This window comes from Homo sapiens, chromosome 11, assembly GCF_000001405.40.
Source record: "Homo sapiens chromosome 11, GRCh38.p14 Primary Assembly".
NCBI lineage: Eukaryota > Metazoa > Chordata > Mammalia > Primates > Hominidae > Homo > Homo sapiens.
The window spans coordinates 124,853,306-125,872,363 of NC_000011.10; the positions used below are offsets into that span (position 1 = coordinate 124,853,306).

The 1,019,058-nt window shown below is 44.0% G+C and overlaps 17 protein-coding genes, 8 long non-coding RNA genes and 4 pseudogenes across 186 annotated transcripts, besides 64 other annotated features; 18 read left to right on the plus strand and 11 right to left on the minus strand.

The window, feature by feature from the left end:
• Nucleotides 9,602-10,103: an enhancer, noted in NCBI's record as "H3K4me1 hESC enhancer chr11:124732803-124733304 (GRCh37/hg19 assembly coordinates)". NCBI's record gives its function as "activates a minimal SCP1, AML or CMV promoter by ChIP-STARR-seq in naive H9 embryonic stem cells {active_cell/tissue: H9 hESC(naive)}" and the evidence as "EXISTENCE:reporter gene assay evidence [ECO:0000049][PMID:30033119]".
• On the plus strand, nt 12,127-28,166 carry ROBO3 (roundabout guidance receptor 3). 15 transcript variants are annotated; one of them, NM_022370.4, is made up of 28 exons: nt 12,127-12,432; nt 15,497-15,823; nt 16,145-16,302; nt 16,643-16,763; nt 16,860-16,998; nt 17,296-17,423; nt 17,709-17,833; nt 19,076-19,247; nt 19,579-19,784; nt 20,005-20,086; nt 20,392-20,557; nt 20,765-20,931; nt 21,483-21,604; nt 21,806-22,031; nt 22,259-22,380; nt 22,649-22,820; nt 22,970-23,155; nt 23,856-23,879; nt 23,962-24,004; nt 24,214-24,353; nt 24,632-24,826; nt 24,993-25,131; nt 25,279-25,491; nt 25,885-26,036; nt 26,160-26,270; nt 26,482-26,643; nt 27,113-27,303; nt 27,934-28,166. In NM_022370.4, the coding sequence occupies exons 1-28, from the start codon at nt 12,273-12,275 to the stop codon at nt 27,943-27,945; spliced, it is 4,161 nt and encodes a 1,386-aa protein (NP_071765.2). In that variant the 5' UTR covers nt 12,127-12,272; the 3' UTR covers nt 27,946-28,166. The 15 variants fall into 15 exon arrangements, 8 of the variants coding, with proteins under 8 accessions (NP_071765.2, NP_001357285.1, NP_001357286.1 ...); NM_001370356.1 differs by lacking the exons at nt 12,127-12,432; nt 15,497-15,823; nt 16,145-16,302; ... (11 more) ...; nt 22,259-22,380; nt 22,649-22,820 and having other exon boundaries at nt 22,877-23,155; NR_163412.1 differs by lacking the exons at nt 12,127-12,432; nt 15,497-15,823; nt 16,145-16,302; ... (12 more) ...; nt 22,649-22,820; nt 22,970-23,155 and adding an exon at nt 23,509-23,627 and having other exon boundaries at nt 24,214-24,447.
• Nucleotides 12,443-13,119: an enhancer, noted in NCBI's record as "H3K4me1 hESC enhancer chr11:124735644-124736320 (GRCh37/hg19 assembly coordinates)". NCBI's record gives its function as "activates a minimal SCP1, AML or CMV promoter by ChIP-STARR-seq in naive H9 embryonic stem cells {active_cell/tissue: H9 hESC(naive)}" and the evidence as "EXISTENCE:reporter gene assay evidence [ECO:0000049][PMID:30033119]".
• Nucleotides 15,169-15,699: an enhancer, noted in NCBI's record as "H3K27ac-H3K4me1 hESC enhancer chr11:124738370-124738900 (GRCh37/hg19 assembly coordinates)". NCBI's record gives its function as "activates a minimal SCP1, AML or CMV promoter by ChIP-STARR-seq in naive H9 embryonic stem cells {active_cell/tissue: H9 hESC(naive)}" and the evidence as "EXISTENCE:reporter gene assay evidence [ECO:0000049][PMID:30033119]".
• Nucleotides 22,668-22,962: a silencer, noted in NCBI's record as "tiled region #2144; HepG2 Repressive DNase matched - State 4:PromP". NCBI's record gives its function as "represses a minimal TATA promoter and a strong SV40 promoter by Sharpr-MPRA in HepG2 cells {active_cell/tissue: HepG2}" and the evidence as "EXISTENCE:reporter gene assay evidence [ECO:0000049][PMID:27701403]".
• Nucleotides 22,783-22,942: a silencer, noted in NCBI's record as "silent region_4034". NCBI's record gives its function as "represses an Ori minimal core promoter by ATAC-STARR-seq in GM12878 lymphoblastoid cells {active_cell/tissue: GM12878}" and the evidence as "EXISTENCE:reporter gene assay evidence [ECO:0000049][PMID:35858748]".
• Nucleotides 22,953-23,072: a silencer, noted in NCBI's record as "silent region_4035". NCBI's record gives its function as "represses an Ori minimal core promoter by ATAC-STARR-seq in GM12878 lymphoblastoid cells {active_cell/tissue: GM12878}" and the evidence as "EXISTENCE:reporter gene assay evidence [ECO:0000049][PMID:35858748]".
• Nucleotides 29,468-29,762: a silencer, noted in NCBI's record as "tiled region #10426; K562 Repressive non-DNase unmatched - State 21:Repr". NCBI's record gives its function as "represses a minimal TATA promoter and a strong SV40 promoter by Sharpr-MPRA in K562 cells {active_cell/tissue: K562}" and the evidence as "EXISTENCE:reporter gene assay evidence [ECO:0000049][PMID:27701403]".
• On the minus strand, nt 30,386-44,560 carry ROBO4 (roundabout guidance receptor 4). 4 transcript variants are annotated; one of them, NM_001301088.2, is made up of 18 exons: nt 44,421-44,560; nt 43,627-43,750; nt 43,208-43,365; nt 42,893-43,013; nt 42,480-42,607; nt 42,152-42,380; nt 41,776-41,888; nt 40,896-41,064; nt 40,555-40,740; nt 40,383-40,425; nt 38,361-38,497; nt 37,994-38,257; nt 34,428-34,535; nt 34,053-34,194; nt 33,672-33,908; nt 33,159-33,517; nt 31,736-31,942; nt 30,386-31,608 (listed from the first exon to the last, which is right to left on the minus strand). In NM_001301088.2, the coding sequence occupies exons 3-18, from the start codon at nt 43,328-43,330 to the stop codon at nt 31,586-31,588; spliced, it is 2,589 nt and encodes an 862-aa protein (NP_001288017.1). In that variant the 5' UTR covers nt 43,331-43,365; nt 43,627-43,750; nt 44,421-44,560; the 3' UTR covers nt 30,386-31,585. The 4 variants fall into 4 exon arrangements, with proteins under 4 accessions (NP_001288017.1, NP_001428112.1, NP_061928.4 ...); NM_001441183.1 differs by having other exon boundaries at nt 33,672-33,794; nt 43,627-43,956; NM_019055.6 differs by having other exon boundaries at nt 43,627-43,956.
• Nucleotides 32,853-33,367: an enhancer, noted in NCBI's record as "H3K4me1 hESC enhancer chr11:124756054-124756568 (GRCh37/hg19 assembly coordinates)". NCBI's record gives its function as "activates a minimal SCP1, AML or CMV promoter by ChIP-STARR-seq in naive H9 embryonic stem cells {active_cell/tissue: H9 hESC(naive)}" and the evidence as "EXISTENCE:reporter gene assay evidence [ECO:0000049][PMID:30033119]".
• Nucleotides 33,368-33,881: an enhancer, noted in NCBI's record as "H3K4me1 hESC enhancer chr11:124756569-124757082 (GRCh37/hg19 assembly coordinates)". NCBI's record gives its function as "activates a minimal SCP1, AML or CMV promoter by ChIP-STARR-seq in naive H9 embryonic stem cells {active_cell/tissue: H9 hESC(naive)}" and the evidence as "EXISTENCE:reporter gene assay evidence [ECO:0000049][PMID:30033119]".
• Nucleotides 38,494-90,285, plus strand: LOC107984406 (uncharacterized). Its single transcript, XR_001748429.3, has 2 exons — nt 38,494-38,827; nt 90,095-90,285. It is a non-coding gene; the product is annotated as an uncharacterized LOC107984406 (long non-coding RNA).
• Nucleotides 44,453-45,075: an enhancer, noted in NCBI's record as "H3K4me1 hESC enhancer chr11:124767654-124768276 (GRCh37/hg19 assembly coordinates)". NCBI's record gives its function as "activates a minimal SCP1, AML or CMV promoter by ChIP-STARR-seq in primed H9 embryonic stem cells {active_cell/tissue: H9 hESC(primed)}" and the evidence as "EXISTENCE:reporter gene assay evidence [ECO:0000049][PMID:30033119]".
• On the minus strand, nt 65,900-82,742 carry HEPACAM (hepatic and glial cell adhesion molecule). Of its 3 annotated transcripts, none has more exons than NM_001441320.1 (7): nt 82,617-82,742; nt 71,423-71,764; nt 70,424-70,705; nt 70,035-70,128; nt 69,440-69,513; nt 69,083-69,150; nt 65,900-68,135 (listed from the first exon to the last, which is right to left on the minus strand). In NM_001441320.1, exons 1-7 carry the CDS (start codon nt 82,699-82,701, stop codon nt 67,833-67,835), a joined length of 1,248 nt encoding a protein of 415 aa, NP_001428249.1. In that variant the 5' UTR covers nt 82,702-82,742; the 3' UTR covers nt 65,900-67,832. The 3 variants fall into 3 exon arrangements, with proteins under 3 accessions (NP_001428249.1, NP_689935.2, NP_001397972.1); NM_152722.5 differs by having other exon boundaries at nt 69,083-69,153; NM_001411043.1 differs by having other exon boundaries at nt 69,083-69,153; nt 69,284-69,513.
• HEPN1 (hepatocellular carcinoma, down-regulated 1) lies at nt 65,945-67,372 on the plus strand. The gene has a single exon (NM_001037558.4). The coding sequence runs from the start codon at nt 66,446-66,448 to the stop codon at nt 66,710-66,712; it is 267 nt and encodes an 88-aa protein (NP_001032647.2). The 5' UTR covers nt 65,945-66,445; the 3' UTR covers nt 66,713-67,372.
• CCDC15-DT (CCDC15 divergent transcript) lies at nt 95,887-100,686 on the minus strand. Of its 3 annotated transcripts, none has more exons than XR_948134.3 (3): nt 100,177-100,686; nt 98,034-98,245; nt 95,887-97,254 (listed from the first exon to the last, which is right to left on the minus strand). It is a non-coding gene; the product is annotated as a CCDC15 divergent transcript (long non-coding RNA). The 3 variants fall into 3 exon arrangements; XR_948133.3 differs by having other exon boundaries at nt 97,597-98,245; XR_948132.3 differs by having other exon boundaries at nt 97,415-98,245.
• Nucleotides 100,557-101,100: an enhancer, noted in NCBI's record as "H3K27ac hESC enhancer chr11:124823758-124824301 (GRCh37/hg19 assembly coordinates)". NCBI's record gives its function as "activates a minimal SCP1, AML or CMV promoter by ChIP-STARR-seq in primed H9 embryonic stem cells {active_cell/tissue: H9 hESC(primed)}" and the evidence as "EXISTENCE:reporter gene assay evidence [ECO:0000049][PMID:30033119]".
• CCDC15 (coiled-coil domain containing 15) lies at nt 100,897-188,184 on the plus strand. Of its 12 annotated transcripts, NM_025004.3 has the most exons (16): nt 100,897-101,065; nt 101,419-101,604; nt 105,810-105,959; nt 106,510-106,698; nt 121,791-121,904; nt 124,173-124,295; nt 133,437-133,583; nt 133,822-134,829; nt 138,156-138,278; nt 139,275-139,382; nt 139,864-139,938; nt 150,562-150,654; nt 151,804-151,907; nt 185,126-185,299; nt 185,616-185,764; nt 187,285-188,184. In NM_025004.3, exons 2-16 carry the CDS (start codon nt 101,428-101,430, stop codon nt 187,404-187,406), a joined length of 2,856 nt encoding a protein of 951 aa, NP_079280.2. In that variant the 5' UTR covers nt 100,897-101,065; nt 101,419-101,427; the 3' UTR covers nt 187,407-188,184. The 12 variants fall into 12 exon arrangements, with proteins under 12 accessions (NP_079280.2, XP_016873836.1, XP_016873835.1 ...); XM_017018347.2 differs by lacking the exons at nt 185,126-185,299; nt 185,616-185,764; nt 187,285-188,184 and adding an exon at nt 137,790-137,909 and having other exon boundaries at nt 133,822-134,305; nt 134,396-134,829; nt 151,804-162,734; XM_017018346.2 differs by lacking the exons at nt 185,126-185,299; nt 185,616-185,764; nt 187,285-188,184 and adding an exon at nt 137,790-137,909 and having other exon boundaries at nt 151,804-162,734.
• Nucleotides 123,714-123,914: a silencer, noted in NCBI's record as "peak1499 fragment used in MPRA reporter construct". NCBI's record gives its function as "represses an SCP1 promoter by STARR-seq MPRAs in K562 erythroleukemia cells {active_cell/tissue: K562}" and the evidence as "EXISTENCE:reporter gene assay evidence [ECO:0000049][PMID:32103011]".
• Nucleotides 130,051-130,803: an enhancer, noted in NCBI's record as "H3K4me1 hESC enhancer chr11:124853252-124854004 (GRCh37/hg19 assembly coordinates)". NCBI's record gives its function as "activates a minimal SCP1, AML or CMV promoter by ChIP-STARR-seq in naive H9 embryonic stem cells {active_cell/tissue: H9 hESC(naive)}" and the evidence as "EXISTENCE:reporter gene assay evidence [ECO:0000049][PMID:30033119]".
• Nucleotides 209,809-209,998: a silencer, noted in NCBI's record as "silent region_4036". NCBI's record gives its function as "represses an Ori minimal core promoter by ATAC-STARR-seq in GM12878 lymphoblastoid cells {active_cell/tissue: GM12878}" and the evidence as "EXISTENCE:reporter gene assay evidence [ECO:0000049][PMID:35858748]".
• Nucleotides 210,000-237,211, plus strand: SLC37A2 (solute carrier family 37 member 2). 5 transcript variants are annotated; one of them, XR_007062459.1, is made up of 19 exons: nt 210,000-210,121; nt 223,452-223,533; nt 223,925-224,018; nt 224,145-224,223; nt 225,807-225,942; nt 226,379-226,455; nt 227,309-227,475; nt 228,116-228,153; nt 228,449-228,601; nt 228,939-229,029; nt 230,510-230,572; nt 230,929-231,014; nt 231,520-231,568; nt 231,761-231,834; nt 232,090-232,168; nt 232,272-232,369; nt 232,649-232,713; nt 232,899-233,924; nt 234,814-237,211. XR_007062459.1 is itself a non-coding variant. In NM_198277.3 (19 exons), exons 1-18 carry the CDS (start codon nt 210,063-210,065, stop codon nt 232,924-232,926), a joined length of 1,518 nt encoding a protein of 505 aa, NP_938018.1. In that variant the 5' UTR covers nt 210,000-210,062; the 3' UTR covers nt 232,927-232,955; nt 234,814-237,211. The 5 variants fall into 5 exon arrangements, 3 of the variants coding, with proteins under 3 accessions (NP_938018.1, NP_001138762.1, XP_047282500.1); XR_007062460.1 differs by having other exon boundaries at nt 232,899-233,574; NM_198277.3 differs by having other exon boundaries at nt 232,899-232,955.
• Nucleotides 210,209-210,288: a silencer, noted in NCBI's record as "silent region_4037". NCBI's record gives its function as "represses an Ori minimal core promoter by ATAC-STARR-seq in GM12878 lymphoblastoid cells {active_cell/tissue: GM12878}" and the evidence as "EXISTENCE:reporter gene assay evidence [ECO:0000049][PMID:35858748]".
• Nucleotides 219,186-219,485: an enhancer, noted in NCBI's record as "active region_5692". NCBI's record gives its function as "activates an Ori minimal core promoter by ATAC-STARR-seq in GM12878 lymphoblastoid cells {active_cell/tissue: GM12878}" and the evidence as "EXISTENCE:reporter gene assay evidence [ECO:0000049][PMID:35858748]".
• Nucleotides 219,546-219,715: an enhancer, noted in NCBI's record as "active region_5693". NCBI's record gives its function as "activates an Ori minimal core promoter by ATAC-STARR-seq in GM12878 lymphoblastoid cells {active_cell/tissue: GM12878}" and the evidence as "EXISTENCE:reporter gene assay evidence [ECO:0000049][PMID:35858748]".
• Nucleotides 228,245-228,794: an enhancer, noted in NCBI's record as "H3K4me1 hESC enhancer chr11:124951446-124951995 (GRCh37/hg19 assembly coordinates)". NCBI's record gives its function as "activates a minimal SCP1, AML or CMV promoter by ChIP-STARR-seq in naive H9 embryonic stem cells {active_cell/tissue: H9 hESC(naive)}" and the evidence as "EXISTENCE:reporter gene assay evidence [ECO:0000049][PMID:30033119]".
• Nucleotides 229,222-230,421: an enhancer, noted in NCBI's record as "CDK7 strongly-dependent group 2 enhancer chr11:124952423-124953622 (GRCh37/hg19 assembly coordinates)". NCBI's record gives its function as "activates an origin of replication core promoter dependent on BRD2, BRD4, P300/CBP, MED14 and CDK7 cofactors, with strong dependence on CDK7, by STARR-seq in HCT116 cells {active_cell/tissue: HCT116}" and the evidence as "EXISTENCE:reporter gene assay evidence [ECO:0000049][PMID:35650434]".
• A 3,872-nt stretch (nt 237,212-241,083) lies between the features above and the next one.
• Nucleotides 241,084-258,321, minus strand: TMEM218 (transmembrane protein 218). Of its 66 annotated transcripts, none has more exons than NM_001258240.2 (7): nt 258,282-258,321; nt 257,339-257,441; nt 257,186-257,244; nt 249,429-249,504; nt 248,827-249,012; nt 247,896-247,998; nt 241,084-244,435 (listed from the first exon to the last, which is right to left on the minus strand). In NM_001258240.2, exons 5-7 carry the CDS (start codon nt 248,934-248,936, stop codon nt 244,301-244,303), a joined length of 348 nt encoding a protein of 115 aa, NP_001245169.1. In that variant the 5' UTR covers nt 248,937-249,012; nt 249,429-249,504; nt 257,186-257,244; nt 257,339-257,441; nt 258,282-258,321; the 3' UTR covers nt 241,084-244,300. The 66 variants fall into 66 exon arrangements, 45 of the variants coding, with proteins under 45 accessions (NP_001245169.1, XP_047282497.1, NP_001374177.1 ...); XM_047426541.1 differs by having other exon boundaries at nt 249,332-249,504; NM_001387248.1 differs by having other exon boundaries at nt 258,280-258,321.
• Nucleotides 258,016-258,105: an enhancer, noted in NCBI's record as "active region_5694". NCBI's record gives its function as "activates an Ori minimal core promoter by ATAC-STARR-seq in GM12878 lymphoblastoid cells {active_cell/tissue: GM12878}" and the evidence as "EXISTENCE:reporter gene assay evidence [ECO:0000049][PMID:35858748]".
• Nucleotides 258,461-259,373: an enhancer, noted in NCBI's record as "H3K27ac-H3K4me1 hESC enhancer chr11:124981662-124982574 (GRCh37/hg19 assembly coordinates)". NCBI's record gives its function as "activates a minimal SCP1, AML or CMV promoter by ChIP-STARR-seq in naive and primed H9 embryonic stem cells {active_cell/tissue: H9 hESC(naive and primed)}" and the evidence as "EXISTENCE:reporter gene assay evidence [ECO:0000049][PMID:30033119]".
• Nucleotides 258,576-258,645: a silencer, noted in NCBI's record as "silent region_4038". NCBI's record gives its function as "represses an Ori minimal core promoter by ATAC-STARR-seq in GM12878 lymphoblastoid cells {active_cell/tissue: GM12878}" and the evidence as "EXISTENCE:reporter gene assay evidence [ECO:0000049][PMID:35858748]".
• Nucleotides 258,736-258,915: an enhancer, noted in NCBI's record as "active region_5695". NCBI's record gives its function as "activates an Ori minimal core promoter by ATAC-STARR-seq in GM12878 lymphoblastoid cells {active_cell/tissue: GM12878}" and the evidence as "EXISTENCE:reporter gene assay evidence [ECO:0000049][PMID:35858748]".
• On the plus strand, nt 260,223-261,624 carry KRT18P59 (keratin 18 pseudogene 59; annotated as a pseudogene).
• Nucleotides 288,486-289,042: an enhancer, noted in NCBI's record as "H3K4me1 hESC enhancer chr11:125011687-125012243 (GRCh37/hg19 assembly coordinates)". NCBI's record gives its function as "activates a minimal SCP1, AML or CMV promoter by ChIP-STARR-seq in naive H9 embryonic stem cells {active_cell/tissue: H9 hESC(naive)}" and the evidence as "EXISTENCE:reporter gene assay evidence [ECO:0000049][PMID:30033119]".
• PKNOX2-DT (PKNOX2 divergent transcript) lies at nt 305,156-311,304 on the minus strand. Its single transcript, NR_125759.1, has 3 exons — nt 311,036-311,304; nt 307,241-307,343; nt 305,156-305,369 (listed from the first exon to the last, which is right to left on the minus strand). It is a non-coding gene; the product is annotated as a PKNOX2 divergent transcript (long non-coding RNA).
• Nucleotides 311,159-311,308: a silencer, noted in NCBI's record as "silent region_4039". NCBI's record gives its function as "represses an Ori minimal core promoter by ATAC-STARR-seq in GM12878 lymphoblastoid cells {active_cell/tissue: GM12878}" and the evidence as "EXISTENCE:reporter gene assay evidence [ECO:0000049][PMID:35858748]".
• PKNOX2 (PBX/knotted 1 homeobox 2) lies at nt 311,446-580,084 on the plus strand. Of its 28 annotated transcripts, none has more exons than NR_168082.1 (14): nt 311,446-311,471; nt 381,740-381,810; nt 478,514-478,620; nt 479,311-479,383; nt 497,979-498,087; nt 514,541-514,680; nt 532,246-532,417; nt 542,670-542,791; nt 544,569-544,757; nt 556,891-557,020; nt 558,441-558,560; nt 575,707-575,783; nt 576,658-576,836; nt 577,861-580,084. NR_168082.1 is itself a non-coding variant. In NM_001382328.1 (14 exons), the coding sequence occupies exons 5-14, from the start codon at nt 498,001-498,003 to the stop codon at nt 578,085-578,087; spliced, it is 1,419 nt and encodes a 472-aa protein (NP_001369257.1). In that variant the 5' UTR covers nt 311,446-311,471; nt 381,740-381,810; nt 386,311-386,423; nt 478,514-478,620; nt 497,979-498,000; the 3' UTR covers nt 578,088-580,084. The 28 variants fall into 28 exon arrangements, 19 of the variants coding, with proteins under 19 accessions (NP_001369257.1, NP_001369253.1, NP_001369262.1 ...); NM_001382328.1 differs by lacking the exons at nt 479,311-479,383; nt 542,670-542,791 and adding exons at nt 386,311-386,423; nt 557,474-557,571; NM_001382324.1 differs by lacking the exon at nt 542,670-542,791 and adding an exon at nt 557,474-557,571.
• Nucleotides 325,778-326,525: an enhancer, noted in NCBI's record as "H3K4me1 hESC enhancer chr11:125048979-125049726 (GRCh37/hg19 assembly coordinates)". NCBI's record gives its function as "activates a minimal SCP1, AML or CMV promoter by ChIP-STARR-seq in primed H9 embryonic stem cells {active_cell/tissue: H9 hESC(primed)}" and the evidence as "EXISTENCE:reporter gene assay evidence [ECO:0000049][PMID:30033119]".
• Nucleotides 326,526-327,272: an enhancer, noted in NCBI's record as "H3K4me1 hESC enhancer chr11:125049727-125050473 (GRCh37/hg19 assembly coordinates)". NCBI's record gives its function as "activates a minimal SCP1, AML or CMV promoter by ChIP-STARR-seq in naive H9 embryonic stem cells {active_cell/tissue: H9 hESC(naive)}" and the evidence as "EXISTENCE:reporter gene assay evidence [ECO:0000049][PMID:30033119]".
• Nucleotides 361,442-361,973: an enhancer, noted in NCBI's record as "H3K4me1 hESC enhancer chr11:125084643-125085174 (GRCh37/hg19 assembly coordinates)". NCBI's record gives its function as "activates a minimal SCP1, AML or CMV promoter by ChIP-STARR-seq in primed H9 embryonic stem cells {active_cell/tissue: H9 hESC(primed)}" and the evidence as "EXISTENCE:reporter gene assay evidence [ECO:0000049][PMID:30033119]".
• Nucleotides 370,968-371,580: an enhancer, noted in NCBI's record as "NANOG-H3K4me1 hESC enhancer chr11:125094169-125094781 (GRCh37/hg19 assembly coordinates)". NCBI's record gives its function as "activates a minimal SCP1, AML or CMV promoter by ChIP-STARR-seq in primed H9 embryonic stem cells {active_cell/tissue: H9 hESC(primed)}" and the evidence as "EXISTENCE:reporter gene assay evidence [ECO:0000049][PMID:30033119]".
• Nucleotides 375,331-376,325: an enhancer, noted in NCBI's record as "H3K27ac-H3K4me1 hESC enhancer chr11:125098532-125099526 (GRCh37/hg19 assembly coordinates)". NCBI's record gives its function as "activates a minimal SCP1, AML or CMV promoter by ChIP-STARR-seq in primed H9 embryonic stem cells {active_cell/tissue: H9 hESC(primed)}" and the evidence as "EXISTENCE:reporter gene assay evidence [ECO:0000049][PMID:30033119]".
• PKNOX2-AS1 (PKNOX2 antisense RNA 1) lies at nt 405,321-413,493 on the minus strand. The gene is made up of 2 exons (NR_187382.1): nt 413,335-413,493; nt 405,321-405,806 (listed from the first exon to the last, which is right to left on the minus strand). It is a non-coding gene; the product is annotated as a PKNOX2 antisense RNA 1 (long non-coding RNA).
• Nucleotides 424,247-424,352, plus strand: RNU6-321P (RNA, U6 small nuclear 321, pseudogene; annotated as a pseudogene).
• Nucleotides 458,793-459,377: an enhancer, noted in NCBI's record as "H3K4me1 hESC enhancer chr11:125181994-125182578 (GRCh37/hg19 assembly coordinates)". NCBI's record gives its function as "activates a minimal SCP1, AML or CMV promoter by ChIP-STARR-seq in naive H9 embryonic stem cells {active_cell/tissue: H9 hESC(naive)}" and the evidence as "EXISTENCE:reporter gene assay evidence [ECO:0000049][PMID:30033119]".
• Nucleotides 488,044-488,793: an enhancer, noted in NCBI's record as "H3K4me1 hESC enhancer chr11:125211245-125211994 (GRCh37/hg19 assembly coordinates)". NCBI's record gives its function as "activates a minimal SCP1, AML or CMV promoter by ChIP-STARR-seq in naive H9 embryonic stem cells {active_cell/tissue: H9 hESC(naive)}" and the evidence as "EXISTENCE:reporter gene assay evidence [ECO:0000049][PMID:30033119]".
• Nucleotides 496,120-496,662: an enhancer, noted in NCBI's record as "H3K4me1 hESC enhancer chr11:125219321-125219863 (GRCh37/hg19 assembly coordinates)". NCBI's record gives its function as "activates a minimal SCP1, AML or CMV promoter by ChIP-STARR-seq in naive H9 embryonic stem cells {active_cell/tissue: H9 hESC(naive)}" and the evidence as "EXISTENCE:reporter gene assay evidence [ECO:0000049][PMID:30033119]".
• Nucleotides 497,318-497,981: an enhancer, noted in NCBI's record as "H3K27ac-H3K4me1 hESC enhancer chr11:125220519-125221182 (GRCh37/hg19 assembly coordinates)". NCBI's record gives its function as "activates a minimal SCP1, AML or CMV promoter by ChIP-STARR-seq in naive H9 embryonic stem cells {active_cell/tissue: H9 hESC(naive)}" and the evidence as "EXISTENCE:reporter gene assay evidence [ECO:0000049][PMID:30033119]".
• Nucleotides 497,982-498,643: an enhancer, noted in NCBI's record as "H3K27ac-H3K4me1 hESC enhancer chr11:125221183-125221844 (GRCh37/hg19 assembly coordinates)". NCBI's record gives its function as "activates a minimal SCP1, AML or CMV promoter by ChIP-STARR-seq in naive H9 embryonic stem cells {active_cell/tissue: H9 hESC(naive)}" and the evidence as "EXISTENCE:reporter gene assay evidence [ECO:0000049][PMID:30033119]".
• Nucleotides 515,963-516,844: an enhancer, noted in NCBI's record as "H3K4me1 hESC enhancer chr11:125239164-125240045 (GRCh37/hg19 assembly coordinates)". NCBI's record gives its function as "activates a minimal SCP1, AML or CMV promoter by ChIP-STARR-seq in primed H9 embryonic stem cells {active_cell/tissue: H9 hESC(primed)}" and the evidence as "EXISTENCE:reporter gene assay evidence [ECO:0000049][PMID:30033119]".
• Nucleotides 518,607-519,486: an enhancer, noted in NCBI's record as "H3K4me1 hESC enhancer chr11:125241808-125242687 (GRCh37/hg19 assembly coordinates)". NCBI's record gives its function as "activates a minimal SCP1, AML or CMV promoter by ChIP-STARR-seq in naive H9 embryonic stem cells {active_cell/tissue: H9 hESC(naive)}" and the evidence as "EXISTENCE:reporter gene assay evidence [ECO:0000049][PMID:30033119]".
• Nucleotides 555,449-556,648: an enhancer, noted in NCBI's record as "CDK7 strongly-dependent group 2 enhancer chr11:125278650-125279849 (GRCh37/hg19 assembly coordinates)". NCBI's record gives its function as "activates an origin of replication core promoter dependent on BRD2, BRD4, P300/CBP, MED14 and CDK7 cofactors, with strong dependence on CDK7, by STARR-seq in HCT116 cells {active_cell/tissue: HCT116}" and the evidence as "EXISTENCE:reporter gene assay evidence [ECO:0000049][PMID:35650434]".
• Nucleotides 573,198-573,699: an enhancer, noted in NCBI's record as "H3K4me1 hESC enhancer chr11:125296399-125296900 (GRCh37/hg19 assembly coordinates)". NCBI's record gives its function as "activates a minimal SCP1, AML or CMV promoter by ChIP-STARR-seq in naive H9 embryonic stem cells {active_cell/tissue: H9 hESC(naive)}" and the evidence as "EXISTENCE:reporter gene assay evidence [ECO:0000049][PMID:30033119]".
• Nucleotides 575,404-576,307: an enhancer, noted in NCBI's record as "H3K4me1 hESC enhancer chr11:125298605-125299508 (GRCh37/hg19 assembly coordinates)". NCBI's record gives its function as "activates a minimal SCP1, AML or CMV promoter by ChIP-STARR-seq in naive H9 embryonic stem cells {active_cell/tissue: H9 hESC(naive)}" and the evidence as "EXISTENCE:reporter gene assay evidence [ECO:0000049][PMID:30033119]".
• Nucleotides 575,899-576,188: an enhancer, noted in NCBI's record as "active region_5696". NCBI's record gives its function as "activates an Ori minimal core promoter by ATAC-STARR-seq in GM12878 lymphoblastoid cells {active_cell/tissue: GM12878}" and the evidence as "EXISTENCE:reporter gene assay evidence [ECO:0000049][PMID:35858748]".
• Nucleotides 580,168-580,462: a silencer, noted in NCBI's record as "tiled region #8813; K562 Repressive DNase unmatched - State 8:EnhW". NCBI's record gives its function as "represses a minimal TATA promoter and a strong SV40 promoter by Sharpr-MPRA in K562 cells {active_cell/tissue: K562}" and the evidence as "EXISTENCE:reporter gene assay evidence [ECO:0000049][PMID:27701403]".
• Nucleotides 589,576-642,960, minus strand: FEZ1 (fasciculation and elongation protein zeta 1). Of its 4 annotated transcripts, none has more exons than NM_005103.5 (10): nt 642,816-642,960; nt 636,162-636,517; nt 628,229-628,328; nt 610,179-610,265; nt 607,193-607,361; nt 602,530-602,801; nt 600,825-600,905; nt 599,029-599,104; nt 595,197-595,262; nt 589,576-592,806 (listed from the first exon to the last, which is right to left on the minus strand). In NM_005103.5, the coding sequence occupies exons 2-10, from the start codon at nt 636,470-636,472 to the stop codon at nt 592,790-592,792; spliced, it is 1,179 nt and encodes a 392-aa protein (NP_005094.1). In that variant the 5' UTR covers nt 636,473-636,517; nt 642,816-642,960; the 3' UTR covers nt 589,576-592,789. The 4 variants fall into 4 exon arrangements, with proteins under 4 accessions (NP_005094.1, XP_005271792.1, XP_005271791.1 ...); XM_005271735.3 differs by having other exon boundaries at nt 642,531-642,960; XM_005271734.3 differs by lacking the exon at nt 642,816-642,960 and adding an exon at nt 642,083-642,245.
• Nucleotides 591,763-592,626: an enhancer, noted in NCBI's record as "H3K27ac-H3K4me1 hESC enhancer chr11:125314964-125315827 (GRCh37/hg19 assembly coordinates)". NCBI's record gives its function as "activates a minimal SCP1, AML or CMV promoter by ChIP-STARR-seq in primed H9 embryonic stem cells {active_cell/tissue: H9 hESC(primed)}" and the evidence as "EXISTENCE:reporter gene assay evidence [ECO:0000049][PMID:30033119]".
• Nucleotides 596,328-596,622: a silencer, noted in NCBI's record as "tiled region #13231; K562 Repressive DNase matched - State 9:DNaseU". NCBI's record gives its function as "represses a minimal TATA promoter and a strong SV40 promoter by Sharpr-MPRA in K562 cells {active_cell/tissue: K562}" and the evidence as "EXISTENCE:reporter gene assay evidence [ECO:0000049][PMID:27701403]".
• Nucleotides 598,107-598,226: an enhancer, noted in NCBI's record as "active region_5697". NCBI's record gives its function as "activates an Ori minimal core promoter by ATAC-STARR-seq in GM12878 lymphoblastoid cells {active_cell/tissue: GM12878}" and the evidence as "EXISTENCE:reporter gene assay evidence [ECO:0000049][PMID:35858748]".
• Nucleotides 641,012-641,515: an enhancer, noted in NCBI's record as "NANOG-H3K4me1 hESC enhancer chr11:125364213-125364716 (GRCh37/hg19 assembly coordinates)". NCBI's record gives its function as "activates a minimal SCP1, AML or CMV promoter by ChIP-STARR-seq in primed H9 embryonic stem cells {active_cell/tissue: H9 hESC(primed)}" and the evidence as "EXISTENCE:reporter gene assay evidence [ECO:0000049][PMID:30033119]".
• On the plus strand, nt 641,909-646,221 carry LOC403312 (putative uncharacterized protein MGC39545). 2 transcript variants are annotated; one of them, NR_164146.1, is made up of 2 exons: nt 641,909-642,310; nt 643,203-646,221. It is a non-coding gene; the product is annotated as a putative uncharacterized protein MGC39545 (long non-coding RNA). The 2 variants fall into 2 exon arrangements; NR_164147.1 differs by lacking the exon at nt 641,909-642,310 and adding an exon at nt 642,556-642,688.
• Nucleotides 642,018-642,521: an enhancer, noted in NCBI's record as "H3K4me1 hESC enhancer chr11:125365219-125365722 (GRCh37/hg19 assembly coordinates)". NCBI's record gives its function as "activates a minimal SCP1, AML or CMV promoter by ChIP-STARR-seq in primed H9 embryonic stem cells {active_cell/tissue: H9 hESC(primed)}" and the evidence as "EXISTENCE:reporter gene assay evidence [ECO:0000049][PMID:30033119]".
• Nucleotides 642,522-643,023: an enhancer, noted in NCBI's record as "H3K4me1 hESC enhancer chr11:125365723-125366224 (GRCh37/hg19 assembly coordinates)". NCBI's record gives its function as "activates a minimal SCP1, AML or CMV promoter by ChIP-STARR-seq in naive H9 embryonic stem cells {active_cell/tissue: H9 hESC(naive)}" and the evidence as "EXISTENCE:reporter gene assay evidence [ECO:0000049][PMID:30033119]".
• Nucleotides 642,522-643,147: a biological region, named in NCBI's record as "H3K4me1 hESC enhancer GRCh37_chr11:125365723-125366224".
• Nucleotides 642,898-643,147: a silencer, noted in NCBI's record as "silent region_4040". NCBI's record gives its function as "represses an Ori minimal core promoter by ATAC-STARR-seq in GM12878 lymphoblastoid cells {active_cell/tissue: GM12878}" and the evidence as "EXISTENCE:reporter gene assay evidence [ECO:0000049][PMID:35858748]".
• Nucleotides 679,366-679,839: a transcriptional cis regulatory region, noted in NCBI's record as "candidate enhancer chr11.5907 targeted for multiplex CRISPR interference". NCBI's record gives its function as "positively regulates FEZ1 gene expression with high confidence in K562 cells {active_cell/tissue: K562}" and the evidence as "EXISTENCE:mutant phenotype evidence [ECO:0000015][PMID:30612741]".
• Nucleotides 680,928-681,222: a silencer, noted in NCBI's record as "tiled region #4861; HepG2 Repressive non-DNase unmatched - State 24:Quies". NCBI's record gives its function as "represses a minimal TATA promoter and a strong SV40 promoter by Sharpr-MPRA in HepG2 cells {active_cell/tissue: HepG2}" and the evidence as "EXISTENCE:reporter gene assay evidence [ECO:0000049][PMID:27701403]".
• Nucleotides 699,572-700,105: a transcriptional cis regulatory region, noted in NCBI's record as "candidate enhancer chr11.5909 targeted for multiplex CRISPR interference". NCBI's record gives its function as "positively regulates FEZ1 gene expression with high confidence in K562 cells {active_cell/tissue: K562}" and the evidence as "EXISTENCE:mutant phenotype evidence [ECO:0000015][PMID:30612741]".
• Nucleotides 700,737-701,003: a transcriptional cis regulatory region, noted in NCBI's record as "candidate enhancer chr11.5910 targeted for multiplex CRISPR interference". NCBI's record gives its function as "positively regulates FEZ1 gene expression with high confidence in K562 cells {active_cell/tissue: K562}" and the evidence as "EXISTENCE:mutant phenotype evidence [ECO:0000015][PMID:30612741]".
• STT3A-AS1 (STT3A antisense RNA 1) lies at nt 714,803-739,263 on the minus strand. Its single transcript, NR_132372.1, has 4 exons — nt 739,113-739,263; nt 720,151-720,269; nt 716,985-717,137; nt 714,803-714,813 (listed from the first exon to the last, which is right to left on the minus strand). It is a non-coding gene; the product is annotated as an STT3A antisense RNA 1 (long non-coding RNA).
• Nucleotides 715,836-716,337: an enhancer, noted in NCBI's record as "H3K27ac hESC enhancer chr11:125439037-125439538 (GRCh37/hg19 assembly coordinates)". NCBI's record gives its function as "activates a minimal SCP1, AML or CMV promoter by ChIP-STARR-seq in primed H9 embryonic stem cells {active_cell/tissue: H9 hESC(primed)}" and the evidence as "EXISTENCE:reporter gene assay evidence [ECO:0000049][PMID:30033119]".
• Nucleotides 715,836-716,399: a biological region, named in NCBI's record as "H3K27ac hESC enhancer GRCh37_chr11:125439037-125439538".
• Nucleotides 715,840-716,399: a silencer, noted in NCBI's record as "silent region_4041". NCBI's record gives its function as "represses an Ori minimal core promoter by ATAC-STARR-seq in GM12878 lymphoblastoid cells {active_cell/tissue: GM12878}" and the evidence as "EXISTENCE:reporter gene assay evidence [ECO:0000049][PMID:35858748]".
• EI24 (EI24 autophagy associated transmembrane protein) lies at nt 716,172-731,379 on the plus strand. 7 transcript variants are annotated; one of them, NR_110770.2, is made up of 12 exons: nt 716,172-716,268; nt 719,153-719,264; nt 722,004-722,103; nt 722,950-723,010; nt 724,199-724,265; nt 724,431-724,601; nt 724,828-724,952; nt 725,644-725,763; nt 726,788-726,899; nt 727,906-728,017; nt 729,041-729,115; nt 730,216-731,379. NR_110770.2 is itself a non-coding variant. In NM_001438416.1 (12 exons), exons 3-12 carry the CDS (start codon nt 719,223-719,225, stop codon nt 730,376-730,378), a joined length of 1,023 nt encoding a protein of 340 aa, NP_001425345.1. In that variant the 5' UTR covers nt 716,172-716,268; nt 716,799-716,885; nt 719,153-719,222; the 3' UTR covers nt 730,379-731,379. The 7 variants fall into 7 exon arrangements, 5 of the variants coding, with proteins under 5 accessions (NP_001425345.1, NP_001317348.1, NP_004870.3 ...); NM_001438416.1 differs by lacking the exon at nt 724,431-724,601 and adding an exon at nt 716,799-716,885 and having other exon boundaries at nt 721,958-722,103; NM_001330419.2 differs by lacking the exons at nt 724,431-724,601; nt 727,906-728,017 and adding an exon at nt 716,799-716,885 and having other exon boundaries at nt 721,958-722,103.
• Nucleotides 716,840-716,889: an enhancer, noted in NCBI's record as "active region_5698". NCBI's record gives its function as "activates an Ori minimal core promoter by ATAC-STARR-seq in GM12878 lymphoblastoid cells {active_cell/tissue: GM12878}" and the evidence as "EXISTENCE:reporter gene assay evidence [ECO:0000049][PMID:35858748]".
• Nucleotides 721,414-721,513, plus strand: RNU6-1156P (RNA, U6 small nuclear 1156, pseudogene; annotated as a pseudogene).
• Nucleotides 738,464-769,786, plus strand: STT3A (STT3 oligosaccharyltransferase complex catalytic subunit A). Of its 8 annotated transcripts, XM_047426896.1 has the most exons (20): nt 739,547-739,613; nt 740,333-740,420; nt 741,496-741,711; nt 742,576-742,698; nt 743,754-743,814; nt 748,998-749,119; nt 749,498-749,643; nt 750,852-750,942; nt 752,324-752,430; nt 752,996-753,160; nt 754,804-754,984; nt 756,129-756,284; nt 758,123-758,214; nt 759,287-759,442; nt 759,684-759,872; nt 760,782-760,898; nt 761,019-761,121; nt 765,068-765,256; nt 766,706-766,821; nt 767,467-769,786. In XM_047426896.1, exons 4-20 carry the CDS (start codon nt 742,611-742,613, stop codon nt 767,503-767,505), a joined length of 2,118 nt encoding a protein of 705 aa, XP_047282852.1. In that variant the 5' UTR covers nt 739,547-739,613; nt 740,333-740,420; nt 741,496-741,711; nt 742,576-742,610; the 3' UTR covers nt 767,506-769,786. The 8 variants fall into 8 exon arrangements, with proteins under 8 accessions (XP_047282853.1, XP_047282852.1, XP_047282851.1 ...); XM_047426897.1 differs by lacking the exons at nt 739,547-739,613; nt 740,333-740,420 and adding an exon at nt 738,464-738,582; XM_047426895.1 differs by lacking the exon at nt 741,496-741,711 and having other exon boundaries at nt 739,547-739,653.
• Nucleotides 738,532-738,701: an enhancer, noted in NCBI's record as "active region_5699". NCBI's record gives its function as "activates an Ori minimal core promoter by ATAC-STARR-seq in GM12878 lymphoblastoid cells {active_cell/tissue: GM12878}" and the evidence as "EXISTENCE:reporter gene assay evidence [ECO:0000049][PMID:35858748]".
• Nucleotides 738,819-739,413: an enhancer, noted in NCBI's record as "H3K27ac hESC enhancer chr11:125462019-125462613 (GRCh37/hg19 assembly coordinates)". NCBI's record gives its function as "activates a minimal SCP1, AML or CMV promoter by ChIP-STARR-seq in primed H9 embryonic stem cells {active_cell/tissue: H9 hESC(primed)}" and the evidence as "EXISTENCE:reporter gene assay evidence [ECO:0000049][PMID:30033119]".
• On the plus strand, nt 771,831-827,819 carry CHEK1 (checkpoint kinase 1). Of its 14 annotated transcripts, none has more exons than XR_007062447.1 (14): nt 771,831-772,707; nt 773,444-773,528; nt 775,927-775,991; nt 776,086-776,155; nt 779,858-780,046; nt 782,124-782,228; nt 784,144-784,239; nt 790,487-790,595; nt 790,786-790,963; nt 791,207-791,338; nt 800,441-800,542; nt 801,920-802,042; nt 822,623-822,745; nt 824,459-827,819. XR_007062447.1 is itself a non-coding variant. In NM_001114121.2 (14 exons), exons 2-13 carry the CDS (start codon nt 773,464-773,466, stop codon nt 802,013-802,015), a joined length of 1,431 nt encoding a protein of 476 aa, NP_001107593.1. In that variant the 5' UTR covers nt 771,831-772,707; nt 773,444-773,463; the 3' UTR covers nt 802,016-802,042; nt 822,623-822,950. The 14 variants fall into 14 exon arrangements, 11 of the variants coding, with proteins under 11 accessions (NP_001107593.1, XP_011540862.1, NP_001231775.1 ...); NM_001114121.2 differs by lacking the exon at nt 824,459-827,819 and adding an exon at nt 774,302-774,525 and having other exon boundaries at nt 822,623-822,950; XM_047426311.1 differs by lacking the exons at nt 771,831-772,707; nt 824,459-827,819 and adding exons at nt 772,919-773,337; nt 774,302-774,525 and having other exon boundaries at nt 822,623-822,950.
• LOC118567325 (uncharacterized) lies at nt 771,832-772,589 on the minus strand. The gene has a single exon (NR_170378.1). It is a non-coding gene; the product is annotated as an uncharacterized LOC118567325 (long non-coding RNA).
• Nucleotides 772,024-772,533: an enhancer, noted in NCBI's record as "active region_5700". NCBI's record gives its function as "activates an Ori minimal core promoter by ATAC-STARR-seq in GM12878 lymphoblastoid cells {active_cell/tissue: GM12878}" and the evidence as "EXISTENCE:reporter gene assay evidence [ECO:0000049][PMID:35858748]".
• Nucleotides 773,350-773,893: an enhancer, noted in NCBI's record as "NANOG-H3K27ac-H3K4me1 hESC enhancer chr11:125496550-125497093 (GRCh37/hg19 assembly coordinates)". NCBI's record gives its function as "activates a minimal SCP1, AML or CMV promoter by ChIP-STARR-seq in naive H9 embryonic stem cells {active_cell/tissue: H9 hESC(naive)}" and the evidence as "EXISTENCE:reporter gene assay evidence [ECO:0000049][PMID:30033119]".
• Nucleotides 773,454-773,503: an enhancer, noted in NCBI's record as "active region_5701". NCBI's record gives its function as "activates an Ori minimal core promoter by ATAC-STARR-seq in GM12878 lymphoblastoid cells {active_cell/tissue: GM12878}" and the evidence as "EXISTENCE:reporter gene assay evidence [ECO:0000049][PMID:35858748]".
• Nucleotides 796,441-796,582, plus strand: RNU2-35P (RNA, U2 small nuclear 35, pseudogene; annotated as a pseudogene).
• On the minus strand, nt 818,217-827,542 carry ACRV1 (acrosomal vesicle protein 1). 4 transcript variants are annotated; one of them, NM_020108.5, is made up of 5 exons: nt 827,424-827,542; nt 824,924-824,992; nt 824,492-824,713; nt 823,054-823,173; nt 818,217-819,412 (listed from the first exon to the last, which is right to left on the minus strand). In NM_020108.5, the coding sequence occupies exons 1-5, from the start codon at nt 827,473-827,475 to the stop codon at nt 819,288-819,290; spliced, it is 588 nt and encodes a 195-aa protein (NP_064493.1). In that variant the 5' UTR covers nt 827,476-827,542; the 3' UTR covers nt 818,217-819,287. The 4 variants fall into 4 exon arrangements, with proteins under 4 accessions (NP_064493.1, NP_064492.1, NP_064454.1 ...); NM_020107.5 differs by having other exon boundaries at nt 824,492-824,758; NM_020069.5 differs by having other exon boundaries at nt 824,549-824,992.
• LOC105369551 (uncharacterized) lies at nt 830,014-846,313 on the plus strand. The gene is made up of 2 exons (XR_007062934.1): nt 830,014-830,824; nt 839,946-846,313. It is a non-coding gene; the product is annotated as an uncharacterized LOC105369551 (long non-coding RNA).
• A 46,660-nt stretch (nt 846,314-892,973) lies between these two features.
• PATE1 (prostate and testis expressed 1) lies at nt 892,974-896,562 on the plus strand. Its single transcript, NM_138294.3, has 5 exons — nt 892,974-893,051; nt 893,356-893,391; nt 894,071-894,106; nt 894,395-894,517; nt 895,295-896,562. The coding sequence occupies exons 1-5, from the start codon at nt 893,000-893,002 to the stop codon at nt 895,426-895,428; spliced, it is 381 nt and encodes a 126-aa protein (NP_612151.1). The 5' UTR covers nt 892,974-892,999; the 3' UTR covers nt 895,429-896,562.
• Nucleotides 896,563-922,807: 26,245 nt separating this feature from the next.
• On the minus strand, nt 922,808-925,523 carry PATE2 (prostate and testis expressed 2). The gene is made up of 4 exons (NM_212555.3): nt 925,417-925,523; nt 925,247-925,270; nt 924,569-924,697; nt 922,808-924,213 (listed from the first exon to the last, which is right to left on the minus strand). The coding sequence occupies exons 1-4, from the start codon at nt 925,466-925,468 to the stop codon at nt 924,077-924,079; spliced, it is 342 nt and encodes a 113-aa protein (NP_997720.1). The 5' UTR covers nt 925,469-925,523; the 3' UTR covers nt 922,808-924,076.
• Nucleotides 925,524-934,821: 9,298 nt separating this feature from the next.
• PATE3 (prostate and testis expressed 3) lies at nt 934,822-938,295 on the plus strand. Its single transcript, NM_001129883.4, has 3 exons — nt 934,822-934,895; nt 936,081-936,203; nt 937,173-938,295. Exons 1-3 carry the CDS (start codon nt 934,847-934,849, stop codon nt 937,295-937,297), a joined length of 297 nt encoding a protein of 98 aa, NP_001123355.3. The 5' UTR covers nt 934,822-934,846; the 3' UTR covers nt 937,298-938,295.
• Nucleotides 949,477-949,978: an enhancer, noted in NCBI's record as "H3K27ac hESC enhancer chr11:125672677-125673178 (GRCh37/hg19 assembly coordinates)". NCBI's record gives its function as "activates a minimal SCP1, AML or CMV promoter by ChIP-STARR-seq in naive H9 embryonic stem cells {active_cell/tissue: H9 hESC(naive)}" and the evidence as "EXISTENCE:reporter gene assay evidence [ECO:0000049][PMID:30033119]".
• Nucleotides 980,011-986,767, plus strand: PATE4 (prostate and testis expressed 4). The gene is made up of 3 exons (NM_001144874.1): nt 980,011-980,112; nt 984,563-984,679; nt 985,001-986,767. Exons 1-3 carry the CDS (start codon nt 980,055-980,057, stop codon nt 985,120-985,122), a joined length of 297 nt encoding a protein of 98 aa, NP_001138346.1. The 5' UTR covers nt 980,011-980,054; the 3' UTR covers nt 985,123-986,767.
• The last annotated feature ends 32,291 nt before the right edge of the window (nt 986,768-1,019,058 follow it).

Genomic DNA, 1,019,058 nt, shown 5'->3' on the forward strand with positions numbered 1-1,019,058 from the left:
TAGCAACTCCTTGCAGCATCAGTGTAGAGGGTGGATTGCAGGGAGTTAGGAGGCTTTCATGAGAACCTGAACTAAGACAGTCACAATGGAGATGGGCAGGAGGTAAAGGGTTGATGAAATCCTTCTCAGAAATTCTGGAGTGGCATGTTCAGTTTGGGGTTCAGGGCTTAAGAGGGGTATAGAGAAGCTAGAAAGAGTAAAAAAAAAAGATCCTGTTTACAATTGTAACACCAAAATATTATTTATTATTATTGGAATAAACACCAAGAAGTGATCTAGATCTAAATTATGAAAATTTAAAAAATATTAAAGTCTATAAGAACAAGGTAGCTGTTTTATCTTTCATAACTGTGCTATTGGACTTAGTGGGATTGGCATCCTCCTTGCTCCTCATTGTTAAATCTGAACCATTCCCCCTTCACCCTCCCTAAAAACTTCCCATCTTTGAGTCTAATGTCATAAGACACTACTATCTGCTGTCTCAGTGCCACTGACTACCTCCTCCTGGGGTCATTGCACCTCGTTCCCTGCAGAGTTTACCTAACAGCTCACTTTCACTCTCACCAACTCTTCCCCTGCTCTAATTCTTGATTATCTCAAAGCATACTATGACAATTCACCTAATATCCTTGCTTCTTAGTTTTGTGACCTCCTCTCCTCCCACAATCTTGTTGTCTACTCTACCTTAGCCATTCATTCCTGCAGTAATACCCTAGTAAACTGTAGTAACCAGTAACTGAACTTCTGTATGATGTCAGTTTCAGGCATTCTCATTTCTAGTCACTATCTCATATGTTTTCCAGTTCACTTCTTTTGGTATTCCAATTCCAACAAATCTTAGGCCACACCAAGACAATCCATCTATCTCAATTTCTTTCCATTGATTTAATTTTCTTTTCACTGCAGCTCCTGCAATTTATTGACTCATGGCTCTACTTATCTCCTTACTCAGTTTAGATTCCCATGGTCAATCATCAGAATCAGTTTCTTGCTTACATCTTCAATTTCCTTGCCTGTCTCTCATGTCTTTGAGCTTGTCTGGCTAACCGACAACTTTGGGCGAATCCAACTTTCTACCTATTCTTCACCTGCATCCAAGCAACTGAATGTACCTGCAGAAAAATGCAAAACCATGCACATTGGTCTCACTTTTAATTTATGATCACTCACCTGAAGCAGACCTCTAATGCTGCTTAAGAATATCTATTTTAGAGACAGGATCTTGCTCCATCACCCAGAGCGGAGTGTAGTGGTGCAGTGACAGCTCACTGCATCCTCGAACTCCTGGACTCAAATGATCCTTTTGGCTTCAGCCACCCGAGTAGCTAGGACTACAGGCACATGCCACCATGCCTAATGTTTTAATTTTTTGTAGAGGTGGGGTTTCAGTGTGCTGCCCAGGCTGGTCTCAAACTCCTGGCCTCAAGTGATCCTCCCACCTTGGCCTCCCAAAGTGCTGGGGTTATAGGTGTGAGCCACCATGCCCAGCCAATTTTACTATATTTCTATAGCTGTAAACTGTCCTGCTTTCCTTCCTGACTCTGTCAGATATTTTCCTCTCTGCTCAAACTTTCATCACCTCTTCACCTATTCTTACTCCTAGCTGGTAATTTTGTTTCCTATTTCATGGAGAATAGAGATGCAATCAGGAGAGAACTCCCATTGGCTCCTAGCCCCACATCTTACCACCTCCTTGTGTCTGTGTCCACACCCTATCCTTTGTCCCATTACTATGGATGAAATATCTGTGTCCTGGCTCAGTGACTCCATTCAGTTATGCTCTAGACCCCATCATCTCTCCTACCCAGGGATATTGTTCCAGCAACTCTCCCCTCTCTTCTCTGTATCATAGGTTTTCCCTCTCAATGACCTAATTTTAGTCAGCACATAAACATGAGGTTGTTTCTCTCATTTTGTTAAAATTCCTGACTGCATTTCTTTTTCAACTATCTCTTTATAAATCTCCTTCCCATTTCACCAAAACTCTAACTTCTGTACTTCCATTTACTGTTAAGTCCACTCCAGTCAGAATTTGCTTTCACCAATCTACCAAACATGCTTTTAACAAGGTCAACAGGGACATCCATGTTACTAAATTCAATAGTCAATCAGTCTTCATCTTAGCTGTCTCAGTCTGCGTGGGCTGCTATCACAAAAATGCCAAAGACTGGTTGGCCAAAACAACAAATATATATTTTACATGGTTATGGAGCCTGGGAAGTCAGATTCAAGGTGCCAGCAGATTCAGTGGTGAAGACGTGCTTCCTGGTCCATAGACGCTGTATTCTCCATGTGCCCTCATGTGGTAGAAGAGGTGAGAGAGCTCTCTGGGGCCTCTTTTATAAGGGCACTAATCCCATATATGAGGGCTCCACCCCCATGACCTAATCAACCCCCAAAGGCCACATCTCCAAATACCATCACTTTGGGGGTTAGGAGTTCAACATCTGAATTTTTAGGAGACACTGACATCCAGTCTGTAACACTAGTTGGTCTTACTCCACTTTACCATTGGTCACTCCCTCCTCCTTCACTTGCTTTCTCCTTCTTCACTGAGTTTCCAGGATACCACACTCTCCCAGATTTTATTTTATTTCTCTGGTCCCTTCTTAGTCGTCTTTATTCTTCCTCCTCAACTCCCTAAATTCAAAATGTTTTGGTACCCAAAGGCCCAGTCCTTGGACCTGTCGATTTTTAAAATTTCCTTTGATGATCTTATCTAGTTCTGTGGTTTCATATGTCATTTATATGATGAGGATGCTCCAATTTATATACCTGTAGCCAAGACTACTCCCTGGAACTTCAGACATCTCTAACTTAACATGTCCCCAACCGAGTTCCTAATATTACCCATTGAATCTACAACGCCTTTAGCTTTCTCCATCTCACTAAAATTTTGTCAATTCTATTTTCAAAATATATCCAGAATCCAGGTACTTCTCATTTCTACAGGTGCCACCCTGATCTGAAACACCACCATCACTTACGTGTGTATTGCAAAAGCTTGCCAAAGCTTCCCAGCTGCTTCCCCTGCTTCCTCCCTTCAGGTTTCTCTTCAGTCTGTTCTTAGCACAGCAGCCAGAGAAACTCTATTAAAATAAGTGAAGTTATGTCACTGTTCCACTCAAATCTCCCTCCACGGAATCCCATCTCACCCAAAATAAGCTAGAGTTATTATTATGTCATACAAGGTCCTACGTAATTACCCCAGTCTTGATGTCTCTCTTATTCACCCTACTCCACCTGTTTTTTTTTTCCTTCAACTCACTTGTTATGCTCCTGTCTCAGGGCCTTTGCGTTGGCTATTTCATCTATCTGGGACAACTCTTTCTTAAGGTAGCCACGTGGCTAATTCTCTCACTTCCTTAAAGGCTTTATTCAAATGTCATTTTTTCAATGAGGCCTCTTCTGGGAACCCCATTTCAATGTTAGTTTCTCGTGCCACTACCATATACTTCTCATCACAATTTAACTTATTATATATTTAAGTTGTTTATCTTTATTATTGCCTGCTAAATTATAGCACCATTAGAATGTAAGCTCTATGAGGGAATTTTTGTTTATTTTGATAACTGATGTATTCCCAGCGCCTTAAAAGAGTGCTTGGTACAGAGTAGATGTTCAACAAATAACTTTTTTTTTTTTTTTTTTTTTTTTTTTTTTTTTTATTGAGACGGAGTGTCTCTCTGTTGCCCAGTCTAGAGTGCAGTGGCGCGATGTCGGCTCACTGCAAACTCCGCCTCCCGGGTTCACGCCATTCTCCAGCCTCAGCCTCCGGAGTAGCGGGGACTACAGGTGCCCGCCACCATGCCTGGCTTATTTTTTGTATTTTTAGTAGAGATGGGGTTTCACCGTGATGGCCCAGGATGGTGTCGATCTCCTAACCTCGTGATCCACCCGCCTCAGCCTCCCAAAGTGCTGGGGTTACAGGCGTGAGCCACTGCGCCCAGCAACTTGTTCTTTTATTTATTTATTTATTTTTGAGACTGAGTCTCTCTCTGTTGCCCAGGCTTCAGTTCAGTGGGGGCGATCTTGGCTCACTGCAACCTTTGCCTCCTGGGTTCAAGCGATTCTCCTGCCTCAGCCTCCCGAGTAGCTGGGATTACAAGCATGCGCCACCATGCCCAGCTAATTTTTTGTATTTTTAGTAGAGACGGGATTTCACCATGCTGGCCTGGCTGGTCTCGAACTCCTGACCTCGTGATCTGCCCGCCTCGACCTCCCAAAGTGTTAGGATTACAGGTGTGAGCCACAATGCCCAGCCTATAATTTGTTCTTGAAAGAAAGAATCAATATTGTAAACATGTCAAATTTCTTAATCTGTGAATTCAATGTAACTCAATAAAAATATCAAAAATAGGCCAGCATGGTGGCTCATGCCTGTAATTCCAGCATTTTGGGAGACCAAGGTGGGAGAATCACCTGAGGTTGGAAGTTTGAGACCAGCCCAGCCAACATGGTGAAACTCTGTGTCTACTAAAAATACAAAAATTAGCCGGCTGTCATGGCAGGCACCTATAATCCCAGCTACTCGGGAGGCTGAGGCAGGAGAATTGCTTGAGCCCGGGAGGTGGAATTTGCAGTGAGCCAAGATTGGGCCACTGCACTCCAGCCTGGTGACAGAGCAAGACTCTGTCTCAAAAAAAAAAAAAAAAAAAAAAAAAATATATATATATATATATATATATATATATACATATTTTTTATATATATATATATTTCCTATAGCTTTGCTTATTATTATTATTATTAAAATTTTACCTTGCAGCTCCAGCTCAAAGGACCTAAAGCTTAATAGAAAAATAATTAAGGACATCTGAAAAAAAAATAAGACTAGCCAAAGAACATCTAAACATTAAGAGTAATGAAGGGAAACTATCAGATAGTAAACTATGTTACAGAGCTATAATAATTGAACAGTTAAGTACAGTCACGGGGAATAACATGCAGATGAACTAACAGAACAGATTCCTATTCACATTTAGGAATATGAATAGGAATTCAGCATATAGGAGAAGTGGTTCTGCAGATCAGTGAAGGAATCAGGGACAACTGCTTATCTAAGAAACAACTATATTTTTACCTTACTCTTCATACCAGAATAAATTCTAAATGCATCCAAGATCTGTATGCAAAATATCAAAGCTTAGAAATTATTAGAAGAAAGTAAAGATTCTATTTTTGTAATCTTAGCATAAGGAAAGTCTAAGCATGAAACAAACTGAAAAGCTATATTGAAATACATTAATACATTTGACTTTGTTTTCTAAAATCTGGTAAAATATTTTTCAGTCAAAAATTATATGACAAACTGAGGGGAATTTTCAACATATACACATGAGACAAATAATAAATTTTCCCCAGTGACACAAGAGAGCAAATCGTGGAAAAAATGTGTAAGTGGCCATTAAACAGATGAAAATGTTCTCAAGTTCACTCAGAATTAACTATATATGTTACAGTAATTAAATACATATTTCATTTATTTAATTGTAAAAAATAAAAACATAATATTTGGTCATGGTGAGCAGACAGAGACTCTCATACACTGCTGTGGGACTGTCAATTGTGGCACCATTTGAAGGGCAATTTGATGATATATATGAAAATTTAAATGCGGCCGGGCTCGGTGGCTCATGCCTGTAATCCCAGCACTTTGGGAGGCCAAGGGAGGCGGATCACTTGAGGTCAGGAGTTTGAGACCAGCCTGGCCAACATGGTGAAATACCATCTCTACTAAAAATACAAAAATTAGCCGGGCATCAGGGCATACTCCTGTAATCCCAGCTGCTCAAAAGGCTGAAGCAGAAGAATCGCCTGAATCTGGGAGGCAGAGGTTGCAGTCAGTCGAGATTGAGCCACTGCAGCCTGGGCAACAGAGTGAGACTCCACCTCAAAAAAAAATGTATATATATATATATAAATGCACATACTTCTTGCTATGTAACTTTAAGCAGTTACTTAAGTAAAGTTACTTTACTTGCTGTGCTTTCTTAGGCATAATTTTCTTATCTGAAAACTGGAAATAATAGTACCCACCTCGCAGCGTTCCTATGAGCATTACATGAGATTATGCCTGCAAAGTGCTCAGATTTTTCTCATTCCTGGTAGCTTGCACATCCAGAACTATGTCTGGCCCACAGTGGGTACCTGGTGAACATCTGCTGAATGAAGAAATTAATAAAACCACTCAATAAACATTAGCTGTTGTTAGTTATTATTTGCCTCTATAATTTCACTTTTTACAATTTATTCTACAGCTAGAGATGTGTGTAAAGATATAGGTGTAGTATGTTTATTAGTAGCATTGTTTGTAAAACAAAAAGCCAGAAACAACCTAAGCTTCCATAAATAGGGGACTGATTACAAATGTACAATAAACCTATGCAATGGAATATTAGCCAGCCAGTAAAGTAAAAAAGATGGAGATACATGAACTGATAGAAAGAGATGCCCTAAAAATATCGATGGGTTAAAAAAGGCAAGTTGCAGAACAGTACAAATAATCTGAGACAAAGGTCTCACTGTGTTGCCCAGGCTGGTCCTGAACTCCTGGGCTTAAGTGATTCTCCTGCCTCAGCCTCTCAAGTAGCTGGAACTACAAGCCTGTGCCACTATGCCTGGCTAATTTGTACTTTAAAAGAATAGAGAGGATGGGCACAGTGGCTCGTGCCTATAATTTCAGCACTTTGGGAGGCCAAGGCAGGTGGATTGTCTGAGCTGAGGAGCTCAAGACCAGCCTGGGCAACATGGCAAAACCCCGTGTCTACCAAAAAAATTTTAAAAAAATTAGCCGGGTGTGGTGGTGCACGCCTATGGTGCCAGCTATTCGGGAGGCTGAGGTGGGAGGATCGCTTGCACCTGGGAAGTGGAGGTTGCAGTTAGTGGAGATTGTGCCACTGCACTCCAGCCTGGGTGACGGAGTGAGACCTTGTCTCAAAAAATATATTAATAAATAAAATAAAAGGAATAGAGATACATATGCTTATATATGCTTTTTAAAAAGAATCAGAAAGGACACACAAGAAACCACGGGTAGCTACCCAGGCAACTGGATCTGTAGGATAAAGAAGGACTTGATGGAGTGAGGACTTAGACTTTTCATCTTACACTTTCTTATACTGCTTGAATATGTTTGCCTGAACATGCATTATGATTATCATTACAAGAATATTTTAAAAACTCAAATAATAGGGCCCTGGGGGAGTATCAGGAATATGGAGAGAGCAGAAGAGGAAGGAAATACAGGAAAATAAGGTATACTAAGTTAAATGTGTTGTCCCCCCTAAAAAAGTCCTACTCACCCAAAACTTCAGAATGTGACTTCATTTGAAAATGAGGGTTTTTGCAGATGTAATTAGTTAGGGTGAAGTCATGCTGGATTAAATTGGACTCTAATCCAATGACTGGTGGCCTTATAAGAAGAGGTAAGAGACACCGAGACACACACCCAGGGAAGGCCATAAGAAGACAGAGGCAGAGATGGAGTGATGAATCCTCAAGACCAGGAAGGCCAAGCACTGCTGGTAATCAGCAGATGCTGGAGGAGGCAAGAACAGATCCCTCCCTGGAGCCTTCAGGGAGAGCATGGCCCAGCTGACACCTTGATTTCAGGCTTCTAACCTGTGAGAGGATACATTTCTGTTGTTTTAGGCCACCTAGTTTTTGGTACTTTCTTACAGCAGCTGTAATGCAAAAGGAGAGAGAGAGAAGGCTAGTGGGCTCTGCAGGGGTAGTTGTGAGGACTAACTATTTAATCAGGTATAGTCACCAAGTGTATATTTATGGAAGCTTGCTCTGTATCTAGTTTTATAAAAAGAACCAAGAAAGCTCTTTTTCTCCCTGGACTTTGTTTTATCTGTATTGGGATGTGAACATTTCTGCCCAGTTGTCTCCAGATTTCCAGTCTTGGTAGAGTGTGTTGCAAAGTGTCTCCCCACAGTCTCCTCCACTGGAACCCTGTGGGGAAAGGGGGACTTTCATGCAGGGGGCCTTGGCTTATTATCTCAGCAGCTATAGGGGTTGAGCCAACACACTCTGGCTCCTGCCGGGGGCAGGCTCCTGCTGTCTGCTTTCCAGCTGGGTGCCTGCTCTTTGCTCTCTGATTCCCCCTCCTGTTTGGTTCTCTGGCCCCTGCTGGCTGGGTCGCTGCCCCCTGGCATCATCACTCTGAAGCCAGCAGCCCTGCTGGGCCATTCACAGGCATACCCTAGTGGGGGTAAGGGGCAGATGTTATTTCTTTGTCCCCCTCCCAGCAAACACACACACACACACACACACACACACACACACACAATCTCACACTCAATATGTATTAATGTCCTGGGAAGGGGTCCAGGCAGAGAGTGATGGCAGGCTACAGGCTCTGGGGGGATGCAAATGGACCGGACAGTGTGTGTGTACATTGGGGGGAGGCAGTGGTAGTAATGGGGGGTTGTCTTCAGACTGCACTCCTGGGCAATTACATGCCAGCAGCTTCATCCACTACCAGCCGGCATGCAGGCTTTAGACCACCAAGAAGCCTCCCCATATGGCCCCAGCTTGGCCACTGAAAATTCCCAGCCACATTCTCTGGCCGATATGCTGGCACTAGGCCAAGAAAGTTAGCCTGGGGTAGCTGTTCTCTCCCCTAGCACGTGAACACACACACACACACTCACACACCAGTGGGGGGTGGGATGGAGAGTTCCTTTAGAGGCTCATGATTCCCAAAACACCACTCTTGTGTAGGGTTCCTGCCTTACTCATAATCACTTGCCCTTCCCATTTCCCATGTTCCTCTGCAAATCCACCCACCCAAAATACCACCATAGGAAAGAAATATTCCTCTTCTATATTACCTCATCAACTCCTGGCCCAGGGCTCTTTTCTAGGGCTCTACCTGTGAACCCACACATGCACACACACGCAAACACACACACACACACACACTTCTTCCCATCAGATGCTGTAACCTTATCAGAACAAACTTAGCTCCTAACTCTACAAATTCAACTCGCCCCAACCTCCCTGCTTCCTGCTACTCTCTCTTCTTTCTGCCAAATCTCCTTCAAAACCTCTGTTTCTTTTTCTTACCCTTTCTAAAGTCTGGACTGTACATATTGTTGGTAAAACTCTGGGAAAGAAGTAGTTTCCTGAGGTGGTAGAAGAGAGGGTCTCTAAACCCAACTCTGACTCTTTCTCCAGCCCAAGGTGGAAATTTATAAGTCAACAGAATGAATGCACCCCGGCTGAGGCTCCTCCAATTGCAGGGCATCTACTCAGTGTTTTAGGTGCTGTACAGGCACTTACAGTTGACAAATTAGGAAATGGACATAGTTGCAAAGAGTTGCATACCCACTCCAGAAAAAGGACAAAGAGTTGTCTTGGTAATTTTCAGAGAGCAGAGCAGGCAGTGAGGAGACTAGTAGGAGGCAAACCCCTTTCAGAACTGCCTATGGGGGTAGCCAGGAGAGAAGCTGGATGTGGACAGGGGCAGGGCCAGTTTCTAGGCTGCCTGTCTGACCCTCAGTAAAGAAGAGAAGGTGGGGAGAGGGCTGCAGAAGAGCTGGGAGGTGTGACTTCTGCTGGGCCTTCTCTGCCCACTCTCTGCTCCACTCTGCCTAGCCCAGGGCCGTAAGGACACTAGAGAATGGGAAGGAAAAGGGAGGGAACTTAGGTTATGGTTGGGAGGTATTTATTCTCTGATATCCCCAGTTGGGAGAACTCAGCCCTCTTGGCTTAGATCTGAGTTTGGTTTAAAAGGAGAGTATCATCAAGATAAAGAGAAGTACAAAGAAGGAAAGAGCAGAGAGAAACAAGAAAAAGTGGAGAGTGAAAATTAGAGAGAGCCCAGACGAGGTGAAGTGTAGGAGAGACAGCAGATTCCTGGAAAGTAGAGTGGCCCGGCTATTTGTCCAGCCTCCAAACCCACGTGACAGGGACTGTGAAGCAGCCTTGCTCACGGGTTGAGCCGCGCCTCCGCTCAGGGAACCCTGAGCAAATACGCCCTGATCCCCACATAAAGGGCCAATTAACTGCGCCGTCTCCGGGAACAAATCCGCTAACAGGGTGACAAGCCCCTAGACGCTGGCAGGCCCTGTGTTTGCGGAGAGGCCAGCCGGGAGCAAATCAGGGCATTAGGACCGGGCAGGAGCCGCATGGTGGGAGGGTTTCTGGCCCCCTCCGCCCCAGAGTAGGGCCTGGTACCAGGACGTGGGGTTTCTATCCCGATTCAGCCTCTGCTGTGATGGAACCCAGGTGACCGCGGTCAGCAGGGGGCGGAGCAAAGGGCCCCGGAGCCTCGAATCTCACAGGTCAGAGTAGATCAAGCACTCCAATTCCTCCTTAACAGATGGGAAAACTGAGATCCAAAGCGGTGACGTCTTGTACTTGGCAAACGTAGAATTAGAACCCACTTCTGTGTTGGTCATTCCTGAAGGATAGATTTCGGGTGGGAAATACATCCCTTACTTTCTCTCTTATCTGAATACCACCCTGGAGCGAGGAAGGGAGGGGCGTCAAATCTCTTATTATCTTCTTGCTTTTGAAAGGATGTGTCTCTAGCCCGTCTCCCACCTACCCCAGTCCTCAGCCTCAGGGTCTGCTCGGATTTATGTCTTCCCTGGGGGCTCCAGGGCCCTAGTCAGGCACCTGCAGATGAGGTGCTGAAAAGGACAGCTCCCAGGGCGCTGCGTGGCGGTGGGGTGGGGGGTCCATCCGGCCCCACCCCCACTCCCACCTACCCCCTCCCCCACACCTAGTGCTTCCAGCCTTTCTACGTCCCGCCCAGAACTGCTAGGGTTGGAAGGCACCTAAACACCCATAGTTGGAGGCTCACAGCCAGGCGCCTGGACTGAGGAAGGAGGCTTGGAACAAGCCCCCCACCCCTTGACAATGTCTCGGGTTCCCTTGAACAAGCTCTGCCTGAAATATTTCAATTCTTGATTCTGCTTACTCCAGAGTCTGCGACTGTATAGCACCCACCCCTCTGATCTCGACCCCTTTGGGGTCAGAAGCAGTCGCCCCATGAAAGTTGTCTCATCCCAGAACCTGACGGCTGAGCCAGAACTCTGGCACTGACTCTTCAATCAGCAGGGCCTTACCTCAGGTTAGGAATGCCCCGGCCTCTCTCTTTCCCTGATACCCCAAAGCCATCTCCTGTCTAGGAAAGTGAGTTTGTCGAGGTGGGTCTTCAGGTAGAAAGAACTCCAGAAAAGTCAGAAGCAGACCGCGACTGGAAGTGGGAGGTGGGAGTAGGGGCCCATGGTTTTCTTTTCGCCCCCCCCAGGAAGGACGACTGCTATCCGATTTGAACAGATTTGCACTAATTTTGCAGCAATCCCACATGCCTTTACAAAAATAATATTATCTTTGTTTTTGTCCTAGAATCCTTGGTTCCATTTCAGTCTCCTCAAAAACGTAAAACAATTTAATAAAAAATGTCAAAGCAGGGTAATGTAAAAGGATTCAAATAAATGACAGTTGCCTGGGTTTCCCTGGCTTTCAGTCTCCTACAGGAACTCCTAGATTAGGGCGTTTGGAGCAGGACTCCCGGGTCAGGGCGCGCCGCTCCATCCTCTGGCCTCCTGGCTGCAGACCAAAGGACCAGAGGGCAGAGAGGTGGACCTGTCTTGGAATTCTCTGCCTACTCCCAACTCTTGCTGCAAACCACCCCAGTCTCCTGCCCTTCCGTCGCCAAACCCCTAGACTTGGGAGGGAATGGAAACCAGAACTTTGGCAGCAAGGAGCATTGCTTGCGCTTTGCCTCAGTTTCCAAAAGGTTCGGGAAAAGAGAGGACAGATTCCTGTTCTAAAGTTGGGCAGAAGGGCAGAGTCCGACAGAGCCTCGTCCCTCATCTTGGGTGCTTTGAGACAGGGAAAATCTCTCGCCGCGTCCAGAACGGAACGCTGGGCTTGGGGTGCGGGGCGGGGACTCCAACTCGCGCGCTACGCTACTCGTGTCTCCTGCTCGGATAGTGACTGTAGAGGTAAGGGTGGGAGGGTGGAGGGAGGCGGATTAATCCCTTAATTACGCCGTGATCGGCGTGGCACCTGCTTTCCGCCTGCCCAGCTCCCAGGGGACTCCGGCACTAGGGGGTGGAGAGAAGGACGAGGGAAGGAGGAGGGCACGAAGAGGCACCGACCGTACCCAGGCGCACCGGCAGGAGAGCGGCACCGTGGCTGCCGCAGCGCGCAGAGGCTGTGGAGGGGCTTACGGCTCCCAGCCCACGGGTCTCAGACCCAGGGGCTGGGCCCCCAGCCCCCAGTCCCGATCCCAGCTGGGTCGAGCCATGCTGCGCTACCTGCTGAAAACGCTGCTGCAGATGAACTTGTTCGCGGACTCTCTGGCCGGGGACATCTCCAACTCCAGCGAGCTGCTCTTGGGCTTCAACTCCTCGCTGGCGGCGCTCAACCACACCCTGCTGCCTCCCGGCGATCCCTCTCTCAACGGTGAGACCCTGCCTCTTGGGGATATGGGATCCTGGGATGGGGATGAGGTGAGAGGGCGGCGTGGAAGGGAAGGAGAAGCGCTCCTGTCCCGAGGTCCGGGATTGAGTGGCGCCTCCCAGCGCCTCCCTGGGTCGTGGGGTCTAAGGGATAATTTGGAGCTTCGAGCACATGAGTGGGGGTACCCGCGGGAGGTCGAGGGCTTGGGAGAAGATGGCTACTGAGTCTTTTTACACCTCCTTCCCTTCCCCTACAACGCCCACCCCAGGTGAGAAGAACCGTTGCTGGTAACGGGCAGGGAAGTCCGAGCTAAGAAAGGCCCGGGCCCAGCGCAGGGAGGGCAGAGGAGGGGGCACAGTCTCCCGCCGGCCTCGGCCAAGCCAGGTCACTCGGTGACCCACCCAGGCAGCTGGTCTTCGGAACCCCGAAGTTTCCCAAGAACTCACTTAGGACCAGAGGAAGCCAAAATGCTGGATGTGTTTGCTACGGAGGGGATAGGGGCGGCGATCATTTTAAGGAAACTTAGAAGTTTGTCTTTCAGCGGCGGGACTCTCAGCCGGCCCACCCCGGCAGAGCTGTGGCGGGCGGGCGGAGCTGGCGGCGAGGTCGTTACCGCTAATTACGGTGATTAATAAATGACTGGGACAGCGCGCTCTCCCCTAGCGCCGCGGGGAAGCTGCGGGAGCCGGCCGCCGCCAGCCTGCGGAGAGGCCGGAGCGCGCCCCCTGCCTGCCGCATCGGGAACCCCCGCTTTACCGGGCGCTTTCGCGTGTGGTTCCCTCCAGGTGCACGCGGTCCCCATCCCTCTGCCTCGACCCACTCGAGTCTAGTGACGAGCACTGTGCTGGGGACTCGAAGGTGGAGAGAAAGGAGACCCTGGCAATATGTGTGTGTTCATGTGTGGGGCACATCAGGTGCTGAGGGAGGAGCCCCAGAGCCTCATTAGCATGGCCATTAGCTATTCATTAGGCTGCAGTCGAAGCATCTCCTGAGACCGGGAAGGGTAGAGGGGGAAATTCCAGGGAAAGGGCGCCTGCAGCTGTGTCTACAGGAATTAGGGGGAAAAGGCCGACCAGAAGGGTGTGGTCCGTATAGAAGGATTGGGGAGAAAGACGATGGGGGAGGAGCCCGATTCTCCAACCTCTTGACCCTCCTAGATTTCCAGGAGGTTAAGCACAGATCCCTTCTCGCTGGCACCCCGCAGAGTCCCGCTTCTGCTCACCTAGCGCGTTTACAGAGTGTTTTCACCATACTTTGTCTCATCTAAGCTCGAAACTTAGTGAGGTATGCAAGGAAGGTGTTGACAGACACATTTTGCCGCCGAGAAAACGCTTTATAGAGTGAATGGTGCCCTAATCGTCACAAAAGCAGCATGAAGCAAAACCTAGCGATAACAGATCAGTCCATTTCCATTACACCTGAGGGCTATACCAAGGGGAAAAAAGAATATTGGGGCCTGGTAGAATTTGATTCAGGTAGAGACTGTAGGAGCCAAGATAAGGTGCATATGCTGGGAACACAAGCCCTTAAATAATGGCAGAGTAGTGACGTTTATCCCCCAAGGGCTTTACATACATTATGGTCTTAGAGCAACCCTATCACTGCTCTCACATCACAAAGAAAGAAACTGAGACTGAGAGAAGTTAAATAATTTGCCCAAGTTCTTACAGCTAGGAAGCGTCAAAGTCTGAGATTCCAGCCCTGGTTGGTTCAACAGCAACACTTGCTCTCAATCACTCCAGTGTTGCTCACCACGGGGTGTTCCAAAATTGGGAATGGGAGGAGATGGAGGAGAAGAGAAGGGTGAAAAGCAGAGATTTCCATTTGGAAGGGAGGAGATGGAGAAAATTACTCTCCCAAGTGGGACAGAAATCGATCTTCTTGACTCCAGGCAATTAAAATAAACTCAGAACAGCGCCAGCACGGGTCAGCCTGTCCAGCTTTGTCTACAACAGAACTTCTAAGAGGGGGGGCAGGAAATGAAACCCAATCTCACAGGCGGGCTGGAAGCGGGAGGTTCCTGCAGATTTTGGAACAGGGTAGGAAGGGGGGAACAGGGGGAGGGGGCAGGGGGCAGAACAGATGCTTGAAGTGGTCCCTGGTTATTTTACAGCAGGTTATTAAAGGCTGCAGTGGCACCTACTGGCCGCCACGGGTTACAAATCCACTTTTGTTGGCTGGACTAGGGGCTGAGAGTGCCGGAGTATAACAGGCTCCGGGATCCTAACCGTGCTGCAGAAGGTGAAACAGGCCAAAGTCTGCAGGCCAAGTGACAGGTAGGACAGAATATGTGGATGAACTGATCGGAGTGAACAGGGGAAGTAGAGGAACATCAATCAGTAGAATAATCTATTGGAAACTATGCACCTGTCAGGAAAAGGAGCCTTACTAACATTTCTACTGCTATTTGCGTTCAATTCCTGTGACTTCACAGGACCCTTGAAATGAAGCGTGATTATCCGGGGTGTCAGTAAGAAGGGCCCTGTGCCGATTCATAGAATCCAGGTTGACAAGCCCTTCTAGGCCCGGCCCTGTCACTCCCGTCTTGCCTTTCATAAGGGATCCCAAGCCAGTCCACATTCCCAATTTCACTGAGCCAGGACCTTGCAGAAGTCAAGAACAAACTGTTGGCTCCAGTGCACGGTTTATGGTCTTTCACTGAGCAAGGACGATCCGTGAACCAGTGCAGGTGGAGATGGAAACCACTGGGCAGGAGGCGAGGGAGCGGTCTACTCGCCAAGCGTGGTTCAGCCACTCCCGCTTAAACTTGGCAGGAGAGGAGACGGAGGTCTCTAGGTGGTCCAGAAAGCCGGCCTAGAAGTTTGTGTCCCGATCCCTCTACTAACCGGCCTGTCTGTAGGCATCTTCCTTTGAGACGAGGAACGCGGAACGTCTGCCAATAAGGACATATTGGATCCTGCAGAGGGAGAGGGTAGGCAGGTGGGGACTGAGCTCCGCAGAGAAGCATAGGAGATGGAACGACCAGAGGATTCTCTTTCCCTCTGGAGCCTCAATCTCTCCCCACAATTTCCCTGTCTGAACGCTCTGCGCCACCCCCTGTCCCCAGGGTCAAGGGTAGGACCGGAGGACGCTATGCCCCGCATCGTGGAGCAGCCGCCAGATCTGCTGGTCTCCCGAGGCGAGCCCGCCACGTTGCCCTGCCGCGCTGAAGGCCGACCCCGACCCAACATTGAGTGGTACAAGAACGGGGCGCGTGTGGCCACTGTGCGGGAGGATCCGCGTGCGCACCGCCTGCTGCTGCCCAGCGGCGCCCTCTTCTTCCCGCGCATCGTGCACGGGCGCCGCGCGCGGCCGGACGAAGGTGTCTACACTTGCGTGGCTCGCAACTACCTGGGGGCAGCAGCGAGCAGAAACGCCTCGCTGGAAGTGGCAGGTGAGAGTCAGTTGACCGTCAGCTGGTTGCTTCCAGAGCCTGGGGTAGGCGGGAGGGCACTGGGCAATCAGACCCAGAACCAGCCCCAAAGGACTTCAGCCCACTCAGCATCCTTCTTTGGGACCGCGACCTTTGATCTCTAATGGCCACACCACGGCCAGAGAAGGAAGTGGATCTGACTCCAGGCTGATATTTTCTCACCTGGGAACGAATTCCAGTCTGCAGCGATCAACCCCTTCCCAAGACAACACTTTCCCTGTGTCCTCAGCCAGTTATGTCACTCTACACCCTGCTTATTTCGCCCCCCACCGCCCCGCCCAGTCCTCCGTGATGATTTCCGGCAGTCTCCTGGAAACGTGGTGGTGGCAGTGGGGGAGCCAGCAGTACTGGAATGCGTGCCCCCCCGCGGCCACCCGGAGCCTTCCGTGTCCTGGAGGAAGGACGGTGCAAGACTCAAGGAAGAGGAAGGAAGGATCACGGTGAGGGCGGGATTATGATTGGAGACCCCAACAAGGGAGGGGACATAGGGTAGGGAGGTGACAAGGCTGGAGATTGAGATCAGGGCATTAGCTAACCAGAGACTAAGAGTCAGCTATACAGTGAGGGATAAGGAAGACGGAATTGGTATAAAAAAGGGGCGGGGGCATGATGCCCCAGGAACTTCCCATTTGATATGTGGGTCAACTTCCTTGGTCTCCTTTATCAGCTTGCTGTGAGGATCAAATAAACTTTATACATATGTATATACACATATATTCACCATATATATATACGCTGTGATAGCTGAAATGGACCAAAGTTACCATTATTGCTCTGCAGATCCGTGGAGGGAAGCTGATGATGTCACATACACTCAAGAGCGATGCAGGCATGTATGTGTGCGTAGCCTCCAACATGGCGGGAGAACGGGAGAGTGCGGCAGCTGAAGTCATGGTACTGGGTAGGCACAGGGAATTTTGACATTATGGGAACAGGTAGCCTGCAGAGTAAGTAGCCGTGCAGACACCCTGACTGTTCACTCACTACCACTCCATAGAGCGTCCCTCATTCCTGCGCAGACCAGTGAATCAGGTGGTCCTGGCTGATGCCCCTGTGACTTTCCTATGTGAGGTGAAGGGGGATCCCCCACCTCGTCTACGCTGGCGCAAGGAGGATGGGGAACTGCCCACAGGCAGGTGAGAGACCCCCTTCTGCCTGTAGGAAGACCCAACCTGATCAAGAGACTATTCTGCCCTAGAAAACCGGAAGACAGGCACATTCTCACTTGAGAACACAGAGAAGTCTGTTCCCTAGAGCCTGTGGCCCCAGTCCTATCCAGTCCCCACCTCCATTGATGGGTCCATGGGTAACCAGCTTCTGTCCCTGCTGGGTCCTGCCTGTCTTTAAGTACCTTGACCCTGGTGTCTGTCCTGGGGGAGAGAGAAAGGGTCTGTAGCTGTGGCCAACCCAGCCTGGGGTGGGGAGTGGAGCAGGTATGAGATCCGGAGTGACCACAGCCTTTGGATTGGGCATGTGAGTGCCGAAGATGAGGGAACGTACACCTGTGTGGCGGAGAACAGTGTGGGCCGCGCTGAAGCATCTGGCTCCCTCAGTGTTCACGGTGAGGGCTGTACTTGGGACTGCCTGCAGCAGGAATGGTAGGAGGGGAGAAGGAGGATGGTTGGCAAGAGACTGAGGGAGAAAGGGCAGAGAAGGGCATGTGGATGGAACACCTGAGACTTCTGCAAGGAGTGGGAGGAGGAGAACACTAAACAGGCCGGGAGGAAGAGATGGATATCTGCTCCTGTACACTTGAGCTAAGCTGGAGCTTCTCTCTCCTGTTCCTGCAGTCTCCTTTCTTAGTGCCTCTGACTACCTGTTCCTTTTTCTCACCTGCCCTTCCCAGTCCCACCCCAGTTGGTGACCCAGCCCCAGGACCAGATGGCAGCTCCTGGAGAGAGCGTGGCTTTCCAGTGCGAGACCAAAGGAAACCCCCCACCTGCCATCTTCTGGCAGAAGGAGGGGAGTCAGGTGGGTGGCCATCTCCAAGGAGCTTCCCATCAGCCTTCCTCTGCGGCTCAGCCTCCCTCCCTCTACATTCTGCAAACTTCTCTCTGGGGCTTCTGTTTTATCTTTGGGAGCCCCCAGAAACCCTTGCAGGTTATTTGAGAGGATTAAGTAAGATAATGAATATAAAAGGCCTGGAACACATTGGGACACTTTTTAATAAATGATAATAATACATTTAGATGGTGGAGAACAGTCCTGGATGGTAGGTTCTTAGAGAATCTTTCTGTTTTGGGCAAGGCTATCCTGAGGATGTAACAAATTCAGTTTATCTCTCCTCCTTTAGACCCCTTGGGCTTTGGCTTTGGACATAACACACTGCTCTGGAAACAGTATTGAACCAAAGCTGCTCAGGGTAGAAAAGTACTCGCTCTTCTATTTATAAGAGCAACAAGGGACTTTCACAAAGGAGAGCTCACAGTCATCCCTTTTGAACCTTGCAAACAAATCTCAAAATCCAGAAGCAGAATGAACATTAACTGAAGTTACCACATAAATAACTCTCTCTAAAGGAAGGGTAGGAATTTTGCTACTGGAAACAGGGTCAGCAAGATAAAGTAAGTATGATGAGCTCCACTCTGTTGGAAAACAAGGCAACCTGCTACCTCATTCCAAATCGACAGCCACAATTTTCTAACATCTTTTCTAGCACCTGGGACTGCTGAATTCTAATTAGATTCTCACATGAATAAAAAGGGTGACGGTTAGTAGGGGTGAAGCAGGTGTTACCCAGGGTCTCAGCATGGTGCCCTTTGTCCTGAGACCCAAACCTGCTTCCCTGTCTAATCTAATGGATTATCTTCCATGGATCTATGGAATGAAAACTGTTCAAGCAGGAAGAAGAGGAATGTGTTTACCACAACGTGTTAGAAGACTTTCATATGATTACTTCATGTGATCTTTATAACTATCCTCTAGAAGTCAAATTTGGGAAATTGGGGCTCAGGCAGGTTAAACAGCTTGTTCAGGGTTTCCCCACTAGTAAGTCACGGAGCTGGGAAGTAGACTCTGAAATTGTCTAATAAAATTCCCTGATGTTTTTGTGAATACATTTAACTACTTTGCCCAAGTTCACATCACTGCTGGAGACAGACGATGAACTAGAATCATAGGAATTCTCTGAATTTTGAGATTGACAGGAATGGGGACCTCTCCCTGCCCAGCTGCCTGCTCATTCCCTACCCTGGTTCCTTGCTCTGTCCCCAGGTCCTGCTTTTCCCCAGTCAGTCACTTCAGCCGACGGGGCGCTTCTCAGTGTCTCCAAGAGGCCAACTTAACATCACCGCGGTGCAGCGTGGGGATGCTGGGTACTACGTGTGCCAGGCTGTCAGTGTGGCTGGCAGCATCCTGGCCAAGGCCCTGCTGGAGATAAAAGGAGGTACGTGCCCATGGAGATAGGACTGGATCCATGGCTTGGGAGGAAATAATGGCCTAAAGTGATGTGTTTCTCTTGGAGTCTATATACTATGTCTGCAAGAGGAGAGATGTGTTCCTGAGGCATGACCTTGAAGTTTGGAAACCAGCAGCAGAAGCCACTAATAATGGCTGGTCCTGGGCAGAGACTTCAGATGATTATCAAAGCCCCCTCTGATCACCGGAAGTTTCAGGGGCTGGGGTAGGGAGGGTGAAGGAGCAGAGAATGAGGACAAGGGGCTGCCCGCGGGGCCCTAAGCTCCTCCCCTGAGGTGCACACGTTCTTCCTCTCTCAGCCTCTTTGGATGGGCTGCCTCCTGTCATCCTCCAGGGACCAGCCAATCAGACGCTGGTGCTTGGCTCCTCCGTGTGGCTGCCCTGCAGAGTGACTGGGAACCCTCAACCCAGTGTCCGATGGAAGAAGGATGGGCAGTGGCTGCAGGGGGATGACCTCCAGTTCAAGACAATGGCCAACGGTACCCTGTACATCGCCAATGTGCAGGTGAGTGTCACCCCTGGGGCCCTAGTAGCTGAGAATGGCTATCTGCTCCACGTTCCTTACACAAGTAAGTACTCACTGGGCCTGTAGCCCCATCTTTACCCCTCTGTTCTCTCAGAGCACCTAGTATCCAACATCTTCCCATCCTTCTGCTACCCGCCTCCACCCCCTCACTGGATCTTGCTCCACTCTCAGTTTGCCAGTGCTCTGCCCTCTCTTCCAGGAGATGGACATGGGCTTCTACAGCTGCGTGGCCAAGAGTTCCACAGGGGAAGCCACATGGAGCGGCTGGCTTAAGATGCGGGGTGAGTTTTTTCTTTCTTCCCTTATTTTGATAATACCTTCCTCCAAACCTGCTTCAACAGGTAGTCGATACCTCCTCAAACTCCGGGATTAACTTTATGTCACAAATGCCATGGTTACGGTGGTGAGGATGAGAAGGACAGTAGTGGTACCCATGGGAGGCAGATGTGAGTAGGGGTTCATATACTATAGCCCACTCTGACCATCACCGCAGCTCAGAGCTCCATAGCTCCCCTGGTAAGGAGACAGGTTACACTAGGATTATCCTTTCCCTATCTTTCTACTTAAAGATTATCTCCCACTGCAGAAGACTGGGGAGTATCACCAGACCCCCCTACAGAACCCAGTTCCCCTCCGGGGGCTCCCTCTCAGCCAGTGGTCACTGAGATCACCAAGAACAGCATTACCCTGACCTGGAAGCCCAACCCACAAACTGGGGCTGCAGTCACGTCTTATGTGATAGAGGCCTTCAGGTATGGAGAAAGTTTTGAATGCAAACCTGGAGAGTTAAAAGGAGGGGATCCTATGCCCTTAGGGTCTTTGCTATTGTGAGGTGGGATTCTCCAGTACCCTCTTGCAAGGGGAAGACATAATGGTCGTTCATAGAGAGTGGATGAGATGGAGTAGGCAGGTTGGGAGTTCCTGGCTTAGACAACCCTGTCATCTCCTTCTTGTTGTAGCCCAGCAGCTGGCAACACATGGCGTACTGTGGCAGATGGCGTGCAGCTGGAGACACACACAGTCAGCGGTCTGCAGCCCAATACCATCTACCTGTTTCTGGTTCGAGCAGTGGGAGCCTGGGGCCTCAGTGAGCCCAGCCCCGTCTCTGAGCCTGTCCGTACACAGGGTAAGGTCAGAGTCCCTGGGCTCATGAGCATGAAATGTAACATCATAAAGCAACCCTCTCCCCCAAAACCATGACACCACGGCAGTTCATACAGTTCTTTCCTGCTATGCCAGGTCTATACTGGTGGCCCGGCCTGGAATAGGAGATCATGTTTGCCTCTCACAGAAGAGACAAGGGAGGAGGAAGGCAGGGAGAGGGGAGGAGGGAAGAAGGAAAGGGAGAGAGGTAGTCATTCATTTTGGCAGCTTCTGACTTCTGAGCCTTTTACCCATAGATAATAATATAGATTATTAAGACTAGAAGGGACCATGGAGGGGCCATCTTCATCTTAGAGATGAGGAACTGAGGCCTTTAAAGGATGCATGTGTAATTATGCTAGCTGGACACCGAGGCCCATGTCTGGAAGCTATTTTCCTGACCAGTCCCCTCCTGACCATGGGGTGTGCTCTGGAGTACTAAGTGGAGCAGGGCAGAGGTAGGACACGAGCACACTCTCAGCCCTATCTCCCTGTCCCTGGTGGCCTCTGCTGAATGGGTTCCTTGGTCAACAGATAGCAGCCCCTCTAGGCCAGTGGAGGACCCATGGAGAGGCCAGCAGGGACTGGCGGAAGTGGCTGTGCGCCTGCAGGAGCCCATAGTCCTGGGACCCCGGACCCTGCAGGTGTCCTGGACTGTGAGTGTGGTATGGGGAGGAGATTCAGGGTGGGGATGATTATGAGGCACATGAGGGCCTCCAAGAGTGAGTATGGGAGAGTGGGAGGTGAGTGGCTGGGGAAGGCGGCATGAGTGGGAGGAGGGGCTGGGCCTGGATGGCCTGGAGGGCCTGTATGGCCCCAGCCTCCCCTTCTGGTGTGCCTTGTCCTGTCTCCCACAGGTGGATGGCCCAGTCCAGCTGGTGCAAGGTTTCCGGGTGTCTTGGAGGGTAGCAGGCCCTGAGGGAGGAAGCTGGACAATGTTGGACCTACAGTCCCCAAGCCAGCAAAGTACTGTGCTAAGAGGACTCCCTCCAGGGACCCAAATCCAGATCAAGGTGCAAGCCCAAGGCCAGGAGGGGCTGGGGGCTGAAAGCCTCTCTGTGACCAGGAGCATTCCTGAGGAGGGTAAGGAGGGCCACCGAACAGATGGATGGACAAGAGGGAAGAAGGGGTGGGGGTGGAGGTGGAGGGGGGATGAAAATTTGCAGGAGGAGAGCAGGGTGAGTGGGTGGGAAGGAGGAATGGCTCTCAGTTCCCTAAGATGTTAGAACAGGGAGGGGGAATGTTGGGGCAGGAGGGGCAGCTTGCAATGACTATTTGTGTCCTTCTCACCATGCTCCACCCTGGCCCAGCCCCCAGTGGCCCCCCACAGGGAGTGGCGGTGGCCTTGGGGGGTGATGGCAACAGCAGTATCACTGTGTCCTGGGAACCTCCACTCCCCTCCCAGCAAAATGGGGTCATCACGGAATACCAGGTAGAGGGATTGAGGAGGGACTGGATGGGAGGGCCAGGCCGGGAGGGAGAGGGAGGACCTAGTGGCTAGAATTAGGGTGGAGGAAATCTATTACAGGTTTGGCTTTAGGGTTGGGGATGAGTTTAGGGGAGAAGAGAGAGGTTTCCAAGTGTTGTTTCCAGGTTGAATTACATCTGTATAAGGCTTCTCTACCATTTGGAGCCTTAAGTTTCCCGGTGAGGCTAAGAATCCCATTTCTGACTCTAAATCCGGGACTCGGCCTCCCTAGATCTGGTGCCTGGGCAATGAGAGCCGCTTTCACCTCAATCGATCTGCAGCAGGCTGGGCACGCTCCGCAATGCTCCGAGGACTGGTGCCCGGTCTCCTCTATCGAACCCTGGTCGCGGCGGCCACCAGCGCAGGCGTGGGCGTGCCCAGTGCCCCAGTGCTGGTGCAGCTGCGTGAGTCCACCCGAGGGCAGTGCTGAGGATCTTGACGGGGGCGGGGCAAGCCCCCCACTGGGGTAGCTGTGCCTGCCGGGTCGGGAATGACCCTTTCCCAGTTCCAGGGTTTCGGGCCCCTCCTCCCCTCACTTCTCTGACCCCCACAGCGTCCCCGCCGGACCTGGAGCCCGGGCTGGAGGTGGGCGCGGGGCTGGCGGTGCGGCTGGCGAGGGTGCTGCGGGAGCCCGCCTTCCTCGCGGGCAGCGGCGCAGCCTGCGGGGCGCTGCTTCTCGGGCTCTGCGCCGCCCTCTACTGGCGCCGGAAACAGCGCAAAGAGCTCAGCCACTACACGGGTGAGCTCCCGGCCTCGGAGCGGACGGATCCGGGAGGGAGCCAGGCGGCCCATGGGGAGGGGCAGGGGCTTAGCCGCTGGCGAGTGAGGACCGGGTCGGGAGAAAGGGGTCGCACCTGGAGTTCAGCCTCTTGGGTAGGGGCGGGATACGTGGGGCGACTCGAGGAGCTGCCAGGACTAGGGAGGGCTGCGGGCCAAGACGGGGCGGGATCTGGATGACGTTTGCCTCTAAGACGCCACGAGGAGGCCAGGCTTTGCAACCATCTCCATAAAGAAGGGGCAAGTTCGAGGACGGAAAGCCCACTCAAAGGGCGGGGGGCGGGGCCTGGCAAGAGGGGGTGTGGCCAGGATCCCAGGCAGTAAATTGTGCGGCGGGGTCTGGATGGAAAGGCGGGGCCCGCTGAAAGAAGGCGATCCGAGTTCTGCTACTTCCTAGTAAGGGACGTCTCTGGAGAGATTCTGAGGTGTTTGAGGTCAGTGGTTTTCAATCTTGGTTGGCTACACATAGGAATCACTTGAGGGGCTTGAGAAAAATACCGACACCTGAGTCCCACCCCCGAGAAATTCTGATGAAATGGGTCCAGGGTGCAGCCTGAGTGGTGGAACTGGGACCGGGGCCTAGGCGTGGACAAGTATAGGGGTATTTCTGACCCTTCTCCTCATTTCACCTCTTCTTTCTCCCACGGGTTCCTTTCTGGAAGCCTCTTTTGCCTACACACCGGCAGGTAAGCCATCTCTGCCCCAGTGGGGTTCAGACCCCCCGGGACGGGCCCTTCTCTCACTCATTCGCCCCCTCATTTTCCCCAGTGTCCTTCCCGCACTCAGAGGGCCTCTCTGGAGCCAGTTCCAGGTAATTCTCTTAGCCCATTTCCTCAGGATGACCTCCACCGACAGGCCACTCTTCTTCCGCCCCGCTGACGCCCCAGGTGGAGGGAGCATGGCCACCTCCCACCCCAACACCACCGCCACTGTCCTGAAACTCCCGAATATCGCCACCTCCCTTTCCTTTGCTGGCCTCTTCAGGCTCTCCGTCCCCAACGCTCACCTGCTCTCCCTCAGGCCACCCATGGGCCTTGGCCCCGCCCCCTACTCATGGCTGGCAGATTCGTGGCCCCACCCATCTCGAAGCCCCTCGGCCCAGGAACCCAGGGGAAGCTGCTGCCCTAGCAATCCTGACCCGGACGACAGATATTACAACGGTGAGGAGTTCTCATTCCCTCACCTGGCTTCAGCGCACTTCTCCCGACCTACTGGGGCAAACCGAAGGGCGCCCGGGAGCCCGGTCTCTCTGAGGTTGGTCAGTCCCTGGGGAGGATGTGAGCTGGGGAAGCCTCTCAGACCTACCTCCACCCTGGTTTAGGATGTAAGGCTTGTGTGGGGGAAGAAGTTGATCCCGTGGGATTTCCCTTTGTCTTCCATTCTGTTGTCCTCTATGTTTCTGTCTCTGCTTCCGGGCCTCCCTCTTTCTTCTCTGCAGAAGCGGGAATCTCCCTGTATCTAGCTCAGACGGCCAGGGGCACGGCCGCCCCTGGCGAGGGTCCTGTCTATAGCACCATTGACCCAGCGGGGGAGGAGCTGCAGACCTTCCATGGGGGCTTCCCCCAACATCCCTCAGGAGATCTGGGTCCCTGGAGCCAGTACGCTCCTCCAGAGTGGAGCCAGGGGGACAGTGGTATGACTCCAACTCCTGAAACCCCGTTTAGCCCTGACCAGGGTATCCCCAAAGAGGATCCTCCTCCCTGACCCTCTGGCACCTAGCCCGGCACTTCCTTCTGACCTGTCTCATCTCTGGCTCTTTCCTGCCTGTTCTCCGGGTGTCCCCATCCTATTCTCCTCAGGAGCCAAGGGAGGCAAAGTGAAGCTTCTGGGGAAACCTGTGCAGATGCCCTCTCTGAACTGGCCAGAAGCCCTGCCCCCACCTCCTCCTTCTTGTGAACTGAGCTGCCTAGAAGGGCCGGAGGAGGAGCTGGAGGGCAGGTAGAGATGCTCCCTGCTTCCAGGCCCACACACCTGCGGCCAGACCATGGGCTGCTGGGGAGGAAGGGGAGGGGGCAGCAGGAAGGCCAACGGGAAGGTATGGAAGCAGCTGAGCCCTTTCCTTCTCTCCTGCCTCTTTGATCCCAGCTCAGAGCCAGAGGAGTGGTGCCCGCCAATGCCTGAGAGAAGTCACCTGACGGAGCCCAGCTCCAGTGGAGGGTGCCTGGTCACCCCATCCCGAAGGGAAACCCCCTCTCCCACACCTTCCTATGGACAGCAGTCCACAGCCACTCTTACACCCTCACCTCCTGACCCTCCCCAGCCCCCAACTGACATGCCCCATCTCCATCAGATGCCCAGGTAGGGAGGTATATAGTACCTCACTCATTGCAAGCCCTCTATACGTATCTACTCAGTAGATGACTGGGTGGGTGGATGGATGGATGGGTGGATGGATCTGGGGTACAGAGGTCTCAGGGCTGTGTCAGGGTGGAAGTGTAATTTGGGCAGGAATATGGAGGCTGACAAGATCTCTCATGCCCATTAGACTGGCTCTTGCTGGAGTGGTCAGCACTCTACCTGAGACATTTCAGATATGGCTCTCCTTATGCTTCTCTAGCTTGGGAGGACTTACGGGCGGACGGGTTGTGTCTCGTTTATCTGTTAGGTTGATTGTCTAGCACAGTGCCAGGCACATAGTAGGCATTCAGTTTTTGTGGAGGGAACAGAGGCTGCGGCCTCCTGTCATTGCAGGAGGGTGCCCCTTGGGCCGAGTTCCCCTCTCAGTGTATCCCAGCCCATGCTGGGCATCCGTGAAGCGAGGCCTGCTGGCTTGGGTGCTGGCCCTGCAGCCTCACCCCACCTCAGCCCCAGTCCTGCCCCTAGCACAGCCAGCAGTGCCCCAGGTAAGTCTCTACAACCTCCTTTTGCCCCCCGGCTCCCTCCAGTGCTTGCTTCCCCTTCACCCTTAGGCCTTTTTCCTGATTTTTGCCCTTACCCATTCCTCTTCCCGTCTCCTAACACTGCAGGCAGAACCTGGCAGGGGAATGGGGAGATGACTCCCCCACTTCAAGGACCCCGTGCTCGATTCCGGAAGAAACCCAAGGCTCTTCCCTACAGGAGGGAGAACAGTCCTGGGGGTGAGGGGGGATGCACCTGGGAGATGGTGACAGTAGTGGCGGGGGGATAGGCAGGAAACCAAGGGTGCACTCTGGGGGCTGGAGGAGGGAACAGGTGAACCCCAATCTTGGGCTGTTCATTGGCAGCCTCCTGGTGCCAGGGAATGCAGGTGAGAGAAAGATTAGTGACAGGAGTGGCAGGAGGCTCCGCTGAAAACAGCTCCCTCCCCAGACTTGCCCCCACCACCCTTGCCACCGCCAGAGGAAGAGGCGAGCTGGGCCCTAGAGCTGAGGGCAGCAGGCAGCATGTCCTCCCTGGAGCGGGAGCGCAGTGGGGAGAGGAAAGCGGTCCAGGCCGTGCCCCTGGCAGCCCAGCGGGTGCTCCACCCAGATGGTAAGCAGGGCCAGGGCAGGCAGGAGGGCTGCTGCCACAGGAGACTGTGGGCTTTGGGACTGGGGGCTGATAGTAGACCAGCTCAGCCCTCCCTTTAGTTAGGTTCATGCATTTGATCCACATCAAACTCCCCTGTCTCTCTAACTCTCTGAGCACAATCCCCTGAAGTCCCAAGTTGTGTTCATTCCCAGGATGGAAGCCCAGATAAGAGGACTGGGCTCTAGGTGCTCTGTCCCCGCTCCCCACAAGGCTCCCTCTGATTGGGAGCTCCCCCGCAGCGTTCTGAGCACCCATGATGTCAAGGCCATGTGCCGGTCACTCTGCTGCTCCTCAGCCCCAGGCTGGCTGAGCCCTGTGCCTGCCCTTCATCTTCTTCCAGAGCTGAGCCTGTGGTCAGGGTGGCAGGGTGGGTGACAGGGAAGTTCTGCTTCCTGCCTGCACCTGGCTACCCTTCCCTCTTGTGCTGCAGAAGAGGCCTGGCTCCCATACAGCAGACCAAGCTTCCTGTCCCGGGGCCAGGGCACCAGCACATGTTCCACGGCCGGCAGCAACTCTTCCAGGGGCTCCAGCAGCTCTAGGGGCTCCCGGGGCCCTGGCCGGAGCCGGAGTCGGAGTCAGAGCCGGAGCCAGAGCCAAAGGCCAGGACAGAAACGCCGAGAGGTAGGGGCCATAGATTGCAGAAAAATGAGGGCAGAGGACTAGGGAAGGGTGGACCAAGGCGTAATGGAAAACAGGAAGGTGGGCAAGGGCTTGTGGAGGAGTGTCAAAAGGAGGGGATCGAGAGGGTGAGGGGGAGGGAGGAATCCTGTAGAAGTGACAAGGGGACTGAGCGTGGTGGCTCATGCCTGTAATCCCAGCACTTTGGGAGACCGAGATGGGCGGATCCCTTGAGCTCAGGAGTTTGAGACTAGCCTGGGCAATATGGTAAAATCCCATCTCTACAAAAAATACAAAATTAGCTGGGCGTGGTGGTATGCTCCTGTAGTCCCAGCTACTCAGGGGGCTTGAGGTGGGAGGATAGCTTGAGCCTGGGAGGTCAAGGCTGCAGTGAGCCATGATCACACCACTGCTCTCCAGTCTGGGCGACAGAGTGAGACTCTGTCTCAAACAAACAAACAGACAAACAAAACAAAAGAAATGACAAGGGGTGAGGACAAGATGACACATAATAGAGGAGCCTGGGCTCACCGTAGGAGAACTGGGTTAGGAGAGAGAAAGCCTGAGCCCTTCCTGGACTTGTTTGCCCTGGGCCAGGGTTTTACAAAACAGCATCTCTCTCTCTCTCCCTAGGAACCAAGATGACCCTTGTTGGGGCATTGAGAATATCATGAGTGCCACGGGGAAGGGGAGTAGGGATGTCTTTTCCCCCCCAGCAGTGATGAGTGGGGCTAGCTGAAGCCCATTGGTTTCCACGATTTCAATTGGCTGAGAAGGCAGAGAGCTAGCTCCTCCCTTTCTTTCTTTTTCCACCTGAGACTTGTTTATAAAAAACAAAACAATAAAAAGAGTCTGATCAGAGCCCAGGGCCCTGTCTGTCTGGTTCTGTGCAGCAGGTTGGGAAGAAGGGGACTGCAGGGTCCTGTATATCAACGCACACTGGTAGCTTCTGCTTCCCCTTCCACTCCGTCAAAAGCACTAAGTTAGGCCAGGCACAATGGCTCACACTCATAATCCCAGTGCTTTAGGAGGCTGAGGCAGGAGGATCATTTGAGCCCAGGAGTTTGAGACCAGCCTGGCCAACCTAGAAAGAACTTGTGTCTACACACACACACACACACACACACACACACACACACACACACACACACAAATAAATAAATAAATAAATAAATAAATTAGCCAGGTATGGTTGTGTGCACCTGTCATCCTATCTACTTGAGAAGCTGAGGCAGTAGTATTGCCTGAACCCAGGTGTTGGAGGTTATAGTGAGCTATGATTGTGCCACTGGACTTCATCCTGGGTGACAGAGTGAGACCCTATCTCAAAAACAAACAAACAAACAAAAAACTGAAAAAACACTAGGTGGGGACTGTACCGTCCTGCTTCTTAAAGGAGTAAGAAGCTCACTGTTCCCGAGTTACAACCATAGAGACTTTCCAAATGCCCAGTAATAAGACACATGTTCCACCTTTGGAAGGTCAAGCCAGGCCCTTCTTTAGTGCCCTCCTCTGGGGTCTGTCTACTTTCCCACAAGAAAATACACCCCTCACAAAAAATTATTTTGAAAAACTCAAAGAAAGGAGGAGCTTATGGGAGAAACCCCAGGCAAGAAGGAAGAGCATGCTTTTTCAAACCATCTGACTCCGTCACAGAGGGTATGTACAAATGGGCAGCTCTTGGTGGGCCCAGATGTGATTGGGTTGATGGGCACAGAACTGTTAAGACTTTTTTGTGGTGAATGCCGTGGTCCTCGTCACCTCCTGCCCTGCATCCCGTGTGCTCACTGGTGACCTGAGGTTTTGTTCCTTCTCGCTTGCTCCACCCTTGACTCAGTGACTTCCCTGGACTCTCTGGGATTGGCAGCTGCCCTCCAGTCCCAGGCCCTGACCTCGTCTGCCCCTTTGACCTGTGAGTGTACAAATCTCTCTTTCCCTTTCAGTCTGGCAAACAGGGTTGGGATGTTTTCAAAAGGAATTTTACCAGGAAGCTAAAAAGAAACCAAAACAACCTCCTCCCCGCAACTGCCACAAAATCCAGATAAGGAAAAGCAAATACAGAGGAACAGATGTGTATGTGGAATACTGATTCTTCCTCCTGAGATCACAAAAATCTGGCCCAGACTGTCCTGATTAATGTGGTTCAGGAAGCCCCCAGTCCCCATGGTCCTGCCTCATTCAGCCTCTCAACTCCCAGTGGCCTCCAAGTAGAGCTGCTGGGTTTGAGGGATGAGCACCCCCTTTTAGGCTCTGCTTCCTGTGGCCCTGTCATGCTCTGTAGCATCCCCTCCACCAACTTGTGGATTCTGCCCCCGACCTTTCCCGCCAAGGGAGGAAGACGCAGGCCTGCCTACCCTCCAGTGCCTCCTGTGGCTCAGGCCCTGGAAGTCCTGCTTCGAGGTTCATCTCTCTGTTCTGTTTTTTTCTTTGAAGGGTGTTCCTAAGCCAACCGTGACAGGTGGTTCTACCTTTTCTGGAGTTCAGCTGCTTTGTCTATTTTAAGAAACCATCTGGGACTGCTGAAAGCAGTTTTCTCCTCAGGATGGGTGAAATCAAGGGGTTAATTTGATCAAGTCTGCCTGCCCTGCTTGCTTTTTGTTTTTTCCCTTTTTCCATGGAGCACAAAGCTTCTTTGGTAGCTGAAGGCCTCGCTGCTGAATGTGGAAACAACCTTCACTGGCTACTTTATAGGTAACATTCATAGGTCACTATGAGAATGGGCGCTACAGTCATTTTTCAGGAACTTGGGACAGCTCTTGTCCAGCTCAAACCAATCGAGACCACCGACTTTTCTACTGGGCCTCTGCAAGTGCTCGAGGGGTGGCCTTTTGACATCGGAGGGCCAAAAACTCCACCCTCAGATCATAACACAACCATTTTCTTTTCTTTTTTTTTTTTCTTTTTTTTTTTTTGAGACCGAGTCTCTCTCTCTCACCCAGGCTGGAGTGCAGTGGGCGATCTCGGCTCACTGCAAGCTCCGCCTCCCGGGTTCACACCATTCTCCTGCCTCAGCTTCCTGAGTAGCTGGGACTACAGGCTCCCGCCACCACGCCTGGCTAATTTTTTGTATTTTTTTTTTTTTTTTAGTAGAGACGGGGTTTCACCATGTTAGCCAGGATGGTCTCGATCTCCTGACCTCATGATCTGCCTACCTCCGCCTCCCAAAGTGCTGGGATTACAGGCGTGAGCCACCGTGCCCAGCCAGCAAAACAATTTTCTACACAAATGTCCTTATGAAATGCCATGAACCCCAAGTACACTTGGGCAGAATGAACCTATTACTTCATTTTCCCCACAGCCAATCACCCTTCCCCATGCCTTAGACCATCCCACTTCCCTCAGCCATAAATATCCCTAAGGCTTATCTTGAGGAGGTGGATTTAATATAAGTTGCCAGGACCAGCAGACCCTGAAACTCCCCACCCCTGCCCTTCCTATATTCTGCTTAAAATTTGGTGGATGAACCTCATTCTCCCTTTAATTGCAGAACAGAAATGTGTGACACTCCCTGAGTGTCAATGAATGCCTGATCCCTGCCTAACTCAGGAAATTCTTGCCATCTCTCCAGGTGCTCCCCTAAAAATGGTGCTCCGGGGAATGATCTCACAGAACTCAAGTCTTTACCATTTTATGGTATCAAATTTCTTAAGCTCATAGTGACAACAGTACGAGGATGGTGCTTTTGACCTACGGTCTCATACCTCCCTTCCTTCAGCATCCTCGCTAGACCCAGCCTTGAACCCTTTGTTTGGCATGAGGTAGGGCCTCAGTGCCTCAGTGGCATTCATAATTATTTTCTTTCCATGGTGAGGTTGGGAGAGAGTTGAGCTCTTCTCTAGAGGAGGGGCCCAGGTAAGGCTGAGAGGGGGCTCCGAGAAGCTCCTTCCTCCACAGCCCTCTCCCAGCAGCCACTGCTGTCCTCCACAAAGGCACCTCTGGCTCCTCCACTTCCTGTGATCCAAATGGTGGGGGAAGAGCAGCAGGCAGGGCTGCTCCTCAGGCCAAAACAACCTGGTGGTGGGAGTGGATGGCACAGAGGAGAAAGCAGTGGCTAGGAGTCAGGTGGAGATGATGTTTTGCTCCCTGAGGGCTCCAGGTCAGCTTTGCTCTAATTTTGTTTTCATTTGTTTTCACAATCGTGGAGGGAGAACTCTCTGGAGGCTTGGGAAGGTGGACCCCAGCTGCAGAGAAACACAGGCCAAGACCCACACACCACAGCCCAGGTCTTGTGGGTGGACAGGAGAAGTGGTTCTGATTCCCGTCTGGGAAGTCTCAGGGACACGGTTCAGGAGTAATCTACAGGAGAAGCTGAAGGACAGTGGAGTTATCTCCCTTGCTCCTTATCTCCCTTCCCCAGTGCCAGGCTTCCTCCTGGCTTCTTCCCAGAGGCCCTCTGGTCAAGATGAACACATTAGCCAGGAAGACAGACACTCACCACCAGCCTTGGGCATACGACAGTGGAGCTGACTTCTCTGGGAAGAGATCTGAGAGTCAGGGGGCCAGGGAGGCATCCCCCTTCCCAGCCGCTGGGTGTGGCTGACCTCCATGTCTTCCAACCAGTCTGGCCTCCACTCCCACAGGGGCAGGGAGAGGTTGGGGGTCAGGAAGATCTCATCCCGTGGGGAGGGAGGTGATGAGGCATCTGTCAGGGAGGGTAGAGGTGTCTGTGGGAGGTTGACCTTCAGCCCCTAGGGGCCAGTTTAGTACAGAAAGCTTAGGACCAGCTCAGGGCATGTACCCAGCCCTAAACATAACCTAACCCCAACTCAGCCCATCAGTCCCAGAGGCCACATCCCCAGGGGCCCGATCCATTTGTTTCTTTAGGGAGAAGTGATTGAACTGTTTCCTTCCAGCCCAGCTCTGGCCTTCTATCTGCACTGTCCCTTCACATCCCCATTCCCTGGGCATTCTTCTTCTGCCATCATGGGCACTTCTGTCCTGGATAATCCTTGCCCTCCCATTTACCACAAGCCTGTTTTTTTTTTTTTTGTCGGGGCAAAGGATAGAGTTAAGGTTAGTAAAATGGGGATGGGGGATCTGATGGTGCATGTGGGGAAGGGACACCCAAGGAGCCAAGACCCTGTACTACCTTCTGCTGACATGGAGATAAAGGTCCCACTCTGCTGGGAATGTCAGAGGTGAGCCCAGTGGCTCGTCAGCCCCAGCCACGGACAGGGCAGGAGGATGGGATTGGAAGAGGATGGAGCAACCTTTCCTGGAGACTCAAGTCGGGGTAAGAGGGGAGTCCTAGAGGCAGGGAAATGGACCTACAGTTGGCTGCCTTTAGAACTGGACAATTTGGGCCAGGCTCAGTGGCTCATGCCTATACTCCCAACACTTTGGGAGGCTGAGGTGGGTAGATCACTTGAGGTCAGGAGTTCAAAACCAGCCTGGCCAACATGGTGAAACCCCGTCTCTACTAAAAATACAAAAAAATTAGCTGGGCATGGTGGTAGGTGCCTGTAATCCCAGCTACTCGGGAGGCTGAGGCAGGAGAATCTCTTGAACCTGGGAGGCAGAGGTTGCAGTGAGCTGAGATCATGCCACTGCCTGGGCAAACAAACAAAACAAAAACAAACAAACAAACAAAAAGAATTGGACAATTTGTCCTTGTTCTGTGGGTGAACTTGGGCAAGCCAATAAAATTATCTGACTTACAGTTTCCTCATTAGGATAAGAGAGATAAAGAATATTCCACATAGACTTTCAATATTAAATGTATGCAAAGCACTTATCATAGTGCCTGAGATACAATAATCATTCAATAAAACTAGTTGTTTTAACAATGATGACATGATAACAGTTGTTAGAAAGGCAAGGGGCATGAGTGAGGAGTAAGATGGGGAGACCTCACATACCTATGAAGACGCAGTCTGCCTCCCTGGGCTCTAGACCGAAACCAAAGCTATCCACAGCCACTGCCAGGGCCCGGGCAAAGTGAGCATCAGCGAGGAAGGAGCCATCGGAGGAGCTGACAAGGCTGGCTCTGGCGCTGGCGGCATTGTCCTCAGAGGCTGAGCCCCAACCATTGGCTAAGGAGCCCTCGCTGGGGGTGGGGGTGAGGCAGGGCCGAGGTGGGCACAGCAAGACTCCCCCCTTGGGCCCCACCCCTCCTCCAGTCCTGCCCATGTCCGTGAACTCTGAGGCTGTTGGGACGCTGATGTACCCATAGGTGGTGGGGGGTGAAGGAGCCCTTGGCATGGGAGAGACGCTGTTCCTAGGGAGAGGCAAAAGGGGAGACAGCAATGGTTTGGGTGGAATGAGGGTTGTAGTAACAGAAAAGCCCCAGTTGAGGGAGGGCGGAATGGGTGGAGAGGCGCTTGCCCCCACAGCTTTTCTGTAGTTCTTTGGTTATCTCTCAAGCTACTCACCTGGGAGTCTCCTCACCCTCACTGAGTTCCAAGCACAGGGCTACCTCCTCAGGGGTCAGCACGCTGTCTTGATCCTCCCCCAGGGATGACAGTGAGGAGCTGGACAGGCGACTGGAAGCTGGGCTGGGGCCAGAGAGGGAAGAGGCCTGGGGGCTAGGGGGACTGCAGGGGCTAAGGATGGGGATGGGGGCTGCTGGCAGCAGGATGGAGGAGGGAGCCTGTGGTGCCACCGGAGGCCTGATTTGCGGGAGAGAGTGATGGCACCGTAGTTACTACAGCTCTTCAAGTCCTTTCCCCCCTTCCCCAGCCTGTCCAATCCCGGCACACACTCCCCACACCCCCACTCTCCCAGCCCTGCTTCCCGACCCCATGCCCTCTTACTGGGTCTGTTGACTCTGAGTTGGGGGAGTTTCATGAGGAAAGAGGGGTGCTGGAGGGAGATGACGAGTAACCAGCTCATTTGAGGAGCTGAGGAGTTTCGGTCCCAGGGCCCGCCAGGCAACCAGAGCTTGGGGCACAGCTCCTGGGGAAGAGAAGCCTGGGTGTGAGAACAGTGGCATCCCCATCTGCTCTGGAGCTCAGCCTGCCGGCCTGCCCACCAGCCCCCTTAGCTACCTGTCCACTACTCCATCCAACCCTCATCAGCCTCCTCAGGGAAAGGAGGATGAGCCCGTGGGAGGGCCCTGGGCTGGTAAGCCCCTGCATCCCTACACCCTATCTCACCCCTTCACTTCCCTTTCAGGGACCCCCTCTCACCTGGGCTTTGGGAAAGGTTCTTGGAACCTCTATTTCCTAACTCACAGGCCCGGAGCTCCAAGGAGTGGCTGCCCCGGAGCAGTGGGGAACTGTTGGCATGCTGCAGCTCTGCAAAGAAAGGGTTGGTGGTTGTGGGGCCCAGGATGGACTTTTCAGACCCCAGCTGCTGGCTCTATCTTCAGCCTTATTCAATTCAGCCTGCACGACCCTGAACCCAGAGAAAAGAGGGGGAACCCCCTGAATCCCCTCCACACCCCCATCTTCATCCAGCAGCTGTGATAGGGTAGAAGGAGCACTAGGCTTGGGGTCAAAAGACCTGCCCAGCTCAGCTGTGTGACTTCAGGGCAGTCCATGTACCTTTCTGAGTCTCAGTTTCATGTGTAAACAACCACTTCGAATGATGGTCTTGACAATTAAGTAAAAACAGATTGCACAAGTTCTTGGCCTTGATAGATGCTTTAAAAAACAACTTTCTTTTCCTTGACTGTATTCATTCCAATCTTCCTGATCTCTATACCCTCACATTGCTACTCTCATGAATTTTGGCTCAGTAAGAAAAATACTCCTTCTTTTCTTGGACAGAATCTATTAATTTCCATTTCTCACATTGCAAATATCTCACATGGCTCTGGATAGCCCTGCTCTGGGAAACTCGACTGTCTCTCACTTGAAAGATGGGGTAGACTGTCAGGTTGAGCTGAGTGGGTAGGACAAAAACAGGGATCGACACACAATGTTGGCTGTGACAGGAGACAGTCAGCTAATAGGAAGAGGAACTTCAGAGTGGGAAAAGGTATTGGTCTATCCCAGGGACGCAATGCCCTGCCCATACTTTTTGTTGAATGAAAGAGTGAATGCATGGGTGATATCAGAAATGTGGATATAAACACACAGTGAGAAGAGTCACCTAGAAGATGGAAGCTGTCATCTGGCCCACATGGGCAGTGGAGAGACAGGGCTCTGAGTGAACTTTCACAACAGAGAAGCTGGAAACTAAAGAGACAGCCCTAACTATGTGCAATGACCTGTGAGCATGCTTCTTGGTCAGACCAGAATGCAAAAGGGATCTAAGTTTAAGCCAGAGAGGAATAGGGTAATACAGGAGAGAGATTTTTCCAGGAGCAGGAACCTGAAGAACATCAGACAAAGGAGAAAAGAAACAGCCTTTAGATTAGTGTCCCATGACCAGAAGCCCAGCTAGGAAAGAGTTTCCCCTCTTGGTGGACCAGGGACCAGGCAGGACCTTCAGGGTAGAGCTATCTAGTCAGTCACATATCAGAGATCTGGGGGCCACTACGGGCAGCTTCAGAGAAGGGAAGTGAGCCAGGCTTTGGCATTGACCAAGACCCCATTTATGTACTAGTGGCCAGACCTTCTGATCCTTTAGGATGAAAACTCATCAATGACTAGACTCCCTCCGTCAAAGTTTCCTTTGGTACTTTGGCTGTTTGGTTTTTATTGATTTTCTATAGCTTTCATATGACCCAGGTAATCTGGGGAGCCAACTTCAGGGTTGGTGCACCAACTCTGCTATCATCAGCTATGTCTTGTCTGGTGCCTGGCTTCTTGACTAAGCTCAGAAATATGAGCACAAGTTGGTTGGCTGGTTTGAGTGGAAAGGGAAAGAAAACAGCCAGGCCTGGAAAAGGCCACTTTTATCCTAGCCTGTTTCACTTCCTCTAAGGGACTCTGGTAACAAAAGCCCTCCTCCTATGTTGCTTGGAGTTACTTGGACTTTAGTTTCAATTCTAATTGAATAAACTGGACAAGAAAAATGTTATCAAGGTGAAAGGTTGAAACTCATTGGTCAAATTGCAATAAATATTTGTTTGAATAAAATAATGAATGAATGAGGATATTCAGTGCATATATCTGGCAAACTGAGCAGAACTAAGAACCTGCTATGATGGATGAGAGACAGGAGACTGTAATTGTGAGGATATCAGCACTGGAGAAGAAACCCCAACTAAGGCCAAATAATAAGAAAAAGGAACAAGCAGGTCAAGGGGAGTGGGTGGTACTGGGAGAGCCTGCCAGTTTTAGAAGAGGAAGAAACAGCAGTAGAATCAACTCCATGGGTCTGGAGAAGACCATAGCATGATCTTGTTGCTGCTGAGGTCCTGGGAGGTAGAGGTAGAATATCTAGTGTCTACCAGCCAAGGAGTCGCTGCAGTTGACCTATCCTGGGGGCAGTGGTGAGATGGGGCTGGAGCGAGGAGAAACAGGGAGTGAAGTAAGGACCTAAACCACAGGCTAGGAAGCCTCATCTCAGAATTGGAACCCTTCTTAAGAACTGGCTGTAGAAAACCACTCACCTCTTTCCAGTAGCATTACTGTTCTAAGAGGGGCTATCCATTCCATTAAAGTTGGTGTAGTTCTCCCTGGGAAGGCTGTTTTTTAAATGAGACTATTCCACCTTTTTTTTAGCTGGTGTTTCGTTACCACCAAGGATTTATAATGCAATAGCTCTGAGGCAAAGCTGGTAAGAATGCCAGCTTCGCTGATATTTACAGTCATAAAATTCTGGATATTGAACAAGCTGTTAATTATCTTAATCCATCTTTGTCTTATTAAAAGTTGGATTAAATCCACTTAAAAAAAAGACTTGGCTGTAGAACATTTGTTAGGTCTTACTAATTAGTACAGAAGACTCAAGAAGACAGCAGGTAGATTGCAGGCCAATGTTCTGCAGGCCAGAAATAGGAAAAAATACTCAAAGAGAGAATAGGATTTCCTGAGGGAGCTCCAGAGAGACTCAGAATCACTTCAGAGGCAGACTATCCTGCCTTCAGATTTGAGTCCTGCAGCTAATTACTTGCAGAATTTTGAACCAGTAACTCAATCATTCTGACCCTCTTCCTGTCTGTAAAATTAGAGAAATAGTAGCTAGCCAATCTATTGTGAGGATTAAATGAAATAACAAACATAAGTAAAGCACCTAGTATATAGCAATTGATAAAAAATGGAGGCTATAATTATTTTTCTCTGAAAAGTCTAAGAATGCAGCTGGGAGTCAGGAGATAAACCTGTCCAGAAAGGAAATACCCATTCCTCTCTGAGAAGTGAGTTGGGAGTCGGTGCCCAAGCACACCTGTACATAGTACACCAGGAGATGAGCTCGTGGGAGCCTGAGGCTTTGTGCCAGCACTGGTCACATTCCCCCAGGCTCTAGCATTACTTGTTTGCTAGTCAACACTTTCGTTAGACAGGCCCTGAGCCCTTAGAAGTCAGGGGCTGTGTCTGACGTCTCTTGTGTTCCCCATGTTTGGCATGCAGTGGTGCTTATTAAACGTTTGCTGAGTTGAATTGAGTGCAGAATTAGGGCTCACTGCTGGTGTAGCCAAACTGAAACAAGAGCACAGTGCAAAAAGCTGAGGCTATTGCACCCCTAGCTGAGTGCTCTGGTGGTAGGAGAAAGAGGTCTTGTGTCCACCTGGAGAGGAGAATGGAAGGAGGGTGTGGAGGTTGCACGCCCCTCCAGGCTTTGAGGCCTTGTTCCCATCACATTCCCATTCCTGGGCCCGCCTACCACCAGCTCAGTCTATGTCTATTCTCCCCCTCCTTACCCTGCTTCTTTTTGGCCTTCCAAGCCTCTGCAGGGGCCAGAGACAAGCGGGGAGAAGAGAGTCCCCTGCGGCTGCAGAGGCTGTCTGAGCTGGAACAGGGGCTGGAGAGCTGGGCCAGCTGGGGTGGGAGGCGCCTGACAGCTGGGACCTGGGGACTTGGCCTGGCTGGGGTACTGGAGGGCAGCTCAGCGATGAGGGAGCCATAAAAAGTGCTGGTGTCTGGAAGCAGGGGCACGCCGGGGCTTCGGGAGTCCCAGGAGAGCACTGTGACATAAATGACAGGAGGAATTATGGTGAGCATGTCCTGCTTTCCATCCCTGAGATCACTGCCCCCAGCTAGGCCCTTGCCCCCACTGAGCATGCTCACAGGAGCGACGACAGTCTAGTGGGTCCCGGGCATCCGCCCCCAGCCGACTGCTGAGGCTGCTGCTGCTGCTCAGGTCCCGAGAGCCAGAGGTGGAACGCCAAGTGTCTGCCAACCACTGGGAGTCACTGTGATCCATCCTGGGGCAGTGGAGGGAGGGGGTGAGGCCAGGAGAAACAGGGAGAAGTGAGAACCTTTTTGGCCAAGACTTCCTGTTCAGAGGCAGCAGAAGAGGGCAAGGAGATGGTGGCTTTATCCTTACTACTGCTTTTCAGCTTTTCACAGACTCCTTAAGATCTCTGACCTGGTCCCCTAAACCCAGCACCCCTTTCTTATTCCTGGATGAGGGGAAATCCGAGTCACCCAGAGCTGGGAGGTAGTAATGACAGACAGCTATGTATGCTGAGGTAAAAAGAAGACCTGAAGACAAATCTGGTTTGACAATCTCTATCTGTCACAGCTTAGCTTGGGTAAGTACATCTGTTGCACTTGGGTAAGTACATCCTCTCTAAGCCCCAGTTTTCTCATCTGTAAAATGATGGCAATAGGGCCTTCCACACTCAAGACTGATGGTCTGGGTTTATATGAGGAAATGTGAGATCACTCAGCTGGCAGAGCAGGAGCTTGCTCCATGGATATTGGCCTCTGGCTGCCTGAGTGATCCTTCAAGAACAGGGATCTGAGCAAGGAGCTTCTCTGCGTAAGACCTTCAATGGCCCCTCATTTACCATGATAGAGCCCAGGTACCTAGCATGGCTAAGAGGACCTTCCTTGGTCTGGCTTCCAGCTCCCTAACTATAGCCTTTGCTCTGACCCATCTCACACCCTATACCCGAGCCAGAACAAATGGTTTGTCTTTCCCTGTGGACATAGCAGGCTATTACTTGCTGCTTCATTGCTCTTCTCTCCATCCCCTTCTTACTGTCAGGGTAATGTGGAATCTTCTTTCTCCTATGTTTTTCCACATTGACCCCCTCCATGTGTCTTGTACCTGCTTCTGCGTGGCCAATACAGGATTGCACTCATATCCCCTCATGCCTGTCTCTGCCTACACTGAGAGATTCTGGCAGGTGGAGGCTATTCCAAAGGAAAGAATGAACCAAAGATCAGAAGGAATCTCCCTCAAGGACAGAGCAGGAGATCCTAGGGAAGCCACAGAAAGCTTAAGGCAGAGCAGACAAAGCCAGGAGGTAGCTGGAAGAAAGAAGCCAGTGAGCTCAGAAAACTCAAAACACAACACCAGCCAGCTTGGACCCCTGCTCTGGGCTGAGGACCTGACAGTGAAATGGCAGCTCTAGGCCTGGATTTGCTGGCACATAGTAGGTGCTCAGTAACTTCTGTGGATAGATGCAGACCTGGAGTGGGAAGCCTCCCAGAGGAGATCTAGCGAAATAAAGAGCCAAGAAGGCAGACAGAGAGATGAGGCGGTTACTTAGTACAAAACTCAGACAACGGGAGCAAGAAGGATGTGTTCTCTATCAGCATGATGTCCCAGAACTGCAGACTTGTTCTGGCAGCCGAATATACCGGAAGCAGAAGGGCCCATGGGCAGATCCTGTTTTTGAGAACAGTGAGGAAGAATCTATGATGTAGGCACTGAACACCCTCTGCTGGAGCTGCGGGTGGACTATGATGTAGGCACAATGGCTCAGTGAGAGAATTACTGAGTGCAAAGGCACTACTTGGTAGACCATGGGTGCACGCATAAGATGAGACATTTGAGGTGGTCGTCTCATGCTGATTATTCTCCACCTAGCGGGTGAGGCAGCAGGAGAGGTGGGGTGACAAGAGTCCTGGATTGGGGGTTTAGAAGGTTTTATGAGTTTCAGTTTACTAGTCTGTCAAGTGGTGTGATAGGAATATTAATGACAGAGAAATGAACTATCAGTTGGAGTTACAGGAGAGATTCATGTACGACAGTCCCAAACTCCCTGGCAGGTAGACTAGTACTCCATTCTTCTCTGTTGCAGCTCCACTGTCCCTTGCCACCCTCCCTTACTTCAGACCTCCCCTTTCACCTCTCACCTGTGTTTTAGGATGGCATCCTCACTGGTATATCTGTACAGACCTGGGAGAAGGCAGGAGGAAAGCTAAATCCAGAGGCTGGATCACCTGGTCAGAGATCCAAAGCCCCTGCACCATTCTGGCTGGATGCTGAGGAGGCCTGTATACATGTGGGTCCCCCTCAGACTCTCACCTGGGCCCAGGTGCACCCTAGCTCGGCGCCGGCGGTGGATACACACGGCGGTGCCCAGAAGCAGCAGCCAGAGTGCAACACCGCAGGTGGCAATGACCTCAGGCCGCTTCAAGGTAGCCCTCAGCTGCTCCAGGGTCCAGGGACCATGCTCACTGGGTTCTTGGGTGGCTCGCTCCATGGCCTGCTCTGTATGGGATGCAGAGCTCAGAGGGAGAGGGAGTCGAGGCATTGAGGGCCTGGCAGGCAAGGGGGAAGAGCTGGAAGTGTGAGGCGGGAGCAGGGAGAGAGGAAGGCGGGATGCAGGCTGAAGGGTAGGGTGGGTCTGTGGGCACTGCCCTCACCTAAAAGGAGGCAGACAGGTCTACTGGGCTCCCCAGCTCCAGCACCAGTGACTGCAGCCACTTGCACGCAGTAGGAGCCTGGCATATGGGTGGCGATTTCCAGCTGGGTCTGCTCACCAACTACAGTCCAGTTGGCTGGTGGCAGTGATGTGTTGCCCAGGCTCCAGACCTGAGGCACAAGCAGAGGTGAACAGCTTCCCCAGGCACCATCCCAGAAGCCAAGCCCTTTATCTGCAGATCAGACTCCAGGGGTGTGGTTATTCTGCCCTGCCATCCACTTGGGGAATGCACCCAATTTCCTATTCCCCTCCTATTCTCCCTACCAAGTGAGAGATACCTCTCTCTAGATCAACAGTAGAAGGGCACAAGCAAGCTGCTAAAACACATGTAACATAGCAATTCTCAAACAACAGCGTGCTTCCAAGTCACCAGGGGGGCCTGCTATAGTACAGTTTGCCAGGCCCATCTCTGAGTTTCTGATTTATGAGGCCTGGGAAAGGATCTGAGGGTTTGTATTCCTAACAAGGTCCTGGGTGAGGCTGATGTTGCTGCTCTAGAAGTCAAACTTTGAGCCCCACTCCCTGACTCACAGCCTGGTTTGATCTACTCTGTTTCTTATTCCTGTGGCCTTTGCCCCACTTTCCATGTCTGTAAATTGGGGATAATACCCCAGGGTGGACTGTGAGGTAAAACGGGATCATGGAGGTCAAGTGCTTGGCAGGGTCTGGAAGCCAGTGGGTCCTTGCTCAGCAAAAGCAGGTTTCCTTTGCTTCTCTGCCCAGGTACCTTTCTCAGTGCCCAGAGCAAGGGTATGCAGAACTCCAGAGAAAAGAGATGTCCTGGCAGCAGTAGGAAGGGCTATGACAGCTAGTGGGGGTACCTGGTAGCCACGGATGATGCCATTGTGGTTTTCAGCAGGTGGTGGGACCCAGCTCACAAAGACAGTGCCATTGCCAGGCTTTAGAGTCACTTCCTGAGGTGGGGCACTGGGCACTGGAGGGGTGGAAGAGAGACTATGAGGGGCTCTGAGGGAGAGGACTCTAGGGAAAGGAGCTGGGCTGGGGGACACAGCGTCAGAACCCTACTGAAGAGACAAGAAGCCTCTTGAAGCTCTGCTGGCCTGGCCAGGGCAGAAGGGAGTCCCAGGGTAGGACCCATAATCTCCCCTCAAGACTGAAGCAGAACAGTCCAGGGGCCCCCAAATAAGAAGGAGCCAGAGGGGATATTGTTGGCTTCTGAAGGGATCAGGCCCTGACCTTTTTCCGGCAGCCTCAGGAGCAGCACGTTGCTGTCAGGGCCTCGAGCCCGGCCAGAGGATGGTCTCACTTTGAACTCGTAGTCTTGGCCCCAGTGGAGGCCTCCAAGCTCTGCGCTCTGCCAGCCGGCCAGCAGCTCCTCTGCCCACGGAGCTCCCTGGCCTCCCGGGGCAGTCTGGGTCCTGAACAAGGCCGTGTAAGATTGGGCAGGCGCAGCAGGGCCACTGACCTGGGAAGGAGTTTCGAGGAAGGGCGGGGGGTCAGAGAGCTCAGGAACGCCCTTTCTTGAGCTCTGGATCGGCTTTTACCCTTAGCACCTGGTCCTCACCTTCCAGCTGAGCCACACCGCCGGTCTAGGCTTGGGGCCCTCTGCAGGATCCGGGTTCAGCAGTGTCACATTTTCCAGCTGAATTCGCACAGCCAGAAGCTCCACAGGCTCCGTGTAGTCCTGGGGCTCTGTGGGGAGGATAGGGCTGGGCTGGGGCTTATAGGCCAGAGTGACAGAACTGAGGCGTGGAACATCCCTCAGCCAGGGAGGAACCCCAGGGAACCCAAACTCCCAGAGTCTCCAGGTCTTGAGCATTCCGATTTCTACTCTAGCAGGGGGGAACCTCCCGCTACGTGAGACCCCCAGCACTTTGACCCTGACCCCACATACCTTAACCCCAGCCCAAACCAGAATACACCACCCCAACTGGAGCCTGCAGCCTGGCTCTGATTGTAGCCCACCCCTGCCCTTACCCTGGATGGAAACCCGGGCTGCGCGGCTCTCCCTATGTCCTGCGCTGTTGGTGGCCACACACATGTAGGTCCCTTCGTCACTCTTCTCTGCTCTTGCCATCAGCAGGGACCCCCCGGACACCTGTCAGGGCCAGGTTCACTGTGAAGTCTCCTATGTGGGGAGGGGCTCTGAGCTGGGGGGAAGTTTGAGGCCCCCTGCTCTCCCCTCCTCAAATTCTACCGGAGGATGCGGGGCTGGACGGCAGGTCAGTCCATCAGGGTGTACCCAGGTCTGCCCAGGCCAGGATGAAGTGTGGGGGAGGGGGCCACACTTACTGTGTGCCTTCCGGGCTGGAGGGCCAGGGGTTTCCCATCTTTCCACCATGAGACTGTGGGCTCTGGGTGGCCCCAGGGCGGCCCACATTCCAGAGTAAACTGCTCACCCACCACAGCCACCATGTCCCGAGGCTGGATCTGGAAATCCTCCCGGAGGACTGTGGGGAGGATGGAAGGTGACACGGAGCAGGGCCCAGGCCTCTTCTCTCTCCCTTATCACTCTTGCCCCCTTCTGCTTTGCCCACCTTCCTGGCCTCCCATTTAGGGCCAGCCCCGCCCCAGCTTGCCCTCCCAAGCCTTCCAGCCCAGGCCTCTGCTCACAGGTATCCCACTGACCTCTCAGATGTTCCCTTGAACATTCAGCTCAGATGTCTCCACCCAGGTTTGCCCCACCCTGAAGCTCCCCTCCCAGGCCTCACCAGCCACAGACAGCCGAGCGCCTCTGCTGACTGCCGTGCCAAGCCGGTTGCTGGCCTCACATGTGTAGACACCCAGGTCTGTGGACAGGGCCTGGCCATCGTGGGCATGTCCCCGGGCAGGGGGCTGTAGCAGCAGAAGGGTCCCATCAGGCAGGAGGTGGTGTGGGTCTGGGGGCACCATGCTCAGGGGCTGCCCATTCAGCAACCAGCGGATGGTGGGAGGTGGCTGGCCTGAGGCTTGGCAGCTCATCCTGGCAGGGCCAGGGCCCTGGAACAGCTGGTCCTGGGGGTGGACTAGGATCTGGGGCGGGGAGTCCTGAGCCATGCCTCCTGGGAGGGAAAGGGAGCAGAGCCCAGTCTGATCACCAGCAACACCCCAAATTCCTGGCCCACCCCTCATCTGTCTTCTCTTGTGTGCGAGTTTGCCAGAAAACCTGTAATCTGAACTACTAAAGGTTGCCTCCCAAAGAACAAGCCAGCTAGGAGGAGAGAGGGCCAGCATGCACAGCATCCAGGCCAGGGCTTGCATAGCATGTTCGCTCTCTCTCTCTCTCTCTCTCTCTTACTTTCTCTCTTTCTTTCTTTCTCTCTCAGTCTCTCTTTCCTTCTTTCTCTCTCTGGTGTGTGCGCACATGCACAAACACACATACACTTACACACACTCATCATCATCATCCTCATCCTCATCTCTGGTCCCCCCACTGCAAAAGGGAAGCAGGCAGTCAGCAGGCCCCTTCTGCCCTGAGCAGGCCTTGGATGGAGGAGCATGGGCCAGGAGAGGGAGAGCAACTCACCCATGATGAGCAGGAGCAGCAGAGGCAGGGAACCCCTGCCCCCCAGGAGGCTGTCTCCTCCAGAGCCCATGGCTACTCTCAGCCCTATGTCCTTGTCCCGAGCACTTTGTCCTGCTGCTCTGAGCTCACAGTGAAGAGGGAAGGAGGGGCGGGGTGGGCCGGTGGTGGTTGTTTGTGACCGAGACTCTGCCCCAGGAGGGAAGCGGCTTTGAGGAAACCGATGCTTCCTGCCTGGCCCTCAGTGCCTTGGAGAACTGGGAGGAGACCAGAGGCGAGAAACTCTCTGACCTCGACCATTTAGCTATAACCCCCGACCCTAACTTCAGCGCTAAGCTTTATCTCATGATCTACTCGGGGATTTCTTACAGGGTATCCTTACACTAACCAAAACTCCGATCAGAGCCTTAATCCTCTATTTAAATCTTATCCCTGGATCCCAATCCTTATCCCTTTGACACCTGCTAGAGAAGAGTGAAAACCCCAGGAGTCTCAGGACACAGCAAGAAGCTGAAGACAGAGGGCAGTGGGGCTGCAGGCTGGGGAGGCTGAGTGAAGTGGAGCAGGGGTGGATTGTAACACCCTCATCCATTTCCCCAGTGCCAGATGGACCAGGAGGTGGCGTAGGGTGGGAGACAGGAAGGACTCAGCATCTGGGACAAGCTGGGAGATTACCACAGGGTGTGTCCATATTCAGCTCAGAGATGGATGAAATAAGCTTCTGTGGAGAACTTGGGCAAGTCAGTTTCCTTCTCTGTAAAATGGAAATAATAATAGTAGTTCCTACCTTGAGGGATAAAGTAATGATGAAACACATAAAGCATAAAACCACTGGCATCCAGTGCCTGACTCATTATGAGTGATCCGTAAAGCTGAGCCAACATTGTGTATTTCTTTTTAGGCCCATCCCATCACTGAAACTATTGGAGGATCCTCGGCAGGAGTATTTTTCAGGCCCTGGAAAGGTGGTTGGAGTAAAAGACCTTTTAAGAGTCTTTCCAGTCCCAAGAGCCTGTGTCCATATATGTAGCAGACAGGCCTTGCAGGTTTTGAGCCTACAATGTCAGCTCTTGCCCGCTGCCTCCTTTCCCCCACAACCTAGACAGAGGCCACACTCCCCTGTCAGATCCCAGCTCATGTTTACTGGCCTCTTCCTTCCAAATCTGGAATCTCAGCCATTTCCTGGAGCTGTTCCCGGAAGGCCAAGGCCAGGCTCTGGGGCTCAGCGGAAGAGTATCCAGCCTTTGTTCCCAATTGTTCCTGGCCAGCTTCTCTGCAGGGCCCCTAACCCAGCTGACGCCCTCCCTTCCTCCCCCTTCCCATCCTGGCTTCGGTGCCAGCCACAGACTAACAGCCTGCCAAGTAGAAGTCTCCTTCACTCCTCCTCTTTCCTCTCAAACTCAGACCAATACTGACAAAGACAGAACTGGAGCAAGGAAACACCATGGTCTCTACAAACTGGGGAGTTTGCAGAGGCTAAAGAATAGGCAGAGTGAAAGTCATGGAGTGGCAGAGCTGGAAGGATAGGAATTGGGGCCAGAGAACAGAATGTCACTACCCTTGGCACCTCTAATTCTGAAATCCCAAATTCTGTTCTCTGGCCCCAATTCCTACCCCAAATTCTGTGGGTGTATCCTTACACTAACCATAACTCCAATCAGAGCCTTAATCCTCTATTTAAATCTTATCCCTGGATCCCAATCCTTATCCCTTTACCACCTGCTAGAGAGGAATGAAAACCCCGGGAGTCTCAGGACACAGCAAGAAGCTGAGGACAGAGGGCAGTGGGGCTGCAGGCTGGAGAGGCTGAGTGAAGTGGAGCAGGGGTGGATTGTAACGCCCTGGTCCATTTCCCCAGGGGCAGATGGACCACTAGGTGGAGTAGGGTGGGAGACAAGAAGGACTCAGAGCGTCTGGGATAAGCTGGGAGATTCCCACAGGATGTGTCCATATTCAGCTCAGAGATGGATGAAATCAGCTTCTGTGGAGACCTTGGGCAAATCTGTAAAATGGAAATAGTAATAGTAGTTCTCTGTAAAATGGAAATAGTAATAGTAGTTCCTACCTTGAGGGATAAAGTAATGATGAAATACATAAAGCATAAAACCACTGGCATCCAGTGCCTGATGCATTATGAGTGATCCGTAAAGCTGAGCTAACGTGTATTTATTGTGGGGCAGGCAGAATGGAGTCGAGTTTATGGGGTCAAGGATCTGTGGGGCCAGAGTGATGAAGGGGAGATTCATGTGACACTGAAGTCAGCTGAGGATGAGACAGGAAAGGATGTGGTGGGATTGGAGGATTTACTGCACAGGAGGCCAATTTGGGATTTCCCAGGTACAAAGCCTCCAAGACTGTCTGACTCCCTGACTATCAGCTTATCAAGAATGTCACTGTCAGCAGTCTGCTTTTAGTCTCCTCTGCTTCTACATTGGTTTTGGGGACACTAATTAAGTGCTCGCTAATGTTTTAATGCCAACTGGATTTTACTCCAGTCTCCACAATCCAGAAAGACGCTAGGTTTCCCTCAGGGGAAAATAAGGCAAATCTCAAAGGAATTCCAATCCATCACTAGCCCCGTCCTCAGCAGGGTGAGAAAGGAGAGGTGAAACGGTCTGTGTGCACCGCAGGGACAGAGCCCCAGAGGCTCCTGCAGCCCGAGGAATGTCCCCTGCCCCACAGTCACATGCCCCGTGCCTGGAGATCACCTTCAGCAGAGCCTCACCCTACTCCCAGGTTTTGGAGAGCTAGGTGCTAACACCTGAAGGTGATTGGAGGGGCAGATTCCTCAGTTGTTCCTGCAGGACACTAGAACTTTTTCTCCAGGGCACTCAGAGTGACATGCGGTGGTGGCCGAGGGGACTTCCCAACAGTAGGGTATGTCTGGATGGCTCCCAGAGACTGCAGGGCTCATTTCCAGCAACCTGGTGCATCCGCATCCTCATTGTCTCATTTCCACAAACTAAGGAAGAGCCGACTGCATGAGTCATGGGGATGATGTGGCTTGGTGGGAGCCGCCCCAATTGCTATTTCAGAGAAGCTCTGTTCTGGGGCTCTGGTGATGTGCTGTCCTGGTGACCAGTTTAAGCAGTGCCTTCCTTCATCCCTAGTTCTGGTGTTTTGTGTTTTCTAACTCCCCCTTCGTTGCTTGTAAGAGGGAGAAGAGAGGGGAAGCACCAGGTGCCCTTCTGAGCAAGCCTCCAGAGGAAATTTCTCTTCAATGTCTGGCTCCTGGCTTCTTTGGCTTTCTGCTCTGTGATCTCTGAAGATGCAATCTGAGACTCCTGCTGGCCAAGCTGGTGGAGAAAAAGGGATAAACTCAGGTGGGATTTGGAGTCAGTTACACTGGGGTTGAGATCCTGCTTCCACTTCTTATTGGCAGAGAAATCTTGAGTAAGTCACATAACCTCTCTGAGTCCCACTGCCCTCATTTGTAAAATGTCTGCATGAGGTTTACAGACAATGGACATGAAAGTTCTCTGAAAACACTAGATATGTGTTAGTTGTCCTTTGAGTGTTCTGGGATCAGCATGCCTGACCAACACAGCCATAGCCAGTCCCAGCTACCCCTTGATACTCTTTTTGGATTTGAGACTCACACTTTTTGCCTTCTTGTTTTTTCCCCTTTTTTGCTTGAGTCTGCTTGGTCTCAATCTATAAATTCTCAAGTTTGTTCCAAGATGCCAACAGCTGGAGGGAAATTGAGTCAAGAGAGAAGACAGTAAAAACCTCCTCTTAGCTGGCTGGAAAACTCACCCTAAGGCCACTTCACTGGACAGCATCTATTCCCTAGTTTCTGGTCCCATCAACATCATGGGTGATTTTAGGTGCTTGGAATCTAAAATCACATCGAATACTCTCAACCCTACATTTTCTTAACTTTCTCGACACCAATGACTATGGATCACACCTAGCTTAAACATTGCCCAGTTGGAGATTTCAAGGGCTGCTGACATCAATATTTAACCATTTGCTCACATGTCCAGGAAGAAGGGGAGATCTGTTACTGTGCTTTGTGTTCACCCTGTCAATGCCCTCCAGTCAAAGACCATCAGGAACATACCTATTGTTGAACAAGTTGATTTACTTCTTGCAGCTTGAGAGAGTGCATGCCATGGAGAACTATGGAATGTCTAAGTAAGAGAGATGTTAGAAAGAACCTATTCTAGGATTTGGGCTTTGATTGGGTGATTTCGTGGAGGGTCCAGGGAAGTGAGGCTTCACTCAAAATTGGGTGCTGTTGGGAAGAAAGGACATGCAATGATTCTTTGCAGAGGAGTGTCTTTGTAGTATATCAAGTGGGTCTTTTTCTTGAATATGTAGTATATCAAGTGGTTCTTTTTCTATTATAAACAGTGCTGCTCTGAATCTCTATTTTATATATCCCCTAGTATAACCAGTTAAGAGTTTCTCTAGAAAATAAACCTAGGAGTAGAATACCTAGGTCTTGAGATGTACAAATATTCCACTTTTGATGAAATTAGCAGATGTTTCCCGAGTCAATTGTACCAATGTCCTTGAGCCACGTCCTCAGAGCAGTTGGTGGACTTCTTAATTTTTGCGACTTTACTAGAAGAAGTGATATTTTATAGTTGTCTAATTTGCATTGCCTCGTTAAAAAATAATGAAGCTGAGCATCTTTTCAAGGGTTTACTCACAGTTTAGGTTTTATCTTCTGGGAAATATCTACTTCTACCTTTTGCCCACTTTTCTATTGCTTATTTGTCTTTTTCTCAATAACTCTTAGGAGTTTTTATGTATTCTGGGTAATAATTCTCTGTGGATTAAAGATGTTGTAAAAACAAGTTTGATCTCATATTTTATTTCTTTATGATATAACAGAAGTTGTTAATTTTACTGTAAAGTTATTAATATTTATTTTTATGTTTAGTGTATTCTTTCTACTTTTAAAGAAAACTTCATCTACACTAAAGTAAATATATTATTCCATATTTTCTTCTAAAAGTTTAAACATTTTACACTACAATTTTTGAACTATCGCTAATTGATTATTTTATATGGCTTGATGTAGGGATATATTTTTTTCAGATGGTAGCCTATTATCCCAGCCCTATTCATTGCTTAATCCCAGTGACCTGCTATGATTCATTCATACATCAAATGTTCATGTATACATAGCTTGTTTCATTAACCTATTGTCTATTCCTGCATGAATACCACACTTTATCTATTACTAGAGCTATATAATAAGTTTTGCTATCTGGTAGGGTGTTTCTCCTCCCTCCTTTCTTTTTTCAGGAGTATCTTGGCTATTCTTGGGTCTTCTGCTTGTTAAGTTCTTTGAAAATATTGTGGAATTTTTATTGGAATTGTTTGAATCTATAGAAAGAACTAACATTTAAGTCTTCATATTCAGGAACATGTGTACCTCTTTTTAACTTTAGATCTTCTACAATGTATTTTAATAAAGTTTTATAATTCACACTATATAGATTTTACACATATTTTGCTAAATGTATTATTAGCATACTTGTTAAACATTGTGTTGCAGATTATCTGTAAAGATAGCTGCAATAATCCCTACCATCCTGATGCATATCCATTTACAATGCTTTTTTCCTGTCTCATGAAGAATAAAATCTATTTTCCAGCCCCCTGAAGCTGGGCTGGCCTTGTGAATTGCTTTGGCCCACAGAATAGAGTAGAAGTGATACCACAGAACTTCCAAGAGTAAGCCTTAAGAAGCTTTGTGGCTTCTGCTTTTCCCTATTGAAACACTTCCTAAGATGACCATGTGAAGAAGCTTGGGTTAGCCACATAGAGCAGAGATGAACTCTTTTAGCCAACAGCCAGCATCAATCACCAGACGTGTGAATGAGGCTATCCAAGGTGTCCAGCTCCAGTTCAAATCCCTAGATAATATAGTGACCACAGGCAGCACCAGCAAATGAATTGCCCACCTGAGTAGGCAAATTGCTGACACAAAGAACTGCAAACAAATGAAACGCTATTAAGTCACACAATATTGGGGTGGTTTGTTACAGGGCAATAAAGAACTGAGATATCCTGATATTAGAAATAATGGTTTGTAGATTCTTTTGAATTTTCTATGTAGAAAGTCATAAAATCTGAATATGTGACAGTTTTGGTTTTTTATTTCCAAACTTTATATTGTTATTTCTTTTTCTCACTTTACCAGTACAATGTTGAATAGGAGTGATTGCATCTTTATTTACTTCTTCATTTTAAAAGGAATGTTTCTTGTGTTTCACCATTAAGAATGATGTTTGTTGTTAGCTTTTATGGATACTATTTATCAGGTTTTACAAGTTTCCTTTACTTCTAGTTTGTTAAGAGATCTTAATCATAATTAAGTATTAAAGTTTACAAGTGCTTTTTTTGGGCATCTATTGAGATAGTTTGTCTCCTTTAATCTGCTAATGTGGCAAATGATATTTATGAATTTGCTAATGTTAAATTATTCTTGCATTCCTGGGAAAAATAGAGTTTGGTCATGATAGATACCCCTTTTAAACATTCTTGGATTCACTTGCTTATATTTTGTTTAGAATGGCTTGCATCTATGTTCATGAAATTGACCTATAATTTTTTTCCTCTTACTTTCCTTGTTTCATTTTGATATCACGGTTGCGCCAATCTCAAAGGATGAGTTCAAAAGTATTCACACTTTTTAAATTTCCTGCAATATTTTATATATAATGGAAAATATCTGTTGCTTGAATGTTTGGTAGAACTCTCCTGAAAAAACATTTAAGCTGATTTTTTAAATAGGATGATTTTAATTTTTTTCTGGCACAATTTCTTTAATAATAACAAGACTATTCAATATTTTAATTCTTTTTTAGTCAGTTTTAGTATGATACATTTTTCTGGACAATTTTCCACTTTGCCTAAGTTTTCAAACTGATTTTGTTCTCTCATGATATAGTTTGGATGTTCATCTGCTCCAAGTCTCATGTTGATTTCTAGTTTTATTACATTGTGGTCAAAGAAGATACTTGATGTTATTTCAATGCTTTTGGATTTTTAAGACTTGTTTTGTGGCTTAACACATGGCATATCCTTGAGAATGATCTTCATGCTGAGGAGAAGGGTGTGTATTCTGTAGCCATTGGATAAAATGTTCTGTAAATATTCTGTTAGGTCCATTTGGTCTATAGCACAGATTAAGTCCAATGTTTCCTTTTTAATTTTCTGTCTGGGAGATCTATCCAATTCTGAAAGTGAGGTGTTAAAGTCTATAACTTTTATTTTCTATCTCTGTCTTTAGCTCTAATAATATTTGCTTTATATATTTGGGTGCTCAAGTGTTGGGTGCAAATATAGTTAGAGTTGCTATGCCCTCTTGCTATTTGAAATGTTATCATTATATAGTGACTGTATTGGTCAGGGTTCTCTAGAGAGACAGAACTAATAGGATATATATATATGTATGTATATTTATAGATGTATAGATTTACATATACATATATGTATATGTATAGATTTACATATACATATATGTATATGTATAGATTTACATATACATATATGTATATGTATAGATTTACATATACATATATGTATATGTATATATATATAGATGTAGATATATGTATGTATGTGTGTGTGTGTGTGTGTGTGTGTATATATGGGAGTTTGTTAAGGAGTATTAATTCACACAATCACAAGGTCCCAAAATAGGCCATCTGCAAGCTGAGGAGCAAGGAAGCCAGTCTGAGTCCCAAAGCTGAAGAACTTGGAGTCTGATGTTCTAGGGCAGGAAGCATCCAACATGGGAGAAAGATGTAGGCTGGGAGGCTAAGCCAGTCTAGTTAATCCACATTCTTCTGCCTGGTTTTTATTCTGGCCACGCTGGCAGTTGATTAGATTGTGCTCACCCAGATTAAGGATGGGTCTTCCTTTCCCAGTCCACTGACCCAAATATTAAACTCCTTTGGCAACACCCTCACATAAACACCCAGGAAAAATACTTTGCATCCTTCAAGCCAATCAAATTGACACTCACTATTAACCATCACAAGTCCACCCCTTGTCAACTTGAATCCATACGCAATCTCCTGAGATCATATATAATCTTCAAATAAAGACAATAATAAGGTCATAATTATGCCTAACATAATACAACTGTCAGTTGTGCAACCAGAAATGCACCAATCCCCGACCCAAATGCTACTACATAAAGTTAACAATACTTAAATGCTGATATGAAGCCAATAAATTTTATGTCACATGATTTTAAAAAAAGGAAATAAAATGATGATGTTTTCTTAGTACAAGTGTATACATGCACAAACATGTTTTTAACAAAAGAAGTACATGACAATTATAGTCCTTGTTTCTGCAGCTGGTCATGTGGTCCTAGCTGGTATTGGTGACTGCCTTCTACTACTATTTTGTATTCCCTTTGCCTTCAGCAAGCACCTCAGCAGGTTGTGGTTTTTTTCCTGATGGAGTGACCCAAACCTTCATTCCTGAAGGGTCTGGGCCATTTGTAGTCCTGCTTGGATCGGGCTGTTGTAGTTTTCCATTGACCTTAATCACAGGGCATGGTAATACTAAGAGACACCCTAATGGATCTTCTGTATTCCATGCATACTCTTTCTTACCTCCGTTGTGGAGTAGTAGACTGATTTCATCTTGAAAGTCGGGGTCAGTCTCCCCAACCAAAACTGTAACTCCCTTCTCACCCTGTTGGCTTAAAGGTAGGAGGAACCCAAAGTGTCCAGGTGGCAATCTTAACTTCCAGTTTAATGAAATCATTGTTGTGTCTCCTGGTGGCAGCGTTCCTCCTTCTGGAACTAAGACCTCTAGGCCAGCAGAACGTAATGTCACGGGAACAGAAAGCAAAATTTTGCTAGTGGGTCATTAGGGGTAATGGTGAGTGGTGCCACTTGTGCCCCCACCCCTGATTCCTGGACCCATTAATCCTGGCTATGGGAGAAACAGTACCATATATTGGACACTGATTTAGAGCATGCACAGTTTTCTGGAGAACTTTGCCCCAGCCCTGCAAAGTATTGTCACCTAGTTGGCGTTGTAATTGTGACTTCAAAAGGCCATTCCACTGTTCCATCAATGCAGCTGCTTCAGGATGATGGGGAACATGGTAAGATTAGTGAATTCTATGAGCATGAGCCCACTGCTGCACTTCTTTAGATGTAAAGTGAGTGCCTTTGTGAGAGGCAATGCTATGTGGAATACCATGATGGTGGATAAGGCATTCCATGAGTCCACGGATGGTAGTCTTGGCAGAGGCATTGCATGTAGGATAGGTGAACCCATATCCAGAATAAATGTCTATTCCAGTGAGGACAAACTGCTGCCCTTTCCATGATGGAAAATGTCCAACATAATCAACCTTCCACCAGGTAGCTGCCTGATCACCCCAAGGAATGGTGCCATATTGAGGGCTCAGTGTTTGTCTCTGCTGCTGGCAAATTGGGCACTCAGCAGTGGCTGTGGCCAGGTCAGCCTTGGTGAGTGGAAGTCCATATTACTGAGCCCATGCGTAACCTCCATCCCTGCCACCATGGCTACTTTGTTTATGGGCCCATTGGGTGATGATGGGTGGCTGGGGAAAGAGGCTGAGTGGTGTCCACAGAATGGGTCATCCTATCCACTTGATTATTAAAATCCTTCTCTGCTGAGTTCACCTGTTGGTGAGCACTCACATGGGATACAAATATCTTCACAGTTTTTTACCCCTCAGAGAGGTCCATCCACATACCTCTTCCCAAAAATTCTTTGCCACCAATTTCCCAATCATGCTTCTTCCAAGTCCCTAACCATACAGCCAAACCATTGTCTACAGCTCATGAATCAGGATATATTTGCACATCTGGCCATTTCTCCTTCCATGCAAAGTGCAAAACCAGGTACACTGCTGGACATTCTGCCCACTAGGAAGATTTCCCTTCACTGCTATCCTTCAGGGATGTCCTGGAAAGGGGCTATAGTGCTGCAGCTGTCCACTTTCGGGTGGTGCCTGCATGTTATGCAGAACCATCTGTGAACCAGGCCTAGTCTTCTCTTCCTGTGTCAACTGATGATGGGAACTCCCCATGAGGCCATTGGAGCAAGCTGGGGAAGAGAAGGCAGGGTAGTAGGAGTGGAGACCATGGGCATTTGAGCCACTTCATGTAACTTACTTGTGCCTTCAGGACCTGCTTGAGCTTGAACACGTATGTACCACTTCCATTTGATTTTGGAATACTGCTGTGCATGACCCACTTTATGGGTAGATGGTTTAGAAAGCACCCAGTTCATGATAGGCAGTTCAGGTGCCATGGTAACTTAATGACATATAGTCAAATGTTCAGTTTCCACCAAAGCCCAGTAACAGGCCAAGAGCTGTCTCTCAAAAGGAGAGTCATCTGCAGAAGATGGCAGGGCCTTGCTTCAAAATCCTAGAGGCCCCTGCTGTGATTCACCTATAGGGGCCTGCCAAAGGTTCCAAACAACATCTTTATTTGCCACTGACACCTCAAGCACCACTGGATCTGCTGGGTCATATGGCCCAAGTGGCAGAGCAGCTTGCACAGCAGAACCTTTTCTTGTTCTGGACCCCACCCAAAAGTGGCAGCCTTTTGGGTCACTTGATAAATGGGCCGGGGTAACACACCCAAATGAGGAACGTGTTGCCTCCATAATCCAAATAGGCCCACTAGGCGTTGTGCCTCTTTCTTGGTTGTAGGAGGGGCCAAATTCAGCAATTTATCCTTCATCTTAGAGGGAATATCTCGACAGGCACCACACCATGGGGCCTCTAGAAATTTACTGAGGTAGAAGGCCCCTGTATTTTAGTCAGATTTATTTCCCATCCTCTGGCCTGCAAATCCTTCACCAATAAGTCCAGTGTGTTTGCTACTTTTCACTCACTGGATCTAGTCAGCGTAATGTCATGAATGTAATGGACCAGTGTGTTATCTTGTGGAAGGGAAAATCAATCAAGCTCTCTTTGAACAAGATTATGACACAAAGCCAGAGAGTTGATATACCCCTGAGGTAGGACAGTAAAGGTATATTGCTGGCCTTGTCAGCTTAAGACAAATTGCTTCTGGTGGGCCTTATGGACAGGAATGGAGAAAAAGGCATTTGTCAAATCAATGGCTGCATACCAGGTACTAGGAAATGTGTCAATTTGCTCAAGCAATGAAACCACATCTGCTACAGCAGCTGCAATTGGAGTTACCACTTGGTCAAGCTTACAGTAATCCACTGTCATTCTCCAAGATCCATCTGTCTTCTGTACAGGCCAAATAGGACAGTTGAATGAGAATGTGATGGGAGTCACCACCCTGCATATTTCAAGTCCTTGATGGTGGCACTAATCTCCACAATTCATCCAGAGATGCAATATTGTTTTTGATTTACTATTTTTCTAGGTAGAGGCAGCTCTAATGGCTTCCAATTGGCCTTTCCCACCATAATAACCCTCACCCTAATAGTCAGGAAGCCAATGTGGGGGTTCTTCCAGTATGTCTACGCCAATTATTCATTCTGGCACTGGGGAAATGACCACAGGATGAGTTCAAGAACCCACTGGACCCACTGTAAGTCAAACCTGAGCTATAACTGCATTAATTACCTGACCTCCATAAACCCCTACTTAATTTATTTATTTTTTTATTTTTATACTATTTCTCTATATTTTTTTTATTATACTTTAAGTTTCAGGGTACGTGCACAATGTGCAGGTTTGTTACATATGTATACATGTGCCATGTTGGTGTGCTGCACCCATTAACTCGTCATTTAATATTAGGTATATCTCCTAATGCTACCCCTTCCCCCTCTCCCCGCCCCACAATAGGCTCTGGTGTGTGATGGTCCCCTTCCTGTGTCCATGTGTTCTCATTGTTCAGTTCCCACCTATAAATGAGAACATGCGGTGTTTGGTTTTTTGTCCTTGTGATAGTTTGCTGAGAATGATGGTTTCCAGCTTCATCCATGTCCCTACAAAGGACATGAACTCATCATTTTTTATGGCTGCATAGTATTCCATGGTGTATATGTGCCACATTTTCTTAATCCAGTCTATCATTGTTGGACATTTGGGTTGGTTCCAAGTTTTTGCTATTGTGAATAGTGCTGCAATAAACATATGTGTGCATGTGTCTTTATAGCAGCATGTTTTATAATCCTTTGGGTATATACCCAGTAATGGGATGGCTGGGTCAAATGGTATTTCTAGTTCTAGATCCCTGAGGAATTACCATACTGACTTCCACAATGGTTGAACTAGTTTACCTTCCCACCAACAGTGTAAAAGTGTTCCTATTTCTCCACATCCTCTCCAGCACCTGTTGTTTCCTGACTTTTTAATGATTGCCATTCTAACTGGTGTGAGATGGTATCTCATTGTGGTTTTGATTTACATTTCTCTGATGGCCAGTGATGATGAGCATTTTTTCATGTGTCTTTTGGCTGCATAAGTGTCTTCTTTTGAGAAGTGTCTGTTCATATCCTTCACCCACTTTTTGATGGGGTTGTTTGTTTTTTTCTTGTAAATTTGTTGGAGTTCATTGTAGATTCTGGATATTAGCCCTTTGTCAGATGAGTAGATTGCAAAAATTTTCTCCCATTCTGTAGGTGGCCTGTTCACTCTGATGGTAGTTTCTTTTGCTGTTCAGAAGCTCTTTAGTTTAATTAGATCCCGTTTGTCAATTTTGGCTTCTGTTGCCATTGCTTTTGGTGTTTTAGACATGAAGTCCTTGCCCATGCCTATGTCCTGAATGGTATTGCCTAGGTTTTCTTCTAGGGTTTTTATGGTTTTAGGTCTAACATTTAAGTCTTTAATCCATCTTGAATTAATTTTTGTATAAGGTGTAAGGAAGGGATCCAGTTTCAGCTTTCTACATACGGCTAGCTAGTTTTCCCAGCACCATTTATTAAATAGGGAATCCTTTCCCCATTTCTTGTTTTTGTCAGGTTTGTCAAAGATCAAATAGTTGTAGATATGCGGCATTATTTCTGAGGCCTCTGTTCTGTTCCATTTGTCAATATCTCTGTTTTGCTACCAGTACCATGCTGTTTTGGTTACTGTAGCCTTGTAGTATAGTTTGAAGTCAGGTAGCGTGATGCCTCCAGCTTTGTTCTTTGGCTTAGGATTGACTTGGCAATGCAGGCTCTTTTTTGGTTCCATTTGAACTTTAAAATAGCTTTTTCCAATTCTGTGAAGAAAGTCATTGGTAGCTTGATGGGGATGGCATTGAATCTATAAATGACCTTGGGCAGTATGGCCATTTTCACAATATTGATTCTTCCTACCCATGAGCGTGGAATGTTCTTCCATTTGTTTGTAACCTCTTTTATTTCATTGAGCAGTGTAAACCCCTACTTTAACTGGAGGACAACAATGATGTTTTGGGACCCCTGGATTCAGTGTCAGCTCAGAGCCAGTTTCCAGTAGTCCCCAAAATGTCTGATCATCTTTCTTTCCCCAGTGCAGTTTCCCTGGTAAAAGGCCAGAGTTCTCCTTGGGGAAGGATGGGAGAAAGATTTATAGCATAAATTGTTGGTAGTATAGTGGGGTCCTTCTTCAAGGGGAGCAGACTTCCCCTTCATTCAAGAGGTTCTGGGTCTACAAAATGGCTCCAGTCTGGATATTGATTGAGGGGCCATGATTCTCTGTTTTTATATTTAAAATTAGTCTTTGTCCACTTGAACTGGAATTTTTCTGCTTATATAAATTAAGTAGGAATGCAGTAGGATTCCTATTAATTTCACTTCTAGAAACACCGTGATTAATTAGCCAGTGCCAGAGCTCTGCATAAGTCAAACGATTCAGATTGTTGCTTTGCCTCTGTTGTCCATTATGGTAGCCATGCCCACCTTACCTTTGATGGTTGAGTGCTGCCACTTGGCCCTGCCATCTCGGGATCCAGTTATTTCCATTGTATTTAAATTTTGTGGTTGAGTGACTGGGGTTCCCATTGTTAGATCTGGCATACATCAAGATCTAGAAGAGCAATCCTTACAGAGCTCTTCAAAGATATAGGTGTTGCCCTCACAAATGTATTTCAGAAAGCATTGGTCAAGGATATATATTCTGGACCCTCCCAGCTGGAATGAGAAGGTCTAAAGTGACTAATCCACTCCACCATTCCAATCTCCCTACACCTTTGGATCCCGTTCTAAACCAAGAGAGGAAATCAGGTATTTCCAGCTCGCTCACAGTGGGCCATCTTTTAAGCTATATTTTAGCTAACCAAGCAGACAAACTATTAGAATCTTTTTTAACTCCCTGAGCTACAACATTAAATGTAGAATCCCTATTTAGTAGGCCCAAATCAACAAATTCACGTGATCAAACTCTATGTTCCTTCTACCATCATCCCACACCTTAATATCCATTCCCATGACTCTTCTCAAGATTTCTGCTTATATAAATTAGAGAACTCAAGCAGTTCTTTTTGAGTGTAGCACATCTCCTCATGGTCACATTCTGAGCCTCACTTCTAGGAGCCCGCTAGGACTTTAGTCTTGTTATAGTTCTAGAAGCAAACAGAGGTGTTGGGGATAGCTCCTGAGGAGAATCAACTTATATTGCCTGGCAACTGCCTCAGGGGAGGCCATCACTGTTGCCTCAGGCAGCACAGGGTTTAACCCCTCAGACAAAGGTGGAAAGGTTGATGGGAGTGTGGGTCAGGGAGGGGATGTTGCCACTACTGGGAATGAGAAAGCTATTTCTTCTGGCAAAAAAAATTCATCAGAGTTTACAAGCTCAGTGTCCCCAGTGTCATCAGGGTCCTCCCACATATCCCCATTCCCAGTTGCAAGGTCCCATTCTTTTCCAATCAATGCCCTCATTTTAACAGTAGACACCTGGCAAGGCTGTGGATGCACCTTTCATTGCAGGCCAGCCACTCGCATGATAAAAGCTTGTGTCTGGTTTTCCACAGCTTCATCTTTTCTCTTCAGGAGATAAGACTCATACTCAGGGCAATCTTAGAAGATTTGAGGCTCAGTATCTGCTTCTGAAGCCAGGAGTTAGAATCTCTGAGTTCACAATTTTCTTTCATCACTTTGTCCAGTGAACTTAGGAGCAACCAACCAACTTCATTATGTTCCTTGGTTCTCCACATATGGTCAAAGTTATTATGTACAGAGTCACTAAACTCCTTGCCTCTCATGAGCAGTGAATCAGGAGTGTCAAATGCACTTATTTTGCATAACTCTGTAAACAGCTCATGCCAGGGACTATTAGTGTTCTCCATACTATTAGAAGTAGAGTCCTTAGCATTTTGGGGTCTAATCATATTTAGCAGCCAACTCCAGAAACCCCAAAACCAACAAAAGAACTCCATCCTTAATATTTGTTGGTACCAAAATGTGTATTACTCAGGGTTCTCTAGAAAGACAGAACTAATATATATATTATATGTATATAATATATATATCATATATATAATATATAATATATATAATATATATAATATACATCATATATATAATATATATTATATATATTATATATTTCATATATATAATATATATAATCTATAAAATATATAATATATAATATATAAAATATATAATATATAATATATAAAATATATTATATATATTATATATAAAATATAAAATATATAATATATAAAATATATATTATATATAATATCTAAAATATATATTATATATAATATCTAAAATATATATTATATATAATTTATAATATAAAATATATAAAATATAGATTATATATAATATATATAATATAAAATATATATAATATATAATATAATATATATTTTATATTATATATAATATGTAAAATATATATTATATTATATATTATATAAAATATATATTTTATAATATATATTTTATATATAATATATAATATATAAAATACATATTATGTATTATATATCAAATATATATTATATATTTGATATATAATATATATTAGATATATAATATATAATACATATATGGGAATTTATTAAGGAGTATTAATTCACACAATCACAAGGTCCCAAAATAGGCCATTTGCAAGCTGAGGAGCAAGGAAGCCAGTTTGAGTCCCAAAGCTGAAGAACTTGGAGTCTGATGTTGGAGGGCAGGAAGCATACAGCATGGGAGAAAGATGTAGGCTGGGAGGCTAAGCCAGTCTAGTCTATTCACGTTCTTCTGCCTGGTTTTTGTTCTGGCCACGCTGGCAGTTGATAAGATTGTGCCCACTCAGAGTAAGGGTGGGTCTGCCTTTTCCAGTCCACTGGCTCAAATGTTAATCTCTTTTGGCCACACCCTCACAGAAACAGTCAGGAATAATACTTTACATCCTTCAATTCAATCAAGTTGACAGTATTAACCATCACAGTGACCTTCTTTGTCTTTTTTTATAGTTTTTGTCTTGAAATCTATTTTGTCTGATATTAGTATAGCTACTCCTGCTCTTTTTTGGTTTCTATTTGCATGGAATATTTTTTCCATCTCTTTATTTTCAGCCTATATGTGTCTTTGTAGATGAAGTATGTTTCTTGCAGGCAACGAATTGTTGGATCTTATTTTGTAACCTATTCAGCCACTCAACATCTTTTGTTTGGAGAGTTTAGTTTATTTACATTCAATGTTATCATTGTTAAGTAAGGACTTACTTCTGCCATTTTGTTACTTTTTTTTCTGGTTGTTTCATGGTCTTCTTTCTTCTTTTCTTCTTTCCTGTCTTCCTTTTAGTGAAGGTGATTTTCTCTGATGACATGTTTTAATTTATTGCTTTTTATATTTCGTGTTATCTGTTGTAAGTTTCCAAATATGAAGTTACGATGAGGCTTGCAAATAATATCTTATAACCTGTTGTTTTAAACTGATGACAACTTAACAGTGATTGCATAAACAAACTAACAAGTAAAGAGAAAACTGATAAAAACTCTACACTTTAACATCATGCCCCTACTTTTAACTTTTTGTTGTTTCTACTTATATCTTATTGTACTATGTCTTGAAAAGTTGTAATTATTATTTTTGATCAGTTCATCTTTTAGTCTTCCCACTCAAGATATGAGTAGCTTACACACCACAATTACAGTGTTTTGATATTCTGTCTTTTTGTGTACTTACTATTACTAGTGAGTTTTGTGCCTTCGGATAATTTCTTATTTTTTATTAAGGTGCTTTTCTTTCAGATTAAAGAACTCCCTTTAGCTTTCTCATAGGATAGGTCTGGTGTTGATGAAATCTCTCAGCTTTTGTTTGTCTGGGAAAGTCTTGAATTCTCCTTCATGTTTGAATAATATTTTCACCAGACATACTATTCTGCAATAAAAGTTCTTTTTCCTTTGGCACTTTCAATATATTATGTCACTCTTTCCTGGCCTGCAAGGCTTCCACTGAGAAGTCTGCTGCTAGGCATATTGAAGCTCCACTATATGTTATTTGTTTCTTTTCTCTTCCTACTTTTAGAATCCTTTCTTTATTATTGACCTTTGGGAGTTTGATTATTGAATGTCTTGAGTTAATGTTATTTGGGTCAAATCTGCTCAGTAACCTTCTTGCACTTGAATATTGATATCTTTCTCTTGGTTTGGGAAGTTTTCTGTTATTATCCCTTTGAATAAACTTTCTACCCTCATCTCTCGATTTTCTCTTGAAGGCCCAAAACTCTTAGATTTGCCCTTTTGAAGTTATTTTCTTGATATCGTAGGCATACTTTCATTCTCTTCTATTCTTCTTCCTTTTGTCTCCTATAACTGTGTATTTTCAAATAGCCTGTCTTCAAACTCACTAATTCTTTCTTCTGCTTGATTAATTCCACTATTAACAGATTCTGATGTGTTCTTCAGTATTTCACTTGCAGTTTTTAACTCCAGAATTTCTACTGGATTCTTTTAAATTATTTCAATCTCTTTGTTAAATTTATCTGATAGGATTCTGAATTCCTCTCTGTGTTCTCTTGAATTTCTTTGAGTTTCCTCAAAACAGCCATTTTGAATTATCTGTCTGAAAGGTCACACATCTGTGTCTCTCTGGGATTAGTCACCGGTGACTTATTTAGTTCATTTGGTGAGGTCATATTTCCTGAATGGTCTTGATGCTTGTGGATGTTCATTGGAGTCTGGGTTTGTTTGCACCCTTCCTTCCTGGGAAGGCTTTCTAGGTATTCAAAGGAACTTGGGTGTTGTGATTTAGTTTTTGGTGACTGCAGCTGTATCTGCATTAGGGGGCACCCCAAGTCCAGTAACACTGTGGCTCCTGCAGACTTGAAGAGATACCACCCTATGGTCTTAGATAAGATCTAGAAGAATCCTCTGGATTATCAGACATAGACTCTTATTCTCTTCCTTTTCTTTCTCCAAAACAAGCAGTCTCTCTCTCCTCTCCTCTCCTCTCCTCTCCTCTTCTCTCTCCCTTTCTCTCTCTCTCTCCTTCTCTCTCTGTTTGTGCTGAGCTGCCTGGAGCTGGAAGAAGGGTGACACAAGTATCCCTGTGGCCACCATCACTGAGACTGTGCTGCGTCAGACCTGAAGCCAGCACAGCACCAGGTGTCACCAAAGGCCTGTGGTAACCACTGTCTGGCTACCAGCTATGTTCGCTCAAGGCCCTAAGGCTCTAGAGTCAGCAGGTGGCAATGCCAGCCAGGCTTGTATCCATTACTTCAGGGTGCCAAGTTTCCACCAGTCCTGGGCAGGTCCAGAGATGTCACCTGGGAGCCAGGGCCTGGGGTAAGAAACTTTAGGAATCTACCTGGTGCTCTATTTTACTCCAGCTGAGCTGGCACCCAAGCCCAAGGCAATGTCTTTCCCACTCTTCCCTCTCCTTTCCTCAAGCAGAGGTGTCTCTTCCCTTGGTCACCACTGCCCCAGGCCCATGGTCAATACTGCCTGGCTACTGCTGATGTTCATTCATGGATCAAGGGCTCTTGAGTCAGCTTATGAATGCTGCTAAGCATAGGACTCTCCTTTCTAGGCAGTGGGCTCCACTATGGCCACTAGGGCAGGTCCAGAAATGCCATACAAGAGCTAAACCCTGGAATTGGGGACCCCAAGAGCCCACTTGGTTCTCTACCGCACTGAGGCCACACCGGTACCTAAGCTGCAAGACAAAGTCCCCTTTATCCTTCCTTCAACTTTTCTCAAGCAGAAGGAGCCCCTTCCCATAGCCACCACAGCTGGAAAGGTGCTTGGTGACATCTGAAGCCAACATGTCTCTTAGTCTCACCCAAGGCCAATGGCAAGTACTGCTTGGGTTCTATTGCAAATTATTGAGGGCCCTTGGGCTCTAGAGAGAGCAGGTGATGAATGCTGCCAGGACTGGGTCATTCCCTTCAAACCAATGGGTTCCCTTCTGGCCCAGGGTGTCTAGAAATGTTGTCTGGGAGCTAGGGCCTGAAATGGGGGACTCAGGACTCTGTCTTATGCCCTATCCTACTGTGGCTGAGCTTGTCTTATGCCCTGTCCTACTGTGGCTGAGCTGATATCCAAGTTGCAATACACAGTCCTGTTTACTCTTCCTGCTCCTCTCCTCCAACCACAGAAAGGAGTCTTTTTCAAAGCTGCAAGCTGTGATGCCTGGTGTTGGCAGAGGGATGATGCAAGCACTCCCTTGGCTGCACCAGCTGGTGTCTCACTAGATCATATGCTCAAGTCCACTGGCTTCAAGCCCAGCACAGCATCAGGAATCCCCCCTAGAATTGCAGTCCTTGTGTCCTAGACAGACTTTTAAAAGTTTATTTAGGACCCCAGAGCACTTTAACCCATGGTCGTGAGTCTTTTTGGAATTCAGGTTCCAACCACTGGGATGTGTAATTCCTCTCTGGCGAGGGCTGGTCTAAATGCTCCTTCTGTGGGTGCTGGCTGAGTTCTGCCTGGTGTTGTTTCTCCCTGTGACAGGGCAGCACTGCGTTCCAATGCAAAGCCCCACAATGACTGCACTCTCCCTCCCGCAAGTGCAGAGATTCTCTCTCTGTTCCATGCGGCAGCTGCCGGGTGATGAGGGAGGGGTGGTGTCAGCAATTCAAGACTGTCTTTCTTACCTTCTTCAGTGCCTCTTTCAGTGATATGAAGTTAAAACCAGGTATTGTGATCACTCATTGGATGTTTGGTTGTTATGAGGGTGCTTTTTTTGTGTGGACAGTTGTTCAATCTGGTGTTTTTGCAGGAAGACAATCAGTGAAGGCTTCTATTCAGCCATCTTGCTTCACCTCCCTTGGTAATCTCATATTTAATGAGTGCTAAGTACTTTGAGCTCACTGTGCTTTTAAATTTTGTTTTACTTCTGACTGCTTAAAAATTTCCCCCATCTCTGGCAGGGAAGTGGCTCATGCCTGTAATCCCAGCACTTTGGGAGGCCAAGGTGGGCGGATCATGAGGTCAGGAGTTTGAGATCAGCCTGGCCAACATAGTGAAACCCTGTCTCTACCAAAAATACAAAAATTAGCTGGACATGGTGGCACGTGCTTGTAGTCCCAGCTACTCGGGAGGCTGAGGCAGGAGAATCACTTGAACCCAGGAGGCAGAGGTTGTAGTGAGCCTAGACTGCGCCATTGCACTCCAGCCTGGGTGACAAGAATGAGACTCTGTCTGAAAAAAAAAAAAAAATTCCCCCATCTCTTGAAGCCAGCAATGCAAAACAAATATCATTTAAGCAAGACCTAGTTGTTTTGAAACAGGAAGACCTCTCAAACATCTAGTCTCAAGTATTTAGCAGAGAAGTTCCACATATCACTTTTTACCTGTTGCAATCTGGCTTTAACCCCTACTACATGTCTGAAACTACTTATGCCAAGTCACTCAATGTTTTCATTGTTGCCAAATTTAACATGCACTTTTAACTTCATTTCATATGTGAGCCCCCTGCCCTTGTAGTCCCGAATGCTCCCTTTTTCTTGAAACTCTCTTGTTCTTTTGATTGTGTGATATAGTTATCTCCTATATATTCTCCTATCTTGCTGGCTGTGCCTTTTAAGCCTTCTTGGTGAAGTCCTTTTAAATTTTCTACACATACTGATGCCTCAGAAATCTATCTGCAGCTTTCTTCACCTTCTACTTTGTATACTTTCCTGAAATAATTTCATCAACTGCTAGGCTCAGTACCCTGAATTCCCCCCCATCGTGTCTTGCACTTCCAAGCTTTTATACATGCTTCTCCCTCTGCTTGGAGTGTGTCCTCTCATACTTTTAAAAACCAGATTAACTAACAAGTCTTTCTAAGAAAGACTCAACTCAGGTCTGTTCTCCTCCAAGATGCCTTTGCTGACATCTAATCTACATGCTCCCAGAGCACCTTGTATCTACTTCTGCCATTGCATTTTACACACTATATTGTAATCTGTTTACTGATCTGTCTTCCTGACATAGTTATGCTGTATCAGCAGTGTCTAGCACAGGGCCTAGTCCATGGTAGGTAAACAAATGTTTGTCGAATAAATAAAAGAACACCTGAATAAGTAAATGAATGAACGGGTAAGTGATTTTGGAACGGACAATTTGGGGTTTGGAAAGAGGGTAAAGGAGGTGAAAGGAGAAGAAGAGAAATGACTGGTATATTTAAGCAGCTTGTTTTGTTACCCTTGTTTATGTGGAATAAAGTTGTCATTTCATTTCATCAAAAGTTTATTGAGCATCCAGTATGTGCTAGGCACTCTGCTGGATGCTAGTAATACAAAGATGAAGATGAAAACAACACAAAAACAAACCCCACTTCCTTACTTACCCCTCCCCACCCCCAATTTAAGGCAGATTTGGCTTAAGCCTGGCAAGCTGGCCCCTCAGGGATTCAGCACCAGGGTATGGCATGTTCTCATCTCACCCTAACCTTCACCTGTGCATCTCAAGGCTGACCAGCAGGTACTCCTTATCCAAGTCCTGCTGCCTCTTCCACCTTCTTGAGAAACTTTTCCCCTACATGCATTATCTCATTATGGATGAGGCACCTGGGAAGTTTAGGGGAGCTGCGAAGGCACACCTGCTCAAATGAGCCTGGGGAAGTGCCGAGGGACAGGGAGCTGAGACAGGCATGCTGTGGGGTTCAGGGCAGAGGGGGCAAACTAGAAATGTCAGTGCCTTTGGGGCTGAGACAAAACTTGACCTGGTGTGGAGGTGATGGGTAACTGGGGCCTTGGAATTGCTCCATGGGTTGATGGCGAATCAGAGCTGGAGTTTAGGAGACTAGGGATGCAAGGACCCTTGGAGGCATTAAGGAGGAGGGAATGGAATACACAGAGGGCCTCCTTCTCTTTCAGCTTTTTAATTGCCCTCTCTCCTCACACAGTAGATTACTGCCACTCCTATGAACTGTTCAATAGGCGGTGGCATGGGCATGTCCTGGCTACACAGCGGCCCAGCCTCTTTATTTTGATGTTAGTGTGATTAGGGAGTCTGCCCTTTTTCTGTGCCCTGGGACCTGAGCATGTGGGAGCAGGGCAGATGGGTGGCAGGAGGCCAGGGGTTGGATCATGTTCCCCCCAAATGCTGGGAAGCAATAAGCCTCCTCCTCCCCCCACCATTTCTCTGGAGATTAGGACTTATTCTCACAGCTGGAGGAAGCTCAACAACTTTCCTGAGGACAATGATTGTTTGAAAGGCTTGTTTTGTAAGGAAGCCAGGAGGAATATATGAGTTTGATGAGCTAAAACAGTTCCTCATTTGGTCTAGTTTTCGGGCCAGGGGAGTAAGTGAAATTCACTTCTCTATAAGAATAAGCCCATCCATCTCTTTTATTCATGAACAGAGACAGAAAGAGTGCTTGGCATGGCATGCCTCCGAGGGAGGCTGTGGGAGGAGGCCAAGCTGGCAGGCTCGGGTTCTTTGCCCTTGCTAGCGCCCAGGTCAGAGGGAAAAGGAATGTACTCGTACCCTTCCCTCACCACCTTGTAGGTCCCCAGGTACCAGGTGCCCAGGGAAGAAGGCCTTCACAATGATCCCCCCAGCTCAGAACAGCCCCTGCACACCCAGTAACCGGCATCTGGCTTCTCCTTAGCTTAGTGCAGCTGTGGATTCTGGGAAAGTGGCCTCTCTAATCTGAACTTGCAAAAAAAAAAAAAAAAAAAAAAAAAAAAAAAGTGCCCCAGCACTCAGGCATTTGTTCAGAGGGAAGGGTGGTGGGTGGGAAACAACACAGCTCCCTAGGAAGAGCACAGGATAGTCACGGGGGTTAGGTTACTGATGTTAGTTTCCATAAAACCCTTTTGGGTATTGGGCCAGAAATGTAATAATCTATGTGGTCCTAAGAGGGCACAACCTATACCAAGTGAGGACACAGCCAGTAAACCGGAAGCAAATGCGACCCGGTTTCACCATATCAACACTGCCGCCTCCGCGCACCCGCCTCCGTCTGCGCATGCTCATACACGTTCACACCCGAGACACCAGCGCCCCCCCGGGACCTCCCCTCGTCCCCAGCGCGCCGCGCCCGGGCTTCCCAGCCCCAGCTTTCCCCCGGGCCACTGGCCGCAGACCGCGGGCGCCTCTCAGGGGATCCCGAGGCGGCTCAGGCGCTGATCTCCACCGGGCCGGCCTCGTCTTGCTCGCGGATTATGTGCACGCCCGCAGTCCGCAGTGTGCGCGAGGCGCTGCGCGAGCGGCCGGGCGAGCTCGGGGCCCTGGGCGGCGACGAGTGTGTCCGGCCGGTGGCTGGGGAGCGCGCTGGGGAGCGCGGGTAGCGGCGGGCAGAGCGGATGGGCAGCCCCGGCGAGCGGCCGGGCACGGCGGGAGACACGGAGTAGCCGGGCGGGCCGGGCTCCGTCGCGCTTCGAGGCTCCGGGGCCGGGTTCTCCTCGGTCTCCGGGGAGTCCTGCAAGGACACGCGCCGCAGGGGTCAGGGGACAGTCAGCCCAGCCTGGGAGCGCGCCTGGTGTTAGAGCTTGCTGGAATTCCGAGGGGAGGGACCTAGTTTCCCTCTGCACGCCCACCTCCTGGAAGGCTGCAGACAGGTCTGGTTTTCCTGGCGATATTCCACACTGAGCATGGGGCCTCCTAGCACATAATAGGTGTTAAGTAAATGTTGAAATGCGATGATTTGAGTGCTTTTCCCCTTTACTCTCCTCTTTCCACCCGTCGTGGACAGCCTGGGACAGTTAGTTGTGGAATACTGGGGAAATCACCAGAACTGGTGTCCAAAGACCTAGGTTTGAAACCTAGATCTGCCACTCATTGACTTGTTTAATCCTGAGCAAGTCATTTAATCTCACAGCCTTGTTTTTTCTAATCTCTAAAATGTGCATGACACAAATATTTCACAGGGTTATTCTGAGTACTATAAAGCAGGGGTCCCCACCCCCAGGCCGAGGACTGGTACTGGTCCATAGCCTGTTAGGAAGGGAGCGGCAGAGCAGGAGGTGAGCGGTAGGCCAGAGAGCAAAGCTTCATATGTATTTACAGACATGCCCCATGGCTTGCATTATCGCCTGAGCTCCGCCTCCTGTCAGATTCGTGGCTGCATTCGATTCTCGATTCTCGTAGGAGCACACACCCTATTGTGAATTGAGCATGCGAGGGATCTAGGTTGCACGCTCTTTAAGAGAATCCAATGCCTGATGATCTGAAGTGGAACAGTTTCATCCTGAAACCACCCGCATCACCATCCATGGAAAAATTTTCTTCCTTGAAACCAGTCCCTGGTGCCAAAACCGTTGGGGACTGCTGCTATAAAGGGATAGGAATATAGTATGGCTCCCTAGCATCAGGCATGTGGGAGGGGATCACTGCATGTTTCTGGGCACCCAGTCCAGAGCCGCTCACCTTGTCCTTCAGGATATAGAGTGCCATGGGGTTCTTCCGTTCCTGCTCACCACTTCGAGGGAGGGTGTCTGCTGCACAGGGGAGAGAAGCGGGTGGCTGGCCCAGGTACAGACTCTCCCCACCAGCCGGCACCTACTCTCTGTGCTTCCCGAATGGCCCGCCACAACCTCCACCAACATATCTGAATATCCTGGCTCCTACCTTGGCCAAACCTTTCCCTCCTCTGCAGTCTTCGTGCAGTTGGTGGGGGAAGGGTCCCTGCAGAGCTGTTTTCCTTGTCGCCCAGTTCTGCCTTTTCCCAGCAGCCCACTGATCTGATTGTTGATGGGATGGGTGATTGGGTGGCTGGGAGCTCACCTTCTGGTTTCAGGCGGTCATCATTCTGATCCATGTATTCCAGGGAGTTTTGCTTTTCTAGCTTCTTCTGTTTCCTGTGAATCAATTCAGCCCCACTATGAGCCGAATTATTGAATGTGAGTAGAAGATCCAGTGGGGACACAGGGAGGGATCTGATGGCCATAAAAGAGGCCTTGTGACAGGAAGATGGGCTGGGTACAGTTCATGAGCTTTGGAAGGAATCACATCTAGGTTTGCACCTTGAGTCTGTCACTAGCGTTGTGACTGTGGGCAAGTCATTTAACCAATCCGAGTCTCAGTGTCATTATCTGTAAACTACAGATAATCATACTTAAAAGGTAGCAGGCTAACCACAGCCACAGTGCCTGGTCCCAAAAAAGGTGGTTGGCCAGTGAAAAAACCTATTGTTACTGGTGCTGGGGTTGTGGGGGCTTTGGAGCACAAGATGCTGGTGCATACACAATGGAAGAATGGATCTCTCGGAAAGAGATGCAAAACCCTGGGAGGAAAGGCATTTAAAGAGACTTAAGAAAATAATGGGGCTTAGGTTTGGGATGGATTGAAGGACTCAGGTGCTCAGGAGAGTTACCCAGACCTTTTGGAGGGTTTCCAGCAGGCACAGACTGTCACCAAGGTCACAAGGAGGAAGATGCCTCCTGTAGACAAGATGATGTAAAGGGAGCTTCTTCCTAGGGAGAGAGAGAAGCAGAGAGGCAGGAGGGACTTCAAAGGGGCAAGATGTGGTGAGCAGAACTTCCTGCCATGGATGGAAGAGAGGGGGAGCCCCAGGCTGCATGCCTGGCTGATGCTGGTGGTGGAGCTTGTACAGAACCCACTGGCTACCTGTTGGTGTCCTCCATGGATAGTTGGCCCATCTCTGTTCCCCTCCCCCCAGTGACATTTCTTTGGGATGTCCTCAGTCCCTCATGGTCACCTGCCTCTTGGGGCTTTGAGTACTAAAGGAAAGCCTGCGGGGAAACTCACTGTATACGGTGATCTTGACAGGCAGGCTGCGGCCCTGGCTGATGGGGTTCTCCACCATGCAGCTGTACAGGTCGTCATCCTCCATGAGCACGCGGGTGATGGTGAGCACCTTTTGGTCGGGGGACAGGAGCATTCTCGAGTCATTGAGGAGGGGCTTGCCATCCTTCAGCCAGGTGTAGCTGGGCTTGGTGCCATTCTCATGTGAGCAGTTCAAGGTGAAGGCCTCGCTGAGCTCCAGCACAGTGGTTGAAGCCACCAACACCTGTGGCCTCGAAATGGGCACTGAGCCGCAGGAATGGGGGAGCCTGTAAGTCATTGGCTAAGAAGTGTCTCCCTTCCCCTTTTTAGCTCCCTGCCTTCCAACACACCTTTAACACTACCTTCCAACTCAATCTGTGGGCTGAGAAGACTTCAGACATCCTAAGTCCAGTTCTTTCCCATCGCTTATTCATTCGTTTCACTGACTATTTATGGAGCACCAATTAGGCATGGCGGGTACAATGCTGAACAATGCAGACATGGTGTTGCCCTCATTCCCTCTTTCCAAATGCCTTGCCATGAACCCTGGGCTTTAATGTCTTAAACTGACCCAGCCAGGAAGATATTTCAGTTGGGCTAAGCCTAGGTCCAACTGTTTAGGTTCAAATCTTGGCTCTATCACTTCTAGCTGTGTGACCTTGGGCAAGTTATTCAACCTTTCAGTGGCTCACTTTCCTCATCTGCAAAATTAGGATAATGATATGAACTATCACCAGACTATTATAAGCATTAAATGAGTCAACATATGCAAAGCACTTAGAATAGTTTCTGGCACATGGCAATCACTCTACATGTTAGCTGTGCTGTGCCTGTCTGCCAACTTCTAATGTCCACTTGCCTCATTCTCAGCTCCCAAGTGCCTTTTGGGTTGGTTTTCCCTCAGTCTAGCTGGTGCGCTGGGCAGACCTTTCCCTAGTCCCACCTGCCAGTCTTGCCTCTTTCCCTGCCAGAGCGCTTTACCATCTACAGTAAGGTTGATGGTCTTCTCCCCAGTGAAGGTGTCGTCGGTGATGGAGATCTCGACCTCATAGGTGCCCTCATCGGCCAGCTGCAGGTCGCTGAGAAGCAGGGAGCCATTTTCAAAGAGTCGGATACGGTCTCGATAGTCAGGCCGCAGGGTGCCGATGACCTCTGTGCCAATGGACTGCACCACGGTCACTGGCTTGTCCCGCTTCAGCTGCCACTTCACTACAGGCCTGTCGCTGCTGGTACTGCTGTACTGCACAGAAAGCAGAGCCGACTTCCCCACGGTGCCATGGATCAGGCGCACGGGGCTGGTGATGTTCACCCCCTCCAGGGGGTCTGTGAACAGAGGCCCATGAGGAAGAGGGAAGCATCAGGCCCTGGGCTCCTTAGCCCACTCCCAACTTTAAGCCCTCTGATCTCCCAAAGCTTCGCCTCTCTGGCTCTTCACTCCCTGCCAATCCTGGCTTCTTAAGCCTGGGTGCTATCTCCTCCCCCACAGTAGCTCTGTGCACTTCTGCCCCTTTGTTCTCTCTCACAGCCATCTCATGGCCTTCAATGCTTTTTCCACCTAGCCCTCTGCCTCTCTGGCACTTTGTCTATTGCCTTTCTCTTGTGGCTCACCCACACCCTATGCGCTCCATTCATAAAAATATTTATTGAACATCTCCTATCTGCCAGACACTTTTCTATGTCTTTAGGATATAGCAATGAGCAAAGCCAACAAAAATCCCTACCCCTATGAAGCTTATAGGTCATTAGACCTCTGGGTGAATTTGTCAGATCTTCTTGATTGGGGATTGGGAGGGTGAGGAGATGGAGAAAGCATGGAACACAGATTCACAAAGAAAGGAGCGGGTCGTGAGACAGTGCCAGTAAAGGGAAAGTTTAGGGGCCTGAAGACCACTTTCTAGTTATACCGAGAGCCTCTTCCCGTTTTTTTTGCAGATGCATGTAGCATCTTACTAGGCTCACTCAGTGCAGAATAGTCCTGCAACTAGTAAGGTGGTTTTGGGAATTCACCCAAACTCCAGCCCAATCTGTACCCCTAGAAGAAGGATTTGCGATGGGTAGAACAAAGAGCTTAGAATCAGAAAAAGCTTTTTCATGCTGGGCTCTACCTCTTACTGGCTATGTGGATTTGGGTACTCATTCTTCTCATTTGTAAAATAAGGATAATAATAACAAGGCTGGGCGCGGTGGCTCACGCCTGTAATCGCAGCACTTTGGGAGGCCAAGATGGGCAGATCACCTGAGGTCAGGAGTTCGAGACCAGCCTGGCCAACATGGCAAAACCCCGTCTCTACTAAAAATAAAAAAAATTAGCCAGGCATTGTGGCATGTGTCTGTAATCCCAGCTACTCGGGAGGCTGAGACATGAGAATCGCTTGAACCCAGGAGGCAGAGGTTGCAGTGAGCTGAGATAGTGCTGCTGCATTTGAACCTGGGTGACAGAGGAAGACTCCATCTCAAAAAAATAAAAAATAAAAAAATAACAACAGCAACTGCCTTATCAAGTTCACAGGATTGGAAAGTACAATATGCATATTAGTCATTGTCATACAGCAGACAGAACACAAAATTGAGCAGAGTTTTGGGCCTTATTATTGATACATGACTTAGGAGGGTCCCATCTCCTTGGAGCTCAGATTCCCTACAGATAAAAGGAGTAGTAGGCTAGATGGTCTCATTGGTTTGTTCCAGCCTTGTAATTCTGGGATTTTACCACTTGTCCAATGGATGCCCTATCCAGAGGGCATTTCAGAGACCTCTTAGGAGCTTTGGGATCTGAAAAGATGCTGTTATTTGGTGTCACCTGGCCTTGTAGAGCAATCCAACCACCCGAAGGAGGGTCTTCTGGAGAGGACGCCGGTTGGGAGCAGGGCTGAGTTTAGCTGAATAGACACATACATGCAGATTCTCAGTCCCTCTGCACCCCTTGCCGCTTCCTTTGATGGATTCCCTCTGAAGCTCCCTCATTCTTTCTGAGCCTTATTTCTCACTCTGCTGCTGCTGCCATTCAGTTGAGGAAACTGAGCTGTACCTTTTCATTCCTTATTTCTCTCCTCATGCTTGGAGGGCCCAGACCAAACCAAGAGGCAATTAAACGAAAAGGTTGGTGGTGAAGAACAAAGCAAAAAAAAAATTTTTTTTTTGAGACGGAGTCTTGTTCTGTTACCCAGGCTGGAGTGCAGTGGCACAATCTCAGCTCACTGCAAGCTCCGCCTCCCAGGTTCACGCCATTCTCCTGCCTCAGCCTCCTCAGTAGCTGAGATTACAGGCGCCCGCCACCACGCCCGGCCAATTTTTTTGTATTTTTTAGTAGAGACGGGGTTTCAGCGTGTTAGCCAGGATGGTGTCAATCTCCTGACCTTGTGATCTGCCCGCCTCAGCCTCCCAAAGTGCTGGGATTACAGGCATGAGCCACTGCGTGGTTACTAAACATATTAGATCCATTTTTGGAAAAAGTGCTTTGCTAAGTAGTGAGCTCCTCATCTTTGGAAATGACCAAGGAAAGGCCAACTGGCTACTTTTACACCTTGCTGGGCCTCAGCTTCCTCCTCTGTATAATGAAGTAGCAGGACCAGAAGATCTCTAGGGGGGCTTCTTAACTCTGACTTTTTTTTTTTTTGACAAGGTCTCACTCTGTTACCCAGACTGAAGTGCAGTGGGGCGATCTTGGCTAACTGCAACCTCTGCCTCCCAGGATCCAGCGATCCTCCCACCTCAGCCTTCCAAGTAGCTGGGACCACAGGCATGTGCCACTATGCCCAGCTAGGTTTTTTTTTTTTGTTTTTTTTTTTTTGTATTTTTTTGTAGAAACGGGATTTCACCTTGTTGCCCAGGTGGCTGGTCTTGAACTCCTGAGCTCAAGCAATCCACCCGTGTTGGCCTCCCAAAGTGCTGGGATTACAGGCGTGGGCCATTCATACCTGGCCTTAGCTCTGACATTCTATGATTCATTACTTGCCAGGAATGTTAGAACCATAAAACCTTAAAAGTAGAAGAAACAGGCCGGGCATGGTGGCACACACCTGTAATCCTAGCTACTCTGGAGACTGAAGCAGGAAAATCGCTTGAACCTGGGAAGTGGAGGTTGCAGTGAGCTGAGATTGCACCACTGCACTCCAGGCTGGGTGACAGAGCAAGACTCTCTCTCAAAAAATAAATAAATAAGTAAATTAATTAATTAAAGCAGAAGAGACAGCTCTACTGATTAAAGCTGAATGTGTGAATATCATATGCTTGCTGTTGAACAAAAATCTTAATTTGGGGCAAGTAAAATGAACAACATAAACTATTTTCAGACTTTTAAAAATTAATGATACTTTCTTCCCACAAAATCTTAAATAAAAATGGAAAAAGGCAATATGGTTCCATCTCACCTGCTTTGGTAGAAGAGGTGGTGGGGATGAGTCCTATCCCCCCTCAATAACCCAAGGAGCAACTGGGAATCCCTACTGGCTCTGCGCATCAGACTAAAGTCCATTTGGCCACATGATCCTTAAGGTTTCTTCCAATTCTTAATTTCTGTGATTATCAACTGCTAGGTCCAAGGCATGGCTTGATTTAGAAAACCAAACTTTCGAATTTCCCTGAGTAGGCAAATAGGCTTTGGTATGGATAACAAGAGGTGGCCCTGAAAAAGTCATGAGCTTTATTAAAGGCCACTGGGGTGATGATCAAATAGCTGGGGAACATCTACCCCCTTTCTCGGGACCCAGTGTGCAGTAGTATGCTATGCACGCAAGGGTTACATGTGCAGAGCCATGCTGGAGTTTAGTAAATTGGTATGTGAAAGGAAAATAAATCTTGGGGCCCCAAAATCACTAAGCTAAAGGGAAAATCAAGCTGGGCACTGCTTATGACAAACCTGCCTCCCATTCTATGCAAAGTCACCCCTCTGCTCACTGAGATAAATGCATACCTGATTGCCTCCTTTGGAAAGACTAATCAAAAAAAGAAACTCAAAATAATGCAACCATTTGTCTCTTATCTGCCTATGACCTGGAAGCCCTCTCCCGACTTAAGAGTTGTCCCATCTTTCCGGACCGAACCAACATTCATCTTACATATGTTGATTGATGTCTAATGTCTTCCTAAAATGTATGAAACCAAACTATGCTCTGACCACCTTGGGCACATGTCATCAGGACCCCCTGAGGCTGTGTCACAGGTGTGCATCCTCAACTTTGGCAAAATAAACTTTGTAAATTAACTGACACCTGTCTGAGATATTTGGGGTTCACAGGTGTAATGTCCCCAAGCACCAAACTTTGAGGATTCTCATTTCCTTCTTCTGGGAGTCTGGACAGTGACAACCTCAAAAACAAGTGGAAGGGATTTCCCCTCTCCCTTCTATCTTCTGTGGCCTCCTGGAGCTTCCCTGGCTTCCATGCTCTCCTATCCCATCCAAAGTCCTAGTAGCCTTTTTGCTATGTATTTCTCCCTGAAGCCTTTCTGCCAATTTAAAGTTGATTTGTTCTGGATAAAAATATTGGAGAAGTTATGGCCTACAGATTGCCTGAGGCCTTACCCTCCTCTAGATAAGTCCCCTCATCATGCCTATGAACATGGGCATGTCCGTGGGCCAAAAGGATGTATCACACGTGTTCATAAGTGAATGAAGGAGTCTTTCTTGAAAGCTGACAGAGAGAGCAGTTTGCTGAGCAAACAGTTTCCCAAAAACTCTAGCCAAAATCGTACTCTGTATTAAGTTCAGGGTTCCACAACTTTCAAGGGACACAGAGAACTGGGACAGGAGCCAAAGCACGACACAGAAATGAGGAAATAGCTCACAACTAAGGTCCAGAGTGGAAATAAAAGGACTAGGACCACTCAACCTTGAGAAGTGATTAACTTAATTATTGTCTCCAAGGCATCATAATATAGAAAGTTTCTCTTCCCACCAGAGGCTGAAGAAAAGGAAATGAGATCTCAGCAAGTTGTACCCTATCAACCTCAACAATGCGGTACTGGGATAGATCGGTGGCCACTCCTCAAGTAGGATTTTGAGCTGCTGCGATGCCGGGAATGTCAAACTTTAGGGTATAAGAATGCACCTGCAGATAGCCTTGGCTTTTCTTAATAGGGTCATCCCTTAGAGAAATCACCATCCACTCATTTTTATGTGCTCCCTTTGCTGGGCCAAAGTTTCCTTTCGCCAGTATTTGTCTTAAATTTACCTTTTAAAAGTGTCAATGGGGGTAGTGCCAAATATGTGTTCTAGGATTTGGTCTATACACACCTTATCCATATTCCCTAACACCAAAGGCTGCTGCCATGTCCCTTTTCATCTGAAAAGTTTTTGGTTTAGTTTGGGTCTGTCACCATAAAAAAGTCTCTTCATTCTTTTGGCCGTCATAGATACCCTTCCTTGGGCTTTCTTCAACTGTGTTATTTCCTTTTATGGTGTGGTAGCCAGAACTGCATCTAATAATCCAAGGGCAGAACACCTCAGTTTCCTAAAAGGAAAACATATTGTTTCTGCTTTTGGTTTTTAATATTATTCCTAATTAATGAGGGTTTGAGAAAACCACCCCGCTCCTCTGCTGTTACTCTATAGGTGCATCACTTATTGTGTGGATGTTGGGGCTGCCGTGTTGTATTCTTACATTTTTATCCTGTTGAGGCCTACAAGTCATTTGAAGCGCCAGTTATTCAGGGATGTGAGAGAAAATCAGGAAACAGAAGCTGTGAAGAAGGCTTTTGGGATCCAGGAAGAAAGGAGCTGGTAGCTTTTTATCTACAATCTAAGGAGTGTAGATGTTCAGGAATGCGTACCTAGTTAATAGGTATTAAGATGGCACACAGAGAGTTACTATGTTTGTGGACTGGAAAAATCACTCTTGTTAAGCTGTCAATTCTCCTAAACTGATTTATAATTTAATACAATGCCAATCAAAATCCCAGGAGGTTTACTTTGTGATCTTGACATGAAGATAGACAAATAGATCAACAGAAAGTCTGAAAACAGACTTAAATATGATTGCTCAAATGATGACAAAGGTGATACTGCAGTGCAGGGAGAAAAGTGCTTTTCACAAAATAGTGCTGGGCCATGTAGGATAAAAACGAATTGACCCTTACCTCACACCTTACACAAATATTAATTTTGGATGGATTGCAGATCTAAATATGAAAGGTAAAACAACAACATTTGAAAAAGAAAACAGACTATGTCCTTGACTTGAGGGCAGACACAGATCTCTTATAAAGGACACGAAAGTGGTAACCATCAAAGAAGGAAATGATACTTTAGACTCAGTAAAATTAAGAGCTTCTATTCATCAAAAGATACCATTGTGAAAGCGAAAGGCAAACCATAAAGTGGGAGGAGATATTTGCAATACATATATCCTATAAAAGGCTCATATGCAAAATATATTATTTAAACTCCCACAAGTTCACAATTTTAAAGAAATTCAAACAACACAATAGGAAAATGGGCAATTAATTTTAATGGAAATACAATTTTAAACTTCTTTTTTTTCAGTGACAAGGTGTCACCCTATTGCCCAGGCTGGACTGCAGTGGTGTGATCATACCTCACTGCAGCCTCAAACTCCTGGGCTCAAGAGATTCTCTTGTCTCAACCTCCCAAGTAGCTGGGACTACAGGAACACACCACCACACTCAGCTAATTAAAAAAAAATTATAGAGAAGAGATCTTACTACATTGCCCAGGCTGGTCTTGAACTCCTGGCCTCAAGCAATCTTTATGCCTTGGCATCTTAAAGTGCTGGAATTACAGATGTGAGCCATCACACCAACCTTAAACCAGAATCTGATACCAGTTCATACCCAATAGGATGGCCAAAAGGAAAAAAAGAAAATACAATTATTGGGAAGATATGGATCATCTGAAACTCTCATACATGTTGATAGGAGTGTAAACTGATACATTCATTTTTGAAAACCGTTTGGCCATGTCTATGAACACTAAACACACAAATACCCTATAATTAAGCAATTCTACTCCTAGATGTATCCCCAAAAGAAATGCCCATATCTGTTCTCCAAAAGACATGTACTATAATAGGATGTATAACAGTAACAACTCTGTTCATAAAGCCCCGATGGGGCTAAGTTGGTTGGATTGGTTTGGAAACAACCAAAGTGTCTATCAAAGTTGAATAGAGCAATAAATTGTGGCATATTCATACAATGGAATACTATACAGCAGTGAGACCAAATAAACTACGACAACTTAGATGAATCCTACAAACTTGGTGTTCAGACATAGAAGACTGAATACATATGATACCACTTATAGAAAGACATGCAAAATTAATTTTTATTAGAAGTTAGGATACCACTATAATCCCAGTGGGAAGGCAGCAGTAACTGAGATAGTATGAGGGTGATTCTGAGGTGCCAAAATATGCTGTTTCTTGATCTGAGGGTTGATTACATGGGTTTGTTAACTTTTTAAAGGCTCACCAAACTGTATCTTTAGGCTAAATGTACCTTCTTGTATGTAATTTTTAATAAACAATTTAAAAAATGACAGCACCTACAATGTGGGGGTGAACTTGGGGCTAAAGAGCATGGAACCCAGGTAAGAGACTTGTTTCTATTGGGTCCCTAGAGGATGGAATAGTTCTTGTATTCCAGAGAATACAACCTTGAAAATAAACTTACCTACATTTACGGCATGCTGTGCCTATGTCTGTCAGTTAATGTCCTGGTCTCCAGAAAATTTTTATTTGAATGTTTCATAAATTGGAATTTAAAAATTGGGAAATAAAAATGATGAATTTAGAGAAGCTTCATTTGTCCATGTCAGGGGCAGAGTATTAAAGACTGTGTAGCTCCATGACGCCTCAGGGCTAGCTTGGTGGTGTCTGCCATAGTATAAGATTAAGGTAAATCTTGGGGAGGCAGGGCCACATGGTCCAGTCTCCCCTTGAGTGCCAATCCTAAAAACTACATTTCCCAGCCAGCTTCCCTTGTTGTTAAGTATGGCCATGTGACTGAGTCGTAGCAAAGAGAACTAGTGCAAGTGATACGTATCACTTACAGACCTTGTTTGGCAAAGTCTTCCTTTTATGTTTCTCCATTAAAAAAATAAAATAAAATTCTCTACCTGGAAGAAAAGAAGATACACCTCATGGTGATCTTTGGAAGCACATGTCAAAGTTGATAGGGCTCCATTGGCTTGGTCCCTGAAAAACTTCATAGAGTAGAGTCCTTCCTCTTCCCAGGCCTAGTCTGAAACTACAATGGGCTATCACATAGTTACTGCCAGGAACTTAAATTTTGGAATTTATTGGTCCCAGAAGCAAACATTTTCCTAAATAATATATTAGGGATGGCAGGGATTCCTTCTAGAATCTCAGCTCTTATTACTCTTTAGTCCACAGCAGTACAATGGCCTCTCCCAGCACTTACCTCTTATCTATCATAGGTCATTAACTAATATCCTATTAGCATAACTTACATTATAATTTTTTTTTTTGAGAAAGGTTCTTGGTGTTACCCAGGCTGAAGTGCAGTGACGTGATCATGGCTCACTGCAGCCTTGACCTCCCTGGTTCAAGCAATCCTCCCACCTCAGCCTCCTGAGTAGCTGGAATTACAAGCGTGCACCACTAGGTCTGGCTAATTTTTTCATTTTTGTAGAGATGGGGTTTCGCCATGTTCCTCAGGCTGGTCTCGAACTCCTGGGCTCAAGCAATCCAACTGCCTAGGCCTCCCAAAGTTCTGAGATTACAAGCATGAGCCACCGCTCCCGGCCACATTTAGAATGTTTTGGTGTATTTACTAAGTTACATTTTTCCACATAGAATATCCTTGATCACCTTTTGTTTTGTCCCAGTCTTACTGACCGACGTGATCTTTCTATAATTTTTTTCCTTACCATTTGATGACCGGAAAGAGTTTAGGGCCATCTCTGCTTTGTATATTTGTGTCGTTCCTATTCTCAACTCACTGTCTCCATACCTTCAGCTCTCATTATTTCTTCAGCTCATTGTCATTTCACCAAAGCCAACAGTAACCTCTTAATTGCCTTATCCAATGGGCTCTTTTGGGTCTTTGTCACATTGGATCTCTTTGACAACTTCAATGGTATTGATCTACTCCTGAAAACTCTCAACTCCCTTGATTTTCTGGACAGCACCACAGGCTTCTAGTCCTTCTGTCTCTCTGGCTGTTCTCTCTTTGTCTCCTTAATGGGCATTTCTTCCTCTGCTTCCTCTACAAATCTTGAGGTTACATGATGTTTCATTTTCATCCCACGTTTTTCCCTTCCTAAGTAATATTATCTATTCTTATTGTTTTAACTCTCACCTATGGGCTAACGGCTGCCAAATACCTCTCTCCAACCCTGACCTCTCTGCCACCCAACTCCAGGCTATGTGACATCTTCACACGGAAGCCTCATAAGTATTTCAATCTAAACATGTATGATACTCATTTTTTTTGTTTAAGGTTTCACACAGCAATCCTCCTTCCCTTCCTAAATCCTCCTACTTCCTACAGGTCACTAGCTCCTGACTTTACCTCTAAAATATTTTCTCAACATGCCTCATTCCTTCTATCTTTATTATAATTTCAGTCCATGTTATTTCTCCTATTTCTCTCTTGATCTATTGCAATAGCTTTTTGACCTGTGTTCCCCTCAAATTCATACGTTGGAGTCCTAACCCCCAAGTACCTCAGAATGTGAACTTATTTGGCAATGGGGTCACTGCAGATCTAATAAGAAGGGATCATACTGGAGTAGGATGGACCTAATCTAGTATGTGTCCTTATAAAAAGGGGAAATGTGGACATAGACATGCAAACACGGGGAATGCCATACCAAGACTGGAGTGATGCTGCCACAAGTCAAGGAATTACCAGAAGCTAGGAGAGAACCCTAAGGCAGAGCCCTCCCTAGAAGCTTCAGAGAGAGCATGGCCCTGCTGACACCTCGATCTCCCACTTCTGGCTTCCACGACTTTGAGATAATGCATTTCTGTTGTTTAAGCCACTCAGTTTGTGGTATTTTGTTATAGGAGCCCTAGAAAATGAATACAAACTTCCTTTCTTATTTTATTTGCCTCCAGTTTCCCCTCGAATGACCCCCTGCAGACTGAGTAAGCTATCTGAAAGGTACATGTAACCCTGACAGTCCCCAAATTAAAAACCGCTCATTCCCTCACCTCTCAATCCCCAGATTACGAGTCTGGTTTACAAAGCTCTTGCCTCACTCAATTCATGCTTTTCTCTCCAGCAGTGATGAACTGCTGGGCTCTGACTAAACACTTGATGTTATTTCAAGCTGTTGACCTTTGCTCATTTCCCAACCCTAACACCCACTTATACTCCTACCTTTTTTCCCCATCTTTTAAAATTCAGTGCACACATTCCTTCTACCAGAAAACCTCCCCCTGATATTCCCACACCCTGTGTCCTACCCTACCAACACCCCCTCCACCAGCACCAGCTTCCTGGATGGGGTAGGTGACCTTTCTCTGATTGCTATGCATTCTCTGCATAATTGACTTATGATAGTTCCTGCAGTTTAGTAAAATGATCTCCACATCTGTTTGCCTCACTAAGTTGTGAATTCCTAGGTGCTCTGTAATTGTGTGTGTGTGTGTGTGTGTATATGTGTATGTACTCATAAATAGGTATATTTAAATAAGATCACTTCTCAAAGGATTGGTAGGGGGCGGTAGAGGAGGTAAGCAGCTATGGAGTGGAGTGAATTATGGATAGGTGGGTATGACTATCCCACATTAGGAGGCTCATTATCTCCAAAGCTTCTTTCATCTGCCTTACTCTTTTACACACAGAGAAGCCAGAGTCGGGGGCTGGGGAGGTATAAAAAGAAAATTTCCCCTACCCCTACCCATCAAGCCCCACCACAATCCCTTGGAAAGAATGCCAGACTGGCCCACGCCAACAAGTCATCCCATACGAAATGGCCCAGTGCCCGCCATCTAATGTACTGAATGCCGTGGGAGCTCCAAAGTCATGCAGCCTTTTGGGGGAAGGGGGTAGGGGCCGCGCGGGAGGCACACAAAATAAAGAAATACGTTCAACGCTAATGCCTGAATTCCCTGACATGTTTCCCACGGCAGCTGAACTCTCCCCCACTCCTGCCCCAAAGGCATTCAGGCCCTCCACTCTCCCCTCCGTCTGCTGTAAAAGCCCCGGGTCCTTTCTTCAGACCCTTTCTTACCCTCTGGCCTCCTACCTGTCTGGATCAGAAGAAGGTAGACAAAAGGAGCAAGGCGCAGGGCCCTGGAGGCTCTGGACAGGGCTCCCCTTTCTCTCTTCATTTTGGGTGGCGTTCTCCAGCTCTAGTGCAGACAATTAGCATGATTTCTCCACTCTGGGCACGTCCCCTTTGTACCACTCGGAGTTTCTCTGCCCGAACACAACCCTGCCAACTTCCCTCTGAATACACAGAGCTCTGTGTATTGCTGGACTTGTTCTTTCCTCTCCCTCAGACCTGGCATTTTCTAGTTTCCAAGCCCTACATCCCCAGTTTGGAAGCAGGTATCTGCTTAGGAGATAATCTCCAACTCAGGTTCCAACATGGGGGGCACCGGCAGCCCAGCAGTTGGTTGCTTGTCTGTGCTGAGCCTCACTACCCAGGGAGATGAGGATCTGGGCTCAGAGCACTGAGCTGGGACACACACTTAACTGGACTTTGTGTCCCAACCTACCCTGTCTCCACCTAACACTCCTTCTCCCTGAGGAGGAGGGTACATGCCAGGACAGACCTCCAATAAGCTCTGAAAAGGGAGGGAGAAGAGATTTTAAAAAGCTGGGAAGTGAAAGACTCCAGACAACTGCTGAAGAAATGGAAAACCCCTGTTCCATCCCAAAGGAAGAAGACTGGAAAACAGCTTGAATTCTATTATTGTTACACTTGTCTTTCCGTGGCTTGGAATTTTCTCTTCTATCATAGAATCACATAGATGCTGGACACCTCTTTCCAGAAGCCACTCTGTTCATTCCCCTGCTTTCAGGCAATTTTCTAGAACATGTCTGAGCAAAATGAAGGTCATCTCCTAACAGCCAGCATCCTAGGGTTCTGTTACCAGCTTAACAGCCTAGCTGTGCCCTCCTGTTTTGAGGCTGTGAAGAGGAGAAACACTCTAGCTCTACTCTGACCCCCATTCATGTGTTCACACCTTTTCATGAGGGCGGCCAAGGGAATGGATGCCTAGTAACTGTGATCTTGGGATGGGCTCGCAACCTCTTTGAGCCTTCAATTTCTCATCTGTAAAATGGGGAAAAGAAGAGCTTCCTTGAGGGGAATTGTTGGGAGCGTTGATGGAGATTTGGTACAGAAGAGTACCTAGCAAATCCTTTGTTACAGAGATGATGTTTTAAACTTTTTAAAAATTGCCTTGTTTCTTTTTTCATTCATGCTGGGATCTTTATATTTTTGGGAGACCAAACTTCACAACTTCCTTCTTGGTCATCCCTAACCCCTGGTCTTGGTTTTGTAAGTGCAGCAATTATCTCTCTAAATATTCTTTTTACATACTGGAGAAAGCCTGAGTAGGTCAACTTTCTAGAACTGAAGCATTATTACATAGCCCTTCTGAGCCTCGGCAGAGGGAGAAGAGTTGGGAAGCACTGAACTTCACAGACCTCTCTGAAAACATTCTGAAATATATAAAGGGGATTCTTTTTTCCTTTTGCATTTCTGTGTTTATGACTTTTCCCTAGACAACTCAAGGCACCTTTCTTCCACTGGAAGAGGTAATGTTATTATAGCAGGTACACAAAAAGAGTCAATATTCAGCTTCTGACATTTAAAATAGCATTTCAAAGTCCATAGCAAGATGAAAGGCTTAGCCAGTCTTTGTAAGGGACAAAAGAGCATTCTAATTTCTTTTATCTACCCCTTGACATATCATAGATCAGCCTGTGGACTGGATCACAGAGTCCTTCTGGAGTGTAGATAAATGGCCTCTTTGCCTGTGATGGCTGGGCCTTGAGGCTTATGGATGGGAGTAAAAGGAGGATGCAGTGTTTGGGAAATAGAAAGCCCGAAGTCTGCCCTTGTTATCCTGAAGCACTGTGGAAAGAAAAATGTGCTAGAGGGAGACTAAAAGGATCTAAGTTCTCAATATCCCCACTTCCCCGCCCCAGAGGTGGCTCTTTATACCTGCACAGAATTTGCAAGGGCTTCTAGGTGTCCAGAAGCCCTTTAGGAGACTCAGAAGTGCCGAGAGGGTAAAGAACTGGCAGGAAACAGAAGATTGAGCAAAGGCACTGCCATGTACGGGGATTCTGAGGCCAGAGGCAACAGCTGGGACCACCTACTGCTGTGGTGGGAGCCTCAGGTAGCTCATCAGGCCAGGAAAAAATGTAGACCCTGAGTAGAGACTGGTGGGAAACCTGAGAATACCACACAGGTCCACAGACACTGTCTCCCCCTGTTGCCACAAGGTTACTTCAGCCACACCATGTATATTTACCCCAACTCTTATTAGAGAGGAGCTGGGATTGGGAGAGGACATTGGAAAGACTGCTTGAGCAATTGCCTGAGCTGTCCAAGCAGAGACTGAGCTACCTAAAGACAGTGTGAAAATGGTTGGATCAGACTGGGCTTACTGAGATGGAGTGATATTTTCCTCTGCTACCCTGGGGGCGGTGAGAGGTTCATGTGGAAGATCACAGCAACTACAAAGACATAAAGGCCTTCCCTTTCCTTTGTACGTTGGAATGTATGAGGAGTAATTTTGCAATCTTGCTTCCAGCGACTGAGTAGGCCTTTAGAAACTTATAATCATCTACTTATGTGCCTTTCTCTCCTAAGAAACAGAGAGCTCTTTGATTTAAGAGCTGTCTTATTTGTCTCTCTGTCTATAGTACCGAATACGGGGCAGGCACATAGTAGGTGCTCAATAGGCAGTTGGCAAATATTGAATGGATAAGCCCTTGCCTTAGTTCCTTTAGAGGGCTTCTCAAGCAGCTGGACAACTGGGGGTTGGGGGAGCAAGCAAGGGAGTGAGGCCACAGTTTGTGGACACATATGAGGCATCCCTTGGGAATTCCCAGAAATAACCGGGGCTCACTTTGAGTGGGGACACTGATCCAATAGGCAATTGATTTACAGAAAGATAAAGTAACAGCCTCACACATGACACAAAGTGTTTATCTCAGCTGTCTTGGCTCGCCTTATGTTATCCTTCCTTGTGTTCTTTGAGTTTTTTCCTCTGGGTGTGTCTGTCTCATGATTGTTGATGATGCTGGCTTTTTTTTTTTTAAGGGATATTCCGACTATTAATGTTACATTTCTTTAATGTCAAAAATATATTTATATTTGTTAGTCCGCATGTCCAATTTTTGGATCAGAAAGTGTGGTTATTGCGGCCATTTCCTCATGAGCCTGCAAGCCTCTCTGGAGCAGGGAACGTAATTCTTCATTCCTCTGGATCTCCCCATGGGGCCCAATTCTGAGCTCTGCATAATGAGGCTGCTCCAACAATGGTGTCGACATGAACTGCTTGACTGATGGCAGTCATCCCTTGCTCAGCCAAGGCCCACCACCCTGCCTTCTCTGAGCACTCTGACAGATTCATTTCCGAGGGCACTGTCCTCTTCGGAGCAGCATAGCCCAGTTCTCTTGGCCCCTTCACTGCACACAGTTACTTCAGAATACTCCTTATTTGGAAACCCCTCTGGGGCTCTGGAATCTGGACTCCTATCCCCTGCAACAGTGGCAGCCCTGGCTGCTGGTACTCACAACTCTGCACTGAGCACCCAGACAGAGCTCCTGCAGCTCAGGATGGAGCGCCTCAACACACATGCATCCACCAGCAGAAACTCAGAAGTATCTGTCTCTAGAATGGGAGGAAGGAGGAAGGTAGTGATTTTAACCGAATCACCATTCGATGCAAACCTCTGTGAGAGCTGGCCAAAACAACAAATAAACAAACAAAAAAGGAGGCTAAGAAGTTGTAAAACTGAACTCTGTCTTCCAAGAACTGAAGGTCTTGTAACAGTCACAGAGCAGTGGACTCACTGTGCAGCAAGAGACACTTATGATAACCTTTGTCTCACTTCTCCATTTTTTCAGATGAGGAAACCAAGGAGTAGTGGGGTTAAGTAATTTGCCCAAAGGTAAATGGCTATCTACTGATGGACCCTGGACTCCCGATGTTACTTAAAAGCAAATGGACAAGCAAAAATCATTTAAAAAATTAAATTACTTAATAGTAAAGGCAAGAAAAAATAACACACATGAATGACATGTGAATAAGTACCATTTTAAATAATTCTACTATTAGAAGTAAGAGTGTCCCCACCCACCTGGCCTGTTCCTCTGTCTCCAGGGAATAATGATAATACTATAAGAGAGGTTTAGAAATCGCCCTTACTAATAATATCCCATCAGTGGTGATTTTTATGTTTAGCATGCCTCCTCCTCCCCTCCATTCACTACCTGTTATTAATTGAGCCATATCCATCTCCTCCACTAAATTGTGAATCATTGTTGGTAGCAGAATGAGAAAAAGCCTTCCAACCAATGGCACCAAAATTCCTGTGAGTGAGGGAATTTTCTTTAGCAAGAAAGATATCTTGATATGCTACATGAAGTAGAAGGTAAGACCTTGAGCATTAAGAGTCAAGGAACAAAAAGATAAATTGCTCCTCGTTAGAAATAAACAGGAATTTGGGGGCAAGGAAAGTGCAAAGTGGAGAGAGATGAAGACAGGAAGAGGGGATGGTGGGGAATTGAAGAAAATTTAAGAGCAGCTTGCATTGTTACACTGTATACCTCCCCTCCTTTGTCTTCTTCAAAACTTCAACTTGAAGAAAACTTCTTCAAAATTTTACTACACTCAAATGCAGTATGTGTGTGTGCTTCTAGCCAATAAAATATGGCAAAGGTGATGGGATAGGCACTCTCTTGATTAGGTTACAATATGGAAGACACAGACCAGAGAGAGATTGTCTAGTGTACCACCATGGCATGAGAGGCCCCTGTGGCAAGGAACTGCTGGCCTCCTCCAGGAGTTGAGAGCAACTGTCAGTCAACAGCTAGCAAAGAAAAAAAAAAAAAAAAAGAAAAAGGAACCTCAGTGCTACAACCACAAGGAACTGAATTCTTCCAACAACCATATGAGTTTGGAAGAGGACCCCCCCAGGCTCCAGAAAGGAACTTGGACAGCTGATACCTTAATTGAAGTCTGGTGCGAGACCCTGAGCAGCAGATCTATCTAAGCTGTGCGTGAACTCCTGACCCAAAGAAACTGTAAGAAAATAAATGTATGCTGCCAGGCATGGTGGCTCATGCCTGTAATCCCAGCACTTTGGGAGGCTGAGGCAGGCAGATGGCTGGAGTTGGAGACCAGCCTGGGTAACATGGCAAAACTCCGTCTCCACAAAAAAATACAAAAAATTAGCTGGGCATGATGGTATGTACCTGTAGTCCCAGTGACTCTGGAGGCTGAGGTGAGAGGATCCTTTGAGCCCAGGAGGTTGAGGCTCCAGTGAGCTGAGATTGTACCATTGCACTCCAGCCTGGGTGACACAGCCAGCATCTGTCTCAAATAATAATAAAACATGTATGCTGTTTTAAGCTGCTAAATGTGCAGTATGTGTTATGTAGCATAGAAAATGAATACAATTAGCATGTGTGCATTTATACTGACACAGAGGACTGAGTTCCAGGTTTGGTACAACACGGTATGGAAAAAGGACGGCATATGTAGAACTGTGAAATGAGCTCTAAACTGACTAATTCAGCTGAAGCAGGAGTATGGAGTCAGGGATGATCCTGAAAACCTAGGCCTTCAAAAATTTGAAGAAATATTGGTATCTTAGTTTGGGTTTCCTCAGAGGCAGATCCTAAGTTAACAAGTCAAATAGTTTATCCAAAAGGTAATTACAGCCAAACCAGGCAGTATATTGGGGGAATGAAACTGGAAGGAAAGGAAGCCAGTAAAGGCTGCATATGAAGCAAATCACTATTGTGGGCAGCTAGAGCTTATTCCTCTTGGGAGCCCTAGGTGGTAGTAAAGAATATGCCTCCTAGGGGATAGGGAGCTGGGGTATTTATCCACCAACTGCCATCAGATATGAGCTAAGGGGCTGCTTCTGAGGGGTAAGGAGATATTAATTTCTGAGGCTTCTTACCTCCCTCTTCTAACTGCTCTCTCTCTCTATATATATATGTGTGCGTGTGAGAGAGAGAGAAAGAGAGAAAGTGCTACTCTGCATTTGACTGTGTCAACCACTATATATATAGATATTTGCTTATTTATTTCTTCCAACCCCATCTTACAAACAAGAAAACAAACTTCTGAGAGGTCAGCAGCTTGTTGAAGTCATATAGCTGTTAAGTGACAAAATTTGGATTGGATCCCAGACAGATCACCAAAAAAGCTTAGGGTTTGACCAACCCCTAATGCACCAGTAGGAATTCCTCCTCCTGGTATAAGCTTTTACCCTCCAGGACCTACTCCCTGACTAAGCTCTGGATATGAAGCAGCCCTCTCTCCCCACTCCTTGGGCCTTCTAGTATTGGTGAAGGTATTTTCTTTCTTTCTTTCTTTCTTTCTTTCTTTCTTTTTTTTTTTTTTTTTTTGAGATGGAGTCTCACTCTGTCACCCAGGTTGGAGGGTTTCACCATCTTGGCCAGGCTGGTCTTGAACTCCTGACCTCGTGATCCACCCACCTCGGCCTCCCAAACTGCTGGGATTACAGGTATGAGCCACTGTGCCTGGCCTAGTGATGAAGTTATTTTCATTTTTATTTTTTGTTGTATAAATCTATATGCAAATGGTACTGGTGTTGTCTCTACCATAAGTTTGATTTCTCCTAATGGACAGAGGACGCAGGAGGCAAACACCAGCCAGAGAATTTGTAGAGCTGCAGCACATTGCCTGGGAAACAACGAGATTGTATGAGGCTTTGTGTTGAGAGGAGGCAGGGCCCAGCTCCTACAGCAAGCTCTGAATAAGAGACAGATTAGCTAGCTCCCTTCGGAACAAAACAAGCTTTCTGTATGCCTGGACAGTGAGGAATGGCCCTCCCCAAGAACATTTTCTTTTCTATTCGTTCTCTTTCTAAAGTTCTCCTAGGTGGCCCTACTCTGGGGGCCTCAGAAAAACATCAAATAGAAAGTAGAAATGGAGTCAAAAGGCTCCTTCATCCTGAAATTGGTTTTGCTGGCTGCAGATTTCTGTAAACATGAAGAGTTACTCAGATGAAAAGGGTTCTGCAGAGATATGGTGTCTCCACAAGATGTGGAGTTTGTTGGGAGAAATACATGATCCTGGGAGTGGCATGGGGTCCTGGGTAAATTTTGGAAGGGCAGCAAGGAGGGGCTCCCATTTCTCTGCTGAAAACAGGAGAACATCAAAGTCTTTTATACTGAGAGTAAATATTTGATTTTTGAATAGAATTCCGGCCTCCTCAGAAAGTGAGAGGGACTCAGGCTTGTGTCCATGGTTGCTAAACGTGCTCTATTCAGCCACTCTCCAGAGGAACAAAGAGGAGAAATTAATTGGTATTAAAGGGCTGGAAAGATCCAGCTTTTGCTGACCTATTTAAGATGCAGCAAGGACATTCTGGAGAATATCTCTGGAGTTCTGTTCTTGTAAAGCTTCAGTGCTTAAATACAAACAGGTTGAAAAATCATGGGGAAGCCACAAATTACACCCCAACTCATGAAAGCCTTCACTGTTTCCCTTCTCCTAGATCCTCAGATGGTGTCCACCCACCAACCGTGTCAGGGGAAGGATTCGCTGCCCTCTGCCGTCGTTCACCCTCCTACCAAAGAGGGAGGCTCAGAAATGGGAATCAGCTGGCCAGCATCTGATAATTGCCTACTGTGTGAAGAACACTCTATGTTCCAAACATTAATAAAAGTGGTGGGATGTGGAAGAGGAGGAAGGCGGCACATTCAAAAGTAATAGACGACACCATCCCTGGATCCCTGTCTAGGAGCTGAAATATATTATAGCTGGGAAGGCTGCACCTACATCTATAAGCAAGTATAATTGATAAAACATTTGCATTGCCCTTTACAAATTATCTTTTAGAATATTATTTTATTTAGCCTTCTAACAACGCTGTGCAGTGGGATTTTTTTTTCCATTTTTCAAGGAGGATCATGAAGCTTAGAGAGGTTAAATAACCTGCTCCAAGTCACACATTTTACAAGTTGGCACAGCCTAGACTCAACTGTGCTTCCTGTCTAATGTTCATAATGCTGTACCCCTGAAAGAGGTTTCCTTCACATTTGCAAGTTGGCACAGCTTAGACTCAGCTGTGCTTCCTGTCTAGTGTTCATAATGCTGTACCCCTGAAAGAGGTTGCCTTCAGCCAGGCCCAGAAGTAAAAACTAAGTAGGAAAAGGAGAGTTCTGAGACAAGATGTGAGAAAAGGGATCAGGCAGGTGACAGGACCATAAAAAAAAAAAAAAGCTTAGTAAGCAAGGGAAACTGGGCCCCCACAGGTTAGGCCAGGGACACTAAGAAGATAGATTTGTGATACACAGGATTCAATATGGGGAGGGACCACATTTCTTAAAAGGAGGCCCTAGCTAAGTTGTCAGCAGAGGTGTCTTGAAGACAGCCCCCAATTTTCCCCTTGTTGCAGTACTTACAGGATTTGGCTTTGTCTAGTTTAAAGATCCATGCCAAAGTCAGGCCTCCAAGATTCTGCATCTGGTTTGTGGCCCGACAAACTAAGGAATGTGATTTGTCAAGATCATTTGATTGTAAGTGACTGAAGTTCAACTGGAACTATCTGAAGCAAAAAGGGAAGAATTTCTTGCATTATGTAACAAAATTTTTCAGGGAGCAGGAATAATTGGAAATAAGACAGTATTTTATATCTGTGCTGTCAAATATAGTAGCCATTAATTAGCCCCGTGTGGCTAGTGGGACTGAGGAAATACATTATAAATTTCATTTAATTGTAATTAAACTTAACACATGTATCTAGTGGTTAACATATTGGACAGTGCAGCTTGTCATGCGGGCAGGAGAAGAAGACTCTTGATGGAACTAGTTAAAAAATAATCTTGGCAAAAGGCCATGGCTTAGGTCACATGCACAGCTCTGGATCAATCACTGTAGCAAGGAGACTAGAACACTATCCCAGGCTGGGCCATGTACTTAACCCCACAGTCACAGGTGGGGCCATTACTAGAAAAAGCGGGAGAAGGGATGCTGGGAAGACAAATCAAAATCTTCTAAGGTTTTATGACTCTATCTTGCTTCCTAAAAAAAAGTTAGCAAGCATTTACTGAAAGTCTATTATGCATGATATATTTTACATATGTAACATTACTTCTCACAAAACACAAACAAACCCTCAAGGGTCAATTGTTATTACATATGTTACATATCTAGAAATAAAGACTTGGATAATGTGACTTGACCACAGATAGTAAATTGCAGAACTGGAACATAAACCCAAGTTTAGCTCTAAAACCCCTTTCTCCACTGTAATATGCTATCCCCAAAGATTTGGGATATAGAGAATGTGACTATTAATAGTAGATAATTTAAATAATCATAGCTGAACACACACAAATGAATAACTTGGCTTTCTCCAAATAGTTATCTAGAAAGCCTTACTGCTTTTTTTAAAATAAAATCTATTTCCATTTATTTTTATTGTGGTAAAATATATAAAATATACAGTTTATCATTTTAACTTTTTAAGGTGTCCATTTCAGTGGGATTTACTACATTCACGTTGCTGTGCAGCCATGACACTCTCTTCTCCAGAACTTTTTCCTCTTATTTTCTTTTTTAAGGCCTCATGTCTTACACCTTTTAAGGGTTACATTTTTTAAATTCCTTTTTAAAAGTTGCTTTTAGAGCCTGCAACATATTTTTTAAGTATCTTTAATGATTACAATTTTTATACTTCAAGAGATTTTTTTTTAAAATCAAGCATAGAGTGAATAATATAAGTAACAAGGATAGATAAAATAATTTTGGCTAAAACTAGCTTTAAAGTAAAAGTCTCGCCTGACCAACATGGCGAAACCCTGACTCTACTAAATACAAAAAATTAGCTGGGTGTGGTGGTACATGCCTGTAATCCCAGCTACTCGGGAGGCTGAGGTGGAAGAATCTCTTGAACCTGGGAGGCAGAGGTTGCAGTGAGCCGAGATCGCATCACTGCACTCCAGCCTGTGCGACAGAGTGAGAATTTGTCTCAAAAAAAAAGGAAAAGTCTCCTACCTTAGTCAAGCTTCTTTGGCTTCAAAGAATAGATATCCCAGTGAAGTACCATCAACCATCAGAGGAGAGGCATATTGCAGGAATACATAAGACCTGGATCTGGAATTGAAGGGCTCAGTTTTGAGGCCGCTCCAGGAACCAATTTTTGTAGGTAGCTCTGACTCATTCTGCTCGTCTCTTTTAGTCTCTAATATTTACCAATGGACTTATCTCAGAGCTTGTCTATGGTCTACGTTACAAATAATATAAAACCTAATGTAAATTGGCATTAATAATAAAGAACTTTATTGGCTTATGTATTTGGAAAGACTAGAGATGGGGTAGCATTGAGATAATTCAGAGGCTCAACAGTGTCAACAGGGAACAGAAAGAAGGACTTATTTATTTATTTATTTATTTCTAAGATAGAGTCTCGCTCTGTCGTGGAGGGAGTAGACAGCCAAAAAGCCCTTCCTTGGAAGATCTGGATAGTGCATCTCTCAACTTCCTAGATGAATACTTGGTAATGTAGAGAGATGCTGAAATCCCTGTTAATTTTCTTTTAATCACACACCAAGAGTAAGGAGAAAAAGACTTCTGCATCCATGGTAAAACTAGAGAATCTTTTGCAATAAGTAGTACAGCAGATGCTATTGAGAAAACTGGGCTTAACTGCAGCAATCTGCTATTGGTGCCATTTACAGTGAAATGCTACTGCAGAAACCTGGTCTGCACAGGCAAGCAGAAGGACTCTCTAGTTATCCTAGTTAGAAAGGTTATTTTGAGAGGTGGATAAGGAGGAGGAAGAAAAAGGACAGTGCTATGGTCCATTTTCAGGAAATAGCCCAGAATATCAGTTAGCCTTGGAACACCCTGCTGAAACTTGGGAGACAGGCTGAAAGTGGCCATGACTCAGCTGCCTGAGGCTTCATTCCCCAAAATCCAGTTCCCCTGAGAGTAGAGATAGGCAGGTTTCTCACTTCTATAGATGTTCTCCTTAGGCTATGCCCTGAGAACTGACATGTGACCAAGTTTTCTAATTTGTTACAGGTGTGGGTCAGCCAGCAACAAATAGGAAAGTAGTGACCAAAAATGCAAATTGCTCCCTCATGCTCATGAAACAATCAGTTCTGTGTGGGGTGGACTGCTGCCAAGGACCCAGTGACTCGGGGCTTTGTGCAGACATGTCCAGGGATCCCCCAGACACAGAAAAGGGATTATATCCAACTCCGATGAGGAGTGCTCTGGAGCAGGGCCTCAACACTTTGGTGCCAGCAATATCCATTCTTTTAAGTTCCTGAAGAAGGTAGACATTTCTAAGCAAACAGTTTCCTTGCTGAGAAACCAACTCTGGTTATATAGAATATAAGCATTCCTGAAGAGGTCAGAAAATGGGAACAGGGCCTTAGATGTGAATTCTCTGGACATATCAAGAATGTAGATTATTGGCTGGGTGTGGTGGCTCACAGTTGTAATCCCAGCACTTTGGGAGGCTGAGGCAGGCAGATGACCTGAGGTCAGGAGTTCAAGACCAGCCTGGCCAACATGGTGAAACCCCATCTCTACTGAAAATACAAAAATTAGCTGGGCATGGTGGCAGATGCCTGTAATCCCAGCTACTGGAGAGGCTGAGGCAGGAGAATCGCTTGAACTCGGGAGGTGGAGGTTGCAGTGAGCCAAGATTGCACCACTGCACTCCAGCCTGGGTGACAGAGCAAGACTCTGTCTCAAAAAAAAAAAAAGAATGTAGATTATTATGAAACCACTGGCCCAGGTGCTAGTGGGAGGCACAGACCTTGAGGTGGTGGGTTGAAGAAAGCAAGGAGATACCTAACAACACTTCTTCCCAAGTGTTGGTGTGTGAGTATGTGTCTGTGTATGGAGGTGTGCAATTCAACCTCTCTGTTGCCTTCTCAAGTATTAGGTTGGTGCAAAAGTAATTGGGGTTTTGGTACCAGCCACTGCAAAAACATACCAAATTGTAAAGACCATGAACACTGTGAAGAAACTGCATCAACTAATGGGCAAAATAACCAGCTAGCGTCATAATTTGACAGGATCAAATTCACACATACAATACTAACCTTAAATATAAATGGGCTAAATGCCCCCACTGAAAGATACAGACTGGCAAATTGGATAAAGAGTCAAGACCCATCAGTGTGCTGTACTCAGGAGACCCATCTCATGTACAAAGACACACATAGGCTCAAAATAAAGGAATAGGGGAATATTTACCAAGCAAATGGAAAGCAAAAAAAAAGCAGGAGTTGCAATCCTAGTCTCTGATAAAACAGACTTTAAACCAACAAAGATCAAAAGAGACAAAGAAGAGTATTACATAATGGTAAAGGGATCAATACACCAAAAAGAGCTAAATATCCTAAATATATATGCACCCAATACAGGAGCACCCAGATTCATAAAGCAAGTTCTTAGAGACCTACAAAGAGACTTAGACTCCCACACAATAATAGTGGGAGACTGTAACACTCCATTGTCAATATCAGACAGATCAACGAGACAGAAAATTAACAAGGATATTCAGGACTTGAACTCAGCTCTGGATCAAGCACACCTAACAAACATCTACAGAACTCTCCACCCCAAATCAACAGAATATACATTCTTCTCAGCACCACATCGCACTTATTCTAAAATTGACCACATAATTGGAAGCAAAACACTCCTCAGCAAATGCAAAAGAACGGAAATCATAACAGTCTTTCAGACCATGGTACAATCAAATTAGAACTCAGGATTAAGAAATTCACTCAAAACCGCACTACATGGAAACTGAACAACCTGCTCCTGAATGACTACTGGGTAAATAATGAAATTAAGACATTAATAAATAAGTTATTTGAAACCAATGAGAACAAAGACACAATGTACCAGAATCTCTGGGACACAGCTAAAGCCGTGTTTAGAGGGAAATTTATAGCACTTAAATGCCCACAGGAGAAAGTGGGAAAGATGTAAAATTGACACCCTAACATCACAATGAAAAGAGCTACAGAAGCAAGAGCAAATAGCAGAAAACAAGAAATAACTAAGATAAGAGCAGAACTGAAGGAGATAGAGACAGGAAAAACTCTTCAAAAAATCAAGGAATCCAGGAGCTGGTTTTTTGCAAAGATTAACAAAAAAGATAGACTGATGACAGGTTGATGGGTGCAGCAAACCACTATGGCACATGTATACCTATGTAACAAACCTGCATGTTCTGCATGCGTATCCCAGAACTTAAAGTATAATAAAAAAAAAAGTAATTGTGGTTTTGGACCATGAATTTTAAGTGATTATAACTAGGCTCAGATATATTTTTATTAATCAAAATAGGAACCATTACAATCAACACCTTTTTGCCAATGAGAAATAAGTTCGTTTATTCCTGTAGTGTAAGAAGCTGTGCTTCCAGATTCGCCAAACTCTTAAAAAGTATTTTCTGCATCCTGCTGGTTGTAGAAGTGTTTTCTCTGCAAAAAGTTGTTGAGATGCTTGAAGAAGTGGTAGTTGGTTGGCCACAGGTCAGATGAATATGGTGGATGAGGCAAAACTTCATAGATCAATTTGTTCAACTTTTGAAGGGTTGGTTGTGCGACATGCAGTCGGGCATTGTAGTTGCTGTGGAGAAGAATTGGGTCCTTTCTGTTGACCACTGTCAGCTGCAGGTGTTGCACTTTTCAGTGCCTCATTGATTTGCTAAGCATACTTCTCAGATGTAATGGTTTCACTGGGATTCGGAAAGCCGTAGTGGATCAGACTGGCAGCAGACCACCAAACGGTGACCATGACCTGTTTTTGGTGCTTTGGGAAGTGCTGTGGAGCTTCTTCTGGGCCCAACCATTGAGCTGGTCATTGCCAGCTGTTGTATAAAATCTACTTTTCATAGCACATCTCAATCCAATCGAGAAATGGTTCATTGTTGTGTAGAACAAGAGAAGACAACACTTCAAAACGATATATTTTTTTTATTTTCAGTTGGCTCATGAGGCATCCACTTATCGAGCTTTTTTACCTTTCCAATTTGCTTCAAATGCTGAGTGACGATAGAATGGTCAACATTGAGTTCTTAGGCAACTTCTCATGTAGCTATAAGAGGATCAGCTTCAATGATTGCTCTCAATTGGTCATTGTCAACTTCCCATGGCCGGTCACTATGCTCATCATCTTCAAGGCTCTCAGCTCCTTTGCAAAACTTTCTTTCTTTCTTTCTTTCTTTTTAAATTGAGACGGAGTCTTGTTCTGTCACTGGAGTGCAGTGGCACAATCTCAGCTCACTGCAACCTCTGCCTCCTGGGTTCAAGCGCTTCTCCCACCTCAGCCTCCCGAGTAGCTGGGATTACAGGTGCATGCCACCATGCCCAGCTAATTTTTTTATTTTTAGTAGAGATGGGGTTTCACCATGTTGGCCTGGCTGGCCTCGAACTCCTGACTTCAAGTGATCCGGATGCCTTGGCCTCCCAAAGTGCTGGGATTATAGGTGTGAGCTGCTGCGCCTGGCCATCCTTTGCAAAACTTCTTGAACCACCACTGCACTGTACGTTCATTAGCAGTTCCTGGGCCAAATGCACTCTTGATGTTGCAAGTTGTCTCTGCTGCTTTGCAGCCCATTTTGAACTCGAATAAGAAAACTGCTTGCATTTGTTTTTTGTCTAACATAATTTCCATAGTCTAAAATAAACATAAACAGCAAGAAGTCATTAGCAAAAAAATAAAAGTGAGAAATGCCCATTAAACTGATGTATAACATAACCACATTTATTCAAGCATGTATTCCAACATCAAATGGCAAATTCCAACAATGAAAAACCACAATAACTTTTGCACTCACCTAATAGTAGCTGTTTTCTGTTCCTTGCCCCTCTGGGTGGAGGTGGGATGGGTTTCCTTCTTGCTATTCAGTTACTCAGTGCTTTTGCTAAACCACATCCTCCCTTTTTCTTAACCTCACCTCCAACTTTGAACCTCATGTCACCAGAATATACCATGCTTGGGTTTCCAAGCTATACTTACCCACCAACCTCCAAGCCTTTTCAAGATTGTTGCTTCTGGCTTTCTCCAACATCATTCTTGTTATATTTTTTGGTGATTTCAGTATCCTCATGGATCATCCAATCAATGCTCTGGTGTTTGGTTTCTATGACCTCTTCTCCAGTGATCTTGTTCTTTAACCCACCTTAGCTTTCCCTCCTTTGGTCATACCATAGACTTTGACAGCACCAATAACCACAACCTCTGCATACACTCAGCTCCAAGCAGCCTACTCTCAGACCACCTCTTATCTTAGCACATTCTTTTGAGTATCCTGTTCTAACAAACTTTAGACCACCACAGGAACCTACAACTTCTTGACTCTACCAACTTTTCATAGTCCCTTACCTCCTACTTCTCTCATTGTATAACAAATGACCCTCAAATTTAGCATCTTAATACAACAAACATTATCTCACACAGTTTCTCGTTGGGCGGTCTGGCTCAGGGTCTCTTATGAGGTTGCAGTCAATTGTTGGCTGAGTACAGTCTCTGAAGACTTGATTAGGGCTGGAGGGTCTACTTCCAAGTTCTTTCACAGGGCAGCTGGCAGAATGTTTCAGTTTCTTGCCATGTGATCCTCTTTATAGAACTGCTAATGATGTACATGGCTTCCCTCAGAACAAGAGATCTGAGAGGGAGGGAGGGAGGGAAGGAGGGAGGGAGAGAGAGTGAGCGAGCCCATGTGAGCATATCTCTTATAACCTAACCTCTGTAGTAATATACCATCCCTTCTGCCATATTCTGTTGGTCATACAGTCCAACCTAGGTACAATGTGGGAGGGGACTACACAAAGGTGTGAACACCAAGAGGTGGGGATCATTAGGGGCCATCTTGGAGGTTGGCTACAATACTATTTTACAGAGAAAACAGAGTAATCAGAAGAGAATTTCCATAAGCTCCTGCCACCACATTACCTAATTATCAGTTTACTGTGTATTCTAACTTTTCTGCTATTATTATAATTAACCATACCTCCTGCTATCTAAGGCCAATCCCTCCACTTGTTCACTAAATTCCATTTCCTCTATGAGGTTTGCACAAAGACAAAATCACCTAACATTTATCAAAATGTATCCCCATCTTTAAGTGACACATGACTGTAGATCCCTAAATTCTCCCATATCTCTCCCGCATCATTAGTTTTCTCCTGTCTATTGGTTAATTTCCATCAATAACAAATATATGCTATGATCTTAAAGAACTCTCCAATGATCCTACCTCTACGTTCAGCCACCTCTTTCGCTGTGTCCCTTCACAACAAAATTCATGGAAAGAATTGTCTAAAATTGCTGTCTCCAATTCCTTCTCCTACTCTTTCTTGCCTAGCCCATCAGGCTTTTGCTCTCCAACTACTCTAAAGACACTGCTCTTTTAAAAGTTATCAATCACTTCCACATGGTCAAATCCAATAGTCAATTTTCAGTCCTTACCTTATTTGATCTGTCAGTAGGATTTAACACAGATTGTCTGCCCTCAATGGAACATTTCTTTTTCACCTGGCTTTCAAGGTATCACACCCTCATAGTTTTCTTCCTTGGTTTACTGATTAATCCTTCTCAATCTCTTAGCATTCTCCTCCTCTTTTTCTCAGCCTCTGTAATACTGACATACCCTGGGGCTGTTTTAGGATTTATTCTTTTATCTGTCTATATTCAACCCCTTGATGACTCCATCCAGTCTCATGGCTTTAAATCTACAGGCTAACGACTCTTAGATTTATATTTGTAGCCCAGAACCCTTCTCTGAGCTCCAGACACTTTTTCTCATACTATCTTCTCGGATGTTGATTAGATAAAACTTTATCTGCCCCAAACTGAACTCCTGATCTTCCCCTTTCCAAATCTACTCCTTCCACCATCTTCACTATCTCAGTAAATAGTAATTTCATCCTGACAGCTGCTCAGGATGAAACCCCTAGTTTTCCTTGACATCTCTCCCTCACACAATCCATATCCAAACCTTCAACAGATCCTGAAAGTTTTGCCTCCCAAATAGATACAGAATCCAACCACTTATCATCATCTCCACCACTACCTCCTTGATCCAAGACATCACAATCCCTTAACTGAATTATTGCAATAGCCACCTAATTGGTCTTCTTTACAGTCTATTCTCACTACAGCATTCGGAATTATTATTTTTTTAATTTTGTCACATTATGGTGTTCCTTTGCTCCAAACCTTGCTCCAGTGGCTCCCCATCTCAACACCTATGGTGGCTTACGATGTTTGATCGGATTGCCTGCTTGACCTACTGTCTCAGCATTCTTCCACTCTCCCTCTGCTCCAGTCACACTATCCTCCTGACTTTTTCTCAACCAGGCAATGCTTCCACCTTGGGGCGTTTATACTTGCTGTTATATCTGGAACATGTTTATAAAGCCTCCGTTGAAGAGCACAGTGGCTTCTTCCATTAACTCATTTAAGTCTTTGCTGAAAAGTATCTCAGTGCAGCTTCTCTGGACGTTCTAATATTTCATCCCTCCAATCCCCACCCTGCCCACCACACTCCCTATCCGCTTTCTTTGCTTTTACTCCACATCACACACATTTACTTACTCATTGTTTATTCGCTTATTTCCCCTCACTCTATTGTGAATTCCCTGAGCAGGGATATTTGTTTCGTTCATAGCTATGTATCTCCGGTGCTTGGAACAGTACTGGTTTATAAAAAGTTAGTAGTAATGTATGTTAATCGAATGAATAAATTATCCTACAGAGATAATTGAGTGTCTCTGGATTACAGCAGAGCTTGCAGCAGAGAGGGAGACCACTCAACAGGCCGTGATGTCCAAATATAATAAGATGTATGAAACAGTACTGTAAAATTAGCTGCACAAAGGATCCGAAAAATTTGTTAGCTTAGTTTGTTTCTCCAGGAAGCCGTGCCAGGCTCGCCTCCCTCTTTCATTCTTTTCCCGTGATTCCCTCTACTGGGACTCCTGACCCTCCTAGTCGCCAGATCACAGGCCCAACGCATCCCTTTCCGGAGGGATTTAGGAAGTCTCGGCGTTGGTCCAGGAACGACAGTCCCACCGCGCCTCACATGGCGCATTACCCAGCGACTCCGCTTACCCACACGTCCCCGCCCCCTCAGCCGGACAGGAAGAGGAAATGACGATACCTCGGGCGCTCGAAACTCCACCTCTCACGCCTTCCCAGCTCCGGGAGGGGACGCGGGCTCCGGAAAGGGCGGGCATAAGGCTACGGATGGGCGGGACGGAGCAGCCCACCGCAAAGTGGCGGTCTACTTGAGGCGGTTACCTTAGTACTCCGAGTAGACTGAGTCTGTGGCGAGCTGCGGGCCGATTCCTGGCCAGTGCCATCTCAGCCGGAGCAGGCCTCGGGGCCTCAGAAGCAGGCTTTTATCTGGCCCGAGGCTCCCAGCCGTTCAGCGCGTCTTCCCATAACCTATACCGATTATTGGGACTCTCGGCTGCAGACACAGGTCCCCGCCCCTCCCTCTTTCTCCGGGTTGCAGCTGTCATTCCTCCCTTCCCGCCTCGCTGCGCCCACAGCTGAGGACAGTCTTCGTTCTCTCATTCCCATCCTTTCTCTTCCCTCTCATCGCCATTTCTTCTAGAAGGCAACTTAAAAACCTTTCTTTGCCTCTTTATTTCTTCCCATTTCTCTTCCCTTCTTTTCTTCCTTTTTCTCTAGAATCCGTGTGTTTCCACTTCATGCCAGGCTTCTGCCTCCAGGGCTTCTCTCCTTTTCACGGGCCTGTGGCTCATGTGTTAGGAGGTTGAACTTTTAATGCAGTCATTTGAAGATTTTAAGCTTTTTCTTTCTCCTAATCAGGAGTCACAGATGCTGGGAAGTATGGCCCGAAAGAAACCTCGAAATACCTCAAGGTTGCCCCTGGCTTTAAACCCCCTGAAGAGCAAGGACGTGTTGGCAGTGCTGGCTGAGAGGAACGAGGCTATAGTACCAGTTGGGGCATGGGTGGAACCTGCCTCACCAGGTAGTTCGGAAATCCCAGCATATGTGAGTGTCAGTTTGATCCAAATATGGTGGGGTTCCCCACCACCCTTTTTATTAGCCTTCTCTAATCCTGGGTGCTTAAAGATGAACAGTCCGAGGATGCTGTTTCTATTCTGCCATAAATAGTTTATGCTCTTGCATTAGGATTATAGAACAAGTATTTGCCAAAACTTGACTGCAGCTTTAGTTGGCATAATCAAATATTTATTACTCACCTACTATAATATATAGAGCATAATCTACATGGAACAGGTTATATAGATATATATCTGTATATCAGTTTACTTCAGACTCTTGATTGCTTGTTATGCCCAAGACATAAGCACTATCTACATCTTCCAGACACTGCAACTTAGTATGGATGATAGTTGGCATACTTCAAGTAACATTAATTGGTTGCTTAAGGTTTATGATAAATTTTGTAATGAGGATTCAGGCAAAATGGAGTAATAGAATAAAGGAGAAAGAGATGAACTCTGATAATCTGAGAAAGTCTAACTAGAAATTCCATGGTTTCTGATAGTCTTTCACCAAACTGTGCCCCTTAGCTATTTGTTCAAATTTAACTTGGCACTTACCACATTGTGTTATAGTAGATTGTTTATATATCTTTTCCTGATGCAGTGTGAGCTCCTTGAGCGTAGAGAACAAATGTCATTTATCATCACATTCCCACTTTTATCTTAAATACTGCCTAATCAATATAGACACTCATGAAGTATTTATGAAAGGCACAAAATGTCTTCTGTATGTGTAGACAAGGTGCTGAACATGGATGAAAAAAGGATGAGATATGTTCCCTCAGTGTACTTGATCTCAGAAGAGAAATGAGATGTGTTTAAATGTTAAAGTAATGCAATATACTATATTCATTTTATTTATGTTTGCACATATGTATGTATATTCATTGATTTATTCCTACCCTGCCTATTTCCAAAAAGGATTTTAAGAGTCTAGGTGGTATCTCTATCTAAGTTCTAAGAATATAATGCTCAATCAAGAAGCTATGACGTTGGGTTGATGTGACCCAGGAAAGTGTAATGAAGAATTTGATCGGAGAAGGGAAGGGAATGATTCTCCTATTAAGGAGAATGAGGAGAGTAAGAAGTAAGCAAGGTTCAGGATTCTAAGGGTAGATTAGATCGATTGGAGTGGAAAGCTTAGTAGGAGAATGGTTGCTGACAGGATTATGGAAAATAGGGATGGTAGAGTACCTTAGGAAATTTTGGAGAAGGGATTGACTTTGTTTAATATTTACAGGTGAATGTCATGATCAACCAGTGTTTTCTTTAGATGAATTGCTTCAAAGGTTTTGAAGGATAGGGAGTGATTGGATCCTGGGGATAAATTAGAATATAATTATAATAATTTAAGCATGGAGTATAGCATCGAAACTTTGTTAGTGGTAAGAAATAGAGAAGAACAGCCTTGAAAAAGGATGATTGAAGTGCTTGAGCCCACGAATTGTAGGCTGCAGTGAACTATGATCATACTACTGCACTCTAGCCTGGGCAATAGAGTGAGACCCCATCTCTGGAAAAAAAAAAGGAGTGGAATGAGAAGGGATGAATGCAGGAAACACCCCACAAGACTTGGTAAGATTTGGTATAAAGATATTTTGGTATTTAAGTTGTTGACACCTCTTTGTAATTGCTCAAATTACATCTGTATAATATCAGTAGTGTCAACATGCCTAAAATTTGACACCATCAAACTTTTTCTATGTTAAGAAGTATTGACTATCGTATTCACACACATTAACTCAAAATATTAAAGTCTTGGAACATGGATAAACATATCTCCTTTTCCTGATTTAAAAATTTCTGATCAGTTCCAGCCAAAGGGAGTTTGATCAAGCATCTAATAGAACTCCTTATAGCTTTAGCATATCTAGTCTGGGTATCCACCCTTATTAACGGATATAGCTCTGTCAGCTCAAAATAAATGCTGAATAGTTACTTCTAAAGCTTGGCCCTTAGATCATGTCTGTTCTAAAGGGGAACTTCTACTCATTTTTCTCCCCAAAATTTCAGGGGGCCATCAGGATTCCTAAAAATGTCATAGCTTTAGACTACCTCCCCCCAATAATTATTAATAAATTAGCATCAAAAGACACTGCTGTTCTATCATCATATATGGGATTGCATTATTTTATAATTTGTTCTGGTTACCTTTTGCTGTGTAACCAACCACCCCAGAACTTAGTGGTATAAAGCAAATAATACTATGTAACAGGAATTTGAGCAGGGTACAGTGGTAATGGCTTGTTTCTGCCCCATAGTGTCTGGGACCTCAGCTGGGGCTCAAATAACTGGACATGTCTGAGACACCTTGACTATTTTCCGGCTATTGGCTGGAGCTAGACAATAGTCAAGTTCTCCCAGTAATGTGGCACCTGCTGGGCTGTAATGTCCAAGATGGCTTTCTTATTCACATATCTGACGCTTGGCCTAGGATGACTAGAATGTCTGGGTGCTGGTTAGATATGTTTCTCTTTTCACATGGCTTCTCTGTTTGACTAACTTGGGCTTCCTCACAGCATGGTAATCTCAGGGTAGTCTGAATTTTTATATGGTGCTGACTTCCTTCAGAATGAGCACTCTAAGAACAGAGGTGGAAGTTTCTTTATGACCTGGCTTGTAATCTTGTGGAGTAAAAGAGGAGCAGAGAAAATGGAGGTAAAAGAAAGAGGCCGAATGGCTTAAACTTGTCTGGGGCTTGAGTTAAGCTGGGTCAGTTGTTCAGGCTTCATTACGTATATATCTCTCCGTTGGAATTATTTTACCTAATTGTTCTTTGACACTTGTACACTCCACTAGAGTAGTTTATGGGATAGACATCTTGGAAATTTTAACTTAAATTGAAATTTGAATGCATTTGATTTTGAGAATTTAATGACAGCCTGTAAAATGATCTGAGGTACCCTTCAGAATTAGAAGTTGGAATCACTGAGTTAGAAGGAATAGGTACGAGATATGATGATGATTTTATTTAATTTGAAAATTCCTAGTGAAAGAGAGACATAGTCAAGAGAAAAGCAGTGTAGAGAGGAACATAATTGTTGGAGTCAGAAACTTCTAATTCTGCTACTAGTTAGCTATATTAAAATTACTTAATCTTTCTGAACTCCAGCTTCCTCATCTGTAACATAAGGGATAAGAATACCTACTGCCAAAGGTGGTTTTGAGGATAGAGTGCTACAAAGTAGTTAAAATACTTGTCACCTGATAGATCCATAATAATGATAAGTGCTGTTATGATGATGACTATGATTATTATTCAAAGCACTTAGAGGAGATAAATGCAGATCAAGAACTCAAATGGGATAAAGTGTTCCAGATTGTTCAGAACAAGCTTGTCCAACATGCGGCCATGGGCCACATGTGGCCCAGGATGGCTTTGAATGCGACCCAATGTAAATTAATAAATTTTCTTAATTAACACTATGAGTTTTTTTGTGATTTTTTTTTTTCTCATCAGCTACTAGTGTTAATGTATTTTATGTGACAGTTCTTCCAACATGGCCCAGGGAAGCCAAAATATTGGACACCCCTGGTTTAGAATATGTTTTGGAATTGAGCAATTATATAAATATATATTGACTACCCTTATAGTGAAGGCTCTGTACTAGATGCCGTAGGGGAAATAAAGGAGAATTGAATACATATCCTGTCCTCAAAGAGTTCATAATCTAGTAGGGGAGTCAAGAAGTACTATACTCAGTTAACATTGGTGAAATGAGAGGTGTTATAGCATAAGAGGGCTTAGAGAGAGAGTGTTGTGGAAGGTACTGGGGAGTGGGTATTAAATGGTTGTGAAAACTGAATAGGCCTTTACTAGGTGGAGATGAAAGGAAGGGCATGCCAGGTTAAAAATGGAGCATAATGCCAAATATGAAGACATTTTAACAATAGGACATATTTGGTGAGTGGTAAGTAACCTGGTGTGTCTTGACTATTTACTCCATTTTAGAAAATGTGTAACGTGTTAGGTTTTATTTGGTTCATTAAGATTTAATGAAGACATCGTTAGTTCTAATTCAATAAAAAATTTAAGATTTGATACTCATACATTCCATTTTTTTTTGTACAGAATGGAATTATTTTTTTCAGGATTGTATCCTTATCCTGACTGTTTTGTGTTTAAAACAGCCCTAATGGACAAAACTGCTAACATTTAAGTTCATTTTCTGTCTTTCATCTTTAAAGACATCAGCATATTTAATTGAAGAAGAACTAAAGGAACAGCTAAGAAAAAAACAAGAAGCTTTGAAACATTTTCAGAAACAAGTTAAATACCGAGTAAATCAACAAATTAGGTTGAGAAAAAAGCAACAGCTTCAGAAGTCTTATGAAAGAGTAAGTTCAAAAGTGAGCCTGAGTAAAGATTGAATGGAAAATATGTGTGTTATGAGATAAGCTATTAGGCAGTAACAGAATTGCTTTCCTTTGATTACATGCCTAATATAATCTAATTAACTAGTGAAGACAGTAAATTTTTTTTGTAGAGAAACCATGTTTTATTCCTGTGTTCTGACTCAATTTTTTGCTTTTACCAAGTAGTTAAAAGCAATGTCAGAATTTTGGGTTCAGACTTGAGTTTGAATTTTGGCTTTGCTACTTCTAGCTATTGACTTTTGGCTAATTACTTAACTTCACTGATTGTAGTTTCTTCATCCATAAAATAAGGATATGATACTTCTCTCATAGGATTGTGTGAGAGTTAGATGAGATAACCTAAATTATTAGCACATGGGAGGTGCCTGGTAAATGTTAGTTTCTCTGCCAGCTAAAGCCTCTCCCCTGCCCCCCACCCCAATTTAAAATCTTCTGAACTGCTTTAGAGGCATTATTTGATTGCTCTGGATTGGGGTAGAATGTTACTATCCCCCTTTCTTCTTTCGTGTAGGCACAAAAAGAAGGCTCCATAGCCATGCAGTCTTCAGCAACACACTTAACTTCCAAAAGGACAAGTGTTTTTCCAAACAATTTGAATGTTGCTATTGGAAGTTCTAGGTTACCTCCTTCCCTGATGCCTGGGGATGGAATAGAGGATGAAGAGAATCAGAACGAATTATTCCAACAACAAGCCCAGGCTGTAAGTACCTGTTCTTTTTATTTTATGTCTATGATATTTTCCCTATCCCCTAAACTATAAATATGACATCTAGGGTATGAGGTAGGGATTAAGAGTTATCACACTCAGCTTCACTTTTGATAATCATCCCCCTTTTTTTTTTTTTTTAGCTTTGTAAAGTGGGGAATAGTGGGATAATGCTTTTTAAAAATTTTAAATTTAAATTCATTTGTGTTTGGTAAGATACTCTAAAATTATCTAAAGAAAAGTGCCGCGGAGCCTGCAGTGAGCCGAGATTGCGCCACTGCACTCCAGCCTGGGCGACAGCGAGACTCCGTCTCAAAAAAAAAAAAAAAAAAAAAAAAAAAAAAGAAAAGTGCCAAAGTGCTAGAATTCAAAACCTATTAGAAAGCACTTTAGGTCAAGAACATGGATTTTCCAAGTTATATTGAAATTATATTCTAGGCAAGCTACTATTAGTTTGTAATTTACAGAGAGAAATAATTCTTACCTTCGTTGCAAAGAAGTTCAGTATACATAGGTGGCATTTCATTTATTATTTATCTTTGTCTCATTTTTCTTATTTTTGTTTTTTAATCTGATTATCACAATAAATGAATCTATAGTTGTAGGTTAAAGAATAATACATAGTAAATTCGTAACATATCCAGAGTTTTTGGAAAAATGTAATTTTTATTTAATGACTCATTTTATATACCTAATATTTAAAAATTAACCACTGTGAGTAGATTTCATCCATTCACATTGCTTGACTCTGTCCATTTAGCCCCCACCTTAGTATACCTGAGCTTTTGTCCAGTTGATACAGTCTTCAACTCTGCTTCAGTAATTGTTCTTCATCTTATTTAAAATGTATTACTAGAAATAATGAGAGGAAGAGAGAAAATATGGAAAATTATGAGTATGTGAAAATAAAAGCTGTATTACTGCTTAACATACTTGGTCAAAATTTAATTGTGCTATTAGTATAAATAGGAAAAGTTTAGAAGCACACATTATCATGTTGAACTACTATTAAAATTTTTTTCTTTGTCCACAACTATTTGACTCTTTCTTGTCATTGTTCAGTTTGTAATAATCATTTTTATTTGTTTAGCAAATATTTATTGAGCCAGGCACTGCATAAAGTACAAGGAATAGAACATTGACTTAAGACAGACACAGTCCTTGCTTTCGTGGTGCTTGTAGCTGTTAGTCCCACTGTAGTGAGGATTTTACTTCATCTGTTTAATACAAAAATAGAACTCATCAGTCAGCAGTATTTGCCTATGCTGTTTGTTATGGATTGTAGCGATACTAAGGAAATGTAAAATAGGACCTTCCATGGGTTTATATTTTCAGGTAGAAATACAAAACTAATAGACCACTCATTGTATCAGATAATAATATAGAGAGATTTTCTGTGTTTTGCAATAAAGTTGTGCTATGGGAGTTCAGAAATTTTTAAGGAAACAGTAGGGGAAGAATTCATGGGAGAGATAGACTTGAACTACACATTTTGTATTGGTAAATTCAAGAGAATTTGTTTTTCTTAGAGACGGAGTCTCACTCTGTTGCCCATGCTGTAGTGCAGTGGTGCAGTCCTGGCTCACTGCAACCTCCTCCTCCTGAGTTCAAGAGAATCTCCTGATTCTCCTGCCTCAGCCTCCTGAGTAGCTGGGGTAGGTGCCTGCCACCATGACTGGCTAATTTTTGTATTTTTAGTAGAGATGGGGTTTCACCATGTTGGCCAGGCTGGTATCAAATTCCTGAGCTCAAGGGATCCGCCTGCCTTGGCCTCCCAAAGTGCTGGGATTACAGGTGTGAGCCACCACACCTGGCCGAGATAATTTTTTCTTAAAAACCACCCAAACAAAAAAAAAGCCTAGAATCTCCAATGAGCCAGGTGTATTTGGGAATAAGTAATGGAACCTTTCTAATTGGTAGTTTATAATGGAGAATAACCAAAAATGGGGTTGGATAAGGAGGAGGAAATCAGGTTATGAAAAACCTTAAATGTCACAAGATTTTTTAAAGTTTTTATAATACCCCCACACTTTTTTTTTTAAAAGGACATGAACTACTGAAGAATGCTCAGTGACTTAACTATTTTGAGCCTGTAAACTTTGTCCATATGACTCCATGACAATAGATGCTTTCTGATCTTACCACTTCTGTTGCAGTTTTTATCCACTAGATGTCACCGTGAAACTAGACAATGAGACAGTTCAGGCACGAACTCCCTTAGTTTATCTAGAACTGGTTGGGTAAATGGTACACATAATTCACTTTCTGAATGTTAGTACACGTCTCAGTTTTCTCGTGTTGGTGTTATAGAAACATGTGATCTTGGAGTTGGAAGAGTTTCAAACATTCATCTGACATGTTGAAACATTTATACATGAAAGTATTTGATGTCTGGAATATACTTAAATAATAAAAGAATGAGGTAAAGTAGGGAGTTACGGATGAAGCAAGATTGGCTAGGAGTTGATAGTGCTAAAGTGAGGTATCCATATCTGTCCATGGTGGTTCATTATAGTGTTCTGATTACTTCTGTATATGTTTGAAGTTTTCCATAGGTTTGAATTTATTTATATTTTTAATTAAATGTTAAAAAAGAATATTATCTGGTCCTATCTTTCTCTGTCCAAGGAATTCAGTTCTTTTTTTTTTTTTATTATACTTTAAATTCTAGGGTGCATGTGCACAACGTGCAGGTTTGTTACATATGTATACATGTGCCATGTTGGTGTGCTGCATCCATTAACTTGTCATTTACATGAGGTATTTCTCCTAATGCTATCCCTCCCCGCTTCCCACCATGCCACGACAGGCCCTGGTGTGTGATGTTCCCAACCCTGTGTCCAAGTGTTCTCATTGTTCAATTCCGACCTATGAGTGAGAACATGCGGTGTTTGGTTTTCTGTCCTTGAGATAGTTTGCTTAGAATTATGGTTTCCAGCTTCATCCATGTCCCTACAAAGGACATGAACTCATCCTTTTTTATGGCTGCATAGTATTTCATGGTGTATATGTGCCACATTTTCTTAATCCAGTCTATCACTGATGGACATTTGGGTTGGTTCCAAGCCTTTGCTATTGTGAATAGTGCTGCAATAAACACATGTGTCTTTATAGTAGCATGATTTATAATCCTTTGGGTATATACCAAGTAATGAGATGGCTGGGTCAAATGGTATTTCTAGTTCTAGATCCTTGAGGAATCGCCACACTGTCTTCCACAATGGTTGAACTAATTTACAGTCCCACCAACAGTGTAAAAGTGTTCCTATTTCTCCACATCCTCTCCAGCACCTGTTGTTTCCTGACTTTTTAATGATTGCCATTCTAACTGGTGTGAGATGGTATCTCATTGTGGTTTTGATTTACATTTCTCTGATGGCCAGTGATGATGAGCATTTTTTCATGTGTCTGTTGGCTGCATAAGTGTCTTCTTTTGAGAAGTGTCTGTTCATATCCTTTGCCCACTTTTTGATGGGATTGTTTGATTTTTTCTTGTAAATTTGTGTAAGTTCTTTGTAGATTCTGGATATTACCCCTTTGTCAAATGTGTAGATTGCAAAAATTTTTTCCCATTCTGTAGGTTGCCTGTTCACTCTGATGGTAGTTTCTTTTGCTGTGCAGAAGCTCTTTAGTTTAATTAGATCCCATTTGTCAATTTTGGCTTCTGTTGCCATTGCTTTTGGTGTTTTAGTCATGAAGTCCTTGCCCATGCCTGTGTCCTGAATGGTATTGCCTAGGTTTTCATCTAGAGTTTTTATGGTTTTAGGTCTAACATTTAAGTCTTTAATCCATCTTGAATTAACTTTTGTATAAGGTGTAAGGAAGGGATCCAGTTTCAGCTTTCTACATATGGCTAGCCAGTTTTCCCAGCACCATTTATTAATAGGGAATCCTTTCCCCATTTCTTGCTTTTGTCAGATTTGTCAAAGATCAGATGGTTGTAGATGTGTGGTGTTATTTCTGAGGCCTCTGTTCTGTTCCATTTGTCTATATATCTGTTTTGGTACCAGTACCATGCTGTTTTGGTTACTGTAACCTTGTAATATAGTTTGAAGTCAGGTAGCGTGATGCCTCCAACTTTGTTCTTTTTGTTTAGGATTGTCGTGGCAATGCGGGCTCTTTTTTGGTTCCATATGAACTTTAAAGTAGTTTTTTCCAGTTCTGTGAAGAAAGTCAGTGGTAGCTTGATGGGGATAGCACTGAATCTATAAATTACCTTGGGCAGTATGGCCATTTTCACGATATTGATTCTTCCTGTCCATGAGCATGGAATGTTCTTCCATTTGTTTGTGTCCTCTTTTATTTAGTTGAGCAGTGGTTTGTAGTTCTCCTTGAAGAGGTCCTTCACATCCCTTCATGTAAGTTGGATTCCTAGGTATTTTATTCTCTTTGAAGCAGTTGTGAATGGGAGTTCACTCATGATTTGGCTGTTTGTCTGTTATTGGTGTGTCGGAATACTTGTGATTTTTGCACATTGATTTTGTATCCTGAGACTTTGCTGAAGTTGCTTATGAGCTTAGGAGATTTTGGGCTGAGTCGATGGGGTTTTCTAAATATACAATCATGTCATCTGCAAACAGGGACAATTTGACTTCCTCTTTTCTTAATTGAATACCCTTTATGTCTTTCTCTTGCCTGATTCCCCTGGTCAGAACTTCTAACACTGTGTTGAGTAGGAGTGGTGAGAGAGGGCATCGCTGTCTTGTGCCAGTTTTCAAAGGGAATGCTTCCAGTTTTTGCCCATTCAGTATGATATTGGCTGTAGGTTTGTCATAAATAGCTCTTATTATTTTGAGATATGCCCCATCAATACCTAGTTTATTGAGAGTTTTTAGCATGAAGGGCTGTTGAATTTTGTCAAAGGCCTTTTCTGCATCTATTGAGATAATCATGTGGTTTTTGTCTTTGGTTCTGTTTATGTGATGGCGTACGTTTATTGATTTGCATTTGTTGAACCAGCCTTGCATCCCAGGGATGAAGCCAACTTGATCTTGGTGGATAAGCTTTTTGATGTGCTGCTGGATTCAGTTTGCCAGTATTTTATTGAAGATTTTTGCATCGATGTTCATCAGGGATATTGGTCTAAAATTCTCTTTTTTTGTTGTGTCTCTGCCAGGCTTTGGTATCAGGATGATGCTGGCCTCATAAAATGAGTTAGGGAGGATTCCCTCTTTTTCTATTGATTGGAATAGTTTCAGAAGGAATGGTACCAGCTCCTCTTTGTACCTTTGGTAGAATTTGGCTGTGAATCCATCTGGTCTTGGACTTTTTTTGGTTGGTAGGCTATTAATTATTGCCTCAATTTCAGAGCCTGTTATTGGTCTGTGCAAGGATTCAACTTCTTCCTGGTTTAGTCTTGGGAGGGTGTATGTGTGGAGGAATTTATCCATTTCTTCTAGATTTTCTAGTTTATTTACGTAGAGGTGTTTGTAGTATTCTCTGATGGTAGTTTGCATTTCTGTGGGATTGGTGGTGATATCCCCTTTATCATTTTTTATTGTGTCTATTTGATTCTTCTCTCTTTTCTTCTTTATTAATCTTGCTAGCGGTCTATCAATTTTGTTGATCTTTTCAAAAAACCAGCTCCTGGATTCATTGATTCTTTGAAGGGTTTTTGTGTCTCTATCTCCTTCAGTTCTACTCTGATCTTAGTTATTTCTTGCCTTCTGCTAGCTTTTGAATTTGTTTTCTCTTGCTTCTCTAGTTCTTTTAATTGTGATGTTAGGGTGACGATTTTAGATCTTTCCTGCTTTTTCTTGTGGGCATTTAGTGCTATAAATTTCCCTCTACACACTGCTTTAAATGTGTCCGAGAGATTCTGGTATGTTGTGTCTCTGTTCTCATTGGTTTCAAAGAATATCTTTATTTCTGCCTTCATTTTGTTATTTACCCAGTAGTCATTCAGGAGCAGGTTGTCCAGTTTCCATGTAGTTGTGTGGTTTTGAGTGAGTTTCTTAATCCTGAGTTCTAATTTGATTGCACTGTCATCTGAGAGACAGTCTGTTGTGATTTCTGTTCTTTTACATTTGCTGAGGAGTGCTTTACTTCCAACTATATGGTCAATTTTGGAATAAGTGCGATGTGGTGCTGAGAAGAATGTATATTCTGTTGATTTGGGGTGGAGAGTTCTGTAGGTGTCTATTAGGTCCACTTGTTGCAGAGCTGAGTTCAAGTCCTGTATATCCTTGTTAACCTTCTCTCTCGTTGATCTGTCTAATATTGACAGTGGGGTGTTAAAGTCTCCCATTATTATTGTGTGGGAGTCTAAGTCTCTTTGTAGGTCTCTAAGGAATTGCTTTATGAATCTGGGTGCTCCTGTATTGGGTGTATATACATTTAGGATAGTTAGCTCTTCTTGTTGAATTGATCCTTTTACCGTTATGTAATGGCCTTGTCTCTTGATCTTTATTGGTTTAAAGTCTGTTTTATCAGAGACTAGGATTGCAACCCCTGCTTTTTTTTTTTGTTTGTTTTCCATTTGCTTGGTAGATCTTCCTCCATCCCTTTATTTTGAGGCTATATGTGCCTCTGCACGTGTGATGGGTCTCCTGAATATAGCACACTGATGGTCTTGACTCTTTATTCAATTTGCCAGTCTGTGTCTTTTAATTGGGGCATTTAGCCCATTTACATTTAAGGTTAATATTGTTATGTGTGAATTTGGTCCTGTCATTATAATGTTAGCTGGTTATTTTTCCCATTAGTTGATGCAGTTTCTTCCTAGCATCGATGGTCTTTACAATTTGGCATGTTTTTGCAGTGGCTGGTACTGGTTGTTCCTTTCCATGTTTAGTGCTTCCTTCAGGAGCTCTTGTAAGGCAGGCCTGGTGGGGAGAAAATCTCTCAGCATTTGCTTCTCTGTAAAGGATTTTATTTCTTCACTTTTGAAGCTTAGTTTGGCTGGATATGAAATTCCGGGTTGAAAATTCTTTTCTATAAGAATGTTGAATATTGGCCCCCACTCTCTTCTGGCTTGTAGAGTTTCTGCCGAGAGATCCGCTGTTAGTCTGATGGGCTTCCCTTTGTGGGTAACCCGACCTTCTCTGGCTGACCTTAACATTTTTTCCTTCATTTCAACCTTGGTGAATCTGACAATTATGTGTTTTGGGGTTGCTCTTCTCGAGGAGTATCTTTGTGGTGTTTTCTGTATTTCCTGAATTTAAAGGTTGACCTGCCTTGCTAGGTTGGGGAAGTTCTCCTGGATAATATCTTGACGACTGTTTTCCAACTTGGTTCCATTCTCGCTGTCACTTTCAGGTACACCAATCAAACATAGATTTGGTCTTTTCACATAGTCCCATATTTCTTGGAGGCTTTGTTCATTTCTTTTTATTCTTTTTTCTCTAAACTTCTCACTTCATTTCATTAATTTGATCTTCAGTCACTGATACCCTTTCTTCCACTTGATCAAATTGGCTACTGAAGCTTGTGCATTCGTCACGTAGTTCTCGTGCATGGTTTTCAGCTCCATCAGGTCATTTAAGATCTTCTCTACACTGTTTATTCTAGTTAGCCATTCGTCTAATCTTTTTTCAAGGGTTTTAGCTTCCTTGCGATGGGTTCAAACATCCTCCTTTAGCTCGGAGAAGTTTGTCATTATTGACCTTCTGAAGCCTACTTCTGCCAACTAGTCAAAGTCATTCTCCATCCAGCTTTGTTCCGTTGCTGGCGAGGAGCTGTGATCCTTTGGAGGAGAAGAAGTGCTCTGGTTTTTAGAATTTTCAGCTTTTCTGCTCTGGTTTCTCCCCATCTTTGTGGTTTTATTTACCTTTGGTCTTTGATGATGGTGACCTACAGATGGAGTTTTGGTGTGGATGTCCTTTTTGTTGATGTTGATGCTATTCCTTTCTGTTTGTTAGTTTTCCTTCTAACAGTCAGGTCCCTCAGCTGCAGGTCTGTTGGAGTTTGCTGGAGGTCCACTCCAGATCCTGTTTGCCTGGGTATCACCAGTGGAGGCTGCAGAACAGCAAATATTGCAGAACAGCAAATATTGCTGCCTGATCCTTCCTCTGGAAGCTTCGTCTCAGAGGGCACCTGGCTGTGTGAGGTGTCAGTCGGTCCCTACTGGGAGGTGTCTCCCAGTTAGGCTACAGGAGGGTCAGGAACCCACTTGAGGAGGCAGTATGTCCGTTCTCAGAGCTCAAACTTCATGCTGGGAGAACCACTGCTCTCTTCAGAGCTGTCAGACAGGGACGTTTAAGTCTGCAGAAGTTTCTGCTGCCTTTTGTTCAGCTATGCCCTGACCCTGGAGGTGGAGTCTACAGAGGCAGACAGGCCTCGTTGAGCTGCAGTGGGCTCCACCCAGTTCGAGCTTCCTAGACACTTTGTTTACCTACTGAAGCCTCAGGAATGGCGGACGCCCCTCCTCCAGCCAGGCTGCTGCCTCGCAGTTTAATCTCGGACTGCTGCGCTAGCAGTGAGCAAGGCTCTGTGGGTGTGGGACCTGCCAAGCCAGGTGCGGGGTATAATCTCTTGGTGTGCCATTTGCTAAGACTGTTGGAAAAGCGCAGTATTAGGGCGGGAGTGTCCCGATTTTCCAGGTACCATCTGTCATGGCTTCCCTTGGCTAGGAAAGGGAAATCCCCCGACTGCTTGCACTTCCTGGGTGAGGCGATGCCCCACCCTGCTTCGGTTCACCCTCCGTAGGCTGCACCCACTGTCCAGCCAGTCCCAAGGAGATGACAGGTAGCTCAGTTGGAAATGCAGAAATCTACCTGTCTTCTGCGTCGATCACGCTGGGAGCTGCAGACCGGAGCTGTTCCTATTCAGCCATCTTGGAATGGACCCCCCAATTCTTTTTATATTATCTCCATATGTGGCCATCTAATTCCTGCCACAACACCTCCACTATTGGACAACTCATTACTTTTTCAGACTGATCATTTTATTTTTAGAAGACTTGAAATTATTGCAACTATTTTTTCAACATGTTGAGTCAAAAATCTTCCTCCCTATAACTTTTATCCATTGGTCTTAATTTTGCCCTCTCAGGTAATAAAAAATAAGATAGCATCTGAGAGCACTTCAAGTATTTGATTATAGTTATCATTTTTCTTTTTTGGGTTTCTATATTCCTAATGCCTTATTGATTTCTTCTGAATACTATTTTGTTTTTCAATATTCTTCTGAAATAGGACCTCAAAAACAACACAATACTGTATTTTAAATATGATTTGGCCACTAGTGCTCTTAATCCGCACCCCTTACCTCACCCTCTGCTTGATAATACTTGGTATTACCTACTTGTTCAAAGGTCAGTTAAGATTAGTTGCCTAAAGGTAGGAGCTAGAATTGTAGACTGGAAGAAATTTCAAGTGTCTTATAATATATAGAACCAGTATTTTGTTTTCATTAGGACTGATATTTATCTTTAGGGATTCAGTTTCTGTGATGTCCCTTGAAAGCGGCATTTTGGTGAGGAATTGAAGAACAACTGATCATTGTTTTAGTCTTACCATATAATAACTTTTTATTGATCTGTCCCTATTCAGTTTGCTACTGTTTTCTAGCATGGTTTATTCCAGCTTTTTGTTTCTCACTGAATCTTTTACTATCTTATTTCTATTTTTATTCTCTCTTTACAGTGCTAGTTTTCCAGCTTTTTAAAACCATGGAAATAATTACTTTTTGTAGTAAAGCTTTAAGTAATGTGAAATAGCCTGCTAAATTCTTGTAATCTACCATTGAAAAAACTAGTATTTCAGTCAGACACTTTTGCCTGCAAGAACTCAGGCTAACCCAAACAAGGGGAAAGTTTATTTGAAGAATACACATGGGTTAATAAGGGAAGAATCAGAATCTCACACAAATCCAAACTCCTTTGAGGAATGCAACTGGAGAGTTTTTCTGGATGTGAGTTTTTCTGGATGTGAGCTCCAGTGACCCCAAGAGCATGAGATATTTGATCTTCACACTAATATTTAATCAGTAGCTTGATTGATTCAGTTCTTCTCATAGGGTGACCAACCTTCCCTATTGGTCTAAGATCGAGGGGTTTCCAGGACATGGGACTTTTCAGTGCTAAAACTGAGACAGTTCTAGGTAAACTAGTATAGTTGGTCACCTTGTTTCTACATGTATGCTTCCCTCTTATTTTCTCATTTCTCTACCATTAACTGGTATTGTCATCTCCTCATCACAGCTTCATAACTTTGGTATACTTGAGGACCCGTTAGCCTCTTTTTTCCAGTTTAGGACCTTTTATGTTCAAGTCCTCTCTCTAACTTTTCTCTGGATATTTCCTAGTTTATTATCTGAGGTAAGGAATATTTATTGGCCCAGCTTGCCTTTTTGCATTAGGTCTACATTACTGGCCATCTTATAGATTGATAGCAATTGTGACAAAAGAAAGATAATGCAACTCGCTGCATTGCACTGGGATTCATGGGCTATAAAAAGTGGCTCATGTGAGTTCAACTTTTAATGTATGGTATTTTCTGGCCACTGAAAAGTCTAACACATTTAAAAATCAGTATGATATCATTTGCAAATAAACTACATTATACTTGAATAGAATTCAACTTTGATTAGATTTTTATGGCCTTAACAATACACTTTACATTGGTATTAGTCCTCCATGATAATAAAGTAGGTAAAATTCTATAAATATTAGATCTCATCTATACTCTTTTCCCATGACCTACATAGTATTACTAATTGTTTTGTTTATACAGTTACATGTAAATTCTATCTTATTCTTGATTGGCTAAAAAATTACACAAACAAGTTAAAAAGAACTGAAGAAAATATGAACAGTGTCCTAGTTAGATATCTATATTTCTCAAATTTTATCCTTCATATTTGCTTGATGCTTTAAATTTTACTATCTAATCATAGTTTGCTTTAGATTTTAAGATTTAAATCTCAAAATTTATATATTACAATTTTCGTTTTGTTACAAAGAAGTGCTTTTGCTAATTGTTAAAGTTATGTTTCTGTGTGCAAAATAGACATTTTTTTTGGTGTGCAGAAGACATTGCATCAAGGCCTATTTTTATTTGACATATTACTACACAACCCTTGCTCCAGTCAGCTAAGGCTAGGGAGGAAGTTGCCTAAGGCCGCCCCTTTAATAGGGCTTGTAGGCCTGGCAGTATTCCTTAGAAGGCACTGTGATTGGTTGTCTGGTATACCTGGGATATAGTCTCTAGGGGTCAGTGCAAGCAAAGTTTTGTTGGCAATGGTTTGTTAGTTAGGAAAACTAACAAACAGAAAGGAATAGCATCGACATCAACAAAAAGGACATCCACACCAAAACCCCATCTGTAGGTCACCATCATCAAAGACCAAAGGTAGATAAAACCACAAAGATGTGGAGAAACCAGAGCAGAAAAGCTGAAAATTCTAAAAACCAGGGCATCTCTTCTCCAAAGGGTCACAGCTCCTCGCCAGCAACAGAACAAAGCTGGATGGAGAATGACTTTGATGAGTTGACAGAAGTAGGCTTCAGAAGGTCGGTAATAACAAACTGCTCCAAGCTAAAATTTAGGCCCATGTTCTGTAGGATATTCCTGAGGTCTGATATATGTACATATGTATTTATATATGCAATATGAGAACCAAAAATGCATTTATATGTTTATGTTGTTCATGAGAGGAAGCTTTTTGAGGGATATTGTCTGGGATTTTTTTTCTCATTTTTTACACTGAGTTTTATTGAAAGTATATATGTACATAGTTTGAACAAGTAAAGTAAATAGTTGCATGCATTGTTATTAAAAAAGATAAGTACTTTGCACATTTCCTCATCTTCCTCAGAAGCAACTATTTGCATTCTTTTAGTTTTGTCTTTTGGTGTTAATATTCATATTTCTGAGCAACATGCTAGTAATACTCCTTCTTAATTAAAAAAAATTTAGGCATTTTTTATTGATTTACCACTAGGAAGGATGAGGATTTATTCCTCTTTCTCTCCCCTGCCACCACTACACATGCACTCTTTCCACTCCCGTCCTCTCTTTATAGTTATATTGTAATTTTGCTTAGATCTATATTAAACATTTATGTTGTTATGACTATATAAACATTAGTCACAGCTGATCTATGAGTAAACTATGATTATGTTTCCGTCTATGTATGGCTTTTTGTTTTATCTGGAGTTATATTGATTTTTCATTTGCTAGGTTTTCTATTTATCTAATTATTTATCTAATTATGAGTAATTCATCTTCATCAGGGAATCTAAGCCTTAGAGATTTAATCGTAGTCTGTTAATAACAGTTAACTACAAAAGAATCAATAGTGTGCCTAAGGTTCTAGATAGAAAAGACTTTTGGTCAAATTTTATGTTTTGAGTATTTACACACATACAACACATGCACATATGCATATGTACATTTAAACATATATGTAAGTATACATACAAATGTATATATATACCACAGACATTCACACAATTACATATATATGTAATGACCAACATCATCTTGCAGAGAAATGTGCTTATCTACTTGTTTATTTGAATTATTGCATAATTTAATTTATAATATCCCCCTGGGTTCTATGTTTTTGTTAAATTGCTTGTTAACATTAACTTTAGTCTTTGTATTAGTTTCTGGTGGCTGCTGTAACACATTACCTCAAAGTTAATAACTTAAAAAATTACAGAAATTTATTATCTCTCAGTTCTGGAGGCCAGAAGTCCAGAATCCACTTCACTAAACCAAAACGAAGGTGTCCTCAGGGCTGTGCTCCATCCTCAGGTTCTAGGGGAAAGTTTGTTTCTTGACATTTCCAGCTTTTGGTGTCTGCTGGCATTCCTTTTCTTGTGGCTGCATCACATCAATTTCTGCATGCCATTTTCACATCACCTCCTTTTCTGTATGTTGAATCTTCCTCTACCTCTCTCGTAAGGACACTTTTGATGGCATTTAGGACCCGTATGGATAATCCAGGATTATCTTCTCAATGTCCTTAAGATCTCAAGATCCTTAACTTAATCACATTTGCAAAGGCCCTTTTTTCTTATAAAGTAATATTTACAGGTTCTAGGGATTAACACCTGGTATCTTTGGGTGGCCATTATTCACCCAATGACAGTCCTCAAAGCATGTCATTGAAAAAGCCTTTCCAAGATTGAGGCTTGGTGAAGGGTTATGGTAACTACAGAGAAACAGAAGAAAAATAATGTATATTCTAGCTTTTGGAGCAGTTGAAATATCCTGCTTAAGGGCCTATAATCAATGTGACTCTAATAGAGGTTTGGACTTGATGGGAAATGAAAATTCTGAATCCCTATTTCAAATTTGTTACAATGGGGATTTTTGAATCCTTGGTCACATGGTGCAGGGTAATAACACCTACCTTAAGTGTCAATGAATAAAAGGAGGCATAGTCATGGGGCTATTTTTTTTTTTTTATAATTTCAACTACACATATCTCTTTTTGCATTGTGAACAGCTCTATCTTGATTCCCTTTGGCCACTCCGCAGCTGACCAAATCTAGAAGTCTTCCGCTTGGCAAAACAAAGAGTAGTATGTTTCAATCTGATTTCTCTGGACAGAGTTATAGACCTCTGAAAACAAGCTTAAATAGAGGTGATGTGCTGTAAAAAAATCTGGGCTGGTAGAGTAGAGTGTTTTCATCCTTAGGTAATTATTAATAAAGCCATAAAATTTATTTTATTTTTTTTTAAGACAGAGTCTTGCTCTGTCGTCCAGGTTAGGGTGCGGTGGCGCAATCTTGGCTCACTGCAGCCTTGAACTCCAGGCTCAAGCAATCCTTCCACCTCTCCTACCTCAGCCTCTTGAGTAACAGACTACAGGCGTGTGCCACTACAGCAAATTTTTTTTGTATTTTCTGTAGAGAAGTCATAACCATCATTTCTCTTCAAGGGATAATTGATATTATTAAACTTCCAATGAGTGGATTAGTAGCGATCTTGGCTTTGCCATAATTTTACTGACTAGTACAGGATATACTTTTCCTCCACGTGATACAGTGCTTATCTTTATTTTTCAATTTTAATTTTAATTTATTTATTTTTTTAAGATGGAGTCTCTGTTGCCCAGGCTGGAGTGCAGTGGCGCTATCTCGTCTCACTGCAGCCTCTGCCTCCTGGGTTCAAGCAGTTCTCCCGCCTCAGCCTCCTGAGTAGCTGGGATTACAGGTGTGCACCACCATGCCCGGCTAATTTTTTTATTTTTAGTAGAGATGGGGTTTCACCACATTGGTCAGGCTAGTCTCGGTCTCGAACTCCTGACCTCAGGTGATCCGCCTGCCTTGGCCTCCCAAAGTGCTGGGATTACAGGTGTGAGCCACCACGGCTGGCCTACAGTGCTTATCTTAAAAATGATATATGTTTTATTTGTTTCCCTAATGAGATATTCTTTGCAAATTTGTGAGATATAAAATAGGCTGTGCTTCTCTGAAAAAGAAATCAAAATAGCCGCATACTGAAATTTCTGGAGATAAGGAATGAACACGAAATCAACATTTAATATTAGTAGTCATTTATTAGGTGTTACTTAAAGTAGTTGAAACAAATTGGTTCTTTTGAAATGTTTGAATTTGTGTTCTAAGTTAATTTAGGAAGGCTTCTTGGAGGAAGAGGAAGGGAGATTCAAGAAAAGACTTTAAGTAGCTATGGTCTTCAAATGTTGAGGGTGGTGAAAGGAGTCATGTAAATTGGGGATAAAAGGGCTTTAAGGAAACTAGGAATAGAGTCCTAGCAAGCAGTGATGAAAGCAATTAAGCATATATGGAGCACTTGAAGAAATAACTCCTTATTGACAAAGGTGGATAGAAGGTAAGGAATGTGTCTGGTCAGTGATCTCCAAGTGTATTAATTCAGACTTTAGGTTTTCATATTTTTGTGTACATGCTTTATATAAAGTATACATTATTTCTTAAAAAACAGTTTGAGTAACCGCCCTTAAACCAAGTTACAAAGTACAATCTCTAGAATAATGACAATAATGTTGTACCACACTATCAGCACATCAAAGTCTCCTTTGCAAGTAATCCTGTTGTCTTAGATCTGGCATTTTTTAATAATAGGGACCTGTTTTCCTGTTGGAACACTTAGTGCATTTGGAATTAAAACTTATCCTGCTTTTGTTTGCTTTCTTCCCCCTTTCCCTGGCAGCTTAGTGAAACTATGAAACAGGCACGTCACCGGCTAGCATCCTTTAAAACCGTGATTAAAAAAAAGGGATCAGTGTTTCCAGATGATGGAAGGAAAAGCTTTCTTACCAGAGAGGTAAATTAATTTCTAATACATGATTTAAAAAAATACAGGTAAAAAATACAGATAAAGATTTACTTATATCTCAGCATAATTTAGAACTGTAAAATAATTGGAAATAGCCTTAAATACCCAATAGTAGGGGATGCTTGAGTAAATTGTGACATATCCATATGCAGCCATTCTAAAAAATATTTTCAAAGAATATCTGAAGATAAGGGAAAGTGTCTGTGATATAAAGTTAAGAAAAAAGTTGGATATGAAATTAAGTATGATATGATCTTAATTAAAATATATGTATATGTATTCAACAAATACTTATGGAATGTCTGTGATTGCCAGCATTGTTCTAGAAACAGGACTTATAGTGGTGAAAAGACAGACAAAGATCCCTCAAGGAGCTTCTGTGCTAGTTGGGAAGCATATAATAAACAAGCAAATAAATATAGAATATAATTTCAAGTGATAAGTGCTATGAAGAGAAATACAGCAAAATAAAAAGATGGAAAGAGTTCCATGTGCATAGACAAAAGCCTAGGTACAAATGGCACAAGAGGCTAATACTGATTATTTCTGGGTAGTAGTATTACAGGTGATTTTCTTCTGTTTTTTATTTTTAAAAATTGTCATAAAGTATGTCACTTTCTAATCAGGAAAAAATTGAAACTATTAATTTTTAAAAAGAAAAATTCTTTTGATTCAAAACTTAAGTGAGTGTGGAGCTAGGCTTAGGAGGATATGTAAGTCTATACTTATAAAATGACATTGTTTTGGTGCCTACCTCAGAATTCACAAATTTGGATCCTAAATTTATGTGTTTTCCTGTGTGTACTTAATTTTGGCATTAATGTTTTATAGGCAGCATCTAGTAAAATAGACCATTAATTTATTTTTTAATAAATTATGTTTTTTTGCCAATAAATATGTTATTTTTTTGCCATCATCAACTGCCTCATTTAGTTCTTTCCCAGTTTTACTTCCTAATTAGTATACTCTTATATTTTCCTGGAATATGCATATAATATATATAATATATAAATATATAGATATATAATTTTGTATTTTTTTCCATATCTTGACCCAACCATTAAAAATGTTTGTCTCATATATGTTGGCAATTGGTTGAATACTAAACTGTAATGTTTTTCTCTTTAATTACAACTAAGAAATTTATAGTTAAATTTAAAAAACAAGTGGGCGTGGATATGTGTCCATGTATGGCAACACATCCCACGTGCGTTTATATGGTTGTCTTTTTCTAGCATTGCCTTGTGGCTCCTCAGAGTTTCTTTTGTACCTAAATTATTTTCAGATGTTGGTTTCTTGACAGTTTTCATACCTATCGTGGTTTGGTAGTACTATAGTTTGGGCCATTAGACTGACTCCAGGGTACTGTTAGATGAGGTGATTAGACACTTTCTACTAAATCAGAAAAAAAAACACAGTTATCAGATCTTAGAGATGGATATTTATATTGCTTGGAACATGCTCAGACCTTTCAACTGGTGTTTTTCCAGAAAGTGTACTATTCACAGTTCTGATTGAAATAATTATCCAATAGACGGGAGGATTAAGTCTGAGATAACATCTTTGTATAAACCAGTTTTTTACGTCAGAGGTGCCATTTAAGTGTAATTCATTATTGTTATGGTGATAATGATGAATTCAGGCTACCTACTTGCTTCCAAAGAAAGCATATATGTTTTTCAGGTAAAAATATGAAAAACAAATCTACTCAATACAATTGGGAATGATCTAAGAAATTGGTGAAATTTTTCTTATTACTTGTATCAAGCTTTCCCTCAAATCTCAACAATTTTCTACCTTCTTAGTTGTGTGAAGTGGGAATTTGCAAATCAGAAAGAACAATCTATGATTGAGTTGAACCCTGGTTTTATTTCATTATTAGTCTTTAGTGACATTAGAATCTGTCTGGTTGTTATTGATCCGGATTTGGAGATACAAGTGGAACACATACTTGCTTGTACTCTGGCAGGTTGCCAAGACTAAAATCATGAGTCTTCTGAAATTGTTACTGGCTAGAATAGGTGCAAGTTGTCATTTATAAAGTTAATATATTCTCCTGTTTTATTCCATATGGTTTTATATGTGAGCGCTTTGTTTGTACATATGAAGTAGAACTCATGTTTTTTCCCTTTACTGTGTATTAGACTACCAAAACCTACTAAGATAATTTTAGATCTTTCACAGAAACTCAACTTAGTCTCATGAATATGTTGCTTCCTCTAGACCTATTTATATTTGTAGTAATTTTTTTTCCAGGAAGTGCTTTCCAGGAAACCAGCATCCACTGGGATAAATACAGGAATAAGAGGAGAGTTGCCCATTAAGGTCCATCAAGGTCTTTTAGCTGCTGTACCTTACCAGAATTATATGGAAAATCAGGTAGGGAAATATAAAAAGTAGAGGGGAAAGACATTGGCTTATTAGAAGTATCCACAGCTAACTAAGGATGGGATAAAGGGTTAAGATATCCAGTATTTTTTTTAACGGACTTTATTGAGATATAATTCATATACCATACAATTCACCCATTTAAAGTGTACAATTCATTGGTTTTTAGTACTCACAGTTTGCACAGGGTTGTGCAACTGTTACCACAATCTAATTTAGAGCATTTTATTTTTAATTTTTTAATTAATTTTTTAAAATAACTTTTATTTTAGGTTCAAGGATACATGTGTAGATTTGTCATATGGGTAAATTGCATGTTACAGGGGTTTGGTGTACAGATTACTTCGTCACGTGACTTTACCTAATAGGTAGTTTTCCCATCCTCACCCTCCTTTCACCCTCCACCCTCAAGTAGGCCCTGGTGTCTGTTGTTTCCTTCTTTGTGTTCATATGTACTGAATGTTTAGCTCCCGCTTGTAAGTTAGAACATGTGGTATTTGGTGTTCTGTTCATGAATTAGTTTGCAGTTTGCTTAGGATAATGGCCTCTAGTTTCATACATGTTGATGCAAAGGACATGATCTCATTCATTTTTATGGCTGCATAGTATTCCATGGTGTATGTGTACCACATTTTCTTTATCCAGTCTGCTGTTGATGGGCATTTAGGTTGATTCTGTGTCTTTGCTATTGTTAATAGTGCTGTGATGAAAATATGTGTGCATGTATCTTTAAGGCAGAGCAATTTATATTCCTCTGGGTATATACCAGATAATGGGATTGCTGGGTTGAATGGTAATTCTGTTTTAAGTTCTTTGAAAAATCACCAAACTGCTTTCCACAATGGCCGAACTAATTTACATTCCCCTTAGTGGTGTATAAGCATTCCTTTTTGTCCACAGCCGTGTCAGCATCTGTAATCTTTTGGCTTTTTCTGACTGGTGTGAGATGGTATCTTGTGGTTTTGATTTGCATTTCTCTAATGAGTGGTCCTTGGCCATGTGTATGTCTTCTTTTGAAGTGTCTGTTAATATCCTTTGCCCTCTTTTATGGAGTTTTTTGCTTGTAAATTTGTTTAATTCCTTGTATTCTGGATATCAGACCTTTCTTTGATGCATATTTTTTCCCATTCTGTAGGTTGTGTGTTTACTCTGTTGATGGTTGCTTTTGCTGTGCAGAAGCTCTTCAGTTTGATTAGATCCCATTTGTCATTTTTTTTTTTGTTGCAGTTGCTTTTGGCATCTTCATCATGAAATCTTTGCCTGTTTCTATGTCCAGATTGATATTTCCTATGTTATCTTCTAGTGTTTTTTATGCTTTTAGGTTTTACATTTAAGTCTTTAATTCATCTTGAGTTGATTTTTATATATGGCATAAGGAATGAGTCCAGTTTCAATCTTCTGCATATAGCTAGCCAAATATATCCCAGTACCACTGAATTGGGAGTCCTTTCCCCATTGCTTGTTTTTGTCAGTTTTGCTGATGATCAGATTGTTGTAGGTGTGCAGCATTATTTCTGGGCTCTCTATCTGTTCCATTGGTCCATGTATCTGTTTTTGTACTGATACCATGTTTTGGTTACTGTAGCCTTGTAGTGTAGTTTGAAGTAGGGTAATGTGATTCCTCCAGCTTTGCTCTTTTTCTTAGAATTGCCTTGGCTATTCAGGCTCTTTTTTGTTTTCATATGAATTTTCAAATAGTTTCTATGAAGAATGTCATTGGTAGTTTGATAGGAATAGCATTGAATCTGTACACTGCCTTGGGCAGTATGGCCATTTTAACTATATTGATTCTTTTTATCCATGAGCATGAAATGTTTTTCCATTTGTTTGTGTCATCTCTGATTTCTTTGAGCATTGTTTTTTAATTCTTATTGTAGAGGCCTTTCACCTCCTTAGTTAGCTGTATTCCTAGGTATTTTATTCTTTTGTGGCTATTGTGAATAGGATTGCATACTTGATTTGGCTCTTAGCTTGGGTATTGTTGGTGTATAGGAATGCTACTGATTTTGTATCCTGAAACTTTGCTGAAGTTGTTTATCAGATCATGGAGCTTTGGGCAGAGACTATGGGGATTTCTAGGTATAGAATCATATCTTCTGCAAATAGGGATAGTTTGACTTCCTCTCTTCCTACTTGGATGTCATTTTTTTTCTTTCTCTTGCCTGATTGCTCTGGCTAGCACTTCTAGTACCATGTTGAATAGGAATGATGAGAGAGGACATCTTTGTCTTGTTCTGGTTTTCAAGGGGAATGCTTCCAGTTTTGCCTATTCAGTATGATGTTGGCTCTGGGTTTTTTGTTATAGATGGCTATTTTTATTTTGAAGTATATTCCTTCAAACAAATGCCTCGTTTGTTGAGGGTTTTTAACATGAAAGGATGTTGAATTTTATTGAAAGCCTTTTCTGCATCTCTTGAGATCATCATGTGGTTTTTGTTTTTAGTTCTGTTTATGTGGTGAATCACAATTAATGATTTGTGTATGTTGAACCAACCTTGCATCCCAGGGATAGCTTTATTATGGTGGATTAGCTTTTTGATGCACTGCTGGATTTGGTTTGCTAGTATTTTGTTGAGGATTTTTGCATCTATGTTTATCAAGAATATTGGCCTGAAGTTTTGTTTTTTTGTTGTGTCTCTGCCAGGTTTTGGTATCAGGATGATGCTGGCCTTGTAGAATAAGTTAGGGAGGACTTCCTCCTCCTCAATCTTTTGGAATAGTTTCAGTAGAAATGATACCAGTTCTTCTTTATAACATCTGGTAGAATTCAGCTATGAATTTGTCTGGTCCTAGGCTTTTTCTGGTTGATAGGCTTTTTATTACTAATTCATTTTAAGAACGTGTTATTGGTCTATTCAGGGATTCAGTGTTTTCCTGGTTCAATCTTGGGAGGTTGTATGTTTCCAGATATTTATCCATTTCTTCCAGATTTTCTAGCTTGTGTGCATAGAGGTGTTCATCATAGTCTCCAAGGGTTTTTTTGTGTTTCTGTGAGGCCAGTGGTAATGTCCCCTTTGTCATTTCTGATTGTGTTTATTTGGATATTCTCTCTTTTTAATTAATCTAGCTAGTGCTCTGTCTTATTAATTCTTTCAAAAGACCAGTTCCTGGATTAATTGATTTCTTGTGTGTTTTCTGTTTCTCAGTTTTTATCAGTTCAGCCCTGATTTTGGTTAGTTCATGTCTTCTGCTAGCTTTGGGGCTGGTTTGTTCTTGTTTCTCTAGTTCTTCTAGTTTGATGTTAGGTTGTTAATTTGAGACCTTTCTAACTTTTTGATGTGGGTGTTTAAAACTATAAACTTCCCTCTTAACACTGCTTTGGCTGTGTCCCACAGATTCTGGTATGTTGTATCTTTTTTCTCATTAGTTTCAAATAATTTCTTGATTTCTGCCTTAATTTCATTATTTACCTGGAAGCCATTCAGGAGCAGGTTGTTTAATTTCCATGTAAATGTATGGTTTTGAGTGATTTTCTTAGCACTGATTTCTATTTTTATTGCATTGTGATCCGAAAGCATGGTTGGTTTGATTTTTGTTTTTTTGTGTTTTTTTGAATTTGCTGAGGATTGTTTTATGGCTGATTGTGTGGTTGATTTTAGAGTGTGTGCCATGTGCAGATGAGAAGAATGTATATTCTGTTAACTTTGGGGTGGAGAGTTTTGTAGATATCTATAAGGTCCATTTAGTCAAGTGTTGAGCTCAGATCCTGAATATCTTTGTCAGTTTTCTGCCTTATGATCTCTTTTTCTTTTGGAGATGGAGTCTTGCTTTGTCACCCAGGCTGGAGTGTAGTGGCATGATCTTGGCTCACTGAAACCTCTGCCTCCTGGGTTCAAGTGATTCTCCTGCCTCAGCCTCCTGAGTAGCTGGGACTGCAGGCACCCACTACCACACCTGGCTAATTTTTGTATTTTTAGCAGAGACAGGGTTTTACCATATTGGCCAGTCTGGCCTTCAACTCAGTGATCTCTTTAATATTGTCAGGGGGCCGTTGAAATCTCCCACTATTATTGTGTGGTTATCTCAGTCTTGTGGGGTCTCACTCTGTCGTCCAGGCAGGAGTGCAGTGGCATGATCTCAGCTCACTGCAGCCTCTGCCTCCTGGATTCAAGTGATGCTCCCAACTCAGCCACCTGAGTAGCTGGGACTACAGATGCACAACATCATGTGTGGCTAATTTTTGTATTCTTTGGTAGAGATGGGGTTTCTTCATGTTGGCCAGGCTGGTTTTGAACTCCTGATCTCAAGTGATCCGCCCACCTCAGCTTCCCACGGTGCTGGGATTACAGGCATGAGCCATCGCAGCTGGCCTGAGTCTCTTCATAGGTTTCTAAGAACTTGCTTTATGAATCTGGTTGCACTTGTATTGGGTGCATATATATCTAGGATAGTTAGGTCTTCTTGTTCAATTGAGCTTTTTACTATTATGTAATACCCTTCTTTGTCTTTTTTTAAATTGTTATTTGTTCAGAGTCTGTTTTGTCTGAAACTAGAATAGCAACCCCTGCTTTTTTATGGTTTCCATTTGCTTGGTAGATTTTTCTCCATCCCTTTACTTTGAGCCTATTGGTGTCATTTCATATGAGATGAGTCTCTTGTAGACAGCATACCATTGGGTTTTGCTTCTTTACCCAACTTGCCACTCTGTGCCTTTTAATGGGGCATTTAGTACATTTACATTCAAGGTTAGTATTTGGTGTGTGCAGATTTGATCCTGTCATCATGTTGTTAGCTGGTTATACAGACTTGTTTATGTGGTTGCTTTATAGTATCACTGGTCTATGTACTTAAGTGTGTTTTTGTAGTGGCCAGTAATAGTCTTTCCTTTCCATATTTAGCACTCTCTGCAGCACCTCTTGTAAGGCAGGTCTGATGGTAATGAATTCCCTTAGCATTTGCTTGTCTGAAAAATATCTTATTTCTTCTTCACTTATGAAGCTTAGTGTGGCTGGATGTGAAATTCTTGGTTGTAAATTCTCTTCTTTAAGAATGCTTAATATAGGCCCCCAATCTCTTCCAGCTTTTAGGGTTTCTGCCACCAGGTTTGCTGTTAACCTGATGGGATTCCCTTTGTAGATGACCTATCTCTTCTCCCTGGCTGCCTTTAACATTTTTTCTTTTATTTTGACCTTGGAGAATCTAAGAACTGTGTGGTTGGGGGATGGTCTTCTTCTTTTGTAGTATTTTGCAGGGGTTCTCTGCATTTCCTGAATTTGAATGTTGGCCTCTCTAGCCAGGTTGGACAAATTTTCATGGATGATATGAAAATATGAAATACATTTTGCAAGTTGCTTGGTTTCTTTCCCTCTCAGGGATGCCAATGAGTCATAGATTTGGTCTTTTTATATACTTCCATATTTTTTGGAGGTTTTGTTTATTCTTCTTTATTCTTTTTTCTTTATTTTTGTCTGACTGAGTTATTTTGGAGAGCCAGTCTTTGAGCTCTGAGGTTCTTTCCTCAGCTTGGTTAATTCTGTTATTAATACTACTGCATTATGAAATTCTTGTAGTGTGTTTTTCAGCTCTATCAGATCAGTTTGCTTCTTATAATGGCCATTTTGTCTATCAGCTTCTGTATCGTTTTATTGTAATACTTAGATTCCTTGGACTGGGTTTTAACTTTCTCCTGAATGTCGATATTTTTGTTCCTATCCATGTTCTGATTTCTATTCCTGTTATCTCAACCATTTCAGACTAGTTAAGAATTATTGTTGGGGAACTAGTGCAGTCATTTGAGGTAAGAAGACATTCTGGCTTTTTGAGTTGTCAGAGTTCTTGCACTGGTTCTTATGTTTGTGGGCTGTGTTGTTCCTTCAGTCTTTGAAGTTGCTATCCTTTGGATTTTTTTTTTTAATCCTCTTTGATGTCCTTGGGGGTTTGATTCTGGTATAAGGGGGAGTCAGTTGACTGGCTTCATTTCTGGAAGATTTTAGGGGCCAGAACTCAGCTCATGACTCTTGGACTGTGTGCTCCAAATCTGGGGGGCTGGTATTGGCCCTGGCTTTGTTCTCTGGCCTCTTAAGGTTAGGAACCTGCCACACTGGAGGAGCTAAGGTGTTCCCAGGCTGCTGGTCACAACACACTGATGGATGGTGCCAGCCAAAACGCTTTTTTGGGTGGTGGCAATGGGATTCATGCTTGTTTTTATGTGCCAGCAGCAGTGGCAGCGTGGCAGGGTACACGCCGTGGTGGGGTGCCGGCAGGTGCAGGGGTGCTGGCCTCCTTGTGGGCATTTGCAGTGGTGGTGGTTGCAGTGCTGCACCAGAGGATGGAGCGGCGGGAGTGGGGCCTACTGGCATCAGTGTGCATGTTCACTCTGGTGGCAGTGTCAGCATGTCATGGGGCACTCACAGGCATGGGGCTGGTTCCCTCCAGGTAGGCGTTCATGTGCAGCAGTGGCCGTGCAGGGCAGGGGGTAGGGCTGCTCGTCTCCTTGAGTGCCTTTGCATTGGCAGTAGTGACACACCATTGCAGGCAGGGTGCGCTCACATTGGCAGCAGTGGCATGGTGGGATGCATGCACACTGGTGGGGAAGCAGAGGTGAGGTCTGCCTGCACACACACATGTGAGTAAAATGATGTAGGTGTTGCTATGGATGAGTGCATGCTGGAAAAGTGGCATGAGGGAGGACGCAGTGGGGGAAGGGCATAGGCAGGCTCATGCTGGTTGGTGTGGTCTGCTGTGATGGTCAGGCATGGTCTGCCAGCACAGGAGCTATTATGTGGGCCTCTGGGAGGCACCCCGGTGGGCATCTGAGGTTGCACTGCAAGCAGGGCTGGGGCCCTGGGAGAGGCTGGTAGACAGGGGTGCACTCATGTAAAACTGGCCCTGTCTCACGGGCAAGATCGCCCTGCACTGTTCACGTCCGACAGTTCCCCTGTGGCTAATGTCTCCTAGGGGAGCAAGGTGGGCCTTGGGGGATGGACAGCCTGACCATGCCCCACTACAGATACTCCTTTACCAAACCCTCTAGGCTTTGCACCGGCTGGAATTCTGCCCACCACCTCTCTAAGCAGCTCTCCCTGCCAGCGCAAGTGTCAGTGGGGTTATGGGGTCTCCTGCTGCCAGGATTCCAGAGGTCTGTGGAGTGAGCAGGTCTCTTCTCACTTGTTCAATTCATCCCTTCCCCAGGAGCCACTGGGGGCCAGGAACAAGTCCTGGTGCACGGTAGCCCTCTTCAAGGTTCCCACCTTCCTCCTCCTTTGGCCCAGCATCTGTGTCTTCCCTCTGTCCACTCTTAATGCCTTCCCTCCAGAGATCTGCTAAGAGTGTACCTAATGTTCCAGTCTCTCGGTAGTAGATGTTCCTCCTGGCTGCTTCTAGCCAGCTATCTTGTTTTTGGGATTTGCTCTAGAGCATTTTCTTCACTCCTAAGAGAAACCCTCTATCTCATTCTCTCCTTGCCCTTAACCTCAATCCTAGGCAGCTACTAATCTACCTTTTGTCTGTATAGGTTTACCTATACTGGACATTTCATATGAAAGGAATTATATGATATATCGTCTTTTGTGACTGTTTTTTCTCTTTGCATAATGTTTTAAAGTTCATCCACATTGTAGTGGATGTATCAGTACTTCATTCTTTTTATTGCTGAATAATTTATTGTATAGATGTACCACATTTGGTTTATCCATTTATCAGTTAGTAGACTTTGGCGTTCTTTTCACTTCTTGGTGTTTATGAATTATGAACGATTGTGTATGAGCAGTTGTGTACACATTTTTGTGTGGACATTCATTTCTTTTAGGACATTCATTTCTAGGAGTGAACCTGCTGGATCATATAGTAATTCTATGTTTAACATTTCAAAGAACTGCTAAACAGTTTTCCACCAGCAATATGTGAGGGTTCCAATTTCTCTGTATCCTCCAACACTTATTATTGTCCTTCTCTTCTGTTATAGCTATCCTAGTAGATGTGAATTGGTATCTCACTGTCCTTTTGATTTGTAGTATATTTTCCTGATGACTAATGATCTTCAGTATCTTTTCATGTGCTTGTTGCCCAGTTGTGTAACTCTTGTGGATAAAATGTCATGCATGTGCTTTACCCATTTTTTAATTGGGTTGTCTTTTTATTATCAAATTGTTAAGTGTTTATATATATATAAATTTATACATAAAATGTATATATATAATATGTATATATTCTGGATACAAGTTCCTTATCAGATAGTTGATTTGCAAGTATTTTCTCCCATTCTGTAGACTGTTATCTTACTTGATTAATAGTATTGTTTATGGCATAAGATTTTTAAATTAGTCACTTCTTTTTTTCTTATGTTGCTTGTGCTTTTGATGAATTATCTAATAATAATTGTTTATCTTGAGATCATGAAGATTTATTCCTATGTGTTCTTTTAAGATTTTATAGTTTTTAGCTCTTAATTTTAGGTCTGTGATCCATTTCGAGTTAATTTTTATGTATGCTGTAAATAAGTGGTTCATCTTCATTCTTTTGAATATAGGTGTCTAGTTGTCTCAGCATCACCTGTTGAAAACACTATTCTTTCCTCATTGAATTTTCTTGGTACTCTTGTCAAAAATCAATTGACTATAAATGTGAGGGTTTATTTCTGAACTTTGAGTTCTGTTCCATTGTTCTGTATGTGTCAGTATTACAATGTCTTGATTCCTATAACTTTGTGGTAACTTTTGAAATTGGGAGGAATGAGATCTTCATCTTTGTTCTTCTTTTTCAAGAAAGTGTTTTGCTACTATGGGTTCCTTGCATTTCCATCTGAATTTTATGATTAACTTGTTAATTTCTGCCAAAGAAAAGCCAAGTGGCATTTTGATAGGGAGTGTTGTAAATTTGAGAAATATTACCATCTTACCAATCTTTTCTCTTGATCCATGAACATGTTATGTCTTTCCATTTATTTTGATCATCTGTCATTTCTTTCAATTATCTTTTTAGTTTTCATTATACAGTCCTGCACTGTAAACATTGTATAACATTTGACTATGCTGACCTACTAAAATTATAATAGCAGTGACCTGAAGCCTAGAATTTTATTGCAATCACATTGTTTCTTCCTATAATAGCTACATGGTGCTGTGTGTGTGTGTGTGTGTGTGTTTGTGTGTGTGCGCGCGCGCGCGTGCGCGTTTTCATTGTTTTTTTCTTTAGGAACTTGACTATGAGGAACCTGACTATGAGGAATCTTCATCTCTTGTAACTGATGAGAAAGGGAAAGAAGATTTGTTTGGGAGAGGCCAGCAGGACCAGCAGGCTATCCATTCTGAAGATAAGAACAAACCTTTCAGCAGAGTTCAGGTAAAGCAATAAGAGAAATTAAATTAATTGTGATTTGGACTAGGTATTGCCAGTAATGTTGTACTGATTTAGGATTGTAGATTTAGCTTTTGTTAAGTTGGACAAAGATTATAATTTCACATTTTGTTCTAGTAATTTGCTTCACTGCCATATCATTTTGATATTTCGATTATTTTGGAAAATCTAGAGTATTGCTACTAACTCACATTCTGTATTTGGTGTTTATGTTCACTTTTAGAAAGTAAAATTCAAAAATCCATTATTTGTTCTGATGGAAGAGGAAGAACAAAAGCAGTTACATTTTGAGGGCCTTCAGGATATTCTGCCAGAAGCCCAGGATTATTTTCTAGAAGCCCAAGGTGATTTGCTGGAAACCCAGGGTGATTTGACAGGAATCCAGAGTGTTAAGCCAGATACCCAGGCTGTTGAAATGAAGGTTCAGGTTACTGAGCCAGAAGGCCAGGCCATTGAGCCAGAAGGCCAGCCTATTAAGACAGAAACTCAGGGTATTATGCTGAAAGCCCAGAGTATTGAGCTAGAAGAAGGGAGTATTGTGTTGAAAACCCAGGATTTTCTACCCACAAATCAGGCTCTTCTAACGAAAAACCAGGATGTTTTACTCAAAGACCACTGTGTTCTCCCTAAAGACCAGAGTATTCTACTCAAATATCAGGACCAGGACTTCCTACCCAGAGACCAGCATGTTCTCCACAAAGACCAAGATATTCTGCCAAAATATCAGGACCAGAATTTTCTACCTAAGGACCAGAATTTTTTATCTAGAGACCAGCATGTTCTCCCCAAAGACCAAGATATTCTGCCAAAATATCAGGACCAGAATTTTCTACCTAAGGACCAGAATTTTTTGTCTAGAGACCAGCATGTTCTCCCCAAAGACCAGAATATTCTACCTAAATATCAAGGCCAGGATTTTCTACCTAAAGACCAGGACTTTTTATCTAGAGACCAGCATGTTCTCCCCAAAGACTGGAATATTCTACCCAAATGTCAGGACCAGGATTTTCTACCCAGAGACCAAGGTGTTCTTCCCAAAGACCAAAATATTCTACCCATATGTCAGGACCAGGATTTTCTACCCAGAGACCAAGGTTATCTTCCTAAAGACCAAAATATTCTACCCATATGTCAGGACCGGGATTTTCTACCCAGAGACCTGCATGTTCTCTCCAACGACCAGAATATTCTACCCAAATGTCAGGACCAAGATTTTCTACCAAAATATCAGGTAAAATAGAGCAGAAAGGAGATACAAAAAGAAGAAATAAGCTACTTAGGGTTTGAGGAGGGATTTGTAAGGACTGCAAGTATACCTTGGAGATACTGTGGGTTCAGTTCCAGGCCATTGCAATAAAGCAAATATTGGAATAAAGTAAGTCACACAAATTTCTTGGCTTCCCAGTACATATAAAAGTTATGTTTATATTGTACTGTAGTTTATTAGTGTGCAATAGCATAATGCCTAAAAAAAGTACATACCTTAATTTAAAAATACTTTATTGCTAAAAAATGCTTACGATTATCTGAGTCTTCGGCAAGCCATAATCTTTTTGCTGGTGGAGGGTCTTGGCTCAATGTTGTTATCTGCTGACTAATCAGGGTGGTGATTACTGATGTTTGGGGTGGCTGTGGAAGTTACTTAAGATGATGAAGTTTGCCACATCATTTGACTCTTCCTTTCACGAAACATTTCTCTGTAGCATGTGATAATGTTTGATAGCATTTGATCTACAGTAGAACTTCTTTCAGAATTGGAATCAATTCCCTCAAACCCTGCCACTGCTTTATCAGCTAAGTCCGTGTAATATTCTAAACCCTTTGTTGTCATTTTAACAATGTTCACAGTAGATTCCATCTCAAGAAAACACTTTCTTTGCTCATCATAAGAAGTAACTCCTTATCCATTTAAGTTTGAACATGAGATTGCAGCAATTCACTCACATCTTCAGGCTCCACTTCTAATTCTAGTTCTCTTGCTGTTTCTACCACATTACAATTACTTCCTTCACTGAAGTCTTGAATGCCTCAAAGTCCATGAGGGTTCGAATCAACTTCTTCCAAACTCCTGTTAAGGTTGATATTTTGACCTCCTCCCATGATTCATGAATGTTCTTAATGGCATCAAGATGGTGGACCCTTTCCAGAGGGTATCAACTTACTTTGCCCATATCTATCAGAGGAATTGCTGTCCGTGACAGAAATGTATTTTATAAATAACAAGACTTGAAAGTCAAAATTATTTCTTGATCCACAAACTACAGAATGGATGTTGTGTTAGCAGCCATGAAAAAACAACATTAATCTCCTTGTATATCTTCATCAGAGCTCTTGGGTGACTAGGTGCATTGTCAATGAGCAGTTTAAAAGGCATCTTTATTTTTTTTGGAACAGTTGGTCTCAACAGTAAGTGTAAAATATTCTGTAAAACATGCTGTAAACAGATGTGCTGTCATCTTGGCTTTGTTATTCCCTTCACAAAGCACAAGAAAAGTAGATTTAGTGCCATTCTTACGGGTCCTAGGACTTTTGGAATGGTAAATGTGCATTGGCTTCAACTTAAAGTCACCAGCTGCATTAGCCACTAACAAGAGAGTCAGCCTGTCCTTTGAAACTTTGAAGCCAGACATTGACTTTTTCTCTCTAGCTGTGAAACTCCTAGTCATCTTCTTCCAATATAAGGCTGTTTTGTCCAAACTGAAAATCTGTTGTCCAGTGTAGCCACCTTCATCAGTGATCTTAGCTAGATCTTCTAGATAACTTGCTGTAGCCTCTCATCAGCACTTACCGCTTCACCTTGCCCTTTGATGTTATAGAGACACCTTATTTCCTTAAACCTCATGAACCAACCTCTGCTAACTTCCAACTTTTCTTCTGTAGTTTTTTCACTTCTCTCAGCCTTCATAATATTGAAGAGAGTTAGGGCCTTGCTCTGGATCAGGCTTTGGCTTAAGGAGCTGTTGTGGCTGGTTTGATCTGTCCATACTGCTAAAACATTTTGCATATCAGCAATAAGGCTATTTTGCTTTCTTATCATGTATTCACTGGAGTAGATTTTAATTTCCTTCAAGAACTTTTCCTTTGCATTCACACAGGGCTGTTTGGTACAAGAGGCCTAGCCTTCGGACTGTCTTGGCTTTCAACAGGCCTGTTTCACTAAGCTTAATAATTTCTAGCTGTTGCTTTAAAGTGGGAGACATGTGGTTCTTTCTTTCACTTGAACACTTAGAGACCATTGTAGGGTTATTAATTGGCCTAATTTCAATATTGTTGTGTCTCAGTGAATAGGGAGGCCTAAGGAGAGGTAGGGGGGTGGCCAGGTGGTAGAACAGTGAGAACACACACAACATTTATCAGTTAGGTTTGCTGTCTTAGATGAGCGTGGTTATGGTGCCCCAAAACAATTAGGATAGTAACATCAGAGATCACTGATCATAGATCTCTATACCAGATATAATAGTAATGGAAAAGTCTGAACTATTGTGAAAATTTCCAAAATGTGACACAGAGACATTACACGAGCACATGCTGTTGGAAAAGTGACACCAGTGTATTGGCTTGACGTATGATTGCCACAAACCTTCAGTTTGTAAAAAACACAACATCTGCAAAGCATAATAAAAATAGGTATGCTGTATATTGTACCTGATTTGGAGATCCATACTTGGAAAAAATAGTTTCTTGATTGATTTCTCAAAACTCCAGTGCTCTTACTAAATGTTAAAGTATTACCAGCAGCATATTACTCCAAATAAACAATTTGCTGTTTCTTTTCTTTTTATTCAATTTTTTAAATCAACACTCTACCCAGATTTTGTGAACAATTTAATTTTTTATTTTTAATCTTCTTCATTGGGAGAAATATTTCTGGCAGCCATTATCTGCTTAGACAGCTGAAAGATGGAAAAAGGAGTGGTCCATAAGTACTCAGCAGTATCTTTCACACAGGTTCCAAGGCCATCCCTCCACCAGAGATGAGTTAGACTAAAAGGAAGAAGAAAGACCAACAGGAATTAGATTACTTAGGGTTGTGGTTGGACTTTTGTGGAATGGAGTGTAGTTTTTGGTTTTTCCATAAGGTGCTCAATTATATTCTGATCTTGGTTAACTCCAGAATTCTCACTAAAACCTAAAGTCTTAACCTGTCATTCTTAACGGAGCAATTGATATGTTGTGTTTGTTCTTTCATAGAAAGCAAGTCTGAAGCAGCCAACATCCATTTTGATAGGTAGGAGAGGGAGAGAGGCACTTCCTCTGGATGTCCATCAGGATCTTCTATGCAGGCATCATCAGGCCTCCATCAGAGGCAAGGTAGAAAAGAAAAATGACAGAGACCAACAGGAACTGAATTGTTTAGAGTGTAGTTTGAAGCTTTCAAAGGTTGTTCTCAGCTAAACTTCAGAACTGACAAAAAGTATGAGTGTCTCTTTTATTCCATAATGTTTTATATTATCCTGAAAAAAACTACCCTTTGGCCTTCAATGAAGCCTAGAATATTATTGCCATCATATTAGTCTTGCTAGACAATTTATAGTTTTTTATTATTTTATCTTTTAGAAAGTACACTTTAAGGAGCCATACTCTGATATGACAGATGAGAAAGGGAGAGAAGACTTTTCTCTGGCAGACTATCAGTGTTTGCCTCCCAAATCCCAGGACCAGGATGACATCAAAAATCAGGTAGAGTAGAAGAAAAAGATATAAACAGGAAGGAAGTACCCAGGTTTTATAAATCCCAACAACTGGTAATTTAGAATGAGGGATTTTGGAGCTAACCTAAGAATATAGTGGCTTTTTTCTGATGGAGTCTTTCTCTGTCGCCCAGGCTGGAGTGCAGTGGCACAATCTCGACTCATTGCAACCTCTGCCTCCTGGGTTCAAACGATTCTCCTGCCTCAGCCTCCCGAGTAGCTGGGATTACAGGCGCATGCCAGCACGCCTGGCTAATTTTTGTTTTTTTAGTAGAGATGGGGTTTCAACATGTTGGCCAGGCGGGTCTCGAACTCCTGACCTCAGGTGATCTGCCCGCCTCTTCCTCCCAAAGTGCTGGGTTTACAGGCGTAAGCCACTGTCCCCGGCCAGAATACAGTATTTTTTATTCCTTCCCACATTAGTGGGAAGATGATCCTAAGTCCTATTAGAACAGAGGAACTGCTTCAGGAGCATAGAGTGTTAAACACTAAACAATTCAGTTCCTCCTGGTCTCTCTCCTTTTTGTTTTTTTCTCTTCTACTTTGTACTTCAGTGGTACAAAAGACCCTGGTCTAGGGAACTATATGAGTCAAAATCAGTTCAGTGATTTCTGAGGCTGATGTATCACGTTCATATCTTATTCCAGAATCAGTTGACTATTTTAATTTAACAAGATTATTCTTCAACTCTTACCAAAGCCAACAGTATTGCTGCAAGCATAATGCCCCTACATGTACAATGTAGGAACTAGAAGATACTTAGGATTTGATGAGTTTGTCAGACTATTCTGTCAATGATGGGATTAAGAATTAAGGTCTACATAGTTGAGCTAAAAGTGTAACATCTCCCTCATATCAAAACGTATCAGAATATTTTTACCTGGTTTCATTTCTCTGGAGTTTTCACTGAAGCTTATGATATTATGATTAGCATTACACAATTTTTTTTCTGTTGTTGTTTTTCCTTTAAAATATGTTTCTCAAGCAACCTGCATCTTTTATGAGAGAAGAAAGAGTGAGAGAAGAATTGCCTCTGGACTATCATCAATATGTTGTACCTAAAATCCAGGACCAAGACTCCCCTAGAGAACAGGTAGAACCGAATACAGTAGGAGGACTGTATACCTTCTAAAAGGGGAACAAGCCTAAATCATATTAACATTGAGGCTGAAGCCTGTCAAGCTAGCTTGTTTGTGGAATACATAGAATTAAGGCCTCCAGAATTAAGCTAAGAGTATAATGTTTTTGGTTATTTCAAAATGTGCCAGAATAATCTGGAATTTGCTTTAAAATACTCCAGGAAAAACATTGGAGAAGAGATAGATAATAAAGCAAAATGTTGCTAATTGTTGAATCTGGGTAATTGTTGAATCTTGAGATTCATTATACTTTTTTTTTTTCTACTTTGATGCAAGTTTGGAAATTTTTATGTTGAACACACACACAGCTTTAACTGTGTTCTATTATCCTCACCTAGTGTCATTACTCTGGGATTGTCACTGAAGTCTATAATACTGTCACTAGCCCGTCATTTCTGCTTAGACAATCAGTTTTGTATTTTGTTGTTCCTTTAGAACAAGCATATCAAACTACCCTCATCTTTTGAGAAATGGGAGATTGCAAGAGGAAATACTCCTGGAGTGCCCTTGGTATGTTTCACACAATATTCAAGATCTAGTCTCTTCTAGAGAAGTAGAGCAGAATATAGTGAGTAAGTAACAGAGTGTAAATTGCTTTTTTTTTGGCTGAAGATTGACAGGGCAATGTAACTGCTTCAGGAATTTAGTGTTAAGGTTAGTAATAACGGGCAAAGAATATAACGTTCTTTTGTTCTGTGATGTATCACACCATTCTGACCTATTGAAACTACCTCAGTCTTCTTGACTGAAGCTTTTACCATTGCCACAGGAATGATGATCCCGCTTGGATAACTTATGTTCAGTGTTTATGTTGTCTTTTAGCACAGGAACTATGAGTAGGCCTCACGTGATATGAGAGATGAGAGATGGAGGAAGGAGTTACTTCCATAGCGCCATGGATATATTTTACATGAAATCCAAGATCCAGGCTCTGCCAGAGAGCAGGTAGAGCAGGGTGTATTAAAGAGTAAGCAACAGAAAGCAAATTAGAGTTTGAGCTGGGCTTGTCATAGTTTCGTTACCAAAAAAGATCATGATGATCACGTTATCTGTTTTTAAGATTAGCAATAGTGTTATTAATATTATTATGAATAACAGCTTACATTCATTGAACACTTACCACAGCCAAAATGGTTTTAGAATTTTATATGAAGTATCTTATTTGATTTTCATAATAACCATAGAAGATAGATACTATTATTATCCTTGGATTATAGATGAAATTGAAGATTGCTTCGCAGGTAGAGTTAAGATCCAGAATGGTGACAAGAAGTATAATGTCTGCTTTTATGCCATAATATATCAGACTATTCTGACTCATTTAGATTACTTCAGGGCTATCACTGAAGCTTACAGTATTATCACTACTGTGATACCCCTGCTCACACAATTTGGTAAGTGTTTTTGTATCTTTTAGAACTTATACATTAGGCAGCAGCTATCTGTTTGGTCAGCTGAAAGACGGCCACAGGATTTGCTTCTGGGTGGCCATTAGCACCTTTCACCCATGCACCAGAGAGATACTTCCAGCAGACGACAGGTAGAGCACATCACAGGGTATGAGCAGTGGAATTTGGACAAGATTATAGGTACCTACTAAACTGGGAGTGGTCAGGCTGATCAAGAAGCACATTCCTGTTTTATTTCATACAGCGCAAAATGTATCCTGATATTATTATCCTAATCCTAAGATTATTTTAGGTCTCCCATTGAAACCTAGGGTATTTTGGGGAGCATTTATTGTCCATTTGAAAAACTATATTTTAGATGTATTTTTATAAAAGGTATATTTCTGATGGCCATTGTCTTTTACAGTGTGAGAGGGGAAGAAATGAGCAGTTTCTGAGGGCAGGGGTTATGAGGATCTTCCACCCCATGGCCAGTACTAGATCTCCATCAGTAAGCTGGTAGAGCATAAGGCAGGCTCACCAAGAAATAAACTAATCAGGTTTGGGCTGGAGCTTGTTAGGTTTCTGTTGCCTAAGGTTTGGGGGCATTGAGTTAAGATCTGTAGTTTTTCAAGAAAATGTTACAACATCCTGGCCTACTAAGATTTTTCCGTGGCTTAACTGAAGTTTAGTTTATTATCACTGGAATTTTACCCCTCTGTGCATAATTTTTATTTTCTGATTTTATGTTTTTAAAAATGAAGGCTTACGGCAACCAGCAGTGTTAGGCTGTGTGAGAGACTGAAGAGAAATTTTCTCTTGGCCTCTTTAAGAGGGCAAAATTCAAAGGAGGCAAAGAAGCAGAAAATAGAGTTTGGGCTGCGGTTTTCAGGACTGAACTGCAACTCTTGGTGATTTTTAGTTTGGGTCTGTAAGGTTGGCCTAAGGGTATGCTGCTGTGTTTTAGTCTACATTGTCATTTATACATCCTGAGCCCTGCCAGGCTCTTTCCTACCTCAGGTCTTTTGCATATGTTGTTTCCTCTTGTCTGGGTAGTCTTCCCTTTTTTCTTCATAAAGTCGGTCCCTTCTTATCCTTCGGGTTTCAGCTTAAATGTCACCTCCTTGGAAAAGGCTATCCTTACCACCTTATCAAAAATAGATCTCCTTTTTTCTGTTTTTCTCTATCCTTGCATTCTGTTTGTTGCCTTTTCAGTACAAAACAATTTGTAGTTAATTATTAATTTGCTTGTTTTCTTATTGTCTGGAGATTTCCCACTAGCCCATAAGCTTCTTGAGAGAGGTACCATACCTGTTTTGTTTACCATTGTATGAACAGCACTTGGCACAGTGGCTAGTACCTAGTAGTCACTTGGTAGATAGGTTTTGAATGTGTTAGTTGATCAGTCAAACATCTATTGAGCACGTTTTAGGTGTTAGCCATTGTTTAAGTCCTAAATATCAAAGATACAGTTGTGAGCAAGACACGACACTCAAATTTCAGACAATCTAAAGAAGAGAGACTGATACATAAACATAATTATGCAGCAGCATAATTAGTGATAGAGGACGCATGGGGCATTCACAAAGCACACAAGAGGGGTACTTACTCTGGACTATTCAATTCAGGTTACAGCTTTGGTGATCTGAATCTCTTCTTGTCCTTCTGCTGTTACTATCCCTGGAAATTTTCAACCCTGGAATAGCCTTTTCTCCTTTTTTTTTTTTGAGACAGAGTCTTACTCTGTCACCTAGGCTGGAGTGCAGTTGCGCAATCTCAGCTCACTGCAACTCCGCCTCCCGGGTTCAAGTGATTCTTGTGCCTCAGCCTCCTGAGTAGCTGGGACTACAGGCATGTGCTACCAAGCCTGGCTAATTTTTGTATTTTTAGTAGAGATGGGGTTTCGTCATGTTTGCCATGCTGGTCTCAAACTCCTGACCTCAGGTGACCCTCCCACCTGAGCCTCCCAAAGGTGCTGGGATTACAGGTGTGAGCCACTGTACCTGGCCATCTTTTCACCTTTTACGCTGCCAAATAATCCAGCCTTTTTGAACAAAACACTTTAATAGTATAGATTTATATCACATTCATACTTAGGGTTCCCAGGGCTGCCCAGTGCCCTACCCTGACTATTCTAAATCTTAAACTCTCCTTAAACTTCCTGCTGCACCCCCATATTCTCAACTTTCATACGGAAAATAAAAGCTATCACACAATAACTGCCTTAACCATTTACTTTCTTTTTGTTGCTATTATTACTTATTCCTACTATCTCAGAGGAAAAGTTTTCTCTTCAAGCCCCACCAGCTAATTCTCTCCTCTTCAGAGTTAATCACTGTCAAGAGTTGTATGCATCCTTTGAGTCCTCTTTATAAGCATTTATACACATGTAAATATAGACACATTAAAAATTGTGATAAAATATACATACCGTAAAATTTCCCATTTTAATCCTTTTTAGGTATACAGTTCAGTGGTGTTAAGTACACTCACATTGTTGTGCAACCATCACCACCATCCATCTCCAGAGTTTTTTCCATCTTGTAAAACTGAGACCATATACCCGTTAAACAGTAATTTCTCAGTCTCTTCTCCCCATGTCCCTGGCAACCACCATTCTACTTTCTGTATTCATGAATTTGATTACTCTCGGTACCTCATATGAGTGAAATCATACAGTATTTGCCCTTTTGTGCCTGCCTTATTTCACTTAGCATAATGCTATGGCATATTATAGGAGTTACTTCCTTTTTAAGGCTGAATAGCATTCCACTGAATGTATATACTACATTTTGATTACCCATTTATCCATTGACTGTTCCACAATCAGTTTTCTCTGTTGTAGACCTTCCTGTACAGTATGAATCCTGTTGTGTAAGGTTCCTTTTGCTCAGCATAATGTTTCTGAGATTCATTCATATTGCTGCATCAATAATGTATTCTTTGCGTTGCTGTATAGCATTCCGTTATTTGAATATATCACAGTTTGTTTATTCAATCTCCTATTGATGGACATCTGGGTTGTTTCCTGTTTGTAGCTAGTTGATACTGGGAATGGGGTGCTGCTACAACAAATATCGAAAAAATGTGGAAATGGCTAAAAAAATGGGTAATGGATAGAGGTGAAGAATTTTGAGGCCCATGACAGAGAAAGCCTGTATCATTTTTTAAATTATTGTTATATTTTGAAACAGACTGTCACTCAGTTGCCCAGGCTGGATTGCAGTGGTACAATCATAGCTCACTGAAGCCTCAAATGAGTGGCTCAAGTGATCCTCCTGCCTCAGCCTCCTAAGTAGCTAGGACTAGAGGTTGTGCTACCCATGCTTGGCTAATGTTTATATTTTTGTAGAGACAGGGTCTTGCTGTGATGCCTACTCTGGTCTTGAGCTCCCGGCCTCAAGTGATCCTCCTGCCTCAGCCTCCCAAAGTGTTAGGATTGCAGGTGTGAGCCACTGCTCCTGGCCATCATTTTAGAGAATATCTTCGTTGTTATAAGCAAAATATTGGTGGAAATGTCTACATTAAAGATACTGCCAACTGGGCATGGTGGCTCATGCCTATAATCCCAGCACTTTGGGAGGCTGAGGTGAACGGATCACTTGAGACCAGGAGTTTGAGACCAGACTTGCCAACAAGGTGAAACCCTGTTTCTACTAAAAATATAAAAATTAGACAGGCATGGTGGCATGCACCTGTAATCGCAGCTACAGGGGTGGCTGAGGCACAAGAATCACTTGAACTCAGGAGGCAGAGGTTGCAGTGAGCCGAGATCGCACCACTACACTCCAGCCTGGGTGACAAGAGCAAAACTCTGTCTCATAAATAAATAAATAAACAAACAAACTGCCAGTGAAGCTCAAGGAAATGAGGAACATGGAAACTGGGGGAAAGGTAATCCTTGTTATTTAGTGGTAGGAAGCTTAGCCAAATTGTGTCCTACAGTTGTATGGAAGGCATAACTTCTAAGCAATGAACTTGGAAATTTAGCTGAGATTTGCAAGCAAAGTGCTAAAGGTGCAGTGTGGTTTCTTCTTGTTGCCCCCCAGAGAGGCTGCCAGGGTCTGTCTGGAATCCCTCTCTCCATGTTGTGGACTAGAAATTATTCAGGCAGTAAGCTGGGACAGTTGTAGTGCTGACCACATTTGTTTACTGTCTATGAGAAATAATTATCCTGTGCTTCCTTATAGTCAGTGTTTAAAAACCATTGTTGTATAGATTTTTGTTTGTTTTTTGTTTTCTCAGTCTTCAGGCAGGAAGGTAAATTCCGTTCTATTATTGCATTGTGGCTTCAAGCAGAAGTCTCTTTATTTAAATATTACTTAATTTCATTCTAACTGACCTATTACCTTTTTGTCTCTATCTCTTCATATTATCTTATAATAGTTGCTGTGAGGATTACAATATACATACCAAACCTTTCACAGTCTACTTTGAGTTAATAGTTTACCACATTAAGTAAATGTAGAAGCTTTATAATCAGATAGGTCCTTTTCCCCTTTCTCCTTTATGTTATAATTGTCATAGGTGTTCCATCTATCTACACTGAAAACTCCATTTTTTTTTGCCTCCAATAATCATACATGTTTTTATGAAAAACTTGAGAGAGTCTCTACTTTTTTTTTTTTTTTTTGGAGACAGAGTCTCACTCTGTCGCCTAGGCAGGAGTGCAGTGGTGTGATCTCAGCTCACTGCAACCTCTGCTTCCCCAGGTTCAAGCGATTCTCCTGCCTCAGCCTCCTGAGTACCTGGGATTACAGGTGCATACCACTATGCCTGGATAATGTTTGTATTTTTAGTAGAGAAGGGGTTTCGCCATGTTAGTTAGGCTGGTCTCAAACTCCTGACCTCATGATCTGCCCGCCTCAGCCTCTCAAAGTGCTGGGATTACAGGCGTGAACCACTGCGCCCGGCCGAGAGTCTCTACTTATTGACTCTTTTTGTTGCTTGCACATTAGAAACATTTTTCCACTGTCTTCTGGTTTCCAGTCTTCGATAGCAAATTTGTAATTATTTGAGTCATTGTTCTTCTATATGTAATGTGTCTGTTTTTTCTGGCTACTTTCAAAACTCTTGTTATTTTTTGGTTTCCAGCAGTTTAATTATGATGTGTCTGGGCATAATGTTTTTTAGTTTATCCCATCTCAGGTATGATGAACATTTTCAATCTGTAAATCTATATCTTTGACCAAATTTGGGAAGTTTTTTGCCATTATGTCTCCAAATTTTTTTATGTACTAATTATTTTCTCCTTTCCTTCTGCAACTCCAGTTACACAAATTTTAGACCTTTTGATATTGTCCCACAGATGCATCATTTACATGCTGTTCATTTTTTTTTTCAGTCTTATTTTTTCTCTTTGTTCTTCACAGTGGATCATTTATATTGATCCAATAGATTCAAGTTCACTGACTTTTTTTTCATTCTTCTATTGAGTCTATCCAGTGAAATTTTGATTTCACATATTGTGTTTTTCTGTCTCTAAAATTTGGATCTGCATTTTTTTAATAGTTTTTATTTTTGTGGTGAGAACTTTTGTATTTTCATTCACTTCAATTGGGTTTGCCTTTACCTCATAGATAAAGTATTAATCACTGCTTTAAAAGTTTTGTCTGTTAATTCAACATCCGGGTCACCCTGGAGTTGGGATCTGTTTATTATCTTTACCCCTCAGAATTGGTCACATCTTCCTGCTTTCTTCTATGTCAACTAATTTTAAGTTGTATCCTAGACTTTTTTTTTTTTTTTTTTTTTTTTTGAGATGGAGTCTTGCTCTGTCACCCAGGCTGGAGTGCAGTGGTGTGATCTTGGCTCACTGCAACCTCTGCTTCCTGAGTTCAAGTGATTCTCGTGTCTCAGCCTCCCTAGTAGCTGGGATTACAGGCGCCCACCACCACGCCTGGCTAATTTTTTTTATTTTTAGTGGAAACGGGGTTTCACCATGTTGGCCAGGCCGGTCTTGAACTCCTGACCTCAAGTAATCCACCCGCCTTGGCCTCCCAAAGTGCTGGGATTACAGGCATGAGCCACCATGCCAGGCTAATATTTCTAATATTGTATTTTGAGACTCTGGTTTCTGTTAAAATCCTCTAAAGAATATTGTATCTTTTATTTGTTTGTTTGTTGTAGCAGGCAGTCAGCCTGGTTAAATTCCAACTGTAAGTGATCTCTCCTATGCACCATGGCTTCAATGTTACTTTAGTTTTCAAAGCTTTCATTATACTCCTATAGGTCTGTCCCATACATGCACAATTCAAGGGGGATTCTGAGATATATGCCAGTTCACACACAGAATTAAGGGGTCCACTTTCTAGCTCACTTCTCTCTAGGTTACCCCCTATGCTCTCCATAGGGGGTAGATCCCAGGAGCTACATTTCTCAGAAGTCTTAGTTACAATCAATGAGAGCAAGAGAGAGAGCCCATAGTGTGCTTCGTCATTAGTACTGGGAGTCCAGTTTTCTTTATTGAAAACAGAAAGTAATTTCATTTTTATTGTAGAGAAGATAAACACAAATGAAAAAGATAACCACAAATTTTAGAGATATTTCACATTAACATTTTGCTGTATAGATTTTCAGACTTTTAGAGTCACAAAACAAATAAATAACTTCTAAAATAATAATAGCTTTATTGATATATACAGTTTATTCTTGTCATTCATAGTGGTTGTGTTATATAAAGTTGTTACAAACACTGAATCAGGAAATACTGAATTTTTGCTCCTAGGGGAGATACCAGGGGTAGATTCCTGCAAGCCTCTGGTCATACCATTTTTGTCAACTAATCAATACATAACCTTATTTTATATATATTTCTCTTTAAAACACCTTATTTAATATATATGATTGATCCGTTAACATGAACTCACAGCCAACAGCACTGTAACTCATGCTGGAATGAAGCTTATCTAACATGCATATTTTTTCCATAAGGTACACCACTGCCTTTTTGTGCTTAGTAATAATAGATAGTACTTCAGCTATGCATGGGGACCATTTTAACAGTGAAATCACCAACATAGAACACAAAAATGCAAAAACTTGGCACCAAATAGACTGCAAAAAGAACACTTGTTTACAGTATGAGAGCTGAAACAAAAAGGCAGAGTATCACCTTGGTCAGCCTCAGTTGGCAACATGCATATTGGATGACTCAAATTTTTCACAGCTCTGTGCATGTCTGCAAAGGCCTGCAAAAGCACCATAAGTATTGGGATTACACATAAATTTTAGTGAATAGGCAAATTTGCAAATGTGGAATATGCAAATAATGAATGACTATAATTCACATATACAATTGACCTATTAAAGTATACAGTATTTTTAGTATTCACAGGGTTGTGCAAAAATCACAGGTTGTGTTTGTGGCATTAACCACAATCAATCTGAGAACATTTTCATCACCCCCCAAAAGTCCTGTACCACGCCACTTTTCCCTTTAGCCCCACCTCCAGTCCTATGCAACCACTAAGCTATTTTCTGTCTTTACAGATTTGCCTATTCTGGGTAGTCTATGTAAAGGAGACCATGAAAGATGTGGCCTTTCGTGACTGGCTTCTTTCACTTAGCATGTGTTTTCAAAATCCATTGATGTAGCATATAGCAGTACTTTGTTCCTATTCATTGCTGAAAAATATTCCATTTTGTGCATATAGCACATTTTATTTATCAATTCATCTATTGATGGAAGTTTGGCTTATTTCTTCTTGGCTGTTAAGAATAGTACTGCTGTGAACATTTGTGTACAAGTTTTTTTTTTGTGGGCATATTTTTCACTTCTCTTGGTCATATTATACCTCATAGTGGAATTGGTGGAACGTATGATAACTGTGCTTAACCTTTTGAGGACCTGCCAAACTGATTTTTCCAAAGTAGCTGCACCATTTTTCATTCCCACCAGCGGTATATGAGGACTCAAATTTCTCCATATCCTCACCAACACTTGTTATTATCTGTATTTTTAATTATTGCCATCCAAGTGGGTGTGAAGTAGCATCTCACTGTACTTTTGATTTGTATTTTCCTGATAGCTAATGATGTTGAACACCTTTTCATGTGCTTACTGACCATTTGTATATCTTGTTTGGAGAACTGTTAGATGCTTTGCCCATTTTGTAATTGGGTTATTTGCGTTATGATTATTGAGTATGAGAATTCATAATATGTTCCACATACAAGTCCCTTATCAGATACATATGATTTGCAAATGTTTTTCTGTTCTGTGGGTTGCCTTTCACTTTCTTGATGGTTTCCTCTGCAGCACAAAAGTTTTTAATTTTGATAAAATCCGATTTGTCTACTTCTTCTTTCATGGTTTGTGCTTTTATTGTCATATCTAAGAACCCATTACCTAAGCCAAAATCACAAAGATTGACTCCTATGCGTTCCTCTAAGTCTTATAGTATTAGCTCTTATATTTAGGCCTATGATGCATTTTGAGTAAATTTTTGTGTGTAGTGTTAGGGAGCGGTCCAACTTCATTCTTTTGCATGTGGATAACCTGTGTCCCAGAATCATTTGTTAAAAAGCCGTTTATTTTTCAATTGAATTGTCTTGGCACTCTTATTGAAAATCAACTCATTATAAATGTAAGAGTTTATTTCTGAACTCTCACTTTTATTCCATTGATCTATAGCATATCTATCCTTGTATTAGTACAATTTGTCTTGATTATTATATCTTTGTAGTAAGTTTTGATGTTAGGAAGAGTGAGTCCCCTAACTTTGTTCTTTTTCAAGACTGTCTTAGCTATTCTGGGTCCCTTGCATATTCACAAGAATTTTAGGATCATCTTATCAATTTCTGCCAAGAATCAACTGACATTTTGATGGAGGATTATTAAATTTGTTGATCGATTTGGGGAATGCTGCCATCTTAACGATATTGGGTCTTCCAGTCCATAAACATGGGATGTCTTTCCATTATATATATCATCTTTCATTTTTTTAAAACAATGTTTTGTATGTTTCAGAGTATAAAATTCACACTTCCTCTGTTAAATTTCTAAGTGTTTTCTTCTTTTTGAAGATACTGTAAATGTAAATTTTTTCTTAATTTACTTTCTAGATTGTTCTTTACAAATATAGAAATACAATTGATTTTTGTATATTGATCATGTATCCTGCAACCTTGTTGAAAGATAAATAACTCTTAAACTTAAGAGATGAAATAATTTTAAACTTTTTATTTCTAAAAGTTGGAGATCATTATTTGACCCATGTAATGTCCAAGTAGATATACCAAGTTATGTTATAAGGCTTTCCCAGTAAACATGGGTGGAAATTAGCCTGTTTCTTCCATGCCATTCCAGTTGATTGATATAATATTTTCTCTGGACTCATGCCTACTAAGAGGGTTGTATAAATTCAAAGTGATCATATATAGAATTGAAATATTAAGGAATCTGGCTATTTATCCTAGATTCTATTCCAAGCGCACTCATGACAGTGATTTCAAGTGACCACTTTAAAAGAATTTTCATTCTGAACATTTTAATTTTTTGTTTATTCATGTTTTTGACCTGAACCCTTTTCTTCGATTTATTATTTTATGTTTGGTTACTTCCTTCTGAAACGGCTTCCTTTCATTCTTTTTTGATTTTATTCTTTATATTCATGTTTTTTCCCCTTCTTTATCCAATTGAGCCCAAGTTTGCAAAAGAAAAGAACAGATAAAAATATCAAAATTGTTCATGGGGTAGTTTTTGGTAATTTTGTCACTTTGTGTGACTGGACCTTCTTAACAGGCTTATGATAGGTATCAATCAGGATTGAGCACTGAATTCCAAGCTCCACTGGCATTTCAGTCTGACGTGGATAAAGAAGAAGATAAGAAAGAGGTATGTAATGATACTGCTTTTGGATCCCAATATTTCTACTATGATAGTATTAATATATGAGAAATTGGAAACAATTTGTTGTGTCCTAACACATAAAAGAGCTAATACCACAAATTTCATAAATCAAATAAAAGTTGCTTGACTCATTATAATGTGTTGAATTTATTTTCCAAGCTCCTATGAGTTAGGGTACATTGATGTGAAATCAATTATTTGATACTAATAAATTTCTCCAGCTAATGTATATTTGCCACTATAACTTATTTAAAGGAAGATAATTACTTTATGGCTTTCTTTTTTTTTTCTCTTTTCAATCTAAAGTTAGTTTAAACCGATAGTTCTTAACCCTGGCCATGCACCAGAATCAGATGGGGAGCTTTTTTCAAAATACAAATATGCCTAGATCTAAACCAGATATACCAAATCAGTATCTGAAAACGGAGGTTTAGGGCATTTTTGTTTTTTAAAAATACCACTGGTGATTCTGATGCATCCTCAGTATTAAGAGCTACTATTTAGAACTTCAGTAATTTTTACCAAAAAGCCCTGCACTACTTTGGTATATACATAGACATGCTTTTTGCTCATCGAATAGCTTGTGTATTTAAAAGAGTATATATAAATCCAGAGGAATGAACAGATCACACACAGTCTAGTAGCACTTGCTTTTATTCTACTTGTTTCATTTATGAGTCTGAGGCTTTAGTATACCTCAGCCCTTCTACCCTCCTCCGTGCCATGTTAGGCTAGGCTTAGAGTATGCTTTTGTGATACTGTTTTAATTTTGAAAAGTTAAAGTAACTATTGGTTCTGTTATGAAATATCTTCTACATTCTTTCTGTGGCTCTGCTTTTATGGTACTTACTACTTGGGAACACAGAGTAAATATTTCAGAGTAACAGAGTAAATACTTTCTCTGGTTTGCCTATTAACATATAATAGCCATGTGCTTGAAAATATAAAATTCTTGTGTATGTGACATCCTGAGTGACCATAGACAGAAGGAAATTAAAGACTTAATCATGTAACTTCTATATCATCTGTTTCTGTTTGCTTGCATTTGTTTTTGTCTATGGTATAAGAATATTTTTCTTCCTTGGAAATTCCTCTGAAAGCAGAATCTTAGTAATTTTAACTTCTTACCTTTAGCGTCAAAAGCAGTACCTGAGACATAGACGACTTTTCATGGATATTGAGAGAGAACAAGTTAAAGAACAACAAAGGCAAAAAGAACAAAAGAAGAAAATTGAAAAGTAAGTTATTCGATCTGCTCTGTGAGCCTTAAATTGCCAATTAAGATGTTTTTGGAAGATGAACTTTAGAAAAAGGTAATGGTTTTGCCCTCTGATCCATATTGAAAACAGCTATTTTTGATCTGGGTGAAGTATTGGAAGATGGTGAACAGCTATGGTTTGGTTTTTTGGTTCGATTTTCTATTAGACTTGATTTTTTTAGGGCAATTTTAGGCTCACAGCAAAATTGAGCAGAAAGTACAGAGAGTATACCCTCTGCCCCACAAATGCGTAGCCTCTCCTACTGTCACTATCCTGCACCATAGTGGTACAATGTATTAGAATTGATGAACCTACATTGACACATTATTATTACCCAAAGTCCATAGTTTACATTAGGGTTCACCTTTGGTGTTAGGCATTCTATGGGTTTTGACAAATACATAATGTCATGTGTCTACCATTATGGTATTATACAAAGTGCTTTCACTTCCCTAAAATCCTCTGTGCTCTGCCTATTCCTCCCTCTTTACACCCTATCCTGTGGTAACCACTGAACTCTCTACTGTCTCCATGGTTTTGCCTTTTCCAGAACGTCATATAGTTGGAATCATACAGTATGTATGCAACCTTTTTAGATTGGCTTTTTATACTTAGAAATATGCATGTACGTTTCCTCTAATGCTTTTTTATGGCTTGATAGCTCATTTATTTTTAGCACTGAATAATATCCCATTATCTGAATGTATCACAGTTTAGTTATTCATTCACCTACTGAAGAACATATTATTTGCTGCCAATATTTAGCAATTATGAATAAAGCTACTTTAAAATCTATGTACAAGTTTTTGTGGGGGCATACATTTTTAGCTTATTTGAGTAAATAACAAGGCATATGATTGCTGGATCATGTGGTAAAAATATATTTAGCTTTATAAGACACTACCAAATGGTCTTCCAAAGTGGCTATACCATTTTGCATTCCCACCAGCAAGGAGTGAGGGTTCCTGTTGCTTGACATCCTTGCCAACATTTGGTGGTGTCAGTATTTTGGATTTTGGCCATTCTAGTAGGTGTGTAGTAGTATCTCATTGTTTTAATTTTCACTTCCCTAATGACATATAATATGGAGCACCTTTTCACATGCTTATTTGTCATCTGTGTATCTTCTTTGGTGATGTGTCTGTTCATTTTGCTTCTTCTTGTTGAATTTTAAGAGTTCTTTGTATATTTTGAATAACAGTTCTTTATCAGTCTTTTGTAAACATTTTTTCCCCAGTCTGTAGCATGTCTTCTCATCTGTTGACAGTATCTTTTGCAGAGCAAAATGAAGTCTGCCTAATCAGTTCTTTCTTTCATGGATTGTGCCTTTGGTGTTATATATAAAAAAAAGTCACTGCCATACCCAAAGTCACTTAGATTTTCTCCTGTGTTACCTTCTAGGAGTTTTGTAGTTTTGCATTTTACATTTTTCTCTATGATCCACTTTGTTAATTTTTGTGAGAGGTGTAAGATCTGTGTTTAGAGTCATTTTTTTTTTGCATGTGGATGTCCAGTTGTTCCAGCACCATTTGTTGAAAAGACCATCTTTTATTAATCATATTGCCTTTGCTCTTTTGTTAAAAATCAGTTGACTGCATTTATGTGGTTCTGTTTTTTGGACTTGGTTCTCTGTTCTGTTCCATTGATCTATTTGTCTATTCTTTTGCCATACCACACTGTTTTGATTATTGTAGCTTTACTTACATATTTTTATTGATACATAATAATTGTACATATTTATGGGATACATGTAATATTTTGATAACATGCAATGTATATGATCAAATGTATGATGTGTAATGATCAAATCAGAGTAATTTGGATACCTGTCATCTCAAACATTATGATTTCTTTGGATTGGGAACATTTCAAATCTTCTAGCTGTTTTGAAATATACAATAAATTATTGTTAACTAGAGTCACCCTACTGTGCTACCAATAAGTAGAATTTATTCTATCTGTCTAACTGTATGTTTATACCCATTAACCCATTCTTCATCCTCTCCTCCCTTCCCACCCTCTGGTTAACTATCATTCTACTTTCTACCTCTATGGGATCAGCTTTTTTAGCTCCCACATGTGAGTGAGAACATGCGATGTTTGTCTTTCTGTGCCTGGCTTATTTGATTTAACATAATGACTTCCAGTTCCATCTGTGTTGCAGCAAATGACAGGATTTCATTCTTTTTATGGCCGAATAGTATTCCACTGTGTGTATATACCACATTTTCTTTGTGTCCCTCTGTTGAAGACACTTAGGTTGATTCAATATCTTGACAATTGTGAATGGTGCCACAGTAAACATGGGGATACAGGTATACCTTTGATACACTGATTTCTTTTCCTTTGAATAAATACCCAATAGTGGAGTTGCTGGATCATCTGGAAGTTCTGTTTTTAGGTTTTTTTTTTAGAAATCTCCATACCGTTTTCCATAATTTCTGTATTAATTTACATTCCCACCAACAGTGTATAAGAGTTCCCTTTTCTCTACATCCTCACCAGCTTTTGTTACTTTTTGTTGTTTTGATAATTGCCATTTTAACTGTGGTGAGATGATATCTCATTGTGGGTAAGTTCAGTTGATCCCCAGGCACCCGGATGACAAGCATGAGTGCCTGAAGTGGCGGCAGTGGGTGAGGCAGGCCTGTCCTCAGGTCGTTTGGTTCTATACCTGGGTGCTGGCAACAGTGGGTGTGGCATGTAGCTTTATAATAAGTCTTGAAGTCGGGTAATTTCAGTCTTTCAACTTTGTTTTTCTTTTTTAATGTTGTGTTGGCTTTACCTCTCTACATAAACTTTAAATAAGTTTGTCAATATCCACGAAATAACTTGTTGAGATTTTTACTGAGATTGCAGTTAATGTATATATCAAGTTGGGGAGAACTGACATCTTGACAATATTGAGTCTTTCTATCCATGACCATAGATGATCTCTCCATTTTATTTAGTTGTCCTTTGATTTCTTTCTTCAGTGTTTTGTTGTTTTTGCTCATATAGATCTTATATATTTTTTGTTAGACTTATACCTAAATCTTTCATTTTGGAAATACATATAAATGGTATTGTGCATTTAATTTTAAACTCCACCCGTTCATTGCTGGTATATCGGAAAGTGATTGACTTTTGTATATTAAACTTGTATCCTTCAACCCTGCTGTAATCACTTAGTTCCAGTAGCTTGTTCAGTGACATTTTTGTTATTATATGATCATGTCACCAGTGAACAAAGTTAGTTTTATTTCTTCTTTCCCAGTCTGTATGCCTTTTATTTCCTTTCGTTGCCTTATTTCATTAGCAAGGACTTTCAGTATGATGTTAATGAGAGGGTACATCTTTGGCTTGTTTCTTATCCTAGCAGGTAAACTTACAGTTTCTTACCATCAAGTATGATGTTAGCTGTACATTTTTTGTAGATGCGCTTTTTCAGGTTGAAGAAGTTCTTCTCCATCAGTTGCATTTCTTTTTCTTTTTTTTTGATACAGAGTCTCGCTCCGTTGCTAGGCTGGAGTGCAGTGGCGTGATCTCGGCTCACTGCAACCTCCGCCTCCCTGGTTCAAGAGATTCTCCTGCCTCAGCCTCTTGAGTAGCTGGGACTACAGGCTATGGGTTTTTACTGTGCCCCTTAGAGCTCAACCCCAGTTGTCTTGACAAACTTCATTGTGCCTACTAACTTCTAAACAATGCATAAAAAGTTATAATGAGCTGGGCGCGGTGGCTCACGCCTGTAATCCTAGCACTTTGGGAGGCTGAGGCGGGCAGATCACCTGAGGTCAGGAGTTCGAGACCAGCCTGACCAACGTGGAGTAACCCCGTCTCTACTAAAAATACAAAACTAGCTGGGCATGGTGGCTCATGCTTGTAATCCTTGTAATCCCAGCTACTCGGGAGGCTGAGGCAGGGGAATCACTTGAACACGGGGGGCGGAGGTTGCAGTGAGCCGAGATCGTGCCATTGCACTCCAGCCTGGGCAATAAGAGCGAAACTCCGTCTCAAAAAAAAAAAAAAAGTTATAATGAAATCTAATATGAGGATTTACTTCATCAGATGTTATTGACATACTATGCATAATGCACTAAACAAAGTGCTAATATGTGTAATAGTTTGAAATTTGTGAAGTGCTATAAAATATAAAGCAATAACACTTTTATTTTGAAACACTCTGTATAATACTATAACAAAATTGTTATAGGTTACTGTAAAGTGCTAGAAATGTGTTCAAATAGCATAATGAATAGTCTTTGGGGTCTTTTTGGTTTTGTTTTTTATAATTTCAACTTCTATTTTAGATTCAGGGGGTACAGGTGCAAGTTTGTTACAAGGGTATATTGCGTGATGCTGAAGGTTGTGGTATAAATGATCCTGTCACTCAGATAGTAAGTATAGTACCCAATAGGTAATTTTCAGCCTTTTCTCCTCCCCTATCCCTCCCTCTAGTAGTCTTCAGTGTTTATTGTTTTCATTTTTGTGTCTACGTGTACCTAAAGTTTAGCTCCCACTTATAAGTGAGAGCATGCAGTATTTGGTTTTCTGTTTCTGTGTTAATTCGCTTAGGATAATGGCTTCCAGCTACATCCATGTTGCTGTAAAGGACATGATTTCATTCTTTTATATGGTTGCATAGTCTTCTATGGTGTATACATACCACATTTTCTTTATCCAGTTCGCCACTGATGGGCACCTAGGTTGATTCTGTGTCTTTGCTGTTTTGAATAGTGGTGCGATGAACATATGAATGCGTGTGCCTTTTTGGTAGAAGGATTCGTTGTACCAAATTATGGGATTGCTAGGTCAAATGGTAGTTCTAAGTTCTTTGAAAAATCTCCAAACCGCTTTCCACAGTGGCTGAACTAACAAACCGCTTTCCACAGTGGCTGAACTAATTTACATTTCCACCAACAATGAATAAGCATTCCCTTTTCTCTGCAGCCTTGCAATTATTTGTTATTTTTTGACTTTTTACTAATATCTGTTTTGACTCGTGTTAGATAGTATCTCATTGTGGTTTTGATTTGCATTTCTCTGATGATTAGTGATGTGGAACATATTTTCATGTTTATTGGCCACTTGTATGTCTTCTTTTGAGAAGTATTTATTCATGTCTTTTGCCCACTTTTTAATGGGGTTGTTTTTTGCTTTGCCTGGTGTTTTTTTTTTTTTTTAAGATGGAGTCTCACTCTGTCCAGTGGCACATTCTCAGCTCACTGCAATGTCTGCCTCCCAGATTCAAGTGATTCTCGTGCCTATCTCCTGAGTAGCTGGGACTACAGGCATGTACCACCATGCCCAGCTAATTTTTGTATTTTTAGTAGAGACAGGGTTTCACCATGTGGGCCAGGCTGGTCTCGAACTCCTGACCTCAGGTGATCCACTTGCCTTGGCCTCCTAATTTGGGGGAATTACAGGAGTGAGCTACCACGCCTGGCCAAATTGTTTAAATTCCTTATAGATACTGGATATCAGACCTTTGTCAGGTGCATAGTTTGTAAATATCTTCTACCATTCTGTAGGTTGTCTGTTTATGCACTTGATAGTTTCTCTTGCTGTGAGGAAGCTCTTTAGTTTGAGTCCCATTTATCAATTTTTGCTTTTGTTGCAATTGCTTTTGAGGATTTAGTCATAAATTTTTTGCCAAAGCTGATGTCCAGAGTGGTACTTCCTGGGTTTTCTTCTAGGATTTTCATAGTTTGAGGTCTTACATTTAAATCTTTAATCCATCTTGAGTTAATGTTTGTGTATAGTAAAGGTAGGGGTCCAGTTTCATTCTTCTGCATTTGCCTAACCAGTTATCCCAGCACCATTTATTGAATAAGGAGTCCTTTCCCTAATGGGTAGTCATTGGACCTAAAAGTTTCCTAGTTCCTTTTCAATGCTATTTCATCTTAATGAAAAAAAAATAAACCTTTTAATTAGTAATCCATTTCTTCTCTTGTATTACTAACAAGTTTTCCTTCATCTTAATGGGCAACTGTTTCTGTAATAGAAGTATTATTATTATTATTATTATTATTATTATTTTTTAAGATGGAGTTTCACTCTTGTCGCCCAGGCTGGAGTGCAATGGCACGATCTCGACTCACTGCAACCTCCACCTCCCGAGTTCAAGCGATTCTCCTGCCTCAGCTTCCCAAGTAGCTGGGACCACAGGCGTATGCCACCAAGCCCGGCTAATTTTTGTATTTTTAGTAGAGACAGGGTTTCACCATCTTGGCCAGGCTGATCTCGAACTCCTGACCTCGTGATCCACCCGCCTCAGCCTCCCAATGTGCTGGGATTACAGGGTTGAGCCACCATGCCCGGCCGAAGTATTCTTTATTTAGAAGAATTCATTTAAAAAAACAATGACTGCTGGTGTAGTAGCCATGTCAAAGGCAATATTTATTGGATTATTTTAAGTGCTTTCACATGTATTTTCATTTATTTGTAGTTTATTCGTGGGATAACTGATTTAAGCCTGCCTCTAATATTTGCAGGATTGGGCTCACATACAAATACAAGTTTATGTACCTTACATCTAAGTATTTTAATGTCATAAGCTGAGCTAAAAAACTGTAAAATGACATATATTCTATTGTCCTACCTTGACAAATATGATTTCATAGTGACTAGAAGGTCGGACTCAAATTTGCAATTCTTGAACTCCTCTGAGTTACATGCAGGAACATGAGTGGAGAGTCAGCCTCCAGTCCACCCCCTTTCTATTCTTATTCATACCTCTATTTTGTACTGGAAGAATTTCAGATACATGCTATGGTTCAACTCAGCCCAGATATCTAAGTTCTAGGTACATGCCCTGTAAGTGGTCACCCCTTAATGTTCCATTGAGCCTAGATGCGCATGAGAGGTGCAGCCTGCTCTGAGGAAGACAAAGGTGGGGAACAGAACTGTGTATACCCTAAAAACAGCCTTGGAAAGTTTGAGTAAAGAATTCCAGGGGCCTGGGTACCTGGAGCAGAGTATAGATGGGCAGTCATAGGCTTCAGGTGCCTTCGCCTAGTTGCTTAGTCTCTGAGGACTATGGGAAGAGATATGGTCAGAGACAGGCCAAAGTGGGACTATTAAAAATGTGGGTCTCATGATAAGGGCTCCCCTCTTATCCAGGTCTAAGAGTGATTCTGCATTTATTCAGAAAACATTTATTTTTTATCTTCCATATCATAGGCACTGTCCTAGGCTCAGATGATACAAAGATAAATAAAATTCATTCCTTTTCTTGAAGAACTCATAATCTAAGTTGGGGAGGGAGGATGAGAAACAAACATATTCAAATAAGTAATATAATTAGTGCAGTTGCCAAGATAGGTACAGAGTCCATGTGAGCACAGAAGAAGGGATTAACGATTTTATCTGGAGAGTTAGAGAAAATATTACACTTTAGTTGGGTTTGGGTGGATAAATATATGTTTTGCAGGGAAGGGGATAAGGATGGTGAGTTAGGAAAACATATATAAACAGAATCAAGGTGGGAGGAAATAATAGTAGTATTCATGCAGAATTTTTATAATTCACAAGGGCTTTCATATATTATCTAGTTTAGTACTTTTCAACAACAAAGCAAACATTTATTGAAAACTTACTACATGCCAGGGACTGTTCTATATGCTGAGAATATAAAACTAGAATATATGACAGGATAGTACATATTTACAAATGGACTTAAGTGTGAATGTATCCCTTATGAACTTTGTAAACTTAAGCAAGTAACTTCACCTCTGAGCCTCAGTATCCTTAATTATATAATGGAGATTATAATATTGATCTTCTAGTTTGTTGATAGCATTAAGTGGAGAAATGTATGTAAAGTACTTAACATTGTATCTGACATTTAATAAGATCTCAATAAAAAGTACCTGTTACTACCATGATAGGATGAGCACCAAGAGAGGACAGACAACAGGAGAAAAAGAGACAAAAAATAATTATAATGCTTAAAGTGAGGCAGGGATAGTCTAGGGAGGTCAAGAAATGCTTTATAGATGAGTTAATACTCAAGCTACATCTTAAAGGATGAATTGAAGTTTGCCAGATGGTCAAGGAGCTTAGTATGAAGCATAAGGTGTGTCTGAGAAATAAAATAAAAATTTGGGGTGGCTAAACCCCAAGTGAAGTGAAGTGGCAGAGAATCTATAACGAAGTTGTTGAAAGATTTTAAGGCAAAAGTCCTATAATCTTACTATAATCTTATAAAGACCAGTCTGGCAGCTGCATATAGAATAATCTAAAAAAGAAAACTAAGGCAGAGTCCAGTTAAGAAGTTATTATAGTAGTTGTGGAGGACGATGAGGGCACTGGGAACAGAGAGTGACATATTTAATAATATTTAAGAAGTAGAATCCATAGATTTTGATGACCAAATTCTTAGTCTTGATGGGTTTGGTCAAGGGTATTTTCTAACTTTCTTCTTAGATAATTGAATGAATGGTTAGTACCATTAACGTATATAGGGAATGTTCAAAGAACAGATTTTTCAGGAAGCTAGTGAGTTCAGTTTGTGACCATCAGCTTCAGGAGCATGTGAAATATTAAGGGAGGTCTGATTTATATGCATGTGAAAATAACTAAAGTTCTGGGAACAATAGGAACTAAGTATTTCTTAAGGGGTTTTCAAAATATGTTTCAGCATGACATTGGATAAGGTACAGGGCTACTGCTGGGTGACAGAAACAAGCAGAGCTTTTGGTGGTCTGAAGGAGCTGCAGTAACAAAATTGGAGACTCAAGGGTCTCAAACATTTGATCAGTGTTCTCCTCAAGACATTTGCCAAAGTCTAAGAAAACATGAAGGCTAAATGGAAAATGAGTGGAAAAGAGACTAAGAATCTATTAGTCTGTGATGATGAGGAGATGTAGAGTTCAGGACCCACTGGGTTGGGGGAGGGGAGAAAGGGCCCAATATACATATCAGGCTTTCAGTTGAGTTAGGGAGAGCATACACTAAGAACATCGTCTAACTAGCAGTAGAATAAACCTTACCTAAATTACAAAGCAGCCTTGATTCTGCTGATGTCTGGACCAGATTAAGATGATGAACTGTGTACTTTCTGCCTAGCTGAGAAAAGTGTGAACTTTCTCTGGTTATGGATAACATAATTTAGAGCCTCTAAAAAATTAAAACAATATTCAGTATTCAATCAAAAGTTTCTAAGTACATACTTAGAAGTAGATGTCCAAAAGCCAAGAGAAAGAAAAGACAACAGAAGCAGACTCAGATGACACAAGATACTAGTATTAGTAGACTTTAAAATAATTGATTAATGTGCTCAGGTAACTAGAGGAAGAGATGGAGAAAATGGATGAAAATATTGAGAATTTCACCAAAGAAATGGAATCTATAAAATAGAATCCAATAGAAAAATATAATCTTAAAATAAGAACTCACTCTATGCACAATGAGGTACCACTTCAGACTCACTAGAGTAGCTTAAGGAGGGAAAGACAACAAACTTAACAGTACCAGATAGTGGCAAGGATGTAGAACAGCTGTAACTCATGTATTAGTATCATATGTAGAAAACAGCACAACCACTTTGGAAAACTGTTTAATATCTTATACAGTTAAACATAGACCTACTATATGACCCAACCAATTTATGCCTAGAAATTTAAGAAAAGTGGAAACATTTATAAAAACACTGAATCGTGACAGAATATATTCCTTTCAAGTGCCCGTGGAACATTTTCCACAGTTCATCTTACTTTTGGTTATTTTTCAGAATATGTTCTGTAACTTTAGTGATATTACACTAGAAATCAATAAGCAGTATATTTCTAAAGGATCATGGATCACAGAAAAAATTATAATGGCAATTAGGAAATACTTTTGAGAGAATAATAATGAAGATAAATCATATTAAAACTTTTTAGGTGTCACTGAAGCAGTCCTTAAAGGGAATGTCAGAGCCTTGATTACAATTAATATAAAATTAAAAAGGCTACAAATCAATGTTTTAACCTTCCATCTTAAGCTTGGGAAAAACTACAAATTACATCAGAAAAAAAGCCATAGGAATAAGTGCAAAATCGGTGAAATATAAAACAAATGTATAACAGAGGAAATCAAAGACAAAAGTTGGTTCTTTTAAAAATTTTGTTTTGCCAAGGATATATCACTTTTACTAATCAGTAAAAAGAAAAAACACAATTCACCAATATTAGGAATGGAAAGGGAACCATTACTACAGAGCCTACAGACATTAAATCACAGTAAGAGAACATTATAAACAACTTTACATTTTAAAAATTTGACAATTTTAATAAAATAAACTCCTATGGGGATAAAACAACTAAAATGGACACAAGAAGAAATTGAATACTTGAGTAATCCCGTATCACTGAAAGAAATAAAACCAGTTATTAAAAATCCTGAAAGAAAAATCCAGGTTCAGATTCCAGCTCATATATCTTCACTGGGGAATTCTTTTTAAATGTATAAGGGAAAAAATAACATAAAGTTTTACATAAATTCTTCCAGAGAATGGAAAGTGGAATATTTCTCAAATAAAGCATAACTTTAATACCAGCCTGATGGGGACATTACAAGAAAGCAGCATTACAGACTAATTTTTCTTGTGAGCATAAATGAAAAAAGCCTCAAGTGAAATATTGGCACAATGATCTTTGAGGGGCACTGCTGCAGGCCCCTATACTTGCAGCTTCTGCTTAAGCCCCTGCCTCTAGCCCCCGGGCAGCTTCTTAACCACCCCTGAACTTCTCCCAAGCTATGGACCAAATGGAAACAAAGCTTTTTGCAGCAACAGCAATCATACAATGAATAACATACTGAAATAAAATATTCCAAGATGTTAAAGAATTGTCTTTGGATGATAAATCATTTTTTCCTATCTTTCCTGTATTTCTTAATTTCTCAAATATTTTATTACTAGTTTGTTTGACATTGTAAGACTAAGCAGTATCTGCATGGTTGAGGGCCCCTTGCTGCTGAATATCCTGTTTATTGTGCGTAAGAAGGTACAAGGACTCCTGAAATATTTATGTGGCATCCCACTAGTGAAAATAGATTTCCTGTGAGGTGTTTAATATTCCCTTTGTGTATGTTTTTTTCCTCACATGCTTTTTTCTCCCTTGAAATATAATACTGTTGTTCTAAAAGCAACCTGACAAAAACTGTTGCAATAAAAAAGTATGTGGACTGGGGTTGGGATGCTTGGAAAAAAAAAATCTTTATCAAGTTGTCTAGTGTGACTTTTAAGCAGAATTCTCTTTAAATATTTCAAAGACCTTTTCTGTTTTTAATGTTCTTTAGAGCTCTAGTATAACAATTTCAGCATCTAAGCATGTTGACACTCAGCTCAGGAAGTTCACTGTCTCACCTAGGCCAGATTTGTCTTATGATAGCCTAATCTTTTAGCTGTAATTGTGATCTGATCTGCATGAAAAGGTCTTTTCAGTTCTGTATTGCTCATATGTAAGCATTTTACAGGCTAGCAGGTAAAAGTCAAAATGAGAATTTCATTCAGTTCATTTGACTGAAGGCAACATACCCCTGCTGTGGGTGTTTTATGTCTAACCTAAATCTTCTCATGACATGCCTACCACATGGCATAGTCAGTGGGAAACTTCTTTAGCAATACTACTGACCTTCTTTGAAAGCTTTTCTGCTAAAGGCTTTTTGTTTTATTGCCATTTCCTACTGGATAATCTTTTCCTTCTTGTGTTTATACTCTTGACCTCAGAAAAAATATGAAGGACTGATTGCTTTACAGATGGTATCAGAAGACTTAATCTTGTATTGATAGTTGGCAAATAATTAAAAATTAATTTTGCCTTTTACTTACTGAAGAAACTAAATCATTTATGCCTTCTTTGCATGGAAGTCACATGATTTAACTTGAAGACAAAACCACCTTAGCAGCATTCTAAAATAATCATACATCTGTTTTATAAACAGTAATTGATAACTACTTTACCTCACTCAGTTGTTATAAGAATAAAATGATATGGTTTCATTCATTGATTTAGCAGCTATTTATTGAGCATCTGTTAATTGGTAGAGATGATGCTAGACATAGGGTATGCAAGAAATGAAAAAACATGATCCCTGTCTTCAAGGATCTAGCTAGATAAGTTTGACTAACCAGTGGGGAAGCAGATAAATACGGTCATGCACCACATAAAGATGTTTTGGTTAGTGATGGACAGCACATACACTGTTGGTCCCATAAGATTATAGTGGAGCTGAAAAATTCCTATCACCTAGTGATGTAGCATTGTAATGCATTCCTCATGTGTTTGTGGTGATGCTTGTGTAAACCTACTGTGCTTCCAGTTGTGTAAAAGTATAGCACATACAGTTATGTACAATGCATAATGGCTGATGACGATAATGAACACCTATGTTACTGGTTTATATATTTACTATACTATTCTAAAAGAAAAGTTAACTGTAAAACAGCCTCAGCCAGGTCCTTCAGGAGGTATTCCAGAAGAAGGCATTATCATAGGAGAATACAACTCCATGAGTGTTATTGCCTCTGAAAACTGTCCAGTGGGATAGGATGTGGTGGCAGAAGACAATAATATTGATGATCCTGACCCTGTGTAGGCCTAGGCTAACATGTATTTATGTCTTAGTTTTTAACAAAATAGTTTAAAAAGTTTAAAAAAATTTAATGGAAAAAGCATATAGGACAAGGATACAAAGAAAGAAAATATTTTTTTACAGCTGTACAACATGCTTGTGTTTTAAGCTAAGAGTTATTATAAAAGAGTCAAGTAAAAAAATTCAGTTTATAAAGTTAAAAAGTTACAGTAAGCTGAGGTTAATTTATTATTGAAGAAAGAAAATTAATTTTTGTAACTTTAATCTAAGTGTACAGTGTTTATAAAGTCTACAGTAGTATATCATAATGACCTAGACCTTCACATTTACTTACTACTCGCTCAGTGACTCACCCAAAGCATCTTCCAGTCCTGCATGCTCCATTCATGGTAAGTGCCTTATTTAAGTATAATGTTTTTATCTTTTATACTGTATTTTTGCTGTACTTTTTCTATGTTTAGATACACAAACACTTACCATTGTGTTACAGTTGCCTACAGGATCCAGTCCAGTAATGTACTGTACAGGCTTGTAGCCAAGGAACAATGAGGCTATACCATATAGCCTGGTTGTGTATAGGCTATACCATCTAGGTTTGTGGAAGGACACTCTATGATGTTTTCATGACAAAGATGAATTTTTTTAAAGAATATATCTCCATAATTGGGTAAAGCATGACTGGAAATAGATCATTATAATACCGTATATTTAGTATTACAAGATAATACAGCACGTGGTTAAGAACATGGGGAGATATGTTTCCAAGTCCCAGCTCTGCTACCTACCGGCTGTGTGACTTTGAGAGTTACTTCTGTAATCCTCAGTTTCCTCTATATACAATAAGGATAATAATGATATATACCTCATAAAGTTCCTGCAAGGATTAAATGAGGTAACGTGTAAATGTGCTTAGTACAGAATCACAAATATAGTATGTACTCAGTAAAGATTAGCTGCTGCTTATCATGAGAAGGAAAAAAGTACAAGAATATGTGGTAGCACAGAGACTGTTTTAAAGCCAAAGTTGGGGATATGGGGTGGCAGAAGGAAAGGGAGAACTTCCTGAACTGAGTTTTGAAGGATTTGTGGGGATAGTATAAGACAAAGTGGGAATTGGAGAGGGGAAAGGCTGGACAGGAATTCCAGGCAAAAGGAATAGCACTGCAAAAGCAGTGCTTCATGAAAGAATGTGACACCTCTGAATTTGATGTGATTGGAGCTAAAGGAATAGCAATAGGTGAGCCTTAAGAAATAAGGAAAGACATGATTGTAAAGACCTTAGTATGTCATGAGAAAAAAATTTGACTTCATGTTGAAAACAGGGAGCTCAGTGGCATCATGGGGATAAGATGAAATGACTGTTAGGAGGTTGTTGAAATAATATATAGAGAGAAGAGAGGTGAAATTAATTTTTTAAAAGATCGTTATATATTAAGTCCTAACTGTGTGTCAAGCACTTCGCATAGATTATCTCCTCTTAATGGATAAAGTAGTCCTGCAAGGTAGCAGTAGTTAGCATTCACTGAGTGCTTAGAATGTGCTAGGCGTAGTGTTGAGTGCTTTAGAGACACTAAGTTATTTACTTGTTTCAATAACCTTTTAAGGTAGATTTGATTACTCATTTCATTTTACAGATGAGAAAATGAGCCCTAGAAAGGTTAGGTAATTTGCCTAGGATTAAGGGTACATTTAGCAAGTGGCAGAACTGGGATTCAACCCCAGATTTATTTGTCTTTATCACCTAACGTCTTTGAAGTTTATAACATGGCCTGCCACATAAGACAAGGCCAGGGAGGCAAAGAGGAGGAGGTAGTTTTAAGAGTGGTTAAGAGACTTGATAGGATTTTGTTAGAGAAGAATTCAAGGATAACTCCCAGATTTATGGCTTAGGTCACTGGGTACATGTTGTACTATAAAACAGATTTGCCAGGAAGGTGGTAGAGGTGACGAGAATAAGTTTAGTTTGGAGCATACTGGGCTTGAAGTCTAAAAGGAAATCCAAGTAGAGAGTACCAGTAGGAAATGATAAGTTATTCTTATTAGTGATTGCTCTCTTTTTTGATACATTATATTTGTACATATTAGTGGGGTACGTGTGAAATTTTGTTACATAGGATACGTAATCAAATCGGTATTTGTCATTTCTATGTGGGGGGGGGCACAGTTCAAGTCCTCTCTTCTAGCTATTTTGAAAGATACAATACATTGTTGCTAACTATAGTCACCCTACTCTGCTATGAAACATTAGAATTTATTCCATTTGAAGTCACAAGGAAGAATACTGGCAGAATCATGGAATTGGGAGACAAGAGAAAGGTTGAACAGAAAAAACAGGAACAGCAGGAAAAAAGTTAGACTTCTAAATTAGATCTTAATTCTGTTATATCAAAGAGGCAGATTTCTTCCACCTCCTTGAGAAGTTATTTTTCCAGCAGGGCACCTCTTTCACTCCTGAAGTAAATAAGCTTGTTTCTTAATCTTAGAAGCAGAAATCATTTTATCTGAAAGTCTTGGTGTTGGCAGATTTCTGTGATTGCTTTGGAAACAGTCCTTGCTTTTGGTTCTAGGTCTCTTAACTTTGTGAAGGATTAGTGCTTTGGCATTATATGAAAGATGACTAACAAGAGTTTTTAAGTTGTTGAAATTGTAAGAAAATATATTTTAAATCCAGTTTCCCTGTGATGTCACCTTATTTTCAGAATTCTCTTTGAAATGCAAATATTGACATTTTTTAGTTGTGCAAACACCCAATGCAGCACGTTTATAAACCTGTTTGCAGTCTTTTATATTCTTAACCTCTCTTTTACTGAAAGCCTGATGCTAGTTTCAGAATACCTTTTGGCATAGCCAGAGAATCACTGTAATTGTATTCACACCATTGCTCTAGGAGAAACGGATAAATTGACATATTGATTTCTGACCTAGTCTAGTTTCTATTGTGTATCAACTAAAACATGTATTTACAATAGAGGCTTTGAAGACATTGGAGAAGAGCAGAAACTTGTTTATAGAATAATTGTTTTTTAATCAATTTTTAAATTTAGCACTATCATTTTTTATTTTATGATCCCTTCTTAAACTACTATATGGCAGCTGTTCTTAACCTGTGAATCTGACCAAAGCTGTGGATTTTTTTTTTCCTAGGAGAATACCTGTGAGACATCAAGTGGAGATGTCAAATTGGCAGGTAGATAAATAGGCTCGAATATCAGGGATTGATCTATGTTGGTGCTATAGCTTTGTGAGTTATAGATGGTAGTGTATAGTAACTGAAGCAGAGGGCATACATAAAATCGCCTGGGGGGAAGGTATTGAGTAAGAAAAGGAGAAGGCCTAAAATGGAGCTTTGAGGAACACCTAGTGTAGAGCAGATGGGCCTGCAAAGAAGACAGAGAAGGATGGTCTAAAGAAGTATACGAGGAAATTCAGGGAAAGTATTGTGTCACAGAAGCTGAGGAACAGAAAAGTTTCAGGAAGGAGGGAGTGGTTAGCAATATTAAATGTGTCTGAGAGGGCAAGTAAAATTAGGACTGAAAAATGTTCCATCAGTGTTTCTCAACCTTTTCTTCATTATTGTTCCCCTATTGAACCTATTTAGACATTTTTTCTAACTGCCCCCCAATATAATTTTAATACACAGATATAACCGTTTATGTACTGTGATTTTTCGGAGAGCCACAAATTACTATAATATCTAAGGGTTTTTTGCCTCCTTGGGGACAGTATTGCACCTAATAAAAAAGCATGTACTGGATGGATTAAATGACCTGTAGGTCACTAGTTGTTTTGGTGGAGTGATGGATCTTAAGGCCATATTGGAGCAGATGAAGAAGTGAGGAAATAGAGACAGAAAATTTACTCACTCTTGAGATGTTTGTGAAGAGAGGAGTATCTGTGAGGAGAGGAATAGCTACCAAAAGAGGGACGGGGCTGACTCCGTCTTTTCTAGTAACCATTCTGTTACCAAGACCTATGACACTTGAAAAACAATGCTGACGTGTTCCCTTAGCCCTTAGCTGACTGGTCTAGAGAATAATTCGTATAGAGAATTACACCAGTAACTAAGCTTTTCTGTCATCATTGACTTCGCTCTGTTTAAATTCCATCATTGAAAACTTCAATTTGATTCATTATTCACAGGAAAATCTTTTATCATTTACTTTTTTTACAAGGTTGGGAGTTACCGAACTTAACAAATATGAATGTCTTCAAGACACTTACTTTACTGGCTCTCATTGGAATAAGATCTCAATATACGCAGATCCCTAGCCAAGAGCTCCTGTGATCTTAGGCTCGTCTTTTAACTTTTGTATTTTAATAGTTTTCTTTCATTCTCTAACTTATTTCACACATGATCTTTTAAGAGAGCAAGATGACATATATTTTAAAGTCAAGTGTGATGTGTGTATATGCCTGTTTTGGCCTTTTTCTATATTACCTTCCTCACATTCCTAGTGTACTCCTTTATATGCCTTTAAATCTTTATCTTCACTAGTATAAAAGCATCTCCCTCTGCCCAAGCTGCAATAATGTTTTTCACTTCTCCCCTATTACAACTTTATGTTGTTTTGAGTTTGAATCATACCATAAAAACGATGTTTATGTCCTGTACTCAATTTAGATTTACAGTTGTAGCTCAAGAAAGACTGGTAAATATGGGAGAATAGTTGTAAGAAAATCTTTGTTTAAAGTGGCTTTGTCACTTTGCTAGAGATGGCCAGTGAGTAGCTGTCAGAATCTGGACAGACTTGGTTTCACAAATACCATCTCTTGTGTGTTTTTCCAATGCCTGATCTTTCAGCCTTTGTAGGATGTCTTCCTGATTTTTAACTTATACCTGTGTTAATCTAACAAAATGGAAGGCTATAATTCCCCTGGAGTCAATAGCCTGCCACAAATGGATAGAAGCCCAGAATTTTCACCAGCACATGCTTTATTGAAGAAGTATGAGTATGAACTGGCCTCATACTACTGTTCAGAAAACAATAGCTCATTTGTTTCAAAGTAATTTTTAGCAATTGGCCTCATCAGGCCAATTCTATTCTAGAACTCAGTTATGAGTTCTAGTCTTGAGTCAGTCATATTTCTTAACAAAAGTTCTTTACATACTTTTTTGATGATTTTCTCACTGAACTGCTTCTTTCCTTTCTACATGTTAGTAGGGATTTTTAAATAGGTATACTTGATATACAATAAACTGTACATATTTAAAGGATTTGATAAGTTTTGATGAATTTCTGCTTTTCAGTTTGTTCTTTTATGGAGTGTGCTTTTGATGACTTATTTAACAAGTCTTTGCCTAACCCAAGGTCACAAAGATTTTCTTCTAGAAAGATTATAATTTTAAGTTTTACATTTACTCTGTGATCCAGTTTGAGTTAATTGTCACGTATGGTGTGAGGCTTATTTTTTTGTACGAGGATACCCATTTGTTGAAGAGGCTATATTTTCTTCATTGCATTGCCTTTCTGTGTTTGTCACAAATCAGTTGTCCAACAAACAACGAAAGAGAAGATTGATAAGTTGGACTTCATCAAAATTAAAAACTATCAGGAAAGTGAAAAGACAGCTACAGAATGGGAGAAAATATTTATAAATCATATATCTGATAAGGGACTTATGTCCAGAATATATAAATGACTCTTACAACTCAATAGTAAAAAGACACTTGATCCAATTTAAAAGTGGACAAGGATTTAAATTAACATTTCTCTCAGGAAAATATACAAGTGGCTAATAAGCACATGAAAAGATGCTCAAATCATAGTTACTGGGAAATGCAAATCAAAACCATGAAATACCAGCTCATACTCACTAGATTGGCTATAATTTAAAAAACGACAGATAAAAGCAAGTTTTGGTGAGTATGTGGAGAAATTAGAATCCCCAAATGTTCCTGGTGAGGAATGTAAAATGGTACAGCCACTTTGGAAACTCGCACCCCAAATGTCCAATAGCTGATGAATGGAAACATAACGTGTGGCATATCTGTACAAAGGAATGCGGGCAATAAAAATGAAAGAAGTATGGCTATAATGTGGATAGACTTTGAAACTCTTCTGCCAAATGAAAAGCCAATCCAAAGATACCACATATTGCATGATCTCATTTATATAAAATGTCTAAACTAGGATACAGAGATAGAAAAGTTAGTGGTTGCTAGGGCTAGAGGTGAGAGGGTGGGAGTGACTGCTAATAAGTATAAGGTTTCTTTATGGCATAATAAAAATGTTCTCAAATCACATTATGGTGGTGGGGAAATTTATGATATGAAAATTGTATCTCAACATTAAAAATGAGTCATTCATATATATGTGTGTTTATATATACATACGTACATTCATCTCTATATATGCATGTATTCCCAGCTTTCTCTTCTTCCGTGGATATATTTGTCTATCTTTATGTTAATACTATGAGGTTCTGATTAGTCCAGTTCTATAGTAAAGCTTGAAATCAGATAGTCTTAACCCTCCAATTTTTGTTTTCAGAGTTGTCTTGACTATTCTAGGCCCTTTGCATTTTTGTGTGAATTTAAAAATTAGTGTTTCAGTTTCTACAAATAGCATTTTTAGATTTTGATTGGGATTATGTTCAATCTAGAAATAATTTGGGAAAATTTAGAATTGAAATCTTAGCAATATTGAATCTGCTGACCCATTAACATTTATATAGACCTTCTTTAATTTTTCTCAGCAGTATGTTATAGTTTTCAGTGCATGGGTCTCATGTCTTTTGTCAAATCTATCCCCAAGTATTTTATATTTTCAGTGCTATTATAAATGGTGCTGTTTTTTAAATTCCTGTTTCTGATTCTTGCTAATGTATGGAAATGCACAGTTGATTTTTGGATATGGATCCTGTTCCCTGCAACCTTGCTACGGACTCACTGATTCCAGTGGGTTTTTTACTTGGTGATCATGTTGTCTTCAAATAAACACAGTTGTACTTCTTTCTTTAAATCTGGATGTCTTTTGTTTCTTTTGCTTGCCAGCTTGCACTGGCTAAGAATCTCCAGTACAATGTTGAATAGAAGTGATGAGAATGGATAATTCCTGATCTTAGAAAGCATTTAGTTCTTTGCCATTAAGTATGATGTTAGCTTTAAGTTTTTCATACATGCCCTTTATCAGACTGAGAAAGTGTTCTCTTCCTAGTTTCTTGAGAATTTTTTTTATCAAGAATGGATGGTGGATTCTGTCAAATTCATATATATATGAATATATATATGAATATATATATGAATACATATGAATATATATGAATATATATATGAATATATGAATATATATGAATATATATATGAATATATATGAATATATGTGAGTATATATATGAATATATATGAATATATGTGAGTATATATATGAGTATATATATGAATATATGTGAGTATATATATTCTTTCATATATATATATGAAAGAAATGAATGTTAAACCAACTCTGGGTTCCTGGGTACACCCATTTGGTAATAATGTATTATCCTTTTAATACATTGTGTAATGAGATTTGCTAAACTTTTGTGTAGAATTTTTATGTCTATGTTCTGAGAGATACTGGCTAACAATTTTCTTTATCTAAAAAGATATTTGTCTAATATATTTGTTAAGTTTTCATTTAAGGGTAATGCTGGCCTTATAGGATGAGTTGGGATGTGTTCTCTCCTCTTCAGTTTTATTGAATGAATTTATGTTAAATTGGCATTGTTTAGTGCTTAAATGTTTGGTAGAATTTGGCAGTGAATCCATCTGGTTCTAGATTTTCATTGTGGAAAGATTCTTAAAAACTATATTTTCAGTGTCACTAATATAGGGCCATTTAGGTTATCAATTTTTTTCTTGAGTTACCTTTAATAATTTATGTCTTTCAAAGAATTTGTCATTTCATCTAAGTTGTCAAATTAATTGACATATTTATTAATGTCATATTTATTGATGTTAAGAACTTTATTAATGGCATAAAGTTCTTAATATTCTATTATATTTTTGATATATGTAGAGTCTCTGATGGTATCACCTCTTAATTTTGGTATTGATAATTTATATCCTTTATTCATTATCAGCCTGACTTAAGATTAGTTAGTTTTATTCATCTCAAAGAACTAGCTTATAATTTCATTAATTTTTCTATTTTTGTGTTTCTTATTTTACTGATTTTTGTTTTAATATTTGGTATAGTTTGAGTATTCCTTTTCTCTCCTCTCCTCAAGCAAAAGATAGGCTTCTCTTTTGGAGCTGTGAGCTATGCTCCCTGTGGTTGGGGGAGGGGTGGCACCTGCACTCCCTTAGCTGCCCCAGCTGGTATCTCACTAGCTGGCTTTGAGCTCTGAACAGCAATAGGACTTGCCCAAGAATTATAGTTTTTGTGGCCTAGACAGCCTTTCAAGTTTATTTATGACCCCAGAGCACTTTCGCCTGTGGTGGTGAGGTTTGCTGAAACTGAAGTTCCAACCACCTGGATGGACGATTCCCCTCTGGCTAGGGCTGGTCTAAATGCACCTTCTTTGGCCACTGGCTGAGTTCTGCCTGGTGTTAGCAGCACTGTGTTCCATTACAGAGTCCCACAAATGCTATACTACCCCTCCCCTAAGTGCCTTGATTCTCCCTCCATGCCATGTGGCTTCTGTTGGGGAATGAGAAAGGGGTAGTGTAGGCAATTCAAGACTGTCTTTCCTACCCTCTTCAGTGCCTCTTTTGGCAATATGAAGTTAAAACCAGGTTCTGTGATTGCTCACCTGATTTTTGGTCCTTTTGAAGGTGCTTTTTGTAGATAGTTTTAAAATTTGATGTTCCTTTGGGGAGGATGATTGGTGGAGGCTTCTATTTGGCTATCTTGCCCTGCTTCGTCCAAATCTGAAATTCTGTTAACTGTTAAGCAACTCTTCTCACCTCCAGCCCCTGGTACCATTTTATGTTGTTTGTTTGTATTTATTTATTTATTCTTTAAATTTTATTTTATTTCAATAGCTGTTGGGGAACAGATGGTTTTTGGTTACATGGATAAATTCTTTAGTGATGATTTCCGAGATTTTGGTGCACCCGTCACCCAAGCAGTGTACACTGTACCCAATAGGTAGTCTTTTATTTCTCACCCCTTCCCACTCTTCCCCCAAAGCCCCAGAAGTCCATTCTATTATTCTTACACCTTTGCATCCTCATAGCTTAGCTCCCACTTATAAGTGAAAACATACAATATTTGGTTTTCCATTCCTGAGTTACTTCACTTAGAATAATAGCCTCCAACTCCATCCAAGTTGCTGCAAAGGCCATTATTTTATTTCATTTTATGGCTGAGTAGTATTCCATGGTGTATATATACACCACGTTTTCTTTATCCACTCATTGGTTGATGGACATTTATGTTGGTTCCATATTTTTGCAGTTGTGAATTGTGCTTCTGTAAATACGCATGTACCTGTGTCTTTTTCATATAATGACTTCTTTTCCTTTGAGTAGGTACCCAGTAGTGGGATTGCTGGATGGAATTGCATTTCTACTTTTAGTTCTTTAAGGAATCTTCATGCTGTTTTCCATAGTGGTTGCACTAGTTTACATTCCCACTAGCAGTGTAAGTGTTCCCTTTTCTCCACAACCATGCCAACATCTATTATTTTTTTTATTTTTAAATTATGGCCATTCTTGCAGGAGTAAGGTGATACCTCATTGTGGTTTTAATATGCATTTCCCTGATAAGTAATGATGTTGAGCATTTTTTCATATGTTTGTTGGCTGTTTGAATATCTTCTTTTGAGAATTTCAAATTCATGCCCTTTGCCCGCTTTTTGATGGGATTATTTGTTTTTTTTTTCATACTGATTTATTTGTAGATTCTGGATATTAGTCCTTTGTTGGATGCACAGTTTGCAATTATTTTCTCCCACTCTGTGGGTTGTCTGTTTGCTCTGCTGATTATTTCTTTTGCCGTGTAGAATCTTTTTAGTTTAATTAGGTACCATTTATTTTTTTTTTGTTTTTGTTGCATTTGCTTTTGGGTTCTTAGCCATGAATTCTTTGCCTAAGCCAATGTCTAGAACAGTTTTTTTGATGTTATCTTTTAAAATTTTTATAGTTTCACGTCTTAGGTTTAAGTCTTTGATCCATCTTGAGTTGATTTTTGTATAATGTGAGAGATGAGGATCCAGTTTTATTCTTCTATGTATGGCTTGCCAGTTATTCCAACGCAATTTACTGAACAGGGTGTCCTTACCCTACCTTATGATTTTGTATGCTTTGTTGAACTTCAGTTGGCTATATGTATTTGACTTTATTTCTAGGTTCTCTATTGTGTTCCATTGGTCTATGTGCCTGTACTATGTATGTACTACGGGCACTAAGTATGTACCCATACTGTGCTGCTTTGGTAACTATAGCTTTGTAGTATAGTTTGAAGTTGGATAATGTGATGCCTCCAGGTTTGTTCTCTTTTCTTAGTATTGCTTTGGCTATGTGGGCTCTTTTTTTGTTTTCATATGAATGTTAGCATTGTTTTTTCTATTTCTGTGAAGAATGATGGTGGTATTTTGATGGGAATTGCGTTGAATCTGTAGGTTGCTTTTGGCAGTATCGTCATTTTAACAATGTTGATTCTACCTATCCATGAGGATGGGATGTGTTTCCATTTGTTTGTGTCATCTATGATTTCTTTCAGCAGTGTTTTATAGTTTTTCTTGTAGAGATCTTTCACCCCCTTGGTTAAGTATATTCCTAAGGTTGGTGGTGGTGGTTTTGTTTTGTTTTGTTTTTTGTTTTTGCCACTGTTGTGAAAGGGACTGAGTTCTTGATTTGATGATTTGATTCTCAGCTTGGTCATTGTTGGTGTATAGCAGTACTCTTCATTTGTGTACATTGATTTTGTGTCCTGAAACTTTACTGAGTTCATTTATCAGTTCTAGGAGCTTTTTGGATGAGTCTTTAGGGTTTTCTAGGTATATGATCATATCATCAGCAAACAGTGACAGTTTGACTTCATCTTTTCAAGTTTAGATGTTATTTCTTTCTCTTGCCCGATCACTCTGGCTAGGACCCATTTCATTTTCTAATTCTATGAATTTGACTACTGTGTTAGTCAGGGTTCTCTAGAGGGACAGAACTAATGGAATAGATAAATATATATAAGGGGGAGTTTATTAACTATTCACTCACATGATCACAAGGTTCCACAATAGGCCATCTGCAGGCTGAGGAGCAAGGAGAACCACTCTGAGTCCCAAAACGAAAGAACCTGAAGTCTGATGTTTGAGGGCAGGAAGCATTCAGCACACGAGAAAGATATAGTCTGGGAGGCTAGGCCGGTCTTTCTTTTTACATTTTTCTGTCAGCTTATATTCTAGCCTTGCTGACAACTGATTAGATTGTGCCAACCCAGAGTAAGAGTGGGTCTGCCCTTCCCAACCCACTGACTCAAATGTTAATCTCCTTTGGCAACACCCTCACAGTTACACCCAGGATCAATACTTTGTATCTTCTATCCAATCAAGTTGACACTCCGTATTAACCATCACAAGTCTACCACTTGTCAACTTGAGCCCATACACATCTCCTGAGATCATACGTAATCTTCAAATAAAGACATAAATAAGGTCATAATTATGCCTAGCATAATACAACTATTCTTCATACAACCGGAAACGCACAAATCCCCAACCAAAATACTATTACTTAAAGTTAACAATACTTAAATGCTGATGTGAAGTCAATAAATCTTATGTTACATGATAAAGGAGAGAAGAAATAAAATGAAGATATTTTCTTAGTACAGGAGTATACATGCACAAACATGTTTTTAACAAAAGAAGGAGGAAATACTCATGACAGTTACAGTCCTTGTTTCTGCACTGGTCATGTGATTGTAGCTGGTATGATGACCACATTCTTCTACTACCCATTTTGTATTCTCTTTGCCTTCAGCAAGCACCTCGGAGAGTCTTGGTTTTTTTCCTGGTGGAGTGACCCAAACCTTCACTCCTGAAGGGGCTGGGTCATTTGTAGTCCTGCCTGGATTGGGCTGTTGTAGTTTCCCATTGACCTTAATCACAGGGCATGGTAATACTAAGAGATGCCGTAATGGACCTCCTGTGTTCCATGCATACTCCTCCTTACCTCTGTTGTGGAGTAGTAGACTGATTTCATGTTGAAAGTCTGGGTTGGTCATCCCAGCCAACACTGTATCTCCCTTTTTTAGCCTATTGACTTAAAGGTAGGAGGAGCCCAAATTGTCCAGGTAGCAATCTTAACTTCCAGTTTATTGTGCCTCCTGGTGGCAGCATTCCTCTGGAACTAAGACCTCTAGGCCAGCAGAATGTAATATCGTGGGAACAGGAAGCAAAGATTTTGCTAGTGGATCACTATGGGTGATGGTGAGTGGTGCTACTTCCACCCCTTGATTCCTGGACTTGTGAATCCTGGCTATGGGAGAAACAGTACCACATATTGGACGCTGATTCAGAGCGTACACAGCCTTCTGGAGAACTTTGCCCCAGCCCTGCAAAGTATTGTCACCTAATTGGCGTTGTAATTGTGACTTCAAAAGGATATTCCACCATTCTATCAATCCAGCTGCTTCAGGATGATGGGGGAACTGATAAAACCAGTGAGTTCCATGAGCAGGAGCCCACTGCTGCACTTCTTCAGCTGTAAAGTCAGAGGTAATGCTGTGTAGAATACCATGACGGTGGATAAGGCATTCTGTGAGTACAGAAGCATTGGCAGAAGCATTGTGTGCAGGATAGGCAAACCCATATCCAGAGTAAGTGTGTATTCCAGTGAGGACAAACCTCTGCCCTTTACATGATGGAAGAAGTCCAGTATAATCAGCCTGCCACCAGGTAGATAGCTGGCTGATCACCCTGAGGAATGGTGCCATATTGAGGGCTCAGTGCTTGTCTCTTCTGCTGGCAAATTGGGCACTCAGCAGTGGCTGTAGCCAGGTCAGCCTTGGTGAGTGGCAGTCCATGTTGCTGAGCCCATGCGTAACCTCCATCCCTGCCACCATGGCTACTTTGTTCATGGGCCCATTGGGTGATGATAGGTGGCTGGGGAAAGAGGGTGAGTGGTGTCCACAGAATGGGTCATCCTATCCACTTGATTATTAAAATCCTTCTCTGCTGAGTTCACCTGTTGGTGAGCACTCACATGGGATACAAATATCTTCACAGGTTTTTACCCCTCAGAGAGGTCCGTCCACATAACTCTTCCCCAGATTTCTTTGTCACCAGTTTTTCAATCATGCTTCTTTCAAGTCCCTGACCATCCAGTCAAACCATTGGCTACAGCCCACAAGTCAGTATATAATCGCTCATCTGGCCATTTCTCCTTCCATGCAAAGTGCACAACCAGGTGCATTGCTCGAAGTTCTGCCCACTGGGAAGATTTCCCTTCAGGTCTGTCCATCAGGGATGTCCTGGAAAGGGACTGAAATGCTGCAGCTGTCCACTTTCGGGTGATGCCTGCATATCGTGCAGAACCATCTGTGAACCAGGCCGTAGTCTTCTCTTCCTCTGCCAGTTGATCACAGGGAACTCCCCATGAGGCCATTGGTGCAGGCTGGGGGAGAGAAGGCAGGGTAGCAGGAGTGGAGACCATGGGCATTTGAGCCACTTCCTCACATAACTTACTTGTGCCTTCAGGACCTGCCCAAGCCTGATCACATATATACCCTTCCATTTGATGATGGAATGCTGCTGTGTACCCACTTTATGGCTAGATGGGTCAGAAAGCACCCACTTCATGATAGGCAGTTCAGGTTGCATGATAACTTGATGACCCTTCAGTTTTCACCAAAGTCCAGTAACAGGCTAAGAGCTGTCTCTCAAAAGGAGAGTAGTTATCTGCAGAAGATGGCAGGGCCTTGCTCCAAAATCCTAGAGGCCTTTGTTGTGATTCACCTATGAGGGCCTGCCAAAGGCTCCAAACAGCATCCTTATCTGCCACTGACACCTCAAGCACTATTGGGTCTGCTGAGTCATATGACCCAAGTGGCAGAGCAGCTCGCACAGCAGCCTGGACCTGTTGTAGAGCCTTCTCCTGTTCTGGACCCCACTCAAAACTGGCAGCCTTTCAGGTCACTCGATAAATAGTCTGGGGTAACACACCTAAATGAGGAATGTGTCGACAACAAAATCCAAATAGGCCCACTAGGCATTGTGTCTCTTTCGTGGTTGTAGGAGAGGCCAAATCCTTTACCTTAGAAGGAATATCTCGACAGGTCCCACACCACTGGACCCCTAGACATTTTACTGAGGTAGAAGTTCCCTGAATTTTAGTCAGATTTTTTTTCCCATCCTCTGGCGTGCAAATGTCTCACCAATAAATTCAGTGTGTTTGCTACTTCTCGCTCACTGGATCTAATCAGCATAATGTCATCAATGTAGTGGACCAGTGTGATATCTTGCGGAAGTGGAAAGTGATCAAGGTCTCTCTGAATAAGATTATGACACAAAGCCGGAGAGTTGATATACCCCTGAGGTAGGACAGTAAAGGTATATTGCTGGCCTTGCCAGCTGAAGGCAAATTGATTCTGTTGGACCTTATGCACAGGAGTGGAGAAAAAGGCATTTGCCTAGTCAGTGGCCACATACCAGGTACCAGAAGATGTGTTAATTTGCTCAAGCAATGAAACCACACCTGGTACAGCAGCTGCAGTTGAAGTCACCACTTGGTTAAGCTTATGATAATCCACTGTCATTCTCTAAGATCCATCTGTCTTCTGCACAGGCCAAATGGGAGAGTTGAATGAGGATGTGGTGGGAATCACCAACCCTGCATCTTTCGAGTCCTTATGGTGGCACTAATTGCCGCAATTCCTCCAGGGATGCAATATTGTTTTTGATTTACTATTTTTCTAGGTAGAGGCAGCTCTAATGGCTTCTATTTGGCCTTTCCCACCGTAATAGCCCTCACCCTACCAATCAGCCAATGTGGGGGTTCTGCCTGCTGCTGAGTATGTCTATGCCAATTATGCATTCTGGCACTGGGGAAATGACCACAGGATGAGTCTGGGGACCCACTGGACCCACTGTAAGTCAGACCTGAGCTAAAACTCCATTAATTACCTCACCTTCATAAGCCCCTTCTTTAACTGGAGGACCACAATGATGTTTTGGGCCCCTGGATTCAGTGTCAGCTCAGAGTCAGTGTCCAGTAGTCCCCGAAACGTCTGATTGTTTCCCTTTTCCCAGTGCACAGTTACCCTGGTAAAGTCCGGAGGTCTCCTTGGGGAAGGATGGGAGAAAGATTTATAGCATAAATTGTTGGTAGTATAGTGGGGTCCTTCCTCAAGGGGAGCAGACTTCCCCTTCATTCAAGAGGTTCTGAGTCTATAAACTGGCTCCAGTCTGGATATTGATTGAGGGGCCATGATTCTCTGTTTTTATATTTAAAATTAGTCTTTTGTCCACTTGACCTGGAATTTTTCTGCTTATATAAATTAAGTAGGAATGCAGTAGGATTCCTATCAATTTCACTTCTAGAAACACCGTGATTAATTAGCCAGTGCCAGAGCTCTGCATAAGTCAAACGATTCTGATTGTTGCTTTGCCTCTGCTGTCCATTATGGTAGCCGTGCCCATCTTGCCTTTGATGGTTGAGTGCTGCCACTTGGCCCTGCCATCTCGGGATCCAATTATTTCCATTGCATTTAAATTTTGTGGTTGAGTGACTGGGGTTCCCATTGTTAGATCTGGCATACATCAAGATCTTGAAGAGCAATCCTTACAGAGCTCTTCAAAGATGTAGGTGTTGCCCTCACAAATCTATTTTGGAAAGCATTGGTTAAGGATATATCTTCTGGACCCTCCCAGCTGGAATGAGAAGGTCTAAAGTGACTAATCCACTCCACCATTCCAATCTCTCTATACCTTTGGATCCCGTTCTAAACCAAGGGAGGAAATCAGGCATTTCCAGCTCGCTCACAGTGGGCCATCTTTTAAAAAGCTATATTTTAGCTAACCAAGCAGACAAACTATTAGAATCTTTTTTAACTCCCTGAGCTACAACATTAAATGTAGAATCCCTATTTAGTAGGCCCAAATCGACAAATTCACCTGATCAAACTCTATGTTCCTTCTATCATCATCCCACACCTTAATATCCATTCCCATGACTCTTCTCAAGATTTCTGCTTATATAAATTAGAGAACTCAAGCAGTTCTTTTTGAGTGTAGCACATCTCCTCATGGCCACACTCTGAACCTCACTTCTAGGAGCCTGCTAGGACTTTAGTCTTGTTATAGGTCTAGAAGCAAACAGAGGTGTTGGGGATAGCTCCTGAGGAGAATCAACTTATGTTGCCTGGCAACTGCCTCAGGGGAGGCCATCACTGTTGCCTCAGGCAGCACAGGGTTTATCCCCTCAGACAAAGGTGGAAAGGTTGATAGGAATGTGGGTCGGGGAGGGGATGTTGCCACTACTGGGGATGAGAAAGCTGTTTCTTCCGGCAAAAAAAATTCATCAGAGTTTACAAGCTCAGTGTCCCCAGTGTCATCAGGGTCCTCCCACATATCCCCATTCCCAGTTGCAAGGTCCCATTCTTTTCCAATCAATGCCCTCATTTTAACAGTAGACACCTGGCAAGGCTGTGCATGCACCTTTCATTGCAGGCCAGCCACTCGCGTGATAAAAGCTTGTGTCTGGTTTTCCACAGCTTCATCTCTTTCTCTTCAGGAGATAAGACTCTTACTCAGGGCAATCTTAGAAGATTTGAGGCTCAGTGTCTGCTTCTGAAGCCAGGAGTTAGCATCCCTGAGTTCATCATTTTCTTTCATCACTTTGTCCAGTGAACTTAGGAGCAACCAACCAACTTCATTATGTTCCTTGGTTCTCCACATATGGTCAAAGTTATTATGTACAGGGTCACTAAACTCCTTGCCTTTCATGAGCAGTGAATCAGGAGTGTCAAATGCATTTATTTTGCATAACTCTCTAAACAGTTCGTGCCAGGGACCATAGTGTTCTCCATACTATTAGAAGTAGAGTCCTTAACATTTTGGAGTCTAATCATATTTAGCAGCCAACTCCAGAAACCCCAAAACCAACAAAAGAACTCCATCCTTAATATTTGTTGGTACCAAAATCTGTATTACTCAGGATTCTCTAGAAAGACAGAACTATATATATGCATAGTTATATATATATAAACTCTCATATATATATGGGAGTTTATTAAGGAGTATTAATTCACACAATCACAAGGTCCCAAAATAGGCCATTTGCAAGCTGAGGAGCAAGGAAGCCAGTCTGAGTCCCAAAGCTGAAGAACTTGGAGTCTGATGTTGGAGGGCAGGAAGCATCCAGCATGGGAGAAAGATGTAGGCTGGGAGGCTAAGCCAGTCTAGTCTATTCACGTTCTTCTGCCTGGTTTTTATTCTGGCCACGCTGGCAGTTGATAAGATTGTGCCCACTCAGATTAAGGGTGGGTCTGCCTTTTCCAGTCCACTGGCTCAAATGTTAATCTCTTTTGGCCACACCCTCACAGAAACAGTCAGGAATAATACTTTACATCCTTCAATTCAATCAAGTTGACAGTATTAACCATCACAATGACCTTCTTTGTCTTTTTTTATAGTTTTTGTCTTGAAATCTATTTTGTCTGATATTAGTATAGCTACTCCTGCTCTTTTTTGGTTTCTATTTGCATGGAATATTTTTTCCATCTCTTTATTTTCAGCCTATATGTGTCTTTGTAGATGAAGTATGTTTCTTGCAGGCAAGGAATTGTTGGATCTTATTTTGTAACCTATTCAGCCACTCAACATCTTTTGTTTGGAGAGTTTAGTTTATTTACATTCAATGTTATCATTGTTAAGTAAGGACTTACTTCTGCCATTTTGTTACTTTTTTTTCTGGTTGTTTCATGGTCTTCTTTCTTCTTCTTTCCTGTCTTTTAGTGAAGGTGATTTTCTCTGATGACATGTTTTAATTTATTGCTTTTTATATTTTGTGTTATCTGTTGTATGTTTCCAAATATGAAGTTACGATGAGGCTTGCAAATAATATCTTATAACCTGTTGTTTTAAACTGATGACAACTTAACAGTGATTACATAAACAAACTAACAAGTAAAGAGAAAACTAATAAAAACTCTACACTTTAACATCATGCCCCTACTTTTAACTTTTTATTGTTTCTACTTATATTTTATTGTACTATGTCTTGAAAAGTTGTAATTATTATTTTTGATCAGTTCATCTTTTAGTCTTCCCACTCAAGATATGAGTAGCTTACACACCACAATTACAGTGTTTTGATATTCTGTCTTTTTGTGTACTTACTATTACTAGTGAGTTTTGTGCCTTCGGATAATTTCTTATTTTTTATTAAGGTGCTTTTCTTTCAGATTAAAGAACTCCCTTTAGCTTTCTCATAGGATAGGTCTGGTGTTGATGAAATCTCTCAGCTTTTGTTTGTCTGGGAAAGTCTTGAATTCTCCTTCATGTTTGAATAATATTTTCACCAGACATACTATTCTGCAATAAAAGTTCTTTTTCCTTTGGCACTTTCAATATATTATGTCACTCTTTCCTGGCCTGCAAGGCTTCCACTGAGAAGTCTGCTGCTAGGCATATTGAAGCTCCACTATATGTTATTTGTTTCTTTTCCTACTTTTAGAATCCTTTCTTTATTATTGACCTTTGGGAGTTTGATTATTGAATGTCTTGAGTTAATGTTATTTGGGTCAAATCTGCTCAGTAACCTTCTTGCACTTGAATATTGATATCTTTCTCTAGGTTTGGGAAGTTTTCTGTTATTATCCCTTTGAATAAACTTTCTACCCTCATCTTTCGATTTCCTCCTCAAGGCCCAAAACTCTTAGATTTGCCCTTTTGAAGTTACTTTCTAGGTATCATAGGCATACTTTCATTCTCTTCTATTCTTCTTCCTTTTGTCTCCTATAACTGTGTATTTTCAAATAGCCTGTCTTCAAGCTCACTAATTCTTTCTTCTGCTTGATTAATTCCACTATTAACAGACTGTGATGCATTCTTTAGTATTTCAGTTGCAGTTTTTAACTCCAGAATTTCTACTTGATTCTTTTAAATTATTTCAATCTCTTTATTAAATTTATCTGATAGGATTCTGAATTCCTCTCTGTGTTCTCTTGAATTTCTTTGAGTTTCCTCAAAACAGCCATTTTGAATTATCTGTCTGAAAGGTCACACATCTGTGTCTCTCTGGGATTAGTCACTGGTGACTTATTTAGTTCTTTTGGTGAGGTCATATTTCCTGAGTAGTCTTGATGCTTGTGGATGTTCACTGGAGTCTGGGCTTTTTTTCTGCCTCTTTGTGTGCTTAGTAATCTTTGGTTAGATGCCCAACGTTATGAGTTTTACCATGTTAGTTGCTGGATGTCTTTACATTATTGAACCTGGTTTTGGTATACAGTCAAGTTCATTTGATGACTTGCTTTTATAACTTGTTAGGTGGGTCTGGTGCAGTACTCAGTCTGGGACTAGTGTTTATTCCCTACTGCTCAGATAAGATCATTCTGAATACTCTACCTAATGTTCTGTGAAATACAAGTTTTTCAAGTTTGATTGGTGGAAATAAGGACAAATTATTCCTGGAGCTAGGTGGACTCTAGTCACTGTTCTCTTTTATTTTGGATTGTTCTCTTCCTAGCCTCAGGTTATTTCATTGCATACATGCACCAATCAGTGCTCTGCTGTGTACCAGGAGACTCTCTGTTCATTTCTGGGGTGCTGTCTCTGGGCAGCTTTCTTCTCTCTGGTACTTTGTCCTGTGAACTCTAACTGCCTTTGTCTCTCTGCACTCTTAACTCCATCTCTTCAATTCTTAGAGCCCATCAGGCTTCACTTCAATTTCCCTGCCCTGTGCCACTGCCTGGAACCTTCCAAGGCAGTAATCTCTAGCAGTTATAGGGTTTACTTCACTTGTTTCCCATCTGTCAAGGAGCAGTGTTGTTTGTTACCTGGTGTCCAATGTCTTGAAAACCATCATTTCTTGTATTTGTTTGATTTGTGTACTTTTTAAAACTTTTTAAATTTTTTTGGTGGTTTAAGGTTGGAGGGCAAATGCGGTCCCTGTTACTCTGTTTTGGTCAGAAGCAGAATCCCTGTTTACTTGTAGTTTCAATCTGAAAAGACTGTTTTGCTACATTCTTACAGAAAAACTGTTTTTTTTTTTTTTGAGATATGGGGTCTGGCTCTGTTGCCCAGGCTGGAGTGCAGTGGTGCAATTTCAGCTCACTGCAACCTCTGCCTCCTGAGTTCAAGTGATCCTCTGGCCTCAGCCTCCTGAGTAGCTGGGATTACAGGCCCGTGCCACCACTGCCTGGCTAATTTTTGTATTTTTAGTAGAGATGGGTTTTCACCATGTTGGCCAGGCTGATCTGAAACTCCTGGCCTCATATGATCCATCTGCTTCGGCCTCTCAGAGTGCTGGGATTACAGGCATGAGCCACCGCACCTAGCCAGGAAGAACTCTTTTAATAGTAGCCATTGCTCATTTCTCTTTGGGAGGAGATAAAGCAGCCAGCAGAAATTTTTGAGGATATTCTTGGGATATTAAACTGATTTCCTGACTCCTTAGTTTCTGGGAATTTCTGGGAGTTATTTGGATAAAGAAGCTAATTTTAAATAATAATTTTATGAAATTCCTAACCATGTTATGATTTTATTTTCAGAATTAAGAAAAAGAGAGAGCAAGAATGTTATGCTGCAGAGCAGAGGATCCTAAGAATGAACTTTCATGAAGATCCATATTCAGGAGAGAAGTTGAGTGAGATATTAGCCCAGTTACAACTTCAAGAAATAAAAGGAACCAGAGAAAAACAACAGAGAGAAAAAGAATACCTGAGGTAATTTGAAAAGGTCTTCATGATATTTTGGCTCTAGAAGAGACTTGGTAGAACTCATTGTTCTCATTTTCCTTAGAAGAGAATTGACTGTGTCTTTTCATACTTTTCCTCATTTAGGAGTTCATAACTTCACCAAATTTTTTGATTGCCTAATACTTCTTGGGTGTAGCCCTGCGTTTTTCCCAGTACAAAGAGGAAATGTCAAGGCCCAGAGATACGGAATAGATTTAACAGTTAAATCTGGCTGTAAAATCAGGATTCATACTCACTTTCTTTTTAATAGTTCACTTTGCCTGATTATACTTTATTTGTACAGATATGTAGAAGCTTTACGAGCCCAAATCCAGGAGAAAATGCAGCTGTATAATATTACTTTACCTCCACTATGCTGTTGTGGTCCTGATTTTTGGGATGCTCATCCTGATACCTGTGCCAACAACTGTATTTTCTATAAAAACCACAGAGGTAAGTTTCTTGAAGGAATAGTCAGGGCCTAATGGCAACAAGAAAAATAAATAAGAGTAGTGGTAATAGTAATTTACCATTTATTGAGTGCTTACTATGTATCAGAGACTGTTATAAACCCTTTACAAAATAACTATATGAGGCAGTGAAAAAATTATAATGAGTTATATTTCTCTTTGAGATCTGTTATCTTCTTGTCTCCATTTATGCTGGGGAAATATTTTCAGCTCATTCTACTGTAGGAGGTCTTGAGTTTCAGGTCCTTTAACTGAAGACTATTAGAATTTGCCTTTTATGTAAGTTAGGACTCTATCCAGTTGAATTCCCTATTACTCAAATACTTTAATGGTATGTAACATGGACGTATTACCATATATATCCACATTAGATTGCTAGTTCTGCCAGGAGGCACTGAGAAAAATAAGAAACAGTATAAACTCTATCAGGAGTCCCAGCTAGAGAAAACTTAGTCCTTCATATTGTCATTAATATTTCTGTTTCCTATCCATCCTTAAATATATTGATTTATATAGTATAAAGATTATGTAGCCCTCATGTATACACTAGGAATACTGCCAGTATATATATTCCTAGTGCTTCATCTGTATAATACAAGTTTCTTATCAGCTTTATTTTAAAAAACACAAATCTAATTATGCCATTTCCCTATTCTAAAACCTCTAGGGCTACCCACTGCAGTATAAGATGCATGGCATGTTTGGTATATTTTCTCTCTGGCTCTGGGCCCTACTCTAGCCTTATCAAAGTTGCTATTCCCAGTATGTGCCATATTGTTTACTCCTTTTGCACCTCACACTCAGTTCTCTGTGTTCTTTCCTTTACTCTTGTTATTTCTTCATAACTCGTCTTAAGTGTTAACCACTTCTGGGAATCTTTGCCATCCTGTCCTAGGTAGTTGTGCATTCATTCCCAACTTCATTCTATGATGACATTTGTTGTTGTTGTTTGTTTTTTTGTTTTTGTTTTTTTTTTTCCGAGACAGCCTCACTCTGTCGCCCAGGCCAGAGTGCAGTGGCACGATCTCGGCTCACTGCAACCTCTGCCTCCTGGGTTCAAGCGCCTCAGCCTACCGAATATCTGGGATTACAGGTTTGTGCCACCACATCCAGCTAATTTTTGTATTTTTAGTAGATACGGGGGTTTGCCATGTTGGCCAGGCTGATCTCGAACTCCTGACCTCAAGTGATCCGCCTGCCTCAGCCTCCCAAAGTGCTGGAATTACAGGTGTGAGCCACTGTGCCTGGCCTATGATGACATTTTGTATATACCTTTGGTTTGGAAGTATTACATGGCAACTTAATTATTTTTGTGTCCATACTCTTTATTATTTTTTCTGTCCTCACAGAGTGCTTGTCATATAGTAAGTACTGAATAAATATTTATTCAATAGATAGTTACTTGTAAGACTCTTGGTAGAGAAGCAGTACTAATAAGATAGAGGCTGGTAGAGTTGTTTAGAATTTGACTTTATTCATTGCTGTGCAAACCTTTTTTTGCAGCATATACTCGGGCACTACATTCATTCATCAATTCCTGTGATGTCCCTGGGGGTAATTCAACTCTTCGAGTCGCAATTCATAATTTTGCTTCTGCACACAGGCGGACTTTGAAAAATCTATAATAAGAATCTGAAATTAACTGGTAGTATTTTGGCTTTTACTTAAAATCATCCCTGAGAGAGTATTTAAGAAAAGCTGTTCAAGTTATAAAATATATAATCTGGGAAGAAATACTGTCTCATATAATAATTAGATTGTAATCATTGTTTTAATCTCTGTCTGGGAACCAAGATTGAAAGCTGACTTACTTCTCTCTTCTGTCTTGTGAACCATACGGAGCCTATTATTTTAAAATATGATCAGACAAGTAAGGCTTCTCTTACTTTGCTCTGCTCTGATCAGAAGAGCTCATGTGAAGTCTTTGAGATTCTCTTATTTATCATCTTTCTAAAACTGTGTTTTTGAGCTTGACAGTACTGAAAATGTCTGGATGAAGCAGAAAAGAAAGTGATGAAATGTGTTTCTGAGCATCAGAGACCATCTATATTGCCATTACCTTTTCTAGTTGTATATAAGAATTCAAGATTAGAAGAATTTAGATTTGTTGCACATTTTTTTCCTCAGCATTTTTTCCTCTTGTTTTTTAAAATGTATTGCCTCTTTCCCCATTCAGTGACACTGGACATAGGAATTTTTAATTGTGTAATTTTCTGTTGCAAAAAGGGTAAATAAATCCTTTGTCTTTTGAATATCTTCTATGTGAAATAATTGTGAGTGACATTTGAAAAAGTGAATCTGAAGTCAAAGTGAGTAAATTCCTTATTTCCCTATTTTTTAAAAACCTGGTATATGACATGGCTACAGGGCAAATGAAATAAAAATTGCCATAGTTGGTATGAATTTGTTATTTCCTTGCAGTTTTTCCTGATACAAAATATGAAAAGGTTTAATATTATGAATTGGAGATACATACTAACAGTTTCTTTTTTCTACTTTCTCTAACGTACAGTGCTGAAGAAGCACTTAGGTTTGTGCTCAAAAAAAAAAAAAAAAAAAAAAAGCCTAAACATCTAGCCAAGGCTTTGAAAATAATTAGAATTACATGAACAAGATTGAATAGTTATGCAACCAGATTACCTAGTTCAGCCAAAATCCTTGAAGTAATTATAACTTGATTCAGCCTTTAAGTGTTGTATTTTTTAACAGCTCTATTGAGATATCATTCACATATTATATATAATTGACACATTTAAGGTGTATAATTCAGTGGTTTTTAGTATATTCACTGGTTGTGCAACCATCACCACTATAAAATGTTCACTCTAAAAAGAAGCCCCCATGATCCAGCAATCTCATTTCAAGGTATATCTCCAAAAGAATTGAAAGTAGGATCTCAAACAGATACTTGCACACCCATGTTTATAGTGGCATTATTAATAATAGCCAAGGTGGAAGCAACTCAAATGTTCATCAGTGGATAAATAGTAAATAATATGTGGTATATACAATAAAATATTCAGTCTTAAAAAGGAAGGAAATCCTGTCACACACTGCAACATTATGCTAAGTGAAAAAAGCAGTCACAAAAGGACAAATACTGTCATATGCAGTACTTTAGGTAGTCAAATTAATAGAGACAGAAAGTAAAATAGTGGTTGCTAGCAGCTGGAATTAGGAGGATGTGGAGAGCTTTGTTTAATGAGTATAGAGTTGCAGTTTTGCAGGATGAAATGGCTCTGGAGATCTGTTTCACAACAATGTAAGTATACTTAACACTACTGAACTGCACACTTAAAAATGGTTACAATGGTACATTTTAGGTTATGTGTTTTTACCACAATTAAAAATTTTAAAAATAGAAAATAAAGGAATCCCCCATACCCATTAGTAGCCACTCCCCATTTTCTCTCCCAAAATGCACCTCCAACCATAGGCAATCACTAATTACTTTCTGTCCTATAGATTGGCCTGTTGTGGACTTTTCATGTAAATGGAATATATCATATGTGATTAGATTTTTTCATTTAACATGTTTTCAAACATCTATCTTGTAGCATGTATCAGTACTTCATTGCTTTTTATTGCTGAATAGTACTTTATTCTATGGATATACCACATTTTATTTATCCATATATCAGTTGACAGACATTTGAATTGTTTCTACCTCTTGGCTATTATGAACACTGCTATGACCATTTATTTGCAAGTTTTTCTGTAGACGTATGTTTTCATTTCTTTTGGATATATACCTGGGAGTGGAATTACTGGGTCTTCTGTCAGCTCTGTTTAACCTTTTGAGAAACTGCAAACTGTTTTCAAAAGTGGCTGCACCATTTTACATTTCCACCAACAGTGTATAAGGGTTCAAATTTCTTCACATGTTCGCCAACACTTGTCATTATCTGTGTCTTTGCTTATAGCCATCCCAGTGGGTGTGAAATGATATTTCATCGTATTTTTAATTTCCATTTCCTCATGGCTGTAATGTTGAGCATCTTTTCATATACTTTATCTCTTTCGGAGAACTGGCTTTTCAGATCCTTTGTTTACTTTGTAGTTGGGTTATTTGTCTTTTTATTATTGAGTTATAAGTGTTATCATTGTATTCTACGTATAGGTTTCTTTTTTTTTTTTTTTTTTTTTTTTGAGACGGAGTCTCGCTCTGTCGCCCAGGCTGGAGTGCAGTGGCGGGATCTCGGCTCACTGCAAGCTCCGCCTCCCGGGTTCACGCCATTCTCCTGCCTCAGCCTCCCAAGTAGCTGGGACTACAGGCGCCCGCCACTACGCCCGGCTAATTTTTTGTATTTTTAGTAGAGACGGGGTTTCACCATTTTAGCCGGGATGGTCTCGATCTCCTGACCTCGTGATCCGCCCGCCTCGGCCTCCCAAAGTGCTGGGATTACAGGCGTGAGCCACCGCGCCCGGCCAGGTTTCTTACCATATATATGATTTGCAAATATTTTGTGCCATTCTGGGGATTGTCTTTTTACTTTCTCTATGATTTTCTTTGCAGCACAAAAGTTTTAAATTTTGACAAAGTCCATTTTATTTACTTTTTCTTTTGTGGTTTGTGCTTCTGTTGTCTTGTCTAAGAAACCATTACCTAATTCAGGGCCACAAATATTTACTCCTAAGTGGTCCTCTAAAAGTCGTATAGTTTTAGCTCTTATATTTAGGTCTGTGATCCATTTTGAGTAAGTTTTTCATACGGTGTTAGGTAGTGTTCCAACGTCATTCTTTTGTATATGGATAACAAGGATCCCAACACTGTTTGTTGAAAAAGACTATTATTTGCCCCATAAGATTGACAATACACATGAACTTCTATTTCTGAACTCTCAATTGTGTTCCATTGATTTATATGTTTTACCTTATGCCAGTGCAATCTGTCTTGATTACTGTAGCTTTGTAGTAAATTTTGAAGTTTGGAAGTGTGAGGCTTCCAACTTTGTGCTTTTTCAAGATTGTTTTGCTCTTCTGAGTCGGTTGCATTTTTGTATGAATTTTAAGATCACCTTCCTGCAAAAAGCTGGCTGAGATTCTGATAAGGATTGCCTTCAATCTATTGATGAATTTGGGGACTATTGCCATCTAACTTATGAACATAGGATGTCTGCCCATTCATTTAGATTTTCTTTCATTTCCTTCAACAATGTTTTATAGTTTTCGAAGCATAACATTTGCATTTATTTTGTTAGGTTTATTTCTAAGTATTTTATTCTTTGATGCTCTTATAAATTGAATTGTTTTCTTGCAGATTGTTTATCACAGGTATAAAGAAATACAGTTGACTTTTTTGCATTTATTAATAGTTTTTTAGAGAAAACCTTAGGATTTTGTATATATAAGATCTTGTCATCTATAAATAGCCTTTTATTTCTTTTCCTTGCCTAATTGCCCTGGCTGGAATATCCAGTACAATGTTTCATAGAAATGGCAAAGTGGACATCCTTATCCTGTTTCTGATTTTAAGTGGGAAGCATTTAGTCCTTCACCACTATATAGGATGTTAACTGTGGGTGTCCTTTTTCAAGTTGAGGAAGTTTCTCTCTATTACTAGTTTGTTGAGTGTTTTTGTTATGGAAAGGTGTTGGATTTTGTCAAATGCTGTGTCTGCATTTATTATTATCATGTATTCTTTGTCCTTTTTTTCTGTTAATATGCTGTGTTACATTGTTTTCAGGTGTTAAATTACTTTGCATTACCAGGATAAGTTGTATTGGTTTTTATTTGTTTCTTTCTTTCTTTGGTCTTATAAAACAATTTTATTTTGCTCGTTTGATTCTACTATTTTTTTTTTGGTTTGGTAATCTGAAACAGGTGAATTGACTGTTTGACATCAAATTAGTAGTAGAATTATGATGGGATTAGATCTTGCATTGGATTAGGAGACTTTCAAGTCTTCTTTTAGCCTATGAATATAAATTTCATCTGAGAATGTGTGTGCTTTTACATTATAATTTGGTTATATGTAGACAATGTCTAATGATTTATGTTTGTGGAGTTAGAGAATGCTGAGTAGCAGCTACCAACGAGGAAGACTGAGTCTCATGACCCTTTGTGATAGTAGTATGGTGAATCCTGTTTGGATTGGATCAGTGTACTTTGGAAAAGAGCCTGGAATCTTAAGTGTTTTTTTTTGTTTGTTTGTTTGGTTTTTTAGTTTACAAGTTTGTGAAATCAGAGTTGTATAGACATATTCCACTGTTGCGGGAAGTCAGGGACCCCAAACGGAGGGACCGGCTGAAGCCATGGCAGAAGAACACGGATTGTGAAGATTTCATGGACATTTATTAGTTCCCCAAATTAATACTTTTATAATTTCTTATGCCTGTCTTTACTGCAATCTCTAAACATAAATTGTAAAGATTTCATGGACACTTATCACTTCCCCAGTCAATACCCTTGTGATTTCCTATGCCTGTGTTTACTTTAATCTCTTAATCCTATCAGCTGAGGAGGATGTTTGTCGCCTCAGGACCCTATAATAATTGCATTAACTGCACAAATTGTACAGCATGTGTGTTTGAGCAATATGAAATGTGGGCACCTTGAAAAAAGAACAGGATAACAGCAATTGTTCAGGGAATAAGAGAGATAACCTTAAACTCTGACCGCTGGTGAGCTGGGCGGAACAGAGCCATATTTCTCTTCTTTCAAAAGCAAATGGGAGAAATATTGCTGAATTCCTTTTCTCAGCAAGGAACATCCCTGAGAAAGAGAATGTGCACCTGGGGGTGGGTCTCTGAACTGGCCCCCCTGGGTGTGGCCATCTCTTATGGTCGAAACTGCAGGGGTGAAATAGACCCCAGTCTCCCATAGTGCTCCCAGGCTTATTAGGAAGAGGAAATTCCTGCCTAATAAATTTTGGTCAGACTGGTTGATCTCAAAACCCTGTCTCCTGATAAGATGTTATCAATGACAGTGGTGCCTGAAACTTCATTAGCAATTTTAATTTTGCCCCAGTCCTGTGGTCCTGTGATCTCCCCCTGCCTCCACTTGCCTTGTGATATTCTATTACCTTGTAAAGTACTTGATGTCTGTGACCCACACCTATTTGCACACTCCCTCCCCTTTTGAAAATCCCTAATAAAAACTTGCTGGTTTTTGTGGCTTATGGGGCATCACGGAACCTACCAACATGTGATGTCTCCCCCAGATGCCCAGCTTTAAAATTTCTGTCTTTTGTACTCTGTCCCTTTATTTCTCAAGCTGGCCGATGCTTAAGGAAAATAGAAAAGAACCTACGTGAATATTGGGGCAGGTTCCCCGATATTCTACCGATTTTCTAGATTAGTAGGGGCCTGTAAGAAAGAAGAGGTGAAGATAGGAACTGAGCCGAAATGAGTAGATTTTGATTTGGGTGGTAGGAGTGTGAGGGACAGGATTAAATTTGCATCCTCAATTTCAAACAGGGTAAATGGCAGGCATTTCAATTGAAAAATGATTAAGTAAGAATGAACATTTCCTCGATGACTGTTTACATCTTACTCAAACTTTCCTCAAACTTCCTATAGGTTTTTCCTTACTTTCACTACCAGTTGGTGGCAGTACTTCCTGTGCCACTGAAAAAATAAGCAATCAAAAGGAAACTTCACAAGTTTCCACCATCATACCTACCCATCTACTTGCATCTGTTAATTCCTGTTAATGTGGATGAACTGTTTGTTCTCCTATCTTAGGCCTACCCTGACATGTGGCTAGATCCAATTCCTTCCCACCTACTCAAGGACATTTCTTCAGCATTTCTTCCCCTTCTTTTCTGCATCATCAGTTTTTCTCCTGTATACAAGAGTATTGCTATCAGTTTATAAACATGTTGTAATTTTGCCCATCTTAAAAACCAACCAACTAGAAAAAAAAGAAGAGAGGAGGAAAAAAACACCTCTATCCCACATCTTCCTTCAGCTGCCACTGAACTTCTCTGCTTCCCTTTATAACAAAAATCCTTGAGTTGTACATATTTGCTGCTCCTATTCCTCTCCTCACATTCTCTCAGATGCATTTTAGTGAGACTGTTTGCCTTTACCTCTCTAATAAAAGTACTCTTATTAAAGTCACCCAAAACTTCCACATTGCTAAATCTAATGGTCATTCTCAGACTCCATCTTACTGTCTTACTTACTTGCTTACTGTCTTACCGACTTATCTGTCAACAGAATTAAACAATTGATCAATCTTTTTTTTTTTCTGAAGTACCTTATTACCTGGTTCCCCCAACACTAGAGCTTTTTATTTTTCTTCCAACTACAACTGGCTATTGCTTCTTAGGTTTTGTTATTGTTGTTGTTGTTGTTTTTTGCTGTTTCTCCCCCATCTTCAATCCCTTAATATTGGAGTATCCTGGGGCTCAGTCCTTGGACTTCTTTTCTGCCTTGCTTTTCGCTTGCTCTTTTGGTGATCTCTTCTTATCTCATGGTTTTAAATATCATCTAAATACTGATAGCTCTCAAATTTATATATCTGGTCCACAGCTGTCTCTAACCTTCAGACTCATCTAACCCTGACTGCCTACTTGACATTTAGTTTTTCACAGATTTGCTCCTCCCACAGTCTTCCTCATATCAGTTAATAGCAGTTGCATCTTTCTAGTTATTGAGGCCAAAAATCTCATGGAAATCATTGACTCCCACCTCCGCTGCTCATCTTTCATCACTCACTCCATCAGCAAATCATTTCAGTTCTACCTTCATAATAGATCTGCAGTTCTCATGACTCCCTTTGCCATATGCCTGACCCACCCACCGTTCTCTCTCTCATGGATTATTGTAAGAGTTTCGCAAGTAATCTTCCTGTTTGCACCTTATGTATTTTCTCAGTACAGCTACCATACTTAATATTAATGTATCCCAAAACCAACCTTCTGATCTCTATCATTGCACACTCACCAATAAAACTAACCAACACAAAAATGTTTTCCTTACTATAGTCTTCCCCTTCTCAGTAAACAACAACTCCATCCGCTGTTTCTTCTGTCCAAAAAAAAGTGTGAAGTCAACCTTCATTCTTTTCTTAAACAACCCATATTCAATCCTTATTGGATCCACCTTGAAAGTATACTCAAAACGCAATTATTTTTCAATGCCTTCCCCACTACAACCCTGGTCCAAGTCATCATATCTCATCTGAGTTCTTGCAATAGCTCCCAAGTTGGTTTTCTTGCTTCCATACTTCCTCCTATAAACTGCTCTTAGCACAGCAGCCAAAGCAGTGAAAATAATTAAGCTCATGCCACTTCTCTGTCGAAGCCTCCTTTGGCTATGCGTTTTGCTCAGGGAAAGCTGGATCCCTTACAATGTTGTACAGGCCCTACACAATCTGATCCCTGTTACTTCTGAGGCTTTATCTCCAAGTGCCCTTCTCCTCGCTCACTCTACTCAGCCACACTGACTTTATTCTTCCTTGAACATTCTAGGGACACTTTTACTTCAGGGCTTTTTCATTCGTTGTTTGCCTGGAGACACGTCTTCCTTAGAAAATGTTTGGCCACTTCCTTACCTCCTTCAAATCTTTGCTCAAATATGGCTTATCAGAGGGCCTTCCTTGACCATCCTATTTTTAAATGCAGTCTTCCCCCTGGCCCCCAAACACAGGTACTCTATATCCCCTTTCCTTTCTTTTTCCTCATGACACTTATAGCTGTATGACATACTATATATTTTGCTAATGTTTATTTTCCCTATGTCCCCACTAATTTGTATATTTTGTGAGGACAGAGATTCTTGTCTCTTTGTTTAATGCTGCAGCCTCAGTTCTTAAGGCTATGCCTGGTGTGTAATAGGCTCTCAATAAGTATTTGTTAAATGAGTCAATACATTTGTCTTTAAAACATTCCAAATATTTCTACATGATTAGTACTTTTACCTAATGTGCTATTTACTAAAAAGGTTATTAGGAATCATTTTCGTTTGTTTTCCAGGTTTTCATTGCCATTGTGATTTGGAACAAATAATTTGATTTCTCTGGGCAGCACTTTCCTCTTTTGTAAAATAAGAGGGTTATACTAAGTGGCCTCCATCTACCCTATAGTTCTAACATTCTAGGAATTTATTATTTGTTTTGTACTTTTGACCTCACTGTTTCTCATTTTTCAGTTCATTCGCTGTTCATGCCGAGGTGTGGAGTAATGGTAGGTTTTACTTGTGGACAGTGAGATAAGGGTGGAACAAGTTTATTCTCCTCTACTGTAACTCCAGGATTGATTGTGTTGTCTGAGTAGATGCAATTTCTATAGGTCAAAGTAGAATAGAAGGGCAGAACAGAGGGCTACAGGAGCATATGGACATGAGCCCAGCAAGAGAGGCACAACCCCATGAAAGCTTAGCTTTAGCTCTTACCTAGAAGGGAACTTTATTAATTTCCAGAACCCATGGCAAGAGGTGGAAATGTGTATGTGATAGAGGCAATTCAAGGATTATGGTAGTAGCAGGGGATATACATGCTGTACTTTTCCTATAATAACCATCAGAAAGCATGTATGACGTGTTTTCCTAGGCATGCAACGTGAAACAGCTTGCTCCAGTTGCTTTGACTTAGTAAACTTCTGTGTCCTCTCCCTTCCATTGTTCCTGGATATTACTTAATTGTCCAGGCCTCACCCTTACCTATTTAACACTTTTATGATGGGCAGTCAACAACTTTATTGATGACCTACTGGGTACAGAGGCTAGAAACTCTTGCTTTTATATCTTCTAGACATTTAAGATTTGATAAAGGAGGCAGCAGGTATTATTTTTCTGTGTTTATTTACTTAGATTCTGTTTTTAGAATTAAAATATGTCCTTCAGTTTCTCTCTGAGTGTGGTGAGCATAATTTACTTGTGCCCCATCTTAAACATTTTTTCATGCTTCTTAGAAAAAAAGTTTGGGAGATTGGAACTGTTATAGAGGAAGACAAAAGCAAATAGCCACCTGGCTTGCTGGACCCATTCTGTTGGGTGAAAGACTTTAAATATGTTGGTTCAGATTTTTATAGCTCTCTTAAGGTGGAAATGAAGGGTCCATCTCTGGTCTTGTTCTCTGTATCACTGACCACTATTTGAGGTGGGCTGTATGGAAGCTGTCTAACATAGGTCACATGCTGCCAAGGAGAAGCCAAAGTGATTCCTTTTGATTAAGACAACATGGTGTTGTACCACATGAGTTATCTTATGCAGGCTCCAAGATGAGCTTACTTCTTTTAGAAGTTACCACTCAATTCTTGTCATAGATTCTACCCATGCTCAGATGCCTACAGCAATAATTAATGGATGAACTTATTAAACATGGTCATCTGATGTAATGCAATATGAAGCATGCAGTGCCTTCTGTAAAGTATTTTTGCCAAATAAAAGGTCGAAACTAAATGTAATCAAACCTGTCAGTCTTTCTCACTTGGTTATTGGGAGAAAAGCCCTAATGTTCTAAGGAATTCATTGTATATAATAAATTAACTTCTCTCCTGTTGATCTAGAATGGTACTAGTTATTTATGAACCATCTTTGAGGGAATTAAGAACATAATCACTCAAACTAATTTCTGGTTTAGATGATGATAATATGTAAAGAGAAAAGCCGTGAGGATTCCACTTATAGGAAATACAAGGAAACAAGTTAGATTATGCCACGAAGAAGCAGAAATCCAGAATATGGGTCATTTTGTAGGAAAATTGAGCCAATTTCTTTAGCAAGTTAAGAGCTTGAATTTTAAAAATGAGGAGATGGCTCTAGACAAACTTATAGAGTTAGCAACCACTAAATATAATGTATGGACCTTGTTTGGATCCTGATGTGAAGAAACAGTCTGAAAAAATAACTTTGAAGCAATGAGAGGAATTTGAATAGAATCTAAGTGATTCATTTTGTTAGGTAAGTCGACAGCATTGTGGTTATATACAAGAAATATACAGAGATGGCTACTGAAGTATATAGGGATGAAATTATGTTTGAGATTTACTTTAAAATAATTCAGTATAGATGAAGTGAGTGTGGCCAAAGCTTGATAATAGTGAATCTAGGTGACAGGTTTGTGGAGTTTCATCATGCTATTCTCTATTTTTGTGTATGTTTGAATTTTTTTAAGTTATTTACTTCAAAAAACTTAAACCTGAAATAATTTTGTTGACAGTATAACTGTCTTCCTTTTCACTCTCCCAAATATTAGGAGATTTGGATGAGAAAGTAGTTCTGGGACTTCTGACATAGTTATTATTAGGTGGTGACTAGAACCTAGAGGCTGCAGTGTTTTGTGGCCTTTCTATAAGAAAGACTGATTAAATAGAATTTAGGTTTATTCCAGAGACCAGAAGCTCCCTAGCATAGCTCACACCCTAAGTAATTAGATAGGCACCTAGCTACCTGGTTTTATAAACTATAACTAGTGAATTCCCAGGCATATAAAAGTTGAGAAATCAGGGATGAAAGACCATGGAGAACATTAATGACAGAAAGAACGAAATGGTAATTTTGTAAATAAAAGCAGTTTTGAAACCTTAGGGTGAATTGGGGGTAAGAGAGAATATGTGGTTCAATTCAGAGATAGTAAAAGTCCTTTATATTTCTCTCTTCCCTCTGAACAGAGTCTGTAGAGATTGAAAAATTGCTCTTTGTTGTCAACTTTTTCTTGCTGTCTTCAAAGGCCCTGTTTCTGTGGGATAGTTTGTAGTGGTTAGGATTGTGTGTTCACAGTTTAAATTCTGGTTTTATCACATATCAACCATGTGACCTTAAGCCAGTTATTAATATTTAGGTCTGAGCCTCAGTTTTATCATCTGCAAATTGAGAATAGTAATAGTACTTACTTCACAGAATTGTGGTGAGAATTCCATGAGATAGTAGTTAGCATAGTGCTTGGCACATGATAAGTACAGGAAGTGTTGGAAACTAATAATCAGAATTAGTATCTTTATTATCATAATTACTACCACTATTATATGTCCTCTGTCCTACATATCTGAATATTACTACTCACTTCTTATAGTTCTTGCTTAACAATTCAAGAGGGGAGGCCTTCTTTCCTTACATTGGCTGCATGTAGAATCCTTGGTGTTTCAGATATTTTAGCCAGAATAAGCTAGTTAGGCATAGGAACACAGAGACATCCAATTTGGCCTTTTGAGTTATTGCCTAAGAGAGGTTTTCTATGTCCCTAGGTTATGATGACATTAACATTTGATTTACATTTGGCTATTTGATCTTATTCAGTGCTCCATCCTACACTGAGCCTACTTATGACTAAAACCAGATTTTTGTTTTGTAGGTGGAGGAGCAAAGGAAGAGTTTGCCAGATGGATGGGTGTGCCATTTAGATTGCAAATTAGCATGCCTTCTTTATTGCTAAACCTGAGGATTAGGTGATGCCTGTGTTTAAATCCTTCCTGGTTCAAAGCTGTAGGTACCCACATCCAACAAGTTACACCCATCTTATCACATTGCCAGAATTGAGTTATGGTTCAGCTGGAGGAAGAGGACATGTCTGTCCTTTTTTGCCAGGTGGGCACAGTGTTTTCTCTAATGAGTTCAAAGCATTTGGCATACACATGATCAATACCACTTTTTCTTTCACACATTAGGACATTACATCCTACACATAAAACGTGACTGTGATACAGCTCTGTCTTTTAGGGCTTAGAGTGTTTTCTCACATGGCTGTAACTCCTTGTTCTTACCTTATAAGTAACTTGGGTCAGGGATGGTAGATAAGGGGGGATCTGAAACAGAGCTAAGACTAAGAGGAGGATGACAAAGATACAAGGCAAGGACCAGGACTGAGCTAAGATTAACAATGGAAAACAGAGCTTGAAGTGGAGCAAGATTGGAACTTGAGCCAACACAATAGGAATCAGTAGTTAACTAGACATGGGTCTCTGAAAACTGTGGAGAGGTGATTTTAACTAGTCTAATAGACTTACATACAGTGGCTCACATTGGAAAAATCCATTCATCAAGGAATGTAATCTGACACAGGTAAACCATAATAGCTGGAGACTGAGTTAATGCTCTGTGAATATGTATTTTTATATGTATTACATTTTCTGAACCCCTGACCTACCTCTTCCTTTTCACTATTAGCAAAATAGAAATGTAGAGATGAATAGCTGTTAATACAGCTTAGTTTGACTCCAGAAGTAGGATATAATTGGATCCATATCACTACTACCTGGCCCACTGAGGCAGCAGGAATAGGGAATTTATTCAGGTTGTGGTATAGCATGTGGTATATAGTTCTGCTGTATGACACACAGGAAGTGGGTTGTGATGCTCATTTCAAGACACATTGCTTTGGATCCATGAGCCACTTATCCCAGTTACCATCACACCTCATGCTTCTGTGTTTCCCAGGAGCCTTTCTTCAGTTGAATAGTTGGGACTGTAAGCCTTGCCAGGTAGGATGGTAGACAGATTCACTGGGATTGGTTCCAAGTTGGGTATTGCCCCTGCATGAATCACACGGGACTGAGTCTGGCCTCTCCTTGGGGACTCTAAAAGCTGGCTAGGTCCATTACCATGAGAGTCCCTTAGGATTAACAGGCCTTTTGTTTGCCTGAAATATTCTTCAAATTCTGAGTCTTAAAATTCTAATAACTCTTAAGGCAAAGTACTAGTAGCATCTGTCTGTGAACACTTAACCTGATTTCTCTCACTCGGAAGCAATTATTCCTGCCCAATTATATAGTATACTAGTTGTAACTATTTAGCATATAGGTTTTCTGAATTATATGATAATGTTTATATATCTTAAAAGATAATTTTCATAAAAAGGTAAGATCATGACTCATACAGATATAAAAATGAACGTGCATTAAACATTTAATTCATGAGGGAAATAAGTAGATGTTTCAACTGGTTCCAAGAAAAAAGGAAAAAAATGCACAAATTTATATAGATAAAAGAATGTTGGATTGGATGTGCAAATGGAGGCAAAACTGATGTTTTTCATATTTATCTACAGTTTGCAGAATTGTTAAACCAAGGAGAACTTTAGGCTAAAATCAGGTCACTTTGGAGGGGTGTCCTCTAGACAATACATTATTTTCCACTGAAACATAAATTTTTTTCTACATCCTCTCCCATTTCGATCAAAATAGTCTGAAAGAAAGACTATGCTTGATCACAAAATAAGGCCGGTCTCATTGGATTGGATCTAACTATAAGTACGGTAAGCATTTTAATTTACCACAAAAGTCTCCTTCAGTTTACATTGCTGGAAGTTTTCATAAGGAATTTCAGATTTAACTTTTAAAATACTTGTTAACTGGACTGTGTATTTGTTCATAGTGCATCTGTTTTCAACGTGATTGGATTGTTAAATTTTGAGGTGTGTGTGTGTGTGTGTGTGTGTGTGTGTGTGTGTGTGCGTGCCTTAAATTTCATTCTGTGCAGTAGACGAGGACTTGATAAGACAATAACATGAAAGAAACTGAAGTGTTTTCTGGCTTTTCTAGAGATATCTGGGCATGTCCATTTCTCTCTAGCTGAAACTCTGTTATCATAAACTAGGAAGTACTTGTTTCAATTCATTACTAAGAAGGGGGAGAAAAGGTTTAGTAACAGTGATCAGAAAATACTGGACAAGCTGAACATGGTGGCTCTCACCTGTCATCCCAAGGCTGAGGGGGGAGGATGACTTGAGGCCAGGGGTAGAGACCAGCCTGGGCAACATAGCGAGGCCCCTATCTCTAAAAAGGCAAAAATAAAAAAAAAAATTAATTGGGCATGATGGTACATTCCTGTAGTTCCAGCTACCCAGGAGGCTGAGATGAGAGGATCACTTGAGCCCAGGACTTCGAGGCTGCAGTGAGCTATGATAGCACCACTGCCCTCCAGCCTAGGTGGCAGAGAAAGATCCTGTCTCTAAAACAAATTATTTTAATTAAAAAAAAGGAAAGAAAATAGAAATTACTAAGGCATGCTTTGGCATACAGTGAACATTTGGATGTTAATTTTGAAGAAAGAAACATTTGGGCTTGAGAATGAGTTTCTAAGAAGGTAGAGTGGATCAGCACTCTTTTCCCAGAAATTTCCATCTTGATCTTGATTCCTGACTCTTGTAGCCTGTTCTTCGTATATTTTACAATAAGGAATGCCAACAGTGTACTAGGAGCCAGGGCTCTCAGGCTAGTGTTACAGAGTTGTAGGGAAATTCTAGGATGAAGTTTTTGCTGGGACAAAGCAGATGAAAGAGTTGAGTTTTTCCAGATCTGGAGCTTACCTGTTGGGGATGCTGTAGACATCTAGAGGCAGCAGGGATATCTTCAGTCTTTATTGTGTAGTGCTGGTTTGTTTATTCAGACCTTCTTTAATCTTACTAATAAAACTCTTCACTTGAAGACCTTTCAGTCCTTGCCTGTGAAAGGCATGATTGTTCTTCTTGAAGTCACATGCTTTTGATTTCTAAACCCATTTCCATTTTCATTTGTTCAACCTGTTCTCCCTGTTTCATTCCTCTTGCTTCACGATGTTACAATAAGAATGCATTCCTAGTTGTAGACCTAAGGAGCAGTGTAAGGCAGGGAGGCATTCCCACAACTTCCTTGAGCCTATCTTAGGCTTAATTAAGCCTATCATAGGCTTAATTGGTCACAGGGACAGAGGTTAGTCCCAAATGATAAGAAGGAATCTGTTTCTACAAATGGAGTGGCCCTTGGGGAGAGCTTCTGTCTCATCTTTCCACCAGCATCACTGTGTGAACCAGGCATGTCTGTTCTCTGCAAGTTAAATTTGTTTGTCTGAGTAGTAGGGAGGAGTATTATCTCCTAGCCGTCTAGAGGTGCCGATGAAGCTGTTCGATAAAAGCAGAGTTACACGTTTAAAAAAATAGCTCAACATCGCTGATCACTAAAAAAATGCAAATCAAAACCACAATGAGATACCATCTCATGCCAGTCAGAATGGCTATTATTAAAATGTCAAAAAACAACAGATGCTGGCAAGATTGCAGAGAAAAAAAGAACGCTTTTGCACTGCTGATGGGAGTATAAATTAGTTCAACCATTGTGGAAGACAGTATGGCAATTCCTCAAAGACCTACAGACAGAAATACCATTTGACCCAGCAATCCCATTACTAGGTATATACCCAAAGGAATATAAATCATTCTATTATAAAGATACATGCACAGGTATGTTCATTGTAGCACTATTCACAATAGCAAAGGCATGAAATCAACCCAAATGCCCATCAATGATAGACTGGATAAAGAAAATTTGGTACATACGCACTATGGAATACTATGCAGCCATAAAAAGGAACAAGATCATGTCCTTTGCAGGAACATGGATGGAGCTGGAGGCCATTATCCTCAGCAAACTAATGCAGGAACAGAAACCCAAACACTGCATGTTCTCACTTACAAGTGGGAGCTGAATGATGAGAACACAGGGACACATGGCAAGAACAACACACACTGGGGCCTGTCAGAGGCGGGGTGGGGGCTGGGGGTGGCACTGGCTGGGTGTGGAGGGAGAACACCAGGGGGAATAGCTGGGCTTAATCCTTAGGTGAGGGGATGATCTGTACAGCAAACCACCATGGCACACATTTACCTATGTAACAACCTTGCACATCCTTCACATGTACCCCTGAGCTTAAAAGTTGAAGAAAAAAAACGAGTATCGTAACTTGGAATCCAAGGCACAGTACTGAAATCTGTATTGCTAGTGAGGTACTTGAGTTAATATGGGCAGCTGACCATGCTGCTCCATAGCATATTCTCCAAAGGAAAGATTTCTACTTAAAAAGTAAATTTCTCCCATCCTGTTTCTGGAATTAGAAAACTGAGAACTACTAAAAGGAAATTAAAGTTGACAGAGCTTTTATATATATAAGACTTTTATAAACTAAGGATAGATTCACGGGGAGTTACAAAAACAGTTCAGAGGCGTCCTGGTACCTCTTACCTAGTTTTCCCCAGTGATTACATTTGACATAACCGTAGTACAGTATGTGTGTGTCTGCTATTTTATCACATGCATTGATTTGCGTAAACACCAATGCAAACAAAATACAGAACTATTCTGTCACCACAAAGACCTCCCTTGTGTTACCCCTATAAAGTTACACCCCTCTCAACCACCACCTTCCTTAACTCCAGTCCATCTCTAATCCCTTTTCCATTTTTATGATTTTGTCATGTTGAGATTGTTATATAAATGAAATCATACAGTATGTGACCTTTTGAGATTGATTTTTTTTCACTTGGCATAATGCCATTATGTCAATAGTTCATTTCTTTTTATTGTTGAGTAGTATTTCATGGTATGAATGTACCACAATTTGTTTAACTTTATTGAGGGGCATATTGGTTGTTTCCAGTTTTTTGTTATTATAGATAAAGCTGCTATGGACAATTCATGTACAGGTTTTTGTATGGATGGAAATTTTCAGTTATCTGGGATAAAAGCCCAGGAGCACAATAAGTGTATGGTAAGTGTATTTTAGTTTCTTAGGAAAGTGACAGCATGTATTTGGGTAATGTTTTTTATCTACTCTGCCAGGGGTGGCGGGGGGTGAAAGTCCAGGTTTCCTATTTGACCTCTGTTAACATCCCTGGTTCGGGGAGGCAGGGCAGGGCACCTCATTACTGCTTGAAAGGGTGGGAGTTCTGGCTCTCCACTAGGCCTCCATTGATATCGCCCTGTATGGGCTCCTTACTGCTCCCCATGTGACCTCCATGACACCTTGGTGGTTGGGGTGGGGCGCTCTTTACCATTGGAAGGTGGTGAAAGTCCTGCTTTCCCACTTGGAGTTCTCTGACACCAGCCAGGCGGTGGGCGGGGGGGCACCCCTCATTACAGCCAGGTGCAAGTGGAAGTCTAGGTTCCCCACTGGCCTTTGCTGATAAGGTGGGGTGGGGCTGCAGTGTTTTCTATGAGGTTTAGTTGGAGCAGGGTGGTTATTGCCACGCTACCCCTTCCTTGGTCCTGTGGCTAGACAGAGCCAGCATTTCTGAGAGCTTTGGTGTTCTGTCTGTGTCATTGGTGCTTCTGGATTTGCTGGCTTCTTCAGCACCCAGTCCGGGATATATGAAGCCAAGAGCAAACCCAGATAACTCACCACTGTCTTTCCTTAGATCTCAAGGTCCCTCGCTGATCTGTCTTCTCTCCACTTTTCAGAGTTTTCTTATGCTTGCTTTATATATAATGTCAATGGTTTTTAACGGTACCTAGCAAGAAGAATAGAGAGAAGTGTATCTCTTCTATCTTCATCCAGAACTGGAAGTCTGACAAAGCCCTGTTAAATGGCCATTTCTCCTCTGAAAACATAAATCTGATCCTGTCTTCACCCTTAAAGCTGTCTTATAGCACCCAACTGTCTAAAGAATACAGTTCCAACCTGTTATTGTTGACATTGAAGGTTCTTCACTATCTCACCACATGTAATAAGTCATATCTTCTGCAGCTCCCCACCTTGCACATGTACTCACCAGCTACAAAGAATGTCTTATGCACCATTTCTTCAATGTACCATGCTTTTTCATGGTTCCTTATTTTGCACATGCAATTTTCCGGTTCCACCTTTCTCCTCTTCACTTGGTATGCACTAAGCTGTTCTTCAAATCTAGTTCTTATGTTGTCTACAGTAAGCCTTCTGAGACTCTCCTGGAGTTATTTGATCAGTGCCACCATATCAGCATGAACATTTTCTTGTTTATATAACCTATTTCTTGTTTGAGTTGATCTCTTCTGCCAAGCTTTTGAAGTGGGATTATCTCTATACATCTCTGTCCCCTTTGACTGTAAATTCTTTGGGATTAGGGACTGTGTCTGTCTGTTTTTTTTTTTTTTTTTTTTTTTTGAGACGGAGTCTTGCTCTGTCGCCCAGGCTGGAGTGCAGTGGCGCGATCTTGGCTCACTGCAAGCTCCACCCTCTGGGTTCACGCCATTCTCCTGCCTCAGCCTCCCGAGTAGCTGGGACTACAGTCACCCGCCACCACACCTTGCTAATTTTTTTTTTATACTTTTTTTTTTAGTAGAGATGGGGTTTCACCGTGTTAGCCAGGATGGTCTCGATCGACCTGGTGATCTGCCCACCTTAGCCTCCCAAAGTGCTGGGATTACAGGTGTGAGCCACCGTGCCTGGCCTGTCTTTTTCATTAATGTATCCTCAGCACATAGCACTGTGCTTGGCACATAGTTGTCACTTAACAAATGTTTGTTTGTTTGTTTATTTATTTATTGAGACGGAGTCTTGCTGTGTCTCCCAGGCTGGAGTGCAGTGGCACGATCTCGGCTCACTGAAACCTCTGCCTCCTGGGTTCAAGCGATTCTGCTGCCTCAGCCTCCTGAGTAGCTGGGATTACAGGCGTGTGCCAGCATGTCTGGCTAATTTTTGTATTTTTAGAAGAGGAGGGTTTCATCTTGTTGGCCATGCTGGTTTTGAACTCCTGACCTCAGGTGATCCTCCCGCCTTGGCCTCCCAAAGTGCTGGGATTACAGGCAACAAATATTTATTAAGCAAGTAAATGAATGGTTACTTTCAGATACTAGAACAACTAAACATTGTCCCCAGCTGTGTGACCAGGCTGAGACTACCTCACTTTTGTCATTACCATATATTCCTTTTAATTTTTCCTCTAAACAAGGTGACTTTGGGAAATTTTCATAATTTAACCATTTCTTCATCCTTCTCCTCTCTTCCTAAGGACTACTGGCTGTCAGGCTGTCTTTGTATATACCTGTTGTCACTACTGGTATCCTAAGGAGGTTGACCATTTGAAAGCAGGGCTGCCCTGTTGGTTGACTGATAGGTCTCCAAAGCCCACTCTTCAGGCCATTATGAACCATCAATCTAGTCTTCAGTACATTGAAACCCTACTTTTGGCCAGTTATATAAGGGCTGGGATGTTCTTTGCTAAGCATTCCAGAAGTTTGACTTCTATTGAGAAATAAGATATTTTTGAATACCTTTGGTCACCTTGCTTATCTATCTTTTGACTGTTAGCTGGGAAGAATTTAGTAGTAATTCTTAGTGAGATTTCAGCATCCAACATATTTAAGACAATAACTTCTTTCATTTTTATGACACTCTACTCAAGCCATACATACATCCTTGTGAACCCCAAATTATTCAGCACGTATTACCACAAAGCTTACAATAACTCAGTGGGTTAAGTTGTATATATATACACACATACACAGATACACACACAAGCACATTATATTAAGGATTTTGCAGTCAAAAATATATTTTGTTATACCCATTGATCCTTTTTAAGAATTTTGATCCTTTAACCCCTATATTTTGTTCTCATTTATGACAGTCATTGGTTTCTGTCAGCTGCAGTCAATATCTGACCCTAATACCATATATATTAGCTCCTGCACACATAATTGCTCCATTTGCAAAACCTATTTAATATGGCCAGGCACTGTTGTACTTTTTGTATGCACATATGTTTTGATTCTTACAGCACTCTGTAAGGTGGGTGCTGTTACACACATTTTACAGAGGAGGGAACTGAGGCTTAGTGAAGTAGTAAGTATCTTGACCAGGCTTGGTTCTGACTCCAAGCCAATGTTCTTTTTACTGCACCACTCCGCCTCTCCATCAAAAGGCCTACTATGAAATTGAATATTTAAAAGATTGAATAATTACAATTTATCCTAATATCCCAGTTCTTACCCCCTTGATCAAGACTGGTCTTGATTGTATTACCAAAAAATATGCTTTTCTCTGTTTAGTAAGACAGGAGTGGAAGGAGGCAAATGTGTTCAAAAAATGATGCTTGTGGATGTGTTAAAATTTTGGAGTTCTGTTACCTAGTGGCTTATTCTCATGTCATTTGTCCTCAAAGACTTTCTTAAGCATTCAGATCCTTCTGTCCCTTTGAAGAAAACAGGGAAGACACTTGTTATCGTGTCTTAAAGGGCATAAAACACCAACTGGCTACCCCAACAGTCCTGTGGGTGGTCATGGAACTTACTAGCAGTAGGGACTGGTATTTGATGGGTAAAATGGCTTCTTTCTCACAAGTGTCTCATACTGAACCATAGGAAGCATTTTTGACAGAGTATAAGGCTATCCATATAAGAACTGAGGATCTTTTCCTTTAGCATTTGATTGAGTAGCTCCTTCCCTCCCTCTTTATTTCCTTCAGATCCTCTCCACATTCTGCAGGGTTTGAGGAGGTAGTGTGTGGGAGGGGGGCCAGATAATAACAAGAAGGTGAGTCGAGAGTGGTGAGGTTGTGTAGGTGAGTGAAGGGACTCCCTGAGGCACAATATCCCTCTTTGTCACTCCCCCAAGCAGCAGGAAGCACAGAGATCATCCAGCTCACCAACAGGAGCGAGCAAGAAAGAGTTCCAACATTGGTGGGAGTGTTCCCACTGCCACCCTGGCCCCTGAACAGGGATACGTGGCTGGAATTCACAGGAAGTAACTGTGACAAGGCAAAGTCTGTTTCAGTACCGGCCCTGCTCCCAGCTACTTGGTGCACTGTGAACAATAGCCGTACTACCATGAGGGCATATTCCTAATGCCTTTCTTAGAGTCCCAGCCTCAGATAGGCATGGTCCCCTGTGAGGCAGGAACACAGCTTCCTGACAAATGAGCAGGAGTGACCCTTATTCTTGGCTTCTGTCTGAAATGGAAAGACAGATGTTCCACACTGCTGAAGTCTGGACAGCACCTCTGAAGCCCTGGAGATGGTCTCTTCCATTCCTCTGGTGATGTCCACCTACTCCTCAAATGTAGCATCAAGGAACTTCAGCTGCTTCCTTGGCTCAACTGGATTCCAATTTTATCCTTCCCTTTAGTCCCTCAGAAATAAGCAGCGTAGGAATAATTCCCTTCCTGGGGATATCAGCTCATTCCTCTAGTTTATTTGCTGCCCCTTAAAGGAGTACCTTAACCTGGGGTACCTGTGATTATTGACCCTAGAATGGGTCCATCATAGATTCTGGGACAGCAGGTGTCTCCTGGGATTGTCCCAGGCAAACCAGGACATAAAGTCACCTTACCTAGGTGGGTAATAGCCACCTAACTGACTTGTAAGAGTGAAATGAATATACCCCCAAGTACAGTGAGTGGTCTAATCAGGGGTTTGATTTAGTGAATTGCCGCTAATGACACTGGTCCTTTGGTGTTTCAAGCCTCTGCACCCTATTTGGGCCTCCCTTCTACTTATGCCTTTCTTCTTTTCTCTATTCCTTTACCTTTTGTCGTTGGCGTGTTACCGTCTTCATTTCTGCCACTAGACCTATGCCCCCTGACTGCCTGGGATTAACAGAGGCTTTTACAACTCTGCTTACCCTCTTTTTCTTGATTCTAGGGCTGGTACGAGCCAAGCCCATTATTCTAGGTCCTAATCTGTTTGGTGGAGTTGTTACTCCACTTCTCTGACCTTGCGCGTAGGGCCTGGGCACTCCTAGGAATTAGGGGCAGGGTGGGGTTAGGGCTGAAACCCATTTGCTCCGACACTCCTGTTTTATGTTCTATTAACTTTATTCCTCAGGGGAATACTTCCCTTTGCAGCCTTCTGTATTTCACCCTTGGGTTCATGTACAAGGATCTCACAATTATCAGTGGAAACATACCCTGAAATCTTCAGGCTAGAGGCAGTCACTTTCAGGACCACAGAAGTCCCTGCCTGGTGGCTGCTTGCCTCCAGAAAGGAGAGCAGGAGTGACTGCCACATTGTCATGGCGGGAGCGCGTGGGGGCCGGTGTCTGTGAAGCCGGGGAAGAGTGGGGTCCTGTGGAATATGAGCAGGGCAGGAAGCCCCAGCCTGAGCCTGTGGTGTGTTTGGGGCCGAATATTGTCCCCCCCCCGCCCCCGCCCACGAAAAAAACTCCTGCGCTCCCAGAAGGTGAGAGTACCGAGATTAGTCATGCAGGGCCGCTGAGTGTGACTTCCAGCCCTCCAGCGTCTCGTGTCCCGCCCGTGTCGGAGCCCATGGCTTTTTAGGACAGGAAGCGCTGCGGGGTAGTGCGGGCAGGCAGGCACGTCACACCGGACAGCGTCGAGATTGCTGCTTTCGGTTCCCCAGCGGGTGGTGAGGCAGAAAGTGCAGGGCGGAATGAGGAGCCCCAGCACCTCAGAGCTGTCGGGCAGTGGCGGGGAAGCAAAGCACAGGAGCGCTGTGGTGCCAGCGGCCGGGCTAGGGACGACTGGCGGGTTTGCGCTGGACCCGACCCCGAGGGCGGGCGCAAGGGGGCGGGCGCTGCCGTACTCAGGCCGCGGGGCCAGGGCGGGCCGGCCGGCGGGGCATTTAAACCCCGCTGACAGCCAGTCCAGCCCGGGACACGCGCCCAGCTCTGTAGCCTCCTCCGTCGACTCAGCCTTAGGTACCGGTCAGGCAAAATGCGGTCCTCCCTGGCTCCGGGAGTCTGGTTCTTCCGGGCCTTCTCCAGGGACAGCTGGTGAGCGGGGCAGGGGAGGGAGGCGTGCCGGGACCTCCTGGGCTCGGGGCTTGCAGGGGCCGCGGGGGGCCTCGGAGATCACCCCAGATCGGCCCCGGCGTCGCCGCGTGGCCAGGGGTGCTGGGGGGACTTGGTCCCGAGCTCCTCCAGCGGCGCCCGCCTCGGAGGTTGATAACCCTCCCTGCCCAACTCCGCCCGCGCTCCCCCAGACCCCGCGACGCTGGCTCGGTGACACTGGGGAAGAACAGGCTGCCAGGGAGGGTCTCCATCGTTTCCCGTTTCCATCCTCCCCTCCTAACACACATCCGGGGCGCCTTCAGAGCGCCTTTCTGTCGTTGGGCAGCTGGGGAACCTGGGCTCGAAGGCTGGGGAACCGAGGCCAGGGGATGGTAGAGGAAAGGGGTTGCCACTGGGGTTTGTGAGTGTCCCTCTTGGTCTCCTTTAGCCCTCGAACACCAAGGCCAGAACTCAGTGGTCCTGGGAGCTCGTCTCGAGGCCTTTCAGCACCTGGAAAGGGCACAGCTCTCAGAGCAGAGCAGGGCAGCCCCTCGGCAGTGGGAGAAGGGCTTCACAGAGGTTCTCTTCCTGACCGCAGGGACCACATGTTGGGCTGCAAGGTGGGGTGGAGGGGTTTCAGCCACTCTTCCTTAGAGGCGGTCAACCATTGGAGCAGTCCGTTTGGTCTGCACAGTTTTTAAAATATTGTGTTAGTTGCCATTATTTACAAATCATAAAATTTAACAAAAATAGCTAGATTCCAGACTTCTCTTGAACAATAGACGACGTGGACCGGGCATGGTGGTTCATGCTTGTAATCCCACCACTTTGGGAGGCCAAGATGGGAGAATTACATGAGGCCAGGAGTTCGAGACCAGCCTGGCCAACATCGTGAGACCACCCCTCCATTCCCCCCTCACACCCCTCCCTGTCTCTAGAAGTAAAAAAAGGAAAGAAAAGAAAAATGGATGATGTAGCAATACTGGGCCTAAATTTCCAAATTAAATGAATAGGATTGAGGAGTCCCCTTTAGATAGGGCAGGTGCTATTAAAGTGGCCAATTTGTCCTGGTTTTGAAACAGTCTTTTGTCGGCAACCCTCTCAATCCTGGGCAAAATGAGACAATTGGCTACCCTACACACTTTTTAATTGTTGAGAGCTCTCATCAATTCTAACCTTCTTCACTCGTTTAGATTATTTACCTAGTCTTTTTTGAGTTGGAGACTGTTAAAAGATATTTTTCAGAAAAAGATTAAAATCCTGACTCTCACAAAGACATAAGAATGAACCCATGTTAAAGATTTTCTTTTACTCATAATAAAGGAGGCAGAAGATGTTATAATCGGTTCAAAAGAGAATCTAGAGAGGGGGATTGGGGAATTATTGTTTAATGGGTATGGAGTTTCAGTTTGGGAACATGAAAAAGTTCTGGAAATGGATGATGGTGATGGTTGAGAGACAATGTGAACATACTTAATGCCACCTAAATGTAGACTAAAAATGGTTAGAATGGCAAAATTTATGTTATGTATATTTTACCACAATTTTAAAAAGAGAATCTAAAGAACATATTCATTTATAGGTTAGGAATATTGAGACCAAATTGGTCTTCTACAGGTTGTGAGGGAAGACTACTGAAATTATCTTCATAGGTATATTTTGCATGGCTTCTCAGTTACCTACCACTTCAAAGAATTTTAAAATAGCTCAAGGTCAATTAAAAGCTGGAATCTGATAACCTGGCGGACTATGTGCTAGACAAGGCATAGTTTTCCACGGAAATACATTGTTTTTCTACAGTCTCTCCTGTTTTGATTTTTAAGAAAATTCTTAGAAGGATTATTCTTGATCACAAAATAAAGCTGATCTCATTGGATTTGACTTGATTGTGGCTGCAAGTGTGTTAGTTTACCATATACCCCTTGTTAAGTTAATAAACTTAGCTGGAAGTTTTCATAAGGAATCCTAGATTAGATTTTTTAAAGCCTTTAATTATTTATTGTCCTGACATTAGTAAGCCGAGTCAAGAAACTGTCTTCACCAGGTTTTACCTACTGTACTGATGTATTTGGGCAAATTCCTCTTCTCAGGGTCCCCATAATATCCTAAAGTTTCTGGGCTAGCCAGAGAGTGACCTTCCTTTTGGCTTGTAAACCTGGAAACCCAGTAAGCCCATTTTCTTGGGAGGTTTTTCTTAGTATTGGCTGCATAGAGTGAACCTCAGTTTTTAGAGGAGGCTGGTTGTATCTGATTAAATAGGCATCCTGATCAAATACAACATCCCGGCAAGGTCTTGGTTGCATAACCAATTTTTCTAATTATGTACTGGTAAAAAAAAAATTCTTACTGAACCTGTGCAAATAACCATACTTCCATGAAAAGCAAGAAGATTCCATAAGAGTTTCTGAATTCTGAGGAGTCAGGTAGGGAGAAAAAGATATTTATAAGTGTTTCATTTCAGTTTATGAAAGCAGAATCTACTAAGTTCTTATGGGTTAATATAGCCTAAGAAGAAAGAGAAAGGTCTTCCTTATATGTCCAGAAAATAGAACACTATATCAACATCAACAGTATTCTGAACATAGAAGACAGTCATCCATCCCCAGTTCATGCGGTCCTGTGTGATTAATTCTGTCCCGCTGAATCTTGGGTTAGCAATCTCAAAAACCTATCTGCTTCTTGACTAAAGAGTTCTGGAACTCCTGACTCAGTCCACTAGTACGTTCTTAATGTTGTCTAAGTAGTTCCATCAGAAACTTATATCCAAGAGCAATTACTCAGTACAGTGCTTTTCTGAGACAGTATTTGGTTGTTAAAGATAAAAACTCTGGCCTGCCAGGCCCAGTGGCATGCTTACAGTCCCAGCTACTCAAGAGGCTGAGGTGGGAGGATCCCTTAAGCCCAATAGTGTGGGACTGTAGTGCACCATGATCATGCCTGTGAAAAGCCAGTGCACTCCAGTCTGGGCAACACAGTAAGATCCCATCTCTCAAAAAACAAAAATCTCCCACTCTATTCTATAACTGATTACAGAGCCTTTAAGAAGCATCAAAGTAAAATAAAAACTATCTGTAGGTGACAGAGACTTAAAAATTGTTGATTAACTTCTTACTGATAATTTTCAAGAATGAATGATCTGATGAGAATTCATGACAAGAATAATGCAACTGACAAGGAAATTTGGTTGCTTCTGTGGTGTGCAAAACAAAAAGATGTTAATCCAAACAGAAAAAATCTAGACAACGTCTAAAAATATAAGGTTAATTTCAAAAAACACAATGAACATATTAATTTATAAAAATGAACATGATTTTTACAGAGAAAAAATTTTAAGATATAATATATAAAAATTCTGGGATATAATTTACATAAAATGCCAAGAATATCAACTAAAGATATTCAGTAAGCTTAACATAAGTTCTAAATATCTGTATTTTAATAAAACTGCAAAGGAAAGGCTGATGTACATCTCCAGTTGAAAACCAGTGGCCTGGAAGATGCTACATTTAAATTAAAGAAGGAAAGTTGCAGCCTAGTAACTATTTTATTTTATTTTATTTTATTTTATTTTTTCGAGACAAAGTCTTGCTCTATCACCCAGATTGTAGTGCAGTGGCACGATCATAGCTCACTGCAGCCTCAAACTCCTGGGCTCAAGGGATCCTCTTGCCTGAGCCTCCTAAGTAGCTGATACTACAGGCATGCACCACCACACCCAGCTAAGTTTTTTATTTTTGTAGAGACAGGGTCTTGCTATGTTGCCCAGGCTGGTCTCAAACTCCTGGCCTAAAGCCATCCTCCTACCTCATCCTCCCACCTCATCCTCCCAAAGCACCAGGATTGCAGACATGAGCCACCATGCCCAGCCTCCAGTAACATTTTAAATAATAATTGAAATCGTGACTAGTAACACGTATACTGTTGTTATCGGGGAAGGCACCATCAGGGTGCTGATAAATAGAAACATGTCATGTACAGAGAGGGCATTGAGAAGTCTGCACAACTCTTTTATAGCATATAATTTCTCAAATATTTAGATAAATAATAATATTTTACCAATATAAATTTAACCTAGAGAAGGCTGAGCATCTCTTCTGACTTGACAATTATTTCCAAGCAATTGATCAATATTAACATATTAAATAAATCTAATGATTTCTAGCACCTCTCTTTTTAAAAGATGAAAGAACAAATCTTTGTGGTTTTCCAGGAGCCCTTCCTCTTTTTAAATTAAATATTCACAAACTTATCAAGATTTTGCCAACTTTGGCAAAATTTTAACACATTTAATTGCTTATTTTTAGACTTATTGTTTGATGTACTATAATCCAAGACAAATCAAATTTCCTTTCTACAAACCTAAAATGTATCCATTCAGATTTGACCTTCCCTGTTCCCTTTCTTATTCTGGAACAACCAGTCATTTTTCTTATGTGTAATATTTTTCCTTTTAATAAACAAAAACAGGTTTCAATACCATGTATACAAAGTCATACCTCTCTGCCACGATTGTTCCTAGTAGAGTCTCATTCATGTATATTAGTTATATCTTTTAACCAAAGTAACTAACATTTCAGAGAGAATGGGGAGTGGGGAGGGTGGATCATTATAAACCATCTAGAACACATTGGCATTCTAGAAGGGCTCAGTAATACGCATAACATGACTTTCTCCAGCCTCCAACACTCTTCACTTTCACACTTCTCAAGGTGTGAATTCAGCTACGGTATTCCCCAACATCTCTGGGATTTATGACAGACCTTGGTTGAAATCCTTTCACCACTGTGAGCCTTGACTTTGCTGAGCCCCAGTTTCCTCATCAATAAAAGTCAGATGGGTTCTTGAGGATAAATGCGATAATATAAGGAAACATTCTTGACGTCTTGTGGCTGCTGGAGGGTACTCAACAGGTATCCTTTTACTTCCTTCCAGATAAGTTTAGATTTGGATTCCTATCAAACACTAAATGTCACGTAGTTCTTCTGTAAGTACATTATTATGCTGAGCTCTGAGGCCTGCAAAGACAATCAAGACAGGGTTCTACCTTCTTGGAACTAAGAATCAAGCTGGAGAGGGGCTGTGTACACACAGTCAGCAATTTTAGAAGGCCCTGCTCTACTTATTGAGTGCCAAAGGATGGCATTTCCTATGTGCCATGTCATTCAGAGGACCAGCGAGGGGAATGCAGAAGTCGGTTGGGGAGATTTTGAAGAAAACTGACTTGCTGAGCACTTAACACATAAAAGGTTAGAGATTATATGTATACATTGCCTGGTATACAGGAAGCATGGAATACATGGCGGCTTTTACTATCATTATTAATGATGGTGATGTTATTATTACAGATACATATTAACCCAATTCACCTTTCTTGTGCTAAACAAAATACAGGCCAGGGTGCAGACAAATAAAAATAAAGACTTATAGTCTGAAAATGAGAAATCAAATCTCTGTCACATTTAACTGCTTTCACATGTCCCCAAGGAGGGCATTTAAGAAGTGAAGAAGACAGAATAGGAAGCTGAAAGTGGACTGGCCCTGGGCCTTGGACTCCTCCTCTGTAAAATGAGGATAATAATAATACCTGTATCACACGAGTGTTTTGAGGTTTAAATGAGGTACTACGTGTAAGGTACTTAGGTCAGTGCCAGGCTGATATGAAACACTGAGTAAACACTAATGATTGACTATATTCTATTTGTTTTTCCTACTACTTTGTGCCAGGCATTGTTTATTTGTAATTTTTGTGGAACTGCAAGGTGAATGTTAGCTTCCCTGTGGAACATATGAGTGTAATGAGGCACAGAGCAGTTATGTAAGCCTGTCCAGCACCACACAGCTGATAAATGACTGAGCTGGAGTTGGAATCAAGATTAGTCTGACTCGTAAGCCCATGGTCTTTCCGCTGCCTTCCTAATGATAGTGTTGGGTGGGGAAAAGATTACATGGCCATTTGGCCTTGGACAAATTACTTAACATCTCCCAGGCTCAATTTCCTTATCTATGAAATGGAAAAAATGATGTACCTATATCACGGGGTTTTGGTGAAATTAAATGAGAAGCTGCTTAAAGCACTTAGCCCAGTGTCTAGCGTAGTTGGTATTGGCTAGGTGCTTATAAATTTCTGTGGAGGGAGAGAATCATCTCCATTAGGAGAAGAAGGAAGTCTTTGACTTGGATCTGGAGGTGTTCTGAGCAGAGGTCACAGAGCCAGCAAAGGCATGCAAGTGGAGACATGGCCTGTCCCCTGTCTCTGAAGTAGTAACATGTAGCTCCAGCTGGTAGGAACAAAAGGTGCCCCTGGACAGGAGGCTGGGAGTCATGTGGCGCCAGGTGTGTGGAGACAGCTGCAGACATCCAGGCAAGAGTCAGAGATGGCGGAGTTTCTGTCCAGGAAGATGTTGCTCTCCTCCTCCTGTTAGGCCTTCCTCGTCAGGATGACAATGAATGGCTTGTCCATGGCGTTTCAGAGCCACAGAGCACCTGGAGGTTCCCCAGCCTGGAGCCTGGCTGGTTCCTGCCTTTTGTACCAGTGTCTGTGTGGGTGCGTCTGGGGGCAGCTGGCAGCATGGGAGATGACTGTGGCTGGTGCTTATGGGGCTGGGCCCATTTCCTGGGGCCCTCTGAGGGGGATGGCCCAGAACGTGCAGAAGAAGAGCCTGTGGGAGGAAATACCAGGGTGACCACAGCTGGATGAGCAGGAATGGGCAGGAGGGTGAATTGGGCAGGCAGGAAGAGCAGGAGCTGTGAGCTCCTGTGGTGCCATTTTTCCCACACCTCGATCTTCCCCTGTGAGCTGCAAAAGGCCACAGCTGAGCTAGAATGGATGGTTCTGCCCTGTGGAGTTAGCTAAGGGCTTTCACTGCCGGATCCTGGTGCCCACTCTGAGGAGGACGCAGGGGAAAGACATTCAAATTCATACTGAGAGAAAATCTGCTGTGTGCCAGACACTTCCACATCCAGGATATCTCATTTAATCTTTATAACACTCTCGTGCAGCAGGGGAATATGATCTTATTTAAAGGAAGATCGAACTGAGGCTTAGAGACGTACAACAACTTGCCCAAGGTCACATTAAGTGGCAGAACCAGAAATTAGGACTCAGCCAATTTTGCTCGAAGTCTGATGTCTGTTTCCCTGTCCTATGGGCTAGCTCTCTCAAATCTTACTTTCCTGTTGACTGCAAAGAGGTGCATGGTAAGGGCAGCAGAAAGGGCTGTTTAAAATGAGCTTTGATGGGAAGAGGCTGCTTGGAAAAGGAAATGAGGGCTCCTGGGGAGAACCTGGAGTCTCAGCCCATGATCCCTACTCCGGCCCCCCAGAAGGGGCATGTGAGCCTGTGGAGGTCCCATCCCCCACCCCTCGTGACAGCAGCTTCTCCCCCAGCTGCTTTTTGGGCTTCCTCTTCCACCCTGCTGTTTCCTCTCTCCCTCCCTACAGTGGACTGGCGTGCACCTCATTGACCTCGGGTGGGGCTGTCTGACTCAGGCCCTGTGGGCTGGTCTAGAAGGTAGCAGCAAGGTTTCGAAATAGTCTGTATGGTTGGCCAAGGCCTTGTTTTTTCCATTCAAGCTTCTGTATCAACTGAGAGCTGGGGTCAGGGTTGACAGTCCCAAAGTAACAGCAGAATTGAGGACAGACACCAGAGGTAGAGTCCCTGAAGCCCAGGACCTCCTATCTGAGTCACTAACAGACACTAAGTTGGTGTGTGTGTGGGGTGGGGGGGCGGTGTCACTGCTCTCCTGTTGGCTTCTGGCTCAGGTCTTGTCCCCTGGACGCTTCTTGCTCAGGAGAAGGAAGGCCATCCTCCTCCCCCTCTAAGCAGGACTGCAGCTCTGCCATCATCAACACGCTTCCATCAGTGCTATTTACACAACCTTTCTTCAGAAGAGACACCAACTTAAAACCTGTTGGCTGCCTCTTCTGAGCCCCACCAACACTCCCACCCTCCCTGTTATTCCGGCTGCTGATCAGAGTCCCTGCTGCAGCATGAAGGCTGTCTTCATTCTGCCTGACCATTCAGGGTCCCCCACTCAGCTTTCTTCCCAAAGCAAAACAATCTATCCTGTATTTTCCTCTTTCCTAAGACAGACTGTCATCTGAGCCACCAGTCTCTTCTCAAATGTCCTGAGTTCCTCGTGGCTCCTGGCCAATGGCTTCTTTCTCTAGGAAGGCTCTCAGGGCAAGCCCCGAGTCATCTCGATCTCTCTGAGCATGTGCCCACGTCCCAGCTGGAGGAAGGACAGCAAACAGAGGATTCCCTGAGGGGCTGGCTGCTGCCCTGGGAGAGCTTTGCGCCTCCCAAAGAGGGTCTTGTCCTGTCTTGTGTGCTAAAGACCTGGCTCAGGGCTCTGCACCTGTGGTATCTGTTCCTGGCTGGCCTTTTCCTAGCAGGGTATCTCCCAGTGCTGGTGGAGGGCTTGTGGGGGAGGGGGGGTGGGCACTGTCACCATTGACCCTAGCTTGGTTCTTACTGTGCCCAGCCCTCTATCCTTTTCAGATCTGCTTAGTCTCAGAACAGTCACGTCCGAGAAGAGACTACTGAATCCATTTTCTCTGGACAAGTGCCAAAGTCACCTGCAGCCACAGCCAGCCTAGCCTGGGACTGGGGAGTGACTAGGGAGCCACTGGGGAACCGGGGCTGTTTCTGACATCTCTCGGGGGCAGCGTCCCTCTGCTGGGCTGTTTCTTGTTTTTTGCTGTTGCAGTGGTGGTGGCAGTCGGTCTTTTGGGGGTTTTGTTTGTTTGTTTCTAATCTGTCACTGCTTTGGGACATGCCATTTCTTGATTTTTACCCCAGAAGCATTCCTAGTGCAAAGTCTCAACAAGGTCAATAAAGTTATTATCAGGCTCCTTCGAAAGAGTAGGTTGGACTGTCAGCTAATAGTTAAGAGATAGCTAGTCAACCTCCCTATCTAACTTGGTTATTCAGTAACCAGTATCCGGTGGGGGGGAGGTGGGATTCTGAGAAGTGCCATCTCTTGCTAACAAGGTCTTTGAGGGTCATGGGACAGCCGCCCCATCTGGAGCAGCCGGGGGCCTTCCCCTCCATCCTTTGGTCCTTGGCCTACTTGCCCAGCCTGGCCCAGCCCCTGGGCTGCCATCCCCCCGTCACAGCCACCCTGGGGCCAGCTAGGCAAGGCCTGGCTGTGCATATTCTGTGCCCTGCTTCTCTTCTGGGACCTCTTGATTCACGAGGGAAGGACTGGTGAGAGGAGAAGTGAAACCTGCGGGTTCTAAACATGGAAGGAGTGCGTCAGCTGCCTTTCTGAAGCTAGCATGAGCTTGGCAGTCTTGGCCTCCGTCTAGCCTAGCCCTTAACCTGACCGAAGTTCCCAGTCTCCTGTGAACCACGGCACCTTGATCTTTCTCTTAGAACACCTGACAATGGGGAATGGATAGAGCACCAGACTCAGAGGAGGCCCAGCTCTGACTATGCCATGCCCAGCGAGTGGTGTGACTTTGAGCTCATCCCTCCATCCCTCTGGAGGCCAGGAAGGAAGTCCCAGAAAAGGCCAGTGCCAGGCCTAGTGTCACACAACACAGCTGAGGACCCCCCACCCGCCACCCTCAAGACTCATGACTCTCCTGCTATCTTGGGTGTCAGGGTTTCTACTGGCAGCATCATGGGGGACTCCAGGTGGTGGATTTCAGGGAGTTGGGGTCAGAGCTGGCGGGGACATCAGGCTACCACCTGGAGGAGGGCAGGGCTGGAATCTTGGAACCTACCAGGTCAGGATGCACGTGGGGACCCCTACTGACTTTCCTGTCTGCCCACGGGAGCAGGTGGGAGGGCCCCGGGGCTGGAGTCTCCCCTGTGTCCCACCGTAGGCTCCCCAAGAAGCCATAGGGCCCACCATGGAAGGCCAGAGCTCCAGGAGCTTCAGGGCATCCTTATGTTCATCTAGACCCAGCTATGCACAGCGGGAGGCGGGGTGGAGGGGGACAGGCTGGCAGCCACATCTCTACCTTCCAGGTAAATCCAGGGCCCGGAGCCTCCACTTCCCAGAAGAGTTTGGTTCAGCCCCTGACCCTACTCGGCTCCCCTAACAGAGCAGTGTGGGCCGCCTCCACCCCTCCAGTCCTTCTTCCTGGTCTGAACATTGGAAGCACACTGGCTGTCATCTAAGCGCCCTCTGGGCATCAGGAACAATTTCAGACTGGTTAGGTGCATCTCACTAACCCATCAATAGGTCTGAGAAAGGTGATAGACTCTGCTTTTCCAATGAGCAAAAAGATGTAAGGAATGAAACCAGCTTTTGCCCGATTCCCAAGTCCTTGCTGTTTTCTCTTATAGACATCAACTCCCTGACATCCACCACCTGGGTTCCCCCGTGATGCTGCTATGTCCCTGGGAGTGGCTGGCAGGATGAAAAAGGCCCAGGGAACTGGCCTTGAGCCTCAGTGAGGAAGCCTGTCTGCGCTTCCCACCAAAACCTACAGGGCACAGCCCTGGGTCTTCACCTGGCTTAGGCTGGCTGGGGTTCAGAGCTGCCGACCTGGGAACTCCCGCTCTCTTCAGTGGCTTCCCATCACCTTCAGAGATAGCCTAAATGCCACAGTTTGGCACCTGAGGCCCTGCGCCACGCCACCTGAGGCCCCTGCCCTTCCCAGCCAGCTCTGCTTCTCTGCTTGGCTCAGTTTCACCCTACAGATACCCCCACTGAGGCGGAGTTCCCCAAACAGGTAGTGTCATTTCACACCTCCGTGCCTTCGTGCACGCTGCTTCCTCTCCCTGGCAGTCCTCCCTGCCCCAGCTGTGGTTGACTTGGCCTCGTCCTGCTTGTTTTTGAAGCCTCAGCTCCAGGAATCCTTTCCCGACACTGCTCCCTCCTGCTGGCTCGGAGTCTCTCCTCTGTGTCATCTCTGTAAGAGAGAGACATCACACCAGGTCTAACTGTCTCCCTGCTGACCTGTGCGCCCAGGCAGGTGGAGATTCCGCTCACGGATTCTCTTGCTAGTGCTGGATTGTAGCATGGTGCCTGGTACAGGATGGGCACAGGGATGCATGGGAGAGCAGCCTCGCTTCAGCCGAAGGGAATCAAGATGTTAGAAATGGGCACAGCTCCTCCTACTGAGGTTGTCGGGGACAGAACTCCAGGCAAAAGGGCCATGGAGCAGATAAGGAAGAACACCTGGGGCCACAAGCAGGGGAGTCGGGGAGGGCGGGCTGGAGTTGACACAGTGCAGTTGGGGGAGTGGGGTGGGAGGGGAAAGGGTGCTGGCAGCAGGCTGTGCCTCTGGGTCCCCATTGGCTCTGACCAGCCCTGGGAGGGCTCAGCATGAGTGTGGAGGTGCAGTCTGGCTTCCTAGTCAACACCAGGCTACGGAGCCAGCAAGGGCTTCACTGCCGAGCCTGCAATGAAAGAACAGTCATAGCTGGGGCCCCAGTGGGGCCTTGGGTCCCTGAGGATCTTTCAGACACTGAAAGGATCTGATTTGTCACCATGGTCAGTGGCCAAACATCATGGCAGAGGCCCTGGCACATCCAAGTGGTCATGAAGGCTGGTCCTGCTGCCTGGGGGGCCTTACCGGCAGTATAACCAGGGACCTGGGGACTGGGGGAGAGTCATGCTGTGTTCTCTTATCTTGTGGGACAGCTGGGACTGATACTAGCGCAATGTGTAACTGATGAGGAAACCAGAGGCAAAAAAAAGGCTTAGGGATTCACGGGAGGTTACACAGGCAATTAGTGAGAGGTGCCACGCAAAGCTTCCCGCCTCTCCCTGAACCAGGTGCGTCCCAGGCGGGGCTTGGTGGCTGCTATCTGTAGGACTGCAGGGTTCTTCCATCCATTGCTCTTTGCAGAAGGCCAGCTGGGCACCCTCTTCAAAGTCTCTCAGAGGATTTCCCTCAGATTCTAGAAGTCCCCGAACTAAGAGTCATGAGCCATATGGCAACAGGTGGAACCCGGAAAACATTGTTGCCACAAGCTTGCCTATGTCAGTCACTGTGACAGGCACTTGGAGTAGCCCCAGCTTCCCTAGACAACTTGAGTCCCTAGAGGACCTCTGTGACCCACATGTGTGCCTTTGGGAACCGGTGGCCAGAGAGGCCGGGGCGTGGAGCTGCCTGCATTCCAGACTACACTGTTGCACCTTCATGCTGGATGGGATGGAAAGGCACTGAAAGCGTTTTAGCAGAGCTGTGGAGGGGCAGGAGCAACTTCAGTCTCTCAAGAAGACAGACAGGAAGCTCGATCCAGGGGCAAAGTGAGAAGGAGCCTCGTAGCCCAAGCCCAATTCAGCCTTCGCTGAAATGCCCCTTTGTTTCCCAAGTGGTAGTGGGTGTTGCTTCATGCCACATTTGGGGGAATTGGGTCTGGGGTGTGGAGGAGGATTCCTAGGCCGAGGGAGCATCCAGTGTCCTGCCCTTGGGCTCTTGGAGCCAGGACAGAAAGGGCTTCAGGAGCCCTCCCACCCTTTTTCCTGACCCTTCTCCATGAAGTCTTCAGTGAGCCCTGGGTCTCGCCTAACTCCTGGCCCCTTCTCCTGGACTGGGGCTCCACTCTGAGGCCTATTTTCCATGCATGTCCTGGCTCCTGGCTGCGGCGAGGAAGCAGATAGTGACTCAGCAGGGCTCTGGGGCCCTTCCCCAGGCCTCAGGCTTGGGGAGCGGCCGGGGCACAGTGGAAAAGCTGAGTGCCACCCGCCTGCACTGTTCTTTCCATCCCGGGCCAGGGCATGGGATGAGACGTGAGGGGTGAGAAAGAGCACGTGTGTGAGCCACAGATGGAAAGAATGGGCTCTGTCCAGTGGGATGGACGGACTGGGACTAAGAAGAGGGCTGGGGTCTGTCACCACCTGTCCCACTGCCACTTCCTTTCCAACTACCGCCTGCCTGAAGGAGGTGCTGTGTCTGCCCTGTTCGAAGCTTCAGAGGAGTGTCAACCTCACTTTAAAAACAGACCCTTCTCCCGACTGTCTCCCTCCTACCCCCATCATTTTAGACATGTGAAAACCACTCAAACTCCCTGCCCCCACCTCTGCCACACACATGCACACACACACAGGCGCCCTGACCTCAGGGAGGTCGACAAAAAGCAGAGGTGCTGCCAGCTGGTCAGAGCAGGCGGAGGTGCTTCTTGTGGGCTGGGGCCGAGCCGGCTGCAACAGAGGCCTCAGGAGTTGGGACCAGGGAGACAGGTCCCTCTGAGCACCCTGGCCTCTGGGCATTTTTTCCCAGCCTCCCCTTGGCCTCTGCACCAAGAAGGAAAGAGTTGGTGGTCCTCAGGCCCTGGGACTGCCAGAGGGGACACGGGTCAGGGATGCCGGCCCAGAACTTCCAGCTGGGGCTGACTTCCCACTAACGCAGATGCTGTCCCTTCCTGCAGGTTCCGAGGCCTCATCCTGCTGCTGACCTTCCTAATTTACGCCTGCTATCACATGTCCAGGAAGCCTATCAGTATCGTCAAGGTGAGGCTGGCTGGCAGCAAGGAAGAGTGCAGAAGCACACTGTCGTAACCGTCCTTACCCCTTCCCATGGCCACCGAGGTTGCACCTTCACCTGGCAGGCTCCCACTCTCAGTGGCTGTCTTCCCCAGGAGCTCCTTTTGAGTTTATTCCCCAAGACAGCTGTGTCGGTGGCTGTGGATGGAATAAGCGTGCAGGGCCCCTGGGCTATGTGGATGCTGCTCATGGGTCTGATGTGGCTGCTTTCCCCTGCAGCCAGTTCCTGCAGGAGGAGGTGCCAGTAGCGGGGACATAGAATCTGGTAGGAGGCAGTGTCTCCAGTATGGTTGGGGCAGGTGGTTGCTTGCTCCCCTCTGGGTCAACCCCTGACCTGTATGTCCCATTGCCTATCCAGAGCCGTCTGCACCAGAACTGCTCGGAGCAGATCAAACCCATCAATGATACTCACAGTCTCAATGACACCATGTGGTGCAGCTGGGCCCCATTTGGTAAGAACAGGGCAAGTTGCTCTTCCCATTCCCCATTCCCTCTTCCTCGAGAAGGGGCTGTCCAGGGAGGGCTTCCTGCAGGGGCATCCACGCAGTCAGCTTTCTGTTTCTCCCATCTGCTTTCAGACAAGGACAACTATAAGGAGTTACTAGGGGGCGTGGACAACGCCTTCCTCATCGCCTATGCCATCGGCATGTTCATCAGGTAAGGACAGAGGCTGAGCCTATGACCAAGAGGAGGATGGTTTAGAGCTGCTACCTCCCCTTAAGGAACCTGGGGGCAGCTGGGAATGAGCCCAGGGATGCTGCATGTACAATCCACCCACAGCCATCCTCCTTGCCTTACCGCGGTCGCAGAGACTGCTCCTTCGCCTGGTAGACTCCCACTGGTAGCAGCTCTTTTGCCTGGAAATGTTCTCCTGGATGCTGCTTTTGAGTCTATTCACTCAGATACCACAGTTGGTGGGTATGGACTAGGACCCTTTAAGAATGGCCCTGCGTGCACATATATCTGGGAGAATCCCCATCCTCTGCTGTGTCCAAACCAGCACGGGAAGCATGCTGTTCCTTGCCAGGAATCCACGATCAATAAGGCTGCATACTGCCTCCAAAGAGCTCACAGGCCAGTGGGGGCAATGGATGCATTGGCAGCTGGTGCTAAAACTGTGGCGGCTCCATGACAGAGGTGGCCATCATGTGTTCTAGGAGCTCCGAGGTCATTACTCAGTCCAAGCTGAGCTAGAGCAGAGGGGTCGGGGATGCTTCTTGGATGAGATGGTGCCTGACCTGATGCAAGGGACTTGGGTGCGGCGGTGCAGATGGAGACCTGGGCAGAAGGAATAGCACGAGCAAGTAGGGCAAATGTGAAGAAACAGCATGATCTACGGGAGGAACCGCGGGCAGGTGTATGGAGGGAATGACAGTGTAAGGAAGGTAGCAGCAGGGCTGAGGGCTGAGGTCATTTGCACATGAGGTCCATGGGCAGAGACGCATGGAAGGGTTTTCGCCAGGGCGTCCCATCCAGATGAGCATTTCTGAGAGCTCACTCTGAGAGTGATGCTGAGGTGGATGAGACTGGTCATACAGAGTGACCAATTTGACAGTAGCCCAAGCTGTTGAGCTTATGTTACTACAGTGGTGATAGAGGTGGAAAGAGGCTATGTACTGGAGCACTAGCTAAGAGGTAGCCCGGTGAGTCTTGGAGACTGAATGTGAGGGGTGGGGAGGAAAGGTGGGAGGCTGAGGGAGCTCTGAGCCTGGCTTGAGTGCCCAAGGGGTGGCATTCACTCAGATGAGGATAGCAGGATGATGAAGGCGTCAGGGTGGTTGGTGGGAAGAGGAAGAGGAATTCAGCTTAAGAGCACTGGGTTTATTTAAATGCCCCGGGGGCATCCAAATAAAGATGTCCAGGAGGCACCTGTCTGTGACTGTGAAGCTCTGGGAGACAGATCAGGCCTGAAGATATGCATGTGATGCCTGTGGAGCTATTTAGCCTATGGGTGGTTGTGGCAATGGTGAAAGTGTTGCAAAAGACCGCACCGAGAGGAAAACGCACGACACGAGGGGCCGGCCAAGCGGAGGAAGATGGGAAAGCTAAATTCATGGAGCATGGCCAGGTGTCACAGAAGCAGTGGGGGACAGAGGTTGGCCCCGTCACATGGCAACACAGAAGTCATTGGTGGGACCTTGGCCAGAGCCACTTCCTAGCGTGGTGGGGGCAGAAACATGGTAGGGAGTTGAGGTGGACACAGAGGAGCTTAACCGCAGATCCAACTTTCTCTTCCCCAGTGGGGTTTTTGGGGAGCGGCTTCCGCTCCGTTACTACCTCTCAGCTGGAATGCTGCTCAGTGGCCTTTTCACCTCGCTCTTTGGCCTGGGATATTTCTGGAACATCCACGAGCTCTGGTACTTTGTGGTCATCCAGGTATGAATCACCGTCTTGCACTTGGGCCTGTGTTGCCGTCTCGGGAAGGACCTGGGAGACCGCAGCTCACAGCGGGTGGGAGCCTGTGTTCCTGGCTCCCTGTCCAGTGCTCTCTATTACACTGCACTGAGTTCTACCTCCTGGCCCCACTGCCCCCGCATTTGTTCACTCAGAGAGTTGGCCTTGAGCACAACGCTGTGGTCACTTCCAATGCACGAGAGGCTTGGTCTCTGCTTGAACAATCTTGAGCGAGAGAAGCCAGCTCATGCCATTGAGGAGGTGTGGCATGTGTGTAAGGGAAGGGTAAGGTTTGTAGTGTGGGGTATGGAGGGCCCCTTGGCCACGAAATTGAACCTCCTCAGCCCAGGGTGGTCAGAGCAGGGAGCCAGTCGCACAGCCCAGGCCTGTTCCCACCCTCCCTTCTCTCTCCCTGCAGGTCTGTAATGGACTCGTCCAGACCACAGGCTGGCCCTCTGTGGTGACCTGTGTTGGCAACTGGTTCGGGAAGGGGAAGTGAGTGTAACAAGGGAGGAGGAGTGGGAAGGATTGGGAGGGCTGGGGGTCCTGAGCTGGTCACCGTGGCCTCTGATGTAATTTCAGAGGGAAGGGTCAGAAAGCGGCCTCCACGTTGCTGTTCACGTGCTTAGAAGTGGCTAAAAGCAGTGCTGATTTTCTCACTGATGAGGCTTTAACCCATAGAGCAGGCAACCTTAGTTATGTTTTTTTCTAATAATAGATTAATTTCTATTTTCAACGAAGACAAAAAGAAGCCTATAAAACTTCCGCCCTGCCCCCCAACCCCGACCCCGAATTGGCTTGTGTGCAAAACAAAGTTGCTTTGGAGAAGGAGTTCTCACCCTTGGCACTACTGACTTTCTGGGCTATTGGACCCTTGTTTGGGGACTGTCCTACCACTGCAGGCTGTTTAGTAGTAGCCTTCCTGGCATCTGCTCACTGGATGCCATAGCACACCCTGAGCTGTGACCATGAAAAATCTCTAGCTGTTACCAGATATCCCTTGGGGGTAGGATCACCCCTGGTTGAGGACAGTGCTTTAGAGTGAGATCGTGGGACAGAAGAGAAGAACGAGGGCCGGGGCCCCCATGCCCTCAGTGTGGCTAGAGCTCCCATCGGCACTCACTCAGGGAGCTGGGCAGGCGGAGCGAGACCACAGGCCCTGCAGCCACCTGCTTGACACCATCCAAGGTCTCCCACTCCTTGCTGACTTGGGGCTTTGGGGCTGTCTTTGGTGCCTCGGGGAAGCTGTAGTCAGCCCAGCTTTAGAGCTTGGCTGGGGCAGTTGCTATGAACAATGTGCTTTGCTTTTTACTTTTTATACCTCTTCCCTTCTCTCCCTCCCTTCCAGGCGGGGGTTCATCATGGGCATCTGGAATTCCCACACATCTGTGGGCAACATCCTGGGCTCCCTGATCGCCGGCATCTGGGTGAACGGGCAGTGGGGCCTGTCGTTCATCGTGCCTGGCATCATTACTGCCGTCATGGGCGTCATCACCTTCCTCTTCCTCATCGAACGTGAGTGGGCCCCTCACTCCCCACAAGTGAGCCTAGAAGTTCTCGGTTTCTGGGAGAAGGCAGCTGGATCTACTGGAAAGATTGCTGGTCACAGAGTGGGAGGACCAGCCGTGTGACTTTGGACAATCTTTCAGAGCCTTTATTTTCTCATTTGTAAAATAATAATAGTAATAATAATGTCTATTTCGTAGGATTTCTGCAGGCTTAACTGAGACACCATAGTTAAAATGCCAGGCCCACAGGAGGTGCTTGGCAAGCATTGGTTGAATCTGAGAGGTGTGATCAGGGAGGGTGGAGTTGAAGGGACATTGTTACAGTGACCAGGCTCTCCACTTGCTGCAGGTGGTCTTGTGCACTAGCCAGGCCAGGTATGAGAGCCACTCTGTAGCTAAGAGTACTAAAGTCCAAGAGGCAGTAGTGACACTGCTGGTTGTTAGGAAAGCCAGGCCTAGAAAGCTGTCTCCTGAGCCCCAGGCCCCGCTCCCTCCTGCTGGGACACACACTGGCCACCTTAGGAGCTGGAGGCGGGGCTGGTTCCCGGGATGGCTTAGATCCAGTGCAAGGTGAGGGCCTGGCAATCACCTCGGGATTGGGGGGGCGGGGGTTGGGAAACTTCTTAGAAAGCGATTTTTTTTTCTAGACCCAGAAGATGTGGACTGCGCCCCTCCTCAGCACCACGTGAGTGTGAGCCCTCCCAGCCCTATCCCTGCCCTCCAACTCCATCCAGAGGGCTGGACCCGGAGAGGCCTGGGGAGCTAGAGCAGGGAGTTCTGGCCCTCACTGACCTCACCGACCCAGTGCTAGGCCCATGGGTTGGCCCTACAGCCTGATGAGTCTGGCAGGTCAGTCCAGCCCGAGACGAACGTGTGCCTCCCCATCCTGGGAGCCAGTGTCTCTTGCCTGGGCTGCACCTTCAGCTGGTGGGAGGCAGCACATGGACGCACCCACAGCAGGGCTCATCTCCTCTGCTCAGGGTGAGCCAGCTGAGAACCAGGACAACCCTGAGGACCCTGGGAACAGTCCCTGCTCTATCAGGGAGAGCGGCCTTGAGACTGTGGCCAAATGCTCCAAGGGGCCATGCGAAGAGCCTGCTGCCATCAGCTTCTTTGGGGCGCTCCGGATCCCAGTAAGAAGTTTGTGGAATGGAGGAAAGAGAGGGGCTTTCCAGATTTTTTCTGTTGGTGATGAGGAGATGGGGTGCTTGGGTGATCTATTTTTCTAGAACTTCTTTATAGGGGAGGTGTAAGTTGGGCAGCCTGCTTGGGGAGGGCAGTGTGGGAGATTTGTCTTGAAACAACCTTGCACAGTGGTCATGTTGCTTTTATTGGGACTGGATGTGTTGGAGGCTGCCTTGTGTGGCAGGTGATGGAAAGTACTGGGGTGGTGCTGAGCACCCCTTGGGGCCACCACTGAACCCAGGACCTCTGGACCCCTTCCCATGTGCCCCCTGTTGCACTCCCCAGGGCGTGGTCGAGTTCTCTCTGTGTCTGCTGTTTGCCAAGCTGGTCAGTTACACCTTCCTCTACTGGCTGCCCCTCTACATCGCCAATGTGGGTAAGTCCAAGAGAAGGGGAATGAAGGGGTCTCTGAGGAGGCCAAGGCTGCCTCTGGTGGGAGAGGAAGCCCGTCGTGGTGATGCCTGTGATTCCAGTATATAGGCAGAATTCCTGCTGAACCTCTCCTAGAGTGAAAGGAGCTTGATTTAGTTGTTTACTTAAATGAAAGCTAAACCCAGCAAACTACCCCCTAGACCCTGACTCCAGCCACCTTTTCTCCCCTTGGAACTGAGCTGGGGGTTAGGAACTCAGAGCTCTGTTCTGCAATTCTTGCTATCTTCTTCTCTAGCCCTTAGTGTAGGAGAAACCCCCTCCAGGCTGCTTGGCTCATAGGTGGTAGCATTGGAGGTGCTAGGGAAGGCCTGCCTGCTAGATCTCTCCCCCAGCCCAAGGAAGAGGGCCTGGTGAGTGACCCCACTCCTTGTAGCCTGGTGGTGACCCTGGTGGTCTTCTCCCCGTGGGACCTAATGTGATCGATGCCCCTGTGCCTGGATCTGCTGGGCTGCACTGGTGTTCTGTCCTGTCTCATGGACCTACTCCCGTCTGCTCCTGCCCAGGGATGTATAGATGAGAAGAGCTCATTTGAAAAAGGATGTTTCATGTCCACCTGGCCTGGGTCTCTGCTTTTCCATAGGTCAGGCTGCTCTACCAAACAGCAGCCCACCCCGCCCTGCCCAGCCCCCAGGAGCCTCCAAGCTCCACCAGGGCTGAGGGCCTGTCACCCAGTACTGCTGCCCTCCCTCCCAGCCCTGGGGAGGAACAACAGTGCCTTGCCACACATTGTGCTCGCTCTGAACAGGATACTGTAGGAATTAGTCATGGCCAAGTTCAAGCCATAGCTTGCCCCGCAGCTCTGTCGGGGCCTCTCTCGTGACAGTGTGGAGCACTAGGGCAGCTTTGTGGACACCGTGACTCTTTGTTTTGTGGCCTTGGTGCTGACTTCAGAGTATGAGGCACCCTCGAGGGTGGGGCTACAATCTCAGCTTCTGGACATTCCTTTTTTAAAACATGGAGCCAAGGCCTGTGACCTGAGGCCCCTGTGTCCCTGCAAGTCTCCTTCCTGGCTCTGTGTATGAGCACAGCCTAAGGTAAACGGGAAGAGTTCCTAGTGCTGCTAGGGCCGGAGTGAAGCAGAGAAAGGGCTGGGCTGAGCTTCAGGTTGCGCTCCAGGGGAAAGGTGGCCACGGGACAGCAGGCTCGGGGGCCAGATCCCAGAGCTTGCCAGGGAGGGCTTGTTCTGAGAGGTGAAGGTCATCCTGCAGGGGAAGAGGGCAACACAGGACGGGACCAAGAGGGCGTCTATCCAAACTGCTGCATTCTCACCCTGTGGCCCTGGCCAGCCTGCTCCACAGGTCCCCAGCTCTTCCTCGGAAAAGGGGGCAGTGGTCTGGATCACGCTCTGCAGGGCTTCTAGCTGTGACACTCCAGGATGTTTGCCCCAAACCCCAGGTCTGACCACATACCTGTATTTTCCACAGCTCACTTTAGTGCCAAGGAGGCTGGGGACCTGTCTACACTCTTCGATGTTGGTGGCATCATAGGTGAGGCCTTGCCCTGCTCTGCCAGCAGGCTCCCTTCCCCTCTTTTCTTGTGGGGTGCAGGAAGAAGGGACAGGTCCGATGGGCTATGACCTGGGTAGGTGGCACCAGAGGAAAAATGGCTCCTGGGTTTATTCTCAGCTCTGATCCTGCCTGGCTGGGTGGGCCTAAGAAAGATGCCCTTTTGTTTGGTCTCCAGTAGTGATGGGCACTACAGGAAGGGGAGGGCTGTGGAAAAAGCAGCTCTGCTGGTTCTTGCTGACAGGCCCAGGCCAGCACTGGGGCACAGCTGGGGTGCCAGGCGAGGGGATGGCAGGGTCCTGTCTGGGAGTCAGTGCGTGAGTGGCTGTGTGTTCCAGGCGGCATCGTGGCAGGGCTCGTCTCTGACTACACCAATGGCAGGGCCACCACTTGCTGTGTCATGCTCATCTTGGCTGCCCCCATGGTGCGTATAACCCCGAGGGTGAAGTGCGAATGCATGTGAGCAGGAGCCTGTGTGGGCCTCTGGCCTATGTGCACGTCCACGCGTTACACACATTGATGTCGCTGTGTACGCGTGCACATGCATCATTGTGCACACACGGGGGAGGAGAAGCGAGGGTCAGCAGAGGCACCTTGGAAAAAGAGCCAGACTGCAGACTTTAGAGGGGGATTCATGACTCTTTGGCCTTGGTAGAGGAGACCGCCTCCTAAACTTCTTGATCAAGGAAAGAAGAGATTGAGGTTGAATCTGAGAGAAGACTGTTTGGAGAAAGGGAGATGATAGAGTACCACGTTTTAGACCGTCCATCCCTGGGACATTTAAAGACCAGAGAAATCTGCATAGGCAGGGGAAAAGGAATAGGATGCCCTCTGGGGTTTCAGGGCAGGAGATGGTTGTTGCAGACCTCAGGGCTCCAGGCCAGCAAAGGGATTCCGGGTGACTCTGCCTCTCCCCTCTCCTCTCTCAGATGTTCCTGTACAACTACATTGGCCAGGACGGGATTGCCAGCTCCATAGGTGAGGAGGAGGTTGCAAGTCCTGCCAGGCCAGGGGAAAGGCACTGCCTTGGGGGCCCCATGAGGCTGGCCCACGGGGGGCACTGACAGGTGGAGGGGCTGGGAGGGCTGAAGGCTGGAGAGTGCTCCTGCCTTGGGGTTGGGGCTGCGGGTGGTGCTGCTTCTCTGACTGGCTGTCTCTATGCTGTCCCAGTGATGCTGATCATCTGTGGGGGCCTGGTCAATGGCCCATACGCGCTCATCACCACTGCTGTCTCTGCTGATCTGGTGAGTGGGGCCACCTCCCGAGGGCCAGGGACCGTTCTGGGGGCTTGGTCAGGGCCACCATCTCCAGGTCCATTTCTCCCTGTCTCCCATCCCGCAGAGGAGAAACCGTCAAAGTCCTTCAGAACGCACCATGGGCCCCTCTCCTCTCAAGCCCAAACCCCAGTTACCACCTTCCCTGAGTCAGCCCCTCTCCTGTCCTGGTTCTGCTCATGCTGCTGCTCAGCTGGGCTTCCCCACTCCACTGTCTCTCTCCAGGGGACTCACAAGAGCCTGAAGGGCAACGCCAAAGCCCTGTCCACGGTCACGGCCATCATTGACGGCACCGGCTCCATAGGTCTGTGACTCTAGCTCTGTTGTGGGCCGGCCCCTAGGCATAGTGCCCTCCGGTGGGCAGGGGAGGTGCAGGACCCCTGCTCACGAGGCTGTGCTCCATTCAGGTGCGGCTCTGGGGCCTCTGCTGGCTGGGCTCATCTCCCCCACGGGCTGGAACAATGTCTTCTACATGCTCATCTCTGCCGACGTCCTAGCCTGCTTGGTAAGAGTCTTGGGGTACACAGATAGGTATTGAGGGATGCTCTGTCCTGCCAGACTGGAACCCTGGAGGTCCAAAGCGTTGGCCATTTGGGGTTCTGGGGCAATGAGAGCAGCTGCCCTTTGCTCAGAAGCACTCTCCCTCCCCCGAGTGACCCCTTGCCAAGTGGCAGCGTGTCTCTCCCCCTTCTCCACTGCCAGTCCACGGGTCACCCTGGTGCTGGGCACTCAGTGCTCAGTGCTAACAGTGCCCTCCCTTCCCTCTGTGCCTTGTGCTCCACAGCTCCTTTGCCGGTTAGTATACAAAGAGATCTTGGCCTGGAAGGTGTCCCTGAGCAGAGGCAGCGGGTGAGTCCGGGGAGCTGAAGCTGCCCCTCTACCAACCTCATTTCTCGTGGGAATCAGCCCAGCGCTCAGTTTCTCCAAACGCAGGCTGAGGCTCGACCAGCCCAGACCTGAGGAGCACTGAGCCAGTCCCTGGGTGGCCCTCACCCTGCTAACCTGTCCTCTGTTGTCCCCGTGTATCTCTATAGCTCTAGTATGGTCCTAACCCACCAGTGATAGTATTTTCCTCAAGTCCCATGACTTTTGTGAGTATTTACTTCGAGTCTGTGACTCGAGTGCCATTTGAGTGGGGGCTGCATGCAAATCCTCTGTCCTGCAGTATGACTTTTTCCAACTTTCTCTTTCTTCTTGTGGGCCAGTTGTAAAGACTTTCAACCTCAGCAGAGCATGGTGCTTGGGAAGTGTTTTCCAAGGGGTCTGAGATGCCACAGAGGTTGGTGGCCTCTTCCCTGAGGGACAGTGTGAGAACTTTGGACATGCCCTCGGGGACAGAGGAGGCAGAAATAGGGAAACCAGTTTCCCTCTGAGCTGCGACTGAGCTGCAAGTGCCTCCTGAAGTTCAGAAACCAAGGTCATCTGGCCCCTCTGCCTGGGGTATGCAGAACAAAAGCAACTACCAATCAAAGTCTCTGAAACAAATGTGAATCAAGCATGGGTGGCTGGCCTGGTGTGCTCTCTGCCTACTGTCTGGTGGTGGTGGATGTGGTGGTGGCATCAGCAGGTCAGTGGCTGAGGCTACACAGTGCTGGTGGTCTGATGGTCGGGCGACCCTCTCCCGCTGGCCGTCCTGAGCAGGAGCCTCGTGCTAACAAGGAGGCCGCTAATGAGCTGGCCGGAGCTGTGGACCTGGGCTGGATGGCAAATGTGAGGAGGAACCCCCGGGACATGGTAACCAGCACGCATCTGGGGACACACTTCCACTTAAGGAAGACACCACCCAGGGGAGAGAAAGTGAGAGCAGGAAGACACACAACACAGGAAGCACGCAGAGCACCTGTCCTGCCCTGCCCTGCCCTGCCCTGGAAGAGGGGAGCAGGGGGCTGGACTGCATGACCCAAAGTTCCTGTGCCTGTGCTCCTTGGAGCCAGGCCTGAGGGTGGGAAGGGAAGAAGAGCAGCAGAAAGCGAGGAGGATTTAGTGAGCAACTGCTCTGTCCTGGAATTGTGTCTGGCTTTAGACGTGTGAGCTTGCCTCGCAGCAGCCTCTCATTGAAGGTGAGAGACAGAGGCTCAGAGCTCGGGCACAGCCTAACACTGAAACTGGGCCTGGGGTTTGTTTGCTTTTCTCTGGACTGCCACCGCTGTCCCAGGCTGGTCCTGCTCCATGGGAGGCCTGTGTGTGAGGTGTGCAGTGATTTATCAGAGCAGACAGAGCACTGTGCTTGGAATCCAAAAACCCCTGGACAGTCCTGCTTTCTCCACTCACTCCATGAGACCTTGGGCATAGCACTCCATCAGACCCAGATTCTCTGAACCACCACATCTTTATGTATGAATGGGGATGCTTATCCCTGAATACCTGGCAGAATTGACCCAAGGCTGAGATAAATGGGATATGTGATATTGCTTTGTAAAGCTGTCAAATGTGGCATGAACATTGTAAGGTTTTATTTAATTTCTTTTTTTTTTTTTTTTGAGGCGGAGTTTTGCTCTTATTGCCCAGGCTGGAGTGCAGTGGTGTGATCTCAGCTCACTGCAATCTCCGCCTCCCAGGTTCAAGTGATTCTCCTGCCTCAGCCTCCCGAGTAGCTGGGACCACAGGCATGCGCCACCACGCCCGGCTAATTTTGTATTTTTAGTAGAGACAGGGTTTCTCCATGTTGGTCAGGCTGGTCTTGAACTCCCAACCTCAGGTGACTCACCCGCCTCGGCCTCCCAAAGTGCTGGGATTACAGGTGTGAGCCACCGCGCCCGGCCAGGTTTTAAATATTAATCTAGCTTGCTATTTCCTGCCTGAGAGGTGAAAGGGAGGCCTCATTACAGAGAACTGAGATGAAAGCAATGATGAAGGGACCCTGGGACCCTGCCTTTCCTCTCCCTACTCAGCAGGAGCTTATGAAGTCATCTCACTTTCTCTTCTGTCCCCCCTCTCCTCTTCATGCAGGTATAAAGAAATATGAGGCCCCAATTGGAACAGCAGCATGGAGGGTCCCAGTTGGGTCCCCAACGTGCTCCCCATGGGCAAGACAATGGAAACTTCCACAAGCAGGGAAGGCAAACCCTCTTTATTGAACATTAGCCAGCCCAGCCCAGACCCCAGGGCTGCCTAAGGACACAGAGATTCTCCATGGGAAGGGGACTGCCAAGCATGAGGAAATAGAAGATTCAGGGGCCTGAGCTCTGGAAGCTGCAAGCAAAAGGGATGGGACTAGGGCTGAGTTGTGTCTCCATTTTGATAAGGAAAGGATATGCTCAGACTCTTGCTTGTTCAGATTCCAAGACAGAAGGCTTCACAAGGCCAACGCCTGGAAAATGGGCATCTCTCCTTCCCATGTTAAGCTTTAACCTCTGTAATCTGCCTGTATCTATAGGTGGGCATCTCACTCCACCAAAGGAGCCCAGCCTCTCTTTGTCCCTCTATCCATGCAACAGTCTTCTCTGTGCATTTCCCCAAGCTGGGCCCTCTTCTACTCTCCATTTAGGCCTGTTGATAACTCCATTACCCGCCCATCACTGCTGTTCCTCCAGGGCCAGCACTCGGGCGAGGCAGGGGAGCTGCCTTCGGTACATAATTTGAAGGGGCACTCCCTCTTGGGCACATGCCGGCCCTGAGTGCCTCCCTTGCCTCACTCTGATCCTGGCCCCATAATGTCCTCAGTGGAAGGTGATGGGGGCCGGTGCTGTGGGGAGAGTAGAAAGAGGGGTTGGCATGACTAAAAATACCAGTATGTGTATTAAGTATTTTGAGAATGAAATGCCAAGGAGTGCCTACTATATGCCAGCTCTAGGAATGGAGTAGACAGTGGACACAAGAAGGACTTACGCCCTGAGCACAGGTGCCAATGGTGACAAGACTGGCAAGACGTGAGGGCATGAATGGTTCATTCAGGCAGCTGCTGCAGATGTGGTCACCTGGTGCCATCTGCTGCTCCCTTTTCCACTTTTCTATGTCCTCCTTCCACCCCAAGTCCCGGATCACTCGCTGTTTTCTGGCTAGCTCTTGGCATCTCCATCTGAGCCTAAAGTTGCCCACTGGCACCAATAGATTCTGTTTGACCTGCTGTGCCCATGCTCATCTTTGTCGGGGCTTGGCTTGGCAGCGAGCGAGGCTGGCATGGGGTGCTGAAGTGGGGTCTCAGTGAGGGGTGACAGCGTGCTGGCAGTCCTCACAGCCCTCGCTCGCTCTCGGCGCCTCCTCTGCCTGGGCTCCCACTTTGGCGGCACTTGAGGAGCCCTTCAGCCCACCGCTGCACTGTGGGGAGCCCCTTTCTGGGCTGGCCAAGGCCAGAGCAGGCTCCCTCAGCTTGCAGGGAGGTGTGGAGCGAGAGGCGCGAGCGGGAACCGGGGCTGCATGCAGCGCTTGCGGGCCAGCTGGAGTTCCGGGTGGGCATGGGCTTGGCGGGCCTGCACTCGGAGCAGCCGGCCGGCCCTTCCGGCCCCGGGCAGTGAGGGACTTGGCACCCGGGCCAGCGGCTGCAGAGGGTGTACTGGGTCCCCCAGCAGTGCCGGCCCACCTGCGCTGTGCTTGATTTCTCGCTGGGCCTTAGCTGCCTTCCCGCGGGGCAGGGCTCGGGACCTGCAGCCCGCGGTGCCTGAGCCTCCCACCCGCTCCATGGGCTCCTGTGGGGCCCGAGCCTCCCCGACGAGTACCACCCCCTGCTCCAGGGCGCCCAGTCCCATCGACCACCCAAGGGCTGAGGAGTGCGAGCGCACGGCGCGGGACTGGCAGGCAGCTCCACCTGCAGCCCCGGTGCGGGATCCACTAGGTGAAGCCAGCTGGGCTCCTGAGTCTGATGGGGACGTGGAGAGTCCTTATGTCCTGCTCAGGGATTGTAAACACACCAATCAGCACCCTGTGTTTAGCTCAAGGTTTGTGAGTGCACCAGTCGACACTCTGTATCTAGCTGCTCTGGTGGGGCCTCGGAGAACCTTTATATCTAGCTCAGGGATTGTAAATACACCCATCGGCACTGTGTATCTAGCTCAAGGTTTATAAACACACCAATCAACACCCTGTGTCTAGCTCAGGGTTTGTGAGTGCACCAATCAACACTCTGTATCTAGCTGCTCTGGTGGGGCCTTGGAGAACCTGTGTGTCGAAACTCTGTATCTAACTAATCTGATGGGGACGTGGAGAACCTTTGTATCTAGCTCAGGGATTGTAAACGCACCAATCAACGACCTGTCAAAACAGGCCACTCGGCTCTACCAATAAGCAGGATGTGGGTGGGGCCAGATAAGAGAATAAAAGCAGGCTGCCCGAGCCAGCATTGGCAACTCGCTCGGGTCCCCTTCCACGCTGTGGGAGCTTTGTTCTTTGCAATAAATCTTGCTACTGCTCACTCTTTGAGTCCACGCTGCTTTTATGAGCTGTAACACTCACCGCGAAGATCTGCAGCTTCACTCCTGAGCCCAGCGAGACCACGAGCCCACCGGGAAGAACGAACAACTCCAGACGCGCTGCCTTAAGAGCCGTAACACTCACTGTGAAGGTCTGCAGCTTCACTCTTGAGCCAGCGAGACCACGAACCCACTAGAAGGAAGAAACTCCGAACACATCTGAACATCAGAAGGAACAAACTCCAGACGTGCCACCTTAAGAGCTGTAACACTCACTGCGAGGGTCCGCGGCCTCATTCTTGAAGTCAGTGAGACCAAGAACCCACCAATTCCGGACACACCAGGACCACCAAGTGGGTAGGTTAAAGCTCATGACAGTGGGCACTCCTGAAGGGGATGCTCATGATATTGATGATGTGTGGGCAAATGGGGAGCTTAGAGCGCCACGCAAGATAAAAGCCTTGCATTTCCTGGGACGTTGTGGGCTGGTGCATTAGCCAGATACACACCCTTCCACACTGAAGCAGGCTGCACAGCGCCAATGGCAACAAACAAGGAAGGCTCCTCCTGCCTGCAGTCACTTCAGCTCTGAGCGCAGGAGTCAGCCAGGGACCTCCAAGTCCTCAGCCCACAGGGGCAAGAGCTATACTCTGGCCTTATGTTCAGCATTCAGGAAAGCTGCTCTCTGCTGCTCTTTGACATTGAGAATGAAATGAAATTAGTTATTCATTTAACTTCACATTTGGTCTCAATTAAGCTCAAAATGTTCTTCCTTAGAGATGCTCCAATAGCACTTGTAATTAAGGAGTTTAAGGAGAAGCTGTGTTGCTTATATGAGCCACTAGATGGTGACCCAATCCCATCATACAGCCCAGGGTGGGCTGTGGTTCCATCCTGCTTCCTGGAAGAGAGACAGGAGCCGAGGCCTCTTGACTTTTCAGACTTTCAGCTTGCTTTCTGCTTCAGAGGGCAGGGGAAGAGGAATGGTTCTCTCAAGGTCTTCTCTTCCCCAACTGCACTGCTTACTAACTTTAAGCCTGTTTCATCATCAGGAAAATGGTGACATTATCTACCTCATAGGATTGGTATGAAGGGAGACACATACTCAACACACTCCTGCCCTTGAAGAACTTGTCTAGTTAGGGGATAAATAGGAAAACACACGGAGACAGTGACTCCAGGTGAGAGCTATGCTGTTCATTAGTCCAGCCATGCAGGAACACGGCTGGCAGAAGGGCAATTCCGGGGGCAACGGGAAGAGTCCTTCTTCCTTATGAAGGCAGAATTCTGAGGACTTGGATGACTCATTTGATAAGGTAGTGAGGGGTAATGGAAGAGGGAGGAAGTTAACATGAATACTTATCCAACTCCTAGGATGTTAGGCCTTAGAGACTGAAACTGAACAAATGGCATTGGCTCCTACCAGCAGGTAAGTGTGGCACTAGACACATGCAAAAGGCATTGTGCGAGCTCAGGGTCTGGCCTCAGAAATGAGGACTTAGGCTGTGGGTAGGGAGTTGGAAAAAATACTGAAGGTTGGGGGAACCCCAGCACTGAGATCTGCCTGTCTGCACCCATCTCCCAGGTCCCAGGTTACTGGCCCTGTTTGGGCAGCTCTGGGCGCAGCCTGTTCACCACAGGCCTGGTACCTGCCTTCTCCCTGGGCCTCAGCACTCACTCACACGGGGCTAATGTAGGAGCATTACGTTAATTAGTTATTCATTTAATTTAACTTCACATTTGGTCTCAATTAAGCTTAAAATGTTCTTCCTTATAGATGCTACAATAGCACTTGTAATTAAAAAGCAGTAACTCTTTGTGTTTCTCCCTTAGAAATCCACTGGGAGGCTGGGCGAGTGTGTGTGGGGTGGCTGGGGGAGGAGGAGGAGGAGGCAAGAGGCAAAGAAAAGAAAGGGAAAGAAGCTCTTGGTCGGTCCTAGCACCATGAGGCCACCACTAAGACTGAGGCTGGCAGGAGGAACTCAACACATCCTGGGTGTCTGAGTGGGGGTGGGAGAGTTGCTGTTGGGAATCCTGAGAAGTGACAAAGGAGCAGACCTCCTACTGAAAGGTGTGGGGGTAGGGAGGATGGCAGATGGGGGTGGAAGGAGGCAATGCTTAGGGGAGAAGGGGCCCTATATTCTGTGATAGGTACAATGTGCCCCCATAAGATGTCCACATCCTAATTTTCAGAACCAGTGAGTGTTACCTTACATGGCAAATGAGATTTTGTATATGTGATTAAGGATCTTGAGATGGAAGGACTGATGGGGTGGACCCAGTGGAATCAAAGGGCTCCGGATGAATCACAGAGGGAGGCAGGAGTGTTGGGGATTGGCAGATGCTGCTCTGCTGACCTTGAAGACTGAGGAAGGGTCCACCAGCCAGGGGGACGGGGGCGGCCTCTAGAAGGTAGAAAAGGCAAGGAAATGGGTTCTCTCGAGGCTCCAAAGCCTTTCCTTTACCCCCTGAAACCCATTTCTGGTTTCTGACCTCCGGAGCGATAAATGTGAATTGATCAAAACCAGTAAGTCTATGGCAATCTGTTACAACAGTAATAGGAAATTGATAATATTCCCAGTGTAAAACTGGGGTATGACCAATTTAACGGCAGGAAAATAACCACAGGCAAACAAAAGAAATCTCCAAAGCTTAAAACAAGTGAAGGGGCTGGCCTCATAGCATTTAGGCACAGCATAAGGGCTACTGTGTGACCACCTCACCCAAGAGTTCTCCAAGGGCAGGACTTGGACCAAATGCACAGACTATATCATCTCTGGCATGATGTGATGTAAACCATTAAAAACACACTTTCTCATTCTGTCTGTGGCACTGAGCCTGATTTCGATCCCAGCTCTCATTTCTTTGGTGGCAGGAAACTGAGAAAAGAGGGTGGGGGGGGTAGGGACTCAGAATTTTTTTTTTTTTTTTTTTTTTTTTTGCATAAACAGTCACCACCAATAATCTGCTAGGGACAGAGATCAAGTAGAAAACAAAACAAAAATTCCTGGTGTGTGGCTTTGATTCTGCCATTGGCACCTCTGAAAACTGGCCCAAGTCTCAACATTCCAGCTGGATGGTGCTTACAAGAGAGGCGGCAGTGTTCTCAAAACTTGAAAATATAGTCTACTAGCAGCTCAGCTGTTTAGTATCTCTGAGCAAGGGGACAACCAAAGTCTAACAGCAGAGACCTGCCAGAAACCCTGGGCTAATGGGTGAAGCTATCTCTGAGGCCTGCGTGCCTGTTCACGCTTTTCCCCAGACTCCTGCTCAATTCCTAAGATTCTGGTTTTTCCACCAGACTCAGCTACTTTTCCTTGGTATTTCTGTCAAGTGGATTTGCATTGCCTGCCCTTGTCCCTCCTTTTCCTTCGAGTTTATCCTATGGAGCAACGCTCTATAACAGACAGTAGTCAGGCTCTTAGACTCTAGAGCCAAACTGCCTGACTTTGGATCCTGACTCCTGTTTACGCCTACCAGCCCGTGCCTGTTCCCCATCTGTGAAGTGGGGATATTAAGAGTACCTACTTCATAGGGCCGATATGAAGAAGACATAATACTTACAACACACTTAGAAAAATGCCTAGCACATGTTTGCTAAATGTAACAAAAATTGTTATTTTGACATGTGGAACCCTAGACTTATTTCCAAGTATTGGGATGGAACTAGAGATTAAAGGTTGAACTTTATGAACTATAAAATCTCTTCCAATCCTGAGTTCTTATGCTTCTATGAGGATAATCAACACTTTTCTAGATTCGTTTCCATACAGTTCTGATTCTCACATCTGGAAATTCATTTCTATGTAACAGCCAGATACTTAAAGGTTTAAGCAAAGGAATTATGATTGAATGTTTGTTATTCATACTAAAATGATCATTAGAATCCTTTAATGAAACTTTTACCTTTTTGGATATGTGTTAAGAAAATGTCAGGTACAAACAGCTAAGAAACAGTATTAACCAATGTAAAAATAAGGAGTTACTTGAAAGTCAAAAGTGATCTTTCAACTATTTGAGAAATGAGATGTCAGGAATCCTGATGTCAAGTTGGAGCCCCACTTCTAATTAACTGTGAAACTTTTTAAATCCCTTGTCCTCTCTGCCTGTTTCTCATCTGTAAAATAATCACAGCAGGTTTCTTTACACATTGAGCAAAAAATAAACCAGAAACACTTCAACTGCAACAACCATGAAATAGAGTTGATACTAAAGTTTCTGTTAAATAACAGAACAAAAAATGGATTGCTTTATGTTAGAATAAAAACATTTAAAAATAAATTGGATGCCCTCCTTCCAGGAAGCAGTGAGGAAGACAGTCTAGACACCTTACAGCCTAGTTCTTCCATGGGCTTACTCCACCAGGACTAGTGCTTTACACCCTACGGGCACACAATATATGCTGAATGAATGGCAGGATTCGAGAATGAATGGCTATGTACTCCCTAGTCCCTGGACATTGGTATGGTAATTCTGATGCAGTTTTACATTAAATTTACATTGTACACAAAGAATGGTAGCTTTACTTCCATTTTTATCAGTGAAAAATTTAAGGAACTTAACAAATTACCCATTGTGATCTCCATTGTGGGGATAGGGTGGTATCCTCCTAATTCAGCTTTTGTCAGGATACAATTTTAAGACGCCACGAAATAACCTATTTTCTTATATAGAAACCCAGATTTACTCTCCCTCTCCACCTTCTAAACAGTGGGGATCACCAGTCTGCCACAGGATCCCCTCTGGGTAGGGAACAGTAGAGGGAACATGTTCTAAGGCCACTGATCACAGAATGGTTCTGAACACTAAGATGACTTCTGTCTGTATTTAAGGAATGACCTCTGAGCCCTGTCTCCAAGAAGGCCATGAGCATACAGGGTACCATAACAGACATTGACTATAGGGTTATCCCATGCCAAACTCTCAGTGAAATCCATTTTGAGCCCTCTCAGCCTTCTACGTCTTATCCCAACCCTGCGGGGCTTTTTTTGCATAACTGCATTGAGTATGCAGGTAGAAAGAAATCTATCATTCATTTCACCACAGCTGGTAATTATAGACTCCAGGTCTGTAGACTGTAGGTCAAGTCAAGCTGAAATAAACTTTGCACAGGGTATTTTTTTTTTTTTCCTAAAGCCAATCTTTAACATATATGCCTTTCATTTACATCAGGCAAAAAAACAAAAATTAGAAAACAGTAGTATTAAGGATAGAATTTAGTTTCCAACCTTAATACACTTTCCTCCATCTAAATAGTCACCCAAAACCTCATAGTTATTATCCATTGATCTAATAGTTGAATAACTTTTGGGGGGAATAAAAAAGATGGATTCATGGTCAGGAACCTATAAGAGTTTTCCCAGAGTTACTTTTTTAGCAAGGCTCTCAGAAGAAGGTAACAATTGGCAGCTTGTGCTTGTTAGGAGCCAAGCTTCCACTTGGGCTGCAGGGAGACTCACAATAGCATGAGGCCCCCAGCTTGTCTCAATTCCCTCAAGACTTATGCATTCTTTTTTCTCTCCCTCAATCTGCTTAGAGGATGTTTCTTCTTTTCTTACCTGTGTGCCCTAGGCCAGATTAGGAAACTATTTCCTTTGAAGTTTTCTGTACAAAGCCTTATCTGCAAAGTTTTTCCAAACTAAGTAAGATAAAGGAAATGGTTCAATGTAGGGATAACTATACCTGGCCCTCACCAGCCCATGACTCTCAGTGGTTACCTGTTCTCTCTTCTTGGAATTTAGAGCTTAGTTGCCTGTGGGGTGGCAGGACTGGGTAACTTCTCTACCCTGAAAACAGAATTGAGGAGAGAAAGTGAAGGAACAGTGTGGCCTTAACCTACCTGAAGCTCTCAATCAGAGTTCCACAAACCCTAGTGTGTTTTCTCTCTGAGACAAGCCCTGGGGCCTACCACACCTGGGTTTGCACACTGGCTGTTAGGTGAAGGTTGGGCAAGTCAGCTGATCTCTTTAAGCTTCCATTTTTTCTACTTTAAAGTGGGGATGATAAAAATGAGACCGTTGTAAAAATTAAATAAATTAAACCTCAAAGGAATTAGTGTGCTATTGGCATAGAGCACATACTCCATCAGTGATCTCTTTCCAACTTGTTTTCTTGGTTCTTAATTTTAAGCCAGAAGATTCTTTTTCAAATGGCTCTAGGGAGTCAGGATCAGACTTCCAAAGTGGAACCTGACCAGGGCCCCTCCATTTAATGCAAATTTCATTTGGTCTGGGAGATCAGACAGGTATAGAGTTATATCTGATGTTGAGAATATACCTTCCTCACTAGCTTTGGAGAAAGGGCTACAAAGATGAAAAGTGAAGACACCCCAAAATGGACTCATGGTAATTAAATAAGGCACACACAGCCCACCACATCATGGAAGAAAAAAACCTACAGATACATGGCAAGACAAAAAACAAAAAACAATATTTCCATACCTTTCCTCTAATCCCAAGGAAACCTAAAGAACTTGATTAAAAAGCCGTGGCCAAGAGTTCGAAGTGAAAGTCAGCCCTTTAGCTATTATTTATTGCTTTATTAGAGCAGAGGGAAGTGACACTCATTGCCTTCACAGAGCTCTGCAGAAATATATGCACAGAGTGGTCAATGACCAACATCTGAGTAAGTCTTCCAAATTATCACATTAAAATAACCTTTCAAATTTGAGTGCCTCTCCTTTGCAAACAACTGCAACCTCATAATGAATAATTTTATATATTATCAAAAAGAACCAGAAGCCCAGGTGCTTTTTTCCCCAAAATCCACTTACTAAGGACTTGAGTGAAAATCCACTCTAAGCAGATCACTGTTACTATTTCCCTTTCAAAACAGTTGGAAATCCTAAGGTACGGGTACTAAGAAGATAGCAATATCCTTCTTAAGCTGGTAAGAATCTAGCCCCACAGGGACAATTTGGCAATCCTGTTTCTGGAAGCCAGGACTCCAGAGATTTGTCTTAGTGATGGACAGATACTCCTCTAACCTTAAGGCATGAGGGCTGTCAAAACAAGGCTCTGAATAGTGCCTTCCTGCTCATCAATGTCATCACAATGAAGGAGAGAACAGGTTTTCGTTTTCCTGAAGAGTGGTCAGTAGGAGTGCAGTGGTTTGGCATAGATCGGCTCCAGAACATAATGGATTAAAACCAAGAAGAGGCCTCCAAGGAAGATGGCACTAAGGAAAGCCAGCAGGACATAGCGGCCAATGAAAAAGTCATCCACAATCTGGAGAAAGAAAACATCAAAATGAAATTACTACCAGTTAGACACCCTGGCTGGGTTAACCTGAACTCCATGATGAGTGGGCCAAGAGTTAGTTCATGTGTATAACTTCCAGTAACATCCTGCCCTGAGTCTCCTCTGTACATGAGAAAAAAGAATCTTTTCCTCAACTCCCTGAGCAGGAGACACAAGAAGGGATTAATGAGGGACAGGGAACAAATGGCTCAATTTAGGATGTTGGTAAACACTTTGAAGTCCCTGGATGAATTCTTTTATATTCTGAAATCTGTTACCTGAAAGAGTTAATGAGAAGCTTTTGCATGGTCCTAGAAAGGCTCATTTTTGTTGTTGCTAAAATACATTTTATTACGGAGAATTTTAAACATACATAAAAATGCAATAGTATAATAAACTCCCATGTATCTAAGACCCAACCCCCAAAATCATCAATCCATTGCCATTTCAGGAGGGTTCATTTTCAAAATGAAAGGTGACTCTTTAAAGCTATCAGCGGAAGAGTCCCATGCCACGGGGCAGGGAAAATGACCATTTACCTGAGATACTAAAACACTAAAAGGATAGGTAACTTGCCCCAAAGCAGACAGTGGGCTGCCTGGCCTTACACTTGAGGCCCCAAAGATGTTGGTCTTTGCTGACAAAACCCTATAATTGGTGTTGGCTCTACCCACTTGTCCACTGACCCCTTCCAGAGCTCCACTCTCCCCAGATCCAAATGGTGGTGCTTAAATTTGGGCAGGAAAAAGCAATTTAATCTATAGACCTAATGGAGCAACACCACCAACCAAGTGGCTGACTGACTTCACAGAAACTTTGAAATCCCAGTACCTAGGAGAATCCAAAACAGCTGAAAGGCAATTGTGGCAGACAGAATAATGGCCCAAAGATATCCACATCCTAATCCCCAGAAATTGTGAATATGTTAGATTATATGTTAAAGGAGAATTAAGATTGCCAATCAGCTGCCCTTAAAACAAGGGGTATTAATCTGGATTATCCAATCCAGGTGGACCCAATCTAATCACAGGATCCTTCTAAGTTGAATAGGGAGGTGGGAGAGAGGGTCAGAGCAAGAGAGGTGAGGATGGAAGCATCAGTGAGGTGTGATGTCACTGGCTCTGAAGATGGAGGAAGGGGGCTGTCAGCCAAGGAATACGAGCAGCCTCTAGAAGCTGGAAAGGATAAGGAAATGGATTCTCCCCTAGAACTTCTGGAAAGGAATGCTGCCCTGCCAACCCCTTGGTTTTAGCCCAGTGAGACTGATGTTGGACTCTAACCTACAGAACTGTAAGATAATACATCTGTGTTGGGAGCCATTAGTTCACATAATTTGTTACAGCAGCAACAGAAAACTAACACAGCGGCCATACACAAAGTATCTCTCAGACCCGAGCCCTAGTAGGATCACTGAGGTCCAAAGACACCTCAGCTGCTCCAGAGATTACCCCAACAGTCAACTTACAACAAAGGTCAGTTTGATAAAACAGCTTTAACATAACTTTGACCTTGGCTCCGGTACTGAACAAGTCTCTTGCGGGCCACATGTTTGCTCGTTCGACACGTTTCACTTTTTAATTAGCCAATTAGCAGGCCTTGGGTGCAGAAGGCCCAGGCCATGTATTATTGATACAGCATTGAGCCAGGCTGCTGCAGAGGCCCGCTCTCAAAACCTGAAAATGAGAACTCCAATTCTGCCGGCCATGCTGACAAAAGTATTTTGCTCAAACCCCATTCTTGTCTCCTGGGTCTGAAACTCATATGACAGACAATCGAGGGATTGATTTCAAAAATGTGTTTGCTCTGTGCCCTTCTCCCGATGTTTACATCTGCAGCATCCAGAAATGTGGCAGCCCACATCACTCTCCCCCTTAAAAGACAAGGAAAGCAGCTGGGTGCGGTGGCTCACGTCTGTAATCCCAGCACTTTGGGAGGCTGAGGCGAGTGGATCACCTGAGGTCAGCAGTTTGAGACCAGCCTGGCCAACATGGTGAAACCCTATCTCTACCAAAAATACAAAAATTAGCTGGGTGTGGTGGCACATGCCTATAATCTCAGCTACTCGGGAGGCTGAGGCAGGAGAATTGCTTGAGTCCGGGAGACGGAGGTTGCAGTGTGCCGAGATCATGCCACTGCACTCCAGCCTGGCCGACAGAGCGAGACTGTCTCAAAAAAAAAAAAAAAAAAAAAGATAAGTGAGGTGTGAATTTGCCCCTGGCTCACACATGTGGTACCCACACCTCCAGAGTGTTTTCCAAATACTGACAACAAACTTGTGTCCATGGAAATAATTCCTTAAGTGTGTGTGGTAAAGTACTATTTCCCTTGGAGTTTAATTTCCTTCCTCTTGCCATAGTTAATCCTACAGTGTCAATTTTAGTTCAAAAGTTACACATATAATCTTGTGTACTGTTGTTGTCTAGTGTCAAAATGCTAACCCATGAGCTCTCTGGGACTGCCCTGAATATTCTGTTAAGTTCTCAACACTGAAGATTTTGAAGACGGACCTCAGCTTGAATCCCTGTTCTGCCTCTTGCTATGTGACCTTGGGCAAGTTACCTTAACCTCTGACAGACTCAGTGTTCTTACCTATAAAATGGGGATAATAATGGTACCTATGTCATACTACTTAGGGCTGTCCTGAGGTTTAAATGAGACAGTGCAAACAAAGTGTTTGGCACAGGACCTGGCACACGGAAATCCCTTAAAGAATGTTAGCTATTTTCATGACTATCACTTAAAACATCAAAATGAAGGTTGAGAGGAAAGCTGTGAGAAGGAGTAATGGGACAGAAAAGGTCAATGTCATTGTCAAGATCCCATGGGTCTGAGACCAGCCATGCATGGTAAAGCCATGGTAAAGAACTCCAGAGAAGGATTCTGAGAGAGATGATAAAAATCCATTTAAAGACATGGGTGCTGGCAGGTATGGTCCCAGGTATGAGGACCAAAGAACTCCCAGAAGACTGTTGGGAAAATTCTAGCACATGCAGTTGGAGAAGCATGTCCTCAGCACCCTCAGGGCACCACATCAATTTCAGCCCAGGATCTGCAGTTAGGAGCCCAGGCTGCCAGGAATGGGAACACTTCATCTCGGGTGCAGGCCTGTGACTATCCCTATTTCATTTTCTTTTTTTTCTGTCCCCATGGTACGAGGTGGCTTTCCAACAGGCTGTTTTCAACTTGATGCAAACTGAAGATGAGACCAAATCAGGCAAATAACTGCCTGGTGGGGTTGTAGATGGAATTCAGAGTAAGATTCTTTTCCTGAGTGAAGGGGCAGGGGAACTTAAAACTCCCTCTGAACTTTCCCCGTCATTGGTTGAACTTTACAATTCTGACATCTCAGGCAACCCGATGTCAGGGAACATCAAGGGCAGGACGGATGTGCAGACCAAGAGAAATAAGAATCACAGCTCAGGAGGCAAAACGAAAGCAACAGCTTTACCTTAACTTCCACTTCTGGGGCTGGGAATTCACCAGCTCGCGGGAAAAGCAACAGAACTGATGTGATGATCACAGCACCGAAGAATAAAAAAATGACAGAGAACCTGGGGTTAAAAAGACAAATTATTAAAAGCACTGTCTATAATTTCTTCTTTGATCAGTTAGGTCTGGACAGTCTCTTCCTTGGAGCCAATATTCTATGTTTCAGTCCCTTAACAATGTCCAGAGGCCTGCTGTCAACAACCTCTTCATCCCAAAGTCCTTCTTCCTAGACAGGTACCAGCTGGGTGCATTCCCATTTATTCTTGGTAATTCCCAATTCCTAAGAATGGAAATGTGTAGTTTTTATTTTTACTTCTGCCCAAAGTCATAATCAAGAAAAACCAAAGCATCCCCTCTCCACCTCCACTTCTGTTGTTTTTAGAACAGAATACTTTAGAAAATTCTACAACTCTCTGCTTCATACTAACACTGTCTTGCCAGAGTGCAACTCTAGTGTTTTCAGAGTCGGTTTATGGCCTAACCCTGTTCTGAAGGCAATGCCTGATATAGAAAGCAGGCCCAACTCATCAAATGTTGCTTTCGTTTTCCTGGGTCCAGGGCTAGAGCCTCGGGTACTGGACCAAGCCTCTGCCATAAATCTGAACAATTCATAAACACATACACATACAGCCTCAAGAAACTCAATAAGCAGTGAAAGCAGAGTTTCTTGCCACAGTTAGAACTCAAGAACACTACTTCCTTCTCCTCCCATCTCTGCTCCAGAGCATAAATAACACAGTTAGTGTTTATAAAAAGAGGTTAAAATGCAACTCATTCAAACTGCCAGTAATTACAAAACTGATCTCTTAAATTCTAAATGTTTAGTGAGCATCAGCGATTTTGCCTCTAATTGCTTTACCTAGGACTCCCAGTTGGACAGAATGCCTTACCTCGCCGCCCCGGAGGCTCTGGACAGCAGCACACACAGCAGCAGCACTGCCACCCAGAGCAGGGCTAAGATGAACACGCCCGCACCGACTCCGAGCACAGTGCCAGCCATCCCGCGGGGAGGCAGCGGCGGCCCCCCGCCCTGCGCGCCGCACGATCGAGTGTCCTCTGTGCTCCAGTGCAACACACTCCCGTGAAAGCATTCAGACAAATACAGAAAGCCTAAACTCATTACAGGTTATTTTTTGATGATCAGTGTGTTAGGAGGATTACTCAGTACAGGTCATTAATTTTCAGAAATGTCCAGTCCCAGAGTCCCTTAATGGAAACTGGAAATTTAGAACCCAAAGCCTTTCTCTTTGGTGGGGACTGAGAGGGTGTTTTCCGCTCTGCGCTCAGAAGTTTTTTCTGAGTGTTTCCTTTCAAATTTGGTACCTGAGTTCTACTTTGACCTCTTCCCCCAGCCCACGGGAGAAAGCTGAACCCTCTCTGAATATAAAACCCTACCTAAGAACTGGTAGAAGACACCAGGGCATGGGAACTCCAGGGCCAAAGCAGAAGTTGAAGCTCTCAGGTTAAATCCATGGTGTGAGCTGTGACTCACCAGGCAATGGATCACAAGACAGAAAGTTCCCACTCTGTTGTCGAGTTCTTATTCAAGAGGATGAAAACTCCCAGTCCTTAAAGAAGAGGAACAGCCATCACTATTTTTGAACATTCACTGTGTGCTAAGTGCCGTACAAACATATCTCATTGAATCCCGGAGCGAAGCTTCTGAGAAAGGTATTACTATAGCCATGTTACAGGATGGGTAAGTGAGATATAAGCGCGATGGGGTATCTATTAGTTTCCTAATTAGCAGCTCAAAATAGAAATTTATTTTCTCACAGGCCAGCAATCCAAAATAAAGGTGTCAGCAGGGCTGTGCTCCCTCCAAAGGCTCTAGGGCAGGGGTCCCCAACCCCTGGGCCATGGACTGGTACTGGTCCATGGCCTTTTAGGAACTGGGCCGCACAGGAGGAGGTGAGCAGCAGGCAAGCCAGCCTTACCACCTGAGCTTCGCCTCCTGTCCTATCAGTGGCAGCGGCATTAGGTTCTCACAGGAGCACGAACCCTAGTGTGGACTGCACGTGCGAAGCATCTAGGTTGCAGGCTCCTTATGAGAATCTAATGCCTGAAGATCTGAGGTGGAACAGTTTCATCCGGAAACCACCCCCCTGCATCCCCCTGTGGAAAAACTGTCTTCCATGAAACCAGTCCCTGGTACCAAAAAGATTGGGGATCAGTGCTCTAGGGGAGAATCTTTCCCTGCCTCTTCCATCTTCTGGTAGCTCCAGGCACCATTCACTGGCTTTTAACTCACAACTCCAGTCTCTGCCTCCATCTTCCCATGGCATTCTCCTGTGTCTGTCTTCACATTTTCTGTCTCTTATAACGGTACTTGTCATTGGATTTAGGGTCTGTACAAATAATCTAGTATTATCTTGAGATGCTTAACTTAATTAAATCTGCAAAGACCCTTTTGTCAAACAAGGTCATGGTCACAGATTCCAGGGGTGAGGATGCGGACATATATTTTTGGGGACCACCATTCAACTCACAGCAGAGGAACAGCACACCACACTACCTCTCCTGGTTTTCCTTTTCAGCATTGGAGACAAGTCTTAAGCAAACACATTCCTCTAGGTTGCTGGTTTTCTTTACCCTTATGGTTTAAATACCACGAAAATATTAGCTATGAGAAGTTATAAAGTTATTGGAAAGGAGGGTCTAAGCATGAACTGGTAAAAAAAATACGTTTATTGAATCAACATTTATGATGTTCCCACCATGTAAAGCACTGCGCTACAAGCTGGGGATGCCAAAGGTGAATAAGATATCTTCTGACAGAAGCTCAAGGTCTATTGGAGAACATTGTCCTGAAAACAAGTGTCCATATTACATTCTGATTAATGGTAAAAGCGAAGTGCAGTGGGAACTGCAATAGTGAGAGGGGCTTTACAAAGGAAATACTCTGCACAGGCACATTTAGGAAAGAATCAGAGTGAAAAGATGACAGAGTGAGGGGAGATGGGACCTGGGGCCCACCTGCATGCCTAACTTCTCTGGGGAGCAGTCTGCCCTCATTAGGGCCACATGGGCGCCATCTCGGTCACTCTAACACGCCCGGGGTTTCCCCATCTCTGGGTCTTTGTACTTGCTGTTTCCACTGCCTGGAACTAGCCCTCAACCCCAAGCACTCCTGCTACTATTTGTAGGACTGGCTTTCCTCAGCCTTCTGATTTCTGCTTAAATGTCACTCTTCAGTGAGGTCTTCCCCGAGTGTCTTCTCTAAAGTAACCCCTCAAACACTGACTCTCCATCACTCTATTTCCTTCAGAGCATTTTTCACAAAACTAGTTAATATTTTCATTTATTTGTTTACAAGTTTATTTTCTGTCTGTCCAACTAGAATAGTAAACTCCACGAAGGCAGAGACCTGATATCTTTCTCACTGTGGTAACCCCAGTTCTTAGCACAGAGATTATGCACAACAAGTATCTGTGGGAGGAATAAATGACACAGTGCTAACAAGTCCACAAACATCAGGTGAGGGAGTGAAAGGATCATATGGAGTTTTAGAAAGATGACTGTAACCTCTGGTCAATATGCTGGATGGAAGTTAACAAGGGAAGTGCCTCATACAACAGCAAACACATAAATGTTCAATAAAATAGAACAAGAAGAATTTAGTACACAGCAGAGCTCGAAAGCAATAAAGAAAAATCATTAAGTGCTATAAAAAAATGTAACTCAAGGCCTGAGCTGAGCCTAAAAGTCTACGAGGGTCCTGGTGCCTGATACAGACCTTCAGGGTGATTCTCTTCAGGGCAGATAAGGTCTCAAGCCCACGATGGCAAAGAACTAGCAATGAGAACAATGCAGAAAGCTGGGCCCTCACAGGATTGACCAGTTTTTGAAATAGGGTCTAAATAATTTGCTACTGACTTAGTTGGAAGGAAGCTGGCTGAGTGCTTCAGGCCACAGGTCAAAAAACAACAGCCCAAGAGAAATCTGAATCCCCACCTCACATCATATCCATGTGTGAGATTCAATACTACCGATGTGATATGGGAATCCCAAATAGAAAGATTAACATGAAAACTAGACTAAAAGTGAGAACCCATTGGATCCCAGCAGAGACAAAACTAAACCCACAGGCTGGCATGCAAGACTCCCTCAAGAGTAAGTGTAAAACAAAGATGTTTTCAGACATACAAAGGGTGAAATGTAGTACACCTCTCAAGGATCCTCAGTGAAAGGGCTACTCAGAGACATACTTCAGCAAGAAGGAAAATGAACCAAGAAAGGAGGTATGAGATACAGGAAGCATGGTGAGAAAATTATTAAGAAATATTGACAGTAAAGATTTCTGTAATAATGACAATTTTTGAGGGGTTAAAAATCAGAAAGGACTAAATATTACTCAACAGTTATATGGTAGATGGAAAAGGATAGTTCAAAGTTAAAGCATTCTACAGTGATTTTGTTTTGGAGGAGGTATATGTTTTTTAAGCTAAGTACACAAGTTAAAAAAACATACAGGTAAACAGCAAGCAACAGAAATAGAAAAAATAGCTTCTATACTAGTAAAGTGAAAAAAAAATAAAGAAAACAGAAAGTGGGGCAAGGGTCAGTGGGTGTGAGGTGGGTGGCAGAACAAAGAATACGCAAGGAAAATGGAAAATACAAAATAAGATTGTAAAAATAAACCCAAATACAACAGTAATCATAGTACATGGAAACATTATATTTGACTACTAAAAGAAATTCTCTTAGATTTTTCTTTTTAAAAATAGCTGTGTACAAAAGCTCTACAGAAAGTATAATGAGAGGCTGAAAATAAAGAGATTGAGAAAGACATGCAAAGCAAATATTAACAAGACAAAAACCAGGGAAGGAGGGAATAGGGAGATGGTGAATGAGTATAGAGTTTCAGTTTTGCAAGATGAAAGCATCTTGGAGCTCTGTTTCACAACACTGTGAATATACTTAACACTGCTGATCTGCACTCTTAAAAATGGTTAAGACAGGAAATTCTGTTTTTTTGTTTTTGTTTTTGTTTTTTTATAAGCCACAGTTGAAAAAAAACCAAGTGAAACAAAATAAAATATAAGCTATGAAGCAATATTAGTACCACGCAAAACAGATGTAAAGCTCTGAAAAATATTAAGAACAGTGACAAAAGGAACCATTCAGTAAAAAGATACAACCTGAAACAAATGTGAACCTAACAACAAAACCTCCAAATATATAAAGCCAAAACTGACAGAAGTACTACAATAAATGTATAAAACCACTAATTTAGCAGGAGATTTTAATATATGTCTCAGAAACTGATAGATCAAGCAGATAAAAAAAGAATAAACACTTGAGAAAGAGGATACCTGAATGAGAATAAATATGTAAAAAGGTGCTCAACTTCATTAGTCATCCGGAAATTGCAAATTAAAACCAAATTCAGTGCCTTCATATACCCACCAGAATGGCTAACATGAAAACAACAGACAACAGCAAGTGTTGACAAAGATGTGGAGTAACTGGAACCCTCATATACGGCTGGCAAGGGCCATAATTTGTTAACCACTGCTTTGGAGACTATTGGCAGTATCTAATAAAGCTAAATATAAATGCATCCTACATCCAGCTCTTCTATTCTTAGGTGTATTCCCAACAGAAACGCACACCTAAATTCAAAAAAAAGACATTGCAGCCCTACCTGAAATAGCTAAAACCTTAAACAATCCAAATATCTGCCAATAGAGTGGATATAGTACTCTACAATCTATTCATTCATACAGTATATAAAGCATTATGTAGTATAAAGCAATGAGAATAGTATAAAGCAATGAGAAAGAACACACTACAACTATACTCAACAATGTGGATGAATTTCACAAATATTAAATGAAAAAAGCTAGAGGCTAAAGAGTTCATAGTATATGAGTCCATTTATATAATGTTCAAAACAGGTCAAACTAATTTTAGGGGCTGGAGGTCAGGCGTATGGTTGGCTTGTGAAACATAGTGACTGTAGGAGGTTCAGGGAGATGCTGATAAAATTCTGTTTCTTGATCTGGGTTTTGTTCACCTGGGTTTGTTCATACGGTGATGTTGTATCTAACCATGCACTTAGGATTTATATACTTTTCTGTATGTGTATTACCCTTCACTAAAATGTTTACAGAAAGAATATTAAGAGATGTATCAGCCATGTGTAGTATATGGACCCTTATTTGGTCCTGATTCGAACGAAGCATTGCAAAAACCTTTTATGAAATGATTGGGGAAATCTGAAGAATATTCAGATATTTGATAATATTATGAAATTACTGTTTGTATTTTCAGTGAAAAAACACTATTAAAAAGATGATATTATTATATTGTTAAAAGATTATTTATGATAAAGATATATGCATACACACGTAGCACATTACAGATAACAGAAAAGGGTTTCTAGGAGCTTTCTATTACCTCAGTGAGAGGAGGTGAAGGGGCTGACATGAAACAAGACTGGTCATGAGCTAGTTGTTGAAGCTGGGTGATGAGTGTGTAGATGTTTGCTAGCCTATTTTCTATATTTCTGAATATATTTTAAACTTTCATAATAAAAAGATGTGGATATGTGTGTATATATATATATATATCTGCATAAATATGAATATAAAAGATGAGTAAGATTTGTATAGCTAAAATTATAAAACTTTATCAAAGACAAAAAAAAAAAAAAGAGAGAGAGAGGACCTGAATAAAGAAATAAAGCAGACCTGAACAGAGAAATAACCTGTGTTCCCGGATGGGATGGTTCAATTAAAAAAATCTCAATTTTCCTTAACCTATAAATTCAATGCAATCCTAACCAAAGTCTAAAAACAATTTTTTGTGGAACTTGAAAACGGATCCTAAATTCATATGGAAGAGCAAAAACCCAAGAATAGCCAAAACAATTTTGAGAACTAGGATGGCAACTTGCCTTTCTTGTTACCAACTGCCGCAAGACACATTGAAAAACCAAAGTAATTAAAACAGTGTGATAGTGGCACAAAGACACATGGCCCAGTGGTATAAAATCAAGAACCCAGAAACAGATCCATGCATTTGTGAGAACTTCCTACAGCACAGAGTTGGCTTTATGATTCAATGGGTAAAGAACTTCATAGATAGTGTTGGGACAAATGATTCTCCAATAGGAAAAGAATAAAACTAGATCTCTATATGATATACAGAAGTTGATTTTAAATGGAAAGTAATTCGTAATGAAATAGCATATGTTTAAATATACAAATGTTCAGGCTGACTACACTAGAATACATAATGAAGTACAGTAGTCAGATGCTTGCACCTAAACTTAGAATCACCATGAATGCAAAAGCTTCAAATGCAGACTATGCAGGTGTGTTGTTCTGGCAACTCAAATACCACGAGCTGTGCTGCCTTCAGTTATGTGATTTGCTAGAGTGATGAACAACTCTTGTTAAAGTTCCAAACCACAAATAAGTATAATTTTCCTCTGATTTACATTAGAGTTGCATTCCTGGAAATTTTACTATATTAAACTGTGCCAAAAAATACATTATGTTTATACAAAAACCGGAGTTAGGCTCTACACTCAGATAATTATAAATGAGTATCCTGTGGGATACTCAAAATTTGCACAGGATGCAGGACAATTCTTCGTTGTGAGGACTGTCCCATACATTACAGAACATCCAGTATCCGCAGTCCTGATCTGTAAACCCCAGTAGTGCCTCCAATCAAAGAATAACAAAATACATCTTCACAAATTCCAAAACACCCTAAAACGGGCAGCAACATCTTCTTGGGGAACCACTGTTCTAGACACAGTCTTGCATAAAGAGACATGTACAAGGTGTTTATTGCAGCTTTGTTTACAATAGCAAAACATCAGGAAAAAACCTAAATGTCCATCAATCAGGGAACAGATACAATATTATATATTCATAATGAATACTTAAAATGAATGAAATTGATCTATATGTATTGATGTGAATATATCTCAAAAACAATGTTGAGTGACAAAAACAAGTTGCAAAATGGAACCCACAGTATGATACTACTTGTATTTTTAAAATTAAATACAATCTAAACAGTAATATATATTGTTTCTGACGAACGTATATACAGCAAAAGTATAAAAACATGGGCATAAACAATACATGACAATTTCAAAAGACTATTTGCCTCTGCAGAGGGAGGAAGGAAAGGGAATGGGGTTAGGAGTGGAAATAAAAGGGATCTGAACTAAATCTGTGATGTTTTATTTCTTTAAAATAAAAAACTTGAGCTGGTGTGCCAAAATGTTAATATTTATTAATCTGATTGGTGGAACATAGATATTATACTACCCAATGTACTATTTTCTGTTTTTAAATTTTTCGTGATAATTTTTAATTTTTAAAAAGGTAATGGGCAGCAGGATGCATATGAATTGGGTGACCAGTTAGGAAACTATTGCAATTCTCCAGATAAGAGATGATGAGGGTCTGACCTCCAGTCTTAGCTGTGTCAAGGGAGAAGGTGTTAGAAATGACACAAGTTTCTAGCTTAGTTGACTGAGCTGATGGTACTGCTCTTAAGAAAACAACTATTTAAATTTAATTTGTGCTATTCTGGATATTACACAAATAACCCAGAAGACTTGGACCAACTCTAACAGTTAGAATAGAGGGCAAATGGTAGTTGAAGCTGGCTGGCGCCATTAGAAATGTTGCCCTTCAATCCCCCTTAGTAGCTTAAGAGTTCGTGAGACATTGGATTTATATATGGTATGGCTTTAAAGTAATAAGATAAATATTCCCAAGCTCTTTTAAGAATGGAGCTCATAATTTTATAAGCAAACTATACATTTTCTTACTAAGCATAGAAAAGAAGGGCTGGGTATAGTATAGAGTGCTGCTATAGAGGAAGAGAGAACATCTAGTCATTTTTATCTTATTTAAATGTGAGAATAATATCTGTGATAATTTCCCATATTAGAATAGCTAAATTATTGTTATTGAGTACAATACAATAAAATATAAAAACGGGTTCATGCCATCATTAAACCTTCTTTGAGAAGTGATGGCTTGGCCAACCCGATTTCAAGGGTAAGTCCATTTACTTAATATCTGTGGCATTTAAAGCAGGTAGACTGGAGTGAAAAAAAATAATTTAAATTTGAACAGTTCAGCAGCTGACAACAAAAGCAACTACAGGGCTAATGTTTTCCTTCTGTGCTCAATGCTGTGAGGTTTTTCTCTGAGAGAGTTTGTTCAAAACCTTTTAGATGTGTGTGTTCATTTAATGGTTGTTTCTACATACCCTTTCATCCAGCTGTCAGAGAAAATAGGAATAAATGGACTGATCCCTGCACAGGTAACCTAATGGATTAAAAATACGGTACTCATCACCAGGTTGATCATCATGAGCGAGAATACTAACTGCCATTATAAGATGACTTATAAGATGACTTACTATCTAAGACAAATGTGGATTCCTCAGAGGGTAATGTGGCCTAAGTGCTGCTGCTGGAGGGAGATATCTCACCCATCCCCCGATTTTCACACTGACTCAAGCCCTTGAAAGCAACAGAAAACAGTGGGTTACAAGGAGTGAAGTGCTCCTCTGGAAGAGTCCTTTTCACTTTGCTTTATAGCTGTTTTCCAAACCTTCAAAAATAACGGGGGGGGGGGGTTACTTTCACACTTTTATGTTTCTACTTTAAACACTTCACTATCTTTTGAATTTTAAAATATTAGAATAACGCCTCTACCTTTGTAATTAGATAAAATGCAAGCCTGGGGAAAAAATCAGTTGCCAAGCTCCCAAAATGCCACCGATGTAGCATCTGCTCTTAACACGTTGATAGAAAAAGGAGGATCAGTAAACCTAGGTCTCTTCCTTGCATCCCTCTCCTGGACGGTGTTGTGGGTTGGAAGCGCTGCAGAGCCTCGGTCTATCCGCTCTCTGGATCTCACAGCACTGCAGCCTGGGAACACCCCACTTGAACTCTAAGCTTCTCCCCAACCCTGTTGCAGATTCAAACTGGCGACAGGAAAACAATGCCCCCCATGTCTCGTCTTCAGAATGTGCACCTGGCCACCTCCCAGGAGCTAGAGAGGGATTAAGGTCTCGGTCATAAGAGATCTGAATCAGGCACTGACACTTCCTTTTCTTAAGAGCATGAAACAAAACAGTCCTTCCTTCTCTGCCTCCAATTAAGTATTTATTAGCCGGGCCTTGGGTCCAGATCAGCGGTAAGGGTGGTCTGCGAGGTCCGTGCACCGCCGTCCGCCCACGCCTTCTTCCAACCACCTCAGCCCGACCCTCCACTTTTCTCCCTTCCCCGCAGCCGCCCCGCTTTCCTCACCTCTGCCCCCTTCACCTGGATCCACTCTCCCCCAGGCTCTACTCACACCTCAGATTCCGGCGCGTTCCAGCCCACGGGGCTCTGGTTTACTTAGGGCGAATCACAAGTGGGCTTTCATTTAGGTGATTTAAGATTCACTAATCAGCGTTGCTCTTTCAACGGCCAACTTCTTCCTCATTAGCTTACGCCTAGCGCGGCTCCCGGCAACGCCGAGCGCGGTGGGTTGGCTCGTCACCCTTCGTTACGCCCTCCGATTGGTCGGTGCCTGTCAGCCTTTGGACCGACCTCAGTTCGGTTGGGTAGCAGCGGTCCGAGCTGCACTCCCCGCCCCCCCGCCACTCCACTGTCAATCACACCATCTCTCCGTAACTCATTGGGCCATTGGTCAGTCTAGCCTGAGGGCGGGTTGTTGGGCGGAAGAGAGAGACTTCTTCCGGCCTCACTCGCTGTCACCATAGAGATTGCCCATCCAGGCAGCGAAGCAGCAGGGCCAGGCAGCTCAGATCTCGAACTCCAGAGAACTGCACAGTCATCTAGACATCAATGCCTTTTCCGGGGCCTGATGAACATCTCAATCCCCAACCCACTAGCTCGAGTGGGGCGCAAGATGTGGTGGACAAGTCAGCTCAGGCCCGGTCATTAAGTGTCCCCAACAACCCTCCTGGAGGGAACTGAGGACGAAGCACCAGTTGTAATAACGGCACGCTTCATTTATCTTTATCTCGACTTGTTTTATTTGGTATTTAATTCTTCCATTAGCCTTGCGAAACAGACAAAGGCAAAGATCATTCTACCCACGGGACAGACTGGGGAAGAGGCCCAGGGTCCATCAAGTAAACCCTCTGCCGCCAGGCTGCTGGAACTGGAGCTGGCCCACGCTATTGGCAGACTGCTGTTACCTAACTGCCAACTAAAGCTTGCCATGACTTTGCTTTGAGGCTATGGCCTGTTAGACCAAAAGATGCATCAATCAGGACAACCAAAGGAAGTAGGACAGAGGCTGCGTGCTCCACCACTGAATCAAGAAGGGGAAACAAACAATAATCAATACCAAATTGGAGAGCTGCACCGTTTGAACCTTTGACCTTAAACAAAATTTTAAGAAATATCATGAAGCAACCTATTCAATCTTAGAGCACTGAATCTCTGATTTAAGGAATTCTCCTGAATCACAGCTTTATGAACCAAAAAGAAGAAGATGCTTGAATTTCATCAACTGCACGTCTCAAATTTATTCAACTTTCGAGGCTTCATTTACAATCACATAAAGTAACCAATGATTTGTTGTGCGTTTAGCAACTTAACATTACTTGGCCCAGTGAGAAGCTCTGTGGCTAAGAAATCCTTTATTTTGATGAATTCATTTCACTGGAACTGAGTGTTGACTGCAGCTATGTTCTGTTAGGAACTGCGAAGATATACAAGAAATGAGATGTGACTCCCATCTTAATAGCCCGTGGTTTTGTAATGTTAGGTCAACAACACATGAAACAAGTAGGAAACACTTTAAAGCAAGATATAACAATGGGCCAACCCTATTGTACAATTAATTTCTCCAAAATATAATAATACTTCATATTTGCAGAACATTTCGTAGTTTCCAGAGCACTTCTTCCCTTGTATTATTTGGGGGATATTTTGTTATGGCTGGAATTAATGTGTGTGTCTTTATCATAGAGCTAGAACTAATGCTGGGTCCTAGCATATGAGTAGGAACAGGAAAGGTGGAACAGAATCCAGGAGGAGAAAGTAGTTTGAGCAAAGAGGCCAAGGCAAGAATGAGCACTGAGTATCTGGAGAATAATATGGAGACAAATGATGGAAAGTAATGTGTAGACAAGCTGGTCAGAACTGGCTCTGAGACCTTAATATTTTGGAGGAAAGTGGTCAAAAGTTCAAAGTTTGAGATTGGAAAAGTTAACTTCCTTACACTTCTAATGATCATACTGGCTTCAGTTAAGCTATAAATTAAAAATGGGCATGGCTCAACAGAACTTGAGTCCTGTCCTCTCGCTTTTCTCCTTAGGCAGCATGAGCTTCACCATTTGCTTTACCACCTCCACCAACTACCAGTCCCTGCATTCCATCCAGCCACACAGCCACAGCGTCCAGTTCATCAGCAGCACAGCCAAAGTCTATGCAGTCCTCAGGGGCTTGGGCTCCCGGACCTCAGTGTCCTTCTCCACCAGCTTCTGGAGTGGCTGGGGGTCTGGAGGCCTGGCTGCAGGGATGCCAGGGGTCTGGAAGGAATGGGGTACATCCAGAATGAGAAGGATACCATGCAAGGCCTGAATGATTGCCTGGATTTCCTACCTGGACAGAGTGAGGACTCTGGTGACCAAGAGTCAGAGGCTGGTGAGCAAAATCTGAGAGCACTTGGAGAAGAAGAGACCCCAGGTCAGAGCCTGGGGGCATTACTTCATGACCATCAAGGACTTGAGGGCTCATATCTTTGCAAATTCTGTGGACAATGCTTGTGTTGTTCTACAGATTGACAATGCCCGTCTTGCTGCTGATGACTTTAGAGTCAAGTATAAGACGGAGCTGGTCATGTGCCTGTCTGTGGAGAGCAACGTCCGTGGGCTCCACAAGGTCACTGATGACACCAATGTCACTCGGCTACAGCTGGAGACAGAGATGGAGGCTCTCAAGGAGGAGCTGCTCTTCATGAAGAAGAACCAAGAGAAGGAAGTAAAAGGTCTACAAGCCCTGATTGCCAGCTCTGAGTTGACCATGGAGGTAAATGCCCCCAAATCTCAGGACCTCAGCAACATCATGGCAGACCTCCCGGCCCAGTATGATGAGCTGGCCCAGAAGAACTGAGAAGAGCTGGACAAGTACTGGTCCCAGAAGACTGAGGAACACACCACAGTGGTCACCACGCAGTCCACCAAAATAGGAGCTGCTGAGACAACATTCATGGAGCTGAGATGTATAGTTCAGTCCTAAGAGATCAACCTAGACTCAATGAGAAATCTGAAGGCCAGCCTGGAGAACAGCCTGAGGTGGGTGGAGGCCCGCTATGCCATGCAAATGGAGCAGCTCAGTGGGGCCGTGCTGCACCTAGATTCAGAGCTGGCACAGGCCCAGGCAGAAGGGCAGCACCAGGCCCAGAAGTATGAGGCCCTGCTGAACATCAAGGTCAAGCGGGAGGCTGAGATTGCCGCTACTACTACTACTGCCGCCTGCTGGAAGATGGGGAGGACTTCAATTGTGGCGATGCCCTGGACAACAGCAACTCTATGCAAACCATCCAAAAGACTGTCCAGGATAGCGGATGACAAAGTGGTGTCTGAGATCAACAACACCAAAGTTCTGAGGCGCTGAGCCAGCAGAAGCAGGGTACACTTTGGGGAGCAGGAAGCCAATAAAAAGTTCAGAAGTCATTGGATGTCAAAAATAAATTGGTAAGTAAAAGAACGGACATGAATGAGGAAGTACTCCAAAGTTTTTTACGTCTTCCTGAATGGATATAACATTATTAGGTTTTCTCTCTCTTAAGAGGGGATCCACCTCCCAAGTACTCCCCAAATGCACCCCTTAACTAGGAGCAGGGTGTTATTAATAGTTTTCTGATTAAATGATATCATATCCTCTCAATGAGATTGAGAGAAGTGCCGTCATCATAGTGCTTCATCTTTGCTGTCTCAGAATCAAAACTGTGTCCCTCACTCTAAAAAAGACTGATTATTTGATCATCTAATTTTTCTCTTTTAAAAAATTGCCTTCCCTGGCCGGGCATGGTGGCTCACGCCTGTAATCCCAGCACTTTGGGAGGCCGAGGCGGGATCACCTGAGGTCAGGAGTTTGAGACCAGCCTGGCCAACATGGTGAAACCCCGTCTCTACTAAAAATACAAAAATTAGCCAGATGTGGTGGTGCACACCTGTATTCCCAGCTACTGGGGAGGCCGAGGCAGGAGAATCTCTTGAACCCAGGAAGCGGAGGTTGCAGTGAGCCACGATGGCGCCACTGCACTCTAGCCTGGGCAACAGAGTGAAACTCCATCTGAAAAAAAAAAAAAAAAAAGTCTTCCCCATGCCATGTTATACAGCACCTCTACGCATTGCTCCACATCTCTACTGTGTATGTATTCCTCATACTATACTTGTATAATGCACATAGGTGCCATATATGAATGCATGCCATTTTGTTAACTTATTTTCTTCTGTCATAGACAAACAAAATTCAAAGCAATAATGACAAAAACCAGTGTTTCATTTCCTCCTCAAATGTGTAAAATCACTCGTTATGCTGCCTAGTAGAGGGGAAGAGTACGAAGAGGCCACTAGGTTAGCAAGGGCATGGAGTGATTTCAAGAGAAGATATAAAGTTTTCTTGCTCATTTTATAGTTATCAAAACTTTTTCTGCCAGTGAGCCCTGAATTTTTTGTACACAATCTCTTGTGTGATTACATTAGCATTTCTACAGGTCTGAAAATATAGCAAAAACTGAAGTAATTGTTGGTCATTGGCTGAGGCTCAAAAACTACTAATTTTGCTAATTCTCAATTTTGCTAATTCAGAAACCAAGTAAACAAAAATATCTTCAACGACTGTTGTCAGTAGTTGAAGCCAAATTACTGACCTTCCAAGGCCACCCAGAATTATCACCATGATTTTCTGGATCATAATATTCATCTGATGTTATAGACCAATGGTTGCCAAACTATATGGCCTGTGGGCTTAATCTTAGCTTGTACATTCTGCAAGCTAAGAATGATATTTACCTTTTTAAATGCCTGAAAAAAAACAAAAGAAGAAAAACACTTTGTGACATATGAAAATGATATCAAATTTAAATTTTGATTTCCATAAGTAAAATTTGACTGGAACCCAGGCATGCTCATTTGTTTATGTGTTGTTTATGTCTCCTTTTGCTTTATAACAGCAGAATTGAGTAGTTACCACAAAGACTATATGGCCCATAGCCTAAAATATTTACTATTAGGCCCTTTAAGTAAAGGTTTTAATTCTTACTACCTTAGAGATTCCTAATGAATCATGTCTGATAAACTGTTGGAATTGAAACAAACTTTGGAAATCATTTAGTGTTAATTTAAAGATCTCACACTGATAGAGCTATGTTACCTCTTGCCTAAAACCACGTAGTCAGTAGACGGAGGTGGTATTAATACTAGAACCCCAGTTACCCTGGTCCCAGTTTTTTTTCCTCCAGACTGCGTTTTTCCTCATGTAGAGTTTATCTTATGATGGGATAGGTGTTACATAGGCTGGAAGCAAGGAGAATTCATCAAAATTTTTCCAAGTTTTGATCTCATGTCTCATTCCACAACTGCAGTGCGGCATGCATCAATTTATGAATCCTTGGGCTTTCATTATTTATTTCAGCCCATTTGAACTGCCTTCTGTTTTCCATTTTTCTTACTTCTCAGAAAGTATATGGCCATCATAAAGAAACTTTCTCACTTTTATGCTCTTTCTCTCTTTCAAAAATTTTTTCTCTTTCTCCTTCTATAAAGGATTTTGGAGGTGACTGAATTTCTATTCCAGCCTAAAGTTCTTAAAGGAAGTGAGGATGGTTACAAAAACAGAGAGCACCTAGTTTTGACGCTGGAATCCACAATGGGCCATATATGTGGAGAGGAGAGGGAGTGTCCTAAATTGTGTGTGTAGTGTACATGAGCATATATGGGCTTTTCCAGGGAGAGTATTCATAGCTTACATAAGATCTGTAAAAGAGTCCATGACCCAAATAAGATTTGAAACTATAGATGTAAAGGAGATATATTTTGAGGAGAAAACCGCCCAGATGTGTGGTGGTGGAGATCGATCCAGGTTCCCAGGACTGTTGGACCTCACCCAATATGAGGGGAGAGCTCTCCACCCACTTACATCAGCCCTTCCAAGCCTTACCTTTTCTGCCACATATAGAGATGATAAAAATTCATCAGATTCACAGAATGATTGAACTCAGATGGTGATGAAATCTCAGTATAATTCTTTCCAAAGAAGGTTCTGATTAATAGAAACTGTAGAGGAACTAATTTTATGAAAATAGCAAATGGGATTGTTTCATTGAAGCAAGCGGGAGAGCAGGAGCTGATGCCAAGCAGGAAGATGCAAACAACCCCATTGTGTGGAGCTGACAGCTCCAATCTTGCCGCTTATTTATTAAATGTCTTTCCGCTGTAAATTATTAAGCCTGGATTTTGGGAGATGTGGGAGCTGACAGAATAAGACAATAGAACGGAAAGCAAACCTGGAAAGCTTCCTTCAGTTTTAATGCAGTATTGTACTTTCTGAAAAGCCTTTGCCCCCCTCTGGTGTTGGAGAAGGGGGAGGATTCTCTCTTTGGTGGGACTCAGAGATGGATAAGACAAGTAACAGACTTTTAATTTCTGAATTACTTGCCAGTTCTTGAATGGTTTTCAGAGAAATCAGAATGGTTTTCAGAGAAAATTCAACCTTTTGGCTCAACATCTGAGTGCCAGATATTTTGTCTATTCTCTGAAAGGGCTGTTTCAGACGAGGAGCTTGGTTTGCCTTAACATTATGAAGTGCCGAATTACATGTTTTAGGGTGCTCAGCGGCCAGAGGATTGGGTTCATTTGGCTTATTGTGTAGCTGAGAAGGTGTCTCACTGTGGGAAAGAGTTCTAAGGTCTATTTCTTTTTTTCTTTTATTTATTTATTTATTTATTTATTTATTTATTTATTTATTTTGAGATGGAGTCTTGCTCTGTGACCCAGGCTGGAGTGCAGTGGCATGATCTCAGCTCACTGCAACCTGTGCCTCCTGGGTTTAAGACATTCTCCTGCCTCAGCCTCCCAAGTAGCTGGGATTACAGGCACGCACCACCATGCCTGGCTAATTTTTGTATTTTTAGTAGAGACGGGGTTTTACCATGTTGGCCAGGCTGTTCTCGAACTCCTGACCTCAGGTGTTCCACCCACCTCGGCCTCCCAAAGTGCTGGGATTACAGGCGCAAGCCAATGCACCCGGCCCTAAGGTCTGTTTCTTAAGCTAAAGAGTAGGAAAAGACTGATGGACAGAGAGGGAGCTGAACTTTAAGCTTGGCATCATTTGAAAAGCTGGAGTTCTGGTAAATGGGAGAGTAGCTACTTTATGTGAATTTTAGGTTCAATTTTTAGTCCTCTGTTTTCCTGACAGCATAATGGAGGTCAGTGGGCCATATTTCTTGGCCAGGCACCAGGCAAGTAACAGTATGTGCATTAGTATGGATGCATAAGAGGAAGGCCCTTCATTCATTGTGTGTCCATTCATTTGACAAATATTTATTAAGTGTTACTGTGTGCTTTGAATTGTTCTGGAAAATGGGGATAAAGAATGAACAAAACCAAGTCCTGCTCTCATGGAACTCACATTCTAGTGGGAGAAGCCAGATAATCAACAAATAAATGTGTCAGCTATCTGCTGGTTTTCAGTGCTATGAAGAAGTAAAGTGAGGAAAAAGAACAAAGAGTGATGAAGGGGCATGTAGGGTGAGAGGGCACCATTTTACATAAGGTGGTCAAGGCAGACCTCTCTGATAAGGTGACATCTTAGCAGTGACCTGAAGGAAGTGAGTGAGCTCGTAGCTATTGGGGGAAGACCTAAGGGTTGAGCAGGCATAAGAGGCCCTGAGACAGGCAGGCACTGGGTGTACTCCAAGAACTGCAAAGTTGGGGGAGGATCTCCATAGAGGGCCCTGTGGGCCACTGAGGGAGCTTGAACTTTCTTCTGAGTAAGATGGGAAGTTGAAGGAGTTTTGAGCAATGGTGTGACAAGATCAGACTTACCAAAAACCAAAAAGAAAATGTAAAGCCCAATAACAGTTAATGCAGTCTATGGTCAGGGGGGCCTAATTCCCACAATACCAAGCCCTTGGATGATTCCTCCCCACCATGTGGAATGGGAAGGCTCATTTCAGTTCTCTGGAGGGCAGGCAGGATTTCTCTGTTATCTGTAAAATGACATCCTTTCCTGGAGAGTGCCAAGGGTGATGATAATCTGGGGTTAATGTCCCTTTGTTATATACAATAGGAGGAGGATATAAAGCCATCAAACATCAAAAGAGAGAATCTGTCCCCATTGGCCCTGCCCAGCCGCTGGGTTTACCATCTGAGCATCTTTTCTAGGGAGCAGATATCAACTGGCTGGCCAGAGGAAGATTCTGTGGGTTCTGATCCCTTTGGCTCTTGCAAAGGAGAGGACCTATGCCTCAGAGGCAAAATACCAGGCAACAGTTAGGGGGATCTATATTGCAAACTCGGCTGGAGCCTGTAGAGAAACATTTGGTGGTGGGGGTTAGGAAACTCATGATACTTTATGGGAAAGTGTAAGAGTATTAGAAGAACCACAGGGTTCCTGTATCAGCAGATGTCTTGAGGCATCGTTACAGCCCGTGACAAGGCTGAGCCCGCACTTCCTTATGAAATTTGAAGTTCACTGTGCAGCTGGAAAGTATTCCCATTCAGGTGGGTTCACACCAATGACCACTGTCTATCTGTTCTATCCCACAGAAAGGTATTTCAGAACAAGGTCAAGCTGAAGCTGTGAGTAGTGTGACCACTGTTCTTGAGTTGTGAGTAAGAGGACATGGCCAGACTCAGAACTGAGAGATTTTAAAATATGGGGACAAATCTTATTTGAGCTCTCAGCTGCTCAAATTGAAAAGCTTTTTTACAGATCAGTGCTGTATTCTAGGACTGAAAGGCCAAATAATTGGGATGGAGATCTAAGAGCTAAATCCGGATTAGGAATAGAATATTTGCAGAAGCTCACAAATACCTAGGTGTGGCCCAGCTTGGGAGTGTAGTCTCACAAATATTCCACTTTTTCTTTCTTTTCTTTTTTTTTTTGGTGAGTGGCACTGTCCATAAGGAAGAGAAGAAGCCTTGAAGATTTCAGTTCTGGGACTTTCTGCCCCAGAACCCTGTTTTGCTAACCTCTGTGGCATCATGCCAAACAATTCTCAATGGAAAATATTGACATTATGAGTTTGCTACAAAAACTCAGAGACCCTGAAGGCAGTAGATGTGATTTAAATTAATAAATGATGATACATGGACTCACTGCTTTGATTACATAGCCAGTGAGGCCCCCAGGTTGAGACAGTCAAGGGGCATTAGCCAGCATGTAAGCAGGGGACAGGGAGAAGAAAGGAGGGGAGTGACAAAGGGCAGGAGACTTGAGCAATGAAGAGAATGAAGCCAAACCCCCTAAAGAAAAAAGGAAGCCCAGTGTGCAGTACTTTAGGTGGTACATGGTTGAGAGGGATCGCCATGCCTTCAACTGGTCAAAATTTCCCACACCCTCTATTTCTGAAGGTCATTGCCCACTGGGTAGACTCCAGATTCTGCCTGATCCCTTGGTCATGTTTTGACCTAAGGAATAAAGGCCTGATGCAATTCACTTCAAAAGCTGAGCATTCTCCCATCCATCAGGCAGAATCTAGAAATGGGGGATAGGGAGATAAGACACAGCCCCTTTCTTCACATTGTTCACATTCCACTGTGTGACGCAAACAAGAAAAACCAAGAGGTAGCAAATTGAGGGTGCTTCCTAGGTACAAGGAGGAAACTAGAGGGCTTGGGGATGGCTTCCAAGGTGACATTTCCAAGGTGACACAGCCTCTCTGGATGAATGCATATTAGCCAAAGTGAGCAAGTGGGAAAAGGTTCCAGGCACAAGAAATAGCATGTGCCAACACTGAGTGGTGTGAGAGAGCATGGCAGAACAGGTGCTGGGCAAGCAGCGTGGAATGTGTTTGGTATGGGGTGTACTGGGGCTGAAAGCAGGGGAGGCAGTAGAGGCAGATGATCAGGCAGGAGGTCGTTGGGATCTGGATCACAACAGCTTAAATGACATGATAAGGAATTTAGACACTATCCTGCAGATTCTGTTGAGCCACTGAAAGATTTTACAAAGGAGGGTATTTATGCTTCATAAAACAAAACAAAACAACAAAAAACCTCTTTTTCCTTGAATCGCTTATCTAGTCTTTGACCTCTGCTTGAGCATGTTCAAGGCTGGGGAGCTCCCAACCCCCCAAAGCTGCCCACTTCACTGTTGGATGACCAGAAATTTTAGAAAGTTCTTTCTTACACTGAGCCAAACTCTGTCTCCTCACAATTCCTACTCTTCCTGTCTAGTTTTACCATTTGTAGCAACACATAAAAGGCCATTTAAAAATACATGAAGACGCCTCTCAAACCTTCCCTTAGTTTTCAGTTTTTCAAGTGTCCAGGTTTCCACAGAGCTCCCTCATTCTTTGTCTATTTCATGGTTTCTAGACTCCTTTACCATTCTAGTCACAGTTTTCTGGATGAACTGTGCTTTATTAATGTATCTTCTAGAATCTTGTGGTAGAATTGCTCATAATACTTTAAATCGGCCCTGAAAGGCAGGAAGTGCAGTGATGCTACTACGATGCTTCTTCTGAGCTGGACGCCTATGACCATTAGTGATTCCAATGTCCTTAGATTGTTACTGGTCACATCTCACTGCTTTTAAAGCTTTTGATTAACCAAAGCATCTAACTCTTCTGCACATTAGTTGCTGCCATGTCAAATCTCCACCATACTTGGTATGTGCAATTTATTTTTTAAATTTACATGTAGGCCTTTACACTTATTTAAATTTTACCTTGTCAGTTGGAGCCCAACATTTGAGGCAGTTAGACTCATCTTTAAAGTCTTATTTTTCTTTCCTATGATATCAGTATGTCTCATTTCACATCTGATAAAAATTCTTTGTATGTTTTAATCCAAGTCACTAATAAAAATGCTGCCTTGGATAGAACTTGGTAGCATTGGAGACCTCCTCCCAGTATGTGTTCAGGCAGCTTCAGTTTTCCTAATGACGCACTGTACAACATTATTCACAATGTTGAAGATTTATTAAACATTCTGTTGAAATCCTGAGAGATTTATTAAATATTCTGTTTAAATGAAGTTACATCATATTTGGTATTTCCTCTCATTCACATCAATAAACATATATTGGTTGGTCTCCTATCTTCTAGGTTCTTTGTTAGGTGTTGTGGAAACAAAAATGACCAAGATATTAGTTTTGTCTTAAAGAGATGACATCTAGCAGAGGCGACAGACATATAAACACCAGATCCAAATTAATACAGGTATAGTTAATGTATGTGTTACCTCTAATTTGCATTAAAGGGATAGATATAGATGATAGATAGAAATATACAATATAATAGATAATGTATCATCTCATATGTATTATATTATACAGTAGCAGTATAAACAAAGTATATTGAAAACCTAGAGAAAAAGGAGATTAATTCTTCATTGTGCAGAAAGAGAAAGGAGGGCTTCACACAAAAAAGTGACATTTGACTGAGCCTTGAAAATACAGAGTTTTTTTTAGGCCGGGCATGGTGGCTCATGACTGTAATCCCAGCACTTTGGGAGGCAGGTGGATCATTTGAGGTCAAGAGTTCAAGACCAGCCTGGCAAACATAGTGAAACCCTGTCTCTACTAAAAACACAAAACAATGAGCCAGGTATGGTGGCATGTGCCTATAATCCCAGCTACTCAGAGGCTGAAGTATGATAATCGCTTGAACCCAGGAGGCAGAGGTTGCAGTGAGCTGAGATCACACCACTGCACTCCAGCCTGGGTGACAGGATGAGACCCTGTCTCAAAAAAAAAAAAAAAAAGAAAGGGAAAGAAAAGAAAATACATAGGGTTTTTGTGAGATAAGTAGAGAATGGAGATAGGAAGAAATTCCAGAGTGGAGAAATAGGAGAAGCAAAGCATAGAAAAGTGAATGTCTTTGGCATGATTCAGAAATAGCAAATATTCTAGTGTGAGTTAAGGACCAGGTTCAGGGAAATGAGTGTCAAGAGCTGAAAAGTGTGTGAAGGGTCTTGAATGCTATGATAAGGAATTTTGGCTTTATTCTGTAGGTGAAGGGTTTAGCTAAGTCAGAAGTATTTAAGCAGGAGAGTAAATAACACAATCAGATTGATCAACTTCATAACTCTATTGCACAAGGAAATAAGTTCAATTTAGCAAAACTTATTCTTAATGAATCCACTTTGGTTCTAGCATGAATTGACCACTAAACATCTGATTAACGAGTACGTCAAACTTTTTGTGTGTGTTTTGCCCTGCTATTATGTTTTTCCTGACTTTCACTTTGACCTGTTGGCCTCTTGGCTTTATTTTTCCCTTAGGCATCTGGGTTCTGCATTCCCTTGATTTATTTGTCCACCCACAGCTTGCTCTGACCTTTATTATTTAACGTGTCCTCTGACTTTGGCTCACTTACTGGATTCTGAGCCACGGCAATTCCTTGACCTCAGTCCTGGATTTGCTTCTGCTTTGGAATTCCCACCTGATTTCAGTTGCCCAATTGTGCTGTGACCTCTGCATTCTGTCCTGCCTTGGATCTAACCTGGTCTCATCCTTTGTGTTGCTGTCTCTGCCTCAGTTCTTCTAGTCTAGCTCCCCAGCCCGCAAGTTATACACACTGTTTGCTCACCTGGGCTCCAGTACTGGCAATAAAATGTAACCTGTCCTTTCTAGAAGCTGTGGTGTGGTTGAAGAGATAGTGCTAACATGCAAGAAATTATAAATTCTAACTGATTGCCAAATTGGACGTGCTAACTGAAAGTGTTATACGAACTTAGAGAAAAGACTGAACTGGGAAATTCAAGACCCTTAGGAGTAATGTTCCTTTCTAGGCAACTTCCTTTCTGAAAGATTTTGCTATCTGGAGCACGGGCTTTTCTTTGGAAGGAGAAAGGGAAATGTAAGGCAGGACTTCCTCTGGACTTTCCTATCATTGGTTCCAAAGCTGCCTATCTTTGAGGAGCTACCTTGTCGGTGCCACCTAGTGGCTGCTGCCACCAGAAATCCTACCCGCCTCAAGGAGAGAGCAATTTAACGCCATTTCCAACTTAAGCACCATATCTACAGGGCGTGAAATTAGTTCCAGCAAGCAGCAAATTTGCTGCTAATAAAAATATTTAGCGATTCACTTGTCTTTAAATCAGCAGCAGAATATTCTTTTACTTGCATCAGTGCTTGTTTCTCCCAATTCTAATATTTGATAATCAAGCTAGACGTGTTTAGCTAAAGCTATGAAACAGCAAGTTCTTCAGTTCTGCAAAAATTTTTTAGTTTCCTGAGCAAGAATTTTTATTTCCTTTTTTCTCTTTGTCAGAAATAGGCCTGGGTGTTCCTTGGATCATAGAGATGGAGCACTTCCACTGATTTCAGAGTCTTAGAAATAAGCTTTCATTCTCTTCTGTCTGCCAACATTAGCTCCTGAGTCACTGCATGTGGATAATCTGGGATGTTACAGGAAGACATGATCTCTAGCTCATGTTTAGACACTTCCTTTTTTTTTTTTTTTTTTTTTGAGACAGGGTCTTGCACTGTCACCCAGGCTAGAGTGCAGTGGCGTGATCTCGGCTCACTGCAACCTCCGCCTCCCAGGTTCAAGCGATTCTCCTGCCTCAGCCTCCCAGGTAGCTGGGACTACAGGCATGTGCCACCACGCCAGGCTATAGACACTTCTTTACTCTGTCTCAGTGCCAAACTCATTTTAGTTCCTTTTCTGTGTCTTTTAGCCTCTACACCAGAGCAAGAGTTCTCTGAATCCCACAGAGATATTGTAGAATGCTAAAACTACTTTTTCATTAAAGTCGACGAGTATTTATTGGGCACTTTCCATGTGCATCCATTGTTCTAGGTCCTGTTTGGGGTCAGAAGTGTTCCAAGAAGCCCAGCATGACAGCCAGATGAGAAACTGACATGGCAGATGACACCTCTTCTCCAGGTTGCTGGAACAGTGGGTCAGATAGACTTCTATGTATTTTTCTTCTCCTTAAGGAGCTCATAGAAGGAACAAAGTGCATCGGACATTCTACCCTTCATCAGTTTATTAGTCTAAGGGTCTCTGTTTGAGCAGATCACTAGTTCCAAAGACCAAATAATCTTTCTTTCTTTTTTTTTTTTTGAGATTGATTCTCCCTCTGTCGCCCAGGCTGGAGTGCAATGGCACAATCTTGGCTCACTGCAACATTCCCCTCCCAGATTCAGGTGTTTCTCATGCCTCAGCCTCTGGAGTAGCTGGGATGACAGATGTGCACCACCACACCCAGCTAATTTTTCTATTTTTAGTAGCGAGGGGATTTTGCCATGTTGGCCAGGCTGTTATTGAACTCCTGGCCTCAAGCAATCCACTTGCCTCTGTCTCCCAAAGTGCTGGGATTACAGGCATGAGCCACCATGCCTGGCCCCCAATAATCTTAAAAAAGAGTATAGTGGCCCCATGGTAACTCTGTCTTCTGCCCCAGAACAGCCCTGGCTGGATTATCCTCCTGGTAGAAATCAATTTTGATCATCCTGGCAGGAAATCAGGATACAGGGCAGCTTCAGACAGGAGTACCACATCCTTCTCAGAAATCAACCAACATGAGATGCTGAGTGAAAGCTGGTCTCTTGGTTAAGAGACGGATGTAGGCAGGGCTGGTAACAAGTAGTTAGAATCAAAGACTCAAACTAAACCTGCTAGCTAACACCAGCTTCACTGATGGAGATACCAGAGCAGGTAGGTTGCAGAGAGGTAATGACATTTGACAATGGTCAAGAGACCAACATGGAGGTTCTCATTGGAGCCTCCAAAATGGAGGCTCTCTTGTTGGAGCTACAATGGTTTGGGGATCAGAGCATCTGGGCTCTATTCTTGGCCTTTTCTCTCAAGTTCATGACTCTAATACAGCCCCTTCTCCCCTTTGGCATTAGTTTTCTCATCTATAAGAAGGGGTAATGAATTTTACTCCCCATCCCAGGTCCCCTTACTGCAGTATGAGAAGGGTGAGATAGGGACTATTTTAAAGGGCTGTGAGAGAGTCTCCAGAGAGGGCTGTGATGAACATCTGTATTCCTCATGGAATGGACAGCCCAGGAGGATGGTACATTTAAGTAAGACAAAGCAAGACTCTTCTAATGGTAAGAGATGTAAGACCAGTAAATTGGATCACGTGCCCTGGATGATATGTAATTCCCTCATAGTGCTCTAGCCTCAAAATCCCAAATATTGGTGAGGATCTCCCAAAGCTGCTAATGTCAAAAACTTTGATTTTACTGTAGTTAAAGTGATGGAAATCATTAGCTTTAAATTACTGGGGAAATATAAAAGATGATTTGAGGGGTAAGCTCTATCAATTATGTACTTAAGCAAGAACCAGACTCAAGATCAGGAAAAAAAAAATAAATAAAACCAAATACGTTCATAATTAGAATAAAAATGTTCTCCAGTCCTGGTCCTGTCTTTCTCACATGTCCATATGTAATCAAGAAAGGCTTTCCAAGAGTGAATATCCAAGGAAACAGGTAACTTGGTGGATGCAGATTGAACCTAAGGCATCTAGGATGGAGCAGAGCAGAAGTCCACTGGGGAGCAGGGAACATAAGCAGCAGATAAAGGAGCTATGAGAAGAATTGGAGAGAAAGGAGGGAGCTGGCAGATGAAAGCCCTGGGGACTTCTGTGAGTCCCTTGACCCTAGAGGCAGAGCTGCCAGAGGCTGAAGAGAGGAACGAGGAGACCAGAGCAAGGGTGCAAGCTCTTTCTGCAGGGCAGCCTGGTCCGTTGGCAGTCTCCCAGTTGCTTCTCATCTTAACGTCCTTTAGGTCAGTGGTTTGCTTCTCCATTTCCCATTCCAGCAGCTTTACCTTAGCCAGCTACCACACAGGCAAGAGATCACAAGCCTACAGCCCTCTTGCTGTCGGGTGCCAGAGTTGGGTCAAAAGTCATGCAGATTCTGTGGATGAATTAAGGTGTCTAATTCATGTATGTTTCTCAGTCATTTCTCTTGACAGCATGAATCATGGGCCAGTCATCAGGATTCCCAGAGTTCTCCTTGACGGATGCACATGAAAGGTAGTGCCTTAGCAGCACCTCCGCAAAGTCCTGATAAACTCAATCCTAGGAGGTTGGTAATTCCAAACCTAGGCTGAGCAGAGCACATGATCAGGGATCAGTAGTCAAAAAGGCCTTTATGGATAGAATGAATAGTGCTCAGGGGCATTCACTTATTCTGCCATCTCAGAAAGGGACACGGGTAATGCGTTGGTTCATAAAACAGGCTGGGCATTTGCAGAATTTCTAAGTGGTTAGATTGATGATCTTCATTAAAACTAGTTGTCTCAGAGGTCATAGATCAAGTACTGTAGTTTTTCTTTAAGGCAAGTTTGATCACCTCCCTGCTCCTTAGCATCAAGGATATGGATTATTGAAATCAAGACTGGATATTGTGTATGAAGGGGAGGAGATATGTGCAGTACGAGACTGTCAAAAAAAAAAAAAAACAAAAAAAGCCTCTGCTGGGACACAACACTCAAGAATGGGAAGGTCATTTGAAGAGTGTCAAAATGAGAAATAGAAGCAACTTTTAGAGGTCCCTTAAAGGCAGCAAGGCATCCTAATAATAATACAGGTACTCTTGTCCAACTGCTTCGGTTGGAATCCTGGCTCTACCCCTTACTGGCTGTGTGATTTTACTTTACCTCTCTGTGTTTCTGTTTCTTCATCTGGAAAACTAGAAAAAAGTTACCTACCTCAAAGGTTAGTTTAAGAAAGTAAATGTTAGATATTAACACCTTTAGTGATTGACCCATAGCAAATGTTTGCAAAGCTCCTCAAAATGAACCATTCTATTTATATAGGCTCTCTCTGCTTAGTGTAACTAGAAAACTTAAAAAAAAAAACCCAATTAGATTGACTACACATTTACGCTATTTAAGCTTGAGGGACAGGCTATACAGCTGCTGGAAAATTGTACCTATTTCTTGTTGACTTTTAGTGAAATTCCCTTAATAATTGTTCATCTAAAGCATGGTTTCTCAACCTTGGCACTATTAACATGTTGGGCAGAATACTTCTTTGCTGTGGGGGTTTTTCTGTGTACAGGTGATCTCTCCCTTAGTTGCAGAGGATATGGTCCAAGACCCCCAATGGATTCCTGAAGCCACAGACAGTACCAACCCCTATATATACTATGTTTTTTCAATCTGTTAACTAAGACGGCTACTAAGTGAGTAATGGGGCAGCAGCAGATACAGCTAGATACACTGAAAAAAAGGATGATTCACATCCCTGGCAGGATGGAGTGAGTTGGTGCAAGATTTCATCGTGCTACTCAGAACAGCTGGCAATTTAAAACTTTTGAATTGTTTATTTTTGGAATTTTTCTCTTAATATTTCTGGACCACAGTTGACCGTGGGTAATGGAAACTGTGGAAAGTAAAACTGGGGAAGGGAAGGCTCTACTGTATTTTGAATTGTAGGGTGTTTAGTAGACTCCCCGGCCTCTGCTTACGAGATACCATGTCCCTTCCTGACAACCAGACATGTCTCCAGACATTGCCAAACATCTCTTGGGGGCAGGCGGCAAAATCACCCCTGGTTGAGATGCACTATTTTCTTTCTTCTTCAAGTTTGCAATCTCACCTTCAGAAACCCACTTTCGGTTGATAATTATGTCTCCTGTTTTCCTTAAAAAGACGTCATCTGATCTAGGTTTTAAAAATATCCCTTTCTTACCATTCAAAATTCTTCCAGATAGTCACCCAACCCTTCCTCTTCTCCTTTAGTCTAGAATTGCCCTCTTTTTCAAGACGAATCACCGCACGTACATCTTTCCTTAAAGTCCATCCCAGCCATGCTGGCCGCCCGCTGTCAGTTACAGCGCTTCTCTGCTTCTTAGTCATCTGGCTTAGACACCATTTCCACTTTTTTTTCCCAAACACCTTTAAGACCTTTAGTTATCTTCATTAAGCTACTAGCCTTTTTTTCCCTCCGTTTAATCATCATGTTTATCTGAAAACTAGACATCAACAACAGCTAGTCTTTGTGGAGCACTTACAATGTGCAGGCGTCGTCAGGGAGGTGCAGGCGCCTCAGCCCCCGTGGTATCTTGACTTCTGCGTTAACTGGCTTTCCACCCTTGCCCAGCACGGTTACTTTCTCAATGATCACCGAACCGCGCAATCCGACGGCCGTTTCTTGGTCTTCGCTTCTTCACCGTCTCTAAAGCTCTTAACACTGTTGAGCACCCTTTGGTTGAAACTGTTTCTTCCCTAGGATTTTAATTTCTCTGGGATTCAATTTAGTTAGCTGAAAGTTGGAGGATTTAATTTAAGTAAGTGATTTCTAAGACCTCCTTTGGTGCCTGAATCCTATACATTTAAAAGCCTCTTGGTTTCTGTTTGCCAGACAGCTGCGCTCAGAATACCCTACTTCAGAACCCCAGAGGCCCAGGAGAGGGGCGGGCAGAGGGGCGCCCCCGCCACCGGGCACTGCTGAGGTGACCTTTATCTAGATCTTCCGTGCAAGCCTCTAACATTCTCAAGCTTTGCTTTTTTCCCCAACCACTGTCATTATTCAAACACAGGCTGAAAACGATAGAGTGATTTCTTTTGTTTATGTGTGTTTTATGCTTCCCTTTCCCTTGCTGTCCACGTAATCAGCCCCCAAATCCAGCTTCCTGAGCATGTCTGAACTCCATCTCCTGATTTTCATCTCCGGCAGCCATTATCCTAACCCAGGGCTCCTTATCACCCTTTTAAAATTAATTTTTACTTACAGCATTTAACTCCATATTTTCTAAAAGAAAATTCTGCTTCTAATTGTTGATTTCCACCCCCCAACTTTGACATTATTGTTACCTTCTTCCTCTGGAAGATGATAATTTAACTCTCTAACACATATGACACACACACACATATATATATACACACATAACACATATATATACACGCATAACACACACAACACACACATATATATGCACATATAAGAAACACATATATGCATATAACATGTAACACATTTATACACATACAACACATACACATATATGCATATAACACGTATATAGGCACATATACCTACACAACACATACACATATATACACATATAACACATACATACATACACATGCAATACATACACATATAATACATACTCATATAATACATAAATACACATAACATACTTATATTAACACATAATACATACATATATGCATATAACACATACATATACACACATAATAAATACATATATACTTATAAAACATACATGTATACACATGTAATACATATATACACATATAATACATGCATATATACAAATATACATAAATATATACACATAATACATACATATATACACTTATAATACATATATACACATATAACACATACATATATACACATAAAATACATACATATATAAACATATAACACACACAGACATATATATATATATATATATATATATATATATGCTTCTCCCTCAATCCTCCTAATTTAGTTACTCTATAATTTTTGGTCAAATTGGTATTCAGTATTCATAGTATTGTGACTATGGAAATACTGCCTATAACTAAGTCATGTGGTATACCGTGATTACATTTCCTTTCTTGTATGTTTTCTTTTTTTTTTTTTAGTTGGTTCTTTGTTCATTTGCTTAGTTTTTTTATTTTTATTATACTTTAAGTTCTAGGGTACATGTGCACAATGCACAGGTTTCTTACATATGTATACATGTGCCATGTTGGTGTGCTGCACCCATTAACTCGTCATTTACATTAGGTATATCTCCTAATGCTATCCCTCCCCGCTCTCCCCACCCCACGACAGGCCCCGGTGTGTGATGTTCCCCTTCCTGTGTCCAAGTGTTCTCATTGTTCAATTCCCACCTATGAGTGAGAACATGCGGTGTTTGGTTTTTTGTCCTTGCAATGGTTTGCTGAGAATGATGGTTTCCAGCTTCATCCATGTCCCTACAAAGGACATGAATGCATCCTTTTTTATGGCTGCATAGTATTTCATGGTGTATATGTGCCACATTTTCTTAATCCAGTCTATCACTGATGGACATTTGGGTTGGTTCCAAGTCTTTGCTATTGTGAATAGTGCCACAGTAAACATACATGTACATGTGTCTTTATAGCAGCATGATTTATAATCCTTTGGGTATATACCCAGTAATGGGATGGCTGGGTCAAATGGTATTTCTAGTTCTAGTTCCTTGAGGAAATTGCCACACTGTCTTCCACAATGGTTGAACTAGTTTACAGTCCCACCAACAGTGTAAAAATGTTCCTATTTCTCCACATCCTCTCCAGCACCTGTTGTTTCCTGACTTTTTAATGATCGCCATTCTAGCTGGTGTGAGATGGTATCTCATTGTGGTTTTGATTTGCATTTCTCTGATGGCCAGTGATGATGAGCATTTTTTCATGTGTCTGTTGGCTGCATAAATGTCTTCTTTTGAGAAGTGTCTGTTCATATCCTTCACCCACTTTTTGATGGGGTTGTTTTTTTCTTGTAAATCTGTTTGGACAATTCCAGTGAAGAGCTTACTTCCTCACCGGCTCACCCATTCTATTATTGCACGGGTCTGTTTGTTAGAAGGTCCTTTCCTATATGGCACTGAAATACCACTCTTGAAACTTCCAACTATTGACCCAAATTTTGACCTGTGATCTTCAAATTAAAATTTGAATCTCTCTTCCTTATGATAGCACGTTTTACAATTGAATTAATGCTACTGTGTGCTCCCTGGATATTCTCTTCTTCTAGCAAAAAATCCCAAATTCCTTCAGTCATTTTTTATCTGGCATTGCAAATTGGATAATGTCCAAAATAACCACACTCCTACATTTAGGACCTTCTGTGATATGACTCCAACCTCCTATTATGACATCATCTCTCATCTTCTACTTTTGCCATGCACTCCAGACAAAAACTTGCCTTTTCTTGTCTTTGTTTACATCCTGTTCTCCTCCTGGGATACCCCTCTCATCTCTTCCTGCTAAAATCATTTCCATCAAAAGACAAGGGCTGATGATACATACCAAACTGTTACAGTAGTTACTTTGAGGGATGGAATGGGATGGGTGAAGGGGAATACTGATATCTTACTTTATATATTTTTTAAAAGGCAGTACAATTGTTGATGCTCTTATTTTTTATGCTGGTCAATGTATTTCCCAAATATAATAAAATTAACTTAAAAATCAACAACAAATACTAGCTCTCAGTTGCAATTCATTTCAAAAGCTGTAGGGCCCTGGAAGCCTTCTTTGATTCTTCCCTCTGGAGTGAATTTCCTTACTCTGACACCCAAAGCATCTGGGGAGTGACCTTCTTATTGCTGTCATCACGCTACACTTTCATCGTAGGTATTGTGTGCAAGCCTTCCCTTTCTAGCAGGCTGCAAGCTCCTGGAGACCAGAGATCGTCTTACGTATTGCGGAAGCCCCTGCCTTATGTGCTGCATAGCAGGAGCTCCATACATTTTTGTTGAAAGAGTGAGTCAGTGAGTTCGCATTATAATTTTTTTATGCTCCTTCAAACATGCTCCTCTATATTTCTTTAAATTAAGGAGAGAGAGAATTGTGGGCACTCCAGCCTGTGATGAGCCATTCCCATAGATCACTCGGCCTCTCCGGAGGGACTAGACTTCTCTCCGCAGCCTCGTCTTCTTCAGTGCCTGGGTGTGTGAGTTCACCGAGACTCTCAGAAACCCTGAAGAGGGTGAAGGACTCTGGAAGTAGGGTTGGGGCAGTGGAGCGGAGATGGGCTGAGTCAGGGCCCAAGAAAGTGAACATGTCTCCATCACAGAAGAATATGGAACCCATGACACCTGAGAGTGAGCAGAGGGGAGAGGCGGGATGCAGGGGGTGTGGAAGGCAGGGCCTGATGTCCAGCTCTGTGAGGCAGAACAAGCTGCACCCCAGATGTGAGGAGCTGGTCCCCACAAGTGTCGGAAAGTGCCAGTCCTGCTCCTATGGCGCTGCAGCCAATAGCAAGACCAGGATCTCTGTCTGCTGAATCTTGGGCTGTTCCCTGCCTGAGGTGGAAACACGTTCTCTGTCTCTGTCTCTCTTTCTTGCACACACACATCCCAACACACACACCACTCTACCCCACCACACATACCCCACACCCTTTTGCTTCCTCCTTCCCTGGCTGGGCAGGATGGAACCATCTCTCACAGCTCCTTGCAGCAAGAATAGACTAGGGCCAAAGGAGAACCACCCCCTCGATCCCCTGATTCTTGAAGATGTCCCCAGTTACAAGGACAAAAAGCATGAGTCCTTGATCATCACTTGTTTCCAAGTTTGTTACTTCATCACCACTGGCGTGTGGGCAGAAGATTAACTAACGTTGAGCTACAAATTGAACAAGGGAGGGACACCTTGCATATGGTCACAGGCAGATGTTATGTTTCCCATCTTTTTATTTTACATTTTAGACTCTGGGGGCACGTAATGAAGTTGATCATACTCCTCATTTGATGGTGTGTTGTCATCATTGTTGATAATTTTCTGAATTCTTGTTTTCCCGAGTTCTTATTTTCCCCATCCCATTTCTGTTCTCCTTTCCCCACTAAAGGCTCTCACTCTTGATGATTTAATGTGTCTTTTAGATGGGGCTCTCTGGAATCAAGTTCTGAGATGGGAGTGACATGCAGATTTATTTGTGAGTGCCCTCAGGAGATACACTTGTACGGAAATAAGGAAGGTCAGATTGCACTGGAGGGGAAGGGGATCCCCCTGTGGTTGCAGCTGAGCTGGGCCCTTCATTGCTTTTGCACACTGAAGCAAAGGGGATCAGTGTTTTATATCTTGGAATCAGCCAGTGACCACTGGCCTTTCCCTAGGAGAAGCATAACCTTAGGCGAAGCAGTTCCTTATGGCCGAGCAATTCCCCTTAGGGACACTGCCGTGCACCTCAGTACAAATATTCTCAGCAGCCAAGGACTCAGGTGGATGGGCCTGAAGCAGGGCTGCGGGTCAGCACCACCTCATCCACTGTAATGTCCTTCTGATCCACCTTCTTTAAGTTTATTCTTGAGATACGTATACTGCTGCTTTGTGTCTTTAAAAAAATTCCGTAATTGGTATCATGCTATAAATTTATTCTCACTTCCCCTTCCTCCCAACTCTGATTTGGAGCCCTAGCCACGTTGCTGTACATGGATCTATCACATTCCTTCATACCACTGCACAGTGTTTCATCATTTCTGTTAACTGCAATTCACCCTTCCATTCCCCTGGTGAAGAGCACCCACGTTGCCACCAATACTTTGCTACCACTATTGGCAAGGGATGAACTTTTTTGTGCTTATGTGCCAGTTTCTCTAGGGCATATAAACCCACCAAGAGACAATGCTGGGTCATAGGCTATCTGCATTTCTCCTTCCACTACGTTCTACTACACGGTGCTCCTAAATAACTGCTCCGGCGTCCACCTTCATCAGCTGTTCCTGGTGAACATCTTTGCTAGCACTCGGCATTATCAGGCGTTCTAATGTTTACTAATTTGTTAGATGTAAAGTGGGATCTTATTTTTGTTTTGTGTTTTTCATATTACTCATGAAATTAAGCATCACTTCAAATACTTATTAGGCTTTAAGACTTCCCTTTCTGTGAACTACCTACTCATTTACTTTGCCCGTTTTTCTATTGTTTCCTGTCCGTTTTTTTTTTTTTTTTTTCCTAATTTGTTGGGATTCCCTGAACAATTGCTAGTTGCAAATGTCTTCTTCCAGGCATTACCCATCTGTTAACTCTGTCGATGGTGTACTTCACTGAACAGAAATCCTTAATTTGGGTGTAAAATTCATCCATTTTTCTCTTTATGGTTTTGCTTTTGGATCTTGTTTAAAATATCTTTTCCTGCTTCAAGGTCACAATATACTATCATATATTTTCTTCTGTTAGTTTATGGCTTTGCCTTTCATATTTAGGTATTGAATCCATATAAGGTTTATTTTCATATCCAGTAATAAGATAGATATTTGAACTTATTTCATCACTTATAAAATACTTCATCTTTTCACCCTTTGATTTATGATGCCAGATTCACCATATGCCAGGTTTTCATGCACACCTAAGTCTATCTGGACTTGCACATTGTACCAGCCCGTTTATCTGTTCTGTGCCTACCACACTCTTTCAATAACTCTGTTCTTGTGATATTTCTTAGTGTCTGGTATAGTCTGATCCTTTCTTTTGCTCTTCTTTTTTTTTTTTCTTAAAAAAAAACTTAGCATTAGTTGACTTGTATTCTTCATCACCAATTTTTAAATGATTGTCAAATTCATCCCCCTCTACCCAGTCTACTGGGATTCTTATTGGAATGAATTAAATTTACATGCTATTTTGGGGGAATTGGCATTGTATAAAGCCATCCCTTTCATAATTATGAAAGATTCTTTCATTTATTCAGGTTTTCTTTTATGTCTGCTAATAGGGTTTAAAATCTTTCTCCATAAAAAGTTATATATATTATTTCTTAGACTACTTCTCATATGCTTTACAATTTTGTTGCTATTGTAAATGATATGCTATTTTAGATTGAATCTTTAATTTGTCTTTACTTGTAAAAAAGGATTGTATTTCATTCTCTATTGGTAAGATAGTTTGATATTTCATGCACTAGGCTGTAGAATACCAAAATAACCCAATAGTTGAGCAGCCTCTTACCTTTTGATGTCAAAAAACCAACTACTCTGAAATTGCTGCTGCAGTCTGGGAATAACAAGTGTCTGAACTGCCTCCTAAGATGTCACTAATTTATGTTTCCATGCTATTTTTTCAAAACATGCTTACTTGGCACCAATGCACACCCCAGTCCTCTCCACTTCTGCTTCTGCTCCTTCAGAGAACTCAGCCCCTGAAACATCTGATTGAATTGTGCCTGCCTGAGTTTTACTTAAGTGGGTCCAACCTTGGATGCAAAACTGGTGATTAGAAAGTTGGGCCAGGCCAGAGCAGGAAAAACTGACAAGTGTCTTCCCCATTAAGTGATATCATTTCTGTTTCATTTCTCAAACTAACTCAGAAGGGGGTCCTGGGAGGCAAGAGAACAGAGGAAGCAGAGAGGGGGACTGGACAGAACAGAAAGGCCTATGACTAACACCTTCATGGAGCACGGATGGACAGACTGCCCAGCAGGGTCTCTGAGCTAAGCCAGGTACCAATGGGCTAAATACAGGTTCCTTCCTCTATCCTCTTCCTCCTTCTCCTCCCTGACGTCTTCTTAGGTTAACCATGATGGAGCTGACAGCTCTTTCATCTCAGTGAGTTCAAGCATGCAAATCCAAGAACAATCTGCCTCAAAGTAGACTGCTTACCCTTTATTATGATGTGATGGAAAAACACTTTTCTTAATGGTTTCTAAATGGTTAAACTTTTTGAAATAGTTATTCCACACCATTATCTTGTTTGATCTGGAGATAATGGGTGTGGAATAACTAGTTCAAAACTAATTTTTTTTTTTTTTTAAGACAGGGTCTTGCTCTGTCGCCCAGGCTGGAGTGCAATGGCGTGACCTCGGCTCACTGTAACCTCCACCTTCGGGGTTCAAGTGATTCTCCTGCCTCAGCCTCTTGAATAGCTGGGACTATAGGCACTGGCCACCATGCTTGGCTAATTTTTGTATTTTTAGTAGAGATGGGGTTTTGTCGTGTTGGCCAAGCTTGTCCCAAACACCTGGCCTCAAATGATCCACCTGCCTCAGCCTCCCAAAGTGCTGGGATGACAAATGTGAGCCACTATGACAGGGCTATAATCCCTGTTTTCAAATTGACACTGAATAAGTCACAGCCTTGCCCATGTTACCTAGTGAATTATGTGAGGATTAGTCCCCTGGGCATTCGGACCTTCTGGCTGAGTTCTTCCAGCCTCCGATTGTTTCTCATATTTGATTAACGTTCACATCGTTTTTAAAAAAGGAAGAATATTTCCCCAGACATCTAATATTGACCTACATTATTTATATCATAGTGTAACCCAAAAAGTACAAACCAAAAATAGGTATAACTTCCCAATGTTTGTAGCTCCATTATAACTAAGAATTAATTGAATACTAACAAAATTCTAAAGCAAAAAATTTTTAAGGTAACCATATTAGTCCAATTTGAACCATTACGTTGTTTTCCTGAAATGAAAGCATTGCTGTGGATGGGCCTGTGGCCATGGCTGCTCTGTGGCAGGCTGTGCCTCCGTGGGCTCGCCATTCCTCCCTAGTCCAACTCCTGCAGAACCTTCGTTTCTCTAAAACACCGTGACACCGGTGGGCCTGCCCTTGCCACAGATACATCATTGAAGGGGTGAAGCTGCCTCTGTCTTTTGCCCTTTCAAAGTTCATTCCTTCCTAAGGAAAAGGCAATTAGCAATTCTTATTAAACCTGGCTTTCCTTCATGAACCATGGTGGAATTAACCCTTTGCATCATGGGACAGAATTAATCATTTCTAGATTTGGGATCTTTTTTTAAAAAGTGATCAGATATTCCTCTTTGGGCAGGGGGTGTAAAGGGGGAAGATAAATACTGAAGAATTCAATTTTGCTGTGTGAAGGCCTCGTCTCTGACAAGTAGTTAATCTATTTGTTGATACTGTGAGAGGAGAGGCTCCAGCAGGGAGAAAATTAAAAAACGCTCAGCGCCAGTTGCTACTCTGATGAATCTCATCCAATTATTTAACAGGACACTGCTTGCTGGGTGTACCTTTTTTTTATTGTTTTAATTTTATTTTGTTCTCTATTATGTGTCATATCATTATAAAAGTTTTCTGGATTAAGAAACCCTTTCAGTCTGCCCTTTTTCATTCGGCCACCATTGATTTTTTTTGCTTCTGTGTTCATAACTGAGTTTGAAATTAATGTAGGATTATTATTGATTTATGTATGTATTTATTTTCTTTCCTCTTGGAATGTAGCATCTTAGAGGCTGGATTCTGAATAGAATTTGAAAGAGCATCCGCTGCAGGAGGAGAGTTTTAGGTTAGGGAAGTATTGTTCAGAGTTGTCTGAATGGGGAAGGACTGGAGAACAGTGTTAGTTACACTCCTCAGAAGGACTGAGGCAAGCTGCTCTCCCCAGGGAGAACATTCTTATTGGTTTAGTTTAGGCCTCGCTAGCCTCCAAGACTCGCGTGGATGTAGAAAAAAGGCAGTTTTTCCTCTGGGGGAGTCGCTCTGATCTTGCCGGATTCTGGTTCACTCCTAAAGGCACTGGCAGAGATGAAGTTTTGGCCAAGCTCCCCCATGGCCCAGCGTGCCTGCAAACGACACTGCTCTCCTAACCCCAGCTACAGTTGGGACACACTGATCGGACCTGGGCATGGGTAAAGCTCCATGGTATGTTGTAAGTCACCAACCTCTGAGGTCTATAAGGGTTCCCTGGCCTCACCCAATTTGTGACATAAGCCTTGTGGTTATCACCCCAATCCCTTGGACCCAGGGATAGGGATGCCAGACAAAATACATGCTAGCCAGTCAAACTTGAATTTCAGATAAATGATGAATGATTTTCAAAATGTTAGCGTAGTGTATCCCGAAGATCGCAAGAGACAGATGTATGGCTCTGTTCCTCTCCACCCTGCTCTTCACACACACTCAGAGTCAGAGGCTTGCCCCCTGCTCCATTTTCCCTTGAAGCCTCTAACCTTCAGCAACCTTGATTCCTTCTTCCTTCAGTCTCCTTGCCTCCAGCCGGGAAGCCAGACTCCCCCCTGCTCAGCACTGCTGCTGATGCTTACAGGTTAGGGGAAGGGTCCACGTGGAGGCCCTGGCCTCAGGCCCCCCGCTGCACCCCGCTGCTGATACTTACAGGTTAGGGGAAGGGTCCACGTGGAGGCCCTGGCCTCAGGCCCCCCGCCCCACTCCAGTTCTTGGCCCCAGCGCTGTTCTGTGTTTGAGGAGCCTGTGGGCCTTGGTCTCAGATCTTTCCACACTCCACCCCACCTTTACCCAGACAGCTGTCCCTTGGCCCGCCTGCTCACCTGCCATGTGGTCTGGAACAGGGAGGGTGTTCCTGGAGAAAAGCCTTTGTGGGCTCTCTGAAAAGCCCAGGGTCAGGCAGAGACCCAGCATGGGTCCCAGTGCAGCCCCGCTGTGGTTCTGGAGAGGCTGTGTGGCCATTCTTTTGGCCGGTGGCCACTGCTTCTGGATTTCTTCATTCTCCTTCAGAGGGTCCCGTGAAGACCAAGGCATCGGCTGGTTTACCCTCACTGCTGCGTCCCTCCTTTCGCCCTCCTTCCCCACCACAGCTACCATCTCCCTTCCTCTGTCCGGGACAGGATGTAGGGTTTCCATTCCCTTGAACACACAGGTCACTGGGGCGGAGGGGAAGTCACCAAATTTAATTTAACAAAATCTTCACAACCCAACAGTTTCAGTGTAGTGTGTTCCTAAGGCGACAGAGGAACAGATAGAAGGGAGAAACGAGCGTGGGGAGAACCATTGTTATTTGGGAAAGAATTCAACCAGTTTTCACTCCCTTCCCCCTCCCCCCCTGCTTTGGGCAGAATTCAGCTAGTTATTTTCCAATCCGGTTGTGTGTATAGACACACCACAGCTTCTTTGATCCCTGCCTTTCCTCCTAATAGACAAACTGCTGCCAAAGCTTCCAGCTTCTTTCTCCATGGTGACCAAGCCCCTCATTTCCATTTAATCTCAGCCTCCACCTCCCCTGTACCCCACCCCCTCCTTCATGTGGAGCTGGTTATTTCCTTTCTCTTCTCTCATTTCTCTCCCCTTCCCCCAGCAGTTCACAATCCTCTTCAAAGTTTCAGGAGTAAATATCAATGTGTGATGGTTCCTTCCTTTCTCCCCGACCTGCCTCTTTCTACTCTCTACCCCTTTTCTCTGGTGGCTCCCAAATCTTTGCTCTTCTTGGCTCTTCAAACACATTCCTCTTAGTTCCCCCTCAAACTCCCTTTCCTGCTCCAGTCTCTGGCCTAAGAGATGTGAAGATGCAGAGGAGGGAGGCAGGAGGGACGGGCCTCCCACTTCCCTACTTCCTTTCAGCAGACCCCTGAAGAAAAGAGGCGGAAGGAACTAGGAATGGGATGAGTTGGGTTCTTGCCAAGGGGCCCTCCCTCCCCTCCCTCCTCTGTCTCCGAGCTCTGCCTGCACTCGGGTTCACGCGGGAGAAGATGAATCTGCAGCACCAGCCCCTGCCAGTCTCCCACAGCCAGGGTGGCCAAGCCCTCAGGGCTCTGCAGGACAATCCTCGGCGTCTGCTGCTGCTGCTGCTGCTGCTGGAACCTTCTCAGGGTGTCCTCTGCTGGCAGGCAGGCTTCGCACACAGGTGAACAGAACTCACCACCAGTGAGAAAGCTGGCCGTCTCACACCTTGGCTAGTTTGTGAAACCCAACTCATTCCACCAATGTTGCCTCATGGACTGGCTTTGGAAATTCCATTAATAGCTCCTCTCTGGCCTTGAAGCCTTGCTACCCTAATCCATCAATGACCATTTCACAACCGGGGAATGACATCTGTCCATGTACTCACTTTTTATGGTCCGGTCCTTTACAGCCTACACACATTCTTCCTGAAGATCTCTTACTGGGTCCTCATGATAATGAAATTCCAGCTGTGCAGAGGGAAACTGAAGCTTGCAGAAATTAAATATATTCACCAAATATCTGAACAAAGAAGTAATCGGTGGAGCCAGGGCAAGAACCCAACTCATCCCATTCCTAGTTCCTTCTGCCTCCTTTCTTCAGGGATCTGCTGGAAGGAAGTAGGGAAGTGGGAGGCCGCACACTCTGGCACAAGGCAAAGGGGTTAACAGGAGTGTGTTGACTTTTGTCCTTCTGCCAAGTCCCCTCACATCCAATTTACATTGTTATACAATGCTGATCTGTACCATTCTTGTTAATGTTTCTTTATAGATGTTTTAGTTATGTCTGTCCCATATGTGCGTCTGACTTTTTTCGTAGAATCTGAGCTAGCTCCTTGCTGCACTACTACCCCGGGAATCAGAACAGGTTTCCGCATGCAGCTCTTTGGTGAGAGTGACTTAGGGCCCCTCGAGGGACATGAGAAAACGATTTCGATACCGTGAACACTGGGGCAGGTAGAAACCCAACTTATCCCAGCTTTTCCATCTTCCTGCCAGGCCCCGGCCGGGCTTCCCAGCCTCCTCGTTAGCCTCTGTGAAAAATTAAAGCCCCAATAATCAAATCAACCCTTGTAAATGCTCTAAAAGCCGCTCCAGAGCACCAAGGAGCCAGCAAACCCCAGACCCAAATCCATGTCAAATTTCATAGATATAATTTAAGCAGGGATCAAAACCCACACTAACCTAGTAACTAAGGCTGCTCAAAATGCACTTTATAGTCCATCTGCCTCTCTGCTTCAGGGAGTCTGTATTAAATTTATTGCAAAGTAAAACAAATAAACCCAGGCAAAGGCAAGATGGAAATCTGCATACTGTCAGAGAATTAGCAGCCCTCTCGGGTTAGGAAGGCTGCCTCTCAATTTGCATCTCTAAGGAGTTGTGACTGGGCTGGGGGGCTGGGATGGTCGGGGCAGGACGGAGACTCGGAGCAGGCCTGCCCCCTGCTGGCTGACTGTAGAACTACAACCCTCTGGCCGCGGTGGTGGGCTCTGCAGGGCTCGCCCCGCCAGCTTTTGAAAGACAATCTGCAGCTGAAATAAATGTTGAAAAGGTGTGGAATTGGAAGAGCACGTAGTAGAAAGAGGGGAGGGAAGGGCTCTGTGGGGAAGAGATCCTCATTTCTGAACATAAAGCTTGAGGAAGGCGGGAACTTGAAGTGGGTGGATATAGAGTTTCAGAGCTGTCTTTTCTGTTGTAGGAACAGGAGACTGCGGTGCATTTCTTGACTCCTCTTCCCCTTCTTTTCCTTCTCCCTTTCCCTTGCTCTCCATAATCACAAAACGCAGAAGACTGGAGTGCAGGCGGCAGGGGTCCTTGCATGGCACTGTTGGCTTTGCTGTGTGACCCTTGGAGAGAGCTGTGCCTGAGACCAGGGTGAGGCCTTGCTTGCAGGGTGGTGCTGGCGGGTTGGCGCCTGTGTGGCTGGAGACGGGGTGCTTCCTGAAATTCCGCTTCACCCCAGGCCTGGCACTGCTCAGTCGGCTCACCTGTGGATAGAGAGGGCCTCTGAGGCTCCTTTCAGAGTGAATATCTGAATTTGATGACTCTGGTTGAAGAGCTCAGGCATCAGTCACAGACTTTCCAGGGAAGCTCCCAGGATCCCCGATACTCTCCTAGGATATTCCCATCATAACCTTCAGCACTGGCTCCAGTGGTACCCTCTCTAGATTGAGGCTCCCCCTGACTTCTTTAGTCAGAGATGGGCTGTCTTCCTTGTACTCCTTTTATAGGTAGGTAGATGGTAGGTAGATAGGTAGACAGATAGATGTAGATATATTGATATACTTATAATCACGTTGTAATAATTTATTTATCAACCCCATCCCCTAGAATGCAAAGTCCTTGAGCTCCATGGACAAGGGGAAGGAGTAAGGCCTGGTGAGTGTCATGGCCAGTCTCAGTGTCTACCCGCTCCCCAATTCCTGCTTTTCCCAGCCAGCACCTGAAACACAGTATGTGTCAAATGAACGAAAGAATGAATGAATAAAGAATAAAGTGGCAGGCCGGGCGCGGTGGCTCACGCCTGTAATCCCAGCACGTTGGGAGGCCGAGGCGGGTGGATCACGAGGTCAGGAGCTCGAGAACATCCTGGCTAACATGGTGAAACCTCGTCTCTACTAAAAACATAAAAATTAGCTGGGCGTGGTGGCACGCACCTGTAGTCCCAGCTACTCAGGAGGCTGAGGCAGGAGAATTGCTTGAACCTGGGAGGCTGAGGTTGCAGTAAGCCGAGATTGCACCACTGCACTCCAGCCTGGGTGACAGAGCGAGACTCCATCTCAAAATAAATAAATAAATAAATAAAATAAAGTGGCAGAAGATGATGAAGGTTTGGCTGCACAGTTGACCTAGAAACCTGGCTTTGCCCTTGGCTTCCTATTGTATCCCTTATTCTTTGATTACCCTCATGATAGTCCTAGCTTGTCTACCTCCTGAGTGGTCCTCAAACTCATCTGCTTCTCCTCCTTTCCCTCAAGAGGCAGCCCCGCTAAGTGTGAACAGCAGAGAACATGGGATCAGGAAGACCTCAGTTCTAGTCCTGGCACCCATGCTTCACCTAGCCAGGAGAACCTAGCCAAGCCTCAGTTTCCATCTTTTTTTTTTTTTTTTTGGACAGCACAGCGTAGTGGTTAAGAGCATAGACACCCAAGCTAGACTGCCCGGGTTTTTTTTTTTTTTTTTTTTTTTGAGACAGGGCCTCCCTCTGTCACCTAGGCTGGAGTGCTGTGGTGAAATCTTGGCTCACTGTAACCTCCACCTTCTAGGTTCAAGCGATTCTCCTGCCTCAGCCTCCCAAGTAGCTGAGACTACAGGCACCCACCACCACGCCTGGCTAATTTTTTGTATTTTGGTAGAGATGAGGTTTCACCACGTTGCCCAGGATGGTCTCGAACTTCTGAGATCAGGCAGTCTCGGCCTCCCAAAGTGCTGGGATCACAGGCGTGCACCACTGCCCCCAGCCAACTGCCTGGGTTTTAATCCTGCCTCCTCCATTTGTTAGCCAAGCGGCCCTGGACAAGTGACTATTTAATCTCTCTGTGCTTCAGTTTCCTCATCCATAAACTAGAATTAATAGAATCTACTTCATAGTGTTGTCGTGAGGATTAAAAGAGCTAATACACATAAAGCCCCTAAAACAACACCTGGGACATGGTTAGTATTAACTAACGCAATAAACACTAGCAATTATTAATGAAAAGCAAAGGAATTTTATAGAACTGAAGGCAAGCACCAGAAGAGGCAGTCCCAGAAGAGGCTTTGAAAGGTAAGGAGGGAGCTTATGGATGAACAAGCGAAGCATTTCCACAAGGAACACACGCAGTGATGCTGAGGAATGATGCAGCCAATCAGGTGGCAGGGAAAAGCTCACGACTTCTTGGAACCTGCAGAGCCCAAGTTGGCATTTTTTCCAGCAGAATCAGAAGCATCAATGGGGTGAGTCCGAAGTGTCGAAAAGTGGAGCAGCTTGTTCTCTGGGATCTTCAGCGTGTTTGCTTATGAAATGTCAGCCACGCTGGCTCCCCCGACCTCCTCAGCCTCATTCCACCCCCTCTTCATCTCACCCTCCAGGCTCCATCCATAAAGAAACGTGTTCAGGTCCTCTGACAGAACTTGCTCCTCTTCCCTCAGGGTCTTCACACATGTGGGCGTCCTGCCCTGAGTACTCTCTCCTGTTTGCACCTGTTAATCCTCCCTTCAGGTCTATATTTGGATGGCAGGTTCTCTGGAAAACCTTCCATCCCCCTGTAGCCTGGGTGGGGCGGCCCTAATCTGCGCTCCCATAACACTGTGCCCTTCCCTGCTTACCCTTGTATCTGTCAGCTCCAGCTATGTAGCAAAATGCCACAGACTGCGGGGCTTAAACAACAGACATTTATTTTCTTACAGTTCTGGAGGCTGGATGTTCAAGATCAACGTGTTAGCAAGGTTGGTTTCCGGGGAAGCCTCTCTGTTTGGCTTGTAGGTGGCTGCCTTCTCCCTATGCCCTCCCATGACCTCTTTGTGCACAGGTTGGCAGAATGAGGAGGAGGGAATCTCTGTTTTTTTCTCTTTTTATAAGGACACCAGTCCTATTGGATTAGACCCCCACCCTTGTAACTTTAACCTTAATTACTTCCTTAAAGACCCTATCTCTGCAGGACACGGTGGCTCACACCTGTAATCCTAGCACTTTGGGAGGCTGAGGCAGGCAGATCACTTGAGGTCAGGAGTTTGAGACCAGGCTGGCCAACCTGGTGAAACCCCGTCTCTACTAAAAACACAAAATTAGCCGGGTGTGGTGGCGGGTGCCTGTAATCCCAACTACTCGGGAGGCTGAGACAGGAGAGTCACTTGAACCAGGGAGGTGGAGGTTGCAGTGGGCCGAGATCACGCCATTGCACTCCAGCCTGGGCAACAAGAGTGAAACTCCATCTTAAAAAAAAAAAAAAAAAAAAAGAAGACTTATCTCTAAATACAGTCACATTAGTGGTTAAGGTTTCAACATATGAATTTGGTGGGGGGTGCAATTCAATCCATAACACCCCATTAGAAGATAAATTCCACGAGGGTAGGGCCTTGTCTATGGCTATGTGTTCCCCAGCACTGAGGCCTCACCCTGTCTCCTCATGATTCTCTAATTTCTACAGAACCTGCTCATAGCAAGGGTGCAATAAATATCTGTTGGGTGAATGAATGAATGAGTCAATTACTTGTGATGACAGCAGGAGTTTGGGAAACATAAGAACTCATAATCTAGTTTTAGGTTGTCTTTTTACAGAAGAGGAAACTGAGGCATGAGGATCCTTGCTAGTTCGTGGCAGAATGAGAGTTGGCAGTCAGATTCTCTGTCTCCCCCGCTACTCTGAGTCCATGCTTTTTTCATCTGGACCAAGAGTTGTCAGATAGCTGTATAAAACTGCCGGTTAAAAAAAAATCCTTGTCCAGACTTTCCTTAGACAAAAAAGTCTTTGGGCTGGGGGTAGTGGCTCATGCCTGTAATCCCAGCACTTTGGGAGGCCGAGGTGGGAGGATCACTGAGGTCAGGAGTTCGAGACCAGCCTGGCCAACATGGTGAAACCCCGTCTCTACTAAAAACACAAAAATTTGCTGGGCGTGGTGGCGGGCACCTGTAATTCCAGCTACTGGGGAGGCTGAGGCAGAAGAATCACTTGAACCCGGGAGGCAGAGGTTGCAGTGAGCCAAGATCGCGCCATTGCACTCCAGCCTGGGTGACAGAGTGAGACTCCATCTCAAAAAAAAAAAAAAAAAAAAAAAAAAAAAAAAGAAAAGAAAAAGAAAAAGAAAAAAGAAAGAAAAGTCTTTGGTTTTTCATTGACAAGCAAATGAAACTGTCTCTCTGAGGGTCTCCTCTCATCCTAGCAACTTAGTCTGCTAGGACTAAGCAATCTGTTAAGGCACTTGAAATGTGTGTCCTCCTTCCCCTCTCATTAGAGGCCTGGAATTTGGTCTGGGTGAGGTCAGGGATTTCCTTGCCACAGGCTTTGATTCTGAGCTGACTACCCAGGTGTGTGGCTCTTTAGAGTCCTGCCTCTCTGCTAATGGGTTTTGTTAACTGTTTGTCATTTGCTTATGCAAATCTACCTCTTTCTGCATTAAAATGAACCCAATTATAAAGTGAAATTTCACAACTAAACCACTTAGTGAAGGACATTAAGCGACCAGAAGGAATTGATTTGTAAAAACTTCAGCGATAATTACCAAATGTTTCTGAAATGTGACTAAGTTCTAGGTTTTTCTTTAAACAAACACACATACTTGCACATTTTCATATATGTACTGCACAGACACTTGCACGTATTTTCACACACCTGGTTTCCATCTTCTCACTATGGGACTTGTTCTTGCTCCTTCTCTGGGTCTAAATTTTCCCCAAATAGAGGAAATTCCACCAGCCATCAGATCATGTCTGCAAAGTTCTTGGAAACCTTCCAAAAGAAATGGCCACTGGGCCGAGGAAGCTGGGGCGGGGGGCAGGAAAATAGAAGAAGGCATAGTGGTTTTAATAAAGTCTCTTGACCACTTTGGTGATTGATTGATATATTTTGGCATTTGCTTCCCTGCTCTGCTGTAATCGATAGCAGTTGTAGGCCGAGGAGCAGGAAAGGGTGGGAACGTGGGATGGGGGCAGCATTGATTGATCTTTACGGGAAACAGCCTTGCCTGGTGATTGCAGTGCTATGGCACAAGAAACAGGACCTTGTGGTCCCAGGGAAAGGTGACTTTCCTTATACCCCCTCCCTCCCCTGCCAGGCAGGATGGCATGGCGTGCAGAAACTTGGAGATGGATAAGGATACACTGGCATCCACCTAAAAAAATGAGCCATGCTGGTGTTTGGGAGAGCCAAAGTCACACTCACCTCTCCCCTTGCACCCTCAGTTCGAGCGCAGAAATCATAGTCTCCTGGGCTGCTGCAGGACAGGGTGGGAAGAGTCTTTAAGGGTGAAGAGGTGATGAAATGCTTACGGGTTCCAGGTTACATCTATATCCAGGAATGACTCCAACTCCCTTGGCAGCATGCTGCTGCTCAGACCGTATAATGTAGAGGTGACTTCAGCACAGACTCTGGAGCCAGCTTGCCTGCATTCAAAGCCGGCCCTCCACTTACTGTGCGACCTTAGATGGGTTAACTCACCTTCCTTGTACCTTGATTCTCCCATCAGTAAAATGGAGATGACAACAGTACCTATTTCCTAGGGTTGCTGTGATAGTGATGAGAGTTAATGCATGCAAAGGACTTGGAAGGGCTCTGGCATAAAGGAAATGCTATGTATTAATATATGTTGCTATTATTATCTGATGGTGGTGAACACCCAGGCTGGCATCCATGATTTATGGGTGGAAACTTAAAGGCACAAGTTTCTCTAATCAAACAGGGTCATCACAGCTTTTGTCTTCTGGTGCTGAGAACACAAGGCTCAGGACTTGGCATCTGCTAAATAATTCTCTTAGTGCATCAGCCTATTAGCTACAGGATTTCTCAACCCTTTTAGATTAATACTTTTTCCTCAAAGCTTTTAAAAATAGCAGAAAAATAGGAATAATTTGGATTGGGAATGATAGTTTCAGTGTCCAAGAGGTACAATTAAGACAGATATTCATTCATTTAACAAACACCAAACTCCTACTAAGTGCAAGACAGTTTCAACTGATGTGATGGTTTCCATCCATGAACCTGAACTTAGTGCAGATACACTCAGATGTGTAATCACAACCCTCTGCAATGTCATAAGTAGTTTTCATGTAACTGGAGATCCCTCTGTCAGAGCAACATGCTCAAAATAGAAAATGGTTTAAGGAGCATTTGCCACATAACATTTTTGTTGAAAACATATTCATTTTTGAAGTATAGTTGTATTTTCTTCTATTGACATGGGTGAATGTTTGGTTTTTAGAAATTCATTTTAGCACATGAAGTGACTTTGGGGCTTATTTTCTTTCTAATCATAGAGCTGGATGCCGTGACTAACGGCAGCTGGCAGATTGGCAAGTGAGTACCAAGGGACCCAGGTTGAGGGGTTCCATGACAGGCTCCTAAGAAGTGAGAACTGGAAGGAGCCCCAGGGATTATTGAGGTCATCCCTTTCATTTGAAGGCTGAGCCCTTGGTGGTGGGTATGGCTTTTCACAGCTGAATTGGAACCCGGGCCTCTTGATTCCGAGCATGGTGCTATTTCCCGTGCTGTGAGCCTGTTGTTGATGCCCTCCCAGCTCTGCAGCAGGCCCTTTGCCTTCTTCAAATCGCCTGCTGATCTTAGGTTCCTGTATCAGGCTAAGTTATTATCTGATAATCAGTTCAAGTCCATGAAGATGCTCTGAGTACTTGACTTGGTGCCAAGCATTGTGTTAGGGCCAGGATATCAAAATAAGATATGAAACCTACCAAGGAGACTGTGACAGACGGTATTAGTGTGCCCAATTGTTTGCTGCCTTGCCCTGTGAAAGGCTTATACTGATGTCAGACCTGGTCATGTGGCTTGCTTTGGCCAGTGAAATTTGAGCAGAAGCTTTCTCCTCAAAGCCTGAGCAGGAGGTTTCAGGGACATTTTGCGGTTCCACTGCGTTTTCTCTTTTTTATCTTCTAGAAGAGTGGCATGTCCAGAATAGGGCCAGGCCTCTCTAGCTGGGTCCCACAATGAAGAGAAGACGTGGAATGCCAGTGCCACAGCCGATGTGTAACATAATGAGAGATAAACCTTTGCATGGTGAGCTGCTGTGATTTTATGGTTGTTTATCCCGCAGCATAACCAGCATAAGCTGATGGCCACAGAGAGAATCACAAATCAGTTGGAGAGATGGTTTATTTACAACCGAAACACAGGGTGATGGATGCTTTGCTAGATGCATCCACAGAAGATTCAAAAATAGGTGAAAAGAGGGAATAACTCTCTCTTTGGGAAGGAGGGTTCAGGAAAGGCTTTCTAGGAGAGGAGATAGATTGGAGGTGTTTAAAGGTTGAGGAGATGTCCACCACATTAGGTGATTAGAGCTTTATTTATTGAAGCACTCTAATCAGAGAGACCAGCATGCACAGACATGAAATATCACAGCATATTTGAGAATTGCCTGTACCCTCCACAGCTGTAGGCCAGGGTCAGCATTCTTTATCTTTGTAGCCTACTGGTCTCCAACCACTGTGTCAGGTCCCCAAGGGGTATCTGCAGAAACGCGGATAAAGACGCATCGTTTATTTCGATCAGAGCTTTGACCACAAATCCTCATCTGATCCCACAGCCTGAAAAGCTGAGCTGGGATGTGTGCATGTCATGTGGACTCTCTTATAAAAGTTTAATTTTTATTTATCAAAGAATATATATAGATAGTTTGGAAATCAACAGTGGCCTCGCCTCACCTCTCCACGCTCCCAAGTCCTGCCCCAAGGCAGTTACCATCAACTCCTACATCTCATTTCTTTTTTGTGTATATCGCTGTGTTTCTAAATAATATGCTTATATTGTTACTACTTAATTGACCAATTTTAGGAATTATGTATTGATTTACTGCCATGTAGAGAGCTTAATTCTCTCATGGTGTTGTCTCCCAACTCCATCCTTGTTCTTCCCCTCCTCCTATCTCTTCAACATAAACTTACTCTTTAGTTCAATCACTATTTGATGTTTCTATGCTAATGACTATGCAAATATAATTTGCTACCAAGTCAAGTAGTACAATGTGACCTTGTGTCCTTTTTCATACAATCCATTGTTTTTCCTGGAATTTACTTTCTATGCATTCAGGCTCATCTGTTTTACTTTTTCCCCATATAGTAATCCCTCCAAGAATCTTGTGTTTTTCTGTTTCAACCTGGATTAGCTGCTTTATAGGAATGCTGTTTAACTGTCATCCAGAGGCTTCAATTTACCATAATTTTGAATTTTTCCTTTATTGTCTTCCTGTGGTAAATACCCTATTTCCTGAATTCCATGTATTCTATGTTGCCCTATAGTCTAACTTTATTAAACCCCATCCTCCAATAACTTCCTAAGATAGGGTGCCTAGGAGGTCATTTTCTTGAGTCATTAAATATCTGAAAATATCTCTAGACTACTGTGATATGTGACTGATAATTTATTTGGGTATCGAATTTTAGATTAAAGAACAGTTTCTTTCAGAATGTAAAAGGCATTTCTGTGATATCTTTTAACATCTGAGGTTGCTCTTTTTAAAAGTTTAATTTTTTTTTTTTTTTGAGACGGAGTCTCGCTCTGTTGCCCAGGCTGGAGTGCAGTGGCGCGATCTCGGCTCACTGCAAGCTTTGCCTCCGGGTTCACACCATTCTTTTGCCTCAGCCTCCCGAATAGCTGGGACTACAGGCGCCCGCCACCACGCCCGGCTAATTTTTTGTATTTTTTAGTAGAGACGGAGTTTCACCATGTTAGCCAGGATGGTCTCGATCTCCTGACCTCATAATCCGCCTGCCTCGGCCTCCCAAAGTGCTGGGATTACAGGCGTAAGCCACAGCGCCCGGCCAAAAGTTTGATGTTTTTATGCTCGTTTCTTTTACCTGTGTTTTAGGACTTTTAAAATGTTTTATGTTCTAAAATGTCATGATAATGAAGGTGGTGGGCATTGGTATATGTCTTTTCTATTCTTTGTGCTGGGCTCATTAGGAGACTAATGTCTTTTTTTCTCTCCTATTATCCATCTCTACCATTTTGCTTCACTCTTTGAAAGATTTCTTCAACTTTATCTTCTAAACTTTATATTCAATTTTTGAAAAACTTTTAGTTATATTTTTAATTTCAAAGAGGCTTTTAAAATTAAAAATTTATCTTTTCATTGTAATCTCTTATTGTTTTATGAGTACATTTTTTCCTCTTTTTGAGAGTGTTTTTGAAGCATTACTGCTCTTTTGAAATTTTCTTTTATTCCTTGCAAGAGCTCTATTGCTCCATTCCTCCTCCTTTTTTTTTTTTTTCTGTTTTAGTTTCCCTTTTCCATGTTTGCAAATTTCTTTAAATATCTGGTGATCCTCTGTTTGTTCATATTTGAGAAAGAGGCACTAAAAGTTGATTTGGGGAGCTTGGGATGTAACTGGGCAGTTTGTTGACCAGTGGGCTTCCTACAGGTTATTGGGTCACAAGCCAACCTTTTTATTGAGGTGCCTTCGATACCAGTAACTGCAGTTCCCTCTGGGGCTCTTCAACCCTTGCAATCTACTGGCTAAGGTTGGTGGTATTGGGGAGTTGCTAGCAAGGCCGGGAAAAGGACAGAAGGGCACACAGTTGAGCATGCAGACCGCTCCCTAATTCTTTTCACTTTCCACCATACTTGGTGTTCCCAAATCCAGTATTGTTCTTATTCAGTTTTTTCAAAGAAAAAAGTTCATTTTCTGGAGACAGAGGAGACTGGCTGAGTGTCTGTGTGGGGTGCGTGGAGCCCTTTTTTAAAAACCGGCTTCCCACCATCGTCTGCTGTCCAGCCAGGAGCCTGACCCCAGGCCACTGAGCTTGGTGCCTCAGAGGGCTCCACTACTCAGGGTTCTGCAGAGTCGCTCAGCCCCATCACAGGCTCTGGGCTTGTGACTTCTCTCTGTGGAGCCAGTTACCATTCTTCCTTCTTTGTTTTTTTCAGAAAAACAATGGTGGAACTCTCTCGTCCACTGTTTTTATGTTTATTCTTTCCTCTCCCATTCCTGTTGCCCTTGGTTATTACCTTTGCTGTTTCCAGAGGCTGAGCTGGTAATTCACAGGCTTCTCTGGGATGATAGCCACAATGCCGGAGAAGAAGGTGGGGGGTGACCAGCGCCATTCTGCGTGTCACAGCACTCTGGGCACTCCTCAGTCCCCCTGGCAGGCTCCTCTTCTTTGAGTTGTCCCTTCGGTATTGGTGTTCCTCAGGCTCCTGCCCCATATGGACCCTTGCACCTTTTGTATGAGCTGAAGCCTGGGGCAGGCCCAAGGTCTGCTCCCTGGCCCCTTTCTCTGAGCACATGTCCTGTTGTTGGCTCCTGAATTAGACAGGAGGAGGCAGAGAAGACAGAGAAGGCAAAGCTGGATGGCACCAACTGCTCAAGGACTCGGGGCCTCACCTCCTTCGGGCCCCACCTGGTGCTTGTCTGGCTTTTGGTTTCCATGACCCCAAACAGGAGGCGCTTCCAGTTTGCCCCAGTTACACCAGCCTCCTGAGAGGGCAGAGAGGTAGAGAATGCCCCTTTTCCTGGTCCAGTTCTGTTCACTGATTCCAAAATTAATCAGACACTGCTCTTGGTGTTGAAATCATACTTGTGAGCAAAGCAGACTGGATCTTACCTTCATGGAAGTTATAATCTAGTTTCAGAAAAGATAACAATAACAATAAAACAAAAACACTCTACTCCATTGTACAGTGGCCCCATTGGGGTCACTCTGCCATCTGTGTGTCCAGGTGTTTTTTATTTTTATTTATTTATTTATTTTTGAGACAGGGTGTTGTCTTATCTCCCAGGCTGGAGTACAGTAGTGTGATCATAGTTCACTGCAGCCTCAGCCTCACAAGCTCAAGTGTTCCTCCTGTCTCAGCCTCTCAAGTAGCTGGGACTACAGGTGCACACCAACATGTTTCGTTAATTAAAAAAAAATTTTTTTTGGTAGAGATGGGGCCTTGCTAAGTTGCCCAGGCTGCTCTTGAACTCCTGGCCTCAAGCAATCCTAAAGTCCTGGGATTATAGGCATAAACCACTGCTCCTGGCCCCATGTGGTTCTTATCCGATTCTTGAGCTCCTATTTCCTAAGACAGGAATGGGAGGATTAGGGGAAGTCATGGAGGAAGCAGGGAGCTTTTGAGTAGGTGATCAGAACACACAACACTGTTTCATGCCTCCATGCCATTTCCACCTAGACGGACATTCCAGACGAGATCGGGTGCGTTCAGAGTGGGATGGCTGTAGACTGGACGTTTTGTTCCTTGTCATTTTGGCAAATTCCATTTATTCCTCGAAACTTCCATAATCCCTTCCTGTGCAGTCTTCCCTAACCCCCTTCCCTCTCAGCATTAACCCCACGCTCTTCTGTACTCCTTCCTTACTTTGTATAATCAACTGCTCCCTGAGGTAGGCCCTGCTTCAGGTGCTGAAGGTACCCCTTGAGCAGTATGTGGAGAACAAGCCAGAACTTTGGGGCCACACCCGTTCAGGTTGAGTCCCAGCTCCACTACATGCTAGCTTTGGCCACAAGCAAATGAATTAATCTCTCTGAGCCTCAATCTTCTCATCTGTGGAATAAGAATAGTGGAACCTATGAACTGCTTTGGCGGTGAAGTGACTGCAAAGCGCCCAGTGACAGCACATAATTGGCACTCGAATGTTGGTTCCCTTTCTTTTCTCCCTTTAAGGAGTTCCCAGTCTGATGAGGGGAGAAAAGTAAACAAGCCAATAAATACAAGCATTTGTCATAGATGCTAAAGGTGATAAAGAAACGTGAAATAAGCAATCCTGAATTACAAGCATGGATTTATGAGTCTGCTGCACTAGACCATGAGAGCCTCAAGAGCAGGGCCACATGATTCTGTTCTTTTCAGCCCTGTGCCCCTAGCACCTGGCGCAGCCTCTGGCACATAGTAGCTGCTCACTAAATGTCTGAGAAAATGAAATGGGAATGGCTCCTGTTTTACCTGATCACAGTCTGATGGCCAGAGCCTGCCCAGCTGTTCCTACTTCAGAGAAGGGAAAAGTATAATTTATCAGCCAGCTGAGATGAGAATCTTCACTCCTCACTAGAGGCAAATTTTTCCAAACATTCTCACAGTCTGGGACATGAGCACTGCCCCACACCTCTTGTATTGTGGGAATGAGGTACCAGAGATGAGGGGTGACTCGATTCATCCACTGTCCTCTTGTGAGACCAGCCTTTCTCGGTCTCTCTGAGCACCCAGACATGCAGACCTCCACCAGCTTATCTATCCTATTCAAATGAGTCTGTCTCCCAAGAACCAAACATTTTTTCTCCCTGGCCCTGGCTTGAAATGAAACAACTTAGCCCATAGACAGTTTTATGGTCCCTTGCCCTCCATTCCTCTTGTCGAGCTGCGCTGGTGAAAGCCCAGCCCAGGCTATGATTTATACAGCTCTCCCAGGCCCCTGTTGGATTCGGAGTCTGGAACAATAAGACAGGGCTATCCATCACCCCTCTGCTCATGTCTCTCTGGACTCATTGGGAAGCAAGGAGGGGTTGGTGGCAGAGAAGACAGCCTCAGGGGTCCTGCCCAGAGAGCATTTGTCACATTGATGGAATGCACGGGGCGGGGGTGTGGTGGGGACAGTGGAGGCTTTTTATTTCACCCTAAGCCTGCCCTGTGACAGCCAGGATGGAGTGAGCCTGGGACAGGGGTGAGAATACACCTGGGGGTGGGGGTTGGTGCAGGAAGAGAATTAGAGCTCAAAGGCTGATCCTGACTAAGGATGCTGCCCTCACGCCTGCTCCAGCTCAGAATGCAGCAACTGCATGGGTCAAGACCAGCTTCCCCACCCTCCCTGTGCAGCACAGTCCCCAGTGTCAGCAGGCATGCCACACAGATAGGTGTTCACTCACTGACTACATCCCCTTTCCCCCTTAATCTCTCACCTGGCCTCGGGATCAAAGCCATTCAGAGAAGTCCTTACACACTGTGTGACTGTGTGCTTGTGTGTCCCTGTGACTGTGTACCTGTGTGACTCTGTGACTGTGTGGTTGTATGATAATGTGTCAGTGTTTCCATGTGACTTTGTGACTGTGTGTCTGTGTGACTTTGTTACTATGTGACTGTATGTTAGTGTTTCTGTGTGACCTTATGACTGTGTGTGTGATGACGTGTCAGTGTTTTCGTGTAACCTTGTGACTGTGTGACTGTGTCTGTGTTCTGTGTGAATGTGTGTCAGTGTGACTGTGTGTCTGTGTGACCGTGTGACCATGTATCAGCGTCTCCACGTGACCTCGTGATTGTGTAGTGCTTCTGTATGGCTGTGTGTTTGTGTGACTATGTGTCTGTTTCTATGTGACCATGTGTCAGTGTGACTGTGTGTCTATGTGATTGTGTGACCATGTGATCATGTATCAGTGTTTCCATATGAACTTGTGACTGTTTCTGTGTGACTGTGTCAGTGTGACTGTGTCTGTGTTTCTGTGTGACTGTGTTAGTATGATTGTGTGACTGCATGCCAATGTGGCTGTGTATCTATGTGACCATGTATCAACGTCTCCATGTCACCTTGTCACTGTGTAATGTTTCTGTGTGACAGGGTGTTTGTGAGACTATGTATCTGTGTTTCTATGTGACCATGTGTCCGTGTGACTGTAGGTCTATGTGATTTTGTGACTGTGTGATCATGTCAGTGTTTCCATGTGAACTTGTGGCTATGTTTCTGTGTGATTGTGTGTGTGACTGTGTCTGTGTGTCAGTGTGAACAGTCAGTGTGACTGTATTTCTATGTGATTGTATGACTGTGTGACCATGTGTCAGTGTCTCCAAGTGACCTCGTGACTGTGACTGTTTCTGTGTGACTGTTTGTGTGACTATGTGTCTGTTTCTGCATGACCATGTGTCATTGTGACTGTGTGTCTGTGTGATTGTGTGACTGTGTGACCATGTGTCAGTGTTTCCATGTGAACTTGTGACTGTTTCTGTGTGAACACGTGTCAGTGTGACTGTGTGTCTCTGTCCTACCTGTCCGTATGTGATGAGTGCATGCCATGCGTGTGTTTGCAGCTGCACACAGGTCCACAGGAGTCCAAGCAATAAGTAAGACCTTTCTGAGAGTCAGGGGGTTTACATTCTTGAGTGGGTGACCCAAGGGAAGCCATGACTTTGGCTTCTGTGAATAATTCAATGCTCTAAGCCTGGGGCTGAAGAGATGCCACGCAGCCAGGAGGAAAGGAACTGGGACCCTGTACATGGTCTTCTGTGCTTTCTGACCTTGCTCACACAAGGCAGAGAGGAGGTTGATATGTGGAGATTGTAAACAACTTGAAATTGCCATTCTTTCTAGGAGTCCCCACCCTTTGGGTTGGGGAGCCCCTCCCAGGAAAAAAAATTGTGGTGGGGATGGGGCCCAGAGCTGTGAGAACAGCGAGTCCCTGTACCCCCACCTGTGCAGAGGGAAGGCTGCGATGCATTGTCTGCCACTCTGGCAGGGTGCACATACCCTGGAGACAGCATTTTGGTTGTCGGGAAATTAGAGGCTTTGTTCAAAGCCAAGAAAAAAAAAATTGATGCCCAAATCCAGGAGCTGAAGAAAAGAGAATTCCAGGGCTGTGGTGCGGTTGTGTCTTTGTTGTGTCTTTTTCTTTTAGTGCTGCTGAAGCAATAACATGTAATGACCTGAGCGTCACTGCCTTTCTGCTGCCAGCTGCCTCCAGCGCCTGGGAAGTTGGCTGACCTGAGGAGAAGCCAAGGGTGGCTAATGAGTCATTAAGAGTCTTTATCAAATTAGGATTATAATCCATCTCAACATGCAGAGGAAAATGTTTCAAATTATCTACTTTCTTAATTGCAACTCAAAGATTTGGCAGGAAATTATCATGAGAGATAATGTCTGGAAATTGATGGATTGTGCTGATGTGTGTCTAAGCTTCCCTAACTCTAATAGCTGGAGAATTTATCCACACACACACACACACACACACACACACGTACATATGCTTACACTGACACTTTGTATACACAAACACCCCTGCTATCCGTACTGGTTCAAGTTACTACCCAGGCAGACACACACACACTCATGCACACACAGATTATGTCTGCATAGAAGGTCAAGAAATTTGCATTTATTAGTAATTTGAATAGGCTGAGATTGTTACCAGATGCTGAGAGACTGAGAGATTGGGAAGGAGAAGGTAGGATATAAAAGAAACACTAAATCCTTGCCTTCATGAAGTTCAAAAGCTGCTTGAACTAATGTATACGTACTCGAAATTTAAGAACACATACAAAGGATCATACAAATGTATACTACTATGATGGGAATGTGAACACATAAGCTCTGGGGATACAAGACATAGGTGTCCTGAATGAAGTAGTTTCTGGAGTGGATGAGTTTTGATTTGGGTGTGGACATTACTACTGGGTATTGTGAAAGTAGCCAATGGGAATAAAGGCAGAAAGAGACTTACTGAGTCTGTCAAAAGGACCACGCAGCCAAGCAGTGACACAACATATATGCAAAATCTCCGGAGACGGGTGAGGCTGGAAGACAAACCCTGATTTGTGTTGAGAATCCAAGTGGACTCTTACTTGACTGTTAAATCGGGAGAGATTTGAACACCCTTTCCATGTCCCTCCTACTAGGCCTCAGTTTCTCTGCTGTAAAATATGGGTGTGATCTGAAGGCAGAATTAGGCTTTTCCACATCTCTCATGGCCCCTGAAAACCTTAAAGATTTCTGGGAGTTCAGGGATTCTGATTTATTCGTCTTCATAGCCGAGTGCCTTCTATGTGCCTGGACAGCCTAGATGCTGAATGGGAACCAATGAGCTGGTAAGTTTCTTAGAGGCTATCAGTGTATGCATGCTGAATGAGTGAATCAGTGAATAAATGAATGGATGAGGGGGGCAAGGGAGTGAACGTTTATGCTTTATGAAGGAGCAATTCAGAATGGTGGTTTGGAGTGTGGGTTCTGATGGCAGCCTGTCTGAGTTCACACCTGGCGACAAGTTCCTTCACTTACCTAAGCCACATAGGGGTGCTGTGGAGATCTGATGAACAATGCATGTTCGGCACTCAGCATGGAGTCTGGCACCCAGCCAATAAGCAATACATATTAGCTATTATTATTGCTGTTGTTCCGTTTTGTTCTTCCTTGCTAAGTAAACCGTGGTCCCTATGCGAGGTAAGCTGGGGGTTTCTTGCTCCCTCATTTGGTCACTCTTCTTCACTGTCCCTTTCTAATGCAATAAGACGGGACCATCTTCTGCAGGGCATGTGGCCTTCACCCCTTCCCAGGGTTGTTGGTTGTTTCTCTGAGCCCTGCAGTCTGGCTGCCATGGGGCCCAGCTGCCAGAATACAGTTGGGAGCCCAGCCATGCAAAATCCTTAGCTCAGGAGGGCTTAGAGTTTGGATGCAGCATCAAAGGCAGCAAATGCTGATAGGGTTCCTCCCTGGGTACAGGGAGAAGAGGGTCCACTGGGTGAGCAGAAGGATGCAGATGGTTCTGTGTGAGGTGGTGGTGATGCGAGTGATGAGAATGGAGATGGTGCTGAAGGAGAGGATGATGGCAGCGGGAGTGACAGTTCTGATGGCGAGGAGGCTACTGAAAAGGAGATAGGAGACAAGGGGCTCAGGGATGGATCCTTCAGTCCAAATGGGAGAGGTGGTTTTTGTTTGGGGAGAATAATGCTTTCAAAACCCCATGTAACCCTGGGCAGGGGTTGTGGGCAGGGAGTTCTTAGCCACCTCTGCAGTCTGAGGGAGGCCCTGAATAGCCTAATGATCTCCTTTCATGCTGGTCCTCTGTGGGGTCGGCAGAAGCAGAAGAGATGGAAGAGCTGGAGAGCTGGAGTGATACATAATAAATAATAAAGGTTTCAGCATCCAAACATAGCTTCTACCAGAACAAAAATGAAGCCTGGAAGGGAGGCTTCAATAAATGGAATGCAAGTCGCATAGTAATTTTAAATTTGCTAGTGGCCACACTGAAAAAGTAAAAAGAAACAGGTGAAGATATTTTTAATGACCTATTATATTTTTATTTAACTCCATGTATCCACAATATTACTATTTTAATATGTAATACATATAAAATAATTATTAATGAAATGTTTCACATTCTTTTTTATAGATGAAATCTTCTAAATTTATTACACACACAGCCCATCACAGTTAGGACTAGCCACCTTTCAAGCGCTCAGGGCCTGCATGTGGCTAGTGGCTGCTGTAGTGGACAGCACAGGTTTAAATCCTTCTTTCTCAAATTTTTTTGGCCAAACTTTTGGGATGGCATTTCCCAGAAATGGCTCTTTTTGGAAATCGTCATAACATTCTCTCTTCTCTTCCTAAATATAGTCTAAATATTCTCTCTTCCAATCTCTCTCTTTCTCAGTTCTTTCAAGCTGGCTGTGATCCTTCCCACCCCTTGCTAGAACCTAGAAAGAACTTTGAAATTACTCAGAAATCTTCTTTTTCCTTTCCTGCCACCCACAGATCCTCTTATCTGGAGCTAAGGCCAGGACAGCTCCCACCTGAGAGCTGGTATCTGTGTGTCTTCTGTGTGTGTGTGTGTGTGTGTGTGTGTGTGTGTGTGTGTGTGTGGACTTGGGGTGGGGTGGGGAGATGCTTGGGATAAGTAAGGGATGGGGAGGAGACAGTGCTTGAAGAAACTTCCCTAAAGTGCATCAGTACCATAAAGAAGATGGGTTTTTAAAAAGCTTTGGGGATTATATTGCTCCTATATTAGAGGAGCTGGTTAAAGGCATGACCCAATTAATTGCCTATCGTGTGCCCAGAGGACAGGCTTCATCCCCCTGCTTCAGAGGGTGGGAGTGGGATGAGGGAGCTGAGAGGCTTTCCCAGGGTCAAAAAAAAAAAAAATCAGACATGGGCAAGGGGCCTGGACATCCCAGCTTTCAGCTCAGAGCAAAATCCTGGACCCGCACTCCCTTTTGGAGGATTTCTAGCATCTGAGTTTTTATACCTCTCAGGTCTCCCCTTGTCTGCCCACCCCTTTCTCCAAAGGATGTGCCCTTCCTGCGTTATTTCATCAGGAACGGAGTCTTCCTCACTTGGCCCTGGCTCCCCCCACCACAGCCCCACCTGGATCCAGGGTCAGGAAGGAGGCCTTAGGTAGAGAGAAGCGTCCCCCTGCCCTCATTTCCTTGCTCCCATTATCCGTGTTGCAGCCCTCAGGGCCTGTGGCAGCTTTCTCTGTAAACAATATCTCCCTTCCTCAGGCCAATTAAATAAGCACTATAATAAAGGCAAAGGCAAATGCAAAGCACTGGGCAGCCCTGTGTAAAGGGCTATTAAACCTAATGCTGCCATTCATTTATTGAAGAGCCTCCCATGTGCCAGGGACTGTGCTAAGCTCGTTAGATTTGTGATTTTATTTAATCCCCATGGTGTCATGAGTTGGATTCTATTATCATCCTCATTTCACAAACACAGAAACTGAGACTTGGCACTCACCAGTAATGTCCCAGATAGCTGGCCATTTCATTACAGGGTGGAGAGCTGAGCCAGGGCCTGGCGATCCCAGAGCTGGTGTTCTCTTTTGGGGGATCCAAGGATCCTTTGAAGAGAGGTGATGTTTCCATGAAAGCTTATAAGCAGATAGGATTCAGAAGGTAGGAAAAGGGGGAATGAAAACCCGGGGCTGAAGGAAGAGTGTGAGCAAGTACAGGAAGGGCCCAGAATCCAGAATGTACTCTGGGGCCCATGAGCTGGAGCAGGAGTGCTGGGTAGAATGGAAGTGCCCAAACCTCACAACTGCAGTGACTTTTAAAATACGGGCTCCAAGGCCTTTCTCCAGACTGATTTCTCTAGGGGTGGAACCTGGAACCCTGAATTATAAAGAAGTTCCCCGGGGGTTGGGGTGGGGGTTCTGATGCAGCAGGAAGCACTGGAAATCACTAGAAGGTGGAGTTGGGGAGGCGTTGGCAGGAATGGAGCAGATTAGCCTGAAAGGGGATCAGGGCCAGATGAGGACTAACATGAAGACCTTGCTAAGTAAGGAGTGTGGCATTCAAGGTCCTTCTTTTTATTATAAGGCCCAGTAACTTTTTAGGCTAAATCTTATAAGCAATGGAAAGCTACTGATGATTTTCAGGAGAAACCAAGGTGTGATCCAACCTTTGTTATAGGAAGAACATCCTTGTGCAAGTGTATAGGAGGGATTGGAGATACTGGAGGCATTGAGACCAGTTAAAAAATTATCAAAATATTCCAGGTGACTAGTGATAAGTCTGTCAACTAGGACTGGAACAATGATGTTTCATTCAGTTCAATCCAACAAGCATTTCTTTAATATGTTTTCTGGATTGGGCACTGGACCAGGTTTTAGGGATCCTAAGATGAAATAAGATATTGTCCCCATCCTCAGGGAACTCGCAATCTATCAATATTCATTAAAAATAATTAAGTTGAGAGTGAAGGGAACTGTAGTTGGGTGGTATTATGGACTAAATTGTGTCCGCCACCCCAATTAATATGTTGACACCCTAACCCCCAATGTGACCGTATATGAAGACAGGGCCTTTAGGGGGGTTAAGCGAGGTCATAAGGTTAGGCCGCAATCCAACAGGACTGTCCTTATAAGACGAGGGAGAGACCACCAGAGCTGTCTCTCTGCCTGTGTACACAGAGGAGAGGCCACGCGAGGGCACAGTGAGAAGGTGCCATCTACAAGCCAGGAGGAGAAGCCTCTCCAGAAACCAACTCTGCTGGCACGTTGATCTTGAACTTCCAGCCTCCACAACTGTAAGAAAATCAATGTCTCATGTTGAATCCATCCAGTGTGTGGCATTTTGTTGTGGCAGCTTGAGCAAACTAATACAGACAGGTCTTAAATTTTTATTCATATTGTGACATTGGCAGAATTCAGTTGGGCCATTGATCACCCACATTGGAAGATTGGAGGAGGCAGCCTGGGCTGGTGTGGGCTGCTTATACCACAGACAAAGTGCAGGTAGAGTGAGAAGAGGGCCCAGAACCAAACAGAAACTCCAAAATTTAGGAGTGATAACTAGGATTTGTAGAAACTTCTATTTGGTTATAATGTCAGTGTGTTGATGGCTTATGCAATACAACATGTACATTCCTCTCCATTCTCTTCTTCATCCTCAGAGGGATGATGGGGAAGAAATTGTAGAGTATCTGTAGTGAATTCTTAATTTCTACTCTATCCTTTCTCTACTCATTGACAGAGCCAAAACTGAGATGTGGAACTCATGGAATTTGACATATTGACAACTCATTTCTTCATTAAGTATTTACTAGCTTGTGTCTTCTGTTGATTCCTGTATTATTGCTACTTAATGTTTTACATATTGGCGCTTTGTCTTCTTCAACAAATGAATGCTTCTTGAGGACAGGAGCCATAACCTGAGCCTCTTTGCTTCTGCTCTTTATTCTTAGTGCTAGCACACAGCAGAGCTTCTGGTGGGTGCAGGGAAAATATTTGCCTTCAGTGATTATAAAAACGATGGTTATATTTTGGATAATCATTTTTTAAGCTCTTGCAAATGACAAAAATAGTCAAAGCAAGATATATTTACTTAAAACTACGATGTGCAGTTTAAAGCACCAAAAAGGTATTAGTGAAAATCATAGTATTTGAAGACTCCAAAAATTAATAGCTCATGGCAATGGATCTCCCATATCAGGAAAGTGTTGGGCATTGATCTAGATTTCAGAAAACGAGGGGTGTGACAGGTGTAAATCAGTGATCCAAGGCTGTTGCCTGCGGTCCTATTTATGGCTCACTGACACCTCTCTGATGGGGTGAATTCAGCCTGATTTTCCCCTCTGACTCTGCAGGCTGCAGCAACTCACTGGGAGCCATGGGAAAGAGAGAAACTCCTCCCTCCAGGGGTCCTGGGCAGAGACAAATGGATCTCCCCTCCCCCTCCCTTATCTGAAGAGGGCTTCCCTCTGAGAGTTTATGGCAGCCTGACCTCCAGCCTCTGGGTTGGAGAATCTGGCCGCTTCTGTACCACATAAAAAGGGCAAGTGCATTCATTATTATTATATTATTATACAATGTATAATATATAATAGCGATTATGCTGTCAGCAGCCAGAGACTCTGACTGCAGATCAGAGGCTAGGGTGACATAAATCCACCTAGTGAAGTTTTTGAAGGTTCTATGTGAAGGTGAGAGGATTCTAATCTGTCTATAATGGGGGCTACCACTGAAGAGTTTCTCCCACAAGCAACGTTGGTGGGTGGATTTGAGGGTATTGGGAGGATCTGGACAAACAGTAGTGTGTGTATCTGGGATGTGATATAAGAAGGGTCTCAATTGCCTCCCCTGAGCCAGGCAATGCTAACAGCTCTCATCCTTGCCCATGACGGAGGCGGGTGAGTGGCGACCCAGAGGCCTGAGAAGAGCTCAGGGGCAGCCTTCAACTTCTTGGGTCAGATTCTTTACTGAAAACCCAGAGGCTGGGTTTCACTTTCTGCTTTCCCGCTTTTGTCGGTGTCTTTGTCTGGGCTTCTTCCAGGCCCCCTGCCTGGCCTGGGGTCAGAGGATCAATGGCTGCCTGACTGGCTGAAAGGGCTCCTCTATGGGGAGCAAGAAGCAAACTTCCAGAGGCAGAAGGGGTTCTCTTGTCCCTTTATGCGGAGGGCCATGTGCTAAGTTGAGGAAGCAAGCAAGTGTGCTCCTGTGTGTGGCTCTTAGTAGGACTGTGATCTCTGCTGAGTGAATGGAGGCGCTTGTGGGTCTACACATGCCTGCTTTTGTCTTCCACTGTAGAGGGCATGTAAGGAGCCCATTTCCTCCCTGATGTAGATGAAGCCACCCCAGCAGGCCCAGGCTGAAACAGCCCAGCTGGTCTTTCCCTTTATATGACTGCACCCCAGCCCCCAGAACTCTGGGAACTCACTGAGTTTCTTGAGGACTTTTTATTAGAATGAAAATAGCAGTGGCTTAGAACAGGCTTGCCTGACATTTGCAAAGAAGTGCTTTACTGACAAAGCCTATCCACTCTTTCCTCTCTCCCTCTGCCCCACCTTGAACCAGACACCCCGGGAAGCCCACAGCAGAAAAAGCTCTTGAGACCAGGAATAACTAACCAGAGTGTCATCTGAACACCTTTTCTGGGGCCAGGGTAATGAGAATTATTCAAATGCAATCATAAAAATGAGGCCAGCCAGGCAGGAAAAGGGGGAGGGGGAGTGCTGGTGGAAGGAAGGATTTCTTGCCCGTTTTAAGTTTCATCATTTCTGGGGAGTTCTCTTGGGGTCCACAGAAAATCTCACCTCATCTCGGTCCCCTCAGCACCGGTGATATCTTGGAACTCGGCCCCGGTTGTTCGCTAAGGAGGACTTGGCTTGGGGGCGGGAGGGTGCTCCAGAGTTCCTGGGGGTCCACCGCACTCCCCATCCGAGGCTCCTCGCGAGCGGAGCCGCTTCTCCAGGCCGCCCGCCTCCCTGCCGCAGGAGCAGGCCCGCGCCCGCCGCCCGAGAGCCTCCGGTAGAGGGAGACACTCCAGCGGCTCCTCCGACTTGGCAGCGGCCGGGCCGGGAGTGGGTGGGGGTGATGGGGGGTGGGGAGAAAAGGGGGAGTGGGGAGAGGGGAGGTGTGTGAAGGGGGGGTCCGGGGGGCGGGTCCCTGTGCCGCTGACGTCCCGAGCAGTGCTGGGAAGTATAGGCTGTGTTGTCACGCCGGTGTCAGTCTGATGAAGATTGGCATCAGGTAAGCTGTCATTCATTTCCATGTCAGAGACGCTTTTGCAGGCGGCGGCGGCGGCGCGGCGGCGGCTGCTGCTGCGGGCGGCTGCCTCAGAGCGCGTGTGTTTTATTCCAGTCCCCAAGCCAGAGTATTATTCATTGCGACAGGGCAAGGAGGAGAGAGGGAGAGAGGGAGGCAGCAGGGAGGAGAGAGAGGGAGGCAGCAGGGAGGAGGGAGGCAGGGAGCAGCGAGGGACGGCGGGAGCGTGCAGAGAGAAGCTGGGGAAGCGCCGGGAGAGCGCGGAGCGGAGCAGCGCGAGGGGCGGCGAGGCCGGGCACGGAGGCTGCGAGAGCCCCGCGGGCCGCCCGCTCCCCTGCCCGGCCAGCGCTCAGCCCCGCCGCCGCCGCCGCCGCCGCCTCGCCGCGCTTGGGCCCGTGGCCGGCCGCGCATTGTCCTCGGGTGCAAGGAGCCGGGCTGCGGACTCGAATCGCCGCGGGCCCAACCCCGTAGCGGGCGGGCGGGGAGCTGTGCGCCAGGAGCGCCAGGGGACCCGAGAATAGGAACAGGCACGCCGGCCCGAGCCCGGGTGCAGAAGGCTCCCGGCCGGGCGCTCCGCGGGGAGAGGCTGGGAACCGCGGGCAGGCTCCAGGTTCTCTTTCTCCCGGCTTCGGGCGTCCTTGGGGCCGGCGCTTACTCCGCGCCACCAGCCTGGAGATGCTTTCCAGCGGCTGGAGGCGGGAGCGGTCCCAGGCTGGGGCCAGGTGACCGGAGGAGTCGAGGAGCCGCGGCCGCGGCCTGGGGAGGCAGGGCGAATGAGGGTTTGCAGACGGATCAGTGGAGACAGGGGAACACCGGCGGGGCCCGGGAAGCCAGGATCCGAGGGGCTACACGCACGGACCCTCACCCAGGGAGGAGCGAGAATGTGTAGGGTCACCGGCTTTCCATGATTGCTGGGGATCTTTGGTGAGGCGGGCGTAGGGGCCCGCGCGAGGCTTGGGAATCGGGAGCCCTTCTGGCTCGAGAACTAGGGGATGAGTTCGTAAAAGAGGGAACTGAAAGCGATCGAGAGCGGAGAGCTGAGGGGGATGGCGCAGGATCCCGAATCTGCCGCTCAAAGTTTGCATTTCTTTCGGGTTAGGAGACGGGCTTTCCTGGCTCCCGATCCCCAGGAAGAAACGAGCGAAATGGGCCGTCCTTTCCCGGGGCTCTTCACGGGGGAGCCGGGGGTTTCCGCGCGGTGGGGAGACTCGGGTTGGGAATTGAGGGGTAGGGGCTTGTGGATCGGCCTGAATTAGGGCTGGGTTTTAGGACCAGTCTAGAGTTCGGTTTATAGGATCCAGACTGTTTACGGAATCGGGATCGAGGGGCCGATAAGTAGTTTACACGCCGGCCAGAGCAGAGGGCTGGAGGTCGGAGTTGGGGGCTGGAGGAACGGGTGGCGTTTTTAGGATTCAGTAACAGGATCACAGCTTTTTCTTGTGGTGGAAGCTATTGGAATTTGGGGAGGGTAGCACGAGGGGTCCTGCAGCTCCGCGTGTGAAAAAGCGTTTAGGTAGGCGATGAAAGTAGTTGATCTGAGCCATGGCAGGCGAGCCCCGAATTTTTGCTGCTTCCCCCTGAAAGTGTTTCTTTAGGAGGAGAGGACTTGGGCCACACAGGACCCGGTCCTAAGAGAGCGATTCCGGGAAGCGGACAGATCGAAGAGACCTTCTGGGCGAAGCGGCAGGGCAGCCTCGCGGGGCTGGGAGTGGATCTGAGGTCCCGACCCAGGCGGCTCGGAGTGCTCCAGGAGCCACCTGGGTCTGCGGGCGCAGCGCGGCGGGGCGGGAGCGGTGGCCCGCAGGGGCCGCGGCCTGCGATGAAGGCCGGGGGGCAGCGCTAGCAGCGAGGTGCCACAGTGGGCCGAGGAGTCTGGGCTGTGGCCCAGGGTAGGACCGGCTCAAACTCCAGTGCCCTGATTGGAGCCGCTTCCTGTGCTTACCCGCGCCGGACTGAGAAGCCCACAAACCCGGCCTTTGGTGCGCCCGGGGGAGGAGGAAGCTTGGAGTGCCCTACTGTCATCTCTCCTGTCCGGAGACTTCAGGATATTAGCTTTTCGGGTTTCAAATGCTCTATAACCGGTGGCAGCCAAAAGCTTCGCATTTTAGGCAGTTTAGACGATCCTCCCCGCCCCAAATCTGAGAATGATGGTGTTCAAACATAACACGGTGTATTACCCAAAGCCCCTGCCCTTGCCCTCCTGCTCTCTCTGCCGTTCTGGCCTTCGGAGGCCCCAGGACCTTGGTGGAAGCGGGGAGGGAGGGTCCCGTTTCTGGTCTCATAATCTCCCACTCGGGCTGCATCCCCATAGCTTGGGCCTAGCTGTGGGGTGTGGGGTGGGAAGGGGTCCCGACCAGGGAGGTAGGTTATTCTCTGGGCATCTAGAGAAAGAGTGTGTGTGGGGGGTGGGAGCGGGGGGGAGGAGGGCATTGAGGGGAGGAAGATTTGAGATTTCCTCCTCTTAATATTAAACCCACCATCCCAGCCCCCTGCACCCCTGGCAGGGAGAGCCAGACAGCCCTTACAGGACACGGAAGACGCACGACCCACGACCCACGAGTGGCCTCGGCGGCCCGGGGCGCGGCGACTGCCGCCGCGGAGCTCCAAGGCTGTTGTTTTGTAGGCTTGGAATTCGTGAGAGCTCTCTCCCGCTGAGAGCCCGAGGGGGGAGGGAGCCGTGACCCCACGGAGACTCCCTGGTCACCGCCTCCCCTTTGTGAGCGGGAAAGGCTTGAAAGCCAAGAGAAAGAGAGGCTGCTCAGAATAAGGGGCAGGGGGTTACCGGAGGGAGATGGGCCCGACCACCGCTCACAGTAAAATGCCTCGTGCGAATTGCACTGAAGTATACCCAACTTGAGACTGGCTGTTTTATGATCCTCTCTGGGAGTTTACTGCTCTCTGCTTTTAAGTCTATAGATTGCTTTAAGTTAATGAAAGTGCTGCTTTCAAAAGGGGCTTTTATTGTGTGGCAGTGGCAAATCCAGTACCTCCCCTTTACTCTTCCAAAATGGGCCTGTTTAAAAAGAGGGAGCTTGCTGGATCCCACATGGCAGAGCTTGGGGGAGGGTGCCATGTGACAATGAGAATTAATAAAAGTTAATGTCCAAGTGATTCTGAAAGACGAGTTTGCTTCTTTTCCAGTCCGGTTTCATCTGTTCATTCTCGTGTTGCCTTTGGGCTTTCACTGAGTCTGCCTTTAAATGTTGCTTGGTGCCTCCCCAGCAGCCTCTCCCAGCATTGCTTTAGGTAGGCCTGACCCCTGTTCAGTTAAACCCAAACTGGATTTCAGGATTTCAGCCCAGCTGCCAATTCAAACTGCAACTAAAATATTTACTTGGGACTGGGGGAGGGGCTTTGCCTCGCGTTTAGTAAGATAAATGTGTTTAAATGCCTGGGAACCTTGAGAAGGAACAAGGCAGGCTGTTTTTCAGTGCTTTTTGCTTTTTCAATCTGTTTGGCACAAAAGGTGAGATGACAAGGTTTTTGACTAGGTCCTAACACAGAAACTGCAGTGGGCTCAGGCTGTGGCTTTGACCGCATGTCATAACCATTTAAACTGTGGTTAGTTGTTCAAAGCTCAAAGCTTCTCCAAGCTGGGTTTCATTAACTCTACACCAGTTGCCTGGAAGTTCAGTAGCAATAAATTGTATAAACACATTTGAAGTAAGTTAGTGATGAAATAAGTAGAATTACTGTCTTGTGAGTGGAGAATCCTGAATTCATGGAGTTCTAGCTTAACTGGAAACATACCTCCTCTCCCTTGGCCTTGAAGTTTATGGGTGCACCAGAGTGTGTGTTAAATTTCTTTCTGCCATGTCCATCTTCAACCTGGGCTGTAACTCATTAGAGACCAAGGCATGCCTAGAAAGCAAAACGGCTGGATTTTAAAGGGGTCTCTATTAGCTTGGTTTAGGAATCAAACCAAACCAATTGACCTGACTTCTTTACCTTCCGTGAATCCAACGTGCAACGTAAACAGCAGCAGAGCAGGGGAAAATTAGATGTTTAAATGTTAGAGGCTTAATAATACTGCGTTGTTAGCAATTGAATTTGTTTTTATTAAAGAAACAACCAATAAAATTTATAGGCTTCCAACATGTTGCAAGATTTCCTTGCTATTTATTTAGCTTCCCCCTCCCTACTTTCTGAAATTCTATCTCTAATCTCAGGCTTTTGTTCCCGATTTATTTAATCTGGAGCACATTTTCTAAATTAGTTCGAGGAGGGTGAGAAAGGCTGTTATGAGTTTTCCTTTTTCCTACGCTGTGTGGCACAAGGACTGCGATGCTGTAAGATATATATAAACGTGTGATGCAATTGCTGGAGGTGACGGCATGTGAAGCCAAGTGTCTGGATCAAACAAAACGCAGATCCGAGCATGGAGAGGGTGAAAACGATGCTGCAGAGGAAAAACTGAGGAAGTTCTAATGGAAAATGAAATCATCATGAACCACCGTTAGCCTGAGTCTAGCCAACACACCATGCTTTGTATAAAACACTTCACGTGAGATCCGTGACTTATTGAAGACTGAATTATACTGAGAAGCAGAATTTAGAGGGAGGAGCTCCACGGGCTGGGTTCTATCCAGGCAGCATGGCCAGGATTGTTGCGATGGGGATCTGCTAATTTAATTAAATCTAATACCTGGTGGGAAAGGGAGGAAGGAGGGAGGGAAGTGGTGGGCAGATAATCAAGGTTGGCAGGTCAGCATGCTGAGCTAGTGTTTAGGCTGAAATTTAGTGGCCTGGTCTCTTTTGACTCTGTTATTGCCAGGGCTGCATGACTCCAGTGGGTCATCTAGCTTCTGGGCCTTGGTTTCTTCATCTGTAAAGTGGAATGTATCACACACAGTTCTCACTAGGGTGAGATGATGGGCTTGGATCAAGCACAGGCTGCGCTCTGAGTAAAAAAAATGGGAGATAGAGGCTTCTCAGCAGCAAAGTCACATTCTTCGGTGTGTTTTCTTTCCTCGCCTGGCTCCAGGGCCTTCCCCACAACTCTCAGGAGTTCTTAGGCTATAGTAAAGGGGCTGAATTCCTGCCTTGCATTACATCCTAGAATTTGAAAGGCCTGCTGTGACTCCAAAAACCATCTACACTTTACCAAGAGGGGCAATTTTGGCTGAGTTGGGGGATCCAGCCCGCTTCTTCCAAATGGTGTTACCTGGAATAGCTGTCCTGTATCAGACGAATGCAGAATCTGACTTATCAGAAATGCAGCCCCTTCTCTTTATTCCACTGGGAAGGCAAGGCCTGAGCCCTGACTGGTGTGTGTGTGACATCTGGTCGGCTGAGGGGGTTGGGTGCTGGTCTGCAGCTAGCCACGGCCTGAACCTCTCTTAGCAGTCTCTGCTGGCAGATCAAAGCAGATTCTGGGCCAGAAAGCCCAAGAAGTTACACCCGGCACTTACACAAAACTGTGTGTGCGCTCGTAGACTCCTTCTGTTCCGGTGTCTGATTTGTAAAAGCTAGCTCTGATCCTGGAGACGCGGCTCTGGTGGAATGCTTGTCTTTAATACTCCCTAGTCTTTGGGGATTCCTTGGGGTAATTTTTCCTCCTCATTTCCTTCTCAGCCAATCACAGGCAACATCTTAGTCTCCATTTTGATTGGGGGTGGGAGACAGGGCTGGGGGTTGAGAGAGCAACAGTTGGAGGGCACAGTCTTTCTACCTGAACTCCAGGTTTTCCTCCCGTCCAGAACCCCCAGGAGAGAGGGAGAAGCAAGCCCGGGACAGCTCAGTTCATCTCACGCGGTCAAGCAGAGCTTGAGAAGAGCTTGCTGCAAATGCGTTGTCTTCAAGGGGATCTGCTGTTTGGCTTGGATGCCTCACTGCAGGCCCGGCCTGCCTGGGTTTCTAATTACAAGAAGGACGTTTCTGCTAAGACCTATCTCACTAAAAACACATCCCTGTGTGTAATAAGAAACCCTAAACCAGGCAGGATATTTTAAAACTGAAGCAATGAAGATTAGATTAAGTCTCCACCAAACAGCTTCGTTCTTGTATTATTTTTGGCTGGAATGTGGAGAAAAGCAGCTGGCCCTGGGGCCCAGAGCAGACTCTGGAGAGTTCGGATAGGGCCGGGGTGGGTGGGGTAACTGTTAGTTTTCTGCTTAGTAGGAACGTGGCCAATTTGAGTACGGCTCAGTCAAGGCAGTGGGGGTGCCCAGTGGGGGAGGGGGGAGGCTGGGGTGGAGGAGGAGCCAGATCCAGATGGGCCAGAAAGCGGCCACAGAAGCAGCAGGTCACAGGGCACTGAGGCTTGTAAATCCTCCACCTCATTAGGACGTAGTCTTTTGTGTTCAATTTACATCTCTACTCACATCGCCATCCCAAATCTAGTAGAGAGGGAACAAATAGTTGTTGAGGATTCTTGGAAATAGAACCCAGTAATCGGGCATCATGGGCAGGTGTCCTGCCTTGCTGGGGAGGGGCAGCATGGCATTCACCCATTCCCTTTGTTCTTCCATTCAGCAAATATTTATAGAGCATCTTCTGTGTCCCCGGCACAGTCCTAGGCATTGAGGAGACAGCAGCAAAAACAAAGCCAAGACATTGCCATGAAGCCTGTCCTCAAGGAGCTTGCTTGTGGTGGGGGCGGTGTTGAGTATGGGCTTTATTTAGCATCAGGCAAAACTTCATTTAGAGCCTAGCCCTGCTCTTTACCTGTCATATGGATCTAGACAAGTTGCTTAACATCTTCGATCCAGTTACCCCATTTGTAAATTGGGAAGTAAAAGCACATAGCTCACAGGACTGTTGAGGGGCATCTGTTAAGTCCCTAGCACGGTGTCTGGCACAGAGGAGAGGCTCAGTCATGGTTGACTCTCCTCTGTCATGTTATGTTGGAGCTGATGATCCAGTTGGAGGATTACCCCTTTCCCTTTCCTTTTGCTTCCCCAGAACCTGGCTTGGGCCCTTTTCCAGGTCACTGGCGTCTTCAACCAGCGTTGCACAAATAGCCAGTCAATGCTGTGGCCTGGTGCTGCCTGCTGTGCACAGCCCTGGCAGAGGCTGCAGTAGAAAACAGGTACACAGACCCTGAGGACACTTTGGGGATGAGGGGTGTCTGGGGTTAACAGTAGAGAGGGCACATACAATACACAGACCTGAGAGATGATGGACAGAGAGGTGACGTGGAAAAAGCCACCAACCAGGTGTTAACCACAGGAGACAACAGTGGGGCAGGATGTGGAGTGACCAGGACAGAGTGGAGTCACAGGGCAGACTTCTGGGAGGAAGGGAGCCTCTGCAGAGTGTTAGAGGAGGACTGGCTGAGCGGCTGGCCAGTGGGGGCATGAAACATGAGCCTCCTAGGTCATGGTGCTCTGCGCTGTCCTGGGGACTGCAAGGGAGCAGCCTGGACTAGAAGGAGGAGCTTAGCCCCCTCTACCTATCCCAGGTGGCCAGAAGTGGGCTGTCCCTGCCCCAGGAGCACCAGGTAAGGCCTTGTTGTTTGGGTCCAGTTTCCCTTACACACTGAGGGATTTCCGAGCAGACCTTTCCACGTTGGCTTCTCAATGGGTAGAACTTAGACCAATGAGTTGGTGCATGAGGCAAACAAATCACTTCACTCCTGGTTGCAACATGGCTTTCTTACCTAAGATCCCCTTTTTCCCTAAGCAGAGAGAGCAGAGACTATAGGCCCACATCCAGCCCTCTTCCATCTCAGGAACCATGAAGCTGATTGATATCAGGGTGATCGGGATGGTGGAGAGAAAGGGGGGACTGGTAGTCTGAGCATGGTGGATTCCACTGTGGACTCAGCCACTGACTGACTGTGTGACCTTCAACAAGGGACTTACCTTCTCTGGATGTCAGTGTCCTCACTTATCCAATGAGGAGCTTGAACTTGCTCTCAGAGGTCCCCTTCTACTCAAAGTTCCATGATTCCATATTTCCTCCCAATTGGATTGCTTCGTGGCTTTGTGGCTAGGCAATCATTAAAACCACCGCCACCGCCACAAATCCGAGCAAAGAATCATGATGACATTCAACAGACTGCAGGGGCTTGGCCCCTGTGGTATAGAGTCTTAAGGACAGTGGGGGCCTAGGGGTTGGTTCTGACCCTTCTGATGGCCTGCCTGGGACAAATGGATGTTCCTAGCGATAGGGGATGGCTCCATGAGGCAGCAATTTCAGTCTGAAAACTCACTGGCTTCTTCATAAAAAGCAGCATTTACTTTTCTTGTTGAGACAGCGTGGGGCTAGGGGAAGGAACACAGGCTTTGGAGTCAGATTCTGGGTTCTGACCCTGGTTCTACTACAGCTAAGCAGTGTGCACATCACTTAACCCCTCTGAGCCTCCGTTTTCTTGGCTTTATAGGTGAGGATAATAATACTACCAAGCATATTTAAGACTGCTGTGAAAACTCTGGAAGAAAACATCTGTAAGTGGTTGGCACATGGCAAGCTCATGTTGAATAAATATTAGTCTTCTGTCCTAATAAAGCTCATTCTCACATGCCCTTGTGTGATCCTCTTAGCCTTGTGAAGCAGGTAAAATGGGCATTGTATCATTTTATAGGTAAGAGAAACTGGGGCTCAGAGAGTGGCTAAAGTGGCAGGTCCAGGAAGTGGGTGCAGGTGTGTCTGTGTGTAGCAATGGAGCACATTATTTAGGGTAGCCCAGGCTTATCTTCTATGATGATGGTTCTTCCTTTAGCCTTCTGGAGACAACACAAGCCATTCCTGAGCTCTACCTAGTCCTCTCCCAAGATCTTTCATAAAAGAACCAGCTAAACTCATCTCCTCCATTACTCGAATCTTTGGCAAATGCTGGGAAGAGCTACTGTTGTGAAAACCAAAGTCTAGAAGATCTGTTTTTTACTTCCACAAAGTCTTCAGTCTCAGGTGGGGCTGGGAGGGCCCGCACTAAGAGGCAGAGGTAGATTTAGGAGCAGGGGATATCTCATGGCTATGAGTGGGGGCAGCGAGGCTGCAGTGTGGCCTTGGTCTGCCAGCCCAGGTGTAAGCTGGACCCCTGGGTGGAAAGAATTCCCTCGGGGGCTCGTGCCCGTGGTCATCAGCTCACAATCCAGACAGATGTCAAGCCGACAAACACCAAGGGGAGTTTAGCCCGTTAGTGGTAGCATCTGTCTAATTCCTATTAGGTAAGGGGAGGGCACAGGCTCTCTGGGTTCCAGCGTAGCACAATGGGTCTGTGCTGGAGTAGTGGCAAGTGAGCCCTACCCCAGAGCTTCCCCTCACGGTCCTCAGTCCACAGTGCATTGTTAAGGAATGGATGCTCCTCTGTACCAAGTCCTGTGCTAGGTCTAAATGTGATGTGACCCCTCCTTCTGAGGAGCTGTCCTGCCTTCCTCCCAGGAGACCTTCCTCTGTGGAGATTGTCAGTTCTATCTCCAGGTCCAGGGCAGGGAGACAGACGCCCAGAGAGTCAAGTGTATGCCCCGGGCCCAGGGGCGACAGGTGCTTGTTCTCATTCTCATTTCCTCCCTAAGAATCCACCTGTCAACAGGTGTGGCCTGAACCCACTATTTAATTAGTGCCCATTAGCATGCTGTGGGGAACACTCAGTGGCCTCATCCTCTAGGAGCTACATATTTTTGATGAGGAGACCAAACAAAACGCATGTGAAATTGAGAACAAGCTATATGACCTTGACTCATCTCTTAACTTCTCTGGATTTCAGAATCCTCATTTTATACAATGAGCAGGTTATCCTTGGCTCTCTTCAAGCCCCTTTCAAGTCTATTCTCCTACGACTGTCTGGGCTGTACATGCGAGGTCCATCAGGCACCATGAGTTTGTAGAAGGTGATAGGACACCAGAGAACACCTAGCCCAGCAGTGGGAAGGCTGTCTACCTGTAGGCAGGTGAGTGGGTGGGAAGATATATTGCAGAGGTAGCTGGCCTCATTTATTTGTCTGCAGGGGCCGGGAGAGTGCTTGTTGAGAGGGACCCTGCAGAGTCCCCCAGCTTCCAGGAGGGTCAGGGGGACAGAAATCAGGCAGGAGAGCCTGGCAGAGTGGGAACTCAAGACCGCTGCTCCCCTGTGGCCCAAATAGCGGTGGTGGAAGGAGCTCCTCTCCCGGCCCCTCTCCCACTCTGCCCCCCACCCACCGGCTCTGGGAGGAGACAACTGGTTTCATAGTAGGGCAGCGGTCCCCTGGGGCCCTCTTGACTTGTGAGACAGATTCTGGAGGAAAGCCAAGGAGCTCGAAAGGATTCCTCCAGCCTTCCCTGAAGCCTGTTTCCAAGGAACCTGACTTAGTCTCCGGCACTGGCATAGCACCCCTTGAGAAGTCACCTCCATTCATGAGAGCCTCTTAATGGCAGCAAGATGGGGGACTGCTAACTCCTGCTGACTTCTAGATTGTAGGGGGAGCCTCTTTCCAAGCTGGACGTCTGGTCTCCTGGAATACTTTTCAAAGTCATTTCCACTGGGTTTGAGGAGAAGGAAGGAAGGAAGGAAGGAAGGAAGGAAGGAAGGAAGGAAAGAAGGAAGGAAGGAGGGAGAGCTTCAATCCCAGGCAGTCCTCCACGGAGCACCATTGGCTGCTGGCAGGGGTAATGGGAACTTCCCAGCATTTCTGCTGCACAGAGTCCTGGTTCTGGTGGCCCTGACCTGGCCGTGGTGGAACTGGGCTCTGGGGAGACAGGCTGCCACAGCTAGCTTGCAGGTAAAGGCAGAAGAAGGATGTTCCCTGAGCTCTGTGATTTCTAGGTAGCTGTGCAGGACCTCCAGCGTGAAGGCCACAGACGAGTGGAGGCTCCTTTGCTATGTGGTAGGCTCTGTGCTGAGCCCTGTGCTGGGGGCTGTCACCACTATTTTGTTGAGTCATAGCTGTAGACCCAAGAAGAAAAGTGAGGCTCAGAGAAGGTAAGAGAATTTGCCCAAGGTCACCCAGCTATGAGTGAGGCAGGCCAGTGTAGAACAAGCAACAGGTATGGGTGTGGGCCTTGGTAGAGCCCTGTGCTCACTGTGGGACCGTCAGAGCTGGCCTCACTTTCCCCATCAGTCAACTGGTGGCAATAACACCTACTGTCGGGGCTGTGGGGAAGATGGGAAGATTAAGTGAGGTGATGTATGTGGATGTGTTATACATGTTGTATAAACATAAATGACAGCGCCTACACCGTGACTTGCATGTAATACGTGGGGGAGAAAATTGGTTGGCACAGACTATATATTTCTTATTAGTTTAAAATAGAGTATACACACAAATTCACACGCCTTCTCATACTCACTCACAGCGTGATGACAGCCATGTTTGGGTGATTCAAAGCTGGCAGGGTGGCTTTCCATGACTTCCTTGTGGCTGGGGCAGGCGTGAGTTCCCCTGGGATTCCTGAGCGCCCGGTGGTTTTGCCAATTCAAGCTTAGAGTCAACCAACCGGAATTGGGGCCTCCAAAGTGCTCGTGGTTGTTCTCAAGTAGGTTTTCCCACCTAATCCAGTGTGGGAGGCTGTCAGGGGCCTGGGGTGAGGAGGGGGTTGGCCTCTGCCAGGTCCTGTTGGCTTGAAGCAGGCCTTGACTCCCTCCTTGCCAGTCACATTCACTAGATAGATTTTTACTGAGTGTCTTCTCTGTGTCAGACCCTGCGGAGGCGCTAGGGATATGACCGTGAACTAGACAGATGGGTTCCTGCCGGGAGGGCTCACAGATCATGGGAGAGGAAGACGTTCAAGTTCCGTGGGTAATTAGTTAAACCACAAGAGCCACCCAGAAGTCCAGGAAGCCGTGAGGGCCTCAACAGGGAGCATGACCTACTGTGGGGGTCTGGGAGGATCTTGGAGGACATCCTGGAGGAAGTGAGCTTTAAGCTAAGGCATGAAGGGAGACTTGCCGTGAACTAGGTAAGAGTAGGCGCATGAACTCTAGTCACCTTGGGCTGGCCTGGCCTGACCTCATGCTGAGTTTTGTCCCTCCTGTGGGGCCCTTTCTGGGGAGAGAGTTGACCAACCCCTTCTTCCCCAGCATCTTCTTTTCCATCCCAGGCAAGGACTGAACAAGGTGAGAGGAAGACAGCTGGGCACCAGGAGAATGCTGCCAGGGATTGTGCTCTCATCCGAGCTTCCCAGTCAGCTGCATCACAGAGCAGGATGCAATTCCCACATCCCCTGTCCCCCTCCTCTGCCATCCTATGCTCCTTGAGGACAGGTTTTCAGGGGAGCTTTAGAAAATGCAGGCATCCCTTCCGCATTCTTCCTACAGCCCCAGTTAGGGTCCTGGTGATAACCTTGCGATGTTCATGTTCACGTCTTACCTGAGTCTGATTTCTGGAAAGCCCTCGTGGGCAGCAGCTGTGACGGGGGTAGAAATGACTCAGCCCATTTTGCTCAGCACCAGCCACAGGGGGACTATATTTATTACAAAAAGTCTTTGGCAGATCTGGCCTCTTCCCCTACATGGGAGGGAGTCAACTTGACAATGTCTTTTGAGGACTTGGTGCAGTGACCAGGGCTGTATCTTCCCTTTGGAAACACTGAGGAAAATTTGTGAATATTTTGCAGTCTTGTAATTTGGAGGGGGGCAGCGAGGAGAGGCAGCGGGGGAGGTTAGAGAGAGACTGATGGGCTTAAGTGACAAGGGCTATAAATCCACGATTACACGGATGTGAAAAGGAAAGCCAGTGGCCTCCTGCCTAGGGTTTGGGCATCCTCAGAGTTAGCAAAATGTACCTGCTTTGGGGTCAGGCAGGCAGGGGTTAAAGCCCAGCTTCTGCTGCTTGCTGGCTATGTGATCCTGGGCAACTTCTTAACCTGTCTGAGCCTTAGTTTCTTCCCTTTTGTGAAATGAGAGTAGCAATGTCCCTGTGCAGGGGATTCAGTGAGGTAACAGCAAAGATCCTGCTCCAGTCCTGGCCTCAGAGGGTTCTCATATTCATGAGTTCCTTTCCCGTCACTTCCGTCTCTCTCCCCACAGTGCTGCATGGGACCCAGATACCCCTTCAGAGGCAGGAGGCATGAAGGAGTGCAAGCAGGGAAGGCTGTGGGCTGTGGGCCTCTCTGGGGAGCACAGCTAGAATGGCTGACTAAGGATCCTGAGCTGGCTGGGACAGCAATGTCAGAGCCTGGGGAGGCTTCGCAGAAGCAGGGGAAGCAGTGCTCTGGGTGTCTTGGAAGAACCAGACAGCATAGGTGGCATCAAGGAGGGCTGTGAAGCAGAGAATCTTTGTAATAGGGAGTAGGAAGGAAGGGAGGGAGAGAGGGAGGAAATGAACATTTATGAATTGTCTACTGTGTTTTGACATTGAGCGAGGTATTTTAATGCTCATTTTTTGATTTTATAAATTTAGAAGCATAGAATCTTCAAGTCAGAACATCTCAGAACTAGAAAGGACACGTGAAACCATCCCTCCATCCATCCATCCCAACCACTGTATTTTATATATGGGGAAACTGAAGCTCAGAGAAGGACAGTAACTTACCTAAGGCCACACAGGAAATCAGTGGCAGAGGGTTAGAAACTGCCCAGGGCACGTGGTGGCTTATGCCTCTAATCCCAGCACTTTGGGAAGCCGAGGTAGGCAGATCATCTCAGGTTGGGAGATCGAGACCAGCCTGACCAACAAGGAGAAATCCCGTCTCTACTAAAAATACAAAATTAGCCAGGCATTGTGGCACATGCCTGTAATCCCAGCTACTTGGGAGGCTGAGGCAGGAGAATCGCTTGAACCCGGGAGGCGGAGGTTGCGGTGAGCCGAGATTGTGCCATTACACTCCAGCCTGGGCAGCAGAGCGAAACTCTGTCTCAAAAAAAAAAAAGAAGAAAGAAAGAAAGGGAGAGAGAGAGAAGGAAGGAAGGAACGAAGGAAGGAAGGAAGGAAGGAAGGAAGGAAGGAAGGAAGGAAGGAAAGAAAGAAAGAAAGAAAGAAAGAAAGAAAGAAAGAAGGAAGGAAGGAAGGAAGGAAGGAAAGAAAGAGAGAGAGAGAGAGAGAGAGAAAGAAAGAAAGAAAGAAAGAGAAAGGAAGGAAGAGAGAAAGGAAGAAAGAGAGAGGAAGAAACTGCCCAGGGCAGGGCAGTTGGGTCAGAGCAGAAAGAGCATAGACCTTAGAATCAAAGACTGGGCTTAACTACAGAAACACTTGTGATATGACCCAGGAAAACGTACCTCCTGAGCCTCAGTTCTCTTATCTGTAAGTTGGTACAGTAATTCTCAACTCAGGTGGCAGCCGGGACAATGAAAGGAGATAGCCCGTGTAAAGTGCACGGTGTGGTGTCGGGCTCGGATGGCGCAGGTCCTTCCCCTTCAAGCCTTGCCCTCTCCCGTGTGTTTCATGGCTCTGGCCACACCCGTAGAACCAACCAGTGAACCCTGTGTTTGTCCCACCGTGTGTCCCCTGGGCTCAATGAACAGAAGGCCTGAGGATTTATTCATTCTTTCATTCACTTATTCCTCAAGTATTTATTAGGTATCCTGAGCATGTGCCCAGCATTATCTTGGTGCCAGGGATATATAGGTGAGCAAACTCAGGTGGCTTCTATCCTGTTAGGGTTCACAGTTAGATGGCGAACAGAGACGTTACTTTTAAAAATCACACGAATAAATGTGAGAATATGAATGACATACGAGCTTTGAGGAGAAGAGCCTAACACTGTGGGAGCATTCTTCAACAGGAAGATTTTATCCAGAGAGAGCAGGGCAGGGCCTCCCTGGGGAGTGATGTTTGAGGTGAGCCTGAAGGGAGACACGGCAAAACTGAGAAAAGACGGGAGAAAAATCGCGTCCCAGGCAGGGGGAGCATAGAGTTGAAGGCCCCCCGGCAGGGAGGAAGGGCTGTGCCTGCAAGAGCTGACAGGCAGCTGGGGTGCTGGGGCAGAGTGGCGGGTCAGGCGCGAGTCACTGAGCTGTGCCTCAGAGGAGCTTGCGAGAGAACCCCTGGAGTCTGACTCTGAAGCAGGGCTGCACCTGTGGGGAGAGGTGGGTAAACTGAGTCTGAGATTCTGAAATGGAGACCAGGCCAACATTTGGCTATAGTCCTGGACAGAGAGACAGATGTTTCTAAGCCTCAGTTTTTCTGCCCCAAAATGAGCATAATGACAATAAAAATTATAAATAGATTGCAGATCCATGATGGTGGGGGTGGAGGTAAAAATGAACAAATGCATTAGGTATTTTGCCCTCAGCATATATGTGAATGGCATCAAATTCATTGACGTTAAAGCTTAGATGATCTGGATTTGTAATTGAATAAAGGCCAAAGTCCTCCCCATGGCTGAATCTCCTCCTCCCCAATTCATGTCCTGTCACTGTCCTGCTCACTACACGCACACGGGCCTTCTAGACACCCCTGTTGTAACTGAAACAGCCATGCACGCTCCTGCCTGAGGGCCCCCGCGTGTACTGGTCCTTCTGCCCGGAACATCGTTCCCTGGATATCTGCGTGGCTTGCTAGCTTGCTTGCTTTTTCAGATTTCCCCTCCAATATCATCATCTCAATGAGGCTTTCCTCATTTCCCATCTAAAATGAAATCCCTTTTGTCCCCTCCCTGGCTCTCCCTTTCCGTCTTTATTTTTCTTTAGAGCGATTGTTGGATTTCTGTCTCTTTTCTTCCCCCTCTGCTCTAATCCGGAATAGTACTTGGCTGTAGTAAAAGCCCAGGCAATGTTTGTGGAATGAATGAATGAGTGAATGAATGGGGAGAGCTGTTTGTTGGTGAAATGATGTGTCAGGTTCATTCAAAGATGCTTTTTCCCTTACTCTGAAATTGACTCATGGAATGTCAGAATTGGAAGGAACTAAGTCATTGGTCTTTGAGCAACTCTCTCATTTAACAACTGAGTAAACAGAGGCCCAGGGAGGTACTTCAGGGGCTTGTGAAAGGTCACAGAGCTCGGAGCCAGAATGAGAACCAAAGCCTCTGGGATTTACTCCAGGACTCTTCACGAAGCTTTGGCTTTTTTTGCATGACACAGCTCCTGGGGAAAAAGGGGGTTTGCTCTGTGGTCTCCAGCTTCCTGGTGTTCTGCTCCTGGGGCCACATGGCCTGAGGGGCTGTAATTTCACTCCAAGATCTCTGCTGCTGCTCCTTGGGCCACCTTGCGGGATGTTGGTAAAGGCAGCTATTGGCAACTGACAGGCAGACATACTTCTCTCCCACGAGGTAAAATGAATGTTTTCTGTCAAGGTCAATCCACAGGAAATGATTATTTAGCTCTGACTTGGTAGAGTCTGCCTAAGGTGGAGAATGCAAGAAGTATCAGATTCTAGTCCTGCACTTCAGGAACTTCTAGTTTAGCTAGGGAGACAATGCTTACTGACATCGATATTAACATTAAAATAATGCTAGCAAACATTAACTGGTGCTTACCACATACCAGGCACTGTTCTGAAAACTTTATGCCTATTAACTTATTCAGTTCTCACTATGACTCTATGGGGATGTTGCCATACCTCTTTCACATTTAAGTAACCTGAGGCACAGAGAGGTTTAGCAACTTGTTCAAAGCCACACGGCTAGTAAGAGGAGAAGCCAGGATTTAAACCCAGGTGTTCTCTCACCAGCACTCATCCTCTTATACATTAAGTGAAATAATAGCACAAGACAAGAATGTGAGATGCATTACGAGACAGTAGAGTGAGGTCAAGGGAGGAGGTTACACTGCAGGCTGGAGTAGTCTGGGATGGCTTCCTGGAGGAAGTGCTGCCTGAAGGAAGCAGAATGTTTGGATAGCAGGAGAGAGGCTTTGCCCTCTTGGTTTTCCATCCTTAGGTAGAAGGGAACAGTGGTTAGGAGTGTCCAATGAGGGACTTGTGGTAGGGAGGAGTCTCCTCCCTTAATACACGCATTTGAGAGCAACAGACCTGAACAACGTCGTTTACCAGCTGCCCAGTGAGGGCTGGGAGGAGGACTTGGCACTGGCCTGGCCTCTGTCTCCCATAGAAATAGTTCCCCATGTGCTTGTGTCATGGGGGCTTTGCCTAGTTTGGGAGAGGAATCTCTTGGTGAGCCCCTCAGGATCTAGCCTTCTTAAATGTTTGGGAGATTCGGAGAAGATCCTCTAAATGGTCTCCAAGATGCCAAGATGGCTGCTCTATCTGTAAAATGGGCCAGTAACCCCATGCTATGGGGGTGCAATCAGCATTTCATGGCTCAGTGTTTTTAAGGAATCTGGCCCATTTGGCTTCAGTTACAGATGACTTCCTTTCTCTGTCCACCTCCCGAAATTCCCAGTTCAACCCAGACTGGCTACCCTCAGTCTTAGCTTAGAGCTGGGACACAGAGGTTTTGTTGATTGTGTGACCTGGCTCTTTGGGGCTGCACTTAGGGGACAGGCCTAAAGCTGCTCTCCTCAGCGGAGTTACTGATAATGTCCCTCAATTATGTTTGCATTCTAAAAATACATTTGCTTTCTTTTGGAGCCATAAAGCACAAAGAAGTCTCAGTTGGAGGTTGTCTAACCACCCCAGTTTGCCCAGGATTGTAACGACTTTCACACTGAAAGTCTGTTTCTGTGGTCCCCCCAGTCCCAGCTAACCTGGGCAGGCAGTTGGTTGCCCTGTGAGTCAGGAGAGAGGGAGAGAATGTCATGGAACTGAAGGCTCATGCACCCACTAAAGGCTGTCCCATTGCTCCTTCTACGTGGCTGAATCCCCCAGAGATAGGCAGATAGATGTCTATGGAAGATCTAGCTGAAAGGTAAAGGGCTTTGGCTTTTGACAGACCAGGGTTCAAATCTCCCATTGGCTGTGTACTATCACCTTAACTTTGGCCAAATGTCTTAACTTGAGCCTCAGTGTCCTCATTTGTAAATGTGGGGACTGTAATAACTATGTCATGGTGCTGTTTTGGGACTTCAATGGTCCAAGGCAAATAAAGTACCTGGCATATTACAGATGTTACATACAACAGGCTCAGCCATCTGAGCCATTACATTTATTCCCAGTGTTGGGTTTGGATGGGAAGAAATAGCCTCTTTCTCTTAGGAAAGCTGGGTTGTGAAACTGGCCTCCCCAGCTCCTCCAAATTCATGGCTCCTGGCCCATTTCATAGCACTGTCCTGGCCTGCCAGCAGCTACAGAGAAGGGCCTGGGGAAGGACCCTTGGATTTTTTGTGGAGACAGAGGTATAGATTGGAGAACTGCTCCTGTCCCTGCCTTCAAGGCTGGGCTGAGGGCCAGAATCCTGGGGCTTTAAGTGTGTCTTTTTCCCCTTTCCCTGGCTTATTTGACTTTCTGGAAAATAGGAAGGCTCATTACTGTTTGGAATCAATGAAACTTGCAAGAGGGACCGTGGAGAGCCTCTGGTTTAATTTGGCCTTCTCTGAAATGAGGACCTTGACGCCCAGGGAGGTGGTAACTCATTCGAAGCTCCACTGCTGATCAGCACCCAGGCTTTCCCAGCTCCTAGCCCAGGGGACATCCTGGTTCAATAGGCTGGGGAAGTCCTTTAAGCTCCAAGGGACAAGGCACATGGTGGCTGTAGCATGCGATGAATCCTTTTTTTTTTTTTTTTTTTTTTTTTTTTTGAGACGGAGTCTCACTCTGTCGCCCAGGTCGGACTGCGGACTGCAGTGGTGCAATCTCGGCTCACTGCAAGCTCCGCTTCCCGGGTTCACGCCATTCTCCTGCCTCAGCCTCCCGAGTAGCTGGGACTACAGGCGCCCGCCACCGCGCCCGGCTAATTTTTTGTATTTTTAGTAGAGACGGGGTTTCACCTTGTTAGCCAGGATGGTCTCGATCTCCTGACCTCATGATCCACCCGCCTCGGCCTCCCAAAGGATGAATCCTTTTTCTGACAGTAGCTTGCCTGCTTTGTGGATCGTTGGTGACACATATTAAATCCCTGGCCAGCTACCCTCTGCCACTGTAGCACACTCTCTGAGCCACCTCTCTCTAATGGAGGGTAAACTATGCTCATAAGACACTGACTCTTTTTTTATTAACTTTTTTTTTTTGCATTGACTCTTTTAAATGGTCACACTAAACTAAGAAGATAAACACCATTTCTAAAGACATTCTAAAATTCACAAAAAGAGATGATTTTTTTCAGAGAGAATATTTTTCTGGATTAGCCACTACAGTTGACCTTACTGAGCTGAGGGCATCAGCAGATTTCATGTGCTCAATGAATGGAGTGTTCATTCAGTGCCAGTGTGGTCAGGGAACGGTTACACCCAGAGTGGAGAACATGAATGGGCTATTACTCTGAGCAAATGTGATATGTTTCCTGTGGGGGTTTCTTCTGTTGCCTGTGGACCCTCCATTTGCCTCAAATACATTTTCAATTTATTTAGCACCCACTGTGTTCTAGCCACCATGGAGGGAGATAAAAGATGACAAGATTTGGTCTCTACATGAAGGAGCAGACAGTTTGAGTGGGGAGAGAAGCATGGAAACCATGGAAAGTTTAATGATATTGAAGGAGTTACATCACAATACCTGAGGGCGGGTCATCACAAGAGATGTTACAGGACAGAGAAGACTCATTGCCAAATGAGCGACACTAACAAGAGTGATGCTCTCAGAGGAAGGACAGACTGAGTGGACTGCAAGGATAGGGGAGACTTCTGGAAGAGGTGGATGGTGTGGCAGACCCTTGACACTCATTCCCCTTCAGCAGGCTTGGAATGTGGGGATGACTATCCCCATTTTCACATATGGCAAAGGCCCAAGCCACACAGCTGGTAAGTTGAGATTTGGAATCTGGACCCATCTGCATCCAAACTTTTTCCATTAGAAACCCTGTCTCCCATGAGCCAGGCTTTGAAGGTTGGGTGGGATTGAATAGATAGAGAGAGGGGAGCCATAAACAAGAGTGTGTGTAAGGAAGATAATGAGCAAAGACCCTACTGTGTGGTGGGGCATTGAGCCCACCAGTGTGGAAAGAAGAAAGCAGCATGCTCTAGGGGAGCATAGCCTGCAGTGCTGGGCTCCTTGCTGGGTAGAGGCTGGAGCCTCTGGAACCTGCCTGTGCTGACTGCCATTCCCTGCCCTCTCCTCAGAACCTCTTCTCACACCCAGGAGCCTCTGATTGCTTTCCTGGCCTTGTGTCGGAGGCTGGCTAGGCTGGCATCTGTCTCCCAAGAAGACCTAGTAAATCCTTAGTGGTAATAGGAATGACAGCAACACCATCCCGCATCTGTAGAATACTTTTCCACCTACACGGTCTTTATGCTTGAAACCAGAAACAAACCACGAAGAAAGACATCATGATGGGTAGGCAACGTCCAGGGCTCAAGGGACTTCTGCTCAACCCTCAGAGGACAGGCCAAGGACAAGTGCCCCAGGCAGGTTACTCACTGTTTACCATTTTGTGTATGGTACCTGGCACATAATAGATGCTCAATAAACAAGCATTGAGTCCCACCCTGTTTGCAGGTACCTGATTCCAGCACCTCTGCAGAAAGCAAGCAGCATCCCTGACCATTGCCTCCTGGCATTTCTTCCTTGTCCTCAGCCCTGCAGCTCTGTGCCCAGTGGCTCCATGCCTCAGCCCAAGTCGAGGCTGTTGCAAAACCTGTGTACATTTACAGTTACTGAGTTTGAGCTTGAAAGAAGTCTGGTTTCATTTGTTTGGTTGGGCTCTCTGAGTTCAATTCATTTTACATAAGAAATTACACAATTACACTCTATATTTTCTATTGTCCTTTTCTTGGTGGTAAAACATGCATAACATAAAATTTGCCATTTTAACCATTTTCAAGTGTGCAATTCAGTGGCATTACATTCACACAGTTGTGCAAACTTCACCATATATATTTCCAAAACATTTTTTCACTTCAGACAGAAACTCTGTACCTATTAAGCAATAACTCTGCATTCTGCCCTGGTAACCTCTCATCCACTTTCTATCTCTATGAATTTGACTATATTATATATGCTTCATATAAGCAGAATCATAATTTATTTGTCCTTTTGTGTATGGTTGTTTCACTTAGCATAATGTTTTTAAGATTCATCTGTGCCATTAACATGTATCAGAATTTCATTCCTCTTTATAGATGAATAATATTTCATTGAATGTAGATACCACATTTTGTTCATCCATTCACCTGTTTATAGACATGTGGGTTGTTTCCACTTTCTGGCTATTGTGAGTAATGCTGCAAGTATTGCATATCAATACTTACATTGATATGCAAGTATCATTTGAGTCCCTGTTTTCAGTTCTTTTGGACATATACCTAGTAGAGGAATTGCTGGGTCATATTCTAGGTAATTCTATGTTTAACTTTTTGAGGAACCACCAAACTGTTTTCCACAACAGCTGCACTATTTTACATTCCCACCAGCAATGCACAAGAATCTCAATTTTTTTCACATGCTGACCAACATTTGTTATTCTCTGTTTTTTTTTTAATTGTAGCCATTATAGTATCTCATTGTGAAGATAGAATGTGAAGTGGTATCTCGTTATGGTTTGATTTTCATTTTCCTGATGTCAAGTGATGTTGAATGTCTTTTCATTATTGGACATTTGTATATCTTTTTTGGAGAAACAGCTAGTCGAATTCTATGCCCATTTTTAAATTGGGTTGTTTATGTTTTTGTTGTTGAATTGTAGGACTTCGTTATATATTCTGGATATTAAACCCTTATCAGGGAAAATATGCAAGTATTTTCTCCCATTCTGGAGGTTTCTTTTTTACTTCATGGTAATGTCCTTTGGGACAGGCACAGTGGCTCATGTCTGTAATCCCAGAACTTTGAGAGGCTGAGGTAGGCAGATCACTTGAGCCCAGGAGTTTGAGACCAGTCTGGGCAACATGGTGAGACTCTGTCTCTACCAAAAAATAAAAAATTAGCTGGGCACAGTGGCATGTGCCTGTAGTCCCAGCTACTCAGGAGGTTGAGATGGGAGGATAGATTGAGCCCAGGAGTTTATGGCTACAATGAGCTGTGATTGCACCACTGAACTCCAGCCTGAGTGGCAGAAAGAGACCTGGTCTCAAAAAAACAAACAAACAAAAATAAATAGATAATTGTCCTTTGATGCACAAAAGTTTTCAATTTTGATGAAGTCTAATTTATATATTTTTCTTTTGTTGCTTATGCTTTTGATGACATAACTAAGAATCACTGTCAAATCCAAGGTCATGAAGATTTATCACTTTTATTTTCTTCTAAGAGTATCATAGCTTTAACTCTTATATTTAGGTTGTTGATCCATTTTGAGTTATTTTTGCATGGGGTGTGAGGTAGGGCTCCAACTTTATTCTTTTGCGTATGGAAATCAGTTTTCTCAGCACCATTTATTGAAGAGATTGTTCTTTCCCCATTGAACGGACTTGCCACCCTTGCCGAAGATCAACGTGGCCATAGCTGTTTGGCTTTATTTCTGGACTCTTTACTCAATTCCACCAGTCTAAATGTCCATCCCCATACCAGTATCATGTTGTTTTGATTACTGTAGATTTACAGTAAAATTTAAAGTTGGGAAGTGTGAGATTTCCAACTTTGTTCCTCTTTTTCAAGATTATTTTGGCTATTCAGGGCCCCTTGCAATTCCATTTGAAGTTGAGATTAACTTTTCCGTTTTTTTTCAAGAGACTGTGGAATTCTGATAGGGATTTCTTTGAATCTGCAGATTGTTTGTTAGATGTATTGACATCTAAGCAATATTAAGTCTTTCTATCCATGAACATGGTATATCTTTTCATTTCTTTAAATCTAATTTCAGCAATGTTTTGTAGTTTTCAGTATACAAGTCTTTCATCTCCTTGGTTAAATTTATTTCTAGATTTTAAAAAATATACTATTTTAAACAGAATTGTATTTTTAATTTTCTCTTCAGCTTGTTCATTGCTGGTATATAGAAACACAAACTGTATACTTTGCTGAATGCTTATTAGTTCTAGTAACTTTCTTGTGGATTCTTTTGGATTTTCTATATACAGGGTCATGTCATCTATGAGTAGAAACAGTTTTACTTTTTCCTTTTCAATTTGGATGCCTTTTATTTCTTTTTTTTTTTCCTAATTACTCTGGCTAGAACTTCCAGCCAATATTGAATAGCAGGTGAAAGAGGCATCCTGTCTTATTCCTGATCTTAGGAGGAAAGCTTTCTGTCTCACCACTGAGTGTGATGTTAGCTGTCTACCACCCTTTTGATAATGGGTCACTCCTAGCGGCCTGGGCCAGGTGGGAATGGGGGCACCCATCTGATTTATTACCCAACAAATGGGTTTCTCCTGATGGAGAATCATATTTGGAGTCTTGCTCAGAGCAAATACCCACTAATCAGAAAATACCAATTTCATGGGAGCACTAATCACACTGTTAAAATGTCAGCTGAACTGAAACCCAAACATTTGTTAAGCTCCTACTATGTTGCAGGCACTTTTATTACCTCATTTGATTCTAAAACAGCCCTTGGAGACAAGCTTTTTATTATTAACACCCCCATTTTAGAGGGGAGGAAATGAATGCTAAGAGAGTGAGGTGATTCATACAGCTGGTAAGTGTTCATAGGAAGTTAGGTGTATGTGGTAAGTTTTCTGATTTGTGAGTGGACTTGTTTTCTATCCAGTCATTCTCAAGGGGAGAAAGGACTACACTCCTTTGTGGAGTGAATCAGAACCTCCCTGGGGGTGGGTTGGAGGACTGGGGAAGGCTTTCTCAAAGGTACTGCATCTCTCAGCCTGTTCTGATAGATCATGTCTTCTGGAGTCTTTCACCCCATTAGAAATTCATTGCTGCAAGGATTCACTGTGACTGACAAGAGCTTGCTGCAACCTTCACGAGTGTGCCATGGTAAAAAGGTTGTGAGCCACTGCAAACTATAGCATCTTCTTTCTTTTGTGATGTTGGTGTTAACAGATGAGTCTGAGAGACAAGTAGAGTTGATTCTATCAGAAGGTTCCAAGAGGTAACTCTTTCTGAGGATTGGGAGCAAATTGTTTGCAGCTCAAGGAGAGCTTCTGGCCCAGCAACTTTTGTCCTATTGCAAACCCCCGTGCTGTTAACTCGGTGGTAATCAACACTCTCAGGGAGATTAGCTTTATCAAGTGACTGCAGCCACAGGTACTTGGATAATTCATAGCCAATGGTTAGTTTCTGCTCAAATTTCTGGGTCGCTGGAGGTGTGTAAGATCCTATTCTGGACAGTGATATGAGACCCAGCTAGTGGCCTGTACATTCCTCCTCATGCGCCGCCTTTTTTTTTTCTTTTAAAGTGTGAGCATGAGCCGGGAACATAGTCCCCGTGAAAGGACGTGGCACCCTGCAGAAAAGTCCTGAGGTTTTCTGAGTCCCGTGCTGGTGCTAATTCCCAGTGTGGACAGGACACCGCAGGAGTTGCTGCTGATGGTCTGATGGAAGACACCTAAGCACAAAAGTCCCAATCAACTTAGGGCAAGAGAAGGCTGCGTTTTTGCTCTCTTCGTATTTTGGGGTTGACTTTCCTCTTTCTTTTGTTCTCATCTGCTGCGCCATGGTCAGGAAGAGGGGTATAGGTGAATTAAGTTCCCTGCTTCTTCCATCCAGCTTGGAGCAGGGTTCACTGAGTTTCCTCTGCCAGTCTGGCCATTTGGTGCCACATTTATGTTTTCAGCCCACATTGGAGTTATCGGTTCATGATGAGACTTTCTGGGCTGCAGATGGCCCAGGGGATAGGAACAAGCCCACCAAGAGATACTTCTATTGAAATTCTAATTATATATATATATGTATATATATATATGTGTGTATATATATATGTGTGTATATATATATGTGTGTGTGTGTGTGTGTGTGTGTGTGTGTGTGTATATATATATATATATATATATATATATATATATATATATATACAAAAGCAAGGAGAGAGGGGTAGCCCTGCCCCATCACCTTAACAATCAGTCGTCTTTAGATTAAACTCAGAAGGTCTTTGTTGTCTCAATTCAATTTAACAAATATCTGTGTAATAATTTAGATAAGATGCAGGTCTTCTCTTTAATGAAATAAACATCTGCTTGGCCATGCAACTGGAGCAAACTCCTTTCAGAAGCAAACTACTTTCATCCTTCTTTCTCTGCACTCTATGCCACTTTCTTCCACCATCCTCCCACCTGTCCCTGTCAACTCCAAAATTTTTTCGGTCTTCTAGGCTTGAGATCTTGCAGTCCCTCTTTCCCCTCCCTCTCCTTCCTTCCCTGGTCTATATAATAACTATACATCCCTGCTTTCCCTGGATGGTTCTGGTTTAAATCTGTTGTCCTAGTATAACTGTTAATAGCTCTCTTTTCATTCTCTCTTTTTTTTTTGAGACAGAGTCTTGCTCCGTCGCCAGGCTGGAGTGCAGTGGTGCGACCTTGGCTTGCTGCAACCTCCGCCTCCTGGGTTCAAGCGATTCTCCTGCATCAGCCTCCCAAGCAGCTGGGACTACAGGTGCATGCCACCATGCCCAGCTAATTTTTTTATTTTTAGTAGAGATGGGGTTTCACCGTGTTGGCCAGGATGGTCTCGATCTCTTGACCTTGTGATTGGCCCGCCTTGGTTTCCCAAACTGCTGGGATTACAAGCATGAGCCACTGCGCCTGGCCTTCTCTTTTCATTCTCAAAAGTGTCTCAATTTGGGCAATAAATTAAATGGTGAACCAAACTATCACCTATCAGAGGCTGAGGCTGTCCTCCTATCCGTGCCCAGCATGTCACCGCCTTCCCAGTGCCACTAGCCTAGCTGAGATGCTGTCACCTCTTGCTGGCTCACTGAAAGTGCCTTTTCTCTGATGTCCATACTTGTGCCACTTACTTCCTATTCGTTCTGCGATCATGGCCTGATTAATTCTCTCAAAATACGGTACTCCGCTGCTCACCCTCTTGGTTCCTTATTTATGGGATACAAATCAAACATCTTAGTCTGGCACTTAAAACCCTTTAGAGCCCAGCTTCTGCTTTGGTCTCCCTCTTTTGGTTTCTCAGCATGAAGTCTCATTTCCACTCTAATTGGTTGATACTCTGTCCCCCGACCCTGCCCTGTGATGGCCACCTGTGAACATTTGCTCTCGAGGGTCCACTTTCCTGGGCTCTCACTCTGGCCGTCACCACAGATGCAAATCCGTGCCTGCATCCTTCAAGCCCAGCAGGGATTCCCATCTTTTAAATACAGCGCTCTGTGACCAGCCCACCCCTCAGCACTCTCTCCTCCTCTGAACTCTTTGGCCTAGAGCAATTATTGTCTGCACAATTCATTTGGCATCTAATCATGTACTGCCTCATGACTTTTCATATATTGTTTCTTGAACTAGGGCTGGAATTATTTGCTGCAATTTCACTTTTTGTTTTCATATGCCTGTCTCCACAGTGAAACTGCAGGTTCCTGAGGACAGGAGCCGCATCTTTTTCATCTTTTCATTCCTTATGGCACCAAGTGCCTAGTAGGTATAACATAAATACTTTCCAGAAATTCTTAAGAGGTGTTCATTTAGGAGTCTTGGGACTGGAAAGATCCTTATAATAACATAGCTTATACTCTTATTTTGTAGATAAACAACAATAAAAAAATGAAGAGACAAGAAGTCAAGAGACTTGCCCAAAGAGACCCAGCTAATGCAGATGGCAGAGGCAGGATTCAAGAACAGATCTTTTCATTCTAAGTCCAGGACACTCTCCAGTCACCACAGGCTACTGCCTGTGTGTTGATTTTATTTTGTGAGTGGGTTGCATTCATTTTCAAGGGTGTGTAGGAATTTAGAAAGCAGAATAAACCAAAGAGAGCAAGCCAGGAGTGGAGCACAGCCTCAGCAACGTCCAAGAGGTGCAAACTTGTGTGGCATAACTCTGGTGCCACAGCAATTAGGCCACCATAATTTCACTCTAAGAAAGTGGTGGGGGTGGCGGGTCAGGGAAGACCACAGTCCCATGATTTGGGGATTGAGCAGTAGACGTCACAGTGCAGTCACCTGCCAGTGCCTCCGGCGAGCATCTCATCACTAGATTCCACTGTTGGGAAGTTGTGGTGGGGCGTGTGGTTGGGGTGGGGTGCATGTTTTGGGTGCGGTGTGGAGTGGAGGTGGCCAGCTCAGGAGGGCTGGATGAGGACATTGGAAATGCCTTCTCAGAGGTGGCCGGGACGTACTTGCTTTGGGTTGTGATGAAACCTGACTGCACTGGCGTTGAAAAGCGTCACTGGTAATGCTGTTATATATCCTTTTCAACTTTAATAAGGTGTTGCAAAAACTACAAAAATACATATAACTAAAACCACATTTCACCGGAAGCTTGATCTCGAATCCCTTTCTACTGCTCCAGTGTGGTGCTTCGCGCTGTCAATAGAGCTGTTAAAACACAATGGAAAGTGGGTAATTGTGCATTACATGGCTTTTGTTTTCTGTGATGAAATATCGACATCTGAGCAGAGAGAGGGATTATTGTGGCACAGGGCACTGTGAAGAGATGTGAGGGGCAGGCTGGGGAATTGCGGCAGGGGGAGGGCTGAGGGCAGAGGTAGAGGGAGCAGGAATCTGGCTTCTATTCCAATTCCAGCAGGTCTCTCTGAGTCTCGCTTTTTCTCACCATAAACGTGGGGAAATTCATACATCTCACTGATGTGAGGAGGCTCTGAGCTGGTCACTAGGGTTGGCAGAAGGCTCCAGGGTCCCGGCAGAGCCGTGCAAAGCCAGGGCAGAGCTATGCACTCATTCACAGGCGCTGCGGCTAAAGAATGTGTCTGAAGGCAGCTTGGGAAGATAAGGGCAAATTAAGTCAGGAAACAGGCACTGCAATTGTTTCCTGGGGAAAGCTGGGCCAGCGTCCATCCTGTGTCCTGCTGGCGGGAATTCATAAATGATGTCCTTTAACCTGACGCTGGGGGAGCCTGGCAGGAGCTAGGTCTGGGGAAGGTGGAGACCTACAAAAGTGCCTTCTGCTTAGAGCACACTTGTTCCTCCCACAAGTGATAACAACAATGAAATAGTAACAGCCACCCTTTATTGAGTGTGGGGTGGCAGGTGCTTACATACATTTTCTTAATTCTTTCAGCAGCCCTGGAAGGGAGGTGTTTGCCCATTTTCTGGATGGGGAACCCAGGCCAGGTGGGAGGACTGTCTGCCTTGTTCCCCAAGTCTCAGCCTCCCTGTTTCAGAGGCCACAGGGAGGAAAGGACATCTGGGTGGCACACAGGAAATCACGGCCAGCCAGGTCGAGGGGGCTTGGTTTTGCTTTTTTGAGGGAAAGAAATCAAAAGAAGCTGGCAGGGAAACCAGCTGTGAGCTCTCAGTGAGCGAGGGGCTGTTTGCATGCAGGGAAGACTGCCCTGAGGTGACCTGAAGGCAGTCCTGGGGTCATCTGGGCAGTCCCTCGCCTCCACACAGGTGAACCACTTGCCGGGTGGGACCCTCAGGGTCACTTCTGTCAGCTGTGCAGCATTGTGGGCTCTGCCATTGAGTTTGAGGGACGACCTGTCTCGCTAGATAGATTACATTTGGTTTGCTCAGAAGGCATTTATAGCTTTATAAAGCTCTTAAATTGGCTCTTTTCCCCCTCAAAACATTTCTCCAAGCTTACAAGACCAGTTTTAGAATAGCAATTACCAGTTCCAATATCCCCCAGCAAACTCATGCTGTGCTGTTGTATATAAACTGCTTGGGACATTTGTAATGCTGCCACACAGTGTATCTGCGCGGCAGAAAGCCCCCTCTCTACCGAGGAATGCTGCAGAGGCCCTTTCTCGGCTCTAATTTATGGGCCACATAAAATTCTGTGAAGTTGCCCTGCATCTTTCTGAGGCAAAGTTGAGGTTTTTTACTGTTTCAAGCTGCTAATTTTTCCATTTAAAGCGAGCCTTCTGTCCGTGCCAGTGTGCATGTGTGCATACAAGTTGGCCGCTTTAATTTATGTGCCTCTTTCTCTCTGTGTAAGGCTATAACTTACAAATGTCTGCATGAAATACAGAGCCACTCTTCCTATTACAAGAGGCATGGATGCTTTGTCCCATGCGTGGGATAACCTGGACCCCACCCTGCCTCAAACCCAGGGACAAAGTAACCTCAGTGCAGAGAGGGGCATTGACCTAGGAACAGGAGTTGATGGGACTCATCATGTGAACCAAGACCCAGTGTCCTCACCAGTAAGACGTGGGGCTGGATGAGAGGCAGCACGGTTGGGGGCAGGCATAGGAGGTTCAGAGCAGGGGACAAGGATTTAAGGATGGAATGGAGCACATTCAAGAACTGCTGCCTTGGGCAAGCCATGTAAGCTTTCCAAGCCTCAGTTTCCCCATTTTCAGGATGGGGGTAGGGTTACAAATTTCTCCCCACAGTGTTGTGAGTACCAAGTGTGCTACTGACTGCAAAGGCCCTTCCTCAGCTAAGACAATATCGAAGGGCTGGTTGGGAGCTATTCCAAGCTCTGAGCTGCCGGCAGGGCCCCGTAGGAGGGGTAAAGACCAAGAGCAACGTGATGTCTTTGGGCTTTCCAAAGTCAAACCTAGATGCCTTTGTGCGAGCCCTTCCTCCCTGGTCTCTGCTGAGCCCTGTGTGGAGAGCGGTTGCGTAGCACAGGGCAGGAGAGCTCTGCACATGCTTCTCCTTTTCCAGTAGGGCCCTCTGGGCTGGAGAGAGCAGTCATCCCTTGCTAAGAGCAGTTGGCATCCCCTTCCCCACCCCAGGCCGGCTCCCATTGCGGCCTTTCTTGAGAGCAATAATCCTCTCCTGGTCTTTGCTGATGCTTCTCATCAGAAGATAACACAGCGAGTCTTTTCAGGGTCTCCTGAGAACCTAGAAGATATTGAGCAGGTGCTGGGGGATTCACAGGCAAGGAGGTTTGTAGCTCCCAGTCCCCCACCCCCACCCTGCTTCACAGGAGGGTCCTCACCCTGTGTCCTCACAGCAGGACCCTTATAGCTGGGGAACTTGGCCCTCCTGCCCCCGAGTTGGGATCACACTGGCTGACAGAGAGGGGCACTCAGCCTCTCCTGGGGTTTTGGTGAGCCCCTCACTGCAGAGGACCCCAAAGGCCCACTCTTGCTTCAATGTCCCTTAGGCCTCATCCCTCCTTTTAAACTGCTTGCTGCTGCAGTGCTCCCACTTGGATATTTTGCCACGAATGTAAAATGTCATGAGTTAAAACAGACTCATTCAACGCATTTTTAGTGATGGGAAAGATGCTGCCGTCCATTGAGCACCTACTATATGCCAGGCTGCAGGCAAGGTGCTGTGTATGCTCCAGCTAATTTAATTCTCACCACAAACCCTCCAGATAATAATAACTAACCTGTATGCAGCACTTCCAACATGCCAGTCATGACTTTGAGCTCTTTATGTAGGTCCTACCTTCCTGACGCTCTTAGGAGGCGGGCTCTATTGTTATCCTCTTTTGTATTATGGACGGGAAAATGGAGGCATGGAACGCTTAAGGAACCCATCCAACATCACACAACCAGGAGTTTGGGAAGATGGGACTAGCACCCAGGGAGTCTGTTTCCATGTCTGAACTCTTAACCACTCCACAAGAAACATGGCTTCTTCAAGGAGGGCATTCATTATGACCGTGTTTTAATTGTACCCCACCTAAACTTACCTTTAGATATAAACACTGATTCTCAGCCTAGAAAGAAGCTGAGCCAGAATTTGAACCCAGGCTGGTCTGCTTCAAAGCATCTGGTCTTTCTGTTGTGCCTTTATCCTCTTGCTTACTCGTTCAAGACACGTGCTTTTCCTACCCTCAGTTCATAATCTTTTAAGTAAGTAGGTGATATTATAAAACGAAAAGTTTTTAGGAACATGAGGATGGCTTGGAGCTGGGAGGCCTGGGAAGCAGGAGGAGGGGTGAAGACTTTCAGCAGTCGGCAGTGAGTGGGGAGGCGGGGAGGTCTTGGGGACGGTCGAGGGTCCTGGTTTGTGTGGAGGCCAAAAGAGGAGAGGTTTGAGAGCTGTTCTGAAGAACCGAAAGAACTGGTGATGGAGTAGGTATTGGAAATCTGGTTCAGGGGGAAATCTACACCCTGAAGACTCGGTGAGCTGACACACTACTCATGAAAATGAGAGTGAAGTTCTTGTGGGGCAAGGGTCTCCTTTTTACAACACTGAGTTTGAGATGCCAGGGAAATGGCCAGTGGGGCAGTCCCATCGGCAGATGGCAATGCCTGATAATTTCTCCAACTCCAACACTGGTTTTGAATGTCAGGGTTCTTAAAGTGTTTGTGCGATGGCCTCCTTGAGGATCTGATGAAATGATGAATTCTCTCCCAAGGAATATGTACATGCACACACACACACACACACACACACACACACACACACACAATTCATTGACAATATCCCAGACACAGAAACTCCAGGTTAAGGACACTGGGTTTACAGCCTCAGGCCGGTCCCCTCCCCCACCACTTAGGTGGCCTCTGGGTCTGCTTGGGAAGCTGGGGAACCAGCATTCTGCATGGCTTGGCTCTGTCTTTAGGCATTGGGCATGGGGATCTGTGTCAAGATCCTTAGAGGGGCGACTTTTGCACACAAAGCATGGAGCTGGCAACAGTACAGGTGGGATTTCCTCTTGGATCCTGAGCCTGCAGGATTGTCAGCATGGTCATTTTCCCAGAGCTTGTGTATTCCCGTGGCACCCGAGAAGGGGCTGTGAGGTCTGTGCATCTTTTCTCTCAGTCACTGACTCTTGTGCGTGCTGACTGTGTCGGGGCTGGGCTGCACATTTTGCTGGTTTCTCTAGGGCTCCCTGAGGCGTATAGCTTAGGATAGGGCCTGAAACAAGGCCTGAGCCCGGGACACCGTCTTCTGTTGAGCCCACTTTCTGTCCCCATACACCAGATCCCAAGTGGTTGGAAGCCTTTCCATCATGGGAGCTCCCAACATCCTCACCAAGAAGCTTCATGCTGTGTGTTGCTAACCAGACTTTTATGGGACAAGGGTGGAAGGGCCACTGTCACAGAGAGTGCTGGTATTCAGAGGCAGTGCAGGGGAGGAGGAAGATCTGAGAGCCATGAAGCCAAACCTGGGTCAAACCCTGCTCCAATTTCACCTGTGGCCTTGGGCAAGCTGCCTCACCTCTCTGGCCCTGAATTTCCTCATCATTAGAACAAAGGCATTGGACTCGATCATGTCCAATATCTCATCCTTGTTAATTTTCCATGATTCTAAGTATTGGTAGAGAACCACAGCTGTCCTGTAGTGGCTACAGGGAATGAAATATCCCTGATGATTAGTGAAGATAAAAGGGTCCTCTCCTCATGAGCAGGGACCCTGGTGCTTTATACTTTGAGAAGAGGCCTTTGTAGTAGTGCCTGGTATGCGGGTATGAAGAAGGTACTTCCCTGGGATCACTGGATTTTACCCTATTGGGTAAAGCCGTAAGCGATGTGGCTACTTAAATTTAAATGCATTAAATGAACTCACATCAGAAAGTCAGCTCCTCAGTCTCACTAGCCACATTTCACAGGGTCACCATCGCTGCAGAGAGTGCTGCTGCTGTTGGAGTCGGCCCCAGCCGGGACCCCTGCTTCTCTGAGGGGACAGAGATCTTGCTTAGTTGAGGCAGGTTGGTGTTTGGAGTAGTTGAGTGATGACTCTCATGGATACCTTGGTCCTGTGTAATTCATTGCATCTGAGATGGGAGGGAGCTGACATTTCTTAATGAATTCAGCCACTGTGACCCTCAGAGTCATTTAATTACTGCCCAGGCTTAGGGGGTGGCTGAGCAGTGAACCCAGAGACTGCTGCTTGTGCCCCGGGACTGCCCACCCAGGTCCTCTCAGCCTCCCCACGAGGTCTTTGAAGCCAAGGATCAGGCCACCCCTACCCTGAGTGGGGATCTCTCTTTCTGAACTCCCACTTGCCTGGGGACCCACAGAAACCTATTATTCAGCCCAAGAGCTGCCTAAGAGAGGCTCTGCCCCGGTCTTCAGTAGGAGTCCTCAGCTGCCTGTCAAGGCTCTCCTGGGGCCTTAGCTGGGAGGGTCCCATTCTGGGGACCCCGTAACAACACAGGTCTGCCTCAAACCCCTTCCCTGCCCCAAAGCAGAGGAAAAACAACAACAACAACAACAAAAAAACACAGCTGAGGCTCTGGCAGGGCCACCGTAGGGGTTAGCTGGAAAGTCCCCAAGGGGAAGACACACATCCCCCAGGGTCCTGGCTACGGCTGCCGGTGCAGAGCTGGTGGGACTCCTGGAATGGCGTCCTGGTGATCTCAGGGTGGGTCATCTCGGTATCTGCTCCACTCTGCCCTTCACACAGACGTGCTGCCGTCACCTCTTTGGGCCACAACTGCAGCCAGGGGTTGCAGATTAGAGACCCTAGGGAAGCTAATGGTCACTCCCTGCAAACCACACTAGCAGCATAATCCTTGTCCTTGCAGGACCAATGCAGGGAAGCAGCTGGGCTTTCAGGCAGCCCTCAGAGGCAAGGCCTTTGGTGGATAGAAGCTTGAAAAGGGCTGATGGTCCCTCGTCTGTGTTTCCCAGCAACACAGTCTGGGGTGGGCCTGGTAGCCCATCCTCTTGGGACTTGTTGGGGCTCTCACATCTACTGACCAGAAAAGAGAGCAGCAGAGGGATGAGTTGTGTCAGGAGCCCAGCATGGAATCCTCACATGGAGAAGTCAAATGTTCCACCATCATTTCTATAGCTGATTTTTCTCCCCCGAAGAAGACAAGGAATTTTGTGTCTAGATGGGTTGCTCCCATCCGCTTTTTGGATAGAAAGGCCAGAAGGCGAAGGTGGGGGTAGAGGGCGATACGACACCACACCCCATCAATCAGTTTCAGCCGCGGATCCCCTCTTTACCTGAGGGTAAGAAGGACGGTGCATGGGGACAATTTCTCCTTTTGAAACTTGCTTTCAGGTTCTCCTTCGATATCTTCATTCCCCTCCATGGTAGTGAGGTAATTTGAGTGTCTCACTATATTTTCCTTCAGTACAAGTGAATTTGGAAGACAGGCTTTTCACAGGGTAGTAAAATAATCAGTGCAGGCTCATTCTTACGTACACTTCCTCGAGTTTCCGACCTGTGATAACAGGGGCCTGCTCTAAGACAATCGGTGGTCCCAACACTATAGATCTGATCTATGGGCCCCTCAGACACGGATGCCCTCCCTTATTGCCACCTGCTTCTCCTCTGATTTTTTGTTCTTTTGCAGATTCTACTCCCTCACCTCTCCCTCACCTCTCTCCTGATCCGCCTCCTCCTCCTCTTCCTTCTTCTTCTTCTTCTTCTTTTTTTTTTTTTTCTGAGACAGAGTATCACTCTTGTTTCCTAGGCTGGAGTGTGGTGGCACGATCTTGGCTCACTGCAACCTCCACCTCCCAGGTTGAAGCTATTCTCCTGTCTCAGCCTCCTGTGTAGCTGGGGTTACAGATACCCACTACTATGCCTGGCTAATTTTTGCATTTTCAGTAGAGACAGGGTTTTGTCATGTTGGCCAGGCTGATCTCAAACTCCTAGCCTCAAGTTATCTGCCCTCCTCGGCCTCCCAAAGTGCTGGGATTCCTGGCTTGAGCCCCCACGCCCAGCCTTCTTCCCTTTTTTTCTCCTCTTTGGTAGTTGATCTCACCTGTTGCCCCAGCCCAGCCCCAGGTGGCATGTTATTTCCCTTGTGCTCTGCTGACCAGCCCCAGTCCCTCTGAGAGCTCCCCAAGCTCCTAGACTGCTCTGAGGAGGTCAAAGAGCTTCAGTGAGGGGGAGAACGGCTGCTCCCACCATTGCCCAGGTACCCCCTTCTTGTGGCAAAACATTCCTCGGTTCTCACCTTCACTGAGGTCCAGGTGCTCCTGCCAGCCCCGCACATGCATTCAGTGCTAATTAAATATATTATCCATCTGAGAAAAACCAACTCAGGAAGTTAAATCAGTTATTGCAAAAGAAAACAGTGTGGCATATTTCACTCTCCCAGGTCAGCAATGTGGGCTCCTGGGTTGCTTAAGATTTCCTGGGTTGGCCAGGTGCTGTGGCTCACACCTGTAATCCCAGTACTTTGGGAGGCCAAGGCCGGTGGATCACTTGAGGTCAGGGGTTCAAGACCAGCCTGGCCAACATGGTAAAACTCCATCTCTACTAAAAATACAAGGAAATTAGCCAGATGTGGTGGCAGGTGCCTGTAATACCAGCTACTCAGGAGGCTGAGGCAGGAGAAATCACTTGAACCCAGGCGGTGGAGGTTGCGGTGAGCCGAGATTGCACCACTTCACTCCAGCCTGAGTGACAAAGCAGAACTCTGTCTCAAAAATACAAAACAAACAAACAAAACAAAACAAAACTTACTGGGTCTCTCGTTGCTATGTGTATGGACTGGACGAGACAGGAGCAACATCCACTCATTGAATGAACCCTGGTCTTGCAGCCAGATCACCTCAGTCCATCACCCATGGCTCAGAAGCTTGGGCAGGTGTCTCCTGTCCTCTGTGATTCCACTTTCCCATCTATAGACAGTGACACCAGTGGCCTCTTAGGGCTGTCTGTGCTAAGAGCACCTTGTCTTGCCTTCAGTGTACAATGTCAGAGCCTGGCTGCTGGCCTTTCCCCCAGATGGTAACCGGAGCAGGGACCAGAGGGCCCCACTGCCAAAGCATTTTGTTCTCCATGGTCACAGCCATTAGTCCCATGAAGAAATAAGGCAAAGGGATGAGCAGAGAGTCCCTCCCAAGGGTTAGAGGCAGGGGAGGGAGTAGAAAGGACCAGGCCAGCTTGATTTCCTCCCCCTACACCTTAACTTGTGCCTCCCCAACCTGCCCAATCTCACCGAATAGCAGCAGAATTCACCAAGTTTCTGCCGTCAAAAACCTGGGCACTGGCTTTGACTTTGACCCTTCCCTCGTTTCCTCGTAGCCCAGTGATAGGTTCTGTGAATTCCACCTGTCATGTAAGGTGTGACTCTTGGCCCAACCATGGCTCTCCATGCACCATGCCGCCCCCTGAGCCCAAGTCTCTGCCACCGCTTGCCTGGCTCATTGCAGTGCCTCCCGCCGGTTCCCAACCTCCCCCTGGCCCTCCGTCTGTTCTCTACACTGAAGCCACAGCCGTCACCCATGCCCATGTTTCTCCTGCACCAAGGCCACCACAGTCTGCAGTCACGTATGTATTTATGTGATGTGGAGTTTATTGTCTGACTTGCCCATGAGACGTGCTCCAGGAGGTCAAGGGCAGGGCCTGGGTTGACCGTCACTGCATCCCCAGTGCCCTTGATGAGGAACGGTTAAGCAACTGAGTGAATGACCCAGGCAGGGCCCTTGTTTCCTTGCTGTCTCTTGCTTCTTTTCCAAAGGGACTCCCCCTCTAGACCGTGTGATCCTCATGGGCAGGGGGTCTCTGCCTTTTGTACACTGCACATCGAGGGACTTGGTAAAGCTTTGGTGAATGAATCGTGAGTCTCTGAAGTAGAGAACTTGATGGGGATCCCTTAATGCAGACCACTGTCCTCAGATTCAGCCTGGGGCCACCTTCTCTGTGCCATCATTGCTCATTTTAGCTCCTTCTCACTGGTCTCCCAGGACCTTGGTTTCCATGAACCCTTTCTGACCTGAGAGCTTAGGCTGGGGCTGAACCCAGATTGCTGCTTGGTTATGGCCATTCTACCCCCAAGAGGAAGCGGGGTCTTCCTTTCCACTTTCCAGTGGGGTTTGGAAGCTAGAGGAGACATGCGGGAGCTCTGAGTGAAGCCCCCTCACTGCTGATGCCTAGAGCCTTTGGCCTGATGAGCTCTTCAGAACCTCTGTGACCTCTGGAACTGCATCCTTCCCAGATATTGCTTTCTTCCTTGGTAGAAAAAAAAAAAGCAGCCTCCCTCCAAAGTTCTGGGGACTTCCAGATGATATGGAAAATGTCCACAAGGAATGGCCACAGAAGAGCAGGTAAAGCCCTGGAGAGAGAGTCAAGGCTGGCTGGAGAAGGTGCCTGGTGCTGTGTGATTTGCTGCCTGTGTCCCTCTCCGAGCTGGAGTTTCCACCTGTGAAAGGAAGATTGCGCCACCTGTGCGGCTGCCAAGCTAAGGAGTATCTGACAGATTCACTGGAAGCAGGAAGTGTGCCAGCTGGAAAATGGTGATTTTTCATCCGACACCATCAGGAAAGCCCCAGACTTCACCCCCTCCCTCTCTCCTGTTATTAATGGCCATGTGGATCAAATTCCTCAGCCTTACTTCCTTCAAGGTTTTCTTCCAGAGCCTTATCTCAGGCACTCCTGGCTCCTTTTAGTTTCTTTCCTGCTGGGTAGGCATTTCCCCCAAGAGCCCAGTGAGTTTAGCATCAGCCTAGGTTGGGGAAGAATGTGGGCTCGGCTGGGAGGCTGGGGGTCACGAGCTGCCTTGTGGCTGCTCCTTGGGGTCTGGTGGAGCCCCAGCCTCTGGCTGTGACATACAGCCCCCTTCATGAAGCCAGACAGAATTAAGCCTTTTGTTTCCTGTTTGCTAGGCCGGCTTAAAGAAAACACAGAGGGTCCGTGCGGCTGGGACTCCCAACAAGACGGCCTTTGTATTCATTTAATTAATCAGTTAGCTGAGGGGAAGGAGAGGGGGAAAGTTCATGTTATAAATACATGTTTTTCTTTGGCTTCCCCTCCTGCAAAAGACACAGCCTGAATGGCATCCCCAAGACAGCCCCCCATCTCGCTGCAGACATGCTGAGGGCCAGGGGCCAGCCAGGCTGCAGCTGGGACCCTCCTTGCCCCTTTGCTTGCCCTGCCCCCTGCACCCCTCACCAAGGGGCCTTATCCCTGATGGCTGTGTGTCCTGGGGGAATGTTAATGCTGATGGGGTGGGCAAGGAGTGGTGACCACTGGCTTCTAGAGCCCATCCTTCCTCTTTACCTCTCCCCTCAGACCCCATACCCTCCAGGGATGAGGTGGCTGCACTGCCATGTGGGTGAAGTGTCTGTCCCCAAAGAGGTCTGGGCAGTTGGCAGGTGCACCGTGGAGAAGAAGTCCAGGCACACAGAAGGGCTGAAACTGGCACCAAGGTGTCCAGGCCGACAGAGTGCTGAGCACTGGCAGGGGACACCGAGGGATGTCTGGCATCCTCCATCCCACCTTCCATTGGAGCCTTCTGGAGTGCAGGGGGAGGAGCCGTGGAATGTGCTCTTAGGGCTCTGGGGAGGCTGTGGGTTGGGGGGGAGGGGTGAGTGCTCTGGGACAGATAATTTCATCACCCCTTCAGGCTCCACAGAGCATTTTTAAAGCTTTGTTTGATTATATTATTTAAACAATTATTTTTTTCTTTTTAGAGATGGGCAAATTAACTCACTATTCTCCCACCTTTCCTCTCTACCCCCAGCTGCCAGGTATTTTTAGAGTTTAAAAAACCTTTCATTATGAGGTAAAATATTTGCAGTCCCTGAATATATGGCCCTCAGAATAGAATTTCACCGTGGTAAGTTTTTCCTTATGTGCTCTTCATTTTAATTCTTATTGGAATCTCTGGTATCTGGGGACCATGGTGCTAGGCCTTCTGACTATGCTGCTCAGAAAATCCCCAGATCTAACCAAGAGGTACAGAGTTCAGGCTAGGACCTCACCTCTGGCCTCTAAATATTTATTTATATGAGACAGGCTGGAGTGCAGTCAGCTGATCATGGCTCACTGCAGCCTCAACCAGCTGGGTCCAAGCAATCCTCCCGCCTCAGACTCGCGAGTAGCTCAGACCACAAGTGCGCTAATTTAAAATTTTTTGGTAGAGACAAGACAAGGTCTCGCTATGTTGGCCAGGCTGGTCTTGAACTCCCGGGCTCAAGCGATCCTCCTGCCTGGCCTCCCAAGTATGGGGATTATAGGCATGAGCCACCATGCCTGACTTTGAATATTTATTTAACTTGCCTTGTCTGGACATCAGGACAATTACAAGTGGCTCCGCTTCCTTCCTGTAGGTCTCCCTTCCTTGGCCCTTCAGGGAAGGCGGCAGAGCCAGGCAATGGGCAGAGCTGTACAGTGTTCTTTGGGGACAGGACTGCAAGGCCTCAGTTTTTTCTCCCTCCTTGGAGGACATTCTTCCCCTCTCAACTACAGAAAGAGGTCCACAGTTTCAAACCACAAACCCAAATGTGCTCTCTCTAGGGGCTTTTGGGAGCAGAGTCAAGCCAGGCTGAGCCCTGGATAGGGTGGTATTCCACTAGCCAACCAGCAAAATGCCTGGAGTCCTGGGTGCTTTGGGTCAGCAAACGATTCACTTTAACTCACTGCATGGCACCTGGAGAGTGTGTCCATGTGTGCCCATGTCCCCCGAAGCAATGGGTAAAACTCAGAGCTCCAGAATCTCTGTGTCATCTCTGGGGGAGTCTTGTGTTAGCTCATTCTTCCCAAGCTTCGTTTCCCCAAACCATGCTTCACTTTCACCATCTGAGTAGAGAGAAGTACAAGCCTCTGTGTCCCTCTGCTCAGAGGGTGGGGCACCTTTGTTTGGGCCTCCTGGAATTGCCTTCCCCAGAGACGTGTGGAGAGGGGGGAGGCAGGGAGAGAGGTTCGACCTAGAAAGCAAATTTCCTTCTCAGAGCTGTTTGAATGCCAGAGACACCAGAGCGGGAAAGAATCCCAGTGACCAGGTGAACAGGGTGAGAAGCAAAGGCCTGCTCCTTTCCTGGAAGAGGAAGTGTAGTTCATGGCTTGGTGGCAAGTTGGGTAGCAGGGCCTTGGTTTTGGAGTTAAGTCTCCGGGGAGAAGGGGTGATTAAAGCTGTGTTTCTCAGATGTTAAGGTACAATACAAAGGAGCCAGCTGGGCACCGTGTTAAGATGCAGATTCTGATTCAGCAGGTCTGTGTGGGGCTGAGATTCTGTGTTGAACAGGCTCCTGGTGACATCAATGCTGCTGGTCCCTGGCCACACTGTGAGTGGCACATGGCTAGTGGATTTAGCAGTGCTGTGCTCGCTCAGTAAAAAGTCATCGATGGCCTGTGGCTCAAGCTCCCAATTTAATCCCATTGTCACAGGTTGAACGACACATCCCAGTTTGCCTGGGACTCTCCTGGTTTTATCCATGTGAGTTCTGGGGAAGTCGATGGCTCTAATTCCAGACCTCTCTTCCAAGCCTACCTGCCTTAAAGGAGCTCGCCTCCCATTTCAATTGTGAATTGGCCACATTCCCGGTCAGAGACAGCTCTTTGCAACATTCTAAGGTTTGCCTTCTATTGTCCTTCTCCTCCCTCTGCTGACTCCTTTTCTCCCGCTGTGATCCTCTCTCCCACTCCTCCAGGCCCGGCTGAATCTACCCCTTCCTTACCCTGCTCTGAGCTCCTGGGGTATACCTGTTCTTGGTGCTTAGCAGAGACTGTCTGGTGTGATTGGCTCTCAGAGAACACTGTACACATCTTACAAAACAAGACCGTACACTCCCAGAGGATGAGCACCATGTCTGATCTTTCCTTGTATCCCCATGGTGCATTGCGCACAGTGGTTGTTGACCCTTGGAAGGTAGGGACTCTTGCTGTTGCTGCTGTAGTCCCAGAACCCAGCATCGTGCTGAGCACAGGGCTTGTGTCCATTACGTGTTCATTACATGTTACTCCTAGAAAGGAGTGAGTCAGAAGATGCTCCATACATATTTTAATCATGGATCCTTTTTGAGGTCTGAGTTCTTGGCATTTATTTTGTATCCATTCTGTGTCTATTTTGCTTATGTGTGTGGTACATAGTGGGGCTGGACATTCTTTTTAATGAAAGTGTATTGTTGGGTGTGGAGTCCCTTCCGGGGAGGTGGGTGGGGAGCGGGGGAGAGCTGGTGAAAGGCCAAGTCTGAACCCAGGCCCAGGTGGGCTCTTTCCCCACAACCATGTTCTTCATGCAGCACATTCCTCAGTGTCTAGCAGGCCAGGCAGGCAGCTTCTTGATCACGGAGGGCAAAGATACTTTTGGCATTTCTGCATACTTTGTGGCCTCTGTTTCTGAATTCATAATTGTAACTCTGTATTTTATTACATCCAAGTAAAAATTCATTTCAAAGCCATCAGGTGACTCTCTTGCTAGGGGTGGAGCTAGGATAAGCAGAGACTGGGTTATAACCCTTTCAGCCCAAATATTCTATCTCTCTAAGTAGCCCCTGTTTTTAAATATGTCTTCCCGCTTCTCTCTCATGCCACGCCTTGCCCTAAACATATACTGCAGCCCAATCTCGACTTCCCCAGACTGTGTTAAATTAAATCACTGCACATTTATTGGGCACTTAAAATCTACAAGATACTTAAAAAGATGAAAATACACATGTAACCTAACCCCTAACTTCCATCTTCAAGGACTTTACCCTCTAAATGGAAAGGCAATTTATGAAAAGAAAAGTAACAATAAAAGTTAAATAATAATGAAGATTACAATGCAGGAGACATCACCTGATGGAACAGGATTAATTAATCACTGAATGAGTGGCACAGATTCTATGTGCTAAGGGAATTCCAGGAAGAAAGAGATGGCTGTGCACCGGGGTGATCTGGGATCTGAAATGACCGGGGCCTTGGTTGGGCTGGGATGGAGCTCAGCTCAGTGCATATTTATGGGGCACTCACTGTGTTCCAGGCACTGTGTCATACTCTGCAGGCGCACAGACAAAGGAGACAGAGTCCCCACCCTCGAGGAGCCTACTGTCTAGTGGGCGGTGGGGGGGAGAACCGAGAAGGAAACTTCAAGGGCAAGGGCTGTGGGCACACTGGAGAGGGATTGTAGGCTCGGACTGATGCTGTTCAGGAGGTTGGCAGGAACCAGCCCTGGTGCCGTCTAACCTGACTTGAGCAGAGAGTAGTTAGGTCAAAATGTAGAGGAGGGGGTGTTAGGTAGAAAGATTACTCTGCACAAATGCGTGGAGGCATGAACCAGCGTGGTGTGTGTGCAAAAAGTAAGCAGGTCAGGATTCTGGTCCAAGGAGTGGCAAGAGATGAGTGGGAAAGCAGGCAGGGCCAGGTCACAGACAGCCTCAAATGCCTTGCTAAGGAGCGTAGAGTTCTTATCTAACCAGTGGGGTCCCCTGAAGAGGCAGCATGAAATAGCGGCTGAGAAGCAGCCAGGTGCCCTGCTTTGCTACTTGCGAGCTGGTGATCTTGAGCGAAAAACGTCATCTCTTGGTGCCTCAATTTCCTAATCTGTTAAGAGGGCGAAATCATAGTACTTACCTCATTGAGATGTTGTGAGGACTGAGTGAGCTAATCAGCATAACAAGCTAACAGACGTCTTGGAGCAAAGACAGCGCTCAGTAAACTGCAGCCAGCATTAGCATGAAGGGATTTCAGGTGAGTGACTTAGACAGGTTGTGTTTTAGAAGGATCACGTTGGCAGTATAAGAAGGCTGGATGAACGTGGGCAAGACCAGGAAACCAGTTAGAGACCTCCTGTAGTACAGCAGGCAAGTGAGCCTGAGGGCCTGGGCTGAGGGGTGGTGCTGTGAGAGAGGGAGGGGCTGGGTTCCAGAACTAGGTAGAAGGAAAAATCTTCAGGTGGCGGGGGGTGAGGGGGTGGGGGACTGATCTGTATGTGGGAGAGTAAGAGAAAGGAGGGACTCCAGGGAGACTTCCAAGTTTTGACCTCATTCTAGGGGGGTGGTGGTTCAACAACTGCCACAGGAAACATAAGAGGAAAAATAGGTCTTCTGGAAGATAGATTCTTCTTCTCTCTCTCTCTTTCCCTTCCTTCCACCCTCCCTCCTCCCTTCCTTTCCTCCCTTCTTTGTTTTTCCTTTTTTCTTTTTCTGTCTTCTTTTCATCTTGAGTTCCAACATCTATGGAACATATAGCTGGAGACGTCTAGCAGGAAATTGAATACACACATTCAAGAATATGGCTGGAGACAGAAATGTGAGTGCCGTTAGCCCATGACGGGTGTATAAGCTCTCCCAGGGAGCATGTGCAGAGCGGGAGGAGCAGTGGACAAAAGCAGAATCCAGAGGAAAACTGTGTTTAAAACATGATGCGAGAGAAACCACAAGAGACACAGAGAGGGTAGGAGAGTTAGGAGGAGAATCAGGAAAGGGTGGCATTACTGAACCAAAGTAGTAGAAAGCTTGGTGATGAGGATGAGAGTCAGCTGAAACAAGGACCAAAATATCCAGTAAGGGAAAGAATAAGAGAGTATTCCTTCGCTTGTCGGCATGAAAGCTACTGGCACCTGGGGAGAGAGGTTTTAGTGGCAAGTCAGGGTGGAAGAGATTGGAGACGGGTATGGGTGGTTGGGAGGTGAGGAAGAGATGGGAATAAGCATGTCGGGGGCATGGCTGGCTGTGCCAAATGACTCTTGAATGGAGGAGGAGGCCTCTGGTTGTCAGCCATCAGTAAGCAAAGCTTACCTGTGGTCCTTGGATTGAAAACTGCCAGGGAGACTTAATTTAGTCATCCATTTTTTTAATTCAACAAATATTGATTGCATCACTACTGTGGATTTTAAAATGCACTGAATGGAATTCTGTAATGAATGTGTCTAATAGAGGAGATAGGACAAATGTAAGTAGCTGTAATGCAAAGATGAAAGGTATCTTAGGCAACATGCTATGAGTTTGGATGAGGAAACATTACTTCTCCCTGGGGTGACCAGGGGATGATTCATGGATGAGAATCACTTTTGAGCTGGGCTTGAAGGAGGAGTAGAGTTCTAATAGGCATCAGTGGAAAACAGGCATTCCAGCAGATAGAAGGGATATGCAAAGGTCCTGAGGCAGGTAAATTTGGAGCATAGTCATGGGACCTGAAATACACTCATTTACTGGGAGTGTGGCCACAGAACCGAGGTAGATTGTAAGTTGAACCTGGAAAGTTAGATTGGGACCATGTCTTGGGAGGTTTTCTATGCCAGCTGAGGGAATTTGCACTTTTCTATAGCCCACAAGGAGCCATTGCAAGTTTTTGATATAAGGAGTAACAAGAGAAGACTTTGCACTAGAAAAAATCTTGCAGACACTAATGTGTAAGGCAGATCAGAGCAGACAGGAGTGAGTTAGGAGACTAATGTGATGGTCTGGGAGTGAGAAGTAATGAAGGATTTAGCAAGCATGTTGGTAATGGGACAGGAGAAAGTGAATATGAGAGACGTATGTGGAAATTGGGCCAGTTAGGGCTTAAAATGTGCCTGTGTGGGAATGTGTGGGGTCTGGGTTGTTTTCAGGTTAAGGTGAGAGGTAGAAGAGAGTTTGAATGGTCATGAGGGATAAATCAATAAGAATTCCAAGATTCATACAGCTTGGGTGGTTGGAAGAAAAGGGTACCATTAACAGAAATAGTAAAGACTCAAAGATGAGCAGGTTCAGGGAGCGAGAGGGGACGTGTGCTGCATTCTGTGGATGTGTTGAGTGAAGGAGGGCTGTGACTGAGAAATGGCCACTTCTTGGGTGGATGGGAGTACTTGGCCACCTCAATGGCAGCTGCACTGGAGTTGTGGGGCCAGTATCCGGGTTTCAGGGTCTCAGGAGAGAATGGGAAGTGAGGAAGTGGCAGCTGTGAGCGCAAATCGCTCTTTCACAAGTTTGGTGGTGAAAGGGAAGAGAGAGATGGGAGGAATATAATTCCAGAGGGCTAAGAAAATAATTTAAAAATTACATAATTCTTTAAATCCATCTTATGAATTACAAAGCACTTCAAATCTCTTGCCTTACCTAGTCCTCACAACACTTAAGGGAGTCAGGGTGGGGAGACTTTAAATCCACTTTACAGGTGAAGAAGCAAAGTCTCTGAAACAGGCAGGGCCAAGAAGTGTCACAGGTGAGATCCTGTATGCTGGGCCAGTGTTCTTTCCACTTCAGTATAATGCCTATGGGTCTGGGTAGATTTTGCATGTTGTAGATCAAGGCTGGTAGCCCAAGTAGGAGGTTGAAGGTACACACACATACACATGTGCGCGCACACACACTCACAATTGATGGGCATCACTATGGGATGGAGGGTCAGAGACCAGGTGGGGTCAGCTTGGGAAGGAGAAGGAGGGTTCTGCTTTTGGGGTAGTAGGAAAGAAGAGGAAGGTTAAAGACATAGCATGCTCAGGAAGAAGGAAAGAAAATTAGGAAAACTCAGAAGGCACAGAACCAATGGCTACAGAAAACACAAATGAAAAAGTTGGAGAACATTCATAAAGCAACATGCTAACACACAGTAATAGATGGGGCAGGCTGGAGGGGGAGGAGGATGACGACAAGGGAGGGCTGCAAGATATAGATCAGAGCCATCTTTGTTGTGGAAAAACAAATAAAGAGGCAAAAGGGCGCCTCTCCCAAGGCCCTGAAAATAGAAACGTCAAAAGCAGGAGGGAGTCATGTCCTGTGCCACCCTTATACCCACCCTGGTGTCATTCTTCACTCCCACCCTCACCTCCACCTGGTCTCTGCTGCAGTTCTGGGCTGGTATTGCTCTTGTTTTATCACTGGTTCCAGAAGAAAGACCAGATCAGCACATGCTCGAGGTCAGAGGTGGCCCAGGATGCATGCTGACCATCACTGGAGGTGAAGCAAGGTAGTGGGGGTGTGGGGGACTGAGCCCTGGACAGGTCATCTCTCTGGCAGCAGGAGAATGAAGCTATGCCGTAAAGGTTCTGCCAACCTCTGGCTGGAGAATAGAAGGACAGCTTCTTGTGCAGAAAGAGGATCCCACAGAGGTGACCTTTCCCTCTGAATCCTTTGATCTGGGAGTCCTGAAGAGTCCATCCCATGGGCCAGTGGTTCTTAGGAACTTATTGGCAGTCCTGAATTTTGCTCTTTGTGTCGGAGGGAGTCTGGCTAAAACCAAAGCCTCACTGACTGGAATTCCAGGAATCTGCCCTTCTCTCTTTGGGGATGTCATCTCGCCCTTTAGGGAAGGAGCCCATGCTTTTCTTCTGAGTCCAAAGCCTGCATTCAGGGCACAGGAAGGCAATGATGCCTTGAAGCTTCCTGCTCTTCCCTCTGCTGTGGGCACAAATGTGGATGCAGGTGCAGTGTTGGATGAGTGTGCATGGGGTGCAGCACAGCGAGGCCCTCCCTTCACTGCCTGTGGGAAGATGTGAAGAAGGTGCTCCCTCTGAGAAAACTCCGTGGTCTTTGGTTCAGAGTTTTCAGGGTCTCTGGCTATGGCTGCATTCACTTAGGGAGGTCAACTGTTTCTGTTCACCTGGGACTGAGGGGTTTCCTGGAACACAGGAATTTAGTGCTAAAACCCGGAAAGTTTCAGACACACCAAGACGAGTTGTCACCCTCACTGTCCCGCCTCCTACTTCTGGGAAAGTGCAGAGTTCAGGATCTTCAAATTCCACTGGGCAGAGTGTGAATTTTCTTCTGGAGTGATGTGTCCTTTACAGGGGTAAAAGGATAAACTGCACTGGGGCGTCCTGTTGTGTAGAAGTGGCTTCCGGATCTGGGTTGAAACCTCCTTTCTATATGTGCAAGTTTGAGTGAGTTACTTTATATTTCTGGGCCTCAGTGTCCTTATCCATAACATGTGAATAATAATGTTAATCTTGAACGAAGGTTGTGTATGGAATGAATGAGACGATGCTTGTCGGTCAGGTGCCTAGCACAGTGCACAGCACTTAGAGAAGACAGTGAACGTCAGTTCCCCGATTCCTCCCTCTCCTTCCTTGCACTGGAGTAATTCCCATTCTGCAGATGGAGAGGGTGAGGCTGGTAAGCAGGGATAGTTTCCTCTGGGTCAAAATGACAGTCAGAAGCAGAGACCCCTCACAGACTTCTCACTCCCAACTGCAGCTTCCTACTTCGGAGTAGGCAAGGGTTTCTCAATCTGGAACATTACCTGGAAGAGAGAGAAGGATGTATTTTTATGTATTCCTTTATTTGTTCAGTCATTCATTCTACAAATATTTACTGAGTACCTACTATGTATCAGGCACTGTTCTGGGTGCTGAGAATACAACTGTTGACAACACATGTAAATATTCTGCCCTCATAAATTTTAGATCCTGGTTGGAGACATATAATAAACATCTATATAATACAATGTAAACTAGTAATAATTGCTTTGAAGGGAAAACAAAGCAGGTCTCTGGCAGAGAGCGACTGGGGCCTGGGCATTATTCTATTGGGGTGGTCAGGGAAGGCCTTTCTGAGCTGAGCCCTGGAAGAATGTGGCCTTGGTCTTCTGGGCCTGCCCTCCTGGCCCCTGCAGCTTCCAGCTCAGGCCCAGCTGCCCAGGGTGGAGCCGGCTGCTCGGGAGAGAGCTGGTGCCTGCTTTGGGCTGCAGGGGGAGGTGGGAATGCAGCTGTTTTTATCAGTTGTCCTTCCTTGGTGCTGACTCCTCTGCTGATCTGAGCTTTGGGAATGGGGGAGGAAGCCAAGCTGGAGAATCAGTATTGAGGGTCAGATTGCAGATGACAATGATGTAAACAGGCTGCCCTGCCCTACTTGGAGACACACTACATGTGGGGACAAGTCACGATGTATTTGGTTTCCTATATGGCTCTATTTCTTTGGCATTGCCTTTTCCTTTAAGAAAAAAAATACACCTCTGTTTGGATTGTATGCTAAATGATTTATGAACATTATTCTTCTCTGTTCTACCTGTAAGAGCTCCAGCCCTCGCAATCCTTTTCATGTTGATTAAGTACATTTGAAAGCAAGAGGAGACTGTCTGAAATTGCTCACAATATAGACTCACGGCTTCTCTGGACCCAGGAGGGATTCCTCATCTTCCCTTTGAAAGAGTTCCTTTGCAGCTGGTTAAGCAGGAGATCAGTCTAGAAACATGTAACCAGTCTTATGTGTGCTGAACGAGGTAGAGGGGAGCATTCTTTCTGGAGCTGGTAATGGTGGATTTGAGATCCTGGAAATCTCCGGGCAGGAGTGTCCTCCAGGACTAATCCTTCTGGTCCTCTTCCCACCCAGGTGTGGTTATACCTGACATTGTATCTGATGTGGCCCCGACAGGTCAACACTGGACAGAAGAATAGGAGGGGATTCTTTTTTTTTTTTTTTTTTTTTTTGAGACAGAGTCTTGCTCTGTTGCCCAGGGTGGAGTGCAGCGGCGTGATCACGGCTCACTGCAACCTCCGCCTCCCGGGTTCAAGCGATTCTAGGAGGGGATTCTTAAAGAGCCTGTCAGAGCTCGGTGTTGCCAGGGGACTACACTGAACAGAGAGGGAAGAGAGGAGAGGGAAAAGGAACTTCACAGCTGGGCTTTTTATATCCCTGGGCTGATAGGTGGTTCCTGTGGAGAGGAGGCAGGATCCATGATCCATAGAGCCAGCCCCCAAGCTGGAGGTCCTCTTGACCGGTTCTACAGTTAGGACCAATGGCCTTCCCTAGTTGCTCCCACATCCTTTGTTTATTTGTTTGGTGGAGATCCTGTAGGTAGATGGCAATTAAGGGTCTAGGCTCAGAACTCACTTTGACTTGGCCCAGGTCAACCTGGGAAGTAAGACTTCAACGGGTTCCATGTCTACCCCATATGTAGGCTCTTGCACCACCATCTGACCCAGAGCTCTCTTCCCTAGATCTTTGGGTCAGAGATGAAATAGGACAATTTTCCCTGAACTCCTAGCCTCACCACTGAAATTATGTGAAGTTGTCCTCTCTCTCGGCCTCCTTGGGCCACAGGCACTCCTCTGAGATGCCTTCAGCCCCCTGTCTTCTAAATCCAGGCTCTAGAATTTTATTCTCCCCCATCTTCAAAATGCTATCATCCTTTGTGGCGTCCCTTTGTGTCTAAGCCCCAAGTTTCTTCACATCTGCCACCTCTTCCTGCCCTTTGTAGAGAGTGTGGAGCTCACATCTGCATCAGACATTAGACAAGCCTTGGCTCTCATCTTACCTTTGTTGTTTACCTATGGGATGGCTTTGGATCCCTGACTCTCAGTTCCCTCATCTGTTAAATGGGAATAAGACCATTTGAGGAACAAATAAGATGCTGGTTTTGAAAAATGCTTTGTAAACTGTCAGTGCTCATTGTCTCCTCAGGACAAAAGATTTTGTTGTTGTTGTTATTTGAGACAGGATCTCTCACTCTGTCACCCAGGCTGGAGTACAGTGCACAATCAGGGCTCACTGAAGTCTCTGCCCCCTAGGCTCACGTGCTTCTCCCACCTCAGCCTCCTGAGTAGCTGGGACTACAGGCACATGCCACCACACCCAGCTAATTTTTGTAATTTTTGTAAAGACAAGGCCTCCCTATGTTGCCCAGGCTGGTCTTGAACTCTTGGGCTCAAGTGATCTGCCCGCCATGGCCTCCCAAAGTGCTGGGATTACAGGCGTGAGCCACTGTGCCTGGCCCAAAAGTTAAAAAAACACTTAAAATGTGAACATTTCAAATTCTACGGCAATTCTGGCCACATGTGATCCGGGAGGGGAGTGAGATGGTGCGCACAGAGGAAAAAAGCCCCAAACCACGTATGTGGAAAGTAAAGACAAGGACTGCCTGTGCCACCCCAACCTCAGTCCTCGCAGAAGGAGGGCCAGGGAGGGGTTTCCAGCACCTACTGCTTGCCAGCTGCCCGGCTTGGCCTTTTGGCTCGGCTATCTCACTTCCTCACAAAAACCTGGAGATGATATTATCTCCATGTGGGCAAATGATAGGAATGAGACCCAAAGAGGTTATGTCACTTGCCCAAGATCACAAAGTTAGCAAATTGTATCATGGGGAATCAAACTCAGTTCTGCCTGGCCCTAATGTCTACGCTGTGCCATCCCATGTCAGGACCCACCTCTTGGAGGGTGGCTTGGAAGAGAGCTAGGCTGTCATCTGAGTGGGCTCCATGAGCGGCCACCTCCCAGCCCCACCTACCCTTGAACCTGAAATTCTACCATTCCCAGTTTGTTCCTCAGAGCTGGCATTTCCTCTTCTGATTCGCTCTTGCTCTCCCTCTTACTCCCTTTCTGTCCCCCTCTTTTGAATGCCCTACTCGGGAGGGGGTTGCTCTGGAGCATGGATTTGTGTTGTCAGCCTCTTTTCTTCTGGCTAAGAGTGACAGCCAGAGTAAGAGGTCTAAATCATGTACCTGGGAGGATAGCTGATCCTGAAAAGGGAAAAAAGGAAAGGCTCCTCCACCTAAGACAAATCTTATACCCTTCTGAGTTTTGCCTGGGCTGGCCCTGCCTGGGTGCAAGTTGAGCCATACCCTGGGCCAGCCTCTGAGGTCTGCGTCCTGCTGTCAGCACCCCCTAGTTAGCATCTGCACCATCAATCAGGCAATGCAGCCCCTGCCTGAGGGGTGGAGGGGATGGGGTGCAGCCTCTCCAACTCCTTGCCAACCCTTAGACACAGAGCCCTTCCCTCTCCACCCTCCTCTTTTTCTCTCTCTTCTCTCTCCTCCCCACCTTGATGTGGACAGCTCAGCCCCTCCAAGGCTTCTGTCCACTCCGAGAACCCCTCTCTATCCATAGTGGCTCAAAGGGCTTTTTGAGTGGGGAAGCAGGCAGCCTGTGGGCCTGGGAGGAGAGATAAAGGCGTGAGATCCCCCAGGGGCCTGCGGGGTCAGGGGCTGTGTATCTGGTGACTTCTGAATGCAAGCTCCAACAAAGAGAAATCTGTGGTGGGAGAGCGTCCGCGAAGGAAATAAAATCTCCATGAAAACAAACTTTTGTTGGAAGCTTTCTCCTCTTGTTTTGGCAGCGTTGCTAGGTCCTGGGAGGGGAAGGCCGTGTCTTCCGGAGCAGTTGGGAGGCTCTCGGATTGTCCAAATATCAGCTTGCTGCAAGAAGGCTGTTCTTCCCCCACCAGGAAGACGGGGCTTAGGAGTTAGTGCAGTAATCATTGGTTTTCTAATCAAGGCTAGAATGGCTGAAAGAAAGGCTGGGGGCCATGGAGAGGGCTCAGGACTGTGAGTTAGGAGAATCAGCACTGTGTGTGTCACAGTTCCGTGACTCAGGCCAACCTGAGATCCCTTCGTGCCTTACTTTTCTCACCTGTAAAACGAGCATAACTTGCCCAAGGTCATTCAGCTAGAAAAGCAGGAGCAGGCCCAGGATATAAACTGCTATTTCCATGCTGGGCGCGGTGGCTCATGCCTGCAATCTCAGCACTTTGGGAGGCTGAAGCAGGCGGATCACCTGAGGTCAGGAGTTCAAGACCAGCCTGACCAACACGGCGAAACCCCATCTCTACTAAAAATACAAAAATTCGCCAGGCATAGTGGTGTGCACCAGTAATCCCAGCTACTAGGGAAGCTGAGGCAGGAGAATCACTTGAACCTGGGAGGCAGAGGTTGCAGTGAGCCAAGATCGTGCCATTGTACTCCAACCTGGGCAACAGAGCGAGACTCTGTCTCAAAATAAACTAACTAACTAACTAACTAACTATTTCCCATTACCCTCATAAGTGAAAAGCAGAGGCTGGAAGTGAAAGGGTCTTTGAAGACATCACAAGGCCCCAGGAGGACTGGATGATTATATTTTCTTCAGGGCTAGGTGGTCACTTACAGCGCTCAGTCATTTATTCTCTGCATCTGGTTTTGCCAACATCAGAGAAGCCAGGGAATGGTTAAAGAAGGGCCTTGCAGTCCATGCTTGCTGCTGACTTGAATTGCTCAACTTCATTGCTTCTCTAGATTGATTTCAGAACACTAGATCCTCAAAAGCTTTAAAGAATGCAGAAGATGAGGCTTACCCCAGCTGCGGAGATGTTTTTACATTAAACAACGATATCTATTTTTCACCTTGGGTCAGGTCCCGTGAGATTGTCTCTTTTTGTCCTGCTCAAGGAGAAAATCCTTAGCTACAGCTGTTGTCTACCAGGGCTCAGAGGACTGCAGAGCCATGAGTAGCCAGAGGACTAAGGCAGGGAGGGGTCTGAGCTGTGGTTTCGAGTCTGTCTGCTCCTGACAGGCCACGGTGTGACCCTGGGCCCCTCTCTGGGCCCCGTTTTCCTTCCCATAGACAGTGTCAGATGGGGTAAGTTGCTCTTGCCTCCACCCAGCAGGAAGAGGACAGATAAACTCAGGGCAGTCCTGGTAGGGGGGTGAGTCCCGGCAGGTGCTGAGGGGGCCTGAGAAACCCGCCTGGGGAGGCACCGAGGCTGAGAACCCAGCCTGCCCCTTCTCCCCTCGTTCCCTTCCCACCCCTTTCCCTCTTCTTCAAAAGGGTTGCTCCTATGAGAAGGGGTGTGTGTTTTCCCCTGTGCTCTGGTCGTCTGTGAAAACTGAGAGACACCCGGGCAGAGGTGCCTTTCTCAGAGTTCTCTCTGCCCCAGCGCTCTGGATTTGGGAAGGCCTGCCCAGGGAAGCCCACTGCATTTCCGAAGGTGCTTCCTCCCTCCCTCCTCCCTCCTCCCCTCCACTGTCCCTTCAGCAGTCTGGCCAGGTCAGTCAGGGGCTAGTAACAGAGCTGGTACCACTGAGGTCACGTGGCTGGCCTGAGCAGCCTGCAACAGGGGACCTTGTTAAAGGCGTATTAAAAGGTGAAGACTCCCACTGTTGACCACATGTGGAGTTCACATGGGGCATGTTCAGGCTCGGTGTGGCCAGGATGTGCATGTGCGTGAAATTAGGCAGGAGGCCAGGCTGTGAAAGTTTCCCCATCCCCTCAAAACACACACACACACACACACACACACACAGTCTCTCTCACACACACACAAAGTCACACCCAGTCATACACACAGAGTCACACTCACACACATGCATGAACACCCACCCATGGAGTCACACACACAGGCATGTGCACACACGACCCTCCAGACAACAGCACGCTGGTGATATGAGAGAAGCCTTTTCTAGGAGCTTCTCTCTCCACTCTTCCATCCCCTCCTTTCCCACTCCTGGATCTCTCTCCTTCCACACTCCTCTCTGGACACCTTATTAGGCTTAATCAGCAGGGATCACAAGTCCTAGATTTGCCAGACCAGCTCTCACTCCATGTAGTTTGCAGGCAACATGAGACAAGGAAAAGAACTCAGGCAGGAGCCCAGTGGGGCTGGGTTCAGATCTTCACGCTTCCACGTAGCCAGGATCATGGCCATGGACATTCACACTAGGCAGTTGTTAACTCCTCTAAGCCTCACTGCAAGGCCAGCTACAAATACTTCCTTGCAGAGTTGTTGTGGGGAATGTGCATGGAAACAGGTAGAAGCCACCTAGCGCAGGCGGGCACACAGGAAGTGTCAGTGCACATCGGCTGTCTCCTCTGCGTGATTGCCCCATGAATATATTTTTGCTATGTGGTCCCCATACTGCTGTTTGAGCTGGAAAAGAGACCCACCCTAGGGAAGTGTTTGGGGTCTACTTTGCATGGACTTTTCCTCATTTACCTAGGGGGTGGTTTTGAGCCTAGGAGGGGGAATATTACAGCTATCATTTACTGAGCAATTTCTATGTGAGATAATTACGCTTGTTTCATCTTCACAATGGCCTCCTGATCCCTCCATCACAAATAAGGAAACCGAATTGCAGTGAGGTTAAGTAATTTGTCTGAATTCATGAGCTAGTAAGTGGCTAGGAACCCAGCTCCTAACCTCAACTTTCTGTTGCACTGGATGATTTGCTGTAGCGCTGGGGACCCTGGCATGAGCCCATGCAGAGACAGACGGCCCTGTTTGATCTGGTGATTCAATGGGTCTTCTCCTTCTCCTCTTAGAGCAGGCAGATTTGGATAGGGCCTTTCTTCTAGCTGCTCTTTAAAGTGATGTGGACTTGGGTGGGAGGGCTTTGGTTCTGAGGAGCTGGATGCAGGAGGCCTGAGGGGGCATCTGTGGGAACAAACAGGATGAAAGGGGGGCGCTCCGTTCAGGTTTGCAAATGCCATGAATACCACCTCACGCTGGCCCCCGAGCTAAGTACTGGGGATGCAGAAGTGAATAAGACCTTGTCCCTGCCGTCAAGGAACTCATGGGGAAGTGAGTGGGGTGGGGGCTCGGCCATGTAAAAACATGCATGGACACTGGGGTTTGTGCAGCCATAGAGAAGACTCTGGGTGCTGCGTGGCAGTGATGGGGGGGGGACAGGAACTTGTTCCAAAATTTGCTGGTAGGAGGTGGTGCCAGAATAGACCGTCCTGGGAATTAGACAGCAGAAAGAAGAAAAGGGAGCTCAGGGCAGGAGGGATAGGCTGAGCAAAAGCACGGAGGTGTGAGCAAGGCTGGGAGGTGTAGGCAGGGACAGGGTGAGAGCTAAGGCACTTGGATGGTATCTTGCAGGAGATGGGGAGCTAGTGCATGTATTTAGATGGGGAGTGGAGCTGTCAGGTTTATATTTTAGAGCACTGGCCTGAGCAGCAGTGCGCATGGATTAGAGGGGACCAGACCTTTGTAAGAAGAGCAGTCAAGATGTGTATCAGTTAGAAAGCCTTAGACTGTAAGTAGCAGCAAATCCAACCCAAAAAGGCTTAAAGAGTGAGGCATTTAGTTTCTTATGTGTTACAAAGTTCAGTACCAGGACTGCTCTAGGGTTGGAGAAATTCAGGGGCTCCATGACATCCACAAGCACCCAGGTTCTTTCTCTGTCATCCTCTGGATCTTAGCTCTGTTTTCCAACTGGCTTTCCTCTGGGTCACAAGATGGTAGTGGCAGTTCCAGGCATCACACCCATGTCCAGGCTGGCAATCAAAAAGGGTAAATCATGTCAACTGCAAAAGTATAGGGAGCAGTGGGGGCTGCAGCCAGTGGGAGGGTGTTGGCTCTCAACCTGTTGGCATTCAAACTACACATTTTTAAACTACCATCAAGAATTATAAGTAGCCCAGGCATGGTGGCTCTCACCTGTAATCCCAGCACTTAGGGAGGCCAAGGCAAGCAGATCATCTGAGGTTAGGAGTTCCAGACCAGCCTGGCTAACATGGTGAAACCCTGTCTTTACTAATAATACAAAAAAAAATTAGCTGGAGGTGGTGGCGCACACCTGTAATCCCAGCTACTTTGTAGGCTGAGGCAGGAGAATCTCTTGAACCTGGGAGGCAGAGGTTGCAGTGAGCCAAGATCACGCCATTGCATTCTAGCCTGGGCAACAAGAGTGAAACTCTATCTCAAAAAAAAAAAAAAATTATAAACAAAGCTAAGAGAAAATGACAACCTGTGGAAAAATTTTTACAACTCATATCACAGGGCTACTCTCCCTAATATATGAAGAGCTCCTAAAAATTAACAACAACAAAAACACAACCCAGTAGAAAAAATAATGGGCAAAGAATATGAACAGACTATTCACAGAAAAGAAAATATAAATAGCTTTTAATGTATGAGAGCATGATCAACCTTGCACATAGTAAGAGAAATGCAAATTAAAACTATCCTGGGATACCATTATTCATTTATCTTTTAAATGGGCAAAAAGCCAAAAAATTTGATATCGCATTCTATTGGCAAGGCCCTGGGGAAACAGACTGTCTCATGGTGTAAATCTGCACAACCCCTTTGAAGGGCCATTTCGAATATCATCAAAATGATAAATCATATGCCTTTGACCCAGCAATTTCATGTTGGGGAAATGATCCTAAAGACATTCTTGTACCTATAGGAAATGACATATGTCTAAGTACCTTCTTTGTAACATTATTTGTAATAGCAAAAGATTGGAAAGAACCCAAATATCCATCAATTGAAGACCAATTCATTAAATTATGGAATTTCCTGACAATGGAATACTATTCATTTAAAAAGAGAAATGAGAAAGTTTTCTTTGTACTGATAAAGATCTCCAAAATATGTGTAAAAAGGAAAAAAATAACCCACCAAGTTTAAAAAAAAGTGTGTATAAAAAGGGGAAAACAAGAATCTATATTTGTATTTGCTTGGACAGGTGGGAGACAGGAATGGGAGGGAAACATTGCAGTGTTTACCTTCTTACACTTTTTGATTTTTGAGCCATGTTCCATATTACCTTTTTAAAAGCAAAACAAAACACAAACACTGTGCAAATCCCACAAAATATCTGCGGCTGCGTTCTGCCGAGAGCGGCTGATTTCCAACCCCTGAGCTCCGAATTATAGAGTGGCAGTGGAGACAGAAGGGATAGATTTGAGAAGTCTTTTTTAGGCATGGAATCCCCACAGCTTGGGTGTGGGATTGAGGGAGAAGGCAGAGGCAGCATCGGAGATGGCTCCAGACATGGGTACCTGGTGGAAGATGCCACCATTGTGAGATGGGAAGGCCGGAGAGAAGCATGTTGGGGGAAAAGGAAACAATGGCAGGTCACTGGGGCAATCAGCCCTGGGGAATCATTTCACCTCTTGAACCCAGTCTCTGCAATTCTCCCGTCATACCTTGCCTAGGATCCGGCCTTGTTCTATTTCTCCATCCATCCATCCATACACCAAAGCAGTATTTCTGACTACAAAAGCAGAGGGGATGTTCCTCCGAAGTTTCAAAGGCCAGCATCTGTAGCACTAGGGACAGGGTGGAGGCCCAACCAGTAGACACAACAGCAAAATCCTACATTCGCCACTGGGTCAGTACGTCCCAGGGAGAGGGCAGGACTTTGTGTTCTGCTCCCATTTCTGTTCTAATTCTAATCCCAGCACTTTGAGAGGCCGAGGCGGGCGAATCACAGCCTGGCCCACATAGTGAAACCCCGACTCTACTAGAAATACAAAAAATCAGCTGGATGAAGTGGCGGGCACCTGTAATCCCAGCTACTTGGGAGGCAGAGGCAGGAGAATTGCTTGAACCTGGGAGGTGGAGGTTGCAGTGAGCCGAGATCGCGCCACTGCACTCCAGCCTGGGTGACAGAGTGAGACTCTGTCTAAAAAAAAACAAAACAAAAATTGTCACCATCTAATTGGCTCTGCAACTGCTGCTGGAGTGGACTCTGGGGCTGTGAGCCTGGCACTGGGGCATCCCAGGAGATAGTGGACTAGGGTCCACCCAGGGGCACCTTGGTACTGGTGGCAGTGGGAGAGGTGGATGGGAAAGGGAAGCCAGGTGAGGGGAACTCTAGGCAAAATAAGCATGAAGTGTGTGGCATCCATGTGATAAGTGCAGTGTGTTTGGGGCACATTTACCCCCTTTGGTGAGAACAGCAGTCTGCTAAGCAGCCCACCCTGCTCCAGGCCCGTCTGCAGAGTTGGGGGCCAGAATGAAAAATGGACCCGAGAGCTAACCGCAGCCACGCCGTTTAGTGTTGGAGGCGTATAAGTCAGTATGTGAGATACGGCCACACTCTTGGTTTTAGTTGTAGCTGGAAAGGATTAGAAGACAATTAATAAATCATATAGTGCCCTGAGTTTAAGTAGCTTGTTATTATGGGCTGCATATATTTATTATGCTTCACTGAGCAACACTGGCACATTTCCTTCGACTGTCACACAATTTGTATGCAATTTGTTTCAGTAGGTTTTTTTTTTAAATGCACATATAAATTATTAACCTGCATTCTTCAGGGCAGATTGCTGGAATCCCTCCTCCTCCCCGACCACCCCGTGTGAGTCTCATAAAAACTTCCTGTCCCCAAAATGACAGTAGTGCCATGACCTACAGCCCACTGCCCGCCCGGGCTGTAGAAGAATCACTTGCTGTCGCCTGGTTGCGTACCTGAGGCAGAGACCTAACACAGTTGGGAAGAAATCAAATGCGTATTTTGGGGTGATTGGCGGTGCCTGGAGAGGAACTGTTGATGAGAATCATGCCTTTCAAAGCTGCAGTGAAAATAAATCAGAGGGACAAGGAGAATTGGCCCTTGAACAAAGCTGGGAACTTGACCTGGAAGCCAGAAGCACGTCAGACACTGATGGCCCCAAACTCTTCCTTGTCTGAATGAGGAAGCTGAGCCCACAGAGGGGTGACAACTGCCTTGGGGCCACAGTGATGGGTCTTTCCTCATCCTGAGCCACCCCCCTTGCTCTCTTCCAGTTGGGATTTTTTTCTGGGGCTGACACGGATGCCTTTCCTTCAACCTTTCTCTGAGGTGCACTGGGGGGATCTTCTCCACACTTTCTTCAGGGTTGAGGCTATGTTGTCTTTTTGTTTTTCTTGGTGGAGCAGTTTGATGTTTTTCATGTGATATTTTTAGTTGAACCCTGAATGATTATAGCCCCTTCTCACAAAAATTCTCACCTGAGTACCTAGGGACTGGGTTAAAGAACAGTCTGACTGGCTGGCCTCTGCTCTTTCCAGATGCCTTTTCTAACATCTATACAATGTGCATCTGTCAAGCACCTAATGTGTAATAGGTGCTCCTGGTGTGTGTGTGTGTGTGTCTGTGTGTATGTGTGTGTATGTGTGTGTGTATGTGTGTGCGTATGTGTGTGCTGTGTATGTGTGTGTGTATGTGTGTGCGTATGTGTGTGTATGTGTGTGTGTGCTGTGTATGTGTGTGTGTATGTGTGTGTGTCTGTGTCTGTGTGCCTGTGTATGTGTGTATGTGTGTGTGTATGTGTGTATGTGTGTGTGTGTGTGCGTGTGTATGTGTGTGTGTGTTGCATCGAAAGGTGTCTCTGCTTTCATCTTGCTTTCTGCATTGTTGGGGTGACCCAGCAACTGGAGGAGTCCATGAATGTTGAATGAATGAATGAGCCTAGTTAGGAGTGAATGCAAGCAGCTTCTGAACACACCAGACAACCTACAGGAAGAGCCCGGCAGCCTGGAACCACCAAGAAGGATTCTCGTCTGGGATTTTCTAGATGGCTAATGGTTTACTTCTTCAAGTACCCTGAGGATGTTGTAAATATTACAAGTGGACATCCTCCCTGTCTTCTTAAGTAAATTATCTGGAACATGATTGAGCCTCATTTAATGACACATTGGTTTGCCCTTTAACTCTCTCCTAGGCCAACCCTCCATACCTCAGTTTACCTTCTGGGGAAGCCCACACTCTTCCTCTTTTAGTCCTTTTTTTTTTTTGAGACAGAGTCTCACTCTGTCATCTAGGCTGGAATGCAATGGCGCAATCTTGGCCCACTGCAACCTCCGCCTCCCTGGTTTAAGTGATTCTCCTGCCTCAGCGTCCTGAGCAGCTGGGATTACAGGCACCCGCCACCATGCCCAGCTAACTTTTTCTATTTTTAGTAAAGATGAGTTTTGCCATTTTGGCCAGGCTGGTGTCAAACTCCTGGACTCAAGTGATTCACCTGCCTCGGCCTCCCAAAGTCTTGGGATTACAGGCATGAGCCACCACGCCCAGCCCTCTTTTAATACTTCTAATCAGCTGAGGCTCAAGGTACCAGGTAACTTAGTCTGTTAGAAATATGTGTAAAACCAGAGTAACGAAGCCGTCAGTAAGGGCCTGAGAGTTTTCCTTTTGAACAAGGTTCATAAACTTTAATGCAAAGATTTCGTGGCATGTACTTTGACTTCCAGAAGATTAAAAAACAAAAAAAAACAACTGTCCTCTTTCCTCCAGTATTTTTATACTACGTTGGATCTATGAAGCTATTGAATAGCTAAATCACATGCTGGTGAGGAAGGCATTTTTGGCTTAGAAACGATGACATTGCAGCTGGGAGGCTGTGAGTGAAGGCCACAAGGGTTGGTAAAGGCATGATATCTCCTAGTTGGCTTTCAAGAAGGTCACACTGAAAGTTCTCTGATTCAATTATTTTAAGCCACAGGAAGGCAATTTAGCGACAAGAAGGGCCTCTTGTTACTGGCGATCTTGCACATGAGTCTTGAGAAGGCAGCGGCTGCTGCGGCCTTGCTCACACAGCTTTTCCCCTTTGCCCCTGGACGCTGCTAGCTCTTCAGTCCGCCAGAAACACAGCTGCCTTTGTGTCTTCTTCTGATGGATGTCTCAGGCGGACCTTCCTGCAGCCCAACAGAGGGTTCTTCCAGCAAGTCCTGCCTCAGCAGGGCCTTCCCTGGCCTCTCCGTGCCTGGGGAGTCGCCCGGGCCAGCCCATCCAGCCGGTGCCACCCACAAGCTCTGTGGCTGGCAGGTGCCAGGTGGAGACTGTCAGCTGCTCAGGAGAGAGATTGTTCAGGGTAGTTACTGCTAGCAAGGGATCCCATTTTATCTACCTGCCATCAGAGTAATCTGTCCTCTGCTGGAGCCCCTCGGAGGAGCCATGCGCAGGTGAGGCAGGCAGATGGCCGTGCAGTCAGGGTGACTTGGGTTGGAGATTGAAGCTGCCGGCCTTGCCTGGGAGGCCGAGGCCTGTGCTGTGAACTCAGGAAATCTCCCGCCCCTTGCCTGTTTATGGTGAAATCAGGCCTCCCTCAGAAAGGCAGTTTTCCTACTCCGTTTGTTCTCAGATTGGTGTTATACCCAGGAGCCAAATTAGTGGCTAAGAACAATTGGAAACAAATGCTCTTTCAGCATCCTGCTGTGATCCCAGATCCAGGTGGGGACACCAGCCGCGGCTGCCTTCTCCACTGAGCCACCCCTCCGCAGAGAATCAGCATCCCAGAACCATTCAGCACAGCCAAACTCCCTCATAATCAGCCAGCACCGTACACATCTGTCTAACCTCAGTGAAACAAGCTGGAGCCCTGTTAAGTTATTTATGAAACAATATTCAGGACCGCCCCCCGGAGGCAAGTTAGGGAATAATGAATGGGAAGTGCCGTGGTGCCCTTTGGAGAGGACTGTGGCAGGCTTGCTGGAGTGGGGTCCATCTCCCTCCCCCAGGGTCTGGGTGCTGGGTGCTCCCTCCAGTGGCCTTCGGATGGCTGCCTGGATGGCATCTTTTCTGAGATGCCAATGACTGTTAGCTTGGCTTGGATTTGATAGTGAAATTCTTTCTACTCCCTCCAGCACTGGTCTGAGAAAGTGTGGCCTACCCTCAACATGCCCCTGTCTGGATGTGCCTGCCCCAAAGGGGAGTGAATAGAAGGTTCTGAAACGCCTGCTGGGGAGAACCCGTCCTGCAGGACCTATAGAGCTGCTGGATCATACTTAACTCCCTAGTCAACTGGTTGTCTGTCCCCTCATTAGACTGTGGGCTCCTTGAGGGCAGGGAACTGGAATTGCTGTTCGTCATTGACCCCCAGCCTAGTGAAGGATCTGATGCTCAGAAAACATTTTGTAAATGAATGAAGGGAATTACTGGCATGACTTCCAATCCTGGACTTCTCTAAGTAAGTCTCCACCACTCTCTGAACTGTTTCTTCAAATGTGAAATGAGGAGGTCAAGAGAGATGATCTCTAAGAGTCTGCCCAGGCCCATCCATCTCACTTCTAGCACTGACTTCTGCACTGAGCTGCCCCAGACTCCAGCTCCCCCACCCACTGCCTCTGGGCTGGCTTACTCCTGGAGGGCACAGCCCACGGTAGCAATGTCCCCTCTGGCCTGGCGACCCTGGCTTAGTCATTATGCAGGGTTTCCAGTCTGGGGCTGGCTCTCTGGTGCCAAATACTGTCCTCTGCCTGTGCTGTTTTCCCCTGATGCATCTTCAGTCTGTCACTTTTCTCAGTCACACAGTTGAAAATTTCCTCCAAAGTAAAGTTGGATGCAAAATGAGGTCTTGTTAGCACAAAGAGATGCATGTGTTCTGCCCTGGGGTGCACCTCCTGGGTAGGCTGTATTTCTTTTTTTCTCTGAGCTAGACCCTTCTCCACAAGGGGAATTAAAGGCCTCTTTATTTCCAACCAAATGAGAAAAGCCCAGGGATCAACCTGTAGCCCATCCACATCCCTTCATCACACTGCCTTTGTTCAGGAAAGCAGAGGTGTGGCAACTTGCCTCCTCCTTTCTGCCTGCTGCAGAATTTCTCTTGCTTCCTGTGAACCAACAACAGCAATATTTACTTGCACAAGACACGTAATATTAACTTTTCAAAGTATGTAATTATTTCATTTCATTTTTACAATATGTCTGCTTTGCAGGCAAGGCAGGAATAGACATCTGGATTTATTTGACCCCTCCAAAGATTTATTGGTGTCTGGTCCAAGATTTCTTGGAATTTTAGGACTTTATGGCTGAATGTGAACCCAGTGAGTATCTTCTCCACTGATTTTTAACCTCTCAGGGGATGTGGATAGCCTTGAAATCTTGGTAAAATCTGTAAACCTCTCCCCGGAAAAACTTACACACAAATACTATTCTGGGTAAAATTTCCAGGGATTTGTGGACTGCTACCACCTTAAGGTTCTTCTTGCTCTGGTACAGCCGCTGGGTTGAATAGATGAGGAAGTTGAGGCCCAGAGAGTTAGGGCAATGTGCACAGAGTCATAACACTATGAGGACAAGGGCCGTCTCCTAGGTCCTGTCTACACCCTTTCCAACACGCCAAACCATTACTGACTGCTGCATCACATTAGGTGCCCAAATCCTCTCATCTCTTTCTCTTCCTCCTATTCCCCTCTTCTTTTAGATTTCCTGCTTATCGTTTTATTGCTGTGGATATACACCTAGATGGTACAACTAGGAGCGTAGATACTCTCCTACACTCCTAATTGGCCCCCTCTCCTACCCTCACCAGGTTTTTTTTTTTCCTTTTTTTTTTTAATCCTAAATCGTTGCTCATTTTTCCAGTGTCAGCCTTCTGGAGTTGCCTTCCCTGTTGCAGGCTGGCCCAGCTGTCCCATCCTCAGGAACACAGTCCCTCCTCCCTGGCAGCCTCTCCTCTGACTTCTCCCCGCTGGGGCTGGGAGGCTCTGGGTTCCTTGCTCTCTCTGTCAGGCCTTGGCTCCCTTATCCTCTCCTTGGACTGATGAGCTGCTCCTTCCCCTACTCCTAAAGATCTCAGGCTCTTTATTTTTTTATTATTCTTGATAGAAATTGGGAGATATTAGTGGTGGCATATATACGTATTTTTAAATTGTGGTAAAACATATATCACATAAAATTTGCCATCTTAAGCATTTTTAAGCACCCCTGATAGCTCTCAATGACACCCTGCGCTGGCTGTCCTGGAGTCACCTGGGGGAGGGAGGGAATGGGTTGCTAGATGGTGCATGTCAGTAATTTGCCTTGGTGTTTGATGACATTAAGTATATTCGCATTGTTGTGCAACCATCACTGCCATCCATCCACAGAACGCCTTTCCTCTTGCAAAACTGAAACTCCGTAGTCAGTAAGCAACAACTCCCCAGTCCCTCATCCTCCACCTCAGCCTCTGGAAACCACTAGTCTACTTTCTATCTCTGTGAGTTTGACACTCTCAGTACCTTGTACAGGTGGAACCATACAGTATTTGTCTTTTTGTGACTGGCTTATGTCACCTAGAATAGTATCCTCGAGGTTCATCCATGTTGTAGCATGTGTGAGAATTTCCTTCCTTCTTAAGGCTGAATCATATTCCATTGGATGTAGACGTATGCATGCCACATTGTGTCTGTCCACTCATCTGTTGATGGATACTGGGTTGCTCCCACTTTTGGCTGCTGTGAATAAAGCTGCTATGAACACAAGTGTACAAGTATCTGCTTCAGTCGCCACTTTTGCTTCCTTTGGGTTTATAGTATGTAAAAAGTGGAGGCATGTTTTTAAGGTGTCTTAATTATTTTCTGCTGTCCCTTAAGTCAATATTCATTTTCTTCATTAACGCCGTTTGAGCAACTACTGACCTCACTGGGTCTGTGGCACCTGCTGCAAAAGGCAGTTTCTCAGAGAGCCCCGGAGGAGCCACAGAGAACAGAAGAGACTTTCTACCAGCCTTGAAAGGCTCAGGAGGCCCCCTGCTGCCTCCACTGCTGGTCCTGGCTGGAGCAAGCCTGGGTTAGATGAGGGTTAGAACCCAGCTCAGCCGTGTATCAGTGGCATGGCATGACCTTGGGTAGTGTACTGCTCCTCTCCCCTCCTTTGCTTAAAAATCAGTTAAACAAAAAAGATACAATAGCCTTAACATTCTAGAGCAACTCAGTCCTGCACAACCTTCCACGATGACAGAAACGTGCTCCATCTGAGCCGTCCAGTATGACAGCCACTAGCTACATGTGCTGTTGAGCACTTGAAATGTGGTGAGTGAGAATGAGGACTGAATTTTACATTTCATTTCATTTTAATTAATTAGAATTCGAATTTTAAAAGTCACACGTGGCCCTTGGCTACCTTATTGCACCATGCAGCTATAGAGGATGAAAACGGGTGGCAGTCATGTAGTCCATAGAAGGAGCTCAGCAAGCCCAGTGTCTGGCACATAGTAAGCACTCAATAAATGTTTGCTATTATTAGGTCTTAGGTGTCTTGCTTTCTGGCCCACCACACCTGATGGCTCTCAATGACACCCCACACTGGCTGTCCCGGAGTCACCTGGGGGAGGGAGGGAAGGTGTTGCTGTATGGTCCATGTCAGTAATGAGCCTTGCACTGAATGTTTCTGGTCTGCTACTTTCCCTGGAGGGTCATGTGAGCCGGAGTGGTATGTGGCCTGCTTTGCAAGTGATTAACATGGTGTAAGCAATCTGCATAGAGAGAAAAAACCCTCGGTTGGTATTCCATTATTCTATTAGAGTTTCGGAGCCAGGATTAAGTGGACATGATTTCTTCCTATGGGCCATTAATTTTGTTTTATTGCTGGTCTGATGGCCATTACCCTTTTTTGCCAATGCATTCCCCCATTAGGTTTGTACAATTAACAAAATATGTGCTGTTAGGGCTTTGATAGGAGGAATGGGATGGAAATAAAAGGAGGGGGTGCAACCGCTACAGATTTGGGGGTGGGGAAAGTGTCCACAATGAAGGGAAGCCTTCAGCACCTGCCTTCTGGCCACTGGCATTCCTGGGAAACTGCAGTAAGACCTTTCCCCAGCTCTTTCCCGACTAGGAGTGGAGGAGTTGCCCAGGTGAGAGGGAGAGACACTTGGTGGGTCCATGTGGGAGCGGTGTTGGCATTTCCTGGCCCTCCTCCTCCAGCATGCAGCTGAGTACGGCACAGCTGAGAACATAATGCGACACCCCCACCACCCCCACACTATCACCTTGAACCCGATACTGCTCAGCAGGCAGCATGAGTCAGCCTCTAGGTGTCTGGCCCCGTGACGGGGGAGACTTCTGGGGCAACACCTGCCTTCTCTCTATGGGGCAAACAGGAGGACATGTGCCCAGTTAAAAGGAGGCGGCTGATACTCTACCTCATCCAATGATCGACATGTGGAAATGCAGAATTGGCATGTTTAGGTCATACAATTTCTGGAGAAAAGTTAGGAATCCAGATTTCTAAATGTGAAATTTTGCAAGGTTTAGATGTTGGCAGATATAAAAACACTGGACAGGCAAGAGTCAACCTTGGGGCTGGTAGTTGGCAACCTCTGCCAGTCAATAAGGAGTCGTGGAAGGGTACTAAAGGAGACATGGACAGATGAAAATTGTGTTTTAGGAAGATTCCCAGGGCAGGGTTGGTAGGGTGGATGCGCAAAAACAGTGTGAGGCTGGAGACAAGGAGAGTTGGGTTAATGACAATGGGATGGGTAGAAGAGCAGTGATGCTTCTGAGGGAGAATTAGTAAGTCTTGGGTCTTGGTGTTTTAGCACTACAGAGGATGTCCATGGGGCCAGGGGGGGCTTGCTTGTGAGCAGGCCCACCCTCATGCTCGAGGGTTTACCTCTGCTGAGACCAAGCCACTCTGTGAGCCCACACCACCCAGTGTATGTGAGTCTTCCCATCCCAGGCTTGGAGGGTAAATTGCTTGCTTCTGCCTGGTGTAGAAAGGTCATAAGTATGTCCACTTCTTCCTCCCATATGGGATAAATATTAAGGTTAACCCACCACTGCCAGCATTCCTAAGATAACTTCATATTCATACCTATACTGACAGGTCCAGGCCCAAGAGTCGAGGCTTGGCCTGGGCAGGGCCTGAGGGGTGTCACAGAGGAAGCCTTTCCAGGTCCTTTGCAACTGGGTGCCCAGCACTGCCTGTGGCACAGGGGGCTGAGGACTAGTGTGGAATTAGCATCCAGGCCCAGTGGGCTTTGAGGAAGGCCGTGCAGTACCCTCAGTGCTGGATGCATAAGAGTCTCAGAGGCAACAAGTTAGCACTAGGTAATTATATCTATTTAATTACATAACTATTGTGTCATTTAGAGCCTGCTGGTCAGGGGCCACAGTGCCTGACTGACAACCTCATGGAACAAGTGTAAGCAACTGCAAAACATTGTCAGGTGATGAGGGTGCACGGGTGGAACAGAGCAGGGACTCAGTGAGATATGGTGGGAGCTGCAGATACGCTGTTGGAGGGACGAGTGGTCCATCAGGTGTTTGCTCCTGGAATGGCCCATCTCAATCAGATTTTTCCACCAAAGTTTTGTTTCTCTTCTGGAAGGTTGGCTTATAGGCCTACAGAGGGCTTTGCAGAGGACAGGAGCATCCAGAGAGACTCTTAGTGTTCAAGAAGGAGTTGTCACAATTTGGTCCTCATCCCCAAAGTCTGGCTTGGGCAAGAATAGGAAAACTTGTCATGGGCAGTAGGATGAATGTAGAAGTCCTCAGTCTTCTGGATTTGCCTCTCTTTTTCCTATTCAGTTGCAGCCATTTTTTAATTAAGTTATTAATATGTCCTAGGCATTGCACAAATGAGATGGTACATGCACCATCTTATTTAAAGGTGCTACTGTTAGCACACTTTTAAAGATGAGAAAATTGAGGTTCATAGAAGCTAAGGTTAGGTAAATGATGGGCCCTGGCTTAAACCTGAAACTGTTTGACTCCAGCATCTTTACTCTTAACCTCAATGATACACCATGCTAGCAAGAGACTTAGTGCCCTCTCTGGAGGATTGGTTTGGGCAATCTCAGAGATTGTCAGATGGAGTTTTATTTTAAAGATCTGGTAGTTTAACTCTACTACTTTGCAGATGAGGAAACTGAGGCATACAGCGATTAAAGTTCCTTGTCCAAGATCAAACAGTAAGTTAATAACAGAGTCAGGGCATGAATCCATGTCTGGCTGACCCCCCGGTCTGGTGCTCTCTGTGTCAGACCTATGGCTTTGCTAAACCCCCAGCTAATCTTCCTCTTTACCTGGATATGTTTCATAGATGCCTGCACAGCTATCCTTGAGGATGCAGAGACAAGTTCTATCACGCTACCTCCTATGGGAAGCTTTCTTCTATCCCTCTCCCCGCCTCTTTTCCAAATAAGCATGACCATTCAACTCCCTCCTCATTTACCATTTCATAAATTCCCTCATATCTACAAATGTGAATCGCCAATCTCATTTATGATTCCATTTTATTTTCACGATGAATAAGACAAGCCTGAGTTCAAATTCTGGTTGCATTATTGCATGGCTGAAAGCCTTTGCCATGATTATTTGCCTGTGAGGATCACAGACAGCTGGCTTTGGAAGGCCCTAAAAACATCAGGCACATGGATGGTTCCCCAACAGGCATCCATGGGGTAGTGCCAGTCCAGGAAGACTTTTTCAGTGGTGCATATTGATGAGTGAAACATAAGTACAGTGTGTAGAGATTGCATGTGCTTACACACACAGGTGTGTGTGGGGGGTGTGTGTGTGTGTGTGGAGAGAGAGAGAAAATGATGCTCCGTTTCTCAAAGGATGGCTCTTTATTGTGAGATTTTTGCACTCTTTATTTTGGGGGAGATGAATTATTTCATGAAATGATGGTGAGAGAAGACACTATTAATGTTTTATCAAAATACAAGTTTGTCAACACTATCAGCCTTCGAATGCTGTTCAACACTTTACTGATGGCTGAAACCCAAATCAGGGAAACATGCTTTGAGCAGCTTCTCACCCAGTGCACGATTCTCCTCTCAGTGTTGGGAGTTCACTACCTTCCAAGGAAGACTCGCTCATTTCTGGATGGTTCTCATTGCCAGAGAATTCTTTCTTATGTTGAACTGCAGATTGGCTTCCGCTAACATCTAAAGTTAGTCCTAATCCTATCCTCTAGAGCAACACAGTCCCCGTCTCACATAGTTTCTTCAAATATTTGGAGGACTACCATGTGGGAGAAGGATTGTATTGCTTTAGTCACTAGAGCAAGGACCAGTGGATAATTTTAGAAAGGGACAAGGAAGATACATCTCTAGTTTTTTCTACCATATCTTCTGCCTCATAGCCTCCTAATAATACTGAAAACAGCCACAACAGCAGAGATAGCTAACATTCAGCGAGTGCTTATTTTGTGTAAGGCAGCGTTCTACGAACCTTTCAGTATATTAAGTCATTCATCCTCACCACCACCCTCAGAGGAGGAGTTAGCATTAGCCCTATTTTATACATGAAAAACAGGCACAGGGGCATTAAGTAACTTGCCCATGGTCAAGCCAGAATCGAAACCTATCCAGTGTGATTCCAGAGCCTACCCTTTGAACTACTAGACTTCTAACCCACAATTTAACCACTAGACATCTTCTCTCTCCTCTCTTTTCTATTCATCATTGTCGAAGTTCCTAAAATATGATGCTAAAACTACATATAGAACTAATACAAACTGGTAAGTTCAGAATGGAGGAGATCATTCAACCCTCAGTTGGGTACCATATGGCTATTACTGCAGCCTATGATCACATTTAGTGAGTTTGGCAACAATATCATATCCTGGGCTCATTTTGAGCTTGGATTTAAATCAAATAATCCAAGTCTTTTTTTTTTTTCAAACTGGGTCATCCCATTATGGTTTTTTGTTTTTGTTTTTGTTTTGTTTTGTTTTGCAATACTTTTTTTAATGTAAGAGTGGGATTTGGTATATATATTCCTGTCAAATCTTTTCTACAAGAGTCTGTGAAAAAAAAGTGGGTTTGCACGTGGACGTAGGATATACTAATTTGATGGTTTAAAGTAATGAGATTGTGGGCATTTTTTTCTTCATTTTCAAAATTATTTCATTGGTAGTTGTCATGATGTTATTGTGCAAGAAATAAAAACTGGGAAAGGAAAAGTGAACTTTTAACTTTTAGCCTGTTCTTTCAGCTTGCTAAAAGTTTTATAACAATCTTGAATCTAGCCCTCCAGCACAGTAACTGCTTTTCTCAGCTTTGCATCATGTGCACCTGAAAAGTTGGCCATATCTTCTTTCAAGTCACAGGTGTCTCAGACAGACAGTCCCACAGGGCAGGGATAGAGCATACAGCTCCATGTAATTTAATCTAGAGACTTCATATGCCAAGTTCATATCATGCTCAGTAGTAATACGTAAGTAGTTTAGAATAATACAAGTTGGAACCCATTGCCAGCCAAGGGTTGGTTCTGAGGTGCTGGTGGTGGACTCTGCTTGGAATGATGAGAGTCCACCATTCAACTTTTCAGCAGATATTTACTGAGAACCCAGCACAGGCTGGGCACTCTGCTAGGTTCTGGGGATATAAAGATGCAGAAGACATGGTCCTTTTCCTCAGTGGTTTGTAGTCCAGTGGTCTGGTTCCGCCTCTGAGGCACCTCCATGAGCTATGAGCCTTGATCATGCAGGTGTAAGGAGACAGCCCCTGAGGAAATGACTTTGCCTCGAGGAAGTCATCATGAACCAGAGAGAAAATTTGGTTTCCTCAGCACATCTCACTACACCCCATGCCTGAATCTTCTAACTGAAATTCCACCTTCTTCCAAAAAGGCTTGCTTGTCTTAATTAAAGGGAAAGTGCTAAAGATGGCAGGGACATGTGAGGGTTTACATTATGTCAAGTCCTTGTTGAACATCCTTCAGTGTCTCTGTGATCCCACAGGCTAGCCTGCCCTCTATTGCCTGACACCAAAACCCCTGGATGCTCTGGCCCCACCTTGCTGAGCTGGCGCTACTCTCTCCTCTAGTGTCTGTCAGGCAGACCAGTCTCTGCGTCATCCCAGGACCCTCCATGCCTTTCTGCCCCTTGGCCCTTGCTTGGATAGCCCCCGTCTTTGGAATGCCTTCTCCTCCCTCCCACCAGCCAATTCTTGTCTGTCCAGTCCGCCAAGATCCCATTCAAATTCCACCTCCTCATGAAAACTCCCTTGAGTGCCGCGACTCTTGCAGACTTCATGTCTCTGTGGAGAGAAAATAGGCATCGCTTCTGTACACTTTAGCACAACTTCGTATACAGTCTGGCCTTATTGGGGGTTCTTGTATATGGGTGATCTCTCTTCCCCAGCAATGTGGAGGCAGTGCTTTTATAACAGGACAGCATGTGTAGATTACAGAGCAGACAACTGATAAATATGTGTTGACTGTTTTTATTTTTACAAAATTGTATTATCTCAGAAAGAGAATTAAAAGCAGGCAGATTTTTTTATCTTTCCAGTCCTGCACCATCATTCTTCTCTATGCACATTTTTCTTCCTGCCCAATTGGACTCTTCGCCTTCACTTGCAAGTTCTTGTCTGCAGCAAGACTTTCATATTCCTGAGGTAGACAACAGGGTCAGCGTTGTCGTTTGCTTGCCTTTTGCAGCCTTCCCTGTCTAGATTGCAAAGTTTCATAGGGACCCTTCTGCTCTGTTCCCCTGCATGGGGTCTTCCAATAGGTAGGAGGCACCAGTAAATGATTATTACCTTGGTCAGCTCAGGGCACTTGACAACCATGAGGCTTTTTTTCTCCTCTGGTAGTCCTATAGGGAAGGGGAATACAAGCCCTATGAAATGGAGGCATCAAGCAGGTAGAGGAGGGCATGAACCTCTCGCTCTGCCCTGATTAGGTCTCTAAACAATAATGGTTTTGCTAGGAGTCTCTTGCTAGGAAGCTTTCTCACTCAGCACTGCGGGCACATGGCTGCCAGCCCTGGCCTTTTTCCTGAGCCAAACCCACCTCTGGGTTTACCCCCTTCCCCATCCTGGCTTTCACTTCTGCAGCATCTTACACAGTCTATAAAGATGTTTTCTTTCATTGGCAGGTGAAGTCTGGAGCAGGACTTCTGAGGCTTTCTATCCTCCATGCTGCTCACTAGAAAAGGGGCTGTGAACTGTAAGTAACTTTGATTGGCGTTTTCCATGCTGACTCAATAAGGTTAGGGGTTAAAGACCAGCCCTGAACCTGATCTTTAACAGCCATGCATTGTGCAAGAGAAACACTCAACAAAGAGCTAGTCAGAATGTAATATACAGTGGAGCTCTAATTAGATTATGTCTGAATGTGACAAAGAGGCCCTGTAATATGACATCGTATTTAATTAGACTATATTGATTGTGCATTAAGGTGGACTTGATGTGTTACATGTGTCATGAGTGCCGGAGAAGGAAGCTCTTGAGTCTGCAAGGCCGACCCAGACCCCAGCCACTATCGCCTGTGGGCTAAGCCTGGAAGGCAATGAGAGGAGGAAGTGGCAACATCAGTCCTCAAACTCGGCCAAGTTTATAGCCTGCACTTGCTTTTACATCTGGTTATTTCTGGGGAGGCATGAGGGAGGAAAAAGGAAATGCTGCTGACCGCTTCCCTTCCATCAGCCCAGTAATAGCTTGACCTCTTAGGCTTATTTGCTCATATTGGTTCTCCCCACTTGGCAAAAGTCTACCCACCTGTGGGACCCGGCCTAAGTCCAGCCTCCTCTGCAGAGCCTTCCTAGGTAACGCCAGCTGGAAGCGATCTCTTCCCCTTCTGAAATTCCGCAGCATTCACACACGCTGCCCCTGCCTGTGTCCCCTGCCTCTGTCCCCACCTCTGGCTGTCACATAACCATAACCCTCTCCAGCAAGGCTGTGAGCTCCTGGGGGGTAAAGTCTGGGATTCCTACTTCTCAGTCTGCCCACTGCACACTCAGCCTAGTCGCTCTTTAGTAAGTGTTACCTGGATGACTGAGTTGCCCTGGGCAGGCATAGTTTCCCCACGCTGCTTATGGGGCTACCTGAGGCTGAGCTGTTGCTGCCGCGACTTTGATAGTACGTTGGCTTCCAACCAGTCCATGGAATTATAAATGATTAACCGTTATCAGCGCACATCTTCACCTCTGTGTAAAAATAGATTGACTGTAATGAGTATTTGAATAAATCATAAGAATGGCCGCCCTGCGATCGGCTAACATCCTGCCGATGGCTGCCCGGTGAGTGAGCAGGGCGCCGGCCCTCCCGCCTAATGGCCTGCGATTCAGCGCCGGTCGCCTCTGTGATTGACGGGCCTGGGCTCCCAGGGCACCTCCTCTGCAGCCCTGCTCAGGAGCAGTCGGATCTCCAGGCTGGGGTGTTGGGGGAAGGGTACCTCCCTCCATCCTGTTCCAGGAAAGCCTGCCTAGGAGGTGGGGCGGGGGGTGGGTGGAGGGGCAGACTAGAAGATAATGACCTTTGTGAGAATCGATGTCTCCTCCTCGCATCGGAGGTTAGAGGGACCTCATAAGTCAAGTATGAGGAGCAAGCTGAGCATGAACCTTAATGAGAGCTGAGAGCGTGGGGGGAAATAGGCCTGCGCATCCCCCCGATCCCTGAGGGCAGCCGGGCACCTGGCTCTGGCCACCACACCCAGGAAAGCTCCCTGGCAGGGACACAGCCTTGGGCCTACAGATGGGAAGCAGGAAACACAGGTTTCTTCAGGTCCCAGGCCTCTGAAATGGAAAGATTCAAATGACCTTTCAGGGAGTGTTTACCAGGGTGGCCTCAGGCATGGGGAGCCTGCCTTTTGGAGGGAAAGGAAGAAGAGGAGACGGGGAGGCAGGCTCAGGGTGATAGGGCCCAGTTGAGGAGGGAAGGGTCTAAAAGTCTGAAGTTTCAGAGACAAGGCCAGTGAGGGCTGGATTTGAGAGGGAAACAGCAAATATTCCAAGTTAATTCCAATGGTGTCCCATTTCTAGGCTATGTAAAAAATCACCCATAACAGAATGGCTTAACATCATTTATTCTTCAGGTCAGGAATTCAGAAAGGGCGTGGTGGGGCAGCTTGTCTCTGTGCCACCAGGTGCCACCATGGAATCTCAGTGGGGGCAGCTCAAAAGCTGGTTGCTGGAATCATCCAAAGGCTTGCTCCCTCATCATTCTGGGCTTTGATGCTAGCTGTTGGCTGAGAGGTTGGCTGGACTGTCTTGGCCAGACCCATGTGACAGCTCCATGTAGCCTGAGCTTCCTCACAATATGGCAGCTTGATTCCAAGGGTGAGCATCTAAGAGACAGTAAAAGCCAAGTGGAAGCTGTGTTGCCTTTTATTACCTGCCCTTCAAAGGCAAGCAGCATCATAGCCACTGCATTCTCTCAACTGGGGCAGTTGCAAAGGTCCACCTAGGTTTAAGAGAAGGGAACATAAATACCCCCCTTCTCCATCTCTCCAAGGAGTATCAACATCACATTGAAAGAACAGGATGAAGAATAGGAATGTATCTTGTTGCAGTCGTCTTTAGAGAATACAGTCTACCACAATTGGTACTCATCAAGTTAGTGGTCTGGCACAGCACAGCCTCATCTATTTCCCAGAAAGAATAAAAGGAACCCTTCTTTGGGGGTGATTTGTTCTCCCTAGAAAGACAGGCTAAAGAACCCCCTGCCTTAGATAAATTAAACTGTCCCTTAATTCACAGAATGTTTGAGTCGAAAGGGCCCTCGGAGGCCAGGCAAGGATTCCTTCCTGGGCAGGCCATGCTGGTGTTAATAGGTCCTGCAGCTAGCAGAAACTTCGACCTCAGGGTCGATCTCAACAAGAGTGAGTTGAGTCTGTAACCCACAGCTTCAAGTGTCAGGTCTGGAGGAGTCCTAGACTGTGAGCCAGGACTCCACAAGCCTTGAGCCCTTCACTTACATCCAGGGCTCCCTGGACCTCCATCCCCATGGACTTCTAAGCTGGGGTAGGTTTCACACAAAGATTAGGATTTAAGAAGCTACAAGGGTCTGTGCTGTAGCTGGGGAATTCTGGGCAGCCCTTCCTCCCTGACCTCACGTCCCCTGCTCTCCTTCCTTCCCCTCTGCCACATACTATGTCCTGAGGAGGCTGTGCCCTCCAAGAACTATAGTCTCTTTCCTTTGCCATTTTTCTGACCCGGATGCAGCTAAATCCTGGAAGAGGATCTGAATGTCCTAGGTGCCTTGTTGTGACTTAAGGGGATAGAAAAAAAGCCCAAGCAACCAAAGAGTAGAAACAACCAGCCCGTATCCCCAAAGGGCTGAGAGCTGAGAATGGCTAACACCAAAGGGGAGGGGGCAGGGGCGAGAGGGGTGAGTGGACTTGGTCTTGATAAAAAGTGCTAGAGTTTGGAGGAAGAGTCTTGGATTCTTCCACTTATTGGGCACTTACTACATGCTAGGCATCATGCTAAGCACTTAGGGTGCATTTTCTCACTGAACCCTCACACTATGTTATGGGATGATGTTATTATCTCTATTACAGAAGAGGAGAGGAGGCTTAGAGAGCAAGAGGAATACCCTAGGAAGTAACAGAATTGAAATTCAACTAAGGACTCTCTATTCTTGAGACTTACACTATTTTCTTGTATGACACTCAGTTGACTCCTCTGTAAATGGAAATGTCTGATGGCATCATCCCCAATGCTACTGTCATTTCTAAGATTCTAAATGTGCAGATAAGATTTTGGGAACTTGCTTAGTTATATCTAAATGGGCCTACTTCATGGAGTTGAGTCTAGGTGAAAGTATGGAATGATTTCCTATTCTGTCCCCTTTTGTGAAACTTAGGTCAGGAAACTAACATTTAATTTGGGCACATGAAGGAAACAGATGGACACAAACATAAAGGTCATTTAGATTTTCAAGGCTCCAGCTTGGGAGAAGAATGTTGGATTTGAAGTACAAAGATCAGATTTGAAGCCCAGCCTTGGCACCCCTGTGATCCTGGGCACATCTCTTTGGCCTTTGGCTTCCTCATCTCTGGAATAGAAATGGGGTTGTATATACTTCCCAGGACTGCTATGAGGACTCACTGCGATCCAGCATGTGCAGGTACCTAGAGCCATTCTTGGCACACAATAGGTACTCACTAAGGCTCCAGCCATTCACTCGCCCAGTAAATAAATAAAAAGTGGAGTTGGAAAGAAAGGCTATTCCTTTCCATTGCTTCTGACAGAGACGGTCAAGAATCTTGCCTTTAACTGTACTCTCCATAAAAGTTCACTCATAAACTATTGATATTTTAATAATACACATTAGTGTCTTGCCCTTTGACAAATGAATATTGAATGAGCAATAAAGAGGCAAAACACTAGCCAGGTATACTGCTGCAGAGGAGCTAGGATCCTGGCTGGCTGTCCAAGGGAATGCCCGCTTTCCAGAGACCTTGTAACTCACCCTTCACCCCAGTGACCCCTAAGGAAACAGCTCTCAAAAACAGCTCAGAATCCAGCCAGCCCAGCCTGGCCTGAGTAGGGTTTGTCCTCATTTTTTATTTCAGTTGGCTGGAGGGGACTTGCAAGGAGAGAGAAAAGGTCATTAAAGAACCACTAAAAGGGTGGATGTTTTACCCCATGTGAAACACTTTGGATCTTCCCATTACCTTTGTGAAAGGTGGAGGTTTCTTCTTCACATGCTCTTTCCTCCGTAGATTGCATCTACAGACAGTCAGAGTGCCCGCAAGAAATCAGGCAATGAGCGTAAAAACAACAGACTCGATCCACCCCGCTCGACCAGATCTTGATGGGAACCTATGCTCGAAGGGTGTGTGCTAAGGTTTATAAGGCAGAATTTCCTGCCTCTTCCGGCTTTGCAGCCAGCTCCGTGGCCCCAGCCTCCAGGTTCTCATGGCCTCCATCTAGGCTGGTAGTCCTTGAGTGTGCAGAGAGCAGTGACAGGGGCATTTAGTTGGTCCAGCTTAATTGGTGTGATTTAATGGCATTTCTGGAGGATTCGGATTCAGGCTTTCCGAGCTGCAAATCTGCTTTCTAAATGTAGAATTTTTGTGGAGTGGTAAAAAATAATGGCTGTTCTGTGATTCCTGCCTCCTGAGCTAGGAGATTGCAATTTACATTATGCAAATAGACGTTATGCAATCAAGGCACTTTAGCAGGAATCTGGCGGCAGAGAGGCCGATTGATGAGATGCCGAGGTCTGCAGCCCCAACTGGAGGCGCCCCGGAAGAGTGAGATGGAGTGGGGAGGGGGTGGACCGGGCAGGGGAGGAGGCAAAGAGTCTGTTTCCCTGGCCCAAGGAGGCCGAGTGGAGCCGGCCCAGAGATGAACGCATCTGGGAGCTGCCAAGGCGACTCTCTCAATTAATGGCTTTGTTTAATCATACCCCCTGTCCAGAAGAGTATTGTCTTACGGATAATTTCGTTTGCCTAACGAGATTTTGCTAATTAAATCTCCTTTCAGTTGGTGTGACTATGCCTGCAGGAGAGGTGGCTATTTGGAGTCTTCTCCATAAACCTTTCTGGAGAGGAGCTGGGAAGGAGGGATGGGAGGGAGGAGAGAGAAGAGGTGGAAAGGGAGAGAGACCCTTTCCCGCTGCAAGCAGGGCAAGAGGCTTTGAGCAGAGTTTGGAAGCTGCAAGGTGGCTGCCACCACCCAAATCGCCTTTCTTCATCCACTGAAATGCAGTTCTAAATCCTTGTCCAGCCTGAAAGGATTTCCCTCTTTTTTCTTTCTCTGTGGTGCCTGTCACTTCCACCATTACCCATTCTCAGATCCTTCTCAAATCCTCAGAGGGAGAACCGGGAGGCTTATAAGAAGGTTCTGAAGGGTTTCCAAGTGCTGCTCCCAGTATCCTTGGCTGTGGGGGGACTAGTGATGGTGTAGGGTCCCCTCCTCTTGCCTTTGCAGTTAGCCAGCCAAGCTGGCTCTTCAGAGAGGAAAAATTGCTCCAAAGCTAGCCATTTCTCCAGGGATAGTTGCATGGATCAAAGAGGAAAATACCTCATTAGACCCATTTATCATCAGAGCTAGCCAAGGAGAGCCTCCCGTATCTGGAGGAGCCTAGCGCTGTGCTTGCGATAGCTGGAGCCTAATTAATGCTGCTGTGATATGCGGCCATGCCATCCCCATGCTGGACCACCTCCAGTGGTTCTTTGCTATCCACAGGTTGAAGTTCAGCTTTCTTGGCCTGGCTGACCATGGGCTTCACGGTTCAACCCTGGTCTACTTTCCTAACTTCATCTCTCACCCTGCAGCTGCTCCCCATCCCTGTAAATACAGACACTCAGATACACAGGCACACTCCTATAGCTGAAACCCCAACTATGCCGGATTGCTCAATCTCCCCCAACAAATACTCTGTGTACTTTTATGCCTCGGTGCCTTTGCACATGCTGCTTATCTGGACTATCCTCAGCCTGGGCGGCCCTTGCTCATTTATCTCCTCTGTGACTTCCTCCTTACAGGCCTTCCCAGCCTCCCCCATCCCTATGCTGCTGCGTTCCTTTGCCTGTAGACCATCACAAGACTCAAACACAATTATTAGTCTATCTATCCATGTAAACCATTGAACCCCATTCTTCTTTCAATCCCAATACCTTGAATCGTTCCTGGTCATAACAGGCACCCTACAAGACTGATTAAGAGAAAGGAGGGGACTGGCGCGGTGGCTCACGCCTGTAATCCCAGCACTTTGGGAGGGCAAGGTGGGCAGATCACGAGGTCAGGAGTTCGAGACCAGACTGACCAACATGGTGAAACCCTGTCTCTACTAAAAATACGAAAATTAGCCAGGCGTAGTGGCGCATGCCTGTAATCCTAGTTACTCAGGAGGCTGAGGCAGGAGAATTGCTTGAACCCAGGAGGTGGAGGTTGCAGTGAGCTGAGATCATGCCACTGCACTCCAGCCTGGGTGACAGAGCAAGACTTCATCAAAAAACAACAACAAAACAAATGAACAAAAAAAGAGAGAGAGAGAGAAAGGATGAAGGATGAATGTATGATTCAAGGTGAAGAGGGTGGAGTGATGGAGAGGTACTCTCCAGTTAAGCCCCCAAGCTCCAGGATGGATGGTGAAGGTGGAGGGGGATGGCGGCGGGGAGCAGGAGACTGATTTCTGCTGACACCATGCACCATGCAGAGGGAGCTGCCTATCCATTCATCACCTTCATTTCACAAGATGAGTAGGGGCACTTCATCTGTGGTTCCCCGTCTATGTGGGGGCCCTGTGCTTGGTGTGTCGCTGTCTCATTTCGCACATGCTCACATGTGAGGTGGGTACTATTTTTGCAGAGGGAACTGAGGCTGGCCTGTTGTCATCGGAGGGCAAGGCAGTGTTGGTCTGTAACGGGGCCCACTGGGGAACCCCAGGAGCATCTCCCTGTAGGGAGGTAAAAGCTCCTATACTTCCCAGTCTCCCCTCTTCATACCCCCACCTGCCCATCCACCCATCCATCCTTACTGGAAGCTAAGCCGCTCTGGGAGTTTGCCCTACTCTCTCTCCCCACGATGCCAGGGTTCATACATGTTCTAGGATGCCTGCATGTACCTGCCTGTGTGTGTCTGCATGTGCTGGGGGCCTGAGTGGTGCACAGGCCCTGAAGGGTGGCCTCTGGTTACTGGTTCTGGACTGCTGCCCAGCTGGTGGGGGGACATCAGGGGTGGAGGAGTCTGCATTCCATGCTGGGGATAGAGCAGCCCAGGGGAAATGGCTCAGGTCTTCCTGTGCAATGCGGGGCAGGGATGGGGGGAGGGCGGGTTGTGTGTGAGTGTGCGAGCGAGGCAGTCTTTCAGGAGAGTGGCGGGTGTGTCCTTCTTGGCTCCTGAGTTTTAGTGCCCTGCTTGTTGTTCTTTGTCGGGGCACGTCTGTCCATGGCCTATCTCTTCATCTAGGCTTGCAATCATCCTCACGTCCCCATCATGCTCTGCTGAGCCTGCAGTGTTTCTAGGTACACAGTAGGTGCTCAACAAATGCTCAGCGAATGCAATGGATAAGTGAAGGATTGAACAAGTGTGCATTTTGGTGTCAGACAGACTTGGGTTCTGTTATTTACTTAGCTGGGAACTTGGGATTTAATTTTCTCATCTAGAAAGCAAGAATAATAATATTTCCTATTTTTTCTTGAAGGGTTGTTGGTGGAGGATTAAAAGAGATATGTGAAAGTGTTTTATAAACTATAAAGCACTGCACAAATATAAGAGGTTATTACTATAATGGTTATCACACTTGAAGTGATCACTGTGTTTGAAAATTAGGGATTCTGTTTTCAGGAATGTAAAATCATCTAGGCCTGATTTGAACTCTGGGACTTGTAGAGCAATGGTTATAGGAACTGGTTCTAGATTCAGCCAACAGTGGGAGCTTTCAGGGCCTGGAGGCTCAGCCCAGAGGCCCTTCCCTCTCCCCTTCTGGGTGGACTGTCCCTGGGGTGGGAGGATGAGTCTGAGAAAGTGGGCCATCTTCAGTTAAGCCACCTGTCCCCAAAGTGGGCCCATGGAAATCGTCTTCCCAAGTCTCTGCCATTGTCTGGACTCCATGTCTCGTTATCTTTGCATATGCTGTTCCCTCTGCCAAAGATGCTTTTCGCTCTTTTCTCCACTGATCTTTTCACCTCTTGTGCCATAGTTGCTGCACTCTTTCCAGGCACCCAGGTTACCAAGTTTACTGCCATGAGGGAGTCTATCACAGTATACCTGGGACTTTCTTTTTTTTTTTTTTTTTGAGATAGGGTCTCGCTCTGTCGCCCAGGCTGGAGTGCAGTGGCGTGATCTCAGCTCACTGCAAGCTCCGCCTCTTTGGTTCATGCCGTTCTCCTGCCTCAGCCTCCCGAGTAGCTGGGACTACAGGTGCCCGCCACCATGCCTGGCTAATTTTTTGTATTTTTAGTAGAGACGGGGTTTCACTGTGTTAGACAGGATGGTCTCGATCTCCTGACCTCGTAATCTGCCTGCCTTGGCCTCCCAAAGTGCTGGGATTGCAGGCGTGAGCCACCATGCCCAGCCTGTACCTGGGACCCTTAAAGCCTGCCTCTCTTACCAGTGTGCACTGCCAGGGGAGGTACTGGGCTTCACTCATTGCTGGAGCCCCAGAGCCAAGTGGATGAATGGATGGAAGGATGAAAGATGAAGGGAAGGGTTGGAGCTTGGTAACTGCACAAGATTGGAGCTTCTGAAGCACCCTGAGCTACAGGGCAAAGCAAGGAAGAAGAAGCTGCAGAGAGATCAGTACTGCCTTGCAAATCACCCCCACATTTCTGAGATATTTCCCAGCCAACCTCATGCTCCAAATGTCAGCAAGGCTGATCTTCCTTGGGGTCACAGGGTCTGGGGACCCCAGTCCCCTGTAGGTGGGTGTCTGGCCCTCAGCCAGCTGGGCAGTGAGGCCTACATGCTGGAGCTGCGTCCTGAGGATGGAGAGGCATCTGCCTGTTGCCGACCTCTAGAGGTGAGCAGTTCTCCACCTGGGGATGCAGACGCTGCCTCCCCTTATCCCCAACCCTTCCAGATCTGTCTCTTGGTGGGGTTGGCCCCAGCTGGCAAAGAATCTGCTATAAACCCTCCCAGGGACCTGGCTCCCTCGCCTTCCCCCTGAGTTGGAGGCATCTTGTGTCTTGCCTGCTCTAGGCCTTTCCCACATTGCCCTCCCACTCCCAGCCCCAGGCAGCCTCAGCAAAGTGCCAGGGGGCTGGGAGGCTTTTCATTACCAAATGCACTGAACCTATTTGTGAGTGTTTTGCAAAGTGTTTAATCCAAGGTGTTCCCTCAATTAAATTAGTGCAAACATCTGTGTCCCACATCCACCTCCATTTGCATTCTGTGCCATTTATTACAGCGGGAAATTGGAAGGCACCTTAGGAATACTTAGGACTGAATTAGGCTAGGTTGGGGTGAGCATCTGGGGGAGGGCAGGGTGCTTGTGAGACTGGTCTAGAAAGTGGATCCTTTTCCAGGCTGGGACTTGTGAGGACCCATTTCCTGGTGCAGGAGACCACGTGGTGGGTGGTGTCTGGGCTTGAGACTACCTGGTCTCATGGGGGAGACTGGGTGAATTTAATTAATGCCGCCACTCCCCACCTGGGACCATGTACCTGCAGAGGCAGGAGAAGTTCACTGTTGCTGTTTTATAACTTTAAACCCAATTTTTAAAAAAGTGTATCAAGTGACCCATCTGGGACTCTCCCTGGGGGAGACCTTCCATGCTGGAAGGTGTGTGTTTTATCCTGAAACTACTCAGCCTTGGTGGCTGGCTGAGCATGGCTGGCAGCTTCTCTTCCCTTATGCCATGTGATCCCCATGACTGTCAAGTGTTATACTTTAGGAGTCCTACTAATATACCAGTCTAGGAGGCATCAGAGAATAGTTTCTGCTGTGTGACAGGCCTGTGCCAAGTGCTTCACATGCACTATCTGTGGTCACCCTCCACCAGCCCTCTGAGTCAGGACAAACCAGGGACTGGAGCTCAGAAAGGCCAAGCAACACATTCATGTTTCCACTGCTAAAAAGCAGAGCCACCGGGATTCAGACCTGGGTCTGCATGACGCCAAAGACTATGTGCTTTCCACTGCACTTGGAGCTCTCTCTCAAATGAAGCAATTGGACTTGGCTTTGAATCAGGAATGGTGCGGCCTCCCCCAAATCCTCTGACCAGCATGCCCTGGCCGGGTTGTACAGAGGCCCTGGTCCTAGCCTGCCCCCATTAGGATGGCTTATCCTGGGACTTCTGGGGACCTATGATGGGTAAGCTCAGGCTGCTGCTGACTCACCAGGAGAAGGGGAACCCTGGCTTCTGAGGGATGGGGCAGGGAGCAAAAGGAAAAGAAGTTTGAGGAGTGAAGGAGAGGCTCATAGGTTGCTGAAGGGACCTTAGTGGTTACTGAGTTTCTCAGTACTGAGTGAGGAAACTGAAATTCAGGCTGGTCTGGAACCTTAGGACTCCCAACTACTGGGAGGGAAGTGATGCCAAGGCCTGGGAAAGTCCAGGGGTTTTGTTTTGTTTTGTTTTTAAGGGTGAGTGCTATCTTTCTAGATGCAAAATGTAAAATAAGATTGGAGCGAGAAACCAGGGTGGAAAGGGGATAGGAGGCTACTGTGGACCCCAGACCTCAGGAAGAAGAACCTCACCAATTCCTGGGGTTCTACCTAGAGATGTCCAGGGAACAGGAAGAATAGCCAGGAGGTGTCTTCATCTGTTTTGTGCTACTGTAACAGAATACCTGAGATGGGATAATTTATAGTAAACAGGAATTTATTTCTCACAGTTCTGGAGCCTGGGAAGTCCAGGATTAAGGTGCTGGCATCTGGCAGGGGCCTTCTTGCTGTGTCATAACATGGCAGGAGGCATCACATGGCAGAAGCACAAAAGAGAGGGCCAGAGAGAGACAGCAAGAGGGACTGGGACACATTCCTGCAATAACAAACCCACTCCCGTGATAAAGGTGGCACACTCATGACCTAAACACCTCTTGAAGGCCCTGCCTTCCAATATAGTCATAATGGCAATTAAATTTCAACATGAGTTTTGGAAGAGACAAATGTTCAAACCATAGCAGGAATATTCCTGGGACACGCTACTGGTGCTCATCTCTGCCTTCCCCTTCCCCGGTTTGCCCTGTGGTCTGGGCAGGACCACAGCATCTGGAGGAAGATGGTACAATGGAGGGACATTAAATTTGAGCTCAAATGTCTGCTGTCCCACTTCCTCCCTATGACCATGTCTTAGCCTTAGTTTCTCCATCTATTAAAGAATAATAATGATCTCACCCCACAGGATTGTTGGGAATATTAAGGGAAATGTTAGGCATGCTTGACCCTAGATGGGGACTCAAGACATCACTGTGCATTTTGCTTTTTCTTCCACAGCTCCTGTCTACTTTTCCCTCTTAGGCCCTGTGCTTTGATCCTGGGCATTAGGGAGGCTGTGGAGATGAGGATGGGCAACCCCTGCTTCAGCTCACCCTCCTCACTTTCCCATTCTCTCTCCTCCCTCTCTCATCAAAAGACTTTAATAAATGCATCTCAGCATGTGACACTGCCAGGGGCTTTACAAGAATAAGTTGCTTATCCCAGCCCTTACTTCCTAGAAATGACAATCTACAATAAAAATGCATTTATTAAGCACTGGCTGTGTGTAGTACCCAGTGCTAGGCACAGCAGGGTTAGCCTGAAAACGACCCCCAGGGCCTCTTGTCTCCTCCCAGGCCCCAACAGTTTCTGCTTTCTTTGGAATTGGCAGATCCCAGAACCATCTGCCTTTCCCGGCAGGATTTTGGGCTTCTGTACCCCTTTGTTCCTCTGTGCTTATCCACATGAGGTCCTCTTTGCCTCGAATGCCCTCTACACCCCATGTTTACCTGGTTGGAACCCAGTTTCCTGATGAGGAGTGCCTCTGTGACAACATCTGTGCTGGGCTCATCTTCCTTGAGCTCACAGTGCCCACTGAACATCCTCCTGGGACTCTTCCTCACCCTGGGTTTCTATACTGTCTCTACCAGAGGTGCCTAGCTCTAGTGAAGGGCACTAGAGGCCAAAGTATGATGTCCTAGAGCCAGCACAGGCCCTGGGGTCATCTCTTCTGCCTTGTCTGCAGGGCAGATTATGCCCAGTCCCTCCACAGCAGCAGAGAATGCTGGGTTATTGGAATGCCTTCCCCTCTCGTTAGCCTTTTGCACTCAATAAATGCTTGTTTTGTTGGACAACTTCAGCAGCCTCCTTCACTGGCATGCTTGAAGAGAGGTTGTCAGAGCAGCAGCCTCCCTCTCTAGTTTCCAGGGTGTTCAGTCTGAGAGCCCTTCCATGTCTCTGTTACTTGCAATTCTAGTAAGGATTTGCTGTCTCCCCACCCAGCCTCAGGATATGGGATCTCCAGAGGTGCGCAGGATAGGCAGAGAAGAATGACCCTTAATGTATTGCCCCTGTATCTTTGCCAAGGACATTTCCTTTTCCCAAAGTCTTTTTTTGCTCTCCACATGGCCGAATTCTTCCCATCCCGCTAGCTCCTATCCACCTCTTCCACAAAGTCTTCTTAAGAAGATCCTTCAGGGGAAAGCAATTTCTTCCTCCCAGAGCCCCTGGCCTGAACCTCCTGCCACTGACCATCCCAGGTATGTCTGTGTCTGTCCTTTTCCCCTGGGCCATGTCAGTCCTCGGTCCATGGCTGATGCTTCTGTAGCCCTCGCTCTGCCTGGCCTGGCTCTTGGCAAGTGCTGAATTTGCAATAGATGTTTCCCAAATGAACAAATGAACAGGACTATTTCTTGTTTGTCTCAGAGGGAGGTGTCTGGGTTTTTCTCTCATCCACTGCTTGGAGTTTTCTGCTCCAGGGTTCTAATGAACCTGAAGGCAATTTGTCACTAGTTACTGGAAACTAGATGTTATGGCCAGCAAAAGAAAAGCAGGTGTTAAATTCTGCTTGGTATACTGAGCAGACTGGAATTACTTTTGCACAGCAGCTCTGTCGGGTCCCAGGACACTGATACTCTACAGGCAAAGCCTCCAAAACAGAGTAAACAAGATGGGCCATTGGAATAAGAGAAGAAAATCTTGCGACTTTACTTATTTGTATTTTTAAAAAATCTTATTTTACTTAGATTTCTATTTTTGAAATGTGTTTTATAAGACACATCATATACTGGTAGAGTAGTGTGGCTTATATGCAATGTATATATTGTAACATATAATATAGATGTATTATATATAAGATATATAAGACATATATACAACACATACACATATATGATATGTGTTATATATAATACATGTTATGTATGTTATATATACACATTATATATAACACATTTATATTATATGTTATAATATATACATTTTATACAAGCCACACTACTGTACCAGTATATGGTGTGTCCTATATGATGGGTCTCACTATGTTGCCCAGGGTGGACTTGAATTGCCCTCAAGTGATCCTCCATCCATATAACATATATAATATATATATATAACGTATATATATAACATATATAATATATATAACGTATATATATAACATATATAATATACATTATATAACGTATATACATGTATATATACATACATATATACATATAATATATGTATATATAACATACATAATATATTATATATAACTTATATAATATAGTATATATAACCTATATATTATATATAATATATATAACACATATATACACACACACATGTTTATATGTGTGCATCTTGAGGGTGATTATAAATTTTTACTGGTAGAGTTTTGTAAACATCTGGGGATCCTATTCCCCTGGGAATCTCCGGGTCTTAGGACATGGCAGGCACTTGCAAATATGTGTGGCTGGACTCATACTGATTTAAATGGATACTATGGGATACTAATGGATACTATTGGAGAATCTTTTAAAGTTTTAAAATTTGACTTTGATTTGGTCCTCAATGATTTACTTCTAAATAGTATAGCTAGAGAACCATGGTGCAGCAAATAAACAAGAATAGTCAGCCCTCTGTATCCATAGGTTCCACATCCACGAATTCAATCAACAGCAGATGAAAAATATTTGGAGAAAAGAAAAAGGGATGGCTGCATCTTCACTGAGCATGTGCAGACTTTTTTCTTGTCATTATTTCCTAAACAATATAGTATTACAACTATTTACACAGCATTTGCATTGTATCAGGTATTATGGGTAATCTGGAGATGATTTAAAGTATATGGGAGAATATGTGTAGGTTATATGCAAATACAACACCATTTCGTATCACGGATTCGAGTGTCCATGGATTTTGGTATCCAAGTGGGATTCTGGAACAAATCCCATGCAGATACCAAAAAACAACTGTATGTGCCTTCTGTGTACCAGGTTCTAAGATAGGAACTGGGGCGACAAAATTAAAATAAAAAATTTTGGGCTGCACGCGGTAGCTCACGCCTGTAATCCCAGCACTTTGGGAGGCCAAGGTGGGTGGATCACCTCAGGTTGGGAGTTCAAGACCAGCTTGATCAACATGGTGAAACCCCCATCTCTACTAAAAATATTAGCCAGGTGTGGTGGCGCATGCCTGCAAACCCAGCTACTCGGGAGGCTGAGGCAAGAGAATCGCTTGTACCCGGGAGGCAGAGGTTGCGGTGAGCAGAGATCACGTGGTTGCATTCCAGCCTGGGCAACAGGAGCAAAACTCTGTCTCAAAAAAAAAAAAAAAAAAAAAAAAAACAATTTAGACATGGGAGTCTCACTATGTTGCCCAGGCTAGACTCGAACTCCTAGCCTCAAATGACCCTCCCACCTCAACCTCCTGAGTAGCTGGGACTACAGGTGCATGCCACCATGCCCAGCTTGGGGTGATAAATTTGAGGTCCTTCACCTCAAGTTACGTATATTTCTTTTTTTCAAAAACAAACAAAAATAACTAAACAAGAAATTTTTGTAATGTAAATTTTCAAACAGATTTCAAGAAAGAGAACAAGCAGTAGATCATGAACTCCATGTACTCATTACCCAGCTTCAGCAACTATCAGCCCTCCCTCTTCACTGGGGTTGTTTGGAAACAAGTCCCAGGCCTTGTATCATCTCCTCTGCAAGAGCTCCGGTGCGCACAGCCTTTTAGAGACAGGCAGACTTCTCAACAAATGCTGCTGTGTTGCGGGAGCTGTGCCAGACCCCACTGGAAAGACCTGGGCCTAGCGCTAGTCTGGAGGGATCACCACTCCCTGGGGAAAACAGAGAGAGGTCAGGAATGATTTTTATATCGAGGGTGTCTAGGCTGAGTCACTAGGCTTAACTTCTAGGCTCCTGTGTTGAAATTTCAGAACGACAGAGGTGACCTGCCAGATAAGGACTGAATATGAGAGGAAGACACACCTATCGGAGGAGACCGCAGGCTTTCACACAACATAGATGGAGCACTTACAGCTCTCACAGTCTGCCTCCCTTATCCCACAATGGGAAAACTTAGGCTCAGAAAGCTGAGGCCTCCTCCCCACAGCTGCACAACTGGAGATCGGCAGGGCAGAATGGGGCTGGGCCCAGGTTCCTCCTTCTGCCTCCCCTCAGCATATGGGGGACCCCTGGCCGTGCCAGGCTGGGCTTGCCTTTTTCACACACCCAGGTTTCTGTGGCTGGGAACAGCATAACGCTGATTGCCCAACAGGCTCTGGGCTGCGGGCGCCCCTCCACCCCCTGGCAGCTTCTGGAGGGGGCCAGCGGCCTGTAGCCCCCGAGTCATCACGGGAGGCGTGTGACTTCTTCTTTCTTCCTGTACAAGTTGAGCACTTGCCACCCTGCTGTCTGTTTTTCCTTGCTAAGGTTCAGTTCTAATTATGTTGATTTTCTTCATCCCATCCCTCCTGGAAGCTTATTAGGTTGAATATTTTTATTTATTATCATTTCGCCCAACTCCTGCCAGCATTTCCAATTACTCTCCCCGCTTCCTTGTAATTGTCTTTCTGTAATGGCTCTGAAACAATTGCGCTAAATGAGGTGTCTCCTGGAAGATGAGAGTCTCACTTCATTAAAGGCTAATGTATTCTCAGCTCCAGCTCTGTGGGGCTAGCTTGGAAGGAAGACATTTAAACAGCTTCTTTTATTTTATAGGGAGCAACTTTTCAGCGACAAAGATGTCTGTGGGGTATATGTGTATGTGTGTGCGTTGCCTGGATTTTAATTTAAAGAAAGTTTATGAAATAGTGTAAGTCCCTTTATTGATGAGACTCTGTTCTCTGGGAGCTGAGATCTACACAGATGGGGTGCAGGGGAGCAAGAGGGGAAGGGGCAGTTGATTCTGAGGTCCGCCTGCCTTTCTGCTGGTTCCCAACCCAACCTCTCTTCCTCCATTCCTGCTGGCTCAACCCCCAGATGGATTCATGCCTCCATCCTGTGTTTCTACCTCCTCATTATATATTATATAAATATATATATATATTATATTTCTACCTCCTCAGCTCAGATTCCACTGTGGTGATGGCCTCAGTGATGTTATTTTATATCAATCAAGTTTTTTTTTTTAGTTCATATATCCTGTCTCTTCATTGTTCATTCATTTGTTCTATTGTCATTCATTCAACACCTGTCCATTGCCCACTCTGTTCAGGCCTTATTCAGGTTAGAGATATGCCTTTTGGAGCTTATAGAACGGTAGCAAAGAGAGACAGCTGACAAGTAAGCAGGCACCTCTAGCACAATATGTTAAGTGCCTCCATCAGGCAAGGCCACAGCGCTCGTCAAGCGGTGAAGAGGGCACTTTGTGAAACCTTGTGGGATCAGGGCTGATACCTGAAGTGGCCAGGGAGTGAGTGGAAGTACTCCAGGCAGAGGGAGCTTGGTGAATCACATCCTGGTAGCCAGAGAGGGCTTGGCTGATGAGGTGAAATGCAAAATTTCCCACATTTCAGGAGCATCGTGTGGGACAAAGGCTGTGGGGAAAGCTGGGGCTGGAGACTCTGGAGAGTCTCGAAGGACGTGGAAGAGTTTTAAGCAGGAGATTGATTTGGCCAGATCTGTGTTTTGGAAAGGTGGCCACTGCTTCAATATGTGGAATAGATTGGAGGAAGGCAAAAAAAGAAACAAGGCAAGGAGACCTTGCAGGAAGCTGTTGCCAGAGATTATGATGACCTGCCTGAAGCCAGAGGCAGTGGAGAGAGAGACCTGTGTACCTTTATGAGGTGTTTCAGATGGAGAAATGGCAGGCTCAGAAGGGGGAGTGGTGGGAGGTAGAGGAGGCACCAAGGATGGGCTCTAGGTTTCTGGTTTGGGCAACTGGTGAATGTTGAGTGGTGGGGTCCTGAAAACGAGGACAAGGTGTGGTACCCAATGAGAGGTCCATGTAGCTCCCCCGGGCTGCGAGATGACCAGGCACAAATCCCAGCAGAAGCTGGCCACCCTGGTCACTGTCACCAGAGGACCTCTACCAACCCGGCCTTTGGGTTGGAGGTGGCATCAGGGTTACAGGTGGCATCAGCTCACTCCTTCAGGGGGTCATAGACAGCTGCATCTGTCGAGTTCTTAAAAGCACCTGGATGCTGTGAGCTGTCAGCTGAGCAGGTCACTGATTGGCTCCAACTTCTGTCCCAGGCAACACAACTCATACCAAGGCCTTCGGCTATTCACCAGCAGCTCCCAGGGTCAAAGGCTACCTCTTCTAAGGGAGTTGTCATTGCACAGTCAAGAACGAGTAGGAAGGCCCTTCCTGATATGTTTGGGTTGGAAGTGAAGAATTTAAGTACAACTAAAAATATCTTTATGCTTCTGAGGCATTTGCTTAGGGTCCCTGGAAGCTTGCCCACAACACTCGTGGTGATAGCAATAAAAATCTTAATAAAACTTTTTCACATTTATCAGGGCCTACTCTTGTCCCAGATACTCTTTGAGGCACTTGCATGATAGCCTCTCAGTCCTATCATGTAGATATTATCATTTTTTCTGTCATAAAGAGGAGGAAACAGAGGCACAGGGAGAAGTACGCAGGCTACTGGGCCTCCCCTGTGGCAGTTTCCTTCTCAGAATGAAAGAAGGAAGGAGAGAGTCCTGCTGGCCAGAGCCTGTTTGGGTGTGAGTGAGGAGGAGAGGAGGGTGGCTCAGCCCTGCCCTCCGCTTGCTGTTCTGCTGCTCCTCATGTGCACGTGTCCTTCAGGGTCCCGTGCAAATGCCACCGATGGTCCCAGGCAGAGCTAGGACTTCCTTCCTCCCTGGTTCCCAGACTTCATACATTTCTCAGTGATAGCACCGCTGATTTGTCGTGATTCCTTGGCATGGCTGTCACCTCATTTCTACCTTGGGTTTTCCCAAGGAAGGATCCTGGCTCACTCATCTCTATCACTGGCACCCAGCACAGAGCCTGGCACCTAGTAGGCTTTCTATGAATAAATAAATGCTATTAGGGAAGCCAGGATGCTCAGGAGGGACCCTGGAGGTCGGAGTCAAAGAGGACCCCCTGGTTCCCTTCATCGCAGGAGCAGCCAGGCGTCTAGATATGCCCCAGATTGGACTCAGCTCTTCCCAGGGACCCACTTGGTAATAAGGGGGCGGTTGTCAGGAACACACATCTCTCTGCACTCTGGGGAAATGTGGGGGTTGGGATAAGTGCTCCTGCTGGGTGGGAGCATCGAAGGAAGCCGCGTCTGGCTGGATGTTTATCCTGATGAGGTTCTTATGTAACACCAGGCTTCCTCCAGCTCCTAGGGACTGAAGAGCGCGCACACCAGGGAAACAAACAAATGGAGATGCGAACCACTTGTGCCATTAGACAACTGAAGGGAAGAGGTGTACACATCTGACGTCCTCAGCAAAAATTTAGCACCAGGGCAATTTCCGAACCGCTTTTTACAAAGAAAAAAATGTCTCTTTATATATTCCAAGTGTAAAAACTCACCAGTGGCTTCCATCTCCCTGAATCTCAGATGGTGCACTGATGGCCATTTGCCAGGGCTGCAAAGGGGCGATGGGGTTCCTGGAGGTTCTACCCAGCCCACCTCCCTGCCATGGGGCTGGTGCCACCTCCTCAGCAGCTCCCTCCTCACCCAGTGGGATCTGCCTGAGGGCAGCAAGGGGAGAAAGAAAAGGGAATGCAGTCCCAGGTCTGAGCCAGGAGTCCTCGTCTTGAGGCCTGATCACTAAATGGCTGTGTGACCTTGGGCAAGTGGCTTACCATTCTGAGCCTCAGTTTCACATCTATACAATGAAGAGAACAGTCAGTTCTGACCCGCCTAACTCACTGGCTTGTTTTGAATACCTGTACCCTGCACAGGTTGTGTAGGGGATCACAACCGCATTGTGACACTACCTGTCATCCGAGCTGGGTCAAAGCTGAGCCCCAGGTGCAGGTGAGTAACATGGCATCCCCTGCTTGCTCTAGCCAACCTTCTTTTCCTCCTGTTCCAGAGCTGAGCCCTGTTCCCACCTCACCTTCTGTAACATTGATGACGGTGTCCAGGTGAATTCTAAGTCTGAGGTCCCAAGGGGCTCTTGGAAACAGCAGATGGGGATGGCAAGTGGCCTGCACAGTGCTGGACAGTGGATGGTTTAGGGTAAGAAGTCTTAGAATCCTGGAATGGAGCTAAGTGGAAAATCACTTTACGCACTTCTTAAACATGTATTAAAGACTTACCACACACCCGGCATTGTGCTAGATATTGAGGATGCAACGCGAATGATACACAGTCCCTGTCCTTTCAGGGTTTGCTGTCTAGCAAGTATTCCAGATTAATGCCCATTTACCACCATTTTATAGATGAAAAAATAAGGCTGCCCAGGAGGGAAAGTGACTATCCTGGCCACATGGCTGGTTAGTGCGCTTAGCAGGATCAAAAATCGGCATTGTGAAGATGAAACGAGCGAATGCATACCCAGGACTCAGAGCTGTGCCTGGAACCACCCAGTGAGGGTTCTCTATATGTCTCCATGACATCTCCAGACCCCAGGAGCATTTCCGTGATGCCTCAAGACCCCTCATTTCCCTGAGCTCTAGCCTCGCTCATATCATGAGGTTGGGCATTTGAAATGAGCCCAGCCCACCCCCGGGATGAGACTGACAAAGGCAGGACAGGGATGACAGTGGGTCCTGAGGCCCTTGACCCTGGCTCTTATGGGAGCAACCTGGGCATTTTGTTCCTTTATTCAACCAATGCTTATGGAGAGCTTGCCCCATGCCAGGCACTGGGGCTCATTGCTGAATGGCACCAACAAGGCCCCAGCCCTCAAGGAATTTCTGTGTTAGTGGGGAAGGGGATTGGACAATCAACTATAAATAAACACATAAACCAGATATTTTCAGAATGAGACAAGAGCTGTCCAAGTCACATGCGGGGTGACGTACTAGAGAGTAACAGGGTGGTTGTTGGGAGGTGGGGGGCAAGGTGGGGGACGGGCTTTGTTCACTTCTGGAAGTCGCCCTGCCAAATGAGCAGGGTTCTGGAGAGACTCTGCCCAGCACCAACACACCAGAGTCTCCCAAGTTCAGCATTCCAAATAAAGGTAATCAATACTGAGATGGTCTCTACCCTTCCCAGCCCCTTGCCCACAGCTAGAAGTCATGCATCTAGTATAGGCTACCTCAGTTTTCACCAGTATCCCCTTGGAGGGCTCCATGACCTCCCTTCATCAAAATCTGGAATCAGGAGTAAAAGAAATACAGAAAGACCAGGACTGTTCCTCTGATGCTCCTCGGCCCTGAGTTCTCCAATCTCAGGAAATGAGGGAACTTAGCCTGCTGGGAAGACGGTGGGGATGGACTCCAGGCTGAAACGTCAGGGTGAAACTTCCAGAACTGAGAAGCCACAGAAAATATTTTATTCCAGGGCAGTGGCAATTGCTGGGGAGCTACAGCAGCCTCCCCATTCCATGAACAGGGGAAGACCCAAGACACAGTTTCCAAGGCACTTCAGGGCCCAACTAAACAAAGCCAGGAGCCTGCCTAGGACATCAGACAAGCAGAGATAAAAAGGGCTTCAGGGACTGGGTTTCTGTATGTGGGTGCCCACTGAGTCTGTCTCTTCAGAAGTCTTCAGAATCAAGTATCCTCCTTCCTCTGGGACTGTTCCCCACCACCCTAAACCCTGGGCAGGCACCTCAGGTGAAAACCAGGAAGAAGGGAGGTTTTCCTGACCAGGTAGTACCCACTCTGTGCATTTGGGGCCGGGGAAGGGCACCCAGACTCCATCCAGTGAGTTCCTGGTGCCACCAAGCCAGTGCTGGGGTTGCCAGGCCCCAGGTACACACTTATCTCTGGGGATTGGTGGTCAGCGGTGCCTCCCCCTGCCAGTCCTCATCCTTGAGCCCCTGAACCTCAGAGCTCCATTTTTGTTCACCAACCCCCTGACTTGGCAGCCCCCTGAGAGATACTTTTTTTCCAGATAGCCACTTCCTGGTTTCTCAGCAGATCAATCCCGCTGCTCTTCTCTGGCTCAGCTGCTGTAGTGGCTGCAGATTTCTTAGTAATGATCTTCCTCCAGGAGCAGGGGAGAGAGAGGCTTCTGCTTCCGTTGCAGCCGCCTCTGTCTCGGCTGCCAACATCAAAGCTTTCCTTGTGGCTTTGGTAGAATATTGAGAATTGCGAGATAATTAAGTTGCATTTCTGTGCATTGTTTACTGTTGCTCTCAACCAATCACTATTCCATAGGGGCTAATCTGTGTAGGGTTTTTTTTTTTTCCTTCTTCTTTGCAGTGCTTGTTTGTACCACATTCTTCATTATGCTTCAGTTACAATTTTAATTTTACTATTATTAAATCTTCCCCAAAGCTGTATTATTCTGTGCCTCTGAGCTGGAATTCCTGATTTGGGGACTGTTTGCATCTGGGCCTGTTCACAAATGATTGTTCTTGTTTACAAAAGAACATACATTAAAACTCAGCACTAGAGGAATCCCTGCTCCTTTTCCTCTTCGCTGTCCCCGGCTGGCTCACCTGCTTGTCGGAGGTAGGGGAGAGGGGAGAGGGGAAGCAGGAACCATCTGGTACTTTCTGAGATTGTGCTGTTGATAGAACATCTTCATGGCCTCCAATGGTCAAACCCGCCTCCAGTGGCCAAAGAAGCCAAGTGCAGGGGCTGGCCAGTGAGCTGGAGGCTGTTTTCAAGACCTGCAGGATCCCAGTAGGATACCTCCATGTTTATTCCAGCAATGGTTAGGAGTACGGGCTTCGGAATCGAACAAATCTGGATTTGAAATCCAACTTCTTCATTTACTAAGAATCTGACATTGGGCAGTTAGTAACTTCTCTCAGCCTCAGTTTCCCTGCTGTAAAAATGAAGAAGCAGCAGCTGACGATCCTGCCCACAGGTAAGGATGAAAAGGGATGACGTTTTAGAACAGTGTCCACCACACGGCAAGGACTTAGTGAAGGGTAGGTAAATTTAGGTTGCCCTTTTCATCGTCATTGTCACTCTACCATTCTGTCTCCTGTCTGTTTTGTTTCCATTTTTCTGCCCCTCTGAAGCTTGTCTGCTCACTTAGACTTTGCATGAGAGCTCGGAGGCTCAGGCCTGCCTCTGGTCTCATCATTAAGCCAGTGGCGTGGAGTAGGAAGCACTTTCCCTATAGCCTTAGTGACTGTTAACGGCAGGAATTTGTTAACCTGCCTTCCCAAGAAGGAAAAGTGGCAGGCCTCAGGGCACCTGAGCTTGCAGAAAGAATTCAGCCCTGCCCCAGTTGAAGATGGCCTTCCCTGGGGTTTTAGGACCCCAGAGCCAGCTGCCAGCCCCCTACTGCCTTATTGTCAGGTCCCAACCCTGGCAGAACCAGTGCAGCTGGTCACCAAAGCTTTCTTCCGCCACACCCACCCCAGCACCCCTGCAACCTCAGCTTCCTCATAGACTTTCCTTAGCTTCTTTCTTCCTGTCACCCTGTCCCCTCAAGCACCATGCACACACTAAAACCATAACTTTTTCCCCCTCTTTCCCATTATCTCTAACCCATATACTCCGGGAAGTTTAATTTGTTCTCGGTAGTAATCACCATTAACTAGAAATTGTCTTTCTCTGTGTAAACACGTCATTAGTGAAGCTGGTTTTCTGCAGGGTCCAGATTTCATTTTTATTAAAATGAAACACTTTCAGGCACCTCACTGTGTCCAAGGAAAGAGAGTATAATTTTAACCCATTGGGTTGGCCACAGATAATTGGGCTGGCATTTGATTGGACGATTAGGGAAATATCTTCTTTGCATGCAGTATAATTTGCATTTTTTTCCCACTTATATGAAGCTAAGTCATGCTTTCGTACACAGGCAGTTTTAATGAGCATTATAAATCCTAATGAATATATTTTCATGTTCATTTTATTGGCTTGTTTTTATTACTAGAGGTCTGAAAAACAGGGCCAGAGAGGGAGCTGCAGAGGAAATGGCAGGGGAGAGAAGCACTGTGGCAGCCTTCTGCCCCCTCCCCTGCTGCCGCCCTGGCTGCCAGAGGGTGGATGACTGGCAGGGTGGGGTCACCCAAGTCCTCTTTAACCCAAACCAGAAGTTGCTTTGGGTCCCCTGGGGATGCAGAGAACATGTCTCTTGCCTCGGGGCCAGAGGAGCTCCTGCTGCAGCCTCAGCCTCAGCTCCAACAGTGACAGAAGCCGTGAAAACAGCAAACCCTAGTTCATCATGGTCTGCCATGGAAGAGGGAGTGAAGTATTTCTGCATAGTGTCGGACACATACTAGGATCTCAATGCAGATTAATCAAATGGAATCTGATTGAATTCTTCTTCACAAGGAGCCAGCCACCACATCCAGAGTATTCATTCTCGGTCATGACACTGAAAGGCAATTAACAAGTGTACAGAGAGTGAATTTTTCCTGGATGATTCTGGAGGTTCTTCAAAATCCTAGGGTCTTTGCACATCATTGTGAGTATCAATTCTCGGTCCCAGAGTTTTGCTTATCTCTAAAATGAGAGGATACATTCATTCATGCATTCATTCATTCACTCATTTAAGACGCATGTTAGACACCCACTATGTTCTAGACACTGAGGCAGGACATACATAAGGTAATCCCTAAGATTCCTGCCAGCTCTGACAACTTTTTTTATTCTGTAATAAGTGACCAATAAAGTGAGATTTTTGTTCCAGTTTGTGGCTTTGGTTTTAAGATCACTCCCCGAGTGATTTTAGAGTTGGGTCTCTTTTCATTAGGCACCCTAAGTACCTCTGTTGTACCCTGGCCCCCCTGCATATCAGCAGTCCCAGGCTTCCACACCACTGAGGCCTTTTATCCCTGCTCCCCACATGAGGCTGACCTGTGGACTTCCGCGTGGCCCTTTACCTTTGCCTCTGGCTGAAGGGCATCCTTGGCATGTCTTCCTTTGGGATCCTGGGGATGGCCCACCTGCCTTGGCTTTGAAGGCCTGGCCCACACTGGGCCATGGGATCTGCTATGGGCAGGCTGGCTGGGAGTCTGCTATGGCTTCACACATTGTCTACTTACTGACCTACTGCACCTCACCACACAGCCTGCTTTCGGTTGACTGTCCTAACCCCATCCTAACTCTGCCATCCCACCCCCATTCTTTTTTTTTTAATTCTTTTTTTTTTTTTAAAGAGACAGGGCCTTGCTCTGTTGCCCAATCTGGAGTGCAGTGGCACAATCACAGCTCATTGTACCCTCCAGCTCCTGGGCTCAAGCGATCCTCCTGCCTCACTCTCCCCAACAAGGACTACAAACACATCACCATGCCCAGCTATTTTTTGCTTGTTTGTTTTTTGTAGAGATGGGGTCTTGCTATGTTGCTCAGGCTGGTTTTGAATTCCTGGCCTCAAGTGATCCTCCCGCCTCAGCCCCCCAAAGTGCTGGGATTATAGGTGTGAGCCATCATGCTTGGCCCAATTTTTGTTTTATGGTTTGTTTGTCTGCTTGTTTTGTGAGATGAAGTCTCGCTCTGTCACCCAGGCTGGAGTGTAGTGGCATAATCTCAGCTCACTGCAATCTCCACCTCCCAGGTTCAAGCGATTCTCCTGCCTCAGCCTCCTGAGTAGCTGGGACTACAGGCACGTGCCACCACATCCAGCTAATTTTTGTATTTTTAGTAGAGACGGGGTTTCACCATGTTGTCCAGGATGGTCTCAATCTCCTGACCTCGTGATCTGCCTACCTCGGCCTCCCAAAGTGCTGGGATTACAGACGTGAGCCACCATGCCCAGCCTGTTTTATGGTTTTTTTTAATCAGAAAGGTGATTGATGCTCACATAGGTTGGGAGTTTTGAGGATGTTTCAGAAGTTAATTCAAGTAAAGACGAGTTCTGTTGCCTTTGCCACCATCTCTTCAACATGGCAGCTCAGTGCTTGGGGGTGACGTCTCCCTAGTAGCTGCAGGCTTTCGTGAGTTGCATTTGGGAGGTCAGCCCTGTTTTCCATTAAGACTACATCTTCTGCCACCCCCACCTCTCCATGCACACACACGGCTGAGGACGTCTCGCTGTGGCCTTGAGGACAACTTTATGTTTTCCTGCTATACAAGAGATGTTTACTGAACAAACACCACATGCTAGATTCTGTGAGAAACAGGAGAAACTAGCAAAGAGGCCTTGTGGAGAAGTGGGAAGGAAGCTGGCCCACAGTGGAAGGCCTCAGTGAATTTCTGACTTTGCTACTTTCTGCTGTGTGGCCTCAGGTAAGCATCTCACCTTCCTGGGCCCCTTTTTCCCCATCTATAAAATGATAATAATAATTACCTATGGCACAGTAAGTGATAGGGATTTAAATGAGATACTGATTGTGGTAATGACCTGGAAACTGTAAATGCTTGTCATTTTTCAGGTGGAATGTGACCAAGTTCCAAAGCGATTTGGATCGTGGGTCCTGGGTTATAGCCTATTTCTTGTCTTGGAAGGGCTGGTGAGGGGGAAAAGGGATGTTTGCTGTCAGGATGGGATGTTGCTGCTTCCTGGAGTCACATATTTATGTTATCTGTCTTTTCCAAAGAGGAGAAACAGAGAAAGGGCTCTGGCTGGAGTTCACCATTGGGATGGTTTCATAGATCTGGTTTCAACCTCACCACCACAGAAGACCATGATTGCCAAGCGAGTGCCTGCACTTTGCCTTAAGAAATGAGCTCAAGTTGAGGCAATGTGCAATTCAGGGTGCCCTGCAGCTAAGCACTGATTTGTCTCTGTTGCATGTGGTAGATCAGCCTTGTCTTCCTTTAAGACTGCAAACTTCTGGACAGGGGTCCTTGTGGAGACTTCTTCCACATGCTCCCTCCCCACCACCACACTCCCAGTGGTAGGCTCAGGGTTGCTCATCTGTTCAAGAACTGCCTTTCAGTGACCTCATTGGCCAGAAGCAGGAGCACCAGTGATACTCTCAGCAGGGCATCTCACCCCCAAGTCAAGGCTAAGTGTCTGCAACTGACCAGCTGGTCTTGCTCAAAAGGGAGAACATGGCCAGAGGGAGCAGAGCATCAGCTCCAATGCCGCTCTTTCCGATCTGCAAACACAATAGAATTAACTGGCCCGAGACACCAAATTTTTGTGAAAAAGGTGGTGTAAGTGCAAAAGCAATCTGCTGGCCCATTGCAGAGCCAGGTCTTAAATTACAGAGTGTAATGGTGTTGGCACATTCCGAACTGTTCCCTGAGTCCCTTGGCATTCCTGGAGCCAAGGCTTCACAGACAGAGCAACTTCCCAACAGCCCAGGAGGGTGCGGGGATGCAGAGCAGCCCTCCAGTCCCCTGCAACCAACTATTTTAGGGCACCTGGAGGGGAAGAGCACTAAGAAGGGTGTTAATTCATTATGAGCCGTGATGGGGCACTGGAGGGGAGAAGTGGGCCCACCTGCTCACAAGACGCCTTTGGTGTCAGATCCAGCTCTAGATGAGGAAGGGCTGAAGAGTAGGGGCCAGACAGTGAGACAGTGGAGGCGGCGGTGGGGGGGTGGTTCTTTATGCAGCTGCGTCTCCCCTTGGGCCGGAAGGAGTGATGACTCTGGAGAGGTGGGGACGAAGGTCAGAACAGACCATGAGGAATGAAAGGACGCTTGTGTTCTGGCAGCCACGCGTGAGGATGGAGGACTGGTCAGGCACTCGGGGAGGGAGCGCTATCTCACCTCTCTGGCTGAGGGGGTGTTTGCTTAGCGTCCCGTCGCAGATTAGCCCACTTGAGTCTAGAAGTGCCACATCACGGTGGGAGGCGGGCTGGTGTGTTTGCGCTAGGTCACTCAGGGAGCTTGAGGCATTGTGGGATGGCAGGAGATGCCTCCCAGAAACCGATTTTAATGCCCGCTCCACCTTTGCCCTGCTCCCCAAGCAGCCCTCCCACCCTTCCTCCCTCCCTGTCCTTTCTCTACCCCACAGGCTTTGTCTGTGCAATCCTCTCTCTACCCCACAGGCTTTGTCTGTGCTGGGAGGGGCTCGGAACTAGCTGGGGGAGGGAGGTGATCTTGTCCTTTCTTTCCACTCGTTCTGGGCACCTCATCACCTCTCTCTTTTCTTTCTCTAACTTTCTCTGCTTCTCCTTACTTCTCTGTTTCCCTCTCCCATGCGTTCCCTCCTGCTCCTCTACTCACGTACCCTCCTTTTCCTCTCTGTGTCCCTCTTTCTATTTCTATGATCCGTTTCCTAGTGCTCCTTTTGTTCAGTCATCGGCGCCCCTCGCCCTCCCCGAGGTTGTGCCGGGAGTAATGCTGGTTAAATGCTGCTGTCTGCACGGGGCAGTCTCTGTAGTGTGTGCTGAATTGCTGCAGGGAGGGCCAAGAGCACAGCACAGAGGGCCAGAGCCAGTGGTGTGGTGCTTCTAGACTCAGTCGGGTGCCAGCCCTAGCTCTAGTATGCCCTGGTTGTGTGACTGGGGACCAATTCCTATTTTTCCTTGGGCCTCAGTTTCCCCAGAAATGCAATGGGGAGGACATTGCCCTACCCTTCAAGGACATGCCTCGGTTCATAAAGGAGACCTCCTCTCTCTAGAGCCAAGCTCCCCCACCCCACCCCCATCCTGCCAGGGCAGGCTCAGCCGCTCCCTTCCCGTCCCTAGCAGTGGGGGAAGCCGCATGAGGAGGAGCGGCGTGGGAGCAAATGGAGGGGATCTGCTGGCGGGCCTAGTTTAGGCAAACAGCAGGGACTGCTGGCGACGGCTCCAGCCCCCACTCCCGCGGTAACAGCTGCAGTCCAGCTGCTGGCATCCCTGCTGGGGGAGCGTGCTAAACCTCTCCGGGGTCAGCACTGTGGTATGTCGGTTTCCATAGCAACCAGCCAACGGGCCACTTTCTCAGAACAATTCCCCTACTCAGCCGGGTTCTGGACTTAGCTCAGCCCAAGGGCATGTGGCTGAGGAGCAGCGCGGGAGGGGGAGAGCTGCCGAGGGCCAGACTGGGCCCCACAGAACGTGGCTATCTCAGTCCGGTCTTCGCACGGAGGGCGTGGAGCCGAGGATGAGCCATGCAGACTCTTCCGGCGCTGGCTCTCCCTGGCCTCTCTCTGTGCCACGCCGCCCCCACCACCCGTCCACAGACTGGCCAGCTTGGCCCAGTTGGAAGAAGTGTCAGGTCTTTGTCTGAATCTGGAGAACAGCTGCCTTGGCTGGGTTCAGAGCTGGGAGGACAAAGTCCTGGAATGGCGTATAAGGGGGTGCGGGGAGGGGGCTTTTCCTGGCTTCCTTCTCCGCACCCTTCCATCCAGCTCTTGCAGGACCATGGGAATCCCAGTGACCTCAGGGGATGGGGGGCTAATCAGTCCTCCCCCACATTTAGAGGGTGGGAGAGGATCACCTTTCTCAAGCCCCTACAAGAGTTAACTCCCTGAATCTGAGCAAGTTGGTGCCATCCCTGACACTGTTAGGAAAAGGGAATCCTTAGAGGTGAAGATCCATTATGGGAGCTACAAGGGACCTCCATCCATTTTCTGGATAAGGAACCGGGACCCAGTGGAAAATGGATTGTCTGGGGGCCAGGATGGGTAGAGGCAGAGGGCGGCTGCTTCCCAACCCCTCTCCTCTCCTGGGCTGAGCTCACCGTATGTCCCCAGGAAACTGGATGATGCTAGAGCTCCTTCCCCAGATCCCTTGGAATGCAGCTCAGGCTATGGTGGGCCTGGGGTCCTGGGGAGTTTGTCACTGGAAGGGATTTCATTTTCAGAAAGGAGCCACTTGCAAATTGGGAAACTGAGGTCAGGGATAGTGTCTCTTTAGGCCTAATAACTGCAGGACTGGACGTTAGGGCTGGGACTTGGCTTCCTGAGAGGTCACCTGGTGGTCCCTGCTAAGACCTGGGAGGCGTAGAGCATTCTCGGGTGGGGTGGCGGGGCCGGGGGGCTGCCCAGCTGTCTTGATCTTCTACTCTGTGAAATTATTCCTCACTTTCAAGGGGCCTAGTTCTCCCTTCCCCACCCCCCATTCCTTTTACCCCCATCCCCTGAAAAGGAGGAGACAGATGTCCTTTCTTCCACACATCACAGCTGCAGCCAGACACAATTTCTCTAAGCCCTGGGAACAGGTGTGGAGTAGTTCTAAGCCCCCTAGGGATGTGGGGGACTCGAGAAGGCGGCCGATTTTAGAAGCTGCACGGGTTCCCATCCTCCCCTGGCCCCATCTGTGAAATGGGAGGACTGCTCTAGGTAAGCACTTCCCAGAGTGGGCTCTGGGGGCGTAAAGAAAGTTCCAAAGCTAAGCCAGCTTGGGAAAGCCTGTGTGAACACCTTGTCTTAAAACAGTTACAGGGCTTATGGCCGGGCATGGTGGCTCAAGCCTGTAATCCCAGCACTCTGGGAGGCGAAGGCGGGCAGATCACGAGGTCAGAAGATTGAGACCATCCTGGCTAACACGGTGAAACCCCATCTCTACTAAAAATACAAAAATTAGCCAGGCGTGATGGTGGGCGCCTGTAGTCCCAGCTACTCGGAAGGCTGAGGCAGGAGATTGCCGTGAACCCAGGAAGTGGAGCTTGCAGTGGGCCGAGATCGCACCATTGTACTCCACCCTGAGCAACAGAGCGAGACTCTGTCTCAAAAAAAAAAAAAGTTACAGGGCTCATTACAAGTTTAAAGACTTTAACTTAGGGCTTCCTAAACATGTATGACCAAGGCAAGCTGATTTCCGATTCAATGAACAAACCTCCCTGGCAAACACCGGCCTCTGCAAGAGGTTCCAAGGCCCTTCTCTCTCCGAGGTTCCTCTTCAGCACCCAGGATGCTCACGCCAATTCCTGCCACACACCTGACCCACTCCTCCTTCAGTGGACGCATCCCTGACACTGTTCTCTGCCCCATGGCCTCTGCTGCCGCCTCACCCTGCTGGCTGCTCAGTTGTGCTTGGGTTTTCTCCATCCCAGACCTTCAGAGAGCCTGAACAGAGGCAGGGGCAGTGCGGGGCTGTCACCCGGGTTTCTGAGGGGTCTAAGCCCCTCAGCTCAGCCCCCACCCCAATGGTCCCCAGAGGGTTGCGGGTCATCTGTGGCTTTTCTGCTTCACAGGGTTGGGTAAGGGCTCTAGAGCAAGGAGAGAAGAAAATTCTGGCCACCAAGGATCTCATCAGGAGGATCCTGAAGGGGGGAGCTTAAAGAGGAATAGGCGTTCCTCTCCTCACCGTCTAAACTCTCAGAGTAGTCACACCTCACATTCCGCAACCCTCAAACTTCCCAAAGGCCCTGAGTGTGCATGACACCCGCCCATCAGGAGACAGCTGTGGTGTGGTGGAAAGCGTGTCAGCCATGGAGGAAACCTGGGCCCCCAGCTCCATAACTGGCCAGGTCTCTGCCCCGAGGCAGGTCACTTCACCCCTATGCACACTTACCAAATTTCTCAAAGAAAGGAATAGTTCCTTTCTCACTGGGTTCTCATCAGAGTTGAATGATATGATAAATGTGACAATGGCTGGCTTGGAAGAGTAGCTCAGAAAGCACGAGCAGAGAGGAATTCACCACCTCCTCCCCCGTCAGTGGTAAGATTTCTCTGATTTTAGGAGAGAGAAAACTGAGGCTCAGACAAGTTAAGTCACTTGCCCAAGGTCACACGGCCAGTCACCCCCAGTCCTTTGCCTTCCTGCTTTGCTTCATTTCCAAGAAGATGCCTCTGAGATGGGAGATGTTACACTGACTTTTGGGGGCATTTAGCCAGTGTGATGTCCTTGATTCTTGAACCTTTCATCCTCCCCACTAGTAAAATGCCTGCGAGACAGAGGCTGGAAGACAGCCCTGCTTTTCTGAAGGGGTGGGATTATGGATGTGTGGAGGCAGGAAGGGGGTATTAATTTTTGTGAAAATAACTTTTTAAAAATAAAAGTAGGCTTCTGCAGTAAGACAATCTCATTTCAGTTTGCAAAGAGCTCCTCCCAGTAAGAAGGGAGAACGTTTTCTCCTTACCTCCTCGTTCCTGGCCACGCAGACCCTCGATAGGCCCTGCCACCATGTCCCTCTCACTCTGCGTGTGCAGCCACAGGATGCTGAGCTGCTGTCCTTGAGCCCTTTCCTTACAGCAGCAAAACCAATCCACATGCAAGGTCTGGAGGTCAGGACGGGACTCACGGCTTCTTCCCTACTTCCCACCCAGGTTCTAAAGTCATTTTACTTAGCACAAGGAAATGAGGAAAGAACAGGGGGAAATGAGGAGAAAGAACAAGCATGCCTATCATGCGCTCCACGTTGTGCTAGGGCCTTAGGAATGTGCCTTCGGCAAGCACTATATCTCCCTTTTGATTTTTCTGTGGAAAAATCTCCCTTTTGATTTCTCTGAGACAGAGGCTGTTTAGAGGCCATGAGAGGGAGGGGTTTTGTCCTTGCTATCATTGTCTGTTTCCGTCACCAGCCAAAGCACGGACCCTGATCGGTATCTCCATTTGGCTAACTCACCTTCTCTTCTGCTATGTCCTTTCCTCCCTCCATCATTTGAAAATTTCACAACCTGTGAGGTTGGGAAGCATAGGTAGACGTTTGGTCAAGCTGGAACGACAGTTCTACCAAACTCCTCCCCTTGTGCTCATGTGTGTGTTCCCGTACCCACGTGGATCTAAGTCCTGTCCCGGGATAGTGCTCGTATCTGGAGTGAATGGAAGGGTCAGGAAGGATGTGCTTGTCCTGAAGGCTTGTAGAGGGAGGAGCTATCATGGCAGCCTCTCCTCCTGAGCTCATTCAGGTGTTCCCTCTGCCTGGCTGGGCCATCTCTTTCCTTGCCCTTTCAGTAAGAGGCTGTGGAATTATGTGAGGGAGAGGAAGAAGCTACTGCTTAGAGGGATTCTGCTCTCCAGGCCTTAAGCTGGGGTGCTTTCTAGCTCCGCTCTTCTCGTTTAAAGGGATGGCCTGACTCCAGCAGGTATCTGGAAGTAAAAACAACAAACAACCCCAAACATCTCCCAGCGCCAGACTGATAGCTCAGATTTCTACCACAGGTGAGATTTCCTGCTCATCTTTCTGATGGAGGAAGCCTGTGTGTGTGTGTATGCACGTGTGTGTGTGCATGTGTTGTGCATGTGTGCGCGTGTGTGTGTGCATGTGTGTGTGTGTGTTTTCTCTGCTGATTTATAGGCACTTTTTGGGTTGATAGATCTGTGAGGAAGAGTAGGAATGGAGTCAGGGAATTGTCTTCGATCAGAGGCCTGATGAGAACAAGGCGCTCATCAACACTGTTTAGGAAGGTGTTTTGTGCAGGAATTTGTGGCAAGTGATGGGAGGATGGTAGGGTGTGAGAAGAAGGGGGAAAATGCCACAGTATCTGACAACTTAAAACTCAGGGAGTCACAGAAATGTTGGGGCTTTGAGAAAACTTTGCCAACAACTCTCCTCTGAGGGTCTCTGGCCTGAGGTCACTGAGAATCTCAGGGAAAACAGGAGCAAGGACACAGCGGGCCCTCATGGGAGCAGATGCAGTCCTTTGGCCCACCTGCCCCTCCCTGCTCTCATCTCGGAAAACGTCGGCCCCCAACGCAGACAGGTCACTTGGAAACCAGGGAGTGGGGTTAAAAGCATCTCTCAACCCAATGTTCCCTTCCCCTTTCACATGCAGTATTTTGGGAACCGCGTGCTGTAGAAGCTGCATTGTAACAGTGGAAACATTTTAATTAAATGGGGAGACCTTAGGTCTGTCACATGACCTGGGTGTTCTCCTGTATAAAATGAAGGCTGATAACAGCTCCTTGACCGCTTCACAGGACTCTGGGGTCAAACGTGGCATGGGAAAGTGCTTTGTAAGGGAATTCAGATGTATAAGCTGTTCTTAGTAGGAGAGCAGTTTGCTCACCTGCTTAATGCTGGGGTTGGGGCAGGGCTGAAGCTGGGAGCTGGTGTTGGTGACTTCGGGAAGTTAGCTCTCCCTTGCTTCCAAGTCAATCAATGCTGGCTTTCAGTGATATTATTGAAAGCATATAAAGCTGGTCTGGTTGGCCTTAGAATAAAAGCTTCTGAAGGGCAGGGGGGCCTGGGGCTGTGTGGGACAGAAGTCTCTTGTTTCAAGAAGACATCAGTTCAGTGGTGGTATTCTGCCTGTGCCTGTGAGATCTGGGCTCGGACAAGCACTTTAAACCCACAAGTTGGCTGCATCATCTCTGAGAATTCCGTGACCCTTTCTGGGGTGGGGGCTGAGGAGGCCAGGAAATGGCTTTGGTCCCATTAGTCATTCTGGCGCCAGCAGCCCGACAGCAATGGCTTCTCATAGGGGAGTTGGGGGAGATGCCCATGGCGGGAGGGTGCCATGGGGGTGGGGTGGAGGGCAGGGGGGCTGCTGTTCTCATGCCCCTTTTTACCTAGATGCTGCCAAAGGTGGTCCCTGGAACAGTGACCACAAAGTGTCTCATGGGAGGAAGAAGGATGAAAGAGATGGGAATTCTTGTAAATTTTTAATCTGAAAAATAAAGAAAGTGTGAATTAGAATTAATGCAGGTATTAAATATTTAAACTTTCTGTACTCACTTTCATTTTTAACATATTCCTTCCTCAAAAACCTCGATAACGCTTGTCAGATTTGTTCTCAAGATGTCCCCCTCTCTCCACCTCCCCCTAGGCCCAGCCCCAAAGTGAGACCGCAGGTATTCATCATCCTGATGGAAATGCTCATTTTATTTCTCCTACAGGAACCATCTGATCTCTCTCTTTATATTTATGCTTTCTCTCTGTGGCAGTGTAAATAATTAATGCTGTTACAAACACATCCTATGCAAAATATATATTAGAAAAAATAACTCTTTAATTTGGCATGTCATTTAATTCCATTTTGTAATCATAGCACAGGGGCTACAATTAATGCCAGGGCTGAGGAATCCAGCCTGACTGCTGACACTGGCAGAGGCACGACCAAGTCTCCTAGACTGAGGCCCTCTTGGACTCTCAGCTGTTTCTTCTTTGTGTGCTTTTGGTTGATGGATGGAGATGGTACCCACTGTCCAGGGCGAGGCTGAGAGTGAGTCTGGAAATGAAACAGGAAACTCACTTCTATCTTCAATAGAATGGGGCAAGGGTGGTCCAGGTCTCTTCAAGTGCACTTGGTAGCATTCATCCAAAAGGATGCTGGGACATTTAGATGTAGGACATTTGGTACATCCTCACGGGGTCGGGGGCGGTTGTCCTTGGACTTTTGGGGAGTTCTCACAAGGATTGGCTTGGGGCACAGTAGCAAAGAGTTTCCTGGAAGTTGGGTTTTATGCATGCATTAATTTAACAAATATTTATTGAGTGCCTCATATGTGCCAGGTGTTGTTGTGGGCACTGGAGATACAACAGTGACTAAGACAAGGAATGAAGATGAAAATATCCAGTTTCTGAATATTCCACCATCGCCTCTGCTCATTCCTTTTTCCATTCAATGGTCTTTCTGGCTATCTTAAGGAATCCATCTATCAGAGCCATTGCCCCCTCAGGTTTTAAGAACTCTTGGCTAGTATTTGAATAACTCAGTGTTCCTGGATTTACCAATTCCTGTGAGTTTAGCACAACCTCGCAGATAAGATTGCAACTACCAGCAGCCCTCTCTCCCCTGGGAGGAATCCTACAAACCGAATGACTGGCATCGGCATTCCTTTCTCCTGGACTCCAGGTGTGGTCTTCCCTCTGCAGGTGGGTGAATGGCTCTTTTGGGAGACTGCAGGTCCTGCCATGACATGGTGTCTTGCACTGCTGATCCTGCCTCTATGTGTCATCTCAAGGGCCCAGACCTGGGGCTGAAGCCTTGGAGGTTTGAATTTCAGCTTTCATGTGGCATTTGTCAGCCTTTCCCCCTATTGAATATCTTCTGTAATTGTCCCACGCCTGGCGCCATTCAGTGTGTGTTCCCAAGCTAAAAAGCCCTCATTCACTTGTGGCTCAGGCTCTCATTAATTCTTTCATGGGGTGGAGAATAATGAGGGGACAGCTAATACACTCGAAAAAAAATTGATTTTGTAGTTAGCAATTTGCCACTCTTTGTTTGGAAAGCCAATGTGGACTCCTCAGCCTGTAATTCCACTGAGGAGAAAATTTAAACAATTGGCACCCAGGCCCCAGCCCACCTTCCCAGAGAGGCTCTGATGCACTCTGCATTTCATGTTTCCCAGGATAGGATGGCGGGAGGAAACTTGGAAATCATCACGAGCACCCTGCTCTTCTCCCCTGACTCAGGCTCCTGGACCAGGGCCTGTATCAGGCATGGGCTGATTCAGGAGGTGGAGATCTGTCTGACTTGAAAGGCCTATGGGAGGAGTTTCCAGGCATCTCAGAGGCTCTTGATTGGCTAGGACCAAAGATGCTGAACCTTAGCTGCCTTGGGGGGTGACACAAGAAGTTCTGCAGGACTAACCCCTGTGACTCAACTTCTGTGTCTTTCATGGGGGCTGATGATCCTGTCTGTGGATTTGGAGGGAAGATGTTTGAATGATTTCACAGTTCCCTGCCCCACCATCCCGTCCTCTCTGCTGGGATAGCCATGGGACTGAATTCTACCCAGACTCTAGTATATACTCTGGCCTTCCTTCTTAGGAAGGATTTAAGGAGCTCTGAGTTAGTTTTCAAACTTTGCTACAAGTCCAGCTTGGCCATTTTGCTCTGCTTTTAGAAAATGGGCTTTCATCTTAGTAATACCAGATTTCCATTTGTACACCGTGTCAATCTGACAAGACACTCATAATCTCTTTCCGGACATCTCCATTGCTGAATTCTCCCTGAATACAGTGTTCCATGCTCTCCTTTCTTGAATAGACTTCCTCCCATAATTTGCACCGGGGTTTCTTCCCTACCTCCATCCCAAGGCAGAGTGCATATTTGGGTCAGCTCTCAGCCCCACTCCTGTTTTCATTTGTTCATTCAGTATTTGCCATGCTGGCACTGTATCAGAGCACTCTGCTCACTTGGTTTTCAGAGGAGTCTCAGTTCCTGTGTTCCAGAAGACACTGATTTCAGTTCTGTCTAGACCTTCAATGTGTGTCCTGTCATGAAAATAGCAGAGTTGAGGGAAGGAGAGCAGCAAATTGATGACTTTGTCAAGAAAAAAAAAAAATCCCCCAGGGTCCATAAGGAGCACCTCCTCCTTGGGCCTTGCTCCAGCTCATAGCCCAGATGTTTTTCCTGGCTCTGCTCAGCCCATGGTACCCAGAAATGATGTGACTCCATTTGGAGCCATTGATGAGCCAGACATACTGATGGGGAAGCCGCCTTTGCCCACCCCCGTGACAGATGCATCATCGAGTCCCTTGGCTCTGTTAATAAAACCTGCCCTTGCTTTCCTAATGCCCTGTGCCTGCAGTGGCAGGGCCATAGACCTCTCAACGCTATAGCGACAAATCACAGAACACTATAAGCCCAGAGCCACTCGGTGCCTTTTATTAAACCTGACAAATATCCAATAACCCTGGCCTCATGCCTACTCTCCTACATCATTTGATACAAATTGCATGGAGGCTTGGAGGGAAGTGTTTCAAATGGGAACTAGAGTTGGTGATGACAGTCCTCCTGGCTGTGAAGGGTCGTGGGGGTGTGAGGAAAGCTCTCCAGGTGTTTTTCCATAAGTCTGTCTCAGCATGACTGATCCTGGATCCTTAGGTAATTGATTCGCTGGTGGAATGTCTGGCTCTCGATGAATCATGATAAATGGCATCTGTGAAGCTCTTTACCAATTGCTAAGCACAGGCACACATATTATCTCATTTAATGCTCACATCAACCCTGAGATGAATGCTCTTGTCCCAGTTTCACAATTGAGAGGACAGAGATGCAGAAGGTTTGACTTGTTAAGGTCACATGATTAATATGGGACAACTGGGGCCCAAGCTCAGATCTTGATTTTGTATCCCGTGTTCCTTTGACTTTCCATTTCCTTCCGTGCCCTCTCTCCCCTTCTCCCTCTGTAACATGGAGGATTTGGGCCTTGTTCTACCCAGGACCTGGAGTAAGGATTAAAGGGATGTTCTTTACGCTTTGATCGTGTCGCGTAAAGAGGGCACAGGGACAGCTCTCCCACTTCCTCCAAGAGGAACAGCCGCCTTCTTTGTGGGGTTTCCCCTTCTTTATTTTTCCCACGGACTCCCAGTGCCTCACAGGTCCCGGTGTGAACAGGAGAGGAGCAGCAATGAATCAGTGCTTTTTTGAAGCTGTTTTCCAGAAGCGAGAGAATTGACTTCTCCGCCTGCCTCACCACGCCTTGTTTCAGGCAGTGACAGAAGCAGCATTGAGCACTGACTGTCGGGTCTGGCCGAAGCGCAGGGAGAATGGCCTGCAAGGGGAGGCAGCCAAAGCCCCTACTGTCACTGCCCATCACTCAAGAGCTTAAGCAGCCAGCTTCCTGCACCAGTCTTGGGTTGAAGAAAACTTGCAGTCTGCCTGCCTAAAAGCCCGCCCAGTCCAGGGTGAGAGGCCGCTTGTCAGGCCCGGAGAGACTGGCTGTGCTGGTCAGGAAGGCAGCCTGTGAATGAGCACACTCCCCAGGCAGGCTCAGAGTTCAGGGATGGGTGTTTACCTTTGCAGCCCACTGTGCTTCTCGCCACTTGAAATTCTACTAAGAACCCAGAGGAGCAGCTGAAAATATCCCAGGTTATATGAAAATGAATGAAGGCTCAGCAAACAGAGCCCAGCTTCTGAGCAAACAGCTGAAAAGGCAGGCGGCAAAACAAGAAAAGGGGAGAATGCAAAAGGAGGATGGGCAGATGGGAGAAGGAGGGAAGGTGGACCGAGGGGCAGGAGGAGGCGGGTCAGAGCGAGGGCTCTGGCTTGTCTTCTGTCCTGGAGATGCCTCTGCTACCCACCTCCCTATGGGGTGAGGAAAGCAGTGCCAAGAAAAAGGTTCTCAACTTTGGGCTGGATGGAGAGACTTTTTGGGGAAAATGCCTTGTGGTTTTGTGAGTTCTATGGTATTTTTCTACAGTGAAGGGAAGTTGGAAGTGAGGGTAGGTCTGGGCACTTTGCCTTCCTAGGAGTTAGGAGGCCTGGGTTCCAGACCCAGCAGTCATGGTGTGACCTTGGGCAACACCCCATGTTTGTGAGTACAGTTTCCTTATTGGCAAAATGAGAAAGTTTGACTAGACCACGTCAGGGGGATCCTTTTAGCTCTAACATTCTATAGTTTTTGTTTTGTTTTGTTTTGTGTTTTGCTTTTACCGTAACTGACAAAGACTTGGATACATATTTGACTACTGTTGAGCTGTGCTAACCACCTTTGGAAGCTTATCTTCCGAGACACATGGACACGGATGGTCATGTGAGCAGGAACCAGCAGAATCAGGATCTTCTTGGATATTGTGAGTGAGGCCAGGCTGGGGCCAAAGACGTAGCTTCCTGCCAACAGTGGTGAAGGTAGTATCACACTGGCTCTGGAACCACAGGTTAGAGTTGGAGGACCTCATATTTATTACTTAGTGTGTATTCTGTGCCTAAAGCTGTGCTAAGTACTTTGCATTTATTCTCTCATTTACTTTTATACCAATGCTTTGAGCTAAGGCTTATTATTATCCTACTCTTATGCCTCAGAGCAATAGAGTAACTTGCCCATGGTCACATAACCTAGATGTCACCCAGACCTGAATGATGCAGGGGGTCCACACTCCTAACCACTGCACCACACATACTTTCAGAACCTTATGGTCTCGGGAAAGACATGATGAGCCTGAAGGGTAAGGGATATCGAGCTCCACATCCCAGCTCGCTGAGGGGTTGTGTTCCCTCCGCAGAGCACAGAACGGAGTCCCTATATATGAATCCTTTGCCTCTGCGGTGCCAGCCCCTGTGCAGAGGTGCCCTGCCAGCTCATATCAGACAGCAACTCATGAAACCGTGGCCTTTTGTTTGTTTTGTTTTTCACCTTTTATAGACTAGAGAACAAACTGTGCAGCAGCCATAGTGCCAAGAAGGCAGGCAAGGATGCGTGAACAAGGAACACACGGGGATGGAACATGTCGGCTGCAGCTAGGAGGACTTGACCTGAGGCTGGGGGCTGGAGCAGGCCCAGGCCAGGACGCTGGGCCATGGCCTTTGTCTACTCTCTTAGATGCTAAGCCTCCTCGTAAAATATTCTAGGACCTTGGAAGGCTGAATGACCACCTGTGAGGAATGTTGGAATAAATGGGAACTCTTGCTGTAGGTGGAAAGTCAGATCAGGGGCGGTAGGATAACACCCAACTCCAAGTTGCTGCACATCCATGTGCATCTATTATGTGCTGATTATGAGCCTGGTGTGGCAGCAGGCCCAGTCCCGGGGTGCAGAGATAAGTAAGACAGCACATCTAGCCATAAATCGCTTCCTTCAGGAAGGCAGTCAACAAATGCTAGATGCCTACTGTGTGCAAGGCTTTATTGTAGGTTCAGAGAATAGTGCTGAACAAGACAAGGGTCCCTGCCATCAAGGATTTCATATTCTAAGTAGGGAGGAGTAGAATGAATAAACAAGGAAGCAACCATGGAAATAAGAAAATGTTAGGTCCTGACGAATGCTGGGAAGAAGGTAAAGCAGGCTCTGGTGGGAGAGTGTCTGGGCTGGGTGTTGGGGAGGGCTCTCTAAGGATGGGATATTTGTACTGAACCTGATGGTTGAGAAAGTGACAGCCATGGGTAGATGGGAGGGAGAGCATCTCAAGCAGAAGGAAAAGCAAAAGCCAAGTCTCTGGGGTGGACCTGAGCCAGTGTGCATGGGGAATGAGTAGACAAGACGGAGGATGAAGAGAAAGGAGGTCAGGGAGGCAGAGAGTGTCTTAGGAGGCCACACAAAGGCATTTGGGTCTTACCTGTCTTGGATAAGCCATGAGGACTATAACGGGGAGAGTGAGGAGAGCTGAGTGTGCTTTAGAAAGACCACTCTGGCTGCTGAGGGAGTAAAGGGGGCTGGTGGAGGCTTTGTTGGCTTAGTCTTGGCCATGGCAGTGGAGATGGAGCAGAGTTGTGGGAGTCAGGTTGTTGAGGACTTCTTGATGGATTGAATGTAGTTGAGGAAAGGAAGGAACCAAGACTGATTTCTAGATTTTTGGCACCTGAATGGAGAGTTTTACTTAGATGGAGGAGACTTGGCAGAAGGTGGTGTAGGATCTGAGGGGAGAAATTAAGAGATCTGTTTTGAATACGCCAAGCTCAGGATGCCTTTGAGACACTGAAGTAGAGGTGTTGAGTAGACAGTTGAATACAGATGTCTGGGTGTCTGAAAAGAGGTTCAGTTGGAGATGGGGATGTGAGAGACCTGCATGTGTAAGAAGGTCCTTAAAGCAATGGGGAAAGATCACATAGGGAGAGAGAAAGGATGCAGAAAGGGAGAGTGAAGGGGATGCTCCAGTATTTTTAGGAAATGCCAACAGAGGAGGCTGAGAAGGAGTGCTTGCGAAATACGGGAAAAACCAGAGGAGCGAAGTATCAGGGCCTGGAGGAGAAAGTTTTTTGAGATCAGCAATTGACCTGCTGTGCCAAATGCTGCTGGGAAGTCAAAATGAGGACAAAGAATTGACCATTTACTTTGGCAAGATATGGTCCTTAGTAATCTTGGTAATTAGTCATCAGTGGAGCGGTGGGTAATAAAGCCTGATTGGGGCAGGTTGAGGAGAGAATGGAAGATGGGAAAGGAGAGACAGTGAATACAGATGACTCCTTTGAATAGATTTACTGTGAAGAGGAACTCCTAAAGAGGTGGAAAATGGAGGAGGGACTTGGGTCAAGGGAGAGTTTATTTAAAGGAGGATGATATGGAGGTATGTTTATATGCCAGGGGAAGTGATCCAGTTAAAGAGGGAGAAAAGTCCTTGAAATGGCACGGGAGAATGGGTTCAGAGCCCAGTGAAGGTATTGACCTTGGATGGGAGCCAGGACTCTTTTTCTATGGTAATTGCAGGATGGCATGGCCTGAGTATTTTAGTTCTGAGACAGACACAATAAAGGGCTTGTTGATGGGAAGATGGGGTAGTTCTCATCTTATAGAAATCTGTTTTCTGTATGAAATATACTGCAAGGTCATCAACTGAGAGTGGGGTGGGGAGGGAGTGTTGGAGACCTGGGGAGAGAAGGAAGTATGAGGTTTCCCCAGAGACTGGGAAATTGAATTTTCTAGGGAAATGTGGTAGTTTTTTCTGACAGTGTTGAGTGAGATTTGTGGTCATGTTTGAAGTGAGTCTAGTCAGCAAATTTGTATCATTTTTCTCCAGTAAGGTTCAGCTGCTCTGATACAGACCCTGAATAAGTGGGTAGGATACCAGGGCAGGAGTTCTGCTAGACTAAGACAATGCAAGGAGAGCTGCAAGAAGCCCAGGTGGTCAGCATGGCAGTAGCTGAAGTATTGGATAGTGGAATCAGAGCTGGGCAAAGAGGGAAGTGAACACATGCAGGGAGTGATGGAAACGGATCATGAAAAAAATGTTTTTAATGAAGTAGGATTGGAGAATTGCTAGAGTAAGTAGGGGTGTCAGAGTAAGCTAGGGTGGCAATGGTCAGAAAGTGGGAAGTTGGCAATGTACATTTTGTGGGTGATTCAGTTAGTGGTGTGCCAAAATCTAGGAAACGGCCATGTGAGTGGAGCAAAAGCTCATGGGATGCCAATCACAGTGGGAAGAAAAAACAATAATAATAAAGGCTCATTGAAGCTAGGAAGGACAGCCAGCTAGAGGCCAGAGTATCAGACAGGTCATCTTCATGGATTTTGGAGTCTCCAATGATGCTGGCAGAAATAATAATGGAGAAAGGGTCAGCAACCCAAATGCTAAAATCATCCATGAATGAGGGGGAATGTCCAGGAGGTTGGTAGACTGACAGCATTTCATACGTAGGAGGGGGCATGAGGTCTGATGACAGGTGCTTCAAGTAAGTGAGCTTGGGTTTTTGAAAGAAGAAAGAGAGATGGTTTAGAAGCTGCAGTGGGGTGCTCGCTTCAGCAGCAAACAGACCAAAACGGGTGTGACACAGAGAAGATTAGCTTGGCCCTGCACAAGGATGACACACAAATTCATGAAGCATTCCATATTTTGTACAAAAATAAAATTAGATAGAAGGAATAAGTTCTAGTGTTCAATAGTACAGTAGGGAAATTATAGTTAACAATAAATTATTGTATATTTCAAAATAGCTAGAAGAGAAGAATTATAGCGTTCCCAACAGAAAGGAAAGATAAATGTTTGAGGTGATGGATATCCCAATTTTACACTGATTTGATCATTTCACATTGTGTATAGATATCAAAATCTTACATGTACCCCCCAAATATACAGCTATTATGTATCAGTGCAATTTTTTTTTAAAGAGACTAGCTGGGTGTAGTTGCTCATGCCTATAATCACAACACTTTGGGAGGCTGAGGCGGGAGGATCTCTTGAGCTCAGAAATTTGAGACCAGCCTGGGCAACATGGCAAAACCCCATTTCTACAAAAATACAAAAAAAATTAGCCAGGTGTGGTGGCCCATGCCTATAGTCTCAGCTACTCAGGAGGCTGAGGTGGGAGGATCACTTGAGTCTAGGAGGTGGAGGCTGCAGTGAGCTGTGATTGCACCACTGCATGCCCACTTGGGCAACAGAGTGAGACCCTGTCTAAAAAAAAAAAAAAAAAAAACTGTAGTGGGAAGCAGGGAATACACACCCATCTCCCACTTCTGAAGTATATGAGACATAAGAGACAAAGCTGTCCCCAACAGAAAGGGCTTCTGAGGAAACAGGTCCTCGTAGGGAAGTCTGGGTTTCCCCTAAAGCAAGAAAGTGAAGGAGCCAGTCAGAGAGACCAGGATCCCCAGAGGGCATGGCCAAAGGCAGTGGGAGCAGCCTGGCGCTGAGTGTCTACCCAGCAGTGCATCAGCTAGGACCCTCAGACTCCCGATGATGGCTCAGGCGAATGGGAAGTCTGATGAGTGTGGTCCTGGAGGGCACAGCAGCCTGGGACTGAGGGCCTCGGGATGGCCGGGTCTTGGCTTGCGACGGAGATGTGGTGCCTTCAGTTGAAGACCGAGGGAGGGGCCGACTTGCTGGATTAGTACAATTGATGAGTGAATATCGGGGTGGTGGACACAGCCCATCCTGGAGGTGTTTGGTTGTTGGCATCCAGTAATGGCAGGTGAGAATCATATCACAGGGAATGTCAAAGTAAAAAAGGCATTTAGATATCCCTCGCCAGCTCTTATTTTTCAGATGAAGAAACTGAGGCCCAGAGAGGTCACATAACTTGTCCAAGGTCATCAGGTCAATGAGTGGGATTAGAATTTATTCAGAACAGAGGCAGGCATAGAGTTTGTGGATGCTGCCAGCCTAAGGCTGGGTGGAGGTGCAGGAGGCTGGCGGATGTCCGTTTTCCCAGCCTGGCTGAGCCGGGAGACCACTATGGTCTGGCTGTACCTATTCTCTCCTCGTGGTCACCATGTTTGCCCCCAACAGGGGCATGTGTCTGGCTTGGCGGGACTATTGGAAACCAGAGAGCTTAGATTCCGTCCCTGTCATCCCTGTGGCACCTTGGTCAAGTGCCCTGGCTCGTCTGGTTTTCACATCTCCTCTGTGCTTGTGGGCATGCCTGTGTGGCAACATGTAGGTGCCATGGCCTGTGAACCGCAGTGAGCAAGGTTGTGCCTGGACCTCTCAGAACTGGGCCGTGGTATCTCCTGGAGGGGGCTTCTGTCTGACCGAATGATTGAATCATTTACCAAGTATCTACCCTGCACTCAGCCCTGCTTCCATGAAGCTCAAAACCTAGCGGGGAACATCAGACTGGATCTGGAGACTCACAAGCTGATAAAGGAGACCCGAGAAGTATTTTAATTCACTGGCCTCGCATGTCAGATGAGGAAAATGAGGCTATGGCAGCACCAGAGTGAGAGCTTTACCCCGGCTGTGAACTCCCAGTCTGAAGCTGTGGCTGGTATGCCTCACCTTGCCATTCAACTTGCAGTGTCTGTCCCGTGGCCCCAGCATCTGAGGGGCATCTGGTGGGCCCTGCCAGGCTTCTTCCTATAGAGCACCTCAGAAGTGGAACGCAGGGGAGTCCTGGCCCCGACTCCTAGGCCAACAGCCAGGTACCCAGTCTATGGTGGTATCTGGGGGCCCCTTTTGCCACCCAGAGTAGGATGCCAGTGAACGTGGCCCCAATGAGCTGGCTCCTGCCTTTCAGCCCTTCTCTCCTTTCAGCCTGTGCAAGTGTTAAATACAGCATCAAATTAAGCAAAATTAAATACATTTCCATGCAGCATTTTTCTCTTGACTAAATCAAACAATGCGGTTGCCATAGCAACAGCCTCTTCTGAAAAGGTCACCTGCAAGAAACTGTGTTTTAGGTACAACTCAAGGAGATTATGGGGGATTAACTCATTTTATACATATATATTAAATATATATATTTTTTCCTTTAAAGGAACTGTTATGAAGAAATAATATCCAACTGAGCTGGAAGATACCCACAGAAAAAATTTTAAGTCCCTGATAAAGGATTTTTTTTCCTTTTTTTTTTTTTTTTTAACCAGCATGCAGTGGGGTGATATCTGAAATGGCGACTCTGTTTTTACTTGGCTTTAATTAAACCTCAGTCGGGGCTGAGAAATGTGGTGAAGCGAGATAATTGCACTATTCCCAGTACAGTTTTTAAACTCCGGCTTTGATATGCACCTCGTGACAGCGTGAACCTGCACCCAGACTCCTGGGGCTTCTTGAAGCTCAGCTTATAACCACCCCTCTCAACCTGTGTGCATCTGGGGAACAGTGTTGGGGACCTTGAATGGGAAGTGTAGGCTGGGGGAGATGGGAGCCCTGGTCATCTGCCCAGGGGCAAGGAGAGGCTGCACCTTCCCTAAAAAGTTCATGTCTGGCACTCAGGGGTTCTCCACTGAACTTGAGAATCCAAACTGTCAGGGAAGGATGCACACAGCCAGTCTACTCAGAAAGAGAATGGGGAGGTCTTCTCTAGCTTTTCCTGTGAGAGGAACTGGAATATCTCCAGGAAACCCTTACTGGGTTTGAGTGAAAGCAGGCAGCCTGGCGTGGGTTCCTTTGTGAGTGTCACAAGCAGGGTGAGGGGCAATGCATGTTACCGTTCAGTGCTCTCCATCAAGAACCGGTGTGGAGTTCCCCCAAGAAAGAGGCTGTAGTTTCCTACATTCACAGGGCCCTACACAGTTTGTCCAGCTTACCCAGCAATGGCACAGGCATGGCAGGGCTCTGGTTGTCACGATGCCAGGGTGATGGACATCTGTGGCTGTGGTGTATAAGGAGTATGTCTGCCCGCTTCCCACTCACCCCCTAGTTCTGCCTGCTTTCCAGGAGGCCAAGAGTCTGAGGGTGTCCAGGTGGAGGTTTCAGATATATGGGGAAACCAGAAACTGGTGACCTGAGTGACCGTCCTGGCTTCCTGGGCACCAGATGAACAGCTTCTCTGGAACCAAAGGTGGATCACACTCCAAAGACAATCCAGAATTTGCTGGGCAGGGCTGACAGCTCTCGTGTCAGGGTTTCATGAGGCTCAGCTTTGTCTGGAGCTCAGGCCGCTTGCTAGGGCCATGCCTCCCCTCTGGGCCTGCAAGAGCTCGTGGCCAGCACCAGCTCAGAGCCACCTCAGGAGGAAAGAGATTGGACTCCTGGAACGTATATGCGTGGTATGGCCGTGTGTAGAGAAGGCCCAGCTAACAAAAATACTCTTAGAAATGTTCCCTCAATGCCTTCCTGGTGGCTGACCTGCCATCATGTGGAATGTCTTTCCCTTTCTGTCCTCAGATCCCCAGACTCCAGGCTCTTCTCTTAATTTATCCCAGTGCTAGACAAGGTGGGCTTGTGTGGTGCAGCAAAGAGGGAGGAACTTGCATGATAGGCAGGCCTGGATTTGAATTCTGGCTGCCACTTACCCGTTGATTGCCTCTCTTTCCTTATTTATCAAATGGGGATAATAATAGCTACTGTCTTAAATAAGAGGTCCTCACAGGGTTCTTCTGAAGATTGAATGAAATGACCTGAGAGAATGTAGCCGGATAACACAGGTGCTCAATGGATGTTTGCTGAATACTGTATTTCAGGAACATGACTTTTGTACAAAACAAACCATGTGTTTCCTTTCCTGTAAAATCCTGCTTGCCAGCCGGGGGACAACCACAGAGCTTAAAGAAGGAACAGCAATTTCTAGCTCTAATCCCCTAATACAATCACTGGAGGTTTTCTTGAACTCTTAAGAAAAGCAAATCTACCGTTATCCAGGGAAGAATTTTATTTTTAGATCAACTCAGCCCTCTGAACTCACATGAAACCTTAAAAGAAGATCCCCAAGTGCCTGGAAAGACCTAGGAAAAAAGACCATCGTTCCAAGTGGAGAGGGCTGACATTCGAGTTACTCAAATCCGGCTTATTTCCCTTTTAGGACAAGGTGCAGCTGCTGCTGCCACGCCAGTGCTGTTGTGGTGTCTGTCACTGAGCAGGGCTTTAGCCATGCCGCTTTTCTTCTCTGGGGTGCCACTGCTCAGCTTGTCAGATAAGATCTCCCAAGTACCTTCAGAAGACACTTGGCAAAGAAAAGCTGTCTGTCAGCTCCAAGCCAGGGAATGTTAGTGCATAAGCTTTGGAGTCAAACAAAATTGGGTTTGAAACTGACCTCTGCCCATTTTTAGCCGCATGGCCTTGGGCTGGTTACTTCCTACTAAGAATCTTAGTTCCTGGCTGTAAAATGTGAATATTCTGTTTATCTCAGTGTCATTGACAGGTTTAAATGAGATAATACTCATAAAGTGTTCACCACCAGGACTGGCACGTCCCAGTCTCTCAATCTGTGGTGTCATGATTATATCGAGACCAGTGGGTGGCAGGCATCTGAGTCACCTGGAGGGCTTGTAAAATCACAGATTGCTGGGCCCTCCCTCTGGGGTTTCTGATTCAATAGGTCTGAAACAGAGCCTTGGAATTTGCATTTCGAACACGTTCCCAGGTGATGCTGCTGGTACAGGGACCACACGTTGAAAAGCACTGGTCTCTGTCATCCAATGAGGGAAATATTTGACCAAGGTCCATGACATTTGAGCTTTATAGGTATCCGGCTTTGTTTACCAAAGCTTCCAAGTGGGTGTAGAGGACCAAATTTAGACTAGTGCTGTCCAGTAAAACGTTTTGCAATGATGGAATTGTTCTATGTCTGTGCTGGCCAATTTGGTAGTCACTATTCACATGTAGCAATTGAACACTTAAAATGTGTACAGCTGAAGGAATGAATTTTACATTTAAATTTCACATAGCCAGCCGGGCATGCTGGCCCATGCCTGTAATCCCAGCACTTTGGGGTGCTGAGGCGGGTGGATCACTTGAGGTCAGGAGTTCGAGACCAGCCAGGGCAACATGGCAAAACCCCATCTCTACTAAAAATACAAAAATTAGCCAGGTGTGGTGGCATGTGCCAATAATCCCAGCTACTCGGGAGGCTGAGGCAGGAGAATCGCTTGAGCTTGAGAGGCTGAGGTTGCCATGAACTGAAATCACACCACTGTACTCCAGCCTGGGCAACACAAGGAGACTCCATCTCAAAAAATATATAAATAATAAAATAAAATAAAATAAAATAAAATAAATTCCATATAGCCACATGCAGCTAATGCCTACCATCAGATAGCACAGACAAGATTCTCACAGATAGGGCTTAGTGAAGGCATAACTATTAAACAGGGAAATGAATGGGTAAGTGGCTGACACCTCAAGAATGGAGGTTGGGGTCAAGACAAACATTGCAGCCACCTGCCCCTTCAGTGTGTTCCCTCTACCTGAGACCTTCTCTGGAGAATTTAGGAGCCAAGTTGAAGCTTCCTCCTCCTCTCCTGTACTTCAATATCTAGGTATACTGCTCTCTGGAAGAGGCAGAAATAATTGAAATATATGATGCGTAGGGTTTGAACATCCAAGTGGAATAAACAGTGATAGACCTCTTAGGGACAGTGGCAGGGTAGAGATGTGCCAGGGCCACAGCCTGTGTGTTTTCAGGATACAATAAAGTAAAGATGTTTGGAAGGAAGTAGAAATCAGAGAGCAGCGTGATTTGTTCTGGGTTGGAAGATGGAAGAACAGAAGTGTCACTTAAAAAGAAAACTTTTGACCCAAGACAAGACTAGGGACAATTTGAAAGAGGGGAACTCATTCCTCCTGGTGGTGGGGAGTGGGGAAGAAGGGAATCATGTTTGTGTCCAGGATAGAAAGGTGCTTGCTAATTCGAGGCATTTCTGAAGGTGGGAAATCAGTCAAGTATTATAATACTATTCAACAGTCACCCTGACAGTGTTTGCTCTAAAATGCCTCATCTCACACCGGGCCTACTTCGCTTGGGAAAGTGATATAACATGGCAATTAAGATCATTGGTTCTGAGAGTCACTAAGATGTGGCTCAAAATTAGCTGTGCCACTCACAAGCTATAGGACCTCAGGCAAATGATGTAACCTCTCTAGCCTTGGTCTCTCCATCGGTAGATGGAAATAGTAACTGAACACACCTAAAGGGTTGTTTTGAGAATTAATGAGATAGTGGATCTCAAGTGCTTCATGTAATGCCTGGCACATGGCAAGAGCTTTGTAGCAGCCATCCTCTCTTATTACGGTGCATACACCACTGACTTCCCTCCTAGTCTCTGCGGCAAGTACTCCCATGGGCTGTCCCACTAGGGCAGTAGGAGGGCTCTGCCTCTGGGAGCCCTTCCCTGAGAGTATGAGAGTGTCTTATCCTGGACCCTTTGCCAAGGCAGAGGTGACCTCTCAGCCCGCTGCTCCTCAAGGGTGCGCCTTTACTCCACAACAACAACCAGGATAGATTGTGGTGCGTGTTAGCGCCAAGACACAAGAAATAGCATCGCCAGAGAACCAACTTAAGCCTGGCCTGATTTAGTACAGAGAAAATGACAGCTGCTGTGCTCGGCTGGCTTCCACCCAGCAGAAGGCTATTTTTTGCAAATAAAATGGTAAGTTGCTAATCAGAAAGATAAATTAAGAAGCATTAAGATAATGATGGTCTAATCACCGTCCACACAGAGAATTGCTAGAGTGAGTATCCAGGCTACCGAGTGCTTGAGCGCATTTGGTGATTATTTGTATTATGAAGGGAATGATGAATTCCAGGCCTGGAATCAATTTAGCTTAGGAAACCCACAAGACCAGCCTCCTCAGAGAAAGGACACTAGGGACTTCTGGAGGTCATTGGGCCCCCCTGCTGTCCTCCACCCCCAGCTCTGAGCAGCCTTTCCCAAACCATTCTTGATTTCTGGCTGTTTCCCTACTGAGGTTCCCTGGCTTCTATGGGGGCACCTCTTGGTCCACCTTGTTGGATACCTAATAAGCTTCTGCTTGCTTGGGGACTGATTGAGTGGGAGGCTTTGTTCTACCTTGAGAGCAGCAGAAAGAGCCCCATCTGGGAGCAAGTTGCCACATAGCAGAGAAGGGGATCCGGGCTTCCCTGGCCCTTTCTGTGGGCCACTGGGCAGAAATGCTGTCCCATAGCATTGTGGCGCCTAAAGCAATCAAGCCATGGAGACTTGCTCTTCTTATCCTTTAGCTGAGAACTCAAGGCTAGGGGGGTGATTTGTCCAATATCACAGAGACAGAGCCTGAACCAGGACTCAGGCTGGTGCTCCTACACACAGTCTGCTGCTTTGAAAAGGGCTCTGGTGCTAAACTGAGAAGGAACGTTGGGAAAACACACCCCAGATTCCCAGTTCTCTGCTGAAGCTTCATTGAGAATAAGGATATTGAAGGGTATTAGACATGAAATAGAATAAACAGAGAAGGCACAGTTCATAGAGTCTTGACAGTTAGGTTAAAGAGTTTAGATCTGATCTAATATCGGGCTATACATCATTTAACTTCTCTTAAGCTTCAGGGTAGCCTCAGCTGTATCTTCATCTGTAAAATGGGGATCATAAATGGCCTAACCTCTAGATTTGCTATGAGGCTTAACTGAAAGCTGCATTTAAAATGCTGAGCTTCCTATCATTCCTATTACTGTGAGTAAATTCAGTAACAACAGTAGTAGAGGTGACTGCAGCTAGATTCTATGCAGTGGTGTGCTGGAGCCAGCTGGTGCCAGCTTGCAAGAGCTGATTGTTAAATTTTCAGAAATTTTGCAAGCCAATGGTTAAACACAGCCATTATTAACATTAAATTACACAAATTTGCATTAAATAAATTCTATTAAAAACACAGGTAATAAATACTCCAAGCTCACGGCTTCCTAAGCACTTCACTACCATCCATGCCCTTGAGGCTCTTTCCATCACCTCTGTAGGGTGGAAATCCTGGGTGATGGTGTGCTGCTTTGCATCTCTTCCCCCTTCACATTCAGCAACTTCACATTGGTAGCTTGAAACTGGCCATGGTGGGAATATTATTCCAGAAAGCCAGCTGTTAAATATTTACCAGCATGCTACTGGTCCTGGTGTGTAGGGCGTAAGTGAGAGACGGGGCAGTGTGAGGCTGCATGAAGGACCGTAAGAAAGGCCCCAGCTCAGGGTGGAACACAGAGTGCACACTCCGTTCATGACGGAGGTACTTGTGGATGCACGGGAAGAAAGGAATGGGAAAAAAACAGATGTGGGGCCAGGGCATGGAGGCTCACAGGTAGCCTAAAAACAGCACAGTCGTAACTAAAGGAAATAAGAGGGCTTCACAAATTTGAATTCCTGAAAACTTGCATGTCAACAAAGGTTTAATAACTCAAATCATACCCTAAAGGTATTAGGAAGTTCTCACTGAAAAATCCCATAGTAAATAATATTGTAGAGAAAAGAATCCTTTTGGAACATAAACACTTCTTCTCCAACAAAGTGAATTTGGGGTAAAAATGGATTTTTGCCCAATTTCTTCAAAGTAAGTTTTGCTAGCCTACGTAAGCCTATTGTGCCTGATGTGGGCACAGTGCAACCTCTGTCCACCCCCTTGGCCCTATGCCACCCCTTCGCCACCCACTGAGGTTGCAGGGAGAAGGGGTGCTGAGCCCTCCTCCCCACTGCCAGGCCTGGTGTCGCCTGCCGGGCCCTCCTGGCCCCCAGCTGTGTAGCCTGCTGGGCTGGGCGGAGCAATGGCCAAAGCTGTGATTTGCAGCCTGTTCTTCCTCCCTTGCCCCAAAGTTCATTGTGAATCTGGGCTTGGGTTCTGTCTGGGAGGGACATCTGCAGCCGTGGACCTTGGTCTCTTCTTGTTTCAGGGCCTGGCATTGCCGTTTGGCCAGAGTCTCCCAGGCCTGACTTGGTCAGAATGTGCAGGGAAGAACAGCGTATGTTGTGAGTGCGCAGGCAGCGTATGGCCTTAGGTTCTTCTTGGCCTTCTCAAGAGGGAAAGCGTTGCTGATCCTTTCACCCAGGAAAACATGTGCTGCACGTGGGATCCTGCAGCTCACTTGATCCTCCAGCTTCTGAGGTCTCTGATGCCTGTGAATTTGCCGCCTGAGGAGGCCCTCTTTGTCTCTGACCTTTCTCTTTCTCAGGCATTTGCTGTTGACAGTCTGATGACATTAATCCTCATTGGGTACATATTTTATTATCCCCATTTTGTAGATGAGGCAACTGAGGCACAAAGAGGTTCCTCAGCTTGCTTAGGGTTGTGTAGCTGGTAAGTGGTAGAACTGAGGCTCAGCTCTAGAGCTGTCTGACCCCAGAGCCCGGGCTGAACCACAACACCGTGCTGTTTAGAAGGTAGCCATTGGAAAGAAAAGTAGCAACCCTTTGGGGAGGATTCAGGTGAACCCCAGCTCCACTAGCCTGACTTAGCAAGTCTGGGAAACTCACAGCAAAGACCAAGCCCCTTCACAGAGCCACAGTGGCTGCAACCTGGGGAAAGGGCGTGCTAGCAGCCAAATGCTCTAAGGCCCTTATGGAAACAGAGCCTGACTCCTCTGTCCCATGTGGCGGGGAGGAAGGGGTGTCTAGGGCCTCACCATTTCCTCTTCCGTCTTTAGCTGGGGCAGTCACTCCCTCCCAGCTCCTTCCAAAGCTTAGGCTACAGGCAGACCCTGGAGCAACACGTGGTGTTGGGCTAGTTCCCGGCTGAGTGGGTTGGGGAGGAAAGGGGCTGGAAATTCCTGAAGACTCAGTCTTCTGGGGAACAAATGAATCTTCTTCCTCCCAGGTCTCCTCGGCAGCTGCTGAGCTGCAGAATTTATGGAAGCCCTTCACGCTTTGTGACAGACTGCTAATGAAAGAGAGGCCAGGCTTCTGCGTCTGCCTTCTTTGGTTTCTAATTTGTCCAGGGATTCTATCCCCAAGTGGGGGCAAGCGACTTGGAAGCCAGGGGGGCCACACAGAGCCCTGCAGCCTGTCAGCAGGGCTTGGCTTGAAAGGCCCCTGCTGAGGGCCACCCAGGGGGCAGAGGGTTGCTCCCAGCTCCAAGTACCTGCCAGGGATGTGAAACATGCTCTGGGATTAATGGGAACCAGATGGGCAGGACAGCCCCTCCACCTGGCCTCCACCGGAGAAATGCTCAGATTTCTGGCATTGTGCTGAAGCTTTTCTTAGGAGTTCTCTGAGACTGTTTTTTCGCTCCAGGCCACATGCCCAGGAACAGAAGCCGGGAGTCCTGGACCTTTCTGTCCAAATGAGAAGATGAGGAAATTAGGAGGGGCCTTAGATCTTGCACCGTGTGAGGGTTCTCAACCCAGGCTGCACATGAGAATCAGTGGGGAGCTTTTGAAAACTACCTGGGCCTGAGCCTTACCCGAGATCACTACATAAAAATCACTTGGGAAGGGGTCCAGGCATTTTCTTTTAAAAGCCTCCCAGATGTTCTGATGTGCTGCCCAGGTTGAGAACCACTGAACTCTTCTCCATCACAAACACTTCCTGATTGAGGCCGTGGTGAGCCCGAGGTCACACAGTCAGAACTGAAGACCCTGTCTCCAGCTCCCAGCGACAGCTTGTTCTCCCACACGTTCTTTCAAGTCCTCATGGCCCATCGGCCCTGCAAAGTGCCAAGTAAAGATCGTAGTCACCCTTTTATGTCTGCCTTTCCAATTTTCCTGGCCAATTTGAGGCCTTCCCCTCCTTGGAACTGGCAGAGGCACGTCTCCCGTAGGAAGCACTGCTGACCACCGCAGCGACTCTGGCTTCTCACGTTGTGCACCATCCCCAGCCTTGCTACTCCAAGTGTGGCCTGAGGACCAGTGGGACCCGCATCATCGGAAAGATTGTGAGAAATGCCTTAGCATGCCCCCACTCAACCCAGACCCCCTGAATCTGAATCTGCATTTTAGTGAGATCCGCAGGTGCTTTGTACGTATTTCTTAGATGGAGAAGCGCTGATATTTGTTGTGAAACACACACACGCTCTATCAGATTCATTTGTGTAGATTCTGTCTCCATGGTAAAATTACCTTCTTCTTGAGAAAGGGGACCATGTCTTATGTATCTTGCACATAACATGTAACAACATAGCACAGTGCAAAGCACATAGCAGGTGCCTTTTACCATTTCATTGGCCTGAGACAGTCTCTCCTAGGTGCTGCGGTGTAGAGATCTCCAGAGGATGGGCAGTGGCAGGAAATCCTCAGCCTTCAAGCGGAACCCATAGCAGACCGGGGCCCTGCTGACCAGGGGAAATCTCTTAGCTCCCAGGTGGGAGACTCCACAGTGGAATGAGACCCAAAATGGGGAGAAGGAGATGAGCCTCCCCTCATGACTGACTGCATGCCACATGCTATAGTAGGATACTGCTCTCTTCCCACCTCCACCAGTGATCCAGGCAGACAATGCAACATTGTCCTTCAGTTTTCTCCAAAATGGGAATGACAGTGTCTACTCCACAAATCTTCTGAGGTCACTTTGAATTTTGGGCATCTAGAAGGTATTCAGTAAACGCTTTGAATGAGGATCAAGTGAGAACATGGTTGCACTTTGCTACCTCTAGCCTTATTTATATATCAGGTCATTTTCTTATTCTTCCCTTTCCAGTTTTTTGGGTGAGCAAACAGAGACTTCACTCTCTCCCTGAGCTTTCAGGCTCTGGGCCAGATTTGACCAAACAATTGCCCCTGGAGTTGCAGCTGGAGTCTCCATGGAGGAAGAGATCACTCCTAAAAACAAACAAAAAACCAAATGTTACCCGGGCCAGAGCAGGGGTATCGTCCAGCCAGGACCTGATGGAAAAGGAGATAAAGGTGGGACAGAAGACTAGAGCCTTAAATCACTGTTCTAAAAAAAAAATTGCTGCTCACCACTGGCGTGTCACTCGGTGCTCATTAGCTGTGTAAGCACCTTCACCGGAGGCCCTTGCAGCCTGGAGGCTTCATCCGTTGCCCAATAACTGTTAATCAGCCCGCAGCAGCAGCACCAGCCCTTGAGGGCTGGGTCTTTCCTGGCAACCACAATCTGTTTCTATTTCATCTAAAAAAAATAAAATGGATAGGATGTTGTATTCACTCCCACCCCCAGCATGAAAGAGTGGAGGATCAGAGCTCCTTCCCAGCCCCAGCCCCACCTCCTGATGAAAAATTAACTAGCTGCGCTGAGTGAATGAATCCCTAAAGGGGAATGAGGTCTCTGATGTGAGCTGGACTGGGTTCTGGGAGCTCCAAAATCCTCCTGGTCATTAATTCTCCAGCCCCTGGATCCTTGGAGCAGCCGCAGACAGGTGTTGCAGCATGCTAATTGGCTACCCCTCCCAAAGCCAGCTCTGCCCAGCTACTGGTGGAGCGGAGCCGGCCTTGGTCAGGTTTTTGATGTGATGCAAGTTCTGTGTGCTTTTGGGGAAATGGAGTGGCTTGAAGCACACTTTTTGTTTATTTCTGTCTCCCTCTACTCTTCTGTGGGCTTCCTGGAGACAGAGACTGAGGGTTTTTTACATCTGAATCAGAGTACCTTCTAGATAAGACACAGTAGTGACTATGATAAAGGAATGAATAAATGGGTGAGTGAGTGAGGGCTTGACCGTGATCCAAGAGTCTACTCCACAAGCTCGATGCAGGCCTTGGGACACCCTTCACTTGTTTATTCAGTCAGTCAATAAACATTCATTACGCAGCATGGTAATGAGGAGCATGCTGTTCATTCATTCTTTAGTCTCAGTCATACATTCATTCAACAAACACTAGGTCCTGAGCCTTGTCCTAGTGTCAGGAATAGAGATAAAATGCTCATTCTCTGCCCTCAGGATGCTCACAGTGTGGTGGAGAAATGGGTCAGTAACTTGAACGTAACAAGATGCCTGTGGTAACAGCCTTGAGAGTGGATGCCTGAGGTTCTGTGGGAGCCAGAGGAGGGTGCCGAGCTCCACTGAGGAGACAGAGCAGAGTGTCATATGGGGGATGCAGATATGACACCTGAGCTGACCCTAGAAGGATGAGTAGGGGTTAACCAGGAGAAGCTGATGGGAGAAGGGTGTTTCCGGCAGAAGGAGCTGAGACAGACGCAAGACTACACCCCGATACCATGTCATTCCAATGGCAGAGGCAGAGCACAAAGGGGGTCTCTTCCCACTTCTTGCCCTGAGCTGCCCCATTTTTCCCAGACCCAGCTCTGGCAGGCTGGTCCTGCAGAAAGAATAGGGGACAGGGTCACCAGACTTCAATCAATTGTCATCGCTCTCTGGGCCTCACTTTCCTCGCATGTAAAGTTGGAGGCAGATGAGTAGACCCTAAGAATCAGTGCTCCCCATGCTGCAGGTATACAACGGTCCTTCTCCCAGCAGCTGGTTGAGTACCATGGGGAGTGGTATGGAAAGCCAGTCCCACTAGACTTTATTCTAATACTCCTCAGCTTGGACTCATCCCCTTCTTTCCAGTCCAGGCTGGGCAGGCAGGCTCGAGTGTGCTATGTGAGCTCCCAGGACCAAGGTGCACAGAACTCTGTCTCCTAGAGCACAGACTGAGTCATCTTCTTAAACCTTAGGCTAGCCACTGTGCAAAACAGCTTAGTGGTTCCTCCAAATTGAAACATAGAATTACCATTTGAGCCAGCAATTTCACTCCTACATATAATCCCCAAAGAATCAAAACTAGGGACACAAACAGATATTTGTACACCCATATTCATAGCATCATTACTCATGGTAGCCAAAAGGCAAAAGCACCTCAAGTACTCATCAACTGATGAATGGGTAAAGGAAATGAGGTCTATCCATACAGCAGAATATTACTCAACCATCAAAAGGAATAGAGTTTTGAAATATGCTATAGCATGGATGAACCTTAAAAACATATGTTAAGTGAAGGAGAACAGACAAAAAAGGACAAATATTGTATGATTCCACTTATATGAAATATCTAGAATAGACAAATTCATAGAGAAGAGAGTAGATTAAGGTTACTAAGGGCTTGGAGGAGGTAGAGATGGGGAATTATTGATTTAAAGGGTGCAGAGTTTCTGTTTGGGGTGATGGAAAAGTTTTGAGAAGAGATAGTGGTGATGACTGCATGATAGTCTGAATATAACTATGGCACTGAATTGTACATTTAATGGTTAAAATGGCATATTTTACGTCATGGACATGTTACCACAATTTTTAAAAATCCTAGGTTAGCTTGTGCAGAAGACCTACCCATCATACTTCATCTAATAAACCCTCTCCAGTCCGCCTCCCCAGCAGGCCTTTCTCCCCGGCTTAGGTCGTCTCTCAGCATTGAGTTCTGCCAGACTGGTGTGTTTCATTTTTGTTTTTATTTCCTGCATCTGCATCTGCTACCACCAGAATCTATTATTGCTCTCTGGGGCTTGTGCCCCTGACAGCGATTATTTGTACATGTAAATCAGAAAGTCGGGGACAAAGCTTTAATGACAGTCTTTCTGGAGTGGCAGTGGCAGCAGCAGGAGACAAGCCAGTGCCAGCCCTCAGTGGGTTCCCTCTGGTGTGATGCTGGGTGGGGTGGGAGTGAGGGGGCTGACCCTATCTGGTCCAGGTTCGGGGAATTCTTTCTGGAATTAATGTTGATTCTGGGTTCTGGGGGCACTGCCTCTGTTTCCTTCAAAGTCAAGATCCATTTGTGTATCCTTGGCTCTTGCTACAAGGCTGGGTTCCTAGTGGGTGCTGCATTGAAGACTGATGGAACGGAGCAGGTCTAGCCATGTGTGGGAAGGCAGCTTTCACTCACGAGGCTGGCTGCAGCCACCCCTTCCTTTCTCTCTTCCCTTTGCTGTTTATCGGGAACGTTGTAGTCCTAGAGAGAAGGCTGAGGTTTCCCTCAGACCGTGTCCACATTGCCGTATACCTGAGAAGTGCTTGCCCTAAAAGAGAGGAAGTACCACCTTTCAAGACTGGAGATATTCATCCCCTCTTGATGTGCATGTACGGTATGGAAGTGGGGATCTCGGAGAACCAGAAGCCACAAAGTGGGAGACGATGCGTGTTATTTGGCTTGGTGTTTTGCGGGGAGCGTCGCAGGCAGCCTGGACCACCTAACCTTGTTCACAGGCCAACCCCAAAGGGAAAAAGCAAGATGCCGGACAGCGTGGTAGAGTGTGCTGCCATTTATGTCAAAACCACACATGCTTGTATATGCATAGAATCTCCCTGGGAGGCAGACATACAAATTATAACAGTCATTGCCTCTGGGGGTGGGGTGGACGAATGGGGGATTCAGGGTCAGAAGTAGAAATATTTACACACACACACACAAATACACACACACACAACTATATACATATATAATCCATACTGCTTAAATCCTGTACCATATGCTTTTAATTACTTAATCACAGAACAAATTGTAATTTTTTTAGGTAAACCCATGTATGTGGGCAGGTGGATGACTAATGGGGCAAGCGGGTGAAATGTAGCTCTCCCTACCTCTGATTTCTTTTAGTGTTTTTCAGAAGGAGTTTGGAGAAGCAGAGATTGGCTCTCCTGTCCCTGGGGAGCTCACCACAGTGTTAGATGTTACTTGAATTTCTTTCTTGGGAAGAGATCTTCCTTTTTCAAGTCTGTTTCCTTGTTCTTTGTCTGGCTTGACAGACACCCCAGGTCTTGCATCTGGCAGCCTTGCCATCTAACCCTCTGGGCATCTAAGTTGTTATTACTTGAGACTTTCCAGAAGACATCCCTGTTTGTCTTTTGCAAATCTTGTCTCTTTAAACTCAGGGAAGAATCAGGCCGCGTTGATGATCAGCCTCATGTGAAGTTCCTTTTATTTGGAGTAGTTGACACTAACACACACACTCACACACACTCACACACACCCACACTCACATACTGACACAGACACGCTCACACACACACGCTCACACACACTCACACACACTCACTCACACTCACACATACACTTTATCCCTGGAGAAATGGAACATCTCCCATCTCCCTCTTACCGCTTACTCAAATGTCTTCAAAATGGCTGTAGATATTACCTTTAATCTTATTTCTCCCAACATTGATTGAAGGAGGAAAAAAAAATCCAGAATGCTTTGGAACAATTTTGAGCAATGAAAAACTGTGTTAGGAAGGAAGTCTCAACTGAACTCTGTTGTAGACTGCCACTAATGTTATAATAATATTTTACTCAAATAACAAAACTTCCTAACATCACTATTCTATTTAACTTGTCATTTCAGACTATTATTTCCATGTTAACTACAGGAAATTAACACATTAAGCAGAAACACAAATGATTCCTGCTTGAAGTTGTTTTTGATATTCCTGTTAAGGAAGCCATTGTTATTGTGTTTTCATTTCCACAAGTATTTAGGGGGTATCTCCTTTGGGACACCCAGAAGCCTGAGGTAAGCCCCCCCATCTTATGGAGCTTGGCGAAAAGGCACGAACCAGAGCTAGAGAAGACATTCTATAGCTAGGTGGCCAGAAGAGAGGTACAGAGAGGAACCCAATTCAGCATGAAAAGAAAGGAGAAGTCAGTACTGAGTAGAGAAGGTGGGAGAAGTCGGGCTTGGAGGAGAAAGGAGACCTTGGAATTGGGTTGTAGAGGATTTAGGGAGGCAGAGGTTAGGGGACAGGGTTGGGTGGAGAGGCGGCATGGCAGGGCATTTGCCGGTGAGTAGAAAACATGAGTCAGCCCTCCACAGTGGAAGGGTTCGTGTGCACAGGGACACTGTGGTGAGATGGAAAAGGTGTGGGCTTGGAAGTAAAAAAGGCCTGGGCATCAGCCCCCAGTCTGCTCCTCACTAGCTCCATGACTTCCAGTAGTCAGGCTTATGAAGAGTCCACTTCTTCATCTGCAATACGAACAGGTTAATATCTACTGTGCAAGGCTGTTGTGCAGATTACATGAGATGAAAAACAGCACAAACTACATGCCAACAATTGCTAGATCCCTTCACCACCTGCCTCGCATGGAGTATTGGGGCTCTCTGAGAGTGAAGGGTGAGGCATGACTGTGCAGAGGAGTAAACACCAGGCGGAGGAACTGGAACTCTGCCTTGTTAGACATGAGAACCCACTTGGAGTTTTTGAACAGGAAAGTGAACTAGTCAGGGTCACGCTTTAGCCGGGTCAGTTTGGTGGTGGCCTTCTGGAGGGCTGGCCAGACAGTGAAGCTAGAGGCGGGTCCACAGTGTGGTGCTGCAGACATTCAGCCGTGGGACATAAAGGAACATTTAATATATACACACACATCTATGAGAGGAGGAACAAACCAAAGATGAATCTAAGGCTTGGAAACAGAGTGCTAGGACAACCGTGATGCCCCTGACAACAATGAACAAGGTAGCATGAAAAGTTGAAGGAGGGGGAAGGTATTGGCACAGCTTGAACATGAGATGACAGCTGGACGTCCAAAGAAAATGTCCAGATGAGATCAAAGTCCTTGGGAGAGTGGTCAGCTCTAGGGATATATAGATTTGAGAATCAAACATTCATGTGGATCAAATCCATGTATGTACACACGTGTGTGTGTGCATGTGTCCATACACATGTATGCCTGTGCATGTGTGTGTGTGCCTGTGCGTATGCACCACTCTCAGAGCCAGAGAGCAGAGTGAGGGCTCAGGAGCGGCCTTTGCTGGATTCCTGTGGTTGAAGGATGAGGGCACAGTGAACTGGAGGACACAGTGGGAGAGGAGGGAAGCAGCAAGGAAGCTTGGGGGTGTCACCAGAATAGGGTAGACCCTAGTGTCAGGTGTGTTCTTCAGTGAAAGGACAAGGAGGCCTGAGACAGGGTCACTGGATTTGGCAAGGAGGTGGCCTTCGAAGAGGGCAGTTTCAGAACTGGGGCTCGCATGGACTGCCCCCATCCTGACCACCCATAGCCTTTCTCGTCTGTATCGTTTCGGCATCTGCTGGTCTATTCCTTCATAGACGGCTATCTTCTGCCTTCCCTCCTTCTGTACCGCCGGTAGCTCGCCCCCGTTCAATATGTTAAAAGCTCTTCAAGAATGTTCTTCTGTTCTCTCTGCCCCACAGCACGTGGAAGGCAGCCTTTCCATCTCAGTAAAGGGCAAATCCATACTTCCAGTTGTTCCAGTTAAATAAGGTGGGGTCCCCCTGACTCCTCTCTTTCTCTCACACTCTCCACCCCTGGTGTCTTCAGAAACCTCGCCAGACTCAGCTTATTTCCTCTTCACTGTTTCCACGCTGGCCCCAGTCCCACTGTCTCCTGCCTGGATTATTGCAAGAGCCTCCCGACTTCTTCCCTTCTTCTCAGCCTTTTTTTTTCCAGTCTGTGCTCAACCCAGCAGCCAGTTTCCATTTAAAATGAAAATCAGATCATGCCACTTCTGTGCTCAAAAGCCGCCAGTGTCTTTCCCTGTCATTGAGAATGAACACTCAAAGTCTACTCCATAGTCTGCCGGCTCTACCCAATACAGATCCCTGCCAGTTCAGCCACGTCTCCTGCTCACTCTGTTCCAGCTGCACTGGCCTCCTTGCTGTGCACTCAACACATGATCCCGCCTGGGACACTCTTCCTCCATGTGCCCACATTGGTCGCCTCAGGTCTCTATTCAACTGTCATCTCATCATCAAGGTCACCTGACGACTACCTTACATGAAAGAGTGAGCCCCTCTCCCTCCCTGACTCCTGGTGCTCTTGATCCTTTTAATTCTGGCTTATTTTTCTCCATGCGTCTCATCTCCATCCAGCATGCTATGCAGGTACTTATTTATTTATTTATTTTTATTTTTGGAGACAGAGTCTCGCTCTGTTGCCAGGCTGGAGTGCAATGGCGCAATCTTGCCTCACTGCAACCTCTGTCTCCTGGGTTCAAGCGATTCTCCTGCTTCAGCCTCCCAAGTAGCTGGGACTACAGGTGTGCGCCACCAAGCCCAGATAATTTTTGTATTTTTAGTAGAGACGGGGTTTCACCATGTTAGCCAGGATGGTCTTGATCTCTTGATCATGTGATCCACCCACCTCGGCCTCCCAAAGTGCTGGAATTACAGGGGCGAGCCATGGCGCTCAGCGGTTTATTATCTATCTCACCCAACGAGAAGTTGTCCTATGAAGACAGGGAATTTGTTTTGTTCACTGCTTTAAACCCAGTACCTACAACAATGCCTGGCACATAGCAGGTGATGAATAAATATGAGTTAATTGAAAGAGAAAAGAAACTAACATTTACAGGACGCTTACATGCTAAGTTGTGCCGTAGCATCTGCACTTATGTCATTTACTTTTCACAACGATCCATAGAGTATTATTCTTCCCATTATACAGATGAGAAAACTAATAAATAGAGACATAGATCAATATTTACATATTTAAACTGAGAGTTCAGAATGGAGGCAGATAGCAGGGAGTGAGTAGATCATTTGACCTCAATTTGTTCTCATTCACTGATCCATAAAATATTTATTCACCACCTGAGTATGCCAGGCCTTCTGCTAATTTCTGGGGATCTACAATTGAATAGAAAATAATTCTTGATCTCCAGTCTAGTGGTGGCAACAGCAGTTTAAACAAAAGCTTAGAGCCATGTGCGGTATACTAGAAGTAGGAACTCATTAGTCTGACAGCATGAGTAGGAAAGTGCTTCATTCTGGAGAAGTCAGAGAAGGCTTCCTGGAGGAGGTGACATTTGCGATGACTCTTTGCAAATGAGTGTTGTGCACTTAAGGAAATTGGCTGTTCCTGGAAGGATGAAGACTAAGCTCTCGTACCTGGTGTATGGGTCCTCCACCTTCCTCACCAGCCTCATCTATGGCCAGCCCTTCGTCATAAACACAGACTTCTCATTACATCCTGCATGCATTATGCTATTTCCTGCCCTTGAAAATGCTGTTTCCTCTGTCTGGAACACAGTCTCTCTCCCCGCACACTATTTTTATTCCTTGAGGCTCAGCTCAGCGTCATCTCCTCGCCAGGATGAGCCTGGTGCCCATCTTTGAGCCCCATATCACCCTTCCCATAGATTAGCTCATTGTCACATTTCCATAACTCCCTGCAAACCATAACCCTTCTGAGGACAGTCTTAATCACCTTTGTTCTTGCTGGTGGGTGACATCCTGGGACCTGTCATATAATGAACAATGAATATACAACTGATGGCCCAAACTGAGCCTGTGCCAGAGAGGAAAAGAGGACTTTCAGAGCTTGGGAGGACCCAGGCACAGTGAGGGCACTGGGCAAGCAGTCGGTTGAGTAGGCCAGGCTGAATAAGCTGGAGTGAGAGCTCTGGGTCCCTCAGAAGGTGGCGTTAAGGAAACAGGCAGAGGCTGTTGGTTACCCCTGGGGCTGTGGAGGTTCAGACAGGGGTAGATGAAGGGCCTTGCATAGGATGCTCTTAAAGCTGGGCACTGGGAGACCTGGAAAATTCAGGCATCCCACTGAGTGACAACTTTGTGGACCACCTTGTGTATGCGTCACCAGGGATAGAGGCCCACACAGGATACCCTGGAAGCGGCGCGTTTGTCACAGGTTTGCAGGAGGCTTACCTGCTCCCTCCCTGAACACCTGGGCTGGCTCACCCCTCGGCCTGGCCACCAGAGTGGAGGGCTTTCTAAAACTGGACTGAGCTCCAAAGCAACAGCCCTGACTCTGGGGTGGGTGAAGTAGAAACTCAGCCTCCCTCTGTGTTCCCTCAGCTCCCCAGGAGCATTTATTTAGCCTGAGCTGTGCATAGACAGGCCTCCAGGCCCCCAGTTCTGAGCCGCTGAAAGGCCAGCCCTTAGCACAGTACCAGGGACCAGACAAATACTTGGGATGAATGAATGAATGAATTGATGGATGGATGGATGAATGAATGAATGAAGCCTACAGTGCAAGGCTGTCAGAAGAAGCCAAACAGTGGCCTCAGACTTTGGCTCGTGACCTTGACGTATTCCCGGGGTCTCCGCAACTCCTGTGGCACACTTGTAGGGCAGGCCTTCTTCGCCTCTTTCTTGTTCTTACCTGACCATTGGTTATCATGTCAGGAGGCCAAGAGACACCTGTCACCTTTCTCCAGATCAAGCCCTGTGTTAGGCTATTCTTGCATTGCCATCGAGAAGTACCTAAGGCTGGGTAATTTATAAAGAAAGAGGTGTATTTGGCTCACAGTTCTGCAGGCTGTACAAGCATGGTGCCAGCATCTTCTCGGGTTTGGGGAGGCCTCTGGGAGCTTTTACTCTTGGTGGAAGGCAAAGGGGGAGCAGGCATGTCACCTGGCAAGAGCAGGAGCAAGAGAGATCAGGGAGGTGCCACACACTTTTACACAAGCAGCTCTTGAGTGAACTACCAGAGCAAGAAACTCACTCATTCCCATGGGGAGAGCACCAAGCCGTTCATGAGGAACCCACCTCCACGATCTGAACACCTCCCGCCCAGCCCCACCTCCGACACTGGGGTCACATTTCAGCATGAGATTTGGAGGGGACAAACATCCAAACTAGGTCACACTCTAAACCCAGCTGTAGTCTGAGTGCGTAACTCTGGTTGCCTGCTTCCCCTCCCTGGGCACAAGACGAGGAGCCAGCTACATGAGCCTCTCAGCTGTCTCGGTGGAGAAATGGAGAGCTGACTGAGGCCAGGGAAGGGCGGGGTGACAGAGGAAGCTGTGCTCTGCTGGGCATCAGGAGAGGTGGGTTTGGGCACTGGCAGTGCCACTACTCCTGACCTTAGACAATCCATTAGCATCTCTGAGCCTCAACATACTTGTTGGTTAAATGGGGTTAATTATATCTGCCATGTTGGTCTCAAAGATTGTTGGGAAAAATTAAAGGATGTGGAAGTGTTTCACAAACTGTGCTGGTAGATGCCTGAAGTCGTTTTCCTGGGGTCCTCCTTCTTACCCGATTTGGAGAGGGTGAGCGTTGGGGATATGGCTGGATCCCCTCGCATCCCCCCACCGGGCTGCTCTGCTTTCCTGAGCCTCGGTTCTGAGCCAGAAGCGACCGTGGGGCTTCCCAAAAGCTGTGGAACAAACCAAAAGCAGCCTGGTCTCTTCCCCATCTCACCGTCTGTTTCTGAGACACCCTGTCTGCTGCCCCTCACGACAGGGCTGTGCTTGATAGAAGGTGAGCCTTAGGCCTGTGGGAGGATGACTCTCCTTCTCCACAAATGGTTGGCACATGGTTAGCCCTGGTTGGTTGTCCAGGGGTGGAGTCACCGGCCTGTCAACCAGCATCCTGCACCTGTCTGGCCTTCGGGGCCGTGTGAGCGGTTGGAGAGGGGACCAAGGAGCTGAAATGAGGGCTCCCATCCTGATTTTGGAGTGGCTTCTTTGGAGAGTCTGCTTTTGAAAGAGCAAAGGTGGCCGAGCCTAAGGCTGCAGACTTCTCTTTTTCTACCCTCTTTATCTCTGTTTTGACCCCTCCCTACCAGGCAATGACCACTACTACTACTAATAATAGCAATAGCAGCTGGCAGTTTTTGAATACTGTGCCTGGCACTGTGCTAAACACATTACATGTATTACTCTATTTAATCCTCTCTAGGGATATTAGTATCCCCATTTTACAGATGAGGCCATTGAGGCAGAGAGAGGTTAAGCAGCTTCCCACAGTTCTCCAGCTGGCAAGCAACAGAACCAAGATTTAAGCCCTGGCATTTTGGTTCCCAAGCCCAGGCTCTTAATCACCATTACATGAAAAGGAGGAAAGGTGTGTGCGTGCACAGAGAGAGAGAAAAAGAGAGACAGAGAGACAGAGAGAGACAGAAAGAGAGAGACAGAGACAGAAACAGAGAGAGACAGAGAAACAAAGAGACAGAGAGACAGAGAGAGAGTCGGGTGCAGGAGAGGGGAGGGAGGGAAAGTTGAAAATACCTGCTTCTGAAACTACGTACTGTTTATCCCAATAAACTCTCCCCAGATCCCAACAGGCAGGGCCCTGCATTTTTTCCTCTATAGGGAAACCTGAAAGCTAAGCTTCCAGACTCAGGAAAAGCTACTTGGAGCCAGAACACACTACTTGGCATGTTGCAGGCATTTAATATTTTTTAGATGACTCAGAGGATGGATGGACAAATGAATACACTTCTGGCCTAGGTGTCAGGAGAGGAGGTCTTAAGCTCTAGCGAGATTGCAGTGTGTGGCCCTGGGCAAGTCTTGTGCTCTATCCTCGTCCCCTCCTCCAGGAAATGAAAGTGCTGATAATAGATGCTTATCTCAGCCCCAGGCCAAAATGTGCTGTACAAGTTGAGAATGTGAGCTTGAAGGTGTCACTGGCTCTGCTAACTTCCAGGGCTCTGGGCTGGCTCTGGTTCAGGGAGCGCTGTTTGGAGCTCAGATCAGATGCTGCCAATCCACTGCTGGGACTGCCTAGGAAAGGACTCCAGGCAGTAGGGACAGAAGGACAGACAGAAACTATCTGGGCCCACCCTGGACACCTCAGGTGTTCGAGATCCTCCAGCCCATATGCCCCGGGGGCAACTAAAGCCAGGCTGTCCTTTGCCTTGGATAGGACTCTACCCAAAGACTCTTGGGTAGAGACAGGGCCTCCCAAGCAGGGTAGACTTCTTCTGCTTGCAAGAAAGAGTGTAGTATCTGATTTCACTTCCCACAGCTGGCAGCATCAAATCGATATTTTTCCGTGGTGCAGACAGAGTAAAGAGAGAATAAAGTGTTGAATTGTTTGGCATTATCAAGGATTTCAGCTCCCCAGGACTCCTGCATAAAGAGATGGAAATTTTAGCTGCCAGAGCCAAGAAACACACGCAAGTATATGAATTTGTTACATATTATCTTTCCTTCTTCCAAACAGCCCTGGAAATGTCAAAAGATCATCTATTGTTTCATTAAAAATAAAAAATAAAAAAGAACAGTTTGGGTTTGGTGGACTCAGCTTGGGCACAAGGCAGGTGGTGCCAGGCCAGTGGAGAGGAGACAGAAGTGATTTTCTAGGACAACCTTCCAGAGGCAAAGCCATCTTTCTAATTCTCCCTTTCTGGGTGTTGATTTTGCAGATGTAATTTAAGCCAGGGAAAGCGTGCTCTTATACATTTGCCCAGACTCAGTCATTTTGGCCAACATTTACTAGGCACCTACTGTGTGCAAAGTTCGGGGCATGGTCCCTCTGGAGATCCCAGTGTGTGTTAGCGAGAGCATCGCTGCAAGGAGTTCAGGGCCAGTGCTTGTCTGACTGGGGCTAAGAGTGGCCATGGCATCTCAGACGCAGTTCGCCAGCTGCCTGGAGAATCCTGAGTCCATGGAGGGGCTATGCTGCCTGGAGGAGGTCCAGAGAGGCCTCACAGAGAAGGGGACATCTGGGTGGGGCCTGGAAGGATGAGTGGACTCCCACAGAGGATGGGAGCTGCAGCATCGCAGGCAAAGAGAACAGAGCAGGTGATGTAAATTGAAAGGCCACATTCAGCCTGGACCTAGAAGTTGGGCCTGGAGAGGTGGAGAGGACAGGAGCTTCCTCTCCAGCCATGCACTGACCAGCCATGATCTGACCAGCCCCTGACAATCAAGTGAGTGACTGAGGCCACGTCTAGTCCACGATCTGCTATGCACACTCTCCTCTGATGCTGATGGGTGCAATTTCCCACCTTCGGGCTGCACACTACCCCTCACAGCCTTTAGCCGGCTGGCCCAGCTCACCTGCTGCTGGACTCACAGGCTTCTAGAGAGGAAGCCAGCCTCTGGCTGTCAGGAAGCTCTCGGCCACCCCCATGTACTGGTGGGGCCATGCAGCCAAGGGGATTGAGTCAGGCCCTCCAGAGTATTGGGGGTGTTTAAAACAAGGCTGTCCCCAATCCCACCCTGTTGCCAGGAGTCATCAGCCCCACGTGCATCCCATACCTAACGGGAAAGCAGAGAGCAGGCCCTGCCGCCAGCCCTGAGCACCCAGTTTTGCCTCTTCTGGCTGGACACCCCTCAAAGGGAGGTGCCGTGTTCCCTCCTCCATGCCCTCTCCACGTCTTTTCCCACTACAGCCTCGGAGGGCAGAGAAAAGTCAGGCAATACCTGAGCTGGGAGAATCCTTGGAGGCGGCAGAACCAGCCAGTGCAGTGGTGTGCAGCTCCACCCTAGCTCGCTGCTCCACACAGTGGACCATCTCATGGCTAGTCTGTTCTTCCTTTTGCTTCCTGAGAGCTTAGGGCCCCAGCAGCCCCAGCCCTCTAGAAGGCCAGAAGCCACAGTGCCTCTATTCCTCCATGTCCCCAGGAGCTCTTCTTGCTGTTCCCATGCTGGGTGCTGAGAGCCAGGTGGGAAAATTCCCATCACACAGACCACTGTGTCTCCGTACCCTCCAAAACCTGACCTGCAGCTGGGACCCCAGGCCACAGAAATAAACATAACCTAAATCTCATACTTTTGAATTTTGCTTTTCAATTTTCATAGCCTTTTCACATTTATTTTTCTTATGGCCTCCAACCACCCTGAAGGGATGCAGGCAAGTGTTACGTCACCCTCACTTTTGCAGATGAGCAAACGGGGGTACAGGCTGAGGAATGTGCCTGGGGCCACACAGCTAATTGCTGGCAGAGCCAGCACTGGGCCCAGTCTCCAAGCTTCTGGTCACAGCCCCAGCCCCCCTGCCACATTCCCAGGCAGGCCCCAGGCTCGGGAAAGGATGTGGGGTGCAGGGTGGGTCTGGATACGTGGATGGTGAGCTCTCTGGCGCTGCCTGGGCCTCTTTCCCTGTGGATCAGGGAGTTCAGACTCATGGCCTTGGAGATTCCTGTCAACTCCAAGGTTCCCCGGCTCCATGACTCCATCACACTTGCCCTCCTCCTTATCAGGAAACCCACCCTTCAACATTTCTCTTTCCACTTTTGGGAAATGCTGGCAGAAATGGAGGACAAAGCTGTATCAGCATTGTAGAACTGGAGAAGGAACTGGGCTTACACAGAGGGACAGGCACTAGAAAGTGACATAAAAAAAGAGGGCACTCCCCCTTACCAATGAAGGATGTGTCGTCTAAGGGGAGAGACAGGCTGCCAGGCAGTCCTATGTAGGCTAAGAAAATAGAGGGAGGCTTATGTTTGCATGTCCATTGCAAAACCATCTCCTTCCATCAGCAAACATTCTCTTCTCGGCTTCCCCCAGCTAGATGCATGGCCGGCCTGAGCTAGGAGGCAGTTACTGGGGCTTCCTCTAGGCCAACCTCAAAAGGCTTCTTTAGGAATGCAGGGATGTTGTTGGGATCTGGATGTCACAAGGGACGTGGTTGGCAGGGACCCTCTGATACCCGCAGGGAGCTTGGCCTGATGGATCCGGGAAACACCTCAGGGCCTCCATAGGAAAGGCTGTTGGTGGGGAGGGGGCTGCTTGGAAATGGATCCACTTGGGTAGACACCTAGAAGAGGTGATGTCCTAAACTGCAGCCCCAGCCCCAGGGGCCCATCTCGCCCAGCTCTGGCCCTGAAAAGACGTTCCATTCCCCTTCCCTGGAAACCCCCTCACTTACAGGAAGCTGGGTGTTATCTTAAGGTCTATAAACGGCCTGCCTGCTTTTCCAGCTGGAGCTGTTCATTCAGAACAATTAGCATGCAGTTTGGAGCTGGATGGAACATATGGCAGAGGGGGTCCCCAGGAGCCAGCGTGTGGCAGCCTGAGAAGGAGGGGAGCAGCCTGAGAGGCACGGGAAGGGGCACGTGGGAAGGGGAGGGCTCCCAGCCCGCTGCCTGGTCCAGGTACACCTGCTTTTAATCCTGGAGGGAACAGAACCAAGGGCTGGTGTGAATTCCTTATGCATCTCAGGTCACAGATGCATTAAACGTCCCCTAAATCAGCATTTTATATCAAGAGACTTGAAAAGCCCATAAGCCCTGAGCAATGTCCTTCTCTGGAGAGCTTCAGGGCAAATATCCAGGGGTCTGCACAGGATGCAGGTGGAGGTACTGAGGAACAAATGTCTCCCTAGACACTCTTGGGCATTCATTTATTCACTAAATATTGAGGGCCTACTATGTGCCAATTACTGTCCTGGGTATTAGAGATACATCTGTGAAGAAAACAAACCAAGATCCCTGCCCATGTGTAGCGTCAGACAATAAATGTAATACATAAGTAAACTGTTGAGGGTGTTAGCAGGAGTTAGCCTCGTGAAGTCAGCCTATGAGGTAGTATTGTGATTTCCTCCTTACACGCAAGGAAATGAAAACCAAAAGAGTATCTAAAAAGCATGTTCAAGTTCTCCGAGCTAGTAAGTGGTGGGATCTGGATTCGAACCCATCTGGCCCAGCGCCACACACTCACCTCGTCTTGAAGATGGACAAGACACCCACCTGAGCAAGCTCCAGTTTACCACTCCAGATGATCTGGGTGGGCAGTAGAATCAGAGGCTCCAGAGCAGAAAGAGCTCTTAAGAGATTGCCACTCCGGCTTCAGCCTTTTACAGTGGAGTCACAACCTCCGGAGTTGTGTCTAGTGATGTGTGTAAGGTCACACAGCCAGGCAAACTATTATAGAACTGACACCTGGAGGCCTGACTTGCAGGCAAGGGTCCTTTCTACCCAACCACACTGACCTGCTTAGGGCTCTCAGCAAGACCACAAGTGGCTCTCTCAAAAGATCCAGCCTGCTGCGAACTCCCTGAACCCCTTCATGCTTCAGAGAGCACGCATACACCCTCCAGCACCCCCTACCTGCCCCAGGTCAGAGGCACTTGCAGTCTAGACAGTGGCTGGTTCTTGGGCACCCCCACCCCAGGCAGTGATCCGGCATAGCTGGAGGGGAGCCACTCAGCGCACGGCACCCACTCCAGCTCACATTTTAATGTGCTCAAAGAAATGGCTGTAAACAGGTGTCAGGTGTCTTGCATGGTCAGGAGCTAACCAGTGCCCTGTCTGGAAGAAAAATTGCAGTAACAGCATCGGGAACGACTGCAAAGGTGGAAGGGAGGGGAGAGAAGAGGCAAACCGACTGAAGTGTGGTGGTTATGACACTTAAATTGGATCCCAGGGCAGGTAAAGAGCAGAGCTATAAATCCAGCCTCCTGAAAGAATATTCCGGAGGCAGGAGACACAAGCTCACTTAAAATATGTCTGAGATGAGAACCAAAGATCGTTATTTTTGAGCAAGGATATAAAATGCTAAACACTGCCTTTATTAGTCCTTTTTAAAAGCCAGGTGTAAAATACTGCCATTCCCCAGATTGTGTTTTTCCTTTTTTTTTCTTTAATGGCAGAAATTAAAATCTCCTTAAGCCATTAGCCATCCCTCCCCAAGGTGAGCCCCAAAAGTGGCTCTACCAGGGGCCTCTCCCCTCACCCAGGAGGCATGGTGGCCATTCACCAAGTCTCTCACACCCCTTCCCACCCCTCCCTCCCCGCCACTGGCACTGAATACCTGCCCGGCGGCAGGTGGCTGAAAAGGCTGGGAAGTTTTATGGGTCTGCCTCAGTAGGCCCTGTCTCCCACCAGTTGCCAATTTGGTCGGTTGCTCCCCATTCGCAAATACCTAACGCTAAAGATATTCCACCCACTGGAGCGCTACCAGGGCAGCCCCCCACCCCCCAGGGAGCTCACTGATGCAGGTTTAGGTGCCATTGAAGTCCACTTCTACTCCCAGGCCCGCTTCTCCTGGGCTGGCTTTTCTTTCTGCCTTCCCACTCTGTCCTTTCTTTCTTTTTTTCTTTTCTTTCCATCAAAGGCTGGTACTACCAGAGAAAAAGTTCATAAAAATGTTATGTCCACCATAAAACCCTTAATGTGGCATTCTGCATGATCCATGCATTAACATTAACATTTCCCAGACAGTTATTGTGAGATAATGGTCCCAGCTATAATTCAGCTGTAACGTTCCTTCGAGCAAATGTTATGGAGGAATAAATGACTTGCCGAGTGTGCTGAGGCAGTGGGGGTGGAGGAGAGGTGAACAGCTTGAAAATGCAGACTCTGGACCCTAGAGACCCCGGCACAGCCGTGGAGGGGTCTGGGACTCATTCTAGGTCGGACCATGGGCTCTCTGGGGACTGAGAGACCAGGCCCCACTACCCCCTCCCCCATTTTCGTTTCACACAAATTGCATCTTTCTTCCCAGGGTTGCATTTGGAGAATTTGCTGAGAGAATGGATTTAAGGCCACAGGGTTCCCAGTAGGGTTGAGAGGGTGAAGAGGAGCTTTGGCATCTTAACCAGCCTCTTCCTCCCCGTTTCTCCTTCTCTGTGGGCCCAGCACACTTTATACTCACCTCTGCTACAGCACTTCTCAGCTTGTCTTTTTGCTATTTGTTTTTCGTTTCTGTGTCCCTTGACATACCTGTGCCCTCCTTAAGAGCAGTTTGTACATCGTAGTCTTCTTGGTGACCTAGCACAAAGCAGATACTCATTTGTTGGAAATAAGGATGGATGAATGGACAGATGGACGGATGGACAGTTGTCTGAGTGACAACAGAAGAAAAAGTTACAGAAATGCAAGCAGACCAGAAGATGGACAGGACTTGACATTAACAATAAAGGGAGCCTGGGTGCGGTGGCTCACACCCATAATCCCAGCACCTTGGGAGGCAGAGGCAGGTGGATCACCAGCCTGGCCAACATGGTGAAACCCTGTGTCTACTGAAAATACAAAATTAGCCAGGTGTGGTGGTGCACACCTGTAATCCCCAGCTACTCAGGAGGCTGAGGCAGGAGAATCGCTTGAACCTGGGAGGTAGAGGTTGCAGTGAGCCGAGATTGCACCATTGCACCCCAGCCTGTGCAAAAAGAGTGAAACTCTGTCTCAAAAAAACAAACTATAACAACAACAACAAAAAACAATAAAGGGGGACATACCCCAAAACATTTATGAAGTGAAATCATAAGTGTTCGATATGTCCCTTAGGGATCTGCCACTGTATTCACTTTACTCTTTAGGAAAAAGAGGCCTAGAGACGTTGGTGAACAGGCCAGGACTAGAATTCTGGGCCACCAGTTTAATGCTCTACCAGCTGCCATCTTGCTGCTAATATGCAAAGCTAATCATATGTATGCAAAGAAACCCTTTCTACCCTCAAGGAGTTTGCTCCCTAGTGGAGGAAACACATCAGCACAAATGCAACTCACCATAGGCAAGGTAGATTACAATGAGTGCTGCCATGGGAAATGTCTTCAATTTGGAAACACAAAATGTACTGCCAAGGCTAGGGGCCTTGATGGATGAGCAAGACCCAAAAAGGCAAACATCGAGGGGAGAGGAGGGAAAACATTTGAGACAGAGAAGGCAGTGTGGGCAAAGGCACAGAGATGATTGGAGACGAGAATTTCCCACAGATATTTAATTTGTGCAGTATCAGCTGGTGTTGAGCGTATGGTCCCGGGAGACCCCTGGCCACTGGGATGGCCTTCCTTAGAATGTGCCCTATTACTGCTTCTTGCTGCCCCTTCCTGCCAAGTTTCAGCTTATGGATCATGCCCTTGGCCACGATGGGTAGCTCCTTGGCTTATGTGTGGGCTGGGCCTGGCCAGCCTCAGCATTGCCCAGCCAGCTGCCTCGGAGCTCAGGAGGAACCACCCCCAAGAATGGCAGCACCCCCAACCCTAGGGCTTTCCTTTCCCACCTCTGCTCAGTCCTGCTCATGCTCTGGGGAAGACTCAGCGGGAGCTGCATTCCTCCAGACATGTCAGGAGAAGCACAAGAGAAGATGCTGGCTCTTTTCCAAATGCCACATGTCATGGCCACCATGATCTCTCCCAAGAGCAGCTCCCCGGAATGCAGGGCCAGATTTATTACACCAGCAAAGGAGATGGCGACCTCCACAATGTGTTCACAGGACTCGGGGGAGGCTTTGCCCCAATCAGAAATATCTTCCCCACTCAGGAGTTTCATAATAACCAAGAGCTGGAAGGGGCCGTGGAGGTCACCTGGTTTAACTGCCGTGCTGTGATGGCATCTCTGATTAGAGAGGCTTTTCTTGTCTCCTAACAACTCCTGGTGACGGCAGCTCTCCCATTCTGGGTTGGTTCTCACTAGTAGGACTCCCTCACATAAAGGGGAAATTGGTCTCTCTGTCCCTTCCACCCTCTGTCCTAGTTCAGCACTCTCGCCTGCACAGTGTAAGACCAACCATCTTCTGCATGGTAGTTCTTTAAATATTGAAGGTAACAGTCATGTTCCTCCAAGATCTTCTGTTCTGGAAGTATGTACCTTTCTTAAGCATCCTAGCCTTCCTCCACAGATGCACTCCATATTACCAATGTTCCTCTTATGGAGTAAACACGCTCCTCCTGTGTGGTCTGAACCATTGACTCCTTCATCTGGACACCAGTCTGCAGTCATCTTGTAGTCATTCAGCCTGAGATCACAATTACCTCTTCCTTTCTTTCTTTCTTTCTTTCTTTCTTTCCTTCCTTCCTTCCTCTCTCTCTTTCTTCCTTCCTTCCTCTCTCTTCCTTCCTTTCTCTCTCTCTTTCTTCCTTCCTTCCTCTCTTTCTTCCTTCCATCCTTGCACATCACAACACTGGTACCAACTGAATTTTCATTCCAACATCCCTTTATTTTTTTCCCACATGACATGCTTTCAAATTCCATCTCCCTCACCCATACAGTTTGCATTTTACTCTAACAGTACCAATTTTTTTTTTTTTTTTTTTAGAGAAGTCTCACTCTTGTCCCCCAGGCTTAAGTGCAATGGTTCGATCTCAGCTCACTGCAAACTCCACCTCCCAGGTTCAAACGATTCTCCCACCTCTGCCTCCTAAGTAGCTGGGATTAAGGCACCGGCCACCACGCCCGGGTAATTTTTGCATTTTTTAGTAGAGACAGGGTTTCACCATGTTGGCCAGGCTGGTATCGAACTCCTGACCTCAGGTGATCTGCCCGCCTTGGCCTTCCAAAGTGCTGAAATTACAGGCGTGAGCGACTGTGCCCGGCCTCTAACAGTACCAATTTATATTTCTCTCTACTCAACATCATCTTCTTGCTTTCAGCCTGTAATTTCTGCCTCATGAGCTCTTTCTCAATCTTAATTCTCTCTGTAAACACATTAACTATTTATTTCAGTGTGTGGAATGATCAGCACACCTTCCATAGTGTCATGCAAATCTTTGGCAAAAATTCTCAACAGTATAAAGCTGGTTACTTCAGCATGAAACAGCTCCTTCCAGACTGAATTCTACTGACCAACATTGATTGGAGACAATCACTCACCTAGCTAAAAACTCTTCCGGTTCCGCCATTCAAGCTACTCTTCTTCATCCTACCCAGAAGGATATCATGGAAGACTTTGTCATACTGCTTACTGAAATCAAGATATTTTTCAGAATTTTCCTTATGCCAGCCTAGGAATTCTATGTGTGTGTTTTTTTAAAGGGCAATAAAGTTAGTTTGACATGACTGTTTTTCAGTGAAGCCATTCTGGTTCTTGGTCATCTCTTCTTTCTTTCATAAATAATACTATTAGGCCGGGCGCGGTGGCTCACACCTGTAATCCCAGCACTTTGGGAGGCTGAGGCGGGTGGATCACAAGGTCAGGAGTTCGAGACCAGCCTGAGCAACATGGTGAAACCACATCTCTACTAAAAATACAAAAATTAACCAGGCATGGTGGCGCATGCCTGTAATCCCAGCTACTCAGGAGTCTGAGGCAGGAGAATTGCTTGAACCCAGGAGGCGGAGGTTGCAGTGAGCCGAGATCCTACCACTGCACTCCAGCCTGTGAGATAGAGTGAGACTCTGTCTCAAAAAAAAAAATAATAAAAATAATAATATATAAATAAATAATCCTATTTAGAATTTTCATTAACAAGTAATGCCAAACTTACTGTTACATAGCTTCCAGAACCCTGATGCTTGCCACTTTTTGAAAAGAGGGAAAACTTTTGCCTCATTTCCATCTCTAAAAGCTATTTGTTTTCATCAGTTCACAAACAGCTAACAGTGGTTTTGCAATCCTGTTCTTTCCATACTCCAAGATATAATTTGCCATTGTCCACAGACTTGAGTTTATTTAAAGCTATGAGATGCTAGTTTACCATCTCCTCACCTATCTCAAACTTGAACCCTTTTAAAATCATCTTTCTGGTTTGATGATTGTTGTCCTTGAAAAAAACAAAGCCAAGTGGGAGTTCAATCGTTTGCTTTCCTTCTGTCGTCTGGTAACCTCATATGTCTGCCCCGGGATATAGCTGCCTCAATCCCTAATTTTTTTTTCTTTCCATTTTGTTTCAAGTATTGCTTTTTAAGAGAACAGGGAGAGAATGTGTGTGGTATGGGGGAGTCTGGTGGGGGAAGGTGTTTTTAGACTCCAGTTCACTCTGGTCTTTGGCCTTCCTAGCACACTTCTAACAGGCCCAGCCTACTCTTTTGTGTTGCTTTTTACTCTTCCATGCCTTGTTCCATCTTTTGTACATGTACTTTTAAATCATCACAGAACTCAGATTTGAAAATTTGGGCTAAGATGTGATGTCCATTATATTTCACATTCCCCATTAGAAAGACATGGGTTAGACCTTGCCCTCTTTTGCCAACACTCCTTAGAAATAGCATTAGCAAGGAAATCCAACCCCACCAATATTTTTTTGATCACCTCTTACGCCCAAGGCACAGTACTAGATACTGCGAGCGATACAAAAGGGAACAAGAATTGTCCCCGCCTTAGACACCATGGAGGAGGCAGACACACAAGTTGCTATAGCCCTAGGTAGAAGGGACAAGGGTTAGAATTCTGGTGTATGCAAAGTGCTGTGAAAGCCCCCCAGAAGGAGAGCCCATGTCTGCCTGGGAAGATGCAAGAAAGAGACATGAAGGGAGGTGACATTTTAAGCAGTTGTGCATCAGAGATGCAGAGAAGGCTATAAATTCCTTATGAAGGGCACAAAGGTAAAGATGCAAGATGGTGTTTGGGGAACAGCAGACAGCTTTGTGTGGTGATTGTACAGTGGACTAGGGGTAGAACGTAGCCTCGAACACTCATGTCAAGTTTTCTGTTCTACCCAGCGTCCTATCAAAGCCTTGAGCACAATGCCCTCAAATAAACTCATCAGCACCTCCTCCAAGCCTATTCTTCCTCTGTGATCCTTAAAAAAACATTTTTTAAAAAATTTTTGACATCACTGTCCTCCCAGTGAATTGAATACTGAGCTTAGAATCAAAACATCTGAATTTGCTCTTGAACCCGGGAGGTGGAGGTTACAGTGAGCGAGATCACACCACTGTACTCCAGCTTGGGTGACAGAATGAGACTGTCTCAAAGAAGAAGAAAAAAAAGTCTGAATTTGGACCTCAGATCCAGCACTTTAGATTGGGCAAGTCCTTTAGGTTCTCTGAGCCTCTGTTTCTTCATGTGTAAAATGGGAAAAACAGTGCGTAACTTTCCTCCTACAAGGGGGAGTTGTGATGATTAAATGAGAGCTAGATGAGGGCACTGCTTTGTAAGGGGTGGAGTGCTGTGTGCGGGTAAGAAGGATGTTCAGTATGATCGGGTCCCCGGATCTGTGCACCACACAGTAAAAAATTCTTTTGGATGAAACTGAAGTTTCCTGAAGCTCACTATCAAAAAAATGCCTGGTGGAGGGGAGGACCAGGAAGGCAAGAGGCAAAAGGAGAGTGTGGAGGCCACAGATCCAAGCCCATTTCAGTTGGGGCTGAAGCTGGCTGATTTTGAGACTCACTTCAAAGCCGTCTGAGTTCACGCTGAGCACCAGGTTCTGTGGGAAGTCACCCTGCTGTGCCCCAGGAGAGCAGACAGGCTGTGAGGTGAATCAGGAATATTCCATAAGGTGGTGTGTGGTGTGTTGAGGCAGGAGGGCCGGGGCAGCGGGTGCTGTGGCTCTGTGGATGACTGCAAGGGCAGACCCACCGCACCCTGCCTGCCACCCCCCGAGTGTCACGCACGGCAGGCACTCTGAGCACAGAGACAAAACCACCCACCTCGAGGAGCTCCATGGAATGGAGGAGACGCACGTGCCCATAATGCCAATTCAGCGGGCTCAGCAGCACCATACAGGTGTGCTCAGGTGATGGGAGCACAGAGGCAGAAATTACTGTCCGCCAGAGGGGCCAGGATGATCAGACAAGGTTTCCGAGGGAAGATACCCTGAGTTGAGCCTTAGGAATATGCAGTGGCACAAGTAGATAAGGTAGGAAAGGGCATTTTGAACAGAGAAAACAGCATTTAAAGATGAACAGAGGCATAAGGAAGGCCTTCGCTCGCATGCCGTGTGAAAGGCAGGGGGGAGGCTGCAGAGGAGGCCAAGCCCACTGGAGGCCCGTGTCATGCTATCGCCTTCCACCGAGGGCAACAGGGAGCTTAGACAGCAGGGATGGGAAGCAGAGAGTGTTTACGGGGCACTTAAGAAGAACTATCTGTGTGTCTTTGAAAGTAGAAGGTGAAAGAAGGGAGAAAGGGGAAAGAGAAGTCGAGGGCACCCCCAGGTTTGTTTCTTGAATGTCTGCAATGGCAGTGCCCCTCATCCAAACTGAGGAACATGGAAGAAAGGAGCAGACAGAGGGTGGGCAGGAGGGAGCTGCTGGAGTCCCTAATGGGGCCTGGTGAGTTTGGGGAGGTTGCTGTGGGTTATCCAGGTGACATCCTACCTCATTCAGTTCTGCATCTGAACTCTCCTGTCCCAAGTAGAATTTTCTCTTTCAACTGAATTGGGAGCACCTTGAGGGCAGAAACCAGGTCTGACTCATCTTTATTCCCCTCAAGGAGTTCCTGGAATCCTCACAGAGCTCCTGCTGGCTGTGAGCACTGCATGGACTTGCAAATGCCACTCCACTTCTTTACCTTGGTTTCATTTTGCACTTGAAGATAAAGCTCAAAGGACAGCATCCTGGAAAAGCACATGTACCCAGGAGGCAGACAACCCTGGCTTGAGTCCTGTCCATGCCCTTTCCTAGCTGTGATATTCAGCACATCGCAGGGCCTCCTCAAATATATACTGTCTAACGTGGCAGCTGGTAGCCACAAGCCACGTGTATCTATTCAAATAAAAATAAAAATGAAATGAAATTAAACATTCAGTGACTGAGTCACACCAGGTTTGAGCCAAGTGCTCAGTAGCCACATGGTGTCCATGGTATTGGAAAATACAGACAGAGAGCATTTCCATCACCACAGAGAGTTCTATTGGAAAGTGCCGGGCTAAGATGCAATTGGATGTTAGTACTTACCGCACAGGATGGAGTGCAGCCCTGTGAGTTCTGTGTGTAAAGCACTGGGCACAATGCCAGGCACACAAGTGACCCCCAGTAAGCACTGGCCATTATTATACTGAATGAATTAGAGGAAATAGCTGAGGTCCTGGGCTGCCGTAGGAGCATCCAAGACTTCCTTGAGGATGCAGGGCTGCGGAGCCCTGTGGGTATGCAGAGGAGACCAGCCCTGACTCTGGGGACAGTTGATGAAGGGGCTTCACCTTCCAGTTGGAGAATTTGGGGTTGGTGTCATGGTCAGCTCGTCGTGAATCACCAAAGAGAGGCACCTGGGGGATTTCAGTGATCTCAGAGCACCTGCAGTGCGGTGCCCTCACTGCGACATCACTTGCTCGCAACGTCACCATGGCCAGTTTGGATCTGCTCTGGGTCCTGGGCGGCAGCAGATGGGTTGGGAGCCAGGGTGGGTCAGGGAGGGGAGACCTTGCTCAGAAGTCCATCTGCATCTTAATGGTGGGGAAGACTCAGAGCTCGCGTCCAGATGGCCCGGCAGTTTCTCCTCCTGGGAGCATGCTGCTTCCCCGCATGCTTTTGCTCCTCTGGTGTGCTCTGCATGTCAGGGGCCAAATGGGCAGGATCCATCACTGACCTGCAGTCAGTGGGGAGGGGACAAGGCTTCGTACTTCAGCTCCCCGAGAGCCGGGCTAGATGCCCACAGCTGGGAGCAGAGGAGGCAGTGCAGCCCCCAGCTCTGGCTGTGCTGCAGAGAGTAGGGGCCATCCCAGAAACTCTCACCTTGCCTACTGCTTCCCCAGCCCTGCCCTGCCCTGCCCTGCCCCCGAGAGGACAAAAAACCTGGCAGAGATGTTCCGATGAGGATGCTCCTTGGACCCAGCCCCGGGGCAGCCCTGGCTGGACACTGGATTACCCCTGAGCAGCAGCCTCCTTAAGGGAAAAGGAGACTATTCCTTTCCTGACTTTGGGTCAGGAAAGAGAGTTGGGGAAAGGAATTTCCATGCAGCAGAAGCCCCAGGCAGGCTGGGTTCTGGCCAGAGGCTCTCACTGCTCCCCTTTGTGGCCAGCAAGTCACACCCCTCTGGTCTTCCCAACCAGGAGCCGGACAGAGTCCTCTCTAAGGCCCTCTCCGGCCCTTGGTTCTACCACAGGGTGGGCTGCAGTTACCCTCTGGCTGAAGCCTGCTCAGAGGGAGGCAGGAGGTTCACATGGGCCCACCCCTGCTCTCCACAGCATCCCCCTCTCCCCACCTCCTTCCTTTTCTCCTCCCTAGTAGGATAGATGGAGGCAGTGTGGAGAAATCCGAATAACTAATCAGAGTCCTCATTAACCCCCTGCCAGGATGCTCAAACATTCACTTTACTGTTTGTGAAGCAGGAAAAAAAAAAAAAAAAAAAAAAAAACACCTCTCTCTGCATTAAAATTGATGCGTTATTAATCCTTGTGCTCCCAAACTGGTGGGCGGCTCTGCCTCCTGCCCGAGGCCCAGCCCATGGGGTCTGCTACCTTGGACCACTTGGACTTTCTATTATTTATTGGCCCAGTGCAGAGAGGCCTTCTCACAGGGAGTGGGCTTGGTGCCAGCACAGAGGCAGCTGTTTTGTTTTCTCCCTGGCCTGGCCGGTGGGAGGCCTTTGCTCAACCCCACCCCAGGGTGCAGCTGGCAGACTGCCTTGCAGGGCTGGGAGGGCTGAGTGCATGGCAGCTAATGGTGTGTCTCTCACCAGATCTGAGGGCGTAGTGACCCGCTCCATGCTTCAGATGAGCCAGCCTGGGAGTGGGCAGCTTCTCAGTCCAGTGGTGGCTGGGCTAGAAAAGCCTTAGTGTTTGGCTCAAGTGCTGACTCTTTCTGCACACCCGAGACCACAGTGCCCCCATGGCCTCCCCAGTGCCACCCCCTACCCGAGGCTTAAAGCTGTCCTCTGGCTCTACACTACAAGCAGGTACCCTCACATTTACACCCCCTGTGTAAGAGCAGGAGTCCACAAATATTTATCTTGTGCCTGACCTTGTAGCAGGAGCTGTGAGGATTCAAGGACATGTAAGGCACAGTCTCTGTCCTCAAGGAGGCTGCGCTGGAGTGGAGGCAAAGATGTCCATACGTAAGAGGACACCATGACAACAGCAAGGGAAGGATGGAGGACGGACCCAGGGAGTGCAAAAGGCTCCTTTGCGTTCTCATGGAGCCCACGATGGTGTGCGAAGGACGCATGGAGGGAATGAGACCCACTGTGAACCCCTCATTCCCAGCCAGTTGCTACTGACTCACCCCTCTTTAGTGGTCGTCCATCCACCTGCCCCAATATGGACTTATCCGCATCTGTTGCCTGTCTTGACCTGAGAACCTCCATCCAGTGCCGGGGCCTGTGTGAACTCTCTTATGTGGCCTTCTATGCACTGGGCCCCTAAAGACAGCTTTGCATGGAGAAGAAGCTGAAAGTGCAGGATAAGAAGAAAGAGGAATTTAATCCCTAGCTTCATCTTGAATTTCACTTACTGCATCGAGAAATGATCAGAGGTAGCCTTCCCAATCTTTGACTCGGTTCCTGAGGATGATCATTCCATTACAGGCATAAACTGGGAGACATCGCAGGTTGGATTCCAGACCACCACAATAAAGACAATATGGCAATAAAGCAAGTCACATGAATCTTTTGGTTTCCCAGGGCATATAAAAGTTATGTTTACACTATACTGTAGTCTATTAAGTGTGGAATAGCATTATGCCTTAAAAAACAACATACATACCTAATTTAAAAATACTTTATTGCTTAAAAAATGCTTATGATAATCTGAGCCTTCAGCAAGTCATAATTTTTTGCTGCTGGAGGGTTTTGCCTCAGTGTTGATGGCTGCTGGCTGATTAGGAGTTTAGTTGCTGAAGGATGGGGTGGCTGTGGCAATTTCTTAAAATAAGACAACAATGAAGTTTGCTGTATTGACAGACTCACCGTCTCACAAAAGATTTCTCTGTAGCATGTGATGTTGTTTGATAGCATTTTACCCACAGTAGAACTTTTTTCAAACTTGGAGTCAATTCTCTCTAACTTTGCTGCTGCTTAATCAACCTAGTGTATGTGATATTCTAAATCCCTTGTTGTCAACAATGTGCACAGTATCTTCACCAGGAGGAGATTCCATCTCAGAAAACTGCATTCTTTGTTCATCCATAAGAAGCAATTTCTTATTCATTCAAGTTTGACCATGAGATTGCAGCAGTTCAGTCACATCTTCAGGCTCCACTTCTCATTCTAGTTCTCTTGCTATTTCCACCACACCTGCAGCTATTCCTCCCACTGAAATCTTGAACCCCTCAAAGTCATCTATGAGGCTTGAAATCAACTTCTTCTAAATCCCTGTTAATGTTGATATTTTGACCTCCTCCCATGAATCATGAATGCTCTTAATGGCACTAGAATGGTGAATCCTTTCCAGAAAGTTTTTAATTTTCTTTTCTCAGATCCACCAGAGGAATTGCTATCTATGGCAGCAAGAGCCTTAACAAAATGTACTCTTAAATAATAAGACATGAAAGTCAAAAGTATTCCTTGATCTGTGGGCTGCAGAATGGATGTTGTGTTAGCAGGCACTAAAACTACATTAATCTCCTTGTACATCTCCATCAGAGCTCTTGGGTAATCACGTGCATTGCCAATGACTGGTAACATTTTGAAAGGAATCTTTGTTTCTGAGCAGTAGGTCTCAACGTTGGGCTTAAAATATTCAGTAAACCATGTGGTAAACAGATGAGCTGTCACCCAGGCTTTGTTGTTCCATTTATAGAGTGCAGGCAAAGCAGATTTAGCATCATTCTTAAGGGTCCTAGGACTTTTGGAATGGTAAATGAGCCCTGGCTTCAACCTAAAGTCACCAGCTGCATTGGCCAGTAATAAAAAAGTCAACCTGTTTTTTTGTGGATTTGAAGCCAGACATTGACTTCTCCTTTCTAGCTATGAAAGTCCTGGATGGCATATTCTTTCAACATAAGGCTATTTTGTCTACACTGAAAAAATTTGTTGTTTACTGTAGCCTTCATCAGTGATCTTAGCTAGGTCTTCTGGATAACTTGATGCAGCTTCTATAATACATCAGCACTTGCTGCTTCACCTTGCACTTTTATGTTATAGAGATAGTTTCTTTCTTTAAACCTCATAAACCAACCTCTGCTATCTTCCAACTTTTATTTTTTAATTTTTTTGGAGACAGAGTCTTGCTCTGTCACCCAGGCTGGAATACAATGGTGCAATCTCGACTCACTGCAACTTCTGCCCCCTGGGTTCAAGTGATTATCCTGCCTCAGCCTCCTCAGTAGCTGGGATTACAGGCACCCGCCATCATGCCTGGCTAATTTTTTTTTTTTTTTTTTTGTATTTTTAGTAGAGACGAGGTTTTACCATGTTGCCCAGGTTGGTCTCAAACTCCTGACCTCAGGTGATCCACCCACCTTGGCCTCCAAAAGTGCTGGGATTACAGGTGTGAGCCACTGTGCCCTGCCCCAACTTTTCTTCTGCAGCTTTCTCACCTCTCTCCGCCTTCATAGAATTGAAGAGAGTTATGGCCTTGCTCTGGATTAGGCTTTGGCTTTAGAGAATGTTGTGTTTGGTTTGATCTTCTATCCAGACCATTCAAACGTTTACCACGTCAGCAATAAGACTGTCTCACTCACTTCTCTATCACGTGTTCACTGGAGTAGCACTTTAAACTTCTCTCAAGAACTTTTCCTTTGAATTCACAACTTGGCTGTTTGACACAAAGGCCTAACTTTTGCCCTATCTCAATGATATGGTTCGGCTCTTTGTCCCTACCCAAATCTCATTTCAAATTGTAATCCCTGCCTGTTGAGGGAGGGACCTGGTGGAGGTGATTAGATCATGAGTGAGTTTCCCCCATGCTGTTCTTGTGAAAGTGAGTGAGTTTTCATGAGATCTGATGGTTTATAAGTGTCTGGCGGTTCCTCTCACCCTTTTATCCTGCTGTTATGTAAGACGTGCCTTGCTTCCCCTTCACCTTCCACCATGATTTTAAGTTTCCTGAGGCCTCCCCAGTCATGCTGAATTGTGAGTTGGTTAAACTTCTTTTGTTCATAAATTACCCAGTCTCAGGTATTTCTTTATAGCAATGTGAAAACAGACTAATACACTCAGTTTTTGACATGCCTCCCTCACTAAGCTTAATCATTTCTAACTTTTGATTTAAAGTGAGAAACATGGGACTCCTTTCACTAGAACACTTAGAGGTCACTGTAGGGTTATTAATTGACCTAATTTTAATATTGTTGTGCCTCACACACATGACATTTATTGATTAAGTTCACCATCTTATAGGGGTACATTTTATGGCACCCCAAAATAATTACAATAATAACATCAAAGATCACTCATCACAGATCACCATAACATATATAATAATGAAAAAGTCTGAAATATTGTGAGAATTACCAAAACGTGACACACAGACATGAAGTGAGTACCTGCTGTTGGAAAAATTGTACTGATAAACTTGCTCAATGCGGTGTTGCCATGAACCTTCAATTTGTAAAAAATGCAATATCTGCAAAGCACACCAAAGTGAAGCGCAATAAAATGAGATGTGTCTGTAATATTTTTAAGTGCTACCAGGTGCTGGGGTTTCAAGAGGAGCAAAACAAGCCTGGACTCTTGTCCACATGGAGTTTTATAGCCTAATGGAGAAAACAGGCATTACTCAAATAATCACATATAATATATAATTACAACATTAATTAAATTCTCAAACTGAATTAAGAAATGCATATAACAAAGGAGGCTTACCTGAGAGGTCACTGTAGCTCCCCTGAGGAAGTGACTCTTGAGTTGAGATGTGAAAGCAAAGCAGGAGAAAGAGCACCTTCCAGGAACATGGGTAGCTTGTGCAAAGGCCCTGTGGTGGGAAGAAGCATGGCTTGTTTGAGGGCACAAAGGCCTGGGTGGATGGAGGCCAAACAGCAAGCTAGATGAGGCTGGAAAGGTGGGAAGGGCCAGACTGACCTTCTAGACCATGGTAAAGATTTTGACGTTGATCTCAAGAATGGGAAAGCCATATTGTGCTTGAAACAAGGGAGGTATGACCATGTAATAGAGTATTTGCACCTTCAAAAAGATCTTTCTAGCTGTTTAAAGGAAAACAGATGGAGAGTGTCAAGAATGTTAAATGGGTCCTCATATCCCTTGCTGTTTCCTGTTTCTCATTTTAGTGAGCAGAAGTCTATAGAATGTTCCGGTGCTTTATGAAAGGAGAGGCATATTTAAATTCTGGTTACCCAGTATTCAGTCTAAAGTGGGAATCTAGGAACCATAGAAATAAGCTATAGCCCTTGAATTAGCACCCCTCCTTTTCTAACACAGCAGAGATTCAGGAGGTTACGACCACTTTGATCATTATAGACCCAGGACTGAGATGTACATGGTACCCTGTAGAACAAGAGATACACCCTAGGATCGGTGAGACCAGATGTCAGGAGGGAAGGTAGGAGCTGAGAGGATGAATGGGCTGGGCTTGGAGGAACAGGAGGGTGGGCAGCAGAGGAGCCAGAGATGCAGAAAGGTGAGGTGACTCCTGGTGTTCCAGGTACTGAAATGCCCTGTCAAGCTAGGCATACAGGCTCCATGAGACACACACAAGCCTGCAACCTCCATTGGCTGCAAGCACCTCCTCCCCATTTAGCTAATGGCTCCTCTATCCTCTGTTATTCCAGCTTGCTACTCTTAAAGAAACTGCTTGTGTCTAGCTTCGGACCAGAGCCCTTCTTTCTTTCACCTCAACAAATATGAATTGATCACATTTGCTGTGTAAAGATGCTCTGAGGGTCAAAAAAATCCCCACACTGCCCTTGCCCTTAAGCGTGCTGCCTCCTGGAGGGAGGTGGATATGTAAACAGTTAACCCTTAGGAGGCAGGATGACAGAAGCACTCCATGCTGGCAACCACACAACCTGCTTTGCCTGGCATGGTCTCCGTTGCAACCTGTAGTTGCTGTGTAATTAGTCATTGTGCTCTCTTTCACTCTCAAAATTACTCCAGTTTGGATGATATATTGTGGGGTCATCCTAACAGTGTGCCATGGCTGTAAAGAGCTATGAGCAATTCTTTGTAGCAATTCAGGAGGCATCACAGAATAAATAACATTTGAGCTGAGTCCTTGAGGAAGAGCTGTATTTCAACTATTAGAGTACGGAAAGAGGGCATCCCAGTCTTGGAACAAGCAAAGGCCTGGAGGTGTCTAAAAGTGGAATCTGTATAGGAGAGGGTGAGTACAGTTTAACTATAACCCAGAGCAGAGATCAGCAAACTTTTTCTGTAAAATTTCGAACAGTAAATAGTTCAGGTCTTGTGTTGCAACTGCAATCATCCCTCGGTATCTGTGGGGGACTGATTTCAAGACCAACCACAGATACGAAAATTCACAGATGCTCAAGTCCCTTATATAAAATGGTGTAGTATTTGCATATAACCTACGCACATACTCCTGTATACTTTAAATCTCTAGATTACTTATAATACCTAATACAATGTAAATGCTATGTAAATAGTTGTCCTACTGTATTGTTTAGGGAATAATGACAAGAAAAATGTCGGCACATGTTCAGTACAGATTAAATTTTTTTCCCAAATATTTTCTATCTGCAGTTGGTTGAATCAGCAGATGTGGAACCCACAGATACAGAGGGCTGACCATGTTCAACGCTGTCATCACAGTGGGAAACAGCCATAGACAATAGTAAACAAATGGGCGTGGCTGTGTTCTAATAAAACTTTAATTACAAAAACAGGCAGCCTCAGGATTTGGCTTGTGAGTTTATGTCTTAGTCCTTTTGGGCTGCTGTCACAAGATACCTTAGACTGGGTAATGTAGAAAACACTGGAATTTATTTCTCACAGTTCTGGAGATTTGAACTCTAAGATCAAGGCATCAGCAGATTCAGTGTTTAGTGAGGGCTCCTTTCTCATAGATGGGAACTTCTATGTGTCCTCACACAGGGGGTGGGCAAAAGGAGCTCACTCGAGTCTTTTTTATAAGGCCACCAATCCCATTGATGAGGGCAGAGCCCTCATAAATTAATCACTTCCCAAAAGGCTCCATCTTTTAATAGCACCACAGTGGGGATCAGGTTTCCATGCAAGTTTTGGAGAGGCACATTCAGACCATAGGGTGTGGTTTGCCAGCCCCTGACCTGGCGTCCTTGAAGGAGAGTCATAGGCTAGAAGTTAGGTAGGAGCCATGTCATGAAAGGTCTCGAATACCTGCACTAAAGATGTGTCTTATTCAAAAAAAAACGTATATATATGTTTTTGAGCATAGGAATGGGTGATCTGAGGTCCTAGGGTTTATTGTCAGAGTTTAGAGGGTACTGGAGAAAAATGGGGAACAGCAGTGCAGAGAAAGACCGAGCTTTGGGAAGCATATCCAAGTGCCGGTAGCCATCCCTCCAGACTCTGCCCTTTCGTTCTACAGCCCCCTCCACTGCCTGTCCTCTTCATCATTATGACAGTGCTGAGGGACCTTGTCCTCTCTTATGCAGACACAGTCACAAGCTGCTGTCCTCTGCGTTTTCCATGAAGTGAAGCCCACTAATGACCACCTTCCCCGCCCCACCCAGGATGGCGCTGCTCTCGTGGGGGTTTAATCCTGATGAGCCCAGTGGCTCCTGGGCAGCATCACGCCCAGAACTCCCCATGGATGATGACACCCTCACTGCTGAATCACTGTGGCAGATACTTGGCTGCAGAGCTGGAAGGGGGAGCAGTTAGTCATCTGCCATCACCCCTGTGTCCCCCAGATCCCCCAGAGTGTGCAGGTCACCTTTCCATTGAATATCCCAATAGATCAACTTGAGATTTCAATATTGATTATTTTTGTGACCTTAGCCGAGACAGTTAAGTCTCAGTTTTGCTTATTCTGTCTGTAAAATGGGTATATTGATACCAGAACTACCAACCTCACAAAGTTACAGTGAAGCATAAACAAAAAGTTAACGGATGGGATTGGACATGCTTTGGGTTGTATACATCATCTTGCAGATAACCCCAGTACATAAAGTCTTATTAACACTGGACCAAGGCAGAGCAAGGAGTCCCCTGATGCAGACCATGGTGGAAGGGACCATCTGGTCCTAACCTCACTTTGCAGATGGAGAAACTGAGGCCCAGAGCAGTGACGTGCTGATGCAGGAGAGTTATGGATGGAGGCCAGGTATCTTGGCTCCCAGTGCGTTTCCAGCATCCGTGAGTTTCTCGGTGCCAATTTTGTAAGTACAGGGATCCTGGGCTCTGCTTTGAGCCCAGGTCAAAATCACCATGGCTGGAAGGGAAGTCCTAACTTTCAGATGTCCTTTCAAATACCAACTCTTCACAAACAGCCTAGGGAGAAAGGCATTTTAAATAAAATGCTTTTTACCATGCCTTCCACTTCTGAAATTCATTTCTCAGCAGTGTCTGAATGAGAATTTTACAGACATTTCATTTCCCTTCCTTGTTGCCTTCCTTTGCTGTCCTCCAGGAGCTGGTTATGACTGAAACCTCTGCAAGGCACAAGGTGTAAATCTTCCCTGAGTGGGAGCTATGCCCCAGGGTGCAGGTCATCGGATTGGCACCATCTCCATAAGCGGTGTGGTCATCACAGGAGGAAATAGAGCCCTGAGAAGGGCAGGGAGGCACAGAGAGATTAATTTCTTCAATGTCATGCTTCCTCTGCGTTCCTTAATAACGAAAATTTACATGTGTGGGGAAAATCGCAATTTCTCCTGGAAGGCATGGAAGGAAAAGTCAGAGAGAGGCTTCCGACTGTTTTGCAAGTGGGTGTGAGCCTAGGGCTCTGTATCCATCTGACCTGGAATCTTCTGGCTGCTTACTGTGTGTGGCATGACCCTGAACTGGAATCTGTGCCTTTGTGTGTCTGTGACACTGTTTCTGGGGTTGTGTGTGTGTGTGTGTGTGTTGTCACTGATGTCTTTGTGACTGTGTAGATCAATGTGTGTTTCTTTAAAAAAATATATATCTCATTTCCTGCATAAATTACTCCATGTAAAAGGCCATCCGGAGCTCAGTTCCTAGCATCCTTTTTCAATAAAGCAATATTATCAGAGCCTGGTCCCAAAACTAGTCCCAAGAGAGGCTTTTCCTAGATTCTTTGTCAAATGAAATGTCACCGACTCACCAAATGATGAGAAGAAGAATTCTTCTTGTTTATTTCCCAAGAGAGGCAGAACAGAAGCAGCTCACCCTCTTTATAGCTTTTCCTGGACTAGATAGGCAGGTGGACTCCACCCTTTCCCTTCACCCCTTAACCAGTTTTCTTTGGGCCAGTCGCTTAACTTTCTAACCTCAGTTTTCCCTTTTTAAAAATAGGACTAATAATAACTACTTTCCAAAGTTGCTGCAAGGCTTAAATAATAAATTGGATAATATGGTTCTTCGTAAAGGAGATCAGCATGTGGTGTGTTATACACTCCACATGTCCTCTGCTGAATATATACATGTATTTACTCCTTTATCCAGCAAATATGCTGAACACCTTATATGTACAAAATACATCTTAGGCTCTGGGGAGCTCTATAGGCTTGAGATTCCATTTAGGATTATATAATCAAGTGGGGTGGCAGAGTAGTACCCAGACGATCACAATGTGGCTGGCTAAGTGTGAAGAGAACTGTGCATAGGATGCTGTAAGTGGCTGGAACGGTCCTCGTGCAGCCTGTGGAGGATGCAGCAGCCCCCAGAGAGATGGATCAGGAGGGAATTGCTGAGCTGAGATGTGGCTGTGGAGATGGAAAGGAAGAAAATGTAGCTCACTCTATCTGGTGGCAGAGGCAAAAACAAACAGATTGTACCAAGATGCACTTACCTTCACCTGCTTCTGGAGAGAGCCATTGGAGCTGGGGAGCCTGCTTGGAACCCAGAGTCATCAAGCAGGCTGGCTTGGGGAGAGAGCAAGGACTCAGAGGCTGAGGGTCTGACCACTGGGGAAAGGGATGGGAGGGGAGGAGTGAGAGAAGGAGGCTAGGCTGAGTTTTGTAAGGAAAGTAGAGACAGGCAGGGCCTTGCAGAGATGTTCAATGTCAAAGTCTTCTGATGGGGCTGAAGGTTCCCCAAATAAGAAAATCCTGCTGGGCAAGTGAAAGGCTTTTTCTAAAGTCCCTTTCAAGTGGGCTGGTCTTAGCTGAATTAAAGCGGACATTTGCTTTTCATGATGCATTCCCAATTACCAATCTCTCCCCCAGGCCCCTTTCTCCAGAAAGAAAATTTGTGACTGGCCAAACTCTGCCCAGGTCTCTTGACTGCTTCTGGCATTCCTGCTTATCCGTTCTTTCCCTCATTTAATAGATGCACGTTGATCCTGATGCTAGGCCAGGGCTGGAAGTGCAGGTGAGGAATACAGAGTCCCTGCTCTCTGGAAGCTCAGAGCTTAGTGGGAGGGACACACCTAGGAACAGATAATTCAGTGACACAGCCTGGAGTTCATGGCTAAGGACTTTGGACTTTGTCTTGGAGATATGGTCCCAGGTATTAGGGGAGCAGAAAGGAAGGAATGACAGACACCCTGTATGGGGCTCAGTGGTCATGAGAGAAAATCTAACAGAGCCGAGTCTCAGAGGATGAGAAAGATTCTGCTAGATGAGATCTAAACAAGTTATTATTGCTATCATTGTCACTAATGACAATAGTCATCATTTATGAAAGACTCAGTCTACGTCATTGCCAAGCCCTTTGCTATCTGCTAAGCATATCACACATCTAATGTAATACTATCAAATCCCAGGAAGCATCCTGTGAGTTGGGTATTATTGTAACCATTTTACAGAAGTAGGAAAACCGTGACTTATACAGCTAGGAAAACAGAAACCTAGGATTGGAATTCAAGGTTGTCTGACTTCACCTTTCCACCCATCGTATTCTCTCTCCCACATTCACTTAGTGTTACTGCAGGAAGCATGCAAAATAATACATAGTTTAGTCAACAGCTCTCAATTCAAGAACACATTGAAATATAAAGAACTCTAATATCTTTGGCAATGAATAATAATAACTAAGTAAGCAAACCATCAACTGAACTGGTTCAGCATTGATCTGATTTAATATTTTCTAGTAGCAGCTCCTCTTCATGTGACAGGAACAGTACTTTCCATGATCTCCATGGGTACAGTACTCACCTAGGTATGTATGGAAGGAATAAGAGAAATATGAAAGTCTCACAATCAAAAGCTTATGATGACATCGAGGGGAGATTAAGATTCACGCACAAAGCAGGGGCTCACAAAATTGAGTAAGATCAAGGGTCAGTAATAGGGTGAGGAGGGCAAGAGGCTGAGTTCATTCGGCTGCAGAAAGGCAGGACTTGAGCTGGTCTTTGCAGGTTGGATGGGACCTGGACAACAGAGGAAAGGGAAGCGTGGCAGGTGGGCCAGGGAACTCACACAGGGGGTGTGCTTGGCTGTGAGGCAGTGGCAGCCTGGACTGGCTGGAGAAAAGGTTCAGATTTGAAAGTAGTGGGGGATTAGGTAAGATTGGTAGGGTCAGGCTGATTATGAAGGGGAAGAATGGAAGCTAAGAAATATCAATTTTGTCTTTTAGGCCCTGGCAAGCCATTGTAGACTTTTGAGCAGAGGAGAAACACCATAAACAAGTCGATGAATTATTTTAGCTTCCAAAGAGCCCCTCTCTTTCTAGAGGATTGGCATCTGGTGTCTTTGAGATCAGCCTCATTGCCTTGGTGAAACTTGAGCCTTTCCCTGGGATGACAGTTGAATTTAACAGCCGATCAAGCATCATCAGGGAATGAGATCAGAGAATGTCACACTGTCAGGTCCAGCCCCTTGTTTATAGATGGCAATGGTGAAAACCAATAATGATGAGGAGGAAACAGAATTTAAACCGGTGGCATGCTTCATCCAACATCACAGAGCAAATGTGTGATGAAGCTGGTCCTGGCTGCCACACCTCCATAGCTCACCCCCGCCAGCAGGGAGGTGAAGCCTGAGGATTCACAAACATCAGCTATTAGGGACTGCTGGCGTGTCCGTGTAGGCAAACCACACTTTCATCACCGCACTCACGGAAGAAGAGGCCCTTGGTGGGCTCCAGAGTGAGAACAGATGCTTTTTTAGGCTCTTGGGCCAACTGGGACAAAAAAGCTTGGTGTTTTATGCTCCTGAGATAGATACCAGAGTGGGGGTAACCTTCCCAGAGTGGACAGGGGACAAGTCTTTAGTTTGGGTCTCTGGCCACAGATTCCAGAGGCTCGGTCTTCACTTATCCAACTCATCTGCAAAAAGCCTAAGCACAAGTTGGCAAAACAGGCAAAGGTGATCTGTGGGGAAGCCAGCCCATGTCCATAGACGGGTCCAGTAGAATGAACTTGGATAGGCAGAGAGAGGCCTGTGGGAGCTACAGTGCTGGAGGTGGGGAGGTCGTGAGGACAGAGGAACTTTATCTTCAGTGTGAAGCTCTTGCTTCCTTTCTTGTTCCCTGAACCATCCGGGTCATTGGGTCACACAGCCCCGTGTCTTCCCATCCTTCCATTTCTCTCTGACTTTCTGTCTGCATCTGTGGCTTGGCCCTGCCTGCTGTGCTGCTTATTAGCTTTCAGAGAGGAAGAGCTCTGCATGGTGACAAAAAGGAGATTGTTGGGTCCCTCTGCCTGCAATCTAGAAAGGGGCACACAGCTTGAGTGTGGAGGGCAAGAGGAGGGTTGGAGACTGGGAGGATGGCCGCGGCCATCAGGGGTCTCCTCCTCCCTGCAGTCCTGGCTCTCTGTCATGTGAGTGGTCCCCCTTGTGCTTGGTGGAATTGCTGGCAGTGACAGGAAGGAGATTACAGACTGTATTTATGCCTTGTAGCTTTCTGTAGGCTGTTGGGAAACAAATGGAACTCGGCAGTTGTCAGTTCTGGGAAGGAGAATTCCAAGTGTATTGTAGCCCTGAAGCGGTGCCCTGTGTGAGGGCATGCTGGTGTCACCTCTGATCGTCCTTCCTCTCTCAAATGTGTGTTTTATTCCCTGAGTGGAGAACAGGGTCAGCTTCTTTCCCTAATATTGGAGTGATTCCTCTCTGAGTTGTAGCTCCTCTGTGTCGTCTTGGGGTGGGGGCAGCAGAGGCTCAGCTAGAGCAGAAAGACAAGGAACACATGGCTATGGCAGGATGTCGAAGGGAGCCCTGGAACCCCAGCACCAGGAGGGACACAATGAAAGAGACAGAGGCTGGAGGCCACACCAGGCAGGCAGGGCTTCCTCCCCTCCCCAGCCCTGACCCTGGCCCTGAGCCCTGCTCTGGCCATTGTGGGATCTGGAGGCTGACAGTCAGAAGCAGCATCACACACACATTGTAGGTGGCAATTATTTCTTTACCTTCTATTTTGCCCACTAGACTGTAAACACCTAGAAGACAGGGAGAGAGCGGGGGAGAGAGAGAGAAAGAGAGAGAGTGAGTGAGAGAGAGAGAGAGAGTGAGTGAGAGAGAAAGAGAGACAGAGACAGAGACAGATAGTATGTGTGTTGTGTCTTTGATGCCCAGGCCCCAGCACAAGGTAGATTCTTAATATATGGGGACTAAATTGAAGCAATTTGTACCTTCCCAGGTACAGGGCAGGAAGGAGTAGTAAAAAGCTACCAAAGAACAGATCTGTCATTTACCAAGTCAGCCTCAGACACCCGGAAAAGGCTGATGTTAGCAAAGCTCCCAGGATTGGCCCACCCCACCACTCAGGGCACAGCCGCCTCTGCCTCTCCTTCCGGGAGTGCAACATTAATTTAGCACTTACTACTGCAGGCACTCTCTTTGGATTGGTAAGAAATAGAAGGGCAAAGAGAAGCAGAGAGCTTGGGAGAACAAAATGTCTGGAGTCAGAAGACACGCCACTTGCTGGCTGTTTTCTTAGGCAAGCCCTGTGCTTGACTTTCCTAAGCCTCATTTTCCACATCTACAAAATAAGAGCAACTACCTGGCAAGGGAAAGGCATCTCTCATACGCTGCTGATAGGATGTAAATGGGTATGACCTTCCTGCAAGTAATTTGTAAAAATTCCTTAAGACGAACACACCTTTGGACTTGGCAATTCCACATCCAGAAACTTATCCTAAGAAAATGATCAAGTCTGGAGCAAGAGTCCACTGCAAGAATAGTCATTATGTGTTTATAATAGCAAAAACTGGAAATAATCTAAACAACAAATGTGAAGAATTTGTCTGAGTAATTATAGTATACCCATAAATGGAATGCCATAATCATTAAAATTATAATATATTTTCCTCCTACATGAAAAGGTGTTTATGATATGTTGTTAAATACAAAAGGCTATTTAGTGAACAGTATGAAAATATGATACTGCTTTTAAAAAAGAAGCATTTTACTCCAAATATTAACTGTAGCTTATATTTGTATTGTAGGATTGCTACTAACTTAACATTTTTCCTCTTATTTGTCTATTTTTTACAAGAAGCATTTGCTATTTTTTAAAGGTAACAAAATCATCATATTAAAATACCTACTTTTAAAGGTTGTTTTAAGAGTTAAAGAAGATATTACACATGAAAGTACTTTGTGAACTGAAAAAATTATACAGATTTAAGATAGGACTTCTGCCCATGAGAAGCTTATAGTTTGGAAGGAGATGAAAGATATCTAAGATAACCATAGCATGAGACAGGATGTGACTAGAGCTTTCAGAGAATGACAAGCAGCATGTTATTTGGAAGCACAGAGGAGGAAAAATTACTTCTGGCTGTGGAGGTAGCAGCCAGAATGTTTGCATGAACACTGAGGAATGGTTCAGGTAGAAATATCTGATCAGACAGAAATATAGAATCGGGCATTGAGGGGAGTGGGAAGTTGTGGACGGGTTTGGAGAATGGCAAGTGTTGTGAGTGGTTGGAGAGTAGAGAGCCATGGTGCAGGGTGGAAGATGAGTCTAGAAAGGCAGTCGGGGCCAGCTGCTTTTTCGACAATGAGCAGATGTGTGTTGAAGGCCTTCTCTGAGCAGGAAGTCGTTGTACTTCTGGAGGACGTGGTGCCACAGCTGTAAGCCCATCACAGGTGTGAGGCACTCACGGCTGTGTCGGCAGTGCCTGGCATGGATGAGACCTTGAAGAGCATGAATGAAGTCACCTGTCCCGGTAGCTCTGCCTGGAAGCAGCAGTGCAGGGGTGCGCTGTGGGGCCGATGGTGGGAAGGAGGAGCATGGAGGGGAGAAGGGCCCTTTGTAGCTTGTGCAGCTGGGGATAGAAAGGAGGGAAGATATCTTCAGCCCTGATTGGAAGAGGATGAGAAGTGGGATAGTGATGGGGGAGTGAAAAGGAGATGAGGCTTGGAGGAGGGAGGAATCACGCATATCTCCCAGGTTTGCTGCTGGGGTGGCCGCAGAACCGGGAGTCGGTCACAGAGTTCACAGACGAGGTCACATGGAGGAGAAGCCTGGTGCCAGGAACAAGCTAGGAGTAACTGGACCACGATGACGCCTGTGAGCTGGTCCTGATCTCTTGGGCTCTTCCCAGGGGCTGCCCAGGGCAGGCAATGGCTGGTATCTCTTATGTCCTCTTGGAAGGAGCCTGGGGTGCAAAGAAGGGAGGGGTTTTTGTTTTAATCCAGAGAGCTTTTGTTAATGGAAATTCACAAACCACCCTGCTTATCCTTGCTTCCTTCAGCTCATCCCACCTCCCAGCACCCTTGGCTTCCTCTCTTCTGCCACCAGGAATTCAAACCTCCCTCAGGATCCCAGATGCTGTCTCTCTGCCACCCTCACCTCCCAGCAGTGCACACACACAAACACACATACACATACACACACACACCAGAAGGGAGGTGAGAAAGTCTCATTGTTTAGGCAAATGTCTAAATTTCCACCACCCCTTGCAGCTCCCGGCCTGGCCCACTGTTTAGCTCCTCCTGTTGTCATGTCACTGGTTAATTACATTCTTTACTGAGGTGCAAATGTGTTTTTACAGGGAGAGTAAGATGGTGTTAACTAGGAAGGAACTGTTGATGTTAAAGATGCATTTACCTCTGGCGTAGGGCAGGCCCTCCTGGCCAGCGGTTCTCCCGATGCTGCTCTGAAAGTGCCGCCCAGGCCTCAGAGCAGCCCCCTCCCCCGACCCTGCCATCCTGGCTCCAAGCACAGCCTCACTGAAGTCCAATTAGCAACTCATCCACAAGGAGAAATTGATGGGACTGTTTGAGGAGTGTCCGGCCAGACCTTATGGCCGTGCTGACCACCCAGCCTCCATTTGCCAATGCCGTGGTCCATTTCAAATATTGAGAAACAAAATTAATTCACTTTAATCTAAAAATAAAAATAAGTCATGCAGCCAAAGCCAGCTTGAGGCCACAGGTTAGCCTTTACTGCTAAGTGCTGCTTTAGGCCCATTCCCCTCCGACTCTTCCTCCCTGCTGCCCTGGACACCTCCCCACCCACCCTAACCCCTCAGTGTCTCTCCAGACCCCAGTCGAAGCCCACTGTCATTTGGATCTGCAACTTATCCACACTCCTGGCAAATCTACCACTGTCCCCCCTTCCTCTGAGTTTCCCCACAGCCTTAATACAAGATGTCAGCTGTGGTCTTCCCAGCACCGCAGAAATCACTCACAGGCACCTGTCCACACTTGGGGGAGAGGGCCGCAGGCACTCCTGGTTCAGGAAGCCAGATGGACAACAATAGGGCGTGTTCAACAGTGACCAGGGCCTGGCTACAGTGGCTCCATGGGCCTCAGTGACCACATTGAGAGAGAGTTGAATGGCAAATACAGGAGAAATGGCTGCAAGGGAAATTACAGAATAGAGGACATCCTGGAGAGGCCTGGAGAGGGGAGAACACAGCCCGGAAGCCCCTCCTCTCTGACCACCCCTGCACTTCTTGCCTTCCCTGCTGAGAGCTGCTCTACCCTTTTTTGCAGGTGCTTTGGCTCTAGCAGACAGGAAGAAATTCTGGCCCAGCTGGAAGTAGAAAGAGGGGAGTGAGTCTCCTGAGGACCATCTCAGAGGCCCCGGGATCACCCGAACAGTAAGAAATGCTCTTCTGTCGTTTAACATACAGTTACACCCCCCAAGCAGGATATCTTTTCTTCTGAAGGCCTCTAGAACGAGCTCAGAACATGAGCTGACACTTAACATGAACGACCTTGAAAGCCAATCATTGTGTGATTATTCTCATGTCTTCATGTCACCTCCTTAGCTCCTTGAGGAGGAGGGCTGGGCCTTATTCCTGTCTCTTTTCATCTATTCTGTGAACAATAAATGGTTCTGTGAACAATAAATGGTGGTTGATACAGATGGGTGGGGCCTTGCTTAGTATCAAGATGATGATCACATTTGTACCGCCCTCTGGAGCAAACATTATCACCCATGAATGACCTGGTGGTGGCGGGGTGGGGTGGGGGGTTCCTTAAAAATGCAGTTCCAGGACCCCAAAGCCAAAGCTTCTGATGCTTTGAGTCAGGATTAGGACTCAGGAACCTGCACCCCAAATCTTTTTGATGCATGGAAACTGCATTCCAGGTGTTTCTGATGAACTCTGAGAAATGGTTCTTTTGAATGTATAAAGCATTTTGAATAGAGAATCTCATTTAATCCTCTTATCTGATAGGGTTTTTTAAATCCCCTTAAGTAACTTCATGATCCCACAGACGTAAGTATCAATATAGGCAGGCATGTAGAAATCCGGTTATCCGAAACAACCCTTTTTTCTTTCCAGTATGCCATGATAAGGGCTGGATCTGTTATGGTGAGATTGGGCCCCAACTCCAAAGGACCTTGCCCAGGATTTTGTAAGTTTCCCTGATGTCTTAGGGCCACCATGATTTTACAGTTCATCAGTCTCCATTTTGGCAGCAGAAATCATCGCCAAATTCCTCACAAAGCTGGTTTCCCTGCAGAGAGGGAACGAGGGAGAGTTAATCACAAAGATGAATGTCCCTTTGCCCAGCTCTCCAAGCAGCTAGTTAGTCTATTTAGAGGTCCACATGTCTGAGGACAGACTGGCAACAATGCTCGTCCTTCTTCCTGTCTGGGGAGCTCTGTGTTCTAGGTACAATGAGGGGTGGGTGGCATGGGAGAGCTGTGGCTCCTCGCGGTGGAAGCTGAGGGCAAGGTATCTATGCAGGTCAAGTCTTCGCTGAGTGTGGGTTGGGCGATGCCCGTTTCGGGGGCAAGTTGAGCCTTTTCAACATTTGGAGTCTGTGTAGCAGAGTGATGTCACAAGGAGTTCACTGTAGACAGCAGCTGTGGGCAGGGATTGAAGAAGATGGGAAGAAGGTACAAAAAGGGACAAGGGTTCTACACCTGGTGAATCCGTGTGAAGTGTGCTGATGCCCAAGTTCAGTGGCTTTCTCTGGGACTGAGAATAGAACTGAGGCTCTTCCTGCTGAACTCTCCTGTAGAGTCCTATTTCTCTGCAGGCTGAGGCTGTGGATGCTGGAGTCCAAACAAGCCAGTCTGAGCCTGGGAGAATGGAGGTGTTCCTGCCATCACCTGCATGGTAGAATATGGGTAACAGGGTTGATGGACTGCTAATCCTGCTGTGAATTATGTCTTCCTGTAGAATGGAAGGCTTCCACAGATGGGGTAGAGGCAACCTCAAATATCACCCCTGACCTTTGCCCTCTCAGTCCCAAGACACACACACACATACACACACACACACACACACACACACACACACTAACCACTGAACCGTCTTGCCAAGTGAGTGGCAGTATGGTCTGTTCTAGGTACTAAATACAGTTGACACTATTGCTTGGATGGGTGCAACTGGCAAGGACAATTTTTGCAGCTAATGCTGGAAGTGTGGCAATCAGAGAAGCTGCCAGCTGTCTCACTTAAATTCTTAGCTCTCTCGCTCTCTTTTTTTAAAATCGTTTTGCTTACATAATCCACCCCCTTTTTATTTTCTAATTCTCTCCTTGCAAAGCTGGCACCAGAGGGGAAGGGCTGGGGTGGAGGGGGTAGCAATTACACATCGGTTTGGGGAGCATTTACATTTTGCAATTACAATTTAAAAATAAGTCTCGTTAATGATCTCCACGTGTAAACGACAAACCCTAACTGACATATATACTCTCCTGGGCCTGCCTGCCTCCCCCAGAGTCAGGGCTCAGTGGAGGCAGAGGTGCCTAGGAAGACATAGGAGGAGGCTGGGGGCCAGTGTCTGAGGGGTGGCAAGAGCAGGTCATATGCCTTTGAGGTTGGTACAGGACAGATTCGGGACTGAAACCTTGGAAATCAAGAGTTCTGGACTCCAGCTCCTTCTCTTCCCTGCACTCATGCTAGGTCCTAGCCCATCTTCTTCTGAGCCTGGTACTGTAGGAACTCTGCTAGGGAGAAAGGGAGCCCCAAATGCTGATATCCTCTGAGGTGGGGATTTTCAAAGTCCTGTTGGGCAAACATAAACCTTAGTTCTCAAGAGCCAGCCAGTGTGCCTGGATAGTCATGGATTGGGTAAAGGAGCTGATTCCATACTCAGGGTTCAGGAAGGGAACAGCATTTGTTTTATCCCCATTTAGGAGAGACATATCTCCTCTTCTCAGTTGGTGAACACGTAGTTATTGGAGTCCTCTGGTTCCTTGAGGAAACTTAGGCTTTGGAACCAGACCAACCTAGACTCCAATTCTAGCTCTGCCATTTGCTGCCTGTGAGATTTGGGGCAAGTTACGTAACTTAAGTTTTCGTTTTTTTTTTTTTTTCTTTTCATTTTTTTGAGACAGGGTCTCACTCTGTCACCCAGGCTAGAGTGCAGTGGCACAGTCTCAGCTCACTGCAACCTCTGCCTTCCAGGCCCAAGTGATCCTCCTGCCTCAGTCTCCTGAGTAGCTGGGGCAACAGGTGCACACCTCCATGCTGGACTGATTTTTGTATTTTTTTTTTTAAAGAGATAGTGTTTTCCCATGTTCTCCAGCCTGGTCTCTAACTCCTGAGTCCAAGTAATCTGCCTGCCTCGGCCTCCCAAAGTGCTGTGATTACAGGCATGAGCCACTGCGCCCAGACACTTAAGTTTTCTTACCATCATTGTCTTTCTGTAATTGTGGTAATCATATTTACCTCATGGGGCTTCTGTGCAGATTAAATGAGAGAATGCACAAGAATGCACCTCACACAATGTCTGGTGCATCAGAAATGCTCAGAAAATGCCAGTTCCTGTGCAAGCCCCTCCCCTTGAGCCCCAAAGCGGCACCTTCTACTTTATTAAAACTGCTTCTTTCCCACTACCATGGACACTAGGGAAGGGCGATGTGGTCTGATTTGTGCAGGCCTCCCCTCAAAGTCAAGCCGTCTGCATTCTGAGCAGCTCCTGAACGGGCCCCCTCTGAACTCCCTGTAGGATTCTCTCTCTGCAGGCCATGGTTTCAGGCTCCCAGGTCAGCCTTCAGCTTGTCTGCTGTTTCCTGACTCTGGCTGTTCACAAAGCCCAGTTCTGTCTTTTCTGGACATCATAATCCAACCGCATGACCTTTTATTGGCCACTGCCCCTCTCTGGGCCCCACATGTGTTCCTTCTCTGTGAATGAGGGAGGAGGACTAGAGGCTCTCCGAGGAGTCTTTCAGGCCTGACATCCTGTAGTCCTTGGATTCTCACTCCCCTCTCTGCTTCCCTCCACGAGATATTTGTGTAGAAAGCTGTTCATCTCTTGTGCAGTTTCATCCAGGCCAGTCTTTGGACTGAGCACTTATAGTCAAGAACTTAGAGTTGTTACTTGAAATATGCACAAAATAGTTCTTATCTACTGCAAAAAGAGGTATTAATTTTAAAAAATTAGCCAGGCATGGTGATGCACACCTGTAGTTCCAGCTACTCAGGAGGCTGAGGAGGGAGGATTGCTTGAGGCCAGTAGGTTGAGGCTGCAGTGAGCTATGATTGCTCCACTGTACTCCAGCCTGGGTGACAGAGGGAGACTCCTGTCTCTAAAAAACAAACAAGCAAGCAAATAAGAGGCATGCATCTTGCAAAGGGAAGAGGTCCCAAGCAGGCCAGATGGCCCAGGGCAGAGGACATGGAAGTGGGTGCGTGGTCAGAAAGCTCCTTGAAGGTAGGGACTACATGTTACCGGTTTTGCTGTTTATTATAACACAGTTAAATGTTATGTTTTAAATATTGTTCTAAAAACTTGCTTTTTAAACATAGGTTATATGATTGATAGCTTTCTGGGTCAAAACAAATAGATCTACTCCATTACTTTTAACTGCTGCATAGTTTTCTATTATATAGATGCATAATTATTTATTTATTGTAGTTATTTTTTAAATTAGAAGTATGTGTGAGAGGAAAAAGCAAACAGTGTAAAAGATACAAAATAAAAACTCTCCCTTCCTACCCTCACCTCTCCCCACAAGGCTCATGATCCAAAGTCAACCACAACAGCTTCTGGCCTTAGTTATTTGATGGCCAACATTTATTATATTAGATAATATGCTTCAGCCCTTTTTTCTCAGTTTATCTATTTATCTATTAACTGTCTGCTATGAAAGTTGAGGAAATTAGCACACATCCTTCCCCTCCAATTTGTATTACTTTGATAAGTTTTTATCAAATTACATTTGATATTATCTATTTTTAGTTCATAGCATTATATGTACTATATAACATATATACACCATATATAATATATCCTATATATTAATATAAGTATAAATCTTCTAAATCTTAATAATGTAACATAATAGTAATAGACTAAATAACACATACCATATAGCATTATAGATACTATAAAGATTATGTATTATATAGTGTAGCACTACATATTATATATAATATGTAATGTATACTCTGTAGTATATTCTCTATATAATATAGTATATAGCATTATATATCATACATAATACTGTATACTACATGATATATAATATATAATACTATACACTATATTATATAGTATACTATATAATATATGCAGTATTTTAAAATCACATATAATAGTATAATATACATTATATAATATGTAATATTATATGTTAGTATATATAATCATATGAGGTATATTATGTGCTATGTACTATAATACATATGTATGCTGTGTACTATAATATATAATTATATATGATATATAGGATCTATAGTATGCCATATACTTTTATACTGTATATAATATACTGTATATAGTACTACATATTATATTTTGCATAATAATAAGTTATCTATGATTTTTACATTGTTAAGATTTAGAAGATTTATACTGTTACATTGCTGTAGTTTACCTCTGCATTCTATAGGTGATTATAAGATGGAAATCTGTTTAAAAGCATTAAAACCACTGTGGGCATGGCAATATATTCAACCACAGAACTAAGCAGTGTGAATGGCCTGTGGAAGGGTCGTTACAACGTGGCTGCTGTGGAAGAACCTTCTGAGCCCTGTGGTGTCATGACTGGTGCCCTGAGCAGCCACTCTTTCTTGTTCAGTGTTCTCCGCCTCTTCGGATTTCTTCGTTTGCTGGGCTACAACCTCTAGTTATTTTTTATATCAACGAGTGGGAAATAAACTCCAAGTTCTCACATGTCCAACACTGGCTTTGTCTTCATACTTGACTGATAATCGGACTGCGCTCAGAATCCCAGGTTCAAAACCTTTTTCTCCTAGAACTTGCTGACATGGCTGCACCATCTCCTTGTTTCCGATCTTGCAATGAGGATCCATGGGAACATGTGGTTCTCTCTTCTTTTCCCATTAAAGTTCTGATTTCACCACCATGTGTTGGGGCTTGAAGTTTGCTTTCTGTTCTCCTTTCTTAGCGCTGGGATCTTTTAAGTCTGAAGTCACCTGTCTGCTTCAGCACAGGGAAATCTCCATTTTGCTACGACTTCATTTCTTTTCCTTTGTCGTCTGTTTTCTCCTTCTGGGACATCCATTGCCCTGCACAGTGCCTGACACAGAATAGGTGCTCAGTAAATGAGGCCTGGATTTGCTACTTGGGACCTGGGTTCTAATTAGGGCCCTATCTCCAACTTGCTGCATGGACTTGGGCAAGTTTCCTTATTTGTCTCGGGAAGAAGTCAGACCTCATGATGACTCAGGACCCTTCCACCTCTGTTGGTTGTCTGACAGTCTGCCCTAGTGCCTGGAGTTCCCACTGCTTCCAGAATTGGAGAAGAAGCGTTCATTTCCTGAGGAGTGAAGAAAAGGCTGAGGCTGGGTTTCAGGTCAGCCGCAGCAGCTGGCTTCTCACTGTGGACAGCTCCTTTGGACCCTCCATCTCCCCAGCATCCGCTCTCTGTCCCCCTTGGGGAGCTCTCTGCCTGACCTTCCCCATCATTCTGAAATGGGCTTCCTCACCTCCCTGTCTCCCTCTGCCCATCTTCCCTACTCCCCACACTTCCCCAGCTCACACACACACAGCTTCTGCTAGTGAAATCATCCCTGACCGTGGCAAGTGCCTCATTAAGTGAGCTCTTTTTCTCACGTTTATGAACTGCAGGACAAAGAGACAGCAGACTGCTCTTCCCAGTGCCACAAAGCACAGGCTCTCACTGGAGACAGCCAGGCCCTAAACAGAGAAGAAAGCTCCGAGGGGGGCTGAAGACAGCAAGGATCGTCCCCAGCCCCAGGCAAACTTGTGCCCTTGGGGAGTCATCTTAGAAGAGTAGCCCCGTTTCCTTCTCCTTCCCATCCCAGAGCCTGGCTCTGGGAGCAGACATCTCACATGCAGCACCCTGCCTGCTCCGATCAACCTACTCTGGACAGAACCTCCTGATCTGGAAGTAGAGACACTTTGTTCCTTTTCCCTGGACAGGCTTGACCCTGGAAGACCCAGACTAACAAATGCTCAGATCCCAGGGGATTAGTAACCGTTCTAAGCATCCTAATTGGTCCCTGAGGACCAGAGTCCACTGTGCAAAATTGCCTTCTTCTCCTCCTCTTCTTCCACTCCCTGGTCCTTGCCCTAGCATGAGAGATGATGTCCATCTCACTGGAGAAAGAAGAGGGCAAAGTGAAGGCATGATCTTGAACATCGAGACTACAAGGATTCTGTGCTAAAGGCAGGACTCTTTCTTTCCACCCAGACCATAATGATAGGAAATGGGTTGCGTTGCGCAAGTCAGAATTAAGCTTCACTGCGAGTTATAATTTTCAGACCCATTCCTAGTATTCAAAGACTCTGCTGCTAATATGAAACACTCCTCCTCTGTGTCTGAGAGCAGCTGAAAGGGCCAGCACATGACTAAAGTTTTCCCTCTTAGGAGCCAGAAAACCATAGCCCCTTTCCAAGGCTGGAGGTTGAAGGGGACGGGACCTGGCAGAGAACAACCCGAGCCAGTGGGAGGTAGAACACAGCTCCGTCCTCGCACTTCTGTTTAATAGCTGCCTGCCTCAGAGGATGTGGGTAATAACCCTGCTGCTGGCTCACTGGCTGCCCATTCAGACTGCTGCCTGGAATCTCTCTGGGCTGAGAGCGGAAGAGAAGACTCTGAAGTGAACAGGAAGGGGCTTCTTTGGCAATCTTGGACTCAGGGAGATATGACAAGAGAGGGGATGCTCCCTAACGATGGGGTGCCCTGACTTGAAAACACTAATACTGCTCCACTGGACACGCTTTCCCAAGATACAGCCAGCTGCCTCTTAGCCTGTGCGTCATGGACAGATTTCATTCCAGAACAGGGACTTCTTTACAGCTGTGGGTGGTCCCTGGAAAGCCAAGGGTGTGTGGGGAAAGGCCAAGTGGAGACCGTCACAGAGAGCAGGCTGACTGCATGCCCCCTTCTACCCCACTTCACTCCTCCTGGGCCCCAGCAGGGCCCCTCAGTCCAGTATGACAAGACAGAGACACTGACAGAATCCCAGTAATGTGATTCAGAGCCCTGGCCCCAGAGCCGCCAAGAGCAGGGTGAGGCACAGACAGCCTGGCTTTCGTATGTGCCCCATGCGTTCCCGGAGCTCTGCTCCCAGACAGCTACGACACATTATCAGATTCCAATTATACATCGCCTTTGAGATGCAGTCTTCAGCCATACATTTCCATCATTTTGTGTTCTTTAATTTTGTTCCTTCTCCTCCTAATTGAACACACAGTCCAATGAGTCCACGATGAAGACTCAAGATTTGCCGCTTTCAGCTCGCTTAACGTTTTCCATCTTCGTCTCAGTCGTATTATGTTTATGAGACCCCTACTTCTTATCGCTGGGATCAGCACTTTCATTTTCCCATCTCCTGCTCATTTTTATAAAATAATAAGAGCAAAATGCAATGAAATATTTAACAAAATGTGTACACACACTGCTGTAGCAGGATGACAGGGCTGATGGAAGGAACTTCCCTACCGTGGGAAGGCACAGAGTGTGTGTCCATTAACTGATGTACAAAAGCCCAGGCTCGGCAACACAGAAGACATTTAGTGGTGTCAGTATAACATGATGCTTGGAAAATCAGGGCATAGGAAAGTCAAAGGACAGCCAGTATTCGAGGGCCCAACTCTAAACTGGCAGCTTGGTTTTATAATCAGCCTCACCTTTTCTGCACTTCTCCAGTTTCTAGGAGTCTCAGTCCTTCCCTGCTATTTCCTGCCCTCACCCTGAGACTTCCAGTTAAACCTGCAGACTCTGGGATCAGACTGTGTGTAACATCTGGAAACTTCCTCAAAGCCCCGGTTTGCTCACCCACGAATGGGAACAACCGTAATGCCGACACCATCTGGTTGTTAAGGAAAAGAGACCAGGTGACCCGTATCTACTGTTAGTGTCATGCCTGGGGCACAGGGACGGCTCAGTAAGTGGCAGTTGTTATTAATTCTATATTATCATCTCACCCACATCCAAATTGGCTCCAGAAACTAACCAACTTATTCTCACTGTTGTGTAAATGGCTGCTGGGACTCAAAGGGTTATGCTTCTTGGATTGGCTTGTTTTACATTTTAAGAGCAAGCCAGGCCAGGCGCGGTGGCTCACGCCCGTAATCCCAGCACTTTGGGAGGCCGAAGTGGGTGGATCACAAGGCCAGGAGTTTGAGACCAGCCTGGTCAACATGGTGAAACTCCATCTCTACTAAAAATACAAAAATTAGCCAGGCGTGGTGGCAGGCACCTGTAGTCCCAGATACTCCGGAGACTGAGGTGGGAGAATCGCTTGAACCCGGAAGGCAGAGGTTGCAGTGAGCCAAGATCACACCACTGCACTCCAGCCTGGGTGACAGAGTAAGACTCCATCTCAAAAAAAAAAAAAAAAAAAAAAAGTAAGCCGGCCAGGCACAGTGACTAATGTCTATAATCCCAGAACTTTGGAAGGCCGAGGCAGGCAGATCACATCAAGAGACCGAGACCAGCCTGGCCAGCATGGTGAAACCCCTCTTTACTAAAAATACAAAAATTAGCTGGGTGTGGTGGTGCACGCCTGTAGTCCCAGCTACTCGGGAGGCTGGGGCAGGAGAATCGCTTGAACCCGGGAGGCAGAGGTTGCAGTAAGCCGAGATCGTGCCACTGCACTGCACTCCAGCTTGGTGACAGAGCAAGATTCCGTCTCAAAAAAAAAAAAAGGAAAGAAAAAAAGGAGTTAAGCCAAAGAAATTAAACTATAACCATGTATATATATTGAGGCTCCATAAGGAGGTAGACTTTGTGCAGTCATATTGTATAGGCTGCCCCTTCTCCCCCAGTGAACATGCAAGGCAGAGCCATGATCTTGTCTGCTGGGGGGAACAGGGGCCAGTGGGCAAGATGGGACATGCGGGTGAGGAGCAGATTTTCCATAACACAGAAACATGCATGATGATTATTCCCGCCTTGATTTCCCACGTGTAGTCCTGGAGTGGAAGGGGAAGAAAGGCTTCATGGAACAGTAGGCTTTGGAGCCAAGTGTTGATGAAGGGAACGGCATGGCTGTGAAATACAGAACACCTTGGTAGCGGACAAGAAACACAGCAAAAGGCACGAGAGCATCTTAGGTTGGGCGACGGAGGGAGTATCTGCTGGGGTGCGAGTCTGTGTGGCCGCGCCACGTCCTCTCGCATCATGGCTGTCATCTTCCCTTCCCCAGGGCTGGCTTTCCTGAAGCTCAGGAACACAGAGCCAGTGTACCCGCCCTCCTTCCAAGGGGGTGGTGAGGACCAAGGGTGGGGCAGCCTGGCTGGGCAGCCTTTCCTCCTCTAGCCGATCCCATTGCCATGGGCTCTATTTAGAGCTCTTGTTTCTTGTGAGCTCTGCCTGGGCCACCAGGAAGGTGCAGGAAGGGCACACGTTGGCTGGGTATGAGCGTCTCAGGAACTAGTGGCTTTTCAATGATAAATTGAATGCACAGAGCCACTTGCTTCCACAACTCTGACTCTTGACTTTTTTTTTTTTTTCCTAAAGGCAAGTTTTAAAATTTGGAACAAGGTATCATCTAGCCAGAGGACACAGTACAGTCCTCAGAGAGAAAAGGGGCCTGGCTGACCCTTTTAGCTCCGCTGGCTCCAGGAGAATCTGAGGTTGCACCAGAGGTGGAATGCGTAGGCTTCAGGGTCCCTCGCCTCCATGCCCTCCTTCCCCCACCAGCCCCTGCTCCGGCCACCCTACTCACACCTTACATGGTCCCCATGCCTGCTTTCCTCCTCCCCCCAGCTCCCAGTGAGCGTCAGGGCCCTCCTGACTGCCTCAGAGAAGAGAGACTTATGAAAGGGTGGGAGCCCGAGAGGGCTGCCGGAGGTGGCTCTGCGCTTTTCCACCTGGGATCCCAGCGCTGGAGCTGTTTGTCTGTCTCTGTTGAGTTGTGGGTCTCAGGGGCCCGGCCTGTGTTGTTTTCTCAGCTCAGTGCCTGAGCGGCTGCTGTCAGCTCTTGACAAATAATAATAAACCTGGGAATCAGGTTTGTCGAGGGGGACTTCAGTCCCAGGTTCATTTTCAGATCTGTTTCTCTGTGAGTGTGTGCAGACGAGAGAGCACATGATAGTGTCTCTGGGGGAGGGGCGGGCCGGGGCTCCCAGGTGCCCTGACACTCCACCCTAGCCACCACCGTGGAGGAGCTGGAGGGCTCTCCACTGTCCCGATCCCTGGAGCTGCTTGCATGTTGAAAAAAAAAAGGAAAATAATTGAATAAAAGGCCTCAAGCTCTCTTCTTTCCCTGGGCCTCCCCACCTCTCCCACTCTTGTTGTTTGGCTAGAGATGGAGGGGCTGGAGAGGAAAACAAAAGGGCAGAATCCGCTCTCTAGGTTAGAAGGTTCCAAGGGGGCCACAGGCTGGGGGAGGGAGTTGGCTCAGAGCACCCCAGGGCAGCAGCTGTGGCCTCCCTCCTGCCTCCATTCCTGGGGGTGAACAATAGGGGGAGGGGCTCCTGGAATGGGAGAGGTACCCTAAGTTGAACATCACTGGCAAAAGCGGGACCCAGGTGTGGTGAGTGTGAGTTTTGGGGACACAATAGTCATGGCCTCTGGGGCAGAGCAGCACCCACTTTCCAGCAGACAGGACCCACCGCAGGTCACTGCAGCCATCCCCCTGCCTCCAGGTAGGAAAAAGCGCACACCACTTCCGTGAGCAGAATGCAAGGGCTGTGCTCCCCCTTCCAGCCAGCATGCTTTTTTTTTTCTGTTTTTTGTTTTATTTTGTTTAAAGGAACCAAAGGGGGAAAAATTGCCAAGTTGTAAAGTGCTTAAAGAGGAGATGAGAATCTTCATCAAAATGCTAAAAGCTGGAGGGGAGAGTAATGTGAGAACTCTTGCCTGCTATTTATGGGATTGATTCTCAGATCAAGAAGAAGCAAGCAGTTGGATGAAAGGAATTATTGTTAAGCTCCTCGGTAGGAAGATCTAATGGACAATTGCCGCTATCAGGGGGAATTAAATTGCTGTTTCAGTTTGTAAAATATATCAGCAGCTTTTTGAAGCCAGAAAAGGTGTGACAGCGAGGCAGGGAGGGCGGTGGGGCTCCAGCACTCTTGTTCCCGGTGTGGAGAGGCGGGAGCAAGACCACGAAGAGGGCGCGGGAGCAGGGCGGGTGTTGCTCGTCTGACTCTCCTGCTCCGTGTTGTGAAGCCCAGTTAAAAAAAATAGCTGAACTGGGGACTCAAGGAGGAGAGACTGCAGGCCTGGAACTCTGGCTTCTGTGTGAGTCAGAGCGGCATGGCTGTCAGCAAAGGGCAGGACGGTGGGGCTCCTCTCTGGGAAACCTGGTCGGGCTGGAGTTCAAGGAAGGCAAGTCCTGTCCATGGAGGAGGGAGCGGCTGAGGAGGGTGATGGACCCAGTGCTGGGGCCTGTCCCCAGACACTGCTTTATCATGCTGCTTGTGTGCCCACTAATCCTCCCCATAGTGAACCATGGACACAGAGGGACCCGGCACCCTCTCCTCCAGGGTGGGTCTCTAATGTAAGCTTCTGCTCATCTCTAGGCTGGGGTCAGTGAGTGCATAAGTGATCTGTTGGCCCGACCACAGTGAGGACATATTGTTACTCCAAATAAAGAACAAACAGTAAAATGGTCTTGGGAGTGGAGACGGGAGAGGAGGTTTAGGCCCTCGGAAGTAGGGCCACAGGCCATTAGGGGGAGGCCACGCTCCTTGGGATGGAAATTGGGGGTTGGATGGGAAGGGTCTCTGGGTTTTCTGGTCTCACAGAAGGCTCTTACCATTTCCAAAGCATTCACTCCATGTGGCATTTAAGGGCTGAAGGAGGATTGAGGGAGAGAGATCTGCACATCTCTTAGGGAGTCAGAAGCAGGCAGTCCTAGCCAAAGCTCATGCTGGCTTCTGCTCTGTCCCCACTCTGTTCCCTGGACACCAGCATCGTGATATTAGGGCATGACCTGGCACCACCTCCCAAGTTGGCTTCCCAGAAGGGCAGCAAATGACAATTAGTATGGAGAGCTATGGGTGGCCAAAGCGTCTGCTTGTCTTGGTTGTCATCTTTGCCTCCCCACTGAGTATTCCAAGGAGGACCCGGAGGGGCAGTAGGGAAGCAGGTGTTCTGGCTGTGACATTCTGCAAGGACTTGGGCTCTGTGCTGGGTGCGGTGTGCCCTGGGACCTGGGTCATTGTGGAGTCGCGGCTTATTTTTGACCTCTTAGCTGGCCTTCAGGACACAGAGTGAACAAGGATGTGAGACCTGAGTGCAAATCCCACTCAGTTCCTCTGCACCTGTCCCTCCTTCAGTAACATAGATATGTACAAACTCCCTCCCTGGCTCCCAGGCCCCACTCCAAGCCTGACCTCAGCAGACTGGAGGATCTCCATTTCCCCCCATCAGCCTAGGATCAGAAAGACAGGCAGAGAGCAGCACCCACTCAGCCCCACATTCCTGCTGCCTGAATCCTCAGGGTCCCCAGCTTCCTTTCAGCACCCACAGTCCCTGGGGTGAAGAGGCAGGCGAGGGTGTTTGCTGTGCTGTAAGGTGGGGCGGGCTCTGGGGAGCTTGCCCCTCTTCCCAAATTCCTTAGTCCTCCCCTCCAGGAGCATCCACTTCTCCCTCTTTTTGAAACATTTCAACACAACAACTGATTTGGAGGTGACAAACCCCTGCTCACATGGTCAAGCCTCCCAGCCCATGGTGCATCCTCTCTCTCCATTCTGTCCTCCTCTGCCACCACAAATTGACCTCACCCTTGTCACTGCTCAGTTCTCGGTGCCAACCCCATCCACCAAGCCTCAGGGACCACCAAGCTCTGGCAGACACCCCGCCTCCAGCTTGTCACTTCTAGCCCTTACTGGGTTTTGCAGAGAGACCTGGTGCATGTGTGTGTTTCTATGTGTGTGTGCTCGCGTGCACCCACACGCCTTTGCTTCTTTAGATAAATCCACAGAGTCACATGAAATCAGTGACAGGTTGACACCGTTATTTCAAGATTCATCGCTATGAGTTGCCAGCAGAGCAGACCTAGCCAACTCCGTTCTACCAGCAACACTTTTTTTTTCCAGGCATAATTTATAGCACTGGGGTGAATTTGTTTCCAAAAGATGAATATCACACTATCAGCAACAGCTGCCTCTCATTTTTATTTGTTTTTAAATTTGACTCAAAGTCCAATTCTCCATACACATCCCAAGCTGCAAATCCTAAGGCGACTGATTACATGATTTAGTAAACAGGTTATATTATATAATGCAATTAAAGCGGGCCCTGCGACGCCACCTACAGGCCACTTCTGGGAAGGGAGCTGGGCCAGAGAAGATCATTTTGGACGCGGCGTTGGGGCTGAGGGAAAAAGAGACGGATTGCGCCAGGGTTGAGGAGGCTGCCCCAGAGGGAGATGTTGAAGCCAGCCAGGTTACTAATGCAGCTTTTCGGTCCCTCCTGCTGAGTTCACTGTGTTATTTCAGCCTCCTGCAAATCTGTCTAGACGTCAGAACCCAGGCCTGGGCAGCTGCTCAGAGGGGACGGCTTGGGGGTGGGGGTGGAGGGGTAACCTGGGGGCGTCTGGGCTGAAGGGATTGACAGCTCCTGGCTCGCTGACCTCAGGGGCCTCCTTCCCACTCTCCAACTAGATGGGAGGAAGAGAAGTCCGGTGCTGGCTGGCCTTTAGAAAGAAGCTACAATCCAACCCTTTCCGTTCCATTCAACAAGCATGTGTGCAGTGCAAATCCTGGGCAAAGGCTTCCCGAATGTTCTGGGGAAATCCCTTCATTCTGCAGTCCGAGAGGGAAAGTGACTTGTACAGATTACAGAATAAGTGGTAGATTCTACTGGATGTGGAATCCAGAATTTTTTTTACCCCAAGGCCAGGCTTAGATCATGGGAACTGAGAACTGAGGGGTGGCCCTGTGAATTCCCTCATCCAATCCCAAAGTTTACAGATGGGGAAATTGAGACCCAGACAGAGGATGTGACTTCCACAGCCCCTACCTGTCTCAAGGGAAGGAAAATCATGAACATGCTGCTTGTATGTGTCGGAGGACAGACAAGAAGCATTCCTAGCGGCCCTCATGACTGCCTCTTAGCTGCTATGGAAGGAAGGAAGGAAGGGAGGAAGGAGGGAGGGAAGAAGGGACAGGAAGGGAGGAAGGAAAGGAGGATGGAAGGGGGGAAGGAAGGGAGGAAGGAGGGGAGGAGGTCAGGGGCCAGAAGACAGGCAGACCCAGGGCCACCGTCCCCTCTATCCCTCTCTCTGAACTCCAGCACTCTTCAGATGAACGGGGCTCTGGGCCTGAAGGCTTCTAGCTTCTCCAAAGAGTTCTTCTAAGAGGGTAACATCACTGCAAAGCAATTCCTGGAGAGAAGGGACTCACTTCCCCGGGGCTGAGAAAGACACTTGACCAGAGGGAGTGGGCGGAATGGCGTGAAGGAAGAAAACAGGACTGTCAGAGTCCAGGAGGGTGGGAGTGTCCCCTCACCCTTGTCCTTGTGCCAGCCATGGGCCCCGTCTCCAGTTTGGGGCAGGTGGGTGGGACAGTGAGGGGCCAAGCGAGCTGGCCCTACTTTCCCTATCCCCCATCAATTTGTCTCAGCTAGGGTCAGGGGCCAGGAACAAATGCTGTCAGGCCAGCTGGCCAGAGAGTTCCCAATTAGACTTTGTGTCTCATCCTTAAGGCCCTGAGCCCCCAACCCCGGCACACTGGCCCAATTACTGCCTGGCAGCATTAACCCCTTTGTGCCCCAGGCCATTAATGGAATGTTAATTGGTCTAATGGGTTTCATGTCAACAAGTCCTAATGAGCTCCTTCCTAATGAGCTTGGTATTTTTTTTCTGAGCCTGTTTGTCAGCACACTGGATTTGGGGCTCCAGACTGCCGACCTGGTGGTGCAGGGCTGTGGGGAGCATGGGTTGAGGAGGCTGAGGGAGGTGGGTGCCCAGGACTGCCCATCCCATTTCCTAAAGGGGTGTGCTTTTATGACTTTGCATCCACTGATCCTGCCTCGGTGGCTCCTGGGCTCTCTAAAATGACATTTTAGTTTCTTCTGATGATATCAGAGACACAAATGATTTCTTCTTGGATGTCATTGTGGGGTCAAGTGTTGCAATAGAATTTTTCCCTCCTAGATGTCATATCATAAAGGTTTTCAGCACTGAACAAAACAAAACAAAACAAATCAAAAAGCAACCTTTCCCTGTGAGCCTGTTCGCGATGGGAAATCTCTCCATGGGAGATGCTCCTCATCTGTCCTCCACTTGCAGTCTTGACTGTGCCCCCTTGAATGCCCAGGTGTCTGGTGACAGAGCACTGGGGCCTCTGGACAGGGCCAAGCAGCCTCTCAGAATCCGTGACAAAAGCTCTGAAGCCCGGGGCTAGGTTTGCAGGGGCTCAGGCCTGCTGCTCCCCTCCCTCTCCCAAAGAAAATGCAAAAAGGGCAGGCTTCCCCCAAAGGGCCAGGACCCCCGCTGTGGCTCAAAGAGTTCCCCCACACCCCACTGCAAAGTCCCAGCCAAGTCACAGATAAGGCGAGTCAGATCCCCAAATTCCTCTCCAGGATGGTTGCACGTGGCCCCTCAGGAACCGGGGAAGTGCACGTGTGGGTGGAGAGGTGTGAGGAAAAGAGCCAGCTTCCGGACACGGGTGCAGGGTCTCCAGCAGCTGAGCTCCCGGAGTGTCAAGTTGCCGGAGGCTTCTGTGCCTGAGCAAGCAGAGAAGGAAACTTAAGCCTCTAATGAAAAGGCCTCCTGTTCTCTTGCAGGAGAAGCCCCCAGAGGGTAATGGGGCAGTGGCCTAGTGGCCTGTGGTGACCCCAAGGAGGGGGAGGGGCCAGGGCCATCTGGGTCCTCAGAATATTGTTCCTGTGTCTTCTTTCGACGCGGGTCTGGCCCTGCTCCGCAGCCTGGTGGGCTCAGGACTGAACAGTCTCCTCTCAGCCTCATGGGCGGTTGTCTCTGGGCACAGGCTACTCTTAACCTCCCCTCCTTAACCCCACACAGGGCAGCCCTCCTGCTGCTACAAATATTTCTGGGGACAGCGCCTCTAAAATGACCCTGCCTTCCATTCACTGGACAGTGAACAAAAGAATGTGAATGAAAGGCGCCTCTCTGTAGCCTATGCCCTCCTCGTTGAGCTTCCTTTGTTTTGCCTTCATTATGACCTTCTAATCCATGGAATGAGGTTACCAAAAGACCCAAGCCCGAGGTTAAAGAGAACTAGTTGCCCCTAAGAGGGGGAGAAAGCCCTCCTTCCTGAGGCGGCTCCCACCCTGACTCTGCCCCCAGGCTCCCTCTTCTGGAGGCTGCAGGCACTACAGTGCTATGGCCCTTCACTTTTTTCCTGGCGGACGAGCATCTGTGATCGATGCTCCCGGGAAGAGATTCCACCATCCTGGCCCTTGGGCCCTATCCAAAGTTGCCTTCTCTGCCAGAGTTCCAGGGAAGGCTATGTTTAATAGGCCCCTGAAACATTCCTATTTCCTTTATTTTGTCAGGGTCCAAAAAAGAGAAATTCCACCCACTTTAATATCTCAAAAGTCTTAATTCTGGAAGTTCCTTCTGATGTCTCAAAAAGTCTATATCTTACCCCACCCCCACCTTTTTCCCTCTGCAATCCTCACTCTGCTCTTGGCTCTCTGGGATGCTGACCACCACCCAGACAAAGATCCAGCTGTGAACAGAGGCCTTGGTTCCCCTGCCTGAAGAGAGAGGCTCCCCCAAAGCCCCCTCCTGCGTCCCTTTGCAAAAGGAAATTGGATCTTAGGGACCAGCGGTGTGTGAGATGGGCGAGGCCCTGCATGCTGTTGTGAAGATATCCTGGTAGTCCGTCTTCTGAAGGAGGCCAGGCGGGGGCGAGTGACAGGCGGTGAGGCCGACGGAACCGGCCTGAAGTCGGCATTTTTAGCACCGGGGGAGCCATCCCTCCCTGTGCATTCTCCACCCACCTCCACCTCATTTTCTTCCTTCCTTTAGGACCATGACCTCCCTCTCCTAGCCATGCCTCATTCATCTGTCCCACCACACTCCCCACACTGTTCTCTGCACAGAGTTGGTGGTTGGTAGACATCTATTGAGTGAAACAGGCCTTTCCAGTGCTTTTTGCAGAAGGTCAAAGCGTACTTGGTATCTTGGAGACTCAGGTCAGGTCAGAGTAGATCTTACTTCCACTTCCTGAAAAAGAACCAAAAGAATCACACACACACACACACACACACACACACACACACACACAGCCCTGGAGGCCAGCCCCTTTAGATGACAGCAGCTCCAAAGCACTCTCAAATTCCCACAGAATTCAGGTCTGTGAACATTTTGGAAGACCCTGGGAAGGGCCAGGCTGGAAGAGGATGAAGCCCTAGGTGCCTCAGGGAGAGGGGACGGAGGGTGTGAGTGCTGTGCTCACAAAGGTTTCTACACCAACAGTGCCCTCCACCCAGGAGAAGAACACGTCCTGCACTCCACAGAGGCTCTTAGCAACCTCCTACCCTACAGTGGACAGCCCTGTATCAGGCAACTAGCCTGTGGCTTCTAGATCTAAATATTTCAGAGCATCTACTGCAGCACAACAGCTCTCTGGACATTCTGTTTCCTTGGGTGGCACAGCCGGGCTGTCTCCACTTATGGCACCACATCCTACTTCAAGAGGAAATCTTGAGGCTTCATGGGGGCAGCTCGCCTGCTTATTGGTGATGGGGAAATGATGGGGGCAACAGTGGAGCAGGCCCAGAGCTGGGAATCTGGAGGTGCTGCTTCCATCCCAGCTTCACTAACAAGTCCCCCAACCCCCGCCCTCCCATACACAAGTCACCCTTGGCCTCTGTCTTCTACCAGCCAAAGAGGCAGGTAGACCATTTGGCTCTGATAGCTCTTCTGGTATCCCCACATTCCGGTGACCGTACTGAACCAAGACTGAGGAAAGTCCTCCTTAATAGGATATGCAGGCACATCTGTGGACACGCCCATAGTCACAAGCCCGAGTCTGGGAAAGTACAGGAGTAGACCGGCATTCCCTGCCTCTTTCCCTTCCCCAAGGCCTCCAGGCAGCCACCCTGGGGCTACAGTCTGAGGACGGGTCCAGGCCGTCCTCCGTCTCACAGTCTGAGGACGGGTGAGCCCTGGGGAGGGGCGAGCTTGGTGCTTGGGGACCCTGGAATCCCGTAGCTGGCCTGAGGCCCTCCTGCCCCTGTGCGCGCTGTGGCTGCTCCAGAAAGCCTGGGAAACAGCGGGGCCAGGAGCACCCTTATCAGGCTGGAACTCAGGGTCCTCCTGGGGAAGGAGGGGTATCCAAATGGCCTCCAGTCCCCCGGTGCTGCTACCAGGCAGGCCCCCTCCCTCTTCGTGCCCCCTCCCCACACGTACAACAGGCCGGAGCTGATGCTGAACAAAGCGCCGCTGCAGGGGTACCGGTTGTTTTACATATGATTTGAATATTGTTTCTTTCAAGTCAAAATAGCACAGCAAGCCCCTCCCCACCCAGGCCTCTTCCTTAGCTCTCATTTGTTGCCCTGAAGGGCGTGCAACCCTTGCCGCATCCAGCCGGCCCAGGTGGCCCAGCGGGGGACACAGGGAGCTGCTGGGTGCCCAGGGCGGGCCTGCTCAGCGGTGTTAACGGTGCGGCCCCCTTTCTCCTGCCCACAGGTCCTCCATGTGAATCAATCCCATGATGCAACATGCCTCCCCAGCCCCCGCTCTGACGATGATGGCCACGCAGAATGTCCCGCCCCCACCCTACCAGGACAGCCCACAGGTGAGTGCGCAGGGGCCGCTGCCTCCCACCACGGGGGAGGGAGTGTGGTGGCCTTAGAGCCCCAGCTGCAGGCTGGGACATTCCAGGGGCCGACGGGCAGAGCCAGGCCTCCCGCAATCACGTCCTGGTGGCACTCCGGGCTCTTTCCCGTCAGCCTGGGGAGCGAGAGCCCTGCAAACACAGACCCCGAGGGCAGTCACCAGGTTCAGACCCCAGGAGCTAGGACTGGAAGCTAGATTAGTGGCCACAGTCCTGGCCTCCACCCCATCCATCAGACAGCAGACAAGCGCAGCCAAGCCCCTTTGCTGTGACTGGGGCAAAATCCACAGTGGGGGAGACCCAGGTACCGGATGTGAGCGGAACCGCCCTCTGAGTGTTTGAGAAACTTCACACTCAGAGGTTTCTGAGTGCCAGGCCCCCCATTCTCGGGTCACTTGGGCCCTTTTGTCCTCCTCTGCCTGCCTGTCGGGAGAATCTCTGTTCTCTTCAGAACTCTTCTGGGCTTCTACTTTTAAAAAGCCAAGATTCTTTCTGCACACCCCGCAACCCTTTCCTTCTGGTCCCCAGCTTCCATCCCTCAGATCAGACACAGCCGCCCCCCAAGATCTTCTGCGCTCCCCACCCCGATTGCCTCTCCTGCAACATGCCCCTCCTCAGCAGTGCCTTCTGGCTGTCTTCATGCTGCCTGCCCTTCTCCTCCTGGAAGCCTGCCCAGCTTGTGGGGGCTGCCCTCCTACATCCTTTAGACCAGCCGCTTTTCCTTTTTGCTTCCCCCAGGTGCTCCTCTTGTCCACCCTTGGTTCTTTGGAAACTTCGAGTTTTGTGTCTGTGCTTTCACAGAAGCCTTCATTCTCTGACCCTTCCCTTCACACTCTCCTGTCAATATGAATTCAATAATTATTTATTGGGCACCTGTGATGTGAAATGCACCCAGCTAGAATGTCCATCCACAAATTCGCCCATGTGCAGCAGGTGCCCGCTGGGTGCTGTGGGCAGGCTACCATCTGCACTCCTCCAGCAGCCACTCTCTGCCCTCCTCTGCCATCCCTCACTCATTGGCATTTTCAAACACAGTGGTTCTCATGGGCCACACGGAAGATTTGTGCAGCATGAAAGGGGTCTTAAGATGCAGATGCCAGGCTTGTGCTCACTATGGCCCTGATGCCTCCAGCCTAGTGGGAGCATGTAGTAGCTGCTTTATACATCATTGTCATCCTCTGGGAGATTACCAGATGCTGTGGGGCTTCTTTCTAGCGTACCCAGCATATGGAACACCTTTGCTCTGCCCTTGAAGGTCCAAAAGCCCTGGTCCTTCACCAATCTCTGAGCACATGTCTACGGCCCCGCTCCCACATATCAAATCATATTACTTCCCCAGCTCTCCCAGCCTAACCCCATCCTCAGCGAGCCCTCTGCTCATGCCAGTAGCTTCCATTAATAAGCCACAGGGTTGAACTTGGCCTTTACATGGCTCTTGTATTTGAAAGCTTCCAGGCATCCAACACTATGTCAAGTCCCTTCCCTCTGTAGTTTCAGCTCCCGAGACAAAGTTCAGAAGGAGCCCTCAACTGATGGGAACCTTTTGCCTCCCAAGAAAGAAGTGAGAGAAGAAGCTAGGGGCCAGAATAGGGGCAAGATCATCCTTCTTTGATAGCAGCAGACCCATTCCCATTCCACTCAGCCAGCACACATCGATGCCCACATATCGATTAAGTGGTGGGAACGTGGGCTCCACTTGTTTTGTGACTGGATTCTCTCTCCAGAAGAATGGGGAACAGAGATGGAGACCCTTCCTGTATTTAGCAGGTGGTAGCTGCCAAGGCCCACACCTCCATACCCAAGACTCAAGGACAGACCAGGGCAGGGCTGAGAGGTCAGAGAACACTGTGTTGGCATGACTGATGGTGGCCCCTTCCCTCTCACCCACCCCTCCCTGTTTTGACTGCCTGGGGAGCTGGGAGAAGTTTTGGTTTGGCGGGGATTAGCCGGAGAGCTGCAGCAAGGGCCTGTGTTGAATGCTGATCCAGAAGCCTAATTTAGTGATCAGCATACAGCTGGATTAATAAATCCCAGCTATCAAGGGATGGATGGAGGTGGGCTGCAGCCCTAAGGTGCTCAGCCCCCCAGAAGTCACCACTGAGCTGCTCTAGCCTTTGTGAGGAAGAAGGGAGTCTCCACTTCCATATCTAAGGTCTCAGACAGAAGCCAGACACAGGCACTGCCCGAAGGCTCTCCTCTCTGAGGATCCGCCAGAATGTCACCATTTAAAATCTTCATATTTAGAGCAAAGGAATAATTTGCCCTGGGGAAGCTGCCATCTATTTGTAACCCTGGCAATCCATGAGTGAAATGTCTGATGAGAAGCATCAGTGTCCATGGTGAACTGACCAGGTCAAGATGTCAGGGTCTTTACGGCCTTGATGAAGGCACTAGGCTATGCCCAAATTGCCATTGGCCTTCCCCAAGCTGAGCTGGTTCCCAAGGAAACCGAGCAGGATGTGGGGCTAAGGGAAAGGAGCTAGGGCAGGGGTGGAGTGGGAGGGATGGGGGAGCTGGGGGATGCCCCCAGAACAAAGGCTTCTGACTCTAGGGGGAAAGGCTGTTCTCTCCAAAGAATGCTAGTATTTGAGGGCCTTCTGCCCACTCTTTCGGGCTTCTAGGAGGGGCTCCCTTGTAGGAACAGCTCTTCCGTGCATGCCTGGCTGCTGGCACTTTCTGCAAACTTGCATTGGACCCCTGACTTCTTCCCTTTATCTTTTCGAGATATGGACCCCAGCTTCCTAGGGGGAGACTGCTGCATTTCCCTTCAGAATGCTCATATCCCCAAGAACCAGCCGCTCTCTGAGACTCCACATGTTCAGGGAAGCAGGACCTGATGGGAACATGGGCCAGGCACACCAGGGAATCCTGTCCAAAACAGAGCTCTCAGGAAACAAAGCCCACTCCCTCCTCATTCCTTTAGGTCTAATCTCATTACTTGTGGACCACGTATGACTTGTTTCCTCACAACCTGGGCAGCTGAGCACACCTCTCCATCACCTCTTCAGAAACCCAGTTTCTTCCACAGGCAACAAATGGGCAGTCTCTGATATGAAGTCCCCCAAATGAAAAAGGAAGCGAGACGCAGAGCCCTTCCTCTGAGACCCATGCGATCGTTTTAATAATGTTCCCGTTGTGCTAAGGGCTAGCAATACCGAGCATAATCTATTCAAATGCACAGGAGAATCTCACTTTGGAAAATTAGGAATCTGCATTAAAAAATTCCCAAGCCCCGGACCTTCTTTATAATAAATTAGAATTTTTTTTCAAGGCGAGTTCTTAACTTGGCAATTTCATTTTTGAAGTTTGGGGAATAAAGTTATTAAAAATGAGGGAGGCTTTTTTTTCTTCCCATTTTAGTAGAGAAGCATTCACTGTTATGGCCTCGTGCTATTTGGGCACAAGCCAAGTGATACGATGGCTAAGCGGCTTCTAGCCCCTTAGTTCTGTTGCAGTCCATCCCGGAGAAACTTTGTGATTGTTTGTAAGGCCGCCACACTCTCTGTTGATTGTGCACTGAAGGATGACTGTATGTTTAGAAAGTGCAAAAGCGGGCTGGGCATGGTGGCTCATGCCTGTAATACCAGCACTTTGGGAGGCTGAGGTGAGCAGATTGCCTGAGGTCAGGAGTTCAAGACCAGCTTGGCCAACACGGTGAAACTCTGTCTCTACTAAAAGTACAAAAAGTAGCCAGACATGGTGGCACATGCCTGTAGTCCCAGCTACTTGGGAGGCTGAGGCAAGGGAATGGCTTGAACCCGGGAGGCGGAGTTTGCAGTGAGCCAAGATTGCGCCACTGCACTCCAGCCTGAGTGACAGAGTGAGACTCTATCTCAAAAAAAAAAGAAAAAAAAAAAAAAAAGAAAGAAAGAAAGTGCAAAAGCAACAACCTAGTGGAACCCTCCCTGTGACCTACTTCCTCTTTCTGGTGGCTTCCTGCTAAATTCTGCCAGAGTAGCAGCGCCCTCTACTGTCTTAACTACAGGACCCCAATTTCAGCATGCTGTAACTGGGTCCTTGATGCAGACCCCTCACTTTATGCCCTGAAGAGGTAGGGGTAAGTCACTGGGGTAGTGGAATTCTACAATGATTGCCTAATGACCACACTGTCTCTAGAGAGACCTGGATGTGAACTAGGTGTGTGAGCCTCAGTTCAGTGCGTTGTGTTGATTCCAACATCACCCCACTTCTGTTCTGTATCTCTGCCATAGTGGGCCTGGCTGTCAGCTGGACTTTCACAGCCCCCTCCTCCCACTGCCCCAAGAATCCCCACTGACCCTTCCATTTGCTACTATTTCTGTCCTCTCCTGCCTTGCTTAGAATCCCAGCAAGTGTCACTCCAGCCTCCCTCCCAGAATTTTCTTGGGAACACACAACCACCCCGTCACTCCTTCTAGGCAAATACCTCTCATTCATGTACTCTCAGAAATGTCACTCGAGACCTTCCTGTAACACCCATATGCAACATCACCCGCCAAGCGAAGTTCTCACTTCTATAGCTCCATCAGCCACTCCGGGGAGCCATCCGGGTTCACTAGCAAAGGCAACCACTTCACTCCCCTCACCTTCCCACACAAAACACACTCTCACTATCAGCACCCCCCCCCCCACAACTTTTCCTCAAACACAGACACATACCTACTGTTCCACAAATATCTTTGCCCTTGGCTTATTAGCAAGACAAATATTGTATCTGGTCTATTTGAGTATGTATTCAATGTTTAGTATGCTTCAGTCTGCGTGTCCCTGGCATGTCAGCTGCATGAGCATTGGACTAGAAAGCAGAAATCCTGGTAGATCCTAGTCTGACCTACTAGGCACAGCCCCTGTCAATGTGGAACTAAACTCAATGGATAGTTTAGGAACAAACTGATGGGTAGGTAGCTAGGGGCTTACGTAGCATGACTTGATGATGAGTGGCATTGAAAGGGTTTGGGAAGTTCACCAAGGATGCAGCCTCATTTTTGAACAGAGAGAGAAAAGACAGGCAGTTAGAACTCGTAGTTGAGGTCCGGTTTGTGAGGCTCACTTCGGAAGGAAGTCAAGTGTTTGCTTGGGGCCCCTTTGCAAAAGCTGTGTCCCTCCCATTCCCCTCACCCCGATCCTCCAGCATCCCTCAGAGTGGGGAGAATGGTGTCTGGGACTCCAGGACATGGCACTCAGAGATCTGGGGTCAAGACAACATTGTCTCACTTACCCTGCAAGAGGAAGGCTAAGGCTGGGCCAGCCACACTGAGGAAGCCAGACCTGTCTCTCTGGGCACCTTCTTTCCCTCCCTGTCCTAGCACCATCCCCACTCCAGGTGGGGCCAGGGGAGGCAGATATCCTGGGGAAGCTGGATGGGCTTTGATCAGTCATTAGGATCCCCATGCTGGTTTAATTAACTGGAGGCAAAAGGGGGTGGCTGGGGCCCCTGGCTGTGAATGGCCTCCATCCAGGCCACACAGCTGTGACAGGCAGAAGTGGGTTCAGATGTTTTCACACTCGCTTTACATTCCTCTCATCTCTTTAAGGGCTGGAGCCCCCTGCCTTGCAGGGCCCTCTGCTCAGCTGCCTGTGAAACACATTTGCTTTGCAGCAATAGAGTTAATTCAGCAGCTTTGAAAGTTCCCCTAAGCCTTTTCTGTGATGGTGATTGATGGCTCCCTCTGCCCCTGGGGGCAACACCCCAGGGACCATATGAGGGCCCACCTTCCCTTGCTTCGACTCACCAAAACAGACTCTTCTCTTTCTTTTTTCTTTTCTGCTGGGCCTTTCTTCTCTTTGTGCACAGTGACCTCTCTCTCTGCCTGCTTGGGCCACCCATGTCTTTAAGCTGAACATATCCCTGAACTCCAACTTACTCAAGACCTGGACTCTTCATTGTGTAAAAGGCAAAAACAACCTCCAGGTCCAACCGTGGGGCCTTTATGCCCATGTAGGAGATGGTGGGCTGTCAGCATGGCTTTAAACTTGGGAAGAAACACTCTACTGGCCTGGTCTAGGTATTTTATTTGATGAACTTACTATATTCTGATATTTACCAAAAACAGAGATTTTATTGTCTACTCCCTTGTCCCCAAGCAGAACGAATGAATGCCCTAAACAGCTACAAAAATAATTAATGGCCCTGGGATACAAAGCCTAAAATAAATCAGGGGACAGGTGATCCAAGTCAGCAGCGGGTCTGGGGAGGACCTTACATGCTCTGCCTGCCTTTCGCACGCCGTTGGTCTTAGTTGGTCTTCAGAAAGCTTTGGTGTCTGTGCGGCCTGGCAGGAGGCAGGTGGGTGAGTTAGGGCCCCAGGATGCTTGCTGTTCTTGAAGTCTGTGGTCTGAAGAGGAGGATGGAATGACTCAATCTCGTAGAAATTCAGCAATCAGGACTTGTAATAAGAATTTGTATAATTATCAGCTCCACTGCTGATGAATTATACAAATTTAGGCAAGTAATTTCAGAGCTATTTCTTTCATCCACTTATCCATTCGATAAACATTGAGTGTGTCCTGTGGGCCATGCGGACATTGTGCTGTGTACTGGGGTGCAAAATCAACAGAGTTCCTGTCCTCTTGGAGCTTAGAGTCCATGTGGGGCCTTAGTTTCTGCATTCATAAAATGAGAATAACTCTGCCCTCCCTGTCTCACGAGGCTGTTGAGAGTGTGGGAACAAAAAGTACAGTGGTGTTCCTCAGCCCCTTTTCACCCTCACCCCAACTTCATTCTTCACTCGATCACCTGCACATCTCCAGCAGCCCAGATGGGATTTAACCTTAATTACTTTTTATTAGGAACATAATAGGCATGTCAAATAGGTTTTACCAGCTATGAACACCCCCTTACACACACGCACACACATAGATGTGCACACACAGGGATTCTGGTGTGCCCTCTGAAGGACCTATTGGAAATCACTGGTTTTGGACTATTACAAAAGGGAAGGATCTTCCAGAGGGAAGCGATGGGATGGGCAGGAGGCCATCAGTTCCCGGGAAAATGCACAAAGCTGGGAAGTGGAGTCCACAGCTTTCCTCTTCTTGGCCTCCTGTCAGTGACAGCCCAGGAAATGCAGTTAGGGGCAGTGAATGTTCCATGAGTCACATTGTGTAAACCACCACTTACAAACCCTTTTAAAATTAATTAACTAACTGAAACCCCCATTGTACACCACTGAGCAACTCTTCTATGGTCTGTTCTGTCCACTTGGCCTGGGATCAGAATAGAGGTGACCGAGGCCTGCTGTTCCAAGAGCCTCTTTGAGCTACACTGGGCTGTCCGGCTCTGATGCCGGCCCTTCCTCTCCCTGGGCTAACTGGGTTGGGGAATATTTTGAGGGGCCTTCTTTGGCCTCTCCCAGGATTTGGGATCCCTGAGGCCTTTAACACATCACTCAGTCATTGCCTCCTTCTGGTCATCCTTCAGTCATTTAACATGTGGGAGTACACTGCGGGCAGGCATGGGAGCTGGGAGACCAGCCCGCTCATGAGACAGGCAAAGGGCCTGGTGTTGCCGGTGTTGGGGTCCGTTCAGATGAGGCAGGAGTCCAGTCTTCTGCGGCCTGGGGAGGGAGGAGAAGCAGGAAAGGCTTCTTGGAAGAGTTGAAGCTGCAGCTGGGTGGGAGGCAGGTTGCAGGGGAGATGAGGACAGTCCCTGCTGAGGCAGCTGTGGGAGCAAAGGCAGGAAGGTAGACACCATCGGAAAGGCAGGAAGGTGGACACCATCGGAAAGGCAGGAAGGTGGACACCATCAGGTGCGCTCAGGCAACCAAGGGTAGGTGTGAGGCGATAGGGTAAGGGGAGGAGGGCTGTGCAGGTGACAAGGCTGCGGATCCGTGAGCAGCTTTCAGTAGCTTTGAAAGTTCCCCTAAGCTTTTTCTGTGACTGTTAGCGAAGGGTCCCTCTGCCCCAGGGGCAACACCCCAGGGACCATATGGGGACCCACCTTCCCTTGCTTTGACTCATCAAAACAGACTCTTCTCTTTCTTTTTTGTTTTCTGCTGGGCCTTTCTTCTCTTTGTGCACCTTGACCGCTCTCTCTGCCTGCTTGAGCCACCCATGTCTTTAAACTGGACATATCCCCATACTCCAACTCGCCTGAGCAGGCCCAGGTCTGGAGCGCCCTGGACTCTGTGCCCCCCAACAATGTTCATGTCCCCTGTTGCCTCCTACCTATTAAGGCCAGACTTGATGTTTACCAAGTGACCTCAAGCCCTGACCTCTTCCCGGGTCCTTGGCTTCTCTCCTGGTTGCCAGGAAACTGATCCCATACCTGGCTTGCCCCAAACTGGAGGGAGTACCAGCCCTGCCGGGCCCGCCTGAAGCCTCAGTGGCCCCTTGAGGGCTAGGCCTGGGCAGCCCCAGGGGGCCAGAACACAAGGTTTTGGCAGCCTAAGGGGGCCCTCCTGGGGCTGGCTGGCACCTACTCTGCCATGTCAGGTGGAGGGCTCAGAAGAGGGGATGTCCTCTTAGGAGTGTCTGTGCTTTTTTTATATTTTTAGTAGAGATGGAGGTTCTCCATGTTGGTCAGGCTGGTCTCGAACTCCCGACCTCAGGTGATCTGCCCGCCTCGGCCTCCCAAAGTGCTGGGATTACAGGCGTGAGCCACCATGCCCGGTGTAATCCCAGCTATACGGGAGGCTGAAGCAGGAGAATCGCCTGAATCCAGGAGGCAGAGGTTGCGGTGAGCCGAGATGGTGCCATTGCACTCCAGCCTGGGCAACAAGAGCGAAACTCCATCTCAAAAAAAAAAAAAAGAAAAAGGAAAAAAAGGAGTGTCTGTGCTGAGAAGGTGAAGGCTTGGGTGTTCAGCGTTTTCAGAAAGAGGCCCTGTGGGAGGTGTGTGGGGGTTTAATAGTCATAACAAGCAAGACTGTATGCAGAGGAGTGGGGGCACTGGGGCCGGATCTGAACAGGGGGTGGGATTTGGATTTGATTCAGAGGAGAAATCTAGCAAAAGGAAGCATTAGAATTGCTTAGAAACCAAGGTTTGCGGGGCATCTGCTGCTTGCAATGCACCCTCACATATGGTCTCGCAGTAGCCCTGGGAAGAGATATTAATAGCTCCATTTTTACCTCATGGGGAAACTGAGGCTCAGAGGAACTGAGTCCTTGCCTTGGGCATGCCACTCAATTCCAAGCTGGTAACGCATAATGTAACCTTCTGTGACACCAGGGGCCGCCTGTTCCTGCACTTGAACTCACACTTGCCTACCTCCCAGGGAATTTATGCAGAATGGGTTCCTTCAGCAGGGGTGGCACCCACACTGGTAGGACCCCCAGGGCAGCCCACATGAGAGAAACAACAGCAGCCAGCTCTCAGGGTGTGGGCTGTAGGCTGTGTGGATTTTATTAACAATAACCGCCATATGCTGAATAGCTACTGAGGGCCAGCTACTTTGCATATAATTGTCTCATTTAATTCTGAACACCCTGTACCTTGAGTATAATTATTCCCATTTTATAGATGAGAACCCTGGTTGAAAAAGGTTGAGTAACTTGCCCAAATCACACAGGCAGGAGAGAGCCAAATACAAAGCAGAGATTCATCCCAGCACAGCGTGCTCTGTCCCATTGTTTCCAGCTCTGGGCTGGACACCCAAATCCCCCCAGTCAGTTATGTGGTCAGGAACTGTAGACTTCTCTTTTGTGACCTGAGGATTCAGGGTCAAGGAGGTAAATCTGCAGCTAAAATGGTAGCATTCAATCAGACCTGCCCACTCCATACCAGTCATTCCTGATTCAACAGATAGTTCAGATACTCTCTCTACCAGACACTGAGGCTACGACAGTAAACAGAAAAGCCCTGGTCCTGCCCTCAAGGATCCTACAGTCTAGTGAGGAGGGAGGCGAGTGAGCAGACAGGTCACAGCAGCATGCTGAGGGCCACGCAGGCCTGGGGCAGAGGAGCCTGGCCTGGTTCTGGATGCTCTGCCACCATCCACTGGAGGAGACAGACATCCCCATCATGGCGGTGGGAGGTAGGAAGCACCTCGCCTATTTTTCAGATGAGAAACCTGAAACCCCAGAAGGTAAAGTTCCATCTTTAAGGCTGTAAGTGGTAAGAGTGGGATTCAAAACTAGTTCTATCTGAAACCCACGCTTCTGCTCTCCCCAATGCCAACCATCTTCTTTTTTTTATTTATTTTTTTGACTTTATTTATTTATCTTATTATACTTTAAGTTCTAGGGTACATGTGCACAATGTGCAGGTTTGTTACATATGTATACATGTGCCATGTTGGTGTGCTGCACCCATTAACTCATCATTTACATTACGTATATCTCCTAATGCTATCCCACCCCATCTTTTATGGGTGCTGGAAAGACCTTGGTATCAGCCCCACTTCTAAACCATCTGCTCCCACCTCCCATGAGCAAGGGAGGAAGTCTGAAGGGAAGTTGGCAGGAGGCAGCAGCTGAATGCAACTTGGGCCTCCGGGCTCCAGAAGGCTTGAAGCCCCTGCAGGCAGGTTTCCTGTGGGCTCTCGGCCTCCAGGCTCCTCATAGCCTGGGAGGGAATTTGACCCAGCAGTGAGCCACCTTCGATTAATAAACCAGCTGTGCCTTCCCACATGGGTTCCACATGGGAGAACTGTTTCTGGCACGATCATTGTTGGGAGAATGATTTGAACTCGTAGGGGAGAGGTTTGTTGAGGGAGAGGGACAAACTGGGACCAGCAGTGAGGACGGGGTGGACTAGATGGAGACTTAGAACACATGCAGAGGGGGGTGAAGTTTCATTCTAATTGGAGCCCCCCTACACCTCCTGCCTCTTTTTTCACAGAGAGGGGAAAATCTTCCCATTCTCCTCTTCAAAGAAAAGTAATTAAATGCTCCAATTCACATAGTGCGATTAGTCAGAAGGCCCTCTGTGGGCTTCTGTTTTCTCATCTGTGAAATGGAGATGATGATAACCTACTGCACAGGATTATTGTGAAACATGAAGGCCCACATGGTTTTTTTCTTTTTCTTTTTTTGTTTTTTAGAGACAGGGTCTTGCTCTATCTCCCAGGCTGGAGCACAGTGGTACGACCATAGTTCACAGCAGCCTCGACTTTCTGGACTCAAGCAATCCTCCTGCCTCAGCCTCTCGAGTAGCTGAGACTACAGGCACCACCGCATCCAGCCAATTTATTTTACTTTTTGCAGAGATGGGTTCTTGTTTTGTTGTCCAGGCTGGTCTTGAACTCCTGGCTTCAAGCAATCCTCCCACTTCAGCCTCCCAGAGCACTGAGATTACCGGCATGAGCCACTGCACCCAGCCCAGAAATATTTTATTAGCTTATTAGAACAAAACATGTCACTCTTCCCCTACAATTGGAAAAAGATGGTGCTTAACAGAAAAGAAGCATCTGTGGGGGCTTTGGGTATCAGTGAGGGCAAGTTACATGCTTCCCAGCACCCCTTAAAACACACCAGGGAGCATCTCCTACTCATTTTCATGAGTAGAAGGCCAGACTGCCAGCGTGGCTGGATCTCTCAGCCCCACCCAGATTTTACACACCTGCATATACATCTGACAAGCCCTGACTCTTCCCACTCCTTTTTAGAATGGGAAAAGAAGGAACCTTCAAACCAAGAATCTGGGCAGGGTTTCCTTAGCTGCGAGCTTAAGGCAGAACTGGTTCTGGCTAGATGGCAGACAGAAGTCCAGTGGCTATAGCATCTACGAGAGGGACGTGCATGGAGGTGATGGCCCCAGGGTCTTTGCCCCAAGAAAGAACCCTAGGCCAAGAGAGGACATGGGAAGCGCAGAACCCGCTTCAGCCTCTCAAAGCACTGGGATTACAGGCGTGAGCCACTCACCCACCCCAGAAATATTTTATTAGCACGGGTGCAGGTGCTGGCACAATGTCACATCTCATAGGGGCCTCCCCAGGGAATGCTGCCTCCTGCCCCATCAGTAGCCATTGTCTGGTTCTCTTGATTAATCTGCACAACCTGCAGATTGAGTATTATCTCCTGCATTTTACAGATTAGGAATCCAAAGAGATCAGGAAACTTGTCCCAAAACACGTAGCTAATAATTGGCAGAGGAGCATCAAACCCAGGGCCGGATCCTCTGCTCTTTCCATTCTCTGAGGCTTTTCTGATCTCCCAGGCAGTTCTGAGGACATCATTCAACCTTGCCTCTCCTCTGTGCCTTAGCTTCCCCTGGTTGAAAAGGGACAGTCCTCCATGCCTACCCTAATGGCCTACCTGTCCCTGTCCCTAGCGGGCTGCCAAGGCAGGGTCTCCAGAGTGCTCTGAGGGCTCCTTGGGGAAAAGCTCCAAATCTGGAGTGGCCAGTTCTGAGACCAGCTGTGAATGCACCAAGTGGCCTCTTGGAGTGGGTAAGATGAGTTTCTTCCCATGCCAGACCAAAAAGAATGGAAGAAAGCTACTTGGGGAAAAACTGAAATTAGAGGTGTGCTAGTAAATATTTAACAACTTGCTCTCTGGGAGTGGGGGTGGGGAGGGCAGGGGCAAGCCCTGATTTGCAGCATTTGCCAATTTCCATGGTGTAAATGCTCCCACCATGGCCAATTTCAAGCTCTCAATGTGATGTCAGCCAATTTGCAAAATTTCTGAACATTTAACAATTGGCTTTCACAGGCCAGAACAAGGCAGTTTCAGCCCACTGCTTAATAGCCACGCCCTGCCCCTGGTCCACACCTGAGCCTACTCTTTAGGCTGTGCTGCCCAGTAACTTCCCCCAAAAAAACTTACTTCAAGCTATCCCCATCCTCCTGGCCCCCAAGCCCTGTGGACAGCTGCAGGTCCTCTCCTTTTGAGCTCCAGTTCCTGGGAAGTGGATGTCTCTGGCTAGAAAAAGAAACCTATTTGGGGATAAACACTCATTCGTCAAACCTGCAGGAAATGCAGAGTTTGCTGACTTGGCCCCCATGAGCTATATAAATTTGAGTCATCGTCCTCCTCAGACCAGCTCTGCTGTCTTCTTTACATACTTCTGCCAGTCACAGCCTCTCAGCTGGGGCCTCTTGGAACACTGGCAAGTGACCATTTTTGATTTACATTTTATTCTGAGCTTCCCTCCAGGGCCTTCCCCCCACACCTTTCCCCAAAGTCCTGCCTAGGAGGGGGACTTCATCCTCCTTCATCCCTCTTCATCCCAAGAGCTCAGCTAACAGAAGCCGCTTGTGGATTCCTTCAAGGACACGAGGAAACTCACTCCTAGTGGGCAGAGCAGAGCACACTGCTCCCCCTATATGTCACCCTCAGACGAGCTGTGCAGATGTAGCTATGCCTTGCTTTATGGCAGAAGTACATTCCGGAAATCTCGTGTTTAATAATAACAACCTCTCCTCCATCTGTGAAGCGCTCTAGAGTTTCCAAAGCACTTTTACATACTACACATCGTCAAATTCGAGCCTCACACCAGCGCTGTGTGGTGGGTGGTGATTATTAAAACACCCTCATGGTGTCTGAGCCTGTCAGAGTTGGAGGGGCTTCAGATATCATGTAATCCAGCCACCCAGCTGAAGCTCCCATCTTCTCCACGGTGGCCCAGCTGGTCAGTCCGACTCTGCTTGGCGTCTGCAATGGCAGGAAATTCACCTGGAAAGGGAGGCAGCCCATTCCAGCCTTAAAGAGTTGGGGTATTGGAAAGGTATTATTTAGGTTGTCTCCTTGTTATAGATCAAATGCATTGCTTGTAGTTTGGCCCTTCGAGTCATACAGAACTGATATAATCAAATCTCCTCCTTCAGATATTCAAAGGGTACTCTCATGTTTCCCCTTCTCACCCACCCCCCAAATCTTGCCTATATATCCCACGTTCCTTCAAATATTCCTCATACAATGAAGTACCGAACCCCTTTACCATCCTGGCCGACCCTGCTTTGAATGTACTTTCATGTATTTGTTTAATCAGAGTGGTGCAAGACCAGAAGTTTCTGCATGCTGTGAGCAATGCCTCTGTTAATGCATCCTCAGCTAGCATTAGTTTAGGTTGGATTTTTTTTTTTGACAGACACTTTTGATATATTGAGCCAGCTGTCAACTAAAACACGGCTACTAAGCCATGTCTCTCCTTCCCTGCACTTCAATATTGATTTTTCTTGGCCCAAATGTTAGAAGTGTTAAATTTTAACTTATTAGATGAGGAATAATCTTATCAGATTTAGCCCCTTGCCAAAATCTGTAAAGATCTTTTGGATCCCTGTTTCACGGCATTCATAAATTTGTTGAGCATTTTTTTAGACGTTCTCTAAATCACTGATTAAAGTGCTGAATAAGAGGATAAGGAGGAAGCATGAGACACTCTTTTGGAAACCTGCCCCAAACTGACATTTATCCTTTAATTGTCATCCCTTGGGTGTAGTTTTCTAATCCATGCAATTGTCCACCAGGCTGCATCTCTCCACATTTTCTGCCAGGCTCTCATGGAAAATACCTTGCTGAGGTCACTTACACCATGTTTTCCTGATCTGCAAGCTTAATGGTCATGTCAGATCCACGAACTGAGCTTTCTGATAGCAATCTCTCATCTTTGTGACCCCAGTGCCCAGCACGGTGCCTGGTACATGGCAGGGACTCAAGAAGTATCTGAAGAAATAATCAGTTGCATTAGTGAATGAAGGAATGAATCTGGCCCAGATAAGTGTGAAGATTACTGGGTTTTAGTTTTTTTCAGAATTCAGTTTATTTGTCTATTTTGAAAATTGGAACAGCATTTGCTTCTACTTTCTTTCTTACAGCACCTCCTTAATACTCATGTATTCCAAAAGGTCACCAATTTGCTTACTGATGAGAAAATAGGAGCTTAGGAAAGTTAAAGAATTTGCCCAAGGTCAAAGGCTAATAGGGGAAAACAGTAGGACTCAAGCAATTGTCTTCTGGCTTCCAGGCACCATGATGCTATGTCTAGCCTCTTACCCACTGAGATTGGAAAGGCTCCCCCAGATCAGCCAACAGTGGCAAGGGTATTTCTGCCTAATAAACGATACAATCTAGGAAAGCAGGTACATTTCTTTTATAGTCTCAACCTCATTCACCACCCATCATTCATCTATTCATTGATTCAACAAATATTTATTGAACACCTACTAGTGCCAGGCTATTCTGGGCCCTAGGAATACAACTGTTACAATCACTCCATGAGCTTACGTTTTAGCTGGGAGTGAAGAGAAAATCAATAAGCACATAAATATAGAATATGATCATGGTAAGGGCTATGAAGAAAAATAAAGCAAAAGGCAGAGGGGCTGTATGGTACTCCAAAGAGGTAGCATCTGAGCGGAGATCTAAATGAAGAGAAGATCTAAATGAAGACATGCAAATGTCTTGGGGATATATGTACCAGCAATGCTTGTATTCACAGACATATAACACTTTTTCTTCCAGAAAGCAGGGACCTAGATTCATATGATGAACTTTGCAACTATAAAATATCTGATTCTTTCAAGGCATATTAATTCATTTATTCACTCACTCATTTTCTCCGCAAGTATTTTTATTAAGCATCAAACCTTTTTACTAAGTATGTGCTAGTTGGAAGCTGGTGATGAAGGAGTGACCAAGGCCTCAGAGGAGAAGACAGATAAGTACATGAAGCCCAACACCACATGTGGGGAGAGCTACCATCGTGCTATGGACAGGGTGATGTAAGAGAACAGTTGAGGCTTATCATCATTCACACTTTTAGAGATTTCTTTGACTGAAGGAAATAAAAAAGCATGAAACTCCATAGTGATGGTTTAAAAAAAATGTAAACCATTGAACCATTTCTTTAAACAAAACCTTAGATAGAAAATCTAATAGATAATATTAAAAGGAGTTGCTCTGGTTGGTACAAAATTGTCGGCCTCGGGACACCTTCAAAAACGTGTCACAGATTATGAAATCCCCTGCCCTAAATATTTGTTATGGCCAAGAACAAGAATCTGTTCATTGCCCACTAAAGCCTGCTTATCTTGAAGTGGCCAGGTAAACCAAATTTGGAGAGCCATTCAGTCATCCTTCAAAACCACTGGGACCATAGCCTGTGGCTTCCATTAAAGGGAATAAATAAACCTGTGTCCAAACGACAGCTGATTCAGCTCCTGTTTTCCTGCTTTTCAAAGTCATCAAATCAACGCTATGATGGGCCAAACGACTCATAAGCACAATTTAAAGGATTCATCCTATTGTTTTTTTCTACTTCTGGGCAAGGGTTACCATATTTGCACTAAGAGTCATCTCTTTTCAGAGTGTGCTGGGCATCTCCTGGTTTTGGATGGCCTGAAATTGTTTTCTAGAACATGCTCATTTGAAGAAAGCCTGCTTTTCTTCCCACTGTAGCACACGTACGAATGGATGCTCATTGTGTGCTCACAGTTCTCTTGGCCTCTTGCTCTCCTCCGGGCACAGCACAGGCCAAGGCGGACCTCACACTACAGCCTGGAGACCAGCACCCTGGCCATGCTAACCCACCACCTCCCCTTTCTTCTCTCTGCAGATGACGGCAACCGCCCAGCCACCCTCCAAGGCCCAGGCTGTCCACATCTCTGCCCCCTCAGCTGCTGCCAGCACACCTGTGCCCAGTGCCCCCATCGACCCCCAGGCCCAGCTGGAGGCTGACAAGCGAGCTGTATACAGGTAGGAGACACTTCAGCTGTGTCTACAGCCCTCAACCAGCTTCAGGCCCAGCTCAGCTGTGAGGGATGAGAATGCAGGCCAAAGGGTGGGCTCGGCAGAGATGACGGCCAATAGCTATTCTCCCTTGGCCTCCTTCCCTCTCTACTCAATCCAGAAACCCCTCAGCTGTCCACAGTGACTCTAGCTTTCTGGAAATGTCTAGGGAAGGATATGGAGGCCTAGACAGCACTTCCTATCTCAACCAGGGAGATGACCCCTAATGGGTATCAGAAACCCTCCGCTCAGCCAAACAGGCAGCTGCCTCAGGACCCTTTCCTCGCCCTGTGTCCTGTTGTTGCTTTCCCTCCATCAAGCCCACCAGAGCACTGGACCTCTGACCGCACCCTCTAGAACTTGGCAGTCCACAAACTTCAGGAGGCATGAAAGTCACAGGGAGAGCTTGTTAAAACACATGGTTTTGGGCTTCATCCTCAAAGAGGACAAATCAGTAGATCAAGCTATAGGAAGAGGGATAGGCATTTTTTAAAGCATTCCAGGTGAATCTGATGCAGCTGGTTATTGGACCACACTTGGATTCATGGTAGTCTCTGTTTTTAAACAATAGGTATTGTGTGTGACTGTAGGTTCTGGCACTTTTCCCCAAGAAGGGGAGTTTGCTGAGGGCAGGCAGCTTGTTTCTTCTTGTTCTGCATCTGCCCCACGCATCCAGGGCTGAGTCTTGAATGTTGCAGAGGGTGGGATGGGGCTCAGGGAAATGCCTGTCTCCTTGATGAACTCCCATTCTTGTACATAGTTGGGGAGGAAGATGCTGTCACCTGAGAACAGGCCTGAATGAGGCTCCTACAGGGACTTTAGTTATCATTAACCACTAAGAAGAGGTGCCCAAGTCTGCACTCAGTATTGAGGCTTGACCCTTGCTCATATTCCCTTGTGGGAGCTTATATGTTCACATGCATCAGCAAGTGTGGCTCGCCTCTGGCTGGGCACACACTGCAGCAGGTGCGAATGCCAGTAACATGTGGAATGATTCACCCAAGACTAATGAATAGGAAGATTGATTTCTTTCTGAATCCTTCCCCACCACCCCAATGACGGTGCCTTTATGGTAATGGTGGTAATTAGGGCTGTTATTCTCATTCTCATCGGCATTATTTTTAGTTCCTCAGATAAGCCGAATGCCTCTAATACCAACAGTTGAGGGTCCAGAGCAGTGGCCTCTGATCACGGATCCTGGCACCAGGGGCCTCCCAGGCCCAGGAGAGGGACAAAACACAGCACCTGTGCCCTGCCCTGTGAAACACACAGGCTAGGCCCAGCTGCCTGCTGGTGGAGAGCTCTGGCTTGGGCCCCAAAGAACTCCAGGACCTGGTCACAGTGCCTCTCAGGGAGACTCTAAGAAAGGTCAAGCTAGCCACCCCAGTGTGGGATGGACCTCCTTCCCTCTGCCCTTCCCTCTTTACAGTCTCTTATTGAATCCTTACTATTCCTATGTGGGGGGCTGTGCTAGACTCCAGCAGAAGGAGGGTCAATGTGTAGTCTCTTCCCTCCATCTCTCCAGGCACCGATAGACGTACAAACAAGAAACCAGAGCTACGTGGTCAGAGCAACAGGGAAGGCTTCACAGAGGAGGCAATATTTGAGTTTGGTCCTAAAGGTTGAGTAACAGACCCCACTAGGTGGAGAAATGGGGTAGGAGAGGACCTTCCAGGACCAGCCAGTGGCCAGAGAAGCTGGGAATGGGGAGATGAGACTGCACAGACACCTGTAATTAACCTGGGCAAGGTGCAGTGGGCTTGTGCTTTTGTGGGGAGCATAAGGAGGGAAGGGAGTAGCGTGGCCTCTGAAAACTGCCCGACAGCCTGATGACATATGCTTGTCATACTCTATTTGGAGCATTGCTACTCAAAGTATGGCCTGTGGACTGGCAGCATCGTATCACCTGGGAGCAGATTAGAAATGCAGGCTCTTAAGGCTCACTCAGGCCTAAGGACTCAATCTGCATTTTCACAAGATCCCAGGGGATTCCTATGCATACTGAAGACTCACCTCGCAGCTGCTCAGACCCCTGGGTCAGGGGCCTGTAGTGAGCATAGATCATGGTCTAGAAAGCCCTCCAGATGAGTGGTGTAACGAATAGTTTTTGGAAACCTAGGTTTGAGTCCCACCTCCACTGTGTCCTAGCCTCTCTGAGCTTTCATGTCCCGATGGAACCTAAGCAGCAGACTTGATAAGAATCAATGAGACGGCCCGTGGAGGCACCTGGCCCTGCGTCCAGCACCAAACAGAGGGTTTACTCTGTCCCACCAATGGGAACCATGGGTTCCAAAGCCCTTCTCACAATCCCAGGCTCGTACCCTACCCAGGCCAACCTGCAGGAGAGGTGGGTCACTGCCCCCATGGGAGCCACCACATGGATGTCACTTGAAGAATGGCCTAGACCTTTCTGCAATTAACACTTCTTCCTACTCCCCTTCCCTCCTGGGCTTTATCTTCTCCCACCGGGCTAACCACCCGCAACCCTTGGTGTTTGCCCAAAGTATGTCTGCAGCTGTCTGACCTGGAAGAGGGAATCCCAGGCAAACGCGGCTGCCCCAGCACCTCAGGACACCGAGCTGACAGCAGCACCATGCTGGCTTCCCATCTCTCTAGTCCTGCTGCTGCCTCCTGGCCCGGCAGCCCCAGGGTTGTCTCCTACAACCACATCTCACCCATTAGTACCAGCCGCCCTCTCTGCAGCCATTGCCCCGGGATGACCAGGGAGGGAGCTCAGCCTCCTGTAGGGTCGGGTAATTTTAATTAGATTTGCCTGCCTGGGGCAGCCTGGCTGCTCCAAAGCACATCAGGGAGTCGGCATTTTATGTCAATAAGTGTAACCAGACCCTTTCCATTCAGATGAGTGCCCCACACTGGCTTTTGGGAGCCCCCATCATGGCCCCTGCTAGAACCACAGATGAAGGAAGGGTGGGTGTGGCCCCTCCCTGCCTAGGACACTGCTCGGTGGCAGAGGGGCAGTGTGACAAAGGGGAGGGAGCCTGCCAGTGCCCGGGAGGTTTTATTTGTGTATGAGGATGTGTTAATGAAATGTACTGGTTCCCTTCTGATGTGGAAACTGTGGGGTGGGGGACGGAGGGCAGCGTCTGTCTTTAATTGGATCATACCAGAGCGTCATCTGGACTAATCAGCAAAGCAACCAGGGGCTCCGGCTCAGATTAATGATTGCAGTCTAATCCGAGCAGATCCCATGATTGGATGCACATCGCGGGTAATTGTGTTTGTGGCCCAGGAGCAGCACTGAGAGGGGGTCCAAAGAGGGGAGGCCGGTGGAGTGAGGGACCACAGGTTTGGACCCAGCTCAGTTCTCTCCTCCCCCAGCCCCCACCTCAACCCTGGGGTTTTCTCCCAAAGAAGTTCAAGCTTAGCTTGAACCACAAGCCCCACCCGCCCATGCTGGTGAGGAGTCCGATGTTAGGGGCTGCCTAAATCAGGGGATTAGGTTGCCAGCGGCGCAGAGGCAGGGCCAAGAGGGTGAGGTTAATCCAGCTTTCCCTCCCCCTCCTCCCCTCCAGTCTCCTTCGTTCCCCTTTGAAGTGAGTGGGTTCCCATGGAAACCATGGTGTCCTGAGGAGCGGAAGAGGGGCAGGAGCTAGGCCTGGCCAGGTGCGGGTGGGGGAGGAGGTTGGCTTTGCGAAGACTGCTCTGCTAAGGTGTTGGCTCACTTCCCTAAGGCTGAAAGATTCTCTCCGAGAACCAGGGACGCGGAGGTGCTAAAGTTGTTGCCCATTACTGATAAGGAAAAGCTGGGCTGGAGGCATGAGCAGTGAGAAGACAGTGAGGGCAGTGGTGCTTTGCCTTTCCATTAAGAACCCAGAGAGTGGAGCTGCAGGTCAGGGATAGAGGGTGAGGTGGCTTCCGGACTCTGCCTGTCTCCTTTGTGGCATTACTCACAATTGAATTAACTGTGTTAGCATTTGTGTCAACCTTATTTCTGTTTCCCCTGCTATACTGTTAACTCCAGAGGACAGGGTCTGCGTCTGTCTTGCTCATTGCTTTATCCCCAGCACCTTACATGATACCTTAGAGTCAGCAGCTTAGACGAAGTAGCTACTGCATCAAAGCTTGTTGGACGGCTTCATTAAATGGTTAGGGAGCACCCCATAAATATACCATAGTTCTAGGTTGATGTGCCGGCAAACGTCTCTCGAGGCGGGGAAGGGGAGCAGCTCCGATTCGTAGCATTTGCTGATCCCCGTGATGTAAATACTCATACCATGGCCCATCCCAAACCGCCCACCTGAGGGCACCGAGCAGTAGGGAAGACGTGAGGCTCTCGCTGCCTCAAAGCCCAAACCCCACCTAGGGAGCCAGGTTCCAGGCGCACAGTCTCTAGATTTACATGCGTAAGCCCATCTTACAGGCCAGTTCTTTAGAATGGTGTTACTGATACTTTTAGCTGCAATCCTACATTCTTGGTCCTCACTGTCCTATCTGGTCCACTCCTGGGTTCTAAATTTGAAATGTTCTCTCTTAATCAATGAACTCTTGGAACAGCACCTGGTGTGGATAGGTGTTTTATAAGTGTCTTCAGTGATGATTTTCCACCTAAATGCCAAGGCAGTCTGTCTCTTTCCATCTGCTTCAGCAGAGCCCCATCTTCACTCCAAACTTCTCCATCTTTTCCAAGTGGCTTTCAAGCCTTTCCTGGTCTATCAGCGAATGATCTCCTTCCTCGCAGCTCCAGAAACCCTGCTTCAAACCATTCTTCTGCCTCCTCTTTAGTTTCTTAGCTCTGAGAATCTTGCACTTTCCACACCATGTGTCTAGTTCATTCTGTCAGTCTCATCTCCCACACATCACAAGCTCAGAACTTCTACCCACATGGGACCACCAGAGAGCTCATGCTCAAGTCCAGCTCTAGTTCAATAAAAGCAATGTGAGCCCTGTTTATAATGCACTTGTTTCTGTCTCATGCAGACTGGATGGCAGAATCCACAGTTGTGTGGGGAGGAACAGAGCAGGACAGTAGGCAGTGTTCAGATCACTCCCTTGAGACTATCCTAAAGGTCACGGAAGTTCCCGGCATGATCCTGACAGCCCTATAGCCAGAGGTGCAAATGCAGCCATGGCCCTGTGTTGGGCAGTGGGAAATAGAATCATGCTCTAGAAATAGACTTGGTGAGAACTGGCTTTGTCACCATCGGCTAGCTCATCTCTCTGGGACTCTGTTTTCTCAACTATCAAAAAGAAAAATGATAATAGCTAGAATACAATAAGATAATAAATGGCATACAGATCAGTGTTCAGTAGACTGGGGTATTTTAAACAGAGGAGCCAGCATATGCTGCTTTGGCCCATTCAGGATGTGAAGTCTGGTACATTCGGGGGGACAGGATCGGGGTCACGAGCACAGCCTGGTTCACACTCTAGCTCCATCACTGGACACTAAAACTTTCTGTGACTCAGTTTCCTCATCTGTAAAATGGGGCTAAAAATAGTACCATCTCCTCATCTAGATTGTCATGAGGTTTAAGTGAGATAACACAGGTAATGTGCTTGGTAAAGAACCTGGCAGGTGGTCCACATTCTGTGGGTGTCAGCCGCTGTTGGATGTATTGGTGTCAGGCAGGAGCTTGTGAGCCAGGAGGTAAATGCTGAGAGGCGGCGCAGCAAGAGGCAGGGCTGCCAAAGGTTTCCAGTCAAGTGGTCTTCACTCTACAATTCAATTAATTATGAACTGAGCTCCAGCATGCGTAAGGCATTGTGGTAAATTCGGAAAGGGGTCCTGTGCAGGGACAGAGGGAAAGATAGGCGTAGAAAGTAGCTGTGACATAAACTTGGCACACAGCATGGGCTCAAAAAAGTGTTTGTGGATTTGACCGCAGAGCTTCAGGCCTGCAGTGTAGCGTGGGAGAGTTGCACTGCTTTTCCCAAGGGAGGTGAGCCCCGAGAGAATGACAGCCACGCTACCAATCCTGGGGCTGGGCTGGTGGATGGGGTGGGAGGAATCTCTCCAGGTTTGAGGCTAGACAGATAGGCTGGGTCCTGTGTGACTGTCCTCTGTAGCAGCCGCCTGGTCAGGACCCTGGGAACTGGAACTTCCTAATGAAGTGTCTTTGAGAGAACTCTTCCACCCTGTGACCAAAGAGTGTTCTGGCTCCAGTGAAGTTGACCCTGGGGCTTAACCCTCTGCCTTCCCTGGCATTAGGCTTGGTCATTCCTGGAATGTGCTGGGTGAGGTGGCCTGAGAATGGTGTGGGAGACATGCAGCCATTCCAAGCAGAGAAGTTAGGACCGGATGCTTCGTGCCAGGGCCTCTGGACTACTAGGTGCTGTGGGCAGATGTTCCAGGCTGTGTCCTTGGCTGGGCTTTGTGGGATGGGGGTTCTTCTGGTGGATAGTCCCTGCTTTTTGAAGCAGCTGGGTTCACTGGCACCTGAGGTAACATCTCAGCTGCTGACTATAGTCAGGGGGGTGATCCTGCTGGAGCTATAATCTGAAAAGTGAAACCATGCTCAGATTTCCTCTGTACCAGGCAAAGCCTATTCCCTGCCCTTTCTATGGCATCATAAGGCCTCCCGCACCAAGCCCAGCCTTGCAACTGATGCTGACAGGCCCAGAGGCTGCAGCTGTCTTGCTCAGGGAGCAGGTGTGCTCAGGAGTGGTTGGTCGTGCTGCTTCCACGGCTCACCTCCCTGACCTAGGTAGAGCTCCATCATCCAGGGTCCCCGCCAAGACCAAAGATCCAGGAGTCCTGAAATCTGATGACTTTTATCCTCACAAGGTTATGTTAGGATTCAATGAGATAACCAATGCTAACAGCTGGCAGTGCTTGGCACACAGAAGGCTCTTGGTGAATGGTATCTACATTCATGAAGAAGGACTGCACCGGGTCTGTCCCCCTTACAAGAAGGAAGACAACCAGCAATTGGGCCTCCTGCTAGTGCAAATGACATGGGGTGGGGTGGGGTGGGGTGGGAGGAGAACAGAAAGCTGGGGCCATGAAGGTTCATATGGCCAGTGGCTTCTCACCGGGCCTGAGCTAAGCCAGCTTCCCTGTCTTTTAACCATAGTGCCACTTTCTGCTTTTCCCAGGCACTGATCCATTTCATGGTTGAGTGGGAAGAACCTGAACTGAAAATTTAGTCTGCATTCTGACTCTATCATCGGGCAAATCTTTAACTTCTTTAGATAAGCTTTCCTACCCCACAGGGTAGGCATCAAACGAGGAGAGGAGAGATCTGTAAAAATGTTAAGGCCTCTCCAAACACACACAAGTATTATTACAAGAGGAGGTTCTTTTGGAAACTCACCGGATAAAGCAGAGATTCTCTCATACAGCAACAGTCTCGTGGCTCCCAGGGTAATCCTGGCAGCTCAGTGCTTGGACCCCAGGATGTGTATGACTCAAGAACAGTAGAGAAAAGGGGGAAGGCAGATGAAGTGAGTTCAGTAACTGCTCACAAGTAGTACATGGGAGAGAGGGGAGAGCACACGATTTGGAGTTTGAATACCTGGATTTTAAATCTCAACTCAGTTACTGCATAGCCTGATGCGGTCATTTAACCACACAGCACATCTGTTTGCTAATGAGTGAAATGAGAATGAGAAGCCCGTTGGGGTATCAAAATGCAATAAGCACATATAAGAGCACTTTACAAAGTGCCACTGAGTGTGTGTGGGTGTGTGTTTAGTCCTTGACTGTGACCAAGACAACGTGGTTAGGGCTCACCTCCTCACAGCATCTCTTCCCCTTGAAGTTCTTTCTCTAGGGGGACTGGCTGAATTTCTGGTGACTTGGCTGGAATCACTGATCGCCTTTCACTAGCTGCCTAATTTCAGGAAGGACACTTGTCTTTTCTCTTTTGTTTATAACTTTTATTTTCAGTTCGGGGTGCAGGAGCAGGTTTGTTATATAGGTAAACTCGTGTCATGGGGTCTGTCGCACTTCTCTTTTCACTGCCAGAGTCACCTCGCCTTGTTCTGAAGGGGCTGGACGCGACATCCCCACCAGGTCTCATGTATCAGGCTCTTTGTATTTTTGCCCTCGCAGAGCAGTTTTAACTTTCACTGTGTTGAGATTTCACATAGATGCGTTTAATGTGCCGGGAGGAGTGTGTGCGTGCATGTGTCTGAAGGGAGGAGGGCTGAGTAGACTGCGACCTGCCCTGGGCCCCACACTTGCCGGGAATGGACCTGTCCACCCACCTGGGGGAGGAGAGCTGGGCTGGAGCCCAGGAGCTCTGACAGATGCAGCTCCAATTTAGCAACTCGAAGAAGTCCTCTCCAAGGCAACCCAGGCGAACACACCGCCCACTGGGCAGGACTAAAAATACACCCGCATGGTTTCAACGTCACACCTGAAGTAAAAATACATCCAACCAGGGGCCGCTGGCTCGCTCCCACCCCCCTCTGTTCTCTCCATCTGGTGCTTTCAAGGGGAGGAGAAGCAGAGGGCTGGACAAGCACCTTCCTCCCTACTCCCTCCCCTCCCTCTAAGACCTCACCACCCTCTCTGCAGGCAGCCCCCAGCAGAGCCCCAAAGAAGGCAGGTCCTTTCGTAGCAACTGTGACTAGAAGCTGCCAGATGGCAAAATCTGTTCCAAGTCCCCCTAGTATGGATGGATTCTGAGCCTGAAAGAACTTGAGGATTGTGTCTCAAAACCTTCATTCCAATAGTCATTGCTTACTCCACTCATTCATTCACTGATTCCCATTCACTGATTCGTCAAAAATGTATTGATCCTCTGCTGTGTGCCATATACTGTGCCTAACCCTTGGGAGTTCAGAGAGAGAGAAAATGTGGTCACCGACTGGAGGAGCCCACCATGCCATGAGGAAGACAGTCCTGTGCACAAACGACTGTGCTTAGTAGAGTTTAAGAAGTGTCATAAAATAAATAAAAATAAATTTCTATTGGCAGTCCTTTTTCGGTTAAAAGAAAACGAGGTTCGAAGTTCTGATAAATTGTAAGATGCCTCTCCCTCCTCTTTCTGGGCCTCTATTTGAATTGGCATGTGGGTTTGTTTTCCCAGCCAAATGAGTCAGTGGAGATGGGAATATAAATTTATTGGAGTAGATGGTGTCAGTGTTGCCCTGAATTTAAAAAGTGCCCACGCACCGTTCCAGGGAAATGGAGCAGGCATTAATTGATAGTTTACTAAGTGCCAGACACTCTCCATGTTTCTTCATTTAATTCTTACAGGAACCTGCATGGGAGGTGTTGTCCTTAATGAAAGAGGACACTGAGGCTCCAAAAATTCAGTAACTTACCCAAAGTGTAGCTTATTTCAGACCACCCAGCTTCCCACCCTAAATTGTGAGTGAGGTCAAGGAAGAAACCCCTAGCATTTGCTGTGAGGGCTCGGAGGAGGCGATGGTTTCTCTTGCTGGAGAGACCCATGAGGGGAGCCTGCACAGAAGGCATGTTGGCCTGGATGCTGAGGTCGTTGGAGGGGACATGAAGAGACACAGGAGCAGGGAATTCAGGTGGAAGGAGCAGCAGGAAGAAAGTCATGGGCACACGAGAGCAAAGGGCAAAGATGGGCACAGGAAGGCACAGAAGTTTGCTTTCCACGGGCTGCTGAAGGACAGTAGTGACCATTCCAGGGACCAGGGTCCGCCTGCCCTCTCCTTCCAGCCACCACCTTTCTCTGCTGAGTCCTTTTACAGGGTTGTCCAATCTTTTGGCTTCCTTGAGCCACATTGGAAGAAGAATTGGCTTGAGCCACACATAAAATACACTAATACTAACAATAGCTGATGAGCAAAAACAAACAAACAAAACAACAAAACAACAACAAAAACGCAAAAGAAAAAATCTCATAATGTTTTAAGAAAGTTTACGAATTTGCGTTGGGTCACATTTAAAGCCGTTCTAGGCTCCATGCCACCCATGGGCCGCGGGCTGGACAAGCTTGATCTAGGAGAGATACTGAAAAGGGTCTGAGGCCACATGATGAAGAGCCTGGAGCGCCCATCTGCGAGCGCTGGCTTCATTTCACCATCATCCAGGAGAAAATTTACTGCCCTCCTCTGAAAGGGCACTTGTTGTGGACCATCTGCGGTAAACAGATGCCCCAGGAAGGGGTTAGGGGTCTGTTTGGGAAAGTAGTTTCTAGGCTATTCTCTGGTTCTGAGATCCCAGTGGTGTCTGGCCTGGGCACTAAGAAATAAAGGCTCAGAACGCCAGTCCTCAGGCAGAGTTTCTGGAAAGGCGAACTTTTAGCTACTTGACAACCACTCACTGTGTGCCGGTAGGGCATAGGTTGGTAGCCAGAGCGCCACCGATCCCTGCGTGCCCCACCTCACCCCACCCCACCGGCCAACAGCCTTGTGTCCTCTGAGCAGTGGGACCCTGACCAGGCCTCTGGTCCTGCTGGCCCATGCCTGAAGATGTCCACCAAAAAATCTTGTTCTCCCATGCCTTCCACCTCTGGATCATCCATCCTTGGCCCAACAGGAAGAGACAGAGGCTCTGTCTCCCCTGTCCCCATTGGAAGAAGCAGCAGGGGTTCAGGGATGGGGTGGGCACTGACCCTGGGCTTCCCTCTTCCCACCCCCAAGAGGGTGAGAATGGCTGTAAGGAAGGTGCGGAAGGAGCCGGGGGGCTCCAAGGTCAGTCACAGGAAAGGAGGTGGATGGCCCAGGCAGGCAGCCACACACTTGGCTGGACCCATAATTGAGGTCTGCAGTCCTGGCCAAGGTCACAAGGGAAGGGATGGCTGAGAGGCTTAGAAGGGACAGAGTGGCATGACTGTGAATCACAAAGTTTATCACCCAGAAAGAGAACTCAGCATTCACATCTCCCCTTGCCGGTGACCACCCTCGCCCCCGCTCATGGCTGGTGCTGTTTCTGTCTGCATATCCACTCTCTGGCTCCCTTGTGTTTTGCATCTTCGCCTCTCTGAAGCTCTGTATTTTTGCATTCTTTCTAACTTCTTTTCTGTCTCTGCTTCTGTTTCTACTCCTCCCCTAAGAAGGAAGAAATGTTTGTTTTTTTTTTTTAAACCCAGGTGGTCCAAAAAGAAAGAAAGAGAAATGAAAAAGGATCCAACTACCTTTTTTTTCTTTCTCTTTTTTTTTTTTTTTTATTTTTTGAGACAGAGTCTCAATCTGTCGCCCAGGCTGGAGTTCAGTGGCGAGATGTCGGCTCACTGCGACCTCCACCTCCTGGGTTCAAGCAATTCTCCTGCCTCAGCCTCCCGAGTAGCTGGGATTAAAGGCACGTGCCACCATGTCTGGCTAATTTTTTGTATTTTTAGTAGAGACAGGGTTTCACCATGTTGACCAGGCTGGTCTCAAAATCCTGACCTAAGGTAATCCACCCGCCTCAGCCTCCCAAAGCGCTGGGGATTACAGGCGTGAGCCACCATGCCCAGCCAAGGACCCAGCCATCTTTTTTTGAGTCTTTTAATAAAAAGAAATTAGCCACAGCCACATAGGGGAAGTTTAAGTTATATATGAGCATAAGAGTTACCAAGGAAGTTGCGGGGTCCATTCCTGAAGGCCTTTAAAAATGTTAGGGCAATCTGTCAGCCCGATTTATGTTAAGAATATCTGTCTTGAGGTGGGGAGGAATATGTGGGCTTTGCTGAATCTTGCCTGCCCCATGATGCTCTCCAAGGCTTTGGTGTTGATTGAGGGGTCTCAGCCTCTCTGTTACTAAGAGAGAGGGTGGTGCTAACCTCTGCACAGGGCTGCAGCCAACATACTGCCCTGTCTCTAATCGCCTCTCCCGGGGACAGCTGCACACACCTTGGCCCCAAACTGGGCATTCCAGACCAGCAAATTTGGGTGATGTAAAAAACACGAAGGCAGAAATGTCAGAAGTAATTAAACCCAACGATGGCTTAAACCCCTGTAGAAATCAACACATCTGGTTTAATCACCTTCTTAAGCTAGCACAAGACTGCAATTCTGTGGAGAGGGGTTCTTTATTTCTTTGGATCGTTAACAAGAACTGCATATCTTAAGTTTGATTTTAGTTCAGATGCTCCTGGGGAGAGGTGATGAGGGTAGGGGGTGGAGGGTGGGATGGGGGACTCAGAAAGGAGAAAAGAAATAATAAAATGTTATTCGCGATCATCTCTTCTTCCCCTCTCCCTGAGCTGAGCTGCGTCTCCCTCCTGCCTGCCTGTGTCCGCGCTCCTGGGGAAGGCGCCCGCCCTCCCGGCACCCAGGCGGAGGCGCAGAGCTGAATGTGCTAAATTAGGCCATTAGAGAAATTCATTTCTCTTTATTAGTCTGTGTCAAATCCTTTTTATTAGTGGCTGGAAACGACCTCTCTTCTGCAGTAAAATGTCATGCCAGTTCACTCCTTTTATTTGTTCTGCACTGACGAGGCTCAAACGCTCACTGAATTAGTGCAGAGAGATTTATTTCCTCCAAATTTTGAACGGCTTAAGAGAGATTGGGGTGGAGGGGGCGGTCGGGAGGGAGGCGACATGGGGAGAGAAGAGCGAAGAAGGGGTTTGGGAGGGAGGAGGTGAGCTCTTATGGAGGTCACATGTCCTCAGCTCTTTGGATATAAAGTCTAATGACCATTCCTCACATCCCACTCATCATCATCGACACTCGGCACTGGACACCAAGTGTCCACATCTCTGCTTCTAGCCCATGGAGGATGTGGACCCACAGTGGAAGATATCTGGACAGCAGGAAGAAGCACTCCTGAAAAACCATTTTGTAGTGGGACAAACTGAGGCTCAGGGAAGGCCAAAGTCTCTCCTCTAACTGGGAATCCTTCTCCCCACCCATCCCTGGCTCACACAGGGCCATTTGTATTACAGGTGGCTTTGATGGCAGCTCTCATGGGCTCTGCCCTCAGGGTAGACCCCCAAGCCTGCAGCCGAGACTGCTGGGAAGAACTTTTCCAAAGTGGCTGCCAGCCTCCTCTCATGCTTTAGGGGGTGATGTTGGAGGGTAGCTTAGACAATATAAGTCAGCCTTTAGGCAGGTACAGGCTGGGCACCTGGGGAAGGGGAGGTGACTCTCCCATAACTGTGTTGGGAACAGCTTGCGAGAAGCCCAGGACCACGCTGCAGCCACAAAACCCACGGAGTCGCTGAGAAATGGAGCGTGTCTCTCAGTGGGCAGTGCAGTGTCTCAGGTATCCCCATGCATGAGGTAGAAGGTAGTGTCTGGGTTTATCAAGTGGGCCAGGTGGATGGAGCATGGGAGCCACAGGCGCCCCGCTGACCATGACCATGGATCACAGGAAAAGCTGTGGGTGATCTCAGATGCTGTCTGAGCTCTGAGAGAGCAACAGGGCTCTGGGATGGGATGGGAGGAGCCAGACGCTGGAGCATGGGGAGGCTGGGGTAGGAGAAGAGAGGATCTGGGGGCTGACAGTACCCTGCCCTCCAACCCTGACTGCTCAGTCCTCAGGTTGCAGAGCAGCTGGAGAGAGGGTGCCAGGCCAGTACCTGTAAAGTCTGCCCTATGCTCCATAGACTCTTAGTTAACTTGGAGGGAAGGATGGGCAGCATGTTCCTTTCTTCTGAGACAGCAGGAGCCACAGAAGACACCCCCAGATATGCCCCCACATACATACACATAGCCATTCTGGGGAGATCTGACACCTGGAAGTGAAGGAGGTTTAGAAGACAGACCCTGGCTGTGGTTCTGCAGAGGAGGTGCATGTTCCCTGCTGTATGTGACAATGCCTCCCACCCCATCCCTGCAAGCCCAGCTCTGTCACGAGGCACCTCATGATCTGACTCCTGCTGCCTTTTCAACTTCCTCTCCCTCCACTCCCCACCTGCCTACCTGGCTTCAGCCACACTCAGCTACATCTTGTTCCAGAAACATGCAAGCTCATTCCTGTCTCAAATGCTTTGCTTTTTCTCCTGCTGGAACGCCAGTCCCTTAGCTCCTTGCGTGACTACGTCTCATCATCCGAGGCTTAACTTAAATGTCACCTCCGCAGAGAGGCTCTCCCTGACCACTCTAAGAAAAGCTGCTCCTCCCTGCAGAAGCAAGGACAGAAGCAGAGGAGATCACCCTCCTCTCCCTACCCAAAGCCTAGTGCTAGTAGCTGGGGGACACAGTCGTGGCAGATGTCCCGTCCTTACCCCACATGCCACTCACACTGTGTACACAGAACACACCATCCCTGTACACATACACACATATTGCATACAAACAGCACAGAGAACATGCACACTGTGCTCACAGCACACAAAATCAGCACCCCAGTTACATACACTACCCATCTGTGCTTATATACAGCATTAGCACAACACTGCGTGTGCACACAATGAAAACACACAGGACCCCACACAACACTTGTTCTCATTGACAGCCTGCATATAACCTTGGTGCACACACATGCATATGCACGCGCACACACACACAAGCACACACACACTTTGTCCCCTCCCTCCAACTAACCAGTGAGAAAGGAATGTGCGGTGACCGCAGCTGCCACGGGGTTGCAGCGGGGGCCGCACCCCCACCACCTGGCACGATGCTGCGGATTATTAGTTCCTGGTAATTTAGTGCCCTTGTACAGAGTCGATTTGTGCCTTTCATTCCTAATTGATCTAGTGGCTGTTTAAATGGCAGCAGGCATCTGTTGAGAGTAGGGAGGTTCATAAGGCGCAATAATTCATAACACCGTCTGGAATTTGCCTTTCATGTCCCTCAGCTAAACCACTGCAGGGCTCTGCTTAAATTACAGCCACTGAGGCTTTCTTTGGTATTCCACTCAGGGCCAGGAGAATCTTGCATTAAACTGGGATCAGGTTAGATTAGACTATAATATGCTGCAGTATTAGTGGCTGCAAATGAAGACTTATACTGGAGTTTAACCCCTTCACCTGGTTTTCTCTTTGTCTTCAGCCGAATGGCTAAGCTAACGCATTGTTTTCCCTACCAGCTTCCCGGTAGATCTTTCTCAATGGATCTCCTGGCAGTTTGGGGCAGCAAATAGGCCACCCTTAAATATTGACCCTTTTTTTCTGCAGACTGCACACCGAGTCTGCAGCCCTGGGGCCCAGCAGTTTAGGCATCGGCTTCCAAAACCAGGGTCGGGGAGAGAGTGTGCAGGGACAGGCTCTGCCAAGCCCAGCAGCTCCTCTGGAGCAGGAATTTCTCTTTTCCTCCCCCACCACCCCTGAGTCTGAGTAGAAAGACTCATAAAATGCGAGTGTGAGTGTGGATGGGGGTACGCACTTTGTCTTTTTGTCCAAAATTGTTAGAATTCCAAGATGGACAGGCTCCTAGGGGTTCCCCCACCCACTTACAAATACCATGTAAGCTAGATATTCAGTCCTTCTCTGTGTGCTCCGTCACGGTGTGCTGGAGGGGAGACCATTGCCTGTTTGCCTTACTTGTTGTGTTCTCGGTAGGACGTGGTGGCTCACACCTGTAATCCCAGCACTTTGGGAGGCCAAGGCAGGCAGATCACTTGAGGTCACAGTTTAGACCAGCCTGGCTAAAGTGGTGAAATCCCCTCTCTGCTAAAAAAAAAAAAAAAAAAAAAATTAGTCAGGCATGATGGCGGGAACCTATAATCCCAGCTACTTGGGAGGCTGAGGCAAGAGGATCACTTGAACCCTGGAGGCAGAGGTTGCAGTGAGCCAAGATCATGCCACTGCACTCCAGCCTGGATGACACAGCAAGACTGTCAAAAAAACAAACAAACAAAGACTTACTGTTTCAGTATGGTAGTCACTAGCCACATGTAACCTCTTAAATTTAAAGTAACTAAAATGAAGTAAAATTAAAAGTTCAGAGTCCTAGTTACAGCAGCCATATTTCAAGTATCCATTGGCCTCATGGGGTTAGTGGCTGCCATATGGGGCAGTGGAGATTGCAGAACATTCCCACCATTGCAGAAAGTTCTGTTGCACAGCACTGGCTAGACCATCCCCTTGAGCAGAAGCATGGGGGCCAGGTCCAAGTCCAACACACATTCCTCCTCCTTGCCCAGCAAATGGGACTACATCAAAAAACAAAAAAAACAAAACAAAACAAAACAAAAACCTACATTGCATAGTTCCAGGAGCCTGGGGAGACAGACCAGAGAGGGCTGTGAGATGCATTTTTGGAACTGCAGTGGAAGGGAATGGGACTCTCTGGAGTCCAGTGTCAACAACCCATGCACTCGCATGCACACATACTGTAGAAATAAAGGTGCTGTGGACTTATACATGCAAATACACCTACACACATAAAACATATATATTTCCCAAATACTTTTTGAGATCCGCATACATCTGACTAGACTTTGGACATATAGTGATAAATAAGGTGAGCTAGATTCCTTCCCTCATGTAGCTCACAGTCTAGTGAGGAAGGCAGACAATAAAACAAACAACTCAGGGACTATGAGTGTAGGTTTGGCGGTGGGGGAATGGGGGTCAGGAGTCAGAAAAGCTTTCAAGAGTTGCTGATCTCCAAGATAAAATCCATAGAGCCAGGCCGGGTGGTGGCTCACGCCTGTAATCTCAGCACTTTGGGAGGCTGAGACGGGCGGATCACGAGGTCAGGAGATCGAGACCATCCTGGCTAACATGGTGAAACCCCATCTCTACTAAAAATACAAAAATAAGCCAGGCGTGGTGGCGGAGGCCTGTAGTCCCAGATACTCAGGAGGCTGAGACAGGAGAATGGCGTGAACCCAGGGAGGGAGAGCTTGCAGTGAGCCGAGTTCAAGCCACTGCACTCCAGCCTGGGTGACAGAGCGAGACTCCGTCTCAAAAAAAACAAAAAGATCCATAGAGCCATTTAGGTAAACACTTTGGCTCACATCTAGATGTCATAGAACCCCCCGCCCCGACCACCACACATACCCTCTTCACTCATTGATTCCTTCATTCACCGAATATTTATTAAGTGTCTGCTATGAGCATGCATGCCAAGGTCTTAGGGATATCAGGATCACTAAGTCAGGTAGAGTCTCAGAGGGAAACAGTGAGCAAATGATTTGCATCACATAGTGATGTAAATAATCGTTGCATCATTGTGTGATGACCTAACACACTGGGGTATCTGACCTAAACTGAGTCTACCAAGACTCAGGACAGGTGGACACATCTGCCCACCACGTGTGGATGAGTCTTCAGGCTCACGTATGTCTCCTGCATGCACTTGCAAGCACACAAGTGTTTGTGCACATCTGCCACCCTTAGCTGGCTCCAGAAAGCCAAGAATGGATCTATGACCTACCACGAATGTTCACATCCAGGACTTCTCTGGACACTCCCCACATTTCCTTCCTAGGTTGACTCTGAGCCAGAAATGGACACCTACTTCTTGGAAGGTTTATAATCCATCATCCCTCCCCAAATATTCATGCAGTTTATCTGACCAAAGAGAAAAGGTAGGCGACCAGTGGGTAGGGACAGAAGCCTCTTAAGCCCAGAAGCTGGAAGAGTGGACCCTCCTTGCCAAGGCACAAAGTGCTGCCATCTAGATTGACCATAGGGACTGGGGATGTTATCAAGGAGTGGGACCTTGGGAGAAGTGAGGGGAACGTGGGCAGGGGAGCCTGGTGGCTTCTGAGCACAGGTAGCAGCACGGTCTCTGTGTGTGCGCATGTGTGAGCTCTTGATGTCCCTGCAGGCACCCTCTTTTCCCGCTCCTGACGCTGCTGTTTGAGAAATGTGAACAGGCCACCCAGGGCTCTGAGTGCATCACCTCCGCCAGCTTTGATGTGGACATCGAGAACTTTGTCCACCAGCAGGAACAGGAGCACAAACCCTTCTTCAGCGATGACCCAGAACTGGACAATCTGGTAAAGACCCTCCACCCTCTACCCTGGCTAGAGTCTTCCTACCCTCTGACCCCCTTCAAAATGCCCTAGAAATGATCCTTTCATTAATTTACCAACAAAAGGTTTTGAGTGCCCACCATGAGTCATGCACTAGATGCACCAGTCTTGCAGCCAACAACCATTTCTAAGTGCCTTAAACCAAGAGTTCCATGCACAGGCTTTGCTGCCAAAGTTCTGCCCATCTATGCCCAGGGTGGCACTAGCATCTTAGCACCCACCCTTTTACAGTGCAGACAGGAGGAAAGAAGGGTCATAACAGCCAGAACATCTGGGGTAGCTGTTCTGAGTCCTGGAGTCCTGGCATGTTAGCAAATCTGTCTTGGGCTGTCCAGAGAGGAGCTAATAGTTGATGTGCCACTGTATGGAGGATGAAGGTATTAATGTGTTGGAGCACATTAATCGAGAGAAAGACCTGACATCGATGTGCTGAGGAGACCAGTGGAGGACCTGTTCATTCTGGGGACAGGGTAGATCAGCTTCCCAAACCTAATTTGTCAACTAGAGCATAACTACAGTTTTATAAAAATACATATTTCTAGGCCACACCGCCTGGGAATTGTGATTCAGTGAGTTTGGTGGGAGCCTGTGAATCTGCATTTTAAAAAGTTTCCTGGGCAGTTGCAATTGTCATTAGGTTTGGTAACCACTGAGTTGGATGACATCTGAATTCTCATCTAGTTCTGGAAATTCTGTGGAGAGAGCAGTAGAGAGGTTTCTCTGTTTGTCCATTACTCTAACTAGTCATCTTGGAATTATTAACCACAATTCTTTATTTTTGTGGGTGGATTACCGAGGTTATGCACAGTGAATTTAGAAACTCTGTAAAAATTCTCCCCCACAAATTGATTAATGATAGTGCTATCCTCTTGCATTTAGAGTTTAACTGGTACCTACTTCCAAAAGGGAAACAGAATTAGAAAAGAAAATGTGGTTCCAGAAAGGAAGAAAAAGAACACACACACACACACACACACACACACACACACACACACTGCATCTGCAGAACCGGTGTAACTGGCTTTGGTATTCTGTGCTGTGAATTATCCACACCACCGCTTCTCTCAAGAGCTGAATATGTGACTGTATGGAGTCCAGAAGAGCTGCCAGGAGAGCCCACCCTAGCCAGAAGCTTTGTGAAGTGTCATGATGGGTGGAGTGTTTGAAGAGCAGAGGAGGCCCTGCCAGAGGATAAGGGCTCGCTTGCTGTCGGGAGGGTCAGTGAAGGCATCCGAGAGCCCCAAAGCCACCTTTTTTCATCCTGGGGCATCCGTTTCCCTGGCTGGGATTGGCAGCCCCCTTCCCAGGAGGCAGGCCATTGTCTCTCAGGTCCCATGGGAAAGCTGCCCTGTGCAGGTGCTCCAGTTGCAGGCTGGTTTTGCTCTGCCCTGTGCTCCGGCTGATCAGAACCATAGACTGCAGTCGGGGAGCAGATCCTTACAACCTAGACCCATGGCAGCCAGGGGGCCAGGAGATGCCGCAGCCATTTCTGTAGGAGCTGGGATGGACCTGGGGGGTGGGGCCCACTCCCTTCATTTGACACAAAAAGAAACTGAGGCCTAAGTTGGTAAGGAAATATCAAAAAGTAAACTGGGTAGCTAATGTGAAATAACTTATACCTTCTTAAGAGGGAGGAGTTCTGGGGGAACAAATTTCTCATGCCCTGCCCACCACCACCTGCCAGGTGAGCTCTGGAGACCCACCAAGAACGGCCTCCCATCCTAGCTCAGCCTGGAAAACGCCCAGGTGGCCACTTCCATGCTCTCTCCTGGCCAACATGAGGTAGGTTCCCCAGGGTTCTGTTCACTCAAAGAATCATATTTAGAATCAATCTAACAGAACTTGGTTGAGTGTCTGCCCCATGCCAGGCCTGACCCAGGGATGTGGTTGCTGTGGAAGCTGCCCTGGTGGCCCCATACTGCCAGCGTTCCCTGGTCTTCCATCTCAGGCACTGGGCTGGGAGTGTCCAGCCAGTGGAGCAATCCTTGGACATTCCATCTACTTGGGTGCACCTGATTTATCTAGTTGAGTTAGCCATGGTCAATGACTGGTTGATTGACTGGCTGATTATGTAAATGGAGATATTTGAAAGAGTGCTATCTGAGCCTCACCACTACTGTCTGTGTGATTTGGATGACTTAACTCCTTTGAAGCTCGGTTTCCTCATCTGTAGATCTAACACACCTATCTCGTGTGATGGTAATACAAAATTAATGAGATGGCACTGGGAAATGGCCTTTAAAAATGCCTGTCATCTGGAAGGTTAATCTCAAGTGCAGGGCCCCTCCGTCAAGGTGCTCCAGTTCCTCAACTTCATATCCTGGCCACCAAAGAGACCGTGCGGCCGGGACCATGAAACTTGATGTGGGGAGTCAAGCAGTGCCCCTTGCCACCCCCACCCCTGGTCCTGTGTCAGGAAGTGGGAGGTAAAGAGGCCAACCACCGGAGCCATCATTAGAACAAGAATCATGTAGCCAGCACAGCCAAGATGCACATAATTAGAAATTAGAAAAAGGTCAGATCGCGTCATTATCAGCTCAATCAGCTGCCAAGTGCCACAGCCAGTTAATTTGGCATCTGTATTTTTTACAACCCCGCACACGTAGCCCAACGGACTGTAACTCTTTATCCGGACAGATATACTGCGCAGCCGAGCAGGGACATAAAATGAGAGACCCCAAGCAAATGAGCTGAGATAATTGAGAGATTTATTTCTTATATATATGTGTGTCAGGGCAGCTTTCCTTTGCCCTTGAATATTGACTTTCATAGGGATTGTCAGGAGGGCACTTGGGTCCCCAAAAACTTTGTCCCTTGGAAGTTCCTCTCTCCCCCAGGGTCCTCAAGCCCCAGCTGGGCCCTGCTTTCTCCCAGGCCCTGTAAGCCTGTGGTCTCCAGCCCCAACAAGCCCCGCATTTGAACTCAAATCCTCCCCATCCCCAGCTGGCCGCCCCCCTGTCCCCCAAGCAAGTTGCCCTGTACCACACTCCCCTGTGTCCCACAATCACCCAGGGCTGATCCGAAGATCAGAGAGGTTCCCAGATTGTAGATTTCAGTGGGAACCTCCCTCCCTCCATTAGCCACCTGCTCCCACAGCACCCCTACCAGAGAAGAAACAGATTCATCAACCATTAGAGGTAAAAGCCCTAGGGAGGGCCGGGAACCGTGGCTCATGCCTGTAATCCCAGCACTTTGGGAGTCCAAGGCGGGCAGATCACATGAGGCTAGGAGTTCGAGACCAGCCTGGCCAACATGGCGAAACCTCGTCTCTACTAAAGATACAAAAATTAGCCAGGTGTGGTGGTACATGTCTGTAATCACAACTCCTCAGGAGGCTGAGGCATGAGAATTGCTTAAGCCCAGTAGGCAGAGGTTGCAGTGAGCCGAGATCATGCCACTGCACTCCAGCCTGGGCAGCAAAGTAAGACTCCATTTCAAAAACAAACAAACAAACAAACAAAAAACCCTAGGGAGAAGCACGCCCTATCTCCTTTTATAGCCTGGGATATAAGTTCACAGAAGGAAGTGACTTGCCAGGACCAGAACCCAGGTCAGCTGACTCCTGATCCTCCGCTCTGCCCACAACATCACACCACCACTCCTCCTTCACTTGCAAATAAAAGTGCCCCCGATATCTCTTTCCGTACACCCACACTCTACCTCCCCATTTCCAGGGGACGCGGGTGGCTTTCCACCCTCATGGTGGTCAAGCTGCAATGCCCCTGGCTGGCTCCCCTGGGAAAGGCCGGCTTCATCCTTCACTCCCTCCACTCCAATTCCCATAGCCGCAGGGGCTCACCAGGACGATTCCTAAGCTGGGCCCACAGATCCCCTCCTTGGGCCCACCAGCCTCTGACTGGCAGTTGGTAAAGTTTGTAAAATTTGCAAGTTCCCCAAAACCCTTTGAAAGGTAAAAGCTTTTTGTTTTATAAAATCTGATTTACGGGCCCCCGGTGCAGGGCCAAGGTTTTATATATTATGCAAGATTTCAAACCGTGGCTGTAAAACGTACGGTTTCAGTTTCATGCATGGAATTTTTTTATGTGTAAATTTTTTAACATTTATGGGGTACATTTTAATGAGACTCTGGTGTGGCTCGAGGGACAGATTACGGCTGCCTGACCGCAAAGCCAGCTCTAAAATAGGGACCCCCAGGCCCCTGGGCCCACTCTGAAGAGGCAGGGCCAGAGGCGGAGGCTGTGGATAAGGAGGCACCTGAAGGAATCAGGCCAGAGCTCTGGGCCCAGAGGCCTCAGGCCAGCGGCATTCAGAGACTTAGCCACTTTGGCCTTCAGTCCGGGCTCTCTTTGCCTAGACAGGAGCAGAAAATCCCACAGACACCAGGAAAGGGAAAGGAAATGGGAATCCTCAACGCTAGTAATAATGAACATTTATAGAGCACTTACCAGGTGCCGGGTACCGTTCCAACTGTTTTACATATATTATCTTATTTAATCCTCTTTCTAAACCCACAAGGCACATGTTACTATTATCCCCATTTTAAGAGGAGGCAATTGAGGCAAGAGATGCAGTCACCATCATGCAGCTGGTCCATGGCCCAGGCAGGAATCAAATACAGTGCAAGACTCGCGCTCCAGTGACCACACCCAAAGCAGCTCTGGAGCTAATATCTTCTTCCATCTTTCTCTGGGCCAGGTCTTGTTTCTCATTTTCTTCTAGCTACATCTTATTTAACCCACAGTGCAACTCTGAGGAGTCACTATTATTATCTTATTTTCCAGGTGAGGAAATTACAGCTTAGAGATTATGTAAATTCTTCAGTGTCTCACCGTAGGTGGAAGACCCAAGACACCCAAGACCTAAAGCCCCGAGTGTCTTCTTTGCTGTTTAATTCTCACAAGACCCCTATGAAGTAGTTGTTATTATCCCCATTTGACAGAGGAAGAAATCAAGGACTAAGAACCCTATAGCCAATAAATTACATAGCTGGGATTTGAACCAAGTGGCTCTAACTCCTGAAGCCCACCCTCCTTCCTCGGTACCACTTCTTTCCCAAATTCTGAGGCCATCAGAAGGAGAGTGCCAGGTTATTGACTCCAAAATGATTTGACTTGTCTTGCGTGATGGTTTCCACAAAATATTTGTTTTGTCCCCGAATCATCAGGCAGTTCTCCAATCACTGGTATTCACCTTTTTTTCATGTCCCATTTTTTGTTCTAGTGACCCCACACTTCCAAATGGTCAGGCCAAGCTGGCCTGGTCTGGAAAAATTCCTGATTAGATTTGAGCATTGGCAGGCACAGTGACCCACAGGAAATATCATAGCACGTTAAGGAATGTGTGTTTATAAATTCCTTCTTCTGTCCGTGAGGGAGAATAGTTCCAGCTTCCCAATTTGCAAAAAGGAAGGAGAGGGTGAAAGGAATGTGCCTGCAAAACAAAGATGCCTCCCTAATTCCTGCATGGAGCTGAATGGGTTCCGTAATCTCTGAGCCTCAATTTCCTTATCTCTAGGAGAGATAATATTGCCTGTGTCCCTGTGGTGACGAGACTCAAATGAGATAATGGAGAGAAAGCACTTTGTAAATTGTAAAGTGCTGTGTATACAAACGTTTTGAAAGGCAAGAAATTATTATTATCAAGTGGAAAGGCCACGATCCTACAAGAGAGGCACACTGAGAGAGGCATTTGATGGTGGAGGGAGGACCATAATACCACAGTGGTATGAGGAATTGACATTTCCTGAATGGCTACTATATGCCCAACACATTTGCATACATGATCTTATTCAGTTTTCACAACAACTCTGAAGTGTAGGTATTATTGTCATCCTAAATTTTGCAGATAAAGTTCAAACTACTTGTTCAAAATATCAAGGCAGAAAATAATCAGTGTGGGACATCAGACGACATGGCTTTATAGAAAATAAGAAACCCCATTTTTGTGTACTTTCCTGGGACTGTGAGACTTGTGTACAGTGGTAGGAGACTAAAATGTGAGGTTGCATTTGTTTTGCTTTTTTGATGCAGACTTCTTAGAAAAAGAGGGCTGAATCATTATTTTGAAAGAGAAGGGAGGGAAAGAAGCTGAAAGATGGAGCAACACCTGGGGAGAGGAATTAAGGATGCATTCACCACATTTGGCGGTGATGTTGAATTAAGTGGCATTGTTATTGCCCTAGAAGATTTGGAATAAATTTTCACATGACCCCGATCATTTAGAAAAATAGTTTAATAAATCAGAATTTTCTAACTTGGAGACAAAAATCCAAAATTGTAAACACAGGATAGAGGATGATTTACTAAACACAAATATGGGAGCAAAAAAGACCCTTGGAGTTACTATTTTTTCACTGGCTGGACGTAGAATAGCAGTAGAAAAGCCAATGGGATATCAGACATTATTAGAAGAGATTATTTTTACAACTTGCATGCATTTGGTTTACTGTGGTTTATAAAGCATGTTTACATCATTATCTCCTTTAGCCCCTTTCAAATCTTGTGAGTTAGAGATGAACATTATCCCCATTTTACACGTAAAGAGACTGAGGCTCAGAGAAATCATGGAATTTGCCCAACGGCACCCAATTAACAGAGAGCGGGCTCGGACTCAAATCCAGGCTGCCTGACAATGAACCCACAGTGTTCCTGCCCTGCCAGGCAGCCCTCTAACATTGATAGTGTTGCCTACCTTTCTAATATTGAACAGGTCCTACATATTCATTGCCTCAGAATACCATTATGATTTACTCTACCTCCTTAAATCTTTCAACCAATTCCATTAGCCCATAAAAAAGTAATCCTTCAGCTGCACTTTATTAGACCAAAGGATAAGTCCACTTTTGGTCACTGTGCACCAGACCTGGTTTAAACATGCTGTGCGTGTATTTTATTTGAGCAAAGCTCTTCTGAGTATATTTTACTTTTGTTTTACTTACCTGTATTTTCTGATTTTATAAAGTAAGTATAAATTGGTTATATATTTAAAATAAATGAATAGGTAAGTGCACTTTTCTCTGTGTATGTGTGAATATATGTATGTGTGTGAGAAAGAAGGAAAAAAGGAAAGAAAGGAGGGAGGAAAGAAGGAACGGGGAAGGGAAAGAGAAGAAAGGTTTAAGGAATGACGATCGTTTTTGTCTAGAAAAGAGAAAGTTTGGCCGGGCGCGGTGGCTCACGCCTGTAATCCCAGCACTTTGGGAGGCCAAGGTGGGCGGATCATGAGGTCAGGAGATCGAGACTATCCTGGGAAACACAGTGAAACCCTGTCTCTACTAAAAATACATAAAAAAAAAAATTAGCCCGGCGTGGTGGCGGGCGTGGTCCCAGCTGCTTGGGAGGCTGAGGCAGGAGAATGGCGTGAACCAGGAGGTGGAGCTTGCAGTGAGTCGAGATCGCGCCACTGCACTCCAGCCTGGGCGACAGAGCAAGACTCGTCTCAAAAAAAAAAAAAAAAAGAGAGAAGAGAAAGTTAATTGAACAACTTGTTCAAGTCAGATGCCTGGTCCAATATGTGGCATATAGTAAGACTCAATACTTGTTGAATGAATAAAATTAAATTAAAAAGAAGTTGTGTTGATAGAGGTCCTAGAAGTTCCTCGATGTTCTTGGTGCCTACAGAAGGCACTTTACATTAAGGCGGGAGAGATTTTGATTGAATATAAGGAAAAGCTTCTAATCAGCAGACTGAGAGAATATGGAGAAGGTCCGAGGCAACAAGGTCATCGCCCAGTGACCGGGAGAGGCTGGAGGAGAAGATGCAGCCTGTGTCCTGATGAGTTTGGACTGTGCAGCCACCTAGAGGCTGGTCCAGGTCACCGTGTGGGGTTCATTCTAACACCATCAGGCGTGAATTGAGGGCAGAAGTCCTGGTAATGTTCAGAGAGTCAGAAAACGTAAGGGACCTGACAGTCCAGCCCTCTCCGTGTGCACATGGAGAAGCAGGCACCTGTGTTGGTGAGGTGTTTGGACCCCGGGGGGCTGTGCCAGGAGTGAGAGATGGGAGATCAGAGCAGCTGAGAAAAGGCACATTACCAGGAAGGGTTCTGGAAATCCTAAACTTTGATGTCTCAAAAGCTACTTGGCTTCCTAGAACCCCGTACTTGCTGTCACTGAGCCACTTTCTCCCAAACCACGCACCCTTTATACTACCACTTCCTCTACCTACATAATCCTGAGAGTCCATATTGAAAGACAAGGCACACGGGTGGGGGGTGGGGCAACCTGGCTTCATATCGCTCACCAGTTGTGTGACTCTAAGCAAGGAAACGTAATATTTTTGGATTTTATTTTCTTCAAATGCAAAATATGAGCAATAATGGTACCTACTTAATGAGATGGTTGTGTGGAATAAATAAGGCCTGGAATGGGCTTAACACAGTGCCTGAGACACAGTCTGAATAAGAAACGTTTGGGTATTATTAACAATCCAGCAACGCATATGTGTTAAGTACCTTATCCTGTGCTCATTACACTGAGAGACATAGACCAAGATGTTCGTGGCCAAAGTCAAGTAGAACATTAGGCAAGAACAAATCTTTATTAAGTACTTAACTCCACTTTGGGGTCCAAATGATCCATTCTAAAGTCACAATTTTCCTCTTTGCTTAGGATGGCTCAGTCTCCCTCAGTCTCAGCCCCACAGAGGTGGTACTTCTTAGGAGGAGACCTTGTGACTGAGCCCTGCATGACGACACACAATCGCTGCTTTCTGTCTTTGAGTGACACTTGGTCTAATTTAGTACTCCAAAAACCCTTAATTAGTTGAGCACAATCCCTGCTCATCAGACAAGCCACAAGCCCAGCCCAGGGAATGTGGGCTCCCCACTTGAAATGCCAATGAGGCTCAGAGAAGGGTGTAATGCTGGCTTCAAGCCACACTTCTCTACACACACCTCACAGTCACAATTCTCTGGGAGAGATTTCCTTCCTTGTTTCCATCCCTTTTTATATTGTCCAAACTCTCCTCTAGGCATCCAGGAGCTAGCCAAAAGCTAGGAGGGTGGGACTAAAAAGAGATCCCATATATTGCTTGCGTCAACATAAATGGATCTGGAAAAGCAATAAGCATCACCCGCTCCTAGCGGTTACATTTAATTTTGATATAAATGTAGATTCACATGCAGTTATAAGAACTCATACAGAGAGCTCCTGATTCACATCTTGTATAACCATAGCACAATTTCACAGCCAGGAACAATCCACCAACTGTATTCAGATTTCACCAGTTTTACGTGCCCTCGTGTGTGTGTGTGTGTGTGTGTGTACATGTAATTAGTTCTGTGCAATTTTATCATATACTTAGATCCACATAAACATTGTTATAGCAAAGTACAGAACAGTTCCTCCCTCCCTCCTCCACTCTACCGCTGTCAACCACTAATCTGTCTTTCTGTCTTCCATCTCTATAATTTTGTCATTTCAAAAACGTTTTGTAAATGGCATCATATAGTATATAATCCTTTGAGACTGGCTTTTGTCTCTCAGGAAAATTCCCTTGCAATCTATCCACATTGTTGGGCATATCAATAGCTCATTCTTTTTTATTGCTGAGTTATATTCCATGATATGGATGAATTACAGTTTCTTTATCCATTCACCCATTGAAGTACATTTGGGTTGTTTCCGATTTTTGACTATTAGAAGTAAAGCTGCTTTGAACAATTTGTATACAGGTTTTTGTAAGAACATATGTTTTTATTTCTCTGGGATAAATGCCCAAGAGTACAATTGCTGGGTCATATGGTACGCACATATTTAGTTTTGTAAGAAATTGTCATACTGTTTTCCAGAGTGGCTGTACCATTTTACACTCTTAACAGCAATGTCTGAGTGTTCTAGTCTCCAGTTCCTCACCAGCATTTGGTGTTGTCATATTTATTTCTTTTATTTTAACCATACCAATAGGTGTGTAGTGATATCTCATTGTGGTTTTAATTTGCATTTCCCTAGTGACTAATGACATTGAATATCTTCTCTTGTGCTTATTTGCCATCTGTATATCCTCTTCAGTGAAATGTCTAATCATGTCTTATGACCATGTTCTAATTGGGTTGCTTGTTATTTTACTGTTTTGTTTTGAGAGTTCTTTATATATCCTAGATACAAGTCCTTTGTCAGGTACTTGGTTTGCAAATATTCTCCTCCAGTATGTAGTCTTTTCCTCTTCTTCACAGGGTCTTTTGAAGAGTAAACATTTTTAATTTTGACAGCGTCCAGTTCCTCACTGGATCATCTTTTTTTTTTTTTTTTTTTAGATGGAGTTGCGCTCTGTCGCCCAAGCTGGAGTGCAGTGGCTCCATCTCGGCTCACTGTAACGTCCACCTCCTGGGTTCAAGCGATTCTCCTGCCTCAGCCTCCCAAGTAGCTGGGACTTCAGGCATGCACAACCACCACTGGCTAATTTTTGTAATTTTAGTAGATATGGGGTTTCACCATGTTGGCCAGGCTGGTCTCAAACTCCTGACCTCAAGTGATCCTCCTGCCTCGATGTCCCAAAGTGCTGGGATTACAGGCGTGAGCCACTGTGCCCAGCCTGGATCATGCTTTTGGTGTCAACTCTAAGATCTCTTTGCCTCACCCTAGATCCTGAAGATTTTTTCCTGTTTTTTTTTAAGAGGTTTATAGTTTTCTGTCTTACATTTATGTCTTTGATCCATTTTGAGTTAATCTCATCTAAGGTATGAGGTTTAAATCAAGATTCAGTTTTTTTGCATGTGGATGTCTAATTATTCTAGCACCATTTGAACAACCCCCTGTTGAAAAGCAATTTGGCAATATTTATCATAATCCACAAGAACGTTCATAGCTTTTTTTCCTGTCACTTCTGGGAATTCATCCTAAAGAATAATGCAGAAACTTTTAAAAAAAAAAAAAAAAAGCTATAAGCTTAGAAAATATTCACTGTAACATTTTTTATAAAATTGAAAAATTGGAAGTAATCTAAATACCTAACAATAGGAGACTGGTTAAGTATGGCACACACATGAAATAATATGCAACATTTAAAAATATGTTTACTCAATAACTTTCACCCATTCAGCAAATGTTTACTCCATATCCATATGTGTTCGTGCTGAAGATAACATGGTGAGCAAATTAGACATCATCCCTGCCTTCTCAAAGCTCATAGTCTAGAAGAGAGGATAGAGAAAACAATTCTGGCACTTAGAAAAATAGATTTGCTAAACTAGAGGGAAAAAACAGAAAACAAAATTGCATGCACAAGGTTATTGAAACTATGTTAAAATATATGGGTGTAGGAAAAAATCATTCTTTAAGGCGATTGGATCGAAGACAGGTTTTTTTCACCCTGCTTTCCATACCTTCCATAGTATTTTCTTTTTATGATAATAACAGCAGTAAAGAGCAAAGCTTCAATTGCAAAATAGCTTCTTGCCACGAAAAGGTTAGGAATGTCCATTTGAAGAGGCAGCAGGCTCCCGTACAGCAATCCAAAGGGCATGGAAAAGGCCACAGCAGACAGTGAGGTAGCTGGTGCCCAGCTAAGTCATGCTGGATTATTCAGTCCATCAGCAAGTATCCACAGAGCGTCCACAAGGTAACCGGTATCCCATGAGGCACTCAGAATGCTTGTTTAAGAATAGACAGTCCCTGAGCTCTAGAGGCACTTATAAGAAATTCTGATCTCCATCTTCCTCAGGCTTGCCTGGTCCTTCACACCTCACAATGTGCTACCATGTATACGCCCTCATACAATACTCACAACAAACCTGTAAAGTTGTCAGGGAGAATCTAATTATCCCCATTTGTTAGCCACTAAGGCACAGAGAGCTTGAGCAACTTGCCCAAGCTCACACAGATAGTAAATGACAGGCCGGGGGCTTGGACCTGGCCTCCCATCGCTAAGGCCAATGCTGTTCTCAGAATACCACAACTGCCTCAAGAACAGCTGTGATAACAGAGGGCTCAGAGCAAAGGAATAATTAGCAGAGAGCCATCATTAGAACTGAAGTCATGGGGATGAGAAGGCACCGCCTACCACTTCTGGGCCTTTTGGCCAAGATCAAGTGTAGGAAGCATGAGCTACGGCAGGGGGTGGGCTCCCCTCCCCTGGGGTGGTGGGGGCTGGGGGTCCAGGCAGTGAGGGAAATGGGATGCAAACACCTGGGCTCACCTCTCCTCCCTCTCCACAGATGGTGAAGGCAATCCAGGTCCTGAGAATCCACCTGCTGGAGCTGGAGAAAGTCAATGAACTCTGCAAGGACTTTTGTAACCGTTACATCACCTGCCTCAAAACCAAGATGCACAGCGACAACCTGCTCAGGAATGATCTAGGGGGGCCCTACTCCCCCAACCAGCCCTCCATCAACCTTCACTCACAGGTAACACCCAGAGCTGGGTCCCATCTCTTAAGCCAGGCTCCTAAGCCCAGCTCTGGAGCCACGCGTGGAGGAAGGTCCCCTGGTGACCTTCACTGGGTTAGACCCACTGGGTTCCTTTGCCATGAGGGCCCTCCTCTGATGCACTCTTCTTCATATCCATTAGGCCATCCCATCCCTTTTTTACACACAGTCTGCCCTGCCAGGGCATTAGTATTCCCTTGAAAATGACCAGATCGGAGAGGGACAATGTCCAAAATCATTCCTGGCTTCCTGGCCCAAGGTATCCCCCAGAATGAGCACCAGAGCTAAGGAGAAGGAAAGCTCTCCTGGAGGATGAGCTGGGACAGGCTTCTTAAGAGGCTGCGGCTTGCTGAGCCATCTGCATTTCTGGGAAAGGGCATTTGGGGAAAGCAGTCATTCCCTGAATCCTGCCCACCTAATGGGTGAAGCCAGCTTCCCATGGGCCTGCTGCTCCCTAATCATTCTCCAGGCACTCACGCTACTCTGGCATCTCTGTCCCCCTAAGGTTCAGGGCCATGGTCAAGGTCACCTCAAACCACCCTGTTCCCAGGTTCCCCTGCCACCTCCTTCCTGAGACCTGGGAAATGCAGAAATGCTGACTACACGCTTTGGGCAAGATGGGGTTTCCCCTCCAGGGCAGGATATTTTCCCCAAACCTACAAACCGAGAAAGCTGCCTGGCAATACCTTCCCGCCCAACTCACAGACATCTGCATAAGCCACAGGCTTGAGACTTTGTTCCCCTTCCACTGAGCTCCTGAGTCCTGGAAGACACCTGGAGGGTCCCCAAGGAGTCCTCTGTAGCCTCTTCTCATTAAACAATCAGGCATGGGGATGCAGGTAAACTTTCTAGGAGTGAGTGCCGAGAGGTGCTGGAAGTAGTGCCAAAGAAAGGCTGTGCCGTTTTTGTCCCTAGACCCCTAAGGAACCACCCATGTACTCTATCTCCCCAGATTGGTGGAGTCAGGGGAGGGGACAGGCTGACTTCTAGAAGGCCAGCCTTGCTTTGCACATTTTGACAACAAGCACAAAAGATACACTCGGTATCACATCCAACCCACCCCAGTGGGCTCTTTGTGAGACTCCGTAGTGAGTACTGCCCAGGACATAGGGCAAGAAGTTTACTTCCTCTTCCTCTCGCTTGAAATCACCAAGTCACTTTATTACAGATCTAAAAACACCCGCCCGGGCTTCTGCCTGCTAATATTCTCTTGAAATAGACTCATTCCTTCAGAGTCTTATTGTACTTTCCCTTATGATCAAAATTAGCAAGAAACTTGCATAAAAGAGGACAATAATTGCTCAACGAGCATCTCGTTTGTAATTTATTAGTTTCTATTATTGTGGGTTACCATGGTGACGCTGCGCAGTCCCGGTGATGGGAGAGATGCAAGATAGGAGCTGAGGAGGCTGTGAGGCCTCGCCAAATGGAGATGCACATTTTTATCAGTAATTTTCATGAAAATAATAAGTGAGGAGTTAATGAGATGGAAAGCCATCCTGTGGCTATTGTGAATTTTTTTTAAGTGTTGATCTAATTAGAATGCATCGGTCAGGAAAAGTAATGAGGATTTAGTGCCTCACAGAGATGTGAGGATCATATCAGAAAATTAGCACAAGTCTTTGGAAATAATCAGGTCCTTGGAGAGGCACTGGATTTCCCCTCCTGGGCCCTCCAACTCCACCTCGAGCTCTGGAGCTGGGGGTGCACCAGGGTAGTGGGGGAAGGAAGGAGGGGCAGAGGGCTTAGCAGCCACCTCAGCCCCCTCAGGGTTGGAGGTCTGAGACTGACAAGTTGGTCTGCAGAAACCAGTCGGTCACTGGAGAAGTGGGGTTTGCAGAAAAGGATAACGCGGACTCTGGATGGTTAAGTTCTCAGAGATGCTGCCACCTGCAAAAATCAGTCCCCCTGGAGAATCCCGGCACTCAGCCTTCTGAGCTTTGAGGAAAGACAGAAGAATTTTGATTCCTATCACTGGAAGCATCAGATCTCTGCCTGGAAGTGAGGCTGGCCCTGGGGTACCCACGGCAGAAAGGCCATTGATCAGCTGGGAAAGAGGAATCAGACAATTGCGTGGTGGGTGTGGGGGAGGGGGTGATGCAAGCGAGGCACTGAGAAAGAGAAAAGACACTAGTGAGGTATTCCTACTTGGTATTACTCAAACTTGTCCCTGCATTTTCTCTGACTGCCACCACCTGCTTTGTTCTGGCTTCGGGGGTAAATACGGTGATTACACATAGGCTATGACAGGAGCTTCCTAACCTGCTCTCCTGGCCATCCCTCAGCCCACCTGCACACCCATGCATCTCTTAAGCTTCTGCTGCTGGATTCATCTTTCTAACTTTGTTCATGTCATTCGCCTGCTCAGAAACCCTGCTTGCCATGCCCCTGGGGGTGGAAGGGAGGGCTTTCACATCTGCCCACCTGACATTCAAGGCCCTCCTAGGTCTGGCTTCAGCCTTCCTGGGTGGGCCAATCTGACTGTTCAAGGTGCTGTAACCATCACTCCATGCCTGTCTGTTCGGGTGACACCTCCCCCACAACCCCATCATCTCTGCACAACCAAACCCAGCTTCTTCCCCAAGGGTAGGAACAAGGCTGCTCACCCAGGAGGACTCCCTGATGCCCCATCCAGAATGGACGCTTCCTGCACTCCACTAACTGGTGGAGCTTGCTGAGCCATCGATATGGCAAAAGTCACTGTGACTTTATATTATAGATCCCTGTGTTCATCTCATTTTCCTATCCTAGATAACACTTTTTGAGCAGAGACAGTATTTTACATGTTTGAAATCACCAAATCACCTTATTATAGGCCAAAAACAGCCATTTCCAGCCTCTGCCTGCTGATAGTCTCTTGAAATAGACTCATCCCTTCAGAGTCCTAGTGTACTCTCCCTGTGACCCCAGCAGTGGCTACCACAAGGTCTTGTGCAAGAAAGATGGCCGGGAAGTATTTATTGAAAGAAATAATGGAATGAGAGAAAGAAAGTTGGGTGGGGGGCAGGGGCAAGGGGAAGCCAAAGGAGGAAAGGAGAAATAGGAAGAAAAATAAAGGGAAAGAAAGCCAAATATGCAGGGTCAACATTCAGGAGGGAAGCAGAGACAGGCTGAAGAATTGGAGGAAAAGAGCAAGAGAGAGAGACAGGGAGGCACACAAACCCAGGAAAAGGGAGACGATACTGAGAACGACGGGGCAGAAGGACAGACGGAGAGAGGAACGGCAGCAAGAGTGACAGCAAGTGAAAGGACAATGCATGTGGCTCAGTGCGCAGCCAGGGTACGAGGAGGCGGGAAAGTCAGGAGGATGTGCTATGTGCTGCTCCTGTTGTATTACTCAAACTTGCCCCTGCATTTTCTCTGACTGCCACTGCCTGCTTTGCTCAGGCTTCAGGGGTAAATACGGTAATTACACATAGGCTATGGCAGGAGCTTCCTAACCTGCTCTCCTGCCTTCTCTGGCCATCCCTCGGCCCACTTGCACACTCACACGTCTCTTAAGCCTTCCCAGGACAGGCCCCTGTCATTATTGCACTAAGGTAGGGGCCGGGCTTGCATGGGCTCTCCCAGGAAGGAGAGGCCCAGGGCTGCTAAGAATCGGGGACCGAGACTTTCAGTGCAGGAGGCAGGTCTTGGGTTCAAGACACAGGAGCCTGTATGAGAGAGAGAAAAGGAGCTTGTGAGTGTGTGTGTGTGTGTGTGTGTGTATGTGTGTGCACACGCGGGCACATGCATTCGTCATGGTTCACCCTTAATCCCCCCGGCCTGAAATAGCCTGAGCACCAGCCTGGCCTGGGGAGGGGTGTCTCCCCTCTGGAACATGATCCTCTGGATCAACATTCCAGCCGCCTGCCAGCTTTGTTGCAAACTGCTGGCTCATGGTTTTCCCTGTGTGCTAATCATCCAGCCTTGTGTTGCAAAGCGGGAGACATTTTTGTTTTCAACTTGGTATCCCCACTCCCAGATGCTATGCCGTGTCCTCCATCCAGATCGATGGGTTGAGCGTTTTCCTGCTCGGCCTTCGATTTCTCTGTGTGAGTCTTCTCTGCTGGGCAAAGTGGAGATGGGAAGTAAGGGAGACTGTTCTACCAAGCAGGGGACTAAAGCAGACTTTCAAAGACCTGGGCCACAGCTAGATTTTCCCCCTCCCTAGGAACCCATCCTGTGCTGCAGGCACCCAATGACACCCAGGCTTCCTACTCCTCAGAGCCCAGGCTTCTTGTGGGGGCAGGATCCTCTGTAAGGAGACTGGTTCTAGACCCTACTCTGGGTTCTCCTGTCCTTCCTAGAGGGCGCAAATGGAACCATTCCACTAGAGAGACACCTCACTCAAGTATTAGTTTGACCTGAAATTCATCCTTTTTTCTCTGTGGAGATTTAAGCCTCAGCTCTATTCCAGGCAAATTGGATTGAATCATGGTTCTCATTCAATTGCCAAGCGTTTGGGGGGCACTCACTGTATGTTCTGTGCTAGGTCCTGTGAGAACAGACACAAGCCATTGTCCAAGAGGAGCTCCCAGTCTCAGGGAGAGAGAGCCATGAGTCACAATGAGGATCTAGATAAATCATGTCAGCCGTGAAATGCTCAGGGTCAAGAGTACAGAGGAAAGGAGCAGCCAAAGAGATGGGGAGAGGAGCTGCAGGCAGGGATTCTGGATTGGGTGATCCACATGTGTGGCTTGAGGTTGCCCCAGTCTCAACTCAGCATCCTTCATCCTTCCTCAGAGGGGGACCAAGTCCCAGACCCAGCCCTCACACCTTCATGGCCAGTTTGTTCCTGCTCCACAATAGGATAAACAAACCTCAGTACAGAGTGGAGAGGACAACAGGAGGATTTTGCCCATTGTGATTGGAGAAGTTACAGATTCATTGGCCTTGGGAGGGCTTCCTCTGGGAGGTGGCATTTCAGGCAGGCTTGGTGAGAGTTGGTAGCCTATTTGGCAACCTTTATAAAGGTGAGTGTTTCCAATGTAGCAAGAAGTCTGAAAGAAGGCGAGAAACAGAGAGAGCCAATCAGAATCCCTAGAGAGGAGATGGGGTGAAGGGGGCTCATTCATTCACGCATCCTGCATCCATTCAGGCACCTCTGGAGCCTACTGAGTTCTGGGGATATAAAAAATGGATGCGACACAGTCCCAGGTCTCCAAGTGTAATGATGGAGTACCTTGAAGCCAAATGTGTGGGAGTTCTGTTTTGGGGCTAATAGTGGTGGCCGACTGCTAAAGACTTTAAAGGTAGTGGAGAATGTAGGCAACAGGGTCAGGGCTGGAGACACGCTGGAGACAAATCAATTGAGCAGCCACATCTTGTATTGGTCCAAGAAGAGCTGGCAGAAGGAGGGGAGACGGTGAACATTTATTGAGCTCCCCTCTGTCTCAAACATGGTGTGTACTAGGTGCTTTCCACAGATTATCTAATTTACTCTTCATGACAGGCTGCAAGGTACACATGATTTTCTCCATTTTACATCCAAGAAAAGAGAAGCTGAGAGAAGTGAAGACCCTGGCTCAAAGTCACACACCTAGCAAGTGCTGGAGTCCGGGATGGGCTACTCCAGAGCCCATGTTCTTCTTGCTACATGGGGATATGTTTTTGTGACACATGGGGAGAAGAATCAGGGGTCCTGGGACCTGGGTGGAGAGTGATGACCCTACCTAGCTATTGGTCAGTGGGGTAGGGACTACAGAGGAAGAAGCCAATTGCTACGAAGCAAGAATTTGGATTTGCTAGTAGACTGGAAGTAGGGAAATGAGAGGTACAAAGTTGAGGACATTCTGAGATGCTAGGCCCAGCTGCCAGATGCGACTCTGCAGCTCTGCGCCTCCCCAGCAGAATAGGAAGGGGGCTAATCAATGCATCCCCACCTGAGAAGGGTGGCACTTGCCTATTGACCTCTAAGGAATTTTGGATTTTCCAGATTGGCAGGGGGCGGAAGGGGTAGGGGGCCATCACCTCAGCCAGGACCCTAGAGGTTCTGCCCAGTGGCTAAGCATCCTGAGGACAGGACCAGGGAGAAGACTGGATGGGGCTGGGGTAGGGGGCAATCTACCCTGGAAAGATCACTACTTAGATGGACAGGGGGCATCCCTAGACTGAAGTGGAATAAAATGAGCCACACTGCCTGTCACAGGCATTAAAGCTGTCTCTTCTGCCGGTTCCTCACCCCCAGCCCTGCAGCCGTGGAGCCCAGAGACCAGAGGGTGGCCTTTGCCGCCAGGCTAGTGAAACCTGAGCGCTTCTCCCGCCTGAGAAGGAATGTTCCTTAAGAGCAGCAGCTGCTGCTTGTCCCCACAGGCCAGAACTGCCTTTCCCTTGAGACCAAGGCCCCCAACAGGAGTGGAACAAGAACAGGATTAGGTGGCTTGTTTACATGTGCTTGGCTTTCCCGAGTTTGGGAATCTGGCTTTTCTTGGTCTAAGACAGGGCCCTGGCTCTGCCAGAACGGAGGGATGCTGCCGGGAAGGGGTGTCTGGGGACAGGGACAACCTCTCCACCCTCCTAAGGCACATTTGCGCGGGCACACACACAAACACACACATCACACACACACAAACACACACACACCACCACACACAGGAATACACCCACAGCCTTAGGCCAAAGTCAGACCACACATGTATCTCGCATGTACCATGCACTTAACATTGCGCTAAGCAGTTTCGGGGAATTCAGAGAAAGACCCCTCTTTCCCTCAAAAAGCCTGCCACCAAGCTAGGGAAAGACGACGCCTGCATTAGAGAGAACCATTCTGTTGTGTCCAGTATGTAAGGCAGATGGGAGGCTTTGAAGAGTCCAGAGGACGGGCCGCGGCTGTGCCCTGGAGAGGTCAGGACAAGCTTTCCAGCAGAAAGGAGACATTCAGAACCGACCCCCACCCGCCCCGAGCCCAGGCAGGGGAGCCGCCAGCACGCGCCTTCTGGGAGGCTTTGGTGAGTGTGGTCTGAGCCGGTGGATCAGCAGAGACCTCTAGTGGCCGGGGGGAGGATGGCAGGTGGCTGGGGCTGGCTCCGCACTGCACCCCACTCCGGCCACCGACTCACCGTCACCCACCCTCCCACACAATCCTTAGGAAATGGCATGGGCTCTTTTACAGTCCTCAGCTGGAAGGATCTTTGCCAGGCCATCCCGTTCATTCCCCTGTTTCACAGGCATCCAAGTAAGATAAAAATTCCACCTATTTCAAAACAGCTTAAACAGAAACTTTTCTGTCATTTATCTCCTTCACTCCTTCATGTCTTTGTCCCATTCTGGTTTCTTCCAGGAATTCCTTCCTTGAGTGGAAATGAAGTCTTCCTTGAGTTTCCCAGGGCAGTTCAAGCCCTTTCCCTATTAAAAATGAAGCACGGTGGCTCACAGGGACAGACAGCTCTTCCTGGGCTGACGTGAGACCGCTGTGCATTCATGTGGGCCCCTGCACCCCCCACTTCCAAAAGTCATTCCACAGCTTCTCATCGTTTCTTAGTAAGGCCTTCCTTTGGAACAAGTCATCTTTCTGCTGTTCCAAATGCAATTTGGAGTAAAACTCCCCTGGGGACCACTGAGGTCTGTGAAGAATGAGTGGCAGTCGCAGTTCCAGGGTGTTGCAGCTGGCCCAGAGGATGGTGCTCGGGAGGCACCAGTTCTCTGCCATTCCAAACCCAAAGCCCTGCCTTGCTCTGCCCCTCCTGAGAGGCTCCTGCTTCTGAGTCTCAATCAACAGCACACAAGGAACAGGAGTGGGGCCGCTTCCAGGGGTGCCCATGGAGCCCGGCGTGTTGGTTTTCATCTGATTCCCAGGCCTCAGGCAGTTTCCAGAGGCTTGGGGACACCACGGCTGTCTTCCTAGTGGAACAAAACGAACAGAATTCTTGGGCTGGATAACCAGCTGTCATCCCCAGGTTCCTGGATAATTCCAGCAGGGATGTGAGGCTCTGGGTGCTGAAAAAAGTAACTAGAACCGTACCAAACACTCTTCTCACTTCCATCTGGGTGCTAAGGAGCCTAGAGGGGAGCAACTCTGTGTCTAGACACAGTGGCATCTACCTGGGTTTGGAGTCTGATAAGCCCTGAGGGGAAGCTGTCAAAAAGCTAATAATACTGTGTGCTTAGCCAACATGTGCTCCCCACGGGGTTTCCACCGCTGCTCTGGAAGTTCCTTCCTCAGAAAAGAGAGTCAGACCCTCCTTGTCTCCATTCCACGGCTCTAGAGACTAAGCCTGGACTGGAAATCGCAGCCAAGTGGAGTTGTGGGGCTAGTCAGAGACGATGCTTAGGATCCTGGGACTCGACCATTGCCCAGGAACATCTCAGACAGGGAGACATGTAGCCAGGTTTGCACAACTCTGCCTGCGTGCGCAACCCCAGCTGAACCCCTTCCATTGCTACGTAAAGAACTCAAGTGGCTTGAAGGCTTCTAGGACAGGTTTTTAAATCCCAACTGTACGACTCCCTAGTTGAGTGACCTTAGCCAAGGGAAGTGGGAAATAAATTATTGGATGGCTAAATGTGCCAGGCACTGTGCTTGCATTGGAGCCTGTCTGACCCCGAAGCACATATCCTCTCTCTGTGAGCACTCGTCCTACACTCAGAGCCAGAGGCCTTAGGCTGGAGGCACAGTTATTTGACTCTGGGAAGTCACTTCCATCCTCTCTGGACCTCAATCTCTCTTCAGGCAAATAGGACAGTCCTGCTGACCCCATGGGGTGATGGTGACATTAAAATGGAACAGCGTGGTGAAAGCTCTCTCATACTCAGCGTGTACGATCTTTGGGACCATCACAAGGAAGTTTTTAGAAATATAGATTGCTAGATGATGGGTGAGGGTCTTGACCCAGTGGCCCTGAGAATCTATGTCTAAAAAAAAAAAAAAAAAAAAAAAAAAAAAGCACACTCAAGGCAGGTTTGTGAAGCAGCTCATGTTTACAGATGTAAGGGATGAATATCATTTCCCCAGACCTCCGGGATGCCAAAATTTTGCTTCCTCTTCCCTGCCCCACCTAAAACGTTGCCAGTCCCAGCCCTGCCCTTGGACTCTATCTCTGAAGGTTTTTATTTTATTCCTTCACTGATAGAATCTGGCTGCCTCTCAGCACCTTCCAGCCAAAGACCCAGGGAAGGGAGAGAAGGGTAGGAAAGAGAAGGCTCTGATCCAATGCATAAATTGCCCTTAGTTACCCAAATTGGGTAAATTGGCATGGAGGGTATCCAAGCCACAAGGTGGAGAAGCAGCCAGGGTCTGAGTAAGCAGACGAAGCATCCAGGTGGTGGCTCACCCTCTGCCTTTGGCTAGGAAACAATGTGTGTTGGTTGAATCCCAAGGGACACATCTTGTATTTATTTTACTGACTTTGCTTGTATTTTTCTAACCTTGTTGGGTACTTTTTTGGGGGTGAAGAAAGTCTAGGACAACCTTTTATGTTTGAAATTCTCAAATATCCCTACCAGAAGAGGCACAGGCTAGCATGGATGATTCCAAACAAGGGATTGAGAAGTCACTTCCACTGGTTTTAAGGTGAATGGCATGGAGGTACCCACTCCCCCATTAAATTTACCTTCAAGCCTGGTGTGGTGGCTCACGCCTGTAATCCCATGACTCAGGAGGCTCAGGTGGGAGGATTACATGACCCCAGAAGTTTGAGACAAGCCTGGGCAACAGAGCAAGACTCTCTACCCTGTCTCAAAAAACAAACAAAAAAAAAAGTAAATTTACCTTCCGAGTTTGCTTCAGCTTCAAATATAATATCAGCACGGTTTACACACCATGAGAATGGTAGGCTGGGATGTTGGAACAAGGAGAACTCAAACTCAGAGCAGTCTCATCGCTGAAAACTCAGGCGTTGAGGGTCCCGGTGTCACATGCACTGTATACATAAGGAGATGAGGCCCACAGAAGGGTGGTGACGAGATTGCCTTTCCTCCAGTGCCCACGCTGCTTCTGGACTTCTGAGTTTTAGTTGTTTTTATCTGTTCACCTTGCCTGCAATGATGATTGGTTGACCTGCAGGATTCAAGGAGCATTTGCAGCCCAGAACCGGTGTAGGGGGCATTTGTGGGTGAAGGAGATCTGTGTTCTAGTCCTCTGGCTGCTAACGGGCTGTGTGGCCTTGGGAAGTCCCAGGCATCTCTAAACCTCAGTGCCTTATTTGTACTTCAGGGAGGGGAAATGTGTGGCTTCCAGGGGCTCTTCCAGTTTCTAGGCTTCTGCATGGCAGACTCCATTTTAGACTGCGACTGCAGGAACAGAAAGGCCAAGAGCTCTGCTCAAAGTATAAGCTTCACGGGCTAGGCGGCTCCCACGGGGCCCCAGGAAGGGGAAGCCAAGGCAAGAGCTGCCCCCTCTGTTCCCCAAGGTCACAGCAGCAGAGGTGAGCTCAGAATAGAAGCAAGGCCTCCATCGCCCCACCCACCCGGAGGAGCCACACCAGGAGGCCCGTGCGGCAGGTGGGTGGGAGGAGGGCGTGCTTGGCTCCTCTCCTCCTGGCGCTGCTTATTTATAGGAAATACTCCTCCAGCTCTTGGGCCAGAGACAACCCAGGAGAGTAAAAAAAGGCAGCTCTGGAGGAGACGCCAAGGGGGATTTAATCAGCTGAATCGAGTGAGATGTATAAATCAGTGCCGACTTCCACTTCCTGACAGGCTCTGCCAGGTTCTGTGTTGTCAGGGTCTGGGAGGAGATTCGCCATGGCTGTCCCCCGGGCTGTAACACTTTCCCTTCGTTGCTACAGGTAGGCAGTCACTGGCTCGAGGTTTCCTCCAAACACAGATTTCCGGGCTCAAAACCCTAGACTTGCCCTGGAGGCTGAAGACCCAAGCTTCTTCAAGTCCTAAAACAAAAACCGGGAAGCTGGGGCCTTCTTTTTTGCCCCATTTTGTCTATTTCCTTGACCATTTACCTGTCTCTAAATCCTTGCAGTTCACGCCTTACGATTCCAGCATTTGAGCATGGGAATGTCGCCGAAATGGCCATTGGACCTGTTAACTGGTTCAAGCCCCGTCTTCAGATGAGGAACCGTGGCTAGGAGGAGCTAAGAGACTCAGGCAGGCCTCCTGAGGCTCCCACACTTCACTCGCTGCCTTTTTTCTTCTCCGAACCTAGAGACCCTAACCTCTCCCACATCCTATTCCTTCCTCACAAATTCTCTCCAAGCACCCAGCCTCCCAGTGCAGGCTCCCCAGAAAGCAGGGAGGGCTCCACAGCAAGTCCAAGGACTTCTTTACCCAGCTGTTAACTAGGAATGGTGAGGAGAGCAGAGGGCCAGGAAAACATGTCTTACCTGCCTGGGCTAACGCAAAGAAAAGCGGCAAAGGTTCCGTGCTGGTCGGCAGTGTGGGGAGAGGAGAGTCTGTTTCCAGTGGAATCCTGTGGGCAGCCTGAGGAAGAGAACAGGATCGATGCCATGTGCCGAAGGTGGCTGAGGCTCATATGAGACACCCTTAGAAGACAGGTTATGGGAAGGCTAGGGCGGCTTTCATTTGCTTATTTAACATGTATTTTAGTATCCTGAGCTAGGTGCTAAGGATACAAAGGTGAGAGCTGGAGGCTGCTCTGTGTGTGCAGCCTAGTGTGACAGGCCTGTGATGGAGGTGTGTGGAGAGCAGCCGGGGGACGGGAAAGCATCAGGAGACAAGCGTCGCTGAAGGATGAGCAGGTGCCGACCAGGTGAAGCCATTTTCTCAGACCCGGCTGACAGTGGAATCACCTGGGGAGCTTTTAATAACCCGGAGCCCATTGAATATGATGGATCTGATCAAGAAAAAATCCAGAGCCCAGGACACACTCCTGAACAATTAAATGAGACTCTCTGAGATTGGAACCCAAGCATCATTACTGGAGATTTCAAAGTACAGCCAAGGAGGAGACCATGGGGGTTATCAGATAATTTGTGCCTTAGGTTTTCAGGGCAATGGAATGGTTAAATGGGTGACTCTTTTTGTTTTTGTTTTTTTTAATTGAGCCTTCTTATTCACCCTTTCTAGGAAACCAAGAGAGTTGCCTTCTGGACCTGGGTCTGGGGAGGAGCTAGAAGGAGGGAGGGGGGCAGGCAGGAAGGGGAAAGGACGGAAGAGGACTCTGGGGCTGTAGGGTCTAAGCTCTCAGTGTCATTGTCACAAACCACGCCTCCCTCACTGCCAGGACCTCCTGCAGAATTCCCCCAATTCCATGTCCGGAGTCTCCAATAACCCCCAGGGGATTGTGGTCCCAGCCTCAGCGCTCCAGCAGGGCAACATCGCCATGACAACCGTCAACTCACAAGTTGTGTCAGGTCGGTGCAAAGACTGGGAAGGGTGATTGTGGGAATTCCCTGGGAGGAGAAAGGGTGGCCCCGAGGCGGTTCCAGGGGTGGGGGTTGTCCTCCACCGAGGGAGGGGCTCCCAGCTCAGTTTCTTGACTAAAGTTTTCTGTAAGTTTATAGACGGTTAGCGCCAAGACCCAATTGTGATGGTTTAGAACAAATTTGGGTCAAAATCTCATGAGCCCCTGAGAGGACCAAGTAAGGCTGTTGTCCCTTCCCCGAAGCACCTCCCACCAGAGGCTCTGTCCTAGGCTCTAGACACCATCCCCCACCCACCCATAAAGCAGAAAGCCATAGCTCGCTACCCAAGGGCTCCAAGTAGAGGGTCTTTACACATGAGTGCCAAATGAACTGGGAACCCTGCTTGCCCTCGCTCCTACCCACTCCCATGGCAGGGGACCCCAAAACTGGTTGTCTCCTCAGGTGGAGCCTTATACCAACCGGTTACCATGGTAACCTCCCAGGGTCAGGTGGTCACCCAAGCAATCCCCCAGGGAGCCATCCAGATCCAGAACACACAGGTGAGTGTGTGTAGGTGTGTGCACATGTGCATGGTGTGGGCTAGGGCACCTGTAATCGCTTCTTATCTGCCAGGCACTTTACACGGGTGACTCATTGAATCCTCATCATCCTCTAAGAGGTATCATTACCCCTACTTTACAGATAAGAAGCTGGGTCTTGGAAAGGTTTTATCAACTCCTGGGATTTTGCTGCCTCCCTCCTGGGGTTACATCAAAGGATCCTGCACTTCCTATTCCTGTCTGCAGACTGAGCCGCTGTGTCCCTCAGTGGTAGAGAGTGCACACACAAAGGAAGAGTAGAAAGATCGGAAGTCAGAGTCTGGGATCTGACATTAACTCTGGGATCTCTGATAAGTCACCTAACCTCTCTGAGCCTCAGACTTCTTATTGATAAAAGGGGGATTAATAGCAACTGCACACAGCCTAGCCAACCTACAGGGCTGCTGTGAGAATGAACCACAGCGATGGATAGGAAAGTGCTTTGCAAACTGTAAAGTACCACAGAAATGCTGATAACTACTTGACAGCTTATGGCAAATTCATATCTTCTCCTGTTCTCTCTGCATGGCCCTGTTTCCTCTGTCTTTCTCTCTCTCTCTCTCTCTCTCTCTCTCTCTCTCTCTCTCTCTCTCTCCCCCCCTTCCCCATCTCTTCCTCCTTGTCCTTCTTCCCTTCTCCCATCACCCAAGCCTCACCTCCACTCTCTGAGGGGCTGGCATGGGCTGAGAGGGAAAGGTGACCTCCCCAGGGCCCTAGGAATGAGCCGGGAAAGGGGCTGGCAGCCAAGCCTGCCGTCGCTATGGCAACAGGTCCCCAGCCGCTGCCCTCACAGGCTGCTGATGCTGATTTTCTCTCCACGTGCCCTGAAGGTTAACCTTGACCTCACCTCCCTCCTGGACAATGAGGATAAGAAGTCCAAGAACAAACGAGGAGTCTTGCCCAAGCATGCCACCAATATAATGCGTTCTTGGCTCTTCCAGCATCTCATGGTGAGTGTGTGTGTCTTGGGGGTGTGGAGTCCCGGCATGGGGTATGAATAACCCACCGTGTGGGTACCAGACTCTGCTGTCGGCTCCAAACCCACAGACAGAGGGCGCGGCCTCGGGGAGAGCTCTCTGATAGGAATGACATCTGGAGTCCAGGCCAGGGGGGCTCAGGTGGGGCCTAAAGCTGGAGACCTTCTCCAGTACCTGCTGCTGTTGCTATCTGGAAAAAATGTGGCAACACATGGGGTAATGGGGACAAGTGCATGCTCAAGAGTCAAGTGCTGGGCAGGTGTGTCACACTGTTTCATGAACAGAGAGAGGGTCACTGCGGGGAGTGGGTGGTTTCTGGTCCAGAGCCCTCCCCCTGCCGCAGCCACGCTCACCGTGCCCCTCTCCCATGGAAGAATGTGTTGACTCTGCCAGGACTCCTGAGTCCTCCCCACTGGGTGAGCCAAGCGCTGTGTGGTGGAGATGGGCGCCAAGGCTGGAATCCTGGCTCCTCATGTCACAGCTCAGCTCCAGGACACAGCACTATTTCTTTCATAAGCTGCAGCAGCTCCTTTTATAAAATGGCACACTACCTCGGGTTGCAGTGGAGTGTTACTGAAGTGCATACTGTGTGAAGGTTGCTATGTGTTTGTGTGCAGCATTAGTTGCAAAAGACGAGCCTTTGGTGGAATGTCAGGAAAGACTTCAAAATTGCAATCTCCCAACACCACTTTCAAGGGCTGTGGCAGTAAATAAAGGCCAGTGACTGTGCTGAGTGTGTATGCGCTGGTGTGTGTGTGTTCTGGGGTGGGGAGGTAGATGCTGTGACCACGGGCGGGCTTCCATTAGTCTGCGAGCTCCTGCCCTGGCATGTCAGGACAGACAGACACAGATACAAGACAAATTCCAAGGGACTGAGGATCCATTGGCTGGAGAACTGTGGGAAGAATCAGGAGGAAGAGGAAATCCTTCTTCAGGGAGGAGAAAAATCGAATGGGCCATGGAAACTAATTAGTCCATCAACAGCCGTTGTATCTGAACTGGGAGAGCCTTCAGAAGCCATGGAGACCAGGCCTCAGTGGTTCTCAGACTTTAGTGGCAGCAGAAGACTGACTGGGTCTTGGGGGCTCTGATTGGGAAGTGCTGGACCTTCCTGTGCACCCAAGAGACTGGAAGGATTACCTCCTAGAAAGAGATGAGAGCCGGAGCTCGGCATCTCCCCAAAAGTGTTCCCTCGCCTCTGGGGGCGTGGGGCTGCCCCAGTGGTTTGCTGAGTGAGTACATTTTGAAAGCACTGACTAGTCTGAACACCTACAGTTTCCAGATGAGAAAGCTAATTTGGAGAGGAGGGGCTGGAATGCTGGAGTTAAGGTGAGGAAAGGAGGCTGGAGGGAACCCTGTGCCTAGGTGATGAGGCCAGAGGCCCCGCAGCAGGTCCAGCCTCAGGCCTCTAAGGAGCAGCTCTGATTCAGTGGCTGGAGTGCACAGGGGGAACGCCCAGGTCTCCTGCCTTTCAGGTTTTCCAAATTGCCTGAGAGCCAGGGGGCTCAGATGGACTCAGTGACCTGTGGGTCCAGCGTCCATGCCACAGCTCCCAGCCTACCTGTGGGAGGAAGGATGCATCTTCTGTGCACTGACCTGGCACAACCAAAATGAAAGCACCACCCGCTCCCAACTGCTCGTGGAGCTAAGTCTGGCTGCGCTCATTGTGGTGGGTGACATACGATGCAGGGTCACAGGGGTGCTAGAAAGCTCATGGGCTTTTGAGGCAGCTGAACCTGGGTTCAGAGGTCAGTGTTACCTTTTACCCGGCAACTTGGTCACACTCGCCTCTTAGGAAGACTGTGATGAAGTAATGAAAGATTGCCAGGACCCTGGCCCACTGAATTGCTTAATAAATGCTCCCTTTCCTTCCCCACCTCCCACCCCCATGCGTTTTTGAAGACTGTTGTGAACATACCTACAACCTCACTTCTGAAGGGGGAGAAAGGCAAGAGGAGAGAGAGGAAGCTGCAAGGCAGATTCCCCTGCCCAGGAGCCCAGGTGTCCAGGCCAGCACCTGCTCACTGACTCTCCTCACCCTATCTGTGGCCTTCCCCTTCACTACTTTCCACTCCCCACTTGCAACTTACCCCTGGGAATCGTTAGCCTGAGACTGGAGGGTCACCCATCTCTGTCCCTCCTGGTCATGCCTGGCCTCTCACCTGGGACCTCGGTTCATGCCCCACCCTCTCATCTCCTTCCTTGTGAGCCTCCCTGCAGAGCTCAGGGTCCTGTCTTTCCACTCCATGGTCACTTCCACCCAGACTTGGGAAGGCAGAGGAAGGGGAGGTGGAGAAGAGAGGAAGTAGTAGCTGAGCACAGAGTGAGGCAGGACCCAGGCTGGCATCTACAGAAAGCACCAGGGATAGGGTAGAGGACTTGCCGAAACGCATGAGGAGGGGCTTTCTGCCCACACTTTCCCACCCACCCCTGTTGCCCTCTCCAGCCTGGCAGTGGGCACAGGTGCAGGTGCCATTCATGACGCGCTTAACATTGGCAGAGTCCTCCCCCAGTTCATCACAGTGGCCTCTAGAGAGGCAAGGGGAGTGGCCACTGGGCCTCTAAAGGCAGAGCTCAGAACTTTGGGACTGAAGGGAAGGAAGAAAATGAGAAGTCCAGGCTGCTCTAGGGAAACAAGCAGACCCAGCTGTCCTTGGCAGGCCACACCTGGGCCACACAGCCATGCACATGTGGACACACCCTCCCCAATCCTCAGCTGCTTCAGGAAAGAGGCTATAAAGGCTCTTCATAACTAGGCACGGTAGAAAGAAGACAGGATTTGAAGCCAGACAGATCGAGGCATGAATTGAGGCTCTCCCACTAGCAGTGTGATTACCCTGATTCTATTTCTTTGAAAAAAAAAAAAAGAAGCTAATACTTATTTCCCATGGTTGTGAAAATTCAATGAGAAAATGTATATAAAGAGCCAGGCCTAGCACATAGCACTTAAGAAATAAGTTCCCTTTGAATTTTTTAGAACAATGGACCAAGAGCAAGTTTTGGAGGCTGAAGACCCAAAATTTGTGAATATTAATCAGAGGTAGATAGCTGATTTGTTGTTTTCATCTATAACACCTACTGATTTTACTATCATTTGACCGTAAGAGTAACGGACAGTACTGTGACTTACTCATTCTTTGGGTAGATGTGTGTGCCTCTCTTGCATCTCTGACTCTGTTGTAAATTTCTCAGAAATAAGGATCATACATTATATTCCTCTAGGAGCCCTACAGCATTAATTCCCAAGGTACGGAGCTTTATAGGATTTATGAGGTCTTGCACCCCAAAAGAGGTTCCATGGTGAAATAAGTTTGGGCCAATCTGAGTTATATAAAGTTTAGCTTTTTTTTTTTTTTTTTTTTTTGGTGGCGGGGTACAGTCTCACTCTGTTGCCCAGGCTGGAATGCAATGGCACGATCTTGGCTCACTGCAATCCCCACCTCCCAGGTTCAAGTTCAAGCGATTCTCCTGCCTCAGCTTCCCATGTAACTGGGATTACAGGCGTCTACCACCATGCTTGGCTAATTTTTATATTTTTAGTAGAGGTGGGGTTTTACCATGTTGCCCAGTCTGGTCTTGAACTCAACCTCAAGTGATCTACCCACCTTGGCCTGCCATAGTGTATTTTTTTTTATTCTTACAGGACGAAGGGGCATGGTGAATTTGCAAGAGGGGTAAGGTTCGAAGCTTCTCCCAAACTTATGTGAACACTTTACATCCCCCTTGGTGTTTTCACTGTTGCTCTGAGGAACAACTCTGAGACTGTAATTCTTGAAAAATGCAACTCTAGGGAGACACTGTGTCAGGCCAATAAGAGCTGCTCAGCTTTAGGAAAGAAGAGCGGAAAGGGTATGAAGTAAGGACAGACCTAAATATGCCATCGATGTTCTCACATCCAGTGCAGCTGGGACAACTAATTTGTTGTTGATTGAAAAAATTAGTTTAAAAAAGAAACAACCATTCAAAAGAGATACTTTAATTTAAAAGATGGACATACCGTATACATTCATTTGCTAATCTTTTGATACAGGACTAAGGTCTTTTTCTAATTGTTAGTCATCTTCCTTGCATAAACCTCTCCTATACTGTAACATCTATAAATTCCACCTCAATAGAAAGTGGAATTACAGGCCGGGTGCGGTGGCTCACGCCTGTAATCCCAGCACTTTGGGAGGCCGAGGCGGGCGGATCACGAGGTCAGGAGATCGAGACCATCCCGGCTAAAACGGTGAAACCCCGTCTCTACTAAAAATACAAAAAATTAGCCGGGCGTGGTGGCGGGCGCCTGTAGTCCCAGCTACTTGGGAGGCTGAGGCAGGAGAATGGCGTGAACCCGGGAGGCGGAGCTTGCAGTGAGCCGAGATCCCGCCACTGCACTCCAGCCTGGGCGACAGAGCGAGACGCCGTCTCAAAAAAAAAAAAAAAAAAAAAAAAAGAAAGTGGAATTACAACTTTGACGTTTGGGAACTAATCTGTCCACGAGATCTTTCCAGATTTTTATTATGTATTCCAATCCTTTATGTTTGTCTCATCTGATCCTAACTATTCAGCATTTGTAAGCAAATTTGGGCCTCAAGACTTTTGAAAGCTTTCTACTTATCAACAGCGACTCTTTTTGCACTCATATTTCATTGGTTTACAGAAGAGTTTGTTAAATTACAGAAACGTACATACTTTATTAATAATACATAGAATTGGCATAAACCAGTCTGCATACGAGCACTGCTGACTTTCAGATAAGCAGGTAGTGTGGCTAACAGACATTCTACAAAACAGCCTACTCATCTCAAGCATTCAGAGTGCTGCAGACAGCAGTTCTAATGATTTACAGAAGAAGTGGAAACAGCATTGATTAATCCACAAACTTTGCTAAATAGGGATTGGTTGTGAGAATGTCTGTAGTAAATACTGGTTCCTGTTGTCTTCTTTCCCTGGGGCATAAGTTTGTATTCTTTGGTTCCCTTTGTCCTATGTCTGGGGCTTCTTGTCATTTCTACTGTTCTGCAGCCCTGGCAGCTACAGGAAAGTATTCAGATGATAGAAGGCTCCTGAGATGGAGGTGAAATCCCAGAGCCTTTTTGCTGTTAGGCTGCAGTGAGATTGGGATCGTTTCATACGTTAGCTGCTCGCCTCTGAGTCCCTGAAGAATCCAGTGACATTTTCTTGCTCTTGCATTTGGCTGAAAGAGGCCACACTCCTGCTGGAAGCAATCATTCCATAGCAGACTCAGGTCGGCCGAGAGCCCATGGCAGAGAGTCCTCCTCTTGGAGGGTGGAGAGGTAGGCACTGTTCCCCATCCCCAGCTTCTACTCCACCCCTTCTGCTCCAGATCTTGGAGTCTTCCTGACCTGCCACGTGATTCTGCTCCTTTCCATCCCAAATATGACATCTGTCTGTGCTGCTGCCAGCCAAGCACATGAGCAGCTTTTCAGAATATGCTCTGTGTGCGGGGAGATCCTGGAGACCAGGCCCCAGCAGGCCCTGCCATCCACCAGAGGAGCCGCTTCTGCATTAGCCACTGCAGCGTGCCGGGTTCTGCACTAAACACTGTAACGCATCATCTCATTTAACCCACACAACCACCCTAGGAGGAGGTAATACAATTCGCCTCATTTTACCAGTGACAAAACTGACACTCGAAGAAGGCAACACATTTCTCAAGGTCACATGGATGACAGGTGGCACAGGATTTGAACCCGGACCTATGCAACGGGAGGCTCTAATCTCTTACCCACCACTTTGACCCAAGAAACCACAGACATCTCTTGGCTCCCATGCAAAGTCTGGGTAAAGCAAAGGGGAACCCCAACGCCCAGCAGAGGCGTGGAGCCCCGTCCTGGGAGAGGTGTAGAGATTTTACATGTCCAGTCCCGGTCTTCAGACCTCACAGCGATGCTGCCTTTGATGTCTCCCCCACCCCACTCATCACATTCAGAAGCCTGGCCTGGCATCCAGCTGCACTCTGCCATCCACCACCCCATCTTCCATTCAGCCACAAGGAGCTGAGGGCTCACTCCAGGGCCCTTCTATGAACTCTGCTGTGGTCACAAAAGCTGAGTGCACAAAAAACACCCAGGGCCTTCTCTGTGTGACTTTTTAGATAGAAACATAATTCACGTACCATAAAATTTACCGTTTTAAACTGTGGAATTCAGTGGCTTTTAGTATCTTTACAGAGTTGTGCAATCATCACCACCATCTAATTCCAGAATATTTTCATCACCCCAAAAAGAAAGGTTGTACCCATTAGCCATCACTCCCCAGCCCCTGGCAACCATGAATTCACTTTCTGCCTCTATGGGTTTGCCTATTCTGGACATTTCACCTAAATGGAATTGTGGGATTCTCATGTCTAGCTTCTTTTACTTAGGACAATGTATCAGTACTTCATTCCACGTTGTGGTTGAAGCATATTCCATGGTACAGATGTAGCACATTTTGTTTATTCATTTATCAGTTGATGGACTTTGGGGTTGCTTTCACTTCTTGGCTCATAAGTCCTGCTGCCATGACGGGTATACTCTGCATGATTCTGTGCCTGTTGTTCTCTTAGACTCTGTCAGATGCCCAGCTATCCTTCCCCCAGCCTGAGAACCTCACATGCCGGGCTCCTTCTGGCTGGGGGGAGGCAGAGCGGCTGTACCCCAGGAACAGCGGGTGCACTGCACAGAGCTCCTGGCCAAGGAGGGCACGTGGAGGTGAAGCCCAGCCAGTTGCCTCTGTGCCTCGGTGTTGCCTTTGGTCACTCCACATTCTTTGCATGCCTCGCTACCTCCCCTGCGCAGAGCATTGTGTTAAGTCTTGAAGGGATGACAGTCAGCCCTCTGTGTCTATGGGTTCTGAATCCCTGGATCCGACCAACCTTGGATTGAAAATATATCTTTAAGTGGATGGTTGCATCTGTCCTGAACATGTATCGCCTTTTTTCTTGTCATTATTCCCTAAACAACACAGTATAATAACTATTTATATAGCATTTACATTGTATTCATTACTGTAAGTAATCTGGAAATGTTTTAAAATGTACGGGAGGATGTTTGTAGGTTATATGCAAATACTACATCATGTTATATCAGGGACTTGAGCATCCATGAATTTTGGTCCCCCACGGACACTGGAGGTTGACTCTCTCTAGCTGTATCTCTGTCAAAGGCCCACCTACAGGACCCATCCACATGGCTGACATAGGAATGGCAATGTTTCTTAGAAACCACATAGCCTATGGAAAGGACATGGTTCCTGGGGCAGGACCTGGGTTGAGTTTTCACCACCCCCTCTACCTAGCTTGGCGAGCTTGGGTGATTGTTTGCCCTTGTGAAGCCTCTCTTTCCCCTGCTGTAAAACAGGAGCTGCAATATCCAGCTCATAGGTTGTTGTGAGAATAGAATAAGCGGATGGGCGTGAAGGTTCTTTGTCCCGATACAGGCACCGCTACTGCTACAAATGCCTCCAGTCTCATTGAGAGTTCCCATAATTGGCCTTGCCTTGGAAAATGCTGAGAGAAACCACAAAACTTTTGGGGAACCTATGGAGGAAAGCAAGAACCCCTGAAAAAAAAAGAAAAAAAAAAAAAACAAGAAAATGGCTTAGGGAGACTGGCCCATTTTTGTTCCAGAATATTTTGTCTGCTACCTTTTCCTTTAACTTCCTCATACTGTCTGAAATTCCACTTGCATACGTATTAAGGATTAACTTTTTAATGAAATTCCACTATTAGAGACCCATTTTAAACTATCCAATCCCTGTACAAAGCAATGACTATGAAAGGCTGTGAGGCCATCATTTACTCACAGATTAGTACGAATTAGTTCAAAAGCTTGCTTTACTATTCCCACTCAGCTAAGATCAGCTTCATGGGAAGAATGGGGCCAGGCACAGTGATAATCCCAGCACTTTAGGAGGCCAAGGCGGGAGGATTGCTTGAGCCTGAGAGTTCGAGACCAGCCTGAGCAACATAGCGAGACCTCATCTGTTTAAAAAAAGAAAAAATTAAAAAAAAAAAAAAAAAGGCCGAGTGCAGTGGCTCACACCTGTAATCATGCCAGCACTTTGGGAGGCTGAGGTGAGTGGATAGCCTGAGTCTAAGAATTCGAGACCAGCCTGGGCAACATGGCAAAACCCCGTCTCTACTAAAAATACAAAAAAATAGCCAGGCATGGTGGTGGGCACCTGTAGTCCCAGCTATTTGTGGGCCTGAGGTAGGAGGATCATTTGAGCCCAGGAGGTCAAGGCTGCAGTGAGCCCTGATTGTGCCACTGCACTCCAGCCTGGACAACAGAGTAAGACCCTGTTCCCTCCCCACCACATTTCCCCCAAAAAAGCTGAGTTTTTTATTTAAAAAAAAAAAAATGGGGGCCGGGCACGGTGGCTCACGCCTTTAATCCCAGCACTTTGGGAGGCCGAGGTGGGCAGATCATGAGGTCAGGAGATCGAGACCATCCTGGCTAACACGGTGAAACCCCACTCTACTAAAAATACAAAAAATTAGCCAGGGGTGGTGGCAGGCACCTATAGTCCCAGCTACTTGGGAGGCTGAGGCAGGAGAATGGCATGAACCTGGGAGGTAGAGCTTGCAGTGAGCTGAGATTGCGCCACTGCACTCCAGCCTGGGTGACAGAGCAAGACTCCATCTCAAAAAAAAAAAGAAGAATGCTAGTGCTTGTTGGTGGTAGAAGATGAAGGTTAAAATACTTTCTAACAGCATTTTGAGGAGCCAAGCCAGAATGGGGTGCAGAGAAGTTTCTAACAATTGTTCTCAACCTCTCTAAGCCTCTCTATCTTTTGAGAATCTGATGAAAGCTTATTTAGATCATTGTGAACATAGTTTCAGGGCATTTGACCCTGAAGTCAGGGGTCCCAGAGGCCTGAGATTCAGCATGCTGACTGTAGGGTGACACAGAACCCAGGGGCTTCTGAGAAAAGGAACTGGGGCATCGTGTCAATAGGGCACAAAAAGGAGACGCTGAAGGTTCACTTGCATCAATCATGGAGTCTTCCCCAGCCTAGTTCTGACCCTGAAAGCAGAGAGCAGTCTCTCGCCTGTCCTTCCTGAAGCCCATGGACCCCTCCCGACTTGAACACAGATCTTTAACCAAAGTGGCTTTTAGGACTGGCCAGGAAAACTGCCTGTTTTTAGAATAACTTCTGTCTATGAAAAAAAAACATGATCTAAGTTCCAAATAACATATCTCTTCACGAACACCCAAATTTCAGGTATGAGATGTGATTTCAGCACTAAGGGGGTTGATCATGTAATTGGGGAAATAAATGATAGACATAAGCCAGGAGAGGTCAACCCACGACGTAATCAAGTGCTATTATACAAGCACGGACACTCGAGTGGCTCAAGAGCCAGAAGAGTGTGTCCAGGCACTAGAATCAGGTTGCAAAAGGTTCTTTGACAATCATCTTCAGAGGGGGCAGGCAGGATGGGGAGATGTTTCTTCCAGTGACCCTAACAGGAAGCATGTCATGTGAGGAGCGGCTGAGGGGTCTGGGGATATCTTGCCTGCAGAAAAGAAGACTCGGGCAGCCTGTTCCTTTATGGCAGCATGGTGTAGCGCAAGGAGCAAGGGCTTTGGAGGCAGATAGGCTTGAGTTGGTCCAAGCTCTAATTTTACTTACTGTGTGATCTGGAACAGGTTAATGAACTTCTCTGATATTGCTTTCCTCTTTATAAAATGGAGATAGAAATGCTACCTATGATGAATAGGATTGACAATATGTTAGAAAACACAGTGCCTGAAGGGTGGCCACGTGTTCAGCAGAAACACCTTCCTACCCGTCAGAGCAAAGGGCTATGCACTGAACGATGGTGGCCTTGCAGGCCGGCATGTCACATTTTTTATGTCAGCACACATAGAAAATGATAGTCAAGCCACCAGGCTGCTTACGCCCGGAGACCAGCCGGGGAGCCCTTGCTGCTCCAGACTCTGCAAACCACATCCGGGGCCAAGGACACCGCTGTCTGCACACTTACACCTTCTTGGGGTATGCTGGCTGGAAAGCGCTGGTGTAGAGGGCTCCTGCCCTGTGGGAGAAGCTGGACACAGAGACCCTGAGAGCTCTGTGTAATCTTGAGATGTTGGTTAACAGGGTTTGGTTGGAGAAGCTGGCATTTGGGCTGGGCCTTATGAAGGATGGCTAGGATTTAGGATTGGGTAGGAAGAGAAAAAGGAGGGGTCATTTTGGATGACAATTATCTCTTAGATAATCATCAATGCCCCTATGATTCGTATTGGCCACAGGGAGTGACCCCTCGCTCCAAGTTGTTGTGGTCCTCAAACCCTCTTCACCCCTTATTCTCACTCTTGAAACCTGGGAACACTGTGGCCCCTTACCCCAGCCACGACTGTCTTCATTCTAGACGCTGTTCAGGCATCTGTGCCTGAAGGCCTTTAGTGTACGGCTACCAGGAGGAAGGAGGTCAGGCCAGCTGGGTTCTTGGTTACATTTCTCTCTTTGTCCCAGAGAAATCTTAGACCTCAGACTCCTGCCTGTGGGGTGAGAGTGTTTTCTCCACCCATCCTTCGCTGTAGGGATCTAGAGAGAAGCTGCCCTCCAACTCCCCAGGAGTGATGTTTGACTGTCGGAGGCATCCCCTGGTGTAGCGCTGTCCCAGGGTGTGTGCCCTGCTGGCAATGTGTCCCCAGGGAAGGAAGAATTGGATTGATGCTTCTCCATCCAAGACTGAGCCTTGTCGACAACAGGCAAGTCAGCTGCAGGGTTGCATGGAGGCGCTGAAAAGGGAAGGTGTGCAAGAGACCCCTGGGTTGCACTGAGCCCCAGGACACCCCAGAGGGCTGCAGCTCTAAGAAAGTCCACCTGAAAAATGGCTGCAGGAGATTTACAACCTCACAGCATTCCCCAAGAAGCTTAAGACTCAGGTTAGGATAAAATGTCCCCATCATAGTACATGCAGGAAATAAAACCCATTTGAAAAAATGAGCGTATTTGTATGCTCACAGAAGGGGCTGCTGGGAGGCTCCTGCCATCTGCCAGGAAACAACCTGTGGCTTCTTCAGAGACACAGCCACATGCGTCAAGCTACAGACTTATTTGTTATTTATTTAACAAACACAGAGTACACTAAGCACCGTTCTAAATAGCTTTCGTATATTAACTCATTTACTGATACTGATCAGTTTAGCTACACACACACACACACACATATGTATACACATACATATATACGTATGTATATACACATATATACATATATACTCATTTAATTCTTATAGCAACCTTGAAGCAGGTGGAATTATCTCTCCCATTTTACAGAAGAAGAAACTAAGTAATTTGCCCAAGGTCTCACGCCGGTTAGAGACAAGACAAGGATTCAAACCTGGGCAGTCTGACTCTAGAGTCCGTGTTCTCACGTACTTCTAACAGTACTGCCTCCACGTCTTCTTTAGAGAGGTGACCGGTGTGCCTTAATGGACTCTTAAGTACCCCCTTTTTCTCTTCCACATCCTCCCTGAATATACGTTCAACAATAATTGAAAAAGCAGCATTATTAGTGAGTAGAGCAACCTGCCTCTAGGTGGAGCTCCTGGGAGGTCCGATCACTGATGCTTTCCCCACTCACCTTTAACCTGCAGATGCCCACAGGAAATGGTGAGAAGTACCAGTTACTCCGAAGGCCCCGTGTTCGTTCATTCAACAGATGCATACTGAACACTTACTACATGCCACACATTTTTCCTTGGTGCTAGTGAGGTAGGGTTGAAAAGAAAGACATGGTCCCTTTTCTCAAAACACTTGCAGCCTGCCCCTTGGGGTGACAGGTAGCTACACAGACCCAAAGCCCCTGTAGTAGGAAGAATCCTAGATAGGGCAAGTGCTCAGAGCTCATAGAAGGGGCATCTGAGAGGGCTTCACTTATCAGGGATGGGGATGGGGAGGAGGTTAAGAAGGACCCATCTTGCTGGCATTGTGAAGCATAGATTGACACAGAAACCAGAGGGAAAGAGAATAGTTTTGAGATTGCAGGAAGGTGAAGAATGGGACAGCAGTGTGTCTTCACAGTGGAAAACTACACAGCGATTAAAAGGAACAATTACAGTTAAACAGAGCCAGCATGGATGAATGATTCCATTTACATCAGGTTCAAAAACCTGATGTCAACTAGGTCATCATGTTTAGGATGTAACACAGATAGCAAAACTATAAAGAAAAGCAAGAAAGTGGTTACTGCAAAAGTCAGGAGATCTTTGGAGAGGTGTTTGGGGGGACAGAAGGGGGTTTGTGGGGTGCTGGTAGTATCCTATTTTTTTGACCTGGGGGTGGTTACATGGGTGTTTGCTTTTCTTCGTACTTTTCTGAGTGTTCAGTTTTAAGGGGAGCAGGGATAAAAATGAGAGCAAAAATAAAAGAATGGAAAGCATGAACAAGGGCAATGACTACAGAAAGAGAAGTTTCTCGGGTGACTTATTGTGCTTCTCTTTATTCTAAAAGACTTTTTTTTTCTTCCATTTTAACATCTCTGAAATTGGGTACATCCCACCATCAGTGGCCTCTTAGATGTGATGGAATGTGGTCGTTTTGGGGCCCCCACCATCCTGGCTGCCTTCCTCTGGGTCTCTGGCCCTCCTAGAGTGGAACCACCCCAGAGTGGTGGCTGGCAGCAGCCCATGGCCCCACAGCTGTCAAGAGGGAGAGGAGGGGAAAAGCGTGTAGTGGACTCTGGTGCAGCGCTGCTGATGGCAGGAAACCTAATGGAAGCTCGCTGATCTGAATCAGCCTCCATGCCCCGCTCCACCAGCACCTCAGTGTCTATTGACACTGACAGGCTGCGGCTTCCCATCTGCTGTGTCCCTTGGTGAACTGGCTCACCTCATGGTGAGATCTACATGGCTAGGAGGTGGAAGGACAATTGCCAATGGGCTGTGCATGAAAGAAATATCCAGGACCTGTGAACCAGAACTGGCTTAGCTTCCTTCTGAACCAGCCCCTGGGCAGAACTCACTCTTTCAATTGAAAGATGCTTTTAGTATCAGTTTAGTCCAGAGGAGAGTTGCGTTATGGGGCTATAAAGGGAGGTATCAGAGAGAGATGGGAAAGAGTTGAGGTCAGATTTCAGCGGAACTTCCTGGTGGCAACTACAGTGCCCTGAGACACCTACTTGGTGTAAATACCATAATTCCCTTCTCTAGAGTCCTTGAGTATTCAACTAGATGATGCCGGGAGGCTTCAGTGCATCGCACAGAGTGAGTCAATGGAGCACACAGGCTTACCCTGCACTATCTCATTAAATCATCCCCATGTCCAAGAGTTAGTCACTGTTTTGCTACTTCCATCTAAGGATGGAAGACATAAAACAAACAAAGGTCACTTGCGTGTGTCAAGGTCACACAATGTTAAGGGGTGGGTCAGGACTTGATCCCATCTCTGAAGGTCCTTTACTCCCTGGCAGCACTGCCCAGTCGTGTGAGGCTCCAGCTGTCCCTGAGAAGGCTCTGTCATCTTCTAGTCTGTTCTGTACCTCTTTTTCTTTTTCTTTTTCTTTTCCTTGCTTTTCATGAACTGTATCTACTTCTTTTTCAAGGAAGGATTATCTACTTCCAGAGAGCTACTGTCTGGGCCCTTCTCTTCCAAATCCAGGGAGTTCCCTCCAATAACGATCAGAGAGCAGCCACTGTGCCTTGATGGTTTGCCGTGATCCAATAACGATCAGAGAGCAGCCACTGTGCCTTGATGGTTTGCCGTGATCCAATAATGATCAGAGAGCAGCCACTGTGCCTTGATGGTTTGCGTGATCTCATTTGATTCTTCTTCCCCTCCTTGGCCCCAAGCCTGGCCAGTTGTGCTAAAAGTAGCGCTGACCCAATCATGGTCTGTCCAGAGGCCAGGACTATTTTGACTCTGTCCTCAGGAATCATGTGGTCTGAGGCGTGTACGAGCTGGACTGCTCCCATGACCACTCAGATGTGGTGCCAGGAATGTTCTGGCTGACACACCTGTCCCCAGAGCTGCTAAACGCTGCTACTTACCCCACAGCCCCACAGCGTGCGTCCTGAGATACTGGACGTCCAGGAGGGATAGGTGGTGAGGACTTGCACCAGGCGGTGGTTAGGGGCTTTCTATCCTCATTCATAAGAGAGCAACCAGCCAGTTTTGGGTGGCATTGCTTCTCATAGCTCCCCACTGGACTGGAGCATGTTAATCTGTGTATTTGTGACATTCACTCAGAATGGGGGCCCGACAACAGAAGGCTCCTTAGAGACAGCAAACATTATTCTTCCAAGGAAGGCTGGAGGATTTCCTTCTCTGGAGGCCGTTAATAGTGGAAGAACTTTTCATCCTACTGGCTTAAATATAAGTCCCAGTGCAAGGCTCCTGCCTGGAACATCATCCTCTCCTCTACTAGATTGGCTTTGCCATTCTTCAAAGTCCAACTGAAATCCCCTTCCCTAAGGACTTCCTTCTTTTGTCACCAGAGGGGTACTTAGCACAGACTTCCCATTAATAGAGAGGCTTTTTCCTCCTTTTTTTCTTCCCATCTAGTCTGTGAGTTCTTAACTTCAGATATCTTTCACTTGCCAGCACCCAGGATGCGGCAGATGCCCAACAGTTGTGGGCTGGTGAACCAGCACAGCCAGCACGGCCACTAGCTCTGCTCAAGAAACAAGTCTGCGTCTCCTTATTGTGCTAGTTCATTCCTCAGTTCACTACACAATCCTTCAACGTTGGCCTCTTTGCCTGTCTGCACACTGTGCCTGGTCAGCACGGCCACTAGCTCTGCTCAAGAAACAAGTCTGCGTCTCCTTATTGTGCTAGTTCATTCCTCAGTTCACTACACAATCCTTCAACGTTGGCCTCTTTGCCTGTCTGCACACTGTGCCTGGTCTGCACACTGGAAATAAACAATGTCTAATGAGATGGGGTCCCTGCCTGAGAGAAGCTCATGGCCTAGTGGGGGACACATGTCTTGCCATCTAGTGGGCGAAAAGCAATCATTCAGAGGCCACGGTGACCAGCTTTGCCTCAGGGAGTCGGGAAGGGCCTTGCAGAGGCTGTGATCTGTGGCAGGCCCTCACAGAAGCTCAGAAAGGCACGCGAGGACAGGCAGGAGGAAGCGCGCTCCAGAGGAGGGCCAGCACGTGCGAAGGCATGGAGGCATGAAAGGCCCTTGCACCTGGGAAGGCCAAAAAATCACCATATTTTTGCTGCTTTTTGTCTACAGACCAGCTGGCTATGGACAGGGAGGCTGCTTGGCTCTTTCCCACAAATAGGGAGGTTGGAGCCAGGCACTAGGGCTTGACCCCAGAAGGTGTCAGAGCTCCCAGAGTCCTTGCCTCTCTGCCCCCTGGGGCCATCTGCACCCTCTCCTCCCATCCTGCCTCCGCTCCTTCCCAATTAGAATGAAAATTGGCTCCTGTAATGCTGATGTGCCTACTTTCTTGTTAGAATCTTAATACCGTATGAATCACAAGTCCCAGCTGCCTTGGCATGGTGGTCAGGGTCAGAGGTTTGAATTAAAGCAACACATGGTCCTGATGGCTTCATCTGGGGGATGCTGAGGTAGGGGAGAGGCTGCTCCTCCTTTTCCACCGATAATGCGAGTACCACCAAGGCTGCTGACCGCAGCCTTTTCCCTCAGAAAGTTCTAAGCACCTTGTAACACCCCCTGATAATAAGAGTATTCGTACCTTTTATTGAGCATTTTACAAGTATAATTTCATTTATTTGTCAGATGACTTGCTGATGTGTAGTTAGGTGACGTGCCTGAGATTTCATAGCTAGTCATAATAGAGCCAGATTTTGAGACCTCCCATCTCGGGGACCTTAGACAGCTCAAGCACCACTTTCTAATACCACTCCAATCAAAAGGAATGATTTTAGCCTGAGGATGCTGGATGGCTTGATCTTCTGCCATAAGAGCCCCCAAACCTCCCCTAGCTTCCAGGACAAAACTCTGACTTATTCAGACGTTCGCCACACCTTAATTGCATGCTGGGTGCCAGGCACAGGGCTGTGGCCTGAACAAGTCCTAGGGATGCATAGACTCAGCCATCCTGTGGCCTCCCTCCCAATGGGGTCACGACTCTCTTCCCACTGCCACCCAGAGCCTTCTCATTCTTTAATGTGACCTGTTCAGTCTTCCCCACCACTGCATTTCTCTCCTTCTTAGCCTCTACAGGGCTCATCACCCAAACCACAGCATTGAGTGCTGTGCTTTTGCTTTCCTTCACTCAGCAGGCATTTGTATGTCATTTGTATGTGGAAGGCACTGGGGATACATTCAGTATCCCAGTGCCGTCATGAAGCACAGTCTGAGAGAGGGAGACAGATGCGTAGTCAGTGCACGGGCTGCAGCATGTGGGGGACTGAGAGAGACACCTGCCCTGCTCTCTTTCTCACCTCCACTCAGTCCTATAAAGTGGCATCATGAAGCAATGGAAGAAAGACTGGACCCAAATCGGAAGACCTGAGCTGGTGCTACCATCTGGGGGACACTGGAGGAGTCATTCCATCTCTTCATCTGCAAAGTGGGAATAACAATACCTAACCTGCCTGCCTTTCAGAGTTTCAATGATGTGCTTTATTAAATAAAATGATGATTTTTTAATGAATAAAATGCATGAAAGCATTTTACAGGTTATAAAGCACTATACAAGTAGTACTCTTCTGTCTCCTAGCCATGCCTAGCATAAATCTGGGCACATAGTAGATATTCAGTAAATAGCAGTTAACTTAAATTGATCCATTCACCCCGCCTACCACCTTCTATGGGCGTTTGAGGCCATTGGAAACCCTAACACTGACAATGCCTGCCCTGCCTGCTGGGGGCGGCAGTGAGGATCAAGTGAGAAGGATGTGCCTTGGAAGCTGTCAGTACTGAACCATCTTGGTCTTGGGAAACCTCCCTGGCTCCCCATTGTGGGGGCTTGGCTGAGGACTGGCCAGCCCGGGATGTGGAGTCTCGGGCATGGGGCAACCTTCCTCCAAGCCCTAGGTCCATTCTCTGTGGGGAGCAAACATGACACTTCCCCAATTTTGGTTCCCAAACCACTCGGGCTGCCTGGCTCAGGATAGTGCCCATGGCGTGGGCACAGTCCCTTGGGGGGGCCAGATCAGCATATGCCCAGCCCTCACTAGTCTCCACCTCTCGTTTCAGCACCCCTACCCCACGGAGGATGAGAAGAGGCAGATCGCAGCCCAGACCAACCTCACCCTCCTGCAAGTAAACAACTGGTGAGTTTGCATCACCTGCATGCAGGCTCCCAGATCCAGGGGCCACCTTCTGGGCAGGGGAATGCGTAGCAGGGAAAAGAGACTCGAATGCCAGGATCTGCCTCAATCTCAGCCCAGCTACCATGCCAGTCCCCCCATTTAGGCTAGAAGCAGAAAGCAAGAATCAACACTGGCACCTGTGGCTTCATCTGCAGCTTCTCAGCGCCCTCTGCTGGGACATTGTGTCAGGCACATCCCTGGAAGCTTCTTGAGGAAGAGAAAACCCACGCCCACCTGAGCACCCAGCCCACCTGCACTTCAGAGACAGACAGGATTGCCCGCAGCTGTGCACCGGAGGCCAGTGGTCATCTGGTCTTCCCCACCCCCATGTGAACTGAGACTAAAACTAGCTGCAAAGCTGGGAGTGGGGAGAGGGAGGAGGAGTAGCCATTCTGACCCCACAGGGATCTCAGCTTTCCCAGTCTCTGTGCCTGGCTGGGCTGTCAGGGGAGCTCAGAGAGCAAGGTCTGGCTGGATGGAAGTAGACCCCAGAGCTGAGGGCCCTGATCCGAGCCCTTGGCTCTCTGGAGAGAAGTCAGAGGTTAGTGCCTATGACTACCATGCTCTCCTCCTCCGTTCAACCTGGAAGGTCTTGAGCAGGGATTTCTGACCCCCCATGCATTCTTCCCATATGACTTTGCAGTTACCAAGCCCCAGGAAATTTCATGAACTTCTCAGCACCCAGGGCCCTCCTCCTTGCTGGGCTTTTACATCCGGGATGGGAACCCCGGTCTGCTCTGTGAAATGGAGTCTGAAGGCAGCTTCACCCTCCCTGCCCCCACCCCAAGGCCATGCAGGTGATGACTAACCAGGTCTCCACTTTACCTCTGGGCAGGTTCATCAATGCCCGGAGGCGCATCCTGCAGCCCATGCTTGATGCCAGCAACCCAGATCCTGCCCCCAAAGCCAAGAAGATCAAGTCTCAGCACCGGCCCACCCAAAGATTCTGGCCCAACTCCATCGCTGCGGGGGTGCTGCAGCAGCAGGGCGGTGCCCCAGGGACAAACCCCGATGGTAAGAACTGGGGCTGAGTGCACCCTAGACAAGGGCTGGGGGTGCTCCTGGAGCTTCTTCAGGTCAAGCCGTGCAAAGATTCAAGGGCTATCTCCTTACCTGGGCTCCCATCGCTGCCATGCCACAGTGATTATCCCTCCCCAAAGCCCTAAAGAAGGGGATGTTTTTGTACATAATTTAACAGACCAGATGCACTCTCATAAAGAAAAGCGGGAGTTGGTGGTCACGCAAGTCAGTGACTGCTCAGCAGAGCCCCCCATGTCCGCACCCATCTGAGTTCCTTAGCACCAGTAAGTATCTGCACAGCTCTTCAGGAGCCAAGGCCATCTATAAATATCAAGGCAGGCAGCTGGCTCGTGAACAGGGGCCAGGAAGAGCTCTGTTTTCCCAGCCTCTCCATCACACCCTCCATATACACTTTTCTAATTGCCAGTCGCCTAGTGCACAATGAATAATTCAATGAGCCAAGCATTTTATAGCTTGGCATATGAAGATAGCTCTGTATGGGGAGTGGAGCGTAGGTGTGCGTGTGTGCACACATAACCTCATGCACACGTGTATGTGTATGGTTGTGCACAGGTTCCTTTGTGATGAGCCATCTTATGGGTTATGATGGGAAAAAAAAAAACAGATTTAGGGGGCTGGACCAGCCTGGGAGAAAATTCCAACTCTGTCATCGCTGACAATGTCATCTTGAGCTAATGACTTAACTGTCTGAGACAGAATGGGGATAATAATACCTGCCTTACAGAATTGTTAGAAAGTCAAAAGTGGCCAACACATAAAGAAAATGTGCAGTGAACGGTGGCTGGGAGTGCTGCTTCCTGAGATGGGGCAGGGAGTAGCTGACTAGTGAATGGATGGGAGACTTCATACCAGGGCATTGTCCAGCTCAGGCTTGGACAGCTCTAAAAACAAGGAGTTCACTGCTCTATGAGCCAGTCCATTAAACCCTGTCCAACACAGAGGTGCTGGCCCTGACCAGCAGCCCCTGCCTCGTCCTGACCCTTGCTTTCTCTCGCAGGTTCCATCAACTTGGACAACCTGCAGTCCCTGTCCTCAGACAGTGCCACCATGGCCATGCAGCAGGCTATGATGGCTGCACACGATGACTCATTGGATGGGACAGAAGAAGAGGATGAGGATGAGATGGAAGAGGAGGAGGAGGAGGAGCTGGAGGAGGAGGTCGACGAGCTGCAGACGACAAATGTCAGCGACCTGGGCTTGGAACACAGTGACTCCCTGGAGTAGTCGGGCAGCCCAGATGGCACTGATCACTGAGCAGGAGAGGAGTGTCGCCGGGAGGCCTTCAGGGTGGGGGGGAAGGGGACATGGGCAGGAAGCACCGAGGGAGTTGGGCCCTAGCTTCCCCAAATCAGTAGCTTGAAGAAAGGCAAAGGAGACACCTGTTCCTTCCCAACCACCGAGCTTCAATGAGGACCCCAGCCCCACTTCCCTGGAACTGCCGAGGACTCTGTTTGGCGGGGCCAGTCGAGCAGCCTGTGTGGAAAGACAGGAGTGAGATCTGGACTCACCAAATCCCTGAGGATAGATGGCACCCATGGCCCCCACCCACGGAAGGACTTGAGTTGTTTACAAGCCCTGCACTGAGGCAGATTGGTGCTGTTCGCAGAGTAGGCCTTTGCCCGGGGGCAGACTTAGAAGGAAGGGGAGAGACAAAGGGGGACTGAGTTTCATCCCCAGAAGTTTCTCAGCTCCTTTGACAGACATTCAAGGGCAGGAGGGAGCCCCAAAGCATAACCAGTGGCCAGAGGAGTGGGAGGGCCTGAGGCATCACATCTTGCAGATCAGAATGGGATGGAATCCACCAGGCTCCAGCTCATCCCTCCAAGGCCCTGTCTCTGCGCACAGCAACCATGGACATGGGAGAAAGGGATGGGAGCCACAGTGCCCTTCACTCTCTCCTGGAAACCAACTGTAAGCTGGTGGGCTCAACCTGTGGGAGGTTAAGAGGAGTCCCTTCTGGGTTGACTCCAAGAGCCAAGGAGATGGCAGACCCTGGGCTAGGAACCATATGGAGGTGACTTTGAGGCCACAGCTGTCCCTAGGTGATCACAGAACTTAGCTCCTTTAACAACAGGACAATGGTTTTTTACCCTAGATGTTCCCACCTTCAGTGCTCCACGCCCTCCATAGACCTTCAGAGAAGGTGAAACCAGGTTATCTGGGAATCTTTCCAGCCCGCAGGTCGCCACGGCCATCCCTTTGCTCCCAGCCTGGCTCCATCAGCCTCCAGCTTCCTTTCTTCATTCTGTCCTTCAGGGAAGGCAGAAGAAACATTGGAAAGCATCTAGTCCAGTGGGAAGCCAGGGGTTGGAGAAGGTGCTACATCCCTCTTCCCATCAATATCCTAAATGTGGGGGAGGGCCCAGAGAATGGCACCCAAGAGCCTGCGGGGATGCCCATCCCACACACCCCACCCAGCTGTTCTAACCCTGCTATCCACAGCCCTGGAGGAACTGGGGCTCCTGGAAGGAGGAGGAGGCTCTCCACTGTCCACCCTAACACATACCCTCCCACCCACCTTCCAGACCCCCTTGGTTGGCACCCTCTCCTCCGGTTCCCTCTCACCCCATGGCTGTGAATGACAGGACAGGTCACACGTGTGTTTTCCATTGGGTTTAATTTAATGGACGTGCAGTTTCATTTGTAAATTGTGCATTGGCCACCTCCTTCAGTGGCAGGATGTGAGTGGCTACCTGGCTCAACTGGAGGGGACCCCTTGGGCCCTCTGGGGCTTCCCCTCCCCCACCTGGTTGGGGTAGAGCAAAAGGATGGTCACTCTTCCGAGGTCTCCCTGAAATGAATGTATTTCTCCCCCAAAAGAGCTGATATTTAATGTTTTAATAAGGATTTTTGAGAAACAAATAACCTTATTTATAATCTGGGTGATCCAATCATTTTTTACTCCCTTTTGATGCCATACATAGAGGAAAGTCTAGCTTTTTTGGCGTGAGACTTTTGCAATGTGCAGTGGGATAAAATGCATTTCCTTTTCTGGTTCGTTTTTCTTGTTAACACGCGCACACAGACACACACACACACCGTTCCACTCACCACCTGGACAGGCGTCCCCCAGCACGGACACACTGGCACACAGGTGCCCACATCTCTTCCTCTCAGCCCCTCCACCTGCCTAATGTTATGCAACCTCCTTCTGATGTATCCACCAAACCAGTACTGAATGTGGCCGAGACGTTTTCAGTAAATCTTATTACCTACCGTAACCCTGGTGCACAATTCTCTTTCTGTGGTTGCTGTGGCAATCCTTTGCTCTTTTCATGGGACCAGAGGCCAGACAAAATTTGGAGGCCTCAGTATACACCTGACTACCCAGGGAAGGGGACAAGGTAGATGTGCGTCCTGCGTGAGCTCAGCTGCCCTGTCTGGGGAGGAAGAGCCAATTTCAGCACACTCACCTTGTGTGCGGCCGGTTGTAAGGCAGAGCTAGGGAGAGAAGGCAAGGAAGCTCTGCACTGCCCTCTCCTGACAGCTTCCCCGACCGCAGCGGAAGCTATGAATCTGGTCCCTCTTGTCCACCATACTCCACCTCCCTCAAAGGCTTTTGCTTTCCTGTCTCCATTCCCGGCCTTGAATCCCAGGGATCAGCACCATAATCCCCCAGGCAAGAAGAAACTCAGGCAGCTGATCTCCACACAGAAGTGAGAGGCAGGCCTTCTTGTCAGCTCCAGACGAGAGGGTACCTTCTTTAGCCACACTTGCTGAGAGGTCTGGGGCATCTGTTTAGAAGCAGGAAGGGAGTGCCTTGTTCATGTTCAGGAATGCTGGAGAGTTTGCACGTACTGGCAGATCACCCCATGGCCAGGTGGAAGATAGGGAAGCCAGTGGTTGGTTACACAGGCGAAGTGGGCTCTGACCAGCTCTGGTGGAGTTCCCTGCATCACTGCCCTCAGGGAGCCCAACATCTCTCCCCCTCCTCACACCTGGAGAGAGTTCTGCAAACCCTACAGAAACCCCGCCTCTCTAGGTAGAGGAAGAAAATCTTAAGAACTGCACGATGATTGGAACCTCACCTCCAGAGCTGGGAAGACAACAGTCCTTTAAGACAGTGGTTTCTAAGGAACACACTGTTGAAAGATATGCTACCAAAAAAAAAAAAAAAAATCCATGCCCAAATTAGCCTAAGATTAACTGCATATTCTGTTTTGTTAGTAGAGTTTCATCATGCACATTATTATACTAAAGGCTCTAAAAAGTCCTACAGGAAAGAAACCTGTTGAACTTTGTTTCAATTGTTCCGAGATTTGCTCCACCTCCCTTTTTTTCAAGTAATATCTATTCAAGTTATACCAATATTCCACAAAACACACTTTAGGGAACACTATTCTAAAGAAATTGCAGAGTAGCCTGTCCTACACTCTCCCCGCCAAGTTTTTCTATCAAGTTCTGCCAGCCATCTTTTCAACCACGCTGCCAACTGAAAGTGGGTTTCTTTTTTCTTTTCTTTTTTTTTTTGAGATGGAGTTTTGCTCTTGTTGCCCAGGCTGGAGGGCTGGAGTGCAATGGCACGATCTCGGCTCACCGCAACCTCTGCCTCCCGGGTTCAAGCGATTCTCCTGCCTCAGCCTTCCAAGTAGCTGGGATTACAGGCATGAATCAACACACCCTGCTAATTTTGTATTTTTAGTAGAGATGGGGTTTCTCCATGTTGGTCAAGCTGGTCTTGAACTCCGGACCTCAGGTGACCCACCTGCCTTGGCCTCCGAAAGTGCTGGGATTACAGGTGTGAGCCACTGCGCCCGGCCTTTTAAAATTATTATTATTTATTTATTTATTTATTTTTGAGACAGGGTTTCACTCCCATCACTCAGGCCGGAGTACCATGGCACAATTTCGGCTTACTGCAACCTCCGCCTCCCAGGTTCAAGTGATTATCCTGCCTTGGCCTCCTGAGTAGCTGAGACTACAGGCATGCACCACAAGGCCCAGCTAATTTTTTTGTTTTGTTTTGTGTTTGCAGAGATGGGGTTTTGTCATGTTGCCCAGGCTGGTCTCCAACTCCTGAGCTCAAGAGATCTGCCTGCCTCGGCAACCCGAAGTGCTGAGGTTACAGGCGTGAGCTACCACTCCCGGCTGAAAAGGGGTTTCTGAAATCACTTGAGATGTAGGTAGTTGTATTTTTAGGAGCCAACAACCTCTCTCTGTGCATGACCCAAATGCTGCCCAACCCAAGGAAAAGACACGCCATAATCCCTGTGGAAATTCAAGAGATGGATGACAGGGCGAGGGGTAGGGGAAGGTTTCCTTTACCCAAAACCGAACTCTGATATCAGGGCTCTGGCAACTCTCAGACTGACTTCTGCCCCCCACCCCCCGACCCATCAGGAAAGACTTTTCAAGCTCAGAGATCCTGCTCATGGGAGTTGGTGGCCAGAGCTCAACTTCCTTGACCGAGGATCCCCTCTCCTGCCTTGCATGGGGCCCCAGGAGGGCAATGACCACCACACTGCAGCCTGCTCCAATTCATTCCTGATGAGTCATTCATTATCTCAGCATGCATTTATCAAGCCCCGACTCTGTCCCAGGCACTGTTTTACAAGAATACACCTGTGGCTAACAAGGACAGCGTTCTTTACTTCAGGGAGTTTACATTCTACTAGAAACAACTGAGACTGGGCCAGGTACGGTGGCTCACACCTGTAATCCCAACCCTTTGGTTGTCCAAGGTGGAAGGATCACTGAGCCCAGGATTTTAAGACCAGTCTGGGAAACATAGTGAGACCCGCCCCCACCTGCCCGCATCTCTACTATTTTAAAATGAATATGCATGAGAAAAAAGAAAAAGATTGAGACTGAAAGAGTGCTCGTAGCATCCTTGTAATGGCTATAACTATGATCTCATCCTTACCACAGAGAACTCAAACTTCTTCATTCAGAGTTGCAAAGCAGGAAGCTTTCAGCTCCACTGTGAGGTTCAGGTTAAGCTCAATTTTCAGACCTGTTTTGAGCCATATATTGTCTAAAAATTGTGTGCCAACTTTTAAAAGTTAGAAGGTTACACATTAAAAAATCAGATTCCTGGCTTCTCCTGAAAAATCAGGCAATCAGGCGACTTGGGACCTATATAATCCCACTTGGCCATGATTGAGTGTAGTTGAATTAACTGCTGCCCCCTAAGGCACGTTCTCTGTGTCATCAGGACATTCGCAGCCCCTGTGGTCTCCCCAACACGGAGGCTGAGGGTTCATTGCTTATTTACTATTGGCTGTCACTATTTGGGTGGCTGGTGGCTTAGTTAAGCTTCCCCCATGTCCTTTTTTTTAAACCCCCTTTTGCTGTAATAGCTAAGTGGTTGTTTTTAAGAAGGGAAATATTTATCTCTACTCATTAATCCATCAAGAGGATTGCTTGGCCTCTTGGGAGGCCAACTGGGAGGCCTGAGGTCAATTGAGTTTGACCAATTGGGAGGTCAAGGCGGGTGGATCATGAGGTCAGGAGTTCGAGACCAGCCTGGCCAACATGGTGAAACCCCGTCTGTACTAAAAATACAAAAATTACCTGGGCATAGAGGTGCATGCCTGTAATCCCAGCTACTCGGGAGGCTGAGGCAGGAGAATCACTTGAACCTGGGAGACGGAATTTGCAGTGAGCCGAGATCATGCCATTGCACTCCAGCCTGGGTGACAGGGCAAGACTCCATCTCAAAAAAAAAAAAAAAAAAAAAAGAGTAAGAAAACAAGATAGTCCAAGAGGGAGGGCCCTGCCTTTGGTACAAAATATTGGAGAGAATGTATTTGTTTGTGGGCATAAAAGTACTCCTACCTTTCATTGCAAAGTATACCTGTGTCTCGTATCCAGATATCTTCACTCATACATTTTCTGCCTACCTTGCCTCCCCAGGCAACAATGAGGCTAGAGGCATAAAAATCACCAGGGTTGCTTGTTATAGATACAATGTAGGTTCCACAACCGGTGTTTGCCCCAGATAGCTAGGCAAGATGCCCAAAGACTTGGAGGAGCATTGCTCTCAGAAAATAGTTTTCAATTGTTGGCCGGGCATGGTGGCTCATGCCCAGCACTTTGGGAGGCTGAGGCAGGCAGATCACTTGAGGTCAGGAGTTTGAGACCAGCCTGGCCAACATGGTGAAACCCTGTCTCTACTAAAAATATAAAAATTACTCAAATGTGGTGGCATGCACCTGTAGTCCCAGCTACTTGGGAGGTTGGGGCATGAGAATCGCTTGAACTTGGGAGGTGGAGGTTGCAGTGAGCCGAGATAGCGCCACTGCACTCCAGCCTGGGCAACAGAGTGAGACTCTGTCTCAAAAATAAAAATTTAAAAAAAAAAGAAAATAATTTTCAATCATCTTTTGAAGCTCCTTGCTTTATAGCTGCTCCTTTAACTTCCTTTAGCCAGATACACTACCACCCTCAAGCCAGTGATTCATTCAGTACAAATTCCCGGGTGCCCACTATGTGCCTGGTAACCTATGAGGGACAAAGGATGATGAATTTTGCAGAGCATCACAGACCAAGGGACCGAGCACCGAGGACTGACAGAATGGTGGTCACCTCACACGCTCCATTTCCACTTTGGCATCTTATTTCCATCCCACAGATGAGGCAGGTTTTATTATACCACTTTCCAGCGTATCTTATACTTTTTCTCAGCCTCTCTCTGGGCCAATCTCATTTAGCCCCTTTGCAAATTAAATGCATCTCATTAAATCGAACCCATTTAGGACAATGCCCTTCAGGTGTGTGCATCTTAGTACATCTTTCATTTTAAGACAAGTGTTTGATTTATTTTTCATCTCATTACGCTCTTTAAAATTATGTGCATCTCATTACACTCAATGCACTGAGACAACTTATTTCTGGTATAGACATTACACCCAGTATTATCAGGCAAGAATATGATTTCTTTTCATTTCATTACAAGCCTTACAATTTATGTACATCTCATTACAATCAGCCATTTAAGACAATTCCCTTCAGTTATGTGTATCTCATTATACCTTTTCATTTTTGCATTTTTCTCATCTTATTATTCAGAGATTCTACTACAGGTGTGTATACCTCACATCCACCTGTTATTCCTGTGAATTTCTAGGTTCTAGAAATTCTAGCTGTTTCCACTGATGTATTGCAAAATTTTTATTCTACCAAATTCATTTAAGGCCAGCTCTGCCCATCTGTGGACCTCCCCTGACCCCTTTGCACAGGAAAGAACACTGGGCTCCCCTGGATGTAGTTGAGATTCTGCCCGTAACTTTCCCTTACACACAGGGACCATCTGAAGCAACTTCCCTCATGTGCATATTGAGGGGATTAGAGGAGACGGCACTAGGAGCCCCTTCGGTTGATAGTCCATGAAACTCTAGTCTTGTGGATGACAGCTTAGCAGCTTCTCGGCTTCTCCTGGGAATGCAGCTGCTCTCCTTGGAAGCCACCCACCCTGCTGGAGAAGCTGACATTGACATCATTGCCCAGCTTCCAACAGCCAGACAGCTTCACACGTCTGGCTTCCTTTTCAACTGGAGAACACTGTGAATCGTGTGGGGACACATTTTGGAAGGAGGTGAAATATTAAATAACTGCTCTGTTATGATGGAATCTTCCCCACCTCCCAATCCAATGGTGTCTTCATCTCTCCTCCAACCCCTAACCCAGGGCTTCTCAGCTGGAATGCACTTTAGAATTGCTGAGCAAGCTTCAGTTACAGGCACCCAAGTTCTATTCTCCATCTACTGAATCAGAAACTCACAGGGTGCAGCACAGGTAGGTGCATTTTTAATAGCACCCCAGAGATTCTCAACCTGATTCCACAAAAGGACCTGCAGTGAGTCGCTCTGAGCGGAAAACACCTGATGCTCTCAGTATTGCTCGTCTCAGCTGAATTTGTGTCTTAACAAGAATCCAAGCCTAGAGTTTAAAAAAAAAATCATTTCTCAGCCCTGAAAAGGGTACTGTGGGTCAGTAATCCCAACTCACCCGTGCCATATAGGAACCCTGCCCACGGAACACTAAATTGTCATCTCCTGGCCAGGCACAGTGGGTCACACCTGTAATCCCAACACTTTGGGAAGCCGAGGCAGGAGGACTGCTTGAGCCCAGGAGTTTGAGACCAGCCTAGACAACATAGTGAGACCCCCCCCACACCATATGTACAAAAATAAAAATAAAAATATATATAGCCAGGCATGGTTGCCCGTGCCTGTAGTCCCAGCTACCCAGGAGGCTGAGGTGAGAGGACTGCTTGAGCCCGGGAGGCTGAAGCTGCAGTGAGCCATGATCATGCCACTGTACTCCAGCCTGGATGACAGAGCAAAACCTCGTCTCAAAAAAAAAAAAAAAAAAAAATGTCATTTCTCTTTACCTTACACTGCGCACTACCTCCCAGGGCAAAGAAACCCAAGTTGTTACACAGAGCCAACTGATCCCTCCAACTTCCACCCAGTGATCTGAGCTCTGCCTTCTGCAGACAGAGGGAATATGTAGGAACCCTCCAGACTGCATACTTGTGGTCTTCAGGGCTTATGTAATTTGTAGCAGCAGCAGTTCAGGAGATCTACAGGACCTTTCTCCAACCTCTTCAACTAATCCTCATGTTCCCACCTGTCTTGCCTATCCATAAAGCACAGGAGGCTTCCCTGAGCATGTCTGCAGTGGTCTGTGTGTTTTTCTTCTGTGAACCCACCCATCTCTTTGCCAGTGGAAATAGAGTCTGTTCTCTAAGCTCAAAAATAAATGTGACTTTTCACTATCCCTCCTCCACCCCTTCCCTTGAATGAACCTGCTGAGAAGCCAGAATACACTCCCACTCTTGCCACTTCACTTTGTCTTCTTGTCCAGATGTACTTGGAGGCCGCTAGTTCCAGAATCCGCAAGCACCAGGGCTCCCTGGGCTACCACTAAGCAGGATTTAATGAGCATAAAGGGTAGGTGTAAAGCTGGTTTTAGGCCAGGCATGGCGGCTCATGCCTGTAATCCCAGCACTTTGGGAGGCCGAGGCTGGTGGATCACTTGAGGTCAGGAGTTCGAAACCAGCCTGGCCAACATGATGAAACCCCATCTCTACTAAAAATATTTTAAAAATTAGCAGGGCGTGGTAGCAAGCAGCTGTAATCCCACTTACTCAAGAGGCTGAGGCAGGAGAATCACTTGAACCTGGAGGCAGAGGTTGCAGTGAGCTGAGATCACACCATTGCACTCCAGCCTGGGCGACTAGTGAAACTCCAAAACCCCATCTCAGAAAAAGAAAAAAAAAAGCTCGTTTTAGGGCAACAGGCTAGGTTGTACTTGTCTTGTTTTGATTTTGTTTTCGGGTTTTTTGTGCCTGTTGAATTGAAAAAATGGTCACGTCCCCAAGGCTAAAGACGCAACAGAACCAGCACTTTCTCTTTTCAAAGTTTACTAGGAAAAAATAAAAGTCACACTTCATTGAGCACGTAGCATATATGCTAGACACTAAAGATTATTTAAAACAACTGTGGGAGAATTGCTAGTATTATTAATATTAGTATTCCCATTTTTTAAATGAGGAAACCAAGGCTCAGAGAAATTAAGTAATTTTCTAAAAAATTATTTAGCTTAATATGTATCTAGAGCTGGATTTGAACTCAAGGCACAAAGCCCATGCTCCTTTTAGGAGATAAGCTGCCTCCCCAATCATTGGCTGACCCAGGCTGGCCTTTGGAGTCAAGGAGAGAGGCCCCCTCTGTCCTCAAATCCCAAGAGGTGCTTGTATCCCTGCACCTGCCTATGCCTTTCTCCTCCAAGGTCCTGGATGAAACAGCATCTAAGGATGTGGGCTTCAAGCCCCAGCCTGCTTCTCCCATAGCAGAGCACCTACTCTGTCACCCACCAGCTCCTGACTTGACCATCTGCATTTCGGGGAGAAGGAGCGGGACTCACGTCATCTGAACTTAAGAAAATCCTCTTCATGCTATTCAAGTAGCTCTGCTATGGGAGGGGGTTAGAAAGCAACTCATGAAGGAGACGCTGCTGCTGGGATAAAGGAGGGGGCAGTAGCACCGCCGTCGGCACTGTTGGTGATGGTTGTGCAGATGTGTTTTGGAAATTGGTGTGTGTCAGGAAATGTTGAGTCCCAGTGACCTGTCGGTGATGACAGCTGATATCCAAACCTTCTCTCCTGATCTGTGCAGCTGATTCCTTTCCTTTCTTGCTTGGAAGGCAAGGCTAGGTTCTTAGGTTCTTAGCCTTGACTGCTGAGAGTAAGGGCAAAACAGGTTGGAAGATGGAAGAAAGACAAAGGGAAGGAAGTTAATCCCTGAGAGACAGGCATAGAATGGGTCCCCAGGCAAGAGTCGGGGGAGTCAACGGAGAGCATAGGACAAGCCGGAAACCTTGGGATGTTGTCAGATCAGGCAACACTTTGGTAGGAAAAAATAAAACGACTCTGTTGAAGGAGGAGAGAGGAGAGGCAGAAGTGGAAATACACTGGACTGGTATAGAGACACCGGGCTCCTCCATAACTTGCTTCTTTGGTTCTGTGATTCATTTTCCTGTTCTCTGGGAGGCTGGGAATGGAAGAGAGTGAGAAGCAGGACACAGGGGTAGAGAAAAGAGAAAGGGAGAAAGAGAGAAACTAGATGTGCATGTGTCTCTGGGGTTTTTCAGACAAAGCTGTTATCAAAATGCCAACCAGCTCCTGCATGGCTAATTTGCATATTCCATGTTGTGCTCTTTGAAGCAGGATGAATATGCATGAGGGCTTGGGCGGGGTGCAGAGCTGCTGGGCTGTGGGCTAAGGTGGCTCATTGTTCTTTTAGAAGAAAGGCATTAGTAAGAAACCAAAGCACTTTCCCAGCGAGCAAAGTGGCCTTGGCTTCCCTTCCCTGATGAAGGGAAGAGAGCAAACCTCAGGCTCAGACAGAAACCCTAACGACCATTCTCTCATCCTCTCAAGGAAATAAATAATCAGGCGCCATCAAGAACGCAAGTATCTCTTCTCCAAGAGTAGCATTTAATTACTTTCCACTCCACGCATACTAATTACGGAGGCTGACTGGGTGATGAGAGTCACCTCTCCTGGCTTCCCTGGAAACGAAGCTGCCACTCCCCATTTCTTGCTTCTGCTGCAAAGAAAGCTGGGCGTCCTGGGGTGCTTTTTGCCTTTGACCTCTGGTGAGACCCCTAAACCTCTCAGTGACCGGGCTGTGGTGGGAGTGCCTGGGACATAGTGGGTGCTCAAAAGAGGCTTGGGCATGGACTCGGTGAAGTCCATTAAGACTTGGGTTATAATGAACCCTAAGACACCTGGAGGACCAGGTCTCCTCATTAACGGTCTCCATCCCTTCTTCCCTGACCACCAGTGGAAGATAGTCATTCTCCAGACATTAGTCCAGCAAGTATGAAAAGGGTTTATTTAACTTTAAAAATCCAATTTGTCCCACAAACTTAGGGTCACAAAATGCTCCCTTTGGGTTTTCTTTCTGAAGTATCACATTGGTCTCCTGAAGTAGAGACGAAAGGATAGAGACTGTTGGAATATTCCATTTGAAAAACAGTTTTTCCCGCATGACCATTTGTTTCAATTACACATAAATAAAGGCTGGCCTCTGGTGCCATGGTGTTTTCCTTTTTTTTTTTTTTTTTTTTTTTTTGAGATAAAGTCTTGCTCTGTCACCCACGCTGGAGTGCAGTGGCACAATCTCAGCTCATTGCAACCTCCGCCTCCTGGGTTCAAGTGATTTTCCTGCCTCAGCCTCCCAAGTAAGCTGGGACTACAGGCGTGCACCACTACAGCTGGCTAATTTTTGTATTTTCAGTAGAGAGGGGGTTTCACCATGTTGGCCAGGCTGGTCTCAAACTCCTGACCTCAGGTGATCTGCCCACCTCGGCCTCCCAAAGTTCTGGGATTACAGGCATGAGCCACCACGCCCGGCCCTGTGGTGGAGTTTTCTTACCAGAACTTGACCAGACTAGGCCTAGCAAAATCCTTTAATTGATGGAAACATACCTCATTTATAGGCTGTATTTGCCAGACAGACCTCTGACCTACCTAGGAGGGCTCCCTGCAGACCGTGGCTCTCTGGCACACTTTGCGGAGTGCGGACATCCTAGACAGGACTTGAGTTTTGCAATCAGGATTGACTCAGGCCTGAAAATCAGTTAATTCTTGGGACTCTTCTGTGAGGTTTCTACAATCCAGAAAGACCAGAAGAGGGAAAAGCTGAGGGAAGACAATTGGGTTCACCTGATAATCACACTAGCCACAAATTCCCTAGGTTCAGCATTGAAGAGTCAAGGATTCAGCAACTCTGAAAACCTAGGGCAGAGTTTCTCTAATCCTTGATGCAAATACAAGTTGCAGGGAGATTTAGCTTAATACGTAGTAGAGCTGCATTTGAACTCAAGGCACAAAACCCAGGCTCCTTTTAAGAGAAGAGCTGCCTCCCTTTTAAAGGGAGACCTTGTTAAAATGCAAATTCTGACTTAGTAGGCCTGATGTGGGGCCTGAGATTTTGCATTTCTAACAAGCTTCTAAGTGCGGTCAGTGCTGCTGGCCTGGAAAGCACACTTTGAATAGGAAGAACACAGGGAAGGGCAATGCAAAACCATGAGGAATTGATTTCATATTCCCCTTAAACTCCTGATAGACGGACAAACAAGAGAGAAAGGAGGAGCCACTGTTTTCAGCCTGCCCTGCTCACCTCCTCCTAGCCAGAGTGTATCCCCAACACTCGAGATTTATTTTTAACTCCCAGCAGCTTTGATTAGCTTGTCTCTGCCGCTTCAGACACCTGCTGGCAGGATAAATTGGGGGAAAGGAGTGGCTGACCCAGATCTGACAAATCCAAGGCAGGAAGAAAAGCTCTCAGGAATTCACTGCTTCCCCTTTGCTGAGGCTGGTGAAAAACCCCGTCGCCGGCAGAGTGCTAAACATGCTAATGACCTCACACCACTAATGACCCTGGGCATGTTCAGCCTTAGCACCAGTGAACTGCCGAACTGAATCCATGCCCTTTTATCACAGGACGAGTTGTCACTTCCATGCTCCTGTGGCAGCCGGGGCTCTATCTATGGAGAAGCTCTGCTCTGGGCAGATGCCTGGACTAGAGCTTTAGGCATTGCAGCAGTTTTCCTGGGGGGATAAGTCTCCGCCACCCCTAGCTAAGATTGCTAGTGTTCTGCTTCTGGAAAAGCAGAAGCCGAGCTAGGCGCGGTGACTCACGCCTATAATCCCAGCACTTTGGGAAGCCTAGGAGGGCAGATCGCCTGAGGTCGGGAGTTCGAGACCAACCTGACCAACATGTAGAAACCTGGTCTCTACTAAAAATATAAAATTAGCTGGGTGTGGTGCTGCATGCCTGTAATCCCAGCTACTCGGGAGGCTGAGGCAGGAGAATCACTTGAACGTGGGAGGCGGAGTTTGCGGCGAGCTGAGATAGCGCCATTGTACTCCAGCCTGAGCAACAAGAGTCAAACTCCGTCTGAAAAAAAAAAAGCAGAGGCCCAGGAAGGGAGGCAGGGCACTGGGAGTGCCTTCTGTGTCCCCTAGATGGATTCTGTGGCCTTCTGTGGAGCTGCTGATGTGATAAAGTATGGCTTTCTCTGTGGCATGCTTAGTTCAAGCAGACACTAAACTCCTGGGAATCAATGGAAGTCTCACTGGATAAGAAACCTAAATGCCAGCCTGACTCTACCACTTCCTACACAGCCTTGGGCGAGCTACTGAACATCTCTGCTGCTTGGTTTCCTCCTCTGCAAAATCGGGATCATACTAGCACCTGTTTACACGTGGTGATGCTGTGATGTGTGCTAATGCACGATGAAGCCAGTGCAGGCTACAGCAAGTGCCCAGTACAAGTTTTTGCTTTCAGAGGAGGATATGGGAATTGGCAGGCTCAATGTCTTTCAAGCCAGAAGACGGAAGCCAACAGAATTCAGACTGTGGTGAGATCGAGCCAGCATCCGGGATACGAGGAGACCTTCGCCTGCTGGTTGGTCAAGGCTGGCAGCTGCCTGCCATCAATGCTGGAGACAGTGCGAGGAGTCAGAGCTGCTGTTCATGGAGGGCCGCGGGAAGGGCCAGGACAGCACTGCAAAGTCAAAGGACACTGTTGCCAGGGGTCGTTGGGGACAAACAGGGAGTGGTGGTTTCGTCAAGTACAGGAAACAAGTTGCAGTCCCCTACGTTGGGAAAGCTCAGCAGAGCTGACTTCCCGCAGGCCCTGAGCCTCCAGGTCCCCGTGGACAGCCTGGGGAGGGTCTCCAGGGCCAGCCTGGCCATCCCACCAGGAGATCTGCAGCTGTGTGGCTCCTCCATGAGGCCCACTTTCTATCTGCTAATTGCACACTCTCACCCCCGTCTCACCCACTCTGACCAGCTCCTTTCTGCAGCCCCTGGTGCAGCTCCCTTGCATGTGGCTGAGCAGCAAAAACTGAGGTTGCAGAGGGTCTCCTTCTGCCTATGCTGTATGCAGCCCCACTGTGTCCCATGATCCCACCACGACCCACAACAGGACATGCGCCCGGTCCCTAAACACAGCACTGGCTGCCACAGGCCACAGGCCGGCGTGCAAAGAATGCTATACAGCCCGTCTCTGGAGTCTGGAGCAGAGGGCTAATGGACATCACACTCCAAAGCACATGAAGAATATTAATTAAATGAAGGTTTTATTTCAAAATTAGTCTTAAGAGTATAAGCTGTTTTTGAGGGCTGTAGCCAGACTACATAATGAGCGGTGAAAGCGGCTGCCTTCCCCTCTCCTGACACCAGCAAGGGGGAGGCACCATCACCGGCCCTGCCCCATCATGCATCCAATGATTACTAGCACTAGAAGCCAACGGCAAAGGACCCCGCGCGCTTGCTCGTGTTTAATCCAGGTTAAGCTATACACGTTTAAATACATGTCGGAGGTTACATGGTCTCATGCAGTCCCTGTGATGGAATGACTCTTGCTCAGTGACCTCCTGCAGCGAGGCTGCTCCAAAGGGCAAGGTTAGGTAGGGCAGAGCACTGCAACGAGAAGAGAGGAGGGGAGAGCGGTCAGAACACAGTTGCAGGTGGGGACCTCCGAGCCCTGGATAGCCCTAGCTGAGAGCAGTCACACCAGCTCCTGAGTGGTGACAGCCCCCACTTAGTGCCTAGAATAAGGGAGAGACAATGGCAGGTGGTTGCTGGTTATAATAACTAAGCGTGTAGTCTCCGGGGCCTGAGTTCAAATCCTGGATCCAGCCATTACTAACTACATGACCTTAGGGAAATTAACTTCACCTTTCCATGCTTGTTTCTTCATCAATACAATAGAACGTACCTGCGCCTACCCCGCAGGGTTGTTGAGAGGCATGTGGCAAGTGCTGAGTAAATATTAATCACTTGTACAAATTCAGTGACAACTCAGTGGCTCGTGAGGGGTAAAGTCCAGCCCTCCGACTACCAAATTTATATAACCTGTTTCTATAATCCTCCTTTGAGAACCTCCTTTGAGAAATGTGCTGCTCTTTTAAAATCTTTGAGTCACAAACCCTTTCTGTGGTTTTTTGTGTTTTGTTGTTGTTGTTGTTGTTGTTTTGTTTTGTGGTTTGTTTGTTTGTTTTTTTGAGACAGGGTCTTGCTGTGTCACCCAGGCTGGATGCAGTGGTGTGATCACAGCCCCCACTGCAGTCTCAGCTCCTGGGTTCAAGTGATCCTCTCACCTCAGCCTCCTGAGTAGTTGGGACTACAGGCGCGCACCACTACACCTGGCTGATTTTTTTTTTAATTGAGACGCGGTCTCACCATGTTGCCCAGGCTGGACAAGTTATTTTTAATGTTTACTCTAAGTTCCTCCTGCTGAAATTTAAGATTAGTCCTTCTGATCCTTATAGAAACAATATATCTCAGGATTTCTTAGCTATAGGTCCCACAAATATGGTCCCTCTGCAACCGTACATAGTTTTGTGTGCATGCAGGACAAAAAACAATAAAATAATAGATCTAGACAGTGAGCAATCCTCAAGGACTATTAACATCACAAAAGGAAAGACAATCAGACAATATATGTCACCCCATGGAAGTCTGGAAACCTATAACCACCTATAATGTAGTGCTTATCAAAAAATCGGAAGCTGTATCTGATCAGGCTTCCAGTTCTATCAGTTCACAGGCAATAAAGAAGACAGGAGAACATATTAAATTACACCATGGGGATGAAATTAGCAAAAATCCACAATGAGGAAATTCTATGGCACAAACAACCTAGTTTCTCCAACAAATGCATTTCAAGAAATGGAAGAGAGAAAGAAAAGGGGAACCTATATACATCAAAGAGATGTAAGAGACATATTATTATCTAATTGCAACCTACTGATCTTTATTGGCCCCTGATTCAAACAAATAAACTGAAAAATACTTTATGGGAAAAACAGGGAATACTGATTGGATAGTCAGTACTAAGAAACTCTTGGCTGGGCACAGTGGCTCATTCCTGTAATCCCAGCACTTTGGGAGGCCAAGGCGAGTGGATCACCTGAAGTCAGGAGTTTGAGACCACCCTGGCCAACATGGTGAAACCCCGTCTCTACTAAAAATACAAAAATTAGTTGAGCATGGTGGCAGGCGCCTGTAATCCCAGCTACTTAGGAGGCTGAGGCAGGAGAATTGCTTGAATCCAGGAGGCGGAGGTTGTAGTGAGCTGAGATCACGCCATTGCACTCCAGACTGGGTGACAGAGCGAGATTCCATCTCAAAAAAAAAAAAAAAGAAAGAAACTCTTCATTTGTTTTAGTTGTGAAATGGTATTATGGCTATGTTTTCCTCAAGAGTTCCTATGTTTTAGAAATGCATACCGAAATAGTTATGCATGAAAACTATGACAGAGATTTGCTTTAAAATAACATGGGAGGGGAGAAGTTGGGTAGAGGCGTAAATGAAATAAGCCTGGCCGGGACTTAATAACTGTTGATGCCAGCTCATCAGTACCTGAGAGTGTATTATGCCATTTCCTCTACTCTTGTATGTACAACCAGTTTCCATAAGACAAGGTTAAAAAGTTATGAAAGGGTGTAGTCAATTATGTCTCCAGCTTCCTTTCAAGTGCTTGAAAAGTATTAAATTATCATCAGGTTTTGTTTTTCCCAACTAAATACTAAGTAGCCCAAACTCTGCAGAATTTTCACAATAAGTCCTTTGTTGGTTTGTTGCTCCAAGGAAAGTCACTGGTGACTCGGGGGTGATGGAATCTCCTCCTGCGGCCTCCTGGCAACACCCAAAGGGAAAACCTATTACTCCAAAGCCTTTCAATTGTCCCTGATTTCCCTGGCCCCTGCCTGGTCTGGTCTGGCATGGGCAAGCTGGGAAGGTTCCCTAACTGGAGCAGGAGCTCCAGAGAACCCCTTCTGCTCCAGGAGGCCTGGGGCTGCTCTTACCTTTTAAAATGTAGTCCGTTAGCAAAGTAGGCACCTTCTCATTATCCTCCTTCATGGCAAAGAGAACTAGGAAAGGAGACAGAGAGAGGAACTAAGATACCATCTGGTCAGAGGTTCACTTCTAGGGCCACATGACCCACCAGCCCAGAGTGAGAGAGAAATGATTCAAAAGAACCAGACATTTATTGAGTATTGAGCAAAAGTCTAGAAGGCTCTATCAGGGGTCAGCATTTCAGGGGCAAGGGCTAAAAAACTACCTATCCGGTACTATGTTCACTACCTGGGTGACAGGTTTAGTTTCAGTTGTAACCCAGACCTTGAGCCCAGGCATTCAAGACCAGCCTGGGCAATATGGCAGAACCTCATTTCTAATTAAAAAAAAAAAAGATAGCTGGGTGTGGTGGCACACGCCTGTAGTCCAAAGTACTTGAGAGGCATCACGCAATATGCCCCCGTAACAAACCTGCACATGGTGATAGACGAGAACACAGCAAGAGCCACAGTGTTTGTCTCTAGGTAGTGGACCTACTGGTGACTTTCTTTTCTTTTTTATTTTTGAGACAGGATCTCGCCCTGCCACACAGGCTGAAGTGCAGTGGCGTGTTCTCAGCTCACTACAGCCTCAAACTCCTGGGTTCAAGTAATCCTCCCCCTCTCAGCCTCCCAAGTAGCTGAGACTTACAGGCACGTGCCACTATGCCCAGCTAATTTTTTTTTTTTTTTTAGTAAAGATGAGGTTTTGCCATGTTGCCCAGGCTGGTCTTGAACTCCTGGGCTCAAGCAATCTTCCCCACTTGGCCTCCCAAAGTGACCTGTGATCATGCCACTGCACTCCAACCTGGGCAACAGAGTGAGACTCTGTCTCAAAAACAAGAAAAAGACCATCCTGGACAACATAGCAAGACTTTGTCTCTATAAAAAAAAAAAAAAAAAAAAAAAAAAGAAGAAGAGGAAGAAAAGAAAAATAAGAGAGAGCTATATGTACAAGACATAGTTATCAGTGAAGAAAGGTTACAGAACATTTATTAACTTTATAATTAAATGCTAATGTTCATAGAAAAAAAATCTAGAACAATAATACATGAAACTGTTAAGTAGTTATCTCTGAGTGTAAGACAATAGGGGATGTTCTTTTCTATGCTGCATTTCTGTGGGGTCTGGCTTTTCTCAATGAGCATGTATTACTTTTGTAAGCCAAGAAAACACTAAAGATCAACTGGCACTGATAGCTAGGGTCAGAAGGCAGCTGCAACAGTGGGATTGCCACTTCATTTCGATATCCTTGTCCTCCTTTGATTGATTACCTTGACTAGTTTCAAGACAGGGTAATGAAACTTGAATCCAAGAATTAGGAGTGAGTGAGGAAGAAAATCCAATGGTGGCGTGAGTCAGCAGCCAGGTCCAGAAAAAGAGACTCAACCTGAGGCCATTGAGGGGTTGGTTTGTTTCTGTTTTATTTCTTCTGTATCTTTAGACATGTATTCATCTCAGCTTAAGTGGATTCTAGGGGGTCCTGGTTTCTTCTGGGTTTTTTTTTTTTTTTGAGACGGAGTTTCACTCTTGTCATCCAGGCTGGAGTGCAGTGGTGCGATCTCAGCTCACTGCAACCTCCGCCTCCCGGGTTCAAGCGATTCTCCTGCCTCAGCCTCCCAAGTAGCTGGGATTACAGGCGTGCACCACCACATCTGGCTAATTTTTTGTATTTTTAGTAGAGATGGGGGTTTCACCATGTTGGCCAGGCTGGTCTCAAACTCCTGACCTCAGGTGATCCACCCGCCTCGGCCTCCCAAAGTGCTGGGATTACAGGCGTGAGCCACCATACTCGGCCTGTTTTATTTTTTTCTGCATTTTTAGACATGCCTTCATTTCAGCTTAGTTGTCAAGAACACTTTGCAACTGAGCATAAGCAGACTAAATGCCACACCACGAAGATCACGTAAAAATACAATAATTGCTCTTGCCAATACGTATCTAAATTAATCTCCAAAATCTAAAATTTACAAGGATTGGCTAGTCGCAGGAGCTGGTCTTTGGCCTATGTACTTAGTTCAAAGAGTAGAAGAGAGAAGAGGCATTGTTCACAAATTCATATGAGGATCTGCCAAAAAAGAGAGGCTTCATAACCTACAGGAGAATTGGTATTCAGAAAAGATGGCAGGTTTTTTTTCTAAAAGCAATAAAATGTTGGAAGGTAGTATATCCACATGATAGAAGAGATAGCCATAAAAAGAACATTAACAAAGTGTTAACTAATGTGACTAAAATCATGACACAAAATTTTACAGCCAGTATAATCTCAACTATATAGAAAAGATACAAAATATTAAGTCTGAAAAGCACCAAAATGGTAACCATAGTGGAGTAGACAATGAGTTATTTATTTTTCTTTGTTTGCTTTTCCTTATTTCCAAAGTAGTCTAAATGATGGATATACTCTAGCTATAATTTTTTTAATGAACTTAAAAAATGTAAACAAAACCACTCAAAATAGAAAAAAGTCTGTTTCTTAATTAAAATGAAAAGATTTCACACTGAATTCCTGAATGGGTATCTGCAACAAATTAATAGCTATTTATTTTTTTGAGCTATGATAGAATACTTTACATATATCAACCTTCATAATTTGTCCAAATTACTTTCCAAATGTAACTTGTGTGAAAACACAAACATCTATAAATGTCAGTTCATCTCTATTTTCTCCCTTAAAAAAAAAGAAACTTAGTGCATATTTATGCAAATAAAGGAGTTTACAATGAGTTAAGGACAAGTCACTGTACTTTGATTTTAAAATTCCTGATTCTCAAGGACACAGTGTCTATTGATGCAGGCATGATGTAGGCAGGATTTCTGTTTGCCAGAACCTCCTGCTTTCACTCTCCAAATTGACAAAAAATGAAACGTTTGGTCACCTTCAGCACCAGGCCCCAGCAGGTATCCATCCTCCTCAGCTGAACAGAAGCTCAACTTCCCCTCTCCTTGGGTATCCAGTAGCCCCGCACTGGCCCCTTCCCTCCAGAACAGGCTGCAGTGGGCGGGGCCTCGTTAGCTGTCACTCTCTGCAGGGCACGGTTGCCAAGGAAATGGAATTTCCCTCGTGATCCTCTGGGCCTGTCACCACATCTCAGCCTAGGATTTTTCTCGTCCTAAGAGGGCCAAGCTGACACTGATGGCTAACACCATGTGCCCCCCAGCCCTTTGGGGGTCGTACTGTTTGATGTATATAAACAGTTACTGTCTACAAAAGGCTCTTTGTTACACACTGTTTTCCCTCATAGTTCAGAATGTTTATTAATATTTGACAATAGAGCAAAGTGGAGGAGAGGAGGCAGTCACTTCCTGGAAGGAAAGCTGGACTCTATTTTTTCCAGTCAGCCTTACCCCACCCAAGAAACCTTGCTTCTCATTAAAAATACAGCCAGACCCAGAGACCAGGCGCCCTGCTTCAAGGGGCACAAGTGCCGACCAGGCAACCTCAAGTTGCAGGGAGAGAGAGAACAGGGAGGCAGAGGATGCCAAGCCTTGGGAACTGCAGGGGAAAACAAAAAGTCCCCTGCACCAGCACCCCAACCTCTTTCACCAGCTCATTTTTTTTTCCCCCAGCAGGCCTCTTCCCTTATGGGAACCAGGAGAAAGAAAAAACAGCTCTGGTTATCACTGCAGAGTATTTTAATTTTACACTGTGCGGGAGGATGTGACGCAGTAATTTGGAGGGTATTTTGGCCCATGTAAACCTGCTTTGAGGAGTCTCGGGCCTGCGGCACGGAGGTACAACGTACAGGCAGGAAGGGAGAAAAAGGAGCCACTGATCTGGCTGAGAACAAGAGGAACTCACTGTTTGTCAGCATCTGCAGGTCTTCCACTGAGGGAGGAGAGGCTTTCTTCTCGTAAGGAATGACTGTGTTCAGATACTGCAAGACAAACAGCATGCAGGGGGCTTGAGACAGAAGACATGCTTCCTCTGGGTTGAGATTTAGCCTTTCTCTAAGACACACACTGCAAATCTGACCTTCTCTGAAACATTCATGGTCACTGGTACGTCACTGTTTCAGAACTTCTTACCCCTCTTTAGGGAATGTCTCTTTAAAAGTAAGACTTTCCCACATTTCTCTCCATCCCAACTTCTAGATTCTTCCTACACTACAAACTTCTCTGTTATTTAGGAATCCTGGGGAGCTTTTTCTCCTTTAGACTGAAAGCAGAGAATAAATCCAAGGGGATTATATTTTCTTATTCTTTGCAGTGCAATTTGAGAAGGAATTGTTTGTCTTTTGTCAAAAAAGATATGCAAGAGAACCTCAACCCCGCCCAGGGTCTCTGATGTCAGATTTGCTCCCTCTGCTGGATGTCAGGTGCTCCTACAACAAAACCAGCATCAGGGCCTAGTGGGCTGTCAAAGGAGTCTCAAGGAAGCCTGAGGTGGTGAGTGCCAGAGCTCTAGATCAAAGCTAAGAAGCTCACTTTTTTTTTTTTTTTTGAGACAGAGTCTCGCTCTGTCACCCAAGCTGGAGTGCAGTGGCTTGATCTCGGCTCACTGCAACCTCCACCTCCCGGGTTTAAGCGATTCTCCTGCCTCAGCCTCCCAAGTAGCTGGGATTACAGGTGCCTGCCACCACACCTGGCTAGTTTTGTATTTTTAGTAGAGATGAGGTTTCACCATGTTGGCCAGGCTGGTCTCGAATTCCTGACTTTGGGTGATTTGCCCACCTCGGCCTCCCAAAGTGCTGGGATTACAGGCGTGAGCCACCGCGCCCGGCCAGAAGCTCACATTTTAGTCTTGGCTTTGCCACTGACAGTGTGTGTGGCTTTGGAAAAATGCCTTGAATCTCCAGGCCATAGTTCTCACTGCCATAAAACAAGAGGACTGGGATCGATGCTGCTAAAATCTCTTCCCCTTCTCTAGACTCTCTAGAATTCTAGAGTTCTAGAATTCTAGCACTTAGAATTCAGCTACAAATATGTTTAAAACATATACACTTTCATGTACACTCATTCCACCATCTCAAACTTTCTGTTCACGTGCCAGCCATGTCTATTAGATTATACACTCCATGAGGACAGGGGTCAGGACTTTTCACCTTTGCACCTGAGGGCTTAACAACAGAGCTTAGCACATAGCAGGCGCTTGATAAAAGTTGTGAATGCTGTCTTAATAACCAGAAATGCAAGCTATGTCACAGGGAAATTACTGAGCCAACAAAAAGCCACAGCATGGGTTCCAACCAGAGCTGGGAAGCTGCAGAGGCAGTCTTAGTGGGAATGGCTTGGCAGGTGATCCAGTGTGGTGGAAAGTTAACTAAACTCTAGGATGGGATCTATCATCAAATGGACTCCCTCTTAATGCATTTCATCCTTAAAACAACTTAATTCTTAGACCTACAAGCAGTGTTGAGTTTTAAGTCTTGCCCATGTCCTAGAACACTAGAGCTCAAAAAAAAAAAAAAAAAAAAAGTTTGCCTTTTAAAAAGATATTCTCTGTTCCTCCTTAAGAGGAGAAAAAAGTGTTAGGACCCCTAACCCCCTAAATAAATGCTGGGATAATTCTGGTGAGTCACTGTCCCCCTGCGTTGCTGGGGAGGCCAAGCTGCAGGAGTCTAGGAAGAGAGCTTGGAGCAGGGAGACTACGCGTACCTGTTTGTCAGTTCCTGAGGAGCCAAAGGTCTGGCGGATGCCACTCTGCAGAATGTTGGAGATGCCTTCCATGCTGAAGCGCTGTGGGGGAGAGAGACTCAAGAAGGGCAAATGCTTCTTGCTACACTGTCACCACACCCAGGGACCTCTCAGCTACCAGGCTGTCCCAGATAACGCCCCAGGGTTCTGTGACTAGACAGTAAGTGTAAGACACTGGCTTACAGAGACAGGCCAGAATTGAAGCCTGAGCTTTGCAAGAATAAACAGAGTCTCAAGAACTCTTATCTTAGTAAGTCCCTCAGGGCTACAAGACCCCTCTGCATCCCCCAGTTTTCCTCCTTTTATCCTCCATCATGCAAATAGAAAAATAAAGCAGTTCAGTCAAACTTAAATGAACCATGATGCAAAGATCTTAGGGGAAAACAAAATGTTCAGCTATCAGAAGAGGCTGTCTTAAAGCAACTGTCCTGATGGGGGAAGTTTTTTTCAAAATGTACATGCGGAGAACTAATTCCATAGGTCTGTGATAGAGCCTAGGGAAAGGCATTTTGAAAAAAACTCCTTAGATAATTCTACTGAGCTCCCCTGATTAAGAAGCATGAGTGGCTGGGCGCAGTGGCTCACACCTGTAATCCCAGCACTTTGGGAGGCCGAGGCGGGGAGATCACGAGGTGAGGAGTTTGAGACCAGCCTGACCAACATGGTGAAACTCCGTCTCTACTAAAAATACAAAAATTAGCCAGGCGTGGTGGTGTGAACCTGTAATCCCGGCGACTCAGGAGGTTGAGACAGGAGAATCGCTTGAACCCGGGAAGCAGAGATTGCAGTGAACCGAGATCGCACCACTGCACTCCAGCCTGGGCAACAGAGTGAGACTCCATCTCACCAAAAAAAAAAAAAAGAAAAAAAAAATGAACCATGAGAACCAGGGGTTTGGGTTAAACCCAAAAATAGAACAATAGAACAATAAGGCATCTGGGGCCAGGCACGGTGGCTCATGCCCGTAATCCCAACACTTTGGGAGGCCAAGATGGGCAAATCACCTGAGATCAGGAGTTTGAGACCAGCCTGGCCAACATGGTGAAACCCCATCTCTACTAAAAATACAAAAATAATCCAGGAGTGGTGGCATGAACCTGTAATCCCAGCTACTAGGGAGGCTGAGACAGGAGAATTGCTTGAGCCCAGGAGGCGGAGGTTGCAGTGAGCCGAGATGGTACCATTGCACTCCAGCCTGGGCAAAAGAGTGAGACTCTGTCTCAAAAAATAATAACAATAATAATAAGGCACCTGATCATTTTCAATCACTGAAACACCTTAGCACGCCCTAAAGAGACCAGTCAGGACTGGAACCTGGGACACAAGGAGGGATTTGGACCCAGAATTCTGAGGCCCATCTCAAGACTCCCAACACGAAATACCCTCACTCCACTTTCTTTAAGGTCTTGCCTACAGAGAACACAAGCCAAATTCAATTATTTCCTAATGTACACACTGTCTTCCTGGGTTAGACTGTGAGCCCTTTGGGGGAGTGGAGGAGATAGGTGATATCTTCTCCCTTTCTGACCCCCTGTCTGTCACAGTGTGCTGCTCACCACCACTGCTCGGTAAACGTTGATGAGTCCCCTGCAGGGTTGGTAGGGCACTGAAACGGGCAGGGTTGGAGGTTGGAGGCACCCAGTCTTCCACCTGGTTGTTCACCTACCTTGAGAGGCATCTGGTTTCCCTTCTCTATCCGGCTGCTCTGCAGGCTCAGCCCTTTCTCTTTCCGCCTCTTTTTCATCAGTTCTCGCTGCTCCTTCTGCTTGTTCTGAACCTCAATAAGCACCGTGATAAAGGAGTTCTTCACTTCCTTCTCAAACTCCAGCTCGTCCCGGCGGGCCAGCTGCTGCACCAGCTCCTCCGAGAAGTCACGGATGGCACCCTCCACCTGGTCCAGCAGCTCGGTCAGCTCAGACCCAGACATGTGCCTCAGCCCTGCAGGGGAAGACCGTCTCCCGCATAACACCTGCATCCACACCAGAGCCCGCTGGGGAGGCTCCTGGGGCCACCACCAATCAAGATGGGACTGCCCCTCAGAGGAGATCCCTTCCAACTCCTTAAAGATCCAAGAAAGACCTTCACAATTTACGAGCACGCCAGGAAGGCGGGGGCCTGTGTACTGACTGCAGAAGAGAACACCCCTCTCAGGAAACAAAGGAGGAAGAAGAAACAGCCCACGAGGAAGTCTGTGGACTCTATTCTCAAAAATGGGGATGGTTTGTTCCTTCTATTTTCTATCTGTGTCCATAAGATTCCTTGTGTGAAATGGGTCAAGAATTGGGGATGGAAAAGTGATGGGAGGGAGGTTTTTGTCATCCATACTGAAGAGCAATAGAGACGTTGGTGCTTATTCCCAAGAACTGATCAAGATATAGCATACGGCAACAACAACAAAAAAGCCGACCATCTGAGCCCTTCTTTACATCTCTGGTCCTGTGTCGCAGTGCATGTATTCAAAAATATGTGAAACCTGGAAGATTGGTGACTATGCATGAAAAAATAAAGCCTAGCGGGTTAGCATACGGCAGTCAGCTACTTTCAAAGGAAAGAAAAGGGAAGCTGAGATCATGGGAAATATATAACTTTAAGAAGTCTCCTAAGACTTCTTTCATTTAAAATAGATTTGGATATTTTATTCCAAATTTTTCTGTTTACATGTTATATATTTTCATAGTTGAGATTATACTTGTATACAGGTCTAAATCATGCTTTAAAACTTTATACACTTTAGGCCAGGAGCAGTGGCTCATGCCTGTAATCCCAGCATATTGGAAGGCTGCGATGTGCGGATCACCTGAGGTCAGGAGTTCGAAAACAGCCTGGCCAGCATAGTGAAACCCTGCCTCTACTTAAAATACAAAATTAGCCAGGCATGGTGGTGCCTGACTATAATTCCAGCTATTCGGCAGAGTGAGGCAGGAGAACCGCTTGAACCTGAGAGGCGGAGGTTGCAGTGAGCAGAGATCACACCACTGTACTCTAGCCTGGGCAACAACAAGAGCAAAACTCTATCTTAAAATAAAAATAAATAAATAAATAAATAAATAAAAACTTTATACCCTTTAAGCATTTTCTGATTAAAAATTCTTTTAAACACTTAAAAAAAAATTTAGGCCAGGTGCAGTGGCTCACACCTGTAATCCCAGCACTTTGAGAGGCTGAGGTGGGTGGGTCACCTGAGGCCAGGAGTTCGAGACCAGCCTGGCCAACATGGTGAAACTGTTTCTACTTTAAAAAAAAAAAAAAAAAAAAAAAAAAATATATATATATATATATATATGTATATATACACATATATATGTATATATACACATATATGTGTATATATGTATATATATACACATATATATAATTTGAAAAAATAAAATATACTTGGGAAACATCTTTTAAAATGTGTCTCCATCTAATGGTATCTTTTTGCGGCAGGGGAGGAAGAATTAATTGATTGACTGGTTTTTAATTTTTAATTTTTGTGGGTACATAGGGGGTGTATGTGTTTATGGAGCACATGAGATGTTTGGATGCAGACATGCAATGCATAATAATCACATCATGGAGAATGAGGTATCCACTCCCTAAGGCATTTTTCCTTTATGTCACAAACAATCCAATTATACTCTTTTAGTTATTTTCAAATGTACAGCGTCTAATGGTGTCCTTCACTTTCACCTCAGAATCCATTTCCCTCTTCCTCTTTGTTTCTGCTTTGCCCGGATATTTGCTGACTTGGTTGGGCTTTCCCCTTATTCTGCTCTTTGGAGCTGCCCTCTCCCCCTTCTGTTTTTTTGCCATTTCACTCTGCATTTCAGCTGTTTTCACAAGTCTTTTGCTGAACGCGTCTATCTTTGGGACCTTTGTGTGGCTGGGAAGGGCCTGACAAGGGCAGTCGGGAATGCAGCGAGGCAGCCAAGTCCAGTTCAGCACCGAGCAGACTCTCTGCCGGCCACCTCCTGCCGCTGCTATTCAAAGCCAAAGTCTGACTTGCAGGATGCAGGCCTCCAGATTCTGCCTCTGCTTTCACCACTTCTAACCCGCAGTTGACCTTTGAACCCTGACCAACCCACCTTCTCCCTCCCCTGTTTCTAAGTTCCCATCTCCCCATGGGTGGATCAACTCCTAGGATGGGGCCCCTTCTGCAGCGTGGGCATTTGATACCCTACGGCTGGTGAATTGTTCTGCCTTTGCTGTGTTACACTTTTTCATTTCATGCTTCATCCAGCCGTTTCTTGTGCACAGTCATAATTACTATAAACCTGTGTCAGAGAGTTAAGAGGATGGCCTCTGGAGTTAACCTACCTGGCTTCAAATGTTAGCTTCACCCCTTATGGCTTCTGCATGGACTAAGCACAAATACAAATTTTAAATGAGAGGCTTGATTCTCCCCGTTGAAAATAAGGGAAGAGACTTTTCCTCTCCCCCACCTCCCTTTTCTTTCAGAATTTCTTCTACCTATCCTTTTCAATCTCTCAAAGATTTAGATTAAATCTTTAAAATAAACATATGTTACATTTACATTAAATTATTGTCATGGCTAAAATAAGCCTCTTGTCATTCTTATAATTCAGGAGGCTTTCTTCAAGGGCCTGGAGGTTACTGCTTTGAAATATAATCATCGGGCCGGGCGCAGTGGGTCATGCCTGTAATCCCAGCACTTTGGGAGGCCGAGGCAGTCGGATCACGAGGTCAAGAGTTCGAGACCACCTTGGCCAACATGTGAAACCTCATCTCTACTAAGAATATAAAAATTAGCCAGGCGTAGTGGTGCATGCCTGTAATCCCAGCTACTCGGGAGGATGAGGCAGGAGAACTGCTTGAACCTGGGAGGCGGAGGTTGCAGTGAGCAGAGATCATGCCACTGCACTCCAGCCTGGGCAACAGAGCAAGACTCTGTCTCAAAAAAAAGAAGGAAAGAAAGAAAAGAAAAAGAAACATAATCATCTCTCATTGTTCTGAGCAGAGGGGCCTAACTCCCTTCCGACTCCAAATTGCAAAACCTACTCAATGTAATGGGTTCCATTCATCCACTTAGCTACACAAGAGTGAGACTGCTTTCTGTCTTTGCAGTCTCTTCAGAGAGTTGTCTGTGATGTGGCTCCCATCCTGGTTTAGTGCTTATTCAATAATAAAATAGTTTTCTAGGCCGGGCATGGTGGCTCACACCTGTAATCCCAGCACTTTGGGAGACCGAGGCAGGCGGATAACCTGAGGTCAGGAGTTTGAGAACAGCCTGGCCAACGTGGAGAAACCCCATCTCTACTAAAAACACAAAAAGTAGCTGGGCATGGTGATGCATGCCTGTAATCCCGGCTACTCAGGGGGCTGAGGCAGGAGAATCGCGTGAAGCTGGGAGGCAGAGGCTGCAGTGAGCCAAGATCATGCCACTGCACTCTAGCCTGGGCGACAGAGCGAGATTCTATCTCTAAAAAATAAATAAATAAATAAAAATAGTAACAAAATAGTTTTCTTTCTCACCTGTCTTTGTGGAGAGGTTTTCTGAACAGGAAGGAAATCTCATTTCTAATCATATTTCCCTAACAGTGGCCTTGGACAAGTCATGTAACCTCTGAAAGACTCGGTTAGCTTGATCCAAATGGGGTTGGTGTGAAGATGAAATGAGATTAGGCATAGGAAGTCTTAGAATAAGGCCAGGCGCAGTGGCTCACACTTGTAATCCCAGCACTTTGGGAGGCTGAGGCAGGCAGATCACTTGAGGCCAGGAGTTTGAGACCAGCCTTGCCAACATGGCGAAACCTCGTCTCTACAAAAATACACAAATTAGCAGGGCGTGGTGGCACGTGCCTGTAGTCCCAACTACTCAGGAGGCTGAGGCTTGAGAATCACTTCAACCTGGGAGGTGGAGGTTGCAGTGAGCTAAGACCATGCCGCTACACTCCAGCCTGGGTGACAGACAGAGAGAGACTCTGTCTCAAAAAAAAAAGAAAGAAAGTCTTAGAATAAGGTCTGGCACATAGAAAGCACTTCAGAAATATGAGCTGTTACTATTACCTTTTTTATTCATTGATTTTATGGTAGCATCATTCATTGCTTTTATATAGTAGTTCAGATTTCTTCTGCTTATTCTGCCTTAGTCTTGTTCTTTGGTTAGTTTTAACATTTAAATTTTGCTCGACTACCTTGTTCTTTTCTCAAAAATGCAAACTTCTCTCCTGATGCCGAGTAAGAAAGGTATTGCTGACCACCTAGATCTGCAAGGCTCTGCTCTGAGGCAGTCAGGGTTCTATTAGCCATGTACAAAGCACACAGCCCAGAGCCTGGCCCCGAGCAGGTGCTTCCTCCTCGGCCAGCCCAGCGCCCAGGGCCCTCACCTTCATAGGACCAGTTGTTGTTGAAGGTCTGTGTCAATGCCTGCATCTCCTGCAGGAGGACCGAGTCTGCCTGGGAGGAAGTTTCTCCTCCATCCTCTTCTTCCAGAACCTCCTCTTCTTCCTCAGGGTCTGGGGAGTTCTGCATCATTTCCTCAATCTCCTCAATTACCTGAAGAAGGTACACGAGAGAGTGCTAACTCTGTTCTCTGCTAGAGGGGCATTCTGGCTTGAATTTTGATCAGTTAAGGATGTTCCTAATTAGCTATCTGAAAATTTCTAAAGCAATATTGTTTTTACATAAATACTGAATAATAAAAATAGTTCCAACCAAAGGCTTGCATACACTCTTTCTTTAATGTAAGGCACTCTTTAATGTAAAACCTCTTCCAAGAGCTCCTTTTAGATAAATGACTTATTGGAAATAAGCTGCTCTTTCAGGAAGCAAGGCAGAGCTGCCTGGAAGGGAACATTTACTTCAATGTGCTGAGCTATTTCTAAGTGGGAAAATATTTCATTCACCCAACTTTAACACAAAACCCAGTCCATTAATTGACATAATACACGTGACTGTAAAAAATAGCGTGCTCCTAGAACAACACAAAATGGGGAGGAAAACAACTATTTCTCCAGAATTCACCTAGACAGGAACTGAAGCTGCCCAGCAACAAATGAAAATAGAGATAATGAAATAATAGAAGGATAGGTGGAGTCTAGAGAGCAGCAAATAGATAAGAACCCCAGCTCTAATCTAGACTATTGACAGGAGCCAGCTCCCAGAAGTGGAGGGAAAATTAGATATCTGCCAAAAGGAACAAAAGTGAATTACTAGCTGGGCATGGTGTCTCATGCCTGTAATCCCAGCACTTTGGGAAGCCGAGGCAGGTGGATCACTTGAGCTCAGGAGTTCAAGACCAGCCTGAGCAACATGGCGAAACCCCATCTCTGCAAAAAGCAGAAAAATTAGCCAGTTGTGGTGACGTGTGTCTGTAGTCCATGTTACTTGGGAGGTTGAGGTGGGAGGATGGCTTGAGCCCAAGAGGTAGAGGTTGCAGTGAACCGAGACTGGGCCACTGGACTCCAGCCTGGGCAATAGAGCCAGATCCTGTTTCAACAACAACAACAAAAAAAAGAGTGACTTACTTTGTACATTAATTATTTACAAATAAAGAAGACTGCTGCTGAAAGCAGGTCTTTAGATGAGTTTTGTCCCAACCTTCACCTTTGTCTGTTCTCCATGGATGGACTAAAGTCCCCGAGGCCAGCATTGTACTCTTTGAGGTGGTTTCTTCACAGTGGGCTGGACCAAAGGTAAGGGGTTTCAGGGTCTCCTCCTTTAGAATAATTTCCATTCTTATTCCCAAACCTTTTCACCTCTACTCACAAACTTAGGAAATACCCAGTCTTTGACTACTGAAAGCCATTTTACAGAATGCAACCAAATGACACAAGTCCCTGTCAGGGTCTTATGGCTGAATGTCCTTTTCTCTAAGAGGAGTTATAATTGAGTTCATATCATTGAATTGTAGATCCTCCTACAAGTCACAAGAATAGCTATTAGCCCCTATTTTTAAAAATCTGGTTCTCTTCAGTCTCCTAATCCTCACGTGTTTCAATTCCCACCTTTCTATCACAGATATGAAAAAGCACCATTGCTGCTAAAAAAGCACTTTCTGGCACCGAAGGCTGCCAGTGGAGCTTTGCAGAAAGACTTTGTGGAAACTTATGTAGTGTTTAGCTCAAAATAAGCACCCATAAATATTTGTTGACTAAAACATTAAATAAGGAATCCAGAAACTGAACATTATCCTCTCTAAGTAATAAATTATTAAAGCTATGATGATCTCAATTGAATGCGAAGCACTCTATCTTTTTTCACAAAGTCGAAGTGGCTCTAAGACTCCTTTCGGAAGGCCCAAAATTTTGAGTGTTCTATGAAATGTAAGAAAATATCCATCACACAAAAGCCTCATCTGTCACTTCTCTTTTTGGGAAAACAGGTATTTGGGACCCTTGTTTGAGTGTCTTGACTCCGAGTACAACGAATTTCAATAAGAAGGCTTAGCAGGATTGTAGCTACTAAACACTATGCCTGTCTCTGGCTCCTATCAGAGACTGACCCCAACTATCCCAAGTGTCAAGAATGACATTCATGTTCACTGCAGGTGGGCAACCTGAGGCAGAAAGAGAGATGAAATCCCTTATCAAAAATACTCTGAGTTGGACAGTCACCGTGGCTCATGCCTGTAATCCCAGCACTTTGGGAGGCCAAGGCGGGTGGACTGCTTGAGTCCAGGAGTTTGAGACCAGCCTGGGCAGCATGGTGAAACCTCATCTCCACTAAAAGTACAGAAAATTAGCTGGGCATAGTGATGCATGCCTGTAGTCCCAGCTACTTAGGGGCCTGAGGCGGGAGGATCGCTTGAGCCAAGGAGGTTGAGGCTATAGTGAACCCTGATTTTGCCACTGCACTCTGGCCTGGGTGACAAAGTGAGACCCTGTCTCAAAATGAAAAAAAAAAAAGGTCAGGCACAGTGGCTCATGCCTATAATCCCAGCACTTTGGGAGGTTGAGGTGGGCAGATCACTTGAGGTTAGGAGTTTGAGACCAGCCTGGCCAACATGGTGAAATCACATCTCTACCAAAAAATTTTTTATAAGAATTAGCCAGGCATGGTGGTGCATGCCTGTAGTCCCAGCTACTCGGGAGGCTGAGGCAGGAAAGTCACTTGAATCCGGGAGGCAGAGGTTGCAATGAGCCAAGATCACGCCACTGCACTCCAGCCTGGGCAACAGAGCAAGACTCTGTCTCAAAAGTATATATATATAAAGAAAAAAAAGAAACAAAAAATACTCTGAGTCATGAGCACAGGCACCACATGACCACATATCTTTCTTCTGCCTTAAATGGATGTGGCAAGTGTGTTCTCTTGGACTTTTTCTCCATCAAAAGAACAAAAGGTCCCGATAACCTGGAGAGATACTTATACCTGATCTGCTGTGAGCAGAGGCTCCTCGTTGATACCGGAATCATTTTCACTCTTCTCATTGAACTCTTCCTCTTCTTTCTCATGGATCTGGAGAGGAGGTGGGGAGATGGAATTCTGGGTGACCATCAGCAGAAGTGGGATTGCCTCTAGTCTCGAGAATGGATGATACTGACTGGGAGGCCACTCCAGCCAGCTGCTGTCTAAACAGTGGAGCTGAAGAGGTGTCCAGAGTTTCATCCAATTCCAAACATATCTTTGCCCCATCACTAACTCCAGCATGCCAGAAATCCAGCATGCAGCACTGAATCCAACTTGGCAGGAAAAGACGACAGGGGAATGGCCAGCACCATTCTGACTCAAAGGGGACAGCACCGTTTTTTAACCCACAGACAGGTCATCCTGGGGTGAACAAGGCGCCTTCTCCAGGTAAGTGACACTGCAGCCAACTGCAGCAAAGGTGCCCTGATTTTGTTAAGGAGTTCCAACCTGGGGGGTTGTTTCCAGATTTCGTCTTACTAGGCATTTTAAGGAATAGGTTGTTCTAGTCCAAATAATGATGACTTTCAGAATTTGATGAAATGCCATCCTGTTACTGGAATCCAGGCATGATGTCATAGCTGATGGCAGATGTAAGAAATCTGCATGGGACATGCCACTGAATAACCTGACCACATGAACTAAACAACAACAAAACTACAAAAGAGAACCCCATTTATCTCATTTGCCCTGTGTCTCTATAATTCCATAATCCCAAGTAAGATCCTCAAAGTTCACAGCCATCAAAATTCTAGATGTTTAAATCTAACAAGCTATTCAAAGCATATCTGGCTTAACTGACCATATCCCAAACTGCCATAGTCTGGCATTTACATTCAAGTCCCACAGAAAAGTTAATCACTAAACACCTAACAAGCTGTATGTCTAGAAGTCTGATTTGAACGTCATACAAGGAGGAGGCAGGAGGTGTCTCTAGGAAATCTCTCTGCTGAGTCACCTCTCATCCAGGAATGAATCCTCCTTGCGCTCCAGTAGCTGGCACACCGATTGGCCCCTTCCCTGGGGCTTGTATTCTGCCTTTTCTAACAGGAAACAGCCCAGCTCCAATCCAAGCAATAATGTCAGAGGTAGTCTATCCTCAGAAACTTCTCCCGTCTTCTGTGAGCTTTGCCTTGGCAGACATCCCTAACAGAGCACATCACCTTTTATCTCCATTTGCTTAAAACCAGGACTATGTCATTAAAAAAGAAAAAAAAAATTAAGCAAATATATCTCAAATGCCATCCGCACTCAACCTAGATATGGGGTAGGACAGGGAGGTAATGGAATCATCTGAAGGGCCCGGGTACCAGATGGTGACATCTATTTCCGCTGTCAAACCCATATGCTCCTCTCTCTGCCAAGTCCACCACCTGCGATAGCCTCGTGGTTTCCACCGCTCCCCACTATGCAGAACAAAACTCCTGGAGCTACGCTTTGTTCACAACTACACTCATATGGAAGAACTTTCTTCAGGCCAGAAAATCCTGCAGTAGAAGTTAGCCCAAAATTAAGAGAACGAAGATACATTTTTTCCTCCAGACAAAAATTAGGGGAGAAAAAGGAAGAAATGTATCAATATGAACCCAGCCCAAGTTAGTGTGAGCCCAAGTTAGGCTCATCCTGGGAAACAGGGTTATTTTTCATAAGCATCTAACAGCAACTGTTAGTCTATAACCAGGATTTGGCAGGGGGTAGGGGGTGGTGGGCACTAAGTCTATATAAAAATGGCATGTTTACCTTTTCTGAAATGTGGCTGATTGTAGTGGGTTTAACTCCCTGACTGTTAATATTGCTTCTTTCAACTATATCATCTCCTCCCTCCCCAAGTTCCTCACTCCTTGGGGAGTTCCAGGAAGAAGGCAGGGAGGAAGCTTCTAGGGATAGATCCTTCTTGCTGCTCAAATGCTAATAAGCCTGGGCTGTGGCCGGAATGATGCACTAGTAGAGTTTCTCTCCCCTCCCCCTCTCAGGCGCAAAGCCTCCAGGTCTGAATTGTCAGGCTTGGGAAAACAGAGATGGGAAAATCAATTATAAGCTTATGAAAGGTACTGTGAGTTCCTACTCTTATGGGAACCATACTCATCCCTTATTTTCTTATTTCTCAGAAGTCTGCCACTAAAAAATAAAATAAAAGGAGAGGCAGACATAAAATACGGCCAAGAAAACCCTGGCTCCTTCCCTCTATGTGCGGGTTACCCCCTAATCCTTGGGCTTCCCCACCTCCATCGTGCCCCAGCCTCTTCACCTCCCTCTCCAGCGTTTGATTCTGATCCTCTCACCCTTCCCACCCTCCCTAGGCCTGGTTCCCACATTTTCTGTCCATCCTGCCAGACTTTGCTCTGTTCCAACAGCATCCATCACTTCACAAGCCCTTGCCTCTTTACGGGCACTGTTTACAGACTCCTTCCCTCCCCTCCTTGACCAGGACAGTATCTTGTGCACAGGGTGGAGAGCTGGAGGGGAAACAATGACAGAGGAAGAAAGAAAGGTTTTTGAAAAATGACAGCCCTTGTGCATATAAATACTCTTAATCCTAGCATAAGACACTGACATAGATATCACGGTAGAGAGTTCCTTTAGCCCCTTGTGCAGCAGTGGGGAAGATACATGTCAAAAATAACTTCAGGCCAGGTCATTTAGGGCTGAATTTCTTTGTCAGCTAAAACTGCTAGTTGTTACCAGATGTGGTGGCTTACACCTGTAATCCCAGCACTTTGGGAGGCCGAGATGAGAGGATTGCTTGAGTCCAGGAGTTCGAGACCAACCTGGGCAACATGGCAAGACTCCGTCTCTAAAAAAATAGAAAAATTAGTCAGGCATGATGGCACACCTGTAGTCCCAACTACTCAGGAGGCTGAGGTGGGAGGATCAATTGAGCCATGGAGATGGAGGCTGCAGTGAGGCTGCAGTGAGCCGTGATTATGCCACTGCACTCCAGCCTGGATGACAAAGTGAGATCCTGTCTAAAAAAAAAAACACCTTGCTAGCTGTTTGGATACTATTGACGTGAACTATGCTTTTCCAAGAAAAGTCATTCTTCCAAATGATTTATTCCCAGAATTGAGAAGATTTGAATCCAGAAAGGGGTCTGGCTATACCATTCAGCAAGCTGTTTCTTCCTCCTGCTTTTGGGAAGAGTGTGTCTCTAGGACTATAACATGAAAGCTTGAAACTTGAAAAGAAATGCAGAAAACTTTCCCCAAGGCCTATAACATTGCTAAATCTTGCTGCACAGTGAAGTATTCTGAATGATGATTAAAATTATGTGGAGCCCTTGATTCCAATAATGACTATTAACCAGTGTATTTTATTAAAGTGTTTCAAATGACCCCATTCATAGAAAAGGTAATTTTTACAGCATATTTAGCCCTTTGCATAATATTTTCCTCCCCTTACCACTATTGTTTGACATGAGTGGTTGCCCCCCTGACAAAAATTAAGAGAACAAAGATACATTTTTACCTTCAGACAAAAAGTAAAAAAAAAAAAAGAAATTCACAACAACTGTGTCCCATTTTTTTTTTTTTTAGACACAGGATCTCGCTGTGTCACACAAGCTGGAATGCAGTGGCACAATCATGGCTCAATGCAGCCTCTAACTCCTTTGCTCGAGTGATCCTCCTGCCTCAGCCTCCCAAGTAGCTGGGACTACAGGCAGGTGCCACCACACCTGACTAAGATTTTTTTTGTTTTGAATTTTTTTAGAGATAGGGGTCTCACTGTGTTGCCCAGGCTGGTCTCAAACTCCTGGCCTCAAGCAATCCTCCCACCTCAGCCTCCCGAGTGGGATTACAGGTGTGAGCCACTGTGCCTGGTAACTATGTCCCTTTTATGCTTATGAACAACCAGGAAACATCTGCGTGGATTAAGTCAATGGCTGTGCATTCCCATAGGGAGATGCACTAGGGCATGCAGCCAACACATATTTGTTGAAAGAATTAATGAACAATTGAAAAAGAGAGGACTGAGAGCAGTACTATCATCTAGATTCAGTCCACTTCCACAGGTAACTTAGCTATTTAGTCACCTGGAAAAGAGGAAGATGTGACTGGGCATGGTGTCTCATGCCTGTAATTCCAGCAATTTGGGAGGCCAGGGTGGGAGGGTCACTTGAGCCCAGCCTGGGCAACATAGTGAAACTCTGTCTCTACAAAAAAAATGAACAAAATTAGCCAGGCATGGTGGTGCACACCTGTAGTCCCAGCTACTCAGGAGATGGAGGTGGGAGGATTGCTTGAGCCAGGGAGGTGGAGGCTGTAGTGAGCCATGACTGTTGCCACTGTACTCTAGCCTGGGTGACATAGTGAGATCCTGTCTCAAAAATATGAAAGACATAATTCACTATCCTGGACTTCCAATTTCCTCTTATCCAGACAACCACTATCTGCTATTAAATAAAGGTTATAAGGTAAAAGGAGACTGTGTTTTACATCACAGGAATAGAATAGATTGATGAATCGAAAGCCCCAGTAAAAGTGGTAAATTGTGAAAAAAATAATAATGCCTCCTACAGACATATTAACTCAAGCAAATTATTTTGACCTAAAAATGTAAATGTACATTTATTTATTCACCAAGTTCCTAGTGTAGGACCAAGCTTACAATGAAACTCTGAGTAGAGTTCCACAGTCTCTCTTGCATCATCCACATAATAACTTTTTTTTTTCTTTTTTTAAACAGAGTCTCACAATATCACCCAGGCTGGAGTCCAATGACATGATCAAAGTCCACTGCAGCCTCCCTTTCCTGGGATCAGGCAATTCTTCCACCTCAGCCTCCCAAGTAGCTAGGAACATAGGTGCACACCACCACTCATGGCAAACTTTTTCATTTTTTTGTAAAGATTGAGTCCAATACTCCCTCTTTATCTTTACCCAGGCTGGCTTCTAACTCCTAGGCTCAAGTGATCTTCCTACTTCAGCCTCCCAAAGTGCTGTGCTTACAGGTGTGAGCCACCACACCCAGCCCATAACATAATTTTTAAAATGATTTCCTGTTTCCATTTCTTTATAGTAGAAGGTGGGTACACAGGAGATTGGGCACAAATTTATCAGCCCTTCCTCCTCAAACCCTACTAAAATGAGAGTCAAGGGATCAAAAAAGAATAACCCAAAAGGGACAAAGTGAACAGGAGAAAAGGCAACAGCAAGAGAAATGCCAGAAAACAGACGCCGGCCCAGCAGGCTCAGCAGGGTTAAACTTGGCGAGAGCAGGCTGCCCAAGGTAAAGGGGGTCACACAGCAGATACTGAATGGCTCAGGAATTGCAGACCCCGAGGGGCAGCATGGCGGGGCTATGTAAGGAAGATTTGCTGGTATTCTTCATCAAGAATAATGAGACCCAAGTGTCTTCTTCCAACCCAGATAAAAAGGGACTGCATCCTCTCAGCTCAAAAGGACTGTAGACTTCACTCTGAGCAGGTTGAACTGGAGGTTCTGGACTCAGAGCACCAGGCCACCTAAAAGTGAGGGTGAGGGTTCTCACCAAAAACAGAGAGAGGATGTAAGACTCTACAGAATGACTCACCAGACAGACCTCTGGCCTCCTTCCCTGAGTAGGCTCCAAGGACACTGGCAGCTGGTTTATTCTGTCCATCAAGCCATTGGAGAACACCTCTCTATGGATGCTATAAGTCTACAAATACATGCCAACTGTCAAGATCTCCGAACAAGACGCATAGGTCCTTACTGGCACTGTGATCCAGCAGGAAACAAGCCCTGACCCCATAGCCTTCTAGGGCCTCACTTTCTTTTTTTCCAAGGGTTTCCCTCTGTCACCTAGACTGAAGGGGAGTGGCTTGATCTCAGCTCACTGCAACCTCTGCCTCCCCGGCTCAAGCAATCCTCCCACCTCAGCCTCCTGAGTAGTTGGGACTACTGGCGCATGCCACCATGCCCAACTAACTTTTGTATTTTTTGTAGAGATGGGGAACTTGCCATGTTTCCTAGGCTGGTCTCAAACTCCTGAGCACAAGCAATTCACCTGCCTCGGCCTCCTAAAGTGTTGAGATTACAGGCGTGAGCTATCACCAGCCATTTTTTTTAAAATTAATGTTTTTAGAGACAGGGGCTTGCTCTGTTGCCCAGGCTGGTGTGAAATGGTGTAATCATAGCTCACTGTAGCCTCAAACTCCTAAGCTCAAGCGATTCTCTAGCCTCAGCCTCCCAAGTAGCTGGGACTACAGGTGCATGCCACCAGGCCCAGCTAATGCTTTTTTTTTTTTTTTTAATTTTTTGTAGAGACAGGGTCTTACTGTGTTGGCCAGGCTGGTATTGAAAATTCTGGGCTCAAGTGATCCTCCTGCCTTGGCCTCCCAAGTAGTTGGGACTGCAAGTGCACTCCATCCCCTGGCTACCTTTTTGTTTTTTTTGTTTTTGTTTTTTGGTAGAGTTGTAGAGATGGGGCTGGTCACAAACTCCTAGGATCAAGGGATCCCCCTGCCTTGTCCTCCCAAAGTGCTAGGATTATAGGAGTAAACCACCATGCCTGGCCATAAAGCCTCACTTTTAAATATGAAAAGATGCTCAAGGATTGCCAGACATTTGAGAATAGCCCCCAACATGAAAGATGAAAATGTATAGAGAAGAGAAATCAAAAGCAACAGAGAGAGCAGAAGAAACCTCTTCTAAGAAACTGCTATACCTGCCTTCAGAAGGATAACAGAACACCTTGCTTCCTCAAAATGTGTCCTATTTATCAGAATTCATTTAAAAACTACAAAGATGTACACTTACTAAGACCAGAAAAAAATTTTAAAAACACACAAATTCTGTAAAAACTGGAAAGGGCTCTTAGAAATTAAAGGTATGATAGAAAATTTAGACTTTTCCATCGAGCTGAAGGCTGAGAAAGTTCCCTGGAGAGTGAAACAAAATAAGCAGATAGAATTATGGGCGGGGAAAAATATTCAGAAGATCAGCTTCAGAAGTCCAATACTTGAATAAAAGGAATTCTAGAAAGCAAAAACAGAAGAGATGGCCCCTTTCAGCCATGACAGAGTAACTGGTATTGGACTTATCCCTCCTACCATAAACAACTACAATCTGGACAAAATCTATGAGCCAATTGTTTTCAGGCACTGGACACAGGCAGTGCAAGGCTGTGTGTTTTGAAAGAAGGGAAAAACATGAAATAAATGAGATAAATAAATGAAGGCTAAAGGAATCTGTCACCTGTGGCTCTACACCAAAAGAAATGCTATAAAAAGCATTTTGGGTTGAAAGGAAATGATAGAAAATCAGAATCTTCAGGAAAAAATAAGGAATGCCAGAAATGATAAATACATAGGTAAATATTTTAAAAGTATCTTTTTTTTCCTTCTTTTGATTTTCTTAAAAGACAACTAACTGTCTAAAGCAAAAATAATAACTTTGTGTTGTGGAGTATATAATGTAGATTGAAATAAAATATATGACAATTATAGCACAAAAGATGGAAGGAATAGACTTTATACTGTGACAAATGTTTTACATTTTATGTAAAGTGTACAATATTAATTCTAAATGGACTATGATTAATTAATAATGTATAGTGTAACCCCTAGAGAAACCACTAAAGAAAAATACGACAAGGTATAGATAAAAATCCAACAGAAGACATAAGATGCAAAGCCAAAGAATATTTGATTAACCCAAAAGAAGACAAAAAGTGTGGAACAGAGGAACAACAAAACAGCAACAAAACCAGATGGGACAATCAGAAATGAAGACAATACGCTCCAACACAAATTATCAATATTATGCCAAATGTCAATGGACTACACACTATGCAAATAAACTAAACACAATAATCAAGAAGCATAAATTGTCAGACTGAATATAAAAACAAGATCCAAGTATACACTACCTGCAAAAACACACTTTAAATAAAAAGACAGAGATAGGCAGAAACTAAAAGGATTGAGATAGATACACACACACACACACACACACACACACACACTTTGCAAACAGTATGCATAAGAAAGCTTAAGTGGCTACATTCATATCAAACAAAGTAGATTTTAAGATAAGCATTACAGAGAAAGAATGACATTTCATAATGATAAAAGGGTCAACTCATCAGGGAGATGTACTCAGAGCTTCAAAATATATAAAACAAAAATCAACAGAACTAAAGAAATAGAAATAAATGCACAACAATGGTTGGAGATTTTAATAAACCTTTCTCATTAATTGATAGAATAAACAGACAAAAAATATCATTTGGAACACAGGAATTCAACAATACTATCAACCAAGTTAACCTGGTTGACATTTATAGCACATTACAACCAACAATTGCAGAATGTGCATCATTTCCAATGGCATATATTACATTCACTAAGACGTACCATATGCTGGACCCTAAATCAGTCTGAACGTATTTTAAAAGATTTAAGTCATACAAAGTATGTTCTCTGACAAAATTAAATTAGAAATCAATTTTTAACAAGATAGCTATAAAACCTCCCAAGCACTTTGAAATTCAGCAGCAAACTGCCAAATAACCTATGGGTTAAAGAAGAAATTGCAAGAAAAAATTAGAAACTATGTTTTTAATTGAATGATGAAAACATACCCAATCAAAATATGTAGAATTCAGCTAAAACAGTGCTTAAAGGGAATTTTATAGCTTTAAGTTTTTTTAAGTTTAAAATATAATCAAATTTCCTACCTTAAGAAGCTAAAAAAATGAGGGCAAATTAAACTCCTACTAAGTAGAAGGAAGGAAGTAATAAAGCTAAGAGAGGGAATCAATAAACTAAAAAGTTAACAAACAATAAAGGAAATCAAAGAAATAAAAAGTGGTTCTCTGAAAAGATTAATAAAGGTGATAATCCCACAGACCAGCTGACAAGAGAGAGTGAGAGAGGGATGGAGGGAGAGAGAACACAAATTAACAATGTCAGGAATAGAAAAGGGAACATCACTATAAATCTTACAGACATTTTCAATAACAAAACAAAATTATAAACAAATGAATGTTCAATACATTCAATGATTAAATAGATAAATTCCTTGAGAAATGTAACTTATCAAACCTGACTCAGTAAAATTGAATTTGTAACTGAAAATCTTCCACAGAGAAAACCCTAGGCCCAGATGCTTTCACTAGTATAGTCTATCAAACATTCAGGGAAGAAATAATACCAATGTAATACAAATTCTTTCACAAAGTAGAGATAGAGAGGATAATTTCCAACTTATTTTATGACATTAGAACAAAATAAAATTTCAGAAAAAGAACATGATGCAAAAATCTTTAATAAAATATCGGCAAATCAAATCCCACATTATATAAAAAAGATAAAATATCATAACTAAGTGGGGTTTATTTTAAAATAAAATGCTGGTTTAATATTTGAAAACCAATTAATGTAATTCATCACATTAACATGATAAATTGATCTACATATATAAATTGGTCTGTAGATTCTACACAATCAAAGTCAAATTTCCAGCAAGATTTTTTGCAAAAATTCATCTGCTGATTCCAAGATTTATATGGAAATGTAAATAACCTAAAATAACTAAAACAAATTTGGAAAGAAAAAAAAAGGACACAGTTGGAGAACTTATATTACTTTATTTCAAGACTTACCATAAAGCTACAGCAATCAATACAGTGTGGGATTGGCATAAAGATAGACACATTTTAAAATAAATTAGGGATGATAAAAAAAGACACACACATATATATATCATTGAAACAGAAAAAAGAATTCAGAAGTAGATCCGCACATACATGATCAATTGATTTTCAACAAAGATGCCAAAACAATTTAATGGGGAAGGAATAAGATTTTCAATGAATGGTACTGGAATAATTGAATAGCCATATGCAGAAAAATAAACCTTGAAGCCCAGCACTGTGGAGTGCCTCGGTAGTCCCAGCAATTGGGGAGGCTGAAGCAGGTGGATGGCTTGAGCCAAGGAGCTCAAGACCAACCTGGGAAACAGCAACCTGGGAATCAAAAATTTTAAAAAATGAGCCCTGACCCTTACTCCATACTATATACAAAACTAATTTGAAGGCTGGGCACAGTGGCTCATACCTGTAATCCCAGCACTTTGGGAGGCCAAGACGGGTGGATCACTTGAGGTCAGGAGTTCAAGACCAGTCTGGCCAAAATAGTAGAACTCTGCCTCTACTAAAAATACAAAAATTAGCTGGGCATGGTTGCAGGCACCTGTAATCCCAGCTACTCAGGAGGCACAGACAGAAGAATTGCTTGAACCTGGGAGGTGGAGGCTGCAGTGAGCCAATATTGAGTCACTGCACTCCAGCCTGGGCAACAGAGCAAGACTCCATTTCAAAAAAAAAAAAAAAAACAGAAAGAAACTGATTTGAGATGGATCATAGACCTAAATACAAGAGCTAAAATTATAAAACTTCTAGAAGAAAACTTAAGAAAAAAATCTTAGTGACCTTGGGTTTAACAAAGATTTCTTAAATACAACATAAACACAAAGTATAAAAAGGAAAATATCAATAAATTGGACCTCATCACATTTAATTTTCCTTTTCTTTTTTTTTTTGAGATGGAGTCTCACTCTGTTGCCCAGACTGGAGTGCAATGGTGCAATCTCAACCCACTGCAACCTCTGCCTCCCGGGTTCAAGCAATTCTCTTGCTTCAGCCTCCTGAGTAGCTGGGATTACAGGCACGTGCCACCATGCCAGGCTAATTTTTTTTTTTTTTTTTTTTGTATTTTTAGTAGAGACAGGGTTTCACCGTGTTAGCCAGCATGGTCTCAATCTGCTGACCTCGTGATCCACCCACCTTGGCCTCCCAAAGTGCTGGGATTACAGACATGAGCTACCACGCCCGGCCTAATTTTTCTTTTTGAGAGGGGATCTCACTATGTTGCCCAGTCTGGTCTTTAACTCCTGGCCTCAAGCAATCTGCCCACCTTAGTCTCCCAAAATGCTGGGATTACAAGCTTGAGCCACCACACTCAGCCTTCATCACATTTAAAAAACATTTGCTCTTCAAAAGATAATGTTAAGAAAATTAAAAGGCAACCTATAGACTAGGAGAAAATATTTGTAAAACATACATTCAACAAATAATTTTTATCTAGAATTTATAAGAAACTCTTATGGCCAAGCACGGTGGCTCATGCCTGTAATCCCAGCACTTTGGGAGGCCAAGGCAGGCGGATCACAAGGTCAGGAGTTCGAGACTAGCCTGACCAACATGGTGAAACCCCGTCTCTACTAAAAATACAAAAATTAGCCAGTCATGGTGGTGTGCATCTGTAATCCCAGCTACTCAGAAGGCTAAGGCAGGAGAATCACTTGAACCTGGGAGGCAGAGGTTGCAGTGAGCTGAGATTGCACCACTGCACTCCAGCCTGGGTGACAGAGCAAGACTCCAACTCAAAGAAAAAAAGAAACTCTTACAACTCAATACTAAGAACACAAACAATGTACTAAAAAAATGCACAAAAGATTTGAAGAGGCATTTCACCAAAGAAAACATACAGGCCGGGCACAGTCACGCCTGTAATCCCAGCACTTTGGGAGGCCGGGGCAGGTGGATCACTTGAGCTCAGGAATTCAAGACCATCCTAGGCAACATGGTGAAATCTCATCTCTTCTAAAAATACAAAAATTAGCTGGGTGTGGAGGTGTGCACCTATGGTCCCAGCTACTTGGGGAGCTGAGGTGTGAAGATTGCTTGAGTCCGGGAGGTGGAGGTTGCTGTGAGCTGAGATTGAGCCACTGCCCTCCAGACTGGGCAACACAGCAAGACCCTGTCTCAAAAATACACACACACACACACACACACACACACACACACACATTGTAAATAATCACTTGAAAAGATGCTCAATATTCTATGTCACTAGAGAAAAGCAAATTAGAACTGAAATAAGGTATCAATTTTGTTACTACCCATGAAGATGTCTAAATTTTAAAGATTGTCCATAACAAGTGTTAGTGAGAATATGGGACAATTACAGCTCTCAAACTGGGCAACAGTTTGGTAGTTCCTTAAAAATTTAGACATGGGAGTTAAATGATGAGAACAAATGGACACACGGAAGGGAACAATACACACTGGGCCCTACTGGAGGATGAAGGGTGGGAGGAGGGAGAGGATCAGGAAAAATAACCAATGTATACTAGGTTTAATACCTGGGTGATGAAATAATCTGTACAACAAACCCCCATGACACAATTTACCTATGTAACAAACCTGCACATGTACCCCTGAACTTAAAATAAAAGCTAAAAAAAAAAAGTTGAACATACACCTACCATATGACTCAGCCATTCCACACATAGGTTTTTATCTAAGAGAAATGGAAGCATATGTTCACACAAAGACCTACAGAAAAATGTTCACAGCAGCTTCATTTGAAATATGCAAAAAGTAGAAAAAAAACTGTTCATCTATAAGCGAATGAATAAGCCGCTGGTGATATATCCATACAACAGAATACTACTCAACAATAAAAAGAAATGAACTGTTGCTATACTTAAAAACATGGATGAATACCTAATTACATTGAGTTTAATAAGCCAGACAAAAGAAAATGTACATATTGCATGATTCCATTCATGCAAAATTCTAGAAAATGAAAACTAATCTACAACGACAGAAAGCAGATAAGTGGTTGCCCAGAGATTGGGCGGTGAGAGAGAGGGATGAGGAATATGTTGAATATCTTGATTGTGGTGATGGTTTCGCAGATATATGCAGATGTCAAAATTTACCGCATTGCTCACTTTAATATGTGCAGCTCATTATATGCCAATTACCTTTCAATTACGATATGGGGGGAAAAACAGAATAAAATAAAATGATAATATATCATGATGAAGTTGTGTGTATCTCAAGAATGCATGGTTGAGTTGACATTTGCAAATTAATTTATGAAATTCATCACATTAACATCATAAAGGAGAAAAGCTATATAATCATCTCCACAGAGGCAGTAAATAGAAATAATAAATCTTCAGAAAAAATAATAAGAAAACGTCACAATTTGAAGTCATGAGCTTCTATGTTGAAAGGACTCACTGAGGACAACATAATGAAGGAAAAAATTCATTCTAAAGCACATTATTGTAAAATTTCAAATGAGAAAGGAAAAGAACATCCTAAAAGCTTCCAGAAAGAACCAAAAAAGTCATATAATAAAGGAGCAGGAATCTAAAGATGGAGAACAGAGTCAGCCTAAAAAGAAGGACTGGGAATCGGAACAGATTTGGGGTTTCTCAACACGACCTAATGCTAGAAGAGAACAAAGCCCTCAGAATGCTAAATAATAATATTCTTATATATCCTAAAAACCATTTCCTCTGTACTCCTTTCTCAAAAATATGCTGAATAGTTTGGTTTGTTGTTGGTTTTTTTCACCAAAACAAGGAACTATATCTAGAAAGATTTTTAAAATATGGTAACCAGAAGACAGGAGTGGAAGACAAAAGAATCCCCAGCATGAAGGGAAGGACGTTCTCAGGACAGCAGCTGTGCAGCTGATCTAGCGAATGACCAGACCAGTTTGTAGCAGAAAGATGAAAGGTACTAACTGGGATGTTTTCAAGAAAAAAACATGGAATTGACACAATATAGTATCTGATTTATTTAAGCATTGTGTTATTTATACTTTTTAATTTTCTGAAAATTATGATTTTTAACATTTTAAAGATCTTTCTGGTGGGGATAGACTGTACCTTCAAGATTAGCCAATTCTGGCTGGGTACAGTGCCTCACACCTGTAATCCCAGCACTTTGGGAGGCCAAGGCAGGCGGCTCACTTGAGATCAGAAGTTCAAGACTAGCCTGGCCAATATGCAAAACCCTGTTTCTACCAAAAATACAAAAAAAAAAAAAAAATTAGCTGAGCGTCATGGTGCATTCCTGTAATTCCAGCTACCTGGGAGGGTGGGGCAGGAGAATTGCTTGAACCTGGGAGGTGGATGTTGCAGTGAGCCGAGATCGTGCCACTGCACTCCAGCCTGAGTGACAGAGTGTGACTCCATCACACACACACACAAAAAATTAGCCAATTCTTAGAGATAGCAAAGGGCTCAGCAAGCCTTCTATATGCAAACTAACCAAAGCCAAGCCCTGCCGCCTCTACCTGACCTTTACATCCCAGGAGGCAGAGTCCTCTTCCTTAGTCATCCCAGAGTCAGGTACTAGGCACTAAGGACCATCCCTAGTGTTTACAGCTTGCAGAAATTACTCAAACTAGCCAGTCCTAAACTGTTTACCCCATCTCGCCATTCCTGAGGCACTGGCCTGGCTCTCCCCTGGCTCCTTCTGCCTCCAGGGGACACTGGAGCTTCCCCATGTGGCCCCGCATGGCCCCACTATAAAAGTGGAGCTTTATGCAAAAAAAAAAAAAGGCAGCTAAAAGAAATGCAAGCAGTTGCCTGTATGGAGTAGGGAAAGACAAGAAGGCAGGGGTCTACTGTTTTGGGTGGTTGTTTTGTCTTGCACTTACAGTGCATTACTTTCAAAGCATTAATTAACTTTTTAAACTATGTAGACGTGTTACTTTGATTTTAACAAAAAATGACACTCTTTGCAGTCACAATTCAATAGTTGGTACAATATTTAATTAAATTTCTTAGTGCAGTCACAAGGACAGCACAAACAGGTTTGGGGACAACTGATTCTTAAAAATGGACCACTTGGCCAGGTGTGGCGGCTCACACCTATAATCCCAGCACTTTGGGAGGCCAAGGCGGGTGGATCACCTGAGGTTGGGAGTTCAAGACCAGCCTGGGCAACATAGTGAAACCCCATCTCTACAAAAATACAAAAATTAGCTGAGCATGATGGCACATGCCTGTAATCCCAGCTACTCAGGAAACTGAGGCAGGAGAATTGCTTGAACCTGGGAGGCGGAGGTTGCAGTGAGCCAAGATCGCGCCATTGCACTCCAGCCTGGGCAACAGAGAGAGACACCATCTCAAAAAATAAAAAAAATTGTTTTAAATGGACCACTTAAGTGGAGGTATGAGTGCTCACTAGAGAGAAGCATCACAGCTGTGCACATTCAGCATGCCAAGCGCTTTTGGTCGTATGTTTTACAGAAGGAATACAGAGCACTGGTTAATCTGGTAAATCGTTTAAACTTAGGGCAGTTAATAGAGCTCCTACTGTAATTAATCCAGATAATAAAAGAGGATGAAATAAAACAGCCTTAATCCATCTACTTTTGCTACCCTGTCCTTTTCCCATGGGTTAGATAGAAGAAATACTACAAGGAACAGAGCTCAAGATCATCCTTCTCAGGGTCATTCAGTTTGCCCTGAAATATTAACCCTCTTGAGGGAAATCTGGAAATGAGGATAAATTAAAGCCCTTTTGAAGGGCAGGCTATCTTATATATCCTTTGGCTTAATTCACAAAATGAGTTGGAAAGGTGTCAAAAGAGATAACAAAGCAAAATCTGCCTTTTGTACCATGACGGACCTGATTTAATTTCAGTAACTAGATTTATTCCATTATTGCCTCCATCTTCTTTGCGGTTTGGGTAAGTACTAAGCATCATACCTGTAAGCATTACAAGAGAACATGCACAGCCGAGAGTTCAAAACAGGACCTGAGACACAGCCTCCTATGTCTGTGCTGAGGAGGCTTGCAGGAAATCTTAGTCTCAAAGTCATCATCTCACTTGCTCCCGTCAATGAAGCCTTGAGGTTTTGAGTACCTTAGATTGCTAATTACTAGAAAAATGGAGAAGGATATATATGGCTACATTTTCAACAAATCAGTCAACTGCTGATCTCTTTGCTGTGCTATTTTGAGCAATAATCTACAAATATATTGCCGAGTAAGGGGAATCTGTTTCTTGCTCTTTTACTTGGACTCAATTCTGAAACACTTAGAAAGATTAGACCCATCCAACTCTATCACTTGCTGAGCCTGCAGGGCTGTGACAGCCCTTCCTGACGATAAATTGTCAAATTTCCTTCACAACTGAAACTAGAAAACCAAGTGAGGCAGAAATTTGCTTTTAACATAGAGCCATTAAATGATTTTATCTTTTGCTGTGCTCTGAATGTTTATGTCCCACCCCCCAAATTTATATGCTAAAATCCTAATGCCCAAAGTGATGGTATTAGACAGTGAGACCTTGTGGAGGTGATGATATCATGGAGGTGGGATGCCCACAAGTATCTTTCTAAAAGAGGCCCAAGGGAGCACTTTAGACCCTTCTACCATGTGGGGACACAGTGAGAAGGTGCCGTCTGTGAACCAGAAAGCAGGTCCTCACCAGATATTGAATCTGCCAGTGCCTTGATCTTGGACTTCCCTGCCACCAGAGCTGTGAAAATCAACTTCTGTTGTTAATAAATTACTTAGTCTAACGTATCCTGTTACAGCAGCCCAAACTGACTAAGAAACCATTCCATATGTAGATTCAGATAGGAGGGGCAATTTGGATCTTCTGAAAGGTCACCCCCTTTATGGCCTTTGCAAATCAACTCAAAATAAATATCATCTTTATTTTTCAGAAGCCCCTAAGCTACTTTCTCCCTTGGAGTCAGTAACTCATGGAGTGTGACTCTGGTCCAGACACATAAACGTCCCCTTGGTTGAGTTTCATAAACAATTCTAGGCCAGCATGGTGGCTCACACCTGTAATCCCAACACTTTGAGAGTCCGAGTTGGGTGGATTGCTTGAGCTCAGGAGTTTGAAACCAGCCTTGGTAACATGGCAAAATCCCATCTCTACAAAAAATACAAAAATTAGCCGGGCATGGTGGCGTATGCCTGTAGTCCCAGCTACTCGGGGAGGGGGTGGTGGGTAAGGCTGGAGGATCACTTGAGCCCAGGAGGTCAAGGCTGTAGTGAGCCGAGACTGTGCCACTGCACTCCAGCCTAGGCGACACAGTGAGACCCTGTCTGAGAAAAAAAGAGAGACTTCTTCCCCACTGTGTGGCTACATTGCTAATATCTGGGCCCCACCTCTGGCCATTGTCAAGTGCAAGATCCGTCAGCACTTGTTCTCAGCACTGTTTTTGTGGGCCTGAACTATTCATTTAAGATGGGAAAATCTAATTTTTTTAAACCATCATTATTTGAACCCAAGAGAAGCCCATGACAGTTTCCTCCTCTTATTTCCGGCCTGAACTGTTCATTTAAGATGAGAAAACCTGATTTTTTTAAACCACCATTATTTGAACCCAAGAGAAGCCATGACAGTTTCCTCCTCTTATTTCAGGCCACTTTATTTTTCATGTTGTAGTACACAGGTTAGAAATATTGATAGTAATGGCAGGCTGGGTGTGGTGGCTCACGCCTGTAATCCCAGCACTTTGGAAGGCCAAGGCGGGCGGATCACGGGGTCAGGAGATCAAGACCATCCTGGCTAACACAGTGAAACCACATCTCTACTAAAAATACAAAAAATTAGCCAGGCATAGTGGCATGCACCTGTAGTCCCAGCTACTCGGGATGCTGAGGCAGGAGACTCCCTTGAACCCGGGAGGCGAAGGTTGCAGTGAGCCGAGATCGTGCCACTGCACTCCAGCCTGGGCAACAGAGCGAGATTCCATCTCAAAAAAAGAAAAAAAAAAAAAGGAAAGTAATGGCAGAAAAAAAATTACTTTTGCACCAACCTAATAGAAGTGATCTGTGTTTCTGCTTTTCTATAGATGACCATTCCTATCATTTCAGATATACTGGATGTCTTCCTTATTTTTCACCCTCCTCTACAACTCCTCCTTCCCAACAATAATTTTTTTTTTAATTGAACCTCCTAGGCTCAAGCAATCCTCCCACCTCAGTCTCCTGAGTAGCTGGGACCACAAGCATGCGCCACCATGCCTGGCTAATTTTTTGTATTTTTGGTAGAAATGGGGGTTTCACCACGTGGCCCAGGCTGGTCTTAAATTACTGAACTCAAGCAATCACCCACCTCGGTCTCCCAAAGCTGAGATTACAGGCATGAGCCTCCATCAACAATTTTGAGGAAGACTGTTGAGTTACTGAATGTTTTTCTAACTGGATTCCACATCTCAAGCCCTGCTAAACCAGGGGCCCCGGAGAGGTACCTCAGTGTCAGAGCAGTTGCCATTCAGAGCCTCGATGTTTGGATCCCTCCAGTCTTCTGAGAGTGAAGGGATGTAATTGTCTGTCAGAGCATCCCAAACCCTGTAAACAAAGAGAAGCTCTCATTAACACACATCTGTGGCCTGGCCCCGCCTGGAGGAAGGAAGAGCTGGGCCGGGAGAGGAGAGAGGCTTCTGTGTGTGCCAGGCTGAGATCATCTGCCTTCCAGCATGCAGGGGCAAAGCAGCTTAAAAACTGAATCAGAGGCACATCCAGGGGAGAAAGTGCATGGAGCTTGGCCAGGGGCTTCAGTGTGAAAGGTGTTTGCTTGAGGGAAGAGGAATTTCCTACCATTGAGATACAAATGGCAGCATCTATAATCAAACTGCCTCTGGCTCTGAAAATAAATCTGCCCCTCATCCAAATAGCTCATGTTTCTGAATCTAAGAGATGCCCATGTTTCTTTTCCTATGGGCAGAGAGAGAGAGAGAGAAAGAGAGAGAGAGAGAAAGGGAGAGAGAGAGAGAGGAACACAGAGAAAGAGAGATCTGGGCAGTTTTTCTGGCTGAATCTCATTAAGATCAGAATCATTATCTAGTTTATAACCGTTTCAGTTTCAGAGGCCTACAATCTAAATGATCAGGAATTCCCTCCTTGACATCTAATGTAGGTAAGGGAATAATGCCAATACAGTGAGTGCTTACTTACTACCCAAAATGTTCTATCGAACCCACGGGTTGCAAGATCCTGCCCTCTAACAATGTAGAATCTAAATCCTGCATTGTGTCATTCCAACATCACGGACACTCTCAGGTAAATACTGTATATAAAAGAAACCAATAAATACACCTCTGTCTACACAATTTGTTTTTAGTGGGGAAAGATGGAGCTACATTTATTACATTTCTTTTTAAAATTCTGATATGTACATTATAAGAAAGGATTTCTACAATTCTTATTCCTTAACTTATTTCAGAAAGATTTCTTACAAAAAAAGAGGAGGGAGGTTGGGGAAAATTTCAAAGTCACAAACACACATCAGGAAGATACATAAATTATTCAACACCAAGAGATTAATGTAAATCAGTAAACAAAGCCCTTAAGATAATGACCGCCATGGAAGCCAATGGCACCTGAATTAATATTAATGAGGCCGGGCGCGATGGCTCACGCCTGAAATCCAGCACTTTGGAAGGCCAAGATGGGCAGATCGCTTGACTCCAGGAGTTCAAGATGAGACTGGCCAACATGGTGAAACCCTGTCTCTACAAAAAATACAAAAATTAACCAGGCATGGTAGCATGGGCCTATAGTCCCAGCTACTTGAGAGGCTTGAAGTGGGAGGATAGCCTGATCCATGGGAAGAACCTTAGGAAGTCGAGGCTGCAGTGAGCCATGATTGTGTCACTGCTCTCCAGCCTGGGTGACAGAACAAGACACTGTAAAAAAAAAAAAAAAAAAAAAAAAAAAAAACTAAAATATTAGATAATGATAAATTAGGGCTCTATGCTGCACTCTCCTTCAGGTGCCTATGCATGTCAAACACAAATGATACCCGTGACAGCAAGATTTCAAAAATAAGCAAGTATGTATATATACACCAGGGCACAGACACTTGAAATCAGAAAGTAATGAGGGCACTATTAACTAAACAAAATGCCCATATATCACATCACATTCCTGATTTTGTTTGTATCAGGAATGCGACGTGATATATGGGTTTTAAAAGCAAAAAGACTTTCTTAGTGCACAATGCATATAATTGGTGATGGAACAAATAGAAGGAACCCAAGAAAACACAATGTAATGGCAGTGCTTGGGGCATCTGCTTATTCATTATTTTCCTACCATTACAAGAAAACACTTTGAAGAGAACTCATCAAGTACTCGTTAGCCATCTACTCAGCAGGATTTCAGAGCAGACTTCTTAAACCATGGGTGATACCCTAATCTCCATCAGGCACTATTAGAGCTGCATTAATCCAGGCTAATTCTAAATCCAAGTGCCATTAGCATTCTAGAGCCAAGAAGCAAATAGGATTTGCTTTCTCCAAGACAAAACTCCAAGGCACCACACCCGCTGGAAAGGTCACTGCAGGACTACTCTTTACATCACTGCATTACATTCTCTGCTGCAAGAATGAACATGCATACAGGCACTGACCTTCAGATTTGTCCCTGCAGGAAGTGCCCACAGAAATGAAATTCAGCAAAGCCCAAAATAGGCAGGAGCCTTTTGTATCTCTCCCAGGCTGGAGGGAAGCTGAGAACTTTAACGAGCTACACACTTTCCAATGACCTTGAGACTATTTACATCCTTAAAGTGATAAGCAGGGGCTCTCTCGGGATCATTTAGAGTGCCCGCTTTTCTCATCTGAGCCTTTGCTGATAAGCTTTGAATTTTATCTTCTGATTCTACATTTTTAGCGACAATTCCCTAAACTTTTATCTTCTCAGGATTTCAAGCCATCCTCATTCTCTTTCACATTTTGTCCAGGTTTCCTTTTTCCTTGCTGACATACTTTTTATCCTTTGAAGTTTATAAACAAGCTTTAAGATAAAGCAGCTTTCTTCTCTTTATAATCAGTTGTATACCCTTTCCATACTTACCCAGTGCCCATTTAACAATAACAATAGCAGTCAACACTTGCTGAGCACTTACTATGAGCCAGGTAGTACTCTAAACCAGATTCGAAACATGGATTAATTCATTCATTCTTCACAACAATTATACAAGGCAGATGCTAATGAGAAAAAAATTGAAACATAGTGAATTTAATTCACTTGTCTCAGCTCACACTGCCAGTAATGGTAAAAGTGGGATTTGAACTTGGGCAGCACGGCTACAGAGCCCATATTCCTAACCACTTAACAATTCCAAGTCTTTATGAATTCTGTAATTGGCATCGGTATGGGCATCAGAATAACATACCAAGTTCCTAATCATAACCTAGGAGAGCAGTTTAGAAACTGGCTCTGCGTGAAAATTAGCTGGGCGTGGTGGCCCACACCTGTAATCTCAGCTACTTGGGAGGCTGAGGCAGGAGAATCACTTGAACCTGGGAGGCGGAGGTTGCAGTGAGCCGAGATGGCGCCATTGCACTCCATCCTGGGCAACAAGAGTGAAACTCTGTCTCAAAAAAAAAAAAGAAGAAAAGAAAAAAAAAAAGAAACTGGCTCTGCGTGAGAAACCCATACGTACGATGATCCTGAACATTGTGTTTTCATGGATCTACAGAAGGAGGAATGGCAAAGGTAGCAGGGGTGCATGGCCACTTTCTATGTAGATCTCCAGCCCAGGGAAGGGCACAAGGAAGGCACAGGCAGATGCTGGCAGCCAGCAGCCTCAGCAACAGAGGAGCCAATGCAGCCAGGGCAGGGGGAAACAGCTTTCTGTGAGGAAGAGAAAGGGAAGGGCTGTCTATCCCATCATATATCCCATCATAAGCAGGGTTCTTGGGAGTGTGCATCACCCCTTTTGTGAGTACCCGGAGGTGGACTGTAAAGTTTTACTTCCCTGAGAAGCATCCTGCTATTTACTCTTACCTTGGGGAAAGAAGACTTTGAAAGCTATCTCCTCTATCATTCATCAGAGAACTAAGATTAAACAGGTTGCCTCAGTTCCTATCATTATGCTGCCATGACACCTGAGATTCAATTTGCTCTCTCCATCCCTGTATAACAGAAAAGGCTTTTTCAGGTGCATATTTTATAGCTTGGGCTTAGGTGCCTGTAGAATTGACTTAAGTATCTTTCGCCACAGAGAGCAGGGGCTTTGGGAAAGGCTGCTGGCAGAGTATGAGCAAACCCAGTGGAGGAGGGTGGAGACTGGGGGGTGCCAGGACACGTGTACAAAGAACTCCAGGGCCTGGAACTGGCAACATAGCCATCAGGGTTCTCTCAGTCCTGATGCACACGTAAACCCTTATATACCTATTTCTGACAATATGGCAGGCAGCTTAAAGGGCTTATTAGAATTCTAACTTGCTGACATTTCCCTCAAGCCTGGCTACTTCCCTTGTCTAGTGTTTTGCTGGTGTGCAGTCATGCCAATATCCACACCCAAATGTGTATTAATTTGAGTACACCTTTGCACTTTATGTTTAGAAAGTAGAAATTAGTGGCTGGGCGTGGTGGCTCACGCCTGTAATCCTAGCACTTTGGGAGGCTGAGGCGGGTGGATTGCCTGAGCTCAGGAGTTCGAGACCAGCTTGGACAACATGGTGAAAACCCATGTCTACTAAAAGACAAAAAAAAAAAAAAAATTAGTCCGGCGTGGCAGCGTTTGCCTGTAATCCCAGCTACTCGGGAGGCTGAGGCAGGAGAATTGCTTGAAACAAGGAAGCGGAGCTTGCAGCGAGCCGAGATCATGCCACTGCACTCCAGCCTGGGCAACAGAGTGAGACTCTGTCTCAAAAAGAAAGAAAGTAGAAATTATTAGCAGCACATTAATGCGTTTGCTCAACTTTCTAGATGTCCTCAAATGTTTAAATAGAATCAATACTATATCCGCTTTCTATAACCTCTAAAAAGAGAATTAAATTTTCTAAAAATCACAATTATGTGTAGTTTTCCCTAGCTGACTATTTGGTATTTACTTGTCTTCAACATGTAGTATATCTGATGACAGGCAGTTTATTGTGTGCACTTTATTTTTAACATCACCTATAACAATTCTATCTGAAGAAACAGCCATTGCATGGTTAGCCCCTCTGTCTTCAGGGTACTCGTAAGAGGGCTGATAGGGATCCCCAGTGACGTAGGAGGTAAGCTGAGGGCCGTCAATTTCCATTTTGTAGTGACCCCTAAGAGGCTGTGACCTCCAGGCCCAATCTCTTATGGCAAAGGAAGAGGGTGGTCACATATACACAAAGAAGAGATTCTGGGATATTTCTTGAATGCAAAACCAAAAAATGTGTATTCAAATCTGACTCTCCTTTAATGCCTAGAACTTCCATGCCCTGACAGATCAGAGATAAGTTGACAAATCTTAGCCAACTCCCCTCTTGGCTAAATAGTTCCAAATGAAGACTAAAGAAAGCTTCTAAGGGAATCACTACATTTGCTCTATGATTTGTGCTGTCTTTAAGGAGGCAGTTTAACCAAGTATTTCCCTGCTTTTGTTTTAAGCTTCTATTATTTACCTCTAACCCATCCACAGCACTTTTCACTCATTTGTGGATGAAACAGCCCTCTAAATACTAAACCGGAACAAGTTTATAACAATAACATTAGAGCTATGTTCAGGAGAAGTGTAGTCAGGTGAGATATTAAGTCACCCTTTTCCTTTACTTAGCCATAATTTCACAGTTGAAATATCTGGATAGTGTCTATGAAACAAAGTGTGTAACAGAATTCTGATTTTTATTTTAAATTATAAAGAGGGGTTAGAACTGAATGCCTAGAAAGTGTTGTGTTAATTTTTCTCTTCCCAGCTTCCTCCCGCTACACTGTCCCCAAATTATACCTTATCTCGAAGGAATTATTCAATCTTTGGTCTCTTAACTGAGGCAGTCAATGAGGCAGTCAAGTCAGAAAAATCAGGCTGAGGAGGCCAATAATCCCATGTGATGGTAATTAACATTGAGTGGCCTCTTCTAATGTGCTAGAAGACAGTAAGAATCTGCTCATTGGGCCTTCATCCTTAATGAGGCAGAGGAGGGGTTTTGATAGGGGGGAAATGATTTGTTGGAAGCAAAAGGAATGGGACGCATCTTGAAATGTCATTTTCAGAGCACCTGGGCATCCTGGGTGAGGTAAGAAATTAGGTTCTTTACAAGTCCTTAGCCTCACTTCATCAAGATTGAGCTCTGGAGGTTTCATAGATGAGGACCTACACAGTCAACCAGGGTTAAATGACTTGCCCAAGGTCACACAGCGAGTTAGAGAGAGTACCAAAATTAGAATTCATAGTCTTTGTATTTCTAGTTCATTGGCTGGTGCACTAGAACGAAAAAATATTCGGCATAATAAACCCCCAGAGCCATTCTTTTTTGACTTATAAATGTTGAGCAGATAACAGGCTCAGAATCTAAAAAGAATCTGTTTGAAACTTAAAATTTAAACACATAGCCCACAGCTATAGTACTAGTCAGCAGAATGAAATGTTCTCTGTGATCATACCTTCCGGCCAGCATTAATTAAAAAGAAAAGAAGGAAATGGTGTGGGCTTAGAAATATATTACATGTACATACAAGGCTACTAGCTATTATCACTCATCTAGTTTATTTGATATTCAATATTTCATTCAAAAATATTATTTGCACATTGCACTGTATTAGACAGTGGGGCTGTAAGAGTGAATCAGACAGATATTTGGCCCCTCTATGTGTAAAAGTAGAGTCTTACAGTAGTCATCAAATAAGCAACCCTCTCCCAAATACAGTCAGGTTCCAATCCTCTAGGACGTGCCTCTTACCCCATTATTTGTGGGCCATTCTTCCCACTCAAATCCACAAAAAGGGAAACAAAAGCACAGGTGCTTCAGACTTCCCTGACGTTTGACATTTCTTGTGTGATAGCTAAGAACAATGGATGCATATTGTATCTCTGCAGGGAACTCATGTAGACAGTAGTCCCCCCTTATCTGTGGTTTTGCTTTCCCAGGGCTCGGTTATCTGCTGTACAGTACAATGAAATATTTTGAAAGAGAGAGAGAAAGAGAGACCACATTCACATAATTTTTATTACAATATATTGTTATAATTGCTCTATTTTGCTGTGAGCTGTTGTTAGTCTCTTACTGTGCCTAACTTATAAACTGAACTTTATCATATGTACGTACATACAGGAAAAAACATTAGGGTTTGGTACTAGCAGCGGTTTCAGGCATTAACTGGGGGTCTTAAAACATATCCCCCACCATGGGCCAGGTGTGGTGACTCACGCCTGTAATCCCAGCACTTTGGGAGGCCAAGGCGGGCAAATCACCAGGTCAGGAGTTCGAGACCAGCCTGGCCAACATGGTGAAACTCCCATCTCTACTCAAAATACAAAAATTAGTCGGGCATGGTGGCGCACACCTGTAGTCCCAGCTACTCAGGAGGCTGAGGCAGGAGAATAGCTTGAACCTGGGAGGTGGAGGTTGCAGTGAGCCAAAATTGTGCCATTGCACTCCAGCCTGGGCGATAGAATGAAACTTCATCTCAAAAAAAAACAAAACAAAACAAAACAAAAAAACACATCCCCCGAGGATAGCGGGGAACCACTGAATTTTTACTAAATGCCTAAGACATCCTTCTTTAATTTGTGTAACATATCACCCCCTTCTCTTTCTAGTCCCTCCTGAAAGAGTACTTTTCTCAGATCCCTTTTCTTGACTACTATTAAGACCCTAGAAAGTAGCGAGCAAGTGATACAAGGAATCTGCATACTCAAAGGCCACATCACCTAGTTTCCACCTTTACTTTGTCCAGGGTAGCCCGCTGTGCTCTCAGTTCAGTTTAGATGCTTTCTTATGTGGACATATCCTAACATCTGTAGATAACTCTCCAGGCCTGAGGGGCTGTCAAAAATTCGGGATTTTCAAAATTCTGGTGTTTCTTGAAGCAAATTAGTCCAATAACATAGATTCATCCATCATGGTTAATTAATTTTTTCTGGCCTTTATTTCTAATATCTCGCTGGATTTCCACTGATATAAAGAAAGCTTAAGATAGACAGACCCTGAAATTTACTGTGCTCCTGAAATTCCATTTTGTATCTAGGAAAACCTTCATTCCTCTAAGGTTTCAATTTAAGAAAGTTCTCCTCAGGGGACTGTAAAGGGACATATATAGAGCTATGACAGCAAGTACCAGGGCACTGCTCCGCTGGCAACACGAAAATGAAAGTAATAGCCCATAAACCTATAGACAGAAACCAGCACTATGTCAAGGAGACAAGGACTACAGGGCTCTCGACTGAAGCAGGAGAGGGCAATTAAGACTTCTTACTCCTCGTCCTGAAGGGTCTCCTCCTCCTCTTGGATCTGTAACTGGTTCTTCACGGGAGCTAGGTTCTCGGTCTTGGCGTTGTAGTTCCGAAAGCAGACATTGAGCTTCTCATCAAATTCATTTACGAGGTCCTCCATGGACTTGAAGCTGATTATTTCGGAAGAAAAATTCTCAAGCTCGGAGAGGGAGGGGTCCTCGAGATGGTGGGGAGATGAACCATAGAAACACTGGGGCTTCTCCTCCGGGTCCTCCGAGCAGGAGGGTCGAAGGTCCTCAAACTCTTCATCCAGACTCACCAGTGGGGCCTCCATTCTTGCTCAGCAGGAGAACAACAGCGACTTTCAGGATGAGTTTATCTAAAAGAAATGAACAGCGTAATGTGAGTTTAGACCAGGCTAATCTAAATAATAGAGTTAACTTTAGAGACACACCTGCTTCCAATTCCCTACTCCAAAAAACAAGGCACTGGTTAAGTACGAAGCTCCTGGACAAGATCGTCTAGGTTTGCATTCTGTTCTGTCCTACCAGCTGTGACCTTGGGCAAGTGATTAATTGCTCTGTGCTTCTTATTCTTCTCAAGACAGATATAATACTGAACCCACCTCAAAGGGCTGTTAGAAGACTAAAGGAGTAAACACAGGTGAGTGCTTAAAACAGTACCTGGAAGATAATAAGTGCCAATATTATTGAATACTTTCTGTTGGTGTTTTAGTATTATTATTTTTATTACTATTACTATTACCACAGATCCATATCCTTAACTATGTGATCTGAAAGCTGAAAATTCTCCATGACTTGTTTGGCAGCAAAATGTGACATGATCTAAACTCATCTGGCAACTAAACATGACCAACATGAATATAAAGCTGTTCATGGCTTTAATTTATCCCATTTTGTGTGTTTTGCTGCAGAAATATTAACTTTTTAATTACAAAGATTGCTATCCCAGATCCCACTGGATGAAATGCGGAATGTACACTCTATTACTACTTTCCAAAATCTGAAATAATCTGAATTCCAAATGCCTGGCCCCAGGGGTTTTGGATAAGGGTTTGTATACCTAGATATTACTACCCTTATCAATAAATAGTAGAAACTAATAAAACATTGGCTGGATGTGGTGGCTCATGCTTGTAATCCCAGCACTTTGGGAGGTTGAGGTGGGAGGATCATTTGAGCTCACTCAGGAGTTCAAGACCAGCCTGGGCAACATAGTAAGGTCCCATCTCTATTTTTATTTTTTTAAAAAAACTAATAAAACATCAATAGAGACCTTCCAATAAATGCCTGAGTTGTTTTTGTTTCGTTTCGCTTTTGAGACATAGCTTCACTCTGTGGCCCAGGCTGGAGTGCAGTGGTGTGATCTCAGCTCACTGCAACCTACACCTCTGGGTTCCACCAATCCTCATGCCTTGGCCTCCCAAGTAGCTGCGTGTGCCACCACACCCAGCTAATTTTTGTATTATTAGTAGAGATGGGGTTTCACCATGTTGGCCAGGCTGGTCTCGAACTCCTGACCTCAGGTGATCTACCTGCCTCAGCCTCCCAAAGTTCTGGGATTACAGGCATGAGCCACCGTGCCCAGACAAGCACCCAAGGTTTTCCCACACATAGAGCATATGCCTAGGAGCAGAGGAATAGACTAAATGATCTATTATCCTGTATCCTGTAAGAAACAGACCCAACTACCCATGTGCTCCAAAGCCATACTCCATAACCATCTTGGGCACTGCACCCTGGAACGCTGCACACACAGAACTCCCTTCAGTTCCCACCAACTGTGGGACCTCTACCCCTCATCGGGCCATCTTCATGCACTGCTTCCAACTGTGATTTATCCATCTGTGTGTACATCTGGGCCCCATTCAATTTTAACTTAAATTCCTCGAGGACACAGAAATCCTCTGGATATCTTCCCTGGCTCCAAATATACACTGCCTACCCTGTGGCTAGGCAGTCAATCAATATGTGCTCGTTGAAAAAATGATCTATCTCCCACATACAGTTTTCCATTTTCAGTTTCAGGCAGCACAAGCATTGCTGACTATCATACCCTTCTCTACACGCTCAACAGAAAGGCTACCAAGCTTTTCTCTTCGGTCTATAGGGTTATTGATATAGTTAGGTGCTCAAATTGGAGGCGCTTCCTGAGGGGAACCAGACAGCAAAATTCATGGATTTTGCCCTAGGAGTGCCCATTCTCCATCTCTACCTACAAAACTAAAACTCTAAATAAGCAAGGCAAAGGACATGCCAGGCAAGAACACTGCCAGTTTGTACCGGGATTTTGCTGGGATTAAGTTGATTACCGTTGCTTTAAAACATATTTGGAGCATTTACAGTTTGCAAAGGCAACATGATAGGACCTTTGAATACAAAAATATATACAAGTAGTACCATATCTTGGAAAGAAGACAGGCTCGAGAGCCAACAGATCTGCCAATGGCTGGCTGAGTGACAAGCATCATTGGTCCTGATTTCCTCATTTGTTATAAGGAAGGTGTTGGTACAGAGTTAACATCTTTAGGAGTTATTTTTAATAAATCAATAATTTAATTAATCATTTTGATTGAAGTAATATGTTTATTTAATCCAATATATCCAAAGTGTTACCATTTCAAAATGTAATCCACAAAAAAACTAATGAGGCAGTTTTTATTCTTTTTTTATACTAAGCCCTTTGAAATCCAGTGTATATTTTCCATTTACAGTACATCTCACTTTGGACTAGCCACATTGCAAGTGCTCAACAGTCAAATGTGGCCTGTGGCTACCGCAAGGGACAACACAGCTCTAAAGCAAACACAAGTAATTGCCAGTCAGGGGTTCTTCATCTTCAGTACATAGACCCCTGCAGGCTCTTTGAAGGTAACTATATTTCAATGAAATTGGTTTCCTTTACAAGACTAAGTATTTTATTTTATGCATTTAAAAACATTATTTGGAGAAGGAGCCCACAGGCTTCTCCATACCACCAAAGGAGGTCATAGTGCAAAAAAGATTAAGAATCCCTGAGCAACAAAAAAGTGAGATTAGAAAAGATGGCAGAATGCAGTAGAGAGTAAAACAGTTTTCACAGCCCAGGGATTTGTGTTGATTAAGGCAGTACTCTGTGATGGCTAAGAGCATAGGCTTTGGGTTCCTGTCCTGGTCCTGTCACTCCTAGTTGGGAGACTTTGGGCAAGTTATCAACCTCACTGTGCCTCAATTTCATCATCTATAAAATGGAGTTTAAAACAGTGCTTCCCTTGAAGATTACTTTTTGGACTAAATGAGATCATCTTTGAAGTGTTAAGTACAATGTGCAGAATATAGAAAGCATCCAATAAATATCAATCATTCTAGAAAAATCAAAGCTGGGCACGGTGGCTCACACCTGTAATCCCAGCAACTGGAGAGGCTGAGGCAGGAGGATTGGTTGAGCCCATGAGTTTGAGGCTATAGTGAGCTATGATCACACTACTGTATGCCAGCCTGGGTGACAAAGTGAGACCCTATCTTTAAAAAAAAAAAAAAAAAAGTTAAAAATAATTCTAGGAAAACCAGGATAGCTAACTTACATAGAAATGTGATGTGGGGGCTGGGCACAGTGGCTCATGCCTGTAATCCCAGCACTTTGGGAGGCTGAGGTGCGTGGATCACCTGAGGTCAGGAGTTCAAGACCAGCCTGGCCAACATGGCAAAACCCTGTCTCTACTAAAAATACAAAAAAAAAAAATTAGCTGAGCATGGTGGCAGGTGCCTGTAATCCCAGCTACTTGGGAGGCTGAGGCAGGAGAATCGCTTGAGCCCAAGAGGCAGAGGTTGCAGTGAGCCGAGATCATGCCATTGCACTCCAGCCTGGGCAACAAGAGCGAAACTCCATCTCAAGAAAGAAAGAAAGAAAGAAAGAGAGAAAAGAAAGAAAGAAAGAAAGAAAGAAAGAAAGAAAGAAAGAAAGAAAGAAAGAAAGAAAGAAGGAAAGAAGGAAAGAAGGAAAGAAGGAAAGAAGGAAAGAAGGAAAGAAGGAAAGAAGGAAAGAAGGAAAGAAAGAAAGAAAGAGAGAAAGAAAGAAAGAAAGAAAGAAAGAAAGAAAGAAAGAAAGAAAGGTGATGTGGGAGTGCTTCAAGTAAAAGAAAAATTATCCCTGCCATGATATTCTCTGTGCAATGCTTCAATATGCTTATCAAACAAGAGAACTATTGCTGAAAGAATTTTAGCATCTTTTTTACTAAGGCTTCTTTTTTCAATTTATTTGTTCAAAGGTTCCTGGATCGTGGGTTCCATTTTACAGAGATATGAAAGCCAATCCGATAGTGTTGCAGGTATTTACACTGCCTTTAAATTTGTACTTTTCTCTGGGAATGACAGGGGAGAAGCAGATGGTGACACCAGTGGGGTTTCTGATTTGAAATGACACAGTCTATATGATTAACCAGCAACAAGAGGCCAATCCAACCAGAATCTAGGACTAAGACTGAGTTTTGAGTGTTGGCAACAGGAAGAGTGTGCTGAAAGCACTCTGCCCAGGCAGAGTGTAGAGAAAATGGATTCATCTAGAAAATTATAAAAGACGAAATGAATATCACAGCTCTAGGGTTCAGACACATGCTCATTTGAAACAGTCCATAATATAGACTGATTGTTTTTTGTCAACTCATTATCCAAGAGCCAAGAAGTGCTGCATGAATGACCATCTGGAGATGAAGTTAAAGTGAAAGCCAGTGCTGGGAAACTAGTCACTCAACACCCAAACTGAATCCAGCATTTGTGGAAAGACCTCAGGCTGTGGCACAGATGAGAGTCAGGCGTTCTGACTGGCCCCACTATAGCCTCCAGGAGGGCTCTGTGGATTGGGGTTGGCAGCACTTCCTTAGATGGTGACCCTGCCTTCCTTCCTTTAGCCCACTTTCTTTCGCCCTCCTCTCTTCACGGAGTGCTTTCATCCTTCAACTAAAATGTCTGAAACAACCTTATTTTCCATCCTGGCAAGCTTGCACCATCCTCATTCATAGCTCATCTGGGAGCCTTCTTTTCCTTAAAGTAGGATTAATACAAGCGATAGCTTATTCCCTTTAGACTTCCAAGATCAAAAATAAATACGTACATACATGAAAATGGCAGAAAGAAGGAACCATGGGAGGGTCGCCTTTTCTTTTTCTCTTTACCACAGAACAGAGCGCAGGACTATAGTCTGATTGTCCTACAATCTATTCCATTTATTTTCACTCCCAATAGATGGTGTAATTTGGAAAAGAAAAGACACTCACGGGGCTTAACAGAGACCCAGTAGGAAACGCATAAACGTCTCCCTGCAGCACAATGATGCACTCGCTGCATCTCGGGGCTGCGGTACAAATGCTCAGTCCCTGCTTTGCTGAGCTGACCCGAGTGGAGCGGAGCGGTGGAGATTTCACCACGCTAACCCCGCTGGGCCTCGGCACCTCCACACAAGCCCCATTCCATCTCCTTCTTCCCATCACTTGGTCCATAGATCAACTGATTCCGTGCCTCGTCCCCCATATCCGTCCCTAAAACCTACCCTGCACTGATCCACCTTCAGATTTCCCACTGCTCCTCCGCAGAACCCACCCAGTGTGCATGTTTGTGCACATTTTGACAGAAAAAGTATTTCGTTGCATATGGATCAGCAACCCCTTCGCGGTTCTGCTTGCTCCCCTCCCCCTCCTCCCGCTGCTCCATTCACCTCCATCTCAGATCCCCCTCCTCCCCCCAGTCCGGTGGGGTAAAGAAAGCCTCCTCCAGGCAGCACAATGGCTGGCACTCTGAGGAAGCCGGACTCATCCCGTGCAGGCCGCATACACACTCCACTGCCCTTCCGGCCAAACAAGCCCGGACACGGGAGAGGGATGAGAGTCGGGGATGCCTAGCGGCGAGGAGAGAAGGGATAGGCAAAAGGGAAGAAGAGCGGGCTGTGATACCTCCTCGACGCCGTCAAACACTGCTCCCCGCATTCCAGAGCCCGGGGCCCACCCGACGGCAGCGCGCCCCGCCACCGCGCAGCCGCCCCGGTCCCTTCTCCCGCCCGTCTGTAGTAAAACAATCGCTCTCCCGGCGTCTGCGGCCGCTGCCAGCGGTTCTGACACTGCAGGAATGCGCGGTCTGGGGAAGGCTCCGCACTCTGGGGAGGGGCACGAGCGGGGTCGGGGGTAAGTTTTTAGGGACAAAGATGATCTTGGGGCGTTTACGGTGACTGGACCAGATAACGGTCCCGGGACGAGGTACCGACCCACTGCCCCAGCGCGATCGGGCGGCGTTCCCTTCTTCCCCCAGCCCCCATACCTCGCCGCCCTGCCTTCACACGCGCGCACACACGCGGGCACACACACGCGGACACACACACACACACACACACACACACACACACACCAGGCCTGGCTGGAGGGCCGATGCTGAGATGATACTGGAAGTGCCCATCATCCCACATCTCCAGGGCCTGGCGCGGCGTCCCAGCTGCGCTCCCTGAAGGGCTGGGCAGGAAGGCGACGGCCTCCCGTTGTTCCTTTCTAATCCCAGAATGGGACCAGGTGAGGGGAGCTGCGGCGACCCCAGACCGTCCTGTCAGAGAATCCCGGGGCCTCCTTACCACCCCCACCAGACCCCACCCCCAGCAGTGAGTCGGGTCCTAACTAAAGTCAACCCCCGCGACGGCACCTGTGCGGGTCCTGGCGGAGGGAGGCGGATCCCGGGGCTCAGCCGGACACCCCCATCCACGGGCCGCGGGAGCGGCCGGAGCGCAGCGCAGCGCAGCGGAGAGCCAGCCAGCCAGCCAGCCAGCGAGCGCTCCCCGCGCAGCTCCGGCGGCGCCCGGCTCCGCTCCCGCCTCCACCCCACCCCTTCCCCGCGCTCGTGCCCGGGCTCCGGGGGCGCGCCCGCGCTCGGGCACCCACCCAACTGGCACGCGCGGGAGCTGGACGTCATCCCCTCGTTAACATTCATAGCCTTCCTCCGAGCACGTGGGCTTGCCTTTATTAATATTTATGCATTTCTGTTTCTCTCCTCTTTAACATTGGCCTTTCTGCTTCCCTCATGAATATTCAGAAACTCCAAGATGAAAGCGTGCAATAACTACCAATATGGATACCTCGCAAAGCCTGACACTAGTTTCTGGATAAAATGCAGGCGATGGCTGCTGGCGGATGCCGGCAGACACACTCAAAGACCCTTTTGGACTTTCCGAGTTTCCCATTCTCCTCTACTGGAGGCTGAGGCGGGCAGGCCCAGCGACGTCTCCCAGCTCCAACTGGGTTCGGACCTCAAGCCAAAAATGAGGAGGCCGGCAGGAGAGCTTTTCTCGCCCAAAGATGCTGGGTGGGAGCTGGATCCAGCTGAAAAATCTGAGTGAGAAGGTTTCAGGCCCAGGAGGACTTGAGATAATACAGGAAAATTCAAGAGGCTGAAATGAGAAGGGTCCCTGGAGTCTTGTGAAAAATTATTAATTTATCTTGTCTACTGTGCATAGGCCTGTGCTTATAGAAGTTGTCAATAAAAAATCTAATAATTCACGAATACACACAACTAAGAGCACAAGAACTGTAATTATCGAAGGAAGGCACTGGAAAAAGCATGTCGGCTTGGAGAACCCCAAGTACTTTTGTCTGATGGCAAAGTACCTCTGGGCTGAACTGAGGACTTCAACTGGAAGGGGCAGGGAGCGTCTCTTTTGCTCGTTTATGCATTCATTCCACAGACATTTCAACCATGAGAAGGATGGAAACAGGAATAATGTCCCAATGAGATGAGAAGAAGCGTTGGCCTATTTGCCTTTGTGGGAGCAATAGACAGAGGATGTCTTCCTGTAAGAAATCATAAGGCCAGGCACGGTGGCTCACACCTATAATCCCAACATGTTGGAAAGCTGAGGCAGGAGGATCACTTGAGGCCAGGAGTTCAAGACCAGCCTAGGCAACATAGTGAGACCCCATCTCTATAAAAAAAAAAAAATTAGCCAGGCATGGTGGGCCCATCCTGGTAGCCCATCCTGGTAGCCCCAGCTACACTGGAGGATGAGGTGGGAGGATCGCTTGAGCCCAAGAGGTTGAAGCTGCACTCCAGCCTGGGCGACAGCAAGACCTTGTCTCAAAAGTAAATAAATAAATAAATAAATCACAAAGAGTAGCTGGTTAAAAGATCCCTAGATCTCCTTTCTTGGGATCATGCCCAGTTTTGTGACCTTGGGTTAGTTAACTTCCCTGTGGCTCATTTCCTCATCTGTAAAATGAAGAAAATAATAGTGCCCGCCGGGCGCGGTGGCTCACGCCTGTAATCCCAGCACTTTGGGAGGCCGAGGCGGGCGGATCACGAGGTCAGGAGATCGAGACCATCCTGGCTAACACGGTGAAACCCCATCTCCACCAAAAATACAAAAAATCAGCTGTGCGTGGTGGCGGGCGCCTGTAGTCCCAATTACTCGGGAGGCTGAGAATGGCGTGCACCCAGGAGGCGGAGCTTGGAGTGAGCCGAGATTGCGCCACTGCACTCCAGCCTGGGTGACAGAGCGAGACTCCGACTCAAAAAAAAAAAAAAGAAAGAAAATAATAGTGCCCCACTCTATTGTGGCCTGTTGTGGGATTAAAGGAGTGAATATGAGTAAAGTACTTCCAGGTTTATTAGAAGGCACTATATGTATGTATGTGTGTATATATATACACACACACATATATATGTCATATATATGTCTCATATAGATGTCCCATATATACGTCTCATATAGATGTCCCATATATATGTCTCATATAGATGTCCCATATATGTCTCATATAGATGTCCCACATATATGTCTCATATAGATGTCCCACATATATGTCTCATATAGATGTCCCACATGTATGTCTCATATAGATGTCCCACATGTATGTCTCATATAGATGTCCCACATGTATGTCTCATATAGATGTCCCACATGTATGTCTCATATAGATGTCCCACATGTATGTCTCATATAGATGTCCCACATGTATGTCTCATATAGATGTCCCACATGTATGTCTCATATAGATGTCCCATATATATGTCTCATATAGATGTCCTATATATGTGTGTGTGTATATATATATGTGTGTGTGTATATATATGTGTGTGTGTGTATATATATATGTGTATATATATGTATATATATATATGTCTTGGCTAATTTGAGGCCATCTTTTGTCTAGATCTTCAGAGCATGGGACAAACAGATTTGAGAGAAGCTTGTGAAGTACTGAAAGTGATAAAGAACTTGGTCTTCAGCTGGTGACCTTGTTAGTTATCCTCTCTGTACCTCAGTTTTCTCATCTGTAAAATGGAGATGCCAATATCTGCTGTTGGATGCCAATATCTACTACAAGGTTGTTGTTATGCATATTAAGTAATATAATGCATGCAAAATGCTTAGCACAGTGCCTGGCATATAATAAGAAACCAATTAGTGGATTCTGTGGTTATTTTTGTGAGGCTATGAAGAAACTGAAAGCTGAGGACAAGTAGCCTAGGCTAGGTACCTAGGATGAGAAATCCCTGAACATGAGCCCAGTTATTCTTCCAGCAAACACTTATTTTATTGTAGTAAGATATATATAACATAAAAATTACTATTTTAACCATTTTTAAGTGTACAATTCACTGGTATTAAACACATTCACATTGCTGTGTAACCACCACCACTATTCATCTACAGAAATTTTGTTATCCAAACAGAAACTCTGTATCCATTAAACACTAACTCCCCAGTACTCCCTTCCCCAGCCCCTGGTAACCACTATTCTAATTTTGTCTCTAAGAATTTGACTATTCTAAGTACCTCATGTAAGTGTAATTATACAATATTTGTTTTTTGTATCTGACTTATTTCACTTAGCACAATGTTTTCAAGGTTAATCTATGTTGCAACAATGTCAGAATTTCTTTTCTTTTTAAGGTAAATAATATTCCATGGTATGTATATACTACATTTTGTTTATCTATTCATCTGCCCATGGACATTTGGATTGTTTCCACCTTTTGGCTATTGTGAATAATGCTACTAATCTGTCATGGGATTAGAGTGAGAAAGAAAGAATAAAAAAATAATGCTGCTGTCAACATCGGTGTACAAATTCCAGCAAGCATTGGTTGCATTCCATGACCTAGGCTAGAAGCTGGGGAGCTAAAAATGAAGGCATGCTTTCAAGAGGTTCCATGTTTAGTATGTTGATTTCCAAACTCTGCTGCTTAGAACCTGCAGTGGATTGAATGGTATTTTCCTAAAATTTGTGTCTACTCAGAACCTCAGAATGTGACTTTTACAGATGTAATCAGTTATGATGAGGTCATACTAGATTCGGGTAGGCCCTAAATCCAATGACTGGTGTCCTTATAAGAAGAGGAGAGGAGGCTGGGCATGGTGGCTCACACCTGTAATCCTAGCACTTTGGGAGGTGAGTAGATCAACTGTGGTCAGGAGTTCGAGACCAGCCTGGACAACATGGCGAAACCCCATCTCTACTAAAAATTAAAAAAAAAAAAAAATTAGCAGGGTGTGGTGTCACATACCTATAATCCCAGCTACCTGGGAGGCTGAGGAAGGAGAATCGCTAGAACCGGGGAGGCGCAGGTTGCAGTGAGCTGAGATCATGCCACTGTACTCCAGCCCAGGTGACAAAGCAAGACTATGTCAAAAACAAAAACAAAAAATACAAGAGGAGAGCATGCATAGGAAAGGAGGCAGAGATTGGAGTAATTCAGGTACAAGCCAAATGACACCAAGGATTGCCAGGAACCACCCAAAGCTAGAATGAGGCAAGAAAAGATTCTTCCCCAGGACCTTCAGTAGGTAGCATGGCCCTGCTGACAGCTTGATTTTGGACTTCCAGCCTCTAGAACCATGAAACCATAAATTTCTATTTAAAGATCATTTGTCGTGGCAGGCCTAGGAAACTAGTACAAATTTTGGTAGTAGAAAGTGGGATGCTGCTGTAACAAATATTTAAAAATGTGGAAGTGCCTTTGGAACATCGTAATGCAAAGAGGCTGGAAGAAGTTTGAGACACATGACAGAAAAAGCCTATATTGCCCCAAAGAGACTGTTGGTATAATTATGAATATTAAGGGCAATTCTAGTGAGGCTTCAGAAATGAGGAGACTGTAGAGAAAGTTTCTACGGTCATAGAGAATACATATATTATTATAACAAATAGGAATATGAATGTTAAAGGTGATTCTGGTAAGGTCTAAGATGGAAATGAGGAACTGTTGTTAGAAACTGAACAAAAGACAAACTGTGTTATAGAGTGGCAGAGAACTTGGCTGAATTTTGTCCTGCTCTTGGAAGGCAAGTAGAACTTGTAAGCGATGAACTTGTATATTTAGCTGAGATTTCCAGGCAAAGTGTAGGAGATTTGGCCAGGTTTCTCCTTGCTGCTTATAGTAAAATGCAAGAAGGAATGATGGTGTGGATCCCTTTCACTCCTAAGTAGCAAGTTACACAGGAGACCAACATGGTTTCTGAGAATTTTATACCAACAGAAACACTGTCAGCCTGGAATGAAAAGGACGGAGATGAAATGAAGGACAAGTCTTAGACCTCTGAAATTCCACAGGCAGAAAATAGGCTGATGTACGTTCTTGGCAGCAAACATGGGTTATCCTTCAAGAAAAAGAAAGAATGACTCTTAGGATGGGGCCCACTGCCCTGGATCCAGAGGATGGAGCATCGAACCATAAGGGATTTTTCTCAGGCCTCGAAACCTAATGGAACTTCCCCTGCTGTTCTACAAGCTTGCTTTGGACTAATGACCCCCTGTTTTCCTTCCATTTTCTCTCTTTCAAAAATGTTTTTTTAATTTTTTTTGTAGAAATGGGGTCTCACTATGTTGCCCAGGCTGGTCTCAAACTCTTGGCCTCAAGGGATCCTCCCACCTCAGCCTCCCAAAGGACTAAGATTATAGGCAAGAGCCACTGTGCCCAGCCCTCATTTTCTCCCTTCTGCAAGGGGAATGTCCATCCAATGTCTGCTCTACCACTCTATTTTGGAAACAAATCATTTGATTTCTAATTTCATAGGTCCACAATGGGAGAGGAATTTTGCCCCAGAATGTATCACACCTAGAGTTTCACCCATACCTGATTTAAATGATGAGATTTGGAACTTTTAGATTTTATATTTGTAATAGATGAGATTTAGATTTAGAGCTAATGCTGGAATGGGTTAAACCTTAGGAAAGTTGGGATGTGACCAGGTACTGTGGCTCACGCCTGTAATCCCAGCACTGTGGAAGGCTGAGATGGGCAGATCACTTGAGGTCAGGAGTTCGAGACCAGCCTGGCCAACATGGTGAAACCCTGTCCCTACCAAAAATATAAAAAACTAACCTGGTGTGGTGGTGTGTGCCTGTAATCCCGACTATTCGGGAGGCTGAGGCAGGAGAATTGCTTGAACCTGGGAGGCAGAGGTTGCAGTGAGCTGAGATTGAGCCGCTGTACTCCAGCCTGGACAACAGAGCGAGAGTCCCGTCTAAAAAAAAAAAACAAAACAAAACAAACAAACAAAAAAAAAACCCAGAATGTTGGGATGGGATTAATGTATTTTGCATGAGGAGTAGACATGAACTTTGGGGGAGCCACAGGGTAGATTGTAGTGGGATGGATAATGTTCCCCAAAAACACATGTCCACCCCAAACTTCAGTATATGACTTTATTTGGAAATAGGGCCTTTGCAGATGTAATTAGTTAAAATGAGACCATACTACATTAGGGTGGTCTTGAAATCTAATTATTTGGTGTCATTGTTAAGGCAGTCCTAAAAAACTAGTACGGAACCCTAGAAAGAGTTAAGGATGTAACTCAATATTCAACATACTTTAATACCTCCTGTGTACAAAGCACTGTGCCAAAATTAAGGATGCAGCAATGAAGAAAATAACTCATGCACTGGCACATGACTTAGCATATAGTATGTGCTCAATAAGTGCTGACTGTGTGTTATTAGGGGTTTCAGGGATCCTCCTTAGAGCTGATAGAACTATTCCCACCTCCCTATCCCTTCAATCAGACTTAGTCCAATTTTATTTTTATACATTCTAAAAGTTTCTAGAGCTTTACAAAGTTTCAGCTGGGAGCAGTGGCTCATGCCTGTAATCCCTGAACCTTGGGAGGTTGAGGAGGGAGGATCACTTAAGCCCAGGAGTTTGAGACCAGCCTGAGCACCATGGTGAAATCTCCTCTCTACTAAAAATTAAAAAGTAAAAATTAGCCAGGCATGGTGGTACACTCCTGTAGTCCCAACTACTTTGGAGGCTAAGGTGGGAGGATCGCTTAAGCCCTCAGAGGCGGAGGTTGCAATGAGCTGAGATGGCTGCACTGCACTCCAGCCTGAGACACAGAGCCAGACCCTGTCTCAAAAATAAATATCTAGCTGGGTGCGGTGGCTCACCCCTGTAATCCCAGCACTTTGGGAGGTCGAGGCTGGTGGATCTTCTGAGCTCAGGAATTCGAGACTAGCCGGGGCAACATAGTAAAACCTCATCTCTATCAAAAATAAAAATAAAAAGTTAGCCGGGCACGGTGTTGCACACCTGTGGTACCAGCTACTCGGGAGGCCGAGACAGGAGGATCGTTTGAGCCTGAGAAGCGGACACTGAAGTGAGCTGAGATTGCACCTCTGCACTCCAACCTGGGTGACAGAGTGAAACTCCATCTCAAAAATAAATAAATAAATAAATAAATAATATACACTAAGGGAAAGTGTACACATAAAAAAAAGGAAAAAAAAATCCACATCCACAGAGAAGCTGATTATTTGATAGAATGACTTAGGCATTGAAATAAAAGATAGTGGACATTGAGTAAATGTTTGTCAAATGAATGAACCAAAACATCCAAAAGGAGATTTGGGCTCTGGGGTCTGAATAACTAAGTTTAAACCTTGATTCCGGCCGAGCGCAGTGGCTCACGACTGTAATCCCAGCACTTTGGGAGGCTGAGGCGGGCGGATCACGAGGTTAGGAGATCGAGACCATCCTGGCTAACACGGTGAAACCCCGTCTCTACTAAAAATACAAAAAATTAGCCAGGCGTGGTGGCGGGCACCTGTAGTCCCAGCTACTCGAGAGGCTGAGGCAGGAGAATGGCATGAACCCGGGAGGTGGAGCTTGCGGTGAGCAGAAATCGTGCCACTGCACTCCAGCCTGGGCGACAGAGCAAGACTGCGTCTCAAAAAAACAAAAACAAAAACAAATAAACCTTGATTCCAGAGTCATTAGCTATGTTTCTTAGTTAACTTCTCTAATATTTTCTTTTGCTGGGGTTTTTGTGAGTGTTGAACCCCTTAGATACAAGCTGAGTGCCTTGAATCTAGTTAGTGCCTAATAATGAAACAAGCTACTATTTGCTAAGTAAGGAAAACTGAGGACTGGTGCCATGTAATCCCGGCACTTTGGGAGGCTGAGGCAGGAGGATTGCTTGAAGCCAGGAGTTGGAAACCAGACAGGGCAACAAAATAAGACCCCGTCTCTACCAAAAAAAAAGAAAAGGAAAGAAAGAGAGAAAGAAGCCTGGACAAAAAAATGAGATCTTGTCTAAAACACACACACACACACACACACAAAAGAAAAACTAAGGCTGAGTCATAGCTACAAACTGCTGCTTTTTGGGGATACAGAGTAAATCATTCTGGGAATCCCATCAACACCATTCTAGGGGCTGATTTCAAGGCATTTTGATTTACTTGATAATAGAATCAAAGAACCTTAGAACATATGGAGTATTTAAAGCTCATCTAGCCTGATCACCAACCTGATGCAGAAACCAATATCCCTCCCAGACTGGGAGAATAGAAACACACCTACAGTAATGAGAAAATTTACCTCATAGGGTCACCTAGTCCCTTTTTAAAAAATGGCTTTCAAGTCTGGAAATGGCTTTTTAAGATTAGAAATTCAGTGATAGTGTGATATGTATTGTGGTTATTCTATTTGATCTTCCTTAGAAAGATCCTTCTTGATGAAGCCAGTTTTCCATGAGACTCTGGAAATGAGCTGCTGAGGCTTTATTGAAAACCTGTGTCAATCACAGTGCAGCAAATAAAGATGAGCTCATACCTACCAACATTTTAAGACTACTCTGTTTTTCTGTCACTGGTAGTTCTCAAACTCCAACACTTAATTCAAGCCTGTATTCATTTCCATCCTTAATATCCAGGGTTGATTAAACTCCCTGATTTGTTTCCACAAGGGAAATGGAATATTCCCCCAAGATTCAAAATCTATTCATAGCCACCCAGTCAGCAGGTAATTACTCCCTACCACATGTACTAAGAACAAGATCATATTACTTTCAAAGAGAATGGGCAGTAGTATAAAAATGGACAATAAATCAACTCCAAGAATAATTATACATTTCAGAATGCTCACCTCTGTTACCTGATAAAAACACAAAATACACAAACTAGTTGACAAATAGAGTAAATGAATGAGATCACTTAAGATACTGGGAATTTCAGGCTGAGGTAGGAAGATTGCTTCAGCCCAGTAGTTTGAGGCTGCAGTGTGCTATGATCTTACCTGTGAATGCCTGCTCCACTCCAGCTTGGGCAACATAGTGAGACCTTGTCTTTAAATACGAAAGGAAGGCTTGGCGCGGGGGTCCCCGGGGAGGGGAGGCTGGGAGTAGAGGGGAATGGAGGAGAGGAGAAAGGAGTGGAGGGACAAACTGGAAATTCCCATAAGTGCACCTTGTCAAAAAGAAAAAGAGGTAGAAAGGGCCAGGGGTGGTGGCTCATGCTTGTAGTCCCAGCACTTTGGGAGGCCGAAGCAGGAGGATTGCTTCAGCCCAGGAGTTTGATACCAGCCTGGGCAACACAGTGAGACTGCATCTCTATGAAAAGTTTTTTAAAAATAAATAAAATAAATATATATACCAAAAGAAGAGAAAGAGGAAGGAAGAAAAGAAGGAACTGGAAATTCCCATAAGTGCAAATATGTTGACAATTGTTTTTTCTACACAAGAAGAGAATTGGATATTTCAAAAAAGGAGACCCTCTGGAATCTGGTTGTTCAATAGAAAAAAGAAAAAAGAAAAGAGAACCACAAATTTTAATAGGAATAGAAAATGAGGTCCCCACTGTGGGAAGCTTTTAGACCTACAGTGGCCCAGGAAAAACAAGCAAACAAACATATCATTAATCTTCAATTCTCTGTGGCTACCAAGTGATTCATCAGCACAGATCAGCATATGCCCTGGGTGAATGAGGGAAGGCATAGGCTATTATTGTCTCTTACTCTATAGGAAATAGAGCCCAGTCGACAGTGCCATGGTGGGGGGCAGAGGGCAGCACTCTTGAGATGGCTCAGCTCTGTGAGCTCACTTTTAAGTTAGATTTTTATTCTTCTTAAGACCCCCCAGTTCAAGCAGGGACTTTATCTCTGCAAACCCCTGAGGACTGATTCCCACTCCCCTCTATCTCAGACTAATCTTCTCTATTTTCTGCTATCCCCAGGATGCCCTGGTAATCAGAGTTGTGATTCAGAAGTGACCTTGAGGAAACAGAAATGCCAAAGAACATTAGCATTTCACTGCACCAGTCCAGCCACATAAAAATCACTTCACTACCAGCAAACCCCCAGGGCCCAGCAAGCCATGCAAATACTGCCCAGGGCCACCTCTGTCCTCTTTAAGGCCTCAACTTTGAGCCATGACTGCATTTTCAACCCTGTGAACATGATGAGCAAAGGACCCACATTATCCCCAAAGTCTCACTTCGCCAAGATTTAAATAAGCCAATCTCTTCTAGTTGTCACATTCTACGAGGTGAGAGCCTAATAACACAGAACACCAAGTCCCAAAGAAGAGGTGTGCTGAGCCAGGTTGCTCTGACAAAGATTCTTTGCTTGACAAATCTTTAGTCAGGCTCCTGAACCTTCCCCTAGATCAATCTGTGCACTTCCTTATAAAATCCAGTTTCAGCAAGAACCGTGTGAAGTTTAGCAAGAACCCTCTACCCCCAATATCTGATCAGGGTCCTCATCCTCTACCATCCCCCAGGTGATGTCTGACCACCCTGGCCTATCTTCAGCAAAAATCCTGTTAGGTTGCTTTAGCCAGAATCCCCCTTATCCCTGATGTTTCCACCTAGTAATTTTTCATCCACTGATCCTTGTCCTGTTTTTGGCTATAAATTCCCACTTGTCCATCTATTTCAGAGTTGAGCCCAATCTTTGTTCCCCACTGCAGAATCCTATTGCAGTGGTCCCTATGCTTATTGCAGTGGTCCTCAATAAAGTTTACTTTACTGTGCTTTAACAAGTATCATTGAGGCCGGGCGTGGTGGCTCACGCCTGTAATCCCAGCACTTTGGGAGGCTGAGGCGGGCAGATCACGAGGTCAGAAGATCGAGACCATCCTGGCTAACATGGTGAAACCCTGTCTCTACTAAAAATACAAAAAACATTAGCCGTGCATGGTGGCGGGCGCCTGTAGTCCCAGCTACTCGGGAAGCTGAGGCAGGAGAATGGCGTGAACCCGCGAGGCAGAGCTTGCAGTGAGCCAAGATTGCACCACTGCACTCCAGCCTGGGCCACAGAGCTAGACTCCATCTCAAAAAAAAAAAAAAAAAAAAAAAAACAAGAATCATTGAATAATTTTTTCTTCAACAGCTCCCTTAAGAATATATAAAGGAAGGGCTGGGCACAGTGGCTCATGCCTGTAAATCCCAGCACTTTGGGAGGCTGAGGTGGGTGGATCACAAGGTCAGCAGTTTGAGACCAGCCTGGCCAATATGGTGAAACCCCATCTCTACTAAAAATACAAAAAAAATTAGCCAGGCATGGTGGCACATGCCTGTAATCCCAGCTACTCAGGAGGCTGAGGCAGGAGAATTGCTTGAACTCAGGAGGTGGAGGTTGCAGTGAGCCGAGGTCACGCCATTGCACTCCAGCCTGGGCAACAGAGCGAGACTCCATCTCAAAAAAAAAAAAAAAAAAACCAATATATAGAGGAAATGGCCAGGTTTGCTGGCTCACACCTGTAATCCCAACACTTTCAGAGGCTGAGGAGGGCAGATCACCTAAGGTCAGGAGTTTGAAACCATCCTGGCCAACACAGTGAAACCCCATCTCTACTAAAAATACAAAAATTAGCTGGGTGTGGTGGTGGGCACCTGTAATCTCAGCTACTCGGTAGGCTGAGACAGGAGAATCGCTTGAGCCCAAGAGGTGGAGGTTGCAGTGAACCGAGATTGCACCACCGCACTCCAGCCTGGGTGACAGAGCAAGACTCCATATCAAAAAAAAAAGACTATGTAGAGGAAATGATATCCTGAAAAACTCTTGACATGGTATGGCATTGAAACTGGGTTTTGGAAAGCTATGAGAGAAAAAAAATTCATTGTTGGATATTGATCAGATACCCAGGGGCACATGAGAAGTGAACTATGGAGTGCTTACCACTGTCTTAGAAAAGCCGTTGGATAGAGAATGAACATAAAACCAAAAGCTTTGAGAGGCTTGGCATCTATGATCAAAGTCAGCTGATTTTGTAGATTGGCAGAGTCAAATAAATCCAGATTCTTTCCAGGGTAAGAATTTGTTCTTTGGGTATAATGCTTGGACATGAATGCAATGCAAAATGTATAAATCAAAGAAAGCTCATTCATGACCTATTAGAAAAGAAAAGATTATCCCAAAGTCTAATAGTGGCACCTTTGTTTATAGCTAAAAGAAATGAATAGAAATTATTCTTAAATCCTTTTGTAAACTTGTTTCGAACAGAAAAAAATTGATCCACATTAAGTAATCCAGGTCTCTACTACTTGCAAGACCAGAAAAAATTCCCAGTTTAGTGTTCCACATAATTGTGTGATTATGGTAGATCTAATATCTAGTGCATTAAAAGAGAGGAAAACTAAAGGTAAGGGAGAAGAAGGAGAAGAATACATGACCTTGGTAACTGGGAAAAGCTCCACAGGCTAGGAGTCAGGAGTTTCGGACTTAAGTGTCAACTTTACCATTAGCTAGCTTTGTGACCAGGGAAAATTACTTAGGTTTTCTAAACCTCAATTTCCTCTGGTATAATATAAAGGGCTTACAATAAAATCCTTTCCTGGTTATAAATTTCATGAATCTAAACTCTTTTCTTTAAAAACGGATCCCCAAACTGTCCCAATTTTGTTTAAATTGACCCCAAATTCATTCAGGTATCATAGATGGTTTTTTAATATCTTTGCCTTTGTTTTTCAATTTGTAGACTCCTATATATTTCATAGGGATATTGTGAGAATGTGAGACAAAACAATACTTAGTTGTACAAAATCCTAGATAGAAAGCAAAGAAAGTGAAATCTATGAATTAACTTCAGTTCCATTTTATTCAGAAATTTTCTCTAACCAAACCTCAATTGCTACTTAGTCATAAAAAGAAAAAGTTCATGACTTATATCCATTGGATATTCTTTAATTTCCCATTCTAGGATGCTGGGTTTGCCAAATAAAAATATAGGACACCCTGTTAAATTTGAATTTCAGATAAGTGATGAGTAATTTTTTTTAAATAAATATCACACAAATATTGCATAGGACAGATTCATACTAAAAATTACTCATTGTTTATATGTAATTCAAATATAACTTGGCATGCTGTATCTCTATTTTATCTGGTGTAGGGGTAAAGAAAATTTTTTCCTCCCCCTCTGAATGTTTGCGTCCTTAATTCTGCTGAAATAAACTGACAATAGACATATTAGCAGGAGAAAAAAAGCATACAAATTCAGTAATGTGTAAGTGTGCATGGGAGCCACAAAATATGAGATTCAAAGAAGGGCCAGATGGTTGAAGCTTAAATACCCTCTTCATAGAGGAGAGGGAAGTGAGGGATGTAGGCAATTTTAGAAGAAGAAGAAATGAGTTTTTAGGAGCACTGAGTGGGCCCAAAGAGCAGACGATAGCCCAGCACAAAACTCCGCTGGGCTTTGTGAGAAGTGTCAACAAGTTACAGGAAGTTTGGGGGCAGAACTGCACTGAGAACAAAGGCTATCTTATTATGCAGATAAAATATCTCAGATTAGCCCTTAGAAGAATAAGTAGAAGGAATAGGTGAAAAGTCTGTCAAAGGATGGTGTCCTGGGCATAGAAACTTTTACTTTTCTTTCCTTCAATACAAGTTAATCTTCTCTAGTTAATGTAAATCCCAGGAAGAGGGCCCAAGACAATTGCATTCCTTCTGGATGAACTCCCCTCAGTCAGATAAGGGAATTTCTTTCTTTCTTTTTTTTTTTTTGAGACAGAGTCTCACTCTGTTGCCCAAGCTGGAGTGCTGTTGCGCCATCTCGGCTTACTGCAACCTCCAGCTCTCTGGTTCAAGCAGTTCTCTGCCTCAGCCTCCCAAGTAGCTGGGATTACAGGTGCCTGCCATCACACCCTGCTAATTTTTGTATTTTTAGTAGAGACAGGGTTTCACCATGTTGGCCAAACTGGTCTTGAATTCCTGACCTCGTGATCGACCTGTCTCAGCCTCCCAAAGTGCTGGGATTACAGGTGTGAGCCACCACCCAGCCTTTTTGTTTGTTTGTTTATTTGTTTGTTTTTGTTTTCGCTTGAGACAGAGTTTTGCTCTTGTCACCCAGGCTGGAGTGCAATGTCCCAATCTCGGCTCACTGAAACCTCCACCTCCTGGATTCAAGCAATTCTCCTGCCTCAACCTCCTGAGTAGCTGGGGTTACAGGCATCTGTCACCACACCCAGCTAATTTTTGTATTTTTAGGAGAGATGGGGTTTCACCATGTTGGCCAGGCTGGTCTCGAACTCCTGCCCTCAGGTGATCCACCCATCTCAGCCTCCCAAAGTGCTGGGATTACTGGTGTGAACCACCACACACGGCCAGATAAAGGAATTTCAGAGATGACCTCTCACTGCACTTCCTAAGGGAAAAGAGGGAAGGAGGAGGTCACAGAGAGAGCTTTGTTCTAAGTCTTATTTCTAAGACCTTTCAATCTCTTTTGTTCAAAGCACTCAGCCTGCCAAAGCTTCATATTTTGAGGTATCATTTTCTGAGCCCTAGCACTGGTAACACTTTACCTATCCTTACCTTGGTGGAGATATGCAATTCCCAAATAATTTGTGTCAGTGATAATTAATTAAGTTGTGTACTTTTTAGTATATATATTCTGTCTCTAAAAAAGTTTGACACATGGCCAGGTGCACTGGCTCATGCCTGTAATCCCAACACTTTGGGAGGCCGAGGCAGGTGTATCACTTAAGCTCAGGAATTTGAGATCAGCCTGAGTGACATGGCAAAACCCCATCTCTACAAAAAGAATACAAGAATTAGCTGAGTGTGGTGGTGCACACCCGTAGTTCCAGCTACTCAGGAGGCTGAGGTGGGAGGGTCACTTGAGCCTGGGAGGCAGAGGTTGCAATGAGCTGAGATCACACCACCGTACTCCCTCCTGGGTGATAGAGTGAGACCCTGTGTTAATTAAAAAAAAAAAAAAGTTTAAAACAATGTTCCTGGCCAGGCACAGTGGCTCACGCCTGTAATCCCAGCACTTTGGGAGGCCAAGGCGGGTGGATCGCCTGAGGTCAGGAGTTTGAGACCAGCCTGGACAATGTGGTGAAATCCCATCTTTACTAAAAATACTAAAATTAGCCAGGTGTGGTGGCAGGCGCCTGTAATTCCAGCTACTCGGGAAGCTGAGGTAGAGAATTGCTTGAACCCAGGAGGCAGAGGTTGCAGTGAGCCGAGATCATGCCATTGCATTCCAGCTTGGGTGACAAGAGCAAGACTCCATCTAAAAAAAAAAAAAAAAAAGAATGTTTCTAAATGATATTTTAATTGTTCTTGAATAATAAGTCTGATTTTTATGTGCTGTTGTCTTTCTTCTCCCTCTCCTCCACACTTTAAGAGTATCTTCTGTGAGCATTTCAGAGTGTCACATCTGGATATCCCCTGAAACCAACTGCTCTATAGGGAGAGTGAAAACAGGAGTAAGAGGCCGGTACAGTGGCTCATGCCTGTAATCCCAGCATTTTGGGAGGCTGAGGCAGGTGGATCACAAGGTCAGGAATTCGAACCAACCTGGCCAATATGGTGAAAACCCATCTCTACTAAAAATATAAAAATTAGCTAGGTGTGGTGGCAGCCACCTGTAATCCCAGCTACTCAGGAAGCTAAGGCAGGAGAATCACTTGAAACCAGGAGGCAGAGTTTGCAGTGAGCCGAGATCGCCCCACTGCACTCCAGCCTGGGTGACAGAGCAAGACTCTGTCTCAAAAAAAAAAAAAAAAAAGAAAAGAAAAGAAAATAGGAGGAAGAAAAAGGAAGGTGTAGCCAGCAGAAAATTTCTAAAGAAGGAATTGTTGCGGGACACAGAGGACTAGAGAGACTAGTACGGGTGAATACAAGAGGTATTTATTTTAAGGTACACAATGGCTCAGTGGATTCACATCTAAAAAGCTGAGCCAGTGCGTACCTTAAAATAAATATCCTCCTGTATTCACCCGTACTAGTCTCTCTAGTCCTCTGTGTCCCGCAACATTTCTTGGAGAGCCAGCCAGGAGGAGTGGAGATGGCAGATTTACTGTCTCCTTTGCCTGTGGGGCTGGAGCCCCAGGTCAAAGGAAACCTGTGACCCCAGGCGCCGCCGGGAGAACTTCAGCCCAGAAAGGAAATCAGCTCTCCTGTGACCCGGCACCCCTAACCAGCAGCACAACAAAACTTGAGAGGCTACAGGACAATTCCAGAAACAGTGTGCTTCAGGAACCACGGTCAAGTATTGAGTCCCAAGGCAGGACCTGTCCCATAAGGACAGAAGAGGAGCCTGATCATGTCCAGGGGCGTGACTATTAATCCGACCCAGAGGGGCTGGGGCAGCGAGCGTGGCTCACCAATTGGGATGAAAACTCACACCCCAGCTGACACAGGACATGAGAGTGGCTTGCAAAGTAGGTTAAGAAAAAGAAACTAGAGGTGGTGAGAGTGGCTCGCCACTCCAACTGGAAACACAAGAACAAAAGAGCATCAGCTGCTCTTTTATATTTCCCATTCCTTTACCTGATCATATCACGTAGGCCATGAGGCCTGATAAATCATTAAATAAAACTTGATCAATACATACACACAAAAACGTGTTCACAAATGTACATAGCAGCTTTATTCATCATAACCAAAAAAGTTGAAACAACCTTTTGGGGGTCAGAAAATATGGCATTTTGAAATGCTGAGTACTTTGAACTAAAGAAGCAGCCTCTGGCAGAGTACAATGGCTCACACCTGTAATCCTAGCATTTTGGGAGGCCAAGGTGGGAAGAATTGTTTGAGCCCAGGAGCCTAAGACCAGCCTGGGCTACATAGTGAGATCCTGTCTCTACAAAAAAATTTAAAAATGGGCTGGACATGGTGGCACATGCCTGTGGTCCCAGCTACCTGGGGGGCTGAGGTGGGAGAATCACTTGAGCCTGGGAGGGTGAAGCTGCAGGGAGCTGTAATGGTGCCACTGCACTCCAGCCTGGGTGACAGAACAATATCCTGTCTCAAAAAAACAAACAACAACAAAAAACAACAACAACAAAAAAAAGCAAAACAAAATTTTTTAAAGGAAAGGGCCTCAGAACCAAGGTCTCTCTGACCTTTCCCTGCTTACTATGTCTTGATTCTCTTTTTCTCCCAAAGCATAGGGAAGCACTTTCTCTGACATTTCCTTTATCTGACTAAGAGAAATCCCTCCAGAAGAAATGAAGTGTCATGAACTCACTCCCTGGAATCTATATGATCTCTAAGAGAGGAGACTAAATGTCTCCACATCTAGGACATCATGCCCAGACAGACTTTTCACTTATGCTTCTGAGAGCTACCTGAGAGACTTCTTCTGCATAATAAGACAACCTTTGCTTGCAGTGCTCTTCCTCCCCTCACTCTCCCACAGCTTGTTGCCACCACCCTCCAGGAGTCTTTAAGCTTCTAATTCTTTTTTTTTTTTTTTTTTTTTTTGAGACAGGGTCTCACTCTGTTGTCTAGGTTGGGGTGCAGTGGGTGCAATTACAGCTCACTGTACTCACTGCAGCCTTGATCTCCCTGGTTCAAGTGATCCTCCTACCTCAGCCACCTGAGTAGCTGGAACTACAGGGGCATGCCACCACACCCAGCTAAGTTTTGCATTTTTGGTAGAGATAGGGTTTTGCCACATTGGCCAGGCTGATCTGGAACTACTGGGCTCAAGCCATCCTCCCACCTCAGCTTCCCAAAGTGCTAGGATTACAGGTGTGAGCCACTGTGCCAAGCTAATTTTTTCTGTAGCTCACAATGCTATTTAAGCTTCAACCATCTGGCCCTCCTTTGTGTCTCATATTTTGTGGAACTCCTATACATATGCATGTAATAAATTTGTATGCCTTTTCTCCTGTTAATCTGTCTACTGTCAAGTTTATTCCAGAGATTATCGAGCCTTTAAAGGGTGGAAGGAGAGTTCCTTTCACTCCTACAAACCCAAATGTCCATCAAGGGATAAATGGATAAACAAATTGTGGTATATCCATGCAATGAAATGTCATTCAGCCATAAAAAGAACAAAATACTGATACAATGCTACAACACAGATAAGCTTGAAAGCATTATGTTGAGTGAAAGACAGCAGACACAGAAAGGCACATGGTACGTAATTTCATGTACATGAAATGTCTACATAGTGTCAATTGAAGAAAATGATGAGACAAGTCTCAATCATTTTAGATTTATTTGCCAAAGTTAAGGACGCATCCTGGAGACAGGTCTATGCCTTTCTCTGAAGATGATTTTGAGGCTCCAAATTTAAGGGGGAAAGGGTGGGATATTGAGAAGCACACAGTTTTCACATAAGCAAAAGGGGCAAAGGAAAAATGTGGGGAATCTGCATTTTACATAAGATAACACAGACAAAATGGAGTAGGGGAAAAATCAGATATTCATTTGTGTCTGGCAGGCCTGCACCTGTAAAGATGACCTAACAATTTGCATTGCCATAGTGACGTTTTAACAGCTCACTGGGAATTTCCCCATATTTTGCCCACAAGGAAATTCCTGGTGAGCTGCTAAAACATCACTGTGGCATGCAAATTGATAGGTTATCTTTACAGGTACAGGCCTGCCAGACACAAATGCATATCTGATTTTTGACTTTTCCCTTTGGCTAAATGACTCTGGGGTCCCAAAATGTAATTTCTTTTCACAATAGAAACATAAAGTAGATTGGTGGTTGCCAGGGGCTGTGGAGAGTGACTGCTAACGGATGTGTGGTTTCTTTAGTTTGGCAGGGTGTGTGTGTGGCGGGGGGTGGGATGATGAAAATGCACTAAAATTAAATTGTGGTAGATAGTAAAAGGAAGTAGTTATGTGATTGTTGCACAACTCTGTGACTATACTAAAAGCCACTGAATTGTGTAGTTTAAAAGGGTGGCTGGTTGGGCGTGGTGGCTCACGCCTGTAATCTCAGCACTTTGGGAGGCCGAGGCAGGCGGATCACCTGAGGTCGGGAGTTCAAGACCAGCCTGACCAACACGGAGAAACTCTGTCTCTACTAAAAATACAAAATTAGCCAAATGGGGTGGCACATGCCTGTAATCCCAGCTATTTGGGAGGATGAGACAGGAGAATCACTTGAACCTGGGAGGCGGAGGTTGCAGTGAGCCAAGATTGCGCCATTGCACTCCAGCCTGGGCAACAAGAGCAAAACTCCATCTCAAAAAAAAAAAAAAAAAAAGTGTGGCTGGATGCTGTGGCTCATGCTTATAATCCCAGCACTTTGGAATGCCAAAGCAGGAAGATTGCTTAAATCCTGGAGTTCAAGACCAGACTGGCCAACATAGCAAGACCCCATCTCTACAAACAAGTTTTTTTTTAATTAGCTGGGTAGGGTGGCACACACCTGTGGCCCCAGCTACTTGGGAGACTAAGAAGGCAGGAGGATCACTTGACCCTAAGGGGTAGAGGCTGCAGTGAGTTGTGATCACACCACTGCACTCTAGCCTGCACAGCAGAACAAGACCCTGTCTCTAAATAATAAATGAAAAGGTAAATTTTATGGTATGTGATTATATCTCAGTAAAAGTGTGATTTTTTAAAAAGTCAATGAATCTTAAACAAATAAGCAAACAAAAGCTTAGTCAGGTCTCAGGTGATGCTACACTACTACCCAAACAGATTCATTTCTAAAAAGCAAGCAGCGTAACAAGAGCAGCCATTTATGTGCTTACTATGTAAGGAGCTTTACCTAACAATACTGTTTGTTAAACTTTTCATCTCATTTTATTTGCACAATGACCTTATAAAGTATGTATGATTACCCTTTGTTTAGGAAAATGAGAAAACAGGCTCTCAGGGATGGGATAATTTGTTCAAGGCTCACACAGCTAAGAAGGGGTAAGGCAGGAGTTCTAACCCAGAGAGCCATCTGACTCCAAAGTTCAGGATAGCCACGTTCCCACTATGTTCATCAAAAAAAACAAGAATGAGCCAGGCGCTGTGGCTCACGCCTGTAATCCCAGCACTTTGGGAGGCCGAGGCGAGCAGATTATCTGAGGTCAGGAGTTCGAGACCAGCCTGGCCACCATGGTGAAACCCTGTCTCTACTAAAAATACAAAAATTAGCTGGGTGTGGCAGCGGGCGCCTGTAATCCCAGCTACTCGGAGGCTGAGGCAGGAGAATCACTTGAACCTGGGAGGCAGAGGATGCAGTGAGCCGAGACTGCACCACTGCACTCCAGCCTGGGTGACAGAGCGAGACTCCAGTGCAAAAAAAAAAAAATGCTGAGAAGGATTTTAGCTGAGTCTAAAACAAGTACTGGCAGGGCTCTGCTAACCACGCTGCTGCTCACTCCTTCTTCTGCAATAGTTATTTTTCCCTAATGGGTTTTTGTCTGTGTTGGAAGGAAGTCTTTTCTTCCACCAACTATGTTGTAGTGTGTGTTTGGGGCTTGGGGGACTGCAAATTAATTGATGATAGACAGATCCACAGAAGAAAAGACAAGGATTATTTACACATGCATGGGGGAGTACTCAGTAAAGGGTAATCCCTGGCAAAAATAGCCAGGGGTACGTGTGACTGCATCAGTTTAACAAAAGGGAATGGTGGTTAAGGCTTCATTGGGAATGTATGGAAGATTCTATTGGGCTTTTTTATTCTGATGCTAATGTACAGTCTTCTTTCTGGCTGGAAGCTGAATTAGACCAAATCTGGGGATTCTCCCAAACCTGAAGGGGGGTTAATGGCAGTCGTATTTTGGGAGGCTCTGCTTTAGTCAGATCAGGGAAGTCCAGATATGATTTCTATCTGCATCTGCTGTAGCTCAAATGGTTTCAGTTTAAAATAAACTTTTTATCTTTCTGAGGGTTTCTTGGTCCCTTCATTTGTTTGTTTCTGCTTTTACTATATTCCCAGACATTCTCAACATTATTGCAAAGATTTTTTTTTTCTTGCTTTAGGTGCTGCTTGGAAATGTCCTTGTCCCTAGATATCTTTAATAAAAGGTTCTTGGGCTCCAGAGCCCGAAAAAGCTCTGGGTGGTATTTTGCCTGCAACCAAAGCTTGACGTCAAAATTTGCACACGTGTTGTAGGATCATTTACTCTGTGTCTCCAGCCCCTACTCTTTTCTTGGTGTTCCTGAGTTATACTTCAGAACAGAAAAATATCAATAGGTTTAGATCTTAGTTCCACATTTGGCTCCCAGCCCTGCTCTAAGGCCCACCTCAGCTGAATTAAGGAGTGAGGTTTGAACTCATCAGCGGATTCTCCTTGGGTCCAGCTGCCCTCCTTTCCTCCTTTTTCTCTCCTCTGCAGGAAGGAAGGCTGCTTCCCCCTCCCCTATTCCTAAGGACTACTTCCCACCTCTTCCCTTCCCTCCACCCCCCCAGCTGCCTTTCTTATGGCTGCCAGGTTGCCATGCCAATAAGGTTCCCATGGTTACTAGGAAGAGCTGCTGCATTCCCACAGGCAGCTTTTATCTACCAAAAGAGAAAGGGAAACTAAATTGCTCCTAGGGAAAGAAAAAAAAAAAAAAAAGGGAGGGGAGGGACAGAGTTGGTCTTAGCCCAGGAGATCCTGCAAAAGGGGTCTTGTTAACTCTGGTATCTCCAGGCTGGACCTTGAACCAAATCCTGCTGCATCTATTCAAGTTCTCCTTCCCCTAAACCTAGGGAGAGAGGCGCCTGGCACTAGTTCAAGTCCATTGTTTCGCCTAGTATGGGGTCCACATAGACACCGCATTGTGAGCATCATGTTAATACATAAATACACTAATACATCTGTGCTCTTTGTCTATTAAGGAAACTGGCAAAATGCAAGGCATGCCCTGCTGCCTCCTCAGTTGGATATCTTGTCAGAGAAACTGCTTTTCTCCTGCTGGAGTTTCTTCCTGGGTAGACTATCTTAGGCCACGCCACTTTTTTTTTTTTTAATTCAGTTCATTTTTCTCAAATATAAACAAATATATGTTAGTGTAAAATTAAAAAATAAAGTAGCCGGGCATGGTGGCTCACGCCTGTAATCCCAGCACTTTGGGAGGCCAAGGCAGGCGGATCATCTGAGGTCAGGAGTTTGAGACCAGCCTGGCCAACATGGTGAAACCCCGTCTCTACTAATAATACAAAAATTAGTTGGGCGTGGTGGCACATGCCTGTAATCCCAGCTACTCAGGAGGATGAGGCAGGAGAATCGCTTGAATCCAGGAGGTGGAGTTTGCAGTGAGACGAGATCACGCCATTGCACTCCAGCCTCGGCTACAAGAGCAAAACTTCGTCTCCAAAATAAAAAATAAAATAAAATAAAATAAATAAGAGAAAAAATCATTCACATTTCCAAAATCAAATTATTTATTTCTTCTTTCTAAAATATACAGTTTTTGTTGTTACTGGTTTGTCTCACATAGTTGTAGAACATCATTTTTGAAACACAGTTTCCTTTATTTGGAATTTTGTTATGTTGAACTTTCTACTTTTATTAGCTGCCAATAAAAAATGGCAATTGGGCCAGGCACAGTGGCTCATGCCTGTAATCCCAACACTTTGGGAGATCAAAGTGTAAGGATTGCTTGAGCCCGAGAGTTCAAGACAAGCCTAAGCAACATGGCAGAACCTTGTCTCTAAAAAAAAAAATATAAAAATTAGCTGGGCATGGTGGCACACATCTGTAGTCCCAGCTACTCAGGAGGCTGAGGTGGGAGGATTGCTTGAGCCTGGGAGGTCGAGGCTGCAGTGAGCTGTGATCACACCACTGCACTCCAGCCTGGGCGACAGAGCTAGCTTTTGTCTCCAGAAAAAAAAAAAGCAATTTCTCAAAAAACGTATAGCATTATCATATAACTCAGCCATTCCACTCCTAGGTATAAATATACCCCCCCAAAATGAAAATATACATCCACAGAAAAATGTGTACATGAATGTTTATAACAGCATTATTCATAATAATAAAAAATGGAAACAAGACAAATATCCATCAACTGATTAATAAACAAAATATGGTGTAGTCATACAAAAGAATATTATTCAGCCAGAAAAGGAATGAAGTACTGATACATGCTACAACATAGATGAACCTTGAAAACATTATGGAAGTGAAAGAAGGCAGAAATAAGGCAGACATAGAAGACCACAGAGACAGGATTGTTCCCTTGACTTTGACCCCCTTCATGGGTGGGAACTGGAGTGGCTCGTTTAACTCAGCCACTGCTGACCACTCCTTGTGAGAGGGAGCATGCAAGCAAGTGAGGGAACGAAGGCTGGAACCAGCCAGTCACTCCTCCCTAGCAGGAGCAGGCTCTGTACAAGCCCTACGGCAGCATCCAAGCCCCTACTCTCTCAGCATCTGAGTTCTTGTCTGGCATCCAGGAATAACCATCAGGTCACACAAATGGATTGAAGGGTAGTGTATGTGGAAGATTTTACTGGGCGATAAAGGTGGCAGTTTGCATCAGCCGCTTGCATCCCCCAGTGCTCAGCAGCTTGCATCCCCCAGTGCTCAGCAGCTTGCATCCCCAACCACTTGCATCAGCCACTTGTGTTGCTCTGCCAGCTAGTCTTTTTATGGGCACAGGATAGGGGTACTGCAGGCCAAAAAAGCAACATTTGGGTGGAAAAACAGAGTCAGCTTCTTCTTCTTAGGATGGAGGTTCCAGGCTTAAGAGTGGGGATTTAGCCGGGAGCCAAGCCATTCTGTGTCAATAAAATTCTATTACATAAAATTGAAACTGCCTTTGCAAAGATTATGACAGTGAGAGAAGTCTAGCATGGCAGACTCCATCTTGCTTTTAGCCTCACAGACTGGCTGTTTTTGCTCATTTCTGGGCATAGGCCAAGTTAACCATGGGAGGAATTTAGTTTATAGTTTAACTTGGAAGCAAGGATGATAAGAGTATCTCCCCAAAACTAATCCCTTCCTTGTTTGGGCCTTTGTAAAACTAATGAAAGGCCACAAGATTAGGATTATGGGAGGGGCCCAAAATCTGCTGCAATGTAGGTATAGTTTCTATAATCCCTTACATCTCAGGAGTCATGTGGCCAGATGTTGAAAAATTTGTGACTTCCCCAGTTGCTTCTGTAGTCACTGTTGTAGAATCTTTTGAGATGTTTTTCAGACTGACACCACCTAGACTCCTGACTCATGACTCAACTGGTCCTGTGGCCCTCAACCCAATTGCCAACTCAGCACACAAAGGCCATTTTCCACACCCCTATGATTGCTTCCCCAACCAGTCATCAGCACCCATTCCCTAGCCCCCTGCCCACCAAACTATCCTTGAAAAACCATAACCTTTGAGCCTTCCAGGAAACTGGTTTGAGTAATAACTCTGTCTACCACATGGCTAGCCTAGTGTCAAACTCTTTCTTTACTACAATACCACAGTCTCAGTGAATTGGTTTTGTCTGTGTAGTAGGCAAGGTGACCCCATCAAGCAATTAAAAAATGTCCAGAATAGGCATCTATAGAGAAAGTAGTGTTTGGGCCAGGTGTGGTAGCTCACACCTTTGTAATCCCAATACTTTGAGAAGCTGAGGCAACTGGATCACTTGAGGCCAGGAGTTTGAAACCAGCCTGGGCAACAAAGCAAGACCTTGTCTCTACAAAAAATTTTAAAAGTAGCTGGACATGATGGCATGTGCCTGGGGTCTCAGCTACTTGGGAGGCTGAGGTGAGAGTTGCCTGAGCCCTGGACTTGCAGGATGTAGTGAGGTATGATTACACCACTGCATTCCAGCATATGCGACAGACTGAGATCATGTCTAAAAATGAAATAAAATAAAGAGAAAGTAATGTTTGCCTAGGGCTAGGGGAGTGAGATAGGAATGGGAGCGATGGCTAATGGACACAGTCTATTTTGGAGGCAAAAAACATGATCTAAAATTAGATCATTAAAGGTATTTATGCATATTTTAAAAAATAAAATAAAACTAGATCATAGTGATAATTGCACAACTCTTTGAATATGCCAAAAACCATTGAATTATACATTAATTTTTTTTTTATTATTGTTTGTGGAAACAGGGTCTAACTATGTTACCCAGGCCAGTCTTAAACTCCTGGTCTCAAGGAATCCTTCTGCTTTCCAAAGTGCTGGGATTACAGGAGTGAACCACTGTCCCCGGCCTGAATTATACACTTTTAGTGGGTGAAATGTATAGAATGTGAATTATATCTCAACGAAGCTGTTTTGAAAAACTGAAAATAAAAAATTAAAAGGATGTATTTAGGTCTCAGCAAATTATTGAACTCTAAAGGCTCTAATAGCTTAATATGAAAAGTCAAACAAATCCTATTAGCCTGAACCTGTAATTAACTAAGGAGAAATTCCTTTAAGCCTTTTCCAATTCTTGGGCTCAGCAAATTCAGTCCAGAGCCTTTATTTTTAATTCTGCCATGAATGTATTTCTTCTTTAATTTCCTGGATGTTGTCAAGATAAAGGGCGGGATAAGAGAGATTGCTTTCCTAAACATTCATGAAGAGGGAAATCCCCCAACATCACACCATTTGTCCTGGGAAAGCAATTACTTTTTGGCTTCAACTTCATCATATCTAAATGGGGACAATAATAAATATAAGTTCTACGCCAGACGTGGTGGCTCACGCCTATAATCCCAACACTTTGGGAGGCCAAGGTGGGCAGATCACCTGAGGTCAGGAGTTCGAGACCAGCTTGGCCAACATGGGGAAACCTCAAACCCCGTCTCTACTAAAATACAAAAGTTAGCCCAGCATGGTGGCACACGCCTGTAATCCCAGCTACCTGGGAGGCTGAGGCAGGAGAATTGCTTAAACCTGGGAGGCAGGGGCTGCAGTGAACCAAGATGGCACCACTGCACTCCAGGCTGGGCAACACAGCAAGACTCTGTCTCAAAAATAAATAAATAAATAACTTATGTTAGCATATGGAAGAAAACTTGGAATAGGCAAAAGAGATTAATTGGGTTTCTTCAGTGGAAAACAAGCCATTGTTTAGAGCAAACCTGAGGTATCAGCTACATGTGGTCTCTGTCACCAGCTCCTGGCACAGAACTCTCAAAACTCTTGGCATTTCCTAAATGATAGGAATGCCTTTTGTTTTTCATGACGAGTTCCTCACTATCTGTACAATAGTTCAATTTTACCTCCTTTGAAATTTATCCTTGTCAAGAGAGAAAATTACAACAAATTTAAAGATCTCAATTAGGTTTATGCAATTCTATAATCAGACAACACATTAGTCCATAAAGTAGAATAAATGTTCCAATGAGTCGAGCAGAGGAGGTTCACTTTATAGACAGAATAAAGGGCTGAAGAAAGCAAAAACAAAGATCAAGGCCCAGTGCGCTTGCTCACACTTGTAATCTCAGCACTTTGGGAGGCCAAGGCAGGTGGATCACGAGGTCAAGAGATGGAGACCATCTTGGCCAACATGGTGAAACCCCATCACTACTAAAAATACAAAAAATTAGCTGGTCCTGGTGTCGCACGCCTGTGGTCCCAGCTACTGAGGAGGCGGAGGCAGCAGAATCGCTTGAACGTGGAAGGTGGAGGTTGCAGTGAGCCGAGATCACACCACTGCACTCCAGCCTGGTGACAAAGCGAGACTCTGTATAAATTTTAAAAAAAAAAGGGCCAGGTGCAGTGGCTCATGCCTGTAATCCCAGCACTTTGGGAGGCCGAGGCAGGCAGATCACAAGGTCAGGATATCGAGACCATCCTGGCTAACACAGTGAAATCCTGTCTCTACTAAAAAATATAAAAAATTAGCCACGCGTAGTAGTGGCTGCCTGTAGTCCCAGCTACTTGGGAAGCTGAGGCAGTAGAATGGCCTGAACCTGGGAGACGGAGCTTGTAGTGAGCAGAGATTGCACCACTGCACTCCAGCCTGGGCAACAGAGCGAGACTCCATCTCCAAAAAAAAAAAAAAAAAGGGGGAGTGGTTATTTCAAAGTTACTTTCCTTGTAAGGCAGGGACAGGGAGACAAAATAGAAAGATAATTGACTGGTTAACATCAGGTTACTTCACTTTACTCTTTTTTGTAAAAATTAAAACAGAGGGGGCCGGGCACAGTGCCTCATGCCTGTAATCCCAACACTTTGGGAGGCCAAGGCAGGTGGATGACCTGAGGTCAGGAGATCAAGACCATCCTGACCAACATGGAGAAACCCCGTTTCTACTAAAAATACAAAATTAGCCAGGGGTGGTGGCGCATGCCAGTAATCCCAGCTACTCAGGAGGCTGAGGCAGGAGAATCTATTGAACCCGGGAGGCGGAGGTTGCGGTGAGCTGAGATCACGACATTGCACTCCAGCCTGGGCAACAAGAGCGAAACTCTGTCTCAAAAAAAACAAAAACAAAAACAAAAAAACACAAAAAACAACAAACAAACAAACAAACACACAGAGAACTTCATTATCATGCCCACTGAAGATGGAAACTGGAAACTGGCCTTTTGCTGGTGGTTCTCCTCCAGTATAAACTCAAGAATTTTTTAAAATTTTATTTTTTTAAATGAAACTGGCCTATTGGGAAACTAGTCTGTAATTTTTTTCTCCCAGTTTCTCGAAAGACCAAATAACAAGTCAGTTTTGGTTTGGCAAGCTTAGATGACTTCATTTTAATTTTTAGTTTGGTCTACTGGGGCCTAGCGGAGGAATTTAGTCCAAAATGATAGCCTCCTATAATTTTTGTTTAACATCTTTTAACACTATTATCTTTCTGTTTCTGGTAAAAGAAGAAGCACTTCTAGACCTTGACTTTTTCCAGTGCACTGCAAACCTTCTCGGTTAAATTGAGAGGGTAAACATTTATTTTAGTAAAGGTTTGAACATAGGCTCATTTTAGTTTTCAGCTATGCCTCTACATATCAAAAAGCACATCAAAAGAAATTTCCCTTTCAATGTTAGATATGGATAGTAATAACTATTTACATTTACTCAGTAATTTATATATTTCAGGCACCATTTTAAATATGTTATTTGCATTATTCCTATGAAGTGAATGCTGAGAACAGCAATCCTCTCCTCTTTCCCTCAGCCTGATCACTGAGAACCAAAACCATACTGGACTGCCTACAATAAAAAGACTCTGCTGAGCACAGAGGAGGTCTACAGGAAAGAAAAAAAAAAAAAAACTTTGCTACTTCACTGTCTTTATTAGCATTTCGTACTTTTCCTGACTTGCCCAAGCAAATGGTTAGATTCTGCATTACAGGAATTTCTCAAAAGACCCATCAACTCTTCAATAGCAAGCATCAAAAAAGCATCAATAGGCAGCCTGCACCTTACAATTCTTTGAATTATATTATTTTGCAATAAAAGAGAATAAAGTGCTAATACATAATATAACATGCATGGACCATGAAAACATTATGCTAAGTGAAAGAAGCCAGCCACAAAGGACCATATATTGTGTGCAGAGGTGCACGCCTATAATCCCAGCTACTTGGGAGGCTGAGGTACGAGAATCACTTGAGCCCAGAACTTTGAGCCCAACCAGAGCAAAATAGCTAGACCCTGTCTCTAATTTAAAAAAGAAAGTAGGGCCAGACGCATTGGCTCATGCCTGTAATCCCAACACTTTGGGAGGCTGAAGTGGGCAGATCGCCTGAGGTCAGGAGTTTGAGACCAGCCTGGCCAATATGGTGAAACCCCGTCTCGACTAAAAATACAAAATAATTAGCTGGGCATGGTGGCACACACCTGTAATCCCAGCTACTCGGGAGGCTGAGGCAGGAGAATGGCTTGAACCCAGGAAGCTGAGGTTGCAGTGAGCTGAGACGACACCATTGCACTCCAGCCTGGGCAACAAGAGTGAAACTCCATCTCAAAAAAAAGAAAGAAAAAAAGAAAGAAAGTAGATTAGTGGCTGCCTGGTGGTAGTGGTCGTGGGAAGAGTTTGGGTAAAGGGGGAGTGACTGCAAACGTATAGTGGGTTTCTTTTTGGCATGAAGAATATGTTCTCAAATTTGTTGTAGCAATTTTTGCCCAACTCTGTGGATATACTAAAAACCACTGAATTGTATACTGTAGATGGGTGAATTGTATGGTATGTGAGTTACATCTCAAAGTTATTTTTTGAAAAAATATTCTTTAAATCCTTCTTAAGGCCGGGCATGGTGGCTCACACTTGTAATCCCAGCACTTTGGGAGGCTGAGGCAGGTGGATCACCTGAGGTCAGGAGTTCAAGCCCAGCCTGGCCAACATGGTAAAACCCCATCTCTACAAAAATTAGCCAGGCATGATGGCAGGTGTCTGTAATCCCAGCTACTCGGGAGGCTGAGGCAGGAGAATTGCTTGAGCCCAGGAGGCAGAGGTTGCAGGGAGCTGAGATCACACCGCTGCACTCCAGCCTGGGTGACAGAGCAAGACTCTGTCTCAAAAAAAAAAAAAAAAAAAAATCCTTCTTAAAATCCTTGCCTTGCTGTTTCCACCAATCCTAGACCATTGTATGGGACTCATAAAACAATATTCTAAAGTATGGTGCTGATATGGTTTGGCTTTGTGTCCCCACCCAAGTCTCATCTCAAACTGTAATCTCCATGTGTCGAGGGAGGGACCTGATGGGAGGTGATTAGATCATGGGGGCAGTTTCCTGCATGCTTTTCTCAGATAGTGCGTGAGTTCTCAAGAGTTCTGATGGTTTAAAAGTGACAGTTTCCCCTGTGCTCGCTCTCTCTCTCCTGCCACCATGTAAAACGTGCCTTGCTTCCCCTTTGCCTTCCACCATGACTTCAAGTTTCCTGAGGCCTCTCAGCCATGTGGAACTATGAGTCAATTGAACCTCTTTCTTTATAAATTACCCATTCGCAGGTATTTCTTTATAGCAGTGTGAAAATGGACTAACACAGGTGCTTTGGTATGTTGAGCACTTTTGAATCAAAAGAAATTAGAAGATCTTAGAAGCTGCTTCTAACCTTCTCTTGTTCCTCCAGCCCCAAGCACAGAGAGGAATTCCCTCTGGAATTTCTTTACCTGAATAAGAACATTTCAACTTTTTTTTTTTTTTTTTTTTTTGAGACAGAGTCTCGCTCCATTGCCCAGGCTGGACTGCAGTGGCACGATCTCAGCTCACTGTAACCTATGACTCCTGAGTTTAAGCAATTCTTGTGCCTCAGCCTTCCAAGTAGCTGGGACCACAGCCACGCACCTCCACGCCTGGCCAATTTTTTGTATTTTTAGTAGAGACAGGGTTTTGCCATGTTTTCCAAGATGGTCTCAAACTCCTGGCCTGAAGTGATCCACCCACCTCGCCTCCCAAAGTTCTGGGATTACAGGCATGAACCATCACACCTGGCCTGACTGAAGAAATTTCTATCCAAAAGAACTGCAATTGTCTTAAGACCTCCTATCCTAGGAATCTCATTAGATAACCAGGAAAGATTAACCACCAGAAGAAATTTCTATCCAAAAGGACTGCAATTGTTTTAAGACCTCCTAGCCTAGGAATCTCAACCAGGAAAGACTACCAGAAAAGCAAAGAGACTAAAAGTCCTCACCATACCTACACAGACTTCTCCTCTATTCTTCTGAGGACAGCTCCAAGAGCTTACCTGAGAGGCATTATCTGCATAAGACAACCCTTGTTCACAGTGCAGTTCTGCCCCTCACCTTCCAAAAATTTGCCACCACCTCCCCCAGAACTCAGAGGAACTTTGTCCCAGACCATTGTCTGTTCTTTGGGCTCATTAAGTTTCACTGAAAATCATTTACCACCCCTCAAAATTATCTATACATCTTTCCTCTCCCCTGTGAAGAGGATTTGCTTTTTTCTTTCCTTCTTTTTCTATTAATTTTAATTTTTAAGTTCCAGGGTACACGTACAGGATGTACAGGTTTGTTGCATAGGTAAACGTGTGCCACAGTGGTTTGCTGCACCTATCAACCTAGGTATTAAGCCCAGCATGCAACTTTTCTTATTTATTTATTTATTGAGACAGGATCTTGCTGTGTAGGCTGGTCTCCATTTCCTGGGCTCAAGGGATCCTCCTGCCTCAGCCTCTCAATTAGCTGAAACTACAGGTGTATACCACTGCACACCCCTGAAGAGGTTATTTAAGCCTCAACAATCTTGTCCTTGTTTGAGTCTCATATTTTGTATGACTCCCATTCTTATGCACATTAATAAATTTGTATGCCTTTTCTCATGTTAATCTATTGTCATTTAATTTCAGCAGAGTCAAACCTTTGTAGGGAGAGGGAAACATTCCCTCCACTCCTACAGTTGTGTTATGATTCCTACTCAACCCTTATCTAGTACCCTGTATTGAAAGAAATGCCTTAAACCAAACTTCTAATTCTCAATAAAAAAATTTTTAATATTCAGTGGCCAGTTACTGGATCAATAAATTTTGGTCTTACCTTCCCCTTCTGAGAATTCCCAAAGCTCTGTTCAGGTGGTGTTCTTCCTTACTATGGTAAACAGTAAACTCAGCATCATGCTATCAACAAATTGGGCTGGTAATGTTTGGGAAATGGCTATTAGTTTTGTTTTTTTTTTTTTTTTTTTTTTTGTTTTTTTTTGAGATGGAGTCTCCGTTTGTCACCCAGGCTGGAGTGCAGTGGTGTGATCTCGGCTCACTGCAACCTCTGCCTCCCAGGTTCAAGCAATTCTCCTGCCTCAGCCTCCCGAGTAGCTGGGATTACAGGCATGCCCCACCATGCCTGGCTCATTTTTGTATTTTTAGTAGAGACAGGGTTTCACCATGTTGGCCAGGCTGGTCTCGAACTGCTAACCTCGAGGGATCTCTCCACCTCGGCCTCCCAAAGTGCTGGGATTACAGGCTTGAGCCACTATCCCTGTCTTTGTTTTTTTGTTGTTGTTGTTCTTTTTTTTAAAACTATGTTAAAATATATATAACATAAAATTTTACCATTTTAACCAGTTTAAAATGTATATAGTTCAGTGGCATTAAGTACATCACATTGTTGTACAACCAGTGCTACTATCCATCTGCAGAACTTTTCATCATCCCCAACTGAAAATCTGTAGCTATTAAACAATAACATCCCATTACCCCCTTGCCCCAGCCCTGGGGACACCACCATTGTTCTTGCTGTCTCCATGAATTTGACTATTCTAGCTACCCTATATAAAAGGAGTCATACAGGGCTGGGCGCTGTGGCTCACACCTGTAATCCCAGCACTTTGGGAGGCCGAGGCGGGCAGATCACGAGGTCAGGAGATCGAGACCATCCTGACTAACATGGTGAAACCCCGTCTCTACTAAAAATACAAAAAATTAGCCAGGCATGGTGGCAGGTGCCTGTAGTTCCAGCTACTTGGGAGGCTGAGGCAGGAGAATGGTGGGAACCCAGGAGGCGGAGCTTGCAGTGAACCGAGATCGCGCCACTGCACTCCAGTTTGGGTGACAGAGCGAGACTCCATCTCAAAAAAATAAAGGAGTCATACAATATTTGTCCTTTTGTGTCTGGCTTCTTTCATTTAGCAAAATATTTTCAAGGCTTATTCATATTGTAGCATGGATCAGAATTTCTTTTCCAATTCCTTTGAGGCTTTATGGGATACTGTGAAATATATATTTGGTTTTTGTCCCTGTCTCCTGTCATACAACTCCTAATATCCTTGGAACCTCCAAAGACATCAGTGTCTTTATGTATACTAATGAGTTGACTGGTGACTGGCAGGCCCTGGGTAACTTCGGGATGGGGGCTGGTCACTGCAAAGACCAAAGCATCATTAGAGGGTTGGGACTTTCAACCTCACCCCCAAACCTCTGGGAAGGGGTGGGGGTTGAAGGTCAAGTTGATCACTCACGGCCAATGATTTAATCAATCATGCCTACACAATGAAGCTTCGATAAAAACCCAGAACAGGTGGCTTCGGGGATGTTCTGGATAGCTAAATGCATGAAGGTTCCTGGAGGGTGCCATACCCAGAGAGGGCATGGAAGCACCATGTGCCTTCCCTCATAACTCACCGTATGTATCCCTTTATCTGTAACCTTTGTAATGTCTTTTACAATAAACTAGTAAATGTGTTTCCCTGAGTTCTGTGAGCTGCTTTAGCAAATAAATCAAACCCATTGAGAGTGTTTTAGGAAGCCCAATGTATTGTTGACTGGTCAGAAGCACGAGTAAAACAATATGGAGCTTACAATTGGCATCAGAAGTAGTGGGCAGTCTTGCGGGACTGAGCCCTCAACCGGTGGGATCTAATGCCATCTCCAGGTAAACAGCGTCAGAATTGAATTGAATTAGAGGATACTCAGCTGGTGTCAGCTGAAGACCCTGCTGCAGAACTAATTGATTGGTTGTTGGTGGGGAGAAATCTCCATTCATTTCTTGGTGATGAGAGATCACAGAAGTCTTTTATGGTATGATGTGAGAGCAGATGTGAAAACAGCAGATGAGAAAACAGTTTGCTTTTTCTACAGGCTGTAATTTCTTTAATAATATTAAAGGCTTTGGGCAGGCACGGTGGCTCACATCTATAACCTCAGCACTTTGGGAGGCTGAGGCAGGAAAAATGCTTGAGGCCAGAAGTTCAAAACCAGCCTGGTCAACATAGAAAAACCCCGTCTCTACAAAAGAAAAATTTAAAAATTAGCTGGAGGTGGTGGTGCACACCTCTAGTCCCAGCTACTCAGGAGGCTGAGGTGGTGGATTGCCTAAGCCGAGGAGGTCAACGCTCCAGTGAGCCATGATTCTTCCACTACACTCCAGTCTGTTTGACAGAGCAAGACTCTGTCTCTAAAAAAAAAAATAATAAAAAATAAAAATAAATTAAAGGCTTTAATTCCTTGAATAATATCCTATTGCTTGTATGTGCCACATTTCATCTCTCTATTCATCGTTAGTGGACACTTGGGTTGTTTCCACATTTTGGCTGTTGTGAATAATGCTGCTACTATGAACAGACACAAATATCTGTTTGAATTCTTACCTTCACTTTTTTTGGGTATACACCTAAAAGTAGAATTGCTGGATCATAGGGTAATTCTATGTTTAATTTTTTGAGGAGGCACCATAGTGTTTTCTACAATAGCTTCTCCATTTTACCTTCCCACCAGCAATGTACATGGGTTCCAATTTCTCCACATCCATGTCAATGCTTGTCATTTTCTGTTTTGTTTTTGTTGTTGTCATTGTTGTTTATCTATATAGTAGCCATCCTAATGGGAGTGAAGTGGTAACTCATTGTGGTTTCAATTTGCATTTCTCTAATAATTAGTAGTGTTGAGCATCTTTTCATGTGTTTATTGGTCATTACTGAAGAAATGTCTATTCAAGTCATTTGACCGTTTTTTACTCTGGTTGTTTGTTTTTTGTTGTTACGTTGGGAGAGTTCTTTATGTATTCTGGATAGTAACCCCTTACCAGACACATGATTTGCAAATATTTTCTCTCATTCCATAGGTTGTCTTTTCTGTTGATAGTGTCCTTTGATGCACAAGTCTTAAATTATCATGTAGTTCAATGTATCTATTTTTTTTTTTTTGAGACAGTCTTGCTCTGTTGCCCAGGCTGGAGTGCAGTGGTGTGATCTCGGCTCACTGCAAGCTCCACCTTCCGGGTTCATGCCATTCTCCTGCCTCAGCCTCCCGCGTAGCTGGGACTGCAGGTGCCCGCCACTATGCCTGGCTAATTTTTTTGTATTTTTTTTAATAGAGATTGGGTAATTTATCTATTTTTGTTGTTGCTGCCTGTGCTTTTCATGTCTTATCTAAAAAATTATTGTAGAATCCTATGTCATGAAGTTTTTAGTTTATGTTTTCTTCTTAGGGTTTTATAGTTTGAACTCTTAAATTTAGGTATTTGTTTCACTTTGACTTTTTTTTTTTTCTTTTTGAGACAGGGTCTCATTCTGTCAACCAGGCTGGAGAGCAGTGGCACAAACTCAGCTCACTGCAACCTCCGCCTCCCTGGCTCAAGTGATCTTCCCACCTCAGCCGCAAGAGTTGCTGGGACTACAGGTGAACACCACCATGCCTGGCTAATTTGTGTGTGTGTGTGTGTGTGTGTGTGTGTGTGTGTGTGTGGAGATGGAGTTTCGCCATGTTTCCCAGGATGGTCTCGAGTTCCTGAGCTCAAGCCATCCACCCGCCTCAGCCTACCAAATTTCTGGGATTACAGGTGTGAGCCACTCCACCTGGCCTGACTTAATTTCTGTATATGGTGTAAAGTAGAGGTCCAGCTTCATTCTTTTGCATGTGGATATTCAGTTTTCCCAGCCTCATGTGTTGAAAAGACTGTTCTTACCCCATTGAATGGTCTTGGTACCTTGTTGAAAATCATCTGACTTTACATGCAAGGTTTATTTTCAGACTCTATTTTATTCCATTGGTCTATATATCTGTCTTTATGCTAGTACCATGAGAAGTCACTTTTTTTTTTTTTTTTTTTGAGATGATGTCTCGCTCTGTTGCCCAGGCTGGAGTACAGTGGCGCGATCTCAGCTAATTTTTGTAGTTTTAGTAGAGACGGGGTTTCACCATGTTGGCCAGGCTGGTCTCAAACTCCTGACCTCAGGTGATCCGCACACCTTGGCCTCCCAAAGTGCTGGGATTACAGGCATGAGCCACTGCGCCCGGCCTAATTTTTTTTTCTTAAGACAGGATCTCGCTCTGTCACCCAGGTTGGAGTGCAATGGAGTGATCTCGGCTCACTGCAACCTCTGCTTCCTGGGTTCAAGCAATTCTCCTGCCTCAGCCTCCCGGGTAGCTGGGACCACAGGCATGCGCCACCACGTCTGGATAATTTGTGTGTGTGTGTGTGTGTGTGTGTGTGTGTGTGTGTGTATTTTTAGTACAGACGGTGTTTCACCATGTTGACCAGGCTGGTCTCGAACTCCTGACCTCAAATGATCTGCCTACATCCACCCGCCTTAGCCTCCCAAAGTGCTGGGATTACAGGCGTGAGACCGTGCCTGGCCTGAGAAGTCAGCTTTTAAAAGAGCCTTTTTTTTACAGATGATAAAACCAAAACAAAGACAGGTTAACTAACTTATCCAAAGATATACATATAGTCAATAATTCAGAGATTTTAACTTAGTAGTCTGACACCAAACCACAGTTTTAACTACTACAAAAGAAAATGTGCCAAGTGTTTAAGCATAGAACTTCACTTGTGCAAAGTTATGAGTATGAATTTTACTGATATGTTTTGTTAAATGAAAGAACAAATATATAAAATAATATTTTAAATATATTTAAAATGTCAACATTATGACTTATACATTATATTATTATTATTTTTGAGACGGAGTCTCACTCTGTCACCCAGACTGGAGTGCAGTGGCGCAATCTCAGCTTACTGCAACCTTTGCCTCCTGGGTTCAAGCAATTCTCCTGTCTCAGTCTCCCGAGTAGCTGGGACTACAGGCGCCCGCCACCACGCCCAGCTAATTTTTTTTTTTTTTTTTGTAGTAGAGATGGGGTTTCACCATATTGGTCTGGCTGGTCTCAAACTCCTGACCTCAGGTGATCCACCCACGTCAGCCTCCCAAAGTGTTGGGATTACAAGCGTGAGCCACTGTGCCCAGCCGACTTATACATTTTAACTTGAATCACAGTATGCCCAAATCTATGTAATAATGATTTATATCGTAAAAAATCCCCACTCCTCACAACATTTTCAGGAAGATAGGTCTGTGTTTCCAATAATCTTCACCTTAACGGCCCATAGGCCCTTCAATTCAATCATATTTATACCTCAACTCATGATCTTTGGACTCCTCTGTTCTATTCTAGTCCATCTTTTCTTTAATTTTTGAAACACAAATCTGATCTCATTCTCTGATTCAAATGTTTTAATGTGAAGGTTAGAAAATGGCTAAATTGAGCTTGCAGAAATATTTTGTTTGACCTTCAGTTTTTCCAACATTGAAAAAATCAGGAGATTTCTTGCAAAAATCCTGATTCCTGGCCTCTCTTGAAGAATTTGGTTGTCTTGCAACATGTCCTGCGTTGCCATATGGCCGCAACTACTTGCATCTCCACCCAGTTAATCTGCTCTGGGGCCTACAAACATCTGACTTTACAGATAATGCTCTAAGGGTTCCTTGGGGCCTGCAGTACTGTCAGGACAAACTGGTTCCTTAGGCAGCAATGAGATTAGTGAACTAAACGTCCACATATCAACCTGAATGATCTTCAAAACACTGCTGAGTGAAAAAAAGTAAGAAACAAGCTGAGACCTATAGCATAATTTATATAAATTAAAAATATATACATATCATAAAAGAGTTCACATTTCACGAGAAGATACTCCAATAAAATGGACATATATCACACACTTGGAACATTTTATAGTTAAGGACACAGAAAGGGAGGGGAGTATACTAGGAACTGAGAAGTGCCATTAACTCAATAAGCTGGAGCTGATATCCCCCAAAAAAGTGGGAAAAAAAGAAGTTAAAAACTTTTTTTTTGAGACAGAATCTTGCTCTGAATGAATAACATATTTTTCATTTTAGACATTGTAGTTTAAGTCTCTAATTCAATTTGGACCTTTAAAAACCTTCCAGTCTATTTAACTTGCTCATTTTTTCTCTACCTTATTAAACATATGAAATACAGTTAAAGTAACTCTTTTATGCCTTTAGTTATTATATCATTTGTGTCATTTACAGATCTGTTTCCATTGATTGATTATTCTCATTATATGTCATATTTTCCTGATTTTTCCATGTCTGGGCATTTTTGGTTGAATGTAAGATGCTCTGAATGTTTTCTTGTTGGGAGGTGGATATTTTTATATTTATATACATATTCTTGAGCTTTTTTTCAGGGATACAGTTAACTTGCTTGGAACACTTACTTTCAAGGATGGGGATGATGTTTAAACTTTGTTAGGGAGGACCAGAGCAGCCTTTATTACAAGACTAATTTTTCCCAGTCCTGAGGAAATACTCTTTTAGGAATTATTTTAAACAATATCATTTACTAATTATATATATATATGTATATGTGTGTGTATATCTATGTATATATATGCCAAGTGCAGTGGCTCATCCCTGTAATCCCAGAACTTTGGGAGGCTGAGGCAGGCAGATTGCTTGAGCCCGGGAGTACAAGACCAGCCTGGGCAACATAGTGAAGCTCTGTCTCCACAAAAAATACAAGAATTAGCTGAATATGGTGGCCCATGCCCACAGTCTCAGCAACTCGGGCTGCCAAGGTGGGAGGACTGCTTGAGTCTGGGAGGTAAAGGCTGCAGTCAGCCATTTCATGCCACTGCACTCCAGCCTGGGTGACAGAGTAAGACCCTGTTTAAATAATTATAATTGATGTATAAAATTATTATACATAATTATGATATATATATTTCCTTTCTGGCTTATGGAAATGCAAAATATTCCTAGCTCTTTGAGAAGTTTAGGAATTATTTCCTTGAATCATTTTAGTGTCTCTTCCTCAAACTAAGGTAGTTTCCTCATATGCTTACACTGATGTATACTCAGCTGAAGACATGATCTTGGAGCTTCCACCCCTATCTCTGCACTCTTTCCTCTTCAGCATTCTGCCCTGCAAACTTAAGCCACCTTGCCTCCCAAGACTCCCAATTCCATCTTGTAAATTCAGGGAGACTGCTAGGTTCCACCTGGGTTTCCACTCTCTGTGCTGTATCTTCCATACAGTAAGATGGGGCAGAAGTAGGGATCATCTCATTTGTTTCTCCCATCTCAGGGATCGCTGTCCTCTATCACCTGATGTCCAATATCTGAAAACTATTATTTCATGTATGTTGTCAGGTTTTTGTAGTTGTTTCCTGTAGGAGGGTAAATCTAGTCTCTGTTACTACATCTTGGCCAGAAGAAGAAGATAGCCTCATATATAATTTAATTTGATTCTCAGCATTACTCTGGGGCAGATAATATTATTACAGATGAAGATCTGAAGCTTGGAGAAATTAAATAACCTTTTCTAGAGGCTTGCACAGTATATGATGCATGGGCACTAAAACAACATAAACCAAACCAAACCAAAACGAGAAACACAAAGCCTTCCTGATGGTAAGTAAAAGGGCAAATCAAGGATGATAACAAAAATCCTTTTACTCCAAGCACTTTACCCTTTCTGCATTTATCACTGCCTCAGAGCACTGTTGGACTACCTATGTAGCAAAGACATGGAGGGCTGGTTTAAAGTGTTAATGTCTGTGTTCCATCCCTGATATACTAAATCAAAATCTCTGCTGTCAATCCTTAGAATCTCCATTTCTGATAAATTCCCCACCCCTTGCCTTAAGAAATAGAAAAGACTCCACAGAACTTTTAATTTTATCCTCTCTCAAACCTCTTCAAGAATCTTCCTCTAGGTTATCATCCTGATTTCTTCAACTTTCCTTTGTTTCTGGATCTTTCCTTTTATAAAAATATTCTATTTTCTCCCAGCTTAAAAACAGACTCTTGCAAAACCAAATGTAAAATTCTAAGCCCCCCAACCAGTGGAATGGACCCCTCCTCTTGCTCAAGGGCATTCCAAAGTTAACCTGAAAAACTAGTCCAGGCCATGATGGGAAGGGGGGTTAAATATGCCTCATTGTACCCTCCTCCCTTTGAAATTCAGGGACAACTGACCAACATTAACATTAAGACACAGATCTTAAGACTGTCATCCTAAGACTGACATCAAACAGATTCTTTGTAACGATAAGACACTAAATGCCAAACTGACTCTATTATAGCATCACATAACAGATAGCAGGCCCTGAAAGAAATTGAAGTATTTTACCCTAAAATACATTTCTTTGACACATTTTGAAATGGCCCTGTAAAGCTGTCTCTCACGGGGATATCTGCATTCTGTACAGAATCCTCTTCCCTTTCCAGGTCTTTTTCCTGATCCAGGAGAGAATTAACCAAAAGTCTGGCACCTTTTTAAGTCTGATAAGAAACATTTACAATCTATTATCTCTGAAGCCTGTTGCCTGGGAGCTTCATCTGCATAAAAGGAATATTGATCTCCATGACCTTTTATCCTAACCCAGACACTTCATTCTATTGATTCCAGGTCTATAGATAAACTCTTTCAACCAATTGCCAAACAGAAAATCTTTGAATCCATCTATGACATGGAGGCTTCTTCCAACCCTGTCCCCCACCCCACCACTGCTTCTGCTTCCAGTAATCCTTCTGCTCTGGACCAAACCAACATACATCTTACATATACTGATCGATGCTGTATATGTATATGCAAGACTCCGTCTCAAAAAAAAAAAAGGTTAACAGGGAAATAACTTTAAATAATGACTATCACACACAGTGTTGTGAATAATCTAGATAAACTATTAAATAATCAAGTAAATGTAATGAAATAAATGCTTATAAACAAACTTGCCATATAATTTAGAATCTAAGGTTATTAATTGATATTAAGGATCTGGGTAATTTCCAATCCAATTTAAAAATTACAGAAAACCTTTTTTTTTTTTTTTTTAAGATGGAGTCTCACTCTGTCACCCAGGCTGGAGTGCAGTGGCGTGATCTTGGTTCACTGCAAGCTCCACCTCCTGGGTTTACACCATTCTCCTGCCTCAGCCTCCTGAGTAGCTGGGACTACAGGTGCCCACCACCACGCCCGGCTAATTTTTTTTTTTGCATTTTTAGTAGAGACAGGGTTTCACCACGTTAGCCAGGATGGTTTTGATCTCCTGACCTCGTGATCCACCCACCTCGGCCTCCCAAAGTGCTGGGATTACAGGCGTGAGCCACCATACCTGGCAGAAAACCTTTTTTTAATGTTCTTATAAAAGTTCAATATGGAAGGGAGGAGCCAAGATGGTCGAATAGGAACAGCTCCGGTCTACAGCTCCCAGCGTGAGCGACGCAGAAGACGGGTGATTTCTGCATTTCCATCTGAGGTACCGGGTTCATCTCACTAGGGAGTGCCAGACAGTGGGCGCAGGCCAGTGGGTGCGTGCACCGTGCGTGAGCCGAAGCAGGGCGAGGCATTGCCTCACCTGGGAAGCGCAAGGGGTCAGGGAGTTCCCTTTCCGAGTCAAAGAAAGGGGTGACGGACGCACCTGGAAAATCGGGTCACTCCCACCCGAATATTGCGCTTTTCAGACCGGCTTAAGAAACGGCGCACCACGAGACTATATCCCACACCTGGCTCAGAGGGTCCTACGCCCACGGAGTCTCGCTGATTGCTAGCACGGCAGTCTGAGATCAAACTGCAAGGCAGCAACGAGGCTGGGGGAGGGGCGTCCGCCATTGCCCAGGCTTGCTTAGGTAAACAAAGCAGCCGGGAAGCTCGAACTGGGTGGAGCCCACCACAGCTCAAGGAGGCCTGCCTGCCTCTGTAGGCTCCACCTCTGGGGGCAGGGCACAGACAAACAAAAAGACAGCAGTAACCTCTGCAGACTTAAGTGTCCCTGTCTGACAGCTTTGAAGAGAGCAGTGGTTCTCCCAGCACGCAGCTGGAGATCTGAGAACGGGCAGACTGCCTCCTCAAGTGGGTCCCTGACCCCTGACCCCCGAGCAGCCTAACTGGGAGGAGGCACCCCCCAGCAGGGGCACACTGACACCTCACACGGCAGGGTATTCCAACAGACCTGCAGCTGAGGGTCCTGTCTGTTAGAAGGAAAACTAACAACCAGAAAGGACATCTACACCGAAAATCCATCTGTACAGCACCATCATCAAAGACCAAAAGTAGATAAAACCACAAAGATGGGGAAAAAACAGAACAGAAAAACTGGAAACTCTAAAACGCAGAGCGCCTCTCCTCCTCCAAAGGAACGCAGTTCCTCACCAGCAACAGAACAAAGCTGGATGGAGAATGATTTTGACGAGCTGAGAGAAGAAGGCTTCAGACGATCAAATTACTCTGAGCTATGGGAGGACATTCAAACCAAAGGCAAAGAAGTTGAAAACTTTGAAAAAAATTTAGAAGAATGTATAACTAGAATAACCAATACAGAGAAGTGCTTAAAGGAGCTGATGGAGCTGAAAACCAAGGCTCGAGAACTACGTGAAGAATGCAGAAGCCTCAGGAGCCGATGCGATCAACTGGAAGAAAGGGTATCAGCAATGGAAGATGAAATGAATGAAATGAAGCGAGAAGGGAAGTTTAGAGAAAAAAGAATAAAAAGAAATGAGCAAAGCCTCCAAGAAATATGGGACTATGTGAAAAGACCAAATCTACGTCTGATTGGTGTACCTGAAAGTGATGTGGAGAATGGAACCAAGCTGGAAAACACTCTGCAGGATATTATCCAGGAGAACTTCCCCAATCTAGCAAGGCAGGCCAACGTTCAGATTCAGGAAATACAGAGAACGCCACAAAGATACTCCTCGAGAAGAGCAACTCCAAGACACATAATTGTCAGATTCACCAAAGTTGAAATGAAGGAAAAAATGTTAAGGGCAGCCAGAGAGAAAGGTCAGGTTACCCGCAAAGGAAAGCCCATCAGACTAACAGCGGATCTCTCGGCAGAAACCCTACAAGCCAGAAGAGAGTGGGGGCCAATATTCAACATTCTTAAAGAAAAGAATTTTCAACCCAGAATTTCATATTCAGCCAAACTAAGCTTCATAAGTGAAGGAGAAATAAAATACTTTATAGACAAGCAAATGCTGAGAGATTTTGTCACCACCAGGCCTGCCCTAAAAGAGCTCCTGAAGGAAGCGCTAAACATGGAAAGGAACAACTGGTACCAGCCGCTGCAAAATCATGCCAAAATGTAAAGACCATCGAGACTAGGAAGAAACTGCATCAACTAATGAGCAAAATCACCAGCTAACATCATAATGACAGGATCAAATTCACACATAACAATATTAACTTTAAATATAAATGGACTAAATTCTGCAATTAAAAGACACAGACTGGCAAGTTGGATAAAGAGTCAAGACCCATCAGTGTGCTGTATTCAGGAAACCCATCTCACGTGCAGAGACACACATAGGCTCAAAATAAAAGGATGGAGGAAGATCTACCAAGCCAATGGAAAACAAAAAAAGGCAGGGGTTGCAATCCTAGTCTCTGATAAAACAGACTTTAAACCAACAAAGATCAAAAGAGACAAAGAAGGCCATTACATAATGGTAAAGGGATCAATTCAACAAGAGGAGCTAACTATCCTAAATATTTATGCACCCAATACAGGAGCACCCAGATTCATAAAGCAAGTCCTCAGTGACCTACAAAGAGACTTAGACTCCCACACATTAATAATGGGAGACTTTAACACCCCACTGTCAACATTAGACAGATCAACGAGACAGAAAGTCAACAAGGATACCCAGGAATTGAACTCAGCTCTGCACCAAGCAGACCTAATAGACATCTACAGAACTCTCCACCCCAAATCAACAGAATATACACTTTTTTCAGCACCACACCACACCTATTCCAAAATTGACCACATAGTTGGAAGTAAAGCTCTCCTCAGCAAATGTAAAAGAACAGAAATTATAACAAACTATCTCTCAGACCACAGTGCAATCAAACTAGAACTCAGGATTAAGAATCTCACTCAAAGCCGCTCAACTACATGGAAACTGAACAACCTGCTCCTGAATGACTACTGGGTACATAACGAAATGAAGGCAGAAATAAAGATGTTCTTTGAAACCAACGAGAACAAAGACACCACATACCAGAATCTCTGGGACGCATTCAAAGCAGTGTGTAGAGGGAAATTTATAGCACTAAATGCCTACAAGAGAAAGCAGGAAAGATCCAAAATTGACACCCTAACATCACAATTAAAAGAACTAGAAAAGCAAGAGCAAACACATTCAAAAGCTAGCAGAAGGCAAGAAATAACTAAAATCAGAGCAGAACTGAAGGAAATAGAGACACAAAAAACCCTTCAAAAAATCAATGAATCCAGGAGCTGGTTTTTTGAAAGGATCAACAAAATTGATAGACCGCTAGCAAGACTAATAAAGAAAAAGAGAGAAGAATCAAATAGACACAATAAAAAATGATAAACGGGATATCACCACTGATCCCACAGAAATACAAACTACCATCAGAGAATACTACAAACACCTCTACGCAAATAAACTAGAAAATCTAGAAGAAATGGATACATTCCTCGACACATACACTCTCCCAAGACTAAACCAGGAAGAAGTTGAATCTCTGAATAGACCAATAACAGGCTCTGAAATTGTGGCAATAATCAATAGTTTACCAACCAAAAAGAGTCCAGGACCAGATGGATTCACAGCCGAATTCTACCAGAGGTACAAGGAGGAACTGGTACCATTCCTTCTGAAACTATTCCAATCAATAGAAAAAGAGGGAATCCTCCCTAACTCATTTTATGAGGCCAGCATCATTCTGATACCAAAGCCGGGCAGAGACACAACCAAAAAAGAGAATTTTAGACCAATATCCTTGATGAACATTGATGCAAAAATCCTCAATAAAATACTGGCAAACCGAATCCAGCAGCACATCAAAAAGCTTATCCACCATGATCAAGTGGGCTTCATCCCTGGGATGCAAGGCTGGTTCAATATACGCAAATCAATAAATGTAATCCAGCATATAAACAGAGCCAAAGACAAAAACCACATGATTATCTCAATAGATGCAGAAAAAGCCTTTGACAAAATTCAACAACCCTTCATGCTAAAAACTCTCAATAAATTAGGTATTGATGGTACATATTTCAAAATAATAAGAGCTATCTATGACAAACCCACAGCCAATATCATACTGAATGGGCAAAAACTGGAAGCATTCCCTTTGAAAACTGGCACAAGACAGGGATGCCCTCTCTCACCGCTCCTATTCAACATAGTGTTGGAAGTTCTGGCCAGGGCAATCAGGCAGGAGAAGGAAATAAAGGGTATTCAATTAGGAAAAGAGGAAGTCAAATTGTCCCTGTTTGCAGACGACATGATTGTTTATCTAGAAAACCCCATTGTCTCAGCCCAAAATCTCCTTAAGCTGATAAGCAACTTCAGCAAAGTCTCAGGATACAAAATCAATGTACAAAAATCACAAGCATTCTTATACACGAACAACAGACAAACAGAGAGCCAAATCATGGGTGAACTCCCATTCACAATTGCTTCAAAGAGAATAAAATACCTAGGAATCCAACTTACAAGGGATGTGAAGGACCTCTTCAAGGAGAACTACAAACCACTGCTCAAGGAAATAAAAGAGGACACAAACAAATGGAAGAACATTCCATGCTCATGGGTAGGAAGAATCAATATCGTGAAAATGGCCATACTGCCCAAGGTAATTTACAGATTCAATGCCATCCCCATCAAGCTACCAATGACTTTCTTCACAGAATTGGAAAAAACTACTTTAAAGTTCATATGGAACCAAAAAAGAGCCCGCATTGCCAAGTCAATCCTAAGCCAAAAGAACAAAGCTGGAGGCATCACACTACCTGACTTCAAACTATACTACAAGGCTACAGTAACCAAAACAGCATGGTACTGGTACCAAAACAGAGATATAGATCAATGGAACAGAACAGAGCCCTCAGAAATAATGCCGCATATCTACAACTATCTGATCTTTGACAAACCTGAGAAAAACAAGCAATGGGGAAAGGATTCCCTATTTAATAAATGGTGCTGGGAAAACTGGCTAGCCATATGTAGAAAGCTGAAACTGGATCCCTTCCTTACACCTTATACAAAAATCAATTCAAGATGGATTAAAGATTTAAACGTTAAACCTAAAACCATAAAAACCCTAGAAGAAAACCTAGGCATTACCATTCAGGACATAGGCGTGGGCAAGGACTTCATGTCCAAAACACCAAAAGCAATGGCAACAAAAGACAAAATTGACAAATGGGATCTAATTAAACTAAAGAGCTTCTGCACAGCAAAAGAAACTACCATCAGAGTGAACAGGCAACCTACAACATGGGAGAAAATTTTTGCAACCTACTCATCTGACAAAGGGCTAATATCCAGAATCTACAATGAACTCAAACAAATTTACAAGAAAAAAACAAACAACCCCATCAAAAAGTGGGCGAAGGACATGAACAGACACTTCTCAAAAGAAGACATTTATGCAGCCAAAAAACACATGAAGAAATGCTCATCATCACTGGCCATCAGAGAAATGCAAATCAAAACCACTATGAGATATCATCTCACACCAGTTAGAATGGCAATCATTAAAAAGTCAGGAAACAACAGGTGCTGGAGAGGATGCGGAGAAATAGGAACACTTTTACACTGTTGGTGGGACTGTAAACTAGTTCATCCATTGTGGAAGTCAGTGTGGTGATTCCTCAGGGATCTAGAACTAGAAATACCATTTGACCCAGCCATCCCATTACTGGGTATATACCCAAATGAGTATAAATCATGCTGCTATAAAGACACATGCACACGTATGTTTATTGCGGCACTATTCACAATAGCAAAGACTTGGAACCAACCCAAATGTCCAACAATGATAGACTGGATTAAGCAAATGTGGCACATATACACCATGGAATACTATGCAGCCATAAAAAATGATGAGTTCATATCCTTTGTAGGGACATGGATGAAAATGGAAACCATCATTCTCAGTAAACTATCACAAGAACAAAAAACCAAACACCGCATATTCTCACTCATAGGTGGGAATTGAACAATGAGATCACATGGACACAGGAAGGGGAATATCACACTCTGGGGACTGTGGTGGGGTCGGGGGAGGGGGGAGGGATAGCATTGGGAGATATACCTAATGCTAGATGACACATTAGTGGGTGCAGCGCACCAGCATGGCACATGTATACATATGTAACTAACCTGCACAATGTGCACATGTACCCTAAAACTTAGAGTATAATAAAAAAATAAAAAAAAAAAAGTTCAATATGTTTATTTAATTCAAAGCTTATTTAAAGGTTATGTGTAAAACAAGGTAAAAGGAAGCAGGAAATAAGAGATGTAAAGAAAATTATCAATATAAAGAGGCATTTTTTGTATTTAAGGCAAACAGGAAAGTAATTTTATATGAGAAAGAATCTTGCCTAGTGAATTTTTGTTCTAAAATAAAATGACTGGGTTGTTTAAGAAAGTGAAATATTTAGGACAAACCAGAAGGTCCAAGTATGTTGTGAATGGTCTAAGTTGTAATAAGGTTAGTAAAAAGGGAACTTATAAAAGTATTATGTGATTAATTGGTTTTAATTACAGAAAATTATAATAGTTTTTTAAAATTGAACTTTGGTATTTAAAAATATGCTAATACAAAATTAAATAATTGGTTAAAACAAGATTTTATTAAAATATTAACTTATACTTAATGCAAGAGGTTTTTAATTTTTAAATTCTATAATCTGTCTCTTTGAAATTCTTCAGATTAGTATCTCAAAAATTCAGGTCTTTCTCTTTTGAAAAGGCCTTCACCTTTTGTTGGCTCTTGTAACTTTTAATTATCTAAAGTAAGAGAAGAATTTTTTTAAAAAACATGGCAATTAAATATCTTTTGGACCTGCCATTTGTATTCTGCATGCCTGTGATAGCTCTATTCTTATATGTGTCACGTGGAAGTGATAGTTCACTACTGTTAAATCAAGTTTAGCCTAAAGCTGTCTCCTCACATATTTTAAGTTTGGCCTAAGGGTTTTACTGTACATCATGAACTGCTGCAAGTGGAGGTGTAAACAGACTGTACCCTACCTTGTGTCAATCCCAGAGTTTCTGCCAATCAAATGTAGCCAACTGTTCAAACCATGTTCAAATAAGGCAAACACTGAGCTATAACCAATCCAGCTGTTTCTGTTCCTCACTTCCATTTTCTGTTCCTCACTTCCATTTTCTGTACATCACTTTCCTTTTTCTGTCAATAAATCTTTTTCACCATATGGCTGTGCTGGAGTCTGGGCCTACTCTGGGTCAGGAGACTGCCTAATTCACAAATTGTTTATTGTTCAATTAAATGTCTTTAAATTTAATTTGGCTGAAGTTTTTCTTTCATCAGATGGTGTCAGAAGTGGGATCTGAACTAGAGCCTCTAACGAGACCCCCAGGAGTGCTGAGTGACCAAGCAAGGTATCTGCTGGACCCATTGTGTTCGTTTCTCTCTCAGAGTAGTTGAGGATCATGGTAAGGTCTCCCTCAGATGCTGAAGCTCCACGGATTTGTTTTGAACTGAGTTTCTTTGAGCAAGTCTCTGATTTAATCTGGATTTGGAAGTTGTGATGGAAACTGGACTTGGTTCAGGATCAGATTGGATCTGGAATTAATCATCTTGGATCCAGTTAGAGGCCTCCTACATCTGACTGGGTCAGAAAGAAACTGGTAGTAAATGGCAATGTTGCAGGGGATGTAAAATTTGGCTTTTGGAAATTCTCATGGACTTTTGTGTACTACCCCTTTGTTTCATTTTTCATGTGCCATTATGTAGAAAAAAAATTGTCTGAGTTGATCAAGGGAACCTGAGAGCAAGGCCAATATTTGAGGTAAAAATGAGATCCTTAATTTCTTTTTCTCGGTTTTTGTTGTTGTTGTTGTTGTTTTGTTTTGTTTTGTTTTGTTTTTTGAGACAGAGTCTCACTTCATCAACCAGGCTGGAGTGCAGTGGCATGATCTTGGCTCACTGCAATCTTCACCTCCTGGGTTCAACAGATTATCGTGCCTCAGCCTCCCAAGTAGATGGGATTACAGGAGTGTGAAACAACACCAGGCTAATTTTTGTATTTTTAGAGGAGACGTGGATTTTGCCATGTTGGCCAGGCTGGTCTTGAACTCCTGGCTTCAAGTTATTTACCCACCTCAGCCTCCCAAAGTGCTGGGATTACAGGAATGAGCCACCACACCTGCCAAGATCTTTAACTTCTGAAGAACTGAGTTCCTTCCAGCTTAAACATGCGTAAGTATTATACCCTGGAAGCAGCAAAGTTTTACAGAAATGGCAAAATATTACTAAAGATAACTTACAGTGGAACGTTACAAATAAACAACACTGTACTGAAATGAATTTGAAAATAAGGGCTCCCAAATTAGTCTCATCTAGGGATGCCTATTGATGTACAAAACTTCTTTAAAAAATCAGTATTTTTATTAAAAACTTTATGAGGCTGGATGCAGTGACTCATGCCTGTAATCCCAGCACTTTGGGAGGCCTAGGTGGATGGATCACCTGAGGTAGGAGTTTGAGACCAGCCTGACCAATAGGGCAAAACCCCATCTCTACTAAAAAACAAAAATTAGCCAAGCGTGATGGCGGGCACCTGTAGTCCCAGCTACTTGGGAGGCTGAGGCAGGAGAATCACTTGAACCCAGGGGGTGGAGGTTGCAATGAGCCAAGTTCATGCCACTGCACTCCAACCTGGGTGACAGAGTGAGACTCCATCTCAAAAAATAAAAATAAAAATAAATGAAGACTTTACGAAAGGTAAATAAAAAGCTTAAGCAACTAATTGATTTAAAAATTTAAATATGCTAAACTTTTGGTTTAGTTACTATCCCTATCCAAAGGAAATAGATTGCAGCACCAATTGGCTGACTTTGAGTAAGTAGTGAGGTACATTTTACCTCGGTAAAGGATAGGATTGGGTTTGAGGCCCAACTTAGGAAGATTAGAGTCCCTCATAAGATTTAGGGGGTTAGAGGTCCCTCTCAGTAAAGTCCCTCTTGGTTAAAAATGGATTTGGCACTACAGAATGTTAAGCACTATTCTCTTTGAATTTAATCTGCCTTGCACTATTTGCTGATAGCTGTGGGTGACAGGATTAGGTGTGTACAGGAACATGGGACTGCTTTAAGAGATCGCTTTGCGACTGACAAGTGGCTGCCTGAACATTTGATTCAGTGTCACTGCAAGGGGTTGGCCTTTCTCTGGCCTCCCTGAGCTCCTAGTCTTCCTCACCTCAGCACAGCCAATGCTTTTCTCTCTCTTTCTCCTTTCCCTTTCCTCTCTTTTCTGTTACTCAGAGCAACCATCTTGCCCAGAGACCCACATGTTGAAACTTCTATAATCAACTTTGAATGGATCAAAGATGACAGGGCCCAACCAGGGGCAAGTTTGAGCCCTGACAGTTCAATATCTGGTGCTAAGCAGAGTGGCTAATGTCTGTTTTGTCACATGAATTTTGCTCTGACCAGAATGGAAAGTGTTTATTTGGTAACCCCATGCAAGTTCTGGGCAGCACCTTGCAAAATTGAGCGGTGTTGCCTATGATTTCACGAAATGGAAAAAAGTAAGTTTCCTTTGTAATGTGGATTGGCCCCCAGGGCTATCGTGCAGCAAGCAGCATGGCTAGGGCTGCTTGGGAAAGGAAACTCAGAAGCCTGACATGCTGGCAAAAGGGTAAGAATTTCTTACCAGTCAGACTTCTGGCCTCTCTCTCTCTCTATGCAAACTGGTTGTAGGAATGGCAAAAATCACTGTCTCCTCTACAAAGTTGTAATTAATGAAAAAAAGGATTCATGAGGCTAGTCTTAAGCTGTGGCAAATCTGGTGTACTTTGTGCTTTGAATTCATCTTTCTGCATTGTTTTGTCATAAGAAGTGGTATCATGTGATAGAATGCAGGCCTAGGACCCCCATAAACTTCCTGTTCAAGTTAGCCTGGTCAGTGACAAACTTTGCTGCTGGTCTCCAAAACAACAAAAAAACTGGATGAGGTTTCCCCCTCATCTTGTTTTACATCTTTAGGAGCTTGACCTTGTAACCACATGGCCATACTTTCTCTTGGTCTTTGCCATCCAGGGAACAGGAATTTTGGGGTTGGTGTCATAGTTAGCTCTAAAAATTATCTTGAAAAGTTAAAAACCATTGCAAGCTCAAAATGGACTGCTCTAGGCTCCTTGTGGGAAGAACAATGAAACCACCCAATGCTGTAGCTTAGCATCTAAGGCTTTGTCTTTTATAATGGCAGTCAGAGTTCAATTCCTGGCTTAGGGAATGAGTCCTGTTTGGTGTGATATCTGGTGTGAGTTTTGCCATTTATTGATTCTCTTCTTCTCCATGAACAACTTCTGACTTCCCATTTTGAATTTTCCTTTCTCTGAAAAGAAAAGGTTACCTTCGTTCAAAAGCCAGAAATATTTGCTGTTTGTTCTGGCTAGAGTTTCATAATAAGATATTTGGTTAAAAGTCAGCTTAGTTAAAAGCAGATAGTCAAGCTACAGGTATATTTAAAATGCCTTTATGGTTCTTCCTCTTCTTGATTCTTATTTTTCTGGGAAAAAAAGTTTTGTTTTTTATTTTCAGTCAACCGAATTGTATTTCTCCATTTTGTCTTCTTACCACTCTTGATGCACACATGAGGAGACCTAACATAACTTCTAACAGTCTAGGACCCCTGGGGAAAAACAGAGGAGGAGCCACAGACCCTGTTATGGGAAAAACTTGTTTTCGTCATGAAACCCCAGGAATTGAAAGCACATAGATCCCTCTCAAAATCTAAGGCTAAATATAGTTTTGGGGATGGCAAATGGCAGTTATGGGGAAATACTCGGCTCTTTGCATGTTTTGATCAGAGAAGCATGCTCTCGGCCATGTAGAAAGTATGGAAATGTCCCCACCTCCTACTGAGAGATAAGAGTCCCATGGAGCTGGGCTGATCACAAAATGGGCTGATCAGCTTTGGGTTGCTTTGCAATGAAATGCAAAGTAAAACCATTGCTCTGGCTAGGCGTGGTGGCTCACCTCTGTAATCCCAGCACTCTGGGAGACTGAGACAGGTGGATCACTTCAGACCAGGAGTTCGAGATCAACATGGTGAACATAGTGAAACCCTGTCTCTACTAAAAATACAAAGAATTAGCCAGGCATGGTGGCGCACACCTGTAGTCTCAGCTGCTTGGGAGGCTGAGGCAGAAAAATCGTTTGAACTTGGGAGGTGGAGGTTGCAGTGAGCAGAGATTGTGTCGCTGCACGTCAGCCTAGGTGACAGAGTGAGACTCTGTCTCAGAATAACAACAACAACAAAAAAAATCATTTACTGTCTTGTTCTATAGCATTTCTCTTTTGGGGATCTAGGATCCAGTATTGTTAGGAGTAGCGAATATCCAAGTAACTGGCAGCAGATCCAAATGAGTATGCAGAACCTAAATTCTTGCCTCTTCAAAAGAAAGAATTTGACTGAGGGGCACAAGACAGAAAAAGAGACTGAGGCAAGTTTCAGAGCAGGAGTGGAAGTTTATGAAAAAGTTTTAGAGGAGGAAAGAAAGAAAAGTACACTTGGAAGAGACCAAAGTGGGCACTTTGGAGGTCAAGTATTCCCTTTAACCTTGATCCTAGGACTTTATATACTGGTGAAGCAGCTACATTGTCTGGGGTACATACCCTGACAATGTACCCTGGGGTTTGTTGTCACACACTAGGGAAATTTAGGACTGTGTAAACAAGGTATGAGGCCAGTTCTCCCCATGGGGCTTTTATCAGCTCTGCAGGTACAGGTTGACTCCTTAAAGGGAAGCATACCCTTCCAGTCAAAGCCTTGATAAAATAACCAATTTTTCCAATTGTGTCCTGTCAAAAAATAAAAATGGATTCTTATTGCACCGATGCAAACAACTATATCACCATAAGTTGTTTGGCAATATAACTGCCAAACACACAGATAGTTTCCAAATTCTAGAGGAACCAGGCAGAGAGAAACAAACATGCTCCAAATTTTGTTCACAGAAGTATAACTTACTCAATTATTAAAGACCATAAATAGTTCAAAATCAGTTTCCTTGATGCTGAAAAACAAAACAAGGATCAGAAATATTCTAAGCAAAAGTCAAAAAGGTTGCTTTAACTTTCTGAGTGCAGTCCATTTAGTTAATTCATTTTGCTTAACATTGGTGAACATGTCAGTTCTTTACGAGTCCTGTGCATTTTTTCTCGATTCCAATGTTACAATTTTCAAAGCTATTAGAAAACTGCATTTGAGAACACTGTTAAAGTCTTATAGCTTGGGCTGGATGTGGTGGCTCACACCTGTAATCCCAGCATTTTGGGAGGCTGAGGCAGGTGGATCACCTGAGATCGGGAGTTCAAGACCAGCCTGACTAATACGGAGAAACCCTGTCTCTACTAAAAGTACAAAATTAGCTGGGCGTGGTGGCGCATGCCAGTAATCCCAGCTACCTGGGAGGCTGAGGCAGGAGAATCACTTGAACTCGGGAGGCGGAGGCTGCAGTGAGCTGAGATTGTGCCATTGCACTCCAGCCTGGGCAACAAGAGAGAAACTCTGTCTCAAAAGAAAATAAAAAAACATAATAATAAAGTCTTATAGCTTGATTATAACCCATCTTTTGAGAAAGAACAAAGCAAGGCAACAATTGTCTGTGAATGACAAAATTTCCAGGGTAGTTGCAGTTAAATACATGACTGACAAAGAAGTTTAGTTATCTCCATGGTTTATAAAAACTTTACCCTTAATTATGATTGATAGCATACACTTAGACATTAGAATTTTAGAAATTCCATACAATTTTGGAACATATATTATTATTATTCACCAAAATACAACCTAAAGAAGATTAGACATCATTTTGGCAATCTCATGTGACTAAACATACCACATAATCCTGTTTACCACTTCTCTGGATGTTTCAGGGACCCTCTGAACCATCCAGAAAGTCAGACATCAAGAAAGACAATTTTGAAACTTGAAGTTTGATTTTGGGGTGCCTGTTAAATGTTAAAGGTTTAAAACACTTGACGTTATAAAATAGAATTCCAGATTTCCATAAATTATTTTAGCAAAATGATGACTCAAAAGGCAAAAACCGTTCATTAGCCTTTACTATTGCACAAAAATCCTGTTCAAGGCCAAATTTTACCCTTGCATTACTTTATTAATGTTAATCCAAATTTATTTAAATGAAACCTTATAAAGGATTCCATCTAATCTTAACCAATTTGACCATAAGGTGAAATCTTTACAAATCCTTTATAACCCCTTTTTCTAAAGGGCAGATTAGTGTCTTAAGACAAACTTGCTGTGCTTTTATTTAAATGCTCAATTTATAAAAAGACCACATAATACCTTTTTGAATGTAGTTAATGTTTGTACATTTTTTGCAAGATTAATATTTACCATCTTTTCACAACTTACTTAAACCTTTAGCTGTATCATATAAAATTTAAGATAATCCCTCATCCCTGGGAAAATTTACATTTCCATGCTTTCTTATAATCTTTTACTAAAAGACATATTTTACTGTTTTTATATGCCTTGCATATAAAACTGTTTAGTGACCTTAAATACATGTTGCACTGTTAACTCTTAGCAACTTTTACTTTTGGTGAAAACTTAGTTAGTAAGCAATTTCAATCATGCACCAGGTGTGGAGCCTAGGATCCAGACAGAAGTGCAGATAAGGTCGGACTCTTTCCAGAGTCTAACTCCATGTATTCCAGGCCTTGCCTATCTGTAAAGCAGGCAGTATACAACCTTGGAACGTTTAGCAAACCTAGCATCTGACCTTGTATGATTTAGACCACCTATTTGCTTTTTGATGACACCTGCGTTTTATCAATAATCCCTAAGACTATTTTTATTTCTTTTTTTTTTTTTTTTTTTTGAGACAGAGTCTTGCTCTGTCACCCAGACTGGAGTACAGTGGCACCATCTCAGCTCACTGCAACCTCCACCTCATTGGTTCAAGTGATTTTCCTGCCTCAGCCTCCCGAGTAGCTGAGGTTACAGGTGCCCACCACCATGCCCAACTAATGTTTTTATTTTTAGTAGAGATGGGGTTTTGCCATGTTGGCCAGGCTGGTCTTGAACTCCTGACCTCAGGTGATCCATCCACGTCAGCCTCCCAAAGTGCTGGGATTACAGGCTTGAGCCACCGCGCCCAGCCTATTTTTATTTCTTAAAGATTAAAGTCATGTGAACTAAAAATATATTTGATTTAAGTGCTTATTTTCTTTTAGAGCCAGCTCTTTTTTACAGATATTACACACAACATATATATGCACAGACAGAAGAAGATTTAGCACTTGCAAGATTTGTCATTTGCCAGTTTCCTGATTAGATTACTGGCTTCAGGGTGGAGCCCTTGGAGGAACAGGGCAAGGCGACATGCATTTTTAGGGTCTAATAAGCAGGCACAGCTGATGGCAAAGACAGATCTCTAAAATTAAAGGATCCATTTTATACTGGACTTTGGATCCCCAAAAGGAGGGAAATACTATGAGAGAAGACAATGCAGTGCTTCTACTGTGTATTTCATTGCAAGGCAACACAAAGCCAATTGGCTTATTTTGTAATCAGCCCATCCCCCATGGGAGTCTCATCTCTTAGTTGTGGGTGGGGATGTTTCCATATCTTTCAGGTGGCCAAGAGCATGCTTCTCTGATTTATAACTATTATTAGCCATCCCTTAAACTGTATTTCCTACCTAGTTATTACACACCAAAACTCTCTCCTAATGTGAAGTAATTTAATACCCCCAAAACTCAAAATTGTCAGATAACACAATGCAAAACACAACAGAACCTTTGATTTTAAGAGAGAACTATGTGCTTTTAATTCCTGGGGTTTCATGAGGAAAACAGAGGTTTTTTTCCCAAAATGGGGTCTGTGGTGCCTCCTCTGTTTTTCCCTAGGAGTCCCATGCTACCAGAAGTTATCTTAGGACCTCTCATGCATGCATTAAGAGTGGGAAGACAAAAAAAAAAATAGAGAAAAATAATTCGGTTGACTGAAAAGAAAAAAAAAAAAAACCATTTTCCAAAAAAAAAACAAGATCCAAGAAGAGAAAAACATAAAGGCCTTTCAAATCTACCTATAAATTGAATATCCACTTTTAATTAACCTGGGCACTCTTTAAGAAAATCGTTTTAAATCCCTTGTTACTCAACTTTAACCATGCCAAGCAGTTAAGATTTTCAATTTTTGAACGTCACAAAATGTAACCTCACAGGTGAAACCAATGAGCCTTAATTAGGTTATGACTTAACCATGAGTATAAAAGGTATTTTCAAAAGGGTGATAAGGAGCTTTTGAAATTGTCATTGCAAAATTGTGACTGAGAAAGTGAAAGAGATCTGATCCAAACAGCTCCATTTTGCATCCAGCCCCCAAGTTGTCCTTGTCCATCCCAGGCATAGGCCAAACCAACTTTGGGAGGAGGCTGGTTTACAGTTTATAGTCTGAACCAAAGATGATAACAGCCCTTTCTTAAGATATACTTCCCTCTTGCCTGGGGACTGGACCAAGAACCTTGCCACAAGATTAGAAACCATGGCCTAGGAGTCACACAGCTGGAGGCTACACGATTTTGACCCTCCCCAAACTGCTCTCAAGATTGGTGCTTAAGATATTTTGTAAACCCTGCCCTTGATGGATCAGCTGCCACCACTCAGATTGACAAACTGGCTTATCTGATTTTGTGGCCCTCACCCAGGAATTGACTTGGTACAAGAATACAGCCACCATTGTAAAATGGCAGAGACTAAAACAAAGTATTGCCATGTGGTTACAGGTCATGTGCCCAAGGACATGAAACAAGATGGAGACTTGTAGCCTAGTTTGTTACTGACCATTTTGTTGTGCTGGCTTGAACAGCAGGCTTATGGGGTCCTGGGCCTGCATCCTAACCTAAGGTACCCTTTTTCTTTTGACAGAACCATACAGAAAGACTCACAAAGTACACCAGATTGACTACAGCTTAAGACCAACCTCACAAATCCTTTTTCATTAATTAAAACTTTACAGAGAATATAAACAATGATTCTTATTATGCTTTTTGCCAGTTTGCATAGGGAGAGAGAAGACAAAAGCTTGACTGGTTAAAAAAAAAAAAAACTTTTACCCTTTTGCCAGCATGTCAGGCTTCTGGGTTCCCTTCCTCCTAGCTCAACCCTAAGTGGAGCATTTTAAGGTTTGGGGAAGTCAGCTTTTCCCAGGTTGGAAGAACATTGTAAAAGAACTATTTTAAACTGTGAAAGGAAAGATACCATAGAAAAGTCTAGGGGATCCAAATAGGGTTGTCAAGAGGTGCTGCCTCTCTTCCTATTAGGGATGGTGTTTCCCCTATTTCTTCACCTTTTCTATTGTCCCTTTTCCTTTTAGACCTACTATAGGAGACATATTGCTCATCTCCCAAATTTCTCTGCTGCCTACATAGCTGCCTGCTTCTCAGCTGCGGTTAGGGTTTGGCTTAGGAGCAGCACAACATCCCGCTATGAGAGGACAAATACCTATTTTGGAAGTCTTCTATATACCTATCAGAGTCATCAGAAAATCAGCCTAAGTCTCCCTTTATTTGCTTAAGATCCTGTAATGAGAAGGGAACTTGAAACCTAGTAGCATCAGCTCCATTGGGCATTTCCTGTAGGGGGAAGACTGAAGCCGGGGGAGTGGGAAATTTTGGAGATGGTAGAGATGGAAGAGCTGGTGGTGTGGTTGGTGGTGGCTCCAGATAAGGGGGAGTGGAAGGGCTGAGACACCCGATAGCTTCCTCAGATGGTTCCCCCAGAAGTTGCTTTTTTACTTTTGGGGAATTATTCTCTTTGGGCCTGCCAGATAAGATTGCTAAAAGAGCTGTGTTGATTTTAGAATGCTTGCAAAAGGTCTAGTAAAAAGGCCATGTCCTTGTGCAAAACAAAATGAGCCACTTTTTCTTTAAAGTCTCAGGGTGAAAGGGGTCCCAGTGCTTCAGAATGCACTCCAGGGGAGTGCAGGTTGAAGATGGTACCCATCTAGAAAAAGAAGTGAGAAAAGGGCATCCCTTTAGTCTCCTTTCTTTTGGTGTGACCCAGGGTGGAGAGGAAGACAGTGGGGATGTCCCCTCCTGCTGTTTTCCATCCATGATTTCTGGGTCCTGGCACATGCCATCCATGGTTGCAGGTATGACCCCCCCCAGCCATGGAAGAAGAGGAACTAAGCAACTAGGGCTAGTCACACTCACCCAAGTGGCTCTAGTCCTCTCCCTGTGATTTCCCTTTGACTTCCTAGACTTATGTGATGGGCCTGGCTCCCCTAAAAATGGATCTCAAGAAAAACTACGTAATAGTTGGACAAAGCCCCTTTAATGGAAGGGGCGTGTGAGATTGAACACTATATCCTGCTATTATGGCCCATGCTAAAGCATTTACCCTTAAAGAATGGTTCTGGTTAACTTCCAAACTTAAAATCCCCTCACTAATTAAGTACCATTCTAATTGGAGGCAGAATAGGTGCTGTAAAAGAACATAGGGACTAAATGGCCATTTTCCTGCTGAAGGGACAGTATCGAGACTAAAATTTGGCTTCAGAGTATATTTTACTCCTAGTTGTTGGAGGCAGAATTTTCCTGTTTACAGAAGCAGCATAAAGCCTGGTTTCTGGTAGAGGGGTGCACAAAGGGGAGAGAACTGGGAAGCTAGGGTGTTTCCGTGAAGGACCAACAATATGCCTCATTGAGAGGATCTCTATTCCACTAGGGAGCACTGTTGACCTTGAAACACCTTGCGCTCTCTAGACTAGGGGCAGAGTGAGCTTGACATGCCATGTGCTCTCCAGACCAAGGGCAGAGAGTGACCTGGAAGTGTTATGTGCTCACCAGACAAAGGGCAGAGAGAGACTTGGGAATACCCTGTGCTCTCTAGACCGAGGGCAGAGAGTGATGCTCACTGTTGTGGGGGAACCTCTGTTCCTAGAAAATTACAAAGACACCTTCCCTTGAGCTGTATCCCCAGTTACTATGACATTCCCTGATCCTGCCAAACAAGATTACTTCCCTGAACTGTAAAACTTCCCACACATTGCATACACAGAGAGGATAAGCTATATGACCGTTGTGGACAGGAAAAGAGGAAATTATGATAGGAAAGTTGGAGATCTTGTTACTGACACCCCATTGGGGTGGTCAGAGACTGGGGTCCGTCCAGAAGCCTTTAGATAACACTGAGGGGTAGCTCCAGCCAGAAATCCTCAGTTGCTCCAGGACTTCTTCCAGCCCCATGTGATGGCTAAGTCCTCCACGAAAGGAAACTGGTTTAAACATGGCCAATACAGGCCAGGCACAGTGGCTCATGCCTGTAATCCCAGCACTTGGGGAGGCTGAGGCAGGTGGACCACCTGAAGTCAGGGGTTTGAGACCAGCCTGGCCAACATGGTGAAACCCCGTCTCCAATAAAAACACAAAAATTAGCTGGGCATGGTGGCACACGCCTGTAATCCTAGCTACTTGGGAGACTAAGGCAGGAAGAATCACTTGAACCTGGGAGGCGGAGGTTGCAGTGAACCGAGATCGCACCACTGCACTCCAGCCTAGGTGACAGAGCAAGACTGTCTCAAAAAAAAAAAAAAAAAGGTGGCGGGGGGCGGGCAATATGCCCAGCATCCTATGGATACTGGGGCTTCTCCATGTTCTCCACAGCAAGCCTGTCCCCCAAGTCTTCTAAGGCTGGCAGCCACACTAATCATTTTTAAATGGCTAAAGGGGGCCCAGTATTTGGTTTGATTTAGTTCTAAAATGGAGGCTGAGAGCCTCAAAATGAAAGGACAGAGTTGGAGTCCACTCCTCTACTCACTCTTCTGATGAATGCTATACCTTGGTATCCCAGGCAAGGTCCCCATTATGAAGCAGCTACATTGTCTGGGTAATATAACCTGGGGTTCATTGTCGCCTGCCAGGGAAATTTAGGACATGGACACACACAAGGAGTTTAGGAACAGAGGTAGAAGAGAAAGAGAAACAGCTTCCTGTATAGAAGAAGGGGCCTTGAGTGGAAAAGACTAGCTAGCAGTCAATGTGTCGAGTTCTATAGTCCAGTTTGAGGAGGCAATTCTGATTTACCCAGGGCTCATAGATTGGTTTGATCAGGTATGACGTTTACACAGTGCATGGGGAAGGCTGTCGTCCCACCCTAATGTTTTTATGCAAATGGGCTTTCTAGTTGATTAGTGCCATCTTGTCTGCTCCTTTACAGTACATGTGGCTGGAAGAGAAGGGACGATGGAGCCTCCGCCTTGAACATGTCTAGTCCTCAGTTCCTGCCTGCATTCACCCATGCAAGCTTCCATCTTGCAGCCTGCTCTTTGTTAGAAAATGATTTGCGGCTGCTCTTCATCAAAAAGAAAAGCCTTACTGAGGACTCCCATACCCTTCCTATCTGCCTAAGTGATTTCTTCTTAACTGCTATATCACTGGCACACTTCTAGCCTTACACCACATTCCCTTCATTCTCTTTCCTTAGGGTGAGCTGCCCACATGCACAGTGCTCTCCTTAAACTTGGGAGGTAAGCTTGTGCGGTGTGTTTAAGAAGTTGTATACCTGGCTGGGCGCAGTGGCTCACACCTGTAATCTTAACACTTTGGGAGGCCGAGGCGGGTGGATCATGAGGTCAAGAGATTGAGACCATCCTGGCCAACATGGTGAAACCCTGTCTCTACTAAAAATAAAAAAATTAGCCGGGGGTGGTGGCATGTGCCTGTAGTCCCAGCTAAGGCAGAAGAATCGCTTGAATCCGGGAGGCGGAGGTTGCAGTGAGCCGAGATCCTGCCAATGCACTCCAGCCTGGGCCACAGAGCAAGGCTCCATCTTAAAACAAATAAAAATAAAAGAAGTTGTTGTACACCTGCCCACCTGAAGATTTCTTCCCTTTTCTGGTGAAATGCCCCTGGAAGGTCATACTTCACCATTTTATCTGATAATGCAGACGCCAAAGCTCACTCCCCCAATTCCTGGTATTTTATTGGAAGCTGCTGATTACCAATATCTAGCATTTTTATCCGTTGGGAAATTGTCTCTCCCTGGCCTCTATGACCAATTATAATTTTTAGAGAGGCAGTGTGGCAACTGCCAAACCATCACCTGATCATCGCCTGACATTCCTGGTTGGGTGGAGGTGAGCCCTTTCCTGCCCTGCTCATGCCTGGCTAGCTACCTAATGTAACAGTATGAAAATGGGACCCTGAATTTTTTGGGATCTGTTTTGCTTTCCAGATGCTGTTTATTAGGCCCAAGAAACTACATGTTTTCCTAGCCCTGTTCCTCAGAGAACTGCATCCTGAAGCCAGTAATCTAATTAAGAAACTTAAAAACTGGCAAATGAAAACCCTTACAACTACTGGATCTTCTTCTGTGTAGTTATATGTGTTATGTGTGTAACGTTTATGTTTGAAGGAGCTCTTGTTAATTAGCTTAGAAATAGCAAATGCTTAAATAATTTTTTTTTTTTGTCAGAGAATTAGAAAACTAATGCCTTTTAGTTCATGTGACTTTAGTAAGCTTTGGGAAATAAAAAATTTTAAAGATTATTGGTCAAATAAAGACATTTGGTCTAAATTAGGCAGGTTAGATATTAGATTTGCTAAATTCTTTAAGGTAATAAACTGCTTCTTTAACTTTTGAAAATTGTTCAACTTACCTGCTTTGGAGCCATTAGATTCTAGGTGAGGCCTGGGGACATATGGAGTTAGCCATTCCCCCTGATTATGCTGGAAAGAGTCAGATGTTATGTGGACTTCTGTCTGGTGTCCTGGGCTCCACACCTAGTACATAATTATAATCGCTTACTTACCAGGTTTTTCACCAAAAAAAAAAAAAAAAAAAAAAGAAAAATTGCTAAGAGTTAGCACTGTAACATGTAATTGAGACTTATGAAAAAAAGGCAGTTTTACTTGGAAGGTGTGTGAGGAAAACTGAAATGTGCTTTTAGTGAAAGATTACAAGAAGGCATGGGAATGTAAATTTTTGCCTAGTTTAGAGGGTTAAAGGATTGTTTTAAATTATGTAGGATAAAGCTAAAGGTTTGAGCAAGTTGTGGAAGGTTTGTGAAAAATTAATCTTGTAAAAGAAATTCTGTGTGTGAACATATTGGCTAAATTTAAATTGAACATTGGAATGAAAGCACAATAGGGTTTTCTGAGAGCATTGATCTGCTCTTTAACAATAATTCGTAAAAGGTTTATGAGAATCTTACCTTATGGTCAAATTGATTAAGACTGAATAGCTGTCCATTCTTTGCTAACGTTTGGCCGGGCGCGGTGGCTCATACCTGTAATCCCAGCACTTTGGGAGGCCGAGGCAGGCGGATCACAAGTTCAGGAGATCGAGACCATCCTGGCTAACATAGTGAAACCCCGTCTCTACTAAAAATACAAAAAGAAAAAATTAGCCAGGCGTGGTGGTGGGCGCCTGTAGTCCCAGCTACTCAGGAGGCTGAGGCAGGAGAATGGCGTGAACCTGGGAGGCGGAGGTTGCAGTGAGCCGACATCGTGCCACTGCACTCCAGCCTGGGCAACAGAGCGAGACTCTGTCTCAGAAAAAAAAAAAAGACTGAATAGATTTTTCTATAATGTTTTATTAAAAAATTGAGTTGACATTAATAGTACACTAACACAAGGATGAAATTTGGCTTTCTCTCTTGAACAAGATTTTCATGTAATATTAAAGGATAATGAAAGATTTTTGTTTGCCTTTTGAATAAACTACAGGAAAAACAAGGGAAAGACAAGAGACAGATTGTTTGGAAAGCTAAGTCTTCCCTCTATCAATTGGTAAAGGTTTTCGCTTTTTTTAAATTTTTGAGTCATCATTTTGACTAAATGAATGACTTACCGTGCCCTGGAATCCTACTTTATAATATCAAGTGTTTTAAACCTTTAACATATTTGGCAGGCCTCCTGAAATCAAAGTTCATCTTCAAAATTGTCTTTCCTGACCTCTAATTCTGGGATACTACAGAGGGCCCCTGAAGCATCCAAAAGAGAGGTAAACAGGATTTTTTGACATGCTAAGTTATATGGGAAGCATTTTTTTTTGTTTTGAGATGGAGTTTCGCTCTTGTTGCCCAGGCTGGAATGCAGTGGCATGATCTTGGCTCACCACAACCTCCAGCTCCCGGGTTCAAGCGATTCTCTTGCCTCAGTCTCCCAGGTAGCTGGGATTACAGGCATTCGCCACCACCCCCGGGCAATTTTGTATTTTTAGTACAGGCGGGGTTTCTCCACGTTGGTCAGGCTGGTCTCGAACTCCTGACCTCAGGTGATCCATCCATCTCGGCCTCCCAAAGTGCTGGGATTACAGGTGTGAGTCACCATGCCTGGCTGGGAAGCATCGTTAAAAAGAATAATAATGGGCTGGGCACAGTGGCTCATGCCTGTAGTCCCAGCACTTTGGAAGGCCGAGGCAGGTGGATCACGAGGTCAAGAGTTCAAGACCAGCCTGACCAACATGGTGAAAACCCGTCCCTACTAAAAATCCAAAAATTGGCTGGGCGTGATGGTGTGTGCCTGTAATGCCAGCTACTCAGGAGGCTGAGGCAGGTTAATCACATGAATCCAGGAGGTGGAGGTTGCAGTGAGCTGAGATCACGCCATTGCACTCCAGCCTGGGCAACAGAGCGAGACTCCATCTAAAAAAGCTTAGCCTCCTTCAGGTTATATTTTAGTGAATGTTATTAATATTTGTTCCAAAATTGTATGGGATTTCTAAAATTCTAATATGTCTGAGTATATGTTATCAATCATAATTATAGTTATTATGTTAAGCTATTCTAGACTACAGAAATAACCAAATTTCCTTGTTGATTTGTCTTTTACTATGACTATTTAAAGTAATTTCCAGTCCAGGCACAGAGGCTAATGCCTGTAATCCCAGCATTTTGAGAGACCGAGGCAGGCAGATCACCTGAGGCCAGGAGTTTGAGACCAGCCTGGCCAACATGGTGAAACCCTGTCTCTACCAAAATACAAAAGTTAGCTGGGTATGGTGGCAGGTGCCTGTAATCCCAGCTACTCAGGAGACTGAGGTAGGAGAATTGCTTGAACCCAGGAGGTGGAGGTTGCAGTGAGCCAAGATCATACCACTGCACTCCAGCCTGGAGAATACAGTAAGACTGTGTCTCAAAAATAAATATATAAAAGTAAAGTAATTTCCACAGTTAATTACTTAATTCAGATGCAGCTTCTGAAAACTTCACAAGTACACAAAAGCCTATAATATGATGTATTTTAGGAAGTTCAGGAAAGGATGGAAAAGACCCTGAAAAGCACTTTTGAATACAGGTTTCTGACAACTTCATAATCATATCATTTAGACTGGGTGAGAATTCCTGGAACTGTAATGAAAGGACTGACTGGTTTATAAAACTGCTAACCAAAGTAGAACAAAAATTAATTGAATACCAAGAAAATACTTTGCCAGATTTTCATGCTAAATCAGCCAATACTAAAATTGTGTAGATACACAATGAACTCCATGGTCTAAGTCAAATTACTTATGATAACCCATCAGTTATTAGTGCTATGCTCCTAAATTGGAGAAACAACTGGTATTCAAGAAGGCATATGTTCAATGTTAAGCATGGACTCATGGAAAACTGGGATGGCTGCCTTGTCTTTCCTGAGTCCTTAAAGCTCTTGTTATTAAAAGTTCTGCATTCCATGACTCATCACGGAAAAGATAAAATGATCCAAATTAAACATATATTGGTGTGGTGACTTCTAAATTGCTAAAATAGTTTATGACTAATGTTTCATTTGTCAAAGCCATATTCCTGGAAAGACGATCAAAGCTATAGGTAAATTTTGCTACCTGACGGGCCACTTAAACATTTATAGAGGGATTTCATCCAATTATCTTTTTTTTACCTTGAGACAGTCTTACTCTGTCATCCAGGCTGGATTGCAGTGGCATGATCTCAGCTCACTGCAACCTCTGCCTCCTGGATTCAAGCAATTCTCCTGCCCGAACCTCCTAAGTAGCTGGGATTACAGGTGCCTGCCATCACGCCCAGCTAATTTTTGTATTTTTGGTAGAGAGGGGTTTCACCATCTTCACCATCACCATGTTGGCCAGGCTGGCCTCGAACTCCTGACATCAAGTGATCCACCCACCTTGGCCTCCCAAATTGCTGGGATTACAGGTGTGAGCCATCACACCTGGCCAATTGTCATTTTCAATTCACGTTTTCTAGTTGTATAAAAGCTTTCCTATGCAAGAGAGCTAATGTTATGATAGTAGATTATTATGCCATAGTGTATTTTGACAAGGTAAAGAAAGCGTTTTATGGTTCACTGACTGAGTACAATCAACCCCTTCATAATCTAGAACCTGAAGACTGGATCTTCTGAGAACATCAGAAAAACACTGCCCTTGCCATCTACACTGTAGCAAAACTTTGGGACCTTGAACTTTGGGTTCACAATCTCACAACCAAGAAGGGTCCCTCTACACTCTTGGAACTGTACACCCATTGGAACCCTTAAGGAAAAGCTAACCTGGGAAGTTTCTCCTAAGAAAATGGCATCCTTGATGTGGACAGCTTTTCCCAAGATCATGAATCAAGACTTCTCTACTATCATGAGATAGTAGAATATTTATCTTTGAATATTTTTCCCTTTGCTTATGCCTCTATAGACAATAGAGGTGAAAAGGGGGTCTGTTCTGTGCACTTATGGGGTATACTTTTATTTGTCAGGGATTTTGTAGCCAGCTTTATACACAGATAACCTTACATTTTGATAGATGAAAGATGAAAGCCCAACGTAGGTTGAGAAACTTTAACGATACATACATTGCCTCACAGTCAGCCAGAAACAGAACATTGGTTCACTACTCTTAACCCACATCATGGGTTAAAGAGAATATTGCCAGGAGGCCTTCACTCTTCTAGAAGGACATCATTTGTTAGGTCCTTTTTTCGACGGTTTGGAGTAAAAGAGGCAATGATTAGAAATGTATCCCTCATGATAGGCTCTATAGCAGATTCTGCTGTAAAGGCCATGGTTATGCAACAGACTTTAAATTCTCTTGTGAAAGTTATGCTAAATAATAGTATTGCTCTAGATTACTTACTGGCTAAACAGAAGTATCTGTGCACCTGCTGGCACTTGTGGTCTATGGAGAAATACCTCAAATGTACATTATAGAGATTCAGTTGCAGGGGATTAATTAAGAGACTGCTTAGTTACGTGAGTAGACTCTTTATCTAACTCATTCTTTGATCTATTTAGTTTTACGTGGTTTGGTTTATGGAGACCATTGGTAAGGAGCATACTCCATACTCTTGGTGTTAGCCTCCTGATAGTCATAATAGTAGTCTCTCTGGTGTGCTGTATTCTCTCAAAGATTTTAAGTGTTTGCATGCAGCCATCTCTAGAATGTCAAATGGTCTCTCTTCAACTACAGTTTCAAGAGCTGAAAGAAATGTCTGACCATAAGGACACTGTAACCTATAAGTGATGTGCTGAGACCGGAAACCCAAAATGATGGTAACTGAGAGTGGTGCTGAGGCCCTAAGTTTTGGTCACACCCTCACCTAAGTAAGAACCTGACTGAAAGGGGGGAATTTTAAAACAACATTATGGGAGGCCATTGTTTTGGACTGAGCTCATGAACTAGGCCCCAGTGGACCAGACCAAACCAAAATGGAGTTACTCATGCTAAATGTGACATAATCAAACTAAGACTTTAAGAAAACACATAGGTTCTAGACCAGACCAGGTTTTATTTTTCTCCTATAAACAGGATGTTCAGGCATAAGGAGGTACCCTCTACTCAGTCTTTGTTAAGGAGGTACCCTCTACTCAGTCTTTGTTCCTACTTTACAAAACCTGCTGTTCTACTATTTCCCAGTGGGTTTCAAGACCAAATAAGTACATTTATGATGGTATTAGTGACATCAATGACTGAAGTTTTGGTCAATCTCTCAAAATTGAGAAGATGACCAAAAGTGGGGAATTTTTAAATCAAGATTAGCCTATGCCTACTAAAGTATGACAAGAAGAAAAAAAAGTTTAGCCTAAAGCTGCCTCCTTATATATTTTAAGTTGAACCTAAAGGTTTATCTGTACATCGTGAACTGTAACAAGTGGAGGTGTAAACAGACCGTAGCCTACAGTTGTGCCAATCACAAGGTTTTGGCCAATGAAATGTAGCCAATTGTTTGAACTGTGTTCAAATAAGGCAAACTCCAACCTGTAACCAATCCAGCTGTCTGTACCTCACTTTCGTTTTTTGTATGTCACTTTCCTTTTTCTGTCCATAAATCTTCTTCCACCATGTGGCTGCACTGAAGTCTCAGAGCCTACTCTGGCTCAGGAGGCTGCCCGATTCACAAATCATTCCTTGCTCAGTTAAACTCCTTTAAATTTATTTCTGCTAAAGTTTTTCTTTTATCACTACCAAACTACATAAAAGAGCTAATCAATTGACTTAAAAGAAAAGAAATGCTTATCAGATTAGTAAAAATTAGCTCAGACACTTTTAATTCACATGATCTTGGTAATCTTTGGTAAAATTAATTTGTTAAATTTAACCTCAAAACTGTCTCCAGTAATTTAAAAGGTTTAAGTCATATTATGTTAAAACCTCGATTTTTTTTTCCATAGGAAATTTGGGTTACTAAATTAAAATGGAGCATAAAAAATGTTTTTGGCGAAGTTTATAAAACACAAAGATAAGGATTTTGCAAAAAACAAAAAGTGTGTTTCTTTCTAGTTAAGAAACAATTGAAAAGTCACTTTAAGCTGAAGGAAAAAGTATACAAGTAAAAGTAATGGTTAAAAAAACAATTAAGGTCCGGACGCGGTGGCTCACGCCTGTAATCCCAGCACTTTGGGAGGCTGAGGCGAGCGGATCACAAGGTCAGAAGATCGAGATCATCCTGGCTAACACGGTGAAACCCCGTCTCTACTAAAAATACAAAAAATTAGCCGGGCCTGGTGGCACATGCCTGTAGTCCCAGCTACTTGGGAGGCTGAGGCAGGAGAATCGCTTGAACCTGGGGGGCAGAGGTTGCAGTGAGCCGAGATTGCGCCACTGCACTCCAGCCTGCGCGAAAGAGCGAGACTCCGTCTCAAAAAAAAAAAAAAAAAACACAAATTAAGACAGGGAAATAAGTTTATCTCAGAGACCTGTGGCTTCCAAGAAGATAGTTGATGTGGGTGAAAGGCAAAACCAAGTAACTATCAAAACCAGAGGATAGGCTGGGCACAGTGGCTCACATCTGTAATCCCAGCACTTTGGGAGGCCGAGGTGGGCGGATCACGAGGTCAGGAATTCAAGACTAGCCTGGCCATTATGGTGAAACCTCGTCTCTACTAAAAATACAAAAATTAGCTGGGTGTGGTGGTGGGCGCCTGTAGACCCAGCTACTTGGGAGGCTGAGGCAGGAGAATCGCTTGAACCTGGGAGGTGGAGGTTGCAGTGAGCCAAGATCATGCCACTGCACTCCAGCCTGGGTGACAGAGCAAGACTCCATCTCAAAACAAAAAACAAAACAAACCCAGAGGGTATAATGTAAAGGAATGGTTCCATTTTGTAGATTGGTATCATCAGCTTCTTAAAAAATCTTTACTATAGTGGATTGTAAAAATAAACAATTTATGGACAAAATCCTTAATTTTAAATGCTACAGAATTGAAGAACTTGTTTGGGTTAATGCAGAGCCCACAGCTCACTATTGAACAATCACTGATAAGTATATGTAATCTAAATGCACAGGAGGTTATTCCTGAAAGAATGATCAGCTAGCAGACCAGATAAATGCCACTGTAAGGTCTGTTTGCCCTGTGAAGCGGACTACCCAGCTCTCCCTATAAAATACCAAGTGAAGCACCCCAGATGAAGCAGTTATTGAATAATATGCTTCATATGAGAGCAATGACTGGCTTTATGATAACTGGGATATCCTCCCACTGAAGATGCCTATTACCCAGGTCATGGGAAATTTGGGGGTTAAGAGGTCCCCTTTTACATAAGTTTCCCTCTTGCAAAATCATAGGACTGTTTGAGAAGCCTTATCAAATTTGCTGTTCCTGGCCAGGTGTGGTGGCTCAGGCCTGTAATCCCAGCACTTTAGGAGGACAAGGCGGTCAGATCACTTGAGGTCAGGAGTTTCAAACAAGATGTTTGTTTACCTTGGAAATGCCCTTCGTAAGCCAAACAGCTCATGAAAGCTGTCTATCAGGCACTGCAGAATTTAGCAGCTCCTCACATACATAGTTAGAATCAGTCCTAGGGAGAAAGCGGCTCCCTGCTTATGAGTATCTCCTCCTTGTATCCCCAGGTGGCAAGATTTTATTTTATCATGGAACTCTTTGGGGCATCATTATTTCAGTTAGCATAGGGGTAGCTTCAGTTAACATTTCATAGCAAGGCAGTAAATGCACCTCAAGTGGAAATTCTCTAGTCCGGTAGTTGTCATTGGGAAGTACTTATAAGAGTTTTTTGTTTTGTTTTGTTTTTTGCCATTATCCCCAATAAACACTCCACAAAGGGCTATGAAGGGGATGATTTGTCCCAACTAGTACTCTAGCTTCTACCTGATACTTTGTGGGCTCAGGTGATTTTACTATTTCCCATTAACATGTCCAACTAACACTTTTCAAAAGAGCAGCTTTACATGTCTTTGGTTTTATAGTACTAGATAGGGGAAGCATCCTCCAGCTAGATACAATACCCATTTTCATAAGACATTTAGGCAAAGAGATTACAACTACGTTACATAAACCCTGTTTAAACATCTTAAATTTCATAATTCTATTAACCTGTACATTTTTTGGTTCTACCCCCAGATGATTTTACCTTTCCTGGCAAAAAAAAGGGCTTGAGTTCCCAGCAGGGAGTTGCATCTGTAAGACCCATGAGGAATGGCAGTTTTTTTTTGTTTTTTTTTTTTTTGAGACAGAGTCTCGCTCTAGTGCCCAGGCTGGAGTGCAGTGGCACAATCTCAGCTCACTGCAACCTCCACCTCCCAGGTTCAAGTGATTCTCCTGCATCAGCCTCCTGAGTAGCTGGGACTACAGGTGTGCACAACCACACCAGGCTAATTTTTGTATTTTTAGAAGAGACAGGGTTTCACCATGTTGTTCAGGCTGGTCTCAAACTTCTGACCTCAGGTGATCCACCCGCCTCTGCCTCCCAAAGTACTGGGATTACAGGCATGAGCCACCATACTGGCCAACACTTTCATTATTTTCTTTCTCTCTCTCTTTTTTTCTTTTAGCAACCACAGGCAAAACAAAGAGGAGCACTACTTTAATAATGACAATACACAACCTAAATTTAAATGAGAAGACTTTTGTGATCCATAATGGAACACAAATATGGTAGAGGAAAGGGTGTGGAATCGGGCGTTAGACAAACCTGGTTGGAGTTTTTTTTTCTTAATAGGAAGGCATGGAATTTTTTTTTAAATCAGCTACAACAGCTACTCAGGAGGCTGAGGCAAGAGGATTGCTTAGGCCCAGGAGGTCAAGGCTTCAGTGAGCCATGATCATGCCACTGTACTCCAGCCTGAGTGTCAGAGTGAGACTCTATCTCAAAAACAAAAAAAAATAGTGATAATTTTTCATTACAACACTTAAATTGTTGTTGAAATAATAAATATAAAAGGCTTGGTATAGTAGATGCTTAATAAATCATAGTATCTCTCTCTCCTAGAAGATTCCAAGGCTGGAAGCTAGGAGATCTGGCCCCTAATGATGCAGGATTTTTCTTGGCCCCTTTGACAAACTCATGGAAGGGGGCGCCTTGTCTACCAGGCCCACCACAATCAACCACTTGCAGGAGGGAGCACATGAGCAAGCAAGTTCAAGATCCAGCCAGCCACTCTGGGCACTGGCACAGGAGCAAGCTCTGTGTGGGGCCTGTGGCCAGACCAGGCATGTTGCCTCAAGAGGAACACTGCAGTGCCCAGGTGAAAGTGCCCATGACCCTGAAGCCTCAGAGCGGGTGTTACAGTGCTCCTTTAGTTTCATCATCCACAAACAGCAGTGTGTTAGTAGCTCAGTTGGCCCTTTGCCTTGTCACGTGGGGCAGCTGCCTTCCACTGGTGGGGGCAAAGGACCAGTGTGACAGCCTTTCTGGGTACCTGTACTTGGTGGGTCCCAAGCTCTTGTCCAGTGTCCAAGAAGAATGAGGTCACATGCAGGATTGAAGGATGGCGGGCCAGGTGCGGTGGCTCACGCCAGTAATCTCAACACTTTGAGAGCCTGAGGTGGGTGGATCACCTGAGGTCAGGAGTTTGAGATCAGCCTGGCCAACATGGTGAAACCCCATCTCTACTAAAAATACAAAAACTTAGCTGGGCGTGGTGGCAGGTGCCTATAATCCCAGCTACTTAGGAGGCTGAGGCAGGAGAATTGCTTGAACCCAGGAGGCATAGGTTGCAGTGAGCTGAGATTGCACCATTGCACTCCAGCCTGGGTGACAGAGCAAGACTCTGTCTCAAAAAAAAAAACAAAGAAAAAAACAAAGAAGGATGTTGAGGGCAGAGAATTTTTTTTAGTGATGAAAACGAGTCTCAGCAGTGAGGGGAGCTGGAGAAGGGACAGGAAGGGCAGGTCGTCTTCCTCAAAGTCAGGCGGTCTCCCACTCTACTGACTAAGTCAGGGGTCCTTATAGGCACAGGATGGGGAGTATGTGCAGATTGGTTTGTGGCTATGCAAGAAAGGTTAAAGCAAAGGCACCACTCAAAGGTGGGCACAACAGTGTAGAAAACCAATCAGGAAAGGGTAGGTATATGTAAAATAGGTGAAGGGTGGGGATCAATCAGAGGAAAACATGCAAGACAGGAAGACAAGTTCTCAATCTGGTCTGAGGACTTAACTTGTAGCTTGGCTTTCGAGCTTTAAACTGTTTTTGGCTTGGAGGTGGGGTTTCAATGGGGACCCGCCACTAACTGCCTAGGCATTTGGCTGTCTCCTGTCGCTATCACTAGATCTAGTATTGTTATCATTTCACTAAATCATATATCCATACAGTTAAAAAACACCTTCATATATATACCATTTATTTCAGCAGCCTGTGTTAAAGAAACTAAGGTTTGGGCCAGGCGTGCTGGCTCACACCTGTAATCCCAGCACTTTGGGAGGCCAAGGCGGGTGGATCACGAGGTCAGAAGATCGAGACCATCCTGGCTAACATGGTGAAACCCCGTCTCTACTAAAAATACAAAAAATTAGCCGGGCGTGGTGGCGGGCACCTGTAGTCCCAGCTACTTGGGAGGCTGAGACAGGAGAATGGTGTGAACCCGGGAGGTGGAGCTTGCAGTGAGCCAAGATAGAGAGACACTGTCTCAAAAAAAAAAAAAAAAAAAAAAAGAAACTAAGGTTCACAGCTTAACTGGAGGTCATGTCTTCTCAAAGTGCTCTGCCACAAACTTCCTCATTTGTGAAATTTGGAAAATAATATCCTCTACTTGTCCACAAATAGCATCTAATCATACATAAGCATGTGAGAGCTCTTTAAAAATGCAAGGTATTAATTATTATTGGTTTTTATTTTAAATGTGGTTATACATGTTGAGATTTAAAAGATTTCCTCCCGGCCAGGCGCAGTGGCTCACGCCTGTAATCCCAGCACTTTGGGAGGCTGTAGGTGGGCGGACCACGAGGTCAGGAGATCGAGACCATCCTGGCTAACACGGTGAAACCCCGTCTCTACTAAAAATACAAAAAAATTAGCCATGCTTGGTGGCAGGTGCCTGTAGTCCCAGCTACTCAGGAGGCTGAGGCAGGAGAATGGCGTGAACCCAGGGGGCGGAGCTTGCAGTGAGCCGAGATCGCACCACTGCACTCCAGCCTGGGAGACAAAGACAGACTCAGTCTCAAAAAAAAAAAAAAAAAAAGATTTCCTCCCATGAAGTAAGCCAGAATAAACTCATACCTACTAAATTCTTTCTAAAATCTTTTCTAAATTGACACTCTTGAGAAAGAATAGAGCTTGGAGGAAGAGCTATTATTATAATTAATAGCACAATAATCAGTTTGTCATTAAACCACTTAGGTCTCTTTGTAACAAGATTTCTAAGCTTTAGTAGATGGATTCCTTATTCTATTCTATTTTATATTGTTTTGTTTTGTTTTATTTTATTTTATTTTTCGAGACAGTCTAGCTGTGTCACCCAGGCTGAAGTGCAGTAGTGCGATCTCGGCTCACCGCAACCTCTGCCTCCTGAATTGAAGTGATTCTCATTCCTTAGCCGACCAAGTAGCTGGGACCACAGGTGTGTGCCACCATGCCCAGCTAATTTTTTGTATTTTTAGTAGAGACGGGATTTCACCATCTTGGCCAGGGTGGCCTCAAGTGATCTGCCCGCCTCAGCTTCCCAAAGTGCTGAGGTTACACGCATGAGCCACCGTGCCCAGCCACTTATTTTATTTCATTTTTTAAATTTATTATTATTATTATTATTTTGAGACTGAGTCTTGCTCAGTCGCCCAGGCAGGAGTGCAGTGGTGTGATCTCGGCTCACTGCAACCTTCATCCCCTGAGTTCAAGTAATTCTCCTGCCTCAGCCTCCTGAGTAGCTGGGACCACAGGCAGGTACCACCACACCTGGCTAATTTTTGTTATTTTAGTAGAGATGGGGTTTCGCTATGTTGGCCAGGCTGGTCTTGAACTCCTGACCTCGTGATCTGCCTGCCTTGGCCTCCCAAAATGCTGGGATTAAAGGCATCCTGTTACTAATTTCACAGGATTTTAGAAACGCAAGCAGCGTTGTGGAGTCAATGGGGGAGGGCAAAGAACAGGAGGAGAGATCTGTGAGAACGGGATCGGCGAGGAGGCGACGGGGAGGAGGCGACGCGGAGGGGTGAGGGGTCCTCTCCGCCGCCAGGCGGAGTTGGGAGCCGGACGATCCCGCACGCAGCGCGAGGCGGGACCCCGGACTGACTACATTTCCCAGTCTCCGTCGCTCCGCGCGGCCCACCCCTTCGGCTCTGGGCCCCGCCTCGTGGTGCCGGCTGGTTCTTCGCGCTCGCCCGACTTCCCAGCGGCCCCGTGCGGCCCGGGCATGCCCAGTGCGGGCGCAGCGGCCCCGGCCCTGGAAGCGCCCCGGCGGAGCTGGCCTGCGGTGGGCTAGGGGCAGGGCCGGAGCCGCGGCGGCGGAGCTGTGGGTAGGTGCGGGCTCAGCCGAGCTAGGCCTCGGGGCCGCCGCGCCGCCCATTCTGAGTGGCAGGGACCGGGAGGGCAGGCAGGGCCCGAGCGTGGGTTGGTGGGGCTACCGGCGAGGACCCCTTATGGGAAGGGGCCGGAGGGAGCGGGACGGGGCCGGGCACATCCCCGGGCGAGGCTGCCCCAGGTGCGGCGCAGCTATCTTTAGCTCCCTGTGTGACCCGGAGCGTGCGTGATCCGCACCTCGCGTGATCCGTACCTCGTGCACAGTTGTGCCTAGGGAGACCAGTTTTCTGCCGAATTGCCTAGGAGCTGTGGGGAGATGGGCCTGAATGGACCCGTGGACTCAGAGGCAGCCCGTGGAGCCCCGTGGGAAGTGAGGATGTTTACCTTCCCTGTACCTGGAGTGGGCTACGACAGCTTCCTGTTTGCCGAGACTTGGGTTTAGTGACTTAGAAATAAAAGTGTGTCTCAGCAGATGCTTATTAGCTTCTAATGACTGTTGGGAATTTAATGGCATTTGTATTTCCAGGTTTGAGAGGTTATTTGTCCATGGGATGCTCGTGTTAAAACAAAAATCTTCATTGCAAAGCTTAAGTAAAAACAAGTCTCGACCGAGGTAACGTTAGAACACCGGGTTCTGAGGTTCACTGTAGCTGCCATTCATTTGCTGTCAGTCTGGGCAAGTCATTTAACTTCTGAGACTGGGTTCTCTCACCTGTTAAATGAGCCAGATGCATCTTCATCTGTCTAGCTCAGCTGTAGGATTCCCCCTGTGTCATTCAGTCTGTGTGTGTGTTCTCAAATTGTGGCAGGTTATTTTTCCCCATGCCTCAGCTATTTGTCAGACTGGGTAATTCACCAAATATTCCTGTAGGAAGGATGTTAGGATCTAAGTATAAAAGTGAAGTGATTTATCCTTCATAGGTCACTCTTAGGAGGTGTCCTGCCACTTGGTACATGCAGAAACCAGGTGTTAGCTGGCCAGGGATCAAATGACACAGCTGTTGTGGACTGAGACAGAATGTTTCAGGTTCCCTGTCAGTTCCCTGTGAGAAATCCAGGCCAAGTAATGGGCTTCCTTAAACCTCCAAGCTGGCTCACTTTGGTGGGGTTGTGTTTATATAGAATTTTAAGTTTTTTTCATGCTGTTGTGCCCTATTAGATGCAAGAAACCTATGAAGAAGTTTAGTACCCTTAATTTATAGATGAGCCAGTGGCAGGTTACGGGAGTGGATCTGTGAGTCTTTACAAACTAGTGTCGTGCATATCACTGAGCCTTTGCTAGTTATCTAGCTCAGCTGCCCTCACCTCAACCCTGAGAACATGTCTGTATGGCTGTACCTACGCGACTGGAACTCTGAGGTGTTTGTTTTCAGGAGGAAACAGTGGGAGTATTAACAGAAGTTTCTTACCCTAGAGACTTCTATCCGAAGTGAGCCTATCTGTGTAGGATTTGACCTAAGGAGCAGAGGGTATATACAATGTTGGGCAAATTGCCTTCCTACTGCCATATCCCCTGCTCTTCCAGTTCTGAATGGCATTAGTCCAGTTGGGTCAATGAGGAGCAGTTTGGTGAAGTGGTTAAAGGTCGGGGAAAGTGTGCTTATATTTTGAAATTTAAGGTTTGTACAAGCTGCTTGTGAAATTCTGTCTTTGTATTATGGTCATACCTCTTAAACTGAGAATACTGCAACTTGATTGAGTGAGTGTTGAGAACTTTAGAATATCAGGTTCTTAAAAAATGCCTGAAAGTGGGTTTTCTATTCATCTTAGAAGTCACCACAGATTAAATGAGAGAATAGTATATTAATTACAAGTATTTCTCACATGAACTCTCAAGTTCTTAATTTTTGAAACTAGATATCCCATTCACCTGAGAAATAAAATGGGAAAGCCTTACTGTTTTAAAGACTGTTTATACATATGAACTTTTTTGAGGCCTAGTTTAAAATCCACTATTTATTGCATGTTTATTAAAATTGTATCTGTATATATTTAAAGTTAGAAAACAGAAAAGACCAGCCGGGCGTGGTGGCTCATGCCTGTAATCCTAGCACTTTGGGAGGCTGAGATGGATGGATCACCTGAGATCAGGAGTTTGAGATCAGCCTGGCCAACATGGCGAAACCCCATCTCTACTAAAAATACACAAAATTAGCTGGGCGTGGTGGCGGGTTCCTGTAATCTCAGCTACTCGGGAGGCTGAGGCAAGAGAATCACTTGAACCTGGGAGGTGGAGGTTGCAGTGAGCCGAGCCCAGTGTTGCACTCCAGCCTGGGCAACAAGAGCGAGACTCTGTCTCAAAAAATAAAATAAAATAAAAAAGACCTATTTGGAGGTTTTGGTACGCAATTTCATGTCATACCTTAAACTTTACTGTGCCCGAGGGCTCTGTATGACTGAAGCATGTATTTAGTAATTTTTGTAAGAACTTTTATCTTGCTCTTGTATTTTCATTCAAGTATTTGAAGGTATCCAGCAAACATAAAAATTGCTTAAGAAGATATTGAAATGTAATTATCTTCCATCTCCAAACCCTCAAAAGTGCTTAGAATGTGTAGGAGGGATAGTTAGGGGCATTGAGGCTCAGAGGAGGTTACTGGTCAAGAGCACATTGTAAAAATGTAAAATGTAAAAATGAGAGGGTGTAAAATGTAAAACCCCTTGTAAAAATGAAAGGGTGGTGAGTGTTTTAGAAAAAAAATAGGGATTTTAGGTTTCAGCTGTACAGGAATAGCTTCACTTGATTCACTCTATTAGTGCTAGAATCTACTGCTATCTTACTAGAGCTACAAGTATGTGAGGTCATCATGTGGAAATGTGCATGAAGTAACTTATCTTTAAAATAAATATTTGCCTCCATTATGTTCCATCTGTTTCCAGATCCTTCATGATGAGAGATTTGGGGACACTTCTCTCTCCTGTGTGTAGTTGATAGTTTGGTGGTGAAGAGATGGCTGACAGTGTCAAAACCTTTCTCCAGGACCTTGCCAGAGTGAGTACATCTTGTTTATAGGAATTCATCTCTCGGCCTTTTTTTTTTTTGCTGAAGGAACCATCTAGGAAATCCTTTAGGGTTTTTGGAACTTTTATCATATTTCTTGGGTTCTTTACATAAAGGTTGTTATTCTAGACCACACTACTCAAGAAATAGGTATTGTTCTACATCTTGCAGACAGTCTTGCAGGTGCTTGGAAGACCTCTTCGGTGGATGTCTCCAGTATTGGGACCCTAATCATCTTGGCTTCAGAGCTTTTTTTTTTTTTTTTTTTAACTTTTTATTTTGGAATGTGTTTAGATTTACAGAAAAGTTATAAGGTAGTACAGAGAGTTCCTGTATGTCCTTCATCAGCTTCCCTTAATGTTAACATATAACCGTGGTATATTTGTCAACTAAGAAATGAACATTGGTTCAGTACTATCACCTAAACTAATTAATTCAGATTTAAATTAGAGAACCTATCTTTTTTTTTTCCCAATTTTTCATTTATTTAAAAATTTTTCTGTTAAAAGTAGAGACGAAGTTTTGGCATGTTGCCCAGGCTGGTCTCAAACTCCTGGGCTCAAGTGATCCACCCGCCTTGTCCTCCCAAAGTGCCGGGATTATAGGAGTGAGCCACTGCACCTGCCAGAACCTTTTTTCTCCCCATTCTACAAGCTGTGCACGTGAGGAGGATACTCTAGGAAAATGCCCTATAAAGATCTGGTTAGGACCCAGTCATCCAAATTACCAATAGCACAAAAGTCTGCTACTTTTAATGTATGTCTGAAGCCTAATAATGTCTCACTTGTAACCCCCTCTTATATTTCCACTAGCATGAAAGAGGCCAATTCTTGGAGTGGGGAGGTTCTTTCTTTAGTGGAAGAGTTTAAAAGGTTACCTTTATGGCCAGGGGAGGTGGCTCACAGCTGTAATCTCAGCACTTTGGGAGACCAAGGAGGCAGGATTGCTTGAGTCTGGGAGTATGAAGCAGTAGTGAACTATGATGGTACCAGTGCACTATAGCAGGGCAAGAAAGTAAAAAGGTTATTACTTTTGAGTAAAAGAGGGAGGATTGAAAGAGTATCTTAGAAGGTCTAAAAAGACTTTATGCATATGATCTCCTTTTTTTTTTTTTTTTTTTTTTGACAGAGTCTCACTGTGTCGCCCAGGCTGGAGGGCAGTGGTGCAATCTCGGCTCACTGCAACCTCCACTTCTTGGGTTCCAGTGATTCTCCTGCCTCAACCTCCCAGGTAGCTGGGATTACAAGCACACACCACCACGCCTGGCTAATTTTTATATTTTTAGTAGAGACGGAGTTTCACCATGTTGGCCAGGCTGGTCTTGAACTCCTGACCTCAGGTGATCTGCCCACCTTAGCCTCCCAAAGTGCTAGGATTACAGGCATGAGCCACCGTGCCCAGCAGCATATGATCTACTTTTAACATCTTTACCTTGTTGTCTTGCCATTCATGTGCTGTAAAATTTCAACCCTCCCAGCCTGGCTAACACAGCAAAACCCCCTCTCTACTAAAAATACAAAAAAGATTTAGCCAGGCGTGGTGCACATGCCTATAATCCCAGCTACTCAGGAGGCTGAGGCAGGAGAATCGTTTGAACCTGGGAGGTAGAGGTTGCAATGAGCCAAGATCATGCCACTGCACTCCAGCCTGGGCGACAGAGTAAGACTCTGTTTAAAAAAAAAAAAAAATTCAACCCTGTGTTGGTTCTACAGTGTGCTATTTACATGTTTGTCTGCCCCACTGGACTGTAGATGTCTTAGAGGTGGGGATCCTATCATCCTAGCATGTACTAGGCCCTCAGCCATTTGAACTTAACTATCTTAGATAGTTGGAGTTTCCTGAGTTAAAAGCAAAATTAAGAGTAAAAATTACTCAGACAAAAAAAGATCAAAGGCACACTGTGCCAATTTATGTTCCTGTTAACAGATAATACATCAACTTGCCCATTTCTCTGTATTCCAGCTATTATTTCTAAAATTCGTTTTGTCTGATAACAGTAGACGAGAATGCTATCCATTCTTAAATCCAGCTTGGCCATTGCTTCCAGAATAATTTTTTCTGCCTTCTCATGAAGTTGAATGCCCCAGTGCTAACACTCTACTTGGGCCATACATCTGTTGTGGCACTTACTAAACTATGTGTGCTTGCTTCTGCAGCACATGTACTAAAATTGGAACAATACAGAGATTACCATGGCTCCTGTGCATGACACACAAATTCATGAAATGTTTCATATTTAAAAACTTTTTTAAAAAAAAACCTTTAATGTAATTTTTTGGTTTACTTGTGTGCTTTTCCTACTAAGTTATAAGCTTCTTGAGCATTTCTATATGACAATATATAGCTTATTGAAGATACTCAGTACGTGGGTGGGAGATGGATGCATGAGTGAATTCTTAGCCTTTGGGAGGCTTAGGCAGGAGGATTGCTTGAGGACAGGAGTATGAAACCAGCCTGATCAACATGGTGAGATCCCCATCGCTACAGAAGAAAAATTTAAAAGCCAGGTGTGGTGGTGCACATCTGTACTCATAGCTCTTTGGGAGGCTGAGGCAGGAGGATCATTTGAACCCAGGAGTTGGAGGCTGCAGTGAGCTATGATTGAGTCACTGCACTGTAGCTTGGGTGACAAAGCAAGACCCTGTCTCAAATAATAATAATAATAATGATAGCCTTTTCTATAGGGAATCAAAGACTCCATCTGGGGTATTTGTACCATCTCAAAGCTAGATGCTCGAATCCAGCAAAAGAGAGAGGAGCAGCGTCGAAGAAGGGCAAGTAGTGTCTTGGCACAGAGAAGAGCCCAGAGTATAGAGCGGAAGCAAGAGAGGTAAGGAGTGCATGCCTGATATCAAAATGTCCAAGGGAGGGAAGACCTTACATAGTGACTTGATGTTTCAGTGCCATTTTATTTCTTTTGTGCTTTTTCCCAGAAAAATGTTGCAAGTGATTTCCCCCCAACAACATTGACTTAAACTAGGGTCTAACAATAATCCTTGCTAAAAATGTCATGGTGTTAAATCAGAAAGCTGAATAGAGAATCGCAAAATATTATTTGGTTTGATAGATACTTCTAGGGAAGCCTGTGTGGATTTATGTATTAATAGAAGAACCCTGGCCCCACACTTTCTCTTAATCTTTTCCATCATCAGACTTTAGAAAATAAATTATTTTTCTTTTAAAAGCTGGTTCCATATATATACACATTTTTTTTTTTTTTTGAGACGGATTCTTGCCCTGTCACCAAGCTGTCACCTGAGATTGCCGTGGTGCAATCTCAGCTTACTGCAGCCTCTGCCTCCCAGGTCCAAGCAATTCTTCTGCCTCAGCGAACCGGCTGGCTGGAAGTACAGGTGCGCACCACCACGCCTGGCTAATTTTTTATATTCTTTAGTGGAGACAGGGTTTTGCCATGTTGGCCAGGCTGGTCTCGAACTCCTGACCTCAGTTGATCGCCTACCACGGCCTCCCAAAGTGTTAGGATTACAGCCGTGAGCCACTGCGCTTGACCATTTTTTTAGTCTTTTCTCATTGACTGACATTAGAACATTGGGAGAACATGAGGCACTGAAAAATAATACAGTACCCACAAAAGATAAGATATAAAATGAACTACTGAATGACAATTAGGAAATAACTTATGCTTTATAAACTAAATACATGTGATCTTTTCCAGTGAGCCACGTATTGTTAGTAGAATTTTCCAGTGTTGTGCTTGGAATGGTGGAGTGTTCTGGGTAAGTTCTTTAAATTCCAGGTGCCTTATAAGCATCTTCAGATTGTTGCTGGGTTGATAGCTATGAACTGTTTTCTTGAAACACTGAGACAAATAGTTTTCATCTGCTGATGTACACTTAGAAATATAACTCAGGAGTCTGTGCATCTGCAGAGATTTTATTCCCACTCAGGAAAGCACACTTATATGTAAGCAAACGTCACAGCCCTGAATATACACTTGAATTTTGTTTCTAAAATGACTCATTCACAAGTATTAGAGGTAGCAGTTTCTCTTGACACTGTCTAGACATTTTAAAATGCTAACAGCAACTATGGGGACTCGGGAAGGGCAGATACGGCTAGACAAGAACAAGGTTCTCCCTGCTTCTGCTTATAGTGATCAACAAGAGTTAATTTGCATTGAAACCTATAGCAGAAAAGATTGCCTACCATTTACTGAGAATCCCAGTGCAGGCTTAACTGAAATTTGGGTACTTTGAAGAATGGATAAATATTTCCTTTGACTTAGAATTTAGAGTAATTCATCACTTCTTAATCTAAACAATTCACAGATGTTTTCAGATGTTAGTTTTAAATTTAATTAATATGTATTCCTGTGTACTTAGTACATGCCTGTATTTTGGCCTGAATACTACTTGAAATGTTCCTGTATGCCCCCAAAAGTTTCATTGTTTTATAGGCAATATCAAGTTTGTATCTCTCAATTGGAGTGTTGGGAAATAGAAATGGATCCAGTTTTGGTGCTTTTTCAGGCCTCCTGATTTATTTTATTTATTTATTTATGTATTTATTTGAGATGGAGGCTCGCTCTGTTGCTCAGGCTGGAGTGCAGTGGCATGATCTTGGCTCACTGCAACCTCTGCCTCCCGGGTTCAAGCGATTCTCCTGCCTCAGCCTTCCCAGTAGCTGGGATTACAGGCATGCACCACCACACCCGACCAATTGTTGTATTTTTAGTAGAGACGGGGTTTCACCATCTTGGCCAGGCTGGTCTCGAACTCCTGACCTCAAGTGATCTGCCTGCCTTGGCCTCTCAAAGTGAACCACCGCGCATGAGCCACCGCGCCCGGCCTAGGCCTCCTGATTTATAAAAGTCACTCCCATCTATAAAATCATTACACTAAAAATTGAAGCTCCTGTTTTAAAGACTGGATTTTGATGTTTGCCTTGTTGCTTCTTTTCTTTAGTTCAGTCTCCTCTTGTTTTATCGAGTATTTATTCCTGTGCTTCAGTCGGTAACAGCCCGAATTATCGGTAAGTGTATACCCTGCTCCTTGTCTGTTGGGGACAGAGTGGGAGATGATGTTTCAGTCTCCCTCAGTTTACTGAACATTTCCTGTGTACCAGGAGCTTTCACTGTTTATTTTCTTTTTTGTTGTTTTATTCTTTTTAAAAATTTATATTTCGTTATTCTCCTAGAGGCCCTTTAAGAATGGGTACTGTTGTTCTATCCATTTTATGAATGAGGAAATGCAAGTTACCAAGGTTAAACCATTAGTAAGAGGCAAAGCTGAGATTTAAACCCAGATGGTATCCTGCAGATAGCGTACTGGTAATCACTGTGGCATCTCGTTACCATCATGTAAGCAGGTTTGTGTCAAGCAGCACATATCTATGGTTTCTTTGAATTGGAATTGTGGCCAGAATGTGGTGCGTCTATTATGAGTTAGACTCTTTGAGATAGGTATAGTGATGTGCTGGCAAGAACTAGAAAGATCCAGGAGGAGACAGAGAATAGTCACGAGATGGGGGTTCCGCATTTGGTCTTCTGGATTTCCATTTCTCCATTTCTAGTAACTCGTTTCCTCTTTCTTAGGTGACCCATCACTACATGGAGATGTTTGGTCGTGGCTGGAATTCTTCCTCACGTCAATTTTCAGTGCTCTTTGGGTGCTCCCCTTGTTTGTGCTTAGCAAAGTGGTGAATGCCATTTGGTTTCAGGTAGGTCCAGGGCAGAATGGAGTCTGGGTCCCGCAGCATGATTGGCTGACAGGTGACAAGTTTCAGCCTGTGAAGTTAGTGGGCATGTAGGGGGACCTGTTTTTCAGCCTTAATGTTTCTTGGCCAGGTAGCCAGTAGCTGATCTTTGTGTTCTTACAGAATGGAATTATTGTCTCAGCATCTCATTGGCAGGTGTCTGGTGCCTTTTCTTTTTCGTTTTGGCTTTTTTTTTTTTTTTTTTTTTTTTGAGACAGTCTCACTCTGTCGCCCAGGCTGGAGTGCACTGCAACCTTTGCCTCCCGGGTTCAAGCAATTCTCCTGCTTCAGCCTTCCAAGTAGCTGGGACTACAGGCACGTGCCACCATGCCTGGCTAATTTTTTTTGTATTTTTATTAGTGACAGGGTTTCACCATGTTGGCCAGGCTGGTCTCAAACTCCTGACCTGCTGATCTGCCTGCCTCGGCCTCCCAAAGTGCTGGGATTATAGGCGTGAGCCACGGCATAAGGCAGCAATCCTCCTACCTTAGCCTCCTGAGTAGCTGGGACTATAGGCACATGCCATCGTGCCCAGCTTATTTTTAAATAAGCCTTTTCTTAACTGGCAGCTCTAGTGGCGGACTAGTGGCCTTAGCTTTGGGGATGTATATCAAGGCCATTTAATTCATGTTTTGGTACACTTTCTCTGTTACAGGATATAGCTGACCTGGCATTTGAGGTATCAGGGAGGAAGCCTCACCCATTCCCTAGTGTCAGCAAAATAATTGCTGACATGCTCTTCAACCTTTTGCTGCAGGCTCTTTTCCTCATTCAGGTGAGACTGACCTTCTGGGCATATGGGCAGCTTTATTAAAAAGAAAAACTGTTTCACTAGAGAGAACTTCACAAAGACAGAGTATTATATTTATACAGAGTATTATATATATGCTGGTGGGAGGTAATGATTTTTAAATCTTTTTTTCCCCACGGAAATGAGAATTTTAAAATTACATTATAAAATTATAAGAAACATGAATTTACCTGCTTTTTTCTGCTACTCTGGTTATTCTCCAGTCCTGCCAGGTGGAAACTTTTTTTCTTTTTATAGTTATGCCTAATTTTTTTTTTTTTTTAAAGAGACAGACGGGTCGGCTGGGCGCAGTAGTTCATGCCTGTGATCCCAGCACTTTGGGAGGCCGAGGTGGGCGGATCACCTAAGGTCAGGCATTTGAGACCAGCCTGGCCAACATGGTGAAACCCCATCTCTACTAAAAATACAAAAATTAGCTGCGCGTGGTGGCAACATGCTTGTAATCCCAGCTACTCGGGAAGCTGAGGCAGGAGAATCGCTTGAACCCAGGAGGCAGAGATTGTAGTGAGCCGAGATCGCGCCATTGCACTCCAGCCTGGGCGACAAGAGCAAAACTGTCTCAAAAATAAATAAATAAATAAAAGACAGGGTCTTATTTTGCCACCTAGGCTGGAGTACAGTGGCACAATCATACCTCACTGCAGCCTCAAACTCTGGGCTCAAGCAATCCTCCTGCCTTAGCCTCCTGAGTAGCTGGGACTACAGGCACATGCCATCATGCTCATTTTAAAAATCTTGTTGTAGAGACAGGGTCTCAGTATGTTGCCCAGTCTGGTCTTTAACTCTTGGCCTCAAGAGATCCTCCCGCCTCATCCTCCCAAACTGTTGGGATTACAGGAATGAGTCACTGTGCCCACCCTGCACTCGGCCTTTTAGAAACTTGAGAAGCAGCTAGGAAGCTATCTCAGACAGTGATTGGAGAGTGACAGGTGAATGGTGCTAGGTTTCCGAGGCTTTGGGATTAAGATTTTCCATATTTGTTCTTCAGGGAATGTTTGTGAGTCTCTTTCCCATCCATCTTGTCGGTCAGCTGGTTAGTCTCCTGCATATGTCCCTTCTCTACTCACTGTACTGCTTTGAATATCGTTGGTTCAATAAAGGTAAGTCCATCTAAAGAAATCCAGAAAATGGAGGCCCAGTTTGGAAATGCTACTGCTAAGCAGACTTCTTAAACTACTCATAGTCAGGCTTTTGGCAAACAATCCTTTGAGGGAAGCAGCCTCATTGGCAAGAGGGAGCTTACCTTCGGCTTAGTGGGTTTAACTCTCAACTTTGAGGCTGGGGGATGTGGTAGTATGGCATTATCTTTTTGGTGCTTAACATGGTATATCTCTGACTGGGTTGTAAGATGGCATAAATGAGCATGAGTTGCTCTAAATTAGAGAAGTCAAATTGATGTCAGCATCTGGATCCTTTTGGGGGTGTTTTAGAAAGACCTTCAGATATTTACCAGGGTGTGCGTGGTTGAAAGAGGTTAACTGATACTTACAGGATGGCATCCTTTTGATTTGCTATCTTGCTTAGTTCCAGACTAATCCTGACAAAGGATGCTGGTGCTGAAATTCTTAATTCACTTAGCCTGTCAGCTTTGAAATTACGATTATAGAATTCTAAGAAACTTTGCATGCTTTATATCAGATTTGTACACTTCTAATTTATATGCTGTAGCTCTGTTCTAAATCTGTACCTAGGCTGGGTGTGGTGGCTCACACCTGTAATCCCAACACTTTGGGAGGCCAAGGTGGGTGGATCGCCTGAGGTCAGGAGTTCAAGACCAGCTTGGCCAATATGGTGAAACCCTGTCTCTACTAAAAATACAAAAATTAGCTGGGCGAGGTGGCAGGCGCCTGTAATCCCAGCTACTTGGGAGGCTGAGGTGGGAGAATCGCTTGAAACCAGGAGGTGGAGGTTGCAGTGAGCTGAGATTGCACCACCGCACTCCCGCCTGGGCATCAAAGCAAGACTCCATCTCAAATAATAATAATAATAATAATAATAATAATAATAAAATCTGTACCTAAAACTCATGGTTTGTCTACCATAGTTACTTAGTCACTTGACTAAAAGGAAATATAATATCTAATTGTATTGGCTTTCTTGTTTTAGGAATTGAAATGCACCAGCGGTTGTCTAACATAGAAAGGAATTGGCCTTACTACTTTGGGTTTGGTTTGCCCTTGGCTTTTCTCACAGCAATGCAGTCCTCATATATTATCAGGTAATTTGGCTACAGGGATTTGAAGGAGACTAGTAAAAATAAAAATTCATGAAGTCAGTGCCTTTTGTTTGCTTCGTTCTGTTTCGCATTCTACATCATCATTTGTCCATCAGGAGACCTGCAGGGTATTTCTACATTTGTTAGCATGAAGATCTAGTCTGAATGTCCCTATATCCCATATTCTTTTTCTATGTTGCCTCCTGAAGCAATTATTCTTTTTTTTTTTTTTTTTTTTTTTTTTTGAGACAGAGTCTCACTCTGTCGCCCAGGCTAGAGTGCAGTGGTGTAATCTCAGCTCACTGCAACCTCCGCCTCCTGGGTTTAACTGATTCTCCTGCCTCAGCCTCCCAAGTAGCTGGGATTACAGGCGCCCACCATCACGCCTAGCTAATTTTTGTGTTTTTAGTAGAGATGGGGTTTCACTATGTTGGCCAGGCTGGTCTTGAACTCCTGACATCGAGTGATCCACCCACCTTGGCCTCCCAAAGTGCTCAGATTATAGACATGAGCTACCATGCCCAGCCCTGCAGCAATGTTAAACATGCCCAGTGCTTAGAAAAATCTTCTGTTCTTTTTGAAAGATGTGTTTGATGGGCTGGGTGCCACGGCTCACGCCTGTAATTCCAGCACTTTGGGAGGCTGAGGTGGGCAGATTACCTGAGGTCAGGAGTTCGAGACCAGCCTGGCCAACATGGTGAAATCCCATCTCTACTGAAAATACAAAAATTAGCCAGGCGTGGTGGCACACACCTGTAATCCCAGCTACTTGGGAGGCTGAGGCAGGAGAATCGCTTGAACACAGGAGGCGGAGGTTGCGGTGAGTTGAGATCTTGCCACTGTACTCCAGCCTGGGCGACAAGAACGCGACTCCATCTCAAAAAAAAAAATGTTTGAAATATTGAGGTTTCATCAAGCCATAATGTTTACACTGGAAGCAAAAGAACTTGGAGCTTCTAATATCTTCTTCAAAGTCATGTCTGTTATGAAGGTGACTAATTATTTCTTTTTTTTTTTTTTAAACAGTGGCTGCCTTTTCTCTATCCTCTTTCCTTTATTCATTATCAGCGCCAATGAAGCAAAGACCCCTGGCAAAGCATAGTAAGTATTAGCCAGTGATGAAATTTTTGCTGTGTAAAGGGTTGGGGCTGTAACACCAGTTATGTCAGTGAGGCTTTTTAAAAAAAAAAATTCTTACTGTAGGAAAATCTTAATATAAGGTTTAATGAGAGAGAAACACTTCTGGGATATAACCCAAACTTTTCTCCATGCATATATGCACATGAGTATATATATATTTCCAAAACCGATCCCATTATACATATTCAAGTAGAGGGCTGTATGACCTGGCCACATGAGTTTATTGATAACAGTAGTAAAATATACTTTAAAATGAGTTTTTAGCAATAATAATAGCATTCTAAAAGTTTTATTACTTCAAAGAAAAGCTCAATTCATCTTTGATCAATTTTGGTTAAGTCAGTGTGGATACTTGTATTAGAGACTTAGGTCTGCTTTGGGTTTTTGTATGCTCTTGCTATACAGCACAGCTCACTGTTTATCTTAAGAGGAATATTTGACTTTCTTTTGAAACTCTTCTTCCTGCAACCACAGATAGCATATGATACCTTCAGACATAGCTTGAAGTCTGTACCCCGAAGTCAGCCATAGAAAAGTACTTCTCAAATCAAAGTTAATCTAAAATATAACTATTTCCTGTAAGAGCCACAATACTTCAACGCTGGTGACTGCATTACATTCATGGCAGCAGCAGGGCCCAATGCATTCTTTTTTTTTTTGAGACGGAGTCTCGCTCTGTCACCCAAGCTGGAGTGCAGTGGCGTGATCTCGGCTCACTGCAACCTCCGCCTACCAGGTTCAAGCGATTCTCCTGCCTCAGCCTCCTGGGTAGCTGGGATTGCAGGCGCATGCTACCATGCCCTGCTAATTTTTTTCTCAAGTGATCCACCTGCTTCAGCCTCCCAAAGTGCTGGGATTACAGGTATGAGGCACCACGCCCGGCTCCAATGTATTCTTTAGTTGCCTGTTCCATCCATGTATCTAATATCTGTATTTCCTTGATCAAGTTTCATTTGTCTTGTCTTTCCCTGTGTAGTTTTAAATTTAATGTCAAGTTGTCAAACAACGGAAATAATTTTGAGTAACTGGGGAGCTAACAAGTTGGGTTTCTTGCCTTTTAGTCTCTTCCAGTTGCGCCTCTTCTCCTTGGTGGTCTTCTTAAGCAACAGACTCTTCCACAAGACAGTCTACCTGCAGTCGGCCCTGAGCAGCTCTACTTCTGCAGAGAAGTTCCCTTCACCGCATCCGTCGCCTGCCAAACTGAAGGCTACTGCAGGTCACTGAGTTGCCTGCCATCCAAAGGGGATGGGCGGGATTGGAAGAAGCTGTGGCAGCTCTTTTCCCTGTTCACCTCCCGCCTGCCAGGGAAGGCAGGACCCGCTCTGCCAAGGGCCCTCTGCGTATTCCCTTCTCTCTGAGGAATTGAAATTTTTGTCTCTGGTGCACGTAAGGCAGAATGTTCCCTGACACCAGTGTGTGGATTTTTAACATCACCGTGAGTCTGAAAGGACCACAGGTTTTTCTGCAGCTATTTTCTAGCATTTGCCAGTCCCTGTGCCTGGACTGATTGGAACACTTTGTTTTTCTCCCTGTGCCATTTACCCTTCCACCTTTCCATCCTGCCTTCTACCACCCTTGGATGAATGGATTTTGTAATTCTAGCTGTTGTATTTTGTGAATTTGTTAATTTTGTTGTTTTTCTGTGAAACACATACATTGGATATGGGAGGTAAAGGAGTGTCCCAGTTGCTCCTGGTCACTCCCTTTATAGCCATTACTGTCTTGTTTCTTGTAACTCAGGTTAGGTTTTGGTCTCTCTTGCTCCACTGCAAAAAAAAAAAAAAAAAAAAAAAAAAAAAAAAAGCCTGAAGAGATGAGATAGGAGGAAAGACCTCACAGCCAGATCTGCTGGGTTTTGAGGAGTGATTTTCTTTCTTCCCCTTGAAGGGGAAAAAGCTATTTTCATTGGTACATTTAAAGTCCCCCAACTATGGGGAGGTACCAATTCTGGACAAGTGCCACTACAACAACACTAAACCTGAACTTTTCAACTCCGTTGGTGGTGGGAGGCAGCGGGCAGAAATTTACTGTTGGCCACTGCCAGGTCTATTTCATATTTCAAAGGAATATTGGGTGCTGCATATAGGAACTGAAGGGGTCAATGTATTAAACCTGTGATTGGTTGTTTTCCTGTCATTTTGAGAGACTAAATGTGGGGGGCAGATGTCAAAATACCTGTACAATTTTAAAATGTCACAATTAAACATGAGCTGGTTTCCCACAAAGTGTCTAATGGTTGAATTTGCAAATCTTGATTTCGAGAAATGTATTCATGGAATATAAGACTTTGTCTTGGATAATTTAGTTACAGTTTTGAGAAATTAGCCCTGAAAAATGTTCCCTGAGAAAGCCTGGATTATATGATTATAATCACATTTATATTTGGTAGAAGAGTCAGATTATTACTTTTTCTAAAGTCTATATGTATATCGCTACTGTATATTCATGAAGGGAGAAAGACCCTCCTAGATATTGGTGTATTGAGTATTAATCGAGGGAAGCCGTTAAACATCTGGTTAACAGAGACCTTTACTATGTGCAAGATAAAATATGGAATTAAAAATTGTTGCTGGGGCCAGGCATGGTAACTGATGGCTGGGATTCCAGCACTTTGGCAGGGGCCAAGGCAGGAGGATCACTTGAGTCCAGGAGTGCGAGACCAGTCTGGGCAACATAGTAAAACCCCGTCTCTATTAACTATAAAATAGGTTAGGCCGGGCATGGTGGCTCATGCCTGTAATCCCAGCACTTTGGGAGGCTGGGGCAGGTGGATCACCTGAGGTTGGGAGTTCAAGACCAGCCTGGCCAGCATGGTGAAATCTCGTCTCTACTAAAAATACAAAAAATTAGCCGGGCGTGGTGGCACACACCTGTAATCCCAGCTGCTCAGAAGGCTGAGGCAGGAGAATTGCTTGAACCCAGGAGGCAGAGGTTGCAGTGAGCCGAGATCGTGCCATTGCACTCAAGCCTGGGCAAGAAGAGCAAAACTCCATCTCAAAAAAAAAAAAAGGTTAAAAAAAAATTGTTGCTGAGAGTTGTAAACCAAGTTTGAAGGTTTATGCGGTTGATGGAAGGAGGGTTTTTAAATGGTAGGCATCTTGGAAGTGAACACTTTCCAGCTTGGGCAGAAAAAATTGTAAAAGACATGGTTTAAAGTAAGGTTTACTTCCAACATTCTCCTATGACATCTCTGGTCATTTAACAATAGTATTGCAGACTACTTCCAGATTGCTATGGGTGTGGTTTGCAGAAGACTTCAGTATTTCATCAGCTTGTAAGTGATAAGTGATTGCCTTATTTAAGCTTAGTTTCTTAAAACTAAGTTTTAAAAGTAGGCTTAGTTATTTAAGCAGTCACATCTTTGCTTCCTGAAATTTATATTTGTACCATTTAGAAGCATCTCATAAACTATTGAAAAAAAAAATAGAAACATCTCAGTTTGGTTTAAAAGGGTGAAGGAGACTGGGCGTGGTGGCTCAGGCCTGTAATCCCAGCACTTTGGGAGGCTCAAGGCAGGTGGATGATGAGGTCAGGAATCCAAGACCAGCCTGGCCAACATGGTGAAACCCTGTCTCTACTAAAAATACAAAAATTAGCTGGGCATGGTGGTGTACACCTCTATTCCCAGCTACTCGGGAGGCTGAGGCAGGAGAATCGCTTGAACCTGGGAGGTGGAGGTTGCAGTAAGCCACGATCGCACCACTGCACACCAGCCTGGGTGACAGAGTGAGACTCTGTTTTGCGGGGGAAAAAAAGGGTGAGGGAAGTTGAGTGGATGAAGGTATATGATTTTTATCCCCAGCACTGTGCCTGGCTATAGAAAATGTGTAAAGGTTTAAATGACTGGAAGTGAGGAATCTCCAGAGTTTTATTAGCACAGTTGAGCAGCCAAGCCTTTTGTATAAAGGCTAGATTAGGCATATCTGTGATAAGAGAAATGTGACCATCTCAAATGAGTTATATACACAAAGCAGTGTAAATTTTTCCTGCCTTTCACGAGGGTATTGTCACTGAGAGCAGTGATTAGGAAATGGGTCAAAAAGAGACTATATTTTTGCCAAGTGCAGAATACCTGTTTGAGGCAGACTAATAATTAGTAACCAAAAACAAGGGAGCTCACAAAACTAAAAATGAAAATTTGTTTGTTTTAATCACAAAACCAGTAGGATCTGAGGAATTGTTCCCAGAAGCACTTTTCAAGGGATAGACATCACAGCTTGGACAGGTATATGTAATAGAAAACACAAGCCTTTTTATTCTATCTATAGAGCTGAGTTGTCTGCTATAGCAACTCTCAAAATTAGAAAGTAGATGCTTTAGATCTGAGTACGTTAAGTCTGCTAGAAACGTAAATGACACATTCATGTACTGATGTGTTAACTGCTCTGCACTTAATAAAAGGATAGCATCTATGAGAGAAAAGGCAACTACAGTTGTCCATTCACTGTCTCCTCATTTTCCACCCACAAATAGTACTTTATTTTCTGATTACAGCAGTAGTACGTTCATTCTGCTCCTTTATGTGTGTTTACCTCCATCATTGAGATTGCTCTGGTGAAGGTTACTGTTCATCAGTAGTGGGGTGGAATAGATAGTTTAGCAGTCATCTCACCTTTTATTCACATATTCTGGGCTGGGTGCAGTGGCTCACGCCTGTAATTCTAGCACTTTGGGAGGCCGAGGCGGGCGGATTATGGGGTCAGGAGATCGAGGCCATCCTGGCTAACATGGTGAAACCCCGTCTCTACTAAAAATACAAAAAATTAGCTGGGCGAGGTGGCACGCGCCTGTGGTCCCAGCTACTCAGGAGTCTGAGGCAGGAGAATCACTTGAACCTGCGAGGCAGAGGTTGCAGTGAGCCAAGATCGCACCACTGCACTCCAGCCTGGGCGACAGAGTGAGACTCCATCTCAAAATAAAAAAAACAAAACGATATTCTGCCAAAGTTGTATAACCTACAGCAGTTAAAAGGAAGCTGACTTCAGGTCAGTGCAATTTACACCTTTGTAACAACGAGAGCCATACACCAGTACAAATTTTGGATGGACCTAAAATGAGTCTGCAGAACCACTGAAGGATCAAGTGAGGGAATTATGACTTAATCACGTAACAAGCATTTGAGCACCTTCTCTGTCAGGTACTGAGCAAGGGACTGGGGACTCAAGGGTGAACCAAAAAGATATGATTACTGCCTTCTAGGACCTGACAGTCCAGTGAGAGAGACTGACAAGCAAATGACTATGCAAAAATTTCAAGAATTACATGATCAGCTATTTTTCCATAGGTCTCAAAGCTGGATAAAACACTGGAATTCAGGGAATCTTTGAGTAAGATGAGCAATTAGCCCATATGTTCAGCCTCTCCTTGTACTCATTCTGATTTCAAATTTAAATATTCTGTAGTGCTTTGAGACCTAGAGAAAGAAAACAATGACCAATTAATCATTTAGGTAAGTTCCTCTAATCATTCCTCTTCACGAGGAATCAACATCGGAATCAGCTCAGCAGCTTTTCCAAAACACAAATAACAACACCTGGCTCTGGAGGAAATTTAAGTAATTATGGAAACAAAAGGTAATTTAAAAAATTCTAGTAACTATTTTCACAGAGATTTCAGAAGCTACTGCATCCATAAAGTAAGAACAGATTTGGCCGGGCGCCGTGGCTCACGCCTGTAATCCCAGCACTTTGGGAGGCCGAGGTGGGTGGATTGCTTGAACGCAGGAGTTTGAGACCAGCCTGGGCAACGTGGTGAAACCCCGTCTCTACAAAAAAATACAAAAATTAGCCGTGGTGGCTCGCACCTGTGTTTTCCACTACTTGAGGGCTGAGGCAGGAGGATCCTTTGAGCCCACGAGGTTGAGGCTGCAGTGAGCTGAGATGGTGCCACTGCACTCCAGCCTGGGTGACAGATGAGACCTTGTCTCAAGGGAAAAAAAAAAAAAAGTGACACTGAAGAGGCTAAATTAGTGAACTGCAAGATAATATTGAGGAAATCTTCCAGAACATACAGCAAAAAGATCAAGAAAAAGTTAAGAATGGTAGAGGTATCCAAGAACCAGGAGATAAAACATTTGTCCAACAGCAACTTCAGAAAATGAGAATAGAAAAATGGAGATGAATAAAATCAAAGAACATTTCCTGAACTGATGATACAAATTGTAGTTTTCAGACTGAAAGGGCCTGCCAAATGTAAAGCAGAAAAAAATGAAAGAAGGTGAAACACATAGATGAAATCTCTAAGGAAAGACAATTTATCAGAGAGGGAAATAGATTACCGATAAAGGAAAGTGACTCAGATTGGTGTCAGGTTTCTTAAGGCACAGTGGATCACGAACAATATAGTCACAGAGGCTTGAAAGTGTGCTTTTATGTGTCTGTGTGCATACGGGGTGGGGTGGGTGGGTCCCAATTTTGTTCCTAAAATTCTAAACCCAGCCATGCTATTAAGGACAAAATACAGATATTTTCTAACACGCAAAGGCAATGTTTGCTTCCATTCAGCCTTTCTAAAACACTTACTTGAAAAAAAATTCATCAAAAGTGAAAAATAAATCTAAGAAATAGCAAGATGTCTTATCAGATGATAATCTATGAAAAAAAAGAAAAAGAACTATGTCTTATTAAGACAAAACACCCAACCAAATAACACGAAACAGTGGAATCCAGAAGTGCATTCAGGGGAAATCCCAGTAATACAACTTTGCACACACGTAGAAACGTGGTTTCTGGAGAGAACAGCTTGGAGAACACAGATACTATTACTCTGGTGTGCTACAGATGAGATGAAGGCATGAGTTTCGTTTGATTAATGATATACAAGAAAGGTAAACTGACGCTTTAAGAAAAATGAAAAGCTCTACGAAAAAGTTCTAACTTCTACATCAAAACATTCCTTTTAAGCAACTGATGAAATAGTAAAAGCATTGTTTTCTGAAACAACCAGTTCAAAACTTTTGGACTTATAAATCAGGAGGGAGGAGGATTAACTGATACACTATAATTCACGTATAAACTGTAGGTTTATTTTCTTTTATTTTGAGACGAAGTTTCACTCTTGTTGCCTAGGCCAGAGTGCAATGGCGCAATCTCGGCTCACGGCAACCTGCGCCTCCCAGGTTCAAGAGATTCTCCTGCCTCAGCCTCCCGAGTTGCTGGGATCACAGACATGTGCCACCACACCCAGCTAATTTTGTATTTTGAGTAGAGACGGGGTTTCTCCATGTTGATCAGGCTGGTCCTTAACTCCTGACCTCAGGTGATCTGCCAGCCTTGGCTCCCCAAAGTGCTGGGATTACAGGCATGAGCCACCATGCCCGGCCTATTTATTATTTTATTTTAGAGACAGAGTCTTTCTTGCTCTGTTGCCCACGCTGGAGTGAAGTGGCGTGATCATAGCTCATTGCCGCCTAACTTCTGGGCTCAAGCAATCCTCCTGCCTCAGCCTCCTCAGTAGTTGGGATTACAGGCCAGCACGACCATGTCCAGCTAATTCTTAAAAATTATTTTTGTAGACACTGCATCTCATCATGTTGCCCAGGCTGGTCTCCAACCCCTGGCCTCAAGCCATCCTCTCGCCTCAACCTCCCAAAGTGCTAGGATTACAATCTTGAGCCACGACACCTGGACCTCCAGGTTTGTTTATAATAATTATAAAGACTTTCCTATGAGTTTGTTTTCCTTTGATTTTATTCACAAATAAGCCTTTCCTCATGGACTGGTATCAAAGACTCATCCTAAAAATAGGATTAGATTTTCAAACTTTGTTCTTTTTTTTTGAGACAGAGTCTCCCTCTGTTGCCCAGGCTGGAGTGTGATGGCGCGATCTCAGCTCACTGCAACCTCCGCCTCCCAGGTTCAAGCAATTTCTCCTGCCTCAGCCTCCCGAGTAGCTGGGATTACAGGCACTTGCCACCAGGCCCGGCTAATTTTTGTATATTTAGTAGAGACGGGGGTTTCGCCATGTTGGTCAGGCTGGTCTCGAACTCCTGACCTCATGATCCGCCCGCCTCGGCCTCCCAAAATGCTGGGATTACAGGCGTGAGCCACTGCACCCGGCCCCAAACTTTGTTTTTTAATAGTACATTTTGACTTGTGAAAAGGTTTACTTAATTTGATCACTTGGAAGCTTAAATGTATTCTAAGAAACATGTTTAATACTTTTTTTTTTTTTTTTGGTGGGAGAGTCTTGCTCCGTTGTCCAGGCTGGAGTGCAATGGCGTGATCTCAGCTCACTGCAACCTCTGCCTCCTGGGTTGAAGCAATTCTACTGCCTCAGCCTCCTGAGTAGCTGAGATTACAGGAGCCCACCATCGCGCCTGGCCTACTTTGAAAAAAATTAATAAAAACTCTAACATCTTAATATTCTTTTTCTTTTTTTGAGACGGAGTTTCGCTCTTGCTGCCCAGACTGAAGTGCAATGGCGCGATCTTGGCTCACTGCAACCTCCAACTCCTGGGTTTAAGCGATTCTCCTGCCTCAGCCTCCCAAGTAGCTGGGATTACAGGATCCTGACACCAAGCCCAGCTAATTTTTGTATTTTTAGTAGAGATGGGGTTTCACCATGTTGGTGAGGCTGTTCTCAAACTCCTGACCTCAGGTGATTCACCCGCCTCGGCCTCCCAAAGTGCTGGGATTACAGGCGTGAGCCACCGCGACCGGCCTTAATATTCTTAGGTTAATACTTAAAAAAAAACAAAAGAAACTTGAACACAATCTTTCTAATTTTAATGCCCCCCTCCCCGCTTTTTTATTTTTAAAGAGAAAAAACTTCTTTTTGAGACGGAGTCCAGCTCTGTCGCCAGGCTGGAGTGCAGTGGCACGATCTCGGCTCACTGCAACCTCCGACTCCCTGGTTCAAGTGATTCTGTGTCAGCCTCCCGAGTAGCTGGGATTACAGGCACGCGCCACCACGCCCAGCTAATTTTTCTATTTTTAGTAGAGACGGGTTTCACCATGTTGGCCAGGATGGTCTCTACCTCCTGACCTCGTGATCCGCCCGCCTTGGCCTCCCAAAGTGCTGGGATTACAGGGGTGAGCCACCGCGCCCGACCAAAACTCGTATTTTGAAGAAGCATTTACTCCAAGTTCTGTAATTCCTTCAGGCTCAGCTTCAGTTTCCTTTTGTTAAAGTAAAATTACATCGAACACTTACTACTAAAAACAAAACCAAAAAAAAGCAGATCTATTGAATCATAACGTCCTGGGGCGAGCCTGGTCATGTGGATTTTGAAAAAAATGCATGTGATTCTGAAGCAGTGATTTAAATAATGACCTTTCAATAAGTGGTGGGTTCCGTTCATGGGAGAATAGGAAACTGCGTGAGTGGTAGAGGCAACAAGTTCGAAGAGCTGCGAGACGTTCCCACTCTCTCTGGTGTAGCCTTGGCTCACCGAGGCGCGCAGGGAGTGGAAGTGCCTGAGGATAAAGGTGTACACGTGCGAGTCTGAGATGATGGAATTGCTGCTCAAACTTCGTCCCCTTCTCTGCCCTCAGCAAACTTATTGGGGGTCGGGGAGCGCGTGGGGTGCGAGAGAAGAGAGGCAAGTTAGGATAGGGAGAGCGGCTCTCTGGCCGGTATTTTAACAAAGGGCTGAACTGACTAAGCATGGCCGGGCTGCCTCCCGGTCTCCCGAGGAAGCCCGCTTGCTGCTGGGGAGGGCTGTGCCTCCGCGGCGGTGGCTGTCTCAGCTGGCAGTAGAAATGCTTCCAGCTTAGCCCCGACAACCCCTTTAGGCCTAGGCACGCTCTTTCACAAAACCAGGGGCTGTGAACTCTGTCAAGGTTCCCAGGTCCATCGCAGTTACCAAGGCACAGTAAAAGCTCGAGTCAACTATCAGGCACATCCTGCAAAAGACGAACTGTCTGGACCAGTCCGCGTTTGAGTTTTAATTGAGAATAAATAGGTAGAAAATGCTTCCCTCCTCTCCTTTCACCTTGTATTAGGTAACAATTTCTACCTTAAAAAAGACGGGAGACGAGCGGCTCCGCATTCCGAGTTACTGGGACTTGGAGCAAGGGCCTATTTCAGCGTAGTTTCCGCTTCTTGTCACATGACGGGAGTCAGTGGGCCGCGCCTTCCCACTGCGACTCCCCGTGGGTCCGCAAACCGACACGTCACTCCTCGGCCCTCAACCAAACTGCTTGGGGCACGTTCTTTCCGCGCTCTTGACTCCTACGCGCCGGCCTATGACAGCTCGGCGGGAGCATACAGACCTGCCTCTAGACTGCTAAGTGATAGCTGTAATGACCAATTAAAAACTTGAATCGCGGCCCGGTTTACGCCTCCGGATTTGACAGACAGTTCCGAGACCCTATCGCTCTCCAGAAGCGTCCTATTGGCCTGGAGCCAGCCAACGGGGGAGCGGTCCGGGAGGCGGACCCGGCTCCTGCCAGGGTTGGGTGCGCCGCTGAACGGATGGCTGAGGGAGCCCCGCGGATCGTTTAGGAAAGCCGGCCAGGTGAGAAGGCCGTAGAACGTAACTTGAAAATCAGCGGCAGGTGCAGTCCATGGCGTTGATGGGGCTGAACGAAGTGCAGGAGGCAAAACTCTAAATGGGGGTGGAGAGCAGAGCTTAGGGCCTTGCAGAGGAGGGGGCGTGGGGCGTGGTGTGGGGGCTTCCTGGATGGAAGGATGCGAAGGTCTAGGGAGGGAGGGTAAGGTGGGTCTTGAGAACAGAGCGTGGGAAAGACTGGGTCCTGGGACTAGTTATGGAGGGGAAGGCGCGTAGGATGCTGGGGTGATGAGTGTCCCGCGCTGAGGGGTATCAGAGGTGGTCAGTTCTTTGAGGGTGGGAAGAAGAGGGAGGTGGGACCCGCTGGAACGACCGGAAGGGAGAAGAGAGTAAAAGATCGTGAGAGGGTGTGGAAACGTGTGTAGGAAAACGGGGCTGGGGAAATTGCAGTCTGGGAAACTAGAGGCAGGGTGGCAGGAGATGCCACAGCTTGCAGGGCACAGTTGAGGAGAGCAGGTTGGTAAGTGTTTTAAGAAAGGTGTCTTTGCTCTTATTTGCTTGGCGGTGTGCGAAAGTGACCAAAGAGCACGAGATGAAATCTCCCTTACGGCCCTGCCCTCAATGACTAGCTCGTTTACTCAAGTTTTCAAGTAGAGATCCTAGCAGTCTCATTTTGGTGTGTGGCTCGTATCAACGCAGTGGTGTTAAGTTTGTTCCTATTTCAGGCATTCCAGAAAACAGCTGCAAACCCTGAGAGATATGGCTGGATTGTTGACCTCCTGGAGTAGTTAGGCCTTTATTTTTAGTTGCAAAGTAAGCTTTCCCTTTGGGACTATACTTAAACACATTTCTAAACTGCTCTTCTGGGACAGTTAATTATGGAGAACATGCTTGACTTCTCAGTGTTGGGGCTAGCATTCTATATGCCTTCCACCTAGTCCAGTGTTGTTGTTGTTTTGTTTTTCTCCTTTATTCCAATAATAGTGGGAAAAAAGATTCATGGAGGAGGATAGACAAACGTTTGTTAAGGGATACACAAGTACAACTAGATAGGAATAAATTCTAGTGTTCTATAGGATAACTATTATTAGGAGTATAATTAACAACAAAAATACACAATTTGTTGTATATTTTCAGATAGCTAGAAGAGTGGATTTTGAATATTCCTAAGACAAAAAAAATAAGGTGATGAATCTACTAATTATTTCCCGACTTGATCATTACACATTATATACATGTACCAAAATGTCACACTGTACTCCATAAATATGTACAATTATGTGTCAGTCAAAAAGAATAAAAGCAAAACATCTTGAATGGTGTTGCATATCCTTTGTTATAGTCGTTATAACTTAGCTCTTGATCACCTTGTAATTTAAAAAAGTAGGTCTGGGCGTGGTAGCTCACGCCTGTAATCCCAGCACTTTGGGAGGCTGAGGTGGGCAGATCATGAGGTCAAGAGATCCAGACCACCCTGGCCAACATGGTGAAACCCCGTCTCTACTAAAAATACAAAAATTAGCTGGGCGTGGTGGCGCACACCTGTAGTCCCAGCTTCTCATGAGGCTGAGGCAGAAGAATCGCTTGAACCCAGGAGGTGGATGGAGGTTGCAGTGAGCCGAGATGGCACCACTGCACTCTAGCCTGGCGACAGAGCAAGACTCCGTCTCAAAAAAAAAAAAAAAAAAAAGATAGTAGTACTGTCTTATACAAGAATAACTAACCTATGGTAGATTAGTGCTATATTGCTATATAAATAATTCATATCTGTCATGTGATTTCCATTTTGAACTGCCTACAGATAGTGTCCCTCAACATTTTAATCTACTTTTTTTAATCCCCCGACTCTTCTGCTTCAGTAGGAAAAATTCGTTTTCTTTCCCTCTAGATTATCATCTGATGCCATCAAACTGTCTGTGTAATTTAATCAGTCTCTTAAATCAGCATTGTCAGTTACAGAGAAGCCTTGAGACAGATGATTGGAAGCGGGTATAGATCTGAGCAGTCGTTACAGTCTGATATATGGGATGAGAACACAGTGGATCTGTGTTTGGGTACCTCCACCTCTTTTTGAGTGCATGATTGTACCTGCATTAGTTATCAGGTATGCTGTTAGTTGACCCGACAGCCCCATTGGGATTTGGAAAAGAAAAAAGTTTATAGCCATTCAGTTGAAGTTTAAATTTAGGGCTCGAAATTGTGTTGATTCAGTCGTGACTTCTATTTTTCCTCTTAATGCCTTTCACTTCTTCTTTTTTTTTTTTTTTCCTTTTTAAAGAGAGGAGGTCTGGCTCTATTGTCCAGGCTGGAGTGCAGTGGTGTGATCCTAGCTCACTGCAGCCTCCAACTCCTGCCTCAGCCTCCTGAGTAGCTGGGACTGCAGGTGCAGACCACCAAGCCTGCATAATTTTAAACAGTTTTTTGTGGAGATGGGGTTTTGCTGTATTGCTCAGATTGGTCTTGAACTCCTGGCTTCAAGCGATCCTCCCTCCTTAGCCTCTGAAATTGCTGGGGCTTGCACTTCTGGTCTCAATGTTTATTTCCTGCTTCCCCCCCTCCGCCCCTGCCACCCCATATAGTCCTGCCTTTTCTTGAGTGCTCTCTTTCTCCATTTTATTATTTTTCAGTATTTCCAATCTTTCCTGTTTATTTTTTCATCTCTTCCTTGTGCTATACTATTGCTAATTGTGCTTATGTACTTGTTAGCTGTGAAGGAGTGGGAAATAGAATTATGGATGGTTTATTCTGACCACTCCATTTTAGTCTTGACACATAGACCTGACTTGTGCCTACTTCCTTGCAAGTTGATCATACTTTAGGCCAGGCTTGGATACTAGTATTAGCCTTGACCCTGTCTGGTGTTTTTGCTAGCTCCTACGTCCTTTATGATTCCCTCTCATCATAAAATATGAAAATTAAGTAAATTGAAGGTGTTCAATATCTTGTGGTCTTGACTTTTTCATTTTAGCTGATCGTCGTGTGTTGCCACCCATTCATGTCAAGATGACTAAGTTTGGATTTTTGCGATTGTCCTATGAGAAGCAGGACACACTTTTGAAGCTTCTCATTCTGTCAATGGCTGCTGTATTATGTGAGTGTGCATGTGAACCTCTCTTTCTTTGGGGATAGAAAGAAGAAAGTCTAGAAAAAAATTGAAAATCGCTATCTTAAAATGCCTTGTTCTTTTTAGCAGATTGTTACATTTTTCCATTCCTCATTAGTATAATTTTATGAAGGCAAAATAAAAGGAATATAAAAGTCAGGGCTATGGGCCACATGCAGTGGTTCACGCCTGTAATCCCAGCACTTTGGGAGGCTGGGGTGGGTGGATCACTTGAGGCTGGGAGTTTGAGACCAGCCTGGCCAACATGATGAAACCCTGTCTCTACTAAAAATACAAAAACTAGTTGAGTGTGGTGGTGGATGCCTGTATTCCCAGCTACTTGGGAGGCTGAGGCACGAGAATCGCTCGAACCTGGGAGGCAGAGGTTGCAGTAAGCCGAGATTGCACCACTGCACTCTAGCCTGGGCAACAGAGCAAGACTCTGTCTCAAAAAAAAGAGGGCTGTGATCATCTTTGAAAGAATGGGAAGCATGCTGTGCCAATTCTGTTTTCTCATAGGGTTGAAAGTGATATTGGGGACCCTTGGATAACTGATTTTTGTAAAAGACAATTATCTTCAATTTAGATGTCTCCTATAGTATTTTTGAAAGTCTCTTGAGAGTTTACTCTGTATTTTAGATTTTCTGGCTCTTCATGAGTCCTAGGTGTAATTTTGCTTGCCATACCTATTACTTTGCTCCAAGGTTAAGGTTAGTTATGTGTGTATGGTGGGGGAGTCAGCGTATATAAAAGATGACCATGTAAGTTGAGTTTGGTATTAGTAGGTGAATGTAATGTTATAGGCTTTTATAATTAGTTAACTGTGACCTATGAAAGTGGAAAATGTAGATGCCATTGTCAGGGGAAAGTAAACTTCTCTTGTTTCCTTTATGTGGGGAAAGATGGATAAAGACTTTATTCAGGGATTATTTTATATTTTCTGTGACCTCTCTACTGGATAATACTGTCTTCATTATAATACTATATCTGCTGTTCTTTCATGGCACATTACCAATAAAATATTAACTCTCTGGTTTTTGCAGCCTTCTCCACTCGTCTGTTTGCTGTCCTGAGATTTGAAAGTGTTATCCATGAGTTTGATCCGTGAGTACCTTTGCTTGATCTGGTATTATTTCCTTTGGGAGGCATTCAGGTTCATGGGTTTCAGATTCAAATTTCAGTCAGCTCTCAGTGATAGAGATGTGCTTTCAGTACATTTAAGGGAAAAAAAAACCCTTAAATTCTTCCAAAGGAGATAATTATCTCCTTTTAAGACGTATGTGTTGGAGTCCAGCACAGTGGCTCACACCTGTAATCCCAGCACTTTGGGAGGCTGAGGTGGAGGGATCACTTGAGCTCAGGAGTTCAAGACCAGCCTGGGCAACATGGTGAAACCCCATCTCTACAAAAAAAAAAAAAAAAGTATGTGTTGGAATTGACCAAGTAAGTCTCTGAAACTCAAAAAATGTGAGAGGCATTGCTAGTATGTCTGCCTATCACTTAAGATCTGGCTAGGCTAAGAGAATTCTGGCTGCCCAGTTTGGTAAAAGTTTGTGATGCAGATTGAAGGAAAGGGTCCTGGTGTGTATTCCAGGCTCAGAAGAGAATCACAAACAATGGACTTGAGATTCATGACATTTTGCTGTTTGTTTGTTTGTTTAGCAATTTATGTGATAGAAATTGGGCTTCTTAGTTAAATTCTAGGGCAATGAAAAAACTCAAAGTTATCAGTTTGATAAGGAATTTTGTTCATTAGATGAAAAAGATATAGTGGAATTCCTTAGTGGTATTAATAACTAGTATTTACTAAGCATTCATTTTGTTCCAAGCACTAATTTACAGATTATCTCTAAATCCTTTCAGCAACCCTTTGAGATGTAGGTACTATTATTCCCTTCTTAGAAATGAGGAGACTCCACTGGGCACGGTGGCTCACGCCTGTAATCCCAGCACTGGGGGAGGCCAAGGCGGGCAGATCACAAGGTCAGGAGTTCGAGACCAGCCTGGCCAACATAGTAAAACCCCATCTCTACTAAAAATACAAAAATTAGCTGGGCATGGTGGCATGTGCCCGTAATCCCAGCTACTCTAGAGACTGAGGCAGGAGAATCGCTTGAACGCAGGAGGTGGAGGTTGCAGTGAGCCAAGATCATGCCACTGCACTCCTGCCTGGGCTACAGAGCAAGGCTCCATCTCAAAAAAAAAAGAAAAAGAAAAAAGAAATGAGGAGACTCAGGCTGGGAGTGGTTATCTAAGGTTGATTATTCAGTACGTGGAGGAACCGTGATTTGAATGTTGGTTTGTCTGACTCCAGAGACTGTAGTCACTGTGTTATATTGCCTAAAGTTAAGGCTTATAACAAATTTGGAGGGCCAAAATCATAGGTTCTTGAAATATTATTGGTATCTTAAAAATAGTATATTCAATCTTGTGGAGTATTGATTGAAAATGCCTGCATCTATTTGCAAATTTATAATTTTGTTTTGTGTAGATATTTGAAAGCATTTTGGAGGCATTACAAATAATTCTGTTTGGGGCCTCCCAAATTCAGTTTATATTTTTTCTCATGAATGAGGAGACATGTCCTTTTGTTTTTTCTTTTTTTGTTTGAGATTGGGTCTGACTGTCACCCAAGCTGAAGTGCAGTGGAGTGATCACGGCTTACTGCAGCCTTGACTTGTGGGGCCTAAGTGATCCCCCCACCTCAGTTTCCCAAGTAGCTGGGACCACAGGCATGTGCCACCATACCTAGCTAATTTTTTAAAAATTTTTTGTAGAGATGGAGTCTCACTATGTTGCCCAGGCTGGTCTCAAACTCCTGGGCTCAAGCAATCCTCCCTCCTCAGCCTCCCAAAGTACTGGCATTACAGGTATGGGCTTCCATGCCCAGCCTACTTTTGTTTCTTGATCCCAATCTGTTAGGCTTCTTTCTCAGACCCTCTGAATGAGCAAATATTGATGTTAGATAATCAAGGAATGCAAGAGCATCTGCTTTGTCGTCAAGAGCTGTTAGGGACCATAAGGGACTTGACACTTCCTTTTGCAGAGGAGGAAACTGATTCCCAGAGTGGTGAATGCAGTCCAGACCTATTCCTACTAACTTATACTTCCTCTCTCACTCTGCCTCTCCTACTGGTAGCTAAAGGACACAATTCTGACACATACTGATGTCTGCAACCCTCATCTCTTCTGTTTCTGACAGTCACCAAAATAACATCAGTGACAAACAGAAGGATAGAGATTTCTGCCATCTGTTGCTTCTGTTTACTTCAGCTTTCAAAACTTGACTGACCAAGGAGGAAATAGGGTTAGAGAGGTGGGCAGAGAGGACGGTTAGTCATGATTATCCATAGTAATTAAACTGTCTCTAGTTTGAGACTCTTTGTTTATTTTTGTCTGTCTTCCTTTTTTTTGGAAACAGGGTCTTGCTGTGTCACCCAGGCTGAAGTTCAGTGGCTCAGTTATGGCTCATGCAGCCTCAACTTCCTGGGCTCAAGTGATCCTCCCACCTCAGCCTCCCGAGTAGCTGGGATTACAGGCACGCGCCACCATGCCTGGCTAATTTTTGTGTTTTTTGTAGATTGGGTCTTGTTATGTTACACAGGCTGGTCTCAAACTTCTGTGCTCAAGCGATCCATCCACCTCTGCCTCCCAAAGTGCTGGGATAACAGGCATGAACTACTACACCGGCCTCTTCTTTATTTTTATTTATTATTATTATTATTATTTTTTGAGATGGAGTTTCGCTCTTGTTGCCCAGGCTGGAGTGCAATGGCACAATCTCAGCTCACCACAACCTCTGCCTCCCGGGTTCAAGCGATTCTCCTGCCTCAGCCTCCTAAGTAGCTGGGATTACAGGCACGCGCCACCACGCCTGGCTAATTTTTGTATTTTTTGTAGATTGGGTCTTGTCATGTTACACAGGCTGGTCTCAAACTTCTGTGCTCAAGCGATCCATCCACCTCTGCCTCCCAAAGTGCTGGGATAACAGGCATTAACTACTACGCCGGCCTCTTATTTATTTTTATTTGTTATTATTATTAATTTTTTTTGAGATGGAGTTTTGCTCTTGTTGCCCAGGCTGGAGTGCAATGGCACAATCTCAGCTCACCACAACCTCTGCCTCCCGGGTTCAAGCGATTCTCCTGCCTCAGCCTCCTAAGTAGCTAGGATTACAGGCATGCGCCACCACGCCTGGCTAATTTTGTATTTTTAGTAGAGACAGGGTTTCTCCATGTTGGTCAGGCTGGTCTCGAACTCCCGACCTCAGGTGATCCACCTGCGTCGGCCTCCCAAAGTGCTGAGATTACAGGAGTGAGCCACTGCGCCTGGCCTTATTATTATTATTATTTATTTTATTTTTTGAGACAGGGTCTTGCTCTGTCACCAGGCTGGAGTGCAATGGCATGATCAGGGCTCACTGAAGCTTCAACCTCCCTGGGCTCAGGTGATCCTCTTATTTCAGCCTCCTGAGTAGCTGGGACTACAGGCGTGTGCCACTAAGTCCTGCTGATTGTTGTATTTTTTTTTAGAAACAGGGTCTCTCTATGTTGCCCAGGCTGATCTTGAACTCCTGAGCTCAAGTGATCCACCTGCCTTGGCCTACTAAAGTATTGGGATTACAGGTGTTATCTACCTCACCCAGCCTTATTTCTTTTTAAATAAGAAACTTAAGGACTTACATATTTTGGGCCTAAAGAACTATCTTTCCATTTAAAGCTCTTAAGCATTTTATGTCAAATATTTTTCATGTTGTCTATGTATCTGTGTATCTTTCTATATTTTTTTTGAGAAAGGGTCTTGCTCTGTTGCCCAGTCTGGAGCACAGTGTTGTGATCATGGCTCACTGTAGCCTTGACCTCCTGGACTCAAGCAGTCATCCCACTTCAACCTCCTGAGTGGCTGAGACTATAGGTGTGTGCCACCATGCCTGGCTAATTTTTAAAAAATGTTTTGTAGAGACAGAGTCTCACTGTGTTGCCCAGGCTGGTCTTGAACTGGGCTTAAGCGATCCTCTTGCCTCAGTCTTCCAAAGTGCCGGGCTTACAGGCATGAGCTGCCATGCCTGGCTGTAATCTATATTTTTATGCTTCTATATAGGTGACATAAGAAGCATTTTAGATAACCACATGAGTAGACCTTGTTAAAAGTTTAAACACTGATTAAGAAAGTTGTGTTATGAAGTAGGTTAAAATTTTTTCATCCTGCATATGATGGTATACCAACATCTTTAAAGATTCTCATCACTGGAAATTATTCATGTGTCTTTGTGTGCAGTATAGATTTTTAAAAATATGTTCCTGTCACTTAAAAGCCAGAATCTGGCCAGGCATGGTGGCTCACACCTGTAATCCAAGCACTTTGTGAGGCTGGGGCAGGTGGATCACCTGAGGTCAGGAGTTTGAGACCAGCCTGGCCAATATGGTGAAACCCTGCCTCTACTAAAAATACAAAAATTAGCTGGGCATTGTGGCGAGCGCCTGTAATCCCAGTTACTTTCAGAAGGCTGAGGCAGGAGAATGGCTTGAACTCCGTAGGCAGAGGTTGCAGTGAGCCGAGATCGTGCCATTGTGCTCCAGCCTGGGCAACAAGAGCGAAACTCTGTCTCAAAAAAAAAAATAAATAAGAAAGCCAAAATCTATTGGTGCCCACATCTCAGTGGCTTTGTCTTCATGGTGCTTGAATTCTCTGACTGGTCCTAATGCCTACCACATGTCAGCTTGTTGAAGTATCCCATTTGATTGCTTTGTTACAATGTTAGGCTCCAGTTTCATTTCCTTTTTATTTATTTATTTTTTTTTCTGAGATGGAGTCTTGCTCTGTTGCCCAGGCTGGAGTGCAGTGGCAATCTCGGCTCACTGTAACCTCTGCCTCCAAGGTTCTAGCGATTCTCCTGCCTCAGCCTCCTGAGTAGCTGGGATTACAGGCACATGCCACCGTGCCCAGCTAATTTTTGTATTTTTAGTAGAGATGGGGTTTCAACATGTTCGTCAGGCCAGTCTCGAACTCCTGACCTTGTGATCCACCTGCCTCGGACTCCTAAAGTGCTGAGATTATAGGCATGAGCCACTGCACCCGGCTCATTTCCTTATGAGAAAAGCAGTGCTTTAGTTGAGACAAGCATGGAGATAGAAGTAAACAGACTTATGGTAGTGTAAAATGATTTTCATGGCATAATATCTGATGTTAAACTGATTTTTCATTGAGTAATGCTGAATTTCTCAATGGTGTATCCTGAGGAGCAAAATTCACCACAAATTTACAACAAAGTTTATTTCTTGCTATAGGTACTTTAATTATCGGACTACCAGGTTCCTGGCTGAGGAGGGGTTTTATAAATTCCATAACTGGTTTGATGACCGAGCCTGGTACCCTTTGGGACGAATCATTGGAGGAACAATTTACCCAGGTGAGGAGACCAGATGTGTTTTTTTTTTTAAAAAAAAAACAGAAATATTTGTATGCTAGAGAACCAGTTTCTTTTATTTCTAATAGCTTTGTCTTGTGACACTTGTAATTTCATCCTGATTACAGGTTCCTAAAAGTGCATCTTACATAAACAGGAGTACATTTGTAGTAGAGTGGAGATGGGTGGTTTTTATACATTCTAGACTTCTGATTGAATCCTTAGGGGAGAAATTTATAGGCTTACTGCAGTTGCTATGTTAGTATTTCTGGTGATTTGTCAAGACTTACATAGTCACTTTATTGTATCTGGGATTTTCCCTTTCTTTTTCCCTTAAGTTCTGGTAAGACAACCTAATGGAGTTTCTTCTTCCTGTTACAGGTTTAATGATCACCTCTGCTGCAATCTACCATGTACTCCATTTTTTCCACATCACCATCGACATTCGGAATGTCTGTGTGTTCCTGGCCCCTCTCTTCTCCTCCTTCACCACCATCGTCACGTACCACCTTACCAAAGAGCTCAAGGTGAAGGATTTGGGGTGACAGGAGGCTTGGGAATGAATGTTATTGAGCCTCTCTAATCGATGCTGGAGGGTGGGGGACAGAGCCTTAGAAAGGCAGGGAGCCAGAAGGTGAAGACAGCTTTTACTGGGCCAAATTAATTGGCTTCACTCCAACCCCTTTCTGCAATATGTGTTTTTTATCATTAGCAACTGTTTGTCCTTATGAGAGTACAGTTGAAAGTGAAATGTAAATTGCAACATAAAGAAAAAAACATTTAAAATGCAAAATGTGAGGTTTGGATTTTGAAGTCCTCACAATGTAAGGGAGAGGAAAAAAAAACTACATGAAACATTCCAAAACGGTTAGTTTTTCCTACCAGGAATGTACTCAGCAATTATTTGTTGATTTAAAAAAAATTTTTTTTTATTTTAAAATTCTTAAGCCATTTGGCTTCCGTAGTAGACTCCATAATGCTGACTCTGTTTTTCCAGGTTTCAGCATTGCTGACCTTGGCTCCCTGGGTGCTATTCTTAGTTTGTGCTGCGGTGTTAGAGAGATACCTGAGAGGTGATAAACTAGTAGGGGGTTTGGGAAGCCTGAATTTAGTTTGGAAAACTTTTTGATCCTTCTCCTTGCTGCCCTTTCCCAAATTTGACTCTTTCAACAGACAAGTCTTTACTTTTTTGGAATGTGGCTTATATCTGTTGCTCCTTTCTCCTGAGCTCAAAGGGTGCCTGGTGATATTTAAGCTTTATTGCCTAAGCTCCTGGCATCTTCAGTTTAGGTAGATTATCACTTAGCTTTCTTGGCTTTTTAACTGAAATAATAATTTTCTTCCTTTGATTGTCCTTGCATGGCTTTTAGAGGTGTGACTGGTGTTCCAATGATGTACAGATATTGTTAGGGGTAGAGACTTACGAGCTTGGGGAGATTGGTAGCCAAACAGCCCATTCTGGGACAGTATTGATGTTTGACATCTCACTTGATTTGTCTGTCCTCAGCATATGTGTTCTCAGTGTCAGGTTTGGTGTCATCATGGGGAATTGGTCATGAAGTTTTTAGCTTGCTTGTGCTGTGAGCATTTCTAGCATTTCTAACATCTCACATCTACCTTCGAAATTGTTGGACTGTTTTCTGGGCTCATTATAAACAGAATGGACTAGTGGATCCTCTGTTCTTTCTCAGCATTGTATTGGTGTTAATGTCTTATTACCCTTTTTTTCTTACAGGATGCAGGGGCTGGGCTTCTTGCTGCTGCCATGATTGCTGTAGTTCCTGGATATATCTCCCGATCTGTGGCTGGCTCCTATGATAATGAAGGTAAGACTTTTAAAATGCTGAAGAAGATCATCTCACCTCATTATCCAACAGAGCTTCACAAAGTGCAGTCTATGGTTTAGCAATAATAAAAATGGTAACTGGGTGAGAATATTAGAAATGGGCAGGAACGGATCTTGGACAAGCTCATGTTCTCTTCCCATCATCCTTTCCAGAAAGGTAGTTGGTAACTTTTCTTACAAGTCTTTGGTTCATCTCTGCACTCATAAAATAGTTAACTATTGTTTTAACATTATAATCATTTGCTTTATTTTCCTACATAAAGGGAGTGGATGTCCTTAAAATTTTAATGACTGATTGACTTATTCTCAATTCAACATACATTTGTTGAATGTTATTGGGAAAACATAGTATTAAGTGTTAGGTAATGACTAAGATTACTTTGTGCATAATTATAAGAAATTAAAGAGATAGGTAATGAATAAGGTTATATTGGCCCATCATCTATTAAGGAAGATTAAAATGGACATGTAAATATAACTCCAGTGACAGGAGATAGTACTATGTGCCATGATAAAAATTTGAACAGAGTACTTCAGGAATGTAGTGGAAGGAGAGATTTGGGGCTGAGCTTGGTGGCTCACGCCCTGTTATCCAGTACTTTCAGAGGCTGAGGTGTGTGGATCATTTGAGCTCAGGAGTTTGAGACCAGCCTGGGCAACCCTGTCACTATAAGAAATACAAAAATTAGCTGGGCATGGTAGTGTGCGCCTATAGTCCCAGCTACTCTGGAGACTGAAGTGGGAGGATCGCTTGAGCCTGGGAGGTTGAGGCTGCGGTGAGCTGTGATTGCCACTGCACTTCAGCCTAGTAATAGAGCAAGACCCTGTTTTTGTTGTTGTTGTTGTTGTTTTTATTTTTATTTTTTTAAGAAAAAAAAAAAGCAGACTGGAGAATCAAGGAAGGCTTTTTAGAAGTGGTTGAGGGTCAACTGGGTCCTGAAGTTGGGACTTCATTAGGCAGATATCAAGGAAAGGGGCAATTGGGGCATGAGTATTATATGTTAAGACATAGAGGCAGGATGATGAATGATAGTATAAGATGTCTTTAGAACTATACTAGCAGGATGTTTAGTGCTTGGAAAGAATGATAATAATGGCCAATATTTACTTAATGTTTATTATATGCTAGGTACTCTTCTAAGTGCTTTACAGGCATTAATTATATTTGTTTTCAGAACACTTTTATGAAGTAGATACTATTACTTCTTCTTACATGAAACTGAAACAAAAGGAAGTAAATAATTTGCCTAAAATTACACTATTACTTGGTAGTAGATCCAGGCAGTCTGTTCCAGAACAGTATTCTTAATGACTATACTAGCCTGGCCTCTTGTTGAATTTTTGGTGTGTCCTTTCTGCAGGGATTGCCATCTTTTGCATGCTACTCACCTACTACATGTGGATCAAGGCAGTAAAGACTGGTTCCATCTGTTGGGCAGCTAAGTGTGCCCTTGCTTATTTCTACATGGTAACTTTTTCTACATGTTTTCAATTTTTAAAGTTCTCTAAATACTGTATTTCCTATGGGTACTTATTGTTTGACCAACTTTCTTTTCTGGTAGGTTCCCCTAAATTTTTTTCTTTTCCAGTATATTTTTTCTGTTCATACTTACGTATACATGTAGACTTCCTTAATTGCTTCCACTTGCTCACATATCCCTAAATCCTCTGTGTGACCTTACAGTAGATTGCATTTAGATTAATTCTGAGGCTTGAGTCCCTCTCGTTATGTGATCATGACATCAGCAACCACAAGGGAGCAGGGGATTGAGTTACAGTGATGGGTTTGAACTTGATTTTATATTTTCTTTTTTAAAATTTATTTTATTTTGTGTGACCTGTACATGTAAGGACTTGATTTTCCTGTTTAAAAAAAAAAATCAGTTATTTGAACTCTTTAAGCCATTTGGCATAAATAAAGTTATAGTTACTATAAGTGTTCTTTAAAGAGTCACAGGTGATATCCTACAATATAGTGGTGGTGGTCTGAGGAGGCATACTCAGAGGAACTGTTTTTTTCTATTCCATCATAGGTCTCGTCATGGGGAGGTTATGTGTTCCTGATCAACTTAATTCCTCTCCACGTCCTCGTGCTGATGCTCACAGGCCGTTTCTCTCACCGGATCTATGTGGCCTACTGTACTGTTTACTGCCTGGGCACTATACTTTCTATGCAGATCTCCTTTGTGGGTTTCCAGGTGAGCCCTTGACTGAGTAGGGTTTTCAGCTTCTACTTTTTCTATGCAGCCCCAACTAGACTGATTTATCTTAGATTCTGTTAAGAAGAGTACGACTTATTCACAGCCTTTATATTGAACTACTTGTGTTAGTTGAAGCAACAGAATTACTGGTCATTAAAGTTTGCATCCAGGAGTCTGCTAATATTTGCTCCGTGGAGTTTGAATTCCATGGCTCTTACTTTGGCTTTAAGTTTGTGGGAAGGGGAGGGATATTTAGTTGAGTTGAGTTTAGATGAGTGATCAGAGTTAAAATTTCCAGTCTTCTTAATGCAGATGACCCCATGTAGTAGCAGAGATTCCTGATCTTAATGGCATCTAATTGTAAGTGCTTCAGGAAGTAAAGCACAAACCTTTAACCACATTGCTCCACAGGGTTAACAGACAACTGTTAAATCAAAGAATAATGTGGTATGTTTGATTTCTCTTGTGAAATTATCATGAAAATGCAAACCTTATCTAGAGGTCAACAAGTATTTCTTTACTGATTACCTACTGCAGATTGTCCCCAACTTATGAAGCGTGACTTAGGATTTTTTGGCTTTAGAATGGTGTGAAAGTGATCTGCATTGAGTAGAAACCGTACTTCCAGTACCCATACAAGCATTCTGTTTTTCACTTACAGTACGGTAGTCAATAAATTACATGAGATTCTCAACACTTTATTGTAAAATAGGCTTTGTGCTAGATGATTTTGCCCAACTGTAGGCTAATGTTAAATGTTCTGAGCATGTTTAAGGTAGTCTACGCTAAGCTGTGATGTTCCATAGGCTAGGCGTATTAAATGCATTTTCTACTTAAGATATTTTCAACTTAAAATGGGTTTATGGGGATATAACCCAATCATAAGTTGAAAAGCATTTGTATATGCAGTTTGCTAATCACTTGAAAATGTAAAAAGAATAAAAATGCGGTCATAGTCCTTAAGGAAGTTTTGGTCTTCTTACAGGGAAAGAAATACAGGCAGCTGTCTATATCCGATAGGCTACAGTTCTGGAAGTGTGGTTCTTGAATCATCATCACTAGCAGCAGCAGCTAGAAACTTGTTAGAAATAAATGCAAATTCTAGAGCCCCAACACAGACCTACTGAATCAGAAACTCTGGAGGTGGGGCTCAGCGATCTGTGCTTCGACACTCCTACCTCCTTGGTGACTACGATGCCCACTAGCATTTGAGAACCACCGATCTAAGGCAAAGAATGATTAAGTGCTAGAAGAGAACTAATGTGATATGGAACATAGAGAGGAGTGATTGATTTCAGTTTGGCAGATTGGGAAGAGATGATATTTGAGTTGGACCTTGAATGATGAGAATTTTAGTGGATGGGAATTTGGGGAAAATTACAGTCTAGGCTAAGGAAATAACCTGAGCAAAAGCCAGAGATGTGATAATGATAGTGTATCTTATGCTTTAGGGGGCTGCAAATATTCTGTAGAAAATATGGCTGGTGAATTAAACCCTTCCCTAGATTGGCCCTGATTCCTTCGGGGCCTCAGAACTCATTTGACCATTTGGTTTGAACTAGATAAGAATAATGCAGGCCTGCACTGGACTTACTCATTTTTTTTCCTTAGTATTAACATACATATCCTTTTACCTACAGCCTGTCCTTTCATCAGAGCACATGGCAGCCTTTGGGGTCTTTGGTCTCTGCCAGATCCATGCCTTTGTGGATTACCTGCGCAGCAAGTTGAATCCACAACAATTTGAAGTTCTTTTCCGGAGCGTCATCTCTCTGGTAGGCTTTGTCCTTCTCACCGTGGGAGCTCTCCTCATGCTGACAGGTAGGGAAGGCTCACAGCTTTTTTCCTTTTTTCTTTTTTTTTAAGATGGAGTTTCGCTCTTGTTGCCCAGGCCGGAGTGCAGTGGTGCGATCTCGGCTCACTGCAACCTCCACCTCCCAGGTTCAAGCGATTCTCCTGCCTCAGCCTCCTGAGTAGCTGGGATTACAGGCGCCTGCCACCGCGCCCGCCACCACGCCCAGCCAATTTTGTATTTTTAGTAGAGACGGGGTTTCTCCATGTTTGTCAGGCTGGTCTCAAACTCCCGACCTCAGGTGATCCGCCCGCCTCGGCCTCCCAAATTGCTGGGATTACAGGCGTGAGCCACTGCACCCGGTCAGGCTTAGAGCTTTTACTATTAAATGCAGATGGGTACAGACATAGAATAAACTCCAAAAGACAGGGTATTTTCTGAACACAAAAGATTATTTTTTTCTTATTTCTTTTTTCATCGGAAGCATGTACAATCCCACAATTTTACATTCAATCCACTTTTCAGCCCAGTGTTTGGATTCAGCATAGCAGAAAATATCTTGTTGGAGCTGCTCTTAATCACACCTGGTGAAAGGACTATATCTTACCTTGCGAATCTTTCTCCTTTTTCTTTCTTTTTTTTTCTTTCCTATTGATTGGGTGGGAGAAGTCATTATATTGCTTACCATACCCTCCAAAGTGGCACTCATCTAATCCCATGGAAACTAAATCATAGCTGTTTAGTTGGTTGGAAAGCCAAATTTTCCTTCTTTTTCTCTACTTTGCTTTCTCAGAGATGAATTTGATTTTGCTCAAGTCTATCTATTGACTAATTCAGAGCAGGACTTGAGGATATAGTTGATTTAATCTCTACAGTTGGCCTTGGTTTGACCAAATTTGGCCTAAAACCCTTTCAGGTAGCATTTCTGCCTCTGTTCTTCTCTCCAAGTTTATATACAGCCTGGCTTTATTCTGCTGGCAGTGCTGACAAAAGTACTCTCAGGTTTGAAAGAAAGGAAGGAGTGAAACTCTCTAAGTATTGGTGGCAATTAAGCAAAAACCTAATCCTTCTCTGTCACTGAGAATCTTATTAAAATGGGAAGTTGTGATTCATTTGGATCAGATGTTTGTTTGAAGAGTGTGTGTGGAATATTTATTGCCTCTTTGCTGCTAGGAAAAATATCTCCCTGGACGGGGCGTTTCTACTCGCTGCTGGATCCCTCTTATGCTAAGAACAACATCCCCATCATTGCTTCTGTGTCTGAGCATCAGCCCACAACCTGGTCCTCATACTATTTTGACCTGCAGCTCCTCGTCTTCATGTTTCCAGGTATGTGGCCTCGTGTTCTGAAATGGCCTTGTTCATAAGAATCACAATTTGATTCCAAATTTGCAAGCTACCCTCATTCGTGTTTTGTTTTTCTTTGCCTGTTTATGTTGTGTAATACAGAGGACGGCTAAGCAAATTTTCTCATGTATGAAGCTGAGCAGAAGTCAGAAGTTCAACAGTTGTAGATATTGGCAAGTTCAGCCTCACAGTTTTCTGTTCATTTGTCATTTGTGTTATAAGTTAAAATTTAACGGTAATTTTTACTCCGGTTTTGTTTTGTTTTGTTTGAGTACTTCTGTCGTACTCCTTCCCCTTTACCCTTGTTTTTCCTCTTGGAAGTATTGAAGTCCCATAATGAGTACTGCTGATTGTAAAGCCTCATCAATCTCTTATCTTCTGGCCAATCCAGATGTGTTTTAGAATTTACCGGTGTTAGTGGTCTTTTTCTCTTAAAAAATAACTTTTACCTTTTTTTTTTTTTTTTTTTTTTTGAGATAGAGTCTTGCTCTGTTGCCTAGGCTTCAGGGCAGTGGTACAATCTCAGCTTACTGCGGCCTCTGCCTCCTGGGCTCAAGCCATCCTTCCACCTCACCCTCCTGAGTAGCTGGGACTACAGGTGCACACCACCATGCCCAGCTAATTTTTGTATTTTTTTTGTAGAGATGGGGTTTTGCCATGTTGCCCAGGCTGGTCTTGAACTCATGGGCTCAAGCAGTCTGCTCACCTTGGCCTCCCATAGTGCTGGGATTACAGGCGTGAGCCACTGTGCCTGGCCAACTTTTACTTTTTTCTTACTGTGAAAGTAATTTGTGTATTGTAAAAATATATGTAAATAAATAGAAAAAGATGCTGGGCACAATGGCTCATGCCTATAATCCTAGCCAGTTAGGAGGCTGAGGTGAGAAGATCACTTAAGGTCAGGAATTTGAGATCAACCTGGGCAACACAGTGGGACCCACGTCTTAAAAAAAACAACAACAGGCCTGGAATTGTAGTTCACATCAGTAATGCCAGCACTTTGGAAGGATGAGGTGGGAGGATTGCTTGAGGCGAGGAGTTCAAGACCAGGCTGGGCAATATAGTGAGACCCCTGTCTCTACTTAAAAAAAAATAATAATAATAATGCGCGCACACACCCATACCCACACACACCCATACCCACACACACACACATACACACATATAAAATAAATAAAATTAGCTGGGCATGGTAGTGTGCACCTTTAGTCCCAGCTACTTGGAAGGCTGAGGTGGAAGGATTACTTGAGCCCGGGAGTTTGAGACCAGCCTCGGTTATACAGCAAGACCCCCATCTCAAAAAAGGTACATATTCAGGAGTTCTCACTACCCATCTCTAGCCACTGTTAACATTTTGATGTATATTTATCAAATAAGAATGAGATCATAGTTTTTTCCCTGATTTTTTTCACTTCATAAAGAATCAAATTTCTCTGTTACTTAGTATTATTTTATAGAAATACTTAAAATGTATCATTTATTAGTTTTTTAAAGTACAGAGATGTGTCAAGATGTGTAAGAAGGCAAGTAGTACATAATCTCATGCAGCAATATTTTAATATATTCCATTTTATAAATATAGTATAATTAGCTCCTTGTTTTTGGACATTTGGGTTGTTTCTGATTTTTTTGCTACTTTAAAGTGTGCTGTAGTAAACATCTTTGCATGTTTCTATGATTGTTTTTTTAGGATAAATTCCTGGAAGTGGAATTGCTGGGTTAAATGTGTGGAATCATCCAGTCATATAATGAAGATACTTTACCTTGTAGGTTTCAACCTACAGGACTCAGCTGCTTATTTCTCCTTCCCTCTTTTGTAGTTGGCCTCTATTACTGCTTTAGCAACCTGTCTGATGCCCGGATTTTTATCATCATGTATGGTGTGACCAGCATGTACTTTTCAGCTGTAATGGTGAGGATGCCCTCAGTCTGGTAGACTTTTTCACTCTAACTCTGAGGTGCTTTTTTATCTGTCTGGCAGAATTCAGAAAGTACTGATGATTGTGCACATGCTTCCCTCTGAGCATTTGAGGGAATGAGTTGTAAGTTGTTGATCCTTTCCAGGAACGTATGGGACACTCATACATTCTGGTTGTGGGGTCCAACTTTCTTGGATTCGTAACTTTGTATTATAGAAGCATTTTTGCACTTTGTTGGATAATATGACCCTGGGTGTCTTAAAACGGGAGATGATATTTTTTTCTTGAAGGCTTGGGAGTATTACCCAGTGCTAGATTGTTAGAGGAGGGATTTGAATTTTTTTTTTTTTTTTTTTTTTTTTTTTTTTGAGACAGAGTTTCACTCTTGTTGCCCAGGCTGGAGAGCAGTGGCGTGGTCCCGGCTCACCACAACTGCCGCCTGCTGGGTTCAAGCGATTCTCCTGCCTCAGCCTCCCAAATAGCTGGGATTACTGGCATGCACCACCATACCCAGCTAATTTTGTATTTTTAGTAGAGATGGGGTTTTCCATGTTCGTCAGGCTGATCTTGAACTCCCGACCTCAGGTGATCCACCCGCCTTGGCCTCCCAAAGTGCTGGGATTACAGGCGTGAGCCACTGAGAATACACACATTCTCTTATATACTTTAAATCATCTCTAGATTGTAATACTAATAACTAATACTAGGTAAATGGTTGTTAATACTGTATTGTTTAGGGAACAATGACAAGAAAAAAGAGAGGAGAGATTTTATATATTGTAGTAAAATAGTGTTTCTCATATTTTTTTGGTCTCAAACCACAGTTATGAAATATACTTTATATCATTATTCAAGACACACATGCATATGTACATGCATATAATTGAAACAAAGTTTAAGAAATACATACTAATACTGCAACTGTTTCAAGTATTTTCTCTTTCACTTTTTGTGGAGGTCATGTTTGATGAAAACCCCTAAATTGATGTCTTGATCTACTAATAGGCTGAAATCTGTAAATTGTGGAACACTGATTAGACTGATCATGCTTCCTGTCTCTGTTAGGTGCGTCTAATGCTAGTGTTGGCACCTGTTATGTGCATTCTCTCTGGCATTGGAGTCTCCCAGGTGCTGTCCACATACATGAAGAATCTGGACATAAGTCGTCCAGACAAGAAGAGCAAGAAGCAACAGGATTCCACCTACCCTATTAAGAATGAAGTGAGAAGCAATGTTAAGAGTAGACTTGGGAAACTCTGTGTGTGTGTGTGTATGTGTGTATGTGGGCAGCGGGGGGTGGGAGGAGTAAAGTAGAGCACTGTCCTAGGTGGTCAGAATTAACTCATATAGCCTCTGACTTATTTTGATCAATCTCATCTATATGAATGTGTCTAAGAAGTTGTCCTGTGTTGTGTGAATTTAGTTTGGTTAACTACACAATTAATTCTTTTTCCTTGTTTAGGTGGCAAGTGGGATGATACTGGTCATGGCTTTCTTTCTCATCACCTACACCTTTCATTCAACCTGGGTGACCAGTGAGGCCTACTCTTCTCCGTCCATTGTACTATCTGCCCGTGGTGGGGATGGCAGTAGGATCATATTTGATGACTTCCGAGAAGCATATTATTGGCTTCGTCATAATACTCCAGAGGTGAAGATTTGGGAGGGGTGGGAATTGTGGGTTAGGGGCAAAGGGGAAGACATTTGATGTTACAGTGAATCATACAGCTTTTAGATGGGTGGAAAGCTGGGTGAAACTGGAACTTTGCAACTCTAGTCTTGAATGAGCCTTAAAGGTGAACCTCCATTCAATTCTGGGATCTTTTGTAGTTACTCTTACTAGTAATTATCTAGACTTTGCATGCACACTTTTATTGATATGATGATTTTAACATGAGGTAGAACATCCCAGTTATAAAAGAAGAAAAAAGTTATAGATAAATAATACATGTTCACTTTAGAAAAATCAGAAAATTGAATCAAGAAGAAAGATATAAATCTTGTGTAAAGTGATCACCTTATGATAACTGCTTTTAACATTTTAATTTATATCTTTTGAGAATCTGAAGTGATTTCCTTTACAATAACTATTAGGAATATCATTTCTGAGACAATTTGTTAGGAATAAAAACTTTTAAGAGTCTCTTAATTCTTGTCCATCGTATCATGTGATTTGAGTTTCCACCCCATCTTTATAGTAAGTGATTTTTGCAATTCTGTTAAAAGGTTATTTAAGAAAATTGTCTAATGACACTAGGCTATTGATGTGGCTACATTGCACAGTCTCCCACACCTCCCACCCCATTATGTTAGTATAAAGTGACCTGGGATGAAGTGTTGGGAATGTTGGTTTGTTATTTGTGCTGAGATTTTATAATTGTATATAAATGGAAGACCAGGTGCCAGGATTTATTTTCTGGTTTGACATGCATTACTTTGTGAAGAAATTGATTAGTTAGCCAGGTGTCACTTCTGTCAGACCAAAGATGCCTTCTCTGTTGCATTTGATTTTTAGAGACAGTGAGAAGCTTGTTATTTCCATTTCCCATTCTACTTTCAGGATGCGAAGGTCATGTCCTGGTGGGATTATGGCTATCAGATTACAGCTATGGCAAACCGAACAATTTTAGTGGACAATAACACATGGAATAATACCCATATTTCTCGAGTAGGGCAGGTAAGATAAAGGGATGATCTTTGAGTGTTTGGTGTACAAGGTCTAATGGGAAATGTGTCTGCATGAGGGGATCATATGACTTGGGATTTTGCTCTGAGAATTGTACATTTGTTTTTCCAGGCAATGGCGTCCACAGAGGAAAAAGCCTATGAGATCATGAGGGAGCTCGATGTCAGCTATGTGCTGGTCATTTTTGGAGGCCTCACTGGGTATTCCTCTGATGGTAATATACTTGATTCTGTTTCTAGCTGCAGGACATAGATTCTAAGAAAACTAGATGAATATCCTAGTTTTCTGTACTTTTACTAATATTTTACTAAGATATTTTTCTTTCATGGGAAGTTCCTAAGTATTTGCAACTTGAGGTTTGGGTATTTTGATTTTTTTCTTTTTGTAACAAGAGGACATAAATGTAAACAATTCTTGTGTAGGTACAGCATGCTATATGATTGTCTAAGGCATAGAAGTAGTTCCACAACCAGTAATAAAACCAAGCTGAATATAAGGCTCATGACAATGAACTTAAGAATTAGCATTTTTTTAGTGGTTTTAAGCCATATAATCATTGACCAGCTTAGAAATGTTTTATATGGCCTGACAGCGTGTAAAAAAAGAGAACATTTTATATATATATAAAATATATATAAATAAAAGTGTGTGTAAAATGGAGGTTACCATGTGCCCTATGATTATTGGCACAAAGATTTTTAGAAGAAACATCCAAATATAGTTATCTGCCTTAAAAGTTAATGTAATGCCTGTTTACACTTTAAAAAGTTAAGCAGTTCACAGCCGGGTGTGGTGGCTCACACCTGTAATCCCAGCACTTTGGGAGGCCAAGGCGGGCGGATCACTTGAGGTCAGGAGTTCATGACCAGCCTGGGCAACATAGTGAAACCTTGTCTCTACAAAAATTAGCCAGGCGTAGTGGCACATGCCTGTAGTCTTAGCTACTCAGGAGGCTGAGGCAGGAGAATCGCTTGAACTCGGGAGGGAGAGGTTGCAGTGGGCTGACATTGCGCCATTGGACTCCAGTCTGGGCAGCAGAGTGAAACTGTTTCAAAAAAAAAAGTTAAACAGTTCTGAAGGTTTATAATAAAAAGTGATAGTTCACTGCCCAAAAATCTAAGCCCCCTTAACATCAGTCCCCAGAAGCAATGATTCCTGCAGCTATTTCTTCTAGTACTTACATGCATATTTCTAAATACTGTGTATACAGTTTCCCCTCCATATCCGTGGGTTCTGCATCTGTGGGTTCAACCAACCACAAATGGAAAATATTTGTGAAAAAAAATCATAATACAACAATAAAAATCATACAAATAAAAAATACAGTATAACAACTATTTACATAGCATCTACACTGTATTAAGTATTATAGGTAATCTAGACATGATTTAAAGTATATAGACAGATGTGCATAGGTTATATACAAATACTATACCATTTTATATAAGGGACTTGAGCATTTGTGAATTTTGATATTCTGGTGGGAGGGGATATATAAGTTAGACTTTTTATTTTTTAAAGAAGATAATACGATAACCATTAAAAAACAATGCAGAGGCCGGGTGCGATGGCTCATGCCTGTAATCTGAGCACTTTGGGAAGACTCTTGAGGTCAGGAGTTTGAGACCAGCCTGCCCAACATGATGAAACCCCGTCTCTACTAAAAAAATACAAAAATTAGCCACATGTGGTGGCACATACTTGTAATCTCAGCTACTTGGGAGGCTGAGGCCAGATAATCACTTGAACCCAGGCAGCAGAGGTTGCAGTGAGTTGAGATTGCGCCACTGCACCCCAGCCTGGGTGACAGAGCGAGACTCCATCTCAAAAAAAAAGAAAAAAGAAAAATGCAAAACACTGTTACTGTCTAGATCCATGAAAACATGTATGTGAAGATCATAAAAGAAGATAGTGTAGTTGTCCCTCTGTATCCATGGAGGATTGTTTCCAGGACACCCCCACCCCTATCCTCACCCCTCACCAGGATACCAGAATTTGTGGATGCTCAGGTCCCTTATATAAAATGGTTTAGTATTTGTATATAATATACACACATTCTCTTATATACTTTAAATCATCTCTAGATGATAATACTAATCCCTAATACTAGGTAAATGGTTGTTAATACTGTATTGTTTAGGTAACAATGACAAGAAAAAAGTCTATCCATCTTCATTACAGATGCAGTCATCTGTTTTTTTGTTTTGTGAATATTTTTGATTAGAGGTTTGTTGAATTTATGGATGTCAAACCCACAGATATGGAAGGCCAACTGTTTTGGTTAATTTGTTACACTGAATTTATTTTTCAAGGTCAAATTATTCATTGGGCTTTACTAATAGGAGTTCTGTAACATTTGAGAGGCATAATAAAAATAAAAAAAGTTGGGCCTGGCCCAGCTTCTTTTTTTGTAGACAACCATATCTTTTGAACAATGGGCTCTCCTTGATGCAGTTCCTATCATCATCATCATTATTGTTTTTGAGACAGAGTTTCACTTTGTCACCCAGGCTGGAGTTCAGTGGCACGATGTCTGCTCACTGCAGCCTCTGCTTCCCATGCTCAAGTGATCTTCCCACCTCAGCCTCCTGAGTAGCTGGGACTACAGGCACACACCACCATGCCCGGCCAATTTTTATACTTTTTGTAGAGATTGGGTTTCGCCACATTGCCCAGGCTGTTCTTGAACTCCTGTGCTCAAGTGATCCGCCCATCTCAGCCTCCCAAAATGCTAGGATTATAGGTGTGAGCCATCACACCCAGCCATTCCTATTATTTTCACTCTTCCATTCATAGAGCTTATGAGGTTTTTGCTTCAGACATACCTGCCAGGCAGCTACAATACTATTGTTCTATCATAGCCGAGCTGATGTTCTGGGGGTTTATTTTTGTTCCTGTTTCTGGCGCTATGATCTAGGCAAGTCTCTGTGCCTCAGTTTCTCCATTTGTAATATGAAGATAAGAATGCAGACACTGAACGAAGATAGTAATATTATTCATTGGATGTTTACCATGTGACAAACAACTTACTAAATGCTTTACATGTTGTTACTCATAATAACAGCCCTATTGTTGTAGATACTCTTATTTTTCTAATTTGACAGATGAGAAAACTGAAGCACAGAGAGGTTAAATAACTTGCCCAAGGTCACCCAGCTAGAATTGGCAGTGCTGGAATTCAAACTTAGGCAGTTTGGATCCAGAGTCTGTTCTTAACCACCGTGATATCCCCTCGAACTCTTTGCAGTAGTGCAATAGGAATCTTATCTTTTTTTATGCATTAGAAATATTTTTAATACTAACCATCCAGTGAAACATGTAGCAACTGATTTCCCTAAAGCCTGTGCAAGCAATACAGTAAATGATGAACCCTAAAAGAGATATCATGAGTTGATGATAGTGTCAATATTTATTAAGCATGGGAGTGTGTTTGACACAGAAATGTTGACTTCTCATATACCTGCTTTGGAGGTCTATAATTTTGCAGCTGTTGGTCAAGAATGAGAAGACTCATGTCTTGTCTACCTTTTTGGTAAAGCTACTACTCTTTAGATCAGTCGTGCCCACTGTCTAATAGAAATAATGGGAACCACATTATCATTTTAAGCTTTATATTAGTCACATCAAACTAAGTATAAAGAAACAGGTGAAAGTAATTTTAATAATTTTAACTGAATAGTCATATCAAAACATTATTATTTAATTTAACATGTAACCAGTATACCCCCTTTTGGGGTTTGTTTTTTTTACTAACTTTTCAAAATCTAATGTGTATTTCATACTTACCTAGTGTGTATTTTATACTTACAGTACATCTTAATTTGGACTAGCCACATTTCAGCTGCTCAGCAGCTATATGTAGCTAATTGCTGCTATATTTGATAGCCTAGCCCTAGCTAATCTATAGGACCAATCTCAGTTGTGGCTTAAGTCTGGACTAGTAGCGTAGGATTTCAGGAGTATAATAATTTCTCAGAAAAGTTGTATATTTTGACGAAAAATGCTTTGCCCGTATGTTGTCCTCACTATTTTTACAAATTAGAGTTAAATGATACCAATCCCCATTAAAAAAATGTTGAGGAATTTTCTTAGAAATACTAACCTGCTTTAACTCCAGCAACTTTTGTGATGCAGCAGTTCTTTTTTTTTTTTTCTCCTAGATATCAACAAGTTTCTTTGGATGGTCCGGATTGGAGGGAGCACAGATACAGGCAAACATATCAAGGAGAATGACTATTATACTCCAACTGGGGAGTTCCGTGTGGACCGTGAAGGTTCTCCAGTGCTGCTCAACTGCCTCATGTACAAGATGTGTTACTATCGCTTTGGACAGGTTTACACAGAAGCCAGTGAGTGACTCATAATAATATTAATAACAGTAGTAATAATAGTGATTACTAATACACAGTATTTTCCATATGCCAAGCACTAGTAAGTGCTTTGTGTCTGTTAACTCATTTAATCCTCACAGCAACCCCAAAGGCATATACTGATATTATTGTCATATTACCTTTATTTTTGTTGTTTGCATATTTTTTTGAGACAGGGTTTTTGCTCTGACACCCAGGCTGGAGTGCAGTGGTACAATCATGGCTCACTGCAGCCTTGATTTCCTGGGCTGAAGGAGTCCTCCTGCTTCAGCCTCTTGAGTAGCTGGGACTAAGGTGCACACCACAATGCCTGGCTGTTTTTAAAACTTTTTGTAGAGATGAGGTCTCACTATGTTGTCTGGGCTGGTCTGGAACTCCTGAGCTCAAGCAATCTTCTTGTCATGGCCTCCTGAAGTACTGGGATTACAGACCTGAGCTACTGCACCTAGCTATTGTTATTTTTGTTTTGTTTTGTTTTGTTTTTTGAGATGAAGTCTTGTTCTGTTACCCAGGCTGGAGTGCAGTGGCACGATCTTGGCTCACTGCAACCTCCACCTCCCCGGTTCAAGCGATTCTCCTGCCTCAGCCTCCCGAGTAGCTAGAATTACAGGTGTGCTCTACCATCCCCAGCTAATTTTTTTTTTTTTTTGTATTTTTAGTAGAGACATTGTTTCACTATGTTGGCCAGGCTGGTCTCGAACTCCTGACCTCAAGTAATCCACCCACCTCGGCCTCCCAAAGTGCTGGGATTACAGGCATGAGCCACCGCACCCAGCCTGTTATTTTATATATGAGGAAATTGAGGTACAAATAGGTTATTTAACTGCCTAGTGTCACATAACTAATGGCAGAGTCAGGATTCAAACTGACAAAGAGTGGCTCCAAATTCTGTGCTTTTGACCGTTACTTTTTATTGTCCTTAAGGGTATTACAGTGAAGACAGGAACAAAAGGGAAAGAAAGTGACTTTTCGTATCTTCTGATGACTACATTGAGAGTTATTTGATTAGGTTAAGTCTCTCCTTCTGACTTCAATTTCTTGATTCTGTACTAGGGAGAATTTCTGACATGAATGCAGGTCTTTGACTTCTGGTAGGCTTTTTTCTCTGATCCATGCAAGGGTTGCTAGTGTATTAGAGGCTCTAAATGACAATCCTCAGGAATAGAGGGCCTTGGAAGTCGGCTCCCTATGTCTGTCTTATCAGAGATAAGACATTGACTGGCAAGCATCATCTTGCATAGAACTTAAGCTAGGGTAACACTTGATTTGCCCTTACTACCTCATGCCCTTTTTTGCAGGCTCTACTCTCAACAAATTGCAGGCTGAGGAATAATCATCAATTAGTAGATGGTTTCCTGAATCCATATACTGTCTCTCTAGGAAATTAGCACTGTAGAAAGAAGTGTGTTCTTTTTCATCCCTCTCTAGAGCGTCCTCCAGGCTTTGACCGTGTCCGAAATGCTGAGATTGGGAATAAAGACTTTGAGCTTGATGTCCTGGAGGAAGCATATACCACAGAACATTGGCTGGTCAGGATATACAAGGTAAGCAGATGCTATACGTCTCAGAAAGCAACTTTTATTTTTGGAGATTGGTTTCAATGCTTATAAAATGGGACATATATTTCTCAAATAGGGAAATTTCTCATGACACCTGTGCTTGAAAAGTAGCTTGCAAACTCACTGAAAATTTTACTTATTTTAGATTGTTCTTAGAGAGTAGATGATCCCAGTCTGCCATCATTTTGGCGGTTGTTGCAGTGATACTTTTCCAGCTGGGGCTTGACTAAACCAGTTTCTGTGATTATCAGGCTCACGGGTGGGGAGAGTGCAGGAAATAGAGAAAAAGTTCACATGTTTATATTTAGCTACATTTTCTTCTCTCTCTGAAGAACTTAAGGTATATAGAGTCATATAGAACCACATAGGAGTATATCTCTCATATAAGAAAAGATTGAGAACCCTTGATCTATGTGGAGGGTAGATCAGTAATATTGGTCCTCACAGAGGTATTCCAAAAGGCTAAGCAGAGAGAATCTAGTCTCTAGTCAGTGCTTGTGTATTCACAGCCCTAAACCAGGCTGCAGAACCCAACATAATCCTGCCCACTCTGGGTGAATCCATTTTAGTAGAAAATTTCTCCAAAGTTGATCTGATTGTAAATATTAAACTGACATCTTTATGTTGCAGGTAAAGGACCTGGATAATCGAGGCTTGTCAAGGACATAAATGTCACGTCCAGCTCTGATATGCTTCGCACTGAGCACATCACATTTAGGACGTTGAAGATTTTTTTTTTTTTTTTTTTTTAATATGCAGTTTGTAAGAACAAAACTGGATGGCATCAGAATTGTCTGGAAGTTTTGTCTTGGGCAGTATGGGCTGGGCCAAATGAAATGATTTTTATAATTCTAAACAGGTTACCAAATGAAATGTCATGGCTTTACTTTGGTCAATTAAAGGGGGGAATTTTTTTAAAAAATGTGCCTTATTTGTTTTGACTTATAACTGATTTGAGGGAGGCAAAAGCTATGCTAGGCTGCCAGAAGGACATAAGCAGACCTTGTCCATTCTCTTAGCTCCCTAAATTAGCCAAATAGAGACTTCTTTCTCAAATCAGGAAAACTATCAAAGACCAATTCAGATCCTACATTTACAGACAGTTTTGTCATAACCCTTTGCATTGCAGCACCTAGTACAATTCCTTGGAAACAGCGTGGCTCAATAAATTTTTATTGAATGAATAAATGTGGGACCAGAAGAGTGCTAGAAGAGTGCCTTTCTGGGCTACTATGTCTCTGTTCTCAATGTCTTTTATCCTTAGACGCTCTTTGACTTTATAAATCAGCAGTTTTGAAGACTCAAGACAAACAGTGAAATTATTGGTTTATCAATGGAGAGGAAGAAACTCTTCCAGCATTACATATAGAGCTTGATGGTCAGTAGGTGTTTTTGAATCAGCTTAAATATAATCATACATATCAATTTGAAATGGAGCTTTTCAGTACTCTCACTTATTCATGACACAGGAATGACCCTTTACTCAAAACTCTTGTGGTTGTTCAAAGGTGAGCTTCTTTTTCCCTTAGTCTTAGCCTATGTGTTGCTGTTGTATATTGTTACCAAGTTCAACTACCTAATTTTGAAGCTCTTTCCAAATAAGATACAAATTAAAAGGGGAAGCATTGCCAGTAACAGGTCCCTAGAGAGCAGTGCCAGCCTGCCTGCAAGAAAAGAGGAGAAACTTCTTAAAAAGTTTTAAGCCTGGGCAACATAAGGAGATTGTTTCTATGAAAAATAAAAATTAGCCAGGTATGGTGGTGTACACCTGTAGTCCCAGCTACTCGGGAAGATGAGATTGGAGGATCACTTGGGCCTGGGAGGTTGAGGCTACAGTGAACTGTGATTGTGCCACTGTACTCCAGTCTGGGCGACAGTGAAATCTTGTCTAAACAAAAACAATTTAACTGGGAAGCACAGTGGTCCTTGAGGACATTTAATATCAGGACAAAGAGCCTATGAATATATCACTGATGTATATAAACCCTAAGGCGTTAATAAAAGCTAACTGTTTAGTGTTATCCATTTAAGGGAACAGGAGGAATTGCATAACTTTTAGATTAGTCATAGTGGTGCTCCTAAGGGATATGCTGTTGTATATTTGTATAGCCAGGGCACTTAGCCTTCCAAACCAATTTATATACCATGTTCTTCAACTGTGGGTGAGATTTAGCCTCAAGATTTGATTTACTATATGTAAGTACATTACTTGATTTCTATAAAGAATCTTTAGTGGAAGAGGTTATTCTGAATTATTTATCAATATGATTAATACCAGTTAGAAATTATTAATGATCTTCCTTTATACTATACATAGGATAACTTTTAACTTGTCGCTACAGTTGTTGCTCTGAGGATCTTAATTTTGTTACTTTCTAGGCTACATGAAGCTATCTTTTTAAAAAGTGTACTCTTCATTTTCACTGTTATTGTGTACTTAGCATAAAAAACTCAAATCTAGGCCAGGTGCAGTGGCTCATGCCTGTAATCCCAGCACTTTGGGAGGCTGAAGCATGCGGATCACTTGAGCCCAGGAGTTCAAGACCAGCCTGGGCAACATGGCTAATGAACACTAAGCATAGTTTTGATGTCTTTCATATTAAAGACTTTCTCAAATTCTTGCTAGTCTGCTCCTCTTTAAGAGTGGGACCCTAGGCAGGGCGCAGTGGATCATGCCTGTAATCCCAGCACTTTGGGAGGCCGAGGCAGGCAGATCACTTGAGGCCAGGAGTTTGAGACCGGCCTGGCAACGTGGGAAAACTCTGTCTCTACTAAAAATACAAAAATTAGCTGGGTGTGGGGTACACACCCTGTAATCTCAGCTACTGGGGAGGCTGAGGCATGAGAATTGCCCAGGAGGTGGAGGTTGCAGTGAGCAGACATCATGCCACTGCACTCCAACCTGGGAGACAGAGCAAGACTGTCTCAAAAAAAAAAAAAAAAAAAAAAAAGAGTGGGACCCAAAAAAGCTGATTGAAAGGTCTGTTTGTAGGGGGTGTAGATGGGGATTAATAATGTGGGTTTCAATCTACTGTGATCTGGCTGGGCTGTTACATTGGGAAATCCATGATACTGATTTTTAGATTTTTATCTTTTGCATAGGTAAGATTCCCTTGAGAAGGCTTGCATATTCTCTTACTCAAGGATGTAAGCCAGGCAGTCAGCTTTCTGGGAGTAGAGTAGGGAAAGAAGTTGTAACAGGCTCAACCTTCAGTGGATAAAACTTAAACTTAATCCCTCCGTTTTCAGTAAGGTGCCCAAGCTTTTAACTGTGCCTAATGGTCTCCAGTTCACATACTGTGCATTTACCCTCTTAAATCTCGTACCAGCTTTGGGGAGGGACAGTTCCTTGGTTACATAGAAAGGGAAGGGATACGGGGATCTATTTGTTTTTTATGTAGCCTTTAAACCTACCCCTTTTAGCCCCATTTTTACCTCCACCTTCAGTTACCTGGTGTCACCAGTTCAACTTGAGCTTTTTCAGAGTTCTGTGATGTTAATTCTGCTTTCCATTGCTAGCTTTGGGATTCATCTTCATTACCTTTCATCTAAAGGCTTTCTGCTTTCCAAAATGTGTCTCATACTCTGTTCTTATGGGTTCTTTTAAATATTGGTATCCTTTACTATTAAAATATTTTAGTGGGCTTTCAGAAGAGAATAGAGGCTATTTCTATGTATTCTGTCTTTAACTGGTATTCTGCTGGAGTCTGTATATCTTTTTTTTTTTTTTTTTCAGGCTAAAAAGACTCCATCAGACACACAGGAAATTTGCAGGTCTTCCTCTTCGTATTCTTTGTTTTCAGCACACAGTGAGGAAACAAGAGAAAATGGGATAAATGATATAAAAACTTGCTTTTATTTTTATACCAGGCCCTGTGGCTCGCTTCTGTAATCCCAGTGACTTGGGATGCTGAGGTAGGAGGATCACTTGAGCTCAGGAGTTCCAGGCTGCAGTGAGCTAAGACTGCCCAATTGCACTCCAGCCTGGGTGACAGAGCAACACACCCTGTCTCCAAAAACAACAAACTGTAAAAAGATTACATGAAGCCTAATCTGTGATGTCATGATTCAAAACTATACACATAAGCATTTTAAGAGTTTTTTCCTTGATTTTTGTTCCTGACTTTGCTTCTTTAAAAGAAATGTGTGTTTTTGTTGTTGGTTGTTTGTTTTTGAGACGGAGTCTTGCTCTGTTGCCCAGGCTGGAGTGCAGTGGCACAATCTCTGCTCACTGCAGCCTCTGCCTCCTGGGTAGCTGGGATTACAGGCACTCGCCATCGTGCCCGGCTAATTTTTGTATTTTTAGTAGAGACGGGGGTTTCACCATGTTGGCCAGGCTGGTCTTGAACTGCTGACCTCAGGTGATCCATACGCCTCAGCTTCCCAAAGTGTTGGGATTACACGTGTGAGCCACCAGGCCCCGGCCTTGAGTAACATTTTATACTTGTTTCACTTTACTATTATCATAATAGCCAGTTATGCTTAGTGTTTGTATGTGGCCCAGTCTTAAGGACTAAGAAAATATATATGTATATATATAAAATATATACATATAAAAAAATATGTTTTTTTCCTACGGAATCATGCTGTTGCCCAGGCTGGAGTGCAGTAGTGCTCACTAACCTCTAACTCCTGGACTCAAACGATTGTTCTGCTTAGGCCTCCCAAGTAGCTAGGGCTACAGGGACACACCACCAAGCCCGACTAATTCCTAAATTTTTTTATTTGTAGAGATGGGGTCTCCCTATGTTCCCCAGGCTGGTCCTGAACTCCTGGCCTCAAGCCATTCTCCTGCCTCGCCTTCCCAAAGTGCTGGAATTACAGGCAGGAGCCACTGCGCCCGGCCAGTGCTGGAGAATGTAATGGAGATGATCCTGCCTATCCCTGAGTTCCAGTCTAGTTTACTGTCAGAGAATACTTATTTCCATTTTTCCTATTTTGTTCTTGAGTCTCTTTCCTCAGAATTTACTTTTCCACTTAAATGACGTACGCAGCTTTTAAATTTGCGTTGTAAGATTTATTTTGGCTCTCCCCGCCTGTTCTTTGCACATTAAAAATGAAAAAGTTTGTAGAACTAAGCTAAGCAGATGGTCTTCCTGCAAAAAGACCGGGCTGAAGTAAAGCATTGTTTTGGAGCTGGTTCACAGAAAAAAGGCAAAACTGGTTATCCTGACTTCAAGCTCCAACATAAACTGCTCGCTTTCTCCGGGAAACTTGCCCCGCCACACACACTTGACTGCGTGGCCAGTTCTTTCGAAGCCTCTCGCTCCCAACACGGAGTTCCTCCCATTTCTTCACAGTCGGCTCTCAGCAGCTGCTGCTGGTTTCTCGGCTCCAGCACCACGAGTACCGCACTCTGAGGTTTACAAAGCACTCTGCTTCACCGACTGTGATCCTCACAGTCCTGTCCGGTGGCCTCACGCAGGTGGCGGTGCAGCCTTTCAGGCCCAGAGCGGCCAGGAGCGAAGCCCGCAGCCCCGCCTGGAAGCGCAGCGCGGTCGGTCGCGCGCCCCTGAGGCTTGGAGGCCTGGGCTTCCCCCAGCAGCGCTCGAGCACCGCCCAGTCGAGCCTCACACCGGATGCCACTTCATATTTGGGCCCAGAGCTCAATTCGCGCCGATGCGGTCCGCCGTCCTTAAATCTCTTCAGCCAGGATCTCTCCCCGACTGCAAAGCAGCCCTGGGCGGGAGCGGCAACATCTCCACGTCACCCTTTTGGAGCCGCCGACATTCAGAGGGGCAGGACACGGGAACGCGCGCTGTCTTGCTTTACGGCGCGGGTGCGCGAGTTTGCGGCAGCGTGACGCCCTCAAGTTTTGGCGGGAAAAGCGCTGCATTTGGATTCCTGCAGTGGTGGGCAAAGGACAGTCCGGTGAGGAAGGGCGGCCGGTAGAGTAGGGAAGGTTTCTAAAGAAGGAGTTCGGGGTCTAGATTAGTGAGGGAGGGCATGGTGGGAGAAAGTTAGCATTGACTAGCGCAGGGGATTGGAGAGACTCCTGCGGAGGGGCGGTTTCGGAGGGTGGAGGAATGGTACCAGGAGGTTCCCGTTGTGGGGGCGGGGGCAGGAGGGACTAACCCGCTGCTAGCTAAGAACCCCAAGGAAGAGTCCCAGCCCTTCCTTTCGCCTCTGGGGGCAGTTTGGCCCCGCCCCGGCCTTTGGGACGGGTGGGGCTGTGGATGGGGATGGGAATTGGAATTGAGCAATTGGGAGGAGGCGCTGCCGCAGGCGTTTTCTGCCCCATACCGCTCCCTATATCCTCTTCCTCTCTTCCCCAGACCCCCACCTCTCCCTCCTCCTTCCCCAGTCGTTCGCCGGAAAGCATTTGTCTCCCACCTCTTCATAACAACAATTAATTTCCTCTGGGGCCTGAGGAGGGCAGAATTTCAACCTTCGGTGTGCTTGGGAGTGGCGATTGTGATTTACACGACAAAATGGTCAGGTTTAGAATAGTTGTTCGTGGTTGAAAGACTTGGATAAATGTGGATGAGATAGAAGGGGAAGGCAAGAGCTGTTAATTTTCGTGGGCAATCCTGGGGAGAGGCGGGGCTCAGTGGCTTCACTGGTGATCTTACACTCTACATCTTTTCTGGATTCCTGCCTTTTACAGCCGAGGTGCTCGGTGGAGTCATGGCAGTGCCCTTTGTGGAAGACTGGGACTTGGTGCAAACCCTGGGAGAAGGTGCCTATGGAGAGTGAGTTCTTTTAAGCTTGCCTTCGTTTTCTGAGTGCATATTCATTGTTTTGGAGTCTCACACTCTGGTGATTTAGAAAGTAGATGTTTGAGATCCAAGGGTTTTGGCAACTGAAGTTACACAGCCTTTTGCTAGGATTAAAAATTTTTTCCTTCCCTTTAAAAAAAAAAGTTTTCTTTGTAGAGAGCTGGAAGGGACACGAAGTTATTGTTTCCATGCCCACAAATTGCTTCTCAGGGTTTAAGCATTGCGGTTAATGAGCAAATGAGCAGACTCTGGAGATTGCCTGCCTGGTTTCAGATCCTTGCTCTATCACATACTGGTCATTGTTTTGTGATCTTAGGCAAGCTTCTTAATGTCATTGTGTACCTCTCCTTCACTACCTTTAGGGTGGCAATAATCGCATCTACCCCATAGGAGCTTAGGACAGTCAGTTACACAAGCACATATAGTATGGGATTAATGCTCTTAAAAGTATATGAGTAGAACATGTATATATGTGATGTGGCTTAGAATTATCTCAATCTATTTTATGAAGCGTTTATTAAATGACTTGTGTGACAGCATAATGACGTCTTTGGAGGGTTAGCTATTGTATTTCACATTTTAGAAAAGAGTAGTGTGTGTTGAGAACATAGCAGAAACCACTTCCTTGGTTTCTCCTTTGTGGAAAAAGTAATAGAGGTAAAATCGTTTTGGATGAGTCATGTTTAATCTTTGGAAGTTTTAGAAGAAATGGAATTCTGTAATGTTAAAACTCTTTTCCTTTTTAGAGTTCAACTTGCTGTGAATAGAGTAACTGAAGAAGCAGTCGCAGTGAAGATTGTAGATATGAAGCGTGCCGTAGACTGTCCAGAAAATATTAAGAAAGAGATCTGTATCAATAAAATGCTAAATCATGAAAATGTAGTAAAATTCTATGGTCACAGGAGAGAAGGCAATATCCAATATTTATTTCTGGAGTACTGTAGTGGAGGAGAGCTTTTTGACAGAATAGGTATGGAAGAAATTTAAGATAATTATTTTAAACAAGTTTTTAAATTTGTTTTTTAAATCTTGGGCATGCTATTTGGTCGTTGTCCTTTCAAAATTGCTCATGCAACTGTGAAATTGGAATACATTATCTTTAAAAAATTTTTCCACCTGGTGTTAATAACATAAAAGCATATATAGAGTCAATGAAAGAAAACTTCTTTCCCAAGTTATATAAGTGATTTTGATTTAAGATTGGTGTCTTACAGAATTTAAGAGTGACAAACAAGTTTTATGGTACATCATAAATGCAGTGTATCCTAAATGCAATGTATTGCCTACACAATTTTTTCTTTGTAGACATTCTAGTTACATGAAATCATTGTATACATTTTATACATTTACAGATCTAAAATAGCATGCTGTTTCCTCTTGGTTTACATGAAATAATTGAGAATTTTCTAGGATTGCTTTTTGTATATTAAGTAAATTCTATGTTTGCTATTAATACTTAAATATTCGATGTAGAATCAAAGGATTGATATTTCAGAACACTGAGAAGTACATAAAATCTGGATCTAAATTTATAATTTAAATTTATAATTTAAAGCTATTGTATTAAATAAGTTTATCAGTTAAAAACTGATAAAGAGGTATTAGGATCTCCAGTGTGACTCAGGAGAGAGTTGAGGGTAAAAGAAATGGAGTTAATGAGAGAGATCAAAATATAAAAAGATAACTGATAAAAGAACTTTCATAATAAAACTGTTTCACGAAGGACCTCACAGGCATTTGTGGTTTTGTACTGTGAGACTATATGAAGTTTAAATCTGAGCCAGGTGTGGTGGTACATGCCTGCAATCCTAGCTACTTAGGAGGCAGGAGGATTGCTTGAGCTCAAGAGTTCCAGGTTACAGTAAGTTATGATCTCACGCCAGGGCACTCCAGCCTGGGTGAAAGAACAAGACCGTATCTCTAAAAAAAGTTAAATTATAAAAGAAGTATAATCTGTAAAATATTTAGTGAAATTGGCTTAGATTTGCCCAGACTTCCCCTTTGGCATTATATTTCAGGAATGAGAAAAATAATTAGCATAGCATTTAGAAGAAATGGGGGGAATTTCAAGGTTACTAAATAAATCAGGGTTAGTATAAGAGGAAGCAGAGGCTTTGAAGTCATGGCTTGCATTCTTGATTTGGATATTGGTTTTCTCTTTATAATTTTTCTGTGATGACGCCTTTTGCCACCTAACACAGGTAAATGTGAGTTAAGCCCCATATGTGTTAGTGGACTCCTGAATCTTTTGTTGGCATTTGCTTCTGTTTGCCTAAGCACATTTGTAAATGTCTAAGCTTCAAATTAAGAAGCTATGTGGTTGCTACCTGATTATATTTAGTCAATAAACTTACTTTCATATTTGTTTTAGAGCCAGACATAGGCATGCCTGAACCAGATGCTCAGAGATTCTTCCATCAACTCATGGCAGGGGTGGTAGGTATAGTTGTCTATTTCCCTTTTACTTAAAATTAGAGTGAATACATTACATTACCAAATTCTAGTGTGTTTCTCTCTGCATCCCTCTTAGGTTTATCTGCATGGTATTGGAATAACTCACAGGGATATTAAACCAGAAAATCTTCTGTTGGATGAAAGGGGTAAGTTTAGCATTTTATCACTACCTAAAATAAAATAAAATAATTACCTAAATTATTTTAATTACCTAATTATTTTAATATAGCCATACAAGGCAAAATCAAGTCTTTTTGCATTACTGGAATTTCAAGACAAGATCTGAAAAATCAAGGAAATTTTGGAGACTTCGTATATTTGGAAATCACAAGTCTCATTTTGCAATACAAGTGCGGATCAGGTAGAGAAATCTGACCTAGGTGCAAGCCTAGCTCACTATATGTATAAGAATAATTTTTTTTTTTTTGATACAGGCTCACTGTGTTGTCCAGTCTGGGGTGCACTGTATTATCACAGTTCACTGCAGCCTTGACCTCCTAGGCTCAAGCAATCCTACCATCTCAGCTTCCCGAGTAGCTAGGACCAACCACAGGCAGGTGCCACCATGCCTGGCTAATTTTTGATTTTTTGAAGAGGTGGAGTCTTCCTGTGTTGCTCAGGCTAGTCTTGAACTCCTGGACTCAAGCAGTTTACCAGCCTTAGCCTCCCAGAGTGTTGGGATTATAGACGTGAGCCACCATGCCTGGCCAAGAATAGTTTAAAATAATCCTTTAATGGATTAATAAAGGGAAGTTCCTGTGGAATACCCTGGACCTTAGTCTTGTCCTGTTCACTCTTTTTTTATGTATGACGTGGATAAAAATGTAAGAAATTTAGTTATATTTTCTGAATGTCATCAAATTGAGAAGGATGGATAGCGAAAGCTTTAAGCTTACAGGGTCAGAATCAAAAAAGAAATGTCAGCTGTATGAGGCAGTAGTTTTTGTCTGGTTTAATGCTTTATTCTTAGTATTAGAATAGTGCTTAACAAATGGTCAGCTTTTTTTTTTTTTTGAAACAGAGTCTTGCTGTGTTGCCCAGGCTGGAGTGTAGTGACATGATCTCGGCTCACTGTAACCTCTACCTCTCTGGTTCAGGTGATTCTTGTGCCTTAGGCCCCTGAGTAGCTGGGATTACAAGCCTGAGTCACCACACCTGGCTCATTTTTATATTTTTAGTAGAGATGGGGTTTTGTCATATTGGCCAGGCTGGTCTCGAGCTCCTGGCCTCAAGTGATCTGCCTCCCTTGGCCTCCCAGAGTGCTGGGATTATAGGTGTGAGCCGCTGTACCCAGCCTATACATGCTTTTTTCTTATGTGCATATGGATTTTACTTTTTACCCCTTTAAACTGAGTTTATATGACATAAAAATCTTTATTTTTATTTAAAACTTTAAAAATTCAGGTACACAAAAATTCTTATGTATTATAATGAAATGTAAATATATGTATATCAACCCACCTGGTTTAAAAATACAACATTATTCGTATATAAGAATGCTCACAGTGGTGATGTTTTTAATATAGCAGGAAACTAACCCAAATGTCTGTCAACAATAAATTATGAAATGCATGGCTTTTCAAGCCATGTCACAAGCAGTGACACAAGCATGTCACAAGCAGTGACATGGATGAATTTCAGGTATATAATGATGTAGAGCAAAAAGAGACAGTTGCAAAAGAATTCATATGGTCTGATTCTGTTTATACAAAGTTCAAAAATATGTAAAACCTAGTATATTGTTCAAGTATGTAAACATGGAGAAAAAAACATGCAGAAAAGCAAGGGTATAATAAAACCAAATTCAGAATGGTCTAAGAAAGTAGGGGAGGGAATGTATTTAAGGAAGTATTTAAAGATTTCAAAGGAAATAGAGCATTGTTTTTCTAAAGTGAGTGGGTGTTTATTACATTGTTATTCTTTATATCTTGTATTAATATACAAGATATAATTCTTTGTTTCTATTTAATATTTAGGAGTCTTTTAAAAAAAGAAATAAAATGTTACCAGTATTTAATGTCCTCCTGTTTATTTCATCACAAATATATTCTTCCTTTGTTTTTCTAAGAGCTAAACACATTCCTACATTTAAATTTTATTATGTGCAGTTCTCTAACATAGCTGAGTATTATGTTGCAGACATAACAAAGTCCAAGGAATACTATAGTTATCCATTAGTATTTTAAGTGATTACTACTCATAAGTAATTTGAAACTCAATCTCAGTGGTTTGTCCAATAGTGTCATATTTAACTACTGAAAAGATAATCAACTGGGTGCAGTAGCTCATGCCTGTAATCCCAGAGGCTGAGGTGGGACGATTGAGTGATTCTAGGAGTTTGAGACCAGCCTAGACAACATAGACCCTGTCTTTATGAAAAATTAAAAAAAAAAATTAGCTAGACATGGTGGTGCACACCTGGAGTCCCAGCTACTTGGAAGGCTGAAGCAGGAGGATTGATCACTTCAGCCTAGGAGGTCAAGGCTGCAGTAAGCTGTGATCACATCACTACACTCTAGTCTGGGCAGCAGAGTGAGACACTTTCTCAAAAAAAAAAAAAAAAAAAAAAAAAAAGGGTAATCACAGTAGCTACCTCCTAAGTCAGATAGAGGTAAACATTTCATTGGTTTACATATTGTGTGAATGTACTTGATTTTTAAAGAAATCAGTCCCCTATTTTGAGACATTTAAGTTGTTTCTAACTTATAAAATAGGACAGTGATGGCTTCTATCAATTTGTGTAAAAGGCCAATATAAAAATTGCGTCATGCTATAATATTTTTTATGCTATAATATTTTTTATGCCATTAGCCTTTTTGTCCCACTTACACACTATTTCATGTTAGTATGTATAGATATACCTTGTTGATTGTTTTCAAAACCTACCTCCACATTTTCCATTGTACAAATTTGGACATTTATTTACAAATAATATTGCTATGAATATTCTTATGTTTATGAATTTGTGGGATTATTTCTATGGATATAGAAGTGGGAATTGCTAGTTCAAAGAGTGAATGTTTCACAGTTTAGTATGTTTTGCCAAATTGCCCTCTGATAATAGAGGGCCTTTTCTAACTCTTAAGACTGGGTTACATTCCTTTGCTCTAAGATCCTATAGTGCTCTATATTTTTATAACCTTCATAACAGTTTTCTATTGTCAGTCTTCACTAATTTATCTATTACCTGCATTGGCTGGCATAGTGTCTGTCACTAAGTTACAGTAGATATTCACTAAACATAAGTTAAGTCCTGCCTGCAGTTTTTGTGTGTTGAAGATGGGAAGTTAGGGTGGAAGTTGGGTCTTCTGATATTTTTTTTTTGTACAGAGTTTGTCCTCTTTTTCTCAGACTCTCTACTTTGAAGAAAAAAATTACTGTGGTTTGTTGAATTTTGGTGTGTCTTCACATATTTTCTTCTGCCAACTGGGTTTGTTTGCTGCTGAGAAAGTTGTGCCTAACATACTACTGATGTTTCCTTCCTGCCCTCCACCCTACCTGATGAGGGGCCTTGCTTTACTTTCATCTCAGGTTTAGAGTGCTCTTTTCCAGAAGGGCAGCCCCTTCTGACTCCAGCCTCTTTCTTTAATCTGGTCCAGACTGTTCTGTGTGTTGATAATACTTCTTTTAAGTTAATAGAAGAGGTGAGGCCTTTTTCTACTTTTAGCATAGATGATGATTTATTTTATTTTTTTAAATTTCTTTTTGTCTATTTTGCTTATTTTAAGAGAAGTTCTACAAACCTTAAGTAACACCAGTGATTTTTTTTCAGTAAAACTTAATTCCTGTAAGTATATCTATTTGCAAAACATTTTTATTCAGTGTCATCTTTTTTTCTTTTGGTTTAGATAACCTCAAAATCTCAGACTTTGGCTTGGCAACAGTATTTCGGTATAATAATCGTGAGCGTTTGTTGAACAAGATGTGTGGTACTTTACCATATGTTGCTCCAGAACTTCTGAAGAGAAGAGAATTTCATGCAGAACCAGTTGATGTTTGGTCCTGTGGAATAGTACTTACTGCAATGCTCGCTGGAGGTAAGAGCTATTTAATCATGGTAAAACTCCTATAAAAAGTCAGATTAGTTATACTGAAATAAATGAAATAAACCAAGGAATTCATGTTTATATAATAGTTTTTGTTTTCTTTTTTAAGAGACAGGGTCTCACTCTTGGCCAGACTGGAGTACAGTGAGCTGTTATAGCTCACTGCAGCCTCAAACTTCTAGGCTCAAGCAATCCTCTGGCCTCACTCTTCCAAGTAGCTAGGACCAGTGGTGCCTGCCACAAGACATCTGGCTAAGTTTTAAAAATTCATTGTAGAGATGGGATCTTGCTGTGTTGTCCAGGCTGGTCTTAAACACCTGGTCTCAAGCAAGCCTTCTGTCTTGGTCTCCAAACTGTTAGGATTAAAGTAAAGACATGAGCCATGGTACCCAGCTTTTATAGTAGTATTTTAATAGTGTCTTGATCGGTTTGGTAACTGCTGTAACAAAGTATCATAGACTGCATAGCTTATAAACAGCAAATTTATTTCTCACAGTTCTGGAGGCTGAAAATATGAGATTAGGGGTGCCAACCTGGTCATGTTTTAGTGAGGGCCCTCTTCCTGATTTGCAGATGGCTGTCTTGCTGTGCTCTCTCATGGTGGACAGCCAAGAGAGCAGAAGCAAGCTCTATTGTGGTTTTTTTTTTTTTTTTTAGACCAGAGTCTTGCTCTGTCACCCACGCTGGAGTACAGTGATGTGATCTCAGCTCACTGCAACCTCTGCCTCCCAGGTTCTAGCAATTCTGTCCCAGGCTCCCAAGTAGCTGGGATTACAGGCATGCATCATCACACCCGGCTAATTTTTGTATTTTGAGTAGAGACAGGGTTTCACCATGTTGGCCAGACTGGTCTCAAACTCCTGACCTCAAGTGATCCCCCAACCTCAGCCTCCCAAAGTGCTGTTTTTTGGGTTTTTTGTTAAATGACCAGATGTTGTGAGATATTGTGTCTGTTTTTTGTTTTTTTGTGGTTTTTTTTGAGACAGGGTCTCACTCTATTGCCCAGGCTGGAGTGCAGTGGCACAATTCAAGGCTCACTGCAGCCTTGAGCTCCCAGGCTCAAGCGATCCTCCTGCCTCAGTCTCCTCAGTATCTGGGTCTACAGGCGTGCACCACCACACCTGGCTAATTTGTTGTGGGTTTTTTTTCACAGACGGTCTCTCCATGTTACGTAGGCTGGTCTTAAACTCCTGGGCTCAAGTAATCTGCCTACCTAAGCCTCCCAAAGTGCTGGGATTATATAATTAGTGCCCTATAAAGATACAATATTGTCCGGGCACACAAGCCCTTATTAGACATTAATAAGCTCTTAATAAGAGCACTAATACCATTTTTTGAGTGGTCCCATCACCAGGACCTAATTACGTCTCAAAGGCCCCACCTCCGAATGCCATTGCATTATGAGTTAGGATATCAACATGACTTTTGAGGGGGATACAAATATTTAGCACATTGCAAATAGTAACTTATTTATAATCCCAAAGATTTTTTAAGCTAAGGCATGCATAGTTATTAAATATCACAACACTTATCTCTCCTGTGTATCATGTAAACATTTGTGAAAACAAGACTAGGGCAAGAAATGATTCATCTGTTTTTTGGTTTTTTTTTTTTTGAGACAAAGTCTTGCTCTGTCGCCCAGGCTGCAGTGCAGCAGTGTGATCTTGGCTCACTGCAGTCTTGACCTCTTGGGTTCAAGTGATCCTCTCACTTTAGCCTCCTGAGGAGCCAGGACTACAGATGCACACCATCACGCCCAGCTAATTTTATTTATTTTTTGTAGAGATGGGGTCTCACTATGTTGCCCAGGCTGGTCTTGAACTCCTGGGCTCAAGCAGTCCTTCTGCCTCAGCCTCCCAAAGTGCTGTGATTACAGGCCTGAGCTGCCATGCCTATCCTGATTCATCTATCTTTGAAGTGCCTCTAAAGTTTCCAAGTTGGGATTCTTAGTGTGAAAACCATATTGAATTAATTCAAAGGAAACTTTTCATGGATTTATATTATTATTTTTCCTTGAAATCTTTATAATAAGAACATTTAAAAAAACTGGGACTTGCTTTGTTTTTAGAATTGCCATGGGACCAACCCAGTGACAGCTGTCAGGAGTATTCTGACTGGAAAGAAAAAAAAACATACCTCAACCCTTGGAAAAAAATCGATTCTGCTCCTCTAGGTAACTGAATTATCTTGAGTGAAAGAGTACCGATTTCTTGGATATGAAGTCTTGTGCTATTTGAATTTTTTCTTACTTTTTTTTTTGTTTTAAACTTACAAATAATTCATGTTCGTTGTAGATAAAATAGTAACTATAAGTAAAAAATTAAGGAAAAAATAACTCTTTAGTCCCAGAACTCTGCAATAGATTTTTAAAAATATTTTGGGGAGTGTATATTCAGAGCAACTTGAATCTGCTCTTAGATGGCTTTTTACTTAAAGTTTTCATATGTGCTATACTTTGTTGCAAATACACTCGTTTGTTGCTTAATTATAGGGATGCACTCTAACAAATGTTTCATTAGGTGGTTTCATCATTGTGTGAACATCATAGAGTATATTTACATAAATCTAGATAGTATAGCTTACTATAAATCTAGGCTATTTGGTATACCCTATTGATCTCAGGCTGCAAACCTGTACAGCATGTTACTATACTGAGCACTGTAAGGAATTGTAACATAATGGTATTTGTGTATCTAAGTATAGAAAAAGTATAGTAAAAATACAGTATTATAATCTAATGGGACTGTCTGTTATACGTGTGGTCCATTCCTGACTGAAACATCATTAATGTGGCCCATAAGTATGTAAAATGAATATATGTATATTATTTATATGTGTTTTTATACAAAATGAGATCACACTAATAATATTTTGTAACTGTTTTTGGTTTTAGTGCGCAGCGAACATTCTTCCATGACTATAATTGTAGGTCTACATCGTTGGTTTAAAGGCTGTGATAATATTCTGCCATGTGGATATGCCTTACTTTACTCTTTTAATCACTTTGTTGGAGATTTTTCTAAATTTTCACAGATACAAAAGAGATATAAGTATCTGTGTAACTTAATCATGACACATACCCTTAAATTGTTCATTGAAATCCCCAGAAGCAAAATTGCAGGATCAAGGATGTAGTTTTTATTATTATGGCTTATTTTGTCAAATTGCTTCCCGAAAGTTCGAACCATTTCATCACAGTCTCATCAATTTACATTAAGGAAAAAAACTTTAAATAATAGTTTTTCATTTTTATTTTAAATTTAATACTAATGAAGTTGTATACCCTTTATGTATGTATTAGTTTTTTGTCTATTTTGCTCATTTTTGTCAAGGATATTGTTTTTCTTACCACTTTGAAGCTTTTTTTTTTCCTTGATAACACATTGACCTTTGCACTTGTTACAAATACTTTTCACAATTTATCATTTATTTTCATTTTGTTTTGCTATATTGACATTCAAATCTATTATCTTGTCCTTTGTGGTCCCTGACTATAATTTCTTTGGAAAGGTCTTCTACCTCTACTATTTAAAAGTTCCCTATGTTTTCATTTAGTGTTTTTATGGCTTCATTTTTCCATTTAAATCTTTGGTCCATTAGGAAATAATCTTCACATAGGAAGATACGTGAATTTTTTCTCAAGAAAATTAAGATACCTTAGGATGGTTAGTTAGATTACTGTCTCTTAAAAAGTTATTGGTAAGTAAATGTTCATTATAAAACTGTGTGAATAAGGAGGTCACGTGAGAACATGACATTGAAGTAATGAAATTCGGTATTGAAAATGGATAAGAGGGGTTTCTGTATCTTTTTGTTAATCTCGTCACATGAGGAGAAACATTTCCATCTGGCTCTTGTTCTCAGTTGCAAACAATTGAGAATCAGATCAGGGAAGACTACTCCAAGATACAGCAGCAGAGAAAAACTGCATGAAATTAAAGCAGTAATTTAGTAGCTTTAATTCTTTCTCTTCCCCAGGAATAATATTTAGACATAAGTAGGCTAACAGAAAATGTGTTTCTTACCTCAAGCCATAGGCTTCTCTAACATGATTCTTTCGTGAATGTTGTCGTAATGTTTGTTTTTAGCTCTGCTGCATAAAATCTTAGTTGAGAATCCATCAGCAAGAATTACCATTCCAGACATCAAAAAAGATAGATGGTACAACAAACCCCTCAAGAAAGGTAATATCCTTAAACTACAAGTTTGTTTGTTTTTCTGTGGAAGAAAAGGTAATTGCAAAGTTATTATCACAAGTCAACAACACATGATAGCTATGATCTCTGTCCTCATGGAGATTATAATGTCCAGTAGAAAAAAATACAGAAATAATTTTGTTTATTAATAATTATAAAGGGGAAAGTCAGGGTACTATAGCTAAGTGTTTGACCAAGTCTAAGGGACAGGGAAGACTTTTCTTCCTGAAGAAATTACATTAAATCTAAGATTTGAAGATTAAAGGGAAGCTAGGCAGGCAAAGTAAGTGGCAGATTTGATTCTGAACAGGGGAAGCAGTATTTGAAAAATCTTAGATTTTAGAAAGTCTGATGCTTTTGAGAAACTTGAAAGATCAGTATGGCACAAGCCGTGTCTGTTGTGTTCATCATTGTATCATCAGTGCTTTAGCACAGTATATGGTGCACCATAGGCACTCATTAAATATTTGTTGAGTGAGTGAACAGGGAAGTGGGAGAGGAAGACAGGTTTGAGATGAGGCCAGAGAGGTCGCTAGTGGCCAATTTGTGGAAGAAGACCTTGTAAGCCATGTTAAGGATTTTGGGCTTTAACTTAAGACCACTGGGGAGACCTCTGAGAGATTTTAAGCAAGACTATGACATAGTCATATCTTCGGTTTAAAAATATTTCTCTGACTTCCTTATTTTTTTTCCATTGTTTTTTATGAATAGGGAAAGATTCAGGGTGCTGTAGGTTTTTCTGCTAGTTGTCTAGAAGTGGGAGGCTGGTGGCTTGGAATAGGTTAGGGCAATGGTATTGGAGAAATGAGATGATTCCAAAGAAATTTAAGAACTAGTATTGATAGGACTGTTAGGCTGTGAATGGAAGGAGAGAGGACAATGACTAGAGATGATGAATGAAAAACATTCAGAGAGTTATTAATGTTTAACTCTGTCCTCATGGATAGAAAAGAGTTAATGTTTAAACATTCACTCTTCTTTAATACCTCTCTGCATGTTTCTTCCTCCTTGTCCTAACTTAAAGTCCAATTCTCCCCTGAGGACACTGCTTCCTCTGAAGCGGTAGGTGTTTTCTTTCCCATACCCTCATGTCCTTTGATCTGGACATGGTACAGGTGTCCTCCTTATTCTTCATTGTCACTTTCTCCCATCTTCCTTTATGTCTCTCCCCTCTAACTTTTGAACCCCAAATTAAAATTTCTGCCGTACTATCACAGTCTGCAAAATGACTCTTGATGTTATTTTCGTCATGATTCTTGGTGATTTAAATATTTATTTGGATCATCCTCCTGATATCCTGACTTCACTGTTTCTTGACCCTCTCTCCTATAGTGATGTTGTCTTTGAACACGCTGCACTGATCACCAGTATAATTTTTTCTGACTTCCTCCCTTAATATTCTAACTTAAACAGTCCTTTGTATCTGGACTTGCAATTAATTAATTCTATCTCTTCAGTCTCTTACCTGCTCCCTCTCTAGGTCCTTGATTTCATCTTTACCTATCTTAAATCTTTAGGTTAGTCATTATAAATGACTGCTTTGCGTTCATCATCTTCAATTTCCTTGTCCCCTTCTCTCTTCATCATACTTAGTGGGTAAAACCCAGTAAGTAGTTTCTGGGTTTAATCTAGTAGTTTTCTACGTACTGCACACTTGTACCTGCACAACAGATTGCAGCAGGAGAAAAATACCCAAAAATGTTCACTTTAAATTCAGGATTACTAATCTCAAGTGGGCCCTTAATGCTTCCTGGCATTTGGCCTTCGTTTCCCCACATCTTTCTCTGTCCTGTTCTCCTAAATCACGTTTTTATAATACTTTTCTCTTTTTTTTTTTTTTTTTTTTGAGACAGGGTCTAGGCTGGAGTGCAGTGGCGCCATCTCCACTCACTTCAACCTCTGCCTCTCAGGTTCAAGCGATTCGATTCTCGTGCCTTAGCCACCCGAGTAGCTGGGATTACAGGTGTGAACCACCACACCTGGCTAATTTTTATATTTTTAGTAGAGGTTTTGCCATGCTGGCCAGGCTGGTCTCAAACTCCTAGCCTCAAGTGATCCCCCTGCCTCAGCCTCCCAAAGTGCTGGGTTTATAGGTGTGAGCTACTGTGTCTGGTCCCTTAACTTTTATTATCTTCTCTCCATCCTCACTCTCAGTTGTTCACTTTGCTTCCTGTGTCACTGGGAAATGAAAGCCACAAGAGAACTTAGGCAAGCTCCCACCACCATCTCCTCCATACTAACTGCCTCTATGCTCATGTATTCTCTTTCATCCTGTATTGCTGTAGATAAATTGCTCTGGATGTAAGCCAGGTCTTTCTCTTACCCACTCAATGACTTTGTCTAGCAATTTTTCTCCCTCTCCTACATTATTAATTTTTCCTTCTCTACCGGATCTTTCTCATCAGCATATCTACATGCTTTTTCTCCCATTTTAAAATCAAATCATAATGGTAATAAAATTTCTCTTAACTCCACTTTTCCCTACCATTCCATCTTCTTCACAATTGAATATTCCTAAAATTGCTTCTCATCTCTAACACCTCAAAACTAGTTTTCAATTTCATCTATTTTGTTGCCAAGAGTCACAGTGATTTTTGGAACGTGTTGCCAAGTTCAATGTAATAGTCCACTGTGGTCAACCGAGGTCTGAAAAGATTAAATGGAAAGTACCAGAAGTAAACAATTCATCAATTCATGGGTTTTGGCCGGGCGCGGTGGCTCACGCCTGTAATCCCAGCACTTTGGGAGGCCAAGGCGGGCGGATCACGAGGTCAGGAGATCGAGACCATCCTGGCTAACACGGTGTCACCCCGTCTCTACTAAAAATACAAAAAATTAGCCGGGCGAGGTGGCGGTCGCCTGTAGTCCCAGCTACTCGGGAGGCTGAGGCAAGAGAATGGCGTGAACCCCGGGGGGCGGAGCTTGCAGTGAGCCGAGATCGCACCACTGCACTCCAGCCTGGGCAACAGCGAGACTCCGTCTCAAAAAAAAAAAAAAAGAAATTCATGGGTTTTATTTATTTATTTAATTCGAGACGGGATCTCGCTCTGTCGCCCAGACTGGAGTGCAGTGGCGTGGTCTCCACTTACTGAAACCTCTACCTCCTGAGCTTAAATGATCCTCCCATCTCAGCTTCCCGAGTAGCTGGGACTACAGGTGTGAGCCACTATGCCCGGCTAATTTTTGTATTTTTGGTAGAGATGAGGTTTCGCCATGTTGCCTATGCTTTTCTACCAAAAATACAAAAATTAGCCAGGTGTGGTGGTTCACGCCTGTAATCCCAGCTGTTCTCAAACTGCTGGGCTTAAGCAATCCACCCACCCCGGCCTCCCAAAGTACTGGGATTATAGGCATGAGCCACAATGCCCTGCCATAGGTTTTAAATTGTGTGCTGTTCTGAGTAGCATAATAAAATCTTGTGCTGTCCTACTTCATCTCACTTGGGATGTGAATCACTCCTTTTTCCAGTGTATTCACGTTCCATGTGCTACCTGCTTGTAACTCCCTTAGTAGCTGTTTTGGTTATTAGATCGAAAGAACATATATAGGGTTTGGTACCATTTGTACTTTCAGGCATCCACTTGAACATATCCCTCTGTGGATAAGGGGGGTACTACTGTAGTCAGTTCTCAGACCTCTTGTTTTATCTCATCAATATTTTATACAGTTGATCATGCCCTCCTCCTTTAAACACTTTCTTCATTTGGCTTCCAGGCGTTACACTCTTCTGATTTTCGTCCTTCTCACTGGTCGCTCTTTTCAGTCTCTTGATGGTTTTTTTTCATCTGCTCAGCCTCCTACTATTGGAGTTCTCCAGGGCTGAATCTATGGATCTCCTTTGTTTTCTTCTCCACACTCACTCCATTAGTGATATTACTTGGTTTCATGGCTCTAAATAAAACTATATGTTGATAGTCACATTTATATCAACCTAGACCTTTCCTCTGAATTCCAAACTTACATGTCTTAACTGCCTTCTGAAATTTCACTTGAATGTTAAGAGGCATCTCACACTTGATGAATTCCAAACTGAGTTACTGATCTTTTCCTTTCAAACCCATTCCTTTTCAAAGTCTTTCCCATGTTGGTTAATGGCAACTGCATTATTCTTATTATGCAGATCAGAAACTTTGGAATCATCCTTCATTTTTCTCATTCTCTTTTACTTCACATCCAGTACACCAGCTAATTCTGTTAACCTCTATCTTTAAAAAAATCTTAGAATCTGATTACCTTTTTTTTTTTTACCTCTACTGTTACCCTATCATTCCAAATTACCATGATATCTTTCCAAAATGTTCTGATTTAAAAGTGAATTAGAATATATCACTATTCTACCCAAATCCTCCAATGCTTTAGTTCTCACGTGTAGTGTAAGCTAAAATCAGTTCATGACCTGTGAGTTCTTACACAATTTTGTTCCTTACATTACCTCTCCAACCTCAGTTCTGCTTTGCTCCCCCTTGGTCATATTGTTGTTCTTCTTATTGTTCTCCAAGTGCTCTAGGCACACTTCTACCTCACTGTTTTTGTAGTGACTGTTCCTATGTCTGAAAATGCTTTTTCCCATGGGACTTATTTGCATGTCTTATTCTCTTACTTTCTTTGGATATTGACTTCAGTGTCATCTTTCCAATAAGCCTTTCCTGGCCATGCTATTTAAAATGGTATCCTCTTCCCTCTAACACATTTCTTAAATTTTTAAAATTTTTACTCTCTTGTGGACATACGCAATCCAACACGTTTCTTCATTTTATTTTCCTTCAGTGTACTTACCACCATTTAGCTTACTGATTTTTAACTGTATTTGTATTTATTTTATGTTATTTTGTCTCTCCTCAGTAGAATGTAGGATTTAAAAGGTCAAGAGTTTTTTTTCTATTTTGCTCACTGCTGAATACCTGATACCTAGAATAATGCCTGGCACAGAGTAGACCTAATAAAATATCTGAATGAATGGATTAATAAATAAAAAGCAGGTTTAAAAAAAAACTTGAGCATGTTTAAAAAGAAACAAACTTAAGCATGTTTAAGTGGTTTGGGTACGGATCCTGTAGAGAGGAAGAGGCTGACAGTCTAAGAGAAAGGAAATAAATAACAGAGGATCAAGATCCCTAAGGAGGTAGAAGGGTATGGGCTCCAGAGCACAAGTAGAGAGATGAACATTTGATGGGAGAATGGAAGGGATGAAAAGATGTATAATAATACAAATAACTTAGCTTTGGTAGGGATAAGTTGATGTAGTTTCTGTCTAATGGCTTTATTTTTTCTCTGAAATGGGAGGTGGTAGTATAGGTACTGGATGGTAGTCTTGGGAATTACAGAAAAGTGTAGTTTTGAAATGATCCTTGTGGAGAAAAGGAAAGGAAACTAGAGAAACAAATATTATCTGGCAATATTGAGGTTTAGCTAGGGATTGTAACCATAAATTTACAGTGGCGTCATTTTCCATATAATATTCTTCTTTATAAAGCTTTTCCAAGGAATCAAAGAATGTTGGCTATAGCAGATTCATAATGTTTATTGCTATTATCATAAATTATTTTTTATTTTAAAAAGTTCTAGTCCTTTAGCCAGGTCTGTTGTCTTCATAGAACATTGTTCTGTTACCCATAAAAGATGCCATTAAGACTGTGGCCTGGGCCGGGCGCAGTGGCTCACGCCTGTAATCCCAGCACTTTGGGAGGCCGAGGCGGGTGGATCACGAGGTCAGGAGATCAACACCATCCTGGCTAACATGGTGAAACCCCATCTCTCCTAAAAATACAAAAAAAAAAAAAAAAAAAATTAGCTGGGCGTGGTGGCGGGTGCCTGTAGTCCCAGCTACTCAGGGGGCTGAGGCAGGAGAATGGCGTGAACCCTGGAGACAGAGCTTGTAGTGAGCCAAGATCGCGCCACTGCACTCCAGCCTGGGTGACAGAGCGAGACTCCGTCTCAAAAAAAGAAAAAAAAAAAGATTGTGGTCTGAGCATACTCCACACTTTGAACATGTCTACAGATCATACTTAGGTATTGTAAAATACCTAATTTGACAAATGAGTTTTAGTAATTTTATAACTTGGCCATATTTTTTATAAAATCATATAGGAAGACTTTGTTTTATATCTTACAAAAATTTTGTGTTAAATAAATAGATTTAGACATAGTTTTACTTCTTCAAGTTGCCAGTTGGGTTAATTTAAAAACATACTTGCATAGAAGACTTGAAAGCATTTGTATTTGTTTTCTTTTTTAGGGGCAAAAAGGCCCCGAGTCACTTCAGGTGGTGTGTCAGAGTCTCCCAGTGGATTTTCTAAGCACATTCAATCCAATTTGGACTTCTCTCCAGTAAACAGTGCTTCTAGGTAAGACTGATAAAGATTGAGTAGTTTTTGATTGTAGTATTCCCCATGAAGAATAATACATGTATGTGTTTTTTCATAATAATCGACATTAACATAATACTGTAAGCATGAGAACTTGTGTGTGATATAAGAAAGGCCTGATAGATTTTATTTTATTAAATGTATGTTTCTTTCTGTCTTAATGCCTCAGTGAAGAAAATGTGAAGTACTCCAGTTCTCAGCCAGAACCCCGCACAGGTCTTTCCTTATGGGATACCAGCCCCTCATACATTGATAAATTGGTACAAGGGATCAGCTTTTCCCAGCCCACATGTCCTGATCATATGCTTTTGAATAGTCAGTTACTTGGCACCCCAGGATCCTCACAGGTGAGGGAATTTAATTTTTTAAAAGTAATGGCAGCTCTTTATTTTTTATTGTCTTAAAGTCCTTTTTTAATGTGTAAATCTTAGATATATAACTTTTAAATCACATGTATTCTTTTTTGGTCAAGGAAGAAAGAGAGGAGGGAGGCCTTCATGCAAAATAATTTTAAGTCAGACTAAATAGCTATGATATTACTGTCTTTAGTCCTAATGGATTTATTCATTTGTCTTCTGTTTGACATGTAGAACCCCTGGCAGCGGTTGGTCAAAAGAATGACACGATTCTTTACCAAATTGGATGCAGACAAATCTTATCAATGCCTGAAAGAGACTTGTGAGAAGTTGGGCTATCAATGGAAGAAAAGTTGTATGAATCAGGTGTGTTTCATTGATTTTCATTATACCTTTTCCTGAAGAAGAATTTAAATATTTGAGTAAAAGCTATCATTAGTATATTTTTTAAATATAGGCTGTGGCTCACACCTGTAATCCCAGCTTTTTGGGAGGCTGGGGTGGGCGGATCACCTGAGGTCAGGGGTTCGAGACCAGCCTGGCCAACATGGTAAGACCCTGTCTCTACTAAAAGCACAAAAATTAGCCGGCCTGGTGGTGCATGGCTGTAATCCCAGCTTCTCGGGAGGCTGAGGCACGAGAATTGCTTGAACCTGGAAGACGGAAGTTGCAGTGAGCCGAGATCCTGCCAGTGCACTCCTGCGTGGCCAACAGAGTGAGACTGTCTCAAAGAAAACCAAACAAACATAAAAATACAAAGTAATTAGTTAATTTGAAAAAGAAACTATTTAAGTAAAATGTTCTTTACTTTAAGAAATAATACTTTTTTTTATTTTGTTTTATTTTTTAATTTTTAATTTTTAGCCACTGTGCCTGGCCTAAGAAATAATATTTCTTAAAAGACCTTTTTATTGTTATTAAAAATAGTAGGGAGCTGGAATCATTATCTTTGTAAAAACTATGTATACTTAAACTGTAGACAATAACAGTTGACTGCCTACTATGAAAGACGAATACATTAGCAATCCCACACTTTCTCCCATCTCCCTTGATTGCACCCGTCAATTTTTATTGTTTATATTATTAGAGCATAGTTATAACATTGGTATTCTAAACTGTCTTTAAGGCTTTTCAAAAAAAATGTTAATGTCAATGAAAGACAAATAGGGTAGCTGTTTTTTACTCAAGGAGACTAAAGAGGCCTGATAACTAAGTGCAAGTGCAATGCATGATCTTTCACTAGATCATGTATTTGAAAAAAACTATAACGGACATTATTGGAACAATTGGGGAAATTTGAATATGGACTGTATATTAATTAGGTAATGTTTTTGTATCAGCGTCAGATTTCTTGGGTGTGATAATACTGTGGTTTGTAGGAGAATGCCCTTGTTCAAAGGAGAACAAGTGTCAAAGCAAAGTTGAAGTGAAGTGATATTTTCATTCAGCTTAAAATTTAAAAAAATAAAGGGCAAACAACTACATAAAGGCCAATAAACACACACATATCTGGTAGATAAGGCCAATGAAGAGTATATGGTTATTTATTATACTCTTTTTTCAGTTTTTCTGTAGATTCGAGTTTTCAAAATTAAAAATTGGGGGAACTGTTACTGTGTAGAAATCTGAGGTCAGCCTGATAGTCTTCTCACTCACATAGGTGATTCACTTTCTTTCAGGTAGACTCAGAGATAAAATTTGCATAACATAAGAATCATCACTTTAACCATTTTAAAATGTAAAATGCAGTGCTTTTTAGTATATTCACAAGGTTGTGCAACCATCGCCCCTAATTCCAGAACATTGCATCACCACGGGGAAAAAAAAACAAAACACCTCTGTACCACCTAGAATCACTCTTTATTCCTTTCTTGCTCCATTCCCAGACAACCTCGAATCTACTTTCTGTCTTTAGGGATTGCCTTTTTGGACATTTTATATAAATGGAATCATATAACATGTAGTCCTTTGGGTCTGTCTGCTTTCATTTAGCACGTTTTCAAGGTTCATAGCATCTATCAGTACTTTATTCCTTTTTATGGCTGAATAATATTCTGTTGTGTGTATGTATTACATTTCGTTTATCCATTCATCCACTCATGGACATTTGGGTTGTTTCTACTTTTTCATCATTATGAATAATACTGCTGTGAACAATCTTGTACCAGTTTTTGTGTGACCATATGTTTTCAATTTCTTAGATATATATGGAGGAATAGAATTGTTGGAGCATATGGTAACTCTTCATTTAACTTTTTGAGAAACTGTGAAATGATTTTTCCAAAGCACCTGTACCATTTTACGTTCCCATCAGTAATGTAAGAGGGTTCCAATTTCTCTACAACCTTGCCAACACTTACTGCCTCCCCTTTTTGCTATGGCCATCCTAGTGTGTATGAAGTCTTATCTCATTTTGCTTTTGATTTTCATCTCTCTAAAGACTAATGATCTTGAGCATATTCTTATATGCTTATTGGCCATTTCTTTATAACAGTATCCGGATATTTTGTCCATGCTTTAACTGGCTTGTTTTTATTGTTGAGTTGTTAGAGTTCTTTTACATTCTGGACACTAGAACCTTGTCAGGTACCTGATTTGCAAATATTTTATCCCATTCTGTGGGAGAAAATTCCCCCATTCTTTTGTTTTCTTGTTAGTGTCGTTTGATGTACTCAAGTTTTAGATTTTGATGAATTCCAGTGGATCTATAATTTCTCTTTTGTTGCCTATGCTTTTAGTGTCAAATTTAAGAAACTGTTGCCTGATGTAAGATTGTAAAGATTTATACTTTATGCTTTCTTTTAGGAGTCCCAGCCTCCTAAGTAGCGGGGACTACAGTCTTAAAGTTTAGCTCTTATATTTAGGTCTTTGTCCATTTTGAGTTAATATTTGTATATAGTATGATGTAGGGTGCAAATTCAAATGTTTGTATGTGAATATTCAGATTCCAGCACCATTTGTTGAAGATATGTTTTACTATTAGATGGTCTTGGCACCTTTGTTGAAAATAAATAGGTCATAGATGTATGGGTTTATTTCTGGAATCTCAATTCTTTTTTTTTCCTTTTTTTTTTCTTCCCCTGTGGACTCAATTCTTTTATTTCATGGATCTATATGTCTGTGCTATGCCGTTACCACACTATGTTGATTACTGTAGCTTTATAGTGAATTTTGACATTAGAAAATATGAGTTGTCCAAGTTTGTTCTTTTTTTCAAGGTATTTTGGTTATTTGTGGCCCCTTGTTTTTCTGTCTTTTAGGATTATCTTATTTCTGCAAGAAAAAAATTTGGAATTTTAAAAGAGATTACATTGGGGAGTATTTCCATTTTAGTATATATTGAGTATTCTTTATTCAAGGTGCTTGGGACCAAAAGTTTTGTGGATTTTACATTTGTTTGGATTTTGGAATATTTGCATATGCATATTGAGATAACTTACAGATGGGACTCAAGTTGAAACATGAATAATTTTATTTATGCTTCATATATACCTGATACAGATAGCCTGAAGGTAATTTTATACAATGTTTTAAATAATTTTGTGCATGAAACAAAGTTTGTACATTGAACTATCAGAAAGCAAACCTGTCAGGTATGAAATTTTCAGTTTGTCACATGATGTCAGCACCTGAAAAGTTTTGGAGTTTGGAACATTTTGGATTTCAGATTTGAGATTAAGGATGCTAAACCTCTAATAGTAACTCTTCTAATCCAATAACATGGGGCCTTTTTTTTCCCATTTTTTTAGGGTCTTTAATTTCTTTCAAGAATATTTTGTAGTTTTCAGTGTTCAAGTCTTGCACTTCCTAGGTTAAATGTAATCCTGTTTATTCTTTTTTTTTTTATCCTGATGCTGATGTAAATGGAATTTTTTAAAATTTTATTTTCAAATTGTTCATTGCTATATGCAAATGAATTTTGTATATTGATCTTGTATCCTGAAAATTTGCTGAATTCATTAACTCCAGTAGTTTTTTTGACAAATTCTTTAGGTTTTTTAATATATTAAGATTACATTATTTGGCAGGGCGTGGTGGCTCACGCCTGTAATCCCAGCACTTTGGGAGGCCGTTGCGGGTGGATCATGAGGTCAAGCGTTTGAGACCTGCCTGGCCCACATAGTGAAACCCCGTCTCTACTAAAAATACAAAAAATTAGCTGGGCGTGGTTGCGGGCACCGGTAATCCCAGCTACTCGGGAGGCTGAGGCCGGAGAATCACTTGAACCTGGGAGGCGGAGGTTGCAGTGAGCCGAGATGACGCCACTGCACTCCAGCCTGGGCGACAGATCAAGACTCCGTCTCAAAAAAAAAAAAATTACATTGTTTATCAATAGAGATACAGGAAATTGTTTTACTTTTTTTTTTTTTTTTAACCCAGATGCCTTTTAATTCTTTTTGTTTAGTTGTCCTGGCTAGGACTTCCAACATTATGTTGAACAGAAATAGAGTCTTTGTCTTGTTCTTGATCTTAGGGTTAAGTTTCGAGTCTTTCAGCATTAAGTATGATGTTAGCTGTGGGGTTTTTGTTTTTATGGTGAAAGAGTATTGGATTTTGTCAAATGTTTTCTCCGTCTATTGAGATAATCATGTGGATTTTTTTTCCCTTTATTAATATAGCTTGACCTCCTGTGCCCAAGTGATCCTCTCATCTCAGCCTCCTAAGTAGCTGGGACTACAGGTGTACACTATCATACCCAGCTAACTTTTTAAAAATGTTTTTGTAGAGATGCAGTCTCTGTGTTTACCAGGCTGGCCTTGACCTTCTGGGCTCAAGTGATCCTCCTGAGTAGTGGGTACTACAGGTGTGCACCACCATGCCCAGCTAAATTGACAGTTTTCATCAGTCTGTTTATTTTGTCTAATGTTAGTATATCCACATCAGCTCACCAGCTATCTTGTGTATTTTCCTTTTTTTAGATGGAGTCTCACTATGTTGCCTAGGCTAGACTGTAGTGGCTACTTAAAGGCACGATCATAGTGCAATGCAGCCTCAAATTCCTGGGCTCAAGTGACCCTCCTGCCTTGGCCTCCCAAGTAGGTGGGACTGCAGGCATGTACCACCATACCCAGCTACCAGCTCTCTTTTGGTTATTGTTTCCATGGTCTATTTTTTTTTTCCTTTTCCTTTTAACCTATTTGTGTCTTTGAATCTAAAGTGCCTTAGCCAGGTGTCATGGCTGACACCTGTAATTCCAGCACTTTAGGAGGCTGAGGTGGGTAGATCACTTGAGGCCAGGAGTTTGAGACCAGCCTGGCCAACATGGTGAAACCCCATCTCTACTAAAAATATTTTAAAAATTAGTTGGGCGTTGTGGTGTGCACCTGTAATGCCAGCTATTGGGGAGGCTTTAGGTGGGAGGATAGTCTGAGCCATTGGAGATCAAGGCTGCAGTGAGTCGTGATCTGATTGCATGACTGCTCTCCAGCCTGGGTGACAGAGCAAGACTGTCTCAAAAAAAAAAAAAAATCGCTTCTTAGCCTTTTGGCTAAGATCAAGTGTAGTATCTATTCCTATCAGTTTAAGTGCCTTAATTTCTCTTCCACTTTTTGGACAGGTAGTTTTGCTGGATATAGAATTCTTATTAGCTTTTGTCTTTCAGCACTTTGATTATGCCACTACTGCCTTCTAGCCTTTGTGGTTTCTGATGAGAAATCAGCTGTTAATCTTACTGAGGATCTCTTTTATGTGAGACGTTGCTGCTCTCTTGCTGCTTTTATGTTTCTCTGTTGACCACAGTTTGACTATGGTGTATCTTGGTGTGGATTTCTTTTTTCATTCTGTTCGGAGTTCGTTGAGCTTCTTGGATATGTAAATTAATGTTTTTAATCACACTTGGGAAGTTTTTGGCCACAATTTCTTCAGATTTTTTTTTTTATATCTAACTCTCCTCTCCCTCTTGGACTCATTATGTTTATTGTTGGTATACTTGATGTGCCACAGTTCTTAGACTCTGTTCATTTTTCTTTATTCTTCTTTCTTTATGTTTCTCAGGGACAGTTTTGGTTGCTGTTTTTCCTTTATAAGGGCCATACTTTGTTTCCTTACATGCTTTGTAATTTTTTGTTGAAAACTGGACATATTGTGGCAATATGTGGCAACTCTAGAAAGTCAGATTTTCCCCTCTTGCCAGTGTTTGTTACCGCTTGATGTAGTTGTTTGTTTTTTTTAGTGGTGTTTGTTTTTTTTTTTTTTTGAGACGGAGCTTTGCTCTTGTTGCCCAGGCTGGAGTGCAGTGGCGTGATCTTGGCTCACTGCAGCCTCCACCTCCTGGCTTCAAGTGAGTCTCCTGCCTCAGCCTTCCAAGTATCTGGGACTACAGGCACCTGCCACTGTGCCTGGCTTTTTGTATTTTTATTAGAGATGGGGTTTCATCATGTTGGCCAGGCTGGTCTCGAACTCCTGACCTCAGGTGGCTGGGATTACAGGTGTGAGGCACCATGCCCGGCCCTAGTGATTTTTCTTATATAATTTTTTAAAGTTGGTATTGTTTGTCATGCATGGCTGTACAATTTCTGTCCCATTAGTTTTAGTGGTCAGCTAATGATTGGACAGAGATTTCCTTAAATTCTGTATACCAAAAACAAAAAATCTGCAGAGTGTTCTGTATTTGTGTTGGGGCACACCTGCAATACTCAACCAAGAAGTTTACAACGTTGCTTCAGCCTTCGCTATCTGCTTGTGCAAAATGCAAAGTTAGGGCACATGTAGAGCTTAGGGGCCTTCTCAGCTCTTTCCTAAGCATATGTACTGCCCTGGTCATGGGTGTGTCTTTTTAGATTCCCAGGTATATGTTGGACCTTTTCAGAGTCCTATTCCCCAGAAACATCTCACTCCCTAACCTCTTCTTCCAAACTTCTTGGGTAGTCTGTTTGCACCAGTTGCTTTCATTGCTTCAGGCAACAGAGACTAAAGCATTTTCCTGTAAGTGTTTTCAGCAAACGCTACTCAGGAGTAGCTTTAGCACAAGGTGAGTTAGAGTTACAAAGGTGAAATAAAGACAAGCCTCTTTTTTTTTTTTTTTTTTTGAGATGGAGTCTCGCACTGTTGCCCAGTCTGGAGTGCAATGGTGTGATCTCAGCCCACTGCAACCTCTGCATCCCGGGTTCAAGCGATTCTCCTGCCTCAGCCTCCCAAGTAGCTGGGATTACAGGCGCCTGCCACCACACCCTACTAATTTTTGTATTTTTAGTACAGACAGGGTTTCACCATGTTGGTCAGGCTGGTCTTGAACTCCTGACCTCAGGTGATCCACCCACCTCGGCCTCCCCAAGTGTTGGGATTACAGGCATGAGCCACTGTGCCTGGCCAGGACAAGCCTTTTGATCAGGTCATTTTAGAGGGTCAGATCGGCTTAAGATAGTTTGTAAATGAGGTTTATTCTGCTCCCACCTGGACCTATGCCTTAAATATGAACTGTTATTTTCAAGGCTGCTACTGAGTGAGGAGCAGGGGATAAACAGGGTAAGTTAAAATGCCAGAAAGCTCACTGTTCTTACTGCGTTTCACTTGTTTTGAATAAGTTGCTGCAAGCTTTTAGCTAGTTTACAATGTTCTGAAAAAGTTGATTCTGACAGGCTTTGGCAGGTTTTTAAAATTGCTTTTGTGGAGTAATGGACTTCTGGAGTTCTTTTCTCTGCCATTTTCACTGACATCACTCCTTGATTCACTCTCTCTCAGTTCTTGAAGTATTTTCTTTGTCTTTGAAGTTTAAGAGCTTAATTCAGATGTGTTGAGTTGAATATCTTGTATTAATTTTCCCAGAACATAGTGGGTTATTTCAGTGCTGCACAGTCGTGGTATGGTTGTGTGTTTTCATAGTTTCTTGAAGTAAGAATTATTACAAAAACTTTTGTAATTTGGGCTGTGTTTTTTGGGCAAATCTGCTGATCTCGCTCGGGCTTAACTCATCCAGCTGTAGTCATTTGATGTCTTTACTGTGGCTGGTGGTCTAAAACATCCTTACTCCCATATTTGGAGTCTTGGCACTGTCTGTTAGCTGAGTCTTTTCTTTCTGCATCATTCAGCTAGGCTGAGCGTCTTTCCATGCCATAGGAACGTTCTAAAAGACTGAAAGTGGAAGTTGAAGGCCTCTCAAGACCTTTGCCATCTTCTAATTGCCGCTCTAGCTTTTCAGCCACAAGTCAGGCCTTTTTCTTTCTCACATTTTAATAATCTTGTTTTTCCTCCCATTATGTTTTCATCTTTGATTGTTTCTTCTTTCAGTGGTATTTTGGTAAAAGACAGTAAGTTTTGTTGCTATGAGTTCATATACACTCAATCCCTAGGAGCTGCACCCCTGTTGATAGATTGGGTTGGGGACACACATACCCACTGGGAGAAGAGAGACTCTGGAATGAGTGAGATTATCAGCATACTTAATATTACTCCTGTTATGGAGGTAGCCAGCAAATTTTTTTTAATTGATACAATAATTGTAATGTATTCATGGGGTATGTAGTGATGTTTTGATTCATATAATGTATAATGATCAGATCAGGATAATTAGCATATTCATAATTTCAAACATTGTGGGAATGGGAATGTTCAGTGATGGGAATGTTCAGTATCCTTCTAGCAATTTGAAACTCTATTATTGTTAAGTATAGTCATCCTACAGTGGTCTAGAACTTACTCCTATCTAGCTGTAATTTTGTATTCTTTCATGAATCTCTATCTTTCCCTTCCCTCTCCCCTTCCTGGACTCTAGTATCCTCTGTTCTGCCTTCTACTTCTATGAAATTAACAGTTTTTTTGTTTCCACATATGAGTGAGAACATGTGATGTTTAATTTTCTGTTCCTGGCTTATTTCACTTTACATAATGTCCTCCAGTTCCACCCATGTTGCTGCAAATGACAGGATTTCATTCCTTTATATGGCTGAGTAGTATTTCATTGTGTATATATATCATATTATCCTCATCTGTTTGCTTGGCTTTTTGTTTTGTTTTTTTGAGACAGGGTCTCGCTCTGTCGCCCATGCTAGAGTGCAGTGGCGCAATCATAGCTCACTGCAGCTTCAACCTCCTGGGCTCAAGTGACCCTTCTGCCTCAGCCCCCTGAGTAGCTGGGCCTGTAGGCATGCACCACCATGCCCGCTAATTTTTTGGGAATTTTAGTAGAGATGAGGTATCGATATGTTGCCCAGCCTGGTCTGAAGCGATCCTTCTGCTTTGGCCTCCCAAAGTGCTGGATTACAGGCGTGAGCCACAGTGCCTGGCCTACACTCATCTGTTGTTGGATACCTAGGTTGATTCCATATCTTGGCTATTGTGAATAATGCTGTAGGGTTGCAAATTTCTCTTCCATATAATTTCCTTTCCTTTGGATCAGTAGTGGGATTGCTGGAACATATAGGTAGTTTTATTTGTAGTTTTTTGAGAAACTTCTATTCTGTTCTTCATAGTGGGTTTACTAGTTTATTATCTACTCACCCATGTGGCTTAACCTTATTTTTGTTGCCTTAGGTTACTATATCAACAACTGATAGGAGAAACAATAAACTCATTTTCAAAGTGAATTTGTTAGAAATGGATGATAAAATATTGGTTGACTTCCGGCTTTCTAAGGTATTTTTATGTTTTATTGTATTCTTTCTATGGAAATATTTCTATATGAATTTTTTTAATGGCATTATGTTTGTATATATGTGGCATTTGTAAATAGGTTACTTGCTTTTTTCGTTTAATATTATGAGCATGTGTTTTCGTTATCTATTTTTCCCGAACATTGTTTTTTTCAAATGACATTTTCCTTATTATAAAAGTTTTTGCCAGGCGTGGTGGCTCATGCCTGTAATCCCAGCACTTTGGGAGTCCGAGACGGGTGGATCTCGAGGTCAGGAGTTTGAGACCAGCCTGGCCAACATAGTGAAACCCCATCTTTACTAAAAATACAAAAAATTAGCCAGGCGTGGTGGCGGGTGCCTGTAATCCCAGCTACTTGGGAGGCTGAAGCAGGAGAATCATTTGAACCTGGGAGGCGGAGGTTGCAGTGAGCCGAGATGACGCCACTGCACTCCAGTCTGGGTGACAATACAAGAGACTCTGTCTCAAAAAAAAGAAATTTCTGCTTTTGTGAAAAATGTAGATAAGCAAAAAATGAGAAAATAAAAATAATTCTAAATTTTCAGTGATCACATTAATATTTCGAAGCATTTTAATATTTTTCTTAATTTATGTCTTTTAATAAAAATTATGATTTGTTACAAATATTTCATTATAATTTAATGAACCTTTACCAGTTATAATAATTCTGTGATTGCTATTTTATGCATAGATTTTTTTGTTCATATTTCTGATGATTTCTTTAGAAATCATTGATTCTAAGATGATAGTATTACAGCCCTTGATATATAAAACCAAAATAACATTTTTCTCTATTTTCTGAGAGATTGTATGTGGCTCTAAAGAGGGTTGGAGGGGTAGCTGCTGTGTTAGAGCATTTGCCGCAGTACTCTTTGTATTAGAGATTTGCTGCAATACTGTTTTTCAGATGCTTGCTACAGAATTAAATTAAGATCGTAGTATAATGAAATTCTTCTCATAACTAAATCTATTGATTTTGGTCAGTAGTGTTATGACAACAAGACTTCAGTTTAGTTGTATAGTTTATTGTTAGTTTCCAAACCCTCACTGCCTATGGAATGTAATGACTTAGGTCCAGATATACCAACACCTGAAACAGATAGGATGCCATGTTTATCTGCTCTCTGAGCTCAGTGCAGTAGGAACAGTGATGGGCATGAAACCACATCAGAATTATTTGTGTAACAATTTTCTCTTCCAGGATATTTGGTCTTCATAAACAGACCGAAAAGAAAATGGTAGCTAGACATACCTAAAGATGTTTGTCTCTTGTTACCACTACAAAGAGATTGATTTTAGGACAGAATTTTGTTTTTGTTTTTGTTTTGACATAATTTTTTAATACTATTTCTAATATAGGGTGATGGATTGGAGTTCAAGAGACACTTCCTGAAGATTAAAGGGAAGCTGATTGATATTGTGAGCAGCCAGAAGATTTGGCTTCCTGCCACATGATCGGACCATCGGCTCTGGGGAATCCTGGTGAATATAGTGCTGCTATGTTGACATTATTCTTCCTAGAGAAGATTATCCTGTCCTGCAAACTGCAAATAGTAGTTCCTGAAGTGTTCACTTCCCTGTTTATCCAAACATCTTCCAATTTATTTTGTTTGTTCGGCATACAAATAATACCTATATCTTAATTGTAAGCAAAACTTTGGGGAAAGGATGAATAGAATTCATTTGATTATTTCTTCATGTGTGTTTAGTATCTGAATTTGAAACTCATCTGGTGGAAACCAAGTTTCAGGGGACATGAGTTTTCCAGCTTTTATACACACGTATCTCATTTTTATCAAAACATTTTGTTTAATTCAAAAAGTACATATTCCATGTTGATTTAATTCTAAGATGAACCAATAAAGACATAATTCTTGTGACTTTTGGACAGTAGATTTATCAGTCTGTGAAGCGAAGCCAGCTTCAAAACATATCCCCAAGATTTGTACTTATATTTTCAAAAGGGCCTGGCCAGTTATATAAACCTGTTTTTGAATTATAATGATTAATTAAAATTGCAAGTAGGTGTTTTTTCCAGTGTAGTTAGTAAAATACTTGTATTTTACAGTGTTGCATAAACTCTAGTGCTTAACTAACTTTACTCTAAAAATTACTGTTGAACATCTTAAATATTTTTCTATATTTTCTACTTTCATAGCCATATTTTAACCTTTTCAACTTACTGGTGACCAAGCTTTTAGGTGATAAAGAATAAAAGAGGGAAGGGAAGAGTAAGGAAGCTATAAGAAAAATAGATCTGATTCTTTGTTCCTTTACCTGTTAGACTTACAAAAAGTTTGTTTTTCTAATAAAATTTGTATCAACTTTGGGGCATATTAGGTTGAGGCCTTGGCTCCTGCCTGTAGTCCCAGCTACTTAGGAGGCTGAGAGAGGAGGATCGCGTGAACCTGGAAGTTTGAGGCTGTAGTGAGCTATGATTGCACCAGTGCACTCCAGCTTGGATGACAGAGTAAGACCCTACCTCTAATAAAAATTTTTAAAATTGTAAAACATTATAAAATTAATCAGTTATTTTAATCTGAAGCCAAGAACATGTAGAATGTTATGATTAGAGTTTATCACATATTAATGTATACTGGCAAATTGTGTTACTGGAGTATACCCATAGGAGGAATAAATTCAAACCTGTTTTATTTATTTGAACCTATTTACGGTATGCTTAAGAATTGAATCAGTATAAATTCTCAAATATGGGAGAAATTTTGTTCTTGAGAATTATCTGAGTCATTAATATTTTTCAAAAACAGCTCTCACTGACTTGAACCTCTTCTGTAAGCTCTAACCTTTTACCTGCTTTACATTTCCACTTGAATGTCTAGTAGGCATCTCTTGACCAAAAACAGCTTTTGATTCCTGTTCTCCAACCTGTTCCTCTCCTAGTTTTCTCCATCTCAGAAATGTTACTTCCTCTGCAAAGTCTTTCCCTGACTTATCTAAAATAATAACCTCCTCTGTTTGCTGTGGGAATTTGTATAGAATGGTGGGAAAATTTCAAGTTTCATATTTGGATTAGCTCTGACATTTATTTATCTGAACACTGGTAATTGCCTCAGTAAAGACACTGATAATAAGTACCTTTTAGAGTTATTTTAATCTTTAATGCTTTAATGTGTAGGAAGAGTATAGTGTCCTGTTTTGCACAGAAAGGCATTCTGTAAATAATAAGTTGCCTTAATTTTCCTGTAATGTTCATTATATTGTTGTGGGAAGGTATTTACTCCTATTATTAAAAATAAAAATGTGTAAAATTTACTACCTGAAGATAACAGTTCAAATTTTGATGGAAAAATCAACCTATGCTTGTGTGTGTGTGTGTGTGTGTGTGTGTGTGTAATGTGTACAGTGTGTGTGGTTGTTGAGATAAGCATAATTATATAAAAATATGTGTGTGTGTGTTTAATGTGTACAGTGTGTGTGGTTGTTGAGATAAGCATAATTATATAAAAATACATAAAATATGTACACTTCAATGTGCAGTTGTAAAGTTAACATTCACTTAACCACAACTCAATTGTAGAAAGATCATTTACAGACCCTTAAGAACTTCCTATATGCAGTCTCCCAATCACAACCCACTTCTTTCCCCCAGAAATAATCACAAAATAGACTTTGGTGATAATCTTTTCCTTCGTGTGTTTTAGAGTGTTCTCAGCTATTTATGCAAATAATATCATTTAGTTTATGTATTTTTAATTAATATGGTTTTTATTAACGAACTTTATATACATTTTGCTGTATTTTTCATGTGTTGATTTTTTATAGCCATGCTTTTGTGCATATTGAATTCATTAATTTTAATTTTTATATAGGATGTATTTATGAACATCCCACTAACTATTCTGCTGCTAATTGATATTTGGATTGTGTACAGTTCGATGCTATTATAAAATTCTTCTAAGGACATTCTTGTACATGTTCATTTGTTTTGCTAGGTCCTAGAGTCTAAGGTATATATCCAGAAGAGGAATAGCTGGATATTAGGATAGAATAATGACAAACTGTTTTCTAAAGTGATTGTACAGATTAGTGTTTCCATAGGAGAAAAGTGTACAGTTACTGGAAAAACAGTTTGGAATGATCTAAAGCATAAGAATGTTCATAGCAACAGAATGTATTTCTAGTATTCCAAATTTTCACCTACAGTTGGTGTGGTCAGTATAAGTTGTTGTTTTTGTTTTTGTTAATGTTTTTTTTTCCTTTGAGACAGGGCCTCACTTTGCTGCCCAGGCTGGAGAGCAGTGGTACAAACATGACTCACTGCAGCCTTAGCCTTGCAGGCTCAAGCAATCCTCCTGCCTCAGCCTCCCAAGTAACTGGGACCACAGGCACATGCCACCACACCTGGCTAACTTTTGTATTTTTTGTAGAGACAGGGTCTCACCATGTTGCCCAGTCTGGTCTAGTCTGTTTTAACAAGTTGTTGCTGTGTAATGATATATGTGTGGTGTTAATTTGCTTGTTCCTAAGTTTAAATGAGGTAGAGCATTTTATGACATGCCTGTTCTAGTCTTTTGCTTATTTTTCTAATTGCCTTTTCTTTTTCTTAATAATTTCAGTTCTTCATATGTTCAGCATACTAGTCCTTTGTCAATTTACATGTATTGAATATATATACTCTCCCATTCTGCGGCTTATTGTTCCATTCTTCATGAACATTTGTAATTTTAATGTCCTATTTAGACCTTTCCTCTGTCTATTGTTTTATATTTTGTATTAAAGGAGTCATTCATTACTCCAAGATCATGAAGATTTTCTTGTATGTAATCATGTAATCTTCTTAAAAGCTTCATGGCTTTTGCTTTTTTTTTTTTTTTTTTTTTTTTTTAAGAGTCTTGTTGTGTCTCCAAAGCTGGAGTGCAGTGGCACAATCACAGCTCACTGCAGCCTCAGCCTCCCTGGCCCAAGTGATCCTTCCACCTCAGCCTTCTGAGCTGGGACTATAGCCATGCACCACCATGCCCAGCAAATTTTTTATTTTTTGAAGAGACCAGATTTCACTGTGTTGCCGAGGCTGGTTTCGAATGCCTGGGCTCAAGTGATCATCCTGCCTTGGCCTCCCAGAGTGCTGGGATTACAGGTGTGAGCCACCATGTCTGCCTGGCCTGTTTTTTGGCTGATTTAGGTCTATAATTCATCTGAAATTGGCTTTTGTGTAGAATGTGAGGTAGAGATTAGGTTTCATTTTTTTCCTTCATATGGCTATCCAGTTTAGCACTGGTTATTGAAAAGATCATTATTTTTTTTCACTAGTCTTCATTGATATCCAATCAAGTACTCAAATGTTTTAATTATTTTTTATACTTTGTATTGAATCAGATCCAAATAAAGTTTAAACATAATAATCGATTGATGTCTTTTAAGTTGCTTTTAGTCTGTAAGTTCCCTCTTTATTCCCTTTTTTTTCTCTTGCAGTTTATTGGTTGAAGAATCCAGCTGGTTTACTCTATGATTTTCTTAAGTCTAGATTTGTGGGTTTGATTGCTATGATAGTTTCAGATCTTTCTTCTATTTTCTGCATATCCTATAAATACATTCGAGATACTAGTCCTGTGTCAATTATATGTTGCATATAGGCATTTTATAAATTTCCTAAGTACCATTTTTCTTCATGCCACAAATTTTTATGTGTACTATTTTTGTTATCCAGCTCAAATTTTTTTCTAATATTGTTATGACTTTTTTCTATATTTTTACATTGTAGTTCTCAGATCTTTATATGATTTATTTTTTGATCCATAAATTATTTTGAATTATGTTTCTGAATTTCCAGGCCTTTGGGAATTGTTTTTATTTAAAAAATGTTTTTATTGAGATATTCACATAGCTTAAAATTCACTTTTTAAAGTGTTGTACTCCCTTTAAAGTGCACTTCTGTGGTTTTTAGTATGTTCATAAAGTTATGCAACCATCACCACTCTCAAATTCTAAAACAATTTCATCCTTTCAGAAAGAACCTCCCTGCTCATTAGCAGTCACTCCCCACTTTTTCTTCCTCCAGTCTCTGGAAAATACTAACCTACATTTTGTCTCTGTGGATTTGCTTATTCCAGACATTTCATATAAATAGAATTGGATAATACATGTGTGGCTTCTTTCACTTAATGGTTTCAAGATTCTCCATGTTGTAGCATGTATCAGGACTCCTTATGGCTGAATAATTTTCGTGTGCGTGTGTGTGTGTATTGTACATTCTGTTCATTATGTGGACATTTTAGTTCTTTTTACTTCTTGGTTATTATGAATAAGGCTGCTGTGCACATTCTTTTACAGCTTGGTGTGTGTCCACACATTTTCAGTTTTCTTGGGTATGTACCTAGAAGTAGAATTTTTTGATAGTGATAGTTTTTACAATTGTTGGGTACAGGCTTCTGTATATCTCCATGTAATTAACTGAGTTAATCATATTCAGATCTTACATATCTTTACTGCTTATACAGTGAATTACTAGAGAAGCATGTTAAAATTTACTATGATTTGGATTTGTGTATTTTTACTTGTGGTTCTCATTTTTTTCTTTTTTTAAGAGACAGGGTCTCATTATATTGCCTAGGCTACACTCAAGCTCCTAGGCTCAAGCGATCTTCCTGCCTCAGTCTCCCAACTAGCTGGGACTACAGGTATATGCCACCATGCCTGGCTAGGTTCTGTTAATTTTGCTTTATACATTTTGGGACTATTTCCTTAGGTTATATACTGATACATACTTGTCATATCTTCTTAGTGAATTAAACCATTTATTTATTTAGAAGTAACTTCTTTATAGATATAATACTTTTGCCTTAAATATTCTTTATCTGATATTAATCTAGCCCCACTTGCTTTCTTTTGGCTAATATTTATATGATTTTCATAAAGGATTTATTAACAAAAAAAAAAAAGAAAAAGTTTGCATGGCATAACTTTTTTGAGACGGAGTTTCACTCTTGTTGCCCAGGCTGGAGTGAAATGGCGCGATCTTGGCTCACTGCAACCTCCGCCTCCTGGGTTCAAGCGATTCTCCTGCCTCAGCCTCCCGAGTAGCTGGGATTACAGGCATGCGCCACTACGCCTGGCTAATTTTTGTATTTTTAGTAGAGATGGGGTTTCTCCATGTTGGTCAGGCTGGTCTCAAACTCCTGACCTCAGGTGATCAGCCCACCTTGTCCTCCCCAAGTGCTGGGATTACAAGCGTGAGCCACTGCGCCTGGCCTGGCATAACTTTTTATCTTTTTACTTTTACTTTTCTAAATCATATAAAATGTCCCTCTTTTAATTATCTTAAAAATCCAATCTGACAGTATTTGTTTTTCAATGGACCATTGATTCCATTTGCTTTCACTGTAATTACTGATATATTTGGATTTATTTCTATCATCTTACTTTGGTTCCACTGGATTTGCATTCTTTTCTACCATTTTTTTTTTGCCTTAAAAAATTTTTTTTCTTGCTTAGTATTTTATTTTTGAGACAGGGTCTCACTCTGTCACCCAGGCTAGAGTGCAGTGGTACCATCTCAGCTCACTGCCACCTCTGCCTCCTGGGTGCAAGTGATTCTTGTGCCTCAGCCTCCCCAGTAGCTGGGATTATAGGCGTGTGCCATCATGTCTGGCTAATTTTTGTATTTTTAGTAGAGACAGGGTTTCATCGTGTTGTCCAGGCTGGTCTCAAACTCTTGGCCTCAAGTTATCTGCCCGCCTTGGCCTCCTAAAGTACTGACATTACAGGCGTGAGCCACCGCGCCCAACCTTGCTTAGTATTTTTTAAAAATCACTGTATTTATCCTCCTCTCCTAATTTGGAATCTATATGCTTTTTTTTTTTGAGGGTTACTCTAGCTATTACAATATGCATACTTGTTATAGTCTGAAGTCAGTCTCTTGTCCTCTTTCTGACAATCAAAGATCTTTACACTTTTATAATTTATATACAATTGTCTATTTTGATAATATATATGTGTTTCTATGTGAATATATGTACATACATATCTTTGAAGAGATAGTAGATTTGCATGTAGTTGTAAGAGTTAATACTGAGACATCCTGTGCACCTTTCACTCAGTTTTCCCCACTGGTATCCAATAAAATAATATAACGAGGATATTGGCATTGATAAGGTCAAGATAGGACATTTCCATCAGCACCAGAATTCCTCATGATACCCTTTTATAGCAACATTCACTTTCCTCCCACTTCTGGCAACTATTAATCTTTTCTCTGTTCCTGTAATTTTGTCATTATAAGAATGGTATCTTAGCCTGTTTAGGCTTCTAGAACAAAAACACTGTAAACTGTGTGGCTTATAAACAACAAACATCTATTTCTAACAATTCTGGAGTCTGGGAAGTCCGAGTTCAAGGTGCCAGCAGATTCAGTGTCTGGTGAGGGCCTCTTCCCCATAGATGTCACCTTTTTACTGTGTCCCCACATAGTGGAAGGGGCAAAGCAGCTCTTTAGGGCCTCTTTTTTAAGGGCACTAATTCCATTCAGGAAGGTCCTGCCCCATAACCTAATCACTTCCCAAAGTCCCCATTTCCCAATACTATCACATTGGGAATTGGGTTTCAGTATATTAATTTGTCTGGAGGGGAATACGAGCATTCAGACTACAGCGGTTACATAAATAAAATCACATAGTATTGTACCTTTTGGAACTGGCTTTTTTCACTCAACATAATTCTCTGGAGATTCATCCAGGTTGTTAGCCTGTATCAAGTTCATTCCTTTTTATTGCTATGTGGTATCCACGGTATTGTTTAACCATTCACCTGTTGAAGGACATCTTTGTTATATCTACTCTTTTGCTATTGTGACTAAAGCTGCTATAAATATCTACAGGCTTTTGTGTGAATATAGTCTTTATTTCTCTGGGATAAATGTACTGGAGTGGCACTACTCAATTATATGGTAGTCATATGTTTAGTTTTCGAGAAAACTGCCACTCATTTCCAGAATGGCTGTACCATTTTATATTCTCACCACCAATATATGAGTAATGCAGTTTCTTCACATCCTCATCAATGTTGTCACTATTTTTTGTTTTAGCCATTCTGATAGGTATGTAGTAATATCTCATTGTGAGTTGAATTTGCATTTCCCTAGTGGGTAATGATGTTGAACATCTTTTCATGTACTCATTTGTCATCTATGTATCTTTGGTGAAATATCTCTTCATGTCTTTTGTTCGTGTTCCAATTAGATTTGTTTACATTGAGTTTTTAAAGCTACTTATGTAGTCGAGATACTAGTCCTTTGTCAAATATGTCATTTGTGAAAAAAAAAAAACAAATATGTCTCCCATTCTGTTGCTTATCTTTTCATCCTGTTAACAGAGTGCTTTATAGGGCAGAAGTTTTTAATTTCAATGAAATCCAGTTTACCAATTTTTTCTTATATGGATCATGTTTCTGTTGTCTATCCTAGAATAAGCCTAGATTCTGAAGATTTTTTCCAGTGTTTTTTCTTAAATTTTGACAGTTTAAGACTGAAGCATTTCAAATTAATTTTCGTATAGGTGTGAACCTTAGGTTGAATTTCATTTTTTTGCCTCTGAATCTTAAGTTGTTCCACCATTTGTTGAAAAGGCTATCCTTCCTCCACTGAATTGCTTTTTAAAATTTAATATTAGAGAGCAGTTTTTATTTTTATTTGTTTATTTTTATGTATTTTTCCTTTTAAGTTCCTTGTAGATTCTGGATATTAGACCTTCGTTGAATTATGTGGTTTGCAAATATTTTCTTCCTTTCCATAGATTGTCTCTTTACTCTGTTGATAGTTTCTTTTGCCATGCAGAAGCTCTTTAGTTTAATTAGATATCATTTGTTAATTTTTGTTTTTGTTGCAGTTGCTTTTGATGTCTTCATCATAAAATCTTTTCCAGGGCCTATGTCAAAATGGTGTTTCCTGGGTTATCTTCCAGGGTTTTTATAGTTTTAGTTTTACATTTAAGTCTTTAATCCATCTTGACTTTATTTTTGTTTGTGGTACAGGAAAGGAGTCCAGTTTCAGTCTTCTGCATATGGGTAGTCAGTTATCACAGCATCATTTATTGAGTCCTTTTTCCATTGCTTGTTTGAATCCACTTTCCATTTGAGTGCTTTTCCCCTTGCTTGTTTTTGTCAACTTGGTCGAAGATCAGATGGTTGTAGGTGTGCAGCATTACTTCTGTGCTCTCTATTCTGTTCCACAAGTCTATGTGTCTGCTTTTGTACTTAGTGCTATGCTGTTTTGGTTACTGTAGCCTTGCAGTATAGTTTGAAGTGAGGTAGTATGATGCCTCCAGGATAATAGCCATTTTAACAGGAGAGATATCTCAATGTGGTATCTCAATGTGGTAATATGCATTTCCCTGCTGATTAGCCATGTTGAACTATTTTTTTTTTTTTTTTTTGGAGACAGAGTCTCACTCTGTCGCCCAGGCTAGAGTACAATGGTGCGATCTCAGCTCACTGCAACCTCCACCTCCTGGGTTCAAGCAATTCTCCTACCTCAGCCTCCCAAGTAGCTGGGATTACAGGCACCCGCCACTACGCCTGGCTAATTTTTTGTATTTTTAGTAGAGACAGGGTTTTACCACGTTGACCAGGCTGGTCTCGAACTCCTGACCTCAAGTGATCCACCCATCTCAGCCTCCCCAAGTACTGGGATTACAGGTGTGAGCCACCATGCCTGGCCGAACATTTTTTCATATACCTATTGGCCATTTGTATGTCTTTTGAGAAATGTCTGTTCAGTTCTTTTGCCCATTTTAAAATCAGATTTCTTTTGTTTTATTTGCTATTGAGCTGTCTGAGTTTCATATGAATTCTGGTTATTAATCCCTTGTCAGATGGATACTTTGCAAATATTTTCTCCCATTCTGTAGGTTGTCTCTTCATTCCGATTTTTTTTTGCTGTGCAGAAATGTTTTAACTTGATGTAATACTATGTCTGTTTTTGCTTTTGTTTCCTGTACTTGTGATGTCTTCCACAGAAAAACCTTTGCCCAGACCCGTGTGTCCTCTTAGTGTTTTCCAAATGTTTTCTTCTAGTAGTTTTATAGTTGCAGGTCCTACATTTAGAACTTTAATTCATTTTCAGTTGATTTTTGTGTGTGTGTATGGTGAAAGATACGGCTCTAGTTTCATTCTTTTGCCTATGGATATCCAGTTTTTCTAGAATCATTTATTGAAGAGACTGTCCCCAGTGTAGGTTCTTGGCATCTTTGTTGAAAATGAGTTGGCTATAAAAATGTAGATTTATTTCTGGGTTCTCTATTCTGTTTCATTGGTCTACGTGTGTATCTGTATTCCAGTATCGGTCTGTTTTGGTTACTATAGCTTTGTAGTATAATTTGAAGTCAGGTGGTATGATGTCTCCAGCTTTGTTTTTTTTTTTTTTTTGGTTTCTGTCCTTGATTCTATTGATGTTGATATGTCATGTTTATTGATTTGCATATGTTGAACTACCCTTACATCCCTAGGATGAATTCTACCTGATCATGGGGAAGATCTTTTTAATGTGTTTTTTGGATTCTGTTTTGTAGTATTTTGTTGACGGTTTTTGCATCTATATTTATCAGGGATATTGGTCTGGAATTTTCTTTTTATGTTACATCTTTGCCTGATTTTGGTATTATGGTAATGCTGGCCTGGTAAAATCAGTTTGATAGGATTCCCTCCTCTTCACTTTTTTGAGTAGTTTGGGTAGAATTGATATTAGTTGTTCTTTAAACGTTTGATAGAATTCAACAGTGAATCATCAGGTCCTGAGCTTTTCTTTGATGGAAGACTTTTTATTACTGCTTTGATCTTGCTACTCATTATTGATATGTTCAGGTTTTCTATTTCTTTATGGTTCAATCTTGATAGGTTGTTTGTATCCAGGAATTTATCCATGTCTTCTAGCTTTTCCAATTTTTTGGCATATAGTGTTCATGATAGTCTCTAATGATCTTTTGTGTTTCTGTGGTACCAGTTGTCATTTTTCCTTTTTCATCTCTGATTTTATTTATTTGGGTCTTCATTCCCCTTTTTTTTTTTTTTTTTTTTTTTTTGTAGTCTAGGTAAAGATTTCTTGAATCTTGTTGATCTTTTCCAAAAAACAACTTTTTGTTTCATTTATCTTATGCACTTTTGTCTAAATTTATTTATTTCTACATTGATCTTTATTTCTTTGCTTCTATTAACTTTGGATTTGATTTTTTTAAAAAAATTTGGTTCTTTGTTTTAGTTCCTTGAGGTGCATTTTTAGGTTGTTTATTTTTTTTCTGTTTTTTTATGTAAGCATTTATTGCTACAGATTTCCTTTTTAGCACTATTTTTGCTGGATCCCATAGATTTTGATGTATGTCATGTTTCCATTTTCATTTGTTTTAAGAAATTTTTAATTTTACTTCTAATTTTTTTTTTCTTTTTACTTATTGGTCTTTCAGAAGCACATTGTTTAATTTTCATGTATTTGTACAACTTCCAAAGTTCCTCTTATTATTGATTTCTAGTTTTATTCCAGTGTGGTTGGGCAATATACTTGATATGATTTTGACTTTTTTGAATTTCTTGAGACTTGTTTTGTGGCCTCTCATATGGTCTGACTTGAAAAGTGTTCCATATGTGATGACAAGAACATGTATTCTGCAGTAGTTGGATGAAATGTTCTATAAATGTCTGTTAGATCTGTTTGGTCTAAAGTATAGTTTACCTCTGATGTTTCTTTGATGATCTGGATGATCCGTTCACTGCCAAAGTGGGTTGTTGAAGACCCCTAATATTACTGTATTGCAGTCGGTCTCTTCCTTTAGATCTAGTAATATTTGCTTTATATATTTAGGTGCTATGGTGCTGGGTACATGTATATTTACTATTTTTATTTCTCTCGCTATATTGACTTCTTTAACAATCTATAAGGATGTTCTTTATTTCCTTTTACAGTTTTTGCTTAAAGTCTATTTGATATAAATACAGGTAATCCTGGTCTTTTTTGCTTTCTGTTTACTTGGCATATATTTTTCCAACCCTTCACTTTCAGTTTATATGTATCTTCGTAAAGTGAGTTTCTTGTGGGCAGGATATAGTTGAATCTTGATTTTTTTTTTCAATCCATTCAGACAACTTTTGTTGTTGTTGTTGTTGTTTTGTGTTTTTCGGTGTTTTTTTTTTTAAAGAAAAATTTACCTTTGTTATAGATTAAAGGGTACACATGCCGGTTTATTACATGGGATAATTTCACGATGCTGAGGCTTGGGGTCCCAGTGATCCTGTTACCAAGGCAGTAAGCATAGTACCCAACAGATGGTTCTTCAGTCCATTCCCCCATCTCTCTCTCTCCCTGCTATTGATCCCCACTGTCTATTGTTCTCATCTTTACATTCATGTATACTCCATGTTTAGCTTCCACTTATAAATGAGAACATGTTGTATTTGGTTTTCTCTTCTCGCATTAGGTCACTTAGTATAAAGGCCTCCTGCTCTATCCATGTTGCTGCAAAGGTCATTATTTCATTCTTTTTCATGGCTGCATATTATTCCTTGTAAATGATTCCTCTCTATTGTAAATGAGATTGTGCTCTTGAATTGGTTCTCAGCTGGAACACTATTGGTTTATAAAAATGCTAGTGATTGTCGTACATTGATTTTGTCAATTCCAGGAGCCTTGTGTCAGATTCTTTAGGGTTTTTCATGTATGGACTCATATCATCAGTAAAGAGAGAGAGTTTGACTTTTCCTATTTGAATCTCTTTCATTTCTTTTTCTTGCCTCATTGCTCTGGCTAGGACTTCCAGTACTAAGTTTTTTGTTTTTGAGACAGAGTCTTGCTCTGTCACCCAGGCTGGAGGGCAGTGGCACGATCTCAGTTCACTGCAACCTCTGCCTCCTGGGTTCAAGCAATTCTTGTGTCTCAGCCTCCCAAGTAGCTGGAATTACAGGTGCATGCCACCACGCCCGGCTAATTTTTGTATTTTTGGTAGAGATGGGGTTTCACCATGTTGGCCAGGCTGGTCTCGATCTCCTGACCTCAAATGATCCACCCACATCAGCCTCCCAAAAAGTGCTGGGATTACAGGCATGAGCCACCACACCTGGCTGATTTTTAAAAGAGTTTCCAGTAAGTTTTAGTTACTATGTTCATTGTAAGGATTAGTCTAAATAATGTATCCCATCATTAAGTCTCAGTTGCTAGTATTTTTCCTCTAATTAATTCAGTATGTATTTCCTTAGAATAAAGACCTTCTCACAGACAACCTGGTTTAGTTAACAGAAATGAGGGTATTTAACATTGATATAACACTATTGTCTAGTTCAAGGTCCGCATTCAAATTTTATCAGTCCTAACAATGTCTTTTGTAAAAAAAAGTTTTTCCCCTTGCCTGTGTTCAAACCCAGATCATGCATGGTTTTCATGTCCCCTTAGTCTCCTTTCATTTGGAATAGTTCCTCGATGTTTATATTTCTTGACCTTGATACTTTAGAAAAATACAGACCAGCTATTTTGTATAATTTCCCTAAATTTTGTTTTATCTCATGTTCTCACATTATTGGGTTCAAGTTATGCATTTTCACAAGACCACTGTAGTGATGATGTATACTCAATTGTTGATATTTGGATTTTTGCCATTTTTTTTGTTTAACATTTTTATTTGACCCACCTAATTGTTGGGGGTTTTTTAAAATTTCATTTTAATTTCTCATTTTTAATTAATTATTTATTTATTTTTGAGACAAGATCTGTTGTCTCAAAAACAGACCTTGTCTGTTGTCCAGGGTATAGTGCAGTAGCACAATCATAGCTCACTGCAGCCTCAAATCCCTGGGCTCAAGGAATTCTCCTGCCTTAGTCTCTGGGTAACTGGGACTATAGGCGCATGTCACCATGACCAGATACTTTTTTAAAAAATAGTTTTTAGAGAGGGGGTCTTGCTGTGTTGCCCAGGCTGGTCTTGAACTTCAGGGCTTAAGCAATCCTCCCATGTCAGCCTCCTAAAGTTCTGAGATTACAGGTATAAGCCACCGTCCCCAGCCTTCATTTTATTTATTAGCTTTTTAACTGTACCTTTCTGTATTTTTTAAATTCTTTTTTCCAAGGATTATCATATCTTATCACAGTTTAAAGTTAATATTGTACTACTTCACTTAAAAATAAGAACCTTTCAAAAGTATAGGTCCACTTATCTCCTCATCCTTTGTGCTATTATTGTCATATATATCTACTTACATTAAAAAAAAGTCTGTGCAGGCATGGCTTTTAAAATTCAGAAAAATAGTATGTATGTCTTAAATTTACCCACATCTTTACTATATCTGGAACTGTTCATTTCTCCCTGTAGGTCAGGGTTTCCACGTGGTATTGTTTCTCTTTAGCCTGAAGTTCTTTTAGCTTGTGTGCATCTACTGGTTGTGAATTCTCTTAGCTTTGGTTTATATGGAAATGTGTTACCTTCGCTTTTGAAGGGTTATTATCTTGGAGATAACATTCTGCTGACAGTATTTTCCCTTCATTACTTCGAAGTATCTCCTCTTGTTTTCTGCTCTCCATTGTTTCTGATGAGAAATCAGTCAACATTTGTATCAGTGTTCCACTATATGTAATGTATCTTTTCTTTAGACCAGTTTTGAATTTTTCTCTTTGAATTTCAGTAATTTGCTTATTATGTGCCTAGGTATATTTCTTTTTCTTTTCTTTTTTCCTTTTTTTTTTTTTTTTTTTGTGATGAAGTCTCGCTCTGTCGCCCAGGCTGGAGTACAGTGGTGCGATCTCGGCTCACTGCAACCTCCGCCTCCCGGGTTTAAGTGATTCTCCTGCCTCAGCCTTCCAAATAGCTGGGATTACAGGCGCCCACCACCACGCCTGGCTAATTTTTGTATTTTTTTAGTAGAGACGGGATTTCACCATGTTGGCCAGGCTAGTCTTGAACTGCTGACCTCGTGATCCACCCGCCTCGGCCTCCCAAAGTGCTGGGATTACAGGCATGAGCCACTGTGCCCGACCATGCCTAGGCATATTTCTTTGTATTTATCCTCCCTTGAGTTTATTGAGCTTCCTAGATTTTATAAGTTTATGTTTTTCACCCAATTTGGCAAAATTTAGTTATTATTTATTTAAATGTCTTTTTCTGTCTCATCTCTTTCCTATTCTCAACTGCAATATCTTACATATTATTTGTTATGTTCCACAGTTCACTGAAGCTTTATTTTAATTCTTTTCCTGTGTTCTTCCGATTTGATAATTACTATTGATCTGTCTTCAAATTTGGTGACTAAACATGGTCTCCAATATGCTATTAAACCATGTAGGGATTTTTCTCAATTATTGCACTTCTTAGTACAGTAAATACAATAATTTCCATTGGTTCATTTTTATAGTTTCAGTATCTGTGTAAGATTCATTGTCTGTTTATTCGTATGGCACTATTTTCCTTTACATTCTTGAATGTATCTTTAATAGCTGTTTATTGCCTTTGTTCACTTTGTTCCAGTATCTGTGATTCATATGGGGGTCAAGGTCTATAGACTGCTTTTTTTTCTTGGCTATGGGTCACAATTCCCTGCTTTTTCTATGTGTAATAATTTTTTATTACATAGTAGACATAGTAAATGAGGAATTGTAGAGATTCTGTACTCTTCTGTTCCTCTGAAGAGTATTGACTTTTGTTCTATTAGGTCTGTCTCCTTCAATGTGGACAGAAGCTAAAATCACTGCCCTATTTTTTCAGCTTTCAGATGTTATTGTTTTTGAGCCTCCTGGAGTCAGTGACCAGACAATAATTTGGTCAGAGGTTATCCTCAAATTTAGGGGCTTCTCTGTGGCTGTCTTATTTTCAGGAGTACCCCCTAATTTTGCAGCTGCTCTGCTAGTCCCAACCTATGTTCTCTGAAACTTCAAACCAGTGAGCCTGTGGCTTTTTGCCAGCCTGTGATGCATGGATTGAGAAGTACCCTCCAGCATAAGCTCACAAATCTCTCTTTTTAGTGGTGACTTCTCTTCAGTTCCTTTGGAGGAGCTTTCAAATCTTTTTTTTATGTTTTGTCCAGAACATATAATTGTTACCTGTGAGAGGGTTACTTCAAATTATTCCACTATAAATGGAAGCCAGAATTTTCCTACCCTTAAATTTTTTTTTTAAGATGAGTCTCACTATGTTGCCCAGGCTGTCTTTGAACTCCTGGGCTCAAGTGATTATCCCACCTCAGCCTCCCAAGTAGGTAGGCCTATTGACATGAGCCATCATACCCAGTTAATTTTTTAACTTTTTGTAGAGACGGGGTCTTGCTGTGTTGCCCAAGCTGGTCTCAAATTATTTTCCTGCCTCAGCTTCCCAAAGCACTGGGATTACAAGTGTGAGCCATCATGCCTGGCTCCTTAAATTTTAACAACATATTTGAACTTACATTTTTCCCTCAACACCTATACCTAGTAGACTATTATTTATCTTCTCCCTTCAAAAAAAAAAGTTATTAGTGTTGACAATGTTGGCAGGCTTTCATTTCCCTTCTGGCCAAGTTGAAAATTCATTTAGGATTTTAGTTCCTGCTTTGGGGATTTTATTTTTGTATACTATTTTATCTAGGGGTATGAGTATAAGTTCAAAATAATTTTCCTTCAGAAGTTTGAAGATGTTCCATTTTCTTCCAGCTTACCATTATTGCCAGTGAAGAGCTTGTTAGCAATATATTTTGGGGAAGGGGTCATGATGTGTATATATGTTGAAATTTTAAATTTTATATACAGTAAAATTGACTTCTTGTTGTACTGTTCTAAGAGTTCTTAGAACCATTCTGGCTACTTTCATTGTGGTGGAAACAGCTCAGATTTAGATCTTGCAGATTTGGTTGTGGAATCTGCCTATAGCTCTCTGTAGCTCTGTAACCTTGGTAAATTTGGAACAACATGGAGTATGAATAAAGAAAACATCTCTGTGTCACATTTCCTTATTTGCAAAAAAGGATGATGCCATCTTTCCTGTCTACCACTCTGGGATCTTTCCTGAGGATCAGATGAGACCGTGTATGTGAAAACATCTTGAAGAACATAACACTTATATGAGGGACCGTTTAGTATTTCCATTTGCCCTCCTATCCTGTATAGATGATTCAGTAACATTGTGTGTGAAAAAAATGATTTAAGCATTATGAACTGCTGCAATATATAGCAAATAAGGAATCATTATACTATTATCATTATGTTAGTAGTGGACTACTGAAGACTAGAAACTCTCAAGAGCCAAAGAAGAGTTGAGTTTTTGTATGCCATAATAAATGGAAGAGTGTGTAGGGATGGAAAAGGGGGGGTGTCAGAAGTACCTGCACGTTTACACCCTGTAAAAGATTAATACCTACTTTGCATTCCTCTTTGTTGTCTCTGCCCTTGGAGACTCCTTTACTTTCATAAATATGGAATGCTTAAACAATGCACCCAGTTTAGTGTCGGTGTGGAAGGAAGCTCATGTTGACCCTGCAACTAGATTAATGGGGGAAAAAAAGGTCTGTCTTGAGCCTGTGTGCTTTAACCATGTGAAATTTATTGAAAAAAAAATCAGGAATATTGAGAGAAAGAGTTGGAGCAGGGAAGACAGGACAGAGAAGAATGGATAAAAGCATGAATAGAAGAAGAAAGATAGGATGTTTGAGCATCCTAATGCTCAGGCAGAGGCAGATGTGGTCAGTTGTTGACTGGGGAAGGAACTAAATATAAAATGAGCCAAATAGAGTGATGGAGGCTTTTTACTGCCTGAGTCAAAACAAGCAAGGGCCCAGGCTTCTAGATCTTATTGCAGAAAGATTGATTTCGACAGCATATAATTTGCATCCTCGTTCCATGGGAGAAGAGGTTCATAGATGGGCACATGTTCTCACACCCTTGAACCATGAATTGGAGTTTTCCACCTGAAAGGAGCAGAGACAGACTAGTGAGCAGAAAGCTTCGTCCTCCAACCTTAGCCTTTATCTGTGATGCTCAGTGTCTCCATGCAGGATGGTCAAGACCTCCACTTGTCCATTATCCCTTCTCTTTCTCTTCTATTTGCTTCCTCTGGGAACTTGCCCCCCATCAGTTGCCCACTCCTTTCTTATATTGTCAGTCCGTTTCTATGGACTCCTTTTTTGGTTTACAAGGATGCTCAGGTTACCCCAAATTTAAAATACTTTCTCTTAATCGTGCTACTCCCCTAGCACTATCCTTCCTTTCCTTACAGCCTTCCCAGAGTCTGCCTATCCTCCTCACCTTGGCCCCTCACAGTTTGAATCATGACCCTACTATGCCGAAACCTCTCTCAAAAGTCATAGAGATCTACTCATCAAATTCTGCATCCTTTTCTCAGGACTTTTTTAACCTCTTTGCTTGCACATCATACTGTGGACTACACCCTTTCTTTTCTTTTCTTTTTTTTTTTTGAGACAATCTCGCTCTGTTGCCCAGGCTGGAGTGCAGTGGTGCAACCTCAGCTCACCGCAGCCTCCACCTCCCAGGTTCAAGCGATTGTCCTCCCTCAGCCTCCTGAGTAGCTGGGATTACAGGCGCACCACCACACCTGGCTAATTTTTGTAATTTTATTAGAGACGGGGTTTCACCATGTTGGTCAGGCTGGTCTCGATCTCCTGACCTTGTGATCCGCCCACCTCAGCCTCCCAAAGCGCTGGGATTACAGGCGTGAGCCACTGCACCTGGCCTGAAACTACACCCTTTCTTGATACTCTCTGCTTCTGACAAGGTCTTCCCCACTGCTCATCTACTCCTCTGGATCCAATTATTTCTGCTCTCCCAAGTTGAACTGTCACATTACCAACTAACCGATGATCACCTCCATGCCAATATGCTAAGGGCATCTAAAACTTACTATGCCCAAAATGAAACTCATTACTTTCCTCCCCAAACCTGCTTGTTTTTGTGAGTTTCCTTTATATACTTCCTGTACCACACCTTCAAAACCTCTGTCATCTCTGATTCTTCCCTTTGCTTTTTCCATCCAATTTGTTGTGAAGGTCTGTCAGTTCTACTTGCAATCTAGTTTGTTTCTGTCACTCGGTTTCCATTTATCAAACATTTGGCCGGGCACAGTGGCTCATGCCTGTAATCCTAGCACTTTGGGAGGCCGAGGCAGGTGGATCACTTGAGGCCAGGAGTTCAAGACCAGCCTGGCCAAAATGGTGAAACACTGTCCCTGCTAAAAATACAGAAATTAGCCAGGCAGGCGCTTGTGATCCCAGCTACTCAGGAGGGTGAGGCAGGAGAATCGCTGGGGGGCAGAGGTTGCAGTGAGCTGAGATCGCGCCACTGCACTCAGCCTGGGTGACAGCAAGACTCCATCTCAAAAAAAAAATTAACGGACCTAGTAAGGAACTATGCTAGACTCTGGAGAATGCAAAGATTAATAACATCATTTGATGTCAAGAGCTGAGAGAGATAAAAATAGCCAATTATTACATGCAATGGAAAAACCATGTTATATGCTATGCTGGCAAATAAATGATTAATTTTGGTATTTTGATTAAGGGGGGCATAGTATCAAGGAAATTCTTAGGAAGGAAGTGAGACTGAACTAAGCTATGAAGAATTGTTAGCATTTCGATTAGAAAGGAAAGAGGATAATTTCAGGCTGAAGCATAACTGGAGAAAACATGAAAACATGAAACTGTTCAGGAAGTGGTGACTTGCGTAGCTGGAGTAAGTGTAGAGTGTAAACAGGGATGCAGAATGAGTGAAAAGACATGGGAGAGATGTTAATAAGTCTTTCCATCAGTCACTCCTATTACCTTTTACTGAAATATTACAATAGCCCTTTAACAGGTTCTCTTGTGTCCACTGTAACTTGCTTCTAAGGTAATCTTCCTGAAGAAGCGCTTTGACCAACCTGGATGGGCTACTGGCTCTGCCTTTTCCTAGTAACAGGTCTTTAGGCAAGCTCCTACTTTGTGAGGATTAAATGATAAAGGGTATTTTAAAATGCATATCATACTGTCTGGAAGCAATAAATAAAGGAGAACTATTAAATTCAAACTCTTTTTAACTGACACTGAAGCTCTTGTATCAGCTGGCTCCAGTCAACCTTTCCAAGTTTATCTTCTATGTCTCTGCTCACCATCCTCAAAAAACTCTTTGCTCTTTTTCCTATTTACATCCTGCACTTTTCTGACTTTTGCTTTCATTCCCTGTCTCTGGAATACCCATCAACCATTGCTGTATGACTAAATCAGTATCTCTTTAATCTTGACTGCACATCGGAATTGTCTAGGAGCCTTTAAAAAAATACTGATGCCTGGATTCTATTCCCAGAGATCCTGGTTTAATTGCTTTGGTGCAACCTGAACATTAGGATTTTTTAAAGTTGCTCAGGTGATTGTAATGTACAAACAAGATTGAGAACTCCTGGCCCAAATCGTAAATGTTCCCTCAAAGCATTTTCTGAATACCACCTTCTCCCCATACTTCTCTGCACCTCTAATCTTTCCTTTCCCTGAACTCTCTGCACTTTATATGTGCCTTTCTTAAGACACAATTTTCTCCCTTGTGATATTGTTTCTTATTTCTTACATTATAACATAATCTCTTTGTACACAGTTTATATTTGAGTCATCTTTCTGTAGTTCATGGTATGTGTCATTAATGTTTTCCGAGTGATGGTGGATGAATGTCTGCATGTAGAAATAGGAAAATGACATTTCTAGTGAGGAAGAAGAAAAACTACAAGAGGAGTCAGGCAGTGTGGTTCCTGGGATGGAAATAACCAGTATCCCTTATTTTAGGGATGAGGAACTGAGAGTAAGGGTAAAGAGGTGTGGGAATATACTCAGACTGGTCTGGTAACCTGTGAACACAGACTTGTAGACAGTTGTTTATTAGTTTATCCATTCAATATTTACTAAATGCCTACCATATGCTTGACATTGTGCTAGGTCCCAGGAATATATAGCTATAGCTTACAGTCAATGTCCCAATGGCTCATGGGGCAATCAACACATTGCTTTAATGGGAAGAGACAGCTAGTCTCTCTGCCTTCTCTTAGGCCTAATGGGAAGGGCATCTATCTCTTCATCAGTACCTGGTGGTAGAATAAAGAATTCTATTCTTTATTTTCTTTCTTTCTTTATTTTTTTTAGATGGAGTTTCACTCTTGTCTCCCAGGCTGGAGTACAATGGCATGATCTCAGCTTACTGCAACCTCCGTCTCCTGGGTTCAAGCGATTCTCCTGCCTCAGCCTTCCAAGTAGCTGGGATTACAGGTGCCCACCACCACACCTGGCTAGGTTTTGTATTTTTAGTAGAGATGGGGTTTTTTCATGTTGGCCAGGCTGATCTGGAACTCCTGACCTCAAGTGATCCACCTGCCTTGGCCTCCCAAAGTGCTGGGATTTTAGGTGTGAGCCACCTCGCCTGGCAAGGGATTCTGTTCTTAGTCCTTGAAAAAATAAAGTTCTGAATCTTCAAGTTCCTTGATTCTTTCCTGGGCCCCTGTCATTCCAACTGCCCCCTACCAGAAGTAAGTTGATGTGTTCTCAGGCAGAAATTGCCTCATGAAGTCCCCATATACCTTCAAAGATCTTCTTTAACATGCACTGCTGGGAATTCTGAGTGATGCAGGTTCCCTCTCCACGAAGACATTTTCCTTGATCATTCATATAAGCACATGTGTAGCAATTTAATATTGTGCCTGAAAATTTAAGATAAGCCTGATGACATTTCCTTGTGGACCAGATGTGTAGCCTTGATTCACATCTGGGAGGGGTAATGGGCAATAGGTAGCATGGATACTACACATTTATTTCTTAGTTCTTTTTGGGGATCTGGGCCCTGTGTCTGATAGACCTGTGCCAGAGGAAATTCCTTCATTCTTCTTCATCTCTGACCCTCATTGCTGATGAATCCCAAATTTCTCTCTCTAATATTTTTACTCCAGTCCATATCTGCATTGACTTCCTGGGCATTTATCATTAGATACCCTTCTGTCATGTGACAGCATAGGAGCAAAATGTATGTGTGATTTTCATCTCCCTTTTGTACTCCCCATCATACTCTCACCCACAAGGCACAAACACTTGGAGTCATATTTGACCGATTAATAAGCTATGTTAGAATGCTCTAACATTGCAAACCCTGTGAAGAGTGTGTCCTTCTCCATTTTCAAATTGACCTTATTGAAGGTCACTAACAGCACTATCTTTGAAATACTTCCATGTTGCCTCTTTTACTGTCTCTACTGCTAATCCCCCAGTTTGGGAAGCCTAAAGAAGTGGAAAGATTATGGGCTTTGCACAGTCCTAAGTTTGAATCCAAAGTTTGCCACTTTCTAGCCATGTGACATTGGACATATTACATTTGCCTCACTTCTTTCATCTGAAAATTTAGAATAATGATATTTAAACAATAGAGTGAAATGTGAACTATGTCTGGTAATAACTTGAGGCATCAAACTTTGGGTCTTGTTTTCTTTCCCAGAACAAACCCTTTTAATTAAGAGCCACAGACTAGCAGTTGTCCTAGGAACTCATTTCTGGATCTAAAAGAAAATAGCTTTACATTCCATGTTCAAACAAAAAGAACCACCAGCTGCACACATCTCTTTACAGAATTTGTAAAGTTATAGCATTCTAACATGGTTTAAGAGGCAGGGTTAGCATAAAGCTAATGAAGGTTAGTCTTCAGAACTCTGCACTTTCATGATCCCCTTCTAGGGAAGTCGGAAGGGCTGTGTATTCATAATTTCTTATGGAGAGTGAAGTTGGAGGGGTACTGGCATTTTGTATTTGTTTTATTTTTCTTATAGAGGGCCCTCCATATTGTTTAGCTTTCAGGCTCCCACATGCCTCTTGGTATGATTGTGACGAGAACTAGAGAGACTTTGAGAGAGCTGTTTGTGAAGTGTTAACAATTCTTTCTTCTGCACTCCTTCCCTAAAATTGGGTTTTCTTGATGTGTTCCCCATTTCCCACCTGAAGTCAATGACTGGCACCCATCCAAACATGGCTCACCTGTAGATGTGCTTGAAATTGGTGCACCTGAAGCCTGTTCCCCTGAAGCGTGCTCACCTGAAGGCTGTTCACCCGAGGCCTGCTCACCAGAAGGCTGTTCACCGGAGCCATGTTCACCTGAAGGCTGTTCATCTGAAGGCTGTTCACCTGACTCAAGCTCACTCAAAGGCTGTTCTCCGGAGAGGTGTTCACCTGAAGGCTGTTCTCCTGAAGGCTGCTCACCTACAGTATGCTCACCTTCAGCATGTTCAGTCGCAGCGGGCTCACCTGAAGCATGCTCACTCTCAGCATGTTCTCCAGAAGTGTGCTCGGCCACAGTGTGCTTGCTTGAACCATGCTCACTGGAACCATGCTCACTTAAAGTGTTCAGGCCTGAAGAAGTCTCATATAAAGCCTCAGCATCAGAAGGGTTTTCAAGTGAAAAGAACTCACCTGGAAGTTGCTGAACTGAAGTTTGATGATCTATGGAGCCAGAAAGCTCATTAGGCTGACTTGATGTTCCTGGGATGGAGAAGGAACAGAAGAGAGTTGGTGAAGCTGACAGAATGGGATAAAGACTATCTTCCTATGGAGTTAGGCTAATGTTATGAGACTCCTAGGTTTCCTATGGGCCTAGATTGGGCACCTGAAGACTGCAGATGTTGGGAAAAATCAACTAAGTATCCCAAAAGGCCATGGAGGACAGAAGTGTTTAGTGAAACAAACAGAGGCCACCTCTGGGATTGAAGGGAAGAATCTTAAGTTCCCCAATATTAAGAACTACTTAGGAGAATCCACTCATCCATGTACAAAAAACCCCTGAAGGAAAATGAATGTGCCTCCCTGACAAAGTCAGCATCAGGAAGTCAGGATACCATCCCTGATAGAATCAGAAGTTCGCCACCAACCCTCCCATTCCTCTATGGGTGAAAGACAAGAAGAGTAGAGATAGAAGAGGGAGAGAGAAAGCAAGTAGTTTTCAATACCTGAGTATTTGTAACCTAAATTAAGGGCGGAAGAGTTAACCTTTGGACAGGGATGACAAGTATGAGCCCACAAAAATTATCAGAAGGGATTAAGCCGCCTGTATTTGGTAATGTCAAGTATTTTCTCACACTCAATCCCCAATCCATGTGGGTTGGGGATTCAGAGAGCAAAGTTGCTATAAGCTATTAAGGTAAAAAAAAAAAAGTCTAGGCATATTATATATATATATATATATAGACACACACACATATATGAATTGTATCCTTGTGACATACCATTTACATTCACTTCATGGAGTTGTCCTGAGTACTTAATAAGATAAATTGTGAAGTGCACCATTGCCTAGTACTCAATTTTATTTTTCTTTTCTTCCCACCTTACACTGGGAATTACAAAACTCTTACATGGTTATTTTTTTCTGGCCAGTCTCTTCTACCTTTAATCCGTCTCTTTCTTTTTTTTTTTTTGTTTCAAAGATAGAGTCTCGCTCTGTTGCCCAGGCTGGAGTACAGTGGCACAATCTTGGCTCACTGCAACCTCCGCCTCCCGGGTTCAAGTGATCCTCCTGCCTCTGCCTCCCGAGTAGCTGGGATTACAGGTGCATGCCACCATACCTGGCTAATTTTTGTATTTTTAGTAGAGACAGGGTCTCGCCATGTTGGCCAGGCTGGTCTTGAACTCCTGACCTCAAGTGATCCGCCCGCCTCAGCCTCCCAAAATGCTGGGATTACAGGCATGAGCCACTGTGTCTGGCCAATCCATCTCATCATTGACTGTCAGACAAATATTCCTTAAGTATATTTTAAGTGAACAGAAGCACAAAACAGATAATTTGATTATTACTCTTTGATTAAACTGAGCCACCTAGAGGAAGACAAGTAGACTACAACAACCAAGTTATTTAATTCTAGCCAAAAGCTGAGAGGAATTATTGGATCTTTGAGGCTGAGGTAGTCTAAAACCCCAGAGTACTCAAAACTCTAAGAATCTTGCGATAGATATATTTTCTTGGCACAGTGCAGTACTTACAATCAGTGACTTTCTAAATGACTAGGGTGAGAATATGTTGATAAAGGAAAGGTAAGATTTAGTAAAGCTTTTAGGAGGTTTTTATTTTTTAAACTTATTACATAAATACTATCTACTTGACTGGTTTTTCAATAATTAACACAAGTTTTGATAAAGAGATGTTTCTGATATAGAAAGGAGACATAAAAAGCATGCTAATTTCTTGATCTTATAGTTTATGACTCGTGTCACCATGTGACTGGCACATACTATCACCTGGTGGCTGTGTATCTACATTTTTGAGTCAACTTTTGAAGGTCTAACAAAGCAAAAAGCAAAACCTCTGACAGTCGACATTATAGAAAATACATTGTTTTTTCACTGAAAGCTCAGAGCTCATGGCCTCTTTCTGCTGTAGGAGGCAGGAGGGAACACAGCACACCATGAATGGGGGATCCCAAAAGAAGAGATGATACAGAAAACCTGATTGATATAACACAGCCATGAAGAAGAGGCTTATGAAGTCTCTGGCCTATAGCTCTGTCGTGTTCTGAGGTTGTTTTCTGAACACATTACATCTTCCCATCTCCCATCTTTCCTTGGCACATTAACCACACAAGGATCCCTCACATTTAATTGGTGGGACAAACCTTCATTGGGCTTCTACAGAACCCCTAAGCCTACTTTTTCATCTCATGCAGCATCAGGTATAAATGTTGAGTGGCTAAAATAAGTAGAAACCAGACTGTGCCAAGCCAGTGGGACCCTCTGACTGTAAAGCTATGACTAGAGAAATCAACTGGTTCAGGAGCTCTCCGAGTTGGACTTGTTTAGCTGCTCTTGATTCTGACTCAGATTGGTTTGGGTGACTGAGAGACTGGTCTTCCTTCTTCAAGGCCTGAAATGTCTTAAGGGAGACCCCTTTTGTATTTACCTGAAGCCTAGATCAAACACTCACCTCTGGCAGATCCAAGCAGATAAAGACTCATTAGCAAGAGAAACCTGTTCATCTGGATTTAGGAAAAGAGGGGACCCCAGTGTGGGCCACAGCTTCTTCACAGAGCTATGAAGCAAACTGCGAGCAAAAGCTTCCAGTGCTGAAGCAGAGCTTCTGGGAATTCTAGAACCTCAGAAGTAACCCATGTTTCTTCACAATGGGTTGGGCTCTGAGGTTCTTGTGTAGCCTGTTCAGGCAAGTTGGCCCTTAGCAACCCACTGCTTATTTCACTAGTGAAGACCAATGATTATTTTCTGTGTGCAGGGTAGTGTGTTGGGGCTATCTGCCCTATCTTTAAAAAAAAAAAAAAAGTATTACCAAAAAGCACATATTTTTTGTAATAAAGTTTAAAAGATATCTACTGTCTTTTAAAAGTGTTTTTGACAATGAGATGTAATTGTTGATTGTTTTCTGTTTGGCTTTCTAAATCAGCCTTTCTTGGCTCTGATCTGTACCCTGGAAGGTTGACCTCTGTTGACTTTATCACCTGAATGCTGGCTGGATTTGGCTTCAGATTGGGTTTATACAGGATTGGAGGGGAGAAGAGAGAAAGAGAGAGAGGAAGAGGGAAGGGAGGAATGGGGAGAAAGAGAGCGAGACTGGAATATTTGTTCTTCCTATTCCCTTCCTGCCACAGTTGACACTGGCTGAGTCTACATGACAGAGCTTCTGTTGGGTGTCCTCTCTTCCATGGCTCCAGCTCTCATCCATGCTATGGTAATATGTTTTTCTCCCCCTGCCCTCTTAGGCCTAGGGATGATAATGGTTTCCTGCTGTTACTAAAATCTGGATGCCCAAACTTATCTCTTTTTTTGTTTGTTTGTTTCCTTAACCTTGCCCACTTCTGTAAATAGTCTTTTCATACAGACCTTTATCAACATGGTTTTAGCAGGAAACAGGTGGCAAACTCAAATGGGTAACTGAGGAGAGTTTACACAGATATGGGCAGAGTAAAGAGATCAAGAGACAGTAGAAAGCTGCGTTTTGAGCTGCAACTTGGTAGCAAGGGGGTGGCCAAGCTGAGAAGATGGATGCAGTGAGGCATCCACCTGATATAAAACTAGAACTTATGGAGGATTGAGTGGCAAAGATCTGGTAGCTTCCATTTCTCGCTGCTTCTCTGCTCAGCTCTCTTGAACAACTTTGTTTTATATACCACTGAATGCTAAATCTAGAATAGATGTACTTATTGTTACATTTTGAAAGGAAGGTGAGGGTTAAAGAAAGAGAGAGTGGCGGCTCTACATCAAATCCAGGCTTTCTGTCTAGCATAAGACCTACAGAGGTGGGGGACTAGCTTAATGCCAGTGCCCACTGCTTCGTACAGGTTGGGGTACTTGTAGGTATGAGCAGGACGGGTCTGGGCAGTATGGCTTGCTGCCTGGGAAGATGTTCCCATAATGAGGCATTTTGGCCCTTGTTCCCGCAGAATGTGATGCTGATGTTCCTTGGACTTTTTCCCAGCAGAGTGTGATAAAGTCAGGGAGGCAGTTGGACAGGCTGTTTCTAAGGGCCCAAACCCCCGTGGAATGCTTCACTTTAGCCAAGGTCTGCAAAATGGCGGGGGTCGGTGGGGGTTACGAAATGGTGCAGTTTGGACTAACACTTTATCACTGTTATAATTATTTGTTTCATGTTTGTACTCCCCGTTGGACTCTAAGCTTGAATGCAGAGACCCTGTCTTGACTATTGTTGTAGTCCCAGTACCTAGCAGCATGCCTAAGCTTTTCCTGAAGGAAGGAAGGAATGAGTTACCTTTTGGGGCCTCTCTCTGCCTCATAGAGGAGAATTTATAGAGAATCATGTAAGAGAATCTATAGAAGAGAATCTGGATTAAGGTTCTGGGTTAGTTGAAGACAGCAAGATCACCAGGGATCAAAAGTTACTTGACTTGAGTTAGAGGATAAAGCTAGGATTTCTGAGCCTCAGGCAGGTTCCTTTACAGTAGAGAAAGGTATGAAAGAGCATGCTATCAATAATTCTTTTCCTCCAGGATGAGTTTGGAAGAACAGCTATGAGCCTTGGGTCTGACTTTTGTTGATAGAAGCAGTGGAAATTAGTAGAAGGGAAGAGGTGCTATCTATTCCACCCTAACTTAGAACATAGAAAGACAGACAGTGGGCTCTGGAGAGCTGATGCTTTCAGCTGAAAACAATTGTTTTTAAAAATTCCCTATGTAAATTTGCTTCAAAATAACCTAAATGAGGGATTGTAGCAATGAACGGGGAAAGAAGATAAAATAAGACTGGACACAGTGGCTTGTGCCTGTGATCCTAGCACTTTGGAAGGCTGAGGCGAGCAGATCACCTGAGGTCAGGAGTTCAAGACCAGCCTGGCCAACATGGTGAAACCCCATCTCTACTAAAAATACAAAAAAATTAGTCGGGCATGGTGGCGGGCACCTGCAATTCCAGCTACTTGGGAGGCGAAGGCAGGAGAATCGCTTGAACCTGGGAGGTGGAGGTTTCAGTGAGCTGAGACTGTGCCATTGCATTCCAGCCTGGGCAACAAGAAAGAAACTCTGTCTCAAAAAAAAAAAAAAGAAGATAAAATAAGATTGGTCCTGTGTGCATGATTGTTGAAGCTGTGTGATGGGTACATGCGGGTACTCTCTACTTTTGTATATGTTTGAAACTTTCTATACTGAAAATCTTCAGGGTGGAGGGCAGAAATACCTATTTGGAAAGCCTAGATAATCAATGCCTTATTTAAAATAGCTTCAGGGGATGATGGAGAAGTCTTTTTAATATGTGTGTGCATTAAGACCTAGATAGGAGCTTAACTGCTCCCTATTATACAACTATCCTACACCCAGGGCTGGCTTCCTGAGCAGGCGCATGGGCCCACACTCAAAAGGGCCCTGGTTTCTTGCTTTGCTTTCAATCTCTGGAAATTCTTCGTCACTTTCTAACAAAGGCGCCTCATTTTTGCGTTGCACTGGGTCCCACAAGTGCTGTCTCCAGTCCTGCCTAGATCTCATTTTCCAGTCCCCTTAGGTATATCACCGTCTGGTATTGGAAAGCTTTGGCCTCTGAAACCAGGTTGAGGAAGCTTTCTTTTAGGAAGAGCTGGGGCACACCTAAGTCCAGGCTGCTGGCTTCAAGCAGACATTCCTCCCCTTCTTGCACTCTTCCCTACTTGATAAATATGTTCCCATATAAGTTTGTTGTGCTCTGATTTTTAGTAGAAGCCTTCTCAGAAACATCCCTTCCAACCTCTCCCTCTACTCCTTAGATTTCCTCAGGTTTGATGCTTTGCTAGAAGGACTTACAGAACTCAGGAAAGTGCTTTACTTATATTTACCAGATTATTCTAGAGGACACAGCACAGTAACAGCCACATGGAAGAAATACATAGGAAAGGTATGTGGCGGCAGGTGGGGCGGGGAGGTGGTTGGGTGCAGAGCTTCCGTGGCCTCTGTGGGTGGGCCATTCTCCCAGCACATCAGTGTGTTCATCAACCCAGATGGTCTCTGAATCCTGTTTAGAGGGTTTTATGGAGGCTTCATTACATAGGCAAAATTGATTAAATCATTGGCCATTTGTGGAGCTGAACTTCTCAACCCTTGAATCATGGGATTGGTTTCTCTGATGACCAACCCGTACCCTGAAGCTACCTAGGCCCACTTCATGAATCATCTCATTAGCATAAAAAGACAGTTCCAAGGGTATTAGGATCCCTGTGCCAGGAACCAGGAGCAAGGACCAAATAGATATTTTTATGATGTCACAAAGAAATTCCCAGGATTGCCATGAAGGAAGGCCTCAGCATGATTGCTGTGCAGCTGGGGTGGAGACAACCCTCCCAGATAAGGGCAGGAGAATGAATGGCCCAAAGTGGAAGTCTCCAGAGAAATAATAATATATTATCTGATAGCTCCGATGACAGCCATGTACAAATGTGTACTGAGAAGCTCTTGGAAGGTGGGGAAGCTTAGCCAGAAGCATAAAATTAATTGAGCAAATGATAATGTAATTATTATTTGTAGGAAAAAGAATATAAAATCATGTAATAAAAAATGTCATCCTAGTACTCATTTTATTTCACTTGTGAATACTATTTAAATATCTACCAGTCAGGGCCCACTTGCAGGACACAGGAGCTTGTCTGGTGAGTTACCTTCAGCAGAAAGGTATTAGGTTGGTGCAAAAGTAATTGCAGTTTTTGCCATTCTTTTTTCTTTTTTTTTTTAATGGCTGCCACCTCTATCACAATCAGGAAAGTCACTGTAGAGTGTCAGGCAGCTTCCACAGGAACTGTTGGCTTCAGGAGGGCACCACTGTGTGAGCCAGGAATCAGGAGTGGGCTGCCACTAGGACTTGTAGCTGTATATGCACTCCACGCATGCTAGACGGGCATTGGCAAGACATGGTGTCTTGTTCCTCTTCTCTCACTATCATAAAGCTGGTACCTGGATGTAGAATGCTGCTTCTGCAAAAACAACCAACAAAATAAAACACAAAACACCTCACAAAATTCCAACATATTCTCAAACATCGGAAAACTATAGACATAGCAGAAAGATTGTAATACCTAACCTTGTTTTAAGACTCTCCCTTAGCTACCTAACCTTGTTTCAATATGAATAGGCTCTCCCTTAGTTGAGAAAACCGGACGAACACCATTTGGCTCCTTCATTTACAAGACATCAAGGACTCCTCACCCATCCCCTTCCTCAAGGAGTTAACTTGTGTAAGCAGATCGAAGAGTCCAATTAACTGATAAGGTACTGTGGCAAGCAATGTCCATAGTTCCCAGGAATTCGCTCAAGAGATAGCACCATAAAGCCTCGGCGTTTGTGTCCAGCAGAGCCCCCGTACCTATCGCCTTGTGATAAATTTAAAGCCCCTGCTCCTGGAACTGTTTGTTTTCTTGTAACCATTCGTTTTTTTTTAACTTTTTGCATGTTTTAACTTCTGTAGAATTGCTACAATTAAGCACCCCCTCCCATCTCTAAACCAAAGTATAAAAGAAAATCAAGCCCCTTCTTCAGGGCCGATTGAATTTCGAGCGTTAGCCGCCTCTCGGGCGCTGGCTGATAAACGACTCCTGAATTCGGCTCAAAGTGTGGCGTTTCTCTCTAACTCGCTCAGGTACAACAAGATGACCCTCATTTCTGCATTCTTAATTAGTGAAATTTTAATCACACTGGCAAATGTAGTTCTTGGCTTTCCAGAAAGAAGAGCTATTAGAAGAGATTGGGGAAGATGTTGAGGGCTAATGCACCAAGGCCAGAACAACATAGCCCCCATCTCAAGGCCTTCACATTTACTGCTCCTTCTGCCTGGAGTCCTTTTCCTTCAGTGGCAAAAACTCTCCTTGATCTAACTTGAATCAGGCTCTCTTGAGTCCTCTGCCCCACTAGGCCCAATCTTTGGCTTGCCTTTCTCTCTGTTTGTAAAATCCACTTTGAGCAGGAATCCTGCTAAGTCAGTGCAGTGAAAATCCCTGCCCTTGATATCTGATCACCTGAATATCTATCACCCTGGCTTGCCTTCAGCAAGAATCTATTGAGTCTAGCAAGAATCTTAGAAGTTTCCACATGGTAATGTCCCATCCACCGACCCCTACCCTGCTCCTTGACTGTAACACCCTTTCCTTGTGTTCAGACTACAGCCCAGTCTCTCCCCACTGCAAGAGCGCACTGCATTGGTCCCTATGCCTACAGTGGTAGTTCCCCCTGAAACAAGTCATTGTCTTTAGCAAGCGTCCTGAATACTTGTTTTAACACCAGATACCAGCATGTCTTCCTCCCTCAGTCTCCTTAATTCGGTTCTCTGCTGAAATATCACTTCTCAGAGAAACCCTTTTAAAAAAGCACTCCCTGCCACTGTCTATTGTCTTAGCCTCCTTCAGTTTTCTTCATTGTTTTTATCATTACCTGGCAATATTTTATGTATCATTTTGATTTTTTATCTGTATGAGTGTCCTCTGTGTGTACACTACTCTGTCCCCAGAGTCTGGCATATCTTAGACACGAAATAGATGTCTGAAAGGACGACTAAGCGTTGACTTATCCTGCACTGTGAATCAACTCTATTGAGAGCATGGAGGGAGGGGCGGGGGGATGTATAAAGGAGGGAAGTTCTCATCTATCATCATAAGAAAGTCCATCGATGGCCAGGTGCAGTGGCTCATGCCTGCAATTCCAGCACTTTGGTAGCTGAGGCAGGCGGATCACCTGAGGTTGGGAGTTCAAGACCAGCCTGACAAACATGGAGAAACCCTGTCTTTACTAAAAATGCAAAAAATTAGCCGGGTGTGGTGGCGCATGCCTGTAATCCCAGCTACTCTGGAGGCTGAGGCAGGAGAATCGCTTGAACCCTGGAGGCAGAGATTGCAGTGAGCTGAGATGGTGCCATGGCACTCCAGTCTGGGTGACAAGAGTGAAACTCCATCTCAAAAAAAAAAAAAGTCCATTGATAATGTCTAAGATGAGTGAATCAGAAATAGTGATATAAACTGATTATTTCACGGAGGTAAATCCCAGAAGAATGGGCTGATTATGGCTGGGGACTGTTGGGAATAGGCCCCCAAAATCTGACTATAAACTGGCCCCAAAAATGGCCATAAACAAAATCTCTGCAGCACTGACATGTTCATGATGGCCATGACACCCACACTGGAAGGTTGTGGGTTTACCAGAATGAGGGTAAGGAACACCTGGCCCACCCAGGGCGGAAAACCGCTTAAAGGCGTTCTTAAACCACAAACAACAGCATGAGCGGTCTGTGCCTTAAGGACATGCTCCTGCTGCAGCTAACTAGCCAGACCCATCCCTTTATTTTGGCCCATCCGTTTGTTTCCCATAAGGAATACTTTTAGTTAATCTAAAATCTATAGAAACAATGCTTATCACTGGCTTGCTGTCAATAAATACGTAGGTAAATCTCTGTTCGAGGCTCTCAGCTCTGAAGGCTGTGAGACCCCTGACTTCCCACTCCACACCTCTGTATTTCTGTGTGTGTGTGTCTTTAATTCCTCTAGCTCCACTGGGTTAGGGTCTCCCCAACCGAGCTGGTGTCGGCAGGGGAGGGTGATATAAACTGATTATTTCATAGAGGTAAATCCCAGAAGAAAGAGCTGATTGTGGTTGGGGAGGGTGGGTGTGGGTGTTGGGTGGAGTGGATGGGAGATTGGGGGAGGATGGCCAAGCTTCTCAATAAGCAGCAGTCCATACATGTGTGCTGTTACTTAACCACCTGAAATTCGGAGAAATCTGGACAAGCTTCAGAGAGGAGCTCCCATTCCATTAGCCTCTCGCAGTTTATATAGCAGAAATCCCTTCCTGACCTCCGCAGGCCCAGACCACTGGTCCATTCTGCATGAACTATCCCTTCCTGGAGGCTGGTGAAGCCTACACGGGCACCAGAAGGCCTCTCAAGTTTGTGCTGACTTGGAGCCAGAGCCACCAGAGAGGGAGGAGGAAAACAGAAAGAGCAACCGTTTTGTCTCGCGCGCATCCCTCTGTGTGTTCCAGCACTGCCCCCGCTGATGCGGCTGCACTGGCACGGCGCCACCCAGGAAAGGCCACCATGCAGACTTGAATTGGAACCTGCTCTGAATGTTTCTGGCTATGTGACCTTGGAAAGAGAATCACCCTCTCTGAGCCTCCGTGGCCTCATGCGTAGAATTGAGATAATACCATTTCCATGTTTCACACTTCTGAGGATGAAATGAGGCCATGTAGGTGAACACACTCAGCACAGTGCCTGGCATGAGGGAGGCATTCACAGAGTAGCCACTGAGTATGATTTTCCTTCCCTTGAGGGTTTCAGTTTTGCTGATATTATAATAACTGTTTAATTTGCTCCTTGTTCACATGGCACTTTAGAGTTTACCCTGTATATCAGTGATACTGCCAAGCATATATTGTCTCTATTTTACAGAGGAGATTCTGAGAAACTACATAGGATGTAATCCATTTATCTTGACTTGACATCCCATCATGCTCAGGAGTGCATGATTCTCCATGACTGGTAATAATGTGTGTTGAACACATTCCAGGGCCACAGCTCCAGGGAGAATGACCAGGGCAGTGGCTGGGAGGGAGGAGGAGTCTATGAACTCTGAGAACCTCTCCTCACAGGCCTGAGGCCAGCTCCTCACTGTGAGCCTCCTCCCACCGCTCCCCACCCTAACCTGAGCACACACCTGGCCCTCACAACCTCAGAGCTCAGGGCACAGGAGCGAGTGCCATCTTCCCAGACCATGCGGGGGCCTCCACTGCTAAAACCCTGTTCAGGCAGCAACTTCTGCCAGAGACAGTGCTGTGCGAAAAGTGATAATTTCTTCATCTTCAGCTTAACATTTTATCCCCTTTTAACAAGCAAAGAAAGGATTAGAGAGATTCAATATCCTCTCCAGGACCATACAGTGAATAAGTGGTAGGTCTGAGATTGAAATACACAGACAGCTGACTTCAGAGCCTAAGGGATATTCTTGTTTAGATTTCTTTTTCAATTATGCCTTGTGGTCTCCTTGGGACAGAAAAACATTGTAAAAGGAAGAAAAGGGAATACCTATTTACAGATAATGTTCATAGTAAGGCAGAATAGGATTCAGCATTATAAGGGAGGTTAAAATGGAAACAGGAAATATTGGAGGCAAAGGTAGGAGAAAAGGGTATCGAATATTTTATGTAAAATTGCCATTGGGATGGGACTACAGCAGTGGCTCTCCTCTGGGAGTGAATTCCCCTCCAGGGCACATTTGGCAATGTCTGGAGAGATCATCAGTTGCACAAGTTGGGGATGAGCTGCCGTTGGAGTGTAATCCTGGAGGACTGGGTATAAGGTGAGGCCCATTTGGGGAGACTCTTGAATGCCACACCAAGGAGTTGCTGTTTCATCAGGTGGACCAGGAAAGTATTTTGAGCAGGAGAGTAAAATGATTGTAACTGTACTCTAGGAGGCCATACCCAGGCAGGCATGAGCGCTGCACTGCAGCTGAGAGAGTGAAGAAGTGGTGATTACATCCAAGAACACAAAGGCCAAAAAATGGACGAGGCCGAATTCCATGGAAGAAGCTGCAGAGACATCAGGAGGAGCCAGAGGTGACGTTCTGAAAGGTTTCACTGCCAGTGCCTGTGCCACAGGATTGCCCTGAGAGACAGAAGCGTGCAGAGGCAGAAGGGACACATCAGGAGGCTGCACACCACCAAGCTCAGCTCTCTGCATATGTGGAAGCTGCACTGCCACCCACCCTGCCCTCCACATCTGGCAAATATGTGCAGACAAACATTGCTAGGGAAAAATGTAGTGGGGGTTTTTGCTTGCTCCCCAATGCTTTCCAAGACAGCAGCTTCACCAAGTCATTGTGGATTCAATGTGTGATCAAATAAATTCTGTGATTCCTCCCATGGGAACCCAGTCAGGGACACCATGATAAGGATCCTGCCAGTGGCCAGGTCTGTACACTAGCTGTGCAGAAGTGGCATGCTTGCGAGTGCACCTCAGGGAGTCACTGTCAGCTACCAGTGTCCTGACTCAGCCAAAGGCAAATGCAGAGGCTGCGTGTGCTCCAGCCACAGGTTGCAGTTCTTCACTCTTATCCTTACATCTACTAAAAATCAGAGCACAAAGAAACTTATCTAGGAAAAACTTATTGAGGAACATATTCATCAAATAGGGAAGAGTGCAAGAAGAGGAAGAACTGTCTGCTTGGAGCCAGCAGCCTGGACTTAGGGGTGCCCTAGCTCTTCCTAAAAGGAAACTGCCTCAACCTGGTTTCAGAGGCCAAAGTTTTCCAACATCAGATGGTGATGCTCCTAAGGAGACTGGAAAATGAGATCTAGGCAGGACTGGAGACAGTACTTGTGGGACCCAGTGCAGAGCAAAAACGAGGTGACCCTTAGAACAAGGGGTGGTGTTTAGAAGGAAAACCGAAAGGAATAGTAGCCAGAATTCAAGAGCGTCAGATATTCTAAGAGGCAGTGAGGGGTTAACATAGTCCAAGGACTTTCAGGGGTCCGATCACACAAGGATGACCTTGGCCATCATTGACGACCTTGGTCAGAGCAAGTTCAGGTGAGAAGCAGAGGCAGAAGGCAGATGAGAGTGAATGAAAGAGTGAACAGAAAGGGAGTGGAGATGGCGAGTGTGGCCAGCTCTGTAAAGCAGCTTTAGGAGGAGAATGAGATGATGGTGCGGCAGCCATAGAGAGGGTAGAAGCAAGGACAGCTTTTTAAAGAAACAAACAAACAAACAAAAAACCCCAATGATTTTGGCATGTTTTTAGGCAAGGATAAATTTCTCTCTTATGTTTTTCTTTCCTCAAATTAATACAGAATGTCTACGTTATGGATTTGGGAATCTCTACTTTTATTCATCTTTTTATCACTCTTTGCACCTTTATTTTTTCCTTCAGCTTCCCTCTCTTCATCTGTTTATCATGTTTCATATTTCTCTTTTCTTTTTCATTCTTTCCCCTCTCTCTTCTTCCTCTTCACTCTCTCTCTTTTAAAACAGGAGTTAATGTCAAAATAAAGGATATTTTTATTATTTATATTATTATTAAATCCATTTTTTAAATTCCCATTTTAATTGTATATGCCTATAATTAGCTTATAACATTTTCTTTCTGATAAAAGTTTCAACAAGCATGTCTTTAATGCTCAGATTATTACATATGTTTTAATGGACTTTTAAAACATGAGAATGAGAAAGGAGAGAAATGTAAAGCAGATGAGTCTGTCTAGGTCAGGATCTGGTTAATTCTCCCTGTACCTACACAAAAGCACCAACCCAAACAGAAACAATAACCAAACTCAAATTCTTCAGCCTAAATGAGGAAATTCAGTCTGGTCCTAATCAAGAGAGACAGGGAAAGACCAAAAATGATAAAGGCAGGACCAATGAGTGGAATTTGTATTGTTTTAAAATGACTTTTATAATTTCTCCAACTCCAGTTGAACAATGAGAACACTTGGACACAGGGAGGGGACCATCACACACCGGGGCCTGCCAGAGGGTGGGGGCAAGGGTAGGGAGGGCATTAGGACAAATACCTAATGCATGCAGGATTTAAAACCTAGACAATGCATTGACAGGTGCATTAAACCACCATGGCACATGTATACCTATGTAACAAACCTGCACATTCTGCACTTGTATCCCAGAATTTAACTAAAATAAAAAAATAAAAAATGATAAAAAATATAATTTCCCCAACTTCTCTGTTGAGCAAATTAAGACTTGGTCACTGTAGTGGATACATATCTTTACATATTTGTTGAAACTCAGAAAGCACAGCACCAACAGTGAACCTTAATGTAAACTCTGGTGATAAGGATGTGTCAATATAGGTTCATCAGCTGTAACAAACAGACCTCTCTGGTGCAGGATGTTAATATTGGGGGAGGCTGTGCATGTGTGGGGGCAAAGGATATATGGGAACTCTGTATTTTCTGCCCAATTTTTCAGGGAACCTAAAACTGCTCTAAAAAATAAAACCACGTTTGTCACTGTAGACAATTTTAAAAATACATAACATTATGTATAAAAAGTTAACATAGGCCAGGCGCAGAGGCTCACGCCTGTAATCCCGGCAGTCTGGGAGGCTGAGGCAGGCAGATCATGAGGTCAGGAGATCGAGACCATCCTGGCTAACACAGTGAAACCCCGTCTCTACTAAAAATACAAAAAAAAAAAACTTAGCCAGGCGTGGTGGCGGGCACCTGTGGTCCCAGCTACTCGGGAGGCTGAGGCAGGAGAATTATGTGAACTGGGGAGGCGGAGCTTTCCATGAGCCAAGATCACACCACTGCACTCCAGCCTGGGCAACAGAGCGAGACTCCGTCACCAAAAAAAGTTAACATAACCAATAGCCTGTTAACTAGATAATAGGTTAACCTAATAACCTACTAACGAATATAAATATTTTGGTTTCCACACTTCCAGGCTAATTATCATGTACATAAGTGTATAACCATCTCCATCTGCCTGGGAAAGAGGGTTTTCTGGGATGTAGGACCTTCAGCGCCAAAGCCAGGAAAGTCCCAGAGACAACCGAGATGAGTTGGTCATCCTATTATAGTTTTATGTTGTATTCTATTTTCTAAAAAGATAATGAAAATGTAGTATTTGGCTTTTGAATGGCAATTTTTTCTTGGACCATCAGGTACCAAGGTGTTGCTGGGATCACAAATGAGCCAGCCAAGCTCCTTGACTGCTGACCACCACTCACAGACCACCACCCACCCAGGACTCATCGCCCAGGAGGAAGAGCAGAGCCACACTCAGTGCCAATAGCTTGTCCATCGTCCTCAGGAAGGAGGTCCTGGAAGCAGGCTGCCACTGAAAGGCCAGCTTTCCCAGGCTTTGGCTCTCTCCTAGCCCTGGGCAGGGGGCAGGGACCCACTGTCTGCAGAGCCGTTTTGCTATCAGCATCTTCTGACTCCCACTGCAGGAGTGTTACAGCCCCGTTGCACTTTCTGCAGAGTAAACACCCTAGTTTATGAAACTTTTTTTTCTGTTTTTTTAGGGCGGTGGGAGAACCTGAGGACAGGATCTCTGAAGGAATAGTAACATGGTGTACAGGAAGAATTGATGTTTGCTGGGAACCTGACACACTCCAAGCCTGAGGTCCCTGAGCAACTTCCCACCTCACTCCATCCCTCCTTCTCCCCTACCCACTTACTCTCAGGTAGAGAGCAAGCCTCACACACAACCTGGGGAGAGTCCAGGCTGCAGTGCAAGGGCAGAGTAAAGAACTCCAGGCTGAAAATGCATCAAGTCGGGGAGCTCCACCTGCCTGAGGAAGAGCTCCTCCATCAGACCACACCTCCTGCCAAACAGACATACCTGGGGACCAGGTGAGCAGGTGATGGAAGAGGATACCATGTTTCCTGTTGAAACATGAATGGTACCTATCATGGTAAATCTATTCATCATCCCGTATCATAGTATTCTCTATTCAGAAGCTGTCTGGACATGGGGAGTTATTCACTTGTCCTGTGGCCCTGGGCTGAGACAGTGACTGCTCAGGGTAGAACAAGAGTGCAAGGAAAAGTTGAGATGGGAGATAGCCGGCCTCTGTTTTAGGACATGACAAAGAAGGAATAAGGGACTTCATGAATGAGTGTGTGTGAATGGGAATGGGGTGGCATTGGGAGGAGCTGCTAAGAAAAGCAAAAGTTCATGGAAGAGAAAGGTGTCCCGTATTTAGGCTTCCTTTGATTCCCAGTTCCGATTTTAAATATGACTTTTTAAAGAGTGTTGTTAATAATAACATACAAGGATAATATGAAGAGTAGAAACAATAGTTATGGTGTCCCAGATCTGCTAAGAACCTTATGAACAATAGTCTCATATGTTTCTGATAATAGCCTTAGAATTTAAGTGTGGTTATTTTCTCTATTTCCTTGATGAGGAAATTAAGGAAAACGATTCAGTAACTCGTTGCCAGGGTTTCTTAGCCAATAAGTGCTGGCACGAGGCTTCAAACCCAGTCGCATCAGATTCTGGAGTGCGTGTTCTGGCCAGGGCACTCCCCTTGTGAGTCTCAGCCTAGATGCTTCACTGGAAGATCTGATGGGGGTTGGAGTGGGCCTGGAAGCTTGTGGTAGTTCTGAACACCCAGTGTCTTGAATGGTCAGAGGAGGTGGTTCCTGCACTGGGAGAGAGATTGTGCTTGATGATCTCTGAGTAGGCTGGCCACATAATACACCCTGGGGACTGAGACATAATGGGGAGGAAAAGGAGCTTTACTAATCATTAAGCTTGGACAAGGCCATAGACTAAGAATAAATCTAAGATTCATCAGGCCAAAATACGTGGCATTCCTCAAGGACCTCATGTCTTCATGGACCTCCCAATCTTCTTTTTTCTTGAATAGCCTGGACGCTCTGGGGTTTGGCATTATTCAGTCCTCCTAGACCCTCTACACATATCTCCCACCATAAATGAAGCAGAAATGTGGGGTGATGGTGTTCAGGGTCTCTGGAGTGTGGGTGATGGGGAGGAAGTGAGACTGCTTAGTGTGGGGCACTATTCTGGGTATGGAAGTGATGATAACCCATGTGGGAAAGGTATGAAGGTTGTAGGTTCAGGTATGAAAGAATGAATATGAACTAAAGGGAATTGTGAGGAAAATACATACAGGTGGTCTTTGTTTTGCATGTGTCCCATATGCATGAATATAAGTTACCATGGATTAGTTAAATGACACCAGCCCCTCAATAACATAGTTCAAATTTTGGTTACCATGGTATATGTATTATGGATAGTTACATAAAGATGACCTTTGCTACTAGCTCTTCGGTCCACAAATCAACATGTAAATAATTTATGCTTATCAATCAGTTATCAATCATGTCATTTCTTTCAAAGTCTGGCACTGTGCCTCTGTTCATTAGTTCACTCACAGACAACAAAGCATTTAGGTGTGTTGCTTCCTTGTCTCCTGGGAACATATTCACATGATTCAGGAACTCTCGGATAGACTGCATGATACCAAGAGTGCAAAGGGTAAAATGTTGGAAGCTGATCCAAACATAGAAAGAAGTATAGCAATCTATTCAGGGAGTGAATAAAATACCTAGGAATCCAACTTACAGGGGATGTGAAGGACCTCTTCAAGGAGAACTACAAACCACTGCTCAATGAAATAAAAGAGGACACAAACAAATGGAAGAAAATTCCATCCTCATGGATAGAAAGAATTAATATTGTGAAAATGGCCATACTGCCCAAGGTAATTTATAGATTCAATGCAATCCCTATCAAGTTACCAATGACTTTTTTCACAGAATTGGAAAAAACTACTTTAAAGTTCATATGGAACCAAAAAAGAGCCCGCATTCCCAAGACAATCCTAAGCAAAAATAACAAAGCTGGAAGCATCACACTACCTGACTTCAAACTATACTACAAGGCTACAGTAACCAAAACAGCATGGTACTGGTACCAAAACAGAGATATAAACCAATGGAACAGAATAGAGCCCTCGGAATCTGGGAGGCAGCCCCACATGATGCTCAGGGTAAATTTAGTACATAAGTGGAGCTAATAATTTTGGTCTCTGTACATCAATTATGTTCTTATGCAATAGCAGTCATAAACTTTTCCTAGTGGAACCAAGCCCCATAAATGCATAAACCCAGGATTTTGTTTTACAAAAAACAGCCAGGACAGAACATATACACCAGGCTAAATTGTTCCATTGGAAAGGACCCACCACGATCTTTTCCAGAGGAAACACCATTAGGATGTTCAATAAGCATAAATTTCCACTAGAAAATTTGACCAGATCCTTATTTTCTTTTTCGCAACCTCTCTTCCTATATTCTCCAGCTGATAGTACTTTTTTTTCCAAAATCACATTTTGTGTTATATTTGTTAATAACACATTCTTTAAGTCTGCAAAAATCAGAGAGGTGTTAGTAAGTTGATGAGTCAAAGAAATTTATTCTTTGGCATCTGCAATAATTCGTTTGTATCCCATTTCCATTATTTTCTACACCGTCCACAGCCCCTTTTCTGGCACAATTATGATGGGGTGATGTAGGATTGGGAATCATGGGCACCCCTGGCATTCCTCAGCCACTGTGTGAGAGGCATATGCTGAGCATCCTGGTGATGGGGGTAACACAGCAAAGTGAGTCAGTTTGGGGTCTGGGTACAACATGGAACCACTTGTTCATGCACCTCACTCCTCCAGTGCTGCGGTGCAAGCCTGTCTTCCATGCACGGGGAACGGGAGCTCTCATGCATCATAGCTGTGCACTCAAGGTGTAGATTTCAGGCAGGCTTTCTGTCTATGGAAGCATGGGGGTTCTTGGCCCTTCCTCTCCAGCAGCTGCTTTCTGGTCCAGCAGACCATCCTGCATTAATTCACAGGTGGTATCATCCTTTGCCTACTAGTACATATCTTCTGAGTGCCTGCTCTGCCCACTCAGCACGTGCTGTGCAGAGTGCTCTGGTTCACTGAAGATCTGACTGTTAAGGTCTCTGCCATGAAGGGTTGTCTAAATGGAGGAGAGAACCTGCCACCCCCACCTGGATTATTTTGTCTAGCATCCAAGCTGGAAAGCCCTGGTCTTGTTCCATGCTCTTCCTCTCCTTGGCTAGATCTCAGGAGTGCTGAGTATCTAGAGGCTTGATTGTTTTTATCAAGCATGATGAATTAGCTAAAGACATTTTAGAGAATATCAGTAGAAAATTATAATTTAAAAAAAGTGAAAAGTATTTTGTACTCTAAGTGTCTTACCTGTCACACCCTAGTCCAGGCCCTACAGGTAGTATGTGTGGAAATTCTGAGCCTTCCAGCCTAGTGCTAGAGCAGTAAGTGAGAGCCTCTATCTACATAAACCCAGCTTGATTCCAATTCCTCTGTGTTTCAGCGACTGAAAAATAAGGGTATCAAAAGTAGCAGGAATTGTTTCTTACTTTGCAAAATAATCTATCACCTGTAAGGCCTCTGTTACTTTTGTTGTTTAGATAGCATTTGCTGTGTACTTGATGTGTTTTTGATAGACTGAAGACATATCTTAAGTGACATATTGAATGGTAGTAGCAGATACAGATCCTGCTATATGGATAATACTGAATAAGTATTTGCTATTATGACTACTCCCAGCATTGCCAAAACCAATTCAGTAATGGGAGGGCCATGGTCCTGACTATAAGCTCAAACACAGAGAGGGTCGAAAGAAGAGTGAAAGGCCTGGACTTCACCTATGAGGAACAGGACGGGGCTTCAGGGATGTCCTTTATTCTTGGCAGCTCCAAAGGGGCTGGCTCTGTGGAAATCTTTCCTGAGCCTGGACAGTGGTGAAACACCCACTGGCGAGTGTGTAAAAGGAAGCTTCTGCCCACAGCCTGGGAGCAGCTCAGTCCAGACTCTCCAGCCTGCTCTCATCTGCACACTGAAGCAGCCTGTCTTAGCCTTTCCGGAGCACTTAGCTGCCTGGTTCCAGCCACCCTGCTGTGTCTTTCTTACCTCCCAGACTGAGATGGACAAGTTCCCGCTCATGCTCCTGCTGCTGGGGGTTTTTCCTCTTGTGTTCTTCCAAGGTGTGAGTGAGGGTTTGGGCTGGCTGGGGCAGGAGGTGAGAACAGGGGCGAAGATAGCTGGCGAGCAGGCTGAAGATGATCTGGCCAGCACGGGAGGAGGTCAACACCAAGATTCTGGGATGATCTGACCAACAAGAATTGGAGGTGTCTCTCTGCTGTCCCCACCTCAACTCCTACCAGGGCAAGAGGTCAGGCCTCTTCCCGAGGTTTCACTCACTTGGGAAAATCAAGGCTGGTGTGTGTTTCTCAACATGGGGCGTTGAGGCTGTCTGGCTGGGATTATGTGGCAGAGCCAATGATTGCTCAAGGCTTTCTATATAGAAGCAACCTAGGGACAGTGGTCTAGTAGGTAGAAGTCACTGAAGGGCTTATCCTAAACCAGTGTTTCCATAGCAAACATCCTGTACAATCTTTCCATGGCAAGTTTCACTTAGATATGTTTGGATATCAGATACCTCTTTAGCAGGGTGTGGTGGGAAACTTTGTGAGAATGCCTCTCTTCCTTGAAGCCAGCACAGTCTTTATGCCTCTTTCATTTCCCAAGAGATCATCAACCTCAGAGAAGTTGTATGTAGATGCTCTGACTGTGCTCTGCACAAAGGCACCACTGTCAAAGGGATACCTTTTCTTTTATTTTCAATAAAATTAAATCACTTTACCAAATCTCCAGCTCCTTAAGGAACTAATGGACAAAATCTGATGGGAACATTTCCACCTTCTAAGATTATGCTGGGAGATGTTCTTAGGGTTATTCTTTGCCCTTGAACTCCTGGGCCCTAATAGTGGCCTAGCCCACCTTGGTCTCAGCCCATTCAGCCCTGGGCACAGCCTTCACGTTTATTTTCTACAGGTGATGCCACAATGTGCATGGTGTGCAAGCTTTTTAAGAGAGGCCAGTTTAATAGGCAAGGGCAACTGCACTGTGAACCATGGCTCTGGATGCAGAACCAGGGATTTCTTCATTTTTGCTGAGACAGGTAATGCTGTGAGCCAGTCTGAGAGAGCCTTGCTGGGTGGTGAATGCATTCGGGGACCAGACGTGGCATGGATGGGGAAGGTCTCCCCACTTTGAGGTAAAGTATTGTTTCTGGCACTAAATGTGAATGCCTGTCTTCCAGGTGGGTGGTTCTATAATCACACGGAATTGAACTGCTTAAATACATGTGCGCCTTCACATATGTATCTTATGACCTGAAGGTTTCAACCTTTTGCTGTAAAGATCAAGACTTCTGTAATAGAAATAAAGGACAATTAATGACCACGAAGACTGACTGACCATCACTTCCTTGGCAGTGGTGGTTTGCCCTTCACCTCTTTCTGTGCCAGTATCTCTGGTGTGCTCCCCCTCCCCACGTGCTCCTGCTGAGCCTGCAGGATCCTGGAGTGCCCTCCAAGTATCCCTCCTCACTTCTCTCCAGGCTACTGGCTCCATCCTTCTGACGCCAAATACTCTCAGTTCACCCTGTGATATTGTTGCGATGTTTGTCCCCTCTAAATCTCATGTTGAAATGTGATCCCCAATATTGGAGGTGAGGTCTGATGAAAGGTGTTTTGGTCATGGGAGCAGATTTCTCATGAATGGCTTGATGCCCTCCTCATGGGAATGAGTGAGTTCTCACTGTATTAGTTGACATGAGAGCTGTGGTTTAAAAGAGCCTGGCACCTCCTCTCCTCTCTCTTGCTTTGTTTCTTACCATGTGGCACCCCTGCTCCCCCTTTGCCTTCTGCCATGAATAAAAGCTTTCTGAGGCCTCACCAGAAGCCAAGCAGATGCTGCTTCCATGTTTGTGCAGCCAGTATAGCCATGAGCCAAAATAAACCTTTTTTCCTTATAAATTACCCCGTCTCAGGTATTCCTTTATAACAATGCCAAATGGATTAACCCTCGCTTCATTCTCGTCTTCATTCACATCTGCTCATCCCCAGCAGCCCTGTGTCGCTTGCATCTTCTCAGCCCTCACCATTCCTGCATTAATTTGACTGACTAACTGCCCAGTTTCCAGTACCAACAACTTAGCAGTGACTGTAGAGAGCACAGAAAGGTAATGGGCTCCATTTCATACACCAGGAGGCAGAGGGGTCAGGGGAAAACTCAGGAAAACATGTCCACTTGGCAGAGGGACAGAGAGGGCTTAACGTCCAGGAAGGTATCAAGGCCTGGGGCAGACCAGTGGGGTCATCAGCTTTAGATGCCACCTACACACCCAGAACCTACTGATAGCCTAAGTTATGAGATGGAAAGAAGTAACCAGTGAGTTGAGTGAGAACAGGGGTGGATGAATCATAGACACTAGCGACCACCCAAATACAAAGGCAGTGAAGGTCTCTCTCCAAAAGATTGTTGAGTGGTGGTCAGAGAAGTAGCAGGGGAGCCAGCATTCAGCGGCATCACTGTCTGCTTGGACAACGTGGAGTCTGGGGCAGAGCAGCCTCACTGGGGAAGTGGGACAGAAGCCGCATTTCACTGGATGAGGAAAGAGGAGTCTGGGACAGGAGGAAATGGTGAGTAAGCGCAGCTCTTCCAAAAAGTGTAGGAAGAATGGAGAGAGTGGAGTCAAATTTTGTAAAGAAGAATGAGTGTAATATGTTTTTAGGCAAAAGAAGGTGTGTCTTCTCATTTTTTCACATTCCTTTAATGTAAAATTTCTCTTGTTTTGGCTATAGGAGTCTTTGTCATCATCTTATTATCTCTCTCAATGCATAGTTAAACATTTTTTCTCCCATTCTATAATTAATATATCCTGCTCGTTTTGTCTATCTCTTTCTGCTTCTTTTTCTTTTCATGTCTCTGCCCTTATCCATTTTTTTCTTTGTCCTTCTTTTTGCAGTTCATTTTGCAAAAATGGAATTATTATTTACATTTTAAAATTACTGTTTCCCATTTAATATTTAAAACAAAGTAAATGGAGTATGTTATATTTCTGTTGAAAAGACTAACAAAAATAAATTTCATTCCTTTTCTGTGGCTTATGTTTAAAACTTTTTCCTAACTCATTAGAAAAATATTCTAAAAATCTACTTTTCTGTGAGAATGTCAAATTTAAATATTTTCCATAGAATTTTTTCTCGAAATTTGAGACAAGATAGGAGATGAAAGGAAAAGCAGGTTAGATGAGGCATTGTGAGGCATGCCCTAAGTCATAACTTTGTTAGTAAATGTTAAAATATCAGTAATAACCGTGACAGTATCCATGATGATAATCCTAATGCAAATATTCCAGCCTCAATTTATCTGGGTCTACTTATGCCTGGTCTCACCAGAAAAAAACCACAGATGGATCATGGTGATGAAGGCAGGGGCGAGAGCGCTTTTTATTGTTTTTTAAGTTGCCTTTTATCACCTCCCAGCCATTAGGATGGTTACTATCAAGAAGGCAGAAAACAACAAGCGTTGGGGAGGAGGTGGAGAGATAGGAACTCTTGTGCCCTGTTGGTGGAAATGGGAAATGGTGCAGCGGCTGTGGAAATCAGTGCAACGTTTCCTCAAAAAATTAAAAATAGAATGACCATATGATCCAACAATTCCAGTTCTGGGTGTATATCCCAAAGAATTGGAAGCAGGGTCTTGAAGAGATATTTGCACATGCATATTCATAGCTGCATATTCACAATAGCCAAAAGAAGCCAGCAACCCAAGTGTCCACTGACAGATGGATGGATAAACAAAATGGGTTTCTATATCCTGTATAATTTTATTCAGCCTTAAAAAGGAATGAAATCCTACCACATGCTGCAGCGTTATGCTAAGTGGAATAAATCAGCCACAAAAAGACAAATACCTTGTGATTCTACTTATATGAGATATCTAAAGTAGTCAAACTCATAAAAACAGAAAGTGTTAATAAAATGATGGTTGCTGGGTTTGGGAAAGGGCAAAAGGAGTGTTGTTGTTTACTAGGTATAGAGTTTCAATTTTGGACGATGAAAAACTTCTGGAGATTAGCTGTACAACAATATGAATAAACACTACTGAACTGTTTATTTAAAAATGGTTACAATGGTAAATTTTATGTCTTTTTTACTACAATTAAAAATTTTAGATACTCAGGGAAAATGGCAGATAAGAGGCAGGACTAACCACTTGGATGGACACAGCAGTAGGTGGAGACCCACACTGTGAACTTTTGCTCCAAGAACCACCATAGGAACACACCAGGAAAGCTGAGAGAATCCACAGGCCCTTTGAAAGAGGTAGATTGTTGCTGCAGGCTCCGTGGGACAGCTGAGGAACTGGGACAGCTTGCTTTCTCAGCTGGCAGGCTTGTAGCCTGGGGCAAGTTCTCAGACCTGCCCAGAGGCTGCCTGGAAATAAACTTAGTGCTGTCGGTGGGGGGCACGGGGAAGTGAGACTGGCCTTTCAGGCTGCAGGCTGCAGGGGAGCTGAGTGAGGCCTGTGGCTGGAGGCTTTCCCCCACTTTCCTGGTGAGCTGTGTGACACAGCAGAGGCAGCTATAATCCCCCCGGAAACATAACTCCATTGGTCACCCCCATACCCCACAGCAGCCATAGCAAGCCCCATCCCAGAAGAGTCAGCTCAAACATGCTTAACTCTGCCCCCACCTGATGGTCTTTCTCTACCCACCCCGGTAGCTGAAGACAAAGGATAGCTCTATGGGAGCTCTATGGCCCTGCCCACCACCTAAGAAACCTGAATACTTATCCAAAGGCAACCCTAGGGTAAACTTGTATCCTCCCTATAAAACTGTAGCTAATGCATTCTTGAAAGTGCCACCTTCTGGCTGGAGACCAACCAACACAAAACCAGTGCACTTATCAAAAATACAACCAACGACCCTCACAGAGTCCACTTCACTGCCCAGCTACCTCCACTGGAGGAGGTTTCTCCATGGCTGAGAGACCTGAAGATGGATCACATCATATGACTCTTTGCGGACACTCCCCAGTAACAGCCTGGTGCCTGGTAGCTCTGCTGGGTGGCTACATCCAGAAGGGAAATAACAAACACTGCAGCTTGGCTCTCAGGAAGCCACATCCCTAGGGGAAAGGGGAGAGTACCACATTAAGAAGGTCTGAGAAACTGCCACAGCCGAGAAGAGGGTAAGGACACATGATGAGTAAAAACAATGTATTGCCCTGGAAGAGAAAGACAACGTTAAGTAAGACATTAATGAAATCTGAATATGGTATAGAGTGTAGTTACTAATATCAGACAAATCAAAATTGGTTCATTTTTTGTGGACAAATAGACCATTTTAATGTAAGCTGTTAACAACAGGGGGCACTAATGGGGAGTACGAGGAAACTGAGCTATGTCTGAAATTTTTCTGTAAATTTAGAATTACTGTAAATTAAAAGTTGTTAAAAAAATTCAAAACAATTATTAAAGAGAGATATTATGGAGGAGGGGCCAAGATGGCTGAATAGCAACAGCTCTGATCTGCAGCACCCAGTGAGACCAACGCAGAAGGCAGATGATTTCCGCATTTCCAACTGAGGTACCCAGTTCATCTCACTGGGACTGGTTAGCCAGTGGGTCCAACACATGGAGCGCAAGCAGAAGCAGGGTGGGGCTTCGCTTCACCCAGGAAGTGCAAGGAGCTGGGGGACCTCCCTCCCCCAGCCAAGGGAAGCCATGAGGGACTGTGCTACCCAGCTAGGTTACTATGCTTTTCCCACAGTTTTTGCAATCTGCAGATCAGGGGATTCTTTCATGTGCCTACACCACCAGGGCCCTGGGTTTCAAGCACAAAACCTGGCGTCTGTTCAGGCAGACACCGAGCTATCTGCAGGAGTTTGCTTTTTTTTTTTTTTCATATCCCAGTGGCGCCTGGAACCCTAGCGAGATAGAACCATTTACTCCCCTGGAAAGGGGGCTGAAGCCAGGCAGCCAAGTGGTCTCACTCAGCGAGTCCCAATCCCATGCAGCCCAGCAGGCTAAGAACCACTGGCTTGAAATTCTGGCTGCCATTACAGCAGTCTGAAGTCAACCTGAGATGATTGAGCTTGGTGAGTGGGAGTGTGTCCGGAATTGGTGGGTTCTTGGTCTCACTGACTTCAATAATGAAGCCGCGGACCCTCGCGGTGAGTGTTACAGCTCTTAAGGTGGCGCGTCTGGAGTCTGTCCCTTCTGATGTTCAGATGTGTTCGGAGTTTCTTCCTTCTGGTGGGTTCGTGGTCTCGCTAGCTCAGGAGTGAAGCTGCAGACCTTCGCGGTGAGTGTTACAGCTCTTAAGGTAGCGCGTCTGGAGTTGTTCGTTCCTCCCGGTGGGCTCGTGGTCTCGCTGGGCTCAGGAGTGAAGCTGCAGATCTTCGCGGTTGAGTGTTACAGCTCATAAAAGCAGCGTGGACCCAAAGAGTGAGCAGTAGCAAGATTTATTGCAAAGAGCAAAAGAACAAAGCTTCCACAGTATGGAAGGGGACCCGAGCGAGTTGCCAATGCTGGCTCGGGCAGCCTGCTTTTATTCTCTTATCTGGCCCCACCCACATCCTGCTGATTGGTAGAGCTGAGTGGCCTGTTTTGTCAGGGCACTGATTGGTGCGTTTACAATCCCTGAGCTAGATACAAAGGTTCTCCACTTCCCCATCAGATTAGTTAGATACAGAGTTTCCACACAGGTTCTCCAAGGCCCCACCAGAGCAGCTAGATACAGAGTGTCGATTGGTGCACTCACAAACCCTGAGCTAGACACAGGGTGCTGACTGGTGTGTTTACAATCCCTGAGCTAGACATAAAGGTTCTCCAAGGCCCCACCAGAGCAGCTAGATACAGAGTGTCGATTGGTGCACTCACAAAACTTGAGCTAAACACAGGGTGCTGATTGGTGTATTTACAATCCCTGAGCAGGACATAAAGGTTCTCCACGTCCCCACCAGACTCAGGAGCCCAGCTGGCTTCACCTAGTGGATCCCGCACCGGGGCTGCAGGTGGAGCTGCCTGCCAGTCCCATGCCGTGCGCTCGCATTCCTCAGCCCTTGGGTGGTCGATGGGACTGGGCGCCCTGGAGCAGGGGGTGGTGCTCGTCGGGGAGGCTTGGGCCGCACAGGAGCCCATGGAGGGGGTGGGAGGCTCAGGCATGGCGGGCTGCAGGTCCCGAGCCCTGCCCCTCGGGAAGGCAGCTAAGGCTCTGTGAGAACTCAAGCGCAGCGCCGGTGGGCTGGCACTGCTGGGGGACCCAGTACACCCTCCGCAGCCACTGGCCCGGGTGTTAAGTCCCTCATTGCCCAGGGCCAGCAGGGCTGGCTGGCTGCTCCCAGTGAGGGGCCCACCAAGCCCACGCCCACCCGGAACTCCAGCTGGCCCGCAAGCGCCGCACACAGCCCCGGTTCTCGCTCGTGCCTCTCCCTCCACACCTCCCTGCAAGCTGAGGGAGTGGGCTCCAGCCTTGGCCAGCCCAGAAAGGGGCTCCCACAGTGCAGTGGGGGGCTGAAGGGCTCCTCAAATGCCACCAAAGTGGGAGCCCAGGCAGGGGAGGTGCCGAGAGCAAGTGAGGGCTCTGAGGACTGCCAGCACGCTGTCACCTCTCAGGAGGAGGGTCTACCATTACTGAGGCTTGAGTAGGCGGTTTTCCCCTGACAGTGCTAAGGAGGCTGGGAGGTCTGGACTGGAAGGAATTTACCACAGCCCTGCAAAGTGGCTGTGGCCAGACTGCTTCTCTAAATTCCTCCTCACTAGGCAGGGCATCCCTGAAGGAAAGGTAACAGCCCCAGTCAGGGGCGTACAGACAAAACCCCCATTTTCCTGGGACAGAGCACCTGGGGGAAGGGGTGGCTATGGGCGCAGCTAAAGCAGATTTAATCATTCCTGCCTGCTGGGTCTGAAAAGGGCAGCTGATCCCGACAAGGGGGATTCTCTCAGCACAGCACACCAGCTCTGCTAAGGGACAGGCTGCCTCCTCAGGTGGGTCCCTGACCCCCATGCCCCCTGACTGGGAGAGACCTTCCAACAGGGGTCAACAGACACCTCATACAGGAGAGCTCTGGCTGGCATCAGGCTGGTGCCCCTCTGGGACAAAACTTCCAGAGGAAGGAGCAGGTAGCAATTTTTGCTGTTCTGCAACCTCCACTGGTGATACTCAGGCGAACAGGGTCTGGAGTGGACCTCCAGCAAACTCCAGCAGACCTGCAGAAGAGAGGCCTGACTGTTAGAAGAAAAACTAACAGAAAGAAACAACATCAACATCAGCATAAAGGACCCCCACACAAAAACCCCATCCAAAGGTCATCAGCCTCAAAGATCAAAGATAGATAAATCCACAAAGATGAGGGAAAACCATTGCAAAAATGCTGAAAATTCCAAAAACCAGAATGCCTCTTCTCCTCCAAATGATTGCAACTCTTCTCCAGCAAGGGCACAAAACTGGATGGAGAATGAGATTGACAAATTGACAGAAGTAGGCTTCAGAAGGTGGGTAATAACAAACTCTGAGCTAAAGGAGGATGTTCTAACCCAATGCAAGGAAGCTAAGAACCTTGATAAAAGGTTGTAGGAACCGCTAACTAGAATAAACAGTTGAGAGAGGAACATAAATGACCTGATGGAGCTGAAAAACACAGCACGTGAACTTTGTGAAGCATACACAAGCATCAATAGCTGAATCGATCAAGCAGAAAAAACGATATCAGTGATTGAAGATCAATTTACTGAAATAAGGCATGAAGACAAGATTAGAGAAAAAAGAAAAAAAAGGAAGAAACAAAGCCTCCAAGAAATATGGGATTATGTAAAAAGACCAAATCTATGATTCACTGGTGTACCTGAAAGTGACAGGGAGAATGGAACCAAGTTGGAAAACATACTTCAGGATATTATCCGGGAGAACTTCCCTAACATAGCAAAATGGGCCAATATTCAAATTCAGGAAATACAGAAAACACCACTAAGATACTCCTCAAGAAGAGCAACCCTAAGATGCACAATCATCAGATTCTCCAAAGTTGAAACAAAGGAAAAATTATTAAGGGCAGCCAGAGAGAAAGGTCAGGTTACCTACAAAGGGAGTCCCATCAGACTAACAGCAGATCTCTCTGCAGAAACCCTACAAGCCAGAAGAGAGTAGGGGCTAATATTCAACATTTTTAAAGAAAAAAATTTCAACCCAGAATTTTGTATCTAGCCAAACTAAGCTTCATAACTGAAGAAGAAATAAGATTTTTTGTAGACAAGCAAATGCTGAGAGATTTTGTCAGCACCAGGCCTGCCTTACAAGAGCTCCTGAAGGAAGCACTAAATATAGAAAGGAAAAACTGGTATCAGCCACTGCAAAAACACACCAAAATATAAAGACCAATGACACTATGAAGCAACTGCATCAACTAATGTGCAAAATAACCAGCTAGCATCATGATGACAGGATCAAATTCACACAAAACAATATTAACCTTAAATGTAAATGGACTAAATGCCCCAATTAAAAGACACAGACTGACAAATTGGAGAAACAGTCAAGACCCATCAGTGTGCTGTATTCAGGAGACCCATGTCACGTGCAAAGAAACACATAGGCTCAGAAGAAAGGGATGGAGGAATATTTACCAAGCAAATGGAAAGCAAAAAAAAAGTAGGAGTTGCAATCCTAGTCTCGGATAAAACAGATTTTAAACCAACAAAATCAAAAAAGACAAAGAAAGGCATTACATAATGGTAAAGGGATCCATGCAACAAGAAGACTTAACTATCTAAATATATACGCACCCAGTACAGGAGCACCCAGATTCATAAAACAAGTCCTTAGTTACCTACAAAGGGACTTAAACTCCCACACAATAATAGCGGGAGACTTTAACACCCCACTGTCAATATTAGACAGATCAATGAGACAGAAAATAAACAAGGATATTCAGGACTTGAACTCAGCTCTGGACCAAGTGGACCTAATAGACATCTACAGAACTCTCCACCCCAAATCAACAGAATATACATTGTTCTCAGGGCCACATAGCACTTATTCTAAAATTGACCACATAATTGGAAGTAAAGCACTCCTCAGCAAATGCAAAAGAAAGGAAATCATAACAGTCTCTCAGACCACAGTGCAATCAAATTAGAACTCGGGATTAAGAAACTCACTCGAAACCGCACAACTACATGCAAATTGAACAACTTGCTCCTGAATGACTGCTGCGTAAATAACAAAATTAAGGCAGAAATAAAGAAGTTCTTTGAAACCAATGAGAACAAACAGAAAATGTACCAGAATCTCTGAGACACAACTAAAGTAATGTTAAGAGGAAAATATATAGCACTAAATGCCACATCAGAAAGTGGGAAATGTCTAAAATCGATGCCCTAACATCACAATTAAAAGAACTAGAGAAGCAAGAGCAAACACATTCAAAAGCTAGCAGAAGACAAGAAATAACTAAGATCACAGCAGAACTGAAAAAGGTAAAGACATGAAAATCCCTTCAAAAAAATCAATGAAACCTGGAGCTGGGTTTTTGAAAAGATTAACAAAATAGATACACTGCTAGCTAGACTGATAAAGAAGAATAGAGAGAAGAATCAAATAGACAATAAAAAATGATAAAGGGGATATCACCACTGATCCCACAGGAATACAAACTACCATCAGAGAATACTATAAACACTTCTATGCAAATAAACTAGAAAATCTAGAAGAAATGGATAAATTCCTGGACACATATACCCTCCCAAGACTAAACCAGGAAGAAGTCAAATGCCTGAATAGACCAATAACAAGTTCTGAAATTAAGGCAGTAATTAATAGCCTACCAAACAAAAAAAGCACAGGAACAGATGGATTCACAGTTGAATTCTACCAGAGGTACAAAGAGGAGCTGATACCATTCCTTCTGAAACTATTACAAACAATTGAAAAGGAGGGACTCCACCCTAACTCATGTTATGAGGCCAGCATCATCCTGATAACAAAACCTGGCAGAGACACAACAAAAAAAAGAAACTTTGAGGCCAATGTTTCTGATGAACATTGATGCAAAAATCCTCAATAAAATACTGACAAACCAAATCCAGCAGCACATCATAAAGCTTATCCACCATGATCAAGTTGGCATCAACCTTAGGATGCAAGGCTGGGTTCAACTTACACAAATCAATAAATGTCATCCACCACATAAACAGAACCAATGACAAAAACCACATGATTATCTCAATAGGTGCATAAAAGGCCTTTGATAAAATTCAACATCCTTTCATGCTAAAAACTGTCAATAAACTAGGTATTTATGGAACATATCTCAAAATAATAAGAGCTGTTTATGACAAACCCATAGCCAATATCATACTGAATGGGCAAAAACTGGAAGCATTCCCTTTGAAAACCAGGACAAGCAAGGATGCCCTCTTTCACCACTCCTATTTAACATAGTATTGGAAGTTCTGGCCATGGCAATCATGCAAGAGAAAGAAATAAAGCATATTCAAATAGGAAGATAGGGGGTCAAATTGTCTTTGTTTGCAGATGACATGACTGTATATTTAGAAAACCCCATCATCTCAGCCCAAAAACTCTTTAAGCTGATAAGCAACCTCAGCAAAGTCTCAGGATACCAAATCAGTGTGCAAAAGTCACAAACATTCCTTTACATCAAAAATAGACAAGCAGAGAGTCAAATCATGAGTGAACTCCCATTCACAATTGCTACAAAGAGAACAAAATTCCTAGGAATACAACTTACATGGGAAGTTAAGAACCTCTTCAAGGAGAACTACAAACCACTGCTCAAGAGAATAAGAGAGGACACAAACAAATGGAAAAATATCCCATGCTCATGGATAGCAAGAATCAATGTTGTGAAAATGGCCATACTGTCCTAAGTAATTTATAGATTCCATGCTATTCCTATCAAGCTACCATTGACTTTCTTGGCAAAATTAGAAAAAACTACTTTAAATTTCAGATGAAACCAAAAAAGACCCCGTATAGCCAAGACAATCCTAAGCAAAAAGAACAAAGATGGCGGCATCATGCTACCTGACTTCAAACTATACTACAAGGCTACAGTAACCAAAACAGCATGGTACTGCTACCAAAACAGATATATAGACCAATGGAACAGAACAGAGACTTCAGAAATAACACCACACATCTACAACCATCTGATCTTTGACAAACCTGACAAAAACAAGCAATGGGGAAAGGATTCTCTATTTAATAAATGGTGCTGGGAAAATTGGCTAACCACATGCAGAAAACAGAAACTGGACCCCTTCCTTGCATCTTATACAAAAATTAACTCAAGATGGATTAAAGACTTAAATGTAAAACCCAAAACCATAAAATCTCTGGAAGAAAACCTAGGCAATACCATTCAGTATACAGGCATGGACAAAGACTTCATGACTAAAACACTGAAAGCAATTGTAACAAAAGCCAATATTGACAAATGAGATCTAATCAAACTAAAAAGCTTATGCACAGTAAAAGAAACTATCATCAGAGTGAACAGGCAACCTACAGAATAGGAGAAAATTTTTGAAATCTATCCATCTGACAAAAGTCTAACATCCAGAATCTACTAGAAACTTAAAGAAATTTACAAGAAAAAAACAAACAACCCCATCAAAAAGTGGTTGAAGGGTATGAACAGACACTTCTCAAAAGAAGACATTTATATGGCCAATAAACATGAAAAAAAGCTCATCATAACTGGTCATTAGAGAAATGCAAATCAAAACCACAATACCATCTCATGCCAGTTAGAATGGCGATTATTAAAAATTCAGGAAACAACAGATGCTGGTGAGGCTGTGGAGAAATAGGAATGATTTTACACTGTTGGTGGGAGTGTAAATTAGTTCAACTATTGTAGAAGACAGTGTGGCAATTCCCCAAGGATCTAGAACCAGAAATAACATTTGACCCAGCAATCCAATGACTGGTTATATACCCAAAGGATTATTAATCATTCTACCATAAAGACATATGCACACGTATGTTTATTGCAGCACTATTTACAATAGCAAAGACTTGAAACTAACCCAAATGCCCATCAATGATAGACTGGATAAAGAAAATGTGGCACATATACACCATGGAATACTATGCAGCCATAAAAAAGAATGAGTTCATGTCCTTTGCAGGTACATGGATGAAGCTGGAAGCCATCATTTTTAGCAGACTAACACAGGAACAGAAAACCAAACACTGCATGTTCTCACTCGTAAGTGGGAGTTGAACAATGAGAACACATGGACACAGGGAGGGGAACATCACACACCGGGGCCTGTCGGGGGGTGTGGGCCAAGGGGAGGGAGAGTATTAGGACAGATACCTAATGAATGCAGGGCTTAAAACTTAGATGACGGTTGATAGGTGCAGCAAACCACCATGGCACATGTATACCTATGTAACAAACCTGCATGTTCTGCACATGTATCCCAGAACTTAAAGTAAAATAAAATAAAATAAGAAGATTTTTGAAGTCTGTTACTCATATAAGTAGAAATTACCTACAAGATATTAGCAAATAAAATGCAGCAAGATATCAAAAATAACTCATGAGCAGCTATTTTTAATAGAAGAATTAAGTAATGTTCAGTATAACAAACTATCAATATAATTAATTACATTAATACATTTACACATAGCATGTCATAACGTGAATAGTTGTTGAAAATACATTTTATAAATATTTCTAATAAAAGTTTAAGTAAATTATAAGTAAATGTGAATAGAATAAAGCTATTTTAATATGAAACTGTGTTACCAAAATCCAACAGCATAAGTTTTTTAAAAATTTTTATTTTTTTGTGGTAAGAACACTTAACATGAAATCTACATTTTTTTTAATTATTATACTTTAAGTTTTAGGGTACATGTGCACAATGTGCAGGTTTGTTACATATGTATACATGTGCCATGTTGGTGTGCTGCACCCATTAACTCGTCATTTACATTAGGTATATCTCCTAATGCTATCCCTCCCCCCTCCCCCCACCCCACAACAGTCCCCAGTGTGTGATGTTCCCCTTCCTGTGTCCATGTGTTCTCATTGTTCAATTCTCACCTATGAGTGACAACACGCAGTGTTTGGTTTTTTGTCCTTGCGATAGTTTGCTGAGAATGATGGTTTCCAGCTTCATCCATGTCCCTACAAAGGACATGAACTCATCATTTTTTATGGCTGCATAGTATTCCATGGTGTATATGTGCCACATTTGCTTAATCCAGTCTATCATTGTTGGACATTTGGGTTGGTTCCAAGTCTTTGCTATTGTGAATAGTGCCGCAATAAACATACGTGCGCATGTGTCTTTATAGCAGCATGATTTATAATCCTTTGGGTATATACCCAGTAATGGGATGGCTGGGTCAAATGGCATTTCTAGTTCTAGATCCCTGAGGAATCGCCACACTGACTTCTACAATGGTTGAACTAGTTTACAGTCTCACCAACAGTGTAAAAGTGTTCCTATTTCTCCACATCCTCTCCAGCACCTGTTGTTTCCTGACTTTTTAATGATCGTCATTCTAACTGGCGTGAGATGGTATCTCATTGTGTTTTTGATTTGCATTTCTCTGATGGCCAGTGATGATGAGCATTTTTTCATGTGTTTTTTGGCTGCATAAATGTCTTCTTTTGAGAAGTGTCTATTCATATCCTTCGCTTACTTTTTGATGGGGTTTTTTGTTTTTTTCTTGTAAATTTATTTGAGTTCATTGTAGATTCTGGATATTAGCCCTTTGTCAGATGAGTAGGTTGCAAAAATTTTCTCCCATTCTGTAGGTAGCCTGCTCACTCTGATGGTAGTTTCTTTTGCTGTGCAGAAGCTCTTTAGTTTAATTAGATCCCATTTGTCAATTTTGGCTTTTGTTGCCATTGCTTTTGGTGTTTTAGTCATGAAGTCCTTGCCCATGCCTATGTCCTGAATGGTATTGCCTAGGTTTTTTTCTAGGGTTTTTATGATTTTAGGTCTAACGTTTAAGTCTTTAATCCGTCTTGAATTAGTTTTTGTATAAGGTGTAAGGAAGGGATCCAGTTTCAGCTTTCTACATATGGCTAGCCAGTTTTCCCAGCACTATTTATTAAGTAGAGAATCCTTTCCCCATTGCTTGTTTTTGTCAGGTTTGTCAAAGATCAGATAGTTGTAGATATGCGGCATTATTTCTGAGGGCTCTGTTCTGTTCCATTGGTCTATATCTCTGTTTTGGTACCAGTACCATGCTGTTTTGGTTACTGTAGCCTTGTAGTATTGTTTGAAGTAAGGTAGTGTGATGCCTCCAGCTTTGTTCTTTTGGCTTAGGATTGACTTGGCAATGTGGGCTCTTCTTTGGTCCCATATGAACTTTAAAGTAGTTTTTCCAATTCTGTGAAGAAAGTCATTGGTGGCTTGATGGGGATGGCATTGAATCTATAAATTACCTTGGGCAGTATGGCCATTTTCACGATATTGATTCTTCCTACCCATGAGCATGGAATGTTCTTCCATTTGTTTGTATCCTCTTTTATTTCATTGAGCAGTGGTTTGTAGTTCTCCTTGAAGAGGTCCTTCACATCCCTTGTAGGTTGGATTCCTAGGTATTTTATTCTCTTTGAAGCAATTGTGAATGGGAGTTCACTCATGATTTGGCTCTCTGTTTGTCTGTTGTTGGTGTATAAGAATGCTTGTGATTTTTGCACATTGATATTGTATCCTGAGACTTTGCTGAAGTTGCTTATCAGCTTAAGGAGATTTTGGGCTGAGATGATGGGGTTTTCTAGATATACAATCATGTCATCTGCAAACAGGAACAATTTGACTTCCTCTTTTCCTAATTGAATGCCCTTTATTTCCTTCTCCTGCCTGATTGCCCTGGCCAGAACTTCCAACACTATGTTGAATAGGAGTGGTGAGAGAGGGCATCCCTGTCTTGTGCCAGTTTTCAAAGGGAATGCTTCCAGTATTTGTCCATTCAGTATGGACTGTGGGTTTGTCATAGATAGCTCTTATTATTTTGAGATACGTCCCATCAATACCTAATTTATTGAGAGTTTTTAGCATGAAGGGTTGTTGAATTTTGTCAAAGGCCTTTTCTGCATCTATTGAGATAATCATGTGGTTTTTGTCTCTGGTTCTGTTCATATGCTGGATTACATTTATTGATTTTTGTATGTTGAACCAGCCTTGCATCCCAGGGATGAAGCCCACTTGATCCTGGTGGATAAGCTTTTTGATGTGTTGCTGGATTTGGTTTGCCCAGTATTTTATTGAGGATTTTTGCATCAATGTTCATCAAGGATATTGGTCTAAAATTCTCTTTTTTTGTTGTGTCTCTGCCAGGCTTTGGTATCAGGATGATGCTGGCCTCATAAAATGAGTTAGGGAGGATTCCCTCTTTTTCTATTGATTGGAATAGTTTCAGAAGGAATGGTACCAGCTCCTCTTTGTACCTCTGGTAGAATTCGGCTGTGAATCCATCTGGTCCTGGACTTTTTCTGGTTGGTAGGCTATTAATTATTGCATCAATTTCAGAGCCTGTTATTCGTGTATTCAGAGATTCAACTTCTTCCTGGTTTAGTCTTGGGAGAGTGTATGTGTTGAGGAATTTATCCATTTCTTCTAGATTTTCTAGTTTATTTGTGTAGAGGTGTTTATAGTATTCTCTGATGGTAGTTTGTATTTCTGTGGGATCGGTGGTGATATCCCCTTTGTCATTTTTTTATTGCATCTATTTGATTCTTCTCTCTTTTCTTCTTTATTAGTCTTGCTAGCAGTCTATCAATTTTGTTGATCTTTTCAAAAAGCCTGCTCCTGGAGTCATTGATTTTTTGAAGGGTTTTTTGTGTCTCTATTTCCTTCAGTTCTGCTTTGATCTTAGTTATTTCTTGCCTTCTGCTAGCTTTTGAATGTGTTTGCTCTTGCTTCTCTAGTTCTTTTAATTGTGACATTAGGGTGTCAATTTTAGATCTTTCCTGCTTTCTCTTGTGGGCATTTAGTGCTATAAACTTCCCTGTACACACTGCTTTGAATGTGTCCTAGAGATTCTGGTATGTTGTGTCTTTGTTCTCATTGGTTTCAAAGAACATCTTTATTTCTGCCTTCATTTCATTATGTACCCAGTAGTCATTCAGGAGCAGGTTGTTCAGTTTCCATGTAGTTGAGTGGTTTTGAGTGAGTTTCTTAATCCTGAGTTCTGGTTTGATTGCACTGTGGTCTGAGAGACAGTTTGTTATAACTTCTGTTCTTTTACATTTGCTGAGGAGTGCTTTACTTCCAACTATGTGGTCAGTTTTGGAATAGGTGTGGTGTGGTGCTGAAAAGAATGTATATTCTGTTGATTTGGGGTGGAGAGATCTGTAGATGTCTATTAGGTCCTCTTGGTGCAGAGCTGAGTTCAATTCCTGGATATCCATGTTAACTTTCTGTCTCATTGATCTGTCTAATGTTGACAGTGGGGCGTTAAAGTCTCCCATTATTATTGTGTGGGAGTCTAAGTCTTTTTGTAAGTCACTAAGGACTTGCTTTATGAATCTGGGTGCTCCTGTATTGGGTGCATATATATTTAGGACAGTTAGTTCTTCTTGTTGAATTGATCCCTTTACCATTATGTAATGGCCTTCTTTGTCTCTTTTGATCTTTACTGGTTTAAAGTCTGTTTTATCAGAGACTAGGATTGCAACCCCTGCTTTTTTTGTTTTCCATTTGCTTGGTAGATCTTCCTCCATCCCTTTATTTTGAGCCTATGTGTGTCTCTGCATGTGAGATGGGTTTCCTGAATACAGCACACTGATGGGTCTTGACTCTTTATCCAACTTGCCAGTCTGTGCCTTTTAATTGGAGCATTTATCCCATTTACATTTAAGGTTAGTATTGTTATGTGTGAAATTGACCCTGTCATTATGATGTTAGCTGGTTATTTTGCTCATTATTTGATGCAGTTTCTTCCTAGCCTTGATGGTCTTTACAATTTGGCATGTTTTTGCAGTGGCTGGTACCAGTTGTTCCTTTCCATGTTTAGTGCTTCCTTCAGGAGCTCTTTTAGGGCAGGCCTGGTGGTGACAAAATGTCTCAGCATTTGCTTGTCTGTAAAGGATTTTATTTCTCCTTCACTTATGAAGCTTAGTTTGGCTGGATATGAAATTCTGTGTTGAAAATTCTTTTCTTTAAGAATGTTGAATATTGGCCCCCACTCTCTTCTGGCTTGTAGAGTTTCTGCCGAGAGATCTGCTGTTAGTCTGATGGGCTTCCCTTTGTGGGTAACCCAACCTTTCTCTCTGGCTGCCCTTAACATTTTTTTCTTCATTTCAATTTTGGTGAATCTGACAATTATGTGTCTTGGAGTTGCTCTTCTCAAGGGGTATCTTTGTGGTGTTCTCTGTATTTCCTGAATTTGAATGTTGGCCTGCCTTGCTAGATTGGGGAAGTTCTCCTGGATAATATCCTGCAGAGTGTTTTCCAACTTGGTTCCATTCTCCCCGTCACTTTCAGGTACACCAATTAGACGTAGATTTTGTCTTTTCACATAGTCCCATATTTCTTGGAGGCTTTGTTCATTTCTTTTTATTCTTTTTTCTCTAAACTTCTCTTCATGCTTCATTTCATTCATTTCATCTTCCATCGCTGATACCCTTTCTTCCAGCTGATCGCATCAGTTACTGAGGCTTGTGCATTCGTCACGTAGTTCTCATGCTGTGGTTTTCAGCTCCAACAGGTCCTTTAAGGACTTCTCTGCATTGCTTATTCTAGTTATCCATTCGCCTAATTTTTTTTCAAAGTTTTTAACTTCTTTGCCATTGGTTCAAACTTCCTCCTTTAGCTCGGAGTAGTTTGATTTTCTGAAGTCTTCTTCTCTCAACTCGTCAAAGTCATTCTCCATCCAGCTTTGTTCCGTTGCTAGTGAGGAGCTGCATTCTTTTGGAGGAGAAGAGCCGCTCTGATTTTTAGAGTTTCCAGTTTTTCTGCTCTGGTTTTTCGCCATCTTTGTGGTTTTATCTACCTTTGGTCTTTGATGATGGTGATGTACAGATGGGGTTTTGGTGTGGATGTCCTTTCTGTTTGTTAGTTTTCCTTCTAACAGTCAGGACCCTCAGCTGCAGGTCTGTTGGAGTTTACTGGAGGTCCACTCCAGACCCTGTTGGCCTGGGTATCAGCAGCAGTAGCTGCAGAACAGCAGATATTGGTGAACTGCAAATGCTGCTGCCTGATCATTCCTCTGGAAGTTTTGTCTCAGAGGAGTACCCAGCTGTGGGAGGTGTCAGTCTGTCCCTACTGGGGGGTGCCTCCCAGTTAGGCTACTCGGGGGTCAGGGACCCACTTGAGGAGGCAGTCTGCCCATTCTCGGATCTCCAGCTGTGTGCTGGGAGAACCACTACTCTCTTCAAAGCTGTCAGACGGGGACATTTAAGTCTGCAGAGGTTATTGCTGTCTTTTGTTTGTCTGTGCCCTGCCCCCAGAGGTGGAGTCTACAGAGGCAGGCAGGCCTCCTTGAGCTGTGGTGGGCTCCACCCAGTTTCAGCTTCCAGGCCTCTTTGTTTACCTACTCAAGCCTGGGCAATGGTGGGTACCCCTCCCCCAGCCTCGCTGCCCCCTTGCAGTTTGATCACAGACTGCTGTGCTAGCAATGAGTGAGGCTCCATGGGTGTAGGACCCTCTGAGCCATGTGCGGGATATAATCTCCTGGTGTGCCGTTTGTTAAGCCCATTGGAAAAGCGCAGTATTAGGGTGGGAGTGACCCTATTTTCCAGGTGCCGTCTGTCATCCCTTTCTTTGACTAGGAAAGGGAATTCCCTGACCCCTTGTGCTTCCCGGGTGAGGTGATGCCTCACCCTGCTTCGGCTCACACACAGTGCACTGCACCCACTGTCCTGCACCCACTGTCCAGCACTCCCCAGTGAGATGAACCTGGTACCTCAGCTGGAAATGCAGAAATCACCCGTCTTCTGCGTCGCTCACGCTGGGAGCTATAGACTGGAGCTGTTCCTATTCGGCCATCTTGGCTCCGCCCATCAGGTTGTATTCTTATTGCTAATTTTTAAGACTTCTTTGTATATTTTGGATAACAATTCTTTATCAGATGTCTTTTGCAAATACATTCTCCCAGTCCATGGCTCACCTTTTCATTCTCTTGACAATGTATCTTGCAGAGCCAAAATTTTTAATTTTAATGAAATCCAATTTATCAATTATTCTTTAATGTATTGAGCCTTTGGTCTTTTATATAAAAAGTCATTTTATGTAGCCAAACCCTATGTCATCTAAATTTTCTTCTATGTTATCTTCCAATATTTTATAGTATTTCATTTTATATTTAGGTCTATGATCCATTTTGAGTTAATTAGGAAGAGTGTAAGGTTTGTGTCTATTTATTTATTTATTTTGCATATGGTTGTAGAGTTATATTCTACTTTTGACAATGCACTCAGAGTCCTTTTTAAAGTAAGCAAAAACCTATTATTCTAAAAATATCTCAAAGTGAAAATCAGTCCTAGATGATGGAAAGGCAAGGATTTAAATCTAGGCCCTCATAACTGAGTCTCAGTTTTATTCTCTTTTTCCATGCTCTGTGAATTGATTCTCTTCACATATGACTAGTTTGTTATTTAATGTATTTAGTGCTTGTGCTGCTTTTGTTATCTCAGTAGACTTTTATAGTGTTTGGTAGTTTTTCTTTTATTCCTTGGCCCTGGAGATCAAGAAAGTCATGTTAAATGTCTGTACTGTGTCCAATATTTCTTGACAGGCCTGTACCTGAGCCATGTAGTCTTCACATCTCAACTCTTTTTTTAATTTTGAGGTTAGTTCTGACCTAGTGTGGGTGCTCTCAGAAGTCACTCTCTGTCACAGTCCTGCATCCACAAAGGACTTTTTGCACCTAAGGAAGTGTTAATCTTCCTGAGGGGCTGATTGGGGGAAAGAAAGGAATGCTCTGTGACATTAGGTGTGGGTGGCATTTTTCAGTACAAGTTACCTAGTTACCCTCACGTGAGTGATCAGAACAGGAAATGGAGTGCTTCAGGAGGCTGGGAGAAAGGAGTCCATGGTTTCAGTGTTGGAGAATAGATGTGGATAAAGAAATCAGAGAATGCCAGCACATCCCAAAGACACTGGAGTGGCACTACTGTGCAAAATATCTTACCTATCCCTAGGTCAATAAGTCTTCATTCTTCTAGCAAAGCGAGAAAGAGCTAGGATGGAGACATATCCTCAAGTCTGATAGTGAATATGAGTTGTGGGGCAGAGGAACTAGAAAGTCTGATCCCAGAGAATAAAGGCATCAACAGCAAGATAATTAAAGTAGGGAACTGCTTTGGTGGCTCAAAGGGCCATTTTATATCGTAGCTGCTATCACCTCTGGAGGATTTAACCTTCTCTTAATATCCCATCTTCTATTCTTTAAATTTGACCATTTTTAAGATGTAACTCACCCCCACATTGTTGAGAAAATCCCCCTTGGATTTCCCTGTTTGTACTGGAGTCTCTGGTGAACACAGCTTGACTCTGCGGTGATCTCATCTTGATTTATCTATAATCTTTCCCCACTCTCTGGTTAAGTGGAAAATTGCTTTAGTGGAGAGAATATTTCTTTCATATCTCATGTTCAACTCCAGGCATAACTTGCCCCAGTAAGCTAGGCACTTAGTGTGCTGTCCACAAAAATCTGTTAACTTGAGAGTACCGTTCTTGTCACCTGTAGTTGTGGCAGCCTAGAGCAATGTCCTAGGGCAGGCAGGGGGGAAATAATGGGTAATGGAGGAGGGATTTGAAGTGTTGCAGTGAGTGGAAAGTTTAGATTTGTTCTTTTCCCTTCCTCTCCTGTCCCTACTGGTCAATATCCTTGGCTGAGTGCATTAGAAAGTGGCTGGAAGGCTGATCTTAGCAGACAATGCTCTACCACTAAGCAGCTCCAGTGCTACATGCTCTCTTACAGAATCAGCTTCAAGAATCAACTGAGGCAGAATGGAAAAACTACTGAAGCTGGGTCTCTTTCTGTTCTGCATAAAAATTGGTATATCTGGCCGGCTGCGGTGGCTCAAGCCTGTAATCCCAGCACTTTGGGAAGCCGAGGCAGGCAGGTCACGAGGTCAGGAGATCGAGACCATCCTGGCCAACATGGGGAAACCCCATCTCTACTAAAAATACAAAAAATTAGCTGGGCATGGTGGTGCATGCCTGTGTGACTCCCAGCTACAGGCTGAAGTGGGGGAATCACTTGAACCGGGGAGGCGGAGGTTGCAGTGAGCTGAGATCACACCACTGCACTCCAGCCTGGTGACAGAGCAAGACTCTATCTAAAAAAAGAAAAAAAGTAAATCTTTGAGAGATGGTTTGGCAATGGTTAACTTATCGGCCTAGGCTTAACCTTGGCATATATTTAAGCAGAGCCTATCTTTCCCCCATTCCCTTGGATTCTGTGAGCTCTAACTGTTCTCTGAGGAATGAAGTCCAGTTCCACACACAGAAGTCTGCAGCCCTGGTCATCTTGTTTCTTAAATCCTCTTACTCCGCTTGGGTCCTTCCCTAGCCCTTGGCCTTTACTAGAGATCCAATTTGATCTCTAAGCTTTATGTACCCCCCTAAATGATGGTTATTGTAGAGTGAGGTTTCAGGGGCTCCTGGTCAGCCAGAACTGTCCACCTCAGTCACACCCCTGAGGCTTCAGCCCAGGCTTTGATATCCATAGAAATGCCCTCAGCTCTCCATTTTATATGTAATTCCTGCAGCAAGCAAGAAAATGTAAGTTGAAGGAGTGTTGAGTCTCCCTGCCTGCCAGGAAAGAATTAAGTGTCTCCCCAGTTCCTCCTGCTCAGGCTGAGGTTCTAAGATGTATTAATGCCTGGAACCAGGCCCAAGGGCAGAACATTGATAGAGTTCCCAAGAGATCTCTGCTGTCTTTGGGAAGCAGCAGTGATGCTTCCCTTCTCTACTCAACAGTTTTTCTTCTTGCAGCATTAGCTATATGGCTCAGTGAATGTGAATTCTACAGCAACGGGAATTGTTGGAGTAAGATGCAAACATGCGAAGTTCCTAATGGTTTCTGTGTGTCTATTAAAATATATTCTTTTTTAAGTCATGGTAAGTGTATTCTGTGATCAGGGGCTTCTGGTGGAGTATTGTGGAAGTTTTCTTTTTCAGGGGTCAAACCACCTTCCTTTAAGACAGAATACTGGATGCAGGGAGTGAATCTAGATCAGAAAGAAGGTTCTGAGCCTTGGATGGTGTCATCCTATTTTTGGGAACTCTAAAGTTGAGTCAAGGGTAGTGGGGTACTAGTGTACTGGGACTATTCCTCACCATTGTACTGATCTCATCATGAGTCACCTGAGCCCTACCCTCGGTGTTATTCCGGGCCCAAAGGCGCTTAAATCTTAGCGTCTTTACATATGCTGTTTTTTCACAATGCGTCCTGGTGGCAACTGCTCCACTTGTATAATGCTGACTAAACTTCTGTCTCAGCTTAGAGTCACCCGCCCTCAAAGCTTCCTTTGACCCTTCTCCTTATCCACATGACCCTCTCTCCCTGTGCTCCCACAGGCTTGCTGCTATGTCCATCCCATAGCATCTACCATGGTGTGTTCTAATTGCCATCATTCCCTAATACCTGCTGCTTGAGAGCAGGAACTTGATGTTGCTCACCACCCTACACCGGTACTCTTTACTGCTGAGCCTGGAACTCAGGTTTTCAGCCTGTGTTTTGTGCCTGTCTGGCTGAGAGGGAGGGGCTGCTGTGCTGTCCATCTCTAGAACCGCATCTCACTTCCAAGTGTGTAATTTCCCAGCATTAGAGAGTCCTGGGAGAAGCAGCCCTGATAGGATGTGGCTTCTTCAGGGTAGCAGGGCTGCTTTATGGCATTGTGTCTTCTATGGAAGTCCCCTGTCCTTTAAAATATTCATAGCTCATTGCAGACTTGGTTTTGGGGGAAACAAACCTGTTTCTGCTTTTCTCTTCCACAGGGAATATTCCGATGGGGATGGAGACTATGTGATGAGCTGTTGCCGTAATGATGAGACTCTGACTAAAGGCATAATACGGTGGATAACCTGTTGTAAAACACAGGATTTCTGCAATTCCTTCTCAAAGCCATTAACAATTACACAGTGTGAGACTGGAGTCAAATTGTCTTGCCACCTCCTCCTTTTCCCCAGGATTATCCCTGTTCTCCTCTTCAAGGTCTGTATTTATCCTGGACTAAAGCGTTCCTCAAGCATCACCTGGGGAAGTCAGTTCCCTTGACTTTGTCTGGCACACATCCCACACAACACATTTCCTTAAGCCTGTTCCCAACCGCCACCTCCAATAGTATGCATAGAACTGCTTCTGGGTTTCACAAATACCTTTGTGATGCAGAAGCAAGATGATAGCACAGACAAATGAACAAGGATGTTGTAGACACTTTGAGAAAAGAAGAGAGAATTGAACCAAGGTGAAAGCGAGACATTTTTGGTAAGCTTTGTTGAGATACGATTTGTACATCGTATAATTCACCCATTTAAAATGTACAATTCAGTGGTTTGTAGTATATTCACAGAGTTATGTAACTATCACCACAATCAATTTTAGAACATTTTCTCGCCCCAGTGAAAACCTGTATTCATCAGCAGTCAGACCCCATTTTCCTCCAAACTCTCTAGCCCTAGGAACTCACTAATTTACTTTCTGTTTCTATAGATTTACCTGTTCTGGACTCCTTATATGAATGGAATCATGCAATACGTGATCTTTTATAACTTGCTTCTTGTACTAAGAAAAATGTTTTCAAGTTTCACCCATGTTGGTATTAGTTCCTTTTTATGGCCAAATAATATTCCATTGTATTTTATCTATGAATTGATCCATTGATAGTGATTTGGGTTATATTCAGTTTGGGGCTATAATGAATAATTCTCCTATGAACATTTTCGTAATAGTGTTTGTGTGGACATGTTTTTTTTCCCTCTCTCTCTTCAGTAAATACCTAGCAGTGGAATTGCAGAGTGATACAGAGATTGTATGTTTAACATTTTGGGGAACTGCCAAACTATTTCCAAAGTGCCTGTTCCATTTTACATTCTCCCTAACCAGACCTTTTACTCTAGTAGTTTTTTTCCCTAACTTCCCACTTCCCTTCCTTTCTACTTTGCTTTTTAGATTTTTTTTCTTTCTTTCTTCCTTCTCTTCATCCTGCCTCATTATCTCCCTCCCTGGCTTCCTCTCTTCTCTCCTTCTTCTCCTTTGTCCCCATTTTCTTCTCTTTAATTATCTTCCATATTCTTTTTCACCACCATTGTTCCTTATTCCTACTGAATATGTATTTTAATAAAAATGTTAGAGTATCATTGGAGATCTGGAAGTGAGGGTTGGTGAGTAGAGCTGGAGAACTTAGAGGTCCACATTAAAGGGCAAGACCGTTTAATGTGTATTAGGTTGACCCCCACTGGGCCTGTGGAGAGGACTCTTGTGTTCATTATAAATATGTGGTCAGTAATAATGGGGCAAGACATCAATTTGGATTCATGTACTATGGTGCAGTAGTTGAGATCACAGGCTCTGGCTCAGGCTGCCTGCATTTAAGTCCAAAACGAAGCACGCATTTTCTGGGAAAGCTCTGGCAAATTGACCTGACCGTGTGCTTAGCCTACTTATATATAAAATCAGCTTAATATAAGATACTTACCTTTGGAATGTAATGGGGTTTACATGAGATAATCCATGAGAGTGCTTAGAAGAGTGTCTGGAACCTACTGTGTGCTCAGTAAGTGCCTGCTACAGTTTATTTGTGGGAAAAGAGTAGTGGGAGGTTAAAATAAGATATTGCCGAGGAAGGGATAGGCTGGACGAAAAACAGAGAAAAACCATGAGTAAAAATAAACAGTGCTTATCTTAGTATGGATTTTCCTCTATGACAGACAGTGACAAAAGGATTTGAGTGCAAGGTGGTGATCCTGGGAAACTGAAGCATAAGAAACTAATTGACTTGCCTAACTAAGGTCACACAGCTAGTGAGTGGCAGTGGTTATTTTGGAAAGCAAAAAGCCTGCCTCCAGAGATCACTGGCTTAAACATTACGCTGTGCTGCCTCTCACTTTGTGGGTGAAGGGGTGAGTTATGCTCATTCATCAATTCCCTCAAGAAGCTCTGATGTATACCAAGTGCACAGTAGGCCCTCTTGGTCATTCAGAATACAGCAGCAGATAAGACATCACCTCTTTTCTCATGAGCTGTCTCAAGGGAAAGGGATGGTCTAAAGGGAATGACATACATCAAGAAAGTGGTGCAATCCCACATAAATGGTGCTAGATATGGGCACTTAGGGATGAGGAGCTAAAGGAGCAGCTCCCTTGAGTAGTCACACTAGATTTCAGAAACTCAGCCATCTTACTGTAATTCACCAAATCATCCAAATAAAGTTACTTAATGTCTACTTTGTGCACAGCACTGAGGGGGTGAGTGTTAGTAGCTTCCCCATAGGAAAAATAATAAATCTATATTGCATGCCTTTCTAGAGGAAGGAAGTGGCTACTCTTGCCACCTAGAAAGGAGGGTTATTCTGAATGCTCAGGTCAGTTGGGGCAGGGGCCAGAAAGAACAGTGATTTAACTGGGTTTTGAAGAAGTCAGAAGCCACAAAGCAAGAAGGAGTGAAAGAGCATTATAAGCCTAGGAAACAACATGTACCAGGGCAGTAAGGCATATTAAAGCTCACTCACTAGATGGCAGCAGGTGGATAAGAGTCAATCAGATAGAAATGGTAGAGGGAGTCCAGAAGATGAGCCTGCTCAGTTAGGTTGGGATAAGGTCCTGAAGGACTTGGCCATGCGCATCCCCTTTCCTCTCCCTCCTCTTTCTAACAATTTCTTCTCCCAACTCAAGCACAGCTCTGAAGTATTTCTGTCAGTGAATATGGATCTTCAGTGACAGATATTACAATGTTTCTCTGTAAGACATTTCACCCCTGCACTGGTGTGTGTGTTACACTTGCTTTTGATGCATCACGGTGCTCAACTGTAGCACATGGAACGACACATACATATTGGATAACACAATGGGTAATCATTGCCCAGGAATGTGGATGTACAACAAAGAATGGCCCCCTTAAAGCAAAGCCATTTATTCCCTCATAATACCTCTCGATTATGAATATTGGTTGGTTAACAGGTCTTTTTTCCTGGAGAAGTGACTGTGACAGTCCCTGTGGAATTTGACTGGACACCTATTGATTGCTTTCATAGGCCCCATTTCCATTCACTCTTCCCAAGAGCCCCATATGTTTCCAGGGAGGCTGAGTCCACCTCAGGTTCCACAGGTGGAACAAGAGCTAAGATATAGACAATCAGCCATCTTCTGGCCAAGAGATTTGTTTAAAGATGACTATGGGACTTAAGCTGATTAATGGAGAAAAATTCCAACATGAAGGTAGTCCCTCTTGGATGATGCTTTCTGCAGCTGCTGTAGCCATTTCACTACCATTAAAGAATAGAGGTCAGAGGACTGCTCTTTTTCCAGGATGAAAGTGGAGCTGAGAGAGTCACAGCAAAATGAAGTCCCAGAGCTCCTGGACTAACCCAGCTCTGAAGTCTTCTATCACTTTGATTTCTAGCATCGTCAGATAAAAAAATCCCCCAAATGTTTAATCCAGAATATGATGGTTTTCTGTTATGTAAAACCATGGATTCTGTTTGATAAAGAAGTTGACTCAGAACATATTTTAGAAAGCAGATAGTACAGTCCTTTCTCAGTACTTGGGAGATTGGTTTCAGGATACTGCATGAATACCAAAATCCACAGATGCTCAAGTCACCTACATAACCTATGCACTTCATACTTTAAATCCCCTAAATTACTTATAATACCTAATGCAATGTAAATGCTATGAAAATAGTTATGATGTTTGGTTTCTTGTTTGTATTATTTTTTATTGTTGTATTGTTATTTTGTTCTGAATATTTTCCATTTGTAGTTGATTGAATCTGCAACATGACCCTACAGATGCAGAGATTTGACTGTACATACCAAGGTAGCTCTTTGAAATTCCAAGAGGGGTCAATTTGAAAGCACTCTCCTATCTTCTTCTAGGCTTCTTAGATGTTACATTTCATCTTATTGATTTGACTTAACATGCCTGCTTCACAGTATGTAGACTGTTTTTTTCTTTATGTATATGCTATATGCAGATATCACTAAATTATCAACCTCCTATTTAATGAAGATATAATTTATTAAAATAATATTTTTAAGAACAAGAATATTTTACCTCTTTAAAATACAATATGGAATAATAGATGTCCTTCTTTGAGAAAGGAACACATGGAATTTGAAAGAATCCCTTTTTCTAAAGGGAATAATATTTTAGTAAAATGGAAACTAAAGGAAATTACTTGGAATTTACAACACTCTGTTCATTGTTCCTTAGATGCAGGTATAAGATTACACTTCAATTTCTGAAAAATGTTAAATAACCTCAAATAGTTATAACCTCAAAATTACATTAGTAATCGTAACTACTTGTAAGTACTTGTAATTACATCATTACAAGTAAATGAAGACTATTCTTCTATGTTCAGAATAAACTAAATATACAATTGAATTAATATTAAGAATCTTTGAGCCAGGCGCGATGGCTCACGCCTGTAATCCCAGCACTTTGGGAGGCCGAGGTGGGTGGATCACAATGTCAAGAGATCAAGACCATCCTGGCCAACATGGCGAAACCCCATGTCTACTAAAAATACAAAAATTAGCTGAGCATGGTGACGTGTGCCTGTAGTCCCAGCTACTCAGGAGGCTGAGACAGGAGAATCACTTGAACCCAGGAGGTGGAGGTTGCAGTGAGCTGAGATCACGCCACTGCACTCCAGCCTGGTGACAGAAGGAGACACTGTCTCAAAAAAAAAAAAAAAAAAAAAAGAAAAAAGAAAAGAAAAAAGAATCTTTGGAGAAATATGGTGCCTTTAAGTTTTACTCACAATAACTGAATAGAACTAACATGTATCTCCATAGTGCTTCAAATTTTTATGGATTTCACAAGTAGCATTTCAGAAGAGATACCTATTAGTGAGATTATTAATAAATTTTATTTATAAACCTTGGTTCATGTTGTGTTTACATTTTCCCAGGTAACAACATAGGGATAGTAAATTTTACGTGTTCTTTATTTTAGTTTTGCTGCAACAATCTGAATTTTTTACATGATAAGTACACTGAGCTCATATCTCATGGTTTGCTTTTTGACAAGGTACTGTTGTCACAGATATAAAATATATGATCACTTTTAGAAGAAAAACCAACAAAACTACATAAATGCCTTTACATTTATTATAAAATATTGGTTTGTAGATTTTTTTTCTCTAATGTCATTGTCTGGTCTTGACATCAGGGTAATGCTGGCCTTGTAGAATAAGTTAGAAGGTAGATACTTTATTTTACTTTTGAAAGATTTTGAAAAATTTGTTTCATTTCTTCCTCACATTTTTATTAAAAGACACCCTGAAGCCAGAATTTTTCTTTGTGGAAACTTTTTTTTTTTTTTTTTTTTTTGAGACACGGTCTCACACTGTCACCCAGGCTGGAGTGCAGTAGCATAATCTGGGCTCACTGCAGCCTCCACCTTCCCCATTCAAGCCATCCTTCTACCTCAGCCACCTGAGTAACTAAGCCTACAGGCGTGAACAACAATGCCTGACCAAAACTTTTTTTTTGTAGCAATATAAACATTTTAGAAAAGAAGATAATACATAGAGTTCCCACGCACCTTGCACTCAGCTTTCACTATTATAAACATCTTACATTAGCATAGTACATTTGTTAACAATTTATGAACCAATATTGGTACATCATTATGAAATAGAGTTAACAGTGTACTTGGATGTCCTTAGTTTTTACCGGATGGCTTTATTTTTGTAGTCCAGAATCTCATCCAGGATTCTACATTAAATATAGTTGTCATGTCTCCTTAGACTTCTCTTTGCTGTGACAGTTTCTCAGACCTTACTTGTTTTTTATGACCTTAACAGTTTTGAAGAATACTTGTCAAGTATTTTGTAGGATGTCCCTCCATTGGACATCCATTGTAGGATGTCCCTCCATTGGACACTTCTTCTGTTTTTGTGTCCTGCAACTACTCTTTCCTCATTATAAATTACCCCATTTCAGGTATTCTGTTACAGAAATAGACGGTAACAGAAGATGGACTGGACCTAAAACAACGTTGAACCTTGGGGGCCTTTCAATGTACCCCTTTCCTCTTCTCTTGGCTAATGTAATCTTTCAAACAACAGGAAATTGTTTTTTCTAAGACTGTCCCTCTATCCCACATATGGATATAGTGTGTCAAATAAGTCCTCTCCCGCAGTTCAAGGGATTAGCAAATGATCAATTCTGCCCTCCTTTAGTGGCTCTAGTAAAGGGCCATAGGTGAAAAGTCAATGTCCTGTATTCTAGTGAAAATTCTTCCAAAGATTCTGCTATGGTCAAGAAGACCTTTGGTGTGAGCACCACAGTAAGTTACACTGCTTCCATCTCATGTCCTCTAGTTCTGGATGGCCAAAGTAATTCCTCCATTAATTCTGATGCAGGTCTTTGAATAAAACTCTGAGAAATTAACACTAGAATGTTTTCTCCTAGAGGTATCATTATACCCACTTTACAGTTTTGGAAACTGAGGCTAAGTGATTTGCCAAGGTCAAAGTACTATGGAGCAAAACTGGGACTTGAACTTGGGCCTGTCTCAACAGTCCATGGAGCTATTAACTGTTGTCCCAGCACCTGCCATATGTAAAGCACCCAGCTCAGTGTTTCAGAAACAGCAGGGACTCTTCCAGCATTTTTTCTATTTCCTCTTTTTTTTTTTTTCTGAAGCACGTATATAACTCTCTGATGTCTGAGCAGATATCAGTAGGTTGAATATTGAGGTATTCTGGAGTACTGTTTTTTACATGGAAAGCTATAAAGGCAGAAAAGTGTGCAAAAAACCCAGGGGTGTAACTGTTCATGAGAGCAATCCTAAAACTCAAGTACAAAGGAAACTCAAGTACAAAGGATGACCCTGCTTTCCTTTTTAAAAGGGGGAGGAGAGAAGCATGTAGCTTACTGGTTAAGATCCCTTCATGAGCCAGGCATACCACCTTTGAATCCCTCTTAATAGCTCTGTAATCTTAGACAAGCAAGTAACTTGTCTAAGGTTCAATTCCCTCAGTGGTAAAATGGAGGGGACAGTATCACCTCCATCAGGTTGTTTGGATGAGTAAATGAGTTATGATATGTAAAGCCATTACAATAGTTCCTGGCATGTAGCTAACATTACTAATCAGTGTACAATGGACAGGGGGCAGAAGAGAGGCCCACTCCAGAATGTGAAACATGCTAGGAAATTGCCTGTGAACGTCTGGCAGCAGCATGAGAAGCAGGATCGAGCAGAATTGCATAACAAGATTATGTTCCAGTGACAGAACCATATTTACAGTTTTAGCCAAGAGCTGAGTGCTTACTGTAGCCTCACCTGGCACTGTTGGGGCACCTTGCCCATCCTATGAGCTCCTTACAAGTTTGGGGATTAGGTACTATTATCCCCATGTATAAGTAATGAACTAAGACAATAAATGAAAGAGCTGAGATTTGGACCACAGTCTAACTGGTTCTACTGCTTACGCTCTTTACAATGCTGGATACCACTTTATAGGTAAGGCAGTAGTAGTAAAAGGCTTTGCACCCTGACTGCCTGTCTAAAAGAAAGTTGGGATGAAAATGCTAGTGATAAGATCATGCAGACTTACAAAAGAAGTGGCCTATCCTAGGACTCTGCCTTTTGAGGAAAAACACCTCTTCTGTTTCTGTGTCCTGCCAACTACTCTTCCCCCTTTGGGACCCCTTGAACAGCTTTCCTCTTTAAGCCTCATTGCCAATACCCACTCCCCACTCCCAGCTTTTGCTCTTCTGTAAGAACCAGGGAAAGACCGCTATCATGCCCCATATGCTAGAAGTTGGTCGTTTCCACAAGCATTTATTTCCTGGGAGAGAACTGGGGGTTCTTGAAGCAATGCCTAGAATGACAGAGAAAGGGCTGGATACTGGATAAAATTCAGTGGGCTCAAACTCCTGGATTCCAAGGACCAGAACAATGGTAAGAAGGGACAATGCAGGAGCTGCTTGATAACAACAGCCAACATTTATAAGGTTATTGTATGTACATTATCTTGTTGTACTCTTGTTCCCAACCATAAGCCCATGAGGAAGGCAATGTGGTGGTCATTTTCAGCATGAGGAAGCAGAGGTCTGAGAAGGTGTGGCTTGAGGGTTTCAGGACCAAGCCCAGTGCTGGGTAAGCACACCTCACAACCTGCTCAGTCTTAAACATAATTTGGGACCGAGGGACACACTGGAAATGAATGTGGACCTTTGAAATAGTGTTTATTGCCTAGACGCAACCTAACAGTACCCCAAGGTCAACTTTCTCTCCACCTCATACTATTTGTGGCAGACTCTCTGAGAAGCAGAGTAGAAAGCGGATGAGTGGGGAAAAATGCAACCTTCTTTACCCAGGAAAGAAGTAACTCAGCAGGAATCTTCTCAGAAGTCCAAGTCTGAGGCTTGACCAACTGCCTTTGAACTCAGGGCTCAAGGTCTGTGTCTGCAAACACCAGCCCTCAGTGATCAGAAACTCAGGAAACATCAGGGTCACCACATGAGAGGGACTCTTTCCTTTTCCAGCTCTTAGGGCTTCCTCTGGGCACCAGAAATTAGTGACATTTTCTTCAGCTGCCATTGTTAAGAAAGAAATTTGATAAACTAATTCATGATCTGGGGGTGACATCAGCAAGATGCTGACCAGAAACTTCTGGCACTCTTCCCCTCCACGAAAAAGAAAAAAAAATGTTTGGATTCAGGGTCCCCCGGGGAGTATTCTAAGCTACTTAATACATGTTTAGTGTGAATCTCAACATTCTAGGATTTTGTATTAGAAAACACAATACTGAAGGATGAAAATTGTTAACCCGAAGGGTGACTCTGATGGTGGAGGGTCAGGCTGTGTGGCATCTGGGTCCAGTCATAAAATGTAATGGTAGTAATCATGATAAAATAGCGACCAGATATTAGACATTTATTATGTGTCAGGCACTATGCTACAGTTTACATGTCTTATTTAAAGATCATAACAGCATTATTATCCCCATTTTCAGATGAGAAACAGGCTTTTTGAACAAGTTTGAAATGCATATTCATATGGAGATTTAGAAAAAAGGCAGTCTGGATCTCAGAAGAGGATGTAGAGAGGAAGATGAAGACGTGTGGGTCATCAGCCTGTAGAGGGTATTTAGAGCTATGTGATGAGATAACTGGAGGAGATAATAGAGCAAAAAGGCCAAGGACTGAGCAAGTCATGTAAATTATATAGCCTCAGGTTTTTTGTACTATAAAGGAAAATTTTAAACCTGAAATTCAAGCCACCAGGTATTATTATAATTAACAGTGGTGTTGTTGTTATTGTTGTTTTGTACAACTTTTATGCATCTGCCTGCATAGATGCTGTGCCAAATAAGCACAGTGCTTTATGTCTGGTTTTCAGATTGTTGCCTATGCTCTGACTGAGCTGCCTGCTAAGAATCCTCCTGAATGAATGGAGTTAGATTTGTGCCTGCTGATTGGCTTCTGAGGAGCAGCTCGGAGGACGAGAGGGCATCAGAATGAATGAAGTGCCCAAAAGAGGGCCGCCATGCCAACACCTCATAAAGCCAGAGTGGTGACCCTGAATGGTGGGAGGTGGGCCAGGAGACAGAATGGTAAATGACTGGCAAGTAGCGAGAACCAAAAAATAACTTGACAATTAAAAATAAAACAAATCATAGTTCAAATTATGCCCCAATTGTACTTGTGATACTAAAATTTTGACTACTCCATCAATTTTGAAACTGTGGAGACCCACGTAATTCACAGGTGCCCAAGTGGAGAGTTTCCTTCAGAGTGCCTTTGGACATGCATCCTAGATCTCTATTTGGGGAAGAAGCTTTTCTGGGATGGGGATGGGAGTGTGGAAGTGTTGCCAAAAATTTCACTTTCTTATAGCATGTGTGAGCATGCAACCTTGGAAAATTTCTAAAACTTGGAGAAAAGGCTGTGTCCTTTTATAACCTTTGATTTTTATCATTTTGGCACAAGATTCAGCCTTTGAAATTATAAGAGTTCTTTTTTCTTAGTATTTTTACATCTTCTAAATGTCCTAGTACTCTTTCTTCTCCACCACCCTCCAAATGCTGCCAAGAGTTCTGGTGCCACATCGTTCCAGTGCGCCTTGTTCCCTCTTCTCACCTGACTGAGTTTTCACCTCTCATCTGCTGCCCATCTGCACTTTAATGATAAAAATCTACCTCAGCTCAAGGCCCCAAGAAGATGATGTTCTATTCCCCTAACTCCATGCACTGAACCCAAGCTGTTCCTGGAACAATGGTCCCAGGCTTATCAGGACTACAAATCACTGAACTACTGTCTCCACAACCCACCTTCCACCCAGACTAGAGCTTCATGAAGCTCCCAGAAAGACCCACTACATTCTTGCCTAACCTTGAGAACAGGGATTCAATCTAACTTCCCTTGGCACTTTAGGTCATAGCCAGGGGAGATATTTCTTTCAGGGCCTCTTCTTCTTGGTTTTAGTTATACAACACTTCCTTCTGCAGTTTCATCATTTTATTCTTTTCTCTGAGCCTTTTTTCAAGTTTAGTGCTTAGAAAAAAGTCTCCTTCCAGCTTCCAGTGCCGCCTTCTTTCATTCCTGCAAGCAGTTCCAGCATCCCAGCTTCTCCTTCCTGCACTCAGAGGAGCAGAACAAATTAGTTGTCTGCCTTTTGCCCTGCACAAACCCAAGGCTCACAGGACTCCATTTTAATTGATTCAATTCAGCAAATGCTTACATATTGAAAAAAGAATGGGCTCCAGGTGAGCAACATGGAGGCCATAACAAAAATAGCAATAGCAGGAATGGAGAGGAGAATGGTAGTAGTGATGTGATGAGTGCTGAATAGACTAGACTCTGTCACTGGTTGAATGTGGAACAAGGGAGGAAAAGGAGTCAAAGGTAATGCTGACTATATCCATATCATGGCTCTAGGCTAAGCTATGGGAACACAAAAGAGGAAATGGGTCAGAGGGGGCGTGCTGAAAAAACAAACATTTATACCAAGATGTGAGGTTGAACAGAAGTTTTCTAAGCAAGGAAAGGAGTGGCAAAAGCATATGTAAAAGAGAGGGGCTTACTTAGGGAACTTAGAAAGGGTCTTCATTGTTGAAGCCTCTGGTGCAAGCTGAGTGGGACTGAATGCAAAGGCAGCAACTAGGTGAGAGCAGTACCCTACCCTCCAAGGAGCTTCCCCAGGATCTTCCCACTTTCCCCAAATGACCAGGGACTCAGCTGCCTTTCTTTCCTCCCTAGAATTCTACTGTCCACTGTATCTTTTGGAGATTTTTCTCCATTTATGCCCAGCCACAGAGTAGGCCACTAGGTTCTGTCTCGCTATTTGTACTTTTTGGTTTCAGGATTTTATTGTCAATCACTTCAAGCACAGAAATATTAAAGGGTTTTAAAAATCATACTAAGTTCTTATAATCCTTGATCTATGGAAACCAGCTCCCTTCTTTCCACATTTGGTCACTATAGCGCCATGGTTAGGAGTTAGACTAGTCTCTGTTTCAATTTGGATTCTCCACTGTCTAGTTGTGAGAGATTGTGTGGGTTTTAACCTCTCTAGCATCAGTTTTCAACAGAAAAAAAAAATAACAGTATCTGTCCGACAACATCGTAAGTACAAAATTAGTACATGTAAGCTATTTAGTTGTTTTAAAACAGTATACCTTTTGAGGAGGGCTGGAAGTAACACCAGTGAAAAAAAACAAAAGAGGGAATTCCAGTAACCTCCACAAACACACACACAAATTCACACAAAATTTGTCAGAATCAACCTTATCAGAACTCTGGAAAATATCCAAAGATTTACATTAACCAAAAAAATGATGAATCAGAATAAGATGACTTAAACACAGTAGGAAAGGTTTGCAGCATTTTTAAGTTAAACTTTGTTGAGCTTGCTCCCTGGCATAGTTGAAATCTTAAAGACAACAGCCTATATTCCTGGTCATAGGCTGGAAATTACCTGATTTCAGAGGGAACAAAGTTGATCTTGTTCCCAAAAAATTGTTTGTCTGTTTTGACTTGTCTGCTCTTGCCTTTATTTTACCTAATTTGTAACTCTCTCAGTGTGAAAAATCAGCTAAGTGGTGGCTTTCCTTGAAAACATTGAAAAGCAAATGAATGAGCTGCTGAAACCTTGGACAATGGAATAGAGTTGAGACAACAACAGACATGCCAAAAACCTCAGGGAAAACTCTGGGAAGAGAGTTACTTCAGTGAATAATGACTCTAGAAAGCTCTCAAGAATAATAGAAAATTACATACATGTTCAGAACAGGAATGACTTGAGAATATCTTGAGCTTTAACTTTTATCTGATCTTTAGGCTCAAGTAGGGAGTGAAGGCTAAGGCAGAGTTGACAAAATGGACTGGCCTAGCATTGAAAGAGTGCCCCAACACAGAGCCAATCTGCAAAGACTGGAAGAATTTTGTGTTTGTCTGCTTTTTATTTCAGGCATTTAAGGAACTTTTGGCAATTTGAGTATGGTGTGTAAGTGTAGATCTTTTTTTATTTTATTCTATCTGGAGTTCCTTGAGTTTCTAGAATATGAAGATTCATGTATTTTATCAAACTGCAGAGGTTTGGGGACTTTATTTTTTTCCAAATATTATTTTGCCCTTTTCTCTCTACTCTTTCTGGAATTTATTTCATGTGTATATTGGTGTGCTTCATGGTGTGTCACAGGTCTCTAAAGCTCTGTTCATTTTTTATGCTTTTTTTCTTTCTGCTCCTTACTCTGGATAATTTCAGTTGATCTATCTTTAAGTTTTATAATTCTTTATTCTACCTGCTCAAGTATCTTGTTAAACCCCTCTAGTAAATTTATTTCAGTTATTGCACTTTTCAATTCCAGAATTTCAATTTGGCTCCTTTGTTATAATTTCTGTCCTTTATTTCTATTCTGTACTTGTTGACAAGTTGTTTTCCTAGTTTCCTTTAGTTCTTTATCTATTGTTTCCTTTGAGTCTTTAATCCAAAAAGAAAGATCTCAACTCAATAGCCTTACTTTCAATCTAAGAAACTAGAAAAAGCAAAGCAAACTAAACCTAAAAGAAGCAGAAAAAAGGAGGAACAGAGATTAGAATTGAAATAAACAAAATAGAGAATAGAAAACAGTAGAGAAAATCAATAAAACCAAAAGTTAGTTTAGGAATAAATCAACACAACTGACAAACCTTTAGCTATTCTGACTAACAAAAAAAGAGAGAGAAATGTAAAATTCCTAAAATTAGAAATGATGAGGGGTATATTACTACTGGTCCTACTGAAATAAAAAGGACTATAAAGGAATACTGTCAACAACTATATGCAAACAAATTAGATAACCTAGGTAAAATGGACATGTTCCAAGAAACATAGAAACTATTACTGACTCAAGAAGAAATATACAATCTGAATAGAGCTATAACAAGTAAAAAGATTTAATTAATAATCAGAAACCTTTCTTCAAAGAAAAGTCCAGCCACCAATGGCTTCATTAGTATACTCTACCAAATATTTAAAGATAAACACCAATCTTTCACAAACTTTTTCAATAAAAGAAGTGGAAGGAACACTTCTAAATTCATTCTATGAGGACAGCATTACCCTCAGATGGTCTGGCAAGTCTCATGTTGAACTGTTAGAGGTGGGGCCTTGTGGGAGGTGATTGGATTATGGGGGTAATTTCTAATGGTTTAGCACCATCCCCCTAGTGCTGTCTCCTGATAAAATTCTCATGTGATCTGGTTGTTTAAAAGTATATAGCTCTTCCCCCTTCACTGTTCTTCTTCCTGTTCCCACCATGTAAGATGTACCTCCTTCCTTTTCACCTTCCGCCATGATTTTAAGTTTCCTGAGGCCTCCACAGCCATGCTTCCTATACAGCCTGTGGAATCATGAGGCAACTAAGCCTCTTTTCTTTATAATTACTAGTCTCAGGCAGTTCTTTATAGCAATGCAAGAATGGGCTAATACACCCTGACACTCAAACTAGAAAAAAAATTAGAAGAAAATGAAACTATAAATCAATATAACTAATGACTATAGATATAAAAATTATCAACAAAATACTAGCAAACCAGACTTCAGGAAAATATATTTAGAAAGATCATATACCATGACCAAAGGGGATTTACCACATAAAGCTTAATTAAATATACAAATATTAATTAATGTAATACATGACTAGAATAATACATAAATAGAATATATGATTAGAGTAATAATAATAGACACATGACTATCTCGATAGAGAGAAAGTATTTGAGAAAATTCAACACCAACATCCTTTCACAATAAAAAAGTTATAAACCAGTAATAGAAGAAGAGAACTTCCCCAATATGATAAAGGGCATCTAGGAAAAACCCTCATCATATATAATGGGAAAGATTGAAAGTTTTTTCCCAGGATCTAGAACAAAATATGGATGTCCACAGTTTTCATTTCTATTTAACATTGTACTGGAGGTTCCAGCCAGGGCAATTAGGCAAGAAAAAAATAAAAGGCATCCAAATTTTAAAAGATAAAGTAAAACCATCTGTATTTAGAGATAACATAATCTTTTATATTGAAAATCCTAAGGCATTCACACAAAAAAACCATGAGAGCTAATAAATCAATTCAGCAAAGTTGAAGGATACAAGATTAACAGGCAAAAATTAATTATATTTCTATACACTAGCAATGAACAATCTGAGAATAAATTTTTAAAGAAATATCCAATTAATAAGCATCAAAAAGAATAAAATAGTTATGAATAATGTTAACAGAAGTACAAGACTTTTACACTGAAAGCTACAAGTCACTGAAAGAAATTAAAACAGACAGAAATAAATGTAAATAAATTCTTTGTTCATGGATTGGAAGACTTAGCATTGTTAACATGGCAATATTCCCCAAAGCAATCTTGAGATTCAGTGCAATCCCTATCAAAACCTCAGTTTTTATTTTTGCAAAAATTGACAAACTGATACTAAAAATCATATGGAAATGCAAGGGCCTAGAATACCCAAAACAATCTGTCAAAAGGAGAGCAAATTTGAAGGACATACCCTTTTCCAATTTAAAAATATAGTACAAAGCTACATATAGTAACAAAAATAGTGTGGTGCTAGCATATGAATAGACTTTTAGATCAATGGAATAGAATTGAGAGTCTAAAAATAAATCTTTATATTATAGTCAATTGACTTTTGAAAACGGTGTTAAGACCATTCAATAGGGAAAATAGTCTTTTTAACAAATGATGCGAGGGAAACTGGATATGCACATGGGAAGGAATAAAGTTGGACTCCTGCTTTACACTATACACAAAATTAAGTTAAAGTGGATCAAAGGCCTAAATCTAAGAACTGTAACTATAACATTACTAGAAGAAAATATAGGCATAAATATTCATGGCACTGGATTAGATAATGGCCTTAGTTATGACCCTGAAAGCATAGCAACAGTAATAACAAAAAATAGATAAAATACACTTCATCAAAATAAAAAACTTTAGTATTATACTTCAAAAGGCACTATCGAGAAAATAGAAAACAAGTCACAGAATGGGAAAAAACATTTAGGTCCAGGAGAGCCTTTTCAAGGACTTCAATAGCAAGCCTGCCCCCACAAATCCTGCTAGAAAGCCTGCCTAGAATCTCTGGAAAGGCTAACTGATAAAGGGCTTTCCCTGTCAAAATCAGTCTGTAAAAACTAGAATAGGTGCTTACTTCTTCAAACGTTCAGATTTCAACATATGGCCAAATGGATTATGAATAATCAAGGAAACATGACACTACCAAAACAAAACAATAAAATAAAATATCAGTAACTGAGCCTAAAGAAAAAGGGATCTACGAACTGCCAAAGAATTCAAACTAATTATCTTAAAGAAACTCAATGAGTGACAACAGGACAAAAATAGATACTAAATAGAATCAGAAAAATAATACATGAACAAAATTAGGAGTTCAACAAAGAGATAGAAACCCCTAAAAAAAAGAACCAAATACATTCTAGAGCTAAAAACAGAATTACAGCATTACAAATTTTCACAGAAAGCTTTAACAGCAGAATCAATCCAGCAGAAGAATCAGTAAGCTTAAAGACAGGTTATTTGATATTACCTAGTCAGAGAAACAAAAAGAAAAAAGAATGAAAAAAAGTTTAGAAATCCTATGGGACTTATGGGATGCCACCAAGTAAACTGATATTATAGGAATTCCAGAGGAATGGAAAAAAAGAAATGAGCAGAAAGCTTATTTAAATAAACAATGACAGAAAATGTCCCAAATTCGAAGAGGAAAATGAACATTCAGATCCATGAAGCCCAAAAAATCAAAGTAATAGTAATCAAAACAGCACATTATTGCCATAAAAACAGACATTTAAATTGATGAAACAGAGTAGAGAGACCAGAAATAAATTCATGCATTTATAGTCAATTGATCTTTGACATAGATGCCAAGAACACAAAACAGGGAAAGGACAGTCTCTTCAATAAATGGTGTTGGGAGAACCAGATATTCACATGCAGAAGCATAAATTGAACCCTTTCTTACACTATATATTTTTTTTAAAACTCAAAATTCAGTAAAGACTTAATCATAAGACCTAAAACTGTAAAATTACCAGAAGAAATCAGAGGAAAAAATCTTCTTGACACTGGTCTGGGCAATTAATTTTGTGTATGATCCTAAAAGTACAGGCAATAAAAATAGACAAATGAGATTGCACCAAATGAAAATGCTTCTTTACTGCTAGGAAACAGCAGAGTAATGAGACAATCTACAAAATGGGAGAAAATATTTATAAAACATTTATACCTGACAAGGAGTTAACATCCAAAGTTTACAAGGAACTCAACTCAATAGCAAGAAAACAAACAACCTAATTAAAAATGAGCAAAAGAGCAGAATTGGTATTTCTCAAAAGAAGATATACGAATAACCAGAAAGTTATGAAAAAATGCTCAGCATCAGTAACCATCAGGGAAACGCCAATCAAAACAACAATGAGATATAACCTCACACTTTTATTAGAATTGCTATTATCAAAAAGACAAAAGGTAAGTTTTGGGGAGGATGTGGAGAAATGGGAACACTTGTGCACTGTTAGTGGGAATATAAATTAGTATGCTCATAATGGAAAACACTATGGAGGTTACTCACAAAATTAAAATAGAACTACCATATGTTCCAGAAATCCCTCTTTTGGGTACATATTCAAAGGAAATGAAATCAGTTTCTCAAAGAGATATCTGCACTTTCATGTTTATTGCAGCATTATTCACAGTAGATGAACTATCAAATCAACATAACTGTCCATTGAAAGGTGAATGGACAAAGAAACCGTGAGGCACATGCACACACACATACACACACAATGGAATACCCTTCAGCCTTAAAAAAAAGAAGAAAATTCTACCATTTGTGACAACATGAATGTATTTGAAGGATGTTATGCTAAATGAAGGAAGCCAGGCACAGAAAAACAAATACCACATGATCTCAATTATATGTGAAATCTTAAAAAGTTGAATTAGTAGAAGTGGAGAGTAGAATGATAGTTACCAGAGGCTGGCATGCTGAGGAGGAAAGGAATGGGGAGTTGTTGATTAAAGGGTACAAAGTTTCAAGTAAATAGGAGGAATAAGTTTTGAGATCTATTGCACAGCAAGGTGACTATATTCAACAATAATATTTTGTACATTTCAAAATAGCTAAGAGAGTAAATCTCAAATGTCTCGCTATAGAAAATAATAAGCAAGGTGATGTTAATTAGCTTGATTTGATCACCCCACATTGTATATATATTTCAAAACATCACACTGAACCCCACAAATGTATACAATTATGATTCATCAATTTAAAATAATATTAATAAAACATTAGTGTGAGGAAGGAGAAGGAAGAGAGAATATTAAAAATTACACTATGTTTTCAACTTCACATAAATAAGGAACAGGTAACTAGAAATAGTTGTGTATAAAATTGCAAACGCTTGTTTCTTGATATTACACTCAAGAATAATAAAACTTTTCTGACATGTACTAAAAAAAAAAAATGTTAAGCAAAAAATAAAAATAAAGACATAACAGTGGACTTAGTAAGTACTGCATAAATGTTATTTATAGTTTTTTAAATTTACGTATGTTTTGTGTACTTCGTATGTATTTGATATTTCTCAATGGAAAGAAGCACAAAATTAAAAGATATATGATAAGTTAGAGGTGTCAGTGGCTGGGACACTGCTACCCTTTGAACATGCCATGTTTTGCCAGTCTAATGAGTGTTTGTTGCTCCACACACTAGTTCTAGAGGCACTATATGAACACTCTAGTACTGAAAGCCATGCTGATTCTTTATGGCCATTTGTTATTGCCCCACAGCGTGATTTTAGTCCCTCTGTGTGAGGATGGAATGCTAATCAAAGCTTCAATAGAACAGAAGTTTGAACTCAAGTGACCTCATTCTTTTTTTCTCAAAACTGAAAATCTTCCCTAAGCTTCCATGATCAAAAAAGGAAAAAAATACTTATCTTTTCTATGGCTTGGAAGTTCTTCTCAGTGAGAATTCAGCACCTACAAGCAACATCATGACACTGCACTAGTGGCTACCAACACCCAACTTATTCTTTCTCTTTTTAAATTGTTTATTTGAGAAACACAAAATGTATGTGGAGAATTTCCTAAAATATATATAAACAATGCAAGGAAAAATTATTAGACTCATGCACAAAACATTTTTGAAACAATTTTACTGACGTAGAGATTACATATATTAAAATGAACACATTTAAGTGTAGATTTCATTGAGTTTTGACAGTGTGCATAGCTGTGTAACCACCACCATAATCAAGATATAGGACATTTCCATAATCTCAAAAAGCATCCTCATGCCCTTTGCAATCAACACCAAACCCAACTTCCATCCCCTGTAACCACTCCTCTACTTTCTGTCACTAAGATAAATTTTGACTGCTATAGTATTTCAAACAAAGAGAATCAAGCACTTTTTGTGTGTATATTCTTTCCCTCAGTATAATGCTTTTACCCTAGAGGAAAGAAAACACATGTTCCCACAGAAACCTAGAAAGGAATGTTCATAGTAACTTTCCTTGTAATATCCTCAAACTAGAAAGAACACAGATATTCCTCTAAGGGTGAAAGGGTAAACAAAGTGTGGTACATTCATACAATTGAATACTATTCAGCAATAAAAAAGAATGAACTATTGATACTTGCAACAATTGGATTGCTCTCAAGGCTATTATGCCAAATGAAAAAATCCACTTGCAGAGGATTGCATACTAAATGATTCCCTTTATGTGGTGATGGACAATTATGTATCCTGCTTTAGTGGTTTTACACAAACCTACACAAATTGATAAAATTTCATAGTAATATACACCAAAAAAAGTATATGTAAAACCGAAGAAACTCAAATAAGGTCCGTAAGTTAATAGTTAATAGTATTGTACCAAGGTCTATTTTCTGGTTTAGAAAATGTATTGATTTTTGAAGATGTTATCATTGGGAAAGCTGGGTAAAAAAATACATAGAAGCTATTTTTTTGTAACTTCTTGCGATTTCAAAATAAACATTTCTGTAATAACTTGTTTGTTTTTTTTTGGATCTTAGTTAGCTTTTTAAAATTATGTTATTTTCTCCTTGGAGAAGTCGTACAGCTTGTATTAGATTGATTCCTAGCTACTTCATCTATTTTACACTCTGGTTTTTAGAACTTTATTTTCTAACTTTTTTGCTAGACAATTCACTCTTTATTCCCTTTCATCTGGCTTCCCCTTCTCTCCTTTACTGTTCTTACTGTGGACATGAATGACCTCTATGTCTTCAATCACATTGTCACCTTCCAGGTTTCATTTTAATTGATCTCTTAGTAGAATTTGGCACTGAATTTGTGCATCATCCTTGATGTCTCTGGGTGATTTTTTTTATGAACCTCTTAAGTACCAAAGGTACTGGTGGCCCAAAGATAACACATCTGTGTCCCTCTGGATTCAATCAGAACAGCTAGACTAATGCTCATGCATTCAGGAAGATTGACAATGGAGGAAGATTCTTGGAGTTTGAGCTTGGTGAACTCCAGGCTGAAGCACTAAGGAAGTCTGCAGTGTAGGGACTCTGTGGGCCTGAGGAACCAAAGAAGATCACATTGGAAATCTTTTCTTTCTTCTCTACAGTAGTTCTTGAACGGATACATTTTTCCTCCAGTCTTGATTAATTCAAACTAACATATCAATGCAACTTAACAATTATTTATTGATAGTACTTAGTCCCAATAAGTGCAAGTTTGTTAATGGCATTATTATTGCTTAATAATGTGTTTATTTCACTTTAATGCAGAATAATATTTTCTCTGGACACACCATTCTATGTTGGCATATTAAAGATATCATCCCATAACATCTAGCCTCCTTCTTATTGAGAATTCAGCCGTCAATCTAATGTTCTTTGGAATGTATTATGTCCTTTGTCCTCTGGTTGCTTTTAACATTTTATTATTTTCTTTGACTTCCTGAAATTTTACTATCAAGCTGCATTTTTTGTTCTTCTTGCTTAGGGCTTTTCGGGCTTCTTGAATCTCTGGGCTGATGTTTTCCATCAGTACTGGAAAGTTCTCTACCATAATATTCATATAACTAAATACCATAATATATTGCAAAAAAGTAAAGCTTTATACAAAAACATGAATAATTCCTAGAATGCATACTGTATGATTCCATTTACATCAACATTTAAAATAGGTGGCCAGGCATGGTGTCTCATGCCTGTAATCCCAGCATTTTGGGAGGCCGAGGCGGGTGGATCACCTGAGGTCAGGAGTTTGAGACCAGCCTGACTAACATGGCGAAACCCTGTCTCTACTAAAAATACAGAAATTAGCTGGGTGTGGTGGCAGGCACCTGTAATCCCAGCTACTGTTGGTGGGGTAGGGGGGAGCTGAGGCAGGAGAATTGCTTGAACCCGAGAGGTGGAGGTTGCAGTGAGCCAAGATCGTGCCACTGCATTCCAGCCTGGGCAACAGAGTGAGACTCCATCTCAAAAATAAAAAATAAAAAATAATAAAGCAGGCAAAAATATAGTGTGGTAAAACTACAAAAGAAAACAATGGTTAGAATTCATAAAAGAAAGAATAGTGTTTCCCACCAGACAAGGAAAAAAGAATGTATTTAGAGAGGACCACTTGGTGTGGGGAGTTTTCTGTGGTTTGAGCAATATTCAACTTTCTGACCTGGTTTGTAGTTACACAATTTGAATTAAAATAGTTTAAAATATTAATTTAAATCCTATGCCTTTTCTGGTATGTGAATTATATTTCACAAATATAAAAGTCCCACACCTATGCACACATACACACACACACAGGAAATAACAAGGGAGAAACTGCTTGGGCAAACTGGCCAGGGATAGCCTCTCTGAACACAGAAAGACCATTTTTATTGTCTGGAGAAAGACACTTCACAAGTTTGTAGTAAACTCACCAATATTGGCAGCTACGTGCCTCCTTGGGTGCACTGGCAGTTTGAGAGGAGGTCTCTGGGAGTGGCCTTCAGGTACTTGTGAATTTACCTTGCAAAGTAGGGGAGGAGTCCCTAATTTCTCCTTAGCTGAGGTCACCCTTAAAAAGAGTCTCCGGGGGATAGCTAGGTTTGTTGGTACAAAATATTAAAATCTAGGACTTTTATTTAATCTGCAAGCTACAATAGGAACAATAAATAAATTATTGGCTGCTTCTTCATTTTGAATCCCAGACCTACCTCCCTGGTCACTTTAATGTCCAGGATATCTTCTCCAACCCTCAGTACAATTGAAAGAAATTACCTGGGGAATTGTCAACATATTGAGAGATTCTGAGATTCATAGCAATTCTTAAGAGATGGAAAGTTTCATGGTAGCAAAGAACATACACAGAAAGGCTCCCCAGAATCATAATGGCTCCTAGAAACTTTCTTGGATCTGCCCATCTTGTCTGAATATTTCCTCCATCTTTCATGTCCCTCAAGAGGATAGAATGACTCTGATTTCATCTAGTTTGAGTCACCCAAAGCTATGCTGTTCACTTGCCTGAGGGAAAAGGAACAGGCTATTCTGATCTGACCATTCCTTCAAAGCCTGCCAGAGAAGAACTGTCCCCTCTCTGCACACTACTAGTATAAGTCCTGTGGTATTAGGGAAACTCCAGGGGCCTGGCCACTGGTGCTGCAGTAGAACCATAACTGTGGTTCATCTGGTTTACCCACCTCCTCATATGTAAGGTCCGCCTAAGCTGAGATGTCTTTCCTCAAATCCTGGTACTCATCCTCATCACTAACCCAGTTAACATATTCAAAATGATTATTACATAAAAACATCTCAGTTACCAATGAAACTCAGGATGTGTTGCTGTATCCCCTGTGAAGCGTAGATTTATTTCTTTTAAAATTAATAACTGATTGGAAGGTGAATTTCCATTCAAAAATCATCATTTTTTTATTTGCAGGATAACATTGGAGATGCAAACTAAAAGTTCTCAGCTATAATCTAAACATCTTCTAATCGTACACACAGAGACATAACTAAGTACCTCATCACTCTCAGAGATGAGGTATAAGCCAGGGCTTACTCTTCTGGACTAACTGAATCTCCAGAACTCTGTGTTAGAGGGAGGGGATCGTGAATAAAGGGCTTTATAAACTTCCATAGGGTTCAAAACAATAGGGCGAAAGGGATTCCTGAATACTTTCTGGGCACAGGTCTGGAATTTATGACATAAGAAGAATTTGGTGGTGGGGGGTCCCTTAAGGCAAAAAGTAAAAGGATTAGAGTCACAAAGAAAAGGAGCAGAGTGAGGCTCAGTAAGAAAATCAGGTATTAGGGCCACAAGGCTAGGCAGTATTCATACATTTGAGGAGATGTTAGGGGTAAGTCGATAAAGGAGTTTAAATATAAGCAAGGAATACAGGTGGATCAGTACAAATCATTGGCTGGGAGAAGGAAATTTCTGCTGTAGGGGAAGTGGTATAATAATATTATAGAGGTGTAGTTAGGTAAGGAGACGTTTCCGACAGGGCAGAGGAAGAGAACATTTCCTCCTTTCTCATGGGTGCCATTAGGCAAATAATTATGGGGTTCCTGGAAGGAAAGGAGGGGAGATCTCAAAAGGCAAGAGAAAGGAATGTAAAGATGCAAGGGAAGATGCTAAATTTCAGGGAAATGAGAGGAAGGAAAGGAAGACTTCTGTCCGTGAATATGCTCAACACAAAAATCGATGCTGTCATGTGTGCGTGTGTGTGTGTGTGTGAATACGCATGTGCATATGTGTGCACAAGTGTGTATGTAGTACATTAATACTTCATGGTGTTATTTTAAAACTTCATCAGGGTAGTCAGTGCCAGGTCAGGAGTTAGTATATAACTCTCTTCCTCTGTGCATGGAAATGCCAGTTTGATCTTTTGGCATGTGATAATAACCTCCAAAATATCATGGATGCAAAAATCTTTTTTATACATTACTCTTGCTGTCCCCAACCACTTCAGCCAGCATCTTGCTTAGACCACCATCCCACTTGGCTGTAGACCTGCATTGTGCCCTGTTGCAACCTGCATCCTTCCAGTTGCTGCTCTTCTCATATAGAGAAGATGCTCCTAGCAATACACGCTTTGCCCTAAGCATGGGCACAAGCTCTTCTGTCAGTTCTCTACAATGACAATGAAGACTAAGCTGCAACGTTCATTACAATGCACTGAATGCATAGCAATAACTGAAGGAAATTAACAGAAAACTTAAAATGAGATACTAGATACGGCTGCTCTTAGAATCCACAGGTTCAATACCCTGGCCTGCCATCAAGTGAGAAGGATCAGCTTACCTCTCTCCAGATGAAGTAGTCTTAAATCTCTCTCTCCCAACTAAAGTCTAAGTTGCAGCCACCAGGAAGCCTCAAGAAAGGAAAACAGTTCCCTCCTCAGCTTACATCTTCTACCCTAGGGTCTGCTTCTTTCCAGGATGATTGACAGTGAGAAACTTTACTCTCCTCATGGGAACCCTCTGTCTGCCTCTGAGCCTAACCTTTCTGTGCCCTCTCTTCTCCATTCCTAGAGGTATGTATTTTTTAAGTCTGCGTTCAGCCTTCCTTTTGCCTTTCTGCATTCCAATGATTTATACTTATGTATTCTCTCAGCTTTAATGAATGTCTTGTTGTAGATGACTCTCAATTCTACCCATCCAGCCCAGCTTTATCCTTGCATTCTCTTACAGTACAGTATAGTGAAAAGACCATAGAACCTGGCATCAAAAATCCTGAGTGGTAGAACTGGAATAAATCAGACTCAGGATTGACCTGGCCATTACCTCTCCCCACCAAGTTGCAAGGAAGAGAAATAACAGAGTCATTGATTTCCCTAGGAGCAGGTTATGCCTTCCAAGAACTTCCACAGAGTCCCCACCCCTAACCCTTCGCAGGAAAGCCCAACCTTGCAGGTGTATAAATAGGCACTCTCGAAGCTTCGTGCTGTAGCCTGGCCCTCCCTCTTTCCAAAATGGACAAGTCCCTCTTGCTGGAACTCCCCATCCTGCTCTGCTGCTTTAGGGGTGAGTCCCTAGGGTTGACAGCTGGTAAGAGTCCTGAATTTAGGAACAGGTGAGAGCACCCATGACAGAGGCCTTCTCATGGGAGTCCTATGGCAACTGAAGCATGATGAGCTTCTGTTCTAATGTTATGCCTTCTACCAGGGGTATGTCATGTCCCCAGGACCTTAACTAAAGCTCTTCTCCCTTCCTTTATGGGGGGAAATAGGTAGATTAGAGAGGAATTGAGTGGATGTTCATAGAAGCTTTGAGATGGGGTTTGGAAAATGAGGTCTGCAGACAGTGTATCTCTTTTTTTTTCCAACAGCATTATCTGGATCACTTTCAATGAGAAATGATGCAGGTGAGTAGGAATAGATAAGTGGTATGAGAAGGGGAAGGTCTGAGGAGGAAAAGATGAGTGGGGTGAGGTGAGCACCAGGGGCCAAAAAAAACCAAAATACGAATAGACCTTGAGTTCCAACACGCAACAACCTCTTCCAGCAGGACAGAGCTGGCATGGGAGCTGATTTTAGGTTTGACAAAATAACATTAGCATCAACTGACAAGGTCAGGAGTGAGCGTCAGTGAAGGGCAAGGAAAAGGAAAAGGAGGAAGTGGAATGCTGGCTTTTCAGGTGTCGCTTGGCCAAATCTAAAGCGTGGCAACTTCAGGAATTTCAGGTTGTCCCCATTGTCAGATTCCAGGCACCCACAGGTAAGAGTGCCACACAGAGTCAATTAAAAAGAAGGGAATGAAGCAAAAAAGCAGGTGCACTTATCTTTCTCCTCCTGGTCTGTGCTGCATCCTATAGGAATGGGTAGATGAATCTGAGAAGCCCCGAAGAGGTGAAGAGATTTAGAAGGAGAGAAGAGGTGCAGAGATGCCCAGTAGGTGACTAGGCATTAGGGGGACAGAGTGGGCCTGGAATGGCTCCAGTTTAAGAGTGCAGGATGGACCCTGAAGGGCAGACTATAAGAACCCAATACAAGAGTAAATCTCAGGCACATTTCAGATGTGTTTTCTTTCTCTTGCCAGTACAGTCAATGAAATAGTTGCTGTGAAAAACAATTTTCCTGGTAAGTATGAAGAGGACCTGTCTGATCACCTCAGTCTTGATAATGTTTCACTTTTCCTTATTCCTCCACCTTTCTTTCCCCTCCCATTTTTCAGGCTAAAATTCCTGAGACCATAAACCTCAATCACTCTCTTGGCTTAGTGTATTTCCACAGAGGAAGAGGTTCACGCTTGATGGGCTCTGGCAAAGCCCTGTGGCTCTAGGCAGACTTCTAACCCAAAAGGGGAGAGGGGTTCTTTCCTGGTAGTGCCATCTTTTCTCACTTCTCTTTCCCCTCTCTCTGGCCAAGTGATAGAAATTGTTCAGTGTAGGATGTGCCACCTCCAGTTCCCAGGAGAAAAGTGCTCCAGAGGAAGAGGAATATGCACAGCAACAACAGAAGAGGCCTGCATGGTTGGAAGGATGTTCAAAAGTAAGTTGTGGGTTGGGGAAAAGAAGAACGGGCAGAGGACGTATACAGGGACGTATCAGCCACAGGGGAAAGGAGAGATCTTACTTTACTTTTACTATAGGCAGTCTCATACCTGGGATGGCTGATTCCTTCATCCCCATCATATGCCGTAATGAAAATTAGATGGAGGTGGTCACTAAGGAGGGTGGGGGCCTACAGCTAAGGGATTAGCATTTTGAGAAGCCTGAAGAAAACAGAGGAGAATAAATCAAGGTAAGAGAATAGGTGTAATCTATGCCCAATGGGTAACAGTGTGTTGTTGAGTTGTGGAGGGGGCTTTTGGTTCTTGTGCCTGTCTGGGCTTCCTTACGGATGGTTCTAAACTGTGGAAATAGAAGGGCCAGTGTCATCAGTAGACTCTGGCTGAATTGCCCTGGATGGTTAAGATGAGACATCATGATTTCTCTTTTTCCACCCTTTGTGCTAAATTATCTCTTGGCATTTATAACCCTCACTTGAACCAGTGTTAAGACTCTCAAGAGAAACACCCAGCTTTGGCAATCCCTGAATTACGGCTCTCCTTACTGCCCTACCCCAAATGATCATTTTAGACTGCTCCATCACTGCATTTCTTTTGGGAAGCCCCCAGCTTGCAACATCTTCCAGTTCTTTACATTTGAATAACGGAGCTTTGAACTACACAAGATTATTTCTATATGTTGGTGTGGTCTGGAGAAAAGTTTTTTAGCAGAACTTTCATGGCCAGGCTTCCTGATCTGTTTTTTCTCCCCTCCACAGGGGATGGTAATCCCTGGTTAACCTTCATGGGCTGCCTAAAGAACTGTGCTGATGTGAAAGGCATAAGGTGGAGTGTCTATTTGGTGAACTTCAGGTGCTGCAGGAGCCATGACCTGTGCAATGAAGACCTTTAGAAGTTAATGGTTCTTCTGTGACTCCAATTTCTGGGTGAGGTTGTTGCCTCAGCCTCTTCACAATGACTTTCTAAAAAAAATCACACACACACACACACACACTACAGAAGAGGATTGCAAACACATGGCTCCATCTTCTGCACACGAAAGGAAAGTCCCTCTCCTTTTCTACAGTCTCTGTCACGCCCCTTAAAATAAGTAAATAAATAACCTTGAGAGAAAGAACAAGATCAATATATCCTGCAGGTTGCTACAAACCCTTGTGCTTTCACTGTATAGCCAGTTCATTCAGAAAAGGAGGAAAGGGTAGTTTAATTTCAAAAAAGAATCCCTTCCTCTTTCCTCTGCTGCTTTCCTTCCTTCTGTGGCAGGGTATTTTAATATATTTTTCAAATTTTTTTCCTTTCTGTGTTATCCTTCTTATCCCACTCCAAAGAAAGCACATAACTGTGGCCTGAAGGGATGGGGAGTAGCAACATAAAAAGAAGTGGCTCAAGTCTTCTTGGAGTTTGTTCATGAATGCTGATCCCAGGGTGAGGAGAAGATTGGGACATAGAAAGGAAACTGCATCAGAAACATGAACAGAGAAAGATTGTCTGCCTTCTAGAATCAGATCTGTTTGGGGCTGGGGGTTGGAGAATAAAAGCAGGAGAAGTCTATGGGATTCTAGAAATAGTACCTGCATCCAGCTTCCCTGCCAAACTCACAAGGAGACATCAACCTCTAGACAGGGAACAGCTTCAGGATACTTCCAGGAGACAGAGCCACCAGCAGCAAAACAAATATTCCCATGCCTGGAGCATGGCATAGAGGAAGCTGAGAAATGTGGGGTCTGAGGAAGCCATTTGAGTCTGGCCACTAGACATCTCATCAGCCACTTGTGTGAAGAGATGCCCCATGACCCCAGATGCCTCTCCCACCCTTACCTCCATCTCACACACTTGAGCTTGCCACTCTGTATAATTCTAACATCCTGGAGAAAAATGGCAGTTTGACCGAACCTGTTCACAAGGGTAGAGGCTGATTTCTAACGAAACTTGTAGAATGAAGCCTGGAAAGAGTGATGAATTATATTATATTATATAAAAATAATAATAAAAATATAAAGAAAGCTACCTTTCTTCTATACCCAAATTGTGTGTCCTTCTTTCTCTCTCCTCCAACCTCTTCCTAATTCCTTTAACAAACATGTATTCAAAACATACTATGTTCCAGGTACTGCTAGACCCTAGTATGTACACAGCATCATAATCCCTATCCTCATGGAGCTTAGACTAATGGGAGAGACAGATCTTAAGTAAATAATAATAATAGCTTCCACTTATATGACAATTACTATATGAGAGGCACTGCTATAAACACTTTTTATTTTCTGACTCATTTACCCTTCACACAAACCTGAAAGTCATACTACTCCCCATGTGGGTCAGTCAGAAACCAAAAACAGCACCAGTTATTTTTACAGAGACTGTAAAATTAAGAGCGGTTAACCAGGTATTGAAGGATACAAAAAGCCAAAGGGAGATATCGAGTTAACAGAGACAGAAATTGCAAGAAACAGCTAAAACCTGTAGGTCTAGGGAAACACAAGGAAAATGTTGGAGGTCCATACTTCTAAGGTCTAAGGTAATTAAGGTAATTAGACTAGACCTTAGAAGTGTGGGGGAAGGAAGTGCAGATGGAGGATCTCTTGAGCCCAGGAATTCAAGGCTGCAGCGAGCTATGATTGTGCAGTGGCACTCCAGCCTGGGTGACGGAGGAAGATCCCATCTCTAAAATTAATTAATTAATTAACTTAAAACTGTGAGGGAGGGATCCCTTGGAACTGGAACCCAAACATCTCAGGAACAAAGGGCCTCCATAAAGATAAAATGCATACCTCTAGGGAAGGGGTACTGTTCAGATGGTGCTGGTATCTCTGTGGGGCACCAGGAAGCTGGTTCTGAAAGTGTTGTGGGGAAAACCATGGAACAAAACCAACTGTAGCTCTGAAGCCAACTGCCACTGCCCAGGTAAAAAGCTGTTGAGAGGAAGAGGAAGCAAACGGGAAAAGATGCATCCCTTGTCCAGCTTGCCAGTCTCCCTCCAGCACCTCCTATTGGCAGAATTTAACAAGGATCTAGCTTGCAAAAACCACCATCATAAAGCAGGGTATAGAAGTGTGAACTTAAAACTGAGAGACAATCATTTAATAACCAGCTCAATCACGTCTTTGACCTTTCAACATCTGTACATACCTTTTTATATATGTTTGGACTCCATTGAACAAGAAAGGCAACTTTATGCTTTTGCCTAAAGAGATGCATTTATCCTCCATACAAGTAAAGATACTCTTATTTTTTCTTTAAATAAGGACACACAGTCCTAAAGTCATCTTTATCTCAGAGTGATATCCTAGATATTCTTTCTGTGCAATGTTAAATACTCTTGAAATCCAATAAATTCCACCTGTCAATTACCGTCAATAATTTTTATGTAAAATAATAAAAGGGTAGAGGAAAACAAGAAGAAAATATGACAAGAAAGGAAAAAGATATGCCTAGGTACCCAGTGTTTGTTTTTTTTTTAACCGCTAATAAGGCTGCAAGCAATATTTATAACTTCCTTCTTCTGCTACCAATTCTACATTTTGTTTTCCACAACTAGAACCTCATTGGGTCAGCATTATCTATCTGCTGGGATGATGAAAATCTTCATTCTTGAAAGGTTCAAATTTTCAATGGCCTGGATTTTTTTTTTCAGTTTCAGAGCTTTATATTTACTGTTATTGGACAGGAAGAACAAGGTAGCACTTCAGAGAATTTCCTGTATTCCAGACACAGTCATCCTTACCCCATTGTGCAACAGCCATGCAATTCCCTTTTAATAATCGGGATCAGTTTTCTCAGCCTGTAGAATAACCTCTATGCTTATATTGTGGCATGGTGGCATCAGGAGCCCAAAATGGTCTTAGCATTCAAATCAACTAAAGTATTGTTTTATTCCCTAGTGGAAGCATTTCTCCCTTGGTAACTAAGACTTCCAAATGAACAAAAATCAAAGTTGCAGGGATGGGAGAATTTATTCCTACTTCTACATCTTGATTCTTGGACTTGTGTACTCTGACTATGGGAAAAGCAGAATTATATATTAGTTGCTGATTCTGAGCATATACCGCATTCTAAGATATAATCTAATCTTTTCAGAGTGTTTGCCCCAACTTACAGTTAAATTGAGATTTCATTTGACCATTCATTCCATTATTCCATCAGGCTGGTTGCTTCTGATGATGGGGTGAATGGTAAGATAAATGATGTCCATGGGCATGAACATATTGCTATACTTCTTTGTGGTGAAATAAGTTTCTTGGATGGAAATAATTCTGTGTTTAAAACACGCTGATGGAGAATAAAGCATTCCCTAAGTCCACAATTAATGGTGGCGGCAGAAGCATTATTAACAGGAACATCCATATCCAAAAATATCTGTTTATTCCAGTGAGGATAAATTCTAACCATGATGGAAGTCAAGCTGTTAGCAACTAGCCATGAATTAATGTAGATCTGTCCAGACTCAATGGATGAGACACCCCTGATTGTGGTTTAATGCTTGGGGAGTCCACCTCCCAGTTGTTGCCAGAATATCCATTTGTAAATGCCAGTTTCTCCTATCTCAGATCAGTTCATTATTAAACAGAAAACTAAGAGGCCATAGGTGTGCCATAGAAGAGAGGAGGCAATGGAGCAGAACTACCTGCTCATGCAACTAACTTGTGCAGTCCTGGCTAGCTTGAACCTGTTCTCTTGTTGGCTTCTTCTCCTTAGTGGCAGATTGCTATCTTACATGCCCAATCTATGGCTTCATGACCCAGAAAACACAGTTCATGATGGGAAGCTCAGGTATCATGATTACTTGATGACCCATTGTCAGAGAAACTGATTATAGAAGATTAAATTACTTGCCAAAGTCATATAAATAGAAAATGACAGAGGCAAGAGTCAAACTTAGGCTGTCTGTCTCAAGTCTTTACTCTTAATGATTATGCACAAATAACTAAGAAATAACTATAACAGGTGTAGGAAAAAATACAGGGTAATAAAAGTAAGCAGAAGACAATGCTAACTGGGGTCTTAGGAAAGCTCTTTCTAAAGTTACATTTAAGCTTAGAATCGTGGGCTAACCTATTTAGGTCAGGGCAAGAGGGAAACGGTTGGGGGCAACCATGTACCAAAAGCACCTTCCTTCCAGGTAAAGGGAACAGGAGGTGCAAACCATCTGGGTAAAGAAGTTCCCTTCGTGACCGCTTCCTTTGAGTGTTCTTTCTTTTTTCTTGTGAATTCAATGATTCTCTTTAGCCTTTTGGAAATCATCATGGCCCATGTGTTTGTTGTTTTGTTTTGTTTTGCATGTTTGTTTGTTTTAAGGTACATCTGCCTTAGGTTTAAGATTCGGCTTTCTATTTTGGAGGATAGTAAACTCTCTCCTCATACACAGACTTACGAGATTATAAGAACAGAAGGCAGGCAGGGCGCGGTGGCTCACGACTGTAATCCCAGCACTTTGGGAGGCCGAGGCAGGCGGATCACCTGAGGTCAGGAGATCAAGACCAGCCTAGACAACATGGTGAAATCCCATCTCTACTAAAAATACAAAAATTAGCTGGGCATGGTGGCACTTGCCTATAGTTTTAGCTACTCAGGAGGCTGAGGCAGGAGAATTGCATGAACCTAGGAGGCGGAGGTTGCAGTGAGCCGAGATCATGCCTCTGCACTCCAGCCCGGGCAACAGAGCGAAACTCTGTCTTGAAAAAAACAAAACAAAACAAAAACAAAAAACAGAAGGCAGACTATTTGGCCCCCATGAGATGAAGATATAGCATGATCTCTGTCTCTCTCTTCTAAAGTCAGCCCTAGATAAGCTCTGAAACTGGGTTTCTATGAATCAACAAAACCATTAGAAGTTTGAGAAGTTCTGGCAGGAGGTTGTTCAGTTGTCTGAAGCAGCGTGTTTGTGGCGGGGTTGGTGGAGGGGTGGTGGCATTGTTGGCCATAACCTCAGTGTATTAGAGAGCTGTTTAAATTCTGTGCTCACTTATCTTCTTCATCTCTGTGGGACTATATCACCTGTTACTTCAACACAGAAATTGGCATGGCCCAGACTATATTTTGGGGTCAAGAGTGCAGGGAATATTATCAGGTCAGAAGTTATTAGTCTGCTCATTTCAAAGCCCCAGGATTTGTACATTATAATTTAGGAAAACTGCCTCATCCCAGTGCTACTTCTCTTTAAGGGTTTAATGGTAAATCTCGAATAAATCAGTTGTTTGGTAATATGTATGCAAACGGGAGTTATCGACTATTTCATAGTCCCTGGAAACCATCTCTTTAAGGCTAATTCCTTCCCCACTCTTTGAACTCACCAAGACTATTGGACTAGGATCTGGCCTTTCTAAAATCCATTATCAGGTGGAGATTTTGATAACCCTGGAGAAATAGAAATCCACAGACAAAAAATAATTATAAACTGAAGAGTACAATTATGCTCAAAAAAAGCACTAAATTAGTGTACTAAACAGTATGTACTAACTGAAGCCAAATTATTAGAAGTAGGAATTCAAAACAAGAATGAAAATATATTTAGAGATAATTAAAAGTACAAGTTGAAACAAAAATCATCAAAAAGAGGTAGGAATATTTGATATTAAGTATAATCAATAAAGAACACAATAGATGGAATATTAAAATAGATCTTAAAAGATGAACAAAGATAGGCAGTTGGAAGATCAGAATAAGGATATCTTCCAGAATACAGTAAGAAGGAAGAGGACTTAGATGGGAGATTTTTTATTATTGATTCAATTTCCTCACTATTCATATTTTCTGTTTCCTCATGATTCAGTTCTAGGAGGTTGGATTTTTTTTGAAAATTATTCATTTCCTCTGGATTATCCAATATGCTAGTGTATAATTGTTTATAGTAGACTCTTACTAACCTTTGCATTGCTGTAGTACCAGTTGCAATGTCTCCTCTTTCATTTCTAATTTTATTTTTTTCTCTCTCTCTTTTTCTTAATCTAACCAAAGATTTGTTGATTTTTGTATCTTTAAAACAAACTCAGTTTTATTGATTTTTTCTATGTCTTTTCTGGTCTCTATTTTATTTATTACTGCTCTGATCTTTATTATTTCCTTCCTTCTACTAACTTTGGACTATGACCATAGAACAAAAAGTTCATAGAATACAAGTTAGAGAAATAGGAGAAAACATACACATATTGAATGTATGAATACCAAAGACAACGACAAATCTTTAAGCACATCTAGTGAGAAAGAGCCATTCATCTACCAAGGAAATTATGCATAAAGGGAGAAGAATGAAATGCCAAAGTTCAATACCTTAACAAGGAAACATAGAACATTCTTCAGAAAAATAGTTATGTTTAAGTGTTATTTCTAGAGTAGCAAATTATTAGTCAAAATATCCAGTTTCATAGAAGACTGCAACAATCTTTGATGTCTTGGTATTTGAAAGACCCTTTTAGTAAGGAAAAAACATAAGTAGAAGATATATTTTTACACACTTCTCTGCCTGGATAGGAACATAAGAATGATATTTTGAATGTTCTCAATGTACCTATTTATCAGAACCTGCTTTATAACAGAAAATACTATGTGTTTTATGCAGTTGTAGAATATTTTCTCATTCTTATCTTTTTAAATCCTATTGGATTAATCTAATATTTCTTATTTATCTTCCCTGATAGTTCTTAAATTATATATTCTTTAATAATTCTCTTAGTAGTCATAATTGAGGTTTTATAGTCTACCTTAAATTAGGGCATTTATCACCTAATTAGCAATATTAGAATCTTGTAAGAGTCTGACTCCAGGTTAGAAAAGAAATATTTTGGGTGGCTGGCAAGATGGCCGAATAAGAACAGCTCCGGTCTGCAGCTCCCAGCGAGACCAACGCAGAAGGTGGGTGATTTCTGCTTTTCCAACTGAGGTACCCAGTTCATCTCACTGGGAATGTTTAGACAGTGGGCGCAGCCCACGGAAGGCAAGCAGAAGCAGGGTGGGGCATCACCTCACCCAGGAAGCACAAGGGGCTGGGGAACTAGCTAAGGGAAGCCATGAGGGACTGTGTCTTGAGGGACTGTGCTATCTGGCCCAGATACTACACTTTTTCCATGGTTTTTGCAACCCACAGACCAGGAGATTCCCTCGGATGCCTACACCACCAGGGCTCTGGGTTTCAAGCACAAAACTGGGCAGCTGTTTGGGCAGACGCCAAGTTAGCTGCAGGAGTTTTTTTTCTTACCTCAGTGGCACCTGGAACCCCAGTGAGACAGAACCATTCACCCCCCTGGAAAGGGGGCTGAAGCCAGGGAGCCAAGTGGTCTTGCTCAGCAGGTCCCACCCCCACAGAGCCCAGCAAGCTAAGTATCCACTGGCTCGGAATTCTCACTGCCAGCGCAGAAATCTGAAGTCGACCTGGTACACTCAAGGTTGGCGGGGAGGAGTGTCCGCTGTTACTGAGGCTTGAGTAGGCAGTTTTCCCCACAGAGTGTAAACAAAGTCTCCAGGATTTGGGACTGGGCGTAACCCACTGCAGTGCAGCGAAGCCACTGTGGTCAGAGGTCTCTAGATTCCTCCTCACTGGACAGGGCATCTCTAAAAGAAAGGCAGCAGCCCCAGTTAGGGGCTTATAGATAAACTCCCACCTCCCTGGGACAGAGCACTGGGGGAAGGGGGGACGTGGGCACAGTTTCAGCAGACATAAATGTTCCTGCCTGCTGACTCTGAAGAGAGCAGTGGATCTCCCAGCACAGCGTTCGAGCTCTGCTAAGGGACAGACTATCTCCTCAAGTGGGTTCCTAACCCCCATGCCTCCTGACTGGGAGACACCTCCCAGCAGGGGTCGACAGACACTTTATACAGGAGAGCTCTGGCTGGCATCTGATGTGTGCCCCTCCAGGACAAAGCTTCCAGAGGAAGGAGCAGGCAGCAATCTTTGCTGTTCTGCAGCCTCTGCTGGTGATACCCAGGCAAACAGGGTCTGGAGTGGACCTCCAGCAAACTCCAGCAGACCTGGAGAAGAGGGGCCTGACTGTTAGAAGGAAAACTAACAAACAGAAAGCAATAACATCAACAAAAAGGATGCCCACGCAAAAACCCCATCCAAAGGTCATCAGCATCAAAGATCAAAGGTAGATGAATTCACAAAGATGAGGAAAAGCCAGCGCAAAAATGCTGAAAATTCCAAAAACCAGAATGCCTCTTCTCTTCCAAAGGATTACAACTCCTCGCCAGCAAGGGCACAAAACTGGATGGAGAATGAGTTTGATGAATTGACAGAATTATGCTTCAGAAGGTGGGTAATAACAAACTCCTCCAAGCTAAAGGAGCATGTTCTAACCCAATGCAAAAAAGCTAAGAAACTTGACAAAGTTTACAGGAACTGCTAACTAGAATAGCCAGTTTAGAGGAGAACATAAATGACCTGATGGAGCTGAAAAACACAGCACAAGAACTTCGTGAAGCATACACAGGTATCAATAGTCGAATCAATCAAGTGGAAGAAAGGATATCAGAGATTGAAGATCAACAGAATGAAATAAAGTGTGAAGACAAGATTAGAGGAAAAAGAATAAAAAACAAACAAACAAACAAAGCCTCTAAAAAATGTGGGACTATGTGAAAAGACCAAATCTATGATTGATTGGTGTACCTGAAAGTGGTGGGGAGAATGGAACCACACTGGAAAACACACTTTAGGATATCCAGGAGAACTTCCCCAATATAGCAAGACAGGACAACATTCAAATTCAGGAAATGCAGAGAACACCATTAAGGTACTCCTCAAGAAGAGCAACCCCAAAACACATAATTGTCAGACTCACCAAGGTTGAAATAAAGGAAAAAATGTTAAGGGCAGCCAGAGAGAAAGGTCAGGTTAACTACAGAGGGAAGCCCATCAGACTAACAGTGGATCTCTCTGCAGAAACCTTACAAGCCAGAAGAGAGTGGGGACCAATATTCAATACTCTTAAAGAAAAGAATTTTCAACCCAGAATTTCATATCCAGCCAAACTAAGCTACATAAGCGAAGGAGAAATAAAATCCTTTACAGACAAGCAAATGATGAGGGATTTTGTCAACATCAGGCCTGCCTTACAAGAGCTCCTGAAGGAAGCACTAAATATGCAAAGGAAAAACCGACACCAGCCACTGCAAAAACATACCAAAATATAAAGACTAATGACACTATGAAGAAACTGCATTAACTATTGTGCAAAATAACCAGCTAGCATCATGAGGACAGGATCAAAATCACACATAACAATATTAACATTAAATGTAAGTGGGCTAAATGCCCCAATTAAAAGACACAGACTGGCAAATTGGATAAAGAGTCAAGACCCATCAGTGTGCTATATTCAGGAGACTCATCTCACGTGCAAAGACATACATAGGCTCAAAATAAAGGGATGGAGGAATATTTACCAAGCAAATGGAAAACAAAATAAAGCAGGGGTTGCAATCCTAGTCTGATAAAACAGTCTTTAAACCAACAAAGATTAAAAAAGACAAGGAAGGGCATTATATAAGGGTAAAGGGACCAATGCAACAAGAAGAGCTAACTATTCTAAATATATATACACCCAATACAGGAACACCCAGATTCATAAAGCGAGTTCTTAGAGACCTACAAAGAGACTTAGACTCCCACACCATAATAGTGGGAGACTTTAACACCCCACTGTCAATATTAGACAGATCAACGAGACAGAAAATTAACAAAGATATTCAGGACTTGAACTCAGCTCTGGACCAAGTGAACTTCATAGACATCTGCAGAACTCTCCACCCCAAATCAACAGAATATACATTCTTCTCAGCACCATGTAGCACTTATTCTAAAATTGACCACATAATTGGAAGTAAAACACTCCTCAGCAAATGCACAAGGATGGAAATCATAACGAACAGCCTCTCAGAAAACAGTGCAATCAAATTAGAATTCAGGACTAAGAAACTCACTCAAAACCACACAACTACATTCAGGACTAAGAAACTCACTCAAAACCACACAACTACATGAAAATTGAACAACCTGCTCCTGAATGATTACTGCATAAATAACAAAGTCAAGGCAGAAATAAATAAGTTCTTTGAAACCAATGAGAACAAAGACACAATATACCAGAATCTCTGGGACACAGCTAAAGCAGTGTTTAGAGGGAAACTTATAGCACTAAATGCCCATATCAGAAAGCTGAAAAGATCTAAAATTGGCACCATAACATCACAATTAAAAGAACTAGAGAAGCAAGAGCAAAGAAATTCAAAGGCTAGCAGAAGACAAGAAATAACTACAATCGGAGCAGAACTGAAGGAGATAGAGACACGAAAAACCCTTCAAAAAACCAATGAATCCAGGAGCTGGTTTTTTTGAAAAGATTAACAAAATAGGTAGACCACTAGCTAGACTAATAGAGAAGAAAAGGGAGAAGAATCAAATAGACACAATAAAAAATGATAAAGGGGATATCACCACTGATCCCACAGAAACACAAACTACCATCAGAGAATACTATAAACACCTCTATGCAAATAAACTAGAAAATCTAGAAAAAATAGATAAATTCCTGGACACATACACCCTCCCAACACTAAACCAGGAAGAAGTCGAATCCCTGAATAGACCAATAACAAGTTCTGAAATTGAGGCAGTAATTAATAGCCTACCAACCAAAAAAAGCCCAGGACCAGATGGATTCACAGATGAATTCTACCAGAGGTACAAAGAGGAGCTGGTACCATTCCTCCTGAAACTATTCCAAACAATTGAAAAGGAAGGACTCCACCCTAACTCATTTTATGAGGCCAGCATCATCCTGATGCCAAAACCTGGCAGTGACATAACAACAACAACAACAAAAAGTTCAGGCCAATATCCCTGATGAACATCAATGTGAAAATCCACAATAAAATACTGGCAAACTGAATCCAGCAGCACATCAAAAAGCTTATCCACCACGATCAAGTCAGCTTCATGTCTGGGATGCAAGACTGGTTCAACATATGCAAATCAATAAATGTAATCCATCGCATGAACAGAACCAATGACAAAAACCACATGATTATCTCAATAGATGTAGAAAAGGCCTTTGATAAAATTCAACACCCCTTTATGCTAAAACACTCAATAAACTAGGTATCAATGGAATATATCTCAAAATAATAAGAGCTATTTATGACAAGCCCATAACCAATGTCATACTGAATGGGCAAAAGCTGGAAGCATTTCCTTTGAAAACTGGCAAAGACAAGGATGCCCTCTCTCACCACTCCTATTCAACATAGTATTGGATATTCTGGCCAGGACGATCAGGCAGGAGAAAGATATAAAGTGTATTCAAATAGGAAGAGAGGAAGTCAAACTGTCTCTGTTTGCAGATGACATGATTGCATATTTAGAAAACCCGATTATCTCAGCCCCAAAACTCCTTAAGCTGATAAGCAACTTCAGCAATGTCTCAGGATACAAAATCAATGTGCAAAAATCACAAGCATTCCTATACACCAATAACAGACAAACAGAGAGCCAAATCATGAGTGAACTCCCATTCACAATTGCTACAATGTGAATAAAATACCTAAGAACACAACTTAAAGGGATGTGAAGGACCTCTTCAAGGAGAACTACAAACCACTGCTCAAGGAAATAAGAGAGGACACAAACAAATGGAAAAACATTCCATGCTCATGGATAGGAAGAATCAATATCGCAAAAATGGCCATACCGTCCAAAGTAATTTATAAATTCAATGCTATTCTCATCAAGCCACCATTGACTTTCTTCACAGAATTAGAAAAAACTGTGTGAAATTTCATATGGAACTAAAAAAGAGCCCGTATAGCCAAGACAATCCTAAGCAAAAAGAACAAAGCTGGAGGCATCATGCTACCTGACTTCAAACTATACTACAAGCCTACAGTAACCAAAACAGCATGGTACTGGTACCAAAACAGATATATAAACTAATGGAACAGAACAGAGACCTCAGAAATAACACCACACATCTACAACCATCCGATCTTTGACAAACCTGACAAAAACAAGCAATGGAGAAATGATTCCCTATTTAATAAATGGAGCTGGGAAAACTGGCTAGCCATATGCAGAAAACAGAAACTGGACCCCTTCCTTACACCCCTTTATACAAAAATTAACTCAAGATGGATAAAAGACTTAAACATAAGACCTAAAACCATAAAAACTCTAGAATAAAACCTAGGCAATACCATTGAGGACATAGGCATAGGCAAAGACTTCATGACTAAAACACCAAAAGCAATTGCAACAAAAGCCAAAATTGACAAATCGGATCTAATTAAACTAAAGAGCTTCTGCACAGCAAAAGAAACTATCATCAGAGTGGGATGGTAAGGGTGGGAGGGTAAGAGTTGGAAGGGAAAGAGGGATAAAAGACTGCACACTGGGTACAGTGTACACTGCTTGTGTGATGGGAGCGCCAAAACCTCAGAAATCACCACTAAAGAACTCATCCATGTAACCAAACACAATCTGTTCTCCATAAATCTATTGAAATAAAAAATCAAAATTAAAAAAATGTTGCCTTAGAGTCTATATTGTCTGATATTAGTATAGCCACTTCTGTCTTATTTTGATTACTATTTGCATTGAATATTTTTCCATTCTTTCCCTTTCAACCTGTGCATGTTCTTAGATCTAACGCGAGTGTCTTATATACAGTGTGTGGTTGGGTCTTGTTTTTTAAATCCATTCTGCTAATCTATGTCTTTCAATTGTAGAGTTTAATCTTTTTACATGTAAAGAAAATACAGATAGGAAGGATTTACTTTTGCCATTTAATTTGTTTTCTGTTTGTTTTTTGCTGCTATAACAGAAAGCTACAGCCTGAGTAATATATCTTTTAAAAAAAACTTATTTCTCATGGTTCTGAAGTCTAGGAATTCTAAGATCAAGGGGCCACATCTGGTGAGGGCATTCTTGCTGTGTCACATTATGATAAAAGGCATAACATGGTGAGAAAGTGGGTGTGTGAGACAGAGAGGAAATCAAGGCACACTAATTCTTTTTATCAGGGGCCTATTCCTGGAATGACTAATCAGCTTTTATGATAATGGTATTAATCTAGTTGTGAGGGTAAAGCCTTCATGATCTAATCCCCTTTTAGAGGCCTCACCTTCCAATACTGTTACATTGGCAAGTGAATTTCAAACATGGGTTTGGAGGAAACATTCAAACCATAGCATTCAGCACCTGGCCTCCAAAAAACTTATGTTCTTCTCACATACAAATTACATTCATTCCATCCTAATAGCCTCAAAAGTCTTAACTTGTCCCAGCACCAACTCAAAAAGCTAAAGCCCAGAATCTCATCTAAATCAGATAAGGATGATACTCAAGGCATGATCCAACCAGAGGCAAATACTCACCTGTGAGCTTGTGAGATTAACAAATTATGTGCTTCTAAAATACAATACTGGGACAGGCATAGGATAGACATTCTCATTCCAAAGGGGAGAAATACAAAGACAGAAAGGGGTAACTGGTCCCCAATAAGTCCAAAACCCAACAGGGAAATTATTAAGTCTTAAAGTTGGAGAATAATCTCCTTTGACACCATTCTCGGCACACTGGGTTTGGGTTATCAAGACCTCAAACATCCCCTCCAGTATGGCTTTGCTGGGCTCAATATACCCAGAAGCTTTCATAGATTGGACTCTCATGCCTGCAGCTCTCTCAGGCTGGTGTTGCATACTGACAGTGCTACAATTCTGTAGTCTTTGGTTGGCCCATTCCAAAGGCTTTTAAACTGGTATGAATTTAACTTCAATAACATACAATACCTCTACTCCTTTATAGTTCTGCCACTTTATGTTATTGACGTCATAAATTATATCTTTATGTATTGTGTACCAATGAACACAGATTTATAATTATTTTATGCATTTTCCTGTAATCTGTATAAAATAAAAAGTGGAGTTACAATCCAAAATTATAATAACATCAGTTTTGATATTTGTCTATGTATTTATCTTTACTAGACATCAGCATATTTCCATAAGGCTACAAGTAACTCTCTAGCATACTTTTATTTCGACTTAAAGAACTTCTTTTAGAATTTATTATCTGGCAGGTCTAGTGGTAATAAACTCACTCAGCTTTTATTTATCTGAAAATTTCTTACTTTTTCCCTCACTTTTGAATAACAGTTTTATCAGATACAGAATTCTCAGTGGACAGTTTTTTCTTTCCACTCTTTAAATATACTACCCCACTGTCTTCTTGCCTGCAAAGTTTCTGATGAGAAATCCACAGATAATGTTACAGAGTATTTGTGTGTGTGTGCCAAGTTACATTTCTCTTGCTGCTTTCAAGAGTCTCTCTTTGTCTTTGGCTTTCAACAGTTTGATTATAATGTGTCTTAGTATGGATTTCTTTGGGTTAATCCTATATGGAGTTTATTGAGCTTCTGGATTGACAGATCCATGTCCTTGTCTCAGACCTGATCTTCTTCTAGCATCTCAGAGCAACTCCAGGACTTTGCTCTGACTGCTTGCCTAAATCCCCAAACTCCCCAAAACTCCTGACTCTTCATATCCTACTGTATGGCCAACTCACATCAGCCTGCTGACGAAGCCCCACTTACCCTCCTCCTAACTGCCCTCCAAACGTTCTGGCCTCAGACAGCCTTGAAGGTACCATGGAAGGCACTATTATGCATAAAATAGAGGAGTTAGGCATAGAAGCAATATAGTCAGATGCCTTTAATTTACAGAAGAAAGAGGACTCAATTATATCAGCAACCTAAATCAAGGTGGAGGAAGACCCTGATTCATACGCTTTCAGTTATCAGGCCAGACACCATGTTGGCAGGTAAGTGAACCATGGAGTATGAATTGGGGGTCAGATATGAATTCTGAGTCATTTCCTTTCATTAGTTCAGTTCCTGCCACATGCCCACCATAGGGCATAACTTACTGAACTCTGTGAAAGGAGCCCCATAGCCCTGCTCCTATGGCTTTGCCTCCCCCGAGTCACCAGGATGTCAGTCTTTGAGGGTGAGATGGCTTTCTTCTGAGTCCCTCCCTCCAGCCTTATTCCAGCTTGCCAGCCTCCTGCCTTCCACACCCTCAGTGTGATGGTAGCACACCACCCTTGGGAGTGACGAGCATAGGGATGGGGGATTCCTGCAAGCCACCCCCAAACAGCAGTTCTCGAGCAGTTTCCATGGCTGCAGCTTCAGCAGATCTCTCACTTGCCCTTCCCACTGCAGGCTGCTGGGACACTGACAAGTCAGGCTGGACAGGAGGGACTGGATGGTGTAGCTCCCTAGCTGTGACCTCTGCCTGTTCTCCCCTGCCTGAGAAAACCTTTGTGTAAAGCACATGAGAGTGATAATATTGACCTTTGGTTGATGTAAATTTATTATAAAAGTGCTTCAGAAAGAATAGGAAGGGGTACTACCGAACATGATATTGTGGGATCCATTGTCTCTATATTCCCAGACCAAGAGTGATCCAGGCAGGCACTCACCCTGTCTGCCAAAATTAAAAATGTTGTATGCTATGGCTGAGGACAGATCACTGAATACATTCTTTTTTCTTGTTTTCAACAGTAGCTCAGATCCCCTAGCCAGGGTAGATGTCAGAAATTTCAGGCTTCGAGAGCCACTCTCAGAGGTCACATGCCCAGGGAGGGCAGTGAGCTAGGGTCTACAGCTGATGCTCTGGTATGGGAAGGGAAAGAGCCTGGCAGTGGGGTGGCTGCAGGAGTGGCCTGATAAAGGTCAAATACCACTAAGGCTTAGATTTGGCTTGCATGTTGGAGTGGGCAGGAGATCAAGAACAGTTTCTTCTAGATGGCCTTTGGAGTCAGAGGCTCAGGTTCAGAGCAGACTATCTGGTTTTTCTTGGTGGGTGAGAAATTAGGACATTCACTGAGATTTACTGTTGAGATTCAGTGAGACTAGACTCTGATGTACAATTCTGGGTTGCCACCGACTGAGGAAATATCTAGAGAATGCATAGAGATTCCCAGAAGCTCAGGTGAAATGTCTAGAGAGGCTCTCCTAGTGTCTCTTTCCCGTTTCTAGAGTTCCCAACTCCTGGAGATTTGCTGACGACTCTGAAGTGCCCTTGTAGGTGTTCCAAACTTGTAGGAATAGGTAGTCTTCTGTAGGTTGTTGAGGAGTGAGGAGGTTGTGGAAAAAAGGAAGGAGAAAGCCTAGAGGGACTGGTCGGTGTTCTTGGGATATAACCTATTCTGCACCCAAGTCCAAGTCAGACAAAATTTCCCAAGCTGTAACACATTGTGACAGGAAATTTATCAATCGTTTCCTGAGGCCTCAGATGGTGTAAACTCACAGATTACACTCTATTAGATGAGAAGGTCAAGAACTCCTTTATTTACACCACAATGAGTGGAAGGAACTAGGAACCAGGCAAGAGAATGATAGAGAACGTCATGCTCAGAGGAAGGGAAGGGAAAGCAGTGCCTGATACTGCCTTACTGATTATCTACCTTACTGATTTTCTTAATGATTACTGATCATCAGGAAATTCTTTGATTAACTGCTATCAAGATTTCTACTGCTTGCCCTCCAAGGGTCTCACATGCTGCTGCCATTACTGCCTCTGCCTCCCTTTTCCTGCCCTCTTTTACTAGCAGTGCCCTCGCTGTCTTTTTCAATGAAGCCACTTCCTCACTGAATCCTGGTTGTGGGGTAAAAGAGGTAGAAAACTGGCTAAGAATAGTTCCTTTATCTCTATGGGGAGGCCATTTAAGATTAGAAGTTTCTTATCATTTAGACATTCACTTGTCTGAATTTAAAGCAGGAACTTTGGGGGAGGTTTTCAATGCATCAGATAAGGAAATGACCTAGAAAACATTGCGCTGTGTTTCACAAAATTGTATGTATCTGGAAGAACAACCACCCTGCCACCCCATTTCCCTGCATATGTAGCAACACATACACAACCACGTCTCTGATTCCTCATTTATTTGGGGGATATAATAAAATGGAGTCCTCTTGCTATCCCTATTCAAACAGAGAGAATGACATAGAAATCTGTCTAAAATAGTAGTCTTCCCAACACAAAAAAAGAAAGAAAGAAAAAAGGTAGTAGATTCAAAACTTCAGCTCAGACTTTGTGAAGTCAATCATTGAGTATCAAATTACGGAGGTTTTGTTGCTTAAAAGTGTAGGACCCATGGCCTCATTCTTATGCCCCTGAACCTCTGGGCAGGCTTGAAGCAGGAGGATGAATAATTAGGACCAAGTAACATTAATTTCATCCTCATGGTTGATGGACTTATATTAGGTTCTAATTTACTCAGCAAAATATTTATCTCTGTAAATTGATGTTTGCATTTGGGATAAGCCAGTTTCCAACTGGATACCCCATGATGGAAGAGGCATTGTCTCACCTTGTATTGCTGGGAAGCTCTTATGAGGAACAGGAGTCCAAGAGCTGAAACCAATCCTTGCTCCTTGCACAATTTGGAGAGCTAAAGCCCATGCTAGCCTGTCCTCCTGAATAACATGCCCCCCATGTCTGCAGCAATGTTGATCAATTCCTTGCTTTGGAAGTAAAATTCCATGAGTTACTGAGTACCACTCTCAGACTTCTGGGAAGTAGACAGGCCTTACCTTATTCCTGAGTTCATTCCTTCAACAAGTATATATTGGATGCCTGCCACCTGCTAGGTATTGAGAAGTGGCTTGAGGTACTGAGAATACTACTTACAACAAAAGAGACAAGTGAAAACAATGGCGTTTTGAAGAAAGATTCAGAGACTTGGGGATAGAGGAACAAAGCTAGGACCTGGGTTATATCCACAAGAGGACCACCTGAGATAGATTTCACTTTCCTTCTCTTTCCATTGGACTGTGGAGTCATATTGAATGCGTAGTTTGCATTTTAGTTCTGCCTATGCCAGCTGCTCAGTAAGTCTGATACATTTATACATCCCTGAATGATAGTATTGTTGGAAATAGAGAAGCTGGGCCCACCTAGTTAAATTCTTTACTGAGACCCATGTCATGGCAGCAGCATCATATTTGGGATAAAGCTCCTACAGTTTCTACTGTACCACTTATTAGACTTTACGAAAGTAACTTGACCTCCCTATGCTTCATAAGCTTGTAGAAAAAATAAAATGGGATAATGTGCATAAGTGGCTCAGGTCAGCACTTGGCACAAGAAAATGCTCATTATCTATTTAATATTAAAACTATAATCATAATAAATTTTATTATATCAAGAAGGACAGTCGTTGAGTCCCAGGGAGTGACCTGTTGTAAATGAACGAGGGCTCGTGATAGAAATGAGATGTGCAGTTATAGCATTGAAGTGAATTATGAGCAAAATAAGACTAATCTTTTCCCTCAAATGTGCTTGCAAGAAGAGCACTTCAAAGGGGGAATTTTCAGGAAGTGTAGAAACTGAACTTGAAGAGGAGTATTTTGAACTGCTGCTGGACCAAACCCCTGAAACATACAGGCTTGTCCTCCCTTGAGGCAGAGGAGCAGCCAAGCGTAAGAAAGAGCCCGTAGGCCTGGCCCTAGATCCTTCCTGTGGGTTCAAAGCAGCTAATGCCTTGGAGTAGATGGTCAACACTTATCAGCCTGCGAATAGAAACCTGATTTCACAGATAGTATTGGAGAAAACATATTAACTTTCTGACCACCTCAGTAGAAAAAAAAAATCTTTGCTTATACGTAGAGGTTAAATAAGTTATTGCAGAGGCAATAACTTGGACCCAGGAAACATGGGAGCCCAGTTTGGGAATTCAGGACCCACTGGAGAAGACGTCCAAGGTTTTTAACAGTGAGACGTTATTGTAGAAGCTTACATTTCATGAGATGCAAGAACAGTTCCCGGCAAATTCTCACTGTTAACATAGTTAATGCAACAAGAAGAAGAGAGAAGAAACACTATGTTGGTTTTGTAACAAAAAGACTCAAACTCTGTAAAATATTTGAAGAGATTTATTCTGAGCCAATTATGAGTGACCATGGCCCATGACCCTGTCCTCAGGAGGTCCTGAGAACATGTATCCAAGGTGGTCGGGGTGCAGCTTGGTTTTATACATTTTAGGGAGACATGAGACTTCCATCAAATACATTTAAGAAATATAGTAGTTTGTTCCCAAAAGGCAGGACAGCTTAAAGTGGGGGCTTCCAGCTTATAGGTAGATTTAAAAATTTTATGGTTGACAATTGGTTAAGTTTATCTAAAGACCTGAGATCAATAGAAAGGAAATGTTTAGGTTAAGATAGAGGGTTGTGAAGACCAAGTTTTACTGTGCTGAGGAAGCGCTCATGAGACTTCAGAGGGAGTAGGTTGTAAAATGTTTCTTGTTGGGCTTAAAAGGGTGCCTGGCTCTTAGATGATTGTTTCCTGGGTCTGCAAAGAACGAAAAAGTGGGGGAAAGGGGATTCTCTACAGAAAATGGATTATTCCCACAAGAGACAACCTTGTTGCAGGGTAATTTCAAGATAATGGCAAGAAAATATATTCGGGGTTAAAATATTTTGATTCCCTTCCTTATTTGTTATGTGACGTGCCAGAGTCAGTTTGGAAAGCAGGCCACAATATGTAGGGTTAAATAAAATCCCTCCTGTGAGACTTCACGGTTCGTAGGGCACATTCCCCAAGCCCCTTGGCTAGGATTTGAGCAAGATAAAAAAATCAAAGTTCTCAGTTTGCAGGAAAGATAAGAAGCCTCTCAAGTTGGCATTCTGAACCCAAGCTCAGCCTTGTCAGGAGGCGCTGAAGTAGATCCGGCCGAGCAGCCGAGGGCCTGCGGGCAGGACCTCAGAGGCTTCTGAGACTTGGAGAAGTTGTAACAGGGAAAGGTTTATTCTATTTTTGATGTGATTTTTCTCTTTTGTGTCCTACAGTAGCCATCCTGATGCTGGTATAACCTAGGTATCTCTCTGTTCAGGAGTGAAACAAGATTTGGTACAGAAAAAAAACTAAAATAATATAGTAATAAACAGGGTTTGACATTTAAAATCTGATGACGCAACATGATTGCAGCCTCTTAAGTTGGGGAATTATTTTGAGAAGGGGTTTTCCAAACTCCTTTTATCTTTCATCTATTATATCAACAACTGAGCCTGAGGCACACATATCAAAAAACAGTCTCATGATTTAGACGGGATACTTTCAGCCCATTAGTCTATGAAGCCTCAGTGGCTCTATGTTAGAAAGAAAGAATGGGAAGAGGGGAGATGAGAGAGTAAGGATAGCAGAATGTCAGAATTTCTCAACTGGTTGTGTCTGATAGGTGGAGAGAAAAGTCACTGTACTGACTGAGGAATTTATTCTGATTACAAGAATTGAAATTTCTATTACACAATGGGGGCAAGAAAGACAATATTTGAAAATCAGAGAATCCACTGGCTCCTTTACCTAATAGTCCTGTTCATTAGAAAACTGTAACGATGGCCGGGCGCGGTGGCTCACACCTGTAATCCCAGCACTTTGGGAGGCCGAGGCCGGTGGATCACAAAGTCAGGAGATCGAGACCATCCTGGCTAACACGGTGAAACCCCGTCTCTACTAAAAAATACAAAAGAAAATTAGCCGGGCGGGGTGGCGGGCGCGTGTAGTCCCAGCTACTCGGGAGGCTGAGGCAGGAGAATGGCGTGAACCCAGGAGGCAGAGCTTGCAGTGAGCCGAGATCGCGCCACTGCACTCCCGCCTGGGCGAGAGCGAGACTCTTGTCTCAAAAAGAAAGAAGTAAACTGTAACGATGCAGTAAGACAAACTAACAAGCATTCCAATCCTGCACGGTATGCCCCCAGGTTGAGAACCCCGCCCAGCTAAGATGCTACAGAAGTAAGAGCATGGGATGGGAAGTGCAAGAGGGCCACTTTGACTGTCAGCTCAGACATCACAGCCAGTTAAGGAAGTGAAGGCTGCAGCAAATATTTTTATATTGTTTAGTCATTTCATTTGCCTTCCTTGAACTCCACGGCTTTATAGCAAGAGCCCTGATGGTGGCTGCTTCGTGGTCTTTTTGGTGACAGAATGATGAATTGCTATCACCTCTCAAGCATAGGATTGTAATGAGAATTTGTGCATTCTCTCACCCAGATGAAGAAGAATGGATGCTCAGAGGCAAAATGGGTGGGGTGTGCTGGGTGTGCTGGCTTTCCTGCATTTACCCCTTTCGCACCCATTCCCTACCCTTCTCCAGCCTGCTCTCTGCCCCATATCAAATATGGATTATATCACTGGGCCCCCAAAGCCTCTGGACTCTGTTTGAGTGACCAGTGGGAAGCTAATGCAGATCAGCTGAAGGAAATAGTGTGAGGTCACAGGCTTTGGTCTCCTGGTTCCCACTGTAGGACATGGCTTCGGGCTGGCTGTACTCCCAACAAAAAGTTGCTGCTCAACACACTTTCTTCCCAGTCCCAGCAACATCCTTTCCACCTCATCTCTTTAGGTTAAGGGTGGTGAAAATCCAACCTCCTCTTGCTCCAATCCCTCAACTCTCCTTGTGGTTCCCTTATTCCCTGCATAACCCTGTGTGATTAGACCCTTCATAAAAAAAACTTGTTGAAATGCTAATTTAATGTGCCATCTGTTTCCTATTTGAACCCAAATAATACTAACATGTTTCTTGAGACTTTGGCTAAAACCTTGAGACAGCCAGGTGATATAGAAGAAGGTGTGCTGCCCAAGGTTGATGCCGCAAAGTACTGAAACAGGTGTTTTCAGGAGTTACAGGACCAATGGATAATGAGGGAGCTTTGACCCGTGGGCTAGACTGTTTAACTGAAAAAGTGATGAGTATCTTAGGTTTGGTTACCTAGAAGCAGAATCTGAGATACGAATTCTAGTGCAAGTGATTCATTGAAAAAGTACTTTCAGGAATAACCTGTAAAGGAGTAAAGAAAGCAGAAGAGAGCAAGGGGAGAAACAAGGCACAAGCGTGGTTTCAGCTTAAGCATCAGGCTTAAGAGCATGCCAGGGGATAATTGACAGCACAGGCTCATCCCATCTCTAGGCAAAGGGGCAACCTCATGTGTCCCTGTATCAGTCATTTTTTTGTGTGTCACCCACAACAAGAGGCATTTCTAGGTGAGGTGGATCCCCTGATCCAAGAGCAATTCTCAAGAGAAGGGTGTCACTGGTAGCTATTAGTAGCTAATATTTATAGCACTGCCAAGTAAAGAGGACCTGGACAGGGCTCCAGTTGCATCTATTAGAGTCTATACCTTATTCACTGAGATCAACTTGTTTCTCACAGTAAAAACTACTCTATCAAGGCAGTTTCCCCAAATTAGCCAGAATTTCTTGCAAATGTTTTTAGAGGAGGGTTAATAGGAAGAACTACTCTCCACTGCTGCAGTTGGTCAAGGGGACATAAGGTATATTTATTACGTCCTTCCTCTCCCACACCAGTCTCACTTCTGCTGGTCTAGGTGGCTTGACAGGTGGGATAACCCAGACCCTTATCCTTGAGGGGTCTGTGCTCCTGGTCTGTATGAACTTATGAGACTACGGCGTTGTATTTTCCTATTCACATTTCACACTGGGCAGGAGAATAACAAGAGATGCCCCAGTGGGGCATGTTTATGAATATGTTTGCCTGAACACCAAACGTATTCCTTACTGCCTTCATATATAGTAGTAGTCTACCTTCTTGTGATGTTCAGGACCAATTACTTCTTCCAGCATAGTAACTGCTTTCTGTGTCTGTTAGTCTACTGGCACAGGGAGCTCAAATTGTCCAGGAGGCAGCCGTAGCTTTAAGTTTTGAGAGACACCTACTGAGTCACCTGATGAAAGGGTTTCTCCTCTGGACATCAGGACATCTAGAGGCACACGATGTCAAGCTACAGGGCAGCAAACACAAATCCCCCAAGTGGTCTCCCAAATGGATCTCCAAGCTTGTTGGTTTCCAAACTCACGTTTCTGTCTGTCGGGGGCACTACACCATATAATGGCCATTGGCTTAATGTTCCTGGGTCTGAGAACTGGCTCGGGTATGAAAACTAGGCAAGGGATTATGACTTGTCATTCGTCAGTTGAAGCCCATATTCTGCTCATTCATTTTTTATTTCTTTTGATCATATGTATTAAGCACTACTCTTGGAGGAGCACACAACTTGTTCCTAAGAAAACCAGGTTTTATTCGTTATCTCTGTAGAGTTCTAGGGGCCAGGATTCTATGGCTACCATCCAGTCTTGCTACCCATTACAGGAATTTTGCCTACCTCGAATCTGATGATTAAGTGCTGACACCTGGCTCTTCCTAGCTCGTGATCCTATCTTCCCCGTTCTTAGGGAGCCCAATTCTGTGGCAGCGCCTCTTTCCATCAGCTCCAGCCTACAGAGGAAAGTCACTAGTGATCTTCTCAATTATGCTGACAAATCCTTCACCTGCAGATTTTTACTTCCCTGATACAGGCCAGCAAGTATTTCTTCCAAACTTACATAAGTGATCTACTCTAACATGCTGAATTCTCTGAGCCTTTCGTTCCCCTCTTCCGCAATCTGACAAGGCAGTTTTTGCATTTCTACTTTATTTAATGTGGGCTGACACTTTTTGCAACTTGTCAAGAGCCATCCATCGGTGGATCAGGAACAATCAGTCTCCAGTGCACTTATCATGGGAAAGTGCCACATAAAAAAATTCTCCCTTATTTGGTTTCATATTCCATCCTTATCAATCCAGCACCCTCAGAATTTACTTCCAGGTATGTTCTCCCAGTTGTAGCCAGAATATGTCAGGTAGGCTCTTCAGCTCCTTCAGTGTCAAATCCCTCTCCTCCCTTAAAAAGAGCAGCACTTCCCCAGTTTTTCTATGATGAGCTTTGACCCAATTCATTGCTCTGGTTGCCAGCAGAGAAAGTACGGGCAGATCCTGGGAAAGTCAGGCATTATCCTGTAAGACATTTTTGTGGTCTTTCCATGCTGTTCTAGCAAGAAGACTGCTATCTTCCTGCATGGTCATTGGGACAAAAGAAAAATTTCAGGGCTTAAGGAGTTAAGTATACCAATCCAGATATCCCCATTATCCCAAGTCTCAGAGTCACACTCCTTCCTTATGAGGGCCCTGACTTTGGCTCAGGAGACTTGTCTGGGCTAAGAATTTCATTCTCTCTAAAGTTCTCCAACCCTTACAGTTGAATGCCTTGCCTCATTATCAGCTGCAAGAAATGAAGGTATTTCTAAATGCTGCCAAGAAAGGCCTCTGACTCACACTTTGCTCTAAATTTTTGGATTAATAAATACGAGCCTGCTATTTTCTGTCTTTGGTGCTCCAATCATGCTTAGCAACAGCCATCCAATGCCACAATCCTTATCATCACTATCATCTCTGCATTTCTCAGAGTCAGAGATACCCACAAGCAAATTCATCTTCCACCTCTTCTAAGTCCAAGTTCACCACAATTGAAAGTTTTAACAATCACACTGCTACCACATATCAGCAACGGTCAGTACTCCAAATACCACCATAGGGTACTCATTGACATTTAGCCAGTTGAACAATCCAATGCAATATTCCTTATTATGGCCTGCTTTTTGTGACCACTCCTGTTACCAACTGTCTTTGGCCAGGTTCCACAGAAGCAGAACTTGAGAAGAGGATTCTGATGCAAATAATGCAGTGAGGAAGTGCTCTCAGGAGAAAACTATAAGGGAATGAGGCAAACGGTACAATGGGGTGATGCTTGAAGAAGATGTGATTCAGGTGAAGTCAGGCTTTGTCCAAAAGATAACTCTGGAACATAAATGACACTATACCCAGCCCCAACTTGTGCAAGTTAACCTCCCTTTTATTCACACATATCAGTCAACCATTGGCTGTGGGTCACCCTTGGGGAGAGGGCAAACCTTCCAGTCATTTCAAGTGAGAAGCTCCTCCTGTCTGAGAGCAATGCTCAGAAGAGTGCGGCCATGAGTTGTTAGCGGGAAAGAAGCAGAGTTTCTCAAGGGCTGGGCTGTCAGTAGCTGACTGCTTAGTCATAATTCAATAGGGATTTAATAACGTGGAGGACAGTGAGAGAGTACATTTTTATGTAACTTTGTAAGAAGTAAGAACAAATTCATAATGTGTTAAAGTTATAACAATGGTTGCTAGATAAAGCAGAGGATGGCTACACACAGAAGGAAAGGAGACAGCTAGGCTCGACCATGCTTGCTTGTGTCTTCCAAGCCTCCTTCTAAAGTGATCTGTGAGGGCCACAGCCCCTGTGTAGCCATGTCCTCCACAACACAACCACATGGCCTTTCGCACTACAGCAGGCACCTGAGGCAAGTGCAGACAAATGTGTAGACTAGCAATGGATCTACGAAAGTAACAACAAATAATGAGCTGGGACAATCAGATCATTTCTCCCATTTTTTTCAATTATTTATTTATGCATTCATCTTGTATTCATGGTAATTTATTTTAACCTTTGGGCTCATTTATTTTGTCATTCAAATTGATCCAGTTTGGGCCATGGGGAGATCTCTCTGTTTGTTCCTATTTCCCTCTGATATACTCCCTCAGATTTACAGGCTCATCTTCTCTTCATTTAATTTCCTGCCCCAGTCCTACAATCAGCCATTTCTCCAAGGACTTCTGATTTCTTTTTTTTTTTTGAGAATGGTATTAGAAACCACAGTCTGGGTGCTAGGGGTACTCATTACTATTGTTATTGTTATTTGACAGAGCAAGGAAATATATGTATGTATAATAACTCATAAATATACATATTTATAAATATTTCTTTTATATACATATTTATAAATAATCTGTATTTATATTTAACTAAATATGAATTCATACTGATGTCTAATTCATTACCTCATTGATCATTCTAGCACCTTTCTCTTGCTTATCTGTAACTTCTAACTCCAACAGTGAGAAACCTGGATTCCCCCAGCCCCCATTCATTTGCTTAGGAGTTCAATTACAGTGTACCTGTAGAGCAGTATCAGAATTATTAACCTATAACCTTGGGGAAAACAATTTTATCAAGTAGAGTGCAGAGCTTGTGTACATTTTCTTTTGCCTTTAAGCTTACAGGCTCCACTCATTTACAAAGTTACTCAGATCAGAAACTTTTCCCCCAACTCAACTCAGAGAGATTGTTTCACACATTTGTAACAGTTACATCATTTTTGTCACATTGTGCATTCCTTCCTGGAATCCTCTGACTTCCTAAATGATTTTTCTTTTAATTCTCATACATTGTTTCATTCTTTGTGCAGTAAAGTTCTATGGGGTTTGACAAGTGCATAGTGTCATGTATTTACTGGTATAGTATCATACAGAATAGATTCATCACCCTAAAAAATCTTTTATACTTTACCTATTCAATCCCTTTTTTCCTCTTAATCCACTGGCAGTCATTGATATTTTCACCAACCCTATACTTTGGTCTTTTACAAAATTGGAATCAGAGTACACATGTTCCCAGACTTACAATGATTTGACTTACAAGTTTTTTAAACTTTAAGATGTGTGAAAGCAATAAGCATTCAGTAGAAGCCATACTTTAGTACCCATACAAGCATTCTGTTTTTTACTTTCAGTAGAGTAGTCAATAAATTACATGAAATACTCAATTACATGAGATACTCAAAGCCAATTATAAAATTGGCTTTGTGTTAGATGCTTTTGCCCAACTATAGGCTAATGTAAACATCCTGAGCACATTTAAGGTAGGCTAGGCTAAGCTATGATGTTTGGAAGGTTAAGTGTTTTAAATGCATTTTCAGTTCACAGTATTTTCAACTTGCAATTGTTATAACAGGATATAACCCCATCATAAGTTGAGGAGCATCTGTATGTAGCCTTTTCAGACTGGCTTCATTAACTTAGCAATATTCATTTAAAAATGTATCCATGTCCTTTCATAGCTTGATAGATCATTTCTTTTCATCATTGAGTAGCATCCCACTGTTTGGATGTACCATAGATTACATATCCATTCACTTATTGATGGGCATCTTTATTGCTTCTAGTCTCAGGCAATTATGAATAAATATGATTTTAACATTTGTGTGCAGGTTTCTGTGTGGGCATAACTGTTCAAATTGGTTGAGTAAATATCTAAAGGCATGATTACTGAATGACATAGCAAGAGTATAATCACCTCTCTAAGAAACTACCAACTGTCTTCCAAAACAGCATTACCATTTTGCATTCCTGCCAGCAATAAATGAGATTTCCTATTGCTCTATATCTTTGACAAAAATTGCTACTGTGAGGGTTTTTTATTTTTTTGATTTTGACCATTTAAAATGTATAGTTGCGTAATATTGTTGTTTTAATTTGCAATTCCCTAGTGAGATATGATGTTAAGCATATTTTCATATGCTCATTTACTATCTGTATATCTTTTTCTATTCAGATTTTTTGGCCAATTTTTCTGGCCTTTATTTATTTATTTATTTTTTTATTTTACTTTAAGTTCTGGGATACATGAAAGAAAGTGCAGCATGCAGGTTTGTTACATAGGTATACATGTGCCATGGTGGTTTGCTGCACCCATCAACCCGTCATCTAGGGTGCAGTCAGCCTTATAAGGACAGAAACACCAGGGTTAGTGTGTATCCAAGGAAAATGTGCCACCTTGGCCACAGGTGTGCTCCAACATCAATGCTACTCAGTTTCTCTTCCTATCTGTTTCTGTGTCTTCCTTCTTCTCTTCCCACCACTGTTACCCATATATGCTACCTTTCTCACACTTTCTGCAAACTCATAACTTCCTCTTACACAGGGCACTCTGTTACTTGAACACTACCTCATGGTATCTATTTACATCCTATTATCTTCAACTACTACACCACCTGCCACATTATCAGCATTTTGTTTGCTCAGTCCCATGAGAAGAACCTGACTAGCCATCCTTAAAAAAACACTCTGTTCCCAATCCAATCACCTAGTTCAACCATGTGCCCAAGGCTGCCTGGCCAGCCAGGGCAATGATAATTCAAGCCAATTCCACCCACAGCAAGTTATTTCTCAGATCTTAGTTTTTACCAGTTGAAATGCCCCCTGAAGTTTTCTTTGATGCTCATCCCTATGTCTGTTCAGTTTTTTTTTTTCTGCCCTGAGGTTCCCCCAAGAGCTCTATCAGAGAAAGACTTGGCCCATGCTGCCAACACACTGGGAAGCTGGGGTTAGCCCTCTCCAGAACCCACGGGCAGAAAAGGACAGTGCCAGAAAGTGTCAGGGCTAATCCAAAGAGAATTCCAACGGAGAGGAGTGTGTGTGTAGATGAGGATAGAGGATAGTCACAGAATTCTCAGTACAAATTGGAGATTATTATGGCCCAAGTGTTCACATTTTCATACAGGAGATAATAAATGACCAAGTCTGAGCTTATTCATGGCAGTATCACGTAAGGAGAGCAAAACCCCTCCCACCTGTTAGCGACAGGGATGTGCAAAGAGTGAGTCTAGTGCTCCATCATCAATAGGCTCCGCTGTCCACACTGCGTCTCCTTATGCCTGCTTGTCTTTTCACTATGAGCTGGCTTTCTCACTCTCTACCAATGCATAGAAGAGGAGAGCAAAATTCAGGTTCAGGGAAGAGAAAAAGAGCGTAGTGGTTGAAAAAGAACCCAAAATCCAGGAGAGACGTAGAACTAAACTCCCTCAGGGAGGTTGCAGTAGTTACTATGATCACAACAGATGAGCTCTACCCTCTTCGTGAACCCCAGGAAGTTGATGTCCTCACAGCTGGTCATACACGACAGTTTTGAATAATGATACATGCTCTGCCCTGAGGAGGTAAAAGAGAGGAAATATGATCATAATGACCTCATTTCCTTTTACTGCGTTCCTAGGAGTAATCTGTTTTTGTGTCCTCACTAACCTTTCTCTAGGCCCAAATGAGTTCCAAAGCTGAGTCTGTTAATTGCTGACCCAGAGAGTAGATTTTATTCCCTGCCAGGTAAGGGACATCAGCCTCTTTTTCACTCAATATGGTCTTAGGGAAAAGTCTGTCTTTGCCATCCCCTCAAGACCACCCCATACTCACCCATCCCATTCACCTACTCACGCTGAGGGCAAAAGAACACTACTGTTTCTCAGGGATGGTGGTGGTGATTTTCCAGTCACTCTATACTCCACATTACCTTTCCTTGTAAGGATGTAAAAGTTCTCAACTGCACAGGACTGTTTATGCTTCAGGGAGCAGGATGTCATGACACCATAGCATAACCCAAGATGATATTTTTTACATTCATAACACATTATTTCAGTCGCTGCCAGATACAAAAAGAGGTGCTTAGAGGATGCAGTCTTGAGAATATTCTCTGGGGCTGGGGGCTTCACTACAGGACCTTATTCTTGCCTAGTGGTTCCTAACATTTTTTGGACCATGGACTCTTGGTAATCTTGAGAAAGATAGGGATAATCATGCTGCGGTCCTCCCCATGTACACATTAATAAATTTGTACACATTTTCTCCAATTAAAAAAATCTTGTGAAAGATAACCTGTACAAACATAAATCAAACACTGTATATGATTTCAGGAGGTCAGGGTTCCCATGAAATTTATCCATGGACCTCCAGTAATGAACCCCTTATCTAGCCTGATGATTTTGCCGAGTAATGGGTAAAAGAAAGTAAAGTGGATCTTAGCCTCCTTACTCTAAGAAATGGACAAAACAGGTCTGGCAGGAGGCGAAACCCCTAGGATTCTATAATAAGAATGGATTACAGGCCTCTCTGAAGATGAAGGAAAGGTTTGCTCCTAAACATGTCACAAATTGCCTGTTTACCAAGGACTTCAGAGAAGCCATGATTGTACCTTTTATAGGGTCATGAAGTTCACCTGTGAAAAGAAGAAAAACCTTCCATGTTACAGTCTCACATACATCTGCCACTGCCCCAAGAGCCAATTTTGAAAACTTTCTCTTCCCCCAGCATCTGTCCGTCTCTTAACCAACCACCAGCTTCCCCTCTGTCTCCAGGACTTACCCCAATATGGGCAGAGCAGAAAGACTGTGCCCAGGAGAAAGAGAACAAGCATCCTGGAGCTTCTGTCAGGTGCAGCTTCCTGTGGAAGGAGCAAGTTGTTCTCTTGTGATCTGTCCTTGGGCTAGTCATCTAAATTATATAATCATAAAATTTCAGGGACAGGCAGTATGGCAATGTTCCAAGCCAAACCACCATATCTGATTGCTGCACAGCATTCTAAAGAGGGTACTCACTTTGATTTTGTGCAAATCCTCTAATGAAAATGAAATGGTAATGTTCCTGATTCACCAGACCTGCTCCTACTTCAATATTGCAGAGTTTTAAAAAGTATTTTCAACTTTCATTTTAGATTCAGGGGGTACATGTGCAGGGTTGTTACAGGGGTATATGGCTTGATGCTGAGGTTTGGGGTACGAATGATCCCGTCACCCAGGTAGTGAACATAGCACCCAACAGTTATTCAGTCCTGCCCAGTCTCTCCTCACAATGTTGCAGGTTTTAATACATCTGGGAGGTGTTCTTTACATCTTCTTGTGTTTCATCCTCATTGAGCAATCTAACAGCAAGTCTTATCCATTCTACCTACTAACTTCTCACATGGGTTTATTATTCTCTGTCGCCACTGCCATTACCATAATCCAGTCTATTATGTCTTGCCTGGACCAAGCAATGGCCTTATTTCTGGCCTCCATGCTTCTCCTCTGCCCCTTCATAATCATTTCTTCATAAAGCAGTCAGAGAACAAGTCATAGATGCCACACCCCTGCTGAAAACACTCTGACGACTTTTTATTACCTTTGAAAGAAAATCCAGAGTTTTTATCATAGCCGGCAATGGCTTTGTCATTATGAGCAATGGCCTCCCCTCCAATCTCCTTTCTCTCCACATTTCCCTGGCTCACTCAGGTCTTTGCTCAAATGTCACTCCCTCAGACAGAGCAGCATTTTCTGCTTAATCTCTAGAAAATGACAGCCTTCATTTCCTACCTTTTTCCCTGTGGTATGTTTCATTGCAATTCTAATAAGCTGATCTTACATTGCTATTGGCTCACTTTTTTACTCCTCCACTAGAACAAAGCAAGGGGTTTCTTTGGTTTATCATGGCACACTTGGCATCTAGAGGCTGGGAACAAAGGAAATGCCCAACAAATATTTGTGGGAGGAATTAATAATGTTCTTCCCATATCCTGCCTTGCATCCCTCCAGTCCATTCTCCACAGAGCATCCAGCTTTATCAGACTGGTTTTTTGAACTATAATAAAGACAAGAAATGAGACTTTCTACATTCCAGCAAGGGTCCCAAGATAGTAGGTAGCAAGTGTTTCACATTTCAAAGTGAAATGCTATGCTACTTAGGCAGATTTACAAAGAAAATCAATGAAACCGTGTTTAATATCCTGGACTTGCTGCCCACCTGGAGGGTATAAATGAACAGTGAAGTGCCAGAAAATAAAATGGAAGGAGTTTCTATAGTCTAGTGTGAGGGTTACTTTTCTATATATGGCTCAAAAAACAGAACCATAAAAAAGATATGTTTATCTATATTTTTAAAAAATCTTCTACATAGATGGAAAACCAATCATTAATCCATAAGCAAAGACCAAATAACAAATAAACCATTAAAAATATTTGCAACTCATATCTCAGACTAAGGGCGAATCTCCCTATTATACAAAGATATTCCAGAAATTGATTTTTAAAAGATTAACAATTCAAAGGGGAGAGACGCAGTCAATAATAATGTCATAGTTCACAGAAAAAAGAAACAGAAATGCTTCTTAAACACATGAAATATGGTGAACCTTGCTCCTAATTTTAGGATATTAGTTTTACTTAACAGATTTGCAATAATCAGAATTTAGTAACACAACTGTGTTGGCAAGATGGAGTAAAATGAGCACTGTCATACATTGCTGATGGGGCTGTAACTTAATATATCAGTAAGGAATAAAATTAGACAATAGCTCGTCAATTTTATATCTTTCCTGCTTTCTCTTGTGGGCATTTAGTGCTATAAATTTCCCTCTACACACTGCTTTAAATGTGTCCCAGAGATTCTGGTATGTTGTGTCTTTGTTCTCATTCATTTCAAAGAACATCTTTATTTCTGCCTTCATTTCGTTATGTACCCAGTAGTCATTCAGGAGCAGCTTGTTCAGTTTCCTTGTAGTTGAGTGGTTTTGAGTGAGTTTCTTAATCCTGAGTTCTAGTTTGATTGCACTGTGGTCTGAGAGACAGTTTGATATAACTTCTGTTCTTTTACATTTGCTGAGGAGTGCTTTACTTCCAACTATGTGGTCAATTTTGGAATAAGCGTGATGTGGTGCTGAGAAGAATGTATATTCTGTTGATTTGGGGTGGAGAGTTCTGTAGATGTCTATTAGGTGTGCTTGGTGCAGAGCTGAGTTCAAGTCCTGGATATCCTTGTTAACCTTCTGTCTCATTGATCTGTCTAATGTTGACAGTGGGGTGTTAAAGTCTCCCATTATTATTGTGTGGGAGTCTAAGTCTCTTTGTAGGTCTCTAAGGACTTGCTTTATGAATCTGGGTGCTCCTGTATTGGGTGCTTAAATATTTAGGATAGTTATCTCTTCTTGTTGAATTGATCCCTTTACCATTATGTAATGGCCTTCTTTGTCTCTTGATCTTTGTTGGTTTAAAGTCTGTTTTATCAGAGACTAGAATTGCAACCCCTGCCTTTTTTTGTTTTCCTTTTGCTTGGTAGATCTTTCTCCATCCTTTTATTTTGAGCCTACATGTGTCTCTGCTCGTGAGATGGGTCTCCTGAATACAGCACACAGATGGGTCTTGACTCTTTATCCAATTTGCCAGTCTGTGTCTTTTAATTGGAGCATTTAGCCCATTTACATTTAAGGTTAATATTGTATGTGTACATCACAATTGAAAGAACTAGGGAAGCAAGAGCAAACACATTCAAAAGCTAGCAGAAGGCAAGAAATAACTAAGATCAGAGCAGAACTGAAGGAGATAGAGACATAAAAAACCCTTTAAAAAATCAATGAATCCAGGAGCTGGTTTTTTGAAAAGATCAACAAAATTCATAGACCACTAGCAAGACTAATAAAGAAGAAAAGAGGGAAGAATCAAATAGACGCAATAAAAAATGATAAAGGGGATATCACCACCAATCCCACAGAAATACAAACTACCATCAGAGAATACTATAAACACCTCTACACAAATAAACTAGAAAATCTAGAAGAAATGGATAAATTCTTGGACACATACACCCTCCCAAGACCAAATCAGGAAGAAGTTGAATCCCTGAATAGACCAATAACAGGCTCTGAAATTGAGGCAATAATTAATAGCCTACCAACCAAAAAAAGTCCGGAACCAGACGGATTCACAGCTGAATTCTACCAGAGGTACAAAGAGGAGCTAGTGCCATTCCTTCTGAAACTATTCCAATCAATAGAAAAAGAGGGAATACTCCCTAACTCATTTTATGAGGCCAGCATCATCCTGATACCAAAGCCTGGCAGAGACACAACAACAAAAAAGAGAATTTTAGACCACTGTCCCTGAGGAACATCAATGCAAAAATCCTCAATAAAATACTGGCAAACCGAATCCAGCAGCACATCAAAAAGCTTATCCACCACTATCAAGTTGGCTTCATCCCTGGGATGCAAGGCTGGTTCAACATATGCAAATCAATAAATGTAATCCAGCATATAAACAGCACCAAAGACAAAAACCACATGATTATCTCAATAGATGCAAAAAAGGCCTTTGACAAAATTCAACAGCCCTTCATGCTAAAAACTCTCAATCAACTAGGTATTGATGGGATGTACCTCAAAATAATAAGAGCTATTTATGACAAACTCACAGCCAATATCATACTGAATGGGCAAAAACTGGAAGCATTTCCTTTGAAAACTGGCACAAGACAAGGATGCCCTCTCTCACCACTCCTATTCAACATAGTGTTGGAAGTTCTGGCCAGGGCAATCAGGCAGGAAAAAGAAATAAAGGGTATTCAATTAGGAAAAGAGGAAGTCAAATTGTCCCTGTTTGCAGATGACATGATTGTATATTTAGAAAACCCAGTCATCTCAGCCCAAAATCTCTTTAAACTGATAAGCAACTTCAGCAAAGTCTCAGGATACAAAATCAACGTGCAAAAATCACAAGCATTCCTATACACCAAAAACAGACAGAGAGCCAAATCATGAGTGAACTCCCATTCACAATTGCTTCAAAGAGAATAAAATACCTAGGAATCCAACTGACAAGGGATGTGAAGGACCCCTTCAAGGAGAACTACAAACCACTGCTCAACAAAATAAAAGAGGACACAAACAAATGGAAGAACATTCCATGCTCATGGGTAGGAAGAATCAATATCGTGAAAATGGCCATACTGCCCAAGGTAATTTATAGATTCAATGCCATCCCTATCAAGCTACCAATGACTTTCTTCACAGAATTGGAAAAAACTACTTTAAAGTTCATATGGAACCAAAAAAGAGCCCTCATTGCCAAGACAATCCTAAGCCAAAAGAACAAAGCTGGAGGCATCACACTACCTGACTTCAAACTATATTACAAGGCTACAGTAACCAAAACAGCATGGTGCTGGTACCAAAACAGAGATATAAACCAATGGAACAAAACAGAGCCCTCAGAAATAATATCACACATCTACAACCATCTAATCTTTGACAAACCTGACAAAAACAAGAAATGGAGAAAGGATTCCCTATTTAATAAATGGTGCTGGGAAAACTGGCTAGCCATATGTAGAAAGCTGAAACTGGATCCCTTCCTTACACCTTATACAAAAATTAATTCAAGATGGATTGAAGACTTAAATGTTAGACCTAAAACTATAAAAGCCCTAGAAGAAAACCGAGGCAATACCATTCAGGACATAGGCATGGGCAAGGACTTCATGACTAAAACACCAAAAGCAATGAAAACAAAAGCCAAAATTGACAAATGGGATCTAATTAAACTAAAGAGCTTCTGCACAGCAAAAGAAACTATCATCAGAGTGAACAGGCAACCTACAGAATGGGAGAAAATTTTTGCAATCTACTCATCTGACAAAGAATCTACAAAGAACTCAAACAAATTTACAAGAAAAAAACAAACAACCCCATCAAAAAGTGGGTGAAGGATATGAACAGACACTTCTCAAAAGAAGACATTTATGCAGCCAACAGACACATGAAAAAATGCTCATCATCACTGGCCATCAGAGAAATGCAAATCAAAAACACAATGAGATACCATCTCACCCCAGTTAGAATGGCAATCATTAAAAAGTCAGGAAACAACAGGTGCTGGAGAGGATGTGGAGAAATAGGAACACTTTTACACTGTTGGTGGGACTGTAAACTAGTTCAACCATTGTGGAAGACAATGTGGAGATTCCTCAAGGATCTAGAACTAGAAATACCATTTGACCCAGCCATCCCATTACTGGGTATATACCCAAAGGATTATAAATCATGCTGCTATAAAGACACATGCACACGTATGTTTACTGCGGCACTATTTACAATAGCAAAGACTTGGAACCAACCCAAATGTCCAACAATGATAGACTGGATTAAGAAAATGTGGCACATATACACCATGGAATACTATGCAGCCATAAAAAAGGATGAGTTCATGTCCTTTGTAGGGACGTGGATGAAGCTGGAAACCATCATTCTCAGCAAACTATCGCAAGGACAGAAAATCAAACACCGTATGTTCTCACTCATAGGTGGGAATTGAACAATGAGAACACTTGGACACAGAGTGGGGAACATCACACACCAGGGCCTGTTGTGGGGTGGGGAGAGGGGGGAGGGAGAGCATTAGGAGATATACCTAATGTAAATGACGAGTTAATGGGTGCAGCACACCAACATGTATACATGGCACATGTATACATATGTAACAAATCTGCATGTTGTGCACATGTACCCTAGAACTTAAAGTACAATTTAAAAAATCAACTATTCTATTTGAGAAGGAAAGTGAATAATAAATTGTCCCTTTGTTGCAGTCCACAAACCATTTCTAAGATAGATTACTAGAATTTGCTGATCACGTGGAGCATCTTTCATTTAGCAAGCTAGTAAAATGTATAAGAAGCCACAAGAAAAGGGTTTTGTAAAACAGGAAAACTGTATTTCAAAATGTGCCATTTTTTTTTTCAAATCGAGCTTTCTTATCAGGAAAATAACCCACATCCTGAGATGCATTTCTAGCACATGCAGAAATAAGATGCTCTTTCATTTTATCTGGCCTCACACTTCTATTCACAAGAATGTTTTCACAGAAATAAAACCAGGATGATCTCTGTGTCCTAACAAGTTCAAAGATGCAAATGAAATCATTTAATTCCTGATCTTTCACTTATTTCTGTTGGTAACAAAGTCTCAGGCACTGCTAATACTCATAGTTGGTTGACAATATTCAGTAGAAAAAGAAATTATTCACATCAATTAGAAGTTAATAAAAAATAAAAATATACATTTATCTATTAGAGTTCATGGACTCCATGAAACTAAGAGGACACTAAACCCATAATGGTAAACCTTGCTCAGGAATGGAGGTAAGGAGCTAACAAAAATCTGATACTTGAAAGTATAAAATCAGTCCATAAATGTTCTGAAAGAGCTTTTTGCAACTTTTTATTATTCATTGTGATTTTTCATCTGAAGCATCATATTAAGAGCAATGTGGTGAATGAAACGTGAATTTTTGTGACACTGATCTAGGCTTGAACCCCAGCTTTGCTCCTTGATATACACTTCACCACCATGTTGTCACCAGGGCTCCATGAGACAATCTACATAGAAGGGCCCAGCCTTGTGCATGGCACATAGTAAGCATTCAATACATGTTGGTTTTGTTTCTTTTTCCTTCACCTCACTCTCCACCAGCAACTGGAGGTAGGAAGGGCTGGATGTATACTCTAGGTGTTTTTCCTGGGCCCTGCAAGTAGGCACTCCTCCACTAGATATTTTTAAAGGGCCATTATCTCCTGCTCTGTTCCTCGTATACACTCTGAAAAACCAATGCTGCCCCTGGGAACCCAGGAACAAAGCAGCCTGATCCCTGACTCTATGCCAAAGTCCATTTCCCTAAAATAAAAGGCAGCACTTAGAAAGACAAGTTCACGGGACTGCTCATCTGTGCTATCACCAAGATCTCAGTCACCCACCCTGGAGCCAAGAGAGCCAAGAAAGACCATGAACATGAAGACACGATGTTCTCGTTCCTCCTCCTCAGAGCAGAACAAAGAGCATCTATTCAGAGTGGAGGGCTTTCTAGGCATGGGGGCACATCAATTTGGGTGCTGTGGCCAATGACAGTGGCATCACAGGTAGTGGTATCATGTGCCAAGCAGAGTGCTAGGAACTTCAGAATAACAGAACCTGCTACCCATTTTCATGACGTATGTCGTGGAACCACAGAATGTTAAAGTTCTAAAGGGCCCTTAAAATGATTAAAATCTGATATTACAGATAAACGATTTGCTGAAGACATAATGAGTTATCTAGTGATCAGGCACAGGTCTCCAGACTCTCAGGAAAATGCTATTTCCATTATGCCACACTACCTCTATTAATAGTTTCTAACACCTTCTTCTCTCCTACCCCATGATAAATGAAGAAAGAAATTATTTTCAAGAGAAAATGTGATGGATGAGGTACTGTGGGAGGCTGAGAAGTAGGTCAGAGGACTCCAACATTTGGGTAGAGTTGCAAAATTCTACAATCTTAACTGGAAATAATCAGTACAATGGAGATTCAAAACACAATTGGCCTTTCAGAAGGCATCTGCCAAGGAGAACCTTGAAGGAAGAAGAAAAAAACTCCACCACAGTTTAACCTAGAATGTCTGCTTCTTTTGCTCTGATTCTAGTGCTGCTCCCTCTCTCTATTTTCTTATGTTTTATATTTATTTTTATAGATTCAGGGAGTGCATACATAGGCTTATTATGTGGACAGATAGTCAAATGGTAAAGTTTGGGCATCTAGTGCACCCATCACCTGAAGAGTGAACATTATACCCAGCAGGTAATTTTTAAATAGAGGATAAAGCAGAGGAAACAAGTGACAAATGAAATACCCTAATAACTTGGTAAGTCCAGGCTGCAAAGGCTCAGAAGTTTGTCTTCTTGATAAGCCTGGGAATGTTCTCAAAAATGCTATCCAGTGTTCAACACCCTCTTCTAAAATATGGCAGAGTAGAAAACTAGATCCAAAGGCCTCACAACCTTACTCTCCATTCTGGAATCTATTATTTCAAAGGAACCAGCTCCCTCATGTGTAAGTGTCTAAGACTTCTTGCTCTCTTCTTAGGCAAAGGTGGGCTCCGTATTCTGTTTGTTCATAGAGAAGAAACATTGTAAATTTTGTGACACTTAACATAAGATCATATTTTACCCAATCTTCATCTGATGTCTAAAAAATGTCAGACTCAATATATTTCAATGATCATATCATTCCTACAACTAAAGAACATGTTGTTAAATCAGTTTAATATGGAATACTTCTAGTATCTCTAACCAAGCACCATCAGCCATTGGGCTGGTGGTTTAGGAGACTTAGAATGCCAGGAGTGGTCATGGTTTTCTAGTACTTTACCCATAGTGAATCTTAACTGAGTTAGCTTTCATAAAGATAGACATCTAAATCATGAACAAAAAACTAGCCAGATTCAAAATATAAATTTGCTAAAGATCAAGTCATGGAATAATTCTAGAGAGGATTTAATGGCTCTACAAAGTAAACAGTCGCTGGCCTTGAAGGACAGATTTCTTGTAAGTAGAAGAGTTCTCGACTGAGAATCAAACGTTCTAGTGGAAGGTCAAGCTTGGTCACAGACTATATATCTTTTCCTCTCTCACTCTCTGGTTTCTTACCCATAATGTGAGGAGCCAGGTGAGCTTGTCTGCCTTATTCATTGCTTGGTCTTACTCATGTAACTGTGTTGTATATACAATTTCTCAACAAATATTTGTTGAATGTATGAATAAATCTCAGAGAGGCATTGAATCACGGTGGTGAAACGTGGACTCTAGAATTAGGAAGTCATACTTTGAGTAACAGCACTATCTCACTGGATATGTGACCTGGGGTAAGCTTCTGGAACCTCAACAAGCCTCAGTTTCCTCCTCTTGAAATTGGGATAAGAATAATAATATCAAAAGTATATGTTTTTAAAAAGGTTAGCTCCATGCAAACCTCAACATTTATTAATTTTCTTTTTTCTCTGCCTTGAGGAGGACAGCCAATGAACTTGAGCTCCAAGAGGAAACCTTGTGTGACAGGCTCTCCCTAGGCATGAATAATCACTAGCCTCTGACGAAGAAGAAAGTTTTCTCTCTGGAGCCTAAAGACCTGTGCTTGCAGCCCCTAGCTTCTTTTTCCTGCACAAGGGATTTCCGGGTCAGGATGAACAAACACTTCTTGTTCCTCTTCCTCCTTTACTGCCTCATTGTGGGTGAGTCCTGGACCTGAGGGGTATACTTGAGAGACAGGATCTAGGGAGCTCCAGGGAAACTACATGTGTAGCATGCATCCATGCAGGGCTGAGCTTTGGCCACTTTTATGAGCCAGGGGAAGCCAGCCTCCAGAATGCTCCTCTGCCTTCCCTGACAACTCTTCCATCCTTTTCAGCCTCCTGCCATTCTCCTCCAGATGGGCAGGCCTCTGTCCTGCCCTTTTAACTCATTTTCTCCCTCTGTCCCTACCATTCCCCATAATCCCAAGCCCTGGCAAGATTTTCCTTAGGACATCCTTTTTATTTGTAAACCTATATCCCATTTGTTGATGGAGCTGGTCAGTCTATAATGAATAATTTTCAGTTTATTTTAGGAGTGAACAATGGCTTTTGATACCCTTTTCAGAGACTTTATATTACAACAAGTAATTCTATGAGAGGAAGTACTGAATGCTCTGGAATCAGACAGATTTTTTTCATGGTTTGTAGTCACGGTCTCAAAATCTCTGTACCTTTGGTTGCTCATTCAAGAAATGGGGACAATGGTGCCTGCTTACAAGGCTTTTGCGAGGATTAAATCGGATGCAACTTGAGAGAACATGGCCCAAATGGGATGCTCAATCATTGCTACTTTCCTTTCTCATTCAGGTGCACTAGGGAAATTTTTTTAAATTAAACCTGTATTTTGAATAGCTCACCCCGCAGAACCTCATAAAAGTGTCACTTATGGTACTATTATTGATGATGCCTTTATGTAGATTCAGATTGAAGCTCAAAAGAACAGAATATATCACCTAACAATAGTAACAATAGCTTTGGTGAAATGTTTTAAAGCCCTCACCCTCCTTATCACACCCATATCTCTAGTAGGCCAGGCTAGCATTCATAGCACCATTTTTAAGCTAGAGAAGTCAATGACATGGAGGCTAACTTTTTGCTTAAAGTTATCCAGGTTAAAAGGGCTGAAGGTGGGGTCAGAATCCTTTGGTGACATTTTCTTTTTATTACTCTGAAATGAGGAGTTGATAAGAGCTCCAACTGTTTACCGCCTAAATACCCCAACCAGTAGCTCTTCATCTGCCTGCCCCCTCCACTATTCATTCCCCACCTCCATCTGAATATTTCTAACTCCATCCCAAGTCCCTGCTTTTGCCTAGTCTCACACCATCTCTATGCTCTCTCCAGCAGTGACATCACTTCAGTGCATAACATGCCACCTTCGCACACGGACAGACCGCTGTAGAAGAGGCTTTGGTGTCTGTACTGCTCAGAAGGGCGAGGCATGCATGCTCTTAAGGATTTACCAGCGTAAGTTAGAGGGTCAGGGAAGGTGTTGTAAGATTCTTAGAATTCTTAGGATAGTGCTTCAGCAATTTCACATCTCAAGAGAAGAACCAATGCAGAATGCCCCTGAGCACAGGTGGTAGCACAGGTCCCTGTGCATACAGACAGAAGATAATTTGGGTCAATGAGACAGGAGGGAGAACTTGGGGATTCTATATTTCCAAGAAAACTGACCAAACAGATTTTTTTTTGATAATCGACACATAACAATTGTTCATATTTATGAGTATATGTGATTTTTCATACAAGCCTTCAATGTGTAATGATCAAATCAGGGTAACTGGATATTCATCACCTCAAACATTTATCATTTCTTTGTATTGAGAACATTCTATATGTTCTCTTCTAGCTATTTTGAAATATACAATAAAGAAAATATGGTATATACACACAATAGAATATTATTCAACCATAAAAATAAATGAAATTCTGTCCTTTGCAGAAACAGAGGTGAGCCTGGAGGTCATTATATTAAATGAAATAAGCCAGGCCCAGAAAGACAAATATCCCATGTTCTTAATCATGTATAGGAGCTAAAGAATAAGTTAATGTCATGGAGGTAGAGACTAGAGTGGTGGTTACCAAAGGCTGAGAAGAGTGGTGGAAGGAGAGGATGAAGACAGTCTGGTTAATGACTAAACAGATTTTGACTTTGAAGACACTAAATCACTAGTTGCTAATCTTCTAGCAAGAGAGAAAAATGAAGCAGCTACATAGAGTTGAGGATTTTCAGGGACCTCAGGCAAACAAGCCCTGCAGCTGATCAGTGGCCTCTGTATCTCCCTGCCTGGGTGCTTTTAGGGAGTATAAGCTGGGAAGCCATTCCTCAACCTACCCTAATTAAATTTTCACCAACAGAACTAGTGCTGGGTTTGACTCACCTTGGAGAGCTTAAATCAAATGCTTATTTTCTGTGGTTCTTTCCTATTTTAGGCAATACTCTCCAGATATCATACATGGTGTGTCAGAAATTCTGCAGAGACATGACATTTGATCTCAGGAATCGGACTTATGTTCATACATGCTGCAACTACAATTACTGTAACTTTAAACTCTAAGATATTTGCCCTCCTGAGGTCTCGCTTTGGAATGTCCCCAATGTTGCTCATCCTTCACACTCTGCTGGCCCTTGCTTCCCTTCCGTGTCTGTCCTGACAATACCCCTGCCCTCGCATTAACCTAAGAAGACTAAACTAGTGTGATCCTTTCTGGTGTCTTCAGCTTGGCTTCTCCCTCAGTCAGAGAATAGTGGTTCTGAACAATGGATTTCTTCTATTATTGGGATTATTGGCATGGCCATATTCCAAGAAACCTGCCCCAAGAGTTCCTGTACAGTAAAATTTAAAGCAGGAACATTCTAGAATCTTAATTTGCTTAACTAGTTCAGGTACACTAGAAAGCCTTCAGCTAAAAATTCACAATATTTTTATCTAAAATTCCCATGTATCCGGAGAATGACTAAGCAGAAATAGCAATTAAATGGATGATGGATACTGAAGATTTTTCTCTACGGACACCAAGTTATTTCTACCAGCAGGCAGTGCCCACTTCAAACTCAACCATTGTGATTTTCTTGGCATTTACAAACTACATCCTTACACTGTTATTAGGAGATAGCAAACAAGGATCTTCCCGGCCTCTGTGACATTCACCGAGCTCTCACACAGCCACTGCTACTCCTATCGAGATGTACATTCAAGGTACATCAGAACTCTCATTTCTTCCCCTTCCTTTCCTAAACCTTCTCTCTTCCTTTCCCCCTTTGCCATTCACCTTTACTATCACCTCCCACCTCCATTATCACCTCCCCATTGCCACACAACCTCTCCCTGTAGAGAGGCAGGAGGTCCTTCGAAGCTTTGCCCCATGCGTCAGATGGCACCTGAGGCATATAACCTAGGGTGGGCTGCCTTTCAGGATCCGTCATCAAAGGGAGTCAAACATAGTCAAGATACCATCTACCCTGTACAGCTTTCTTGAGACTTGGGGGCCTGGGTCAAAGAGATTTGTCTGTCCCTTGCTGCCCATCTTTAAGTAATAAACCGACTTCACATAACTTGTTGTGTGTTGGTGTGTTCTGTCTCATTGAACTCAGACAAATAGGTAACTAAAGCGTGATGGACCTAAATAGTAGCCCAAGATATAGTGGGACTCCTGTTTCTGGTGATGGGCAGAGTGCTGATTACTGTTATTCTCCAGGAAGTGGGAGTCCTTGCTTGGGATTGGCAATTAGCATTGCACTTCTATATTCATGAAATAATTGTAACTGTTCTGGAACTTATTATAAATGAAATCACACAGAAACTATTCACTTAAACCTGGTTTCTTTTACCCACCATAATACTGTTTTAATTTTTAAATTTTTAATTTTTGTAGGTACATAGTTGGTGTACGTATTTATGGGGTACCTGAGATATTCTGACAAAGGCATGCAAAGCACAATAATCACATCATGGAGAATGTCATTTATCCTTTGTGTTACAAACAATTTAAAAAACCATTTAATTATATTCTTTTTTTTTTTCTTTGAGATGGGCGGAGTCTGTCTCTATCGCGAGGCTAGAGTGCAGTGGCGCGATCTGGGCTCACTGCAAGCTCCGCCTCCCGGGTTCACGCCATTCTTCTGCCTCAGCCTCCCGAGTAGCTGGGACTACAGGCGTCTGCCATCACGCCTGGCTAATTTTTCTATTTTTAGTAGAGACGGGGTTTCACCATGTTAGCCAGGATGGTCTCGATCTCCTGACCTTGTGATCCGCCCACCTCGGCCTCCCAAAGTGCTGGGATTACAGGCGTGAGCCACTGCGCCCTGCCAATTATATTCTTTCAGTTATTTTTAAATGCAAAATTAAGTTATTATTAACTATAGTTGCCTGTTGTGCTATCAAATACTAAATATCATTCATTCTTTTTATTTTTTTGTACCCAATAACCATCACAACCTCCCCTCCAGTCCCCCACTATCATTCCAAACCTCTAGTCACCATCCTTCTAATCTCTATGTTCATGATGAATTCAACTGTTTTGATTTTTAGATCCCACAAATAAGTGAGAACATGTGATGTTTGTCTTTCTGTGCCTGACTTATTTGACTTAACATAATGACCTCCAGTTCCATTCATTGTTGTCATTGTTGCAAATGAATGGATCTCACTTTTTTTATGGCTAAATAGTACTCGCTTGTGTATATGTACCGCATTTTCTCTATCCATTTATCTATTGGTGGAAAATTAGCTTGCTTCCAAATTTTGGCTATTGGGAAGAGTGCTGCAACAGAGTGCAGATATCTCTTCAATGTGCTGATTTTCTCTCTTTTAAGTATATACCCAGCAGTGGGACTGCTGGATCATACGGTGGCTCTATTTTTAGTTTCTTGAGAAACCTCCAAACTGTTCTCCATAGTGGTTGTACTAATTTACATTCCCATCAACAGTGTGTGAGGGTTCCCTTTTCTCCACACCCATGCCAGCATTTGTGATTGTCTGTCTTTTGGATATAAGCCATTTTAACTGGGATAAGGTATCTCATTGTAGTTTTGGTTTGCATTTCTCTGATGATCAATGATGTTCAGAACACTTTCATATGTCTGTTTTCCATTTGCATGTCTTCTTCTGAGAAATGTCTATTCAAATCTTTTGCCCATTTTTGACTGGATTATTAGATTTCTTCCTATAAAGTTGTTTGAGCTCTGTATATATCCTGGTCATTATTCTCTTGTCAGGTGGGTAATTTGCAAATATTTTCTCCTATTCTGTGGGTTGTCACTTCACTTTGTTAACTGTTTCCTTTGCTATGCAGAAGTTTACATTGATGTTATCCCATTTGTCCATTTTTCCTTTGATTATCTGTGCTTATGTGGTATTGCTTAAGACATTTTTGCCCGGAACAATGTCCTGGAGAGTTTCCTAAAAGTTTTCTTACATTCTTTTAATGGTTAAAGTTTTTAATCCATTTTGATTTGATTTGTGTATATGGTGAGAGGTAGTGGTCAAGTTTCATTCTTTTGCATATGGATATCCAGTTTTCCCAGCGCCATTTGTTGAAGAGTCTGTCTTTTCCCCAGTGTATGTTCTTGGCACCTTTGTCAAAAATAAGTTTGCTGTATGTGTGTGGATTTGTTTCTGAATTCTCTATTCTGTTCTATGTGTTCTATGTATTCTGTTCTATTCTGTTATAGGTCTATGTGTCTGTTTTTATGCCAGTACCATGCTGTTTTGGTGAGTATAGCTCTGTACTATAATTTGAAGTCAGGTAATGTGATTCCTCCAGTTTTGTTCTTTTTGTTCAGAATACCTTTGGATATTCTGGGTCTTCTGTGATTCCATGTAAATTTTAGTATTGTTTTTCTATTTTGGTAAAGAATGTCATTGGTATTTTGATAAAAATTGCATTGAATCTGTAGAATGTTTTGGGTAGTATGGACATTTTAACACTATTGATTCTTATAATTCATGAACATGAAATATAATTTAATTTTTTAATATCTTCTTCAATTTCTTTCATCAGTGTTTTATAGTTTTTGTTGTAGAGATATTTCACTTCTTTGGTTAAGTTCATACCTAAGTATTTAATTTTTTTCTGTGGCTATTATAAATTGGATTTCTTTCTTGGTTCCTTTCTCAGAATGTTTGCTATTGGCATACATAAATGTTACTAATTTTTGAATGTGGATTTTGTATTCTGCAACTTTATTGAGTGTGTTTATCAGTTCTATTTTTCAGTGGAGTCTTTAGGTTTTTCTTACTATAAGATCATATCATCTGCAAACAAGGACAATTTGAATTCTTCCTTTCCAATTTGGATGCCCTTTATTTTCTTCTCTTGTCTGACTGCGCTAGCTAGAAATTCCAGTACTGTGTTGAATAACAGAGGTGAAAATGGGCATTCTAGATCTAAGAGGAAAGACCTTCTGTTTTATTTTTTATTTTTTATGATATTAGCTGTGGGTCTGTCATATATGGTTTTTATTATGTTATTTTCATTCTGTACACAGTTTTTTGAGGGCTTTGAACATGAAGGGATGTTGAACTTTATTAGATGCTTTTTAGCATCAGTTGAAAATATCATATTTTTTTGTCCTTCATTCTGTGGATATGGTGTATCACACTGATTGATTTGCATATGTTGAACCATCCTTGCCTCTCTAGGATAAATCCCACTTGGTCATGATGAATGATCCTTTTAATGTATTGTTGACTTAGGTTTGCTGGTATTTTGTTTGGGATATTTGCACCAATATTCATCAGTGATATTTACCCGCAGTTTTCTTTTTTTGATGTGTCTTTGTCTGGTTCTGGTATCGGGTAATACTGGCTTCATAGAATAAGTTTGAAAGCATTCCCTTCTCCTATTTCTCAGAATAGTTTGAGTAGAATTGACATTAGTTATTCTTTAAATGTTTAGTAGATCTCAGCAGTACCACCATCAGGTCCTGGGCTTTTTTTAACTGAGTGACTCTTAATTACTGTTTTGGTCTTGTTACTTTTTACTGGTCTCTTCAGGTTTTGAATTTCTTCATGTTTGAATCTTTGCAGGTTGTATGTGCTTAGGAATTCATTCATTTTCTCTAGATTTTCCAGTTTATTGGCATATAATTGCTCATAGTACCTACTAATGATCCTTGGAATTTCTCTGGTATCAGTTGTAATGTCTCCTTTTTCATCTCTAGTTTTAAGTATTTGGGTCTTCCCTCTTTTTTTCTTAGTCTGGATAAAGGTTTGTCAATTTTGTTTATCTTTTTTAAGAAACCAACTTTTGGTTTCATTGATCTCTTGTATTGTTTTCTATCATTTCAAATTCATTTATTTCTGCTCTGATCATTATTTCTTTTCATCTACTAATTTTGAGTTTGGTTTGCTCTTGCTTTTCTAGTTCTTTAAGATGCATCATTAGGTCATTTATTTGAAGTTTTTTTCTTTTTTGATGCAGACACTTATAGCTGTAAGTTCACCTCTTAGTACTGCTTTCACTGTATTCCATAGGTTTTGGTATGTTATCTTTCTATTATCATTTGTTTCAAGACATTTCTCAATTTCTCAATTTTTTCATTGATCCACTGGTCATTTGGGAGTATATTGTTTAATTTCCATGTGTTTGTATAGTTTTCAAAATTCCTCCTGTTATTGATTTCTAGTTTTATTCCTTTTTGCTCAGCGACGATGTTTGGCATTATTTCAACTTTTTTGAATGTTTTAAGACTTGTTTTGTGACCTACAATAGGACATATCCTTGAGAATGATTCATGTGCTGAGGAGAAGAATGTGTATTCTGCACCTGTTGGATGATATGTTTTGTAAATATCTACTAGGTACATTTGTTCTATAGTGCAGATAAAGTCTGATGTTTCTTTGTTGATTTTCTGTTTTGATGATCTGTCCAATGCTGAAAGAGGGATGTTGAAGTATTCAGCTATGATTTTATTGAGATATTTCTCTTTAGCTCTAATAACATTTGCTTTATATATTTCATGCTCCAGGACTCTGTCCTGGTCTGTAAAGTCATCACTAAAAAATCTGCATCCAGACATATTGGAGCTCCATTGTATGTGATTTCTTTCTTTTCTCTTGCTGCTTTTAAGATCCATGCTTTATCCTTGGCCTTTGGGAATTTGGGTTAAATCCACTTAGTGTTCTATCACCTTCTTGTACTTCAATATTAATATCTTTCTCTAGGTTTGGGAAGTTCTCTGATATTATCCATTTGAATAAACTTTCTATCACTGTCTCTTTTTCTACCTCCTCTTTAAGGTCAATAACTCTTAGATTTGCCCTTTTGAGGTTGTCTTCTACATCTTATAGGCATGCTTCATTTTTTTTTTTTTTTTTTTTTTTGCATTCTCAGCCCATGCTGCTTTATTGCTAAAAAACATATATACACAGGGGCAGAGTTTCCACCTCTTTTAACAGCTCCTTTTTACATCAAATAATTCAGTTTCTTTTTCAAAACCCCCAAAGATGCATAGATTAAAAAGCAAGCTGCCTTTTGTAATACTTCAAATAATATTCAATGAAATTCTTTTTAACATTATACGCCAATGGTGCAATGGAGAATATGGAGGATAGCAAATAAACACAGTCAGCAACTCTTATTCTTACAAGGCAGTAAGTAAAGTATAATGTGAAGGACAATCTAAGATAATCTTTCTGGTTATAATAGATGGGTGGTTTTAAGAAAAGTGCCAAGACTGTTACTGTTTAATGATTAATGATAATGTATTACCAGGGTATCTTTCTTACTCCTTAGAGAAAAATACTTTTTCACTGATGGAATAACATATCATCACCAAGGGAGAAAAAAACCTGAAAACTGTCAATAACTAAGATACCTATTCTGACTTTAAAGAAGGTATAGGAGATCATGGAGAAATCCTTCTTTTTTATTCTTTTCTTCTTTTGTCCCCTCTGACTGTGAATTTTCAAATAGCTTGTCTTCAAGATTACTAATTCTTTCTTCTGTTTGATCAATTCTGCTATTAAGAGACTCTGATGCATTCTTTAAAATGTCCATTGCATTTTTCAACTCTAGAACTTCTAATTGATTTTTAAATTATTTCTGTCTCTTTGTTAAAGATGTCTAATAGAATTTTGAATTTCTTCTCTCTGTTATCTTGAATTTCTTTGAGTTTCCTCAAAACCACTATTATTTGGGAGAAACTGGCCAAACACAGTGGCTACAGGACCCATGCAAGTCTGAAAGCCAATAGGGCAGGCATTAAACCTTAAAGTTCCAAAACAATCTCCTTTGACTCCATGTCTCCCAAGGCCTTAGGCAGCTCTGACCCTGTGGCTTTGCAGGGTACAGCCCCCCTCCCAGCTGCTTTCACAAGCTGGTGTTGAGTGTCTATGGCTTTTCCAGGCACCGGTGCAAGTTGTCAGTGGATCTACCATTCTGGAGTGTGGAGGATGGTGGCCTTCTTCTCACAGCTCTATTAGGCAGTGCCCCAGTAGGGACTCTGTGTTGTGGCTCCAACTCCATATTTCCCCTCTGCACTGCCCTAGCAGAGGTTCTCCATGAGGGTTCCACCCCTGAAATACACCTCTGCCTGGACATCATGCATTTCCGTATCTTCTCTGAAATCTAGGCAGAGGATCCCAAACCTCAATTCTTGTCTTCTGTGCACCTGCCAGACCAACACCACGTGGAAGCTACCAAGGCTTAGGGCTTGAACCCTCTGAAGCCATGGCCCGAGCTGTAACTTGTCCCCTTTAGCCACAACTGGAGCAGCTGGGATGCAGTGCACACAGCAGGGGTCCTTAGACCCGCCCCAGGAAACTACTTTTCCCGCCTAAGCCTCTGGGCCTGTGATGGGAGGGGCTGCCATGAAGGGTTCTTACATGCCCTAGAGACATTTTTCCCTTTGTCTTGGAGATTACCTTTTGGTTTCTCATTACTTATGCAAATTTATGCAGCCAGATTGAATTTCTCCCCAGGATTTTTTTTTAATCACATCATCAGGTTGCCAATTTTCCAAACTTTTATGCTCTGCTTCCTCTTGAATGCTTTGCCACTTAGGAATTTCTTCAGCCAGATGCCCTAAATCATCTCTCTGAACTTCCAAGTTCCACAGATCTCTAGGGCAGAGGCACAATGCTGCCAGTCTCTTTGTATAGCAAGAGTGACTTTTACTCCAGTTCCCACAAGTTTCTCATCTCCATCTGAGACTACTTCAGCCTGGACTTTATTGTCCATATCCCTATCAGCATTTTGATCAAAGCCATTTAACAAGTCTCTAGGAAGTTCCAAACTTTCCCACATCTTCCTGCCTTCTGAGCCCTCCAAGTCTCTAGGAAGTTCCAAACTTTACCACATTTTCCTGCCTTCTTCTGAGCCCTCCAAACTGTTCTAAACTCTGCCTGTTACCCAATTCCAAAGTCGCTTCCACATTTTTGGGTATCTTTACAGCAATGCCTCACTACCTGGCACCAATTTACTATGTTAGTCTGTTCTCATGCTGCTAATAAAGACATACCTGAGACTGGGTAATTTACAAAGGAAAGAGATTTAATTGACTCACAGTTCTGCAGGGCTGATCAGCCTCAGGAAACTTACAATCATGGCAGAAGGGGAAGCAAACAGGTTCTTCTTCTCCTTCTTTGTGTGATGGCAACAAGGAAAAGTGCAGACTGAAGCGGGGAAAAAGCCCCTTATAAAACCATCAGACCTCAGGATAACTCACTATCATGAGAACAGCATGGAGGTAACTGCCCCCATGATTCAGTTACCTCCCACTGGGTACCTCCCACAACACGTGGTGATTATGGGAACTACAATTCAAGATAAGATTTCGGTGGAGACACAGCCAAACCATATCAGTCATGATCAATGATATTTTAATGTGTTGTTGAATTCAGTTTGCTAGCATTTTCTTGAAGTTTTTTTTTATAAATATTCATCAGATATGTGAGCCAGTAGTTTTGTTTTTCTGATATGTCTTTCTCTGGTTTGGTATCAGGATAATACTGGCCTCATAGAATGAGTTTGGATGTATTCCCTCCTCCACTATTTTTTGGAATAGTTTGAGTAGGATTGGTATTAGTTCTTTAAATGTTTGGTAGAATTCAGTAGTAAAAATGTTGATTTCATTACTTATTGGTCTGTTCAGGTTTTGGATTTCTTCTGATTCAATTTGGTTGGTTGTATGTATCTAGGAATTTGTCCATTTCTTCTAGAGTTTCCAATTTATTGGTATATAGTTCCTCCTATTAGCCACTGATGATCCTTTCATTCTCTGCAGTGTCAGTTCTAATGTCTTCTTTTTCATTTCCAATTTTATTTATTTGAATCTTCTCTCTTTTTTCTTAGTCTGACTAAAGGCTTGTCAATTTTGTTTAACTTTTCAAAAAAACCAACTTTTTGTTTCATGAATCCTTTGTATTTTTTAATTTCAATTTCATTTATTTCTACTCTGGTCTTTATTATTTCTCTTCTGCTAATTTTGGGTTTGGTTTGCTCTTGTCTTTCTAATTCTTTTAAGATGCATTGTTAGTTTGTTCATTTGAAGGTTTTTTAAAGGTAGACACTTAAAGCTATAAACTTCTGTCTTAGTACTGCTTTTGCTATATCCCATAGGTTTTGGTATATTGTATTTCCATTCTATTTGTCTCAAGAAATTTTTCAATTTTCTTCTTAATTTCTTCATTGACCCACTGGTCATTTAGGTGCAATTCAGGAGCATATTGTTTAATTTCCATGTATTTGTATAGTTTCCAATGTTCCTCTTCTTACTGATTTCTAGTTTTATTCCATTATGGTCAGAGAAGATGCTTGCCATTATTTCATTTTTTAAAAATGTTTTATGGCTTGTTTTGGAACCTAACATATGATGAGAATGATCCATGTGCTGAGAAGATCAATGTGTATTCTGCAACTCTTGGATGAAGTGTTCTGTTAATATTTACTAGATTCGTTGGTCTGTAGTGCATATTAAGTCTTATGTTTCTTTGTTGATTTTCTATCTGGGAGATCTGTCCAGTGCTGAAAGTGGGGTGTTAAAGTCTGCAGTTACTATTGTATTGAAGTCTATCTCTCTTTTTAACTCTAATAATATTTCCTTTATATATCTGAGTGCTCCAGTGTTCGGTGTATACATATTTAAAATTATTATAGCCTCTTGCAGACTTGATCTCTTTATCATTATGTAGTGATATAATAATATCACTTCTTCTTTGCCTCTTCTAGTTTTTGTCTTGAAATCTATCTTGTCTTATATAAGTACAGCAACTCCTGCTTTTTTTTGGTTTTCATTGGCATGGAATATCTTTTTTCATCTCTTCATTTTCAGTCTATGTGTGTCTCTGTAGGTGAAGTATGTTTCTTGCAGGCAACAGATCAATGAGTCTTGTATTTTCATCCACTCAGCCAGTCTATGTCTTTTGATCAGAGAGTTTAGTCCATTTACATTCAATGTTATTACTGATAAGTAAGGACTTATTCCTGCCATTTTGTTATTTTTTTTCTGGCTTTTTTTTGGTCTTCTCTTTATTCTTTATTTCCTTTCTGTCTTCCTCTAGTGAAGGTGACTTTCTCTGGTGATATGATTTAGTTTCTTTCTTGCTTTTTATATATTTTAGTTTCTATTTTGCTACACCTTTTCTTCTTTCTGATTTTTATTTTGTGTTTTTTTTGTCTACTATTTTAAGTTGGGTGTATTTGTTATTTCTTTTTTCTTTTTACGTATATTTAATACTATGAATTTTTCTCTGAAAAATGCCTTAGCTATATTTTATAATTTCTGATATTTTATGTTTCCCTATACTTGCTATTAAAAAATTCTGCATTTTTGTCTTAAATTTTTCTGTTGATGTAAGAGTTGCTAAATAGTATGTTGCTACATTTCCAGCTTGCAGTGCTTTTTTGGATTGGTTTTCAGCATCTAGTTTATTGCACTGTAGTAAGTGAATATTGCTTATGTTAATTCTATTTTTGGAAGTTATCAAGTATTTGTTTGAGGCATTGCAAAGGTTTCTCAAGTTCAGATATTTGAAAGAGCCACCAGACTTCATAGAACACACTTATTCTCTTTGGAACATATAAATTCATACAGCATACTTAATAAGGTCTTTATTTAAAGATAAAAGACTGCAGCAAATGAAACAGTGCAGACAAATACTGGGAGATCTGAGAGAAATCCCATGCACAAATTCTGCAGTCCTTTTTTTGCACAGAGACTGCACTCTGTCTTTGGACTGTGCAATCACAATCTGTGTGGGGAATCTTGGCTTCAGGAAACATCAAAGAGTTACAACATTTCAGTCAGACAAGACGAATAAATTCCAGAGATCTATTGTACAGCATAGTAACTATTGCTAATGACAATGTAGTTTATACTTACGAACTGCTAAAAGTAGACCTTAAATGTTCTAATGACAAAACATAACAAGTATATGAGGCAGATATGTTAATTTGATTTAACCATTTCACAATTTATATATATATCCAAATATCATATTGTACTATCTTCCTATCTTTCTTCATGATGTGATGATTTTTTGTAGTGATATGCCTTGATCCCTTTATCTTTGTCTCTGTGTGTGTGTGTGTGTGTATCTACTACAGACTTTTTCTTCCTGGTTACCACAAGGCTTACATAAAACATATTATCATTAGAACCGCCTATTTTAATCAGATGAAATCTGAACTAGCTGCATACAAAAACTCTACACTTTACCTTCTTCTTCCCTCACATTATATTTTATTGATGCACAATTTACATCTTTTATATATTGTTTACTAATTAACAAATTATTGTACTTACAGTTGTTTTTAATGTCATTGTCTTTTAACTTTTTACTAGAGTTAAAACTGATTTATGCACTACCAATACAGTATTAAAGTATTCTGAATTTGACTATATTCTTACTTTTATAGTGAGATTTATACTCTCATATGTTTTTATGATGTTAGAATCCTTCTCTTTCAATTTAAGGCATTCTCTTTAGCACTTTTTCTAGGGCAGGTCTACTGGTGATAAACTCCCACAGCTTCTGTTTCTGGGAAAGTCTTTATCTCCCCTTCATTTCTGAAGGACAGTTTTGCTGAGTATAGTATCTTTGGTTGACAAGTATTTTTTTCTTTCAGCATTTTAAATATATCATCCCACTCTCTCCTGGCCTGCAAGTTTTCCACTGAGACTATCACTAATAGTCTTACAAAGGATCCCTTCTATATGATGAGTTTATTTTCTCCAAATGCTTTCAAAATTTTCTGTCTTTTACTTGAGAATTTGATTACAATGTGGTCATAGAAGGTTTTTTGTATTTAAACCTTTGTTCTTTGGGATTTGTGGATCTGATGTTTACTTCTCCAGATTTGTGAAGCTTTCTATCATTATTTCTTTAAAAAAAAAAAAAAGGCTTTCCATCTTTTTCTCGTGCTCTGCTTTCTAGGACTCCCATAACATGTGAATTAATTTCCTTGCCAGTGTCCTATATGTTCTGTAGGCTTTCTGCATTCTTTTTAATTCCTTTTTCTTTTTGTTTTTCTGATTAGGTAATTTCAAATGACCTGTCTTCAAGATTACCAATTATTTATTCAGCTTGATTGAGTCTGCTATTGAAGCTCTCAATTCAACTTTTTATTTCAGTCATTGTATTCTTCAGTTCTAGAATTTGTGTTTGGTTCTTTTTAAAGGTTTTTATCTCAGTTGAAATTCTCATCTTGTTCATGTATTGGGTTTTCCTGATTTTGTTTAGTTCTGTGTTCTCTTGTAACTCAGTTTTTTAAAGATAATGATTTTAAATTATTTTTCAGACAGTTCATAGATCTCCATTACTTTAGGGTCATATACTGACACTTCTTTTTTTCCCTTTGCTGGTGTTATTATTATCTTTCATGATTCTTGTGGCCTTATGTTGGTGTTTGTACATTTGAAGAACTATGCACTTCTTCCAGTCTTTACAGACTGGCTTTGGCCAGTAAAGCCCTTTACCAGTTAACACATATAAGGATTCTCGGTATGCTGCCTGGCAGGGTCTATGAGCAGGCTTATTACATGAGTCCTCAGGAGAGCTGGCTGGTGCCTAGGTTAGCAAGTGGAAGATCTTGGTGCCGGGTTGGTGCCTGGGTTATCAAGTGGAAGATCTTAGTGCCTGAGTCCAAGAGGGCTGGCCTAACAATGAGGTGAGCCAGGTGCCTGGGTCCACAGGAATTGGCCTTGTCCTGAGTCTGCTGGCCTTATGCCAGGGTCCACTGGGGCATGCCCGGTGCCTGGGTCTACAAGCATGGGACTGGAGCCTAGGTTCATGGAGGCCATTCTAGCACTGGAGTGGGCAATAAGCCTAAGCCCATAGTGGTGGATCTAGGTTCTGATCTGAAGGTATCATGTTGAAATCTGGTCTGGAAGGGTGATCCTGGAGACTAGGTTCATGTGGACCAGTCCAGTGCTGAGGTCTCAAGTGGCCTTATACCCTGGATCCACTGAAGCAGGCCTGGAACTTGGTGCCACTGAAAGCTAGGGCTATAGGAGTCAGCCTGGCATTGGAGTGGACCTGGAGCCTGAGCCTGTGGGAGCTTGCATAGAGCCTGAGTCCACAGGGGCTAATATGGCATTGGGGCAAACCTGGAGCATGGGGTTGCAGGTGGTAGCCTGGAGTCTGGGTCTGCAGGGAGTAGCCTGAGTCCTGAGGCCACAAGGGAAAGTCTATAGTCTGGATGTTGGGGGACAGACTGATGGTTGGCTCTGTGGGTGCAAACCTGGAGCATAGGTCCATGGGGGCTGGCCCAGAGCCTGAAGCCATGGAGGAGAGCCTGATACTGGGGTTGACGGGGGTAGGGGGAGTGGCTCATACAAGGTCTGCGGTGACACTGGGTGTTTATTTCACTCTCTTTACCCCATGCAGAGGGTATCTTTCTCCATGTTGTACTGCCTGGGCTTGGGGGAGGGGTGATATGGGTAATGCGAGACTATTCTTCCTACTCTCTTCAATCCATCTTTTCTTATTTGTGTACTCCACTAAGGTTCTATAATCTCTCACCTGAATTCCTTAGCTCTTGTCAAGGTGTTTTCATGGATGGATAGTTGTTTAAATTGATGCTTTTGCAAGTGGTGATCATTTGAGTGTCCTATATGGTCATCTTGCTAGTCACTTTTCCATTAGGTTCTTTTTAATACATTCTATTTCTCTGTTAAAATTATTTATATTTTCATTTTGCCCATTTTTTTCTCTCATTTAATATATCTTAATAGTTATTTTAAAGTCATCATGTTATAATTTCAACATCTGGTCTGCTTCTATTACCTATTTTTTCCTGCTTCTTCATATGTCACATAAATTCTTATTATATTCCCAACATTGTAGAAAGCATTATCTTCCCCTAGAGAGAGCACACTCCTTTCTTTGTGAAGCAGATACATGGAGGAATTCGTCACCAAGATCACATCAGATTTGAGCAGGGTCAGGACTATTTTGAAGCTTTGGTTGGTTTAAGTTCAAAAAGTCTCTCTGTCTATGGCAAATCTGTTCTTCTATTAACTGTGAAAAGTCTTGGCAGATATCTTTAAAGTTCCTGTTCATCTCTGCTCACCTTAGAAGGGGGTCTTCCTTTCTGGAATTTGAGTTTCTTTTTATTCTGAATCCACACACCTCTCATATCATTTTAAAATATTTGACTATTTATACAAAAAATTAGCTGGGCGTGGTGGCGTGTGTCTGTAATCTCAGTTACTCAGGAGGCTGAGGCAGAAGAATCATTTGAACACAGGAGGCAAAGGTTGCAGTGAGCCGAGATTTTGCCACTGCACTCCAGCCTGGGTGACAGAGCGAGAGTCTGTCTCAAAAACATAATAATAATAAATATTTGACTATTATTTTATCCACCTTTCTGGTTATTTCAAAGGCACGCATTGTTTCCAACAACTCTCCACATTATAACCAAGAGCCAGAAGTCACAGTATTCATTTCTGAAACGTTTTCTACAAGTATTTTCAAACATATCTCTTACAGTGTTTTTTTTTTTGGTTTTCTAGCCATCTCCATTCTAAGCTTTTCTATATATTTTTCTCAAATTGTATTTAACACAGCCAAACTCTAAGCTAAATCATATACTTTAGATTGATTATAGTTTGATTGAAGAGTTACTGTTTCTAATACTACAAAGAATGTCTTTTTTCTGAACTACTTGCTAATGATACAAGTTAATAATACAATGCCTCATTATTTCTGAACTCTTTCCTATGTGTTCCCTAAAAACAGAGATATTTTTTCTTATAACCACAATACAATCATCACAATCACAAAATTAGTATTGACAAATTACTATCATGTAATCCACAGACCCCATCCAAGTTTTATCAATTTCCCAGTAATATTTTTCATAGCAAAATAATTCAATCTAGGATCATGATATTGCATTTATTTGCAATGTCTCTTTAGTCTCCTCTAATCTGGAATAGGTTCACAGTCTTATTTTCATGGCTTTAATACTTTTAAAATTATAAGCTGGTATTTTACATAATTCCCCTCAAACTGGGCCTGCACAACATGTCTGCATGATTACATACAGATAATAGGTCTTTGACAAAAATTTCGCCGAAGTGGTGCTGTGTTCTCAGTGCATTCTATCTAGGGGCACATAATTTTATCTCTTTACTAGTGATGTTAATTAATTACAATTAAAATTATTTATCTTCTGTAAAATTACTCATTTTCCCTTTGTAATTGCTAACTATTTTCTGGTGAGGTTCTCAGACTTTGTGAATGTCCCAGTATCTTTCCATTTTCACCAACAAGTTTTATCACTTACAAGTTTTATCATCTGTTAACACTAATAAGTTAGTGATAATCTTAGCATTTTTGCCTGAATTAATGAATTATTTCTTAGCATTTTTGTCAGATGGTGATTTTCCAATTTCAATACTCCTTCAGTGTTTATTAGATGGAATCTAATTTATTAGTTGGCAATCTACTGTAAGGAAAAGTTTTCTCCTCTCCTTATTTACCTATTTGATTACATAAGTATAATCATTCCTATTTTGTTCAATGAGTCATATTGATCATTATAACATTTATTTTGATGCTCAATTTTGGCCAGTGAGAGTCCCTTTAAGCTTGATTCAATATCCTTTCAGCATTTCCACCATTCTTTGAACACTTCCTTATTTCAGCCCTGGCCTAAATATTCCAGGCTCATTTTGTATTTTCCCTGCAAGGAGCCCTACCTACTTCTTCTTAATGGGAAAGGATATTTAGAAACGAAAATACAGGTGCTAGGTGTGCCCATTGCTATTGCGGTGTTACTGCTCTATGTCCACTCCATGTTCAAAGCTAGATAATACATGTACATACAGAAACATTATATTCTCGGCCAGGTGCGGTGGCTCATGCCTGTAATCCCAGCACTTTGGGAGGCTGAGGTGGGTGGATCACAAGGTCAGGAGACCGAGACCATCCTGGCTAACACAGTGAAACCACATCTCTACCAAAAATACAAAAAATTAGCCAGGCATGGTGGTGGGCGCCTGTAGTCCCAGCTACTCGGGAGGCTGAGGCAGGAGAATGGCATGAACCTGGGAGGTGGAGCTTGCAGTGAGCCAAGATCGCGCCACTGCACTCCAGCCTGGGCATCTCAAAAAAAAAAACAAAAAAAAAAAAACAAAAAAAGAAACATTATATTCTCTGATAATCTCAGTCTTTATACCAAGCTCAATTTTGTTTCTACTAACAGTTCCTTTCTTCCTAAGGATCAAGCTCTATTTTGTGAAAGGAATTTTAGTGACATATTTCCATATATCTGAGATATCCAAGGGCTTGGGGAACCCTGGTTCCCTGATTTTGTCTATGGCATGTTCCCTTTGCTATCCTAGTGTTACATGTTTTTGTAAAAGGGTTTACAGAGCTTCATAAACTATACTGCTGCCTCCAATATGTCCTAATTGAAAGTTCAGAGTACTATGTTGATAGCTCTAAGCAAAGCCTTTTAAAATCAACCCAAGAATTCTAAGGCAGTCAACTTCAGCCTTCATGACTCACAGCCTCTTTTCAGTTGCTGTTCACAGCAATTGGGAGTTGTTTCCCCTGACTGAGGGCCAGGAGGCAGGGTAACCTGGCATTAAAAACACAATATATAAGCAAATAGTACACTAAAAGCCCAGACTAATATATTTCATGTGACACAACTGCACTTGTATCCATAAATCCACACACACACACACACACACACAGATTTTTGCGATGGTGTCTCACTGTCACCCAGGCTGGAGTACAGTAGTACAATCACAACTCACTGCAGACTCAATCTCCTGGGCTCAAGCTATCCTTCCACCTCAGCCTCTCAAGTAGCTGGGACTACAGTGCATGCCATCATGCCCAGTTAATTTTTGTATTTTTTGTAGGGATGGGGCTTCATCATATTGTTCAGGTTGGTCTTTAACTCCTGAGCTCAAGCAATTCACCCGTCTTGGCCTCCCAAAGTGCTGGGATTACAGGCATGAGCCACCAGGCCCGGCCAAGAGAAAAAAAAATTAAGAAAAGTAAAAATAAAATTTTCAATTAATTATGGATCATTTAAATTATACACAGAGAAGGGCAGAGCAAGATGGTAGAAAAGAAGCCTACAGCATTTGTCCCTCTAGTAGGATCACCAAATTTTAACAACTACGTGCACACAGAAAAGCATCATCACAAGAACAAAAATCAGGTTGTTCGAACAATCACAGTACCTGGTTTTAACTTTATATCACTGAAAGAGGCATTAAAGAGGGTAGAAGAGACAGCCTTGAATTGCTGAAACTACCATTCTCCCATCCTCTGGCAGTAGCCATGTAGCACAGAGACCCTGTGCACTTGGGGGAGTGAGATCGCAGCAACTGGGTGACTTCGCATTGAACTCAGTGCTGTCCTGTCACAGAGGAGAGTAAAGCCATGCTGGGCTTAGCCAGCACTTGTGTACAGAGGGAACAATTTGGACCAGCCATAGCCAGAGGGTAATCAACCATCCCAGAAGCTAGAACTTGAGTTTCTCCGCAAGCCTTGTCACTGCAAGCCAAAGTGCTTTGGGGTCCTAGGCAAAACTGAAAGGCAGTCTAGGGACACAAGGACTGCACTTCCTAGGGAACTCTGGTGCTGGGCTGGGCTCAGAGCCAGTAAATACCATGAATCATTGCATTTTTAGAACCTACTGCCAGCATCTTCATTCTGTCCATTTAAACTAATTAATCAACCCTGCATGAAAGAATCTACTTTCTATTTCTCAAGATGTTAAAGTACAGTATTCATCCAAATATTATAAAATTTGGGAGAAATCTCATCATACATATATTGAAAATATTTTTAAATTTATTTGTAGATTTAAATATTTAATTCTACTTATATAAATACAACATTACACAAACTAATGAGCAGTCATAATCCTGGATATCAATAGGGATGAGACCAATCCTGGGATAATATTACATATGTGTGTATATAATTATAAGCTAAAAAAATACATATCATAGTGTCTGTAGAGTCTAATACATAGGATGGCTAAAATCATTTTTAGAACGTAAAGCAAAAGTCAACCAATAATAATTCTGGGATTAATTATTGTTATTTCATAACATTATTTTTGTTAAGAAAACTACAGTGATGATCTCAAACTCTTATCTCTCCTTAACATTTTTTGTTACAGGGCTGTGCCAATCGATTAAAAACAATCAGCTTTTATCAATGAGTACGTAGAATACGAGGTGATATTTGAATATTTTTGAGGACTGGGCATCCCTCACATGCTGTCTTAATTCATTTTCTATCGCTGCAACAGAACTGGGTAATTTATAGTGAACAGAAATGTATTCAGCTCATGGTTCTGGAGTTACCTTTGTTATTAATAATTTAATTGCACTCTGGTCTGAGAACACATGTCTATGTGATTTGAGGTCTTTGAAATTTATTGAGATTTTCTTTATGTCCCAAAATGTGGTCTGTTTTTGTGAGTATTCAATGTGCACTTAGAAAAAAATATGTTCTACAGTTGCTAGATTCATATTTTAAATAAGTCAGTTTGGTCAACTTTCTAAGATATGGTCTTCAAAGCATCTGTATCCTTACTTTTTTATTGCTTATTTTATCTATTACTGAGAGAGCATGTAAAAATCTTCAAAAGATAAATTGTCTATTTCTCCTTTTAGTTCTGCCAATTTTTGCTTTTTATATTTTGAGGCTATGTTATTAGGTGCATGGAAGTTTAGAACTGTTATATATTTTTGATAAATTGATCTTTTTATCATCATGAATTACCCATATATTCATCTCTGGTAATGCTTTCAGCCTTTAATGTCTACAGTTTTGCTATGAATGTAACTACAAGGTTTTATGATAGTGTTTATATACTGTATTTTTGCAGTCCACTTACATTCAACTTTGGTATCCTTATACTGTGTCTTATGTAAACAGTATATGCTGTTTTTAAAGTTTTAGTCTGTCTCATATTTAAATTGGAATATTTAGCTTATTACTGATATATTCAAGTTTAAATATAACATATTAGTACTTATTATCTATTTATCATACTTATTTGGTGTTTACTGTTCTCTTCCTTCTTGTCTTTTTTTGGATTAAGTATCTTTTTTTTTGTTATCCCAGTATCCCCCTTCTCTTTGCTTTGGAATTATCAAATATTTTACTATTTTTCCAATGGTTACTCTTGTTACTTTTCCAATGGTAACTCTCATATAAGTTAGTACTTTTACTGTATCTTGGATAATAAGAGGACCCCAAAATATCTTAACTCCATTTATTTTTCCAAGTAATATTATATTATTGTCATGTATTTTAATTTTATATACATTTCAAACCCCACAGAACATTATTTTTATGTATTAAAATTCATGCAGATTTTTCTCATATTTTTCTTTAAATTTTTATAGAAATAAACACTGAACCATGCATTCTTAATGAAATGAAATTTAGAGATTATTCATAAATATTTTACTAATTTTTAAAACTTTCTACACAAAGCAATCACCATGTAAGTTTCATCTCTCAGTTGTGCAGTTGTTTTCATTTTCGTATGTCCTAGAAAATGTGAATCTTCTTCATTTGTAGGGGCAAGGCACACAGGATTTTACCTATAACTGGATATCTGCTTCAAAAGTGGTAGTGTTATAATTTCTTTTATCACATCTCTTAAAGCTGTAATTATAACTCCCTTACATCATTTGATTTTTTAATAAAAGGAATATTAAACAGTAAACGTTTCACATGAAGTTTACAGGTATCAAGTATTCTGTTTGCTGTAATAACCTGAACCTTATATTTCTGAGAAAAATACACATAGATCTTGAAGTTATATGCTTGAGATAAATAGTTAAAATTACAATTAGTTATTTCTATTTTTATCAATAAATAGAAAAATTATGATAGTAATATTAAGAAGACTTAATATCTATAAAGGGAAATTTGACCAGGAGTCTCCTCTTATGATGGATTCATAGATGTTTTATGTTTTGGGTTCTTTTTGCTCCTTTGTATATTTCATGTTTTGAAAATAAGGATAGGTTTTTCTTTTCATGCTTCAAAATCTAATAAAAGAATATAAAAAGGCATGGCACTAAACTACATCTAAACAAAGATGGCTTGGTTACTTGCAGTGTCAGAATTAAGTTTTTTTCCGAGGAGAATGTTTAGTGTTATTTCCAGACACAACATTGCTGGGAAATTTTTTATTTATTTGTGGATACATAGCAGATGTATATATTTATGGATACATGAGATGTTTTGATACAGACATGCAATGAGTAATAACCACATCATGAAAACGGAGTATGTATCCCCTCAAGCATTAATCTTTTGTGTTACAAGCAATCCAATTATACTTTTAGTTATTTTTAAATATAAATTTAAATAATTATTGACTATAGTCACTCTGTTGTGCTATCAAACACTACGTCTTATTCATTCTTTCTAACTAGTTTTTATACCCATTAACCATTCCAACCTCCTCCCCAACAACCTATCTTTCCAAGCCTCTGGTAACCATCCTTCTACTCTCTATCTCCATGAGTTCAATTGTTTTGATTTTTAGATCCCACAAATAAGTGAGAACATGTAATGTTTGTCTTTCTGTGCCTGGCTTGTTTCGCTTAACATAATGATCTCCAGTTCTATCCATGTTGTTGCAAATGACAGGATCTCATTTTTTTTATGGATAAATATTACTCCATTGTGTATAAGTATCATATTTTCTTTATTCATTCATCTGTGGATGGACATTTAGGTTGCTTCCAGTGCTTGGCTATTATGAATAGTGCTGCAACAAACATGGGACTGCAGATATCTCTTTAATATACTGATTTCCTTTCTTTTTGGTATACACCCAGCAGTGGGATTCCTGGATCATATGGTAACCGTATTTTTAGTTTTTGAGGAAACTCCAAACTGTTCTTTATAGTGGTTGTAGTAATTTACATTCCCACCAACAGCATATGAGAGTTCCCTTTTCTCCACATCCTTGCCAGCATTTGTTATTGCCTGTCTTTTGCATATAAGCCATTTTAATTGGGGTGACATGATATCTTATTCTAGTTTTGATTTGCATTTCTCTGATGATCAATGATGTTGAGCAACTTTTTATATGCCCGTTTACCATTTCTGTCTTCTTTTGAGAAATGTCTATTCAAATCTTTTGCCCATTTATTGATAGGATTATTAGGATTTTTCCTATATAATTGTTTGAGCTCTTTATATATTCTGGTTATTAATCCTTTGTCAGACGGGTAGTTTACAAATATTTTCTCCCATTCTGTAGTTGTCTTTTCACTTTGGTGACTGTTTCCTTTATTGTCCAGAAGCTTTTTACTTGATGTGATGCCATTTGTTTATTTTTGCTTTGCTTGCCTGTGCTTGTGGGGATTGTTCAAGAAATTTTTGCCCAGACCAGTGTCATGTAGACTTTCCCTGATATTTTCTTGTAGTAGTTTCATAGGTTGAGGTATTAGATTTAAGTCTTTAATCCATTTTGATTTGATTTTCGTATGTGGGGAGAGACTGGGGTCAGTTTCATTCTTCTGCATATGGATATCCAGTTTTCCCAGCACCATTTATTGAAGAGATTGCCTTTTCCCCAGTGTATACTCTTGACAACTTTGTCGAAAATGAGTTTGCTGTAGGTGTGTGGATTTGTTTCTGGGCTCTCTATTCTGCTTCATTGATCTATGTGTCTATTTTTATGCCAGTACCATGCTGCTTTGGTGACTATAGCTCTGTAGTATAATTTGAAGTCAGGTAATATAATTTCTCCAGTTTTGTACCTTTCACTTAGCATAGCTTTGTCTACTCTTGGTCTTTTGTGGTCCTGTATAAATTTTAGGATTGTTTTCTCTGTTTCTCTGAAGAATGTCATTCATATTTCGATAGGGATTTAATTGAATCTGTAGATTCAGGGAATTTGTAGATTGCTTTGGGTAATACAGACACTTTAACAATATTGATTCTTACAATCCATCAAAATGGAATATCTTACCTTTTATTTGTATCCTCTTCAATTTATTTCAACAATGTTTTATAGTTTTTATTATAGAGATTTTTCACTACTTTGGTTAGGTCTCAGGTATTTAGTTTTATTTGTGGCTATTGTAAATGGGATTATGTTCTTTATTTCTTTTTTAAATTGTTCACTTTTGGCATATAGAAGTGCTACTGACTTTAGTATGTTGATTCTTTATCCTGCAACTTTATTGAATTTGACAGTTCTAATAGTTCTTTGGTGGAGTCTTTAAGATTTTCTAAATATAAGATCATCTCATCTGCAAACAAGAATAATTTGACTTATTTCTTTCTAATTTGAATGTCCTTTATTTCTTTCTCTTCTTTGATTGTGCTAGCTAGGACTTTCACTACTATGTGGGATAACAGCGGTGAAAGTGGGCATCTTTGTCATGTTCCAGTTCTTAGAAAAAAGGCTTTCAGTTCTTCCCCATTCACTGTAATACTAGCTGTGGGTCTGTCTACAGCTTTTATTATGTCGAGGTATATTCATTCTATACACAGTTTTTTGAAGGTTTTTATTATAAAGGAATATTGAATTTTATCAAATGCACTTTCAGCATCAATTGAAATGACTGTGGTTTTTGTCCTTCATTCTGCTGATATGATGTACCACACTGGTTGATTTCCATATGTTGAACTATCCCTGCATCCCAGGAATAAATCCCTCTTGGTCATAATGAATGATGTTTTCAATGTGTTGTTTGTTTTTTCCAGTATTTTGTTGAAAACTTTTGCATCGATATTCATCAGAGTTATTGGCCTGTAGTTTTTTTTTTTTTTTTCTTGATATGTCTTTGTCTGGTTCTGCTATCAGGGTAATTACTGGCCTCCCAGAATGAGTTTGGAAGTATTCCATCCTCCTCTATTTTTGGGAATCATTTGAATGGATTGGTGTTAGCTCTTCTTTAAATGTTTGGTAAAATTCAGCAGTGAAGCCAATCAGGTCCTGGGCTTTTCTTTCCCAGTAGATGTATTTTTTTACTGCTTTGATCTTTTTATTTGTTATTGGTCTGTTCAGGTTTTGGATTTCTTCATGGTTCAATCTTGGTAGGTTGCACGTGTCTAGGAATTTATCCATTTCCTCTAGATTTTCCAATTTGTTGGCATACAGTTGCTCATAGTAGCCATTAATGATCTTTGAAATTTCTGTGATATCAATGGTAATGTGTCCTTTTTATCTCTGATTTTGATTATTTAAGTCTTCTCCTTTTTTTTTCTTTGTTAGTCTGGTTAAAGATTTGTCAATTTTATCTTTCCCCAAAACCAACTGTTTGTTTCATTGACCTTTTGTATTGTTTTCTTTATTTCAAATTTATTTATTCCTGCTCTGATCTTTTTTATTCTACTAATTTGGGGTTTGGTTTGCTCTTGCTTTTCTAGTTCTTTAAGATGCATTTTTAGGTTGTTTATTTGAAGTTTTCCTTCTTTTTTGACATAGGCACTTATAGCTAGACATTTCCCTCTTAGTACTGCTTTCACTGTATCCCACAGGTTGTGCTATGTTTTGTGTTGTGTTTCCATTTCATTTGTGTCAGAAAAGTTTCAATTTTCTTCTTAATTTTTTCATTGACCTACTGGTCATTCAGGAGCATATTGTTTAATTATTATGTATTTGTATATTTTCCAACATTCCTCTTATTTTTGTTTTTATTCCTTTGTGGTCAGAGAAGATGTTTGGTATTATTTCAATTTTTTTAAAAATGGTGTAAGACTTGTTTTGTAACCTACCATATAGTCTATCCTTGAGAATGGTCCATGTGCTGAGGAAAAGAATGTGTATTCTGCAACCACTGGATGAAATGTTCCCTAAATATTCTTAGGTCATATGGTCTATAGCGCAGATTAAGTTTGATGTTTCTGTGTTGATTTTCTGTCTGGGAGATCTGTCCAATGCTGAAAGTGGAGTGTTGAAGTCTATTGTATTGGGGCCTCTCTCTCCCTTTAGCTCTAATATTATTTGCTTTATATATTTGGGTGTTCCAGTGTTGGTTGCATATGTATTTACAGTCATTATATCCTCTTGCTGAATTGACCCCTTTATCATCATATAGTGAGTGACATTCTTTGTCTTTTCTTGCTGTTGTTGTCTTAAAATCTATTTTATCTGATACAAGTATAGCTACTCCTGCTCTTTTTTGGTTTCCATTGGCATGGAATAGCTTTTTCCATGCTTTTATTTTCCATCTTTGTGTGTCTTTACAAGTGAAATGTGTTTCTTGTGGGCAACAGATCATCGGGTCTTATTTTTTTAATCCATTCTGCCACTCTATGTCTTTTGATTGGAGAATGTAGTCTATTTACATTCAATGTTATTATTGATAAGTAAGGACTTACTCCTGCAGTTTTATTTGTTTTATGGTCTTCTCTTTCTTCTTTTCTTCCTGTCTTCCTTTTAGTGAAGGTGATTTCTCTGGTTACATGACTTAGTTTCTTGCTTTTTATCTTTTGTGTATCCATTGTATGTTTCTTGGTTTGTGCTTACCATGCAGCTTGCAAATACTATTTTATACCCCATTATTTTAAGCCGAAACAATTTAACACTGTTTTCATAAGCAAAGAAATAAACAGGCAAAAAGAAATCTAAGTAAAACTCTATATCTTAACTTCATTACCCCCACTTTTTAACTTTTTCTTGTTTCTATTTATATCTTATTGTACTGTTTATGTCTTGAAAATTTGTTGTAGTTATTATTTTTGACTTGTTCATATTTTTGTCTTTCTACTTAAAAATAGTTTATACACCACAATCCACATTATAATATTCTGTGTTTTTCTGTGTACTTACTGTTACCAGTGAGTTTTATGCCTTTGGGTGATTACATATTGCTTATTAACATCTTTTACTTTCTGATTGAAGAATTGCTTTTAGTGTTTCTTGTAGGACAGGTCTGGTGTTAATAAAATCCCTCAGCTTTTGTTCATTTGGGAAAATCTTTATTTCTCCATTATGTTTGAGGGATATACTCACCAGATATACTATTCTAGGGTAAAAGGTTTTTATTCCCCTCAGCACTTTAAATATCCCATGCCACTCACTCATGACCTATAAGGTTTCCACTGTAAAGTCTGCTGCCAAATGCATTGGATCCCCATTATATGTTATTTACTTTATTTTCTTGCTGCTTTTTGGATTCTTTCTTTACCCTTAACCTTTGGGAGTTTGATTATGAAATGCCCTGAGGTAGTCTTCTTTGGGTTAAATCTGTTCGGTGTTCTATAATCTTCTTGGACTTGGATATTTACATCTTTCTCTAGGTTTGGGAAATTCTCTGTTATTTTCCCTTTGAATAAACTTTCTACCCCTATCTCTTCCTGTACCTCTTCTTTAAGCCCAATAATTCTTAGATTTGCCCTTTTGAGGCTATTTTCTAGATCCTTTAGGCATGTTTCCTTGTTTTTTATTCTTTTTTCTTTTGTCTCCTCTTACTGTGTACTTTCAAATAGCCTGTCTGTCTTCAGCTCACTAATTTTCTTCTGCTTGATCAATTCTGCTATTAAGAGACTCTGATACATTCTACAGTATACCAGTTGCATTTTTCAGCTCCAGTATTTCTACTTGATTCTGTTTAATTATTTCAATTCCTTTGTTAAATTTGTCTGATAGAATTCTGAATTTCTTCTTTGTGCTGTCTTGAATTTCTTTGAGTTTCTTCAAAAAAGCTATTTTAAATTCTCTGTATGAAAGGTCGCATAACTCTGTTTCTCCAGGATTGGTCCTTAGTTTCTTACTTAGCTCATTTGAGGAGGTCATGTTTTCTTGGATGGCCTTAATGCTTGTAGATGTTCATTTGTGTCTGGGCATTGAAGAGTTAGGTATTTATTGTAGTCTTCTCAGTCTGGGCTAGTTTGCACCTGTCCTTCTTGCGAAAGCTTTCCAGATATTAGAAAGGACTTGGATATTGTTATCTAAGCTGTATCTGCTTTAGGAGGCATCCCAAGCACAGTACCACTTTGGTTTTTGCAGACTCGTAGAGGTTCTGCCTTGACGGTCTTGGATGAGACCCAGAATTCTCTTTATTACCAGGCAGAGACTCTTGTTCTCTTCCCTTACTTTCTCCTAAACATACAAAGTCTCTCTGTGTGTGTTCTGAGCCACCTAGAGCTGGGGATGGAGTGACACAAGCACCCTTGTGGCCCTTGACACAAGACTGAGCTGAGTCAGTCCTGAAGTTAGCACAGCACAGGGTCTTGTCCAAGGCCTGCTGTAACCACTCCGTGTCAAGCCTATGTTCACTCAAGGACCTGGGCCTCTACAATCAGCAGGTGGCAAAACCAGCCAGGCCTGTGTTTTTCCCTTCAGGGTGGCAAGTTCCCCTAGGCCACACATGGGTGCAAAGGTGACATCCAGGAGCCAGAGACTAGAGTCAAAAAATTTTAGAAGTCTATCTGGTATTCTATTGTCCTGTAGCTGACCTGTCACTCAGACCACAAGATGCAGTGCTTCCCACTCTTCTCTCCCCTTTCCAAAAGCAGAGGAGCCTTATCCTATTGCCACTAACACTACAGGCCCGCAGTGAGTACTGCCAGCTACCATACATGTTCCCTTAAGGTCCAAGAGCTCTTCAGTCAGCTCGTGGTGAATGCTGCCTGGCCTGGGACTCACCATTTAGGACACTGGGCTCCTCTCTGGCCCAAGGCAGGTCCAGCAATGCCATCCATGAGCCAAGTCCTGGAATCAGGGACCCCAAGAACCCACCTGATGCTCTACCCACCTGTGGCTGAGTTGGTACCAAAGGTGAAAGACAAAATCCCGTTTACTTTTCCTTCTTTTCTCTAGTGGAAGGAGTCTCATGCTGGGAATTTTTACTAGCTTGAGTTATATGGAAATTCGAAAATGAAAGTAGGCCAAATTTTGTGTTCGTGTAGGATACATAATAACACCAACCACTGAAGTACCAAAGATTTCTTTCAATTCCTTGAATTGTTAACTTTTTTCTTCTACAGAATTCTCTCACAGAAATGTCAGCATCATTTTTGTTGATTTAATGACTAGATAATATCAAATATTGGTTGAGTAGTTACTCTATGCCAAGAAATTCCATGCATTATCTCAATTCATCCTCATAACAATCTTATGAGGTAGTTACTATTATCATTCTCATTTCTCATATAAGGAAAATGAGGCTTAGAAATATTTGTCAAGCAGCCCTGGGGGAATGTGGCAAGATGGCCGAATAGGAACAGCTCCGGTCTGCAGCTCCCAGTGAGACCAACACAGAAGGTGGATGATTTCAGCATTTTCAGCTGGGGTAGCCAGTTCATCTCATTGGGACTGGTTAGGCAGTGGGTGCAGCTCATGGAGGGTGAGCAGAAGCAGGGTAGGGCATCACTTCACCCAGGAAGTGCAAGGAGCCAGGGGACCTCCCTCCCTTAGCCAAGGAGAGCTGTGAGGGACTGTGCTACCCAGCTCAGATACTATGCTTTTCCCACAGTTTTTGCAATCTGCAGATCAGGAGATTCCCTCATGTGCCTACACCACCAAGGCCCTGGGTTTGAGACACAAAACGGGGTGACTGTTTGGGCAGACACCGAGCCAGCTGCAGGAGTCTTTTTCATACCCCAGTGGTGTCTGGAACCCCAGCAAGACAGAACCATTCACTCCCCTGGAAAGAGGGTTGAAGCCAGGGAGCCAAGTGGTCTTGCTCAGCAGGTACCACACCCACAGAGCCCAGCAAGCTAAGAACCACTGGCTTGAAATTCTCACTGCCAGCACACCAGTCTGAAGTTGACCTGGGATGATTGAGCTTGGTATGGGGAGAGGTGTCTGCCATTACTGAGGCTTTACTAGGCGATTTTCCTCTGACAGTACTAAGAAGGCTGAGAGGTTCAGACTGGACGGAATTCACCACAGCGTGGCAAAGCATCGTAGCCAGACTGCTTCTCTAGATTCCTCCTCATTGGGCAAGTCATCTCTGAAAGAAAGGCAGCAGCCCCAGTCAGAAGCTTACAGATAAAACGTCTATCTTCCCTGGAGGAAGGGGAGGTGGTGGGAGCAGCTTCAGTGGACTTAAACTTTCATGCCTGTCAGCTCTGAAGAGAGCAGCTGATCCTGACAAGGAGGATTCTCCCAGAACAGCACTCACGCTCTGCTGACAGACTACCTACCCAAGTGGGTCCCTGACCCCGGTGCCTCCTGACTGGGAGAAAGCTCCCAACAGGGATCAACACACACCTCATACAGGAGAGCTCTGGCTGGCATCAGGCTGGTGCTCCTCTGGGACAAAGCTTCCAGGGGAAGGAGCAGGCAGCAATCTTTGCTGTCTTGCAGCCTCCACTGGTAATACCCAGTCAAACATGGTGTGGAGCAGACCTCCAGCAAACTGCAGCAGACCTGCAGAAGAGGAGCTTGACTGTTAGAAGAAAAACTAACAAACAGAAAGGAATAACATCAACATCCACATAAAGGACCCCGATATAAAAACCCCATCCAAAGGTCATCAGCCTCAAAGATCAAAGATAGATAAATCCACAAAGATGAGGAAAAACCAGCCCCAAAATGCTGAAAATTCCAAAAACTAGAATGCCTCTTCTCCTCCAAATGATCACAACTCCTCTCCAGCAAGGGCACAAAACTGGATGGAGAATGAGATTGACAAATTGATAGAAGTAGGCTTCAGAAGGTGGGTAATAACAAACTCTGAGCTAAAGGAGCATATTCTAACCCAATGCAAGGAAGCTAAGAGCCTTGATAAAAGGTTACAGGAACTGCTAACTAGAATAACCAGTTTAGAGAGGAACATAAATGACCTGATGGAGCTGAAAAACACAGCACGTGAACTTTGTGAAGCATACACAAGTATCAATAGCCAAATTAATCAAGTGGAAGAATGCATATCAGACACTGAGAATCAACTTACTGAAATAATGCATGTAGACAAGATTAGAGAAAAAAGAATGAAAAGAAATGAACAAAGCCTCCCAGAAATATAGGACTATGTGAAAAGACCAAACCTGTGATTGATTGGTGTACCTTAAAGTGACAGGGAGAATGGAATCAAGTTGGAAACCACACTCCAAGATATTATCTAGCAGAATTTCCCCAACCTAGCAAGACAGGCCAACATTCAAATTCAGGAAATACAGAGAACACCACTAAGATACAACGCCAACACACGTAATCATCAGATTCTCCAAGGTTGAAACAAAGGAAAAAATGTTAAGGGCAGCTAGAGAGAAAAGTCAGGTTACCTACAAAAGGAAGCCCATCAGACTAACAGTGGATCTCTCTGCAGAAACCCTACAAGCCAGAAGAGAGTGGGGGCCAATATTCAACATTCTTAAAGAAAAGAATTTTCAATGTAGAATTTCATATCTAGCCAAACTAAGCTTCATACATGAAGGAGAAATTAAATCCTTTCCAGACAAGCAAATGCTGAGGGATTTTTATCACCACCAGGCCTGCCTTACAAGAGCTCCTGAAGGAAGCACTAAGTATGGAAAGGAGAAACTGGTAACAGCCACTGCAAAAACACACCAAAATATAAAGACCAATGACACTATAAAAAAACTGCATTAACTAATGTGCAAAATAACCAGCTAGCATCATGATGACAGGATTAAATTCACACGTAACAATATTAACCTTAAATGTAAATGGGCTAAATTTCCCAATTAAAAGACACAGACTGGCAAATTGGATAAAGAGTCAAGACCCATCAGTGTGCTGCATTCAGAAGAATCATCTCACGTACAAAGACACACATAGGCTCAAAATAAAGGGATGGAGGAATATTTACCAAGCAAATGGAAAGCAAAAAAAAAGGTAGAGGTTGCTATCCTAGTCTCTGATAAAACAGACTTTAAACCAACAAAGATCAAGACAGACAAAGAAGGACGTTACATAATAGTAAAGGGATCAATGCAGCAAAAAGAGCTAACTATCATAAATATATATGCACCCAATACATAAGCACCCAGATTCATAAAACAAGTTCTTAGAGACCTACAAAGAGACTAAGACTCCCACATCATAATAGTGGGAGACTTTAACACCCCATTGTCAATATTAGAGAGATCAATGAGACAGAAAATTAACAAGGATATTCAGGACTTGAACTCAGCTCTGGACCAAGAGGACCTAATAGACATCTACAGAACTCTCCACCCCAGATCAACAGAATATACATTCTTCTCAGCACCACATAGCACATATTCTAAAATTGACCAAATAATTAGAAGTAAAACACCCTTCAGTAAATGTAAAAGAATAGATATCATAACAAACAGTCTCTCAGACCAAAGTGCAATCAAATTAGAATTCAGGATTAAGAAACTCACTCAAAACCACACAACTACATGGAAACTGAACAACTTGCTCCTGAATGACTACTGGATAAATAACAAAATTAAGGCAGAACTCAAGAAGTTCTTTGAAACCAATGAGAACAAAGAGAGAACATACCAGAATCACTGGGACATGGCTAAAGCAGTGTTAAGAGGAAAATTTATAGCATTAAACGCTGACAACAGAAAGCTGGAAAGATCTTAAATCAACACCCAACATCACAATTAAAAGAACTAAAGAAGCAAGAGCAAACAAATTGAAAAGCTAGCAGAAAACAAGACGTAACTATGATCAGAGCAGAACTGAAGGAGATAGAGACATGAAAAACCCATAAAAAAATCAATGAATCCAGGAGCTGGGTTTTTGAAAAGATTAACAAAATAGATAGACCACTAGCTAGATTAATAAAGAAGAAAAGAGAGAAGAATCAAATAGACACAATAAAAACTGATAAAGGGGATATCACCACTGATCCCACTGAAATACAAACTATCATCAGAGAATACCATAAAAACCTCTAGGCAAATAAACTAGAAAATCTAGAAGAAATGGATAAATTCCTGGACACATACACCCTCCCAAGACTAAACCAGGAAGAAGTCAAATCCCTGAATAGACCAATAACAAGTTCTGAAATTGAGGCAGTAATTAGTAGCCTACCAAACAAAAAAAGCCCAGGACCAGACAAATTCACAGCCAACTTCTACCAGAGGTGCAAAGAGGAGCTGGTACCATTCCTTCTGAAACTATTCCAAATAATGGAAAAAGAGGGACTTCTCTCTAACTCATTTTATGAGGCCCACATCATCCTGATACCAAAACCTGGCAGAGACACAACAAAAAAAGAAAATTTCAGGCCAACATCCCTGATAAACATCAATGTGAAAACCCTCAATAAATACTGTTAAACTGAATCCAGCAGCACATCAAAAAGCTTATCCACCACAATCAAGTCAGCTTCATCCCTGGGATGCAAGGCTGCTTCAACATTCATAAATCAATAAACGTAATCCATCACATAAACAGAACCAATGATAAAAACCACATGATTATCTCGACAGATGCAGAAAAGGTGTTCCATAAAATTCGACACCTCTTCATGCTAAAAACACTCAATAAACTAGGTACTGATGGAACATATCTCAAAATAATGAAAGCTATTTATGAAAAACCCATAGCCAATATCATACTGAATGGGCAAAAGTTGGAAGCATTTCCTTTGAAAACTGGCACAAGACAAGGATGCCCTCTCTCACCACTCCTATTCAACATAGTATTGGAAGTTCTGGGCAGGGCAATCAGGCAAGAGAAAGAAATAAGGAATATTCAAATAGGAAGAGAGGAAGTCAAATTGTCTCTGTTTGCAGATAACATGATTGTATATATAGAAAACCCCATCGTCTCAGCCCAAAAACTCCTTAAGCTGATAAGCAACCTCAGCAAAGTCTGAGGATATAAGATCAATGTGCAAAAATCACAAGCATTCCTATACACCAATAATAGACAAGCAGACAGCCAAATCATGAGTGAACTCCCACTCACAGTTGCTACAAAGAGACTAAAATACCTAGGAATCCAACTTACAAGGGATGTGAAGGACCTCTTCAAGGAGAACTATAAACCATTCATTGCTCAAGGGAATAAGAGAGGACACAAACAAATGGAAAAATATTCCATGCTCATGGATAGGAAAAATCAATATCGTGAAAATGGCCACACTGCCCAAAGTAATTTATAGATTCCATGCTATTCCCATCAAGCTACCATTGACTTTCTTCACAGAATTTGAAAAAACTACTTTAAAGTTCATATGGAACCAAAAAAGAGCCTGTAAAGCCAAAACAATCCTAAGCAAAAAGAGTAAAGCTGGAGGCATCATGCTACTGACTTCAAACTATACTACAAGGCTACAGTATCCAAAATAGCATGGTACTGGTACAAAAACAGACACACAGACCAATGGAGCAGATTAGAGAACTCAGAAACAAGACCACACATCTACAACCATCTGATCTTCAACAAACCTGACAAAAACAAGCAATGGGGAAAGGATTCCCTATTGAATAAATGATGCTGGGAGAACAAGCTAGTCATATGCAGAAAACTGAAACTGGACCCCTTCTTTACACCTCATACAAAAATTAACTCAAGATGGATTAATGAGTTAAACATAAAACCTAAAGCCATAAAAACCCTAGAAGAAAACTTAGGCAATACCATTCAGGACACAGGCATGGGCAAAGACTTCATGACTAAACCACCAAAAGCAATTGCAACAAAAGCCAAAATTGACAAATAGGATCTAATTAAACTAAAGAGCTTCTGCACAGCAAAAGAAACTATCATCAGAGTGAACAGGCAACCTACAGAATGGGAGAAAATTTTTGCAATCTATCCATCTGAAAAAGGGTTAATATCCAGAATCTACAAGGAACTTAAACAAATTTACAGGAAAAAAAAAACCATCAGAAAGTGGGCAAAAGATATGAACAGACACTTCTCAAAAGAAGACATTTATGCAGCCAACAAACATATGAAAAAAAGCTCATCATCACTGGTCATTAGAGAAATGCAAATCAAAACCACGATGAGGTACCATCTCACACCAGTTAGAATGCCGATTATTTAAAAGTCAGGAAACAACAGATGCTGGCGAGGCTGTGGAGGAATAGGAACACTCTTACACTGTTGGTGAGAGTGTAAATTAGTTCAATCATTGTGGAAGACAGTGTGGCGATTCCTCAAGGATCTAGTACCAGAAATACCACTTGACCAAGCAATCCCATTACTGGGTATATACCCAAAGGATTATAAATCATTCTACTGTAAAGATACATCCATACTTATGTTTACTACTGCACTATTTACAATAGCAAAGACTTGGAACCAATCCAAATGCCCATCAATGATAGACTGGATAATGAAAATGTGGCGCATATACACCATGGAATACTATGCAGCTATAAAAAAGAATGAGTTCATGTCCTTTGCAGGGGCATGGATGAAGCTGGAAACCGTCATTCTCAGCAAACTAACACAGGAACAGAAAACCAAACACCACATGTTCTCACTCATAAGTGGGAGGTGAACAATGAGAACACATGGACACAGTGAGAGGAGCATCACATACTGGGTCCTGTCATGCGCTGGGGCACAAGGGGAGGGAGAGCATTAGGTATTTTTCCTAATGGCTTAAAACGTAGATGACGGGTTGATGGGTGCAGCAAACCACCATGGCACATGTATACCTATGTAAAAAACCTGCACATTCTGCATATGTATCCCAGAACTTAAAGTAAAAAAAAAAAAAAAAAAAAAAAAAAGACAGAAGCCCTATCAGATTAGGGCCCCACCCTTATGACATCATTTGACCTTGATTACCTGCTTAAAAGCCATACCACCAAGTACAGTCATGTTGGGGGTAAGGGCTTCAGCACATGAATTTTGGAGGGACACAATTCAGTCCATAACAGAATGAATATTAAGTGGAATTATTGCTAATTTGTAAGGGATAATGTTAGCATTGTGGTGATGTAAGAAACATGTAATTTTTTTGAGATGTATTCTGAAGTATGTAGGAGTAAAATCAAATGATGTCTGAGGCTTTGCTTTTAAAAACTTTAGAAGAAAGGAAGGGAAAAAGAAAAGATGAGAAGGGAAAGGAAGGAAAGAAAAGGAAGGAAATCAGAGCATATATGCCCAACTCTTGATAATTGTTGAATCTTGGTAATGGGTATATTGTGGTTCATCATATCTCTTCACTTCTTCGTATGTTTGAAATTTTCTGTATTAAAACTTCTATCTTTTGTTCTGAAAAAAAAGAGAAAGATTTGCCTAAGGCTGAATAGCAATATTCAGTGATAAATTAGGACTTCAATCAAGCCTGTCTGTTCCTAAAGTTGAGGCACTTAACAACTATGCAACATTGCTACACAGAGAGTTACATGAAGTATTTTTTAACCTTTTGGTAAAATGTAACTGATTCTTAAAAAGAAGGAGGTGCTATAATTTTTCCACACAAATTATATGTGGCATATCCCAGATAAATGCTTTGGGTTAAGCAAAGTTTTGAATTGATTAACAATAAATATTAGAATACCAATGGCTGGTTTATATACCTTCCTTTATTCCAACACTTGAAGTTTTGAGGGGTGGTTGTTTAATAAATATTTAACCCTTCTTTTTATTCATCATTGCAGTAAATACTCTTGAATCCATCTATTTATATTTAAAATGTGTTTCTTTTTTTTAAGTTAGTAAATTTTGTTATATATATTTTGCCGCAATTAAAAATAAAAAAGAATTTGAAGGGAAATAATTTCAACAAATAAAGTAAATGGAGTGGAAGGACATACAGAGAGCTGGTAATCAACAGGCAATAAGTCCAGCAAGATGAATAAGCTCTAGAGATCTGCTTAACGACATGGTACCTAAAGTGTGTTTCTTATAAGCACTATACTGTTGGTTCTTGTGTTTTTATCCAATCGCACAAACTCTGCCTTTTAATTGGAGTGTTTAGACTATTTATATTTAATGTGATTATTGCTATTGTTGGATTTAAATCTATCATCTAGCTGTTCATTTTCTATTTGTACTTTTGTTTTTGTTCCCTTTTTCTTCTTTTAATATTTTCTTTTGTATTGATTATTTCTAATGATTCCATTTTATTTCCTTCATTGGATTATTAGGTATAACTCTTTGTTGTTATATTTCAGTGGTTGCTTTAAGTTTTATAAAACACAGGGCTTTTTCTTTGACTTACCACGGCCTGCCTTTGTATTAATTATGCTTTTATTTTCTGTGTTTACTGATGCTTTGTCATCTGTGGGCCTAACTGATCCTAGTCAGATTGTCCCGTCAGAGCAAACCAATGTCTAGAGATAGCAAACAACTTGTCTATGAGTTACACCTTTCATACGAAAACCAACCAATCCAAAGCTGATAACCCCAACCACCTCCTTTATCAACCTCTTATACTCTGATTCACCATTTCTTTGCCCTAATCACCAAAGGGCCAGGTACCAGACAGCTAGAGACAGCCCTTACACTTCAGAACCTGCTAAATGATGCAAACTAGCCAATTCCAAGCCTACTTCCCTGCCCTGAATTGCTTTTCCCACAGAAACAATAAAGACTCCCGTCTATGTTTTCCCCTCGCTTCGTTTCCTGACCAATCCTGGTGCTTCTCTATGTGCCCCTCTATGTGCACCCCCTGCATGGTGTTCTGTGCCTCCTGCTTCTTGGTAACTACGAGCAAAATCTTTCTTCATGATAGTAATTTTTATATCTGCATGCCTTACCATATCTGAGTAAAACAAATTCTGGATATATTTTTTAAGTAAGCTTCAAGTTATATTAATCATCACAAATATAGTAAAAGAACATTACAACATTCAACTTCCATTTCTCTTCTCCGGGCCTTGTGCTATTGTTGTCATATTTTACTTAAACATATTAAGAAATTTTATAATTCCTCATTATTTTTTGTTTTGAAAAGTTAACATTCTGTCAGAGATTTAAAACTAAGAAATAGTTGTTATATTTATCCATGTAGTTACTGTTTCTGATGCTATTCATTCTTTTGCACAGATCCAGATTTCAGCCTGATATCATTTCCTTTCTTCTTGAAAGACATCCTTTAACATTTCTTATAGAACAGGTCTACTGATGATGAATTTCCTTTGGATTTCATATTAGAAAAAGTCTTTATTTTACCTTCATTTTTTTAAAGATATTTTCTCTGGGTAAAGAATTCTAGGCTTACAGGTCACTTTTTTTTTTCAATACTTTGAAGATGTTGCTTTTCTGTCTTCTGACTAGCATTGTTCTCAACAAGAAATTTGTTGTCATCTTCATTCCACTGTATGTAATGTGCCTTTCCCTCTGGATGATATTAACATTTTTCTTTTCATCACTGTTTCAAGTAACTAGGTTACGATGTGCCTTGTTATGGTTTTCTTCATGTATCTTGTGCTTGGGGTTTTCTAAACTTCTTAAATCTGTGGGCTTATTGTTTTCCTCAAATTTGGAAGAATTTTGGCCATTATCTCTTCAAATATTTTTTTCTGTTCTTCCCTTTCTTTCTAATTATATGTGTATTATTCCATTTGAAATTGTTCTGCAGTTCACCAATGCGCCGTTCATTTTTCCTGGTTTTTTCTTTGCTTCATTTTGAATAGTTTCCATTGCTATGTCTTCAAGTACATCAATAAGCATCCTCTCCCCAGCATCATTTCATCTCTCAGTCAACCACTCTGCCCACCTCTGTTTCCAGGAGTTATCTATAAGTGGACAGAGCTGAGCAACCATGCCCAGTAGGCACAGAGGTGCAAAACAAACATCCTGAGAGCTTTATCATGTGCAGCTCCCTGTGGCAGATGCTGGCTGTTCTCCCCATATGATCATTCTTGGGCTATTTACCTAATATCACAGAATCATAAAATACCATAGCCACTTACAATCCCCAAAACCAAGCCACCCTACCTGAGTTCCCCACAGCATTCCCAGAACAATGCTTACTCTAATCCTCCAGCTACTGAAAACTTACTACCCAAAGGCCTCCATTGTATCTTTTGTTCAAGTTATTATAAAAATCTCCCCAAAGTTGAGCTGAAGTCTCTGTCCCTATAATTTCCACTTATTAATTTACCAACTTTGTTATTCAAGGAACCATCATTGATCACATACTAAGTGCTAGACTCTCCATTAGTCTAAGACACTAATTGATGACCTCACAGAACTTGGAATCTAGTTTAAAAGACCACAAATACATCAACCACAGCTGGACACAGAGGCTTAAATGACAGGCATTCAAATTAAACTACCTGATCAGGTAAGGCTTCCTGGAAGAGGGAGTGGAAGAGCAGGACTTTGAAAGCTAGTGAGGAGTTAGCTAAATGAAGGAGTTGGGGAGGGTGCCAAGAGAACACAAAATATCAAAGCATAGATTTATCAAACAATCCAACAGACTGTTAGAAGAGCAGGTGTTTGCTATGGCCCAAATAAAGGGATAATAGGAATGTAGATGGGCAAGAAAGCCAGGCAAAGAAAGACATATCTTACCCATAAGAAGTGGTTGCTTATGGGTAAACAGAAGGGATGAAGGGGATGGTGCAATGATTGTGCCTCTGAGAATATGTATTAGGCTAAATAATGACCCCCAAGGATTTTTACATCTTAATTTCTGAAACCTGTGAATGTTACCTTATACATAGAAAGTGCTCTGAAGTTCTGATTAATTTAAGAATCTTGAGTTGGGGAGGCTTGCATTATCTCAGTGGCCCTAAATGCAATCACAAATGTCCTTATAAGAAGGAAGCAGAGAATTTGATTATAGAAGAAAAACAGGCAATGTGATGATGAAAGCAGAGACTGGAGTGATATGCTTTGAAGATGGAGGAATGGGCAATAAGCCAAGGAATACAGGAGGCCACTAGAAGCTGAAAAAGTCAAGGAAACAGATTCTCTCTTCAGAGCCTACAGAAAGAACCAACTCTGCTGATACTTTGCTTTTAGCCCCATCAGACTTCTGGCCTCCAATACTTTAGGAGAATAAATTTGTGTTGTTTTAAACCACTAAATTTCTGATTTATTTATAGGAGCAATAGCAAACTAATACATAGTACTTAAGCCAAAAATTATAGAATTGAACTTCTCGTTTACTATGGTGCAGTTCCAGGAAATCAATAACAAAGGACTCCAAGGGTTGGGAAATACAGCAAAAAGCACACTTATCTGCCTCAGTGATGACTCTTAGAAAGGATATCTCCTTTTATCTCAAGTGTAAGTTTGCTATACACTGTCATGGGTTCAAACTCTCTGCTACCTGCTAGCTGTGTGGCCTTGAGTAAGTTACTGAACCATTCTGAGCTTATTATCTCATCTGTAAAAATGAGACAATTGTACGTATCTCACAGGGTTTCTGTAAAATAAAGGATATGAAAGGAGGAAAGGTGGGCAATCCATATTAAGATCCTAGAAAGTGCCAAGCACCAAATACCCAAGAAGAAGGACATGGCTGAAGTGGAAACTGGGAAGATCTTAATGATGGTTATTTTGAAAGGAAATCCAGACCTGTTAGCTAGGGTAGATGTCAAAGGCTTCATCCAGCTGGTGCCATGCACAGACAAGGGCACCTGGGCAAGGAGAACAATGAGACAATGGCTACAACTGGAATGAGGAGGGGGGAAGAGTGACCTTGGAGATGGCAGTTGAAAGGGTTACATTTTACCAAGAAGATTGAGATGTTTAAGGGGCAAAAATCAAGAAATCTTCTAGAAGTTTTTTTCTAAATAAAACTGAAGGATATGGGATGAGGTTACAAATGGACTGTTTCCCTAAAGAGTAAAGAGCAAGGACATTATTTGAGACATATCTGAGAATAGTTGAGACACAGTTCTGGCTCTAATACTAGAAGAGCTAATGTTAAGAAAATATCCAGAAAATGTGTGGAGATCCCAAGAAGGACCTCACCCAAAAAGTCTCTGGAGAAGCCCTTCTTGCATCTCTTCCTGCATCCCTAAACTTCTAATCTCCAAGAGATTTGCTGGGAACCTCCAAGAGCCTATCTAGATATTCCCAACACCCAGACATAGGAAATATTCAAGGTTTCCAAAGGGTGAAGATGACAGTGCTGAAGTTAGAAGCCTAGGAGAACTGTGGTGTGGTGCTTAGGAGAAAAAACAACACTTGGCTGGGTGTGGTGGCTCATGCCTATAATATTAGCACTTTGGGAGGCCGAGGTGGGTGGATCACCTGGGGTCAGGAGTTTGAGACAAGCCTGGCCAATGTGGCAAAACCCTGTCTGTATTAAAAATACAAAAATTAGCTGGGCATGGTGGCAGGCACCTATAATCTCAGCCACTCAGGAGGCTGAGGCAAGAAAATCTCCTGAACCCGGTGGGTGGAGGTTGCAGTGAGTCAAGATTGCACCACTTCACTCCAGCCTGGGCGAAAGAGCAAAACTCCATCTCAAAGAAAAAGAAAAAGAAAAAACAACCCTTGCCCAAGCCTTAAACTGGGGAAATTTTTTTCAGTATTGGAGTAAGCTGTATCAGTACACCTCATATTACATAAAACTCTCTGGAAACCTTTGAATTCTGAGATTCATATGTCATCCCATTTTATAAGTCATTGTCCTAATGACGAATAAACACTCTTTCACTTAGTATGTATAAGAAATTTCCAGGGAACCAGAAATCTGATAGTATTGCTGTATTAGGCCATTTTGCATTACTATAAAGAAATACTTGAGGCTAGTTAATTTATAAAGAAAAGAGGTTTTATTTTGGCTCATGGTTCTGCAGGCTGTAATGAAACATAGTGCCAGCATCCACTTCTGGAGAAGCCTCAGAAAGCTTACAATCATGGAAGAAGGCAAAGGGGGAGCCAGCACATCACAGGGCAAGAGAGGGAGCTGGAGAAAGGGAGGGGAGGTTCCAGGCTCTCTTAAACAACCGGGTCTCACATGAACTCATAGAGTAAGAATTCACTTATTTCCACAAGGTCAACATCAAGCCATTCATGAGGGATCCTCTCCCATGACCTAATGCCTCCTACCAGACCTAACCTCTAACATTGGGAATCACACTTCAACATGAGATTTGTAGGGGACAAATATCCAAACAATATCATTCTGTCCCTGGCCCCTCAAATCTCATGTCCTTCTCACATTGCAAAATACAATCATCTATTCCCAACAGTTTCCCAAAGTCTTAATTTTTCCAGCATCACTCAAAAATGTAAAGTCCAAAGTTTCATCTGATTCTCAAAGCAATTTCCTTCAATCTATGAGTTTATAAAATCAAACACAAGCTATTTACTTCCAAGATACAATGGTGGTACAGGCATTGAGTAAACATTCCCATTCCAAAAGGGAAAAACCAGCCAAAAGAAAAGGACAAGAGGCCCATCCAAGTCTGAAATCCAGCAAGGCAGTCATTAAATTTAAAAGTTCCAGAATAATTTCCTTTGGCTCCATGTCCCATATCCTGGGCATACTGATGTGAGAGGTGGGTTTGAGGCCTTGGGAAGATCTGCCCCTGTGGTTTTGCAAGGTGCAGCCTCTATGGCTATTCTCACAGATTGGAGTTGAGTAGCTGTGGCTTTTCCAGGCTCAAGGTGCAAGCTGCCAGTGGCTCTACCATTCTGGGGTCTGGAGGGTGGTGGCCCCTTTCCACAGCTCCACTAGGCTGCTCTCCAGTCGAGACTCTTGTGGGGGCTCCAATACCACATTTTCCCTTGGCACTGTCCTCGTAGATCCTCTCTGTGGGGGCTGTACCCTTGAAGCAGGCTTCTTCCTGAGCACCCAGACTTTTCCATACATCCTCTGTAATTGAGGTGGAAGCTGCCAAGCCTCCTTCACTCTTGCATTCTGCACACCTGCAGGCTTAGCACCATGTGGAAGCTGCCAAAGCTTATAGCTTGAACCTTTCAGAGCAATGGCCCAAGCTGTACCAGAGCCCCTTTGAGATGAAGCTGGAGCTGGAGTGGCCAGGATGTGAAAGCAGTGTCCCAAGGCTGCACAGGGCAGAAGGGCCCTGGGCCTGGCCCCTGAAAACATTCTTTCCTCCTAGGCCTCTGAGCTTGTGATAAGAGGGGCTGCCTTGAAGATTTCTGAAATGTCTTCATGGCCTTTTTCCCATTGTCTTGGATATTATTAGCCGAGAGCTGTTATCCAATAATATATTATTACATAATAATAGCTATTATTGGATAACAGCTCTTGGCTCCCTTTTAGTCATGCAAATATATCTAGCAAGTAGTTCCTCCATAGGCCACTGGAATTCCTCTCCTGAAAACATTCATTCCTTCTCTGCCACATAAGAATTTTCCAAATTTTTATGCTCTACTTATCATTTTTTTGTTTTGTTTTGTTTTGTTTTTTGACAGAGTCTCACTCTGTCACCAGGCTGGAGTGCAGTGGTGTGATCTCAGCTCACTGCAACCTCCAACTCCTGGGTTCAAGTGATTATCCTGCCTCAGCCTCCCGAGTAGCTGGGACTACAGGTGTGCACCACACCCAGCTAATTTTTGTATTTTTAGTAGAGATGGGGTTTCACTATGTTGGCCAGAATGGTCTCAATCTCTTGACCTCATGATCCGCCCTCCTTGGCCTCCCAAAGTGCTGGGATTACAGGCTTGAGCCACTGTGCCCAGCCTCTACTTATCTTTTAAATGTAAGTTCCAACTTTAAGTTATTTCTTTCCTCCCATACATAATTGTGGGCTGTTAGAAGCAGCCATATCACATCCTGAACACTGTACTGCTTAGAAATGTCTTCTGCCAGATACCCTAGGTCATCATTCTTAAGTTCAGTCTTCCACAAATTCCCAGGCCGTGGACACAATGCAGCCAAGCTCTTTGCTAAGGCATAGCAATGGTGACCTTTGCTCCAGTTCCAAAGAGCTTCCTCATTTTTATCTGAGAACTCCTCAGCCTGGCCTTTGCTATCCATATTTCTATCAGTATTTTGGTCACAACCACGTAACAAGTTTCTAAGAAATTCCAACATTCCCCCATTTTCCTGTCTTCTAAGCCCTCTAAATTCTTCCAACCTCTGCCCATTACCCAGTTCCCAAGCTTCTTCAACATTTTCAGGTATCTTTATAGCAACACCCCACTTCTCAGTATCGATTTTCTGTTAGTGCATTTTTGCATCGCTATAAAGATATACCAGAGACTAGGTAATTTGTAAAGAAGAGAGATTTAATTAGCTCACAGTTCTGCAGGCTGTACAGGAGGCATGGTGCTGGCATCTGCTCCTGGTGAGGGCCTCAGGGAGCTTGCAATCATGGTGGAAGGCAAAAAAGGAGTTGGTGTATTACATGGCAAGAATGAGAGCAAGAGAGAGAAGGGAACAACAGAGAGAAGGGAAGGGGAGGTTCCACACTCTTTTAAACAACCAGCTCTCGCTTGAACTACCAGAGCAAGAACTCACTCATTACAATGAGGATGGCACCAAGCAATTCATGAGGGATCTGCCCCCATGACTCAAACAGCTCCCACCATGCCCCACCTCCAACTTTATGGATTACATTTCAACATGAGATTTGGAGGGGACAATCAAACCGTAACAATCACACACACACACACACGCAGACACATAGAGAAAAAAGGGTGAGTAGCGACTGTAGTCCCAGCTACACTGGAGGTTGAAGCAGGAGGATCGTGTAAACCAAAAAGTTTGAGGCTGCAATGAGCCCCTGCACTCCAGCCTGGGCAACAGAGTGAGACCCTGTCTCTTAAAAAAAAAAAGTGAGGAGAAGACAGATATGGGGCAGGGAAGGCAGAGGGAGGATGGAGAGTCAGGGGTGGAAATCTAATTCAACTTTAGCCAGAAGCATTCCCTGACACTGCTCACCAGCCTGCACTTTCCACATTAGTACAGATTTATGGCTCCTTAAGAGAAGGGAGTGGGGAAAGGACGGTTCTGCCTCATGCCTTTATCAGGGACTCCTCCCTCCTTTCTATTTACTGGCTGTGATCGAACATCTAAGCTTTATAAAGCAAGCTAGTGGCTGCCCTTTCCAATACCTCACTCAGCACACCGTCTGTCACCCAAACAAGCATCCAATGAGGAAAATGAACACACTGCTCCTTGTGAGCTTATCTTTTCTCTACCTCAAAGAGGGTAAGTTTGAACAATGGGGGTGGAGGGAGGCAACTTAGGGGTGCTGTTCTCTAAACCTCTACTCTCCAAGTCTCACTCACATGCTCCAGCTGAGACCCAAAGACTCAGTACAATCTGAGTTTCAGGATGTCAGAGAGATCATATATAACACACTAATCCGGAAGAAAATGTACTACTGATTGCAGGGAAACAGGACAATTTTCCAACTTCATATTAATTGACTTTTCATCCATACTTATCTCATTTTGGACCCTTTCTTTCTTAATATACTTTTCTCCTTTATTATCTCCTACACTCTCCTAGTTTTCCTTTCCTCTGGCTACTTCTCAGTGTATTTTGTAGGATTCTTTATTCTACCTGATCATTAAACACTGGGATACCTTAAGGCTTTATACTATCCACTCAGACCCTCCTCTATATCAACTTACCCACTTCCATGGCTTCAATTACAATCTATATGCTGAAAATGCCCAGTTTTATATCCTAGCCAGATTTCTATTCTGAGCTTCAGTCTTTCATCAACAAACACCTCCTACACTTGGAAGTCACCCTTGAAATCTCCCTCTCCCTTAACACTCACTAAAAATTAGTGAATGATTCCTATGCTTTCTACCTATTAAATGTGCTTCAAATATGATTATATTTCTACCTTATATTTCTATTTTGCTACCTTTTGACACTTAGTAAGAAATAATAAACCATAAAAGAATTATAAGAAAATGTGACATAATTTGTTTGTAAGCTTAGAAATGAGAAAGACCTTTCTAACTATGACTCAAAATCCAGAGCTCTTAAAAGAAAAACTGACAAATTTGACACATGAATATCAAAATATTCCTCATGGCAAAAATTAAAAATGCAACTCACATCAAACAAATGGCTAATATCCCTGATATGTAATGCCTCCTTTAAAAAAATCAAAAAGGAAAAGGCCAACAACCTAATAGAAAAATGGGCAAAGTATGTAGATAGTTCACACAAAAGAAAATGAAAATGGCTATTAAACATATAAAAAGTGCTCAATCTCACTCATACTAAGAAAAATGCAAATTAAAAGAACACTGATACACCATTTTTGACCTATCAGATTGTCAACATCCAGGAGTTTGATAAAATATTTGAGTATTAAAGTTGTGGTGAGACAAGAATTTTCCAAGCATTGATAGCAACAGAATAGTTACATCTCCTCTGGTGGGCAATTCAGCAATACCTATCAAAATTACAAAAGTGTTTACTTTTTATCCAGCAATTCTGCTTGCATGAAATTATCTTATAGATATACTCCCACACAAATGAAATATGTTCAGCATTATTTATTGCAGCAGATAATATCAAAAAGTGCAAATAACTTAAATTCTCATAAGAGACTGGTTAATTAAAGCATGGTACAGCACTACAGTGGAATACTATACACTTAGTATACATTATTCAAAAAATCAAAGTGCAGAGTATGCATAGTATACTACCAATTATGAAAAGGGGGTAAAAAGATACATGTGCATATTTATATTTGCTTGAATATACTGAAAATCAATCTAAAAGATATAAAAGAAATGAATAAAACTGGTTTCCTTTATTTGGCAGATGAAAACTGGATAACTAGCTGGCAAGAGTGGGAGATCAACTTTACACAACATTCTTTTTCTATTACTTACTATTTAGTCACATCAATGTATTACCTATTTTTAAATAATGCATTTTTAGAATGTTGAAATTGGAAATACTCAGGTTAAAGATCAAAGAGACAATTATTCGAAGAGCATTATCAGTGTACTGCGCAGCCTGCTCCCAACTCCTCTGAAAGAGAGAAGCCTCATGAAAGTTGCTTCAGGGAGAAATTGATAGTGTCCTCTGGTGTTTGGAAGGCACAGTGAGCTTGAGGAACCCAAAGGTGCGAGGGAGCCGGAGGGTACAGCCCTGAAATGGTGGAACTGAAAGACAGCTGAGTTGCATTACATACAAGCAGGGAGGATGTGCATACATTCCCCTGGATCTGATCTGGGCCATGCCATATCAAGCAAGTCAGGCTTGAGCTGTTTAAAGTTCTATCCAAGAGCGCTGTCTGGAGGAAAAAGGTATTCTAGCAAGGTGTGGGCCACTACCTTCTTACAGCTGAGAGAAAATATAACCACCAGCTGCAGGAAATACACCACTCACGATACAGCAGTGGACTTGAATATTTTTTGTGGGGGAAATCCTGAAGAACCCGCAAATGTTCTCCTGACTCAAGGAACTCAAGAAAATGAGTTCTCCTGGCTCAAGAAAATGAGTCAGCTTTCATTAAATACAAAGTCCAAGAGATTGGGTTTTAAGTAACTACCATAGACAAAAGATGACGGCACCAGAGCCAGTCCGATGACATCTTTCCTGTCCTTTACCTGTCCCCCTCCTTCTCACCAACTGAAATGGGTCAGAAACTATCACTCATAAGCCAGAGGTGAGTAGGAGGAAACCAAGAAGAGAAATAGAGAAAAAGTTAAAGCCACCCCCTCCTGCCCATTACAAACACCTAAGCAAGCCTGAGCTATGTGTCTGTGCATACGTGTGTGTGGGTGGGTGGGTGTGCATGGGCATGCATACAGGGAGAGCGGGTTGTTGGTGAGAAACGTGGGCTTTTAATAGAGCTATTTTATTATTATTGCATGGCACTCAATGCATAAATTACTGAACCCAGATTATTCTTATGCCCGAAAGTGATGGCAAGACTTTTTTTTTTTTTTTTCTAAAAGTACATAGACAAGTTAGGAGCCTTGCCTGAAATTACCTGCAGGACTAGGAGAACTAGCTTTAGAAAGAATACTCAGATGGGTAGTGGGCAGAAGAATAAAATTATTTTCTGTTTGCCCCTTTTAAGTCCCACGTTGACCTGCTAGATAAATGTAAATAGGATCAGATCACTTCCTTGCTTAAAATTTTTCGATAAATTCCCATTGCTCATGGATCAAAAACCATACTCATGTCTTTGGCCTAGGAGGGCTCAGGAAGTTGAATCTCTGCTCACCTGACCAGCCATGTCTCATAGCACAACCCACTCCATTCTGTGCCCCGGTTACATTAGCATTTTTGTCCCTCAGCAGACAAGCTTCTTTTCACTGCTGTTCCCTCTGCCTGAAATGTTCTTCACTGTGCCCATACCACACCACCCACTTACCTGGCTGACTCTTATTTATCATCAGGCCCCACCTTACATCCCACTCCCCACAGAAACCTTCCTTGGCTCTCTAAAATACGTTAGTTCTTCCCTCTTAAATGCTCTCATTGCAAGTTTATTTCTTGATATTATAATACAACTGTACATAATTTGGAGGGGTTGTTTAATGCCTGTCTCCCCAGCATGTATATAAACACGTTTATCTTTGCATTCCCAGCACCTAAAAAAATGTCCAGAATGTGGAACATGCTCAAAACCCAGCAACTAACATCATCCTTTCCCTCTAAATAAGAGGAAAAGAGAAGGATGTTCACTCTCACCACTTCAATTCAACATTGCTGAGTGAACGAAAAAATGAATAAACTTTAGGGTTATGCAAAGGCAATTGGATTTATCATTAAGAGGTCGTTAGCAACAAGATAGTCTTGATGGAATAGTGAGAATGGAATTTAGAATGAAGAGATGCCACAAGACCATTCCCAAAATTGGACATAAATCAATAGCACTCAAGTCCTCCTGGGCTCCATATAAATTCGGATTCTATAACCTTGGAACGTCTGAGATGAAGATTGAAATAATCTACTTTCCCCATCATCACCATCACTTAGTCCTTAAATCTAAATTACCCATAGGCTCCAATGTCGTCTCCCTACCCTAAATCTCCTCTCCTCTTACCTCCTGGTCACAGGGACTCCCAAATCACCTCTCTGTCTGCCTGGTTGCAGTTATTCCCTGAAAAAAGAGAAAGGCCAGACCAAGCCAGATGGAGCTATCAGAGGGTGTAATCTCAGACAGTCCACTCTAAACATGCCGTTTTCATTCCTACCTCTGTGTTCTCCCTCACTATGACTACCTATCTGGAACACCTTCTCTGCCCATCCCCTGCCCCCACCTCCCCAAGTTTAACCTACATCTCAAGAGCCAGCTCAAGTCTTTAGCTAAAGTATTCCCCTGCTTTTCCAGCCCACAGTAATCTGCCTGTTGCTATACTCTTAATTGGCATCACAGGGTTTATCTGGTTGACTATATATTATCTTTGCTGTTCTTTTATTATTTCACATGTTTATCTTGCCTTCAAATATAAATGGACCCTATTCAGGTCACAGAGACTGTGTCTTATCTTTTTTATCCACCTCCTAGCTTAACTTACAAAGCTAAATTAATCAGGAATTCCACAAATACCAGCTAATGGAGTGAGTGGACAGTATCGTCAATATGCAACCTCTTACTGATGCTGAAAACTCACTTTTCCATTGTCCCACAATCCAGCCTGAATATTCTATTCTCTCCACCCTGCAGTTATGGGTCTGAAGTGTAATACCTGCATATACACAGAAGGATGGAAGTGTATGGCAGGCCGAGGCACTTGCATTGCAAAAGAAAATGAGTTATGTTCAACAACAGCCTATTTCAGGGGTAAGTGGGGCTCATGAAGACTCCAAAATTGCCTGCAAAGAACCATCACTCTTGCTAGTGCCTGGAATAAAGAACTCGATATCATTTAGCTCTGCTAGGAGGTAAGGCAAGGAATAAAAGAGGGGGCAAGAAGGGATAATTTCCAACTTCACACTGTAGGGTTTAGTATCCAGAGCCAGTTACGGTGGCGATTGGGAACATGAACCCAGGAGCCGGGAAGGAGACCCAGTGTTAAGTGCTATTCCTCTTGGTGGTGAGTTTTAGTAAGTCACTAGTAAGGCAATCTCCTCCAGCATTTATAACAGGCTTCTTCATTTTCAGGAGACAAACATATGTACTCAACACATATGTGTAAGTATAAGTGCCGGGAAGAGGAGTCCTCCAAAAGAGGCCTGTTGAGAGTGACACTGTGCTGTGACAGAAACTTCTGTAATGTCTTCTAATGGAGCTTAGGAACTTGCAGAGGATCATCTGATCAAGATCCAGAATCAAGACCAACCAACATGAACTGTTTTATTTCCCACACCAAATTCCACACTGGCCTAAGATCCCAGAGAGAGCTGCAGGGGCTGTCCTCATTGCAATGAAGGGGCTCCCCACACCCCACCTCCACCACTAGATTCCTAAAATCATGAGCATTGAAACAAAATCCTCCATGAGCTATGCTTATTCTTTTGTCTTCTACTCCTGATTTCTGATTTCTATCCCTTGTAGGCTAAATAATGGACCCCCAAATATTTCTACATCCTAATCTCTGGAACCTGTGAATGTTACCTTACATGGCAAAAGGGACTTTGAAAATGTGATTAAGGATCTTGAGAAGGGGAGGTTATCTTGCATTATCTGGGGGGGCCCTAAGTGGAATCAAAATGCAAAATGCAATAAGATGCAAGTAAAGGGAGATATGACAAAGAAGAGGAAAAGATGATGTGATAATGGAAGCAGAGATTGGAGCCATGTGCTTTGAAGATGGAGGAATAGGCCATAAGCTAAAACTAGGAGGCCACTAGAAGCTGAAAAAGTCAAGGAAATAGGTTCTCCCCTCAGAGCCTCCAGAAACCAGCCCTGCTGACACCTTGATTTAAGCCCTGTAAGACTCATTTTGGATGTCTGGCCTCCAGAACTCTAAGCGGGTGTGGTTTTCAGCCACAAAGTGTGTATTGTTTTAAGCCACTAAGTTTGCAATAATTTATTATAGCAGCAATGGGAAACTAATACAATCCAAATAAACTTCTAGGAATTCAAATCATTGGTAAGCCTGAGTACCCAGGGGCCAGTCTAGGTGACAACAGTATCCACCGCTCAGGGCTTACAGTGACCTGCAGGAAGAGAGGAATAACAGAGCACATGCTATGAATAAATGTGGAGATCAATTTGTGGATTTTAAACTTCATGACATGCTGCAGATAATCCTTTAGGTGTATCTGTGGTAAATGGTGCCTTGCTATGTTCTGAAGCAATCAAACATGATGTCCTAATAGCTCAATTTATCAGTTCCTCATTAGCTTGTGTACTCACTGAAATTCTTTTAGCAGTTAATGTCCTTGTATTAGTCTGTTTTCATGCTGCTGATAAGGACATACCCACGACTGGGCAATTTACGAAAGAAAGGGGTTTATCGGACTTACAGTTCCACGTGGCTGGGGAAGCCTCACAATCATGGCAGAAGGTAAAAGGCATGTCTCACATAGTGACAGACAAGAGAAGAGAGATTGTGCAGGAAAACTCTCCCTTATAATAACCATCAGATCTTGTGAGACTTACTCACTATCACGAGAATAGCACAGGAAAAACCTGCCCCCATGATTCAATTACCTCCCACCGGTCCCTCCCACAACACGTGGGAATTGAAGATGAAATTTGGGTGGGGACACAGCCAAACCATATCAGTCCCCTTCTTAAAACTCTCCTCTCTAGCTCCTATGACTGTACATTTGTAGTTCTCCCACCTCTCTGAAGAATCCTCTGTGAGGGTCTCTGGGGACTTTGTTTTGATTTGTTATTGTTTTTATATTCAGTCTTTAACCTATGTGAAGCCACCTTTGTAATACTGCCTTAAGTAAAGATCCAGTATTATTTTTCTCCATAGAATGAGTCAGATTTTTTAACACCATTGACTACAAAGTCTATCCTTTCTCCGTTCACTTGTGATACAATTTTTATCTTAATTATAAAGGAAAAAATCACTGTTTTCTCTACTATACTGTCTCACACACAACACTTCTGACACGAAATATGTGGGGTTTTCCACACCAACAAATTAACCAATCACCCAGTGCACACTGATTGAGTGCTCTAAAATTTAACTCAATTCTGACACTAATTGTCCAGAGTTAATTCAGACCCCACAGACAAAGGGCTCGGTCCCACAAACTGCCCCCCAACTGCAGATGCCAATCACAAATTGTGGGTCCTCAGGTTATGCACAACTTAGGTCCAAACTGGAAATTCCCACATTCCCCTCCTCAAGTGCAATAATTTGCTAGAACAGCTCACAAAACTGAGGAGATAATTTACGATTACAGATTTATTGCAGAGGATATATTAAAGGATACAGATGCACAGCCAGATGAAGGGGTACATAGGGCAAGGTCTGGAAGGGTCCTGAGCACAGAAGCTTCTGTCCTTGTGGAGTTTGGAATGCACCACCCTTCCAGCACACAGATGTGTTCTTGTTCATCATGCAGTAGCTCCAAAAACCCTTTTAATTAGTAATTTTTAATGGCGGTTTCATTGCATAGACATGATTGATTATTAATAAATGATTGGCCACTGGTGATTAATTCAGCCTCCAGTCCTCCCTTCTCCAGAGGTCGAGAGGGAGGGTTGAAAGTTCTAACCCTCTAATCACATGGTTGATTCCCTTGGCAACCAGCCCTTATTCTGTGATTATTTAAAGGCTTTCCAAAAATCACCTCAGTAATATAAAGTCAGGCATGGTTACAAGATTTGTTGTAAGACATGCAAATGCTTCATGAACCAAGGACAAAATACGAAATATTACAACACAAGATGCTCCTATTGCTCTTATCACTTAGAAAATTACAAGGGTTTTAGGAGCTCTGTGCCAGGACATGGACAGAAAGACCAAAATATACAGTTTACCCTTGAACAACATGCGGGTTAGGAGTGCTAACCCCTGCACAGTCAAAAATCCACATATAACTTTTGACTACCCAAAAACTTTACTAACAGCCTGCTATTGACTGGAAGCCTTACCGATAACATAAACAGCCAATTAATACTTATTTTGTACATTATAAGTACTATATACTATATTCTTACAATAAAGTAATCTAGAGAAAAGAAAATATTAAGAAAATCGTAAGAAACAAAGTACACTTACTATTCATTAAGTGGAAGTCATCTTCATAAAGGTCTTCATCCTCATTGTCTTTACATTGACTAGGCTGAAGAGGAAGTGGAAAAGGAGGGGTTGGTCTTGCCATCTCATGGGTGGCAGAGGCAGAAGAATCCACATATAAGGAGACTCACAGAGTTCAACCCTGTGTTGTTCCAGTATCAATTTTGTATGTATTATACCAAAGTATCATATACATACAAATATGTTTTGTGTGTGGCCATGTGTGTGCGTGTATATAAAACTTTCCATTCTAGGTCGGGCGCGGTGGCTCACGCCTGTAATCCCAGCAGGTTGGGAGGCAGAGGCAGGTGGATCATGAGGTCAGGAGATCGATACCATCCTGGCTAACACAGTGAAACCCCGTCTCTACTAAAAATACAAAAAATTACCCAGGCATGGTGGCAGGCGCCTGTAGTCCCAGCTACTTGGGAGGCTGAGGCAGGAGAATGGCATGAACCGGGAGGCAGAGCTTGCAGTGAGCCAAGATCGCGCCACTGCACTCCAGCCTGGGCGACAGAGCAAGACTCTATCTCAAAAACAAACAAACAAACAAACAAACAAACAAAAAACCACTTTCCATTCTATTCCATTGTCTATTCATGCTATGGTCTGAATGTTTGTGTCCCACCAAAATTCATATGCAGAAACCTAATCCCCAGTGCAATAGCATTAAGAGGTAGGGCCCTTCAGAGATGATTATGTCATAAGGATGGGGCCCTAATGAATAGGATTGCTGTCCTTATGAAAGAGGCCAGAGAGAGCTTGTTTGCCCCTGCCACCATGTGAGGACACAACAAGAAGGCATCATCTGGAAAGCAGAGGGTGAGCCCTCACCAAACATGTAATCTGTTTGTACTTTAATCTTAAGTTTCCCAGCCCTTAGAATTCTAAGCAATAAATGTATATTGTTTATAAATTACCCAGTATATGGTATTTTTCTGATAGCAGCCCAAACACACTAAGACAATTTGTTTTCGAATGAATACTATGCTATTTTTTTTACTATAGTTTTGTAGAATGTCTTTAAATCTGCTAGGGAAATTTCCCTCATTGTGCCATTTCTTTGTCTGTTGGCTCTCAGTTCCATTCCTGCCCATTATTCCTCTTCTCTGAATTGCAGGAAATTCAAAATGAGCCTGTGGTTCTGGCTGTGGCAGCAACAAGCAACTGCAGGAGACTGCCAGCTAACACAATAGCACCATATTCATGGCAGCTGTGGCAGCAAATCCAACAGCATCAGCAACTTCTGCTTCTGCAAAAATATAGGCTCCTGGCTTCCTGAAAAGTGGTGATGACAATATTACACAGGCAGTTTCAGCAGCAGGCTCTCCCTCGCCCCAGCTACCCCCCAGCACTTATGGACTCTAGATAATACCAAGTTCCCTTTGCTCCTGCAGCCCTAGGGGTGATAACAGCTTCTCACAGGTACTGTTCCCTGGGGAATAGCATTGTTCCCTTTTTGGCTCCTTCAACCTCTCAACACTTTTGTAACCATTTTGTTGTATTTACTTCCCCTTGCTTGAAAACCTAGAAATGTGAATGTTTTTTTTTTTTTTTTCCATAGTTCTTGGGGTCCAAGTGGTTTTCGGTTACATGGATGAATCGTATATTGGTGAAGTCTGAGATTTTAGCATAACTGTCAACTGAGTAGTGTACGCTGCATCCAATATATAGTTTTGGGGGTTTTTTTTGTTTTGTTTTTGCTTGTTTGTTTGTTTGAGATGGAGTCTCTGTCGCCCATGCTGGAGTGCAATGGCATGATCTTGGCTCACCGCAACCTCCACCTCCTGGGTTCAAGTGATTCTCTTGCCTCAGCCTCCCAAGTAGCTGGGAATACAGGCGTGTGCCACCACATCTGGCTAATTTTTGTATTTTTAGTAGAGATGAGGTTTCACCATGTTGCCCAGGCTGGTCTTGAACTCCTGACCTCAGGTGATCTGCCCACCTCAGCCTCCCAAAGTGCTGGAATTACAGCCATAAGCCAACGTGCCAGGCCCAATATATAGTTTTATCCCTCGTCACCTCTCACCCTCCCCTCTTCGGAATCTCCAAAGTGCATTATACCATTATGTATGCCTTTGTGTCCCCATAGCTTAGCTCCCACTTACAAGTAAGAACATAACGGTATTTGGTTTTCCACTCCTGAGTTACTTCACTTAGAATAATGCCCTCCTGCTCTATCTAAGTTACTACAAAACACATTATTTGATTCCTTTTTATGCCTGAGTAGTATTCCATGGTGTATATATACCACATTTTCTTTAGCCATTCATTGGTTGATGGGCACTTAGGTTGGTTCCATAACTTTGTAATTGTGCTGCAATAAACTAAACATATGTATACAGGTGTCTTTTTGATATTATGACTTCGAGAAAGGTTAATGTTTCTTAACTGGACTCTAATAGATACATTCTTCTTCACTCTTCTTATTCAAGGTTGATTTTGATATTTGTGTGCATTTATTCTTCCACATAAATTTTAAATACATTTATTAAATGCAACAAAAGTGCAATTGAAAATTTATTGAGGTGAGTTGACATTTCATTCAAGAACATGAAACAATTCTCCATTTTTTCGTATTATAATCAAAACCATTTATTAATCTTCAGATTTTCTCCATAAAGTTTTTGAGTATTTTTGGTTGAATTAATTTCTAGAAACTTTTCTATATGTGTTGTTGTGAATAGTAACTTAGCTTTTCATTATATCTTATGCTTCATTATTACTGATGCAGAGAAGTGCTATTAATTTTTATAAGTTGTAGGGGAGGTGCCAAGATGGCCTAGTAGAAACAGCTCCAGTCTGCGGCTCCCACCAAGAAGAACGAAAGAGTGAGTGAATTCTACATCTTCAGCCGAGGTACCCAGGTTCTCTCATTAGGACTGGCTAGGCAGTTGGCACGACCCACAGAGAGTGAGCAAAAGCAGGGTGGAGTGAGGGCCCACCCAGGAGCTGCATGGGGCAAAGGGAGCTCCTTCCCCCAGCCAAGGGAGGCAGTGAGTGATTGTGCTACCCCACCCAGGAAACCATGCTTTTCCCACAGATCTTTGCAACCCACAGATTAGGAGATCCCCTAGTGAGCCCATGTCACCAGGGCCTTGGGTCCAAAGCACAGAGCTGTGCAGACTCACAGCAACCGTTCAGGTCAGCAGCCACTTGGGCAGGCACTGAGATGCAGGAGTTTTGCATATTTTAGCTCCAGGAAATCCAGTGAGGCAGGAGATCTATCCACTCCTGTAGGAAAAGGGCTGAAGCCAGAGAGACAAGGGGCTCGCTCAACAGGCTCCACTCTCACAGAACCCCACAAGCTAAGACCCACTGGCTTGGAATCCCTGCCAGTTAGGCCAGCAGGCTGGAAACTGCCTAAGACTACTGAGTTCCTGGCAGGGAGGGGTGACCACCATCACTGCAGCTCCAGTCAGCCATTTTCCCCTGCAAGTGCCAGCGAGACAGGGTGGTTTGGACTGGGAGGAGTTCCCCACAGCACAGTACGGTGGCTGTGACAGATCATGGCCAGGCTGCTTTTTTAAGTGGGACCCTGACCCATCCTTCCTCACCAGGCAGGGCCTCCCTATGGTAATTTCAGCATCTCCAGCCAGGGGGTTATAGACAGAACTCTGATCTCTCTGGGATGAGCCCCTAGTGGGAGGGGCACTGTGGTCTCCACAGATCAGCCATCTTAGTCTTTTCTACCTGCTAGCTCTGAAGAGTTAGGGCAGCCTGGGTAAGGAAGTTTTCCCCCAGTGCAGCACACCTGTTTTGCCAAGAGGCAGCCAGACTGCTGATTTAAGCAGGGCCCTAATCCTGTTATTCCAGACGGGGTGAGACCTCCCAACAGGGGCCTCCCTCCAGACACCTCATACAGGAGCATTCCAGCTGGCATCAGGTTGTTGCCCCTCTGGGAAGGAGCTCCCAGAGGAAGGAACAGGCAGCCATCTTTGCTGTTCTGCAGCCTCCACTGGTGATACCTCCAGGTGCAGGCGGGACCCAGGTGAATAGGGTCTGCAGTGGGCTCCCAGCAAACTGCAGCAGCCCTGGGGAAGGGGAGCCTGACTTCTAAAAGAAAAAAAAACAGAAAGCAACAACGACAACAAAATCAATGAAAAAGACCCCACAGAAACCCCAGCCAAAAGTCAGCAGCCTCAAAGACTGAAGGTAGATAAACCCATGAAGATGACAATCAATGCAAAAACACAGAAAATTCAAAAAGCCAGAGAGCCTCTTCTCCTCCAAATGATTCCAACACCTCTCCAGCAAGAGCACAGACCTGGCTGAGGCTGAGATGGATAAATTGATGGAAGTAGGCTTAAGAAGGTGGGTAATAACAAACTTCACTGAGCTAAAGGAGTATGTTTTAATCCAATGTAAAGAAGCTAAGAACCATGATAAAACATTACAGGAGCTGTTAACCAGAATAGCCAGTTTATAGAGGAACATAAATGACCTGATGGAGCTGAAAAACACAACACAAGAACTTCACAATGCAAACACAAGTATCAATAGATGAACAGACCAAGCAGAAGAACATCAGAGCTTGAAGACTATCTTGCTGAAATAAGAAAGGCAGATAAGATTAGAGAAAAAAGAATAAAAAGAATGAACAAAACTTCTAAGAACTATGAGATTATGTAAAAAGACAAAACCTATGACTGACTGGGGTACCAAAAAGAGATGGGGAGAACAGGGCCAAGTTGGAAAACACACTTCAGGATATCATCCAGAGAGAACTTCCCCAACCTAGCAAGGCAGGCCAATATTCTATCAGGAAATCCAGAGATGCCCAGTAAGATACTCCATGAGAAGATCAACCCCAAAACACATGATCATCAGATTCGCCAAGGTCAAAATGAAGAAAAAGATTTTAAGGGCAGCAGAGAGAAAAGCCAGGTCACCTACAAAGGGAAGCCCACCAGACTAACAACAGACCTCTCAGCAGAAACCCTATAAGCCAGAAGAGATTGGGGGCCAATATTCAACATTCTTTAAAAAAAAAAAATTTTCAACTGAGAATTTTATATCCAGCTAAACTAAGCTTCATAAGCAAAGGAGAAATACAATCCTGTTCAGACAACCAAATACTGAGGGAATTTGTCACCACTAGGCCTGCTTTGCAAGAGCTCCTGAAGGAAGTACTAAATATGGAAAGGAAAAACCATTACCACCCACTACAAAAATGCAGACAAATGACACTATGAAGTAACTACATAAACAAGTCTGCAAAATAACCAGCTAGCATAATGATGACAGAATCAAATTCACTCATAACAATTTTTAACCTTAAATGTAAGTAGGCTAAATGCCCCCAATTAAAAGACACAAAATGGCAAACTGGATAAAGAGTCAAGACTCATTGGTGTGCTGTATTCCAGAGACCCATCTCACATGCAAAGACACACACAGATTCAAAATAAAGGGATGGAAGAAAATTTACCAAGCAAATAGAAAACAACAAAAAAAGCAGGGGTTGCAAATTTACTGTAATAGTCCATTCTCGTGCTGCTAATAAAGGCATACCTGAGACTGGGTAATTTATTAGAAAAGAAGTTTAATTGACCCACAGTTCAGCATGACTGAGGAGCCCTCAGGAAACTTACAATCATGGCAGAAGGGGAAGAGACATGTCCTTCTTCACATGGTGGCAGGAGAAAAAAGAAAGAGCGAAGAGGGAAAAACCCCTTATAAAACCATCAGATCTTACTCATTATCACAAGAACACCAGCATGGGGATAACCACCCCCATGATTCAATTACCTCCCACTGGATCCCTCCCACAACAGATGGGAATTATGGAAACTACAATTCAAGATGATGTTTGGGTGGGGACACAGCCAAATTATATCCCTTAGTTTCTGACAAAACAGACTTTAAACCAACAAAGATCAAGAAGGACAAAGAAGTGCATTACATAATGGTAAAAGGTTCAATTCAAGAAGAAGAGCTAACTATCCTAAATATATATGCACTCAATACAGGAGCACCCAGATTCATACAAGAAGTTCTTCGAGACATACAAAGAGACTTAGACTCCCACACAATAATTGTGGGAGACTTTAACAACCCACTGTCAATAGTAGACAGATCATTGACACAGAAAATTAACAAAGTATTCAGGACTTGAACTCAGCTCTGGATCAAGTCATCCTAATAGATACCTACAGAACTCTCTCTACACACACAGACACACACACACACACACACACACACACACCAAAAAAAAAAAAACAGAATATACATTTTTCTAAGACACCCCATGACACTTACTCTAAAATTGATCACATAACTGGCAGTAAAACACTCCTCAGCAAATGCAAAAGAACTGAAATAATAATAAACAGTCTCTCAGACCACAGCACAATCAAATTAGAACTCAAGATTAAGAAATTCACTCAAAACCACACAACTACATGGAAATTGAACAATCTGCTCCTGAATGACTCCTGGGTAAATAATGAAATTAAGGCAGAAATCAAGAAGTTCTTTGAAACTAATGAGAAAAAAGACACAATGTACCAGAACCTCTGGGACACAGCTAAAGCAGTGTTATGGGGGGAATTTATAGCACTAAATGCCGACATCAAAAAGATAGAAAGATCTCAAATCAACATCTTAACATCACGACTAAAAAAACTAGAGAACCAAGAGCAAAGAAACCCCAAAGCTAGCAGAAGACAAGAAATAACCAAGCTTAGAGTAGAATTTAAGAAGATAGAGACATAAAAACTTTTCAAAAGTCAACAAGTCCAGGAGCTGGTTTTGCAAAAAAAGAATAATAATAATAATAAAATAGACTGATAGCTAGACTAATAAGAAAAGAGAGAAGAATCAAATAGACACAATAAAAAATGTTAAAGGGAATATCACCACTGACCCCACAGAAATATAAACAATCATCAGAGAATACTATAAACACCTCTATGCAAAAAACACTAGAAAATCTAGAAGAAATGCATAAATTCCTGGACACATACACTCTCCCAAGACTGAACCAGGAAGAAGCTGAATCCCTGAATAGACGAATAACAAGCTCTGAAATTGAGGCAGTAATTAATAGACTACCAACCAAAAAAACCCCAGGACCAGATGGATTTACAGCTGAATTCTACCAGAGGTAAAAAGAGGAGCTGTTACCATTTCTTCTGAAACTATTCCAAACAATTAAAAAGGAGCGAGTCCTCCTTAACTCATTTTATGAGGCCAGCACCATCCTGATACTGAAACCTGGCAGAGATACGACAAAAAAAGAAAACTTTAGGCCAATATCCCTGATAAACATTGATACCAAAATCCTCAAATACTGGCAAACTGAATCCAGCAGCACATCAAAAAGCTTATCCACAATGATCAAGTAGGTTTTATCCTCAGGATGCAATGCTGGTTCAACATACACAAATAAATAAAAGTAATTCATCACATAAACAGAACTAAAGATAAAAACCACATTATTATCTCAATAGATGCGGAAAAGGCCTTCAATAAAACTCAACATCGCTTCATGTTAAAAACTCTCAATAAACTAGGTATTGAAGGAACATACCTCAAAATAATAAAAGCCATTTATGACAAACTCACAGCCAATATCATACTGAATGGGCAAAAGCTGGAAGCATTCCCCTTGAAAACTGGCAAAAGACAAGGATACCCTCTCTTACCACTCGTATTCAACATAGTATTGGAAGTTCTGGCCAGGACAATCAGGCAAGAGAAATAAAGAGTATTCAAATAGGAAGAGAGGAAGTCAAATTGCCTTTGCAGATGACATGATTCTATATCTAGAAAACTCCATTGTTTCAGCCTAAAAGCTTCTTAAGCTGAAAAGCAATTTCAGCAGTCTCAAGATACAAAACCAATGTGCAAAAATCACAAGCATTCCTATATACCAACAACAGAGAAGCAGAGAGCCAACATCACTGATCGTTAGAGAAATGCTAACCAAAACTACAATGAGATACCATATCATGCCAGTCAGAATGGCAATTACTAAAAAGTCAAGAAACAACAAATGCTGAAGAGGTTGCAAAGAAATAGGAACACTTTTACACTGTTGGTGGAAATGTAAATTAGTTCAACCATTGTGGAAGACAGTGTGGCAATTCCTCAAATATCTAGAACCAAAAATACCATTTGACACAGCAATCCCGTTACTGGCTATATACCCAAAGGAATATAAGTCATTCTATTATAAAGATACATGCACGCATATGTTCATTGCAGCACTATTCACAATAGCAAAGACATGGAATAAACCCAAATGCCCATCAATGATAGACTGGATAAAGAAAATGTGGAACATACACACTATGAAATACTATGCAGCCATAAAAAGGAATGAGATCATGTCCTTTTCAAGGACATGAATGTAGCTGGAAGCCATTATCCTCAGCAAACTAACACAGGAACAGAAAACCAAACACTGCATGCTGTCACTTATAAGTGGGAGCTGAACAATGAGAACATATGGGCTCAGGGAGGGGAACAACACACACTGGTACCTGTCAGGGATTGGGGGTCTTGGGGAGGGAGATCATTGGGAAAAATGCCTAATGCATGCTGGGCTTAAGCCCAGGTGATGGGTTGGTAGGTGCAGTAAACCACCATGGCAGATGCTTACCTATGTAAAAAACCTGCACGTCCTGCACATGTATCCCAGAATTTAAACTAAAGTAAAATTTCAAAAAATATTGTAAGTTGATTTTATACCCAGTGTATTTGTCAGGGTTCTCTAGAGGGACAGAACCAATGAGTACATATATATATATATATATATATATATATATATATATATATATATATATATATATATATATACACATATATATTTAAAGGGGAGTTTATTAAGTATTAACTCACATGATCACAAGGTCCCACAATAGGCTGTCTGCAAGCTGAGGAGCAAGGAGAGCCAGTCTGAGTCCCAAAACTAAAGAACTTGGAGTCTGATATGTGAGGGCAGGAAGCATCCAGCACAGGAGAAAGATGTAGGCTGGGAGGCTAAGCCAGTCTACTCTTCACATTTTTCTGCTTGCTTTACATTCTAGCTGTGCTGGCAGCTGATTAGATGGTGCCTACCCAGAATAAGGGTGGGTCTGCCTTTCCCAGCCCACTGATTCAAATGTTAATCTCTTTTGGCAACACCCTCAGACACAACCAGGATCAATACTTTGCACCCTTCAATCCAATCAAGTTGATACTCAGTATTAACCATCACAACCAGCAACCTTTCTATATGGATTATCCTTATTTTCCCATATAAATGCTATATCATCTGCAAACTATTTAATCAGAACACCATTTCTTTTTCTTTTCTAAAATCACTGAAAAAAGCCACCTTTCCTTAGGGTTTGTGTATTTTCAAAGTTATTTTCCTTCATTATGCTGAAAAATTATATTGTAGTATTTTTGTATCCAGTGTTGCTGTTGACAATTCTGAATTGAATCTGATTTGTGTTTCTATGTAAATGCCTATTCCTTCTCTCTGAAAGCATTTGAAATTTTCCCTTCATCTCATGTTCTTTAATCTCACCAAACTGTGAGTAAGTGTAGGTTCTGCCTCATGTCTCCTGTTTTGCACTCTATGCACCCCTTCAATTTCACTTATTTCATTTTCTTTTTTGTTATTTTTATTTTGGGGAGTACACAGTAGGTGTATATAGTTATGGGGTACCTGAGATATTTTGATACAGAAATGCAACTTATAATAATCACATCAGGTTAAATGTAATATTCATCACCTTAAGCAATTACCCTTTGTGTTGCAAACAATCCAATTATATTGGTTTTTTTATTTTTAAATATAAAATTAATTTTTTTTTAGATGGAGTCTTGCTCTGTCACCCAGGATGGAGTGAAGTGGTGCAATCTCAGCTCACTGCAGCCTCCGCCTCTGGGTTCAAGTAATTCTCCTGCCTCAGCCTCCCAAGTAGCTGGGATTTCAGGTGTCCACCACCACCATGCCTGGCTTTTTTTTTTTTTTTTTTTTTTTTGTAGAGACAGGGTTTCACCATGTTTGTCAGGCTTGAACTCCTGACCTCAAGTGATCCACCCACCTCAGCCTCCCAAAGTGCTGGGATTACAGGCGTGAGCCACCACACCCGGCCACATTATTTTTTTCTATATTCATCCTGATACGCTATCAAATAGTGGGTCTTATTCATTCTTTCTATTTTTTGTATCATTAACTATCTTCATTTCCTCCACACCCACCTCCTGCCCCACTACCCTTCCCAGCTTCTGGTAACCATTCTTCTACTCTCTATCTCCATGAGTTCAATTGTTTTAATTTTTAGTTTCCACAAACAAATGGGAATATGTGAAGTTTGTCTTTCCATGCCTGGCTTATTTCACTTAACATAGTGACCTCCAGTTCCACCCATGTTGTTGCAAGTGACAGGATCTCATTCTTTGTATGGCTGAATAGTACTCCATTGCGTATAGGCATCACATTTTCTTTAGCCATTCATCTGTTGATGGACACTTAGGTAGCTTCCAAATCTTGGCTATTGTGAACGGTGCTTCAATAAATACGAGAGTGCAGGTATCTATTCAATATACTGATTTACTTTCTTTTGGATATATTCCTAGGAGTTGACCCAGTTATGCTTGGATTAGGAGACTTAAGGCAGTTCCTATTATTCTCATGTGCTAAATAATAAATATAATATTCCAATGTCTTTATGATTAGTTGAGAATAATCAACAATTTATGAACATAGGTATGAGGATAAAATGGATCATATAGTAGCTCTACTTTTAGTTTTTTGAGGGACCACCAAACTCCATAGTGGTTGTACATTCCCATGAACAGTGTACAAGGGTTCCCTTTTCCCAATATCCTCACCAGCATTTGTTATTGTCTAACTTTTGGATAAAAGTTGTTTAAACAGAATGGGATGATATCTCATTGTAGTTTTGATTTGCATTTCTCTGGTGATCAACGATGTTGAGCACCTTTCGTATGTCTGTTTCCCATTTGCATGTCTTATTTTTGAGAAATGGCTATTCAGATGTTTTATCCATTTTTAGATTATTATGTTTTTCCTTTAAAGTTGTTTGACTTCTTTGTGTATTCTGGTTATTAATACCTTGTCAGATGGGTAGTTTGCAAATATTTTCTCCCATTCTGTGGGTTGTCTCTTCACTTTGCTGATTGTGTCCTTTGCTGTCCAGAAGATTTTTAACTTGATATAATCCCATTTCTCCATTTTTTTTTGTTTTGATTGCCTATGCTTGTGGGTTATTACTCAAGAAGTATTTCCTCAATACAATGTCCTGGAGAGTTTCCCCAATGTTTTCTTGTAGCAGTTTTACAGTTTCAGGTATTAGATTTAGGTCTTTAATCCATTTTTATTTGATTTTTGTATATGGCAAGAGATGGGCGTCTACTTTAATTTTTCTGCATATGGATATCGTTTCCACAAGACCATGTATTGAAAGACTGTCTTTTCCCCATTGCATGGTTCTTGACACCTTTATTAATAATAAGGTTGCTGTAGGTATGTGGATTTGTCTCTGGGTTCTCTATTCTGTTCCATTGGTGTATGTGTCTGTTTTTATACCAGTACCTTGCTGTTTTGGTGACTATAGCTCTATATTATAATTTGAAGTCAGGTAATGTGATTGCTCCAGTTTTGTTCTTTTTGTGCATGATAGCTTTGGATATTCTGGATCTTTTGTTGTTCTGTATAAATTTTAGGATTTTTTTATTTCTGTGAAGAACATCATTGATATTTTGATACAAATTGCATTGAATCTTTAGATTGTTTTGGTAGCATGGACATTTTAAAAATATTGATTCCTGCAATCCATGAACATGAAATATCTTTCTGGTTTTTGGTGTCTTCTTCAATTTCTTTCATTGGTGTTTTATAGTTTTTATTGTAGAAATGTTTCACTTCTTTTGTTAATTCCTAGGTATTTAATGTTTTCTGTGACTATTGTAAATAGGATTTCTTTCTCGGTTTCTTTTTCAGATTGTTCATTGTTGACATATAGCAATGCTACTGATTATTGTGTGTTGATTTTTTTTTATCCTGTAACTTCACGGAATTTTTTTATCAGTCCTAACAGGTTTTTGATGGAGTCTTTAGATTTTCCAAATATAGGATTGTATAATCTGCAAACAAAGATAATTTGACTTCTTCCTTTCCAATCTGGATGTCCTTTATTTCTTTCTCTTGTCTGATTGCTCTAGTTAGGACTTCCGGTACTATGTTGAATTATGCTGGTGAAAGTGAGCATCCTTGTCACGTTTCTGTACTTAGAGGAAAGGCTTTCAGTTTTTCCCCATTCAATATGATATTAGCTGTGGGTCTGTCATACATAGCTTTTATTATGTTGAGGAGTGTTCCTTAGATACCCAGTTTTTTTAGGGTTTTGTCATGAAAGGATGTTGAATTTTGTCAAATGCTTTTTCAGCATCAATTGAAATATCATCTGGTTTTTGTCCTTCATACTGTTGATGTGATGTACCACACTGATTGATTTATGTATGTTGAATTATCCTTGCATCCCAGGGATAAATCCCACTTGGTTATCAATGATATTTCTAACATGTTGGTGAATTCAGTTTGCTAGTATTTTGTTGGAGATTTTTCCATCAATATTCAACAGAGATGTTGCCCAGGAGTTTTCTGTTTTTGATGTGTCTTTGTCTGGTTGGGTAATGCTAACTAAAAATACAAAAATTAGCTGGGCATGGTGGCAGGAGCCTGTAGTCCCAGATACTTGGGACGCTGAGGTGGGAGAATGGCTTGAACTCAGGAGCAGAGGTTGCAGTGAGCTGAGATCACACCACTGCACTTGAACCTGGGAGGCAGTGAGATTTTATCTCACAAAAAAAAAAAGGATTGGTGAGCCTGACAAGAGAACGTTTGAAATTATCCAATCAAAGAAAGAAACGGGGGAAAAAATAAAGAAAAACAGTGAAGCAGACTGGTGGAAATTATGGGACACCATAAACTTAACAAATCTTGACATAATAGGAGTTCCTGAAGGAAGAAGAGAGAAAAAATTTACAAAGCATATTTAAGAAAATAATGGATGAAAGTTTCCCAAATCTGATGAAAGGGGATATCATTCAGGTATAGGAAACTTGGAGATCACCATCAAATTCTACCCAAAGAGGAGAATCATAATAAGACATATCATAATCAAATTATCAAAACTTAAAGGAAAAGAAAGAATACTTAAAGCAGCAACAGATGAGAGACATATTACATTCAAGAGCGCCCCAATATGGATTTCAGTATATTTTTCAGCAGAAACCCTGCAGACCAGAAAAGAGTAGAATGATATATTCAAAGTGCTGAAGGAAAAAGGCTGCTAATCAAGAATACTTCGCCTGACAAATCTGTCCTTCAAAAATAAGGGAAAAATTAAAACTTCCCCAGACAAACAAAAAACGAGAGAATTCTTCACCACTAGGCTTACTTTACAGGAATTACTAATGGGAGTTCTTTAAGCTAAAACGAACAGCCATTAACTAAAAAAAAAAAAAAAAAAAAAAAAAAAAAAAAAAAAAAAAAAGTAAAAAACCCATTGCTATAAGTAATAGAGCCATACTCAGAATTCTCTCACACTATAAAGGTGATGTATAAAGCAATTTTATTCCTACCATGAAAGTTAAGAGACAAAACTACTAAAAATAATTGTACCTACAAAAAAATTTTAAGGGATAAAAATTACCAAAAAAAGTAAATTTTGATATCAAAATCATAAAAGGTGTGTGAACGGAATGAAAATGTAGAGATTTTGCATGTGATTAAAGTTAAGTTGTTATTACCCTAAGGTTGCTTGCTATAAGGATAAGATATTTTGTGTAAGCTGCATGGTAATCGCAAAGCAAGAAACTGTAATAGTTGCATGACATATAAAAAGAAAGTATTCAAAGCATACCACAACAGAAAACCATCAAACCACAAAGGAAGACACCAAGAAAAGAAGAAAGAACCAAAAGACCTACAAAACAATTAGAAAACAATACTAAAATGATAGTAGCAAGTTGTTAACTGTCAATAACTACCTTGAGTGTAAATGGATTAAATTATCCAATAAAAAGGCATACAGTGGCTGAATGGATTGAAAAAACAAGATTCAACTATATGCATGTAAGAGATTCACAGTGCTAGTATGGACGTACATAGATTGAGAGAGAATGAATGGAAAAAGGTATTCCACACAAAATGGAAATGAAAGAGAGTAAGGATAGCTATATGTAGACAGAATAAACATTAAGTCAAAAACTAGTTTTTAAAAAAGACACTCTCCTTATCTGGTAATAATAATTAATTAATTAGTTAAAAAGACAGAGGTCATTACATAATGATAAATGAATTCATTCACCAAGAGGATATATAAGTTGTAAATACATACAAACCTGACATCTGAGCACCTAAATACATAAAGCAATTATTAAATGATCTGAAGGGAGAGATCAACGGCAATACTATACTAGTATTGCATTTTCAACAATGAACAGATCATTTAGACAGAAAATCAATAATGAAACAACTGACTTGAATTACACTTTACACTAAATGGGCCTAACAGACATACAGAACATTCCACCTAATAGCAGCAGAATACACATTCTTCTCAAGCACACATAGAAAATTCTTCAGTGAAAATATGCTAGTCCACAAAACAAACTTTACCAAATTTAAGAAAATTGAAACCATACCAAGCATCTTTTCAGACCACAACAACAATAAAATAGAAATCAATCACGGAAGAAATATTGAAACACAACTATGTGGATATTAAACAACATGCTCCTGAACAACCAAAGGATCTCAAAAGAAATTTAAAAAAATTAAAAAAAATACCTCAACACAAAAATGGAAACACAATGTATCAAAACTTATGGGATTCAGCAGAAACAGTCTTAAGAAAAAGATATATAATGGTAAATGCTTGCATTTAAGAATAATCCAGATAAACAATCAAATGTTACACCCCAAGGAAGTAGAGAAAGAAGAAGTAAGCCCAAAGGTAGTGCAAGTATTTAACAAAGATCAAAGCAGAAATAAATGAAGTAGAGACTACAAAAACAATAGAAAAAAACAGGCAAGACTAAGAGATGGTTTTTTGGTTTTTGTTTTTTGAGATGGAGTCTCGCTCTGTTGCCCAGGCTGGAGTGCAGTGGTGCCATCTCTGCTCACTGCAAACTCCACCTCCAGGGTTCAAGCGATTCTCCTGCCTCAGCCTCTCGAGTAGCTGGGACTACAGGAATGTGCCACCACTCCTGGCTAATTTTTTGTCTTTTTAGTAGAGACGGGGTTTCACCGTGTTAGCCAGGATGGTCTTGATCTCCTGACCTCGTGATCTGCCTGCCTTGGCCTCCCAAAGTGCTGGGATTACAGGCGTGAGCCACTGTGCCTGGCCTAAGAAATTGTTATATAAAAAGATACATAATTTCAGCAGATTAAGAAAATCACTAGACTAACCAGGAAAAAAAGAAAAATTCAAATAAATAAGAAATGAAAGAGACACTGTAACCGATGCTACAGAAGTACTAAGAATCAAAAGAAACTGCTATGAACAAACATATGCCAACAAATGGGATAATCCAGAAGAAATGAACAAATTCCTAGACAAATACAACCTACCAAGACTGAATCAAGAAAAAATAGAAAATGTGAACAAATAAAGTAAGAAGTAAGATGTAAGGGTAAGAAGATCAAATTAGTAATAATAAAAACATTTCATAGAAGCAAATTTCAAGACCAGAGAGTTTCACCACTGAATTTTACCAAATATTTGAAGAAGAACTAACATCAGAACTAACATCTTCTCACACTCATCCAAAAAATCAAAGTGGCGAGAATACTTCCAAATTCACTTTATGAGGCCAGCATTACCCTGATACAAAATCCAGACAAGGACACTAGGAGAAAGGAAAATTACAGAAAATATCCCTGATGAATGCATATGCAAAAATTCTCAACCAAATATTAGCAAACTGAATTCAAGAAAACATTAAAAGAATTATTCACCATGATTAGGAGGAGGTTCTATGATGGCCGAATAGGAACAGCTCCAGTCTACAGCACCCACCGTGAGCGACACAAAAGACGGGTGATTTCTGCATTTCCAACTGAGGTACAGGGTTCATCTCACTGGGGCTTGTCTGACAGTGGGTGCAGGACAGTGGCTGCAGCCCATGGAGCATGAGCCAAAGCAGGGCGAGGCATCGCCTCACCCAGGAAGTGCAAGGGATCAGGGAATTCCCTTTCCTAGCCAAGGGAAGCCGTGAGAGACGGTACCTGGAAAATCAGGTCACTCCCACCCTAATACTGCGTACTGCGCTTTTCCAATGGTCTTAGCAAATGGCACACCAGGAGGTTATATCCCGCGCCTGGCTCGGAGGGTCCTACGCCCACGGAGCCTCACTCACTGCCAGCACAGCAGTCTGAGATTGAACTGCAAGGTGGCAGTGAGGCTGGGGGAGGAGTGCCTGCCATTGCTGAGCCTTGAATAGGTAAACAAAGCGGCTGGGAAGCTCGAACTGGGTGGAGCCCAGTGCAGCTCAAGGAGGCCTGCCTGTGTCTGTAGACTCCACCTCTGGGGGCAGGACATAGCTGAAAAAAAGGTTGCAGAAACTTCTGCAGACTTAAACGTCCCTGTCTGACAGCTTTGAAGAGAGTACTGGTTCTCCCAGCAGGGAGTTTGAGATCTGAGAACGGACAGACTGCCTCCTCAAGTGGGTCCCCCCAAGTAGCCTAACTGGGAGGCACCTCCCAGTAGGCGCCAACTGACACCTCATATGGCCGGATGCCCCTCTGAGACAAAGCTTCCAGAGGAAGAATCAGGCAGCAACATGTGCCATTCTGCAATATTCACTGTTCTGCAGCCTCCACTGGTGGTGATACCTAGGCAAACAGGGTCTCAAGTGGACCTCCAGCAAACTCCAACAGACCTGCAGTTGAGGGTCCTAACTGTTAGAAGGAAAACTAAAAAACAGAAAGGACATCCACACCAAAACCCCATCTGTATGTCACCATCATCAAAGACCAAAGGTAGATAAAACCACAAAGATGGGGAGAAACCAGAGCAGAAAAGCTGAAAATTCTAAAAATTAGGCACCTTTTCTCCTCCAAAGGAACGCAGCTCCTCGCCAGCAACGGAACAAAGCTGGACAGAGAATGACTTTGACAAGTAGAGAGAAGAAGGCTTCAGACGATCAGTAATAACAAACTTCTCCAAGCTAAAGGAGGATGTTCGAACCCATCGCAAAGAAGCTAAAAACCTTGAAAAAAGATTAGACGAATGGCTAACTAGAATAAACAGCATAGAGAAGACCTTAAACGACCTGATGGAGCTGAAAACCATGGCACAAGAACTACGTGACACATGCACAAGCTTCAGCAGCTGATTTCATCAAGTGGAAGAAAGGGTATCAGTGATTGAAGATCAAATGAATGAAACGAAGTGAGAAGTTTAGAGAAAAAAGAGGAAAAAGAAATGAACAAAGCCTCCAAGAAATATGGGACTATGTGAATAGACCAAATCTACATCTGATTGGTGTACCTGAAAGTAATGGGGAGAATGGAACCAAGTTGGAAAACACTCTGCAGGATATTATCCAGGAGAACCTCCCCAACCTAGCAAGGCTGACCAACATTCAAATTCAGGAAATACAGAGAATGCCACAAAGATACTCCTCCAGAAGAGCAACTCCAAGACACATAATTGTCAGATTCACCAAAGTTGAAATGAAGGAAAAAATGTTAAGGGCAGCCAGAGAGAAAGCTCGGGTTACACACAAAGGGAAGCCTATCAGACTAACAGCAGATCTCTCGGCAGAAACTCTACAAGCCAGAAGAGAGTGGGGGCCAATATTCAATATTCTTAAAGAAAAGAATTTTCAACCCAGAATTTCATATTCAGCTAAACTAAGCTTCATAAGTGAAGGAGAAATAAAATGCTTTACAGACAAGCAAATGCTGAGAGATTTTGTCACCACCAGGCCTGCCTTACAAGAGCTCCTGAAGGAAGCACTAAACACAGAAAGGAACAACCGGTACCAGTCACTGCAAAAACATGCCAAATTGTAAAGACCATCAATGCTAGGAAGAAAATGCATCAACTAACGAGCAAAATAACCAGATAACATCATAATGACAGGATCAAATTCACACATAACAATATTAGCCTTAAATGTAAATGGGCTAAATGTCCGAATTAAAAGACACAGACTGGCAAATTGGACAGAGTCAAGACCCATAAGTGTGCTGTGTTCAAGAGACCCATCTCATGTGCAGAGACACACATAGGCTCAAAATAAAGGGATGGAGGAAGATCTACCAAGCAAATGGAAAACAAAAAAAAGCAGGGGCTGCAATCCTAGTCTCTGATAAAACAGACTTTAAACCAACAAAGATCAGAAGAGACAAAGAAGGCCATTACATAATGGTAAAGGGATCAATTCAACAAGAAGAGATAACTATCCTAAATACATACGCACCCAATACAGGAGCACACAGATTCATAAAGCAAGTCCTTAGAGACCTACAAAGAGACTTAGACTCCCACACAATAATAATGGGAGACTTTAACATTCCACTGTCAACATTAGACAGATCACGAGACAGAAAGTTAACAAGGATATCCAGGAATTGAACTCAGCTCTGCACCAAGCAGACCTAATAGACATCTATAGAACTCTCCATCCCAAACCAACAGAATATACATTCTTCTCAGCACCTCATCGCACTTATTCCAAAGTTGACCATATAGTTGGAAGTAAAGCACTCCTCATCAAATGTAAAAGAACAGAAATTATAACAAACTGTCTCTCAGACCACATTGCAATCAAACTAGAACTCAGGATTAAGAAATTCACTCAAAACTGCTCAATTACATGGAAACTGAACAACCTTCTTCTGAATGACTACTGGGTACTTAATGAAATAAAGGCAGAAATGAAGATGTTCTTTGAAATGAATGAGAACAAAGACACAACATACCAGAATCTCTGGGACATATTTAAAGCAGTGTGTAGAGGGAATTTTATATCACTAAATGCCCACAAGAGAAAGCAGGAAAGATCTAAAATTGACACCCTAACATCACAATTAAAAAAACTAGAGAAGCAAGAGCTTCAAAAGCTAACAGAAGGCAAGAAATAACTAAGATCAGAGCAGAACTGCAGGAGAGAGAGACATAAAAAACCCTTCAAAAAAATCAATGAATCCAGGAGCTGGTTTTTTGAAAAGATCAACAAAATTCATAGACCACTAGCAAGACTAATAAAGAAGGAAATAGAGAAGAATCAAATAAAAAATGATAAAGGGGATATCACCACCAATCCCACAGAAATACAAACTACCATCAGAGAACACTATAAACACCCTACACAAATAAACTAGAAAATCTAGAAGAAATGGATAAATTCCTGGACATATACACCCTCCCAAGACTAAACCTGGAAGAAGTTGAATCCCTGAATAGACCAATAACAGGCTCTGAAATTGAGGCAATAATTAATAGCCTACCAACCAGAAAAAGTCCAGGACCAGACAGATTCACAGCCAAATTCTACCAGAGGTACAAAGAGGAGCTGGTACCATTCTTTCTGAAACCATTCCAATCAATAGAAAAAGAGGGAATCCTCCCTAACTCATTTTATGAGGCCAGCATCATCCTGATACCAAAGCCTGGCAGAGACACAACAAAAAAAGGAATTTTAGACCAATATCCCTGATGAACATCGATGCAAAAATCCTCAAAATACTGGCAAACCGAATCCAGCAGCACATCAAAAAGCTTATCCACCATGATCAAGTTGGCTTCATCCCTGGGATGCAAGGCTGGTTCAACATATGCAAATCAATAAATGTAATCCAGCATATAAACAGCACCAAAGACAAAAACCACATGATTATCTCAATAGAGGCAGAAAAGGCCTTCAACAAAATTCATCAGCCTTTCATGCTAAAAACTCTCAATAAACTAGGTATTGATGGGGCATATCTCAAAATAATAAGAGCTATTTATGACAAACCCACAGCCAATATCATACTGAACGGGTAAAAACTGGAAGCATACCCTTTGAAAACTGGCACAAGACATGGATGCCCTCTCTTACCACTCCTATTCAACATAGTGTTGGAAGTTCTGGCCAGGGCAATCAGGCAGGAGAAAGAAATAAAAGGTATTCAATTAGGAAAAGAGGAAGTCAAATTGTCCCTGTTTGCAGATGACATGATTGTATATTTAGAAAACCCCATCATCTCAGCCCAAAATCTCCATAAGCTGATAAGCAACTTCAGCAAAGTCTCAGATACAAAATCAATGTGCAAAAATCACAAGCATTCCTATACACCAATAACAGACAAACAGAGAGCCAAATCATGAGTGAACTCCCATTCACAATTGCTTCAAATAGAATAAAATACCTAGGAATCCAACTGACAAGGGATGTGAAGGACCTCTTCAAGGAGAACTACAAACCACTCCTCGACAAAATAAAAGAGGACACAAACAAATGGAAGAACATTCCATGCTCATGGGTAGGAAGAATCAATACCATGAAAATGGCCATACTGCCCAAGGTAATTTATAGATTCAATGCCATCCTTATCAAGCTACCAATGACTTTCTTCACAGAATTGGAAAAAACTACTTTAAAGTTCATATGGAACCAAAAAAGAGCCTGCATTGCCAAGACAATCCTAAGCCAAAAGAACAAAGCTGGAGGCATCACGCTACCTGACTTCAAACTATACTACAAGGCTACAGTAACCAAAACAGCATGGTACTTGTACCAAAGCAGAGATATAGACCAATGGAATAGAACAGAGCCCTCAGAAATAATACCACACATCTACAACCATCTGATCTTTGACAAACCTGACAAAAACAAGAAATGGGGGCTCCCTCTCCCTCTCCCTCTCCCTCTCCCCACGGTCTCCCTCTCATGCGGAGCCGAAGCTGGACTGTGCTGCTGCCATCTCGGCTCACTGCAGCCTCCCTGCCTGATTCTCCTGCCTCAGTCTGCCGAATGCCTGCGATTGCAGGCACGCGCCGCCACGCCTGACTGGTTTTGGTGGAGACGGGGTTTCGCTGTGTTGGCCGGGCCGGTCTCCAGCCCCTAACCGCGAGTGATCCGCCAACCTCGGCCTCCCGAGGTGCCGGGATTGCAGACGGAGTCTCGTTCACTCAGTGCTCAATGGTGCCCAGGCTGGAGTGCAGTGGCGTGATCTCGGCTCACTACAACCTACACCTCCCAGCCGCCTGCCTTGGCCTCCCAAAGTGCTGAGATTGCAGCCTCTGCCCGGCCGCCACCCCGTCTGGGAAGTGAGGAGAGTCTCTGCCTGGCCGCCCATTGTCTGGGATGTGAGGAGCCCCTCTGCCTGGCTGCCCAGTCTGGAAAGTGAGGAGCGTCTCCGCCCGGCCGCCATCCCATCTAGGAAGTGAGGAGCGCCTCTTCCCAGCCGCCATCACATCTAGGAAGTGAGGAGCGTCTCTGTCCGCCCGCCCATCGTCTGAGATGTGGGGAGCGCCTCTGCCCCGCCGCCCCATCTGGGATGTGAGGAGCGCCTCTGCCCGGCCGCGACCCCGTCTGGGAGGTGAGGAGCGTCTCGCCCGGCCGCCCCGTCTGAGAATTGAGGAGACCCTCTGCCTGGCAACCACTCCGTCTGAGAAATGAGGAGACCCTCCGCCCGGCAGCTGCCCCGTCTGAGAAGTGAGGAGCCTCTCCGCCCGGCAGCCACCCCATCTGGGAAGTGAGGAGCGTCTCCGCCCGGCAGCCACCCCGTCCGGGAGGGAGGTGGGGAGGGGTCAGCCCCCCGCCCGGCCAGCCGCCCCATCCGGGAGGGAGGTGGGGGGTCAGCCCCCCCGCCCGGCCAGCCGTGCCGTCCGGGAGGGAGGTGGGGGGTCAGCCCCCCCGCCCGGCCAGCCATGCCGTCCGGGAGGGAGGTGGGGGGGTCAGCCCCCGCCCGGCCAGCCGCCCCGTCCGGGAGGTGAGGGGCGCCTCTGCCCGGCCGCCCCTACTGGGAAGTGAGGAGCCCCTCAGCCCGGCCAGCCGCCCTGTCCGGGAGGGAGGTGGGGGGGTCAGCCCTCCGCCCGCCCGCCAGCCGCCCCGTCCGGGAGGGAGGTGGGGGGGTCAGCCCCCCGCCCGGCCAGCCGCCCCGTCCGGGAGGGAGGTGGGGGGGTCGGCCCCCCGCCCGGCCAGCCGCCCCGTCCGGGAGGGAGGTGGGGGGGTCGGCCCCCCGCCCGGCCAGCCGCCCCGTCCGGGAGGGAGGTGGGGGTGTCGGCCCCCCGCCCGGCCAGCCGCCCCGTCCGGGAGGGAGGTGGGGGTGTCGGCCCCCCGCCCGGCCAGCCGCCCCGTCCGGGAGGGAGGTGGGGGGGTCGGCCCCCCGCCCGGCCAGCCGCCCCGTCCGGGAGGGAGGTGGGGGGGGTCAGCCCCCCTGCCCGGCCAGCCGCCCTGTCCGGGAGGTGAGGGGCGCCTCTGCCCGGCCGCCCCTACTGGGAAGTGAGGAGCCCCTCTGCCCGGCCAGCCGCCCCGTCCGGGAGGGAGGTGGGGGGGTCAGCCCCCCGCCCGGCCAGCCGCCCCGTCCGGGAGGGAGGTGGGGGGGGTCAGCCCCCCCGCCCGGCCAGCCGCCCCGTCCGGGAAGTGAGGGGCGCCTCTGCCCGGCCGCCCCTACTGGGAAGTGAGGAGCCCCTCTGCCCGGCCAGCCGCCCCTTCCGGGAGGGAGGTGGGGGGGGGTCAGCCCCCCTGCCCGGCCAGCCGCCCCGTCCGGGAGGTGAGGGGCGCCTCTGCCCGGCCGCCCCTACTGGGAAGTGAGGAGCCCCTCTGCCCGGCCACCACCCCGTCTGGGAGGTGTGCCCAACAGCTCATTGAGAATGGGCCAGGATGACAATGGCGGCTTTGTGGAATAGAAAGGCGGGAAAGGTGGGGAAAAGATTGAGAAATCGGATGGTTGCCGTGTCTGTGTAGAAAGAAGTAGACATGGGAGACTTTTCATTTTGTTCTGCACTAAGAAAAATTCCTCTGCCTTGGGATCCTGTTGATCTGTGACCTTACCCCCAACCCTGTGCTCTCTGAAACATGTGCTGTGTCCACTCAGGGTTAAATGGATTGAGGGCGGTGCAAGATGTGCTTTGTTAAACAGATGCTTGAAGGCAGCATGCTCGTTGAGGTTGAGAGTCATCACCAATCCCTAATCTCAAGTAATCAGGGACGCAAACACTGCGGAAGGCCGCAGGGTCCTCTGCCTAGGAAAACCAGAGACCTTTGTTCACTTGTTTATCTGCTGACCTTCCCTCCACTATTGTCCCATGACCCTGCCAAATCCCCCTCTGTGAGAAACACCCAAGAATTATCAATAAAAAAATAAATTAAAAAAAAAAAAAAAAAAGAAATGGGGAAAGGATTCCCTATTTAATAAATGGTGCCGGGAAAACTAGCTAGCCATATGTAGAAAGCTGAAATTGGATCCCTTCCTTACACCTTATACAAAAACCCTAGAAGAAAACCTAGGCAATACCATTCAGGACATAGGCATAGGCAAGGACTTCATGACTAAAACACCAAAAGCAATGGCAACAAAAGCCAAAATTGACAAATGGGATCTAACTAAACTAAAGAGCTTCTGCACAGCAAAAGAAATTACCACCAGAGTGAACAGGCAACCTACAGAATAGGAGAAAAATTTTGCAATCTACTCATCTGACAAAGGACTAATATCTAGAGTCTACAAAGAACTTACACAAATTTACAAGAAAAAATCAAACAACCCCATCAACAAGTGGGTGAAGGACATGAACAGACACTTCTCAAAAGAAGACATTTATGAAGCCAACAGACACATAAAAAATGCTCATCATCACTGGCTATCAGAGAAATGCAAATCAAAACCACAATGAGATACCATCTCACACCAGTTAGAATGGCGATCATTAAAAAGTCAGGAAACAACAGGTGCTGGAGAGGATGTGCAGAAATAGGAACACTTTTACACTGTTGGTGAGACTGTAAACTAGTTCAACCATTGTGGAAGACAGTGTGGTGATTCCTCAAGGATCTAGACCTAGAAATACCATTTGACCCAGCCATTACTGGGTATATACCCAAAGGATTATAAATCATGCTGCTATAAAGACACATGCACACATGTGTTTATTGCAGCACTATTCACAATAGCAAAGACTTGGAACCAACCCAAATGTCCATCAGTGACGGACTGGATTAAGAAAATGTGGCACATATACACCATGGAATACTATGCAGCCATAAAAAAGGATGAGTTCATGTCCTTTGTAGGGATATGGATGAAGCTGGAAACCATCATTCTGAGCAAACTATCGCAAGGACAGGAAATCAAACGCCATATGTTCTCACTCATAGGTGGGAATTTAGCAATAAGAACACTTGGACACCGGATGGGGAACATCACACACCCAGGCCTGTCGTGGGGTAGAGGGAGGGGGGAGGGAGAGCATTAGGGGATATACCTAATGTAAATGACGAGTTAATGGCTGCAGCACACCAATATGGCACATGTATACATATGTAACAAACCTGCACGTTGTGCACATGTACCCTAGAACTTAAAGTATAATTTAAAAAAAGAATTATTCACCATGATTAAGTAGGATTTATCCCAGAGAAGCAAGGATGAGTCAACATACACAAACCAATTAATGTAATACACCACATCAACAGAATGAAAGATAAAAATCCTATGATCATCTCAATAAATGCAGAAAAACCATTCGACAAGATTTAACACCATTTCATCACAAAAACTCTCAACACATTAGACGTAGAGGGAATGGACCACAACACAATAAAGCCATATGTGACAAATCTGGAGCTACCATCATTCTCAATGGTGAAAAGTTTTAAGCTTTTCCTCCATGATTGGGTCAAAACAAGGATGCCTACTCTCACCATTTCTTTTCAACATGGTACTGGAATTTCTAGCAAAAGAAATTAGGCAAGAGAAAGAAGTAAAAGGCATCCTAATTTCTTTAAAAAAAAAAAAGGAAGAAGTGAAATTGTCTCTATTTGCTGATGACATAATTTTATATACGGGAAACTGTACAGATTCTACAAAAAATTCTACAGTTTGTAGAAACTGTACAGATTCTACAAAAGAACTAATACATGAATTCAACAAAGTTGCAAGATACAAAATCAACATACAAAAATCAGTAGCATTCCTATGTACTAAAAATGAACTATCTAAAAGAGAAATTAATGGAAAATAATCCTATTTAAAATAGCAACAAAAAAATTAAATATGTAGGTGTAAGTTTTTTTTTTTTTTTTTTTTTTTTTTAAGACGGAGTCTCGCTCTGTCGCCCAGGCTGGAGTGCAGTGGCGGGATCTCGGCTCACTGCAAGCTCCGCCTCCCGGGTTCACGCCATTCTCCTGCCTCAGCCTCCCAAGTAGCTGGGACTACAGGCGCCCGCCACTACGCCCGGCTAATTTTTTGTATTTTTAGTAGAGACAGGGTTTCACCGTTTTAGCCGGGATGGTCTCGATCTCCTGACCTCGTGATCCGTCCGCCTCGGCCTCCCAAAGTGCTGGGAATACAGGCGTGAGCCACCACGCCCGGCCATGTAGGTGTAAGTTTAACCAAGGCAGTAAAAAATCTATATACTGGAAACTATAAAACACTGATGAAAGAAATTAAAGAAAACAAAAAAAGGAAATCTATCCCATATTCAGGGATTAGAAGTGTATTGTAGGCTGGGCATGGTGGCTCACACCTGTAATCCCAGCACTTTGGGAGGCCAAGGCGGGCAGATCAGAAGGTCAGGAGTTCGAGAACAGCCTGGCCAATAGGTGAAACCCCATCTCTACTAAAAATACAAAAATTAGCCAGGCGTGGTGGCAGGTGCCTGTAATCCCAGCTACTTGGGAGGCTGAAGTCTCCAAGGAACGCTAAGTTTCCTCCTTGTCGTGACAGACATGAAGTGAACTTAGTTTCGGGAGATGGAGGCTGGATGGCCCTCAGGGGCTGACCCATAGGGTGTCGAACTTTAGGATATAGCAGAGAGAGAGCTTGACATGGCTTGTTATCCCAGGCTGTGGAATCCTGGAAAAGAGCTACCATACAGCCCATGTCTGGTCGACTGGAGGACCATCCTAGTGGAAATGGGACAATCTGGGCCTCTGGCCTGCCGTGGGCACAAGCATAACAATTCCTTCTGTTTAAAGTGTGGACAGAATGCTTGATCCATTCTAACCAGGCATTAGCATCTTTATATCCTGTCTCAATTGCCAAAGTTCGTTTATTAGTTTTCTTACATACCAAGCAACTATCTGTAACTTGTTTGGCCAGGGTACAAATTCCTATACACCCATAACCTCTGAGAACTGCATCACACAAGGCCTGGGGTCCCCAGTGGGTCCCTTGATGTAGTTGGGATAAGATTTCCTTCATCATTTCTCTCTGGTCTGGCAATATCCATTTTGTGTCTGAATTCTCTTTAGTGCCTATTTATTAGTTTTTATTTTTCAGTGGAAGAGAAAATGGGGATTACGGTAGGAGGAGGAAGGTAGGGAGTTAAGTGGAAAATAGGCGCTTTAGAGGAGACAGCAGCCTGTTTGGCATGTGATCTGCTAGGTTATTTCTTTGACTTTCAAACGAAAGGCCTTTCTGGTGTCCGGGAACATGGACAATAGCTATGTCTTCCAGCAACTGAAAGTTATTCAATACTTGGGTGATTAGCTCCTTGTGAACAAGGTCTTGACCTTCACTATTAATGAGACCTCATTCAGTCCAAATTTTTCCAAATGTATGAGCCACTCCAAAGGCATACTTAGAATCGGTATAGATGGTTCATTCCTGGTTCTGTAAGTACTTTAAGGCTTGGCTGAGTGCAAACAGCTCATATGTTTGAGCAGACCACTTATTAGGCAATTTTCCTGACTCTATTTCTACAAGAATTTCTCCATCAATTACTGAATGCCCACTGTGTCTTTTTCCCTCAATCACCCAGGAGGAACCATCTATAAACAAGTGTCATCCTGTCCTGAAGGGAGTTTCTCCTAGGTCTGGTCAGACTTTTGTATGGTAATCAATTAAATCTAAACTCTTTAGATTTGGATCCCCTGTTAGGAAACCTGCTAGGTTAAGTGAATTATCAGTGGTTAATGTTAAATCATCTTTTTCTAACAGAATGGCCTTATACATTAAGATTCTTGAGTCAGTAAGCCATCTCCCTGCCTTCTGGTTTAAAGCAGTTCTAACTTGGTGAGGCGTACTGTCAATTTTCCTCCAAAGGTTAACTTTCTACTTTCTTCAACTAATACTGCTGTAGCAGCAATGGACTGGATGCATTGAGGCCATCCACAAGTAACCAGATCTAAGACTTTTGGCAGAAAGGCCATGGGCTGCCGACAGCCTCTGTGTTCTCGAGTAATCACTCCTAATGCTACTCCATTGTTCACATTGACAAAAGGTGGAATGGCTTCTCTAGGGAAGGTAAGGCTAAAACAGGGGTGGTTATGAGTCTTTTTTCAGCTCTTCGACCTGATCAACTTCCTCAGGAGTCCACAGGAGATGGTCAGGCTTCTCCTGGGCAAGTTTTTGATATAACAGTTTACTGTATAGTGCATATGTGTCAATGCGTAAGCAGCAGTATCCAATTAACCCTAAAAATTTCCTGTGTTTTTGTTTAGTTTGAGGCAAGGGTAGGGGCACGATTCACTCAATTCATTCAGGCCCTATTCTTCACTTGCTTGCACTTATTAAGTGGCCTAAATATTTAACGTCAGGCTCTACATACTGAAGCTTTCCTTTTGAGACTCATAGCCCCTTGAACTGCAGATGGTTAAGAATATGTGTAGAGAAGTCAGTTACCTTCTTTAGATCTTCGCCAGATATAAGAATATCATCCATGTACTAGAGCAAGCATATTTGCTTTGGGATGACCACTTTTTCTAACACTTGTTCTAAAATTTGGCCAAAAAGATTAGGGGAGTCTGTCTTGGGGCAAGACTGTCCATCGAGGAGATGGACAAACAGAGGAGTGAGCAGCCCCTGAATCAACTAAAAAGGTGACAAGCTCATGTTTAGGTCCCACCTCCAAATTTATCAAGGGCTCCTGGTGGGACTCAAGATAAAAGAGACAGAGCCCCTGACTCCCCTATTCTTCCTCAAAAGTCACGAGTGGAAGGGCTTCTTTCTCCTTTCTTAGTTCGGGACATTCTCTCTTGAAGTGACCTGTTCTTCTGCATTGGTAGCACCTATCTTACACTTCCTCCCTCTCAGTTCTGGGATTCTTTGACCTTGCTCCCCCACACCCTTTAGGGGGCCTGATAAACCCCTTGGTCTTAGTCCTCCAGATGGAGGCTGGGTCCTTTAAAGGAGGGTTTGGACCTTTTATAGTTTCTGGCTCCCTGGAAGTTCTGTTTAAAAGTACATGGGTTTGGAGCCATCTGTTGGAAGGTGGATAACATAAGTTTTGTCTTTTGTTTCTGCTTTTCTTCGTCTCTCCTCACATATATCTTTTGAACTTCCCTGAGAAGTTCCCTTAGGGGCCGGTCTACCCAATTTTCTATCTTTTGTAATTTTTTTGAAATGTCTGACCAACTTTTAATGACAAATTGGAGTTTTAACATTCCTTGCCCAAGGGGATCATTCAAATTGAAGCCTGCATATTGTCTCATTTGCTCCTTCAGTCTGTCTAGGAATCTCATAGGCCCTTTATCCTTTTCCTATTGTATATCAAATGCTTTAGAAAGATTTTGGGTTCAGGGTACTGATTCCCGAATTCCTTTTATTATCATCTCTGTTAGGTCCTGCGTGTTTTCCCGGTGATCTGCATTGTTATTGTCCCACCAGGTGTCTCGGGCAGGGAATTTCTGTTCCACGGTAGGAACGTTTTGACCAGGAGGATGCTCATGTTCCCAAACTACCATAGCAGCCCTATGAATCCTACTCCTTTCTTCCCCTGAAAAGAGGATGCCCAAGATGGACATTAACTTGACCCAAGTATATAACTGAGGTCTTAAGAATTGATCAATTTGATCTGACACTCCATAAGGGTCATCTAATGGTGGCTTAAGCTCCTTTTTTAAATTCTGGACTTCTGAACTGGTTAAGGGAGCATTTATAAAGCCAATGGCTCCCCCTCCTTTTGGTACCTCTTTTAAGGGAAAGAGAGTCAAGGCTGACTCCTTAGGTGTGGAGGGAAATGGGAAATTCTGATTATCTTTTTTACAATGTTCTACTTCACACTGGAGTCCTTTTAGAGAGGGGTATTTAGGTTGGGAGAGAATAGGCTCTTGGGACGGTAATTCCCAAGAGTCAGGGTTATAAGAAGGAGGGATAACGTGAACAGAAGAAGGATTTGGAATGGAATCTGAGGCGGCAGCAGCTGTCTGAGGGGAAAGATTGGGGACACTGAGCAGGCATAGATGGTCTAGGGGGTCCCATGAGCTGGAGTCTTTAGGCATGGGAACTGGCTCCTCTGACTTTTCATTTTGAGGTGCAAGATTGGGCTCTTCCCTAGTTGTTTTTAAGGAAAAAAGGACAGGTCCCTGCCTCCAACAAAGACCTGTTCTTCTTGAGAAACTGGACTTTTATCATTAACATATTGAATTAGAAGCTAGCACATTACATTCTCATTCCACCCAAACTTTGGCCAGAAGATTGAGGGTTTGAGGATAGGGCCCTGAGTCCAAATAAAACAATAATATTTTATGGCCGGGCACGGTGGCTCACGCCTGTAATCCCAGCACTTTGGGAGGCCGAGGCGGGCGGATCACGAGGTCAGGAGATCGAGACCATCCCGGCTAAAACGGTGAAACCCCGTCTCTACTAAAAATACAAAAAAATTAGCCGGGCGTAGTGGCGGGCGCCTGTAGTCCCAGCTACTTGGGAGGCTGAGGCAGGAGAATGGCGTGAACCCGGGAGGCGGAGCTTGCAGTGAGCCGAGATCCCGCCACTGCACTCCAGCCTGGGCGACAGAGCGAGACTCCGTCTCAAAAAAAAAAAAAAAAAATAATAATAATAATAATATTTTATCATTTGTTGTTTCTTCTTGTGTTTAGTCCCTTCATTATCCTTCCAGTATTTTAACATGAGATCTAGGGGGCTATCAAGGGGAATATCCTTATTACCATCTTTATCCTTCTTGCTCCTTGTCTTGCTTGGGGTATTTCCCACATTGGGTCCTGGTTAGGCTCAATCTCTCGTATTAGAGATGTCTCACCTAGCCTTCTCTGGAGGCTTGCTGGGGCTATTAGACTCAATCGCTCATATTAGAGATGTCTCGCCTTTCCTTTAGCCCCACCTGCTGGAGGCTCCTTGCATTCACGCACACTTTCAACCCCCAGAATATCCCCACCACCAAGGAAGTATTTTGTTGTCCCTGCGACATTTCTTACCTTGGTCTGTGCACAGAGTTACCTGGTCGCAGTTGTATCTGAGGATCCTTTCCCCCAAGTCGCCAGCTGGTTTCTTTCTGCATTGCTGAGAGTCTGGGTTTATTCATCACACTAGGTGGGTCTTGATTCCTTACCCCTGAGGCCACTGTAACAAGGCAGCGGGCATGCCTCCTCACGGGAGAGATCTAGACCCTCCCCAGAAGAGAATGGGAATCCTGGATGAGCCCTCAAATTTGTATTTGTATTTCAGTGCTGCAAAAGAAACAGCACTCGAGCATAAATTTTCTCAGCAAGGCAATTTACTTCTGTAGAAGGGTGCATCTCACAGATGGAGCAATGGCAAGAGCACACCTGAACAAAGAAGGAGAAGGGGGTCTTATCCCTGATGCAGGTAGCCCCTACTGCTGTGTCATTCCCCTGTTGGCAAGGGTTGAACCACACAGTCTAAGCTAATTCTGCCTGGCTATTTTAAAGAGAGCAGGGTTATGAACCAGAGTGGTGGGGTGAGCAGTTTTGGTGGGAAGGATGGTTACAGAACAGGTGACTAAAGGTGACTCAGGTCAAAGCAGGTGACCAGAGGTGACTCAGGACAGAGCAGGTGACCAGGAGTGACTCAGGGCAGAGCAGGTGAGCAGGGGAACAGATGTGAACTACTGATTAGAACTGGTGT

Bases quoted from the DNA above. Each gene is read 5' to 3' on its own strand.
- PATE4 (NM_001144874.1), top strand. From the start codon at position 980,055: ATGAGGAAAATGAACACACTGCTCCTTGTGAGCTTATCTTTTCTCTAC. The intron at 980,113-984,562 runs GTAAGTTTGAAC...TCCACCCTGCAG, and splicing joins TTTTCTCTACCTCAAAGAGG to TTATGGGTCTGAAGTGTAAT. The intron at 984,680-985,000 runs GTAAGTGGGGCT...CTTCATTTTCAG, and splicing joins AACAACAGCCTATTTCAGGG to GAGACAAACATATGTACTCA.
- PATE3 (NM_001129883.4), top strand. From the start codon at position 934,847: ATGAACAAACACTTCTTGTTCCTCTTCCTCCTTTACTGCCTCATTGTG. The intron at 934,896-936,080 runs GTGAGTCCTGGA...TGCTCTCTCCAG, and splicing joins CCTTTACTGCCTCATTGTGG to CAGTGACATCACTTCAGTGC. The intron at 936,204-937,172 runs GTAAGTTAGAGG...TTCCTATTTTAG, and splicing joins GCTCTTAAGGATTTACCAGC to GCAATACTCTCCAGATATCA.
- PKNOX2 (NM_001382328.1), top strand. From the start codon at position 498,001: ATGATGCAACATGCCTCCCCAGCCCCCGCTCTGACGATGATGGCCACG. The intron at 558,561-575,706 runs GTGAGTGTGTGT...CTCTCGTTTCAG, and splicing joins GGCTCTTCCAGCATCTCATG to CACCCCTACCCCACGGAGGA. The intron at 575,784-576,657 runs GTGAGTTTGCAT...ACCTCTGGGCAG, and splicing joins CTCCTGCAAGTAAACAACTG to GTTCATCAATGCCCGGAGGC.
- ROBO4 (NM_019055.6), bottom strand. From the start codon at position 44,490: ATGGGCTCTGGAGGAGACAGCCTCCTGGGGGGCAGGGGTTCCCTGCCT. The intron at 43,014-43,207 runs GTAAGTGTGGCC...TGGCCCTGACAG, and splicing joins TCCAGCCCGGAAGGCACACA to GTGTCCGGGGGGTCCCTGCT. The intron at 33,518-33,671 runs GTGAGTAGCTTG...GCCTCTCCCTAG, and splicing joins GAGGGTGAGGAGACTCCCAG to GAACAGCGTCTCTCCCATGC.
- PATE2 (NM_212555.3), bottom strand. From the start codon at position 925,468: ATGCTTGTTCTCTTTCTCCTGGGCACAGTCTTTCTGCTCTGCCCATAT. The intron at 925,271-925,416 runs GTAAGTCCTGGA...TTCTTTTCACAG, and splicing joins TCTGCTCTGCCCATATTGGG to GTGAACTTCATGACCCTATA. The intron at 924,214-924,568 runs GTAATGTGGAGT...TTACCTCCTCAG, and splicing joins TTACATCCTTACAAGGAAAG to GGCAGAGCATGTATCATTAT.
- SLC37A2 (NM_198277.3), top strand. From the start codon at position 210,063: ATGCGGTCCTCCCTGGCTCCGGGAGTCTGGTTCTTCCGGGCCTTCTCC. The intron at 225,943-226,378 runs GTATGAATCACC...CTCTCCCTGCAG, and splicing joins GGTACTTTGTGGTCATCCAG to GTCTGTAATGGACTCGTCCA. The intron at 228,154-228,448 runs GTGAGTGTGAGC...TCCTCTGCTCAG, and splicing joins GCGCCCCTCCTCAGCACCAC to GGTGAGCCAGCTGAGAACCA.
- CCDC15 (NM_025004.3), top strand. From the start codon at position 101,428: ATGCTGGGAAGTATGGCCCGAAAGAAACCTCGAAATACCTCAAGGTTG. The intron at 151,908-185,125 runs GTAAGTTATTCG...TTTTATTTTCAG, and splicing joins CAAAAGAAGAAAATTGAAAA to AATTAAGAAAAAGAGAGAGC. The intron at 185,300-185,615 runs GTAATTTGAAAA...TTATTTGTACAG, and splicing joins AGAGAAAAAGAATACCTGAG to ATATGTAGAAGCTTTACGAG.
- EI24 (NM_001438416.1), top strand. From the start codon at position 719,223: ATGGCTGACAGTGTCAAAACCTTTCTCCAGGACCTTGCCAGA. The intron at 724,266-724,827 runs GTAAGTGTATAC...CCTCTTTCTTAG, and splicing joins GGTAACAGCCCGAATTATCG to GTGACCCATCACTACATGGA. The intron at 729,116-730,215 runs GTAAGTATTAGC...CTTGCCTTTTAG, and splicing joins AAGACCCCTGGCAAAGCATA to TCTCTTCCAGTTGCGCCTCT.
- HEPACAM (NM_001411043.1), bottom strand. From the start codon at position 82,701: ATGAAGAGAGAAAGGGGAGCCCTGTCCAGAGCCTCCAGGGCCCTGCGC. The intron at 69,514-70,034 runs GTCTGGGTAACT...ATTGATTCACAG, and splicing joins TGCTGGAAACCCTCCAAAAG to GAAACAGAAGAAGCTAGAAA. The intron at 68,136-69,082 runs GTGAGCGGCTCT...GTGTCCTTGCAG, and splicing joins TCTATATCCTGAAGGACAAG to GACTCCCCGGAGACCGAGGA.
- FEZ1 (NM_005103.5), bottom strand. From the start codon at position 636,472: ATGGAGGCCCCACTGGTGAGTCTGGATGAAGAGTTTGAGGACCTTCGA. The intron at 628,329-636,161 runs GTAAGAAGTCTT...CTTTGTTTACAG, and splicing joins GAGACCCTTCAGGACGAGGA to GGTTTGGGATGCTCTGACAG. The intron at 600,906-602,529 runs GTAGGTGAACAA...TCTCCCCCACAG, and splicing joins GAAACCAGATGCCTCTCAAG to CGCTTCAGCATGGAAGGCAT.
- HEPN1 (NM_001037558.4), top strand. From the start codon at position 66,446: ATGGGTAACTGGGGCCTTGGAATTGCTCCATGGGTTGATGGCGAATCA.
- TMEM218 (XM_047426541.1), bottom strand. From the start codon at position 249,360: ATGCCCTGGTGTCTTCTACCAGTTCTTAG. The intron at 249,013-249,331 runs GTAGGGTTTTAT...CTTTCACGGGAG, and splicing joins TGTCTTCTACCAGTTCTTAG to TGTGTTGCACTGGAGCACAG. The intron at 244,436-247,895 runs GTAAAGCTGTTG...TTCTTTCTCCAG, and splicing joins CCCCAGAAGTGGAAGTTAAG to ATTGTGGATGACTTTTTCAT.
- ACRV1 (NM_001612.6), bottom strand. From the start codon at position 827,475: ATGAACAGGTTTCTCTTGCTAATGAGTCTTTATCTGCTTGGATCTGCC. The intron at 824,993-827,423 runs GTGAGTGTTTGA...TCTCCATCCCAG, and splicing joins TCTGCTTGGATCTGCCAGAG to GAACATCAAGTCAGCCTAAT. The intron at 823,174-824,491 runs GTGAGCCATGTT...TTAAATTTTCAG, and splicing joins AATTTCAAGCACATCTACAG to GCACAATATTAAATTGCTAC.
- ROBO3 (NM_022370.4), top strand. From the start codon at position 12,273: ATGCTGCGCTACCTGCTGAAAACGCTGCTGCAGATGAACTTGTTCGCG. The intron at 21,605-21,805 runs GTGAGTGTGGTA...TGTCTCCCACAG, and splicing joins CCCTGCAGGTGTCCTGGACT to GTGGATGGCCCAGTCCAGCT. The intron at 24,354-24,631 runs GTGAGGAGTTCT...TCTTCTCTGCAG, and splicing joins GGACGACAGATATTACAACG to AAGCGGGAATCTCCCTGTAT.
- STT3A (XM_047426897.1), top strand. From the start codon at position 742,611: ATGACTAAGTTTGGATTTTTGCGATTGTCCTATGAGAAGCAGGACACA. The intron at 742,699-743,753 runs GTGAGTGTGCAT...TGGTTTTTGCAG, and splicing joins GTCAATGGCTGCTGTATTAT to CCTTCTCCACTCGTCTGTTT. The intron at 756,285-758,122 runs GTATGTGGCCTC...CCTCTTTTGTAG, and splicing joins CCTCGTCTTCATGTTTCCAG to TTGGCCTCTATTACTGCTTT.
- PATE1 (NM_138294.3), top strand. From the start codon at position 893,000: ATGGACAAGTCCCTCTTGCTGGAACTCCCCATCCTGCTCTGCTGCTTT. The intron at 893,392-894,070 runs GTGAGTAGGAAT...TTGCCAGTACAG, and splicing joins TTCAATGAGAAATGATGCAG to TCAATGAAATAGTTGCTGTG. The intron at 894,518-895,294 runs GTAAGTTGTGGG...TCCCCTCCACAG, and splicing joins GGTTGGAAGGATGTTCAAAA to GGGATGGTAATCCCTGGTTA.
- CHEK1 (XM_011542560.3), top strand. From the start codon at position 772,456: ATGCGGTCCGCCGTCCTTAAATCTCTTCAGCCAGGATCTCTCCCCGAC. The intron at 775,992-776,085 runs GTAGGTATAGTT...CATCCCTCTTAG, and splicing joins ATCAACTCATGGCAGGGGTG to GTTTATCTGCATGGTATTGG. The intron at 784,240-790,486 runs GTAATATCCTTA...TTTCTTTTTTAG, and splicing joins CAACAAACCCCTCAAGAAAG to GGGCAAAAAGGCCCCGAGTC.